At 43.6% G+C, this 1,153,433-nt stretch overlaps 1 protein-coding gene, 1 non-coding gene and 2 pseudogenes across 2 annotated transcripts; 2 read left to right on the top strand and 2 right to left on the bottom strand.

The window, feature by feature from the left end:
* Nucleotides 1–189,537: 189,537 nt before the first annotated feature.
* LOC126201832 (uncharacterized) lies at nucleotides 189,538–1,016,692 on the bottom strand. The gene is made up of 11 exons (XM_049936816.1): nucleotides 1,016,575–1,016,692; nucleotides 632,117–632,242; nucleotides 470,493–470,678; nucleotides 315,000–315,168; nucleotides 274,717–274,888; nucleotides 260,858–260,963; nucleotides 253,949–254,174; nucleotides 248,211–248,369; nucleotides 226,234–226,416; nucleotides 214,189–214,326; nucleotides 189,538–193,310 (listed from the first exon to the last, which is right to left on the bottom strand). Exons 1-11 carry the CDS (start codon nucleotides 1,016,686–1,016,688, stop codon nucleotides 190,108–190,110), a joined length of 4,782 nt encoding a protein of 1,593 aa, XP_049792773.1. The 5' UTR covers nucleotides 1,016,689–1,016,692; the 3' UTR covers nucleotides 189,538–190,107.
* Nucleotides 504,936–505,053, bottom strand: LOC126211543 (5S ribosomal RNA; annotated as a pseudogene).
* Nucleotides 984,986–985,060, top strand: Trnat-ugu (transfer RNA threonine (anticodon UGU)). The gene has a single exon. It is a non-coding gene; the product is annotated as a tRNA-Thr (tRNA).
* A 33,482-nt stretch (nucleotides 1,016,693–1,050,174) lies between the features above and the next one.
* LOC126211033 (5S ribosomal RNA) lies at nucleotides 1,050,175–1,050,292 on the top strand (annotated as a pseudogene).
* The last annotated feature ends 103,141 nt before the right edge of the window (nucleotides 1,050,293–1,153,433 follow it).

The following is a 1,153,433-nucleotide window of genomic DNA, read 5'->3' as shown; positions in this document are numbered from 1 at the left end:
TCCGTAACGGCTACCGTGCGACAGTACAGTTAGATCCACTCCGATAACATGTCTTTCTATTCTAGTATCTCAAGCCATAGTAAAAAATATTAATCAGTGTGAAGGAGCAAGAGTAGCAAGAGTAGCATCCACCTACACAGAATTTATTCTCGCAGTCACTTTCTTTAACTTAAGCAGTTACGTTAATTCTCAAGCGCGAATAGCTCTAAAGTCGATTTGTGTCATTACGACATCAAAATTGAACAACAGCAAATGTTTAAAACAATTTCAAACGCAGCTGATATATAAAGTAAAGAAACACATTCCGCTATCACTAATGACGGATAAAGACAAGGAAGCAAAGTACTCAGCATCAAATGCTGCGTAAACGCAACAGCAGCAGATACAATCACTAAAGGTAGCCCAAAACAACAAGCTTTGTCATAACAATTTAAGGTCTCCCCATTTGGGTAAATTTCACCGAAAAACAATGAAAAATCCCGAAAGAGACCCATCAACCTTCTGCTTGTCTGACTCCAAACCAATCAGCATCACATGACTTTACAATATAATTAGTTGATAAGTTGAAATGATTGATAACCCGCAGGGGGTTTCAAATTGAAAGAGTAGTAAACTTTGAAATCACAGTTACAAACATAACGGTACTAAATTACAATACTTGTCCTTTGCATAATTAGATAAGTTTTCATAGCATTAGTCTGTGTTCAGTCGTGTATACTCCGAGAGATGGGTGTAATTAAGAATGTTAAGGATGCGATTCCTGAACGCAATGATGGGATTTGAATGCATCGTCGGCTAAACTGCCTCACGGTTGGGAAGGGAAGGTGAACATCTTGAGGGTCTAAAGACGGAAGAAGGGAAGTACATCTTAGTGGAGAAGCAAGACGGACGGAACAGGAACAGAACTGATCACCAAATCTCTGAATTTTGTGGGATGGGGTACATAAAACCAAGAAACATGTATTAGACAAAATCAGTGAGTCAGTTCCTGACATTGTTGCTCCTCCGAACTTTCCTAAACGGAAACGTAATTTGCAAACGATGATAGCTCTGAAGATTGTCAGAAGTCGATTCAGGTTTTATTCCGTCACTACCTCATTCGCAGTACCAGAAGATTTACCGCACAAATGTCACAGGCTGTTCACAGAATCTACAGTGCACTCACACCTTTTCACTAATCAGAACAGTTAACACCCCATCCAAGGTCCTCCGCATTCATCTGGCATATTCACAGTTAGTGCGTTTCGATCACTTGAGCTTTCTTTTAATTTATGTCACGTTGTACTTCAATTGAAGGTTCACATTGTCACTATAAACATTGCCAATGTTTCACAACAAGTGCATGGTGTTTTTTACCATGACGTCTATCCTCAATACTGACGATTATGGTTAAAATATTTAGAAACATTACTCTCTTCCAGCTTCCATTTAAGTCTGATCACATATTCCAAATCGGAAAACTTCATTGGGTATGATCGTTTATCCGTCGGCTAAGTATAAGCTGAAGGCTCGGAAACATATAAATAGTGTCAGCAGAAAATTTTAGCCAACAATCCCCGATATAAATCGCTGTGTCAGTTGCCGAACTAATCCAATTTAATGATTCATAGCGGTAAAAACACGGACTAAATTCATTACACGCCACACTTGGGGCACAAAATTATCACAGCTCAATTATGTATTGTCTAGAGTCCACGGAATCGAAGTTCTTTGGCATACCGTTGCTGATTATAATTAATCTACCGATCCTTGCTCATAAATAGAAACTTAACACTCTACACAGAAATAATCAATCACTGACTGAAATAAAACGTATAACTATCATAAACTGACATTTCTGTGGGAAAATTAATCAGGGTTAGTACATATGTTGGCATGAATTCACTCAAATCAGAAATTATCCTCAGATTTCTTTAACAGTTGAGAACACAATAATAAAGTTACATACTACAAATAAGACCTAAATAAAACATATATTTAAATCTACTATTTACAAGAAAATATCTTCATATTTACACTTCATCTGAGATTCAGCTCCTCAGGAGAAATACCGTTTTATATCTTGAGGTGGGTATAACCCTTTTATCCTGTCCGTTCCTGGATAGCAGTATAATTAAGCTCCGGGATGTGGAATTCTTAGTATTACAAATGGATCAACATACAATAGTAGGCATTTCTTATTTCTTCTCTTCGAGAGCGAAGATTTCAAATGTTTCTGCAAGAGTACCTGCTCACCCATATTACATGCTTTTATCATATGCCTGTTTCCGGACTTGAACTTATTCACTCAGACTGACTAATGCTTGTCTCTCTCTCTACTCCCATCGAGAATTCTCAGCTGGTATCCTGGGTATCTTTTGCACCCACTTATTCAGCTCTTCTTGCCGAAACATCAGCTTTGCTGGTGTGAACTGTGTTGTCGTACTAGGTGAGGGGCTTCATAATTTCTTCGCTAAGCAGTCAGCCTCTTGTGGATAAAAGCAAAACATAAGAATTGTCTGAAAGGACAGCACATGGTTTCCCAATTCGCGGCACGAAGTCGTCGAACAGTCGTTTCAGAGCACAATCTGCTGTTTTTTAACGGGTACACCTTGACATACTTCGTAAATACATCGAAGAATGCCACGATGTGCCTACATCCGCCTCTGGCCCCTGGTGCTGGCCCACAGACGTCCACAGATATCGATGGCTGGGGGGTTGTCTTCTATCATGGGGTGTAAAGGTCCTTTATTCCCTCGATTATTCGATTTCGTTTTCTGACATATTTGACAAGACTTGATTTTTTTCAACACTTTCCTTCTGATATCAGGAAAGTATCGGCACACTTACGAATACCAAAATGGGCCCAAATGTGGTAAACGTAACAAATGAATTGTTTTCGTATTCTTGAGGAATGCAGACACTCCAGGCTTGTAAATTCTTGTTGGGTGAAAAATAGTTGTGAATATAACAGTCGTTAAAGATTATTCATTGTAATATAATGGCAGAATATCGAAACATCGGGCGTTAGTTAACAAGCAATCTTGCCCAATATGTAGGACGGAAACGTAGATACAAAGAGCAACGTAAGGTTTTAGATGTACAGAGCTCCGTTACATCTCGTTTATTATTATATTCACCACTATTTTTTCTATTTATTTTTGACGTGTCACATCGCTAGAGGGTTGCCGTCTTTACCGCACCCCTTAACTTCTACACAGATCGTCTTTGCTGTCGTTACAGCATTCTGTGACAGCTTTGGAGAACGTCGCATCGATAGAGGACGCCGTTTCTACGGCAACACTCAACGTCTATATAGATTATCTTTGCTAGCAGCTTCTCTCTATCGCTATAGCAACTTTTGACAGCTATTCCATGTATCTTTGCCAACAGCACGTATTTTACGGAACGGGTAACAGAGGGCAGCCTACAACAGTTTATTTTAAGCGAATTATTTACTACAGTGTATATTTCTGGCGAATAGCTATTTCATAGCAACTTTACGATGTAATTTAACTATGAATCTTCTTCAAATCTTAGTAATATAGACTATTGTAATACATTGTATGCTAATAGCACATACTATACGTCTGATTAGTTAGCACTGATGTCATACACAGAACGGTTAACGGGACCAATATAGCATTCCCTGCCTATCCATTTAGCAGTCAGTTCTGCGTCGGGGCGCAGCCTGCTCCATGGAAGTCCACCTGCCGTTCTGGGTATATGTAGTTTACAATTGTATTTCAATGTGTATACGATCATGCAAGGATCCCTCTATCTGTACGTACGTTATTTCAGAGTCTGAAGATGAACCTTAAGGATTGAAACCGGTCACTCCGATTAAAAGAAATTTGCGATCAAGACTGTTTTTAATTATCGTATCAATATAAGATCGCTGATAATGTTGTCAAAAATTTTAAATAGTAATTGAACTTGCGGAAAGCCCAGACCACTGCCAGCGCCACCTGTTCTGTCGTAGTGTACGATCTTCCGCAAGGCGACAGCGTTCTGTTAGCAAACACTATTGGACAAAACGATGGTTTCTGTCTATCATCCTCGTCTGCAATAAGCAGGCTCCTAATCCAACAAGAGATATCTGTCATCAGACCAAAATCTAGTGACATGTCTATGTGCTACAGCATCTTGTACTCTACCAGTGCCTTTCTGATAGCATTAAATGCTTCATTACATTCGCTCGTCCACTGCCAGGCGTCATTCTTCTGCAACAGATTCAACAATGCTTCCGCATTAAGCAACTGATCTGGCACGAATCTTCGAAAGAATGAGGCGAGTCCCAGAAACCCAATATTTTTTCATTCATGGGATAGGAAAGTTTTTAATAGTGCGAATCTCCTCGGAATCGAGCAGAATTCCTTTCGCCTCAATCAACCGGCCAAGAAACTTCGTCTTTTCCAAGGCAAAGTGCGACTTTTGCATATTTACTATCACTCCAGATTTTCCATAAGTCTCTAGACTCTGCTTAATAGTTCTATATGTTCCTCACATGTCGTCTGTTGCTCTTAACAGACTGTGCACAAAGAATGTCAAGCGAATTCTCAGTGGGGGTCCCAACATATAGTCCAAAGCTTGGATAAATACTCTGGCACTTACATTAAGGCAGACTGGGAGAAACTTAAAATGGTAGCTTCTTCCTGCATGTAAGAATGTTGTATACCTTCGTGAAGGCTGATCAGGGCTGATCTGCAAATACAATGTACACGCACCTATACTGGGCAACTACTGTACGCCATGATACTTTCGTATTAACTCATCAGTGTTCTCTGGGTGGGTACGTACTAGAACAATTATTGTATTAATCACCCGAGCGTCGAGTACTGGGCGAACTTTGCCATCACTTGTCACGAGGAGCGAGATACACTAGAGGCTTTTCGGTTTCAATTAAGGCCCACATAACCATTCAGTTGATCTCTTCCTCTACTGCAGATTTGAGTTTTCAGTGGATTGGATAGAAACTGTGGCAGAAGGTCTTATGTGCGTAAAATTCAAGGTGATAGATATATCCCTTTACACAGCCAGGGCTTTCCTCATAGGCTTCATAGTAAATGTTAATTAAATTGGCTAAATGATCCTTCTGATCTTTATTAAGGTGTGTTGGCTCTTTTAATTCCTTACAGACCTGGTCCACCGAACTAAGAGGCATCTTATCTTTGTTACACCTTGATTAATCACGGCTACTGCCCATAATCAATTTAATACGTGCCCCTCTGTAGTGTCGGCCGCTGTGGCCGAGCGGTTCTAGGCGCTTCAGTCCGGAACCGCGCGATTGCTACGGTCTCAGGTTCGAATCTTTCCTCGGGCATGGATGTGTGTGATGTCCTTAGGTTAATTAGGTTTAAGTAGTTCTAAGTTCTAGGGGACTGATGACCTCAGATGTTAGGTCCCATTGTGCTCAGAGCCATTTGAACCCTCTGTAGTATCGGTCGTGCTAATTCTACTGCCTGAGAAGGTCTACTTTAAACACAAATTTCCCTGCTGAGGAGTCGATAAGTTCGTTCTGCCCACAAATGGTTACCCAACCAACGAGACAATCGACAAAAACTTATTTACCATAAGGAATGTGCATTTCATCGCTACATTTACAGGTTCAACTACCAACATTGCTTCTATCTTAATTAATTTTAAGTAAATTTTATCGATAGTGGATGCTGTTGAACTCCGTGACTGTTCCTTTATAGGGTGCAGAAAAATTTCCGCTACCAGTCACAATAAAAGATTATTGACTCGTCACACGACCGGTTTCCGGCTTGTGCCCATCCTCAGGTGTTTATACATTCATGAAAATCTCCAGCAATATAAACATGTTCATGAATGTATAAACACCGGAGGATGGGCACAAGCCCGAAACCGGTCGTGTGACGAATCAATAATCTTTTATTGTGACTGATAGCGGAAATTTTTCGACATCCTTTAATTAATTTTGATCAGCTGCCAACTGCACTAACTATCGTACAACTTCTTACTGGAAGAGTAGGCAGTCCTTTCTTCAGCAACAGTTTGTCAGACAAACTGCGACAGATGGCATTAACTGACACATCCGTATCCAACACTAAAATAACTGGGATTCCTTCCACAGTCACTTTCCCCGCGGAAATTGTTGCTGATACATAATCTCCACTGCATTGGTTAGTATCTGCACAGAGCTGTTGTTTCACGTCAACACGTTCATTATATCTGAAGAATTTAACATTCTGCTGACAGCCGACGTAGCCCTCACCGAGCACTTCTCTGGGAAACGACGCGGTCGTTTTTTAGTCTAATAGAATAGTGCCCTGTTGTGGAGCACTATTCTCAGTCACATCCATAGCTACTGGCGTCTACTGTCGCCAGTTCTCATCCATTGATTGTGACTGTGGCATCTGATTGTTTGTCTGATTCCACTGATGGTTATGCTTCGTGTTATTGTTGTTCCCCTACATTAGGCTAAACCAACGGTCTGGCTGATTATGCTTATTCTTATTTGGTCTAAAACCAGAACCATTTCCATTTGTTCGGTTAGTGTGATAATTACCATTATTTCGGTACTGATGATCGTATGGGTGATTATTGTTACCACTATTAACCATTTGTCCACTAATTTATGATGATATGCACAGCCGTTGTACTGGCTAGGACCAGAAATATAACTACTCATTCCTCCTTGTCTAGATTTAATGTCCTGTTAAATCACACCAAATAGTGACAAGAAGTCTTCTATATAGTCTTCATTGGCAAGGATGAGCTTGTCCCTGATTTCGACTAGCAATTTTGATATTACGAGGGCAGTTCTATAAGTAATGCAACACATTTTTTTTCTCGGCCAATTTTGGTTGAAAAAACCGGAAATTTCTTGTGGAATATTTTCAAACATTCCCGCTTCGTCTCGTATAGTTTCATTGACTTCCGACAGGTGGCAGCGCTGTACGGAGCTGTTAAAATGGCGTCTGTAACGGATGTGCGTTGCAAACAACAGGCAGTGATCGAGTTTCTTTTGGCGGAAAACCAGGGCATCTCAGATATTCATAGGCGCTTGCAGAATGTCTACGGTGATCTGGCAGTGGACAAAAGCACGGTGAGTCGTTTGGCAAAGCGTGTGTCATCATCGCCGCAAGGTCAAGCAAGACTGTCTGATCTCCCGCGTGCGGGCCGGCCGTGCACAGCTGTGACTCCTGCAATGGTGGAGCGTGCGAACACACTCGTTCGAGATGATCGACCGATCACCATCAAACAACTCAGTGCTCAACTTGACATCTCTGTTGGTAGTGCTGTCACAATTGTTCACCAGTTGGGATATTCAAAGGTTTGTTCCCGCTGGGTCCCTCGTTGTCTAACCGAACACCATAAAGAGCAAAGGAGAACCATCTGTGCGGAATTGCTTGCTCGTCATGTGGCTGAGGGTGACAATTTCTTGTCAAAGATTGTTACAGGCGATGAAACATGGGTTCATCACTTCGAACCTGAAACAAAACGGCAATCAATGGAGTGGCGCCACACCCACTCCCCTACCAAGAAAAAGTTTAAAGCCATACCCTCAGCCGGTAAAGTCATGGTTACAGTCTTCTGGGACGCTGAAGGGGTTATTCCGTTCGATGTCCTTCCCCATGGTCAAACGATCAACTCTGAGGTGTATTGTGCTACTCTTCAGAAATTGAAGAAACGACTTCAGCGTGTTCGTAGGCACAAAAATCTGAACGAACTTCTCCTTCTTCATGACAACGCAAGACCTCACACAAGTGTTCACACCCGAGAGGAGCTCACAAAACTTCAGTGGACTGTTCTTCCTCATGCACCCTACAGCCCCGATCTCGCACCGTCGGATTTCCATATGTTTGGCCCAATGAAGGACGCAATCCGTGGGAGGCACTACGCGGATGATGAAGAAGTTATTGATGCAGTACGACGTTGGCTACGACATCGACCAGTGGAATGGTACCGTGCAGGTATACAGGCCCTCATTTCAAGGTGGCGTAAGGCCGTAGCATTGAATGGAGATTACGTTGAAAAATAGTGTTGTGTAGCTAAAAGATTGGGGAATAACCTGGTGTATTTCAATGCTGAATAAAACAACCCCTGTTTCAGAAAAAAAAAGTGTTGCATTACTTATTGAACTGCCCTCGTAGTACGTACAGTGTTGTAGCTATGGCCTTTCGTAATGTTTTGTGGTTCATGGCTCGATGGGAGAGGGTGGTATGAAAGGTGGGTGGCCGGTTTTCTCTCACCGCAACACGAAATGCACACGTGGTTAAAATGGACTTTATTACAGGAACGAATTAAGCATTTCACTTCAACGATGTCCAATCTGAAGTTCTGCGGTTAACAGCAATCAAATAACATGCACTAATTCTTGAATTTTGCCCGTGTTCATGTCACAACTATACAATGACTATCATTCCCTCACAGCTAGGTAAGGCGCGAGGTGACGACGATCACTGTGGAAGACTAGAGTACAGTGCGACGTATTCCGGTGGAATGCAAACTAAGTCCCGATGCGACGTACTGAAGTGCAGATACTGATACAGCTTGGTCGGCGGCGGCCTATATGTATGCTGCCCAGGGGGCGTTATCGGCGAGTAGCCTGGGGCGTGTCTTGGTCTTCTCTTGTCATAGGCGCGCCTAGTTCAGAGCCTGCTATACAATGTTTCCTGGTGCCGACCGGAGTGTTGGCGAAGGCTTATGCCAGCACATGCAGCAAATCTTTATGGGCAATCGGCCAATCCCAACAGCGCTCCGTATTCATATACTTTTCAAAACACCATATTGCATTTCTGTTGTGTAAGAGAAAGCTGGCCGCTGTGCCCGAGCGGTTCTAGGCACTTGAGTCTGGAACCGCGCTGCTGCTACGCTTGCAGGTTCGAATCCTGCCTCTGGCATGGATGTGTGTGAAGTCCTTAGGTTAGTTAGGTTTAAGTAGTTCTAAGTCTAGGGAACTGATGACTTCAGATGTTAAGTCCCATAATGCTTAGAGCCATTTGAACCATTTTTGTAAGATAAGACTTCTACATTAAAAATCTGTTTTTTAAGCCTCTCTTGTTTGCCAACTGACCAATACTTTGCTAGAAAAGATCTTTGCAAGTATTTCACTGCTGAACCATATCTGTAGCTGATAATGCAGGGTCTCCTTGGCAGTGACTTGCCACGTAGCTAATTTTCTGAGCTTCAGTCCATGCTCTTGGCAAAACTCAGTGAAATCTCATATGAAGACAACCAGATCCACAGATCTCTCATCTGTCTATGTTTCGGTAATTTTTCTTCCATGAGAATGGTGGCATATAGATTTGTCGGTGACATTAAACCTGTAGCTGCATCTGCGTTTCAATTTATAAATGCTTGACACGCTTGCCTATTACACGTATTTTTACTTCATATGGGGCTCAAGGCCTGTGGCATTCACGCACCACATTCCACTAGCTTCGGTTTTTTTTTTCCAGAGCTCTCGCACCTCTTCCGAGTCGTTAATCTGCTCGCTCCACTGGACGGAGTAACGACCTATTTGTTCCTTTACTTCTTTTAACAATCTTTTGCATTCGGTGCTGGAGGGTAAGACACCTGTTGATAAATTCTGTACTGTTGCTTGTATGATTATTGCACACAAATCTCAACTTGCTTCTCTTTAATTCTATCCCACACCTGAAGTTTGCTAGAAAAAAGTTTTCGATGCTCATCAAACTTTTCTACAATTAACCCTTCGCCTCAAGACGCCATGATGGTATCATGCTGTGAGGCTATCTCTGCTACACATGACGTAATCTCCTCCAAGTCGTGCTTAGTCACGATATTTTCCACCTCGGTACTTATGCCAGCCTGATCACTACTTATTTCATTCAATGCAGTAATCAGAGTTCACAATCATCATCAATAAACACTTCCGGGCTAAGTTGCGGCAACTTAGCCCGGAAGTGTTTATTGATGAAGACGCCGGCCGTGAAAGCCTACATGGAAAGAGTTCACAATGTTGCAGCTAGCTCGTCTATTTTGTCTGTCTTCGTACTGATCTCATTTGTATATTTTAGTAGTAATCTCACCTACTTTGTCCACTTACGTGGCTAAAAGAGTTAATCAATATTTCCCTTAAAGGAGCCATGTTCGACATGGATGCAGCTATTGGCTGGTCTGCAGAATCTTCAGTAGCTGGCTGAGCATCCGGCCGCTGTTCATTCTGCAGTTTGAAAAACTGAGCAGGAGTCATTTCCATAACCTAGTAACAATAAACATATCTTGCAGCTGACCTAGCCTCACACTGAATTTACAATACACAAAATTAAAAAATAAGACACATATGACACAAAGCATCCCTTAATGAAGAGTGCTTTTTAATGGATCTAAGCTTCCAGGACTGTCCAGCTATGCCTACATTTCGTAAGTTTACTTGTAAAGAGTAGGTTAGTATGGTCGCTGTAATGATCAAATGGTAGCGGTACGAAGCTGTAGCCTTCGCACTCCGCACCGTTGCTGTTGCACGCCGCTCTCCTGAAAAGTTTATTTACAGTAAATTATTTCTCACGTTAGACATGTGTGGCCATCTGCATTCGTAGCACAATCTCGGATGTTACGAACGTAGTCGTCTCAGTTTTGAGGGGATACAACACTAGTAAATTACAGTTCCAATGCAAACATAGCCTATTGCGATGGAACCGGACCGCGTGCAGGCTCGAACTACCGCTCATAAAGCTGCAGAGACGATGTCTAATCGTGCATGTATGTCAATTCGAAGCACAAATTTCCATAGTTTTTAAAATGCTCGAGTTGCTCAAATAAATATTTATTTACACGATAGTTCTCGTTACTATCATAGCCACTTTCGTATTTCTATTCACAGTATTACGCCTCAAAGTTTAAATAATGATAGCCTATTGCGATGGAACCAGACCGCGTGCAGGCTCGAACTACCGCTCATAAAGCTGCAGAGACGATGTCTAATCGTGCATGTATATCAATTCGAAGCACAAATTTCCATAGTTTTTAAACTGCTCGAGTTGCTCAAATAAATATTTATTTACACGATAGTTCTCGTTACTAGCATAGCCACTTTCGTATTTCTATTCACAGTATTACGCCTCAAAGTTTAAATAATGCTGTAATTAATTTCGTAATGGCTGCAGTGCAGCAACAAAATTAGATCCACTCCGACGACACGTCTTTTTATTCCAGTATCTCAAGCCACAGTAAAAAGTATTATTAATCCAACGTCAAGAACGCTACCGGTATGTCATCAAAGAGTAGAATCGCCTACATACAGTATACTCTCGCAGTCACTTTCTTTCGCTAGCACAGGTACATTAATTCCTTTACGAATGCTAACTTCGATGGTACTTATAATCTATCCATATCAGTAGATTTCTCGTCTCCTAAGTTGACCTGTGTCATTACCTGTCTCAATATTTCTTGTCTCTTTAAGTTGGTTTGTGTCGTTACAACGCCGGAACACACACCCACAAAATTCCTCCTCAACTACTGGTCATCGCAATTTTAACTTATAAACTTTATATATTAATTTTTTAATCATTTTTATTTATGAAGAGTCATTCTTACGTAAAGCTTTGATATGCTAACGAAAAAAGCTTCATTTGCTACGAGGTTTGGTCTGTCTGATCACCACGTGGCAACCTGCATAGTTACTTGAAAAACACGTGAGTGACAATTGAATATTAATATCTATATCGAATATGTAATGAACGAACTCACAAAAACTGTCATACATCTGACATGCATAGAAATTGTACAGTCAGTAGGCAACGTTACTGCTGTGCCGTTAATAATAATTTAAAACTGTAGGACGCCATTATACATCAGTAGTAATAAAACTATACAATATACATCCGTTATTAATGTGGAAGTCTGGTTCTGCAATGAATAAAGAGTTCTATATATCACTGCAACCAGTCGCCTTTCATGATGCTTCGCTTTTTATTTACCATGACCGGTTTAGAATCACCTAGCGGCTCACCATCAGCTAGTACACACTTTTAACTCACTAAATTTACCATCTCCTAGTGAGTCGCTTGGCGATTCGGAATCGGTCATGATAAATGAGAAAATGAAATATGACAAAAGACGACTGGTTGCAGTTATTTTCGGAACCTTTATTTTCATATACTGTACATAACGAAAAAACTGCAAAAGAATGTTACCTGTCGTCAAAGTGCTAAAATACATTTACAAGTTCGCATAATACTAGCCCTTAGAAGAAAGTATGTGTCTGAGGGAAAAGCATGCATTTTTATTTTCTTAGGTTGGCAACACTGCTTGAGCTATTGACGTGAATCCCTCTGTAGCTTCACAAAATGTCTTTGTCACTCTTGTGGTGTGATTGAATGTTGACAGTGACGGTTATACGTGAAGTAATTGTTCTTTTGTGAAATACCGCAGAGTCTGTGAGACATATTTCCAGTAACGCAAGTTTTGTTACGTGTCTATTAGACACTTATTTCCAAAATCTATACTTTTACTTCTGGTGAGCAGAACTACGTGCAGATAATTGCTTTTTCTTTTAGACATTTTGTTAAGTTACAAGTCCTAGCATTTTTGTAATACATTGTACTGGTGGGAAAGTGGAGCAAGTTCTATCTACATCTCAAAAAAGAAGACAAATAGTAACTGGAAGTGGATGATGCAAATTTTGAAGCGAAACTTGCAAGAACGTGGGAAGAAGTGTATGGAGAGGACACGGACGAAGAGGATTTATTTTCTAATGATTCCGACTGTGGTCCTTCCTTTTTTCCAGAAAAAGCAACCTCCAGGTCTTCCTCTGATGAACAAGACTCCGTTGCAGGCGTTGATTTTTCTTGCACAGGTGAGCAATCAGATAGCTATGTCAGTTGCTTTTGTTTACGAAGGCAAATTTGAATTTTGTTGGGAATCAAAAGAACCAACTAAAGCTAGACGAGCACCTCGTGGTAACATAATCTGAGGAATAGTGTACAACAACGGCTATTGAGAATTTTAGGTGGTAATGCTAAGATAGAAGATATTTGATGTTTGATATTTGATGGTGAACTCATAGATGTAATTGTGGAATGGACAGAACGTTAAACTGGAACAGTACGGAAATAAGACTGAAGTACATCAGATAAGTAACTACAAATCTACTGATTTGTGTGAAATAAAAGCACTTATGGCGATTTGTACGCTAACTTCCATCTGTAAGTCTATCACTTCCCTACTGACGATATTGGAAAAATTGCTTGTTGGCTTTTGTCTCTGATTCTTCGGCCGACGTTCGTCTGATGATTTTTCTGACGTTTCGCCAGCACGTGTGGCTGGCATTGTCGAAGTTTCACCCTCAGTTGGTGGTGGACTGGAGCCGAGCTCGCTGCCGCAGACTATATGTACCTGGCACGCCAGCGTCCAAGGGCTTCTCCGCGATCATTTCCGGTGCGGTTCTCCTGCTACCTGCCGCGATCGTTCGCTGCAGTACGGGAAGCCAGCATCTGTTTACCTTGAGGCTTTCTGCTTTCTTGTTGAACCTGTTCTCGTGTTTGTGTATTTCTACAGCTTCTCTGAACAAGCGAGTGTGCTAGTTCTTCTCCACAGCCAGAGCTTCCGTGTCGGCGAATTTCACTACGTGGTCCGTCTCACACATCGCGTGCTCTGCCACAGCCGATTTCTCCACCTGCCCCAACCTGCAATGTCACTTATGATCTATGATTCCAGTGTTGGTTGATCGTCCAGTCATTCCAACACAAACTTTTCCACATGTGCACGGTATGCGGTATATTCCCAGATTTGCAAGTGGGTCTCTTTTCTCCTCTGCCGATCTGAGACGTTCTTCGATCTTCTTCGTCGGTTTGTAAATAGTCTTTACGCCGTGTTTGCGCAATACACCGTTGATTCCGTCCGTCACCCTGAGAATGTATGGCAGAAAGGCCGTACCCGACATTTCTTTTTCTGATACGTCACTTCACCGAGTGTTTGGCTCTGTTTACTTCTAATATAACTAGTTTGTTTCAAGTACCCGTTGCTCCTCAGAACACTTTCCAAGTGTTATACAGGGTGTCCATAAAGTCCCTTTACAACTTCAAAATTTTATTACAACGGGAGTTGTTGAAGTATTTTAACAACATTTCTTTTATTGTAATCAGTGTTTATAAAAGTTTTTTTGACAGTGTTTAATAGACCTCTATATGGGCGCCTTTAGTTGCACGCAGCACAGCAAGACGGTACTCGATTTCTTGCCTTGTTCGCTGTAGCATAGAGTCATCAATGGTGGCAATGGCATTACGAATCCTTTGTTTCAAGTCCGCAATGTCCCGTATCTGTGTTTGATACACGATATCTTTTACATAGCCCCATAAAAAAAAAAGTCCAAGGGAGTGCTATCTGGCGCACTCGTTGGCCAAGGAATTGGCCCATCCCTCCCAATCCATCTGCCTGGGAATTTTTCATTGAGGAACCGACGAACATGCAGTCCCCAATGTGGTGGGGCACCATCTTGCTGGAAAATGATAGTTGGTTGTAAGTAAATCAATTGTGGTGCTACATATTCGTCAGAATGGACCAATTGTTCGGTTGCACATGATTCCACACCACACTTTCACTTCTGGACTATCCCGGTGAAGCTCCCTAGTCACACGGCGGTGTTCAGATCCCCAGAGTCTCACATTGTGTCTGTTTAATGGCCCAGAAATATGAAAAGTTGCCTCGTCACTGAAACAAACCCGCTTGAGGAATGCTTCATCCTCCTAAAGGCGTTCCAGCATGTTGAGTGCAAACTCTCTCCTATTTGGCTTGTAATTTGGCTCAAGTGTCAGTAATAGTTGCAGTTTGTAAGCGCACAGCCGTAAGCTCTTGTGGAGGAGCTTATGTACAGTTGAACGTGGTAGTTGCAACTGTCTGGCAACAACAAAACAATTGTTTGAAGAGCTTAAAACCGATGGCATAACGATATTTAATGACCACTCATTTGCAAAGGCTGTAAACATAAAGTTCGGTATGGAAATTCCACAAAAATGTCTGGCAGAAGAGTTGGTAGCGTACACCCAGGGAGAGGTGGGGTGTTAAAACAACACTATGATGCAAAAAATAAGAGGCAAGATTAAAATCACCGAATGCTGTCGTCTAGAAGAACTGATGGAGGGAGCAAAATTAATTCTTAAAGCCATAAAAGACATAGTTTACAGGAAGAAAATGAGATATGTTTTGGAATTCGAGAACATTACTTCCTTGTAACTGTCAAATTACTGGCTGGAGAAAGAATTAGAAGAGTCCAACGTTAATTTAAATGATAAGATAAAAATAAGGTGAATTTATTAAAACCACACCACATAAAAATAAAGATTTGTTTTCTGTGTGTAAATGTACATGTAGAAGCTAATAAAGATTTTGCACAAGAATATTTGTTTTAAAATCCTCTCTACTCTACCAAAAAATACAAAGAAAAAGATTGCCGGTTACGATGATCCGCTTGTATGGATGTGGGTTGTTGGATGACCTTGAAAAGTGGTTGAAACTAGGTAGCTGAAGGCAAGGCAATCCTCGTTTCTTACCTATACGACGTCATCCGGGAGTGGGTGTGGGGTGGGGGTCGTGGTTGGGAGGGTAATTAATTGATAAATTTAATTAATTTGCATATCCATTTGACATTAAAAGTGGGCTTATGCTGTCATCTCACTACTACTTATGCATTGGCTAGAACTGTGAATTAATAAAATGTGCAGGAATACTGAATAAAAGATAAATGAATAATTAATAAGAAGTATTCTACTCTAATTCTGTAATTGATGTAAATGACAAAGAATTATGATGATTAACGTTTATTGATGAAAGTATATCTCAAGTATATGGAAAATGGTCCTCTGATGTGGAATTAAAATACAGATAGAAAATATCTTATCAAAGACAGTAACAATGATTCGACAGCATTATAAGAAAGGAAGCAGAATCCTCAAGCTAAATAACCATCCAAGATGCATGAAAGGTAAGTCCATTTCATAATCACAATACACGAAATACTCACCAGCTCAAAATAATTCGGAGTTCAACATGATGATTTACAAATTAACAGAAGTATAAACTCATTGTGTAATCTCATTTCCTCATTTGTGTAGTGCAAACGGAGAAACGTAGAGTATTATAGCGGCCGTTCACTGCCCAGAATCAGTCACCTGCACATTAAAATACCACAGGCAGGTCTGCCTTCTTCAGGAAATAGACTTAATGTGTCTTCTTCAATATCTAAACGAAAAGTGCCAAGAATAGCCCCCTTGAGAGCATCACTTCAAAAATGATCATCTCCATTTGACTCCAGTGGCATTCCGCCGCTGCCTGCTTTTCCATTGGCTGAAGGCCAAACCCATATCGTTCTTAAGTTCTATAGACATGATTTGACTCAATCTGACCAACTAAAATTGACCACTTTCCACGTTAAACCAATATATTACAAAAATATTTAAATAAAGAAATGTTATTAACATTTGGTCACACTCAGACGATGCACAACAAATACAAATAAAGGTTTGTTTATAAATAAATAAGCTAATATTCTTGCATAAGTGCACTCACTTTAAATGACGGCAAATTGTCGCTAAATAATGTGTAAACAATTATTTACTTCTGCTTGATAGTACAGGCTGGGGCAAGCAAAAGTTGCCGAGATGAGTGGATACGTGAATGTGTGCATATAAACATACCCCATGACGTGCATGCCTACCACATGATGCACACCAGTTCAGAGCATAGTGTGGACTGTGTCACTGTGAGTGGAGCATTGCAAAGGGGTGATGGTACCCAAAGTGGAGCACTGGGTGTCCAATGTGAAATGTTAGGTGACAACAAAGTCATGGAAACGGTGTGGTCAGTTATTTACTGGGAAGTTTCATGGTGTGAAAGTGCCAGCAAAGAGTGCTATGTAACATTTAGTTTCTAAAATAGCGTCAGACAGGATCTGTTTTGAACAAGTCAAACAGCATTCCAGATCATGCCCACGCACCAGAAAATGTGGCTCTGATCTCCAGAAAATGCTTCTGATTCCTACCTAATCAACTAGACGCTTGTCGCAAGAGCCCAGGATATCACGTCGTTCCTGCGGTCGAATACTCCACCTGGACCCGCACATGCATGCCTACCGAGTGTCTGTTGTTCATGCATTGAAACCAGCAGATGCTCCTCAGTACCTCATGTTTTGTGAGTGGCCGTTCACCAAGACAACAATGAATTGTTTGGACGTGGCTGTTCACTGAGATAACAATGAATGGCTTGGACAGGAATCCGTTCTTTATGATTGATGAAGTCTGGTTTCACATGTGTGGTTACGTCACCTCCTAGAGTCACAGGTACTGGGCAGCAGAGAATCTGTATAACTTCCACCAAACACCACTGCATGGTCAGAAGGTTGGAATTTGGTGTGCAGTGTCTGCACGCCACATTATTGGTCCCATCTTCTTTCATCATACGCTGACTTAGACGAGTTACATTGACAACATTTTGAGACTATTTGTGGCAGCATCAGCAGAGGAGGAAAAGACCTACAGTTACTTCCAAAAGGATAGAGCAACTTCCGATATAGCTGGCCGAACCTTGGAGCACATTTACGCAATCTTCACGTCTGACAAGAGTTTTTAGCAGGGGTCAATCTGGTCGCGGCCCTACCTGGCCAGACAGGTTACTTGATCTATCACTGTGTGATTACTTTGTGTGGGGAGCCCTCAAGTCTAGGGTGTACTGCAACAACCCGCATAGTTTTCAGGAACTGCAGCAGAATATTTCGGAAGAGATTGCAACAATTCCAGTTGTCGACCTTAAAACCGCCTTCAGCAACTTGCTGACCAGGGCGCAGAACTGCCAAGAGATGAATGGTGGTCACTTTCAACTATACTCAGGTTAGTAATGCATGTCCTTTCCTCTGCTGTGTTTCTTTCATCCCAGAAGTGTTCTCTGGACCAGCTGTATTTGCCCCACCCTGTATCGTCTTTTGGCACTCTTACAATAGCAGTGACAGCTAACACAAGCAATTAGCAATTGTAATCAATAGTTAAATAAATATCTGGCAAAAATAGTAATATATTCATTAAGTAGATACAAATGTATGGCAAGATATACGTATTCATGCTGGATTCATTTGCTGTGTTATCGTGGAGAACAGAATGTCAGGACAAAAATTTGTATAATGAAGAGATATAAAAACGTATTAAATCAAGAAATAAAACAGATACAGATATATAACTTTCAGGGATTATAACTATCGTGCAATGCTCTCATCTGAGATATCATTTGTTGAAATCGCATGGAGCGCTTAAAAGTTGTTGACTCAGAGGTTCAATTTGAATATGTTTAGTCACCGTACAATATTAACTTCTATAGTTTCAAAGATGTTGAAAATTTGTTGTACATTGGCTGTGCCTCGTTTTTCTGAGATCGCAGAGGTATTCCCATTTGCTCTGTTATGTAACTGTGATTTACACTGAAGTACCAAAGAAACTGGTATAGGCATGCGTATTCAAATACAGGGACATGTATACAGGCAGAATACGGCGTTACGGTCGGCAACACCTATATAAGACAACAAATGTCTGGCGCAATTGTTAGATAGGTTACAGCCGCTAAGTGGCAGGTGATCAAGATTTAAGTGAGTTTGAACGTCGTGTTATAGTCGGCACACGAGCGATGGCACACAGCATCTCCGAGTTAGCGGTGAAGTGAAGAATTTTCCGTGCGACCATTTCACGATTTTACCGTGAATATCAGGAATTCGGTTAAACATCAAATCTCCGACATCGCTGCGGCCGGAGAAAGATCCTGCAAGAACTGGACCAACGACCACTGAAGAGAATCGTTCAACATGACACAAGTGCAATCCTTCCGGAAATTACTCAGATGTCGATGCTGGGCCATCAACAAGTGTCAGCGTGCGAAACCATTCAACGAAACATCATCAATATGGGCTTTCGGAGCCGAAGGCCCACTCGTGTACCCTTGATGACTGCACGACACAATGCTTTACGCCTCGCATGGACCCCTCAACACCGACATTGGATTGTTGCGGGAACAATCTTCTGAGCTTAAACACGTCCGCTGGCCACCAAACTCCGCAGACATGAACATAATTGAGCATATGTGGGAAGGCTTTGCAACGTGCTGTTCAGAAGAGATCTCCACTCCATCGTACTCTTACGCATTTATTGACAGCCCTGCAGAATTCATGGTGTCATCTTCTGTGGTGTCACCGCCAGACACCAAACTTGCTAGGTGGTAGCCTTTAAATCGGCCGCGGTCCATTAGTATACGTCGGACCCGCGTGTCGCCACTGTCAGTGATTGCAGACCGAGCGCCACCACACGGCAGGTCTAGAGAGACTTACTAGCACTCGCCCAGTTGTACAGCCGACGTTCATAGCAGTGGTTCACTGACAAATTACGCTCTCATTTGCCGAGACGATAGTTAGCATAGCCTTCAGCTACGTCATTTGCTACGACCTAGCAAGGCGCCGTATTCAATTGATATTATATTGAAGCATGTACAGTCAAGAGCGATGTACTCCAAATATGGATTAAAGTTAAGTATTCCAAGAACTACGTTCTTTTCTTATTAGACTCAACTCCTTTAATTGTTCCAGACCTCACGCCAGTCTGCGTGTAATTAAACGCGTGCATTTCGGCCTCCTCTAGCAACACGGTGTTGGCTCTTCTGCCAACACTACATCTTCCTCCAGCACTACTTCAGACATTAGTCGAGTCCACGCCACGTATATAGTGTAGCGGCACTCCTGCGTGCTCGCGGCGGCCCTACACGATATTACGCCGGTGTACCACGTTCTTTGGCTCTTCAGTGATTTTGGAATTTCTGAGCACTGTAAGAATCCATCTTTCAACTTTTCAGACACTCCACCATTGCTGGTGTACCGCGTCTTCTCTGTACTGGTATTTACCCGCTTCCTGACACGCTGCCGATCTAAGGTAGAATTTTCAAACTTTTTAGGTGTGTCCATTGATGAGAGGTTAAACTGGAAGCAACACATTGATGGTCTGCTGAAACGTCTGGGTTCAGCTACGTATGCTATTAGGGTTATTGCAAATTTTGGTGATGAGAATCTCAGTAAATTGCCGGCCGTGGTGGCCAAGCGGTTAAAGGCGCTACAGTCTGGAACCGCGCGGCCGCTACGGTCGCGGGTTCGAATCCTGCCTCGGGCATGGATGTGTGTGATGTCCTTAGGTTAGTTAGGTTTAAGTAGTTCTAAGTTCTAGGGGACTGATGACCTTAGAAGTAAAGTCCCATAGTGCTCAGAGCCATTTGAACCATTGTTTGAATCTCAGTAAATTAGCTCACTATGCTCACTTTCATTCACTGTTTTCGTATGGCATCATATTCTGGGGTAATTCATCGTTGAGTAGAAAAGTATTCATTGCTCAAAAACGTGTAATCAGAATAATTGCTGGAGCCCACCCACGGTCATCCTGCAGACATCTATTTAAGGATCTAGGGATCCTCACAGTATATATATTCACTTATGAAATTTCTTGTTAATAATCCAACCCAGTTCAAAAGTAATAGCAGTGTGCACAGCTATAATACCAGGAGAAATGATGATCTTCACTATGCAGGGTTACATCTGACTTTGGTACAGAAAGGGGTGAATTATGCTGCCACAAAAGTCTTTGGTCACCTACCAAACAGCATCAAAAGCTTGACAGATAGCCAACTAACATTTAAAAATAAATTAAAAGAATTTCTAGATGACAACTCCTTCTATTCATTGGCTGAATTTTTAGATATAAATTAAGGGTAAAAAACTTAAACATTAGTGTCATGCAATATTTTGGGTAGTGTAATATCTTGTACAGACATCTTTTATTAACCTGACACGTTCCACGTCATTACGAAGTGTCGTATTCATGATCTATGGAACAAGTATCAATCTAATCTAATCTAATCGTAACTGGCTGACCGGCGTCGGTCGCCCAGCTGGACCGGTGGGGGTGCGCCCTCGGCCCTGGGGTCAGACAGCTTCACAGACAGACTCACCCCACCTCGCACCAAGTCCAGGAGGCCAATTAGCTCGCCTACATATACGTACCGTTACACATTCTAATCAAACGTAATAAAGAGGGTAGACTGAACATTTCGTGTAGAGAAACGTTTCATTGTATGCAGGTATGTTCAGTTTCTGTGTGTCTCCCAAGATCAATGTGATTACAAAGAGAAACAAAAAATGATCGCTTGCAGACCCTTGTCCCTGTGACACATTTTGACCCTCTATGTGTGAAGAAAGTTTCCTGAATGTTTGGTTATACGCTTTGTTACACCGACATTTAAAGAGGACAGCAATATCCCCGTGTGTTAAAACTAGTGAAGTACAAACAAAGACCACTTTGATAAGTGAGACTTTAGTGGTCTGAATGAGCCTCGAGTTACAATTAACTACGCAGAAATGTTTTGGTTGTACATTATTATTATTATTATTATCATTATTATTATTATATGATTAGAAAAATGTAGCTTAATTCTGTTTACACAGGGTGAAGCGAAATTCGTGCACTCGGGATTCGCAGCGCGACTTCTCACATGCTAGCGATAAAAAAATGTCTCACACAAAATTTCATTCTGACATTTCATAATGTAATATACACAATTTCTTAGGTCATATGTAGCCTAAATTTACAACGTTTTGTAACGCTGAACATAAACATGTGGTTAGAGAAATAAGAAATACACAGTTGAAACAAATGACCTGCAATAGGACAGAGTAGCTACAAAAACATTATCAATTTCGGGATGCTAAAAATGATCGCGCAGTACGATAATACAACATCTACTTGTCATTTATACCACATGTAATATGAGCGCTCAGATGTCGCACATTAGCAACCAGTGACAATATAATGTCCATATTAATGACCACATGACCATCACCACAGAACACGTTGTCTTTATCACAATAGATGCTCAAAGCGACCTCCTGCAGTCCAAACATTGCGTACCCCGCCGGATCATACAGCACTGGACCCTTCGCAGCAAAGCTGCATCCACAGTAACAAGAGGAGCATAAACACGTGCTACCAATTCTTTCACATTTGTCGCCTGAGTAGAGCACACGTGCTCCTTCAGGTGTCCCCACAAGAAGAAATCCAGGTCAGATTAATGCGGTGGCCATACAACTGGACCTCAACGTCCAAGCCATTTCCCCGGCAATGTTCTGTCCAAATACTGTCAAACATTAATTCCAGAGTGTGGAGGTGCAGTATCACGTTGGAACATGTAGTGGATCATGCAATTTTGTCATATGATGACTTGATGGAGACCGTGGCTGTTGTTTGAAGACAAATGTTGATGGTATTAGGACAGCAACCAGCCACAAATGTAGCGGAACATCTTCCAGCGCATCAGGCAGATAGTTCGAGAAGAATGTACGACACGTTCGTGCAGGCGGTCAGGCAACATGTAAGGGCCCAAACACGTGTCACCCAGTATTCTGGTCCAGACGATAATACCAAAGTGAACTTGATATCCGCGGTCGCGGGTGACATGTGGGTTAACCTCACACCAATGGTGGGCATTGTGCATATTGAAGACACCCTCATGAATGAATGCTGCTTCATCCGACTATACTACGGTGTTCACGAAGCCATCGTTGGCTTTCTGTTGTTGTTGGAACCATTCACAGAATTGCATCTGCTGATGACGATCAGCAGGATGCAGGTCTTACGTGAAAGGGGTGCAGCCCATGTTCGGGCAGAACGTTAACGACCGTGCATTGCGAGACCGCAGCTGCCTTGCTACGCTACGTGTACTGCGCTGAGGTTCTTGGTGTATGACCTCCAGAACAGCTTCCTCAGTATCTGGAGTACGGCGAGTCCGTGGGCGACCTCTGCTGGAAGGAGAGAACCTGACTCCTGAAGGTGCAGCTCCAGACGACGAAATACGTTTTTATCTGTATTGCGTCGGCGGGGATATCTAGCAGCATATTCACGAGCGGCAACACCAGCCTGGTTGAAAGGGTACAGTACCGCCCGACATTGAAAATAGGTACAACATACTTCATTATTTTTGTCAGAACAACACATTTTTTGTAATATAACTCAATTTCAATTAATACAGCGAAGCCGGATACCAGTGTGAGAAAGAATGACAATTTATTTATTTAATTGATCACATGTGCACTCCCACAAAGTAAATCCCTACACCCAGTTTGGTGAGATCTGTGAAATGAATGAATGTATGGTCATCTGCTAACCGCAGATAGTGAATGTGAATATATGATCATCTTTGAGTCGATCCTTTGGCCACCTTTGGTGGGACCAAAGAGATGAAATTTACCTGAGCTTTAAGCACCTGAAATGTGGCTGACCAATACGGTAGCAAGGTGCTCCCCCACTTCAGCAGAGGTGCGAGAGGACCTCGAGAACGGCCATGTTTCAGAACTCTGCCGCTGGATCTTGTGCTGTTAAGACCTGTTTTAGTTGTGCTCCGTAATGACAAAAGAGTGGAGACATGGTATGCATGTGGAATATTTAAGAGTAGTTTTAAATAATAATTTCTCTATTTCAGGAACTTTTGTGGGGAGAATTAAATGTCAGGCAGGTAATATTAATGGGATTGTAGGAATCTTCGGAAGTTACCAACGGTCACAATGAAACCACATGTAGCATTAAGTTGAAATACTTCCGTGTGCTGAAGTTAAGCTGAATTACTATCGTGTGTACAATAAGTTGAAATATTTAAGAAATAGCGTGTGTACCATAAGTTGAAATATTTAAGAAATGGCGTGTGCAGGAATTGAAATTAGAGACGAGTGCTTCCACGTGGTGAGTACTGTGTGAGTCTCAATCTGTGTATGAGACAAAGGATAAAGAGAAGTACTCGTCCATGGTATCAGTTGAGGACTCGCGTGTGTGATGAATACGTTCTTAATATTACTTTGCGTGATATGTTTCCGTGTGACGCTAGATTCAAACTCTGAGAGAGAAGCAAGGTGAGTCGGCCGTCTATCCAGCAACGCCACTTGGCTTGCATTGCACAGGAAGACGTGCATATATCTCCAGAGTTCATAGTAGGAAAGTGGAATTACAAAGTGGGGCAGTGTCGTGAAACTGGGATAAATATTAATTGAAGTGGGAAAGCTGAAAGTGATATTCTCTGTGTAGTATTTCATATTGTAGTGTGGTGTATGTCATGTAATTTGGGTATGTGTGGTTTGCATGGGAGAGTAGCGAGGTAGTTTCAAAAGATTAGTGGGTTATGCTTGTTCCTTCGGTACCGCTCGGTCTGGAGGAAAGTTTAGTGATTATGATTGTGAGAGTCGAAGTGTGAGGTGTAATAAAAGATCCACGATCCTATCCAGAAAGTGCACTGTAGCGTTAAAATAATTACGAGACCACAATATAGAGAATCACCAATGTAAAGCCATGCCCACTGGGCGGAATTTCTCATGTGTTATTGTTGTAGGTTATAGAATTTGTGTGTTTAGGTTATAGAATTTATCGGAATAAAAAAGATAGTGAAAAGAAAAAGATTGGCGGACTTTTCCTTCGAATTGTATGTTGTCATGATGTCCCGAATTTATAATGTGTGCGCCATTCATATTCATTGCGGTGGCCACGTGTTGATAAAAGCCGTTAAATAAAAGACAAAAAGAAAATGTGGTATTGCCAGTGCGTAGTGAACAGTCAGAGTTCTGTTAATCACTGATAGTCAGATGTGCGTTTCCGTTGCGTATTATTCATACAGGAGGATAATTTGTAACTTAATTGTGAGGACGATAGTTCATGTTACTCGATAAATAAGAATGAATCCACTCGCTTGGCAGACCACTCATCTTGCAGGCCTGACTGCTTGATGCCACAGTATGAGCAAGGCATGTGGGTGCCTCTCATGGTTGTCAGATGCACCAAGGACCAGAAGCACATCCACATATTCATCGTTTCTGTATGCTATACGTCTGCCACACTGGTTTAGAGGTTTACAGTGAGATACGTGCACGGATGTACGTTGGAGTCTGTCACGGGCATGTAACTCCATTCGCAACTAATCCCTGTCTGGTGAACAGCACATACAGTATAAACATGCCGTCAGTCATGCGCGCTGTTCCACCTAACGCGCATTACACCACTGACAGATATTGTTATGCATGATTCATCCCGACTACCCTAACTGTGAACTGTTCAGTTTCGAACTACACTGTTTCCCTAACAGCAATAGACTTGATGTTTCCACAATCCCATTGATATAATAATAATAATAATAATAATAATAATGCATGGAGGTACGTACTAAACAGCATGCGGTTACCAGACTCAATGTTGAAAGGCATATTTAGTGGGACCATGGTGATAACACACATAAATAGCAACCGAGTTTGGACATTATTCGCAAAGCACGTTGCTCGTCCTACTGGTAACGAAAGGTCCTAACCAAATGTAATAGACCTGAACGAGACAAGAATAATAGTTGGTACTAATCTATGGGGCTGTTGGAGCAGGGTACAAAGAAAGGTTTCGCATCTAGTAGATGAAGTGTGAGAATAAATTGACGCCTCGCCCACGGCATGGAAAGTGCTTTTTTCGAAGCTGACCAATTTTCCATTTCTACGATTGTAGTATGTAAGTGTAAATGTTTTCTAGAGGACCCGCTGCAGTCGCTGTTGACGATTAAGATGCCAGGTACTATATCACCTGGACTACATTTACCAAATAAAAAAAAGCCTCAAAGCAGGATCGAACCATCGACCTCTAGCATGCTAATCCTAAACTCCATCCACTGTACTAACTGCACAGCACGACGACACGACGAACATGTGCTGACAGAGATACGTACCATGCAGGTGGTTACAGTGTTGCCAGATTTAACTCTTCAACGTCCTTTTTCTGCTGGATGTACTCGCTGGATGAAATTTTGTGGGAGACGTTTTTTTTATCGCTGCCATGTGAGGAGTCGCGCTGCGAAGCCCGAGACCGCGAATTTCGCTTCACCCTGTATATTAAACTGAAAGTAATCCGTCATGTTATCTAATAATTACTTGACTCAAAAGGTAACCGTATATGTAAATATATTTGCAGCCAAACATACAGCAAAGTTAAACACCTCACTTATCTGACACAGAATCCTTCCGGCTCTAACCGAATACTCCTCCTCTTCAGAGTTCTTTTTTCCCCCACTCTCCTCTCTCCCTTTCCAGTATCTTCCTCCTCCTCCTCATCATCATTTAAGACTGATTATGCCTTTCAGCGTTCAGTCTGGAGCATAGCCCCCTTATAAAATTCCTCCATTATCCCCTGTTCAGTGCTAACATAGGTGCCTCTTCTGATGTTAAACCTATGACTTCAAAATCATTCTTAACCGAATCCAGGTACCTTCTCCTTGGTCTGCCCCGACTCCTCCTACCCTCTACTGCTGTACCCATGAGTCCCTTGGGTAACCTTGCTTGTCCCATTCGTGTAACATGACCCCACCATCTAAGCCTGTTCGCCCTGACTGCTACATCTATAGAGTTCATTCCCAGTTTTTCTTTGATTTCCTCATTGTGGACACCTTCCTGCCATTGTTCCCATCTACTAGTACCTGCAATCATCCTAGCTACTTTCATATCCGTAACCTCAATCTTTTTGATAAGGTAACCTGAATCCACCTAGCTTTCGCTCCCATACAACAAAGTTGGTCGAAAGATTGAACGGTGCACAGATAACTTAGTCTTGGTACTGACTTCCTTCTTGCAGAAGAGAGTAGATCGTAGCTGAGCGCTCACTGCATTAGCTTTGCTACACCTCCCTTCCAGTTCTTTCACTATGTTGCCATCCTGTGAGAATATGCATCCTAAGTACTTGAAACCGTCCACTTGTTCTAACTTTGTTCCTCCTATTTGGCACTCAATCCGTTTATATTTCTTTCCCACTGACATTACTTTCGTTTTGGAGATGCTAATCTTCATACCATAGTCCTTACATTTCTGAACTAGCTCTGAAATATTACTTTGCAAACTTTCAATCGAATCTGCCATTACAACTAAGTCATCCGCATATGCAAGACTGCTTATTTTGTGTTCACATATCTTAATCTCACCCAGCCAGTCTATTGTTTTCAACATATGATCCATAAATAATATGTGTGGTGTCACCGCCAGACACCACACTTGCTAGGTGGTAGCCTTTTAAATCGGCCGCGGTCCGTTAGTATACGTCGGACCCGCGTGTCGCCACTGTCAGTAATTGCAGACCGAGCGCCACCACACGACAGGTCTAGAGAGACGTCCTGGCACTCGCCCCAGTTGTACAGCCGACTTTGCCTGAGATGGATTACTGACCGATACGCTCTCATTTGCCGAGATGATAGTTAGCATAGCCTTCAGCTACAATTGCTACGACCTAGCAAGGCGCCATAATCCTTTGCTATATATATTGTGGTTATAACATGTATCATCAAGAGCGATGTTCTACAAATGTGGATTAAAGTTAAGTATTCCAGAAGCTACGTACTTTTCTTTATAGCATTCATTACGTATCCTGTTTCAGACCTCACGCCAGCCTGCGTGAGTTTAAGCGCGTGCCTTTCGGCTTCCTCTCATTGTGTCTAGGCTGTCTTGTCTAGACACAACATAATTTGGCGACGAGTCTCAAAAGAGGCTTTAGCGTTCGTATTGCCCTAATTTACTTGTGTCATGGCTTCGCCACAATCTCCAGATGTACTATCCGAATTTTATCGCTTGCAGAATCAGCGGACGCAGGAGTTATTGGATGCCCTTGGACAGTTCGTCCAGGGTCAACGTGCAATTCAAAACGATGCGGCAGCCGCCGCTCCACCGCTACCGCCGCCACAACACGCAGTTGCACCACCTTTTCGTCAATTCGATGCGGCGATGGAAAGCTGGACGGAGTGGTCACGCCAATTTGTATTCCATCTCGCCGCCTACAGAATTCAAGGTAATGAGCGGCAGCCTCACTTATTGGCGTGTGTAGGGGTGCAGACGTACCGTGTGATAGTGAAATTATTTCCCCGCCGCGACGTAGCAACTCTGTCCTACGAAGAAATTTTGTCTGCTTTAGATGCATATTTCAAGGAATCAGTCAATGTAGTTGCAAAAAGGTATACTTTCTTTCGTACAAAACGTACGGCCGGTCAAACTAATCGGGAGTGGGTTGCAACTTTGCAAGGCCTTACAAGGGATTGTGCTTTTGAGTGTGAATGTGGACTCCCTTATTCAGATACGTGAGGCAATTGCACAGAACGTTTCTGATGTTCGTATATGGGAGCAAATTTTCAACATATTGGATAGGCAAGACACACTTTGCTCAGGAATCATTTGCACCTTCGCCAGCTGTGTGTCGCGTTAACCGGCCAGCCGGGCGAGCTGCACGGAACGGTAAACAGCCCTCATGCTCGTCCGCGCAGCTGCCGCCAAGCTCTCCGCTACGTTTGCCGCGCCAGCAAGCAAATGCAGTGCTAAAATCATGCCCGCGGTGTGCTACTAGACATTCGCGTGAGAATTGCCCGTCCCGCCAAGCTATTTGCTTTTACTGTAATAAAAAAGGACATGTTCAGAGTGGTTGCCAGAAAAAGCTCAGATCGGACACTCACAACCATTCCAGGCCCTTTGCTTCACGCCGGAATCGGAATCGAACCAAGCATACTCAGGCTCGTGAACCTTCGCCCATGGATATTCATGTAGTTCAATCCACTCCGCCCTGTGCCACTCTCTCTAACAGTGACTGTGTTCGTCCCACAAATAGTGTGCGTCGACATCGCAGGAAATCCCGTCACGTAGCAAGTGATTATGTACCAGTGTCTGTTCACGTTGCACGAGACAGTCGCTCTTGTCGTCAGCAGGAGAATAAACTTTTTGTAGACTTGGACATTCTTGGCCACGTGATACCATTCCAGCTCGATACCGGAGCTGCAGTTTCATTGATCAATAAAGACACGTACAAACAACTGGGCACACCTCCGTTGCATGCCGCAAATGTTAAGCAAACTAGTTATTCAGGACAGCATATCCCTGTGTTAGGACAGTGCAGCCTTCTTGCAACATACAAGGGACAAACAAAACTTGTGTCATTTTACGTCCTTCGTTCTTCTTCTGCAGTGAACTTGTTTGGTTTAGATTTATTTCAGTTGTTTAACTTGTCTATAGTCAATCAGGTCCTATCAGTGAACCAGACTGTGCCTTCAGACAATGTTTCTCGTCTATGTGACGAATTTGCAGACATTTTTGCACCGGGCCTAGGTTGCGCTAAGAACTATAAAGCACATTTGGAACTGAAAGTAAACGCGCAACCGAAATTTTTCAGAGCGCGCAATGTTCCCCACGCATTGCGTGATGAGGTCGCAAGAACATTAAATGATTTGGAATCACAAGGTGTGATTGAACGTGTGCAGGCTTCTCTCTGGGCCTCACCCTTAGTAATTTTGCCAAAACCTTCCGGAAAATTGAGACTTTGTGTGGACTTCAAGGCAACAGTGAATCCACAACTAGTGATTGCTACTTTTCCTTTACCCCGTCCGGAAGATCTTTTTGACAAACTGTGCCCGGGTAAATATTTTTCGAAGTTGGACCTAGCAGATGCATACTTGCAAATACCAGTGGACGACGAATCCCAGCGCGTCTTGGTGGTTAACACGCATCTGGGTTTGTACCGATTCAAAAAACTGCCATTCGGGTATGCATCCGCCCCTGCATTGTTTCAGCAATATCTGCAAACTGTTTGTGCGTCGGTCCCTACTGCAGCAAACTATCTGGACGATATTGTGATCTCCGGAAAGACAGAAGACGAACATTTAGCCAATCTCAGAACATTATTCCAGGCCTTGCGTCAAAATGGTCTTCGCTTGCGGAAGGACAAATGTGTGTTTTTTGCTCGTGACTTACCCTACCTGGGACATGTAATCAATGCCCAAGGCATACATCCCAGTCCAGAGCACCTCCGTGCCATACACGACTTGCCTTCGCCACAGAATTTGAAGCAGCTACAGAGTGTGCTGGGAAAAATTAATTATTACCATAAATATATACCACATGCCTCTTCCATTTCAGCTCCGCTTCATCGCTTACGCCGTAAAGGTGTTCCGTTCGTCTGGATGCCAGAATGCGAACGCGCCTTTCGCCAGTTGAAATCGGCGTTGCTTTCCAATACTTGCCTTACGCCATTCGATCCCCAGAAACCCCTTTTGTTGATGGTCGATGCATCGGATTTCGGGATCGGTGCTGTGCTTGCGCACAAAGATGGATCGCATGATCGCCCTATTGCCTTTGCGTCCAAATTGCTCTCGTCTGCGCAAAGAAATTATTCACAGATCGAGAAAGAAGCTTTGGCTCTCGTATTTGTTGTTACTAAGTTCCATGATTTCTTGTATGGTCGTCACTTTACCATCATCACAGACCACAAACCTTTGACATCGCTTTTTCATCCGAACAAGCCTGTACCTCCACGTACAGCGCAGAAATTCATTCGCTGGTCTATTTTCCTCTCGCAGTACCGCTACGATATCTTGTATCGGTCCACTGCTAAGCATGGCAACGCTGATGCGTTGTCCCGTTTGATTGTTGCTGAGGATAAAGCATTCGATTCTTCCGAACTTGCTTGCATGTTCCTTGATGCGGAAACCGATGACGTGGTCGAATCGTTTCCGATTGATTTTCGTCGTGTAGCTACAGCCACAGTTGCTGACCCTGTCCTTGCTACCGTTTTGCGTTTTGTTGCTACGCAATGGCCCTTGTCAAAGTCACGGATCGAGGATCCGTTGGTTCGCCGATTTTTTGCCCACAAGGAGAGACTTTTTGTACGACGTGGTGTTTTGCTGTTGCGTTCTGATAATTATGTCCAGGGTCGTGGTCCCACGTTCGTTACAGTCCTCCGTCTTACGGCTTCTCCACCAAGGACATTGGGGTATAGTGCGAACGAAACAACTTGCTCATCAGCACTGTACTTGGTTCGGAATCGATGCTGTGATTAAGAATATGTGCTCTTCTTGCATGGCGTGTGCTGAACAACAATCCGCACCACCGCGGAAATTCTTTGCATGGCCAAACGCCACTTCCCCTTGGCAACGCTTACACATCGATTTTGCTGGTCCATTCTGGAATGCTCGATGGTTGGTTGTAGTAGAGTCCTTCAGTAATTTTCCTTTTGTTGTACGGATGTCTTCCACGACGTCGTCTGCCACCATCCAAGCGTTATCCGCTATCTTTTGCATTGAAGGTCTTCCACAGACTATTGTTTCCGACAATGGCCCACAATTCATGTCCGCATAATTTCAGTCATTCTGCAAGGCCAATGGTATTCAACATCTGACATCCGCGCCGTTTTCGCCTCAGTCAAACGGTGCCGCTGAACGATTGGTCCGGACTTTCAAGTCCCAGATGTTGAAGTTGAAAGAGTCACATTCTCGGGAGGACGCGTTATTGCTCTTCTTGTCTTCGTATCGCTCTCAGCCCCGAGATGGTCGCTCGCCGGCTGAGTTGCTCCATGGTCGTCCTCATCGAACCTTGATGTCTTTGCTGCATCCGCCGCATCAGGTTCCTGTGCAGCGGCAGACTCCTGCTTTTGCTCCTGGCGACGTTGTCTATTATCGCCACTATCGCGGTTCACGGCGTTGGCTCGCAGGGCGCATTCTTCGCTGCCTCGGCCGCGCGCTGTATTTGGTTTTGGGGGCCTCTGGTGAGGTGCGTCGGCATCTCAATCAGCTGCACCTCTGTCGTCGCCTGGGTTCTGCCGCTCCCCGTCTGCTTTCAGCGACGGTGCCGTCCGGTCAGCGCCCTGGGGACCCATCTACTGGCTCGCCTCATCCCCAGGTGTTACCGACGCTGCCTTCCATTTTGCCCCATGGCGACGCGCCGCCGCCGCCGCCGTCTGTTCTCCCGCCGGCGCCGCCCGCAATGGACGCTTCGCTGCAGCCGCCAAGCGCCTCCCTGGGTCACGCGCCGCCGATCGCTTCCCGTGCCCAGCTGTCCTCCGCCATGGAACTCTTGCCCGCTCCGGACCGGATGTCGTCTTCGCCCGTCGGCTGCCCCGACGCGATGGAGGTCGACTCTTCGGCCCCTCCTGTCTCTTTACAGGCGCATACACCGCATGTTGGCGTGCACCCTGGACTAGGTTTTCAGGCGTTTCCTAGCTCCCCTCGGACCGAATGGCAGGGTGCGGGTGGCACAGCCTCGCCTGCTGTTAGGCCCCCCACCTCGTCGCATACGTCAACATGGGGTCCTCCCCACGGCGGGCGGAAGCCTTATAACACAAACGTTCGCCGATTTGCGGGGGAAGAATGTGGTGTCACCGCCAGACACCACACTTGCTAGGTGGTAGCCTTTTAAATCGGCCGCGGTCCGTTAGTATACGTCGGACCCGCGTGTCGCCACTGTCAGTAATTGCAGACCGAGCGCCACCACACGACAGGTCTAGAGAGACGTCCTGGCACTCGCCCCAGTTGTACAGCCGACTTTGCCTGAGATGGATTACTGACAAATACGCTCTCATTTGCCGAGAAGATAGTTAGCATAGCCTTCAGCTACAATTGCTACGACCTAGCAAGGAGCCATAATCCTTTGCTATATATATTGTGGTTATAACATGTATCATCAAGAGCGATGTTCTACAAATGTGGATTAAAGTATTCCAGAAGCTACGTACTTTTCTTTATAGCATTCATTACGTATCCTGTTTCAGACCTCACGCCAGCCTGCGTGAGTTTAAGCGCGTGCCTTTCGGCTTCCTCTCATTGTGTCTAGGCTGTCTTGTCTAGACACAACAATATGAACAACAGTGAAGACAGGTTGCAGCCTTGTCTTACTCCTGAAACTACTCTGAACCATGAACTCAATTTACCGTCAACTCTAACTGCTGCCTGGCTATGTATGTAAAGACCTTTAATTGCTTGCAAAAGTTTGCCTCCTATTCCATAATCTCGTAGAACAGACAATAACTTCCTCCTAGGAACCCGGTCATATGCCTTTTCTAGATCTATAAAGGATAGATACAGTTCCCTGTTCCACTCATAACACTTCTCCATTATTTGCCGTAAGCTAAAGATCTAGTTCTGACAACCTCTAAGAGGCCTAAACCTACACTGATTTTCATCCAATTGGTCCTCAACTAATACTCGCACTTTCCTTTCAACAATACCTGAGAAGATTTTACCCACAACGCTGATTAAAGAGATACCTCTGTAGTTGTCACAATCTTTTCTGTTTCCATGTTTGAAGATTGGTGTGATTACTGCTTTTGTCCAGTCTGATGGAACCTGTCCCGACTCCCAGGCCATTTCAATTATCCTGTGTAGCCATTTAAGACCTGGCATTCCACTGTATTTGATGAGTTCCGACTTAATTTCATCCACTCCTGCCGCTTTATTGCACTGCAATCTATTGACCGTTTTCTCCACTTCCTCAAATGTGATCCTATTTCCATCATCATTCCTATCCCATTCTACCTCGAAATCTGGAACATTACTGATCGTATTTTCACCTACATTGAGCAACTCTTCAAAATATTGCCTCCATCTGCCCAAGGCATCCACAGGATTCACCAGCAGTTTTCCTTATCTGTCCAAAATACTTGTCATTTCCTTCTTACCTCCCTTTCGAAGACTGCTAATTACACTCCAGAATGGTTTTCCAGCAGCTTGACCCATAGTCTTCAACCTGTTTCCAAAGTCTTCCCAAGATTTCTTCTTGGATGCTGCAATTATCTGTTTGGCTTTGTTTCTTTATTCAACATAACTTTCTCTGTCTACCATTTTGATACGCCTTCTTTTTCCTTTTACAGGCTGCCTTGACTGTGTCATTCCACCAAGCTGTTTGCTTCATCCTACTTTTACACACTAGTGTTCCAAGACATTCTTTAGCCACTTCTAGTACTGTGTCCCTGTACCTTGTCCGTTCCTTTTCCAACGACTGTAATTGACTACATTCAACTAATTGGTACCTTTCTGAGATCGCTGTTATGTACTTGTGCCTGATTTCCTTATCCTGAAGTTTCTCCACTCTTATCCTCCTACATATAGACCTGACCTCCTGCACTTTAGGCCTCACAATCCCAATTTCACTGCAGATTAAATAATGATCAGTGTCATCAAAGAATCCCCTGAATACACGTGTGTCCCTCACAGCCTTCCTGAATTCCTGATCTGTTATTATATAGTCAATGACAGATCTGGTTCCCCTACCTTCCCAAGTATACCGGTGAATGTTCTTATGTTTAAAAAAGGAGTCTGTGATTACTAAGCCCATACTGGCAGAGAAATCCGAGAGTTGTTTCCCGTTCCTGTTAGCCTCCATATCCTCTCCAAATTTACCCATAACCTTTTAATACCCTTCTGTTCGATTTCCAATCCTGGCGTTAAAATCACCCATGAGCAGAACACTGCCCTTGCCCTTTATTCTAACAACTACATCACTGAGTGCCTCATAAAAACTATCCATCTTATCTTGATCTGTCCCTTCACAATGCGAATATACTGACACAATCCTCATTCTCTTGCTAGACACTGTCAAATCTATCCACATCAGTCGTTCGTTTACATACCTTATTGCAACTACGCTTGGTTCCATTTCTTTCCTGATGTAAAGCCCTACACTCCATTGTGCTATTCCTGCTTTGACTCTTGACAGGTAGACCTTGTATTCTCCCACTTCCTCTTCTTTCTCACCCCTTACCCGAATGTCACTAACAGCTAAAACGTCCAGCCCCATCTTACTTGCAGCTCTACCTTCTTCCCAGAGTAGCCCCCATTGATATTAATAGCTCCCCATCTCATTACCATTTGTTTGTCAAGTCGTATCTTAGGAGTCCCTGGTTTGTCAGTTAGAGGTGGGACTCCATCACCTCCAAAGGTCCGGGGCATTTTGCTCTGTTGTTGCCAGCATCATATTTAAAGTACCAGGGAAGCAGGTTGCTAGCCTTACTTGCCCCGAGTACCATTGGGTTTTACCCCTAACGGTTGAGGGAAAGTATCTTGCTTTGGCATCATAAATCCCTTATTTTCCATTCCATATCGTTTCTAATTTATTCTTCCACAAAAGCCATCATCATGCACTATATTGTGTTCTTCAGTCCGAAGACTGGTTTGTTGCAGCTCTCTGTGCTACTCTATCCCGTGGAAGCCTCTTCATCTCTGAATAACTGCTGCAACCTACACACTTTAGAATCTGCTTGCTGTATTCATCTCTTGGTCTCCTTCTACGATTTTAACAACCCACGCTTCCCTCCAGTACTAAATTGGTGATCCCTTGATATCTCAGAATGTGTCCTACAACCGATCCATTCTTCTAGTCAGGTTTTGCCACAAATTTATTTTCTTCCCAATTCTGTTCAGTACCTCCTCATTAGTTACGTGATGTACCCATATAATCTTCAGAATTCTTCTGTAACACCACATTTCGAAGTCTTCTATTCTCTTCTCCTCTAAACTGTTTATCCTCCATGTTTCACTCTCATACATAGCTATACTCCATAAAAATACTTTCAGAAAAGACTTCCTGACACTTAAATCTATACTCTATGTTAACAAATTTCTCTTCTTCAGAAACGCTTTTCTTACCATTGCCATTCTACATTTTATATCCTCCCTACTTCGGTGATCATAATTTATTTTGCAACTCATCCTACTACTTTCAGTTTCTCATATCCTAATCTAATTGACTCAGCATCTCCTGATTTCATTCGACTAAATTCCATTAACCTCATTTTGCTTTTGTTGATGTTCATCTTAGGTCCTCCTCTAAAGACACTCTCCATTCCGTACAACTGCTCTTCCAGGTCCTTTGCTGTCTCTGACAGAATTACAGTGTCATCGGCAAACCTCAAAGTTTTCATTTCTTCACCATGGATTTTAATTGCTACTACAAATTTTTCTTTTGTTTATTGCTTACTCAATGCACAGACTGAATAACACTGGGGACATGCTACAACTCTGTCTCACTCCCTTCTTAATCGCTGCTTCCATTTCATGCCCCTCGATTCCCATAACCGCAATCTGGTTTTTGTACTAGCTATATATAGTCCTTCGCTGCCTGTATTTTACTCTTGCCACCCTTAGAATTTCAGAGTATTCCAGCCGACATTGTCAAAGGCTTTCTCTAACTCTACAAATGCTAGAAACGTAGGTTTGCCTACTCTTAACCTATATCCTATGGGATGTCGCAGAGTCAGTATTGCCTCGCGTGTTCCTACATCTCTCTGGAATACAAACTGACCTTTCAGTTTCTCCATTCTAAAAATTCGTGGTGGTATTTTGTAACCATGACTTATTAAACTGGTAGTTCGATAATTATCACACCTGTCAGCACCTGCTTTCTTTGGATTTGGAATTATTATATTCTTCTTGAAGTATGATGGCATTTCGCCTATCACATACATCTTGCTCACCAGATGGAAGAGTGTTGTCTTGGCTGGCTCTCCCAAGGCTATCGGTTCAAACGGAATGTTGCTTACTCCCAGAGCCTTATTTATACTTAGGGTCTTTCAGTGCCTTGTCAAATTCTTCACTCAGTATCTTATCTCCCACCTCATTTTCAGCAGTCACATATCATAGATCACCGTGATGAGCAACAATACTAAACAAAAGCACTCCGTCTTCAGGCCACGAGTGGCCTACCGGGACCATCCGACCGCCATGTCATCCTCAGTGGAGGATGCGCATAGGAGGGGCGTGGGGTCAGCACACCGCTCTCCCGGTCGTAAGATGGTATTCTTGACCGAAGCCGCTACTATTCGGTCGAGTAGCTCCTCAATTGACATCACGAGGCTGAGTGCACCCCGAAAAATGGCAACAGCCCATGGCGGCCGGCCACGCCCGACAGTGTTTAACTTCGGTGATCTCACAGGAACCAGTGTATCCACTGCGGCAAGGCCGTTGCCTAACAATACTAAACAGCAATGCAATATATCAGTTTTGTCTCTGCATTCATTAAAACAATCGACTTTTAAGGATTTTTTTTTCAACAAAACGACTGAAATAAAGTTACTATAAATTACATTATAAATCGTATACAATACTTTTTTCTTTTTCAATTTTTTATTTTTGAATCTCTGCTTCTGAAGTGTGTGAACGTGTAAAATACAATAAGTAAGGGAATAGATGACTATTGTGAGCACCAGCCCTTACACAGAGGGGTACTACTGCCTCTCTTTGTGCTGAAATAAGGAGTCACTATCTTGTAAAGTATCGTACATGTTTACATGCCGAATAGCTTCGCAGATGATAAACAGATTGAGAGAATGTATAATGAGAAAAAATATATTATTCAAACAGTTACGGGAGACCAAAATTTAATTGTGGTTGGGTACTGGAATTCGATAGCAGGTAAAGGCCGAGGAGGTAAAGTAGTAGGAGAATGTGGGCTGACGTACAGGAACGAAAGGAGAACTGTCTGACAACATTTGGCATGCAACACAATTTAATCATTCCCAACACTAGATTTAAGAATCGTGGAAGAAGAATGTGTATGTAGAAGCGACCTGGAGACACCGGAAGGTTTCAAATAGATTGCTTATATTAGTAAGAAACACACCTCCAAATCAGATTTCGAACTGAAAAACATTTCCAAGGAAGATAAAGACTCCGACCATAATGTATTCGTTATGAACTGTAGTTTAAAAATGAAGAAAATGTGGAAAGGTAGGAAGTTGAGGAGATGGGACTTGCATAAAATGGAAAAAGCGGAGGTTGCTGAGATTTTGTTGATGACTGATTCGTGGGAGAGGACCAAACAGTGAGGTAATCGATTCTATCGGATTCGGGAAGGAAGTCGGCGGCGCCCTTTGTAACACCCCAGTTATAGAACCCATAATGAACACCCTTTTGTAGCAAAAAGAAATAGAAAAATCAGTCATCCTGACAGTGATGACAGCTACTGACAGCAAAATTTACACTCTTGACAGTTTGATTAACAAGAATGTTATGTAAATACCAATGCTTATCATAAAGACAGGACTGAATGAAAGAATACCATATGATACGAAACAGAAACTTTAAAGAAAGAATTAAAAAAATATATTATTTACGAAGGCTAAAGCCCAGACCATAAACTGACCAAAGATAACATTTATCGTAGAAGAGAGTTGTAGCCGCATCGAGCTTAAGTTCGCTGTGACTACAATGTAACTCGGCAATAGAGATGTTACCTTCACTTCTCTCTTGTACTCTTGCAATAGTAGCGCGCATGTTCAGCGCTACTAGATTGTTTTAAACCCGATCTGAAGTTTAAAAGTTTTACGGTTGGAAGTATTGGTCAGAAGTCAGACTGAAGTAAAAATCATCTTTACCGTTTAGACAGATAACGGTATAGTTGATATATGTGACAGAAAAGTAACTCGTGTGACTGCTTATGTGTGATGGGACTTAGTGTAGTGTCGGCAGACTTGCCAACACTATGCACACTAATTGAAAGAGGCGGCCAAGATGCACGCGCTAACTCACGAAGGATGGAGTGAGGTCTGAAACAGGAGACTTAATGAATGCTATAAAGAAAAGTACGTAGCTTCTGGACTACTTAACTTTTAATCCATCCTTGTATACATCGTTCTTGATGAGACATCTGGAGATTGTGGCGATACAAGTGAGACTCTTTAGATACATGCAATGTTACAAATGGCGCCTTGCTAGATCGTAGCCATGGACTTAGCTGAAGGCTATTCTAACTGTCTCTCGGCAAATGAGAGAAAGGCTTCGTCAGTGTAGTCGCTAGCAACGTCGTCGTACAACTGGGGCGAGTGCTAGTAAGTCTCTCGAGACCTGACGTGTGGTGGCGCTCGGTCTGCGATCACTGCCAGTGGCGACACGCGGGTCCGACATGTACTAATGGACCGCGGCCGATTTAAGCTACCACCTAGCAGGTGTGGTGTCTGGCGGTGACACCACACTTAGCCTTCGTGATACTTAATAGTCACGAACATCAAAGGACACAGAAAGAGACTGATCGCCGACATAAGCTCAATTATTGGACTTGAGTAGGCAATAGATAAACGCAGTCACGAAGAACTTACAATTACGCCGTGTTGTCAGAAGTTATCGTCAAAGTCAGAATTGCTGATGCTAGCAGACGCAATTCCCTGAATGAAAAATCGGTGTGTGTATGCTCAGTGTACATCTACATCTACATGACTACTCTGCAATTCACATTTAAGTGCTTGGCAGAGGGTTCATCGAACCACAATCATACTATCTCTCTATCATTCCACTCCCGAACAGCACGCGGGAAAAACGGACACCTAACACTTTCAGTTCGAGCTCTGACTTCTCTTATTTTATTTTGATGATCATTCCTACCTATGTAGGTTGGGCACAACAAAATACACTCCTGGAAATGGAAAAAAGAACACATTGACACCGGTGTGTCAGACCCACCATACTTGCTCCGGACACTGCGAGAGGGCTGTACAAGCAATGATCACACGCACGGCACAGCGGACACACCAGGAACCGCGGTGTTGGCCGTCGAATGGCGCTAGCTGCGCAGCATTTGTGCACCGCCGCCGTCAGTGTCAGCCAGTTTGCCGTGGCATACGGAGCTCCATCGCAGTCTTTAACACTGGTAGCATGCCGCGACAGCGTGGACGTGAACCGTATGTGCATTTGACGGACTTTGAGCGAGGGCGTATAGTGGGCATGCGGGAGGCCGGGTGGACGTACCGCCGAATTGCTCAACACGTGGGGCGTGAGGTCTCCACAGTACATCGATGTTGTCGCCAGTGGTCGGCGGAAGGTGCACGTGCCCGTCGACCTGGGACCGGACCGCAGCGACGCACGGATGCACGCCAAGACCGTAGGATCCTACGCAGTGCCGTAGGGGACCGCACCGCCACTTCCCAGCAAATTAGGGACACTGTTGCTCCTGGGGTATCGGCGAGGACCATTCGCAACCGTCTCCATGAAGCTGGGCTACGGTCCCGCACACCGTTAGGCCGTCTTCCGCTCACGCCCCAACATCGTGCAGCCCGCCTCCAGTGGTGTCGCGACAGGCGTGAATGGAGGGACGAATGGAGACGTGTCGTCTTCAGCGATGAGAGTCGCTTCTGCCTTGGTGCCAATGATGGTCGTATGCGTGTTTGGCGCCGTGCAGGTGAGCGCCACAATCAGGACTGCATACGACCGAGGCACACAGGGCCAACACCCGGCATCATGGTGTGGGGAGCGATCTCCTACACTGGCCGTACACCACTGGTGATCGTCGAGGGGACACTGAATAGTGCACGGTACATCCAAACCGTCATCGAACCCATCGTTCTACCATTCCTAGACCGGCAAGGGAACTTGCTGTTCCAACAGGACAATGCACGTCCGCATGTATCCCGTGCCACCCAACGTGCTCTAGAAGGTGTAAGTCAACTACCCTGGCCAGCAAGATCTCCGGATCTGTCCCCCATTGAGCATGTGTGGGACTGGATGAAGCGTCGTCTCACGCGGTCTGCACGTCCAGCACGAACGCTGGTCCAACTGAGGCGCCAGGTGGAAATGGCATGGCAAGCCGTTCCACAGGACTACATCCAGCATCTCTACGATCGTCTCCATGGGAGAATAGCAGCCTGCATTGCTGCGAAAGGTGGATATACACGGTACTAGTGCCGACATTGTGCATGCTCTGTTGCCTGTGTCTATGTGCCTGTGGTTCTGTCAGTGTGATCATGTGATGTATCTGACCCCAGGAATGTGTCAATAAAGTTTCCCCTTCCTGGGACAATGAATTCACGGTGTTCTTATTTCAATTTCCAGGAGTGTATTTTCGCATTCGGAAGAGAAAGTTGGTGACTGAAATTTCGTAAACAGATCTCGCCGCGACGAAAAACGTCTATGCTTTAATGACTTCCATCCCAATTCGCGTATCATATCTGCCACACTCTCTCCCGTATTACGTGATAATACAAAACGAGCTGCCCTTTTTTGCACCCTTTCGATGTCCTCCGTCAATCCCACCTGGTAAGGATCCCACACCGCGCAGAAGACGAACGAGTGTAGTGTAAGCTGTTTCTTTAGTGGACTTGTTGCATCTTCTAAGTGTCCTGCCAATGAAACGCAACCTTTGGCTCGCCTTCCCCACAATATTATCTATGTGGTCTTTCCAACTGAAGTTGTTCGTAATTTTAACACCCAGGTACTTAGTTGAATTGACAGCCTTGAGAATTGTACTATTTATCGAGTAATCGAATTCCAACGGATTTCTTGTGGAACTCATGTGGATCACCTCACACTTTTCGTTATTTAGCGTCAACTGCCACCTGCCACACCATACAGCAATCTTTTCTAAATCGCTTTGCAACTGATACTGGTCTTCGGATGACCTGACTAGACGGTAAATTACAGCATCATCTGCGAACGACCTAAGAGAACTGCTCAGATTGTCACCCAGGTCATTTATATAGATCAGGAACAGCAGAGGTCCCAGGACGCTTCCCTGGGGAACACCTGACATCATTTCAGTTTTACTCGATGATTTGCCGTCTATTACTACGAACTGCGACCTTCCTGACAGGAAATCACGAATCCAGTCGCACAACTGAGACGATACCCCATAGGCCCGCAGCTTGATTAGAAGTCGCTTGTGAGGAACGGTGTCAAGAGCTTTCCGGAAATCTCGAAATACGGAATCAACTTGAGATCCCCTGTCGATAGCGGCCATTACTTCGTGCGAATAAAGTTGCACAAGAACGATGTTTTCTGAAACCATGATTACGCATCAATAGATCGTTCCCTTCGAGGTGATTCATAACGTTTGAATACAGTATATGCTCCAAAACCCTACTGCAAACCGACGTCAATTATTTAGGTCTGTAGTTCGATGGATTACTCCTAATACCCATCTTAAACACTGGTGCGACCTGCGCAATTTTCCAATCGGTAGGTACAGATCTATCGGTGAGCGAGCGTTTGTATATTATTGCTAAGTAGGGAGCTATTGTATCAGCGTAATCTGAAAGGAACCTAATCGGTATACAATCTGGACCTGAAGACTTGCCCGTATCAAGCGATTTGAGTTGCTTCGCAACCCCTAAGGTATTTACTTCTAAGAAACTCATGCTAGCAGCTGTTCGTGTTTCAAATTCTGGAATATTCCATTCGTCTTCCCTGGTGAAGGAATTTCGGAAAACTGCGTGCAATAACTCCGCTTTAGCGGCACAGTCGTCGGTAACAGTACCATCGGCACTGTGCAGCGAAGGTATTGACTGCGTCTTGCCGCTTGTGTACTTTACATACGACAAGAATTTCTTCGGATTTTCTACCAAATTTCGAGAGAATGTTTCGTTGTGGAACCTAGGGACAAATAATTACGAAGAACAACAAACTTTAATTCAACTTTAATTCTTCGTGTCGGATACATTATTTAATGGGCATTTAAAGTGTATTTGTGGAATTAACTGATTCATCGGACAGCTTAAAAGTGAAGAAAATGAATTACACGAAGATGTGATGGGCGAGTACATAGTCGCCCTCAATACCCTCTTCCGGTTCTTCGCCCGCACACGCGTTCCAGTTCCCCATGGCAGTCAGGTTTTCATCTTCCTTAACATGTCTTTCACATTACTTATTTTTCGTATATTTCTTCAGCTACCGCATCCTCTTCTTTGGACGTTGGCGTGTAAATTTGTATTATCACAGTGTCTTTTGGTTTAGTATCAAGTTTGACTAGTATTATCCTAGAGCTATACTGCACATATCCCTTGCGGGTCAGTGTTTTTCTTAAAATTACACCAGCTCCTCCCATTGCTAGTCTCACTTGACCAGTTCCTGTGTGAATGACTCAGTATTCTCCAGATCAGAAGTCTCCTGATTGGGGCCATCTCCTATGTGATATGCCGAGCATATCATCGGTTTACAGTCGTTCCATGTCAAGTTTTAGATTTTCTAGTCTAGGGATAGCGTCTTTGATTCATAATCAAAACGTCTTCGGTCCCGGGTTCGATCCCCGCCACTGCCTAAATTTTGATAAATAATCAGTATTGGCGGCCGAAGAAGTCAGCCTCATTCTGCCAACGGCCTTGTCAAAGAGGGCGGAGAAGCGGATAGAGGTTCAGGGCACTCTCTTGTCCTAGGGGTGGGAAATTGCCCCTAAAGGCAGAAGAATCAGCAATGATCAACGACATGAGGATGCAGAAGGCAATGGAAACCACTGCATTAAAGACACGTAACGTGTATCCACAGGACATGTGGCCTGTAATTGAAGAAGTGTCATGATGATCTCTCCATTGGCAAAAGATTCTGGAATAGTCCCCCATTCGGATCTCCGGGAGGGGACTGCCAAGGGGGAGGTTACCATGAGAAAAAGATTGAATAATCAACGAAAGGATAACGTTCTACGAGTCGGGGCGTGGAATGTCAGAAACTTGAACGTGGTAGGGAAACTAGAAAATCTGAAAAGGGAAATGCAAAGGCTCAATCTAGATATAGTAGGGGTCAGTGAAGTGAAGTGAAGTGGAAGGAAGACAAGGATTTCTGGTCAGATGAGTATCGGGTAATATCAACAGCAGCAGAAAATGGTATAACAGGTGTAGTATTCGTTATGAATAGGAAGGTAGGGCAGAGGGTGTGTTACTGTGAACAGTTCAGTGACCGGGATGTTCTAATCAGAATCGACAGCAGACCAACACCGACAACGATAGTTCAGGTATACACGCCGACGTCGCAAGCTGAAGATGAACAGATAGAGAAAGTGTATGAGGATATTGAAAGGGTAATGCAGTCTGTAAAGGGGGACAAAAATCTAATAGTCATGGGCGACTGGAATGCAGTTGTAGGGGAAGGAGTAGAAGAAAAGGTTACAGGAGAATATGGGCTTGGGACAATGAATGAAAGAGGAGAAAGACTAATTGAGTTCTGTAACAAGTTTCAGCTAGTAATAGCGAATACCCTGTTCAAGAGTCACAAGAGGAGGAGGTATACTTGGAAAAGGCCGGGAGATACGGGAAGATTTCAATTAGATTACATCATGGTCAGACAGAGATTCCGAAATCAGATACTGGACTGTAAGGCGTACCCAGGAGCAGATATAGACTCAGATCACTATATAGTAGTGATGAAGAGTAGGCTGAAGTTCAAGACATTAGTCAAGAAGAATCAATACGCCAAGAAGTGGGATACGGAAGTACTAGGGAGGGACGAGATGCGTTTGAAGTTCTCTAACGCTATAGATACAGCAATAAGGAATAGCGCAGTAGGCAGTACAGTTGAAGAGGAATGGACATCTCTAAAAAGGGCCACCACAGAAGTTGGGAAGGAAAACATAGGTACAAAGAAGGTAGCTGCGAAGAAACCATGGGTAACAGAAGAAATCAGTTGATTGATGAAAGGAGGAAGTACAAACATGTTCCGGGAAAATCAGGAATACAGGAATACAAGTCGCTGAGGAATGAAATAAATAGGAAGTGCAGGGAAGCTAAGACGAAATGGCTGCAGGAAAAATGTGAAGACATCGAAAAAGATATCATTGTCGGAAGGACAGACTCAGCATAGAGGAAAGCCAAAACAACCTTTGGTGACATTAAAAGCAACGGTGGTAACATTAAGAGTGCAACGGGAATTTCACTGTTAAATACAGAGGAGAGAGCAGATAGGTGGAAAGAATACATTGAAAGCCTTTATGAGGGTGAAGATTTGTCTGATGTGATAGAAGAAGAAACAGGAGTCGATTTAGAAGAGATAGGGGATCCAGTATTAGAATCGGAATTTAAAAGAGCTTTGGAGGACTTACGGTCAAATAAGGCAGAAGGGATAGATAACATTCCATCAGAATTTCTAAAATCATTGGGGGAAGTGGCAACAAAACGACTATTCACGTTGGTGTGTAGAATATATGAGTCTGGCGACATACCATCTGACTTTCGGAAAAGCATCATCCACACAATTCCAAAGACGGCAAGAGCTGACAAGTGCGAGAATTATCGAACAATCAGCTTAACAGCTCATGCATCGAAGCTGCTTACAAGAATAATATACAGAAGAATGGAAAAGAAAATTGAGAATGCACTAGGTGACGATCAGTTTGGCTTTAGGAAAAGTAAAGGGACGAGAGAGGCAATTCTGACGTTACGGATAATAATGGAAGCAAGGCTAAAGAAAAATCAAGACACATTCATAGGATTTGTCGACCTGGAAAAAGCGTTCGACAATATAAAATGGTGCAAGCTGTTCGAAATTCTGAAAAAAGTAGGGGTAAGCTATAGGGAGAAACGGGTCATATACAATATGTACAACAACCAAGAGGGAACAATAAGAGTGGACGATCAAGAACGAAGTGCTCGTATTAAGAAGGGTGTAAGACAAGGCTGTAGCCTTTCGCCGCTACTCTTCAATCTGTACATCGAGGAAGCAATGATGGAAATAAAAGAAAGGTTCAGGAGTGGAATTAAAATACAAGGTGAAAGGATATCAATGATACGATTCGCTGTGACATTGCTATCCTGAGTGAAAGTGAAGAAGAATTAAATGATCTGCTGAACGGAATGAACAGTCTAATGAGTTCACAGTATGGTTTGAGAGTAAATCGGAGAAAGACGAAGGTAATGTGAAGTAGTAGAAATGAGAACAGCGAGAAACTTAACATCAGGATTGATGGTCACGAAGTCAATGAAGTTAAGGAATTCTGCTACCTAGGCAGTAAAATATCCAATGACGGACGGAGCAAGGAGGACATCAAAAGCAGACTCGCTATGGCAAAAAAGGCATTTCTGGCCAAGAGAAGTCTACTAATATCAAATACCGGCCTTAATTTGAGGAAGAAATTTCTGAGGATTTACGTCTGGAGTACAGCATTGTATGGTAGTGAAACATGGACTGTGGGAAAACCGGAACAGAAGAGAATCGAAGCATTTGAGATGTGGTGCTATAGACGAATGTTGAAAATTAGGTGGACTGATAAGGTAAGGAATGAGGAGGTTCTACGCAGAATCGGAGAGGAAAGGAATATGTGGAAAACACTGATAAGGAGAAGGGACAGGATGATAGGACATCTGCTAAGACATGAGGGAATGACTTCCATGGTACTAGAGGGAGCTGTAGAGGGCAAAGACTGTAGAGGAAGACAGAGATTGGAATACGTCAAGCAAATAATTGAGGACGTAGGTTGCAAGTGCTACTCTGAGATGAAGAGGTTAGCACAGGAAAGGAATTCGTGGCGGGCCGCATCAAACCAGTCAGTAGACTGATGACAAAAAAAAAAAAAGTTTGCTGCACTGCAGCGGTGTTCTCACATTCCAAGTGGCTATTTTAGAATTTGGATTGTTTTTCTTCACCTTGTTTGTCTCTTTTGCAGTTCCTACCGGAGATCCGATTGCGGAATTATTCTATCTCCGGAAAATTTTACAAAAGACACAGGCATGTTTTACTCTGATACTCGGGATCCATGGATCTTTAATGTTGTGATTTCCCATTGCGTTCGACATCCTGTTCCGTCGACCAACAGTTGGTTCTTCCACTTTCGGAAATGGTTTCTTATTTCCGGAACAAGAGGGTGCCACCCCCCCCCCCCCCCCCCCTCCAGCAAACACTGGGTTGATGATGACTTGTCCCCGTTTTCCTTCGTCTCTGTCTGCGTTAGCTGGCACATAAACTGACGTTGTCCCTTCACCATCACGGGGAGGTGGAGATCAGGAGCTCCTCTTCATTGGGTCTAGGATCTTGACGGCATTTTCTAGACCACTCTAGTGTTTTAAAGAACAGTTCAGTTCCGTGTTAATCACCCTTCAGGAAAAAGGATCGCAGGTCTAAATCTTTTAAATGAGGACGACGATAATGATGATAATGATTAAAGAAACTGTACAGGATATGGTGATCGTAAATCGCTTTCAGATTGCTAGTGATTATAGATTTCTAAGTTATAATGAAAACTGGGCTCGAAACTGGAAGGAAAGATACTCATGAGATAATGTGAAGATTCTATATCCTCATACATCAGATTATTTACTATTTTTTTGTAATTTGTTAATATTATTCTTTTGCTTCGCTAAATATTTCGCGACAGTCTTGCAGCAACAACCAGTTAAGCCGTATCCACCAGTAAAAAGTATCTCTGCTCGCTGACAATGTTTTATGAATTATCGTTGTTGTCCTTATTGTTCGCGCGCTGGGCGTAGTACCTTTTAATCTGCGCGTCTGTGGGCTGCGCTGTTCAGTTGTCGATGTGTTGAGGTGGGTGTGTTTCGATATAACCGGGACGAAGCTGCACCCATCTCGAGATTACGTAAAGTTACATTATTTGTGCTACGGTAACAACATATCTGTAGCTTCAGTATGAAGAAATTCAGTATGTGTTGAGACATACGGGGTTTTTCTGGATCACAGACATTTGGTTTTTAGAGAGGGAACAGTTCTAACAATAAACAATAAATTTTGTGATCCTCCAATGATTGTTGTCAATTAAATCCTTTTTTGTCCATATCTTAATACGCCACGGGACGAATACGTATGACTGTTGTATTGGAGAAGCGGATTTGGAGAGGAGTAGAATAGCAGTGTCGCTAATATTGCAGCGGGGCTGTTACGGCACAGAGTCTGAAATTTAGAGTATGACGTTTTATTTAACAATAGAGTGCAACTGTCCGGACCCTGTACGTTTTGATGGATCGCTTTGTGGAGAACAAATATCGATGGGCTGGTCACCTAATTACACCGCATAGCTTTGTGAGTGAAAGTCTGCAAACGCCTCAATCAAAGTGCTAGAGGTGACACAAACACCGAACGTTATATGAAATTTTTGGCCTCAAAGACCTGTGAGCTCGTGTGTCACATGATGAGTATGTGAATTGTCATACACCGATGACTCACTTAAATCTTTCAGTGCAAATACCTCTGGTACAACAATAGATTATGAAAAACGAATTTCAAGGGTATGAATATAAGGCAGCGGCTCATGATCGTAAATTCTAAAATGCAAGCAAATATTCATTTCAACACAGACTTTTTTTTAAATGGACACTTTATATTACTTCTTACGGAGTCAATAACATGAAAAAGAATGGCGTTGGTTGCATTGCAATACGTCAGTTACATCCACAGAAATTGCAAAGCAAAGCTGATGCTTGAAACAAACTAAATGCACTGCCATTGCACATCCCGAGATGCAAGAATGAACCCCATGTCGCTCGTAATCTCAGTGCGATTGACGTTCGTAGTCTTACTTTCACAGTTATCACGAGGGCCGATATTAATACGTTTCCTGCCACGAACACTGATATGTACATGACGGTTTTCCTCTTCCGTGGTTTATTTATCTGTGTACACACTACGGATCAGTACCACTCAGTGCACATCGACCCGTTACACAACCCAGTACGACTCCTCGCCTCTGCGGTTGTCTAGGGAACGGACTACAATCGGCGCTGTGTGCGGAAATAGCTCACTACGAAGCAGGTTGATCTGTGTGGAGGTAGATACAGGTAAATGGCAATGGCGTACTGTACACTGTAACTGGTATCATTGTTGTAAAAGTGATATTAATTTACCTGTCCATCCGTTCTACGCATTCCACGTGGTTTTCACAAATGAATAAACGGTTGACATGTTATAACTTTATGGAGAATCTCACCAAAATGCCACATGAGTGGCACTGCTGTATACCCAGCATTGCCCTAATAGACACCATCTGATCCGCCCTAACTTCACGAATATTGTTAGAAGGCTTCGCGTGGAAGAACGCATGTCTCCACGAACGCAGCTGGAATCACTCAACAGAGGAAAGTCCACTGGACCTGACGGGATACCAATTCGATTCTACACAGAGTACGCGAAAGAACTTGCCCCCTTTCTAACAGCCGTGTACCGCAAGTCTCTAGAGGAACGGAGGGTTCCAAATGATTGGAAAAGAGCACAGGTAGTCCCAGTCTTCAAGAAGGGTCGTCGAGCAGATGCGCAAAACTATAGACCTACATCTCTGACGTCGATCTGTTGTAGAATTTGCTCGAGTATCATGTCGTTTTTGGAAACCCAGAATCTACTATGTAGGAATCAACATGGATTCCGGAAACAGCGATCGTGTGAGACTCAACTCGCTTTATTTGTTCACGAGACCCAGAAAATATTAGATACAGGCTCCCAGGTAGATGCTATTTTTCTTGACTTCCGGAAGGCGTTCGATACAGTTCCGCACTGTCGCCTGATAAACAAAGTAAGAGCCTACGGAATATCAGACCAGCTGTGTGGCTGGATTGAAGAGTTTTTAGCAAACAGAACACAGCATGTTGTTATCAATGGAGAGACGTCTACAGACGTTAAAGTAACCTCTGGCGTGCCACAGGGGAGTGTTATGGGACCATTGCTTTTCACAATATTTATAAATGACCTAGTAGATAGTGTCGGAAGTCCCATGCGGCTTTTCGCGGATGATGCTGTAGTATACAGAGAAGTTGCAGCATTAGAAAATTGTAGCGAAATGCAGGAAGATCTGCAGCGGATAGGCACTTGGTGCAGGGAGTGGCAACTGACCCTTAACATAGACAAATGTAATGTATTGCGAATACATAGAAAGAAGGATCCTTTATTGTATGATTATATGATAGCAGAACAAACACTGGTAGCAGTTAGCCAGTGTATGGTGTGGTATTGTAGGTTCAAAAAAATGTATGTGAAATCTTATGGGACTTAACTGCTAAGCTCATCAGTTCCTAAGCTTACACACTACTTAACCTAAATTATCCTAAGGACAAACACACACACCAATGCCCGTGGGAGGACTATAACCTCCGCCGGGACTAGCCGCACAGTCCACAACTGCAGCGCCTCAGACCGCTCGCCTAATCCCGCGCGGCAGTATTGTAGGGCAACATGTCATTGGCCCATATTTCATTGACGGCATTCTTAACGGACGACGGTACGGGCTGTTCTTCAGATGTACCTTTCCTGACTGGTGGAAGACATACCTCTTCACTTGTGTCAAATAATGTCCATCAACATGATGGATGCCCTGCGCATAATGCCATGATGGCAAGAAATACACTAAACGAGCAATTCCCAAATCGATGAACAGGATGAGCCATTCTTGTGCGCAGTTTCCCAGCGTGGTCGCCGGACCTCGTCCCCATTTTTTTCTGGGAACACGTAAAAAATCTGGTGTATCAGCATGTTCCAACAACAATTACCGCTGCATGTAGGCTACTGCATTACACCAGAAACACTGACAGCAGCGAGTGTATCAGTGTTGGAGGGTGCCGTGTAAATGACGATCTCTTCGAACATAGTACGTTTCTCCTATGACAGGTGTGACTGCATACTGGCGTAGATTTTGTGTGTTTCTGAGAAAACATGTGTGTGTTTTGTAGGGATTGTTGTACGTTATTGAGACGCCCTGCTAAACCCGCAGGTCAGGACAGGTAGTTTAAGTTGTGGAAAGGGGCCAAAATAAGTGGCCGTCAGTTACACTCGAACATACAACCTTTTATTTGATCAAACATTACAAGAGCCAAGAAATTAAAAAAAACCATAGCTTTAGTTTTGGAACTTGATTAGCGATTGAATGCGCCGTACAATCTCGTGCCTTAAGGGCAAGAGCACTTTAATTTAAAAACGGTTGAAAGCCAATGACTTAGAGCTCAACCAAAATCAGAAATTTAAAAGGCAAAGCCTTATCTTAAAACAGTTCCTTATTTAGGCTGAAAGCCCCAAGAATCTGACACTTTAAGAGCAAAACAACTTAAATTCAAAATCGGCTGAAGGCCCAACACCTAAGACTCAATAAAATTTTTAAAATTCCAAAGGTTTTACATAAAACAGTTCTTAAATTAGGCTGAAGGCCCCAAACCATCTGACGCCTTAAGGGCAAAACAACCTTAATCTAAAAATCGGCTAGAAACCATACAGGTACAAACAAGAAAAGGGCGCTCAGAAGTTCCGAGGGTCGGTGAGACAGGCAGTCGGCCCAACCACTGTCGATTCGACGACAACCTAACTGACAGTCGATGGACCCACGGACAAAATAACCTCCACCCAACCAGCACACAACATGCAGTCCAATGGAACAACATAGAAGGTATTGGCGTCCAAAACCAATTATACATTGAGCTGTCAAACTACACACTGTGCTGGACAGTGACAACACGATGAGAAAAATACACTGCCTGAATTTACGTCAACGGCCAGGACAGGTAACCGGAATGTTAACGGCCACAAGGCAGAAGATTCCGGTGGTGCACTTCAATTCAAATAACCAAGTACAGTTAAACTCCACTGGAGGATGGCTAAAATTTGCCAACTTGAAAACACACTTTGTTGCTCGCGGGAATATCCCAACAGCTGCCAACGAACTCCAAACGACACAATGTGAACAGTCGTGAGTTGCTGGTAGATTAAGTCAAAACTCAACTTTCATGTCCAGGATCGATGAGCCACGAACCTCGTAGCAATGGGAACAGCACCACACACTCAGACACCGCGTAGGGACAACCAGCGGGCCCGGCCAAACTACTCGCCGTGGAGATTTCCATGCTGCTCCACGCGAAACGACCAACTTCCCAAGCCCGGAAATGGTGAAAGGACCAAATATACGTCGGCCGATGAGACTACCACCGAACGACCAACCAACGGTCGTCCCGCTCCAATCTGTTGGACAGTTCAAGTGTGCCGCCAGCCGTCGGCGCCTGACCGGCGCTCCGTCCCCGACTCCACCGCTGCTGCGTCCCGACTGCACTGCTGGTCCGTCTCCAACTGACTGCCAGACTCACGGCGACCCGGAAATGTTATCGCTCGCTCCAGAGATGGTACGACAGTGCACTTATCGATACGCGCTGCTGCTGCCGCTCACAGGCAAGTGAGGCAGGAAGTTAGTAACGCAAGTAAATGGAATAAGGAAAGGAGGCGGCAGTACCGTAATCGAAGATGAAAAACAATCAGTTATGTAATGGTTTCACCACGTGCCGAAGTTCAGTTGTAATGTCGTCATTACAAATGTTCAGTGACATGTCTTATTTGTCATATTCCATTATGTAATTGATGTACAATTACGTACAGCTAACTTCACCCCTCTGTTAGATTCTTGGTCAGCTATAATTACTTTTACCCTGGCCGGCGATGCTCGCTGTTTCGCCACTGTTATGTCCATGCTAATACTGCAGTAAAATCAATAAAGTGCAAACGAGTAAATCCTTTCCGTATTTTTCAATGTGTGTGACTGGGCATCTGTATTGTTTCCACTTCACGTAATAACAGTGTAAATAATAATAAGAACAGCGTTTGTTGCGTCGTAGTACGTCAATTATATTGTGATTACGGATGACATGGGGCTCACGCTTGTGTCTCAGGATGTGCAATATCGGCGTGTGTCGTTTATTTCAAGTGTCAACTTCGCTTTGCAATTTCTCTGGATGTAACGGATGTATTGTTGTGACGCAACCAACGTCATTCTTTTTGTGATTTTTCATGTTACTGATTATGTAAGAAATAATATGAGGCGTCCGTTTGAAAAAATATAAGTTTGTGTTGAAACTAATATTTTCTTACGTTTTAGAACTTTCAAGAGTCCCTGCCTTACATTCACACCCGTGAAAGTCATTTTTTAACATCTATTGCCATTCCAGAGGTATTGTCACTGAAACGTTTAAGTGCACCATCCTTTGTACGCATCGGCCGAATTTACTGAACTCATTAAACACACACTGACAAGCTACTCGGCAGTTGCTACTAGGGAGTTAACTTTACACTGTTCGGTCGCGAACACACAGAAATATTCAAGGTTGTCAACGTCTGGCAAATTCAGAGCCCATATTGGAGTCCACATCGGAGGTCCATAGACGGAGCATAGGCTGTAGTTCGGACGACTGCAAACACGATCAGACTGCTGGTCTGGTTTATTACTATTATTTAGCAGTTATATGCATTCCCCCTACTTGGTGCCTGTTGGAAATCAGCAGCCATTGTATTATTTGGAATTTATAGATTAATATAAATATTTTAAGAAGATAAATGTGGTGTCACAGCCAGACACCACACGTGCTAGGTGGTAGCTTAAATCGGCCGCGGTCCTGTAGTACATGTCGGACCCGCGTGTCGCCACTGTGTGATCGCAAACCTAGCGCCACCACAAGGCAGGTCTCGAGAGACTGACTCGAACTCAGCCCAGTTGTACGGACGACAGAGCTAGCGACTAGACGTACGAAGCCTTTCTCTCTCATTAGCCGAGAGACAGAATAGCCTTCAGCTAAGTTAATGGCTACGAACTAGCAAGGCGCCATTAGCCTTACAGTGATTGTAATTAGAGTCTCACTTGTGTTCACCATAGAGATGTACAAGAAGACATTAAAGATAAGTATATGAGAAGCTCCGTTCTTTTCTTCATAGCATTAATTACGTATCCTGTTCCAGTACTTCACGCCCGTCTGCGTTAGTCTCGCGTGCCCTTTAAGCCACCTCTATATACAAGGTGTTGGCCCAGCTGCCGACACATCAATAAAAATACGTGATGATGTTTATGGCAAGCTGATGGTGATATGATGTACATTCTAGAATTATGGGGGTGATATGTTGGAGACTATTAGTGGGATGTGACAATAATTGGCGAGAATGTTACATGGAAAAGGATATGTGACAAATGGTTCAAATGGTTCTGAGCACTATGGGACTTAACATCTGTGGTCATCAGTCCCGTAGAACTTAGAACTACTTAAACCTAACTAACCTAAGGACATCACACACATCCATGCCCGAGGCAGGATTCGAACCTGCGACTGTAGCAGTCGCGCGGTTCCGGACTGCGCGCCTAGAACCGCTAGACCACCGCGGCCGGCAGGATATATGACGGGAAAATCTTACTTGGGATATGGGTATCAGGAGATTATTGGGATACCTTCCGGGCTAGGAAATGATGGTATGGAGCCTTCATCAGGGATGGAATGGAAGAATGCAGTGAACAGACACGACATCAACATGCGATCGTTTCATCAAACGATTAAGATGCCAGTATTCTTTCTTATTACCAACAACGGTGAAATCTTAGGTGCTGTCTGATGTTGGATGCGAAAGTTACCTGTTCATCTGGCACCTTCATTTCTGTACGTTATATTTTTCTGTTAGTAGATCTTTCCAATGCCTTACGCCTTATCACCCATTCTCAACTTCGTTTAATCGATATAAGCGAGGCGATTTCGCATCGTCAGTTTGTTTTTAGACCAATGGGCGGCCTTCGCGGGTTGTAAGCCACGAGGCTGCCCTTGTTTGAAACGGCAATCGGCACTCTATTCCTGTTCCTGATTCTGTTTCTGTTCTGTTCTGATCTCGAGTAGTCCTGTTCTGTATTCGATTTATGAGGAAGACAGTCTTTGGTGGCGGTCTGTACTGGTGCGGAGATTCCGCAGTGATGAAAGAATTGCGTGAGATTATTCCAGTTACGTGCCGTGATGAAGTACAGGTAAAGTGGTTAGGTTTTGTCTGCGTGTGTTTAGGAATGCCGCAGTATTGTTGCTCGTGTAGGTTGCTCATACTTGATTGAATGGACTCTGATTACAGTGACGTAATGATCTTTTGAATTAGATGTGCTGTAGATTTAAAGTTATCATCATCTTCTGAAATTATGAACGAGTTATTGCCTGGTTTAAATTGTGTACTGGGAACGTAGTATTTCGTGAACTCATTGTGAAACTGAATTTTATGTCCTTTGCTTTGACTAGTCGTGTGGGCTTGTACATCAGTTACTTGTGTTTGGAAATTATATATCTGCATACTACCTAATTTCTTACGGAATTATTTCGATTCAAAACCAAATCATTCTATGTTGCTTACGCATAACATAGTGCCGCATTTCATGGCCGCCATCTTCGCGGTCTTTATATGTTCTGGCTTATCAGGAACCACATACTGAGTTGCAGTGACAAAACATTAGTCATAAGTAGCTTTTCTGCGCATGCTATCGGATTGCAGGTGCAGATAAAGAAGGTCGACAAGCGCTCTTTCGACGGTCGCTGCTAGCTAAATATGTATAGTGCGGAGTCACCTCGCACATTACTGTGATCTTGTGTGGAAATGACACTCTCAAATAATTTATTGATTTTGGTGGCTGGATTATTCTTTTTCCCGGCAGTGTCAGGGATTTTCACCAGCCTCGAGATGACTGGGTGTTTGTGTCGTCCTCATCATTTCATCATCATTCATGGAAGTGGCGAGATTGGACTGACCAAAGGTTGGAAATTTGCACGGGCGCTGATAACCGCGCAGTTGAGCGCTCCACAAACAAAACATCGTCGTCATCATCATCATCAATTATTCTTTGCATTTAAAGTCAAACTGGGGGAACATCCTCAATTCACAGCTGATCGATACAGGGTGTTAAAAAAAGTGTCGAATACTTTAAGAGGTGGTAGAACTCATAGAAACAAGAAAAATAAGTCTAATAAACATGGATCGGGAAACACATATTTTTCGGAATAAACACATGTTTATAGGAAGAGCTGCGCGACGATTGGTTTTGGATAGTAGCACAGTGTTAGCATTGACGCTCCGTCAAATGTGTCGCCAGGGTATTATGTTGTCTTACTCACAGCACTCTACCTACTATTACACTACTGGCCATTGAAATTCGGTGGCGACACCTACAACGTGCTGACATGAGGAAAGTTTCCAACCGATTTCTCATACACAAACAGTAGTTGACCGGCGTTGCCTGGTGAATCGTTGTTGTGATGCCTCGTGTAAGGAGGAGAAATGCGTACCATCACGTTTCCGACTTTGATAAAGGTCGGTTTGTAGCCTAACGCGATTTCGGTTTATCGTATCGCGACATTACTGCTCACGTTGGTCGAGATCGAATGACTGTTAGCAGAGTATGGAATCGATGAGTTCAGGAGGGTAATACGGAACGCCGTGCTGGATCCCAACGGCCTCGTATCGCCAGCAGTCGAGATGACAGACATCTTATCCGCATGGCTGTAACGGATCGTGCAGCCACGTTTCGATCCCTGACTCAACAGATGGGGGCGTTTGCAAGACAACAACCATCTGCACGAACAGTTCGACGACGTTTGCAGCAGCATGGACTATCAGCTCGGAGACCATGGCTGCGGGTACGCTTGACGCTGCATCACAGACAGGAGCGCCTGCGATGGTGTACTCAACGACGAACCTGGCGCACAAATGGCAAAACGACATTTTTTAGGATGAATCCAGGTTCTGTTTACAGCATCATGGTGGTCCCGTGTTTGGCGACATTGCGGTGAACGCACATTGGAAGCGTGTATTCGTCATCGCCATACTGGCGTATCACCCGGCGTGATAATACGTATGGGGTGCAATTGGTTACACGTCTCGGTCACCTCTTGGTCGCAATGACGGCACTTTGAACAGTGGACGTTACATTTCAAATGTGTTACGACCCGTGGCTTTACCCTGCGACACCCTACATTTCAGCAGGATAATGCACGACCGCATGTTGGAGTTCCTGTACGGGCGTTTCTGGATACGGAAAATGTTCGACTGCTGCCCTTGTCTAGCACATTCTCCAGATCTCTCACCAATTGAAAAAGACTGGTCAATGGTGGCCGAGCAACTGGCTCGTCACAATAGGCCAGTCACTACTCTTGATGAACTGTGGTATCGTGTTGAAGCTGCATGGGCAGCTGTACCTGTACACTCCATCCAAGCTCTGTTTGACTCAGTGCCCAGGAGTATCAGGGCCGTTATTACGGCCACAGGTGGTTGTTCTGGGTACTGATTTCTCAGGATCTATGCACCCAAATTGCGTGAAAATGTAATCACATGTCAGTTCTAGTGTAATATGTTTGTCCAATGAATATCATCTGCTTTTCTTTTTGGTGTAGCAATTTTAATGACCAGTAGTGTAGGTAGTCTGCAGTCAGTTGTGTGGTTCGAGTCATATTGTAGGCTTCGTTAGTTTTCGCTGTGTTTGCGTGCCTTACTGTACAGAACTGTCAAACCTAGGTGCGTATCATGCTGTTTTACCGTCTTCTAATCGCGGATTCACTTATGTGTTTACCGTTGTTGCGCTGGTCGTACGTGCAAATGGTGTAGTATATTTACATTTTTTTTCTTTCCACCAGTTGTTAGCACTAGAAGCTTACCATTCGACAAGTAAAATAGCGGATATGATATTCTGCTATGATTTAGCAAATGGACGTAGCCTGCGAGCCCGTGCTCTCTACACTGAAATATCCACAGCATAGAGTGCCCTCTGGTTAACTGTGCGGCATACTTATCCAGTGACTAAGGGAAAAAAGATACCCTCGCACCTCGGAAGAACTAATAGTGGAAGGCCCCATATAGTCCACATGCCTGACATGGAGCAGCTTGTGCTACATTCTGTGGAAGAAACCCCTCGGACCAGTATGAGACGATTAACAGCAGTTGAAGGTCTGTTCCACTCTCTTACCTGAGAATACTTCATGAACAACTGCTGTACCCGTATCATCTGCAGCGTGTTCAGGCCATAAGGCCACAGGGTCATCATGGCAGTCAGTGATTTTGTCAATGGTTGTTGCAGAAGTGTGCCGGAGATTCACTGTTCATATGCAAGATTTTATTTAGCGATGAGGCAGGGTTCACACGAGATGTTGTTGTGAATTTCCATAACCAGCACGTATGGACATGGAAATTCAGGAAATGGGTCATCAACTCCGATTCTCAATCAATGTATGGGCAGGCGTAATTGCCGATGATTAATAGGGCCACAAGTGCTACCACAAGGGTTAATTGGGGCGCATTATCTGGACTTTCTCACTGATGTATTGACTACCTTGCTGGAGGCTGCGCCATTGTAGCCATGAATACAAATGTGGTTCATGCATGATGAAGCACCAGCACACTTCCGTCACAATGTGCTCGAACGCCTGATACTGACATTCCAGTGGCGCTAGGTTGGCCGGGTGGGGGGGGGGGGGGGAGGCTTTTGGTTATGGGTACACTTGAAGTGATGGGTCTACGCCACGCTAATCAATGATGTGAGGACGCGACTGTGTCTCGTCTTCAGTGCGTGCCAGGAGGTATGACAACAACCGGGTATACTTTATACTTCAAAGGGTGCGTCATTTCTTACGCCGTATGGCAGAGGGATGCATTGTCATGAACGGACGCCACGTTGAACACCTCCTGTAAACCCTTGTTTATCACAGAAAGTATGCATTTATGAACCATTTTTATTGGACTTGTGTCAGAAAGTGTGCATTTCCGGACCCATGTTTATTGGACTTACTATTCTTGTTTCGATGAGTAGTACCATCTTTCAAAGTTCTCGACACTTACTTTTCAACACGCTGTATGAGCAGAAACATAACACTTGATAGATCTTGGAATCACTGTCTTGATCAATAATTAACTACTGTTTAGTAGTCGAATGACAGCTGTGCTACGCCTGTTTTTCAGTGCGCTTCATTATGTAAGTGTGTGTGTATGTGTGTGTGTGTGTTTGTGTGTGACTATTTCTATTAAACACGCAGGTCAAACTGCGTTTCGAAACTGTTTTCTGGAGCTTCAGGTTTACACCCAGTACACAGTGGTATGTGGTAATGGCAATGACACACCAAAATCACGATAGTAATCCATTGTAGTTGCTACATATTTTATCACAAAGAAAAGCATTATAAAATGACAATCACAGTAATACAGGAGACTGCCTTACAAGGCCAGATCACTTGGACAAATAACAAATTTCTTTAACCGTAACAAGACCTATAAAACTTGAAATTTGAATATGACTAGGTAAATATACTCAGGTAAAGCTTTACTTAAATAGCACAAATGTCCATACAATTCCCATCAGACCTCTCATTACTTCCAATCAGTTGAGGAACCGATTAAGGGTAAGAACACAGATCTTTTAAAACTATATAAAAATGACTAAAACAATTAAGGAGGTGCTTTAATTTTGACCAAGCCCATCTTCAAATTTATTAGTTGACTAATCAACAATATTCTTAGAATGATTACAACTAGAACATGACCATATGACAATACCCCCAAAATGAGGTGGCATCAATATTGCGTGTGAATAAGCGATAGACGCGAGCAGACCAAGGATTCAAATCAATACGAGAGATCCGCGAGACAGGAAATGACATAGAAATGTACTCAACTTTAAACTGCAATTGAACTTCGGATGCTATAATTCTCCACCAGAAAGATGGAATCACGCAACAGTGACAACATAACACAAGATGTAAAGGAGAGGACAGGGCCTTCAATCTCTCTCTGCCCCCGTGGTGATTTGCTCCCAGTACGCTCGCGTCGACCGCTGCAAATTATCTGCAACACAACACACATCAACGGCAGGCAATATTCTGAGACATAAACTACACAATCTTATCTAGATAACAGGTGATCAGTACAACTGAATAGAAACAAATTAGCCTCCGTGAGTTACTTGGCCAGTGCCAGCCCTTAAACTTCGATTAATAAGTTCGCTAAAAATCATGCCCTAAAGTTAAGATGACAAGAATTATCTCGGCGCACATTTACACGCCAAACTACCAAATGAACTACAAGATAGAATAGAGGACGTATCTAGGGGTGTCTTGAAACTCGAGAACCGGACTTACTCACTACTCGTTGCACTTCTAGCTACGTCTTTAACAACACTTCATGTCGCCGGCCGAAGTGGCCGTGCGGTTAAAGGCGCTGCAGTCTGGAACCGCAAGACCGCTACGGTCGCAGGTTCGAATCCTGCCTCGGGCATGGATGTTTGTGATGTCCTTAGGTTAGTTAGGTTTAACTAGTTCTAAGTTCCAGGGGACTAATGACCTCAGCAGTTGAGTCCCATAGTGCTCAGAGCCATTTGAACACTTCATGTCGGTTGGTTGGGCGTAGGCACACTTCCTCAACTGCTGTCAAGATAGTCACGACACCGAGGTAGGTGATAAACAACTAAAACAATACCAAAGGATTTTTAGTACACTGGCATATTCAATTAAGCTGCACGCAACCCACCGAGGCAACTCAGCGGCTGCAATTCAATCGGCCGATGTAGCTTATAACAGACTCGAAGGAACTTATCCTTCCGACGTCTAGGAATACCAGATCACCATGGGCGGTGAATCTGCCCTCACGACTCAACACGCCGTAGCAAAGATGAGCAGAAGACAAATAAGCATCGAAGTCGACTCAAAGATCAAAATGACGAGCGGTGGAAACTGGCGCCAGAAAAAGCACCAGCTCACACAGCTTCAGTAGTTAAGGTAGTGGTTCATTTATTTTTTAACGTGCAGACGCAGCAGAGCAGAACGACGACGTCTACCGCCAGCTGCAGCCGTTTCCTCCCACGTGGGACAGACGCCTGGAGTGGACGTCACGACGCAGGCAGATGCCTCCATGTCTTCCGCAGAGATGCAGGAGGGCATGCAGGTAGCCGTAAGAAGATGAGACGCCTGCTACAGCTGCCCCTCTTCAGAGGGTCCAGCGGCCACGAAGGAGGTTGCTCCCGACGCCGTCCGCGCAGATGGCTGTCTCCCTCTTCCATCGGGGAGAAGCGTGATGGCACCAAAGATCTCTTCATCCGTCTGGGTCGGCACCTATCCTCATGTCCACAATACCCACCATTTCACCGCTCCTGACAAACCCAGACCTCATCTCCCTTACAAATCCACTTTCTTCACTCAGCACCAATTATAGTGATGGTGAGAACGGCCGCCTCGAATGAATGCCTCAAGACGATCGAATCCGTTCCAGTTTTCACCCCCGAAGACTGGTACAGCCTGATCAAGTCATGGACGAAATAGAATATCTACCAGGACAAGCACAGGAAGCGGAGGGTCTAGACAGCGTGCAATAACATCCTGCCCCCTTAGCCCAGCGCAATTGCGCTAACTCACCAGTTGCAGACGAAGAATTAGCACCACAGGACAGTTCGTCTAAGTTTGGTTTCTTGTTTCTCATCCCTCCTCTAACAGTATTCTTCTGCTTAACCTGCACAACCGCCATTTCGGCGTCAGTGTCAGACGTGAGTGATCACTGTGGAGAACACAGAGATTCCGCATTTCGTCTGAGTCAGCCTAATCAGCACCTCACTTAGTTTGCAAGGGGCCACATTGCCGGTCTGCATTTGGACAGCTGGTTGAATTGTGCAGTGTTCAGGTTGTGGGGAATTCGGGTGACAGTGGCCCAGTACAGGGCAGGCACACTCATCATCAAGCTTCTGGTCGACCGCCGGCCGGGGTGGCCGAGCGGTTCTAGGCGATTCAGTCTGGAACCGCGCGACCTCTACGGTCGCAGGATCGAATCCTGCCTCGGGGCCGGCCGAAGTGGCCGTGCGGTTAAAGGCGCTGCAGCCTGGAACCGCAAGACCGCTACGGTCGCAGGTTCGAATCCTGCCTCGGGCATGGATGTTTGTGATGTCCTTAGGTTAGTTAGGTTTAACTAGTTCTAAGTTCTAGGGGACTAATGACCTCAGCAGTTGAGTCCCATAGTGCTCAGAGCCATTTGAACCATTTGAACCATTTTCTGCCTCGGGCATGGACGTGTATGACGTCCTTAGGTTAGTTTGGTTTAAGTAGTTCTAAGTTCTAGGGGACTGATGACCTCAGAAGTTAAGTCCCATAGTGCTCAGAGCCAATCTGGTCGACAAGGTCTAACTACCACAAGGGAAGATCACTGTTTTGTGCACCAAGTACGTAGTCATTCCTTTAAATCTGCATCTGCGATCCAAAAATGAGTAATGGGCTGCCTGCAACATCCAGTGTCATCCCTCAGCACTGGTTAGAGACTAACAACAGTCGGGCCAGTCCCATGTGTAGGCTATAGATAACACTACAACATAAACGGCTGGGTTTGGAATGGTGGCGTGACTGGGTAGCATAAACTGCTGATGAACGGCACACTGTGTTCAGGAAGAATTGCAGTTCCTCACTACACCGCCGAGTATGGCGGCGGTCTGGGGAGAGGTCCCATCATGCCTCAGCCGTACTGCGGCTCGCTTTGGTGCCGATCGTAGGGTTCCGCCCTCTGTTGGAGGCCAGACCGTCTCGTTCAGTTGGTATGGTTGCGGTTGTTTGTCTTCTTCTCGTGTTGACTGGCGTCACTCGGTCTCACAAGCATTGCCTGTGCGCTAGTAGCAGGAGCGGCGGTTATCCATATGTAGTAACTGTTGCCCTATCTTTGGGGCGACGTCGTTGTTTTTCCGTGTCGTGTGGGTGTAGTAGTTCAGTTCGGGACTGAGAAGCCAGGTCTGCGCAGTGCGGGAACACGCCGGGACCGCTGGTGGCGCGTGTGGACTGCCGGATGGAAGGGCTGTGGTCACGAGGGTGCACGACTTCGTCGTAAACCGGATCTAGCAAGCTTTAAGGGGCTCCGGAACGCCCTATACTTGCAATGTTAAAATAACGCTTATAAATTACATCTTTCCTCACAAAGTATTTGAGGTAGGAAGTTGAACTTTTTACAGATTATTTATTGGAATATGGGCTACAACTTAACACAGGGATTTTACAAAATTTTAGTTCAGTTATTAAAGATGATTTTTTTTCAATTGTAATGAAAATTCACAACATTTTTTTGCAATTTTTTATTTATATATTCAAAAATATACAGTTTTTTGGAAAAAGGCTGTGTTAAATTATGCAGAAGGTACTGTGTAACATTTACTGAAAGTTTGAAACAAATATGTTTGGAAGATCCTTAGAAAACATGTAATTAGTATGAGAAAATAAAAGTTTTGGGAATCGAACGACAAAGATTGGAATAACTTTTTAGTGCATTCCAGGTCCATAGGATGGATTATCTTCATCCTCTGCAAACTCCTCCTCCAGCTTCCTCTTGTTCCTCCTCCTGTTTACTCTCGCTTGTATTTCTAGACTCTTTACAGCCCTGTCTGCAGCCCGAAGGCGTTCCTTGTCTAAAGCAAGCATCGCTCGTACCATGTTAGAACCTACCTTCATTCCCATATTACTAAATACCTTTGGCTTTCCAACATTTCTCCTTTTCTTAAAAGCCTTCAGAGGATTTCTAATTACTTTTACTCATTATTATACTTCAACAAAACAGAGACTCAAGAAACAGAATTAATTACAAATATTTTCAAGATAACGACAGAGTAAATAAACATGAAACAATCGACAATCACACCAGCGATATATATTGAACCATCACAGGTTAGCCACAACACATACTTTATCTCACATCACTAAAATGTACCTGATGAACACGGACGTTAATAATAAACACCATTTGACAGCAGTTTAACAGCGCCACAGTGGGTCACGCCCATGTAGAACACATTTAAAAAAAAATTAAAAATAGTTGTAGTCTTCGGAATTGAATAAATTATATATCTATTAAAAGGTAATAGTCTGCAGATTCAGAAAACGCAAAAAAGTAAAAATTGAACTTTTCATGATTTTGAGCCTTTCCGGAGCCCCTTAAGATGAGTCATTTCAAGTCAAGTAGAGCAGAGTCAGTCATTCGTGTGGACCCTGTAGTACATATGTGATGTTGTGACAGATTATCATCGCGCCGTCATGTGCAGTTTGGTGGATCTGCGTACCACTTAGTACTTGAAGACCCTACTGTGTTAAAAGCACTTGGCTCAGTGATTAGAGGGTGTGGTTACTCAACTGTGAATTAATAAAGCAGTGAATAGATTTGTTTCATTCTGCGAACCGTCGTCAGTTTTGTCACAGTGAGTTCAGTGTGCGTCTGTGTGACTAATGAATTTGATGTCACTCGTTTGTTACTCCGTTTTGGCTCGCTCTGTGATTGTTTCCGCAATGACGTGTGGTTGCTGGTCCTGGTTGGTTACATTTCGTTTTTGCCTCGCACGCAAATGGAGTGGGGTTTTAGTTGCTGTTAGTTTGTCTGGTATTCTGTACTGTGACTTGTTTGTTCAGGTTTTCGGGTTTGTGGAATCGGACGGAAATCTGGTAGTGGTTCCTTTCTCGTTCTGGGCACTCTAAACACAATATTCTGGGGACGTAGTGCAGACTGCCGGTTCCGGGTTGGCGTATTGTTCCATCGTTGGATTCGGTTTATCAGACGTCAGGTAGCTTCAGCAAGATTATCATTAGTCATTCGTTAGGTTGCCACTAGTCTGAGTTACCATCTTGTGAAGTGAATGCAACTCTTGGCTGCCTATCTCATCGCTCCCGAAAGTGATTGTTGCCGAACCTTGTCAGAGGTTGATTCCTGGAGCACCGTCTGTGACTCGTCCGTGTGTTTCATTATTGTAGTATTTGTTACCATACCTTGTAATGCCTACATTAAAGGTTATGTATGTCTAGTTAATAGTTCCGGTCGCCTTCTGTAATAAATCTAGCAGTGTAAGGGTTGTGTTACAAGGTTAATGGTTCAAATGGCTCTGAGCACTATGGGACTTAACATCTGTGGTCATCAGTCCCCTAGAACTTAGAACTACTTAAACCTAACTAACCTAAGGACATCACACACATCCATGCCCGAGGCAGGATTCGAACCTGCGACCGTAGCGGTCACGCGGTTCCAGACTGAAGCGCCTAGAACCGCACGGCCACATCGGCCGGCGTTACAAGGTTACCATCATCTAATTTCACCCGTTTGGTGGTCAGTTGCTTGTTTCTTTTAATTAACCTTTGCTTGTATTTGCGTTTTACAACAGGTTTCTAAATTTTTTTATATAATTGCCGTTCCTGGCAAGTAAGGCCTTCAGCTGTGATTGTGGTCATTTGCTTTGAAAAAAATAATTCGATATTTTTATTTTAGCAGTAAGCCTTAAAACCTTACTTACTGCCAGTCCTCGCGTCTGATACCTTCTACTGTATTTGTGGCCACTTACTTTTTAATATTTCAATACTTGTAAGTTGTAATTGCAGCGAATTCTTAAACATTCTTAATTTATTGCCATTCTTGGCGTGTAAGGCTTTCAGCCGTGATCACAGTGGCTTGTTTTCTTTTTTAACATTATCTGTATCTGTATTTTATGGTGATTTGCTAAATTGTAACGCACTGAAAACACTATTATTTACACAGTTGTTTATTCCTTCATTAATAACGTCTGGTATTTTTATTTATTGTTGAGTCTGGAATTACTGTTTAAAAATAACTGTGTGTAACTGTAAAAGGCAACCAATAGTGACTGATTACAGCCCCGCCCACAATCGTAACCGACTCCTGTCTTCCCTTGACTGACAGGGTTCAATGCCAGCTTTTCGGAAGAGGGTCAGCGGTGTTACTCCTGGCATCACGGTATGGGGAGCCGTCTGGTATGATTTCAGGTTACGGGTGGCAGCGATTGAGGGAACTCTGAAGGCACAATGCTACGTTATTAACATGCTGCGTCCTCATGTACAGGGTGACTCAAAGTCCGTTAATATCTGAAAATACACTAATTCACGGAATAATGTAGGCAGAGAGGTAAAACTTTACACACACGCCTAAAATGGCACGGGGCTTTATTGAAAGCAAAAACGAGTGCAAACACCGGCCGACAGATGGCGCTGGACGCCAACACGTCAGTGACGCTGCACGGAAACACCCACAACTGCAGAATTTGGGCTACCGAAAATCCTACACCTGTCGTGGAAATCCTACTGCACGACGAGGAAATCACGGTGTGGTGTCTACTTACCATATCAGTTGTGATCAGACCCTTCTTCTCCGAGGAAATGTTGAGCGCTGTTTTTTTAAACTGACCATCGCGACCGATGCGACATAAACCGATATGTTACAGAATCGCGTCATCGCTAGCCTGGCTGATAAACACCTGCTGGAAGGTATAACTTTTGTGCAGGATGTCGCTTCACTCAATATTGCTACACAAAGATCTCTTGTGCACTTCGTTAGGCAAGCATCCGGTGCTGAGCCGGCAATGTTTGGTCTGCCAAGTCTCCAGATCGTGTAATTATTGGTTGTGGTGTTACCTGAAATCGCAAGTACACCACGATCGTCCGATCTCATTAGCGGTGCTAAAAGACAATAGCCGACAGTAGTTTCTCATCGTAACTACTGATATGCTGTACAGTGCTGTTCACAACATTATCCCTATGGCACGTTGAGCTTTTTTTTTTTTTTTTTTTTTTGATTTAACAATGAAATTCGGCAAACAGCCGTGCAATTGAGAAGTTATTTTATTTTTCTTTCACTACCAGTTTCGGAAATTCGTTATGCCATCTTCAGGTCCATCCACATCTTTCAAAAATAATCGATATTGGCATACTAGTGCCATATGTTTCTCGATGTCGTGAATTCTCAAATCTTCGAAAGAAGCACTTGAGAATTCACGGACTCCAGAAACATATGGCCCCAGTATGCCAATATCGATGATTTTTGAGAGATGCATATGCGGCCTGAAGATGGCTTAATGAATTTCGGGAACTGGTAGCGAAAATCTCAATTGCCCGGCTATTTGGCGAATTTCGTTGTTCAATATGTGGCCAGCCGTTGTCCCATCACCACAATGGATCAGCATGGACTGAATGTTGAGCATTTGTTACTAAGATTATCGTCTTTTATAAAAATTAATTGTTATTCTAATTAATGATTTTGTATCATGTGAAGCGCCATTGTTGGTCATTTTGTGCCTTTTTCTTCAGTAAAACCCCATGTCATTTCAAGCAAGTGTATCAACTCGTACCTCTCTATCGACATTATTCTCTGAAGTGCGAGTTCCGTATTTTCAAATATGACGGACCTCTCCTCTCATGTGGTAGTATCTTGGTGCTATTTTTCAACCAGATAATACTCGTCCACACATAGCACGTGTCTCTATCAACTGGCCGCTCGATGTTGAGGTACTCCATGGCCAGCAAGATCCCTAGATCTGTCCCTCATAGGACATGAGTGACGCCAGTTCGAATGTCAACTCCATCCCAGGTCCAGTGTCCAGGATAGAAGGACCAGTTATAACAGTTGTAGCCATGTTCCCTCAGGAGAGGATGCAACGGCTTTATGACATCTTTCCCAACCGAAACAATGCATGCATTCGAGCCAGAGGAGGTGCAGCGTCGTACTGATAAGTGGGCTCACACTGTCAAGTTCGCTGTAAATCTGACTCATTTTGTGATCACTCAAATAACATCACATAAACTCTCAAAATGGTTCAAATGGCTCTGAGCACCATGGGACTCAACTGCTGTGGTTATCAGTCCCCTAGAACTTAGAAATACTTAAACCTAACTAACCTAAGGACATCACACACATCCATGCCCGAGGCAGGATTCGAACCTGTGACCGTAGCAGTCCCACGGTTCCGGACTGCGCGCCTAGAACCGCGAGACCACCGCGGCCGGCATAACCTCTCAACCCAACAAGTTTCATTCGTGTCCTCCTCCCTATCGAGGTACTTCACTTTTTTGGCCAGGCGGAAAAGACAGACAGCATTGTTTCAGAATTTATAAAATCAGTGGTGGCAAATATAAACCAAATGACAATTCAAGCTGGTATGTAGAATCTGTGATACTGGTGACATACCACGAGACTTCCGGAAAAATGTCTTCCACAGAATCACGAATATTTCAAAAAGCGCCGGCCGCTGTGACCGAGCGGTTCTAGGCGCTTCAGTCCGGAACCGCGCTGCTGCTACGGTCGCAGGTTCGAATCCTGCCTCGGACATGGATGTGTGTGATGTTGTTAGGTTAGTTAGGTTTAAGTAGTTCTAAGTTTAGGGGACTGATAACCTCAGATGTTAAGTCCCACAATGCTTAGAGCCATTTGAACCATTTGAACCATTTAAAAAATGTGAATAAGTGTAAGAACTATTGTACTGTTCTCAACATCTTAACAGCTCATGGGCCGGCCGGTGTGGCCGTGCGGTTCTAGGCGCTTCAGTCTAGAACCGCGTGACCGCTACGGTCGCAGGTTCGAATCCTGCCTGGGGAATGGATGTGTGTGATGTCCTTAGGTTAGTTAGGTTTAAGTAGTTCTAAGTTCTAGGGGACTAATGACCATAGATGTTAAGTCCCATAGTGCTCAGAGCCATTTTTTTTAACAGCTCATGGATCCGTATCGCTGACCAGAGCAAATACGCAGTGGAATGTAAGAAGGAGGATCGAATATCAGTTCGATGACGATCAGTTTGGTTTCAGGAAAGTAAGGGCACAAGAGAGGCAGATCTGACATTGCGCGTGATAGTAAACTCACGTTCAGAAAAAAACTGAACACCTTGAACGACTAGAGATAGGGCACTAATATTCACAGGTAATGTACATTACTATGTTCTGCAGAAATTATTAGCATTTGAGTCACTTTGGTTCAGCATGTGTCCTGTTGCCTAGTAGGCACTGGGTCCGCCTTGGGCCCTGATAACTTGTTCCATGCGTGATGGCATCGATGTGTATAAGGCGCGAATGGTGTGTTGTGGTATAGCCATACATGCTGCTTTCACCTTGTTGCAGAGTTCGTCTGTGTTGGTTGGCATTGGGTCACAATGCTGCAACCAGCGATTTACTGTATCCGACACATTTTCTATTGGCGACAAGTCTGGTGATCCGGTAGGCCATGGCAAAAGGCTGGCATTATGTGACACGAAGAAGGCACGTGTTCGTGCAGCAACATGTGGTCGTGCACATTGTCTTGCTGAAAAGTGGCATCTGAGGCGTTGTGCAGGAAGTGTGGCTACGGGTCGCAGGATGTCATTCACCTGGGTCGCACTGGTCACAGTGGTCTGGACACACATCAACTGTGATGTGTGGTTGTACCCAGTAGCAGCCCGCACCGTAAGGCCTTCAGTTGGCAGTCACTGTGATTCTGCTCCCCCTGTCTGCGGCGAGCCAGAATACTGCCGTCATTTTCAAGCAAACAGAACCTGGATTCGTTCGAGAACACTGTCTGATGCCATTCCTGTCTTCAGTGCCGTCGTTCCATGCGCCATTGCCGTCAAAGGTAGGCAGAGAAGTGGACGATGCGCAGGTAACCCATGCCGTTACAGCCGGCCGAAGTGGCCGTGCGGTTAAAGGCGCTGCAGTCTGGAACCGCAAGACCGCTACGGTCGCAGGTTCGAATCCTGCCTTGGGCATGGATGTTTGTGATGTCCTTAGGTTAGTTAGGTTTAACTAGTTCTAAGTTCTATGGGACTGATAACCTCAGCAGTTGAGTCCCATAGTGCTCAGAGCCATTTGAACCATGCCGTAACAAACAGTGACGGACTGTCACCCCTAATAGTGTACGGTGTGTTCTACTGTTCCACTGTTGCCCCAGAGCTGAGGAGGACGCAGATCTGAAATGCCATTGGGAATGAGGTGTCGTTCTTCTCGGTGGGGGGGAGGGGGCAGGAGGGGGGGGGAGGGGGCAGGAGGGGGGGGTGTGGGGGGGTGAGGGGGCAGGAGGGGGGGGTCTGGGGGGTGCGACCTGTGTTCTACGGCCTTCCTTGAATCATTCTGCCACACACACGTTGCTCCGCCGACTTCGTCCCACACGAGCAGCAATTTCTCTGATGGACTAATCACATTCTTTCATGTCATCAATGCGCCCTCTTGCAAACTCACTGATTTGACGGTACCGTTGGCGCATACATCTTTCACATCTACTCAAGTCACACTGATCCATAGCCCGCCCAGTTAGCCGTGCGGTCCAACGCACAGCTTTCCGGATTGGCAGGGAGCGCCTGGACCCTGGCACGAATCTGCCCGGCGGACATGTGTCGAGGCCCGGTGAGCCCGCCAGTCTGTGGATGGCTTTTAGGCGGTTTTCCATCTGCCTCGGCGAATGCGGGCTGGTTCCCCTTATTCCGCCTCAGCTACACTATGTCGGCAATTGCTGCGCAAACAAGTTCTCCACGTACGCGTACACCACCATTACTCTACCACGCAAACGTAGGGGCTACACTCGTCTGGTGTGTGAGACGTTCCCAGAGAGGGGGGGGGGGAGGGGAGGGGGGTCCACCGGGGGCCGAGCCGCACAATAACCCTGAAAGAGTCGTTCGGTGTGGAGCAGCGGAGGGGTGGACTGCGGTAGTCGTCGTGGGGTTGTGGTCCACTGCGGCTGCGGCGAGGAAGGAGCCTCTCCGTCGTTTCTAGGCCCCCTGGTTAACATAGAATACAATACAATACACACTGATCCATTACCTTCGGTTTATAGCGTAAACGAGAGCCACAGGCACATGTTACCGGCAGGTGGTGTTAGGCCCTGATAGCGATATTGACCTTGAACCCGCAAGTCGACATCATTTCTGCAGAACATACTAATTTACGTGACCTGTCAATATGAATGTAATATCTCTAGTCGTTCAAGGTGTTCTGTTTTTCCTGAACATGAGTGTAGAAGCAAGACTAAAGAAAACTCAAGACGGCGACGTAGGAATTGTTGACGCAGGAAAAGAGTTTGATGACGTAAAATGTTACAAGGTGATTGAAATTCTTAGAAAAATAAATATAAGCTCTACATACAGAGGGGTAATACAAAAAGAGAACATGAATCAGCGTGGAAGAACGAAAGATGAAGAATGGAGTGCTCGGATTAGAAAGTATGTAAAGTTTTCCTTTTCCTTTGGCTCTGAGCACTATGGGACTTAACAGCTATGGTCATCAGTCCCCTAGAACTTAGAATTACTTAAACCTAACTAACCTAAGGACAGCCCACAACACCCAGTCATCACGAGGCAGAGAAAATCCCTGACCCCGCCGGGAATCGAACCCGGGAACCCGGGCGTGGGAAGCGAGAACGCTACCGCACGACCACGAGCTGCGGACTCCTTTTGCTTTACTATTCGTACTATGTATCGAAGAAGCAATAAGGAAAATAAAAGAAACATCCAGGAGTGGGATTAAAATATTGGTGAAAGAAAGTCAATAACAAGATTTGCTGGTGACATTGCTTTAGTAACTTTTGAGCTCTTCAGTCCGAAGGCTGGTTTGATGCGACTCTATCCTGTGCAAGACTCTTCATTTCTGCTTGAGTACTGCAACCTACATCCACTTGAACTTGCCTGTTTTGGTAAGCCTTGGTCTCCCTCTACAACTTTTATGCTCCACACTTCTTTTCATTACTAAATTGATGACCCCTTGATGCTTCAGGGTGTGACCCGTCAACCGATCCCTTCTTTCGGTCAAGTGGTGGCACAATTTTCTTTTTCACCCAGTTCGATTCCGTATCACCTGATTAGTTATTCGAGCTGTCCATTTAATCTTCAACATTCTTTTGTAGAGCTGAATTTCGAAAGTCTGTTCTCTTCCTGTGTGAACTGTTTATCGTCCATGTTTCATTAGCCGAGTGGTCTAGAGCGCTGCAGTCATGGACTGTGCGGCTGGTCCCGGCGGAGGTTCGAGTCCTCCCTCGGGCATGGGTGTGTGTGTTTGTCCTTAGGATAATTTAGGTTAAGTAGTGTGTAAGCTTAGGGACTGATGACCTTAGCAGTTAAGTCCCATAAGATTTCACACACATTTGAACATTTTTTTCCATGTTTCACTTCCGTATAATGCGACAGTTTAAATAAATACCTTCAGAAATGACTTCCAAACACTTAAATTTATATTCGATGTTAACAAATTTATCCGTATCAAATATTCTCATCTTTATATTGCCATTCTGCATCTTGCATCCATTCTACTACTGTCATCATCAGTTAATTTGCTGCCCAAAAAAGCAAAACTCGTCTACTACTTTCAGTGTCTCGTTTCCTAATCTAATTCCCACACCATCGCTTTATTTAACTCGACAACATTCCATTACATTTGCTTTTGTTCATGTTCATTTTATAATCTCTTTTCGAGACATTATTCACTCTGTCTCACTGTTCTCCGAAGTTTTGCACCGTCTCTGACAGAACTGCAATGTCATCGGCAAAAGTTTTTATTTCTTTCACATGAATTTTAATTCCCTTTCCAAATTTCTCCTTAAACTCTCATTACTGCATTCTGGTTGCCGTACAAGCTGTAGATAACCTTCCGTTCACTGCTATTCCCAGTCAACGCGAGGAAGAATTACAGGACATCTTGTGTGAAATGAACACACGAATGGGCATAGAATAGGGACTGAGAGTAAACTGAAGATGAACCTAACATAGAAATGGACGCCACTAAGCAGATGAAATGATGGAATTCTGTTACGTTGGAAGCTAAATTACGCAAAATAGGGGAAGCCAGGAGGACACACAAAGCGGACTGAGAGATATAGAGGGCACTCCTAGATAAAAGAAGACTATTGTTATCAAACATAGGCCTTAGTTTGAGGAAGAAATTTCTGAGGATGTACGCTTAGATTACAGCAATGTATGGATATAAATCATTGACTGTGGAGAAACAGGAAAAGGAGAGAAACAAAGAATGTAAGATGTGCTGTTACAAAAAGCTACTGAAAATTCCTAGTCCCGCATGACGACGCGAATCTTTTTCGTTCGTCCCTCGGCATTTTGGCCGGAGTGGCCGAGCGGTTCTAGGCGCTACAGTCTGGAACCGCGCGACCGCTGCGGTCGCAGGTTCGAATCCTGCCTCGGACATGGATGTGTGTGATGTCCTTAGGTTAGTTAGGTGTAAGTTGTTCTAAGTTCTAGGGGACTGATGACCTCAGAAGTTAAGTCCCATAGTGCTCAGAGTCATTTTGAACCCTCGGCGTTTTGAGTAGCTCCCGGATACCTAAACTTCTGAATTCTTTTATTATTCTTAATTCCATTACCACGTCATCTCCATGTAACCACCACCAAATATTTTATTTTTTGGATTTTTATTTTCAGAACTCCTCTTGTATACTCTATACCTCTATACGTTTTCCCACCATACAACTTCTTCAGTGACGACAACCAATTATTTGTATATCTCTCATCAAATTGGTTATCGATGTGTCAACAATTTCTAGGGCAGCGTTTCTGATTTTTTATTTTTTTTTCACACTTTATGACGTACTCTTCAGCCTATAATTAATGAAAGAGAGGATCAAATTGAATAAAAATTAAATACTGGATCAGAAATAAGGTGGAATTCTAAAATTTTTTACAAGCAGCAGGTTCGTTGCAAAATCAGTCACAGTGAAACCTCTGAGGAGAGAGTCAAGAACAGTCATATAGCCTGTTAACAACAACATACTTCATCAGGAGCTGTGCAATAAATCGTCTTCTGATTTTAATCCTCTCTCTCTCCCTCTCTCTCTCTCTCTCTCTCTCTCTCTCCCGTTCCCGTTGTGCTACAGGTCAATTCAGTTTTTTATGGTCTGCTTCGATTATAATTTTCGTTCTATCCAACATTACATAAGAACGACGGTCTTGATAATATCTGTATTTCATTATGTATTATACCGACCTGCTGATCCTTTTAAATCAGCGTATTAAGCCGTGCCACTTCTTGTTTCTCATAGAAGCTATACAGACGATGATAAACTGCATTTTGTAGCTCGTTGGCCTGTACAGAGCAAACAATCGCCCTTGTGGTCTTTAGTAACAAGCCACCGTTGTCAGGGACTTCCGCACGTGAGAGCAACTTCTTAGACGAGAGCTGTTGTCGAGAAGAGGCTGGCGGTGTTGACCAATGCCCCCATCACGTTAGGAGAGGCTTGAACCACTCGTGCTGCACAAACAAAACACTTTCAAATGAGTGTGAGAGCACTGTGGCCGCCCTGACGAGACTATGCTGAGATAATTGTCTAAAGATAACGACCTCAAAGAAGCGTAATCCAAGCCGGGTAACAGTGACATGCTCATGGGACTCATACAATGGGTATTTTATGTTAGTGGGCCGTGGGCCACTTCAAAATTGCAGGGTTGCCTTTCGACATATTTCTAAGTAACTGAAAACAACACAAATTTTATTTATTTCAGCGATATAACTCAAATAAGTACAGTGGCAAACCTTTAAAATGAAGTCCACGACGAATTTATAGTTTTATAAACTAAAGAGTCTATATCGCGTTCTTACGTAACTGTTGGGAGCGGTGTCGACAGAAATAGGGCATCTTCAGATTTAAAACTCGTGCTACCAGCGACGTACACCACCTAGCACTAAGTAATTAGGATGTAAGACGTTGTTATTGAATGTTTTGGACATAGTGCGTTGAAGAAATTCTCCTCTAGGCCTTGGAAGCAAATTCCGTGTATGTAGTAATCAAATTTTCTTCTCATCCGAACTTAGTCGCTTGCTGAGTTATGTTCAAAGATAGCTTACTGTGCACCAGTAGCTTATTATCCCGGATTCCTGTTTTACATTCATCTCATAATGGTTTCTAGCATCGGCTTTCATTACGAAAGTAATCATTTCGTTCCATAAGTATCGTTACTCCATTACATTTACAAGGTGTGCAAAAGTTAACGGTGACGTTAATGCCTTTATTTAATTTCAGATTTTTTGTGGTTACTGGTTACACTATTTGTTATGATCATGGAGATACATGGGATCCATTGTTACTGTCCGAGCTACTTTTCATAGGAATTTGTTATAACAGTACCGAGAAAGTTGATCTAAATCATTATTCCCATCCTCAGGGGTGTTCGTAATGCGGTGAATGTGAACGGGTTAAAAGAAAGCTAGTGGACATGGACACACAGAGAATCAAACTATCAGTTACCAGACAATACACCCAGCAATCGAGGCTTCTCGTAACCAATAAAAAATTGAAGATTTTAACTTGGTCAGTCATGACCCTGTTTGTGGATAAACAACCATCTATCTTCACAGATATCGTACATTAACTTTACGTAACAGCAAGCGAAAGGGACAACACAGTCAGACAAAATCTTTCAAAATTTCAAGGTTCCTGAGGTTAAGTTTGCTTTTACATTTGTAAGTAGGCTGTTTAGGTTTTTATGTTGGTACGCAACGTAGCGCTCTGTATTAATATCGCTGACAGCGCTGTGTGCAGTCTGTGGCTGGATGGACTCATTGTTGGATTATTCATTAGTGTAGTGTTGGGCAGTTGGATGTGAACTGCGCGTAGCGTTGGGCTGTTGGAGGTGAGCCGCCAGAAGTGGTGGATGTGGGGAGAGAGATGGCAGAGTTTTGAGAGGTTACTATGAGCGGGCGATCTGGACGTATGTCCGTCAGAGAAAGGAAATTTGTAAAACTGTATGTCACGATTGGCGCTCGCTGTATTGCAGTAGTTCGAGTAACGAAGATTTTTGTGAGGTAAGTGATTCATGAAGGGTATAGGTTATTGTTAGTCAGGACCATTCTTTTGTTGGGATTATTGAAAGTCAGATTGCTTGGCGCTAAAATATTGTGTGTCAGTTTAGACGTGATCAGACTAAGATAAGATAAAAACAGTGTCAGACGTTTAGTTTTGCTCGGCTGTTTGAAAATCAAATAACGTAAGAGTTATCCAGCACCGTCATTATTAATTTTCTAAGGGGACGTTTCACATTTGCTGATATACTTTTTACGGAATAATATTACTAGGAAGAAAATCTCTGACTTAACTTACAATAGTCGTAAAGACTGTACTAGTACCGCTGAAATCTTTGAGCTTATTATTTCTGACAAACAAAATTCAACTATCGATCAGTCAGCAATATAGTATCAATCCTCTCAGTAATTCTTTGATTATAAACCAACAAATTAGTATTTTGGGTCTTTCTTACTACTGTGAATTTTTGTCCTCTCGGATTAACGTAAATTAGCGATTATATCCCCCCATGAACCATGGGGGGATAGTGAGGGTTCCTACATATTTCCGCACGGGAGTTTGTCTTTGTCTTGTCGTAGACGTTGTAAGATAAATTCTGATTGTAGCGTTCACTTATGGGTGAAGGCTAGTGGTCCTTCTTCTTTGGAAGATTGTCGCATTGTGGGTGATTGTACTTTATATAATCATTGAAAGTAGTTGTCAATAAACGGCCCTTTTAAGGGCCACAAATACTACACATTGATCTTGTCAAAAGCCGAGAAGCGATTCTTCTTAGTGTTGTAGCTCTCTGGGGCACTCTGGGATGCTCTCTGGGCCACTCTGGGATGCTCAATAGATGTCGAGCACAGTCTCTGATTGATTGTTATGATTTTGGCGCGCGATTCAAATTGCGTTGGAGCAACACGGTCCACATCCGCTGCGTGCGCCAGGACTGATGCTATAAATAGCACACTGTTCTGTCTAGCGCATTCACTTGGTTTGAGTGAATAGCCACTGAGGCACTGCTTCTTACAATGATGCGTAAACGTTGTTTTCGTCGTCGCCGGCGAATGCTGATTTACAAATCACTTGTCAATGTGGACGGCACTCTTGGTGCTTCGACATCTTCTGCCTCAGCGATACAGATAGCCGTACCGTAGGTGCAACCACAACGGAGGGGTATCTGTTGAGAGGCCAGACAAACGTGTGGCTCCTGGAGAGGGGCAGCAGCCTTTTCAGTAGTTGCAAGGGCAACAGTCTGGATGATTGACTGATCTGGCCTTGTAACACTAACCAAAACGGCCTTGCTGTGCTGGTACTGCGAACGGCTGAAAGCAGGGGGAAACTACGGCCGTAATTTTTCCCGAGGGCATGCAGCTTTACTGCATGGTTAAATGATGATGGCGTCCTCTTTGGTAAAATATTCCGGAGGTAAAATAGTCCCCCATTCGGATCTCCGGGCGGGGACTACTCAAGAGGATGTCGTTATCAGGAGAAAGAAAATTGGCGTTATACAGATCGGAGCGTGGAATGTCAGATCCCTTAATGGGGCAGGTAGCTTAGTAAATTTAAAAAGGGAAATGGATAGGTTAAAGTTAGATATAGTGGGAATTAGTGAGGTTTGGTGGAAGGAGGAGCAAGATTTCTGGTCAGGTGACTACAGGGTTATAAACACAAAATCAAATAGGGGTAATGCAGGAGTAGGTCTAATAATGAATAGGAATATAGGAATGCGGGTAAGCTACTACAAACAGCATAGTGAACGCATTATTGTGGCCAAGACACGAAGCCCACGCCTACTACAGTAGTACAAGTTTATATGCCAACTAGCTCTGCAGATGACGAAGAAATTGAAGAAACGTATGATGAAATAAAAGAAATTATTCAGATTGTGGAGGGAGACGAAAATTTAATAGTCATGGGTGACTGAAATTCGGCAGTAGGAAAAGGGAGAGAAGGAAACGTAGTAGGTGAATATGGATTGGGGGTAAGAAATGAAAGAGGAAACCGCCTGGTAGAATTTTGCACAGAGCACAACTTAATGATAGCTAACACTTGGTTCAAGAATCATAAAAGAAGGTTGTATACATGGAAGAACCCTGGAGATACTAAAAGGTATCAGATAGATTATATAATGGTAAGACAGAAATTTAGGAACCAGGTTTTAAATTGTAAGACAATTCCAGGGGCAGATGTGGATTCTGACCACAATCTATTGGTTATGACCTGCAGATTAAAACTGAAGAAACTGCAAAAAGGTGCGAATTTAAGGAGATGGGACCTGGATAAACTGAAAGAACCAGAGTTTCAGGGAGAGCATGAGGGAACAATTGACAAGAATGGGGGAAAGAAATACAGTAGAAGAAGAATGGAGCTTTGAGGGATGTAGTAGTGAAGGCAGCAGAGGATCAAGTAGGTAAAAAGACGAGGACTTGTAGAAATCCTTGGGTGACAGAAGAAATACTGAATTTAATTGATGAAAGGAGAAAATGTAAAAATACAGTAAATGAAGCAGGCAAATAGGAATACAAACGTCTCAAAAATGATATCGACAGGAAGTGCAACATGGCTAAGCAGGCATGGCTAGAGGATAAATGTAAGGATGTAGAGGCTTATCTCACTAGGGGTAAGATAGATACAGTCTACAGGAAAATTAAAGAGACCTTCAGAGAAAAGAGAACCACTTGTATGAATATCAAAAGCACAGATGGAAACCCAGTTCTAAGCAAAGAAGGGAAAGCAGAAAGGTGGAAGGAGTATATAGAGGGTCTATACAAGGGCGATGTACTTGAGGACAATATTCTGGAAATGGAAGAGGATGTAGATGAAGATGAAATGGGAGATATAATACTGCATGAAGAGTTTGACAGAGCACTGAAAGACCTGAGTCGAAGCAAGGCCCCGGGAGTAGACAACATTCCATTAGAACTACTGACAGCCTTGGGAGAGCCAGTCCTGACGAAACTCTGCCATCTGGTGAGCAAGATGTATGAAACAAGCGAAATACCCTCAGACTTCAAGAAGAATATAATAATTCCAATCTCAAAGAAAGCAAGTGTTGACAGATGTGAAAATTACCGAACTATCAGTTTAATAAGTTACGGCTGAAAAATACTAACGCGGATTCTTTACAGACGAATGGAAAAACTAGTAGAAGCCGACGTCGGGGAAGATCAGTTTGGATTCCGTAGAAATGTTGCAACACGTGAGACAATACTGACCCTACGACTTATCTTAGAAGCTAGATTAAGGAAAGGCAAACCTACGTTTCTAGCATTTGTAGACTTAGAGAAAGCTTTTGACAATGTTGACTGGAATACTCTCTTTCACATTCTAAAGGTGGCAGGGGTAAAATACAGGGAGCGAAAGGCTATTTACAATTTGTACAGAAACCAGATGGCAGTTATAAGAGTCGAGGGACATGAAAGGGAAGCAGTGGTTGGGAAAGGAGTGAGACAGGGTTGTAGCCTCTCCCCGATGCTATTCAATCTGTATATTGAGCAAGCAGTAAAGGAAACAAAAGAAAAATTCGGAGTATGTATTAAAATCCATGGAGAAGAAATAAAAACTTTGAGGTTCGCCGATGACATTGTAATTCTGTCAGAGACAGCAAAGGACTTGGAGGAGCAGTTGAATGGAATGGATAGTATCTTGAAAGGAAGGTATAAGATGAACATCAACAAAAGCAAAACGAGGATAATGGAATGTAGTTGAATTAAGTCGGGTGATGCTGAGGGAATTAGATTAGGAAATGAGACACTTAAAGTAGTAAAGGAGTTTTGCTATTTAGGGAGTAAAATAACTGATGATGGTCGAAGTAGAGAGGATATAAAATGTAGTCTGGTAATGGCAAGGAAATCGTTTCTGAAGAAGAGAAATTTGTTAACATCGGGTATAGATTTAAGTGTCAGGAAGTCGTTTCTGAAAGTATTTGTATGGAGTGTAGCCATGTATGGAAGTGAAGCATGGACGATAACTAGTTTGGACAAGAAGAGAATAGAAGCTTTCGAAATGTGGTGCTACAGAAGAATGCTGAAGATAAGGTGGGTAGATCACGTAACTAATGAGGAGGTATTGAATAGGATTGGGGAGAAGAGAAGTTTGTGGCACAACTTGACTAGAAGAAGGGACCGGTTAGCAGGACATGTTCTGAGGCATCAAGGGATCACAAATTTAGCATTGGAGGGCAGCGTGGAGGGTTAAAATCGTAGAGGGAGACCAAGAGATGAATACACTAAGCAGATTCAGAAGGATGTAGGTTGCAGTAGGTACTGGGAGATGAAGAAGCTTGCACAGGATAGAGTGGCATGGAGAGCTGCATCAAACCAGTCTCAGGACTGAAGACCACAACAACAACAAGAACGATTATATCATGAAGACCGTTTGGCTTTATTTTCCTTCTATGCATTATTATATGTCATTGTTATTTCGCCACCTGTTTCAAAGACTATTGCTGAAAGCGATTTAATTAATAAGCACTAATGCTTGGGCTAAATATTATTCTTTTTTACTTTTCTGTTTCTCTTTCTTTTTTCTGTTTGATTTTATTTCCAACAGGAATAGAATTATTGAAATATTTATTTGCTTACGATAACTGAAACATGTCGGGACTCTACATTTTTTCTCAAACTGCCACACCAAATGTGATTAATTTAAATAACACTACCGAGAGTGCCCGTGTTCCTCCAAACTTATTACCGAGCTTACCCATTAAACGAGTAGACCCGGCCGGGATGGCCGTGCGGTTCTAGGCGCTACAATCTGGAACCGAGCGACCGCTACGGTCGCAGGTTCGAATCCTGCCTCGGACATGGATGTGTGTGATGTCCTTAGGTTAGTTATGTTCAATTAGTTCTAAGTTCTTGCCGACTGATGACCTCAGAAGTTAAGTCGCATAGTGCTCAGAGCCATTTAAACTATTTATTTAAGCGAGTAGAAAAAAATTTAGAAAAGTAAATAGTAATTTACCGCCTCCAGCTTGACCGTAAATGAAACAGGATCTATGAAAGCTAAGCCTCTTCAGGCATTGGCGTCTCGTTTGCTTTTTCCCAGTTGTTACGTTCAATGCAGACTCGCCACAGATATTTTGTTAGTGGGTTCAAACGCTATTCGTCACGCGGTTTAATGTTTCTTTTGGGTCCGGTTTTGATCAACTGATTGGTTCAGATCTAGCTGACGAGGGCTAAAGGTGAGGCATCACGAAGCCAAATAGTTCCCGTACGAGCTACCTAGTTCCTGTCTACCAAATCAGCACAATGTGTCGTCCTTAGATCTCACAGATATTATATACCACAATCAACAATAAACTGAAATAGCTCCCTGCGAGACTGTTCGCAATAAAACAACTTTCTTTGAAAACTGAAACAGAATCGGAAAGCAGACCGATTCTAAATACCTATCAATCAAATTTCCACACCACCATCGGTGTCTCGTGATAAAGCGCCTTTCGTCTAAAATCTGTTTTGGATTCAAACCGAATAAATAAGCCCTAGCAGCTCTCCAAAGGGGCACAAAATCTTACTGAATATGCTTCCTTTATAACGAGCTTCCTCACAAAAGCTACGCTATAGAACTACGGTAAAACTTTGCTGGATTTTCATATTTGTGGTGACTGAAACACGAATAAAATTAGTAATTCAACGTTCAAGTTGAACTTCCTGGTACGGTATCCTCATAACGCGACCCGATACAGAGCGACATCTACTTACAGAAGTCTGTGTACTCGCCTCTGTCCACATTTGCACCACCACTGCAACGACATAAAACCATGATGAAGCTATTAACACGAATAAATAAGCAACGTGAGGCCACTTTTAACAATGTACAGATTATTGCATTCAGCCGCCACAATGTGGAGTTGCCGCCCACTTCGGCTGCCTGTGCTGCATCTTAGCCGCTCGTAACGTAATCATGCAAGCATCTCTGGCCTCACTAGAAAAGGCAACTTCTCGACTTCTCCCGATTTTTTCTCTCTATACAACAGTATAAATACAACGCAAAAACTGAGTTGACAGAATCGTGGGATACCTCCTAACGTCGTGTCGGGTCCCCTTTTGCCCGGCGTAGTGCAGGAAGTTGAGGTAGCATGGACCCAAAAAGTCGTTGGACGTCCGCTGCAGAAATATTGAGCCATGCTTCCTCTATAGCCGTCCATAACTGCCAAAGTGTTGCCATTGCAGGATTTTGCGCTCGAACTGACCTCTCGATTATGTCCCATAAATGTTCGATAGGATTCACGTCGGGAGATCTGGGTGGCGAAATAATTCTCTCGAACCGTCCAGAATGCTCTTCAAACCAGTCGCTACCAATTGTGAGCCAGTGATATGGCGCAATTTCATCTGTAAAAAATCCCATCGTTTTTTGGGAACATGAAGTCCATTAATGGCTCCCAATGGCCTCCAAGTATGCGAACATAACCATTTTTCAGTCAGTGATTGATTCAATTGGACCAGAGGACCCACTGCACTCCATGTAAACACAGCCCAAACCATTATGGAACCACCACCAGTTTGCACTGTGCTTTGTTGACAGCTTGGGCCATTGCTTCACACTCGAACCCTACCGTTAACTGTTACCAACTGAAGTCTAGACTCGTTTGACCAGGTCACGGTTTTCCAGTCGTCTACGGTCCAACAGATACGATCACGAACCCACGAGAGGCGCTGCCGTGCTGTCAGCAAAGGCACTCTACTGCCATAGCCGATTAACGCCAGATTTCGCCGCACTGCCTAACGGACAAGTTCTTTGTAAGTCCCACATTGATTTCTGCGTTTATTTCACGCAGAGTTGCTTGTCTGTTAGCACTGACAACTCTACACAAATGCCGTTGCTCTCTGTCGTTAAGTGAAGGCTGTCGGCCGCTGCACTGTCCGTGATGAGAGGTATTGCTTGAAATACGATCTTCTCGGCACACTCTTGACACTGCAGATCCCGGATATTGAATTCCTAAACGATTTCCGAAGCGAAATCTTCCATATGTCTAGCTCAAACTATCATTCTGCGTTCAGTGTGTGGTGTGCGTACTGTAAGACCTTCGGTACACACACAATCAGATTATTTGACTTGTCGCTCTAACGAAGTAGGCGAGTGTCAGCAATATGTCTCGTGGTCTTATTGTGGTGTGTTTATCTTCTGCCATTAGGTCAGACGATAGAAATGCCACTTGCATGCTTAGAGTAGCAGACTGACGGTGACCAACTTTAAACAGAACTTGATTAATTTTCACACAGATTTATTAAAATAATAAAAAGCATAGTCATTACGTAACTTGATTCTGGATGCTGTTTACAATTGACAATCTGAAGTTCCTTTGGTCTTGGTACATTAATATTATTCTCGCATCTCTGATACTTGATAAAGTGTCTATTCATTTATCTTCATGGCTATGTACAGGAATATGATAATCTTACTAGGCGCAGACTGAAACTTGACTATAGACTGGTAGAGACTAATGCACACTGGTACAGCCTAATGCAGACTGACTGACCGGAGGTCTGTACGCTCGTTATAACACCTCGCGCGTTCAGGTATCACTGCGCGAGTGTGATCCGCGAGGAGAAAAGGTTCTACGTTAGCAGCAAGCTCATTAGCTGCGTTACATATTAATACGCGGATCGGCGGAAGCAGAATTTGGTCCGTTTCTAAGGCAGCGCCATCGCGTACTGCGGAGACGGACGAGCGCTGCGCCTGCGCTGTTGTGCTTAGCGGGGCGCGCTCTAGTGGGAAAGTTGTGTACGCTGACTACGTGGAACTACACTCCTGGAAATGGAAAAAAGAACACATTGACACCGGTGTGTCAGACCCACCATACTTGCTCCGGACACTGCGAGAGGGCTGTACAAGCAATGATCACACGCACGGCACAGCGGACACACCAGGAACCGCGGTGTTGGCCGTCGACTGGCGCTAGCTGCGCAGCATTTGTGCACCGCCGCCGTCAGTGTCAGCCAGTTTGCCGTGGCATACGGAGCTCCATCGCAGTCTTTAACACTGGTAGCATGCCGCGACAGCGTGGACGTGAACCGTATGTGCAGTTGACGGACTTTGAGCGAGGGCGTATAGTGGGCATGCGGGAGGCCGGGTGGACGTACCGCCGAATTGCTCAACACGTGGGGCGTGAGGTCTCCACAGTACATCGATGTTGTCGCCAGTGGTCGGCGGAAGGTGCACGTGCCCGTCGACCTGGGACCGGACCGCAGCGACGCACGGATGCACGCCAAGACCGTAGGATCCTACGCAGTGCCGTAGGGGACCGCACCGCCACTTCCCAGCAAATTAGGGACACTGTTGCTCCTGGGGTATCGGTGAGGACCATTCGCAACCGTCTCCATGAAGCTGGGCTACGGTCCCGCACACCGTTAGGCCGTCTTCCGCTCACGCCCCAACATCGTGCAGCCCGCCTCCAGTGGTGTCGCGACAGGCGTGAATGGAGGGACGATTGGAGACGTGTCGTCTTCAGCGATGAGAGTCGCTTCTGCCTTGGTGCCAATGATGGTCGTATGCGTGTTTGGCGCCGTGCAGGTGAGCGCCACAATCAGGACTGCATACGACCGAGGCACACAGGGCCAACACCCGGCATCATGGTGTGGGGAGCGATCTCCTACACTGGCCGTACACCACTGGTGATCGTCGAGGGGACACTGAATAGTGCACGGTACATCCAAACCGTCATCGAACCCATCGTTCTACCATTCCTAGACCGGCAAGGGAACTTGCTGTTCCAACAGGACACTGCACGTCCGCATGTATCCCGTGCCACCCAACGTGCTCTAGAAGGTGTAAGTCAACTACCCTGGCCAGCAAGATCTCCGGATCTGTCCCCCATTGAGCATGTTTGGGACTGGATGAAGCGTCGTCTCACGCGGTCTGCACGTCCAGCACGAACGCTGGTCCAACTGAGGCGCCAGGTGGAAATGGCATGGCAAGCCGTGCCACAGGACTACATCCAGCATCTCTACGATCGTCTCCATGGGAGAATAGCAGCCTGCATTGCTGCGAAAGGTGGGTATACACTGTACTAGTGCCGACAATGTGCATGCTCTGTTGCCTGTGTCTATGTGCCTGTGGTTATGTCAGTGTGATCATGTGATGTATCTGACCCCAGGAATGTGTCAATAAAGTTTCCCCTTCCTGGGACAATGAATTCACGGTGTTCTCATTTCAATTTCCAGGAGTGTATGTACACAACACACTTTCTGTTGATTCACGTCGGAAACCGTTTCACATGAACCACCTGAGCATAAATGACAGCTCCACTAGTGTACCGCCCTTTTATACCTTCCATATGCGATACCACCGCCATCTGTAAATGTGCATATCGCTGTCCCATGACTTTCTTTCACTTTGGTTATATCATTGTGATACATCTTTTAGATTCACAATTTGCTGTAATCCTATCCGTAATGAGTTGTGGCGACATGTGACCCGTACTATGCAAAATTATTATGCCACATTAGGTGTTGTAAGCAGGCTTTCTATGTTGGTAACGCCACTTAGTGCTCTGTATGAAAATCGCTTATTTAGGTTTTTATGTTAGAAACGCCACATAGTGCTCTGTGTGAAAATTGCGCTGTGTGCAGTCTGTGGCTGGTTGGACTCATTGTTGGAATATTCGATTGTGTAGTGTTGGGCAGTTGGAGGTGAGCCTCCAGCAGTGCTGGTTGGGGGGAGAGAGATGCCAGAGTTTTGAGAGCGGACGATCTGGACGTGTGTCCGTCAGAAAAAGGAAATTTGTAAGACTGGGTGTCATGAACTGATATATGTATTATGACTTTTGAACACTATTACGGTAAATACATTGTTTGTTCTCTATCAAAATCTTTCATATGCTAACTATGCCTATCAGTAGTTAGTGCCTTCAGTAGATAGAATCTTTTATTTAGCTGGCAGTTTGGCTCTCGCTGTATTTCAGTAGTTCGAGTAACCAAGATCTTTGTGAGGTAAGTGATTCATGAAAGGAATAGATTATTTTTATTCAAGGCCATTATTTTATAGGGATTATTGAAAGTCAGATTGCGTTGAGCTAAAAAAATATTGTGTGTCAGTTTGGTGACGATCAGCATGAGTAAAGAGAGAAATGTCTGAGTACGTTCAGTTTTGCTCAGCTGTTTGTAAATCAAGTAGCGTAGAAGTTTACCAGCACCGTCATTCTTAATTTTCAAAGGGGAAGTTTCGGTGTTCCATTCCTTTAAGTGCCCACCAACTTTTTCAGCGGCATCCTTTTTATCCTTTGTCTGCACACTTGCTGTGATGCCACAAGAGAAGCTGCAAGGCGCATCGACAAATGAGCGACATCAGCGTAGTAACGTCCCGAAAAATTTAGATACCCCACAGCAATGGATCTTCAGCCCAGTAGTGATAGCTCTGAAAAATGGGTTGGGTTGAAAAAGGTGGAGTAATTCGAATTTTCAGGTATGTTTTATGCATTAACCCCCTCGTGAAAAATCCAAGTTTTAAACCTTCTCCCCCTTGTGCGTTATCCTCCATCCTCAAAAACCCACTAAGAAATGGTACATTATTTTAGTTTTTCCTCAATAACTCGCTTTCAGTGCATTTTATGCAAATACTTGCCGTTATCTGTTTTGAAGAACATAAATTTTTGCAATTTTTATAGACAAAATTTTGGAAATTTTGAGCAGCCAATGAGATACCAGGGTGTGAAAATCTGCTAAACCGTCAAGAAATCAAAAAAATTAGGTATGTCAATGGTTTTAACTTAATAACTTCTTTTTAGTGCAGTTTTCTGTACAGTGCATAGCAACCGTTATTGCAGAGGATTTAATTTCCTTCAAGATTCATACAAAATACTTAACTAGTCCCTATACATGCCGAGAAATATTGCATTAATAATTTTAGTGAAGTAGACTCAGAACTGATAATACCATCCCCAGCCATTAGGTATGTAATATATCCAAGTAGTTCATGAAATTCGTGTAATTTCTACAAAAGGCATTTGCAAAAGGACAAAGTCCACATTTTATTCTGACTACACGTCTTTAGCATGTGGCATAGAAACAGAGTTCAAATTCAAATGGCTCTAAGCACTATGGGACGTAACATCTGAGATCAGTCCCCTAGACTTAGAACTACTTAAACCTAACTAACATGAAGACATCACACAAATCCAGGCCCGAGGCAGGATTCGAACCTGCTACTGTAGCAGCAGCGCGGTTCCGGACTGAAGCGCCTAGAACCGCTCGGACACAGCGACCGGCTAGAAACGAGGAACTACTTAAACCTAAATAACCTAAGGACATCACACACACCCATGCCCGATGCAGAATTCGAACCTGCGACATTATCAGTTGCGCGGTTCCGGATTGAAGCGCCTAGAACCGCTCGGCCACAACGGCCGGCTGATAAGTTAGTGTTCAGAGACAGCTGTAAATACGTAAGATTCCTGTGGAAATGTATCGTACAGACTTGAGTAACTCCTCTTATCTGTGTTATAATAAAGTTGTAAGTAGGCTGTTTAGGTTTTTATGTTGGTAACGCCACGTAGTGCTCTGTATGAAAATCGCTGACTGCGCTGTGTGCAGTCTGTGGCTGGTTGGACTCATTGTTGGAATAGTCGCTATTGCAGTGTTGGGCAGTTGGATGTGAACAGCGCGTAGTGTTGCACAGTTGGAGGTGAGCCACCAGAAGTGGTGGATGTGGAGAGAGAGAAATGCCAGAGTTTTGAGAGGCTACTGTAAGCGGACGATCTGGACGTGTGTCCACCAGAAAAAGGAACTTAGTAAAGATGGTTTTCATGAATTGATAGATATATAAATGATGACTTTTGAACATTATTAAGGTAAATACAGTATTTGTTTTCTATCAAAATCTTTCATTTGCTAACTATGCCTATCAGTAGTTAGTGTTAGAATCTTTTATTTGGCTGGCAGCATTGGCGCTCGCTGTGTTGCAGTAGTTCGAGTAACGAAGATTTTTGTGAGGTAAGTGATTCATAAAAGGTATAGGTTATTGTTAGTCAGGGCCATTCTTTTGTAGGGATTATGAAAAGTCAGATGGCGTTGCGATAAAATATTCTGTGTCAGTTTAGAAATGATCAGAATAAGTAAAGAGAAAACTGTCCGAGTACGTTCAGTTTTGCTCAGCTGTTTGAAAATTAAATAACGTAAGAGTTTTTCCAGCACTGTCATTCTTAATTTTTCGAAGGAGATGTTTCAAAGTGAACTAATATTTTATGCATTAGAATATCCATCCGGTCTCCTTCCAGAGCAAACAATGGTGTTCGACAAAATATTCCCACGATCAGCGTCGTAAACCGCAAGCAGTTCCACACAGATGGTCGTTCGTTGCTCTTTGTGGTCTTCTGCTTGGCGGCGAGGAAACCAGTGGGCACACACCTTTGAGTTCCGTAACTGGTGGGCCAGTGTATCAGCCCTACCAACAGAGACATCCAGTTGTGCGGCGATGTCCTTGATTGTGATCCGTCGAACGCTTCGAATGAGAGTGTCTGCACGTTCCAACATTGTAGGAGTCACAGTTTTGTGCGGCCGGCTGGCGTGTGGGAGATCAGATAACTTTGCGCGACCTTGTTGTGAGTTGCGATGATCACAGACGCCTCGCCCATGACTCACTGTGCTTTTTATTCACCTCCACGTCTCCCTGGACATTGTGCAAGCGTCTATGAATATCTGCAATGCTCTAGTTTCCCTCCAAAAGAATCTCAATGGCAGCTCTCTGCGTACAACACACCTCGGTTATAGACGCCATTTTGAAAGCAACGTATTGCGCAGCAACCTATCGGAACTTCATGAAACTATAGGGACTGAAGTGCGAACATTTCACGATGTCCCACAACAAGTTCTGCATTTTTTTCACCCAGACTGTCCGAAAAAAAATGTTGCATAACTTATTGAACGCCCCTTATAGACTTGCCAGCTTGCAAAAGGTTCATGTGTGCTCTTGCAAGTTCCTTAGCCGCCTGGGGTTTGTCTTGTCTCTGATTCTGTTTTTCTGTGTTTTATATCAAGTAATTATATCTGAGCCACTGCAGACGCAATAGATTGAATGTCCAGTGCTCAGTGTCCAACAAATGACCACCCTCCTCACCCACCAAACGCTACACGGCTACCAGTGGCTTCACCTACCTTTCGCCCATTCATTAGTATGGACGAGGAATGTCAGAATATCGGTCGTCCCAGTTGGAGGCCCACTTCGCCGCATACAGAATTACAGGTATGGCGTGCAAAGCTTTTTGTTGCTTTCAATGGTGGGAGCTGGTGTGTATCGTCTGTGCTTGAAACTTTCTCCCGACTTTCGTCCCGAGACTATCTGTTACGACGAGTGAACATTATGATAGTGGGTTGCTTGTTGCAGCAGCAAGGTTTAAAGTTTTTCGACTCCACAAACTCTCAGTGGGTTGTCGACATCGGAGGGCTAACAAGACATTGTTGGTTTAAGTGTTCTTGCGGAATCAGTTATAGCGATTTTATGCCACCTGATGTACTCAAGCAGAATGAGTCAGATAGCCCGCATCTCGTGGTCGTGCGGTAGCGTTCTCGCTTCCCACGCCCGGGTTCCCGGGTTCGATTCCCGGCGGGGTCAGGGATTTTCTCTGCCTCGTGATGGCTGGGTGTTGTGTGCTGTCCTTAGGTTAGTTAGGTTTAAGTAGTTCTAAGTTCTAGGGGACTTATGACCACAGCAGTTGAGTCCCATAGTGCTCAGAGCCATTTGAACCATTTTTTTGAGTCAGATACGCGTAGACCACCATTCGCGCTGCTATCCTCAAGCTGCTGGATCATGATTCGAAAACGGTTCTGTCTAACGTGGATCTCAAAACTATTGTGGACACAACTGAAGTTGATTTTGAGGTTACCTGTATTTCTGTTGTCCAAAGTGCACATGACACTCACAAGGGGAGGTCATGACATTGACACCACAGATTTTGTAAATTTGTGGTCTTATGGGACCAAGCTGCTTAGGTCATCGGTCCCTAAGCCCACACACGACTTAATATAACTTAAACTAACTTACGCTATGGTTAACACACACACCCATGCCCAAGGAAGGACTCGAACCTCCGACATGGGGAGCCTATGACCGTGCGGCTACCCCGCGCGGCATCCCAGATTCACGTCAAACGTTGTTCACCTTTAGTACGACATTAAAATAACATAAAATGCAAGTAGCGAGATGCACTACTCTGACAATTCCGAGAAAATCGTAAGAGAAGTTTTACGCGTCCGTTATGTAACGTATCTGTGCGTAAGTGCTGGACGATAGATTTCATGGTGATGGTGGTCAATCACCGGCACAGTAGCTCACCGTGTTCGGTGAGAGGGTTAGCTCTGCTCTGTAATAATATAATAATAATAAAACGGAGTGAAAGAGTCAACGATGAACTTGAACGGGTCTCATGGAACGTCCGCTCCGCACAAATGCAACGAATAAAAATGAGATAAAAAAAACCAGTGGTTAGCGTTCGAGCTACATAAGACGAACGTGTATGAGGCGACGGTTCGACTTCTGGTCAAATTTAATTTTTAATCTATATTTTTTTCATCACTGGTCATATTATGCAATTTATATGACATTGAGAGGTAATATAATTAAAAAAAACACTTGTATTTGCATGAAGTTTTAGTGAATTACATGATATTTGAATACTTTCTACTTTTAATTAAATTTAATTACTGGGACAAACATATGTATAGCTGTCGACAAGCAAATGAAGAAAAGCATAGAGCTTTTCAGAAAATTTATGCCTGTCGTGATTTACGAAATCCCTTATACATGCCATCTGGTAAAGTACCTGGAACTACTTTGCACCTTGACGCTTCGAGCTGCAGACACAGGGGCAGGCCCCATTTGGCAGTTAACCTCCGTAACGGTGAGACGCTGCTAATGTAGCAAGAACCAACAGTGTAGGTGCATATTTTTTGAATATCACGAATTTACACTTGTACTACAAAAATGAAGGTTTGAGTGGGAGCCGAACCGTTGCCTCATAGGCGTTCGTCTTACGTAGCTCGAACGCGAGCCACTTTGTTTTTTATTTCTTTATTTTGGCTTTGGGTTACAAGGACCAAACAGCCAACCACGGTTATAAAGTGCCAGAGAAATGGTTCAAATGGCTCTGAGCACTATGGGACTCAACTGCTGTGGTCATTAGTCCCCTAGAACTTAGAACTACTTAAACCTAACTAACCTAAGGACATCACACACATCCATGCCCGAGGCAGGATTCGAACCTGCGACCGTAGTAGTCGCACGGTTCCGGACTGCGCGCCTAGAACCGCGAGACCACCGCGGCCGGCAGTGCCAGAGAAATGCATAAAAGTAGAATAGAACAGTTACGAAGTTGGCATACAAACACCCTCTTAAAGTAAAACAAAAGCGCAATTAGAAAAACACAAGACTGCTGGTGGCAGTGATGACTGTGACATTGGGGCAGAATTACAAACAGCACTATACAGCAACATTATCACAAAATTGCAGATGCTCTTATAGTACAAGACAAAACATGAAAGGGCCAACACCGTACAATAAGCTGAAGAATAACACTGCAAATAACATCATATGACAATGAAGTGTAGCACACAAACAGACGTACTTAAAAATTAAAACAAAAACCGAAAATGACAAACACAATACAGCTAACGGTATGTACAATAATCCCAGTAAAACAGTTACATGAAATGCACAAGAGAGCAATAACGAAAATTTAATGTATATATGGAGGCCTGTACGCAAAGTAAAACACAAAATTACTCATCCGATTACGAACCAGGCTGATGCCATGTGAAAATGTAGATCTCGGCTACGCATGAATGAAATTTGGATGCCGATGGCTTTCAGTCTGTGAGCAAGTTGTAATTATATTTATCAGTACAGTGGAGTAAAACAGGGCCACTGGTGGGGAGGGTGTAGCGTCTCGCAACCAATTTCTCATACGAATCTGATTGTGCAGTCGTGTACTTGGAACATGCCAATTTGCTTCCGTTGTATCCTTATCGTAGTGTCCAGACGTGATAATCTTCAACCAATATAGGTGCGCGGGGTAGCACCCGTGTCGCAGCCTCATGCGAATGAGAGAAGCTGCACCGAGGCGAGCCGTGGTTGAGAGCAGATGTTGAGTTGTATGGTCGCCAGATGGCCGCCCTTTGAGTGCTGCGAGACATACCATTTACAGTTCCAAGCGTGATCAGGAGCCAGCCATATGTTTGATGTGAGATCGGTATGAGGGATTGGCGTTCGGGGTAACTGGCCTTCTGTAATACTCCTCTTGTCAAGGTAGTCAGTAGTTTCATTATGAAGAATGCCATGATCTCCTTTCAAAAAATGGTTCAAATGGCTCTGAGCACTATGGGACTTTACATCTGAGGTCATCAGTGCCCTAGAACTTAGAACTTCTTAAACCTAACTAACCTAAGGACATCACACACAACCATGCCCCAGGCAGGATTCGAACCTGCGACCGTAGCAGTCGCGCGGTTCCGGACTGAAGCGCCTAGAACCGAGCGGCCACCGCGGCCGGCCCATGATCTCCTTTAATCCAGAGTAATTGTGAAACGTCCCCTTAGAAAAATTTATGAATTACTGTGCTGATAAACCTCTTACATTATTTGATCTTCAAACTGCTGAGCAGAACTGAACGTACTCAGACATTTCTCTCTTTACTTATTCTGATCAACACTAAACTGACACACAATATTTTTAGCGCAATCTGACTTTCAATAATCTCTACAAAAGAATGGCCCTGACTAACAATAACCTATATCTTTCATGAATCACTTACCTCACAAAAATCTTCGTTACTCGAACTACTGAAATACAGCGAGCGCCACTACTGCCAGCTAAATAAAAGACTCTTAACTACTGAAGGCACTAACTACTGATAGGCATAGTTAGCAAATGAAAGATTTTGATAGAGAACAAACAATGTATTTACCTTAATAGTGTTCAAAAGTGATAATATATATATCAGTTCATGATATCCAGTATTACAAATTTATTCTCTCTGATGGACACACGTCCAGATCATCCGCTCTAAAAACTCCGCCATCTCTCTCCCCACATCCACCGCTGCTGGCGGCTCACCTCCAACTGCGCAGTCCAGAACATACCCGCTGGTCTTTTCATCAGACGCGGGATGTTGCCAACTCACTTTGAGAGTCCGTATCAGGATGAACTTGAATGTCCGGATACCATAATCAGTAGCTTCCCTGATGGCCAGCATCTTCGCCGTGTAGATAGAAGATTCAGATGGAAGCGCGAACATTTGGTAGGCGCCACTAGAAGAGCAAAAGGAGGCGTATCCCACACCCGCCTCGGATTTAGAATTTAGAACCGTTCTTATGGATGTAAGCGCATTGCGGTCATTGTATGCTGAGAAAATGCTGCAGGTCGAGAGTGATGTTGGTCTCCGTTCGTAAATCGGACGACAGGGATGACACTGGGACTGGAGTGAGGAACAGGCTGAACGATAACGAAAGCAGGGGAGTTTTCTGTCCTGTGAAACGAATGGAAAGAGATGGCGCCATTTCTCGTAGCTGCGAACTAGTGAAGCAGTTCTGGTCACTTGTCGTCCATGAGGTCCCTGTTTTAAGTCTCAAAAATCAAATCCCTCCCCTAAGAGAGGCACAATCAGATATTGAACGAAGATCGACTGAGGAGAAAAATACCAGTTAACATCTGCCGTCTTATAGACAACGGCATCAAGGATGCTTCCTCTTACAGGGTGTTGTTCGGCGTTGGTGTCATGACTCCGAGGACGAGAATCACTTTATAATGGATGACATCGAGCTTGCGAAAAGTTGATTGCGTTGCAGTGCCGTAGACAATGCTACCATAATCTAAGACAGAGTCAAGAGCATAATCGGTTCCGCTCCCCACCATACTCAGGCAAGCAAACGCAAGATATATACAGTGTTATCCACTTTGGCGACGAGTACGCAACATGCCACGTCAGGGTGAGTTTCCTGTCGAAGTAGACGCTAAGGAACTCAGCACATGCCCGAACAGGAAATGTGTTCGGGCCAAGATAAAGTTCGGATGAGAAATAATTACGCCGTCTTCTCGTGAATATCACAACAACTGACTTGTTAGGTGATAAAGTGAGCTCATTTTTTAACTCCCATGTGACCAACATTTCACGTGCGTCGGTAAGCTGTATGCACGTCACCCAAAAGCACGACGGGTGAGCGTGTATACAGACGTCGTCCACATACTGAAGACAGTGGGGCTGAACGAAGTCTCTAGGTCGGCAACATATATGGCATATAGTAAAGGACTGAGCACCGCGCCATGCGGGAGGCCACGAGACGCTGGTCAGGGTCCATGCAACACATTGTCCTGGTTGCGGATATACACGCTATGGCAACTAAGAAAACTGTATATAATCGGCAAAATCACCACTGGGAGATGCAGCAGTTGCAATTTGTTGATAAATTCAGCTATCAGGACATTGTCGTACACCCTCGAAAAGTCAAGAAATAAGGCCGTTAAGTACTCGTTAGTCCCTGGTAGCTGAGAGGTCAGCGCGACAGACTGTCAATCCTAAGGGCCCGGGTTCGATTCCCGGCTGGGTCGGAGATTTTCTCCGCTCAGGGACTGGATGTTGTGTTGTCCTAATCATCATCATTTCATCCCCATCGACGCGTAAGTCGCCGAAGTGGCGTCAAATCGAAAGACTTGCACCAGGCGAACGGTCTACCCGACGGGAGGCCCTCGTCACACGACATTTCATTTTTATCAGTGAAGAACGTGTTTTCAGTATTGGTCACAAGTGAGGTAATGTTATCGTAAGTGCTCCTCCCCTTACGGATGACGAATTGCGTCCGCTGGCGCAAGTTTTCATGTTCCAACCACCATTCTAAGTGAAACCTGAGAAGACGCTCGAACGTCTTACACGCGCAGGACGACTGTGCAATCGGGAAATACGATGTCGCTTGACCAGTGTCCTTGCCAGGCTTCAGTATGGACACCAATATCTTGAGTCTTCCAGTCATCGGGAACGTTCCCATCTCTTCAGGTGTCATTAAAAATGCTCATAAGAACACATTTTGCATCGTCAGACAAACTGAGAACCATGGATCTGGTCATAGCCGGTGGATGTATCTGATGAGGACGTCAGGGCCCTGTTGCATTCAGCAAGAAAGAATGGTGTGGTTAAACCATCTTGTAGATTGGCAGTGGTACCTGTCGCCGCGAGATCGTTGGGTTCCGGCCTGGCAGTTGTAGGTGCAACTGAAGCGCCTCCTTTTTCCTCCCATAACTCACCGAAAACTCTTAACACGAGCTTTAATAAAAAAAAAAAAAATTAATTCTGGCATTACTGAGGATGAGGAACCGAGGGATATGAATCACCCACAAGCTTCACTTCAAGTTTGCATTTATTGCAACACAACCAGTTAAAACACCAACAATTACCTCTTCCAATTGATTAGGTAGGTCACAGCTATACTGACAGCAGTTTACACAAAACAGATTAAGGCTTGTAAATTTAGAAATTTTAAATTCCACGAAAATTAGGGAGTAAACCGTTAAACTGGAGAACAACTTGGTTCAGATTTGACTGGTATACATTATAGCACTGAAACACTTTTCGACGAGATAAATAGTAGAACACAGAAAACTAAACAAATCCACGTATTACAGGAAGCCGGATCAGTTAGTTTAATTTGAGAGTGGTATTTCAGTGGGCTTACTTGAACACTAAATAAGACAGGATAAATCTAGCACCCATTAAAAGGGGCAAATAAATTAAATCAGGGAAATAGCACAATAAATTTAAAGATATCATAAATATATATAAGCAAGCTTCTAACACAACTCTGTTTCACCCTGAACAATTCAGCATATAAAACTATCACTTTGAGGTCACATTGGCCGTGTAAAACCCACTTAATAAACTCGACCACAATAAGTTACTCTCTAGAGCTATATAAAATTATCATAAGATCAAAGGAATCCTAATGCACCAACGCTGGTCTAAAGTTAGCTTGAGGAATTAAACCCCTCCCTAAGGCTGAGGCAGGTAAAGAAAGGTAAGATTGACCTCCACAAGGTGCTAAACTCAGTAATTGAAGCGATTGACTGAAGAAAAAACAGGCGACGATAGAAATCGTAACAGCCACCAAGAGCCGGGCAACTGTAACGGTATATAGGATGAGACCCGCCAATAAATCTTCGCAGATTACGGGCATTCACACTTCCAGAATAATGGTAGAAAATACAAGACCTTGTAGTCGCTCAAGAAATGAGAGGACTGGAATGAACCGAATAAAATTACTATTAATTAACCTAAGTAATGAATAAGATATACCCCATATGACTGCTGCGAGTGCTGAGGCACTTAACAGATCATTAAGTTGACATGACGTGGACTTGATCAGAACCCAAAAAGAAGGGAACATCGCATGTCAAAACTCCATTTCACGGGCGGAACATGTTTTACATAATTTAAAGTATAAAATATTTATTTAACTAATTACCTAAAATCTCATAGAAAACTGGATAAACAAGTTATACAAATGCAAATTAAAGTCACATTTATCTTGGTTGCTTGACGTGCTTCGTGAGTGGTATGGGACGCCCTCGTTATCGATTCAAACAAACCCAGGTCTCAACCACAAGACAACAAGAATTCATTTCTAACACATTGGACTGAATATTAACACTGAAGTGAACCCAACAGCACACAGCGGAAGAAACAGAAGAGAATACTAAAGCGTCTGATAGGAACAGTCAGCAGTGGTCACGACGAATCACTTCGGCAATATGGCCGGGTTACTGCATCACCGTTTTAGCGGAATGTGGATGTCAACCACCGCTAAACAAAGGTGTATGATAGGTCTTACTTTGATTGATACACACTCCGACGAATAGCTACCGGTACCGGGACACGGTCTTGCTTCCACACTGGCAGCTTAGAGGAAACAGAACTGATAGAATTTCCATACCGTCTGGAATCACACAACACTATTACGCCCCGACGCCAGTCACCTTATCGAGGTCACGTCCACACTAGGCATATAGCGTCGACAACGGTCGCGCTAATCGCAACTGTTATATCCTAGCCAGTAATGCCAACCGAGCCCGCTGCCAAAAAGGTTGGCAGCATCAAAGTCCGGACGCCGTCCGCATAAGCAGCGCCAGCGATACAGGAAATCGCCGCAAGTCTGCGCGCGCCACCGCTGGCTTCTGGCTTCTTAAGCGCTGGAGTCGCGAGCGCTAGGACAGTTCTGGATTCGCCGCTCAGTTGTATACTCGCCACCGCATTGTGTACCTGCTAGTCAGTTGTGTGTTCATCGCAGCAGAGTTGTTGTTTGTCGTCAGCCGACGCTGACCTAGCCGCTCCGACTCGAACTAGACAGATTTCTGTAGACCATGTTCACCACTGTGTTCTGTATCGTCGTTAATAAAGATAAGTACCGACTTTCATTTAATCCGAGTGTTTGGGTTTTCATCTTTCTGTTCACTGTTCCAGCGGACCGGTTGGCCCGCTATTAAAAGTGTGGCGGTGACTTCGTAGGCCGTTTCTACAGCGAAGTGTTGTCGCTACGAACGCCGTCACAAAAGCAACCACTCCCCACTGCCAGCCTTCCCGTCACCCCTGCTGCGCGGGCAACCGGGAACTGATCCCCACAGAGCATACAGCGCCCCCTTGGAATCGCTAGTAAACAAAAGATGGCGCGTGGCGGGAACTGAAATTAACGCTGCAAGCGACATTAAGAGGGAGAGGAATTGAACTGCGAGGAACACACAGTTCAGCGAAAATGGCGGCAAACTTGTCTATCCAGACCTTGGGAGGCACCAGTTTCCACTTGAGCGAGTTCACCATCGACCAGATGCGTCCAACAGGAGTGTGCACAGATAGGTGCTCGGAGATTCAACTGGCTCTGAGCACTATGGGACTTAACAGCTGAGGTCATCAGTCCCCTAGAACTTAGAACTACTTAAACCTAACTAACCTAAGGACAGCACACACACATCCATGTCCGAGGCAGGATTCGAACCTGCGACCGTAGCGGTCGCGCGGTTCCAGACTGTAGCGCCTAGAACCGCTCGGCTAACATTGCCGGCGTGCTCTCAGAGCATCCTCCATTGTTCTTTCTTGTGGGCCTTTAGAAACTGCTTAGTCAACGGATCCATCCATTTGTAGGCAACATAGTTCTCCCATGTGGTACGCCATTTAAGACGACTACAAGCCAGTCTCCATTGCGCCACCCAACGCGAACATTCTGGGTCCCACCAGGGAACTGGGCATCGGCTGGTGCCAGTTATCATCCTATTCTATGGAATAAAATGCCATGCTGCTACATTGATATAAATCCTAAACGTAATGTACAGGGTGTTTCAAAAATGACCGGTATATTTGAAACGGCAATAAAAACTAAACGAGCAGCGATAGAAATACACCGTTTGTTGCAATATAGTTGGGACAACAGTACATTTTCAGGCGGACAAACTTTCGAAATTACGGTAGTTACAAATTTCAACAACAGATGGCGCTGCAAGTGATGTGAAAGATATAGAAGACAACGCAGTCTATGGGTGCGCCATTCTGTACGTCGTCTTTCTGCTGTAAGCGTGTGCTGTTCACAACGTGCAAGTGTGCTGTGGACAACATGGTTTATTCCTTACAACAGAGGATTTTTCTGGTGTTGGAATTCCACCGCCTAGAACACAGTGTTGTTGCAACAAGACGAAGTTTTCAACGGAGGTTTAATGTAACCAAAGGACCGAAAAGCGATACAATAAAGGATCTGTTTGAAAAATTTCAACGGACTGGGAACGTGACGGATGAACGTGCTGGAAAGGTAGGGCGACCGTGTACGGCAACCACAGAGGGCAACGCGCAGCTAGTGCAGCAGGTGATCCAACAGCGGCCTCGGGTTTCCGTTCGCCGTGTTGCAGCTGCGGTCCAAATGACGCCAACGTCCACGTATCGTCTCATGCGCTAGAGTTTACACCTTTATCCATACAAAATTCAAACGCGGCAACCCCTCAGCGCCGCTACCATTGCTGCACGAGAGACATTCGCTAACGATATAGTGCACAGGATTGATGATGGCGATATGCATGTGGGCAGCATTTGGTTTACTGACGAAGCTTATTTTTACCTGGACGGCTTCGTCAATAAACAGAACTGGCGCATATGGGGAACCGAAAAGCCCCATGTTGCAGTCCCATCGTCCCTGCATCCTCAAAAAGTACTGGTCTGGGCCGCCATTTCTTCCAAAGGAATCATTGGCCCATTTTTCAGATCCGAAACGATTACTGCATCACGCTATCTGGACATTCTTCGTGAATTTGTGGCGGTACAAACTGCCTTAGACGACACTGCGAACACCTCGTGGTTTATGCAAGATGGTGCCCGGCCACATCGCACGGCCGACGTCTTTAATTTCCTGAATGAATATTTCGATGATCGTGTGATTGCTTTGGGCTATCCGAAACATACAGGAGGCGGCGTGGACTGGCCTCCCTATTCGCCAGACATGAACCCCTGTGACTTCTTTCTGTGGGGACACTTGAAAGACCAGGTGTACCGCCAGAATCCAGAAACAATTGAACAGCTGAAGCAGTACATCTCATCTGCATGTGAAGCCATTCCGCCAGACACGTTGTCAAAGGTTTCGGGTAATTTCATTCAGAGACTACGCCATATTATTGCTACGCATGGTGGATATGTGGAAAATATCGTACTATATAGTTTCCCAGACCGCAGCGCCATCTGTTGTTGAAAATTGTAACTACTGTAATTTCGAAAGTTTGTCCGCCTGAAAATGTACTGTTGTCCCAAGCATATTGCAACAAACGGTGTATTTCTATCGCTACTCGTTTAGTTTTTATTGCCGTTTCAAATATACCGGTCATTTTTGAAACACCCTGTACCTTGCTTGGGGGGACGCCTTGGTGGGAATGACGATAGTTGGGCATCCATTAGTGCGTCATACTGTGGCCAATCTGCCTGTATAACATTTCATCTACGAGATGGCCTTGATCGTGATCGGCGTTGCAGTAAAAGTCGATATAGGAAGAGCGCAGTGTTCAGACCCCATAGCATAGGGAAGAGTGAAAAACGAAGAAAGTGACGCCAAACACAGAATCAAATCGACGGTTGAGGGTCTCTGTGAAGGTAACGGAAGTAGCACAGGGGATCCATCAGTGTGGTGGATAAGACTGAACTAGTCGATAATGTCAAGGATCCCGTCACCAACCTGTCATCACAGCTACAGCCCAACAATTTATTGTGCGCATTAAAATACCCACAAAATAAGAATGGGGGTTACAACTGCTGAACCAGTGCTTACCATTCGTCAAGGGGGATATAGATCTTGGCCAGCTGTAAAGAGCCACGGTGGTTAGGCGGCCAATTGGAGTAGAGAGCCTGGCCCCCATCGCTTGAACGCTGTCGATAGCCTCGCGGGTTGTCTTTACTGGGGTGCGATACAGTCCATCATTAATGAAGAGAGCGACACCTGTCTTGGCAATAAATCTGGTATCTTCGAAAGCAGACAACAGAACCCAGTTGAAACCACGTGTGATCACAGCCACTGCTATATTCCGCGCCTAAAGTTCATATTGAAGGACGCCTTTTTAGTGGTTATCGCAGATCGTGAATTCTATTGAAGGATCCTGAACTCTGCCACAGCTGCTAGGCGTAAGTAGGGACTTTTAACAGTTGTAGCAGTGGCTGCATCTGTAAACTTCCAGGAGGCTGCGTCTTCGCTGATACGTGGCGCCGTTGACGCCACTCGCTTCTCTGTATTCATTCAAGATCTCTGCGATCGACTCTGCATCGCGTGGCCGCGGGTTTTCCTCTTTGGTCGCTTTTCGGCCATTTAAGCGCACGACGCTGTGGGAAGAGGGCTGGTTTTGGTCGGCTGGTTGGCGCTCGGATGTGCAGTGTTTAGCACCCTTAGCAACGCGCGGAAACACACTGTTGCATCAAATGACGTTCCAGAGTGCAGTGTTGCACGTCAGACGTCAACAAATTACACAGTGGAATTACTACACACGTTTGTTGGGCCTCTTTCGAGAGAGACACGCTATACTTGCATCCATGTTTATAATGTGTGGATAACGTCAAGTTACTTTCCTACTGTGATTAAAACAACAGTCGAGATCGCAACATCATTTGTTTATTATTACCGATTTCGGCTTATGTTAAAGCCATCCTCAGATTTTTTAGGCCCATTATGGCTAGTGCTGGCGACTCCTCGGTTCTTCACGTGATACCACGATTGTACACTCTTTCCTACTTTTGTGGAACTGGAGGGTGGTTAGAAAATTTTACAACTTACACAGATTCAAATGTGGACAGTAGACGAAAAAAGTTGAGTAGCCCTGTTATAGATATTTTACGGGTTAGGAAATGAGCCCTTGTAGAAGTGCATACAAGCGTTTTGAGTTTCTATACATGACGCCGCAAATCACAAGTATCTGTGTCTCATAGTTTTATAACTGCATTTGAAAATCAGGGATGTTTCATGTTAAGAGGCGATGTAATGGATTTTGATCCAAAAAATCGATTTTTCAATTTTCTTGATCTACAAAGTTTAATCTATGTTGTGTGTGAATTTTATCGTGATAGCAGCTTTAGAAATGCCTTTAAATTGTTAAACCGAATAGTTCTGCACTGGCGGCTACTGGTGTTAGATATACTAAATACCTTGGTGATGGGGACTCCTCTTCGTCCAGAGCTGTAACAGATAAAAATCCGTACAACAATAGAAAAGTTGGAATGTGTTGGCCACATCCAAAAGAGGCTTGGTGGTAGGCTTCGTCGCCTGCTGAAAGAGAAGTAAGGTGAAGTAACTCAGTATGGAAAGCCACTAGCAGGAAAAGGCAGACTTACTCAGAAAGAAATTGATTCTCTTCAGTTATTTTATGGGAGAGCTATCAGGAAAAACACACATAATTTCGAGACAATAAGGCGTGCTGCGCGGGCAATTTTTTTCCACAAACTATCCACTGACCAAACACCAATGCACAATCTGTGTCCGAAAGACGATTGGTGAAGTTCAGCAACAGAAATGAGACGTATTCATATAAACACTCATTACCAGAACATGTTATGAATGCAATTAAGCCCACATTCAGGTTTCTTGCAAACCCTGATTTATTGAGGAAGTGTCTTCACGGAAAGACACAAAATGCAAATGAAAGCCTCAATAATTTAATTTGGATTAGGTGCTCAAAAAGGACATTCTGTGGACTTGAAGTACTCAAAATAGTTTACTGTGATGCAGTTTTATGTTACAATAACGGAAATAATGGCAGAATTGAAGTACTGAAGAGTAATCCAAAGGATTTTACACCATCTACGAGAGCAGGATCAAGAAAGCTAACAGATCAGTGTCTTACCTGCAACTGCAGGCCAGGCAGATTCGAAGAGGAGAAAAGAGGAACCTGGAGGATGAGGAGTATCACGATGGAGGATTTGAAAATTGAGGTAAGCTTATTACATGTAGAAGTATGAGAAGAAAATCTTTGAACCTCATTTTCTGTGTTTTACATTTTTTACGTTATTAGAAGCCTTTTCTCAAAACGTATATGCGCTAATGCAATGAAATTTTCAGGAACTGTTCGCAACGTGTTTCTGTCTTCCTGGAACTAAAAAAAATATGAGTTACTGCAATTATATTCTGATTTTTAGATGATTGTATGTAGAAAATCAGAAGTTAATTTTTTATACGCAAAATTAAAAACTCTGTTAATGATACAGTTCGTACCATAAATTAATTACGGTAGTTCAGTGGTCTTATAACGTTCTCAAGACACTACAATAAAATTTTCAGATTAATTGCATGATTAGAATTTGAGTTATGGATTTTTATAAAAAAGACAAAAAATTCAAATATCTGGCGAAATATTAATCCTGCATATTGTATTGTATTTTTCCGTTAAAACACAGCTCTTTTGCTTTACACATGCAAAATTTTAGATTTGTACATTAATAAATATGGCCGTACTGATTTTTTGAACGAATGTTTACATTTTCCCTTACATCCCCGCGTAACAACCTGTATAATGCCAGATAGGTGCTCGCAGAGCTTCCTCCACTGTTCTTTCTTGTGGGTGTGTGTGTGTGTTGGGGTTTATGGGCGCTCAACATCGAGGTCATCAGCGCCCTGACACACATTAAAAGGAACGAATGTGGACAGACCTAAGAAAACTGAAGCACACACGCAAAGAAAGCAGGAAAACAAAGAAAACGCTATATAAGAAAGTAAAACCGAAGGAAAGGGAAAACAGAGCAACAAGAATGCCACTGAAATTGTCACTGGCTGGCTACTGACATAAAATATGGGCGAGCTTGTCACACAGTGAGCAAATTAAAATCCTCTCCCTAAAATCTTTGTAAAAACATTTGACATGGCACAGAACTTTAAAACTTTAACCACATTCGTCCGAGTGTTGCCTAAAAGAGTTGGCAGGTCCGCCTTGCTGCCTTCTTGCGTACGAGCTCTCAGCAGCCAACAACCAACGCCGGGCCGTGCAATCAATTTGCAAGCAGTGCTCGGAGCCATGTAGGAGAGAGTTTTGCTCGTGAGAGCTCACGTGCTCAGAAGTGTAATGTGGGCCTCTAATAGAGATCTTAATGTTCACCACCCTCGATGCGTTAAGTTACACCTGTAATCTACGCAAGCGGAAGATGAACCGCCGGCCTACAGTCTACAGTTAACACGTCGAAATGTTGCCGCCTATACTACAGGCTAGGTGTCGGCGTCATGTTCCGCTGTCGCTTCTCATTGCTCGCATTTCTCTGTCCTCGCCCGACTCATCCCTGCACTACCTTTCTCAGACTTTTTTTGTTTGAATTGGTGTTTTTGTTACGGAGAGAAACCTGATGGTCAGCATTCGAGCACTGTCTCCCACCCGTTTCTTTGAGGAACATTTGTTTGTTTGTTGACTCGCAATTTATTTCAGTTATCGAGGCAAAATTGGGCTCGTACTGAAGCTATTGAATGGCCCTTCCTATTCACACATAGCCTCCTGCTGAACATTTATTAATCAGTGTACCAGTTGAGTTCGTAATTTAGACCTGTAAGCACGATCATGTACTACGCTTCCGAAGCTACACTCATACACTGTCTTTCTTGTGTTTAACAGTACGGCCACACATGATTCCTAACAATAGTCATCCCTTTGCTCATTATTAGTAATTTGAAAATTAATTCTTCAACTAATATGTATTTTTATTATATTTATTTCGTTTATATTCACACATAGCCTCCTGCTGAACATTTATTAATCAGTGTACCAGTTGAGTTCGTAATTTAGACCTGTAAGCACGATCATGTACTACGCTTCCGAAGCTACACTCATACACTGTCTTTCTTGTGTTTAACAGTACGGCCACACATGATTCCTAACAATAGTCATCCCTTTGCTCATTATTAGTAATTTGAAAATTAATTCTTCAACTAATATGTATTTTTATTATATTTATTTCGTTATCAATAACTCTATGTATAGCCAAGTTCCATGATTTTGAGGAGACAAAGCACACCGACATTGAGGAGTTAAAAAAAAAAACAAAAGAGCGTGTTGTTGGCGGAAGAAAATGGAAAGTCTGACCTTTCTGCCTCAACAAATAAAAGTTCCAACTTACAATCAAGCTTTCTGCTGGTAGCACGAAACAGGTAGACAACAATGAAAAAAAAAACAAAAAAAAAACAAATCCATGTAACGTCAACACAAAGGCTCAAACCACTCGTTTATGAGCACGTAACGCCATCAGACCTACCAAACTTTACCATGAAAACAAAAGTTACGCTGGAAATTGTTACAATATTTCCATAACGAAATTTTAAGCATTACTATTCCATTTAGTATGCGTCAGAAGTGTTCATAATTTGACACCAATTTCTATGTTCTTCATTCTACGTTTTAGCTGTCTCTTTTTTTACTGCGAACGTTGGAGTATTTTGTTCCCTATACAGGGCGATCAGAAACAAATGGCTCAAATAGCTCTGAGCACTATGGGACTTAACTTCTGAGGTCTTCAGTCCCCTAGAACTTAGAACTACTTAAACCTAACTAACATAAGGACATCACACAGATCCATGCCCGAGGCAGGATTCGAACCTGCGACCGTAGCGGTCGCGCGGTTCCAGACTATAGTGCCTAGAACCGCTCGGCCACCCTGATCGGCGATCAGAAAAAAAATGGTTCAAATGGCTCTGAGCACTATGGGACTCAACTGCTGTGGTCATAAGTCCCCTAGAACTTAGAACTACTTAAACCTAACTAACCTAAGGACAGCACACAACACCCAGCCATCACGAGGCAGAGAAATTCCCTGACCCCGCCGGGAATCGAACCCGGGAACCCGGGCGTGGGAAGCGAGAACGCTACCGCACGACCACGAGATGCGGGCGACGATCAGAAACAAGTTGGAAAGCTTGTAACAGTGTTGCAGGGTAGGGTGCGCTGAGAAATAATTGTTAAGAAAAAATCGATTTATTGCACTGATTCCGAGTTATGTAGCATGAAGTTAGCCAATCAGGTCGTTGCGCTAACAAATGCAACCATTCCACGCACTACACCCCTGCGGTAATTCACAGACCTCTATCCGCGAGTTACCACTCGTTCAAATGCTCATTACCGGTTAAAATGTGCCTTTTTCGGAAGTGAAAAATTTAAGGTAGATGAGCAAAAGCTACGTTTTTTCGGTTGTTGGAAACAAAACGAAGAACACGTTTTTCCAAACTGTCACTGGCAGACGGCTTGAATTCCCGAGCACGACGACCTAATATAACTTCAGCGCTTAACAACCCGCAACGGCGTAACGTATCGTATTTTTTTCTTAACCGTTACGAGAGTGGTTTAGTAAGTCTGGTAGATTTCCATGAAGGAATGGAACGTCTTTGTTGCGCCTTCGTCGTTGGAAACCTTGATTATTCCAAGGATTGCATAAAGAATTTCAACAATGTACAGCGTACAGTTCATAGTTGACAGCCGTGTGAATTAGTGTGTCGACTGCGGTTGGAAATGGAGAAAACCGAGCTTCGTGCTCTAATTAAACATTTTTTATTTGAAGCGTTAGACTGCCGCACAAATAGAAACAGAATTAAGTCCACGCGGACTCTGCACCATCATTGAAGACCATTTACTTCTGGGTCAATAAATTTGAACGTGGGCGGACAAGAACCGAAGACGAAGGGCGCTTCAGTCGTAGAATTTAAGTCACCACAAAGGCAACCACTGAAGAAGTCCGTGATGTCATAATGCAAGACCACCGATTAAAAATTAGTTGTTGTTGTTGTTGTCGTTGTGGTCTTCAGTCCTGAGACTGGTTTGATGCAGCTCTCCATGCTACTCTATCCTGTGCAAGGTGCTTCATCTCCCAGTACGTACTGCAGCCTACATCCTTCTGAATCTGCTTAGTGTATTCATCTCTTGGTCACCCTCTACTTAGTCTGCTGAAAACTGATGAAACCAAACGACGAACACGTTTTGTCAGTCTCTAGCACGCTGCTTGAATTAGCTCGCGCTATGAATAAGCTATATGCGAGGTGAACGCCTCAATTGCTCACAATCGACCAAAAGCGCATCCGGAACGTTCAACACAATGTCTGGCGATGTCTAATCACAATCCGCAAGACTTTTTGCGCCGATTTGTGACTGTTTATGAAACCTGGCACTATCATTACATGCAAGAGTGAAAACGGCAGTCAAATCAATGGTCAAAGGCTGTTGAAAGTGCACCGAAGAAAGCAAAGACAGTTCTGTCAGCTGGTAAGGTGACGGCCAATGTATTTTTATGATTACCAAGGAATAATGCACATACGTTACTTTAAAAAAGGCAGAAACATAACTGGACCTTATTATGTTTCATTGTTGGATCGTTTGATACTTGCGTTGGCTGAAACAAGGCCAATGTTGACACTCCAAGTGCTATTTGACCAGGATAATGCACCATCCCACACATCAGTGGTAACAATGGCGAAAGTGCGTGAAATGGGCTTTGAGTTGGTTCCTCAATCACCCTATTCGTCAGACTTACGCTGAACTGACTTCTTCCTGTTCGCTACGTTGAAACTTTGGCTTGCTAAAAAGATATTTTCATCAAGTGAGGAGGGTTGGGTTGTTTGGTTCAAATGGCTCTGAGCACTATGGGACTAAACATCTATGGTCATCAGTCCCCTAGAACTTAGAACTACTTAAACCTAACTAACCTAAGGACGTCACACAACACCCAGTCATCACGAGGCAGAGAAAATCCCTGACCCCCGCCGGGAATCGAACCCGGGAAGGGTTGTTTGGGGGAAGAGGCCAAACTGCGGGGTCATCGGTCTCATCGGATTAGGGAAGGAAGTCGGCCGTGCCCTTTCAGAGGAACGATCCCAGCATTTGCCTGGAGCGATTTAGGGAAATCACGGAAAACCTAAATCAGGATGGCCGGACGCGGGATTGAACCGTCGTCCTCCCGAATGCGAGTCCAGTGTGCTACCACTGCGCCACCTCGCTCGGTTCAAGTGAGGAAGTGAATAGTTTGACAGAATCTATTTTTCCGATAGGACGATAAAGCTGGAGGATAGCTAGACCAAGTAGATTTCCCTCAAAGGAAACTATGTCGAAAAGTAAGGTTAGTTGTTAACGAAAGAAATATTTTGTTCTTGATTTTTCACCAGACTGATAAAACCACCCTCGTAGTTCTCAGCTCAACCTCCGCTGCAACACCCTTACAAGCTTTTAAGATTGTTTCTGACCACCCTGTATACACAATACAATGTTGCATTGAGGCAACGAATTTCTAACTAGATTTCTATATTTGTCTTCAGTCAACAAATGATCTCTTAGAAACAAAACTGTTTTTCCGCATCATTGTTTTTTTGTGATATTGTCTTAAAAAGTCTTATAAGTGACGACTCGTCAAATTAGATTTATGATCAGCTAAGATCAACGTTACGTACAGAACTCTGCTTCATTGCTAAGTGGTACTTAGCGTTATCGGACGGAAATTTTCTATCTAGACGATGTAATTTACACAGAACTGTTCGTATGTCATAACCAAAATGTGTCATTGCAACACCCAACACAGCGCGCACGCAAAACATAAAGAAAATGTAATTAGGCAGACAAAAATTGAATTATGTAAAACACCTCATATCGTGCTAGAGCTCTAACAAGCAGATGGTGATACTTGGCGCCCACAGCATTGCTCTAAAGACATTTTATATTGCGTTTAGTTCATTATCGAAGTGTGAACGAGATTGTGGAGTATGTACTATATCTGCCCTTTTCTTCGTCCATCGTTACAAGAAATTATTTTGGTAATATTTAATAATCACAGCAAAATGAGAATTTACCTAAAGATTTAACAAAACATAGGTTGCATATAGTTTATATCTCTACATATGTCCTCAGTTGTCTTCTTCTTCTTTAGGAGAAGGAGAGAACGAACACGAAATTCATTTCTCGACAGCCATTAACATCGAGTACACAAAAAACTACATTGCAGGTGCTATGTGATACTGACAGGATTCATATGATTAGGAGAGAACGCATATAAAATATTTTATTACATTATTGTGCGGTGTCTGTTCTTTCGGAAATGTCCGAAAGAACAGACACCACGTGCAATGCATAGCTTTTACACACACATCAAAAAACGTTTTGCATCAACCCAGTTCCCAGAACTTTTAAGGACAGACGTTGACTGTGGATGTTGTATCACAGACACAGTCCCTTTGACACTAAACCCGCCCAAAGATGTAAACAACCATGCATGAGTAGCGCCTGCTAGACGGAGGGGATCCGACGGCCTATCAGTTCCAGTCATTCCACCAGGAAGGACGTACACGGCTCGTGTTGTCTGTAGTTCAGCCATGCATAGACGGTCAATACCGCGGTTCGATCGCGCCCGCATTGTTACTTTGTCCAGGATGGAATCTCAAGAAGGGAAGTGTCCAGGCGTCTCTGAGTGAACCGAAGCGCTGTTGTTCGTACATGGAGGAGATACAGAGTGACAGACAGATGACATGGCTCTCTCAGACCGCCCAAGGGCTACTACTGCAGTGGTTGACCGCTACCTACGGATTATGGCTCGGAGGAACCGTGACGGCATCGCCACCATGCTGTATAATGCTTTTCGTGCAGCCACAGGACGTCGGGTTACGACTCAAACTGTGTGCAATAGACTGCATGATTCGCAACTTTAGTCCCGACGTCCTTGGCGAGATCCATCTTTGCAACCACGACATCATACAGCGCGGTAGAGATGGGCCTAACAAAATGCCGAATGGACCGCACTTCACCAATTAGTATCGCATATGCCTTCAACCAGACAATCGTCGGAAACGTGTTCGGAGGCAACCCGGTCAGGCTGAACGCCTTAGACACACTGTCCAGCGAGTGCAGAAAGATGAAGGTTCCATGCTGCATTGGGGTGGCGTTATGTGGGGCCAACGTACGCCGCTGGCGGCTGTACCATACGTGAATGCCATCCTCCGACCTATAGTGCAACGATATCGGCAGCATACTGGCGAGGCATTCGTCTTCAAGGACGGCAATTCGCCCCACATTGTGTACATCCTGTGAAAGATTTCCTTCAGGATAACGACATCGCTCGACCAGAGTGGCCACAATGTTCTCCAGACATGAACCCTATCGCACGCCTGGGATAGATTGAAAAGGGCTGTTTATGGACGACGTTACCCACCAACTACTCTGAGGGATCTACGCCGAATCGCTGTTGAGGAGTGGGACAATCTGCACCAACAGTGCCTTGATGAACTTGTGGACAGTATGCCACGACGAATATAGGCATGTATCAATGCAAGAGGAGGTGCTACTGGGTATTAGAGGTACCGGTGTAATCTGGACCACCACCTCTGAAGGTCTCGCTGTATGGTGGTGTGACATGCAATGTGTGGTTTTCATGAGCAATAAAAAGGGCGGAAATGATGTTTATGTTGATCTCCATTCCAATTTTCTGTACAGGTTCCGGAACTCTCGGAAGCGAGGTGATGCAAAACTTCGTTTGATGTGTGTACATTATATGTAAACTGAAGGTGGAGAGGGGAAGAAAGTAAAGGAAAGGGAGGGAACCACTGCTGTCAGCTACATCGGGATATTACAAGGAATCAGCGGTGACGAATGAAAATATATACCTTCTTACTTAGCAAGTGCATTAGCCACTGTGCCATTCGGCACACTGCGTTACCCCCACTGCGCTGACTGTCTCGGTACACCTCACGGCCCGATTCTCATATAATTTGATTGGCCTATATAATATTACTAGTATTTTAAAAAAATAATGTAACATTATATTTATGGCTTTTGCTGGTGGCAAGGCTTCTGAAATGGTAAAATGCTGCATAGAAAATTTTTTACTTGTGGATAATGAAATTATATTTATTCCGCCAACCAGCATCAGATTTCCAACAGACCGACGAGAACGTTGACCGACGGCATTGTTTAGGAGGCCAGCCACCGATCCCAAAATTACGCAGTTTGCGTAATTACATTGCCCGGATACTTATAGAAACAACCGGTAAAAGAGATCTCAGGGGCGCTGAAATAAAAGTTTGATAATGTAATAGCCGATTGAACACTAGTAGCCTTCGGCTGTGACCACCAAACAATTCGTCGACAACTCTCCTTCGCTGCAACATGAAAAAGTTCTAAAATGCAGCATAATACTTTGATATGTGGAATTAATTAAATAGGAAAGTAGATTTTTAATTTAAACACAACAATTATAATTAAATTAGCGTAACTAGTCAAAAGTTATAGATACGAGAGCGAGCCTTACATTTTGTGAAACAACCGTCGAAAACAAACGAGAGAGAGAGCTCATAGCTCCTGGTTTTATATATTCCAAAACAAATTACGGTGACTGCCTTCAACCTGCTTTAGAGTTTCGATACATAAACATTTCTCTCGAAGATTATTTAGCGGAACAGCAAAAAAATAAATTCCATACATTAAATCGTGACCTTTCTTTCAAACTTTACAGATTTATTTACACAGAGAAAATTTAATCTTAATGTATTTTAGCCGTAATTAAACGATTGGGGCATATTCTATTTATTATTCAGAACAACAACATTTCAGCCGGCCGGAGTGGCCGTGCGGTTTAGGCGCTACAGTCTGGAACCGAGCGATCGCTACGGTCGCAGGTTCGAACCATGCCTCGGGCACGGATGTGTGTGATGTCCTTAGGTTAGTTAGGTTTAATTGATTCTAAGTTCTAGGCGACTGATGACCTCAGAAGTTAAGTCGCATAGTGCTCAGAGCCAATTGAACCAATTTGAACAACATTTCACCTAGCTAGGCAATGTATCCACCTTCTTCAGAGCGAGTGCAAAAATACGTGCTACCTCCTGTGGGAATATCTGAGAGTGAACATGGAGGAAATGGACAGAGACTGCCGATAGGTGGCGCTTGATGGGATAGTCCGCACAGGTACGCCAATGCTGTGTCCCAGACGGCGCAGTGAGTGACGCACCTGACTCCCAAGCAGGAAGTCCTGGTTCGAATCCTAGTCCGCTCACTTTTTCATTCGTCGCTAATGATTTCGTGTAATGTACCCTTGTAACTGACAACAGTGATCTCTTCCCTTTTCTTTCGTTTCTTTCTTCCTCTCTCCTCCTTCAGTTTGCGTATAATATAAGCATATGAAGTAACCGATACAAAGGTAATACAAGATAGCCAGGAAAAATAATATCTGGTGTAACGCAAAATTATTTAACTCATTTTCAAGTTCGTTTGCGCAGATGGTCTCATCAGATTCTGTCTTGGCACTGAAATTCTACAATGCTCACTCTCACTTAGTATTAAAGAAAAAAAGTATAAAGAAGGATAAAGTAACAAATAACGTACTGAGGAAGAGGGCTAAGAAACATTATAAACTGGCGGCAATACAAGGGATGTGAACTTCGAATTGTTGGTAAGTATTGTAGGTTCAGTTAGTGATTAGGTAATTTCAATTATTTGAAATTTCTACAAAGTCATATTTTTATTTGTTACAAGGAATTGTTGATCGAGAACAAATCCATATAAGAGTAAAATCCAGATGGCTATAAGAAAGAATCCAACCACATCCACTGCTGGATCTAAAACGACAGTCCATAATTTTTTTCGGTCTTCGCAGTAATAAATTCTGGATTGAACTCTAGCGATAAAAACTTCCGCTTTGCAAGTGATTAGCAATTGTACAAAAAAATGTGCAGAATTTATTTAATTATAGTAACAGTTGTTGCTAGAAAGAATTTACGTAATAGCAGATCACATGGCATTGATCTTCCATTGTTGAACATAGTGCTCCAAGATAATTTCGTGCACCATGATCGGCCATTCTTGAAAGTGACTAATAACAGGAGTTTTTACAAAGTTCTTTTCTTTTAATCATCAGTCTTGTGACGGATTTCATGTGCCTCGTCGCGCATTCCTCTTCATCTTAGAGTAGCACTTGCAACCTACGTCTTCTATTATTTGGTGGATGTATTCCGATCTCTGTCTTCCCCTACAGTTTTTACCCTCTACAGCTTCCTCTATACTATGGAAGTTATACCATGATGTCTTAACGGAGGTCATTAATGGGGCAAAGTTCGTTTCAGCACAGTTTGCACTGTTGCTAATTTTATTCAAGATGGCAGCTGTGCTGGAGGGGAGGTCCACCAATCTCTCCCTGGGGGCAGACGTGGCAATGTTCCATGACCACCACCTCCTTGAAAATTATCACAGTATTCGTTTTAAAAGCGTAAGAGTACACCATTTTTGAGGTCTGTCAGCACACTATTCGTTGTACGAAGCATAAGAATCACACCTTGTCAATACAGGATGGTAACATGTCATACAGTAAATGCGTGACGGTGTTTATTTAGTCACTTTTTTAAGTAAATGAGCTGACATTACAGCCACTGAGCTGCTACGATGGCACCTCTTTATGCATTCAGTGTGTTACTTCACAAGGAGCAAGTGAGCTGTGTAAAATTCCTCCACTGTCTACTCCTCCACCAGCTATACAGCATGAGTCCCGTACTTACACATATATAAGAACAGACACACAGTACAGTGGAGCATCTGAAACCTCTACCTTCGAAAAGTTTATCTGAAGAAGTAGAATAAAAGAGAGTGATGACAGGTTGTAACCAGATGCAGTGGCGGAAGCTAGCTAGTGCAAAAACTGTTCTCCACGTGGTGGGGCAGATCAGTTCACAGTGAGACAATTAGTATAAAGATCCACGTGTATTTCTTTTACACAGGACGTATTATGTAATTGCATTTTTGTACATGAGCCTGATTTTAATTTGCCAAGAACCACACTCAGACAATGCCAGCTCATCCAGAACCTTTGAAAGCACACTTGTTGCCATTCAGTTCTTCATCCATGATGGGTGGTCAGGTATTTCACTATTGTTCCAAGGACGCGAGGGGCAGTCTTTCTGAGAAATACGTTTAACTGCTTGCAGGAAGTGCCCTGTTCTTCAGTCGTTTGTCCATCCGTGACTGACTTCTCCAGTGATGGAAACAGTATATTGCTGCCAGCAGACGTGTCGCCTTGTGTACTATCAGTGACAAGCTAGAACAGGCCTGGAAAACTGGTATCCCTATCTATGGGTGGAGGAGGGGAAGGGAGAAGGGGAGGTAGGAAGGAAGGTAAGACTGGTTCTAAGCTGGTAAGTCTGTATCTGCACATCAAGGTGAACACACGTGCAGCTGCCGCCACTCTATCCCCGTGAGATCTTTTGGGTCGGTTTCTGCAGTAGTTGTACTATTATAATGATTGTTCTCAATTCCCAGTGCAAGTGTTATATTATAATCCATTGTTTATGAGTCGTTTTTTTCACAATAATTTAGATGTGTAATTAGAACAGTGAAACAATTTTCATCAATTGTGGGGCGTGCATTGGCCTTCCTACACTTCAAACAAATTTCTGAGCAGCTGTTTCACTTGTAGATCGGTAAGTGGCAACTCTTCCTGCACTTCAGTGATAGTTTGCTGTCCTGTCCCTTCTTACCATGCAAGTGTGTGTGTGTGTGTGTGTGTGTGTGTGTGTGTGTGTGTGTGTGTGTGTGTATGTATGTGTGTAATACTTCCTCAGCAGCTACACTACTGGCCATTAAAATTGCTACACCACGAAGATGACGTTCTACAGACGCGAAATTTAACCGACAGGATGCTTTTCAGAGCATTCACACAAGTTTGGTGCCGGTGGCGACACCTACAACGTGCTGACATGAGGAAAGTTTCCAACCGATTTCTCATACAGAAATAGCAGTTGACCGGCGTTGCCTGGTGAAACGTTGTTGTGATGCCTCGTGTAAGGAGGAGAAATGCGTACCATCACGTTTCCGACTTTGATAAAGGTCGGATTGTAGCCTATCGCAATTGCGGTTTATTGTATCGCGACAGTGCTGGTCGCGTTGGTCGAGATCCAATTACTGTTAGCAGAATATGGAATCGGTGGGTTCAGGAGGGTAATACGGAACGCCGTGCTGGATCCCAACGGACTCGTATTAGTAGCAGTCGAGATGACAGGCATCTTATCCGCATGGCTGTAGCGGATCGTGCAGCCACGTTTCGATCCCTGAGTCAACAGATGGGGACGTTTGCAAGACAACAATCATCTTCACGAACAGTTCGACGACGTTTGCAGCAGCATGGACTATCAGCTCGGAGACCATGGCTGCTGTTACCCTTGACGCTGCATCACAGACAGGAGAACTGGCGATGGTGTACTCAACGACGATCCTGGGTGCACGAATGGCAAAGCGTCAGTTTTTCGGATGAATCCAGGTTCTGTTCACAGCATCATGATGGTCGCATCCGTGTTTGGCGACATCGCGGTGAACGCACATTGGAAGCGTGTATTTGTCATCGCCATACTGGCGTATCACCCCGCCTGATGGTATGGGGTGCCATTGGTTACACGTCTCGGTCACCTCTTGTTCGCATTGACGGCACTTTGAATAGTGGACGTTACATTTCAGATGTGTTACGACCCGTGGCTCTACCCTTCATTCGATCCCAGCGAAACCCTACATTTCAGCAACATAATCCACGACCGCATGTCGCAGGTCCTGTACGGGCCTTTCCGGATACAGAAAATGTTCGACTGCTGCCCTGGCCAGCACATTCTCGAAATCCCTCACCATTTGAAAACGTCTGATCAATGGTGGCCGAGCAACTGGCTCCTCACAATACGCCAGTCACTACTCTTGATGAACTGTGGTATCGTGTTGAAGTTGCATGGGCAGCTGTACCTGTATACACCATCCAAGCTCTGTTTGACTCAATGCCCAGGCGTATCAAGGCTGTTATTACGGCCAGAGGTGGTTGTTCTGGGTACTGATTTCTCAGGATCTATGCACCCAAATTGCGTGAAAATGTAATCACATGTCAGTTCTAGTATAACTTATTTGTCCAATGAATACCCGTTTATCATCTGCATGTCTTCTTGGTGTAGCAATTTTAATGGCCAGTAGTGTATTTCACTTATAGATCCGCAGGAGGCTACTCTTCCTACACTTCAGTGATAGTTTACTGTCCTATACCCTCTTACCATGTATCCATGTACAGGTTCCTCAGCAGCTATACACGTGTAGATTGGTAGGAGTCAATTCTTCTTGCAGGTGCTGTAGGACTATTCCCCACCAATTTTGGGTGGTAGTATGGACTAGAGCACACATTAAGATGAACATACACAAATGTGATCAGAAGGGGAGAAAAACTCGTTTCATGCGTCCTCTACTGAGCCCCATAGACCAAGGCTAGCACCTCTGGTTCACTCAGTTTATGGCACTGGAATAGGGAACAGTTGTCTCCTGCAGTGTTGATTGACTGGCCACTTCAAAGAACACAAACAACTCCACCACAGGCAGTAGTCTCTGAGTTGCGAAATGCATCCTCAGTCCATCCCACTACATCACCATTATTTGCTGAAAAGTGTTCCAGCTACACTCATCCATTACGACCTCCTCCATTCCTTGTGCAGAAGACCATGGATGCAGTTCTTTGCTGTACGATTACAGGCAACACACTCATAAAACTCCTCTCCGTCCACTACCAACAACTCATCTGAAACGGTCTTCTATTAGGGAATAGGGAAACAATAGGAAAGACTGGACCCCTTTTGTCATCACTCGTTTTATTCAACAATCATATCAACAAATTCCTTTAAAACAACAATATCTAAATCCTTATTACTTTAGGTAATAAAAATAGTATGTAACAAGAATTTAGTGAATCTATCTCATATACAAGAAAATTTTAAAACCACTGACAATTATGCGCCTGACGGCTTAAATTAAGACACACAATATTTCTGACTAGTCTTCCGATACTGTGAACTGATGTTCTCAAAAACATTTACCAAAATAACTACCTGCCAAAGATGCATCCAATAAATAGCAGAATGAAGTTAATACAAAGGCATTTGTTTCACACCCAAGAGTCAATCAATATCACTAAGGCTTACTAAGGTTTCAAACTTCGGCTCCAAGGACCAGTAACACAATTAGTCAGGGCAAAGTCTTACTAAGAGTAGCACAACAACAACCTTTCACAATTGTATGTTGCTCTTGAGACATGGTTTAATAAAAATAATAAATATAATAAATACCCAAGTAAATATAATTAGCGCCAGAATTAATTAGCGAGGAGTGACGCCCAGGTCGCTCGAAGGCAGAACGAAAACTTAATTTGGAGAAGCCAAGGCAGAAGGCGGCAGTTCGTACAAGACACACTTCTCGAGCTTCGACCCTGAGTCACCTCCCGCTACCCAGGAGTTCATAGCCCCGGTGCACGTAGGTGGAAAGGTAGCGCTTACTCCAAAACTCCAGCCAGCCAGCTACATTTAAGAAGCGCACAGAACAGGTCCGCAGGGACAATGTAAACAACCACCAAAAGATATTAAATAACATGTTAAATTATTCACTAATAAAACGGCACACTGCTTTTGACCCACTACGAATGAACTACACAGGCGAGGTACGATCAAGAGCGCAAATCTTATCAATAACCTTAAGTAGAATTGCCTGCTATTAAGATATAAATAAAAAACAATTACTAGAATGGCCAGTGGGCACTCCAATCTTAGTCGCAATTAAATTACGTGAACTCTTATGCCCCACTGCTCAGTGAAGACATAACGAGCACAATTCTGAAAATTTCATTATAAGCTTTACTGGGGCTCGCTGCGCTAAGGCCACCAAACACTCGAATGCAGTATATTTGATAAACAGATTACGGCCTTGCAGCTGATTACGTATTACATCAAATAATTTCCCACGAGCTTGGAAGAGGCACGCTCGTACATTATATTAATATTTAACACCTGTTTTAAACACCATGAAGTTTTCATAGACACACATTTACTTCCATGGAAACACCAATGCGCTTGCGGTTACCAGAAGTGAGGTAGCAGCCCTCAGCACCTTCACACACATGCCCTAAGTACAATCTCACTTAACTTTTCGCTGGAAGTCCGATATGGCTTGCATCGGGTACAGCAGGCAGCAATAAGGCAGCGGACGACCGTCGACAGCCGTGTCCGGAACCAGCAGCACGCAGCCCAGGGCAGCAACAAGCCTGCTCACAGGCGACAGGAAAGGCTCTCCACCAAGTTTGCCCCATACACTTGGTCGGTTCCCGCTCCACTACAAGCGTGGTCCGGCCTCAGGTAACATCGAACGCCCACTGTCCCGTCCTTGGCGAGAGATTCCAGTTAACTCCTCCGGCAAGGATATCATCATCATCATCATCATCATCATGTTATATGCGATCCATTGCTTCCTTCTTAAGGCTGCTGTATGTTGTACCGCCCATCATGTCATCCAGTATCTGGAATCTCTTCCTCCCTCGCTTCCTTTTCCCTTCTACATAACCTTCTAAAACTGTTTTTATCAGTCCGTCATTCTTTCTTAATATAGGCCCAATCAAATTTCTTTTTCTTCTCTTTATTACATCTAGTAACTGTCTTTTCTCTCCCACTCTTCTCAGTACCTCTTCACGTTTACTCTGTTCATCCAACTTATTCTTTCCATCCTCCGCCATGTCCAGATCTCAAAAGCCTCCAGCTTTTCTCTGTCTTTCTTCCTCCTAGTCCATGTTTCAGCGCCATATAGAAGAACACTCCATACATTTTATGAGTCTCTTCCTGAGTTCTCTGTCCAGACCGCTGCAGAAAATTCTCCTTTTCTTATAAAACGCCTCTTTTGCCATTGCTATCCTTGTATTAATTTCTGTGGTGCACTTCCAGTCGCTGTCTATTCTGCTTCCAAGATACTTAAAATTTTGCACCTGTTCTAGCATTTCTCCATTGAGCATAATGTTTATTTCCTTATTTCCTCCTAGTGCCAATACTTTTGTTTTATTTGTGTTAATTTTCATTCCATATTTTTTTTCCGTTAGTTTCAATGGTGTCCACAAAATTCTGTAATTCATTTTCCCCTGTGGGTAGAAGGACCATGTCATCAGCAAACCTCACCCTACTCTTCTTTCTCCAGTTTCTACTCCTTTGTCATCTAATGAGCATCGGTCAATCATATTTTCCAAGTAGATGTCGAAAAGAGTAGGGGATGGACAGCATCCTTATCTTACTCCTTTTCCTAGTCTAATCCAGTTTGTACTTTCTCCTCTATCTTTAATTGAGGCTTTTTGATTAAGATATAATGAGTTTACAAGTCTCCTGGTTTTCCAGTCCACACTCTCTTTCCCCTCATTACAGTCGCCAGCTTGTCCCAAACCACATTGTCAAATGCCTTTCTAGATCGATGAAGCACATATATAGGTCTCTTCCTTTTTTAATAAACCTTTCTCCCAAGATTCGTAGGAGCCCTATTGCATCTCTGGTGCCCGTATTCCGTCTAAAGCCAAACCTCCTCGCCAATATTCTCCTCCATTACTTTTTCAAGTCTTTTATTAATTATTCTTAACTTCACTTTGGCTGCATGTGAAATGAGGCTGATTGTCCTGTGCTGGCTGCATTCCTTGGTTCCTTGTTTTTTCGGTAATGGAATCATTACTGTTATCGGAAAGTCCTCAGGCCATTCACCACTGTCATATATTTTATTACATAACACCAATATTTCTCTTATTCCATCTTGGTTCAAGCATTTTAATATTTCCCGCAGTATCGTATCTGTATCTGCCGCTTTGCCATTTTTCGTTGCTGCTATGGCAGACTTTACTTCTTCCATTATGATGGTTGGTACTTTCTCATCATCCGTTACACTGTTGTGTGATTCAAGTTCCAGAGTTTCTGGTTTGCTATTTGTGTCATATAGCTCTTTTAGATATTCTTCCCATCTCTGGAGGACATCGTTACGATCTTTGTACACTACCTCTTCGTCTTTACTCAAAATTTCCATATTAGCACTTCCTGCTCTGTTTTGTTCCCATGTCATAGTCTTTACTCAGTTGTATAGTGAGTATAGTGAGTCTTGCATCTTCAGTGTTCTTGTTTTTCAATTTTCTTCTTTCTTCCATCTTGGAAATCATTTCTTGTGTTACCCATGGTTTTTTTGACCTTTTCTCTTTTACATATCCTATATTTTGCTGTCCTGCTTTAATGATTCCTTCTTTCAGCATATTCCAGTACTCGTTGGCATTATCAGGTGGTTCTTTGTCTCGTAATGTGTTTAGAAACTCCCGAGACAGCATTTCTGTAATTTGTTCTTCGTTGATCTTATCTTCTCTAGATCCCCCTTCTTCACCATGGTCGTCTTCTTCAGTTTTTTCATCATTATTTTTATTTCTGCCAAAAGTAAGTTGTGGTCGCTATTAATATCTGCACCTGGTAGTGTGTGCACCTTCTTGATTCATTTTCTGTATCTTTCTTCTACCAGTATAAAATCGATTTTGTTTCTGTATTTATCCCCTGGTGATTTCCAAGTGTAGAGCCTCCTCTTATGGTTCTTGAACCATGTGTTTGCCGCTATCAGCTGCCTTTCCTTGCAGAAGTCAATAGCCATTCACCTCTATCAATTCTCTTTCCAAGACCGTGACTGCCTACTATGTTTCCCTATTTCCCTTTTCCCACAATGGCGTTGCAGTCTCCCATTACTATTTTGCAGCATTTTTTATTTTCGTCCATTATTCTCTCTATTACATTGTACGTTTCCTCTACAATTCGGTCATCATGTTCTGAAGTTGGCATATACAGCTGGACAATCAGTAAATCTTTTTGTGCTTCTTTCAGCCTTACACCAATAACCCAGTCATTTGCATAGTCTACATATTCCACACATTTAGCCAATTACTTTGTCATAATCATTCCTACTCCATTCATTCCTTTTACTTCTCCTCCTGAGTAGTACAATACATATTCATCTGACTGCAACACCACGTCCATTCCATCTTACCTCAGCAACTCCTATGAGGTCCATGTGATTCTTTTCCATCTCTCTTTTAAGATTTTCTAGTTTTCCTGCTTGTAGCAGAGTTACTAACAATCCAGGTACCAACTCTCGTTTTGATTTTTAGCCTCCTTTCAAGTTGTCTCCCCCCCCCCCCCCCCCCCGGAGTTCCGAATGGGGGACTATTTTAACTCCGGACACTGATTTAACATGATAGGAAGCCATTTTTGTGCATAAAATGGAGACTGCATTATGCAGGGAAGATAATCTGCGGTGGTATTTCGTTGCCTTCCGCAGTTCTGGAGGCCGCCCCTAACATGGGATACAGACGCCTTTCGCAGCCGCCCGCTCCAGGTCAGACACTGCATGAGAAGTATAGGTTGGAAAATGAAAGACCCCTAGCCCTCGAAACCTAATAGCGTCAGGGTCGGAAAAGAACAAGAGCTGGCCGAGGGTGGCCAGATAGGAAAGATAATAGTGAGGAGCCTGGCATAAGTAAGTGGAAGCAATGGTAGGACTAGGACAGCTCGGGGCCCCGTGGTCGCCAGCCACGTAATCACTTGGTGCGAGTCCCTGAGGACCCGGCAAGGATAAGGCAACCAAAACTCAGTACGTGACACAAGCAAAGATAAGAGCGCGAAGGCGAGGTACTTGCAAATTCGCTGGCGCGCCAGCAACGCCACGGCTCATCAATTGAACAAATTTCCTGCCAAATATAAAGTTCCACTCCAGCCTTTTTACCGCCAGTTCACAAGTGGGGATGGGGGGCAGCGGAAAATGAGGGCGGTTGGGGTTGGCCGTAAGACAGTTTTGAGCACCCTCTTGTCGTGGCGTTGTGGATAGGGCAGTGCATCTTCGAACTTCAAGCCTAATGTACACATATGTGATCAGAAAACACGTGGGTGGAGGGCGATGGAAATTGGGGGCAGAGTGCGGCGCAGAGTAGAGGCAGCTGCATGACAACCCAGCAGCAGAATAACGCCATCAAAAATAAACAAAGTAAAGAAATAAAGCCACTACCTTACGCCCATCCTCTCCAGAATCTCAGCAAAGACTGAGTCTTTTCCCGCCAATTTCCAAGTGGGGGGAGCAGAGGAAGTGGCTGAGGGTAGAGTGGGAAGAGGGAGTAGGAAGAGGAAGTAGGGGAAGGAGGGAGGAGTCGGGCTGGTGACATCGTATGGTGATGTCGCATTTATCCTCCTGGGAAAGGAAGTGTGGGATCCCCCTGGCAGAGCTGCCATATTCAATATATTTGTCAACAATGCAGACTGCACTGAAACGAATTTCGCCCCACTAATAAGGTCTCTTTTTCTTGTCAGTGTTTTCCATACATTCCTTTTCTCTGCAGAGAATCACCTCATTCCTAACCTTACCACTCCACCTAATTTTCATCATTCTTCTGCAGCATCACATCTCACATACTTCGATTCTCTTCTATTCCGGTTTTCCCACAGACCCTGTTTCACTACCACAGAATGCTGTCCTCCAAATGTACATTCTCAGGAATTCCTTCCTCAAATTAAGGCCTGTGTTTGATACTAGTAGACTTCTCTTGACCAGGAATGTTCTTTTTGCTAGTGCTAGTCTGCTTTTGATGTCCTCCTTGTTCCATCTGCCATGAGTCATTTTGCTGCCTAGGTTGCGGAATTCCTTGTCTACTTCGCAATCATCAATCCTTATGTTAAGTTTCTAGCTGTTCTTATTTCTGCTACGTCCCATTACTTTCTTCTTCGATCCACTCTCAATCCATATTCTGTACTCATTAGACTGTTCATTCCAGTCAGCAGATCCTGTAATTATTCTTCACTCCCACTGAGGATAGCAATGTCCGAATTTCAATTCCAGTCTTGAACCTTTCTTTTATTGCCGTCATTGATTCTTCGATGTATAGATTCAAGAGTAAGGGAATGAAATGAAATGTCGTGTGACTAGGGCCTCCCGTCGGGTAGACCGTTCGCCTTGTGCAGGTCTTTCGAGTTGACGCCACTTCGGCGACCTGCGCGTCGATGGGGATGAAATGATACAACACCCAGTCCCTGAGCGGACAAAATCTCCGACCCAGCCGGGAATCGAACCCAGGACCTTAGGATTGACATTCCGTCACGCTGACCACTCAGCTACCGGTGCTGGACATCAAGAGTAAGGGAGGAAGACTACATGTCTGTATTAGACCCTTTTTAATCCAATCACTTCGTTCTTGGTCTTCCTATCTTACTGTTCCCTCTAGAATCTTGCACTTATTGTACGAGTATATTGACCGTCTTTCCCTATAGCTTACCTCTATTTTACTCAGAATTTAGAACATATTGCGCCATTTGATACTGTCGAATCCTTTTCCAGGTCGACAAATAGTATGGACGTGACTTGATTTTTCTTTAGTCTTCCTTCCATTTTCAGCCGCAACGTCAGAACTGCCTTCTTTTCCATTCTTCTTTATATTATTCTGGTCAGCAACTTGGATGCATGAGTTGTTAAGCTGATTGTGCGATAATTCTCGCACTCACCCAGTCTTCAGTCTTCGGAATTGTGCGGATGATGTTTTCCCGAAAGTTAGATGGTATAACGCCATACATTCTACACACGAACTTGAATAGTCGTTTTGTTGTCACTTTCCACAGTGATTTTAGAAATTTTGTTGGATGTTATATATCCTTTCTGCCTTATTTTAACTGTAGCCTTCCAAAACTCTTTTAAATTCTGGTTCTAATACTGGATTCCCTATTTGTTCTATACTGACGCCTCTTTCTTCTTCTATCACATCATCGGTCACGTCTTTCCTCTCATAGAATTCTTCAGTGTACCATTTCCATATATCTGACCTCTCCCCTACGTTAAACAGTGAAATTCCCATTGAATTAATTTTACCACTCTTGCTTTTAATTTCACCGAAGGTTGTTTTTACTTTGTTATAAGGCTGAATCAGTCCTTCCAATAGTCATTTGTTTTCCGATTACTTCACATTTTTCATGCAGCCACTTCGCCTTTGCTTTCCTCTACTTCCTAATTATTTCGTTTCTAAGTGGCTTGTATTTCCGTGTTCCTGAATTTCCTGCACACTTTCGTACTTTGTTTTTTTCGTCGATCACCTGAAATATTTCGTCTGTTACCCATTGTTCCTTCGCAGTTATCTTTTTCTTGAACTTCTGTGATTTCCCTTTTTTGATATGTCCACTCTTGTTCAACTTAACTGCTTACTGAGTTCTTCCTTATCGCAGCATCTACAGCCTCAGATAACTTACAAGCGTATCTTTCCGTTCCGTAGTAGTTCCGCATCACATTTCTTTGTACATTGATTCTTTCTGAGTAGTTTCGTAAGCTTCATCCTGCTCTGCAGCATTACTAAACTGTGACCTGAGTCTATACCTGCTCCTGGGTACGCCTTACAATCCACTAGCTGATTTCTATATCTCTGCCTGATCATGATGTAATCTAACAAATCTTCCTATATCTCCCGGCCTTTTATAAGTATACCTCCTCCTCTTCTGATTCACGAACAGTGTATTTGCTATTACTAAGTGATATTTATTGCAGAACGCAATTATTCTTTCTCCTCTCTCATTCCTAGTACCATGCCAATATTCTCCTGTAAGCCTTTCTTCTACTCATTCCCTACAACCGCATGCCAGTTCCCCATGACTGTTAGATTTACATCTCCATTTACGTACTGTATTACCCCCATGAACCATGGACCTTGCCGTTGGTGGGAAGGCTTGCGTGCCTCAGCGATACAGATAGCCGTACCGTAGGTACAACCACAACGGAGGGGTATTTGTTGAGAGGCCAGACAAACGTTTGGTTCCTGAAGAGGGGCAGCAATCTTTTCAGTAGTTGCAAGGGCAACAGTCTGGATGTTTGACTGATCTGGCCTTGTAACACTAACCAAAACGGCCTTGCTGTGCTGGTACTGCGAACGGCTGAAAGCAAGGGGAAACTACGGCCGTAATTTTTCCCGAGGGCATGCAGCTTTACTGTATGATTAAATGATGATGGCGTCCTCTTGGGTAAAATATTCCGGAGGTAAAATAGTCCCCCATTCGGATCTCCGGGCGGGAACTACTCAAGAGGATGTCGTTATCAGGAGAAAGAAAACTGGCGTTCTACGGATCAGAGCGTGGAATGTCAGGTCCCTTAATCGGGCAGGTAGGTTAGAAAATTTGAAAAGGGAAATGGATAGGTTAAAGTTAGATATAGTGGGAATTAGTGAAGTTCGGTGGCAGGAGGAACAAGACTTCTGGTCAGGTGACTACGGGGTTATAAACACAAAGTCAAATAGGGGTAATGCAGGAGTAGGTTTCATAATGAATAGGAAAATAGGAACGCGGGTAAGCTACTACAAACAACTTAGTGAACGCATTATTGTGGCCAAGATAGATACGAAGCCCACACCTACTACAGTAGTACAAGTTTATATGCCAACTAGCTCTGCAGATGATGAAGAAATTGAAGAAATGTATGATGAAATAAAAGAAATTATTCAGATAGTGAAGGGAGACGAAAATTTATTAGTCATGGGTGACTGGAATTCGAGTGTAGGAAAAGGGAGAGAAGGAAACGTAGTAGGTGAATATGGATTGGGGCTAAGAAATGAAAGAGGAAGCCGCCTGGTAGAATTTTGCACAGAGCACAACTTAATCATAGCTAACACTTGGTTTAAGAATCATGATAGAAGGTTGTATACATGGAAGAACCCTGGAGATACTAAAAGGTATCAGATAGATTATATAATGGTAAGACAGAGATTTAGGAACCACGTTTTAAATTGTAAGACATTTCCAGGGGCAGATGTGGACTCTGACCACAATCTATTGGTTATCACCTGTAGATTAAAACTGAAGAAACTGCAAAAAGGTGGGAATTTAAGGAGATGGGACCTGGATAAACTGAAAGAACCAGAGGTTGTACAGAGTTTCAGGGAGAGCATAGGGGAACAATTGACAGGAATGGGGGAAAGAAATACAGTAGAAGAAGAATGGGTAGCTTTGAGGGATGAAGTAGTGAAGGCAGCAGAGGATCAAGTAGGTAAAAAGACGAGGGCTAGTAGAAATCCTTGGGTAACAGAAGAAATATTGAATTTAATCGATGAAAGGAGAAAATATAAAAATGCAGTAAATGAAGCAGGCAAAAAGGAATACAAACTTCTCAAAAATGAGATCGACAGGAAGTGCAAAATGGCTAAGCAGGGATGGCTAGAGGACAAATGTAAGGATGTAGAAGCGGACCTCGGGGAAGATCAGTTTGGATTCCGTAGAATTGTTGGAACATGTGAGGCAATACTAACCTTACGACTTATCTTAGAAGAAAGATTAAGAAACGGCAAACCTACGTTTCTACATTTGTAGACTTAGAGAAAGCTTTTGACAACGTTAACTGGAATACTCTCTTTCAAATTCTGAAGGTGGCAGGGGTAAAATACAGGGAGCGAAAGGCTATTTACAATTTGTACAGAAACCAGATGGCAGTTATAATAGTCGAGGGGCATGAAAGGGAAGCAATGGTTGGGAAAGGAGTGAGACAGGGTTGTATCCTCTCCCCGATGTTATTCAATCTGTATATTGAGCAAGCAGTAAAGCAAACAAAAGAAAAATTCGGAGTAGGTATTAAAATCCATGGATAAGAAATAAAAACTTTGAGGTTCGCTGATGACATTGTAATTCTGTCAGAGACAGACAGCAAAGGACTTGGAAGAGCAGTTGAATGGAATGGATGGTGTCTTGAAGGGAGGATATAAGATGAACATCAACAAAAGCAAAACGAGGATAATGGAATGTAGTCGAATTAAGTCGGGTGATGTTGAGGGTATTAGATTAGGAAATGAGACACTTAAAGTAGTAAAGGAGTTTTGCTATTTGGGGAGCAAAATAACTGATGATGGTCGAAGTAGAGAGGATATAAAATGTGGACTGGCAATGGCAAGGAAAGCGTTTCTGAAGAAGAGAAATTTGTTAACATCGAGTATAGATTTAAGTGTCAGGAAGTCATTTCTGAAAGTATTTGTATGGAGTGTAGCCATGTATGGAAGTGAAACATGGACGGTAAATAGTTTGGACAAGAAGAGAATAGAAGCTTTCGAAATGTGGTGCTACAGAAGAATGCTGAAGATTAGATGGGTAGATCACATAACTAATGAGGAGGTACTGAATACAGGGTTATTACAAATGATTGAAGCGATTTCACAGCTCTACAATAACTTTATTATTTGAGATATTTTCACAATGCTTTGCACACACATACAAAAACTCAAAAAGTTTTTTTAGGCATTCACAAATGTTCGATATGTGCCCCTTTAGTGATTCGGCAGACATCAAGTCGATAATCAAGTTCTTCCCACACTCGGCGCAGCATGTCCCCATCAATGAGTTCGAAAGCATCGTTGATGCGAGCTCGCAGTTCTGGCACGTTTCTTGGTAGAGGAGGTTTAAACACTTCACCATTAAGAAAAAAATGTTGCTTCATCACTGAAAACAAGTTTCGCACTGAACGGATCCTCTTCCATGAGCTGTTGCAACCGCGCCGAAAATTCAAAGCGTTTGACTTTGTCATCGGCTGTCAGGGCTTGTAGCAATTGTAAACGGTAAGGCTTCTGCTTTAGCCTTTTCCGTAAGATTTTCCAAACCGTCGGCTGCGGTACGTTTAGCTCCCTGTTTGCTTTATTCGTCAACTTCCGCGGGTTACGCGTGAAACTTGCCCGCACGCGTTCAACCGTTTCTTCGCTCACTGCAGGCCGACCCGTTGATTTCCCCTTACAGAGGCATCCAGAAGCTTTAAACTGAGCACACCATCGCCGAATGGAGTTAGCAGTTGGTGGATCTTTGTTGAACTTCGTCCTGAAGTGTCGTTGCACTGTTATGACTGACTGATGTGAGTGCATTTCAAGCACGACATACGCTTTCTCGGCTCCTGTCGCCATTTTGTCTCACTGCACTCTCGAGCGCTCTGGCAGCAGAAACCTGAAGTGCGGCTTCAGCCGAACAAAACTTTATGAGTTTTTCTACGTATCTGTAATGTGTCGTGACCATATGTCAATGAATGGAGCTACAGTGAATTTATGAAATCGCTTCAATCATTTGTAATAGCCCTGTAGAATTGGGGAGAAGAGGAGTTTGTGGCACAACTTGACCAGAAGAAGGGATCGGTTGGTAGGACATGTTCTGAGGCATCAAGGGATCACCAATTTAGTACTGGAGGGCAGCGTGCAGGGTAAAAATCGTAGGGGGAGACCAAGAGATTAATACACTAAGCAGATTCAGAAGGATGTAGGTTGCAGTAGGTACTGGGAGATGAAGAAGCTTGCGCAGGATAGAGTAGCATGGAGAGCTGCATCAAACCAGTCTCAGGACTGAAGACCACAACAACAACAACAACAACAACATTACCCTTTCAATATCCACATATACTTTCTCTGTCTCATAATCCTCAGCTTGCGACGTCGGCATGTATATCCGAATTATCTTTATATTGATGTTGGTTTGCTGCCTGTTCTGATGAGAACAACGCTATCACAGAATTGGCTCAGAGCACTATGGGCCTTAACATCTGAAGTCATCAGTCCCCTTAGAACTTAGAACTACTTAAACCTAACTAACCTAAGGACATCACACTCATCTATGCCTGCGGCAGGATTGGAACCTGCGACCGTAGCGGTCGCGCGTTTCCAGACTGAAGCGCCCAGAACCGCTCGGCCACAATGGCCGATATCACTCTCTGTCCTACCTTCCAATTCATAACCAATCATACTACCGTTATACCATTTTTGCTGCTGTTGATATTAGCCTATACTCATCTGACCACGAATCTTGTTTTCTTTCCGTTTCATTTCGCTGACCCTCCTTATATTAGACTGAACATTAGCATTTACCTTTTCAGATTTTCTAGCTTCCCTATCACGTTCAAACTCTTGAAGTTCTGTCCCCCAACTCGTAGAACATTACCATTTCATTGGTTATTCAGTCTTCGTCTCACGTCATTTCCCCCTTGGCAGTCCCCTCCCAGAGATCCGAATGGTGGGCTGTTCCGGAATCTTTTGCCAAAGGAGAGATAATCACGACACTTTTTCAATTACACATTATTTGTCTTTAATGCATTGGTTTCACTGCCTTCTGCATCATGATGCCGTTGTTCATACCTGTTTCTTCCGATTTTACGGAAAGTTTTCAGCCTCCAGCCTGAACCTATGTCCGCTCCTACGCTCTTTGACAACGCCTTTGGCCGAACGAGGGTGACTTCTTATGCCGGCAGTCTTTGGCCGCCGATGCTGATTATTTTTATTCAAAATTTAACAGGTGATGGGGTTCGAACCTTGAACCGAATGCTTTGCTTACTAATCGAAGACACCCTCTATTTTTTTCATTTATGCGTTATTATTAAAAAAATCGTATGGTGCAGAATGTTGCCTTTATTGTTATTATTCTGCAACCTATGACTATTTTTAAATAGTAACAGAAGGTTGCTCTACCACCACGCCGGATGGAGTGGAATAATTTTTGTTCGTTGCATTTGGTTGGGACGGACGTTCAAGATCATCATTGGTCCATTCACTTAGTTTTTTTTTTACTAAGAGGGCAGTCGGCCATCTGACCGAACACACTGAGTTACAGCTAGACTATGGGCTAACTACAAGTTAATATAAGGGGCAGTCAAATGAAACCCAAACACATACCATAACGGGACCATAGAATGGTTTCTTTCAAACGTATGCACCACATGCGTTCCGACATTTATACCACTGGGAGACTAGACGATCAGATCCTGTTGCGTAGAACGCATTCGGCTGCTGACAGATCCACAACTACACCCACTCTTGCACTTCCTGGTCCCATTGAAACCGTCGTCGACGAATGTTTTTCTTCAGGTTACCAAAGATGTGAAAACTTCACGGTGAAAGATCTTGGCTGTATGGAGGATGCCGTTGTGTTTCCTAAGCATATCGCCGAAGTGTAGGCTTCATGCGATTGGCAGTGTGAGGGCGACTGTCATCGTGCAACAGAATGCTTCTTCTGCTCGTCGGGTTCCTCGAGTGTGGATCCACAATCAATGAGTAGCACTGTTAAGACACTTTGTAGAAACTGCAACGCCTCATACAGTCGAAACGCCCAGGAATGCTGTCGGACGAAATAATCCCGTTATAAGATAACGCCCGCCCCGAAACTGCCAATCACGTGTCTCGTCTCCCAATGGGATTAACGTGTGTAGTGATTACTTTTGAATGGAACCATTACATGGTCACGCTGTAGGGGCTGTTCAGTTTTCATTTGACTGCTCCTCATACTCATTAGTGTTATGTAGTATTCTACCTAGTGGCAGGTCTGTGTCTTCATACAGAGAATTTCTGATTCCAATGTTCCCTGTCTTCAGCTTCTTCCTTCAGTCAGCTGTATCTCTTTCCGTCCTTCATGTCATACAAAAGTTGAATTCTTCTTCTTTCTCGTCCTACTGTTCCTTTAATTTTCCCTTCTATGACTTCGTGTATGACCCTTTCGTGTCTGTGTCCGATCCAATTGGCCTTCCTCTGAAGAACTGTACTCAGAATGTCTCTTCTAGCATTCTCTTCTCAGTACGTCGATATTCGTCACCCGATCGGCCCTCTTTATCTTCTTCATTCTCCTCCAGCACCACATTTCAGAACTTTCAAGGTTTTTTTTTTTTTCTTTTTTCTCATAGTCCACGTCTCTGCTCCGTACACTGCAGTGCTTCTGATGTTGGCTTTACCAGTTTCTTCCTTAATTTCAAGCTTAACTTGCTGGACAGCAGATTCCTCCTCTTACTGAATGCAGATTTGGCCATTGCGATTCTCGCTCGAACTTCACTGGTGCATTGGGCATCCTTTGTCACCAAATTTCCCAAGCACTTGGCCTATTTCACATCCTCCAGTTCTCGATTGTTGATGGTTATCCTCAAAGGTTTCTCTCTTTTTGATATCCTCATCACTTTTGATTTTTCGACGTTGATTTCCGTGCCGTATTTCCTTCCAGTTTCCAGCAACTGATTCATCATGTATTGCACTTCTCTTTGATTTTTAGCAAGCACTACTAGGTCATCTGCATACTTGATGGTATTGATACTTAGGATAACAGAAATCATTTCCCTTCTAAACTTCTTTTTAAACTTGAATATGTCGGAGAGTTAATACTATCTTACGCAGAAAAACCTAGTTTCAGTGCAAAGCTGCTGGTACGTTATCTCCTGAAATCGAAATCATGTATGAAAGTGCTACTGCAAAGATTCCGTGAGATAAAATTACTGACTTGCTATCCAAGTTGGAATGTATAGTAGGCCTTAGAATTGTAGTTGGTTAAAAAAATTAAAACCAGAGTCAATTCCGGTGGAACGGAACGAAGAAACACTTAGGAAACGAACAAGCGGAAATATTTGTATATCAAACCTTAGCTGGTATCTTACATAGTCTGGTACACATCACCAGTGAATTAGAAAAATTCATTGAAGAAAAGCTTACCAGACAAGTTTCTCGTCTAAAAAAGAAATGTCCAGTGGGATGGCACAGAAATTATCATGAAGTCACGGAAGCAATACCGATAGATTCTCAATATACATATAGAAAACTTTAACCGGTCAAATTTTTGAAATAGTTATTTGATCCATGAACCGGTTTCCGAACTTTTTAGGTTCATCTTCAGATGATGCACAGCAGATTACATAGCTATTTCAAAGCGTAATACTGGATGCTGGCTCTGTGACAAGAAGATGGAACATGCTGTAATTCATCGCCATGAGTATTGTTTATATGCCGATTTGGATGCAAAACTGAATTTTGGATTTATGCGACAGGTCACATGAAACCCGCCAGAAGACTTATGATTAAAAAAAATAGCTTTGTAAAAACTCCTATTATTAGTCACTTTCAAGAATGGCCGATCATGTTGCACGAAATTATCTCGGAGCACTATGTTCAACAATGGAAGATCAATGCCATGTGATCTGTTATTACGTAAATTCTTTCTAGCAACAACTGTTACTATAATTAAATAAATTATGCACGTTTTTATTGTAAAATTGCTAATCACTTGCAAAGCGGAAGTTTGTATCACTAGAGCTCAATCCAGAATTTACTGCTGCGAAGACTGAAAAAAATTTATAGACTTGCGTTTTCGATCCAATAGTGGATGTGGTTGGATTCTTTCTTATATCCATCTGGATTTTACACTTACATGAATTTGTTGTCGATCAACAATCCCATGCAACAAATAAAAATATGACTTTATAGAAATTTCAAATAATTAAAATTACCAATCACTAGCTGAACCTACAATACTTACCAACAATTCGAAGTGCACATCCCTTGTATTGCCGCTAGTTTGTAATGTTCCTTAGCCCTCTTTCTTAGTACAGTATGCACAGCTTTGTTCTTAGTATCCATCTGTCTGCTTCCGTTACGGTGGACAGTTGGTATGGCCGTGCGGTTAAAGGCGCTGCAGTCTGGAACCGCAAGACCGCTACGGTCGCAGGTTCGAATCCTGCCTCGGGCATGGATGTTTGTGATGTCCTTAGGTTAGTTAGGTTTAACTAGTTCTAAGTTCTAGGGGACTAATGACCTCAGCAGTTGAGTCCCATAGTGCTCAGAGCCATTTTTTGACAGTTGGTAACAACACAGCCGCCCACACCCGTATAATAAGTATAAAATTTAATTTTGGATCCAAGTCGGCATATAAACAATACTCATGGCGATGCATTAAAGCATGTTCCATCTTTTTGTCACAGAGCAAACGCGCGATATTACGCTTCGAAATAACTATTGATTTCCTTTGTACAATCTGAAGAGGACCCTGAAGAGGTTTGGAAACCGGTCTATGGAATAAATAAGTATTTAAAAAAACGACTGGTTACAGTTTTCTGTATTTAAATTGAATAAACAATCATGGGTCCTAAAACATGCCTAATGGATAAGCTTAATCTGATAAATTCTCGGCTTCGAAAAGTTCAGAAAACGAAGAGATTTCTGAATGGTATCGTGATCAACGCCAGAAAATATGGACAGAAGTCGGAACCATACTCGGAAATTATTTAAAGGACGCTGACGGTTGTGTTAAAGAAGTCGTGACAAGGCGAATAAACGCATTTCAGATCAATCACGACGAACATGTCGATGGCCTTCAAAAAGGAATGGAAACCATAAGAAACATGGGAAATAAAGAAATGAAAGCGGTACACCACGAAATTTCAGAGTTGGAAAATATTTTGGAACTGGTAGATATTGCCTGTTCCAACGTAAACAGTTATAATAATCAAAATAGCAATAGTCATCTAAGCGCCACTAACTACCAAAGTTATGTCGTGACACGTGAAGTTCACGTCCGCCCCGATAGCTGAGACGTCAACGAGACGGATTGCCGTCCTACGGGCTCGGTTTCGATTCCCGGCTGTGTCGGAGATTTTCTCCTCTCAGAGACTGGGTGTTGTGTTGTCTTCATCATCATTTCATTCCCATCCGGCGCGCAGATCACTCAATGTGGCGTCGAATGTAGTAAGACCTGCACTAAGGAGGCCGGACCTGCCCTGCAAGGGGCCTCCCAGCCAATGACGCCAAACGCTCATTTCCATTTATCTGAAGTTCACAACACCAAGAGCGCGACATTATGTTTTCCAACGCATGTAATGGAAGGAAACGAATTCCAACAGTAGCAGTTTACTACTGTTGTACCTGGATGGGACAAGTAGTGGGGGAAAGCTGCATTGTTGACATCACCACCTCCTCCTCCCTCCCTCCCCTTTCCCACTTCTACTCTCCTCCATCATTTACATTCCCCTCCCCTACATGTGAATGGCTTAGTCTGTGCTGAGCTGCTGAAGAAGAAGGATGTAAGGTGATGTCTTTATTTATTTACTTTATTTATTTCTGGAGGTGTTATCATGCTGTCTCCATACCCCGCCATGACCCCCCTACCCAACTTTCTGCGGCCCCTGGCTCCTCCTTTTCCAATAGTGCCCGTGTGAGTGGTCACCTCGAAGTTTGAAGACTCAGTGACCTAGTTGACAATACTGCCACCAGAGGGCGCTAGAAATAAGTTTGTCCCCCTAGGGACCAATACGAACACAGAATTCCCACTCCCCTATTTGGGGGAAAAGCAGCTCAGTCTGTGCTGAGCTGCTGGAGAGGTAGTATCTAAGTGATGTGTTCAATCAAAGAGATACTGGACAGGGAGGACTTTAATAAATGTGCTACCAGTAAGCATTCAGCTGGTTCTTGCCTTGGAATGTAAGGAATGTAGGGGGAGAGATAATGGGTGAGCATCAGGGAAATACACTCCAACAAATAATGGTGCTGCATTGGAATAGTTTGTCAACGCACAGACACTTCTGCCTGTGTTCGAGCTGTTCATGGTTCTTTCTTTTTTTTTTTTTTTTTTTTTTCAGATGGTCAATCAATCCACATTGCAGCAGACGTCCTTGTTCTATTCCAGTGCCCAAGATAGAGTGACTGATCACCTTGGTGTATGGTATATTTGTGTGGTGTAGTTCACAAAATGGCCACAGAGAGTGTTTTGTTCCTCCCATCCCCCCCTGGAAGCCAATAGGAATGCAACATTCCCCTCCTTCCCCCTTGCTGAAGGGATATAGGGCAGACACGGTAGCCCCACTGCTCTCAGTCATAGTCTGTCCTTCAATCGAAAAAAAAGAAGCACAAAGCAAGCGAGGTCATTGTTGTAAGCACCCTGAAGAAGCTGAGAGGTAAGTACATACTACATGTCTTTTTTCAACCCTGAGTCTATGTTCAGCTCTGTGTGTGTCTATGGATGATTATTGTCTCTTTTCCTTTGTTCAGCGTCCTCTTGTGTGTCGGGACTTGCAGCAGTGGCATCCGCCTCTGGCGTGTCAGGTTCTACAGCAGTGGCATTGGCCCACACAGTGCCGGGACCCACAAAATTGGCAATGAGCTCCAGTGTGTCAGCACCTGCAGCAGCGGTGGTGACCAGCAGTGACCTTTAGTGACCTCAACCTCTTTTGGTGTGTGGAATCCAGCAGTACATCTGGTCACCATGTTGGAGCTGAACAATGAGTTACTGATGTCAATACCACTCTACCATTTGTGTGATGAGCATACCCAGCATGTCCCACAGCGGCATCAGAACACCAGGGCCTCAAACAGCATGGTGCAGATTAGTACTGGGCTCCAACATATGTGCTATCCCAGAACACTCTGGTGATACTGCAAGGATAGAATGTAGATGTTGTGGATAAAAAGGTGCCAGCTGCTCCTTGTGCACTACTGCTTTCCACTTCAACATACCGTTTAACTGTCAGGGCCTCAAAGCGTCTAAACGCTGGTATAGAAGCAGCAGCAGCAGACAGGGGCTGGTGTGTTGTGATGTAGAATATGTGGTGAAGAGTGTTAAAGTGCAGTTTATTGAGTTGGGATTGGGAGAACTGTGTCATGCTGTACCTTAGATCAATGCACAGATGACTATCAAGTATTATCCTTCCCGTTCTCCCCTGGACATCTGCTGCACTTGTGTGACGCTGTCCATCACAAAAATGGTCGATGACTCCATACTCTGAGCGAAGTCATAAAACATGTCCATTTATCTACAGCATCCCACCATTGTGATGTTATTTGGGCTAAGAATAGAGTCATCTCTTGTCCTGGAGAGGCTGGACCACTGGCTGCTGTGCATTCAAGCTCTGTACAATGACATTGTCAACTATGTTCATGTGCATAGTGTGCATATGGACCACTTAGAATAGTGCTTCAGTTCATGTCTCAGTGCAGTGCCAAAGTCGACCCCAGTAGACACACAAGGCATCAATGCAAAACGTGTGGGTAGAATACTTGAGTTTTATGATGCACCCATCAGTTTGAGGGAAATATGTGCTGAATTTTGTGCATAAAAGAAACCGTTATTTGGTAACTACTGTACTAGTGTGAAAATAAAGAATATACCAGTGAATTTTTTTGAGGATGATGTACTGCATCCTACATAGGCTTGCTGAAGTGTGTAAATAAAGAATATTACCAGAAATCTTTTGTTTTTCTTACTTCATAACCCTGTCATAGTTTAGCCATTATAACTCAGTCAACAAGGTAATGATTGCGCTGTAGTGGCTACATACAATATTTGTTTTCTGTAAAAGCCCATTGCACATTAATACCTGAGGCAGTCAATAGCATGTCAGGATGGGTGAAGCATCCTTGTCGCAAGGACTTTGTTGTAGGCAACTGATGCAGTGATGATGCTGAAGAAACCCAGAAGAAGAAGAATGGAATACTTCTTGCTGATAATATATAAGCTGTAACTGTAGGTTCAGCCAGCTGTGGCAAGACAAATATCCTCTTGACACTGTTAATACATGCAGACTGAGTCTGCTTTGAACACGTATGCATATTTTCAAAAACGCTGTTTCATCCCAAATATCAGCTACTGCAGAAGAAACTTCAAGGTGAAGATTGTGTAACATACATGACATTCAGTCAAAGCAGTCAAATCCCCCCACCTTAAAATGTAGAGTCAAACACCATGTTCATCTTTGATAATATGTCTGTGGAATACCAAGATCAAACTGTATGATATTTCTGTTTTGATTGTCATCCGGGTGTTGACGTATTTTATTGGAGTCAAACATATTCCAGAATCCTGAAACAGTTGATGTGCGATAATGCGAATCTCGTTGTAGCTTTCAAACAAGATAATTTAAATGTAAAACACATGTACCAATATAAAACCTATTTATCAGGTGCATGTAGAAACTGAATGTCATTCATTTGCTGAAATCACACACAGCACAAGTTCCTTGTTATTGATGCAAATCAAGAAGACTTAATGACAGTAGGTATAGATGGAACTTCCAGGAGTTTCTTTTTATACAGCTACGAAAAAAGTGAAGAGTACGTTAGTTTACATGACAACATAGACAAGTTCGCATGTATGTCAGGCACTCAGCCTGAGAGTATAAATATGCAGAGACAGAATATGCCCCCACATAGATGAAAAATTAACCTCTCAAACGTAAGGTTAAGGAACTAGAAGCCTGTAAATTTAAGAACCTAGAAATATATGCTCACACCCTTCTGAGAATGCCCAATGACTTAGATGCTTGGATTAAGGGACCAGAGATGTACACCTGGATCATTCTGAGGAAGAAAGTAGATGACCTAGATGTAAAGGTTGACAGAATTGCAATGAATGTACACAACTTAAGTGTAAAGGATGACAGAACTGGACAGAGCATAAATAATTTACAGTCTGTGAAGGTGTCCACTTAGTGTATAACAAGATGTCGACAGAGCATAGGGTCATCTAGAAACGGAAGTCCGTCTGGGAGAAATAGTGGCTGCTAAGATGAGGACATTTGGATCGAGAGCAGACAGTGAGGGGAACCTTTAAACCAGTTACTGAATCTCTTGGGGAACTCTCGGTGTAACTAAACAATGATGACGAGATTGTTGGTTTCATTAACCGTCACAGCGATACTAGGATAGGTAAAACAGCCTATTCGGTGTCAGTAGTGTAGAACCATACACGCTGGGCGTACCGCTTATCAGTTTTAAAGAAAAAACAATAATGTTAGGTGTTAGACAATTTCAAAGAACACCTGGTCTGATGAACCACATTTTCCTAAAACCGGAAATAAGTGTAAATTATTCACCCAAAAACCTTGAGACGTGTGGTGAAATGCAGCAATGGACCAGTGTACACAGCGCAAAATACAGAACCACTATAAAACCACTATTAGATGCTTGATATAGCAGTTGTAATGGTAGACACATTCAGCATAAAAGAGTGAGCAATCGACTACCACAGTATATATATTACAAACATTTCAATGAGCTAATAGAATGACTATAACTGCTCATGGCAACAGCTGCTGCCACGGTGTGTTTATGCAGGACACATTATCAAAGACTATGTGGAAATCCAGAGAATGTGGAGTTGTGAATTTAGATGTCGCTGGAGGACCTGGCACCCACTGGGTGGCATATGTTAAGAAAAATAAAAATAGCGTTTATTATTTCGACTCATTTGGAGATCTGCAATCACCAGAAGAGTTACAACAATACTTCACAGACAGAAGGCACGTGTTCCACAGTTTTCATCGCTACCAGGACTTAAATACTTATGTGGTGGATATCTGTGCATCGTGTTCCTCCTAACGCTTGTGAAGAACGATATGTAAGGAGCTGCATTAAGCATCCATTCCAACAAGTGAGGTTCACATTCACTGTCATATACTCTGACTTGAAAAGAACCATCGTCGGTATTACGTGAAAATTTCTTCCTACCGATTGATTTAAGCGATGGATAATAGAGTATTGTGTTGATTGGACTGGAGACATACAACAGCATTCCATATATCATGGAGACTAACAGTCAGCTTCATCCTGAAATAAACGACAGAGAAGGAATTGTGGAATAGAACCTGCACATACAATATTGATGATTTAAACGAAGTTTTAAAATGCGGTGGAAAAGGGACTGTGCTGTGCGTAAACATCAGGACACTTAAATCCTAAATAAAGACAAGTACAATGTATGACTAACCAGGAAGGCTGAATAGCATGACTACTGGGTTTCACAAAAGAACATGTTTTGAAGAAGGATCCGACCAGTCAATGGACATACTTTCTGTCATGATCCATCTCGAGTATAACATTGCAAGAAACTCTTATCACAACAACAGATTGATTCATACAATTTACACTTCTTCAAAACAGTTGGAATGAGCTGTAAGATCGTTAAGCCATTTACCAACGCTATTTACCTTCCAGTCACAGTTCAGACATTGAACTATCTGGAGCTGTGTATTGTGGAAGAGAATAACCAGCTCATCAACCTTCGTGGCGAGGAAATCATTGTACGGCTACATCTAAGGCAGAACCACCAGTGACCACGAACATTCAGAAATCTGCCAGGGCTGGAAGTGGCAGCGACCTTCGATTGGCCAGGATCTGCAGTAGACCCACCCCAACCTCTCAGCGAGAACAAAGACCCCATCTTGCTGGGAGACCAGAACAACCAGTGGCGACCTTCAACGGGCCAGAACTCGTGGGTGCACCAGCGGTTACGTATTACAGACCAGAGAGAAAATCAATGATGGGTGATTTATACACAAACAACATGCACAACACACAGCACCGCACTTCAAAACAGAGCTGTAATGTCATAACACATGGTGAACTATGAGTTTCTTAAATCAATAGGTCTGGAACCTCAGAATTGAACCGTGGATTTAATTTCAAAGAATATTCTTAAAAATCTATTTTATTTACTAGCGATTCATCAAGAACATTAACGCATTTAATCACACTACATGAGCGTGGAAGTAGTTGCCAGGGAGTAGCTGATGAAATCAAAATCAAATTGCTTTTAACAAACGGGAATTTTATTCCTAAAAGCCTTTTTTTTTTAAAAAAAAAGAAACAGATTTAAAATTATAAGCAGAAAGCACCCTCTAAATATCAAGTTACAATTTATTCAGAGGCAGAAAGAAATTTTTGAGTGTATGAGCTTTCAGGCTGAGAACCTTGCCACTCCCTTTTGACATGGCTGTAGTCACGACCGCTCACAAGAACCTCTGAAAGACTACACAGGTGCAAATCTGCAATACACCAGATTACTTAAAGTAAAAGTTTTAACAATTCACACAAGCACACAAACTATGCCCCCCGTAGGAGGAATGGACATGGTACAAACACTAAAATTAAAAGATTAACTTGCCACCGAAGGTACAACTTAATTTTAACTTCTAATAAAAGTTTTACGGTGGAAGGGTGGCAACTTTATATACTAAAATGATTATTTAAATAAAAGCCCATAAAACTCAATCTTATATAAAATGCTACAAGGTTGGCAAAACCAATTAAGATGCTCTGCAGTACACAGATACCGCCTCTCAAGGTGATAGGCAAGATCAAAACATATTTCAGGAATTAGGCCATTACACTCCAGGCAATAAATTCGTTGACACATCAAATCCGACAAACATGACAGAGGCAGCTCCGAACGACAGACAGACACTAACTGCCTAACAAATGCGGATGAGAGATAGACGGGCAGGCTGGGGACGAGAGACTGACCAAGAAAACAAGTAGAATTGAACAAGAGTAAATCACACAACATCTTACCAATCACTTAACTTCTAATAAACTGTGATTTCTCGAGAAGACCTGGCACAGCACCTCCAAATCGCTCTCCCGATTCGTCCACTGCCAGCCACTTCAATGGACACAGGAAGGCGGGCCGATCTCCCGTCTTTCCTGGTCCACACCAACCGATCGACTGCCCGCTGCTCCATCCGCGACTGCTGCTCCATCGCGACTGCTCTGCTGGTGCGTCTCCCACTCACTTCCAGACACATGATGGCGGAAATACTAGCTCGGACCCCATCATGCAGAGGAAACACGCCCGCTGGCAAAACGACATCCCTACACCAGGAAAGGACTGAGCCAAACTCCACAAGATGGTAACTGAATGTGCCCAGAAGCACACTGAGAACTAGTTACACCACGGCATCGCAGCTCACACTAGCCAGACTGATGTGGGTTGACTCCTGGTGCTCTCATGTCGACCACAAAGCCACTCTCGTCGCTATACGGCGAGGCCCACTGGACTCTGGTGGCGACCTCACATGAGCCGACCCTAAAGACCGACAAGCCATCTTTTGTCCCAGTGCGTGACCAACCAACCGAACGATCCAACAGCCAATGACCATTTGCCTGAGCAAACTCGAGCAGGCTGGTAGCCTAACGCGGAGACGAAGATGTAGGAACTAAGCCCCGACCGGGTGACCACTCGCTGAGTTCTGCTACTGGCAGATCCGAACGACAGACATACTAGCACTCCGGACGACAGACCCACACTAACTTCCTCACAAAATCGGACGAGGGACTGACTAGCAAGCTGGGGACGAGGGACTGACCTGCTGGCGAGTTTTTTTTTTTTTTCTTTATTGGTTTTCAATTCCCCCCGAAGGGTGTGGGCTGGCAGCAGCTTAGTACGCTGCTCTACAGCCTACAGACTTTGTTTAAAAAAATGGAAGAAGAAAAGAAACAAGAAAAACAGGCGAGAAAACGTTGACTTATAAAATGGCGGCAAAAGGCGGAAAGTTAAAACAGAAAGCAAAGGGGTTGGCAATGTTAATAAAATACTCAGGAATCAGACAAGTAACATAGTAGTCACACAATTAAAACAATCATGGTGACAGTCTGGTTTCTGTTCGCAAGAGATAAAAAATCACACCTAGCGACAGTATGATGGCCGTTCGCAACACTTCCCAAAAGACACACAACACGGAACACTCACTGTAAAACACTGCGTGAAAATGGCGGCACAAAGATGACACTCCCGAGCCAAGAGCAGATGGGGGGAGGGACCTGGAGGAGGGGGAAAAACAAGGAGGGAGGAGAGGAAAAAACGAAAAGGGGGAGCCGCTGGCGAGCTCATAGCGCCCCTTAAATGCACGTGAACAGGCAACCTTTCCCCTTACCCACCAGAGGGAGACACCAAAGCTGCGATTGCCACAGCGGCGCCACCGCCAGAAACGGAGGGCGACCGCTTCACACTACGCACTGCGGCACGCTCTAGAAAACAGCATTTTTTACCACGGATCAAGAATGATGTCATTCGATATAACTAGCCCAGTGGAATATTATGAACGTGTTACATGCCAGTAACACTTCTGGCTTAAACCTAATCCTTCAACCACATTTAACAAGAACAAAGAAATAAGGACTGTTATCCAGCACCAGGATGCTTTAAGCTCCCTTGCAGGTGTCTGACATATTTGGATGGAACATTTATGGAAAGGGATGGCACTGTTAAAGGGGGATCAAAGTTTACACATATGCTTTTGCATTCCTGTTTCATGAGATACGGTATGAACTTAATGGGGTCAAGAGTGACTGTGCACATAATGTGGGTGTAACATCGACTCTTAAAACATATATCTCTGCTTCTTCCTTAGATCTGAACAATTTAGAAAATGCAACATGTTTTGTACACAGTCGAGAGAGTAGAGCTGTTGAAGAGCACAGGAGATTTACTGCCTGAATCCCTCTAAAACTGCTTGTGGTGTACTTTGAAGATATACATCGAATTTTTATGGACGCTAAAAGGGAACTTATCCTCATACAGAGTGCAATGGATAACAACTCACATGGTCAAGGAACTAAAGAGGAGAACGAGATGATCATCAATAAAATAACGTGGAAAAGGCCTCACATCACTCTAACGGATAAGGTGTGTTTGAAGCTTTTAAAAGTTCTGAATGCCAGTGTATATCTACCACTAATATTCTGTTTATGCGACCATTTTCAACGCCCAGAAAGCAGAGAACATGGGCTATTAAAACGGCTGTTCAATGGGAGACACCAAGATTCATCATACTTGCGCTTCATACCAAGAGAAGAGGGAACTTAGCAACTGATTCCATAACATTTGATGACTGCAAGCTAACAAATGCCAGAGTCTACCTGAACTCGCAATTCTATCCCTATGACAACATACAGCTACAGAGGGATGAAAATGTGTGCTGTTTAGCATTTTACATGAATGCGACATTTTGCGCTTCTTACTATCTTACTGCCCACGGGAATTCAAGGAACAGGCATCGTAATAGACAGCTTAAAACAGAACGATATGATGAAGTCTGGACCTATGCATGTCCGATTTGTATTTGAATCTTCAGTAAATTTCCCAACCCACACTGCAGCTTATGATCTCGTCCTACTCGACTGTTTGATTAACTACTGCCCACTCACTGGTGTCGCACAGCCAGCAATATAAATGACCTAGTGCTGTGCCATACCAAGAGCCTTTCACAATGGCATTTCAAGGACTGAACATCATTGCAGACTTCCAGGGATTCTATGATTATGAGTGTAGACAATTCATATTTAAAGATGTTGCATTCATAGAATACTCAGCACATGCCAGTATAATAAAGACATTCTCAGCAAACATTGCATCGCCAAGGTGTTTCAAGGATGTGAAGTGTGCTAAAACGCAGAGGAGTGCAAAGTGGTTAATATGTTTCTATCACGGAATTCACTGGGATGATCCTGATATACCTTATAAAGATATAGTGACATCGTTTCAATTGTTCCACACCGATACCATCATCTGTCAGAGACAAGGAGAAAATCCTGTGGATGCATCGAATCTTCAAGTCTGAAGCTATTCAAGACCTGGAATTCTACAGGTGTCGTGCTCTCTATCAGCCCAAGAACAAAACGTTGTGTGAAAACAGTGTTGTGTCTACTTATGAAAATGCAAAACTAACTAAGTTAGATGTAAAATAAATAAATTTTTACATCACAAATTTTCTACTTTTATTTCACAATTCAACTTCGTCCAGATACACTGTCTGTGGTTCTACTCACGCACGGGCAACATGGTTGTAGACATGATTGCTATATGTCCATTGAATCAAACAAGATCACATGCCACCTATCCCCATAATGAAATACATGCTGCTTGATAGGCATATTCCCATACAGCCATAACTCGCATTTTGTTATTCTTCATCTTAAACTTAACAGCAGCATTCATGCTCAAAACTAATGTCATATGCGTCCTCTACATCTTTCATATACAGCGTCGTCCATTGATAGTGACTGGGCCAAATATCTCACGAAATAAGCATCAAACGAAAAAACCACAAAGAACGAAACTCATCTAGCTTGAAGGGGAAAACCATACGCTGTAACAGCATGTGTTCTCAGAAATGGTAAGTTCACAAAGGTAAATGATCACATTGGAACAACCGAAATAAAATGTTCAAACGTACCTACGTTCTGTATTTTAATTTTAAAAACCTACCTGTTACCAACTGTTCATCTAAAATTGTGAGCCATATGTTTGTGACTACTACGGCGCCATCTATCACAAAGGCTAAAAAAGTGCTCCAACTAAAGCATTCATATTTCTTTACGTGCTATACTAATATGTAATAAAAAATGGGGGTCCCTATTTAAAAAAACGCAGTTGATATCCGGTTGACCTATGGCAGCGCCATCTAGCGGGCCAACCATAGCGCCATCTGGTTTCCCCTTCAAGCTAGACAAGTTTCGTTCCTTGTAGTTTTTTCGTTTGGCGCTTATTTCGTGAGATATTTGGCCCGATCACAATCAATGGACCACCCTGTATAGTTTTGTCGTATGCTATGATCAGATAATTTACAAAGCAATTTTCTTCGAAGTTTTACGATGTCTAGGCCAATTTATGATTTTGTTTCAGTTATCTTTTTACAACAATTTCCGTAGCATGTGTTGTCTGTGTGCCATTGGTTTTTCACAATTGGTGAGTGTTTTTCTATTGTCCCACCAATTTCAAGCAACAAGGCTTTAGGATAATTGACAGTTCCATGTCTTCGCTTAGAATTTATGAAATTCTTCAGCAGGACAACACACAAATAAACAAATTAACGCTTTTCCCAACAGTACGTAGTAAATCTCTATATTTTTGATCAATGTGTTTATTTCAAGAAATGTAGTGATTACTTGCATGCATCATTAATTGTGCTGAGGTGGGGGAGGGGGGAGTGGGAGGAGGTTGGTGGAGTGTGGATACAGCAAGATAGCAACACCCTCAAAAGCAAATCAAGTAAATAAATAAGGACACTACCTTACATGCTCCCTGTCCCGCAGTTCAGCACAGACTGCGCTTTTTTCCCACCAATTCACAAGTGGAGGAGGGGAGAGGAATTGAGGGAGGGGCAGGGAAGTGGGGGAGTAGAGGGAGGAAGAAGAGTGGGGATGGTGACATCAACAATGCAACATTGCCACATCAGCCCCCAGTGCGAAGAGAGGAGGACAGCCATCATCCAAAATAAATTTGGCAACAATGTAGGCTGCCTTAGCTTGCGATCTCCCATGCTAAACGTGTAAGCCCACTCCATAGTACCTGTTTATCGTCATTTCGTGGTGTAAAAGCAAACAGATGGTTTGACATACAAAAAATAATGTTTTTGGCAGGTTTATGAAAGGTGATTCAGCGTTATTGGCAACAGAAGCGCCATAAAAAATCAAACAGATGAAGAATCTGAAAATTTTAGTCTAAAGGGCACCAAGAGAGATTACGGACAGAAATGTAATAGCAAACAATGCCTACATCAAAAAGTATCTACGTAAGACGAAATACGACCAGGATATGTTGCCAACACACGCTTCTAAAATCTTGGCTCGTAAACCATCGGAATACACCAGGCAAAAATTAATTACCCTGATCGCGACATAAAGGAATTTTTGTCAGTGACCGATACTTTTGACCTCGTGTAATAAGATAGGTGAACTGGTGGAAGCAATACTTGCGCATCTCATGACAATACGCACCAACGCAATAGTAAGCAAAACAGTCAGTATTCACCTGAAAATTCACGGGACAGGCAAGCACCACCGGCGCATGATAACACACACACTGATTGAAATAGTTCTGTTTGCAAGTCAAAGAAATCTCAAAATAATGGTCGATACCACCCAGGTTAAAAACTTCAGCTGCAGTCAAAACCGTGGGCAACGTGAGCCATCACGATCGAGTAGAAAACTAGTTTCGACCAGAGAAAATAGTGCCAATGGACTGGTCGAAATGGATAAAAGGGGCCTCAGATTTTGACAAGCATTTGGCGTAGACATTTTAGGTGAATTACAAGATAATCGCGACGATTCTCCACAGTTAGAATGAAGTAAGAAGTGTTGCAGCAGTAATTCATAACGAAGGTAGAAACCGTGGCTGTTATTGATTCTGGGGCCGAGATGACACTGAAGTCGACGTCGCTGTTCAGAAAAGTTTCTGAATGTGAAAACGTGTTAACATTCGCAAGACCCTCTGTGCCATTGATACGAAAATCGAAGCTGTTACGCCGCAGGTACGACTAAATGTAAGGTTCAAGGAACAGGTATTGGTTACACCTCCCTTTTTGTGGACAGCCTAGTTACAGAGTGCATATTGCGTATGCGGAAAAGACCCAATCAATTTTTCCGTCAGAAAATTTATTTACTTATAGGAGAATATACCGTAGAGGTAGACATGTTGTCTATAGCTGAAGGACACAGCAGATTCTGTACACAGGCACGAGTAAGAACGGTGGGGACAAAAACAAAATCCACTCGTCTGAACGCCTCTGGCACGAACAGTATTCATCATTTAATGATAGCCTAGGCAGTAAAGTGTCTGAATTGAATCATATTATTGATCAACGTAACACCGATTTGTGACAAGCTCTAACCGACTATACAGATGTTCTCAAAGGATTCCTGGAATAAATTTATGAAAGTAAACTTGGGATTGGATCCATTGAAACGTATAACTTGCCACTTTATTCCAGAGACTGGGCAAAATGACAAGCTATTTTTAAAGAAATAAACCAGGTGTTGCATTGGGGTATAATGGCGCCATCAAAACATCCTACATGCAGTGACAAAGCCAGGTGAAAAAATACGATTAGTGCTCGATGCCAGAGGGATCAACAAAATTTTGGTACTTGTAAGGCGCAGACCTCGAAAAATAAAAGAGGATTTGTTTGGCAGGAAATTGAGAAACATGGCAAGTTATGGTGATATAATGATTGCTGGAAACCTTTTTTTGATTGTGTGAAATTTTGCTGGTTGAATGGTACTGGGTAACTCGATGGAGTGTATCATTCGCAAATCCAGTTCTGTGTGTCGTAAGAACAGTACTGGTTTCTTAACGCGTTCACGTTACGTATGCATTAAACGCGTTAACAGCTTTGTTCTGGGCGAAAAATGAAGCTACAGTCTGCCGTTGTACGTGGAAAATTGGTTTCGACTAGAAAGTAATTTTAAAGAAAAGATGAAGGAGAAGCACTAGAGCGATCTACGAGAGAGGATGTCGAGTTCATTGAGCTGAGATATTTGGGGGGCCGGCCGAAGTGGCCGTGCGGTTAAAGGCGCTGCAGTCTGGAACCGCAAGACCGCTGCGGTCGCAGGTTCGAATCCTGCCTCGGGCATGGATGTTTGTGATGTCCTTAGGTTAGTTAGGTTTAACTAGTTCTAAGTTCTAGGGGACTAATGACCTCAGCAGTTGAGTCCCATAGTGCTCAGAGCCATTTGAACCATTTTTGATATTTGGGGCTCATTGCAACATATACTTATAAGATGAGTGTCACATTATCTAAGTGAAATCGACGGTTTTTCCCACTGCTGTTTGAGTAACACTGTATGACGTCACGATGTCAAGTTTCGCAACTCAGTTGCATGAGACCTCTTTTCAGACGCTGTTACAAGCTGACGAAGATTCGTTATTTGTAGTTCAACACGTTTTGTAATAAATTATAGAGCAAGCAATCATGCAGCGATGTCTGATACACTATTATCGGATTTCCTACAGAGTAACAGATATTACAAGACAAAACATTGTGGAACGTTTCTTGCATTCTACCTCAAGTATGTCGTAACAGCCAGAACGCGCACGTTTCTGGCGAGTGACAACTTGTGCGACGTACTGCACCATTGACTAACAACGAAATGCTTATAGTCCGAAGCGGTCACTTACCGGCACTGTTACAATTTTGAAACATTCTAAACTCCATGAACAACATACCGTGGCGAGGTGGTGTGACCCGCGCGCACAAACGATAAAGATATCTCTACTGTAGGTGCAACCACAATGGAGAGACATCTGTGGACAGGCCACACTGATTTATGGTTTCTGTAGAGGGGCACAGCCCTTACAGTAGTAGCAGTGGTTACTACTGATCTGGCCTTGTAACGTTAGCCGACATGGCCTTGCAGTACTCTTACTCTGGACGGTTGAAAGCTAGGAGGAATTAAGTTCGTTATTTTTCCTGAAGGCATGAAGCTCCACTCTGTAATGACATTCTCTTAGATAAAACATTCCAGAGATAAAATAGTCCCCCATTCGTATTTCCTCCGTCGTCAGCAGGGAAAACAATACTTCAGGGTAGGTTGGTAGAGAATATAAAAAGGGCAGTAGATAGGTTGATCGTGGATTCAATGCGAATTAGTGAGGTGCAGTAGCATGACGAAGAGGTCATTTAGTCACCTGAACACAGGAGTATTAATACAAAATTAAATAGGGGTAATGCAGGAATAGGTCTAATAATGAATAAGAAAATATTGCTGTGGGTAAGCTTCTGTAAAAAGCACAGTGAATACACCGTCGTAGCCAAGACAGACAGGAAGCCAAAACACGCCGCAATAGTACAATTTTATATGCCAACTATCTCTGCAGATGATGAAGAGGCTAATAGAACGCATGACGGGAAAAAATAAAATATTCAAATAGTCAAGAGAGACGCAAATGTAACTGTGATGGGGGACTTGAATTCGACTGTAGGAAAAGCGAGTGCAAAGAATTAAAGGTGAATTCGTCCGCTACAAATCTGGGCAGAGAATGATATGATCATCGCTAGTTCATGGTTTATAAGACATGTAATGTGAAATTGCACTACTGGCCATTAAAATTGCTACACCACGAAGATGCCGTGCTACAGACGCGAAATTTAACCGACAGGAAGAAGATCCTGTGATATGCTGACATGAGGAAAGTTTCCAACCGATTTCTCTTACACAAACAGCAGTTGACCGGCGTTGCCTGGTGAAACGTTGTTATGATCCCTCGTGTAAGGAGGAGAAATGCGTACCATCACGTTTCCGACTTCGATAAAGGTCGGATTGTAGCATATTGCCATTGCGGTTTATCGTATCGCGACATTGCTGCTGGCGTTAGTCGAGATCCAATGACTGTTAGTAGAATATGGAATCAGTGGGTTCAGGAGGGTAATACGAAACGCCGTGCTGGATCCCAACGGCCTCGTATCACTAGCATTCGAGATGACAGCTATCTTATCCGCATGGCTGTAACGGATCGTGCTGCCACGTCTCGATCCCTGAGTCAACAGATGGGGACCTTTGCAAGACAACAACCATCTGCACGAACAGTTCGACGACGTTTGCAGCAGCATGGACTATCAGCTCGGAGAACATGGCTGCGGTTACCCTTGACGCTGCGTCACAGACAGGAGCACCTGCGATGGTGTACTCAACGACGAACCTGGGTGCACGAATGGCAAAACGTCAATTTTTCGGATGAATCCAGGTTCTGTTTACAGCATCATGATGGTCGCATCCGTTTGGCGACATCGCGGTGAACGCACATTGGAAGCGTGTATTCGTCATCGCCATACTGGCGTTATCACCCGTCGTGATGGTATGGGGTGCCATTGGTTACACGTCTCTGTCACCTCTTGTTCGCATTGACGGCACTTTGAACAGTGGACGTTACATTTCAGAAGTGTTACGACCCGTGGCTCTACCCTTCATTCGATCCCTGCGAAACCCGACATTTCAGCAGGATAATGCACGACCGCATGTTGCAGGTTCTGTACGGGCCTTTCTGGAAACAGGAAATGTTCGACTGCTGCCCTGGCCAGCACATTCCCCAGATCACTCACCAACTGAAAACGTCTGGTCAATGGTGGCCAAGCAACTAGCTCGTCACAATACGCCAGTCACTACTCTTGATGAACTGTGGTATCGTGTTGAAGTTTCATGGGCAGCTGTACCAGTACACGCCATCCAAGTACTGTTTGACTCAATGTCCAGGCGTATCAAGGCCGTTATTACGGCCAGAGGTGGTTGTTCTGGGTACTGATTTCTCAGGATCTATGCACACAAATTGCGTGATAATGTAATCACATGTCAGTTCAAGTAGAATGTATTTGTCCAATGAATACCCGTTTATCATCTGCATTTCTTCTTGGTGTAGCAATTTTAATGGGCAGTAGTGTATATGGTAAAAAGACGTGGAGACATAGGTTGCGAATAGATTACATAATAGTAAGACAGATTTCGGAACAATATTTTAATCTGCAAAACATTTCCACTCATATATGTGCCCTCTGATCGTAATTTATTTGTTATGAACTGCAGTTTAAAACCAAAGAAATTCGAGAGACATAGCAAACTGAGGAAACTGGATCAGCATAAATTGAAAGAAACAGAGGTTGTTGATAGTTTCAAAGGCAACATTAAACAAGAATTGAATGAAACAGGGGTGTCGAGCAACAGAAGAAAAACGGGCAGTCTTGATGGAAGAAATAGTGGAGGCAGTAGAGAATCGAATAAGCAAAAAGACAAAGTGCACTATGTATCCTTAGGCAACAGACGAAATATTCCCAGAATGAGATTTTCACTCTGCAGCGGAGTGTGCGCTGATCTGAAACTTCCTGACAGATTAAAACTGTGTGCCGGACCGAGACTCGAACTCGGGACCTTTGCCTTTCGCGGGCAAGTGCCGTTCCATCTGAGCTACCCAAGCACGACTCACGCCCCGTCCTCACAGCCTCACTTCTGCCAGTACCTCGTCTCCTACCTTCCAAACTTTACAGAAGCTCTCCTGCGAAGAGCACTTGCCCGCGAAAGGCAAATGTCCCGAGTTCGAGTTTCTGTCCGGCACACAGTTTTAATTTGCCAGGAAGTTTCATATCAGCGCACACTCCGCTGCAGAGTGAAAATCTCATTCGATTACCCCAGAGTTATTGTGCTTCTTGGCACAGCCAGCCACGAAAAAACTGCTCCACCTAGCGTGCAAGATATACGAACCACTTAAAATTCCCTCAGAATTCGAGTCTCTTTCTTGTGCATGACGTCATTTTTTAACAACAAACCAAAGCTCTTCACAAGTGGTCCTTCCGGAAACCCTCGGCCAGATATCTTGCGTCTCCTGCACCGTGGACTCTGTGGTGTTTCTTGTACCAAGATGCTATCCAGATGCTATGTCTACTGGCTCAGCACTGTCATCAAATAAAGGGCATCATCTGGAATTCTCATAATGTGAAATGCAGCAGTCCTCCTCTTCCAGGCCAGCACCCTCATAGCCCTGGGAGAGTATTCATCTCGACTGTGCTGGCCCCTTTCTGAACACTACCTGGTTGATAATCATAGACGCTTATTTCACATTTGCCTGCTCTGTTAATCGCCATTGCACCAGTGTGGAGGCCACCATTAAGATGTTCACCAGAATTTTCGCCATAGAAGGCTTTCCACACATGCTTGTATCAGATAATGGGACTCAATTTCAGGTGCAGCTTTTTAATGTTTTCTGCTGGGAGAATGGCATTCAGCACAACATGTCACCATCTTCCCACCCCCTTATTCAATGGGGAAGCTGAGACACTTGACCGCACTTTTGTGAAGAAGTATGTAGATGACCTCACCTACATGCGATGTTTCAACCATATTTCTGAGTTTATATAGGGCTACAACGACTGAAGAGAAAAATCCAGCGCAGTTACTCCGTGACCATCAGCTACTTACGCTCCTGCCATCTGCTGTTCCCGACTCCAGTTGCGCCGCCTGCTCCACCATCTCCAAATGTTGTGCTGGGCACCTGAATGTAGGTGTGGGGTTTTGGGTGCCAGACAAATGGATCCCAGCAGTAGTCCAACAATAACAGAGTTGCCGAATGTTCACCTTGGATGCAGGTGACAGGATGCTGACCCGCCACTGTTAGGTAAATGTTGCCATACGTCTTCAAACGAGATACTTATAATACTTGAGTACTGCTGATCATGGGATATGGGATTGTAGTATAATACTTTGGAATATTTTGTGTACTATACTTAGATGCTATTTTGATATTTGCCAATATAAGGCACTTATGGTCAATACTTCATCTCTCCCCCCCCCCCCCCCCCCCATGGAAGCTGTCCACTGCCATAACTTACAAATGTGTCCTACTGTGCTGTTCTATCGTTGCACTCTTGAGTTGCCACTTAACCAATTTTATACTTGATGCAAATTGCATTTCTTGACACTTAGATAACGGGTGTAAGTCCGTTATTGTTTGACTTTAACTAGTCAAATATTTTGACCAGTTTTTAGGTACCATGACATTTTGACCCATGCAGATAGTTTCCGACATTAGACAGAATATGATGACACTGGGTGATGAACTTAAGAACCCTACAGTCATCTCAGACGCTACTGCACCCGGCCTTAATGCAACATGAGAATGATTTGACATGGTTATACGTGATACCCTTAGTCTTAGGGATGGTATACATTTCATTTTGAGATTTATGTTCAGACTTCTAGGTGGCCTCCTATATTTCTCCTTTTCTTCCTTTCATTTTTATTCAATCGATTCCACTTGGTATAATTCTGCATACTTGTATAGGACTTATACGTAGGGAGGCAGACATTTTTGGATGCACAGAGATTGAGAATCTTCTTTGTAACCATGGCTATATGAGGCAGCGACTGGCGTTGCATTAATCCACTCAGCACAATGTGGGGTTGCACTACATAAGGGTCCTAATGAAGTGTCTACAATGACCAGGTGTTTGATGATTTTACAGTAAAATTGCATTAGTTCGCGAATGCAGTTGGGTTTTAAGACAAACTCTTTTATGCTTTTTATCATTAATATTGCGGCAGCTGTTTGTCATACCACACATAATACGACCTAGACCACAGATAAGTAACTATGTATTCTGACATGGTTGTCACATTTTCTTGTATTTTAATAAATTTATTTTATTATTTATATTAGTTAATTATTATTTTAAAAAATTGTTCCACTGTTCCACTGGACATATGAATGTAGGCAGTACATCCCATACATTGCATGACCTATTACAACTGTGTGTTACAGTTTTATGAATAATAGCGTATACATATGTTCATATATCATGCTTTATTGGAGTAAAACAGTGAAAACTATTAACAACAGCATGACATAGGCAGAAACATATGTGCCCTAATGTTACATATAGTTTTAATGATATACAATATATCTCTTTGAGCCACTCACATAGTTTGTTAACGTATGTTCTATATTTTTTATAATAGTACATTTCTCCTACTCATTGTACAGAGGCCGAAGATGGTATCAATGTAATGCCGAAACTGGTAGCACATAGAAGTTCACAAAATAAAATAAATTTCTACAGTACATACGGCTGTGGGTAAATTATTGCATCAAGAAGTTCGTGCCAGCCGTCGTCCCACGATCCATAATGGATCAACGAAGATACCCTAGCCTTGTTCCCCCCCACCCCCCTCCCCAGGGCCCCCTTTTTCCGCTCACCTCCTACTCCCAGAGCGGATTTTCCTCCCCCCCCCCCCCCGACTCCCTGCACCGCTTCCTCAACTGTGTCCCTCCCATGTCCTTCTCTCCCCAGCCCTTTCGACGCACCCCCACCCCTCTCCATCCTTCCCTCCCTTCTTCCCTTCTCCCTCATCCCCATGGCCCTGGCAGATCCTGTGTTTGGTATTTGTCATCAGTATGTTACGTCAGTGTTGTGTTTGGTGCTCTTATTGTGTGCGTCCAGAGCTGTGATTTTAATTGTGTGCTTGACTTGTACATAGTGTTACTGTCAGTGATCGTTATGTGCTACGCCGTCCATCGCTACTTTTATGCTCCAGCCATACTTTGCCTTGTGTTCCTTCAATTGTCCCAGTGTGAAGTTTTTTGTGCACAATATTTTTTTGAGGTTTTTATCTCCATTTTACAGTCGCCCTCTTTATGAATGTTCTCATCCATTATGTTCCCCCTTTTTATATTTATGTACGCCATATTTTCTCCTTTGTAATTTTAAATGTCTTCCTTTGTATAATTAATGTCTTTCGGCTGAAGAGCACTGCATATGCTGCTGTCAGCCTGCCCCAGACGGGGCACTAAAAGGAAAAAACATTGTCAATGGATTTAGTTCACTTTCACATCAGAAATAACTACAGATTTGACACATGTCAAAAGTACAAACATAAAAAATATGCCTCTCTGTCAAACGACAGTCTTCTTTCAGTTTAACACATGAATTTTTATGATATTCAACACCAATTGCCATAGCAAAATCAATTTGGAGACGGTTCACACGGGAACAATACCCATCAATTAAATATTCTCTCCATTAATTAACTGAATAATTTATTTCATTTCATCACAAATTTTTACAATTTCTACGACGTTTAGATAGCTATAGTAGACCTCAGTACTTGTACTGCTGGGGTGGTTTATGATTTTGCATCTATCTTGGCTGTGATGATTCATCCATTATGTTCGAAAAACAGCAAGTCCTTTGTATCCGCCTTTCTTTCACTTTATTTATTCAGTCGAGCAGGCAGATTCAATTCGAGTACTTTCAGTAGTTTAGGAAAGCTCTATGGTCAATGAGAGTGTTAAAGAGGGTTGATGGTCGTTGAAATCGTTAATCCAGTGACAGTTAAGTGCATGAAGTTATTATAAGTGGTGGAGCCGAGCACTTGCTATTGCGAGACAGCCACGGCTATGGCAAGGGAGGTCTTTTAGTGTCAGTTCAGAGAACACAGCGGGTCGCGAGAGGAGGTATTGGTTAGAGGAAGGGAGATCCTGGCCGGTGCTTTCGCACAGTGGACGTCGCCACAGAGGATGCAGTCTAAGCCAAAGGGGCCTCTGGCCACAGGAAGCCGCGAGCCCAGAATGGGCCACAGCATTTCGTCCCAGAGGCAAAACTTTTTATTTCTGCTTTCGCCGAGTTGTGACGAACTGGGCCACTGACAATTGTTGTTTCCTGCAAATCTTTCTGTATGATCGGTATTAGTTAGGCCTGTGAAAACATTACCTTGAAGCGGCCAAAATAGGGCAGCACTGCAGAATGCCCAAAGCTGTGTCGCCGAGAGAGTTGTTGTGTTTTCTCTAGGCCACATAGGCACAAAAGCTGCGCTGTTTCCCGTGTGTGCAATTTAACTATGTGTTGATTGGGATGCCGACCGTAACATCAGAAAATGTAACAGTGGACACCTGTTCAATGGAGGAACCGTTTTTTTTTTCCATCTTATGGAGGGAGGCTGTATGGTACATGGGATGATATATCCTTGGCGCAAGAGAGCAGTACTGTGGTGTGCATACTGTAAGACCTTCGGTACACACACCATCAGATTATTTGACTTGTCGCTCTAGCGAAGTAGGCGAGTGTCAGCAATATGTCTCGTGGTCTTATCGTGGCGTGTTTATCTCTTCTGCCGTTAGGTCAGACGATAGAAATGCCACTTGCACGCTTAGAGTAGCAGATTGACGGTGACCAACTTTAAACAGAACTTGATTAATTTTCACACACATTTATTAAAATAATAAAAAGCATAGAAATTACTTAACTTGATTCTGGATGCTGTTTACAATTGACAATCTGAAGTTCCTTTGGTCTTGGTACGTTAATCTTATTCTCACATATCTCTGATACTTGACAAAGTGTATATACATTTATCTTCATGGCTATGTACAGGAATATGATAATCTTTTTTTTTTCTTTGTTGTGATTTTAAACACCTTATACAAAGGCGGGCTGTCAGCAGCACAATACGCCGCTCTTCAGCCTCGAGTTTGACAACAAGTAGCACATGAAGGTGGCACAGAGAAGACAGTCAAAACGGTGGGCAAAAAATGTAGACACTAAAAATCGAAAAAACATGGAGCCGTTCACGCTGGACGAGAAACAGCACTAACACTGGGCGACACGGTGCACAGAACATGGATGATGGCGACGGCATGTGAACGGTGGTGGCGTGACGGCGAACAACCCTACACACAAACGAAGGCACACACACGAAACACTGACGGCGACGATCTCCGGCGCGCGAATGTTCACTGAGCGTGTACGGGGACCTGCCAAGAGTGGAGGTGGAGGAGGAGGAGGAGGGGAATGGGAGAGGGAAGAGCAGAGATGCCATGGGCAGAGGAGAGAGGGGGAGGGAGGAAGGGGGTGGGGAAGCCCGGGGGAAGAGGGGAGGAGGAAGGGGGGAAAGGAAAGAGAAGGGAAGGGAAGGGAGGGAGGGAGGGTGCCTAAAGGAAAGGACACAGGAAGGGGGGGAGGATCAAAGTTGATAGGAGGGGTAGATGGAGGGGAGGAGGACATCATCAGGGAGGGGGAGCTGCCGGAAGCCACCTTGGGAGAGGGTAAGGAGGGTGGAGAGATGGAGACCGGGTGGGACGTGGGAATACGGGCGCGGCAGCGGGCGGGGGTGGGAGAGGATCGGGGAGACTAGCGGGTGAGGAGGATCGAGTTTACGGGAGGTGTACAGGATCCGTATCCTTTCAAGGAAAAGAAGGAGGTGGGGGAAGGGGATGAGATCGTACAGGATCCGCGTGGGGGAGGGGAGATGGATGCGATAGGCGAGGCGGAGAGCATGGCGTTCAAGGATTTGGAGGGATTTGTAAAAGGTAGGGGGGGGGGCGGAGATCCAAGCTGGATGGACATAACAAAGGATAGGGCGGATGAGGGATTTATAGGTGTGGAGGATGGTGGAGGGGTCCAGACCTCACGTACGGCCGGAGAGGAGCTTGAGGAGACTGAGTCGGGAGCGTGCCTTGGCTTGGGATAATCTTATTAGGCGCAGACTGAAACTTGACTATGATGCAGACAAATGCAGACTAATGCAGACTGGCTAATCGAAGGTCTGTACACTCGTTATAATACCTCTCGCGTTCAGGTATCACTGTGCGAGTGTGATCCGCGAGGAGGAAAGATTCTAAGTTAGCAGCAATCTCATTGGCTGTGTTACATATTAATACGCGGATCGGCGGAAGCAGAATTTGGTCCATCTCTAAGACAGCTCCATCTCGTAGTGCGGAGACGGACGAGCGCTGCGCCTGTGCTGTTGTGCTTAGTGGGGCGCACTCTAGTGCGAAAGCTGTGAACGCGCTGACTACGCGGAACTATGTACACAACAAGTACCATTATTGGTTGGTAGTTTTTAGCTTTTAGGCACGTATTCCACGTGGCCTGTTTTGCATACTTGCATAAAGCGTGAGGAAGCAAACTCGGTCTTGTGGTGTGAAGGAGAGTAGTAGAATTTGTTCGGGTTCCATGGAGCAGAGAAGCTGATTCGATATTGTGCCATGGTGGAGGGATGGCTATTTAAGCCTGGGGCTTTGGAGTCTGGGTTCGAAGGTGGATCTGAGCGAGAGGAAGACATGCATTTCCACCATTCAGTCCTGATGCAGATGTGTGCTGACCAATGCTTTCAAATATTTTGCAGCACCAGCACCAGAAACCTTTCGAGAGAATTTCAGTCACTGCACCATGTGCTCACAGCAGCAACTGTGCATTATAGCAGTTTGTTACAGTTTACAGAGTACAAACCTTGTCAATAGTATTAGTTACAGTCAGATTGCGTTATCTATGCATAAAGAACTAGAGCTGGGACCGATGACCTCAGCAAATTGGTCCCATAGTCCTTACCATGTTTAGCCGGCCAGTGTGGCCGAGCGGTTCTAGGCGCTACAGTCTGGAACCGCGCGACCGCTACGGTCGCAGGTTCGAATCCTGCCTCGGGCATGGATGTGTGTGATGTCCTTAGGTTAGTTAGGTTTAAGTAGATCTAAGTTCTAGGGGACTGATGACCTCAGCAGTTAAGTCCCATAGTGCTCAGAGCCATTTGAACCATTTATATTCAGAGCCAGTTTGCCACCATTATTCAGCTTTGTCAACTGTACATCAGTACACTTGTGCTATACTGAGCTATGTTCCAAGTCATTCACATCTTTTGCAAATAAATCTGTCATGATACTGAATTCAATTTGTTATTCAGGTAGACAGGATTTCTTGATCACCTTCAGTCTTGGAATAACATATGTTATGTCATCTTCAGTTTCACTACACAAGCTCATTTGTATTTAATTTCCACCGCAGAGAAATCTTACAGCGGTGTAATTGAAGGGTGAATCTGTGTCTTAGAGTTAGTCAGATGCAGGATGTTCCTCAGAGGTACTTAAACAGCAGCTCACTAAACAGGACATTTTGTATGATGACCTTCTTTCTTCTTTTTCCTAGCCTTATCATGTATCTCATCAGGGTCAGTATGTTATTCTGAATTTGGCAATGTTGGTGGTTGAGAGTGGCCACATACCCTTTCTGTCACCATCCTTAACTGAGGTGAGATGTGCTTACCAGCCCATTGTTCTCTTATTCAGATGTGGGAAACCACCTAAAAACCACATCCATGCTGGCGGGCACACCGGCCCTCATTGTTAATCCACCATTTACGTTCGATTTGGTGCCAGCGCCCCTCTCCAAATCCCAGAAGTGGCATGCTAATAGGTGCATCTGTCTGCACAGATCTATTCACTATGTTAATCACAGTAATTATGCACATTCCTATCTTCCTGCTCGTTATTTGGGCAGTTTCTGCATTACTCCTACTTAATTTTTTTGTTGATATGCCCGTTGTACTAACTTGACCAGTACTTCTTCCTGCCAGAGCACTTCAACAATTTCCACTGTGTATAACTTCAACCTATCTAGTCCTCTTTTCTAATTTTCTATTTAAATGGCTAAGAGATCTAACATTCCACACTATGGTCTGTAAAGCACTAAATTTGTATAATTCTGATAATAGCGACCTCCTCAGTAAGTTATATCCAGAGGTCCTAATGACATACTATTTTACCTCCAGAATACTTTACTGAGGAGTATGCCATCCTCATTAAATGATAAAGCAGAGCTACATGTCCTCAGGAAATATAATGGTTTTAACTGTATTCTCTTGCTTTTGGCCATTCACAGACCCAACATTGCAAGGTCATATTGACTAATATTGCAAGATTAGACCAGTTAACTACGGAAGAGGCTTCTACCCCTCTTCAGAAAACATATGTTGGTTTGGTCTCTACACAGGTGCCTCTACAATGTGGTTACACCTGTGATAAGGCTGTCTATATAATGAGACGTGCATGCTACCCCACCATGGCTACTCCACAGATGAGTGGGGGTAGAGAGTTGGAAATACATGGCCCAGTCACATTAATGTTCGATGTCAACGTGCAATAACCATTCACAGACGCCAGGTGGCAGCACTAGCAGTGGAAGATATATAAAGGATGCCGGGGATGCAGAAAACAGTGCAGTTGTCGTAATATGGAAATGGAGCAATTTATCAGACATCTGAAAAGGTCACAGTTATTGGCTTTCAGGCCAAGGGTGGAAGCATTTCCGAAAACGCTAAGTTTTTAAACTGTTTGCATGTCACCATGATTAAAGCATGCTACACACAGCATTAGGAAACCAGCACCGAGGCAACTGTGGTACACCAGAAGTCATAGATGACAGGAGATATGTGTGTGCCAAATGGATGTGCAACTGTTGAGCAATTGAAAGCCCAGAGGACTAAGGGGCTACTAACAGTGTCTCTTCAACCATCATTCAGTGAACAATGTTGCATATGGACCTCCACAGCTGGTGCCTGGTTCATGCACCAATGCTAAATGCTGTTCATGGACGATGAAGGCTGGAATTTACACGCCAATGCCGCAAATGGACGTCCACTGAGTGGCAGGGACAGGTGGCCTTTTCAGATGGATCACGTTTTATGCTCCATCAGCCAGATGGCCATTGGCATGTACTGTGTGAGATGTCTGGAAGCAAACACCCTGCAACCAGGAAGGAGTGTTGTGGTGTGGGGAATGTCTCTGTGGCATTCCCTGGGTGATCTCGCCAATCTGGAAGGCACAATGGATCAACAAAAGTATGCATCTATCCTTGAGGACGAGTCCATCCCTAGGTGCAGTTTGTTTTGGCTCGGCATAGTGGCAACTACCAACAGGACAGACAATGTGTGAAACAGCTCATCGTGAACGTGTATGGTTTAAAGATTGGCAGAATGAGTTTACCACTCTCCACTGCCAACCAAATGTACTGGACTTAAACCCAATCGAGAGTCTGTGGTACCGCATTGATCGAGCTGTTTGTACCATGGACCCTCAACTGACAAACCTAGTGCAGTTGGCCATGGAGCTGGGATTTGCATGGCTCCACCCCCATGTCGGTGCCTTCTAGAACATCATTGACCCTCCTCCTGTATGTCTCATACTGTGAAACGTGGTTATCAGGCATCTGACAGATGGTCACATTAATGTGACTATACCATGTATATTGCGGCTAGTTGTAGTGCAAGCAATGTGGTGTAGCATTCAGTGTCGCTGTCTGGCATGCTGCAGATCGCAAGTTCTAACATCACTAATAGTAGTAAATGATTACTTACTATTTATCATTTCTGTAGGTTTCTCAAACCGTCTTATATTCTAGTTCAAAATGGCTCTGAGCACTATGAGACTTAACTGTGAGGTCATCAGTCTCCTAGAACTTAGAACTACTTAAACCTAACTAACCTAAGGACAACACACGCACCCATGCCCGAGGCAGGATTCGAACCTGCGACAATAGCGGTCGCGCGGCTCCAGACTGTAGCGCCTAGAACCGCTCGGCCACTTCGGCCGGCGCTTATTCTGGAATATTTGATGTTTGTATAAAGAGCAGCACTCTCTATCGACAAGCTTGTACAGTTGTGGCTATACATTGGTGTTTGTAATAAATGTGTTCCAAGTGCTACGTGTCGTACTTCACTGATGACTCTGCTTGTGAATTTGGACTCGAATGCAGTTAGAATATAACATTGCTAAGTGGAGATGCTGGGTATATCAAAACATCTACTTAGCAGATCTACATCACCACGGTTCCAGTACGGCATTCCTATGGTGTGCATATTCAGGAAAACAATGGATTCTAAAACAGCAGCAAGATACCTGTATAGGAGCACCCATTAGCATTTCCAGAAATGTTGCCCAGGATCCGATGAAATGACTGATTGGATTTGGCCAAGTTGCCAAATACAATAGCTAGAATGACGTGATGTGTTTGGCAAATATGTATTTCTACTTGGGTGGCAAAGTTCAGCAACAGTTAGAAAGAAACAAAGAGAAGCTTCATAGTTGGGACAATTTCCAGGCTGAACTGAAGAGAACATTTGCTGCCAAGCAGCAGCAAGTGTACTTAGCGGAAGAACAATTATTGAAAAACAGGGCCCAATGTCATGAGGAAATGACAGAGTTACATACAGAATGTTCTGGCCCTATGCCACACTGTGAAGCCTAATATGACAGCACCTGAGAGATTCTTAGACTTGATGAAATGTGAGGCTGAAGGCACGTACCAAACTCTTATTATAAAAGATGTCACAACAATGGGAGATATATCAATGGTGCCAGTGCAATGAAGAAATGCACCAGAAAAGAATTGGGCGAAAGAAGTACCCGGTGGTTCTAATTAAAGTTCAGCTACTTATAGAGGTCCAGTGTGGACGATGATTATCAGATGGCAGCGAAACATGATAGATATTCCAATGCATTAATGTGCAACCAATTTATGCCGGAAAAAATTAGTTCGGATTTTGGCCACAGGATGATAATCTGGCACTGTGAAAACAACAAAGTTGTATATAAATTTTTCAATATGTAATCAATCAGCAATGGGATGTGGGCAGAAAAGGTCAAACAAGTGAAAAAGGCATAACTTTGATTTTTTTATAAACTGCCACTTACACCATTTGTTCGATATGAGCACTCGAGACATTGACAAGATGCTGAATCCATAAAACGACCTGAGCAATAGGTTCTCACAGCAGTTCCAGTGGAATCCTGTATACTGGCCTTCAGATCAGGCAGGGAATGTGTGCCTGGTATCCCCAGAGCCAAAAGTCATATGGATTCAGATGTGGTGATTTTGTAGGCCATGCATCTGTAAAATCAGGTCATGCATCTGTACAACGTCTGAAGATAACATGGTCATGGGAGGTTGCATTAAGTAGATCTGTGAGTGTTGCCCCATCTTGGCAGTGGTTTGACACAGTTGCGCTCTTCCAAAGCATGAATCACATGATGACCAAGGAGGTCTCAATAATGTGCCAGTGTGGCGGTGCCCAATCCTGTTCGTAAACCCCTTTCCAACAGTATGTTGTTCACGCACATATCTCAAATAACATAATAGTTACGATTTTTTTAAAAATCGGATGATTCTCTTTGATACACCCTGTATTTTGTGTCGCTATTTTTCCGACGTTGGAGTTCTGCTTCATAATCGTTCTTAGCGCCATTGCTTTCTAGACGTTTAAATAACATTTGTGTCATAGCACTTCTTAGTGTCATTGCTGATGTGTGCAAAATGTCTTTAATAGATCTAAGTCAATTTCATATCTGTGTTATAGGGGTTAAATGAGCGACCGAGCAAAGATTATGTGGCTCGTTCTTTAAGGATACAGGGTACTTTTCCGGCTCAGTATTATGTAAAAATCAACACCTATTTCTTTCTGACACTGTTTATAATGTATATGTTTCACAGAGTTTTCGTTGATATCAGGTAATGCTGCACACTTTCTAAACATATTAGAAGTATTTTCAATACTTTTGAACCAGCTTAGGGTTATTAAAAATATTACACAGAAACTGATGAAATTTTTTTCCTCAAATTGAGGCACCATTTAATCCAGTGTTATACGTTTGAAGGAGACCAAATTTTTACCCGGTATGCATGACATGATGGCTGAGGTACTAGTCACATTTAATTCCACCTATTATGTATATTACAAGGATAAAAAAATCACATCTTACATTTTAATTTTATAATCTTTTTCTAATAAAGATGTTTTTTTCTATAATTTAGTTGATTCTGCAACAAAGCTTAGGTCTAATACGTAAGTAAGGACTATTGAAAGTTACAAAAAAAAGAGCAATGCTTTATAAACTTTAGGAAATATATGTATCTGAATTCTGAAAAATACAACTTGTGGGAAACTGTGAATGAAGATATGAGTGCAATTAAACTGTGCCTCAGAACCTTCCTGAAACATAGTCTTCATCCTGCAGCAGTTCTTCATCTTCAAGCTTTCTCTTGGCATTCCTTTTAGCACTTCTTGCTTCTTTGGTAACTTGAAGAGCGAATCTTTCAGCTTCTTGCACCCGTTGTCTGTCACACACAAGCAATTGATCTTCTTCTTTTTTTTTCCTTTATTGTAATTGTATCACCTTACACAAGGCGGGCTGGCAGCAGCTGAGTACGCCGCTCTTCAGCCTTGAGATTTACAATAAGTAAGAAATAGAGGGGACACAGAGAATACAATCAAAAATGGCGGGCAAAACAATGTAGACACCAAAAAACAAAAAAACACAGAGCCGTTCACGCCTGATGAGAAAACATCACTGACACTAGTGGACACGGCGCACAAAACAGGGACGATGGCGATGGTACACGTGAACAGTGGCGGCGTTCCGGCGAACAAACACTAAACACAAACGAAGACACACACACGAGACACTAATGGCGATGACCTCCGGCGCGCGAATGTTCACAATGCGTGTGCGAGTCCGGGGACCTGCCAAGAGAGGAGGAGGAGATTGATCTTCCACATCAGAGCCACATTTTATGTCTAAATTTCACAGGACTTCCAACCTTCCCATCACTCTACCATTGAAACATATCACTGCGTCTAGCACACCAACTTTTAATGTATTTACAGGGTGTTTCAAAAATGACCGGTATATTTGAAACGGCAATAAAAACTAAACGAGCAGCGATAGAAATACACCGTTTGTTGCAATATGCTTGGGACAACAGTATATTTTCAGGCAGACAAACGTTCGAAATTACAGTAGTTACAATTTTCAACAACAGATGGCGCTGCGGTCTGGGAAACTCTATAGTACGATATTTTCCACATATCCACCATGCGTAGCAATAATATGGCGTAGTCTCTGAATGAAATTACCCGAAACCTTTGACAACGTGTCTGGCGGAATGGCTTCACATGCAGATGCGATGTACTGCTTCAGCTGTTCAATTGTTTCTGGATTCTGGCGGTACACCTGGTCTTTCAAGTGTCCCCACAGAAAGAAGTCACAGGGATTCATGTCTGGCGAATAGGGAGGCCAATCCACGCCGCCTCCTGTATGTTTCGGATAGCCCAAAGCAATCACACGATCATCGAAATATTCATTCAGGAAATTAAAGACGTCGGCCGTGCGATGTGGCCGGGCACCATCTTGCATAAACCACGAGGTGTTCGCAGTGTCGTCTAAGGCAGTTTGTACCGCCACAAATTCACGAAGAATGTCCAGATAGCGTGATGCAGTAATCGTTTCGGATCTGAAAAATGGGCCAATGATTCCTTTGGAAGAAATGGCGGCCCAGACCAGTACTTTTTGAGGATGCAGGGACGATGGGACTGCAACATGGGGCTTTTCGGTTCCCCATATGCGCCAGTTCTGTTTATTGACGAAGCCGTCCAGGTAAAAATAAGCTTCGTCAGTAAACCAAATGCTGCCCACATGCATATCGCCGTCATCAATCCTGTGCACTATATCGTTAGCGAATGTCTCTCGTGTAGCAATGGTAGCGGCGCTGAGGGGTTGCCGCGTTTGAATTTTGTATGGATAGAGGTGTAAACTCTGGCGCATGAGACGATACGTGGACGTTGGCGTCATTTGGATCGCAGCTGCAACACGGCGAACGGAAACCCGAGGCCGCTGTTGGATCACCTGCTGCACTAGCTGCGCGTTGCCCTCTGTGGTTGCCGTACGCGGTCGCCCTACCTTTCCAGCACGTTCATCCGTCACGTTCCCAGTCCGTTGAAATTTTGCAAACAGATCCTTTATTGTATCGCTTTTCGGTCCTTTGGTTACATTAAACCTCCGTTGAAAACTTCGTCTTGTTGCAACAACACTGTGTTCTAGGCGGTGGAATTCCAACACCAGAAAAATCCTCTGTTCTAAGGAATAAACCATGTTGTCCACAGCACACTTGCACGTTGTGAACAGCACACGCTTACAGCAGAAAGACGACGTACAGAATGGCGCACCCACAGACTGCGTTGTCTTCTATATCTTTCACATCACTTGCAGCGCCATCTGTTGTTGAAAATTGTAACTACTGTAATTTCGAAAGTTTGTCCGCCTGAAAATGTACTGTTGTCCCAAGCATATTGCAGCAAACGGTGTATTTCTATCGCTGCTCATTTAGTTTTTATTGCCGTTTCAAATATACCGGTCATTTTTGAAACACCCTGTAGTACTACAAAAGCATTCTTGCGAATGCGCAAGCTTTGCGCGAACTCTTACGGGACTCATCAGCTTAGTCTGGCGCGAGTAATGACTGAAGGGGCAAATATCAATTAGGAACACTACGAATGTATGTTATGGATATTTGGGAATGTGGATCTCGCGGGAAGCGTGCAAAGGATAAGTCCCTGCAGTCGCACTATCCTCCGTGCCTCGGTGGCTCAGTAAGCAGAATTTTCCAGAATGAGATTTTTCACCCCGCAGCGGAGTGTGCGCTGATATGAAACTTCCTGGCAGATTAAAACTGTGTGCCGGACTGAGACTCGAACTCGGGATCTTTGCCTTTCGCGGGCAAGTGCTAGTTCTGCAAGGTTCGCAGGAGAGCTTCTGTTAAGTTTGGAAGGTAGGAGACGAGGTACTGGCAGAAGCACGGGGCGTGAGTCGTGCTTGGGTAGCTCAGTAGAGCACTTGCCCGCGAAAGGCAAAGATCCCGAGTTCGAGTCTCGGTTAGGCACACAGTTTTAATTTGCCAGGAAGTTTAAGGCAGAATTTTGCCGGCACGGTAGCTCAGCGTGTTCGGTCAGAGGGTTAGATGCCCTCTGTAATAAAAAAACTGAGTTAATCGATCAACAACAAACTTAAAGGGTGTCTTACGACGTCCGCCCCGAGCAGATGCAACGAACGAAAGCGAACAAACACGAGATAAAAAAAAATTGGATAGAGCGTCTGCCACGTAAGCAGGAGATCCCTGGTTCGAGTCCCGGTCGGGGCACACATTTTCAGCTGTCCCCATTGATGTATATCAACAACACCAGTCGGCAGCTAAGGGTTTCGATTTAATTATAATTTCATTCTAGAGAAGCACAGTCATCAATGGTACCTGTTCTTTCGGGAACAGATAGCATCTTCATATATTCTTGGGTAATCTTTCCTATGTGCAATGGTTGAAACTTTCATTTATAGCCCGCATCTCGTGGTCGTGCGGTAGCGTTCTCGCTTCTCACGCCCGGGTTCCCGGGTTCGATTCCCGGCGGGGTCAGGGATTTTCTCTGCCTCGTGATGGCTGGGTGTTGTGTGCTGTCCTTAGGTTAGTTAGGTTTAAGTAGTTCTAAGTTCTAGGGGACTGATGACGATAGATGTTAAGTCCCATAGTGCTCAGAGCCATTTGAACCATTTTTTTTTTCATTTGTAATCTGAGTGCACCCTTCATAACAGGCTCAGGAAGAGAATGCTTATGATGGTATATTTGACCACTTTCTTTTGCTTTTTGGTAACCACACCAAGGATCTGCTCCTTTAGAGCAAAGTCCGTGAACAAGGTGGTCATCTGTGGACAACTTAGGAAAGTAGATGGCCCATACAGCTTTTCTCATTGCTGTAACATCATTCAGAGGTGCAGTTCGTCTAATGGCCAGTCCATAATAACTCTGAAGAAGGTCTATTTCAGTTTCTGTCAATCTGCCTTGGCCAGACAGAGATTTTCCACCAGATAGCAACTTTCCTTTCATTTCTCTTCGTAGCTTCCTTAATCCAGCACCCATTCTCTTTTGTACATGTCCACAACACTCCAGTTTTTTTTTTTTTTACCAAGGTATCACCATAAACATTGAACTCATTAATTTTATTGGCATACATGACCACAACTTTAAAATTTGGTATATATGGGTCATTTTTCGTTTGAAACCCTATAATGTATACATAAATGTGATCAGGAGAGACTATAGAATTTAATAAAGTCATAAAAAATTCGATTTTTCCACCATTTTATCCTTAAGGGTTAGTAGAGGATAACAAAACGACAAAGGATGTAGACTGTTCCACGATAAGTGAAATACGAAGACGGGTCAGAGGAACAGCCATCAATCCCACACTGTGAAATACTGGAAAACAAATGAGCAAGGTGGAGCCACAGGCATCACAATCAAAACAAATGACGAAAGCTTCAAATGTGAATGTGGTTGAAAGGACAAGCGCAACGAAACCAGTTTTGAAAAGAGTGACAGTAATATCTAATTTGCCGACCGGCAGTTCCGAAAGCAGTTCAGATTTGTAATCTGGTTCAGGTAACAACTATCAACCACCAAACAGCGATGAATTGTCCAATTCAAGTGAAAGATCACTCACTCATAAAGAAAAATGTCCGATTAAAAACCTACTGAAAGAATGCGGAATGTTATCAAGTGGCACAGAGTAAAAGTTAAAACGTTGAAAAACAGCGTAAAATCCACTGAATCAAGAATAGGTAAAACTGTCAGGATTCGAAAAATGGGTGCTGCGTATACTGATAAATGCATCCTCTCTTGTACAAATAAACTAGCAGAAGACTACAGACGTCGGCAGTTTACGAATTACTGGGCACTGGGATTATAAAGACAACTGGATTTTCTGAATTCGTGTCTGAAACGCTCGTTCTCAAATATCGTCGCATTACTGCCTGAGAACTTAAGGAGCCAAATAGCGCTTTCTAATTGATGAAAAAAGCTTTGGGAAGAACCAAAAGGCATATCCATACTGCTATCGAAGCAAAAGTGATTGGGACTGAGATGGCACCTGTGGGTAAAAGTGGGCATCATGGAAAACTGGTCTAGAAATCTTGGAGTCCTTAGCAATGACATAGATCCAATTCCCCGTATTGAAAGTCACCATTTAAGGAGTGACACAACAGGATGATTCATCCACGATGATTCATCCATCGCAGAAATGCACAGAAATAACTCTCAGGACGATCTTCCGTTAATCTGCCAGCTGCGAGTTACTATGTCTACACGCGATATTCGATACAGAACATAATATCGGATTTTTTGTGCCAAAGAAGGATCAGTGCGACCAGTGTGAAGCTCACAAAAAAATAACAGATGAAGAGAAGACAAAGCTACAAGATGCATTTCAAGAACATCACAGAAGAAAAAGAATCGAGTCGCATAGAGAAAAACGTGGACAAGGAGTCGGCTCAAAATACGGAGATAAAATTAGCGGCTGATGATTTACAAGCTGTCTTATCAGTGCCAGCGGGACAAACGTCTGCCCTTTTCTACAAGTCGAGGCTCAACTGTAACAATTTCGTAAAAGTGTACATACATACATTGTTTTCACAATTTGTTGTTACTGTTGGGGGACTGCTTTACGTATTTTTGTTGTTTGTTGCCGGTGACTGAGATTGGAAATGGCAAACGTTTCTGCTTAATTTAGCTTGCGGGAACTGGAAATAGAGGTAGTGGTAGAAACAGCAGCTTGTGTCTTAAAATATCTTGAATATACACTCCTGGAAATTGAAATAAGAACACCGTGAATTCATTGTCCCAGGAAGGGGAAACTTTATTGACACATTCCTGGGGTCAGATACATCACATGATCACACTGACAGAACCACAGGCACATAGACACAGGCAACAGAGCATGCACAATGTCGGCACTAGTACAGTGTATATCCACCTTTCGCAGCAATGCAGGCTGCTATTCTCCCATGGAGACGATCGTAGAGATGCTGGATGTAGTCCTGTGGAACGGCTTGCCATGCCATTTCCACCTGGCGCCTCAGTTGGACCAGCGTTCGTGCTGGACGTGCAGACCGCGTGAGACGACGCTTCATCCAGTCCCAAACATGCTCAATGGGGGACAGATCCGGAGATCTTGCTGGCCAGGGTAGTTGACTTACACCTTCTAGAGCACGTTGGGTGGCACGGGATACATGCGGACGTGCATTGTCCTGTTGGAACAGCAAGTTCCCTTGCCGGTCTAGGAATGGTAGAACGATGGGTTCGATGACGGTTTGGATGTACCGTGCACTATTCAGTGTCCCCTCGACGATCACCAGTGGTGTACGGCCAGTGTAGGAGATCGCTCCCCACACCATGATGCCGGGTGTTGGCCCTGTGTGCCTCGGTCGTATGCAGTCCTGATTGTGGCGCTCACCTGCACGGCGCCAAACACGCATACGACCATCATTGGCACCAAGGCAGAAGCGACTCTCATCGCTGAAGACGACACGTCTCCATTCGTCCCTCCATTCACGCCTGTCGCGACACCACTGGAGGCGGGCTGCACGATGTTGGGGCGTGAGCGGAAGACGGCCTAACGGTGTGCGGGACCGTAGCCCAGCTTCATGGAGACGGTTGCGAATGGTCCTCGCCGATCCCCCAGGAGCAACAGTGTCCCTAATTTGCTGGGAAGTGGCGGTGCGGTCCCCTACGGCACTGCGTAGGATCCTACGGTCTTGGCGTGCATCCGTGCGTCGCTGCGGTCCGGTCCCAGGTCGACGGGCACGTGCACCTTCCGCCGACCACTGGCGACAACATCGATGTACTGTGGAGACCTCACGCCCCACGTGTTGAGCAATTCGGCGGTACGTCCACCCGGCCTCCCGCATGCCCACTATACGCCCTCGCTCAAAGTCCGTCAACTGCACATACGGTTCACGTCCACGCTGTCGCGGCATGCTACCAGTGTTAAAGACTGCGATGGAGCTCCGTATGCCACGGCAAACTGGATGACACTGACGGCGGCGGTGCACAAATGCTGCGCAGCTAGCGCCATTCGACGGCCAACACCGCGGTTCCTGGTGTGTCCGCTGTGCCGTGCGTGTGATCATTGCTTGTACAGCCCTCTCGCAGTGTCCGGAGCAAGTATGGTGGGTCTGACACACCGGTGTCAATGTGTTCTTTTTTCCATTTCCTGGAGTGTATATTTAAGAACCTTCCTGGAACAAATGTCGTGTTTTACTGCGACTATTATGGAGCGCAACAGAACAAATAAGTACCAAGACCCTAGATTGTAATGTGCAGAAATTATGTGACACAATATTTCTGTTGTAAAAATCACATGGAAGAAAATTTTCATTTTCTGTTACAGGTTTATTACTGCAATGTATTTTTATTCGGTACAAAGGCTGGATATTCGGCCCATTATGCACAAATATTTCATTCGTGGTCACACCCAAAAGAGGGACATGCAGTTCACAGCATCACTGAGAGATCAATTAAAAGCGCTAAGAGGTGAGGGTCAATTTAAGTTCCTATTCAATACATATCAGTTATCCGAAATGCAAAAAAGGGATATCTTGTGCATCCCAGAGAAACAGATTTTTTGGGTTTCAAGGACATAAATGTTTAGCATGACGAGATGGCTTACAGGGCCAAGGACGTTGACGCGAATATCTTCAAAGGATCTGAAATTATTTCCACGTGTGCTTCAATATAAAAACAGCTACGAACAGTCCACAAGGAAACAAGTTCAATTTAAAGGTAGAAAGAGGTGTTTAACAGTTAACGTAGATGAAACTAATTTGGATTTGAAACCTGCGTATACAACGATATAACACTAAGAAAACAAAATTCGAGGTTTGAATTACTTGGTTAACAGCAACATCATTCCTAAATGTTACAAGGGTCTATGATTCTCTTGTTGCTTTTTGTGTAATATGTTTGGAACTTCTTTTTTTCGCTCAATATATTAGTTTACGTAAGGTGCAAAATAATAATGTAGCAGAGAACAACGAAATTCTCAAGGACTGACAAAAAATAATGATTTAGAGATACATTGAAGTTTTTCCCACACACATTTTTTGGCCGTATTTGTCAAAAGGGTTGGAAGGGGATGAATGGGGTGCAAATTAGCGGAAATAATTTTTGTTTTTTGTAGGGAGCACTTAGTGTCACAATTAGGCCGACTTTCAGTTCCATAGATAATTTTACTGTTGTTTAATGAAGTTTTTAAACAGTGTCGTTTGGTTTTATGGTTCAAATGGCTCTGAGCACTATGGGACTCAACTGCTGTGGTCATAAGTCCCCTAGAACTTAGAACTACTTAAACCTAACTAACCTAAGGACATCACACACATCCATGCCCGAGGCAGGATTCGAACCTGCGACCGTAGCGGTCGCACTTGGTTTTCTGTGTCATATTCTTTCGGAACGGCGAATTATCTAACACTCTGCAGAAGAACAGACATTTGGAGGACGGAGAACACACTGAGATGTTTCCACTGTGCACACCTGGGACACGTGTTATGCTACTATAGAGCTGCAGAGAAAGAACGTGAGTTTTCAATGATTACAAAGCCGCCAGAAAGCAATCGTCACAACAGCTCTATTCACGCCGGTCAGCTGCAGACGATTATATTCGACGTATGGGACGAAGCCCATTACCGTACCTGGACGAGGTGGCTACCTAGCATGCTGTAGCCTTTCCCCGTCGTAGTACAGAGGTATCAGTTGGTCGTCTAGCCACTTCAGGAAAACTAACCAAGGTACCATCTATGGAAGTGAGACCGCTACCGATGCAAATCGTGCACACACAGTAGTTACCAAGATGCTCTCACTGCATTATCACTGACAGCCAAACAGTTTGGGTGCTAGTCGGTTCAGGTACTTCTTCTTCTGTAATGTTAGATGCTTATCATCGTCAGCTAAAGAAGACAATGTTCTGCAATACGAAAGCAGTTGTGCTGAAAGGTGCAAATTGAAAATACACATATCAAAAGAAGTTTTGCAACACTCCAGTTCCCAGAACTCCTGAAGATACACGTTGACTGTGAATATTGTATCACAGACACAGTTCCTTTGACTGTTCACAAATGTCACTAAACCCACCCAAAGATGTAAACAACGATACATGAGCAGCGCCTATCGGCCGGAGGGGGTCCGACAGCCGATCAGTTCCAGTCATTCCACCAGGATACCCGTGTTGTCTGTAGTTCAACCATGCCTAGACGGTCAATACCGCGGTTCGAACGCGTCCGTATTGTTGCTTTGTGCCAGGAAGGGCTCTCAACAAGGGAAGTGTCCAGGCGTCTCGGAGTGAACCAAAGTGATGTTCAGACATGGAAGAGATACAGAGAGACAGAAACTGTCGATAACATGCCTCGCTCAGGCCGCCCATGGGTTACTACTGCAGAAGATGATCGCTACCTACGGATTATGGCTCGGAGGAACCCTGAAAGCAACGTCACCATGTTGAATAATGCTTTTCGTGCAGCCACAAGACGTCGTGGTTATGAGTCAAACTGTGCGCAACAGGCTGCATGATGCGCAACAGGCCGGCCGGGGTGGCCGAGCGGTTCTAGGCGCTACAGTCTGGAACAGCGCGACCGCTACGGTCGCAGGTTCGAATCCTGCCTCGGGCATGGATGTGTGTGATGTCCTTAGGTTAGTTAGGTTTAAGTAGTTCTAAGTTCTAGGGAACTGATGACCTCAGAAGTTAAGTCCCATAGTGCTCAGAGCCATTTGACCCATTTTGATGCGCTACATGACTCACAACGTCCATGGCGATGACCATCTTTGCAACCACGACACCATGCAGCACGGTACAGATGGACCCAACAACATGCCCCATGAACCGCTCAGGATTGGCATCACGTTCTCTTCTCCAATGAGTGTCACATACGCCTTCAACCAGACAATCGTTGGAGACGTGTTTGGAGGCAACCCGGTCAGGCTAAACACCTTAGACACACCGTCCAGCGAGTGCAGCAAGACGCGGGTTCCCTGCTGTTTTGGCGTGACATTATGTTGGGCCACCATATGCAGCTGCTGATCATGGAAGGCGCCGTAACAGCTGTACGATACGTCAATGCCATCCTCCGACCGATAGTGCTACCATATCAGCATCATATTGGCGAAACATTCGTCTTCATGGACGACAATTCGCGCCTCCATCGTACACATCTTGTGAATTACTTCCTTCAGGATAATGACATCGCTCGACTAGAGTGGCCAGCATGTTATCCAGACATGAACCCTATCTAACATGCCTGGGATAGATTGGAAAGGGCTGTTTATGGACGACCCACGAACCACTCTGAGGGATCTATGCCGAATCGCCGTTAAGGAGTGGGCAATCTGGACGAACAGTGTCTTGATGAACTTCTGGATAGTACGTCACGACGAATACAGGCATGCATCAATGAAAGAGTACGTGCTACTGGGTATTAAAGGTACTGGTGTGTACAGAAATCTGGACTACCACCTCTGAATGTCTTGTTGTATAGTGGTACAACATGCAATGTGTGGTTTTCATGAACAATAAAAAGGATGGAAATGATTTTTATGTTGATCTCTATTCCAACTTTCTGTACAGGTTCCGGAAGTCTCGGAACGGAGGTGATGCAAAACATTTTTTAATGTGTGTATATCCAGCCAACAGGAACATGTATTACAAGAATAAATAACAATGACAGAACACAGCTCTTCGAATTTGTCAATTTCACAGACTGTAGTCACAATGTTCTTTTCAGTTGGGATTTCTTGCAGGAATCACAAGCAGTCGTATAGAGTATGGAAGATCATAGCTCCAAATAGACAAAGCTATCCAAAAAGCACACGTAATGATTGCTTTGCATCACTAATTGTGACGAGCAGCCACAACTCTTCCCCTGTAGGGACAGCTGAATCAGTCCCGGAAAGGCAGCTTACTGTTAGTACCATCGATGCTGAACTGAGTTTCACTGTAACTAGTGGCAACACGGGGAACTGCCAGTAGGATCTGGCCTGACTGAGGGACAACCTTGGCCATTGTTAGCCATACTGCACGAATTTTCGGATGCTTTCCAGAGTGGAGAAAACATAGACCACGTGGCACAAGGCAAAACTCCGTATCAACACTGGGCATCATCCATTAATTACTTTGCGCTTATATAGGATGTCGACAGAAAATCGGGGGGGGGGGGATGGAGAAGATGGTGCAAGATGACATCATTGAAACTTCCTGGCAAATAAAAACTGTGTGCCAGACCGAGACTCGAACTCGGGACCTTTGCCTTTCGCGGGCAAGTGCTCTACCAACTGAGCTACCCAAGCACGACTCACGCCCCGTCCTGACAGCTTTACTTCTGCCAGTGCCTCGTCTCCTACCTTCCAAACTTTACAGAAGCTCTCCTGCGAACCTTGCAGAACTACCACTTAGAGCACTTGCCCGCGAAAGGCAAAGGTCCCGAGTTCGAGTCTCGGTCCGGCACACAGTTTTAATCTGACAGGAAGTTTCATATCAGCGCACACTCCGCTGCAGAGTGAAAATCTCATTCTGGAAACATCCCCCAGGCTGTGGCTAAGCCATGTCTCCGCAGTATCCTTTCTTTCAGGAGTGCTAGTTGTGCAAGGTTCGGAGAGCTTCTGGAAAATTTGAAAGGTAGGAGACGAGGTACTGGCAGAAGTAAAGCTGTCAGGACGGGGCGTGAGTCGTGCTTGGGTAGCTCAGTTGGTAGAGCACTTGCCCGCGAAAGGCAAAGGTCCCGAGTTCGAGTCTCGGTCCGGCACACAGTTTTAATCTGCCAGGAAGTTTCATATCAGCGCACACTCCGCTGCAGAGTGAAAATCTCATTCTGGAGACATCATTGAAGCTTCAGAGAGTCCTTGGTCCTCTCCTGCGGTCCATGAGAAGAAGAAAGAATGCAAATGGTGTTTCTGCTGGGACTACCAGCGACTGAACAGAATCATGAATTAAGATTTCTACCAATACCGCATGCTGATGACACCCTAGACTGCTTTAAAGGAACAAAATATTTCTCAAATATGGATTTGGAGATGGGCTGTTGGTAAATCAAGGTTGACGAGGCTGATTGAGATAACACTGCCTTTATAGCACCTAATGGCCTCTGTAACTTCAAAATTATGTTTTTTGGACTGTGTAACATTTCAGCCATCCTGGAATGAATGTTGGACAACCAGCCCAGATTTACAATATTTTAGAATGTGGGCAAAAAAAAAAAAATTGATAGTTGGGCCCCCCTCCCCCCTGAGTGTTTGAGATATGACATCAAAAACTTTTAAAAGAGCTAATTTTCAAAAAAATGTTCATTTTGTAGCGCATAACTTTCTGAAAAGTTTGATATATAAAATATATATGTTTGAGGGAATGTAAGACACGTTACTTGATCTTATGTGTGCCAAAGTGCAATGGCACACCTCTTCACACAGCATTCTTCTATTGCAAGTCACTGTATTTCGCTCTGTGGAATTCAGATGTCTATATATTTTAATGGAAGCCATCAAACTTACATTCGGCACAGTGGAAATTAAAATGTCCTAAGGTGCCCCTCCTGCTGTCGGCCGGTTTGACATCCTACCCCCTTAAAAAGAACTCACAATTAATACTGGGTTGGATTATTTTTAACAGGGGCAATAAGAACTATTCAGAAAATTTGTCACTCTTGATGGTCTGTTAGTTAATAACTTTCTCATTTGTGTGACATAAAATTAAATATAGGAACCAGTAAAGACAAGAGACAAGCTAGACAGTACGCAATTCTTGAATCCTTAGGCCCCACGGTCTTTATCTCTCTAATATTGCTTAAGCTTTATACGGCGTGCTTTCCTTTCTGCGAAAGAGTCTATTACCTCATCAAAGTTCGTCAAACATTTTGCTACATGAAAACGCTGTTAATATGAATAGTACACAAACTAGTGTGGTTTCTCAATTTGAATACGTCTATTTTGTCACTATCTGCTAGATAAAACGAAATAGTCCTTTCTAATATCGCAGCAGCTGTAACACACGCCAAATAAGTGAGACTGTTTTGGCACAAATGGTCTTTTTATCCACCTCATTTACATAAAAAACACGACAGAATAAACTTCACGAAGTACCAATATCAAATGCCTATTGGGCCTACTACAATCAAAAAGTTTTATGTTAGGAAATATATCCATATTTCATTGAAATGCTCCAGTTTCTCATGCGTGAGACACACAAGTAGTAGTAGTGGTGCGAAATTTTTATATAAATTCGGAATTGTCGTATTCTTCCATATATTTGTGTGGTCTCCGTTTCTTCTTGTTCCTCGTTCTAAAAAACAATCTTCTCGTCACTAATTCTGTAACTGTTACTGCCATTGCCAAAACTGATTCTCCGATTAACTTCACTAACTCTGCCAGAATCACTGGTTTAATTATCTCGCGTTTATTGTTCTTACAATGCCTTTTCTATGCTATTCCGAGAACAGAACTTGCTTACCGGACACTGGCCCTTAGTGGTGTAACGTTCTGGCAAATATTTTCCGTCAAAATTTCATTTTCTTGGTTACGCCTTCTTACCTGAAGGTTGCTTATTTCCACTCTAGTAGTCTGAATCTATGGATTTCGCTAATAATTATAATAACGCTTATCATTCGTACACTCAAGTAAACAACATAAACAAACAGCGATTGACTTTCATTCGTTCGGGTTTATTCCGTCCCCTTTTGTCTGCGGGAGAGTTTTTCAAGTTGTAGATGCAAAGGATATTCCTCTGGCCCGCATTCAAAAATGAACATTCAAAAACCGTTCAGAAATCGACTTAGAAAAAATGTTCAAAAACCAACAGGAATGCGTTTCAAAATCATGTGAATTACAGATACACCAACGTGAGCTGCATGCTGGGCGCTTTGTGAAATAAGGTTTTTTTCTTCTAGAATATGAATAGTTTTTCAACATTGCGGGGTACAAAGACATAGCTGAGGTCGACAATGGAGGAGGATCGACTTAATAGAATAGCTTAGCTCTGTTGAACATTCAGCGTGACATTGGTTGTCCTATTGACGATGTAATTAACCAATTTGCCAGGAAGAATAGACGCATAGAATTCATCATTTAAGGAAGAGAACCACAATTGTAACTTTTTTATATCAGAAAATGGCATTGTCTTGTATATGTGTATAATCAGTTTAAATGAAACTTTCTTAAACTTTGCATGTCATTCATCTATGCATTTTTATTACGGTAAAAGTAAAGGTCCCCTCCTTGAGGTTTTTCTGTGTCCGTCACTGCCCTCCCCCTCGCCCAAGATCCGGGCCTGCTGGTCAACCTGCCTTGACACCTTAAATGGATGACATGTCTCTGCGAGTAGGACTTGTACACTGAGGGTTCATTAATAACTTAATTATGTATATGGACAGTTCATCTATTCCGAAAATCGAGAATCTCGACCATTTTTCCCTGTTATCGACATTGATACTGGCAAGACATTGGTCCTAGGGATTCCATGATAGTCGAGAATGTTTTAATTTCAGTAATATAAATCTGTCAAAGTCATGCAGGAGGCAGGCGATCATTACTATAATAATCAGTTGATCTCTATTCTGGCTGACTGGGTCGCTATGGTAAAAGTCAGACATCAGGCAAGGAATGACTTTATTGCTCATGTCGCACATTTAAAAACTTATCCATCATGAGATATCCAAGAATGATTTCTGCCCATAGATATGACGTTTCAAGTTGAATGTGAAACAAGAATGTGTTTCACACACAATTTGAATCACCACATCTACACGCAATAATCTCTCCTGGATATCTGATGGTGGATAAATTCCAACTAGACTGCGAATGTTTGTTTCACACACACGGATAGCCGATAATGGATAGATTCTGAAACACGTCATATGAGTGGTTAAAGTCATTCCTTGGCCAATGTTTGACAAACCATTGTGACCCAATCAGCCTGAATGCAGATCCACGGAATGTTATAATTTCAAGTTTGACGTCAGATAACAAATGACAAAAGAAATACTTTTCTCGTGCAACATAATTACAAATTTACAGTTTTTCGGTTTTTCCTTTGGTTATACTGTGAAACCCTGCTTCTTGCCAGACTTCAAGATTCCAGCCCAATGGGAAGCTTCAATCGGATATGCCACCAAGGAATCAAAGGCCTTAGGATGTGACATAAATTTCAGCTTCATGTGTCTATCCATTCATAAGAAAAAGGGGTCAAACAGACGGATGAACAGACGGAGAGTTGGATAAGAAATGACAATTTTTTTTTCATGTGATATACACTACCAGCCTTTAAAATTGCTACACCACGAAGATGATGTGCTACAGACGCGAAATTTAACCAACAGGAAGAAGATGCTGTGATATGCAAATGATTAGTTTTTCAGAGCATTCACACAAGGTTGGCGCTGGTGGCGACACCTACAACGTGCTTGACAAGTTTCCAACCCATTTCCCATACACAAACAGCAGTTGACCGGCGTTGCCTGGTGAAACGTCGTTGTGATGCCTCGTGTAAGGAGGAGAAATGAGTACCATCACGTTTCCTACTTTGATAAAGGTCGGATTGTAGCCTATCGCGATTGTGATTTATCGTATCGCGATATTACTGCTCGTGTTGGTCGAGATCCAATGACTGTTAGCAGAATATGGAATCAGTGGGTTCAGGAGGGTAATACGGAACGCCGTGCTGGATCCCAACGGCCTCGAATCACCAGCAATCGAGATGACAGGCATCTTACCCGCATGGCTGTAACGGATCGTGCAGCCACGTCTCGATCCCAGATTCAACAGATGGAGACGTTTGCAAGACAACAAGACAACAACCATCTGCACAAACAGTTCGATGACGTTTGAATCAGCATGAACTATCAGCTCGGAGACCATGGCTGTGGTTAGCCTTGATGTTGCATCACAGACAGGAGTGCCTACGATGATGTACTCAACGACGAACCTGGGTGCACGAATGGCAAAACGTCATTGTTTTTATGAATCCAGGTTCTGTTTACAGCATCATGATGGTCGCATCCGTGTTTGGTGACATTGCGGTGAACGCACAGTGGAAGTGTGTATTCGTCATCGCCATACTGGCATATCACCTGGCGTTATGGTATGGGGTGCCACTGGTTACACGTCTCAGTCACCTCTTGTTCGCATTGACAGCACTTTGAACAGTGGACGTTACATTTCAGATGTGTTACGACCTTTGGCTCTACCCCTCATTCGATCCCTGCAAAACCCTACATTTCACCAGGATAATGCACGACCGCATGTTGCAGGTTCTGTACGGGCCTTTCTGGATACAGAAAATGTTAGACTGCTGCCCTGGCCAGCACATTCTCCAGATCTCTCACCAACTGAAAACGTCTGGTCAATGGTGGCCAAGCAACTAGCTCGTCACAATACACCAGTCACTTTTTTCTTGATGAAATGTGGTATCGTGCTGAAGCTGCATGGGCAGCTGTACCTGTACACGCCATCCAAGCTCTGTTTGACTCAATGCCCAGGCGTATCAAGGCCATTATTACGGCCAGAGGTGGTTGTTGTGGGTACTGATTTCTCAGGATCTATGCACCCAAATTTTGTGAAAATGTAATCACATACCAGTTTTAGTATAATATATTTGTCCAATGAATACCCATTTATCATCTGCATTTCTTCTTGATGTAGCAATTTTAATGGCCAGTAGTGTAATTACAAATTGACAAATTTCAGATTTTTCGTTTGGTTGCACTGTGAAACTTTTCTTTTTCCAAATTTCATGATTCTAGGCCATCGAGAAGTACCCTATAGGTTTTGATGAGTGAGTATGCAAGTATTAAAATATGTGACCTAAATGGCCACATTGATTTAGAAGCTTGTAGCTAGATCAACAAGAACATATAGACCTCAGTATCTGACATAAATTTCAACTTGATACGTCTACCCATTCAAGAGGAAAAGGGTTTTTAACACTTGGATAGACAGGCAGATGAACAAAAAAGTGATTATAAGGATTCCATTTTTACTGATTTCTAAAAAGTGCCTGTTCACCACCCAAGAAATAAAATCTTGGGGCATCTACTGAATGGTGTTGGAATACGCATGATCCAGAGAAAATAAGAGCAGTTACAGATTTTTTGATTGCCTGGCACATTTGTAAAATGAAAAATTTTCTCAGAATGTGCTCGTGGTACCAGAGATTCATAAAGGACTTCCTTACCAAGCCATGTCCTTTGCAACATTTGGTGCAGGGAGACATTAAATTTTTCAGGAATAGGATGAGAAAAATATCTCTCCCTGTCCTTAAGGAGCTGCTAAGATTTTCTGCAGTTATAGCACTGTGTGATGAGAATGCTGAGACAGAACTTCACACTGATGCTAGGTTAGCGGATAGGTGCAATCATACTGTAAATTCAAGAAGATGCTGAAAAGCTGGTAGCTTATGCTACCAGCATACTCTCCAAGTCAGAGACGAACTACTCTACATCTGAGAAGGAGTCTCTGGCAGTTATTTGGGCCACCAAGAAGTTTTGACCATATTAATTTTGCTAACTATTCACTGTTGTGATAGACCACCATTCTACATGTACATTAACATCTACATATATACTTTTCAAACCACTGTGGAGTACTTGGCAGAGTGTACATCTCATTGTGCCAATAATTATGGTTTTCTCCCATTCCATTCACATACAGATTGTGGGAAAAAATGATTGCTTTAATGCCACTGTGCATACTGTAATTAGCCTAATCTTATCTTCACAATCCCTATGGGAGTGATACATAGGGGATTGTAATATATTCATAGATTCATCACTTAAGGTTGGTGCTAGAAACTTTCTAAGTAGGTTTTCATGGGACAGTTTGCATCTGTCTGTAAGCATTTGCTACTTCAGTTCCTTCTTTATGCCAGCTGACTAGCTGAAAGGATGTGTCAGGTCAGCTGGCGATATGGCACTGAGACTTCAGTACTACGACATCACAGTGGTATACAAAAGTGGATATAAACACAAGGATGCTGATTGCCTTTCAAGGAATCCTTTGGCAGACCACAGCACTTTGGATGAAATCTCAGTCTTGCTGCATTAAATGACATTGCTGGTGAACAGAGGGAAGATCCAGCACTTCAGAAAACCACAGAAACTTTGAAGAAGCAGGAATTGACAAAAATAAGAATTCCAATTAGTAAATGGAGCATTATGGATGCAGTTGCTTGTCAACCCAGCTGATCTATGGCCAGCTGTTCTGAAATATTTCCATGAAGCTCCAACATCTGTTCACATGGGATTAATGACAGAGTCAGATACAGGTATCACTTGGCAGGTCCCTAAAGATCCAATAAATAGGCACTGTGGAAGCCACTGCAGGAAATGCTAACAATGGAAGCATGTACCACAGTTACGAAACCCACTTGTGGCAGCACCATTTCACAGACCTAAAAATGACCTCTCGGAAAAGTTCCTGAAGTTGACAAATGGTAATCAATGGATAATAGTCTGTACTGATTACCGTGGTCGCTATGCTGTCACCGAAGCTGAGCTAACTGCCAAACCTCCATAAATTGCAAATTCCCATTTAGAGGATGTATTTTTTAAGCAAAGGGCACCCTGTGTGATGATCTCTGACAGTGGAAAAGTTTTCCAGTTGAGACTAATATCAGAGTAATTTCACATTGGGACATTGGCCACACAATAACAACTACTCCCTACAATCCACAGACAAATGGCCTCATTGAACACTTTAATAAGACACCGACATATATGCTCTTGATGTTCACTAATTTGGAACAGAGATACTGGGATACATTCCTGCCCAACACAGCACAGCAAGATACTACAGGCTTAACACAGTCCTTTCTGCTCCAAGGCCATGAGAGTGAAACAACAGTGGATACACTGCTCCAGTTTCATCCAGATGATACTCAGGACGACTATGTAAATGACCTCATCACTAGAACTGAAAAAGGAAGACAGCTGACTTGCATATGGAACCTGGACACCCAGGAGAAAGACTGAGAGCACTGTAATGCTAGGCAGTGGCCAGTGAGATACAGCTTGTGAGACTTGGCATAGATTTTTATGCCTGTGCAGAAAGTTGTACTAGTGGAGAAGTTACTAAAGCACCGTTTTGGACTATATAGTATTCTTTCATTTTGTTGGGCATCACATACAAAATCGAGAATCAAGAAGATAGAAGTGCCGAGATGTTGTCTCTGTCTTCTGTATGAAGCTCCACTACAGTCCTGAGGTACAGGTCAACGGTTAGAGGATCTCATTCAAGGAAACTGAAGACTTGATCAATGAAAAGAAGCTTCAGACTACCTTTGATACTCACCATAGTGAAGAGGAAGTAATAATTTGACAAGAATGTGAGGAACAGTCCACAATGCCTTACAGACGACCAGTGACAAGATCTGGATCCAGGATGCTGTAGTTGGCTCCAAAGAGAACTTATGAAATTGTACCACAGTTTCTTCAGGACAGGGAGAAATTCTGTGGTCTGTGGTGTATGCACTGTGATGTTGCAGTTAGCTTTGCCGGCTGGCGTGCAGAAGATCACCAGTTCAGATCCAGCCATCAGCAGTAATGTGTTATTTATCACTTCTGGAAGGTTTCCAAAATCTCTCATGTTTGTATGTTCTGGAATATTCGATTTTTTTATAAACAGCAGCACTCTTCTTCCAGGAGTTCAGGTCTCTTCTGGCTGTATCTTGGAGTTTGTAAAAAGCATGCTTTCAATGCAAAGTCTTATACATTGTAGATGAGCCTGCTATCAGTTTTGGACTTGAGTATGGTTATGACATGACAGTATGCTATTGCATAATGCACACATTTTCAACAATGCATACATACAGTCTTCTTGGAGCAGTAAGTACCATTTTTTTTTTATATCTACATACCTTATTGCATTTTTCCTGAATCCCTGCCCTAGCTCCCAAAGAATTTCCACAGACATGTCACCAAGTGTCAGTCACAATTTGATTCAAATACATTGCTTAACATAATTCAGTTCATTTATATGATTCTTACTGAGTACTGAAGATTGTTAGATACATAGAGGAAGCATGTATTTCAATGGATGTTGAGTCACACAAAGATAACATCACCAGTGTTTGGGCAGCTGTGATTCTGGTTAGAGAATAAGTCATCAGTTAAGAGCCAAACAACTTCCTGACTTCAAAGTGTTTCCTTCAAAAAGTGTAAAGTCTGGAATTCCAAACTCTTGAATAAACCTATTATGAAAAATTAAATTAGTGTATTTCATGTACATTCACTCCTTGATCCTGCCGCGTAATATTCTTCCAACCACTGAAAATGGAAGGGTGTTAATAGGAAATACTGTGTGTTATGGATGTGCAGTATAGCAGGAAGAATCCACATTTGGGGACATACAGAGTGCACAAATTAGTACACAGAGTTGACATCTCTGGCAGCAATAATGGGCATCAAATACAACTGAGCTTTGTTGCCAGATGTGAGTTCATCATCACATCCTGCTTCATCTCTATGCCAACATTCATCAGTTATAGTGGTTGGTTAGCGTTGGCATGGCAGTCACTTGATAACACATGACCATGTTTTCAATGGTAATGAGATCTGAAGAACACGAAGGCCAGGACAAGGTCCAAGCACCCATTGTATAAAGGAAGATCAGGACAGCACTAGTAACATGTGGTCTTGCATTATCTTGCTGGAAGACATCATCATGGGACCTTGAAAGCAGGGCACAGCAATCAGCTTTAACATGTCAGAAATGTAATGGCTGCCATCCAAATGACCAGTTTTATAAACCAGAGATATATGTGTCATGTACCTAGTGATAAGCCATATGATCATGTTTGAAACTGGGGCCCCAAATCATTTACAAATTTAAAAGTGGATTCTCCCTGCTATACTGCACATCCATAACACACAATATTTCTTAATTAACATCCTTCCTCATATTCCATTTTCAGTGGCTAGAAGAATATTACCTCACAGGATCAAGGAAAGAATGTACGTGAATTGTTAATAAGAGTTTGGGATTCCAGACTTTACACTTTTTGAAGGAAACGCTTTGGTGTTGGGAAGTTGTTTGGCTCTTAGCTGATGATTTATTCTGTAACCAGGATCACAGCTGCCCAAACACTGGTGATGTTATCTTTGTGTGGCTCAACATCCATTGAATATAATAGAGGGAAACATTCCACGCAGGAAAAATATATCTAAAAACAAAGATGATGTGACTTACCATATGAAAGTGCTGGCAGGTCGATAGACACACAAACAAACACAATCATACACACAAAATTCTTGCTTTCGCAACCAACAGTTGCTTCATCAGGAAAGAGGGAAGGAGAGGGAAAGACGAAAGGATGTGGGTTTTAAGGGAGAGGGTAAGGAGTCATTCCAATCCCGGGAGCAGAAAGACTTACCTTAGGGGGAAAAAAGGACAGGTATACACTCGCACACACACCCATATCCAATCACACATACACAGACACAAGCAGACATTTTTGCCTTTACAAATGTCTGCTTGTGTCTGTGTACGTGTGGTTGGATATGGGTGTGTGTGCGAGTGTATACCTGTCCTTTTTTCCCCCTAAGGTAAGTCTTTCCGATCCCGGGATTGGAATGACTCCTTACCCTCTCCCTTAAAACCCACATCCTTTCGTCTTTCCCTCTCCTTCCCTCTTTCCTGATGAAGCAACCATTGGTTGCGAAAGCTAGAATTTTGTGTGTATGATTGTGTTTGTTTGTGTGTCTATCGACCTGCCAGCGCTTTCAACGTCCATTGAAATACATGCTTCCTCTACATGTCTAGCAATCTTCGGAACTCAGTGAGAATCATATAAATGAACTGAATTATGTTAAGCAACGTATTTGAATCAAATTGTGGGTGACATGCCCTTGGAAATTCTTTGGGAGCTAAGGCAGGGATTGAAAAATGGAATAAGGTATGTAGATATAAAAAAAGTGGTAATTACTGTTCCAAAAGAAGACTGTTATAAAAAATGTGGACTGTGCAAGAGAGGTTGTGTAGGAAAACCATGTGAATATTTTCTGATGTGAATCTCAACACTTGCCAAAAATTTGTTTTCACAATTTGGCAAAAGATAAACATGTAAAATTAGTTTCATGGCTTCTAATTGCAGATGAAAAGGACTTTCAGAATGTGCACTGCATCAACTTAATTGAAATAGCCATAATTGGCATAGAATTCCTCAAAAATGTCATTGCAATAAACAGAACATTAAATTTCAATAGCACTGAAATTGGCATACAGTCCTGTCCTAGGAAAACACATGCTTTCTGAGGTTGAAAAAGTACAGGAGTGTCATTACAAAATTAAGGTTATACTGATTAGTGTTCTTTAACCACTAGGATGTTGCTCAAAATACAAAGAGCCGAACAGTAAATAAGGATGTGGATTAGGAGATGCATAAGAAAAAGATCTTAACTGTATGGTATGTAGATAGGCTCTTTCACATGAACAATATACTAGCTTGGAAGGTTCAATACTTTTATGGAATTTTTTTGACAAAATATTACCCCCTTTTGTAGTCCATATATTTCAATTAAGTGACATTTGGCTGTTTCTCAGATTGTACAGAATACTTAAAGGAAGTGGTATTTTGCTGTGCAAGTAATTACATTTATAAATATTTCCAGAGAAGTGTGAGGAGGGGACTACTTTGAACTGTGAAGCACATTTACATATAAGTACACACACACACACACACACACACACACACACACATACACACACATGCACCAACACACACAAATCTCGTTCATGTGGTTATCAACGATGTGACACCTCAAATATAAAGTGAGGAATTACCTTTACTAATTCTTTTATTTGCATTCCACCCAGGTCTTTCCAGTCATATTCATATGTGATTATGGGCTTCAGTCCAGAGACTGGTTTAATGCAGCTCTCCATGGCAGCCTATCCTGCACAAGCATTTTCATCTAGACATAACTACTGCAATCTACATCCATTTGGGTCTCCTTACCATATTCAAGCATTCGTCTCCCTCTACAATTTTTACCCCTCGAACTTCCTTCCATTACCAAACTGACAATTCCTTGATACCTCAGGATGTGTTATGTCAACTTATCCTCACTTTTAGTGAAGCTGTGCCACTAATTGATTTTTTCCCCACTTCAATTCGGTGCCTCCTCATCTGTTATTTGATCTGCCCCTCTAGTCTTCAACATTCTTATATAACAGCTCATTACAGAAGCTTCTGTCCTCTTCCTGTCTGAAATACTTATTGTCTGCTTTACACTTCCACATAAAGCAGCACTCCAGGCAGAAATCTTCAGAAAAGACATCCTACCACTTAAACTGGTATAGTATGTTAACATATTCCTCATTTCCATAAATTCTTTTCTTGCTATTGCCCGTCTGCATTTTATGTCCTCTCCAATTATTTTGCTTCCCAAATAATGAAGCTCATTTACTATGGTACCATACTTCTAGTGGCTCATTTCCTAATTTAATTCCCTCAGCATTACCTAATTTAATTTCACCACATTCCATTACCATTGTTTAATTTTTGTTGATGTTTGTCTTATAGTCTCTTTTCAAGTTACTGTCCATTTTGCTCAACTGCTCTTCCAAGTCTTTTGCCATCTCTGACAGAATTACAAAGTCACTGGCAAATCCTAATGTTTTTATTTCTTTTCCCTGACACCAATTCCCTTCCCAAATTTCTCCTTGGTATCTTTCACAGTTTGCTTAATCAATATATTGATATTTGGGGATAGGCTCACTGCATTCACAACTACAGCTTCACTTTTATGTCCTTCAATTCCTACAATTCCAGTCTGGCTTTTGTACTAGTTGTAAATAACTGTACAAGTTGTAAATAACCTGTCAAAATTTCAAAGAGTGTAGTGCAGTTAACACTGTCAAAAGCTTTCTCTAAATTTACAAATGCTACAAATATAGGTTTTCTATTCTTCACAGTGTCTTCTAGGATTAGCTGTAGGGCCAATATTGCTTCATGTGTTCCTTCATTTCACCAGAACACAAACTGATCTTCCCAAGTATTGATTTCACTCACTTTCGCTTCTGCAATACATAATTTGTGTCAGTATTTTGCAACAATGATTTTCTGAACTGATGTTTTGATAGTACTCATGCCTGTAAGCTCCTGCCCTATTTGGAACTGGATTTAATACAATCTTCCTGTAGTCTGAGGCTATTTCACCTGTCACAGACCTCTTGCACATCTGGTGGAATAATTTTGTTATACCTGGCTCTCCCAAGGACGTCAATGATTGTATGTGACACGTTAGAACTATGTTCCAGACATGGATTTCAGTTTGAATCCCAGTACTGCATGCAGTTTTAAGTTGCCTTGTATATAAATTAACTATGTGCTTATGATTTTCAGTGGAAGTTAAAGAAGGGTCTATGCAAGTCATTTCTTTTTTACATGATTTGGCTATTGGCATTACTGGCTGGTGTATTGTAAATAGACAGCAAGAAAAGGAGTATGTACTGCTGTAAAGTCTCATAAGAAGTGCGAGTGCATTCACTGAAACCTTGTAAGTTCAGTGCTCTATATCTCCATCTATTTGTGCCTGTACCGGACTGTGTGGAAGAAGCTTCAGTAGAAGCTGTTGAATGTGAATTGGAAAAAAATAAAAAAGTTATTACAACTGCTTATTGATGTTAGTGAGGATAGTTACATCTTATGTATAAAGCTATTTTATACATACAGGGTGTCCCATTTATCTTGACCACCCTAAATAACTGTTTGTCCAGATGCAAATTAAAAAATGTTTCAAGCAAATCTTCTTTAGCCATCAGGGGGACATCAATCAGCATGATTGCCTTCAATGTAGCTTTGTTCTTTTTACAAAGATACGAACAGCAGTATAACTTTTTTAAATGGCACCCTATATTTTTTGTTCAGTAATTAATTTCCTTTCCTGAAGACCCATTCAAAACTGTATCACAGTGTACCATTCACTGAAAAACAACATTATTAATTACATAACACAACAATGACTTTGGCCCAGGATCACAAACTCGTCCATATGCTGGAGTTGTCAAAAAACAGATGAAAACCAAGTAAAAACATAACACAAAATTGACTTTGACTGTCGAATACCATTGTCCAGGAGTAGAACATTCAAAGGTGCTCAAAGTGGTGACCCCAGACACCGATCGCTGGTGCACTCGTTGAATGAAAGAATTATTTACTGCTTCCAGTGTTGCCTGCTGAAGAGAATTACAAGCAAGCAGGATACATTCCTGCATTTCCTCTGGAGTTGTTGGAATATTGTGATAGAAAACATCTTTAATGCATCCCCAAAGAAAAAAGTCCAGAGGATTTAAATCAGGAAACCTGGCAGGCCCAGTAACTGTTCCTCCTTGACCAATCCATCTGGCAGGATACCTTTGGTTCAGAACACGCAAGGCATTATGTGCTGGACATCCATCGTGTTGATACCACATAAGCATTCTGGTTCTTAGCGGCACCTCATCCAGAAGAGGAGGAAGAATTTGTCTGAGGAAGCTGGCATACACTGTGCTGTTTAGACTCCGATTGATGAAATAAGGACCAATAATTGTAGTATCATGCATCCCACACCAGACATTAACTCTCCATTGATGCTGATGTTCCACCTGTCTAAGCCATCATGGGTTGTTGCTGGACCAATAATGCATGTTCCTTGTATTTACCTGTCCTTTGTCTGAAAAGGAACATTCATCGGTAAATTGAACATTGGAGAAGAAGTTCAGGTTGGCAAGGATTTGCTGTTGTGCCCACTGACAGAACTGTACACAATTCTGGAAACCATTCCCATACAATTCTTGATGTAGGTGTACATGGTAAGAATGGAACCGGTGATGCGTAAGAATACGATGTCACAGGGGTTAGGAATGCCAATCTCATCTTCAAACTGATGTGTGCTCACATGTGGACTCATAGCGATGGAAGCAAGGACAGTAACTTCGGCAGCTTCGTCTGTGCAAGTGCTACGATGATTGCATTGTCATGGGTTGAAACTTCCCATTTCCTGAAGCGTCACAACATGACGAGAAAGCATCCATCAGAATGGTGGGTTCTTGTCAAGATATCACTCTCTGTACAGTTCTGCTGTCTGCGTAGCATTCCGCCTAGCTTCAACAACAACAAAAAAAGAAACATTATGTTGATGCAGTTAGTAGGAAGGACAGCCTTTACTGCATGCCTACTCTACACAACAGTATTTAAAAGGACTAAACTACTGTACTAAATGTACCTGTACACAAGAAAACAGTAATGTAATTACTGTTCTGCTAAATTACATTCCCTATAGATGAGTAGCATTTCTACCTTCTCTTCGTTGGTGTACATTCTACTCACACAACTCTTCAACTGACAATGGTTGATGGAATGACGGGTGTGCATTCTAATTATGTTTACATTTGTCCTCTGTCAACGTCAGCATGTGGATGTGTTCCATTACCCCGAGTACCTGCACTAAGCGCTAGGAGAGTCAACGTCAATGTTGTGTTATGTAATTAATAACATTGTGTTTCAGTGAATGGTACACTGTGATACATTTTTGAATATGTCTTTAGGAGAGGAAATTAATTACCAAATAAAAAATGAAGGGTGCCATTTAAAAAAGTCATACCACTGTTCATATCTTTGTAAAAAAACAAAGCTACGATGAAGGCAATCATGCTGATTGATGCCCCCTGACAGGTAAAAAAGATTGGCTTGAAACATTTTGTAATTTGCATCTGGACAAACAGTTATTTGGGGTGATCAAGATAAATGGGACACCCTGTATATAAATTTATAAATGTCAATATGTAAAATATCAAGATGTTTGCTTTTTGAAGGTAGTGTGCTATAAAACTGTTAATATTGTGGATTTTTGACCTAATGGTATTTTAATATTTGTTGAAAAGGGAATCCACAGTTTTACTAGGTACTCCTACAGCTTATTTTGGTGTGGAGCACATTTAGAACATCTCAATATGATGTGGCATAGCTCTCCATTTGGTGTTTGCTGCTACAGGGGGATTAAAAAATGTGGAACTGAAGATGTAGCTTACATGATATGTGAGATATAAGGACCAGTGGGACCCCTGTCAGAATCTATACAGAATTTTGAGCTGTGTTAGCTCTCATGTTAAAATACCATAGATTCTTTTAACAAAAACCAGTGCCCAGTAATTGGAAAAAAGGACAGATCACATCCGTCTGTAAGAAGGGTAACAGATATGATCCACAAAACTGCTGCTCCATCGCCTTTACATCCATCTGTTATAGAATCATAGAACATAGTCTGAGATCAAACATAAGGTATCTCAAATAGAATGACCTCCTCTATGCCAACCAGTATCAAGTCCAAAAATACCAATCATATGATGCCCAACTTGCACTTTTCTCACATAACATCCTAAAGGAATGGATCAAGGAAATCAAATAGATCCAGAATCCCTTGACTTCCAAATACCGTTTGACTTGGTACCAAACCAACATTTATTAAAACAGTATCATTTCATTGGGTATGAAACAAAATTCTGTGACTGGATTGAGGATTTCTTGGGAGGCAGCACTCAGCTTGATATTTTGGATGGAGAGTCCTCTACAGAAGTAGAATCAACTTTAGGCATGTCCCAGAAAGTATGTTGGAATCCTTGTTGTTTATGTGTACGTTAATGACCTTGCTGGCAATATTAATAGCAACCTCGGACATTTGCAGATGATACAGTCATTCGTAATGGAGTACTGCCTGAAAAAAGCTGCAGAAATATTCAGACAGATCTTGACAAGATTTCAGAGTGGCGTAAAAATGAAAGTTGCTGAAGATGTGCAGGAATGTAAAATTATGCACTTCTCAAAATAAAAAAAAGTAGTATCCTATTCCCAATTAGAATCAGTCAATTTAAGCACATACCCAGGAATAACAATTTGTAGGGATATGTCATTGGATGATGACACACACTCAGTCATAGTTCAGGCAAGTGACAGAGTTTGATTCATTGGCAGCATACTGGGAAAATGCAATCAGTTTACATATCAGACTGCTCACATATCATTTATGTGGCTTGTATGAGATTATTGGTCAATACAGCTCAGGATAGACCTGTTTCTAGTAAGCCATGTCTCCTAAAATAATCAATTGAACAAATAATTTATGCAAATCACAGTAATATTTCGGGTATGTTTACCATATTTATTACAGAAAATATAGACAAAATTACAAATGTGGCACTAATAAACTTAAAATCAGGGGTATAGTAATATATATGTATACACTTTTTTCACAGGATATGTATATTTAAATACTCAGGGCACTAAATTATATTAAAATATTCACAAAAATTGATTCAGAAATATTGCAAATTTACATATGGTTTTAATAAGATGGAACTGCCTGGATAACATCACATATGTAACTGTGCCAAGATGATTCACATTGAAATGAAAAATATGTTATTGGTAGTCTGGTTACCAAGTTAACTTTACTGTGAGCACGGGTGTCTTTACAGTATAAACAATTTATTTGCAATGCAATAACAATTTTTGTATAATTACGTCCATTTACATATAACGTACATCAGAAATAAGACATGATTTTTATATATTGTTGTGTATTGTAGAGAAAAACTGTTAAATAGTGTTACTTTTTTAGCTTTTCAATGAAAAATAACTTTTCAATCAGTTCAGTGCAATTCCACTGCCAGGCAAATGGATATCATGTGCCTCATTCATACTGTGTGTCATTTATAAATTGCTTTATGAATTTGGTTATAATAGAGGGAAACATTCCACGTAGGAAAAATATATCTAAAAACAAAGATGATGTGACTTACCAAATGAAAGTGCTGGCAGGTCGACAGACACACAAACAAACACAAACAAAAACATACACACAAAATTCAAGCTTTCGCAACAAACTGTTGCCTCATCAGGAAAGAGGGAAGGAGAGGGAAAGACGAAAGAATGTGGGTTTCAAGGGAGAGGGTAAGGAGTCATTCCAACCCCGGGAGCGGAAAGACGTACCTTAGGGGGAAAAAAGGACAGGTATACACTCGCACACACACCCATATCCAATCACACATACACAGACACAAGCAGACATTTTTGCCTTTACAAATGTCTGCTTGTGTCTGTGTATGTGTGGTTGGATATGGGTGTGTGTGCGAGTGTATACCCGTCCTTTTTTCCCCCTAAGGTAAGTCTTTCCGCTCCCGGGATTGGAATGACTCCTTACCCTCTCCCTTAAAACCCACATCCTTTCGTCTTTCCCTCTCCTTCCCTCTTTCCTGATGAGGCAACAGTTCGTTGCGAAAGCTTGAATTTTGTGTGTATGTTTTTGTTTGTGTGTCTGTCGACCAGCCAGCATTTTCATTTGGTAAGTCACATCATCTTTGTTTTTAGATACATTATGAATTTGGTTAAAAATCAACAAAAATTGTTTAAGTTACATACTGATACGTGCAAAATTATTTGTAGAATCCAAATTTATGTTTTTCTTTGAGAAATAAGGCACACACTGCACGCAACCTGACAGTGATACTCAAATATTCTCCTATTTTCCAGTCTAAATAATTTAACAACTTTTACATATTTATATAAACTAGGCATTGTATCAATGTCAGCAACAACAGGGCTGTAACTATGATTTATAAAATTATTTAAAAATAAGTTCAGCAGCTCTAGTCTGTGTTAAAGCACAGTGGAACACAATACTAGTTATTGTTTGCATTCAAGACTGCATGCACTCACACTACTGGGCTGTTAGCACCAGACCTAGTTATCCTAAAGCTTCGCATGTGCATACTTGTCTCATACCATCCGGGCTGAAATTGTTCCTGTCATGCATGCAAAATACTAGTGCTCTAAGTCAGTCATCACAGCATTTTAGACATATTCTGTTATGGTTTATTTTACAACTTCTTGTTGGAGGATCTTCCAGATGACTCAGTTGAAGAGTATAGGCCCAGTTTTATTCCAAGCTCTTTTGGCTGCCATGAACCTGCTCTTGTTGGAAATGGGCTGAACTTTGCTGATTTTGTAGGACTGTCAGCCTGGTGTAAGGACTTAATTGGAGGGAAAGAAACACCTGTCTCCTTAAGTTTTGATGGGGAGAATACTGGAGAAGTGGCTTTTGGGGACTTACTTTTAGTAGATGAAAAAGAAATAGATAGATCTGTTGACGTTCGTCTTCTCAAGGGGTCTTTTTTCCTATGCCTTGGTGCACTGTCATATTGTGTGTGCTGTATTTCACCTGCTTCATTTACGGAAAGCATACTGAAAGATTTGTACAAAGGTGAAGTTTTGTATCTCATTTTACCATCTTCAGAAGAATCAAAAGATGAACTTCCTTTAGAGAAATGTAAAGACACTGGACGCTCAAGACTTGAAGTTTTTCTAACAGGTGATGTGTACCTGCGGAAAGGGGATGGAGGTGGTGAAACAAAATCTTTCTTAAGTTTGGATCGACTACCTTGTAGTGACCCTGATGACGATGATCGATTTAGCATCTCTGTAACAGTAGGAGACAATGGTCGACTTTCTTTCCCACTTCTGTGTGAAGTTTCATCTTCCCTGGTTTCCGACAGTGAATGTGTTAATACTGGCTGAAATTCTAACTCTGACTCTATGGAAGCAAGTTTTCTTTGGGTTGATTCAAGAGGTTGCTGATGTTTCTCAGTGATGTAGCTGGACATGCTTCTACTTTCTTGCTGTGACGAGAAACTGGAGTGCATGTCTGATACTTGCACAGGATGTTTCAGATCTAGAACTGAACTTTTAGGACTAAATGAGGCTGTTACAGGGGTTTCTTTCACAGCAAAACTTCGCGTATATGAAAACTGTTCAAAGTGTTTTCTCGGTAAAGCTTCAGATGTTGACACCTGTGTAGGCTCTTCAACAGGGCAGTCTACTGTGGATATTGTCGGAACATATTTCCTACCTATATTGCTGTAATGGGGATCTTGGGAATCACCCTCTGACAAAGGCCGAGGCAGCTTTTCATCACGAAATCCTGTTTTATCGATAGATGAAGAATGAACAATTATAGGTCTAAAACTACGTTCTGAACTTGAATGATCATCTTTAAGCATGTGTGAAGCACACGATTTAATTAGTTTTTGGCTGTCAATGGAACTCTCATCACTTGTAGAGGAAATGTTCCACAGTCCCCAAAAACTGGAATGATCTTCACTCTCCACAGTGGATGACTTTACTTTGAAATCTGTTGAACTGTCACTTGCTTTTGAAGTTGTGTCAGGAAAACTCATAGACATGGTACTGTTCTCCTCACCAGTGTAGAATGGTTTATCTTCTTTTTGAGATGTGGGTGTTTCATCAGAGGCAAGTATAGAAGAAGGGAAAGAAAATGAAAAACTTTTTTCTCTCCCTGTTTCCTTGTCAAATGTTGTTGCCTCAGTATTCTGTGGGAAAATCTTGGAATTTATGTCATCAAGAGCAGTTGGATTAACTGTGCTGTCAGAACTGTAAGAGGCACTAATCGGAACAGACGAGATGAAATGCACTGGGCTTTGTTTATCATTGTGGAAACTAGTCATGACATCTACAGGTTGAGATTCAGTTTTAGACACTGCAGAAACAGTTACAGGAATTGGAACTTTGTGCTCATCTGTTAAGGTATGATGTTCCTGAAATGAGTCATTCACTATAGTTTTTGACAGTATACTTTCACTCAGCTTTTTACACTCGGCACTTAGAAAAAATGGTACATTTTCAGTACTTGTTGATGATGGCACTGATGGTGCCTTCACAGAATCTGAGTCATCTTCTGACACACCATTTGTACCATTTGAACTTTCTTCTGAAAACTTACTTGCACGTCTCATTTGACACTGCAGTATTCTCTGAAGAATTTCAGAGTTTTCTTGTATGATTTTTAATGCTCGTTCACTGTTACGACGCCCTGAGTGCATCTTGTGGTCTATCTCCAGAAGTTCAGACATTTGCAGGTAATCATTATCACCTTCAGTCCCTGGAACTTTGCTTAATGCTTTGTCATGCAACCCGTGAAGTCTCTGATTGAATTCCAGAATGACTGACATGTCTTCATAATCAACATTTCTTCCTTTTTCACTAGGTTCAAGAATATATTTAGAATCACTTGCTGAGGTATCTTTTGAGGAAATAATGTCTTTATCTATGGATTGAGTAACAATAGAAGGAACTGTACTAGTTTCTGGAAAGATTTGTTCCATGTCTGTACTTAAATTTTCAGTCTTTTTTGTTTCCAATATCACAGATGAAAAAATATTGTCGCCTGTGGCTGTCGTTACATACGGCTCTGACTCCTTAATACTATGCATCCTTGAAGATGAAATATCCAGTTCTTCGTTTTCAGATGCCTCGTGTGAAATCTGAATGATACTTGGAAGGATTTCAACATTGGAGGTATCTTGGAAATTTTCCTTGATGTCTTGTGAAATTATTGTTTTATCACTTGTTGACTCAGGTACTTTTAATATGTCTGAATTTATTAAGTTCCTTTCTAAAAATGTAACAGTCTCTAAACTGTGAAAATACTTGTTGCTTCCATTTATGGTGACTGATTTTTCACTTTTAACACTATCTTGCACCGTTAACTTTACCATTAAGTCATCTCCATCAGTAGCAACTGGAAGTACACTCTGCAGGTGTCCAGTTTCTGTTGATACTGTCAGCTGACTCTCAGTTTTTGTGTGTATCACACCACCATTCTCTAACTCTTGCTGTTCTGCTTGGATTTTCAGTTCCTCCATTGGAAAGACACTTACAACCTCTTCTGGAATTTCTGGCACAATTTCTTCTTCCACAGGAGATATGAGGCTTTTCTGTGTGCTGATAGGGGATGGGGCTTTCTCACTCAATGGTGACTGCATATTCTTGGGGCTCCTCATTGATCCATCTTTTTTGCATGGAAGTGGCACAGAAAGAGAATGACCAGACACATAGGATGATGCTTCACTGAGACTGGTTGCTTCCTCTGAATCAAAGTCACTCAGCCTATCAGGTTCATCACACAGTTCTGTAGATGAACTGCTGTCGCTTTGTTTGTCATCTTCCAGATCTCTCGACACCTCAGGAATGTCAGCTTCTGCCTCAGTGTCACGGCTCTTTTCATCTGCAATAAATGTGAGCACATTAAAATCAATGCAATACCCACCAGCAGAAATTTAAAAGGCTTTTACAGGAAAAAGCAGCAACATATATAACTATAAATCAGCAGGCATGAATGCATCAAGAAATCAGTATTGTGATAGCGTAGACAAAAATTGTTTGTTGATGTACTAGAGCTATGTGGAATTATTGATTTATTTCAGTTCCTACAGGATATATAGGAAAAACATTAACCTTTAGTTATGAAAATATTTTTCGCCACCTTTTTAAGTGTGGAAGTTTAAGATATGCTTTTAATAAGTGTGACTGATGGCATATGTTTTTCCTTTACATTTTATGAGTGTAAACCAGTCATAGCCACTGTCGAAATGTCACCTACAGAAACAGCTACTTTCATTCTTACAAAGTAGTTGTAAGTGAACTAAACTGTAAAGGCATATTACAGATATTTTTGGTAACCTGATATAGCTCTATGACAGTACAAACAATAACACATCAGTTCAAAAATTTTCATGTTTTGGCATTAAGAATACATATCTTCCTTGGGCAGATTATTTATTGGGTAAAAAGGAACAGATGATTGTGATAGAGAAGAAAATGTGCATATTTTACAAGGTGTACAACTTTGCTTCCGACGTTTTTCCCCAACATTTGAGGCTTTAATGAAACAAATTGGTTACACATGTATCATTCAAAGTATTTTCCATCACTGGCCACTACTTTCTCCCATCTTTTGGGCAGTGTATGAATCCCGTGTCAAAAAAATTGTTCATCTTTTGAAGCGATCCACGAATCGATCCAATTTGTGGCTTCTTCATGAGATCAGAAGTGTTGGTCAGCTAGGCCATGCGCCATTGATCTAAACAGGTGATAGTCAGAGGGAGCAATGTCTGGAGAATACGGTGGGTGGGGCAGGACCTCCCATTTTAATGTTTCAAAGTACGTTTTGACCCCTTTTGCAATGTACGGTCGAGCATTGTCATGCTGCAAAATCACTTTATCATGTCTCTCACTGTCATTTCAGCTGTTTGTCTTTCAGTGCTCTGCTCAAACACATTAACTGCATTCAATAACAACTACCTGTGATTGTTTCACTTGGTTTTAACACCTCATAGTACACGATGCCGAGCTGGTCCCACCAAACGCAGAGCGTGATCTTGGAGACATGAATATTCGGTTTGGCTGTCAATGTGGAAGCATGGCCAGGATATCCCTATGATTTTTTGCATTTAGTGTTATCATAATGAACCCATTTTTTGTCCCTGATCACAATGCGACACAGAAATCCCTTCCGTTTTTGCAACTGTTCACAAACACACAAACGCCGTTCAACGTCTCTTGGTTTCAGCTCAAACAGGAGCCAAGTTCCTTCTTTCTGAATCATGCCCATTGCCTTGAGACTTTCTGAAAGGGCTTGCTGTGTCACTCTTCTGATTGTGCCAATTCTTCTTGAGTTTGACGCAAGTCTTCACTCAGCAATGTCTCCAATTCTGCATCTTTGAAAACATTCTCTCTTCCACCACTATGCCAGCCTACGACATTAAAAGCACCATTCTTGAAGTATTGAAACCACTTCCAACACGTTCTTTCACTAATAGTGTCCTTACCATATGTACTTGAGAGTATTCAATGAGACTCAGCCGTTGTTTTCTTCGGTTCACTGTCAACGACCTTTTATGGGTACGGGGATATGGAAGGCGGCCAAATTGGAGTCCGGGCTGCATCTTACAACACCATGGCCAACGCCTGTATGAAATCCTGACGGACACGGGTGTTGCAGTGCATCATTCGGATCAGCTTCGGCCTCGTGTGCCGGCAACGTCTGTTCCGAATGACGCTACACCACCTTCGGCTCTACCTGACGCTCGGGATACTGCAATCTCTCATTACTCACAATGCAGTCCTCTCACCATCATATCGGTGCCAGAACAAGGACTGATGCCACGAGGAGACGTGCCCATGCAGGAACCGGATGACCATCATCTGTCGGAGCAACTCTGCTCGCCTCCTTCTCCTACGGATGCGGACACTTCGCCCATGTCTCCTGTTATAACAACCAGACTTGCCGTAACAGGCAGATTGGTGCACGGGGCCCCAGAAGATTCGACCCCCATGTCTCCTGTCATCTCGACCCGTTATCATCAGGGACACTTCCGTCCGTACGGGAAGCCTCCTCCTCGAGACTTTACGGCCAGTCAAACAACACCTAAGGACGTTAGCAATCTACAGGCCACCTCCATCAAGACCTGTGCAAAAGACTGAAAGGGGGGAAAAGTGTTCGCAGATCTTTCAAAATGCCGCCACATAGTTACGCGTGTCCTCTATATGCGGCACTGTCTGCCAGCCATGCAGCAGCAGTGTCACCTAAGCGGCCAGCCAGCCAGTGGCTGCTAGACTTGGACTCAGTTATGATTTGACTGTTAAAGTGTACACACATCTTACTCTGTTTACTTGATCTGTGACTTTCATGTATTGTGTCTTCCTTGAAATATATTTGTTCAACTTGAAGTCATAACAAACTGCATAACTTATTTCAGACAGTACATCATTATAGATACTGTAACTGCATAATCACTGATAAATCTGAGATTACTATTAGCCTTGTCTGCCAGGACATTAATATACAACATCAATGCCAATACACTTCTAAATTTGTTGTTGTCCCCCACCCATGATAACAGCTGTATTCTCTTTACAAGGAAGTTCTCAATCCAGTCACAACTACCAACTGAGCGACCTAAGCACAACTCATGCCCCATCCTCACAGCTTTACTTGTGCCAGTATCTTGTCTCCTACCTTTCAAACTTTACAGAAGCTCTCCTGTGAGCACTTGCCTGCGAAAGGCAAATGTCCCGAGTTTGAGTCTCGGTCTGGCACACAGTTTTAATCTGCCAGGAAGTTTCACACTGGTACTGTCTCCAGGCACTAAGACCTGACTTCAGTCATGTGCGTGCAAGTCTTTGTGTGATGTGGGACAGTTCTATTTCTGAGGCAGGCCTTTGTCTGAAAGCGTAAATATTTCTGGTATTCTTTTCTATTGTGCCTGTCTGCAGCTTAGTGTATCCTCTATGTGGTGAGTAGCACTCTATCTTTTCCATATTGCAGTCACAAATTTGATACCACTAACATTTGTTAATAAGCTTTTGTGTGATCTGAGATAAATGATTTTTGGAAACCAAGAAATACTACGTCTACCTGACTGCCTTGAACTGTGGCTTTCAGAGTGTCATTGTGAAGAAAGTAAAGTTACATTTTGCACAACTTCCAAATCAGTGCTCATTGGCACAGAGAAGGTCATCCTGTTCAAGATACATCATTATGTTTCACATCAGAATATGTTCTATCTTTATGGATCACTTCTGCTCCCCTGCTTGCTGAAAGGTGCGAGCTGTGCTTTCTTTCAATATCTGGCCAAAGTTTTTTGTTTGAGCAATCTGCCATATGTTAAGATTAACAGGTGGGCAAAGTAAGCCTAAATTCTGTGTAAAATCTGACATGGATACCATTAGATCCTGGAGCTCTGTTCAGTTGTAGCAATTCAGCTGTTTTTCGATGCCAATGACACTCCTATCTATATCACTCATATTTGCAGTACTCATAGCCATTCCTACATAAATGAACATCTGAAAACTAAGTTCAGCATTTATGTTTTTACTTTGTTACCCTCAATTTCATTTCTTGTGTCATCCACGAGCATCTTGACACTAGATTTCATGCCAGTGACAGCTTTTCTATATGACCAGAATTTCTTCGGGTTTTGTGAGAGCTAGTTCAACAAGATACTGCTAGATTAATGACTGAAGGCTTCACACATTCCACTTTTGAGAGCACAACATATTTCATTTAGCATCTTTCTATCAATAGCCCTATGATTTGTTTTACACCTACTGTGTAGTAATTCTTTACAGACACTATATACCCTGGAAAGTCTCTTCCAGCATAAATTACTCTACAAGTTACATATATGTCCACTTTGTCAACTAATTGTCTAAAAGTAAGCCACAATTCCTGTACATGTGCTTGTCCTGAACTAAATGTTTCTATTTATTCCTTATGACATGACACTACTGCCTCTTTCTCTCTGTCCAGTTTTCTGAACATATAAAGCTTTCAACTAATTTTAGTTGTCCTTTGTAATATACTAATTTCATGAAAAATGGCTTCTTTGTAACTACCCATTGTCTTTAGCAGTGGCAGTTGAAGACTTCTAGTGCAGGAAGTCGCCCTCATTCTGCAAAAGGACTTGTCAAGGGGGAAAGAGGAGCGGATAGAGGTTCAGGGCGCTCTCTGGCCCTTAAGGTGGGAAGCTGCCCCAAAAAGGCAGAAGAACGAGCAATAATCAGTGGCATGAGGATGTAGAAGGCAACAGGAATCATTCCATTAAAGTCACATAATGTGTATCCACAGGACATGTGACCTGTAATTGGAAAAAATGTCATCATGATCTCTTCATTGGCAAAACAATTTTGGACTAGTGTCCCATTCATACCTCCAGAAAGGAGCTGCCTGGGGGGAGGGTGACCATGAGAAAAAGATTGAACAACCAATTAAAGGATAACATTCAACAAATCAGGGTGTGGAGTGTGAGTAGTTTGAACACAGTAGGACAGCTAGAAAATCGGAAAAGGAAAATTCTAAGGCTCAGTTTAGATAAAGTGTGAGTCAATGAAGTGAAGTGGAAAGAAGACAATGATTCCTGGTCAGATGAGTAAATATGACATGAGGAATATCAACTGCAGCAGAAAATGGTATAACGGGAGTAGCATTTGTTAGGAATAGGAAGATAAGCTGGCCGCAGTGGCCGAGCGGTTCTAGGCACTTCAGTCTGGAACCACGCGGCTGCTACGGTCACAGATTCGAATCCTGCCTCAGGCATGGATGTGTGTGATGTCCTTAGGTTAGTTAGGTTTAAGTACTTCTAAGTCTAGGGGACTGATGACCTCAGATGTTAAGTCCCATAGTGCTTAGAGCTATTTGAACCATATGAATAGGAAGATAGGGCAGAGAATGACTTATCATGAACAGTTCAGTAACAGGGTGGTTCTCATCAGAATCAACAGCAAAACAGCACCAAAAACAATAGTTCAGATATACACTGCAACACTGCAGGCATAAGATGAAGAGACAGACATAGTATATGAGGATGTTGAACGTGTAATTCAGTACATAAAGGGAGATGAAAATCTAACAGTTATGGGAGATTGGAGTGCGGCTGAAGGGGAAGGAGCAGAAGAAGCATTACAGGAGAATATGGGCTTGGTAGTGGGAATGAAAGAGAAGAAAGGCTAACTGAGTTCTACAATAAACATCAGTTAGTAATAGCAAATACTCTGTTCAAGAATCACAAGAGTAGGAGGTTTACCTGGGAAAGGTCGGGAGATACGACATGATACCAATTAGATTACATCATGGTCAGACAGAGATTCCAAAATCAGATATTGGATTGTAAGGCATACCCAGGAGCAGGTGTAGACTCAGATAATAATTTAGTAATGATGAAGAGTATGCTGGAGTTTAAGAACCTGGTCAGGAAGAATCAGTACACAAAGAAGTGGGATGCAAAAGCACTAAGGAGTGAAGAGAAATGCTTGACATTCTCTGCAGCTACAGACACTGCAAAAATGAATAGCTCAGTAGGCAGTTTAGTTGAAAATGATGGTCATTACTAAAAATGTCCATCACAGAAGTTTTAAAGAAAACCATAGGTACAAAGCGAAGAAACGATGAGTAACAGAAGAAAAATTTTAATTAATAGACAAAAGTAGGAAGTACAAACATGTTTAGTGAAATTCAGGAACACAGAAACACAAGTCACTTAGGAATGAAACAAATAGGAAGTGCAGGGAAGCTAAGATGCAATGGCTACATGGAAAATGTGAAGGCATCGGGAAAGGAATGATTGTTGGAAGGACAAAGACAAAGCTACCTTCAGTGAAATTAAAATCAAGGATGGTAACATCAAGAGTGCAGTGGGAATTCCAATGTTAAATGTAGAGGAGAGAGCAGATATGTGGAAAGAGTGTACTGAAGGCCTCTATGAGAGGCTGGACTTGTCTGATAACATGAGAGAAGAAGAAAGAGTCAAGAGGAAAGAGATAGAGGATCCAGTATTAGAGTCAGAATTTAAAAGAGCTTTGGTCAATTTAAGATCAAATAAGGCAGAAGGGATACATAACATTCCATCAGAATTTTTAAAATCATTGGGGGAAGTGACAGCAAAATAACTATTCAAGTTGGTGTGTAGAATGTACAAGACTTTTACAAAAGCATCAGACTTTCAGAAAAGCATCATCCATTCAATTCCAAAGATAGAGTGAGCCAACAAATGGGAGAATTATCACACTATCAGCTTAAAAGACATGATAAATATACATAATTAATATACAGAAGAATGGAAAAGAAAATTGAAGATCTGTTAGATGTTGATCAATTTGGCTGTAGGAAATATAAAGGCACCAGAGATGCAATTCTGACATTGAGACTGGTAATGGAAGCAAGACTGAAGAACAAACAAGCATATTCATATCATTTGGCAACCAAAAAAGCTTTTGACAGTGTCAAATGCTGCAAGATTTTGAAATTCTCAGAAAAACAGGGGTAAGCAAGCTATAGGAAAAGATGGGTAATACACACTATTTACAAGCACCAGGAGGGAACAATAAGAGTGGAAGACTAAGAACAAAGTGCTTGCATTCAAAAGGGTGTAAGACAAGAATGTAGTCTTTTACCTCTACTGTTGAACCTACACAATCAAGAAGCAATGGGGGAAATGAAAGGTTCAAGTGTGGGATTAAAATTCAAGGTGAAATGATAAGTTATAAGATTCCCTTATGACATTGCAATCCTTAGCAAAAGAGAAGAAGAATTACAGGATCTGTTGCATCGAATGAACGACCTAATGAGTACACAATATGAATTGAGAGTAAATCAATGAAAGACCACAGTAAGTATCAGAAATGAGAACAGCGAGAAAGTTAACATCAGAAGTAGAGGAAGTTAAGGAATTCTGCCACTTATGCAGCAAAATAACTCATGATGGATGGAGCAAGGAGGACATAAAAAGCACTAGCACTGGCAAAAAGGGGCATTCCTGGCCATAAGAAGTATCACACATAAGCCTAAACTTGAGGACAAAATTCTGGGAATGTACATTTCACGCACAGTGTTGTATGGTAGTGAAACAGACTGTGGGAAAACCAGAACAGAAGAGAATCAAAGCATTTCAGATGTGGTTGCACAGAAAAATGTTGAAAATTAGGTAAGGAACAATGAGGTTCAATGCAGAATTGTCGAGGAAAAGAATTTATGGGAAACACTGCCAGGAGAAATGGTCAGGATGATAGTACATCTGCTAAAACATCAGGGATAACTCCCATGGTACCAGAGGGAGCTGTAGAGGGAAAAACTGTAGAGGAAGACAAAAGTTTTAAGGAAGCAGGTCACAAGTGCTAGTCTGAGATGAAAAAGTTGGCACAGGAGAGGAGTTTGTGGTGCTGTCGTGGATCTCATCACCAATCAGAAGACGGATGACTCAAAAAAAATTATTTGTAATTTTATGATTTTATATGTAACTTATCAAACTTTAGGCCTACACTTTCTAAGAAATTTAATACATTAATTGAGTTCTCTAGGAAGTTACTGTTGTTTCATTTAGACTAAACCTAAAATTTCAGGAATGCAGGAAAAGATAGATTGCTACTTACCATAAAGAAGACACGTTAAGTTGCATACAGGCACAATTAAAAGACACTTACACAAAGCTTTTGGCTATGGCCTTTATCAATAAAATAGGAACAGAGAAACAAACACCATTCATATACACAAGCAAGCACATCTCATGTACACATGATCACCAACTCTTGCACCTTTGGCCATGAGGTGCCCATGGCACCCTCCTATGCCAAAGGGCTTATAGGCCATCTAGAGGAGACCTTCCTAGCCACCCAAAATGTCAAAACCCTAGTCTGGTTCAGGTTCATTGATGATATCTTCATGATCTGGACTCAGTGCCAAGATGCCCTATCTTCATTCCTTCACAACCTCAAAACCTTCTCTCCCATCTGTTTCACCTGGTCCTCCTCAACCCAGCATGTACCTTCCTAGGCATTGACCTCCTCCTCTCTGATGGCTTCATCCACGCCTCTTCCCACTTTAAACCTGCCAACTACTAACAGTACCTGCATTTCGATAGACGTCATCGCTTTCACACCAAAAAGTCCCTCCCATATAGCCTGGCCACCTGGGGATGGCCCATCTGCAATGATGGAAAATTACCTTCCTCAGCATGCTGATGGTCTCACCAAGGCCTTCACAGATAGGTAGTACCCCCAGACCTAGCCCACAAATAGCTCTCTCAGGCCATTTACAGTCACATTCCAAATCTTCCACCGCCCCCAAGAACCGCACACAAAGGAGTGTCATCATCTAGTACCACTACAGACTGGAACAACTGTATCACATCCTTCACCAGGGCTTTGATTACCTACCACATGCCCCAAAATGAGGGACATCCTACCTGAGATACTTCCCACCCTTGCTAAAGTGGTGTTCCATTGACCACCCAACATCCACAACATACTAGTCCATCCCTATGTCACTCCCAATCCCAATCCCTTGCCACAAGTATCATATACCGATGGAACATCTAGGTGCAAGACCTGCCCAATCCACCTTACCAGCACTTCTTATTCCAATCCTATCACAGGTTTATACTACCCCATCAGGGGCATGACCACCTGTGAAAGGAGCCTTGTCATTTACCAGCTCTGCTGCAATCATTGCACAGATTTTTATATTCATATGACTACCAACCAGCTGTCCACCAGGATGAACAGCCACCTCCAAATTGTGGCCAAGAGCAAAGTATACCACCCTGTTGCATAACATGCTGCTGAACATGACATGCTTGATTTCAATGGCTGCTTAACTACCTAAGCCAACTGGATCCTCCCCTCCACCACCAGCCTTTCTGAACTGTGCACATGGGAGTTATCCATACAACACATTCTCTGCTTCCATAATTATCCTGGCCTCAACCTACAGTAACATGCTTTCTGCACACCCTCCACCCAGCAGTTTCTATCCCTTCTGTCCTATCATCTCCTCCCAATTCTCATCTCTCACCTTCTTTGCTTGCCACCCTTTGCCAACATACCTGCTATCTTTCTCTGCTCCTCTCCATTTTCACTCCTTTTTTCCCCTCCTCCCTGCCCCACAACCTTCTGGTGCTGCACCTGTTGGCATTCTCGTTCTTGCACACTTTGCCAGGCAGCATTCCTCTTCCCCCCTCCCATACACTACTATCCCTTCCACCTCCAAACTGCTGCTTCCATCCCTCATTATAGGTGCATTCTATATCTACATCTATACTCTGCAAACCACCGTGAGGGGTATGGCAGAGGGTACATCACACTGTACCAGTTATTAGGGTTTCTTCCAGTTCCATTCATGTATGGAGTGCAGGAAGAATGATTGTTTGAATGCCTATGTGCACACAGTAATTATTCTAATCTTATCTTCAGGATCCTATGTGAGCAATATGTAGGGGCGGTAGTCTATTCGTAGAGTAATCATTTAAAGCCAGCTCTTGAAACTTTGTTAAGAGATTTTCTCAGGGTAGTTTATGACTATCTTCAAGAGCCTTCCAATTCAGTTCCCTCAGCATCTCTGTGACACTCTCCCAGGGATTAAACAAACCTGTGACCATTCGGGCTGCTCTTGTCTGTATATTTTCAATATCCCCTGTTAGTCCTATCTGGTATGGGTCCCACACACTTGAGCAATATTCTAGAATCAATCGTATGAGTGATTTAAAGCAAACTCTTTTGGAGATTGATTGTATTTCCCCAGTATTCTACCAATAAATCGAAGTCTACCACCTGCTTTACTCATGACTGAACCTATGTGATCAGTCTATTTCATATCCCCAAAAAGTGTTTTGCCCAGGTATTTGTATGAGTTGGCCAATTCAAACAGTGACTCACTGATATTGTAGTCAAAGGATGCTACTTTTTTTCTGAAATATAAAATTTTACATTTCTGAACATTTAAAGCAAGTTGCCAATTTGAAATCTTATCAAGATCTGACTGAATATTTATGCAGCTTCTTTCAGATCCTACTTCATTATAGGTAACTGCACTGTCTACAAAAAGCCTGATTTTACTAATAATACTGCCTTCAAGGCCATTAATATACAACATGAACAGCAAGGGTCCCAACATACTTTCATGTGGCACACCCGAAGTAACTTCTACACCTGACGATGAGTCTCCATCCAAGATAACATGTTGCATCCTCTCTACGGAAAAGTCCTCAGTCCAATCACAAATTTCACAATACTCCATATGATTGTACTTTTCACAATAAGCGTAGGTATGGTTCTGAGTCAAATGCTTTTCAGAAATTAAGAAATACAGCATGTACCTGATAGCCTCGATCCAAACCATTCAGTATGTTACGTCAGAAAATTGTAAGTTGGGTTTCATGTGATCAGTGTTCTCAGAATACATGCTGGTTGGTATTGACATGGTAATTCTGTTCAAGATACCTCATATGTTTGAGCTCAGAATATGTTCTAAGATTCTACAACAAATCAATGTCAAGGATATTGGATGGTAGTTTTGTGGCTGACCTCTGCTACCCATCTTGTAGACGGATGTGATGCCTTTTTACAAGAACTGGGCACAGTTTTTTGTTCGAGGGATCTACAATAGATTATAGCTAGAAGAGGGGCTAAGTCAGCCACAAATTCAGTACAGAATCTGATAGGGTGTCCATTGGGCCCTGGACATCCCACTGACACTAATACTTAATTCATTCATTTTTTCAATGGTATGAGGATTAAGTTGGGCATTTTTCCTGGGTTTTCCTTTATAAAGGGACATTTGAAAATGGAGTTAAGCATTTCAGCTTTTACTTTGCTACCCTCAGTTTCAGTACCTGTCTCATTCACTAGGGGCTGGACACTTTGGCCTTTACATATGAACAGAATTTCTTTGGGTTCTGTGAAAGACCACCTGACAATATTCTGCTGTGGTAGTCAATGAAGGCATCATGCATTGCTCTCTTAACAGCCAAATGTGTTTCATTCTGCACCTCTCTATCTATAGCCCTAAGCTTTGTTTTATACCTATTATGCAGTAATTTCTGTTTCTCCAGAAGTTTCTTTACAGTGACTTTACACATTGGAGGTTCCCTCCCATTATGAACTGTTCTACTGGGTACATATCTACCCAGTGCATGGTCAACCATTTTTTTAAACTTGGATCAGAATTCCTCTACATGCTCCTGCCCTGTGCTGAAAGTTTCAGGTTCCTCATTCTGGACCAAACTGTCGGAATTGGTGGTCATGTGTGCATGAGGCATGCTTGCTTGTGTGCATGAATCACGTGTGTTTCTCTGTTTCTCTTTTGCTCTTGAGGATTGTGGCAAAAATCTTTGTGTAAGTAATTGTGTGTGTGTCTGCAACTTAATGTGTCTTCTTTATGTTAAGTAGCAATCTATCTTTTCTTACATTGTTGATATTTGTAAGTGGAGTTTCAGTTGTCTGATAAGGCTAAAATTTGTTTGCCATGACAGAGAAGTGTGTGACTTGCGATAAGATTGTTAGTTCCCAGGTGTGGTGTGATGGTTGTTGAATTCTCTTTCATGTGGGTGACTGCAGTGGCATGGGAATTGGGGAAATAAACAACACTCAGTGATTTGGTAGGACTTGTTGTAGAGATAAGAAGATAGTAGAACACGAGGAGAAATTTGCTGTCCTTCAGGCAGACTAGATAAGTAAAACAAGATCTGGAAAGATTAAGTGGGGAGAAGCAAAAAGGGTGGTGCAAAGTGACAACAGGTTATAGAAGAAATATGAACAGGCCTTTCTCAGATTGTTGTTAATCTGGAAAACAGGTTTGATCTGTTGTCACAGTTGGAAACTGATGAGCCACAAGTAGATGTAGGAGTAAACAGGACACAACAAACTTTCAAAAAGTGTCTGATAAGTAAGAGGTCAGAAAAAGTTGTGAAGAAAGAGAAAGTTTTGTTTTTAGGCAGATCACATGGTAGAGGTGTTGGTCAGCTGTTGCAAGATGAGCTAGGGTCAAGTTACCAGATCACAATTGTTTTAAACCAAATGCAGGTCTGGGTCAGGTGATAGATGATATGGGTTCACTCTGCAAATGGCTTTACAAAGGAAGACACTGTGGTAATAGTGGATGGCGCAGGCAACAGCACAGACAGGGACCCTAATTGCTGAACTGAGGGTAATTACTGAACTGAGGGTTACCTGGTAAAGATAGTTTCAGCAATGAGACATACTGGAGTTGACCTTGTGTCTGTTCTTAGGTGGCACAACCAGCCTCATTTAAACTCTTCTGTTAGGAGAATTAATTTAGAGTTGGGACAGCTGCTTGGATCAGGTAGCAGAAAATATCTGAAGGAGGGAGCAGTATCACACGTGGTAAAGGACCACTTGTTACAAGTGACAGAACAGCAGTATTTTTTAGGGTATGGAGGGCAGAAACAAAAGCTGTTCCAAGACAGATTGAAAATGACATTCACATTGATAAAAGAGGTGGCCAGAAAACAAATTATAACATACACAATTCATGCACACAGCCCATAGATGAAACTGGAGATGTTCAGAAATTGATAGAAAAATTAGGTTCATCCATATATGATTTAGCCAGTGCACAAAATCAGTTGTCCTTATTGCATCAAAATATATGAGGACTCAGGAGTAAGATTACTGAGTTGCTTATTTGTGTTGAAGGATTACAGGTGAGCAAACCAGTTGATATAATCTGCTTCTCTGAATATCATGTGACCACTAGTAGAGATATGTTAAATGTTATAGGCTTTAAGTCAGTCTCTTACTTCTGCAGAGAAAATATGTAGAAAAAAGGAGTTGCCACACTTGTCAAGAATATTGGTATTAATAATTATAATTATTTTGCTCAGAGCCACATTTAGAAGATTGTGCAACAGTAGTAGTATTTCATAATAAGTCCTTTATAACAGTAAGTGTATACAGAGCACCTTTAGAAAACTTTAACTTCTTCATAAAAAATTTGGAAGCTCTACTGTCTCATCTCACAGTAAAAAACAAGGAAATAGTGGTTGCTGGTGATTTAAATGTGGATTTATTGAAAAGCTATGTCAGTGAACAATGATTGCAATCAGTAACACTACCATTCAATTTAATTCCTCCTGTGAACTTTGCAACAATGACATGCAAATACCCTGAGACTGCTATTGATAATATCTTTATAGACAATCCAGGGGAAAAAGTCATATAAAAAAACCAATAGTAAATGGGCTATTTGATCATGACATGCAGCATCTCATGTTAAATGTTGAAACTAGTCAGGGTACAAAAGCTATTAAATCTGAGTACTTGAGGATAATAAAGCCATCAAAAATTGAGAATTTTGGGAGACAGCTCAAAGACATGAACTGGATAGATAGTTACAATACTTCTGACTCAAATGGAAAATATAAAACATTCATTAATAAAGTTACATCCTCATTTGAAAATTGTTTTCCTCTAAGGGTAATGCAAATCAAATGGAAGTCTAAAAATAAACTCTGGATTACACAAGGAATAAAGGTAACATGTGGGACAAAAAGGAAACTATATCTATTATCAAGGAACAACTCTGATGTTAACATTATAATGCATTACAAAGATTACAGCAAAATACTGAAGCAAATAATCCAGAAATCTAAGCTTTATTAAGAGAGAAAGATAATTACATCAGGAAACATGATAAAAACTGTATGGGATATAGTGAAGATGGAGGCAGATGAGACCAGAAAGAATAGGTCTAAAAATAAATCAGATATTTGTAACAAGTGCATGTACTGTTGCAAACCTCTTAGAGAAGTACTTTGTTTCTGTTACAGGCTGCTTGGGATTATCAGATTCAGTAAACAGTGCAATGGAAAATCTGAGACCATTCTCTACAAATAACTTCAATAAAATGGAAATGATGCTCACTTTTCCAAAGAAGTGGCATACATCATAAAATCAAAGTGTTCTAGAGATTATGACAACATATCACCAACGTTAATCAGAGTGATCATGTGAGCTGTGTTCTACCTTTAGTTGTTTGCGTAATCAGTCTCTTATTAGCAGAACGTTTCCAGACTGGCTAAAATATTCTGAAGTTAAGCCTCCTTACATGAAGGGGGATAAAGAGATACCATAAAATTGTGGACCAATTTCACTTTTGCTGGCTTTTTCAAAAATATTTGAAAAGATTGTGTTCAAGCATCTTCTTAAGCATCTGACTGCAAAGAATATACTGACCAAGTACACACTTTGGGTTTACTAATGGTTCTGATATAGAGAAGGCTATTTAAACAGAGTGAGAATGTATTTAATTCATTAGATAACAAATTAGAGGCTACTGGCACTTTCTGTGATCAATCAAAGGCCTATGACTGTTCAAATCACAGCATTCTCTTAAGTAAATTAGAGTATTATGGTGTCACTGCAATCAGCCTTCATCTGATTGGGAATTAATTACATGTGGCGTTCCTCAAGGTTCCATTTTGGGTCTGCTGCTTTTCCTTGTGTACATTAATGACCTCTCATCTGTTACATTGCCAGATGTTAAAGTTGTTTTGCTTGTAGATGATAAAAATATTGCAATAAATAGCAAGTCAAGTACCAATTCAGAAATGGCTGCTAACAAAATTTTCACTGACATTAATAAATGGTTTAAAGCTAATTAACTGCCATTGAACTTTGAAAAAACCCAGTATATGCCATTCAGAACCTGTAAGAGATTTCCTTCCAGCATATGTATAAAATATGAAGACATGCAGGTACAAGAGGTTGACAGTGTTAAATTTCTGGAATTACAATTTGATAAAAAATTCAGTTGCAAAGGATATACTACAATATTGCTGAAGGATCTAAACTAGTCTGTATTTACAATGCGAATGATGTCAGATGTAGGAGATATAAATATAAAAAAAACTTGCACATTTTGCTTACTTTCATTCTATTATGTCATATTATCATATTCTAGGATAACTCATCAAATCGAGCAAAAGTTTTTGGGGTGCAAAAGCACGTAATAAGACTCATTTGTGGTGAAAATTCAAGAACATCACATAGAAACCTGTTCAAGGCAATGGATATTCTAACCACAGCTTCTCAGTATATTTGTTCCTTAATGAAATTTGTTGCAAATAATTTTTTTAAATTTCCAATAAATTAATTTTTTAATTTAATGTTTAATTTTAACTAATTTTTAAATATTTTAATTTCCAGCAAATAGCCTCAATACATAGTATCAGTACTAGGAATAAGAAAAGTTTATATAAAGACCTAAAATAACTTACTTCGGTCCAAAAAGGGGACCAATATTCACGAACTCATGTTTTCAAAAAATTGCCAGCAACCATTAAAAACTTGGTTTCAGATAAAGCACAGTTTAAACAAAGTTTGAAAGACATTTTGGGAGGAAATTCTTCCTACTCTAGAGATGAATATTTTAATAAGAACTGTTAGACCAGGTTAAATAAAAATGTCTCTTAGATTTCGATTCTGATAGCACTTTGTCACAAGATTAGGTACTTTGTGAGCGATAAATTTATTAAAAGTGTATAACTATGTTTAATTCTGAAAGTGCATTAATTCTGTAAATATTATCAGTTCTAGTTTACTGTGACATATTCACATATCTTGAATCTCCCAACAAATGATCAGAGAAATGAGTATTATATTCAAATGTTCTATGTTTTTTTATGTTATATTTTCTGACATCCCATTTTTGGATCTATGGAATGAAAACCGAATCTCCTCTAATCTACTCTAATAAAATAAACAGTCTTGAGAGTATAACAACACTTGTATTCATGAGGGGTGACCAGTTTCAACCTGATGTGGGTCATTTTTGGACCATACTCCCATCATGAGCAGTTGACATCTGGGGGTTCCTGCTCCATATCATTGTCTCCACGTGTCATCACTGGAGTATGGTTTGAAGATGATCCACATCATGTTGAAACCAGTCACACTTATGAATAAAAGTGTTTTTAAGTCAACAACACTGTTCTATGTAATATTTTATTACTGTTCACTGTGATTGCTGCTATGCCCAATATATTTGCAAAGATTATCAAATGGTTCATTTATCTTCTTTTATGTTTTCCCACAGTCCATGATTTACTGCCATACAATGTTGTGCTTCAAATGTACATTCTCAGATATTTCTTCCTCAATGTAAGATCTATGTTTCATACAAGCAGATTTCTTTTGGTCAAGGATATTTTTAAAAATATTGGGAATCTGATAAATCAATATTTTAAAAAATATCATTGTCAGATTTTTTTCATTATCATTATCAGCCCCCCATGAACCTTGGAACTTGCCATTGGTGGGGAGGCTTGCGTGCCTCAGCGATACATATAGCAGTACAGTAGGGGCAACAAAAACGGAGGGGTATCTGTTGAGAGGCTAGACGAATGTCTGGTTCCTGAAGAGGGGCAGCAGCCTTTTCAGTAGTTGCAGGGGCAACAGTCTGAATGATTGACTGATCTGTTCTTGTAATATCAACCAAAACCGCCTTGCTGTGCTGGTAGTGTGAATGGTTGAAAGTAAGGGAAACTACAGTTGTAATTTTTTGCAAGGGCATGCAGCTTTACTATATGGTTAAATAATGACAGCGTCCTTTTACGTAAAATATTCCAGAGGTAAAACAGCCCCCATTTGGATCTCTGGGTGGGAACAACTCAGGAGGACTTCATTAACAGGAGAAACAAAACTGGCGTTCTACAGATTGGATGTGGAATGTCAGCTCTCTCAGTCGGGAAAATAGGTTAGAAAATTTAAAAAGGGAAATAGATAGGTTAAAGTTAGATATAGTGGGAATTAGTGAAGTTTGGTGGCAGGAGGAACAAGACTTCTGTTCAGGCAAATGCAGGATTATAAATACAAAATCAAATAATGGTAACGCAGGAGTAGGTTTAATAATGAATAAAAAAATAAGAATACGGAATAGCTACTACGGGCAGCATAGTGAATACATTATTGCAGCCAAGATAGACATGAAATCCATGACTACTATGGTAGTACAAGTTTATATGACAAATAGCTCTGCAGATAATGAAGAGATTGAAGAAATGTCCGATGTGATAAAAGAAATTATTCAAATAGTTAAGGGGGATGAAAATTTAATAGTCATGGGGGACTGGAATTCGATTGCAGGAAAAGGAACAGAAGGAAACGTAGTAGCTGAATATGGACTGTGGGTAAGGAATGAAAGAGGAAGCTGCCTGGTAGAATTTTGGAAAGAGCAAAACTTTATCATAGCTAACACTTAGTTGAAGAATCATGAAAGAAGGTTGTATATGTGGAAGAGGCCTGGAGAAACTGGAAAGTTTCAGATAGATTATATAATGATAAGACAGAGATTTAGAAAGCAGGTTTTAAATTGTAAGACATTTACAGGGGCAGATGCGAACTCTGACCACAATTTATTGGTTGTGATCTGTAGATTAAAAGTGAAGAAACTGCAAAAAGGTAGGAATTTAAGGAGATAGGATCTGGATAAACTGAAAGAATTAGAGGTTGTAGAGAGTTTCACAGAGAGCATTAGGGAATGACTGACAAGAACAGGGGAAAGAAATACAGTAGAAGAAGAATGGGTAGCTTTGAGAGAAGAAATAGTGAAGGCAGCAGAAGATCACGTAGGTAAAAAAATGAGGGCTGGTAGAAATCCTTGGGCAACAGAAAAGATATTGAATTTAATTGGTGAAAGAAGAAAATACAAAAATGCAGTAAATGAAGCAGGTAAAAAGGAATACAAACACCTGAAGTGCAAAATGGCAACACAGGGACGGCTAGAGGACAAATGTAAGTATGTAGAAGCATATATCACTAGGGGTAAGATAGATACTGCCTACAGGAAAATAGAGAGACCTTTGGAGAAAAGATAACCACCTGTATGAATATTAAGAGCTCAGACAGAAAACCAGTCCTAAGGAAAGAAGGGAAAGCAGAAAGGTACATGGGGTATATAGAGGGTCTATACAAGGATGATGTACTTGAGGGCAATATTATGGAAATGGAAGAGAATGAAGATGAAGATCAAATGGGAAATATGATACTACATGAAGAATTTGACAGAGCAGTGAAAGACTTAAGTCAAAATAAGGCCCCAGGAGTAGATAACATTCAATTAGAACTACTGATAACCTTGGAAGAACCAGCCATGACAAAACTCTTGCATCTGGTGAGCAAAATATATGAGACAGCAAAATACCTTCAGACTTCAAGAAGAATATAATAATTTCAATCCCAAAGAGAGCAGGTGCTGACATGCATGAAAATTACTGAACTGTCAGATAATATGGCATGGTTGCAAAATACTAACATGAATTCTTTACAAACAAATGGAAAAACTGGTAGCAGCCAACCTCATGGAATATCAGCTTGGATTCCATAGAAATGTTGGAACATGCAAGGCAATACTGACCCCATGACTTATCTTAGAAGATGGGTTAAGGAAAGGCAAACCTACATTTCTAGCATTTGTAGACTTAGAAAAAGCTTTTGACGATGTTGACTGGAATACTCTCTTTCAAATTCTGAAAGTGGCAGGTGTAAAATACAGAGAGCAAAAGGCTATTAAAATTTTTTTACAAAAACCAGATTGCAGTTATAAAAGTTGAGGGGGACAAAAGGGAAGCAGTGGTTCAGAAGGGAGTAAGACAGGGTTGTAGCTTATCCCCGATATTATTTAATCTGTATATTGAGCAAACAGTAAAGGAAACAAAAGAAAAATTTGGAGTAGGAATTAAAATCCATGGAGAAGAAGTAATAACTTTTGAGGTTTGCCGATGACATTGTAATTCTGTCACGGACAGCAAAGGACCTGGAAGAGTAGCTGAACGGAATGGACAGTGTCTTGAAAAGAGGATGTAAGATGAACATCCACAAAAGCGAAACAAGGATAATGGAATGTAGTTGAATTAAATCAGGTGATGCTGAGGGAATTAGATTAGGAAATGAGGCACTTAAAAAAGTAAATGAGTTTTGGTTTTTGGGGACAAAATAACTAATGATGGTTGAAGTAGAGAGGATACAAAATGTAGACTGGCTATGGCAAGGAAAGTGTTTCTGAAGAAGAGAAATTTGTTAACATCAAGTATAGATTTAAGTGCCAGGAAGTCTTTTCTGAAAATATTTGTGTGGAGTTTAGCCATGTATGGAAGTGAAACATGGATGATAAACAGTGTACACAAGAAGTGAGTAGGAGCTTTAAAAATGTGACACTAAAGAAGAATGCTGAAGATTAGATGGGTAGATCACTTAACTAATGAGGAGGCACTGAACAGAATTAGGGAGAAGAGGAATTTGTGGCACAACTTGACTAAAAGAAGGGATCAGTTTGTAGGACACGTTCTGAGGCATCAAGGGATCACCAATTTAGTACTGTACGTGAGTGTGTAGGGCAAAAATCGTAGAGGGAGACCACAAGATATATACACTAAGCAGTTTCAGAAGGATGTAGGTTGCAGTACTTATTAGGAGATGATGAAGCTTGCATAGGATAGAGTAGCATGGAGAGCTGCATCAAACCAGTCTCTTGACTGAAGGCAACAACAACAACAACGACAACAACAACAACTACACTATTGGCTCTCAGTATATTGAGAAAAAGTATCGATATATTGATCGAAAAAATATCAACATGCCTGCCTATAAAAATATTGGCTGCACATTGTTAATATACTGCATGTCTTAGAGCTGTGTATGTACATTCACACTTGGTGATAACCACTTTGCTAACAGCGATAGCTGCATCTAAGTGGCACAATAAAAGGTGTCCAATGGGTTTGTCATTTGGTTTTGTTACTAATTGGATTTGTCTGGAACACAATATATCAACTTCCCTGTTTTTTCCATTTCTGCCAACTCCAGTGAACTAGCAGTTGTAGTGTCAAAATTGCATGATGAAGCTACACACTGAAGTTTCTGTTGGTAGTGTCAAGTACCAATTACAGCAGCATTTGCCCTCACACATCTCCATCCACTGTAAAGACCAGCCTTGTCATTTAGATTTTAGTTCATCACCTTCAGCAACTGTTTTTGAAGAATGCTGATGTGAAGAATTAGCACACTAGTTGCACTGAAATTGTTTTTTAACACTATTTCTTCACACTGGAAATCTTGTTATTCCTTTCACACCATCATCCGCAGTGCAATTGGACTTCTTCTTTTGTGCCACATGTAATTGCTTCACACAGTCAAAGAAAAAGACTCGATGTGATGGAAGTTCAAAAAGTATTAAGACTTCTTCACACAGTGAATGTAAAGTTATGTTCTACTACAATTGCAAATGAATAACGACAAATATTTACCAAAATCTGTGAAAAAATATAATATAAAATACAAATATTGGCACTCAATATTTTCTTTTTGATATTGATCTATTGGGGGAAAAAATACTGTCAATATATATTGATATGTTTTGGAAAATATCAACGTATCAATATTTTATCAACAGCCCTCTTTGCCCATGCTAGACTGCTTTTTATGTCCTCCATGCTTTGTCTGTTATGTGTTACTTTGTTTCAAAAGCAGGAGAATTTCTTAACTTCATCTGCTTTGTGGTCACCAGTTTTTATGTTAAGTTCATCGCTATTATTGTTTCTACTACTTTTTATAACTTTTGCCTTTCTTCAGCTGACTCACAGTTCATATTCTGCATTCATTGGACTGTTCAGTCCACCCAAAAGGTCATGTAACACTTCTTCACTTTCATTGAGGATAGCAGTCTCATCAGCATTGCCATACTGATACATAATGAAAGCATTGCCAATGCAGACACTGATGGTAAAGACAAGCATCACAAAGCAATTCAAACTGCTTACCCATAGAACTGGATGTAATATTAACAGCTTTTGGTTTCTTGTAACTTGCAGCATCTTTCCAGTGCAGCGTTTCCCCTTCATCCTTTGCAAGTTGTGACTGAGGTGACAGGAGATCACTGGACGGTTTTGTTGGCTTCTCTGTAATATAAAGCAATGCCATTGAAAAAATCCATGACAAAAGTTCTCATAACATATGCTATTCTAAAATGTAGGGCTTGTTTTTGATGTTACAAAGCATAAAAGTGTAATTCTAAGACAAGTGAGTCGACATCAGCTATAATTTGGAAATGCATTTAGTCTGAAGTCTGAAATTAGACGATGGAATTGCTGAGGATTAATTCTCATTCTAGTAGTATTCATAATGAAGAAGCTGACTTGCCTGTAAAGAAGCCACAAAAACTGCTTTTCCAATTTAAGGTAGGCTATAACTCTTCAAATTGTGTCTTTTGGTTACCATTTATACTGCCCAGAGCTGACAAGAGGACTGGAAAATGTAAAGGGCCCCCTTCTCTAGCCTAACTTTTCCTCAACAGAAGTAGTCAATTAAATAACTAATTTTTGAATTTTGAACAGGTCTCAGCTGATTTTCTAAAAAAATTCATATGAGGTTTTGTACGTGGTGTGTTATATTTCAAACTAAAATCTATAAAAATAAATTACTTTATTTTCTTTGTTACAATTGATATATACTAGCTCTGAACGTACAGTTAAAATTTTTCCTTTTTTTAGAAACATTTGAAATTATAAAATATTTGGCTCATTTAAAATTTCTATTATTAATTATGCAATATGATACTGTTTATTATGTTTATTTCTGGATACATTTATAAAATAATAATATAAACTACTAGAAATTCATTTGTCAAGAAAGATTGTAAGATCTTTGGAATCCTGTTATTACCGCAGAGTGAAGTAGTAGTGGGAATGCCTCTGATTTGATCAGACATTTTTTTGGAATAACAATGTAATTTTGGCTTTATTAATGTGAAAATTCAAAAGACAGCATGATATCATAAAATGTGAGGCAATAAATTACCATGAAAACAAAGGATTTGCACGTAGGCATTCTTTGAAGTTAATTATGTCAAGTAGAACCATGAGAACCCAAAAGATGAAAATTTCAGCTTCAAGAATCAAACCCCTAGACATGAAGAACTGGGGCCAACTATGAGAAAAGAAGATAAGTAAAAAGTTTATTGCAAATCTCACAGAGACTTCAAAATTTACAATAGTAGTGAGATCAACAAATTGTGGGAGGGGGAGGTTACAAGTGGTGGCGTCATCCAGGATCTGTTGCAGAAGCGAGGGTGATTTGTGTCATTTGTAGTTTATATATGAATGGATTTCTGATCACATGAAGAAAGAAGACTGAGGGCTGCCCAACAAAGTAAATCGTATCAACAGTGATGATGTACTACCGATAATGAAGTATCGGATCGAATGAAAGAGGACTTTACAATGCCAATCAGTGACATCAAAAAAGGAAGATAAGTACAAACTATTTGTGAACAAAATGAATAGGGATGAGGGTAGGAGTGAATTAGAAGCGAAAGCCAGGACATGTCTGATTTGAGTGAAATTGTAGTCAGTAACGAAACAGTAAAAACTGATATTTTGCAATTAATTTTGGCATAACTAGAGGAAATGAAGACAGATAACAATAGCAAATTTAGTGCAGTTAATGACCAGTTAACTGAAATAAGAACTGAAAACAATAGTGAAATAGACAAAGTACAAGATCAGATTGGTCAACTTAGTAACCAAGTTTCAGAGTTAAAAAATGAGTTGTCAGAGGGGTTAAAAAGTATCAATGAAAAATTTGATGTTTTAGAAAATAAATTTATTGTTTTGGAAAATGAGTTGATAGTTGAGTCTGCAAGACTATCGAGGAATATTGATGATGTCAGAGTTGAACAGAAGGCCATAGTAGAAAAATGGAACAAAACATCGTCAGTTTAAACTAAAAAATTTTAAATGTTGAAAACAATATGCAAACTAATGTAACTGTTTTAGATCAAAGAATTTCAGCAGTTCAGGAAACATATGTGAACCAAAGTCTATGTGCAAACAATGGTATTGCGTGGTCCAACACTCCTATCAAGAGTTTTCAATCAGTCTATTTACATCCAGTGGATTTTCTGCACCACTGAACAGATAGTTTTGTGTCAGGCATGAATGACAATCAAAAAATTAAATTTGTTGAAAGATGTCTTGAAGACATTGCTCTATTGTGGGTAAATTTAAATTTAAGTTAGTGGGAAACATATCAAAGTTTTGAGAAAAGTTTTTAAAATAAATTTTAGTCAGAAGCTGAACACGGGAGCATTAAAAGTGAATTTTTGAATGGTCCTGATTACAGGAATAGGGACAGTACTTTGAAAGAATTTTTTAAGAACCAACTTAAAAAATTAACACACCTTGACAAATTATTTGACAAAATGACCTTTTCTGATGCACTTAAAAGGAGATTACGAAAAAGATTGCGGTGGGATCAAGTAACCGGACCTGATGATTGTCTTGAATAATTTTTACGATATGTTGACAGGCTGGATAGGCAGTAAAATAAGTATGTACCATAATAATCATAATGACAAAAATTACAATGGGAGTAATTACAGATACAGAGATAATGGTAACTTCTATCAGGATCAAAGTATCAATAGAGAGAGAAATTTTGAACATCAGCAGGATAGAAATAATGGGGATGTTGTTGTTGTTGTGGTCTTCAGTCCTGAGACTGGTTTGATGCAGCTCTCCGTGCTAATCTATCCTGTGCAAGCTCCTTCATCTCCCAGTACCTACTGCAACCTACATCCTTCTGAATCTGCTTAGTGTATTCATCTCTTGGTCTCCCTCTACGATTTTTACCCTCCACGCTGCTCTCCAATGCTAAATTTGTGATCCCTTGATGCCTCAGGACATGTCCTACCAACCGATCCCTTCTTCTAGTCAAGTTGTGCCACAAACTTCTCTTCTTCCCAATCCTATTCAATACCTCCTCATTAGTTACGTGATCTACCCACCTAATCTTCAACATTCTTCTGTAGCACCACATTTCGAAAGCTTCTATTCTCTTCTTGTCCAAACTATTTATCGTCCATGTTTCACTTCCATACATGGCCATACTCCATACAAATACTTTCAGAAACGACTTCCTGACACTTAAATCTATACTCGATGTTAACAAATTTCTCTTCTTCAGAAACACTTTCCTTGCCATTGCCAGTCTAGATTTTATATCCTCTCTACTTCGACCATCATCAGTTATTTTGCTCCCCAAATAGCAAAACTCCTTTACTACTTTAAGTGTCTCATTTCCTAATCTAATTCCCTCAGCATCGCCCAACTTAAATCGATTACATTCCATTATCCTCGTTTTACTTTTGTTGATGTTCATCTTATATCCTCCTTTCAAGACACTGTGCATTCCGTTCAACTGCTCTTCCAAGTCCTTTGCTGTCTCTGACAGAATTACAATGTCATCGGCGAACCTCAAAGTTTTTATTGCTTCTCCCTCGATTTTGATACCTACTCCAAATTTTTCTTTTGTTTCCTTTACTGCTTGCTCAATATATAGATTGAATAACATCGGGGAGAGGCTACAACCCTGTCTCACTCCATTCCCAACCACTGCTTCCCTTTCATGCCCCTCGACTCTTATAACTGCCTTCTGGTTTCTGTACAAATTGTAAATAGCCTTTCGCTCCCTGTATTTTACCCCTGCCACCTTTAGAATTTGAAAGAGGAATTGGGATAACTACGGGCATTTTAATAGAAGAAAAATACTCAGGAATGAAGGTCCACAGTTTTGGGGCAACTTACACTTGCAATTAGACAATAATAATAGTGTTAATGATATGGCACATGTACCTGAAATTGAACAGAAGGAATATCAGATTTCTCATTTGTGATTTTACCAAAAGTTTTCGGATACTATTTTTAATTATGGTGAAGTAAGTGCTAATCACAAACCAGAATGTGAGAGTAGTGAGAATTTTGATGTAGTATGTACTAATGATTTCTTCTCTTAGTCGGAAAACGGGGTTACTGATGTATGTAAACCCAGTGATGACTGTATTGGATCTGAACTAGATGGTATTTTTGATGTAGATGTGAATGAGAGCTATGAAATAACTGATATTGTTAAGTCTGAGACTGGTGGCTTATTGCAAATGAATGTAGGTGAGATAAGCAACTTTTATGGAGATGAGACTTGTATTGTTAATGATGATGATGATGAGATAACATTGGAGGAATATGATGATGATGATGATGATGATGATGAGTATCAGGTATTTGAGGAGTTTAAAAATAATGAAGTTTCAGAGTTATTTGTAACTGATGTTGACAATACAGGTAACATAAGTGATGTATGTGAAGTTGTAAGTGAGAGTCATGCAATACCAGTCCAGTCTAAACAGTTTTTCATTAATGGCATGCAGAGTAATGGTCCAAACAGTAGGTGAGTTATCTGTGAGCCTAGAGAATAAAAGTGAAAGCTTTTTGAAGTTTGTTTGGGACCAGATTGATGATAACATATATAAATGTGCATTCTGAAATAAGTTAGTTGTGGTTAGTCAGAATTTGTATCCCAAATGGTGAATGAAGTGAAAGAAGATCTAAGTAGGAAGTGTAATTTTGACAGCAATGTGTTTTGTGTTCCTTCTGTAACAAATGAAGTTTGTTGTGCTATGGAATCCATTCATTGTGCTCAATCCTTACCTGACAACATGAGTAACCAAAGTAATGTTATGATATCAGTAAAGTTGATAAAACCCTGTGAAGACAGTGTGGATGTAGTATTTGATGAAACTGAAAGTGATCTTTGCATGAAGTGTCTGACAACAGAGATGATTCAGATTTTGGGTGTCCTTAAATTAAAATTAAGATTGATCATTGGGAAGGTAACTGTTTGATAGAAGTAGCCTGATTTGTAGTATATCTGAATAGCTTAGAGACAAGGTCAAATATAGTAAGAATCTTGTGGAAATGTCCATTGTATGTGTAAAGCCAGTCAAGATGGTATACTCAGTGATAAAACAAAGCAGTAGGCTTTTACCAGAAATATTGACCCTTGAACAATGTGTCTAATAGTGTATTTTAAATAAGACAGTATGCCATCTTGGCACTGTATAACATTAAAACACTTGATAATGGCATTGTAAAGCCGAAATCACGATCGTGTAAAATGTAACACTGCAAATAAAAAACAGTCTAATGTTGGTACTGACTTTAAAGTGATACATATATGTTATGATACTAAATGAGTAGATCCTTTCACAATTTTGGAATGGAACAGTGCCATTAAATATCTAGTAATAAATTTTCATATCTTGTACTGCACAGATTTGGAATAGTATCTTAGTATATCTGAGTTTATCACCTTACTAGATCATTTTTTCATTGCATTTAGGTCTGTTTATTAAAGTTTCATACGTGAAAATTTTTTAATCCATTTGATGTAAACCCTGTGTACTTGTTTTTGCAATATAAATAGGCAGAACATATGCCGTGTGATGTGAGGGCAATACTGAACAGCATACTTAGTACACAAAACAATGTTTCAGGATTGGATGTGAGTGCTAGACAGGACGTAACCTATCCATTGGAGTGTGTGATGAGAAATCTAGGGAGAAAACTGAAAGATGTGGGTGACTCCACTCCCACACTGCTGTATGGCTGTACCCTTGCTGGTCCAGTCGACTTACAAGAGACCATACGTGCTGGAAATGTACTCAAGCATCTGTCAGCTAGATCAGTGTTGTGACTGAGTTTTGTAAATTGGTATCCAAGAAATTATCTTATATGAAGAATTCATGGAACTATTTGTTTAGAAAAATCATCACTGGCATGGGCAGTGTTATTCCACATAAATGTATGTTTCTTCAAGTAGGGGATTAACCTCCCAACACATTAAGTAGTTTTAAATCAGTATATATCTTTTTTAATCAATTGTAAATGAATCTTCTAGGCATATACGTAGTAGGTTTGTTTGTATGAACAATTAGCAAATAGTATGGAAGACATTTACGAATATAAACAGTGTAACAAAATGTATACGTTTCTGATTTCACACACTGATTTTGGTCCTAAAGCTATTCGATTATGTCATCATTCAAAGCTATTTATGACTCTGATTAGCTGTATCTATCCTGAGTACTGCAATATTGTATCTCACTGGAACTTGAGTTGTGGGCAAACTCATGCTTAACTCTGTTTTGGGTACCCCTGATCATCGCGACTGTGCATGTGTACTCAAGGAGAGCGTGCAATTATTGATTGAGGCTAGATGCTTCCTGTAATTACTCTTTATGTGTGATTGAACTTATTGATAAATGACTGTGAGCTTTATTCATTTTGTTGTGTCAAAACGTTTTTGCTGGTGTGTACCCAGCGTGGTTTGGATTCATGGGTCGGCCCCAAATCATAAGCTTAGGCAATAATATTTTTTCATTATTTTGTCCTTTCATGAGTCAACATATCCTGGCATACTTTGGTTTATGTGGCTGACTGATTTTGTGTTACATTCCTACTTATGATTGAATATATTCTTGTGGTCTGTACCTGCCGTCGTGAGTTTTTCAAGTCGGCTCACTCTTTTTATAGATGTAGACTTGAAATTTGTAATCCTAGTAATTTACTTTGTCTCTGCACTTATTTCTATAGTTTAAGTGTTGTAATGTTATAGTTTTGACTTTGTATCATTTGTCTTGTGACAGAACGTTCCACAGAGCTGAAAATCTGAATGCTATGTCCAGATATGTGTATAAATTATGACTTGTATAGTAGGTACTTTTCTTATGTTTTCTGTAACATGTTATGTATCAGATACTTCTATACATCTGTATTATATCTTTTGGCATCATTTTGTACACCATTTGGCAAACCTTATAGTAGGTCACAAAATATTGTAAACACATTGTTTCCAAATTTTTTGAGGTGGATATTGTAAAGGGACACCCTCCTCTGGCATTACTTTTCCTCAACAAAAGTAGTCAGTTACAGAACTAATTTTTGAATTTTGAACAGGTCTCAGCTATTTTTCTAAAAAAATTTCATATGAGGTTTTGTATGTGATGTGTTATATTTCAAGCTAAAATCTATAAAAAGAAATTACTTTATTTTCTTTGTTACAATTGATATGTACTAGCTCTGAATGTACAGTTAAAATTATCTTTTTTTTAAAAAAAATTGAAATTATGAAATATTTGGCACATTTAGAAGCCAGACCAAGAATGATGCAGGTTGTGAGATCACACAACACAGTAACATAAGATGAGTGCAGTGGATGTTTCTGCACCACATGTAGTTGAGTGCGACCCCGCATGTGACAGTTCCGTGCATTCATGGCACCATATACAGTAAAATCTGTCTTGTCCGTCCCATGAATATTCCCCAGCCATGTGTCATCCATTTCCATGTGTGCCAAAACACAAAGGGCAAAGGCACAGCATTGCAGGCTGTGTTGGGGCTTCACCTGGTGCACATTCTGTATCTTGTACGGATACCAGAGTAAAATGCACAGTAAAATCTTTTGAACTGTTGACTAGGGGAGAGACAATACCCGTGACACAGCTCGAGCAGTGGCTGCAGAATCTGAAGCATTTGCTGCACGGTTGACTTTAGCTACAGCAACTTCATCAACTACTGCAATTAAAATGGTGTGCATCACTCTCCTTGCCACACCATCAAATTCACCTGTTTCTTCCAATTTCTTAATCATATTATTTAGTCCATTTAGTAATATGAGGCCTCTTCACAGCTCTTTCTATTGGTGATGTTCCCACAATGATCCAATGCTATTGCTGCTAGGGTCTCCAACCGTACGGTATTCCCCATAAATCTCGTATTTTGAATCTTTTTTTGTCAGATCTTGTGCCCCGCATTATTTCGAATTTATCCTGTATTTTTGTATCCTTTGCAATAGTAGTTCAAACAATCTATTTCGCCTGACACGCTCATAGTTGACACTAACTGTGTGCAGTAAAGGTTGCCGCAGCTCGCGCCGAAGCAGTACCAAATCTATATTGGTGGCATGACTTGCCGTACAAATGCGTGTGAAAGAAACACTCACGTGGCCGTAGCCAAGGGGACTGACACTGTGTGGGAGAGGTGCCCATGTGGCCAGCACTGGCAGAACCGCACATGTAATAAATGCTTGTCGGGCTGTACACATATGCGAAACTATAACTTGACATGTGGGCTCCTTAGCCTCTGATCGGTGGCTCTCTAGGTGTCCAGAGATTTCGTGTCGTAGCGATTTACAGATGTTTGTTGCTGACTGCACAGTGTACTATTAGTTGGTTGACTGTATTGTTGCCTGCACTGTCATCAACTGTCCTACTTATATCTACTTCTAATTTTGCATTTATTTTGAAAACCAATACGTACTTTTCAAAAGCTTTTTTCCTTATTTAACCCATCAGTACTAATAGTGGTATCAATTTCAATGCCACCAAGGCACCAAGTATTTAACTGGTTACTTCAGTTGTGCACATAGCTGCTTTCGTGAAAGCTCAAAACACATTAATAGAGGATGTGACATTGTTGTGGTCAGATTTGGAGTTTGTGATTTATTGATTTAAGATGAGTTGTCATGAAGATAGGGTGAAATCACCCACAAGGAAGAGAAGTAAAAATGTGTGTTTATCATTCATGTTGGGAAGAAACATATTCCTGGATTCGTCCTGTGAAAGCTAATAGTTTCAAAGCCTTTCTGAATCTGCAAACAGGAATTTAGTGTAGCACATGGAGGCAATAATGACTGTTCCCAGCATGCAGAAACTACAGGTAAGCTCGAAGCAATTTTGTAGTACAATTGTATTACTTTGTTTGGTACAACTTAAAATTACATAAGTATGAATTTAATGTAGTAATAAATATCTTTAATATCATTAGGCCATACAAACATGGAGAAAGACATGAAGGAGTCTTCCAAGATATCTAGCTTCTTTTATGCTAGTGGTAGCACCACCACAAGTGGATTACACAGAGCTGTTGCAGCAGAACTGACATTTGTGTATCACACAGTGAAACATAATATCAGTTGTAATAGCTGGGACTGCAATGTTAAAATTGTGAAGAATGTATTCGGTGATTCTAGAGTAAAAAAGAAAAAAAAAATTGTGGTCGCACTAAAGCTAAAGCAATAGTGAAAGAAGTTTTGGCTCCAAAAAGTGTTTCAGATTTTGTTACAATTTTAAATGATCCCAATAAGTTAGTAAATTTTTCTCAATAGTAACTGATGCTTCAAACCATAGAAATAGGAAGACATTTCCAATTGCTTTGGGACATTTTGATCCCAAAACTGGAATTCAAAATAAACTTCTGGATTTTACAGAAGAGAGCAGTGAAACAGAAATGTCTATTCACAATTTGTTAAAACATTCCCACAAACTCGATATAAACAACTGTAGTGCTTTCTGTGCTGATAATCCCAATGTTAATTTTGGAAAACATAATTCAGTATTTAAACTGTTAAATGATGATAACAAACAAATATTCAAGGCAAACTGTTCAAATCATATTTTGCACAATGCGATGAAACATGTCTGTGATACCCTTGATACTGATCTCGAAAATTTGGTCCTAAAATATTATATGGTCACTTCTCCATTTCTGCAAAGCAAAGGGAAGTTCTAAAATCCTTTTTTGAATTTGTAGCTGTAGAATGGAGTGAAATTTTCCAACATGTACGTTCTAGATGGTTTTCTTTCATATTTCATACAAGCAGTTGATAGAATCATTACAAATTGGGAACCCATTAAAAGTTAATTTTGTAATGTAAAGAATATCTTGAAGCAAAGTATATCTATGGAAGTCAATGGAAGCAGAAGGTGGGTTAATGTTTTTTGTATCTAGAAAGCCAAAAATGTTCAGGTTCCCAATTTGTTGAAAGTGGTTGGGTTTGTATTAAGCTTTCCTGATTCAAATGCTGAGGCAGAAAGATTTTTTTTCCCTGATGAACCACAAATGGACAGAGGAGTGCAACAAACATACCACTGAGCTTATAAAAGCAGAACTACAAGTAGCAGTGAATTTTAATTTTAATTGTAGAGAATGCTTTGCATATGTAAAATGAAATGAATCTTTGCAAAAAGAAGCAAAGTATGTAAATAAATATAAGCAACAATGTAAAATAAAACATGTATCCACATTTTAAATATATGTTTTTGTAGAAAACACTATTTGAATGGTTCATTTTGTAGGCTTCCTCCTCAATCTCTTAATTTCTCTGTACAAATTTGGCAATGTTAATTGCTATTGTTCTGATAAAACTACTTTCTTCTCAATAGCTATGCTGTTTTGTACAGTAAATTTCAATCTTCTTATCTCTTTACATCAAAAGTCACTTCCAACAAAAAATCAACATGCATCACCATGCAACAAACAGCGTATTGACATCAAAACAGGATACATTCCACATTACGATTGCTTACAGTGCCATATTTTCACCTGGTGGCAGAAAGTGTAACTACTATTTTTTTCAGCATACTCCGTGAGTGCATCGATTATTGAACATACCTACAATGCTTCAATGTTCTGTAAATTATATAGCCCACACTGCAGAACTTGTTTAGTTATAACCAACAGGTGATTGCAAAAATATGTGGGGGAACAGAGGAGGCTGGGTTGTGAAGGCAGGGGGATAGCAGGGTAGAGGTGGGGGAAGACATAGTGCTGTTTGTAGGAGCACACACGGACATGGTTGGGACAGGATGGGGTTGTTAGGTGCAGTCCAAAAGTTTTAGGGAGGAGGGAGCCAGGGGAGTGGGAAAGAAGAGAAGTAGAGAAGGGGAAAAAAAACTGATGGGTGCACTGACGGGAAAGAAGGATGTATAGTGCTAGAGTGAAAGCAAGGAAGGGTGTAAATAGGTGGATGACAGGGACTAGCAAAGGTTGAGGCCAGGGGGCTTGTGGGAGCATAGGATACACTGCAGGGAGAGTTCCCACCTGCACAGTTCAGAAAAGCAGGCATTGGTAGGAAGCATCCAGGTGGTGTAGGCTGTGAAGCAGTCACTGAAGTGAAGCATGTTGTGTCAGACAGCATGTTCATCAACTGGGTAGTCCAGCTGTCTCTTGGCCATAGTTTGTCAGTGGCCATTCATGTGAAGATAGCTTGTTGAATGTCATGCTCATGTAGTAGCACAGCGGTTGCAGCTTACTTTGTAGATCACCTTACGGCTTTCACTTGTAGCCCTGCCAATGATCAGATTGAAGTAGGTGGTGTTAGGAAGATGTATGGGATAGGTCTTGCATCTAGGTCTATTGGGGGGATGTGAGCCATGAGATAAGAGGTTGGAAGGAGGAGAGGAGTAGGTGCGCATAAGGATATTGTGTAGGTTCAGTTGGCAGCAGAATACTACTGCGAGGAGAGGGAGAGGATAGTGGGTAGGATAGCTCTCCCCCCCCCCCCTCCCCCAACCTTCCTCTTAAAACCTCCTGACTACACCTAGCAGCCTTACACTGTCCCCATAACATCCCTGCATGCTCCCACCTGCTATCCCTCCCCTCCCCACCCTGGCTCCTCCTTACCTCCCACCATCCAAGCCACATTGTTCCTCTCATGGAGGCACAGTTGGAGTCTACATCCAGCCTCAACAGCCAGAGACAGTGATAATTTGTGTGTGTTGTGTGTGAGTTGTGTTTATGTGAATGTGTACCTGTTTTATAATTAAGAAAAAGCCTTTTTGGTTGAAAGCTTAAATGCATAGCAGTCTTTTCACTGTCTGCAAGTCAAAGTCTTTTCTATACTCAGAGTAGCAATCTATCCGTTTCATAATATTGTCATTAGTCCCTCTTGGATTTCCCATCATTTGATAAAAAGATTTGTGACAAAGCACATACCTTTTAGCTGCCTAAATAGCAGATTTTTGCCAGAGGCCAAATGAGTAATAATAAATACAGGACTAGAGCGAAGTGTATGTACAGCAGAAGACAATTTTTATTCAGTAAGATTTCCTGTGAAACAAGATTCAAATAAATTGTGTTACCATTGGTGGAGCGCTGACATTGGACCAAACTGTAAGAATTTTGATTACATACCTTTGACAGGTGGTTTGGTGGCAGGCCGTGTAGCTTTCAGGTTGACAGGAGGTGGAACGGCCCCCGGTAGTGGCCCAACCCGTCGGCCCTTCATGCTCATCAGTGCACTCTTTCCCAGCAACAAATGATTCATTGCAACTGGAGTTGATGAGGTGGGACCCAGTGGTTGTCTTGTGCAGGCCGCTGTTAGTAAAGTGAGTTAGTACTAATACACTTGACACACTGTCCTAGTCATTACAATTACACAGATTCATGTTAAAATGTTTCCTATAGCACTTCACAGTACCACAAGGGGGTGCAGGAAACGGCAGGGTTCATGCCTCATCTTCACTTCTCAACAATTCTATTTACCAGTTGTTTATGTACAGAACGTCAAGAATTTCAACTTTAACAGTTTCAGACAATTCTAAACTCAGTGATCTTAAGTGTGGTGCAATACATCTCATCACTGTGGACAAATTTTTGTTATACTGAATGTACCGATACCACTCATCTGCTTTGACCCATGAGGTCAATAAAATGATGGACATAAAGTACTCATTGAAATTTAATATGCATAAATTATTTGCCACAAGAATTATACTTATCATCATGACATCTTACTGGCCAACTTCACTAACTCACAACAAAATTATCATTTTTCAACCTAATTATAGTAGAAAAGCACTGGAAGAATGTAAATAGTTAAGGAATTAAGGAGACCACTCACCAAAAAGCAGAAGGGTTGAGGTGTCGACAGACACACACAAAAAAGAAAAGAAAACATGCTAGCTTTTGGAGTAATCCTTTCTTGAGCTAGAATAACAATACATACCTAGCCCACGCACTTGCCACCCCTCCCTGCCATATTCCTAGCCAGAAAACCAACTGCAACAATTTAGCTCAGTCAATGAAGATCAAAAAGATCTGATTAAGGGTAAAATCAAGTTGTTACAAATTTTTACACAGTGCTAGGAGGGCGTGTCCTGAACAACATACTAAAACACCTGACAGGTATGGTGTGGGTGTTGGGGTGAAAGTGTTTAAATATTACTTCTTTGTGGTTCTCTCAAATAACTCAAAAAGTTCAGCTTCTAGTGAAAATGTTTCCCAATACAAAATTAAATTACATTAAATTTCCTGCAAAAAAGGTTCTATTGGTTTTTTCTCTAAGACTAACTGGTTTCCACAACATAGAGGATGAAAAAATTATACATTATTAAAATATTGTTTTAATGGTATAAAATTAATATATATCTTTAAGTGAAGTGGGTTAAAAACACATATTAAATGTATGTTCCACATCAAAGTGCAGTACAGTAATAACAAGGGATAAATTGTGTTCTGGGGAGGTCTAACACACTGATGGGGAGGGTATGTGGGTTAGAAGTGTGAGGTAAGGTGGGTTGCTGGATTATGGTCATAGACTTACTTCCTTCATAGATCTGCAACTTGAAGATCAGCCAGGTGATTCCCCACTTTGTCTACCCCACAGCATCACAAGAAGCAACTACAGGGTGTTTCATAAAGTTGATCAACAATAGCAACACTCTCCTAAGCACATCTTATGCTGCACTGACAACAGGTGTGTTTATTTTCTACAAAATGCATTCACACTACATGGAATGCAGATATGAGTTACCAATAACACTAACAAAAGAAATGGAAATGGACAGAATCTATGTAAACCTCTGAATACTGTTCTCCATTACTAACACAGAAAATGATTTTGTCATCCTGTATGAAAGCTGAAGTGTTCTTCAGGAAAGATGAATCTCCCCACTATGCCTACTGCTCACTTTTCAATTTGGAGACAGATTATATCTCCCCAGAATATTCTGTCCAGTTCTCTCATGTGAGTGGACAAAATTACTTCAATGAGTCCATGTTTATACAGAGAAGTTATTTTCAGTGTAGTAAATGAACATTTATTTGCAGTTGTTCTGTGAGCTATTATGTAAAGAAAACCTCAACAGCTGGAGAAGTCAACTGTCTACCACATTGAAGAGCCTGTCCTACATGTAACATGCTGTCAGTATATATTTGACAATATTGATTTCATTGGCTACACTGTCACTGTCTGGTATACTTTTCACAGAATGAGAAGTATCAAATCCATCACCCCAGCCTCAGCTTTACCTACATTTGGACAGACCCACAACACAGGCAGATCACTTAAGTGTTGTAGAACTTCAGATATTTCAACGTTAAGTCAAGCAGTGCATTATAGCAAATTACTGTTCTGGATTTGAACACAATCAGTCTCATTCCATCAGACATTTTCACCATCTTGGAAGAGATACCGTGGATATAATGTAAGTGGCTCCACTCAGTGCAGCCCACTCCATAAGTGCCAGCAATTCCTGAATGGAAAACATTTATACCATCTATCAATACAACAGTTAATGGCAAGAGAAATGCAGTAACTTTCTGGTCATTCATTAATTCACCACCAAGTGACTACAACACAATTACATAGCCTTACAATATGCTGTCAAAAATAGACAGCAGCAAGGTGTTGGATTTACAACCTCCCCCCCCCCCCCTCCCCCCCAATACTACATGGATCACTGACAACATCACAATTACAAATTAAATACTTCTCAGCCATTGCTTATGGGAACATATTTCACAGCTCACTTGAAACCTGCAAAAATTACTCATGTAAAAAACTGAAAATAATTCCACTGCATAAATGTGAGTTCAGTGAAGTAATTTTGTCTACACACATATGAGAGCTAGACAGAAAATACTGGGGCAGTATAGTATCTCTGTGAACTGAAAATCAAGCAGCCCTCATGGTAGGGGAAGTTGCCTTTCCCAGCAGAACACTAAAATTGTTACACAGAATGACAAAGAATCAATTTCCCCTCCAGTAGAGTAGAACAGTTTGCTGAGATTTACAAAGATTCTGTCTTTATGCATTACTTGCATTAGCATTATTAGTGTATAACTATATTCCATGCTGTGTTAATGCATTTTGTGGGAAATAAACACTCCCGGGCATTTCTTCACACTGTGTCACCAGGGCTTCGTAAGGCATGCTGTGGTGGCTCCGTATAACTTTGTGAATCACTCTGCAGTTGTTTCTTGTGATGTAGTGGGCTAGATGGTGTGGGGAATCACCTGCTCAATCTTCAGTTTGTAGACCTATGAAGGAGGGAATTGCACGACCACAATCCAGTGACCTACCTTCTCTAGTGCTTCTGTTCCACACATCCCATTATTTTCTGTTACACTTCCAGAACATAGCTCACCCCTTAATATGGCGCTAGTGCACTTAGACATGACACATACCTATAACATTAGTTTTCAGAGAGAGAGAGAGAGAGAGAGAGAGAGAGAGAGAGAGAGATGGTAATGGGTAAGGTGATCAGCATGAATATCTGAAATGACTGATGAGAAATATGTTAATATCTGCCATGTTGTTGGCACAAAGCATCAGTGAGTGCACTAAATTTGACTACACAGGTTATCAGTCAATACTCACATATATTATTTATTGGCTAAACGGATTTCAACAGTTACATAACATGTCATATGTAGTAGCAGCATGTATCTCCTCAGATTTCCTATTAGAGATGCACACTTCTATTACATACTGACACAGCCTTGAGCAAACAAGTTATGTAGATTATTGGGCATGACAAAACTGCAAAAATATCTTTAGCCAATAATCAATATACGCTGATCAGCCAAAACATCATGTCTACCAACCTACTATTGATATAATCCCATCCAGGCAATAGCAGCATCACCTGGCGTAGAATGACCATGAATCAGACACACGCATGGTGCATGTAGTATCAGTGAACACGCTGTCTGCATGTAGAAAGGGGGGAGGCACACGATCTGAGTTTGACCAAGGGCACATCGTGATGGCCTGGAGGCTCAACATGAGCATTTTGGAAACTGCATGACTTGTCAGATGTTCGAGGAGTGCTGTGGTGAGTGACTTCAACAAATGGCAAAACCAACGTGAAACCATGCCGAGATGTCATGGGGTTGGGCAGCCACACCACAGATGGCAGACATCGCAGGCTGGGCAGAGGTAAACCAAGACAGGTGGTGAATTGTGGCAGAACTAACATCAGACTTTAATTCTGGACAGAGTACACATGGGTGTGAACACACAGTGCACTGAACACCCCTGACGATGGCCTCTGCAGTCAATGACCCATGCATAAGGAAATGTTAACACCATAACTTTAGTAGCTATGACTGAAATGGGCATGTGACCATTGGCACTGGACATTGGCACAGTGACAGAGCACTGCATAGTCTGATGAATCCTAATACCTTTTTCATCATATCAATGGAAGGGTGCAAATCTGTTGTCTTCCAGGGGAACAGTTTGTTTACATCTACACTGCAGGAGGAGACAAGCTGGTGGCGGCTCCATTATGCTCTGTGGAACATTCAAGTGGACACAGTGGGCTTGTGCAAGGTGCCATGATGGCCAAGGAGTATCGTACAGTGGCTGCAGACCATGTAAACCCCTTCATGATGTTCATTTTTCCCAATGGCAGTGGCACGATAATGCACGATGTCACAAGGTTAGGAGTGTGATGTAGTGGTTCTTAGAGTACAGTGGCAAGTTCCATTTGATGTGCTGGTCCCCCAACTCATCAGATCTGAACCTGATTGAACACGTCTGGGGGTGTGATTGGCTGTGGCATCAGAGCTCATCACTCCCCTCCCTGGAATTTATAGGAATTAGGTGACTTGTGTGTGCAGATATGGTGCCAACTCCCTCCAGCATCCTACCAAGGTCTCATTGCTTCCATGCCATGACATGTCGCTGCTATTATCCATACCAAAGGTGGACGTACCAGCTACTAGGTAGGTGGTCGTAATGTCCTGGCTGATCAGTGTATGTGAACATTGACTGGTAAACTCTGTAATGAGGGAAGAGACACTAAGATGAGATATTCTGATAACCAGCAGATTGCATGAGGGCAACATTATTTCCCACAATGTAATACTTTAAAAATGTCTGCAACTTTCTGTTTACTTCAGACTTATACACAGTCAGTCACATTAATGTGACCAACTGTCAGAAGCCTGCATTACCACCTTTCACAGTGTGGACCAGTGTGAGATGTGCAGGAAGACCATCCATGAGGTTCTGAAATGTACTGATAGAGATGCAGAGCCATGCTGACTTCAGTACCATGGCCAGCAGTGCTAGGTTTCTCTGTTGAGGATCCACGGCATGAACAGCTGCCTGAGGTGGTGCCACAAATTGTCAATTGGGTCTAAATCCAGGGAGTTTGGTGGCCGGGGGATACGGTAAACTCATACTGGTCCTACTTGGACCATGCACGGACACTGTGAGCTGTATGACACATTGCATTTTCCTGTTGGTAGATGCCTTCATGCTGAGGGAAAAACAAACTATATGTACGAGGCATGTTTTTTAAGTAAGTACCGTTTTGAAATTAAAAAAAGATGTGCTATGGTATCTCAATAATTTTATTTTTGCATGAAAGCCTGTACCATAATCTACGCACTGACACCATTAGAGTCTGATTCTTCCTTAGTTTACATTGTGTACTGAGTGTTTAAGATGCTGCCGATAATCATGAGTCCTGCCGACTGTGAAGTACGGGCTGTTATAAGATTTCTTCATGCTAAAGGTCTAAAAGTGATTGATATTCATCGTGAGATCTGTGCAGTTTACGGAGAAAACATTATGAGTGATGGAATGGTAAGAAAGTGGGTGAGAGCATTTATAGACGGCCGCACAAATGTACATGATGAACAATGGAGTGGGTGTCCTTCGGTCGTTAATGAAAGTTTGGTGTAGGAAGTGGACAGTAAGGTGAGAGAAAACAGATGCTTTATGATTTCCTCCTTCCGGAATGACTTTCCTAATGTTTCTTGTAGTGTTTTGTATGCCATTATGACCGAGCACTTGAATTACCGAAAATTGTACGCATCTTGGGTACCGAAAATGTTGACGGATGTGCACAAAACCAAACGTTTAGACAGTGCATTGACTTTCCTTGAGCGGTACCACGACAGTGATGATTTCTCAAGCAAAATTGTTACGGGCAATGATACATGTGTGGCCAACGTCACACCAGAATCAAAGCAACAGTCCATGGAAGTTGAGCAAGGGCATCTTTTGCTGCAAGACAGTGCCCGTCCGCATGTGGCGAATCAGACCAAAGATCTCATCCCATCTTTCCGATCGGAAACTCTAGATCATCCTCCGTACAGCCCCGATGTTAAGGCCAGTGACTACCATCTGTTCCTGCACTTGAAGAAACACCTGGGTGGTCAGCATCTTTAAGACGATGACAAAGTCAAAACAGTGGTGATGCAGTGGTTAACAAGTCAGGCGGTAGACTTCTATGAGGAGGGTATTCAAAAACTGGTACAATGTTATGACAAGTGCCTCAATATTGATGGAAATTATGTAGAAAAGTAGATTAAGGTACAGGCTTTCATATAAAAATAAAATTACTGAGATATCTTAGGACGTCTTTTTTAAATTTCAAAACAGTATTTACTTAAAAAACACACATCGTAGAACTGGATATTGTCCAAAGAGCAGATACATACTGGTTGGTTATAATTAAAGTGCAGCTACTCATGGTGGTACAGGGTGGGCTGTAATTATCATATGGCAGTGAAACTTGATAGATATGCTAATGGGTCAATGTGGAACAGAGTGAAGCTGGAAAAGATTAGTTACAATTTTGGTCATCAGGTACAAATCTGGTGCTGTACAGCATCTAGTTCTGGTGTTCTTACTGAAAAAACTGTGTAAGTGGCAGTTAAGAATAAAATCAACATTATGCCTCTCTCACTTGTCTGACATTTTCTGCCCACCTCCCACTCTTAATCCATTACATGTGGGGACATTTCTATACATCTTTCTTGCTTTTACAATGCCAGATTTCCACCTGATGGACAAAATTGGAACTAATTTTTTTCCAATATAAATTGCTTCTGCATTAATGCATTAGAATATCTACCAAGTTTCACTGCCATATGACAATTAAAGCTCACACTGGACCTCCATGAGTAGCTGCACTTTAACAAAGTGCCAAATCTGTAAAATTCACAGGGCTGGAGTCATGCAAAAATCAAAAGGCCTGTAAATTTTGCAGTTCCTAAATTTAATTTAGTGCAAAACAATGCAATGTTACTTTAATGGCTATAGTCAGTATTACAGATTTTACAAATGTTCAGCAACAAAATGCATCCATTGATGGCATGGCACTATTGTTTACAGCATCATAATTCATGTTAGAACCTATTTCTCCATTCTCTGTTCTCCTTATATCCGTGTTTCATTTGTAGTATTGTCAAGGTGTATCAGACGCAAAAATTGTGGACTTGATCAACAATAGCAACATCCTAGATAATGTACAGAGTGATTCAGATGATTTTGAATACAGTGGTGTGTCTTAAGGTATGTGTTCACTAATTTCCAACAGTGTATCACTGCTTGTAATTGTCCCCAGTTCACACATCTCTGTTGACCATGTTTGTTCTGTAAGTAGAATGTAGTTTCATATAATGTGATATTCTTTTTAGTAAACAAGATCAATGACAGCTTGTCTTCAGATGGAACAAGAATGATGTTGAAGTTGTTGAAGTTGAACCCAATGGCTGTGCCATATCTGAAAGATGGAGACTGGACACTGAATTTGACACTTAGCAACCTCTGCCTGTGAAAACACCCAAGAAGATATTAGTCAAAATTGATCATGCAAGTTCTGTAACAGATTGCATTGAAGTCTTTCTTACTGACAGTGACATAAAGGAAGCTACGATGCAGCCAAATATGTATGTGACACACACACGATACAGAAGAAAAGAAGGGGAAATAAACTCAAGCCTCATTCAGTTTTGAGTTCCTGGAAGCCAATGACTACATTTCTTGTGTATTTGACGAAAGCCAAAAATTGTGGCTAATTGGAGGACTAATAATGTTCTTACTTGTAACTTCTGTCCCCAAGTTACGAGCCATTGGTGTTTTACTCAAATACTGTTGTGCTTGCATCTTGTTGATAATTTGAAACAGAAAATACCACGAGAAGATGAATTTCATCCACTTTACAAAGTTTTACCATATTATAGTAACTGGAAGGAGTGTTACATACATGCATATTATCCCTCAGAAAAACTGACAATTGATGAAGGGATATGCCATTTCAAGTTCATGTGAGCTTCTGTGTTTACATGCAGAATAAGCGACGTAATTATGGACTGAAGCTGTTTGCTGTTACTGTTGCTGTTATAAATTTTGATGTTTATGCTGGTAAGCATGTTGTTGACAATTCTTTGACTGTAGTTATAATGCGATTGTTGTCTGACAGCTATTTGCAAAAGAAAATGGCATAATGTGTATTGAGACCAATTTTACTCCAGTCCAGAGCTATTCCAACAGCCGGCTGAGAAAGGCATTGGGGCTGTTGGAATTGTGAACAAGTTTAGGATAGGTATACCTGAAGATTTAGTAACTAATAAGCTGAAAATGGGTGAAACGTCTTTTAAGTGTAAAAATAATGAATTGGCAATGAAGTGGAAGAATAAAAGAGATATGTATAAATTGTCTACAAGGCATCAGGGCACAATGGGTACACACACTAAGAAGAATGTGACTGTGGTGTTAAAACCACATCAGGTATTCGAGTACAATCTGAATAAAATTTGAGTGGATACTGGAGACCAGCACTTGCTGTATAATCCTTTCCAGCACAGAACTCTGAAATGATGACAAAAATTATATTTCTATCTGCTGCTGATGGAGGCATCAAATGCATCTTGTTAGTGCAATGCAGTGAACAGTGAGAAACTCACAAAATACAATTTATAACAAAGCTCAGGTTATTGTGGCTAATACACTTGAAGCCATACAAAGAAATGAAAGAGTTGTAGAATGGCTAACAAAGAGATACTTTTTGTAGCATATACCTCCAATTATTAAGAAATTGTGTGTCATGTTCAGTTACTGGAGCAAGAAACGAATTTGCAAGGCTTCTTGCAAAGAGACATGCTACCATTGTGAACAATGTGGTGTTGCAATATGTCTGGAACCTTGTTTTAAAATTTTTCACACTAAAAAACAATGTGATTCTATGTGAAAGTTATGTGCAATGATTGTAGATAGATAGTAAGACATAATGTAGTACCATAAAATTAGTTAAAAATAAATCAAAGTTTGAGTTTTCTTCTTTGTATTACTTTCCTAAATTCTTAAAAACACCTACTGTAAGCGATTTCTATTATGGTAACTCAAAACTGTGCATTCCAATGAAGTTTTTTCACATAGTTTTAAATGAGAAAAGTGCAGAATTAAAATGGTACTAAATTTCCCACAATCCTATCAGCAGATCTGATGCAGAGATTTTTTAAATATTGGTAAAACTGCCTGGTTTCTATGGACAGGTACATAAAATAGGCCTGGTACTGAGAGTGTTAGTTGTAACCATCTGGTACTTGTGTTCCCTCCAACCTGGACCCTTCTGACAATTGTTGCAGGGTGTTTACTTTTAGATGTTTCACTCAGTACATAACAACAGCTGCCTGTCTGATGGATGATAAAACATGATTCATCTAAAGAGGCCATCTGTCACCATTTAGTGGACGTCCAGTTACAGTATTGGTGTGTGAATTCCAGCACTCATCACCAAAGAACAGCAGGCAGCACGGGTGCGTGAACCAAGTACCAGCTGTGGAGATCCAACTGCAGCAATGATCACTGAGCAGTTATTGAGGAGACACTGTCGGTAGCCCCCTGGTTCATCTGGGTGGTCAGTTGCTCAACAGTTGCACATTTTTTCGCTCATACACATCTCCACAGCCATTTTTCACTCTAGTCACCTAGGGCCTATGTTGCACCACAGATGCCTTGGCACCTGTTTTGAACAGCACCATTTCAGAAATGCTTCCATTCTTGGCCCAAAAGCTATTGATAATGCCTTTGTGTATGTCAGGTAAATTGCTCCATTTCTGCCTTATGAAAGCTGCATTGTTTTCTGCATACACCAAATACACTTCATATATCCTCCAATGTTAGTGCTACCACCTGCCATCTGTGAGTGGTTACTGCATGTTTACACTGAACACAGGTAGTGTAAACATTGATGCGACTGGACTGTGCATAAAGAGTTGCACTAGTAATGTTATGCAAACAACAGTAAATATTTAGCAGTTACCATGACATTGTTTGGCTGTCATAACAGGTTAGGTAGGGGAAATGTCACAATTGAAACTGGTATCTATATGATGGTAACAACTGCAAAAGGCTGTCAGTCAAAGATTGTAAGCCCTAATTCTAAAGGCAGTCTTTCAAACAAATGCATAAGTTTAATGACACTGCAAGCAATAATAAAGTAGCGAAATAATGTTACTCTACAAAATTTATAAAGCAAAGTTACAGCAAATTAAAACACATAACAAGAATTTCTTTCCATATACTCGATATCAAAATTTTATGAAAACCAAATGAAAATGTTTTTAAATCCCTAGCATCTGCCACCCACCATGAAAGGTGGAGCACCCACTAGTCGTCTGTAGGTAGAAAGTTGCTTATCACTGTGAAAGTGCATCTGTGACCTTAAAGGTGTTGTTTTTATCCTCCAGTATATGACTTCACAGACTTATTGATAGCAATTTATAGTGTCTACACAGCTGTTACATCTGTGGCACAGTTGTGTCCTATATTCAATAAACAGAAATATGACAAGTTTAATGGGTGTGCCAGACTAGGACTTTACCTAGATTCCAACTTTTTGCAGGCAGTACATTACCCATTGAGCTATGCAGATATGCTCTATACAATGGCTCAAACCTTCAACTTGTATACTTTTTTCAAATTATGGACTTATCATGGATAGAATACAATGGATAGAATACAGGGAGTGAAAGTTATGTACAGCTTGTACAGAAACCAGACTGTAGTTGGAAGACCCAAAGGACATGAAAATAAAGCAGGAGGTGGGAAAGGAGTGAGACAGCAGTGTAGTCTGTCCTCAATGTGATTCAACCTGTATGTGGAACAAACAGGGAAGGATATGAAGGCAAAATATTGAAAATGATTTACAGTTCAGGTTTGCCAATTACAGCAAAGAACTAGGAAGATTACTTCATTGGAATGGATAGCGTCTTGAAAATAAGGTTGTAAGATGAACAATAACAAAAGTAAAACAAGCATAATACGGTTTTACAAAGTAAATCAGGTGATGCTGAGGGAATGACATCACAAAATGAGACACTAAAACTAGTATACCAGTTTGTGCTATTTGTACAGCAAAATAACTGATGGTGGCAGAAATAAAGAGGGTACTAAATACAGACTGCCAATAGTGAGAGAAGCTTTTTGTCTGAAAATTAGAAATTTGTAAACATTATATAAATTTGAAGGCTACAAAATTTTGTCTAATGTGCAGCATACTCTCTCAAAGTACTGGAGTGGTCCTGGACTCAAGAAAGGGAAAATTCTAATTCAGCTCCCCATGATAGCATGGGAGCAACATTTCTGCAAATGGCGAATCACACATGGACAAGTATCTCTTATGGCAAGGAGACCCCATCTATACAAGTGCCAATGGGCTCTTTGAAGATGGACGAACATGAGGAAATTAAAGATTTTAGTGGTAGCCCTCATCCCACCAGATGAATCTCAAGTGTGGTAGGTACTGAGATGAAGAGTTCTGGAATAATACAACAACACTTCCATTGATGGAAATCTAAAGAGAGCATTGTTGTTTCTTAGAGAATAATAAGCAGAGATTTAAATCAGGGAATGTAAGAACAATGGATGAAGGGAGTTAACTGGAGAACATGATAAAGGAAATGAAAAAGTAAAACACTACTATTTTAAGACTAAATGAAATATGGTGGGTAGGGGAAGAAGAACTTTATTTGGACACTATAGAATAATATTCAGAGGAGGAGAGGAAAAAACAAATGACACTAGACTCATAAACAAGAAAAATCTGGATACAAACATAAAAAATGCTATACTACTGAAGGAAAGAGTGCTAACAATGAAGGTGCTGAGAATCTAAGTCTGCATACAAATATCTGATACAGGATGTGGGAGTAGATAAAAAATATGAACATGTAACAGAACTATATGAAAAAAATGATGGATGACTAGAATATCAAAGTAGGGATAAGTAAACAGAATAGTATAGATGGAGAATACGAACTGGGGAAGACATGAAAGTGATGAAAAACTAATAGCATTCTGTGATTGCTTTGAGTTCTGGATTAAAAACACTTTTTTAAGACCCATTGATGAAGGCTACATATATAGAAAACTTGTAATGACAGGAAAAGATAACAGATAGATTTTATTATAAGCCATCAGAGATTTCAAAACGGTATCAAATTGGCTGAAACCTTCCTTGGAAGAGATCCTGATACAGATCATAACTTGCTGGCAGCAGACATATGTACAAAGGTGAAGCATATTAAAAGAAGACAGCTGATAAGAAAATAGGATGTGATTTAGTTGAACACTGAAGGATCGAATGCCTACTCTCAAACCGCTGAAGCAAACCAGGAAGATTCTGCAGAAAGTATCACTGTACCAGAGTAGTAGTAGTAATAGAGGGGTTTTTGGGCACACGACAGCAAGGTCTTCAGCACCCGTTCAGTAACTTAGTGAGACGGGTGTCAAGAAGAAAACTCAGAACATTTAAATAAAACGGAACATAAAACACGGGGAACAATCATTGAAAAATATGTGCTCACCCACACCGAAGCGTGGGATGAAGCAGGGCGTCAGCAGTAAAACATGGACAACACAGGAAGAAAATGACAGAGGGAGCTAAAACAATGTAGCAGATGGAAGTGGCTGGCTGACCGCAAGGAAAAAAGGCGAGGAGTCAGCCACTCTGCAATATACTAAAACCTCCAGCCTAAAAGTTTAGGCCAGAGTCCAGACACGTCACGAAACTTAAAAACCCTAGACACACACGTCTCATCATTAGCTAACACAGAAGGCAGATCCCCATCAACTTGTGCTTCTGCCCTTGCATCACGGTATAAAATGCAGTCTGTTAAAATGTGCCGGACAGAGAGGTGCACACCACAAGCATCACAAAACGGACAATCCTCCCGCCGTAATAAAAAGCTATGTGTGAGAGGACAGTGCCCGGTGCGAAGACATGTGAGGGCCACCTCTTCCCGCCTGAGCAACCGGCAGGAGGAACGCCACGGCCGAGTGGTTGACTTTACCAAGCGCAGTTTATTGGCCGTCACCGACAGCCATTCGTCCTCCCACAACTCCATGCACTTCCTGTGGAGTGCAGCGATGACTGACTGCAAGGGGATAGGACACTGGACCACATCCTGCTCTCTGCAGGCCTCCTTCGCAGCCCGATCGGCCTGTTCATTGCCCCATATTCCGACATGATCAGGCACCCAGCAGAAGGATACCTCTTTACCCTGCCGTTGGAGCAAGTACAATTGGTCATATATCAGCTGGACCATCTGCTCAGTCGGGTATAGGTTCTGCAGTGATTGTATGGCACTAAGAGAATCGGAGCAGAGAAGAAACCGATCGCCCCTACCATGATGCATCTGCTCCAGTGCCTTCAGGATCGCGTGGAACTCCGCAGCGAAAAGGATATATTCAGCAGGGAGGCGAATCCTGGTAATATGATCAGGGAACACCACAGAACAGCCAAGGAAATTCTCCTGTTTGGAGCCATCAGTGTACATGACAGTGAAACCGTGATGCACATCTAAAATGTTAAAAAACAGAGACTAGAATGTAAAATCTGGAGTGCCATCTTTCTTAAAATGAGTCAAATCTAAAATAAGTTTGGGTTGCCGGAGGAGCCAAGGTGGAGATCTGCTCCAACCGCGACGTAAAACACGAAGACCAGCCATAGACATCGAAGCGAGGCAATCCAGTGCGCGAATCCCATAGGGCTGTGTCGCACGTTGCCAGTTATGAAATAAACGTGCCAGAGGAGGCTGAGCAACGGTATGGTATGCAGGTGTGTATGGTGTGGACAAACTTTTATACGCCTGGCGGACCATAAGTAGCCGTCGCCACATATGAAGTGGCGGTTCACCAGCCTCTGCACAGAGGCTTGGTATGGGGCTAGTTCGGAATGCCCCAGTGGCCAACCGAAGCCCTTCATGGTACACAACGTCCAACATCTTTAAGTAAGAAGGCCTCGCAGACCCATACACCGTGCACCCATTTTTACTGTACCAGATGGATGGAATATTATTGAAAATAAAATTATGAAAGTCTTAGATGAAGATATTGGAGAAGTAAAGGACAATGTTAGATAAAATTGATAAACATATTAAATGGAAGAATAGCCATTCTGTAGGAGAAAAAAGAACAGTATAGTGAATAATGAACTAAAAAAATTAACTGATCAGGATGAAAAGTTAGTTGATATCCCAAGATGTCCCAAGATGGAACAAATCAAGATCCAAGAAAAGTCAGCATACAGAAAGATGACAGAATGCAGAGCAGAGAATAAACAGGTATGGAAGAAGTATAATGAAGAAGTATACAAAGCACAAGCAGGTCATACATGAATTGTAATGTGACAAAATAGACTATGGAGCAAAGATATAGAGATGTGAAATTAGAAGGTATTAAGAACCTCAGAAAGAGAATATCTATAGGCTGTGATAAAACACCAGCTGAAGCTCTAAAGGCCTTGGGAAACAGAGCAATGTTTAGACTGACCAACCTTATCAACACGATACATGATAAGGGCGTATGGCCTGAAGATTTAGTTAAAACTATTGTAGTTTCTTTTGCATAGAAATAAAACATCAAAGAATCCAGAGGTTATAGGACAATTACTTCTGCATGACATTTAACAAATTGCATGTGTAGCCTTTTGCTCAGAATATTAGGAAGAATAAATTAGGAAAAATGGGAGAGGTTCTGTTTGGATGCGAAAAGGAAAAGGGGCACTAGATGTGCCACAGACTGGATGTTCACCTAAAGGGATCAGCCCCATCAGACACTGGAGCATCATGATGTTGCATGTGCACAAGGTGTTGCCTCCCCAGACTGTGTCGAACACAAGGGGACAGACAGTAGGGCAAGTGTCACCGGAGGTCCTCCGTGTCAGGGGCCTATTTCCTCCACCATGTCACATGTGCTGAACTGGATCAGCATGCATTTTTCTGCACCCTGGCTATATAGCATGGATCCAGCCAACACATCAGCAGTTCACTCCACTGAAGCTCTGTGCCAGTTCATGTGCTGGCTCTTAGAGGCATCAGTCAGAGCCTAGTCGGAAGCCACTGCTGCGGGACCTATGACTTTCCAGTTATATTCCAAGATGTACCTGTTGGCCAACTATGCTGAACGCTAAACCTCTGTCATTAGGGATTATCAGTGGTGTAATCCTCAGGGCCCACTACATTTATTTACTGTGTGTTACTGGCATATGCCTGCTAGTGTCTGAGGTTATTTTTTTGTGTGTGTTACTGGCATATGCCTACTAGTGTCTGAGGTGTTTATTTTTTATTGAGAAGAGTTTTTCCTTCATTATTAAATCTCTTTACTGTTTTATTATTGCATATAAAGCTTCTCTCTGTGTGAGACATAGCAAGCTACTACTGAATGTTTGAGGATGATAGGACAATGAACTAATGAACCATGGACCTTGCTGTTGGTGGGGAGGCTTGCGTGCCTCAGCGATACAGATGGCTGTACCGCAGGTGCAACCACAACGGAGGGGTATCTCTTGAGAGGCCAGACAAACGTGTGGCTCCTGAAGAGGGGCAGCAGCCTTTTCAGTAGTTGCAGGGGCAACAGTCTGGATGATTGACTGATCTGGCCTTGTAACACTAACCAAAACGGCCTTGCTGTGCTGGTACTGCGAACGGCTGAAAGCAAGGGGAAACTACAGCCGTAATTTTTCCCAAGGGCATGTAGATTTACTGTATGGCTAAATGATGATGGCGTCCTCTTGGGTAAAATATTACGGAGGTAAAATAGTCCCCCATTCGGATCTCCGGGTGGGGACTACTCAGGAGGACATTGTTATCAGGAGAAAGAAAACTGGCGTTCTACGGATCGGAGTGTGAAATGTCAGATCCCTTAATCGGGCCGGTAGGTTAGAAAATTTAAAAAGGGAAATGGATAGGTTAAAGTTAGATATAGTGGGAATTAGTGAAGTTCAGTGGCAGGAGGAACAAGACTTTTGGTCAGGTGAATACAGGGTTATAAATACAAAATCAAATAGGGGTAATGCAGGAGTAGGTTTAATAATGAATAAAAAAATAGGAGTGCGGGTAAGCTACTACAAACAGCATAGTGAATGCATTATTGTGGCCAAGATAGACACGAAGCCCATGCCTACTACAGTAGTACAAGTTTATATGCCAACTAGCTCTGCAGATGATGATGAAATTGATGAAATGTACAATGAGATAAAAGAAATTATTCAGGTAGTGAAGGGAGACGAATATTTAATAGTCATGGGTGACTGGAATTCGAGAGTAGGAAAAGGGAGAGAATGAAACATAGTGGGTGAATATGGATTGGGGGAGAGAAATGAAATAGGAAGACGTCTGGTAGAATTTTGCACAGAGCATAACTTACTCAAAGCTAACACTTGGTTCAAGAATCATAAAGAAGGTTGTATACATGGAAGAATCCTGGAGATACTAGAAGGTATCAGATAGATTATATAATGGTAAGACAGAGATTTAGGAACCAGGTTTTAAATTGTAAGACATTTCCAGGGGCAGATGTGGACTCTGATTGGTTATGAACTGCAGATTGAAACTGAAGAAACTGAAAAAAGGTGGGAATTTAAGGAGATGGGCCCTGGATAAACTGAAAGAACCAGAGGTTGTACAGGGTTTCAGGGAGAGCATAAGGGAACAATTGACAGGAATGAGGGAAAGAAATACAGTAGAAGAAGAATGGGTAGTTCTGAGGGATGAAGTAGTGAAGGCAGCAGAGGATCAAGTAGGTAAAAAGACGAGGGCTAGTAGAAATCCTTGGGTTACAGAAGAAATATTGAATTTAATTGATAAAAGGAGAAAATATAAAAATTCAGTAAATGAAGCAGGAAAAAAGGAATACAAACATCTCAAAAATGAGATCGACAGGAAGTGCAAAATGGCTAAGCAGGGATGGCTAGAGGACAAATGTAAGGATGTAGAGGCTTATCTCACTAGGGGTAAGACAGATACTGCCTACAGGAAAATTAAAGAGACCTTTGGAGAAAAAAGAACCACTTCTATGAATATCAAGAGCTCAGATGGAAACCCAGTTCTGAGCAAAGAAGGGAAAGCAGAAAGTTGGAAGGAGTATATAGAGGGTCTATACAATTGCGATGTACTTGAGGACAATATTATGAAAATGGAAGAGGATGTAGATGAAGATGAAATGGGAGATACGATACAGTGTGAAGAGTTTGACAGAGCACTGAAAGACCTGAGTCGAAACAAGGTCCCGGGAGTAGACAACATTCCATTGGAACTACTGACGGCCTTGGGAGAGCCAGTCTTAACAAAATTCTACCATCTGGTGAGCAAGATGTATGAGATAGGCGAAATACCCTCAGATTTCAAGAAAAATATAATAATTCAAATTCCAAAGAAAGCAGGTGTTGACAGATGTGAAAATTACCGAACTATCAGTTTAATAAGTCACAGCTGCAAAATACTAACGCGAATTCTTTACAGACGAATGGGAAAACTGGTAGAAGCCGACCTCGGGGAAGACCTGTTTGGATTCCGCAGAAATGTTGGAACACGTGAGGCAATACTGACCCTACAACTTACCCTAGAAAATAGATTAAGGAAAGTCAAACCTACATTTCTAGCATTTGTAGACTTAGAGAAAGCTTTTGACAATGTTGACTGGAATACTCTCTTTCAAATTCTAAAGGTGGCAGGGTTAAAATACAGGGAGCAAAAGGCTAGTAACAGCCCAACTGCGGCTCGAAGGAAGTTTGTGACAAAGTTCAGGCTGAAAACAACTGGTCCAACTGTGCTAACAATCCAGAATTTGATTTGCAACTTTGAGGGAATGGATGGTGTTCATGATGACAGTGTTGGCAATGTCAGTCATCCAAAAAGGGTGAAAACACTGAGAAGACACACACTGTTTTTCAAACCAGTCCCAGAAAATTGATCAGATGAGCTGCACAACAGGTAGGAATCAACCAGAGACACCGTGACAAATTGTTGTTGAAGCCCTGCATCTCTTCCCACACTTCAAACCCATCAGACATTAAGCCACAGGGGCATGGAACAGCGATTGTGTTTTGTCAACACTATTGTCCACAGAATTGATGAACAGGGCTCTGATGTGAATGTGGTTTGGTTTAGTGACGAAGCCCAATTTAATATGGATGGGTTCATCAATAAGCAAAACTGGCGCATTTGTGGGACTGAGAACCTACATTTCGTGATTGTGAAGTCTCTTGTCATAGTAATACTTGGTAAATGTACTGACACAGTTAGGAATATGGCAAAAGGTGCATTGGACATTGTGCAAGACTGGTGCATTAAGTCTAGGGTTTCCTACAGGGCCGTAGTGTGGTGGAAGAAGGTAGAACAGCGAGTTGCAGCTAAGGAGCTTGTTAAGGTGCAGAGACTGGCCTGCTCAGCCATAACAGACGGAATTAGCAGCACACCAACCATTGGGATGGAAGCAATGCTGAGCATGCCTCCACTATAACTTTGGGTCAAGATGGAGGCAGCAGCTGGGCATACAGACTTAAGACTGGTAAAAACTGGATCTCATTGGGATATCCAGAATCACACACTCAAATAGTGAGTGAGGTAAATATAGGAATGGCTGGGGAAATGCCGGCTGACTATATAATAACTCCCAACTGCTTCAACAAGCCTTACAATATTACAACTGGAAGCAGGGAGCAGTGGGAAAAAACAGTTCGACACCATACAGGGGACATTGTCTGGTTCACTGATGGGTCAAAATCAGACCAAGGCGCTGGGGCCTGGGTGTACAGGGTAAAGCCAAGACTGGAGCGTGTCATCTCTCTGGGAAAACTGGCCTCGGTATTCCAAACTGAAATTACTGCAATAAGGGAGTGTGTGGAGGATGATATGCATAGGTGTAACAAGGACCATAGCATCTACATCTATTCAGACAGCCAAGCAGCCCTGAAATCATTGGCAGCTCCTGCAAACAAGATCTAAGATTGTTTTAGAATGTCACAGGGCTCTGGTGGAGCTAGCAGGAAGCAATAGGGTATACCTAGTGTGGGTTCCTGGCCACTCAGGGATCAGTGGCAATAAACAAGCCGACAGATTGGCCAGGATGGGGGCAAAGACTCCATTCATTGGACCAGAACTTGTCCTGACAATCACCAAGGCCATGATCAAACTAGAACTACAGAACTGGCTTAGTAAACGGCAGATAGAGTACTGGACCAAAGTCTATAAACAAAAACATAGTAAGGTAATGATGCCTACGCTGTGTTTTAAAAGAAGCTCTACAATCCTGGGATTGAACAGGAAATAGGTTAAACAATTCATGACTGGACTGATGACCGACCTTGGGAATTTCAAAAAACACCTACATACAATGGGTATAATAGAGAAGATCCTAAATGTAGGATCTGTAATGTGAGTGAAGAAACTGAATCACATCAAATCTTTGAATGCATGGCATTGGAGAGCAAGAGATACAGAATTTTTGGGACTAGACCTGAAGAAATTGTGTCTAACAAAAAACTGGTAAACGGACTCCTTGCACTACTCAAGGGCATTGGTTGGCTTTACTAGATATACAGGGAGCGATAAACTCGGTTTCGGTGCAGGCAGTGACAGGTTAGACCAAAGCTGTTTTAGCTTCCCTGCCAAAATCAATCAATCAATCACCCTCAATGATGACTGTGTGGTGTGCAATGTCCAGTCACAGAATAATCAGGGTGATAGTCCTTGATGGCACAGTGACTACCACACAGTACATGAAGGTTTTGGAAAATCGATTTCATCCCATTATTGAAAGTGACCCTGAGTTCGACAATATGTGTTTCACGCAAGCTGGAGCTCAACCCCATCGAAGCAGGAGAGTGTTTAATGTCCTGGAGGAGCACTTTGGAGACCGTATTCTGACTCTGGGGTGCTCAGAGACCAGTGGCATGAGCCTCGACGGGCCACCATATTCTCTGGATCTAACACATGCGACTCCTTCTTGTGGGGCTATATTTAAAGACATGGTGTACAGCAATAATCCCAAAACCATTGCCAAGATGAAACCAGCCATTCAAGATGTCATCGACACTATCAATGTTCCAACACTTGAGTGGGTCAAGCACATTTTCGCTATTCATCTGCGCCACATCATTGCCAATGACGACAGGCATATCGAACATGTCATAACCCAAATACGAATATCTGTAGTGACATTTACTTGTGGAATAAAGTGTGTGCATGCTGTAGTTTGTAACTAATTTAGTTCAATAATTGTCACCCTGTATGTACATCTGTTACGCTGACTGGAAAAAGCATTTGACTGGAAAAAGCATTTGATAGAGAGGTCAGAAGAAAGGAGACAAAATGTAGTGGTAAGGATGGGCAATGAAGAAACAGATGACAAGATTTGGAAGAAGTGCTAGACTTGAGTATCTATAAATGTTTTTCACTATTTACACTGACAAACTAACAACAAAGCATTAGAAAAAGCAAGAGGTACAATACTAGGAGTATAATGGACAAAGAAAACAAAGCACTCATATCATCAAGCAGTGAGGTCTGTATCAGTGGCAGAATTACATTTTATGAGGAAAATGACAGTAAAAGTTGGAAAAATGTATGGAATTTACAGAAATGAAAGAAAGACAAAAAGTGATGAGAAAAAGTAAATATGAAGGTTCCATCAAAATGGGAAGGAAATATGATGGAACAAGTAAAATCTCTTAGGTAGTGTACCTATAAAACTTGGTGACAGAAAGTGGAAGCTATATGCTGGATAATAAGAAAAGTAAAAATATGACTCAAATAGCTTTTGAAATGGTGAAAGATTTTTTGGGAGCAGAATAAATTCCGATAGAACTTGGAAAAAAGGTTCACCAAGTGCTTTGTCTATCAATGACAGTCAAAAAGGAGGAAAATACATAGATATTTATGAGTGGACTGACGGAATGAAGAATGAAGAAGAACTTCTAAGTATCAGAGAGGAAAGAAAACTAGATAAAATAATTAAAATATGGAAAACATCTTTGCTGGGACACATATTTTCAAGAAATTGCCTGCAGTGAAGAGACATTGGGAAATGATTGCAAGGAAGAGGGAGAGGTAGGAGCAGGCTTGGAATGTTAAATAACATTAAAAATGGTTGAAGTTAGCAGCAGATTACAGAAGAGGCAGAGGACAGAGAGAAGTCGAGAGCGCCCAATAGGTACCTGCCACAAGGCAGATATACCAAAGAAAAGGAAGAAGAAGTATTATATGGAGATGATACGTGGTCTATATACACTGCATACAAGGAAAAAACTGAAGTTTTTGAAATGTGTTGCTTCAGAAGAATGCTGAAGATAAGATCTGTAGAAGCGTTAACTAATGAGAAGGTAGTGACTTTGGGGAGAAAAGATATTTTTGGCATAATATGACTAAAAGAAGAAGTAGGCTGATAGGGTGCATCCTAAGGCATCAAGGAAAAGTTAATTTGACACAGCAGGATTGTGTGTGTGTGTGTGTGTGTGTGTGTGTGTGTGTGTAGTGGAAGGGGGTGGAGAGTTCATGGCTGGGATACAACAAACAGGTGCAAATAGAAGTTGGTTGTAGTAGTTATGCTGAGAGGAACAGAATTACACAGGGTAAACTAGTGTGTAGAGCTGCATCCAACTAGTCTTCAGGATAGTAGCCAAGTTGACTATTCAATTTTATACACAATATTATGATGACTATCCTAAGTGCATCCTTCAGTGGCTCTGAGTAATGAAGTTGTCTGTGCTTGTGGCTGGACTTCAATCACACTGGGTGCAAAATGGAATCATCAGCTAATAACCAACAAAGTAGTATCAAAGTAAACATAAGACATCACCTACCTGTAAGTATTATGTGTGCCTGCCTCTGCCGCTCACGTAACTTGGCGTATTGCTGCTTCAGTGCTGAGATATCTAATGCAAGTCTTTCTCTGTCAGGCACTGTCCCTGAATAGTTCAGAGCTGATAAACTTGAAGATGTCTGTTCACGTTGGGTGCCATCTAGTTAACAATTTGACAGGAATTCAGAAGGATAAAAATAACTGTGAGGCATAATTCAGCTCTTAACACTATTTTTGTGGGTAACTTACACTTTTTTACAATTTAATAAAAATAATGATGGTAAATAGTAAATAAAATATTGTTCTGCTTAATAATGTAACTTCTGTTGAACAATTAAATTTATCCAACAATTTAATCATTGCGTATAATGCACTATTTTTGGATAAGATATTTTGGGTGTCATAGAATCTCGAGATCATTGTACTTCCAATTATTAATTACATGAAGCAGTATAACAAATGTCTACTGAATTATTTTGATTCATATCTGTGCCTGTTTTTATATTTTAGGAATAATTTTTTGTCAGATAAAACAGTCAGTATATATGTGGTGTGTGTACTTTCGGACATGTCTGAAAGAGGAGACACCATTTTAATTTTGCAGTCACTATGAATCGAGACACAAAGTATTAATGACATTTACTGCCAGTGCACACTGATGTAAATCAATAGGGAAAGTTGAACATTTGTGCTGGACTTGGACTGAAACCCAGATATCTTGCTAACTAAGCAGATGTGCTGACTGCTGTGCTATCCGGACACAGTGGTCATCGCAACTGCACAGACTGTCCTAGAACATCAGATCCAAATTCTCAACCTCTCCACATACTACGAACGTCATGCCCCTTGCCCATTATCTTCACTACTTGCAGCATTTCGTCAATTTCCATAAGAGTTCAACCCTGGTGTGCATCAGCACTGAAGAGATCTTTGTCTTCCTCACCTTAATTATATATATGTGCTGTCTGTTCTTACAGGGCAAGGAGGCACTAAATTCACATTATATGGATAGTTTCAGAATTTGGGTCTGATGGGAGGCATGCTAGGGCAGTCCATGCAGTTCTGATGACCACTGTGTCCAGATGGTGCAGTGGTCAGTGCATTGGCCTAGCAAGCAGGAGATTCAGGTCTGAACCCGATCCAATGCAAATTTTCTACCTTTCCCACTGATTTAAATGACTCTGCACTTGCAGCTAATGCCTGTTATCCTTTGTTTCTTAAAACAACAGTTTATTATTGTCATTACAACAGAATGCAAATTTAAGCCACATACTTTATTCTGATTACCAGAAATATAACAAAAGAGCTATTGAAACAAGTTTTGTCAGACAGAAAGGCTTTGAGTCTTTATTATTGAAAATTATTGAAAAATCTAAACATATACACGGTGAATATAATTAAAGTTAAACTTTCAAAATGCTGTAGAAATAACACCACTGGTCAGAATGATGTCAAATTGCAATGAAATATTCTTGGAGAAGGGGAAAAATGTATGGTAGAAGAAAGAAAAATGGTGTGAAAATTGATCAATAAATGGCACTGTATATGTCACAATACATAAATGAAAGCACCTGTCATGCGCACGACCCATTGAAATTGGTATAAACACACTGTGTACATGGTTTTTCCTCCTTTCACATCTGCGATATTCATCATGACTGTCTCAATGCAGGATCGTGCTCTGCTTGTAAAGCTGTATTACAAGAATGATGACAGTGCACACGTCACTCTGCAGATGTTCCGGATGCTGAAAGGTTTGAAAAAAGGCGTTGGTCTGACGACTGCCGTGGGACTGGAGAAAATGATTCGGAAATTCAAAAAGACAGGTTCTTTTGGTGTGCAACCTGTTAGAGGGAGGAAACGAACTGATTCGATGTCAGTGGAAACAGTGGCCACAGCAATGCAGTAGGAGACAAGTGGTGGTGAGCAAGCATGTAGTACAAGGAGAACTGCCCAAACATTGAACATACCCGTGGGCATGGTGCATAAAATCCTACAAAACATCCTTCTTTGCTATCCATTTAAAATTACCCATGTACACAAGTTGCTTCCTGTTGACCTGCCAGCAAGAGAGACCTTTCCTTAAGAATTTCTTGCTCACATGGAAGTGGACAACGATTGTCTGTGGAAGATTTTGTGGACAAACAAAGCCCACTTCCATCTGAGAGGATATGTCAATACACAGAATTGTTGAATATAGGCAACGGAAAATCCACAGGCAAATCAACCAGTACCACTTCATCCTGAAAAGGCCACTGTCTCGTGCAGGTTTACTGCATCATTTATCATAGGGCCATTTTTTTTGAAGAGACAGGTGGTTCCGGTCCTGTTACCTGTACCGTCACTAGTAAATGCTATGAGTGTCTTTTGCACAACCACGTCATTCCAGCTCTCTGATAGTATGCATGGGGTCATTTTTATGCAAGATGGCGCACCTCTGCACATTGCAAATCCAGTTAAGCAGCTGCTGAAGCGCCATTTAGGAAATGCTAGAATTATCAGACACCATTTCCCTACAGCCTGGCCATCCCGATCACCTGATCTTAATCCATATGACGTCTGGCTGTGGGGATATCTGAAAAATGAAGTGTTCAGTGTTCCAAATGCAAACAGCTGCATTGAAGGCACGCATTGTGCAACACATTCTGAACGTGACTCCGGAAACACTTCTATCAGTTGTGGAACATGCTATTTCTCGATTTCAACTTGTAGAAAATGGTGGACAGCGTAGTGAACATGTTTTGCACCAGTCACATGGAAATTAATAATACGATTTGATTTTGGTTGATGTGTTTTATGTGGTTTTTTGCCTCAGGACAATTAAAAACCAATTTTTCCCATCTGATGTGATATGACCCTTGCCATGGTGTGTGAGCTTACATAACAAACAGTATCACACCTGTATACCCATGCACATTGAGTAGTACAGTTTGTTTAATGTCAAACATACACCTTAGGCATTATTGTATGAGTCATTTGTCATTTGTAGTTGACCACTATTAAAATGCTTACAGTGCCATCTATTGCTACATTTTGTAATTATTTATTTTTCTTCTGCCATACGTTTTCTCCCTTCTCCAATAATATTCCATTGCAATTTGATGTCATTTGGACCAGTGGTGTTATTTCTATAGCAGTTTGAAAGTGTAACTTTAATTATAATCACCCTGTATATAAAGATGTGCTGCATGGCAGAACATTGTTTTAAATTCACAAAAAGTAAGAGAGATTCATCTAAATGGATATAAATTAGTATCACATTACTGCCTGGATAATATTAGGAAAAGGGGAGGGGCTATAAAGACAAAAGTGGAATTAAGTTCTACACCTCTGTGATTATTGTGCTGCACAGCTCTTTGACTGCTGTACTTCAGTAATGATATGAATATTAGGAGATTTTGTTATTCAATGTAGAAGAAGCACTAGATTGATAGCTTTTAAAGTCCTTCATTAGATGGAGAAACACACACACAGACACATGCGCATGCATGGACAACTCACACACAGATGGTGACTCATCTGTGCAGGCATTGTTACCCCTCTGGGACGAGAGTGATCTTAGCTAGTGTGTACAAATGGAGGTACAGGAGAGATATGGAGCAGGGAGGGGAAGGGGTAGCAGGGTAGGGGTGGGGAGAGATGCTCTAGTGCTGCCTGTTGAGCATGCAGGGCCATGGTGAGGAAAGGGCAGCAGACTGCTGGGTGCAGCATTGAGAGAGCTGTGTGTGTGTGTGTGTGTGTGTGTGTGTGTGTGTGTGTGTGTGTGTGTGGGAGGGTGGGTGGGTGGGTGGGTGGGTTGTTTGGTGGGAGGGTGTTGTGGGGGACTGATAGGGGAGGGGGATAAAGGAAAAGAGAAAGGAAAGAAGCAGAGATAGGGAAAGGACTAGGCAGTTGACCCAGAAGGCATGTGTGAGTCTGGAACAGGAGCAGAGAAGAGCGTAAAGGTAGGGACAGGAGAGGGACTCATTGTGAAAATGTCATGAGATCAAAATCAATATAAGAAATAAAAAAAACAAGGGAGGTAATTGTACAAGTATGCAGGTCAGTGGGTAGATATGAGTGGAGAGAATGGGTAGCAGGTATAAAATGAGTGAGCAAGGTCAGTATGGTATGTACATGAATGTGGGGTATGAGAGGGAGAGATTGTGAAGGGACGAGGTGTGAGAAATACATGTGCCATGCAGGCATGACCATAACAACATGCAAAAATATTCATATCTGAGGGGCTAGGAATAGTTATATAAGTGAGAACATGGGATGCAAGGTGCTCCAGCACCTATGATCTGTGTTCGCATATTGCTGTGTATTACACAAGTACATGGGTGGGATGATTGCCACATGGTGGCGAGGAGTCAGTGCATCGCACGATGCAAGGTAAGCAAGGGAGTGCATATTGAGAGGAGGAAAGTAAAGAAAAAGAAAAGGATAGATGGCCTCCTCTCTCCCCTTGCTGCACCTAGCAGACAATGCTCTACTCCCACCACATCTGTGCACACTCCCACATTCAGCACTACCATATCCTCCCCCAACCCTTGCCTGCTACCCCTCCCTGTTACCACGCTATGCTTCTTCTGTAATCCCACTAGCCAATATCACTACTCAATGCAGTCAGGTTTCAGTACCCAGGAATAACAGAGCTATGTGTATGTCATTTGTGCATGTGCAAGGACATGTCCGAAAGAACAGACACCATATCCATAAAAGTATATAGTTCTGGCAATACCGGTCATGTCCTTCCTCTTCTGAGCAGATGCATACATTTTTACCTGAACTCTTACAGGACTTGGTAAGAATGTCTTCCACGAGTAATGAGTGCGTTGGTCAGGGACACTAAGAATGTATTGTGTGGGCATATAAGGTGAGCATGTGCGTCTCGTGGGCGTGCACGAAATAGTCCCTGCAGCCACACTATCCTCTGTGACCTTGGTGGCTCAGATGGACAGAGTGTCTGCCATGTAAGTAGGAGATCCCAGGTTTGAGTCCTGGTCGGGGCACACATTTTCACGTGTCCCCGTTGATATATATCAATGCCCGTCAGCAGCTGAAGGTATTAATATATAATTTTAATTTCGTTCTAGACAGCTGCAGGTCATCAATACACCGTATTCATATAAGTATATAGATCTTAACTTTGTCACTATACGGACAGCTGATAGTGCTCTATGTGAAGTTATGCAAATGCTCGGTGTTATTATCCAACACTGAGAAAACATCAATTGAGTAGTATAAGAAAAGAAACAGCTGTTTTCTTTTTTTATTTTCAAAGCAACTGATTTTTCCCCGTAATATGCATACATAAATAACCTAGAAGTAGTACCATAATTATGAGTGTGAGTATATTAGAACTACTCTTAATATGCTGTGAGTCTACTCTACAGGAGTAGCCAGTAGTGGTTGCTTTTTATCTGTTAATATATGAGTTGACTGGTTCCACATCCCCAATGGGTCTCCTTCATGGTGACTTTTATGAAATATGATGTGTGAATGAATCAGTTAATAACATTAACTTTCTTTTTACTCTTTGGAGGCTTATAATGTGTAAGATGGAAACAGACCAATGCAACTATCTTGGGTGTTGGCTGTCAAATACACTCAAAAGGTAATGCAAGTTTTTGTCAATACACAGCAGTACACAACACCAGCACAAGCAGAAGAAAGCAACTGGCCATTCAACAGACATAACAATTACAATTTATTAACAGTTCTCAGACTGCTATCATTTCCTAGTGTACTTCCCACCTTTTCTCCTTGGTGACCTGAAAACAGTTGAAATGCCATACGCAGCAGCTACTGCAATCTTCTCATCATCCTCATCTGTTTCATCATCATCATCACTATAAAATATCTTTAGACCTCTTTTAGCTGCAGTGGAAACACTCTGTGTCCAAGGTGTTATATTGTACAGGTACTTGTCCCGCAATTCATTCAGCTCCGGGAATGGAAATGGTGCAAGATTCACTACAGTCTGTTGGAAGTAAAAGAGCTTATGAGACAATATCAGAATATTAATAAATGTTTTCACATTAAAATTACAGATTGTGTGAAACATTACATTTAGAATTCTACTGAATATTATCTTTTGTTTTGAAGTCAATAAACATGGCATGGTATCAATGTTTTATGCTAACAGAACAGGCATACAACTGCCAAATTTTCTTTACATTTTAATGGAGCCCTCAAAGTTATTAACATAATTTTCCTATAAATGTGTTTTCAAACAAGTCTAGACTTTCATAATAAGATTTTTATGGGTGAATAACTTAATGTAGACTTTTTACAATTAAAATGACTTAATTTTTATCTAAATAAGCCTTGAGTGGTTCTTCCACTACTGATGTTGTGGTCATCAGTGCAAAGACTGGTCTGATTCAACTCTCCATGATAGTATATCTTGAAATTTTACCTCTCACACTTTCTTCAATTACCAAATTGACTATTTATTGATACTGCAGGATGTATTCCATCAAAACATCCCTTCTTTTAGTCAAGTTACACCAGAAATTTATATTCTCCTCAATTCACTTCAGTACCTCTTCATTAATTACAGTGTCTACCTATTTAATTTTTATCATTCTTCTGTATCATCAGATTTCATGAGATGTTTCCAGTTTGTGGAAAAAAATTCCAGATAAATTTTTGGCGATAGTATATTGCTATTCCTTCTCTTTCACTATTTTAATTGGGTTTTGGAAAGGAAACCATCTGAAGATAGACTTCAACTAAAGAATAAGAAAATAATTTACCAGGGATCAGTTTAGAGAGCAGTTCATTAAATATTGCCACTAAAAGAGTGGTATACGGCCCAAAGACAAAGTTTGATTATAGCAGAATCCCCTGAATTTTAGCATTGTCTAAAACACACCAGGGAATTTTTTGTAAGTTCTTCCTTTTGACTAGGAGTCTTAGGGACCACAGCCGTTTACTATTGTAAGAAAATGAAATGCGTGGCTACCAGTTTCAGCACTTCAATGTGCCATCTTCAGTGTGTAGTTGATGGTTGGAGTGCTGACATCAATTTTACAGATAGTCTGCGTAACCAGTTATATCGGCCACTGATCAGTATATGTAGGGATCATGTCAATCCCTTCAGCATCAACTACAGCCTGAAGATGGTGTGTTGAGGTGCCGAAAATGGTAGCCACAAAATAAATAAGATCATAAGGATGGCTGTAGGCCTGTGTGCATAGTAGTGAAACTAAACGCTCACCCAGCAACTTGCATATTTGTTTTATGGGGTAGTCTATAGACTGTCATCAACATGTAAGAAGCCATAAGATCTTGTTTTGTTTTCTTATTTTCATTCTCTGTTGTTCATATTTTTAATAGTGTAGCTTTGCATCACCTGAAGTGCTACAATCATTTAGTGTGACCTCTTGTTCTAGTATTCTCATTATAGTCTTCTGTCTTCTTCCAACAATCTGGATTAGCACCTTCTTTCACGTTATTATATAACTGTACATGGTGAATGGTGAATCAGAACTATGTTTACTGTGTGTATTATTGTGAGGAATCTGTAATGTCACTAATCTCTTTCCCCATTTTATATATGCGTATTAATAATGCCAAGATGCAATGTAACAGTCTGCCATAAAGTGTAATTGAAATCCATCTCATTAACAAGTTTGTAGCTTCCAAATTTATTTGATCATGCTTCCTGGAGCAATGATTTAATAATGCTTCCTGGAGCAGTGGAGTTTCGAAAGGAATAGGAGGACATAATAAGATAATAATTAATGAACAGACATGCCACAGTGTGATTCCCCACATATTGTTTTACTAGCAAAAAATTACAAAGGACAGGCACTGTTATTCCCACACAAAAAACAGCATACTTGTGTGAGAGTGAATGATGGGAAACAAATAAATATAAAAGAAAGAACAGTCACAGATTAATTTAAATGTCAGGGCATAAATATTGCCAGTATCTAAAAGGGGGGTTGTCACTACCTGAGGGGAGAGGAGAAGCAGGGAGATCATGAAGAAAACTTAACTAGCAACATGGTTCACAGACCGTAAATACAGCCTCACCTCATTATGCAGATTGATAATGACACAGAGCATGTGGGTCACATTGCATGCAGATATGTAACGTGTCAAATGTTATCCTCGAATTAATCACTGTACATCGTAGGTATGACAGCAGATGACCAACCACTTTAACCAGCCAGTAACTCAAGAAATATGAGCAGAAGGATGAACACCAGCAAAACGAGAATGAGATCTGCTCTCTCAGACTGCGGAAGTACCACTCACACAGTGAATGTACATGAACCAATATAGTTATGTAACAATGTGATATACTAACAGAGACGTCTCAGAGACACAAAAAGAACCAGACTAGGCAGTTAGTAATAGCGTTATTTCTTCAGGAGTTACAGAACATACTTATAACCTTAGAAAATTCATAACTTCAAAAATAAATACAGTACAGACATGAACAATGGGTCATTTTAAAGGCAGTGTAGCAGAATGGATAGAGCTAGCCACAGAATTGCAGTAAATTTTGTGTTTTAGGGTACATAATGAATTCCTTGCATTTCTTGTATTTGTTTAAAGAATAGTAGTATGGATAAAATTAACACAGAAAATCATAAAGCAGCATATGAAACTACAGCAAACAACAAAGTGATTGATGAGTCGCACCATACTGTTGACATCCATCATACCTGAAAAGTGGCATTTTGCTAGTTGGGAAAAATAGGGCAATGAAAATAGCACAAAAAATTAAAACCCAATCCAGTTTTATACACCAATAACAGTTGATGATCTTTCTTTTCACTTGATCTAATAATACTCCAGTATCACATAGAGAATAAGGTCACTTTCTTTGCAGATAGTTTAGTAAGCAGAAACTCACACCAATCCTTTAAAGAATATTCAAATGCTGTTAATAATATCAAAATTCTGGATGTGTGACCAGGTGCATGGCAAGAACATCCCTCAATTGATATGTAACATGACCATGTGAAATATGACTATTCCAATGAGTGCCAAAATCTGACTTTGATAGCTGTTAATAATGGTATTTGCACCAGTGCCTGTGGTGTATAAGACCTGAGGAATGTGAGCACTAGCAAGATGTGAGAAGCTGAATTGCCAATTAGCAAGCCATAACAGCCACACAGTTCAGCCTTTCTGCATTTTCATATGGTTTAGGACTCTAAATGTTTTGAGGACATTTTGGACTTAGATTATTTTGTTTACAATCTGAACTCAGGTTTGAAACATTCAGTTTTGGCTTAGTTAATTTATGTTGGGATTATTTTGTTTACAATCTGAACTCAAGTTTGAAACATTCAGTTTTGGCTTAGTTAATTTATGTTGACAGGCTGTACTTAATTAATTTGCAGACAATATTGGATTCTGTTACTCATGGATAGTGTGAATAAGTAACAATCAGTTGCCATGAAGACCACATGAATGCCAGACAGCTGTATTTGCTTTGACATCATAGACAGTTGTGTTTGTTAAAAAATAAGTAGAGCAAAGCACTTATTGCCTATTTTCACTTGAAAAACTTCCCAGCCACTTATATGTAGGCTGCTTAGCTGTTCTCAGTTCATCATATCTTCAGTTAAATCTGAGGACAATTTAAAGTTTGAAGAAATAAAGTTTAAAGATGTCAATGCAAGCACCTCCAGTCAAGGCTGTCTTGTGCCATTCGCAATGTGCCATTCATGTCCATTATAGTGAGAGGTACATGCATATGCCCATCATAATCATAATTTGTGTGTGTGTGTGTGTGTGTGTGTGTGTGTGTGTGTGAGGGAGAGAGAGAGAGAGAAGGGGGAAGGCTTTATTCTCTCAAATAAGCTCACAAGCCTCATTTTTGCACAGAGGGCAGAATTGTCTTTGGCTAACAGCCACTGTGGTCAGTCAGTCACCCTGTGGTGGCACCTTGATCATTTACCTCAAAGTTTATTGACCCAGTCTCCAGACTTCAGATGCAGCAGCCAGACATTTTCAAAATGTGTATGCACAAGCCCACCTCTGTATTATGACTGTCATGTGCAATTACTTATCACTGTCATAGCCAATGCTCACATCTATCTGATAATTTTTGAGGCATAGCCTGGATCTCCTGTACCTTATCTAATAAGGTTCTTCTCTTTTAATAAGATAGAACATTCTTAAAATTTGATATAATGTTGAAAGTGTCACAAATCAGTTATGTTACATTAATTATTATTGTGAAACAAATACTAACAAAGAGATAGAGGGGCTGGCCAGTACTTACCTCAGCACAGTACAGCCGATAGATACACAAAAAACAGAACCGAAAATTTACGTTCCTAGCTTTCGGAATTTTGTCCCTTCATCAGGGAGGAGAGAGGGGAAAGAAAGGGAAGAAGGGAAAGTGGATTCAGTTACCCACAATCCAGGTTATGAAGCAACAGGGAAAGGAAAACAGGGAGGGTAGCAAGGATGGAGGCATGGTTGTCAGAGGGAAACCAAAGATATTCTCACACTATTAATATCAGTATTAACTGTATTCAAATTCTGGATGTCACTTGCTGATGGTGAAATTCTAATGGTGAACAACTAAAAACTGCCTGATGTCAGGAAACAGAAGCTATTGTTAACAGGCTTCAAGCTGTGACTCTGGATTGTAGTGGTGTTGACGCACTGGGCAAAGAGAGTGGTGCCTCTGGCAGTGCCTGAGATCCTTGTTGTTGCTGCCCCTTCTGATGTACATGACCTGAGGGTGGGAAATATACTATGGCAATTTCACAATAATTTGGGCAGAAGGTAACTGAGGATATTGTATTATATGGAACCGGGGACCTAGAAACAATGGAGAGGCTTAGTCCCTGTCGTAGCCCTAAGTGGTTTACAACCCCACAACAGGCTACAGCAGTCCACTCACCCAACTGCTGCCCCACACCGAAGCCAGGGTTATTGTGTGGTTCGGCCACCAGTAGAACCCCCCCCCCTCCCCCTCCCCCCCCCCCCCAGGAATGTCCTACACCACACGAGTGTAACCCTAATGTTTGCGTGCTAGAGTAATTGTGGTGTATGCGTACCTGGAGAAAGCGTTTGCGCAGAATCTCTGAGATAGTGTAACTGAGGCAGAATAAGGGGAACCAGCCCATATTCGCTGAGTTAGATGGAAAACTGCCTTAAAAACCATCCACAAATTTGCCGGCACACCAGACCTTGATACTAATCTGCCGGGTGGATTCATGCTGGGGACCGGCATGCTTTCCCACCCAGAAAGCAGTCTGTTAGACTGTACAGCTAACTGGGCACGCTAACTGTGGATATTGGTTGCATAATTGTCTCATAATGTCTCAGCAGTTGCCCATCAACTGCTGAGATGAACCAGAACAGGATACTGCGTGTGTTGAGATAGTGACTCATCTTTCTGGAGTGTCCCGAAAGGCATAGAACTTTGGTACGCTGGTCACTGGGAGCTCCAACATTAGGTAGGTTATGGAGCAAACAGAAAGTAAGACCATAGTTACTCCGTACATTTGTCCCCAACATCAGTTGGGTTATGGAGCAAATCAGGAAAACAGCTGGCAGATCAGCAAGTAAGGCCAGAGTTAGTCAGTATCATGTGGAGGTGGCTCTTCTTGTGGCAACTGCATGCACTGTGTCCAGTCAGCTACAAATCTAAATCTCAGCTCATGTCAGCATGAATGATGTCTCCTACTTGCATTTGCTATCCTTAGTTCCTATACACTGCTGAGTGACGAAGACAACTAGTGGTGTGGAAGTGCAGCTATTACCTGCATTATCATACCCAGTTCTGTTGTTTGGAGCTGGTGGAGAGTTAAATTGGAGACTCAGACAGTTCTGCAACAATCTCAGATGTTGATTACTAGATGGATAATTGTAGTAAAGTTCTAAACACGTGAGGTCATATCATGTCATTACCCAACATGATGAGGCAAGTCAGTGTATTGAGGAGCTCAGTTACAGCTTGTAGTTAACGGCTCTGAGGCGATGCTGCCACAAAAGATGTATTTAAATATATGTCTCGGTAACGAATTACATAATTTAAATTATCAGGGCATGTTTAGAATATTTCCCATATGGATTTAAACAACGAAAATTAATATGCTTGGAACTGTTGATATTAAGTAACGTTTTTGAAACAGGTACCAGCTAGCCTTAAAGTTATGCCTTGAAATGCCAGTTAGCTCCATGCAGTAGAGCTCAGGGACATGGGCTCTGCAGAGTAGTGGTAGTGCAATGCCTGTGAAAGGCTAGCATTGCAGTTTGAGTCTCAGTCAACAGAGAATTTTAACTCATCATAAATGTTCATTGCAAAGTACACATTGCTAAAGAATAGCAATATGTCATCTTATTTGTTATTTAATAAAAGTATGTTTTTGCTTGCTTTTGATAGAACTGCTAATCTGAGGGAATCTCTCTTTACAGCAGTGTCATGACACTTCTGACTTATAAAAAGCTTACTCAAAATTGGGGATTCAGTATATTATACCTTGGATTTGGAATACAGAAACATGTTAACAACATATATTTACAGAGCACAATGAAAATTCCTCCTTTAATGATTTCAGAGATGAAAACCCCTAGTTGCTGGTGTTTATAATAAAAAGCTAAAATTATTTAAGTGAATAACAAGTACAATTTTTGAAAATATTGGTTTATGAAGAGGCATAGTACAGTTACACATACCTTAACAAGATTGTTGGTATCCATCAGTCCAAATTCCAACATCTCTCGTGTGAGAACACCCATGATGCTGTAGAACTCATCAGCACTGTTGACTGCCAATATGCGGCTGTGCAATAAAATTATATTTGATTATTAATTACTTGTATTTCTAGCCAGCTGTTGTACTAGAAATTTCATTGCAGTACATGAGATGTTGAACTTAGATGGTAATCAAAGAAAGGAAAAAAAAATAATTTGTTGACCATTACACTAACTGGAGTGTTTAGTGATTGTGTTTTCTTTTTCTTCAAGCTTAGTCTCTTCTATCAGAATCCATGCAGTGCTTGTATTGAAATATAGTAATAATATGTTCCATATGTGGTATGGCAGCAAGCAGTAGTTTGTATGTAGTAGCAGCTAGCTTGCTAATTACCAATTACCATTCCATTTTCATTAAAGTTCACACCAAACAAAATATAGGGGTTTGTCAACGGTAAACTCTTAAAAATAAAAATATAGTATTGTACACATATTGCATGAAGCTTAATCACTTTTTGACATGATTTCTCCCATATTCAGTGTAAGTTTGCCCTCACTTACAACAGAAAACATTTCCTATGGAAGTCTGCATAACCACTTGTGCGCTATGTGACCTATTTCCTCATCAAAAAACAACTACTTCCTGTCTAGTGCATCACTGAGTGGCCCAAAGATACGGAAATTAATCAGCAAAAACCTTGATAACGGTCTCTTGTATCATGATGATGCCTTTCTCATCACAAAACATGGTCAGCATAACCTTCTCTGCTGATGGCTGAGTTCACATCATCTTTTGTTTGATTGATGAGGAATGATGCAATTGCTTTCTCTCTTTGCTTCTGCCACACAGTTGTGGGTACAGGTACTGCCATCAGTGAGAATTCTTGTGAGGAAGGCTTACAGAAATGAAGGGGAGAAATGATAGTAGTACGAAAAGTACCCTTTGCCACACACTAATGTGGCTTGTGGATCATAGTGGTTAATGTAAATCATTAAGGATGTATTTTTGTGACCCAAAAGTCTTAAGATCTATTTTCTACCCCTGGTCTGGGTATGAAGTATTATTATCTTGGAGAATTCTGCAGTGCATAATGTATAATGTGTTACATAAACAGTAACTTTAAAAAATATTAGGTATTTTGGTTTTACTAAAATTTAAGAACATATAATTCTACTCAAGAAACATATCATAAAAGAAGCAGACCTGTTGTACAGATAAACATATTTTTTCTCAACATTTACTTTACTTCAGTTTTTAGGGTTTTCTGCTACAGTGAATGATACTAAGATCACTGTGCTTTCACTTTCCTGAAGTCTGACACATGTATCTCACAACTCAAAAGAAATTGGTGACACCCAAGGAGATGCAACACCCCTTCCATTTCATGAACAGTTCAAAATAATAAAACTAAGGTTTTTGGCATATGACAGTATGCATACAAGGGAAACTCCCCATCACAACCTCTCAGATTTAGCGGTGAGATGCCCCTGTGGATAGACCATCACAAACTAAACACAGACAAAGCATGAAAACTGGAAGGAGATGTACTGAACTGTGAAGAAAAAAAGCAAACTAAAAACAGGGAATGATTCAAGGACAAGAAGTTCAATAAAGAGGAACATGACATAGCATTGGCATATTGGGTACATGGCCTTGGTGTCAGACTGCCAAGTGGGCGAGCCATGTTCAAAACTGCTTCATGCCATTTATTTCTTTATTTATTTATTTTTTCACAACATTATGAACTGTCCATCCAGTCACTGAAATGTCTGTTCAAAACTGCTTCATGCCATTTATTTATTTATTTTTTCACAACATTATGAACTGTCCATCACGTCACTGAAATGTTTGTTCTCTTTCTTGGCAGTTGTCATACTATACACTGACTAGAGAATACAAGTCATGCAGTAAGAATACATTACTGTCAGAAGTAAATGTGATTAATAGTGAGAGTATGCAAGATACCACATAGATGGCTCACAGAAATGAAAATAAAAAATAAATTGATGTGTACTATGCTACAACAAAGGAATTCAAGAGTCAAGGCTTCCAAAATGGAACACAACTCCAAGAACATTAAAAACATATGTTTTGATGGAGCACGGAGAAACTGTGTGATTGTAAAACTGTTGCTTCATCTGGTGCAACTTATGTGACAAACTATTATGTTTTCATCATTTCCTTGGGAGTGATCACATTCACATTGATACAAACACCTATACTGGGCAAGGAGGCATATCTCACTCACTTGCCAATCATAGAAATTAGGTGTGTTAATAAAAGATTCCTATCATATGACCCACATACTGTCTTAATGCCATGTATAACACACCACACAATTTTACAGTGGAGGATTCAGTTGATCTGTCGCCTTGTCATCATATGTTTGCAATTCCCATTCGAAAGGCACTTCCTTTCCTCTGCTAATAGAGTAGTTGTGCAGAATCAACTGTCATTATAGGTCCCTACCTTACACCTCGCTGTTGCAAACAGATGTTGCACCACAAAAAAGACACAAATCTGAATAAAGCGAACAGTGGAAAAACACGGTTTGCCCACTTGGCAGCCTAACATTGTAATCACTTACCCACGACACTCTTGCTGTTTCAAGCTGCTCTTTATTGTACTTCTTGTTCCTGGACCATTCACTGTTTCTATTTTGCTTTTTCTTTCACAGTCCAGTACAACTTCTTCCTGTTTTTGTGTTCATTTTGTGCTCAGTTTTTGACAGGCTGTCCACTGGGCCCTCTTACCACAAAGTCTGAGGGGGTACGATGGCGAGTTTCCCTTGTTAGGGTCATGTCAGTTTATATGATGGTTAACACTGTTAATTCCAACATCAACCATAATAGTAAAGCAACTGACAGATCACATGTAATGAAAATGCAATTGTTTCCACAAAAACTGTATACTTGGATAATGAAAACTCCAACTGGCACTTCTCTCACATGAAATCCTGAAAGCCATGGACCAAGGCAGTCAGGTAGATACCACTGCTTCACTCTGGTTTGCAGAGGGTAGATACTTGCCAACACCAAGCACTTGTGTCAGTACCACATCAATGCTTATTAACAAAATTAGGTTCATAATGAGAGGTAAAACTAAATGTATGTGGGGACTCAGGATTTCTTGGTAGGGATGATGATGTTTGGTTTGTGGGGCATTCAACTGCGCGGTCATCAGTGCCTGTACAAACCCCCCAATTTTACACGGTTCAATTTTTTACACAATCCAATCTAGCCACTGTCACGACTGATGATGATGATGATGATGATGACAACACAAACACCCAGTCCCCAGGCAGAGAAAATCTCCAACCCGCCTGGGAATTGAACCCAGGACCCTGTGATCCAGCGGCAGCAGTGTTAACCACTAGACCACGAGCTGCGGATGGTTGGGATGATGCAGTGTGTTATGTTGGGTGGAGGGTCACTATGGTTGTAAAAGTAACTTCAAGTGTGCTCCACAGAAGTGTTCTGTGACCACTGCAGTTCATGATGCATGTTAATGACATAGTATACAATATTAATATTACCAGCAACTTCAGACTTTTCACAGAAGATACAATCATTTACAGTGAATTACTGTGTGAAAAAAGTTGCACTAATATTGTGTCCTTTCAAAGTGGTGTTATAATGGTCAACAGCCTTAGTTCCTATATCAACTGACGTTCTGAAGGAAATGTTTTAAATGGAATGGTTAACTTTCTTTAGCATGGGGGAGAGGCTTGTGCCTTGAGGTGGCACATACTTTGAGCCAGTATTACATCTCTGGTCATTACTCTCTGACGTCATTCTTTTTCGCACCAAAGATTGCCTACACTGGTATGAGCATAGCCAGAAGTTGTTTCAGGAACAAGGAGCAACAGTTTCAATTTCCTACGAAAATCATGATTTTGTCACCTAAAAGTAAGTTTTTCTGTCCTTAATTCAATATCAGTACAGCTACATATGTAGCAATAAATGGAAACTGAAATGGTTAGTGTTTTTGATAGAAATATATCGTAGTAACCATACTATGATATTCTTGCAGTGTTGTTATTGTACATTACATAAACCATTTATTAAAGTGGGTGGAAAATTGTATCTTGTGCCAGTCGTTGTACTGTACCTTGAGCGTGGCCCAAGGTACAATGCATTGTTAGGTAGATAACAGAATGTACTGCAATAACTGCAGTATTAATTTTGACAGATGCCAAGGAGCAAGATGGGTAACAAGATCACAAATGTCTCTGGAAGCTCTGAAAGAAGTTGCAGCTGTAGTAGAGGTTGGACTATCATTAAGAAAAGCAGTGAAAGATTTTCATGTTTCAAGAGCCACTCTACAGAGATACTTACAAAATCCTAAATATGTGTCCTACAGAAATTGTACAGTCCAAAGGTATTAAATTCTGCAGAAGAAAATGAGTATGTTGATTATCTCATAACTGCCTATAAAATGCACTATGGATTGTCCCGAATTGAGTTACAAAAATTGGCATTCCAGTTTGGAACATCGCAGAATAAAAACATGCCTCCATCTTCGGACAAAAATAGAGAAGCTGGTAAACAAAGATACACAGACTTCATGAAACACCATGAACAACTAAGCCTAAGATAGCCTGAAGCAACGAGCCCAGCTCATTCATCAAGTGTTAAGAGGCACAATGCAGCAGCGTTCTTGAGCAATTTACAATGGTGTAACCTTCATTATGTTGCCAGCATATAGTAGCCACAAGCTGCTCCATCTAGACAAAACTGTTTCTGGTCCATAAAAAATTTTACACATCACTGTATGTGCAGAATGGCTGCAGCCACATCCTAGAAAGCCTATAACCATTTACAATGTTGCTGAAAATTCAATCTGGACTTCGAGCAACTGGGATATGACTCATAAATGGGAACACATTCCAAGATGATGAATTCCTCATGCTATATGTGATGGATAGACAACAACATACTTGTGAATACAGAGGCTGCATCTAGGAACGATGAACTGGTAGCAGGACAAACTGGTATTTCTACTCAGCCACTACAGTCATCCCCTACTGAGTTGCTACTGAAAGCTTTTCACAAAGCAATGGGCGTACAGAAGGGAAAAGAAAGTGTGGTGCATCAAGAGTGTTGACTGACACATCTCAAAAGTAGGCAATAGAAACACAGCATACTGCATGAGAAGAAAAAAGAAGGGGTCAACAGCTAGCAAAAGGAACAACTGAAGTCAAATGCAGAAGGAAGGAAAACTAAGAAGAAAATTATAGATGACTCTGTGTCAGACAATAACTCCAGTCCAAGTGATTGGTGTGAGGATGGAGTCAGTGACATAAGTTTGAAAGATTTCTTGTTGCAAAGACAGTCAGACAAAAATGAAGCAGATGATATTTCATTTGATGTAGACACAGACTTACACGAACCACAACATTCTCGACAACAAGAAACATTTTGTGGGAGAGTTGACTGAAATTTCTACGAAAGGGAAGAGTAAATGTAACATTTGTATGGCCTTTACTAGATGATTTTGGTGAAATTTTGCAAGAACATGCTGTCAGATTACTTCCAGAACCAGCATTAGGAAAGCATGGGGAACTAAGATTCCCTCTTCTTCTTCATGGCTACAACATAAATTAATCAGAAATGGATTAAACTTTCTCATAGACATTAACAATACGCAAGTTGAGATTAACAATGTGTAAGAGATACAGAGGCTTCATACAGTAAAAGTAACTTTTGTTTTTTAACTCTTAATTAACATTCACTTCGATGCCTAATTGTCTACAACAATTGTAGAACTACCGGTAGTGTCTGTTTATTTGGATGTTGCGTTTAGCAGCCCTGTGCTTACGTTAAATAAATTGTTTATAATAAATGGCTTGTTGATTTATTTTCAACTGTGGCTTATGGCACATGATCACATTGTACCTTGAGCCGAATATAACATGTTTTAAAAATGTCTCTATAAGGCAGCCGTTAAAAAAAAAAATGTGTGTTGTAATTCATTTGATAGGAAAGAAGACAAGGAATGCAATAAGACGTCGTACAACAAGCACATCCAAAACCTTATTATTGCGTCTGCTGAAGACGATCCAAAAAATGCGGGCAGTGATACAACACTTGTTGATGTTTGTTAATGTGACAAATGTAGTAAATCTGAGAGACAAGCGCCTGGTTATCAGGGCAGTATCTGTCATTATACGCAGCAATAAGCCTTGATGAAGCTAGTATAATAATATCTACTTCTTCTTGACTTCGCAGTCATTATACGCAGCAATAAGACATGATAAAGCTAGTACTTCTTCTTGACCTCGCATTATATGACAGAGAGACTTAATCTGAATGTTGTAAACAGAATTTTATGCCAACTATTAGTGTATCACATAGTAATAATTTCACATATGTGGTTGGTAAAGTAAACAGCTTCTTGTGGAAACAACTGATTTTCGTTACATGTGCTCTACCAGTGTTTTGGAATCCATGGCAGTTGACATGGAGCCCACTCGGTTCGAGAAACCTCATTACCTTCACGCTCAGAACGCTCAGTCCATAGATGTTCCTACTATCTACTATGCGAATATCGGAGTTATACCTGGGAAGTCCCTCTATTGAATAATGTGGGCGAAAATAACGCCCTTTCGTTCCGTTTCACGAGAATGAGACTGTGTCAGTATTTATGTAGTATACGGATGCAATAGTTGAAACAACATTACCTTCTGCAATTTATAATGAATATATCGGAAGCAGTGCTTAATTTATGAAATTTTAGGTGTCCGAACGCACCTATTCAGCCATGCAACCGCCCTCCCCCTTGAGTTAAAACTTATAATGAGAATCCATTCTTTTACAAAATAATGTTCTGGAATCAGGTTTTTAAAACATAATTTCTTACAATCAAAACAATAAAAACTGCACGATTTATCATAAACAATATGTGCTACCGCTGTAACCGTAACAGTGGCACTATGCTCACTAGTCCTACTCGTTACATATCGGCAGAAGTCGGCAGTTTTCGTGAGTATGACGTCATGTTTTCAGCTGCTACCAACCTCAACGTTGAAACACAGGACAACTAAAACAATTGCTCGAACAGTTGCATTGTAGCTGCTTGGGGAAGCGGAGGTTTTTGGTCTACATATGTATTCCTATATTTTAGAAAAGCTAACCATTATTCTTCTGGAAATACGTATTTTTGACTGAAATATTTCATTAACTAATATGTTATTCCAGTTACATAATGCCTCGCCTCACGCCGCACATTATATTTACGTTGCGATTTAACGCACATGTACTATTCTAGTAATTGTTCCAGTGAATTCAAATAAAAAAAAAAAAACCCTGGGAGTTGGAGGAAGGCCGTTCCGACAGAAATTAAGCCCTTTCGGAGGTCGGCAGCATATGCCAATAATATTAAGTACGGTACGGTATGTAGCCGTCCCACTACCATATATATAGCGACAGGGACATTAGAGCGAGTGATGACCAAGATCCCTAAAAGCGACATAAAATTTTTGCTAGGTGATTTCAGCGCACAAATCGGCAGAGAACGAAGTCACCAGATAACTGTGGGAAAGTTATCTGCTCACAAATATACAGACAAAAATGGCATGAGACTCATCGAACTATTCCAGCAGAAGAAGCTGAAGATTATGATAACATCCCTCAGATTTTAAAACATTGATAATGTCACATCTCAGTAGCACCATCTATTAGCGAAACCTGGAATATACGTAAATGCTTTAAGGCGGAAGCGATTTACGCTGGAAAAGATTAGTTCCAATTTTGGCCACCTGGTGCAAATCTTGCGCTGTACAGCCGACATGTCCGGCGCTCGTATTGAACAAACAGTTTAAGAGGCATTAAATAATAAAGTCAACATTATGCCTGTGGTGTCACCGCTAGACACCACACTTGCTAGGTGGTAACTTAAATCGGCCGCGGTCCTGTAGTACATGTTGGACCCGCGTGTCGCCACTGTGTAATCGCTAACCTAGCGCCACCACATGGCAGGTCACAAGACACGGACATGACCTCGCCCCAGTTGTACGGACGACATAGCTTGCGACCAGACGTACGAAGCTTTCCTCTCATTTGCCGAGAGACAGATAGAATAGCCTTCAGCTTAGTCCATAGCTACTACCTAGCAAGGCGCCATTTGTATCAGTGCTTATAGCTTACTACTATTCAAGAGATGTATTCCAACAAGAGAATAAAAGTTAAGTAACATCTACGTACTTTTCTTCTTATTCATTAATAAGTCTCATGTTCCAGAACTTCAAGCCCGTCTGCGTTAGTTTAGCGTGCACCTAGCTACCTCATTGTGTCTAGGCTGTATGGTCTAGACACAACATTAATTGGCGACGAGTAAAAGAGTTTGTATTAATTCGTTTGTGTCATGGCTTCGCCACATTCTCCAGATGTACTGTCCGAATTTTTTCGCTTGCAGGATCAGCAGACGCAGGCGTTATTGGAAGCCCTAGGACAGCTCGTCCAGGGTCAACGTGCGCTGCAAACCGATGCGGCAGCCGCCGCTTCATCGCTACCGCAGTCACACAACGCTGTCGCACCGCCATTTAGGCCCTTTGAGGCCGAGTGCGAAACCTGGACTGAGTGGGCCAGCCAGTTCAACTTTCATCTCGAAGCATACAGAATTCAAGGTAAAGAGCGGCAGCCGTTTTTGCTTTCTTGTGTCGGTGTGTCTACCTACCGTGTGATAGTGAAATTGTTTCCCCGACGCGACGTAGCAACTCTGTCCTACGAAGAAATTTTGTCTGCTTTAGATGCCTATTTCAAAGAAACGGTAAATGTAGTTGCAAAACGGTATACGTTCTTTCGTACAAAACGTACGGCCGGTCAGACTAATAGGGAGTGGGTAGCAACTTTGCAAGGACTTACTAGAGACTGTGCGTTTGCCTGTGAATGTGGCCTCCCATATTCAGACACTATGGTGCGTGATGCAATAGCACAGAACGTTTCTGATGTTCGCATACGGGAACAGATTTTGAAACTAGTAAATCCCTCCCTTCAACAAGTGATCGACATATTGGATAGGCAAGACACACTTGACTTTGCTCAGGCATCATTTGAAACTTCGCCAGCAGTGTGTCACATTAACGGGCCCGCCGGGCCCGCTGCACGGGACGCTAAACGGCCCTCGCGCCCGTCCGCACAGCAGCGGCAGCCTACCTTGCAAACACGTGCGCCGCGTAAGCAAGCAACTGCAGTGAAATCATGCCCGCGGTGTGCAACTAGACATTCGCGTGAAAATTGCCCATCACGCCAAGCTATTTGCTTTTACTGTCACAAGAAGGGACATGTTCAAAGTGTTTGCCAGAAAAAGCTTAGATCAGACAATCACAATCATTCCAGGCCTTTTGCTTCGCGCCGGAATCGAACCCAGGACAATCAGGCTCGTGGACCTTCACCCATGGACATTCATGTAGTTCATTCCCACCCGTCCAGTGACACTTTAGCTAACAGTGACTGTGTTCGTCCCACCAAAAGTGTGCGTCGACGTCGCCGGAATTCCCGTAAAGTCGCAAGTGCTTCTGTACCTGTATCAGTTCAAATTGCACGTGACAGTCGCTCTTGTCGTCAGCAGGACAATAAACTTTTTGTGGACTTAGACTTTGACGGCAAAGTGATCCCATTCCAGCTCGATACCGGAGCTGCAGTTTCATTGATTACTCACGACACGTACAAACAACTGGGCAAACCGCCATTGCGTGCCGCAAATGTTAAGTTACATAGTTACTCAGGACAGCAGATCCCTGTGTTAGGACAGTGCAGCCTTATTGCAACATACAAGGGACAAACAAAACTTGTGTCATTTTACGTTCTTCGTTCTTCTAGTGCTGTGAACTTGTTTGGTTTAGATTTGTTTCAATTGTTTAATATGTCTATAGTAAATCAGGTCCTATCAGTGAATCAGACTGTGCCTTCCGCCAGTGTTTCTAGTCTTTGTGAAGAATTTGCAGACATTTTTGCACCGGGCCTTGGTTGCGCTAAGGACTATGAAGCGCATTTGGAACTGAAAGAAAACGCACAACCGAAATTTTTCAGAGCGCGCAATGTTCCCCACGCATTGCGTGATGAGGTCGCAAGAACATTACACGATTTAGAATCTCAAGGTGTAATTGAACGTGTGCAGGCTTCTCTCTGGGCCTCACCCTTAGTAATTTTGCCAAAACCTTCCGGAAAATTGAGACTTTGTGTGGACTTCAAGGCAACTGTGAATCCACAACTTGTGACTGCTACTTTTCCTTTGCCCCGCCCGGAAGATCTTTTTGACAAACTGTGCCCGGGACAATATTTTTCAAAATTGGACCTCGCAGATGCGTACTTGCAACTACCTGTGGACGAAGAATCCCAGCGCGTATTAGTGGTAAACACGCATCTTGGCTTGTATCGCTTCAAAAGACTGCCATTCGGGTGTGCATCCGCCCCTGCTTTGTTTCAGCAATATTTACAAACTATTTGTGCGTCGGTCCCTACTGCTGCGAACTATCTGGACGATATTGTGATCTCAGGAAAGACAGAAGCCGAACATTTGCAAAATCTCCGAACATTATTTCAGGTCTTGCGTCAAAATGGTCTTCGCTTGAGGAAGGACAAATGTGTGTTTTTTGCTCGGGACTTACCCTACCTGGGGCATGTCATAAATGCCCAAGGTATACATCCGAGTCCAGAGCACCTCTGTGCTATACAGGATTTACCTGCTCCGCAGAATTTAAAACAGCTACAGAGTGTGCTGGGTAAAATTCATTATTATGCAAAGTTTGTGCGCAATGCTTCTTCCATTTCAGCTCCGCTTCATCGCTTACGCCGTAAAGGTGTTCCGTTCGTCTGGACGACGGAATGCGAACGCGCCTTTCGCCAGTTGAAATCAGCGTTACTTTCAAATACTTGCCTTACGCCTTTCGATCCCCAGAAACCCCTTTTGTTGATGGTAGATGCATCGGATTTCGGGATCGGTGCTGTGCTTGCGCACAAGGATGGCTCGCGTGATCGCCCTATTGCCTTTGCGTCAAAATTGCTCTCATCTGCGCAAAGAAATTATTCACAAATAGAGAAAGAAGCTTTAGCTCTCGTGTTTGGTGTTACCAAGTTCCATGACTTCTTGTATGGTCGTCACTTTATAATCATCACGGACCACAAACCTTTGACATCGCTTTTTCATCCGAACAAGCCTGTCCCTCCACGTACAGCGCAGAAATTCATTCGCTGGTCACTTTTTCTCTCGCAGTACCGCTACGATATCTTGTATCGGTCCACTGCTAAGCACGGAAACGCTGATGCGTTGTCCCGTTTGCCTGTTGCTGAGGATAAAGCATTCGATTCTTCCGAACTTGCTTGCATGTTTATTGATTCGGAAGCCGATGACGTGGTCGAATCGTTTCCGATTGATTTTCGTCGTGTAGCTACAGCCACAGCTGCTGACCCTGTCCTTGCTACTGTTTTGCGTTTTGTTGCTACGCAATGGCCCTTGTCAAAGTCACGGATCGAAGATCCTTTGGTTCGCCGTTTTTTTGCTCACAAGGAGAGACTTTTTGTACGACGTGGTGTTTTGTTGTTGCGTTCTGATAATGATCAATCCCGAGTCGTAGTCCCACGTTCGTTACAGTCCTCTGTCTTACAGCTTCTTCACCAAGGACATTGGGGTATAGTGCGTACGAAACAACTTGCTCGTCAGCACTGTACTTGGTTCGGAATCGATGCTGTGATTACACATATGTGCTCCTCTTGCGTGGCGTGTGCCGAACAACAATCCGCACCGCCGCGTAAATTCTTTGCATGGCCGAAAGCCACTTCCCCTTGGCAACGCTTGCATATCGATTTTGCTGGTCCATTCTGGAATGCTCGATGGTTGGTTGTGGTCGATGCTTTCAGTAATTTTCCTTTTGTTGTCCGGATGTCTTCCACGACGTCTTCTGCCACAATCCAAGCCTTGTCTGCTATCTTTTGCATTGAAGGTCTTCCGCAGACTATTGTTTCCGACAATGGCCCACAATTCATGTCCGCAGAATTTCAGTCATTCTGCAAGGCCAATGGTATTCAACATCTGACTTCCGCGCCGTTTTCGCCTCAGTCAAACGGTGCCGCTGAACGATTGGTCCGGACTTTCAAGTCCCAGATGTTGAAATTGAAAGAGTCGCATTCTCGGGAGGACGCTTTGTTGCTCTTTTTGTCTTCGTATCGCTCTCAGCCCCGCGATGGCCGCTCGCCGGCTGAATTGCTCCATGGTCGATCTCATCGCACCCTGATGTCTTTGCTGCATCCGCCGCATCGGGTTCCTGTGCAGCGGCAGACTCCGGTTTTTGCTCCTGGCGACGTTGTCTATTATCGCAACTATCGCGGTTCACGGCGTTGGCTCGCAGGGCGCATTCTTCGCTGCCTCGGCCGCGCGATGTATTTGGTTTTGGGGGCCTCTGGTGAGGTGCGACGGCATCTCAATCAGCTGCGCCTCTGTCGTCGCCTGGGTTCTGCCGCTCCCCGTCTGCTTTCAGCGACGGAGCCGTCAGGTCAGCGCCCTGGGGCCCCATCTACTGGCTCGCCTCATCCCCAGGTGTTACCGACGCTGCCTTCCATTTTGCCTCATGGCGTCGCGCCGCCGCCGCAGCCGCCGCCGCCGGCGCCGCCCGCAGCGGACGCTTCGCTGCAGCCGCCACGCGCCTCCCTGGGTCGCGCGCCGCCGCTCGCTTCCCGTGCCCAGCCGTCCTCCGCCATGGACCTCTTGCCCGCTCCGGACCAGATGTCGTCGTCGCGCGTCGGCTTCCCCGACGCAATGGAGGTCGACCCTTCTTGTATCATTACGTGCGCATACACCGCATGTTGACGTGCACCCTGGACTAGGTTTGCAGGCGTTTCCTAGCTCCCCTCGGACCGAATGGCCGGGTGCGGGTGGCACGGCCTCGCCTGTTGTTAGGCTCCCCACCTCATCGCATACGTCAACATGGGGTCCTCCCCACGGCGGGCGGAAGCCTTATCTCACGACCGTTCGCCGATTTGCGGGGGAGGAATGTGGTGTCACCGCTAGACACCACACTTGCTAGGTGGTAACTTAAATCGGCCGCGGTCCTGTAGTACATGTTGGACCCGCGTGTCGCCACTGTGTAATCGCTAACCTAGCGCCACCACATGGCAGGTCACAAGACACGGACATGACCTCGCCCCAGTTGTACGGACGACATAGCTTGCGACCAGACGTACGAAGCTTTCCTCTCATTTGCCGAGAGACAGATAGAATAGCCTTCAGCTTAGTCCATAGCTACTACCTAGCAAGGCGCCATTTGTATCAGTGCTTATAGCTTACTACTATTCAAGAGATGTATTCCAACAAGAGAATAAAAGTTAAGTAACATCTACGTACTTTTCTTCTTATTCATTAATAAGTCTCATGTTCCAGAACTTCAAGCCCGTCTGCGTTAGTTTAGCGTGCACCTAGCTACCTCATTGTGTCTAGGCTGTATGGTCAGGACACAACAATGCCTTTCTCACGTGTTTGACATTTTCTGCCCACGTCCTGTTCCTAGTAAATTACAGATGGAAATATTTCTTCTGTGCGTCCTTCTTGCATTCAAACGCCAGATTTGCACCTGGTGGCCAAAATTGGAACTATTTTTTTTCCAGAGTAAATCGGTTGCGGATTAATGCATTAGAATGTTTACCGAGTTTCGCTGGCATTCGATAATTACAGTCCACACTGGACCTCTGTGTGTAGCTGCACTTTGATTATAACCACTCTGTACTTTGTGCGGGTTTGTAAGAACTTGATAGTAAAAGGCGACGTCCTTAGGTGCTAAGGTGTGTGTGTGTGTGTGTGTGTGTGTGTAGGAAGTGAGCGGCTTGTTGTGGTAGTGCCAGTGGCTTACTCGGCGAGTCCGTCCCAGATGGCGAGCGCCGTCCGCAGGAGCACCTCGTTGCCCTCGAGGAAGATGAGGTCCCAGACGCGCAGCACGGCCGGCTGCGGCAGGCAGTTGGAGAAGAGCGTCAGGAACCACTGCATCGTGAACACGTTCGTCAGCGGCGGCTCGTAGCTCGTACCTGCACACCGGACACATACCTAGTGACATGCGCGTCAGCAAGAGGGACGGAGTCCCGCTTAAATGATATGCAGAATCTTAACACTACAACACTAAAGGGGGGGATAACGTCACGTTGCTACTAGTTGCGCTCTACCGACACTGTGATTCGGTAATTTTGGCACACTACATAAATAACGTAGTAAATGGCAGGACTGCCGATAGTATTGGTAGCATTGGTAGGGAAAGAATCATAAATGAATGTGTCAGAGAGGAACTGGGAGCCGACGACTTCTCTTTATTTGTTTGTTTGTTTGGTTGGTTGCTCTGCAGATAATTAGAATCACACATCTTTCATTGCTAGTCCATTGTGTATTTTACATCCTTACAGAGTATAAACTGCATTTTGTAACCAATAAAACTTCGTTTATCTTGTAACTTCTGCGCTTCTATGCAGCCAAAGCAATTACTTTTGATGCAAGTGCAGTTTACACGCACAAGCATAAAAAATATATGTACAATTGTTGTTATGTTCTACTCAACAGAACGTTTTTCATCGCGATCAAAGCCAAGAGTTTCCTCTTATTATTGATCAATGCGGAAGTTGTTTATGAATAACAGAAACATGTTTCATATAAGTTCGACGGAGTACTGAAGCGATATTTGATGTATTTTTGTTTAGCTTAAAAAAAAAACAAATACGTTTACTTTTCAGGAAATTGCTTTTTCTAACGTTACAGCGTGAATCACCTAACTCATGCACCGCAAATATTGCGGAAATGGAAAGTGCGGTTAACCTTCGGTTTCCACAGAATGGATTGGTTGTTAGGATCTCGTATTGTTAGCCAATAAACAGATTGTAATAATATTTGGCAAGTGTAACTTTTGTGCAAATTTTAAATGGAAAATGTCTATTGACATTAACAGACTAAAAGTTGCGTAAATTAGAATGCCAGTGTTGTTTGCTGCAGGATTATAGTGAGAGACATTCACGAGATACGTTTCAAAAATTTTTCACACCGACACTTGTATGTGCCATTCAGCCAACGTAGCTGCTAGCTATGATGTTGTAATTTTTGCTTACAATGTGCTTGTGTGATCCTTGAGTGCACTGATGCTTGCTTGTCAGTTAGTGTGTGACAGTCCAGAAGTAGGTTGTAAGTGGACGATGAGGCTTTAACACTGCAGAAAAAGCCGACTTGTTCGTGGTGTGTGCAGAATGTAGGAAGAATGCAGTTCGTTCTAGTACAGTTTATGCGGCAAGATATCCCAACAGACGTCAACCATCTCGGCAATTATTCATCAACCTCTTCAACCAGTTACATGAAAGTGGTAGTGTACCACCTAGACAACGTAACAGAATGAAACAAGTAATGACGGAAGAGGGGGAAGTTGATGTTCTTGCTGCTGTTGCAGTAGATCCCTGCCTTAGTTACCGCGCAATCGCACAATAAAGTGGCATGAGTGAGTCAAGTGTCTTACTCATTCTCCATCGTCATAGGTTCCATCCCTATAACATTTCTCTCCACCAAGACCTGCATGGAAATGATTATGAGATTAGTGTTAATTTCTGTACGTGGACATTAAAACAGAATACTCCATATGTATCATGTATTTTGTTCATTGATGAAACCATATTGACCAATCGTGGCCAGATAAACCGTCGAAACATACACTATTGGTCTGTTGACAGTCCCGTTGGTTTCGTCATGGGGAACGTCAGCGTCCATGGAGTGTGAACGTGTGGTGTGGAATAGTGAACCAGGAGCCCTTAGGCCCGTTTTTCATAGACGGAACACGGAATGCGCCTAAGTATCGCAGCCTCCAAACAGAACATCTTCCACGGAAGCTAGAAGACGTTCCTCTGCAGACTAGGAGGAACCTCTGGTACCAACATAATGGCTGTTCAGGCTATAGTCCACGAAGTACAACATCATGTCTTCACGAATTGTTTCCATATCGTTGGATTGGACGCAGAGGACCTGTACCTTGGCTGGCTTGCTCCCCGAATCTGACGCCTGTAGACTTTTCTCTGTGGGAAAAGCTGAAAGACGCTGCCTACAAAGACGTATCAGCTACACCCGATGATACGCAACGACGTATTACAGCAACCTGCTCGGACATCTCCACTGAAATGCTAGCACGTGTGAAGCAATTGTTCCATACCAGAATGGAAGCGTGTATCGCCGCTGCCGGTAGTCATTGTGAACACGACCTGTGATCGTCAGTTGTTGTCTCGTTGTTGGCCAGAATGCATATGACTGGTATATGCACTTCAACATGTGTTACCACAGGTACTGTACAAGTGTCGGTGTGGTAATTTTTTAGAATACGATATCTCGTGAACAACTCGCACTATAATCCAGTGACAAAAACTCCATCGTTCAGCCACTTTCTCGAGCTCCATCTCAGGTTGAGAAAACAGGTAATGACAGATATACCACACCAACAATAAGATTACCATTGTCCCTGTACGCACTCGTTACTCTTGGTGATCTCTCTTTTCAACATTATCTTCCACATTTTCCCATATTCTTAGCCGGTGTAGTCTTCTTAAATTTCCTTTTCCCAGAACTCGCTATATCAGAAAACATATATTTTATAGACTTATAAATTTTCCTTATGTCTTATCGTTATCATTACTGTTACTAATGTCACAATAATTGTCTTTAGGACTATTATTATTATTATTAGAATTACTATTAGTATTAGTATTATCATGACTGTCGGTGTCTGCATCTGTAGTAGCACAGGTAACATCAGTATTAATTTCGTTAGTTCACAGTCAGTGTAATTTACTCATATTGCCACTTCAGACACTCAGACAATTTTAATACTAGTTGTCATATTAAAACTGTTATTTGTTAGTAACTATGGTTTAGATACTGTATGTGTGAAACCTGGTCCAATATAAGAGAGGGCCTGAAGGCTCCAATGGGATCAGGTTCAATAAAAAAATTATGTTTATGGGTTAATATAACAAGTGAAAATGCTACAATATATTGTGTTAGATCGTTGTGGGTTATTCCAAACTTGACATTAATTAGAGTCAAAGAGATAAAAGTGATATCTTGGCGGCAAACGGGCGTACGTGTCAACAAATTATTGTTAAAAACAGTACTGAGTGCAACATTCTGAATTTTATTTACTAATATATCATGTGCGGTTTCATTGCTAATCATTGCATATATCATTTAATGTACATAATATAACAAATAAACATTAAATTTGAAACTTCCTGGCAGATTAAAACTGTGTGCCGGACCGAGACTCGAACTCGGGACCTTTGCCTTTCGCGGGCAAGTGTTCTACCAACCTTTATTTTTTTTTTTTTTTAAATCTCATTTTGTTCGCTTATGATCGTTGCATCTGCTCGGGGCGGACGTCGTAAGACATTCGTTTAAGTTCGTTGTTGATCGATGTGCTCAGTTTTTTTATTACAGAGGGCTGCTAAGCCTCTGACCGAACACGCTGAGCCACCGTGCCGGCGACCAAATGAGCTACCCAAGCACGACTCACGCGCCGTCCTCACAGCTTTACTTCCGCCAGTACCTCGCCTCCTACCTTCCAAACTTTACAGAAGCTCTCCTGCGAACCTTGCAGAACTAGCACGCCTGAAAGAAAGGATATTGCGGAGACATGGCTTAGCCACAGCCTGGGGGATGTTTCCAGAATGAGATTTTCACTCTGCAGAGGAGTGTGCGCTGATATGAAACTTCCTGGCAGATTAAAACTGTGTGCCGGACCGGGACTCGAACTCGGGACCTTTGCCTTTCGCGGGCAAGTGCACTACCAACTTTTTTTTGTTTTTTGTTTTTTGTTTTGCCTTCTTCGCCAACTTCTATGCTTTTGTCGTTTTTATTATTGTTAGTATTATTAAGAGTAATTCTTCTACCAACTTTTTTTTACTTTTTTATTTGATGTACTTTTTATGCTTTGATGCCAAATCCTTATTTTTATTACTTTTTGCGAGTGCTCGGCCACTTTTTTCTTGTCAAAAATGGTTCAAATGTCTCTGAGCACTATGGGACTTAACATCTGAGGTCATCAGTCCCCTAGAACTTAGAACTACTTAAACCTAACTAACCTAAGGACATCACACACATCCATGCCCGAGGCAGGATTCGAACCTGCGACCGCAGCAGTCGCGCGGTTCCGGACTGAAGCGCCCAGAACCGCTCGTCCACCGCGGCCGGCTTTTTCTTGTCGGTTTCCTAATTTTTTTCGTTAAGCTGGATGCCTAAATTACCTTTGCTAACATAAACGAGAATAAATATTTCTTCTTAATATTAATTAAAGGAAATGAATCTTCCTCTTGCTAATGGAAAGAGAAGTATGTTAAAATAAACTGAAATGTGAAGTCTCTCATCTTCATAAAGAAAACATAAAATCTTGTATCCCCTTTAAAAACTTTGTTTAGAATTTAAAAACTTCACTGCGCATGGCATAATATAATTAAAAAAATAAAATACATAAAATTTTGTGTCTTATTTCTTCATGAGGATGTAGTCCGGTGTGTCTTGCCACGGACTTGATTTCGTTTCTGTACTGTCTCGTGAAAGGATCGAAGACATTCCGGTTCCAGTTATCTGTAATCGTGCAAGGCTGACATCTCTGAATTTCGTACCAATCTTAATCTATTATCGTTCTCTGTATAATTTTATTCCATGATTCTATTTAGGAAGCCAGCGGTATTTTTTTTTTTTTTTTTTTCCGCATGAGTTGATGGTGCTGAGTCAGATACACCCAGAAATCTTCTTTGCTTTTATTTTCTGCCTTCAAGATATAGTGCAGCGTGTGCCCTTTTAGCCAGTTAACAGCATTTCTTTTCGTATTAGGATATGGCACTGCGTCTGGAGTCAGAAAATCTGCGGCGGTGAAAATATGTGGAGATGTCCTGTTAACGGTCGCTAATTTCTGCTTTACTATATGCCATATGTCCCTTACTCTTTCACACACGAATCGGTGTTCTTCAGTGTCAAGAAGGTTGCATGACACGCACTAGGGCGAATTTGTGAGATGTATAGCTGTGGCTAAGCCATGTCTCAGCAATATCCTTTCTTTCAGGAGTGCTAGTTCTGCAAGGTTCGCAGGAGAGCTTCTGTAAAGTTTGGAAGGTAGGAGGCGAGGTAATGGCGGAAGTAAAGCTGTGAGGACGGGGCGTGTGTCGTGCTTGGGTAGCTCAGTTTGTAGAGCACTTGGCCGCGAAAGGTAAATGTCCCGAGTTCGAGTCTCTGCCCGGCACACAATTTTAATCTGCCAGGAAGTTTCATATCAGCGCACACTCCGTTGCAGAGTGAAAATTCATTCTGGGAACATTAAATCTGATACAAATTTTGAAGCTTATTGCCGGCCGGGTTGGCCGAGCGGTTCTAGGTGCTGCAGTCTGGAACCGCGCGACCGCTGCGGTCGCAGGTTCGAATCCTGCCTTTGGCATGGATGTGTGTGATGTCCTTAGGTTAGTTAGGTTTAAGTAGTTCTAAGTTCTAGGGGACTGATGACCTCAACAGTTAAGTCCCATAGTGCTCAGAGCCATTGAACCATTTTGAAGCTTATTCTCTGAAAATTGTGATTTTGTCAATTTCGCACCTATGCTTTTAACTGCCTCAACCGACAGTTATCCACTCAGTATATTTTTGTACGTAAATTAGTCTTAGTTTGTATTAAGTATGTTTCATTAATATACACTGATCAGCCTGCACATTATGACCCCTACCTAATAAGCAGCATGTCTACCTTTAGCATGACGCCATGTTCAATCACATCCCAGATGTGTTCGATCGGGTTCAGATCTGGGGAGTTGGGGCCTCACACATCAATTGGAACTCGCCACTGTGTTCCTCGAACCACTACATTACACTCGTGGCCTTGAAAAATGCCACTGCCGTCGGGAAACATGATCGTCGTGAAGGGGTGTACAAGGCCTGCAACCAGTGCACAGTACTTCTTGGTCGTCATGGTGCCTTGCACGGGGTCTAGTGGACCCATGGATGCCCACGTAAATGTTCCTCAGAGCGTAAAGAAACCATCGCCAGCTTGTCTCGGTCCCGCAGTACAGCTTTCAAGTAGCTGTTCCCCTAGAAGACGACGGGTTCGCGACCTCCCATCGGCATGATGAAGAACATATCGGGATTCATCAGACCAAGCAACGCACTGCGACACCGTTCAGTGGCGATGGTCACGTGCCCATTCCAGTAATACACTCCTGGAAATTGAAATAAGAACACCGTGAATTCATTGTCCCAGGAAGGGGAAACTTTATTGACACATTCCTGGGGTCAGATACATCACATGATCACACTGACAGAACCACAGGCACATAGACACAGGCAACAGAGCATGCACAATGTCGGCACTAGTACAGTGTATATCCACCTTTCGCAGCAATGCAGGCTGCTATTTTCTCCCATGGAGACGATCGTAGAGATGCTGGATGTAGTCCTGTGGAACGGCTTCCCATGCCATTTCCACCTGGCGCCTCAGTTGGACCAGCGTTCGTGCTGGACGTGCAGACCGCGTGAGACGACGCTTCATCCAGTCCCAAACATGCTCAATGGGGGACAGATCCGGAGATCTTGCTGGCCAGGGTAGTTGACTTACACCTTCTAGAGCACGTTGGGTGGCACGGGATACATGCGGACGTGCATTGTCCTGTTGGAACAGCAAGTTCCCTTGCCGGTCTAGGAATGGTAGAACGATGGGTTCGATGACGGTTTGGATGTACCGTGCACTATTCAGTGTCCCCTCGACGATAACCAGTGGTGTACGGCCAGTGTAGGAGATCGCTCCCCACACCATGATGCCGGGTGTTGGCCCTGTGTGCCTCGGTCGTATGCAGTCCTGATTGTGGCGCTCACCTGCACGGCGCCAAACACGCATACGACCATCATTGGCACCAAGGCAGAAGCGACTCTCATCGCTGAAGACGACACGTCTCCATTCGTCCCTCCATTCACGCCTGTCGCGACACCACTGGAGGCGGGCTGCACGATGTTGGGGCGTGAGCGGAAGACGGCCTAACGGTGTGCGGGACCGTAGCCCAGCTTCATGGAGACGGCTGCGAATGGTCCTCGCCGATACCCCAGGAGCAACAGTGTCCCTAATTTGCTGGGAAGTGGCGGTGCGGTCCCCTACGGCACTGCGTAGGATCCTACGGTCTTGGCGTGCATCCGTGCGTCGCTGCGGTCCGGTCCCAGGTCGACGGGCACGTGCACCTTCCGCCGACCACTGGCGACAACATCGATGTACTGTGGAGACCTCACGCCCCACGTGTTGAGCAATTCGGCGGTACGTCCACCCGGCCTCCCGCATGCCCACTATACGCCCTCGCTCAAAGTCCGTCAACTGCACATACGGTTCACGTCCACGCTGTCGCGGCATGCTACCAGTGTTAAAGACTGCGATGGAGCTCCGTATGCCACGGCAAACTGGCTGACACTGACGGCGGCGGTGCACAAATGCTGCGCAGCTAGCGCCATTCGACGGCCAACACCGCGGTTCCTGGTGTGTCCGCTGTGCCGTGCGTGTGATCATTGCTTGTACAGCCCTCTCGCAGTGTCCGGAGCAAGTATGGTGGGTCTGACACACCGGTGTCAATGTGTTCTTTTTTCCATTTCCAGGAGTGTATTATGAGGCGTGGCCGCCCAACCCCACGACGTCTGGACGTGGGTTCGCCTTGGTTTCGCCACGTGTTGAAGACACTCACCACAGCACTCCCCAAACGGCCGACAAGTCGTGCAGTTTCCTAAATGCTCGTGCTGAGCCTCTGGGCCATCACAATCTGACCTCGGTCAAACCAGATAGGGTGCTTGCCTTCCCCATTCTACACACGGTCAGCGCGATCACTGATTATACATGCCCCGTGCGTGTGTCTGATTAGTAGTGATTCCTCACCAGGTGGCGCTGCTATCTTGTGGACGGGTTTATATCCATAGTAGGTCGGTGGTCATAATGTTCTGGCTGATCAGTGTACGCAAAGAACATCTTTTTATCAATAATTTGATTATGACGCCATCTTTTTGAATTGGTGACCTGAAATTATATCCTTGAATAATTAAATCAAGCGTATATAATGAATTAGGAAACATTTATTTCTGTTTGCATACTAATAATGTTACGTTAACGCTAAAAATTAGGAATCGGGAATGGGAAAAAGAGTCAGAATAACAATAAATCTTGCCGGATGGAAATAAAAATAATCAGCAAAAATTCAATTTATTAGCCTAAGACGGTTAAAAGTGGCGTAATAAGAAGTAAACTTTAAAATTCGCTTATGCGATTTGAATGACAATTATATTACTGCTTTGTTAGCAAACCTTATATCGGGTCACCTTAACTGATTTATTAGATTATTTTCATGCCTTCTATTTTTTTATTGTTGACTGGCGTAATTGAAGTTGAAAGAAATGTGTTATGAAAGCTATATTTTTGAGTTTTTTGCTTAATGCGTAACCCAGCTACATCAAATCATAGAGCACATGTACAGATAGCCGTTAAAACTGGCAACAAACATTACCTGTTGGTGGTTCACAGCGATTCCGAACACTGGCTCCTCATGTGTTACGGGTAAATTAATTGTAAACAGACAGGTTAGCTTAACCAAAATTGGTCACCACCAATTGAAAAAAATTAAATGTAGTATAGACTGTTACTGTTTGTCCTTATACAGAGTGATTCAAAAAAACGTTTACAAACAGAAATGGCACATCGGGCATACAACAAGGATCGGTAATCACAGCATGGTCGGAGACAATTTACTTAGGCCGCACATTCTCCCAGATCGACTTAATGGTCACACTTATCTCGTATTCCTGCGAGAGGTTCTGCCGGACACGCCGAATAATGTTCCTGTTTGTAGTACGTGGCTAAATAACAGCAACACCATTCAGTAGTCCAGGCTCGCCTTTGCGACACCTGATACCTATGTGATTACTGATCCTTGCTGTATGCTGGATGTGCTACGTCAGTGTGTAAACGTTTTTCTGAATCACCTTGTGTAAACCAAAAATTGCTTAAATTCCAGCACGTTGCCAAAACTCCTTAGATATAAACGATGATGATTAAAAACTCGTCTAGATTTTATGAAAAGCCGCAGATGTCTGAAAAATGTAGTCTTTTGTAGGTTCCTTTGTGTCGAGCTCCGTGTGTTGCGTAACAAATGTCGCACGAAGTTGGAGCTTGACTAGCTTCTGTAGCTGTGGCACTGACAGTGATTCACTGCATGCGCTGTTCCCGTACTACGCCTTGACCGACAATGTAAAGTTGCCTTATTATTGTTAACACTGAAACACACTGAACACGTTGGAAGTACTGGCTCGTTTCTTGTAGAGAACCTCACGAAATATCTGCTAAGTTTGTTCCGTGCAACACGACGAGAAACAATGGTACGGTACATTATGTGATCAAAAGCATCCGGACACCCCCAAAAACATAGGTTTTTTATATTAGGTGCATTGTTCTGCCAGGTACTCCATATCAGCGACCTCAGTAGTCATTAGACATCGTGTGAGAGCAGAATGGGGCGCTCCGCGAAACTCACGGACTTCGAACTTAGTCAGGTGATTGGTTGTCACTTGTGTCATACGTCTGTACGCGAGATTTCCACACTCCTCAACATCCCTAGGTCCACTGTTTCCGAAGTGATAGTGAAGTGGAAACGTGAAGGAACACGTACAACACAAAAGCGTACTGGACGACGTCGTCTCTTAACTGACAGAGACCACCGACAGTTGAAGAGTGTCGTAATGTGTAATAGGCAGACATCCATCCAGATCATCACACAGGAATTCCAAACTGCATCAGGATCCACTGCAAGTACTATGACAGTTAGGCGGGATGTGAGAAAACTTGGATTTCATGATCGAGAGGCTGCTCATAAGCCACGCATCACGCCAGTAAATGCCAAACGACGCCTCGCTTGGTGTCAGTAGCGTAAACATTGGACGATTAAACAGTGGAAAAACGTTGTGTGGAGTGACTAATCACGGTACACAATGTGGCGATCTGATGGCAGGGTGTGGGTATGGCGAATGCCTGTGAACGTCATCTGCCAGTATGTGTAGTGCCAACAGTAAAATTCGGAGGCGGTGGTGTTATGGTGTGGGGGTGTTTTTCATGGAGGGGGCTTGCACTCCTTGTTGTTTTGCTTGGCACGATCACAGCACAGGCTACATTGATGTTTTAACCACCTTCTTGCTTCGCACTGTTGAAGAGCAATTCGGGGATGGCGATTGCAGCTTTCAACACGATCGAGCATGGCCTGTGGCGGAGTGGTTACACGAAGTAACATCCCTGTAATGGACTGGTCTGCACCGAGTCCTGACCTAAATCCTATAGAACATCTTTGGGATTTCGTGTCAGGCCTTACCGACCGATATCGATAGCTCTCCTCAGTGCAGCACTCCGTGAAGAATGGGCTGCCATTCCCCAAGAAACCTTCCAGCACCTGATTGAACGTGTGCCTGCGAGAGTTGACGCTGTCATCAAGGCTAAGGGTGGACCAGCATCATATTGAATTCCAGCATTACCGCTGGAGGGCGCCACGAACTTGTAAGTCATTTTCAGCCTCCAGCACCTGATTGAACGTGTGCCTGCGAGAGTTGACGCTGTCATCAAGGCTAAGGGTGGACCAACATCATATTGAATTCCAGCATTACCGATGGAGGGCGCCACGAACTTGTAAGTCATTTTCAGCCAGGTGTACGGATATTTGCGATCACCTAGTGTAGTTCTCGGAGCGTCCGAGCAGAAAAGAAGGAAATGTCTGAGGCGAGCAGCTTTGCATCTACATCTCTAAATTGTCCACGCTAAGTTGAGGATTGGCGCGGTGGGTGTCGGGAACGGTCATGTCCCCGCATTATGGCTGTCGAGGGGAAAGAAGCGGCGAGGAGAAGGCAGCGTCTGTTGCTGGCAGCAGTGCTTTGGCTTAACACGAAATCACAAGAGACACTCGAGGAAGTATTGCCCGCTTAAGTGACGGATCGGAAATTACCTAATTTGTTGACATATACATGCTCCAGAGTTTTGGCTGGTTCAACTGGCTCTGAGCACTATGGGACTCAACTGCTGTGGTCATAAGTCCCCTAGAACTTAGAACTACTTAAACCTAACTAACCTAAGGACAGCACACAACACCCAGCCATCACGAGGCAGAGAAAATCCCTGACCCCGCCGGGAATCGAACCCGGGAACCCGGGCGTGGGAAGCGAGAACGCTACCGCACGACCACGAGATGCGGGCTCCAGAGTTTTGCGTTGTAACTTATGTATTATCTGCATTTATGTATCAAAAACAATGAAAAATGAATGTACGACTCACGACACCATGAATCAAAAGTAAAAAACTGATTTTTGGAATCTGTTTGCACATTGCCTTTATTAGACGCAGACAGCAGCAATGTTTACAAAGTGTAATTAATTGTGCCTGAAAGAACTGTCAAAATAATGTTAACTAAAGATTACTGGCACTTGTGTTTGTTTCAAGTTGATGATCATGCTCAGCATCATCGACTGAGGGCATGGTATTGATGACTATCTCGTGTCCAGTACTCTTGTTTCAGCTGCTGTACATTCCTGCAGAAACCTTGCCACTCCCGCGCAGCAATTGAAAGGAAAGCAGCATTAACAAGATTCTGTAGTCTTTCCTTGGACATGTCACCAGCGACATTGTTCTCCTCGAAATTGTGTTTTATTTTCGCCCAATGCCAGTTCCATCGGATTTAGATCGCAATTGTACGGCGGTAAACGCACTACTTTGTGGCATCTGCTCTCAGCGATTTTATCCACGACGTACATCTTCACGGCCGGTTTGTTTTCCTTTATTGTTGAATACGGTTCGCCTTCCTCACTGATTCATTGCAGTTTATTTGCCCACCTTGCAACCACTCTAACATCGTACTGCTTAAATTATATTAAGCATTCTTTCGAATTTCCTGCTGTGGTATGGTGCATTATCCATAAAGTCACAAAACTGGGTGGAATATTACGAACGACCATATCTGCAATCACGCCCTTCCTCCCCCCACCCTCATCTACGTACGCGAGTTTCGTCAGATTTAAAAAGTTCACAAGTTAGTGGAAACAGTATCTTGCATGAGACTCCCTGCAAATTAAAATTGTATGCTAGATAGGATTCCTAGGTTTTTAAGGAAGTTTGAAAGCAGCACACACTCCGCTGTGGGGTGAAAATGCAAGTACTTGCTGTTAGTGAGAGTTCTTCTCAGACTTACAGTTTTGTGTGTGTGCAGTACCGGTGCGAAAGTATCATTGTCACAAGGAGAATAGCACGAAGACGGATGCACCGAAACAAATGTACCGTTGAAGCCTCTAAACACAGATAATTGGCACCATCAGACATGGAACTGCGAAATGAGTTTACCTAACAATTTGTTTCACCAGAAGGCAAAATGGAACGGCAGTAGAGACGTCTTTAAATTTTAGCTAAATTTGTAATGTTACCGTAAAAATAAGTGCATTACATTTTCGATAAAAGTAGTGAATACTGCTTGCAAAAATCGAAGAGTAATTAAAAGACAGTCTTTCGGCGAGATACCGTGCCGCTCTTTTGTTTGCTGCTATCGAATACTTGAGTATGCAATAGAACAGAGATCTTCGAAATTTGCATGCGACATCCTAAAAGTTTTTGATGTAAGTGAAGTCCTTTGATTTTTATTAGAGTAGTGTTTCTTGGTAACATCAATTTATACCCCTATAATGTTTTTCTGTTTTCTTATTTTTCTGTTTCGTCACGATTTTTATTCGTTAATAATAATGAAACATCAGTGGAGACTGCTCTGATTTTTAAGAATAACTGCACTTCCGTAACAAGTACTTGCGGCGAGTTCAAAAATGGTTCAAATGGCTCTGAGCACTATGGGACTCAACTGCTGAGGTCATTAGTCCCCTAGAACTTAGAACTAGTTAAACCTAACTAACCTAAGGACATCACACACATCCATGCCCGAGGCAGGATTCGAACCTGCGACCGTAGCGGGCTCGCGGCTTCAGACTGCAGCGCCAGAACCGCGCGGCCACTTCGGCCGGCTGCGGCGAGTTCCTGAAATAAACTTGCCCCAATGACTTGAAGTAGATTTTAAAAAGTTTTTGTTCTAATGTAAACACCTCGGCAAGTGTTTACAGATGTTATTTGCTAGTGGACGCAAGCCTTTTGTAATACTTCCTATCTAGGACAGCTTGACGTTGGCAGTGCTCTGAGACAGATGAATATCTTTCAAGTAGTGTCGATTTTCTCCGCTTCTGGCAGCACCAGCAAAATCGTTCGTGGCTAAACAGTACTTCGCAAGTCTCCGTACTGTACATCCACGGACGTCAACAGAAATTTATCCAGGAGGGGGGCGAGATTCTAATATTGCCATTTTTATATAACTCATTGTGTGAAGTTTAAATGTGTAGTGCCCAAGGTATAAAATTAGTATATAGACAAATTTTATTGTACCTCAGAGGATTGATATATATCAACTAATATAGTTTTTTGAAAAGTTTGGTAATTTCCAAGAATGATTGCCTATCGAAGTCGAGGGGCCCAAACGATACATATCGAGCGGGCGATCGTAAATCTATCATGCGACTCCGCTGGCGGGCGTTCTGATTAATTATTTGTGATCGTCATTTGTATCTGTTTTGCATCGTTCCCTTAGTTGCTCTAAATTACATACCTCCGCGAATTATTCGTGAGTTGCTAGGGAAATCCAAACGATTTATGTCGTTAGTGATTTGGATGTCTGGTGTACTTGACGTTTCTTCAGCGGATTCTCTCACATGGAAGAATCTAATTCCATGTTTACCCAGCGTAGAAAATTGTTCGACTTTTTGTCGCAAATATGGAGTACTACCAGACGAGGAAAGAAGGGACTGTGTAGACCGTGATGGTGCGAAGTGTGTAAAACTTCGTGAGAACAGTTTCGATGCTGAAATACCGTTACACTTTCTTTGCGGACAGTGCGGAAAACGAACGAGTTTCAGGAAGAATAACCTACATGGTTCGACTCATCCAAATTATCCATCCAGATCACCGTAATTGACTTTCACATGACGACAACACCGACGACGAGTAAGGCAATCTCCTGTGAGGTGACAAGTATCTTTGTAACGCTTTTCTTTTGTCGTTACAGTAGTGACTCACGTAAACATGCTCATAACGCCCGCCACCAGAGTCGCATGATCGATTTACGATCGCACGTTCGATATGTATCGTTTGGACCCCTCGACTTCGATAGGCAATCATTCTTGGAATTTACCAAAAGTTTTTTACTTTGGCATCTAAAAGGTAAGGATATTTCATTAGCACGAGCAAAGAAAATCCTTTTGAACGGCTAATATAAATACGGGTGCGACCTTTTTGATTTAACGGTATGAACGACATGTTTACCTGTTTAATTCCAGCCACTGAAGATATTTTTGTCCGTATACCAAAAAATGTTAGTTTGAGTAAGAACATTAAAGATCACAGACAGAAAAGATTAGCAGCCTGACTGAGGAAATCATGTAGGACAAACACAGAAATAACCATAAGAATGCCATTGATTAATAATCTTCAAATTGGAAAACAGAAAAAAACTTATTCAGCATTAATACCGTCTATAACGTTGGTTGCCTGCGTAACATTGGGAATTCTGGTTCCAGTTATTTTAGATATTTTAATTTAATTTACACCTCAATGCTGTAAGATAACAAGGTCGAACAATGAAAAGATGGTGGAAAAACTCGACGAAACCGTAACAGGTCACGTGGCCCAATACATGGAAGGAAGATGATGATGACGAATTTAAAAACACATTAATTAAAAAATAATCTTTAATTTGTATCTATAATAAAACGTTTTTGCCTTTTGAACTTTTGCTTTGATGTGGCTGAAGAATAGGCTAAGTTCCTATGTTAAAATATTGTTCGGTTTGTTGTTATTCGTAATTAAAGCTTAAAAATCATTAATTATCAAGACCTGGTCACATGACTGAAAATGCTCTGTTATTGGCTGATGCTCTGGTGATATCCTTGTGTTATACGAGCGTTAGCTGAAGTTAGAGGATTCTACGTACTTTTATTGCAAACTGTTTAGTGATGAAAACGCAATTACAACTTTTAAGTAAGAAAAGAAAGGAATTTTGTGAACGCTGATAGTGGAAGCCCTGCGAAAGTTGTTGCGTTTATGGTTCAAATGTCTCTGAGCACTATGGGACTTAACTTCTGAGGTCATCAGTCCCCTAGAACTTAGAACTACTTAAACCTAACTAACCTAATGACATCACACACACCCATGCCCGAGGCAGGATTCGAACCTGCGACCGTAGCGGTCGCGCGGTTCCAGGCTGTAGCGCCTAGAACCGCTCGGCCACCTCGGCCGGCGATGCGTTTATGCTCCACCCATTTAGAACGGCGGCATGTGCAACGACGTACATTGCTTTCTGCAATATCATTAAACTCGCTCAAAACTAAGGAATTGTATAACTTTGGCAAATGGCTTCGTGTATTATAACTAGATTGCCGACTATCAGTCATGAGTTACGACGCAAAGTCCAAATTATTCTTGGTAAAACTTAGTGCTGATTTCCTGTGTAGAAAGTACTAAGCAGACATTCTGCATCCGTTAGGCGTTCTGTGGCGCAACTGACTGCGCATTTGCCCGCAGTGTAATAGGTCACAGGTTCAAATGCTGGTAGGATCACGTATTTTTAAAAGTTTTACGCGAAATACGAAAATAGCGTTATCAAGAACTGATTGCTGCAGTTGTTTCGTTTGTGGGATGTATTATACATAGCTACACATTACTCTTAGTCTGACAAACGGACAACAGAGGATAAATGCATTTACTTTGCGAACAAACAATTCACTTTTTTGGAAACCTGTGGTAGTAGTGGAGATATCACCATACGTCCACAGTACAACGAGGTGTAGGACGATGAGGTTATACGGAGCGATATAAAGCGTGTACAACATTCAGGCGATACAAACGTAAGGGCTGTGATTTTCGTGACTTACTTAATCTTTATGTAAGATGATGAAACTGCAGAAGTTTAAACAATAAGGATCCCAAGTTCACGGTACGAAGATAAAAAACTTAGTTTCAAATATAGTAAAAAGTGTGTGGTCACATAACTAGAAACAGCTTCTTGAACGTGATGTGTGTGACAGTGATTGAAAATGTAAGCGCATGTAAACAGAAAGGAAAACGCAATAATATTCTGTTTCTGATCGGTGTGGTGAGGTTTTATAATAGTGATTTGGTTTTCGTATGAGACGACTGTCAATCTGTCGAGTCGTTTTATAAAAAAAGTTAAAATGTTCTTTCGGGTTAAATTCGAACCAGCGATCTACGAACATCGTCTTATAAAATTCGACAGTTTACGGCGCTAAAAACTGAGCTACCGAATAATTTAGGTGTAGTGACATAAAACGACAATTTTCATTTGGAGTTTAATTTCGTTAAGTGACAATATCCTCCAGTGTAACAGTGGGAGAGCATATGTCGGAGATAATTTTATGTTAACTTCACAGTGCAAGACATTTTTAAGTAAGTTAGTGAACTTGTGCGTCAACGTGATGGCAATTTACCAGTACAGTTCAATCGGATATTATGCATCTTCTCATTCTCTGAAACACTCAAAAACAACTTTTCAAGAGTTTTTGTAGATGTATTTGTACAGTATTGTACTACATGCCATCTGTAACCCGTTTTCCGAAACCTGAATTCCAAAACAAGACATCGCTATGATTTATTATTTTGACAGTAGGAGCAGCGAGCTAGCCAGTGACGTCACAGACATCACATGACTCGAATGGGGCGTTTTCGCGGGCGTTCAAATTATTTGAATTTCATTTCCGTTTTTTTAAAAGAATACTGAAATTCAAGAGGAGAAAAACATGTTAGGAGCATAAAATGACGTAATTAATCATTTCAGACAATTTCCAGAAAACAGTCAAATTATTCAGAATGAGATTTTCACTCTGCAGCGGAGTGTGTGCTGATATGAAACTTCCTGGCAGATTAAAACTGCGTGCCGGACAGAGACTCGAACTCGGGACCTTTGCCTTTCGCGGGCAAGCTTCGGGTCGTGAGTCGTGCTTGGGTAGCTCGGTTGGTAGAGCACTTGCCCGCGAAAGGCAAAGGTCCCGAGTTCGAGTCTCGGTCCGGTACACAGTTTTAATCTGCCAGGAAGTTTCAGATACCCTATTGTTACACGTTTTCTATTATTAACAGCTACACACCGTTTCTGATCTTCGCTATTTTTTCTCTTGCTTACAAAATCGTGTTAACGGATTTATTGCATTATTTGCATGTCAGTTTTTTTTTCATGTTGATTGTCATAATAAATGTTGAACAAAATCTGTTTTTAAAGTTATTTTTTATGCGGTTTTTAGGTAAGTACAGAATTTTAACTCCCAAATTAGTTGGTAGAAGAGACTCTCAACTGGGTGAGATTGAGCCAAGATAATCATTGTTTGCACACTTTAACATGTTAGACACTCATGGCAACAGAACTGTAGAATTCGTAGCTCGCGAACTACATGTTGCGCTTTGTTCCACCCAATAAACTATATAGTTTGAGGAGGCCTCAACTTGACGAGAGGATGTCTTTTCGTCCTCTCTCTTAAACAAATGATACAGTACTGCTGTGATTAAGTTGTGTAGCAGCAGGAAGGGGAGGGGGACGTCCTTGTGTGAGTTAGGAACGTGTTCCTGTCATTGTACTGTAGCTGTGTTTGTTTTATGCTTAACCCGTGAGCTGGAGTGTTGGAACTGTCCCTGTCTGTAGCTCACTAAACGCTGCACACGGACACGATAGACAAACGATTGTAGACACTACTTTGGTAACGTTCTGCAAATGCTTGCATACCTTGACTGCAGAAAAGTACCGAAACGAAACTGGCGGAAAAAAAAGACTGCGGACGCCTATGGCTGGCCTGTCCATTATGAGAACATCAGAGCTGCAGAAACCATTCTGAGAAACAGTACGACACTGACAAGGGAACCTCCCCCTCGCACCCCCCTCAGTTTTCCTTGTAAGTTGGGACAGTGGATAGGCCTTGAAAAACTGAACACAAATCAATCAAGAAAACAGGAAGAAGTTGTGTGGAACCATGAAAAAATAAACAACATATACAAACTGAGTAGTCTGTGTGCAAGATAGGCAACATCAAGGAGAACATGAGGAGCGCCGTGGGCACGTGGTTAGCGTGAGCTGCTGTGGAGCGAGACGTCCTTCCTCCAGCGAAAATTTTAATTTCTTTATTTTCGCAGTTATGATCTGTCCGTTCGTTCATTGACGTCTCTGTTCACTATAATAAGTTTAGTGTCTGTGTTTTGCGACCGCACCGCAAAACCGTGCGATTAGTAGACGAAAGGACGTGCCTCTCCAATGGGAACCGAAAACATTAGATCGCAAGGTCATAGGTCAACCGATTCCTCCCCAGGAAAACAGGTCTGATATATTCTATACGACACTGGTGACGGCACGTGCGTCACATGACAGGAATACGTTGTCGACCCATCTAACTTGTGCACTTGGCGAATGGGTAAAAAGATTCTTCTACCTTGCCCGATTTAGGTTTGCTTGTGGATGTGATAATCACTCCCAAAAAAAGTGATGAAAACATAAGAGTTTGTCACATAAACTGCAACAAATGAATGCAACAGTTTCACAGTCGCACAATTTTCCCTGTGCTCTGTCAAAACATATGTTTTTAACGCTTTAAAATTTTTCCGTGTGTAGACCGTCAAATTCTACATATGTCCAAGCAAATCTGAACATGTCCTGGAATTTTGGAGAGCGAAGTTGATTGTGTGTGCGTGTGTGCCTGAACTTTGATAATTGTCTGAAAATAAAAAATTAAAATTTTCACTCGAGGGAAGACTTGAACCAAACACCTCTCGTATCACAGTAGCTCACGCTAACCAGAGGACCACAGCGCTGCTGAGCTAATACTCTCCTTAATGTTGCATATCTTGAACATGGACTACTCAGTATATATTTTGCTTATTTTTTTCATAGTTCCATACTTCTTCTTGTTTTCTCGATTGATCTGTGTTCAGTTTTTCAAGGCCTATCCACTGTACCAACGTATAACTAAATCTGAGGGGGGTGCGATGGGGAGGTTCCCTTGTGAGGTGAGAAATCACATATACAGGTGGCGGTAGTATCGCGTACACAAGGTATAAAAGGGCAGTGCATCGGCGGAGCTGGCATTTGTTCTCAGGTGATTCATGTGACAAGGTTTCCGACGTGATTATGGCCGTACGATAGGAATTAACAGACATTGAACGCGGAATGGTAGCTGGAAGGAGACGCTTTGGACATCACATTTCGGAAATCGGTAGTGAATTCAACTCCCCGAGATCTACAGCGTCAGGAGTGTATCCCGAATACAAAATTTCAGGCATCACCTCTCACACAACAATGCAGTAGCCGACGGCTTTCACTTAGCGATCGAGAATAGCAGAGTTTGCGTAGAGTTGTCAGTGCTAACAGACAAGCAACAGCGCGTGAAATCAATGTGGACGTACGACGAACGTATCCGTTAGGGCAGCGCGGTGAAATCTCGTGTTACTGTGCTATGGGAACAGACGACCGATCTGAGTACCTTTGCTAACAACACGACGTCGCCCGCAGCACTTCTCCCGGACTCGTGACCGTATCGACTGGACCCTAGTCGACTGCAAAATCGTGGCCCGAGAAGATGAGCCCCGCTTTCAGTTGGTTAAGAGCTGATGGCAGGGTTCGAGTGTGGCGCAGATCCTACTAAGCCACGGACCCAAGTTGTCAACAAGGCACTGTGCAATCTGGTGGTGGTTCCATAATGGTGTGAGCTGCGTTTTCATGGGATGGGCTGGGTCCTCTGGTCTAACTGAATCGATAATTGAATGGAAGTGTTCGGCTACTTGGAGGCCATTTGCAGCCTTTCATGGATTTCATGTTCTTAAACAACGATGCAATTTTTGTGGGTGACAACGCGACCATCTCACCAGGCCGCAAATGTTCGCGATTGATTTGTAGAATATTCTGGACAATTCGAGTGAATGATTTGGCCTTAAAATCGCCCGACATGAACCCCACCGGACATTTATGGAACGTAATCGAGTGGTCAGCTGGTACACAAACTCCTGCACTGGCAACACTTTCGCAGTTATGGATGGCTGTAGAGGGAGTGTAGCTCAATATTTCTCCAGGGGACATTCAACGACTTCTTCAGTTCTTGCCACTTCGAGTTGCTGCACTACGCCGGGCAAAAGATATTAGGAGGTATCCCATGGCTTTTGTCACCTCAGTGTAATTTCCTTGTGGGCAAAATAACAAATGTCAGCTTACCACCAACATGTTTCTTCGAAGTTTCTGATTTGCACGGTATGATCAATTTCACGGTCAGGAGAGTGGAGTAAAGCAAGATCATATTCTCATAATGGTGGTTAAATGGCAGTTTGTGAATTAAAAAGATCGGAGTTTTTTCGTGGGTTCCAGAACTTAAGAAAATGTTTAGACGAAGAACTATAGCATACGGAAAATATAACAGCGCAACATAATTCACTCTAATTTAGTTACGAAAACATATTTGGTTTAAAATCCTCCCCCAAGTTTGCAAATTTTCTTTGCTGATTGCCGGTTTCGGCTCATTGCCCAGCCATGTTCAGATCAGTCTAAAATATTGTTCAGTGAGTGACAGTCATTACACATCGTCCTAGTTAAATAAAATACTAAAGCTAATGTCTTATTTGGTTATATAAACTGACAAAGATTTTCGCTTTAGGATTTTATTTAACTAGAACGTCTTAGCTCTAAAAAAATACGACAATGCCACACACAATGCCAAATACGAGTGCCACACACTGAGATTCACCTGAAGATGGCTCGGCAAGGTGTGATCTTGAAGTAGGTTTTCTATCAGTATACGTTTTAAATCAATTGATCACATATCTTCCACCATTGACAGTGTCAAAGAATAACATTAATTACGTAAGCTTCCAACAATATTATCTTTAGCAATAAGCCACAAAGAATTTGTTGAGTTAAATCTTTAGCATTGAACCCATTCTACAGTTAATAAAAGTTTGAACATAACTGTAAAGAAAAATGGTCAAAGTTCCACAGACGTTTGTCTTTATTAACTGTTGACTAGTTTCGGATCTTTTCAGTCCATTTTCAAATCATCCACATAAGTCATACAACAAAATCCATTACGCGTGAACGCCGGTCACATGGCGTGTGAGTGTGGCTGGGAGCAACATATTATTTACAATACGATCGTATTGTCCTGCATGCTGCGAACTTATTTAACCTCAGTATCGTTACACTGGGGAGTGATGTCGCTTAGATTGACTTACCATGGCCGACCGGAGTGGACGCGCGGTTCTAGGCGCTACAGTCTGGAACCGAGCGACAGCTACGGTCGCAGGTTCGAATCCTGCTTCGGGCATGGATGTGTGTGATGTCTTTAGGTTAGTTAGGTTTAATTAGTTCTAAATTCTAGGCGACAGATGACATCAGAAGTTAAGTCGCATAGTGCTCAGAGCCATTCATCAGTCCCTAAGCTTACACGCCACTTAACCTAAATTATCCTAAGGACAAACACACACACTCATGCCCGAGGGAGGATTCGAACCTCCGCCGGGACCAGCCGCACAGTCCGTGACTGCAGCGCCCTAGACCGCTCGGCTAATCCCGCGCGGCGTAAGACACAAGAAGGCACCTTAAGCTTCTGCTATTCCTGTCTCTGTGAATTATGTATAAGATGTACAGACATAATGTGTGATCGACATAGTATTAATAAGGTTCAGACTAAAATTTTGCGTATCAAATCGCAAAAGCTGGATGATCTGTAAGAAGGAGCCAAAGAAGTCAACGGCGTCGAGCAAGAAAACAAAAATCCTTGTACAATCTTCCAAGGCATAACAAAATGAGAAATCAACAGACAGTATAGGAAACACAGACCGAGGCAATGTGATGCGAGATCAGAGAGGCATTCTACAAGAAGTTCGTAAGTACTTTCAAAACCTCTACGGAGAGGATGTTACTGATGATAAAGACACATGTAACAATGAAGCTCGACGTGGAAGATATTCTGTCGCTATGCAGCCCATTCACGGGAGAAATTCTTGAATCAATAAGACAAGCAGCAAAAGAGAAGCCACCAGGCTCGGACGGAATACCCAGTGAGTTTTATACAAAATTTTGGGAGACGATAAAATAGCATATCAGTGACGTCATGAACTGTACTTAGATACACGAAGATATTCTGTGAGGTTTTAAAGAAGTCGTGCTCATTCGAAAAGAGACGAACGAGAGACATTTATCTAAGTTGTCATACGTAAGATATTAAATAGAGCATTGAAGATTAGACTGGAACAGGCGATGAAGAAAATATCAGACAACCATCAGGCGTTGTTCCAGACAAATCTACACTGATACGCCAAAACATTATGACAACTGCCGACCGCAACGTTGGATGCAGCCTGGTGGCATTGCCAGCACGTGATGCGGTAACGGAAGTATGTAAGCGAAGCAGACACGGAGGGGGATCACCCTAGCTAAGATATGGACTGCAAATGGGGAAACCCACTGAAATAAGCGACTTTGACGAGATTCCATGAGAATGAGAGAGAAATTCTTGTCAGGAACAAATTTAGGAGATTGTTGAACAACTACCAAGGTTTTAAAATGGCATCAACGTCCAAAAGACGGAGAGGACCATTATCTGAAGAGCATAAACAGGTACATATTGGTGGGCTCAGAAGATACTGGCAGGAAGTCAAAGATGGAACACGAACAAGACCTGGACACTAGAGTGAAGTTGGTTGTTACCATACAGTCCATAGACGCTCAACTCGATAATAATAATAAAAAAGGCGACTTCGACAAAGGGCAGATTATTATTACGCAGAACTTGTGAAGCTGGTCGAATGTTCGTGTGCTACAGTCGTCAGCGTCTACAGAAAGACGTAGGAGGACAGTGAAACTATCACTAGGCGCTAAATGGTCGGTCGTCCACTACTCTTTACAGAAAGTGGTGTTCGGAGGCTTGACTGATCTGTAAAGTAGGACAGACATCTCTGCCGTAAGAGCACAATGCTGTTGCACTCATAAGCGTTTCGGAGCACACCATTCATCGCACATCCTCATCAGACCACGCCTACTTGTTTACATGTTGGCGCAACGGCACCGTCAATTACGACTGCTGTGGGCACAGGACCATCGGGAATCGACCGTCAACCAATGGAAACGTTCTGGCTGTTCGGGTGAATCCATTTTTGCTACACTAGGTCGATGGTCGTCTCCGCAAACGCCGTCAACGAGGTGAACAACGGCTCGCCACGGTCACAGTCTCGTGGGAGCAGTATTATGCCATGGGAGGTATTCTCCTGGGCTTACATCGGATCTGTTGTAGTAATCAAAGACACGCTGACAGCAGCGAACTTCCTGCATCCCTTAATACTTGATACCTTCCCCAGCAGCGATGTCGTGTTTCATCTGGATAACCGTCCGTGTCTCGGAGCCAGAACCGTGCTACAATGGTTTGAGGAGCATTACAGTGAACTCACTTTGATGTCTCTGCGACCAAATACTCCTGATGTAAATCCTATGGAACCCATCCGGGGTCGCTATTGGGCGCCATCTCCGTGTGCACAAATCAGAGGCCCGTATTTACGCGAATTACATGACCTGCGCGTAGACATCTAATGCCACATACCTCCACAAGCCTACCAACAAACTATCGGATCCCTGATACGCCGAATCAGTAATGTACCGGGTGATCAAATAGTCAGTATAAATTTGAAAACTTAATAAACCGCGGAATAATGTAGATAGAGAGGTAAAAATTGACACACATGCTAGGAATGACATGGGGTTTCATTAGAACAAAAAAAAAAAACAAAGTTCACAAAATGTCCGACAGATGGCGCAAAAAGTCAGTGACTGCGCATGACAATCGTGTATAAAAGGAGCTGTAATGAGAGAGAGAATCAGATGCGCCAGCAGTTGCAGCATGTTGACGTTACCCGAAAAGGCTAGTGCTAGTTCAGCGTTACGATCCTATCACCATAGGAAGGGGATTCGCACGGGTAAAAGTCCGTTGCCAAATGCAGCTGTGGCGAGAATGATTTCGACGTTCGAAGCCACCGGTTGTTTAGACGATAGACCCCGTAGTGGCCGACCGAGCACAAGGCATAATGCTGCTGAGACAGTTCAGGAAGAAATGGAGACTGTAGCTGGTTCGTCTATGCACGGTGAAGTCAGCGCTCGTGCACATTCAAAAGATGGCGGAAGATGACGATTGGTCGAGTAACGTGTTGTTGACCGACGAAGCTCATTTCAGACTCCGAGGGTCTGTCAACGCCCACAACTGCAGAATTTGGGCTACTGAAAATCCTAGAACTGTCGTGGAAACTCCATTGCAAGACGAGAAAGTCACGGTATGGGTTGGATTTACCACATCTACCGTTATCGACCCTTTTGTCATCGAGGAAATGGGTGATTTTGGTTTTGTAACTGCTACCGTGACGGGTGAGAGGTACGCCGATATATTACAGAATCGCATCATCCCCAGCCTGGCTGATAAACACCTGCTGGAACGTACGATGTTTATGCAAGATGGCGCTCCCCCCCCCCCCTCCATATTGCTACACGCCTGAAAGATCTCTTGCGCGCGTCGTTTGGTGATGATCGTGTGCTCAGCCGCCACTTTCGTCATGCTTGGCCTCCCAGGTCCCCAGACCTCAGTCCGTGCGATTATTGGCTTTGGGGTATCGTGATCGACCGACATCTCTAGGTATGCTGAAAGACAACATCCAACGCCCGTGCCTCACCATAACTCCGGACATGCTTTACAGTGCCGTTCACAACATTACTCCTCGACTACAGCTATTGTTGAGGAATGATGGTTGACATATTGAGCATTTCCTGTAAAGAACATCATCTTTGCTTTGTCTTACTTTGTTATGCTAATTATTGCTATTCTGATCAGATGAAGCTCCATCTGTCGGTAATTTTTTGAACTTTTGTAATTTTTTGGTTCTAATAAAACCCCATGTCATTCCAAGCATGCGTGTCAATTTGTACCTCTCTATGTACATTATTTCGTGATTTATTCAGTTTTCAAATTTATACCGACTTTTTGATCTTTTCGTTCCAAAGACGGATAAAGAAGTTATGAAGCAGGTAATTAAAATGTTTTGGCTCATCAGTGCATAGTAACCAGGCTGTACTGATTACAAAAACTTGATAGGAGTGTCACATAATATGCTTGGCGGAGGCGTGGCTCTCGTTGCTCATATGTCTGGAAGTGAGCTTTCTTCGCTTTGCTCTCTTTATGTGCGCTTTAATTTTAAAATAAACAAATTAATCTGCCCCTGATGCTATTAGCGAACAAGACAAATATAACTAGGTTGAATCTGTGAGCAAGAGACGTAAAATAACTATCAGCAACGTAATAATAAATTTGCACTAAATAAAGTTTATTGCTTTCAACATTTTCTTTAATTCGAAGGCTGGTGAAACCAGCGTCTCTGTTAAGTGGTGACTTGAGAACCAACTATAGCTGTTAGTTAACTCACTATATAAAGATTAAATAAATTAAAACTGCTGAATAAATCGCAGACTGTGTCCTCAGCTAAACGTTAATTGAAAATAAAAGGCTTACCAACTCACACCTAAACAGAGTCTGAATGAAATAATCTAACTCAGGGAAACTGAGTCAAAATTCAGTCTCAGCGTTCAGAATCAGAAACCCAAACCGACATCACACGAAAATCACAAGTTCAGCAGAGCTGCTAGGAGAAAAACATTCAGAGTCCAAACTGGTGCGAAACTATTCAAGTCCTTCTAAAGAAGACTCGAAAAACTCCTATATTTCTACATGAACGCGGCTGGAATACCGCTCAGACTTATACCACTGATCAGCATAGTTCCTGCCTTGACCAGGTCATACTGAACACTGTCCTGAAACAAGGTGACCGTCGCCTCAGTGCATCCGTCCACCGAAAATTCCACATAACGTCACTTAAAATGAGTTTCGCAGTTTCAGCAGCCTAGTTTATATCTTTTGATACTTACATAATATTATGGTTGTGAATACGCCATTAGAGGCGTGCTAAAATTCTAGTCCAAATCGAGCCATTATATTTAATTCTATGCGCAATTGTCGCCCAATATTTAAGTTTAAGTAGTTTCAAAACTCCGCTGCAGTGCCTGCAAAGAGTTCATACTCTTCGTACTGCTCAATGTTACAATAATTACTGATGTGGCGCTACTCTCTGATCGGGTTTTTAGTCCTCTTTCCAATGCACTTTTCATAATTAAAATATCTAAGAAAGTTCATGACTTACGAGTGAAACTACAAAAATTTGTAAACAAATAATAAAAAAAACATAATAAGAAATATAAATCTGAAGAGCTAAAGGTTGAATATTGTGGGCAACGCCCTTCGCCAACACATATCGCCTTCCTGGATGTATACTTGTCTTGGTTTCATAATTTATATTAATTTTCATTTGAAATCCAATTAAACTGCGCCTCACAGCTTAATTAATCGTACTACAAATCGTGTGAATATATCAGTCCAAAGGCCTCGCCGGATGTTACAGTTTGAGTACTTGATTGCCATTGTACATTAAATAATAAACAAGTTATTAAACATTTGCTGATTAGCAGTTACAAAAGCCTTTTGGGTGCTGTGTTTTTTGACATGTTCTATTTACAATTAATATCTGCCCACTGGCAGAATCGTGGTGCTTCCCTCTGTAATATGACGTACCTCCCCTCACGTTATCATTCACGGTTTACACTGATGAGTGCAAACATGAACAATATGTGAGACACTACTGTGTGCGCCAGCAGCAGATCTGACGTCACGTGTGCCCGTTTTCAAACTTTGACAGTTCCGCGTGTCACGCCAGCCAGCGGTCTGCCAAGCCGGACTGCCAAGAGGCTGTAGGGCCGCCATATCTCAGTACACGGAGCTTTTACTGCCCACCAGCCGACACGCCTCCGCGCCTACGACTGTGCGCCCACGTCGCGAAGCTGGCACACCTCAAATACCACTCGCGACCGAACCCAAACCTCTCACTCGCTCAAACAATATTCCGTCCCACGGATACTACAATACACGGTAGAGGTCACGCGCAGGCGGGCCATGAATTCACCGTGAACCCTCTTGCCTCGCCGCACTGCACTGAAGCAGAGGCACGCATGTTTAACTCATACGCAGGTACGAATGTAGTTGAGATATTCCATGTTTCAATGAATTATTATTGTTGTTATTGCTATTAAGCTGTGTATTAGTTAGGCTATTTCTCTCTACGGTCGGTGAAATGCTAGTGTAAAGCCTCTGAATGACATCAACCTCTCTCGTCATCTTGGAGGGCTCTACTTTTGCTTCTGGGGAGAAGAGCCACACACAGGCTTACACCACATAGACCTGTAGGACAGAGAGACCCCATATAAAGCCATTTTAAACTTGTTAACTTTATTAACAGTATTCTTTTTTTCTATTCTGGGAAGTTATGTTGCAACTTTTTTCAGTTTTCTCCTTGCTGATGGCTTTCATTCTGATGAAAGTACGTATCCTTACGATACACATTACAACAAGGTTCTGACAAAAGATAACGCTTTTTAAGACCGCAAACGCAAAGTCGCAGCGTTTGCAATATCTTCAGATGACCAGTTAGCACACATTGCTTCCGTAACCGATTCTTGTTGACAGTCAGAAAAATAGCCTTCAATCACTTTTTGAACATATTTTAATTTCAGTAACTCAGAGCTACGTCGATAGAGACGATCCTGTAAATCTGTATTTTTTTAGCTAAGTTCTTTTATTTCTGTTCCCTTAATTTCTAATTGTTGGCTTAAGCACACATTGTCGTATTCACAGCAGCGTTTGTTTTCAAGTTTAACGTTTTGTCTAGCAGCAATTTCTTCATTAGTTGGTAATACATTTACGTGTAAAATATCTTCTTCTTTACGGAGCTTCGTTTCTGCGCCTGAATGTTTCTTTCATTATTAGCCTCATTACTACGCTATAAATCAGCTCTGGGGGGATGGTAGATTCAGAGTTGGAACAGCATCAGTCTTCAGCTAGCGTTTCAAAGGAATATTCAACAGTTCACTTCAAATCCCTTTTATAATTCGGAACAGTAAAATGTATTGAGCAAACACGAGCACTTTCAACTGAAAACGACTCTACACGTTTACAAGAATCTATCCATTTTCATTTCGTCTCATTGTTTTTAGAAAATGTGTGAAACTTAATTTGTAACTTACATACTTGTCTGCTATTGTTAGAACAACTGGCGATCGCGCAGCAGACCATTATTTTTCACTTAAAAACTTACTCTAAAAAACCCCTCAATATACGAGGCGCATTCAAGTTCTAAGGCCTCAGATTTTTTTTCTAATTAACTACTCACCCGAAATCGATGAAACTGGCGTTACTTCTCGACGTAATCGCCCTGCAGACGTATACATTTTTCACAACGCTGACGCCATGATTCCATGGCAGCGGCGAAGGCTTCTTTAGGAGTCTGTTTTGACCACTGAAAAATCGCTGAGGCAATAGCAGCATGGCTGGTGAATGTGCGGCCACGGAGAGTGTCTTTCATTGTTGGAAAAAGCCAAAAGTCACTAGGAGCCATGTCAGGTGAGTAGGGAGCATGAGGAATCACTTCAAAGTTGTTATCGCAAAGAAACTGTTGCGTAACGTTAGCTCGATGTGCGGGTGCGTTCACTTGGTGAAACAGCACACGCACAGCACTTCCCGGACATTTTTGTTGCAGTGCAGGAAGGAATTTGTTGTTCAAAACATTTTCGTGGGATGCACCTGTTACCGTAGTGCCCTTTGGAACGCAATGGGTAAGGATTACGCCCTCGCTGTCCTAGAACATGGACACAATCATTTTTTCAGTACTGGCGGTTATCCGAAATTTTTTTGGTGGCAGTGAATCTGTGTGCTTCCATTGAGCTGACTGGCGCTTTGTTTCTGGATTGAAAAATGGCATCCACATCTCATCCATTGTCACAACCGACGAAAAGAAAGTCCCATTCATGCTGTCGTTGCGCGTCAACATTGCTTGGCAACATGCCACACGGGCAGGCATGTGGTCGTCTGTCAGCATTCGTGGCACCCAGCTGGATGACACTTTTCGCATTTTCAAGTCGTCATGCAGGATTGTGTGCACAGAATCCACAGAAATGCCAACTCTGGAGGCGATCTGTTCAACAGTCATTCGGCGATCCCCCAAAACAATTCTCTCCACTTTCTCGATCATGTCGTCAGACCGGCTTGTGCGAGCCCGAGGTTGTTTCGGTTTGTTGTCACACGATGTTCTGCCTTCATTAAACTGTCGCACCCACGAACGCACTTTTGACACATCCATAACTCCATCACCACATGTCTCCTTCAACTGTCGATGAATTTCAATTGGTTTCACACGACGCAAATTCAGAAAACGAATGATTGCACGCTGTTCAAGTAAGGAAAACGTCGCCATTTTAAGTATTTAAAACAGTTCTCATTCTCGCCGCTGGCGGTAAAATTCCATCTGCCGTACGGTGCTGCCATCTCTGGGATGTATTGACAATGAACGCGGCCTCATTTTAAAACAATGCGCATGTTTCTATCTCTTTCCAGTCCGGAGAAAAAAAATTGGAGGCCTTAGAACTTGAATGCACCTCATAGTACACTGATTAATTATGGCGTAACTCTGTACTCAGTCGCAAGTCACTGTTACGGCGTAAAATCAGGCGCCAGTCGGGAACGAGAGAGCAGAGAGGGCTGTGAAGGAGGCTTCAGCCAGTTACACACTGACCGACCCCTCTCCAGTACGACAACACGACGGCAGCTGGCTCTATGCGAGGAGAATATAACTGCCGCTCCACTTCAACAGAAGCCTCGAGACTAGCGACCTGAATAGAAGTGTCGGCTGTATTACAATTCATTTGTATTAGGAACTGTATATACTAAAGAGATTTCTTATTCTGCATGTTGCCCTTTGCTTGCAACACATCTATGTCCTTCTCAGAGATAAGTATCATCATTTATCTTATTGTAATAAAAACCCATTAATACGATTTGTTAGAATATTGTCTAGCGATCCGAGAAAGCAGGTTTCTTAGGCTCCCCATAGTTGACGACTAGGCAGGATTCAACAGTCACGAACAAAAATTCACACTGCCGTAAACAACCATATTCTCGCTTGTAAACGTAATTACAACACAATATGTTATGGCAATATTGCGGGCTACTGAGTACTGGTTGGGTTCACTCTGACGTCAGCAGCGCGGCTTCCTACTGTGCAATCACCTCATCATGCCTACCATGTATTCTACAGAGTGAGGCAAAAGTCTGGGTACATCCCTATAAAGGTCGAGCTGTGTGAGGAATGATATGGCGTCTGGTATGGGGTGTCTGTAGGTGGGGGGCAACTTAAAGAAGCTATGGCGACAGCGGCTGCCATCTTAAAATCCGCCATCTTGGAAAGCAGTCATATTATCAGTTGACTTCTTGAAAGCGTTAGCCAGGATAAGTCACAAGTACCTTTACAGCGTAATGATCGCAAAAGGATCTAGCCAAGATTTATTAAACGTTATTAAATGACTATGCAGTTTATCAAGCTCGAAAATCGTGGTAAATGGTCAAATGGCGAATTTCATATGTATAAATCGATCTGTAAAGGAAGGATAACCCTCATCCACGATGATGTTAACGATAGTGCTGGACTTCCTTTTGTTGGTAGTAGAACACAAAGTCTCACCATTAAATATGTTTAGCATAGAATTCACATGTTAAGTTTATGCTGACGATGTCAGTATAGCAGCAGGGAACCAAGAAGATCTGACGAAAGTTACGAAGATACTCGAAAATGACAGCGGAGGATCAGGTGTTACTAAAGTTGACCTACACAAGAACAAGATTCTTTTGTGTGAAGAGGGTTTACGATTAGCCACAGTCATGGAGTTCAAGAGACAGGACCTTAAAATACAACTTATAGACATGTAGACCAACCCAAAATAAATGACTGCAGGTAAGTGTACAAAGATGCTGGGAGTTGTTAGAGGGAAACTGAAAGAAAATGTCGACAGAGATCTTTCATAACTCCGAAAAGTGAAGATTGTTGATAATCATATTTTGGCTAAAATTTGGTATATGGTAGAGACAGCGCTAATATCGAAATTAATTGCAAATAGAATGAAGTCTAGAATAAACTGGTTTATTTGGTAGTATAATGTCAACTTTAGCATTAACGCAGAGTGGAGGAGGATTAGGACTGCGGGATGTTAAAGGGCGATGCGATGTGTTAATTTTCTATGGATCGCTGAAGGAAGCAAAAGCGCTACCAAATGGTTTAACAGCTGGAATTTTGAAACTGATGTGGCAGAAAGCCTGGGCCCACCGGTGAATATGTCACATTTCACTCACGTCCTGGACTGTGTAAACTGTGTTACATAGAACACAGTTACATATTGGACTAGATAAGACACAAAACTTAAAAGCTGCGGATGAAGAAAATTACGGACAGAAACTGGATAGCAATATGAGCAAACGTATCCAACAAACACAGACCTTTGCAGTCAACCTGGTGTTGGGCTTTCAATGAAAAAAAAAAAAAATAGTAAGAAAAGAAAATGTTAAGAAAAAGGCAACTTGGAGCACAGATTTCTCTGCATCAAATACGAGAAGATATGCCTTTTTGACAAAAATTAAGCTCGCTTCAATGAGTGGAACAGATCAAAGGCATACGAGGTGCATTCAAGTTATAAGGCCTCCGATTTTTTTTTTCTAATTAACTACTCACCCGAAATCGATGTAACTGGCGTTACTTCTCGACGTAATCGCCCTGCAGACGTACACATTTTTCACAACGCTGAGGCCATGATTCCATGGTAGCGGAGAAGGCTTCTTTAAGAGTCTGTTTTGACCACTGGAAAATCGCTGAGGCAATAGCAGCACGGCTGGTGAATGTGCGGCCACGGAGAGTGTCTTTCATTGTTGGAAAAAGCCAAAAGTCACTAGGAGCCAGGTCAGGTGAGTAGGGAGCATGAGGAATCACTTCAAAGTTGTTATCACGAATAAACTGTTGCGTAACGTTAGCTCGATGTGCGGGTGCGTTGTCCTGGTGAAACAGCACACACGCAGCCCATCCCGGACGTTTTTGTTGCAGTGCAGGAAGGAATTTGTTGTTCAAAACATTTTCGTAGGATGCACCTGTTACCTTAGTGCCCTTTGGAACGCAATGGGTAAGGATTACGCCCTCGCTGTCCCAGAACATGGACACAATCATTTTTTCAGTACTGGCGGTTACCCGAAATTTTTTTGGTGGCGGTGAATCTGCGTGCTTCCATTGAGCTGCCTGGCGCTTTGTTTCTGGATTGAAAAATGGCATCCACATCTCATCCATTGTCACAACCGACGAAAAGAAAGTCCCATTCATGCTGTCGTTGCGCGTCAACATTGCTTGGCAACATGCCACACGGGCAGGCATGTGGTCGTCTGTCAGCATTCGTGGCACCCAGCTGGATGACACTTTTCGCATTTTCAAGTCGTCATGCAGGATTGTGTGCACAGAATCCACAGAAATGCCAACTCTGGAGGCGATCTGTTCAACAGTCATTCGGCGATCCCCCAAAACAATTCTCTCCACTTTCTCGATCATGTCGTCAGACCGGCTTGTGCGAGCCCGAGGTTGTTTCGGTTTGTTGTCACACGATGTTCTGCCTTCATTAAACTGTCGCACCCACGAACGCACTTTTGACACATCCATAACTCCATCACCACATGTCTCCTTCAACTGTCGATGAATTTCAATTGGTTTCACACGACGCAAATTCAGAAAACGAATGATTGCACGCTGTTCAAGTAAGGAAAACGTCGCCATTTTAAGTATTTAAAACAGTTCTCATTCTCGCCGCTGGCGGTAATATTCCATCTGCCATACGGTGCTGCCATCTCTGGGATGTATTGACAATGAACGCGGCCTCATTTTAAAACAATGCGCATGTTTCTATCTCTTTCCAGTCCGGAGAAAAAAAATCGGAGGCCTTAGAACTTGAATGCACCTCGTACACCGAGGTGACAAGTCATAGAATGGCGATCTGCATACATACAGATGGCGTTAGTATCGCGTATACAAGGTATAAAAGGGCAGTGCATTGGCGGAACTGTCTTTGGTACTCAACTGGTTCATGTGAAAAGGTTTCCGACGTGATTATAGCCTCACGATGGGAATTAACAGACGTCGACGGCGGACTGGTAGTTGGAGTTACACACATGGGACATTCCATTTCGGATATCGTTAGGACCATTTCGGATATCGTTAGGAGCTCCAATACTTCGAGATCCACAATATGAAGAGTGTGCCGAGAATACCAAATCCCAGGGATTATCTCTCACCACAGTCGACTCAGTGGCCGACAGCCTTCACTTAACAATCGAGAGCAACGGCGTCTCCATAGAGCTGTCAATGCTAACAGACAAGCAACATTGCGTGAAGCAACTGCAGAAGTCAATGTGAACATATGACGAACATATCCGTTAGGACAGTGGGGTGAAATCTGGCGGTAATTGCCTATGGCAGCAGACGACCGACATAAGCACTTTTGCTAACAGCACGACGTCGGCTGCAGCACCTCCTCTGGGCACGATGACATGTCGATTGGACCCTAGAGGACAGGAAAACCACGGCCCGGGCAGATGAGTCCAGATTTCAGTTGGTAAGAGCTGAAATACTGTTCAGGTAAGGCAGAGCGATGCTGGAAGCTGCTGCCATCACGTACGGCGGGAACGCAGGATGCTCTGTCCATAGCTGATTTTAAATGACCAATGATTGAACTGCGGCGGACAACCCATTTTGTAGCTCTGAATATACACTCGTGTCCTAAGCTAACCTCAACTTCTTCAGGCGCAATGTATCCGAGAAAGCGGCGGTCAGCAACCTGTAGCACAACTACACACATCAAAAAAAGTTTTGTATCACCCCGATTCCCAGAAGATAGACGTTGACTGTGGATACTGTATCACAGACACAATCTTTTTGACTGTTTAGAGATGTCACTAAACCAAACCCGCCCAAATATGTAAACACATATAGCACGAGCAGCGCCCATTCGACGGAGGGGGCTCGACATCTGATCAGTTCCAGTCATTCTACCAGGAAGGAGGTACACGGCTCGTGTTGTCTGTAGTTCAGTGTTTCCTAGGCGGTCAATACCGCGCTTCGATCGCGTCCGCATTGTTACTTTGTGCCAGGAAGGGCTCTCAACAAGGGAAGTGTCCAGGCGTCTCCGAGTGAACCAAAGCGATGTTGTTCGGACATGGACGAGATACAGAGAGACAGGAACTGTCGATGACGTGCCTCGCTCAGGCCGCCCAAGGGCTACTACTGTAGCGGATGACCCCTACCTGCGGATTATGGCACGGAGGAACCCCGACAGCAATGCGACCATGTTGAACAATGCTTCTCGTGCAGTCACAGGACGTCGTGTTACGACTCAAACTGTGCGCAATAGGTTGCATGATGCGCAACTTCACTACCGACGTCCATGACGAGGTCCGTTTTTGCAACCACAACACCATGCAACGTGGTACAGATGGGCCCAACAACATGCCGAATGGACCGCTCAGGATTGGCATAATGTTCTCCACCGATGAGTGTTGTTTATGCCTTCCAACAATCGTCGGAGACGTGTTTGGAGGCAACCCGGTCAGGTTGGACGCCTTAGACACACAGTTCATAGAGTGTAGCAAGGTGGAGGTTCCCTGATGTTTTGGGGTGGTAATATGTGGGGCCGACGTACGCCGCTAGTGGTCATGGAAGGCGCCGTACCGGCTGTACGATACGTGAATGCCATCCTCCGACATAGTGCAACCATATCGACAGCATATTGGCGAGGCATTCGTCTTCATGGACTACAATTCGCTCCCCCATCGTGCACATCTTGTGAATGACTTCCTTCAGGATAAAGACATCGCTCGACTTGAGTGGCCAGCATGTTCTCCAGACATGAACCATATCGAACATGCCTGGGATAGATGTTTATGGACGACGTGACCCATCAACCATTGTGAGGGATCTACGCAGAATAGCCGTTGAGGAGTGGTACAATCTGGACCAACAGTGCTTTGATGAACTTGTGGATAGTATGCCACGACGAACACAGGCATGTATCAATGCAAGAGGACGTGCTACTGGGTAGCAGAGGTATCGGTGTGTACAGCAATCTGGACCACCACCTCTGAAAGTCACTCTGTATGGTGGTACAACATGCAATGCGTGGTTTTCATGAGCAATAAAAAGGGCGGAAATGATGTTTATGTTGATCTCTATTCCAGTTTTCTGTACAGGTTCGGGAACTCTAGGAACCGAGGTGATGAAAAACGTTTTTTCATGTGTGTATTGATCACGCTCGCTTTGCTCACGACGGGTGAAGCTGACATGTGCGAGAAAACTCAAGATACAAAATATTCAGTTTCTGCACCAAAAGTGAACTATAACACCTCGCTTTTTCTACGCGAGCTGACGCATACTGACCGACGAGCAGTCCTGGTTGGAACTCACTCGCGAGTTACAGATGGTACAGGCAGATTGCAAACGGAAAATAATGATAGGAAGAAAAATAAGAGGAACTAAAGTCAATACGATGATGAAAATGATGCGACAAAAGATTTTAACAAATGTATTTAAAGCAATTAATTGATAATAATAATAAGTCATTTTGATAAAGATTTAAAAATAAAAGAAACGTTGTCACCTGAGAGTATTCGAACCCAGGACATTCAATCTGTTGAACAGTCATATTACCAATGTGCTACGAAAAACCTTCACTATGTTTGCTTATATTTAGGTGTCTATTGCACCAGTTGCAACGATCGTTTGCGGTCCTCACGATGTTCGGATTCACGTCATGTGATAAATGAAGTTTATCTGCTGTAGCTCGGTCCCTATGATGATAGTAACTGAATGTGTAAAGCTGAATCGCTTCTTGTGCAGAAGTATCCAGTAGTCTTTGACTAGTGTTGTATACAAAATGTACGTCATATCGTTGCCATCGTTCTGTGCGTGTTGTTTCGGGTGTGTTTGGAATGTGTGATGAGATGCGAAATAAAAGGATTGGACGTGGGAGTTGAGATCCAAACAAAACAAGAAAAAAGCCAGACAATGAATTAGAAGTGAACTGACAGTTTGTTGTTGCTGTTTGGCAACGACGAATAGTTCTGGCGTGAAGTTGAGCGCCTTGGTTGGAAGAAAACACCTCCAACTCATGAAGTGTGAACTGTAAGTAATTTCAATCAGAATATAGTTGTAAAGTTGATTGTGTTGTGAGGTGTAACAGTTGGAAGCCAACAGCTCTTATTTAGGTTTGTTTCTAACTTGGGAAAAGCCGTCCGGAGCGCTTCAGTCTGGAGCCGCGTGACCGCTACGGATGTGTGTGATGTCCTTAGGTTAGTTAGGTTTAAGTAGTTCTAGGGGACTGATGACCTCAGAAGTTAAGTCCCATAGTGCTCAGAGCCATTTGAACCAAGTTCGGGTCGCGAGTTCAGTCTGCCAGTCAGTTGGAACGCGTCTGGAGCGCAGCCCGGACCTGCCAGTCGGGTGCGGCACTAGTGTAGTCGGATTGGAGCAGTGAGGTCTGCGTCGACGTGGCCCGCCCGACCATTCTCACCACGCATCACTTGAGCCGGGCCAAGGTCTCGGTGGATCGTCGGTCGGTCGTCCTACCGGACGACGCGTTTTCGTTCGCCGATCGTTCATGAGTCTTGTGTGACTGTGTGTGTGTGTGTGTGTGTGTGTGTGTGTGTATGTGTGTGTATGTGTGTGTGTGTGTGTCGACTTCCGATTTGTCTTCATGTGTCCTTAGTTACTGTTGGGTACCGTTCAGCTCTTCGTGCAAGTGTTTGTCAGGTTGTGTGTGCAGTTCAAATGGTTCAAATGGCTCTGAGCACTATGGGACTTAACATCTGTGGTTATTAGTCCTCTAGAACTTAGAGCTACTTAAACCTAACTAACCTAAGGACATCACACACATCCATGCCCGATGCTGGATTCGAACCTGCGACCGTAGCGGTCACGCGGTTCCAGACTGAAGCGCCTAGAACCGCACGGCCACACCAGCCGGCCGTATGTGTGCAGTTGACCTTATTTCCAATGACTACTACTTTAGATGTTGTCGGCATTCTGAGGGGAGTCGGTGGGTTGGCGCTGACCAGGGAGGATATCTCCATGCGTTGGTGTCGGCTGGGTCCGCTGGCGGTCCCTGCACAGTGTCAATTAACTATATTGGTTGACTACAATTCAAGAGCACCAGCGGAATTTTCTGCCTTGTGGCCGCTAGTGTTCCGGTTACCTGTCCTGACCACTAACCTAATTTCAGGCAGCATACTTTCCTCACCTGTTGTCGCTGTCCAACATGGTGTGTAGTTTTGACAGCTTAATACATATTTCATTGTGGATAATCACATCTGTAACTGTTTGGTCTTTGAGTTTTATGTACCGATTGGTGCCTAGCAAGTCGTTTGGACCGTCGGTCTGTGAGTGTCTCTTGGTTGGGTTACCGACGTATCAAGTGTAGTTGGGCCCACCACGTGTCTCACCTAAGTGAACGTTAATGTTTCGAGGGGAGGCCCACACAACCCTGGAAGCGTCTGAGTGCCGTTGTCTATACTGTTCTCGTCATGGGTGTTTAATGGTCTGTTGGTGATCTATTATAGCCAATGCTTTAAAAGAAAAAAAATTATTGTGTTTTATGTAAATCAATTTATCTAGATCATTTGTGGGCCTTCAGCCGATTACAACCTTATTCTTAAATTTAGTTATTGTCGTTGCTTTGCTTTTTCATTTAGTGTGCGTTCCGCCATTGAAATCTTAAAGGTTACGGCATTTTTGAATTTTTGGAAAATCAACTGTGGGCCTTCAGCCGCTTAAAGCCTTATTCTCAAAATTTCTGCTTAAGCGAAAACATTGCGGCCTTCTGCCTTAAAAGATTATGGTAATATATTTTAAAATTTTTTGAAATTTAATTGTGGCTTTCTGCCGTTTGTATTGCACCTTGTATATGTTTGTTCTGTCCACTTTTGCCTTGAGCTGTAATTATATATATTTTATCTGCAATTTAATTGCATGTCTTCAGTAACTAGTAATTTATCTTGTTGTTTTTAAGATTTCTTGTTTGGAGGCCTTCAGCTATGAAAGAATTGGATTTTGAAACTCGTAGTTGTAAAGGTTCGGCTATGTGCCGTTTTGGTTTAAAGCTGTTATTAAATTACAATAAATTACAATTTTAAAGCGAAACTGACCGAAACCTTATTTGGCCCTTTCCACAATCCTAATCACCTGTCCTGCCCAGCGGGTTTAGCTGGAGTTTCAGGTATGTTTATTTAGTAACTTTCCTTGCAATATTACTTGATTAAGCGACTACAAGGAGATATCAGATAGATTCTAATTCGTTGTTGGATCATTGTGTGACTGACATCAAGTACGCTTAGTTTAATTCATATCGTTTGCGTATGTTGGGTGTTTGGGTAGAAGCATACTGTACTAGGTCAGTGTAAGAAAGAATGGGAATGTATGCTTATACCAAACCATTTTCCTTCCGGAAAGCTCTTGGGAAGCTTTTGATACGTAGCCATGGGAAGGACTAGCGGTCTGCCGCGGCCATTTCTTTAGAGTTTGGCGGGGAAGCAGCTTAAGAGTGGCAAACGTTGAGACGCGGTGGCGTTCGGCGCCTGGCCGTCTCGACCGTAGACAGTACAGCAGATTCCTCACAGCTTGAGAACCGCCACCACGGCGCCCCTATCCGATAACTTGTTGAGCGTGTAGGCACGGCGTGTTCCCGCGGACACTGTAATCGACTTGACGGGCACATGCAGGTTCACATTTTGTCGATAAAATAGGGAGATATTCCAGAAGCTTCGACGCGAAGAAAAGTCCAAGTCGGATATTGATCGGCGCGCGGAAGGAACCGACTTCTAGAAATATGATTCACCAGCCACGTTGAAAGAGGTGGGGAAACCGAGACTTGCTGTAGGAAACGTAGTAGAGAAACGTGGTAGTTAGTCTGCCGTCTTCTGTCTTAATGCTGGTTGACATCGGACGTGCTCTGCACAGACAACGGGCGAACTTGCTGCCCTGTGCTCTTTTGCAGTAGATAGGTGTTAGGACACTGTACTTGCTGCTACACTTAGACGTTGCCTGGACTTCGCCCCTCATGGCAATGTACATGTGCGTCAGTGAAAAAGACCAATAAAAAGGTGTTAGCATGTGGACGTAATGTGCTGCTCCAGTCTCTTCTGTACCTAAGGTCCATCACCGTTCCCTTTGGATCCCTACGTAATTCGGTGCTCTCCGACACACACGATCGAACAGCGGAGGAGTGGTACTCAAGCATCAACTTTAGGTTACAATATCTCCGGATGTAATAAACATTTTACAATGCAACAAACGGCACTGATTACGTATTTGTTTATATGTTCAGATGTGCTAACAAAACTAACGGGGTTCCATTTTAAAAAACGAAGGTTTGTGTTAAAAAACATACTTCCGTGCATTTTTTTATGGTTTGTATTAACCAATTACACTAGCCCCTCTCCTCACGTTCGGTCTGTGGAATCGATTCGTCAGTATTTGATGTGGTTTACGAAATATATCGAGCGGTAACGTTAGGTGACTCACCCTGTATAAAGTTTAACAAAGAGTGCAAGAATAATGAAGTTTTTCCAGAATACATCAACGTGAAAATTAAAGCTACCTCCACGGCAGCAAAACGAGCTAAAAAGCTTCACTTGATACTGGCCTAAGGCCGAAATTGCAATCGTGAAATAAAGAAAGTGTTACAGTCACTGACGTAAATATGATGTCTTTTATAAAGTTCTACATGTATGTGAATCCAAGGTATAAAAAGTTAATTCATAGACAATTCGCTTGACTAATATAAGCAAGATTAACGAACTCTTACTGGGGGTACATATAAGTGTCATGGCACCCATCACATTGCATTATAAAATCTGTTGCGTTAAATAAATCGCTTGTAGACACCTATGCCAGTCCCTGCCGTCAGTAGCCGGCAGATGGCAGGCGCGCGCTCATTGTGTTGCACCAGGGTGTGGGGAAGCTCGAGTGTTGGGCGTGAGCGCAGCGCAGCGGCTGACCTGAGGAGGCGTCGTTGGCGGCGACCTGCAGACGGTCGAGGTGGCGGGAGAGGGCGGGCAGGCGGCGGCTCAGCAGGTCCCGGAAGACGGCCATGTCCACCGACAGGCCGCGCAGGTTGTTGGCGAAGTAGCTCTCCGGCAGCACGCCCTCCACCAGGAAGATCATCACCTGCGCACGCCGGGGCCGCCGATCACACTCTAACAGCTACCTACAGTACCTAGTCTAAAGACTAGTTTACACAACGACACTAGGGTGCAGGCAACTGCGCTACCGGCCACTGCGCATGCGCGCCGCGCGTTTGCGCAACTCGTTGGTGATGCTAAACACTTTCGGCGTGTTCCAACTTTGGCGAAACTTAGTTGCATGAGTTTTGAGGTTGTGTGTGTTCATAGAGTACAGACAAACTGAAATATGAAGTGGGGCACGGAGGATAATGTTCGCTTTTTGGATATCTATGCTTTGCATAGGTGTTTGTGGGATTTCAGTGATGCTGATTACAAAAATGAGCAACATATTGCTGCCGCTGACACCGTCATGTGCGATCGCAGCATAGATGGTTTGACAATATCTGAGCTGCAGGGCTAAATTTATTGAGTTAGGAGCACATATACAACTGAATTAAGAAAAATACAAGCAAGTGTAATTCTGCTGTGGCAATGCAGCAGTCTACAAGACTAAAATCCCATCGTTCGAGTTGACCAACTCTTCGTTAGGGAATATTGTTGACAGGAAAAAAATGTTCAAATGTGTGTGAAATCTTATGGGACTTAACTGCTAAGGTCATCAGTCCCTAAGCTAACACGCTACTTAACCTAAATTATCCTAAGGACGAGCACACACACCCATGCCCGAGGGAGGACTCGAACCTCCGCCGGGGCCAGCCGCTCAGTCCATGACTGCAGCGCCTCAGACCGCTCGGCTAATGCCTCGCGGCTGTTGACAGGAGGGAAGGCTATACAATACGAGAAGCTGCATTCTTTATTCCATATTCATCTATTTAAAACGTCTCTGCAGAGCTCCCCATTCACATATGTTAGAATTTTGAAATAGTGCCACTGTAAAAGATCACTCTTCAAGACAGTAGTTTGCAAACCATTCTCTTCTTAATGCGGCCTGCTTCGAGTAATTATTGTTACTAATGTTAATAACTATTACTGTTAATGTCAATAATTATTGGTGTTAGTGAAATAGCTTCATCACCAACTAAAACCGTATCTTATAGCATGCCCAGTGCACTCGATTATAATGCACGCAAAATGATATGTAATTTCAGTTCTGGCGACAGTGCTTCTTTTATTACAGTACCTTTATTCCTTATCGTAACATTAACTCTATTTAGAAGAAACGTAAACAGTTCTGGTGACATTCTAAGATAGTTAAAAGAACTTCTTTGATCTTCTGTTATAAATTATTTCAGCAATGATGCTGAGCAACCGAGCTGACGTCTTTTCTTCATCCAGTCACAAATCGAAACATGTTTCTTATTTTTTTTCTTATGCAGCGATTCCACGCAACAAGCTGTAACTCCATCACAACTCGTGCAGCTGCCAAAACTTTCATTTCAGACACGACTCAGGGACCCGCAAAACGACGAAACTGAAGTGTATACTGGGGTCGCCGTGTCTGCAGTCATATATGAAACCAATTGCATGCAACTCATTCCACGCGACGAGTGGCGCAGCCCAATGTCGTCGTGTAAATTAGGCTTAACGTATGCGTTCGCTACTCTCACTTGTTACCATCTGATGACAGATGAAGCGACACTAGTGCTCCTGGCGGCGAGAAAGCCAGCTCTCTATTACAGTCATATGTGCCGTTCGAATTATGTTTGGTTTTTATTATTTTTCTACGTCATTTGCGCAATACTTACAAGGGGAGGCCACGCTCTTGGGATCACAGATCTGCTTCCAACGTTGAACACCTTCAGTACGTCATTAAAATTACATAATGTGCAAGTAGTAAGGTGCACTTCCGCGAAAATCGCAAGAGAAGTTTTACCCGTCTATTTTGCTATTTTGTGACTTATATATCTGTGCGTAGGTGCTGAAAAAAAAAAAAGGAAAAGGGAAGGCTGAATGAAAGGATCTACGATGAAACTGAACGGGTACCTTGTGACTTCCACCCCGACCAAATGCAACAAACAATAACGACCAAAATAATAATAATAAAGAAAAGTGGTTAGCGTTCGAGCTCTGTAAGACGAACGAACATGTGTGAGGAGGCGGCTCGAATCCCGCTCAAATGTAATTTTTAATCCATATTTGTTTCATCACTGGACATATTATTTAATTTGAGAGCTAATGCAATTTAAAAAAAACCACATGCATTTGCATGAAGTTTTAGTCTCTTGGCCGAGCGGTTCTAGGTGCTACAGTCTGGAACCGTGCGACCGCTACGGTCTCAGGTTCGAATCCTGCCTCGGGCATGGATGTGTGTGATGTCCTTAGGTTAGTTAGGTTTAAGTAGTTCTAAGTTCTAGGAGACTGATGACCTCAAATGTTAAGTCCCATAGTGCTCAGAGCCATTTGAACCAATTTTTTTTAGTCTCTTTCATGTTATTTGACTACTTACTATTTTTAATAAAATTGTAAATGTAAATGTCGTGTGACTTGGGCCTCCCTTCGGGTAGACCTGCACTTCTTCGTTATCGATAGTTATAAAATTCTTGTTCTAATAATTAATTAAATCTATTTTTAATTACATTTAATTATTAGAACGAGAATGCTTATATGTGAAGTCTTCACGGGTTGTCAGCCGAGTAGAGTCATCGTCTCGAAGCAACGTTTCGATGGAATGCGTCTCCATTATCTTCAGGCGAAGATTATGGAGGCGCATTCCATCGAAACGTTGCTACGAGACGACGACTCTACTCGGCTCACAACCCGTGAAGACTTCACACATGAAATTCGCCGAGAAAGCCTCCACTCACAAAGAATTTTTATAACTATCGATAACTAAACGAAGAAATGCATAGCGTTTCCACGAAAATGTATGCCTGTCGTGATTTGCGAAATCCCTTATACACGCTATCTGATACCCGGAACTACTTTCCACCTCGACGCCTCGAGCTGCAAACACAGAGGCAGGCCCCATTTGGCAGTTAACCTGCGTAGCGGTGAGACGTTGCTAATGTAGCAAGAACGAACAGTGTAGGTGCAAATTTTTTGAATATCACAGATTTTACAATTTTACCACAAAAAAATGAAGGGGACGGTTTAAATGGCTCTAAGCACTATGGGACTTAACATCTGAGGTTTTCAGTCCCCTACAACTTAGAACTACTTAAACCTAACCAACCTAAGGACATCACACACACATCCATGCCCGAGGCAGAATTCGAACCTGCGATCGTAGCAGCAGCGCGGTTCCGGACTGAAGCGCCTAGAACCGCTCGGCCGCACTGGCCGGCAAAATAAAGGTGACTCCCTATTCTTCGACTACTGCAGATAAAGAATGTCATGACGATTCGAACCGTCGCCTCCTCCACGACCTTCTTGCGAAGCGCGAACGCTAACCACTTTTTCTTTGTTGATCCCATTTTTGTTCGTTATTGGTCGCTGTACGAGGTGTGGCTAGAAAAAAACCGGACTAGTACTGGTGAAACAATAAAACGAATGCAATAAGGCTGAAAGTCGCGTGGCCTGTCACGTGACTCTCGCTCCGCCTACTGCTCGAGTTTCATCTGCCTCCTGCACTCAGTCTGCCCGTGGCGTCTGTTTTAAGTAGTTGACGTTTTGTCTGTGCGTCGGAAAATGTTGAGTGTACAGAAAGAACAGCGTGTTAACATCAAATTTTGTTTCAAACTAGGAAAATCTGCAAGTGAAACGTTTGTAATGTTACAACAAGTGTACGGCGATGATTGTTTATCGCGAACACAAGTGTTTGAGTGGTTTAAACGATTTAAAGATGGCCGCGAAGACACCATTTAACAATCAGAGCAGTGTCTGAGTTAACAGGAGTTGACAAGGAAAGTGTTAGGCAGATTCTTCATGATAGTTTCAACATGAACAAAGTGTGTTCAAAAATGGTTCCAAAGTGTCTCACAATTGAACAGAAGGAACGCCGAAGAATGATTTGTTCTGACATCCTGGAAAACATTGAAAGTGATCCCACCTTCTTACAAAATGTTATTACTTGCGATGAATCGTGGTTTTTTACTTACGATCCCGAAACTAAACGCCAATCGATGCATTGGAAAACTCCTGGTTCTCCACGACAAAAAAAAGCACGAATGTCAAAATCGAAATTGAAGGCAATGATGATGGTTTTTTTTTTTGACATCAAAGGGATTGTGCACATTGATTGGGTACCAGAGGGACAAACAGTGAATCAGCATTACTACATTAGCGTCCTGGCTACCCTACGTGAGCGAGTACGGAGAAAACGGAACGATTTGTGGAGAAAAAAGTCATGGATCCTTCACCAAGACAATGCCCCAGCTCACAGTGCGTTGTCAGTGAAGACGTTTTTGGCAAAACACAACATTCCCATCTTAGATCATCCACCCTACTCACCTGATTTGGCCCCCTGTGACTTTTTTCTTTTCCCTAAAGTCAAGTCAGCTTTGAAAGGAACTAGATTTGAGACTGTTGAAGCAGTAAAAGAAAAAGCGATGGAAGTAATGTATGGACTTACCGAAAATGATCTGCAGCATTGCTATGAACAGTGGAAAATTCGTATGGAGCGGTGTAGAGACCGAGGACGAGAGTACATTGAAGGAGATAACATGAAATTGTAAATAATTCTAAATAAATGTTTTTTCCAGCATCAGTCCGGTTTTTTTCTAGCCGCACCTCGTATTTGCTCGGGGCGGACGTCCCAAAACGCTTGTTCAAGTTCATCGTTGACCCATTAACTCAGTTTTTTTTTTTTTTTTTTTTTTTTAAAGAGGGGGCAGCTAACCCTCTGACCAAACACTCTTGAGAGACCGTGCCGACTTTACCACACTGACTTTTTAAGGCCGGCACAGATACATGTTACACAATAGTCGCGTAGCAGTTTTGTTGCGATTTTCTCGGAAATACCAGACTAGTGCACCTTACTTGCACATTATGTTGTTTTAATGCCCAGCTAAAGGTGTACAAAATTTGAAGTAAATCCGTGATCCGAACGTCGTGGCCTCCCCTTGTTAGCATGTTTTTGCGTCCCAAGCAGTAGTAAAATATCAAGAGACACGACCGAATGTAAAATAATTGTAAACAGAACAAGAATTCGTGAATGAAGTGACATGAGCTAATTAATTCTTATCTAATAAATAAATGTATTTGACACGCTAATTCCAGGTGCAAAAGCTATCGACACATCATGTCACGTTTTATTCTGCTTTGTAGCGATTAGTACACCCACCCACAAATGCGGAAGTGACGTGTGATGTGTTATTATACGACAGTTATTCGGAAAAGGATCCGAACCGCCGTAGCTAATCGAATGTCACGCGAACGTTGAAACGCGCTTGCGCACCGACTCCCGGCAAGATTCGCTCGTCAAACGGCGCCATTTGCATTGGCATTGTCGCAGTGTGGTGTTTACAGTGTCAGTTCAAAATGTTTAAGACAACTGATCAGCTCACCGACTGTGAAATGCGGTAAGTGATTCAGTTTTTGACAACAAGGAACGTTACAGCAGCGGAAATTCACCGACAGGTAAGTGAGGTGTGTGGCCCCAGTGACAACAAAGTGCGTAAGTCTGTGAGAACTTTCGAGGACGGGCGGAAAAATGTCCATGATGAACCGCGACCAGGCCGACCATCAGTTACCTCAGAAGCTTCGATCAAAAACGTGGACTAAAAGATTCGTGGAGACTGGCGACTGACTCAACTGTAGAACTGGAGTTTCGAAAGTGGGTAGAACAACTTTGCACAAAATTGAAACTTCCTGGCAGATTAAAACTGTGTGCCCGACCGAGACTCGAACTCGGGACCTTTGCCTTTCGCGGGCAAGTGCTCTACCATCTGAGCTGCCGAAGCACGACTCACGCCCGGTCCTCACAGCTTTACTTCTGCCAGTACCTCGTCTCCTACCTTCCAAACTTTACAGAAGCTCTTCTGCGAACCTTGCAGAACTAGCACTCCTGAAAGAAAGGATACTGCGGAGACATGGCTTAGCCACAGCCTGGGGGATGTTTCCGCTGCAGAGTGAAAATCTCATTCTGGAAACATCCCCCAGGCTGTGGCTAAGCCATGTCTCCGCAGTATCCTTTCTTTCAGAAGTGCTAGTTCTGCAAGGTTCGCAGAAGAGCTTCTGTAAAGTTTGGAAGGTAGGAGACGAGGTACTGGCAGAAGTAAAGCTGTGAGGACCGGGCCTGAGTCGTGCTTCGGTAGCTCAGATGGTAGAGCACTTGCCCGCGAAAGGCAAAGGTCCCGAGTTCGAGTCTCGGTCGGGCACACAGTTTTAATCTGCCAGGAAGTTTCATATCAGCGCACACTCCGCTGCAGAGTGAAAATCTCATTCTTTGCACAAAATTATCTCTCAAATAGTGCGCATGTTAGATTCCCAAGCTGGTTATTGAGAAACTCAAAATGTAAAGAATGATTTATGCTCTTAATTTTTTGGACCGATATCATTAGGAAGGTGATCAATATTTACAGAACATTGTCAAAGGAGACGAGACGTAGGTTTCTCCAATGACCCCAGAGTCTAAACGTCAGTGAATGGAATGGCGTCACACGATATCGGCATTTAAAGTCAAAGCCAAGCACACACTCTCAACACACAACGTTATGACAGCAGTGTTTTGGGACAGAAATGGAGTCTTGCTATTCGAGTTTATGCAGCAAGGGGCAACAATAAACGCAACCGCTTACTGCGCTACCCTGACTAATCTCCGACGTGCAATACAGAATAAGCGACGTGGTCTTCTGACGCCTGGAGTTTGGGGGCTGCTTGAAAATGCCAGGCCCCGTTCTGCCGTTCACACCCAAACACCAGTCAGATCATTTGAGTGGGAACAGATTCTTCGCGCACCGTACTGTCCAGACTGGGTGCCGAGAAATTTTCACTTGTTCCGGTACCAAAAGAAATTTCTCAGCGGCAAATGCATCGCAACAGACGACGAGATGAAAACAGCAGCTAAAGACTGGCCATCCTCAGAGGCGACAGTCGTCTGTGACTTAGAGATACTAAAGCTTGTAGAACGTTACGACAAATGTTTGAACAAATATGGAAACTATGTAGAAAAATAGAGAAACATGCAAGGAACTAATGAAACGTTGTTTGTTGATAAAATCTGCAATGGTTTATGTTTTATAAGAAATCAGATCTTACTTTCCCAATAACCCTCGTATATCACAGTTAACACAATGTACTTATTATATTAATGATTCTCAGTAAATTGCATAACGACCCGCAAAAGAAGGACAAAAACACATCTGTAAAGCTACAAAGACGCTAGCAATAGATATAAATTACACACCTAATGAATTAGCAGGGAAAGCCAGCTTCATTTTCCTTTAACTGCTTGCATCGAATATTTTTTTAAAAAAGCTTGTGTGCCTTCTCCTGTTTTCTATGGCATTTCTTGGTTTCTATTTTTATTCTAATATGCACTTTCCCTGTCACGCAATAATTTTTCATGGAGTCTAATGATCTGTACATTCTTAAAGTTCATTCGATTTTCCAAAACAAGAATAATGTTATTTAATCTAACGTCTGTGTTGAGAGCTATGAGGTTTGTGGCTCTGTTGTAGCAACAATTGTGGAATTTATTTCTTCTCTGTCGGGAAACAGTTTTATCCTATTTGACCTGTGTGGCAGGTTTCTCTTTATCGACAGTTGCAAAGGTTTATTTAGTGCGTTAAATAATACTCGTACAGAATTATATACCGGTTTCTTTTATTTCCGCATTCATGTGACCCAAAATATAGCGAAGAAATCTCCCCATTACTGTGTAGGTGTACGACATTCTTCTCTGGAATTTCTCCTTTACTATTTACTAAGCACTAATTGCTTCCAAAAAGAATCATTAATTTTCATTAAATGTCTGTTAGTTTCGAGAGAATTCTAAGCAAACAGTCCTGTAATGTGACATACACATGCTAAAGTATTTTCTTAACGCTCCTACATCAGATTATATAGCACAGATGGAAACCTTTGATAGAATCAAAAGCACGATCAGTGGCCAGCTCTCTACCGATCGGACAGAATTACGTATCCAACAGTAAATACTGACAACGGTGAAAGCAGGACACCTGGTACCAATTTCTCCTGCGGTTGCCTGCTGTTACCGGATTAGACTTGATCAAAAAAATGGTTCAAATGGCTCTGAGCACTATGGGACTTAACATCTATGGTCATCAGTCCCCTAGAACTTAGAACTACTTAAACCTAACTAACCTAACGACAGCACACAACACCCAGCCATCACGAGGCAGAGAAAATCCCTGATCCCGCCGGGAATCGAACCCGGGAACCCGGGCGTGGGAAGCGAGAACGCTACCGCACGACCATGAGATGCGGGCAGACTTGATCACTTAATACTTATATGGATATGGTGTCTGTTGTTTGGGACATGTTCTGGCAACACCGGCCATGACCTTCCTCTTCTGTGCAGATGCACACATATTCCCCGAACTCTTACGGGACTTAGTAAGAAAGTTTTTCACGAGTAATGAGTGTGTTGGGGTGGGACACTACGAATATAGTGTGTGGACGTACAAGGTGAGAATGTGGGTCTCGCGGGAGGCGTGCACGAGATAGTCCCTGCAGTCGCGCTATCCTCTGTGCCCTCGATGGCTCAGATGTCCGGGTTCGATTACCGGCAGAGGACTGGGTGTTGTGTGTTCATAATTTTCCTGAGTGGAAGGATCAACAAAAAGAACTTTAACGGATGTCACGTGACTTCCGCAACAACCAAACACAACGATCAACACAAAAAAAAGAAAAGATGGATGGAGCGTCTGCCATGTAAACGGGAGATCCCGGGTTCGAGTCCCGGTCGGGGCACACATTTTCACCTGTCCCCGTTGATATATATCAACGCCAGTTAGCAGCTGAAGGTATTAATATAATATTAATTTCGACCACTTAAGGTTTCTCAAGTCGACAAATGGGTGTAAGGGGATGATAGTGAATACTTAGTCCGTATTTTTCAACGCTTTTTGGCCGCCAATAACAACAGTCCATTTGTTATTGTAAACGTTATTTACTTACACATTTTATGCACAGTCCATCATCGTAATATCATATAAAAGAATTGATACAGAGTATTGTGTTATATGATTTCAATCTTAACACTGGTGCTATTCAGTTCTTTTGTCTGAAATTCTCATAATTGGCTGAGCCCCAAACGAGTAAATAAATAAAGTTTTAACGACAGGTGGACTGTGGTTATTAGCGACTAAAAAGATGTGAAAGATTTTTCAGGAGCTCGTTGACCCGTTGATAAAACTCTTTTTTTACAGAATCAGTAATGCTAATAGCATGAACTGGACACAGTTATCATATCGTAATATAAATTGCATCGTCAGCCTATAAACACTGAGGTAGTCAGTGCACTCACTCGTGTTATAACTACACTCCTGGAAATTGAAATAAGAACACCGTGAATTCATTGTCCCAGGAAGGGGAAACTTTATTGACACATTCCTGGGGTCAGATACATCACATGATCACACTGACAGAACCACAGGCACATAGACACAGGCAACAGAGCATGCACAATGTCGGCACTAGTACAGTGTATATCCACCTTTCGCAGCAATGCAGGCTGCTATTCTCCCATGGAGACGATCGTAGAGATGCTGGATGTAGTCCTGTGGAACGGCTTGCCATGCCATTTCCACCTGGCGCCTCAGTTGGACCAGCGTTCGTGATGGACGTGCAGACCGCGTGAGACGACGCTTCATCCAGTCCCAAACATGCTCAATGGGGGACAGATCCGGAGATCTTGCTGGCCAGGGTAGTTGACTTACACCTTCTAGAGCACGTTGGGTGGCACGGGATACATGCGGACGTGATTGTCCTGTTGGAACAGCAAGTTCCCTTGCCGGTCTAGGAATGGTAGAACGATGGGTTCGATGACGGTTTGGATGTACCGTGCACTATTCAGTGTCCCCTCGACGATCACCAGTGGTGTACGGCCAGTGTAGGAGATCGCTCCCCACACCATGATGCCGGGTGTTGGCCCTGTGTGCCTCGGTCGTATGCAGTCCTGATTGTGGCGCTCACCTGCACGGCGCCAAACACGCATACGACCATCATTGGCACCAAGGCAGAAGCGACTCTCATCGCTGAAGACGACTCGTCTCCATTCGTCCCTCCATTCACGCCTGTCGCGACACCACTGGAGGCGGGCTGCACGATGTTGGGGCGTGAGCGGAAGACGGCCTAACGGTATGCGGGACCGTAGCCCAGCTTCATGGAGACGGTTGCGAATGGTCCTCGCCGATACCCCAGGAGCAACAGTGTCCCTAATTTGCTGGGAAGTGGCGGTGCGGTCCCCTACGGCACTGCGTAGGATCCTACGGTCTTGGCGCGCATCCGTGCGTCGCTGCGGTCCGGTCCCAGGTCGACGGGCACGTGCACCTTCCGCCGACCACTGGCGACAACATCGATGTACTGTGCAGACCTCACGCCCCACGTGTTGAGCAATTCGGCGGTACGTCCACCCGGCCTCCCGCATGCCCACTATACGCCCTCGCTCAAAGTCCGTCAACTGCACATACGGTTCACGTCCACGCTGTCGCGGCATGCTACCAGTGTTAAAGACTTTTTTTCACTTTTTTTTTCTTTTTTTTTTTCACTAGCTGCTTATATTTTATGACCCACCGTCTAATTTCTTATGGTGGGTCGTATATTGCCACTTAGCCGCTGTGACTGGGTCCGGGGTCCGCAGTGACTGAAAGTAACACCACACCGGCTCCCGTCCCCACTGACACCGTTGCCCGTGTCCCGCCACGTGGAGGCGGGCTTTGTTTAGATCCATTTGATTTTTTTTTTGTGCAGCATTAGAAAAACTTATAACTAATACAAAATCAAGTAAGATATTAATAAATAAAACGAAATTAAATATTTAGAAAGAAGGAAGGAAGAGAACTGAATAGAGAAGTTATAGGTATAATATGGCCCATCACCTGGTTGTGGGCGGCGGCCCGGGTCTTGGAATGACCCTCAAGACGCTGGCCGTTGCTCACCATGCTTTTAACATCTACCATCCTAAAAACTACCTTAACTAGAAGAGATTAGGGTACGTTAAAGCTAGAAACTAAGACTAAGACCTCCATGTCCAGCCGGCTAAACTATTTACGATATACAATAGAGAGGTAACTGATTTTGTGCTTGGCTCAAAGTTGCTAATGAAAGGGTACTCGTGGTAAAAGTAATAAGGTAATGACGCTAACGGTTTGTGTTGAGCCTGCAAGGCTCCTAGTAGAGTACATCAGGCGCGAGCACCTCCCGGCCCCGCCGACAACACGACCTGAACGGTGGTTTTCCCCGATCTACCATAGGTATCCGTCGGGTTGGGCTCAAAAGAGAGGAACCACAATTAAGATCCTTCCATCCAGGACGTGCGCCGCCTCCTACCAGGGGGGCGTGGGTCCCTTGAAGAGGTGCCCAACTTTAAGCTTCAGATGAGAAGTTCTTAGTATAGTGGAGGTTGAGGTATAGGCTGTGTAGGTTGGTTGTACAAACAGTTCACACTGAGCCAATGAGACTTACAATGATACATGGTGTGGCAGTTAGCACCTACCGGCCCCGCCAGCAACACAGCCTGAGCGGTGGTTTTCCCCGATCTACCATAGGTATCCGTCGGGTTGGGCTCAAAAGAGAGGGACCACAATTAAGATCCTTCCATACAGACTGTGCGCTGCCTCTTAACGGAAGGTGTATGTCCCTTGTAGAGGTACCTAGCTTTAAGCTCTTATTGGACATGGAGATGCTGTTAACTATTTATATATACGGTGCAATCTGTTTTTAGGATTGTGTGTGACTTGTGCACCTCTTGTCGGTTGTTCCACTCTGTTCTTTGAATTTGACTTGGTTGACACTATGGATCATCCGCACTGGACGCTTCAATATCTGTGTTGGTGCCCTGGTCTGTATCTGTTTCTTCTTCATCACTCGTGGTGCTAATCATATCTGTATCCCCCTGGGCATCGTGACGTCTGTTTGGACCGACTTGCCTTCGGTAGGGTCTGTTGCGCAAGTATTCTATTTGTTGGATCTTCGAGATTTCGTCCGTTAGTTTGTTGAGTTCAGTCCACCTTTCCGGGTCGCGTATTATGGCATGTAGTTCGTTCTGTGTGTTCAGGCGATTTATGTGTACTGTGTGTCTTATGTTCGTGCGTTGTCCGCAGAAGAAGACAGTATGTTCAGGGGAACCTTCTTCCCCGCATGTGCATCAATTAGTCTGCTGCAGACTCACGCGGTACAGGTGCGTGGGATAAGGGCCATGTCCTGTGATGAAATGTACCATACCGCGGCTGGGATCAATATGTTTTAGTTTTAGTCTTTCCCGGATGTCAGGGAAGAAGTTGTAGACACGGCGGCCCTTATCGCTGTTGGCCCACTCGCTCTGCCAGGTATCCACTCGCCATGCTCTGAGTTGGCGTGTTGTCTCAATCGGTACACCAGTGATCTGCCGAACCTGGCAGCTCCTTATGCCACGGCAAACTGGCTGACACTGACGGCGGCGGTGCACAAATGCTGCGCAGCTAGCGCCATTCGACGGCCAACACCGCGGTTCCTGGTGTGTCCGCTGTGCCGTGCGTGTGATCATTGCTTGTACAGCCCTCTCGCAGTGTCCGGAGCAAGTATGGTGGGTCTGACACACCGGTGTCAATGTGTTCTTTTTTCCATTTCCAGGAGTGTATAATCGGCGTTATCGAAGACGTGCTCAGTGTCGGTATAACGGTAGCATGCATTCTGAGCAACTTTGTGTAGCAACTTAAAATGGACAATGGAAATGAGCGTTTGGCGTCATTGGCCGGGAGGCCCCTTATGGGGCAGGTCCGGCCGCCTTGGTGCAGGTCTTATTACATTCGACGCCACATTGGGCGACCTGCGAGCCGGATGGGAATGAAATAATGATGAAGACAACACAACACCCAGTCCCTGAGCGGAGAAAATCCCCGACCCAGCCGAGAATCGAACCCGGATCCCTTAGGACGGCAGTCCGTCACGCTGACCATTCAGCTATCGGGGCGAACAAAGTGGACAACAGCGGTCACAGACTTTCGTATCAGATAGCCGGTGACGAAGGCTGTAACTAAGGATGGAGTTCCGGAAATCGTCAGGTTTTCGTACAGAAGATATATTTTCAAGTATTGTACGTCAGATGTAATTAACTCTGTTTGAGGAAAAGTGTCTCAGCCTATTTTAATAAAGTAATCAGTCTTGAGCTTGAAATAGTTCTGTATATTATCCAACCTCCTTTCAAGAAAAAAATGCTAATTTTTCAGAGACGCTTCATGGTCTGAAGATGATCTTCGAGAGTGAAGCCGGTTACCACGAGTAAAATATTTTATGACCAAGATTGATCTAGATCGCTGATTTCAAACCATCTTATCGGAAATCGTTGTTTCGGTCTAGATTGGTGTCAGAAGTACTTTAAAGATGTAACTTCAACTTCAGGATGACAACTGTTTATTCCGGAGACACAAACAGCTTCAAGGAACGTTTTAATAAGATACTGACAGACAGGCTCTCAGTATACGTTAACGTCAACAGATACTGGGATACGATACTGCCTGTCACGACACAGCAAAGCAAGACACTACAGGTTTTATGCAGTCTTTTCTGAAACTAGAATGGAAATGTAGTCTCGTTTCAAACAGACGATCTCCGCCGTCGTCGTCAGGAGTAAAACCACCGACTGCCGCGGCTGGCACGCTCTTCCACTTATATAACCATGATTGTGGCCTCTGGCACCAATCAGAAGGCCGAAACGACGCGTGCACGAAAGGTGATTGGGCAGCTCATAGCAGCTCGCCGTGGGACGTAGTGACGCTATCGGGAATACGAGGTAATTCCTCGCCTTTCTGTAGCTAAGAACCACGTTCGAACCGCTGTAGTGGACAGAATTTTGATGAGGACAGGTCACACCATAGTGAGACAGAGGATACGGCAGACAAGGTATGAGCTTGATCTTAATGCCAGGAACCTATTTCATTGTCATCAATTTTTGTAGTCAACCTTGACGCCATTCGATTGGGATTGGGTAGATGTAGCCATGGCGACACAACAGCGTGCAAGTTTGTGCAAGACAACTCTAAGCAATGTGACAAGTTTTACCGCTTAACTCACGAGAGAACTGACGCGAAGAATGATAAAACTCATAGAACAGTTGTTAATATCTCCGGTCAAGAGCTCTATGACAGCGCCTTAATTTTTCATTAGTTCCGCGACGTCTGCCAATTTCGGATATTATTAGTGGAATAGAGCAGTGCATTCGGCATCTGTCGCACGTTGCAGGTAAGGACGTCGGGCTAACCACCAGTCATACCCTGGCGAAAGCTAAGTCACCGAAATCTTGATATTAGCCAGGAGGAACGACGTGGCTTACGCTTACTGCTTGAGAACGAGGACTTCGTTGTCTCACCAGCCGACGAAGGAAATGCCACTGTGGTTCTGTTCACTGAAGACTACCACCTGAAAATGCTATTAGATACTGCGTAGCGGAAGCTTAGTCACGATCCGACACAGGTCATCGCCATGAAGTCAGGGACGTTGTTAAAGGACTCTGGTTTACTAGACGAAGAGGTGAAGAAATTACTGCCCCGTGCCAGACCTCCCAGGCCTTATGGATTGTCGAAGATATACAGGGTCGTCCATTGATAGTTACCGGGCCAAATATCTCACGAAATAAGCATCAAACGAAAAAAGTACAAAGAACGAAACTCGTCTAGCTTGAAGGGGGAAACCAGATGGCGCTATGGTTGCTCTGCTAGATGGCGCTGCCATAGGTCAAACGGATATCAACTGCGTTTTTTTAAATAGGAACCCCCATTTTTTATTAGATATTCGTGTAGTGCGTAAAGAAATATGAATGTTTTAGTTGGACCACTTTTTTCGCTTTGTAACAGAAGGCGCTGTAATAGTCACAAACGTATAAGTACGTGGTATCACGTAACATTCCGCCAGTGCTGACGGTATTTGCTTCGTGATACATTACTCGTGTTAAAATGGACCGTTTACCAATTGCGGAAAAGGTCGATATCGTGTTGATGTATGGCTATTGCGATCAAAATGCCCAACGGGCGTGTGCTATGTATGCTGCTCGGTATCCTGGACAACATCATCTAAGTGTCCGTACCGTTCGCCGGATAGTTACGTTATTTAAGGAAACAGAAAGTGTTCAGCCACATGTGAAACGTCAACCACGACCTGCAACAAATGACGATGCCCAAGTAGGTGCTTTAGCTGCTGTCGCGACTAATCCGCACATCAGTAGCAGAGAAATTACGCGAGAATCGGGTATCTCAAAAACTTCGGTGTTGAGAATGCTACATCAACATCCATTGCACCCGTACCGTATTTCTATGCACCGAGAATTGCATGGCGACGACTCTGAATGTCGTGTACAGTTCTGCCACTGGGCACAAGAGAAATTACGGGACGATGACAGATTTTTTGCACGCGTTCTATTTAGCGACGAAGCGTCATTCACCAACAGAAGTAACGTATATCGGCATAATATGCACTATCGGGCAACGGAAAATCCTCGGTGGCTGCGACAAGTGGAACGTCAGCGACCTTGGCGGTTTATTGTATGGTGCGGCATTATGGGAGGAAGGATAATTGGCCCCCATTTTATAGATGGCAATCTAAATGGTGCAATGTATGCACATTTCCTACGTAATGTTCTACCGATGTTACTACAAGATGTTTCACTGCATGACAGAATGGCGATGTACTTCCAAGATGATGGATGTTCGACACATAGCTCGCGTACTGTTGAAGCGGTATTGAATAGCATATTTCATGACAGATGGTTCAAATGGCTCTGAGCACTATGGGACTTAACATCTAAGGTCATCATTCCCCTAGAACTTAGAACTACTTAAACCTAACTAACCTAAGGACATTACACACATCCATGCCCGAGGCAGAATTCGAACCTACGACCGTAGCAGTCGCGCGGTTCCGGACTGAAGCGCCTAGAGCCGCTCGGCCACAGCGGCCGGCCATGACAGGTGGATTGGTCGTCTAAGCACCATACCGTGGCCCGCACGTTCACCGGATCTGACGTCCCCGGATTTCTTTCTGTGGGGAAAGTTGAAGGATATTTGCCATCGTGATCCACCGACAACGCCTGACAACATGCGTCAGCGCATTGTCAATGCATGTGCGAACATTACGGTAGGCGAACTACTCGCTGTTGAGACTAATGTTGTTACACGTATTGCCAAATGCATTGAGGTTGACGGACATCATTTTGAGCATTTATTGCATTAACATTGTATTGTACTAACAGTGGGCTTTAGAGGAAAATTTTCCTTATTCAGGGCATTTACAGGTAATCACGCTGTAACAGCATGCGTTCTCAGAAATGGTGTTGAGAAAGGTACATGTATCACAGTGGAACAATCGAAATAAAAAATGTTCAAACGAACCTACGTTCTGTATTTTAATTTAAAAAACCTGCGTGTTAACAACTCTTCGTCTAAAGTTGTGAGCCATATGTTTGTGACTATTACAGCGCCATCGATCACAAAGCGAAAAAAGTGGTCCAACTAAAACATTCATATTTATTTACGTACTACACGAATATGTAATAGAAAATGGGAGTTCGTATTTTAAAAAACGCTGTCGATATCCGTTTGACCTATGGTAGCGCCATCTGGTTTCCCCCTTCAAGCTAGACGAGTTTCGTTCTTTGTAGTTTTTTCGTGTGGCGCTTATTTCGCGAGATATTTGGCCCGGTCACGATCAATGGACCACCCTGTATAAGGAAAATTTTCCTCTATAGCCCACTGTTAGTACAATCGGCTCGCCTACCTACAGACTAGCAAAACATCTTGTAGAATTGTTAGCGGCAAAACTGGGACAGTGTGAACACCATGTTGTAAACTCGCAGGCATTCGTTGAAACACTCAAGAAAACGAAAATCGGCCGAAAGTTTTGTCACTTTTTACCAGCATGCCAGTACAAGACACGCTGGTTCTTTTGGTTCAACTGTTTCCACCTGTAATCGTCAAACTGTTCCGTCATGTTCCAACGGATACGTACTTCTTGTACTGCGACGAAAATTAAGAAATGACGGATGGCACAGCGATAGGCTCATTACTATCTCTGACACTCGCGAATTTCTTCGTGGAGCACTTTGTGGAGCAGGCTCTGAACTCGGCGGCGTGGCGTCCGTTTTGCTTCCTAAGGTACGTCAATGACACCTTCCTCACGGTGAGAATACACTGCAGCAGTTCGTCTATCACATGAACGGTATTGATCCCAACATTAAATTTATCACCGAGATGGAGAAGGATTTCAAGCTACCGTTCTTGGATGTTTCACTTGAGCGGAAGGCTTGGTCATTCAATGTACAGGAAACCAAAGCACACTTGAAACCCAATAGTTTTCGCTACCCTGTACACAGGAAAGCGGTCCTGAAGAAAAAGTTTGTTTGTGTGACCGTCCTCCGTAGCAAGCATATAAATACTTGTTTTGTAAATAAAACAGCCTTTTCCTGCTGTTAGTTACTTTATTTATCCCATACGCGTTTCGCCTTCCTCTGTTTTATGGCATCATCAGTTGGATCTATAACGATACAGTTCTGTTAGTTTTAGATTATTAAACAGTTCACTTCCTGAAGACGTTAATACATAGAGAAAAAGTTGTTTCTGACTACGACCACCTACAGTCTGAACTGCAACACTTGAGATACGTGTTCAGAGAAAACGGGTATGGCAAGAGAGACATTGCGAACGCTTTCAGGTGCCTTCGAAGAAGCTTTGTGCATCGGCTGAAGAGGCCAAACCGGCTATTTCCCTTCCGTACTGTGGGGCAACGAGCAGCAAGTTAGGACGTGTGTTGCAGACACATGGACTGAGACCTCTGTTCCGGCGAGAAACGAGATATGTTGCGCGCTATTAAAGATGACATAGCTCTTCGTCTGCCCGGTGTGTATGTGGTCCTTTGAGAATGCAGAAGCTTCTATATAGGACAGACAATACGCATTGTTGGAGAGCGTTTTACTGAGGACGAGACACATATTAAACAAAGGGAGCTCGACAAGTCGGCCATAGCTGAGCATTGCCTGGAAATGTTCGAGAACATGAGAGTCTTGGTTCACGAACCAGCGGCTGTAATTAGAATGAAGAACAATTTTAACAGAGACCATGGGCTTTGGAAGTCAAAAGAAAGCAACGATGAATGCTCGACGCTTTTAGCGGGGCGGGAGCCCCCTATTCAGGCATGGCGCCGACCCCTCGCGCCACCTGATGTGTCTTGATCCCGCGGCGGCCCGGGGCTGCCCAACCACCTTCCGCGCACGCGTCGTTTCGGCCCTCTCTGCTTGGTTCCAGAGGCCGCAATCGTAGCTATGTAAGCGGAAAACCGTGCTAGCCGCGGCAGTCAGTTGTTTTATCCCTGACGACGATGGCGGAGATGGCCATCGAAAGATCGAGAATTTTATTCGAATTTACGCGGCTCGAAGACTGAGAAGATTTTATTCGGGCATGCCGCCGTGAAAGACTCCGACGACATTACGTGGCAGTATGAACCCACAAATTTCAGAGTAATCACGTCGATCGTTTCTGTCTTCTCCAAGTACATTACGAGAAAACTTGGTAAGTAAGTGCCCATCAGAGAATGAGCAACCAGATCGAAGACTTCAAGGTTAGCAGTCAGCTATCAAACATTTGCAGTTGCGGATGTCAAGACAGGGGTGTAGTGACAGTGAGACAAACATGCGAAAACGGTGTTTCAATTTCAAGTTAGGTACGTTTCAGGCTGAAGTCTGTTTGGCTCCTGCAGCTCACTGGCAGTGAGCATAACAGATACAGCTGTACGGAAATATGTTAGGCTCCTCGGATGAGGAATGCGTTGTCCTGCATCCTACTGCAAAGGCCTTAATATCTCAGTCATTTCTGCAGCTATCTCTCTGACAGTGTCCTTAATCGTTAGGATAAGAGCAGAAGGACGAAGACCACTATGACGAAAAGATGGAGTTGGAAAGAAGGGAGAAGGCAGTAACATTTATTTCCTAATATGAAAGAGCTGAGGCCCGAAGATCCGCAGGAATTTCGGAACTTCTCAAGAATGAGAGTGGCTTGTTTTTACAAACTGCTTTCGTTAACATAGCAAGGAATTCGTTCAGGTAATACACTAATGAGGAAAGCAATTTCACCTACTTGGAAGTACGAATTAAACAATTTGTTTATACACTGTGTGACGGCTATTGCGTTACTCTTTTCTGGCACGCTGAAGTAAAGCAAAAGATGCAAACAAATCAAACTTGAACTTTCGTCAAATAAGGCTCTATACACAAAAATCGAAAATCACACGTGTAAAATTATATACATATTTAATCAGAAATGAAAGATAGCCGGCGAACCATATTATGATGCAACGGGTCATGGGGATCATACTGACATCTTTCCCAGTGTTGCCAACAGTATATAACATTTTACATCCAGACTGAGAATAAAATAGACTAAAAATGCCTTAAAAGAACTAGATTTTAAATTTTTATTCCGCAGCATAGAAATGATAATGGAGCGCCATTCACTCGAGAAATAGACTATATAAATAATGTTTTTTCGACTAAAGTTACCTAAAAATGACTAGCAATGTCGTCTTCATTATTGTCGTCGTCGTCCTCATGGGAAAGAGAAACTGCAGTAGAAGTTGAAGGACTCTATTTGTATGCTTCAATTGTCTCGATTGTTTTGACAACTGATTCGGGAAGTACGTAATTTTGACAGCACCGATTCTTTCGTCGAAGACTTGCAAGAATCCCTAATATGGCGTTTACGTATTCGATACCTTATCTTCGTTTTAACGAGATTCAGTTGGCCGGATATTCTTTCTACCGGCCTTGGCCAGGAAGTACGAGCCTAGATAATGCAAATTCTGCAAGTTCTTTGAAAGGATTTTCACCGCTGGCGTCATCGTACTTGAAAACCTCATACCAGAAATCGACAAAATTTTCATTAGACAATGGTCAGTTTTTGCCACTGTAATTCAGTTCCTGCAATTGTATCATTAGCCAATTGCAAGCTTTCTGACAGAGGAATTAAGGGTTCTTTTATCACTACAAGAGTCTTTGACACTGAAAGAAGAGTTTCCTCAATACTTCGTGTCATAAGGCAAACTTTGCTGTAACTGTTTGATAAATGAACAAACAAATTTTAACATCTTTCCCTAATATTTTCTTCGATTATTTTGTTTCTAGTTTCTGAATTTTTCTTTCAAAGGAGTATCCAAGATATGGTCTTGCTTGGTTGGTTGATTTGGAAGAGGGGAGCAAACAGCGAGTTCATCGGTCCCATCAAATTGGGGAAGGATGGGGAAGGAAGCCGGCCGTGCCTTTCAAAGAAACCGTCCCGGCATATGCCTGAAGCGATTTAGGGAAATCAAGAAAACCTACATCAGGATGGCAGGACGCGGGTTTGAACCGTCGTCCTCCCGAATGCGGATCCACCTCGCTCGGTATACAGCTCGGTATATTTTGGAAATCATTGTCAAGGTATTTTCTCTGATATGGATAGGTGGGAATGACAACAGGCTTATGAAGAGACTGAACAAGAACTACAAGTTCATCTAATAATTTGCAAACACCAGATGACTCAAATTGCTTGTTGATTACTGGAAGATATGAAATCATAGGTTTCAGAAATAGCAAATATACTAAATTGAGTTCATCATTCAACATCGAATAGTGAATTTCAGCTGTGTAGTATTTCTTGCTTAGACTAAAATTTCAAAATGAGTTTTTAACTCGAGCCATTAATCAGTTATTCTACATACCGCAGGTTCAATAGATAAACATCTTGTATCAAAAGCTTGGGGGCTCTTCAGTCGTTTCTCCCCATCATTCAGGACTGAGAAAATCTGGCGGTAAAAGAGCTGTGGTGAAGAAGATCTAGGAAACCAGTTGTAATTTTCCCTAACCAAAAAGTCCAAATTTCTTGGAACACGTTCTGCAGTTGTTGCAGAGGTTGCCAGCGGTATGGAATGACAGACATATCCTATAAAAATCAAATGTGGAAACTCCGTTTTAGGTATTTTATACACTTCGTTGTTAATACCGACCATCACACTAGCGTTTTCTGTTCCTACCCCTGTAATTTCTTTAAATCGAAACTAATTTCCTTCAACGCCTTTTAATGAATGATACAGTATACCCAGCATTGCATTTCTCAAGTTCGACTAGTGTAAGAAATGTTGACACAATCTTGTGAGATATCTTACTGTGATAAATTATAGCTATCGCTATAAGGTTAGTGACACTGATATCATTTGATTCGTCAATTAAAATAGCGTACATAGCATTATCAATATCAGTTCTCAGATATGTCGCGAAATAGATCCAAAGAACATTATTAATAATAGCACTACACTTCATACTTTATAACTTAATCTTGCTTGCAATAACACTATCTTTGAAACCAATTTTTCTCATTCTCCTAAGTGATCACTCGACATTATAGCATATTGCGCAGACACAAAAACGGCAAGTGAAACTTCAGCTTCGTTACGTCCTACGGAATCTTCCACTGGTTTGAAAATAATTTTTGCCTGTCTTTGGGAGGAAAAGGAAGAAACTGCAGGTTTATGTTTTTTTCGTTTCTGCCTGATTTTCTATCTCTGCTAACCGAGCTCTTACACTACAGTGGCACACTTTACAGAACGACTTTGTGTTATCGCCTGCAGCTTGTGATAGCCACTGCACAAATTTCTGGTTTTTTTAACCACTCTTCCCCAAACTTTTGTGTGTACTGGGGTTTAACTTTACCTTTTCAACAAAACTATAATCAGTCACTTTGACGAGAAGCACAAGCACTGCTACTACTAACACGAACTGAACAATAACTGAATGATATGAATAATAACGAGCAGCATTTGCGAATTTGCTTTTGGTTCAATTGCTCAGTCCTCGACAACGGAAATACAGTAATTATAATGGAAATATTGTACCATATCATGCATTACTGAAGTTAATTAAAACACCATTTCATTGTTTCAAACTTCTAAAATACTTTAACCTTTTGTTTCAGAAATTTGAATATTGCTCTTATACGGTACCTTTAAGTAATACGAAATAAAGTATAATAGTTTCGTACTGTATATTGATAAAGCAGAGATCTGTATATTGAGCAAGCAGTAAAGGAAACAAACGAAAAATTTGGAGTAGGAATTAAATTCCACGGAGAAGAATTACTTTGCGGTTTGCCGATGATACTGTACTTCTGTCAGAGTCAGCAAAGGACCTGGAAGAGCAGTTGAACAGAACGGACAGTGTCTTGAGAGGAGGATATAAGATGAACATCAACAAAAGCAAAACAAGGAAAATTGAATGTAGTCAAATTAAATCAGCTGATGCGGCTGGAATTAGATTAGGAAATGAGAAAAAGTAGTAGATGAGTCTTGCTATTTGCGGAGCAAAATAACTGATGATGGTCGAAGTACAGACGATATAAAATGTAGACTGGCAAAGGCAAGGAAAGCATTTCCGAACACGAGTATAAATTTAAATCTCAGAAAGCCTTTTCTGAAAGTATTTATATGGAATGTAGCCATGTATGGAAGTGAAACATAACTAGTTTAGCCAAGAAGAGAATAGAAGCTTTCGAAATGTGGTGTTACAGAAGAATGCTGAGGATTACATGGGTAGATTACGTAACTAATGAGGAGGTACAGAATAGAATCGGTGAGAAGAGGAATTTGCGGCACAACTTGACTAGAAGAAGAGTTCGGTTCGTAGGACATGTCCTGAGGCATCAAGGGATCACCAATTTAGTATTGGAGGGCAGCGTGGAGAATAAAAATCGTAGAGGGAGACCAAGAGATGAATACACGAAGCAGATACAGAAGGATGTAGGTTGCAATAATTACTTGGAGATGAAGAAGCTTGAGTAAGATAAACATGGAGGGCTGCATCAAACCAGTCTCTGGACTGAAGATCACAACAACAACGACTTATATGCTTGTTGCACTCATTATTTAGATTGCTGATTGCGAGTAGCATTTGAGCTTATGTTTCTCAACAGATTTTACAGTATAACCAGACGCTGGAAAGTAATATTTTCTGTAACCTACAAAGAGCAAGTTGAAAATATTGAAATACAACACTGAACTTTAGGAGTGAATAAAATAAATTTTTCGAAGAACATAACATTTATAAACACTATAATTCAATCAGGCAACATTTTAAAAGGTCTAAATTTCCCACTAGCAACCAGATCTTAACTTTTCGAACCACATGACCTTTCAGAAAAACTTGATCTAGTTGAAAAACAACTAAATTGGCAACACTGACCTTTCCTCGCTATACACCTACATTAGGATGCTCAAGCCTTATATGTTGTATTCCATTTGTACACGCTGATTTTTTTCCACTGAGTACAAAATACTAGAGACTGAGCGATGAGACGATACGGAAAAAAAGGTGTAATGAATTTATTTCCAGAAACGCATGTTTCCATCCTAGAGACCATTTATTGAGTCATACGTTGTTAGAGAGATTGCGGTCTAATACGTGCTGTTCGTTGAAAATGGTTTGCATGTACCTCAACGCATACGTGTACGCGCTGTAACATGTTCTGTCTCGCACTTTGACATCGGCTGGGCTGCATCCGAACAGTGTCAAAGGCAGCATGAATACGCTGCTCCAGTGTTTCCACATCCGGAATGGGTTCTGTATACGCGCTACTTTCGAGATGGCCCCATAACCAGAAATCACACGGGTTGAGATCCGGTGAACGAGCAGGCCATGCAACTGCCCCCCCCCCCCCCCCCCCCCCCATCCAATCCATCGATCGGGGGAGACACGATTGAGATGCGACCGGACATTAACGGCTAAGTAGGCTGGAACACCATCGTGTAGTAGTCACATAACCCTTCGAATCGTCAATGATACTTCTTTCAGCAGAGGAGGCAAAATTACCTGCAAAAAAAGCCACAGTTCCAGCTTGTTCGGCGACGTGGAAGGTCGCTAGTTATCCCGGCCCACACATTCCGGCTGCACCGTTGCTGATGATTCGCTGTCACCATATCATGGGGGTTCTGCATACTGTCCCACAGATGACCGTTATGAAAGCTGAAGATACCACTCAGCATCAAGGTGGCCTCTGCTGTAAATAGGATGGATGACACATATCCCGAAATCGTGCTTGCCTGGTGAAGAAACCAGTGGCAAAATTGCCTCCGATGTGGAAAGTCTGTTTTTAGTAAGGCCTGCACACGCAGTAAGTGATAACGGAGTAACAGTTCTCATGGAGAATGTTTCACACAGTCGCCTGGCTTACCCTGTACTGGCGGGCCAACTGCCTGGCACTGACACAGCGGTCGCCTTCCACAGTGTTAATCACATTTTCCTCCAAGTCTGATGCCCGAACATTGTCGGCAGAGACAGGTCTCCTGATACAACCTTGCCGCCCGCCACCTGTTGCCATCTGCCTTTCTGTAAGTAAACACCGTGTCGGCAAGCTCTCGATTCGAATACAGAACCATTGTGTACAACTCTGAATCACATCCACTACAAGGTGAGTCAGCAAGAAAAGTGAATCGCACACAACACTACTTACTACTATTCCAGGTGAGGGCGCGCTATGGCGTGACGTATGAGGAACAGTACTGTCCTCTAGGAGGAGGCTATACATGCTGTAACTGTGGCCGCTTCGTACAGCGCGTGTTAGACTTCAGTCTCTGTAACAAATTATGACTGAATGGCTGGTCTCTAGCATGGAAACGATGCATTTCCGGACATAAGTTCATTAGACTTTTTTGTTTCGTATCCTTTCGTCGACCAATCCCTGGAGTTTGTACGCGGTGAAAAAAAAATCACACTGTATAATACGAAGCAGTACAAAGAATCTTTTTCGCAACAGGAATATACTAAAATGAAGTCTGTCGGTAAAAGATATGACGTTTGTTTGTTTACTTAATTTATGAAAATTTATTCGCTGAAAAATGCGCAAAAGCTTGTATACATAGCCTTAAGTTAGCTGCTCAGATTTCATCACTAACAGTTAACAATGAACAATAACAAGCAGAAAGCACACTCGGAGTACCCCCTTTTGCGCATACGCGTGCTATTTCGTCTAGTGCGCATGCGCGGTTTCACGACAGTTTAAAACCGCAAACTATTGCCGCGCTGATAATGTTTTTCGTTCGCGGCGGACCGTCTTCCAACACCCCTTTTACATGGCGGGAAAGGACGACGGCACCTCGGGCCTATAAACAAAAATAGCAGGCAGCAGCATCGTTACGGAGGAACGGAGAGGCAGTTATTAAGCGGCCCCTGAGAAGAACCGGTAGCAGCCATTAAATTGCTCGCCTCGGCAGTAACAAGGAAACCTAAACAAATCCGATTTGCCGCGCGGAGTGGCCGCGCGGTTAGAGGCACCATGTCACTGACTGCGCGGTCCCTCCCCTAGGAGGTTCGAGTCCTTCCTCGGGCATGGGTGTGCGTGTAGTTCTTATCATAAGTTAGTTTAAGTAGTGTTAAGTCTAGGGACCGATGACCTAAGCAGTTTCGCTCCTTAGAAATTCACACTCAGTTGAACAGTTGAACAAATCCGATTTCTGCAAGGAAGTCTCTTATCGGGGCCGACGTTCAGAGACACGACGAGACGTCTCCTTCTATTTCCGTAGGGCTAGCAGTATGCTGAAAAACTTTCCATCACTCCCGGGTTTTGTATCGGAAGTACATCTGCGTCAACAACTGTTTCGTGTATCAACAAAGAATGTTACGATGAGCTACTAATTTATACATAGTAGCCGACGGCATTCGTAAGTTTTTGAAACAGCTGTTATGTTTGCGGCGTCTAGGTTGATACGGTGGGAGAACTAGCCATTATTGGCATACCATTAGACTCTGGCAAACAACCAAGGATAGAACAAGCGCTGACTTGGAGCATAAACTGATCTGCAGGCACACACGTACATAAATTAAGGCTAAGGTTTATAATTTATATAAAAAACAGCTACCGGCTGGTAGCTGTTTGGCCTGCTCGTTCACCGGATCTCAACCCGTGTGATTTCTGGTTATGGGGCCATCTCGAAAGTAGCGCGTATACAGAACCCATTCCGGATGTGGAAACACTGGAGCAGCGTATTCATGCTGCCTTTGACACTGTTCGGATGCAGCCCAGCCGATGTCAAAGTGTGAGACAGAACATGTTACAGCGCGTACACGTATGCGTTGAGGTACATGTGCGAGGTGCCGGGGCTAGTAGTGTATTTATCACTAAATTCTACTAGAATCCACATGTGTAAATCATGCTCTAAGCCCCCCCTATTCTAACTCCGACTTTTGCTGTTGCACAAGGATAAAACAAATACGCGAACTGACTCTAATCAACCCTGCTAGTGGAGTAGAAGAGAGTTTGGCACCTGCAATAATTTAATTTGATAAATAAGTTAAATAAACAAAGGTTTCATTAGCATAGTGAGGAATGATAGGGTTGCTCTATTGATTAACAGAAAGAAAGTTCTGTCCAAAATAACAATATGATTTATTAAGATTAAACGCAGAATAGTAAAAGAGACACAGGAAATATAAAACATCAAATTGGCTAAAATTGGAGATTCATACAAACACAGTAAAGGTGAAGTTGTCCCTAACTTAGATCGTGAGGTTTAAGACGAAGTGGTATGTGGAGCCAATTCCTTTCCACTCAAATCTCAAGAGAGACACACAGCTAACCCAATAGTAATTGCTGCTACTCGAAACTGAACAAAGTTAGAAAAGGATGAACAGGCGCGCTCTGCTGAGCTCTGATTATCACCTAGGAAAATCCCTATCTGCCGGTGCTGCGGACGTACATTACCAACAGTCTTCTTATCTCCCAGAACACGATCTGGCGTACCGCAGGCGAGGGCTGGTTGCTCCGACGTCCTCGACCGAAAGGCGACTGCCGACTACTCAGAGCACCCGTACAGGCCGAACACCGAACATTCCCGCCCCCACGACAGTGGCCGTGGTTACGTTCCAATCAGCAACACGAAAACCGGCGGGAATTCCACTCCATTGCCGGAGCACTACCATTCCACCAATGGAGATTCTTGGCGCCAATCTCTGTGCTGATTTTGCAGAAAGTGCGGGAATTTTCCCGCCACAACTGCGTGGGTACACAAGTCATTCCCACGCCTCGCTGGTAGCCCGCCAGAAAGTGTTTTCGCAAAGTTTCTCTGAAGTAACGGAACCTCTAGCCCAGCCGCTACTTCACACCCCAGCGGGCGTGTCTCTTGACAATGTCGGCGTCTGAAAAGCATTCACTCGACTGCCTCACACACGTCGGCTTAACTCTCTCCAGTTCCACAGAGCCCGCCTGTCACCGGCCCACCCGGGTGACGAGAGACGCTGCGTGGGAAGTACGCGTGTTAAGGAAAAGCAACCCTCCACCGCATGCAACTAGAGAGGAGAATCGTAAGATAGAAATATGAGAGGGGGCTCATGCCACCTCTCATTGCCCCTACGCCATTTTAGATTGTAATTGGTGAGCGGTTGGCTCACTTAGGAGCAAGGTAGTGAGTCAATCGCCCAAGAACAATCTTACAAAGTGACCCCACATACCGCACTCTATAAAAAAGATCATTGCAACTGAAAAATGCAACTCATAGAGGGAGGATTATTTATGATGTAGCCAACTTCACCTTCTTAATGGAACACTAACACTCACATCACACATCCATACCCAGGGAGCCCCTTCCAAACACCGATTCACGCAGACATTCACGCTCTAAACATGGCCCGGGCATCTGAGCCAAATATGGAGCAGTTTATTCTTTACAATCAGAGTTGGAGTGCTCCGCAATTAAATGCCCAAGATGTTACAACAATTTTAATCATTAAACTAACCTGACCTCACTCACACATGATACTATATAAGTTAACAATCTCTTTGTGAGCTTTCAGAATCTAATTACAACCTCCGATTCATTCTGTCTCCCTGCAGCAAGAATAACCTTTACAAAATGTTCCCTGAACTGATGGTCCATTCACAATGACAGTGGTGGTATCTGCTTCAGTTTATGGGGACTTCAGGCACACTGTTTGCATACACACAACAATAAACACAAAATACAAAAAAAACATGGTGTGGAGAACAATACAGTAATCTGTAATAAGAATTACAGTGTAAAACACAAACGCATACAAAACAACATAAGAGAAAGAAATTTAAGAAAAAAAACAAGGTTCATGGGGCATCAAATTGTGCGTGCACATTGCACAAAGTTCACGACTGTGCTGAGAATGAGGCACTAAATCACATTGTTAGAAATATCCGTGGCACTTCACTGATTCCACTGTACTGACATCACATAAGGCTAAACGTCGGTTGTAGTTGCTACGTTGTGGCAACAGCAATAGGGAGTTCTGGAGTGTCTGCAGTACGCTGTTGAGATTGTAGTCAGACCCACGCATATGATCACGGCCGTATGGTAGGAAGACACAGTGATAGGCTCTCCTCACGTCGATTAATTGTCTCTGAGGTCTACTCGTTGGGATACATCACTAGTCTAGGTCTCTTCTCTCGCTGGACAGAACTTTATGTTTCCCAATATTGCAGTTCGACGAGGGATGATGGCACGTGGAGTGACTCCACAAGTGTGTGAGGTCATCCATACAGGATCGAACTAGGAGCGACTATTGTTAAAAACTGCTCTCTAATAGAGAGGAGAAGTAAGACATGAGACCATACATTTGTTAGTGTGGCACGATACTGCTTTGTGTATGCAGATCGGCCAATGCTAGTGAGTTGTAAAAACCCAAACAGGTGAGTATAGAGCGTCCCTTTCTGTCCTGAGGCACATGAGGCGCAGGTTCTGACACGATATGTGATCTTCTTCGTGTACTCACGACAACGTGGTCTGCCGCAGGGAATCCCTCCAAGCGGCTGCCGCGTCCGGAGAGCTAGCAGGCTGTCGCGTGTCAGGGTCAACGGCCAGCCCCACTTTCGCTTGTGGCGGGGCAAGGGTCCCGTGTAATCCCTCAGGTAGGCAGCCGGGTGACTGTCAGCGTGTAGGACGGGACGCTCGCCCTCTAGCAGGTAGCCGAAGACCTCTTGTTTTTGCGCTGGCTGGCCTCTGCATTGCCACGTTCCTCGTCATCTGTACAATTCTTACAAAAGTCTTATGCCTAACTTTTTCCCATGACCTTCTATGTTATAATAAATTTACATAATGAAACATTGATGGTCTGTCATTTCAGACACTCTTATTTTACTTTTATAGTTATTAATCTATGGCAATCATTATAACATCTAATCTAGACATGGAAATAATTTATTTTGATATACGTGTAGAGACCGATCTCAGTAAGTACATGGTGTGTGATAACTGATGCTTTGTAATGGATGAACAACTAAATGTGCGGGCCCGCACTAATATTACTATTAATTATATAGATCGACAGTAGACATGCTTCAAGAATTAACTACCATATCCCAACGATCTACATTCTACGTCTTTTAATTAAATTATGTTGTTATGCAGGTCTAAGTTTTACTGTGCTATAAAGAACATGCAACTACGCTACTTTCGCTCGCCCGTCGTCCCTCCATCTCGGGTCTGTGGTTTGGTGACCTGAAAAATAGCAACTCAACAGGCGCGCGCCACACTTGTGGTAGAAAACCCCCACAATATTAATCTAGTTATTGTTAAATCCTACAGTTTAACTTATCCTAGTATCGTACTTTCCCTTTTATTTATTTATTTATTTATTTTATTTATTTATTTATTTATTTATTTATTTATTTATTTATTTATTTTTTTATTTACCATATACAATACCCTTACATAGTTCCTGTTACGCTGAGATGTCTTGCAGCTCGCCGCTATTGACGACAGTGATGTGCGCGCCGTACGACATGACCTCCGAGTTTTCATTACGCCTCACTGAAACTCCAGAGACTGGGTTAGCCATGGCTATACACGACAATAAATTTATAGTTGCAACTTCCTTCTCTATGTGAAGCGGTTTTCGCGATCGAAGTACACCTTTCCAGAAGCAATGTAATATGACCAAGCCAGGACTGGTTCCTGTTGAGGATTCAGACACCCAACACACGCCAGCTACACAGTATGTCACGAATATCCAAGTACAATTCCTTGGTGATTCATCTGTGACAAAAACGAGCAGCACGCTAAATCCCCAACCAGCACATTAGCATGGTAGGCTTTTATGCCCTCATTTCTCTCGTCTAGGGCACCATTAGAGTCAAATGCTCACAGGTTCACCCCGACTTGCAAGACAACGATACCGGCGCAGCTCTGCAAAAACTATACTGCCCATATTCACCCTCGAAATCGCGCAATATACCACAATCGTGCAGTGCACTGACGCGTGCCTGCAAGCATTGGTATGAACGTCTCACGAACTGGTTGTGGCCGCTATGGAGCGTATCACGACCTCTCAGAACGCTTCTAAGAGCACGTTCTTGTATGCGCCCGTTTGTGCGACGTCTCGTCACTCATCCTTATCCCTTAACATGGACACCAGATAGGAAAGGACAAAAACATTGCTCATGAAAAGGTAGTGTCTCCTACTCCATCGACATTGGAGATCGCAAACATAAACAAAAAGAGGATAGCAGCAGTAAATTCTTATGCAAGACAACGCAGCGTGTTAACACTTTAGCAATCTTAATCTATTAATGCAACGGTTATTGTTCCCCGAAAAAAGGTTCATATCTTTGCCTATTCTACTATGTACATTTCTTACACTACTACTATTCTACGAACTCCTTTATGTGAGAGAAGTGGTGGAGTCCTATGGACTAGCGTCAATCCCTTCTTAGACTCCCCCTCCTCTGACGTGCATTAGGATTTGGAGGTCTAATTTTAATCTCCTGGCTCTCCTGTTGTCCTTGATTTCGCTCCCTCCAATTACGGTCGCTTTGCCGTTCGTCATTCCTCCTGTCCCAGATTGCTTGTCTGGATTGACCCTGTTCCCTGACGTTCTGGTTTCCGTGTCTCTGGTTTCCATAACCTTGAATAGCGTAACCTTGATCTCGGTAACCCTGGTTTCCTAACTGACCAGTGCGATTATGCGATCTGTTGTCGTCTTCCCTTGCTGGCCCGTGGTATTTGTTATTTTGCGCCTTCTTCCTGTCCTTTGCGTCTTGTTTATCGAAGACTACTTCGAGTTCGCGCAGTAGACTCTTGAATGCATCTATGTCAGATCCACACTTCCCGACAAGTGTCTGTTGATACCTAACTGGCAATTTCGAAAAGCAAAATTTAATAATTTCTCCGTTGCTGTATGGACTATCTAAAAACTGATTCTTCTTGAGTAAATCATCAAAAAATTTGGTTGCGCTCTTATGCCCGGACACTTCCAGTTCAGGACAAAATATTATTTCCTCTTTAATCCTGTCTTGCGTTTCCTTTGACCAGTAGGTCCGCAGGAATGCACCAACAAATTCCTGATAAGTCCGACACGTCGCTGCCACGCCCCGCATCTTTTCCGCGGCTTGGCCTTCGATGTGTCCACACATGAATTCTAATTTGGCCTGGGTTGGCCATGACGACGGTAATGAATTAGTAAATTGCATCACCCAGCTCTTCGGATGCATCGACCCTCCATTATCTTTGAACTTCTGGAATTTGAGTATCGACAGGAAGTGATTGTGATCAAAATTCTGTCCGATCCTCGCACTGGTGTTGTCAGACGTTTCCGATACTTGCACGTCTGCGGAGTGTCCTGATCTATCTTGCTGATAACTGTGATGTGCTACGTCTGTATCACAGTGGAAGTGGCATTCAGCATTCACTCTTCTAAGTGGGCTGCAATTATTGGAGCTATTACTCGCTGTTTCTGCGTGTGCATTGTTTGTTCCGCACGCTGTCACTGGGCTAGAGCACGGCGGGCTTTTCCTCGGAGACACAATCCTGTGTGCTCCATCATTGGTATCCGAACGCGCAGTGCTCGTGTGCCCATTGCGCTCTAGTTTTGCTATCCGACTCTCTACTTCTTTCATTCGTTTCGTGATGTTCGTAACCGCAATATTACCTTGAGTCTTTAAGGCCGCTAGGGATTTCGAGTGGACTTGTGTCGCACGTCGCAAGCGCCCTGCGAGTTTAAGAGTTACTCTTGCGATTTTCATTGCCCCTGTTGCTGCAGTTTTGGCTAGGCCTGCTACTTTTTGTGCTACCATTGACATTTGTTTTGCTTCTCCACATTCTTTCTTTATTGTTAATAATTCCCCACGAATTGCCCCTATATGCGAAATTATTGCCTCCGTGTCCTTCTTACGCTGTTCGTCAGCTTCTTCCTTCTCCTTCTTACGTTGTTTCTCCTCTTCTTCCTTCTCCCTCTTACGCTGTTCGTCAGCTTCTTCCTTCTCCTTCTTACGTTGTTTCTCCTCTTCTTCCTTCTCCCTCTTACGCTGTTCGTCAGCTTCTTCCTGCTTCTTACGCTGTTCGTCAGCTTCTTCTTTCATTGATCGTAGGAAGCTCAGTATTGGGTTTACGTCATCTTCTTGATCCTCTTCAAACATGGGCGATGTAACTCTGGACACCTGGGCGCTAGAGCTCTGACGTGACCGAGCTGGCCTCTGTCTGCACTCGTTCGTTTGACTATAAACTTCTGCTACCGTCTCGACCTGTGTGCCTGTCTCTGTTTCATCCTCTACTTCACTATCATAATCACGGCCGCAACGCTGCTCTGAGATCGCGTCCAAATCACCTTCCTCATCAATGCCCCTGGCGTCCTGTCCTGCTAAAAATGTGCCCATCTCATCTCCGAACCTATTCCCGTCAGTAAACTGCCCCTTATCCATTATGCTATCCTCTTTTGTTTTAGCTTCGCCCGATAATAGTCGTGCCTTACTTCTCGTTATCATTCATAAAAACAAATTCATCTAAAATGCACAATAAAATTAATCTACTCCATATATTTTTTTTTTACACATAAACATAAAATTTCAACAACGCTGTTCCAACGCTGTAATCACAAACACAATTTGATGTGGTACAGAAACCGCACACAAATCCGACAAAGTGCGATGCGGTACAGACACCACATCAGCGAAACACAAAAAAAACAATGAACAAAAAATATATACACTGAAAACAAAAACTGTAGTCATGCGCCGCTACTTAAAACTAAACGCGGAACTACCAAAAAAAACTTGGGTATTAATCATTAAAAAAAAATAGAGAGAAAAAAAATTGAATGTTCCTACTAAGAATCCTGTTTGTTTATCAGAGATTCACAGGAAAGATCCGAGGCCAAGGGTCGCCATATTATGCGAGGTGCCGGGGCTAGTAGTGTATTTATCACTAAATTCTACTAGAATCCACATGTGTAAATCATGCTCTAAGCCCCCCCTATTCTAACTCCGACTTTTGCTGTTGCACAAGGATAAAACAAATACGCGAACTGACTCTAATCAACCCTGCTAGTGGAGTAGAAGAGAGTTTGGCACCTGCAATAATTTAATTTGATAAATAAGTTAAATAAACAAAGGTTTCATTAGCATAGTGAGGAATGATAGGGTTGCTCTATTGATTAACAGAAAGAAAGTTCTGTCCAAAATAACAATATGATTTATTAAGATTAAACGCAGAATAGTAAAAGAGACACAGGAAATATAAAACATCAAATTGGCTAAAATTGGAGATTCATACAAACACAGTAAAGGTGAAGTTGTCCCTAACTTAGATCGTGAGGTTTAAGACGAAGTGGTATGTGGAGCCAATTCCTTTCCACTCAAATCTCAAGAGAGACACACAGCTAACCCAATAGTAATTGCTGCTACTCGAAACTGAACAAAGTTAGAAAAGGATGAACAGGCACGCTCTGCTGAGCTCTGATTATCACCTAGGAAAATCCCTATCTGCCGGTGCTGCGGACGTACATTACCAACAGTCTTCTTATCTCCCAGAACACGATCTGGCGTACCGCAGGCGAGGGCTGGTTGCTCCGACGTCCTCGACCGAAAGGCGACTGCCGACTACTCAGAGCACCCGTACAGGCCGAACACCGAACATTCCCGCCCCCACGACAGTGGCCGTGGTTACGTTCCAATCAGCAACACGAAAACCGGCGGAAATTCCACTCCATTGCCGGAGCACTACCATTCCACCAATGGAGATTCTTGGCGCCAATTTCTGTGCTGATTTTGCAGAAAGTGCGGGAATTTTCGCGCCACAACTGCGTGGGTACACAAGTCATTCCCACGCCTCGCTGGTAGCCCGCCAGAAAGTGTTTTCGCAAAGTTTCTCTGAAGTAACGGAACCTCTAGCCCAGCCGCTACTTCACACCCCAGCGGGCGTGTCTCTTGACAATGTCGGCGTCTGAAAAGCATTCACTCGACTGCCTCACACACGTCGGCTTAACTCTCTCCAGTTCCACAGAGCCCGCCTGTCACCGGCCCACCCGGGTGACGAGAGACGCTGCGTGGGAAGTACGCGTGTTAAGGAAAAGCAACCCTCCACCGCATGCAACTAGAGAGGAGAATCGTAAGATAGAAATATGAGAGGGGGCTCATGCCACCTCTCACATGCAAACCATTTTCAACAAACAGCACGTATTAGACCGCAATCTCTGTAACAACGTATGACTCAATAAATGGTCTCTAGGATGGAAACATGCGTTTCTGGAAATAAATTCATTACACCTTGTTTTTCCGTATCGTCTCATCGCTCAATCTCTAGTATTTTGTACTTAGTGGAAAAAAATCAGCGTGTACAAATGGAATACAACATATGTATGGTTTAAATAGGTTTATTAGGTTTATTATCTTTTGAAGATAATAAACCTATTTAAACCATACATGTGGCTGGTAGCTGTTTTTTATATAAATTATAAACCTTAAGTACAACAGCCACGTTTCTCAACATGTCGACTTTCGACAAGCCGGCCGCGGTGGTCTAGCGGTTCTAGGGGCGCAGTCCGGAACCGCGCGACTGCTACGGTCGCAGGTTCGAATCCTGCCTCGGGCATGGATGTGTGTGATGTCCTTAGGTTAGTTAGGTTTAAGTAGTTCTAAGTTCTGGGGGACTGATGACCTCAGCAGTTAAGTCCCATAGTGCTCAGAGCCATTTTTGAACTATCGACAAAATAGAATTAAGGCTAAGTCGTGAACCATTAGGCACAATTTTTGAAAATATTTAAAAATCCACTTATACAAGACACGTGTTGTTCGACAGCTTAAGACATCAGTTTATGAGCAACGAGAGGACTCCGCCACTCAAATCCAAGGGAGCTGCTCAAAGAAAATGAACGCAGCAGTCGTCACAAGACGCATTTTCATTTGAATGGGAAGGTCAATAACTAGAATTTCCGGTAATGAGTTAATTAGAGACCTCATAAAATTCGATTACATACCTTTTCATTCAGAGTAAGTTACATAGTGTTATGCGATTAGGATTTTCGCCACCATTGGCCTGTATCGGTTCAAGGTGAAAATGGTGCAATTGCCACCGCTGTACGAAGTTCTTATGCTCAACACTTTTCTGCATCCACAGTTAAGAAGATGATGTTTACTCATCAGTCAAAAATGTTTATTTTCGAGAAGATGCTGCTGTACGATTGTCAATCGATGTAGCTCCACGCATGTTTCCGCGAATGGTCATATCACATCTTGCAATTTTTTGTTGCGGCAATGTTTTAACTAAAATGTTTCCAGTCACAAAATCTACACATTAGCCGAAATGAAGGTTGCAATCAAACAGGAAGAGGGAACAGTTATTGTGAAATACTGGAACGCGCATACGAGGAGTTTCAGCAGAGGTCTGAAAACAACGTTCAATAAAAGGGACATCGCCTGCATTAAATTTTAATACACATTAAAAATCGGAAATACGCACAAAATGTTTCCTGTGCGTAACTGGTTTTTCATTAAAAACCAAGTGTGAAGTGTTCATTTCGAAAAAGTTTGCCCCTCATTACTCGTTATTTGACAGTATTTGATTGTTAGCTGTTAAAATAATAATAACTAATATTGCTATTATTGTTCATTTTTCGTTCCATTATTTGGAGTAACCGGCAGTGATGGATGTTTCCGCCCGCCACAAAGATTTCCGAAAGCTTCTCAATTACGTTAACTCGCCACTGCTGCGCTCCCGCAGTGAGGACGAAAAGTTAATGTTTCAACGCAACTCGCAGGTATTTTGGGATGAGTTGGTTGAGCAGTTGAATTAGCAGTACGGGGACAGTGGAAACGATGGAGAGCCATCTTGGTGCATAACTAGCCGCTCCCAACTTACACAGACTGGTCAACAAGACGAAGCCTGCACTACAACATCCCCAATGTGCTCACAAAGAGGGAGAACTTGTATCCTCGACAGCTGGGGAAAAACTGCACCTTGTGAGGAATACGTACGCCTGTTTATTTTCTTTTTAATCGGGTAAATCTCCGTCTATTCAGGATGAACGTAGCTGTACATACACTCCTGGAAATTGAAATAAGAACACCGTGAATTCATTGTCCCAGGAAGGGGAAACTTTATTGACACATTCCTGGGGTCAGATACATCACATGATCACACTGACAGAACCACAGGCACATAGACACAGGCAACAGAGCATGCACAATGTCGGCACTAGTACAGTGTATATCCACCTTTCACAGCAATGCAGGCTGCTATTCTCCCATGGAGACGATCGTAGAGATGCTGGATGTAGTCCTGTGGAACGGCTTGCCATGCCATTTCCACCTGGCGCCTCAGTTGGACCAGCGTTCGTGCTGGACGTGCAGACCGCGTGAGACGACGCTTCATCCAGTCCCAAACATGCTCAATGGGGGACAGATCCGGAGATCTTGCTGGTCAGGGTAGTTGACTTACACCTTCTAGAGCACGTTGGGTGGCACGGGATACATGCGGACGTGCATTGTCCTGTTGGAACAGCAAGTTCCCTTGCCGGTCTAGGAATGGTAGAACGATGGGTTCGATGACGGTTTGGATGTACCGTGCACTATTCAGTGTCCCCTCGACGATCACCAGTGGTGTACGGCCAGTGTAGGAGATCGCTCCCCACACCATGATGCCGGGTGTTGGCCCTGTGTGCCTCGGTCGTATGCAGTCCTGATTGTGGCGCTCACCTGCACGGCACCAAACACGCATACGACCATCATTGGCAGCAAGGCAGAAGCGACTCTCATCGCTGAAGACGACACGTCTCCATTCGTCCCTCCATTCACGCCTGTCGCGACACCACTGGAAGCGGGCTGCACGATGTTGGGGCGTGAGCGGAAGACGGCCTAACGGTGTGCGGGACCGTAGCCCAGCTTCATGGAGACGGTTGCGAATGGTCCTCGCCGATACCCCAGGAGCAACAGTGTCCCTAATTTGCTGGGAAGTGGCGGTGCGGTCCCCTACGGCACTGCGTAGGATCCTACGGTCTTGGCGTGCATCCGTGCGTCGCTGCGGTCCGGTCCCAGGTCGACGGGCACGTGCACCTTCCGCCGACCACTGGCGACGACATCGATGTACTGTGGAGACCTCACGCCCCACGTGTTGAGCAATTCGGCGGTACGTCCACCCGGCCTCCCGCATGCCCACTATACGCCCTCGCTCAAAGTCCGTCAACTACACATACGGTTCACGTCCACGCTGTCGCGGCATGCTACCAGTGTTAAAGACTGCGATGGAGCTCCGTATGCCACGGCAAACTGGCTGACAGTGACGGCGGCGGTGCACAAATGCTGCGCAGCTAGCGCCATTCGACGGCCAACACCGCGGTTCCTGGTGTGTCCGCAGTGCCGTGCGTGTGATCATTGCTTGTACAGCCCTCTAGCAGTGTCCGGAGCAAGTATGGTGGGTCTGACACACCGGTGTCAATGTGTTCTTTTTTCCATTTCCAGGAGTGTAGTTCCAAAATACTCGTATTAAGAGGCCGAAAGATGCTCCATAAATATGGGAATTGTAAATAATTAGTTATCAGTCATAGAAAAATTCGTAAAAAAATGCACTTCTCAAATAAAAAAAAAAGGGGAGGGTGGCGGCGCACATTATATTCGCAACAGAACATTGCCTAGGTGACAAAACTGAGAGTAATGGAATGTATGAGAGAAAATTTTATGGAAATTCATGGCGAATTAAAACCGATTAGCCGTGATGGCGGGTGGCGTGTCATGCTTAGACTGCTGAGTTCAGTAGAGCACTAGCCCGCTGAAGGCAAAGGTTCCCAGGAAACTAGCGAGTCGTGGCGGTCTATAGCGCCTCCACGGGTGGCCCGAGAGAAAGCCAGTGGACACAACTCCTCGGCGGGCGGTAGCTTCTGTAGAGAGCGGGCGTGGTGGGGTGGCGCCCTAGTCTTGTACCGTAAAACTCAAAGTTGCGATTTCTCTTCTACGTGGAAAAACTGGTCCAGACTCAGTTTTTTGCGATGTATTAACACAAAATACGGGTCTGGCGCCATCTTGACGAGGTGCGCTCCTTTATACAGTAAGCCCCTCACACCCCGCTCTTGGCGTGAAACTCTGAAGAAACATTCAGATGGTTCCGGTAGCGACGCAGAAGCCTCGAGAACGTTTCAACTTAAAATGCCTGCCAGATGCCACCTATAGGCTCAAATTTTGAGACATGGGGCGATGATTCCCGTGCACACAATGTCTGGGAGGAAAGGCAATAGGCGGAAATTTTGTTGCAAGAAGATGATTGCGCAGCCGCTGGTGCTGAGTAGGAGAAACTGAGGCTACGCTCGATCTGAGAAACAAGGATTCGTGTTATGACTGCTTTAGCGAGCAGTCGATTTATTCTGTATTGTCTGCTACGGTCGCAGGTTCGAATCCTGCCTCGGGCATGGATGTGTGTGATGTCCTTAGGTTGGTTAGGTTTGAGTAGTTCTAAGTGACTGATGACCTCAGATGTTAAGTCCCCTAGTGCTCAGAGCCATTTGAACCATTTGTCTGCACCGAGCGAGGTGGCGCAGTGGTTAGCACACTGGACTCGCATTCGGGAGGACGACGGTTCAATCCCGTCTCCGGCCATCCTGATTTAGGTTTTCCGTGATTTCCCTAAATCGCTTCAGGCAAATGCCGGGATGGTTCCTTTGAAAGGGCACGGCCGATTTCCTTCCCCATCCTTCCCTCACCCGAGCTTGCGCTCCGTCTCTACTGACCTCGTTGTCGACGGGACGTTAAACACTAATCTCCTCCTCCTCCTCCCATTTGTCTGCTACGGAGAGTGGAGATGGTAGTTTTACCTGTCCGGGCTGCCGCGATGGCGCATCGTCGCAGTTGCAGCTGAGTGGGTCACCTACATAACAACACATCGAGCAATGCAGGCAGGCGACGACAACACCAGGTATTGCTGCAATTATTTTTGATAAATATACGCAGCACCGGCGTGCCCTGATGAGCCTTGTGTTTTCTGGTTAGCGCCTTGAGTTTTCTGGTTAGCGCCTTGCTCCATCTTGCCAGAACGATAGACCTCATGACATTTGATAACCAGTTCGCACCATTCGTAATCGCCACTTTACATTTGTTCTTTCGACAGACTTGTGATAAGATACACATAGAATTTTGTGCAGTACATCTGGTTGGGAGAGTGACAGCCGACAAAGAAGCTACTTCAAAGTTTACAGTGTATATTTTAACTATTCCCTTCTTACTACTTGGGGAAAACTTTTAATAACAATGTAATTAATTAGCCCGCCCGGTTAGCCGAGCGTTCTAACGCACGGCTTTCCGGAGCGGGAAGGAGCGCTTTTTCCCCGGCACGAATCCGCCCAGCGGACTTGCGTCGAGGTCCGGTGAGCCGGCCAGTCTGTGGATGGTTTTTAGGCTGTTTTCCATCTGCCTCGCCGAATGCTGGCTGGTTCCCCTTATTCCACCTCAACTACACTATTTCGGCGATTGCTGTGCAAACAAGTTCTCCATGTACGCGTACACCACCATTACTCTACCACGCAAACGTAGGGGCTACACTCGTCTGGTGTGAGACGTTCCCTGGGGAAAGGGGGGGGGGGGTTTCACCGTGGGCTGAACCGCACAATAACCCTGGGTTCGGTGTGGGGCGGCTGAGGGGTGAAGCGGACTGCGGTAGTCGTCTTGGGTTTGTGGACCACTGTGACTGCGGCGGGGTCGGAGCTTCTCCGTCGTTTCTAGGTCGCTGGTTAACATACAACATACAACATGCAAATAATTTGCTGAACTGAATAAATCTAATAATTACTCACAACACTATCTTTTCAGAATATCCGATCCTTGGTTCCTAACAGTCAATTCTGAAGGACTATTAAAAAAAGATAAAGATTTACATAATCTTATATGAGGAAACTGGTGTCACACTCAAGTCAGCTGCATAGCAGGGTGACCATATCAATGTCAGATAGCGTGTTGTGCAATTTAATACGTTCCTCCCTTGGGTTAATTCTTTGAATTTCGAGTCTCAATTGCAATCGTTTACATAGTAAATTGTAACTTTCTTTGTGACGACTCGGTGGCCAGTTCCCACTGTCCGTTGCCGTCCGGTCTTTGGCGTATTGTACTCGGCCAGCAATTGGCCGAGGCGAAGTAGGTATTTTCATCCTGAGCGGCCGCCGTGGCTCTGCTGGACCTCGCGCAAGTGGCGAGTCTCGATAGCACTGGCGCCAGCTCGCATCTTTGCGCCTATGCTGCTTTTACCTTGGCTGTGTCTTGTTCGGACGACGCAGCACGTCGTAAGCGCAGAAAAGCCCTCCATACCGCAGGGCTACCTCCCCTGCTCTTCACCACTGACCCTACACGTGGTGGCAAGTAACGTTCTCCACCCATTCGCCAGGCCTAAATCTTTCCATCATATTTCCACAAGGTATGGGATGAATTATCACTCCAAATCACTCGTTGCCAGTAATTCACTGTCCAATGGCGGCGCCCCTTGCAACATCTCAAATGGTTCAAATGGCTCTGAGCACTATGGGACTTAACATCTGGGGTCATGAGTCCCCTAGACTTAGAACTACTTAAACCTAACTACCCTAAGGACATCACACACATCCATGCCCGAGGCAGGATTCGAAACTGCGACCGTAGCAGCAGCGCGGTTGCGGACTAGAGCGCCTAGAATCGCTCGGCCACAGAGGCCGGCTGCAACATCTCAACCGTCGCTTACAACTGCCTGTAGACGTGAGTGGCTTATGACAAGCTGCTAGACATGTGTGGCTCAATCTTTTTAACTCCATACGCACAGTCATTGTGCTAGCTAGAGTGCTGGGAGCAGTTTAGCACTCACAAGTGATTGCTTCCGCTGATTTACAATCACCCTCCGTAATGTCACTGTCTGGGAGCACGAGGGAATGCTGAAAAGTAATGCCTCCGAATTTTTTATCTGAAAATTCTTCAAGTTTTTTAACTAAAACAAACTGTATTGACATTCTACATCTTTGTTCTTCATCTCAACATAGTCACACTGGTAACGAACACATTTCTCCTAACGGGAGATCGCTTTGTTCATACCGTCAGTGTAGAATGTTTGACATTTTTGACGGAGCCACAACCTCACTTCTGCTGGCACCGATTCATCACTACCAAAGTAAAGTCGTCGAAAGTGGTCTTTTGTTTTGGAAACAGATGAAAATCGTTTGAATGGTGCTGGCGCCATTGGACTGAAATAATCTTTATTTTACTTTATGTTAATGGTTATACGATCCAGATTTCGGCCTTAGGCCATTTTCAAGTACGAAAATAAGTTTTTTACAATAGTAAAATAAAAATTATAGCGGCAGCATCATCCAAACAATTTACCATAACTGCGGCTGCAGCCAAAATACAGATTATGAGACGAAAATCGGATGGCGCAAAGCCGGGACTGTATGGAGGATGAACGATGACGTGAACTCGAGGCGTCGCACTTCTGCAGACGTCGCAGCGCTCGTGCGCGGTCTGGCATTGACATGCTGAACGAGACAGTGTTCCATGTGTGGACGAACTCTTTGAATTGGAAATTCCATTACAGCGCACTGTTTCTCACTCACCGACATAGTTACGTTACCATCATGGTGCACGCTGCAACGCGGAGCCCTCTACCTGCAGATGGCTGCCACACGTATACGAGGCCCGTCTAAGAAGTATCCGATGTTCGGCCAGATAAAATATTTCGAATATCTCATAGGGTTGGAACCCTAATCCCCTTCAAAGTAGGCCCCTTGTGCTTGCACACACTTAGCTCACCGATCATTCCACTGTTGAAAACACCTCTGGAAGTCTTCTTTCGGAATGGTGTTCAGCTCCGTCGTCGTGTTCCGCATTATCCCTTCTCTACTTTCAAAACTGGATCCTTTCAGTGGCTTCTTCAATTTTGGAAACAACCGGAAGTCGTTAGGAGCCATGTCTGGAGAGTAGCGAGGTTGGCGAATGGCTGTAATTCCATGTTTGGCCAAGAAGTTTTGGATCAAATGGGATGAATGTGCGGGGGCGTCGTCGTGATCCAGTTGCCAGTTTTTCGCCGTCCACATGCCTGATCTTTTGCACCGAACTGCATCACGGACTCGCCGGAGAACATATTGATAGTACTCCCTTGTCACAGTTTGTCCTTCGTGTTTGTTATTCGTTATTTACAATTCCTCGGACATCAAAGAAGACACTTAGCATCACCTTGACTTCGCTTCGCACCTGCCGCACTTTCTTCGTCCTTGGAGACTCGGGATGCTTCCATTGCGACGACAGTCTTTTTGTTTCTGGGTCGTACCCGCACACCCATGACTCATCTCCAGTTATCACGGTGTTCAGAAACCCAGGATCAGTGTTGATGGTGTCCAGAAGGTCCTGTGCAACATCAAAACGGAGATCTTTTTGTTCTGGAGACAGCAACTTGGGTTCGAATCTCGCAGCCACTCGGTGCAAGTTCAAATCATCACGCAAAATTGCATGTGCTGAATCTTTACTCACCCCAACCTCTTGGGCAATTTCCTGCACGGTCAAACGGCGATCTGCGGTCACGAAATTTTGCACCCTCTCAACAACAGCTGCATTCCGAGCACTTTGGGGCCTGCCAGAACGCTGGTCACTCTCCGCTGATGAGCGGCCATTTTTGACTCGGTTGAACCACTCCTTAATTTGTTTACACCAATCGCACCTTCTCCAAACACTTGAGGACTCTTACGAACTGTTTCGCTTTGAGAATCACCAACCTTTTGACAGAATTTGATGCAGTATCTTTGCTCAACACGTTCAGTCATCTCGAGAGAATCGGTAATCTGACGAACACGTTGTGTAGCACCTCACTCAGCGACCGACAGGCAGCGACTGAAGCGCTGCAAGGCGTGGACTAAATTCACACACGCGCATTAAGATCTCTTCCTTTACTGTGTACAGTGGCGCCGCGCTATCGTCTCTATTTTGTGCAGGAAAATCAAAGGTCGGATACTTTTTAGACAAACCTCGTATAGAGATAAATAATAAAAGTACAGAACGTTAACAGTGTTTGTTTTGTTTGAAAAAAGAAACTTTAAGACTTTTCACGTAAAAAAGTTCTCAGGTATTACTTTCCAGCACGCTCTCGTGCATGAGGTTTGCCCGGGCTTGAGTTAGATGTTTTTATTGCTTCATATCTCCACTTCACAGTCACATCAACAGCCGACCTGGACAGCCGGCCTGGACAGCCTCAGGACTGAAATACTCCTGATGGCTCCGTCGGTTTGCTCTCCTTACCGTGACATTTAGTGGTCAAATCCGCATCACATGGGAGTGTCTGGATACTTTAGTTCATATCGTGTATATCAACGTCAGTCACGTTGCCTACAGTAAAGTAAACTGCAAAGAAATTCTGAAGGATATCAGTCTTCTTTGAGTGTTCACTGGGAGAGTGAGGTAAGGACATTGAAGTTGAAATAGACATCTGATAGCAGTATTTGTGAGTAGAGCAAGTAATTGCTGATAAATGAGATAAAATAAAGAGTCATTGTGGGCAGGCAGATTCCAAGGGGTAGGTTCAGCCGCATAATGGAAAGGGTTTTCGTGCTCCGCGCACAATGGTCCCTTTCCTCAAGATTTGAGAGTGTACTTTCTTGGGTGTATCTCTTCAGTGTAGGTGACTTGAACAGATACGTGTGTAACGTGGAATCGTGTTTATGTTGCGTGATGATGATGACGGAAGGGAGAGGGAGAAACCTGGTCTCCTGTCGAAGGGCACCAACGGGTCCACCGAGCTTTACGTCCCACCCTACGGACGGATCACCATCAGCTGTGTCACGTCACCTGAGTTCATGAGACAGCATACTGCGGAGAGGTTTGGAGTTTAATCCATGACAATGGCAGAAAGTGTGGCACTCAGGAGCTTTACGCCTGGCGGGCCAAATAATTGACATGAAAATTTCTTTCTTCCCGGGATTCGAGTCTGCTAGTTCCTAGTCGAGTACGGAAGGGTGCTTTAGAGATCTCGGCTTCGGAAACGTGTGATTCAATCTGTGTCAGTATACTGAAGAATGTAACACGCCAGTTCTACAGGTTCAATTAGAAATTACGAAAAGGTTGGAAATTTCGAGTTGAAATTGAAGTAACACAAAGAGGTTCTTTACTACCAATAGTATTCCCATGAAAGCTATAATTAGTTCTTAAGCTGGGTAAGGGAATAGTGAATAGGTGCAGATGAAACATAGCTGAAGGACTTTCGTTTTGCTAATGAAACTTGTCTGTTCTCTCAGATTAACTAATGGAACAGTTTAATAGAGCAAATTTCAAAGTGGGCATAAAACAAACTATAATAAGCCGAAAATAGCGTACAATAGGCATTTTGAAAATAAAACGTTACAACTTAACAGCAAAGACGCACAACCAGTTGGTGAGTTTTTACGTGGGGGGCACATGAGGCCAACAACCTGATGGTCAGCATAAGAAACAAATAGAAGAATAAAAAAATCTAGCTGTGCCTGTTACAAACTAAACAGACTTTTCATAATAAAGATTCGAATACGCCTGAAACTGAAAACTTACTTTGCAATGAACACATTGTGTGTCGTGGGCCGATCACTCTGTTTTTAAAATAATTGAAAAGCCACTTTCGCTTCAATCATTTATTAGATGACCGGTTTCAGCACTCTGAAGGCCATCTGATTTTATCAGATAGTCTGCCTCATATGCCATGATGTCCATATGGTTTTATAAATGTTAATCCACGTTTCAGATCTGATGATGGCACCTTCAGAGTGCTGAAATCGGTCATCTAATAAACGATTGAAGCGATCGTGGCTTTTCAATTATTTTGAAAACTTACTGTCTGTGACTATTCCAAGTTTTTATTTATCACAATGGGACATGCCATGGGATTGAGCTTGTCAGTATTATAGTCATGTGAATAGATGATAGGTGGACCAAGGAAAAAAAAATGGCTCTGAGCACTATGGGACTCAACTGCTGTGGTCATAAGTCCCCTAGAACTTAGAACTACTTAAACCTAACCAACCTAAGGACATCACACACATCCATGCCCGAGGCAGGATTCGAACCTGCGACCGTAGCGGTCGTGTGGTTCCAGACTGTAGCGCCTTTAACCGCTCGTCCACTACGGCCGGCAAGGACCAAGGAAGCATGTTGCTGGAATCAAAGGGATACGAACAGACGAGGAGACGATCTAATGGAATGTTAGTAGTTGAAGTTAGAAAACATGCAGAAGCGACATGTATGTGCAAAGCTGAGGTCTGAAATGCAGTGAGAAGTCTAGAGGAGATAGTTATCGAACAGTGGATGTGAAATGGGTGATGATGATAACAGTGATGATGCCTGGTATCAAAAGCACAAACAATACGAATGAGAAAAAGTTCCAGTTTCATGATGTACTACAGCATAACCGTTTTTGCCCTTTGTTAATGTCTTAATGGACTTGGTTCTCCTTTACCTATGAATCATATTTAATTTAATAATGTGGAGGAGTGCAAAGAATTCTTATTAAGTGAAGTGTTGCGCCTGTGTCGTTCTGTGTGATTCGAGATTGAATACAGGATCAAAGTCGACGAAGGCCCGCCTTTCACCATAAGGACGTGAAGCATCTATCCGCTTCACAGTGGTATAGCGCTGCTATAGATATTAACAAGTACGAATAATGATCCCCTCTTTCTCTTTCTCTCAGCCTCCCCCTCCCCCCTCTCACTCTCTGTCCGTGTCTCTCTTCTGCTGTCCTCTCCTCTCCTGTGCAGTACGTATTGTGCAGATGGATTCTCTCCTCACGCCTACCACTCCATACCCGGCGTTCTCGTCTTTTGTTTCCTTTGGCAGTGGTTCCACACCATCGATTGTGTATCGGAAGACCGCTGTAACTTTTCAGTCGCTGTCAGACGCATCGCCCTTGGAATCCAGAGGTCCGAGGAACCAGCACGACATAAACGATGGATAGACAAAATTAAAAGAAAGAAAGTTAACCCGGCTCGCGGCAAATAATTTCAAGAGACATTTTTGTACCCAAGAACCGCCCTAAAATTATATAGCCATATGACAGTGTAGAAGGCTGAAATGTGTACGGCAGTCTCACAAATTTTATATTCCACGATGCCCGAATCATAAAGAAACCCGAAATTCTGTAACCGACCACAGTTTCTTTCCACGAGACTTAATACAATTATAGGGGTGCTGTATTTTTGGGAGGAGTGGGTGACGGAAGTATGTCACCTTGTTTTGCCTTTAACTGTCTCAAAACACCATATCAATCGGCACAAGATCTTAAGTTTTTCCGTATTTCTACGTTTCCAGAATGCCGTTGACACCTTTCCTCACAAGTGGATTCAAATCAGATTCCGTCCCAAGTCATTCTGGATGTGTGATTTCCTGTCAGAAAGGTCATAATTCATAGAAATTGGCGGGAAGTCATCTAGTGCTACCGTAGTGATATCTGGCGTTTCGCAAGGTATTATTGCAGTCCATCTGCCGTTCTTAATCTATATAAACGATTTAGCAGCCATTCTGAGTAGCCCTCTTATCATGTCTGCAGATGATTTGCCATCTACTAATTTCATCACAAGGTGAAAATGAACTACAAAATTATTTAGATAAGATATCTAGCTGTTGGGAAAAGCGGAAATTGACGCTAAACAATAATAAGTGGGAAAATTAACCAAAGACTGCGTTTTATTGGCAGAGCACTTAGAAGATGCAACAAATCTACTTAAGAGATTGCCCACACTGCGCCTGTTGTTCTCTCGTGTGGTATTCCTGCGCGATATTGGATGCTTACCAGATAGGATTGACACAGGACATAGAAAAAGTTCAATGAGAACGCGTTTTGTATTAGCGCGAAACGGGAGAAAGTGTCGCAGATATGGCAAGCGAACTGGCTTGGCAATCATTAAAACAAATATTTTGTTGACTCCCATTTGCATAAGGAGAAACGTCCATTGTAATTAAATAAGAGCAATCAGAGCTCGAACGGAAAGATATAGGCTTTCAGTTTTCCCACGTGGTATTCGAGACTGGAACGGTTCGAGAAACAGTCCGAAGGTGGTTCTTTGAACCCTCGCCAAACACTTGGGTCTGAACTGCAGAGTAATCTTGAAGATGTAGATGGAATTACTACGACTCTTCTTATTTGCCTGGTTTATCTCCGTACCTACACATTGTTCAGAACTGGGTTTTGACAATATAATCTCTAACTGGAATTATTAGAAGTGCAAATGTGGTAATATTATTCTGCATATAAATTCTCCTGTCGATATTAAATCGCTACTTTAGTAAACTTTGCCTGAAATAATTATTTTTGTGAGTCAAATGACAGGTTACTTTAAGAAGCATTTTAATTTTAGTGGTTACTTCAGGAACATTCATCACGTGTATATCCGTAAAATAAGAGTAAAGGAACAAACGTTCATCTGAAAATGAAGTTATAAAACATGATGCGTACTGGATTAATGTATTGTAACGTGTGGCTGGTTACATGTAGAGTCTGTTTTTGCAATATTACGTTAAAGAGTTGTGGAACGTGTCCACGGAAATCCCTTTTCCAGTATTATTGATTTAACAGAATTATTTTAAATTGAATTTAGTGATCTCTGAAATAGCTACTACTTTACTCGCATCTACGCTTGATGAAGAGAATTTTAAAGAGTGGAAACGAGGTATATAAATTCAAACAAATGAACGCTGGATATTTCATATTCAACCACATACACTATGTGATCAAAAGTATCCGGACACCTGGCTGAAAATGATTTATACGTGCGCGACGCCCTGCATCGGTAATGCTCGAATTCAATATGGTGCTGGTCCACCCTTTGCCCTGACGAGAGCTTCCACTCTCGCAGGAATGCGTTAAATCAGGTGCTGGAAGGTTTCTTGGGGAATGGCAGCCCATTCTTCACGGAGTGCTGCACTGAGGAGAGGTATCGATGTCGATCGGTGAGACCTGGTACGAAGTCGGCGTTCCAAAACATCTCAGAGGTGTTCTATAGGATTCAGGTCCGTTACAGGGACGCTATTGTCCTGTAACCACTTCGCCACAGATCGAACATTAGGTACAGAATTGCTCTTCAACAGAGGGAAGCAAGAAGATGCTTAAAACATCATTGTAGGCTTGTGCTGTGATAGTGCTACGCAGAAGGGGTGCAAGCTCCCTCCATGAAAGACACTACCACACCATAACACCACCGCCTCCGAATTTATTGTTGATATTGCACACGATGACAGATCACGTTCATGGGGCATTCGCCATACCCACACCCTGCCATCAGATCGCCACATAGTGTACCGTGATTCGTCACTCCACACAACGTTTTTCCACATGTTCAATCGTCTTATGTTTAGGCTCCTTACACCAAGTGAGGAGTCGTTTGGCATTTACCGGTGTGATGTGCGGCTTATGAGCAGCTGCTCGACCATGAAATCCAAGTTTTCTCACCTCCCGCCTATCTGTCATAGTACTTGCAGTGGAACCTGATACGGTTTGGAATTCCTGTGTGATGGTTTGGATAGATTTGTTATACACTGCTGGCCACCGTAAATGCAACACCCTGAATGAAGCATCCGAATCAAGTGAAATTTACACCATGGGTTTGCAGCGATGAGATATGCAACTGATTAGAATTTCAGCGCAGACGCACATCACGCGCGCCTGTGGCGCCACCTCATAGCGCCATTTAAGGCTTGGCGATTTCGACGAGTGTACGTTCGGCACGTGTGTTTACCTTGTGGTTGTTTCACAAGACGATCAGTTATGCCTCGTAGACAACAGCGAACATCTTTTGATCAGGTATCCGACCTCGCCAGAGGAAGGATAGTGGCTTACCGAGATTGTGGATTATCATACAGAGAAATCGCTAGTCGAGTTGGACGAAACCAAACAACTGTAATGCGGATATGTGACCGTTGGATGCAGGAGGGTACGATGGACCGACGTGGTCGATCGCATTCACCTCGGTGCACCACTGCACGTGCTGATAGGCAAATTGTGCGCATGGCAGTGACGGATCGCTCAGTGACATCCCGAACCATAGCACAGCACATTGCGTCTGTAACGCATCATCCAGTGTCTGCGCGTACCATTCGACGCCGTTTACAGCAGAGTGGTCTGTCCGCAAGACGTCCATTGCTTCGTCTACCATTGACGCAGAACCACAGACGTCTCTGTCGCCAATGGTGTGATGACAGACGGATGTGGACGGCAGAATGGAATGACGTTGTCTTTACTGACGAGGCACGCTTCTGTCTGCAGCACCACGATGGTCGGATTCGAGTGTGGAGACACCGTGGAGAGAGGATGCTGGACAGCTGCATTATGCACCGCCACACTGGTCTTGCACCGGGTATTATGGTATGGGGCGGTATTGGATATTACTCTCGCACGCCTCTAGTACGCATTGCCGGTACTTTAAATAGCCGGCGCTACATATCCGAGGTGCTGGAGCCAGTTGTCCTTCTTTACCTTCAGGGCTCGGCCACAGCCATATTTCAACAGGATAATGCGCGACCACACGTGGCACGCATTGTCCAAAGGTTCTTCGTCAATAGCGGTGATCTCCAACAATGGCGACTACTCTGGCTACTTATTCTGGCAGGAACCTCATGTCACAGAGGTCTGTAAACGTAATCAATGGATACTTGGTCAACATGTTATCTACAAAATAAATTTTGTTGTGCTACCTCTTGTCTTTCTTGGTGTTGCATTTACGGTGGCCAGCAGTGTACATTACGACCACCTTCAACTGTCAGCGGTCTCTGTCAGTCAACAGATGAAGTCGGCCCCTTACGATTTTGTGCTGTACGTGCTCCTTCACGTTACCACTTCACTATCACATCGTAAACAGTGGACCTAGGGATGCTTAGGAGTGTGGAAATCTGGCGTACAGACATACGAAACAAGTGACACTCAATCACCTGACCACGTTCGAAGTCCGTGAGTTCCGCGGAGCGCTCCATTCTGCTCTCTCACGATGTCTAATGACTACTGAGGAAGCTAATATGGAGTACCTGGCAGTAGGTGGCACCACAATGCACCTAATATGAAAAACGTATGTTTTTGGGATGTCCGGATACTGTCGATGACATAGTGTATAAGGGTTCCTTCTCGTTCCTTTTCTTCGGGCAAGTACCACAGTCCAACAAAATTTGTGAAATGATAACATTTGCAATTTTAGACTGCAATTATTTTTTGTTTTCCGGTATATTCGCGTGTCAATAAATTTGATCCGGTGACCGTTTTGTAGAGCATGCCCAGTTAAAGCAGAGTTTTCGGGTAAAAAGGCGATGCAAACTCTCATGCTCCTTCCTAAGTAAGTGCACACTATTTATCCGACGTGAGAGTGGCCACAGTGGCATGGTATTTTGTAAACTCTACGTGTACTAAGACCTGCCGTATCTTTAACTGGTCTCAGTAGTTGTTGGATTTTCCATCGAGGCCTGAAGATGGATAAAAATACAAAATCCTTTTTGTGATCTTCATCGGTGGTCCTACTGCAGGTTTCACTTGAGAACACTTCATTTATTTAGTGACCATTGTTCCGGAAGACCATGCATAGGTTACGTGCGCCTGATATCGTTTTTGCACGATGTACCAACGTTTGCATCACAATACGCTCTTGTGTTGGGCGAAAATGGCTGATAGCGTGCAAGTACAGATCGTTGTGCGTAAGTTGTTTGTGTATACTATGGCTATAGTATCTATTTTGTTTTCATCGATCGAAGACATTGAGAAAGGGCAGGCATCTACATTTCCTACTTCCACAGTGAACTGTATGTTACTAACAAGGGAACCTCCCCATCGCACCCCCCTCAGATTTAGTTATAAGTTGGCACTGTGGATAGGCCTTGAAAAACTGAACACAGATCAATTGAGAAATCAGGAAGAAGTTGTGTGGAACTGTGAAAAAATAAGCAAAATATACAAACTGAGTAGTTCATGGGAAGATAGGCAACATCAAGGACACATGGACCGCAGAAGCGCCGTGGTCTCGTGGTAACGTGAGCAGCTGCGGAACGAAAGGTCCTTGGTTCAAATCTTCCATCGAGAGAAAACTTTAATTTTTTATTTTCAGTTTATGTGACAAACTCTTATGTTTTCATCACTTTTTTGGGAGTGATTATCACATCCACAAGAAAACCTAAATCGGGCAAGGTAGAAGAATCTTTTTACCCATTCGCCAACTGTAAAAGTTAGGTGGGTCGACAACATATTCTTGTCATATGACGCCAATGCCGTCACCAGTGTCGTATAGAATATATCAGATGTGTTTTCCTGTGGAGGAATCGGTTGACCTATGACCTTGCGATCAAATGTTTTCGGTTCCCATTGGAGAGGCACGTCCTTTCGTCTACTAATCGCACGGTTTTGCGGTGCGGTCGCAAAAGACAGACACTAAACTTACTACAGTGAACAGAGACGTCAATGAACGAACTGACAGATAATAACTATGCAAAAATAAAAAAAGTTTTTTACTGGTGGGAAGACTTGAACCAAGGACCTCTCCTTCCGCAGCTGCTCACGCTACCACGGGATCACGGCGCTCCTGAGCTCATGTTCTCCTTGATGTTGCCTATATGGCCCATGGACTACTAAGTTTGTATATTTTGCTTATTTTTTCACAGTTCCACACAACTTCTTCCTGTTTCCTCAATTGATCTGTGTTCAGTTTATCAAGGCCTATCCACTGTGCCAAGTTATAACTAAATCTGAGGGGGGTGCGAAGGGGAGGTTCCCTTGTAAGAATGTTGTTGGGATGTTTCAAGAATTCGGCAACGTTTCATATGCGGGCAAATTACGTACATATTGTTCCGTTACTGTTCCATAAAATTTCGGGTGTGCAGCCGCATAAATTTGACTTGTTCTCTAGGTGACTGACGCTACAGCACTTGCTCTATTCTTTAAACCCGCCGACCGCGCCACTGCGCATGCCGCCACAGATACACAAGGCGCCAGAGACGTTGATCGGCGGCAGAGAGGTATGACATATGCATGGAATTACATCTATGGCTGCGCGGTCGATCCACACGGTGATATCGATGCATCACTGCGAGCTTTATTACAGGAAGTGCCGGATTCCATGATTTGTCCAAGCTAAAGGCCCTGTATCTATTAATTAAATTCGTCGCCAACCGAATTCAGTTGCTTCTTCCACTACTGAGTCCTAGGGAAAGATGAAGTCGAGGCTAAAATTTCGACATTACCTTACATCATAGAGTGCCCAGTGTCAATACAGTGCTCTGCCATCGTTGGTGTATTAAGCTGTAAGAGTCGGGTGTACCTGCGGTGCTCTGTGCATCTCTCCTGGACTGTCCGATGTATGAACGGCCCACACTTGCAGGGGATGTTGTAACCCCAGGCTTCCGAAGCACCAAATCATCTTTAACGGAATACAGGAGTGCTGCTGTCTTTGATGGAGGGCGAAAAATCACTTTTACTTTGCAGTTGCTGAGGATCCATTCTATTTTTGATGATAGTCTTCCCACGCATGGCAGAGAAGCCATGGATTTAAAACTTTCCATGTCTCCTTGTGCATTCCATATGCCCACTGCTGGTTTCATTTGTAGTGCCTCATGTATCTGCTGTGGAGAATACCTGTTGGCTTCAAATGCTCTTCCCAAATGTAGACGCTCGTCCTCCAGACTGCACTCGTCGGCAGTGAGGTGTGCTCTGTGAACCAGAGATCTGGGAACATTCACTGTCTGCGAAGGATGGTGGCAGCTGTTTGCACGTAAATACACTCCTGGAAATTGAAATAAGAACACCGTGAATTCATTGTCCCAGGAAGGGGAAACTTTATGGACACATTCCTGGGGTCAGATACATCACATGATCACACTGACAGAACCACAGGCACATAGACACAGGCAACAGAGCATGCACAATGTCGGCGCTAGTACAGTGTATATCCACCTTTCGCAGCAATGCAGGCTGCTATTCTCCCATGGAGACGATCGTAGAGATGCTGGATGTAGTCCTGTGGAACGGCTTGCCATGCCATTTCCACCTGGCGCCTCAGTTGGACCAGCGTTCGTGCTGGACGTGCAGACCGCGTGAGACGACGCTTCATCCAGTCCCAAACATGCTCAATGGGGGACAGATCCGGAGATCTTGCTGGCCAGGGTAGCTGACTTACACCTTCTAGAGCACGTTGGGTGGCACGGGATACATGCGGACGTGCATTGTCCTGTTGGAACAGCAAGTTCCCTTGCCGGTCTAGGAATGGTAGAACGATGGGTTCGATGACGGTTTGGATGTACCGTGCACTAGTCAGTGTCCCCTCGACGATCACCAGTGGTGTACGGCCAGTGTAGGAGATCGCTCCCCACACCATGATGCCGGGTGTTGGCCCTGTGTGCCTCGGTCGTATGCAGTCCTGATTGTGGCGCTCACCTGCACGGCGCCAAACACGCATACGACCATCATTGGCACCAAGGCAGAAGCGACTCTCATCGCTGAAGACGACACGTCTCCATTCGTCCCTCCATTCACGCCTGTCGCGACACCACTGGAGGCGGGCTGCACGATGTTGGGGCGTGAGCGGAAGACGGCCTAACGGTGTGCGGGACCGTAGCCCAGCTTCATGGAGACGGTTGCGAATGGTCCTCGCCGATACCCCAGGAGCAACAGTGTCCCTAATTTGCTGGGAAGTGGCGGTGCGGTCCCCTACGGCACTGCGTAGGATCCTCCGGTCTTGGCGTGCATCCGTGCGTCGCTGCGGTCCGGTCCCAGGTCGACGGGCACGTGCACCTTCCGCCGACCACTGGCGACAATATCGATGTACTGTGGAGACCTCACGCCCCACGTGTTGAGCAATTCGGCGGTACGTCCACCCGGCCTCCCGCATGCCCACTATACGCCCTCGCTCAAAGTCCGTCAACTGCACATACGGTTCACGTCCACGCTGTCGCGGCATGCTACCAGTGTTAAAGACTGCGATGGAGCTCCGTATGCCACGGCAAACTGGCTGACACTGACGGCGGCGGTGCACAAATGCTGCGCAGCTAGCGCCATTCGACGGCCAACACCGCGGTTCGTGGTGTGTCCGCTGTGCCGTGCGTATGATCATTGCTTGTACAGCCCTCTCGCAGTGTCCGGAGCAAGTATGGTGGGTCTGACACACCGGTGTCAATGTGTTCTTTTTTCCATTTCCAGGAGTGTATAAATCCGTATGCGTCGGTTTCCGATGTACTGCATGTCCCAAAGTGCCATCATCTCCAAGAAGCCAAATTTGTGCGACTGCACGCCAGTAATTTTATGGAACAATCATTGCATAGCGAAAAAATGAAGATGTACGTACGTATTGTCGAAGTATCGAAAGGAGAAACTAGCCTTTAATGGGACTGTCTGTAAGGCAATATCCTCGAAATAATTACATTCGTGTACCTGTGTTATAAAAGTGGATCCATATATGTTCCAAATCTTGTCCTAAACCACTTCATTGTTTTCAATAAACTTGGTACGCATACCACGTTCGGTATGGAAAAAAATCGATGTGGAGTAGGGACCACGTACCTCGCAAAGGGGCATGTGGGGGGGGGGGGGGGGGGAGGGAGGGGAGGGTGGTAGGAGGTGAAGAAGAAGAAGCGCAGCTCACAATGCACATGTAGCCAGCCTATTTTCAACCAGTATTTGAAAATGAGAGCACTTTGTGACTTGCAACAAATTTCACATACAATTTCAAACCTTTAAAGATGTTTCCTGCTGGCATCCCCCACAAAATGATGCAATAAAAAAAGTTTATCGCTCACTACATTTTCGCTATTCATGCAATAAACCTGTCGCATGGAGCATGACGTTTTAATTTATTGCTTCATTACTATTAACTGTATTCACGACACATTTTGCCGATAGTATTCACATATAGAACTGAATATATTCCCAAAGCTACATTATTGTAGAACACACCGTTGAGGTGTTATGACATCGTAAACATTGAGCTATATGAAAACGAAACTTCAGGGCGAAATTCGATAGCGATACAGGTGAAACATGTGTACAAATGTGTGTTAAATATGTAAAATGTATATTAAACATATTAAATATATGTAAAACATATGTGACATGTGCGCATGCAGCAAAGCCACGAGTGAAAAAGCTTTTCCTAAACCTTGGATCTATTGCAACCAAACTTTCTACACATATTACTTACTATTTGAGAAGTAATACTGTGCGACAAGAACCAGAAACCTTCTGTTAGAGTGGGGGTGATAACGCGCAGAGAGAAAGGGGGAGGAGGAGATGGACAGACGGACAGGGGGAAGGTGGAGATAAACACAGATAAAGGTGATGAGGAGATGGACAGATGAGGGCTGGGGCGAAGCAGATGGACAGAGAAAGGAAAGAGGCAGGACAGAGAAAGGAGAGAGAAGGAGAGACGACGGGAAGGAACAGATGGACAGCGAGAGAGAGAGAGAGGGGGGAGGGGAGATGGACACAGAGAGAGGAAGGAGGAAATGCACAGAGAAAGCAAATTGGAGGAGATGGACCGAGAGTGGTATGCGGGAGAGTGGACTAATAGACCACTGGAATAAATGCACACCAAGGCAATGCCGTGTACACAGCCAGTTCTCTATGAAGAGGTATGCAACTGCCGGAACTAACCAGCTTCCCATCACAATGTCGTCAGTTTAATTGCAATACTGGCCGTCGGACAAAAAATAAGATGTCGTAAAAGTGCTCCTAAATAGACCGACCATTGCGCTTTCAGAGAATTGGTGTAGTAGGTTCAAAGAGTTTCCGACAGGCACGTTCGTAAACAGCGTCACCAAATCAAAACCAAACATGTCACCCTCACGAAGTAGAGGACAGATAATTCGACTGATAAAATCGGATGAGTTCTTAAAATGATGCGCACATTGAGCCATATGTGGAGCGAGGGCGTTGGCCAAGTACTTCGCCAGTTTCTATGTTGGTGGGCCAATGATGTATTGAGTGAGGCGGAAGGACATCCAGTCCTTATGGATCTCAGGTATAGCATATATGGTAGTTGATCATGGTGCCTAAAGGACAATATCCTTGACCAAGGTTTCTTTCAGCAATGAGTGCTTAGTAATCTATGGGTCGCTTAGAGCTCCTGGTAAGTGTTTTCGTCCAGCAAAGAGCACATATGGATATCATAGTTCGCATAATCCATAATTATCGTTTCATTCCACTGCTTTCATCATTGCGCAGTGAATGCAGGCCATTGTGTCCGGTAATAATCATGTTTGTCGCTAGTGGCGTAGCTTTCCTGAGGATACCGTTAGTTTCACTGGCAATATACACTCCTGGAAATGGAAAAAAGAACACATTGACACCGGTGTGTCAGACCCACCATACTTGCTCCGGACACTGCGAGAGGGCTGTACAAGCAATGATCACACGCACGGCACAGCGGACACACCAGGAACCGCGGTGTTGGCCGTCGAATGGCGCTAGCTGCGCAGCATTTGTACACCGCCGCCGTCAGTGTCAGCCGGTTTGCCGTGGCATACGGAGCTCCATCGCAGTCTTTAACACTGGTAGCATGCCGCGACAGCGTGGACGTGAACCGTATGTGCAGTTGACGGACTTTGAGCGAGGGCGTATAGTGGGCATGCGGGAGGCCGGGTGGACGTACCGCCGAATTGCTCAACACGTGGGGCGTGAGGTCTCCACAGTACATCGATGTTGTCGCCAGTGGTCGGCGGAAGGTGCACGTGCCCGTCGACCTGGGACCGGACAGCAGCGACGCACGGATCCTACGCAGTGCCGTAGGGGACCGCACCGCCACTTCCCAGCAAATTAGGGACACTGTTGCTCCTGGGGTATCGGCGAGGACCATTCGCAACCGTCTCCATGAAGCCGGGCTACGGTCCCGCACACCGTTAGGCCGTCTTCCGCTCACGCCCCAACATCGTGCAGCCCGCCTCCAGTGGCGTCGCGACAGGCGTGAATGGAGGGACGAATGGAGACGTGTCGTCTTCAGCGATGAGAGTCGCTTCTGCCTTGGTGCCAATGATGGTCGTATGCGTGTTTGGCGCCGTGCAGGTGAGCGCCACAATCAGGACTGCATACGACCGAGGCACACAGGGCCAACACCCGGCATCATGGTGTGGGGAGCGATCTCCTACACTGGCCGTACACCACTGGTGATCGTCGAGGGGACACTGAATAGTGCACGGTACATCCAAACCGTCATCGAACCCATCGTTCTACCATTCCTAGACCGGCAAGGGAACTTGCTGTTCCAACAGGACAAAGCACGTCCGCATGTATCCCGTGCCACCCAACGTGCTCTAGAAGGTGTAAGTCAACTACCCTGGCCAGCAAGATCTCCGGATCTGTCCCCCATTGAGCATGTTTGGGACTGGATGAAGCGTCGTCTCACGCGGTCTGCACGTCCAGCACGAACGCTGGTCCAACTGAGGCGCCAGGTGGAAATGGCATGGCAAGCCGTTCCACAGGACTACATCCAGCATCTCTACGATCGTCTCCATGGGAGAATAGCAGCCTGCATTGCTGCGAAAGGTGGATATACACTGTACTAGTGCCGACATTGTGCATGCTCTGTTGCCTGTGTCTATGTGCCTGTGGTTCTGTCAGTGTGATCATGTGATGTATCTGACCCCAGGAATGTGTCAATAAAGTTTCCCCTTCCTGGGACAATGAATTCACGGTGTTCTTATTTCAATTTCCAGGAGTGTATTTACACTACCTGACAAAAAGAGGGGAGCGCCCAGAAGGGCAGGAGGAAACTAAACGCCACTTTAAGGCTCGAGATTGTATGTGATTTTCTATGATTTCAATTTCGCATCAGATTTACATTGAACTTGACAGCATCGACCAATTTATCAACAAGACGTTGCATCGCCTTTGGTGTGAATGTATGCACCGATTCAGTTGAGAAGCGTGCCTTAAAGCTGTTGTATCCTCTCCAGAGGCAAGCTGGCCTACGACTATTGGTAACTGGTCCTTGACATCCTGCATGCTGCCGTTGGGACAGAACTGACGTCCGAGCTGACCCCACACATGTTCTATCGAGGACGTCTCTGGGAATCTTGTTGGCCACGTATCACAACATCACCAACATAGCTTATAGTTCCTTGCGTTTTTGAGAGACCTTTCGAAAAGATTCTGCCGCCGTAGTCACTGAAGGATTTAGACAGCCATAGGTGTTCCATTCGGCGTCTCTCTGTCTGCATCCTAAGCCTAAAATTAAGAAAATTATAATAGCGGAAGGATATGAAAATATTTTACAACATTGTGTATTGTGAACAGCAGAGGGACAGTTCGAAAATGCTGATTGTTTGAATCAGCAGGATAGAGCTGCCTGTCATAAAGCAGCTTCAGTGAGGCTTTGCGGGCAGTAACATTAACATTCTAGAAATGGACAGGCTGCCCCCTGTCCTTACCTGAACGAAATAGGATACTCTGAGGTAGAACGTGGACTTCACTACAAACCCAGCGTCTAACATCACTAGCTTCTCTGTCCTCAGCTCTTGAGGAAGAATGGGCTGCCATCTCTCCACAGACTTTCGGACACCTTATTGAAAGTATCTTCAGCAGAACTCAATCCATGATAAAGGTGAAGCGTGATTTACATCAGGTAGCGCATATAGTGTGGTGAATGTGCCACTCGCGCAATGAAGACCTACAATCCTGCTTGAACCTGTGGTATCCAAGCTACTACACACTGAAGAGGTTACAACAGCAGGCGACAGAACTGCTACCACACACGCTGCCTATGCCTTCAGCCACCAGTACCAGTGTTGCTGGAAGGCTCTGGTCCTATGGACCTGTTAAACTCTGTGAGCCATGTGGTCACAAATAGTTCCTCTAGTATCTCACGCTGCCTGGGTATATAGTGCAGTACAATGCTGTTCAAATCAAGCTCTGGGTCCACTGAAAACTGCACCTGCAGTTCTTCAGTCAGACTCTTATTCAGAATCTTTGCTCTGTACTACTTCGTGCCGCTCGCCAGCCACCGGTAACCGAGGGAGCCGTCGGTGTCTGTCACCACAATCACCAGGACTTGGCCTCTGCATTGGGAATGACCCAGTCTTGGGATCAGCTATCTACCTTATATTCTTACATGGTTCTTCTACCAACTGAACTCTGGACTGTATCCGGTTCTGCGACGAAGTGAATATCAGACTTTGTGTGTTTCTTATTTGAGCCCTTAAGCCTAAATTTGGATATGTTTCTATTCAGTACTTATCATCAACCTTCACAAACTGTTGTAAATGATTAACTATTCTCCAAAAAGGAGTTTTTGGTTGATTTATTTATTAATAAAACTGATCTACATTGTTTACTTGGGCTGTGTTCTCATTGGCGACGATGGTTTTTTGGACCCCAGCGCCTCCCTTGGCTCCAGTGCCACGTCCAAGTTTTGTACAATGTCAGTTAGTGACGGAGAGTTTTCGGGCCTCAGCGCCTGCATCGGCTCCAGTGTCAAGTTTTGTCCCATATCAATTGATGCTTAGGATTTTTCAGTCCCCTGAGCTCATTCTCTCCAGGAACACGTTTAGTATCACAGCAAGTGGTGACGAGATATTTTTTTAAGAACTCAAGATTGCATGTGTATTTTTTGCTCCAGGTAATCAGTGTCTTTGTGTCTATGACTCTTATGTCATGAAGATTTTTATAGTGACTTTGTGCACCAACATATCTCGGTCCCAGTTGTTCATCCTCAACATGGAAGAGAATCCTCAAGTCCTATCTTCGCTCTTCAACACCCAGCAGATGCAGAGATGCCTTCTGTAGAAGCTGATGGCATCTCGAGAGTATCCAGCTGGAGTTATCCAGCCACCATCCCAGTTGCTTCCCTTGGGTCAAGTACCTATGGACACGTCCACCCTGCCGGCCGCGGTGGTCTCGCGGCTAAGGCGCTCAGTCAACAACCGCGAGACCGCTACGGTCGCAGGTTCGAATCCTGCCTCGGGCATGGATGTGTGTGATGTCCTTAGGTTAGTTAGGTTTAAGTAGTTCTAAGTTCTAGGGGACTGATGACCACAGATGTTAAGTCCCATAGTGCTCAGAGCCATTTGAACATTTTTGAACCATGTTCACCCCAGCAGCCTGCTTCTGGTAAGGCACCAGAACCCTTGGTTAGCGTCATAATAAGTTCACGACCACAGCCACTGTAGTGGACTGTTAAGGCAGCCAGTCCACAGTGAAGTAGCCGAAAGGGCACGCGTCAACTCACGCCGTCTGGCGTTAAGTCTGGAACAGGAGTCGTAATGAATGTGATAAAGAAAAGAACGTAGCTACTAGAACACTTAACTTTTATATTGTCCTTTGGTATACAGCATTCTGGATGATACAAGTGAGACTCTATCTGGAGGTACATGCAACGTTACAAATGGTTAATGGCGCCTTGCTAGGTCGTAGCCATTAACTTAGCTGAAGGCTATTCTAACTGACTCTCGGCAAATGAGAGAAAGGCTTCGTCAGTGTAGTCGCTAGCAACGTCGTCGTACAACTAGGGCGAGTGCTAGTACGTCTCTCGAGACCTGCCTTGTGGTGGCGCTCGGTCTGCGATCCTGACAGTGGCGACACGCGGGTCCGACATGTACTAATGGACCGCGGCCGATTTAAGCTACCACCTAGCAAGTGTGGTGTCTGGCGGTGACACCACAGCCACTGCCTCCAACGTTCCTCCAGGGTCAACTGCGCCAGACAGTACCACAGCAGTTTTCTCCTTTTACAGCACCTGAACCTGCGTCCGCATCTTTCCTCCTATGTTTGTCTCCTTACAGACTCACTCCAGACAGCTCGCTCTTCAGCTGCTGCCAGTCTTGCAGGCCACTCAAGGCCTGGCCATGCCAGCCTTGCAGGAGGGTGGGAATCCTAGCAGACGGACACAGTCCCTGGACTTCACAGACACCGTTATTTCTTGACACTACCACCATAGGACGCCAGCTACCATCACCCCGGTCTTGGGTTAGGACACTGGAGAAGTGAAGCTCCGCCACAGATCTGTGTGGTGTCACCGCTAGACACCACACTTGCTAGGTGGTAACTTAAATCGGCCGCGGTCCTGTAGTACATGTCGGACCCGCGTGTCGCCACTGTGTATTCGCAAACGTAGCGCCACCACAGGGCAGGTCACAAGACACGGACTTGACCTCGCCCCAGTTGTACGGACGACATAGCTTGCGACTAGACCTACCAAGTATTCCTCTCATTTGCCGAGAGACAGATTAAATAGCCTTCAGCTAGTCCATCGCTACTACCTAGCAAGGCGCCATGTGTATCATTGCTAATTGCTTACTACTATGCAAGAGATGTATTTCAACAAGAACAAGACTACATTAAAGTTAAGTATATTAAAATCTCTCTTCTTTTCTTTATAGTTTTCATCCAGTCTCCTGTTTCAGAATTTACGCCCGTCTGCGTTAGTTTCGCGTGCACCTAGCCACTCATTGTGTCGAGACCTTAGGGAATCGACACAACAATATTTTGGCGACGAGGATGGGATGCCGCGCCCACGTTGCAGTCTTTGTGTTCTATTTGCTCTAATTTGCTTGTGTCATGGCTTCGCCGCATTCTCCAGATGTACTGTCCGAATTTTTTCGCTTGCAGAATCAGCAGACGCAGGCGTTATTGGAAGCCCTTGGACAGCTCGTCCAGGGTCAACGTGCGCTGCAAACCGATGCGGCGGCAGCCACTTCATCGCTACCGCAGCCACACAACGCTGTCGCACCGCCATTTAGGCCCTTCGAGGCCACAACTGAAAGCTGGACTGAGTGGGCCGATCAGTTCCGGTTCCACCTCACTGCTTATGGAATTCAAGGTAAAGAGCGGCAGCCGTTTTTGCTTTCTTGTGTCGGTGTGTCTACCTACCGTGTGATAGTGAAATTGTTTCCCCGACGCGACGTAGCAACTCTGTCCTACGAAGAAATTTTGTCTGCTTTGGATGCCTATTTCAAAGAAACAGTAAATGTAGTTGCCAAACGGTATACGTTTTTTCGTACAAAACGTACGGCCGGTCAGACTAATAGGGAGTGGGTTGCAACTTTGCAAGGCCTTACTAGAGACTGCGCGTTTGCCTGTGAATGTGGCCTCCCATATTCAGATACTATGGTGCGTGATGCAATTGCACAGAACGTTTCTGATGTTCGCATACGGGAACAGATTTTGAAGCTAGTTAATCCCTCCCTGCAACAAGTGATAGACATTTTGGACAGGCAAGACACACTTGACTTTGCTCAGGCATCATTTGAAACTTCGCCAGCAGTGTGTCACGTTAATCGGCCCGCCGGGCCCGCTGCACGGGACGCTAAGCAGCCCTCGCGCCCGACTTCGCAGCGGCCGCCTCGCTGGCAACCACGTGCGCCGCGTCAGCAAGCAAATGCAGTGAAATCTTGCCCGCGGTGTGCAACTAGACATTCGCGTGAAAATTGCCCGTCACGCCAAGCTATTTGCTTTTACTGTCACAGGAAAGGACATGTACAAAGTGTTTGCCAGAAAAAGTTAAGATCAGACAATCACACAAATTCCAGGCCCTTTGCTTCGCGCCGGAATCGAACCCAGGACAATCAGGCTCGTGGACCTTCACCCATGGACATCCATGTAGTACATTCCCACCCGTCCAGTGACACTTTAGCTAACAGTGACTGTGTTCGTCCCACCCACAGTGTGCGTCGACGTCGCCGGAAATCCAGTAAAGTTGCAAGTGCTTCTGGACCTGTATCAGTTCAAATTGCACGTGACAGTCGCTCTTGTCGTCAACAAGACAATAAACTTTTTGTGGACTTAGACTTTGCAGGAAAAGTGATACCATTCCAGCTCGATACCGGAGCTGCAGTTTCCTTGCTCAATCACGACACGTACAAACAACTGGGCGCCCCGCCATTGCGTGCCGCAAATGTTACGTTAACTAGTTACTCAGGACAGCATATACCTGTGTTAGGACAGTGCAGCCTTCTTGCCACATACAAGGGACAGACAAAACTTGTGTCATTTTATGTTCTTCGTTCCTCTAGTGCAGTGAACTTGTTTGGTTTAGATTTGTTTCAATTGTTTAATATGTCTATTGTAAATCAGGTCCTATCAGTGAATCAGACTGTGCCTTCCGCCAGTGTTTCTAGTCTTTGTGAAGAATTTGCAGACATTTTTGCACCGGGCCTTGGTTGCGCTCAGAACTATGAAGCGCATTTGGCACTGAAAGACAATGCGCAACCGAAATTTTTCAGAGCGCGCAATGTTCCCCACGCATTGCGTGATGAGGTCGCACGAACATTGGCCGAGTTAGAATCTCAAGGTGTAATTGAACGTGTGCAGGCTTCTCTCTGGGCCTCACCCTTAGTAATTTTGCCAAAACCTTCCGGAAAATTGAGACTTTGTGTGGACTTCAAGGCCACTGTGAATCCACAACTTGTGGCTGCTACTTTTCCTTTGCCCCGCCCGGAAGATCTTTTTGACAAACTGTGCCCGGGAAAATATTTTTCAAAATTGGACCTCGCAGATGCGTACTTGCAGATACCTGTGGACGCAGACTCCCAGCGCGTCTTGGTGGTAAACACGCATCTTGGCTTGTATCGCTTCAAAAGACTGCCATTCGGGTGTGCATCCGCCCCTGCTTTGTTTCAGCAATATTTACAAACTATTTGTGCGTCGGTCCCTACGGCTGCGAACTATCTGGACGATATTGTAATCTCAGGAAAGACAGAAGCAGAACATTTGCAAAATCTCCGAACATTATTTCAGGTATTGCGTCAGAATGGTCTTCGCTTGAGGAAGGACAAATGTGTGTTTTTTGCTCGTGACTTACCGTACCTGGGGCGTGTCATAAATGCCCAAGGAATACATCCGAGTCCAGAGCACCTTCGTGCCATTCAGGACTTGCCGTCACCGCAGAACTTAAAACAGCTACAGAGTGTGCTGGGTAAGGTAAATTATTATCACCGATTTGTGCGCAATGCTTCTTCCATTTCAGCTCCGCTTCATCGCTTACGCCGTAAAGGTGTTCCGTTCGTCTGGACGACGGAATGCGAACGCGCCTTTCGCCAGTTGAAATCGGCGTTACTTTCAAATACTTGCCTTACGCCATTCGATCCCCGAAAACCCCTTTTGTTGATGGTAGATGCATCGGATTTCGGGATCGGTGCTGTGCTTGCGCACAAAGATGGTTCGCATGATCGCCCTATTGCCTTTGCGTCAAAATTGCTCTCATCTGCGCAAAGAAATTATTCACAAATAGAGAAGGAAGCTTTGGCTCTTGTGTTTGGTGTAACACAGTTTCACGATTTCTTGTATGGTCGTCACTTTACCATCATCACGGACCACAAGCCTTTGACATCGCTTTTTCATCCGAACAAGCCTGTACCTCCACGTACAGCGCAGAAATTCATTCGCTGGTCACTTTTTCTCTCGCAGTACCGCTACGATATCTTGTATCGGTCCACTGCTAAGCACGGCAACGCTGATGCGTTGTCCCGTTTGCCTGTTGCTGAGGATAAAGCATTCGATTCTTCCGAACTTGCTTGCATGTTCATTGATTCGGAAGCCGATGACGTGGTCGCATCGTTTCCGATTGATTTTCGTCGTGTAGCTACTGCCACAGCTGCTGACCCTGTCCTTGCTACTGTTTTGCGTTTTGTTGCTACGCAATGGCCCTTGTCAAAGTCACGGATCGAGGATCCTTTGGTTCGCCGTTTTTTTGCTCACAAGGAGAGACTTTTTGTACGACGTGGTGTTTTGTTGTTGCGTTCCGATAATGATCAATCCCGAGTCGTGGTCCCACGTTCGTTACAGTCCTCTGTCTTACGGCTTCTTCACCAAGGACATTGGGGTATAGTGCGAACGAAACAACTTGCTCGACAGCACTGTACTTGGTTCGGAATCGATGCTGCGATTACGAATATGTGCTCCTCTTGCGTGGCGTGTGCCGAACAACAATCCGCACCGCCGCGGAAATTCTTTGCATGGCCGAAAGCCACTTCCCCTTGGCAACGCTTGCACATCGATTTTGCTGGTCCATTCTGGAATGCTCGATGGTTGGTTGTGGTCGATGCTTTCAGTAATTTTCCTTTTGTTGTCCGAATGTCTTCCACGACGTCTTCTGCCACCATCCAAGCCTTGTCTGCTATCTTTTGCATTGAAGGTCTTCCGCAGACTCTTGTTTCCGACAATGGCCCACAATTCATGTCCGCAGAATTTCAGTCGTTCTGCACGGCCAATGGTATTCAACATCTGACATCCGCGCCGTTTTCGCCTCAGTCAAACGGTGCCGCGGAACGATTGGTCCGGACTTTCAAGTCACAGATGTTGAAATTAAAAGAGTCGCATTCTCGGGAGGACGCTTTGTTGCTCTTTTTGTCTTCCTATCGCTCTCAGCCCCGCGATGGTCGCTCGCCGGCTGAGTTGCTCCATGGTCGTCCTCATCGAACTCTGATGTCTTTGCTGCATCCGCCACATCCGGTTCCTGTGCAGCGGCAGACTCCTGCTTTTGCTCCTGGCGACGTTGTCTATTATCGCAACTATCGCGGTTCACAGCGTTGGCTCGCAGGGCGCATTCTTCGCTGCCTCGGCCGCGCGATGTATTTGGTTTTGGGGGCCTCTGGTGAGGTGCGTCGGCATCTCAATCAGCTGCGCCTCTGTCGTCGCCTGGGTTCTGCCGCTCCCCGTCTGCTTTCAGCGACGGAGCCGTCAGGTCAGCGCCCTGGGGACCCATCTACTGGCTCGCCTCATCCCCAGGTGTTACCGACGATGCCTTCCATTTTGCCTCATGGCGTCGCGCCGCCGCAGCCGCCGCCGGCGCCGCCAGCAGCGGACGCTTCGCTGCAGCCGCCTCGCGCCTCCCTGGGTCACGCGCCGCCGCTTGCTTCCCGTGACCAGCCGTCCTCCGCCATGGACCTCTTGCCCGCTCCGGACCAGATGTCGTCTTCGCCCGTCGGGTGCTCCGACCACATGGAGGTCGACCCCGCGGCTCCTCTTATATCATTACGTGCGCAAACACCTCATGTTGACGTGCACCCTGGACTAGGTTTGCAGGCGTTTCCTAGCTCCCCTCGGACCGAATGGCCGGGTGCGGGTGGCACGGCCTCGCCTGTTGTTCGGCTCCCCACCTCATCGCATACGTCAACATGGGGTCCTCCCCACGGCGGGCGGAAGCCTTATCTCACGACCGTTCGCCGATTTGCGGGGGAGGAATGTGGTGTCACCGCTAGACACCACACTTGCTAGGTGGTAACTTAAATCGGCCGCGGTCCTGTAGTACATGTCGGACCCGCGTGTCGCCACTGTGTATTCGCAAACGTAGCGCCACCACAGGGCAGGTCACAAGACACGGACTTGACCTCGCCCCAGTTGTACGGACGACATAGCTTGCGACTAGACCTACCAAGTATTCCTCTCATTTGCCGAGAGACAGATTAAATAGCCTTCAGCTAGTCCATCGCTACTACCTAGCAAGGCGCCATGTGTATCATTGCTAATTGCTTACTACTATGCAAGAGATGTATTTCAACAAGAACAAGACTACATTAAAGTTAAGTATATTAAAATCTCTCTTCTTTTCTTTATAGTTTTCATCCAGTCTCCTGTTTCAGAATTTACGCCCGTCTGCGTTAGTTTCGCGTGCACCTAGCCACTCATTGTGTCGAGACCTTAGGGAATCGACACAACAATCTGCATGCCTCCACCAAGATCATCCTGGTTCGCCATAGCTTTCTCCCTCCCTGTGCCAGGAACAACGCTAGCCTGCTACCACCTTAGTGGGATTGCGGCCACAGCTTCCAGGGATGTCAGCCTATCTCCGCTTCAGCTCCCACATCATGGGGAATTGCCCAGAGTCTACTGGATTTCACAGGGCGGCGGGAGGGGGGGGGGAGGAAGAGAACATGGTGCATGAACTGGTCGCCTAGCACACCTGTGGTATGTGAGTGCCGTAACAAGGAGAGGTTACATCAAGAAATAACAGAATTTAAATCCCGCTCGCTGATTGCGTCAGCAGGTACCACAACGAACCTCGCTACAGGTCGCCGCACCTGTTTGCTGCTGCAGGTTAGCGTAACACTGCTCCAAGCCAGTTGAGCCGTGTATCGAATCGTGCTACACCTTGTGTTTAAATTGCGTTGGTTTTCCTCTCCTTCCCCTGGCATGTTTGTTTGATATGTTGTCTGTCATTAAGTGGCTGCTTGGTTGTCTTTTTCCCTCTGCTATCGATATCTGCGATTTGCTTCCGGGAAACTGCTATGGAGGAAGTGAGATCTTTGACCGCTGGTAACTTCGTGTGGTGGTGCGGAAGTACGGGGTGCGCTGAGAGAGTCTGGTGGATACGGGAGGGCAGTGTGGCTCCCCAGCGCGGACCAGGCGTGGTCGGTTGTACCGAGTCGCCACGTGATGTATGTCGGTTGTGTGTAACGAGCGAGTCGAGTTGACGGAAAGCTCCCCGCGGGTTGGTTGTATACAGAATCGCCCCACGAGTAGTTGCTGTTAATTTCACCTTGGTGGGACTGGAGTTTAAAAAGAAGACATATAACATGGAGTGGTCACTACCCGTCAACGTTGCAGAGAAGACGTGAACTCCGGTGACAGAGCGTGTTGTCGCGTGAAAGTGGCGTGTTGGGTACACTGGTGATGCGTGCGCAGTCGGATGTATGGATCCTTGCCATCGGAGGTCGTGTACTGCCTGTTCGAGCATAATTGCAAGTTAAGTTTGTTGTGGCGTAACAAGACAGCCACGCCAATCGGAAGTAGCCGAAAGGCACGCGTTAACTCACGCAGGCTAGTAGATAGGTCTGAAACAGGATACGTAATGAATGCTATAAAGAAAAGTACGTAGCTCCTGGAATACTTAACTTTAATCCATCCTTGTGGTACATCGCTCTTGACGATACAAGTGAGACTCTTTAGATACAAGCTATGTAATGCTAATGGCGCCTTGCTAGGTCGTAGCCATTGACTTAGCTGAAGGCTATTCTAACTATCTGCTCTGCAAATGAGCGAGGCTTCGTCAGTGTGCATCGCTAGCTACGTCGTCCGTACAACTGGGGCGAGTGCTAGTCCGTCTCTCGAGACCTGCCGTGTGGTGGCGCTCGGTCTGCGATCACTGACAGTGGCGACACGCGGGTCCGACATGTACTAATGGACCGCGGCCGATTCAAAGCTACCACTTAGCAAGTGTGGTGTCTGGCGGTGACACCACAAAGTTAGTGGAAGGTTTAATCATTAAGTAATAAGTTTGCGTAACCAGTGTCTCTTCTGCCTTGTGGCCTTCGGCGATCGGGTTTCCTGTCCCCGGCACCGGTGTAATTGAAGACAGTGATCTTTCCTCCTCCTCTCGTTACTGCCCGATGGGAGGTGTAGTTTTGGCAGTTTAATTGTTTCGTTATTCTGTCGTGTGTTATGAGTAAATTCATGCTTCTCGTTGTTGATCATGTGGTCGCTTATTCAGGACTGTGTGGTGTAATGTTTCCTTGCACGAGGTTCAAAAATGGTTCAAATGGCTCTGGGCACTATGGGACTTAACTTCTTTGGTCATCAGTCCCCTAGAACTTAGAACTACTTAAACCTAACTAACCTAAGGATATCACACACATCCATGCCTGAGGCAGGATTCGAACCTGCGACCGTAGCGGTCGCGCGGTTCCAGACTGTAGCGCCTAGAACCGCATGGGCACTGCGGCCGGCTTTGCACGAGGTCAGCTCTAATTCTGTCAGCAAGTTAAGCCATCTTATTACAAGTTTTCGCTGGCTAAAAGTCGGTGCAGTGACCAGCCTGAGAGTGGCAATTGTGTTTACGGGCGTATTTAAATTGGTCAGTATTCTGCCTAGCCTGAGCATCCCTGAGTACGGGTCCGTCGTGTCTGTTATGTTCTAATGATATTCCAGGACACTTTTTGTGGTGTCACCGCCAGACACCACACTTGATAGGTGGTAGCTTAAATCGGCCGCGGTCCATTAGTACATGTCGGACCCGCGTGTCGCCACTGTCAGGATCGCAGACCGAGCGCCACCACACGGCAGGTCTCGAGAGACGGACTAGCACTCGCCCCAGTTGTACGACGACTTTGCTAGCGACTACACTGACGAAGCCTTTCTCTCATTGGCCGAGAGACAGTTAGAATAGCCTTCAGCTAAGTTAATGGCTACGACCTAGCAAGGCGCCATTTGTACCATTGCATGTATCTCAAGATAGTCTCACTTGTATCATCAAGAATGCTGTATACCAAAGGACGGTATAAAAGTTAAGTGTTCTAGTAGCTGCGTTCTTTTCTTTATCACATTCATTACGAATCCTGTTCCAGACTTCGCGCCAGTCGGCGTGTGTGTACGCGTGCCCTCTCGGCTACCCGTCACTGTGGACTGGCTGCCTTGGCAGTCCACTACACTTTTGTTTAAAATTTTTTTTAAATTCCTCCATTCCTTTATTGCCATTAATTGTGTGTTTGCTGAGACCTTTGATTTTTTTTAATGGCGGTGTTGGTAGCTTCACTACCTCACCGTACTTTATTAACAAAGTTCTGTATTTATTTTAGCAGCCTGTTTACTAATGTTCTTTAAATTTTTTTAAACCGTTGTATTGCTATAAATTACTTGATTGCCGTTAGCGTCGTGTTTTGAAAGGCTGTTATTGCCGTACTGTTAGCTTCTGTGTTTTTTGTTTTTAAATAAAATTTTTAAACTGTTGTAGTGCTATAAATTACTTGTTTGCCGTTTTTTTAAAGATTTTTTAAATTGTTTTATTGCTATAAATGTTTTGATTGATGTTAGCGGCGTGTTTAAAAGGCTGTTTGGGGCCGTACTGCTAGTTTTTTGTAAGATATGAATAAAACATTTGTGTGTGAAAATCCCAACTCGACAGTAAACTACTAGAAATTTGGCCCCGTTTCCCAACTTGTGGTGTGGCTTGTAGTAACCGTAACCACCGTGTGTGTCACCAGTCTTCTGTCGAACTCTAAGGCAGGCTCTGTTCTTCAATCAGAGTCTGCTTTGGACCTTTGATACATACGACGCCGTGCCGACCGGGGGGGCGCCAGTGTCTGCCACCACCATCACCAGTATTTGGCTTGGCCTCTGTATCGGGACTGAACCAGACTTAGGTATCAGCTGGCAACCTTATCTTCATAAGTCGTTCTTCTTCCAAGTGAACCGTAGACTTTATCTTGTTCTCTGACCAAATGAATACCTGATTTCGACTGTTTTATCATTAAGGCCTGCAATCTAAGTTCGGGCTTGCGTTTATTGAGTGTTAATCATGAAACTTCGCAGATTAATGCAAGTGGCTAACTTTCCTTCAAAGAGGAGCTTTTGGTAGACGCATTTATTAAGAAAACTGTTCTACATTGTGTATCCTGGCTGTATTCTCATTGCACCACAACTGCCACAAGACATATCACACATGGTGTTTCCGTAAGAGCATGCAAAGATATAACAGAGAATGCTCCACTGAAAATTTGAGATAGGGAACCATGAGTAGGAGAAGCCAGCTTAACGAGATACGGAAGTAAACTTGTCTACCACTTTGTCTAGCATTGCTGTTTCCCAGCTTATTTACGACCCAGATACGCTTTACGACCCAGATACGCACAAGTTTACAAGTACTGCGCTGTTTATTTACGTGTGCATTATTTATTTCGTGCAAGGAAACAAGGAGGACGAGCCTGATTAGCTGGAAGTCATGATGCAGGTTTTGTTTACTTTACTTGTTCATAAGTTGGCTCTGTTGTATCGTATTTACATTGTCCCATGACAGAATGTGCTATGAATCAACAACAGCCGCTTTCATTACCCAGCGCTATTCAGAGACGTACATTACAATACGATGAAGTAGTACAATATTTCCTGCTCGTTGGGTTGGAAGGCGAGGTCACCTTATCTGAATCCCCTTGATTATATCCTATGGGGATATCTAAAGTCACTTGTGTATGAGACCCCAGTGGATACGGAGGTGGAATTAGTTGCCAGAATTGTAGCTGCCTGCGATGCGATTCGAAACACACCAAGGATACTTGTTATGGTACGTCAGAATTTTGTTCGCCTACGTTCATTGTGTCAATGACGGTATTTACAGTTAGCTAACGTAGATAAAAAAGGACACAGTAATATGATTATATTCCTATCCTAGCGGCAGCCGCCGAGCCGAGAACACGTGCAGCAGAACAGCATCAGCACTTGTCTGGTAAAATGTAAATTAATTTAGTCTTTGATTTTTTTGTTCACGTGCTTCTGCAAAGAAGTGAACTGTACGTGTGTAGATTAGTGGTTAGAAAATTAATCGTAGTTTTTGTTGTTGCACAAGTCTTGTGAATACCTTGTGTAGGGCGGCTTCCTAGTGTAAATTTTCCCTTCGCCAGAAACTCCGTCACGCCACTAAGTTTTAGGTTCAAATGGCTCTGAGCACTATGGGACTCAACTGCTGAGGTCATTAGTCCCCTAGAACTTAGAACTAGTTAAACCTAACTAACCTAAGGACATCACAAACATCCATGCCCGAGGCAGGATTCGAACCTGCGACCGTAGCGGTCTTGCGGTTCCAGACTACAGCGCCTTTAACCGCACGGCCACTTCGGCCGGCACTAAGTTTTAGTTTTGTGCTAGTAGGCAGCACGTGCAGGAACTTTTCGGCAAACAGGTATCTGTAAATACATCAACTTCAGCAGAGAAATTTATTTCTGTTTAATAGCTTGCGGTCTCAGAGTACTGTGAGAAATCTGCACAAGCAACTTTGAGTGTTACTTTATTCTCCTTTGGTATATTTTCAAACTCAGTAACGCCATTTGAGACCTTATGTCTATTTTATACGCAATACGATATGGGTGCACGCTAATCTGTCTGTTTGTAGCATCGTACCCAGGGTTGATCGCAGTCCTGTGGTTTGGAGCAGAGTGGAAGGTCTAGACCAGAGGCTCAAACGGCTCTGTAACGGTATCGGATGCGAATTTCTCGACCTCTGTCATCGGGTGCAGACATGTAGGGTAAATGTAACATGTTGCGCATACATAAGAAAAGAAATCCAATACTGTACAGCTACACTATAGATGACAAACAGCTGGAGACAGCGTCTTCCGTAAAATATCTAGGCCAACTATCCAGAGCGACCTTAAGTGGAGTGACCATATGAAACAGGTAGTGGGAAAAGCAGACACCAAACTCTGATCCATCCGAAGAATCGTAAGGAAATGTTACTCATCCACGAAAGAAGTGGGTAATAAGGCGCTTGTTCGACCGATTCTTGAGTATTGTTCATCTATCTGGGATCCCTATAAGGTAGGACTGATAGGGGAGTTAGAGAAGATCCAACGAAGAGCGGCGCGTTTCGTCACGGGATCGTTTAGCTGGCGAGAGGGCGTTAAGGAGATGCTAAACAAACTCTGCTGGCAGACGTTACAAGAGAGGCGTTGTGCATCACGGAGAGAGTTACTATTAAAATTTCGGGTCAGCAGTTTCCAGGAGGAGCCAGACAACATATTACTTCCCCCGACATACATATTGCGTATTGACCACGAGGAGGAAATTCGAGAAATTAGAGCCAATACAGAGGCTTACTGACAATCATTCTTCCCACGCAGTATTCACGAGTGGAACAAGGTTGGAGGGATCAGATAGTGGTACCGAAAGTACCTTCCGCCACACACCATTAGGTGGCTTGCGGAGTATCATGTAGATGTAGAGGTAGATGTAGATTATCTTCTTACGCTGGCTTCTCCGGATTTCCTAGCTCAGATTGTTCAGTGGAGCATCCTCTATATCCGGTTAAATTTTAGCACACACTTATGGAAACACGCTGTATAGGGAGTACTGAGCAATAACTACAAAATTCAAGGGACTGGATAGAGTACCTTGAGGAACAAAGTAAGCACTACATATGGTGCATCACGTCGCCTTTCTCTGCTGTTCTGAAAGTATTTTCGGACGTCGCCCTTTCTAAACTGTTCGCTAAATTTCTGTTAAATTTTGTAGTTTCGAATTCAGTGGAGAGAGTATAGGGTGTTTTTAATTCCACACATTATTCGTTTTTTTAGTAGATGACCAAGAAAAAAATAAAAAACAATGAGGTGGTGACGCACAATTAATTGGGTGTAAATTATTCCTGGAGTGGACGGTTACGTAAACATTCGAGCGCCGCTGCAGGAGGACGTCCACGCATTCACAAACGAACGTTCCAGTCGTCGATTCGCCGCCTGCATGCGGAAGCTGTGGCCAGTTGACGTGCGTGCCACGCCGCGAGGCTCCGCTGGACGGCCCTGGAATTGCTAATTGCTCTGGAGCGGCGGCGCGCCCGCTGCATTTTTGTTCGACGGCTGTCGCCCGCGCTGGGGAGCTATCAATGTTTCAGTTCTGCACATCATGTATATTCATGCAATTATCTCCATACTGTTGTCACACACTAGTCTTCCAGAGCCAAATTACAAATATTCGTTTCTGCGTTTCCAAATTCCTCGTCCCCCCCCCCCACCCCCCTCCCGTTCTAATTACTGATTCATCGACACGCTGAATCAGATGTTAGCATAAGAATGTGTTTGGGGAAGCTTTCCGCTTGCTACACACGGAACTCCAGGTTTTTCCGAATACGCAGATTATTATGGAGAAGGTTAAAAAAAATGGCTCTGAGCACTATGGGACTTAACTTCTTAGGTCATCAGTCCCCTAGAACTTAGAACTACTTAAACCTAACTAACCTAAGGACATCACACACATCCATGCCCGAGGCAAGATTCGAACATGTGACCGTAGCGGTCGCGCGATTCCAGACTGTAGCGCCTAGAACCGCTCGGCCACCCCGGCTGCCTATGGAGAAGGAAAATTAAATAATAAGTATGCAGCTCACCACTGATGGAGAAGAGAAAGATGCAACTGCTGGGATGAATTCGGCAATCTGTGTTCACAAACCAGAGCAGTTTCTCCGTTGGCGTCAGCCATCATCCTTTTCCACCTACTACTACCACCACTGCCACCACCACTACTGTTGCATAACTGAGCCGTGCATGGTTCGCGCTCGTGCCATCTCTTATTTTACATCCTCTTTTTTCTTTTTTTTTCACGTTGCCACCTCGTTTGTTAGTTTCAATTTCCGTTGTCACTGAGCGGCAACTGTAGCGCCTATCGATATAGGCCTCATGTGCTGCACTGCTATTACTTCCCGGTTGTCGTCTGTCGTGGAGTCAGTTGGGACGTGCCAGGAGGGCAGTTCGGACCTGCCAGTCGTGGAGTTGGAACGCGGCACTAGTTCAGTCGGGTTGGAGCAGCAGTGAGGCCTGGATTGAAACAGAGGATGACACACGTAAAGCTGAAATACTAAACACCTTTTTCCAAAGCTGTTTCACAGAGGAAGACCGCACTGCAGTTCCTTCTCTAAATCCTCGCACAAACTAAAAAATGGTTGACATCGAAATAAGTGTCCAAGGAATAGAAAAGCAACTGGAATCACTCAATAGAGGAAAGTCCACTGGACCTGACGGGATACCAATTCGTTTCTACACAGAGTACGCGAAAGAACTTGCCCCCCTTCTGACAGCCGTGTACCGCAAGTCTCTAGATGAACGGAAGGTTCCAAATGATTCGAAAAGAGCTCAGGTAGTCCCAGTCTTCAAGAAGGGTCGTCGAGCAGATGCGCAAAACTATAGACCTATATCTCTGACGTCGATTTGTTGTAGAATTTTAGAACATGTTTTTTGCTGGAGTATCATGTCGTTTTTGGAAACCCAGAATCTTCTCTGTAGGAATCAACATGGATTCCGGAAACAGCGATCGTGTGAGACCCAACTCGCTTTATTTGTTCATGAGACCCAGAAAATATAAGATACAGGCTCCCAGGTAGATGCTATTTTCCTTGACTTCCGGAAGGCGTTCGATACAGTTCCGCATTGTCGCCTGATAAACAAAGTAAGAGCCTACGGAATATCAGACCAGCTGTGTGGCTGGATTGAAGAGTTTTTAGCAAACAGAACACAGCACGTTGTTATCAATAGAGAGACGTCTACAGACGTTAAAGTAACCTCTGGCGTGCCACAGGGGAGTGTTATGGGACCATTGCTTTTCACAATATATATAAATGACCTAGTAGGTAGTGTCGGAAGTTCCATGCGGCTTTTCACGGATGATGCTGTAGTATACAGAGAAGTTGCAGCATTAGAAAACTGTAGCGAAATGCAGGAAGATCTGCAGCGGATAGGCACTTGGTGCAGGAGTGGCAACTTACCCTTAACATAGACAAATGTAATTTATTGCGAATACATAGAAAGAAGGATCCTTTATTGTATGATTATATGATAGCGGAACAAACACTGGTAGCAGTTACTTCTGTAAAATATCTGCGAGTATGCGTGCGGAACGATTTGAAGTGGAGTGATCATATAAAATTAATTGTTGGTAAGTTGGGTACCAGGTTGAGATTCATTGGGAGAGTCCTTAGAAAATGTAGTCCATCAACAAAGGAGGTGGCTTACAAAACACTCGTTCGACCTATACTTGAGTATTGCTCATCAGTGTGGGATCCGTACCAGATCGGGTTGACGGAGGAGAGAGAAGATCCAAAGAAGAGCGGCGCGTTTCATCACAGGGTTATTTGGTAAGCGTGATAGCGTTACGGAGATGGTTAGCAAACTCAAGTCGCAGACTCTGCAAGAGAGGCGCTCCGCATCGCGATGTAGCTTGCTGTCCAGGTTTCGAGAGGGTGCGTTTCTGGATGAGGTATCGAATATATTGCTTCCCCCTACTTATACCTCCCGAGGAGATCACGAATGTAAAATTAGAGATATACGAGCGCGCACGGAGGCTTTCAGACAGTCGTTCTTCCCGCGAACCATACGCGACTGGAACAGAAAAGGGAGGTAATGACAGTGGCACGTAAAGTGCCCTCCGCCACACACCGTTGGGTGGCTTGCGGAGTATAAATGTAGATGTAGATGTAGATGTAGATGTAGATGTCCATGGCTCGCCCGACCGTTGCCGACGCATCACTTGAGCCGGGAACGGTCTTCGTGGATCGTCGGTCGATGGTCCTACTGGACGACATGAACTGGCTCGCCGATCACTTATGGGTTGTCTGAGTGTGTGTGTATCGACTCCCGATTGCACAGCCACTGCTGACTGTCGTTCAAGTCTTCGTACAAGTGTTTGCCAAATTGTGTGTGTATTTGGTGTAAGTTCCACTTACAACTTGTTTTATATGTTGTCGGCGTACTGGCAGTGAGTCGGTCGGTTGGAGCGGATCAGCAAGCAAGTCTCCACGCGGCGCAGTTGGCCGGGCCCGCTGGAGGTCTCTACGCACTGTCGGAGTGTGTGGGGGCTGTTCCGAGTGCTACGAGGTACGTGGCTCACCAACCCAGAACATGAAAGTTGAGTGGTGATTTAATTACCGAAGCGACGTCTGTTCACGTTGTCCCCTTGGTTGGTGGTTTGCTGTTGGCGGTATTCCTGGGAACAACAGCGAGTGTTCAAGTTGATGAAGATTTAGCCGCCGTGTTGTGGAATTAACTATATTTGTCGGTTTGAAATTGAAGTTCACCAGCGGAATTTTATGCCTTGTGGCCGTTAGTGTTCTACATCTACATCCATACTCCGCAAGCCACCTGACGGTGTGTGGCGGAGGGTACTTTGAGTACCTCTATCGGTTCTCCCTTCTATTCCAGTCTCGTATTGTTCGTGGAAAGAAAGATTGTCGGTATGTCTCTGTGTGGGCTCTAATCTCTCTGATTTTATCATGGTCTCTTCGCGAGATATACGTAGGAGGAAGCAATATACTGCTTGACTCCTTGGTGAAGGTGTGGTGTCACCGCCACACACCACACTTGCTAGGTGGTAGCCTTTAAATCGGCCGCGGTCCGCTAGTATACGTCGGACCCGCGTGTCGCCACTATCAGTGATTGCAGACCGAGCGCCGCCACATGGCAGGTCTAGAGAGATTTCCTAGCACTCGCCCCAGTTGTACAGCCGACTTTGCTAGCGATGGTTCACTGACAAATTACGCTCTCAATTGCCGAGACGATAGTTAGCATAGACTTCAGCTACGTCATTTGCTATGACCTAGCAAGGGGCCATTATCATTTGCTATTTATCTTGTGATGCATGTACCGTCAGACCGATGTTCACCAATTATGGATTAAAGTTAAGTATTCCAGAAGCTACGTACTTTATTTGCTAGTCTCAAGACATTGTCCTGTTCCAGGCCTCACGCCATCCTGCGTGAGCTTTAACGCGTGCCTTTCGGTTTCACCTCCTAGTGGCTTGGCTGTCTTGCCAAGTCACAACAGAAGGTATGTTCTCGAAACTTCAACAAAAGCCCGTACCGAGCTACTGAGCGTCTCTCCTGCAAAGTCTGCCACTGGAGTTTATCTATCATCTCCGTAACGCTTTCGCGATTACTAAATGATCCTGTAACGAAGCGCGCTGCTCTCTGTTGTATCTTCTCCATCTCTTCTGTCAACCCTATCTGCTACGGATCCCACACAGGTGAGCAATATTCAAGCAGTGGGCGAACAAGTGTACTGTAACCTACTTCCTTTGTTTTCGGATTGCATTTCCTTCGCATCCTTCCAATGAATCTGTCTGGCATCTGCTTTACCGACGATCAACTTCATATGATCATTCCATTTTAAATCACTGCTAACGTGTACTCCCACATAATTTATGGAATTAACTGCTTCCAGTTGCTGACCTGCTATATTGTAGCTAAATGATAAAGGATCTTTCTTTCTATGTGTTCCGGTTAACAGCCCTGGTCGCTGACGTAAATTCAGGCAGTGTCCTTTCCTCACGGATTGTCGCTGTCCAACATGGTGTGTAGTTTTTGACAGTTTAATGTATTTTTGGTTGTGGGCGGCTATGTATGTAACGTTTTGGCTTTGGAATTCTCGTATACTGGTCGGTGGTTAGCAAGTCGTCTTGTCGGTGGGTCCCTGACTGTATTTTAGTTGTGTTGCCGGCGGATCGAGTATAGGCGGGCCGACTTCTTGTCTCACCTAAGCGATCGTTAAGATTTCAAGGGCGGACCGAGCCCCCTGGAAACTTCTGAGCGCCGTTGCCTATACTGCCTTTCTTGTTGGACTTTAACTGTGTATTTTAATGGCTCATAGCTGATGGTTGGAATTTGTATGCTTGTAATTGTGTTTTTAAAATAAAAGGCCTTCAGCCATTTTAAAAGTAAGTTTTTCTAAATTGGGCAAGTCTTACGTTGTCTGAAGATAAAGCTTGAGCCTTCCGCCTGTTGAAAATTTATTGTATTGTTTTTAAAGCATCGGCCTTCAGCCGCTTCAAGTTTTAAGGATCCTACTTATGAAGTATTACCTTTTGGAAGATAAAGGTGTGGGTTTTCTGCCCGTTGAAAATTTATTGTAGTTGTATTGTTTTTTAAAAGCATGGGCCCTCAGCTGCTTTAAGTTTTAAGGTTCTTACTTATCAAGTATTACATTCTTTCAAGATAAAGCTGTGGGCCTTCTCCCTGTTGAAAATTCATCATAGTTGTATTGTTCCTAAAATGATGGGCCTTCAGCTGCTTTAAAGTTTTGGATTCTTACTTATCAAGTCTTACATCACTTGGGCTTAAATACTATTTAAGGTGAAAAGCTTTGGGCCTTCTGCCTTGGAAAATTGGTTGCAGTATTTTTGTAAAGAAAGGCCTTTAGCCGTTTTGGAATAAGGTTTCTTATTGGTCATAAAGATTGGGCCTTCTGCCTATTGAAAGGTTATTGTAGTTACGTTGTTTTAAATTTATCGGCCTTCGGCCGCTTTCAAAAACTTAATCTATCCGACTAGTCAACTCTTACATCGCTTGGCGTTAAATACTATTTAAGGTTAAGGCCCAGAGCCTTCTGTCTCAGAAAAAAATTTATAGCAGTTGTATTTAATTCATGGGCATTCAGTCGTTTTTTAGAATTAAAGACGTTTTCTGTCGAGAGTCAATCTTAGAAGCTGCACTGTAATGTTTGGACGGCTAAATAAAGTGTTATGTTTGGAGTGTAACTGACAGCCGCTCACTCTGGCCCCCCTTCTACAATTCCTACTACTTGTCCTGTCCTGCGGGTTTAGCAGGGCGTAGCAGCAATAAGTGGTATTACGTTTCCGGAAATTCGCAACTTTACACTGAGGTGACGAAAGTCACGATGCTTCCTACTACTGTGTCGGACCTCTTTTTTCCCAGCGTGCTGCAGCACCTGCAAGTGGCGTGGTCTCAACAAGTAGTTGGAAATCCCCTGCAGAAATATCGAGGCACGCTGCCTCAGTGGCCGCCCATAATCGCGAAAGGTGCAGGATGTCGTGTACGAACTGACCTCTCTCGTATGTCTCATAAAAGTTTCGACAGCATTCATGTCGGGCCAGCTGGGTGGCAAAATCAGTTTCTCGAACAGTCCAGAATGTTCTTCAGATTAATCGCCAACAAGTGTGGCCCAGTGACATGCTCCATTGTCAACTACAAAAGTTCCAATCATTGTTTGGGAACATGATGCCCATGAATGGCAACAAATTGTCTCCAAGTAGCCGAACATAATCATGTCCAGTCAAAGATCCATGTTAACATAGCGCACACCATTAAGGAGCCATCACAAGCTCCACAGTGCCTTGTTGACGATTTGGGTCCATGACTTAGTAGGGTCTGCGCCACACTCGAACCGTACCATCAACTCTTACTAACTCAAACTGGTAATTGTCAACCAGGCTACGGTTTTCCAGTCGTCCAGGGTCCAACCGAACACGAGCCCAGTAGGCGATGTCGCGCTGTTAGCATAGCCTCTCGCTTCTGTAGTCTGCAGCCGTAGCCCATTAAGGCCATATCTCGCCGCACTGTCCTAACTGATGTGTCCAACATTGATTCCTGCGGTTATTCACGCAATGTTGCTTGTCTGTTAGTGCTCACAACTCTATGCAAGCGCCACTGATCTCAGGCCACTGCATTGTTAGCCGGCCACAGTGGACGAGCGGTTCTAGGCGCTTCAGTCTGGAACCGCGTGACCGCTACGTTCGCAGGTTCGAATCCTGCCTCTGGCATGGATGTGTGTGATGTCCTTAGGTTAGTTAGGTTTAAGTAGTTCTAAGTCTAGGGAACTGATGACCTCAGATGTTAATTCCCACAGTGCTTAGAGCCATTTGAACCAAGCTAAGTCGTTAATGCACAACATGAGCTGCAACAGCTCTACGCGTAATAGTATCATGGGACGCACCCGATGTTCCTCAAACACCTCTTCACCAAGACAATGTGCTGCTTATGGCCTGTTTGGAAATTTTCGATCGATCCTGTGCACAATCCTGGTTAGGGATACAATAGCAACGCGTATTGTTTAGAGGGCGTCGATGTGGTATTGAATTAAACCATTTAGAAAGTTCAGTATTAACAGATCCTGAAATTTTCACAAACTGCAGAATATTTTGCTCCCCGTTTCTGCACGGATGTCCTGGAAAAAGACAGGCTGAATGGAGTATGATGCACTACCTGGCAGCGGACTCCAATCTCCATACCTAGTCACCTCCTCACACACACATACACACACACACACACACACACACACACACATACACACACGTCTGTACTTCGTTTGATGTCAATGCCGGCAGCTAAGGCCTTTCATTCACGTCGCAAAGTCGCGTTGAATGTTGTTTTCAAGCGCGCTAAACTTTGCTCTTTGGCCGGAAAGTCCATTGAGTTGGTTTCCTCTTACTGGAGGGTATAGCAAGTAGAGCCAAGACTTTCATTCGAAGCTTACCCCCTTTTTTTTTTTTTCAATCGGTAGTTGCCTGTTTCTTTAACACAAACTGAGTATTAACTCTCCATTTCTTTCGTCCTCATTTTTACATTGTTTCATTATCTCGTTAAATTTTTCATCTGCCTCAAAGATATAACTTAGCAAAGACAGTAAATTAAATATTGTACTTCTCATACTGGAAGCATTCTTAAACAAGACACACTTTGCAATGTTCGATTTTGTTTTTTAATTGGCTTCTGGCCTGTGATCCGTGTAGTATCTGTTATTATTTTAGGAAGTTTGCATAGTAAGTGTGAACTTATTTCAAAATTTTATTATGGGTTATAAAGCCAACGGTCTGGACACAGTGGTAACACACGTTGCCGTCAGATCACCGAAGTTAAGCACTGTCGTGCTTGGTTAGCACTTGGATGGCTCACTGTCCGGGTCTGCCGAGGTGCACTCAGCCCTTGTGAGGCCAATTGAAGAGATACTTGATTGAGAAGCAGCGACACCGGTCATGATAACTGACAACGTCTGGGAAGTGGTGTGCTGACCACAGGCCCTCCGTGTCCGCGTCTGGTAACGCCTAGGGGTTGGGGTTGGGTTGTTTGGGGAAAGAAACCAAACAGCGAGGTCATCGGATTAGGGAAGGACGGGGAAGGAAGTCGGCCGTGCCCTTTCAAAGCAACCGTCCCGGCATTTGCCTCAAGCGATTTACGGAAAGTCGGACGCGGGATTGAATCGGCGTCCTCCCGAATGCGAGTCCAGTGTGCTAACCACTGCGCCACCTCGCTCGGTGTAACGCCTAAGGGCTGAGGATGATACGGCGGCCGGTCGGTAACATTGTGCCTTCAAGGTCTGTTCGGAAGGTGTTTGTTGGAATTATTGTTTTTAAAATCAGTATATCATTTTGCTGAAGGAGAATTCCCATATTTATGGGTAATTATTGAAAATATTTGATTAACCTCTGCGTTAGTTCAGTTTACTGCTGCGCTTACAACCTACATGCGCAAAAAATGTGCTTCGGAACTCCTATTGTCACTCCGTCGTACTAATGGGGCAGATTATATCGTACATATATTTGGTGGAAAACATTGGGGAGTGAACCAGACTAAATATCATGTCGATTGCAGTACTTATAGAACTTCTATTTGCTTCATGCACATGAGGAAGCCTTTAGGCTTGATGGCAGTTTATTATTTTTGAGTGTGCCCTTTCGAGCTACAGTCTTCGCTAAGTCATCGACTGTTTCATCATATTTAATGTTAACGTGTTCTTGAGACGCAGATATTTTACCTGCTTCCGACAATTTATATTTTCTATGATGGCTTTCTTGTAGCCGATTACCAGTAGATTATATTTCTTGATACGTGCTGGGGTCCACATATCCTGGAGCAAGCTTCCGCAATCCATTTCAATTAAAAAGTATTTCGCTGTGTGGTTCTGTATATACTGTAAATCTGCAAGTACAGCTATGACTTCTGCCCCTCCCTGAGAAGCGAAAATTTATTTTCAACAAGAGCTTGGACACAGGAATGCACATCGCACTATGGCCTTACCTTTGACTCTGGGAAAATTTTTGCAAAAAAATGGTTCAAATGGCTTTGAGCACTATGAGACTTAACATCTGAGGTCATCAGTTCCCTACACTTAGAACTACTTAAACCTAACTAACCTAAGGACATCGCACACATCAATGCCCGAGGCAGGATTCGAACCTGCGACCGTATCGGTCGCACGGTTCCAGACAAGCGCCTAGAACCGCACGGCCACCCCGGCCAGCCAAACATTTTTGCACATGGGAAATTATCAACAATGCGCTTTTTCCACTAACTACTGCACTCCGACAAATGTTGTTCGTAAATAGAAAACGGAGGCTACTGCTGTTATTTCGTTTTATTTGTTGGTAATTCGAATTATAATGAGACGTAGATAATAAATATAACTCCCTTTAGATATGTGAAGCTGATACATATTTCTGGTTTTTGAGCACTGTAGATTCTTCATCGTATCGCAAGACAACATTTCGAGTTTCTATGTTAGTGAGTGGTCAGTTTTGTAGAACGTTTTTTCAGGAGTAACATTAATTTCTATCGAATGGCACTGACCAGCTCTGCAGATTCGATCAGTGCGTCGTGCGCTTCAAATACACTCAGCAAACAATAAAGGATATTTCCATTGAGCTGAAAGCCAACTGTAGGTACATGTTTGAGTGAATAAAAACGTGACACTGGTCCGTATAACAGAATCATAAATTAAATTACGCTGCCAATGCTGCTGTACAAATTATCAGTATGATGCGAGCCTTCTGTCAGCTGAATTTTGGCTTCAAGGGATATTCGGAAAAATTTACGTCAGTGTGATCACTAGGTTATTACTAATGATTGCCGGCCGAAGTGGCCGCGCGGTTCTGGCGCTGCAGTCTGGAACCGCGAGACCGCTACGGTCGCAGGTTCGAATCCTGCCTCGGGCATGGATGTGTGTGATGTCCTTAGGTTAGTTAGGTTTAACTAGTTCTAAGTTCTAGGGGACTAATGACCTCAGCAGTTGAGTCCCATAGTGCTCAGAGCCATTTGAACCATTTTTTTGCTAATGATTCTGTGTAAGTGATTCGGCAACGATATAACGGGAACTATCTGCCCGAAAGAGAAATACCGTCTTATAATTCAGTCTTCTGGCTTGAGTGAATTATACCATGGCGTTAGGTATTGCACAATAATTGCTGCACAAACAGCTCTGTCTACTACCATGGAACAAGATCTAGACTGAAAGTACATTTAACAAGAAACAACAAACAAACAACTCGAAATATCATTTTATACCACGGGATAAAATTGTTCACTAAATCACTCAGTGAGATTAAAGAGATTATCAAAACGAACTTACTTACAAAGGCAGTTGCAAATACAAAGTAACTGTTAAGTAACACATTTTATGTGGTGAAGACTTTGCTTAAAAGTAAAAATGTAACACAAATAAATAATGACGGTAGAAAAACATATATACTTCCACGTAAAACTTCTACACTGCGCTTTTATCTTCTTTTTCTGTTCTTTTATGGAAACTTTATTCCCAGAGTTATGCAGTGTGTGATACTAACACCCTATCCTACTCCTAAGCTCAAGATCGCATTCATCATAGAGGGACGCTGACTCAATTTTTCGGGCAAGCAAATGGGAAGTTGCGGTTCACAAAATAGAAACCAAACATCGTCGCTATGGTCGGACTTTAGCTGACAGTATGTGTAGTGTTAGGTCTACGTTACGAAATAATACGTGTAATAGTGCATAGTGTGTGCAGCGACTGGGAGTGAGAAATCAATGAACAATATAGCACTAGTCGTTTACAATATTTTTGCACAACTACTGTGTACTAGTGATAAATCGAACGAGGTAGATTTTTCTCATTTTCAGAGTACTGAGGGGCGATCTGTTTTAATTGTTAAAAACCATTCAAAAGCCAAAATCGCATAAAAAATTTATTTGAGACGACCAGTTTCAACAGTCATTGCTATCACTTTCAGCTCTTCAACGTCTTTTTGTTGTAAAACGTGTTCATTTTACGCTGCACCTCTCGCACAAGATGTGAGGGCAACAAAACTCAGTACATCATATACGTTTGTCAACGCAGTGCAAGTGGATTCGCACTGCGATGAAAAACATTTATAATGTGCTGTGTTTACAATGTGCTAGATTTTATCCACTTGACATTTTGTGCGTGAGATGCAGCGTAAAATGAACATATTTTACAACAAACAGACGTTGAAGATCTGACGCTGAGAGCAATGACTCTTTAGATTGGTCGTCTTAAATAAAGAAATTTTTATGTGATCTTGGTTTTTGAATGGTTTTTAACGAATGATGTAGCACTGTTATAACAAGAGTGGCCTTTTGTCAGGAAGGGTGGGGGCTCCAATCTTCATCCAGCCATTATGATTTATGTTTTCCATGGTTTCCCTAAATAACTTCAAACAAATGGTAGGACTGTTCGTATTTTAAGGCCGTGACCGACTACTTGCCTCATTCTTATGAAACTGTACCTGTCAGTATGTATGTACCTACGTGTACAAATTAGGTTACCTTTTGTTGATCTTAAATTGTAATATCACAACATGTCCAATATCGTAAAAGTGATCTATATATGAATAGAACTACTACTACTACTACTACTACTACTACTACTACTGCCACCACTATTACTAGAATCAGTTAGTCACAATGGAATCAGACAACGTATAGAAGGATCCGGCAGTAACACTTTGCATGCATGTGAAATGGAATGATCACATGGGCTCCCAGTCTTGGGTAAAACAGGTGGCAAAGTTAGGGTTCATTGGTAGACAATTGGGCAAATGTAGTTAGTCTACAAAGGAGACTGCTTTCAAAACATTCTTGCGACACATCCTAGAATATTACTTAAACGTGTGAGAGCGATTCCAAATAGGATTAAGAGGGAATATTGAACGCATACGAGAAAAGGTATGGATTCACGGGAGAGCTAACCCGTGAAAACCTACGTACTTACTTCCCGGCGCTACTGTTGGATGATGTCCAATCGGAAATACCGCCGATTTGTGATGTCTCCTCGCTCTGTATTTCGGCAGCATAACTTATCGTCATCAATAGATTCTTCCCGACAATACGTCAGGGAGCACCTGATAATGGCGACAAGTTATGCTGTCGAAATATTGTGCCACGGAGACAGCCGGAATTCCCGGGAGAAACTGAATAGGATATTATTCGTGCCTGATATTCAATTGTCTCGACAGCAAAGTAATTCATCTGTTGTGTACGTGACCAACAAAACAACTAAGTCCTTGCATCTTCATTTGCACGCAACGAATGGCAAGCCACAGTTTACAGATTTTCAGAAAAAGAATTGCCACTGACATTACAGTTCCTCTTCCCACCTTATATCTCAAAAATGCATTTTACAAAGCCCTACTCCACTGACTGCAACAGTAACCTCAATGAGGAGAACATATCAGAGACGAAGACGAGGTGCAGCACATAAAAGTGGAATTATACGGGGGCAGCTGACAGGAGTTACAAAAATGTTAAATGTAACACGAAAGAATACGGCAATGACCTCTGACTACAATATAATAAAGATATTTCACCTCTGACAAACACAATTTCTTGCATTTCACTTTGTGCCACATCGGTCTCGGGGCCAAACAATATTATGCTAAACAATATTATGAATGTGCAACCTTAGTTTCTTCCGTAGTATACGATGCTCAAGTAACTTACGGGGATGCAGCCGCGTGATGTCGTCGACAACCACCGATATTTCGACATGAGCGCACCTTGCCATTTTGATGACGGTCTTGAAAATGGCAGGTGTGCTCCTGTCGAAATATCGGCGAGTGTCGAAGACATCACCCGGCTGCATTCCCGTAATTAAGAACGTGGCTCACCTTATTTCAATATAAAGAGCAGTATTAGGAGAACAAATGTACTCCGGTGGGATTTTGCTAACTTAAACTAACTTACGCTATGCACAACACACGCACCCGTGCCCGAGGGAGGACTCGAACATCCAACGGGGAGAGCCGCGTGGACCGTGACAAGACGCCCGAGACCACGCGGCTACCCCGCGCGGCGAGGAGACGTACGTAGAAAGTGGAGGGAGATAGTGGACAGATAGAGGGGGAGCGAGAGGAGACAGGAGGATATGGAGAAAGAGAGGGGAGGAGGTGATGAACAGAAAGAGGGGGAAGAAGGAGGAGATAGAAAAAAAATCGACCAGATTCAAGTACAGAGAGAGGGAACTTTAAAATATTAGTTGTTAACCGTCAGAGCACTAGCAAAGAAGCACTAGAATTCAAATCTCTCCTAGAAACGAGTCGGCAATACATCATGATGGGGACTGAAAATTGGCCGAAAATTGAGTTACAGAGAAGGAGTATTCCTGACGGCACTTTGTTGCTGCCTTAGCGGTTTTTGTCGAAATGGTATATTTCTGCACTCATTGCATAAGAAATTAGGCATAAGTACGTAAAGCACGTAAAGTGGTGACTAAGACTTCATATGCAGAAGATGAAACTAGAATAGCCTGTGAACAGCAGCTTTTAGACTTGGTGCTTTCTGCTCACAGCAGACAGCCGGATTCTGGACGGTAGCTACTAGTAGCACGGGGGCACGAGGCCGCCCTGCGCTCCAGCTCAAATCGCAGTCGTCCAGTGGCCTGTGACGTCATCACCGTCGCGGGCTGATACGGCTCATCGGATTCCGCAAGTGGGGGTGGCCTTTGAGGGGTGACCCTGGCGCCGGGCGCGCCATTTCTGAGCTGACCCGACCTTTCCTCGACCTCCGCACGGCGTGTGCAACAGGTGATGTTCCAGCTGTGCGCCATCCTCCCCGCTTCCACTCCAGCAGCAGTGGCGCGGGTCGAGGCAGGCGCGGTGCACCGACAAGTTTGTGCACTCGCGTGTATCAAGGCATGACCTCCCCGGGCTTTTATTAGACTAAGACATTCAGTACCTGAATGGGAATTGAATTCCGAGGCGGCCGAATTCAGTAGTCTGAGGGAGGGTCTGTTCCTAAAGACTGGAAAGTAGCGCAAGTCACACCAATATTCAAGAAAGGAAATAGGAGTAACCCATTGAATTACAGACCCATATCACTGACCTCAATTAGCAGTAAGATTTTGGAGCATTTACTGTACTCGAATATTAAGAATCATCTTGAAGAAAATGACTTATTGATACATAACTAACACGGATTCAGAAAATATCGTTCTTGTGCAACACAGCTAGCTCTTTATTCCCATGGAGTAAATACTGCTGTCGACAAGGGATCTCAGATCGATTCCATACTCCCAGAGTTCCAGAAGGCTTTTGATACCGTTCCTCACAAGCGACTATTAATCAAATTTCGTGTATATGGAGTATCTTCTCAGTTATGTGACTGCATTCGTGATTTCCTCTCAGAGAGGTCACAGTTCGTAGTGATACATGGTAAATCATCAACAGAAGTGATATCTGGCTTTCCGCAAGGTAGTGTCATAGGCCCTCTGCTGTTCCTGATTTACGTAAACGATCTAGGTGATAATCTGAGCAGCCCCCTTAGATTGTTAGCAGATGATGCTGTAGTTTACCGCCTAGTAAAATCATCAGACGATCAATTCTAATTACAAAATGAGCTTGAGAGAATTTCTGTATGGTGCGAAAGGTGGCAATTGGCACTAAAAAAAGAATAGTGCGACGTCATCCACAAGGTACTAAAAGAAATCCGATAAATTTTGGGTATACGATAAATCGCACAAATCTAAGGGCTGTCAATTCGACTAAATACCTAGGAATTACAATTACGAGCAACTTAAACTGGAAAGACCACATAGATAATATTGTGGGGAAGGCGAAACAAAGACTGCGCTTTGTTGGCAGAACACTTAGAAGATGCGACAAACCCACTAAAGTGACAGTCTATAATACACTTGTCCGTCCTCTGCTGGAATATTGCTGCGCGGTGTGGGATCCTTACCAGGTAGGATTGACGGAGGACATCGAAAAAGCGCAATGAAGGGTAGCCCGTTTCGTGTTATCGCGCAATAGGTGTGAGAGTGTCACTGATATGATACGCGAGTTGGGGTGTCAGTCACTGAAACAAAGGAGGTTTTCTTTGCGGTGAGATCTATTTACGAAATTTCAATCACTAACTTTCTCTTCCGAATGCGAAAATATTTTGTTGACACCCACCTACGTAGAGAGAAATGATCATCATAATAAAATAACAGAAATCAGAGCTCGAACGGAAAGATTTAGGTGTTCCTTTTTCCCAAGCGCCATTGGAGAGTGGAATTGTAGAGAAGTAGTATGAAAATGTTTCGATGAACCCTCTGCCAGGCACTTAAGTGTGAATTGCAGAGTAACCATGTAGATGTAGATGTAGATCACATATTCTGAAAATTTTTCCCTCAGACTCAATGACGCTCTGTAAAGATTCTCCGGAGCAGTGGAGGGCAAGATGGGGAGTTGAAATCGAGCTAGCAGTCAGAAAGCAGGCAAGAATTAACGAGAGTGATGCGAAATTATGATTAATACCGGTGAAACGGTAACCGCTATTTAAGGTCAGGATAAGCTGACCGGCGAATTGAAATGCAAAATTGATTATTTTAGAGGTACGAAAACAGAAAGAGGGTTAAGGAGTCTGATGGACAGCTACACTCTGAATGGTTGGCATTTCTTGCGCAGGTGCTATCCTAGGGGACGAATGTTCCAAAGAGGGAAGAGACACGGCGCAGACTGCGACGCGATAACATATTCTAATGTACAAGCATACTGGAACATTCAGTACCGTTAAGAATTTTTGTGAATTAGTTATTTGATAACATGATAATTTTAATCTGCGAATTTATGTGTGTTCCCACCCACTGACGCAATCACTGAAGTAACTAGACATCGAGTTACAGATCGATAGGCGTCATCGTTTATTAAAGTGTAAAGGGCTGTTTAATTAAAAATCGCTTTCTCGTCCTTCTTTTCGGTGGCGGATTACATGACTGAGAGACGTTTTAGCACTTACAATGGTACAAGTCAGCCAACAGAAGACTCCAGCCGTGGAGGACGATTGATCTTTCTCTCCCAGCGGGAGGCCAACGAAACACAGAGCTTCATCCACGTCGAGAACGTCTCCTGTCTTTTTAAACGTCTGACCTCGGCGACCCAGCCTCACTTCTGTGCGATCTTTAGCAGGAACAATACATAACTCAGTGTTACTGGGTAGAGAAGATTGCGGCATATGTCAAGACGACCAAATGACACGAGACACCGTCTAGATGCTGCCAGATGCACTGCAGCCAAACATGTCTCAGCCAAAAAGGCGGAGAACAACAAGCTACATATAGGACCGTACATTTCTCTCCCTTGCGTCAATTTGCCGCTTGCTTGTCCTCTCAAGATATCCCATGTTCCCTAATGAAAAACAAAATCCTATCTCTCATCGCAGTGTGTTCGTTTTTGGCAGATTAACTTTATCGTAATTTTAATGAGCTTTCCTACTACTATTGTTTGCAAGTTATAAGATTACTCGAGGTGTTTCACATTTCCTGTCACAGGCCTGTCGGGGTTGTTGAAGGTATTAACTAAGACTGTTAATATTTTTTAAAATATCGGGAATCCGATACATCGATATTTACAAAAACTGTTGTCGGTCCTCGATATATCGAGAATGGTATCAATATATGTGGGGGAAATCACGACATACTCGTCTACAAAAACATTGACTACACATTGTAAATACAATGCCGGCTTTAGAGCTGTATATTTAAGTATTGATTTATTATTAACTATTCTGTACATCAGAAAGCTAGCAGCTTACTTATCCCCATTAGAGTAGGAATTGAAAGGAGAATGATGCATGTTCACGCCTGGAGACAAACACTTTGCTAACGAAGACAACTACATCTAAGTGCCACAATAAAATGTGTCCGATGGGTCCGTCTTTCGGTTTCGTCACATATCGGATTTTTCCGGAACACTTTACGTCCATTTCCCTGTTTTTTCATTTCTAGCGACCTAGAAGCTGTAGTGTCAAAACTGGGCGGTGAAGTTAAACGTTGCAGTTTGTGTTAATAGCGCCTATCGCCGATTACATCAGCATTTCCTCTCACACGTCTCCGCCCAGCGCAAAGACCAATCTTGTCATTTAGATTATTGTTCATCATTTTCAGCAACTGTTTCTGAAGAATATCGATGTGAAGAAATAGCACAAAAGTTGCGTTAAAAACTGTTTTTTAAGGCAACTGCTGTGATATTTCTTCACGCAACTGGTGTGTTATTTCTTCACATCGGAAATCTTGTTATTCCACCGTATTCGCCACCTTCCAGTGCAATCTGACTTCTTTGTGCGACTTTCTTCACACACTCGCAGACGAAGACTAAACGTGATGAAAGATCAAAAAAACAGTAAGATTCCTTCACATAGTAAAAGTAAAATTATGTTCTACTATAATTTTAAAAGCACAATTTCAAATATTTACGGAGAATTGAGAGTAAAATATAATATAAAATATCGACAGATCGAGAAATGAAATATCACCATGATATATCGACATATTCTGAGAAAAACGTCGATATATAGATATTTTATCAGAAGCACTAGTACTAACTATATGCAATTTTCATAAGAAACTCTTGTCCGGAAATGTACCGTTTGGTTATAAAACAAATTTGATGAGCGGATCACTTTCAAATCATCCGCTTCACGGTACGCGTACAAAGTGAAAAAAGGGCACCGTCGCCATTGCCTGTTGTAATTATGACCTGACGTACCATTTTCGTCAGACTTGAACAGCGGCAGCGAGAGACTGCTAGGTTAGCAATTAGGAGAGTTGACTCCGGTGCACCATGGGCATACGGCATTCTATACTTCGGAGACTACTTTCGTCACACGGAAGAGAACCGTACGACGAGAACTCGAAGCACTGCGCACTCCATGGATCCTATTTTACACAAGGGTCGGAGCTTGTTGTCTGCGCTGTCTGTGTGAACTGTGGGGCTGGAGAATTGAAAGCGATTCGATCTTGAAACTCATTTCACATCCAAACGCTAAACTCCGGACATGGGTTCCTTATCAAAGTTTTACCTTCTGAGTCCCCTCTGCAACCTCTAGAAGGTTGTAATGGGAGTTGGCCTGACAAAAAAAGTGAATCACCAGGAGGCACGGTTGAAGTCAATACGATATGTGATCAAAAGTATCTGGACACACCCAAAAACATTCGTTTTTCATATTAGGTGCATTGTGTTGCCACCTACTGCCAGGTAATCCGTATATCAGCGATCTGAATTGTCATTAGACATCGCGTAGAATGGGGCGCTCTGCGGAACTCACGGTCTTCGAACGTGGTCAGATGATTGGGTGTCACTTGTGCCATACGTCTGTACGCGAGATTTCCACACTCCTAATCATCCCTACATCCACTGTTTCCGATGTAATAGTGAAGTGGATACGTGAAGGGACACGTGCAGCACAAAAGCGTACAGGCCGACCTCGACTGCTGACTGACATACACGGCCGACAGTTGAAGAGGGTCGTAATGTGTAACAGCCAGACATCTATCCAGACTTCCGAACTGCATCAGGTTTCACTGCAAGTACTATGACAATTAGGCGGGAGATGAGAAGACTTGGATTTCATGGTCAAGCGGATGCTCATAAGCCGCACATCACACCGGTAAATGCCAAACGACGCCTCGCTTGGTGTAAGGAGCGCAAACATCGGACGATTGAACAGTGGAAATACGTTGTGTGGACTGACGAATCACCGTACACAATGTGGCGATCCGATGGCAGGGTGTGGGTATGGTGAATACCTGATGAACGGCATCTGCCAGCGTGTGTAGTGCCAACAGTAAAATTCGGAGGCGGTAGTGTTATGGTGTGGTCGTTTTTTTCATGTTGTTTTGCGTTGCACTATTACAGCACAGGCCTACATTGATGATTTAAGCACTTTCTTGCTTCCAACTGTTGAAGAGAAATCCGGAGATGGCGATTGCATCTTTCAACATGATCGAGCACCTGTTCATAATGCACGGCTGTGGTTACACGACAAAAACATCCCTGTAATGGACTGGCCTGGACTGAGTCCTAAACGAAATCCTATAGCACACCTTTGGGATGCTTTGGAACGCCGACCGTACCAGGCATCACCTACCGACATCGATAACTCTCCTCAGTGCAGCACTCCGTGAAGAATGGGCGGCCATTCCCCAATAAACCTTCCAGCACCTCATTGAACTATGACTGCGAGAGTGAAAACCGTCATCAAGGCTAAGGGTGGACCAACACTGTATTGATTTCTAGCGTTACCGATGGAGGGCGCCAGGTGTCCGGATACTTTTGATCACATAGTGTGTACACTGCTGTTCGGTATGTAAAATTAATATAGCTGCAGTTCTGGTGAAATGTCACCAAAGTGTTTAGTGCTCTTACCAGGTCTGATAGTGTGTATGAGGGGTGTCACTGTGAAGAACAAGGAGATGCCAGGTACTAGTGTAACACAGCGTTATTTCTGCATCTGAGTGTGTTTGAAAGAGACCTCATACTGGGACTTCATTTGGTCGACTTGTCAAATCGTGTTATTTCCAGATTTGTGTGGTATTCGGATGTGACAGTGGGCGGAAGTTGGACAGCATAGTAATGTGGGGGTGGACATATTTGTCGCCGAGGGTCCCATCGATCATACGTGGCCAGCACAAGGGAGTATTGCCGTGTTGTGCAGCAAGCACATAGGAAGCCTTTCACAGCTGGGCCTGCCATTCGAGAACAGGTAATAATCGTCCCGAAACATTGTGTCATCACGCACCTTTGCTTCTTCGGGGACTAACAGCAGGCGGACTAACGAATTACCACTCCATGCGTGGGCTGCTGTTAGCGCCACAAAGCAGACAGCTGCGTTTGGAGAGGTGGTTGGACCAGGAAGCACGGCTTTCTGATGAATGGCGTCGCATTGTGATACGAATCGCGTTTATGCACTACCCCTTATGACCGTCGACCTAGGGAGAGGTCCCTTTCTTCCTGTGCTCTGCAGAGGCACAACGGTGTTAGTCCTGGCGTTATGGAGTGGAGAGCCATTGACTTTGACTTCAGGTGATGGCTGGTAGTGGTTGAGGGATCTCCGACGTCACAACGGTACGACACAAATATCCCGCTTCCTGATGTGTTAACTCTGAAGCGTCAGCACCGTGATGTAATGTTTCAGCAGGACAATATTCGTTCACAAGTGGCACATGTCTTTGTAAACTTTCTGTGTGATGTTGAGGCACTCCCGTGACTAACATGTATTGGACCAGCTGGGATGTCAAATCGTTAGCAGCGCCTCTATTCAGAATATCAAGAACCAGTTGTAACAGTCTTTGTTGATCCGTTGTGAACATGAGACAGCAGCTAGTCAAGCATTTAACATTGAAATTACGAGGTGTGGCTAGAAAAAAACCGGACTAGTACTGGTGAAACAATAAAACGAATGCAATAAGGCTGAAAGTCGCGTGGCCTGTCACGTGACTCTCGCTCCGCCTACTGCTCGAGTTTCATCTGCCTCCTGCACTCAGTCTGCCCGTGGCGCCTGTTTTAAGTAGTTGACGTTTTGTCTGTGCGTCGGAAAATGTTGAGTGTACAGAAAGAACAGCGCGTTAACATCAAATTTTGTTTCAAACTAGGAAAATCTGCAAGTGAAACGTTTGTAATGTTACAACAAGTGTACGGCGATGATTGTTTATCGCGAACACAAGTGTTTGAGTGGTTTAAACGATTTAAAGATGGCCGCGAAGACACCAGTGATGACACTCGCACTGGCAGACCATTGTCAGCAAAAACTGAAGCAAACATTGAAAAAATCGGTAAACTTGTTCGACACTTTCCTTGTCAACTCCTGTTAACTCAGACACTGCTCTGATTGTTAAACGGCGATCTTGTCGAACAAGTTTACCGATTTTTTCAATGTTTGCATCAGTTTTTGCTGACAATGGTCTGCCAGTGCGAGTGTCATCACTGGTGTCTTCGCGGCCATCTTTAAATCGTTTAAACCACTCAAACAGTTGTGTTCGCGATAAACAATCATCGCCATACACTTGTTGTTCAAAAATGGCTCTGAGCACTATGGGACTCAACTGCTGAGGTCATTAGTCCCCTAGAACTTAGAACTAGTTAAACCTAACTAACCTAAGGACATCACAAACATCCATGCCCGAGGCAGGATTCGAACCTGCGACCGTAGCGGTCTTGCGGTTCCAGACTGCAGCGCCTTTTAACCGCACGGCCACTTCGGCCGGCACACTTGTTGTAACATTACAAACGTTTCACTTGCAGATTTTCCTAGTTTGAAACAAAATTTGATGTTAACGCGCTGTTCTTTCTGTACACTCAACATTTTCCGACGCACAGACAAAACGTCAACTACTTAAAACAGACGCCACGGGCAGACTGAGTGCAGGAGGCAGATGAAACTCGAGCAGTAGGCGGAACGAGAGTCACGTGACAGGCCACGCGACTTTCAGCCTTATTGCATTCGTTTTATTGTTTCACCAGTACTAGTCCGGTTTTTTTCTAGCCACACCTCGTATATAACAGCAGTGCAGTTGAGGCTTTTTTAATGTTTTAATCTTTTATTTCTTTTACTACAAGTTTCGGCATTCCATTATGCCACCTTTAGGCCCCATATGCATCTCTCAAAAATAAACGATAATGGCGTACTGGGCCATATGTCCCAAGTGATTGCTGTTGTGCCGTACGTTCACAGAGCGCGGCTGCCGCACGTGAGACGCGGTCACCGCCTTCTCCAGCAGCGTCTGCCAACGTTCCAGTGTTAGGAGCGCGGCGTACTTCAAAGCGCTCACAGAGATGCAGCAGTCAGTCATACTGCTGGAGTCGTCGGAGCCGGTGAAGATGCAACCCCACGTGGTTGTCGCGTCGTCGCGGCCCGGCACCGGAGTCCTGGAGTACGGAGCAGGTCTCCGCTCAGTCGCGATGCTGTTGCTGTGGCAGTGTTTACAGGGGATGAACTTTGGCTACGCACACGCACACGTTTAACCTTGTTTTCAGAATCAATCTTCTAAGTTGTAATTAATTCCGACTTTGCATTTGGCAGTTTGTGCCTGGGACACAACGCTTCCTCCGATCTGATTGCAATCAGTACTTCCAAGGAAGCACTTGGGATACGGATTAAAATTCACGACAACCAGGAACATATGGCCCAGTATGCCAATATCGTTTATTTTTCAAAGATGCATATGGTGCCTGAAGATGACATATGGAAGACCGAAACTGATACCAAAAAGAAATCTCAACTGCATGGCTGTTCGCGAATTTCATTGCTAACAGTTAAAGGTACAACAGCTGTGGACCAGCTTGCACCAGGAGAGGATAGAACGGCTTTACGAAACCCTCCATAATCGGATCAGAGGCAGTCCAACGTCACACTGATAAGAGAGCTCATATTACCAAATTATCTGTAAATTTGATTCGACATTGTAATCACTGAAATAACATCACGTTCCCTCTAAACCCATGAAGATTCATTTCGAGTCCTCCTGCCCTTTTTTGCAGGCATTATGGGAACATATTTACCTCAGGCGATAATTAGAAAAGGAAAAAAAAAAAAATTCTACCGTGCCAGCAATACGTAAAGCAGAGGCGGCAGACAGTGTGACGTCATGGTAGGCAGTGAGACAAAATAAAACTCCCGGTAAATGCGGCGCCACGCACAGGGGACGCTCCCAGCTAATTTAATGTTACGCAACACTGTCCGGCGCAGGGTGCCGACAGCAGAACCGTGAGCTATTATTGGCGACCAGGCCGGCAGCTGGTATGAACTGCCGAGCGGGGTGGCCGCGCGGTTAGAGGCGCCGTGTCACGCATTGTGAGGCCCCTCCCGCCGGAGGTTCGAGTCCTCACTCGGGCATGAGTGTGTTTGTTGTTCTTAGCATAAGTTAGGTTAAGTAGTGTGTAAGTCTAGGGACCGATAACATCAGCAGTTTGGTCCCTTAGCAATTCACATACATTTGAACATTCTGGTATGAACTGGCCTTGTAAATGTGAAGTACTTTTTGTTCGTGTACTTTAAGATCGACAGAGGGTATTTTCATCGCTGTATTATCTATTAATAAATAAAAAATTAAAGGAAGAAATACGCTGCGCGGAAAGTATACAACATCATTGTCTATCATGCAAGAGGTTGAAATAGATGAAGAAACCAGCATTATGAAGCATATAATGAGCTTGATGGAAGAAAGCGGAAACTAGCAAAGACAAATTGAAGAATGAATTAAACTAGCAAAGCAGTAATGCATGAAAAAAAAAAGTAGAAGTATTGAGATATCGATGAAAACCGTGCAAGAAACCAGTGAAAAGAGGGAAGACCAAGGATAGAATGAAAATTTCTCTGACGTTTTAGAACTTACTGATGACAGGAAATTCTTTAGGTAGAAAAACATTATAACTGCAGCTGTGATTCAGGGAAGTACCTAAAATGAGGCTATTGTCTACTTTCATTTCTTCGCCGGTAACATCGACTTGTAACGAGTGCAAAACTGGTCACCAACGTTTTTGGTACAAAGAATGTGAAGAGTGTTCTTTGCTAAACTGTGGGCGCTGAATTCGAAAATGAAATTAAGTTTTGGATGTTGGGCTCAGTTTTCTTGCTACACACTACAGTCTATCTACAGAAATCCTTGAAATCGCTGCATGTTGGTTATTCTTCTGTGGTTTAGCTTAAATATTTTGCAGATTTATATCTTGAAAAATAATCGAAATTTGTTCAATAAATTAACACGCACGACCTTCAGTCCAGAAATCTACGTCCACGGAATAATAATAGTTTGGCAGCACTACGGATGAGACATGCGTGAAAACGTAGAATCCCCCCCCCCCCCCACCTCACTCCAACTCCCCACCGAGCCCCTCCCCCACACAGACGAACATACGTTTCCTCTCCTTGTTATGTATTACATTCCTGACAGACAGGTTAAGAGGACTGCATGTCCTTAGTTGCTCCCACGATTTACTGGGAACCAAAGGACAGAAAGAAAACTTCTGAACATTTGAGATTGCCGAAGCTTAGCCGATGATAACAGTAAAGTTTTAATATATCTTGAATGCGGAGTGGTTTTGGATAAGAGGTAGGTTGGAGGCTAGTTTGGTCCAAAGTCCTATGGCTGAAATGGAGACACACACACACACACACACACACACACACACACACACACACACAGTCACCTAACATTACCGCTGGATATATTTCGTAAACCACATCAAATACTGACGAATCGATTCCACAGACCGAACGTGAGGAGAGGGGCTAGTGTAATTGGTTAATACAAACCATAAAAAAATGCACGGAAGTATGTTTTTTAACATAAACCTACGTTTTTTTAATGGAATCCCGTTAGTTTTGTTAGCACATCCGAACATATAAACAAATGCGTAATCAGTGCCGTTTGTCGCATTGTAAAATGTTAATTACATCCGGAGATATTGTAACCTAAAGTTGACGCTTGAGTACCAATCCTCCGCTGTTCGATCGTGTGCATCGGAGAGCACCGAATTACGTAGGGATCCAAAGGGAACGGTGATGGACCTTAGGTACAGAAGAGACTGGAACAGCACATACGTCCACATGCTAACACCTTTTTATTGGGCTTTTTCACTGACGCACATGTACATTACCATGAGGGGTGAGGTACACGTACATACGTGGTTTCCAATTACGGAGTGGAATAGAGTGTGTCCCGACATGTCAGGCCAATAGATGTTCAATGTGGTGGCCATCATTTGCTGCACACAATTGCAATCTCTGGTGTAATGAATGTCGTACACGCCGCAGTACATCTGGTGTAATGTCGCCGCAGGCTGCCACAATACGTTGTTTCATATCCTCTGGGGTTGTAGGCACATCACGGTACACATTCTCCTTTAACGTACCCCACAGAAAGAAGTCCAGAGGTGTAAGATCAGGAGAACGGGCTGGCCAATTTATGCGTCCTCCACGTCCTATGAAACGCCCGTCGAACATCCTGTCAAGGGTCAGCCTAGTGTTAATTGCGGAATGTGCAGGTGCACCATCATGCTGATACCACATACGTCGACGCGTTTCCAGTGGGACATTTTCGAGCAACGTTGGCAGATCATTCTGTAGAAACGCGATGTATGTTGCAGCTGTTTGGGCCCCTGCAATGAAGTGAGGACCAATAAGGTGGTCGCCAATGATTCCGCACCATACATTTACAGTCCACGGTCGCTGTCGCTCTACCTGTCTGAGCCAGTGAGGATTGTCCACGGACCAGTAATGCATCTTCCGTAGATTCACTGCACCGTGGTTTGTGAAACCCGCTTCATCGGTAAACAGGTAGAACTGCAACGCATTCTCTGTTAATGCCCATTGACAGAATTGCACTCGATGATTAAAGTCATCACCATGTAATTGCTGATGTAGTGACACATGAAACGTGCGAAAGCGGTGACGATGCAGTATGCGCATGACACTACTTTGACTCAGTCCACCGGCTCTCGCAATGTCCCGTGTACTCATGTGTGGGTTCATGGCAACAGCAGCTAACACACCAACTGCACCCGCTTCTCCTGTGAAGGGCCTGTTACGGACCCGTTTGCGTGCTACGACCATACCTGTTGCATACAGTTGGCGGTAGATGTTTTGCAATGTGCGGCACGTTGGATGCTCTCTGTCCGGGTACCGTTCTGCATACACCCTGCAGGCTTCAGCTGCATTTCTCGACACTCGCCATAGATGAGTATCATCTCCGCCTTTTCAGAGTTCGAATACACCATGGTCACAGTTCCTACAACACTACACTATCGCAGACGTCTGCTAACACGGTGTACTACAGTTGGTCTGCGTGCGGAGACGAATGCAGAATAACAATAGCAGCAAGCGCTACATGCGGACACAGCGACAGCTAGACCAAACCACAACAGAGCACTATAGCCACACTCGTAAACACGGTCGTCATCGTAAACATGTCCCTGCAGATGCTGCTCGCCGACCGTGGCCCGTGTTTGTCACAACACGCAACTGAACGTCGGAGGTTTCAAGCGTCAACTTTAGGTTACAATATCTCCGGATGTAATTAACATTTTACAATGCAACAAACGGCACTGATTACGTATTTGTTTATATGTTCAGATGTGCTAACAAAACTAACGTGGTTCCATTTAAAAAAACGTAGGTTTGTGTTGAAAAAACATACTTCCGTGCATTTTTGTGTGGTTTGTATTAAACAATTACACTAGCCCCTCTCCTCACGTTCGGTCTGTGGAATCGGTTCGTCAGTATTTGATGTGGTTTACGAAATATATCCAGCGGTAACGTTAGGTGACTCACCATATATATATATATATATATATATATATATATATATATATATATATATATATATATATATATATATATATATAGAGAGAGAGAGAGAGAGAGAGTTTTAGTGTTAACAAAGATACAGCCAAGAAGCATCAGATGGTTGGACTTCTTAAGGTCACTTTCAGGCTACATAATTTTCGAGCGGTTACAGAGACTGAAAACACACCAGTAGTCAACATGAATAAAGGGAATAAAAATGATGTGAGTCTCTATGACATGTCAGACGTTTTGAGATACAGCATCGGCACGCCACTTATCTTGACGTGCAATAAGCACAAATCTGATGAGTTTTCATCGAATCTAACACATACCGATGGTGCATGTGACAGAGGCTGACACGAACCATAGAGGTTCATGTTATTAATGTTGACCACTGCTGTGTATTCAGTATCTGTAAACACTTAAAAACGACCTACAGTGGAAACTGAAACAATGGTGTTTGCAATAAATAATACACTCGATAGCTAATGGTTAAGGCCACTAAGCGGGAAATCCGGTTTGCATTCCCAATTTGGCTTAGACTGTCAACTGTAGGTGAACATTAACCTGTTGATTCAGTGACGTAGTCGATACGCATTCTTTGTACTTTATCTCTTGAGCTAGGTTGCATTGGATGTATTGTCAGTATTCTGACAGACAGTTGCAACTTAAATGCCCCATTTCCTTGCTGTTTCCTCCAATATATCGCATTTGTCGCAGTTCTAATTGTTATTAAAGTATCGATATTTTGCCATGATTTATCCGAGGCAACAGAATCTACGCTCTGGGATTTCGACAAGGACCATTGCTCCAAACAATTATCTTTATCTTTAAAAAAAAGTAATGAATAAAAAAATTTTCGTATCTCCCTGTTACGTTAATTCAGCTTGCATAAAACAGAAGCAATTTTCGAGCTGTGCGTAAGAGCCGCAGTGCCTTGCAGGAAAGTAAGCTCTCTCCTCTTTTGCAGCAGCTCACACAGCAGACTTATACGGATCTCCCAAAACAGCTCCGCACTGCTGCTGTCGGGGCATTTTTTTTCTCTTTTCCCTGAAACATGTGGTACGAGTGCAGAGTTGTGTATCCTGAAGTCGGCTTGAAATTCCCTCTGTGTCGCCGTAACGCTTTCTGCCTCCGCGTGAAGCAGCACAGTTCTTACGCGACAGAGACGCGGGTAATACCACAACGGCGAAAATTCAAGCGTCCAGAATTGCGAGGGTATTTTAAAAAATTAGCAGTAGACGCCTAGTATGGTAGAAAGCGGACGTTCCAGACATTTCAAACTCGCACCAGGGAAAGAGAAAGCATTGACCTACGCAAACGAATGATATCTCCGGCGTAAAGATTACGGCACTTGGAACAAGATGGTCGAACCTCTGACAGTGTTCAGAATACAAACATGGTGAACGGTTAGAGTATTTCCACTGCTAGCGGTATGCAATCTAGGGACATTCACGGGAAAATATTGGAAAGATAAGGCGGTAGCTGCATTGGCGACATCGTAACCGTGAAGACAAGTTCGGGAGATGCCAAAGGAGTGTTCTCAGGCCCTTACAGTTCACTGTACTCGTATACAGAGTTAGTCATAAATAAGAGAAAATATGTAATCTCTTGTGTCAAACATTAAGCTGCAAACACAAAATTGTTTTCCCATGTTCCTGTGTCAGTAAGTACCGATTCAAGTGCAAAAACTAAGAAATGTGAACTAAGAAATATGACGGGAACTTTTGAGAATTCCTTTGGTTCTTAGGCGACGGCTCATACTGTGCGATCTTTGCAATGAGGCGATTTTTTTTCCTGCGTCTACTCAGCAACGGCTGACGCAGATCAGAACTTTGGTGTATCACGTGATATATCTATGGGAGAATCGCGTGTCCAGATCGTGCGGTACATACACAGGGTGTCCCTCCTAAGAGGCGCCAGGCGTGTGTTCTCTGGTGTTTCGGGAGAAATTTCCGGTTTCGTTTACGGCGTGTGTTACTGAACTCTCCCAAACAACCACCGCCCATCGTGCCTTTCAAACGACGCCCAGCGTCGAGGGCAAGAGTTGGTTTGTTTCCCGTTATAAACAAAATGATTTTTAAAGCGGAATTTTGTGTACCCCTTCGACAGACCATTCCCAAATTAGTCTAGCGCGTTATTTGTTATATCGATACGTATTCACAGCAACATTATTATTATTATTATTCTCGTGTCAGAAACATACATATGACAGAGTTTACACAACTGTTGACAGGTCAACACTGTTTATATAACCTTTGACCAAAATTTGGCCACTTCCGGTACATTTTCCGTTGCTTGTCGAAGGTTGTCTTTTGTGCAGGTGGCTAGACACAGGCAACACTCAAGCATATGTTGAAAAGTCTGTTGTTTCCCGCAGTTACATTGAGCTTTGTTTTCTTCAGGGTATCCCCATTTTGCCAGGTTAACCCGTTATCTGCCCATTCGTGACCTCAACCTGTTCAAGGACTTCTATTGGTCAACTCACATCACGACCAGGGGGCAAAGATTCTGAAAATCGTTTCCAGCCAGGAGGGTGGGACGTCTCAGCCCTCCATAGTTGCAGCCTGGCTTCTTAATCAGTGGTTGTTAGTTTCTCCTGTGTTCTGAGGAAACTTTTCCTTGACCTTAATCATTTGGGTAGGGTTGTTGCCCATGTATGGGATGCGTTTATTTCCTATTCCAGTTTCGTTCTTTCCCTGTTTGCGGCTTTTTCTCTCCGAATAGTAGGTGGTGCAATTCCTGCAAGCTGGTAGCGCCATTCGACTCGAGCTGACTTCAAGCAACCTGTTTGTTGTGTACATATTTCCGCGTAGTCAGCGCGTACACAACTTTCCCACTAGAGCGCGCCCCGCTAAGCGCAACAGCGCAGGCGCAGCGCTCGTCCGTCTCCGCACTACGAGATGGCGCTGTCATAGAGACGGACCAAATTCTGCTTCCGCCGATCCGCGTATTAATATATAACGCAGCCAATGAGATTGCTGCTAACGTAGAACCTTTTCTCCTCGCGGATCACACTCGCGCACTGATACCTGAACGCTCGAGGTATTATAACGAGTGTACAGACCCCCGATTAGTCAGTCTGCATTAGTCTGCATTTGTCTGCACCAGTCTGGACCAGTCTGCATTAGTCTGTACCAGTCTATAGTCAAGTTTGAGTCTGTGCCTAATAAGATTACCATATTCCTGTACATAGCCGTGAAGAGAAATGAATAGTCACGTTGTCAAGTATCAGAGATATGTGAGAATAAGATTAACGTACCAAGACCAAAGGAACTTCAGATTGTCAATTGTAAATAGCATCCAGAACCAAGTTAAGTTATTTTTATGCTTGTTATTATTTTAATAAATGTGTGTGAAAATTAATCAAGTTCTGTTTTAAGTTGGTCACCGTCAATCTGCTACTCTAAGCGTGCAAGTGGCATTTCTATCGTCTGACCTAACGGCAGAAGATAAACACGCCACGATAAGACCACGAGGCATATTGCTGACACTCGCCTACTTCGTTAAAGCGACAAGTCAAATAATCTGATGGTGTGTGTACCGAAGGTCTTACAGTACGCACACCACACTGTTATAACTTTACATATGTCGTTTAGGGTAGTATGCACCTGTTTGGTATGTGTTGGCTCACACCAAACAGGACAGGCATACTCTGTAGCGGAGTTGCATAATGCCAGTGGAGAAGTTCGGATGGTTTCAGTTTGACTGTGCCACTGTGATTCGGCCAGTTTTCTGAGTAGGTTGTTCGTGGTGGAGACTTTTGATTTGAAATTCATGCAGTGTGTTTTGAACGTTGGAGATCTGTTTCTTGGAGTGTCACAGTGTTCCCGTTTAACACTTGACCATTCTATCTTTAACTTGCGGGTGGTTTCCCTGTTTCTCAGGTGGAAATCACACATTTGTGTCTTTGGTGGGTTTGGTTTAAGTTTGACAGATCTTCAAGATCACTCTTCAGGGTGATTTCTATTAGATCGCAGTATGTGCTTCGGGTTGCCAGAGCGGCGTACAAGGAACTCATGCAGTTGGCGACTATGGATTAGTTGTTAGTATATACCGGGTGATAAAAAAGTAAGTATAAATTTGAAAACTTAATAAACCACGGAATATTGTAGATAGATAGGTAAAAATTGACATACATGGTTGGAATGACATGGGGTTTTATTAGAACAAAAAAAAACAAAGTTCACAAATTGTCTGACAGATGGCGCTGGACAGTAAAACGTCAGTGACTGCGCATGACAATCGTGTATAAAAGGAGCTGTAATGAGAGAGAGAATCAGTTGCGCCAGCAGTCGCAGCATGTTGACGTTACCTGAAAAGGCGCTTTTAGTGAAGCTGTATTATCAGAATGGGGAATGTGCTAGTTCAGCGTTACGATCCTATCGCCATAGGAAGGGGATTCGAACGGGTAAAGGTCCGTCGACAAGTGCAGCTGTGGCGAGAATGATTTCGACGTTCGAAGCCACGGGTTGTTTAGACGATAGACCCCATAGTGACCGACCGAGCACAAGGCGTAATGCTGCTGAGACAGTTCAGGAAGAAATGGAGACTGTATTGGGTTCGTCTACGCACGGGGAAGTCAGCGCTCGTGCAGTCGCACGTCGCACCGGCATTCCGTACACTACTGTTTGGTTGGCACTTAGGCGTACCCTCAGATGATATCCGTACAAAATCCATCGGAATCATGAACTGTTACCTGGCGATTTAGTGAAGCGGAGGGCATTTGCGGTGTGGGCGGTTCAAAAGATGGCGGAAGATGACCATTGGTTGAGTAACGTGTTGTTGACCGACAAAGCTCATTTCACACTCCGAGGGTCTGTCAACGTCCAAAACTGCAGAATTTGGGCTACCGAAAATCCTAGAACTGTCGTGGAAACTCCATTGCACGACGAGAAAGTCACGGTATGGGTTGGATTTACCACATCTACCGTTATTGGGCCTTTTCTCTTCGAGGAAATGCGTGATTCTGGTTTTGTAATTGCTACCATGACTGGTGAGAGGTACGCCGATATGTTACAGAATCGCATCATCCCCAGCCTGGCTGAAAAACACCTGCCTTGAACGTACGATGTTTATGGAGGATGGCGCTCCACCCCATATTCCTAAACGCGTGAAAGATCTCCTGCGCGCAAATTTTGGTGATGATCGTGTGCTCAGCCGCCACTTTCGTCATGCTTGGCCTCCCAGGTCCCCAGACCTCAGTCCGTGTGATTATTGGCTTTCCGGTTTCGCAAGTGTATCGTGATCGACCGACATCTCTAGGGATGCTGAAAGACAACATTCGACGCCAATGCCTCACCATAACTCCGGACATGCTTTACAGTGCTGTTCACAACATTATTCCTCGGCTACAGCTATTGTTGGGGAATGATGGTGGACATATTGAGCATTTCCTGTAAAGAACACCATCTTTGCTTTGTCTTACTTTGTTATGCTAATTATTGCTATTCTGATCAGATGGTGAGCCATTTGTCGGACATTTTTTGAACTTTTGTATTTTTTTTTTCTAATAAAACTCCATGTCATTCCAAGCACGTGTGTCAAGTTCTACCTCTCTATCTACATTATTCCGTGATTTATTCAGTTTTCAAATTTATACTGACTTTTTGATCACCCAGTAAATTGAACACAACTCGAGCAAACACGCTTTCTTGGTGAAGACCACTTTTCTGTAGCCTCCATCGGCTACTCTGTCCTACCCTGCCCTGCAGAACATTAAAAGTTGAGGAATAACCAGTAGTACAGGAGCAAAAGCACGGCCCTGCCCCGCGCTTACTACTGCCGCCATGTAGCAGTGCTGGTCAGTCGCTGCTGGAGTACTGCTTAGTGTTCGTGTTTTGCTGTTCCCGTTTAATGCATATCGATAAAAGAAATATCGTACAAGACTAATTCTGGAAACGCTCTGTCGAATGAGAACGTAAAATTCCGCTTTTAAACATCTTTTTCTTTGTAAATAGGAAACGCAGCAACGGTTTCTGTCCACACTTGGTGTCGCATGTAGGACTTGATGAGCACTGTTCGTCTGGGCTGACTCCAGCTACATACTGCAAAATCTAAATGGCAAATATCTGCCGAAACAATAGAGAAAATGCTTGGAGAAACTTTTATAGCCAAGATCACATAAATTAATATTCACTATTGAGAACCTGTTTCAACATCTGAAATTGTCATGTTATCGTCAAAAAAAGTTTTGTTTTAAATAATGTACCATTATCAGTTTATCATTGTGCCATGTCGCGATAAACTCATAATGGAACACGATTTATGACCAAAAACTTTCTGGAGAGAGGGAGATGACAGGTTTCACCTGTCGAAACCGTTCATCAATAATAGACACTAATTAATGCGATCTTGGCTGTAAGAACTTTCGGAAGCTAAATATAGATCACCCTTTTCACTTTCTCAATATGAGCAATTTCAATCAAACACGACTCTTAGGAGGAACAAACACCCGGTATATACAGGGTGTACAGAAACAGTCTGAAAAACTTGTAAAAGTGTTGCAGGTGAGGTTGTGCTGAGAACTAATTGCTGAGAAAAAAATTCGATACGCTGCGCCTTTTCCGAGTTGCTTTGCACTGAGGTTGGCCAATCACGTCGTTGTGCGCGCAAATTCAAGCACTTGCCCCCGCTAAAAGGCGGCAATGCACAGACACCTGTGGGTCTGTTAGTTACCACTTATTAAAGTCCTCAAAGTCAGTTTAAATGTGGCTTTTTCAGAAGTGATAAACTTGAGCTAGGAAAGCAAAAGCTACGCGGGGCCTTGCAGACGACACTGAACCTAAATAAATGCAAAGTATTACGCACAAACATTTGAAGACGTTCACTACTCTTAGAGTACACCATTGGCGCAAACCGCTGGAAACGCTAAGAAATGCACAGTATCTAGCGTTAATCATCCGGAACTACCTAAAGCGGAAAAAAAATGCAAAACCGCACTGAAGCGCCAAAGAATCTAGTGTAGGTACGCGTATTCAAATACAAAGATATGTGAACGGGCAGAATACTACGCTGCTGTCGGCAACGCCTATAGAACACAAGTGTCTGGCGTAGTTGTTAGATAGGTTACTGCAGCCTTGCCTTGTTGGACGAGTCTCATTTACAATTGTTTCGAGCGGATAGACGTGTAGGGGTATGGAGACAGCCTCATGAATCCATGGACCCTGCATGTCAGCAGGGGACTGTCTAAGCTGGTGGAGGCTCTGTAGTGGTGTGGGGCGTATGCAGCTGGAGTGATATGCGACCCTTGAGACGTCTACATACGACTCTGAGATCCATTCATGTGCACTGTGAATTCCGACGGACTTAGGCAATTCCAAATTCCAGCAAGACAATGCGACACTCCACACGTCCAGAATTGCTGCACAGTGGCTCCGGGAACAATCTTCTGTGATTAAACACTTCCGCTGGCCACCAAACTACCCGTAAATGAACATTATTGAACATATCTGGTATGGCTTGCTACGTGCTGTTCAAAAGAGATCTTCATCCCCTCGTACTGTTACGGATTTATGGACAGCCATGGTGTCATTTCCCTCCAGTACTACTTCAGACATTAGTCGAGTCCACGCCACGTTGCGTTGCGGCACTTCTGCGTGCTCGCAGGGACCCTTACACGGTATTAGGCAGGTGTACCAGTTTCTTTGGCTGTTAATTGGGGTTGTGAGGAAGACAGATTCGAGGCTGAGATTCACTGGAAGAATTCCTAGGAAATGTGATGAATTTGCCAAAGAAGTGGCTTGCAAAACACTCATTTAGCCGATTCTTGAGTACTGCTCGCCATCGTAGCGTCCTTATCATGTACAATTAATAGAGAAGACGGAATAGACGTGAAGAAGAGCGGCACGTTTCGTCACGGGCTCTTTCATTACATTAATGCTCGTGAGACTCCACTGACAGGCGTTATTTGTGGGACGTTGAGTATAACATAGGAGGTAAGGTTCCAGGAGCATAAGTCTCAAGAAGAATGAGGCACCATGTTGAGTTATCCCACGTACATCTCCCGAGGTGAGCACGATGGTTCTTCCAGTGCACAACTGGCGAATTAAACAGGCACAGGGGGAAATATGGATGTTACCAGAAGTGCTCTAGGCCAAAACCGTAAGGTCACTCAACGAGTATAGATGTAGACATACACGCGATGGAACTATGAAATAGACGAGCTCGTGGTAAGAATTGTTACGGGTGTAATACTAACTTTTCAGAATTGTGGCTCATGTTCTCTCGGGCCAAGAAGGAATTCAAGTCTCTATGGTCCACCTGTAAAGTCTTTTCTCTCTCTTACAGAATAAAAATGAACAGACCCTGGAGAACTATCAGGAGTGCACAGTAACGGTGAACAGTGTCTAGTACATGGCAGGTCAAAGACGCTAAAAAGAAGTCATCTGGAGTTGTCCTTCTCGTTCAACGTAAGATTGGACTCTACACTATCTGAGACTCCTACCATGATTCGGAAACTAAAGTCTCAGAGTCTTCAACGTCCGCCTCAACAGACGTCTTCCGGCTTCGGTTTGCACCACGTTTGGATTCCCGACAGATGCTTTGTGAGACGACGGTGACGACACCAGAGTTATGATTTTAAAAGTGAGTAATGTAGCGAAAATAAGGACGATAACATCAAGTGGTATATTTCTTATGGATTAGATGACGAACATATGTAAGTTCTGTTCAAAAAATTCTGGAACATTCGTAATTTCGCGGCAATGGAGTGTTGGAGCGAAATAAGGTTGGCATCCCTGCACACGCCCGTGATTGACGTGTAAATGTCGGAAGTTTCACCGTTGTGTTACTGTTAGTTGTTGTCCACTGCTGTATGGAGTAGAATGTTGTGACGCACAGTTTGCGAATTTCGAGATGGGAGAGTTAGCGGAGCCATGCTAATAGTTTTCATCGACTTTGAAGGATTAGTTCATCATGAATTCGTGCCACAGGGACAAACCGTAAATCGATGTTACTATCGGGACGTGCTGCGACGCCTGCGACGAAGTTTGAGAAGGAAACGGCCTGAAATGTGGCGAAACAATACGTGGCTCTGGCATCACGATAACGCACCCACAAATTCATCCTTGTTGGTGCTTGACTATTGCACAAAATACGAAATCACTGTGCTGCCCCACCCTCTGTTCTCCCCAGACCTGGCCCCTGCGGACTGTTTTTTATTTCCAAAGTTGAAAACCCGTTGAAAGGACGAAGATTTGCAACGATAGACAAAAGAAAATTCGATGATGGCGCTTCGCGCGGTCCAGCAAGCCTTCTTCCGGTAGTGGAAATGGCGTTTGGAGCGGTGTATCAATTGTGGAGGAGAGTATTTCGAAGGAAACCTTGCACAACAATTAAGAGGCAAGCATTGAAATATTTTGTGGACAAAGTTCTGGAATTTTTTGAACAGCCCTCGTATTTCAGGAAAATCAAATTTGGTGCAAGGTGTGGTATCCTGGCAGTTAATATTTTGTGTAAGCCACATGATGGGGAGATTCGATGCTGTTCATAAAACGATGTACCCTACCACGAATGTTTGACACACAGTCAAGTGCGACAGGTTTCAGGCATCACATTCATTTTCAAGCAACAACCGTGTCTGCAAAAAGCAGTAAGTAGAGCTAGACATGACTAAAAAAGAAAGACAAAAAGATACGGATCTCAGTACGCAGTGAGTCAAATAATCACCCGTTAACGAACCCCACCAAATAGAAAAATAAATTAGTACGAGGACGATTCATAAATTAACCACCGACTGGCTGCTGAAAATAAAACATGTGCTTGTAACGGCCTGATGTTGCGTGGTTGAACGAGGAGAGTTTGAGGTTCACGTTGATTCTGTCAATTCCCTGTTTTGCATTTATCAGTGTGTAAGTAGCAAGCGACTAAAATGGATGCTACAATTGCGTCTTGCCGCCGGCTGAAAGATACGTTCTGTCATTCACTACACGCCATGGGAATCGCTCCTGTACTGCACTCCAAATGTGGACCAACGTGCCATTAGACCGGTGGTGATAATCAATGTATGTTATGAGCGAATATTAAATACTCTATAGTGTTAGGTCCTGAAATATTATTTGCCGGCCGGTGTGGCCGTGCCGTTTTAGGCGCTTCAGTCTGGAACCGCGTGACCGCTACGGTCGCAGGTTCGAATCTTGCTTCGGGTATGGATGTGTGTGAAGTCCTTAGGTTAATTAGGTTTAAGTAGTTCTAAGTTCTAGGGGACTGATGTCCACAGATGTTAAGTCCCATAGTGCTCAGAGCCATTTGAACCATTTGAACCGGAAATATTATTTAAGAAAATATTTTCTTACTGTATTATTTAAGACACTGTAAGCCATAATTTACACGTATTAAGACAATGATGTTTTTATCATTTATTGTAATTTCGTTTCCTTTTTGAATGTGTATGTGAAAATAGGACGCATACCACCAGGAATAATGAAGTGGCACAGTTTTACTGTCAGTCGCTGTGTAGAGCACTAGCGATACCTGTGTTGATATTTGTCGGTGTTGGGTTCACAGTTCAAATGCAGCTGATGGTTCAAATGGCTCTGAGCACTATGAGACTTAACATCTGAGGTCATCAGTCCCCTAGAACGTAGAACTACTTAAGCCTAACTAACCTAAAGACACTAAAATGTAGACTTTCACGGCCGGAAATATCATGTCCATTATAATTATCCGGGCTGTTATGCCGTGGTCGGTTGATGAATTCTGTGTCGATTCCCAACGATTCGTCTCCGACTGCGGGAGACATCTTCAAGGGGGTCCGTAGCTCGATGGAAGGTCCAACACACCCACTGTCTCGCTACTCAGCCAGTGGGTGTGTTGGACCTTCCATCGATCTACGGACCCCCTTGAAGATGTCTCCCGCAGTCGGAGACGAAACGTTGGGAATCGACACAGAATTCATCAAGCGACCACGGCATAACAGCCCGGATAATTATAATGGACATAACCTAAGGACATCACACACATCCATGCCCGAGGCAGGATTTGGCCCTGCGACCGTAGCGGTCGCGCGCTTCCAGACTGCAGCGGCTAGAACCGCTCGGCGACCCCGGCCGGCCAGTGCAGATGACATAAAATCAGTATTGTCAACACCCTGGGTGACTATTTAACAAGGGGCAGGTTGTGTTTGTTGGAGAGTGTGGACACCGCCAGTGCGAGAAGGGCAGTCGGCACCCAGCCTTCCGTCGCCTCACGGGAAATTGTCCGCTTGGCCCGCGTCCTCAATGACGTCACAGCCGGCAGGTGGACGGAGGGCAGCATATACTGCCCGCTGACCTGTGCCGTACCACTCGCGGAGGCCCGCGCAACGGCCCAGACACGGTTCGCTTTGCTGTCGCGCGGTTACGGCCAGCCTCTGCAGCGGCAAAAGTACACACGCTGCCGGGCCTACTCACCGCACAGGAGAAAAACCTCAACAACTACGCACGTCGTTTATTTTTATCTTTATGCCTAAACATACACTCCTGGAAATTGAAATATGAACACCGTGAATTCATTGTCCCAGGAAGGGGAAACTTTATTGACACATTCCTGGGGTCAGATACATCACATGATCACACTGACAGAACCACAGGCACATAGACACAGGCAACAGAGCATGCACAATGTCGGCACTAGTACAGTGTATATCCACCTTTCGCAGCAATGCAGGCTGCTATTCTCCCATGGAGACGATCGTAGAGATGCTGGATGTAGTCCTGTGGAACGGCTTGCCATGCCATTTCCACCTGGCGCCTCAGTTGGACCAGCGTTCGTGCTGGACGTGCAGACCGCGTGAGACGACGCTTCATCCAGTCCCAAACATGCTCAATGGGGGACAGATCCGGAGATCTTGCTGGCCAGGGTAGTTGACTTACACCTTCTAGAGCACGTTGGGTGGCACGGGATACATGCGGACGTGCATTGTCCTGTTGGAACAGCAAGTTCCCTTGCCGGTCTAGGAATGGTAGAACGATGGGTTCGATGACGGTTTGGATGTACCGTGCACTATTCAGTGTCCCCTCGACGATCACCAGTGGTGTACGGCCAGTGTAGGAGATCGCTCCCCACACCATGATGCCGGGTGTTGGCCCTGTGTGCCTCGGTCGTATGCAGTCCTGATTGTGGCGCTCACCTGCACGGCGCCAAACACGCATACGACCATCATTGGCACCAAGGCAGAAACGACTCTCATCGCTGAAGACGACACGTCTCCATTCGTCCCTCCATTCACGCCTGTCGCGACACCACTGGAGGCGGGCTGCACGATGTTGGGGCGTGAGCGGAAGACGGCCTAACGGTGTGCGGGACCGTAGCCCAGCTTCATGGAGACGGTTGCGAATGGTCCTCGCCGATACCCCAGGAGCAACAGTGTCCCTAATTTGCTGGGAAGTGGCGGTGCGGTCCCCTACGGCACTGCGTAGGATCCTACGGTCTTGGCATGCATCTGTGCGTCGCTGCGGTCCGGTCCCAGGTCGACGGGCACGTGCACCTTCCGCCGACCACTGGCGACAACATCGATGTACTGTGGAGACCTCACGCCCCACGTGTTGAGCAATTCGGCGGTACGTCCACCCGGCCTTCCGCATGCCCACTATATGCCCTCGCTCAAAGTCCGTCAACTGCACATACGGTTCACGTCCACGCTGTCGCGGCATGCTACCAGTGTTAAAGACTGCGATGGAGCTCCGTATGCCACGGCAAACTGGCTGACACTGACGGCGGCGGTGCACAAATGCTGCGCAGCTAGCGCCATTCGACGGCCAACACCGCGGTTCCTGGTGTGTCCGCTGTGCCGTGCGTGTGATCATTGCTTGTACAGCCCTCTCGCAGTGTCCGGAGCAAGTATGGTGGGTCTGACACACCGGTGTCAATGTGTTCTTTTTTCCATTTCGCGGAGTGTATTTCCAGTTTACAAAAGGACGAGCTCCCATCAGCACATTCTCAAATCCTCAAGCCTCCTGGATATGCACTATCTCATCCGTAGCATCAAATCTAGGACTGTTGATATTTTTAAAAGTACCGTGAATTCGATAACTCGTTATTTAAAAGAAAACCCAATGTCGCCTCTCGGCGTATCTAAAAAGGTATCGATGTATCGAAGGGAAAAACACCGATGTACCGGCCTATAAAAACATCAGTTGCACATTGTAAATATACTGCCAGTTTCAGAGCTGTATATTTAAGTATTGACTTATTATTAAATATCCTGTACATGAACAAGCTAGCAGCCTGCCTACCGCCTTAGAGCAAGAATTGAAAGGAAAACGATGCACGTTCTAGCTTGGCAATAACCACTTTGCTAGCAGTGGTAACTGCGTGTATGCGGCACAATAAAAGGAGTCTGATGGATCCGTCGTTCGGTTTCGTCACATATTGGATTTGTTCGCAATACTTCATGCCAACGACAGTGAACTTGCAGTTGTAATGTCAAAATTGCGTGGCGAAGATAAACGTTGCAGTTTGTGTTAGTAGCGCCGAGAGCCGATTACGTTCCTTTCATAGATCTCCGCGCCCACCGCAAAGATAATTTTGTTCACAATTTTCAGCAACGGTTTTTGAAGAATGCCAGTGTGAAGCAATAGCACACTAGTTGCGTTAAATTTGTTTTTCACGTGACTAGTGTGGTATGTATCTCGTCATTCCATTCACACTGCCCCACAGCTCTGTCTTTCCCCCCACCCCCACCCCAGTGCTACTCGACTTCTTCTTGTGGCACCTATACTTGTTTCATATAGTCAAAGATAAAGAATGGACGTGATGAAAACTTAAAAAGTAGTGACATTCCTTTACACACACACTGAAAGTAAAATTATGTTAAAAAAGAACAATTTCAAAAATTTACTGAAAATTGCGAAAAAATATAATACAAAATAAAAATATCGGCGCTCGATATTGCCGATTCTATGATCTTAAGGATCCGTAGAAATGTTGGAACACGTGAGACAATACTGACCCTACGACTTATGTTAGAAGATCGATCAAGGAAAGGTAAACCTACGTTTCTAGCATTTGTAGACTTAGAGAAACGGTTGTAGGCGCTTCAGTCTGGAATCGCGCTGCTGCTACGGTCGCAGGTTCGAATCCTGCCTCGGGCATGGATGTGTGTGATCTCCTTAGGTTAGTTAGGTTTAGGTAGTTCTAAGTCTAGGGGACTGATGACCACAGCAGTTGAGTCCCATAGTGCTCAGAGCCATTTGAGCCATTTTGAAGAAGCTTGCGCAGGATAGAGTAGCATGGAGAGCTGCATCAAACGAGTCTCTGAACTGAAGACCACAACAACAACAACATGATCGAAATGTCGGTTGTAAAATACTGACAGCACATATTGTTTCGGAAAAATGTCTACATGTCGATACTGTATCAATAGTACTAATCAGGACATCCCACGTAATGTGGAATTGGCCACTAAATGTCACTAGAGGCGGAGCCGCTGGTATAAGGAGGACTGGAGACGCAGTAGCAGCAGAACGGGTCGGTCAGGAAAGCTCTATGAGTTAGAAAGTCGACCAGACATTGGATGTCGCCTGAGTAACGTATCAGTCAGAGACATTTCAACCCTTCTAAGGCTGCCCAAGTCGACTGTTGGTGATGTGGTTGCGAAGTGGAATCGCGAAGAAACGACAACTAAACGATGATGTGGAACATCTCATCTCCTGACGGAGAGGGCCAGTGGAGCACTGCAGAGGGTGATTGTAACACATCGCCTGACATCATCGAAAGAATCCACCTGTAAGATTCCAGAGTGCTACCGCCAGTCCAAAGGTAGTACAGTAGTTGTGCGTACAGGATTGAAAATAATGGGCTACAATAGCCAAGCAACTGCTCACAAACCACACATTCCTGTAATCAGTGGTAAGAGATACTTGAGGTGCCACCACTGGACTATGGATGACTGGAAACGGGTATTTTGAATGATGGTTCACGGTATATATCCTGTGACTGTTCGATGGAAGAATTCGGGTTTGGCGAATGTCTGGACAACATTACCTGCCAGCATGTGTAGTGTGGGCAATTAAGTACGAAGAACGTACTGTTGAGCTACTGGTTGCTTTTCGTAGTTATCTTGTAGCCCCCTTATCGTGCTGAAGAAAACGAACACACTTTACAGCTTGTGTACTGCGTGCAGTAGAGGAACAGTTTGGAGATAGTGACTGTTTGCATCAGCGTGACACTCCAACCTGTAATAAAGCACCGTCTGTGAAGCATTGGTTTGCGCATAGTAACATTCTTCAAATGTATTTATCTGCCGAATGTCCCGACCTGAACCCAATGGAACATATTTGGGAGCAGTAGAGGAACACTTCGGAGATGGTGATTGTGTGCGCCAGGGTGAGAATCAAACTTGTTATAAAGCAGACCGCAGTGTCCAACATCACTCCCATCTGCGGTTTGGGCCCTTGAGGAAGAATGGGCAGCCATTTCTAATTGGAAAGTGCCCCCATAAGATGTCTAGCAATCATGAAGACCAGTATGCACCACTGACAGATAGCCGTATACTGTTTAATTAGATAGTGTAAGTACTGTGATGCCGTTGTTAAAATATCTAGCTCATTAAACAGCTGTCTAGAAGATGATAAATCATAAGAAACGCTATTGTGCAATAAAGACTTTCTTTCTTAAATATGAGATGCTCCAGAACAGAATAACACCCTAAACTATGTGAACTTTCTGAGTTGCATCTCTGCGGTGCCTGCACTAACGTGGCTGAGCTGATTTGTTTGAGAAAAATCTAACTTTTTTTCATTATTTTCGTTAATATATTCAGCCAAAATTTTTGGATATTCTTCCTTGCCTACCAACTCCTGCTCATGTTTTATACTTATCACTCATGTTGCACCGTTTGTTGTACACAACTGAATATGCTTCGTTTTCTTAAAACGTGTCAGTGTCGTCGTAACTGCCGTCCGCTTCACGTCTGCTGTGCAGTGAGCTTCGTTAATTTAAGTATTAACTGTACTTTTCTTACTTGTCACTTCTTCTTCCGTGTGTTTTTGCTTTTAGGAAGCTTTAATTGTCGAGTGTTAGTAATAGTGTTCCATAGATTTCGTGTTTGTTTTGAATACAGTCAGAGAGAGTCCCTTTAGTCAACAATAGTACCAGTAGTGCTAGTGTTTGTTTTCAATACAGTCCAGAGACAGGTAGTGCTATTTTCATTGTTCTCTACAAGTGGCTAGCAACCACAGTTTAGTCAGTTTAGTCAGCCGCCTTTAGTGAATTAGCAGTCCAGTTAAAAGTTGATTAACTCTCTACAGTAAATTGATTTCTTAGGACGGATAGGATGTGTGACTGCTGTGTACGGACGCAGGAGGAGCTGGCCACTGTTCGCGAACAGCTGAACGTGTTGATGGCCGCAGTCAGCCGTTTTCAGGCTGCTGCCTCGGAGTGTAGCGGCAGTGGGGAGTCTGGTGCGTCGCATGGTACACCACAGGTGTTACATGCTTCACCCACTGTCCTTGCTGTCGAGACATCTTCGCGGGTACCGGGCGCGGTTGGGCCACCCTCTCCCCAAGGGGAGTGGCGGGTTCAGCGGCGTTCACGGCGCACGAGGCGGAGGGTCAATGTGGAGGCTGGCCGTGTGGCATCGCCCGCTCTGCCTGTGAGTGGACATGTGGCCGCTCCTTCAGCAAGGTCCGAGCAGGCACACGGGGGGAGGGGTTTATTAGTTATTGGGAGCTCCAACGTTAGGCGGGTGATGGAGCCCCTTAGGGAAATAGCGAAAAGGTCGGGGAAGAAGGCCAGTGTTCACTCTGTCTGCTTGCCGGGGGGTCTCATCCGAGATGTGGAGGAGGCCCTGCCGGCGGCGATAGAGAGCACTGGGTGCACCCGACTGCAAATTGTTGCTCATGTCGGCACCAATGACTCCTGCCGTCTGGGTTCAGAGGTCATCCTCAGTTCGTACAGGCGTTTAGCGAAATTGGTGAAGGCGGAAAGCTTCGCTCGCGGGGTGGAATCAGAGCTAACTATTTGTAGTATCGTTCCCAGAACCGATCGCGGTCCTCTGGTTTGGAGCCGAGTGGAAGGCTTAAACCAGACGCTCAGACGATTCTGCGGAGATCTGGGGTGCAAATTTCTCGACCTCCGCTATCGGGTGGAGAAATGTAGGGTCCCCCTGAATAGGTCAGGCGTGCACTACACGCCGGAAGCGGCTACAAGGGTAGAGGAGTACGTGTGGAGTGCACATGTGGGTTTTTTAGGTTAGAGAATTCCCTCCCTAGGCCCGACAAGACGCCTCCTGAGACGCAGCAAGGTAGGAGTAGGCAAAATGCAACAAGGAATAATAATATTAATGTGCTAATAGTAAACTGCAGGAGCGTCTATAGAAAGGTCCCAGAACTGCTCTCATTAATAAACGGTCACAACGCCCATATAGTACTAGGGACAGAAAGTTGGCTGAAACCAGACGTAAACAGTAATGAAATCCTAAACTCAGATTGGAATGTATACCGCAGAGACAGGCTGGACAGTGAAGGGGGAGGCGTGTTTATAGCGATAAGAAGTACAATAGTATCGAAGGAAATTGATGGAGATCCGAAATGTGAAATAATTTGGGTGAAGGTCACGGTTAAAGCAGGCCCAGACATGGTAATTGGATGTCTCTATAGACCCCCTGGCTCAGCAGCTGTTGTGGCTGAGCACCTGAAGGATAATTTGGATAATATTTCGAGTAGATTTCCCCACCATGTTATAGTTCTGGGTGGAGATTTTAATTTGCCAGATATAGACTGGGAGACTCAAACGTTCATAACCGGTGGCAGGGACAAAGAATCCAGTGAAATTTTTTTAAGTGCTTTATCTGAAAACTACCTTGAGCAGTTAAACAGAGAACCGACTCGTGGCGATAACATATTAGATCTTCTGGTGACAAACAGACCCGAACTATTTGAAACAGTTAACGCAGAACAGGGAATCAGCGATCATAAAGCGGTTACTGCATCAATGATTTCAGCCGTAAATAGAAATATTAAAAAAGGTAGGAAGATTTTTCTGTTTAGCAAAGGTGGCAAAAGGCAGATTACAGAGTACCTGACGGCTCAACACAAAAGTTTTGTCTCAATTACAGATAGTGTTGAGGATCAGTGGACAAAGTTCAAAACCATCGTACAATGTGCGTTAGATGAGTATGTGCCAAGCAAGATCGTAAGAGACGGAAAAGAGCCACCGTGGTACAACAACCGAGTTAGGAAACTGCTGCGGAAGCAAAGGGAACTTCACAGCAAACATAAACATAGCCAAAGCCTTGCAGACAAACAAAAATTATGCGAAGCGAAATGTAGTGTGAGGAGGGCTATGCGAGAGGCGTTCAATGAATTCGAAAGTAAAGTTCTATGTACTGACTTGGCACAAAATCCTAAGAAATTTTGGTCTTATGTCAAAGCGGTAGGTGGCTCAAAACAAAATGTCCAGACAATCTGTGACCAAAATGGTACTGAAACAGAGGATGACAGACTAAAGGCCGAAATACTAAATGTCTTTTTCCAAAGCTGTTTCACAGAGGAAGACTGCACTGTAGTTCCTTCTCTAGATTGTCGCACAGATGACAAAATGGTAGACATCGAAATAGACGACAGAGGGATAGAGAAACAATTAAAATCGCTCAAAAGAGGAAAGGCCGCTGGACCTGATGGGATACCAGTTCGATTTTACACAGAGTACGCGAAGGAACTTGCCCCTCTTCTTGCAGCGGTGTACCGTAGGTCTCTAGAAGAGCGTAGCGTTCCAATGGTTTGGAAAAGGGCACAGGTCATCCCCGTTTTCAAGAAGGGACGTCGAACAGATGTGCAGAACTATAGACCTATATCTCTAACGTCGATCAGTTGTAGAATTTTGGAACACGTATTATGTCCGAGTATAATGACTTTTCTGGAGACTAGAAATCTAGTCTGTAGGAATCAGCATGGGTTTCGAAAAAGACGGTCGTGTGAAACCCAGCTCGCGCTATTCGTCCACGAGACTCAGAGAGCCATAGACACGGGTTCATAGGTAGATGCAAGGCGTTCGATACAGTTCCCCACAGTCGTTTAATGAACAAAGTAAGAGCATATGGACTATCAGACCAATTGTGTGATTGGATCGAAGAGTTCCTAGATAACAGAACGCAGCATGTCATTCTCAATGGAGAGAAGTCTTCCGAAGTAAGAGTGATTTGAAGTGTGCCGCATGGGAGTGTCATAGGACCGTTGCTATTCACAATATACATAAATGACCTTGTGGATGACATCGGAAGTTCACTGAGGCTTTTTGCAGATGATGCTGTGGTGTATCGAGAGGTTGTAACAATGGAAAATTGTACTGAAATGCAGGAGGATCTGCAGCGAATTGACGCATGGTGCAGGGAATGGCAATTGAGTCTCAATGTAGACAAGTGTAATGTGCTGCGAATACATAGAAAGATAGTTCCCTTATCATTTAACTACAAAATAGCAGGTCAGCAACTGGAAGCAGTTAATTCCACAAATTATCTGTGAGTACGCATTAGGAGTGATTTAAAATGGAATGATCATATAAAGTTTATCGTCGGTAAAGCGGATGCCAGACTGCGATTCAGTGGAAGAATCCTAAGGAAATGCAATCCGAAAACAAAGGAAGTAGGTTCCAGTACGCTTGTTCGCCCACTGCTTGAATACTGCACAACAGTGTGGGATCCGTACCAGATATGATTGATAGAAGAGATAGAGAAGATCCAACGGACAGCAGCGCACTTCGTTACAGGATCATTTAATAATCGCGAAAGCGTTACGGAGATGATAGATAAACTCCAGTGGAAGACTCTGCAGGAGAGACGCTCAGTAGCTCGGTACGGGCTTTTGTTAAAGTTTCGAGAACATGCCTTCACCGAAGAGTCAAGCAGTATATTGCTCCCTCCTACGTTTATCTCGCGAAGAGACCATGAGGATAAAATCAGAGAGATTAGAGCCCACACAGAAGCATACCGACAATCCTTCTTTCCACGAACAACACGAGATTGGAATAGAAGGGAGAACCGATAGAGGTACTCAGGGTACCCTCCGCCACACACCGTCAGGTGGCTTGCGGAGTATTGATGTAGATGTAGATGTAGAGTAGATGTAGAAAACTAAGATAGAAAACAGTCTTAGGAAGCCAGTCAATAATTCTTTGAAACAAAGTATTTACAAATCTCTCTATTGCTGGATTTCTCTTGGTACTGATTTTAATACTCATGTAGTTTGCGAAACTAATCAGTTCTTCTCGATTTCTACTAACTTGAAGATGAAAATGAAAAGTCGTGAGGCTAGAGCCTCCCGTCGGGTAGCCTTCGGCGACTTGCGTGTCGATGGGAATGAAATGATGATGAAGACAACACAACACCCAGTCCCTGAGCGGAGAAGATCTCCAACCCAGCCGGGAATCGAACCCGGGCCCCTTTGCATAGCATTCCGTCGTGCTGACCACTTTTTTTACCCCATTTTGTTCGTTATTGGTCGTTGTATTTGTTCGGGGTGGACGTCTAATGACGCTTATTTAATTTCATCATTTATCCATTAACTCAGTCTTTTTTATTACAGAGGGCAGCAAATCCTCTGGCCAAACACGCTGAGTTACCATGCAGGCAAATGGAAAATTCCTTGAACTTATCGCTTATCTGAAGAACGATAGTAAGCAGTTGATGGATATCTGACCAACTCTTTGGTGGCTGGAAGCTGTTTGTTTCTTTTACCTAAATTTCCACATAATAGAAGTTAGCTCTGATGTAACACACTGTTGACTACACCACAAAATTGGTCGTAATTTCATCCCTCTTTTAATACCAATCTCTTTACTTAGATTTACTCCATCAGTTGTCACCATCTGGTTCACGTTTTTGCTTTTGGATAGCGTTTAAGAAGTTTTGCATAATAATGCTTGCATTTATTCATGGTTAGAACCATCTTTTAATTGCAGCGGGATAATAATGTTTTTGAAGGACACTTTCCATGAGCTAATCCCACGAAACATGGTACTAAAGCACTGCACGGCACTTCTTTTCGACAATTTTCGAAAACAGCATTTCGAAACAGCCGAGTTATCTCAGTCGAAGCAAGAGGTTAAAATTCTTCAATTCAAATGACTAGTTCCAAACACATGACCACATTTTTAAGGAAAATTAATGAATCGAAAAACTATTAAGATAGTATCTGTTACTTTCAAAATGTGTTGCTTTGACAGAAAGTGATTCCAGTTCCTCGGTCCATAAACCAAACCCTGTCGTGTATGTAACTCCAATATTAAGCTGAATTTTTATTTTGATAATTTTATTACTAATTTTTGCAATATTTTTTTAGAATTGTTCCTTATGTCGTAAACATGATCCGAATACATTCAGAGCTACCCTACTGTGAGTGACTTCCGTTTCTATTATGATGTAGTACAATTTACAAAACTTCAGTTGACTTTTCATTCATGTCATTATGGTGTAGGGCTCATGTGACTTTCGCACAGTGTCACGACGAGCCACAATATTCAAGGAAACCGCCTCAGTTGAAGGAAAGGAGTGCGTGCTATATGTGGTAGTAGAAATACCACATGCCTTTGTCTGACAACAGTGCGTTCGTCTGACTCATATCTGACAATGACGACACTGATGCCAGACATATTTCATTGCACAAAAGAAAAAGAAAAAGTTCGAGATGACGTCTGCGGAATTGGTGAATTTGTGGATCTGCATTCTTACATCCGCGTAGTTGCCAAATAAACGGCAGGTACATCGCAAGTGCTCGTTTTTCAAACTATATGCGCAGGCCTATAGCCAGAGTAAGCAGTTATATGTCCATTACGATAATTATCGAACTTAAATGACAGTTGTATGACACATTTGGGCATTCATTACGATAACTGCTCACCCAAATGAGATCTGAAGCTGTCTGCATTCAGTTTCGCTTTGAATGCGCTCATTAAAACCAAATGGTACAGTTAACTGAATTTTCGTTGCTAAACTATGGCCGCCGATGAACACAGCCAGGATTCAGAAGCGTGGTTAGCACAGATATGTGATGCTGTTACAGCAGGGATCCCACGAAAATTGCTTCGTAATAATAATTTAGGTATACCAGGCGAAGGAAGTGTAGCATGATTTGTGAGCTGATAACTGATCTAAACCGACTGAGTACAAAGTTCCTAATTTTATTTTATGACACAATTAGTTGCCAGTTATGTACATGGTGGGATTCATCGGTTACTGTGCAAGAGAAGGTGTTATCTTTGGCAACGTGGCAACAGTGCTGTGACTAAGGTCCTGCACTGAAGCAGTGACGATTTAGCATAACGATAATAGTTTCATTAAGAAATAAAACAGTGAGTTCTTCATACGTCTGTATTGTAGTACCAGCCCTGCAGAGGGGGCTTTTATTTATATCTATGAAGTGATACACTTGTATTTTCAACCGAATTCTTCTCTGTGGCAATCAGTCGCCAACAGAGGTCAAAGTAAGTCATAGTGGGGAGGGAGGTGATGTAATATTTCACGTAACAAATTAGTGATTTTCATTTTCCGAGATTGCCGACGTACTGTTTCGCGAATCTCTACTGCAACTCGGGGATGACTGGGCGATATAGTGTATTAAATTACAGGACTCTAGCTCGATGCTGCACGTGAAGGGGCGGTTGTTCATGATAAATCTTTCGCCATAGACGGAGACATTACGGAAACGCCGACGGATCCTTTTCATCTCATACACAGGTACAATTTCTTGGAAAGTGTAGGTGCGAAACTTTCATGTAAAATGTGTTCCGAGCGAACAGTTACGCATGAATGGAACCACCAACTTCATGCAGCCCGAAATATGCTGCAAAGGGAAGGAAACGTTACAAGCTTCCGCGCTTCAAATGGAAAGATGGAGCAAAATTAATACTGTTGCGTAAAGCTTACAAAACGGTGTACTTTATTGTTTGGTTCGTTTCGCCGATTTTATACTGCCATCAGAACAATCTACTTGTCGGCAGCGATGTTAGAGATCCAGTACACGAGATCGCACAAACCCTCTCACAAAGTAGGAGGACATCAAGTTGTAGTTCCCTTTCTTGAAACTGTTCAGACAACTACGCTATTCACAGGGGCATATAATAGTTTTTGTATGGCGCCTGTGCTAACGAATACTATACGACAAAGGTGAATATTTAATTTAAATTAAAAAAAATCGGAGGCATTACTTTTCAGCACGCCTCGTATAAACAAGGAAGAGGAATAGAACGAAGATGTTAATGGAAGAATTTGGCAGAGTATTGAAAGACCTAACTCGAAACAAGGCATCTGTAATGTACCACATTCCTCAGAATAGTTGAGATCCTTTGGAGAACATACCTAGGCAAAACTATTCCATGTGGTATACATGGTATGTATGAGACAGACTGAAAGAATAGTGTAATAATTTCAGTTCCAAAGAAGGCACGTCCTGAGGTAAGTGAATATTACCGAACTATTAGTTTATAAGCCTTACTTCGAAGTACTTGCACGAATTATTTACAGAAGAATGCAAAAACTCGTCGAAACCGACCTTGGGGAAGATCGGTTTGGTTCCAGAGAAATGGAGGAATACGAGTTAGCTTAGACGATAGACAGAAGAAAACATTTGTAATTTCAGAGAAGGCTTTTGACAATGTGGACTGGACTACACTCTTTTACATTCTGAAAGTAGCAGGGATAAAACAGAGGGAGTGAGAAGTTATTTACATCTTGTACAGAAAACTGACTGCACTTATAAAAGTCGTAGGATATGAAGGGGAAATAGTAGATGAGAAAGGAATGAGACAAGCTTATGATCTTTACGCTATTTTACTTACTCTGTGAATTGAGCAAGAGGTATAGGAAACAAAGGGGAAATTTGGAAAGGGTATTGTAGAAAAGCGAGAAGATTTCAAGGTTTTCCGATGACATGCTTATTCTGGGATAGATGGCAAAGGGTTTGGAAGAGCGGTTGAAAGTAATGAATAGTGTCTTCGAAAGGAGTCAGAAAATGAATATCAATAATGGTAAAAAGAGGGTAATGGCATGCTGTCAAACGAAATCGAGTGGTGCTGAAAAGTTTGATTAGAAAATGAGACACTAAAAATAGAAAATTATTTTAGTTATTTGGGCAGAAAAATAACTGACGATGGGCGAATCTGGGAAGATATGAAATAAATGTGAATAGTGAGAAAAGACCTTCCGAAAAACAAAGAATTTTCTAACGTCGAATATAAATTTAAGCATTACGAAGTCTTGCTGGTATGTACAGTTTAGCCTCGTATGGAAGTGAAATATGGATGTTAGACGATTGACACTAGAAGAGAAAGTGGTGGCAGAAAAGAACGCCAGAGATTAGACAGGTACACCGCATTATTAATGAAGAGGTACAGAGGAATTAAATTTATGGAACAATTTGGATAAAAGCAGGATTGTACTGTCAGGGCCAATCCTGAGGCATCAAGAAACTTGAAACTTGATAAGGGAGGGTAGCGTCGTAGGTGAAAACTGTAGACAGAGACCAAAGATTGACTACAATATGTAGGTTCAAAAAGATGTGGGCTGCACTAGTTATGCAGATGAGAAGAGGCTAGCATAGATCACCGTGGAGAGCTGCATCAGACCAGTCTTAAAACTGAACATCACAACAAAATAGTGAATATTTGTTGTGTCTTCTGTTACATGCGTACTTATGGCGGACTGTGAGGTGTGTCGTTCTGGTTCTGAGCAGGGAGTCAGGAATTGTAGAGCATACCAGAAAAAGAAAGACACTACTCCGTAAACAGCATCGAGTGGAGTGCGCAAAGCATGAAAGTCTTTTTGGAGATTGAAGGAATGCATGTTGTTGTTGTTGTGGTCTTCAGTCCTGAGACTGGTTTGATGCAGCTCTCCATGCTACTCTATCCTGTGCAAACTTCTTCATCTCCCAGTACGTACTGCAACCTACATCCTTCTGAATCTGCTTAGTGTATGCATCTCTTGGTCTCCCTCTACGATTTTTACCCTCCACGCTGCCCTCCAATGCTAAATTTGTGATCCCTTGATGGCTCAAAACATGTCCTACCAACCGATCCCTTCTTCTAGTCAAGTTGTGCCACAAACTTCTCTTCTCCCCAATCCTAATCAATACCTCCTCATTAGTTACGTGATCTACCCACCTTATCTTCAGCATTCTTCTGTAGCACCACATTTCGAAAGCTTCTATTCTAAGGAATGCATATCGAACCTTAATAAACCTTGATACGTTTTTTATCGTTAGAAGAAAACGATAAATGGAACAGAGTTGCTGTTTTCACGAAGATAGTTTCGTATGTGACTTGATATTTTGTCTGAGACGATGACAAAGAGATTTAACGTAGCATCCGTCTCAATAATTGAAATCTGGAACAGGACACAGCTGAATTCCAAGTTTCGTTTGAACGAGAAAGCTCGTTTCAACTGAGACTGACGAACGTTTCCCTTATCACATTCCAGTGACATAGTCAGATGGTATTTTGATATTTCATTGTTGATAGATACTTTGGACTTGGTAAGGTAGTCATATTTTTTAAATACTGACGACCCCGATTGTTACGTTTCAGACCACTCCCAAATTATAGACAGAGATCAAAGCTTGACTACAATAAGTAGGTTCAAAAAAATGTGGTCTGCACTAGTTATGCAGATGTGAAGATGCTTGCACAGGATAGTCCAGCGTGGAGAGCTGCATCAAACCAATCTTAAAACTGAACATCACAACAAAACAGTGAATATTTGTTGTGTATTCTGTTACATTCGCACTTGTGGCGGATTGTTACACGCAGGGTAGTTTCATTCATCGAGGCGACGGCTGCGCACTCTTATCAACACGTTTACGACGTCTAACTCAATTGGTCATCAATGTGGACATTCCACATAAGACGGTGCTTGAAAAGCTAATAATGTGTAGTGACGCATTTCGGTAATTTTGTCGATAAACTTTGAAGCTTCTGGCCATGAGTTGAATATATTGTCGCCCCAACTTTCCCCTGTAGCACCGAAGTGAATGAACAGGTGCAGACCTGCACTTTCTCCCTTCAGGGTTTTCACCGTAATTACCCAATGTGTGACATCGAGCAAATGAACCTCCAAGTAAAATGACTAGAATCTTTTTTTTAATGCATTACATACCACCGGACTTGCTGAAACACAGTTATGTAAACAACAAGGAAAATTAAGTGCAGAAACTCTTGGCTACTCATAAATTCACGCTGATTACCAGAATAACATACAGATTTGAAAAGAAAATTGAGGTTATATTAAATGACGATTGGAGATCAGGAGAGGTTCTGAGTTTAAGTTTGATAAACGCTACAGGGAAAGAATGGTAATTTACAATACGTGATGGAACCAAGGGGGGACAATAAGAATGGAAGGCAGAGAGAGTTTCTCTGATTACAATTGACCTGCAGCAGGAATGAACTCTGACTCCTGTGTGTTTGTGGGTTAGGGGCGCTCAACCAAGAGGTTATCAGTGCACTCTTACTCCTCTAATGTTCAATTTGTATACACAAAACGCTATGAATGGAAATGAAAGTTTCAGGAATGAGGTTAAAAATTAAAAGTACTGGATATCTGTGATGAGATTCGCTGATGACACTGCTATCCTCAATGAAACTAGGGAAGAATTGCAGTACCTCTTGAATGGAATAAACAGTTCAAAAATGGTTCAAATGGCTCTGAGCACTATGGGACTTAACATCTACGGTCATCAGTCCCCTAGAACTTAGAACTACTTAAACCTAACTAACCTAAGGACATCACACAACACCCAGTCATCACGAGGCAGAGATGAATAGTCTATAGACTACACAACTGAGGGTTAAAAAATATCAAAAAACGAAAACATCAAGGAAAGCAGTACTGAAAGTATCATGAAATTTCACATCAACACTGGGGACCACATAGAAAAATGTGAAGGAATTCTATTACCTTTCGAGCATAATAATGCACGACGCACGGAGGAAAGTGGACGCAAGGAGACTAGCACATAAAAAGAGAGCGTTCATCGCAAAAAGAAGTCAGCTGGTATCAAACACTGGGCATAATTACAGAAATAAACTCCTGAGAACCCACATCTGGAGCACAGAATTATATGGAAATGGCCTATGGGAAAACCGGAAAAGAAAAGAATAAAGGTTTTCATGGTGTGGTGTTGCGGAAGTTTTCTGCAAGTTAAGTGGTATGATAAAACAGGAAACGAGGGATTGGTAAGAAAACATATGTGGAAAACACTAACTAGATGAAACGACAGAGTGAGGGCACGTGTTAAAGCAGAATTATTTCCATGGCACTTTAGGGAACTATAAGGGTCAAAAACTCTAGGGGAAGACAGACATGGAAATAAGAAAACAAATAACTGAAGAGGTTGAGAGTAAATACTGTTCTAAGATTCACATAGGAGAAAAAGTCGTGGCGAGCCACATCAAACAAGTCTGACGATTCAAACAGAAGAAAAATCCAAAATGGGCAGGCGAAATTCTCTACATGTAACGGATTCTTTATATTCAGCTGGTGATGAGCTGCGTTAAAGATATTTTTTCGCTTCGTCAATTTTTTTCCCGTAGTCCTCCTCTACCTTGCACGTGCTTTTACTTCCATTATTTTTGCCTCTAAACTCCTGAATTTACGATTTTTTTCTTTTGCTTTCTCATAAATTTATTCAGTTTTTAGAATGGTATGTTTTGTACCTTGGTGGTGTGTTATGCTGCCCTACAGGTTCCCACGGCTCTTCTCCTGCCTCCGAGTGTGTCGCCTCTGCCATCTTGCTGAGGAGGTATCAAGATATTGGGATGTATTTCATGTTTGACAAAGGAATTAAGCGCATTAGACGAAAAGACACAGTTCAACACAATTGAAGGGCGACTTCTTCGAAATGCCCTACTTGTCTCCGATTGCGACGCAGAAGTTTTAAAGTTGGCTCAAAGCTACTACAACTTTCCTCTGCCATGGTGCAGAAGCTTGGGGCCTTATGAGTCACCCTCGGGCTCGGCGACACTTCAGACAGGAATGTATCGACACATGCGAAAGAAAAGAGTATAGGTGAGAGGTTTATGTGAGGTGAATAATGTCACAATGGCACTAAATCTCACTAGAATTGTAGCCATCGACATCGAGGGCATGCCACACAATAGGAAGGTGGTCCCCTGATTCCCACATTTCTTCCCTTGTTTTGACATCTCTGTGATGGAGCTCAGAACCGCAACATCCAGAGTTGAATGCACGAATTTTTCTTGTGGGTAGTGAAGGAAAACATTTCAGATACACCTCCGATCAGAATCGGCACAAAGCCGTCTTACGAGGTGGCATAAAGGGAGTCAATGAAACCACCCCTCTCCTTCGGGCGTTGATTTCCACACCTTTCTGGATCGAGAGCGACAGTTCACAGTGTGATGAGCAACAGAACGAAGACCTTCACAACCTCTGACGCTGGTGACACCCTCGCAGGCAATACTAACCTTCTCTAAGGACATCGTGAATCAGCAACTCCACTGACCACTGAACGTGACCTGACCCCTTCAGAGTGCAGTACTACTGCAGTTTTTGCTCTGGGTTATGGAATATGCTCACTAGGGAACGTTCATAATCATTCGGCGGAATTTGAATGCGATCTCAAGCAGCAAAAGATGCTTATGCTGTTTTGGCCCGTGTGATGCGATTACGGAGGAGTGTGACTTTTACAAATGTGTGAATAAAACGACAAAGGATGTCTTTAACATCGAGCCCCCTCCCCCTCCCAGTTGGACAACACCTTTGCTGTGCAGTCCTAATGCATCGACTGCACACCAGCACAGCGCCGCGAAACGGCATCAAGAAGGTGATGAGCTGCACGCCAGTAAAAAGAGCGGGCAGCGCCACATCTCCAGGAATATGGAGCTTAGCGCCCCCTGTCAACCAGCTATCGGCTGACTCCCACAGTAGCTGACAACACTTGGTACCACTGAGCTGCCATTGCTGAGTAATTTAAAAAGCCGCACAGAGACAAACTGTGATGAGAGTTTTAGGCACCTGCAGGCACGCTACAGTGCTGCGCCTGCACCTGCAAGTAGCAATACAGAATCGGAGGTGTTTCAAGGGGTTGCCTACTTGCAGGTGCCTAGCACTCTAGTCACAGTTTGTCTCCTTGTCTCTGTACAGATAAATTTCTAAAGCGTTCAACAAAAGCTAGTGGGTGACGCCAAAGGTGTTGCCAAACTGGTGGATCTTGGAGGGACCCTTTGCCGTTTTATTCACGCATGTATCAGTGATGCATCCCTTAACAATCACGCTAGAGGAGAGCGCAAAATGGGAGAGGTGAGAACCCATAAGCACTCTTTGCTGCTTCGGACCGAGTTCAGACTTCGTCGAATGGTTTTTATCGGTCCCTAGTGTGCCCACCTGGTACACCAGCGCAAAAAATGTTGTCACAATGCACTCTTAAAGTGGTCGTATTACGTTCGGTGGGGTTGCCAGGCTACCATAGCCTTAGAGAAGAATCGTCTGGTGGGTGTCAGCAGTGTGAAAAGTAGTCACGAACGTTGTCTTGTTGCTCATGATGCTCATTTACGCCCGTGAAAAGTGTGGGAACCTAAGACCCATGGAAAGGGGTTGTTTCATTAACGACCTCTGTGCCACCCCCTACCGCCTTTTAGTGTTGATTCTGTGCGACGGTGTGTCTGAAATGTTTTCCTCGGCCACACAAGAAAAAATGCTTGATTTCAAATCTGCGCTTCGTGGTCTTAATCAACACCAAAAAGACGTCAAAATCTAGGTATAAGGGGGTGTGACGACCTTCCCATCTCGGGACACGTCCTCGGTGCCGTTGGGCAGAACTGCAGTGAAATTTAGTGCCAGTGTGACATCATTCGCATGTGACGACATCTTTCTGTTTGAAGCATCTCCGAGCCGAGTGTGACGTCGGAGCGCGCCAAGATTATGCACCGTTGCAGAGAAAGGTTGCAGGCGCCTTTGAGCCAAATTTCACACTTCTATGCCAACTCTGACGTTTCGAAAAACTGAGCCTTTAATTGTGCAGTTTTCCATCTGTCTCTCCAACAGCTGTTATGTCTAAGACGCTAAAGTAGAAGTTCGTGGGGACTTCAGAAAGTAAGGTACACACTATCATGCTTGGCAAAGTAACTTTTATTAAACGCTCCGCTACACTTCAAGACGCTAGAGATACATGACACTATTTTTCAACTTAGTCATCGAGGCACTGCAAACAATGGTCAGAACGTTCTCTCAGTTGTTCGATCCCTCGGAAATAGAAATCCGCTCCTTGGTCACAGAGCCATTCGAGAACTACTACGTGATCGTCCTTTTAGGTGGAAAATCTCTTTCCCCCAGATGTTTCTACAGCTTGCGGACAAAATGGAAATCGCTTGGCGAAGCATCTGTACTGCACGGCGCAGCTGCATTACCCACGTCTGTGCAGCCTTGGTCAAATTGTTGGCACCTATTCACTACAGCTGAAAGCGAACTGTATTTGGTCCAATTACCGGCAGAATTTAATGGTGAATTTATTTGCAGTTCAGATGTTTTGCCCACAAGAATTGTATTGTCCCGAGTACTTTAACTCTGGAGTACGATTTCAGCTGGCGGACCATTTCATTCGCACACTGAGAGGCGCCTACTACCCGTGCCGCAGCAGAATTTCGTTTGCAGGGCACCCAGAACATATACTCTCTTCTGACAATGCATCAATCTTGTTGCGCTAGCGTCCTAGCGGGGCCACATATACTTTCTTAAGTCCTTATGTACCAATGACAATCTCGTTATTATTCTATTATTTTATACATGGCAGTAATTTTCAGCAACTGTAGTATTATTTTCTCAGAATATATTTTCAGTCATCAGTTACAAATAAATATTACCATGTTATACCTTGTGGAATAGGGAAACGGTACGGGGCCAGGAATTTGCCTTAAGCGATTTTTGGAAATCACGGAAAACATAAATCTGTGTGGTCGAACTGGAATTCCAACCGGCGTCGTCAGAAATGCGAGCTCTGGATCTTTCCACTGCCTTGTGTAGAGGGTCTATGTAAGGAAAACAATCTATATAAGGAAAACAAACTTGAAGGCAATGTTATAGAAAGAGAAGACGAAGTAGGAGAAGATGAGATAGGAGATATGATCATGCAAGAAGAACTTGAGGAAGAAGTGAAAGACCTTCGTGGAAGGTAGACCCCTGGAATAGACTACATCCGCTCAGAATTATTGATATCATGGCAACAGTCAGCAATGACAGGCGTGAATAGTAGAGAAGCATCAGCAAATTGTTGCAATATTTTGACATGAGTTATTTACAGAACATAGAAAAATAGGTAGAAGCCAACCTAGGGAAAGACGAGTTTGGGCACGTGAGGCAATGCTGACACCAAGACCTATCCTAGAAGGGAGGTTGAAGATATGCAAACCTACGTTTATAGCATTTATGGGTTTGCAGAAAACTTTTGACAATATTGACTGGAATACACTCTTTGAAATTTCGGAGGTAGCAGGGATAAAATACAGGTAGCGAAAGGTTATTTAAAAGTTATATCCAACCACACTGCAGTTATAAGAGTCGAAGGATATGAAAGGGAAGCCGTAGCTTGGAAGGGAGTGAGGCAAGGTGGTAGTTTTTCCCCGATGTTGTTCAGTCTCTAAAATGAGAAAGCAGCAAAGGAAACCAATGAGAAACTATGAAAAGGAATGCAGTTCTGGCAGAGTCGTAAAGGAATTGGAAGAACAGTTGAATCCAATGAATAGTGCCTTGAAAAGAGGTTTGTAAGACAAACTTCAGCAAAAGTAAAGCAAGGGCAACGAAGTGTAATCGAAATAGCCAGGGAATCCTAAGGTAATTAGATTAGAAAATGAGGAACTAAGTGCAGTAGGTGAGTTTTGCTATTTGAGCAGCAAAGTAACTGATGGAAGCCGAAGTAGGGAGGATATGAAATGACAACAGAAAGAAAAATATTTTTGAAGAAGTGGAATTTGTTACATCTAATATCAATTTAAGTGATAGGGAGTCTTTCCTCCAGGTATTTGTCTGGAGGGTAGCCGTGCACAGGAGTGACACGTAGACGATAAGCCGTTCAGACAAGAAGAGAACAGAGCCTACTGCAGCATGGCGCTGTATAAGAATGCCTAAATTATGTGAGTAGATCGGATAAAAAATGAGGAACTACTGAATGGAACTGAAGTCAAAAGAAATTCATGGCACAACCTGACGAGAAAAAGGGATAAAAAAAAGTTCAAATGTGTTTGAAATCTTATGGGACTTAACTGCTAAGGTCATCAGTCTCTAAGCTTACACACTACTTAACCTAAATCATCCTAAGGAAAAACACACACACACACACGCCCGAGGGAGAACTCAAACCTCCGCCGGGACCAGCCGCACAGTCCATGACTGCAGCGCCTAAGACCGCTCGGCTAATCCCGCGCGGCAAGAAGGGATCAGATAATAGTAAACATACTGAGAGTCTCGTCGTACCATGCGTTCAAAAATTGAGTAATATCCCCGTAACGCAGAGGAGACTGTGGGAAACTTTTGTCGTTGGGTCAAATTCTGGTGGTCAGAAAACGCCTTTCGCCAATTATTTTCCTGTTCTTGGCAGAGTTACAGAAACGGGAATTTCTACCATGGCCTGGATCCGAAGCGGCTACCTGAATGTCATATTACAAAACAGAGATTTCAAGACATGGCTCAAAACGACGAAAGCGTTATTCAAAGTTTGGTCTGTACACCTAATGAGATAGTTGGACTATGAGCTGGTGGAATATGAAGCAGATTTAAGAACAACGAGATCTTGTGTTGAAAAAATACAAAACCTCAAGACAGCAAGAAATGTGGCAGATGATGGGTAGCTACTTTCGTAGACTTCCAAAAGGCGTGCGATCCGTGGATAGAACCACTATCTTTGGAACAGTAACACAACTAGGTCTCAACGAAATGCTCAATGGATTGGTGGTGGCCCACTAGTGCAACACCAAATCCAAAGTAAAATTTTGTAGGACAACTTTCAAAGAGTTCCCTATAAATACGGGGGCCAGGGAACACAATTTCATGTAAAGTATTCAAATATCTCCTGGAATAAATCGTCAGGGAATGCACCAGATCTCTAACAGCGTACATAGGAGTAAGGATGGGTATCACAGTAGACAACTTAGGGACTCCAAGCTTGGCTTTCGCTGATGACCTGCCGGCCGCTGTGGCCATGCGGTTCAGGGCGCGTCAGTCCGGAACCGCGCGACTGCTGCGGTCGCAGGTTCGAATCCTGCCTCGGGCGTGGATGTGTGTGATGTCCTTAGGTTAGTTAGGTTGTTCTAAGTTCTAGGGGATTGATGACCTCAGATGTTAAGTCCCACAGTGCTCAGAGCCATTTGAACCATTTGATCCTGATGACCTGACCTTACAAAATGTGTGTGTGAATTCCTAAGGGACAAAATTGCTGAGGTCATCGGTCGCTAGACTTACACACTACTTTAACGTATGCTAAGGACAACACACACACCCATGCTCGAGGGAGGACTCGAACCTCCTGCGGGAGGATCCGCGTAATCCGTGACATGGCGCTTCAACTCGCGCGACCACTACGCACGGCGACATGACCTTATTGGCAAAGGACATGCAAGAGGCTTCTATGTAACTACAAGCACTGCAATTAATAGCAATGACAACAGATCTGTTGATCAACAGTGGAAAGACCGAATTCATTACCGATGTTAAAGATGCCCCTAGATCGAGTGACACACGACAACTACACATCAAAAATACAAACACCCAAATGAGTTAAAAAAGATTAACAATATATTATCCAGTGTATATCTCGTTGTTGCTTCTCAGAATATTCACCGTTGATATTGGTACTCTTTTGCATGCGTTCTCGTTGTGTACTATTTTTTCCATTCTGATGCTACTGCGAAAACATTGCTTTGGAAGTATTCAACAGCTTCTTGAGGTGGTAAAATCGCTGTCCACGAAAAATGACACAGAGGAGGAAGAAGAAGTATTTGTTAAGAGACAAATAAGATGAATGCCAGCGGTGATACTTTAGTTCTGTTATTTCTCAACTATCTGACGTACCCTGCGACAGTTGGCATTGCTGTGGTGTAGACTAATGGGTCATTTTTGGTTGATGCTCCTAATTTCATCAATTATTTGTGGCAAACAAATTGTGTGCCGTTTAGCAATGAATGTTCTTCGATCCTCTAAAGGAGTGGTCGTCAGACTGTGGGCCATGGTACTCAGCCATATTTTATATTGAAACGCATCTAGCACCTAACAGCCGAATCCGAAAACGTCAACTAACGGTAAGAGTAATCTGTTGTGAATGATCTTAAAAGTGTAATTTTCACGCTAAAAAACAAAAATACTTGACAGACTGCAATATTTTAAGATGCGTTTGATTTTCATTGACCCTTGAACTCAGTAAAGTTGTCCGTTTACCTCAGGGGCAAGTGGATAAACAGCTCGGCCTCTGAGGAATTAAAGGATGTGAGAGGTGAAATGTTTTATTGTTTGTCTTCCAGTATTGACAACTCACATCTGCTGTGGCAAGAATTATGCCACATAGGTGACACAGACTCGTGAATGCGCACTTAAGAGTCGGTCATATTCAAATGCAGTACACATCTTGGGCAACGAATATGAAATTAAATTAAGGCTCTTATATAACACGACGAGTAGAAAAGAAATGACATTCAAAACATTTAATAAATATTATTGGTCATGTCTCATATTCCATAATGCACTGAAATATAAGTACAGTTACTATTATTAATCAATTGATCATCATCTGACAGCCGGCCGCTGTGGCTGAGCGGTTTTGGGCGCTTCAGTCCGGAACCGCGCTGCTGCTACGGTCGCAGGTTCGAATCCTGTCTCGGGCATGGATGTGTGTGATGTTTTTAGGTTTGTTGGGTTTAAGTAGTTCTAAGTCTAGGGAACGGATGATCTCAGATGTTAAGTCCCATAGCGCGTGGAGCCATTTGAACCATTTGAATCAATCATCTGGCACAAACACCACAACAACAACTCGTCAGCGAGTTACAGTGTCACCACTTCGAGGCCGCTGAAGGTGGCAACAATCTGAAACAGAGAACAGTTGACTCGAAATGTACCGAATGTTGCCGTCTTTTGACGATCAGTAATTGAGGACGTCGGCCAACATCTCGCAGTCATCATCATCTTAGTTTCCCCTCTATGCAGCATCTGGTCGGGTTGGGTTATCTATGGTGCTTCGCCACTTTACTCGGTCTTTCCACCATTCTTCTTCCACAATTTGTGTTCCATAGCAGGTTTCTCCTCCTTAATCTTTATTGTATCAATCCATCTTGTTCTCGTTCCTCCTCTTGGCCTCTTGCCCTCGAACTCCATCATTCTTCTCGCAATGTTCCAATAAATTGTCTACTGGTGACTCCTGACATACTACTTTACGTAGGTTACCAATTAATAACAAGATCAGTACATACGGGCGCCAAGATGCCTCCCCCCGATGTTAGTATTGGCTCCTAAGCAAAAAAGTTTGATGACCGCTGCCCTAAAGCAATGGACGTACTAAAGAAACAAGCGATCATTTGCTTGTTAAGTGTCTCCTGAACGAACAACTTCCGTTGCGCTCATTTCACCTTAGAACAGCTAAACAGTTGACTGCTGCCGGCCGCGGTGGTCTAGCGGTTCTAGGCGCTCAGTCCGGAACCGCGCGACTGCTAAGGTCGCAGGTTCGAATCCTGCCTCGGGCATGGATGTGTGTGATGTCCTTAGGTTAGTTAGGTTTAAGTAGTTCTAAGTTCTAGGGGACTGATGACCACAGACGTTAAGTCCCATAGTGCTCAGAGCCTTTTGAACCATTTTTGACTGCTGCGAATACATCGAAGATACGCGTTCTGTCACGATTCTGGATAAGGATTTTGAATTTCTTCAGTCGAATGTTTCAAGCCTTTCCTTACACCAAATGACACGGGGCAGGTTTTGAGGTTCGAATAAAATATGTGCATTGCAATTTCTGCATCTTAAGGATAACTACAAATTTTAAAACAACGGTGTTACATTTCAATAGCACCAACTAGTGGCTGTTTGCAACCGCCTCTAACATGACCACTTCGCGTTTCTTTCCTCATTCAGCCAGACCTTTAATTCTGATGCCCTTTTTGATGAAAATGACAAGTACAGTCAGAACAAATGCCCAAGAGTCTTGCAGAAAATGGACTTGTGTTCCTCCTGTAATGCACCGTTGGTGAGCGCTTCACTCTTTTAGAATTAATAAAAATGAAACTGGAACGCGTTAGGGCTTCCAGACGCCTGATCGCGCCCGACGTGCCCAACGTCGGGAAAGTAGCAACTCCCTCCCTCCCTCCCTTCGGACCAGACCGCCACGTCAAGTGGGACCAGGGGATTGCAAGCCAGAAAATTTCCGCCTCTGCGTCAGGCAGCGGAGCTCTCCATTTGCATAACAGAATTTCGGCAGAATTCTCTGATACTCAACGTCGATCCAGACGTAAATTCGTGCTGATAGGCGAAAGAACTGCAGCGCTTTGGATAACTCCCGAGAAACACGTAAAATTTATACCCCACTTGGCTAATCGTGAGATCAACCCAAGAGTAGCGTTTCAGACTAACACAACTGCACGACCATGTCGTCGGACGTGGAACCCCAGTACTGGCTACAAACTTTTTAAACTTCATATCGCATTACATGGTACAAAATATGTGGAGATCTGTAAGGGTACATATGATGACTGGCCAATCTAACAAGTTCTGACCAGCTGGATGTAATGTCCTTACATTATTTCGTATATTTTTATAAATACTGGACGCTTTCCACTTTCGTCGCTCCTTATCCTGTTTCTTAATGTGACGATTACTTCATTCATTTTGAAAGTCATCCAGCATTCCAAATCTTGTTCTTCCGTTCCTGTTCTTTTTTGTAATGTCTGCTTCGGCGATTCTTCGTGGCGGACTCTTTCTACAAACATGCACTGAAGAGCCGAAAAATGACAACGACTTGTTTAATAAAGTGCTGGCCCACCTTTGAGAGGCGATAATGGTTCAAATGGCTCTGAGCACTATGTTACTCAACTGCTGTGGTCATAAGTCCCCTAGAACTTAGAACTACTTAAACCTAACTAACCTAAGGACAGCACACAACACCCAGCCATCACAAGGCAGAGAAAATCCCTGATCCCGCCGGGAATCGAACCCGGGAACCCGGGCGTGGGAAGCGAGAACGCTACCGCACGACCACGAGATGCGGGCGAGAGAGGCGATAAGGCAGAGGTTCTGCTTCGTACGGGTTTGGCAAGTCCTGTACCAGATGGAATACACGTGGGACGCTATCGGGCGCCAGATCCAAGCCTATAAATCAGAGGCCTTTAATTTATGGGAAATACGTGACGTCTGCGTACGCACACGGTTGCACATACCTCCGGTAACATACCTAGGACTTGCAGAATCCATGCCAGGCAGACTCGCTGATGTACTGCGTTGCAAAGGTGCACCATCATGCTACTAAACAGATTATCATAATGTTTTGGCCCATCAGTATATTTTGGTCGTACAGAGTTTTGTTCAAAGACAGACTTCCGTGTATCTTTCGTCACTGGTGGGGACATTATTGCATAGTATAGATAATGTTGGCTCTAAAGCAGATATTCTTCCAGTTATCTAATGGAAGCACGTGGGCTTACCAGGGTGGATAAGTTGATGGCGGAACACAGGAGAGCTCTGAGCGCCTCAACCTACCGCTGCCAAATGCAGGCTCGCGGTCTCAACCATTTGGTTACTTGATCATATCTCAATAACTGCCTCAGACTTTGATTGTCACGGATATTTCCACCTATGATTTCCGAACTCGATTACCAGAAGTTCGTCTATGGGATATGTGAGAATAGCTCAAGGTATATCAGAACTGAACCTTGGAATAAGAGACTCCTGGCCGGACCCGAATAGACATCTGTCACTTCTGATAGGTATGTGAATAGTGTACTGCATCATTGTTCGAACTAACGAAAATATTTACTATTATTTCATGTGGGGTTATCAGATACAAGCTCACACATTAACCGTGGCTCTGTGAGGGTATTAGGAGGAATCTTTAATCATAGAAACCATTCTATGGATAGAATCAGTAATTTGTGTTGTACTAACTGGACAGTGCACTCCTGTTTTCAAATCTTGCAAAGGCTCTTGACGTAGGTGAGGAGCACTTGCAGAACTCTAACGTAGATGCCCTGCAAGTTCACGTTCCGCGACAAATGCAGCCATGATTCATCAGAAAAAAAGAACATTTCACAGTAATGGCCCCCGTCATGTAGAGACTGCAGTTTCTGTAGTACCGTCGAGTGACATCATCTGAACTGGGCAAACAATGTACTGTCTTAACTTTGTATGGTTTCCAGTCCGAGTTTGTGCACACCTCCGTGAATAGACGCTGCTGACAGGCCAATCCGAAGTGGTAAATAACCCATATTTCTTCAGCGGCTCCTTTAGAAGGCTGCCAATAACTGGTCTAGTTTATTCTCGGTAACAACCGATACTTCACCTGAGAAACAGTCCGAGCAACGGGCCGCAGCATCATGCAGTGATTGGAGCGAGTACCCTCGATATGGCTCCCACAGATCGTCGAAGAGAGACCCTGCATCGTACACGAAGCAGCCTGTACGACTTATGTAAGCAATGGTACGCTTATATGTATATTAACCTGCATATGCTACTAGTTATCAAATGAAAACTCGTCTGTCGAACAAGAGATGTGAAATAGAAATTATTTTACCTATGATTTAAGATGCGGTTTACTCCCCGTCAGACATGTGACATTACTGATCAGATTAACAAAGGTTTTTGGGGTTGCCTGTTGAAATCCTTTATGAACCACTGACAGCTTTAGTGATGGGTAATTAAAGGTTACCTGGAAGGTCAGGAGAACAGAATGGACAGTCTTGAAAACAAGTTGTAAGATGGACATGAACAAAAGGAGAAGAAGGTTAATGGAATGTAGTTCAGTTACATCATGCACAGGGAAGTGGATTAGGAAACGAAATGCTAAGAGTAATAGGTGAATTTTGTTATTAGCGCAGGAAAATAACTATCGTGGGTGAAGAGAGAATAGAAAATGGAGGCTGGCTATAGCAAGAAAGGCGATTCTGAGAAAGGGAAATCAGTTAGCATCGAATATGAATGTAAATGTTAGGCAGTCTTCTTCTGGAGATATTTGTCCGGATCATATCCTTATATGAAAGCGAAACCTATACGATAAAGAGTGCGGGCAAAATGAGGATGTTTCGAAATGTGATATTAAAGAAGAATGATGAAGATTAGATGGGTAGATCGAGTAATTAATGAGGAGTTATTGAATGGAATTGAAAAAAAAAGAAAGTTGTGGCACCTCTTAACTAAATGAATCGATGGCCTGAAGAACATCCTAAAGGCATCAAGAAATTATGTTAGATGATGGATGGAACTGTGGGGAGGGGGGTTAAAAGTTTTAGAACGAGACCAAGGCTCGATTTCAGTAAGCAGATTCGACTGGATGTTCGCTGCATAAATTTTGCAAAGATGAAGAGACTTGCGCAGAATAGGCTAGCATCAAGAGCTGCATCAGATCTTTCATTTGTTCTGAAGAACACAAAGGAAAGTTTCTTTTCTAGTAACTGTGGACAATGCTATGCTCCTCAAGTTGTCATGGTTTATTTGTGACGAATTTTGTTAGTGAATATACATACTGTCACGGAGTGGTTGAAATTCTTAACTCCTTGAATAGGCCATTATGAGATGATTGTCAGCAATTCGCTATCTTGTGGTCATGTGGCTAGTGTTGTTGACTCGATCACAGGAGGCTGGGTTCGATTACTGGCCGGATCAGGGATTTTCTCTGCTCGGGACTGGGTGTGGGTGTTATCATCATCATCATCATCGACACGGAAGCCGCCGAAGTGGCATCAATTAGAAAGATCTGCACTAGGTGGCCCAGCGCTCCAGATGGAGTCTCCCAGCCAATAATGCCATATGAATATTTTTATAAAACGATTGTGGGTGAACACATATTACACAGGGTGGAGGAATAAACATGATAGTAAGGTCAGAGCAGGGTAAAGGACGTCGAAGAACTTTCTCAATAACCACACGTCGGAAACGCACCGTTGTGTAACCTAGGTGACAGAACGTTAGCCAGTGACAAGCATGCGGAAGTGTGTATAAAAAAAATGTTTCAAATCGCTCTAAGCACTATGGGACAACATCTGAGGTCATGAGGTCATCAGTCCCCTAGAATTAGAACTACTTAAACCTAACTAACCTAAGGACGTCACACACATCCATGCCCGAAGCAGGATTCGCACCTGTGACCGTAGCAGCAGCGCGGTTCCGGATTGAAGCGTCTAGAACCGCTCGGCCACAGCGGTCGGCAAACGGAGTTGTATACATTTCAGCTAACTTGCTCTACCCACTACCTGATACGTTAAAGATCATTTTAAATTTCCTGGTGTGGTTTGGAGATGAACACTGAACATGAGGTAAACTTTAAATTCCTATCACTGTCTCGTTACATTAGAATTTGCTATGATATTTAGTGACTATACAGTCAGCTAAGCTAAAAGTAACGGAATGCTATTAGTCTGTTAAGATAATAAACCACAGTAAAGATACAGCACTGTTTGAAGACTGTCCACATGTGGCACTGTAAGTATTCCGTCCTCTCCAACCACTAGAGGGCGCGCAACGTGACGTGTTCGGTAGGTGAGCAATCGACAGGGCGTGGGCAGAGCGGTAGTGGTGGGGGTTATGGGCAGGCGCTGTAGGGGATATGCTGAGGGCTCAAGGGGAAGTGTCATTTTAAACTGAAGCCTGTGACACATTTTTTGTACCTGTAGTGAAGCCCTCCACGCCCATATTTTCATGGCGGCCAATGAAAAAGATCTGTCACCTCTGCTTTGGTTAGTATGCAAAAACAGTTCACCTGAAAATGCAACAAAAACAGTGATTTACATCCTCCTGACATGTTGAGCGTTTGTGCCTTTCAGAGAAGCGTCAGGAGTGGCGAATTTTGAGTATAACCGACACATTTCCCTTGCCGCCATGATAATATTAGCTTGTTTTGCCAAAATGCAGCATAGCTAACCGATGTTACATCACTAACATATGCAGACGCAATTGCGAGAAAATTCTGAAACAGTGGTTTATTAAGGTTATTAAGTGAGGAGCTGAGAAAAATAACGTAAATAGTTTATAAAAAAGTACCTCAGTACATAAATAAACGTGCAATGTCTTATGTTGTTTCAAAACCCATAGCAACAGCAACTAACGGCCCTTAAAAATTACATTCTCTCGTATTTCATCCAAAAACTCTGTAGTTTGTGGAATAACAGGGCAGATAATGAAGTTTTGAGTAATAAACAGTGATATAATTTTCCAAAATCTCATTTCGATATCTCGAACGGTTCACGAAATACAAGGAATCTTGTGGACATCACACTCTGGCTTTATCGCCTGAGTGGGTGATTGCAAATGAGTGTACTGCATCAGATCAGTTTTCTCCAGATTGGTGACCTCCTACCAAGTCTAAAGAAAAATTCAATTTGTTAGCTAAATTTGATATGCAGCAATATGTTATGTAATAGGCATCAGACACAAAATCATAGCGACCCCTTTTTTTATTGCAAACTATTTCTAAATGATAATTAATTGAAACCCTCAGCTGCCGAGAGGTGTTCAGGTGTTGATATACCTCGATGGGGACAGCTGAAAATGTGTGCCCTGACCGGGACTCGAACCCGGGATCTCCTGCTTACATGGCAGACGCTCTATCCATCTTTCTTTTTCATTTTGTTCGATATAGTTCGATAGGTTAAAGTTAGATATACTGGCAATTATTGAAGTTCGGTTGTGGGAGGAACAAGACTTTTGGTCAGGTGAATACAGGTTGCCGGCCGCGGTGGTCTCGCGGTTCTAGGCGCTCAGTCCGGAACCGCGCGATTGCTACGGTCGCAAATTCGAATCCTGCTTCGGGCATGGATGTGTGTGATGTCCTTAGGTTAGTTAGGTTTAAGTAGTTCTAAGTTCTAGGGGACTGATGACCACAGATGTTAAGTCCCATAGTGCTCAGAGCCATTTGAACCATTTTTTTTTTTTTTAATACAGGGACCGAGCGAGGTGGCGCAGTGGTTAGCACACTGGACTCGCATTCGGGAGGACGACGGTTCAATCCCGTCTCCGGCCATCCTGATTTAGGTTTTCCGTGATTTCCCTAAATCATTTCAGGCAAATGCCGGGATGGTTCCTTTGAAAGGGCACGGCCGATTTCCTTTCCAATCCTTCCCTAACCCGAGCTTGCGCTCCGTCTCTAATGACCTCGTTGTCGACGGGACGTTAAACGCTAACCACCACCACCTTGAATACAGGGTTATAAATACAAAATCAAATAGGGGTAATGCAGGAGTTGGTTTAATAATGAATACAAAAATAGGAGTGCGAGTAAGCTACTACAAACAGCATAGTGAACGCATTATTGTGGCCAAGATAGACACGCAGCCCACGCCTACTACAGTAGTGCAAGTTTATATGCCAACTAGCTCTGCCGATGACGAAGAAATTGAAGACATGTATGATGAAATAAAAGAAATTATTCAGATAGTGAAGGGAAACGAAAGTTTAATAGTCATGGGTGACTGGAATTCGGTAGTAGCAAAATGGAGAGAAGGAAACGTAGTAGGTGACTATGGATTGGGGGTAAGAAATGAAAGAGGAAGCCGCCTGGTAGAATTATGCACAGAGCACAACTTAATCATAGCTAACACTTGGTTCAAGAATCATAAAAGAAAGTTGTATACATGGAAGAATTCTGGAGATACTGACAGGTATCAGATAGATTATATAATGGTAAGACAGAGATTTAGGAACAAGGTTTTAAATTGTAAGACATTTCCAGGGGCAGATGTGGACTCTGACCACAATCTATTAGTTATGAACTGTAGATTAAAACTGAATAAACTGCAAAAAAGTGGGAATTTAAGGAGATGGGACCTGGATAAACTGACTAAACCAGAGGCTGTACAGAGTTTCAGGGAGAGCATAAGGGAACAATTGACAGGAATGGGGGAAAGAAATACAGTAGAAGAAGAATGGGTAGCTTTGAGGGATGAAGTAGTGAAGGCAACATTGGATAAAGTAGGTAAAAAGACGAGGGCTAGTAGAAATCCTTGGGTAACAGAAGAAATATTGAATTTAATTGATGAAAGGAGAAAATATAAAAATGCAGTAAATGAAGCAGGCAAAAAGGAATACAAACGTCTCAAAAACGATATCGACAGGAAGTGCAAAATGGCTAAGCAGGGATGGCTAGAGGACAAATGTAAGGATGTAGAGGCTGATCTCACTGGGGGTAAGATAGATACTGCCTACAGGAAAATTAAAGAGACCTTTGGAGAAAAGAGAGCCACTTGTATGAATATCAAGAGCTCAGATGGAAACCCATTTCTAAGCAAAGAACGGAAAGCAGAAAGGTGGAAGGAGTACATAGAGGGTCTATGCAAGGGCGATGTACTTCAGGGCATTATTATGGAAATGTAAGAGGATGTAGATGAAGATGAAGTGGGAGATATGATACTGCGTGAAGACTTTGACAGAGCACTGAAAGATCTGAGTCGAAACAAAGCTCCGGGAGTAGACAACATTCTATTAGAACTACTGACGGCCTTAGGAGAGCCAGTCCTGACAAAACTCTACCATCTGGTGAGCAAGGTCTATGAGACAGGTAAAATACCCTCAGACTTCAAGAAGAATGTAATAATTCCAATCCCAAAGAAAGCAGGTGTTGACAGATGTGAAAATTACCGAAGTATCAGTTTAATAAGTCACAGCTGCAAAATACTAACGCGAATTCTTTACAGACGAATGGAAAACTGGTAGAAGCCGACCTCGGGGAAGATCAGTTTGGATTCCGTAAAAATATTGGAACACGTGAGGCAATACTGACCCTACGACTTATTAGAAGCTGGATTAAGGAAAGGCAAACCTACGTTTATAGCATTTGTAGACTTGACAATGTTGACTGGAATACTCTCAAATTCTGAAGGTGGCAGTGGTAAAATACAGGGAGTGAAAGGCTATTTACAATTTGTACAGAAACCAGCTGGCAGTTATAAGAGTCGAGGGACATGAAACGGAAGCAGTGGTTGGGAAGGGAGTGAGACAGGGTTGTAGCCTCTCCCCGATGTTATTCAATCCGTATATTGAGAATGCAGTGAAGGAAACAAAAGAAAAATTCGGAGTAGGAATTAAAATCCATGGAGAAGAAATAAAAACTTTGAGGTTCGCCGATGACATTGTAATTCCGTCATAGAAAGCAAAGGACTTGGAAGAGCAGTTGAACGGAATGGATCGTGTCTTGAAGGGAGGATATAAGATGAACATCAACAAAAGAAAAACGAGGATAATGGAATGTAGTCGAATTAAGTCGGGTGATGCTTCGGGAATTAGATTAGGAAATGAGACTCTTAAAGTAGTAAAGGAGTTTTGCTATTTGAGGAGCAAAATAACTGATGATGGTCGAAGTAGAGAGGATATAAAATGTAGACTGGCAATGGCAAGGAAAGCCTTTCAGAAGAAGAGAAATTTCTGAATATCGAGTATAGATTTAAGTGTCAGGAAGTCTTTCGTGAAAGTATTTGTATGGAGTGTAGCTATGTATGGAAGTGAAACATCGGAGCCACCTAGGACGCAGATGAATAGCGCGACTGCAGCGACTTATCTTTGCACGCTTCCCGTGAGACCCACATTCCCAACTGTCCAGAATCTACGTACGTAATGTTCCTAATAGATATTTGCCCATCCAGCTGTCCCCATCGAGGTGTATCAACAACACCTGTCGGCAGCTGAGGGTTTCAATTAATTATTATTTATTTCTAGAGAAGCTGCATGGTCGTCAGTGATATCTGTTCTTTCGAGAACAGTTACTATCTTCATATAAACTATTTCTAATTTTTCGTATTGTTTTACTTACGTGCAAATATCACAATAACTATGACCAGTAACGAAATGATGGGCATATCATCACGAAGCTGACATATAAAGCTGTAAGTACCTCAACAATGAATTTTTTTTACCGAATAGTTTCTGTAAAATCGTTTGAGGAGGGTTGCAGGGTATGCGCTACGATCGCCGACCGGTCGAAAGGGGGGCAGACACTGCCGGCCTTCCCATCCGAAGATATGAATGAACTCGCCCAGCCCGTCTGACGAAAAGTGGTCGCAGTGCATCGGTCACCTTATCTTGTGTGGACTCTACCCCTGCTGGCTTGATATTCAATGCTCGCCTCGTGTGCCAGCCAGCTGCTAGCGATGGCAACAATCGAATAAAAATAACCGATTCCGTCGGCAGCTGGAAACCAATGGATCCAGTTAGTTGCAGTTTAACGTATCAGGTGGACTATTATCATTCTTTCTTTCAAGTGATATCTGCCTGTAGGAGCAACCGAATAAAGTCTATCGACACAGTGCAATGTAGATTTGCATCGTGACTGAATTCTTTCTGTCGGTTTTTTTTCTGTAGGTTTTCTTGTCTGTCGATTTTTTCTGTCTGTCGGTTTTTTCTGTTGGTTGAATTTTTTCTGTCGGCTGAACTCCGTACTCGTTACTTATAAGGAAACCACCCGTTAATGTTTAACTTGACTGAGCTACCCATTCGTTCTTCTCAGTCAAGCTATTCAGCAGTACTTTCTTTGGTTGTACCACAGCAGTGATGTACAATAGCGGTGTGAAGAGGACCTCATACCCCCAGTTGTAAATGAAGACTTCTCAGGGAGTACGCCGAAGTTAACGTAAGCATTATACATGTTAATTACGTATTGAATTGACCAGTTCTTCATTTCGTAATTTGAAACTGATTAATATATTGCTGTGGATTACGTTATTTGAGACGCAATTATACTGTAACTAATTAAGCTGATATATCGTTAGGGGTGAAAAGTCGAGTGTTCATACTAGGTGTACGTTATGAAGAAAGCAACACTGCCAAATTTCAGCGACAATTTGCATTCCGTTTCACTAAAAAGGTGAGATAGTATACGTGAATTAAAAACCATTTGATTGTAGCTCATAAACACTTACTCAGTCATTTTGCCTGAAGACGATGGAGACGCATTCTATCGAAGCGTTGCTACGAGACGACGACGCTACTCGGCTGACAACCAGTGAAGGCTTCATACAAGTAGCAAGTATATCATTTCACATATATAAAGGAGTGCTATTCACAGTCATACACTGGTACGTCAACTTCACAGTTAAACGTGTGTCTCTGGCTGTCACTGTAAAATGTCAAGAGTCTTTAAAGAAGTTCGCACCCTTCTAGAACCGTGGGAGTGAGAACTGGACACGCCTGACTTCCGGCGCTTTCAGTTTTGAGCGGAAACAATCGATCATTTTGGTGTTGTCAAATTATTATTATTTCCGACTGTACTCTGTTACTGCGTGTCGTAGCTGTTACTGTCGTTCCGGTATTTACTTTTCATTTGGTTGCAATAAGCAGCTATTAGTTCAGTTTATCGTCCATGTTAATAAACGCCGTCCGTTGTGGCCTAGCGATTCTAGGCGCTTTAGTGCGGAACCGCGCTGCTGCTACGGTCGTAGGTACGAATCCTGCCTCGGGCATGGATGTATGTGATGTCCTTAGGTTAGTTAGGTTGAAGTAGTTCTAAGTCTAGGGGACTGATGACCTCAAATATTAAGTCCCATAGTGCTCAGAGCCATTTGAACCATTTTTGTTCATAAACAGTGCATTTACTAAGCAGTGAACTTTGAATCAGTATGAAACTGCCGAAACACTCAGTAGTCTGGAAATCGGAGAAATCGTTTGATTGCATAAAACAGATTATCCTCAAGATAATTTCTATAAATGCAATATACTGCATCTGCAAAGAAGATTCATATTCACACCCTACTTTAATTAGAGAAACTCAAAGAAACTTAACGAATGACGACTAATACTTTTTGCGAAGAAATACTACCGAGAAGTGACTGTTTATGCGCAAGGAGCAAGTGGTTATCAGCAAAGAATTTAAAAAAAAATCTTATACGCTTATTCTTCACGTTACCTCAGCATTTGCCGAAAGAAAAGTATCGGTGATGGGTGCCAGGAAAGTGGGGGGAGGCAGAGAGAGAGAGAGAGAGAGAGAGAGAGAGAGAGCGCTTCAATACATTGAAACTAAAAAAGTAATTTTACATTTATTTAAACATAAATTTAAAATTAAACTTTTGAAACCAACGAAAAACTGATATTTTTACTTACTTAAATACGAATTTAAGTAAGTAAAATTTTTTAAAATAGCTCATTTTTAGAAATGGCTGGTTCAGATGGCTCTGAGCACTATGGGACTTAACATCTGAGGTCATCAGTTCCCTAGACTTAGAACTACTTAAACCTAACTAACCTAAGGGCATCACACAAATCCATGCCCGAGGCAGGATTCGAACCTGCGACTGCAGCGGCCGCGCGGTTCCGACTGTAGCGCCTAGAACCGCTCGGCCACTCCGGCCGGCCATTTTTAAAAATATACTTTTTATTCTCCTCTGTTTGACATAAGATACGTCATTTGTCTCTACAAAAGTTAGTAACCCTAGTTATAGTTCATATATAATCGAAGAGACTGGACAAATACGTAAAACTCAAACGTGGAGACCGTGGTGGAACCATTCATATACACTCCTGGAAATGGAAAAAAGAACACATTGACACCGGTGTGTCAGACCCACCATACTTGCTCCGGACACTGCGAGAGGGCTGTACAAGCAATGATCACACGCACGGCACAGTGGACACACCAGGAACCGCGGTGTTGGCCGTCGAATGGCGCTAGCTGCGCAGCATTTGTGCACCGCCGCCGTCAGTGTCAGCCAGTTTGCCGTGGCATACGGAGCTCCATCGCAGTCTTTAACACTGGTAGCATGCCGCGACAGCGTGGACGTGAACCGTATGTGCAGTTGACGGACTTTGAGCGAGGGCGTATAGTGGGCATGCGGGAGGCCGGGTGGACGTACCGCCGAATTGCTCAACACGTGGGGCGTGAGGTCTCCACAGTACATCGATGTTGTCGCCAGTGGTCGGCGGAAGGTGCACGTGCCCGTCGACCTGGGACCGGACCGCAGCGACGCACGGATGCACGCCAAGACCGTAGGATCCTACGCAGTGCCGTAGGGGACCGCACCGCCACTCCCCAGCAAATTAGGGACACTGTTGCTCCTGGGGTATCGGCGAGGACCATTCGCAACCGTCTCCATGAAGCTGGGCTACGGTCCCGCACACCGTTAGGCCGTCTTCCGCTCACGCCCCAACATCGTGCAGCCCGCCTCCAGTGGTGTCGCGACAGGCGTGAATGGAGGGACAAATGGAGACGTGTCGTCTTCAGCGATGAGAGTCGCTTCTGCCTTGGTGCCAATGATGGTCGTATGCGTGTTTGGCGCCGTGCAGGTGAGCGCCACAATCAGGACTGCATATGACCGAGGCACACAGGGCCAACACCCGGCATCATGGTGTGGGGAACGATCTCCTACACTGGCCGTACACCACTGGTGATCGTCGAGGGGACACTGAATAGTGCACGGTACATCCAAACCGTCATCGAACCCATCGTTCTACCATTCCTAGACCGGCAAGGGAACTTGCTGTTCCAACAGGACAATGCACGTCCGCATGTATCCCGTGCCACCCAACGTGCTCTAGAAGGTGTAAGTCAACTACCCTGGCCAGCAAGATCTCCGGATCTGTCCCCCATTGAGCATGTTTGGGACTGGATGAAGCGTCGTCTCACGCGGTCTGCACGTCCAGCACGAACGCTGGTCCAACTGAGGCGCCAGGTGGAAATGGCATGGCAAGCCGCTCCACAGGACTACATCCAGCATCTCTACGATCGTCTCCATGGGAGAATAGCAGCCTGCATTGCTGCGAAAGGTGGATATACACTGTACTAGTGCCGACATTGTGCATGCTCTGTTGCCTGTGTCTATGTGCCTGTGGTTCTGTCAGTGTGATCATGTGATGTATCTGACCCCAGGAATGTGTCAATAAAGTTTCCCCTTCCTGGGACAATGAATTCACGGTGTTCTTATTTCAATTTCCAGGAGTGTAACTGACATAAACGTCAGAGTCTTGGTTCCGTCAGATCTCACTTATCAAGTGAAACCACCCAAACCTGGAGAGTGAGTGAGAAACATTCACATAGCTGACGTGGCCGTAGGGACTACTGTCGTTCTGTTCTTTCATTAGATTGAAAAACGAAACACGTGAACGAGAAGACAGTCGAGTATCCGATCGTCTGCTGAACGCAGTCGGTTGCCCACTGCGGTGCAGTGAGCCAGGGGTTCAGATCTCCAGCCGCCTCCCCGCCGTCGATAACCGGCTCGCCTTTCCGCCGGCGTGACGTCACTGGGATTTAAGACCGAGCCTTCTTTATTGCGGGCCCGCGCCGTTGGGCACCGCACCCAGCACCCCTGCTGACTGCGCTCGGCCTGCGGGGGTGTGCACTCCAGTCCGTGCCGGCAAATGGCGGCGATCAAGCCGCAGAGTGACTGCAGCCTGGGGCTGTGAGATGAAGGCTTCCTACGAGGGAAGTCGGAGGCCGGTGGAATTCACTGCGGGAGGAAACTCGGTCAAGGGGGAACAGAGAAGTTGGTTTCTGATCTGCTGACCGAAAGATTTTCCTACGTAGAGGATAAATACTGAAACAGGCTCAGTTGACCAAGTATGTGAGTCTTTAGGCATGCACTTGATTTCAGAACGAAACCAGAACAAGATCGTCTTCCGATGCTCTCTCGACAAAATACCGGGTGATCAAAAAGTCAGTATAAATTTGAAAACTGAATAAATCACGGAATAATGTAGATAAAGAGATACAAATTGACACACATGCTTGGAATTACATAGGGTTTTATTAGAACCAAGAAAATACAAACGTTCAAGAAATGTCCGACAGATGGCGCTTCATCTGATGAATAGCAATAATTAGCATAACAAAGCAAGACAAAGCAAAGATGATGTTCTTTACAGGAAATGCTCAATATGTCCACCATCATTCCTCAACAATAGCTGTAGTCGAAGAATAATGTTGTGAACAGCACTGTAAAGCATGTCCGGAGTTATGGTGAGGCATTGGCGTCGGATGTTGTCTTTCAGCATCCCTAGAGATGTCAGTCGATCACCATACACTTGCGACTTCAGGTGACCCCAAAGCCAATAATCGCACGGACTGAGGTCTGGGAACCTGGGAGGAAAGTGGCGGCTGAGCACACGATCATCACCAAACGACACGCGCAAGAGATCTTTCACGCGTCTAGCAATATGGGGTGTTTTTTTTTTTGTTCTAATAAAACCCCATGTCATTCCAAGCATGTGTTTCAATTTTTACCTCTATATCTACATTATTCCGTGTTTTATTAAGTTTTCAAATTTACACTGACTTTTTGATCACCCGGTATGTTACCCACTTAAAAGATCGTAGTGATCGCTTTGTATCGCTGAAGATGGCGAAGAACATGTATGGGCTGCCAGGTGATTCTACAGCACAGTAAGGCGCGTCAACCTGTAGACTTAACAGAATGGCAGGAAGGAGTTATCGTCTCAGGACGTGTACCTGGCCACACCGCGAATGAAGCTGGTGGGCTTATTAGTGTGCAGGGCCGGTTTAAGACCCAAGCGGCACAAGTGCTCGATTTAGAGGGGCGCCAGAGACATCCCAACTGCAGAATTTGTAAACAAGGTAAAAGTTTACGATAAGATTAACAAGAACGTTTTAGTAAGCACGGGTCCGCAAACGAGCCATTTGCCGAGGTGATCCGAATAGGAAATGCTGTCCTAGTCAGTACAAATACACACCGAAGCGTCAAAGAAAATGGTATAGGCATGCATATTGAAATACAGAGATATAAAAACAGGCCAAATACGGCGCCGCGGTCGGCAACGCCTATATAAGGCAACAAGTGTCTGGCGCAGTTGTTAGATCGTTTACTGTTGCTACAATGGCAGGTTAGAAAGATAAAAGTGAGTTTCAAGGTGGTGTTATAGACGGCTCACGAGCGGCGCGACATAGCATTCCTGAGACGGCGATGAAGTTGGGATTTTCGCGTAGGACAATTTCACGAGTGTACCGTGAATATCAAATCTCCGACGTCGCTGCGGCCGGAAGAAGATCCTGCAAGAACGGGACCAACGGCGACTGAAGACAATCATTCAACGTGACAGAAGTGCAACCAATCCGTAAATTGCTGCAGATTTCAAAACTGGGCCATCAACAAGTGTCAGCGCGCGAACGACCGCATGGTCATACCACGAGGTGATTTAAACCCGCAAACCGCCCACCAGAGCGTTGTTTCACCACGTATCAGCATTATCCTCAATTTATGAGCATGAGTGTAGATCATTACTTGCAGTTATTCGAGTTTCTGGCTGGCAGCATTTCCTCTCATCTGGTCACGCTGGAGGTCGCGCAATGACTTCATTCATGAAAGATAAACACATTTTCACATTACGAAGTTTTTTCTTCATACTTTTCATGTTCTTTGCACTAATTGCTGTGGAGCAACGTTATTCTTCTGTCACAAACTGCAGCTATTTTACAGAAAACTGTGATTGAGAGTCGTAATTACTGTGTGTTCACTTTATGTCTGTTCCTATTTGGTTTGTTTATGTACATATTACCGGCCTAACGTAGTAGACACTGAAAAATAACGTCTGTTTATTTCTGTTCTCTTTAACAGTCTCTTCCTCTCTCTCTGCCGGCCGAAGTGGCCGTGCGGTTAAAGGCGCTGCAGTCTGGAACCGCAAGACCGCTACGGTCGCAGGTTCGAATCCTGCCTCGGGCATGGATGTTTGTGATGTCCTTGGGTTGGTTGGGTTTGACTAGTTCTGGGTTCTAGGGGACTAGTGACCTCAACCTCTCTCTCTCTCTCTCTCTGTGTGTGTGTGTGTGTGAGAGAGAGAGAGAGAGAGAGAGAGAGAGGCCACGCAAATGTACTTGTTAATTAGCGAATGTTTGATAAATTTCATATTTAAATGAACGCAAATATTAGGTATGAAGGGAAAAGACGAGAAAAATGACTGGAATCTTCGATTACCACTCTTCAGCACTACCGATTTATTTTTTTTCCATCTTTAGGTATTTCACACTTAACGGAAATGCTCTTAGAACACGTACCATTGTTAAAAAAATTGCCCTCAGTTGGCAATTGAACCTCATCCACCCATATTGTAAGCGAGCATTCTTCCACAGACTCAAGTGGCTCATCAACAAAACGGTCCATAAATTACTGAATTAAAGACCATCCTAAATTTCAGAGTCGATTTTGTGCTGCATCCAATTGCTTATGCTTTGGCTGACTGATATTTGAGTTCTGGGCATCACGAACAATAATTATTAAAAAATTGGAAAAAAACAGATTGTCATGCCGTCTTCTTGTGAATTCAGCCTATAACGAACCATCGTCATTGTTAACGCGCCTACAAAATAAATTGTGCCGAGAAGGTACACGCTTTGAAGTTAATTTGACCTCTAGCTAGGCCCACGATTCTTCTCTCAGAGAGAGTCGAACTGATTACGGCCGATATTAGTTGACTGAGTGTTAAGGAGAACATTACGTGATGGTAGACAATGAAATATGAAAGAACTCCCCTAAAATTTGTGCGAATTAATTTAGATACATTTCAAAAAACACTTCGGCACAATGTAAAAATTTACCGCGTCACGTCGAAGCACCTACCTTTGAATGTACGTTGCTGGCGTCTGTCGCAAGCGATCATGGAAGTTAAGATGTCGAAGTAGCAACTGTTTTGCTGTTACTAATGACGTAACGAGGAAACTATATTCTTTCGATTTCGGAGATAAAACTAAGTTAAGTCCGATGGGGATTAAAAGACGTGGAGGTAAACATTGTTAATCAAGATGATTATAAATTGTATGCTAGAAGTACATTTACTGCTTGAAATCATAAAAACTTGTCGTATCGTACGCTAAACCTAATTTTTGTAGGAAAAACATGCTACACATTCCGAAAGAAATGCCACCAGCAGTTGACAGTGATGATTATAAATGAACTCGTGCTGTTGGATTCCTGTCTAAACACAGTTCGAAAATAACGACGTATTCTGGAAACAAGCGCCGAAAGTAGGAAATAGTCATGATTGTGAATGTCACCGCGGAAGGCTCGCCCACGCTTTTGCTGCGTTTACATACAACAGAACTTCCAGCAGGCAAAAAGCCAATTTTCAGAAACCATTTTCCCCTGTCATGTTTATCTGTTATGTCTGAACTGATTACGCTAGCACTATCAAATATCGACTTCCTGAACGTCGGCTGTTTTACCCGAATGGTGTCTGTAAATCGTCTGCGCCATGAACCGAGGTTATCAATACAAGAGTAATATTTTTAACACAGAGAGTGCACAATTTCTTTGTAGACGTCATTGGAGTCATATGGAGGAGGAGGAGGAGGAGGAGGAGGAGGAGAAGGAGGAGGAGGAAGAACGTGAGATTACACAAGAATCCTTCAGAAATAGTATCAACGCAGATTAATGCCATAGAAAACGTTACATTAAACCACTGAAATTACGTGTGTTGTAGAAAAAATGCGAAATGGTTAACGGTGAAAAAATTTTTCTACTTCAACTTTCAGATGTTTGAAATGTCTTGAAAAGTTCCGAACGAGTAAAGTTACTTTTGCATTCCTTCACACAGAAGTAGGGAATGATTTGTCATAAGCCTTTGTTTGTGTACGAAAGCCACTGTCACTAAAAAAGAGTGTGAGTACAGCAGATGAACTAGCCAGCTACGCAAAATACAGGGTTGTTGACAATCAGATCGATTTTTCTAACGCACCCAGTGTCTAGTAATTTCTGTACCGCTTTTCAATTAATAAAGAAAAAGAATGTGCTTCTGAGCAATTGCGTAAGAAAAATGAATAACTTCCTGCTCAGTCGAATATGCCTTCTTTTCCATATATACCAGAGTGTGAATAATTAATGAAACGATAATAAATGGTTATTAGCAACCGCAGACATTTGCCTTAGTGTTCCTCATTTCAATAGTTGCTATATATCAGGTATTTTTTAATATCTGCATTAACGAATGTGAAGCATTTCCAGGATTTTATTAAACTGCCTACAAGAGATAATCTCAACAAAATATCATTAATGAAATGTGAAATGCACACAGTAACAAAATTTTTGCAACATCCATTTTTTTCAAAATTCGTGGCACAGAAAATAAAAAATTGGCTGTGACGCATGCGCAAGTATTCATTTGTAGTGTGTCCAGATCATCAAATCAAAAATATAAACATTTGTTGCCGCGTGGGATTAGCCGAGCGGTCTAAGGCGCTGCAGTCATATTCTGTGCGGCTGGTCCCGGAAGAGGTTCGAGTCCTCCCTCGGGCATGGATGAGTGTGTTTGTCCTTAGGATGATTTAGGTTAAGTAGTGTGTAAGCTTAGGGACCTATGACCTTAGCAGTTACGTCCCATAAGATTTCACACACATTTTTGAAACATTTGTTTAACAACAAAATAGTCTATTTCCCTTTTTTCTGTTGCCACCTGAGCAACGTCAGTACATTGTTACCCGTCGTCTTGAGCGGATGCAGACTTCAGTCCATCGTGGAGTACCGTCGATGAGTTCGTCAAACACCTGCTGCAAATTATCCAACTCTTCAATGGCGAGTCAGCCTAAGTGGCACGGAGTACGCGATCGTTTTAGACGTCCGAAAACAGCTACTTTCAGTTCCACACATGTTTGGCTGCATTCATGTCAGGGGAACAGGCAGGCTCCACTGTGGTGATCATAGCTTTCTGAAGGTACGTGATCACGAGAATGGCACAATGAGCACATGACTTACCGTTCACCGAGATGAGATTTCCTCCTAAATGTTGGCGATATGGCCCAACTGTTGGTTGCAGATTCTCATCCCCGTACCGTAGAGTAGTGAGACTGGCCTCAACAACCGAGAGAGATGCACGGTGGAACCATGTATTGGAACCTCAGAACATCACTCCAAAATGTTCAAATGTGTGTGAATTCCTAAGCGACCAAACTGCTGAGGTCATCGGTCCATAGACTTACACTATCTTGTACTAACTTATGCTAAGAACAACACACACACCCATGCCCGAGGAAGGACTCGACCCAATGATGAAGGATGCAGGACGTTAGCTACGAAGTCGACCAGTAGTGTGGTACGAGGCGGGCATACAGGCCCACCCAGTAGGGTGGTGTAAGGCCGTTGCACTCAACGGAGATTACGTTGAAGAATGGATTTTGTAGCCAAACGAGTTGGATATATCACGGTGTGTTGGAATCCCGAATAAAACCGACCTGTTCAGAAGAAAAAAGATGTTGCTTTGCTGATTCAACGTCCCTCGCATATTCTTCTATCAGCAACATAAAATTCCCTTCCAATCACTCCATCGCTGACACTATTCATATCGACATCAGGAAAAGTAGACTAGATAGCAGACGAAAGCTTCCTTTTCAGCTAACGCCGAAGCGGAGAGCGAATCTACCACTACCAATTCCATTTGCTCATTCGATGTTACCGTTTACACTGAAGAGAATTCTCGTTCCCTGATTATTGTTTGCCTGTTTTCGCTCCTGTCTAAAACATGCTTACGAGAATTGGGTACCAGCGCAGTCAGCCCACTTAACGAGCACTGGATAGTGGTTGCAGCATGAGAGTGCCAAACGGAGTGGTGGAGTGCAGTGAGCGGCGGGCCTGCCTACCTTGACGGAGTCAGCCTCGGAGCGGTCCATGACCTGCAGTATGAGCGCGGCCAGCATGTTGAAGCCCTGGCAGTAGCCGACCGCCTTGTTCCAACGCGCGTAGGCTAGTAGCACCCGCTTCAGCAGCGCCTGGTTCTGCTCCGCCTCTGCGCCGCAGAACAGCGAACAGCCCGTGCGGTGCAGGTCCTAAAACAACCACACAAGCAGATAACTGTGATGTCCCAAACGTAAATAAAATATGACAGGAAATTTCAATAAAAGAATGACATAATTAAAAAAAATAACGTTCTAGTCAGTTCAGTTCGCATCATCGGTAGGGAACAACGAGGGCTGCAGTACGAGTAATCCGTACATGTACGAGGCTTGTTCCGTAAATAACGCCTCAAATTTTTATTCAAGGAAACTACAGGAGATACATAAATCACAACAGCACAGCTAAATAGAGCAATATTTCAGCTACATACTGTCATTTTTCCACAGTCACGACCATTTGTTAGGCACTTCTGCCAACGATAGACCAGAACCTGTACACCCCGCTTGTAAAAATCGGAACCAATCGAGACTGACCACTTCCTTACACCTTTGACAACAGCATCTTAGTCTTGAAAATGTTCGCCACGTAGTCCATCTTTCAGAGACCCAAAGAGATGGAAGTCTGAAGGCGCTAAATCGGGACCGTATGGTGGATGTCGTAAGACAGTCAAGCTGAATTTTGCCATGGGATGTGTGATCGCAAAACTAGAGTGGAGCCCGGCGTTATCATGTTGCAGGTGAAAGTTGGTCTTCTTCTCTGGCCTCATCCTATAAATTCGGGCTTTCTGGTTAGTCAGTGTCGTCTTTTAGCGTGCTGGATTGACAGTTTCTCCAGGCTCCAGGACATCCAAAAAAACCACACCCTCGCTATCGCAGAAGACTGTGCACATCATTTTGCCTGCAGACGGTTGTCTGGAATTTCTTCTTTCACGGAGAATTTGCTTGGCACCATTCCATGGACTGTCTTTTGGACTCAGGTTTCTGGTGGCGACAGCACGTCCACTGTCCGGTGATGCTATTCAGAAAATTGTCACCTTCAGTTATATTGGTCGAGCAGGGTCCCGACAAATTTCCATTCAATGTGTTTTTTGTTCTTCTGTAAGCATCCGCGGGATCCATCTCGCACAGACTGTGCGTTATCCATGATGTTATAGTATTGTTTACAATTATTGACAGCCGACATTCAGCTTTGCACAAAATTCTCTGGTCGTTATCCGCAGCTCAGCACGGATGAGGTGATCAAGATGCTCTTTTTGCGTGGGATGACATCTGTGCAGGGTCGACCGGGGCGTGGCTTGCCATGCACACCCTTTTCACCACCTTGAAAATGCTGTACTCATCACGTTACATTGGTAACGGCTATTGTATCGTCTCCATACACCTTTAGCAAGCGTCGGTGGATTTGAATGGGTGCAATTTCTTCAGCTGCGAGGAATTCAATCACACATCACTGTTTTATACGCGCGTCCTTGTGAGACTCCAGTTTAGAACACTCCTGGCGCTAACTACCGCAGAACAACGGAACAACCTGCAAATGAAACAGGAAGGTTCAGGCATTAGCACTACATCAACGACGTCTGTCGCGGACATCGAAAGTCGCCACAAAAGAATAGGAGGCATTACTTTCCGAACGACCCTCGTATAATACCAGAGAGTCAAAAAGTCCAACACAAGTCCAAAAGCATTCAAAAGATCAAAAGCTGTAGTCATACATACATACACTGATGCAAAACATTAAGACCACCTTTTTAAAAGCGTGTTGGTGCGCTTTATAAGTAATATGGGAGCGATTCTGTGTGGCTTTGGTTCGACAAATCTTTCGTAGCTTTCCGTACGTACATGATACGTGATACCATATGTTTAAGCACAGGTCACGAAATTCCGTAAATTAGCGACCGGTGGTTCGTGGGCGTGGAGATAGCACATGATAGTATCCCAGGCGAATTCTGTAGCCAGGACATAAACGCGCTATTATTTTCATGCTCCTCAAACCACTGTAGAAAGTTTCTGACCTTCTGATGGACACTTATCCGGCTGGTACATGCCTTCGCCGTTGTGGAATATGTAAAGCGCGGAGGTATGCACGTGGTTCGCAACTGCGTTCACGTAGTCCATAGCAGCCATGGTGCCTTCAAGTACGACCGTGCGTCCCGTTGAAGGCCCCATAGCAAATACTGTCTTCAGACTCGTACTCCACGTTGTGGTTTAGAGTAGCCGTTCGGCTGGCTGAGAGCGCTTCCGGACACGGCCATCGACCTGATGTAGCAAACGACTTGATTCATCCGACCACGCGACACGGTCCCGGAAATCCACCGTCAAATCTTGATGATGCCGTGCCCACTACAATCGTAAGCCATCTGGCTTCCACGTTATGCAATGAGGTGTGGACGTCTAACACCCTCTCGCCTGCTCGTAAGTTCACCGTCCTTCAACCATTTTACACAGATGGTGAAGACAATAGGACGAGGAGATCCTAGTTTCGCCGCTTGCGAGATGCTAGTTCCCAGATGCTAGACCGTAACAGTATGTACTTTGTCAGCGTTTCTTATATCAATGGATTCCTCATTTGCAGGTCATATCGTCGCTAGAATGATTCTCCATTCGCCTCTGCTCCGCTTGTACACTTTCCTTACCTTGTCACGTGCCCGAAACGCCAACAAACGGCATTCAGTCAACGACGCGCAGTTGTCACAATGTTTTCGCTCATCAGTATATACAGGATGTTTCCGTAAGAACGTGCAAAAATGTAACAGGACATAGAGAATGCTCCACTGAACAATTTAATGTAGGGAACCTGGAGTCGGAGAAGCCAGCTTAAGGACATGCGGAAGTCTTGTTTACCTATTTGTTTAGCATTACTGTGAAGACAATAGGACGAGGAGATCCTAGTTTCGCCGCTTGCGAGATGCTAGAAGTTTATTTACAACTAACATGCGTAAAAGTTTACACGGAATGTGCTTTTTTTACGTCTCTATTTCCTGCAAGGAAAGGAGGAGGACGAGCCTGATTACAAGCAAGTAATGACGCAGGTTTTGCCGGCCGCTGTGGCCGAGCGGTTCTAGAGGCTTTAGTCCGGAACCACGCTGATGGTACGGTCGCAGGTTCGAATCCTGCCTCGGTAATGACTGTGTGTGATGTCCTTAGGTTAGATAGGTTTTAGTAGTTCTAAGTCTAGGAGACTGATGACCTCAGATGTTAAGTCCCATAGTGCTTAGTCATTTGAACCATTTTTTGCAGGTTTTGTTTACTTTAGATGTCCATAAGGTGACACTCTTGTATCGTGTTTACATTGTCTCATGATAGAACGTGCTATGAGTCAAAACGACAGACCCAATTGTTAGTCCTACTCAGAGACGTGCAGTACAATACAGTACAATATATAAGGAACTATCAGCCTCAATTGTGGTAATGAAACCAACCTTTACCTAGGTTTCAGCCCAAGTAATTGAGCCTTGTTCAGAAGATGTACCTGAATCTATAATTTGTCTAAGAGTGCATGCTCTGGAAATAAAACTAAAACAACCTGAATAGGCGTAGTCACATTTTAAAAATGCGGTACATAAGTGTTAAGTCAAATGTGACTACGCCTGTTAAAAGGTAAAGGTTGGTTTCATTACCGCAATCGAAGCTGAGAGTTTCTTATATATTATATTATCACGATTGCTGTCCCTGCTGCAATGTTGAAAGTACACAATACAATACGATGGAGTAGTACCGGTGCAGTTTCGCAGAACTCACTGACATGCGCCTTCTGTATGGGGAAGTACGTTGCAATGCTCTCGCTGCTGAAAGGCTGTACAGGGAACCATTTCCTAATAGGCATCGTCTGTCGCAACGAGTGTTTATTTCTCTAGATCGACAGATGTGAAGACTGGTTCATCGGAAAGAATTGGTTGCCATAATTGTATCTGTCTGTGACGTGATTCGAAACACACCATGGATATGTGTTAGAGCGCGTGAGAATCTTGTTCGTAGATGCCATGCTTGCACTGAGGTCGATGGCCGTCAGTTTCAGCATATTTCGTAAGATACAATACAGATGATACGTTCATTGTGTCAATGATGGTATTTGCAGTTGACTGTGTCTAATGTAAATAAAAACACAGTAATGTGATTTTATCCCTATTACACTCCTGGAAATTGAAATAAGAACACCGTGAATTCATTGTCCCAGGAAGGGGAAACTTTATTGACACATTCCTGGGGTCAGATACATCACATGATCACACTGACAGAACCACAGGCACATAGACACAGGCAACAGAGCATGCACAATGTCGGCACTAGTACAGTGTATATCCACCTTTCGCAGCAATGCAGGCTGCTATTCTCCCATGGAGACGATCGTAGAGATGCTGGATGTAGTCCTGTGGAACGGCTTGCCATGCCATTTCCACCTGGCGCCTCAGTTGGACCAGCGTTCGTGCTGGACGTGCAGACCGCGTGAGACGACGCTTCATCCAGTCCCAAACATGCACAATGGGGGACAGATCCGGAGATCTTGCTGGCCAGGGTAGTTGACTTACACCTTCTAGAGCACGTTGGGTGGCACGGGATACATGCGGACGTGCATTGTCCTGTTGGAACAGCAAGTTCCCTTGCCGGTCTAGGAATGGTAGAACGATGGGTTCGATGACGGTTTGGATGTACCGTGCACTATTCAGTGTCCCCTCGACGATCACCAGTGGTGTACGGCCAGTGTAGGAGATCGCTCCCCACACCATGATGCCGGGTGTTGGCCCTGTGTGCCTCGGTCGTATGCAGTCCTGAATGTGGCGGTCACCTGCACGGCGCCAAACACGCATACGACCATCATTGGCACCAAGGCAGAAGCGACTCTCATCGCTGAAGACGACACGTCTCCATTCGTCCCTCCATTCACGCCTGTCGCGACACCACTGGAGGCGGGCTGCACGATGTTGGGGCGTGAGCGGAAGACGGCCTAACGGTGTGCGGGACCGTAGCCCAGCTTCATGGAGACGGTTGCGAATGGTCCTCGCCGATACCCCAGGAGCAACAGTGTCCCTAATTTGCTGGGAAGTGGCGGTGCGGTCCCCTACGGCACTGCGTAGGATCCTACGGTCTTGGCGTGCATCCGTGCGTCGCTGCGGTCCGGTCCCAGGTCGACGGGCACGTGCACCTTCCGCCGACCACTGGCGACAACATCGATGTACTGTGGAGACCTCACGCCCCACGTGTTGAGCAATTCGGCGGTACGTCCACCCGGCCTCCCGCATGCCCACTATACGCCCTCGCTCAAAGTCCGTCAACTTGCACATACGGTTCACGTCCACGCTGTCGCGGCATGCTACCAGTGTTTGCGATGGAGCTCCGTATGCCACGGCAAACTGGCTGACACTGACGGCGGCGGTGCACAAATGCTGCGCAGCTAGCGCCATTCGACGGCCAACACCGCGGTTCCTGGTGCGTCCGCTGTGCCGTGCGTGTGATCATTGCATGTACAGCCCTCTCGCAGTGTCCGGAGCAAGTATGGTGGGTCTGACACACCGGTGTCAATGTGTTCTTTTTTCCATTTCCAGGAGTGTATTTGCTTAAGCTGGCTTCTCCGGCCATAGGTTCCCTGCTTGAAATTGTTTAGTGCAGCATCCTCTGTGTCCTATTAAGTTTTTGCATGCTCTTATGGAAACACTCTGTATATGACGCGAAACGCTATGCAGTAAGTTTAACTAACACTTCAGATCATAAAAAGTGCCATAACATATGCCAGAAATGAGTTTCTAGCAAAGTATGCGAAATACGGGATGACAATTTGTAAATGGTGACGTTGAGTGATAACAGAAGGGACCGATGAAAGAACTGACTTCGACAAACGTCATCCTGGCGCCACGTGTATGAACGTAACGAAAATAAACCAGATTCGTAATAGAAATCTTGCTGCGATATGCAACGGCGTAATGAAACATAATTTCATAGAAAATGACAAGGAGCGGAATGTGGAGTTCCATTGTTGCTGTGCTACCAGCCTAGCCACCGCGTCGGAAATCAAAACGTATTCTGAAAGAAGCACTAAAAGTACATAACCATGACGATTATAAACTAACCACCACCCAGGGAATAGCTGAGTATTCCAAATAAAACCGTACGACATACACCATTTGACAACGTCTCTCTTTTATTATTATTTCATTCTTTCAATGGGGCTGAGCTGGTAGAGGCAATGTCCCAGCGCGTCAGCAGTACAGATTTACAATTATACGTTCAAAACTGGCAAAAACAGATGCTGAAATCAAAAACTGATGGTTTTGGTGCAGTGGTGACGACTTTGATAATGACTGATGTGCCATTGTTGTGCTGTTGACGAAGAATATGCGGTGCTGCTGACTGTCTTGTGAGAGACTCTGAAGGACTGATGATCAGCTCCAGATGAAGCAGGAGTGTAGGAACAGCTGCGAGGAGGAACTTGGCACTAATGTTAATAAGGAGATGGGTGAGGGTCTACTTTGGAGACGGAAGTATTTATCACTATAGATGTGAAGGATGGGTTACAAGATAAGCCTGTCATGGTTGGAGGTGTCTGGCTAGAGTTGTCGGGGATGCGGTACGCAGGAGCAAAAAGGGGCTTTGTGACAGTACATAGGTAGGTGAAGACGAAGTGGGAACGGTTTAGGAAATTGAGATGCAAGATGAAATTGGCAGCCAGCTAGGTTTGATGGAGTATGTACGCACGGCCAAAGGTATGGATAACTTGTAGGAATGTGGTGACAAAGTGGTTGTTGTGTTCCGCAGTGGGTGCAGGATGTAGGGAGTTGTCAGGGGGGAATGGCATATCAGAGATGCAGACAGCGACAGTAAATCAAGGTTTGGTGGTAGGGCATTTAGCCTTAGGAATAGGCTGGATGGGACGGATCACAGATACCGAAATACGATTGTGTTTGTAGCTTGGAATATTGTTTGAAATGGTGATGCGATTTGATGATAATGTTTCCTGCGAATTGCTTTTGTGTTTGAAAAATTTCTTAGGAAATCCCGTCCAGTTCACACATTTCACAAAAGAGCTACCCCATCTGCAACGGCTCGAAAGTTGTTCGTGAAGTATGTGGTAGGGGCCCTCCCAGACCCCTTGGTTTTCGTTGCCAACTTTCCCTACGGACAGTCACCGAAATACTGAAGTTTTGACGCCATAATGTAGTGCATATGCACAATTTTCGAACTATAGCGAAGCAACTGATGAAACACGTCTGTCGTGCACAGAGCAGAATAGATTACAGGGAATACTGTAAGAAGAGTTGAAGTATGTGACCACTCTGGAAGAAATTGTTAAATGGTGTGATCTGTTTTCCCGTTTGCTTGATTATGCTGTTTATGGTACCATACGATGGGAAGAGGACTGTGTACCCAAGAACACATGCTGTTTTTCTGGCGGTGCTTCAGTCTAGTGTCAGATTTTAGAATCACGTCGAAGAATGCTCACCAGACAGCTAAAAGCAGATTCCGCAATTTTCTACAGTTTCTATTGTTGTTAGACGTAAATTTGCATTTTGTACAGCATTTGTAAATATTTCGGGTCTACATTAAAGTGCTGTGCAATATATTAGAGCTGTCTGAAATATGCTGCTAATTCTTTGGAAACAGAATTTAATGGTGAGTAAAATCCTATATATTTTTAGAACTTTTTGTATAACATATGGGTAGTTAAGCTATACCTCATCGTCTGTGCACCATCTTCCACCTTGAAACAGCAGAAGGTGTTTTACCACAGAACATGTGATACTTGCAAAAGTACTGAGTTTCTTTAACGCCGTAATAGTTCTACCTCTTTCGAAAATTCAAATTTGAGTTAGTTACTTGCACATCCTATTTAAAAATGTATTTAACTTGTAAATGGTTTTTGATAATATTTATGCTTAATCTGATTTCACTTATTGGGTATTGATTGGTCTGTAGTTGAGTAGTAATCTAACATATATACATCTAAATACAGTACTAACAAAATTATTTCGAGTATAACGATTTTAAATTTCATTAAAATATTTGTTCCTAGATACATGACCATGTTGTTTCTTGGAACGTGTTTTCGATTTTGAAGTAACCTTAATTTGTTAGCGTAATTTTTTGCAATTTCAGAAAAAGACTGCAGCACTTAGAAAGAGAATACCGTCGTTTAAAATGGAATATAATATTATATTAAGTATCTGTTAGGTGACTGGCTAGTGGCGGAAGTGCGAAAAGTGTATCAAGGTCCAACATTCTGCCCAACATTTATACAGGGTGACAATTATAAAACTAAACGAAAAGAACGTAAATTAGTTACAAACTACGGGTTGCACACACTTTATTCAACATGTAAACGTCACTACAGATATTTTGATTCCGGTTATGAAATATTCGATCATTGGCGATGATGTAGCGCAGACTAATAACGAAATACTACGTGATCTGCTGAAGCGCCGGAACATCGATGCTGTCGATGACCTCCTGATTGGCTGTTTTCATCTCAGCAGTGGTTTTGGGTTTATTGCTGTACACCTTGTCTTTAATATAGCCCCACAAAAAGGGCTCATGTGCTCACAACTGGAGAAATGGCGGCCAATCGAGGCCCACGCCAGTGGCCGTCTGGGTGCCACAGAGCCAGAATGCGGTCCCCTAAATGCTACTCCAGGGCAGCAAACCCTCCGGCTTCCGTGGGATCGAGCTACGACTTGCATGAACCACATCTTGTCGGAATCAGGATCACTTTAGATGCTGGCGATGAAATCATCTTCCACAACCTCCACATACTGGTCGGTACGCAACGTGCCATCAAGGAATATCGCACCGATTATTCCGTGACTGCACACTGCACACCACACAGGGGATGAAGAGACTTCTCGATCGTGAAATGTGAATTCTCAGTCCTCCAAAGGTGCCAGTTTTTCTTATTGACGAACCCATCCAAATGAAAGTAGGTTTAGTCACTAAAGCAAATCGTACAGCGCGTTCTAATTCTCGTCATGGCTCACGGCTAACCGTGCAGTTTGAACGTCCTAACGCAAACCGTTCAGACGTTATGACGATTTTATTTCAATAACTGTCACCCTTTATGTACATTCGCATATCATTTCCCGTATGAGAGCTGAAGGTAGGAAGCTGTTAGGTGTTCTACTAACAGTGACAGGAATTTCCTTTTTAATTTAACGTACAGTTGAACAGTTTCCTTGGAACTGAAGAGCGGGATTGTTTGCGAAAACAGTGTAGACGCCCACTACTGAAACTGAAGAGTATGTTTTCGTTTGGTAGGATGAAGGTTCAAGAGGCACTTACGAAAATCTCTTTATTATTTTTTAAACTTTCGGGACAGCTTCATTACCGTGATTTGGGGAGTTTTATGCTAGGTCAACCACTTCAGCTTAAAGAGTAACTTGTAGTAATTCAATTAAAGAATTGTGTTCGTGACACCAATTATTTTCTATCGCCTACACTCGTCTTTCATTAAATTAGAAATGCATAATTTGTTATTTGTTTACGTATAGAGTCAAGAAAGCAACAGCATCACACATTTTGAATATTCACACCGTATGAAAAGAACACATATGATTTGCCCGAGTCGATGAAACGGCTTTTTTTGCTCTCTACTTCCCTAAGTTAGGAAACTGTAGTTAACCTTTAGCGAAAGTTCGTTGTCACTACCAACTAAATACGTGGTTTTCCGTCTACAGTACATCTACATCTACATCTGCACGGATACTCTGCAAATCACACTTAAGTATCGGGCAGAACCACGTTCACAATAATTCTCTATTATTCCACTCTCGAACAGCGCGCGGGAAAACTGACAGTTACATCTTCCCTTGCGAGCTCTGACTTCTCTTACTTTATTGTGATGATCGTCTCTCCCTATGCAGGTCGACGTCAATAAAGTATTTTCGCATTCGGAGGTGAAAGTTTGAATTTTCGTGAGAAGATCCTGCCGGAACGAGAAATGCCTTTGTTTTAATAATGTCCACTCAAATCCTGTATCATGTCCGTGACACTCTCTCCCGTATCTCGCGATACTAAGAAACGTGCTGCCCTTCGTCTAACTTTCTCGATGTACTCCGTTAATCCTACCTGTTAAGGATCCCAGACCGCGCAGCATACTCCAAAAGAGGACGGACAAGCCTAGTGCAGGCAGTCTCTTTAGTAGATCTGTTGCATTTTGTAAGTGTTCTACCAATAAAACACAGTCTTTGGTTCGCCTCCCCACAAACATTTTCTATGTGCTCTTTCCAGTTTAAGTTGTTCGTAAATAGATATTTAGTAGAATTTACGGCCTTTAGGTTTGATTGTTTTATAGTGTAACCGAAGTTTAACGGATTCCCTTTAGAACTCATGTGAATGACCTCACTTTTGATTATTTATGGTCAATTGCCAATTTTCGTACCATTTAAATATCTTTTATTAATCTTTCCAATTTGTTTCGATTTTCTGATGAGTTTACTAGACGATAAAGGACAGCATCATCTGCAAACAACCTAAGACGACTGCTCAGATTGTCTCCTAAATCTTTTATATAGATAAGGAACAGCAGAGGAACCCCAGAAATCACTTCTGTTTTACTCAATGACTTCCACCAATTACTAGGAACTGTGGCCTCTGTGACGGGAAATCACAAATCTAGTGACATAACTGAGACGTTATTCCATAATCACGCTATTTGATTACAAGCCGCTTGTGATGCACGGTGTCAAAAGCTTTCTGGAAGTCTAGAAATACGGAATCAATTTTAAATCCCTTGTCGATGGCATTCAACACTTCGTGTGAGTAAAGAGCTACTTGTGTTTCACAAGAACGATGTTTCCTAAATCCATGCTGACTACGTGTCAATAGACCGTTCTCTTCCAGGTAATGCATAATGTTCGAACGCAATATATGTTCCAAAATCCTGTTGCGTAACGGCATTAATGATGTGGGTCTGTAATTTAATGGATTACTCCAATTATATTTCTCGATTGTTGGAGTGACCTGAGCAACTTTCCAATCTTTATTTACGGGTCTTTCGTAGAGCAAGCGGTTGTATGTGATTGTTAAATATGGAGCTATTGAATTAGCGTACTCTGAAAGAAACCTAATTGGTATACGGTCTGCCGGCCGAAGTGGCCGTGCGGTTAAAGGCGCTGCAGTCTGGAACCGCAAGACCACTACGGTCGCAGGTTCGAATCCTGCCTCGGGCATGGATGTTTGTGATGTCCTTAGGTTAGTTAGGTTTAACTAGTTCTAAGTTCTAGGGGACTAATGACCTCAGCAGTTGAGTCCCATAGTGCTCAGAGCCATTTGAACCATTTTTGGTATACGGTCTGGACCGAAAGAGTTGCTTGTAGACTACTCAGTGAATATCTACTCCTAAGTTACTCATGTTGGCTGCTGTTCTTGATTTGAATTCTGTAATATTTTCTGAACGCTGTATTTAGTAACTCTGCTTTAGCGCTACTGTCATAGATAGCATTTCCATTGCAGCAGCTTCAACCAGAATAGAGTGCTGAATATTGCCAAGAAATCAGTGTTATGTAGGATTAAATATAGTGATACAATTATTTTTTTTTATATTTCATTATGTCCTGTTCGTTGGACGTTGCCACGATGGAGTGGCTTGCGTTTATCGATACAAGCAGCTGTGTTGCAGGTGCAACCACAGCGAATGGATATCTGTAAAGAAGTGAGAAGGGGAGAAGCATACTTTTCAGTAGCGTCATGGTACTGAATCGGCCTGGCTGCATAAGCCAACGTGACTAAGATGTGCTGGTATTGCGAGCCGTTATATTTTCCGAGGGCATGCAGCACTGCAGCACATCTCCGTGTGGGGCTACTTAGGTGGATGTTGTCCAACAGGGAAAACAAAACTGGTGCTCTACGATTCTGAGAATAGGATGTTGGATCCCTTAACAGGGTACGTAGGTTAGATATTTAAAAAAGAGAATTCGATAGGTTGAAGTTAAATAAAGTGGGTTTCAGTGAACTGTCATAACAAGAAGTATATAAGGGTGGGGTGAACTGTTATGACTAACATAATAAAAGCATTATCGTACGCCGGCCGTTGTGGCTGAGCGGTTCTAGGCGTTTCAGTCCGGAACCGCGTTGCTGCTACGGTCGCAGGTTCGAATCCTGCCTCGATCATGGATGTGTGTCATGTCCTTAGGTTAGTTAGGTTTAAGTAGTTCTAAGTCTAGGGGACTGATGACCTCAGATGTTAAGTCCCACAGTGCGCAGAGCCATTTGAACCATTTTTTTAGCATTATCGTACCAAAGATAGATATGGAACACTACAAGCGTATATATCTAGTAACTACGAAGACTACAATATATCATTTCCCGGCCGCGTCTGGAAATAAATTTTCTATATGGACTCGCAGGAACAGTACTTTGGAGTGGAATGATTGTGGGGAGGATAAGTGGCCAAACAAAAAGAGTCTTCATTCCGCTCCTAAATCTGAGTTGCCAAAAGGCTTGAGTGTTATACGATTTCGGGGAGCGCTTCGTGTACTCCGAAGCCAAGGGCAGCCCTGTAGCAGCTGGTTTAGAGTGTTTATCTCAATTGGTGAGTCAGCGATCCTTCGGCACCAACAAAATTATTTTCCAAATCTGGAAAGACTACGAGAATTGGAAGGGCATTGCCGTGCGCCAACCTACAATTGTCTTTAGTCCTTTTCTAGTTTTTCAAGGAGATCCCCTAGAATGACAATGCAAGTGTTCAACAAGAAGATACACTTTAAGATAGGTTTTTCACCCAAGTAGCTAGCCGAAAAGTGGAGCTTTAGAGAAGGAAGTGCACTTCGCGTGCTCGACGCCATTGAATTAATTTATTTCCTTGGAAATTTGAGTGTGGGGTTTTTATTCCCTCATTGAAGTTGAGCTGTATTCGTCTGTTGTTGGTGCGGATATTACTGACATTGCTAGGAGCCAGCTGAAGGCGGTGTATGAACTGTTCGCGATGTGTCTCGAAGTCGGATTTTGGAATATTTCTGAAAGTAGTTGGATTGCTACGCGGCTTTAATTAATTACATAGGAGTAGTGTGACTTTAACCCTGTTTCGCGTGTCAAAGTGAGGCTAGCGATCCTTATTGATACTAATTTTTTCAAGTGTAGCACTGCAGAGACTTGATCCGGGACCATCACCCAACATATCCGAGAAGAACGTCGCATAATTTGCGTCGCGCGCCCTACGTCGGCGATCAACGTGGGTGTGATTCCGAGTGACACCACGAAAGTTTCGGAGCGTGGACTACACGATCGTTTAAGGATGATGAACAGATTGAAAGAACATGATTAGATAAAAAGATATTGAGGTAGTTTAAAGAGGCAAAAATTTTATTTCTACTGTGGCCTGGGATACGACAATAAGAGAAAAGAAAGAGAAGGAAAAATAGTAGGATTTAGCTTAGGGGAAAGGCATGAAAGATGACGCGTGGTCGAATTTTTTAGAACATAGCTAAAAGTTAGTTTTAAAATCATTAAACAAGGTTGTATACGTGGAATAGACCTGGAGAAAGCGAAAGTTTTCAGATACCACAGGCTAACATCTGGCATCTGTACAACACAATGCACGCTCGTTTGCATGCTTTTATTCAACATTCTAGCAGTTACACCGGTTCTTAATGTACCAGCATTTCACATTTGCAATGAATTATCCCGCGCTTTCATTAACCTGTGATCTTACAATGTTAATCATTGCAAAAGTACTATACTAATGTATTCCAGAATTTCATTACTCTCCACGTATGTTGATACTATTAATGTCTGGTTCAGGTAACTATTGTCACTGTGTTTCTTTATTTGATATAATGTCAATTAACCCTGATCTCACCTGTTGTCAGAATCTATCTCATTTTTAATATTCAGCCTGTTTGCTGTTTTTCTTAATTGGTGTTGTAAGTCCTGTCCACCTCCTCCAGTCTCCCAATTAAATGACCCCGCTGCAAATTTACATGGTGGAGAAAGCGGGAAATTAATTAAAATCCCAGTGGACTATTAATTTTATCCGGCCTGTAAACAAGAGCAAGCGCTCAAGCGATTTATAAATTGCTGTCTCGGGCTGGCGACAAACAGTGGTCGGGTGGTCTACGTTCACGAACTATGCAACACTTCTTCAAATACGCTATCTTTCTCGCCTGACACATGGATGTAAAACATGGAATAGTCAAAATCTTAAACATGGCTGCGAAACAGCAACTGTGTAAGTCTGAGGAGACTGAAGAAAATCAGCCAATCAGTTGCAAGACAAAACTTTATTATCCCATGACCTAGGCTTCGATATTTCTAAAAATATCTTCTTTAGAAGGAGTGGTCCTTGTTACATCACGTGATGGTACAAAGGGCGTTCAAAAGGTTTTGCACAGTCGTCTCTATTTGTTTTTATTTTTTGCAGGAGGAGAATGAAATATTTTGTGAACATGCTTGGAACATTCAGCTATAAGTTGGTATATAAAAGTATTTTCATTTATTTACAGATGAGCCATAATGGACCGTGAAGTAGACGTCAGGTAGCGACAGCGGTCGGTGATGGAGCTCCTCTTCAAAATCGGCCATGACTCTGCCACATAGATTCACAAGAAGTTGCTCCCCGTTGATGGGGAGGACACAGTGGATTGCAGGAGTATACAGTGGTGGTTGCAGAGGTTTAAAGAAGGTTATTTCTTTCTACTGGACAATCCATGATGCGGTAGACCATCGACGGCAGTGAGTGATGTGAACAAGGAGACCATTGATCAAATCATCCAAAATGACAGATGTGTGATGACACGACAGCTTGCTGAAATGACTCGTTTGTAATTGGGTAGTGTGATATCACTGATACGGTCACACATCCGTCATTTTGGATGATTTGATCAATGTCTCCTTGTTCAAATCACTCACTGCCGTCGATGGTCTACCGCATCATGGATTGTCCACTAGACAGATGGTTCAAATGGCTCTGAGCACTATAGGACTTAACTTCTGAGGTTATCAGTCCCCTAGACTTAGAACTACTTAAACCTAACTAACCTAAGGACATCACACACATCCATGGCCGACTCAGGATTCGAACCTGCGACCGTAGCGGTCGCGCGGTTCCAGACTGTAGCGCCTAGAACCGCTCGGCCTCTCCGGCCGGCCCACTAGAGAGAAATCACCTTCTTTAAACCTCTGAAACCACTGCTGGATACTGCTACGATTCACTGTGTCCTCCCCATAAACAGGGAGCAACTTCCTGTGAATCTATGTGGCAGAGTCATGGCCGATTTTGAAGAGGAACTCCATCACCGACCGTTGTCTCAACCTGACATCCACTTTACGGTCCACTACGGCTCATATGCAAATAAAAGAAAATACTTTTACATACCATATTACAGCTAAATGTTCCAAGTATGTTGCCAAAAAAATTCATTCTCCTCCAGCAACAAATAAAAAAAAAGAAGAACCGACTGTGCAAAGCTTTTTGAACGCCGTTTGTACATTAGATTAGCTGAAGCTGAGCGGTTCTTGTCACATACAAAATTGACAAAACGAGAATTTTCCCAAGCCATAGCTTTAGATATCAGCCAGATTACATTTAGCGTTCTTCAGAATGAATGCTCTCTAGTAAATGCCCACAGGTAGAAGCTCTTGTCATCATGGATTTGTAACAAGAGTCACAGGACAAAATATTTCCATAAGTTACGTGTACTCGTATATCACGCCAGAGACTAAGACCTTACAATTTTATGTTGACAAGAGTTTCTACCTGTGGACATTTACTAGTGAGCATTCATTCTGAAGAACGCCAAATGTAATCTTGCTGCTATCTAAAACCATGGCTTGGGACAGTTCTTGTTTTGTCAAATTTATATATGACAAGGCCCACTCCTTCTGAATAAGATATTTTTAGAAATATCGAAACCTAGGTCAAGGGCTAGTAAACTTTTGTTTTGCAACTGGGTGGCTAATTTTTTTCAACCTCTTCACCTGGAAGATTATCACAAAAATTGTTTGGCAACTAGAAATGGTCATATCACATTGTCTTCAACAAATCGTTCTGTATGGTGGTAACAAATGGTTTCGTATGAAGATCTACGGATTACCTCTGAGAGAGCACCAATATTCATGAAATAAAAAAAGAAATGATTATGCCAGGATATACACGAAAGAAGTCAAGGGTACTGGAGCAACATTTATCGCGATCTTGTAGTTGATTTCAGTTTTTGTAGCCTGTTGTTCCGTACGCGTCCGCAGCTCGTGGTCGCGCGGTAGCGTTCTCGCTTCCCGCGCCCGGGTTCCCGGGTTCGATTTCTGGCGGGGTCAGGGATTTTCTCTGCCTCGTGATGACTGGGTGTTGTGTGATGTCCTTAGGTTAGTTAGGTTTAAGTAGTTCTAAGTTCTAGGGGACTGATGATCATAGATGTTAAGCCCCATAGTGCTCAGAGCCATTTGAACCATTTGTTCCGTACGCTGCGCAGCGGAGCGCATCTGATGCAAAACCTTCTGAGCTTGCGGTACGCTTAAGACAGGAAAAACAAAACAATGACACTTCCTGGGAGAACAAAACTGTGTGGCGGAAGAGGTCTCGAATCTAGAACCTTCGAGTTTAGTGAGAAAGTGTCCTACCGATTTTTTTCCCCTGACCGACTGATTTATGCAAGCACGACTCACGACTCGCCCTGACAGCTTTAATTCCGCCAGTACCTCATATCATGCCTTCGAAACTTCACGCAAGTTCTGTATACCCTATGCGACGAACACTCCTGGAAGTTTGGAAAGAAAGAGAGAGGTACTGACCGAAGTAGAGGTCTGAGGGCGGGTCGATAGTCGTGCTTGGATATAACTCTGTCGGCATGGCACATCTCAGCAGAAGGCAAAGGTCCCAACTTCACGTGCCAGTCTGGAGCAGAGTTTTGTTGATCTGCCACAAAATCAGCGTACCCTCTGCTACAGAGTGAAAATTCAGGGCGCAGATAACACTCGTTACAGAGCAAAAACTCTTGAAACACTATAAGGAATGTTGAGTTTCTGCACATCAGTGGACTTTCTTATCACGCTGTGGGAGCGTTGTTCTTGTTCGGTGGCTGCTGCCCTAGGACGTAATTAGAATGTCGCTCGCAGGGGTACGAATTAACAACACTCCGCTACCCGTTACAGAAGGGTAATGGCCACACCCAGCCATTCGCCGTGGCGCTGGGGCAACGCTGGGGTGAGCAGTACGGCGCCGTACCTGCAGCCTACGCCCTCCCACGTTCCGCGTCGCTGAGTTACGGCGGGCGGGTGTGGCGCCCGCCACAGCAGTTCACGCAGCGGAGCGGCACGCCTACAAAGAAGGGCGGCACGAATGGTCGCACGGATGTATCGTGGAAGTGCTGGGACGTCCGAACTGGCAGACACCTGAAGATGCCAGCTATTCCGCGAAAATATACTACCAAAGTTTTCCACTAAATGAAGAATTTAGAGATATTCTTCAATGATATATCAGCCTTGCAGTTACAGCTATCATGAACGTAATCAACGCGAACGATCATGTCTTTCGTATATTTTCAATTTTAATAATTGTAATGGATACATATTTGCATTTGTTTACTTTAAAAAAAATGTACTTTTCCTTTTTAATAAGAAGAAATCGAGGGCTTGTGATTAGTCACTATTTCACGTTGATACAAGCATCTAATGAATTTATCGTCTTTCTCACGTCCCTAACTCTATCTCTGAGCGATTCAACAAGTTTCTGCCAATCATATTTCTTTTCCTTTAACATCTATGCTGAGGATCTCTTTGATCTATCTCTATATCCTACTATTAGAAACACTGTATTATTTTCACCCCACTTCATTCCTCACCCAACCCACGTCAGAAACAGAAGTAGACAGACAAGATAATAGATGAAAGGTTTGCGTACCGCTAGCACCGAAGCGGAGAACGCGAATTTCCTGTAATGGTTCGCTAAAAGACCGACAGTTAGCCCGCTTAAGTCAACTGCGGGGAAAGTGAAGTAAGTCCATGAATTTTTTAAGACAATAAGACGTACTAAGGAAACAGTACTGCACTTAGTCGATATTGGTAACGTAAAATGCTCTACCATTAATAATGAAACTGAAAGGCCATCCGTTTTAATTTTTGTTGACTCACTGAGAGCGTCTATAAACATTTGTTATAGTGACTAACGTAGATCAGTAGACGTGAATAAGATATTCGTGTTAAAGTAAACAAAAATGAAATTTTAAACGCTCTTTTTTCTCAAATCATATTTTACAGCTAATACTCGAAATTCGTAAGTAATATCGGAATAGAAAGAATTGGTGGCACCCTCACTAATGCAACAGAGGATCACTCGGACGAAACGGCAGTATTGGACACTTCGTGATCTTAAGATCGTTTTTGAGATTTTTCTTTACTTTTTTGACGTTTGATTTTGGACCTGCCACCAGTTTTCACGGTTTCCGATGAGTAAATAGTTTCCATATTAACAACTGCGTGATAAGGTCGTAATATTTCCCTTTTCAGATATAAATTTTTTATCGGAGTTTGTGGGCGTTTTGCAAAATTGCTATTCTTTCTTTGTTTGCACTCCGAGGTAACTTCTCCTAGTTAACTGAATTTGGCCGCTTGCGAGATAACGGCAGATGTTGTCATTAAAGGGTGACTGTTGACTACTAATCTGGTCTCTTCCATAGAGTGTAACTTCTCATACAAAATCTGGAGCCAAGCTTTTGTCGCTGTTTCATAGAGTTTCTGTACATATAGCACTGCATCTGGTTTGTTCTTGGAATGGATTGCAACGTTACCTAAAAATACTATAAACGGATGGCGAATTCTGTTTTGGAGTCATCTGTCAACATTTAGGCCTTTTTTTGAAACAAAATTAACCAGCAATGGCGATAATATATCATCTGCCCAATCCGTTTTTCGATTTCGAATGGTTCTGTTGTGTACGCAAGAGGTACGCAACAAATACGACTAGAGGCCACCAGCACACAGGTACAACGTCTCGCCTGGCGCCACTCAATTCCGAACATTAGCCTCCAGGAGGCACTCACAAGCCTGGACTATTATCTGCTTCTGCACTATATTCATCGGCACATCGAACTCGTCCAATGATACTGTGCAAGCAAAGAGAGGGCTGTCAACCAGGGACTAATTAGCTTCCACCTAGCAGTGGCGGAGACGGAAACATATAGTTCAGATCCTGCGGTCAGACAGTAGAGTTCTGTATTTGTAGCTACTCAGTACAGCTCTATGAGTTCCGTTCGGAAGACTACAGTTTGTCTTACCAGTCACTGTTTATGGAATGAAACGACAGTAAAACGAGTGTCTGCATAATTACTAGCATCCATAGTGACAACATCATAGACTTCCTAGGAGACAGCCAAGTTATTTAGATTTCGTTCTGTTAGGGCCCGTTTCACACTGGGAGACTGGCGACGGTCACTTGCGACTGTCACCGACAGAGTACATTCTTTTGAACTGGAGCGTTCACAACGGACACTTCAATGCCTTACCGAGCCATTGTGACCTAGAAGTGACTCACCCTCGCCACATGTGACGGACAGGGTCACTGTGTTCATTGCAGTTACCGCCGGACATGCATTAGTTTGAATTGGAGTGTTCGCACTGCGACACAGATCACAGACACAGCGCTGCAGATTTGCGAACAGATGGCAGTCATTTTTGGGACAGTGACGCGAAAAATTATTTCTACATTATACTGTACACATTGTAGCCATGAGTTTAGATTTGGTTAGTACGGAAGACTTTATAAGTGAAGTAGAAAGTCGCCCTGCAATTTGAGATGTCAAAAGCGATGCTTATAGCTACAAACTGGTGAAAACGAATGCGTCGCAGGAAATTATAACGAACTTAGTCCCTGATTTCAATGAGAAGAGCATAGATGAAAAAACAAAATTGGTAAGTTGTATGTTCTTCTTTCAGATTTAATACCTTATTTTTCGGACCATAAAAGAGTAGCGAAATTTAGTTGCTACGCCTGTAAAGGGTAGGAGGGTAGTAACCTTCAAGCACATTTGCACCCTTTACCCCTTTTCTTTTGCATTTATCAGTATTAAGTGTACCTTTAGGCAGTCTTAATGCGATAAGAAGGTACAAAATGGATGAGCGTGGAAACCATGAACTCACCCCTACAGGGCGAATGAAAAAAAAAAAAAAAAAACCAACTTATATTTCAAAGTGTTCGTAACAAATTAAGTGTGCATCCTATCGTCGTCCGAAAAATACAACTAAAATATTATTGTCCATTCCTGTGATTTCTTCTTACACTTCTCTCAGCAGTTCATCAACTGAAGTTTTCGACATTCGGTAATATTGAAAAAACTTCTTCTCGTCTCAGATCGACATAAAGAATATAAAACAATATTTTCTCCAGGAGATCTAGTAGCAGTGAATGTGAGTGTAATGAACGTTTTGTCTTCATTCTCCTCCTCCTCCTCCTCTTGCTTAGAAGTACTAAGAAAAGTTCCTTCTCTCTCGAGTCGATTTCACTAAGTAATCAGTTGGCAATACCTGCGGTGCCGGACACCGGTGATCCGGGAGTGTTCACCACAGCTACCGGCGACCGTCACTGGCGACCGTCACCAGTGTCCCAGCGTGAAACGGGCCTAGGCGTAGGAGATAAAGTGCCATGCGTCAAACTCTCACGAAAGTTACGTACCATATTGAATCATGTATGTTAATGTATGTTATTGGTTATTTCTTACTGTTTTGCCACATTTCTGTTCTAGTGTCGCCCAGCCAAGCGTGCATTTAGATAGGGATGCTAGCTACCACTATTTCACTGAACTACATCAGTAAACAAGTTTTCTGTTACTCTGGATGTTTTGGCTAAATTTTATAGTAACATTCACTTACAACATCTGAACAGTCTCAGAAAGTTCTCCCATAAATTTAATTTTCGATGTTGTATTGGTCAGCGTTTCAATCACCAGTTCGCTTCCTTTTATCCTTTTTTTTTTTACCTCTGAGTCTTCTTGTCTCTCTACTGTGTCAGATGTAGTTATGAAATCATCAAATATGATTAATGTTTGTTTACTTTTTCAGCATTTGAAGAATGGTTTTTAGGTTTAGGATGTCTTCCGGACATGATCTTATTTTTCGAAATCCTACCCGACATTCTCTAATTAAATGCTTAACATGTTTCTAAAGCCTACAACTATGACTTTAGAATGAATTTCATAGCTAACAAAGCAAGGAAATTCCCCTGTAATCGTTTATTTCTAATTTATCCTCTTTGTTACGAAGTGCCGCATCCCAAAAAAGCTTGGGGCAGAAATTGTAAGTTTTAAAAGTTTAATTCTCGCCACGGGCAGGAAGTAGAGCCGATCTCGGGCGATGTGCTAATCAAGTAAGCCACTGGACGGTATTGCTGACATTTCGTCTAAACATTCCGGCCAGACGAGGTTGATACACCGGTCAGGGCCAAGGGGTATAGTACCGCTAACGACGTAACGGGCAGAGAGAACTAATATTTTGTAACTCGGAGCACTTACATGCTACCGATAAATTCGCACGCTGCAAATTTAACCGGACCTAGCAACCCGTGCTCGGCGCAGAATGACCTGGGAAAAGCGGACAGGACATGTCATGTGGCAAACACAATTGTCCCCCCCCCAGGAGCACTATGTCAGAAGTGTAATTATAAGCGTGGTGTCACCGCCAGACACCACACTTGCTAGGTGGTAGCCTTTAAATCGGCCGCGGTCTGTTAGTATACGTCGGACCCGCGTGTCGCCACTATCAGTGATTGCAGACCGAGCGCCGCCACACGGCAGGTCTATAGAGACTTCCTAGCACTCGACCCAGTTGTACAGCCGACTTTGCTAGCGATTGTTCACTGCCTACTTACGTTCTCATTTGCCGAGACGATAGTTTAGCATAGCCTTCAGCTACGTCATTTGCTACGACCTAGCAAGGCGCCATTATCAGTTACTATTGATATTGCGAATCATGTACCGTCAAAACCGACTTTCATCATTAATGGATTAAAGTTAAGTATTCCACCAGCTACGTCCGTTTTTCTAAATTCTAATTTCCTTGTCCTGTTCCAGACCTCACGCCAGCCTGCGTGAGCTAAAACGCGTGCCTTTCGGCCTCCTCTAGTAACACGGTGTTGGCTCCGTTGCCAACCACAACAATAAGGATATAAATACTCGAGCTCAGGGACGCAAGAGATTGAGTCGTACCGCTGTTCTGCCTGGGACTTGAATTGCACAGTGATGTGTCGCCCACATCGGGACAGACAAGACAGTGATCAAAGTTTACAAAAGTTTATTGACCAAGGAAAGAAAACGTCTGCTTCGACGATAACAATAAAATCACCATTATAGTGCCTCACAGATATGAAGACTTGACAGTATGGTGATTCCAAATCCGACAAAATAACACAATTAGCATCTTCATAGGCAAATGCATTTGTATGGAAAATATTCCAAGTCCGACGAAGATGTCCTGAATGATACCAGCACAGGAACCGAAAACTCTTTCCCGGTGCAGTCTGATTGCACTGTGGGAAACTACGATGAATGCTGAATACAACGGCGTGAATCCCAAGACAATGGGAACAGTAGCACGCACTCGAAGGCTTGGAGAGTCTCTCGAAGCCAGAAGAACTGACCTGTGCGGCTCTGTTGCCGACCTATATAGCGGATGGCGGCGTACTTCCTTCCTTCATTCATCATCGAAGTGAATAAAACTCAACGGAATGGAACAGGAAGCACATAAGAGAAGGGCAACATGAGGACATCGAACATCATGTCATAATGCAAAGCCACAGGGATAATATTATGAAATAATGCAATAGAAATATCACCTTCGTAAGTATAACGTAACATCTATGTGAACATAGCTCTGTATCTCGGTGAAGAAAGATGGTTGTAGTAGATAACAGGGTAAAGACGAATAAAGAAATATCGATGAAATAACATTACTTTCAATGTGGCTTTTTACCAACGTATAAAATCAACAAGACATCTTTCTTTTTAATTTTATTTTTTACTGTTAAAAAGACGTACATCTAGTGGTTGCCAATATTTGGTTGTCATTTGTGGCAGCATTTTTAACGTAGTAACTGCGTAGGTTTACCAATCAATGACGATGATGAGTGGTAAAACAGACACGTTTCCGTATTTTAAAATAAAAATTATTTGGTTTTAATCATTCGAACTCGAGTAAATAACTTGTTAGCACGCCATTCAGGGGTACTTGTACGTCGGAAGCCCGCTGTCACATTTCTGAGAACTATCGAAGTTAGTGTACCGAGCACATCATGGCGAAAACAACGGCCAAGTGTGAGGACACTCGTGCTCCCAGGGTTCCATAGAAACTTAATTATGTAGATACGCTGATCAGCCAGAACATTGTGCCCAACGATCTACTATCGATATAAACCCGTCCGGGCGTCAGTAGCGTCACCTGTAGAGGAATGACTGCTAGTCAGACAACCACACGGTGCATGTGGTATCGGTGAGCTTGCTGTCCGTGTGTAGAATGGGGAGGGCGTGCTATCTGTCTTACGACAGAGAATAGACTGTGATGGCTCGGAGTCTCGGCACGAGCATTTCGGAAACTGCACGATTTGTTGTGTGTGCGAGGAGTGTTCTGGTGTAAAGTCAAGCATCGGCACGCCAGTCCGAAACGAGAGAGCAGAGACGGCTGTGAAGATGACGTCAGCCAATTGCACGCTGACCGACCCCTCTCCAGGACGAGAACGCGACGGCATAGACCTCAACGCAAAGAGGACATGGGTGCTGCGCGGATTGGTCGCAGCCCAGTTCTACAGCAGCATCAAGATCAGGCACTTCAAGACCTGTGACTTAGGCATTGTATACACTGAAGAGATTTCTTATTTGAATGTTGCCCTTTGCTTCAGTATTATCGTCAAAGTATTGTCATTGATTCGTTTCGTAATAAAACTCTTTAATACGATTTTCTTTGTCGTCTAGAGATCCAAGAAGCAGGTTTCCTAGACATCCTATCTTTGACAGCTAGGCAGGATCCAACAAGTAGCGTTGTGGTGAGTGTCTTCAAAACGCGGCGAAGACAAGGTGAAACCACATCCAGACATTGTGGGGTTGGACGGCCACCGATAATTACAAGTGTCGGACGTCGTAGGCTGGGCAGACTGTTAAAATAGGCGGCGAACTGTGGCGCAACTAACATTCGACTGTAACGCTGGACGGAGTACAAGTGTGACTGAGCACACAGTGCACCCAACACTCCTGACGATGGGCCTCCGCAGACGACGGGCCAATGTTTACACCACGACATCGGCAGCTACGATTGAAATGGGCACGTCACCGTCGACACTGGACGTTACCGCGTTGCATGGTCTGACGAATCCCGATACCTTCTTCATTATGCCCATCGGAGGTTGCGAATCCGTCATCTTCCAGGAGAACAGCTCCTCGACAGTCCGGGACGCAGACAAGCTGCCGGCGTCTTCATTATGCTCTAGGGAACATTCAAGTGGGCACCCAAAGATCCCGTGAAGCTTGTGCAAGATACCATGACGCCCAAGAATATCGTAAATTAGTTGCAGACTACGTACACCCTTTCATGTCGATCATGTTTCCCACGGGAGTGGCATTTTTCAACAGGATAATACGTCTTGTCGTAGGGCCAGGAGTGTGATGGAGTTGTTCGAGAAACACAATCCAGTTGATGTATTGCCCCCCCCCCCCATCCCCCCCCCCCCAGCTCACTAGGTCTGTACCCGATCGAACACATCTGGGATGTGACGGAACGTGGCGTCAGAACTCATCGCTCCCCTCCTGGAGTTTACAGGAATTAGGTGAAATGTCTGTGCAGATGTGGGGCCAGGTCCCTGCAGCGACCTACAAAGGCCTCACTGCTTCCATCCCACGTCGCCGCTGTTATCCGTGCCAAAAGTGGACATACCGGCTGCTAGGTAGGTGGTCATTGTGGTGTCACCGCCAGACACCACACTTGCTAGGTGGTAGCTTAAATCGGCCGCGGTCCATTAGTACATGTCGGACCCGCGTGTCGCCACTGTCAGGATCGCAGATCGAGCGCCACCACACGGCAGGTCTCGAGAGACGTACTAGCACTCGCCCCAGTTGTACGACGACGTTGCTAGCGACTATACTGACGAAGCCTTTGCTCTCCTTTGTCGAGAGACAGTTAGAATAGCCTTCAGCTAAGTTAATGGCTACGACTTAGCAAGGCGCCAATTGTATCAGTGCATGTATCTTACGAGTCTCATTTGTATAGTCAAGAGAGATGTACTAAAGGAAGCATTAAAAGTTAAGTATATTCCAAAGCTACGTATTTTCTTTATAGCAGTCATAACGTATCCTGTTCCAGACTTGACGCCAGTCGGCGTGTGTGTACGCGTGCCTTTCGGCTTCCTCCTCAGTGTGGCGTGACTAGCTTGTTACGCCACAACAGTCATAATGTTTTGCCTTATACTTCACCCGTCGCGGGCATCGAGTAACTCGACAATACTGGCAAGATATCAGTCGCAGTAATTCAAAGACTTTTAAGAATGTCTTAATTTTAAGTTTAAAGTATTTGTGTAATTTCCCATTTGCTACTGTAATTTTTCATTTGTTTTATTAAGTTTGGAATTACACTAACATGCTACACTACCCAGCAGCTACAGGTGTGGTTACGTCATCATCTCTCGTTTCATTTCCGATTACTGGCAGTTATTGACGGAAGTCTCCCGTGAAGAAAACGGCACACCAAGACCTGTAAAAAATGGTTCAAATGGCTCTAAGCACTGTGGGACTTTACATCTGAGGTCATCAGTCCCCTAGACTTAAAACTACTTAAACCTAACTAACCTAAGGACATCACACACATCCATGCCCGAGGTAGGATGCGAACCTACGACCGTAGCAGCAGCGCGGTTCCGGACTGAAGCGCCTAGAACCGCTCGGCCACAGCGACCGGCCAAGGCCTGTAGCTACTATTGTTACACAGATGTTGAATTGTTCTTTGGAACGCTTCAACGGATATATTATGGGATATCGGAATTCATACCTAGCGATGGAAGTGCGGTCCTGTGTCAGTTACCAGCATTATTTTATTCTGCAACATTACATATACTGTACGTGTGGCAGGCATATACTGCAGAGAAAGTTCGTATGTATTGTAGAATGAGTAGTTCGTAAAAGACCTGCGATAGTAGCGCCGTTGTGACGCGGTAGTCGGGCGGCGTTACGCCTATCACCGCTATATCGCACAGGCACCGTTTACACAGTGGCAGGGCACTTCCTCGTAGCTTAGACAATTAACGCGTAAAATTTGTAAATTATATACACAAACCTTCCTCGTGAACCACTGTACCTGCTACTGAAAACCAAATCGAAGTCCCTGCAGTAGTTCATGAAATTTTCGACGGATTCCGAATTTACAAATTCCAACAAATTTTTTATATGATACAATTACAAAGTAACAATTCTCGAAGTTTTTCCTTGACTTGTTCTGTGAAAGCTTGCTTCTTGCCGAATTTCGTAATTATATGTCAACTGCAAGTATCCCATACGCTTTGGTGAGCGAGTTAGCGACTATCAAATGGTGATCGCATCTTTTGACTGCACTTGTAACAACTGTACATATAAAAATTTTTCTTCTGACTTTCGATAAATTACTGTAATCAATATTCTGAATCCATTTCTTTTCTTGTCATGTCTTTATGTTAAAGAAACTGTAAACACATTTCGATATAAATTTTAATATTTATGTTACACTTCAAATAATGGTATAATAGGAGTGAAGTTTAAATAATGTTGGGAATATTGTAAGACGTGAAAGTTGTAATTGTACGCCTGGTCCATACGTAGGCAATGTATTAGGATATGTGAAATGTAAAACCTGGGGTGAATACCCTATCTGTAGGGGAGAGGTAAAAGGTGGATGGCAGGCGAGCGCGGGAAAATGCACACGGGCGCGGTACGGCATAACGGGCTCAGCAAGTCAGTCGGAATTGGGCATCGGCCAGAGGAACACGTTCAGGATCGAGGAGGCTATCCTGGAAAAAGTGGTTTCAATTGAGCCTCGGATGTGCCGTTTCCGACGACTATACAGCATGGCTATATCCAATAGGCACTAAATTGAAAAGGATTACAACGCCAAGAAAAAGCAAAGTGCCGATACAGCAAGAGCCATAGCTGTGTCCCGGGTTCGATTCCCGGCGGGGTCAGGGATTTTCTCTGCCTCGTGATGGCTGGGTGTTGTGTGATGTCCTTAGGTTAGTTAGGTTTAAGTAGTTCTAAGTTCTAGGGGACTGATGACCATAGATGTTAAGTCCCATAGTGCTCAGAGCCATTTGAACCATTTGAACCATAGCTGTGATTGTACGTGTGCTGTGCGCCTCGCCATCTCGCTGCCCGCCAACTGCCGCATCGACTTGCACAGGTCGGTTCTTTATAAGTGTATTCGTATGGACCAGTGTTAAATTTGTTCCTAACTGTTCAATAATAACTTGACTTTTACCAGAATTGCCCTATTAATTAATTATCCTAATCACTAACCTGGACAGGGTCCTTTCCGCATGTTGTGCAATCCGAGTGTCCCGAAATGAAGATTCAAAATTCATGTTAAAAAGAATTACGTGCAGAACTATCTATGCTAGAAAGATATTTAAAGAACTTTGTTGTTAATGAGTATTTTGGTAAATAGTAGACCTGACCAAATTTGAAGATAATGTTGAAAGTGGTTTAGTAATGAAGTTTAATTAATCAGAGACAAAAATAATGGTAGTTAAATGAGGAATTAATAAGACAAAAAGAATAGTAACTCCTATTTTGTAAATCTTGAGTGCTTCATGTTTCCAATAGTTAATAGTTTCAACACAGTGACCATAACAGTTTCAGGCCCCCCCCCCCCCCCCCTCCTTTCATTCTTTTCATTTCTATTCATTTAAATGCTAAAGTGCACTGAACTGATTTAATCTGCAAAGTGAAAGCCAATATAAAACCTAAATTTATCTGTGTTTTCTCCTTATTAAGATTGACGTTGTATGTGTGTTTCAAAAGTGTTATTTCTAGGGCAACCTATGCCCGAATTCAGTTGGATCAATAGACAAAATGCAGTGTGTAGTAATCATTGTAGTGTAACGTTGTGTATTTGTAGCTTGTCCAAATCAGTACAGAAAGGGAAAATACTAGTTCAGTAGATTTTTTCGGGTTCTAAAATTTTCCATATAATGCTGTATTACTACGTGTTGTTATGTTTGTACGTACATCCACTTGTACAAGAAAAAACTCACGTAATGCCTAATTAGGCTGGCGACCGTATTATTAATAATTGGTAGCATCTGCTGCGTAGGTTTCTTGTCCGTATTAACGTGTAGTTGCACTTTATACTAGCTTGACGTATCATTGTTGTTACTGACTGGGTATAAGTCCGATTTTGCTTCCATTCAGGTACACGCGGTCATCTTATTTAATAAAATCCTTTCTTAGAAGGTGAAGCCCGTCAACTTATCATAGTACAGGCTTTAAAGAGTTAACGTACGCAAGAGCGGGGACGTTACAAGTGGTTTTTTCGTGACAGGACTATTTGTTCTGTTGTGACAAGCTACGTAAACGTCAATGCTGCTGCAACGTTACACACTGACTTAGAAACTGAAATTTTTACCCCTCCAAGGGATTGTGGACGTCAGTTTACGACATAAATATCAATTCGATACCTCTGCCCATTCCACTTTGGGCCAGAATGCTGAAAGATTGGCTAAAATTTCAAAACTTCTCCAATATAGCCAACAGTGGGTATAATGGTGTATCTGCCCATTGCAATAACAATTTTACACCTTAATTGAAAAACTGAAACGGCAGATTCAATGTGACGAAAAAGAATTTGGAAAAAATTAATGAAGAGGACAAAAAAATGTTTTCGGTGAACATTTATAATCTTAATGGCAAAGTTTATTACAATGCCTCTGTTACTGTCTTCATTACAGAAAACATAATATTAGTAACAATACCTGAGGGTTTTGTAAGTCTACTTAGTCTTTTCCTTTCGTGCTTCTTGTTCTACATCTTCATTTCCTTTATCATCTTCTCCCTCACCGACGGGACCAATGACCTATGCAGTTTGGTCCCTTTAATCCTCAAACCAACCAACCAACCCTCACCGACATTTGTATCTTCTTCATCATCCTCAGCATCTGATCCTCGTAATCCTCTGCAGCAGGTACCAAGAGGGCAACAGCTTCTGACGACAAAGTTTTCACTTTCCATGTAAAAGAATACAGAGGTCGGTTGTTGCGAGGAGTCTCCGGAACACAATCCCCATATTTTCAAGCTACAAGACTTTCGGGCAAAGCTTGGGCGATATTGCCTTATTAACTTGTTTGTTGTCTCCTGTGCATCTTCAGACAGTCAAGGGATTTTTAAATTGTAGTTATTATATTTTTATTCTGCCATAGCTCATTAGCAGTTTTACAGAAATAACGATTTTATGATTACGTGTGGATATGTGCTTGATTCGTTTTTAGTAAAATTTTCAATTCTATTTTCTCAGTCTAAATAACGGCATTTTGCAACTGTCGCTTATGAAATGGATCAAAGCCGGAGCTGCTGTGGGTAGCTGGATTTTAAGGTTGATTCAAGAAGGTAATAGTACATACTTATGGACCGAATGTAACTGAAAGCAGAATGTCGTGCAATCTAAAACTTATCCCTTTCATCGCTCTGATTTTCAATTTCTTTGCTTGCATTCCGATAAAAATTTAATCAATAAAACCAACTGATAATTGATGATTTAATAATGAAATAAGTGTTTGTAATTCAGTACATACTTCCTGAAACAGCCTCCATTTAAAAAAATTCGGTCTGATTTCACTAAAGGAAAATATTTCATCAGAACGACACAGTAGTTTTCCAGCTCAACTAGTTCGGCGCGCTGTTCACAAATGAATGACGTGTTGGACCTGAAATTCAACCTTTGGAAGAAGGTTCATTACCTTGGATAACCTATTAAATTAACTTGCTAAGGGCGAACCTTTTGTTTTTTAATTTTATGAGCACTTTTTTAGGATTGTGGTCCACTGTGAGTTCCTGAGTACAAGGGGTCTTAACAGTCAGACAAACAGAGAGACAGACGGACACAAAGACAACAGTGTGATCCTATAAGGATTTCGTTTTTACCGACTGAGGTATGGACCCTAGAAGAGCAGTAGCAAACTTGTGTAATCGGTTTTTGCAAACAGGTGGCGAAGACCGTTGTAAGGTGGCGTGGTCTCCTGACCTTCATTTCTTACATATTCCGACCTCACCATCGTATTCTGCATATCAAGACGTTTTATTCGAGCCCAAACTCGATAGGGTAGAGTCAATTTTACATACCTCCATTTAATCGATATGCAATTCTAATAAATAAATTGCAAGTGGACACCGAGATTAAAAAGTCGAAGCTGGCGTACGCAAACATTCAAGACATGACAGCCACAGGAGTTTTTGTTCGGCGGAGGCAATCAGCCCACTGGAAAGTCCATAGGAGGGTGATTTAGCACGCAGCTGCGCTGGCCGGCCGACCGCCCAGGGACAAAAACAGTTCTTGCCAGAGAAAAGGGATAATGGCCTGCGTGTTCACCTTAAAAGCAAAACCCACTGTATTGTTTGGGAGAGCCCCAGAATACACATTTTTGACGGAACTAATGCACAGTTCCAAAGTTCTCACATGTGGACAGTAAACGCCTAACGCAGATGCTATATATTTCCGGATTGGTCGGCTTATCAGAACGCCATTCTCTCGTTTGTAAGAGTAACGCTGATTGACGGACTATTTCTGATGCAATGAGTGGAGGAGTGAGGGCAAGACAGCGGATGATATACCCTTTCTCTTTCTGCGTGGAGAGGGGTCGTTCCGGTGATGCTCTTGAAGCGGGAACACGTAGCGGGAGCGAGTGCGCTCGTGTGTGTAGGCAGAGAGCGAGCAACAAAGTCTCTACTCGGTACTCCACTGGGAGAGCACCTCTGTCGCTAGCGAATCGGAGTGATACTCTATACTGAGCTGCTTGCGATTAAGCATTTGTTCACTGTGTTGGCCGTAACAGTTAATATGCAGTGTTAACACAGACAGAGTATTAGTTAGCGCCTGCAAGTGAACATTGAGTGTCATTGCGGTGGACTGGTTATCTGACCAGTGTACCATGCCAATAGTTAGACTAAGGGCACATAGGAGTTCTTGACTTCATCAAGGCTTAGTGAGAGTTCGATTGGTGAAGGTCAATCCAGACAGAGAGAGATAGTTTTGTTATTTTTCAGTGGCAAACGACGCAGGCAGCAGTCATCACAGCTCATGGTGTTGTGCGCTACAGTGTAGGCGAGCCCCATCTTTCCTCAATTAAAAATAACATACATCATTCACGCCACTCCATTACATTTCTCATGTGACAGCCTCGACCGTACTTAGAAAAATTCAATCAGATAATTATTCAAGTTGAGTGGCGTGGCTCTCAGCCATTCTGCTGAGTAAATAACATTCTTAAAGGAAAGGGATAAAAGAGCTTTCCCACACTTTGTATATAAATTTCATTAACAGGATTCCTATCCTATTCTGAAAAGAACCCAGAAATTTGTGTATCAATTTATAAATAAAAGTTTCATTTGATTTTCTCAGATTTCGCAATAAATAATATTCTCTGTTCATGTTATGTTTTTCTCACACAACAAATAGCAATACTCCAGTAACCAATTATCCCACTAGTTACGTAAGAAAATAGAATATTTTTGTGTCTTTTCCTTACAACGGACGACTCCAGAAGATACTTATTGCTGAAAGTTTTTCAGGCATTTTTGGTACGTTAGTAGCTTCTGTCTAACTTCTGTGGTAGTGTGAGGTGGAAATTGCTTCTTGCAGGAGCCAAAGGGTACTTGTCAGATCTATCTGTTGTGCAACTCGTCAACATAACACCCACATACTTACACCGTAACTGAAAGTTCATACACCGAAGAGACAATGGATCTGGTATACCTGCCTAATATCGTGTAGGGCTCCCGCGAGCACACAGAAGTGCTGCAACATGACGTGACATGGACTCGACTAATGTCTGAAGTAGTGCTGAGGGGAATTGATACCAGAAATCCTGCAGGGCTGTTTCATAAATCCATAAGAGTATGAGGGGCTGGAGATCTTTTCTGAACAGCACGTTGCAAGGCATACCAGATAATGTTCATGTCTGGGGAGTTTGGTGGCCAGTGGAAGTGTTTAGCAATTCTGTACTTGTGGGGTGTCGCATTGTCCTGCTGGAATTGCCCAAGTCCGTCGGAATGCACAGTGGACAAGAATGGGTGTAGGTGATCAGACAAGATGTTTACGTACGAGTCACCTGTGAGAATCGTATCTAGATGTACGAGGACTCCCATATCACTCCAACTGCACACGCCCCACAGCATTACAGAGCCTCCACCAGCTTGGACAGTCCCCTGCTGACACGCAGCGCTTATGCATTCATAATGATGACTACATAGCCATACACTTCCAACCGATCGATACAATTTGAAACGAGATTCGTCCGAGCAGGCAACATGTTTCCAGTCATCAGCAGTACAATGTCGATGGGCCCAGACGAGACGTAAAGCTTTGTGTCGTGCAGTTATCAAGGGTATACGAGTGGGCCTTCGGCTCTGAATGCTCATAGCGATGATGTTTCGTTGAATGTTTCGCACTCTGACACTTGTTGATTGCCCAGCATCTAAATCTTCAGCAATCTGCTGAAGGGTTGCAGTTCTGTCACATTAAACGATTGTCCTCAGTCGTCGTTGATCCCGTTCTTGCAGGATCTCCGATGTCGGCGATTCGATGTTTTTACCGGATTCCTGATATTCACAGTACACTCATGAAATGGTCGTGCGGGAAAATCCCCACTTCATCGCTACCTCGGAGATTCTGTGTCCTATCGCGCGTGCGCCGACTATAACACCACGTTCAAACGTATATAAATCTTGATAAATTGCCATTGTAGCAGCAGTAACGATCTAACAACTGCACCATACACTTGTCTTATATAGGCGTTGTCGAACGCAGAGCCGTATTCTGCCTGTTTACGTATCTCTGTATTTGAATATGCATGCCTATACAAGTTTCTTTGGCGCTTAAGTGTACTACGGGCTTAACGAGAGGTACTGCAGCGACGTCGACATTTACCATGGCGCCGTTTTTGTTTCAAAGTTGCGCCGTGTGTCAGTCAAGATTCACGGACGCTGCGGATCGGTGCTCCGGGCCTCCGGAGTTGTGGCCCGTCAAGAGGAATGTGACGTCAGCGATGACCTACAACACAAAGGAAGCGTGGGCGCGGAAGCGAGCTGTCACAGCAGCGGCCGCAACTCTGCAGACAACAGCAGTGGAGGGTGGAGGGTGCTGCGAAAATACACCGGCTGGCTGGCTGCCGCGTTCTGCGTTCTCCTCCTCCTCCCCCCCCCCCCCGGCCCCCTCGTCACTGTCCGACGCTTTGACGTCGCTTTGCACGGCTCTCGCGCGTTCTGCACCAGCGGGATTCTTTCCGATGTTTTGTGGGAAACTTGCGAAGAATGCGCTTTGCTCGACAGCTACAGAGACTTGCATGCAGAGCATCCACGGCTTTACCAGATAGCACGTGTCACTGTCGGCGAAGTGAGCGAAAATGAAGTGTAAAACGAGTGAGCAAAAGTTTGTTTACAGTGTCGTATTTGCTACCCGGATTGTTTAGGGAGATCTCTGATCCTGGAGTTGTATTGCAGTTGACTGCTGTTAAAATGTAGATTCGTGTAGAACACTGCCGCTGCAGAAATGAACTTTCGAGCGAAGCCTTACTAAAATAAATACGAAAGTTGTTGTAATGCGATTGTAGCAAAAGATCAAGTTCTATCTGGTTCGGCATTTGTTCATTCAAATATCGCGACATAAAATGTGTCAATTGGTTCCAAAAGTACTGGTTTTAATACTATTGTATCCAAGGTGTGTTTTCACGATCTTTTGAATCAGTACGGCGAACACAAACGATGAGGAATCGAGGAGCATGACCAGTATGAGTAAATAAATCGAAGTCCTGTTTTCACTGAAAAGTGGGAAATTTTCTGATGTACACAAGCAATTTTTGAAGTTTGTGTGTGCCAATTTATAAGATCAGCTTACTCTTGCTTAATGAACTAAATATTTCTATCTATGGCACTGGAAGGACCTTCGAAAAGGATTTCAGTAACACAACACATGTGGAACTTGATCGAGTACTAGCAAGGTAACAACACTGTGAACCACTTTCCCCCCTACTGGGGAATACATGTCACAGACATCTACCCTACTGTACGAAAATTAAACTAAAAATAACTAAACTCTTCCCGAACAGGCCATGAAGGCCCAATGGTACTGACCGGCCGCCGTGTCATCCTCAGCTCATAGGCGTCACTGGATGCGGATACGGAGGCGCATGTAGTCAGCACACCGCGTTCCCGGCCGTATGTCAGTTTCCGAGACCGGAGCCGCTACTTCTCTGTCAAGTAGCTCCTCAGTTTGCCTCACAAGGGCTGAGTGCACCCCGCTTGCCAACAGCGCTCGGCAGACCGGATGGTCACCCATACAAGTGCTAGCCCAGCCCGACAGCGTTTAACTTCGGTGATCTGACGGGAACCGGAGTTACCACTGCGGCAAGGCCATTGGCGTACGAAAATTAAGCAAACAGGTAATTCAGTTACGATTCGAGTTTGTATTATAATGACTTACCGACAGACAATATTGCATGTCATGCAGGGCTTGCAGTTAAAGACTTGGAGGTGTTAGAGAAATATACTAAAATACGACGGCGTGCTGAAAAGTAACGCTCCGACGTTTTTAATGTAAATAAAATAAATAGAACAAACTTTATCTTTTAAATCTGCTATTTATATCTCAGTATAGTCATGCTGGGGACTAACACATTTCTCCCAATGAGAGACCAGTTTGTTGATATCGTCACTGTATAATGATTGTATTTGTTGACTGATGTACACACAACCTCACCTCTGTTCCACTGCTTTATCACAATCAACGTGAAGTCCTCAAAGGAATTCTTTAAGTCTTGAAAACAAATGAAAATCGCATGCAGCCTAGCCGGGACTGTATGGATGATTATCGATGACAGTGAATCCAGGGCGTCTGATTGTTGCAGATGTCGCAGCGCCCGTGCGTGGTCTGGCATTGCATTGCTGAAGCAGAGGGTGCTCCATCGAAGGACAAACTCTTTGAATTCGAAACTCGATTGTAGCAAGCTATTTACACGCACCGCCATAGTTACGTTATACACCGCCATGCTACACTCTAGAATTCGGATCCCTCTAGCGCCAGACAGTTGGAATCTGCGTCGGCGAAGCGGGAAATTCGACCGAGTAATATAGATGACGTGTGATGTCTCAGCCAATAATGAGAACCGAACAAAAAATTCGCAGGCAGTACTTTTCATCACGTCCTCGTATAATTCTGAATCCTATATTATGAAATTTAAATTATCAGGACGCATTTCACGTATTTCCTACATGTCTTAAATAATGATAGCCAGATCGTCGGTTTCTCATACAAACAGTCATTCCTGGTCAGGTGACACTGCAATGGCCTGGAGGGGTTTATATCGATAGTGGTTGGCTAGTCTTAGTGTTATGGCTGGTCAATGTATTCATGCTGAGAAATTGGTCATCTGCAAACGTAGAGTGCACTTGGTTGTTCCACGTTTCCTCCAAACGACTGGGCCGATGTCAACCAAACTTGATACACATATTCATTACTATTAGGCAAGAATCGACGTCGCTGTAAGAACCACCTACACATCACAGTTAAGGAGATATGACGACATAAGCAATGAGAAGCGTGAAAATTTGCCACATGAAGGATGATGTATAAATTTATTACTACCGTGCTACCAAGCGTACTCACGATAAATGTCGTAGAGAGTATCCACATTGCCGCTAAATGTACCTTCGAAATGGTACCACACATAGTTCAGCAGTTACGGCACATAAACAGTGAGATGCGTGAAAAACTGCCGAATTGTGCATGACGTTTAAATTTGTTACTTGTTTGCTACTAACTCTATTCGCAACATATTTTGCAGACAGTATCACATATGCTGCTCAATGTACATACACAAATGTGTCATTGTTCGAAACGTAGCCCAAGAGATACGATGTCATAAACACTGAGATAAGTTTTCATACATTTATTCTTTGTTGCTACGACACTCCCAAAGTAGAGTCAACTTCAGGTAGTTGATGATACTCGGCAGTGCTTTTGACGGCTTTATACTGTGGAGCACAAACGCATTTAGGTGAAATCAATAGCCATGTATAGAGCTATGAAGAGGCGTTGCCACAGAAATGTTTACAAAATCGCATTGCATATGGAAAGCAGCTGTGTCCAATGTACAAAAACTGTATGGTATCGTCTCATACTGTGTCCACGTCAAAATTTTGAAGGTATTTTCATGAGTAAATGGAAGTAATTTTTTTCTATATTGCAATATACAGTTCATTTTTTGTTTTCATTTCTAACAAATTGGCAAAATGAGTGCCTTGGAAAAGCTAGGTTTCTCAGGTAGTCATATAAATATATAAAGCAGCTTGTATGTGTATGTGTGTGTGTGTGTGTGTGTGTGTGTGTGTGTGTGTGTATTTGGGATCTCTCAATAGATTTCAACCAAATTTGATTCATAACGACAATCCTTCTTTCCACGAACAATACGAGACTGGAATAGAAGGGAGAACCGATAGAGGTACTCAGGGTACCCTCCGCCACACACCGTCAGGTGGCTTGCGGAGTATGGATGTAGATGTAGATGTAGAAACAGCAGATCTCACAAGTATCAGCTTTGTGGGATTTCAATAGAAATGGGGATATGGGCAAAACTTCTTCTCAGCCCCTGCCAAATTTGCTACCCTGTATGACAAGCATGTTGTGTGGGAACAATATCAGCCTGCTGAATCAACCTTCATTGTACGATAGCCTAGATGTCAGGTGCAAAAATGGTTTTCTGGGCTCTGATGTGTAGTCTGCCCTGTATGATAAGCATGTTGTGTTGGAGTAGTACCAGTCTGCCCTATCGACCTGCTTTGCATGGCGGCCGGCACGTCAGGGGCAAATAAATGATTTTGAAGTCCCTGATGTGTAGCCTGCCCTGCATAACAGTATGCTGTGGGAGTAGTATCGGCCTGTGTTGCTGAACTGTGTTTCAGGGGCTACATGTGGCACTGAGGATGTCTGGGGACAGAAGACAATATGGACAAAATGTAGGGGAGGAGGAAATAGAGAAGAGGATGGAGAGATGCATGACGCTGGTGGAAGGTGTAGAGGGACGGTGAGCAGCTGGAAAAGGAAGAGGGGGAGGCAGAGATGAAAATGGGTAGAAGGATATGGTCAGAGGGAGGTAGATATGATCATAGAGGGGGGTGAAGGAAATTTCCAAAGAAGGTGGGAGGAGGAGATGAAGTGACAGGGAAAGTGGGGAGGCAGAGAGAGAGACAGACAGAGGGCAGATGAGGACAGACAAAAGGTTGAAGTAGTGGACACTGGGGGGGGTAAGGAGGAGTTTCAAATGAATATGTGGGCAAAGCCAAGGGGAAGTCTAATATTCTACAGATTAAAATTTTTATTGCACATTTTAACACTGACAATGTTTACAATTTTATATTCTACACGACTGGGCGGTGAATATTACTGAAAATGGGAAATAGTGATTATAACTTAAAGCGAAATTTTATTGCATGCATTTTTAATTTTTCTTGTTTTAACGAAATTCATTTCAGGCTATTTTGGTGAGTTAGTTAAGAGCTCGCTGTTGGGCTATCTAAAACAACGAACACACACACACAGAGCAAGGTAAGTAAGATAACCGTATGTGTCAAAACCAATAGCAATTTCAGGGATGTACACATGACCTGGAACAAAGTGCTGCGGGAGGCAACTGCTGAGTGGTACTACTGGACGAGAGGCCGCTATTGTGGAGTGCTTGCATTTGGGCGTGTCACAGGGTGCCCTGTGGGCCATTTCGTAAGTTTACTGCCAGGTTGTAGAGCAGTGCAGTTTTACTGGCGGTGCCAGGCAACCGGGGGCGGACTGCGAGCAGCTCGCGTCAGAATCGTTGACGAGAGACGAACGTGAAGGACGGCGGCTACCGCCAGCTCGCCGTCAACAACGGCTTTGCTGGAAGGCCGCAGTATCCTTGGCAGATCCTTTCCTAAATGCCTGTGCGTGAAGAAACGGAAGACATCTGGAGGTAACGATATTACAAGGGATACGATATAACTCCTCATATGCTTTCACCCTTTCATCGTGAGTAGGAATTATATTCAATAAAATGTGAAGTACCGGTAATAATTCAACGATTAACCGCAGCTTGATATTATGTTAGGTACAGATAAGCTAGAAGGTACATTGGAGCCTACATTCTTATGTTTCTCCTTTCTATAGAGGAAGACGAAAATTGTTAATAATCGGTCTTGACTTGTCTGCCTTGATTAACAGTCTGTAGAGAACGAGTGTGTTTTGAGAGTAATGATCTAGTATTAGCAAAGCATTATGTAAATTAATGGAGGACACTATTGTAATAATATTGAAGATCAGTTAATTTTATAGGAAGGAATCTGTGTACAGAATTAGAAGCTTTTTTCATCGTATACACGGACACATTGTGCGAACTGCTGGTGGACGGTGTATTTAAGAGTTTAGTATTATTTCAGGTTAAATACTAGTACCGTCTGAAGTTGTGTTTCTAGATCCTGTGCCAACTCTGCAGTGAAATAATATTTTATAACCCCTTCACCACAGTTATCGGCGAGAGAAAAAGCATGATCTTATAACGACTTATGTCGGAGGAAAGGTAATAAAGAAAGGAATTTGCTAGGAAAACGTTGCAGTTCTTCTGCTTCACGAAAAAGGAGACAGGCAAAAAAAATGGAATCCTATGAACCTCCTCTCCATAACGTATAATATATCGTGTAAAATTAACGCCAAACGGTTTCGATTTAATATTCAACGAAGAAACAAGCGTACCCCTAGTCCTTTGTATAATATTCGCTCCTAGACCAAGTTTATTGCTTTGGTTGATTGAACAATGGTGTTCATGAATTTCCTTCTTGTATATATAAACAAGGGGCGTTCAATAAGAAATGCAAGACATTTTATTCACGGCCAGTTTCGGTTGAAAAAATGCGGACTTTGTTGCGGGACATCATGGAATATTCGCTCTTAAGCCCCAATAGTTGCATGAAGTTCCAGTGGGTGACAAGGCTATATGTAGCTTTCGAAACGGAGATGCGTTCTACTTCTACGTCTACAGCGATAGTCCGCAAGCCGTCTGACAGTGTGTGGTGGAGGGTACCTTGAGTACCTCTATCGGTTGTCCCCTCTATTCCAGTCTCGTATTGTTCGTGGGAAGTGAGATTGTCGGTATGCCTCTGTGTGGGCTCTAATCTCTCTGATTTTATCCTCATGCTCTTTTCGCGAGATATATGTAGGAGGGAGCAATACACTGCTTGTTTCCTCGGTGAAAGTATGTTCTCGAAACTTCAACAAAAGCCCGTACCAAGCTACTGAGCGTCTGTCTTGCAGAGTCTTCCTCTCGAGTTTATCTATCATCTCCGTAACGCTTTTGCGATTACTAAATGATAATGGAAAGAAGCACGCTGCTCTCCGTTGGATCTTCTCTATCTCTTCTATCAATCTTATCTGCTACGGATCCCACACCGGTGAGTAGTATTCAAACAGTGGGCGAACAAGTGTACTGTAACCTACTTCCTTTGTTTTCGGAACTTCCTTTGTTTTCGGACTGCATTTCCTTAGGATTCTTCCAATGAATCTCAGACTGGAATCTGCTTTACCGACGGTTAATTTTAAATGGTCATTCCATTATAAATCACTCCTAATGCCTACTCCCAGATAATTTATGGAATTAACTGCTTCCAGTTGCTGACCTCCTATATTGTAGCTAAATGATAAAGGATCTTTCTATGTATTCGCAGTACATTACACTTGTCTACATTGAGATTCAATTGCCATTCCCTGCACCATGCGTCAATTCGTTGCAGATCCTCCTGTATTTCAGTACAATTTTCCATTGTTACAACCTATCGATACACTACAGCACCATCCGCAAAAAGCCTCAGTGAACTACCGATCCTCCTGTATTTCAGTACAATTTTCCATTGTTACAACCTATCGATACACTACAGCATCATCCGCAAAAAGCCTCAGTGAACTACCGATGTAACCCACAACGTCATTTATATATATATAGTGAATAGCAATGGCCCTACGACACTCCACTGCGGCACGCCTGAAATCACTCTTACTTCGGAAGACTTCTCTCCATTGAGAATGACATGCTGCGTTCTGTTACCTAGAAACTCTTCAATCCAATCACACAGTTGGTCTGATAGTCCATATGCTCTTACTTTGTTCCTTAAACGACTGTGGGGAACTGTATCAAACGCCTTGCGGAAGTCAAGAAACACGGCATCTACCTGGGAACCCGTGTCTGTGGCCCTGTGAGTCTCGTGGAATAGCACTAGCTGGGTTTCACACGATCGTCTTTTTCGAAACCCATGCTGATTCCTACAGAGTAGATTTCTAGTCTCCATAAAAGACATTATACTCGAACATAATACGTGTTCCAAAATTCTACACCTGTCACGTAGAGAGTTGTCATTGAGTTTGTTTTGGTGAAAAATCAGACCATTGCAGGTATTCAAAGGGTCTTGCAGGATGTCTACGGAGACCTGACACTAAACAAAAGCATGGTGAGCCGGTAGGCGAGACGTCTGTCATCATCGCAGCAAGGTCACGCAAACGTGTCCTATCTCCCGCGTGACGGCCGCCCGCACCCTGCTGTGACTCCTGGAATACTGGAACGTGCGGACACTCTCATTCCAAGTGAGCGACGGACCATAAACAAACACCTCGCTGTACAACTAGACGTCTCTGTTGGTGGTGTCGACATACTCGTCCGCCAGTTGGTGTACTCAAAGGTATGTGTCCGCTATGTTCCTCGTCTCGTAACAGAAGACCGTAAAGAGCAATAAAGAACTATATCTGCGGAGTTGATGTAATGTTACGAGACTGATGTTGACAATTTCTTGTCGAACATCGTCACAGGCTCCTACATCAACCAGTAGAGTGGTACCATGCTGGCATACAGGCCCTCCCAATAACGTGACGTAAGGCCGTCGCATTCAACAGAGATTATGTCGAAAAACAGTGTCTCATAGTCAGAAGAAAGGGCAATAATTTGATGTATTGGAATCCTGAACAAAACCAGCCTGCTTTCAGAATAAAAGTGTGTTTCATTACTTATTGGACGCCCAAACATATACTTTGGTCTCAGCTGAATCTGTACTAACAGTGCTCGAGACATAAAGCACCCTAAGTAAATATACTGAGGAATAAATAAGGACATTGGACAAAAAAATTTTTCACTTCTAGCGAGCTGTGCTCCGGCTCGTGTTTGTGCCGTTGACAGGTTGGCGTCGTGTATTGGGATTGTGACCTCGCGTTTTCTTAGTCCGTCCACTGGCGCCACTACGTTTGCTCGCTTTGTCTGTCCGTTGAGTGGCAGCAACGGCGTTTATCGATAGCGAGTACTGTGGTACTATCTTTGGGGCGACTTCTCGTATTTCCGGGTCGTCATGTGTCGGAGTTCAGTTGAGTTGGGAAGGAGCAGCGCTCAGGTCCGAGAGCGCCACTACTCGTCGTGGGAGCTGACGATATATGCACTGCCCGATGGAAGGATGTGGTCGCGAGGGTGCACGACCACGTCGAGGTCCGGATTCAGCGAGTTTAAGTTGAATGGATCGTTATATTCGAGGAGTGCAACTTTCACTTGTGTGTGTGTGTCCGTCCGTCGAAGTGACCTCATGCCACCAAGCTGTCAGTTAGTAGTTTTATACTCCGACGTTTCCATTGCCTGACTTGATTGGCAACGATCGATGGTTGGTCGTTCAGTCGGTCGTCTCAGTGGACGACGTGTATCTGGTCTTTCGACCGTTTCTGTGTTCTCAGCGTTCACTTCTACGTGCAATTCATCTTGTTGCTGTACAGTGACTGTTTTAGAATTGTTTGAGTTGTTTGTCGAATTGTCTTTTGCGGTTCCATTTGCATCTAGTCAGTTTGTGAATAGGCAGTTTGGTCTTAACTCTGTCTGCGTACTAGGATTTGGTGGAGCCAACTTGTGTAATTAAATGCTTGTCATCTCACGATACTAACTGTTATTCTACCGTGGTATTGGTTATTGCATCGTAGTTGGATTTTGCGAGTGTGCTGCTCGGCGCTTAACCTGTCCTGTTACGTGAGCATAACTCTTGGCTGCCTGACTCACCGCTTACGCAGCTGTAGGGACGATTCTTAGGTCGATCCTTGGAGCTCTGTCCGTGGATCACTAACTTCTTTATTTGGTCTGATTGTGTCAGTTGTTTAAAAATAATATTTTGTTTAAATTATTACTATTGGTTGTGGCCTTCAGCCGACAAATAATTTGAATTCTTCTTAATAAGGCCTTCAGCCGTTAGTGTAGCTTGTGTTACAGTCAATTTTTTTAAATGATTGTTTTAAAAATTATTTTGGTATTTTTAACGTGTAAATGTCTTGCTCATTTGTAATTCAGGCCTTCAGACGTTAATTCTTCTGAAGTATTGCTTGTGGCCTTCAGCCGACAAATAATTTTGAATTCTTTCGTAATAAGGCTTTCAGTGTAGCTTGTGTTACAGTTAGTTTTTTAAAAAATTATTGTTTTTTTTTTTAAATTATTTCTTTAAATAAAGTGTACGTGTTTACTGCGCAACCAACGGCAACTGATTAGGCCCCGTCCATACCTTTTCCTGCCTTACCTAAGTGACATGTTTCACCTAGTGCTGTATTGGACGGATCCAACGATGGGTAGCCAAACTGTACAATCACCGAGCGAGATGGCGCAGTGGTTAGCACACTGGAGTTCATCCACATTTAGGTTTTCTATGATTTCCCTAAATCGCTGCAAGAAAACGCCAGGATTGTTCCATTGATAGGGCACTGCTGATTTACTTCCTCATTCTTGACATAATTCGAGTTTGTGCTCTTTCTCTAATGACGGGAAGTTAAAGCCAGTCTTCCCTCCTTCTTCCAAGCTATACTAGGATGATGTTTGGCTTGTGGGGCGCTGAACTGCTCCCGACCAAGTTATACTATCGACAGTAGTGGCTCAGTGGGATGAAGTTGGCAGACACCGCGACCTGGAAGAAGTGGGACCACTAGCAGGCCGTGCCTAAAAGAACGAGCAAATAATCCACAAGCAGAAGCACCTTACCACTTAGGGAGGCCTGCTGCTGACGCCACATCAGTTGGTATGGGGAGTTTGGATGTCAACCACTGCCCGCTGTCCATGTAACACCGATCTATGTCTGCTACGGGCTTGGTTTTTGAGTGTGTTAATCTACACTTCGCTGTCCGATATTTTTCTTACGAACACTGACTATGAACTGCATTATTTCTCTGTTGTTAACGGACCTGCTAGCTAACGTACTGCACATGAACTCTGCTCTGTGTCGATTTCTTCTAAACAGTACTTGTATGTGTGCAGAGAATTGTTCTCTATCAAAACTTCAGTTCGGTAGCTTCAGTTCACCATTTAACTGACGTAGTAAATAATAGGGTTACCGGTAGTACTGGTAGCATTGCTAGGTGAAGATAACCTGGGAGCTGGCGATTTCTCTATGTTTTTTTGTATGTTTGGTTGTTTGTTTTGCACATAATTAGACCCACAAATCATTCAATGTCAGTCCACTGCCTATTTTATGTCCTTAAAGAATATATATTAGATTTTATAAGTAATAAAAATTTGTTAATTCCCTAACTTCTGCGCTTTGACGCAACTATAGTTTACAGGCACAAACATAAAAAATACGTATTTATTGTCGTTATTTTGTACTCAATAAAACATTCTTGATCGTGATCAAAGTTAACAGTTTTCTGACATTACTGATAAAAGTGAAAGTTGTTTATGAAAAACAGAAAGATGTTTTATGCAAGTTAGACCAAATACTGAAGCCATGATTTATTTACTTTTGTTTTCCATTTTTCTATTTTACCTTTTTATTGAGGAAATTGCGTTTTCTAGCGCTATATGAAAAATTTGGACTGTTTTCTTTATTTTACTAACTGCCTCTCGTTACAAATTAATAATTCTTGATTAAAATCTGAACTAATCAATGAGATGTTCAATTCTGCTATAAAAGCTGTTTATTTTTGAGTAACAGACAGGAGGACAACTATGTAGAACAAAAATGTTCCGTAGGTTACACAGCCTTTTATATGTCCTCAGTCGGTTTCCAGACACTTTACCGCTTCCGGGTTTTAGGGGAACCTAGTAAGACATCGGTCGCATACGTAAAGAAAGTGATGGTTATCAGGTAACACCCGATAGGTACGTAACACATCTAACGTACAGGCAGCACGGCTACGATCTTAATTGACCAAAGATACTGGGAAAACTATCGTAGCCTACTTTCACTTATGGTAGTTTTACAACTCTATGTGTGCGAGTGACTTATAGATCAAGTACTACGTAGTTTCTGGAAACCACAACATTTATGTGTCACAACCCGAATACCACGCAACATGTGATCTTAATAACAGGCTCAGTTAGGCGATGAAGACAGGTCGCAAGTCTCTTCATGCTTGTCAATACAGTTGAATCTACTCGTTGGCGATTAGAGCCCATAGATCTTTCAAAATTTCGGGGACATTTGTTGTTACGTTTCACCCACTGCTCTAAAAAAGTGCCCGACATTTCGTATGGAACGAAGAAAGTGTATGCCGATGCAGGTACGATAGAGCGCCCGAGTGTTGATGAAACCGGGATGAATGTGTGCAGTCCTGGGAACACGGCTGTTGTCATCTTGGAAGACGGGAGTGTCAGTTATTTATTCAATATGACAATGTACAAGAAAGGGCAACACTTGGCTAATGGAGAAGTCGAAATAAACACCCTGCACACTGCGACTTAAGCTTCTTATTGGGCCACCTTTTGTAGTTGACCCTTTGCATCTATTAGTGAGAAGGAAAATTACGCTTCCTCGAAGCACTCAGTATGGCTGCAATATCGTCCCATTGAAGATGTGCAGCTCTATGTGCCGTAGATAGCAATGGCCTTTTGTCAGGTACCCTATTCTAAATATGCGTTGTACATATGTCTGTTATCAACCTTCTCTCGGAAGGCGGGTCAGATGAACTTACCATTACTGACAGCAGCAACTCCTGTCGGGTCTGAAACTGATTGCTATTGGCGGGACATGGCATTCGTCTGAGCCACCTGTAGTTTACGATATTTATATGAACACTGGCCTTACACCTTGTTACATGGCTGAGAATGACATAGCATTGCTTGTAGATACATATGTGGTCTCTGTTCTTTCGTACAGAAACACCACATATCCACTCATGAACCCAAACATTACGACCACCTGTTTAACAGCTCTTTTGTCCGTCTATGGAATGAAATACATCACATATTATGCGTATCAGAGATCCGACTGTTTGTTGGTAGGTTTGTGGATGTATGTGACATTAGATGTCTGCGCATTGGTCACGTAATTCGCGTAAATAACGGGACGCACACGGTGATGGCATCAGATAGCGACCCAGATGGCTCTGAACACTATGTGACTTCTGAGGTCATCAGTCCCCTTGAACTTAGAATCTTAAACCTAGCTAACCTAAGGACGCGCGGTTCCAGACTGTAGCGCCTAGAACCGCCGGCGGCCCAGATGGTTACCATAGGATTTACATCAGGAGAATTTGGTCGCCGAGACATCAAAGTGATTCACTATAATTCTCCTCAAACCACTGCAGCATGGTTCTGGGTCCGAGACACGGGCGTGTATACTGCTGAAAGATGACATCGCCGGCGGGGCGCTGCACGTTTCGAGCCGCCGTTCACCTCGGTGACGGCGTTCGTCGAGACGACCGTCGGCCCAGTGTAGCAAAAATGTGATTCACCCGAAGTCCCGACACGTTTCCATTGATCGACGATCGAAACCCGATGGTTCTGTGCCCACAGCAAGAGTAACTGACGGTGTCCTTGGTCAAAATATGAACAGGTAGGGGTGGTCTCCATGTTCATCAATGTACACTCCTGGAAATTGAAATAAGAACACCGTGAATTCATTGTCCCAGGAAGGGGAAACTTAATTGACACATTCCTGGGGTCAGATACATCACATGATCACACTGACAGAACCACAGGCACATAGACACAGGCAACAGAGCATGCACAATGTCGGCACTAGTACAGTGTATATCCACCTTTCGCAGCAATGCAGGCTGCTATTCTCCCATGGAGACGATCGTAGAGATGCTGGATGTAGTCCTGTGGAACGGCTTGCCATGCCATTTCCACCTGGCGCCTCAGTTGGACCAGCGTTCGTGCTGGACGTGCAGACCGCGTGAGACGACGCTTCATCCAGTCCCAAACATGCTCAATGGGGGACAGATCCGGAGATCTTGCTGGCCAGGGTAGTTGACTTACACCTTCTAGAGCACGTTGGGTGGCACGGGATACATGCGGACGTGCATTGTCCTGTTGGAACAGCAAGTTCCCTTGCCGGTCTAGGAATGGTAGAACGATGGGTTCGATGACGGTTTGGATGTACCGTGCACTATTCAGTGTCCCCTCGACGATCACCAGTGGTGTACGGCCAGTGTAGGAGATCGCTCCCCACACCATGATGCCGGGTGTTGGCCCTGTGTGCCTCGGTCGTATGCAGTCCTGATTGTGGCGCTCACCTGCACGGCGCCAAACACGCATACGACCATCATTGGCACCAAGGCAGAAGCGACTCTCATCGCTGAAGACGACACGTCTCCATTCGTCCCTCCATTCACGCCTGTCGCGACACCACTGGAGGCGGGCTGCACGATGTTGGGGCGTGAGCGGAAGACGGCCTAACGGTGTGCGGGACCGTAGCCCAGCTTCATGGAGACGGTTGCGAATGGTCCTCGCCGATACCCCAGGAGCAACAGTGTCCCTAATTTGCTGGGAAGTGGCGGTGCGGTCCCCTACGGCACTGCGTAGGATCCTACGGTCTTGGCGTGCATCCGTGCGTCGCTGCGGTCCGGTCCCAGGTCGACGGGCACGTGCACCTTCCGCCGACCACTGGCGACAACATCGATGTACTGTGGAGACCTCACGCGTGTTGAGCAATTCGGCGGTACGTCCACCCGGCCTCCCGCATGCCCACTATACGCCCTCGCTCAAAGTCCGTCAACTGCACATACGGTTCACGTCCACGCTGTCGCGGCATCCTACCAGTGTTAAAGACTGCGATGGAGCTCCGTATGCCACGGCAAACTGGCTGACACTGACGGCGGCGGTGCACAAATGCTGCGCAGCTAGCGCCATTCGACGGCCAACACCGCGGTTCCTGGTGTGTCCGCTGTGCCGTGCGTGTGATCATTGCTTGTACAGCCCTCTCGCAGTGTCCGGAGCAAGTATGGTGGGTCTGACACACCGGTGTCAATGTGTTCTTTTTTCCATTTCCAGGAGTGTATGATGAAAGGTGTGCTCTGAACGCGCACCAGCATTGTGCTCTTTCTTCAAAGATGCCAGAGATCACCATCCATTTTACTTTACAGAGTAGACAACCATCCGAACCCCAAGTTCTCTAAACAGTAGAGGGTGTCCAACCACTTAGCGCCTAGTGATGGTTTTATTCATCTACGTCTTTCCATAGATGCTCACGACAGCAGCACGTGAACATTCGACCAGCTTCGCTGTTTTCGAGATACTGGTTCACAGGCTCAGCGAGATAATGATGCGCTCTTTGTCAAAGTCGCTTATCTCAAGGGATTTCCCTGTATGCAGCCCATATCTTCTGTAGGGTGATCCCCCATCTGCGGCTTCTGCGCTTACATGCTTCTGTTGCCAGGTCACGTGCCCGAAGCGCCACCAGGCGGCATCCAACGTCGCGGTGGGCAGCGTTCATAATGTTTTGTCTTGTCATGGTATTTAATTAAGGTGAAGACGACCAATGATCTATTCAGTGTGGATGCACACCAGGCTCGCACGCTTACGGGAATCACAAGTGATGTGTGGGTAAGTTGAGACGTGGGAGGCGTGCTAGGGTAGGCCGAGCAGTTGCAATGGCCACAACCTCCGATGGCGCAGCGGTCAGTGCATCTATATGGTAAGCAGGAGACCCGGGTTCGAATCCCAGTCTGGCACAAATTTTCAACCTTCTCCACTGATTTAAATCAATGCCGAGTCGCAGCCGATGTCTGTAATTCGTTTGCAAATCGACGTTGATACACCATCAAACTGGTCAACGTTATTCACGGTATGTTCTTTGGCACGTCAAGACACAATACCTCGGCTACGTTCCGTCGACCTTACTTACCGTATAGTCCATAGAACCGACGGCTACCTACACACCCACTCACTGCCGTGGCTTACGTAAATGGCGGAGGGTCACGTGACTACCTGGCATCTACAGGGTACAACGCCCCAAAGCGACCAGTGTTTCGCTCTCACTAAACTGGGAAAAGAAGAAAGCAATCTCGTTAGGAAACATAACTTCGTCACTTCATTGTGTTGTTCTATTGAACACTTTGCCCCCTGCGCAGATCAATTTTAACAGCTAATGGAAAAATTCCTCCTTCCCTGTCCCATTCACAAATTCTGCGAGTCAGGAACTAGTGTGGCTAAGTACCAGTACAATCTCTAATCCGTCTGACTGCACTGTCTTGGCCATTTCGAGAGACGTATATCGGAGTAAGTGATATGTTGTACGACTCGTTTTAGAGCGTGCATTCTGGGGACTTTACAGTTAACCTCTTCGAGATGCACAACGCATCTCTAGGACGCCAGCTGTTCGGAGTAGAATGAGTATATCCGATTCTCGCTCTTGATAAACGTACGAAAGGCTATTTTGTTTGAATCATCTCTAAGTCCTCCATTAATCCTACCTCGTACATGTGGCACAATGGCGAATATTACTCAAGAACCCATCTTCTTCGTGGATGAATTTCACTCTCATAAAATTATTTCAGTTGTGATTGGTCTGGAATTTGGCTCTCTTGCAACTAGTTAGAACCACTCTGGAGGCCTCACCCTTTAAGAGGTGTAATCAGTCACTGAAAAGCAATCGAATAATCAAAAAATTTCAGCGTAGTTGAGGGCAGTTCATTAAATTTTTAAAGTTCACATATCAACAGAAGGAGAAAAAAGAATTAAGCTTTCGATTAATCGTTTCATAACCAGTGTGACACTGGGGTTCCACACATACATAGTGACTTCAAAGTTCTTGTAAGGACAGGAATGTCTCACTTGTACTCTATGTGCCGCTGAGATGCGCTGTTGGGTTTATGAATTACTCGAATCCATTAGGTCCATTGTATGGCTGGTTTTCTCTTTGTAGCGACAGTTCCCGGTATTTTAATTTGAGTTTTGTGAAAGATACAGTGTCTTACTTTTATAACGTTCTTTACTACACGTTTATCGTTGAACATGTACGTTCACTGACAAATTACTTTGAAGCAAGCGTAGCTAAAAATTTACATTTTGGCCATTTATTTATGCTGCAACTAAGTCTCTATACTTCTGCGTCGTATGTGCTCCTATGAGAATGTGTACTTATGTCGGTAAATTTTGGTAGCTTCCTTTTTATTTTCTAAAAGTTTCAAAATTGGTTTCGTTAAGTGACACTATAATAAAGGCGGTGAGGGTAACCAAGAGTCAGGCCGCCTTGCTACTGCAAGGCAGCTTTCAGGTGGGCGAAAGATAAAGAGAAGAGAACGGTAAGTGTTGAGGGAAAAGACCAATCGGTAGCTGTAGGATTTCCTGACGACATGAGGCTATCAGCAGCAGGAAACCATCTTCCAGTGAAGGGCAGGAGAAGCATTTATAGATAATAGAGCCCTCAAAAGCAAGGTGCAAGAACTAATACTACATGCGATGTGCCATTACATGCCATCCTTTCTTTGAAAAACAGTTTATTTGTTCCAAAACAATCCCGAACTCCGCAAACTTGGGCGGTGTTATTTCCTAAAATTACAGAAAAATATTCGCAGTCGGTAATATTATGTATGTTTTTCCGTTACTTCATGTGACGGAAAGAAATGAAGTACGAAACGTTGCGATGCATGCTTAGAGACTTCCGTTTTCTGTCTTATTACAAGTGGGATGGAAATATTTTTACCAATGAGAGCAAAAAGTTAAATTACGCCTGTTTATTTTTACATATTCCGCAGAGAGACACAATTAAGTGTTCCATGACCATGAAACCGCACCATTAAAATAGAAAACCACATTTAACGAGGTGTCTAATGTCGATCTGAATCCATTGTATGTACCCACAACGCCATATTTTGGGTACTGCAGTGATGCTGCAAAATATTATGGAATAAACATAAATTACATACGTATCTATAAATTATAACATAATAAATGGCAATCAAAACGTTGCTGCAGCATATATGCAACTCCAGTGTGGGCAGCACGTCTGTCGAAAACCACAGTTGTCGAATGGTGCACCAAGACCCGTGCTGGTCAGGATCTGGGAGGTAAGCGTTACTCATTATGGACAACATAATGGTGATGCCGTTAAGGCAGATTGGCACATAAACATTCATGCACTAGCGACGTATCTCGACATCAGCTTCTCTAGTGTCCACTATCCGGTAGGAGTTAGGGGATCATAGCGTCACCAACAAGTGGATATCACGAGGTTGAATGCCTAACAAAAATCAAGCTGGATGGCTGTTTGCCTGAAGCACCTGGTGCCTTTCACTGTCGAGGGCAGCATGTTCCTTGATCGCATTGTTGCAGGCGACGAAAGCTGGTGCCACCGTTGGGAACCGGAGTCGAAAGCATCGCCGATACAGTGGTGTCGTCCATCGTCCTCTCACTCAAGAAGTTCACGAGCCAGACTTCTGCTGGAAAAGCGATGCTCAACCTATTCTCTGATTACTAGGGCCCATTGCCTACTGATTTCAAGGAACCTGGTGTGTCTCCATCACTGGAGGATGTTACTGCGCTACTTAGGAGAAATTACGGCGTGCAATTAAGGCGAAACGCCCGGGAAAACTGCGACAATAGGTGCTGCTCCTTCATGGTCACGCACGCCCCTTATCGGAAACGTCGTAACGTAGAAGTTACGCCAACTCAAGTGGGACACACTCGAACATCCGTCCTATAGTCCTGATCTCTCCCCACGCGATTATCACGCCTTTGTTCTCTTAAAAAATATCTTGAAGGGTCGACGATTCTTGTGGGACGAGGATGTGTAGCAAACATTTACGGACTTCTTCACACAGCCTGAGACGGTATTTTACCAGTCTTCGATCTGGTGCGTCGATCGGATGATTGCCTCAATGTTCACGGCGATTTTGCCTGATTGGCATACCGTTTCTGGACTCTACCGTGTTCGAAAGAAAATTTTTGATCGTCTCTTACATTATAATTTTAAAGAAGTCAGGAGTGCCGACGTATAGTATTTTGCAGTATACAAGGTAATCAAGTAAAAGATGTTTCAAAAAACTTTCTTGTGATCCAGTGCTTACGTCATTCGTTTCCACTGACTACAAGAAGATACTTTCAAGGTCTTGTATAAAGAGGGGAGACGTCTTAAAAACACCCAGGAGAGTGCAGCTCCGTACAGGATTGACTGAGGACATTGGAAAAGTTCAACGAGAGGCAGTGCGTTTTATACTATCATGAAGTAAAGGAGGGTGTAACATCAGCTAGTTGTTCAAAATGTTGAAATGTGTGTGAAATCTTATGGGGCTTATTTGCTAAGGTCATCAGTCCCTAAGCTTACACACTACTTAAGCTAAATTATCCTAAGGACAAACACACACACCCATGCCCGAGGGAGGACTCGATCCTTCGCCGGGTGAGCTAGTTGAGGTGGCAACTATTAAAACTAAGGTAGTTACGGTGGGGTGAGATTTTTTCGCGAAATTTCCATCACCTTCTTTTCTCCGAATAACAAAATATTTTGTTCACTCCCACTTGCACAGGGAGAAATGAGCATCGCAATAAAATAAGAGAAATCAGATCCAGCACTAAAGATTAAGTGCCCATTATTCCAATTTCTGGCTGCTCAACAGTGCTGTGGAAGTTACTCCATGATGTATTAACAGACACATCCTCATTTCTTAAGTTATTAGTCCAGTTAACTATTCGTATGCTTCTGCAACACCACACCTCAAACACTTCAGTCTTCTTCTTTTCCACATTTCCCACCCGCACAATGCCCTGTTCCAGATGTACCTAACCAGAAATTTTTTTGTGAAATCTTCGTCTGTGTTTGATGCAAGTAGGTCTGGTAGAAGTGAAAAATGTCCCCTTTGCTAGTACTTATATATCCTCCTTGATATATCCGCCAATGGGTATTTTGCAGAATTACTTGACTTCGTCCAGCATTTGGAGCCGCATTCTGCTGATGTTAGGGTTATAGGTAACCCCATTACTGGCTCACCTTGTTAGTTTTACCCTGTGATGGTTTACTCTCGTTCTATATTCTGTGCTGTTCACTACATTCGACAACAATTGTAGTTTAACCTTACTTTCAAGGGGAAGGCAATGTCATCAGCGAATATAATCACTGGTATCCTTTCATGGCCAGTTTCAATCTCTCTTCGTGTTCTTCGCTGATTCAGTCATTGTAACCGGTAAAGAGTAGAGCGGAAACGCCGGACTGTGGGAAAAACCGTGGAATATTCAGTGCGCACAGCGAACTACACGTTGCTCGAACATCAATGGCGAATATCAAGTGACTTCAGTATAGTACCGAAGATTACAATTAAGCTTTAAGATGGGAACTTTAATATTACACGTATCTGGCCACTTTTTACGCATTCATTTGTTACGAATCAGAAATGGTGGATAATTCTTGCTCCTATGGATGCAAATACAGTATGTCTGCGTGCCCTCGGAGGTTACGTATGTTGAAAAAAGGCTGCTATGCAGTTCTGTACTCTCACTGTGTTGATATTCCTGTTCTGTGGGAAGAGTCAGTGGGTTTGGACTCCACGACAGCCCGGGGATGAAGCAACCTACTCGGGTGTCTCCCTTGCGTGCGTTGTAGACGATTTAGTCTCCCAGTGAGTTTTCCGAAGCTTTCTTTGCTCACCGTAAACTCCGCACACATACCAGGGTCGCCTTGTAAGTCTCCAGAAACTGCCCTCGAGGGCGTTATTGAAATGTAACATTACTGTTGTTTTAAAGTTTTTCATTTGATTTCTTTAAAATATTGACGACTGTGGAACCGGCCAGGTAGCTTCTCTGTAGCGAGCCTTTAAAGAAACAGTGTTCTTAAAAAGTTGAAATTTCACGTCAAGGTTTCCGTTGAACAATATTTTACGATTTTCGTAAAGAACTAATTGGGAAGAAATGCCTCGAATCGCTTCTTTCAACTTTTGGTAATGAATCTGTCTCAGAAATGAATCTGCCTCAGAAATCTGCAGATTTCGTCGTTCTTTTGCTTCTGACAACGACGAATTTCGAGAAGGCCGATCGAAGAGTATCAGCGCGTTACTTACAACACGGTAACCATACTTGTGCATTTCAAAGATTGCACTACATTCGAATTTTCATGAACGTTTATCTGCGAAGAAGACTGCGCTCAATTTGACCGAATGCCAAAACCCGACTCGTATGAAGTTATGCGAGGAAATGCGACTAAGCTGGATTACACAACTAGCACGCTACCTCTGTTGTATCTCCGGCACTGCCGCAGCAACCGACTAGGCTTACCGGAGTTTACGCAGCAGACAGTGCTGTCATCTGACCAGTGAGTAGAGCTGGTCGGGGGACGACGTGTTACCGAATAGTGCACTCCGTTCGGGTATTTTCTGTGATATTATAAGACGCGAATAAAACACGTATAAGTCACTCACTTGACGAACACTGTTGTCTTTCGTAAGATTGAGGACATCATCACATTTTTTAAACGAGGGATAGAAAACATTTTTCTGTACCGAGATCACGGCTATTCATATCTTTTAAATTACTTAGTTTATAAATAAATGTTCTGCTACCTGCCGATTTTCTTTTGTTCACATTTTTCACGACGCTTTTCGGGAAATTGTTCCCATTTTCAAGTGTCTTTTCTTTTTGTACTATTCCATTTTTACGTAATGTTTTCATGTGTGAAGCTCTGCTTTTTCTGTTGACTCTACTGCAATACACAAAAAAACTCGTAATTTATAGTTAGTTTATCGATTTTTATCTGTAGTTGGTGGCAAAATTTGGAAGAATTTGTATTTGCAGTTTCTTTATGGTCTATTTGTGACATATCTCACACATGTTAAACATCACACACAACTTTTAGTGTACGACATACATCGAGAATAACTTACATAATCAGTTACAAAGATGTAGTTGAGAGAAGTGATGTTACAATCATCCACAAAGTATGATACGCTGTTGTACAGGAATTATTTATCTTAGCAATATGGATTATAATTTGCTTATTCTGTTTTACAATGGTGTTTATTTCTATGTGTAACTATTTAAGTATATTGTGGAAGCATTTGACGAAATTCACCGATTCACTTTCAAGTTTTTCGTTTCGCGTTTTGTCTTCATATTTTCTGTAATGGGAATATATCTCCAGCTCTTCTAACAAATCCATTTAAGCCCTATATTTAGTCGGTGGAGTACTTCGATATTTTGCTCTACTTTTCCAAATTGGTGTCCTGTATTATGTATGTGTGTAGCTATTGCCGAGGTTGTGTGTCTGTTTGGTGTGCATGCTTCAATGTGCTCTGTGTACCTGGTATTGATGAAATTCTGGCTGTTTCTCCTGGGTGGAACATGGAGCATTCCTGCTGTGTTACTTTGCATATTCGAAAGTCTGTGTTCGGATCATGATTACACTTGATATTGTGTATTAGTTTTTGTTGTAGTTTTTTGATTTAGAAGACCCAACTTTTACTTTGTGATTTTTGAAAATATTTGCTACATTCTGTGACATGCCAATCTATGAGAAGCTAGATATGCGTTTGTTTTTGTCTTTTTCTTATGAGGTCCACTTTGTGTTTGGGTCTTTCTTCACTTTGTCTAGAACTGCGTCAACCATGGAAGCAGTATAATTATTAGAAACTACACTCTGTTTATGTAAGTTATTTTCGATGTATACTGTGCATTAAAAGTTGTGTGTGGCGTTTAAAATGAGCGAGACTCTGCTCAAACGAACCATAACAAAACTATGAGTACAAATTCTTTCAAATTTCTGTGGCGTTTAAAATGAGCGAGACTCTGCTCAAACGAACCATAACAAAACTATGAATACAAATTCTTTCAAATTTCGACACTAACTACATACAAAAATCGATGAACCAACCAGAAACTGCGACTTTTTCTTATATATTGCAGTAAAGTCAACAGTAAAAAGCAGAACCTCACACACCGAAAACAATACGTAAAAATGGAGTAGCACAAAGAGAATACACATTTGAACATAGGAATCGTTACCCAAAATGCGTCGTATAAAATGCGAATAAAAGAAAATCATGACTGGTATTTATAAACAAAGCGACTATTTTCACAATCACACGCTTAAAAAAACAGTTTATAATGGACAAATTCAGACTTTTAAATTACGTGTCATTGTTTTGAATATATCTTCTCAAAATGACCATTTTTCTTTTTCTCGATTAAAATATGCATTTCATGGCACTTATTTCTTTTGTCGCATGCCATTTTAGCAATTTTTTCATGGTTTCCATGTCAAAGCTAACGACATTTCTGGTAATTTAAATCCAGTCGCAATCAAAATACCTTTCCAAACACTTTTGGCAGATTCAGCATAACTAAATCCTGCTATGTTCCATTAAACACCAGCTGAGTTTTCACTGAATTTACCCATTACGACTTGGACCTTCCATTCCCATGAATTAAAAATGCAACAAAAGTACTTTTCAAATACTTCTCCATTGCCCTACATTTTTAATCCCTCTGAAGTATATATGGACACGAACATTTCTGAACATTTTCGTATACGAATGTATCAAGAAACGCCCGACTGAAACAGAAGGCAGTCAGCTCTAACGAACCCACTGCAGATTTCCGTGCTTCGTGGCCGGCCAGAGGACGTCGCAGTCTCCTGTTTGAAACTTCCGCTGCCCTACCGACTGTCACCGCTCACAATCAGAGGTGGCGATCACGTGACGCAGGGTTGGGCCTTTGACTGCTGAAGGCTCTTGCACAGTCGGCAGCCGGCGCGCTGACGTAGTCAGAGGCCTACCCCCTACCCCCCACCTTCTACCCCCTACCCCCTACCATCCCAGTCAATCCAGGCGAAGCCAGGCCAAGCTGAGCCGAGATTGGATTAGCCTACGGCCTCTGCTTGCCGTAATGAAGCGCCGACGTGCAGCACTGAGTAACTAACTCCTGCAGAGCTACGCAGAGCCCGGCATGTGGCGAGAGCAGATCCAGTGTGACGCACACCTGTCCAGGGGTGTCTAAAAGCGACTGTTTCATTGCTCACCATGGACAACTGTCAGCGGATAACAACATAAGCGAATACCCTGCCAAACTGCTGCTGCGAGTCACTCCACCGTTCTTCTTCGTCTTCTTCTCCTTCTCCTCCTCCAGTTGTCGTATAGCGGTCTTAGGATAGGTACGATATTACAGTGCCTGTGTTGTTTGTCTGCCGATACTGGGCAAGTGAATTTCAAGTACAATGACTGACCTGTACAGGAACACACATAATGGGTGTCCGAGTACAGGTCGTAGACGCATGGTTGACGACGTATGGGTTTGGCCGTGGCCGTGAGTCGTGCACAGATAGCCAAATGGTAAGGTGACCGCTCGCGATAAGCCGGAAATCCGCGTTCTCGTGGTGCGTCACAAATTTTTATTGTTATCATTCCCTTCTATAGTTGATGATTGTCGTTACTCGCAATTGCGAATACATTTAATGCACTTAAAACAGGTGCTGACTCGACGCTCTCCATTTTACTCCTCTCTAGGCTCCTGTTAAATTCGTCCATTTCTGACGCCGCCCAGCATTCCAGACCATCCTTCTCCTATCTCTCTATCTTCCCTGCAATTATTTCCTGCAATGCCTCGTAGTTGCAGGCAATTTCTTCTTGTGAATGACCCAGCCAAGCCGTTTTCCTCGTTATCATTTCCAACATATTCCATATTTTGTTCTTAAAACTACTTCTTCGTTGCTCAATCTCTCAGTAAATTTCAGTTCTTTCACCTGTAGCAACTTTTTTTTTAATGTGAGAAACAAGATTCACGTTCACGTTAAAATGTAGATCCTCCTCTGGCTGGTTCAGTCAGTTTAAAAATCTGAGGAATGCAACGACAGAACATCGCCAGTAAGACTGTGCCTAGTGAATCACAGTCGTGTTCAAACTGATCTTCGGATTGACTGCAGATTTACCTTGCTTATAGTCATTTAGTTTCTCATTTCTTCTCCGTGGCTTCTACTATAGTATTTAATACGTACGGTGAGTAAGAACACAAAAAAATGGCTCTGAGCACTATGGGACTCAACTGCTGTGGTCATAAGTCCCCTAGAACTTAGAACTACTTAAACCTAACTAACCTAAGGACAGCACACAACACCCAGCCATCACGAGGCAGAGAAAATCCCTGACCCCGCCGGGAATCGAACCCGGGAACCCGGGCGTGGGAAGCGAGAACGCTACCGCAGGACCACGAGATGCGGGCTAAGAACACATAAATGTTGTTTCTATGTTCCTCTCTCAATAAATGGCAATGGGGGTGAATTTCATAAACTCGATAACTGTGAACGCAACTTTTGGGGGCTCTTACGCGCATACATAAGCGAAACGGAAAGAGCTGTAATACTCCTCAGCTTTCTAACATTGAGAACTGCATCTATCGTCGAGCCATCGGCCGCTCAAACTTCACGCGATAGGAGCCTTCGCACTCTGCCTATGTCGGGAAAGAGACTTCTATAAGCGATTACTCGTACACTGTAATGAGTTGACTTTTTCTCGTATCTTCCCACCGCTGCCTGATACAAATCAGCACTTTGATGTTTCGTGTGATGCATCTGTGCGAGAGTAACATCTCCAGATTTCGAGAGTCCGCAGTGCCTCGTTAAATGGCTAACATTACTTCTTTATTTTCTAAACAATAAGTCCTTGAGAGAAACAAATAATAACGGTGTTTCACTTGTTGTGATATGAGCATATGGTCCTTTCAATATTATGCCTCATTTGTCACGCCGCATATGGCACTGTGAAAGCAGCACACATACACTGAAGCCCCAAAGAAACTGGTATAGGCATGCGTATTCAAACAGAGATACGTAAACAAGCAGAATATCGCGCTGCGGACGCCTATAAAAGACAACAAGTGTCTGGCGCAGTTGTTAGATCGGTTACTGCTGCTGCAATGACAGGTTATCAAGATTTATGTGAGTCTGAATGTGGTGCTATAGTCATCGCACGAGCGATAGGACACAGCATCTCCGAGGTAGCGATGAAGTGGAGATTTTCTGGGTATTTTTCAGTACGAATATCTGGAATTCGGTGAAACATCAAATCTCCGACATCGCTGCGGCTGGAAAAAGATCCTGCAAGATGAGGACCAACGATGACCGAATGTCATTCAACGTGACAGAAGTGCATCCCTTCTGCAAATTGCTGCAGATTTCAATGCTGGGCCATTAACAAGTGTCAGCGTGCGAACCATTCAACGAAACATCCTCGGTATGGGCTTTCGGAGACGAAAGCCTGCTCATGTAACTTCGATGACTGCACAACACAAAGTTTTACGCCTCGCCTGAGCCCGTCAACAACGACACAGGACTGTTGACGGCTGGAAACGTGTTGCCTGGTCGGACGAGTGTCATTTCAAATTGTATCGAGCGGATGGACGTGTACGGGTATGGAGACAACCTCATGAATCCATGGAGCCTGCATGTCAGCAGGGACTGTTCAAGCTGGTGGAGGCTCTGTAATAGTGTGGGGCGTGTTCAGTTGGAGTGATATGAGACTCCTGATGCGTCTACATACGACTCTGACAGGCGACACGTGCGTAAGCATCCTGTCTGTCCATTGCGCATTCCGACGGGCAATTCCAGCAATCTAAAAATCTAAATGCAGCAGCCCATTATAAACAGTATTGTAAGGTGCTTAAAAAAGTTATTAGGAAGGCAAAAAGTATGTGGTATGCAGATAGAATAGCTAAGTCTCAGGATAAAATTAAAACCATATGGTCAGTCGTAAAGGAAGTGGCTGGTCTGCAGAGACAGGTCGAGAATATACACTCCTGGAAATGGAAAAAGGAACACATTGACACCGGTGTGTCAGACCCACCATACTTGCTCCGGACACTGCGAGAGGGCTGTACAAGCAATGATCACACGCACGGCACAGCGGACACACCAGGAACCGCGGTGTTGGCCGTCGAATGGCGCTAGCTGCGCAGCATTTGTGCACCGCCGCCGTCAGTGTCAGCCAGTTTGCCGTGGCATACGGAGCTCCATCGCAGTCTTTAACACTGGTAGCATGCCGCGACAGCGTGGACGTGAACCGTATGTGCAGTTGACGGACTTTGAGCGAGGGCGTATAGTGGGCATGCGGGAGGCCGGGTGGACGTACCGCCGAATTGCTCAACACGTGGGGCGTGAGGTCTCCACAGTACATCGATGTTGTCGCCAGTGGTCGGCGGAAGGTGCACGTGCCCGTCGACCTGGGACCGGACCGTAGCGACGCACGGATGCACGCCAAGACCGTAGGATCCTACGCAGTGCCGTAGGGGACCGCACCGCCACTTCCCAGCAAATTAGGGACACTGTTGCTCCTGGGGTATCGGCGAGGACCATTCGCAACCGTTTCCATGAAGCTGGGCTACGGTCCCGCACACCGTTAGGCCGTCTTCCGCTCACGCCACAACATCGTGCAGCCCGCCTCCAGTGGTGTCGCGTCAGGCGTGAATGGAGGGACGAATGGAGACGTGTCGTCTTCAGCGATGAGAGTCGCTTCTGCCTTGGTGCCAATGATGGTCGTATGCGTGTTTGGCGCCGTGCAGGTGAGCGCCACAATCAGGACTGCATACGACCGAGGCACACAGGGCCAACACCTGGCATCATGGTGTGGGGAGCGATCTCCTACACTGGCCGTACACCACTGGTGATCGTCGAGGAGACACTGAATAGTGCACGGTACATCCAAACCGTCATCGAACCCATCGTTCTACCATTCCTAGACCGGCAAGGGAACTTGCTGTTCCAACAGGACAATGCACGTCCGCATGTATCCCGTGCCACCCAACGTGCTCTAGAAGGTGTAAGTCAACTACCCTGGCCAGCAAGATCTCCGGATCTGTCCCCCATTGAGCATGTTTGGGACTGGATGAAGGGTCGTCTCACGCGGTCTGCACGTCCAGCACGAACGCTGGTCCAACTGAGGCGCCAGGTGGAAATGGCATGGCAAGCCGTTCCACAGGACTACATCCAGCATCTCTACGATCGTCTCCATGGGAGAATAGCAGCCTGCATTGCTGCGAAAGGTGGATATACACTGTACTAGTGCCGACATTGTGCATGCTCTGTTGCCTGTGTCTATGTGCCTGTGGTTCTGTCAGTGTGATCATGTGATGTATCTGACCCCAGGAATGTGTCAATAAAGTTTCCCCTTCCTGGGACAATGAATTCACGGTGTTCTTATTTCAATTTCCAGGAGTGTAGAATCAGTGCGTAGTGGGGATGTCCGTGTTACTGATAAGTCGCATATATGTACAGTACTTAATAATCAGTTTCTGAATATAGCAGGTGAACTAAATAGAAACCTAGTCCCAACAGGGAATCATATAGCGCTCTTAGAAAAAAGTGTTCCGAGACTGTTACCTGAAATGCTCCTCCATGACACTGACAAGAGGGAGATTGAGTTAATAATTAAATCACTAAAGACCAAGAACTCTCATGGATATGACGGGGTATCTAGCAGAATACTGAAGTATTGTTCCACGTATGTTAGCTCAGTACTTAGCGATATCTGTAACTTTTCCTTTAGGAGTGGTCGGTTTCCTGACCGATTAAAGTACTCGGTAGTGAAGCCACTTTATAAAAAGGGAGACAGGGATAATGTTGACAATTATAGACCTATTTCTATGCCATCGGTGTTTGCTAAAGTTATCGAGAGGGTTGTATATACAAGGTTACTGCAGCATTTAAATTCACATAATTTGCTGTCAAATGTACAGTTTGGTTTTAGAAATGGCTTAACAACTGAAAATGCTATAGTGTCTTTTCTCTGTGAGGTTTTGGACGGATTAAATAAAAGGTTGCGAACGTTAGGTGTTTTCTTTGATTTAACGAAGGCTTTTGACTGTGTTGACCACAAAATATTACTGCAGAAGTTGGAACATTATGGAGTAAGGGGAGTAACTTACAATTGGTTCGCCTCCTACTTTAAGAACAGAAAGCAGAAGGTAATCCTCCGCAATATTGAGAGTGGTAATGATGTTCAGTCCCAATGGGGCACTGTTAAATGGGGCGTTCCCCAGGGGTCGGTGCTGGGGCCACTGCTGTTTCTTCTTTATATAAATGATATGCCTTCTAGTATTACAGGTGATTCAAAAATATTTCTGTTTGCTGATGACACCACCTTGGTAGTGAAGGATCTTGTGTGTAATATTGAAACATTATCAAATAATGTAGTTCATGATATAAGTTCGTGGCTTGTGGAAAATAATTTGATGCTAAATCACAGTAAGACTCAGTTTTTACAGTTTCTAACTCACAATTCAACAAGAACTGACATTTTAATCAGACAGAATGGGCATGTTATAAGCGAGACGGAACAGTTCAAGTTCCTAGGCGTACAGATAGATAGTAAGCTGTTGTGGAAAGCCCATGTTCAGGATCTTGTTCAGAAACTAAATGCCGCTTTATTTACCATTAGAACAGTATCTGAAATAAGTGACATTTCAACACGAAAATTAGTATACTTCGCATATTTTCATACGCTTATGTCGTATGGTATTATTTTTTGGGGTAATTCTTCTGATTCAAAAAGGGTATTTTTGGCTCAAAAACGGGCTGTTCGAGCTATGTATGGTGTAAGTTCGAAAACCTCTTGTCGACCCCTATTCAATAGTCTGGGAATTTTGACATTGCCCTCACAGTATGTATTTTCTTTAATGTCGTTTGTTGTTAGCAATATTAGCTTATTCCCAAGAGTTAGCAGCTTTCACTCAGTTAATACTAGGCAGAAATCAAATCTGCATGTGGAATGCACTTCCTTGACTCTTGTGCAGAAAGGAGTGCAGTATTCTGCTGCATCCATTTTTCAATAAGCTACCACAGGAACTCAAAAATCTTAGCAGTAGCCCAAACACTTTTAAGTCTAAACTGAAGAGTTTCCTCATGGCTCACTCCTTCTATTCTGTCGAGGAGCTCCTGGAAGAGCTAAAAAATTAAGCAAATTCCAGTGTTACATTCTTGATTTTCTTTATTTAAACTAACGACTTGTCGCCTGAATATGTTTCTTATATTTCATTTTATATGTTTCTACAATCGTGTTATAATTTCATGTATTGACTCGTTCCATGACCATGGAGACTTCTCCTAAATGTGGTCCCACGGAACAATAAATAAATAAATAAATAAATAAATAAAGACAAAGCGACACCTCACACGTCCAGAATTGCTACAGAGTGGCTCCAGGAACACTCTTCTCAGTTTACACACTTCCGCTGGCCACCAGACTCCCCAGACAAGAACTTTATTGAGCATATCTGGGATGCCTTGCAATGTGCTGTTGAGAAGATATCTCCACCTCCTCGTACTCTTGTGGACTTATGGAGAGCCCTGCAGTATTCATGGTATCAGCCCCCACCAGCACTACTTCAGACGTTAGTCGAGTCCATGCCATGTCGTGTTGCCGTACTTCTTCATGCTCGCGGGGGCCTTAAACGATATTAGGCAGAAGTACCCGTTTCTTTGACTCTTCAGTGTATATTTCCTGTACTTCCCACGTTCCATCTTGTTCTTTTTAGTACGCCCCTCCCCCCGCCCCCCACCCCCAACATAGATTACATAGTAGAGTAATTGACCTTGCCAGTATTAGGTTTCGATTCGCATTGCCCCCTGCATTGTTCGTGCACACTTAACGACGGCTCCCATGCGCTCTACACCTTATTTTTCGCAAGCTGTTCTCTTCGTTAACTGCACCGTCATCCACCCCAGGTACTACGCGTTTGTTCCACCATTCTCTGCATAGCCGCCGATTCGAGCGAGCGTAAACAGTGTTCTAACTGAAACTTCCTGGCAGATTAAAACTTTGTGCCCGACCGAGACTCGAACTCGGGACCTTTGCCTTTCGCGGGCATGTGCTGTACCAACTGAGCTACCGAAGCACGACTCACGCCCGGTACTCACAGCTTTACTTCTGCCAGTATCTCGTCTCCCACCTTCCAAACTTTACAGAAGCTCTCCAGGCTGTGGCTAAGCCATGTTTCCGCAACATCCTTTCTTTCAGGAGTGCTAGTTCTGCAAGGTTCGCAGGAGAGCTTCTGTAAAGTTTGGAAGGTAGGAGACGACATACTGGCAGAAGTAAAGCTGTGAGTACCGGGCGTGAGTCGTGCTTGGGTAGCTCAGTTGGTAGAGCACTTGCCCGCGAAAGGCCAAGGTCCCGAGTTCGAGTCTCGGTCGGGCACACAGTTTTAATCTGCCAGGAAGTTTCATATCAGCGCACACTCCGCTGCAGAGCAAAAATCTCATTCTGGAGTGTTCTAACTATGCAGAGTAGAAAAATCTTCATACCTCTATCATTTATAATTTTCACTTTCATTCTCAGCTCCCCCTCGTTCTAGTTGCCATCTCACTGTCCTCACCACCTCGCCCTCTCCCTATTACCGTTATTCTGTAGAATCTTTCATGAATTTAACGCTAGAGAGAAAATTAATCTGCATTCCTCATTACTCAGACGTTGTACTGCTCATATTAAAACAACCACGAAATTGTTTAGTGATTTTAACTTCCAAAAATTGAAATGGGACCGAATCGATAACTTCTTCTACCCGCCGAGCGATATGCTGCAGCAGTGAGACGCTGGACTCGTGGTTCCCACAACAGACCATCGAGATAACGGTTTTCTGGGATTTTCCTTTAGACGTTACTGTGTGCTACGTGATTAATTATTCTTCGGAAATAAGACGATTAATATCTTGTTCTGCCAAAGACAAGGAACTTAATGAAATGTCGCTCGGAAACGAAGATATTGCTTGGCTGATTTCGTGAGTGTAATTTATCAGTGCACTTCGTCCGGAGAGCCTGCATTCTCATTTACGCAATATGTTTCTAAATTCTCATTGCGCTCATTCATGGTGCGTAGTGAGGATGGCCGACTGGACGTAGCACTAAATAGCAGTGGGGGTACCATAAGGTACGTACCGGATATCTATGGAATGGACGTAGTCTACTGAGCATTTTGTCAACATCAAACCGGGCTACTCACGTGAGTTTTGGACGACACTAGCTGTCTAAAATTTGCGGTAATAGCGAAACTTGAATATTACACTATTCGTTATGTTTTATATACGTTTCTGTACACCTGAATTTGGTAACAGCTAAGGTTCAGTATTATCGTCGCTACGTATATGGGAAAGCAGGACCAGTTTACTTTTCACAGATATGTAAACCAAATGTATAATTGTAAATATCGCATTGATATGAAGGGCTCTGTATGTTGAAAAATGTCAAGGCACGGTATTATAAAGCCTTGTATTGTAGAGATAATGCCGGCCGCGGTGGCCGAGCGGTTCTAGGCGCTCAGTCCGGAACCGCACGATTGCTACGGTCGCAGGTTCGAATCCTGTCTCGGGCATGGATGTGTGTGATGTCCTTAGGTTAGTTAGGTTTAAGTAGTTCTAAGTTCTAGGGGACTGATGACCACAGATGTTAAGTCCCATAGTGCTCAGAACCATTTGAACAATTTTTTTTTGTAGAGATAATTCCTGCGATTTTATGGCCATGTGTGTACGAGGCTAAGGCTAGGTAAATTTGGAAGCGTGTTTGAGTAAATTGTTAGTCACTGTTTACATATTGTGCTATGTTCATATGGAGCTAAAATTTATACATGACAGTCTGATTAATTTCCTCCAGTTTATGTAGGTCCTCAAACCCTTGTGTTACCTACCTATACAATATCATTGGAACATAATTACTTAGAAGAGATTAGACAATATGATCAGTGCAATATAAAAAAAGTAAAAAAAAACATTGTTGGCTGTCACTTCCTTTATTTCGGGCATCGATTTTTTTGGTGCGTAGTTTATGTTTTTACTTTTTTGATGAGATGGCGAAAAAACATGACACATATTTTACTTGTATGCAAAAAGAAGAATAAATAAAGAAAACTGAAAATAATACTGCAAATCGGTTACCATGTTTACTGACCGTCCGATCATTGACGTGTCTAGAATGAGATTTTCACTCTGCAGCGGAGTGTCGGCTGATATGAAACTTCCTGGCAGATTAAAACTGTGTGCCGGACCGAGACTCGAACTCGGGACCTTTGCCTTTCGCGGGTAAGTGCTCTACCATCTGAGCTACCCAAGCACGACTCAGGCCCCGTCCTCAGAGCCTTACTTCTGCCAGTATCTCGTCTCCTACCTTCCAAACTCTACAGAACCTCTCCTGGTAGAGCACTTGCCTGCGAAAGGCAAAGGTCCCGAGTTCGAGTCTCGGTCCGGCACACAGTTTTAATCTGCCAGGAAGTATCAGTGACGTGTCTGTTTGCTGTATTCAAATTTGTGTCTGCGTCGTGGTGTAAAGTTCGTTTGCAATAGTAACGTGTACGAAAGGGACCTCCAGACGTACGTACGTCCTATCTGGTTCAAATGGCTCTGAGCACTATGGGACTTAACATCTGTGGTCATCAGTCCCCTAGAACTTAGAACTACTTAAACCTAACTAACCTAAGGACAGCACACACATCCATGCCCGAGGCAGGATTCGAACCTGCGACCGTAGCAGTCGCGCTGTTCCGGACTGTGCGCCTAGAACCGCGAGACCACCGCGGCCGGCCCCGTCCTATCTGTTCTGCATAAGTACATGTTATAGCTCTTGCGTTCCGTATTGGAAGTTTTGACTCTTGAATTACTTTGTTGTAACATAGTTCACACCTGTTTATTTCTTGTTTTCATTTCTGTGAGACTCTGTGGGGCATCTCGCCTCCTCTCACTATTCAACACACTTACTTACGACGGTAATATACTCTTACTACGTAACTCATCTTCTATAACCAATGTATAGTACGACAGTTACCAAGGCTACAGAAGGAACACAGACATGTCGATGACCGGACAGAATGTTTGTAATTTATCGAAACGTTGGGCCACCAGGGAGATTTAAACGCAGATCACCGGCCTTGTAGTCCGACATCGTGACCACACAACCACGACGTCGTGGTTCTTGCAGTTCGCTCCATGTTGCATATCTTGAGCATGGGCCGGTCACTGTTTCGATTTTGCTTCTTTATTCACAGTTCAGTACATCTTCTACCACTAAATCTGAGGGGGCTACGATGAGGAGTTGTGCTGAGTCTCAGTCCGGCATACAGTTTTAATCTGCCAGGAAGTTTCATATCAGGGCACACTCCGCTGCAGAGGGAAATCTCATTCTGGAAACAGTATTGTTGGTTGTTCTCATGGAAGTTCTCGCTTCTCGGATGTGCATTCGTTTTTGTTTGATTACAGTGGCCTCTTGCTGCGTGAATTCAAGCAATGGATTTTACTTTGTACAGAAAAACAGCCGTTGCATGAAAGAAATATTCGGAAACAAAACAATATTTACCACAAAACTGACTCTGCGAGCAGGTGCTGAAGACCGTGCTATGCTGGCCAGAATCTTTGGCGTCTTTGCTTTCCGGTCGTATGCGCAGCCACATAGCCGAAACGCCGGCCGCGGTGGTCTCGCGGTTCTAGGCGCGCAGTCCGGAACCGTGCGACTGCTACGGGCGCAGGTTCGAATCCTGCCTCGGGCATGGATATGTGTGTTGTCCTTAGGTTAGTTAGGTTTAAGTAGTTCTAAGTTCTAGGGGACTGATGACCACAGCAGTTGAGTCCCATAGTGCTCAGAGCCATTTGAACCATTTGAACCGAAACACTCGCGTTCGGAGAACGAGAAACCTTGATCAGAAGTTCATTCCTCCGCAAGGGAAGGCACGGTAAATCATGTAAGCTTTCGGTACTGGGTCACTAGCTTGCGGCATCAGTAACCAGTGACACTGACAAACAGCAGATTCACCCGAGACATCCGACGACTTTGCTCCTGCTCTCAGGTTTATCAAACCCCGAAACTGTTTAAACATTGAACCCTTTCTGCCGGTCGAACGTCGCGTGTCGAATGACTGACTTCTAGTCAAAGGTGAACACTCTCATATGCCATATCCTTATCCAGCTAGAAGCTCTGCTCCTGCGAAGTGCTGCTTCCTACCAAGAGTTAAGTCAGCTTTATTTTTAATTGAATGATATCGGGAGCGCACCTGAAACCAATGGAAAGTCAGGCAAACAGCCTTGTTGTCTTTGAACACAACTGCATTACGAATCTCCCCTACAGCACACTCAATACAAATCAATTCCGTCAGTTCCCTGTTACTGGTAAAAACAAATAGCTAACCCATGTCGTGTGGACTGGTCTGTCTTTGAAACAGTGATGGTTACCTGCTGTTGCTTTGCTGACAGTCCTAATACACTGTATATTGGTTCTATTTCAAATAAATATGAAACTATGGTGCATATAAAATCGAAATCAATATCTGCTCATTTGATAACTTGTCCCTTCACTATAGGAAATAATGTGTCACAACACTTCAGCTTGGCTTCAGTGCTCACGAAGTATTGTTTCATACAGTTTATAATCTATTCTGAAATCGTGTGAGCTAAAGAAGAGGGGTTATGTATCTATCATGGCAATAACATGGCAATAACGATTTAAAGAGATGGTTTTTTGCCAAAAGTGACAAAGTGCTATGAAGTGAAGATCTAATGACAAAATATGGGGAGAAGTACGCGAAACGTAGTATTGCTTCTGGATCTTCTAAAATATTCTGTTTGCCTACACACAGCTGATATTATGGATGATTAGTAACTGATGCCCATAATCGTGTACAGACTAATTAAAATGGTTCAAATGGCTCTAAGCACTATGGGACTTAACATCTGAGGTCATAAGTCCCCTAGACTTAGAACTACTTAAATCTAACTAACCTAAGGACATCACACACATCCATGCCCGAGGATGCGACCGTAGCAGCAGCGCGGTTCCGGACTGAAGCGCCTAGAACTGCTCGTCCACAGCGGCCGGCACAGACTAATTACGGTACCACAGGTTCCATATATGGGTTGGTCATTTCTGTGTGTCACACTTATTGTGGAGGTGCAGGAGGATACAACGTAACACTGTGTCACACCAGATAATGTACTTAAAAATAATAATATAAAAATCCTTTATTTCTTAGTCAAGGGGAACGGTATTTCCTTTATTTTATCAATCTGTCTTGTGTCAATCGTTCGTTACTAATTTATTCATGTAAGGTCGAAAGCCTTTCTATCGATGTTGTCGTCCTGAGCACAGTATGTGTGGTGTCACTGCCAGACACCACACTTGCTAGGTGGTAGCTTAAATCGGCCGCGGTCCATTAGTACATGTCGGACCCGCGTGTCGCCACTGTGTGATCGCAGACCGAGCGCCACCACACGGCAGGTCTCGAGAGACGTACGAGAACTCGCCCAGTTGTACGACGACGTTGCTAGCGACTATACTGACGAAGCCTTTGCTCTCATTTGCCGAGAGACAGTTAGAATAGCCTTCAGCTAAGTTAATGGCTACGACTTAGCAAGGCGCCAATTGTATCAGTGCATGTATCTTACGAGTCTCATTTGTATAGTCAAGAGAGATGTATCACAAGGAAGCATTAAAAGTTAAGTATATTCCAAAGCTACGTATTTTCTTTATAGCAGTCATAACTTATCCTGTTCCAGACTTGACGCCAGTCGGCGTGTGTGTACGCGTGCCTTTCGGCTTCCTCCTCAGTGTGGCGTGACTAGCTTGTTACGCCACAACAGTATGAATAGCATAGTGTGGAGGGATCAACAGCTGTAGGACCATTTTGTCTCTTTGCTTCAGAGTTTTTCTGTGCGGTCCATTTTGTCTTTGCCTATCAAGAATCGGCATACCTGTTGTTCGCTTTGGTTTGGAAAAAAAAAAAAAATGTTCAAATGTGTGTGAAATCTTATGGGACTTAACTGCTAAGATTTCAGTCCCTAAGCTTACACACTACTTAACCCAAATTATCCTAAGGACAAACACATACACCCATGCCCGAGGGAGGACTCGAACCTCCGCCGGGACCAGCCGCACAGTCCATGACTGCAGCGCCTAAGACCGCTCGGCGAATCCCGCGCGGCGCTTTCGTTTGAACGCCAGCTTTATTGTTTCATCTAAGATGAACAACGTGTCTCAGGCTGTCTTCCTTCACACAGAGTAGTGTGTCGCCCTCGCATCAAGCGCGTATCCGAAGGGGAACAACACATTTTAGATGAAGCATTCATATTTTTGCAATTATCTGTTTACAGTTTCACAGCTATCTTTCGGAGAATAACGTAGCATGAAAACTAAGGCTTTCGAAAATGATAAGGAATTCTGGACATCACGAGCTACGATTAACATCACAGAATACTTTAGAGTTGCTTTCCTAAGGGCTGGCCCACACGGATGGCCTTGGTTTCTGAACACTAACATTACAGCCAGGTAACGGTGCACTTTCACAGGCTGACCTACCTACTGTCAACAGCAAATCCGACACGATTCGAGGGTCCGCAAGTAGAACAGGAAAAACGATTGGAAACTGTCTGTGGAAGACAGAAATGTAGGCATAAACGACTGAGAGAAACAGCGTAGCATAGCCGTACGTTAGAGACCTGTGTGCACAATTTCAGTGGTTAGTAAAATACTGAACGCAGTTTCGCGCACGTTGTGCTAAAGCAACTACCAAGTTCTCATATAAACAAACTGTTGTTATATTAAACATCCACTCAAGTCTTGTAGTGCCATACTTCCTCCTTTGTGGTGGCAAAGTTCTGAAACAGTATGGCTGTTTGTCAGCTATTGCACACACGTAGAAGGATCTTGGTTGTCGGTTCAACGGCGTATTTCAAAACACCCCACCTCTCTCTCTTTCTCCTGAAACAACGCAACAGGCCCCAAGCGGACGGCACTTGCCGGTCTGCGTTACAGAGGGCGCGTCTTTATTCGACGTACACTTGTTTATTATTCGCGCCGCCTGATACCCAGCGACGGGTTCAGCGGCCTAATCTACATGCTTAACGAGGGAAGCAACAATCCCGGAGCCCGAATTTGGAAGTCAGATAGCGCGCTGGAAGCCGGGGCTTACCCGGGGCCTGGCATTTGCATCCCGGCAATTGGCACGCCGCTAGCAACCTGGACCGTGGTGAGGAGGGAGGGAGGGAGGCGAGGACGCTGAAGATGGGCAGGCAGGGGGGTGGGCGCGCGCGGCTTTTCTTTGTTTTCGCCGGCAGCCAGTCGGGCCGAGACGCCAACTTAAAAAGCCAACACGGCCGAGCGGGTGTACGAAATCACTGATGCCAGTTCTACGTCTTACATACTGTACTGTCAAAACTGTCTCCCAGGATAAAACCCCTTTCCCTGGCGTATTTCATACTTCTCTTATTTATGACGTGAAACGATTTTCTTTTTATCCACTTGCACTCACAGTACCAATTATTTGTTGTCTAACGAATGAAATTACAAATTTATCTCTCAAGTCACTATTTATCTATTTCCACGACGCTTTCCGAACGTTTAAACCAGAATCATGAGGTGAATTTATGTGGATTAATAAGGCACGTATGTATCGTGTTATGAGCTGCGGCACTGTCTCCAGTGGTCGCAGACACCTTTCCCTGTTCTGTCACATCACATACCCCATCACTCTCTGTAAACACGTGAGTGTTTACAAAGTGTAATGCGATGTTCTTGAGGACAATATTATGGAAATGGAAGAGGATGTAGATGAAGATGAAATGGGAGATATGACACTGCGTGAAGAGTTTGACAGAGCACTGAAAGACCTAAGTCAAAACAAGGCCCCGGAAGTAGACAGCATTCCATTAGAACTACTGATAGCCTTGGAGGAGCCAGCCCTGACAAAACTCTACCATCTGGTGAGCAAGATGTATGAGACAGGCGAAATACCCTCAGACTTCAATAAGAATATAATAATTCCAATCCCAAAGAAAGCAGGTTTTGACAGATGTGAAAATTACCGAACTATCAGTTTAATAAGTCACAGCTGCAAAATACTAACGCGAATTCTTTACAGACGAATGGAAAACTGGTAGAAGCCGACCTCGGGGAAGATCAGTTTGGATTCCGTAGAAATGTTGGAACACGTGAGGCAATACTAACCTTACGACTTATCTTAGAAGAAAGATTAAGAAAAGGCAAACCTACGTTTCTAGCATTTGTCGACTTAGAGAAAGCTTTTGACAACGTTAACTGGAATACTCTCTTTCAAATTCTGAAGGTGGCAGGGGTAAAATACAGGGAGCGAAAGGCTATTTACAATTTGTACAGAAACCAGATGGCAGTTACAAGAGTCGAGGGACATGAAAGGGAAGCAGTGGTTGGGAAAGGAGTGAGACAGGGTTGTAGCCTATTCCCGATGTGATTCAATCTGTATATTGAGCAAGCAGTAAAGGAAACAAAAGAAAAATCTGGAGTAGGAATTAAAATCCATGGAGAAGAAATAAAAACTTTGAAGTTCGCCGATGACATTGTAATTCTGTCGGAGACAGCAAAGGACCTGGAAGAGCAGCTGTACGGAATGGACATTGTTTTGAAAGAAGGATATAAGATGAACATCAACAAAAGCAAATCGAGGATAATGGAATGTAGTCGATTTAAGTTGGGTGATGCTGAGGGAATTAGATTAGGAAATGAGACACTTAAAGTAGTAAAGGAGTTTTGCTATTTGGGGAGCAAAATAACTGATGATGGTCGAAGTAGAGAGGATATAAAATCTAGACTGGCAGTGGCAAGGATAGCGTTTCTGAAGAAGAGAAATTTGTTAACATCGAGTATAGATTGAAGTGTCAGGAAGTCGTTTCTGAAAGTATTTGTATGGAGTGTAGCCATCTATGCAAGCGAAACGTGGACGATAAATAGTTTAGACAAAAAGAGAGTAGAAGCATTCGAAATGAGGTACTACAGAAGAATGCTGAAGATTAGATGGGTAAATCACATAACTAATGAGGTATTGAATAGAATTGGGGAGAAGAGAAATTTGTGGCACAACTTGACTAGAAGGAGGGATCGTTTGGTAGGACATATTCAGAGGCATCAAGGGATCACCAATCTAGTATTGGAGGGCAGCGCTGAGGGTAAAAATGGTAGAGGGGGACAAAGAGATGAATACATTAAACAGATTCAGAAGGATGTAGGTTGCAGTAGGTACTGGGAGATGAAGAACCTTGCACAGGATAGAGTAGCATGGAGAGCTGCACCAAGCCAGTCTCTGGACTGAAAACCACCACCACCACCACAACAACAACAACAACAACAATAGTGTACCTGATGTAACACGACAGGGATACTGGAAAGCCGTCGGTAACCTCTGAAGACAGTGCCACAGGTCGTAATCCAATACATACATGTCAAGTTAATCCACATAAATTCACCTGATAGAGGTTTTAATTTTAAGGAAGTGTCGTGGACATGAATAAACAGTGACTGATGACAATATACTTGCTGTTTCATCCTATATCAATAACACTGACGGTAAAGCCTAACCAAAAATATGCACATGTGAAGTCATTTGTTGGATACATTCCAATCTCTGTTACCTATAGCTTTTATCCTTTACAGCTCCATGAGGTACCATGGAAGTTATTCCTTGACGTCTTAACAAATATCCTATCGTACTGCCCCTTCCTCTTGCCAAAGGTTTCTAGATATACCTCTCTTCCCGTACTCTATGGAGAACCTCATATCTTATATCACCAATGCAGCGAATTTTCAACACCCTTCTATATTACTTCTCAAATGCTTTGATCCTATTTTTTTCAGGTTCTTCCCACAGCCTAGATTGTACTTCCATACAATGCTGCGTTCCAAACGTACATTCTCCGAAATTTCTGTCACAGATTATGGCTAACGTTCGATAGTTTTAGATTTCTTCGGCTTGGTGTGCACTATTTGTCTGTGCTGGTATGCTTTCTATGTCCGTCTTGCTTCATTCTTCATATGTCAATTTGCTTCCAAGGTAGCAGAATTCCGTCACTTTGTGCTGGTACGTCATATAACGATTTATCACCCAACAGCCTAACTGCCTTTACCACATATCGAAAGATATGTTTTAATTTGTTTTGCGTTTGCTGATCATTTTTATAGTAGTACTAATTTAATAATGAAAAAGCTACGGAGCGTTTGGACTGTTCCTATGTTGCATGATTGGTGTAAAATTCGAGCGGAAGCCAACGGCGTTTCTTCGCGCTGCTTTAGGATTTAGTTTCGTCTCTTGATGAAATCTTCACAGAGTCGACGGCGGTGAATCGCAAGAATAAGTCGCAGGCTGCACTCCATTACAGGCCCATTATTTTAACAATGTACAAAGATGATACCCTGAATGTACTGTACAATTTTCGGTATCAGTTTGTATATTTTCAAGTTTAGCCACGCTTGGTTGCTGTTATTGTACTTAAAGGTTTAGATAACAGACATGTTGTTCAATGCTTGAAATAACACAGCTTGAAGTTGTCATGTGCAGAAAAGTGTTCACAGTGTTTGGATGTCTTAAAGCATACAACATTCTGAACCTTTATTTCTGGTTCAAAATACATGTTATATATTTTATTATATTCAGAATATATGTTTAAATGAAAACTGATTATTCTGAATAGAAATGCAATTGAAATACTGAATTTTATGGATAATACAAATCAAATAAGATCTCTGTACTTCAACCAAGTAAATTTACGATAGATTAATTGATACTTTAAGAATAGAGGAACGCTATAGTCGACCTTATAATAATATTATTATTTACTTTATTATTATTATTCTTATTATTATTGAAAATGCTCAGAATGAAAATAAAATCTTTAAATTACAATTGAAACGTATTTGACAATATTAAATGATCCGCATACAGAGAATAACGCTATTTGGAATACAGCAGTGTTCTATGACGTCTGATTACTATGACTATGGTAAATCAGCTGCGCTAACATTTCGCAGAATCCAAATTTGAATTTTGGTCGAATGCAAATAAAAGACGTTGCGCTCACATTTCTTCGAATTATTGGCCGGTTGACTGGTCCATTTGGGGAAGGGGTTCTAATAGTGAGGTCATACGCTCCATCGGATTAGGGAAGAACGGGAAACGTAGTCGGCCGTGCCCTAACACAGAAACCATCGCATTTGCATTGCGAAATCACGGAGAACTCAAATCAGGATGGCCGGACGCGGGTTTGAAGCGACGTCCTCCAGAATGCGACTCCAGTGTGCTAACCACTGCGCCACCTAGCTCGGTGTCGAATTATTGATCGCACGGAATCTGCAATTGAAACTGTGTGACTGGTGTTAATTTGTGTGATAACAGCATAATCAGCGTATATGAAAACCGTAAGTAAATAGACCTTTTCGAATTCACAATTAACTGAATATAAAGATTCATCATGATTAAAAAATTATGCTTATTTATGTGTTACAGTAAAGGCAACGGATAATACAGCACCTCAAACACCGCAAATATGAGTCGTAAATGCAGGATACACAAAATAATGTACTTGAAAATCGGAATTATTTCCCAGAAACGCGCCGTCCGAGAAATAAATAAAGAAAACCATGGTTGGCAGCAGAAAAAGTTTTCCCTAAACCAGCCCTCTGTTTTTGCAGTGGCAGGCTTTCACCAAAAATTTCTAATGGATGAAATAAAGCAATACTCAGTTTCGTACAATTTATTTAAAAGAGGGCTCCGAGATTGGGATAGAGTTCGCTGTCTCCTCGACAAGGGCGCGCCGTTTAGCCACGAGTGGTCACTTTTGTTTTCACGAGACGAACACAACCAAGTGAAGCGGGTCACTCTGTTCATCAGCAGTCGAACGGTGTGTAGTTTGGGTGGTGCCTCATCGCTTATTCTGTCCGATCGCTTCTGCCTAGTATGCGTCTGAACTCTTGTCTTCGGCGGTTTGGAAGTTTCACTAACGATGAGATAGAAGAAGACGTGAAGAAGATTAAATGAACGGGACGCTTTCGGAAAGGATGATGAGGAAAAGAGAGACAGATGGATTGGGGGAGGGGAGAGGAGAGAGATAAACGCGTTACAAGGACACAATGGCGGCGCCGATATCGGCCTCGGAGCGGTGTATGGCGCCCTCTCGGGGCGGAGGACCTCTCGTGTGGGTAAACAGATAAATCACGCCGCCAAAAGGAGCTCGCCGTCTTAATCCGCGCACCACCGCCGTCACCGCCTGCCGTATCTGGTCGGCCCATCTAGAGGGCGGTGGGTGGCGGGTGGCGTGGCGTCGGTGGTGGGTAGGGTGGAGGGGGTGGGGTGGGGGGTGGGGGGGAGGAACGCCGTCGCCACTGGACGCCATTCGAGGCCAGCAGCAAGTGGAGGTCAAAGTCACACAGCCAGGGAGCAGGCAGGCGGCTTCCAGTGCGACATGCGAGGCAGCTGTGTTTAACACTTCTTTAAGGCCCAAAGAAGAGAAATTTGTTGACATTGAGCATAGATTTAAGTGTCAGGAAATCGTTTCTGAAAGCATTTGTATGGAGTGTAGCCATGTATGGAAGTGAAACGTGGACGATAAATACACTCCTGGAAATGGAAAAAAGAACACATTGACTCCGGTGTGTCAGACCCACCACACTTGCTCCGGACACTGCGAGAGGGCTGTACAAGCAATGATCACACGCACGGCACAGCGGACACACCAGGAACCGCGGTGTTGGCCGTCGAATGGCGCTAGCTGCGCAGCATTTGTGCACCGCCGCCGTCAGTGTCAGCCAGTTTGCCGTGGCATACGGAGCTCCATCACAGTCTTTAACACTGGTAGCATGCCGCGACAGCGCGGACGTGAACCGTATGTGCAGTTGACGGACTTTGAGCGAGGTCGTATAGTGGGCATGCGGGAGGCCGGGTGGACGTACCGCCGAATTGCTCAACACGTGGGGCGTGAGGTCTCCACAGTACATCGATGTTGTCGCCAGTGGTCGGCGGAAGGTGCACGTGCCCGTCGACCTGGGACCGGACCGCAGCGACGCACGGATGCACGCCAAGACCGTAGGATCCTACGCAGTGCCGTAGGGGACCGCACCGCCACTTCCCAGCAAATTAGGGACACTGTTGCTCCTGGGGTATCGGCGAGGACCATTCGCAACCGTCTCCATGAAGCTGGGCTACGGTACCGCACACCGTTAGGCCGTCTTCCGCTCACGCCCCAACATCGTGCAGCCCGCCTCCAGTGGTGTCGCGACAGGCGTGAATGGAGGGACGAATGGAGACGTGTCGTCTTCAGCGATGAGAGTCGCCTCTGCCTTGGTGCCAATGATGGTCGTATGCGTGTTTGGCGCCGTGCAGGTGAGCACCACAATCAGGACTGCATACGACCGAGGCACACAGGGCCAACACCCGGCATCATGGTGTGGGGAGCGATCTCCTACACTGGCCGTACACCACTGGTCATCGTCGAGGGGACACTGAATAGTGCACGGTACATCCAAACCGTCATCGAACCCATCGTTCTACCATTCCTAGACCGGCAAGGGAACTTGCTGTTCCAACAGGACAATGCACGTCCGCATGTATCCCGTGCCACCCAACGTGCTCTAGAAGGTGTAAGTCAACTACCCTGGCCAGCAAGATCTCCGGATCTGTCCTCCATTGAGCATGTTTGGGACTGGATGAAGCGTCGTCTCACGCGGTCTGCACGTCCAGCACGAACGCTGGTCCAACTGAGGCGCCAGGTGGAAATGGCATGGCAAGCCGTTCCACAGGACTACATCCAGCATCTCTACAATCGTCTCCATGGGAGAATAGCAGCCTGCATTGCTGCGAAAGGTGGATATACACTGTACTAGTGCCGACATTGTGCATGCTCTGTTGCCTGTGTCTATGTGCCTGTGGTTCTGTCAGTGTGAGCATGTGATGTATCTGACCCCAGGAATGTGTCAATAAAGTTTCCCCTTCCTGGGACAATGAATTCACGGTGTTCTTATTTCAATTTCCAGGAGTGTAGTTTAGACAAGAAGAGAATAGAAGCTTTCGAAATGTGGTGCTACAGAGGAATGCTGAAGATTAGATGGGTAGATCGCATAACTAATGAGGAGTAGAATTGGGGAGAAAAATTTGTGGCACAACTTGACTAGAAGAAGGGATCGGTTGGTAGGACGTGTTCTGAGGCATCAAGGGATCACCAGTTTAGTATTGGAGGGCAGCGTGGAGGGTAAAAATCGTAGAGGGAGACCAAGAGATGAATACACTAAGCAAATTCAGAAGGATGTAGGTTGCAGTAGGTACTGGGAGATGAAAAAGCTTGCACAGGATAGAGTAGCATGGAGAGCTGAATCAAACCAATCTCTGGACTGAAGACCAGAACAAGGCCAAAATAACAGGTGTTACATTTTGTTAGGTAATTATTGATGTATACAGATATTCTGCATAACGATTTTCCGTACGTTCCCCAGAGAAGAGGCGATGGAAATTAGATAACACAGCGTATTTAATGTGCTAAGCAAGCACCGATTCCGGCGTTTTGCAGGAGCCAGTGTCCTCGTAGGCGGCCTGCGATCACTGCAAGACATTCCGGCTCGCTGCCCGGACAGAATTAGGAATACCAGTAAGTTACAGATTTTGGCCAAGCAACAGGAGATAAAAGAACTCGTAGGAAGCTCCTGTGCATGGCCAGACTAAAAAGTCCAGGTCTTAGCGGGCCAGACCACGTGATGAAATGTTGGTGTACTCAGTCTAAAAAGTTTAGAGATTGGATTAAGGAAAAAGAAATCGAGAAAGTTAAGATGGTGTCTTTCATGCTTCAGATGATCCTTACAGACCGTGCAAAAAAATTAGAGGCTCAGTTTATCGAAAACCTGTAATCGTCTCTCATTGCGATGCATAAGTTTGAAATTTGGTTCAAAGGTGCCTACGAACTTCCCATGTAATGGTGTAAAAGCGTGGCGTCCTGCGACCGTCACCCTTTGGCTCGGCTTGAAACAGCAAGGTGTCTACACAAGCGAAAAAAAAGGACCACAGCTCAGAAGTTCATGCGAGCTATAAGATGGGTCACATTGTAATCAAATTTCACAACACTTCTGTCCATCGACGCCGTGGACATGTAACACGATGGGTAGGTCGTCAGAGCCCCTCTTACCTACATTTCTCCCCTTTTTCTGAGGTCATAAACGCAACATCCACAGTTGAAATCATTCGGTGTTGTTATGGGATACGGCGAAAAGCATTCTAGACAGAACGCTGCTCGGAATCGACATGAAGACCTCATGGAGTGACTTAAAAGGTGCCAATGAAATCACCCCTTCCTTTGGAGCGTTGTTTCGTACACATTTCGTCACCCCCTGAGGCCTTTTTTGAAACAATTCTGAGCGGTAGTGTGTCTGGAATGTTTTTCCCGGCCACTCATAAGAAAAATACGTCAGTAAACGCTAGAGGTCTCGGTTATGACCTCGATCGCAGAGACGTTAAAAGAAGGGCTGAAATGTGGGTAAGAGGGGCCGTGACGTCCACGGTGGTATTGAGCAGAATTGTGGTGAAATTTGGTGCTAATGTGACATCATTAATCTACCTTACACTTCTCGAACGTCTGAGCTGTGTCCTTTCTTCATATGTGAAGATACTTTTTTGTTTGAAGCGCCATCGAGCCCGGGGGTGACATCACAGGGCGGCACGTCTTTCCACCGTTGCAGAGGAATATTGTATGCATCTTTTTGCCGTATTTCACACTTAAGCGTCGAATAGGAGGCAGTTACGGGATTTCGAAAAAGCGATCCTTTAATTCTGTTGCGCAGCGTAGTTAACCCCCGTTTGAGCACAACATACAGAACTTAAATGCAACTACACTCCTGGAAATGGAAAAAAGAACACATTGACACCGGTGTGTCAGACCCACCATACTTGCTCCGGACACTGCGAGAGGGCTGTACGAGCAATGATCACACGCACGGCACAGCGGACACACCAGGAACCGCGGTGTTGGCCGTCGAATGGCGCTAGCTGCGCAGCATTTGTGCACCGCCGCCGTCAGTGTCAGCCAGTTTGCCGTGGCATACGGAGCTCCATCGCAGTCTTTAACACTGGTAGCATGCCGCGACAGCGTGGACGTGAACCGTATGTGCAGTTGACGGACTTTGAGCGAGGTCGTATAGTGGGCATGCGGGAGGCCGGGTGGACGTACCGCCGAATTGCTCAACACGTGGGGCGTGAGGTCTCCACAGTACATCGATGTTGTCGCCAGTGGTCGGCGGAAGGTGCACGTGCCCGTCGACCTGGGACCGGACCGCAGCGACGCACGGATGCACGCCAAGACCATAGGATCCTACGCAGTGCCGTAGGGGACCGCACCGCCACTTCCCAGCAAATTAGGGACACTGTTGCTCCTGGGGTATCGGCGAGGACCATTCGCAACCGTCTCCATGAAGCTGGGCTACGGTCCCGCACACCGTTAGGCCGTCTTCCGCTCACGCCCCAACATCGTGCAGCCCGCCTCCAGTGGTGCCGCGACAGGCGTGAATGGAGGGACGAATGGAGACGTGTCGTCTTCAGCGATGAGAGTCGCTTCTGCCTTGGTGCCAATGATGGTCGTATGCGTGTTTGGCGCCGTGCAGGTGAGCGCCACAATCAGGACTGCATACGACCGAGGCACACAGGGTCAACACCCGCTATCATGGTGTGGGGAGCGATCTCCTACACTGGCCGTACACTACTGGTGATCGTCGAGGGGACACTGAGTAGTGCACGGTACATCCAAACCGTCATCGAACCCATCGTTCTACCATTCCTAGACCGGCAAGGGAACTTGCTGTTCCAACAGGACAATGCACGTCCGCATGTATCCCGTGCTACCCAACGTGCTCTAGAAGGTGTAAGTCAACTACCCTGGCCAGCAAGATCTCCGGATCTGTCCCCCATTGAGCATGTTTGGGAGTGGATGAAGCGTCGTCTCACGCGGTCTGCACGTCCAGCACGAACGCTGGTCCAACTGAGGCGCCAGGTGGAAATGGCATGGCAAGCCGTTCCACAGGACTACATCCAGCATCTCTACGATCGTCTCCATGGGAGAATAGCAGCCTGCATTGCTGCGAAAGGTGGATATACACTGTACTAGTGGCGACATTGTGCATGCTCTGTTGCCTGGGTCTATGTGCCTGTGGTTCTGTCAGTGTGATCATGTGATGTATCTGACCCCAGGAATGTGTCAATAAAGTTTCCCCTTCCTGGGACAATGAATTCACGGTGTTCTTATTTCAATTTCCAGGAGTGTATGTAAATATTTGTGGAAGGCCTTCTTTGGGACACTGTCACTTCGTGTGAATTTCGTCGTCTTGTGGTAGTCTCGCAGTGACAACACCATGTCCCATCACCCGTGATTTTGTTTCCAGAAAAAAAAAATGTCAGCGTTTTGTATTTCAATCCACTCTCCGGCAGGCGTCTAAGCGTTGTAGTCTTTGGTCAGGAGAAAAGGTGCGCGGGACAAGCTTTGCAAATACTTTTCTCCTTTACAAAACATTCTAGAGAATGACTTGAACACTTAATTTAGAGATGTTGCTCCATTGCGATTTGTGACAGAGCAACGTTGACACACTACGCCGCACGTCCTCTACTTAACACTGCCTGTTCGCAAGAGACAGATCGAATGCACACTTGTTGTTTAGAATTGATAGTTCAGGGTATAGCTGTAGTTACTGCGCTGACGTCACTTATATGCCAGGAATAAAATCAAAGGGGATGGCTTTTAATGGACAAAGCGCCAACGCAAGACCGCATACTGCAGAAACCGCTTTCTGTTGGAGATGATGACTTCTGCTGCGTGGCTAGGCGGGCGCAGCATTTCGAGGTAGCAGCGTGGCTTCTGTGTCTCGCAATTTCGATTTCCGAACTAATCCTGGCAGCTGCAGTTATGTTTCGCGGTACTTGTTGACGGACAACATTCGCATAGCACATCAAAATACTTTTCTGCGGTCATCGTATGAACCAGCCATAGACGCATTGTACGATCATATTGTCTTCTCTGTAATTCCGTTGCTGTTTTTTCATATATTTTAACAAAACTCAGTGTTAATGTATCGCTCCGTTGCTATTACGAAAGGGTTTTTCATCCTATTGGGCGCTCTGTCGTGATTCTGGATACGTACTTCCGTAAACACGTCTACCGAATCGCAATTAACACCTGGTACAATTTAGATGTTTGAGCACTTACTAAACTTTCTATTGCTCATTTTGAATGATAAAATACGAAGTAAGATGGAAAGATAATCTGCCGATACATCGGTACAAATAGAAGTTTCTGTTCTGGCTAGAAATATTGCAGGTTTCCACATTTCTGACTCTTAGCCAATCAATTACGCCAATATAACTGAAATTAAAGCCATGGCGGTAATGGTAATTAATTAGATGAAGATCCAATGAAGTTGAAATGATATCATCGAAATAACGATCAGAAATACTGAACTTCGATGTAAGGAATATGTTGTAGGAGGATATATCGAACATTGAGAATCTAGACCGGATCTGGAGGCGTGCTCGTACAGCCTCACAGTTTTGTAGCGAGAACAACAAATTTGACAGGCAATTCTGAAGCACCAAAGTCTTCGGGAAAACGATTTCACTTTGCAACATCTCTGTATTTTTAACACGTCACGAAAGACAGGCGACTGCTTACAAAACAGGTGAGGGACCCATATTGCTCCAGTCTGTGGGACCCATTTGAAATAGTGCTGAAAGAGGATACTTAACTCATACCGCACTAAGAAGGGTAGCACGAATGGTCACAGGTTTGTTTAACTGTGGTCTGTGCGTCACTGAGACGCCGGAAACAATGAACTCGCAGACGACTGAAAACAGACGTCAACTGCTCCGAGGAAGTTCAACTTAACAATGCTTCAAGAATCTGTTTGAGGCTAAGAACCTAGGAATTACTTCAGCCCCAGCGTGTCGCTTCCGTACGGACACCGATTAGACTGAACGCAGGACGCTCACTAACACGTAACCCGTCACTCCCCGCGATCGTGGCCCACGGCAAAGAAAGGCCCGACACATACGTCACAGAACGTGACGCGGCGGGTATTACGAGTTTACCAAGAACAGGCGTTACCTGCATGGGGAGCGACTGGTAAAACCAAGTTTTCTAAAACAGCCACAGTCGTAATTTGTATGGTTTATTGACCTTTTTCGCTCTTCAGATGAACAAGAGCATTATCAGAATATACACTGTAAAAGATAACAAATTGAGACAATATGGAGAACTTCCATTAACATTATGCAAAGAACATATCCTTCTTCCAGTATGGTGACTTTCGTTCAGAGTTGCCTGACAGTATTAAAGATTGCCTTTAAAGTTGGCTGACAGCTGTAAAGATTATTCTGGCTGTACTATTTTACTTTTTTTTACGTTTAAAGTACAGTAGTAAATGATGAAATTGAGACTGACAGCGCCAAAGATGAAAATGATTCTACAACAGTACTTGTATCGTCCGTGGTAAACTCTATCCAATGATAATTTACAACTACTGAAAACGAAAGTTACATTAATTGCCTCTTTTATGGCCGTGTGTGTAGATATCTCAGATAAAAAATACGAGTACATCTATAAAAATTAAAATATCTTTCAAAATGAAGTAAAAACTTGAAATAAAAACTGCTAGATACAAGTGCATTAGTGATAAAATCTAATAAAGATAACACGGCAGTGTTATTACGATATGAAAAAGATTACACTGACCCCAGGAAAAACTTTAAATAAAAATTGCTAGAAACAGGAGCTTACAAAACATTACAGCATTTGGAACAAACTGGTATAATCGAAATTAGTAAAGATCCACTCAATAAGTTCCAAACCAAACTAAAAAGAAAAATTGATATCTCTCAAATTTTATTTGAGCCTTTAAACGTAAATTGAAGTTAATGAATCCAAGGCTTCCTACTGCAAGAGCTCAGATTCAAATACATAAACCTGACAACTCAATTCGAGTTATTATTAATAACGAATATGCTCCCAATAGTGAGCCGGCCGGAGTGGCCGAGCGGTTCTAGGCGTTACAGTCTGGAACCGTGCGACCGCTACGGTCGCAAGTTCGAATCCTGCCTCGGGCATGGATGTGTGTGATGTCCTTAGGTTAGTTAGGTTTAAGTAGTTCTAAGTTCTAGGGGACTGATGACCTCAGATGTTAAGTCCCATAGTGCTTAGAGCCCAATAGTGAACTCAGTTATATACTCTATAAAAAACTTAACAGCATGTTCAATTTTGACAAAACATTCAGCACAAAAATAGCATCTAGTTTACTAACAATGTAGTAAATATGAATATCCCAGAAGATGCGATTTTGCCTCTTGTTGTGTTACTAACACGTTTAGGAAAATACCAACTGACGAAACATTAGAAATAATTAAACGTAATTTACTACATCACTAACTATGGCAGTAGGTGAAATTCCAGAACTGTTATACTTTTCGCAGTTTAGCGTTAAATTCAGGTATTTCACCATTAATGGAAAATTTTGCCACAAGGGAGACGGTCTATCGACGGATAATAGTTTATCAAGCACCTTATTAGAAATTTTTCTTAATGACTTGGTAATTAAATTTTTTGATAAATTCCCCGATATAAAGCAGACAATACTTTATTATCACCGGTATGTTGACGACAGTATAGTTCTGTTTAAAGGAACCAATCAAGCTTTAAATGAAAGAACAGATGAACTCAACCAAATGCACCCAAAAATTAAATTCACCGTTGAACATGAAACTGATTATAGCATCAATTTTCTCGTCAATTAGCAGATCAAATGCGAGAAGTATTTTTAAAGTTTACGAGAAAGCAAGATATTCAGGTATAATTATTGAGAATAATTAAGATCATCGGATCCAGCATAAAAAAGCATATTTATATTTAGCTTTAAACAGAATGTTACAGTTGCCGCTCACAGATGAAGACAGAGCTTCAGAGCAATAAGAAAGATGGCATTAAGGAACAACTACCAAGAACGCGATATTATGAAATTGTACCACATTGCACAGAAGAACATGAAACGGAACAAAGACATCAGTATAGGCAAACCAGTAGAAATGAAAAGGTATGTTACTCTCCCATTCAAAGGCCCTATAACAGACCGTATAGCGAGATATTTCCCGAGACAGAAAGTGAAAGTAGCATTTCGAACTAGCAACACCCGTGGATATGCACTAATACACAAGGAAACTTTTCATAAGAGAAAATACTGTAATTCAGGAGTATATAAAATGAAGTGCTAAAATTGTCAGAGCACGTAAATTCGTCAAACTGGAAGGGCATTTAAAGAAGGTTATAAGGAACATTGAAATTTAAACTCAAATCATACAGCTTTGGGTGAACATTTGAGAACAACTAAACATACATTAGGTGAGATACAAAATAGTGTGAAAATTATCCACACGCTGATAAAGGTCCACTGTTAAATATTTTGGAAGAATTGGAAACTTTCGTACAAAAGAAGAAAAACCCACAAAATTTATTAAAAGTTGTGCCTGCCGTATCATCCTAATCGAAATATTTGTAAAATCGGTAGTTTTGAATCCATTTTTGTATTTTGTTCCTTATCAACAGCACTTCATCAAATAACTACAAGAACGCTTGTAGATGAAAGTCGTTTTGAACGTTTGCATTTTTGTAAAGACATAAGTGTTTTTTATAACGTATTTTGAAAGGTACTATGTCAATGGAAGTTTTCCGTACTCTCTCAATTTATATCTTTTGCAGTGTATGATGCTCCAACTCATTTGAAGAGCGAACCGGTCAGTAAAAAAATACAAACTGCGACTGGTGGCTGCTGTAGAAAACGTAGGTCTTAAGAGTGCCAGCAGCAGTCTCTGTTGGGGAGCGAGTGGCTATTCCAGCGAGTTTAATAATTCTTAAGTGCGTGTTTAAATGCATGCAAGCCCTCTATAGCACACGACACAGTTAAGACCTTTAGTGGGTACATTTTCATTGACATATCGACTTCAGGTGGCCTTGCAAAGAGGCCAGAGTTCACTAAATATGGCGGACAAGCCGACCAGTGGGACATCGCAAGTCCGTTGTGGAGCTAGTATTTCTCGTGGGCCCTGTCCCGTGATCCATTCAAAAAGAAAAGAGCTGGAGGCTGTAAAATGAAATATGCCGAAGGGATCGTAGTGCCATTGGTTACTGAAGAAGGTATGGTCCCTATGAGAGCGCTGAGAGCCCAAACTTACCAGTAAAGGGCCGTTGGCGCACACCCACTGCGCGCTGCGCTCACTCGTCCTGGGAACTGAGAAATGGAGGCGTGAAATCAGAGCAAATGAGTGTAGCGTGTTTCGTTACAGCGGAAAGAGTCGGAAACTCGTCAAAAATTGGCACAAGTGTACGGAGAGCATCGCATGAACGTATGGATCGTACGCTTATGGCAACACGTGCAATCATAATACGTGCAAGGGATGTTTGAAAAGTCCGTGTAAAGTCCAAGAGATGACACCACCAGGGCGTATAGAGGTCAGTAGCATCTTTGGAAAGAACGCACACCAAGTTTCAGCCATATTGGTCTATTTCTTTGTTTTTGGCATTCGTGTGAACCAAGAAAGTCGAGTGATTCTCAAAAATGGACGAAAAAGAATTTCGTGTGGGGATTAAATATTACTTTATGAAAGGCAAAACGCCTCAGGAGGCTAAAGAGAAGCTTGATAAACATTACGGTGAGTCTGCATCTTCGATTATATCAGTTTATAAGTGGTTTTAAAATTTTCGGAGTGGGCATATGGGCACAAGTGATGCTGAACGTTCTGGACGCCCTTTCGAGGTTACGAGTCCAGAAATCATGGATAAAATCCATGATATGGTGATGGATGACAGAAGAAGTTAAGCTGCGTGAGACTGATAGTCCTGTGGGCATCTCGAATGAACGGGTGTATAATATTATCTTACACATTTGCACATGAGAAAGCTACCCGGAAGATGGGTTCCACGATTGCTCACGCTTGACCAAAAAGGGAATCGTGTGATATGTTGCAAGGATGGTTTGCAGCTGTTCAGGAATAATCCGCAGGACTTTAAGCGTCGTTTCTTCACTATGGATGAAACGTGGATACATTACTATATTCCTGAGACCAAACAACAGTCTAAACAATGGGTTACCAAGGGAGAATCTGCACCAAAAAAGCGAAGACCATTCCTGCGGCCGGAAAGGTTATGGTTACTGTCTTTTGGGATTCGCAAGGAATAATAGTCATCGACTATCTGGAAAATGGTAAAACTATCACAGGTGCATATTATTCATAGTTACTGGAGCGTTTAAAAACCGAGCTGCAAGAAAAACGCCGGCTATTGGAACGCAAAAAAGTCCCTTTCCATCACGACATTGCATCAGCACACACCTCAGCAGTTGTGGTGGCAAAATTATTGGAAATAGTATTCCAACTCGTTTCACATCCCCCATATTCTCCAGACTTGGCTCCCTCGGACTACTATTTGTTCCCCAATTTGGAGAAATGGCTGGCGGGACAAAGATTTTATTCAAACGAGGAGGTGATTGCAGCAACTAACAGCTGTTTTGCAGACTTGGACAATTCCTATTATTCGGAAGGGATCAACAAATTAGGACAACGTTGGACGAAGTGTGTAAGTCTAAAAGGAGACTACGTCGAAAAATCCAAAACGTTTACCCCAAATACGTAAGTAGTTTTTTATTTTTGCAGGGACTTTTCAAACGCCCCTCGTAGTATACGTGTCATTCAAAAACAAACGAACTGGGGGCTGTGAAATGAAAACTGCTGGAAGGGATCGTAATGCCATTGCCTATCGAGGAAGCTGTGGTACCTGCAAGAGCGCTGAGGTCCCAAACCGGCCTCTTGAGAAAAAAATGGCTCTGAGCACTATGGGACTTAACATCTGAGGTCATCAGTCCCTTAGAACTTAGAACTACATACACCTAACTAACCTAAGTGCAGCACTCATATCCATGCCCGAGGCAGGACTCGAACTTGCGACCGTAGCAGTCGCGCGGTTCCGGACTGAAGCGCCTAGAACCGCTCGGCCACAGCGGCCGGCAGGCCTCTTTAGCGATACGGGCGAAGACTCGAGTGACAGTTAAGTGAGCACGTATACGCGTCGGCAATCCACTCCACTGTCATGCCGAGAGCAGAGGGGTCTGGTGCGTTTCCTGACAGTGGAAGGAGTGGGGAACGGAAATTCATCAAAGAATGGCGCAAGTTTACGAAGACGACTACTTATCCTTTGCAAGGCTAAGGCGTGGCACAACCGATTCAAGGAAGGATGGATGTAGTTGGGAGAGAAGGCACGTTTTGGAAGGCCACACCGCATTACTGATAGCATTTTCCAGCAGGTGGTCGCCCTCGTTATCAAAGACCGGCGAGTTACGGTAGCACCCATTGCCCGAGAGTCAGATCGACAGTCGGAATCGGAATGGGCATGAAGTGCTCTCCGTACCCTTGTACCAATTTTTGATGAATTTCCGACTGTTTCCGCTGTTTGCTCTTGTTTTCACGCCTCCTCAGTTTTCAGGACGACCGAGTGCAGTGGATGGTCGATGCGTGCACGTGCTCACCCTGTGCCAAGTGGGTGTGCATCCATGTCCCTCTAGTGGCAAGTTTGGACCACACCTTCACCAGTAGCCAATGGCAGTGCGATCCATTCGGCATATTTCATTTTACAGCCTCCAGTTCTTTTCTTTTTGAATGCATCTCATACAATGGGAAGTACTCAACGCTATGCAGTTCAGTGGTTTGCAGACTATAGATGTGGATGTAGGTGCGCAGGTGGCATTGGCAGAGCGAACAACATATACTGACATGAAGAGCGCCAACAGTCCTCCTAGTGTGGGCGATGCTGAGGATACGGAGAAAGACAGTGATGTGAGCATTAAGCACCTCATAGAGCACCGTAGGCAAAAATAATAGGCTGTAGAAAGTAAGCGACTTCAACGTATAGTAAGAGTCTTGCGATCTGTCCTAAACATACGAAAGAAACTGCTGTCCTTAGGTTAGTTAGGTTTAAGTAGTTCTAAGTTCTAGGGGACTAATGACCTCAGCAGTTGAGTCCCATAGTGCTCAGAGCCATTTGAACCAACCATTTGAGGCTGATAAATAATCACCGTGGTGGTTGATGGCAATTGGGATATCTTTCCGCGTGTACCTTACAAGAGCGAACTGCATTCTTCCTACACTCTCCATACACCATGAGCATGTTTGCTTTTTCTGGAAAGTAAATCCCGTCTTCCACTCACGACCTGCAGCTTGGACTGTCACTCACACTGACTAGCAAGTCTCAGTGTACTCAAGGAACACACAAGTACACTGTAAGCAAACATAACAACATCGTACCCAGCGACTACGCAGGTCGAAAGGCACAAACAATATCGGCGGGGAAACTTTTGAAAACACATCTTATAAACGACTCGCACAGAATCATGGAACAAACATCACTGAACAATTTTAATAAAAATTTTTGGAACAGCGATCAAAAAATATTTAAATCTTTTTTTCTTTTTAAAATTGAGTCTTGATCGCACCACGTATGCTATAAGAACATAGGTGACTGGTTTCGGTCATATCACTTGACCATCATCAGACCTGTAATTTAATTTAGAAAGTAATAGAAATCTTACTAGATTGACATTAAAATATGACAAAATGCTTATAAGGATAAAATACAATAATATTTGTTATACCCATGGCATCCTTCGAAGATGGTAGGTGGAGCAAAACGAAGTACAATAATAACATAAAAATATGTTTATATTATTATTGTACTTTGTTTTTTCTTATGTTTTGACGATTATGTGAACCCGTTTTACACTGATTGGTTGACGTGAAATAGAGGCAGAAGAGGTAGGCGGAGCATCTTCGAATTTAAGCGTATGCCCGTCACTTGCTGGCCCCATTTGACATGACATCAGCTGACAAGTGCTCCACCTACCATCTTCGAAGGATGCCATGGGTATAACAAGTATTATTGTATTTTATCCTTATAAGCATTTTGTCATATTTTAATGTCAATCTAGTAAGATTTCTATTACTTTCTAAATTAAATTACAAGTCTGATGATGGTCAAGTGATATGACCGAAACCAGTCACCTATGTTCTTATAGCATACGTGGTGCGATCAAGACTGAATTTTAAAAAGAAAAATGTTTTAAACATCACTGACATGCTACTACTAATTTTATTTTATGGGTATCAATAGGCATTGTTCTATTTAAAAAAGTGTATGTGTATACAAAAATTACACTTTCCAAGTATTATTACAATCTGCTTATTGGCTAACATTACGAGCCCCCGACTACGAATCCATTCTGCTTAGACCGTACATCATGCATTTCCGCAATATTTGCTGTCGAAATTATATGTTCACCTTGTAATATACAATGAGGTGACAAATGTCATGGCACAGTGATATACACATATACAGACGGCGGTAGTAGGGCGTACACGCCGGCCGCGGTGATCTCGCGGTTCTAGGCGCGCAGTCCGGAACCGTGCGACTGCTACGGTCGCAGGTTTGAATCCTGCCTCGGGCATAGATGTGTGTGATGTCCTTAGGTTAGTTAGGTTTAAGTAGTTCTAAGTTCTAGGGGACTGATAACCACAGCAGTTGAGTCCCATAGTGCTCAGAGCCATTTTTTAGGGCGTACACCAAGTATAAAGGGGCAATGCATTGGCAGGGCTGTCATTTTTACTCAGGTTATTCATGTGAGTTGGTTTTGAACTCACGATGGGAATTAACACACCTTGAACGCGGAATGGTGGTTAGACTATCCATTTCGGAAATGGTTAGGGAATTCAAGACCCCGAGACTCAGAGTCTCAAAAGTGTGCCGAGAATACAAAATTTCATGCGTCATCTTTCATCTCGCAAAACTCAGTGTCCGAAGGCCTTCAGTTAACAACGGAGAGCAGCGGCGACTGTGTAGAGTTCTCACTGGTAACAGATAAACAACACTGCGTAAAATAGACGCAGAAATCAGTGTGGGACGCACGACGAACGAATCAGTTAGGACGGTGCGGCGAAATCTGGCGTTAATGGGCCGTGGCAGCAGACGACGCACGCGAGTGCCTTTGCTAACAGCACGACATCGCCTGCAGAGCCTCATCTGGGCTCGTGACCATGTCGGTTGGACCCTAGACTGCTGGAAAACGGTGGCCTGACCAGATGAGTCGCGATTTCAGTTGGCAAGAACTAACGGTAACATGAGAGTGTGGCGGAAACCCTTAAAACTATGGACGCAAGCTACCAAAAAGGCACTCTGCAAGCTGGTGGTAGCTCCATAATGGTGTAGGCTGCGTCTCAGCCGATATCTGACTGGAAATGGTTATTTTCCGCTACCTGGAGGCCATTTGCAATTCATTCATGGACTTCATGATCCCAAACAACGATAGGATTTTTGAAGATGACTGTGCGCCATGTCACCGGTTTGAAGCGCGTTCTAGAAAATTAGAATGGATGATGGCACCCTCATTACCTGACATGAATCCCATCGAACATTTATGAGAAGCAATCGAGAGGTAATACTGCATCAACAAAACCTTCGCAATTGTGGACGGTTATTCAGGTGGTATGGCTCAACAATTCTTCATGGAACTTCCAGTAACTCGTTCAGTACATGGCACGTCGAGTTGCTGCATTGCTCCGGGCAAATGTTAGATGGTATCGAATGATTTTTGTCATCTCACGGTTTTCGAGTTATTCAACGAAGACGCTTTTGAAGGTAATTTTTATAACTATATATGATGGTAGTATCTGTTCCCGAAAGAACAGTTACCGTCAATGACCATGCAGCTTTGCTAGAAATGAAATGATAATTAAATAGACACCCTAGCTGCAAGCAGGCGTTGATACACTTCATTGGGGACATGTTGAAAATGTGCGCCCCGACCGGGACTCGAACCCGGGATCTCCTGCTTACATGGCAGACGCTCTATCCATCTGAGACACCGCGGGCACAGAGGATAGTGCGTCTGCAGGGAGTTATCCCTTGCACGCTCCCCGTGAGATCCACATTCCCAACATGTCCGCAACACTACATTCGTACTGCGCCTAATAGATGTTTGCCCGCGGTGTCTCAGATGGATAGAGCGTCTGCCATGTAAGCAGGAGATCCCGGGTTCGAGTCCCGGTCGGGGCGCACATTTTCAACATGTCCCCAATGAAGTGTATCAACGCCTGCTTGCAGCTAGGGTGTCTATTTAATTATCACGTAATTTTTATACGTTTTTCTTGAATAATTCAAGAAATACGGGCTCTAGCGAAAACGTAGCTCGGTACGAAATTTAACCACATTAAATTTCCTACAAAAAGGTCTCGTTCATATTTTCCGTAGTATCAACAGTGTTCGCGTAGCGAGCGAGAGAATATGAAAATCTTGCGTGTAGTATTTAATGGCGCTGCGGGTTGTAGTTGCAGCTGAATAAGCTACGAGTACCAGATAAGGCCCAGCTAACGTTTAGGAATTTCGTGGTAAGATTCCGAGATCGTACGTTCAACGTCCTACAACTGTATTCAGTTCAATAATAAATGAACGTTGGAAGTTTATTTAATTAATATCGTCACTCTAAAGAAAATGTTTAACTCTCGCAAGTGGGTCTTGCTAGGAGACCTTGTTCCTAATATGGCCCGTAGCCACGTCTTGTTCATATTAACATTCTGGGGCATGTAAATGGCAAGAAAACTGCTGAATACACTGCAAGAGCTGTAATTTTATTTTATAAAGAAGTAGAATGAGATGATACATGGACTTCTACAATTACTTGTTTTTACAAACGCTTCATACAGGACTGTTGATACTTACTGCTTATTAACTCTTCAAACCATTAAATTTAATCAGCAATCAAAATTGTTCTGACGGCAGTAAGTTTCGTTATGGTAATATAGTCCGCAGCTCGTGGTCTCGCGGTAGCGTTCTCGCTTCCTGAGCGCGGGGTTCGGAGTTCGATTCCCGGCGGGGTCAGGGATTTTCACGTGCCCCGAGGTGACTGTGTGTTGTTGCGTCGTCTCCATCATCATTCATCCTCATAACGGTCGGAGGAAGGCACCGGCAAACCACCTCCATTGGGACCTTGCCTTGTACGGCGGTGCGGATCTCCCGCATCGTTCCCCTACGCTCTGTCAAGAAGTATGGGACCATTTCTATTCCATCACAATAGGAACAATAATTCTAATCATTACATTTTAAGTAACTACATGAATAATGCTTCGTGAAACTGGTTTGGCTCATTTAAATCATTTTTACAGATGGGGCACAGGAAATTTCGCACTTTGTCTTTGGGTGTCAACCCTAGACAATCTTCATGCACATATTTCATACTTTTTTTTTTGCAAATTCTCATGTCGAATATCCTTTCTTCACATCACCCTTCACGAAACCAGCCTAATTCCTGCAACACTTTCTTAGAGTACGCTCTTTATTTGCCAGGTATTGTAAACAGTTTTTCACTGCCGATTTTAGGTCTCGTTTCTTGGAGATCACTCAAAATATTAAGTCGTCATACAGCTTTCGCCATTTGCCACGTGATGTATTGAGCACGCCTAAACTGTAATATCAGTTCTAAGTAAAACTTCACATCTTTTACTGAATATACATTAGTTTACTCTCTCCTGAATAGCATCGACGTCAGACACAGTATTTGACTAATAATCATTTTGTAAGAATGTAGTAATCAGGTTAAGTTACAATGGCTCTGAGCACTATGGGACTTAACATCTGAGGTCATCAGTCCCCTATAACTTAGAACTACTTAAACCTAACTAACCTAAGGACATCATACACATCCATGCCCGAGGCAGGATTCGAACCTGCGACCGTAGCGGTCACGCGGTTCCAGACTGAAGCGCCTAGAACCGCAAGGCCACACCGGCCGGCAGGTTAAGTTACACCATCAAGAATTTGCAAGTCCGTTCGGTTCGCTGGGCGATGAAATTGGGGCGTGAGCGCAAGTCGTCGGAGACAGGTCGTGGCTCTCGTCACGCTAGCTGGTGGGACGTCAGTCGCCGAACTAGACTTACGGCGCTCTGTGTTAGCCGGAACGGAGCTATGGAGTAGTCTTACCTCATGCGCCTGGTGGGCAGGCAATCCGTGTGACTCCCTTGCTGTACCACGAAGTTCCTTTTTTCCTTTATTGTCATTCCATTCCCCTCGTCCCATATGGGCGGGGGGGTGTGCTGTGGGCGGATACAAGTCGCCGCTCTTCAGCGAAATGAGAGTAAAAAGTTGAAAATACATTATAAAACTGGACACGGCGGTTGACAAACTGAATATCTGACTTGATAAAACGACATAGATTCAGTTGCATAATGCAAATTATACAGTGTGTTTCCGTAAGAGCGTGCAAAAGTTTAACAGGACATAGAGGATGCTCCACAGAACAATTTGAGGAAGGGAACCTAAGGTTGGGGAAACAGCTTAAGGAGGTAACAGGAATAAAATCATATCACTATGTACTTCTTTATTTACATTACTTACAGTTAACGGCAAATACCATCACCGAAACAATGAACCTACTAGATTCCAAATTCGTTTTGTGTGTACCCTCCCCCAATGGCCCGATCGATTAATACCAACTCTTATTCTTGCCACATTCATGTCCACTACATTACATTAGGGCCTTACGTCACCAATAGGGCTAGCAACGTGTTTTGCAAATAATTTCGATGGGACTATTGGGAAATGGTAGACAGAAAACAGGTTTGGAAACTAGTAGATGCTTGACTCGAAACAGATCGCGTCCACAAAATGCAAAAGGTTTCTTTCAAAGCCGACCAATGAAGACGATTGTACTTCCATTTCTGTGTTTGTAGAACGTAACTGCAAATGTTATGTAGAACACCCAATGTAATCGCTGTATAACGATTATAGACGCCATATACCGTACCAGGCAGCCTACTTTTAGCAACTGAAAACAAATAAGCTTCGACGCAGAATCGAATTCTCGATCTCCTGCATACCAACCCTAAACGCTATCCACTGCATCAACTGCTCGGTCTGCTGACAGATGTTACCGTAGACGTGATTACTGTATTTACAGAGTGCCAATCGTTAACGTTCATTTATCGCCCGAAATATGCGCAGGACGAAATTTTGCGAGAGACATTTTTATATTGCCAGTATGAGAGGAATCGCGCTGCGAAGTCCGAGTGCGCGAACATTTCTACACCTTTTATGTAAAGGGTGAGTCACTAATTATTGCACCTAGAATAACTTCGAAAGTATGATAGGAGCTGAAAACTTTATGGGACAAATGATGCATCGGACAACGAGGGCCTTAATATGACGTTGGCATTTTGTTGCTAGGTGGGGTCGCGTCAGAGATATGAAGGTCAACTTCGTTTTTTGAAATGGGATGCTATAGTTTGGCACTTATTTACTGATAGCGGCTATCGAGACGACTCCAATGATGTGTAACAGTAAGGTCTTTGAAGGTCAACGAAGGTCACAAAGGTGGCATGAACGTCCATTTTTAGAAGGTGTTCGAAGTGATGACCATTGGTATCAATGCAGTGCTGCAATCTTCTTATCATGGATTGAGTGGTATTCCTTATCACATACGGCACTTTTCGAAGCACATGCTCTGACAGTTCTCTCTCGCATATCTTCAGGTGTAGTTGGAACATATTTATAAACACCGTCTTTTACGAATCCCCGAAAGAAAAAAATCTAGAGGCGTCAAGTCTGACGAATGAACCGGCCACAACACATCTCCTAGGCATCCAATCGAACGATTTAGGAATTATCTCTGCAGCTCATTTCTAGCCATCAGTGAAAAATGTGCCTGGCACCCAACGTGTTGATACCACATTCTCGTCCTTGTTCCTAAAGATATTTCTTCCAATAACAGACCTAATGTTTCTTGCAGGAATGTGTCGTACTTCCTAGCGTTTTCCTTCGATGAAATAGGGGCCTATAATTTTCACACCATACATTCACCGACCACGGTTTTTGGTGTGCAACTTACCGCAGCCAACATGGATATTCAGTTGCCCAATAATCCATGTTATGCAAATTAACATTTCTGTGGTTCGTGAATGTTGCCTCGTCAGGAGATAAAATCAAATTAATAAATGTGTCATCCCTCTGAATCTGAAATTGAGCCCATCGGCAGAATTCAATGCGACGCATACAATCCGTACCAGTTAATTCTTGGTGGAGACTGATGTTGTAAGGATGATATTTATGACGATGCAGAACACGAAGAACACTAGTCTGGCTCATGCCAGATTCCCTTGTGATTTGACGCGAACTGACAGACGGACCTCGAACCACAGTGGCAAGAGTACCAATATCCGTTTCCTCATTAGTAAATTTCCTTTGCCGGATATGTTTCCGATGTCTTAAAGATCCAGTTGTTCTCAGTTTATCATACACATATTTAAATATATGACGTGTAGGGTGAGTACGTTGAGGATATCTTTCAGCGTATCTCTAGCTCTCCCTGAATTTCGTTGGCATTCTCCGTAAATGAGAAGCATATCGACTTGTTCTTCGAAGGAATACATCATTCACATTCTCCTGATTCGACGATATTCGTATTAGTGTTGTACTGCGAAACCGTTGAATGGTGTTTACATGTCAATGGCACGTTAAATGGATACGCCGTATTCGGCGAATATTTACTATATGCACGATATACGAGAGAGAATTGTCACAGCATGTGCTTCGATAAGTGCCGATGTGATAAAGATTATCACTCAATCCATGATAAACACTGCATTGATACCAATGGCCATTACTTCGGAAACCTTCTGTAAATGAACGTTCCTCCCACCTTTTTGACCTCCGTTGACCTTCAAAGACCTTACTGTTACACATCATTGGATTCGTCTCGATAGCCGCTATCAGAAAATAAGCACCAAACTGTAGCATCCTATTGAAAAAAAAAAAAAAACTTGACCTTCATATCTCTGACGCGACCCCATCTAGCAACAATAAACCAACGTCATATTATGGGCCCCGTTGTCCCATGCAGCATTTGCCGCACAAACTTTTCAGCTGCTATCATACTTTCGGAGTTATTCTAGGTGTCAATAGTTAGTGACTCACCCTGTATATCTCTGTGTGTGTGTTCGGAAATTAATCGTTGCCACGGTCTATGGTGCTGAGGAGTGAAGGATCCTCTGACCATGTACCGTGTGTTCCTTGAGTGTTACAGGATGTGCAATGACGCATCGTACTATAAGCAGCGGAATGATCCGGTATTGACGTCGAAAACAAGCCGAGAAGGTGTTTGTGTACAGTTAAGTAGATGGGTCGAAACGTAGCACGGCTATACAAAGGCAAGTACCCTCACTGACACCAACCACATCACACAACGTTTCAGGCCCTTTTTTGGCGTTTGTGTGATCATGGGTCCTTTCAGACAGACGAACGTTGAGGGAGGCGGCGGACCGTCCGTACACCATGTTTAGAGTACCCAGTTCTACAGGGTATTGAAACGAACCGTAGTACAAGCCCGAGGCAAGTGGTGCGCCAAGATGGTTTAAGCCGAAGTACGATTATGTGTACCCAGGATGACAGCCGCTACTATTCCTGTCACTTGCAATCCTATGGAGGACAAGTGAACATCCATTGTGACGCGGATGTGGTACAGCTCTGTATTGTGTTCCGGGACGATTCGTTATCGGCGCATGCACACTGTCCATTTCCGGACAAACCTTCATAGGACCTTTTTTCCTCCACTTCCAGTCAGGAATCCGTCCCAGCAGTTTGTCGGTTTTATGGTTCTCTGTTTGGCTATATAAATTTATTTCATTTGCACGTCAAGTTCCGTAAGACCAAATTGAGCAAAATTCCAAGGTCATGGAACGCGTCAGTACATGAAATTACAACATAAAAGTAATAACAAATAAAAATAAATGTTTATGAATCCGAAAAACGTCAGTCCATGAGTTTAAGTAAACATAATCAACAATGCAACAAGACTCAGCTTAATTTTTCAAGGAACTCCTCGACAGAATAGAAGGAGTGACCTATGAGGAAACTCTTCAGTTTCGATTTGAAAGCGCGCGGATTACTGCTAAGATTTTTGTATTAGAGTGGTAGCTTATTGAAAATGGATGCAGCAGTATACTGCACGCCTTTATGAACAGGAGTTACGTAAGTCCGATCCAAATGCAGGTTTCATTTTTGCCGAGTATTAACTGAATGAAAGCTGCTTATTCTTGGGAATAAGCTAATATTGTTAACAAAAAATGACAGTAAGGAATATATATATTGAGAGGACAATGTCAAATACCCAGACTGGTGAACAGGGGTCGACAAAGGTTCGTGAACTTACACCACTTATTGCCTGAAACGCCCGTTTCTGGCTCAAAAATATCATTTTAGATTGAAAAGAGTTACCCCAAAATATAATACCATACGACATAAGCGAATGAAAATAAGCAAAGTAGACTAATTTTCGTGTTGAACGATCACTTACTTCAGATATCGCTCGAATAGTAAAAATGGAAGCATTAAGTCTTTGAACAAGATCCTGAACGTTGGCTTTCCACGACAGCTTACTATCTATCTGAACATTTAGAAATTTGAATTCAGTTTCACTAATCATATGCCCATTCTGTGAAATTAAAACGCCAGGTTTTGTTGAACTGTGTGTTAAAAACGGTTTAGCGTTAGTTTATTTTCTGCAAGCCATGAACTTAGGTCATGAACTGCACTATTTGAAACCGACTCAGTGGTGCACACATCCTTTACTACCAAGCTAGTGGCATCAACAAATAGATATATTTTAGAGTTATCTGTAATACTAGAGGGCATATCATTTATACAAATAAGGAACAGGAGTGGCCCCAACACTGTTCCCTGGGGCACTGCCCACTTGACTGTATCCCACTTAGAACCCACATCACAGCCATTCTCAACATTGTGAATAATGGCCTTTTGCTGTGTGTTGCTAAAGTAAGAGGTGAACTAATTGTAAGCTACTTCCTGTATTCCGTAATGGTCCAACTTCTGGAGCATTATTTTATGATCAACACAATCAAACGCCTTAGTTAAATCAAAAAATATGCCAAGCGGTCGAAATCTTTTGTTTCACCCGTTCAGTACCTCACAGATAAAAGAGAATGTAGCACTTTCAGTTGTTAAACGACTTCCTAAGCCGAACTGTACATTTGATAGCAAATCGTGTGATATAAAATGATCAATTAACCTTACAATCACAGCCTTTTCAATAACTTTTGCATACACTGTTGGCATAGAAACAGGTCTAAAATTATCTACATTACCCCTTTTCCCCTTCTTATAGAGCGGCTTTACTAATGAGTACTTTAATCGTTCAGGGAACTGACCATTCCTAGAGGAAAAATTACAAATATGGGTAAATACAGGGCTAACATGTGAACAGTACTTAAATATAGTGCTAGGTACTCCTTCATAACCATGAGAGTCCTTAGAAAGGCATTTTCCAAGAAAATCATATGATTCCCTGTAGAAACCAAATTTTTATGTAGTTCACCAGCAATGCTAAGAAAATGATTGTTAAATACTGTACATATATCCGTTTTATCAGTAACAGAAATATTTTTACTGCGACCTTGTGCTGCTGACCAGCAATGTCATAAGTAACTGTTTCGGTTGCGTAAAGGAGCAGAAGCTACACGACAACTAATTTTTATTAGGATATTGCAGTGCCCGTGTTACTCTGATTACGATGAAAAGTTCCTTTGGACGTGGATGCATATCCAAAGGAACTTTGCATCGTAATTGGAATAACACAGGCACTGTAATACATCGTGTTTATCTACCGATACCGGGGAAGCGACTTTCAAGTAAAACGTTTGACCTTTACGGGAATACACATAATGGATGTATGAGTACAGGTCGTAGACCTATGGTTGACGAAATACGAACTTTGGGTTCAGGCCGTGAGTCGTGTACGGACAGCCAAATGTTAACGCGACCGCTCGTGGTATGCTGGAAATGCGTGTTCAAGTCCAGGTTCGGCACACATTATGAATGTCATTCCATTCTACAGCTATGTGTGTCCTTATTCGCAATTGCGAATTCATTTAATGTAATTTTTGTTACTTGTAAATTGCAGTCTATATTCCGTAAGGGTATAATAAAGTGCACAGTGGACTAATATTTAATGATGGACAGTTCTAATTATGTGAAAAAGGAGAAAGAAAGAAATGAAAAGAGACAGAGGATTCGTCGGCCTACAGATTCTCTCTTACACATTTTTGATTCCCCACCATTTGATTCCGTACAAGTACCACCGGTTCTCCTATCATTTACTCTGTCATACCATTTGATTCCGTAGAAGTACCATCGGTTCTCCTATCATTTACTATGTCATTTACGTACTTTACCGAAACTACCAAACCGTAGTTTTCGTGAGCGCAGCTCTAATGGAGAGATGAAAGTCGTTCGTGTAAAAGGGGTTTTTACTTTTCGCTACTGGAGCAGATAGCCTATTAACGACAGCAGTGTGCGTCACGGTGAGTTGAGCAGCGACCAGCGGGACCCAGATGGGGAGGGGGTGGGGGAGGGGTGGGAGCTGCACCCTGGTGGGCAAGGTCAGCCACCAGGCGCGGGCGGCAGCCGCGGGCGGGGCTCCTCTTTAAGCGGCCTGCATTCAATACTGCAGCACGGCCAGCGCCTCGCCTCGCCTGGAAGACTGCCAGCACTGTGGCACAGCCCTGGACAATTCCAGAACTACCACTGGAAGCCGCCTCTGGTCCACCACTGCGCTGTTGTCTGGGCCGCCACTGTCTGGACTCTCAACATCAATTCCATGGTGGTGAGGAGACATTTAAAAATGCAACTGGACGCACAAGTGAAAGTGTAGCGTTCAAATGGCTCTGAGCACTATGGGACTTAACATCTATGGTCATCAGTCCCCTAGAACTTAGAACTACTTAAACCTAACTAATCTAAGGACAGCACACAACATCCAGCCATCACGAGGCAGAGAAAATCCCTGACCCCGCCGGGAATCGAACCCGGGAACCCGAGCGTGGGAAGCGAGAACGCTACCGCACGACCACGAGATGGGGGCAAAGTGTAGCGTCAACAGTGGTGTGCACGTAAGAATGTGGTTGGTTAGACGATGTGCAGAAACAAATAACAGTGTACTACGAGACGCTGCTTCCACATCAACACTCCGCAATACACCTCACGGTATGTGGCGGAGAGTACTTCTACACTCATGCTCATAAATTAAGGATAATGCTGATAAATGGTGAAACAACGCTCTGGTGGCCGGTTTGCGGGTTTAAATCACCTCAGGGTATGATCATGCGGTGTATTTGACCTGCGGTCGTCGCACGGTGGCGCCGGCATCAGTCCACATATGCAGAGGTGTGCTGGTGCATGTCAGAGTACGGTGCAGCGAGTAGGTGTGCAGACGTTTTCAGGGGTGCTAATGGTGACTGTGTGTTGAAAATGGCTCGAAGGACACATATTGATGAAGTTATGAGGGGTAGAATACTAGGGTGACTGGAGGATGGTCAAATACAACAGATCGTAGCAAGGGCACTCTGTGTGCCACGAAGTGTGATCTCAAGATTATGGCAACGATTTCAGCAGACAGGAAACGTGTCCAGACCCTACAGTACTGGATGTCCACAGTGTTCAACACCACCAGAAGACCGATATCTCACCATCAGTGCCCGCAGATGGCCACGGAGTACTGCAGGTAGCCTTGGTCGGGACCTTACTGCAACCACTGGAACAACTGTCTCCAGACACACAGTCTACAGACAACTGAACAGTTTATTCGCCCAGAGACCTGCAAGGTCCATTCCACTGACCCGTGGTCGCAGGAGAGCCTTTGAAGCCTGGTGTCAAGAACACAGTACATGGTCATTTGAACAGTGGTCCCAGGTTATGTTCATGGACGAGTCCAGATATAATCTGAACAGTGATTCTCGTCGGGTTTTCATCTGGCGTGAACCAGGAACGAGATACCAACCCCTTAATGTTCTTGAAAGGTACCTGAATGGAGGTCGTGGTTTGATGGTGTGGGGTGGGATTATGACTGGTGCACGTACACCCCTGCATGCCTTTGACAGAGAAACTGTAACAGGTCAGGTGTATCGGGACTTCATTTTGCCCCAGTATGTCCGGCTTTTCAGGGGTGCAGTGGGTCCCACCTTCCTCCTGATGGATGATAACGCACGGCTCCACCGAGCTGCCATCGTGGAGGAGTACCTTGAAACAGAAGATATCAGTGGAAATGGAGTGGCCTGCCTGTTCTCCAGACCTAAACCCCGTCGAGCACGTCTGGGATGTTCTCGGTCTTCGTATCGCTACACGTCTTCAAACACCTACCACACTTCAGGAGCTTCGACAGGCACTGGTGCAAGAATGGGAGGCTATACCCCAGCAGCTGCTCGACCACCTGATCCAGAGTATGCCTACCCGTTGTGCGGCCTGTGTACGTGTGCATGGTGATCATATCCAATACTGATGTCGGGATACACTCGTAGGAAACCGTGGCGTTTTGTACTGTATGTGTTTCTGGACGGTTTTCTCAACTTATCACCAATACCGTGGACTTACAGAACTGTGTCGTGTGTGATCCCAATGTGCCTATGCTATTAGTGCCAGTTTTGTGTAGTGCCACGTTGTGTGGCACCACATTCTGCAATTATCCTTAATTTATGAGCATGAGTGTAGTATCTGATCCCCACTGAGAGTTAGTATGTATTAGCTCTAATGTCTCGAATTTTCTCGTCATGGTAATTTCGCGAGATGCGTGTGGGAGGAAATAACAAGTTGTCCTCCTCTTCCCGGAAAGTAGTTTCTCGAAATTTCAGTAGCAAACATCTGCGTATTGATAAAAAAAAACCTCTCTTGCAGCGTCTGCCACTGTAGTTCGTTGAGAATCTCTGTTAATTCTCTCGCGCCGACAAAACGATCCCGTGACGAAATGCGCCGCTCTTCGTTCGATCTTTTCTATCCCTTCTATCAGTTCTTGTTGGTGAGCACCCAGATAGATCAACGACACTCAAGAATCAGTAGAACAAGCTGCTTGTAAGCCACTTATTTAGTGGATGAATTACATTTCCTTAAGATTCTTCCTGTGAATCTCAGTCTCGCAACTGCTTTTCCTAGTATTTCTACGTTGTCATTCCACTTAAGCTCGCTCCGATTAGATGCTCCTAGATATTTTACGGTGGTTACTGATTCTAGCAATTTGCCATGAACAGTGTACTTGTACAGTAGTTGATTTCTCTTCCTATGAACGCGCAGCCTGTTACATTTATTTACGTTCAGGGTCAACTGGCAGTCCCTGCCCCAATCATAAGTACTCTGTAGGTCCTTCTTCAGAACGTTACTGTCTTCTGGCATTGCTGCCTTCTTATAAAGAACCCCATCATCTACTAACGGCCTTACAGAGCTCCGGAAGCGCTCCAGGAAACATCGTCTTTCTGCCGCGTCCGAGTGTAGTTTGCGCTTTGTGGTGCGGATACAACATTTACCGTAGATTTTCATTTTACTTTAGGTATTGTGAAGGAATTCAGCCGCTGTACTGATCATTATACGACAAGTATTACATTAACAATCGACAATGACAATTTCCGAGCATATTAGTCTTTCTAGTGAGACTCGGAAGCAGAACAGTTGCCCAGTGTGGCGCATATTCCACCGTTGCCAGTTACCAGGGCAAGCAATGGCTGAAGAGCGTAATGTGGGGGAGAATGGGGAGGGAGAGAGAGAGAGAGAGAGAGAGAGAGAGAGAGAGAGAGAGAGGGAGGGAGGGAGGGAGGGAGGGAGGGAGAGAGAGAGAGAGAGAGAGAGAGAGAGAGAGGGAGGGAGGGAGGGAGAGAGAGAGAGAGAGAGAGAGAGAGCGCACTCCGGCGACGCCACAAAGTACTCTCCAGGTCTCTCTGTGCAAAATCCTTCATGCAGACGCCTTCTTAATTGCACACCAACCTAATGAAAATTGTACTACACTGGGACTCGAACCAGGATTTCCTGCTTTCATAAGCAGCTGCCTCAACAATTAGGGTTTTCGAGCACGCCTCCAGCCTCAATTCCACTGTCGCTGGTGTTTTCACCTATGTCTCCTGAACACTGTTTCAGACTTTCTCCCAGCAGGAATGTGAGAGTAACGCTATTGGTGAAAGAAGTTTTGGAGGACTGTGGTCTGTGAGCTCTCTTTCTTCCCACCTCCCTTCGTAATTTTAAATGGTCTGAGCGTGATCCAAATAGTTGGCTATTGGACTTTAGCGAGTGACACACAATCACATAAAAATTAAATTCCAGAACGAAATTTTCACTCTACAGTGGAGTATGCACTGATATAAAACTTCCTGGCAGATTCAAACTGTTTGCTGAATCCTGACTCGAACTCTGGACTGTTGGCTTTCGCGTGCAATTTCGAATCTCGGTCTGCCACAGAGTTTTTATGTCCCACGAAGTTTCATAAACTAAATTGTACCCCAACTTTATTTAACGTGACTTTTCATTTTCAGCAAAATTAATCAGTCATAAACATGGCAAGGTTCTTCTAAAGTAAAAGATCATTTCCTGAACAGCAGAAAAGAAGCATTACTCTATCGTACTCATTCATCTAGATGAAACTAACAAATTTCAAAATTTATTCACTACAAAAAAAACCACTGACGATTCAAAATCCCTATTACAACGAAACATTTCTCTCAGTGCGCTATTAAAACAAGCACGTAAGGGCAGTTGTAGGGAAGGTGAATGGTCGACTTCGGCGTGATGGGGGAATTTTAGGAAAGTGTAGATCTATAAAGGAGACCACATACGTGTATAAAACACTGGTGCGACCCATTCTTGGGTACTGCTCGAATTGTGTGGATCCAAACCAGGTCGGATTAAAGGAAGACATCGAAGCAAATCAGAGGCGGGCTGCTAGATTTGTTACCTGTATATTCCATTAACAAACTAGTCTTACGGAGACCCTTAGTGAATCGAATGAGAATCCCTGGAGGAAAGACGACGGTCTTTCCGCGAAACACTATTGAGAAAATTTAGATAACTAGCATTTGTAGCTGGCTGCATAACAGTTTTACTGCCGCCAACGTACGTCTCGTTTAAGGACCGCGAAGACAAGCTAAGAGAAATTAGTTTTCGTACGGAGGCATATACATAGTCGTTTTCCCCTTGCTCTGTTTGCTAGGGGAACAGGAAAGGAAACGAACAGTGGCTCTGAGCACTATGGGACTTAACATCTATGGTCATCAGTCCCCTAGAACTTAGAACTACTTAAACCTAACTAACCTAAGGACATCATACAACACCCAGTCATCACGAGGCATAGAAAATCCCTGACCCCGCCGGGAATCGAACCCGGGAACCCGGGCGCGGGAAGCGCGAACGCTACCGCATGACCACGAGCTGCGGACAAATGAACAGTAATGGTACAGGGTACCCTCCGCCATGCATACTATGGTGGCTTCAGGAGTATGTATGTAGATGTTGATGTAGGCAATTCTAATGATGAAGGTATGATTTTCGAAAAGCGTCAAATAAGAACTTTTGCGTTATGTTTCGCTGAGCCTATACTTGTTGACATATGCGCTGTACATTATACCCACCGGTCTGTTGGCTTTGCAGGAGGAGAAGTCATCTGTTAGCTGTATTGCGACTTGCTAATCCTAGTCAGTCCATGTATGAAAACGGAAATACTGAAACACATTTAACTGAATAAAAATGTGTGCTATCAACTTGAGGTATCAGCAAAAAATTTGGTCTCAAACCTCTACACGAAAGTTTTGGGCTATATCATGATTCAAAGAGTTTATGGGGCGCGATGATGTCTGCGAGAACATATCCCAGCCAGGATGGCCTCGGCCCACAACTGAAGAGAATTCAATACGAAAGACAGCGGAGGACAGAAACGTTTTTCACCTCATAATACATGGCCGTTAGTCGGAATACTGTTTTGACGCAGCTTCAACACTAGGCTACTCTTTACTAGTCTCTTCATTTCTTACTGTACCGAAGCCTTTGTCTTCTTCCAGAATTTTTACCCCTACACTCCCTCTACTCTGAAATTATTTATTCCTTGATGGCTCAAGATAAGGTAGCTGAGACTCTACAGTCCAACTGTCGAACGCCAGATATTTCCCCTGATACCTCCCTGACATCTCAAATTAGCTATTATTTAATGAATGAGGATGAGGGAGATAATATTCCTAAGTTTCTTTAATTTACGTCTATGGTTACAATCTTTTTTGTTTAACAGATTACCGGTTTCGGTCTTAGGGAGGATTTAGGCAAACAGATTTCTGGTAGCGACTGTACTTCAGTAGCCAGTTGCAATAATGACTGTGTGGACGATGTGACCTGTTCTACACCTTATTTTAGATCTATGTGACGATGCTGTGCTGATTATATTTATATGTTTTGACGATGCCATTGTGGCCCTATCACTTTAGGACATGGTGTAAAAAAGGTACGTTTTGCCTTATTTTATCTGTACATTTCCCTGTTTGTATGATAGTATATTGTGATACGTATTGCTGTATTATGTTGAAAGACACACTGCTCACTACGTGTATATATTTGTATATTGTATATCTGAGGATGGACATTACGGACTGAAACCGGTCATCGTCTAAAGAATTGATATTGTAATCAAAGACTGGAATAAAAAGCAATAGATCGCTTTATATTCTGCTTTATTTGCAGAGCGTAAGCGATGGTAAATAGAACTAAACTGTCAATTTCTTTCGCAAGACATTAGCTTCATGAACTACCGAATGTACAAGAAAGCACTTAGGGGAAAACTTGGTTGTTGTTATTGTTTTACTTGACGTCTGAACCCCAAAAGTGTCTTCACCTTTCAGTTACGTTGGCGTAAGTCGCCTGCTTTTCTCTGTTCGACATGCGTCACGTAGATGCCCCAGAAGCAACAATCGTTCGACATAGACTGGTTGCGTGATCTTATTAAGCCTGCGTTCTGCATCGTAACGTAAACGAAACTAAGATGAAAAGGGGAGGGATATGAGGGCTGAATACCCCGTCTACTACTAGGTCATTAGAGATGAAAACTGAGATGTAGAAGCAAACCGGTCGTGTCTTTTCAAAGGAACCACCCTGGCGTCTGTTTAATTATGTACCTGCGGACGGGCATTTGAATCGACGTCCTCCAATATTCGAACTCAGTTCGCTAACTATTGTGCCACATAGCAAAATTTTCAACGCTACGTGGAACTTACTATACAGAGGGGTCCAAAAAAGGTATCCGCTGTTTAAAAGTCCATAACTGGCAAATTAATTAACGGAGTTGTCTCATCTTTGGTAGTGTAATAGTTTGTAGTTCCGGCAATCGCCACACAAGCGTTGTATTGCGTTGTTCTGTTTTGTCAGAGGACAGTCGCCAGATAGTGTTTTGTTCTTAGTTGCACCTAGTTACTCGAATAAACATGGGTGGCGCAAGGCTTACATTCGATGAAAGGAAGTCAGTTTTGAAGTGGTATTTTAAGTACGGAAACATTGAGATTCAACGGCAATGACGAAATGAGTATCAAACAGAGCCACCGACACGTTTAATTATTCGTCGCATTCGAGACAAATTTGAAGCCGAAGGCCGTGTTTAAGATGTACACAAACAACGATCTGGACGACCTGTAACAGTAACAAGTCCAGCTAACTAGTGTGTTACAACAATTTACTCGCTCACCACAGAAGTTTGAGAGATAGTGTGCCCGTGAAACTGGAGTGAGTCGCTCAAGTGTTCAGCGAATTTTGAAGATAGCAAAGCTACATCTCACGATTGCTACACGCAATGAACGAGGACGACCCAGGTCGTAGAATGGAGTACTGCGAGTGGTTTACTAACCATGGTGCGCAACGATGAAGAGTTTGCAGAGATGATTGTGTGGTCTGATGAGGCACAGTTCAAACTCAGTGGTACAGTAAATCGCCACAATTGCATCTACTGTGCCGCCGAAAATCCGAACGTCCATGTAGACAAAGCCGTGAATTTGCCACGAGTATATGAGTGGTGTGGGTTGTCTTACCGGGGCTTGATTGGGCCATTCTTTCTTCTTTGACGGCACAGTTACCAGTGAGGTGTACCTTCAGAAGCTTCATACATCCATTTTACCTGCCATCCGAGACTTGTATGGAGACGGAAGAGTTTACTTTCAACAAGATGGCTCCCCAGCCCACTACCATAATCGTGTTAGAGCGTATCTCGACGAAAATCTACCAGGAAGATGGATAGGCCGTAGAGGTGCTGTGGAGTATCCACCACGTTCCCCAGACCTAACTCCTCTGGACTTTTACCTGTGGGGAACACTAAAGGACGTCGTTTATCGACAAAAGCCACGCACATTGGATGAACTTCGAGAATCCATCGTACATTCATGTGAAAATATCCAACTGAACACGTTGCAGTTCGAGCCGCGGTTCGGCGGCATCGTTTGTGTGTGGATGTTAATATCGACCATTTCGAATACCTACAGTGATATATTTAAGTTGGTCTTTAAGCTACTCTTTCACTAAAAATGAGACAACTCCGTAAATTAGTTTGCAAGTTATGGACTTTTAAACAGTGGATACATTTTTTTGGACCCCTCTGTATACCATACGAAAACAGGTAGGAAGATTTTTCTCCTTGCGAGACGGAGTACAGGACAAATTCAACGATTGACATGCGATTCGGGTGGAACGCTATTCTAACTACTTCTTTGTACGGGACGTAATATGAAGTCTGAGCGTCATTACGTTTAGTGCAGCGCCGTGTAGCAAGCTGTGTAGCTCTATCGCTTCTGGTAGCAAACTTTATTGCTTTGCAGGGCGGGCAGCTTCTATCAAGTTTATGATCTGGGATCAGGTGAACGATAAAGCGCGGCGTATCATGCTGAGTTTGCAGCACAGCTATTATGGCGTCGAAGTTTGCGTTGCTGGTGGAACGCACGTTTCAGATTTTACTGAATGTCAAACCGCACACTGTCAAACATTCATGCGGGAAATGCATCGGTAGCCGTATATCAGTCTCTCCCATCCATAGCGTAGTGAGCGAGACGCGACATCACAGTTGCGAGTGGTTACATGAATGCTCTGTTTCCCGATCTGGGCAATACTATTCAGATACGTATTTTCAGCTGTTTGTTTGCCTGATGTTGGCTGGCGTGAGGATTCTGCAGCAGACACCGATAATTACATTTTATCCCACGTAGTACTGGTATTAGGTACGTCAAAGTCGATTTGCGGTATGGTTTTGAAATTTGTATTAGGTTCGAAAATTATGAGACACTTCGAGGAGAACGGTCTGTTGACACATAACCAGCGTGGAACACAAACTGCATGACATGCGCCCTAATTAATGCTCCCTCCACACCACCACAGAGCGAGGTGGCGCAGTGGTTAGCACACTGGACTCGCTTTCTGGAGGACGTTGGCTCAAATCCGCGTCCGGACATGCTGATTTAGATTTCTCGTGATTTCCCTAAATCGCTTCAGGCAAATGCCGGGATTGTTCCTTTGAAAGGGCCGATTTTCTTCCGCATTCTTCCCTAATCCGATGGGACGATGACCTGGCTGTTTGGTCCCCCCTCATCTAAATTAACCAACCTGCCAATCAATCCACATCATTCCCCTCCAGAGGGCCCAAACTCGCTTCTTGCACCGTATGAGGGCCACCGGCGGACTTCTTGAATTCGCGAGCTTCTCACAGCTCCACGACATTGATTTCACATGCCAACATTTCGGCCAGTCAGCCTACACAGCAAAAAGTTGTCTCTGCAATTGACCATTTCCAGTTTAGGCTCATTTTAATACTGAAAAGTGCTGCTGCCGGTTCGGCAGTTTCGGTAGTTCGTTCCCAAAGAGCATACGGATACGCAAACTACACTCCTGGAAATTGAAATAAGAACACCGTGAATTCATTGTCCCAGGAAGGGGAAACTTTATTGACACATTCCTGGGGTCAGATACATCACATGATCACACTGACAGAACCACAGGCACATAGACACAGGCAACAGAGCATGCACAATGTCGGCACTAGTACAGTGTATATCCACCTTTCGCAGCAATGCAGGCTGCTATTCTCCCATGGAGACGATCGTAGAGATGCTGGATGTAGTCCTGTGGAACGGCTTGCCATGCCATTTCCACCTGGCGCCTCAGTTGGACCAGCGTTCGTGCTGGACGTGCAAACCGCGTGAGACGACGCTTCATCCAGTCCCAAACATGCTCAATGGGGGACAGATCCGGAGATCTTGCTGGCCAGGGTAGTTGACTTACACCTTCTAGAGCACGTTGGGTGGCATGGGATACATGCGGACGTGCATTGTCCTGTTGGAACAGCAAGTTCCCTTGCCGGTCTAGGAATGGTAGAACGATGGGTTCGATGACGGTTTGGATGTACCGTCCACTATTCAGTGTCCCCTCGACGATCACCAGTGGTGTACGGCCAGTGTAGGAGATCGCTCCCCACACCATGATGCCGGATGTTGGCCCTGTGTGCCTCGGTCGTATGCAGTCCTGATTGTGGCGCTCACCTGCACGGCGCCAAACACGCATACGACCATCATTGGCACCAAGGCAGAAGCGACTCTCATCGCTGAAGACGACACGTCTCCATTCGTCCCTCCATTCACGCCTGTCGCGACACCACTGGAGGCGGGCTGCACGATGTTGGGGCGTGAGCGGAAGACGGCCTAACGGTGTGCGGGACCGTAGCCCAGCTTCATGGAGACGGTTGCGAATGGTCCTCGCCGATGCCCCAGGAGCAACAGTGTCCCTAATTTGCTGGGAAGTGGCGGTGCGGTCCCCTACGGCACTGCGTAGGATCCTACGGTCTTGGCGTGCATCCGTGCGTCGCTGCGGTCCGGTCCCAGGTCGACGGGCACGTGCACCTTCCGCCGACCACTGGCGACAACATCGATGTACTGTGGAGACCTCACGCCCCACGTGTTGAGCAATTCGGCGGTATGTCTACCCGGCCTCCCGCATGCCCACTATACGCCCTCGCTCAAAGTCCGTCAACTGCACATACGGTTCACGTCCACGCTGTCGCGGCATGCTACCAGTGTTAAAGACTGCGATGGAGCTCCGTATGCCACGGCAAACTGGCTGACACTGACGGCGGCGGTGCACAAATGCTGCGCAGCTAGCGCCATTCGACGGCCAACACCGCGGTTCCTGGTGTGTCCGCTGTGCCGTGCGTGTGATCATTGCTTGTACAGCCCTCTCGCAGTGTCCGGAGCAAGTATGGTGGGTCTGACACACCGGTGTCAATGTGTTCTTTTTTCCATTTCCAGGAGTGTATTTTGTGGGAAACGCATTTGAATACACCGCTCGTCGGGCAGGCCAACATACGTTACCTGGATTAAGCGAAGACCGCCCACTTCGCTCCAGGCTTCAGAACAGTTCCCATTCACCGTGGGCCGAAAAACCAACGCTGTCGGTCGTAATAGCGTCAGCGGTCGCGCCCCAGAATCCATCCGTTTTTTTGTACTTAAAATACCACGTTTTAGTCACTTAATTAAACATCGACGAAGACACATTGTTAACTCTTGTAAGACTTTGGCTACAAAAAATGCACTTCCTGTTTCGTAATCCTCTGATCAAACTGAATCGTTAGATTTTCATTTTGGCATTTTTATAGTAACTTTTGTTTTTGTATGCTTTTAACTCTTGCACTCCCTTTCACCCTTTTCCAATTAATACATTATGAACACAATTTGTGCGCCAACAGAACCGTTAACTTTTGAGGGATAGCTTAAAATTACACAGCATATCTCAAATTATATTAATGTAACATGATTTTTTATTCTGATGTAAGGCTTGTTTGACGCCGTGGGACTGACGTCACAAGGGGAGCCTCAGCTGCCACAGATTCTTCTCCTGTGCCAAACTTTTCATCTGAGAGTAGCACTTACAACCTACATCCTCAAATATTTTCTGGATATATTCCAAACTCTGTCTCAGTTTTTATACACTATTGCTCCCTCTAATGCCGCGGAAGTTATTCCCTGATGTATTAACAGATGTCCTATCATCCTGCCTCTTCTTCTTGTTAGTGTTTTCCAAATACCCCTTTCCTCCAAGGTTCTGTGAAGAACATCCTCACTCAGTCCACCTAATTTCCAACCTTTCTCATTTAGCACCACATCTCAAATACTTCGCTTCTCTTCTGTTCCGGTTTTCCTATGTCTCCCTATCATACAATGCTCTACTCCAAACGCATATTCTCAGAAATTTCTTCCTCAAACTAAGACCTGTGTTTCTACTAACAGACTTCTCTTGGCCAGGGACGGTCATTTTGCCAGTACTGTTCTGTCTTTTACGTCCTCCTTACTCCGTCCGTTAAGGGGTTACTTTGCTACCTAGATAGCAGATGCCTTAACTTCGTCCACTTCGTTATCTGCAATTCTGATATTAAGTTTCTGGCTGTTCTCATTTCTGATACTTCTCATCCCTTCTGTCTTTGTTCTATTTAATATCAGTCCATATTCTGTAATTATTAGATTGTTCATTCCATTCAACAGATGCTGTAATTCTTCTTCACTTTCGCTGAAGGTAGCAATTTCATCAGCGAATTTGTCATTTATACCGTTTCAACTTGAATTTTAATCCCACTGTGAAACTTTCTTTCATTTCCGTCATATCTTCTTTGGTTTATAGACTGAGCAGTAACGGCCAAACACTGCATCCCTGTCTTACACCCTTTTTAACTCGAGAAGCAGGAGAACCTATTTTAATAGTTGAAAATGGCTCTGAGCACTATGGGACTTAACTTCTCAGGTCATCAGTCCCCTAGAACTTAGAACTACTTAAACCTAACTAACCTAAGGATATCACACACATCCATGCCCGAGGCAGGATTCGAACCTGCGACCGTAGCGGTCACGCGGTTCCAGACTGAAAGTGGCAGTGCGACGGCTATCCTTTTAAAGGAAAGTATTGACTTAGACGACGTGGTTTACCTACCATCGGCTAGGGGTTCTTGCTGTGACTTTCCATGGTGTCCGAATCATCAGTGTTTGCGATCCGTCCTAGAACCGCTTGGCCACACCGGCCGGCCCTATTTTAATTTTTTATTTATTTATTCATTTATTTTTTAATTTTTATTCATCCATGGATAAATTTTTAAAGGATGTTTGGCTTGTAGTGCTATTACAGTTCAAGCACAAGAAACGTAAGTCATGTATGAAACCTTTACAGACTTACAACCCCAGTCTGGGAAATGTTGAAACGGGTCTCTAGTGTTTCAGTTATTATGTTTGTCTCTTTCAGATTCAAAGTCTCACAGAAAGGTTTTCATGGCGTCTGGTTGCGCTGCTTTCTTTGATTACAATTTCTACCATCTCCTGCATAGTTCTCAAAAGTGTGGGTCAGTGGTTGAATGATTTTGCACGTTCTGGTGATAATCAAACAGAAGCTGTACTGACTCTCTTTGATCTCCACCACAGGTATACAGTAATGTATCTTGCTGACAGGTCAGTTTCCCGCAGTTTTGGGTATGTGATTGGCTAAATTCAGCAAACGGAAGAATCCCCCACAATACCGCTAGCCCTCTCCGGCAAGCCGTCATTGCGTGGTTTTTGAGTCACTTTGGGCCATGATGGTGAACTTTAAGTACACTCGTCCCTTGGAATACAGTTTGCCACAATCTGCCGGCCGGAGTGGCCGGGCGGCCCCAGGCGCTACAGTCTGGAACCGCGCGACCGCTACGGTCGCAGGTTCGAATCCTGCCTCGGGCATGGATGTGTGTGAGGTCCTTAGGTTAGTTGGGTTTCAGTAGTTCTAAGTTATAGGGGACTGATGACCTCAGAAGTTAAGTCCCATAGTGCTCAGAGCCATTTGCCACAATCTCCGATGCATTCGTGAGACTTAATTGGTAGATTCGGTTAGAGAACAAGTTCGTTTATTTCAGTTGGTTCAATTTCCAAAATATTTCATTAAAATCCTGATGTAATGTGTGAATATGTAACTGTGCTTTGTCTTTGGTCAAGATCTGACCATGTGAGCAGCGCGGGATTAGCCGGGCGGTCTAGGGCGCTGCAGTCATGGACTGTGTGGCTGGTCACGGCGGAGGTTCGAGTCCTCCCTCGAGCATGGGTGTGTGTGTTTGTCGTTAGGATAATGTAGGTTAAGTAGTGTGTAAGCTTAGGGTCTGATGACCTTAGCAGTTAAGTCCCATAAGATTTCACACTCATATGAACATATATATGACCATGTGACTTCAACAGATCAATTAGTTTTCCTAAAACTGTTTTCTCTGAACTTGTTGATCCGACTTTGGTTAATGATCCGTGAGAGATAGACCCCCCCCTCCCCCCGCTTTTGAACATTTCTTATAAAGTTGTGAGAGAGCCTAACTGTTTGTTAAATCAATCGCCTTCAGCGAATTTTCCATTACGTTTGCGCGTGTTTTATGTCGAGTTGATCGTGGTTTCAGTGTGATTTCTTTGATCTACTGTACTCGTGCAGGGTATTTCAGCTGCCGATACCGTTGTCGTTTTATGCAACCCACAATGTAACACACGGCCTTCAAAAACCACGCGCGAGTTTCTCATGTTGTCTAGTTCGCTACGCCAGTCCTACATAAAAAATGAACAAGACCTTTTTGTAGAAAATTTAATAAAGTCAAATTTTCTAGCGGGACACGTTTGCGCTGGAGGTCACGCTTTGCGAGTTATTCGAGAAAAACGCATAAAAATGACCTCAAAACGCACTTCCACCTCCACACTCATCCGTCAGGATTTCCAGTATGTTGTTCGCGGCACGCCGTCGTACCACTGTACAAAAATTTCCGACTACAGGAACTATCCCCGATATTCGACGTTTTTTGGCCTCTGTTGATTGGGCTATTATGCCACTAGCATAGTTGGCCATTTCGTTGGCATCATTAATTTAAACGAAGAAATGCGACTTTTGTAGACATTACGCTAAAACTAATTACGTTGACAGTGCGGTCCAAACTTAGCCCTTACCAACACAGTAATTCTGTAGTGAGAAGACCTGACAAATATGGGGATATAATTCCTTATTTTTTGCTATTTACAAAATTGTTAGGGAAAATTTATACAGACATCAATTTTATAGTTTGTAAGTGCTCGGCTAAGAAGGTGGAGCAGAAAGGCCAGTCAATGGAGACCAAAAATGATCTAATGTGGAAAACAGCTGTTGCAGCAACAAACTGTTATACAGTGGTAAGTCTGAGTGTGGGAGTGGGAGTGCATTCGAAGGTCACTTTTGTTGTTGTTTTTTTTTTTTTTTTTTTTGAATAAGTCGAAAACTACGACCTCTAGCGGAAACATATCACGCTACAAAATTTGACTATCTTAAATATCCTACAAAAAGATCCTGTTTATTTTTCTCCATAGAACTAATAGTTTGCCAGCAGCTAGCGAGAGAGCGTGAAAACCTCGCGTGTGAATGTTGAAGGCCATTATAACATTGCAAGTTGCATAAAACAACATCGGCAGGGGAGGTACTCTCCATTCAAAAACATAGAAGAATCAGATTACAATGAACTGTTGCGTGTGTGGTAAATGTCTAATCTTTAGCTATTTTCGGAGTATAATTCATTTCTCTGATATGACCATCTCTTTGACCGAGTGGGTAACCACATACAACCAAATCAGTGCTCTTAACGGTGGGCAGCTGCATTCAGCAGCAAAAATAATTGTGAGTGCAACGAACTCTGATCTGCATGGAGAAATTTTAATGAGTCGGAAGTTATTAAATATAACATAAGCTTTCTGGGGGATTCTGAAATTAAGTACCACAGTGTGATGTCCTTCCCCCACCCCCCTCCCCCTCCCCTTGGGATTTATACGTAGCTTACTTGTAGTGGTGTAGGTGGGTAGCAGTTGCCTTAAAATTTCCTTTGTGTGTGATTAATCGAATTATCATACAGAGTTATTCAGTTCCTGAAGACTCCCAAAATCTGTACACTAACCGTCCTGTGAGGTGTTCCTGCTGATACGCAGATTGAATCTGATACGCAGATGGAATAATACTATCCACTATCCCTATGTATGTTAAAGGATCGGTTACAATTAACGTTTAACAGTTGTTGTGTTATTGTCGCCAATATACGTTTATGCTGATAAGTAGCAATTCTATTCAATGCACAACCTTCTGTACAATCTCCCCCTATAGGCATGCCACCTCTCCTTACGTTTCCATTAAATTAACCCTGAAAGGAAGAATATTTAAATTTCAAAACTGTTTCTTAAGCAGATTACTAACAGAGAATTAATCGTCACTACATGATCATAGCGAAACCCTCTAGCAATTACGTGATGTGTGGTGAGATAAAATTTGTTATCTTTATTTGGGCCTGATAAGACAGTTTGTTCACATGACATTCTACAAGCACCGGACGACAACAAAAAAGGAACGGACTAAACAATTCCCTCCCTCACCTCCACTTCTCTCTTGAGATACTAACGTGGGCAAAGCAAATCCCTATCAGAAGAGCTTACATGTTCTTAATTACAGCTCAACCATAACCTTGTAGTAGGAACCATGCCAGCATTTGCCAGAAGTAATTTACGGAAACGACGGAAGTCCTAATCAGAAGGCCCGAACAGAATTAGACCTTTCACTCCTTCCGATTACAGTGCCAGTGCTTTGAAAACTCATTCAGTTTGTACCCAGAGTACAGTTCAATTTTGTTTACTCATTCGTGCAAAGGAGTTACATCAAAATGTGTTTATTTATTTCTGTACGCCAGTCACTGTACACACTATTAGCTGACATCAGGACTACGATCATTGTGTCTGGTTTTCGATATGCTTGCCTGAATGCAGTCATTTTCTCTCTACAAAAAAAGACATCTTAAGCTCAGAAATAGTGTAAGATGTTGGTGTTATGCACTGAAGAGCTGTAGTGTAAGATTTCCTAGAAAAAATCTAACTGTGAAACTGTAGAATTGTTTTGTTATTATTTCCTTGTGTTACATTTCACCAAGCCCCTACTCTGTATTATTTAACTTACCCTTCATTTTATAAAATGTATTTCTTAACAGCTACCTTCTATCTGCCTTCTCAAAGAGGTTTGTTTCAATATCCTATTTTATCTACGTAGGCAATTTATTGTGCAATTTTATTACTTAGGAGGAGAAAATACTGTTTGTATGTTTATTCATTCTGATGAATATAAATTCTGTTTATACCAAGGTCATGGACAATCTAATTGTGTGATAATTATCAATGTATTTTATGCGAATTTAAAACAATGTTTTGCACAGATCGATATTATGAGCCTAGTTAATGTTTTTACGACAGTTTTATTAGGTCGCTTTCTTGTCTGTCAGTTAGGTGCAAATTTTGCCGTTAACTTTAAAGTGAATTCTCAATGAGCTAGAGACTTGAAATTTGAAATATGTCTCAAAACTGTATGACAGTGCAATATTAACTTGCTTTCTTGTCCGGTGAGTAGCGGAGGTTACTTGTGTACCACTGCCATTTCTCCCTTTTCCTGTCGTGAATGTTTTACAGTGAGAACGACTGCCGGTAAGCTGCCATTTGAGCTCGATTCTCTGTACTTTTTACCTTTATGGCCTTTTCACTTGTTATAAGTAAGAGAAAGCAACAAATTGGTGAGTCAGGGGGGAGAAACGGAAGTAAACATGGAATTTGCCACATGTCTCTGCTGTAATCTCATAAAAAGATTTGAAATCGATTGAAAAATATCACATACACAACGAAAACAAAAAAATAATTATTTAAGTAAACATGAATTTTTAATATACCACGTTTTTAAATCGGACTAAAAAGTGTAAAATAATTTCTCCTAGCCCCATACAGATTCCTACCATCACACAGAAACCCTCAAAATTTGTGATTGTCGAAATACTTGTTAGAGTTAAAACGAAAAATTTAGGGCATTTGTAACTGTCGCATGAACAGTTCAGCTGTTTACTGATATCTATTGCATACAACCTCTGGTTTTTATTTTAAATGTTACGAGTATTTTCATAGTTATGAAAACTTCACAGTCACAGATTTTTAGGACTATCTGTAGGGGGGCTAGGGGAAATCATTTTATAATTCTTAGTCCTATTTAAGATCAAATATTCACTTTTATTTAAACAATTCTCGTTATTACACTTATGATCGTCTTCCGCAGCTTGAAAATTGTGTTCACATTTTGTGCATTTGTTTCCCAATAAAGAATTTGATATATAACAAATGAGAGTACGTACTAATTAGTAACTATGAAGCATTAGTTGTTACACGATGATGACAGGACTTAGAGTAGTCTTATGCTGATTACATACTGTTTGCAAGTACCTTTGCATGTTCATACCAATTCATCTGAGAATCAGTTTTCATGACCATGAAGTTTGTGATTGTTACTAAGTCTGTTGACGCATCATCTACATTTAATCAGGCAGTATTATTTTTCCTCTTATAAGTGAAAGTCATGGCACTGGGTGTCTTTATATTCAGTATAACTTTACTGCACATTGAACAAAATAAACATCCTTGAGGATTTCATTAGCTTTCTCTGCAAGAGGTTGTATTGCTTTTTTTCTAGTAGCTATAATGTTGCTGTCATCAATGAAGATAATTTTTTTGTACGATTAACGCTAATGGGAAAGTTATTGAAGTTTATGTGGAACAGCATTGGTCCTACTGTGCTGAGGACAACCTCCAAGGGATCGTAATGCGCTTGAAAACTCAGTTAGTGTCCAACAGAGGGCACTTTAGAGCAGTAATTTCTTACTGTCAAAGCCACTGGACCGTTTAACGAAACGCGGAGGCAGCGAAAAGGGGCCGTTTGCCATGTGTCTCCTCCGGTACTGCTCCCGGAACGCTGCTGATTCTGTCTCGGTAAATCAGACTCTGCTGCCCAACGGCTTCTGGAAACGCCCACAGTGGGTTTTTAAGTGGGCCAACAGTTGCTGTGTCAGCTGGGACGTACATCCCAAAGTTGTGGGTCCCGTTAATCTCCTCCCTAGCTATGAACGTCGCAAACGGAAAATTTTCTGTCAGTTCCTTTTTTATGCAGCTGCACAATGAAGGCCATTAAGATTTCGTCAGTATTGCACTCATAAAATATACCGCTGACGACATTATGTCTTCAGATTTACAGTTGCGTCATTTTTAAAATTGTTATTACTCTTTTTATCCTCAGAGGTGATATTACAGTAATAACTTGTAATACAATGCAATCCAATACATAGTTCACAATGTCATTCTGATTTCACAACACATTAGGCATGTGAGGCAGCGAAGACAACCCATGGGAAATGTATCCAGATAGTGCTAAGCAATACAGAGCAATGTGGGGAATTTTCCGACGTACTCGAGCAATACGAGATTGCAGAGTCTGTGTTATTCTGATTACGATGCAAAGTTCCTCTGGACATGCGTGCGTGTCAAAAGGAGCTTTGCATCGTAATCAGAATAACACAGACTCTGCAATCTCGTATTTATTTGCCGATATCGGGCAAGCGACTTTCAAGTACAACGTCTAACCTGTATGGAATACACATAATGGATGTACGAGTACAGGTCGTAGACGCATGGTTGACGACATATGGAAGTTTAGGTCGGGCCGTGATTCGCGTACGGATAGCCAAATGGTAAGGCGACCGCTCGCGATAAGCGGGAAATCCGGGTTCGAATCCCGGTCTGGCACAGTTTTCATTGTAGCCAACCCATTCTACAGCTGATGTTTGTCCTTATTCGCAAGTGCGAATTCATTTAACGTACTCGAACAGTTGTTAACATTTATAGCTGCTGAACTATGGCACCGAATTTATTTTTAAATAAAACAGACGTTTTTTGGTGTCAAAATTGGTTCAAGTGGCTCTGAGCACTATGGGACTTAACATCTGAGGTCATCAGTCCCCTAGAACTTAGGACTACTTAAACCTAACTAACCTAAGGACATCACACACATCCATGCCCGAGGCAGGATTCGAACCTGCGACCGTAGGAATCGCGCGGTTCCGAACTGAAGCGCCTAGTAGCGCTCGGCCACCGCGGCCGGCTTTCTTCGGTGTCACTGGGGAGAGACTTCGAAGAGTACTTGAACAACGTGTCGTTTGTGGAAGTTGAGCGCATAGTAATAAGGCAACAGCGCCACTAACCCCTGTCTGACTCTCTGTCCCAGATATAAGCCAACACGCAACTCGGGCACGGTTGATGTGTTTGTTGTTATAACCGCAACGCCACTTACTCAAAATATTGATCTTGAGTGTTAATACAGGCTATAAAGTGATTCCATACAGCCTGTACTGAAGGTTGAACTTCAGCAGGATTAACCGCAACACAGGCTCGGGTCAAACGACATTTCACGTCTCCGGAAGTCGTTAGTGTTTCACTGTAGACCTCTTGTTTTAATTTTATAGACAGATTAAAGTACAGATTTCTTAAGTGTAGTAAGCGTGCCGGCCAAGTGTTTGACAAACGACCGATCGAATAATATCCAATTGTTGAGTTTAGAATATACGCAGTTATCTTTGCTAGATATGTGGGACATTAACCATATTGCCTAATGTCCATTTGGATGTCTTCTTATAACTGCGGCAGCATTCCTGTTAGGAACTGTACACACCTGTGATTATTTACGGTTCAGTCAATAAACTAAGGAATAATTGTGTCATTTTTGACACAACGCACCGGCAGGCCGAGGTCGTCGTTTCTTCTCTCAACCGGCGAGTATTTCCAAGTGATGAATACTGCATCGTCAGAAGATATATTTGACCATGGTTTGTAAACAACTGTTCCTCCGTAAACGAAAACTTCAAATAAACGCTGCAACACTTTACAGTTTTCGTAGACACCGGTCAGATTACTGTCAACGGCTTTTGACAGTCGTTGCCATGGGCGGAGCGAAGTATGGAAAAGATGAAACATAGCAAATACTGTTGGGACCTCTTCTGTTGGAGCTGGGACAGTGGTTTGATGCGTTCTTATCTTGTTTGATCAAGTTCCACACGTGCTATGTCGTTGAACCTACAAACGTTTCAATTACCATTAAACATAGACTTCGTCAGTGTGACTGCGACAATAGCCGAAGGTCGGTAGTTTTACCACGTATGACGGTGTCACACACCAAGGAGGATTCTGTTGAAATATCCTTGCACTGATTTGTACTGTTTGTGCTTAAGCTAGCGGAATGTCTCATAATAATTCAAATGTGAAGCCACTTCACTGAGAACAGCTGCTAATTTTCCATTAACATTGAATAGCTGGTTTTTATCTTCTGTTGGTAGATCAATATTTACTTGATTACTTTGGTATTTATCAAAGAAAATAAGCATTGCTTCTTGTTGTGTAGCTAACAGGCGATATAGATAATTTGTATAAGGAGTAGCTAATGATACAAAATTTTACTTTTCTTTTAAACTGGTAGGGACTCCAAATTCTTACTTTTTGAAAGGTGGGAGCTCGAATTCCTTTACATACTATTTCACTCTGAACCATAGACAACGAGGCAAAGTCTACAAGAACACAATTTTTTTGTGATTAAATGTCCGCCGGCCGAAGTGGCCGTGCGGTTACAGGCGCTGCAGTCTGGAACCGCAAGACCGCTACGGTCGCAGGTTCAAATCCTGCCTCGGGCATGGATGTTTGTGATGTCCTTAGGTTAGTTAGGTTTAACTAGTTCTAAGTTCTAGGGGACTAATGACCTCAGCAGTTGAGTCCCATAGTGCTCAGAGCCATTTGAACCATTAAATGTCCAGCTGAAACTGATTTTTAATATCAGCAACAAAAATCATTAAATAATAAATGAACCGCAATGTAAGTTTAAGAATAAAGATCTTTAACGAGGCCCCTAAAAGATAAGCGATTACCTACTTCACACAAAGTTCTTACTCCCTATTAAAGGAACTAAAGACAAGAGGGAATGATAACATTCGAAATAATTCAACACTTTTGATTTTAGGTCAAACATGCTAACCGTCTCAACTTGTTTATCTACGTGTTGGCGGCACGTTGACTTGTTATTCAGCTGTATTGTAAGTAATTTTAGTCACAATTATATTTACCTATTTATTTCCGGCATATATGCGATTTAATATGGGCGATTAGAAGTTTCAGCCATAATTGTCCACATTATATATTTTCGGGCCAGTGAAAGTCAACTCCGTCACGGTGTATGGCTGCCTCAACATGAATCCTTTAATCCCGACACTCGTAGTAAGACGCACCAACTAGAGTGTTCTCCCACTAGTAGACTAAACGAAATTTTTAAACTATTCAGTGTCATCAATTTAAAGCTATAAAATGTTGTCTACCCAATCAAAGATTCAGTTCCTTTCGTCTTTGCATAGCTATGGAAATATTGTTCTGCCTTGAGCAAACACAAATTCATCTGTAAGTTTTACAGTCGTCAGTAGGTTCATTTTACTTTTTGTTGAATAAAGTACAAAAAAAAAATTCTTTATTTCTTGATAATGAAATAATAAAATTGGAGACACTATATATCATGCTATCACAATTTCGTGTAAACGAAACTCTTTACAAAACAATAAATCATTTTAATTCTGAGAAAATGAACGAACCAAAAGATCATTTGAGAGGGCGGGTGTATTTCTGGAACCAACATTCATCAGAAAGTAATCGTGTGATGTTACGTTTTGCTCGTTATGCAGAGTACCAAGAAACAGATCAAGCCTTTCCTGGTCTGTCATGATAACTGTCTGTCACTATAAATTTTGTATCCCTCCTGGATAGGCGGTGCGTGGGTCTGTTCCTGTGAACTGCAATATGGGCCGCGAGTGAAGGAAGCGAGTAGAAGCAGGAGAGGTGAAGCACCTCTGTACTACATGTCACTTTAACACTTTTAATAGAGTCAAAAACAGAAGTAGATACCAAATGCATACATAACATTGGCTAGGATGAGCACGTAGGTGTGAAACCGTAGTCCATGTCTAATCCTGTGAAGTTAGGATGACGGTTCTGTATAGTCTCAAAACTAACAAAAACTTTAACTGAGCGTAACTAATACAAAGTCTCAATAGCAAGCTAGCCCACTCGGTAGTAGAAGCGATCTTTCCAGGCCGTCTGCTCTTGATGAAAAATGGGCTGAAATCAAGACGGCACTCCCTGAGCTCCACAGTGTCGGCCAGAGGGCGCTGTGATCGGCGTAGTTAGTCTTCTCTCGTAGTGCCCACTTACGAGAGTGTGCATCTAGTTGTGGTATCGTAACTATCGACGCCACAATACACAATGTTCCAAGAGGAATGGTCAATATTTAGGGGTATGACAGGAACACTCATTTGAAGCGAAAAACTTCAGATGAACATACGCCCTGTTCCGAATGGCTTTCTTGATAGAACGCATTTAGTATACATTTGGTTTCGAGGCAGAGCAGCGCATGTATGTATCTTGCCCACCCAACCTCTTTGACGTTTTATTCCTTCCCAACCCACTTCGTTGCTGCTTTCAGTTTCAACCTCTTTTTTTTTCGGGATGTCATTCCGCCACGGAACGCGCGGTTGTCCATACTGTGTTGTGAGTGAAGTAGTGCGTGGGACTGAGAGTGTGTCGGAGGGAACGTCCTTTTACCTATGGGTTTTTTTTTCAACTGATACTTTCTGAAACTCATGCTGTAATGTTTAGTAGCTGTTGTACAGGTGTTCATGTGTAAACCTGACGATGTATTAAATAATACGGAAAATAAATAGCAACGTACATTGAAAGTGTTCTGTCTCGGAAACCATTAGGAATAGAGCAAATATCCATACTAAATTATTTGATTTAAATGACCGTTCCTTTCATATTCCTGAATACTGACCATTCGCCCTGCGACACCCTGGGTAGTTGTTTATCAAATGAGAACTACTCTTTCGGTATATTATGATGATAGGCTTACGTTTTAACTATGTTATCGTTGACAGGCCCGTTGTCTGCTCGGTTTTTTTAATAGACCGCATCGCGAGGGAAACGCAATATGATACGGTTACAGACCTGTGTAAACTGCGTCCACGTATACACTAACCTGTGTTGCTCTTAATCTACTCTATGTCACGATTCTTTGGGTCGTTCATTTACAGGGTGATTATAAATAAAGTTAAACTTTCAAATCGCTGCAGAAATAACACGACTTGTCAGAATGACGTGAAATTGCAACTGAATGTTATCGGCGAATGGGGAAAACGTATAGCAGAAAAAAAAACCGGTGTCAGAATTGATCAATAGATGGCTCTGTATGTGTCAGAACACGTAAATGAAAACACCTGTCATGCGCACGACCTATTGAAGTTGGTATAAACACGCCACGTACACGGGTATTCCACTTTTCGCGTCTGCAACGTTCGCAATGACTGTCTAATGCAGGATCGCGCTCTTCTTGTAAAGATGTATTACAAGAACGATGACTGCACACGTCGCTCTGCACAAGTTCCGTACACTGAAGGGTTTTAAAAAATGCATTGGTCCGATGACTGTCGTGGGTCTGGAGAAATTCGGAAAGTCGGGTTCTTTTGGTGTGCAACCTGGTAGAGGGAAGAAACGAATTGATTCGCCGTCAGTGGAAGCAGTAGCTACAGCAATGCAGGCGAAGACGTGTGATGGTGTGCAAACGTGTAGTGCGCGGAGAACTGCCCGAACATTGGACATATCCGTGAGCACGGCGCTCAAAATCCAACGAACCATCTTTCTTTACTATCGATTCAAAATTACCCATGTGCACGAGTTGCTTCCTGTTGACCAGCTAGCAAAGAGAGACCTTTGCTTCAGAACTTCTTGCTTGCATGGAAGTGGACAATAACTGGCCGTGGAAGATTTTGTGGACAGACGAAGCTCACTTCCGTCTGACAGGATATGTCAATATACAGAATTGTCGAACATGGGCAACGGAAAATCCACTCGCAAATCAACCAGTACCACTTCATCCTGAAAAGGTTACTGTGCAGTGCTGGTTTATGGAATCATTTATCATTGGGCCATATGAAACTTCCTGGCAGATTAAAACTGTGTGCCCGACCGAGACTCGAACTCGGGACCTTTGCCTTTCGCGGGCAAGTGCTCTACCAACTGAGCTACCGAAGCACGACTCACGCCCGGTACTCACAGCTTTACTTCTGCCAGTACCTCGTCTCCTACCTTCCAAACTTTACAGAAGCTCTCCTGCGAACCTCGCAGAACTAGCACTCCTGAAAGAAAGGATATTGCGGAGACATGGCTTAGCCACAGCCTGGGGGATGTTTCCAGAATGAGATTTTCACTCTGCAGCGGAGTGTGCGCTGATATGAAACTTCCTGGCAGATTAAAACTGTGTGCCCGACCGAGACTCGAACTCGGGACCTTTGCCTTTCGCGGGCAAGTGCTCTACCAACTGAGCTACCGAAGCACGACTCACGCCCGGTACTCACAGCTTTACTTCTGCCAGTACCTCGTCTCCTACCTTCCAAACTTTACAGAAGCTCTCCTGCGAACCTTGCAGAACTAGCACTCCTGAAAGAAAGGATATTGCGGAGACATGGCTTAGCCACAGCCTGGGGGATGTTTCCAGGATGAGATTTTCACTCTGCAGCGGAGTGTGCGCTGATATGAATCTTCCTGGCAGATTAAAACTGTGTGCCCGACCGAGACTCGAACTCGGGACCTTTGCCTTTCGCGGGCAAGTGCTCTACCAACTGAGCTACCGAAGCACGACTCACGCCCGGTACTCACAGCTTTACTTCTGCCAGTACCTCGTCTCCTACCTTCCAAACTTTACAGAAGCTCTCCTGCGAACCTTGCAGAACTAGCACTCCTGAAAGAAAGGATATTGCGGAGACATGGCTTAGCCACAGCCTGGGGGATGTTTCCAGAATGAGATTTTCACTCTGCAGCAGAGTGTGCGCTGATATGAAACTTCCTGGCAGGTTAAAACTGTGTGCCCGACCGAGACTCGAACTCGGGACCTTTGCCTTTCGCGGGCAAGTGCTCTACCAACTGAGCTACCGAAGCACGACTCACGCCCGGTACTCACAGCTTTACTTCTGCCAGTACCTCGTCTCCTACCTTCCAAACTTTACAGAAGCTCTCCTGCGAACCTTGCAGAACTAGCACTCCTGAAAGAAAGGATATTGCGGAGACATGGCTTAGCCACAGCCTGGGGGATGTTTCCAGAATGAGATTTTCACTCTGCAGCGGAGTGTGCGCTGATATGAAACTTCCTGGCAGATTAAAACTGTGTGCCCGACCGAGACTCGAACTCGGGACCTTTGCCTTTCGCGGGCAAGTGCTCTACCAACTGAGCTACCGAAGCACGAGTCACGCCCGGTACTCACAGCTTTACTTCTGCCAGTACCTCGTCTCCTACCTTCCAAACTTTACAGAAGCTCTCCTGCGAACCTTGCAGAACTAGCACTCCTGAAAGAAAGGATATTGCGGAGACATGGCTTAGCCACAGCCTGGGGGATGTTTCCAGAATGAGATTTTCACTCTGCAGCGGAGTGTGCGCTGATATGAAACTTCCTGGCAGATTAAAACTGTGTGCCCGACCGAGACTCGAACTCGGGACCTTTGCCTTTCGCGGGCAAGTGCTCTACCAACTGAGCTACCGAAGCACGACTCACGCCCGGTACTCACAGCTTTACTTCTGCCAGTACCTCGTCTCCTACCTTCCAAACTTTACAGAAGCTCTCCTGCGAACCTTGCAGAACTAGCACTCCTGAAAGAAAGGATATTGCGGAGACATGGCTTAGCCACAGCCTGGGGGATGTTTCCAGAATGAGATTTTCACTCTGCAGCGGAGTGTGCGCTGATATGAAACTTCCTGGCAGATTAAAACTGTGTGCCCGACCGAGACTCGAACTCGGGACCTTTGCCTTTCGCGGGCAAGTGCTCTACCAACTGAGCTACCGAAGCACGACTCACGCCCGGTACTCACAGCTTTACTTCTGCCAGTACCTCGTCTCCTACCTTCCAAACTTTACAGAAGCTCTCCTGCGAACCTTGCAGAACTAGCACTCCTGAAAGAAAGGATATTGCGGAGACATGGCTTAGCCACAGCCTGGGGGATGTTTCCAGAATGAGATTTTCACTCTGCAGCGGAGTGTGCGCTGATATGAAACTTCCTGGCAGATTAAAACTGTGTGCCCGACCGAGACTCGAACTCGGGACCTTTGCCTTTCGCGGGCAAGTGCTCTACCAACTGAGCTACCGAAGCACGACTCACGCCCGGTACTCACAGCTTTACTTCTGCCAGTACCTCGTCTCCTACCTTCCAAACTTTACAGAAGCTCTCCTGCGAACCTTGCAGAACTAGCACTCCTGAAAGAAAGGATATTGCGGAGACATGGCTTAGCCACAGCCTGGGGGATGTTTCCAGAATGAGATTTTCACTCTGCAGCGGAGTGTGCGCTGATATGAAACTTCCTGGCAGATTAAAACTGTGTGCCCGACCGAGACTCGAACTCGGGACCTTTGCCTTTCGCGGGCAAGTGCTCTACCAACTGAGCTACCGAAGCACGAGTCACGCCCGGTACTCACAGCTTTACTTCTGCCAGTACCTCGTCTCCTACCTTCCAAACTTTACAGAAGCTCTCCTGCGAACCTTGCAGAACTAGCACTCCTGAAAGAAAGGATATTGCGGAGACATGGCTTAGCCACAGCCTGGGGGATGTTTCCAGAATGAGATTTTCACTCTGCAGCGGAGTGTGCGCTGATATGAAACTTCCTGGCAGATTAAAACTGTGTGCCCGACCGAGACTCGAACTCGGGACCTTTGCCTTTCGCGGGCAAGTGCTCTACCAACTGAGCTACCGAAGCACGAGTCACGCCCGGTACTCACAGCTTTACTTCTGCCAGTACCTCGTCTCCTACCTTCCAAACTTTACAGAAGCTCTCCTGCGAACCTTGCAGAACTAGCACTCCTGAAAGAAAGGATATTGCGGAGACATGGCTTAGCCACAGCCTGGGGGATGTTTCCAGAATGAGATTTTCACTCTGCAGCGGAGTGTGCGCTGATATGAAACTTCCTGGCAGATTAAAACTGTGTGCCCGACCGAGACTCGAACTCGGGACCTTTGCCTTTCGCGGGCAAGTGCTCTACCAACTGAGCTACCGAAGCACGACTCACGCCCGGTACTCACAGCTTTACTTCTGCCAGTACCTCGTCTCCTACCTTCCAAACTTTACAGAAGCTCTCCTGCGAACCTTGCAGAACTAGCACTCCTGAAAGAAAGGATATTGCGGAGACATGGCTTAGCCACAGCCTGGGGGATGTTTCCAGAATGAGATTTTCACTCTGCAGCGGAGTGTGCGCTGATATGAAACTTCCTTTCTTTCAGGAGTGCTAGTTCTGCAAGGTTCGCAGGAGAACTTCTGTAAAGTTTGGAAGGTAGGAGACGAGGTACTGGCAGAAGTAAAGCTGTGAGTACCGGGCGTGAGTTGTGCTTCGGTAGCTCAGATGGTAGAGCACTTGCCCGCGAAAGGCAAAGGTCCCGAGTTCGAGTCTCGGTCGGGCACACAGTTTTAATCTGCCAGGAAGTTTCATATCAGCGCACACTCCGCTGCAGAGTGAAAATCTCATTCTGGAAACATCCCCCAGGCTGTGGCTAAGCCATGTCTCCGCAATATCCTTTCTTTCAGGAGTGCTAGTTCTGCTTGGTTCGCAGGAGAGCTTCTGTAAAGTTTGGAAGGTAGGAGACGAGATACTGTCAGAAGTAAAGCTGTGAGGACCGGGCGTGAGTCGTGCTTCGGTAGCTCAGATGGTAGAGCACTTGCCCGCGAAAGGCAAAGGTCCCGAGTTCGAGTCTCGGTCGTGCACACAGTTTTAATCTGCCAGGAAGTTTCATATCAGCGCACACTCCGCTGCAGAGTGAAAATCTCATTCTGGAAACATTGGGCCATATTTTTTTCGAAGAAACAGGTGCTTCCGGTCCTGTTACCTGTACAGTCACTGGTAAGCGCTATGAGTATCTTTTGCGCAACCACGTCATTCCAGCTCTCCAACAGCTTGGATGTGTGGATGGGATCATTTTTATGCGAGATGGCGCACCTCCGCACGTAAATCCAGTTAAGCAGTCGCTGAAGGGCCATTTCCGAAATACTAGAATTATCAGCCACCATTTTGCTACACCCTGTCCGTCTCGATCACCTGATCTGAATGCGTGTGACTTCTGCCCGTGGCGCTATCTGAAAGATGTTGTGTTCACTTTTCTGATTGAAAACTTAGCTGCATTGAAGGCACGTATTGAACATTACCCCGGAAACTCTTTGATCAGTTGTGGAACATGCTGTTTCTCGATCTCAGCTTGTTGCAGAAAACAGTGGACAGCATACTGAACATGTTCTCTGCCAGTCACATGGAAATTAATAATCCGATTTGTTTTTGACTGATGCTTTTTATGCCGTTTGTAGCCTCAGGACAATCGAAAACAGATGTGATTAATGCTTTTTATGCGGTATTTGGCCCCAGGACAATTGAAAACCGATTTTTCCCACCCGATGTGATATGACCTCGCCGTAGTGGATGGGCTAACGTAATCAACAGTATCACACCTGTACACCCATACACAGTGAGTAGTACAGTTTGTTGAACGTCAAACGTACACCGTTGGCATAGTTGTATGATTCATTTGTCACTTGTAGTCGACCAATATTAAATTATGATGCTTACAGCGTCGTCTATTGCTACTTTTTCTTTAACTATAATCACCCTGTAGTTAAAATTTACATATATATAGCGCATAAAAAAATAGTGATTCAAGTACCCATCATATGTGATGCGGAAAAACAATTTTTTTAATGTTGAACAAAGCTGGGTGCTCCTTTTCAGCGTTGAGATATAGTAACACGTCCTCACGTTTATTACATAAAATAAATTTTATATTTCATGTGAAAAACTGTATGCAATAATTTATAAAGTATCTGCCGAAGAAATACGTTCTTCTAACGTAGACAGTACCTGTCCCAAATCCAGACTGGATATAAAATAAGGACGGGAAGGATATCTAGGTAAAGTAGATATTATAAAGTAGATCTTAGAGACATTTAAGTGTCTTCTCTATCCACGATAACGATCGAAGCAGAAGAAAGAGATGTAAATGTCTCAAGGATAAATATAATTACAAGATCTGTAAGATCACCTATGGTACAGGACTTTCCCATTACGTCCAATGCCGGGGTGCTATTCCAATACGGGAGAGCCCTGGCAGTAGTGACGATGTAAGGGAAAATAAGCAGAGGATATAAATTGACGTTTGTGCTGGGAAGGGCACTCAACTTGGGTGTCGTGCAGCAATGTTCACTGTAGTGCTGTTGTGGTGTAATGGTCAGTATTTCTGTCTAGCAAGCAAAAAGACCCGGGTTCGAGTCCTGGCTGCAGAACAAATTTTAATTAATTTCTTCTGCTTCTATCGTTATCGTAGGTTAAAATATTACCGTGCCTTGTGCTTCACCTTGACAACATATTGCCTGATGTGTAACGCTTTGCTTTGAGGCAGCGGGTGAATAAGGACGATTTCGATACAAATGATCGCGTTTAGACCCAAGACCTATAATTAATGATGATCTTGAAGTCTGAGGATGATATGTTGTTTCACCGAAACTGGCAGTGTTTCGGCAGAGAAGTGACATGCAGCTATTGTGTCAAATCGTGATGGGTGAAAAATGAATGTAAGATAACACTTTATCTGATGTTGTCATTTAGAACCTCTGGTCCGTAAAAGATAGGGGCAATTTTGCCTGGGGTCGGTCGTGGTGGTTACGAGCGACGAGACGGTGAAATCTTTGTGCAGCCTCAGTGGGCACAATAAACGGTAAGTACCGACACGCCGTAAAGGCGTAATAACCGCGGACGCTATCTTTTTTTTACGACTGATAAAAGGAATAAGGCAGAAACAAAGGCTCGAGTAGCGTTTTACAGGGGTCGTTGGGCGGTCTTGCATGATTACCTGAGATTACACCATAATCTCAATATTCATCTGCAACCGCGTTTCCAAGAGCGACGTTACGAACAAGTCCCACTCAGTTCGCAGGGACACTTACGATGCGTGAGACGGGAGAGTGGCAACATTAACAGCACAGTATTAAAACGTCCGTGTTACTTGTAGATTGCACAAGAAAGAAAGCGAAAGTTACTTGTGTCTACATTAATTGTGAAAAGAACAGCAGCAGTAACATATGTGAGTGAAATACCATTGGTACAACAGATTATATACATGAGAACAAAGTATTTCGTGATGGCACCCTTGTACAAAACATTCCCAGATTCTTGCCGCGTCAGTTCAGGGTAAAACCTCGAGCTGTCTACGATCACCTTCACCGTTTTCGTCAGGAAGGTACTCCTGATGAAGACGACGGAGTTTATCGTCAAAAGCTCGTGGTTTTACCCTAAACTGACTCTGCAAGAAGTCCGAGAATGTTTTATACAGATAACATCCGTGACAATAAAGAAATGATGCATCAGTCACCGATTCTTTCTTGAAACAAAGAAAGGCGCTCTGCTGAATTGTAACCACTATTAAACAGGGACGCTTTCTCACTACGCCGTTCACCGGAATAACAAGCACTTCAAAATTCCTTTCCTTTAGTCCCTCAGTTCGTGCATCATCCATCGCCTCCCCGAATGTGAAACGTAAAACACAGTAAGGGAAGAAATGGTGATTTTTCCTGCAGAAAATTTTATACGTTTGTCTACCTAAAACACACGCAGTACTAAAAGGCCCAACAAATATGCCACACATTATTCCACACGGATATGAAAAACACGGGAGAAAGGGCTAATGAAAGTTTGCGATGCAAGATGTTCTGCAGAGCAGAATGAAGATAAACACATAACAACGTTATTTATTGTATGTATATTCCTTGCCATTAAAACTGTAGTATCACTACGGCTGTATGCAACAAACCGCATATTGGCATCAAGAACATTACAGGCTTCGATATATCACTGAACTGACAAAAGTGAAAATGTACAAATGTGTGTGAATTCCTAAGGGACCAAACTGCTGAGGTCATCTGTTCGTAGACTTACACACTACTTAAACTAACTTATGCTAAGAACAACACACACACCCGTGCACGAGGGAGGACTCGAACCTCCGGCGGGAGGGGCTGCGCACCACCTCAAACCGGGCGGCCACTCCGCGTGGCTGGCAGATGTCGTAGGACACCTCCTCATGTCGTATCGGACCTTCTTCTGTCCGACGTACTGAAGCAACTCGACGTGGCATGGACTCAAAAAGTAGCTGGAAGTCCGATGTAGAAATGCTGCCTCACTAGCCGCCATAATTGCGAAAGTGTTGTCGGTGCAGGATTTTGTGCACGAACTGACTTCTTGATTATGCCCCCTAAATATTCAATGGGATTCACGTCGGGTGGTCTGGGTAGCGGAATCATTCGCTCGAATTGTCCAGGATGTTCTTCAAACCATTCGCAAACAACTGTTGGCCCCTGACATCGTTGTTTGTGAACACGAAGTCCATGAATGGCTGGTGGTGGTTTCCAAGTAGCCGAATATAAACATTTACAGTCAATGATCGGTTCAGTTGGAGCGGAGGACCTATTCTGTTCCTGTGTAAACACAGCCCACAACATTATGGAGGCACCACCAGCCGCCGGCCTCTGTGACCGACCGGTTCTAGTCGCTTCAGTCCGGAACCGCGCAGCTGCTACGGTCGCAGGTTCGAATCCTGCCTCGGGGATGGATGTTTGTGATGTCCTTAGGGTAGTCATATTTAAGTAGTTCTAAGTGTAGGGGACTGATGACCTCACATGTTAAGTCCCATAGTGCTTGGAGCCATTTGAACCATCTTTTGAACCACCAGCTTGCACAGAGCCTTGTTGACAACTTGGCTCCATGGCTTTGTGGGCTCTGTGCCACAGTCGAACGCTACCATCAACTCTTACCAATTGAAATCACGAGACATCTGACCAGATCATCTGTTAGGAAAGGCACTCGTGCCGGTCGTCTGCCGCCATAGCCCATTAACGCCACATTTCGCCGCAGTGTTGAAACGGATACGTTCGTCGTACGTCCCACATTGATTTCTGCAGTTACTTCGGGCAGTGTTGCTTGTATGTTAGCACAGGCAGCTCTATGCAAACGCCGCTGCTGTCGGTCGTTAAGCGAAGGACGTCGCCCACTGCGTCTTCCGTGGTGAGAGGTAATTCTTGAAATTTGATATTTTCGCCACATTCTTCACACTGTGGTTCTTGGTATGTTGAATTCCCCAACGGTTTTGGATATAGAGTGTTCCGTGCGTCCAGCTCGAACTACCGTTTCGCTAATTCTCGTCGTGCGCCCATAATCACGTTGGAAACCTTTTCAAATGAAGCACTCGAGTACAAAGGACTGTAATTTTATACCTTGTGTGCGCGATACTACTGTCATATATATACGAGGGCTATCCACAAAGTACACTGCTGGCCACCGTAAATGCAACACCCTGAAGGAAGCATCCGAATCAAGTGAAATTTACACCATGGGTTTGCAGCGATGAGATATGCAACTGATTAGAATTTCAGCGCAGACGCACATCACGCGCGCCTGTGGCGCCACCTCATAGCGCCATTTAAGGCTTGGCCATTTCGACGAGTGTACGTTCGGCACGTGTGTTTACCTTGTGGTTGTTTCACAAGACGATCAGTTATGCCTCGTAGACAACAGCAAACATCTTTTGATCAAGTATCCGAGTTCGACAGAGGAAGGATAGTGGCTTACCGAGATTGTGGATTATCATACAGAGAAATCGCTAGTCGTGTTGGACGAAACCAAACAACTGTAATGCGGATATGTGACCGTTGGATGCAGGACGGTACGACGGACCGACGTGGTCGATCGCATTCACCTCGGTGCACCACTGCACGTGCTGATAGGCAAATTGTGCCCATGGCAGTGACGGATCGCTCAGTGACATCCCGAACCATAGCACAGCACATTGCGTCTGTAACGCATCATCCAGTGTCTGCGCGTACCATTCGACGCCGTTTACAGCAGAGTGGTCTGTCCGCAAGACGTCCATTGCTTCGTCTACCATTGACGCAGAACCACAGACGTCTCCGTCGCCAATGGTGTGATGACAGACGGATGTGGACGGCAGAATGGAATGACGTTGTCTTTACTGACGAGGCACGCTTCTGTCTGCAGCACCACGATGGTCGGATTCGAGTGTGGAGACACCGTGGACAGAGGATGCTGGACAGCTGCATTATGCACCGCCACACTGGTCTTGCACCGGGTATTATGGTATGGGGCGGTATTGGATATTACTCTCGCACGCCTCTAGTACGCATTGCTGGTACTTTCAATAGCCGGCGCTACATATCCGAGGTGCTGGAGCCAGTTGTCCTTCCTTATCTTCAGGGCTCGGCCACAGCCATATTTCAACAGGATAATGCGCGACCACACGTGGCACGCATTGTCCAAAGGTTCTTCGTCAATAACCAGATTGAATTGCTTCCCTGGCCGGCTCGCTCTCCGGATCTTTCGCCGATAGAAAACATGTGGTCCATGGTTGCTCAACGAGTGACCCAGATTACATCCCCAGCTGCCACACCAGATGATCTTTGGCAACGTGTGGAAGCTGCTGTACCCCAGGAACACATCCAACGTCTCTTTGACTCAATGCCGAGACGTGTGGCAGCGGTGATCTCCAACAATGGCGGCTACTCTGGCTACTGATTCTGGCAGGAACCACATGTCACAGACGTCTGTAAACGTAATCATTTGATACTTGGTCAACATGTTATCTACAAAATAAATTTTGTTGTGCTACCTCTTGTCTTTCTTGGTGTTGCATTTACGGCGAGACGTGTGGCAGCGGTGATCTCCAACAATGGCGGCTACTCTGGCTACTGATTCTGGCAGGAACCACATGTCACAGACGTCTGTAAACGTAATCATTTGATACTTGGTCAACATGTTATCTACAAAATAAATCTTGTTGTGCTACCTCTTGTCTTTCTTGGTGTTGCATTTACGGTGGCCAGCAGTGTACATTACGGTTTGGAATTAAAAATAAATAAAGTATTGGAAATTTTTTTATTATATACAGGTGAAAGCCACACTTAAATACTACTTTTCTACATAGTTGCCATTTAAATTAAGGCACTTATCGTAGCGGTGGACGAGCTTGCAAATTGCTTCGTCGTAAAATTCGGCCGCCTGCGCCTTCAATCACGTGGTTACCTCTTTTGGGACAGAAAAGGTGTGATTTTTGTGGATTTCCTGGAAAGAGGCACTACAATAAACTCTCCAAGGTATTGCCAAACTCTGCACAACCTCAGAAGAGCAATACAAAACAAGCGCAGGGGAAAGTTGGGCTCAAACATCTCGCTGATTCACGACAACGCCCGGGCCCACACGGCAAATGCCACTCGTGAAGTTCTCGAATCTTTTAAGTGGGAGTTGTTTCCTCATCCGCCGTACAGTCCCGACCTGGCACCGAGCGACTTCCACTTATTCCCAGCAATGAAGAAGTGGTTGGCTATGCAGCGTTTTGAAGACGACGCACAGACTCAAGAAGAGGTAACCACGTGGTTGAAGGCGCAGGCGGCCGAATTTTACGACGAAGGAATTTCCAAGCTCGTCCATCGCTACGATAAGTGCCTTAATTTAAATGGAAACTATGTATAAAAGTAGTATTTAAGTGTGGCTTTCATCTGTATATAATAAAAAAATTTCCAATACTTTATTTATTTTTAATTACAAAACGTAATGTAGTTTGTGGATAGCCCTCGTATATATGTGCATATAGCTATCCATTGAATTTTGTCACCTCAGTCTATAAGTACATTACTGGTATTTCAGCTGCTTCTGTAAAGATAGATAGGTTAACCCATCTATATACCGTGTGTAAGGAAATATTACGAAACGGGTCTCTCATTTAGTAATCATATCTGATTGTTGTTCGTTTGTGAGAAGATCATTTCATGATGGCTCTTGTAAGAAGAAGAAACGTCCAAACGTCCACCAGTAGGTGGCGTAATTGTGTGGGAACGTGCCATATCTAAACTACGCCTGAGAGGAAAGGAGTGTTGTTCGCTCTGCCGTGGAGTATTGTACCCATACTCTGGGCCGGTATAACCGTCCATCTAAACTCTCCGAAAATATCTGTGTTTATAAATTTGTTTTCGTGTCTCATGTTGCCGTAAAAACTTATAAATTTTTCCTTTAAAACACGAATGTGCTGTTAAAATGGGTGCTCCCATTTGGAAAATATGTCGGTGTCCTCTGTTTCACCAATAGAGCGCAGTCTAATAGAAAAGGGACAGTTCCATCTTGTAGGCTCCTGTCTATCGGGTTCATTTATAGGTTCCATAGTTCTCCATATTTTTAATGCGTTTTCATTAGATTGCTTTTTCGGCTGTCTGTATGTTTGGTAGAAATCCTGCTATTGATCAGATCAGCTAGAGGCTTGAAACATAGGTCAGAATTGAATGACAGTGCAATATTAATTCGCTGTCTTGTCTGGCATGTGCCGGAGTGTACCTGTGTACCACTGCTGTTTCCCCGTTTTCCTGTTCCATTTGCGAATATTTCAGCGAACTACACTGCTCTTTAAATGGGTTTTGTTTTATAAATTATTTGCAGTGAGCCCATTTCGGAATATTACCACCATCAAGTTCTCTGTAAATACGTGCGTAAGTAATGGTCTTAATATAATGGGCTATAACTATAACCAGAACACTTATAACACATCGTTAGGTTTTTTTACCTTACATGTGATATCGTTGCTGCCATTTCTTACCTTTTTTAGAATTATTAGTTTTTCCTTTCCGCCCCATGAACCATGGACCTTGCCGTTGGTGGGGAGGCTTGCGTGCCTCAGCGATACAGATAGCCGTACCGTAGATGCAACCACAACGGAGGGGTATCTGTTGAGAGGCCAGACAAACGTGTGGTTCCTGAAGAGGGGCAGCAGCCTTTTCAGTAGTTGCAGGGGCAACAGCTGGATGATTGACTGATCTGGCCTTGTAACACTAACCAAAACGGCCTTTCTGTGCTGGTACTGCGAACGGTTGAAAGCAAGGGGAAACTACAGCCGTAATTTTTCCCGAGGGCATACAGCTCTACTGTATGGTTAATGATGATGGCGTCCTCTTGGGTAAAATATTCCGGAGGTAAAATAGTCCCCCATTCGGATCTCCGGGCGGGGACTACTCAAGAGGACGTTTATATGGTTTTAACTAGGGCAATGTTTAAGATGAGTCAAGCAGAGCAAAGCAGCACGCAACAGCCTTCAGCTGTTAGCACTGATAATAATGACGTAGTAAGAAGTGTTGTAGGACCGATGGCTACAGATAGCGCAATAGAACGCCCTGTAGATACGGCTGGAGGTGTAACAGCAAGTATACAGCAGGGATTAGATCCACTGGTAATTATCATGAGACAGATGCAGATGATAACCGAGAGCATGAATACTTTGAAAACCGATATTAACGCGAAATTGGCCTCAGTTACTGAAGGGCAGGAAAATTTGAAAACCGATATTAAAGCACAATTAGTGACAGTCACTCAAACTCAAGAAGAAATGAAATTAGTCCAGACTGAGATTAAGCAGCAGTTACAAGACAGTTTTTCCGAATGAGAGCAGCGGATAGAGGCGAAGACCAAGGAACTCAAAGATCAGGCCGAAGAGACGGAACGAAAATTAACTGCACAAATAGAATTGGTGAAAGCACAATGTGAGGAATCTACTCACCGCGTACGTGTCGAAATGAAGGAGTATGTGGCTATTAAGATAGATACTGTACGGGAACAAGTGGAAATGGTTCCGCAATTAGTAGAAAAGCAAGAAGCCATGTCATGTGCAATTGTGCAACTTCCTGAATTGGCACGTACACAGACTAACCTAAAGGAAAGCGTTGAACAACTGACAGAGCGTCAAGACGTTATAGACCACCAAATTAACGTATTAACGGGTAAATTATCCGAAATTACATTAGAAAACAAAAGGCTAATGTGTGAAAACGTTGAGCAAAATGTTAAGGCAGTATTCCAGGTGCGACACCAGTTAGGTGCTGATTTGGAGCATTGGAAACAAACGATAGAAGAGTCGATGCGCGCTTCACAACAAAGCTCAGCACAAATGAATACAGGGCAGCAGCAGAAGTTGGCAGCGCCTATAGAGCCAGTTACTGCCCATTGGCACACAATACCAACTTGTGTAAGTAATTCAAACATTAAATTGCCACAAGCTGGCTGTTCGCGTGAATTCTTATCTAACGGAGATTACGAAAGCCTTTGCCATGCCGAAGAAAAAATGATAAAGCATAGGCAATTCCAGATTTTTAACTCTGACAAAAGGGGGGTCCATCCAATTGTTTTTATTCGAAGTTTCAGAGGAGTGTTACCCAGAAATTGGTCGGAGTGGCAGAAGATCAGTTTTGTTACAGGATATATACAAGGTTCGGGGGCAATCTGGGCCTCGGACATGACTTCTGTTTGCTCGACATATGACGATTTTGAGAAGGCGTTTTTAGCAAAGTTCTGGTCAGAAGGGGTACAGGAACGCCTAAGGCAGGAGGTACTCTACCCAGAGCCTTTCTCCTTTCCGAAAGGAAGCCTTAGAAAGTATTTCGAAAAATATATAAATAAAACGAGATACTGGGACAGACCTATGCCTTTGCCAGACATAATAAACATACTTAAGGCAAGACTACCAACTAGCATCCGGAATCAATTGATTTACGGCAACGACAAATACTTGGAGTCGTTCCTCACGACGTTAGTCCATATAGATATTATCGAAGAGAACAACCAAAAATCCCGTAATAACAGATTCCAATATAGGGAGATAGAACCTCCGCCAAACGGTAGGCAAGGTGGAAGTATGTGTTATGCCAATGGCGATCAATCGACACTTAGAAGGAATGAACAGAGATCGTTAAGTAATGGAGAAACCCCTCAAAATCTCAATAGTAATCCCGGCAATGGTCTTGCAAGGAGCTAGTCAAGGAACAACAGGAACGGGAAAAGATACAACACCGTGTGGGGGAACGAAAGAAATTTCAGACCCCAAGCGTGGAATAATAACGATAATAGGAAGTGGAATCAACCGGGAGGAATGAATTCAAATAGCCAACATCAGTGGGGTCGGACATCTACGAATCAACCGGTAATTACCGAAGTGACGGATGATGTCAACCAGCAGACAAATCAAAATCCAACAAACTTGTAAGGACCCACTCGTGCTCCGGAGGAGCGGTCAACAATTGGTTGAGGGGCAACAGGATATGTGTACCCATGTTAACGTATAATGATGGACGGTTACTGGCAGATGAACTGACCGAGGACTTAGAACCACAAGATGAGGATAAGGAATAGGTGGCAGTAGCCGAAGTGCAAGTCATTATGGAGACCGTACCTATAGTGGTGGTTTTAGACACAGCTGCAACCACAAATGTTATTTCGGAGGCACTATTCAACAGGATCAGAAATATAAGAAGAGTACCAATTTTTCCAGTTCAAAATTGCAGAATAATAGGCGCCGTTGGGGCTCGATCGGCTAATGTAAAGGTGCAGTCACTACTTGGTGTGGAAGTCGGAAATGTAGCTATATTAAGCACATTCCTTGTTGTGAAAAATTTGGTGGTAGATTGCATTATCGGAGTCGACAGCCTACGTCAATACGGATGCAGAAAAGATTTTAAAACAGGAAAAATTTGGTTGAATGTTAATAAACAAGAAATTGAGTTGGAGTTGTTGAGAAAAAAAAGCCTTACGAGAAAATATAATTGTGGGATCAGTGTGCAAGTAATCAGGACGGCCCAAAATTCTAAAGAGCACATAATTAATGAGTTCCAAGTCAAAGAAGATTTCGGTCAATTAGTGTTTGAAAAGTCAAATGAATCCGACTGCATTATCGAAGATCAGAAGAAGCAGCTCAATGAATTATTATTCACGTATGAAAACGTTTTTGATGAAAGGCCAGGAGTTATTAAGGGATACATATGCCATCTCTACGTTAAGCCGCACGAAACGTATTGTAGAACTTTCTATCCTGTTCCCTGGAGGTTAAAGGCTCAAGTTCAAAAGGAAATAGATCGCATGTTGAAATGGGGTTTGATCGAACCCTCTGCAAGCCCATACTGCTCCCCATTGCGAGTGACAGAGATGAACGCTCGTAAAAACATAACAATAAACTGTGTGTGTTTAGTGTTAGAAAACTTTAAACTGAAATAATTAATCAGTGACACAGATTGTAGAAATAGTGACTAACTATTACTATCGAGTGCTGCAAAGAAGATAGTGGAGATAGGCTACACCTGTGTTTGGGTAAACATGGAACTTTAGCATTGCTAATGTCATCAAGATTTATAAAGGATCTGAATGACCTTCAAGAAGAAAGAAACGTTTCCCGAAAATGACGCTGCATAATCAAAAGAGGTTCCCAGTGAATGTTCATATATACTTTCAAGTGCACGCTTAGGTGTGTAAACGTGTGAAGTGATGCGTTTAGGCAGTGAATCATGAGTGACGGTTAACGCCGCAAAGATAATTTCCCGCGTAAAACAATTGACGTCGGCGCGAGAGTTAGAATCGATATAGACGACACAGATATGCTTTGTAAGAGACTCGCATCAAACGCGAGGGGAAACTGATTGATGTTGAACTTCAAAAAAGTGTCATAATTAGACGTTAAGAGTTCTTGATTTATTGTTGAATGTCAAAAGAAAGTAATATTCATAGAATTAGTAGTTATTTAATGGGTCTTGTTCACTTTGGAATTTTGTTTGAAAATCCATTTCCATATATGTGCATGTATGAATGCCGGATGAATCAGAGAATAAATGAAAGAAGAGAATCCACATTCCTCACTACTAATAACTTTTACATTACAGCAATCAAGCGGAGAAATATATGTATTTAGGATAAAATTTTTATGAGTATAGATAAATGATATGACTTTTCAAGGAAATGATGGATTATGTCTTTGTATAAAATGAACCACACTTTCCATTATTCGATGATTTGAATCCAAAATCTACTGCAAGTTGCATGAATCCTTTAAATTACGAAGAACAAATCATTGATAGAAAATGTGTCAGAAGTTTTGGACTTACCAGCACAAATGGTGATGCGAAGTCCAAAAGAAAATTCAAACTAGAGTAAATATTATGATGTTTTCGGCAACAGCATTAGTCAATGGAATGAATGTTGCATGTGAAATCTGGTATCCCTGTACCTTCTACTCTTCCCATTGTGGGCCGCGTAGAAGACCGACTAAAAATGTGGACGTCGGGGACATGCAAGATCCGGGGGAGTTTCAGCATCGCAAGATATTGTCCTGGGAACAAGATTGTAAAAAAAAGAAACTCGAGTTATTTATTGTAATTTTTTTTTGCTAGAGGCACAAATCACTCTTCTCCAAATCGTTATATAAATCGATCCCTATCTTTCCTTTAGAGATCAATTTCAAAATTATTTTTTCTCGTCTGTAGGCTTTCCTATCTTCTATGTACCGTACGCTGGGGGTCTAGGCTTAAGAGGTTTTCCAAGGTTTCCCTGCTTAAGAAAGTTCCCGAATGGGTAGACCCTGATAACAGTCTCATGAAAGATCATCTTCCTTGGTTGTGCACAGCAAACATAACACCTTGATGCACGTAAAAGCAATACAGCCGCGGTACCTGTCTCTTCATTTCTTATGTTTCCAAAGTTTATTTTCTTCGTCTGTCTTAAACATAATTATTTCTTTTTCAGTCGGAGGACTGACACTCATCACTTCCGGGTTACCCACAATAATAGATAGCTCGCGAAGTGTGTTCGGTAAATCAAAATTAGGCTCACAAACTTCGCTCGCTGCGAGGGGCATTGTAATGTCCCCACAGAAAATACCCTATACCACGCACCAATTAATCGTTGTCAATCAAACCATCTACATTCATTCACTTTGAAAAAGCATCTGATCTGATTTTCTCGTAACATATGCGGCGACAGCTAGACGACGCCAAAGTATTTTCTAGCGCGTTTATTCTTTGAAATAACAGAGATGCATATATGCATTCTCCATGGTTGTTAGAGTAGTAACTAGGACAGCTTCTGGAGTATGGATTGAGGGATTGACGTATTTCTGAGAATTACATATTCTGATTTTCTTCTCGCTAAATCGAGCGAATTAACTTCTGTGCCACTAGTGGTTTGTTTGAATAGAAAGAGAGTGCAAATGGAAAATAATTAAGACGTGGAATCACCGGGTATCTGGACGTGCAATGGAGATGGATTTAATACACAATTTCCTTCATAAATAAGGTTTGTGACTTTTTGTTCTGGAGTGAATGAACGAATGAGTTTTTTTCTGAATCATTTGATGATCACGTTGGCCTTGTAATTAGTGGGGAAGTTTCAGCTGTTTCGAAGAGAACCTGCAATCACTGAGTCTGTGTTAAATCGTCCAAAAAGGCTTCGTACACATCTGGAATTCGCAATCTTTCGTAACAGGAACAAATTGTCCACACGATTGATTCTCCCGACTGAATACAGTGTTTAACAGTAATAATAAATGTAAAGATCTCTTACAGCAAGTCAGCCAACAAATGGGAGGCCCTTACTTTACTGTATAGATTTATGTGTGAAGGTGAAGGGATCTTAAAGACAACAGATACACGTCTATACAGACAAGACATTACACAAAGTTAGCGGCTAGCTGCATTCATCATCTATTCATAGAGAAGGAAGAGACAACTTATTATTATCTTGTTAGAAAGGGAAAGCAGAAAAGTGGAAGGAGTATATAGAGCGTCTATACAAGGGCGATGTATTTAAGGACAATATTATGGAAATGGAAGAGGATGTAGATGAAGATGAAATGGGAGATATGATACTGCGTGAAGAGTTTGATAGAGCACTGAAAGACCTGAGTCGAAACAAGGCCCCGGGAGTAGATAACATTCCATTAGAACTACTGACAGCCTTGGGAAAGCCAGTCCTGACAAAACCTAACCATCTGGTGAGCAAAATGTATGAGACAGTTGAAATACGCTCAGACATCAAGAAGAATATAATAATTCAAATTCAAAAGAAAGCAGGTGTTGACAGATGTGAAAATTACCGAACTATCAGTTTAATAAGTCACGGCTGCAAAATACTAACGCGAATTCTTTACAGACGAATGGAAAAACTAGTAGAAGCCGACCTCGGGGAAGATCAGTTTGGATTCCGTACAAATTTTGGAACACGTGAGGCAATACTGACCCTACGACTTATTTTGGAAGCTAGATTAAGGAAAGGCAAACCTACGTTCCTAGCATTTGTAGACTTAGAGAAAGCTTTTGGGAATGTTGACTTCTGAAGGTAGCAGGGGTAAAATACAGGGAACGAAAGTCTATTTACAATTTGTGCAGAAACCAAATGGAAGTTATAAGAGTTGAGGGACATGAAAGGGAAGCAGCGGTTGGGAAGGGAGTGAGACAGGGTTGTAGCCTCTCCCCGATGTTATTCAATCTGTATATTGAGCAAGCAGTGAAGGAAACAAAAGAAAAATTCGGAGTAGATATTAAAATCCATGGAGAAGAAATAAAAACCTTGAGGTTCGCCGATGACATTGTAATTCTGTCACAGACAGCAAAGGACTTGGAAGAGCAGTTGAACGGAATGGATAGCGTCTTGAAAGGAGGATATAAGATAAACATCAACAAAAGCAAAACGAGGATAATGGAATGTAGTCGAATTAAGTCGGGAGATGCTGAGGGTATTAGATTAGGAAATGAGACACTTAAAGTAGTAAAGGAGTTTTGCTATTTGGGGAGCAAAATAACTGATGATGGTCGAAGTAGAGAGGATATAAAATGTAGACTGGCAATGGCAAGGAAAGCGTTTCTGAAGAAGAGAAATTTGTTAACATCGAGTATAGATTTAAGTGTCAGGAAGTCGTTTCTGAAAGTATTTGTATGGATTGTAGCCATGTATGGAAGTGAAACATGGACGATAAATAGTTTGGAAAGGAAGAGAATAGAAGCTTTCGAAATGTGGTGCTACAGAAGAATGCTGAAGATTAGATGGGTAGATCACATAACTAATGAGGAGGTACTGAATAGGATTGGGGAGAGGAGAAGTTTGTGGCACAATTTGACAAGAAGAAGGGGCCGGTTGGTAGCACATGTTCTGAGGCATCAAGGGATCACCAATTTAGCATTGGAGGGCAGCGTGGAGGGTAAAAATCGTAGAGGGAGACCAAGAGATTAATACACCAAGCAGATTAAGAAGGATGTAGGTTGCAGTAGGTACTGGAAGATGAAGAAGCTTGCACAGCATAGAGTAGCATGGAGAGCTGCATCAAACCAGTCTCAGGACTGAAGACCACAACAACAACAACAGCTTTTCCTTAGATGTACACTGGAGATGTGTATCTGATTTTAGTTGGTTTTTATGCATGCTATTTTTCTTTTGTCATCTTTGATGACAGTGGATCAGCAATATTACATGGTTACATAGTTACCATTATAAGTAAGTGATTTGTGGAAATTTAGTTGTTTTGTATTATTTTTATAGGTTGTTTCTAATTATGTTTTTGTCTGTAAATTGTTTTAGTTTTATTTGAAATTTTTATTTTATATTTTAATTTTTCCGTTATAATTTTGTCATGTCTATGATTGATGTTGGAGTTATGTCTCTGTTTTATACTTTTCATGTTGTTACCGCTGTTACTCTGGATATATGTCATTTGAAGTCTCTGATATATTAATTTACCCGTTTTCTTGATTTGTAATGAGAATAAAGTTTTCTATGTACTTTCTGTGTTTTAGATCGGTTTGTTTTCAATACAGTTTTAGGATTGTTGCATACCTGTTAATATATAGACTAATGACCTCAGCAGTTGAGTCCCATAGTGCTCAGAGCCATTTTTTGTTAATATATATCTATTTCCTCAAGGATGTTAATGAATACTCCCTTCTGCACACACAAAAGTAAATAGATCTAGAGAGCAGTAATAGAAAACAAAAGTGGATTAATTTCGTATATTTTCCTTGTTACTCGCTTTCCTAGTTTTGCCTTCCAGCTTGCCATCATCCATTAACTTTCGTATTTAGTATGTATTTACATTCACATCTAAGGAGAAACTAATAATTTTAAGAAAGACAGGGCATGGCAGCAACGATATTACATGTAAGGTCAAAACAGCTAACAATGTATTATAACTTTTCTGATCGTTATTACAGACCGTTATGTTAAGACCATCGCTTACGTACGTATTTACAGAACAGTTGTTGATGGCAATATGTCGAAATATGCTCATTGTGAAATATTTATAAGAAATATCCATTTAAGGCGCAGTGTTCCTGGCTGAAATTCGTAATAATTATGTCATTAGAAGACATTTTGCTCTGCTGGACCCAAAGAACAAAAGTCTGTAATAGTCACTTAAAATCCTATGCTTCGATATCTGTCAATTCTGAATTTCACTGAAGATTTATCGCTTGGAGAGGGTGACTTACAGAATTGACGTCCACAGAGTACAGAACAGCAAAAGCTCCTAAATTTCTTTCCAAGCGCGAAAATCAGAGAATCTTGTTTCATATTTCAGTACGCGATTTTCTTAAAAGATCTGTATGCTTTCCAAAATCTGCCGCAATGCCAACGTTTGTTTACGCTGACAGTTTCGGAAAGTAAGAGACGTTTCCAGCGTCCAGATGCCTTTCCCTTTCCTATATTGACAGTATTGACAGCGTCATCTTGAATGCCTTGATTTGTCACATAAACGGATGATGAGAATATTCTTCCCTTTAAGTGACACACACAAGTCGCGCAGACACCCAGTAACAGCAATCAAAAAAGTTAAATCACAAATACACCTATCATCCGACAGTTCAGGAACACTTTCTCTCTTCATTTCCTTGAATATCGATATTTCTTGGCGCAGTTCCGTGAAGTGCTGCAGAACTTTAGCACCAGTGTACAAGCGAACATCACAGCGATAAGGCAAATCTCCATATTCACGAACGACATCGTTCAGAAATGCTTTGAACAAACGATGATTGAATCCATTTGCTTCAATAGAATTACTGAATTTCACAAACAAACTCATTACATGATTCAGTTTTACGCTTTTGCAACACAAATGTTGTTGATGAATCAGGCAATGTTGTTGATGAAGCAGGCAATATATAGCGATGGCCATGAGGTCATTATTCTTCATTTGGCTCCTCTGTGTAACCATTGTACTCGCCTCAGGGAACATTTGACACCGACACAATCAGTGCAAATGTTTATTTTGGATCATGGGGGTCGGGAATTGAGAATGATACTGGGATGGGAAATATGCAACACAGACCACAAAGATCAGGTTCATAAGCAAATATATTACGGGATAAATTTGTGTATTACTATACATCACACATAGGATCATTAGACGATCACAAGTGACGAGTGCACTGCAAAAGGGAATAGCAGTTTTTATAGTGTGACGAACTGGAAACTCTGAACGGAACTATACATTTTTATATGCAATTTGTCAATAAAAAATAGTCTCTCGTTCCGAGAGTTCTGTGCAAACTTATTTACATATATAGCAGTTCATCGAACCCGGGAATCGAGAAACTCGACGATTTTAAGGAATATTCCGTCAATTCTTGGAAGAAGATAAGACATATTAAAAATTGTAATACACAGTATTCATGCTCCACAACAATATTTGTAGTTCGTTACGAACCGGATTTCGGATTCTTAGGCCATTGTCAGATAACGTAAACCTAACAGATAGTCCATAAAATTTCAGAGAGAGTTCATACCTGTACAAAGATTGTTGTACTCAGAGAAAATCTGTACAAATAAATATTATATTACAGTATAGTCAAATATTAAAAATATATGAATGCCTAAGACAAATATTTGTACAAGTGAATAAATGGACAAATTGGTGAATGTTACGAAAAGGTCGAGAAAAGGGAGGGTCACGGGAAAAAGAAGTCTATGGAATGTGGAAGAGGATCAGTTATAACGATCTTATTATTTAATGTTGATGACTATAGTAACTGGTTGTTGTCACTTTAGTAAGGGTGAATAATAGAACTGTGTCTGTTCGTTAGGGACAAGGTTATGATTTTTTGATATAATTATTAACAATTTTCTGATTTTGTTCCTTTACTTGTAATGTGAAACCTTGGGTCTTGCCACATTTCATGATTCTAGGTCAATGGGAAGTACGCCATACGTTTTGCGGAGTGAGTTTGCAAGTATCAAAATATGCGACATAAATGGTCGAATCTTTGGATTTAGCCGACTTAGAAGCTTACATTTACTATACCGCCAAAGGACTACAGACATTAATATGTGACACAAATTTTAACTTGATATGTCAACTCGTTCTTTAGAATATGGGATCTTAAGAGACGGATGGGCAGACAGGCAGTTATCACAAATAACAAAATAATTTTTTGTGCGAGATAATAACAAATTAAGTTTTCGGATTTCATCCTTACTTGCGTTGCGAAACCATTCTTCTTGCCAAATTTCATGATTCTAGGTGAAAGGAAAGTACGCTAGAGTTTTCAAGAGAGAGTTTGTGAGTATTACATTATATTATATAAATGGCCATATCGTTTGATTTGTCTTTTTTGGAATCTTACATTTATTACAATACGAAGATACCTTAGACCCTGGTGTGTGATGTAAACTTCAAATTAATACGTCAACATATCCCCGAGAAAAAGAGGTCTTAACAGACGGCCGGACAGATAGAGAGTTGGATAATAAATGAGAAATTTTTTTGTGTGATATAATTATATTTCAAGAGTTTTCATATTTTTTCCTGTATCTGTATCGTGAAGCCTTATTACTTGCCAAATTTCATGATTCCGGGTCAACTGGAAGTGTCATATATGTATTGATGAGTGGATTTTCGAATATCAAAGGATGAGACATTAATGGCCATATCTTACGATTTCGTTAATTTTGATGCTTCGGTTCAGAGACTGCAGACCTTAACATGCAGCATAAATTTCAACTTGATGTGTCTACCTGCTCCTCAGAAAAATGGTTTTTAACAGTCAGAGAAACAGACAGACAGACAGCAAAGTGACCCCATAACGATTCCGTCTTTACTAACTGGGTATGGATCCCTAAAAACATCCTATTTTTGCGGATCACTGTGACGGACAGTAGCAGGCTACTACAAAGGTGCACTGAATTTGCTGATTTATTTTTAATGTCCCATAACTCAAAAGAACTATGATAATCTTCAATAAAAAAAACCTGTTTTGTAGTTTGTCCTCCCCATATCTCAATCAACAAGACGCTCGGGTCCACTGACTGCTGGACAGCTGGTGAAATGTCATCAACATGTCGTTTCTTGTCGATAGGCGGTGCATGGGACTGGCAACAATTTGCCTAGTGCACCATGACACAATGCCGCATGCGGCGTGTTGCCATGTGCCGCCATGCGCGAACTGCTCCTTGTAGCACGCAAGTAGCCGCATGCCAATGCTTACCAACTGTTGTCTCCTTGGAATTGCGTCTTAAGAGACTATTCGTGCACAGTAGGATTCACGTAATACACGACCTCTGATTCAGATTTTCCTCCCATAAAGTTTAGTGTGTCGCAGACAGATGGAATGTATGCCCTGTAGAATAGACGAGCTGTAGTGGCGACTCCGTATGCAGGGTGCACAGTCCAACCGGTTAGTGAACGAACTGACTCGACGGCCTGGCTTGCTGTAGTCGCCCACTGCGGGCGACACTCGTCTCACCAGCCTGCCCGCTGGGTTAGGCAAGCTAGCTTGTGACCGCACGGGCCAGCATGCCTGACAGCTCTTAGGGTACGTTTACGCTGCGTCTTCGATTCCTCGCTGCTGGCACCTCGCTGCTCGTCGCTGGTACATGGCACATTGTTGCTATCTGGTAGCTTTGTTGTATTTACGCTGCAGCCTCGCTGCTCGCAACGGTCCCGGAGTTTTTACCTTGTAGCTGTTCACATATCAAGTGGCACTCCCAGAGCGACCTTGAAGCAGCCAATCATGGCTCGTTTCAGGACATATGGAGAAGGTTGCAGCACGAGAAACAAAGAAGCTTGATATCTTCGCCATTATAGCGAGCAGCGGGGCACGCAGCGATGATGGAGGTTAAATGAACCAACAAGAGGCAGTGGGTTTGATTCATCGTTGCCGCGCGAATAGCAAAGTGGCAACATAAACACCCTATAATGGTTGCACTCTAGGACGTGAGGGTGAACAGAAAGCCCTCTCACTTGGACCTGCATCTGTCAGTGATGAGGTACGATTATACAGAACAGCAATTTCGATGTCTGACGACGCAAATGCATAGGAGGACGCCTAGGCAATGTATGTGACGAGGAAAACTTACCGATGGAGCGGGAAGATCTGAAAAAGACAACTTATTCCAGTGGATGCTGTACCTGATCAAAAATTTCTGGACACCCCCTATTTAATGTAGAATTCACCACCAGATGGCACGAGATGCGGACATGTAGTATAAAAGCAGAGAAGCGAAATGAGTCTGTCAGGAGAGCTCAATAACTTTGCCCTTGGACTAGTCGTTGGATGTCACCTGTGCAACATTGGACGTCATCTGCGTAGGAAATTCGTCAGGGACATTTAAACCCTTCTAAAGCTAACCTAGTCTACTGTTGGTTATACGACTGTGAAGTTGAATGCGAAGGGACAAATGGTTCAAATGGGACTTAACTTCAGAGGTCATCAGCCCTTAGAACTTAGAACTACTTAAACCTAACTAACCTAAGGACATCACACACATCCACGCCCGAGGCAGGATTCGAACCTGCGACCGTAGCAGTCGCTGCGAAGGATCGACCACAGCTAAACAAAGACCAGGCGGACCTCACGTGCTGACGAACAGGAACTACCGAGAATTACAGAAAGTAGTTGTAGAAAATACCATGAAATTAGTTGAAGGAATCACTCGTGAGTTTTGTATTTTTTGCTGGCAGTCCATTTAGCACTATGAGCGTGTGCAGAATGGGATTCTGTCTGTGCAAAAACCGATCAAATTTTAAACAAAAATGAAGTCAAGCCCATCTTATGATCACCGGTGGAAGTAAGAAATCGTTTGGGCAGTATGAGAGAAAAAACCACCAAATCTGTACATCTGTGCTCTATCGCATTTCTTATGATTACGGTAAGTCTTATACCTTGGACAGACGAAGTGCTGAGTCTTTGTGCGTTGCTGTCTGAGCTCGCTTAACGGAGGAAGATTTATTCGAGTTCGAGCGAGTGGTTTCTTGGACAATATCATGAAGGAGGCAATCGAAACACGTGTGTCCCCAAAAATCGTTAATCTTGTTAATGCTAAGAGGCCACTTGCTCCGAAAGTAATGAGAAGCTAGGGAGAACACACTGATTAATGGAGCTCCGGTGGACAGCGAGCGTTATAGTGGTGTGGAAGCAAGAAGGTGGGCGTGTGATGCGTCTTTGTGGGGGCGCCAACGTGCTCTTCCCAGTCTTCTCCCCTCCATCTCTGCCTTCTATCTTTCTTTCCGTTTGTCCCACGCCACACTCTTCAGCTGTACACTTCCATAGTAAATGGCAACACTGGGATAACGTCCACATGGGAACTATTTCTGGGCCTGACTCCCACTCGATAATTTCACTGTCACTTCTTAGCATAATACTTTTTGTGTTGGCTTTATGGCACTCATAAATATCACTCCAGTGGCTATGTAACATCGCCAAAGATAAACTGATATGAAAGTCAATATTGACTGTGCCAAACATGCCCCAAAGTACAGGCTACAGTCAGGGGCGACCAGAATGGTTGTATTAAGTGGTGGGTACACTGCCCGTTGTTGGTCGGCCACCCGCCTTATTATGTGTACATCACTATAGCTGGTGACCGGGAGAACACATGAACGTGTGGAGAAGCGGCCTTGCAAGGATTCTGTATCTGTCGCCGCTGATGAGTATGTAAGGAGATGGACCTCGAGTTACTAAGCGCACGAAAATGCTGAAGGCAAAATAACAAATGCAGACTATTTGAGCGGCGCGCCCCAGTGGAGCGCCAAAACTACGACACCGGTGGCCCATTAAACACCTCTTTTATGAAGTCAAATGGTTCAAATGGCTCTGAGCACCATGCGACTTAACTTCTGTGGTCATCAGTTGCCTAGAACTTAGAACTAATTAAACCTAACTAACCTAAGGACGACACACATATTCATGCCCGAGGCAGGTTTTGAAGCTGCGACCGTAGCGGTCGCTCGGCTGCAGACTGTAGCGCCTACAACCGCACGGCCACTTCGGCTGGCTTTTATCAAGTCATTAACCTACGTTACGGAGATACAAATTTCTGTCCCAAAGTCCTAAAACTTACGGCTAGGTGCTCATAGCAGTATTTTGTCGCGTGGCGGAAATGCCGTACGTTATTTTGTTTCTCCGTTATTTTGTAACTCATTGCTATTCATTCCATCACACTCATCTGCAGCTAGTATGTCGCAGTGGTGAAATAAACACGACATTTTGCTCGCGGCGCGGAGTTGTAATTACGAAAGTTTGAGGAAGGGCAACTTTCTGCAATAAATCGCTGAAAAAGTACAGTGACAGAAACCTCGTGAAAAAACTGGCTACAATGTGTAGCTCAAATGCATACAATGAGAGAGGAACAAAAAGAATTAGGGTATGTTTTATAAATATTGCATAAATTACTTCTTAATGAATGAAATAGCGTGTACTCGTTATAAAACGTTTTCATTCACAAAATCAACAATTTAAAATCCTTCTGATAACTGAAATTAGCAAATCTACGGTCGTATTACCACAGCAGAAAACTCCAAATGGGAAAGAACTTTCAAAACTGTCTTAAGTGCCATGTCAGCTGTTGATCAATCCTGTTATAGAAGGGTTGCAACTTGGGAAAATGCACTCATAAATTTCACCTTCAGAATGTTAGTTATACTTTTCTGTTGCATTAAACAAGTCGTTATCTTTAGTGCCATTGATGGAACAGCGAGGCAGAATAAGCAGCACGACCAACAATGAGGAAGCTAAATGGACAGAAACATAAACGGTTAATACAGAATCTGAAATAGCTACAAATCCTAGATAACATACGGATCCCTACCACAAGCACGTAACTTAACGCCCCCGTAAACGATTTAACGTGTTTGACAAAATTGCTCTTATCTAGTCATGAGTTTGCCAAGGTAGACAAAGCAGTCCTGGCATTGACTTTGGCACTGTGAAGAAGAAGGATCTAGTCTAAGGAATGGCTTAAAATAAGAGATTTACCCACTAAAATATGCAAAAGGAAATATTGCTCTGCGATCTCACTGATTACATCAGCTTTCTTCGAATGGACAGTGAAACTTTTTAAAACGTATGAAGATCTTCTAAAAGAGTTAAGTAGTTTGCTAAGTTTGTTCTTATCTAGCCACGGATGTGTCAAAGTGTGGGGCGGCTGGTGGAATTTATGTTGTTTTATAAAATGTTTGAATGTAGAAACACTGCATTTCCCGGCCGATTAACCATATGTGCGGCGGCGGGTGGAATTATTGTTGTTAAATGTTCCTATTATTTATGCTGTCCTTTGCCGTTCTCAACACTGGCTCTCTAACTACAATATTGGCAACCAGAAAGTGATTAGCAAAACGTGAAGCGTGTAATTAGAATTCCTAGTGCCCACTTCATCTGAGAAACACACTTATAGCTGCAGCTTATAGCTCTGAGAAATTAGGAGATTGTCTGGGATTCATAATCAAAAAAAATTTTTCTAAAAATTCTCTGTATTCTGAAAGTCACAGATCAAAAAAAAAAAAAAAAAAAAAAAAAAGAAAAAAATATCCACACAATCTAACAGAGCCGTTCAGAGTCTAATGCGCCGATGCAACTATAACTGTACAAATTAAATGTTTAAGTGAATGCTCGCCATAATTTGATGACAATGTTCATCAAACGCCACGCTAAATAATGGTAGAATGTCTGTCCCGCGGCGGCACGTGAAAATACGACATATGCAAACTGAAGATAGATTATTAAAGTCATCCCAGAATTAACACTTCACTCGAAAATGATTTCATGGTTACGCGTATCCCGAGTAACTTAATACGGCATCCGAGGCTGTTTATAGCAATGATACCGACGCGACGCGACTCCCGATACAGATGGTGTGCTATTCAGTGTCTGGAGAGAACTGGGGCCTTGCTTCCTCGCGCAGCGTTCTTATATATAAAGCCGCGGTGCGGACGGCTAAGGGAACGCCTGATCAAATCGGCTCTCCCGACTAGCCGCTGGACTAGTAATGCACCACTTTAAGTTACCGAATAAATCATAGCTTCTTTTACTGATGGCCGATGAAACTCTCAATTTAAATGTGCATTCAACACACAGGTAAGTAATCATAATAAAAGTTTGACGTGGCTAAGTTAAATATTTTGGGCGAGAGAATTAATTTAATTACACTGCACGCAGTCGATGAGCTCTGAACTTGCCCTTTGGAGATACGCTATCGCTATAGTTTTATAGTTATTCAAATGAAACTTCTCACATCTTTATGGTTATGGCGGATCTCCATTCTACTTAAATATAAACATCCTAGCCTTATTTATTAGCCTACTTAATCTATCTTGCTTCCTTAATTTTTAAGACAAAAACCAGAAAATTATGAATTTCAACAAAAATCTTAATTTGTGAGATCCAAAGTACTGTTTCTATTAAATTATTATGGAAAAGGAATCTAAATATAAATTTTTAATTCTCTAGCTCTTTTCTGTTGCGCCAATGTTTTTTACATAAAAATGTCCAAATTTCGAAAATGGTTAAAGTTATCGAACTGATATTCAATACATGTTGATTTAGTATTACTCCTGACATGCTAGAACCGTTTTAGGTTATTTCCTTGATTTTAAAAGTATTGCGCAACATTTATGACGTCAGAGCTAGTTACAACGGACTGGCTGGCACACAATGGAAAGACTGATGTGAATTTACTACGGCGTGAGTACGCTGCTTCCCTACATCACCCTCTACTTAAATTTTTTTTTTAGTGTTAATGATCGAAAAAAAAATTTAATTACAAAAAGGGAAGCAAGAGTACAGCTTAACTCCCTATGAAAAATTAAAATTAAAATGTAAACAAATAGAAATATTAAAAGAAAACTGATTACCTACTTTAATTATTTAAATTACTCGCATGTTCACTGCCTCTTAAGCAATATTATTCCTCAAAATTTAAGCAAAATCAATGAAACACTTTGGCATACATATTGCGTTAGACAAACAAACACATAAAATATGTAAAATTATGAAAATCTTAAATCCATTAAATACATTTTTACATACACAAATTCAAAGAAAATAACACAGTTATTCATGATACATAAACAGATGATTATATCTTAGCAGTCTTTTCTAAACCTGAAAGAAAATTTCACAAATCATTTTTACACACGTGGTTGTAGCCGCTTTGGCTGGAGTTCACAAGGGTAGAGGAGGGGAAGTTGCTATGGTGTGCGTCCTTCACGTTCACTCTAAATTACATGGGGAAAGGGGAGGGGCCACTGTGAGTTGTGTCCAAGTCACTCCACGCTTTCACGCAGCTACCAGGCTGCCATTATCTGGTTTGTCCTGTAGAACAAACAAATAGAGTGCCCCAGACTCTGTTCACTTAATATCTAAGGGTGGGTCACAATGAAATGGGGATATATACATTTTATCCTTCAATATTTTGCTGGAACAAAGTTAACAGAACTTTTTCAATATTACTCTCATGGTTACTTAATTGTCATAAAATCGGTAAACAAATGGCTGAAAACGCCGTTAGTCACGTACTAGAGAAAATTTATGCTCAAGGCATACAATCATGAATCCTATTTAATTTCAATTTATTATTTCTGGGCCGGAACACTGAACCAATGCTCGGTACATTCCTGATAAATCTGTATTTTATTTACTTAACTGACTCATCTTTGATTACCTTATTCTTAGACATAGTATGAGTATATTTGATTAGTAGTTGTTTTCTCAGCTTCTTTGTACATGTGAGTAACTTGTGGTAATAGTACAGTTCTGAGTGTTCAAAACACACTACGTTTAGTAGACTACTAAATCCACTTATTGGTCCTCTGCTGCTGTGTCAGTTCCACATCTGCAATTATGTACTTACTTCATTGAAGTGTATTTATACTGAGTTATAAATAATATTTCACGTTTGTCATTATGTTACTTATTTACTTTGCTAGTTTATGAACTTAAGTAATACTCACTCTATTAACATTTAAAGCATAGGATAGCACATTTATTGTATACCTATAGTGCATTGCAGCTGATCAGTTTGCTCACGTGGCAATCCATTTCCACTCGATCGGACGCTGAAACCACAGGTAGTCTCTCTCGACCTACCACTAAAGTGCATTAAGTAATTATGGCCAAGCGTAATGCTAAATTCCTTAAACCTATAGGACACCATGAGCTGCTCTGTCTCATCTAACATAAGGGTAACTATGGCCGCATTCACGCCTCCAACTCATAACCTCAATACGTGTAGGTGTGTCCTGTCACACACTACACCAAAATAATGGCCAGCTCCAACCTTATAAATACTTCAGGGACGTGTTGTTCACGTCTTAACCACAAACACTGCTCAATTCTATTACACTGCCGTTCCTTGATACACAAGGTGAGTTTATTCTTACAACTTGTCTGCATATTTTTCATAACACTAAGCACTCTCTCTTACAATTTAGTAGTTAGCTCTAATGCGTACACCAGGTCTCATTGCCACTTCAGATCCGGCTTGTATACGAATTTGTACATTTTTTAAAATATTATTGTGGGACCATTTCCAATAAAGCAACACTTTGTGCTTACTATATTACCAGGGTTCTATACATAATTGTTACTCAAATAGATTTGTATCTTAATTACATCATACTTCTCTATTGTTTATGTGACAGGTTTGTCACATTAGGTTTTGTTTTTCACTAATCGGTGGATAGAATGGTTACAGAACTCATGGCTTGATAGCTATGACAGAAAATTTTCGTATTGGAAAGAAGGGGTCAAAATTTTTGTAGATAGGAAAGATGAAGAGTGAGTGAGACCTGAAATGGAAAGAAGATCTCACACAGCTGGGACTGCACAGCTGCCACACTGTGTAGAGGTTATAGAACAACTTCCTCGCTACAGAATTCATTGGTTTCAGAAAATTTTCATATTGGAAAGAAGGGGTCGAATTTTTTTTTTTTTTTTTTGGATAGGAAAGATGAAGAATGAGTGAAATCTGAAATGGGAAGGAAGATCTCACACAGCTGGGACTGCACAGCTGCCACACTGTGTAGAGGTTACAGAACAACCTCCTCCCTACAGCATTCATTCATAACTTTTGACCACGCCATGTCGATCTGAAAATACCTTATGATGCCTTTTTAGAACCTGTCTCAGTTCTTTCTTCTGATTAGCTGAAATTTTATCGATTTCCTGCATTTTAGCTTCTATCTTGTCCAAAATAATGGCTTCTTCTTCTTCTTCTGTGTTTAGCTTACTTTTACTAAGATTAACACCTTCATCCCAATACCTCCTATTTTTCAGAACTCGTATAGGCAGCTCCCAAGTTTCATCATTAGTTACTACATGTTTATCACTAAAAGGTACTGTAATTACTCTGGTTATCGGCAAGACCATTTTTAACTGGCTTCTTTCAAAGTCAACAACACTCTGATATTTCGACAAGAAATCTATGCCAATTAAAACCTCAATACTGAGACTATTTACAATTAAGCAGGGATGATCAATTAAATTACCATTAATGTTAAAGGGCAGCAAAGCTTCTTGCTTTACCGTTTTTGACACCTTGCCAGTAGCACCAATTATTCTTAGTCCTGATACCCTCATTACTGTAAGCTTGTCTTTACCAGGTAATGCATCAAAGAAGGACTGAGATATTGCACTCACCTCACTTCCACTGTCTAAGAGACAACGTACATTGATACCCAACATATTCACTATTATTATAGGGTGGCTTATTTTAGGTTGAACAGGTGGTTCCTCAAACTCATCCAATAGTTCCTTTTGGATTTGTCTCCAACTAAAGTGATCGACATCTGTCTTCATAACATTTAGGTCACAGTGTGTAGGGCTTTCCTGAATTACATTTTCAGCTGCCTTTTCCAGTCGGTCTATTAATTTCAAATCGAAACACCGCACGACTTCATTACATTTAGTTTGCTGAACATGACCCAAATTACTGTAGTCTGAGCGATTCTGTGCCTCCAGACCAGGCATAACACTAGTTACAGCTAAACCACTTTCACCATTATCGTCGGTTTCCTTCTCAAGTGACAACTGGTCACAGCTTCTGGGTTCATCGACCACCAACAGGCTACCCTCTATATTCTCACTTACCTCCTGTCCTAACTCTATTAGCACAGTATCAACCTCCTGCACAGGCACTTTAGATAAGAGCACATCATCCTCATAGTAAATATAAGCATGAATTTCTTCTGCTTTTTTACCTGACAATTCAGTATTTTGTAGCTCCTCCCTATCGTTACACTGATGCGCCTTCTCTTTCTCTTCCCACTTAGAAAGCGTCTCTAACACGGTATCTATCAAATACTGTGAGTGATCTAACATTTCTGTTGTATCCTTATATGCTACCGACCCTTCATCCACATGTTCAGTCTGAGTATTCTGATCTGTCTTACCAATTACCGTAACTACTGGCTTCGGAAAAGTAACCGCCTGGTGAGCGCCAGTGTCCTCATGGACGGGAACTAGTTTTCCTGCCTCGGCCTACTACTGCTTCCTTTATTTCCATTACAGTTAATTGGCACAGCATTGCTTTCTGCACTGTTGTTTACCTGCATAATTTTGTTCGGAACAAAATTACTATCATTTGGATGCCATTGTTGGTTCTGATAATTATTTCTCCAATTCCTACATCTCTTAGAATGGCGAACACCTACTGTTCTGATGTTTACATTGCCATTCTGCTCGTTCTTAAAATTACTACTAGTGTTATTAATATTTCTGTTATTACGTGCTTGCTCCTCATTGGCAGCAACACGTTCTACACGTTCCAAATACTCAATGAAACGATCCAGATTGTCTCTAGGGGCAGATATAATTCTAGTTTGCCAATACCATGGCAGTTTGGCTTCAAGACCTAGTATTATCATTTCAGGTTTCAGCTTTTCGTCCAAATGTGACAAACGTGAGATCCATGACCTGGCAAACTCTTTAATAGATTCCTTGCCTACATTGAAGCGTTTCCCACTCCAAAATTCTCTTAACACTTCATTTTGCTTATTACTAGACCAATACTCATTAATGAAAGCTGTTTTAAATTCCGCTAATGTTTTACATTTCAACATAACATCAGCTGACCAACGCATGGCGTCACCTGCTAAATGGCTTCTAATAAATGAGATTTTCTCTCGTTCAGACCAAGTTGGTGGAATCACATCTTCAAAATCGTTCCAGAAATCTATCGGGTGGATATTTTTATCTGGATCGAACCGCAAAAACTGCCGACACCCGATAAAAGCGGCGTTTGCAGCTACAATTTGTTGCATACTACGATTACCAGAAGTTACTGAAGCTACTTTACTCTCAATGTTAGCAATGTTAGTACTAATATTTTCTACTCTTATTTCAATATTATCTACTCTTTGCACAATATGAGTAGTATCAGTTTTGATTGCGTCTACTTCTGCTTGTCATATGTTTACTTTTATATTAACATCTTTAAACCTATCTGAGCACAGTTCAGATTCCGCCTCGATCTTTTCTGTTAACTTGTGCTCCAGCTTCGCATCTTCCATTTGGAAGTCTTTGCGAACCTCAGAAACTTCGGATTTTACTGTTTTATACATTTCAGAAAATTGTTGAGCAACCTTTTTCTTAATATCCTCATGATTTTAATCAATTTTATAATTCAAACTGTCCAGATCCTCTTTCAACTTATTGCAACCAGCCTTGAAGGTATTGTCCATTTCCTCCAATCGTTTATTAAAATTAGTTTGGCTGGCCACAATTCTGTTATTTACATCAATTATATCAGATTTTAATTCAGCATTCATTCTGGCATTACTGGCTGACATTTTTGCATTACTGCTTTTTACCTCAGTTATTTCAGACTTTAATTCAGTCATTGTAGCATTACTGGTAGCTATTGCTTGTAATGTAACATTTAAATCAATAGCCCCAGTATCTTTGGGTTGCTCACTAGCTGGCTTTTTATCACACTCAGGTGACGAAAAACTAGCTCCAATACCAGAATCATCAAAACTAAATGAAACTTCAGATTGATCAGTCATATCTAACTTATCCTTTTTAAACTCTACCACCTCTGATGACTGTTTCATTTTTAATTCAACAGAGAAACTGTCATCCAACAAATTAACAATTTCTGATTTCTGTTTTACTACAGGGGTCTCTATTATTGAATCATTGCCCCTTCACACACTACTGTCAGGAGACAATACTTCATATTTCACTTTAACATTACTACTTTCATGCATATTTACACTTGAACCGCTGTCTGGATTTACAGTTCCTTTAACAGACATAGGTTCTGATTTAAGTTTAACCTCGGTTTCTTCTGGCGGTTCCATCGCCGACAGTCTTTTAGTGCAAGTTAGTAAAATTTTTAACAGCTTTTCACTTAACTTAGTTCCTTCTGCACGACATATGGCGTTGCCGGCGCAGCGTACCAGGATTACTGATGCGACTCAGCGCGCTGAATTGGAGACGGCACTCCGACGGCTGTTGTGTGTTTGCGTGGCCCGCAACATGCAGGCGCGGCTCCGGCTGCTCCGTCCGACGACTGCGGTGAGGCGAAACTGGCTTCTCGTGATGCCAGCAGCGCCGCTAGACTCAGTGCCAGCTCCGTCAATCCAGATGCATTGTTAATCCAATTGCGTCGTCCACATACACACGTAACACTTTCACTGTTCTATTACTCAGTTGCGCGTCACATTTCACTCGCGAATCCGAATATTTAAAAATCACTTTCACTTTACTCAGTTTGTTTCTTCCTGGCCGATGCACCATATGTGGGGCGGCTGGTGGAATTTATGTTGTTTTATAAAATATTTGAATGTAGAAACATTGCATTTCCCGGCCGATTAACCATATGTGCAGCGGCGGGTGGAATTATTGTTGTTAAATGTTCCTATTATTTATGCTGTCTTTTGCCGTTCTCAACACTGGCTCTCTAACTACAATATTGGCAACCAGAAAGTGATTAGCAAAACGTGAAGCATGTAATTAGAATTCCTAGTGCCCACTTCATCTGAGAAACACACTTAAAGCTGCAGCTTATAGCTCTGAGAAATTAGGAGATTGTCTGGGATTCATAATCAAAAAACGATTTTCTAAAAATTCTCTGTATTCTGAAAGTCACAGATCAAAAAAAAAAAATATCCACACAATCTAACAGAGCCATTCAGAGTCTAATGCGCTGATGCAACTATAACTGTACAAATTAAATGTTTAAGTGAATGCTCGCCATAATTTGATGACAATGTTCATCAAACGACACGCTAAATAATGGTAGAATGTCTGTCCCGCGGCGGTACGTGAAAATACGACATATGCAAACTGAAGATAGATTATTAAAGTCATCCCAGAATTAACACTTCACTCGAAAATGATTTCACGGTTACGCGTATCCCGAGTAACTTAATACGGCATCCGAGGCTGTTTATAGCAATGATACCGACGCGACGCGACTCTCGACACAGATGGTGTGCTATTCAGTGTCTGGAGAGAACTGGGGCCTTGCTTCCTCGTGCAGCGTTCTTATATATAAAGCCGCGGTGCGGACGGCTAAGGGAACGCCTGATCAAATCGGCTCTCCCAACTAGCTGCTGGACTAGTAATGCACCACTGTAAGTTACCGAATAAATCATAGCTTCTTTTGCTGATGGCCGATGAAACTCTCAATTTAAATGTGCATTCAACACATAGGTAAATAATCATAATAAAAGTTTGACGTGGCTAAGTTAAATATTTTGGGCGAGAGAATTAATTTAATTACACTGCACGCAGTAGATGAGCTCTGAACTTGCCCTTTGGAGATACGCTATCGCTTTATGGTTATGGCGGATCTCCATTCTACTTAAATATAAACATCCTAGCCTTATTTATTAGCCTACTTAATCTATCTTGCTTCCTTAATTTTTAAGATAAAACCAGAAAATTATGAATTTCAACAAAAATCATAATTTGTGAGATCCAAAGTACTGTTTCTATTAAATTATTATGGAAAAGGAATCTAAATATAAATTTTTAATTCTCTAGCTCTTTTCTGTTGCGCCAATGATTTTTACAGAAAAACGTCCAAATTTCGAAAATGGTTAAAGTTATCGGACTGATATTCAATACATGTTGATTTAGTATTACTCCTGACATGCTAGAACCGTTTTAGGTTATTTACTTGATTTTAAAAGTATCGCGCAACATTTATGACGTCAGAGCTAGTTACAGCGGACTGGCTGGCACACAATGGAAAGACTGATGTGAATTTACTACGGCGTGAGTAGGCTGCTTCCCTACAAAACAAGCCCGTACATGTACTTTTGCAGTGTAGACTTTTCGTTTATGCTGTATTTTGGAATTAGTGAGAACGGCAACAAATAAAGATAGAGGATTTCTAACATTGCCTCTAGCACTGTGTTGAAAGAAGAAAAGAAGAACACGCTGGTCCAGGGTATGGATTACTATGAGAAATATGCAGGTGGAAACCTGTTGACGGAAATGTTTCACTCACATCAGAACCTGATGATTACATCAATTTTCTGCAGATGGACAGTGAAACGTTTAACAACTTGTTTAGCGTTACTTCACCCTCACATTGAAAAAGTACGTAAAAACTTATTCTCTTCTACTTGGTCCTCTAATGACAGGTCATTAATATACCGCATTGTGGGAACAGTTAACCCATAGTGTCCATGGAAGAACCGAAGAACTTGTATGTCACTGTATTCGTAAAATATTGATTTTGTTCATTACCTCTTCATGCGTAATATATGGCTGGGAAAGATGTGATACCTCTATCATTTTGGTAATTGTCAGTGCTGTTTTGTTGTTATACTTTATCATAGTTTTCATAGTAATGGAAACTCACAATACTGTGAGATAAATTGTAATAAAATAATTTTTCACTAAACATATGTGGTGAAACGTCAACACAAACAACGTCCGCCACCTTGTCTAACTTTCTGTCAATAAAAATTTCTCTCAAACACGATCTATGCTTGACAAACACGTCTAACTGCTCCATACACAATCAAATATTTGGCAAGCAGGTTAAGTTTGGCAAAATGTTTGATCGTTTACGGGGGCCTTTAGGAAGAAATTGATAAAGACAAAAATTTAATTGAGCCGTTAGTACCACTGGTGAGAAAATTAACTGATGCCCAGAACCATTCCACTAAACGCCGAATCTTACATGTAATGAAGAATGATGAAGAGTTTACGGAGGGCGGCGGAAAATAGCAATGGGAGAGCTCGCAGTTTGTTGTGGTTTTCACTTGCTGCAGGGAATACAGTGTACAGCTAAACGTAGCGCTGCACGCCTTTCGCAGGAAAGGAGAACGTTGGTCATAGGGCATAACGGAACATAACTTAAACCGTTCTCTAGGTTACGTAACTGGAAGTGCCTACGGACCAGCAGGTGGCGACAATGTGTGAGCTAAGGCGGGCGGCAGGCAGAGTTTGAGCCGCGCCTCCGCCTGCAGTGGCGGCAACCTGTTGAGCGCTGCTGCGTGCGCCGCAGTGTGGCCTACCTTGACGATCTGGACGCCCAGCTCCTCGTCGTCCGGGTTACTCCACTCGTTGAAGCAGAGGCGGTGGGCGCGCGCCCAGTCCACGCCGCGGGCCGCCAGGTGCCGCTCGGCCAGCGTCAGCCACAGCTGAAACACACGACAGGCCGTCAGCGCTCCGCAGCGGTATTTGTGTGTCCAACCTCGTATGGTTAATGTCTTAACTGGTTAAAGACAGACAGTCAGATGGAATTACGAAGGATGCTCGGAACTGAGGCAAAGTCGAAGAAGGCAATATGAGATCGCATATTACAACTGCGGCAAAATGAGTGGGACACTTCAGGCGCAGGCAGGACAACGTACGGTTTGCTCCCTAACATCAGGGAGGGATTAAAAATGAGATTCCTTAATCCATGCAATGGACTGATACATTATCCGGGGGCCATGGCCCTTTTGCCACGTATCTGTACAAAATCAGAACACAGATGAATGATAAATGCGCTTACGGCAGTGTGGACACACCAGAACATACACTGTGCGACTGCCCGCTCTATGACAATGCAGCCGGTAACGGACGTCGGGTATTAAGGATATTTGATACTAAAGCAGCACTAAGCAGTGAGTCGACCTGGCACATCTTGGACGATACTGCAGCCGCAGTATCCAGGAAGGGTAAGTGAGGTCGGCGACTACAGAATGAAATAGTTTCCCAAGTATCTACATTGCGTTGGTGCAAATGATCATGGAAATGTGGTGGGTGGACTTGCTTACTATAGTAGAAACACTGCTGACGTGCTGCCCACCGCCCAAGGAATCCAGCAGACGATGGCTATTGACCGAAATGGTATGAGGGTGGAGCCAGTAGCGGAGACACAGATCTACAAGTTAAATGTACCAAAACAAATGTACAAACAAAGAACAAATTCTGTAGTGTTGGTAGTAGATTAGTAGCTGAGTAAAGATTTAATGTAGTTTTATAGTAGTAGAAGTAGTCGTAGTTTTTTGTATAAATACCTGTTTAGTTATGTATAAGAAATAATTACAACATAATTTATCACCATCCAGGGAAATGTGATTTGTATGTCCTATTTTAACTTTCCAGGCAACAGGCTGTAATTTTGAAGAATAAATAAATAAACAAATAAATAATGCTTTTTGGCCTTCACTCACTTCGGACCAGGGTTTTACGGGCACAGTAGTTTTTAGATCAGACATATTTGTTGTTTATGTCTACCTTCCAGTTACAGACGACAGTCTAAAACAGTAGGCAACTGGACGATACTGCAGTCGCATCATCCAGGAAGGCCAAGGAAGACTTCACGAGGCATTCAACCATAAGTCATCATGCTGGCACCCAGGCTAGACAACATCCTCTGCAGATGGAGAGAAGATAACTGAGGTCGGCGATTACTGAATGAAATAGTTTCCCAAGAATCTACATTGCGATGGTGCAAATGATCATGGAAATGTGGACAAAAGATGTGACAGTAATTGTATGATGACCATATTCAAGACGCGAGTACAAACGCTGTTGTAACACATCTAGCCACCGTATGTGAGCATGATGCAGTCAAAAAATAAGCCAAGCGAAGAAAGCTACATCGTTTTATATAAAAAAATGTAGGCCATACCACATGCAACTTACTGGAACAAATATGTTAATTCTGTACAGCATCTCTAAACAGACCTTGGTGCAACGTCGCTCGGCCAGTAACAGGAATAAAAACATATGCGGTATATTAATGTACAAAGGTAAAGTTGCCAAACAGCCTTATATTTTCAGTAGTTATTTTATTTACATAACCAGTTTGAGTATGTTATTAACGCCATCTTTAGGCCCCTACGCACTCCATGCATGCAGAATCAGATAGATCGATACATACGCCATCAACACTTAGATTCCGTGATTTTTTTGTGGAACTAGACAAGCTGTCGTCAAGTTCCTCAAAAAATTCAGGGAATCCAGAGAGTGATGGCTCCAATTAACCATGTATCGGTCTATCTGTTTCTCTATACATGGAGTGCATAGAGGCTGAGATATCAGAACTGGTTGTCTAAATAAAATAACTTCTGTTCTATACAGCTGTTTGGCGACTTTTCTTTGGTAAAGATCTGTCAAGTTGCTGTCCCGTGTCCACAATGGATCAGCAGTGACTGAATGTTAATTTCAAGAAGGATCGTAGGATAGTTATACATAACTGTTGGCCGTTATCGTTGACGTCGGTCTGTTTTAGAATTATGGCGCTTGTTTTATACTCAAGAATTATGACGTTTTTGGAGAACGAAAATCTCCTCTATAAAAATCAATAAGCATTACTCAAACAGAGATCTTGCGTCACTCAGCTCGTTCTGTTCCTCATGAGATCCATAGAGTTGTAAACAACGGCGGTCTGATTGCTGCCGTATTTCTTGACTTCAGGAAGGCACTGCCGTTTAGTCAAAAAGTAAGAGCCTGCCGGGTATCGGACCAGATTTGCAACCGGTTTAAAGATTTTCTTGCAGATAGAGCGCAACACGTCACTCTTAGCGGAAACAAACGTGAAAGTTATATTCGGTGTACCCCAAGGACCGTTACGGTTTACAGTGTATAAAAATGATTTAGTAAAAAGCATCAGAAGCTCTTTAAGGCTGTTCGTAGATGACGTAGTTGTCCGTAAGAAAGAAGCAACGCCAGAAGAAAGTATAAATCTGCAAAATGGTTGATGAATGGTGGAGCCCCTGGAGCTGACAATGAACGTAACTAAATCTAACATAATGTGCATACATATGAGAAGAAATCCACTATTGTAAAACTGCACTGTTGATGACAAACTGCTGGAAACAACAACCACCGTAAAATACCTAGGAGTAACTATCCAGTGCGACTTCAAGGGTAATGACCACATAAAATAAATCGCAGGGAAAACAAATACCAGACGAGATTCACAGGAAGAATCTTGAGGAAAGTAGATCGTCCACGAAACAAGTGGCTTACAAGACACTTTTTTGAGAGATTCTTGAGTATTTTTCATCAGTCTGGGACCGTTACTGGCTAGGATTGATAGACAAAATACAGAAGATCAAATGAAGAGCGGCGCGTTTCGTTACTGGATTGTTTGATTGTCGCTGGAGCATTACAGAGTCGGACAAAATATTATTTCCTTCCACATACATCTCGCGAAACGAACGCTACGAAAAAATTCGCGAAATTAGAACTAATACGGAAGCTTACCGACACTCATTCTTCTTACGCGCCATTTGCGAGTGGAACAGGAAAGAGGGATCAATTAGTGGTAGGTATCCAGGAATACCTTCCGCCACACAGCGTCAGGTGGCTTGCGGAGTATTGATGCAGATGCAACTCGGCACGCTATTTAGTCATATACAAGCCTCCATCTCCTCCTAATTACTTTAGCCAACATCCATTTGAATCATCTTATCGTAGACAAGTCTTGGTCTCCCTCTACAGCTTTACAATTCCTCCTCCACCTCCTCTGTCTCTCTCTCTCTCTCTCTCTCTCTCTCTCTCTCTCTCTCTCTCTCTCTCCCTCCCTCCCTCTCACACACACAATCTTCCGTCCATACCAAACAGACGGAACCTTGAACATTTAGGATTTGTCCGATAAACCAATATCTCGTAATGGTCAAGCTGTCCCATACCTCTTTGTGCTCCACATTTCGATTCACTACCTCTTCATTAGTTATCCGAAATACCCATATAATATCCAGCACTCTGCTGTAGCACGGCATATCAAAAACTTCTAATCTATTCTTGTCTGACTGGATTTCAGGGCCGAAGAAACCAAGTTCCGTTTCACACGACCGATACTTGGGGATACCATCGTGATTATTACATTCACTGAGGTGACAGAAGTCACGGGATAGCAATATGCAAATGTAAAAATGGCGGTAGTGTCGCATACACAAAATATAAATGGCAGTGCAGCATGTGAGGGGAGTGCATTTTCGGAAGTGCTATTTGTACTCAGGTGATTTACGTGATAAAGTTTCCGATGTGTTTCAGGCCACACGACGGGAATTAAAAGACTCTGAACGCGGAATGGTAGTTGAAGCTAGACGCATGGGACATTCTATCTGGGAAATTGTTTGGTAATTCAATATTCCAAGACCCACGGTGTCACGAATGTGCAGAGAATCCTAAACGATTAAAGTACTCAGTAGTAAAGCCGCTTTATAAAATTGAGAAAGGGATAACGTAGACAATTTTAGACCTATTTCTATGCCATCAGTGTTTGCTATAGTTATTGAGAAGGCTGTGTATGTAAGGATTATTGATCATTTTATATCACAATATTTGCTATCAAATGTACAGTTCGGCTTTAGAAGTCGTTAAACAACTGAAAATGCTATATTCTCTTTACTATGTGAGGTACTGGATGGGTTAAACAAAAGGTTTCGAACGCTAGGCATATTTTTTTTAAATTTTACTAAGGTGTTTGATTCTGTTGATCACAAAATATTGCTCCAGAAGTTGGACTATTACGGAATATGGGGAGTGGCTCACCTCTTACTTCAGCAACAAACAGCAAAAGGTCATTATTCACAATGTTGAGAATGACGCTGATGTGAGGTCTGAGTGGGGTACGGTCAAGTGGGGGTGGGGGGGGGGCACTTCTGTTCCTTATTTATATAAATGATATACTGTAGCTATGGGTAACTCTACAATATTTCTGTTTTCTGATGACACTAGTTTAGTAGTAAGGGATGTGTAACATTGGCTCGGTATAAAATAGTGCAGTTCATGTCCTAAGTTCATGGCTTGTAGAAAATAAACTAACGCTAAATTACAGTAAGATTCAATTTTTACAGTTTCTAACACACAATTCAACAAAACCTGACGTTTTAATTTCACAGAATGGGCATATGATTAGTGAAACTGAACAGTTCAAATTTCTAGGTGTTCAGATAGATAGTAAAATGTTGTGGAAAGCCCATGTTCATCATCTTGTTCAAATATTTAATGCTGCCATTTTTACTATTCGAACGGTATCTGAAGCAAGTGATCGTTCGACACGAAAATTATTTCATTTTCTTATGTCGTACACTATTACATTTTGGTGTAACTCTTCCCATTCTAAAAGGATATTTTTGGCTCAGAAATGGGCGGTTCGGGCAATAAGTGGTGTAAGTTCATGAACCTCTTGTCGACCCCTGTTGACAAGTCTGGGTATTTTGACATTGGCCTCTCAATATATATATATTCCTTACTGTCATTTCTTGTTAACAGTATTAGCTTATTCCCAAGACTAAGGAGCTCTCACTCAGTTAATACTCGGCAGAAATCAAACCTGCATTTGGATCGGGTTTCCTTAACTCTTGTGCTGCAACCATTTTCAATAAAGTACCACTCGAATTCAAAAATCTTAACAGTAATCCATGCGGTTTCAAATCGAAATTGAAGAGTTTCCTCATGGGTCACTCCTTCTATTCTGTCGAGGAGTTCCTAGAAAAATTAAGCTGATACTTGTTGTATTGTTGACTGCGTTTACTTATATTTATGGAATGACTTTTTTCATAAACATTTTATTTTTATCTGTTATTACTTTTACGTTGTAATTTCATGTACTGACACGATCCATGACCCTGGAGATATGCTCCTCAATTTGGTCCTACGAAACTTGACGTGCAAATAAAATAAATAAATAAAATAAGTAAAATTTTTCAGACATTACCTCTCTCCATGGACAATGCAGTGCTCGACAGTCTTCATTTAACGACCGAGAGGAGCGGCTTTTGTCTAGATTTTTCAGTGATAACAGACAAAAAGCACTGCACGAAATAACCGCAGAAATCAATGTGGTTTGTACTACGAACGTATCCTTTAGCACAGTGCGGAGAAACGTGGCTTTATTGAGCTGGAAGAGGACCTACGCGAGTGCATTTTCTAACAGCACGATATCGTCTGCTACAGGTTCCTGGTCTTGTGATCATATCGGTTGGACTCGACTGGAAAACTGTGGCCTGGTCAGATGAGCCCCGATTTCAGTTGGTAAGAGCTGATGATAAGGTTCGACTGTGGCGCAGATCCCATGAAGCCATGGTCCTAAGCTCTCAACAAGGCACTGAGCAGCTGGTTGTGGCTCCATAATGGCGTGGGCTGTGTTTAAATGGAATGGACTGGATCCATTGATCAAACTGAACCAATCATTGGTTGGAAATGGTTATGTTCGGTAACTTTGAGACATTTGCAGCCATTCATGGATTTCATGTTCCCAGACAACGATGCACCATGTGACTGGGCCACTGTTGTTCGCAGCCGGCCGAAGTGGCCGTGCGGTTCTAGGCGCTGCAGTCTGGAACCGCGAGGCCGCTACGGTCGCAGGTTCGAATCCTTCCTCGGGCATGGATGTGTGTGATGTCCTTAGGATAGTTAGGTTTAACTAGTTCTAAGTTCTAGGGGACTAATGACCTCAGAAGTCGAGTCCCATAGTGCGCAGAGCCATTTGAACCATTTGAACCACTGTTGTTCGCGACTGGTTCGAAGAGCATTCTGGACAGTTTGAGCGAATGGTTTGGCCAGCCAGATCGTCCGACATGAATCTCGTCGAACATTTATGGGACATAAACGAGAGGTCAAAAAATGGTTCAAATGGCTCTGAGCACTATGGGACTTAACATCTGTGGTCATCAGCCCTCTAGAACTCATAACTACTTAAACATAACTAACCTAAGGACATCACACACATCCATGCCCCAGGCAGGATTCGAACCTGCGACAGTAGCAGCAGCGCGGTTCCGGACTGAAGCGCCTAGAACCGCTTGGCCACAGCGGCCGACTAAAAGGAGGTCCAACACGATATGACATTTATCACCTCAGTGTTGGTGTCGCTCTGTCTCCAAAAATGCCATGATTGAAATTTCGAATGTGTTTTCTGCTATCAGTCTTTCTGGTGGTTAGATACAATCCTGCAGCTCTTCCTATCTTGTGCTAATGTTTCCATCGCTGCGTAACTACTGCTACACGTAATTTTTTGTATCTCAAAGTTTCACTCCGTTTTATTGGTAAATGGATTAATGGTATTGTCATTATATTGGCTAGCATTTAATTTTTCTGATAGGGAACCTGGGTGAAACCTAGTTCCCATGTAATTCAACGTTTCCGTTCTTCCATAATGTTGCTAATGAACGAGGAGACCAGCGGGTTGACGCAACTGACTCACATTTGGCAAGGGATGGTAATAAGTTGTTTTGTGAATCGTAAATTGCGCCCAATTACTAGACCATGCTGCCAGCAACGTTACAGTTTATTCCTTACGCTCAGTAAGCTTTTGGCCTATAATAAGGCGAGCACTCAAGGACTGCCAGTCTGTCTGCACGACCCACAGCTTGTCACATGAAGCACTGTTCTGTAAGCTGCAGCATGTACAATATGTAGGAACCCTTGTTTGGTACTGTTCGTGACGTGTTGTGAAGACGGCGTGAATTGCTCTTCTGGGAAGAGTGTCTCGTGTAATGGTGTGGTTCTTCCCTGATTTCACGGGAGCTCCTTACCTTGCTGACACAAGTGTAAAAATTGTCGGGAAGTAATTCATACATACTGTCAGGGGTGAACGGTTTCAAAAATGTTCAAATGTGTGTGAAATCTTATGGGACTTAACTGCTAAGGTCATCAGTCCCTAAGCTTAAACACTACTTAACCTAAATTATCCTAAGGACGAACACACACACCCATGCCCGAGGGAGGACTCGAAATTCCGTCGGGACCAGCCGCACTGTCCATGAGTGAACGGTTTGTGATTACACACGCACGGAAGTTACACAAATAAGGAATCCACACAAATTGTAAAAATGTATGTGTGTATTGTATGTATATGTATGTACGCATCTTCAACATCTCCTTCTAAGACAATGGACCAATTTGAACAACACTTGGTACCCACGCCACTTAATGTCTGGAAAGAATCACTGTGGGGGTAAGAATCATGCTCCTCTCCAAGGGGTGGAAGTGAAAAGCAATGTAGCCCATGATGCGCGAATACCATAGTTTAGTCATCCAGTATCTGAAAACGAGAGCGTTAGAGACTTGCAAAAACCTTTACACATATTTTGAAACTTTTTCTCGCTGACGACTCCCACAAAATGATCAGAAGAAAAACGTTCATCGGTTACTATATTTTCGCTGTTCATGCGGTAAAATTGCGACGTCAAACATAACGTTTTAGTTTACACTTCTCTACTACTAACTGCTTTCGTGACACATTTTGCAAGCAGTATCCACATATACCACTGAATGTACCGGAAAATTACATCATTGCACGACACTTACTTTAGGAGATATTACGTCATAAACACTGAGCTGTATGAAACACTACCGCATCTTGCAAGACGTTAAAATTTATTACTTTGTGGCAACTAATTCAATTCTCAACACTTTTCGAAGACAGTAAACACATCTGCCGCTAATGAACCTGCAAAAGTATATTATTGTACGACACTTAAAATACTGAGATGCGTGAAAAACTGCCGCATCATCCTAGACGTTTGAATTTATTACTTCTTTACTACTAACTCTATTCACAACATACTTGCCAGACAGTAACCACGTAAAACCGAATATACCTGCAAAATTATATTGTAAAGCACACAGTTAAGGAGATACATCATAAACAATGAATTGCTTGAAAATGAAATAACAGGGCGAAATTCACTAGACATAGAGATGAAATACGTGTACAGATGTGAAATAGCCAAATGTATGGGAAATATATTTGACATTTGGCTATGCGGGCAAAGTCACGGGTAAAAAGCTCATCCATTTCAAAGAAATTTGGTACATATATTAGTTACAATCTGGAAAGAAATACTGTACAGGTAAGAACCCCAGTCTGCTCTTCGGATGAGCATGATAATGTGGAGAGAGAGAAGGGGGGGGAAGTAGATGGACAGACAGCGAGAGGAATGGAAGAGATAGGCATTTAGTGGAGGAGGAGGATACGTAGGGAAGGGAGAAATAGGTGGAGAGAGGGGGAGAGTAGGAGATGGACACAGAAAGGAAAGAGAAGATGATGGACAAAGTGGGCAGAGGAGACGAAGAGGAAGAGGGGGGAGGTAGATGGACAGAGAGAGTGGGATGGACAGAGAGGAGATCGAGGGGGATGAGAAGGTGGACAAAGGAGGAAGGAGCAGATGACCAGAAATGGGAGGAGATTGAGAGAAATTGGATGGCGGGCGGGGGATAGGAGGAGATGGACAGAGAGATGGGCTGGAGAGGATTGATTGAGAGGGAGGTGGGCAGAGAGAGGGATTGGAGGTGATGGACACAGATGAGGTTAAGGAAGGGTTGGAGAGAGAGAGGGTGTGAGAGGAGATGTTCTAATAGAAGAATAGAATGAATATGTACACGGGCATCACCAGGTACTGAGCTAGTAAGTCTATAAATGACGGCATTCTTGGTAGAAAATTAGAAAAAAATTAAAAAAAAATCAAGCTTTCGACGATAGCCCCACCGTCTTTCTCACAGCTACTGTCGATGTCTGCTACACTAGTGACGCCTGATGTCAGGAAGCCAAATCGTTCAGTTTCTCTATAGTCTTTCAACATTACCGCTTCCTTCCGTGCACCACTGAGATTATAGTCTCAGTTTTACGTATTGTTGCGCATTCTGAGGACTACAGCTTCCTTGATGATATTCCCAGTATGTTGATGCAGGAGGCCATAGTTTAGTTTCATCGACTGTGATCCTATGTTCGCGAGTAAGTGATGATCGACACGGCCATATGGCTTTCGCGCACAACAGGGCTTTGTCCTTCATCGATGCTGGAATCGTTCGCCACCTTGGGTGGTAAGAATTTTATTTTAGATTGATCAATGTACGAGAGGAATTATATCCCAGGCTATGTTTTTAAATCGATATTTATAGAATTTTATGTGGGCACAGGGCTGTATTGTAATAGACACTGGTGGGTCTAAGCATGATAATTCCGTCGGCTACCCTGTTTTATGTCCAGCGTGTGATCTTCTTACCTAGTACATTCAAACTGTATCTACCCGAAATTTATGCGATCTTGATGGCATTGGAGCAGTTGCGAAGTAACTAACCCTGCTGCAAAAGTTCTCATCCCTACGGACACCCTAAGTGCCGTACGGGCCACCCTGCTCATGTGATCAGAACAAAAGTACATTCAGATGATCCACTTACAGCGGAAAGATAAAACGGCGTTATCCTGCTGGTTATCAGGTCATATGGGAATTCATGGTAATGAAACAGCAGGTGAAACAGTTAAGGATGCCTGTTAGCAAAATAGAATTTACAAATATGCTGCCCATGTACATGCAGTTACGTCGCTATCGAGGCAAAGGATCACACGTCTGTGGAAGGAGGAAATGGTTCGGGTAGAGGGACAAAAACCTGCGATCGGTGAAACCATAGGATAGAGCACTGTACTTTAATGCATGGATTCCTCCTTCGGCCGGAGAAACCACCACCGTGACATGCTTCTGGTTTACAGATAACAGTAGATCATATTTAAACTGAATGCGTTTTATATCAAGATATGCGGTCTCCAGCCAGCTTACCAGCCGAAGTGCCCTTTATTTTAGGAAACGGTGACTCAGTGTGGTTCATGTCTTAATACTCAGTGTGATGTTTGGCTTTCTAAGCAGCTTCTTAGGTAGAAGATTTTAATTCGTTTCCATCTTTTATTTTCGCATTGTTCAACCCTACAAAGTTCACTATTACTTAGAAGCAGATACCTTCGGTGTAGCAAAGCAACTTAAATGTCTTAATAAAGCCACGTCCTCCTGTCCAGACTGTACACCAATCGTATATCTTTCAGAGTATGCTGATATAACAGCTCCGTACTTAATCACATACAATCTCTCGCTAGGCGAAAGGTCCGTATCTAAACATTGGAAAATTGCACTGACCACACCAATACTCAAGAAAGGAAGTAGGAATAATCCGACGAATTACAGACCTGTATCACTGACGTCGCCTTGCAGTTGGTTTTTGAAACACATACTGTATTCAAATATAACGAATTACCTCGAGGGAAACGATCTCGTAACAAGCGCTCAGCAAGGATTCAGAAAATATCGTTCTTGTGATACACAATTAGCTCTTTATACTCATGAAGTAATGAGTGCTGTTGACAGGAGATCCCAAATAGATACCATATTTCTGTTTTCCAAAAAGATTTTGATACCGTTCCTCGCAAGAAGCTAATAATCAAGTTGCGTGCCACTAGACTGTCGATTCAATTCAACGAGTGGATTTGTGATTTCCTGTCAGAAAGATAGCAGTTCGTAGTAATCGATGGAAAGTCATCGAGTAAAACAGAAATGATTCCTGGCGTTCCCCAAGGAAATGTTGTAGACCCTCTGCTCTTTTGTAATCTATATAAATGATTTAGGAGACAATCTCAGCAGCCATCTTAGATAGCTTATAGATGATGCTGCCATTTACTGTCTAGTAGATCATCTAGTAGATCATCTACCAATTGTAAAATGATTTAGACAAGACGTGCTGTGAAAAGTGGCAATTGATTGTCAATAAGGAAAAGTGTGAAATCATCCAGATGAGCATCGGTTACATGATAAATCATACAAATCTATAGGCTGCCAATTCAACATAGAATTACAGCTACGAACAACTTAAACTGAAACGATCATATAGATACTGCTGTGGGGAACGCAAACCAGAGAGTGCGTTTTATTGGCAGAACTTTTAGAGGAGGCAACAGGTCTACTAAAACGGAAATTTCGTTTTCCTGGGAGATTAAAACTGTGTGCCGGACCAAGAAATCTCATTCTGGAAACATCTACCAGGTTGTGGCTAAGCCATGTCTCCGCAATATCCTTTCTTCCAGGAGTGCTAGTTCTGCAAGGTTCGCAGGAGAGGAGAGCTTCTGTGAAGTCTGGAATGTAGGAGACGAGGTACTGGCAGAACTGAAGCTGTTAGGACGGGTCGTAAGAATGTCTAAGACGACAGCATAGCACTATAGCTATCTTCCCTTGGGGATGATCTGTATCTGTTTTATTTATTCATTTATTGCACTTTTATATCTTTTCATTATAGAAAAGTCCGTCAGAACATCGTATTCTCCATAACACAGCAGCTGAATGCAGCATGAATACCTCTTATCCTGCCACACTTGTGTATTTATTTAATGACTATTTTACTATTTTGCGAATAACTTTATTTAAATGTTGATTAAGTTACTAATAAGAAACGGTTCTGAAGTCTAAAAGTGGCCAACAGCATGTATTAGTTGACATTCCTATTGAAAACAGTACCGAAAAAAGGCGCTTCTGTTAAGCAGACCCAAGTTATTGTTCAAGTAGTAGTTAACAACATGTTACTGTCGTTTAACGTGAGGGCACGTGTGCAACAATGCTGGCTTATTTATTTATGAATGAACTATTATCTATACTTACTGTCAATGGCCTGAGTATGATAGAATATTTATAACATTCGTTTTGTTAATTTTTTTATAATTTATTAGTGTAGTGTGGAAAGTGGTCAAGTTGAGTCCTATCACATCTCTATATGGTGGGAATGGCCTTCAGCCGACTAGATTTAGGCACAGGCGGCACACTACTGGAATCAAGAGAAGACAGAAATTTTTGAGTGGAGAGCTCAAGGGAACGCTGAGAGATTTTAAGGTTGAGATCTAGAAGAGGTCAGACCTACCTGAGGCAATGTGTGATATTCAGTTATGTAAATGACAGATTCTGGGCGGTAACGGGCTCTAGAATAATGTAGCTTACGACAGATTTCACTTTTGCGAAGTCTGAATGTGCTCCATTTCAGAACTTTTTCTCTGTCTGCATTATAGAATTAAACCTAGAGACTGCATGAGTTTCTTCTCTTTATCTCTCGTGTGTTGGTACGCAAATCGTCATGCTGAACTCTGGATTACTCGTATTTTGAGCTGGTAAACATTTCGTTTATTATCGTCATGAAACGGATTTGATCACTCGCGCGCCTTGGGGATTCTGCTACCATTCTTTTAACGTATTTAGCCCGACTTTATTGCATTTTAATAATCTTTCTGGCTGTTGTACAACTAATAATTGTAGGATCACTTTTCACTCATTTAAATTCACCTACATGATTCGACATTATTCAGCATAGTTCTCTCGTGTCTTCTACCTCAATTTCAGATTTGGGAATAAAACCGTCTTATTGATTATCCATTTATCTTTTGTTTAATATTTCTAATTATTCTATTAATTCGCAATTCTAGCGAAAGCTTAGAGTGCAGAATGCATGTAAGTGATGTTATTTGCAGCGAGTTTAAGTGCAGGGTATAAGAAGAAACGTGTACAGCTCGACCCTATGACTTTGTCGAGGCATCCTTTTTGAACAGAGCCGTGCATAGCCCAATTACCTAGGTATATCAATACGGAGGTAAAGTCATAACTGTACTGCATGCTGGGATATGCAAATAATTAGCGTTGCAGTGTAACTCTACAAATTAGGTAGGAGAAATGCACCCTACATTCTGTATATAAGGAAAGAGTTACACAGCGTGTTTCGAACTAACAAATTGCATCTGAATGGTGGTTGTTTGTAATAAGATCGCGTTGTGTCTCACATAGACTGTATTTCAGGTTGGGGCAGGTGGAAAAATCTGCCTTGGTGGAGCACGCACTGTGTGAGACCGGCCACATAGAGAAATTCGCCGACACGGAAGTTCTTTCTGTAAAGAGGAGCTTGTTCAGGGAACCTATAGAAATACACGAACATGACAACAGCTTCAACAGGAAATCAGAAAGGCTGAAGATGCACCGATCCTGGAGTCCTGTGCTACAGTGAACGACTGTTGCAGGTGCCAAGGGGAGAACCGCAGCGGTAATGATCATGGAGAAGTCCTTGAACGCTGGCACACCAGATATTCGATTCCAGTCCACCACCAGCCACGCAGGGCGAAGGTTTGACGACGCCAGCCACACGTGCTGTTGAAACGTCAGAAAAATCACCGAAGAAACGCCGGTCGAAAAACCTGAGACAGAAGCCAATAGGCAATTTGGCAAGTGGCCGTAAGAATGTTGTAGTACTGTTGCTGTCTGAGAGGCGCATTATCGCGTAGACAGTTGTCCTTAGCATTAGTGTCACGTCAATGCACCAGACAGTGCACGATGTACTGCACTTAAAAAGAGTAAAGTGTGTCTCCTGTGCTTTTTAACGGCCAGCAAACAATAGCAGCACATCTTAGACTGGAACATTAAGAAATGAAACGACAGTGAAGACAAGTTTCTCAGTCACAACAGGTTTTCCGTTACGGCCTAGGAATGAAAGAGACAAGGAGCCAATGTAAACAAACAGATTTCGTTCCACAAAAGGCAGCAACGAGACAGTCTTTTTCCGGGAAGGATGTGCCGTCTGTTGTTTTATGGTAGCAGCAGAGTTATCCAGACCCACTAAGCCAGAAAGGAACAGACGATCACTGCGCAGTATTACCGAAAGCCGCCTGACCTATCTGTGACCTGAAGTAAATCAGAAGAGATGGGCAATGGCTGCCGGAGGAGTGCGCCCGCTCTCGGCGCCACTTTGTCCACGCCTACGCCAGCAAATCGTGCCACCTCCGCCTTATTCGCCCGATCTGGCAAACAGCGATAACAGCGAAGCGTTCTTCTTTCGAAAACCAAGAGAACCATAAGGCGTACATTTCGGAAGCTGCGGTGGGAGATTGAGCACTTGGCATACAATAGTTACACATCGCTAGGAAAGATTATATACACTGCTGGCCACCGTAAATGCAACACCAAGAAAGACAAGAGGTAGCACAACAAGATTTATTTTGTAGATAACATGTTGACCAAGTATCAAATGATTACGTTTACAGACGTCTGTGACATGTGGTTCCTGCCAGAATCAGTAGCCAGAGTAGCCGCCATTGTTGGAGATCACCGCTGCCACACGTCTCGGCATTGAGTCAGAGAGACGTTGGATGTGTTCCTGGGGTACAGCAGCCCAAGCAGCTTCCACACGTTGCCAAAGATCATCTGGTGTGGCAGCTGGGGATGTAATCTGGGTCACTCGTTGAGCAACCATGAACCACATGTTTTCTATCGGCGAAAGATCCGGAGAGCGAGCCGGCCAGGGAAGCAATTCAATCTGGTTATTGACGAAGAACCTTTGGACAATGCGTGCCACGTGTGGTCGCGCATTATCCTGTTGAAATATGGCTGTGGCCGAGCCCTGAAGGTAAGGAAGGACAACTGGCTCCAGCCCCTCGGATATGTAGCGCCGGCTATTTAAAGTACCGGCAATGCGTACTAGAGGCGTGCGAGAGTAATATCCAATACCGCCCCATACCATAATACCCGGTCCAAGAGCAGTGTGGCGGTGCATAATGCAGCTGTCCACCATCCTCTCTCCACGGTGTCTCCACACTCGAATCCGACCATCGTGGTGCTGCAGACAGAAGCGTGCCTCGTCAGTAAAGACAACGTCATTCCATTCTGCCGTCCACATCCGTCTGTCATCACACCATTGGCGACGGAGACGTCTGTGGTTCTGCGTCAATGGTAGACGAAGCAATGGACGTCTTGCGGACAGACTACTCTGCTGTAAACGGCGTCGAATGGTACGCGCAGACACTGGATGATGCGTTACAGACGCAATGTGCTGTGTTATGGTTCGGGATGTCACTGAGCGATCCGTCACTGCCATGCGCACAATTTGCCTATCAGCACGTGCAGTGGTGCACTGAGGTGAATGCGATCGACCACGTCGGTCCGTCGTACCCTCCTGCATCCAACGGTCACATATCCGCATTACAGTTGTTTGGTTTCGTCCATCATGACTAGCGATTTCTCTGTATGATAATCCACAATCTCGGTAAGCCACTACCCTTCCTCTGTCGAACTCGGATACTTGATCAAAAGATGTTTGCTGTTGTCTACGAGGCATAACTGATCGTCTTGTGAAACAACCACAAGGTAAACACACGTGCCGAACATACACTCATCGAAATCGCTAAGCCTTAAATGGCGCTATGAGGTGGCGCCACAGGCGCGTGTGATGTGCGTCTGCGCTGAAATTCTAATCAGTTGCATATCTCATCGCTGCAAACCCATGGTGTAAATTTCACTTGATTCGGATGCTTCCTTCAGGGTGTTGCATTTACGGTGGCCAGCAGTGTACTTGCAAGGTGAGAGACTATGTAGAGGAAGGGTAATAATTGGGTAAAAGTTGAAATTTCTCTCTCTCTCTTTTCTACTCGTACAAAATTAACTAACATCATTCATACAGCTGTTAAATAATCTATCAATCGTAAAATATTATGACCTACTATACAGATGAAGATAGGGGCAAATTGAAAAGTGTCGATAAGATTTCCAATCAATTTTTTTGGAAGTGATTCCTGAAACATTAGTCTCAGATCATAGGCATTCGAATCCTCTAGCCCACATTCTTTTAACATCTGCTGCTGGCTGGGGTCATTTATTTCTTCTTTCTTTTTGACTAGTGAAAGTAATAAGAACTAATTTCGAAAATGTGTCTGATAACGGAATTAATGAGGATAGACATCAAGAACATTGGAATGAATCAGGAAGACGTGTGTAATCCTTCAAAGTACAGGTAACTGATCGACAACCTGAAGAGCTTCCACGACGAGTAGAATCAAAACAGTGGCTGGACAGAGGCGAAAAAGCAGGCGCACAGAGAAATAATGAAACGCTTTTGGGCTGCAAAAAAGTCTTCCAGGAATAACAGTTTCTAAAACTGAAATTTTCGGCTTGCAGTAGGCTTCAAGTTATCTCTTTCACCGTTTTTCTCACGCTATAACGTTGTTGTCGAAAATTTTATTTTCTTAGTTTTAAACGTACACCTATGTTCTCATGACCGCTTCCATATCACTTTTACTGTCTCCATGTGTGTAAAGAAACCATTTCTCAGGCGTAATACGATGCAACGATTTGGATAGTGCAACCACTACACACGGTTTGCATTAGCCTTCTTTGCGGACGCAGCAGCTGTTACGGTATTCATGAACTGAGATCTCAGACCTCACAGCTTGCAGAAGCTGTGTTGAGAGTGTGACGTTCTCTGATTTGTGTCAGCTACTGTTAGTAAAGCGCCGAGAGCGTGGAGACCGTGGGATGGCGACAGGTGCCACGAAGTACTCAGTTTCTAGCTTAATAAAAAAAAAGGATAAGCATTTCGTCCCGCGTGCAGGCTGAGCAATGAGACCTCTAAAAGACTATGTCTAACAGAGATAGAATTGAGCTGATATTCTTTTTCCACTTCTGCTATAGAATATACTATGTCCGAAGTCGGAAAAAGATTTCGGATGAAAACGGACCGATTCACGTTCATTCTGATTACACGCACGTTCAAAATCTCAGTCAAAGTTTGCGAAAAACGTTGCAACAAACGCACTGTTAACTTCTTCCATATCGCGTTGTCTTGTTTAGGCAAGATACTTCTGTGATGATCTCAGCTGTAGATTCGTCAATCTGCGCCACTGAATGGACAATCGTGAGGGCACCCTGAATACTCAACTGTGTTGTATACAGCACAAACGGGGTGGAGTGCACTTTCAATTTGGTTGGAAAATTAAGAGATGCACGGACAGGGAAAATGGCAGAAAACGCGCTGTCGGAGAAACCGGCTATTAAAATCGGTCAAGTTTAAAATTTAGAAATGAGAATTTCCATTATCAGTTGTTAACTCACAAAGATACTACAGTACCTAGTAATCACTTTAATAACTCTCCTTGCTCTCTCAACAGATGAAACGTGCATAAATTCAGTTAAATTTAATGGTTTATCAAGTAAGTACATCGGTCAATTAGGGATAAATTTCGCCTCTGACTTAAGGTTTTTTCTTCTTATCACCATCATCGATTCCAGGGCTACCAGTCCCATCCCGTCGGCATGGGTTGGCTTGCTCTAAATCGATCATGATAATAAAATGAAACTGAAGATCATTTTTGTAGTCAGAGGCAAATTTATTCTTGATCTCAGCATATTATACGATTCGGTTCCTGTGTTCCATGAACGGAAGGTGTTTAAATATAAGTAGATCCTCATCTTCATCTTCATGCATTAGGAACTTCGACCTGTTGTAAACGTTAACCGTTTCTCGGTTGAGGTTCCACTGCGCAATCAGTCCGATCTAGATGGTCCCACAGATTCTCGTTTGGGTTGAAATCCGTGGAGTCTGGTGGCAAGGGAAGTACTGTAAACATATCCCGATGCTCTTCGAACCACACACGCAAACTGCGAGGTTTCTGACACATTGCAGTGTCCCGCTGCTGGATGCCATCGTGCCGAGGGAAAACAAACTGCATGTAGGGCTGGACATGGTGCCTAAGGACCAATGTTTTAGCCCATTATGATGTCAGATAAATTGCTCCATTTCCGCATTATAACGACTGCACTGTTTTACGTGTCCCCCTACGTGTTTTGTGTATCCTTCATCGGTAGTGTTGCAACCTGCCGTCTGTGTGTGGTTATTGGACTTCGATGTCGAACATAGACGGTGGTCGCATTAAGTGGTTCAAATCTAAAAAAAAAGTTTCGTTTTTCATCACATTCCGATAGATTAAGGTTTTATTTAAGTACTCTGAAAAAGATTTTGCTGAAATTTTTTTTTTTCGGGCGCTTAAGGAGCATTTTCCTATCACGTGTGTTTATGTGCCACGCCCACTTTTCTGTCACCCACTTTTCCGCATATACTTTAGATCTTTATATCCCCTACATTGCACGTTAGGGATTTTTTTACGCCCGAGTGTGTTGGCTATCCTTGGAATGCAGCGGTCGGTATTCTTTTGTTTCTGCTGTTAGTAAACAACACGCTTTCAAACACGAGGTTAGTTTTTTTCAAGTGTGATTGCGAGTAGTTGTTATACTTACGTTTGCAGTGCTTGTTTACGTGTATTGTGTTTATTGAAGATGACGAAACCTAAAGACATTTCAAGGAAGACAATTTAGAGGAAACGAGTTAAGAAAACTTTCTGTGTAAGAGGTTATGTCGCCTGGCAACGATGTTTCTAATTGTAATTCTTGAACAAGTGCATCATCAAAGAAGCTCTCACCATTTCAGGAGAGTTACAACGAATTTACTGTAATTGACAAGTGGTACAGCAACATTATTATAAATCTGAGAATATTATCAGATGTAATTTCTAAAGTTGTACAATGTAGACAGTGTGGTGAATCACAGAGTGCGAAAATTTGTGAGTGTTCCAGTGGGAGAAATTGCTATGGATTTAATTTGCACTAAATGCTCAGCTGTGATTTCATTGCCGGCCGAAGTGGCCGTGCGGTTAAAGGCGCTGCAGTCTGGAACCGCAGGACCGCTACGGTCGCAGGTTCGAATCCTGCCTCGGGCATGGATGTTTGTGATGTCCTTAGGTTAGTTAGGTTTAACTAGTTCTAAGTTCTAGGGGACTAATGACCTCAGCAGTTGAGTCCCATAGTGCTCAGAGCCATTTGAACCATTTTTTTTGTGATTTCATTCATGAGTTCCTCAAAATAAGATGCAAGTGGCCCATATGAAATCAATACTAGATTAGTTTATGCATTACGATCCGTTGGCAAGGGCACGGCTGCAGGGAGAACATTTTGTTCAGTGATGAACTTACATCAACCACCAAATAAATTTGAAAAACTGACTGCAATATTAAAGAAAGCTGTATGTGAGCTCAGTGAGGAAAGTATCAAACTGGCTGCTAGGGAAGCAGTGGAAGAAAATGATGGATGTTCGGATATTGCAGTTGCACTTGAAGGTGGCAGAAAAGAGGACATTCTTCTCTGAATGGAGTAGTGAGTGCCACGAGTGTACACACCGGTAAAGTGTTAGATGTGGAGATAATGTCTAAATATTGCAAATGTTGTCAAGTCAATGAACATAAAGAACACAACTGTGTGGCTAATTTTAGAGGAACAAGTGGTGGTATGGAAGTTCATGGAGTACAACAAATATTTCATCGCTCCGTAGAAACAAGAGGAATATGGTACACCAAATATTTGGGCGATGGTAACAGTAAGACAAACAACAATGTGGTGAATTCTGAGCCATATCGAGATGCCATTATTAGCAAAATAGAATGTGTAGGCCATGTTCAAAAACGTTTGGGATTTCATGATGCTGTTATTACATTGAATTGTGGTAATATTGGAAAGTGTTGGGTACTGAAAAAGCTGGGAATTAATCCTGGTGAAAATATGATCATTGGGTTGCAACATTGCGATAAAATGAGGAGAGCCGATGCAGACAGATCTGCATCTAATATGGCCAAGAAAGCAATCAAACACCCAGGAAGGTGAAAAAGGAGCTGGACGACCTGCTAGAGGCCAAAGAAGGGCCATCATATGGAGCAGAACAGTTTTAATTAACTGTAAGTAACAAATTAAAAAAGTTTTTTCTTTAAAGTCGATTTCCCGCAAACTAAAAATTTCAGTACATATGCCCCATTATATCAGACACAATCATAGATAATTGAATGAAATTTTCAGAGACTCTGCATAACATAAAAAGCCACCTCTGGTATTACACTCATTAATATTCTCCCATTAGGAAGTTCACGAAAAACATTTTCTGTAGAAAAAACTTGATATTTTTTTTAATAAATTTAAAAAAGTATTTTAAAAAACTATAAAATGGACAAAGTAGATTTTAGTGCAGTTGACGCTATTAACATCATGTACGAGGGCTATTCCGAAAGTAAGGTCCGATAGGTCGCGAAATGGAAACCACGGTAAAAATCAAAAATGTTTTATTTGCAACAGTTAGATACACCTTGCAGCTACTTATCTCCATAGTCGCCGACCCGACTTAGACGTGTATCGTAGCGTTGTACCAACTTTCCCATACCCTCGCTATATAAGGCAGCCGCCAGTGCTCTCCGCCAATTCTCTACGCTGGCCTACGGCTCGTTGTCTTGTGCCGAAATGTTCATAACCAGCGGTTCATGTGACCTGAGCTGAAACTCAGAGGGAGACAATTACGGGCTGTATTGTGGGTAATCTCACATTTCCATTTGAAAACGATGCAGGGGCATCTTCATTGCCCCTGCAGAATGCGGCTGAGAATTGTCTTGAAGACGAAACAGCACGACAGTTATGTAATGTTAGCTGCATAGCTTCAGGGGAAATTTCTCACCAGGCCCCCGTACTTGGCGGCAGACACTATTTTCTAGACATCTTTACGCACTCACTGCGAGCTCAGAAATGAGAAGAGCGACGTGATGCTAACTGGGGTTATACTAGAGACACTACCCAACACATCTGTGCAAAGCTTTATCGGATTTTCATAGTCGTTTCCATTTCGTGACCGATCGGACCTTACTTTCGGAATAGCCCTCGTAATATACAATAAAAATATTAAGGTCCTGCATCAAATAGTTTTTTTCAGAAATGGGTCAAATACTTGCCTAAATGGTTCAAATGGCTCGGAGCACTATGGGACTTAACATCTATGGTCATCAGTCCCCTATAACTTAGAACTACTTAAACCTAACTAACCTAAGGACATCACACAACACCCAGTGATCACGAGGCAGAGAAAATCCCAGACCCCGCCGGGAATCGAACCCGGGACCCCGTGCTCGGGAAGCGAGAACGCTACCGCGAGACCACGAGATGCGGACTTGCCTAAATCAGCATGGGTTAGATAGGCAGGTTGTGGTCCCCTTAATTGCGACTGAACTATATATATAAAAATTGAAGCGTTGGTGGGTGAAGTTTAGATGTTTCCAGAGCTACCCACTGCCAATCACTGGCTTGCGTATTTGGTATCCGGCAGTGAGTCGGATTCACCACCCAGCCAGCTATCGATATCGACGAAAGGTCGGAGATATTTGGGGCTTCATAGCACGGCCACAACTTATTACTGCGGAGCGTGCCGCTACCTCGGCCATTTGACATGAGCGCGTCCGCTCCAGCGATGCTGCCCGTAAATGCAGCGGCTCCGTACTTCTGTGGCAGGTCCCGCTATTACCCGAAGCTCTCGACATGCGTCATAGACCGAGGGATTGAACTACCTGGTGTTCACATTTTTCAATTCCGATCGCTCCCTGAATTACGCACGCTGTCAACGACTTTCACTACACTCTACATTTTGCTTCCGGCTAGTCATTCCCATCGTGAACTCGTCTATCATCGACCCCAGGAACCGTAGGTTCGTTTCAATGGTCTCTGCCTGAGCAAAAGTGCGAGTGGTCGTAAACTGTGTTCTGCGCAAGGTATTATAGGAAACTAAGCGCTGTTGTGGCTGTGGAGACATGAGTGTTTGAAGTGGTCACCATCGAATCGTGGGGTTCTCTTTACACGGCCTCAGGTGTCGCTTAACGCTGACTACAGAAAGATTGGTTTAGATGGTTGTGGGTAGGGGACCAAACAGCGTGGTCATCGATCCACCAGATTAAGGATGGGGAAAAAAGTCAGCCATGCCCATTCAAAGTAACCATCCCGTCATCTGCCTGAAGCGATGTAGGGAAATCACAGAAACCCTAAATCAGATAGCCGAAAGCGGGTGTGAACCGTCGTCTTCCCGAAGGCGAGTCCAGTGTGCTAAGTACTGCGCCACCTCGCTCGTTTCTACAGAAAGATGGTGCTCATGAGGAACTGTTCTACCATTACACTCCATTCTCTTTAACTCCCTTTTCACAGCCATTTTACCAGGTGGCCTGCTGGAAGCACTTTGGAACTCACCGGTGATTACTTACACTGATTTCGTGTTGTTGTTTACAAAGATTCTCCGCAATGCTCAACTCTCTATCCGTCAGTGCATGAGATCACGCTGGTATTGGTTTAACTGCGTTTTCATTCCACAAACACATCATCAACAGCTGAATTGGGTTGAAATGTCGTTGATAGATTTCTTACTCAGGTGACATCGAATCGCTTGTGTACGAAGTCACTGAGCTCTGCTGGGTGACTCATCCTGCTGTTACTGCTCGTCTGCTGACGTCACAATGCTCCCCCACCACCTTTCGTACTAGCGGGTCCACCTCTCGTGACATCTAGTGGCCGATTCCGGGTTACATAAGGGTTTCTACATACTTCTGATCTTATAGTGTACATGTAGCGTGTTCGCGTGTTGGGCTACAATACAAATTATGCATCTTTCCACTCGAAAACAAGACGCCAAATGTGTTTTATAACAATGTACCTTGAGTAAGATAGATGCTGTACAAATGACACGATTAAATACATATTTTTTCCATTTTTCAGAAAACAAACTGAAAAACGAGACCAAATAAAGTAGCCTATTTTTAGGTAGTACAACTGTAAATAGTACAGAATGTTGCAGTGTACTGTATCTGTATATTACAATTTTGTGTAACAGACTGTCTGATACGTCACAGTTTTTGGCGTAAGTTGTAACATCACTTGAGAACTCAATATTCTGTCAGTAGATCTACTTCAGTTCTTGTATTGTTATTGTAATTTTACCCAACTACTATGGGAGAGTGGGAGCGTGGTATAAGAAACACAGTACAGGCGAATGTCGTGTAGGGCCGCACAGTGAGTTCCGAGGCGAGCAAACTCTGCACCACAAGTAGCGGCTGCCTGCAGTGGCTCTGCGGAGATGGACGACCCAGGGGCTGGAGAGGAGGACAGGAGAGCGAAGGAAAGGCACGTCGCCATAGCGACCGAGTCAGTCGAGTGTCAGGACAAATAATCGGGGAGCCCTCTATGGCGGTGCCTACGCAAGCACGCCCGCCCTCGCCCAAGCAACGGTCACCGTGGACGACCAGAGACGGCTACAACTTCCAGTGACTTCACTGGACCCGTGACGGCCACAGCGGTCGCTACAGCGTCGCCTACTGCGAAATTCAGAGCGCCGACAAAAATACAACAGTAGACGCTAAAGACGTTGATTAAAATGTTCCACTCTGCAGCTTCCCTAAAACAACACAAAAATCAACATCTACACAATTATTCTGCAGTCGCCCCCACGTCCCTCCTAACCGCTTCAGTGCTTCGCAGAGGATGCAAGATAGTGAAAGTAATTGTAGGAAAAGCAAGCGTTACATTGAGATTCATTGGAAAAATACCAAGGAAATACAGTTCATCCGCGTAAGAAGCGGTCTATAAAACAACTGTACAAAAGATACTCCTCGTCCATTTGGGACTCTTACCGGTAAGGTCAACAGATGAGATTAAAAAGATTCTACACTTAGAACACTGTCGAGCTGCGTGTGAGAAAAAGAAACCAGAGTTCTGCTTTCTGCTATTTTATGGCCGTGATAATTTCCCCCGGGCAAGTGGGAGGCAACAAAATATTTTGTCGTTCAGAGGACAAGGCTATTAATGGAAATTTCGTAAATAAACACCGAAGTAACAAAAATACCTTTGTTTTAATGACTATATCCCAGAACATTTAACACACTGATAAGCGAAAATATTATGACCACTGTCCATCGCGACGATGGATGCCTCCCGGTGACATTGCGGTAACGTGACGCGGTAACAAAAGCATATAAGCGGAGCAGACACGGACAGGGGATCACCCTAGCGAGGATATGGGCTGCAGATGCGGAAATACATTGAGATAACCGACTTTGACAAAGGGCAAATTAATATTACGCAGAGCCTGTGGACGAATATCTCGGAAACCGCGAGACTGATCGAATGTTCACGTGCTACTATCGTGAGCGTCTACGGAAAGAGGTAGAAGATCACTGAGGCTACCTCTAGGCGCTAAATGGTTGGGCGTCTGCTCTGTAAAAGTAGCACAGCTGTCGATCTGTGGCATCTCTGCAGAAAGAGCACAATGCTGGTGCATGTACAATGTTCCAGAGTAAACCGTTCATCGTACATCGTTGAACAAGGAGTTCCGCAGCAGGCCACCCCTACATGTTTACATGTTGACTCAACGACATCGTGAACTACGATTACAGTGGATACGCGACCATCGGGATTCGACCGTCGATCAATGGGAACGTGTCGGCTCTTCGGGTGAATCAGATTTTCAGTTCACTAGGTTGATGTTCCTCTCCACAAACGCCGACATCGAGGTGAACGGTGGCTCGAAACGTGCAGCGCGCCTCGGACGCAGGCTGATGGGAGCAGTATTATGCTATGGAAGACATCCTCCTGCATCTACATCTACATTACTACTCTGCAATTCACATTTAAGTGCTTGGCAGAGGGTTCGTCGAACCACAATCATACTATCTCTCTACCATTCCACTCCCGAACAGCGCGCGGGAAAAACGGACACCTAAACCTTTCTGTTCGAGCTCTGTTTCTCTTATTTTATTTTGATGATCATTCCTACCTATGTAGGTTGGGCTCAACAAAATATTTTCGCATTCGGAAGAGAAAGTTGGTGACCGAAATTTCGTAAATAGATCTCGCCGCGACGAAAAACGTCTTTGCTGTAATGACTTCCATCCCAATTCGCGTATCATATCTGCCACACTCTCTCCCCTACTACGTGATAATACAAAACGAGCTGCCCTTTTTTGCACCCTTTCGATGTCCTCCGTCAATCCCTCCTGGTAAGGATCCCACACCGCGCAGCAATATTCTAACAGAGGACGAACGAGTGTAGTGTAAGCTGTCTCTTTAGTGGACTTGTTGCATCTTCTAAGTGTCCTGCCAATGAAACGCAACCTTTGGCTCGCCTTCCCCACAATATTATCTATGTGGTCTTTCCAACTGAAGTTGTTCGTAATTTTAACACCCAGGTACTTAGTTGAATTGACAGCCTTGATAATTGTACTATTTATCGAGTAATAGAATTCCAACGGATTTCTTTTGGAACTCATGTGGATCACCTCACACTTTTCATTATTTAGCGTCAACTGCCACCCGCCACACCATACAGCAATCTTTTCTAAATCGCTTTGCAACTGATACTGGTCTTCGGATGACCTTACTAGACGGTAAATTACAGCATCATCTGCGAACAACCTAAGAGAACTGCTCAGATTGTCACCCAGGTCATTTATATAGATCAGGAACAGCAGAGGTCCCAGGACACTTCCCTGGGGAACACCTGATATCACTTCAGTTTTACTCGATGATTTGCCGTCTATTACTACGAACTGCGACCTTCCTGACAGGAAATCACGAATCCAGTCGCACAACTGAGACGATACGCCATAGGCCCGCAGCTTGATTAGAAGTCGCTTGTGAGGAACGGTGTCAAACGCTTTCCGGAAATCTAGAAATACAGAATCAACTTGAGATCCCCTGTCGATAGCGGCCATTACTTCGTGCGAATAAAGAGCTAGCTGCGTTGCACAAGAACGATGTTTTCTGAAATCATGCTGATTACGTATCAATAGATCGTTCCCTTCGAGGTGATTCATAATGTTTGAATACAGTATATGCTCCAAAACCCTACTGCAAACCGACGTCAATGATATAGGTCTGTAGTTCGATGGATTACTCCTACTACCCTTCTTAAACACTGGTGCGACCTGCGCAATTTTCCAATCTGTAGGTACAGATCTATCGATGAGCGAGCGGTTGTATATGAGTGCTAAGTAGGGAACTATTGTATCAGCGTAATCTGAAAGGAACCTAATCGGTATACAATCTGGACCTGAAGACTTGCCCGTATCAAGCGATTTGAGTTGCTTCGCAACCCCTAAGGTATCTACTTCTAAGAAACTCATGTTAGCAGCTGTTCGTGTTTCAAATTCTGGAATATTCCATTCATCTTCCCTGGTGAAGGAATTTCGGAAACTGCGTTCAACAACTCCGCTTTAGCGGCACAGTCGTCGGTAACAGTACCATCGGCACTGCGCAGCGAAGCTATTGACCGCGTCTTGACGCTTGTGTACTTTACATACGACCAGAATTTCTTCGGATTTTCTACCAAATTTCGAGACAATGTTTCGTTGTGGAACCTATTAAAGGCATCTCGCATTGAAGTCCGTGCCAAATTTCGCGCGTCTGTAAATATTAGCGAATCTTCGGGATTTCGCGTTCTTCTGAACGTCGCATGCTTTTTCCGTTGCCTCTGCAACAGCGTTCGGACCTGTTTTGTGTACCACGGGGGATCAGTTCCATCTCTTACCAATTTATGAGGTATGAATCTCTCAATTGCTGTTGCTACTATATCTTTGAATTTGAGCCACATCTCGTCTACATTTGCATAGTCAGTTCGGAAGGAATGGAGATTGTCTCTTAGGAAGGCTTCTAGTGACACTTTATCCGCTTTTTTTAAATAAAATTATTTTGCGTTTGTTTCTGGTGGATTTGGAAGAAACGGTATTGAGCCTAGCTACAACGACCTTGTGATGACTAATCCCTGTATCAGTCATGATGCTCTCTATCAGCTCTGGATTGTTTGTGGCTAAGAGGCATTACTTGGGGCAGTAATGAAGACACGCTTTCAGCAGTATAACTGTCCCTGTCTCGGAGCCAGAACCATGCTACTGTGGTTCGAGGAGCGTTAGTAGTGAACTCACGTTGATGTCTCGGAGACCAAATCCTATGGCACCCATCTGTGTCGCCATCGGGTGGCGTCAACTCGAATTACATGACCTGTGCGTAGACATCTAATGCGACATACCTCAACAAGTCTACCAACAAACTGACAGATCCCTCTTGCGCAGAATCGGTGATGCATTTCGTTCCAGCCGGCCGTGGTGGTCTAGCGGTTCTGGCGCTGCAGTCCGGAACCGCGGGACTGCTACGGTCGCAGGTTCGAATCCTGCCTCGGGCATGGGTGTGTGTGATGTCCTTAGGTTAGTTAGGTTTAAGTAGTTCTAAGTTCTAGGGGACTTATGACCTAAGATGTTGAGTCCCATAGTGCTCAGAGCCATTTGAACCATTTTTTTTGAGCCATTTCGTTCCAAAGACAGACAAACAAGCTATTACGCAGGTGGTCATAATGTTTTGGCTCATCAGTGTGTATATGTGATACTGTATTCCGCTATTTCGTAACAACTGAAAAAAACACCATTTTTTGATATTTTGGATGTGTTTCGTCAATCCTATCTGACAAAAAGAGAACAGAAGCTTTCGAAATGTGGTTCTACAGAAGAATGCTGAAGATTAGATGGGTAGATCACATAACTAAAGAGAAGGTATTGAACACCATTGGGGAGAAGAGGAGTTTGTGGAACAACTTGACAAGAAGAAGGGACCGGACGGTAGGACATGTTCTGAGGCATCAAGGGATCACAAATTTAGCATTGGAGGGCAGCGTGGAGGTTAAAAATCGTAGAGGGAGACCAAGAGATGAATACAATAAGCAGATTCTGAAGGATGTAGGTTGCAGTAAGTACTGGGAGATGAAGAAGCTTGCACAGGATAGAGTAGAATGGAGAGTTGCATCAAACCAGTCTCAGGACTGAAGACCACAACAACAACAACATCTGGTAAGTATCACATATCGCAAAGTGCAGCTTGGGTGTTTCCATAGTTGATTTGTTGCAACTTCTGAGTGTTCTACCAGCAAAGCGGTTGCTCAGTTTAAGTTTATCTTAACAGTAATCCACGGCTATTTCGTTGAATCGACGACTCCTACACTTGTGTCGTTTATCATGTAACAGAAATCCATGCGGAGTTGTTTTAGTAGTCATATATTGATCTTCTGCTAATTTCATTCCACGATAAAAAAACAGCTCATGTGCAAATAATTTAAGAGGGCTACTCATAAGTTCCTAAATCATTTAATAGACCAAGTACAACAAAAGCCTATCACAGGTGCTTCGGGGACGGCAACTATAACTTAAGTTTAAATAGGTCAGGTGCCGTCAGTTATTACATACTGCGACCTCGTAACAAGAAATCGCGAATCTAGTCGGATAACTGAAACGTTATTCCATAGACACCCAATTTGATTAGAAGCTCTTGATCTATTTGTCACATGTCAGAATACTTTTGTATCTTTAATAGCTGTTCGAAGATTCTACTGAGATAACATGTAATTATCGATCTGCCTCTAGTAATTATTGACAAATTTACAATAAATGTATATAGTATTGCTATTACTCAAGATTTACTGTTGGTGATACGCTACTGAGCAGTCAGAATAAATATCAGTGAGGATAGACTACATACGCTCTAATGCAAGTATCGAATCTTCAGTGTCTTCGAAAAACAATCGAAAGCTGGTAAGAATTTGCGCCATAAAAGCATACAGATTGTTCTAGAATGAGTACATTATATGAAGTTTGCCAGTTTGTCTCAATGTTTCTAGGTATACGCATGGCCTCTTCGTCGTATGTAATGTTTGTTTTTCTTTGTTCTTCTGTATTTCAAGCTCTTTTGGTTGTTAATAAATTATATTACGAGATGCACTGCAGGATTTACCGGTCTATCTTTGTATGTGTGTCTTTCAAAAATTGTATTTTATAATTCGGTAATTTTTGAAAAGAACTTCCGATGTAATTAATTTATATTAATCACAGTATTAGGGGGGCATCTGCGTCCTTTTTTTCCCTGTCGCTTACACTGCATCTCGTAATTACTATAAGAGGTTCATCCCCCTTTGTAGTTTATCATTAAATCCGTCATGTTTATCAATGCTGTCAGCATCGCCTTCCACGACATGGATGTACAGCGATTCAGTTTCCGAGATTCTATCTTTGTGACCGACGGTGTGAGTGTTCAGTAAAGTACTGTATTTTCCCTTTTGCGCATAAATACTCCGTCTGATGTACCAAACAGTGAGGGCAGTTAAGTTACCGGATGAAGACACAGAGATCAGAAGTCCAATAAGTGTTTTCTTAAATGCTTTAGTCATGTCACTTCGGAGGCCGGAAATATGTCGTACCTATAACGGTATTTCTTTCGTTTGAATTCTGAAACTATGATTCGTCCCTCAGAGAACACACTTCCTGTTTCATTCTCCAATTCACAACGATCCCGCGTGATTCCTCTCACATTACATTCTTCCGATCATAAGACGTTTATTTACTTTAATTTCATATCATTGGAAAAACCAAAGCACCGCCGCATTTAATCCACAGGGAGGAACGAACTTTTCATATTTATCGCAACAGCTTGTGCATGATTGGAAAACTCACGAAAGAAATTAAACTAACCATTTATTAATGATGGAACGACAGACTGAATTAAGTGTGCATATTATGTGTCTATAAGCAGTCAAATCATTAAAAAATCAATAACTCATCATAACAGTCTAAAGCATACAACATGTAATTTTCCTTTTTTTTGATAAGATCTTTCTCTGCTAGCAAATAAAAGATTGTTTAATGTTATCCAAGGTCACTTCGAGATACTAACATAGGCTGTTTTGCGTACGGCGCAGTCGCTGTGTCCGACATGATGCGAGTAACCGTTCCTCGGACTCAGGCAGGTGGGGTATCGGATTTAGTCGATGATTTATGAGCACCCTTGGAAATCAAGATGAATACATTACGCTAAAAATAACTGCAGGTTGTGGAGTCAGTAGCATCTGCGGTGCACAAACTCAAACTGAAATCTTATAAAGTACTGGTAGCACATCGAGTGATCAGTTCAGAAAACTGTTGATCAAAGTTTGCTACTGGCCATTGGAGTATGTGGACGAGGGAGAGGTAGATCCTGCAATACCTTATTTGTCATGAAGTATGGCTGAGTTTATCGCGGTGCGTGAGTTCGCAGAACAACCTACGCTGGAGTTCTCAAGATTTTCAGCAGTTACGTCAAGAACCATGTTAGGACGTCAGGACAGGCTTCTGATACGAAATCGCAGCAACACTAATTATTTGACTTACCTTTTTCCACTAAGCCATAACATTTAGAAGTATGTGAACAATATGCGGAAATCTTTTTTAAATAATTAATGAAAAAACCTACTTTATCTGCGTGCAGGATAATGCAGGATCATTATGGTATGAAGAGGTATATTGGATGACAGTGCCCAACGTGTCTACAATATGTGGTGAATAACATGCAACCGTGTAACATGGCCTAAGGACTGGACGTCCGGGGACGACTGTGATGCGCAGTCGATGACAATCGCTTTCAAACCTGAACTCTTGATGGCATTGAATCTCATTTCAACCAGTTAGTGGGTACCTCAGAAAAGGCCGTTTTTCACAGTGAGACACGGAAACTGGACAGTAACTAAGTAGCGGACGGGAGGCGTGCTGGAGGTGGTTCTAAATAGCTCTGAGCACTATGGGACTCAACATCTGAATTCATCAGTCCCCTAGAACTTAGAACTACTTAAACCTAACTAACCTCAGGACATCACACACATCCATGCCCGAGGCAGGATTCGAACCTGCGACCGTAGCGGTCACGCGGTTCCAGACGGAAGCGCCTAGAACCGCTCGGCCACACCAGCCGGTGGAGGTGGTTCTATGATATTTAGGGTGTGTTTCTCGTACTACCGTGAACATAAAGCAAAGTGTTTACTTCAACATTCTTGGTGGTGTAGTGTTGTGACGACATGAGTGTGAAGCGAACTAATTATGACATTATACTGATCCAGCAATGTGCGATGGCACTCACTGGGCGTAAACGCCCTCCTGCTGGTTAGTGTTCGGATGGTTACCGTAACCAGGGTCGCAGCATATACGATTTCTCCAGCTAAAACACTACAACGAACCTTTTTCCCTTTTTTGGGGAGAATAAATATTGGCATCTGGCCAGGCTGACCTGGTGTCAAAGCAACGAGTCATCAGTCATGAGTAGCCGTGAGGTCGCCGCCAGTCTGCCGCTATCCTTACAGAACTGCCCGCGAATGAGGCCTGATCTGACGAGGGTCGAACTAAGGCCCTCCTAGTCACCGAGTCACCAGGGCGCTCACTGGTGCCAGTTTCAGTTAGCCAACTGCCAGTCTGAGGTTCATTACCTGACGTCTGCGCCCGTCGCTTGCCACAGCCCAGCGCGGTTCAACATCACGCACTCACCGGAGCTTATCAGCTTGCCGTGTCAGCCCTGACGCTGTTCCTCGCCCGCGGCTGGGACTGTTGAGTGGGCAATGTCGCCCCACGCATGGGCTGCGCTCAGTATTGCAATAGCTACAGCCTCCTCACAACGCTTCACTGCCGGACTTTCCAGTACCATCTGATGCGCGCCTGAGTTGTACTACAAACCACTAATTGTAATAAAGCCATTATCTAGCTTCCGAGCAAGTGTTGACTCACACCGATCCACTATACTCCACCAGGACATATCCACAGCCTCTACACGTCAATATCTGCATGATGAGCATGCTGTGGACACTCTTCCAAGATAGCAACAGCTGAGTTCACAAGGTTGTGCGCATACACCACTGGAGTGGTCCGCACCGATAGCTGACTGGTCAGCGTGACGGACTACCATCCTAGGGGGCCCGGGTTCGATTCCCGGCTGGGTCGGAGATTTTCTCCGCTCAGGGACTGGGTGTTGTGTTGTCTTCCTCATCATTTCATCCGGCGCGCAGGTCGCCCAATGTGGTGTCGAATGTAATAAGACCTGCACCAAGGCGGCCAGACCTGCCCCGTAAGGGGCCTCCCGGCCCGTGACGCCAAACGCTCATTTCCATTTTACCACTGGAATGACGAGCACTCATGCACTCTGTCCCACCGCGACTCATCCACTAAATCACAAGATCTTTGTCTCATAGCACATGTTTGGAACGATGCACAACAGTGAATGAAACGCGATAGTCAACAAACTTGCAATTTTTCAGCTCTAGGGGATCCAATACTCAGTGATCGGCTTTAGCTGGACATGGCATACCTGAGAAACTCTTTTCATCGCAAAGCCCTCTTGGGCTGACTGACTAATTGCTCCGTGTGCTTCGTTGAGCTCGATTCTTCTGGAGTTCCGGAATGTCGTGTCATCTTTCTGTTTACTTGCTGTAGGCATTGTTGAGTAGTATTGTTACAATCAAGGAGGACTCTAAAGTAAAAAATTGCATAACGCTTTTGTGGTCAGGAAGACATCGAAGACGATGCAGGTCCTCGACTGTCGTGGAATGAAAAACTGTAACAAACGTCGAGAAAATTAAGAAACGTTGAAGAAACATCACTGTCTGAGTTTTAGGATAACCTTCGACATCATAAACACTAGCGCAGTAAAGCAAATTCTGCATGGTGTGTTGAACATAATGGGCATTACCTGCTGAAATGATCGCTAGAAGCATCACTGTAAAACAGAAACACCCTATGTAGATTGTTCTGACATTATGGAAAAATGCACAGAACAAGCTGCCTTGTCCATAAACAACACCAAGGGTGATGAAACATGGATTTTTTTTGTATGATCTTGAATCAAGGTGTGAAATGATGCCCTTAAAAAGCTTCGGATCGCCATGAATGAAAAAAAGCTCTAAGGATCAAGTCAAAACTAGAGGAAATGTTGATCATCGTTCCTTGGGTGTCAAACTATTACTCAGATACACTCCAAATGAGTGCTAATCAAGCTGAAGGAACTATTAAGGAAGAAACGATCGGGTTTACAGATGAAAAGATAACGGATTCTGCACGGGGCCAACAGGCCAGCCGACAGTGGCGGCCTTATCTGCGGAGTGGCTTTTAGCGGAAAAATGCTTGTTTGTTTTCCAACACCCTCCGTATTGCACACACTGATTTCACGTTATGTCTGTTCTCAAAAATGAAAGTCCACGGAAGGGAATACATTTTCACTCTGCGCAATGGCTAAAAGCTGCAACGGCAGAGTTATCGAACACGGTGAGAACTGATGAATTACAGTACTGCTCTGAGCACTGGATGGCACATAGGCAGCAGTGTAGATGTAGGGGAGGAGAATATACTAAACGGGATACGACGGTGCGTTTAAAATTTTTATAGAAACGATTGGAGAGAAACATCCTTTGGTACAACCCGTTTCATAGTTTCCCAAAATACTTTATACGGTAAAAAAAAGGTTCAAATGGCTCTGAGCACTATGGGACTTAACTATGGGACTTAACTGGGAGGTCATCAGTCACCTAGAACTTAGAACTACTTAAACCTAACTAACCTAAGGACATCACATACATCCATGCCCGAGGCAGGATTCGAACCTGCGACCGTAGCGGTCGCGCGGTTCCAGACTGTAGCGCCTAGAACCGCTCGGCCACCTCGGCCGGCGTTTATACGAGAGCTATCCACAAAGTACATTACGTCTTGGAATTAAAAATAAATAAAGTATTGGAAATTTTTTTATTATATACAGATGAAAGCCACACTTAAATACTACTTTTCTACATAGTTTCCATTTAAATTAAGACACTTATCGTAGCGATGGACGAGCTCGGAAATTCCTTCGTCGTAAAATTCGGCCGCCTGCGCCTTCAACCACGTGGTTACCTCTTCTTGAGTCTGTGCGTCGTCTTCAAAACGCTGCATAGCCAACCACTTCTTCATTGCTGGGAATAAGTGGAAGTCGCTCGGTGCCAGGTCGGGACTGTACGGCGAATGAAGAAACAACTCCCACTTAAAAGATTCGAGAACTGCACGAGTGGCATTTTCCGTGTGGGCCCGGGCGTTGTCGTGAATCAGCGAGATGTTTGAGCCCAACTTTCCCCTGCGCTTGTTTTGTATTGCTCTTCTGAGGTTGTGCAGAGTTTGGCAATACCTTTGAGATTTTATTGTAGTGCCTCTTTCCAGGAAATCCACAAAAATTACACCTTTTCTGTCCCAAAAGACAGTCGCCACGTGGTTGAGGTCGCAGGCGGCCGAATTTTACGACGAAGGAATTTCCAAGCTCGTCCATCGCTACGATAAGTGCCTTAATTTAAATGGCAACTATGTAGAAAAGTAGTATTTAAGTGCGGCTTTCATCTGTATATAATAAAAAAAATTTCCAATACTTTATTTATTTTTAATTCCAAAACGTAATGTACTTTGTGGATAGCCCTCGTAACTTATTAGTTGACAAACACGGCATTGTGCGGGTAATCGTTTTGCCAGTTGGCTATCAGGAACTAAAACGAAAAATGAGCTATGTTTGTAGTGAAGAATCGGAAAAAATTGTTTCCTTGTTTTCGTGAAACGCCTCTGAAATTGCGTAATAGTCGTACAAAGAAATACACACGACATATAAATGCAAGAGTACAGTATCAAGGTTAAGAGACACGATCCCGGACAATTTCTGTACGCTGGACGCATCTCCTCCGCGTGCCTACAACGTGATTTTGTGAACGTCTCTGTGGCAGCGCTTCTTCGTAGCTCTATAGATGCTATCGTTCTCGCCTAAAACCGCACGCGCTTCGCAGTTGAAAGCTGTCAAAAGCGCTGCCAAGTGTCAGGAGCTTCCTTAAGTTGACTAGTGTAAGGGTGTCTTAGTAGTAAATAATAAATGTATCAAAACTTCATGCAAGGCGTGACATTGTTTTCACGCATGTCATTGTTTATGACGTCTTACTCCTAAACAATGGCAGGTAGGTGGTTCTTAGTCCTGTAGCGATTGCTGTCTCATAATAAGGATAGGTGTACCGAGTTTGGTCGAAATTTGTCCACTGGGTCAGGAGGAGATGTGGAACACACGCACACACACACGCACACACACACACACACACTCACACACATTCACTTTTATAGTGTGTTTGCGTAGACTTCTGCATGTATTCGAATCAAGTCTGGAAATATGATATCCACTCTGTGGTGTCACCGCCAGACACCACACTTGCTAGGTGGTAGCTTTAAATCGGCCGCAGTCCATTAGTACATGTCGGACCCGCGAGTCGCCACTGTCAGTGATCGCAGACCGAGCGCCACCACACGGCAGGTCTCGAGAGACTTACTAGCACTCGCCCCAGTTGTACGGACGACTTCGCTAGCGATGCACACTGACGAAGCCTCGCTCATTTGCAGAGCCGATAGGATAGCCTTCAGCTAAGTCAATGGCTACGACCTGGCAAGCCGCCATTAGCATTACATAGCTTGTATCTAAAGAGTCTCACTTGCATCGTCAAGAGCGATGTACCACAAAGATGGATTAAAGTTAAGTATTCCAGGAGCTACGTACTTTTCTTTATAGCATTCATTACGTATCCTGTTTCAGACCTATCTACTAGCCTGCGTGAGTTAACGCGTGCCTTTCGGCTACTTCCAAGTGGCGTGGTTGTCTTACTACGCCACAACACACTCTGCTTGGTAACCCTGGGTTAACACATACGTGTCTTTGGCAGGGGGTTCATGTAACAACTTCGAGACTGTTTCCCGACGACTCCACTTTCGAATAGCATTTGGGAGAAATTAACACCTAAATCTTTCCGCGTGTGCTCTGATTTCCCTTACTTCAAAAGCCTTTGTTTCAATGATTGGCAGCGGAGCTCGCATGTTTTATCCGTGACACTCTCTCCCTTGTTTCGTGACAAAAATAAACGAGTTGTCCGTCTTTGAATTTTTCGATGTGTCTTCTGGCAGTACCACCTGGTAAAAATCACACATCGCGCAGCAACACTCCATATGGAAATGGAAATGAGCGTTTGGCGTCATTGGCCGGGAGGCAGGTCCAGCCACCTTGGTGCAGGTCTTATTACATTCGACGCCACATTGGGCGACCTGCGCGCCGGAAACGGATGGAATGGTGATGAAGACAATACAACACTTAGTCCCCGAGCGGAGAAAATCACCAACCCAGCCGGGAATCGAACCCGGGCCCGTAGGACGGCAATCCGTCACGCTGACCACTCAGCTATCGGGGCGGACACTCCATATCATAGAGGCAGTCTCTATGATAGCTTTTTTGCATATTATAATATTGTGCTAACAAAATGGAGTCTTTGGTTCGTCTTCCACAGAATATTTTCTGTGTAATTGTTCCAATTTAAGTTGTTTGTATCTGTAATTCGTAGTTATAAGTCAAACCGACAACCTTACAATTTGGACCCGCCTGGAAAGCCCCGCGGGCTTCCAAGATTCGGGGAGACACGACAGTCCCGGATGGTCTGCCAGCCAACCTGGATGTGGTTTTTAGGCGGTTTCCTCGTACGGACTAGGTACTTACTGGTCTGGTACGCACGGCCCGCCTCAGACAAACGATTCGCAAACATTTAGAACATTATATAAATGTGTGGTGTCTGTTCATTCAGACATGTCCAAAAGAACAGACACAACTCATTTATATAATTGATTCGCCTAGATGGGCAATGGATTCACCTTCTTAAAAGCGGATGCGCAAGAACGTCCGAACTCCTGTTGGCACCTCCGAGTAGGGAGCATGGAGGGAATGGTCAGGGACTACGGACAGGTGGCGCTCGTTGGTAATGTGGGTCGGCCGTGCGGCGTGCCGAAATAACCAGCGCAGTTTTGATACACACTATCCTGGGTGGGGAGGGGGGGGGGGGTGCAGTAGCCTAACATAACTGCCTAGTAAGCAGGAGATTTCGGGTTCGAATCCCGGTTCGCCACACATTTCCACTCGTCGCCGCTGATTCCACATAATGTCTCGATACAGCTGACATCAATAGTCCCTTCCCTTTCACTTCTTCCCCGTCCTCCTTCAGTGAAATCACATAGTTATCACACTTGCCCACGGATAATACCACACGCACACAGATGTGGCATCCAAATTCCATTTTGGGGTGAAAATTGGTGCTGACAGGAAGGGTATTTGGCCGCCATCTACCGCAGACGTTGCCAAATCGGAAAATTAACATCCCAACGCTTTGGATATGAGGGAGAAACGCTAGGAAAAAGAAGAAGAGAAGAAGACAACCTTCAAATTTTCGTGCTTATCGTGTGGCAGAAATTTAACGGAGATTCTTAGGACTCATGTAGTGAAGCTCACAGTTCTTACTGTTTGGCGTCAACTGCCACCTTTTGCAAGAAAAGATATCTTAAATAAATATTTTACAATATTCGTTCTAATCTTTCGATGACTTTTCTAGACGGTAAACGGAAACCTGACTAGTAAAGAATCTAAAAAGGTTACTCAGATCGTCTTCTAAATCACTTGTATAGACTAAGAACTGCAGAGGACTTATAAAACTTCCTTGGAGACTCCAAGAATCACTTCTGTTTCACTTTATGACTTCTCGTCAGTTACCACTTAGTGACAGCAAATTACGATTCTAATAGGGCAATTGAGACGACACTCTGTAGTCACACAATTTGATTAGCTCATGTTAGTACCTCAAATACACGTTTCAGGTAGGATTTAAGACAGGATTTAAGACAGGATTTAAGACGTTCTTGAGGTAATGAAAACCCTGCTTCACGAATTTTTTGGGCAACATAAGACTACAAATTGATGTCATGGACGCTAAATTAGGTGAATAGGGGAAATGAGATGTTATTTCATCGCTTTACTCCATCATTAATGAACTGTTTTCTGTTTGTGATGATTGGTGTTGTCATGATGGAGAATGATCCGTCGTTTTCTATTGTTTTTCTTGAGTTTATCGATGACAAGTGACAAATAAATTGTTTTATACCATTCAGCATCAACTACACTGCTTGAATAAACAACGGAAGCACCCTGAAGGCATGGTCGTATGTCAAATTAATTTCGTACACGGATACACAATTGGAGAGTATCTAAATGGTTGAAGCTGTAATTCTTTGTGAATGGCAGAGCCGCCACCACAGCGAGTTAGTGTTGTTCGTTTTTTGCATCGTTTCCTTGCTGTTAGGGTATGTAAGGGACGTGTACAGCGTCATAAGTTGAGTGATAGTTGTGAAGGACGCGGATGTGTAGCATTCATGGGGGAAACGATAATGCTCCGTCCCACGCTAACGTTTCACCTCCGCGTCCTTCACAATGATCACTCAACATATGATGCTGTACATGTCCCTTACGTACCCTACCAGGATGCTAACTCTGGTAAAAACGAACAGTGCTAACTCATTGTGGTAGTCGTTCTACCTTTCACAGAATTTGAAAGGAGACTAATTCTGGGTCTCCATTCGCTCAGTTGGTCGAATCGTGCAATCTCCAGATTTCTGGGGAATTCGTATGTGATATTGGCCCGATATTAAACGGCATGGAAAGGATACTTGGAGTCAAGGTTCCGGTCGACAATGTCTGACCGCCATAAGGGAAGGAAGATTGTCGTATTGTGTAACAGACACTTCGTAACTCCTTCAAATGTACGCCTGATTCCTAGAACACGTAATGGATTCTCTGTGACATTCGATATCATCCTACACTATTAATAGGAAAGTATCAACATCGGACTAGACAACATCTGAAGGCTGCCATTAAGATACCAACATAAATGGCTGCGTTTGGTGAGTTGTCGTGGGCGGGAAGTATGTAACTGCTCATGAATGGCATCGGATTGTGTTCAGCAATGAATCGTGATTTTGAACTATCCTGGATGACTATCGTTCGCGACTGTGGTGGCGACCTGGAAGGAAGTTACTTTCTTCCATGTTTTGTAGAGGCACGGCAGCTTTACTCCTGACTTAGGGTTACTACTACTTGTCACGATTGGTAGTGCTCAACGGAACTCTGACAGCAGCATTACATCACGGACAACCTGCAGCCTCATCTCTTACCTCTCATGCGTGGTGCTATTTTTCAACAGGACAATGCTCGTCCACACATGGCATGAACTGTCAGCGTGATGCTGAGGTACCCCCATGGCCGAAAACGTCCCCAGACTTGTCCGCGGTAGAACCTTGTGGAACCAGCTTGGACGACAATTCCGTCCAGTGGCAGTATCCAGGATATCAGGGACCAGTTGCAACAGTTGTGGGACCGCTTGCCTGAGGGACCTCAGAAGATGATACAACGGGATTATGAACGCCCTTGAGAACGGAATCAGTGCATGAAACTAGATCTACAACGTCATACTTACAAGCGGTCTCATAATGCCAATTATTTGTATATTTTACTCGATTTTGTAATGATGTCACATATCCTCTCAAACCGCGAAATTTCATTTCATTTCCTCCTCCTCCCATATGTGCAACAAGCTTTTTACTATTCTTCGATTTTCTAAAGCAATGGCCACAACATTTCCAGCGTAAAGAAAGAAACAAACGATCGTTTCTCGAAGTGCTTGACATTGTCAACGTTTCTATTCGTCTTGGTACACCTAAACTGTCAATTTCTACTCATTTCTGACTCTTAGTAATCTATTCAACTTTCGTCGTGCGTTAAAATTAAGATCTCGTATTCCGTCGCTCGAATTTTTAGAGCATTAGTTACTCCAAACAACAAGAGCCTGTTTTCGAGGTTCGGTCAAACTGAGCGGAGCTAATTGGGAACAGATATTTTTCTGTTTCATGGTTGCACACAGTCGATTGTAATGCAGTCTTCGATTTTTTTAGGAATGCCCATATCTACAGGCAAGTCGCGTGCCGGTATTCGTGAACCATGATAAGCACAGAATCGAGCTTTGTTTTGGAACTGTAACCGTTTTAGTCGGTGTATACAAAGATATCGCTGACTTAAGGGATGCGAAGAGGTGTAGTCCAATTGTAAATAGTCTTTTATGAAAGTAAGTGACTATTGAAAGTTGGACGTAGCAATTGGAGATACTGTCGATGAGTTAATCTTTTACGAAAATTGTGGAAAACGCCCTAACGAAAACCCTCACGCGACATTTCCATTTTTCCTACGACAGTGTTTTATCTAAATGGTCCCTAAAAACAAACTAGTCGGCCAGTTTATGAGCTGCCACTATATTAACAATAAGAAATGAGAAATTATAAAACAGTAGCCTTATTTCTCCTCAGCTGAGAACGTTGGTGGTGGTGGTGGTTAGTGTTTAACGTCCCGTCGACAACGAGGTCATTAGAGACGGAGCTCATGCTCGGGTTAGGGAAGGATGGGGAAGGAAATCGGCAGTGCCCTTTCAAAGGAACCATCCCGGCATTTGCCTGAAACTATTTAGGGAAATCACGGAAAACCTAAATCAGGATGGCTGGAGACGGGATTGAACCGTCGTCCTCCCGGATGCGAGTCCAGTGTGCTAAAGCTGAGAACGTTTGGAACATTATGGGCAAGATCCTTTAACCAGCTTGGGATTTTAACGATGTAAGTCGGTAGTTGGACAGAATTTGGCACGACGTCCGTCAGGACAACATCCAACAACTCTGCCAAACAATGCCAAGCCGAGTAACTTCTTCGATAAGGGCCAGAGGTGGACCAACGTATTATTGACTTGCTCCATTTGTGGGGCTCTTTCTCTTGAATGAGTCATCCAATTTTTCTGAAATTGTAATTATTTGTTATTTGGTTGTTTGTACATGTACATCACATCTACCGATTTCCGTACCATTGGAATATTTTTTTCGTAGTGTATCGGTTGTATTTTGTGTTAGAGTGTATTTTCATGTGACGATTCCACTGATGCAACTTCAGGTGTTACTGTCAATGGCAGTACAGTCACGTTGACACTGCATCAGTACGTAAAAGTGAAGGTAAAGTCTATGGCAGAAGCCGGTGACTGTGCCATTGGCCTGATGCACGTTGAGTGCAAATTTTTTTCACCGCAGCAGTAGCAGGGGAGGGTGGAGGGCCCATCGCACTAGCTGTCTCTTCCTCCGCAAAAGATCTCTGGTACTCATTTGATAGCTGACTGAGTGGACATAGAGTCATCCTAGGGGAACTGGAACGAGAATAAACCCTGCCGTATCTGGGATTGAACTCAGGACTTCCAGGGCTGGAGTCTAATGCACTACCACCTAGACAACCACTACCACTTAAGCAGTACACAGGGTGATTCAGCTGCCCCATATCAATAGGTTTTATGCATCCGCAACACCTTCGAAAACTACGCTGGAGATTTTCATGTTCTTCTTCTTCGTTGATCGATTATGGATCGTGGGATGACGGCTGGCATGAACTTCTTGATGCAATAATTTACCAACAGCCGTATGTATTGTAGGAATTTATTTTATATTATGAACTTCTATGTGCTACCAGTTTCGGCATTACATTGATGCCGTCTTCAGGCCCCACTCGTCATAGTCTTAAAATCGCTATACACGGAAGGAGCCATATAACTGGATCCGTGAATCAAATCGTCCTGCAACAGCTCTTGGTGGCCAGGCGACACAGTCTGATAACGATTTGATACACTGATCCAGTTATATGGCTCCTTCCGTGTATAGCGATTTTACGACTATGACGAGTGGGGCCTGAAGATGGCATCAATGTAATGCCGAAACTGGTAGCACATAGAAGTTCATAATATAAAATAAATTTCTACAATACATACGGCTGTTGGTAAATTATTGCATGAAGAAGATTTTCATGTTCTGTCGCTCGCGTTGTGCAAGCTATTACTCCTACAGAAAAAAAATGAACAGGACCTTTCTGTAGGAAGTTAAATGTAGCTAGTTTTTTACTTTGAAACATTATCGCTGGAGGCCACAGTTTTCGAGTTATTCAAAAGAAACGCATTTGTGAGACACTTTTGCATGTTTCTCTTGAATAATTCGAAAACTATGGCCTCTAGCGAAATACCCCAACACAAAATTTAACAGCATAAATGTAGCTACAAATAATTCCTGTTCCTTTTTATTGTAGGAATAATGATGTGCTTCTAGTGAGCGACAGTATAAGAAAACCTGTGCAGGGAATTTGAAAGTGCTACGGGCTGCATAACTCCCATGAGTAAGGGCAGCTGAATCAGCTGTGTAAGAGAGTATAATCAGTGTCGGAAAGGGAACCTACTCAAACTTTATCTTCCCAAACACAACTGCACTCACAAACAAAAAAGTATTGCTGATGGTAACATCACTAATGGCTTTCAGCAACGAAAGTAACGAATACATTGTAATGGTATGCGTCTTGATAGTAGCGAATATCTTCTGGTACAAGATTCAGTCGTTGCCCTTAAGGGGCTCCGGAACGCCCTATACTTGCAATGTTAAAATTACGCTTATAAATTACATCTTTCCTCACAAAGTATTTGAGGTAGGAAGTTGAACTTTTTACAGAGTATTTATTGGAATATGGGCTACAACTTAACGTAGGGATTTTACAAAATTTTAGTTCAGTTATTAAAGATGATTTTTTTTCAATTGTAATGAAAATTAACAACATTTTTTTGCAATTTTTTATTTATCTATTCAAAAATATACAGTTTTTTGGAAAAAGGCTGTGTTAAATTATGCAGAAGGTACTGTGTAACATTTACTGAAAGTTTGAAACAAATATGTTTGGATGATCCTTAGAAAACATGTAATTAGTATGAGAAAATAAAAGTTTTGGGAATCGAGCGACAAAGATTGGATTAACTTTTTAGTGCATTCCAGGTCCATAGGATGGATTATCTTCATCCTCTGCAAACTCCTCCTCCAGCTTCCTCTTGTTCCTCCTCCTGTTTACTCTTGCTTGTATTTCTAGACTCTTTACAGCCCTGTCTGCAGCCCGAAGGCGTTCCTTGTCTAAAGCAAGCATCGCTCGTACCATGTTAGAACCTATCTTCTTTCCCATATTTCTAATTACCTTACACCTTACAATGTTGCCATCATTGAAAGTCGCAACAGCATCATACACACCAAAGTGAAGTGTTTCTATTCCAATAAATACAGTCTTGGGGATTCTCGACCATATAACACTATTTACACTTTCATTGGGGTTTTGATTTTTTCCGTGAATACAGTTTTTCAACAGTTCAGGTGCTGCTAAGTCTCTGAAAATAGGTTTTATCACCTCCATTATTGCATGAGGCAGACTATGCTTATGAGTGTACACTTCACCAGTTAGCAATTCTTTGCTATATTTACACCAACTGTCTTCTTCTTTGGGACACAAGCTATGTTGCGGATTTTCATCGTCTTTATTGTTTACAGTAATAACACATACCTTTGGCTTTCCAACATTTCTCCTTTTCTTAAAAGCCTTCAGAGGATTTCTAATAACTTTACTTTTACTCATTATTATACTTCAACAAAACAGAGACTCAAGAAACAGAATTAATTACGAATATTTTCGAGATAACGACAGAGTAAATAAACATGAAACAATCGACAATCACACCAGCGATATATATTGAACCATCACAGGTTAGCCACAACACATACTTTATCTCACATCACTAAAATGTACCTGATGAACACGGACGTTAATAATAACACCATTTGACAGTAGTTTAACAGCGCCACAGTGGGTCACGCCCATGTAGAACACATTTCAAAAAAATTTAAAAATAGTTGTAGTCTTCAGAATTGAATAAATTATATATCTATTAAAAGGTAATAGTCTGCAGATTCAGAAAACGCAAAAAAGTAAAAATTGAACTTTTCATGATTTTGAGCCTTTCCGGAGCCCCTTAAACAGCTTGTACAGTCTGACACGGGAGATTTGGTTGGCCGCAGGGCTGCGGCCTGAGCGTGTGAGCTCTGTGCAGGGAGTGGCGCTGACACAGCCCGCCTGCTCCGCTCTGCCGCGGGTTTAAACTGTCTTAATCGTTCTAATCGCTGCCGACTCGCGCTCGGTCTCTCCTGCTGACGGATGGTCCCTCCCTTTGTAATTACGAGGCCCGGAGCACTAATCGCAGACCCTCCCGTCCCTCCGTCACTCTCTCTCTCTCTCTCTCTCTCTCTCTCTCTCTCTCTCTCTCTCTCTCTGTAATCACGCGGCAGACAGTTCTGGAGTGGCAGTCCTCAGAAGACTCATATTTTCCTTGCCACGGAGTGGTGGAAAGGACGCCCTCGAGCTGCGATTACCCTGGCCGAGCATCCGCAGCGAGCCACTCGTCAAACCACTTTTCCCGAGAGTTCCTTCACAGCCGAGTGCACCCATTGCTCCACGCCTCCAGGAGTTTGAATCCGTAAAAATCTCTATCCTTTTAGTTGAGTTCCCGTCTTTGGGGTCAGTTCAAGGCCACATGGAGCCAGATGCAGCAAGTAACTGTGGTGTTAAGTACTACGGGTATATTACATACGAGACGCATACTGAAAGTCGTGAGCAACCCATCGTTAAAATTGCAGTTCCATAAATGTAACAAAAACGGCTGTAGGATCGTAATCTACAGACACTACACCACATTTTATTGTGCGTCATTAGCGTATAACACATGACCACAGGCAGTATTTACACGATGGTCGACATCAATATTTCATTTCAACAGCGCGCTGTCATTGAATGCCTTGTTCAAACGGGAAAATGTGCTGCTAAAATTCACCACAGACCTCAATGTGCGTATGGAGTGTCTGCACGGACGGCAGTAGTGTTACGTGCTGGGTGAAATATTTCAGAGATCGAAACAATAGTATTCACAATAAGCCTTGTAACAGATGCCTTCGAACAGCCTCCGGAGAACTCATTAAGGAAAGATCCTGTTTGGTTTTCTTGAACCCGAGGAAACCATAAACGCTGTTCGCTGTATCCAGGAGCTTACGAAGCTCCGTCGTTCATTCCGCCATAAACGCCCTGGGAAGAGGATCATGCTGCAACAGGGTAACGCACGTCCTCGACCTGCCCGTGCCACTGTGGAGAAGATCAGGACATTTGAATGGCAAACTCCCCCGCGTCTTCCCTACAGTCGCGAAGTGGCATTCTCCGACTACCGTGTTTTCAGTTCTTTTAAGGAACAGATCCGAGGACAAAGCTACGACACGTAGGAGGATGATTGGCAAGCAGTGCTTGACTTTCTTCGAGAAGCTGGCACGGAGATCTTAAGGATGTTTTCAAACTTGCAGATCGATGGGAAAAAAGGTTGCAAAGAAATGGAACTATGTTGAAAAGTGACAGAAAGGATGTAGGTTACCCCATGATGTAGTTCGTTTGTCTAAAAAATAAAGATTAAAAACTTAAGGGGAGCCGGAGGTGCCTATGCTGCCCATGTTAAAATCACAAAGTTTGAGGAACATTTATGAGTAAACTAGCAAATAGAAAAATTTGAATTTTTTTTTACATATAGAGTGGTTTAGTATTGCAGTTATCACAGAGGGATTTTGGAGTATCTTGTCTAGTTTACTTCCAATTATTTTTTTTATTAATGACCCAAATTTTTTTACAAATAATTGCTTTATAATTAAACTGAAATGAAACTACTGAACATATTGCCAAATGGCTGTGTTACAATGTAAGTTTGACCACTAGGAACTCTTTATAAAAATTTCATCTCTCTAGCTTGAGTGGATTTTGAGAAAATGTTCCTTATATTAGAAAAACTCTAATTTACGGGAAATGGCTATCAAAGTTTCTCAATACTTTCCTGCACTATAGGATGGATTATCAGGGTCTTCTTCTTCATCCTCCAAAAGCTTCCTCTTCTGTCTTCTTTTCTGGCCTGTTGTTCCATCATACTTCATATGCCTTTCTCTTCTTTCTGCTCCTCTTATCCTTTCTCTGTCAATATTTCTTAGTGCTCGTACAGTGTTCACCCCAGCTGTAAATCCTAATGCCTTCAGAACTTCACACTTCACACTGTTCCCTTGGTTGTAGGTTGCTATTGCATCATAAATGCCAAAGTGCGGTGTTTTTATGCTTACAAACACCCTTTTAGGAATCACTTTCCAAATCAGATTGTTTACGCTCTCATTAGGAGTCTGCGTCTTTCCGTGTAGACATTTGTGTAACAATTCTGGCTGTGCTAAGTCATGAAAAATTGGTTTTATTGTTCCCTCCTGATTCTTGTACATACTGCATATTACCCGCTTTACACAAGAAGTATAATACTACAAACAACAGGCGCAACACTGAACTAATTCGAAACGGTAAACAGCAAAGAGACGATGTTCCGCGCTCTTATTCATTGTAGTATCGCAACTTGGTATAAGTGTTAATTTTCTTATCCCTACGTTCTTCCTCTTCTTATATACACGGTTACTAAAACGTGGCATCGTAACCAGAACGAAAGTGCACGACAATATTAAATGGAGCAAGATGTTCGAAATTCTGAGGAAAATAGGAGTAAGCTGTAAGAAAATACGGGTAATATTTGTCACAGAAAACAATGTAGCTAATCCTTGCACACTCGCTGTATGCGTAACATAAGGCGCTGTATGCGTAACAGGCCGAGAAAATCCCAAGCAGTTCGCCAGGAAGTCACGAGAGGGTGTTAGATGCATTCAGCGGCCGCCCATTTCCTCTGCAGGCGTGGGGGAAAATGGTAATAACTCCACTTCTAGGGCGAGTAGAACAATAATTCAAAGTTTACATTAAAGAGGAATGTTCCAATTAATTTTCGGTAGCAAAAAAAAAAAATCGTAATTTTTTGGATTTGACCACTTCCGGCTCCCCTTAAAGAATTGCCGGCCGCGGTGACCGTGCGGTTTTGGCGCTGCATTCCGGAACCGCGAGGCTGCTACGGTCGCAGGTTCGAATCCTGCCTCGGGCATGGGTGTGTGTGATGTCCTTAGGTTAGTTAGGTTTAAGTAGTTCTAAATTCTAGGGGACTTATGACCTAAGATGTTGAGTCCCAAAGTGCTCAGAGCCATTTGAACCATTTGAACATTAAAGAATTGTTGCTCTTAACATTCAATATGACCCTCGAGACCCTCGAGTATGCAATCAATTGAGCCTACAGTACATGGTGGACGGTATATCGTACGAGTATATCGATTTTCTGTCCCATTCCAATCGCATATGGAGCGAGGGAGAAAACTACAGTTAGTATTCCTCTGTGCAAGACCTTACGCACGAAAATCGAGACGGAACAATAAGAATGGAGAGACAGCAACGATTTACTCAGATTAGAAGAATGTAAGACAGGGACGCAGCCTTTCGACCCTGCTTTTCTAAGTGTACATCGAAAAAAAAAATGACGGCAATAAAATTTCAGAAGTGGGATTAAAATTCAAGGTGAAAGGATACCAACGAAACGATTCAATGATAATGTTGCTGTCTTCAGTGAAAGGGAAGAAGAATCGCAGGATTTGTTGAATGGAACGAGCAGTCTAAAAAAAAAAAGTCATCAGGGGTATCAAGAAGCGGTTTCAGCGAAAAACTTAACATCGTCTTCTTGAACCCCGAAGTAAAGGAATTCTGCTACCTTGGAAGCAAAATAACACGTGCCGGATGAAGCAAGGACGACATAAAGACTACCACAGGCAAAGACGGCATTATTAGCCAAAAGAATACGAATGTAAAAAATCGGCTTTAATGTCAGGAAGAAATTTCTGACAGTAAATGTCTGGAAAACAGTATTGAATCATAGACAGTGAGAAAACAGGGAAAGGAGGAAATCGAAGCGTGTGACATGTGTTGCTACAGAAGAATACTGAAAATTAGCTGGACTGATAGGGTAAGTCCGCAGCTCGTGGTCGTGCGGTAGCGTTCTCGCTTCCCACGCCCGGGTTCCCGGGTTCGATTCCCGGTGGGGTCAGGGATTTTCTCTGCCTCGTGATGACTGGGTGTTGTGTGCTGTCCTTAGGTTAGTTAGGTTTAAGTAGTTCTAAGTTCTAGGGGACTGATGACCATAGATGTTCAGTCCCATAGTGCTCAGAGCCATTTGAACCATTTTTTTTTTTTGATAAGGTAGAAATGGGGAGATGTTCCGCATAATCGGCGAGGAGAGGAACATGTGGAGAACACTGAAAGAAGAATGGACAGGATGAAAGGAAATATATTAAGACAACAGGGAATAACTTCCGTGGTACAAGAGTGTGCTGCAGAACAAAAAAAAAAAAAAAGACTGTAGGGGAAGAAGGTGATTGAATTTTACCCAAGAAATAATTGAGGGCGTTGGTAGAAGAGCTGCTGGAAGACGAAGAGTTTGGTAGAGTACACGAAGTCATGGCGGACCGCATGAAACCAGGAAATGTTCAGCTTTTTGACAAATAATACGTTATTCATATCGTTGTGAATCGTATGTAAGGTGGTATTGTTTCCTCAGTGACATGTGTTTCTGCACGCTGTAGGGCTGTTAACCATCAACCATTACCTCGGTGGGTCGTAGAACAGACATATGCCCCGCGTTCTAATATATTTTGCATTCTGTTTCAGCCGTTGGAGTATGAGTACTTCTTTTGTGAGGCGTTGAACTGAACTCTTACGCCTTGTGGTAATGAGTCTAAGTAAAGGAAGGGAGCAGACAGACGGCCGACACCGGGAGGAGCGAAACTGGATAACAAATTCAGCGGTGGAAGTTTTGCAGGGCAGAGAAAGAGAGAGAGAGAGAGAGAGAGAGAGAAAGAGAGGGCACTTGCCGTGGGTCCCCAGTGGGACGTTGGAGGCAGAGCCACGAGCCGCGAGCCTTGAAAGTTAGCCCAGCAGAAATGGACGGCCACTTATCAAATTTTTTCTTGTTTTCCAAGTAGTTATCTGCGTCCGACCTCCTACGAGGTGGAGGACAGTATTTCTGGCTGGGCTGTCTGCGCTATCCGAGACAGCCGGCCTCACAAGGGAATGCGAGGAAAAGCGAGGGATAAATTTGTAGACTTGTCATGTAGCAAAAGATTCTTTGTCGCAAACAGCTCTTTGTCCTTATTTCCGATTATAGTGGAACCTTTTTCATGCCGATTAGATGGGACCTAGGTCATCTGTATTACCCGGAATTGGAATAAATATGAAATCGGAAAACAGCATTACAATATCAGGGGCTACATGCCATAAACAAACACGTTATATTTATTTTCGTGGAAACACGAATTATATAAAGGGTGAGTCACCTAACGTTACCGCTGGGTATATTTCGTAAACCACATCAAATACTGACGAACCGATTCCACAGACCGAACGTTAGGAGAGGGACTAGTGTAATTGTTTAATACAAACCATACAAAAATGCACGGAAGTATGTTTTTTAACACAAACCTACGTTTTTTAAATGGAACCACGTTAGTTTTGTTAGCACATCTGAACATATAAACAAATATGTAATCAGTGCCGTTTGTCGCATTGTAAAATGTTAATTACATCCGGAGATATTGTAACCTAAAGTTGACGATTGAGTACCACTCCTCCGCTGTTCGATCGTGTGTATCGGAGAGCACCGAATTACGTATGGATCCAAAGGGAACGGTGATGGACCTTAGGTACAGAAGAGACTGGAACAGCACATTACGTCCACATGCTAACACCTTTTTATTGGTCTTTTTCACTGACGCACATGTGCATTAGCATGACATGGAGGACGCATAAATTGGCCAGCCCGTTCTCCTGATCTTACAACTCTGGACTTCTTTCTGTGGGGTACGTTAAAGGAGAATGTGTACCGTGATGTGCCTACAACCCCAGAGGATATGAAACAACGTATTGTGGCAGCCTGCGGCGACATTACACCAGATGTACTGCGGCGTGTACGACATTCATTACGCCAGAGATTGCAATTGTGTGCAGCAAATGATGGCCACCACATTGAACATCTATTGGCCTGACATGTCAAGACACACTCTATTCCACTCCGTAAATGAAAACGGAAACCTCGTGTGTACGTGTACCTCACCCCTCATGGTAATGTACATGTGCGTCAGTGAAAAAGACCAATAAAAAGGTGTTAGCATGTGGACGTAATGTGCTGTTCCAGTCTCTTCTGTACCTAAGGTCCATCACCGTTCCCTTTGGATCCCTACGTAATTCGGTGCTCTCCGATACACACGATCGAACAGCGGAGGAGTGGTCTCAAGCGTCAACTTTAGGTTACAATATCTCCGGATGTAATTAACATTTTACTCTGCAACAAACGGCACTGATTACATATTTGTTTATATGTTCGGATGTTTTAACAAAACTAGCGGGGTTCCATTTAAAAAAAACGTAGGTTTGTGTTAAAAAACATACTTCCGTGCATTTTTGTATGGTTTGTATTAACCAGTTACACTAGCCCCTCTCCTCACGTTCGGTCTGTGAAATCGATTCGTCAGTATTTGATGTGGTTTACGAAATATATCCAGCGGTAATGTTAGGTGACTCACCCTGTATAATTTCACATAAATTTTGAGTACCTATTGTAAAAGAAAGAGCGGTCAGATCTATGTTCTGAGGTAACCAGTAATCTTCTACAGACCAGATTCTTTTGTCGTTAATGTACAGCATGTCACGAAGACATTTCACCAGCATTAGCTCGACAAAAGTTGTTTCCGTCTCCCATTCCAAATAAACCAACATTTTGTTCAGCTTTGTTCTTACCTTAATGTCTCCAGATTGAGCGCCAACTTCGTCAGAAAATCCATTGTTTGGTGTTGCTACATATGAATCTATACAAACCACCGTGTAGCACATGAAAGAGGGTACTTTCAGTGGTACCACATACTGGGATACCTCTTTCTGTGGAGCATAGACCGTGGAAAGGATGCTTACATTGCCCTATGCTCGCTGCATTTCGTCCAATTTTTATCCGATTCTTAGGGCAACGATGCATAGGTGGCTGAGTGTACTATATTTCTCACTTAACACGTATTCTGTAACTTTGCGGTATAGTTGGCGCCTGTCTACAAGCGTCTGGCGGTTAAAGATTTTCAGCATTTCCGTGATACTGCACTGAGGATCAGACAAACTAGCCACCATTTGTACTGCCCTTATAACTGTTAAATATTATAACAGTGAAAATTTGTTACAGCCTCACTTCACACCAATAATTCGATGTGGGAAGGCATGTAAGTTACAAAAAAATCGTAAGGCCCATGCCAATGGCATGGTGAAGCCAATAAATCGTCCAAGGCTAGCACAACGCCAGATGTGAAGATCTCAGCAGAGAAGTCAGCAAACCGAAGCCACAGCACAACAGCCTGGTCGAGAGTAAACTTTACACATTTCATTGCTGTAATAATCTTAGCGCCTTTATTTTCTGTATTTGTATCGGAGTGATTTGGTCAATTGACTTAGTGGATAGAACGTCAAATAAATGATCACTCCAAACTAGTGAGTACATAGTGTCTCACTGTGGGTACGTTTCTCAAGAAATTATTATTATGTTTTGTTGCTTATCCCAAAGTGTGGAGAACACGACGGATGTATAGTTTCTTTTGGAAACAAACGTCAGAAAATCAAGGTTATTTTTTATTTCGCCCAGTACACCATATACAAACAAAATCAAGACGGATGTTATGTGAATATTCGGAATCTCAACCTCCTAGAGGACACAATTAACTAAGTTTTACCAAAGATTTAAGTATGTGGTCCTTCACTTAAAATATTTTTAAGCTCTCTGTCAGTCGTGTTACGCGATAAGAAAGAAGAAGAGAAGAACGGCAACTATCACAAATCTCTAAGAATGAACCACCAGTTTAATCGCTACAAGTTGAAATACACATTGTAGCATCTAGTTTTAATCAAAAGTCACAGTTTCTCTCCTTCAGTGTGGTAAAATCATTGTTCAGCTTCTCTGAAATATTGATTTAAACACCTACATGATGTACTGTGCTTTTCAGATAGCTCATCCCACACCAATTTGTCAAACCTTTGTATCAGTGGGTTATCAGAAATCATTTCAAGGGTATTTCATTTCACTGCCACTGTTAAGATACCAGCGCGACTTCTGATCTAACTGCGACCAAAAAGAAAGTAAGTGTGGCATCAGACAAGTTGAGGCGTATAAGAAGAAAGAACTACATATATCATTTCATTGCGTATGAATGGGGTAAAGAAGTTTCTTAACTGTTATATAGCAAATGTTGAAAAGTTGAACCTTCTAGTGAAGAATATGTGTTTTATTTACGTCTTTCGGGTTACGTAAACCCGAAATTGAGTGATAAATTTATTGATTGGCTCTCATTTTGAGGTAAAGGTATTTATTGCATATGTCACATAGATGAAAAAGATAAAAAGCTTTAAATGTCTTAAGACCGACTGTCTTTCCGGCCGTTAAGGTAATGGGTTGTAGGCTCATGCCTTTTTAGCATATATCAATAATCACTTAACATGGCACCTCTCCATTTCGTTTTGCAAGTACTGCACCAACAGTAAAATATACTTCTTAATCTCTGACGATGTTCATCATTATCATCACCACAATCCAGACTTCACTGCTAAAAATGCATTTCTAGTGACATGTTACACTGTAGTTCATAAGAGCGGTTCAGACCATCTAAAAGTTCTTACACTTCTTCTGTTATCTGTTCGAAACATTCTTTAACGATTGGAGCGCTGTTTTCTTCTTTTACTATCACAGTAATTGAAACTGAGTGCCTTTAAAAAGTTCTGAGACTTGTAAATCGAAAAGCGGACCTTCTTTCACTTTTTAGAAGCTATGCCTGGGGAACTACCGACGTAACTAACTAGATGCAGAGCCATTTGCATTTAAAGTCATTAAACAGACCTTCATAAGCTCCATACTTATACGTAGAGTTGGAAAGTAAGTTCTGCTTGGCTCCATCAAGGGGTCGCGGACAACAAATTAATTCCAAGCATTAACGACTGTTTCTCTGACACACCTTTCTGTGAGTAGTGATTGTCTCTAGCATGGCTATCCCACTCGCACAAGAATCAGCAATACATGGTGTAGCATCACACAATGATATCTCGCATATACGATGAGGATGTTTTTCATGTTTGCATGTTTCTTGAAATGCGAACATTTTATGTTAGGGTGTACCGTGACTTACTTATATCGACTGAAACTACTGTTATCAGTCATAATTTATTTTATTTACACTAGGCGTTTCAGAGGTTTGAACTTCCATCATCAGATACCCGCATGTATTTCGCACTAATTCACATAAATCCACCTCACAATGGGGATTTAATCCTCTGAAATGAGTGTTGGGAATAAAAAAATATGATTAGTGGCACTAATCTTATAGTTTCAGTGGATATGCTTGTGTTGAATAGAATTATCATTAAAGAACATCGTGAATTGTTAAAATGCCGTCACTTCATAATAATAGTTCTTAACAACTGACGACCATTGTCTGGCTACAGAGCTATTGACAATGCCATGAACATGTGCAGACCACCAACCAAATGACGTGACGGTGCTACATTGTGAGAACTACTACATGCTCAGACGCCGGTGCCTACTTGCTATACGTAGGACCCAATCTTTAGTGAGAGTAAGCGTAATGGAGAGTAATGCCCGCAGTTCATAAACTGGCGCTGATGCGCAAATTTTAACGTCATTTTCGTATTTAGTGATACCAATTTAACAAGGGTTAGCTAATCTTATTTCTACAACAATATGTGTGTCGAACAACGGTAGTTTAGAGTAGCTGATACAAGTTTATCTGTTACAGCCTTGGGGCGAGTAGGGGGTGCCAGTAAACTTTAAAGGGGAACACGACAGAAGCCGGAAGAAGTAGAAGGGAGGCGCGGAGAGAGTTAGACGGGAAAGGCGCCTCTGACAAAGGCGAATTCAGACACATGACGGCTGCTCGAGGCATTCTCCAGTGGATAATTGTCCACTCGCTTAAGCACCAAAGGAAGCTTCATATCCTGCCCCGTAACTACGAGATAATTCCCCTCATTTCAAGTTACACAACGTTCCCCTTACATCGCTACTATAACTCGTCCGAAAAGGAGTTAACACTTGCGTTCGTTCCTTTTGCCGTAAGAGTATTTTTCACCACAATACGAGAGCGCTGTTTCGCATAATTCACCATGCCCATGCCTGCGATGGTCCTGGCACATGCCAAGTAAAGAGAAACTGTGGTGGCCAGTGAGTTCTTGAGGGAGCTGTTCAGCTGCCTCCATCTCTATCAACATCCTTCGCAAACCATTGTGAAGTGCACGGCAGAGAGTACACTGAGGTGGATCGGGGTCTTATGGTTCGGAGTCGAGTGGAGAATCTAAATAAGAGGCTACGTCGACTCTGTGACGAAATTGGTTGTAGATTCCTCGACCTATGCTGTGGGGTGGAAGGCTGTAGGACGCCTCTCGACGCCTCTCGATAGATCAGGGGTGCACTACTCACAAGAAGCAGCTACAGTACTTGGGGCGTTCCCAAGTTTTTTTTTTCGTTTTTTAGATTAGGTTCCTCTCGACAGGAAAAAACACCGTTGGCCTGAAAAATTACCAGTTCATGACACTGATGCGGGTGTGCAACTGTAAAAATTGTTAGTTCGCCTAAACACGTAACGAAAGGATTAAAATATGCTGGATCTCATGTTAGTAAATTGTCGAAGTGCCTGTAGGAACATCCCCGAGTTACTCTCCGAAATAAACAGTAGTAATTCCAATATTGTATTAGGTACCGAATGCTGGTTGAAACCAGACATAAATAGCAGTGAAATTTTGAACTCGGATTGGACAATGTTTAGGAAGGATAGAAATGATGCTATGAGAGGTGGCGTGTTCATTGCAGTTAAAAGCTGTTTAAACGCTGTTGAGATCGATACTGGGTCGGACTGCGAAATAGTCTGGCTAAATGACGAACAGACCAATGCCATGGCGGCTGCAGTGTAACACGTGCTAAGTTCGGCTCGCGAAATTTAGTTGAATTCGAAGGTGTTCTCGCAGGTGGTGTTGTCTAGTACAAGTGGAAATCGTGTAAACAACAGTGTTCTGTGCAGTAGTGCTATTTTTTTTCTGTGCTCCGCCAATATCTTCGAGAAAATGGTAAACAGAAGAGTCAACAGCAGCGCGTCCAGCAGCGGGGAAGCAGCAGGTGCGGCGGGCCCGCTCTTGGCGGAAGGTGCGGCCGCGGCTCCCGGCATAGCGGAGCTGGTCCGCTCTGAGGTAAACGCTGCGCTTCGCGATAAAAACAATCTCGATCTGATAGCAGGCACTATATCAGATACTGTAACGGCAGCAGTATTGGCCAAAATGCGTGAAACTGTTGAGGCCAATACTGCCGAAATTACAGCACTAAAATGTCTGTGTCTGAATACGAGAAAAAGGCACGAGAGTTGGAAGTGAAACTATCTGCCGCAACTGACGAGCTAGAACAGTACCAAAGGCGAAATAGTCTACGACTGTTTGGAGTAGTAGAAAATAAGGAAGAAGACACAGACAACCTGCTTATACAGGTTGCGCGTGAAAAATTAGGCGTTGAAGTGACCAAGGCAGACATTGGCAGGAGCCATCGGGTGGGACGAAAACTATCAGGTGCTACCAAACATTGTCCAATAATAATTAAATTTGTCTCGTACCGAAAAAGGGCAGAGATCTTTACCCAGAAGAAGAAGTTAGCAAGGACAGGACTTACAATAAGGGAAGATCTGACACACGAACGGATAAAGATTTTAAACAGTGCCATATCCCATTTCGGTCTTCAGAATGTGTGGACTCAGGATGGCAGAGTAATCATTAAGACAGCAGCTGGAAAGAAGACAGTCACAAACATGACAGAACTGAATAGTATTAAGTGAAGCTACTCGAGCCAAAAGTGCAAACTTAACACCATTTGCAAATTGTAACAGCCCTATACTCAGATATAGTCTTGTAATTGTATTAATTTTTTAATTATACCCATATTTGTACCTTCAACTAATTGTTTTTGTAACTGTATTAACTTTTCACTACTTTTTTGTGTCTGTAGCTCTAACCATTACTTAATTTTAGTTACTGCTAATACTTTTTTCATTTTCTCAGTTTATTCTCTTCCGTTCTGAAATAGTTCTATTGCAATTATTAGTCTCTCCTTTAGTTCATTAATCACCCATCTCTTCGGTTTAAATTGTTCATAACAAAAATTACTATCAGTATCACTTTAGCAAATTTCAATCTAATTGTAGCTTCCTACGATAATCACTACCAGTATCACTTTAGTAAATTTCAATTTAATTCTAGCTTCCTACGATAATCTATTAATTATTAAGCTTACTTCTCTCTGCTGGCAGCTTCGGCCTCTTAAATCACTCCCCTTTCCCTTATTTCCACCCTAAGCTGTTTCAAATACGCTAATTACATTTCTCCTCTTACAACAGAGGATACACAGTGACTCACAGCCGTCACTATTTTATCGTATTCTCCTTGCACCAAATACCACTAATCCATTTTCTATTCTCCCGCAACCTCAGGAAATCTCTTGCAGTCGCCTTTCTTTCGGCACTCGCGGTGTCACCAACAGGGTGCGCAAAATCTCGGACACCCCTGTGTTATGTCACTTGGCGGAAGCAGCGGCCAGTGCCCCTCGCGTCAGGTAGTGCCTAACAAAGGGACAAACCAGTCTGCCACCCTACTCCAGGCTGCTCAGCGGAACGCGTCAGAGCTTTTAGCAGCTCACTGCAACATCCAGTCTTTACCTGCACATTACCAAGAACTTAACCTACTCTTCAACCAACTAAACTACCACGTAATCCTCTTATCCGAAACGTGGTTGAAACCACACATATCCTCTGTATCTTTTCATCTCCAAGAGTACACATTTCTTAGGGCAGACAGATCAAAAAAGCGAGGTGGCGGGGTCGGCGCGTATATACGAACAGATCTCAAAGCGAGTCTTATGTACGTGAAATCTGCTGAAGGAAAAGAGGCTGAATTCATGTTCATTGAAATAAATATACAAAGTCGGAAATTCTTGACTGGCGTCGTGTACAAGCCGCCAAAAATAAGCTCAATGAGTTCCTTCCGGTCGGAATTACATTCACTTCAGTGTCAATACGATCATGTCATCGTAATGGGTGACTTGAACATAGACCTGCTAAGAGACACTCCCTCCGCAATAAACCTAAGAAGACTGTTTAGTTGCAATAGCATGAACATTCTTCCATTACAACCAACACACCATACGGCGCACAGTCATACTCTTATAGACGTAATCGCAACGAAACAGACTGACAAAGTAAGAGATGTTGGTCAAACATCGGCCCCTGGCCTCTCAGCACATGATGTAATATTCCTGGCCTACTCTGTGCAGCCTCCAAGGATCAAATCGCGTTACATAACTTGTAGGAACATGAAACGTATTGACCTTGACGCTCTAACAGCCGATTGCTCAGAAGTCTCATGGCATCAAATAATCAGAAAACCTACAATCGACGGCAAAATTAATGAACTTGGTGATAAACTCACTGTCCTCTATGACAAACATGCACCTGTGCGCACAATCCGTGTAAGAAAATCTCCTGCTCCATGGCTGACAACTGAATTACGTCAAATGATGGCTAATAGGGATGCTGCCCACAGGCGTTTCAAGGCAGATCCGAAACCCAAGCCTTTCGAAAAATATAGAAAGCTACGGGACAGAGTGAAACAATGCATTCGCAATGCTAAAATCAGGCACGCTCGCTCCCTTGTATGCAGGGATCTGACGCCCACGACTCTATGGAAGAATCTCCGTAGCTTGGGGGTCGGAAAGGCAAAATCGGAAACTAATTTTCATGTGTCAGCTAACGAATTAAATGAATTCTTCTCTGCACCTATGAATACCAGCATGGCTGATGATTACCGTCCACAAGTTCCCCAAACAGGATAACTAACAACGATACCTTCCATCTAAAACATGTAACAACAAATACGGCAAGAAAAGCAATAATGAGAATCTCTTCTGATGCAATAGGCAACGACAGTATCGGTATAACCATGATTAAGAATGTTGCCGATATCTTAGTACCTGTCTTAATTGACATATTTAATTTTTCCCTCGTGAACGGAATATACCCCACTGCATGGAAAAGAAGCATAATTCGACCCATCCCTAAGATCGAAAACCCGCAACTGCCTAGTGATTACCGACCTATTACCATACTGCCTGCTATTTCCAAAGCACTTGAATATATTGTTCATGACCAAATCACTGAACACTTGCATGAATTCAGCCTATATGACAAATTTCAATCCAGTTTCCGTAAACATCACAGCACAAACACAGCTCTAATTAAAGTAACTGATGACCTGAAATATGCCATCGACAATCGAAAGGCAACAATATTGACGCTACTGGACTTCAGCAAAGCTTTTGACACTGTTAACTTTGACATATTGCTCAGAAAAATGCAACAGCTTAATTTCTCTGATAGTGCAATGAGATGGTTTGAAAGCTACTTAAAAGACAGACAGCAATGTGTTGTCTGCGTAAATGAAAATCTTCCTGGAAACATGTTTACTCAGGAGTGCCACAAGGATCAGTCTTAGGACCACTTTTGTTTTCTTTATATGTTAACGATATTTCGTCGGTTCTGTCCTCCTGTAAATATCATTTCTATGCCGATGACCTCCAGCTCTACCTAAGCGTCAGACCTGAAGATGTAAACACTGCAATCGCTCAGATGAATGATGATCTGTCTTCATTAGTGACATGGGCGAAAAACCTGGGGCTTAAACTAAATGCAAAAAAGACGCAAGTAATCTTAATAGCCCATCAGAAATTAATAAGTTCAGATTTCCGCGAACGGCTACCTCCTATTCTGCTCGACGGTACTCCAATACCATATCAGAAAACAGTGAAGAAATTGGGTGTAACTTTAGATGAGCATCTCAACTGGGCGGAGAATACAGTCGCAGTGTGCCGAAAGACGTCTGCTTGTCTCTATGCTCTCATAAAGTTTCGGAGCATATTTCCACAGGACTTGAAACGCCAGCTCGTGCAAGCACTCGTTTTACCGAACCTCCACTATTGTGATGTGATTCAACAAGGCATGAGTAGTGAAAACAAAAGACGGCTAGAGCTAACCACGAATGCCTGTGTGCGTTACACCTGCAACATTCGCCGATATGATCATGTTAGTGCTTCATACTCCGAGCTAGGGTGGCTGCGGCCGGACAAATTGCGTGACTACCACACTCTATGTCTACTTCACCGACTCCTCGTCGCGCAAGCATCCCAGTACCTTGCTTCAGAGATTAAAAACCTGTCATGCCATCATAATCGAAACACGAGGTCACTCTTATTTGGTATCCTAACTGTGCCCACTCACAAAACAAAAACTTTTGCAAACTCCTTCTCAGTTGCCGCTGTCCGCCTCTGGAACAAACTGCCCCTTCCCTTGCGCAAAATTCAATCTCCTGCTGCTTTTAAGAAGAAGTTGAAGCATTTCCTACTATCATCCTCGTAAAGTTCTCCACAAAATTAATGTACCAGGCTAATCCTCTCATCTGTCAAATAGCAAAGCTAGCGTGTCCTATCTTGCTCCTGAGATGCCTTCCTCTTCATCTATCTCTATTAGCCACGCAATCTTCTTTTCCTTTATATTTCCTTAATTATGTCTCTCTATTCTTCTCCTCCCTTCACCATGAGTCTCCCTCATACTCCCTGCTGCCAGCACTCCTATATCAAATCTGTCTCTTCAATAATGCCTAATTATAAGATTACTTATGATCTACGAATATAAACTCTATATGTATGTATTTTTCCAGGTGTACCTTTCTAATTGTTTATTTCACTTTTTGTACTAGATGTACTTTAACATGCCTACTAAAACATATGAATGTAAAATAAGTAGAATGCCTGGTTAGATGTAAGAGAGGGCCTGATGGCCCTAATCTTGCCAGTTTAAATAAATAAATAAATAAAGCTGTCAGACAAGGAGTGACAATTCTATTAGGATGTTTTTATAGACCACTAGCATCCGCAACAAACATCGCAGAACGTTTCAGGGAAAGTCTTGAGTCCATAGGAAATAAATATCCAAACTATCCATTAGTTATAGGTGAAGACTTTAATCTGGCTTCCATTAACTGGGATAATTACACGTTTATCACAGGGGGCAGAAGCAAATACTCGCGTGATGTTATTCTAGGAGCGCTCTCAACATACAACCTGGAGGAATTGGTTAGAAAATCAACTTGAGATGGGAACATATTAGATATCTTGACGACTAACAGACCTCATCCTTTTGAGGAAGTTAATCTAGAAGAAGGTATTAGCGACCATAATGTCTTTGTGGCTTCTATGTCAGTGGAAGTTGCAAGAAACCAAAGAAACAGCATAAAGTTTTCTTGTTTGGGAAAGGGTCATTAATGAATATCTTCATAGTCAGCTCCAAGCATTCACAGCGGGTCACAAAGATATTGAGCATCTGTGGTCGGAATTTAAACGTATTGTCCACCATGTGCTAGAGAAATATGTGCCTTGCAAAAATGTAGGGAAGGGAAAGGATCCACCTTGGTTTCATCAAACATATTAGGAAGTAGCTAAGAAAGCAGAGAATTATGCACAGTCGTTTTAAAAGTAGTCACTGCCCCGCTGAGAAACTATGCGAAGTGGAGGCAGTTGTCAAAAGGTCAATGAGAGATTCTTTTAACGCATTTGAAAGCAATATTTTATCTGCAAATTCTAAAAATCTCAAAAAATGTTGTCGTACATAAAATCTATGAACGCTACAAATAATTCAATACCATCTCTTGTTGACAGTACGGATTATGTAACGGATGATGATAAACAAATGGCAGAAATTCTAAACATAGCTTTCAAAATCTCGTTTACACTAGAGGACTGCAGTACCATTCCCCCTTTCGATTATCGAACAAACGCAAGGATGACTGACATAGTGTTCAGTGTATCTGTGACTGTAAAACAGTTAAGATCTTTAGACTTCAGGAAGGCATCTCGCTCAGACGGCATCCCCGTAAGATTTAATGTTGACTATGCTACAAATTTAATAGTTATAGGTGACTGGAATTCGATAGTAGGAAAAGGATGAGAAGGAAACGTAGTAGGTGAATATGGATTGGGGGTAAGAAATGAAAGAGGAAGACGCCTGGTAGAATTTTGCACACAGCATAACTTAATCATAGCTAACACTTGGTTCAAGAATCATGAAAGAAAGTTGTATACATGGAAGAAGCCTGGAGATACTAGAAGGTACCACATAGATTATATGAAATGAAATGTCGTGTGGCTAGGGCCTCCTGTCGAGTAGACCGTTCGCCTGGTGCAGGTCTTTCGATTTGACGCCACTTCGGCGACCTGCGCGTCGATGGGGATGAAATGATAATGATTAGGACAACACAACACCCAGTCCCTGAGCGGAGAAAATCCCTGACCCAGCCGGCAATCGAACCCGGGACCTTAGGATTGACATTCTGTCACGCTGACCACTCAGCTACCGGGGCCAGACATATATTATATAATGGTAAGACAGAGATTTAGGAACCAGGTTTTAATTGTAAGACATTTCCAGGGGCAGATGTGGACTCTGACCACAATCTATTGGTTAATAACTGTAGATTAAAACTGAAGAAACTGCAAAAAGGTGGGAATTTAAGGAGATGGGACCTGAATAAACTGGCTAAACCAGAGGTTGTACAGAGTTTCAGGGAGAGCACAAGGGAACAATTGACAGGAATGGGGGAAAGAAATATAGTAGAAGAAGAATGGGTAGTTTTGATGGATGAAGTAATGAAGGCAGCAGAGGATCAAGTAGGTGAAAAGACGAGGGCTAGTAGAAATCCTTGGGTAACAGAAGAAATATTGACTTTAATTGATGAAAGGAGAAAATATAAAAATGCAGTAAATGTAGCAGGCAAAAAGGAATACAAACGTCTCAAAAATGAGATCGATAGGAAGTACAAATGGCTAAGCAGGGATGGCTAGAGGACAAATGTAAATATGTAGAGGCTTATCTCACTAGGGGTAAGATAGATACTGCCTACAGGAAAATTAAAGAGACCTCTGGAGAAAGGAGAATCACTTGCATGAATATCAAGAGCTTTGATGCAAACCCAGTTCTAAGCAAAGAAGGGAAAGCAGAAAGATGGAACGAGTACATAGAGGGTCTATACAAGGGCGATGTACTTGAGGACATTATGGAAATGGAAGACGATGTAGATGAAGATGAAATGGGAGATATGATACTGCGTGAAGAGTTTTACAATTTGTACATAAGCCAGATGGCAGTTATAAGAGTCGAGGGGCATGAAAGGGAAGCAGTGGTTGGGAATGGAGTGAGACAGGGTTGTAGCCTCTCCCCGATGTTATTCAATCTATATATTGAGCAAGCAGTAAAGGAAACAAAAGAAAAATTTGGAGTAGGTATCAAAATCGAGGGAGAAGCAATAAAAACTTTGAGGTTCGCCGATGACATTGTAATTCTGTCAGAGACAGCAAAGGACTTGGAAGAGCAGTTGAACGGAATGCACAGTGTCTTGAAAGGAGGATATAAGATGAACATCAACAAAAGTAAAATGAGGATAATGGAATGTAATCGATTTAAGTTGGGCGATGCTGAGGGAATTAGATTAGGAAATGAGACACTTAAAGTAGTAAAGGAGTTTTGCTATTTGGGGAGCAAAATAACTGATGATGGTCGAAGTAGAGAGGATATAAAATATAGACTGGCAATGGCAAGGAAAGTGTTTCTGAAGAAGAGAAATTTTTTAACATCGAATATAGATTAAGTGTCAGGAAGTCATTTCTGAAAGTATTTGTATGGAGTGTGGCCATGTATGGAAGTGAAACATGGACGATAAATAGTTCGGACAAGAAGAGAATAGAAGCTTTCGAAATGTGGTGCTACAGAATAATGCTGAAGATTAGATGGGTAGGTCACATAACTAATGAGGAGGTATTGAATAGAATAGGGGAGAAGAGGAGTTTGTGGCACAACTTGACTAGAAGAAGGGATCGGTTGGTAGTACATGTTCTGAGGCATCAAGGGATCACCAATTTAGTATTGGAGGGCAGCGTGGAGGGTAAAAGTCGTAGAGGGAGACCAAGAGATGAATACACCAAGCAGATTCAGAAGGATGTAGGTTGTAGTAGGTACTCAGAGACGAAGAAGCTTGCACAGGATAGAGTAGCATGGGGAGCTGCATCAAGCCAGTCTCAGGACTGAAGAGCACAACAACAACAATTATAACAATGCTACAAATATAGCACCATTCTTATCCATCATCTATCAGCCATCATTGGAAGAGCGGAAAGTTCTAGGGGACTGGAAGAAGGCTCAGCTCATAGCAATCTATAAGAAGGGTAGAAAATCGGGTGCACATAATTACCGGCTAATTTCACTGGCATAGATTTGTTGTAGAATCATGGAACATATTTTGTGTTCAGAGACAATGACCTTTCTCGACTCTGAGAAGCTCATCTGCAGAAGCCAGCATGGTTTTAGGAAACAGCGGTTTGCGAGACACAGCTGGCCCTCTTTGTGCATGATATACAACAGGCTCTACATACCGGCTCCCAGGTTGATTCTAACAGACAGAAAGCAGTATGTCGTCCTGAATGGGGAGACTTTAACAGAAACAAGAGTAACATCAGGTGTGCCCCAGGGCAGCGTAATAGGTCCGCTGCTTTTTATGATTTACATAAACGATGTGGTTGATGGTATCAACAGCGGCATTTGACTGTTTGCCGATGAGGCTATAGTCTACGGAAAGAAGAATGACACGAAAGTTGTGAACAAATCAATGAGGATTTGCAGAAAATAAATGCGTGGTGTGATGACTGGCAGTTATGTCTCAATATTAGTAAGTGTAACCTACTGCGTATAATAAGGCGAAAATCCCCATTAATGTACGAGTACAAAATAAATAGCCAGTCCTTGGTAGGGGAGACATCTGTCAAGTATCTGGGTGTGACTATTCGAAATGATCTCAAATGGAACGAACAGATTACACAAGTAATGGGTAAGACGAACTCTAGATTGCGGTTTATTGGTAGAATCCTGAAGCAATGCAGTCCTTGAACAAAGGAAATTGCTTACAATACTTAAGTTCGTCCACTCTTAGAGTATTGCTCGTCTGTATGGGACCCTTACCAGTTGAGTATGATTCTGGAGATTGAGAAGCTCGAAAGAAGAGCTGCAAGATTCGTGACTGGTACATTTAGCCAACGTAAGAGCGTTACAAATCTCATAGTGGGACACACTTGCAGATGGACAACGCGCTAAACGGATCGGGCTGCTCACTACATTACAAAATCCAATATTCGCCGAGGATGTATACACTACTGGCCATTAAAATTGTTGCACCAAGAAAAAATGCAGATGATAAACGGGTGTTCATTGGACAAATATATTATACTAGAACTGACATGTGATTACATTTCCACGCAATTTGGGTGCATAGATCCTGAGAAATCAGTAGCCAGAACAACCACCTCTGGCCGTAATAACGGCCTTGATACGCCTGGGCATTGAGTCAAACAGAGCTTGGATGGCGTGTACAGGTACAGCTGCCCATGCAGCTTCAACACGATACCACAGTTCATCAAGAGTAGTGACTGGCGTATTGTGACGAGCCAGTTGCTCGGCCACCATTGACCAGACGTTTTCAATTGGTGAGAGATCTGGAGAATGTGCTGGCCAGTGCAGCAGTCTAACATTTTCTGTATCAAGAAAGTCACGTACAGGACCTGCAACATGCGGTCGTGCATTATCCTCTTGAAATGTAGGGTTTGGCAGGGATCGAATGGAGGGTAGAGCCACGGGTCGTAACACATCTGAAATGTAACGTCCACTGTTCAAAGTACCGTCAATGCGAACAAGTGGCAACCCATACCATCACGCCGGGTGATACGTCAGTATGGCGATGACGAATACACGCTTTTAATGTGCGTGCACCGCGATGTCGCCAAACACGGATGCGACCATCATGATGCTGTAAACAGAACCTGGATTCATCCTAAAAAATGACGTTTTGCCATTCGTGCTCCCAGGTTCGTCGTTTACACCATCGCGGCGCTCCTGTCTGTGATGCAGTGTCAAGGGTAACCGCAGCCATGGTCTCCGAACTGATAATCCATGCTGCTGCAAACGTCGTCGAACTGTTCGTGCAGATGGTTGTTGTCTTATAAACGTCCCCATCTGTTGACTCAGGCATCGAGACGTGGCTGCACGATCCGTTACAGCCATGCGGATAAGATGCCTGTCATCTCGACTGCTAGTAATACGAGACCGTTGGAATCCAGCACGGCGTTCCATATTACCCTCCTGAACCCACCGATTCCATATTCTGCTAACAGTCATTGGAGCTCGACCAACGTGAGCAGCAATGTCGCGATACAATAAACCGCAATCGCGATAGGCTACAATCCGACCTTTATCAATGTCGGAAACGTGACGGTACGCATTTCTCCTCCTTACACGAGGTATCACAACAACTTTTCACCAGGCAACGCCGGTCAACTGCTGTTTGTGTATGAGAAATCGGTTGGAAACTTCCCTCATGTCAGCACGTTGTAGGTGTCGCCACCGGCGCGAATCTTGTGTGAATGTTCTGAAAAGATCAATTGCATATCACAGCACCTTCTTCCTGTCGGTTAAATTTCGCGTCCGTAGCACGTCATCTTCGTGGTGTAGCAATTTTAATGGCCAGTAGTGTACATTATTATCACCAACTTTCAAATCACGCAATGATGACCATACAAAGATAAGGGAAATTAGAGCTCGTAGCTTGTACTGAGGCGTTCAACAGTCGTTTTCCCCTCGCGCGATCCGCGAGGGGGAGGGGAGGGAATATGACTTTGGCGTGAATAATGCCCTCCGCCACACACCGCTTGGTGGCTATCGAAATATATATGTAGACGTAGATGTAAAGGTATAGCTATATGTACAGATACAGATGGCGTTAGTATCGCATACACAAGGTGTAAAAGGGTGGTGCGTTGCCGAAGCTGCCATTTGTATTCGGGTGACTGATGTGAAGCGTTTCGCATGATTATTGCCGAAAGATGGGAATTAACAGGCTCTGAACGCGGATGGTGGTTGGAACCAGACAAATGGGAAGTCATTGGGAAATTCAATATTCCGAGATCAAGAGTGTCAGAGTGTACGAAGAATACCATGTTTCAAGAATTACTTCTCACCACGAACAACGCAGTGGCCGACGGCCTTCACTTAACGACCGAGAGCAGCGGCGTTTGTGCAGAGTTGTCAGTGCTAACCGATAAGCAACTCTGCGTGAAATAACCGCAGAAATCAATCTGGTACGTACGACAAACGTATCCGTGTCAATGCAGCGAATTGTGGCGTTAATGAGCTATGGCAGCAGATGACCGGCGCAGGTATCTTCGTTAACAGCAGGAGATCACCTGCAGCGCCTCTCATGGCCTCGTCACCGTATCGATTGGACCCTAGACGATTGGAAAACCGTGGTCCGGTCAGATGATCCCGATTTCAGTTAGTAAGAGCTGATGGTATGTTTCGAGTGTGACACGGATCTCACGAAGCCACGGCGACAACTTGTCACGAAAGCACTGTTCAAGCTAGTGGTGGCTCCGTAATGGTATGGGCTGTGTTTACAGGAAACAGACTGGATCCTGCTTATGTTCGGCTACTTGCAGCCCTTCATGGACTTCATGTTTCTAAACAACGATGGAATTTTTATGGCTGACAATGAGCCATGTCACCAGGCCGCTACTGTTCGCAGTTGGTTTGAAGTTCATTCTGAACAGTACGAGCGCGATTTGCCAGCCAGATCGTCCGCGCACAAAATCCTTCATCGGCAGCCCTTTTGCAACTATGGACCGCTATAGAGGCAGCTTGGCTCAATATTTCTGCATAGGATTTCCAAGGACTTGTTGAATCCATACAACGTCGAGTTTCTGTACTAAGCCGAGTAAAAGAGGTTAGACCCAAAATTAGGAGGCATCCCATGACTTATCACCTAAGTGTAATTTCCTGTGTAGCACATATTAAGGTTTCTTCCCCTTACAATCGTGAACAGAACTCAGGAAAGATGACTGATTAAATGTCTGTGTGCATTCTGTAATTATTCTCACGGTTGCTGAGGTACGATATATAGGGGGCTGTATTGTAGTCGCACGATTTTGAATGCTGTTCCTTGAACCATAGACTTTCGCGGGATGATTGACGTAAATTTTGAAGCATCTGATAATTCAGGTCTTGCAGTGCTTTCGGAGAGGCTCTCCTATAATAACAGCAATCTTCTGACCATTATGCTTTCCTTTTTTTATTTCTTTCAAAATTCCCTCTTGCTCCTGTTTGGTATGGGTCCCACATAACTGAACAATATTCTAGATGTGGCAGAGCAACTGCTTTTTAAGCAGTTTCCTTTGAAGTTGAAGTCCAGTGTAGGTACTTGCTGCGACAAGTGATGAAATCTTCTTTCAGCCACGATGGCAACTTTCACGACACGTGTTACGTATTAAATGCATTTGCCTTTTTGCAGATGCCTATCACGATAGTGTGTAGAGTAAGGCGTGAAGGCATGAGGAGAGCCCACTGACAGCACAAAGCCTACTCACTACTCCGCAAAGTAGTTTGTAGCCATCTAACGCCACTCCTTTTTTTTCTATCAATTTCCGATTCGAGATTTATCCTCAACGGCTTATATGTCGACGTGATGTCAATGCATATCTTCATTCTTCTTTGCCGAGAGCATGCTCCTTTGCTTTATGGTTTAATGATGATAGCATTCTCTTGGGTAAAATATTCCGGACGTAATATACTCCCTCATTTGGACTGGACTGTTCAAGACGATATAGTCAAAACATAACTAGTTTTCTACCAGTCGGAGCGTAGTAATCAGGCAGGTAGGTTAGAGAATGTAGAAAGAGAAATGAATGGGTTGATGTTCGATACAGCGCAAATTAGTGAAGTGCGTTGGTGGGAATAACAGAACTTCTAGGGTGGTCAGTACAGTCTTGTCAACACAAAATTAAATAATGATAATGTAGGAGTAGGGCTAATGTAAACACACAAAACTGGAAACATTTGTTTGTTATGAATCTCAACTCTCCAAAAGTTTTTCAGCGACTCGTTTGAAATTTTGACACAACGGTGCATTTGAATAGGCTGGTCTTGTACATACCTACTGGAGCGCCATATGGTATATATCTAAAGGCGATATGTTGTTGGCAAAAACTTCAAATGCATTGTTCAAAAGCTTAAACCCCTGAAATTTCTTCACTGCCAACTTTGAAATTTTGAGACAACATTGCATTCGAATACGTTCGTGCTTCATATACCTACAGGAGTGCTATATGGTATATGAATAAATATGTAATATATCAATTGGATGCATTGTCATTAGAAATCTCATGTTCATGTGTTCAAAATCTTAAATCTCCAAGAGTTATTCAGTGATTCCTTTGCAATTTTGACACTAAGTTGCATTCGAATATGCGTATGTTTTTATGTACTAATTACTATAGCATCACATGGTATATAAATACATACAGGGTGGGGCAAATTAAAGTGGCCCAGATGAGTGTTAACATTTTGAAATCATTTGAGGCAGCATTAACGACAGAGGAAAAGAGCTACAGTTACAAGATGGGGCAACTGCCCATACAGCTGGCAGGACCTTGGAGCACATTTGCAAGATCTTGATGCTTGACAGATGTTAGCAGAGGTCAGTCTGGTTGCAGTCCCAGCTGGCAACCCAGGTCACCTGCTTTGTTAGTGTGTGATTACTTTGTGTGAGGAGCCCTCAAGTCTTAAGTGCAATGCAATAACCATCATAGCCTTCAAGAACTGCAGCAATTCCAACAGATCACGTTGGATCCCCATTTAGCTATTTGCTGAGCAGGACCCAAAAGTGCCTACAGATGAATGGGGCTCACTTTCAGCATCTGCTATAGTCCGGTTAGTACTATATTTCCTTCCCTACGCTTTCTTTTCACCTTGCAACTTTGTTCACCAGGCCACTTTTATTGACAAACTGCCTATTGGCTTCTGTCTCGGGTTCTTCGGCCGACGTTCATCTAATGATTTTTCTGACGTTTCGCCAGCACGAGTGGCTGGCATTGTCAAAGCTTCACCCTCCATTGCCGGTGGTGAACTGGAGCCGAGCTCGCGGGCGCAGGCTATAATTATGTACCTGGCGCGCCAACGTCCGAGGGCTTCTCCGCGGTCATTTCCGGTGCGGTTCTCCTCTTGCTACCTGCGACGGTCGTTCGCTGCAGTACGGGAAGCCAGGATCCGTTGACCTTAAGGCTTTCCTCTTTCTTGTTCAAACTGTTCGCGTGTTTTTGTATTTCTACAGCTTCTCTGAACAAGCGCGTGTGATAGTGCTTCTCTACAGCCAGAACTTCCGTGTCGGCGAATTTAATTACATGACTTTTATTGACGCACACTGTATTATATGTATCACATTTTTATTTATTATGCATGAAATATATGTACTTATATACTGTACTGCCCTACAGTAGTTATACAAAGATACACATGTATTCGAACGCAACGTTGTGTCGAAATTTAAAACTAATTGGAGAAGAGCTTTAGGAGATTTAAGATTTTGAACAAATGGACATTTACAGCTATATAGAGAACAATCTAAACGTTCATTTGTTCATTTCTTCACAATGGCTTTGAAATTTTTTCATGCTGTCGCATTAGAATTGCAGCATGTTTCTATATATCTGCTGGAGCGCCGTATATAATCATTAAAAATATGCAGATATTCAGAGAAAGTTTTCACCAACAATTTTGAGAACTTCCTGACCAACTAACTTAAAATTCTTATCTTATTAGTGAACATTCGGATGGATGGACAAAAACCATGCATTTATATATATATATATATATATATATATATATATATATATATATATATATATATATATATATATATGTGTGTGTGTGTGTGTGTGTGTGTGTGTGTGTGAGAGTGTGTGTATGTATGTATATAAGAAGAAGATAGATACAGGAGGATACAGAAAGGGGAGAGGAGAAGTTGGACAAGGAGAGAGGGAGATGGGCAGAGGAAGGGAGTAGAAGGAGATTCGGACGTTTGTCCTACTCCCATATATATTTAGCGTTTACCCATTTAACCAGACTCAGTCACAGCAATGTGTAACTCGGCACAGATACTAATGAATAAGAATATAAGAATGTGGTTAAGCTACTACCAACAATGTAGTGAATGCATTATTGTAGTGAAGATTGACACGAAGCCAACACCCAATAACTCTGCAGTTGACAAAGAGACTGAAAGAATGTAAGATGAGGTACAGGCAAGTATTCAGATAATTAAGAGAGACAGAAATGTGATGAATGACAGGTTTTCGGTGTGGAACGGAAGAGAAGGGAAGATTGTAGCAATCATGACAGGAGCTTGTGTACATGAAAGAGATTTCTAAATAGGAAGTCACATCTGTACCAAGTTTAGTTCAAATTACTCAGTGTTCAATAGCTGCAACATACGCCCAAAAAGCTGCTAGACAGCTTTAATTCCTGGCGTATAAGCAATGTCAATGCAGCTTGAACTAACGACGACAGATGTGCATTAGACCAGACAGTTGTGAGCAGGCAGTTTTAAGTAATGGACGTTGCTTACGTGCCAGGAATTAAGGCAGTTTAGCAACTTTGGGCGTATGGGTCAGCTATTCAACACCGAGTAATTTAAATCAAACGTGGTACAGATATGACTTCCTATTTAGAAAAACAACTGGTGCTAGGTGACATTTGACCTCTAAGGGTGGGGACTGCAGGAAGATTGGGCGATTTATGTTAAACACAGCTTTGAAATTAATGAGGCAAACTCAACCAGAGTTAGCCCACATACGATTTCTACCTGGGGAGGAGACATTGAGGTTCTAGGACACCCTTAACACTCTTACAGATGAAGTTGGAAAGATCAGGGTGATATGTTGGTGTAACTGGAAGACATAGAAAAAAGTCAAGCAGTTTTAAACATATTTATTACGTATTGTGCTGACCCGAGGTTAGCTTCTTGGACTCGGGTAGGGGCGCTGGCCCCGGATCGAATCCGCCTGGCGGATTAACGATCAGGGCCGGTTTGCTGGCCAGCCTGGATGTGGTTTTCAGGCGGTTTCCACATCCCCCTAGGTGAATACTGGCCTGGTGCCCACGTCCCGCCTCAGTTACACGACTCGCAGACATTTGAACACGTTCACACTATTCCATGGATTACATTATACGCAGGCAGCTGGGTACACTACTTCCATCCCGGGGGGTACGTGGTGGTGGCAGGAAGATCATCCAGCCATCCCTTAACATTAACGTTGCCAAATACGTTCTTAACAATGCCGACCCTGTGCAACCACGGAATACAGGCACAAGCTAAAGAATGCTATCTATTGTCTTGACACGTTAGACTTAAGGCTGACAGCACCACACACAAGTCTAAGTAAGTTTGGTTGCCACGAGCTGCGCACCTATGGAACGGACGCTGCAGGATATCTGAGTCCTGGAACTCCGTGGCCAGCCCAGCAAGTGATATCAGCGTTCTGGCCAGGCCTCCAGGCAGCATTTATAGCAACAGTAGATGTCACCGATGTACTGCACCTCTTCCTGCACCCGCAGTGTCACATGCCAAAAATAAGCCTCTTGGATCCTACTGCAAGGTAGCTAATTAGGGCGGCGCTAGAGCTTAGCAAGGAAGTTGCAGCGAGCAACAGACAAGAATATTTCAGCAACACCTCGCTATGGACTGCGGCCCACCAACCCTCCACCTGCACACTCTCCATGTCCTTTCCCAAAGAAAGGACCACAAACTCTGCCCCGACACCATTCTACTAATTCTGAATCCAACATGCCCTATCCACCTTGCAAGGGTTTTCTCCTCCTCCTCTCCCCACCTCCCCCTCCCCCTTTCCCCTCTCGCTGTCGTCCCCCAACCGCCATTTCCTTTCCAGTCTATACAGATCCCAACACCAGTTACCCTTGTTTCTTTGTCCCCCACAGCCAACCACATCTCATCACCACCTCTTACCAGTCCTCATCACCACCACTTTTCTGTCTCCCTCCATACCCACCCTTCTTTTCATCTACAATGTGCCATGCCAGATCAGGTCCTTTTCCTGTTTTATTGAAAGAGCATAGTGCTCCGTCATTAATGGACAGTGTATCTTCAGACATATTCAATATTTTTTTAGTGTTCTTCATGTGTTTCTCAAGTTTTTTAACTGTGCTGTCTGTACATATTTATTACTGTATTAGAACACTTCATGATAACAGCATTATATTATCTATGTTTATCTCATTCTCGTTATCTTTTAAAATAATTATAAATTCGTTGTACATATGTATCCTTTTTTTAAGCTACAGGCAAATTCTACTGGCAGAAGAGCGAGTTACTTGTACAGTTGCCAGCCCATCCCCCATCCACTTGGGGCGAGGGGAAAATGAAATAAAAAACAAAGAAAAAAATATGGGTGAACCTGATGGTCGGAACTCCTCTTAAGAGGTACGACTGTAAGATACTTTGAAAGTATTTGCTGTCATGGCTCAACCTAGGGTGTGGATGTATTTTCAAACCAAAGAATTAAGCAACTAGTTTATGTTGAACTTAACATTCATTCAGAAGTCATGATTTTGCTGAACTTGTGTTCTCACTTTTCACCTGATTATTTTCACGTGTTGAGTAACTTTATTAATTTTTTGATTCAGGAACATTAATTTCGTGTGCGAGTAGAGAGCTATTGTTTATTTTTTCATTTGTGGAAAACTAGTACAGATACGATGTGAGGGACTCATGCCAAACAGAAGTAACAGAGAATGTGGAAATGAGGTTTGCTTGGCTCATGGGTGGATATCATGGAAACCGTGAATAATCGAAAATCGCAAACGCTAGTTGATAGTCATAAAGTATTGCTCATTACTCTGCTTTTAAAGTTTCTGTTACGAATTATATGTTTATGTTTTAAAAGGTAGTTTACTGCCGTACTGCAAGCTTTTTTTTTTAACTGTTGTATTGCTATAAATTACTTGATTGCCGTTAATGGCGTGGTTTAAAAGGTTGTTTATTGCCGTACTGCTAGCTTCTGTGTGTTTTTTTTTTTTAATTTAAATTGTTGTATTGCTGTAAATTACTTGATTGCCATTAGCGGCGTGTTTAAAAGGCTGTTATTGCCATACTGCTAGTTTCTGTAAGATACGAATAAAATCTCAACTCGACAGTAAACTACTAGAAATTTGGCCCCGTTTCCCAACTTGTGGTGTGCCGTGTAGTAGCCGAAACGACTGTGTGTGTCATCATCTGATCAGGCCACGATTTCGTAGTCTAGCGTCCAACGGATATGGTCATGAGTGCAGAGAGGCACTGCTGCGATGTCGTGCTGTGGCGCTCCGTCGGTCGCCTGCTGCCATTAAGCCAAATTTCGCCGCACTGTCCTAACGGATACGTTCGTAGTAGTCCCACATTGCTTTCTGCGGTTATTTCACGCATTGTTGCTTGTCTGTTAGCACTGACAAGTACAAGCAATCGCCGATGCTCTCGGTCATTAAGAGAATGCTATTGGCCACTGTATTGTCCGTGGTGAGAGGTAATGCCTGAAATTTGGTATTCTCGGCGCACTCTTGACTCTGTGGATCTCGGAATATTGAATTTCCTAACGATTTCCGAAATGGACCGTTTCATGCGTCTAGCTACAACTACCGTTCCGTATTGAAAGTCTATTAATTTCCGTCTTGTGGCCATAATCACACCAGAGGCCTTTTACATGAATCACCTGAATACAAATGACAGCTCCGCCAATTCACTGCCCTTTTATACCTTGTGTACAAAATACTGACGTCATCTATAAAAGGGCATATAGCTGTCCTATGTCTTTTGTCATCTCAGCGTATACGCGAATGTAACGGGAAGGGAGCCTTATGTCTGCCACAGTGGGAAATACGATCTGCCACGCACGACACAGGGGTCTGCAATGGATGTAGACGTAGATGTAGAGGCAGGGCATGGTAGGAGGTGTTGCTGAGCCAGCTATTACAGCATGTTCGCGTCGCAGATCCCGGCGCCTGACGTGCGCGGCGGGTAGCGTCTGGGCGCCTTCTGTATTATTCAGCAGGTTGCGCCGCGGGCTGCCGGGATAAACACCACGAGGCGTCTGCCGACACGCAGGCGAATAGACAGGGGGCGCTACGCCGGCTCAAGGGCCTAACCCTAATGACGCGGTAGTCGCCAGGCCGTCTACTGCTGCGAGGTCTTCCTCCTCCTCCTCTCTGTGGCTAGGTCATCAAAAATTATGAGGCTGTTTTGATTTCTTTCTAAGACTTGCTTCCATTATGATGCACAACGTCAGAATTACCTCTCTGGTGTGTTAATTTCTCTAAAACCAATCTTATAGTCATCTTATAGATGCTTAATTTCCTCTTTCGTATTTGTCTATTGTATTCTTGTCAGCAACTTGAAGGTGTGAGATGATAAGCTAAGGGTGCGACAATTATTACACTTATCTGTTCTTGCTATCTTCGGGACTGCCGGCCACTGTGGCCGAGCGGTTCTAGTCGCTACAGTCTGGAACAGCGCGACCGCTACGGTCCCAGTTCCTTCTCTAGATTGTCGCACAGATGACAAAATGGTAGATATCGAAATAGACGACAGAGGGATGGAGAAACAAAATCGCTAAAAAGAAGAAAGGCCGCTGGACCTGATGGGATACCAGTTCGATTTTACACAGAGTACGCGAAGGAACTTGCCCCCCTTCTTGCAGCGGTGTACCGTAGGTCTCTAGAAGAGCGTAGCGTTCCAAAGGATTGAAAAAGGCCACAGGTCATCCCCGCTTTCAAGAAGGGACGTCGAACAGATGTGCACAACTATAGACCTATATCTCTAACGTCGATCAGTTGTAGAATTTTGGAACACGTATTATGTTCGATTATAATGACTTTTCTGGAGACTAGAAATCTACTATGTAGGAATCAACATGGGTTTCGAAAAAGACGATCGTGTGAAACCCAGCTCGCGCTATTCGTCCACGAAACTCAGAGGGCCATAGACACGGGATACTAGGTAGATGCCGTGTTTGTTGACTTCCGCAAGGCGTTCGACACAGTTCCCCACAGTCGTTTAATGAACGAAGTAAGAGCATATGGACTATCAGACCAATTGTGTGATTGGATTGAAGACTTCCTAGATAACAGAACGCAACATGTCATTCTCAATGGAGAGAAGTCTTCCGAAGTAAGAGTGATTTCAGGTGTGCCGCAGGGGAGTGTCGTAGGACCGTTGCTATTCACAATATACATAAATGACCTTGTGGATAACATCGGAAGTTCACTGAGGCTTTCTGCGGATGATGCTGTGGTATATCGAGAGTTTGTAACAATGGAAAATTGTACGGAAATGCAGGAGGATCTGCAACGAATTGACGCATGGTGCAGGGATTGGCAATTGAATCTCAATGTAGACAAGTGTAATGTGCTGCGAATACATAGAAGGAAAGATCCTTTATCGTTTAGCTACAATATAGCTGGTCAGCAACTGGAAGCAGTTGATTCCGTGAATTATCTGGGAGTAGGTATTAGGAGTGATTTAAAATGGAATGATCATATAAACTTGATCGTCGGTAAAGTGGATGCCAGACTGAGATTCATTGGAAGAATCCTAAGGAAATGCAATCCGAAAACAAAGGAAGTAGGTTCAGTACACTTGCTCACCCACTGCTTGAATATTGCTCACCAGTATGGGATCCTTACCAGATAGGGTTGATAGAAGAGATAGAGAAGGTCCAACGGAGAGCAGCGCGCTTCGTTACAGGATCATGTAGTAATCGCGAAAGCGTTACGGAGATGATAGATAAACTCCATTGGAAGACTCTGCAGGAGAGACGCTCAGTAGCTCGGTTCGGGCTTTTGTTGAAGTTTCGAGAACATACCTTCACCGAGGAGTCAAGCAGTATATTGCTCCCTCCTACGTATATCTCGCGAAGAGACCATGAGGATAAAATCAGAGAGATTAGAGCCCACACAGAGGCATACCGACAATCTTTCTTTCCACGAACAATACGAGACTGGAATAGAAGGGAGAACCGATAGAGGTACTCGAAGTACCTTCCGCCACAAACCGTCATGTGGCTTGTGGAGTATGGATGTAGATGTAGAATCCCGCCTCGGGCATGGATGTGTGTGGTGTCCTTAGGTTAGTTAGGTTTAAGTAGTTCTAAGGGATTGATGACCTCAGACACTAAGTCCCATAGGGCTTAGAGCCATTTGAACCACTTTTATCTTCGGGACTGTGTGGATGATATTTTTCCTCTCCACTTTCATGGCGTCGACACGAACTTATAGGCGCTTAGTTACCACTTGCCCCAGTGGTTTTCGAAATATCGTTGTTATTTGTTTGCAAGTCTTCTAAATCTGCCTCTAATACTGGCCTCCATATGCGTTCCATATCGGCTGCCATTACTGCTTTTGTCTAGCCCTGATAATGGCCTCAGCACTGCGAGGAACGCAGACGAAAAATTTGTTCACGAATCCATATCCAACTGAATGAGACCGCTGATTACGTCCCGTAGACCTTCCAGTTTGCGGGGATGTTGATTACCACGTTTCACCCACCGTTCCAAACAGAGTCACGAGAAGAAGGTAAGGAAATTTACCGGGAAGTCCAGGTGTGACAGTGACTGAGTGTTCCTCAAACCAGAATCCTATGTGCGCGGTGTGTGAACGCTGTTCTTGTCATCCCGGAACAAGGGAATGTCCACAGTGCGCCCTCCATGGAAATAGAGAAGACTGATGACACAAATAAGCTGGTTTACGTTCACGGTAACCGCCACACACTGCAGATTAATTGCCTCATTGGATGATTGGTGCACTCGATGGTTTTCATTATTTGAAATGAAGCAAAATTGCGATTCGCAGAACCACATTACCCGCCTCCAGTCAGTGACTGTTGATTGGCCCATTGAAGCCATGGAACATTATGAACTGCTGCGAGGAATGCCCTTTTACGAGGTAGTCGTCTCTAAATGTACACTGTATGTAGCTTCTTTTGCAATGTACACTCTGAATGTGATGACCTGCATTTACTGACAACAGCAGCAGTAATACTCGCCTCTGGTCCCTGTTTGTTAGCGCGTTTTACGAGCAGTGTTCTTACGCTGTGTTACACTGCTACAATTGATAGATCATTCTTTGTAGACACGTCGAATGACGTGCGCTGATACGTCAACAAATCGCACAAATTCATTCGCGGTCCGGTGATAGGCATATGCAAACACGATGTCTCTTTTCTGCTATTCTGTCTCGTGACCCACCTTACTGGGCTGATCCCGTACAGCTGACTAGCACACAGACCAACGTCTATGGCATGACTTACACCGACTATGGGCGGGTCACGTGACCGGTTCTACACTATGTACTGACTACAGAGCAACAAAGCGGCCAGTCTGCTGTTCCAAGAGGGCGACTAATATTTGCTTCCTTGAACTTATTTAATACCAACTCATGTTCCGTGGGAACGGAAATTTGTCCCCATACAGAACACAAATTCTCTTACACAAGACGACGCAAGTAGATCTAAGGACTTTTACTCTATAATACTTATTTTATTACACATTTCAAAATATTTATTGATACAACGTATTGGGGTATACAGATTGTACATTAACAAAAGTGACAAAATGCAAGGACGGATTCCTTACTGGAAATAAAGGAAAAAAGGTCCCACGAACAGGTGTACGGGAATGCATCATTGCCACGGTAGATGTTGCTGACGAATCAAAGTTCCTCTGACCACGTGCCGTGTCTTCCTTGTGTGTTCCAGACTGTGTGACAGAAGAAGTGTACTGTAAGCAGTATAATTCTGTAGGCAGCAGTAGCCGTGTCGGAAACAAGCCGAGATGGTTTCTCTGTACGGCCAAGCAGGTGGAAACGGTGAGAGGCAGCATAGTTATACCAAAAGAAGTACCCTCACAGACAACAAGCCCATCAGAGAAAATTTCGAGTCCTTTTTGGGCGTTTGTGTAAGAATGAACTGACTCTGAGCACTATGGGACTTAACTGCTACGGTCATCAGTCCCCTAGAACTTAGAACTACTTAAACCTAACTAATCTAAGGGCATCACACACATCCATGCCCGAGGCAGGATTCGAACCTGCGACCGTAGTGTTCGCGCGGCTCCAGACTGTAGCGCCTAGAACCGCTCGGCCACTCCGGCCGGCTGTGTGTGTGTGTGTGTGTGTGTGTGTGTGTGTGTGTGTGTGTGTGTGTGTGTAAGAATGGGTCCATTCAGATAGACGAACGTGTAGGAAGGCGGTGGACAGTGCGTACACCAGATTTGGAGGACCGTGTTCTATAAGATATTGAGACGAACCCTTGTAGAAGCTCCAGGGAAGTGGCCCGCAGCATGGTGTAAGACAAAGTACGACTACGTGTATCCTGCACGACAACCGCTACTATCCCTGTCACCTGCATCGAGAGCAAGGATTATCAGTATCGGATATCCATCTATGGGAAGGATTCTGTCGATGGTTTTTGCACCAGACAATCGAAATTATGAAATTTCTAACATCAGTCCTCTTTACCGATGAAGCAACCGGCTTAATCAATCTGCATAATCATCGTCTAGGGGCTACAGACAATCATCAGGAAGTGGTTGGGGCATCTCATCAGCACCGATTCAGCATCAATATGTGGGCAAGGATTTCTAACGACCATATATTTGGACGACTTATTATTCCACAGCGCCTCGATGGAGGAACGTACCTGGATTTCCTGCGCAATACTCTGCATGCACTGCTTGAGAACGTGATTTTGGCAGTACGACAGGTTATGTGCTTTCTGCATGATGGAACACCATCCCACGTTCGCATTGCAGCTCGCTGACACCTCAAAAACATCTCTGGACATTAGAGAGGACACACAGGCTCTGTAGCATGGCCTGCTAGGTCACCGGACTTAAACCACTGGAGTTTTACCTATGAGAGCTCTGAAAAGTGTTGTGTATCCTGAACGAGTTCGTGAGTGGAGATCTTTCAACTGCATGTTCATAACGCCTTTGACGCCATTCGAAGAGAGACCAGAATGTGCGAAAGAGTGCGGCAGTCCATTAAGCGAGGAGTGAATGCATGCATTGCATCGCATGTAAGCCACTTTGAAGGTCTATTTGACGTGGATGCCATGCAACTGTGTACCGTGTTCTGGAACGATTTGGTGTGGTTGCGCGCTCACCGTACATTTCCGGAGACATTTTCGTAGGATGCTTCTTTCCACCATTTTCACTCAGGAGTCTGTCCATGCAGTTTGTCAGATTTACTAATGTTCACCCTGTATATTCATGTTAGGACTTATACAAATTGCCGGTTGGAGTGGCCTAGTGGTTCTAGGCGCTACAGACTGGAACAGGGCGACCGCTACGGTCGCATGTTCTAATTCTGCCTCGGGCATGGATGTGTGTAATGTCCTTAGGTTAGTTAGGTTTAAGTAGTTCTAAGTTCTAGGGTACTGATGACCTCAGAAGTTAAGTCCCATAGTGCTCAGAGCCATTTGAACCTTATCCAGATTTCTATCAAACAAAGCTTAGGACCTGAAAATGATGTCATTTAAGTGTTGCAGTTTTTGTAGTGTCCTGCGGTCGGCAGGAAAGAACCAACGATCAAGTTTGAACTCACTTTATTTAACTAATATGCCTTCTTGGCGTGCACTAATTCCAAACTCAAAAATAACTGGAAACATAATAATTCTTGTGATGGCAAGACAATGAAAAGAAACAATAACAACCAAATACTACGCTACATGATTCCCACGTGACGCCACGCCCAACAAGATACAAATTTCTACAGAAGGCTACGGCGAGTGTCTACTGGGCTAGAGCCGGCGTAGGTACTGGCCAGAGCTGTCCTAGCTGTAGGTACACACAGCCAGTCTGACTCTGCTGACGTACTTGTAACACTGATTCTGTGGAGTGGTACACTTAGTCACATTAGTTCCAACTGGTGAATCTCTGTTACATGGCTTTTCACGAAGTAGTGTTCATGCGAAAAGTCAGTTAATATTTACATTCAGTGGCGATGTTTTGATATGAGCTCTTGAAGGGAGGTCAGCAGCTCACCTTGCTTGTCTGTTGTGCGGGCCCTCTAACTGATAAGGGGCCGCTACAACAGTTTTCGCTATACACTGTTCAAGTCACCCGCCTCAGCTGCCAGAAACACGCCCAAATCCTTTAATTTGAATAACAGAGATCGTCAATTGTACGTGGTTAGTTTACATACATCCCAGAGTTAAGGCACCACCATACACGAGTCTCTCTCATGCGAACATATGGGAAACATGGGGGGTCAACGAACGTCACCATTACTAGAATTGTGGTGCCATCTTCTGTTTTTGTATGTTAGGGAAGCTTCATGCAGTGAGACTGTCCACCATATCCTTCAAGGAAGTATGGCTCAATAACACAGTTTATCATAACTCGACATTAAGCCATTGCTTCTTGTCCGTAAAGGGGATATTTAAACCTTTATACCAGACCAACAGCGAAATTTCTGGTTCCAAATGGAAACAACTACATACGCACGAGCTTCGTCACTCATCATGAGAACCAAGTCATTCGCCATACTCTGTATATGTTACGCGTTTTATTGGTTTTGTAGACTTAGAGAAAGCGTTTGACAATGTTGACTGGACTACGCTCTTTCTATTTCTGAAGGTGGCAGGGGTAAAATACAGGGAGCGACAGGCTATTTACAATTTACACAGAAACCAGATTGCAGTTATAAGAGTCGAGGGACATGAAAGGGAAGCAGTGGTTGGGAAGGGAGTGAGGCAGGGTTGTAGCCTATCCCCGATGTTATTCAATCTTTATATTGAGCAAGCAGTGAAGGAAACAAAAGAAAAGTTCGGAGTAGGTATTAAACTCCATGGAGAAGTAATAAAAACTTTGAGGTTTGCCGATGACATTGTAATTCTGTCAGAGACAGCAAAGGACTTGGAAGAGCTGTTGAACCGAATGGATAGTGTTTTGAAAGGAGGATATAAAATGAACATCAACAGAAGCAAAACGAGGATAATGGAATGTAGTCGATTTAAGTCGAGTGATGCTGAGGGAATTAGATTAGGAAATGAGACACTTAACGTAGTAAAGGAGTTTTGCTATTTGGGGAGCAAAATAACTGATGATGGTCGAAGTAGAGAGGATATAAAGTGTAGACTGGCAATGACAAGGAAAGCGTTTCTGAAGAAGAGAAATTTGTTAACATCGAATATAGATTTAAGTGTCAGGAAGTCGTTTCTGAAAGTATTTGTATGGAGTGTAGCCATGTATGGAAGTGAAACATGGACGATAAATAGTTTGGACAAGAAGAGAATAGAATCTTTCGGAATGTCGTGCTACAGAAGAATGCTGAAGATTAGATGGGAAGATCACATAACTAATGAGGAGGTATTGAATAGGATTGGGAAGAAGAGAAGTTTGTGGCACAACTTGACTAGAAGAAGGGATCGGTTGGTAGGACATGTTCTGAGGCATCAAGGGATCACAAATTTAGTATTGGAGGGCAGCGTGGAAGGTAAAAATCGTAGAGGGAGACCAAGAGATGAATACACTAAGCAGATTCAAAAGGATGTAGGTTGCAGTAGGTACTGGAAGATGAAGAAGCTTGCACAGGATAGAGTAGCATGGAGAGCTGCATCAAACCAGTCTCAGGACTGAAGACCACAACAACAACAAGCGTAAAGACGAGATGTTTACGCCTTTCGCGTTTTAAGGTGTTCAACTCTCAGTGCGACTTCATTTACTCTGCTACAGTGTTCGCACATATTTTTGCTGTAGCACCGCCCAAAGGCAGCCCCTGGGCTCTCTGTAGCCTTCTGTACCGCCGTCTGTGCACAGCGAGGCGGGCTGAATGCGCGGCCCACCACAAAGGCGCTGCGTCCCATTGGCTGGCGGCGCGGCGCGGCGCTGACCGGCTCGAGGCGCTATTTTCGGAAGCGGCAGGCAGGGCCACCACAGCAGCGACGCCGCGATCACAGGCACAGTAGCCTGGACTGGACCGCCTAACTCACAGCTACCGGCTGGTTATACTGTAATTAAAGTTCAGCTGCTCACAGAGGCCGAATGTGGGCTGTAACTATCGTATGACAACGACAGTTGGTAGATGTGCTGATGCCTTAATGTAGAACCGACTTCCACTGGACAAAAATTAGTATCAATCTTGGCCACAAGATGCACTGTACACTATCGCGTTGACGTCTCCTGTGCTCATATTGAACGAACTGTGTAAGCGGCAGTTAATGATGAAGTCAACATTATGCTTTTTACTTTAATGATTGTACTTTGGTATGGAGCCACAGTTATATAAAAATTTTTGAAAGATATAGCAGCTATTTGATTAAACAACACGTATTATTCCACAATCTAGATTTCGGCCTTAGTCCACTTTCAAGTGTTACAACTGCAACAGACTAAAGCACAATAAAAGTGCAAGTATCATAAAAATAGCTGGGCCAACAGTTAAATTAATGTATGTGCTGCATGATTTGTGTTCTCTTGTAGAAAATACACTGAAGAGCCAAGGAAATTGGTACACCTGCCTAATACCGTGTAGGGCCCCCGCTAGTGCGCAGAAGTGCCGCAACACGACATGGCATGGACTCGACTAATGTCTGAAGTAGTGCTGGAGGGAACTGACACCATGAATCCTGCAGTGCTGTGCATAAATCCCTAATAGTACGAGGGAGTGGAGATCTCCTCTGAACAGCCCGTTGCAAGCCATCCCAGATACGATCAATAAGGTTCATGCCTGGGGAGTTTGGTGGCCAGCGGAAGTGTTGAAACTCAGAAGAGTGTTCCTCGAGCCTCTCTGTAGCTATTCTGGACTTGTGGGGTGTCGCACTGTCCTGCTGCAACTGCCCAAGTTCGTCAGAATGCACAATGGACATGAATGAGTGCAGGTGATCAGATAGTATGCTCACGTACGTGTCACCAGTCAGAGTCGTTTCTAGAGGTGGCAAGGGTTCCATATCACTCCAACTCCACACGTCCCACACTATTACAGAGGCTCCACCACCTTGAACAGTCCCCTGCTGACATGCAGGATCCATAGATTCGTGAGGTAGTCTCCATCACGTACACGGCCATCCGCTCGATTCAATCTGAAACGAGACTCGTCTGAGCAGGCAGAATGTTTCCAGTCATAAACAGTCCAATGTCGGTGTCGACGGGCCAAAGCGAGGGGTAAAGCTTTGTGTCGTACCGTCATCAAGGGTACACGAGTGGGCCTTCGGCTCCGAAAGTCGACATCGATGATTTTTTGTTAAATGATTCGCACGCAGACACTTGCTGATGGCCCAGCATTGAAATCTGCAGCAATATGCGGAACAGATGCACTGCTGTCACATTGAGCGTTTCTCTTGTCATCGTTGGTCCCGTTCTTGCAAGATCTTTTTCTCGCCGCAGCGATGTCGGGGATTTGATGTTTTACCAGATTCCTGATATTCACGATACACTCGTGAAATGGTCGTACGGGAAAATCCTCATTTCATTGCTACCTCGGAAATGCTGTGTCCCATCGCTCGAGCGCTGACCATAGCACGAGGTTCAAACTCACTTAGACCTTGATAGCATGCCATTTTAGCAACAGTAATCGATCTGACAACTGCGCCAGACACTTACCTAATATAGGCGTTGCCGTCCGCAGCGCCGTATTGTGCCTGTTTACATATCTCTGTATTTGAGTAAGCATGCTTACACCAGCTTCTTAGGCGCTTTAATGTATGTATCTTCGGTTATATAAACAAATTTTTTCAAAATTAAATTCTAGAATATTTGTGTAAAGGTTGATTTACTGGAATTTAGCATGGCTTATTCACTTGATACGATAGTGGAATAAAACAGACGACCAATCACAGGTTAAAGCTTCGCTACACTTTGTGTAAGCAACCATTGTTATAAACGTAAGTGAAACGATCGCCAAAGGTGTTCATACAGAAGTCCCAATCTGCACCATGTGATCATTGGTATGTCATGGGAACAGTTAGTGGGACTATTTATTATACAAGCTGGTTACTTTATCTCCGAAGTGGGCGGAAGATGCCAGCGTTTCCATCATATGGTGTGAAGAACCAAGTTCCCAGTATGCATGTAATAACGCGACTTACACCATCGTAATTAAAGATACATAGAAGTACAATCTTCCAAGATAGTGAAATATTTGACTCGTAATCGATTATAAAATGAATTACATTCATTTTTAAAAATGGTCAGTTACATAAAATAAATATTTAGAAATATCATTGCAAGTTAAAACCCTTTACTCAAAAGCGTCAATGGTTGTTATAAAATACCAAGCGTACAATGATAAAAAAAAATGGGGAAAAAGTGGAGGGGAAGTGTGCGGGAAGCGGGGACAGGGGGGTGGGGTATGGTTTCAGAGTGAGCGAGTTTTTTTTTTGCTTTATAGCGCAAAAACAAGTGGGGTCATACGCGCCCAAGTCAAAACTATAGAACACGAAGGCATAGAGGAGTTAAAAAACAACTATAATTCAGTTCCAATTGACAAGAGAAGACAGCTAAAAACAGGGGCGTGGAGAAAGGACAAAAAAAGGCCATACAGAAACGGAGGTCCAAAACTAAAAATTAAGTGGCATTCGCCATATTGCTTTGTCAGATAAAAAGTAAAACGCGTTCGACAGCCCGCGCGTCATTTGCTAAAACGGCCGATAAATCAGACGGCAAACAGAAGCGGGAACGGAAGCGGTTAAAAAAAATGGACATTCGTCAGGAAGTGGCAGACAGTTTAAACTTAGGCGCAATGTGTACAACGTGGTGGCGTAGAGCCACTTATCAAATGACGATGGCTAAAAAGGCAGCCTAGTTAAACTGACCTCCTACATGCGGGATGGCCGAGAGAACATCGTCCAAGCCACTGGGAGAGGCTTAATAGGCCGAAGCTTATTCCCGTGAAGGGCGGACCATTGGCGATGCCAAAGAGACACCACCTCCTGAGAGACGGCCATACAGATATCATCGGAGAGAATATAGGAACTAGTGGGATGAGGGACTGCAGTCTTGGCAGCAGCATCAGCAGCCTCGTTTTCTGGCAGACCGACATGACCAGGATCCCACAGAAACATCACACTGGCTCCTCCAAGTGTGAGTAAGTGATAGTTTTCCTGGTCCCTAAGCACTAAGGGATGGGCAGTGTAAAGCGCGCATAGACCTTGAAGGACGCTGACTAAGTCTGAGGAGAGGACACAACTGAAAAGTCTGTGTCGCCGGATGTACTCCGTGGCCTGGTACAGGGCGAAGTGTTCGGCTGCAAATACTGAGCATTGTAGGAGAAGCCGATATCGAAAGACAAGGGTGCCAATGACGAAGGCACACCCAAACCCAGGATAAGTACGAGAGCTATCAGTTTAGGCAAAGGTACTATCGCGAAGTTCCACGCGAAGGTCGTGAAACTGAAGGCGATAGAGCGTGGCTGGAGTAGTGTCCTTAGGAAGCGAATGAAGGCCAACATGGGCCGCTTCACGAAGCCCGGTGGTGAAGGGTTCACACCCACCGGGAAAGTCGCAGGTAGTGTGAAGTTAAGCTGCCATAGCAAGTGCCGAAAGCGGACTCCAGGAGGTAATAGAAGAGGGACGCTTCCCATACTGGCGACCAAAGAAATCATCGAAGAAGGAGGCATAGGATAGGTGGCCACGCATGGCAGACAAACGGCATGCATACCTGCTGAGGAGAAAGTTACAGCTGTAGGACAGTGGTAGTTCAGCAGCTCCAGCATTCAGACTCTCAGCCAGGCTAGTGCAAAAGGTGCCAGTGGCCAAACGGATGCCACGATGGTGGATAGTGTTGAGACGGTGTAAGAAGGATGAACGTGCAGACGCGTAAGTAAAGCACCCATAGTCGAGTTTCTAACGGACAAGGAACCGGTACAAACTGAGGAGGGTGTTTCAATCGCCACCCCAGGTTGTACCATTGGGAACACATAGGACACTGAGGAACCATGTACAGCGAGCTGCCAGGTAACATACATGGGAGGACCAAGAGAGTTTCCTATCGAGCATGAGCCCCAGGAATTTCGTAGTTTCAACGAACGGAAGGGCAACAGGCCCAATATGTAGAGATGGTGGGAGAAACCATTTGCGCCGCCAGAAATTCATACAGACGGTTTTGTCAGCGGAAAAACGAAAGCCATTGTCGATGATCCAGGAATAAACTCGATAAAGACATCGCTGAAGACGCCGCTCAGTGAGACAGGTCCTTGGAGAATTACAATAGATCGCAAAATCAACAACAAAAAGGGAGCGAGAGATGCCCGGCGGGAGTCAGGCCATTATAGGGTACATGGCGATAGCAAAGAGAACGAATCCTAATGCACGCCGTTTTCCTGGATAAAGGTGTCTGACAAGGCAGAACCCACATGCACCTTGGAAACTTGGTCTTATAAAAATTCCTGAAGGAGAAAGGACAGGCGACCACGGAAGCCCCACGTGTAAAGGGTACGGAGGATACCAGTTCTCCAGCAGGTGTCGTAGGTCTTCTCCAAATCAAAAAACACGGCTACAGTCTGAAATTTCCGCAGAAAACCATTCATGACATGAGTGGACAAAGTAACGAAATAGTCAACTCAATTGCAGAACACCGCGCTCGAAATCCACACTCTTCAGTCGTTAGTATATTGCGAGACTCGAGCCACCATACCAGCCGGGCATGAATCATACGCTCCAACACCTTGCAAATTCAGCCGGTGAGAAAGACGGGGAGGTAGCTAGAAGGACGGTTTTTGTTATTACCGGACTTAGGCATAGGTGCGACGCTGGCTTCACGCCAGTCCGAGAAAGGTGCCCTCTGCCCTTATGTACGTGATAAGCCGAGAGTGCTAGCCCGCAAGAGAAAGGTGTTGCAACATTTGAATGTGGACAGCATCTGGCCCTGGAGCGGAGGATGAGGATGAACAGAGAGCATGATCTAGCTCCCTCGTAGTGGCTCTGAGGACTATGGAACTCAACTGCTGCGGTCATCAGTCCCCTAGAACTTAGAACTACTTGAACCTATCTAACCTAAGGACATCACACACATCCATGCCCGAGGCAGGATTCGAACCCGCGACAGTAGTGGTCTCGTGGTTCCAGACTGTAGCGCCTAGAACCGCACGGCCACTCCGGTCGGCTTCCCTCGTAGTAAAGGCGACATTGTAGCACACGCGATTCTGAGAAGAGAAGGGTATTACCAGAACCTGCTCCGCTCGTTTCCGTTGGAGGAAGGCAGGGTAATAGTGGGAAGACCTCGAAACATGCGCAAAATGATGTCCCAACGTGTTGGATTCAAATGGCTCTGAGCACTATGGGACTTAACATCTGAGGTCATCAGTCCCCTAAAACTTAGAACTACTTAAACCTAACTAACCTAAGGACATGACACACATCCATGCCCGAGGCAAGATTCGAACCTGCGACCGTAGAGGTCGCGCGGTTCCAGACTGAAGCGCCTAGAACCGCACGGCCACAGCGGTCGGCCCCAAGGTGTTGGCGATGGCAGCAGAATCTACGATAACATCGACTCCTGCTGTCAGGCCGTAAACTGTCGAATGGATCTTGGTTCCAGAGAGCCGTCGGAAGTTGGTCCACACGACGGAGATGGGCGTGGAAAACTTAGGAGAACTAGTGAATGAAATCCAGATAGCTGTTTTGCTATCCCAAAGAACGCGACGACACTTTTCACACATCTGTTTATAATGAATGCAGTTTGCAATCGTAGGATGACGGTTAAAAACTCGTAGAGCAGGTCTCCGTACGCGAATTGCGTCGCGGCACGCCACAGTCTACTGGGGGACTGGGACGCGATGTGGTAAAGAGGAAGTGCAAGGAGTGGAACGTTCTGCAGCAGTAAGGATAAAGTTTGTGGGATATTCCACCTGGTCATCACAACTGGGGGAATTTCTTCTTCGCAGGTCGCCTTAGTATGCTGCCATTTGGGCGTGGATGCAGGTGGTCAGCAGACAGATAGCTCATGGGAAATGGACGCTCGAGTAGGCGTCAGAAAGCACAGACCACTCAAGACGATGGGCAAGCTGGGCATTGCAGAGAGATAGTTTCAAATGGGAACAGTTGTGCGAGGAGTCAGAAAGTGGGTGCTCCAGTGTTAAGGTTGAAGAGGTTGACTTGATTAAAAAGATCAGCCAAGAGGGCATCTCTCTGACAGGTTGTGGGAGAACCCCAAAGAGGATGATGCGCATTAAAGTCACCAAGTAGCATAAATGGGGGAGGTAGCTGACCAATAAGCTGAAGGACGTCTGCCCTGGTGGCATAGAATGACGGAGGGACATAAACGGTACAGAGGGAAAAAGTCAGGTGGGGAAGGAAAAGGCATGTTGCAACACCTTGAAAATGGGTAGTCAGGGAGATCTGTTAACTATGAACATCCCATATGAGCAGCATGACACCCCCATGAGATGAAATGCCGAGCTCAGGGGGAAGGTCAAAATGAATCGGGTAGAAATGTGAAAGGTCATAGGGGTCATAAGGATGCAATTTCGTTTCCTGGAAGCAGAGAACAAGGGGATGCTCCAATGCTAAAAGTATCCTTAAGTCCTCTTCGAGGGACCGAAGGCCGCGAACGTTCCATTGCAGTAGAGTCATGATGAAGGTCTCACCACCGCGGCTGCCGATTGACAGCCAGGGCACAGAAGCAGGAGGATCCTTCTCCATGGTGTCCACAGAAGCATCAGCTTGCTTGTGCTGTCGGTCTGTGGAGACCAACGCCGAAAAACGGTTGGTTGTGTGCACTGGCGACATGGAGGACGGCTAGGCTAAGGTACCACTTGGCAACACCGTCGAAGATCTTCGAGTCAGTGAAGGAGAAGACTGTTTACCTTCGGTGGACTTCTTCGAGCCTTTCTGGTGTGTTTGGCTGGAGGGACGTAGGAAGTCTTCATGGGAGTACTTCAGTCCTTTCTGGCCTGCTGGTTGTGTAGCTGGTGACCTCACCCCTTGAGGCGAGAGTTTGATCGCTTGTTGCACAGCTGGACGGGTGGACAGCGATGCTACCTTGACACTGGGCGATTTCAAAATCTCAGAGCTGAATTTGGGTTCGCACGTCTGTGTGGTCATGTCTTTCATGGAGCGAGGGGTAACAAGAACAGAACTATAGGTGCCGGACAAGAGAACACAGGGTTTGCAACTAGCCAATAACTTGTGATGAACTGGGTAAGGCACTTTCTTGTTTACCCAGGTCTCTTGGACAGCCCACTCATCAAGATACAAGGGACAATCCTGAGAGGAGGCGACATGGCCGCCATTGCAGTTGATACAGTGGGGAGATGAAGGTGGACAATCGCCCTCGTGTGGATCCCTACCACAGGTTATAGATTTGGCTGGGTGTTGACAAGATGTTTTAGTATGGTTGAAGCGATGATACTGGTAGCAGCGCATCGGGTTTGGAATATACTGCTGGAATGTGATAATTTCATAGCCTGCTTTGATCTTGGATGGAAGAACCACTATATCAAAGGTGACAAAAAGAGTGTGATGGGTACTAAGGAGGAATCTACCTGTTTCATCACCCGATGGACAGCAATGACATCCTGATCAGAGAGGTAAGATTGGATTTCGACGTCAGTTAGAACGTCGAGCAGCGTAGTGTAAATAACGCCACGGGAAGAATTTAAAGTCCTAGGGGCCTCGACACGAACAGGGTAGCCATCGAGAGGCGAGGCGCAAGCAGTTGCTGTGCCTGAGAAACAGAAGTAGTATCCAAAAGCAAAGTGCCATTCCGTAAACGAGAGTAGAGTTTCACAGGACCGGCAATTACATCAACACCTTTCTGAATAAGAAACGGATTTAGTGTGGCAAAGGACTCACCACCTTCAGTAGATGAGACCACGAGGAACCGTGATGCAGCGCGAAGAGTTTTTGAATCGTTGGACTCATTACGTTTACGTTTCGTAGACGTTGACTGTGAAGATGATTGACCCATTACGAGGAAATCCTCCATGATTCCCAGCGTCTCCGATGGTGCGCTCCTTCCAAATGGGACTGTTCACACCTCAGGTCACACCTTCCGAACAGAGGGATCAATCGGCAATTTGGGAAGGTTGCAGCTCGGGCAATCACTCCTCCCTGGGCCTGGCCTGTAGGAGGGGGTATATGTGAACCCTACCTGTCGACCCGGGGCTCGTTCAAGTGGTTCAAATGTCTCTGAGCATTGTGGGACTTAACTTCTGAGGTCATCAGACCCCTAGAACTTAGAACTACTTAAACGTAACTGACCTAAGGACATCATTCACATCCATGCCCGAGGCAGGATTCGAAGCGACCGTAGCGGTCGCGCGGTTCCAGATTGTGGCGCCTAGAACCGCTCGGCCACTCCGACCGGCGACATGGGGCTGGAAATTACGCGTTACCCAGTTACCTGTTACGCGTCAGAAGCGTGGGCCGGCCTTCAGGAGGGCACAGGGGGAAAGAAGAAAAAGAGGGACTTCAAACGCCGAAGCAGAGGAACGAGAGGAAAAGGGAGACAAAGAAAGCGAAAGGGAGAGAAACCAGTGGTGAGACTGTTCTTACATCATCGACAGGCAATGCAGAACATTCCAAATAAAGCCCCAGACATATTCCCCAAGGGAGGGGAAAAAGAATAGCAAGAGGATAGACATGCAACATGGAAGAGAAAAGATGCTGCAAAGGCTTGGGCCCCGTGGTAGCCAAGCACGAACCCACCAAGGAGTGGTGAACCCCCTGGGGGGTGAGGGAATGGTGAACATTAGGATGAACTAGAATGGATCAGAGTTATGAAACAGATAAGGCGTGGAGGGGTATTGATGTAGGAGAAAAGGTGGGGTAGTGAGATGAAGTAGATGAAGTAAAAGGTGTGTGTGTGGGGGGGGGGGGAGGGGGGGAGGGGAACAGCCAATGTGCACAATATTTACAATGTTACCCATATATACACCTATACTGCAATTTACACATGTGATTAAAAGTAACAGTAAGCCTCTTACTGTAAGCCTCTTACTTTAGTAAGTATATTAAATATTAAAACATAATATCTCCGGGAATTCTCTTCATTATAAATATACAAATGTAGTACATAACACTATCTGTTCCATTCTTTTATATTACATTAAATTATGAAGAACAAACTTCACTTTTTAGCTAAAGTTTCGTGGAGAAGTAATGTTCTGTCATTACGGCTTTCCCACTTGTTTTATCTTTTCTGCGTACATCCCTTTCCTAATCCATTACAAATGGAAATATTCCTATACGACTCTCTTGCATTCTCGACGTCAGAGTTGCATCTTGTGGCCAAAATTGGAACTAATTTTCTCCGCTGCACGTTGTAGCTGCGCGGTCTAGGGCGCCTTGTCACGGTCGTGCGGCTCGTTATGTCGGAGGTTCCAGTCCTCCCTCGGGCATGGGTTGTGTGTTGTCCATAGCGTAAGTTAATTTTAAGTTAGATTAAGTAGAGTGTAGGCTTAGGGACCGATGACCTCAGCAGTTTGGTTCCATACGACCTTACCACAAATTTCAAAATACTTTTCTCCAGTGTAAATCGTTTCCGCATTAACGCATTAGAATATCAACCGAGTTTCGCTGCCATACGATAATTACAGACCACACTGGACCTCTGTGGGTACCCGCAGTCAATTGTAACTACCTGGTGCACACACACTCTTATTAAATGTATCTGGACACCCCTACGTAATGAGGAACAGCCCAGCATATGTCACGAGAGGCGATACCGTCAGTACAAAAGAACACGGGAGGTACCACGTTGTCAGCAGAGCAGCCACAAGAGTAGAATGGAACTGTCAGACGAACTCATTGACTTCGAACGTCAACTAGTCATGTCACCTGAACAACAAAAACATCAGGGACATTTCAGCTATTCTAAAGCTGCCGAAGTCGACTGTTGGTGACGTCATTGTGATGTGGGAAAGCGAAGGAACAAACTCAGCAAAATCAAGTCCAGGTTCAAAATGGTTCAAATGGCCCTGAGCACTATGGGACTTAACATCTGAGGTCATCAATCTCCTAGAACTTAGAGCTACTTAAACCTAACCAACCTAAGGACATCACACACATCCATGCCCGAGGTAGGATTCGAACCTGCGACCGTAGGTTCCAGACTGAAGCGCCTAGAACCGCTCGGCCACACCGGCCACAGTCTCCTAAAACCTTGCCGTCTGTTCTGCTAACCACTGTTTAACGGTCATTCAGACTGTATCGTTGTCGTGTCGTGTTGTTGACTACATGAGTGTTGGTTCAGATGCAGCAACAAGTGGTAATCACAGTGTAAAGTGTCACTTGTTTTGAACTTTTGGATCCACTTTCTACGTCTTCGATTGTGACAAATGGTCTCCAGACTTCACATGCCATCATGAAGAGCCATCTTTGACTGCTCTAACCTATTTTGTTACAGTTCCATCGCTCATCACATCTTTTCGATAAACTTCACCAAGATGCCGACGGATTTCGTGCTCTTCCCGTTTGGCTGACATAAAAGGCATAAGTGCTCGTATTTTACAGTCAGTGGATATTTCGGCCTTTCAGTTAATTGAGGAATATTAAATAAGCAAAACGTGGGTTAACTCTCCTATTATGTCGTCCGTAGTTGCCGGAACAGAGTTCCGTCCGTGGATCGCCGACCGCAGCGCTGCAGCGACCATATTTAAAAACTGATGCTTGTTGGAAGAACACCTGTCGTACTCGTATGCGGTAAAAAGTTTTCCGCATGCTAATAGGAAACCTGATGCTTTATATTCCCTCGTGGTAGTCTAGGCAATGCCTATCATAAACGAAGGCGAAGTGGAACGTCGAGGCGTAACAGCTCTTCGCGACAGTCTTTATGCAGTTGTCTACGACTGCCAGCAAGCTATAAGAATCCCAACAACCCCTGCGAACGGCATAAAAGGATCTCAAGGGGACGAATACACTGAGCCCAAAGCCATAAAAGGCAGATGTATCTTTTGATTGCACGTGGAAACACCACAGTACTATTAAACTTTTATCGGCGCATTCAGATTCACAGAATGATAGTACTATGCAGAACTCAATGGAAACCCAACAAAACAAATATTACGCGAAATGCAGTGATGTAGAGTGTAAGTCATGCTAATAATATTATGCATAATGATAACTTGAATGCAAATTTCAGCGGAAGATAAAAGGGATCATTACATGATATGAGAGATCATTACATGAAATTGTAGCCGGAACATATGGACGCTGTTGAAGATAGAAAAATTAGAACACCTTAATCCTAATGTGCTCATAAAAATATATACAGGTATCTGCAACAAAACGTGATGAAACTGTGACTTTTAAAAGGGCTCATGCGTAATTATAGGATAAAGGTGAAGTAGCCGTAGGAGTTTTGGTCGATGTAGATTAACCAGAACTTGCTGTGAATATCAATGACAAGTGTAAACACTTGGAGAAAAGGACAAGAAATTATATTAATGTGGCTAAATTTTGTCTAAATTATGGTGAACCACGGTTAAATGGGATTCTGTTTTGACATAGAGTCAAAATGCCAAAATGCGATACATGGTTAAACAACTATAATGCAATAAATAAAATACCATAAAACATTTATAAACTGAAATAGGATCAAACAAAGTGTAACAATAAAAATAAATAAGAAATCTAAATTACTGATGATAACTGACGGTGAATTTTATGTAAAAAGTTGCAGGTCATATGACCGTAATTGGAAAAAAACACAGGTAAACTGTTTTGTTTTTTATTGATTAAAGAAACAAAAGTATTTCTTTATTAGTTTCTTTCCGTTTCTGCATAGGATGTTCAAGGTTTCTGACAGTCTTCGTCAGTCATGATTTCATGACCTTTAGGCAAAAAAAAAAAAACAAAGAAAAAAAACATTACTGCTTAGAGGGACAGTCTCTTTGAGTAGCCTGTCAGACAACCAGGTGGGTCACAGACAAATGCAATACGCCAACACTCTATCGTGAGCTGGCGACACACAGCTGCTGAAATAGTGTGACCTTATCACAGAGCACGAAGATACCAAGGAATATCTGGTCCCTGAGCAGACGAGGCAAGTACACTCATGTTCGCAGAGCACCCATCAAAACCCTCTTATCCATATAGTCTTGTTGAAATTTCTGATCTGCGGAGAATCACGATGACCAACAATAGGGAGCATGTCATCTGCCAGCACGTCCCTATTTCTCAAGCTTAACGCAGCTGAGAGCAGAGATAAGGAGGTTATTTGGCCTCTTGAGTAACAAAATGGGTCACGTCCATATTTCGACTTTGCAGAATAATGCGCATATCAATTTTTCATTGTTTGTTAGTAAAAATGTGAAAGTGTACGTGTAAATAAAAGTTTATTATTTTTTTAGAACACAATGAAACTAAGAAATACAGTTACGCTGGAATTAGCCGTCCAGTGGTTATCCTGACAGAAAAAAAATGTTCTGCTTCTTATTGTAGAGCAGCTGGTATTTTGAGGAAAACACTTCATCATGTCCGCTTTATATTTTGACTGCAAGACGTTTTCAAGCAAATACCTAAAATTAACGGCACACCCTGAAAAGTAACACCTTCGAATTTTTTATGTGGAAACTTAACGTTTTTTAAATAAAAGTTATTGAACGTGTACATATTTATTCTTCATGTATACATATTTATTTCTCAACGTAGTCACCACAGCGCGAACGAATTTCTCGCAACACAGGACCAATTTGTTGACGCTTTCACTGTTGACGGAGCCACAACCTCATCAAAAAATGGTTCAAATGGCTCTGAGCACTATGCGACTTAACGTCTGAGGTCATCAGTCTCCTAGACCTTACGGCTACTTAAACCTAATTAACCTAAGGACATCACACACATCCATGCCCGAGGCAGGATTCGAACCTGCGACCGTAGCGGTCGCGCGGTTTCAGACTGAAGCGCCTAGAACCGCTCGCCCACAGCGGCCGGCCACAACCTCATCTCTGCTTGCCCTGCTTCATCAGTATCATAGCGAAGTCCTCGTAGGTCATCTTTGAGTTTTAAAACGGATGGAAATCGGATGGTACCAAGTTGGGACTGCGTGCAGAATGATCCATGGCAGTGAATTCAAGCCGTCTGATTGTTGTTAATACCACAGCGCTCATGTTTCGTCTGGTATTGTCATGCTGAAGGAGAGGATGCTGCATGTGTGGACGAACTCTTCGAATTCGAAATTCTATTATAGCATGCTATTTCTCACGCACCGACATAGTTACTTTACACTTAGCCATGTTGTACGCTAAAATTCGGAGCCGTCTCGCGGCGGAGGGTTACAAATATGTAGACATGAAGAAAAACGGTGTAGCATGTTATTAACGTTTATTTTATCTCGGAACGTGAGATATAAATATACAGAGGTTAACATAGTTCATTTTACTGAAAAAGCTTTAAGAGGTTTCACATAAAAAAATGCAGAGGCGTTACCATCCAACACGTCCTCATGTTCACGAAACCACAGTACTTCCTGTTTCATCTATATTGGAGTTGCTGGTTTACTCATTGTCAACTTGTTCATAAACGAAATGAAATGATCGTACGTTCGTAAATGAAATGAAATGATAGTACGTTCGTAAATGAAATGATCGTACGTCACTGATGGCCAAAAGTCCCCAACTGGGAAAGATCGGCCGCCGAGTTCAAAGTCTTTTAAGTTGACGCCACATTGTGCGACTTGTGTGTCGGTGATGATGATGATAACACAACACCCAGTTACCGACCGGAGGAAATCTCCAACCCCGCAGGGAATCGAACCCTGGCGCGGTGCACGCCAGTCAGCCGCGCTGACCGTTCAACTAAGGGGGCGGAAATCTTTTTCATAAAGTCCATACTAAGAACGTGTTTCTTGAGACACTTTAATTTTGTCTCTCTGATGTGACGACCTTTTTTTTCTTCTTTAAATACAAGGCCTCTGGCCTGTTTGCGAGCAATCTTCATTGTCATTCGTGGAGAATCTGAATTTCATTGCCACTGGATAAGTATGTTCTGTTCGACGTTTTTGAATTTGCAGCTATTTTACTTGCTGTAACAGCAAGTAAATAAATTCCAGTACGAATCGGTACGCTTAAATAGCCCTCTTATTCCACTGTAGATAAACGTTTACTTAAAAATCTGGATTTTGCAAATATGTATTCCTATTATCGTCTCAAAAGCCACTGTAAACGTGGAACTCCATAGCACAGTCCGCGACATTCAGCTCTCGCAGGACATGACTCAAGGAAAATCACTTATATGAAAGCGTGATGTCTGTTCTTTAGTACATGTCTCAAAGAACAGACACCACGCAGGATCCGTAGCTGTGATACAGTACATGTGATTTGAAGGGGTCATAGCTGTCAGCTGCAGAGGGATGTTACGCAGAATCAGCAGCGGCGAGTGAAAAATGTGTACTGGACCAGGATTCGAACCCGGAATCTCCTGATTACTAGGCAGGAGCGTTAACCACTGCACCATCCGGGACACGGTGTTATCGCATCTGCACGAACTATCTCGGTACTCCTGACGGCCGATCCAAATTTCCAACGCGCACCACCTATCCACAGTCCCTGTCCATTTCCACCATGTTCGCTGCTCTGAGATTCCCACATGCGGTAGGACGTACTTGTGCGTCGGCACTGAAGAAGGTCGATCCATTGCCAAACTATGCATCACATATATGAAGGATGCACAAGTACATCTGACTTCCTGCGGGAATCTCAGAGTAGCGAGCATGGAGGAAATGGACAGTGGCTGCAGATAGGTGACGCTCGGTGGGAGTGTGAATCGGCCATGAGGCGTGTCGAGATAGTCTGCACAGTTGCGACAACACTGTGTCCTCACCGAGCGAGGTAGCTCAGTGGATACCACACTGGACTCGCTTTGGCCAGGACGATGGTTCAAACCCGCCTCCGGCCATCCTGATTTGGGTTCCCAGTGACTTCTCTACAGCACTTCATGCCAATACCAGGATGGCTCCTCTGAAAGGGCCGAATTCCTTCTCCATCCTTCTCTAATCTGATGAGACCGATGACCTCGTTGTTTGGGCACCTCCCCCAGATCAACCAACCAACTAACTGTGTCCCGAATGGCGCAATGGTTAATGCACCTGCCTAGTAAGCACGGTATCCTAATGGTTCTAATGGCTGTGAGCACTATGGGACTTCTGAGGTCATCAGTCCCCTAGAACTTAGAACTATGTAAACCTAACTAACCTAAGGACAGCACACACATTCATGCCCGAGGCAGGATTCGAACCTGCGACCGTAGCGGTCGCGCGGATCCAGACTAGCGCCTAGAACCGCTCGACCACTCCGGCCAGCGCACGGGATCCTGATCCGGTACACATTTTCACTTGTCGCCGCTGATTCCGTGCAATGTCCAGTTGCAGGGGACAGCAGTGATCTGTCTGTCAGTGGTTTGTGGTCGCTTGAGGACATGGTCCGTTTTTTCCCTAACTGGTATGTGTTTCGGCTACAAAAAGCAATGCCTAAAATAAAATCGGAAATGGTCAATTTTTTCTTCTGATATAAATGACGCATATATCCTCGCCTGCACATGCTCAGAAGCTATGCCGAGTAGGCACTCCCCCCAGAACGTGAGGGCGGATGGGTGTGTTTCGGGCTGGCCCGCGTGTGGGCCCATTCTGAGGCGCGTGACATCAAAGCAGGTAGGTGTATGAGTGCCCTGCCGACGGAGGGCAGATGCGGAACGCGCGCTGCGGCGGCCCTCTCTGATCCAGCCACGTGGCGCCTGTTGCCGCCGGACGTAAACTGCTTTGCCGGGCAGCTCCTCCGGCCCCTAACGCAATAAGGCTGGCTGTCGGCTGGTACACTGGGGACTATGTTACGGTAGGGCGAGGACGCTACAGCTGTATGGATGCGGGCAGGGCTTACTAACATTGGTAGTCAATTAGCTCCAAGCAAACCGTAATATTGTTCAATAAATCAATAGCCATACTGCGACGGTAGCGTTTTCCCACGTTGTGGTGTCTTGGTTGGAACATAAGGCGTGGCAGTTCATTTGGAGACAGCGCCTTCAGTTGTCATTGGCTGTTCGCAGCACCTCCATAAAATATGGTAGCGTTGCTCTTCCTTGTCGCGGCTGGTCCCGGCGGAGGTTCGAGTCCTCCCTCGGGCATGGGTGCGTGCGTTTGTCCTTAGGATAATTTAGGTTAAGTAGTGTGTAAGCTTAGGGACTGACGACCTTAGCAGTTAAGTCCCATAAAATTTCACACACATTTGAACCTTTTTATTCTTCCTTATCACTGATCTTTCGAAGTACGTGACGCAGAAGATCCACACCCGCTGACATGAGATAGATGGCGATAGCCAACGCGAGCGTGTGCGATGACACTCGATACGAAGTCAGTAAAGTGTGTTAATCAATGCGAGATTTACTCATGGTAATATTAATGGCATTACGGAGCTGCTTTAAGAGTTGGGTGGCAAGTATAAGGTTGTGGTTAGGAAGTGTTTATACCGTGAGCTCTTGTGATCTGAAGTGTGTTAAATGTCAAGAATAGTTTTATTGATCGTTGATGTTGATTCCGTGATCATAAACTGTGATTAAGATTATAATTAATAAGTGTTAAATACTGATTTACGCTCAGTCATGTGGAACGTTGTGGAATATTTCATGTGTGTAATTTTAACAACGGCACCTCTGAAAAAAAGGAACCACCTAGCATGATCTTCTGCAGCGAGAAGGGCATTGGGCTTTAGACGCTAGGTGAGATGCAGAGCCCCGTGGTGTGCATCTGATACTGCACACATCCAGTTACAGATGAAGCTCTCACATGTACCCACAGGATGTTACGCTCAGCCGCCGGGGGCATGGCGTTTAAGGCGTGTGTCCGCTAACAAGTAACTTCCGCAAGTGGTTGCTGAGGAGTTTACATTAGAAGAAAACTTGCCCAAGTTTAATTCTGCAAGTCTCTTCGGCAAGTTAATTTCAGGAACTTGCTGCAAGTAGCTGCAGATGTGTTTTCACTAGAGCTGCGTCGTAAGATAGCCAAGCGGAAGTTTATAGTGTCTTGGTAAAAAAAAGCAGCCGCTGCCACCTTTGCTGCATTATTATTATTGAATAAAAATAGTTACAAAAGAGGAAATTAAAAGGAAAATAAATGTTTAGGTGACGAAATAGATAAACAGGTGTACCTATTTAAATTATCAAAAAATGCTGCTAAATGAAATAAAATCAGAGGTGTTCGCACAGATTAAAAACTTTCTGAGATGCCGTATTATGGTTCCTAACATCTCTTCTCTGTTATACAGTTATATGTACGAAAATAGGGTACAAAAATGGGTAAATTTGTTTCGTCCTTCCTTGGCTGCGGTGGCCAATTGTACATATATATTTAGGGACTCCCATGGTACATTTGTTTCGGCCTATCTGCCTTTGCGCCATTCTCATTTTCGACATTGACATTTTCGTACCGGTATTGAACACTCAAAACTTCCGCAAGTTTGAGAAAAACTTCCAGCCACTGGAAATCCGGCAAGTAGACTACTTGCAGCAAGATGCAACAAACTCTTTCCATGTACTGGCAGGAGCTGCTTCTGCAACTTGACGAATCTTGTGGTAATCGACTTTCTGAGGGTGTTCCCACGTGACTGTACGTCAGTCTAGTGATTCAACCTACTGAGCTCCATTCCAGTGGTGTTTTCCAACAGGATAACGCTCGACCACATACCGCTGTTGTAACCCAACATGCTCTACAGTGTATCGACTTGTTGCCTTCGCCTGCTCGATCGCCCGATCTCCCTCCAATCGAGCACATATGGAAAATCACTGGACGACAACTTGCACAAGTAGCTTCTGCAAGCGACTTGCGAAAGCTTACTTCCTGGTGGGCAAACGCCCTTAAAGTGGAGGAGTTACAGGTGCGGCGCAGATCCTGCGTGACAATATTAACGCAGGCGGCTGTCTTTAATGCCTTAATGCGAACGTCGCGGAATCGCATCATACTGAAGCGACGCTAATAAATGGAACGTTAATTGTTTTTGAGTTCCAGTGACGACAGGTGTAGCTACCTATGCCTCTCACATATGCTTCTGTCTCCTGAGTGTTTTGGACACTTCTAAAGCGACTTGTTAGCGCCTTTGTTCAAGACAGACACAGGGCAAGTTTTCGTCATTGTTTGAACCACTACAGCTTTATACATAGGTATGGTCAGGTCTGAAAATTATTTGCCTGTTCGGTAGTACCGGTGACGTGACGTAAATCACATTTCGATGTAATAAACAAGTTGCAGTTCTAAGTGAACTCCAAAATAACGCTTGTGTAAAATACATATTATGCGTCTGTGTAACTTTGTGATCGCATCCAAGACAAGAAATCAAGTGAAGTCAAAGCAAATACACTGACGGAAAGAAATCACAACATCGAGCATGATTTGTGTGGCATAAACAAATGTTGGTAGTCGTGTTTCTGATCTGAAAGATGATCTCTAATCAAATTTCTCACCAGTGGTATAAGAGTGGCGCTGGGAGCGCTGCTGTGAGAACACAAATCAGGTTTTCCTCTTTTTTTTTTTTTAATACATGCTGTAAGGGTCGAGAACATTAATTACCTTTGACATTAGACATGGTGATTTGAAGTTAGTGAAGAATCCCTTTCAGAGAATAAAGACGCCTTCGTGAAAGCTCACCGAGTTTGAGTGAGGACATGCAATATGGCTACGAGAAGCCTGATGTTTCTTCTGCAGTACTGCAGAAAGACTTGGTAGGAATGTAGCCACCCTACATGACTGCTGGTAGCTGTTGTCACGATCATGTACGGTCACAGGAAGACTGGGGTCCGGGCTGCCACATGGAACTACCGACAACGTGTTCGGCATACGGCTCTGGCGCATCGCACTACATCTGCAGCGTCAATCTGAGTCGCAGTTGGTACTACAGTGACGCAGTGAACTGTTACAAATCGGTTACTTCAAGGACAGCTCCACGCTAGACGCCCTGTAGCGTACATCCCACTGACCCCAAACCACCGTCGTTTGTGACTTCAGTGCTATGAAGCGAGAGCTGACTGGAGTGTAGGGTGGGGCTCTGTCGTGCTTGCTGCTGAAAGCTGGTTCTGCCTCGGTGCCAGTGACCACTGTATGTTGGTTAGAAGGAATCCCGTTGAGGGACTGCAATCAAATGGCTGCTTACTAGACATTACAGACTTACACCTGGAGCTATGGCATGGTGTACGATTTCGTGTGACGGTAGGAGCACTCTCGTTATTATCCCACGCACCCTGTACGTCAGTCTGGTGATTCAACCTACTGAGCTCCATTCCAGTGGTGTTTTCCAACAGGATAACGCTCGACCACATACCGCTGTTGTAACCCAACATGCTCTACAGTGTATCGACTTGTTGCCTTCGCCTGCTCGATCGCCCGATCTGCCTCCAATCGAGCACATATGGAAAATCACTGGACGACAACTCCAGCGTCATCCCCAGACAGCATTACCCGTCCCTGCATTGACCGGCCAAGTGCAACAGACATTGAACTCGTATCCCACAACCTGACATCATGCACCTGTACAGCACAATACATGCACATTTGCATGGTTGCATTCAACATTGTGGCAGTTACATCGGTTAGTAATGTGCCAGCGTTCCACATTTGCAATGGCTTTCCTCGCACTTTCATTAACCCGTGATATTGCAGTGTTAATCACTTAAATTTGTTACCTAGACAAATGTATTCACGAAATTTCATTACTCTACATTAATTATCTTTCGGTGTTGCGATTGTTATTGTGCTGGCGTAAGCTGGCGCCAGCACACCAGGAGGCAAAGAGGTTGCGAGAAGATCGACAGACACCGAAAACAGGCTTGGAGGTATCGCGCTGCCAACGCGCTCTCAGCCGGCAGTAGTTAGATAGCCACCGCGGACTGGGGGACCAGTGGGTTCGACTCTGACGCAGTCTATCGCACCGAGTAAGTTCGAGTGTCATCAGTCGCAGCTCAGTGGGGAATCTCAGTAGCAGTTAGCTACGCCACAAACTCAGGCAGCACATAGAAACCATAATTATGAACACAGAGGACTTTTTATTTCACCAGCAATGAGGCTAACGTGGAATATACAGCAGAGCTTGTATCACAACGAATATCTAAAGTTAAGTAAAATTTCCGTTCTGATGAATAAAGAACCCAGGTAATCTATGCATGCAGTTTGCGTTATAGAAAGGGATACCGGCCATCAGACAGCATCCTCTCCTTGCTCCTGTGGTGTAGTTTTGCAGAGACAACGAGACGACATAAATGTTTTTTTTTTGTCAGTGTATTTCTGTTGATTTGTAGCACCGAAATACTTCAGTGACCAATTGTGTTCCTTATTTACTCATATATATATTTTAATTTGCTACATATTTTCAATAATTCACACGAACAATCGACCTCAACGCTGTTTTGACTGATTACATTTCGCTCTTATTGCGATGCGGAACCCTAATGAGCCTGCGATGGATTCAGAATTCTCAGTAGTAAGCAAAGTGATCTGCAGTGACTCAAATCCAGAATAGCAGAGATATAACGTAAACAGGTCTAGGTCCTCAGTCAGAGTAGATGCAGAACTGCTATGCAGGAGGCATTGGGATTCAGCAAAACCGGGACCATGTTTGCCTACCCAAACTGATGTTGTAAGTCACTGGTCTCAGGTCAGACACAAGGCAAAGACGTAAAAGACGATAACTTGAAGGACAGACAGTATTCATGTGTAGGAAGTGTCATGGTTGTTTGTATCGAAGCAATCTGTTTCCTACAACTTCACAAATAATGCTATATTGTATTGTATACACTGATTTACGATATATGTCGCCATGTAATTTTCGTTTTAATCGTGTGAAGCATATAAATATATCATGAGAATGTTAAATGAAAATATTTTACTAACTGAAGTGTTCTAATTGTTCAGTTTCTCAAATGTATGTTGTCGCAAATACGTGGCACACCCAACGATATCCGACAGGTACAACTTATATGAAATTTGACCTTATGTACTATTACATTACTGGTAACAAAATACGATTTTTGTTTTTTTCTTTCAAGTAGAAATTTATTCCGGTATTAAGAGGTTAAAGATGTCATGTGAACTGTGCCCAGAGAAGGTAGAGGAGAGATCCACTAATCCCCCTGTCCAAACACTGCTGCTTTCCCAGAGGGAAGCATAACCAGCGGCTCTCTCGTGGTGTTTATAATAACTACCGACGAAGAGGATAAGAGATGCCCGAACGAGAACTGTAATACCAAAATTATTACAACTGAAAGTGATCATAATTCATTTAATTTTATGTTGTACGAAATTATCTAATTTTAACGTATGACCTGATCTTCAGAAACTACAATGACAAACATAAAAAGCAAATTAAAACACGGAATTTAAAAGCTGTATCTCTTCTACATGACGGAGCATACTTTACTTAAAATATGAAATAAAATATGGTCAATACGCGTTAAAAGGCAATGTACGTAAGTTGAGCTTTGATACTAACTGAATGGCCAGGAATGTACACGTATATATGTGACATAAAATGTACGCAGATTCTGGTGTCACTCCTAGCGCTACGTGCACGTATCCTCTATGCGAGTATGTGACTTCAAAACATGAAAACAAAATTCTTATGCATGTAGACTTTCCTGCCGTACACTACTGATGACATCTTCTCGGTCTTCCAGCCGGGTAGCTTGGTTGAAATTCCGCGACGTGTCGATGAGTGTAATTCTTACCATCTTCTGGCCAAGTGTCGAGATTGCGCGTTTCCGTGCCGAATTTAGCTGGTAACCATTGTCCCCGCTGAAGAGATTGTCATGAAGCCTTATCTCAACTGATTCTTTCATATGCTGTACCAAAAGTCACTAGCTCAGGACAACATTTGTTTTTGTCAAATTCGAACGTACGTCCCTCGCTAAAGCTGTATTCTGCTACTGCTGACTTATCTTTATGGCCCCGACGTTCGTATCTAACGTGTTCCATGTAGGGTTGCTATATGTACCGCTGTGTTTGTTCGATGTTTGGCGGTCACACTCGCAAGGTTCAAAAATCTTGTTCAAATGTGTGTGAAATCTGATGGGACTTAACTGCTAAGGTCATCAGTCCCTAAGCTTACACACTACTTAACCTAAATTATCCTGAGGACAAACACACACACCCATGCCCGAGGGAGGACTCGAACCCCCAGCCGGGACTAGCCGCACTGTCTGCAGCAGCCTAGACCGCTCGGCTAATCCCGCGCGGCATCTCGCAAGGGATGCCACTGTATATATACCGGATGTTGACACTTTACCGTAGAAAGCCTATCTTTTGTTTTTCGTGGTGGTCGAAAGATGGCCTTGCTGGTTTTTTTCCGTCCGAGGAGTCTCATAATTTTGGTTGAAGGCCCCCAAACAGGGGATACAGGGGAGTTTCTCTTCGTTTTTCTGTGCCTCTTCTTTACAAACTGCTGTATCATTCGTCATCTGCAGTGCACGTCTGATTTTCACTTCCATGTACACAATTCGGTGGAACACATCTCTAAGTAGTTGCAACTCAGATAGGAGACTGTCTTTGTCAAAAGCGCCACGTGCTCTGTTTACTAGAGACGTAAGAACAGTGTACCGCAGGGAGGTATGACGAGAACTCGTTGCATGAAGGTACAAATCTGTGTGTCTCCTTTCTGTATACTACTTCTCCTTGGGTACCGCTTGTTTCTCTTCTTATTAGTATGACCAGAATCAAAGACATCGGTACTGTTCTAGCTTCTTTGTGGATTTTGTGTTGTGATGGCCGCCGTTCACGTGGCCCCGGAACTCGTTCAGGACCTATCTGCCATGTTCCCAATGAAGGTATCACCTATGTAATGAAAGAAATGTCTAGGTTTGAGCCACGCAGTTTTAGCGCCATGTCTTCAAAGTACTCCATATAGAGGTTGACAATCCCAGGGGCAAGTGGTGAGTTCCTGGCTACTCCAGACACTTGTTCATAAAACTTCCCGCCACATTTAAAGTAGGTTGTGGTGAGTACATCATCGAAGAGCTTCAAAAAATGAGGTTGCAGAAGGACGCTCTGCTGGTGAGTTTCAACGTAACATCTTTTTTGACACAAGTACCTCTTCTAGACGACTTTGTACTCTTAGGAGATCATTTTCAGCTCCAAACGGTCAAGCCGAATTCAACGGCGAAACCATCCCATAGCTAACACCATCGTAAGCAAACAATACGATTATTCTGTTGAACCTACTGTCCGTTCTTCATCAGGGGTCTGTAGACGTCTGCATGACCACGACTGGTCTAAGTGGACAGCCATTTAAACCTCTAGTCAACAGTTGTGGATTCAGCATGATTTTCTACAAATATAGTCAAACCATAATATCTGACTTTTGTGATTTCCGTAAGGCAATTTTAATTAGGTAACAGTTTTATTAACCTTTACATTTCCTCACTTTCAAGGGTAAAACGAGAAAACTTAATGAATTCAAAGAAACCAAATAAAAATCTCCGTCTTATGAAAATCAGCTTATATTTTTCTATAAGACCCACACAGCCGCCGCTAGGTTTTATGCCACATTCCTTGACTTCCGGAGAGAATTCGATACTGTTCGGCAGTATCGTAGAGTCTTGTAGGGCCATTACCGTTTACAGTATATGTAAATAATTTAGTGGTCAACATCGGAAGTGCTCTTGCAGCAGGTCGCAGACGGATGTTGTTGTCTACAGCAAGAATAAACGCCAGAAGACAGTAGCAAGACTCGCGGAGGATTGGTGCTATGTGCGCGGGCCGCAGGATAGGTGCCCTTGAACCTCAATAGGTGTAACGTACCGCGCACAAACTGGCGAAGAGACTCTTTACACCGTGCTACAGTGAAAATGTAAATTGCATGAAGCTAGCTATTTCTTATGTTCTAGACTGAAGTGCCAAAGAAACTGGTACACTTGCCTAATATCGTGTAGCGCCCCCGCGAGCACGCAGAAGTGCCGCAACACGACGTGGCATTGACTCGACTAATGTCTAAAGTAGTGCTGGAGGTAACTGACACCATGAATCCCGCAGTGCTGTGCATAAATCCCTAATAGTACGAGGGAGTGGAGATCTCTTCTGAACAGCACGCAGCAAGGCATCCCAGATATGCCAAATAATATTCATATCTGGGGAGTTTGGTGGCCAGCGGAAATGTTTAAGTTCAGAAGAGTGTTTCTGGAACCACTCTGTAGCTATTCTGGACGTGTGGGATGTCGCATTGTCCTGTTGGAATTGCCGAAGTCCGTCAGAATGCACAATGGCCATGAATCAGTACAGGTGATCAGACAGGATGCTTACGTACGTGTCACCTGTCAGAGTCGTATCTAGACGTATCGGGGATCTCATATCACTCCAACTGCACACGCCCCACAACATTACAGAGCTTCTACCAGCTTGAACAGTCCCATGCTGACATGCATTACAGAGCTTCTGCCAGCTTGAGCAGTCCCATGCTGACATGCAGTGTCTACAGATTGATGAGATTGTCTCCATACCCGTACAAGTCCAACCGTCGATACAATTTGAAACGAGACTCGTCCGACCAGTTAACTTGTTTCCAATCATCAACAGTCCAATTTCTGTGTTTACAGGACCAGGCGAGGCGTGAAGTTTTCTGTCGTGCGGTCATGAAGGGTACACGTGTGGGCCTTCGGCTCCGGAAGCCCATATCGATGATGTTTCGTTGAATGGTTCGCACGCTGGCACTTGATGGCCCAGCATTGAAATCTGCCGCAGTTTGCGGAAAAGTTGCAGTTCTGTCACGTTGAACGATTTTCTTCAGTCGTCGTTGGTCCCGTTCTCGCAGGATCTTTCTCCGGCCGCAGCGACGTCGGAGATTTGATGTTTTACCGGATTCCTGATATTCACAATGAATCGTGAAATGGTCGTTAGGGGAAACCCCACTTCATCGCTACCTCAGAGATGCTGTCTCCCACTGCTCGTGCGCAGACTATAACACCACATTCAGACTTATTTAAATTCTGATATCCTGCCATTGTAGCAGCAGTAACCGATCTAACAACAGCGCCAGAAACTTGTTGTCCTCTATAGACGTTGCCGACAGCAGCGCCGTATTCTGCCTGCTTACATGTCTGTTTATTTGAATACCCATGCCTATACCAGTTTCTTTGGCCCTTCATTGTATTATGGTGGTGAATATCACACAGAAAATTGAAAGTTAGCTCTGGTTTATGCTTTGCAAAGGTTTTGATCCATGATGGAAAATAGAAGAAATTTATTGCGAACGTAATAACTGTTACATATAACATGAATAAAACAACATAATAAAAATACAATGAGAACAAAAGAAATAATAATCTTATACAACGTTCAGGTCATAATAGTTCATTACGTTAGTTGGCTGGATACATAAGCAACAGCGAAAAAGCCCGGCATTGAGTGAATCAAAAGGAAAAGAGAGTATCTTCTTTGGGCCACAGATTCGGGTGTTTTTGAGAGACATGCAATTTGATGAATGTTATATGGTGATAAGAAGACTACCGGGGAAAGTTTTAAAAATATTTACTTCAGTTTTTTTAGAAAATAAGAGAGCACAAAATTATAAGGCGCCTGTAGCTGAACTTCCGTCGTTTTGGCTGTAAACTCTCTTTGAAATCCACCTCCTTCGTGCCCATTCCGACATCTACGCTGAAAATTGCGGAGCAGTTTCTGACGAACATGGAGGACGATTTCATCGGGATGTTGCAGTCATGGAGAAGAGATATGTGGGAAAATGGCCTCTTGCTATTTTGGTAAACTACAGCTGAAGTATTGCTGGAGATGCTCCAGGTGTAACTTACAAGCGATAGGCCGAGCAGAAACGCGCCAATGATTTATATCTCGATCAAAAATGTTTCAAAATGTTAGATCAGAACACTGATGAGGTAAAACTGTTTATGCTACTAAACAGAGGAGAAGACTAGCATTTAATGTCCCGTCGACAGGGAGGTCATTAGACTGAGCACAAGCTCGAATTAGGGTATTATGGAGAAGGATAGCGGCCGTGCCCTTTCGAAGAGACCATCCCGCCTTTTGCCTTAAGCTATTTAGGAAAACCACGGGAAACCTAAATCAGTATCGCTGGACGCGGGTTTGAACCGTCCTCGTCACTAGTGCAAGTCCATTTTGCTAACCACTCGGCAATGCCACTCTCTGCCTACTACTGAATGTTATGCACGCTACCGATACCTACTGCTATTTTCTTTCTTTCTTCTTCTTCTTCTTTTTCAGCCTTTCTCCCATTTGTGCAACGTTGTCGGCACTGTTAAATGTGTTTTGGTATATGTTAGCAATAGCTGGTGGCTGGATGCACTTACGACATCACTCCCCTCGTAACGGAACGTGTAGGCCTATATCCCATCCGCCTGTGCCTCGAGTAAATCTCTATTAAGCTGTGAGAACGTTCCCTAAATATTTCCGTAGCGTGTACCTTGAGTCGAGACGTGGGTACCAGCTCGGTATTTAGTTGGATGTGGGATGGCGTCTAAAAATCACATCCAAGTTGACCGGTTCACCAGCGTTCGTCATCAATCCGCGAGGAGGATTGTATCCAGAGCAGGCTCATATTCCCGAATCTCAGGATCGAAGTTTTAACGCACTCGGATATCCGGACAGATACCTCTACAGTTATTTTCTTTATTCATTACAAGTTGTTAAATTCTCTATGTATGTTTGACAATTTCTATAATAAACGATAAAGAAGTCGGAAAGTTCTTCAGTTTGTTTTAGCTTACTCTGGTAATTTTGTGAGTTGATGTTTACTGTTCTTTATTTCAGTCCAAGTTTTTGACACTGTTCGACTGATTCTCCCACGGTTCAAAATCAATAACAAATTTCATCTACTAAAATTTCTTCATTATATTGCTATTCAAATTAATATGGATATTGTGTTATAAAACATAACAAACACTTCTGAAGCTGGAGATAGGCATGCCTTTTAACGGATATTTTTCATCATATTATTCCAAATAAATCAAGAAATCCTAAGTATAAGTAATTTACAAATTTTCATTTTCATTGTTGCACAATGTTGCTGTTCGACTGATGATAAACCACTAGAAATAGCGAGAGGTGTATAATGGCTAGAAATAAGCGTTTGGAGAGACGTAACGTAGAGTGGCCACATAATTGTAGATGCTAGTACGGCAGATGTCACACTGACGTTAACGCACAGAATCTTAAGAGAATGTGATTAATACACAAAAGAGTGGCTTGCAAAATCTTGGGCATTGCTCACCAGTCTGGGTCTCTTAGCAGTGTGCGTTCGTAGAACTGATCAACTGACCCGGCCGTTCTGGAGGTGGCTAGCTGAGCTCAAGCTCGCTGGCAGCCTGGGTACTGAGCTCTCGTGGTGAAATGAGCCAGTCAGACGTTGTTATGTAGAGCAGGAGAAGTGCAAACTGTGTGCTGTCTTCAGAGGGATGGCCGTGTGTTATGTTCGCTTAGCCTTATAGTCAAGTGTATATGTTGTTGTGGTGGTACTCAGCCTGAAGACTGCTTTGCTGCAGCTCTCCATCCTGCGCTGTCCTGTACCAGCCTCTTCTTGTCTGAATAACTACAGCAACCTACATTTTTCTGAATTTGCTTATTGTATTCATCTACGATTTTTAACCTCTGCACTTCCCTCCAGTACTAAATTGGTGATCCCTTTATGTCTCAAAATGAGTCGTATCAACCGATCCCTTCTTTGGGTTAAGTGTTGCCACAAGTTTCTTTTGTCCTCCGTTTTATTCAGTACCTCCTCATTAGTTACGTTATCTACCCATATAACCCCCAGCATTCCTCTGTAGCAACACATTTCTTCTGTTCTCTTTTTATCTAAACTGTAAATCGCCCTTGCTTCATTTCCATACATGGCTACAGACAAATACCTTTAGAAAAGACTTCCTAACACGTAAATCTATATTCGATTTTAACACATTTATCTTCATAAATGATTTCCTGTCCATTACCAGTCTACATATTGTACCCTCCACACCTCAGCCATCATAATTTATTTTGCTGCCCAAATATCAAAGCTCATCTACTGCTGTAAGTGTCTCGTTTCCTAATCTGATTCTCTTGGCACCGCCTTATTTATTCGACTGAATTTCATTATCCTTGTTTTGTTTTTGTTGATGTTAATCTTATATCCTCCTTTCAAGACACTATCCATATCGTTTAACTGCTCTTCCAAGACCTTTTATATCTCTGACAGAATTACAGTGTCATTGGCAAACCTCAAAATTTTATTTCTTCTCCACGAACTTTATTTCCTATTAAAAATTTTCCTTTTTTTTCCAAGTCCCTCGACTCATAACTGCCGTGTGGTTTTTGTAGAGGTTATAAATAGCCTTTTTCTCCCTGTATTTTACCACTCCTACCTTCAGAACATCAAGGAGAGTAAATATTTAGACAACATAGTTCTGTGGAGACAACAGCGATTGGTTTATTTATAATCAATTATTCAAAATGACAGCTACAGTCGCATTATTTATTTTGCCGCCATCCGGTTACAGCCCCCGATGGGGTCGTCTTCAGGGCAATTTACATTGTAAAGTTATAATATTCGTAAGTAATAATGTACGTAATCTACAAGCAGTTAGTCAGAGTTAAATAAATAAACAGATTTTTACACCCGTTTGGTCTCTCGCTGGAGTCGTCACCCTGCCTGTGCACGGTTGGTAACTATGCGTGGTTGGTTCTCTTCATGAGCTTAAATAACGGCCAACAAGACGTGGGCAGACGGTAACGCCCTCCACGGTAACCAACGGTAGTTACATGCTTAAGCAAGAAATCGTAAATTTTAAAGTTTGTTCCACTTGTAATATAAAACATAATAAATAATAATTATAACTTATTAAATTTCGAGAAATTAACAAGTATTTAAAATTCAGATAACTGTTGTCCCATTCATTTTTCACATCATTTGTGGATAGAGTAGGGCCCTCTATCTTTTGTGGTAGGGACAAAATTCCGACAGCGCGTGTCCAAGAAGAGCGTAACAATGCATTAATTCCTGCCAGACACATTTCGCGAAACTGCAAACCGAAATCATACTTAGATTTACCAACAGTCACTCTTCCCACGCAGAATTTGCGACTGAACCAGCAAAGAGGGGATACGACAATTGTACCAAAATTACATTCCATCACACATGGTAAGGTGGCTTGCGTTGAATATATGTCGATGTAGGGGTCTGGAACTAGTATGCAGTGGCATACCTTCGTGTGAACGTAGGTGTGACGCAAAAGCCCGGCTGATCTCGTTTGTGACGTGCAGGTGCGCTGCCGCCGACACAGGCGCGCTCTGCGCTGTATTAGAGGTACGCGCGCCCGGGCCTCCCTTTGGACGGCCGAGAGCAGTGAGAGGAAGCCCACTATTGGTCGGTGCGCTGCGTTGCTCGCGTGTGTCCGTCGCTTTGCCCGGCACGTGTTATTACCGCGATAGCGGCACTTAGCAGCCGGTGGCGGATTCACGCTTCAATGGGCCCCGACAGAAGGAAATTTTAGCGTGTCCCTCCGCCGGCATTCATTCCGCATCATCAGACGTGGACTTTGTGCTGCAAATTCTCTGGCTGCAGAATAAAAAAATATCTTAACAAAAACGAGAAATATCTTTTTCTGCTTCAATATTCCCGTTTTAAAAATCAGTAGCCAGTTGGCTTTCCGTGTATTGCTTCTTTTATAATACACTATTTTTCACACTGCATTACTATAGCCAATTACTAAACTCTAATTTCACCTAATTTCCGATCTGCGCTCAGGTTGCATCTAGTTTCTCGGACATAAAACTGTATAATTCCCTTCAAGCCCTAGAACTCCCGCTATACCTGGAGCAAACTCTTGCACTTTTCAATCTGCAAGCTGTCAATTCTCCGCATTTTATCCTCTTCGTGAACAGTATCAGACCTGATAATATGATAGGGGATAGTAATTTTCCTTTACGAGTGTTATTGCGACTGCGAGTATACCTCATTTTCAAGCAAAAACCTACAAACACTGTAAGTAGGCTGTTTAGGTTTTTATGTTGGTAACGCCACGTAGCACTCTGTATGAAAATCACTGACTGTGCTGTGTGCAGTTGGATGTGAACAGCGCATAGCGTTGGGCAGTTGGAGGTGAATATCCAGCAGTGGTGGATGCGGGGAGAGAGATGCCAGAGTTTTGAGCGAACGATCTGGACGTGTGTCCGCTAGAAAAGGGAACTTTGTAAAGATGGATGTCATGAACTGATATATACACTCCTGGAAATTGAAATAAGAACACCGTGAATTCATTGTCCCAGGAAGGGGAAACTTTATTGACACATTCCTGGGGTCAGATACATCACATGATCACACTGACAGAACCACAGGCACATAGACACAGGCAACAGAGCATGCACAATGTCGGCACTAGTACAGTGTATCTCCACCTTTCGCAGCAATGCAGGCTGCTATTCTCCCATGGAGACGATCGTAGAGATGCTGGATGTAGTCCTGTGGAACGGCTTGCCATGCCATTTCCACCTGGCGCCTCAGTTGGACCAGCGTTCGTGCTGGGCGTGCAGACCGCGTGAGACGACGCTTCATCCAGTCCCAAACATGCTCAATGGGGGACAGATCCGGAGATCTTGTTGGCCAGGGTAGTTAACTTACACCTTCTAGAGCACGTTGGGTGGCACGGGATACATGCGGACGTGCATTGTCCTGTTGGAACAGCAAGTTCCCTTGCCGGTCTAGGAATGGTAGAACGATGGGTTCGATGACGGTTTGGATGCACCGTGCACTATTCAGTGTCCCCTCGACGATCACCAGTGGTGTACGGCCAGTGTAGGAGATCGCTCCCCACACCATGATGCCGGGTGTTGGCCCTGTGTGCCTCGGTCGTATGCAGTCCTGATTGTGGCGCTCACCTGCACGGCGCCAAACACGCATATGACCATCATTGGCACCAAGGCAGAAGCGACTGTCATCGCTGAAGACGACACGTCTCCATTCGTCCCTCCATTCACGCCTGTCGCGACACCACTGGAGGCGGGCTGCACGATGTTGGGGCGTGAGCGGAAGACGGCCTAACGGTGTGCGGGACGGTAGCCCAGCTTCATGGAGACGGTTGCGAATGGTCCTCGCCGATACCCCAGGAGCAACAGTGTCCCTAATTTGCTGGGAAGTGGCGGTGCGGTCCCCTACGGCACTGCGTAGGATCCTACGGTCTTGGCGTGCATCCGTGCGTCGCTGCGGTCCGGTCCCAGGTCGACGGGCACGTGCACCTTCCGCTGACCACTGGCGACAACATCGATGTACTGTGGAGACCTCACGCCCCACGTGTTGAGCAATTCGGTGGTACGTCCACCCGGCCTCTCGCATGCCCACTATACGCCCTCGATCAAAGTCCGTCAACTGCACATACTGTTCACGTCCACGCTGTCGCGGCATGCTGCCAGTGTTAAAGACTGCGATGGAGCTCCGTATGCCACGGCAAACTGGCTGACACTGACGGCGTCGGTGCACAAATGCTGCGCAGCTAGCGCCATTCGAAGCATTTGTCATTTACGTAGATCACACTGGCCACCGTGTCCTGGACACGCACCAGCTGTGATTTGTGGTTGTACGCAGTAGCACCCCACACCATAAGACCTCGAGTTGGCGCTGTAGGTCTTGTGCCAATGTAGTCACTGCGACGTCCCTTCACCTGTGTGCTGCGATCCGAAATGCAGTCGTCATTTTCAAACAAAGAGGACCTGGATTCGTCCGAGAACACTATCTGATAACATTCCTGTCCCCAGTGATGTCGTCCCATGCACCATTGCCGTCTAGTATGTTTCTGCACATGGGTCAAAAGTAGGAGCAGAAGTTAACGACGTGTACGTAACCCACGCCGTAAGAAACGACGAGGTACAGTCATCTCTAACAGTGTACGACGTGTTACACTGTTCCACTGTTGCGCCAGAACGGAGAGAACGTAGATCTGTCCTGCAATGCCATTCAGATGAGGTGTCTGTCGATCTTCTCGGGGTGTAGTCTGGGTGGTGTGACCTCACCCATCTCTACGGCCCTCCATGAACTATTCTGTACACACCCGTTGCACTGCCGAAACACTTTGTCTCACAGGAGCAAAAAATGTTCCTTTTCGATGCATCACATTCTCTCATACCAATAATGCACGGTCTTTCAAACCAACTGATTGGTGGTACGTCTCGCGTATACGTCTGAGAGGCAGCCTGCACGTCATCTCAGATCACACTGATCCATTACCTTCGCTTTATAGACACAGGAGAATATGGGCTTGGGACAAGGAATGAAAGAGGAGAAAGACTAATTGAGTTCTGTAACAAGTTTCAGCTAGTAATAGCGAATACCCTGTTCAAGAATCACAAGAGAAGGATGTATACTTGGAAAAGGCCGGGAGATACGAGAAGATTTCAATTAGATTACATAATGGTCAGACAGAGATTCCGAAATCAGATACTGGATTGTAAGGCGTACCCAGGAGCAGATATAGACTCAGATCACAATATAGTAGTGATGAAGAGTAGGCTGAAGTTCAAGACATTAGTCAGGAAGAATCAATACGCAAAGAAGTGGGATACGGAAGTACTAAGGAATGACAAAATACGTTTGAATTTCTCTAACGCTATAGATACAGCAATAAGGAATAGCGCAGTAGGCAGTACAGTTGAAGAGGAATGGACATCTCTAAAAAGGGCCATCACAGAAGTTGGGAAGGAAAACAGTTATAAAGAAGGTAGCAGCGAAGAAACCATGGGTAACAGAAGAAATACTTCAGTTGATTGATGAAAGGAGGAAGTACAAACATGTTCCGGGAAAATCAGGAATACAGAAATATAAGTCGCCGAGGAATGAAATAAGTAGGAAGTGCAGGGCAGCTAAGACGAAATGGCTGCAGGAAAAATGTGAAGACATCGAAAAAGATATGATTGTCGGTAGGACAGACTCAGCATACAGGGAAGTCAAAACAACCTTTGGTGACATTAAAAGCAACGGTGGTAACATTAAGAGTGCAACGGGACTTCCACTGTTAAATGCAGAGGAGAGAGCAGATAGGTGGAAAGAATACATTGAAAGCCTCTATGAGGGTGAAGATTTGTCTGATGTGATAGAAGAAGAAACAGGAGTCGATTTAGAAGAGATAGGGGATCCAGTATTAGAATCGGAATTTAAAAGAGCTTCCTAGGACTTACGGTCAAATAAGGCAGAAGGGATGGATAAAATTCCATCAGAATTTCTAAAATCATTGGGGGAAGTGGCAACAAAACGACTATTCACGTTGGTGCGTAGAATATATGAGTCTGGCGATATACCATCTGACTTTCGGAAAAGCATCATCCATACAATTCCGAAGACGGCAAGAGCTGACAAGTGCGAGAATTATCGCACAATCAGCTTAACAGCTAATGCATCGAAGCTGATTACAAGAATAATATACAGAAGAATGGAAAAGAAAATTGAGAATGCGCTAGGTGACGATCAGTTTGGCTTTAGGAAAAGTAAAGGGACGAGAGAGCCAATTCTGACGTTACGGCTAATAATGGAAGCAAGGCTAAAGAAAAATCAAGACACATTCATAGGATTTGTCGACCTGGAAAAAGCGTTCGACAATATAAAATGGTGTAAGCTGTTCGAGATTCTGAAAAAAGTAGGGGTAAGCTATAGGGAGAGACGGGTCATATACAATATTTACAACAACCAAGAGGGAATAATAAGAGTGGACGATCAAGAACGAAGTGCTCGTATTAAGAAGGGTGTAAGACAAGGCTGTAACCTTTCGCCCCTACTCTTCAATCTGTACATCGAGGAAGCAATGATGGAAATAAAAGAAAGGTTCAGGAGTGGAATTAAAATACAAGGTGAAAGGATATCAATGATACGATTCGCTGATGACATTGCTATCCTGAGTGAAAGTGAAGAAGAATTAAATGATCTGCTGAACGAAATGAACAGTCTAATGAGTACACAGTATGGTTTGAGAGTAAATCGGAGAAAGACGAAGGTAATGAGAAGTAGTAGAAATGAGAACAGCGAGAAACTTAACATCAGGATTGATTGTCACGAAGTCAGTGAAGTTAAGGAATTCTGCTACCTAGGCAGTAAAATAACCAATGACGGACGGAGCAAGGAGGACATCAAAAGCAGACTCGCTATGGGAAAAAAGGCATTTCTGGCCAAGAGAAGTCTACTAATATCAAATACCGGCCTTAATTTGAGGAAGAGATTTCTGAGGATGTACGTCTGGAGTACAGCATTGTATGGTAGTGAAACATGGACTGTGGGAAAACCGGAACAGAATAGAATCGAAGTATTTGAGATGTGGTGCTATAGACGAATGTTGAGAATTAGGTGGACTGATAAGGTAAGGAATAAGGAGGTTCTATGCAGAATCGGAGAGGAAAGGAATATGTGGAAAACACTGATAAGGAGAAGGGACAGGATAATTGGACATCTGCTAAGACATGAGGGAATGACTTCCATGGTACTAGAGGGAGCTGTAGAGGGCAAAAACTGTAGAGGAAGACAGAGATTGGAATACGTCAAGCAAATAATTGAGGACGTAGGTTGCAAGTGCTACTCTGAGACGAAGAGGTTAGCACAGGAAAAGAATTCGTGGCGGACCGCATCAAACCAGTCAGTCAGTAGACTGATGAATATATATATAAGGTGCGGCTAGAAAAAACCGGACTGATGCTGGAAAAAACATTTATTTACAATTATTTACAGTTTCATGTTATCTCCTTCAATGTACTCTCCTCCTCGGTCTCTACACCGCTCCATACGAATTTTCCACTGTTCATAGCAATGCTGCAGATCATTTTCGGTAAGTCCATACATTACTTCCGTCGCTTTTTCTTTTACTGCTTCAACAGTCTCAAATCTAGTTCCTTTCAAAGCTGACTTGACTTTAGGGAAAAGAAAAAAGTCACAGGGTGCCAAAAATCAGGTGAGTAGGGTAGATGATCTAAGATGGGAATGTTGTGTTTTGCCAAAAATGTCTTCTCTGACAACGCACTGTGAGCTGGGGCATTGTCTTGGTGAAGGATCCATGACTTTTTTCTCCACAAATCGTTCCGTTTTCTCCGTACTCGCTCACGTAGGGTAGCCAGGACGCTAATGTAGTAATGCTGATTCACTGTTTGTCCCTCTGGTACCCAATCAATGTGCACAATCCCTTTGATGTCAAAAAAAAAAAACAATCATCATTGCCTTGAATTCCGATTTTGACATTCGTGCTTTTTTTGTCGTGGAGAACCAGGAGTTTTCCAATGCATTGATTGGCGTTTAGTTTCGGGATCGTAAGTAAAAAACCACGATTCATCGCAAGTAATAACATTTTGTAAGGAGGTGGGATCACATTCAATGTTTTCCAGGATGTCAGAACAAATCATTCTTCGGCGTTCCTTCTGTTCAATTGTGAAACACTTTGGAACCATTTTTGAACACACTTTGTTCATGTTGAAACTTTCATGAAGAATCTGCCTAACACTTTCCTTGTCAACTCCTGTTAACTCAGACACTGCTCTGATTGTTAAACGGCGATCTTGTCGAACAAGTTTACCGATTTTTTCAATGTTTGCATCAGTTTTTGCTGACAATGGTCTGCCAGTGCGAGTGTCATCACTGGTGTCTTCGCGGCCATCTTTAAATCGTTTAAACCACTCAAACACTTGTGTTCGCGATAAACAATCATCGCCGTACACTTGTTGTAACATTACAAACGTTTCACTTGCAGATTTTCCTAGTTTGAAACAAAATTTGATGTACACTCAACATTTTCCGACGCACAGACAAAACGTCAACTACTTAAAACAGACGCCACGGGCAGGCTGAGTGCAGGAGGCAGATGAAACTCGAGCAGTAGGCGGAGCGAGAGTCACGTGACAGGCCACGCGACTTTCAGCATTATTGCATTCGTTTTATTGTTTCACCAGTACTAGTCCGGTTTTTTTCTAGCCGCACCTCGTATATACAGAGACTAGAGACAACGAGAGCTGCAGACACATTATTTGAATGCGCAGCAATAACGATGTTGATCTTGAACCCGCTACCCAACATGGTTTAAATGCTAAACATTTGTTCAGAACATACTAATGTACACGTATTGTGAATATGAAACTCGAAGTGAGCGACAATGTAACACTCAATAAATCGTATTTTTCGTCAGTCTTATTTCAGTACTTGTTTCGGCGTTGAAAACTTCGTACACTCCATTATTTACTCAAGAATGACTAAAGTACTAAGGCCATGACATAGTTTTAATGGTGAATTGAAATAAATACTAGTGATGACTCTCGCGGAAAAGAAGCAAGTTATTTTGGCCGTGGCATGTGGAATGGATGAAAGGAAGTAGCGGAAACATTCTGCATGCCACTATCCGCGTCGGCGACAATACAATAGAAATATCGAATTACTGAAAGCGTATCGTATGGAGAGAGGGAGCGAAGACAGGCAGAAGAATGAAACTTCCTGGCAGATTAAACTGTGTGCCGGGCCGAGACTCGAACTCGGGACCTTTGCCTTTCACGGGCAAGTGCTCTACTAACTGAGCTACCCAAGCACGACTCACGCCCCGTCCTCACAGCTCTACTTCTGCCAGTACCTCGTCTCCTACCTTCCAAACTTTACAGAAGCTCTCCTACGAACCTTGCAGAACTAGCACTCCTGAAAGAAAGGATATTGCGGAGACATGGCTTAGCCACAGCCAGGGGGATGTTTCCAGAATGAGATTTTCACTCTGCAGCGGAGTGTGCTCTGGTATGAAACTTCCTGGCAGATTAAAACTATGTGCCGGGCCGAGACTCGAATTCGGGATCTTTGCCTTTCACGGGCAAGTGCTCTACCAACTGAGGCAGAAGAATGCTACCGCTTTCTGCGAACACAGCTGTGGAATTACAACCTCTTGACCTGAGAATAAATCAGGATTTCAAAACTTTGTACCGCAAATAAGTTTTGACAATGGTATTCGTTGACACTCCCCGACGTAACAGTTTTGGCAACGATATCCATAGCTGATGAAGCGTGGAAGAAAGTTACCTCGATGACGATTTCGAATTGTTTCAACAAATGCACATTCATAATGAGTCGACGGAATTCTGATTTTGAAGAAATTGTGACAATTCGTGATTTCGTACTTTTAACGATCATACAGAAATCTGCAGCGCCCTGATCAGTGCTCCGAGTGGAAATAACGAAGAAGATGACGAAACAGATGCGGAAGAAGAAACAGAGCCGATTCCATCTATGATTCCAAAAGAGCAAAAGCCGCCATTGGAGACGTTGCGCATGTATATCCTTAGACTGGGTGTAAACGAAGACGTAATTTCGGCTTTGGTCATGGCAGAAAATGCGCTTCACCAAGTACGCTGGTACCAATGAATCAATCAGAGAAAGATCGCTATTTACTTTGCAAAGTAAAAAGGAAGTAATCTTATGCATTTTCGGAAATTCGAATGTGCCTTTCGTTTGAAATGTTAAAATACATAAAAATTAATAAAACTGGGAAAATATAAACTTTCTTTCGAATTTTAATTGTTGCTTTCTTAAGAACTACGAATTTTATTTCGAGTAAAACAATATTTTTGAACTTTGTTCTCAGAGGGAATATCCTTACTTCCTTTTTGAGTCAGACTTTCGTTGAACCGAACTCTCACTTATTCGAAATTTTTCTGAGGTTCCTTGAACTTCGAATTACTGACAGTCGACTGAAGAAGAATAACAAAAAATTTGTTTTTGCTGATGTTATCATATTAAAGACTTTCGCTAAACAGCTAAATTCCTAATGTGCACAGAGTAGCCGTAAGTAAAATACTGCAGTCATTTATGAAAATGTTACAGGTTTAATCCTGTTTACATTAGGGTGAACGTGGTGTAAACATCTCAGAATACGGGAACTTAATTGGTAGCTCACGTACAAAGCGCACTATTCAACCCTCCGTCCTTAAAGGACCTGTTGCGATGACGGATTTGATAGAAAGAATGCACGAGAAAGAGATTATGCATGCTCTCTCTGACAACCGAAATATTTCGTACAGGTGCTTCGTAGGTATCTTAAACGATCATCGCCGGCCGCTGGTGGCCGAGCGGTTCTGGCGCTACAGTCTGGAACCGCGCGACCGCTGCGGTCGCAGGTTCGAATCCTGCCTCGGGCATGGATGTGTGTGTTGTCCTTAGGTTAGTTAGGTTTAAGTAGTTCTAAGTTCTAGGGGACTTATGACCTCAGCAGTTGAGTCCCATAGTGCTCAGAGCCATTTTAAACGATCATCATTTTCTATTTGTCTCGTTCCTTGGTCGCTAACAAGATTATTGCTATTTTTCGTGTCCAAGGTCCTTTACTGGAATTTAATAAAAAGTTGTTTGAATGTCGTACGCGTCTATCTTCTCCTATGTTTGAACCATTCCCAGTGACCTCTAAAACATGTATTATTCTTACTATATTACACACAGAGTGCATCAAAAAGGATCATCCGATTTTAAAAAAATCATAACTATTATGTTATTTGAGATAAGATGTATGGTCCATTTTTCTTTGCCAAAAACACTATCACAGGAAGCACAAATCTCGATATGCTTCAGAACTTTCTTTTCCAACAGTTGGATACTGATTCGAACTTCATTTACCAACAGGATGGGCACCGCCACACGCATCTGGAAGTGCGGGAATTTTTACATCAAAGGATTAATGAACGATGGACTACTGAACCAAATGATTCAGCCTTAGGTTACTGGCCTCCAATGAGACCTGACTGTTTGTGATTATTTCTTGTGGGGATTTATAAAAGACTATTTATGTGCCTCCGTTACCAACAACAATGAATGAACTGAGACATTGCGTAACAGCAGCTGTGGAAGCTGTAACTCAGGACATGCTCGGTGCTGTGTGGGAACAATTTGAATGCCGCATTGACATACGTCGTGCATCTCAAGGGGGACACATTGAATACCTATGAAAAGTGATGAAAAAAAAACTTTTTGAGTTTCCCGTTCATCAAAAAAATTCATTGCTTATTTTTATTGTTGTTGTTGTTGTTGTGGTCTTCAGTCCTGAGACTGGTTTGATGCAGCTCTCCATGCTACTCTATCCTGTGCAAGCTTCTTCATCTCCCAGTACCTACTGCAACCTACATCCTTCTGAATCTGCTTAGTGTATGCATCTCTTGGTCTCCCCCTACGATTTTTACCCTCCACGCTGCCCTCCAATACTAAATTGGTGATCCCTTGATGCCTCAGAACATGTCCTACCAACCGATCCCTTCTTCTGGTCAAGTTGTGCCACAAACTCCTCTTCTCCCCAATCCTATTCAGTACCTCCTCATTAGTTATGTGATCTACCCATCTAATCTTCAGCATTCTTCTGTAGCACCACATTTCGAAAGCTTCTATTCTCTTCTTGTCCAAACTATTTATCGTCCATGTTTCACTTCCATACATGGCTACACTCCATACAAATACTTTCAGAAAAGACTTCCTGACACTTAAATCTATACTCGATGTTAACAAATTTCTCTTCTTCAGAAACGCTTTCCTTGCCATTGCCAGTCTACATTTTATATCCTCTCTACTTCGACCATCATCAGTTATTTTGCTCCCCAAATAGCAAAACTCCTTTACTACTTTAAGTGTCTCATTTCCTAATCTAATACCTTCAACATCACCCGACTTAATTCGACTACATTCCATTATCCTCGTTTTGCTTTTGTTGATGTTCATCTTATACCCTCCTTTCAAGACACTGTCCATTCCGTTCAACTGCTCTTCCAAGTCCTTTGCTGTCTCTGACAGAATTACAATGTCATCGGCGAACCTCAAAGTTTTTATTTCTTCTCCATGGATTTTAATACCTACTCCGAATTTTTCTTTTGTTTCCTTTACTGCTTGCTCAATATACAGATTGAATAACATCGGGGAGAGGCTACAACCCTGTCTTACTCCCTTCCCAACCACTGCTTCCCTTTCATGCCCCTCGACTCTTATAACTGCCATCTGGTTTCTGTACAAATTGTAAATAGCCTTTCGCTCCCTGTATTTTACCCCTGCCACCTTTAGAATTTGAAAGAGAGTATTCCAGTCAACATTGTCAAAAGCCTTCTCTAAGTCTACAAATGCTAGAAACGTAGGTTTGCCTTTCCTTAATCTTTCTTCTAAGATAAGTCGTAAGGTCAGTATTGCCTCACGTGTTCCAGTATTTCTACGGAATCCAAACTGATCTTCCCCGAGGTCCGCTTCTACTAGTTTTTCCATTCGTCTGTAAAGAATTCGTGTTAGTATTTTGCAGCTGTGGCTTATTAAACTGATTGTCCGGTAATTCTCACATCTGTCAACACCTGCTTTCTTTGGAATTGGAATTATTATATTCTTCTTGAAGTCTGAGGGTATTTCGCCTGTTTCATACATCTTGCTTACCAGATGGTAGAGTTTCGTCAGGGCTGGCTCTCCCAAAGCCGTCAGTAGTTCCAATGGAATGTTGTCTACTCCGGGGGCCTTGTTTCGACTCAGGTCTTTCAGTGCTCTGTCAAACTCTTCACGCAGTATCGTATCTCCCATTTCATCTTCATCTACATCCTCTTCCATTTCCATAATATTGTCCTCAAGTACATCGCCCTTGTATAGACCCTCTATATACTCCTTCCACCTTTCTGCTTTCCCTTCTTTGCTTAGAACTGGGTTTCCATCTGAGCTCTTGATGTTCATACAAGTGGTTCTCTTATCTCCAAAGGTCTCTTTAATTTTCCTGTAGGCAGTATCTATCTTACCCCTAGTGAGATAAGCCTCTACATCCTTACATTTGTCCTCTAGCCATCCCTGCTTAGCCATTTTGCACTTCCTGTCGATCTCATTTTTGAGACGTTTGTATTCCTTTTTGCCTGCTTCATTTACTGCATTTTTATATTTTCTCCTTTCATCAATTAAATTCAATATTTCTTCTGTTACCCAAGGATTTCTACTAGCCATCGTCTTTTTACCTACTTGATCCTCTGCTGCCTTCACTACTTCATCCCTCAAAGCTACCCATTCTTCTTCTACTGTATTTCTTTCCCCCATTCCCGTCAATTGTTCCCTTATGCTCTCCCTGAAACTCTGTACAACCTCTGGTTCTTTCAGTTTATCCAGGTCCCATCTCCTTAAATTCCCACCTTTTTGCAGTTTCTTCAGTTTTAATCTACAGGTCATAACCAATAGATTGTGGTCAGAGTCCACATCTGCCCCTGGAAATGTCTTACAATTTAAAACCTGGTTCCTAAATCTCTGTCTTACCATTATATAATCTATCTGATACCTTTTAGTATCTCCAGGGTTCTTCCATGTATACAACCTTCTATCATGATTCTTAAACCAAGTATTAGCTATGATTAAGTTGTGCTCTGTGCAAAATTCTACCAGGCGGCTTCCTCTTTCATTTCTTAGCCCCAATCCATATTCACCTACTACGTTTCCTTCTCTCCCTTTCCCTACTGACGAATTCCAGTCACCCATGACTATTAAATTTTCGTCTCCCTTCACTATCTGAATAATTTCTTTTATTTCATCATACATTTCTTCAATTTCTTCGTCATCTGCAGAGCTAGTTGGCATATGAACTTGTACTACTGTAGTAGATTTTTATTAGTTTTAGAAATATAGACGTGCCAAAACGGACGATTCTTCGTGATACACCCTACTAGATGCCTGGTAAATATTTCAAAACGTTATTTTATTTCTCTCCTCTGCTTTAGTCTCATACTGCGAACAATCATAACAGAAAGCTGATGACATTACAGAAAACATCATTTGCACAAAGCCATTCACTAAAAAGGGGAGTGATTGATGACAAAAATTTTGTATCTGAAAATTCATTGACCATATATGTCTCTGAAATAATAGCGAAATGAAATACAGAATAGTGATTTAGTGCGGTTGTACTTGACAACCCAATAAGTTAATAACTGCTTTCTTTAACGGCCTCATAACTAAAATGATATAAATGCTGATGAAAGATCCAATGAAAACTTTAGTATCATCTCAAATAGGTACCGCACTCATAGAATTATTGTTGGTGGTAACTTCGACTTAGTGTCTATATGTTGGCGAAAACATATGTTCAAAGCCGGTGGTTGGCATAAAATCTCTTCCGAAATTGTACGAGATGCTTTCTTCGAAAATTGTTTACGCAATTAGTTAATGAACCCCATCGAAGTGTAAATGACATGCTGCATTTACCTTCCTGAGTGTCACATATAGAACTAGAATTTGAAAAGTATATTTCGTTCAATGTTAAAACATATTTTCAGCATGATTCGTCTCGGATGAGGAAAACACGACCGGTTCCTGGTCTTCCCTGGGGACAGCGGTGAACGCATGCGTCCCTGTGGACGTATGCCGCCGCCGCACGCAGGTGATGGCATAACCAGTTTTGGCAGCGTTTTGGACGGGTTATTGAGTTTGGGCGCACGTTGCAAAACACGACTAACTAGGTTAACTAGGTGTGCCCTAATGGAACGCAGCTACACCCTCCCGGTAGGCGGGCAACCCGCGAAGCACCGCACGTGCGCCAGTCATCGCTCGGTCCTGCTGGTGAGTGGACCTCGTCGCACTTCTGTCAGTAGCCTGCCGTGGTCAGGCGATTTGGATGCTCTGGGGAAACCACTGCTATAGAAACTACACAGCCGTGGGAAAAATATGGAACAAATCTGAATACTGGTACAATGCATTGCTGTAGGAGGGTGGCACAGGGCTCTGTTCTGGGTCCACTGTTTCTTCCACGTCACAAATCAGTCATCTGTCATTAACATGTCCCACTGTTCAAAACTATCTCTGTTTACAGGTAGCACAGATGTCGTGATGAAAAACATGGAATACAGCAGATAGAAAAGTATGTCACATTAACCCATGGTTAACTGAACAAGTACTGTTGCTAAACTGCAACAAAACAATACTGCACTCAGTTTCTGAGGCAGAAATTGCTTAATAAAAGTAAATTGCTATTGTTCTCAGAGGACGGTGAAGTAATCGCTGAACTGGATTTTTTAAAATTCTGACGACTGGAGGCACATGAAACGATATTTTGAAAGTATATCATTCAGAATGTTGTGCTGAAACTTAATATTTCAGCTTTCAATATAAGAGTAACCTGAAAAACCGTTGACACGAAATGCAAGCTTTTGTTACTTCATTAAAATTTACTTTATGAGTTAAAAACAAAGCCGGTAAACAAACTTTTTTTTACAAATTCCTTAACTGGAAAAACGGAGAATGACAGTCTGTTTGGCTCAAGTGTAGATAAACTTCAAACGCGAATATAAGACCATAAAAGGTCAAGTTTGAGAGTAATTTTTAAAATAACTTGTACATAATAACACTAAAACAATATATACTGAATATATCGCCAGTGATAAAGTTCCTCCAGTTAATGAGTTGTTTATTTATGGCAGTTAAAGAAGAAGACTAGATGAACAGCCAAAACAATTTTTTTTTTTAGTAATGACTCTTCTGACTGGTTCGATGCAGCCCGATGCGAATTCCTCTAAACTGCCAAGTTATTTAGCTCAGAGGAACAGTAACACTAAAAGTCCTCAATTATTTCTTGAAACTATTCAATCACTGTCCCTTCTTCTTGCGTTTCCCAAATGTTCCACTCTTCGCTAATTCTGCGGAGAACCTCTCCCGTCCTAACATTCAAAATCTCTAACCAGATCTGAAATGCTGAGATTCTCTTCTGGTTCGATTTTCGCACAGTCCATGAATCCCTGCCATAGAACGATGTGCTCCAACACATACATACTCATAAATTTCTTTCTCAAATTTAGGCCGATGTTTGATACTAGTGGACCTCCCTTTGCCAACAATGTCCTCTTTGACTTTGCTAGTCTGTTTGTTTATTTCCTCATTTCTTCGTCCGGCATACATTATTTCGCTTCCAAGGTAGCTGAATTCGTTTACTTCGACTAATTTCCTGTCGCCTGATGTTAAGTTTGTAACTAATGAACCCATGTGCTTGTGTTCAAGTTACGTAACAGATTAATGCTTCAACTATGTAAGCTGCTTGTGGCAGCCTTAACAGCACAATTCAGGGAATATTTCACCAGAATGATTGAACGTAAGGACGCCAAACTCACTCAGGCCATATACCGGGTGTCTCTCCCAAGAGTCGTAACGTCTTTCATACGTCGCCCAGCGTCGGTTTGTTTTCCGACTCAAATAAAATTATTTTTAATCGCATTTTTTTTTACATTCCCAATCGATACAGCACTGCCAGATTAGTCTACAGCGATATTCGTTTTACCGATACGTGTTAAGAGGCACAACAAAACACGAAGCAGAGACTGAACAACGCGCTTCTGCACGGCGGTATCACTCAGCACGGGCCAGCGTGGTGCAGTCACTGCTGGAGTATTCGATATTAGTCGTGTTTTACTGGTACCTATTAACACATATCGGTGAAGCGAATATCGTACTATACTAATTTCGGACAGCTCTGACAAACTGACATTTAAAATTCCACTTTAAAAATCGCTTTGTCTGTAACGGAAAACAAACAAAAGTTGGGCGCCCTGTGAAAGACGTGATGATCAGAATTTGTTTGGGCCGACTCCAGCTATACGTTACAAAAACAAAATTGCAAATATCTGTCAAACCACCAGAGACTCTTAGGAGAGCCACAATATATATATATACACTGAAGAGCCAAAGAAACTGGTAAATTGCCTAATATCGTGTAGGGCCTCCGCGAGCACGCAGAAGTTACACAAAATGACGTGGAATGCACTCGACTTATTTTTTAAGTAGTACTGGAGGGAATTGACTCCCTGAATCCTGCAAAGCTGCCCATAAATCCTTAAGAGTATGTGGGGGTGGTGATATCTTCTGAACAGCACGTTGCAAGGCATCCCAGATATGCTCAATGATATTCATGTCTAGGGAGTTTGGTGGCACGCGGAAGTGTTTAAACACAGAAGAATGTTTCTGGAGCCACTCTGTAGCAATTCTGGGCGTGTGTGTATCGCAATCTCCTGCTGGAATTGCCCAAGTCCTTCGGAATGCAAAATGGACATGGATGCAGGTGATCACAGAAGATGCTTACGTACGTTTCACCTGTCAGAGTCGTATCTAGACGTATCATGGGTCCCATATCGCTCCAACTGCACACGCCCCATACAATTACAGACCCTCCACCAGCTTGAACAGTCCCCTGCAGACATGCAGGGTCCATGGATTCATAAGGTTGTTCCTATACCCGTAGACATCCATCCGCTCGATACAATTTGAAACGAGACTCGTCCGACCAGTTAACTTGTTTCCAGCCATCAACAGTCCAATATCGGTGTTGACGGGCCCAGGCGAGGCGTAAATCTTTTTGTCGTGTAGTCATCAAGAGTAAACGAGTGGGCTTTCGACTCCGAAAGCCCATATCGATGTTTTGTTGAATGGGTCGCTCGCTGACGCTTGTTGATGGCCCAGCACTGAAATCTACAGTAGTTTGCGGAATAGTTGAACTTCTGTCACGTTGAACGATTCTCTTCAGTCGTCATAAGTCCAGTTCTTGCAGGATCTTTTTCCGGCCGCAGCGATGTCGGAGATTTGATGTTTTACCGGATTCCTGTTATTAACGGTACACTGGTGAAATGGCCGTACGGGAAAATCCCCGCTTTATCGCTGCCTCGGAGATGCTGTGTCCAATCGCTCGTGCGCCGGCTATAGCACCACGTTCAAACTCACTTAAATCTTGATAACCTGCCATTGTAGCAGCAGTAACCGATCAAACAACTGCGCCAGACATCTCTTGTCTTACAAAGGCGCTGCCCACCGCAGAGGCGCATTGTGCCTGTTTACATATATCTGTATTTGAAAACGCGTGCCTATACCAGTTAACTTGGCGCTTCAGTGATTATATATATATGAATCTACAATTCAAGAAATCAAATATAATTTATTGAAGGTGATTTTGTTCTGTCGTTATAACTACGAAAGCGTGTGATATTTTCACCAGAGGCATTTCGCTTTATTGAGGTAAAGCATCATAAGTGGTCTGTAATTAAGTTATTTACATTTTTATTTCCTCTTAGATGGAAAAAAAGTTCGTTAAGAATAGGTTGATTTGTACTTACGATGATTTAACACTAACATGTGGAAACGACGTCTGCTAGCTCATCGTTGACTTTCTGTGTTCGACAATCAAAAATTTGGTCTATTTTTTAGATGTTCAGCAGCACTATGCATATATTACGTTTTTCGTAACATGCTTTTATGCTCACCACTATAATCTGTTTGTTTTTGTACTTTACGTACTTGTTGTTGTTTGTGTTTTGTAATGTTGCCAACATAACTTTTACCTACAACGTTATTTTTTATTAGATTATTGTATGTGTGTATGTGTGAAATTCTATTTAATTATGTTTCCGTATACCCTTAGACTTCAAGAAGAATATAATAATTCCAGTCCCAAAGAAAGTAGGTGTTGACAGGTATGAAAATTATCGAACTATCAGTTTAATAAGTCACAGCTGCAAAATACTAACACGAATTCTTTACAGATGAGTGGAAAAACTGGTAGAAGTCGACCTTGGGGTACATCAGTTTGGATTTCGTAGATGTTGGAACACGTGGGGCAATACTGACCCTATTAACTATCTTAGAAAATAGATTAAGGCAAGGTAAACAATGTTGACTGGATACTCTCTTTCATATTCTGAAGGTGGGAGGGGTAAAATACAGGGAACGTAAGGCTATTTACAATTTGTACAGAAACCAGATGGCAGTTATAAGAGTCGAGGGGCAAGAAAGGGAAGCAGTGGTTGGGAAGGGAGTGAGACATGGATGTAGCCTATCTCCGATGTTATTCAATCTTTATATTGAGCAAGCAGTATAGGAAACAAAAGAAAAATTCGGAGTTGGAATTAAAATCGGTGGAGAAGAAATAAAAACTTTGAGGTTCGCCGATGACACTGTAATTCTGTCAGAGACGGCAAAGGACCTCGAAGAGCAGTTGAACGGAATGGACAGTGTCTTGAAAGGATGATATAAAATGAACATCAACAAAAGCAAAACGAGGATAATGAAATGTAGTCTAATTAAATCAGGTGATGCTGAGGGAATTAGATTAGGAAATGAGACGCTTAAAGTAGTAGATGAATTTTGCTATTTGGGGAGCAATATAACTGATTATGGTCGAAGTAGAGAGGATATAAAATGTAGACTGGTGATGGCAAGGAGAGCGTTTCTGAAGAAGAGAAATTTGTTAACATCGAGTATTGATTTAAGTGTCAGGAAGTCTTTTCTGAAAGTATTTGTATGGAGTGTAGCCATGAATGGAAGTGAAACGTGGACTATAAATAGTTTAGACAAAAAAAGAATAGAAGCTTTCGAAATGTGGTGCTACAGAAGAATGCTGAAGGTTGCATAACAATAATGGCGTGTGACTAGGCCCCCCCGTCTGGTAGACCGCTCGCCTGGTGCAAGTCTGGCGATTTGACGCCATTTCGGCGACTTGCGCGTCGATGGGGATGAAATGATGATTAGGACAACACAACACCCAGTCCCTGAGCGGAGATTCTCCGATCCAACCGGAAATCGAACCCGGGGCCTTGGGATTGACAGTATGTCGCGCTGACCACTTTTTTTTTAATCTCATTTTGTACTATATTGTTTGTTGACTTTGTTCGTGGCGGACGTCCTATGACAGTTGTTCTGGTTGTTCGTTGATCCGTTCACTCAGTTTTTTATTACAGAGAATAGCTAAATCCTCTGACCGAACACGCTGAGCTACCGTGCCGGCTGCCACTCAGCTACCGGGGGCGGACTGAAGAACAGATGGGGAGAGCACATAACTAATGAGGAGGTATTTAATAGAACTGAAGAGACATTTGTGGCACAACTTGACTAGAAGAAGGGATCGGCTGGTAGAACATGTTCTGAGGCATCAAGGGATCACCAATTTAGTATTGGAGGGCAGCGTGGAGGGTAAAAATCGTAGAGGGAGATCAAGAGATGAATACACTAAACAGATTCAGAACGATGTAGGTTGCAGTAGGTACTGGGAGATGAAGAAGCTTGCACAGGATAGAGTAGCATGGAGAGCTGCATCAAACCAGTCTCTGGACTGAACACCACAACGACAACATGCTGTGTATTTATGTACTGGGTAAGAGAAGAGAAGGAATGGCGATGGAGGGGTTTTTTTAAGGGGCGTAGAAACCATAATGAGTGAACATAAGCGCATACAATAATGTAGTTAAAAATGTTATAGGTGAAAGGCAAATTAGTGGAAAGGTTATGTTCGCAACACTGCAAAACACAAACAACATCACGTACTTGAAGTACAAAAACAAACAGAATATAGTGGTGTGCTTAAAAGTGTGTTGCGAAAAACATAAGAAACGCATAGTGCTGCAGAACATCTAAGAATTAGACCCAAATTATCAGTGTCTAACACAAAAAAACGACGATGTGCTAGCAGACGTAATTTCCCGATGTAAGCGAAAAAACACCGTAACTACAAATCAACCTATTCTTAACGAACTGTTTTTCGATATAAAGGCAAATCAAAATGTAAATAACTTAGTTAAAGACCTCTGATAATGCTTCACCCCAGTAAAGCGAAACGCGCCTGATGAAAAAAAATCACATATTTTTGTAGTTGCAACGACAGCACAAAAATACCTTCAAGAATTATAAAGCAACTACGGACACTATGGCCACACAAATGAAGAAATATAATTTAATATCAGGGATGAATAACCTTGTGACGTAGTTATTTCCTAGTGCACACAGAGGCGCATTCTACTCCGAAATCGCTCACTTAAACTTCATAAACTGTTATTACCTCATTCCAAGGAACCTTAAGCCAATCAGTGAGAACACAGAAAGTACATTACAGAAATAGCATTTGTTCCACCACTATGCAATACGTCACATTTTCATCTGCTTCCCTAACATGCTTCAATTCACACAAAAAGAACAGAGCTAAAAAAGTCAAACTAAAGTTCTGAAATATAATGTAAAAAAAGTAACAGATAATGTATCGCATCTCGAAAGTATTAAAATGAATAAAAATGATTTTAAAATTCGGAAATATTATTTGTTTGATTTAGTTGCACTGGCATTTGAGTTAATGATGACTGGTTTCGAACGTATGTGTTCGTTTTATACCATTAACTGAGTCGTTCTCATGTGATTCATGAAAAATTTCGTAGTGTAACACTTACACATTTCGAGCTGTTCCGAACCGCTCATATTTGAGCATTATGTGTCCTTGACGCTACCGACCACTGTTCACAGTGTGTTATCTATTAGCGAAATGTGGCGGGGAGTACTTGACTAGCAGTATGCTATGCCGACAAATAGAATGCAAAGTGAATGGAGACGGTTCCTGTAAAATACTCCTAACCACATTTCGCAAACAGATGCCTGTGCGTTTAGTAGTTAGTGGCATCAAGGACACAGAATGCTCAGATATGAACGGTTAGAACAGTTCGAAATATATACACGGTAACCCATGAAATTTTTCATTTAATCGCTTGGAAAAGACGCACGTAATGGTCTGAAAATAGACGAATGCTGTACCTTCCGATGTAGTCACCATTATCTCAGATGTGAACGTAACTAGGACAGAGAGATAACGAAATACACTACTGGCCATTAAAATTGCTACACCAAGGAGAAATGCAGATGATAAACGGGTTTTCATTGGACAAATTTATTATACTAGAACTGACATGAGATAACTGTAGTGTCGGCAGACTTGCCAACACTACGCACACTAATTGAAAGAGGCGGCCAAGATGCACGCGCTAACTCACGAAGGATGGAGTGAGGTCTGAAACAGGAGACTTAATGAATGTGATAAAGAAAATACGTATCTTTGGAATATACTTAACTTTTAATACATCCTTGTATACATCGTTCTTGATGAGACATCTGGAGATTGTGGCGATACAAGTGACTCTTTATATACAAGCTATTTAAGGCTAATGGCGCCTTGCTAAGTCGTAGCCATTAACTTAGCTGAAGGCTATTCTAACTGTCTCTCGGCAAATGAGAGAAATGGCTTCGTCCGTATAGTCGCTAGCAACGTCGTCGTACAACTGGGGCGAGTTCTCGTACGTCTCTCGAGACCTGCCGTGTGGTGGCGCTCGGTCTGCGATCACACAGTGGCGACACGCGGGTCCGACATGTACTAATGGACCGCGGCCGATTTAAGCTACCACGTAGCAAGTGTGGTGTCTGGCAGTGACACCACAATAACATTTTCACGCAATTTGTGTGCATAGATCCTGAGAAATCAGTACCCAGAATAACCAGCTCTGGCCGTAATAACGGCCTTGATACGCCCGGGCATTGAGTCAAACAGAGCTTGGATGGCGTGTACAGGTAGAGCTGTCCATGCAGCTTCAACACGATACCACAGTTCATCAAGAGTAGTGACTGGCGTATTGTGACGAGCCAGTTGCTAGGCCACCATTGACCATACGTTTTCAGTTGGTGAGAGATCTGGAGAATGTGCTGGCCAGGGCAGCAGTCGAACATTTTCTGTATCCAGAAAGACCCGTACAGGACCTGCAACATGCTGTCGTGCATTATCCTGCTGAAATGTAGGGCTTCGCAGGGATCGAATGAAAGGTAGAGCCACGAGTCGTAACACATCTGAAATGTAACGTCCACTGTTCAAAGTGCCGTCAGTACGAGCAAGAGGTGACCGAGACGTGTAACCAACGGCACCCCATACCATCACGCCGGGTGATACGCCAGTACGGCGATGACGAATACACGCTTCCAATGTGCGTTCACCGCGATGTCGCCAAACACGGATGCGACCATGATGATGCTGTAAACAGAACCTGGATTCATCCGAAAAAGTGACGTTTTGTCATTCGTGCACCCAGGTTCGTCGTTGAGTACACCATCGCAGGCGCTCCTGTCTGTGATGCAGCGTCAAGGGTAACCGCAGCCCTGGTCTCCGAGCTGATAGTCCATGCTGCTGCAAACGTCGTCGAACTGCTCGTGCAGATGGTTCTTGTCTTTGAAACGTCCCCATCTGTTGACTCACGGATCGAGACGTGGCTGCACGATCCGTTACTGCCATGCGGATAAGATGCCTGTCATCTCGACTGCTAGTGATACGAGGCCGTTGGGATCCAGCACGGCGTTCCCTATTACCCTCCTGAACCCACCAATTCCATATTCTGCTAACAGTCATTGGATCTCGACTAACGCGAGCAGCAGTGTCGCGATACGATAAACCGCAATCGCGATAGGCTACAATCCTTTTATCAAAGTCGGAAACGTGATGGTACGCATTTTTCCTTCTTACACGAGGCATCACAACAACGTTTCACCAGGCAACGGCGATCAACTGCTGTTTGTGTATGAGAAATCGGTTGGAAACTTTCGTCATGTCAGCACGTTATAGGTGTCGCCACCGGCGCCAACCTTGTGTGAATGCCCTGAAAAGCTAATCAGTTGCATATCACAGCATCTTCTTCCTGTCGGTTAAATTTCGCGTCTGTAGCACGTCAGCTTCGTGGTGTAGCAATTTTAATGGCCATTAGTGTAGTAAGATTACCGTAACTATAGCTGCTGGTCCTTCCACCAACGTATGTTGGAGTTCTAGAATCACGGAGATTTGTCTTTTGTACCGTATATCAGAGTCACTTATCTGAACAAAAGACTCTGAATTTGTCTACAACGGAAGTTTAACGAATATAGAGTGTACGGGAGACTAGATGATGAAGAAACAATGCTGTGTAACAGACGATTGCGGTCAGGAGATTCACAAAACTCAACAGAGAGGTATTAACTCCGTTCGAACAGGCCATGAAGGCCCAGCGGTAACGACCGGCCACCGGTGTCAGCCTCAGCCGGCAGGCGTCACTGGAGGCGGAAATGGGTGAGCGTGTGGTCAGCACACCGCTCTCCGAGCCGCATGTCAGTTGACGACACGGGAGCTGCTACTTCTTAATTAAGTGCCTCAACAGAGAGGTACTACATGTTAAAAAGGTACAAGTTTGCTTCGAACATTATATGTCGACACTTAACAACTTGCAGACTCATACTGTACGAGGTGTGGCTAGAAAAAAACCGGACTAGTACTGGTGAAACAATAAAACGAATGCAATAAGGCTGAAAGTCGCGTGGCCTGTCACGTGACTCTCGCTCCGCCTACTGCTCGAGTTTCATCTGCCTCCTGCACTCAGTCTGCCCGTGGCGTCTGTTTTAAGTAGTTGACGTTTTGTCCGTGCGTCGGAAAATGTTGAGTCTACAGAAAGAACAGCGTGTTAACATCAAATTTTGTTTCAAACTAGGAAAATCTGCAAGTGAATCGTTTGTAATGTTACAACAAGTGTACGGCGATGATTGTTTATCGCGAACACAAGTGTTTGAGTGGTTTAAACGATTTAAAGATGGCCGCGAAGACACCAGTGATGACACTCGCACTGGCAGACCATTGCCAGCAAAAACTGATGCAAACATTGAAAAAATCGGTAAACTTGTTCGACAAGATCGCCGTTTAACAATCAGAGCAGTGTCTGAGTTAACAGGAGTTCACAAGGAAAGTGTTAGGCAGATTCTTCATGAAAGTTTCAACATGAACAAAGTGTGTTCAAAAATGGTTCCAAAGTGTCTCACACTTGAACAGAAGGAACGCGTTGTCAGTGAAGACGTTTTTGGCAAAAAACAACAGTCCCATCTTAGATCATCCACCTTACTCACCTGATTTGGCCCCCTGTGACTTTTTTTTCCCTTAAAGTCAAGTCAGCTTTGAAAGGAACTAGATTTGAGACTGTTGAAGCAGTAAAAGAAAAAGCGACGGAAGTAATGTATGGACTTACCGCAAATGATCTGCAGCATTGCTATGAACAGTGGAAAATTCGTATGGAGCGGTGTAGAGACCGAGGAGGAGAGTACATTGAAGGAGATAACATGAAATTGTAAATAATTGTAAATAAATGTTTTTTCCAGCATCAGTCCGGTTTTTTTCTAGCCGCACCTCGTATATCCCAAATTAGAAGTGGCTTTGTTGTCGTATTTCCTTCCCTTATTCGTCATCGAAGTGGAAGTGTGGAGTGTGAGTGAGGCGATTAAAAGACAGCAGAATAGAACAGCTCGTGGGAAAGATCTGAATAATGTAAACTACCTGGATTTCGATACTGGACTAGTGGAGCACGCACGCTCTCAAGTGCACATGTTGCCGCTGTTAGGCGTGTCTGTTGGTGGTGCAGTCCTCTGTGTTTCGGTAGTTTCACTGAAACTCCACACATGAACATCGACGAAGAATAGGAGAAGAATATACAACGACTTCTATTTTTGGAAACCTGCCTCTGCAGCTACTGCATATGCTAACATATACTGTTTCAAACAAATATTCAGCTTTTAGCCAAATTACACCTGATTTTTGACTCACGTAACTGTGCCGGACATAGCCTGTTATACAGGCTATACACATATGTTCATGTGTGGAGTTTCAGTGAAACTACTGAAACACAGAGGACTGCACCAATACACACGCCTAACAGTGGCAACATGTGCACTTGAGAGCGTGCGAGCTCCACTAGTCCAGTATCGAAATCCAGGTAGTTTACATTATTCAGATCTTTCTCACGAGCTGTTCTATTCTGCTGTCTTTTAATCGCCTCACTCGCACTCCACACTTGCACTTCGATGACGAATAAGGGAAGAAAATACGACAACAAAGCAACTTCTTTATCGAAATTTGCTTACGTAGTCTAGATTCTTTAACCAGAAAACGTCGACTGTACACAAATGCAGAGTTTTTCAGATAAATCATCTCGATGGATGGCAGAAGAGATACACGTCCGCATTTCATAATAAATTTTATTTGTTTTCAGCCTTTCGAATGGTAATGCTTCCCTTGTAAGATGAATTTAAGATTACCTTGTGGCATGACCGACTGTAATGCTCACTAAAAAACCGACTGTAATGCTCACTAAAAGACTCTTCTGATTCAGTGGAATGAGGGCCTGATCAGAGGAGCATAATATAAGAGATAATAAGCCGCATGGGGTTTTACAGTGATCCACCAAAATGACAGCAGCGACTGTGGAGGTAAAATCATTACAAGGGACCTCCAAATAGAAGCAGGCTAGAGGCATGGAATTCGGCACGTAGTTGCAAACAATGAACCTCAACGTCGAATTTGCATAAATCGCTTATTTTAGGCATTGCTCTATGATGTATTACATTAGCAAGCTTAGTGTATTGTAAATTAAGTAATAGAGCTAACTGAAGAAGTGCAGGCATGACACTGTAGCATGATGTTCATACACGGTCAAGTCATAATAATGTGACCAACTTCTATATTGGACGGCATCTACTAACAAGTTACAGACGGAAAATGGCAACTGTAGAACTGTACGGTACGCAGGGTGGTCGGAAATTGTGTGAATGTCTTATAAGTGTGTTGGAGCTGAGAAATAATTCTTAAGAAAAAATTCGGTACGTTGCGGAATTTCCAAGTTAATTAGCATTGACATAAGCCAATCAGACTGCTGCGCGCTCAGATTCACGCGGCCCGCCAGATACACAGATACACAGCGTAAACGACAGTGCATGAGACTGCTCAGCCTTTGGCTCCGATTCGATCCTTCTTACTGTGCAATGCCCATTTTTTGTATCGCTCTTTATTCGGTTTTAGGAAACCAAACGAAGAACACGTTTGGCGACATGTATCTGTGGGCCGCTTGAATTTCCGCGCTTAAAGGGAGGTTTACTATCTTTTGGTCAAAAAAATCGATTTTTTTTAAATTTCATTTTTGGATCCATAAAAGTGTTTAGAATCCAACCCTGAACCGATTTTTCGAAATACGGAACGGAAATGTTTGTTATTCGCGGTTGAACAAAAAATGCACCTGCCTGAAATAGGCCTTTTTCACGCACCAATTTTGTTCTTTCGGAGGACGAGTTATTGTACCGGTGCTTGGGACGAAACACACAAAATTCAAATGAAACTTTGAACGCGTGTGTTTGGGAGTTAGCCCGGAAGCATTTGCATTCTGGTGCGAAGACTGTGGAGATTGCGACTTTCCTGGCAGTGAGGGGCTTCAACGAAGCGCATTCAGCAATTCTGAAGACCATGACAACGATGGACGTCACCCTGGGAGTCTGTTCGACGCAGTTCGCCAAGCATTCGCACGACCACCGGATTCAAGCGGCCGAAAACCGCCTGTCACCGGCCGTACGAGCGGCTCTGGAGCAGCGCAGGATGGCCCACATCGAGCAGAACGCCCCCTATGAGGAAGAGGAAGGACTAGTTTATGGGCCCGGAATAGCAGATTGAAAGTGCGTCCCATTATATTGCATTTATGTGTAGTCAAAACTTGAAAAGCGTTTTTCTCGAAATGACGTTTTTTTATTTATTTATTTATTTTTATTTTTTTTATCGCGCGGTATGGTAACTTCAAATCTACCGAAACGATTGGCATTATTCTTTGTTTCGACACAGCTGAATAAATTGTCTAGGAGTTGTACCACTTTTATTTCGATCCATCAACTATAAATATTTTTACTTGGCCGACGAAATAGAAAAACCGATGAAAAAAACCCTATTTATTTTAAAATGGCCGCCATTTTGTTTCCTAATGGTCCCAATAACGTAAGCGAGGTACAAATCCTAAATAATCTTATATAATTCGCTAACGTCAACTCAATTTTTATTTCAGACGAGCCGACTGACCTGTAACACACCGCGCGTGGAGGTATACATAGAAATTTTGTTTCGTTCCGACGGCACTTCCGCCTTTGGTCTTAGACGTTTCCGGTCGAAAAAATTCCAGTTGGTAGAGGAAATATCAATAAACATTTTGATGAAATTTGACATTTATAACACATCCTGTGAACACAATTCTCAAAGAACATCCTTTTTTCGTGCCAAAGATAGTAAACCTCCCATTAAAGCCTGATTGGCCAACTTCAATGCTAATTAACTCTGAAACTGGAAACGACGCAACGTATCGAATTTTTTCTCAGCATTTGTCTGATCACTGGCTTTGGGGCCAAGGGTCGGGGCATTTTCGAAACGGCTAAGTGTGAACTATTCGCATACCGCCGTTGTTTAAGTATACCGTGGCGCAAAGTGGCGCTATCCAAAATCTGCACCGCCGCAATTTTGGTGTCCCACGGGCCATAGATAAGAGGTGTGAACGACGGCTGCGGGGATGTGTGCAGGGGAACAGACGTGGAACTGTTAAGCAGCTGACTGCCCAGATGAACCAAGCTGTTACGTACAGCGTGTGTTCAACGACTGTTCAGCCAGCGTTACAGCGAATGCCTTCAAAGCAGGCGCCTGTTTCATGTATCCACGCTGACTGTTTTTCGTCGGAGACGAAGACTGGAATTTGCACACCAGTACCGCAACTGCACGTCCACTGACTGTCGACAGGGGGCGTTTCCAGATGAATCATAATTTATGCTCCACCGGACAGAAGGTTGTTTGCGTGCTCTGCGTAGAGCATCTGAAAGCGAACATCCTACAACATGGAGTGGGCGTTATGGTTTGGGGAATGGTTTCGTGGCATTTACTGGGTGATCTCTCCATTCTGGAAGGTAAAATGGATCTACACAAGTATGCATGTATAATTGGGGGCTATGTCCATCCCTACATGAAATTTGGTTTTCCTCGGCACCATGGTATCTACTAGCAGGACAATGCAACATCGCACAGCTGGCAGTATTCGTGCGTGGTTCGAAGAGCACTAGGACGAGTGTACCGCACTCCCCAAGCCAACAAACCAGCCTCGGATTTAAACCCAACTGAGAATCTGTGTGGCTACCCCACAAGTCCTCAAGTGAGAGTCCTAGCGCAGATGGCCACAGCACTGGAGTTGGCTGGACCCACATCCCTGTCGATACCTTCCAGAAACACATTGACTCTCTTACTGCACGTCTTGCAGTGGCCTGCGCTGCAAAAGGGGGTTATTCAGGCTTCTGACAGGTGGTCACATTTATGTAACTGGACCAGCGTATTTGTAAATTACGAAGCAGTGTCAAGTAGCACAATCGTTATTAAGTTAGTACCTTGGTCTTAAGAAATAATTTTGTTAATTTTTTTCCACAGTCTCCGGCAACATTCATAGAGATATCGAAAAATCGTTTGGCTTTTAATTTTGACTCAAAGTGAAACACCCTGTTAAGTTTCACTGAGCATGTAATACTCTACTTTGGGAAAAAAAAATCAGTGACAAATGACAAATGTGTGACGTATTCGTTAGAAGCAGGTCCTTTTGCTTTTGTCCGGAGTGCTGGAAGCTGCCTAACCTCACCGCAACACCGTCTGATTGTCGATCGACGGGTGTTCGCAGGAATGATTACACTACAAAGCAGAAGTGACGTTCGAATCTGTCGATGAACTGTGTAGTTATTTAAGGTTTCGATGCAGTTTAGCGGGAAGTGTGTCCCAGAAATAAAACAGTCCCAGTCCCCAAGTTCCGACCACAGCTTTCGGGAGGTTTCCCTTGGTCATCAGGCTAAGGATGGAACTGGAAATACCATCCCAAATATTTCGAATAGGGATCTCCTTTGGCCCATTCCCAGCCTGCTGGGATGTAGGACTGAAAAAAGTTCTACAACAGCCTGTCTTGTTCTGTTGAGCAAGGAATGTAAGATTTAAAAAATAAGTAAAATAAAAAGTAAAGAGGGTCTACGGCTGTGAAATTAAGCGACCGCTATTTCGCTCGTCTCCGCACTTCGGACGCCAATTTTGAGTGGCCAGACTAAGAAATTAGATGATTGTTGTTTCCGTCAACTTTAATTTTTCATTACTTTCTTATTTTGTTGTATGCTGGCCGCTGCCAGATAGAAATACCACGTGCAAAAAATGGTTCAAATGGCTCTGAGCACTATGGGACTCAACTGCTATGGTCATCAGTCCCCTAGAACTTAGAACTACTTAAACCTAAGTAACCTAAGGACATCACACACATCCATGCCCTAGGCAGGATTCGAACCTGCGACCGTAGCAGGCGCACGGTTCCGGACTGCGCGCCTAGAACCGTGAGACCACCGCGGCCGGCACAATACCACATGCAGTAAAAGATATCAATAAACGGATTCCACTTTATGACGGGCAAATATCAGATGAACGGAAACGGTCGTCGTGTTACTTGGCTACTGGGGACACAGATGGGAAAAATTGTCCCGCTGACTAGAGACTACCAGGAGGGCAACGGTAGAATGTAAGGAATTCGTCGCTCCATTTTATGCACGAGTTGTGAGACTACACCAGTATTTTATATGAAATTTTAACGATTTAATTCCCTGTTGTGTGGAGCTGCCCTGTTACGTTCATCCATTGGAGATGCCGATAGAGGAACTGTTATTTCGTGGTTCGTTGTTTGACTGCACCAATAGATTCGTTGCGAAGTAATTAGAGACTCGTTGTGTGGGAACAGATACAAACAATACGGGAATCGGAAGGAACATTAAAATTCACGATCACTGAAACAATTATTACTTTAAAATATTATTTTGTGCCCTTACCGGTAGTCTGAAGATGATATTCCAGCTGGACAACCACTACCTATGTCACCATTGTCGATACTGCGTGAGACGACAACCTCCATTATCAGTCACTACTGGTCATACATTTCAACTTCTCGCTTACATACTTAAACTCCTCTGGCTACACGCTGCTCTCACTGTTCCCAGTTTACACAAACTGTGACAGATCACAGAGAGAGAGAGAGAGAGAGAGAGAGAGTACGGGACTCGCCATAGTGGTCTCATGTCTTCCTTCATTCATCCTACACGTGAATGATGCGTCGCAAATGGAAGACTAGAAATTTTAGCAAGAGCTTTTGTGGTTACTAAATATACGTGTAGTCAGCCTTCATCTTCAATGGGAAGAACTTCACACGCGCCATTCACACCTGGTAACAAAGCTTACAGTCTTAAGATTGTATTATGAAATCCATGCCACCAAAGAGCAGGGAAAAAAAGTAACAAATTCAAAATAGGCGATTTCTGGGAAAGATGGAACAATGAGACCGACAAAATTCCTATTGAGGCCTTCAAAGCTGAAATAGAAATGGGAAAGATACCAAATTGCTGTAGAGGAGTATACGGCGTACACACACACACACACACACACACACACACACACACACACACACACACACACGCCCACGGAAACTAACAGTAAGGGAAAAATTTATCTTCTTTTGTAAGCACTTCAGTACAGAAACTCGTACGGAACTGTTTCAGAGTTCTCAAAATAAAAATGAGATCTCTCCTAACTGACTGCAAGGTGAAGCAGTATCAACCAACAAATGAAAAGCGATCACGAATGTAAATGTGAGAAAAATGTAAGCACCGATATACGTCACTATATATCGGACTTTGAAACAAAATTTCAATCGAACAGACGACGACACGGACCGTGAGAACTGAAGACAGGAAACGGTTGCAAGCTTTTTAAATGTGACACAGCGGGGAATGGAACAAAAAGTAAATTAAATAGACAGAACGCCAAACAAAGAGGTGGTGACGAGTGAAGAAATTACTGGATGTAACTGATCGTAGAAAAATAAACTGGATTGGGTACAGTGCAAGAAAGTATGAATTTTAAAAACCGTTGTGTAAGGATATGAAGAAGAAAAGAGAATCAAAGAAGGTTAATCACAGCCTACACTATCTGCTTAATGGATGTAAATACATCAGTCTGAGGAAGGAAGCTACCAAAAAACGTGAAAGACCTGCTCAAAGGTGACGCCATACAGTCAAACAGCCAAATGTCTGTTCTTTGTTCAAATGTGTGTGAAATCTTATTGGACTTAACTGCAAAGGTCGTCAGTCCCTAAGCTTACACACTACTTAACCTAAATTATCCTAAGGACAAACACAGAGAGCCATGCCCGAGGGAGGACTCTAACCTCCGCCGGAACCAGCCGCACAGTCCATGACTGCAGCGCCTGAGACCGCTCGGCTAATCCCGCGCAGCGTCTGTTCTTTAAAAGGTCCTAAGCAAGAAGGTATTAAGTGGGCATCGCATTTTAGCGACCTGAGCCAAGGGGCAGGTTCATAGTCACTGGCGCTACAGTAATTTCCTGCAACTCTTTCAACATTGTCTTCGGGTGATAGTAACTTCAGCTTCAGCAGCACTTTACGAGCAGTTACAATTCATCTTTCCCCTGCAGACGGAATATAACTACCTTATTTCTAGTGTTTTTCGGCCACGAAATGTCTCACTGAGTCTCTATAAAAGGTAATATTTGGATTTTGAGATTGTGTATAGGATTACCTAGTACCCTACAATTGTTTACGAGGGTGCAGAAGGTGGTGAGGTTATAGTTCACACTGTCAGCCTTGAGAGTTCCTCTTCCTCCTCCTCCTCCTTCTCCTCCTCCCATCTATAAAAGTCTGGATTGTTTTCTTGTGTAACTTTTAGAGTCATCAGGAGGGTATTTTTGACCATTGCATTCTATGTATTCCCATCCGGGTCTTGTTCGATTTCAGATATTTTAGAGCTACACGTACTGAGTATTAGCCACACAGTTCTCTAATGAAGCACGCTGAGAACGAGACGCAAAACTGGCCAATACATCACACTAACAATCGTTAAAGTGGCGTGTAAAACTGGTGCGCCCTACTTACCACACCGGCCACCGTTCGCTCCACGCAACGTGTCCACTGGCAGTGGCCTCTACCGACCCGCGGATAACCTCGGAAAGCGGGCCTCTGGTACCCGGACGGACAGAGCTCCTGTCGATGGTTAATTAGCAGACAAGCAAAGAGTAATTGCCGGTGACAGGAAACAAAAATTATGCAGGCCCGCGCACGTCGCTGCAGCGGCAACCTGTCACACTAATTGACTCTGTAGTTTACCTGCATAAAAATAGAAAAAAGAACAGCGATGTCTCTCGCTGTCGTATTCGATCATCACATTATCCAAAGCTTCCTGGTGTCACAATAGCTGGCAAGACGGTGTTTTTCAAGAAGAAGAAACAGTGACTTTTCTGTACAGTTTCATAAAGTTTAAGTATCTTTCATATGAAAATGTTAGAAGTATTCACTTATAACGAGTTGATTTTAAACCCGTCACAACTCTTTACAATTAAACTATTTGGCACTAAGTGATGTTAACAAAAGCACTTAAATAAAATGAAGTAAAGTCATACTTTCCTTTCTATTTGTAGGAACATGGTGCAGTTTATCGCTAGTACTATAACAGTCAATGGGCTAGTATAAAACCCTTGGCTGTAGGTTTGCACATATATAATTACTGTGTAAAATTAGAATTTGTCTTTTCCGTTCACAAATATGAACTGTTTCAGAAGAATCAGTTAAATGCAAATGTAAAATGTTTTTAATACTGATATCATCTATTACAATTTCGAGCTCTCCTATTTTGTATTTTACAGAGACTTAAGGTTTTGTTAAATGTAGTAAATACTTCGATGTTCTTACACTCTTATAAGATGGAAAAAAAGTATCAATTTCTGTAGTCGAAGGGTGATTCTGGTGGTCTAGTGGTAAAGCGCGAGTGCGCCTGAAAATGTAACCATTCGGTATTAGTCTCCATCAAGCGCATCCCCGTAAAACGTTAATTGCGTCAAACAGATTTATTTAAATAAATTATCTCGGCTGCAGGAGGTCGTATAAAATTTTCTTAACTGATGAAAAAATGTCAGCAATTTCTTTCTTTAAATGTTATTTTCATAAATTAAAAATTGAGACAGGTGGCGAAATCCGAAGTAATTTTTTGAATCTTACAATTAATGAAATCGTAAAAATTACGCACAACTTTTTGCGAAGAAACTAATCCTAAAACCCTTTCTCAGAGGCTCGAACCAAACACCGAAAGCGATTTTTAAAGAAATATATGCTTCAAGAAATAATTAAAGTTTTTTGATTTTTTAAACGAGTACCCTTATACTTACAGTAAATAGTATGGGAACCTGTATATAAACGAGCTATAGAGAATTCGAGTTTTAACGATTTTTTCGATGTAGCTCTAAACGTAAGAAATCCATCGATACCTATGGAAAGCAACACGTTGGTCTTCCTAAGCCCTACAACTTCTCACTTAACATTTTTACTTCCTTCAGAAAAACCTTTTTTCCGCAACTTATCGGATATTTTGGTCACGGTCGCCATCCTGGATCGTGTTTCACTTAAAAAAAAAAAAAAAGATCTTCTCATTTAAAATTTCGTACACGCTCATGTTCTTTTTTTCAGATAATATTTTTTGCCATCGCTTGTCAATAACGCTTGGAGTATAGTTGCTATAAGACCGGCATCAGTTTGCGCAGTGCATCATCATGATCAACGCTAAATTGCAAAGTCCATGATTTTGAGAATGTAATTTAAAATTTTAGAGTTCTTCGGTTCAGAGAATCCCTTATCATAGCGTTGTAAATACACCTTAAGAAGCTTTAATTTGTAACTTAATTACTAACAATTTTCTTGTAGTTAGATACCATATGAAAGGCAGAATTGTAACCACCCGAACTCCTACTGAAATTTATCGTAATATTCGCGGTTATTTATAATGTCAGATCCTCAAGGCCCGCCTTAACAAGATTTACGATACTACTTCAGTTGGTTACACATTACAGTTCACTGTACACGCGAGCCCGTTAAAGAAGGTGTTCCGTGTGTCGTACTCGTACTCGTCTCTACAGTGAGCTACGAATTCTTTAAAATACCCTTGGATCATCTCGTAAATCCTAAGAAGAATGTGCAGTTCGCTACTCCTATTGGTCAACCGGATCAACGACGTTGCTGGACACATTACGTTAGAGATGACTGCAGACAGAAAAATCCATATGTTTGAGGTCAGGTGTTCCTGGAGGAAACGGTACTGCTCTGCTCGATATTTTCATCTGGGACAATATCAGTGCATTAGGCTTCGTCTTACACGAGTATTGAAACGCAGCGGATTAGATGACGTCTTACATGATGAGCGAAACGCGTTAGACGTCGTCGTACGTGAACTCTGAAATGTAGCGTATTAGATGCCCTCTTACATGAAGAACTGTGGCACATTAAACGTCGTCTTAGATGAGAAGCGAAGCGTGGCGGCTCGCCATTACACAACCACATTCTCCAACTAAGGGCTGCGGCTCAAATTTGAGACAATGTACATGGCGATTTAATCGAAAATTATACTCTTAAAATACATTTGTAATAACAAGGACAGTACCATGAACTGATGTCAGTGGCTTCTAATAACCACTCGTTGGTGATTATCTCTCAAACGACTGGTTTGCAGCCGAGCGGTTCTAGGCGTTTAAACTGTGAGAGCGGATTGTGAGTCGTGCTTGGTTATCTCACTCGATAGTCCACTTGTCTGCGAAAGGCAAAGCTGCAAATTTAAACCCCCTGAGCAGCTTTAATCTGCCAGGACATTTATAATACATTGAAGCGCGAAAGAAACTGGTATAGGCATGTGTATTCAAATACGGAGATATATAAAGAGGCAGAATACGGTGCTGTTGTCAGCAACGCCTATATAAGACAACAAGCATCTGGCGCAGGTCTTAGATCGATTATTGCTGGTAAAATGGCAGATTGTCAAGAGTTAAGTGAGTTTGAACGTGACGTAATAGTCGGCGCACGAGTGATGGGACACAACATTTCCGAGGTAGCCATGAAGTGGGGATTTTCTCGTACGATCATTTCACGACTGTTCCTTGAATATCAGGAAACCGGTAAAACATCAAATCTCCGACATCGCTGCGGCCGGAAAAAGACCCTGCAAGAACGGGACCTACGACGACTGAAGAGAATCGTTCAACGTAACAGAAGTCCAATCTTTCCGCAAATTGCTGCCGATTTCTGTGCTGGGCCATCAACAAGTGTCAGCGTGCGAACCATTCAACGGGACATTATCGATATGGGCTTTCAGAACCGAAGGCCCACTCGTGTACGCTTGATAACTGCACGACACAAAGCTTTACGCCCCACCTACGCTCGTCGACACTGACATTGGACTGTCGATGACTGGATGTTGCCTGGTCGGACGAGTCTCGTTTCAAATTGTATTGAGCGGATGGACATGTACGGGTATGGAAGAACCTCATGAATCCGTGGACCCTGCATGTCAGCAGGGGACTGCTCAAGCTAACTGTAATGGTGTGGAGGGTGTGCAGCAGTTGGAGTGATATGGGACGCCTGATACGTCTAGATACGACTCTGACAGGTAACACGTACGTAAGCATCCTGTCTGATCACCTGCATCCATTCATGTCCATTGTGCATCCCGACGCACTTGGGCATTTCCGACAATGCGACACTTCACAAGTCCAGAATTCGCTCCAGGGGTGGCTCCAGGAAAACTCTTCTGAGTTTAATCATTTCGGCTGGCCACCAAACTCACCAGACCTGGACGTTATTGAGAAAAACTGGAATGCTTTGCAACGTGCTGTTCATAAGAGACCTCCACTCCCTCGTACTCTTACGGATTTATGGACAGCGCATGGTGTCAATTCCCTCCAGCACTACTTCAGACGTTAGTCGAGTCCATGCCACTTCATGTTGCGGCACTTCTTCGTGCTCGCGGGGCCCTACACGATATTAGGCGGGTGTGCCAGTTTCTTTGGCTCTTGAGTGTAGTACAAGTTTTTTTTTCCAGTTAAATTGTTTCTGACACACTCGTCAGCTTCAAGACGGTTGCTTAAGGCGACGATATTATCCGCCCAATCAGTTCATCATCATCATCGTCATCATCATCATCATCATAATCACTGTTCATATTGTTGTATGATGTCAAATGACATTGCAATCCCAGTAAGTCTCTCACAGTCTATTATTGGTGAAAGTAACGTGACAAATGATTCTGGTCGTATTGATTATATTGCGGCAAGAAAGTGTGGCACACCGCACGGCATTACTCCGTAGCTGACGAAGTTGCCGGAGCAGCTGGTCGTCCGTCACCCACAACACGGCAGCCTTGCAGCAATACGATGCTGAGGACGGTGTTGAGTCGTCGTTGCGTTTACGCCGCTAAGTGACTCTATCGTCAGTAGCAGCCTAGCAAACGGTCATACCGGCGCAGTTGGCGCCCGTTGATCCAGATACTAGGAACGTTCGAGTCGGCGGCCGTAGTCAGACGGCCGCGGTTCTGCTAGCTGCCTCAGCCGTCACTCACCGTCAGCCTGCCAGCAGTCGGCTGAAGTCTGGGGTTCGCGCCCGTCCGTGCCGCCCCCACAATGCCGTTTCCCAGGGCTGTGGCCGACGGCTGACGCGCCAGCCAACTCGACAGTCGGCCGCGGACATCACAAGCGCGTTGCGGCCCTGACCGTATACTGCAGCGTAGCTGCGCTTCACGTAGTCTCCGGTCGACGCTTCCCAACGGCCGCGAAACACGGATGCAGTGCCGTCTCCGGGAAAGGTACAGGGTGAGAAGTGTTGAACTGTACGAAATAAAACCGTAATAAATTATGAACGGTTTGTTTTAGGACATTCAAACAACACGGTTGGCGGCGGATAATGATGAGAATTACATTGTTTTGGTTTACGGACGAAGCCCAATTTTATTTGGATGGGTTTGTCAACGAGCAAAATTAGCGCATTTGGGTGACTGAGAATCGGCATTTGGCGTTCGAGAAATCTCTTCACCCTCAACGGGTGACTGTGTGGTGTGCAGTGTCCAGTCAGGAAATAATCGCTGCGATATTCCTCGATGGCACTGTGACTACCGAATGGTACGTGACGGTTTTGGAAGATGATTTCATCCCTATTATCCAAAGTGACCCTGATTTCAGCAAGATGTGTTTCATGGAAGACGGAGGCCGACCACACGGAAGCAGGAGAGTGTTTGATGTCCTGGAGGAGCACTTTAGGTACCGCATTCTGGCTCTGAGGTACCGAGAGGCCACTAGCATGGGCCTCGATTGACCGCCATGTACTATGGATCTGAGTACATGCGACTCCTTTTTGTGGGGCTATTAAAGACGACGTGTACCCCAAAACCATTGCTGAGCTGGAAACAGCCATTCAAGAGGTCATCGACAGCATCGATATTCCGACACTTCAGCGGGTCATACAGAATTTCGCTACTCATCTGCGCCACATGATCGCCACTGATGGCAGGCATATTGAACATGTTATAACGTAAATCCGAATATCTATAGCGACGTTTGCATGTTGAATAATATCTGTGTAGTCTGTAGTTTGTAACTAATTTACGTTTTTTTTCATGTATTTCAGTAATCGCCACCCTGTGTCTGAGATCCTGTGTTAAGAGTGAGTTTTGCTCAGACCTTGGTGTCTTGCTAACTGATTCCCGGCTTCCTCTTCCGTCAGGTCTAGAGAGGTGGTACGCCGCGCTGATGACCAGAAGAACGATTGCATATTTTTAGGTTTCCGTAATACGTTTGACAGAGCCCCTACACTGCAGACATTTACCGAGCACGCGGATTAGGTTGCCAAACATGTGAGTGGCTCGAAGACTTCTTAAGTAATCGAACGCAATACGTTTTCCTCGACGGATGATGTCGATTAGAGACGAGGATATCGTCAGGAATGCCCCAGGGAAATGCAATGGGGCCGCTGTTGTTCTCTACATAGACAAATGATTTGGCGGACAGGGTGGGCAGCAACCTACGGCTCACCTTTGAACTGTGGGGAGGCCAGTCCTTTCAGGAATGTTACTGTCCACAAACCGCTGCTTTATGACAGCATGAACTGTCATGCTTATACAATCATCGCCTCCGAAATGTTCCTCTACCACACGGAGTATACAATAATGTAAAATGCGTTCATACCCTTTCACATTTAGTGTTTTACTATGAACAATAAACGGACTACAGAGCACGTAACCGCATCTATACCGTAACACCGCTTCCTCCGTACGTCACTGTCGACACTGCACATGGTGGCAGTTCCGTCTAACCCAAACCTTCCAATCGGATTGCCAGGGGATGTAGCGCGATCCATCACAGAAAATCACCCGTTTCCAGTCATCAACGGTCCAGTGGCGTCGTCCTTTACAACATCTCAAGCGTCGGTTAGCACTGAGTACAGAAATTTGTGTCTTATCAGGAGCTATCCGACCACTGTACCTCCATTATTTTCAACTCCCTACGCACTGCCATTGTGCTACCTGCACTGCCAGTTGGAACTCATGAACGATACCATCCGTTTGTTCAACCACCCTCCGCACTGCTCGATGCTCTCCGTCCGTCAGTAGATGAGATCTGCCCGATCTTGGTTCAGCTATGGTTGTTCCTTCTCGTTTGCACTTTGCAGTCAAGCTGTCGACTTTGGCAGCTTCAGAAGGACTGAAATGTTCCTCACGGATTTCTTACCCAAGTGGCATTCAATGACTAGTTCACGTTCGAAGCAGCTGAGCTCTCCTGATCGACCCATCTGCTGTTACTGCTTCTTGATTGACAACGCAATATTTCCCGCCTTCTCTGATACTGGCCGGCTGGTCCATCTCGCCTGTCAGCTAGTGGTTAATTCCGCGTTTCGTGGGGATACTTTTGAGCAGATAATGTGTATAAAGAGCTAGCGGGTAACGCCGGAAGCTCTGTGACTCTTCTTCAGGAGGACGCTGTTGTCTGTTGTCAGCTTGGAATGTCAGAAGCAGGGGGCTGTAGCGAATGCAGAGTGACCTGCAAGGGCTCGATTATTGCCGCAGGGACTGGAGCTGACGCTGAATGTAAATAAACGTAACACTTACTGTTAAATTACGCTGTTTGGGAAAAATGACTGAAAATCACTAGCAATCGAAGTTACATCCGTAGCGACGTAAAGTGGAGTAACTACGTGAAACAAAATCGTAGGAAAAGCAGATGCCGCACTAAGGTTCATTTGAAAAATAATAATTCATCCACAAAAGAAACGGCTTGCAAATCACTTGTCCATCACAGACAGACAGACAGACAGAAAACATCCAACGAAGAGCAGAGCCTTTCGCCAAGAGATCGTTCAGTGAGCGCGAGAGCGTCAAAGAGATTGTTAGCAACCTCCACTGGCAGTGGCTACAAGAATGGCGTTGTGTATCACGGCAAAAGTTACTTCTGAAAATCTGGGAGTGTTTCTTTGAAGAAACGTTGAGCAACATATTACTTCCTCCCACACACTCTCGCGAAATGGCCTCGACAAGAAAAATCAGAGAAATTAGAGCTGACAGTGTGGTGTCACCGCGAGACACCACACTTACTAGGTGGTAGCCTTTAAATTGGCCGCGGTCCGTTAGTATACGCCGGACCCGCGTGTCGCCACTATCAGTGATTGCAGACCGAGCGCCGCCACACGGCAGGTCTAGAGAGACTTCCTAGCATTCGTCCCAGTTGTACAGCCGACTTTGCTAGCGATGGTTCACTGACAAAATACGCTCTCATTTTCCGAGACGATAGTTAGCATAGCCTTCAGCTACGTCATTTGCTACGACCTAGCAAGGCGCTGTTATCAGTTGCTATTGATATTGTAAAGAATGTAGAGACAAGAGCTACGTTCAACATTAATGGATTAAAGTTAAGTATTCCACCAGCTACATACTTTTTTTCTAGTCTAACTTCATTGTCCTGTTCCAGACCTCACTCCACCCTGCGTGAGCTTAAACGCGTGCCTTTCGGCTTCCTCTATTCCTACGGGCTGGGCCTCCTGCCAATCCACAACAGACAGGAAAGTTTATCGACAGTGGTTTTTCCCACGCATCGTTTAGTGATGGAATACAGAATGTGTAAAATGATAGCAGTATCAGAGGCACACTCTCCTGCATACCTTAAAGTGGCTTTCTGTGTACGGATGTAGATGCATGTGGGCCCAAAGCTCTGCTTTGAACTTCAAAAATAGGGGGGATGAGAATTTGCGTAAAACGACAATTCGTTGCTGTGATGTTCATAACTCTACGTGATATGGAGTCGACAAGTCACCTGAAGCGTTCTGAGACCAAGGCTGATTAGCAGACGTTTGTAAGCGCCTACAACTCATACCGGCTGGGCAGGACAGCGGCGAAAACATGCGCAGTGCTCTGTACACCGTACAGCGTGTGAAATAATATTGTAACAGTCGCTGGTGAGACTCCACGAACCAGCACACGCTACGTGGCCGAGTATTAGTCACTGTTACCCACTCCCTGTCCTATTTCACTCTTAAACGGAGGGAAAGGTAAACGAGTGCCTAGAGCATGTTAAAAAGACTTCGATTGTTCTGAGAGGTAGAACAAGGAAAAAGTCCAGTAAACGTGGGCTCTCTGAAATGGCCAGCTTAAGACCTGTTATCACTTGTTCAAAAGAAGACGTGTGTTTCAGAGTAGGGAAGAGAACAAGTGCTCAAATCTATTAAGGTACCTGTTGTGGCGTAACAAGCTAGTCACGCCACACTGAGGAGGAAGCCGAAAAGCACGCGTACACACACGCCGACTGGCGTCAAGTCTGGAACAGGATAAGTTATGACTGCTATAAAGAAAATACGTAGCTTTGGAATATACTTAACTTTTAATGCTTCCTTTGGTACATCTCTCTTGACTATACAAATGAGACTCGTAAGATACATGCACTGATACAATTGGCGCCTTGCTAAGTCGTAGCCATTAACTTAGCTGAAGGCTATTCTGTCTCTCGGCAAATGAGAGCAAAGGCTTCGTCAGTATAGTCGCTAGCAACGTCGTCGTACAACTGGGGCGAGTTCTCGTACGTCTCTCGAGACCTGCCGTGTGGTGGCGCTCGGTCTGCGATCACACAGTGGCGACACGCGGGTCCGACATGTACTAATGGACCGCGGCCGATTTAAGCTACCACCTAGCAAGTGTGGTGTCTGGCAGTGACACCACAGTACCCTTTATGGAGACCACCTTTAACGGACATTTTTTCTTGTTTTTGTCCATACTACTTCTTCCCAAAATATGGAAAACAAAGAGCTTGCATTAGAAGAGGTGTGTTTCCAGTTATGCAGTTTAGAGCACATGTTTGCTGAAATTTTTTTCTTGATTTGATGGTTACTACCACCTCTGAAAATATTCGACACTCTTTAATACCCTGCATATGCCTCCGTACGACACCTCATTTGTCTTTTCTTGTCTTCGCGGCCGGCTGGTGTGGCCAAGCGGTTCTAGGCGCTTCAGTCCGAAACCCCGCTGCTGCTACTGTCGCAGGTTCGAATCCTGCCTCGGGCATGGATGTATGTGCTGTCCTTAGGTTAGTTAGGTTTAAGTAGTTCTAAGTTCTAGGGGACTGATGACATCAGATGTTAAGTCCCATAGTGCTCAGAGCCATTTGAAACACTTTTTTCTTGTCTTCGCGGACCTTACGGGAAATGTACGTTAGCAGCAGCTAGCCGCAAATGTCGGTTCCCTAACTTTCCCGAATGGTGTTTCGAAAAAAATAATGTCGTCTTTCCTCCAGGGATCACATTTGAGTTTGGAAAGCATTCCCTTTACATTCGTGTGTTGATAGAACGCACCGGTAACAAACCTAGTAGCATCCGTCTGAAATTATTCAATGTCTTCCTTTAATCAGACCTGGTTTGGGGGGGGGGGGGATACCAGTACTCGATATTGGAATTCATTAGTGTTCTATACGCGGTCTCCTTCATAGATCAGATACATTTTCCTAAAATTTTGCCAATAAACTGAAGCCGAGCACTCGACTTCCCTACTGCCATCTTTACATGCTCGTTCTATTTCATATCGCTTCGCACCGTTACGCCTAGGTATTTAATAGACGTCACTGTGTCAAGTGAATGGGACACCACTAACACCCTATTCGAAAATTACGGATATTTTTTCCTCCTCATCTGCAGTAAATTATATTTTTCTACATTTAGAGCACGCTGCCATTCATCACGCCAGATAGAATTTCCGTCTAAGTCATCGTGTACCCTCCTAGAGTCAGCCATCGATGCCGCCTTCCCGTATGGCACGGAACCATCAGCACACAACCGCAGATTGCTGCCCACCCTGTCCGCCAAATCATTTATGTATACAGAGTACAACGGCGGACCATCACACTTCCCTGGCGCACTCGAGACGACACCCTTGTCTCTGATGAACACTCGCCATCGAGGACAACATACTGGGTTCTATTATGTAAGAAATCTTCGAGCCACTCACATATCTGCGAACTTATTCTATGTGCTTCTTTCTTCTTTAACAGCTTGAAATAGGGTAACCGTGCGAAATTATTTCCGGAAACCTGTCTGTTTCTCTTCATCCACAGTTCGCAGAATATCGTGTGAGAAAAGGGCAAGTTGAGTTTCGCACGAACGATGCTTTCGGAAGCCATGCTGATTCGAGGGCATAAGCTTCTCAGTCCCAATAAAATATATTATATTCGAACAGGTGTTCAGACACGCTGGCCCAGCTAATGGCGTCGGCGGCTGTGCTGACACCTCAGCGGCTGCCGAGTGCAGCGCCTTCATTACGGCGCTCCTGTAATTCACCGCCAGCCGGCAGATCGACAGCACGCATGCGCGGAGCTGTGCGACCACGCGACCGTCTCTCAAGGTAAAGCCTGGCCGGCAGCTACGATAACTGAGAGAGAAACGAGAAAGAACTGTGGTGGCACTCTCGTCCACACTTCCCTTCACAGCTAACGTAAGGACTGGACACTGTCCATTATCGTAGTATTCAGTACAGGTTTGACTGCTGAACATTAAGTTATGAGACTACAACTTCAATGAAATAGATGCAAGAGTTTGTGGAAATTCATGTCGCTAGGTCGTGATTTTCTAGTTAACGTTGCCGACTCTCGATCACGGGTTTCCCGGTTCCATTCAAATTGTGGCACTCACCGTCCCTGATGCGAAACCTTTCCCTACACAGAAGGGCATGCTACGGTGTGGATACTAGCCATGACAGCTCACACGGTCATCCCGAAAAGAAAATCGTAAATAGTGCAGATCGTTGTGGACTTGGCGGAAGAGCATAAGAGGACAAAAGAGCGCACAGTTACAGTGAAACCTTTCGGAACTGCCTGGATACGCACTGAAATTCGCTTGCGGGGATGTCTGGAGCAACACGTGGGGTGGCAGCCGGCGACCCTACACCTTACCACCAACCCCACCACGTGGGGTGGCAGCCGGCGACCCTACACCTTACCACCAACCCCACCCCCCTCCTCCCACCACACCACACCACACCACAAAAGTCTAGAGCTTGACGTGTTTCTAAGTGCGTGTTTCGAAGTGCATAAAAGTGAAAAATTTGGTCTTTTCTTTTTTAATTCCTCATTCTCAAAGTGTCTCTTGTATTTTTCCAATGTATATATATTTCTGTGATTTTTCAACTGCAAGCAAAACCTGAGCCAAAACAATGATTACCTCGCCAAAATTACAGCCTGTCACTGCACTCAGTTAGTGGTTACGTGTATAAATTTGGTATGTTTTTGACTCTTACTATCTCCATCTCTCTCCTCCCCCTCTCTCTCTCTCTCTCTCTCTCTCTCTCTGCACTCCCTCTCCCCATATCTATTAATTTAAAATTTTTGTCCTTCTTCCAGTTCATTGTGTTTCTTCTCCACTTTTTAATGTATAAATGTAAAGTGCTTTTGCTTTCTTCTATAGATGTAATGAGTATATAGGTAAATTAGTATACCACTTTAAATTCTCGAATTGATACTAACATATTGTGTCAAACTGAAAATATTTTGCCTCCATGTTCTATCAAATCTCATGATAATAATGCCCGTAATATTAATCTGTCCATACCCTAACCAAAACAATTACATTATCATTTACAAATTTATGTTTTTTACGAAAAATGTAGGCCAGAAAATGTCATTCTACTGAACTTAATAATGACCGACAAGAAATACGTGCAGAAAGGGACCTCCCACTCCGCTTTTTTTAAAAAAAGAGAAGAAATCATAAGAAGTCTATTTAATGTTCTAATCATCATAAATAACTTTAAGCAAACTCAGTGCGAGCGATAAGTAATATTGGTAAACTGCAGCAGTATCCAGGGCAAGGTTCCTGAATTAGTATCGCTTATTGAAGGAAATAGTGCGCATATAGTATTAGGAACGGAAAGTTGGTTAAAACCGGAAGTGAACAGTAACGAAATCCTAGACACAGAATGGAATATATACCGCAAGGATAGGATAAACGCCAATGGTGGAGGAGTATTTATAGCAGTAAAGAATTCAATAATATCCAGTGAAGTTATTAGCGAATGCGAATGTGAAATAATCTGGGTTAAGTTAAGTATCAAAGGTGGGTCAGATATGATAGTCGGATGCTTCTATAGACCACCTGCATCAGCAACCGTAGTAGTTGAGCGCCTCAGAGAGAACCTGCAGAACGTCGTGAAGAAGTTTCGTGATCATACTATTGTAATAGGGGGAGACTTCAATCTACCAGGTATAGAATGGGATAGTCACACAATCAGAACTGGAGCCAGGGACAGAGACTCTTGTGACATTATCCTGACTGCCTTGTCCGAGAATTACTTCGAGCAGATAGTTAGAGAACCAACTCGTGAAGCTAACGTTTTAGACCTCATAGCAACAAATAGACCGGAACTTTTCGACTCCGTGAATGTAGAAGAGGGTATCAGTGATCATAAGTCAGTGGTTGCATCAATGACTACAAGTGTAATAAGAAATGCCAAGAAAGGAAGGAAAATATATTTGCTTAACAAGAGTGATAGGGCACAAATCACAGAATATCTGAGTGACCACCATCAAACGTTCATTTCTGAGGAAGAGGATGTGGAACAAAAATGGAAAAAATTCAGAAACATCGTCCAGTACGCCTTAGATAAGTTCGTACCGACTAAGGTCCAAAGCGAGGGGAAAGATCCACCGTGGTATAACAATCATGTACGAAAGGTACTACGGAAACAAAGAAAGCTTCATCATAGGTTTAAGAGTAGTCGAATCATAGCTGATAAGGAAAAGCTGAACGAAGCGAAAAAGAGCGTAAAGAGAGCAATGAGAGAAGCATTCAACGAATTCGAACATAAAACATTGGCAAACAATCTAAACAAGAACCCTAAAAAGTTTTGGTCATATGTAAAATCGGTAAGCGGATCTAAATCCCCTATTCAGTCACTCGTTGACCACGATGGCACCGAAACAGAGGACGACCGAAGAAAGGCAGAAATACTGAATTCAGTGTTCCGAAACTGTTTCACTGCGGAAAATCGTAACACGGTCCCTGACTTCAGCCGTCGCACGGACGCCAAAATGGAAAATATTGAAATAAACGATATCGGAATTGAAAAACAACTGCTATCACTTAGTAGCGGAAAAGCATCTGGACCAGACGAGATACCCGTAAGATTCTACAGTGATTATGCTAAAGAACTTGCCCCCTTTCTATCAGCAATTTATCGTAGATCTCTGGAAGAACGTAAAGTACCTAGCGACTGGAAGAAAGCGCAGGTCGTTCCCATTTTCAAGAAGGGTCATAAATCAGATGCGAATAATTATAGGCCTATTTCGCTTACGTCAATCTGTTGTAGAATAATGGAACATGTTTTATGTTCTCGTATTATGACGTTCTTAGATAATACAAATCTCCTTCATCATAACCAACATGGATTCCGCAAACAGAGATCATGTGAAACTCAGCTCGCCCTATTTGTCCAAGAAATTCACAGTGCCGTAGACACTGGCGAGCAGATTGATGCCGTATTCCTGGACTTCAGGAAGGCATTTGATACGGTTCCGCACTTACGTTTAGTGAAAAAAATACGAGCTTACGGAATATCGGACCAGGTTTGTGATTGGATTCAGGATTTCCTAGAAGAAAGAACACAACATGTCATTCTTAACGGTTCAAAATCTGCAGATGTAGAGGTAATTTCGGGAGTACCGCAAGGAAGCGTGATAGGACCTTTATTGTTTACAATATACATAAATGACTTAGTTGACAACATCGGTAGCTCCGTGAGGCTATTTGCAGATGACACGGTTGTCTACAAGAAAGTAGCAACATCAGAAGACTCGTACGTACTCCAGGAAGACCTGCAGAGGATTAATGAATGGTGCGACAGCTGGCAGCTTTCCCTAAACGTAGATAAATGTAATATAATGCGCATACATAGGGGCAGAAATCCATTCCAGTACGATTATGCCATAGGTGGTAAATCATTGGAAGCGGTAACGACCGTAAAATACTTAGGAGTTACTATCCGGAGCGATCTGAAGTGGAATGATCACATAAAACAAATAGTGGGAAAAGCAGGCGCCAGGTTGAGATTCATAGGAAGAATTCTAAGAAAATGTGACTCATCGACGAAAGAAGTAGCTTACAAAACGCTTGTTCGTCCGATTCTTGAGTATTGCTCATCAGTAAGGGACCCTTACCAGGTTGGATTAATAGAAGAGATAGACATGATCCAGCGAAAAGCAGCGCGATTCGTCATGGGGACATTTAGTCAGCGCGAGAGCGTTACGGAGATGCTGAACAAGCTCCAGTGGCGGACACTTCAAGAAAGGCGTTACGCAATACGGAGAGGTTTATTATCGAAATTACGAGAGAGCACATTCCGGGAAGAGATGGGCAACATATTACTACCGCCCACATATATCTCGCGTAATGATCACAACGAAAAGATCCGAGAAATTAGAGCAAATACGGAGACTTACAAGCAGTCGTTCTTCCCACGCACAATTCGTGAATGGAACAGGGAAGGGGGGATCAGATAGTGGTACAATAAGTACCCTCCGCCACACACCGTAAGGTGGCTCGCGGAGTATAGATGTAGATGTAGATAAGTAAGCAAAGAGAAAAAGACGCTGATAACAAAAAATCTGGCTATAACACCTAAAACAACTTTGCTTTCTAAAATCCCATGAAGTACGTAAATGTTTGTATCAATATAAGTATTACTCTGTAAATAAAACTATATATATACAGGGTGTTTCAAAAATGACCGGTATATTTGAAACGGCAATAAAAACTAAACGAGCAGCGATAGAAATACACCGTTTGTTGCAATATGCTTGGGACAACAGTACGTTTTGAGGCGGACAAACTTTCGAAATTACAGTAGTTACAATTTTCAACAACAGATGGCGCTGCAAGTGATGTGAAAGATATAGAAGACAACGCAGTCTGTGGGTGCGCCATTCTGTACGTCGTCTTTCTGCTGTAAGCGTGTGCTGTTCACAACGTGCAAGTGTGCTGTAGACAACATGGTTTATTCCTTAGAACAGAGGATTTTTCTGGTGTTGGAATTCCACCGCCTAGAACACAGTGTTGTTGCAACAAGACGAAGTTTTCAACGGAGGTTTAATGTAACCAAAGGACCGAAAAGCGATACAATAAAGGATCTGTTTGAAAAATTTCAACGGACTGGGAACGTGACGGATGAACGTGCTGGAAAGGTAGGGCGACCGCGTACAGCAACCACAGAGGGCAACGCGCAGCTAGTGCGGCAGGTGATCCAACAGCGGCCTCGGGTTTCCGTTCGCCGTGTTGCAGCTGCGGTCCAAATGACGCCAACGTCCACGTATCGTCTCATGCGCCAGAGTTTACACCTCTATCCATACAAAATTCAAACGCGGCAACCCCTCAGCGCCGCTACCATTGCTGCACGAGAGACATTCGCTAACGATAAAGTGCACAGGATTGATGACGGCGATATGCATGTGGGCAGCATTTGGTTTACTGACGAAGCTTATTTTTACCTGGACGGCTTCGTCAATAAACAGAACTGGCGCATATGGGGAACCGAAAAGCCCCATGTTGCAGTCCCATCGTCCCTGCATCCTCAAAAAGTACTGGTCTGGGCCGCCATTTCTTCCAAAGGAATCATTGGCCCATTTTTCAGATCCGAAACGATTACTGCATCACGCTATCTGGACATTCTTCGTGAATTTGTGGCGGTACAAACTGCCTTAGACGACACTGCGAACACCTCGTGGTTTATGCAAGGTGGTGCCCGGCCACATCGCACGGCCGACGTCTTTAATTTCCTGAATGAATATTTCGATGATCGTGTGATTGCTTTGAGCTATCCGAAACATACAGGAGGTGGCGTGGATTGGCCTCCCTATTCGCCAGACATGAACCCCTGTGACTTCTTTGTGTAGGGACACTTGAAAGACCAGGTGTACCGCCAGAATCCAGAAACAATTGAACAGCTGAAGCAGTACATCTCATCTGCATGTGAAGCCATTCCGCCAGACACGTTGTCAAAGGTTTCGGGTAATTTCATTCAGAGACTACGCCACATTATTGCTACGCATGGTGGATATGTGGAAAATATCGTACTATAGAGTTTCCCAGACCGCAGCGCCATCTGTTGTTGAAAATTGTAACTACTGTAATTTCGAAAGTTTGTCTGCCTGAAAATATACTGTTGTCCCAAGCATATTGCAACAAACGGTGTATTTCTATCGCTGCTCGTTTAGTTTTTATTGCCGTTTCAAATATACCGGTCATTTTTGAAACACCCATATATATATATATATATATATATATATATATATATATATATATATATATATATATATATATATATATATATATATATATGGTTCGATTCCTGGCCTGGTTCGGGATTTTCTCTGCTCGGGACTAGTGGTGTGTTGTTACCGTCACTATCGGCGCACAAGTCACCAAAGTGGCGTCAAAAGAAAACGACTTGCCCCATGTGGCCAATCATGTCAGATGGGGCCTCCCGGTACGTCATGCATAGTGCAAATTTCATTTTTTTTATGAGTTCTAGTAATAACGAAGGTAATCTATAGTCAAATTATATGGGAATGATTGGAAATTAATTCAACACAGAAACAAATATTTACATATACATTGGCGTAAAAAAAAGCGCACTTATTAATCCAAAAGAACATGGCACATAATTGAGCCTTCTGCAACGAACTTCCTCTGGTGACCGCTCGGCCTAGGCGTCACAGTTCACACACCCCTGGTCAGGGTGCACCGGCCGTCGTATGTGTTGTCATTGGCACGTGGCTCAGTGCATCAGACCGCTCGTGGGTCTTATCCAGACTGCATACATCGCCGGTTTTTCAAGACATGTCAGCTGCTGACAGTAGAATCCGAGTTGAATGAGGCATATTGTGTCAGAAATTGTCATTATGATGTCCAACAACTTCTGTAGCATCTTGAGCATGAGCTTACAAAAACTCGTGGCCTACCTCTCTCCTGTCTACCAGAGTGTGTAATCAGCTCGTATTTGCAGTTTAACCACGTTGAAATGAAACATAAGGAAAAAGATTTTCATGAGTTCACAACCTCTGGAATCTGCCAGATCAGCTGTTCGTATTGTTCAGAAATGTATCTTGGGCAAAAATGGTTCCAATGGCTCTGAGCACTATGGGACTTAACATCGGAGGTCATCAGTCCTCCAGAACTGAGAGCTACTTAAACCTAATCAACCTAAGGACAGCCGAGGCAGGTTTCGAACCTGCGACCGTAGCGGTCGCGCGGTTCCAGACTGAAGCGCCTAGAACCGCTCGGCCACACCGGCCGGCCTGTTGGGAAAACGGGTAGAATATGGTCAATTGCACAACTTACTGAAGGCACGGCAGCTGTTAAATATATCTTCAGAAATTCCACATAACATCCAAACATCAGGTTGATACAATAACTGAGAAATGCATATCGTGCTCGAAAAGGCAAATTAATGAATGCTCTTCAGCATGTGGAAACTTAAAATATTTCTAAAAAGGAAGCCGAGAACTTGCTTAATGGGTAGTATGGGTCGAGCAGGAACGCTTTTTACTCCACGTTAAACCACCTGCTTTTAGACTACTGTCCTGCTGATACATATTTTGAGATGCTGATGACTGTTGTTTATTTTTACAAATCAGTGACTGTTGTTTGCATTTTATCCTGTTTTTTTCTGTTACTACATCTACTATACTGCACTATTACCGTATATACTGAATGATTTCCAACATTAATGTACGTAGTTCTACCACCACCTCACCATGTTACATGCTGTTGTTGCCCAGCAACGCCCTCCAGCCCAAGGCAACGACGGTCGCGTAGCAACGGACGCCAGCCTCGTCCTCGAGGACTTCGCTAGCTTGTATGCAATATCAGAAGATTCCGGTGGGGATAACGCCGTTTAGCAACGCTATGTCGCCCGCCCAACGAAGATGTGGCTCTGCTGTGTCCGTTGAATATACAGGTGACTTCTTCTCCAACCGGACCATTTTCGAAACTACGTTTTTTTATTACTCACCATTGGCTGCAGCATAGCTTACATGTAGCGGCACTGTTAATTATTTAGTAATCTTTGAAACAATTTTAAAAACTTCCCGACAGTTGTTTAATAATGTAAAGCAGCTATATGTATTACTTTACGTGAACTTAATTTTAGTCACGCATTCAAAGCAACACACATTGAGGTGACAAAAGTCATGGGTACCTCGTAATATAGTGTCGGTTCCCCTTTTGCCCGGCGTAGTGAAGCGACTCGACGTGACATACACTCAACCAGTCGTTGGAAATCCTATGTAGAAATCTTAAGCCATGCTATCGCTGTAGTCATCCATAATGGCAAAAATCCTCCCTGTGCAGGATTTTATGCACGAACTGACCTCCCGATTATATCCCACAAATTTTCGACCGATTCATGTTGGATGATCTGAGTGGCCAAATCATTCCCTCGAACTGTTCAGAATGTCCCTCAAACCAGCCGCGAACAACTGTGCCCCAGTGACATGGGGCATTGCCATCCATGAAAAGTCCACCGTTGTCTGGGAACATGAAGTCCATGAGTGGTTTCAAATATTCTCCAAGTAGCCGAACGCAACCATTTACAATCACTGATCGCTTCCGTTCGACCAGAGGACTCGGTCAATCTTATGTAAACACAGCTCGCAGCATTTAGTAACGACCGCCAGCTTTCACAGTCTTGTTGACAACTTGCGCCCTTGCCTTCGTGGGGTCTGCACCACACTCTAACGCTGCTGTCATCTCTTACCAACTGGAATCGGGACTCACCCGACCAGGCCACAGTTTTTTGTCACGGGCCCTGGAGATGCGCTGCAGGTGATGTCGCGCTGTTAGCAAAGGCACTCGCGTCGGTTTTCTGCTGCCGTAGCCCATTAACGCTATATTTCGCCACACCGTACTAATGGACACGTTCGTTGTACATCCACACTGATTTCTGCTCTTATTTCAAGCAGTGCTGCCTGTCTGTTTCCGAAATGGAGTGTCTCATGTGTCTAACTCCAACTACTATTCCGCGTTCAAAGTCTGTTAAAAAATGGCTCTCAGCACTATGGTACTTAACATCTACGGTCATCAGTCCCCTAGAACTTAGAACTACTTAAACCTAACTAACCTAAGGACATCACACAACACCCAGTCATCACGACGCAGAGAAAATCCCTGACCCCGCCGGGAATCGAACCCGGGAACCCGGGCGTGGGAAGCGAGAACACTACCGCACGATCACGAGCTGCGGACCAAAGTCTGTTAATTCTCGTTGTGTAGCCATAATTACGTCGGAAATACGAGGTGTGGCTAGAAAAAAACCGGACTAGTACTGGTGAAACAATAAAACGAATGCAATAAGGCTGAAAGTCGCGTGACCTGTCAAGTGACTCTCGCTCCGCCTACTGCTCGAGTTTCATCTGCCTCCTGCACTCAGTCTGCCCGTGGCGTCTGTTTTAAGTAGTTGACGTTTTGTCTGTGCGTCGGAAAATGTTGAGTGTACAGAAAGAACAGCGTGTTAACATCAAATTTTGTTTCAAACTAGGAAAATCTGCAAGTGAAACGTTTGTAATATTGCAACAAGTGTTCGGCGATGATTGTTTATCGCGAACACAAGTGTTTGAGTGGTTTAAACGATTTAAAGATGGCCGCGAAGACACCAGTGATGACACTCGCACTGGCAGACCATTGTCAGCAAAAACTGATGCAAACATTGAAAAAATCGGTAAACTTGTTCGACAAGATCGCCGTTTAACAATCAGAGCAGTGTCTGAGTTAACAGGAGTTGACAAGGAAAGTGTTAGGCAGATTCTTCATGAAAGTTTCAACATGAACAAAGTGTGTTCAAAAATGGTTCCAAAGTGTCTCACAATTGAACAGAAGGAACGCCGAAGAATGATTTGTTCTGACATCCTGGAAAACATTGAAAGTGATCCCACCTTCTTACAAAATGTTATTACTTGCGATGAATCGTGGTTTTTTACTTACGATCCCGAAACTAAACGCCAATCGATGCATTGGAAAACTCCTGGTTCTCCACGACAAAAAAAAGCACGAATGTCAAAATCGAAATTCAAGGCAATGATGATTGTTTTTTTTTGACATCAAAGGGATTGTGCACACTGATTGGGTACCAGAGGGACAAACAGTGAATCAGCATTACTACATTAGCGTCCTGGCTACCCTACGTGAGCGAGTACGGAGAAAACGGAACGATTTGTGGAGAAAAAAGTCATGGATCCTTCACCAAGACAATGCCACAGCTCACAGTGCGTTGTCAGTGAAGAAGTTTTTGGCAAAACACAACATTCCCATCTTAGATCATCCACCCTACTCACCTGATTTGGCCCCCTGTGACTTTTTTCTTTTCCCTAAAGTCAAGTCAGCTTTGAAAGGAACTAGATTTGAGACTGTTGAAGCAGTAAAAGAAAAAGCGACGGAAGTAATGTATGGACTTACCGAAAATGATCTGCAGCATTGCTATGAACAGTGGAAAATTCGTATGGAGCGGTGTAGAGACCGAGGAGGAGAGTACATTGAAGGAGATAACATGAAATTGTAAATAATTGTAAATAAATGTTTTTTCCAGCATCAGTCCGGTTTTTTTCTAGCCGCACCTCGTATTACTCATGAATCACCTGGATACAAACCACAACTCCGTCAATGCACTGCCCTTTTATAGCTTGTGTACGCAATACTACCGCCATATTGCTGTCCCACGACTTTTGTCACCTCAGTGTAGAACAGCGAGTAAAAAGGCCAGACAATACCCTGCCGCCGGCCGAAGTGGCCGTGCGGTTCTGGGCGCTGCAGTCTGCAACCGCGAGACCGCTACGGTCGCAGGTTCGAAACCTGCCTAGGGCATGGATGTGTGTGATGTCCTTAGGTTAGTTAGGTTTAACTAGTTCTAAGTTCTAGGGGACTAATGACCGCAGAAGTTGAGTCCCATAGTGCTCAGAGCCATTTGAACCAATACCCTGCCTACCATATGCTAGTGTTGAACCGTGACGACACGCCAAGGTTGGCTCCCTGCGTTTCCTCCTTGTCTGTAGCGCGTTCATTTTGAAATTACGGCTCCGCGCTCTGCTATTTCCTTACCCCGCCAGAGCGCGCAGTGGCGTTGCTGCTGTCGGCTGCCTCCCGTGTTTGCGGGTGAGCGCCGACCCGGGAGGAGGAACTCCTGCAGTGTACAGGAGGCCGCCATTTTGTTGATGGTTTGGCTTGACTTGTGGCAGGTGTGATACATCATTAAGGCCGTGATAGCAGCCAATGTTACTGTCTTGGTCGCAGATGGATCAAAGAGGATGCGGCCTGGTTGTCCATTGAAACTACTGTCCTACGGATGTCGTCGGACTTAAAGTAAGACGTTTCGACCGTTATTTTGCGTTATTTGCAAGAAACTGGGAATTCTGGCGTCTACAGTAACTCGTCAAAGATAATTTGTTCCGTCGCTGTGTAAATCACTGAACGAGGAGCAGTTTATTTAATGTTCACCTTATGCTGGTGTTCTGCGTGTGCTGTTTGCGAGTGTAAACTTGACTATCACCTTTGTCTGTTGATTTTGAGAGCATCGTCAAATACTGGATCCAAGTAGAGACTTTCAATTAAATAACTGGATTCTTCTTTTTCCTCGTCACGACGCGTGTTAAATGGCAAAGTAGAATTGTAGACCTTAACATGCTCCCTCATTTGCGTGGCATCAATAACAGAGCCTAACCTGTTAACTAATTAAGGCTTGTGGTAAACAAAGTTATTTAAGTATGTTGTTTTAAAATATTATTTGAAATGTGTCAATGATTTACGTTGCGCTAGTTGATTCTGGGGTATGAACGGATGTGTTGGCGCGTCTGCCCTGTAAGGGAATCTTGCTAGTTTTGATTACCTTCTGACCAGGCTCCTTGCTCGACGCTTGTCTTTAAATACGCCGCTAACCTGCTTAGCGTATGTTGTGGCTATTTTAAATTAATCACTGCTCAATAGTACAACACAGTTTGTCGGCCGTCAGAAGCCGTGTATTTGTTATTTATTCCTTTATTCTAGTCAATATATAAGCATGCTCTTCTTAAATTGTTACTCTAGTTAGCCATTAAGTTGCCATTTTTGGGGTGTTTAGATCGTGTGCTGCTCCTTTGAGTATAGATTTGTCAATTTCCAATTTATTCTTTTTCCACCAGTTTTAATTGTGCTTAATCAAGCGCATCTTCTTTCTAACAGTAGCTCTATAAAAGCTGCCAATGGCTAACCACACACAGTCGACTAACAAACGTGTTGAAGGGATTGTCATTTCTAGTATGTACTAATGGAGCCATCTGACAGTTGTAGAAATCCAAGGTTGACAGCTAGTTGTTTACACTCAAACAAGTTTGAGTAAATAGTTACACTAGAAATAAATAGAGGTAAAGCTCAATATATTGTACTGTGTTTGATGTGATGAAGCCCTATGTGCCGGATAAAAAATTTATTCTGTTAAATGAAACGTGGATAGGACAAACAAATCCACCACTGTACGATGAGATTTTTGAAGATGAATGTTTGACATCGTGCTGTATTGGAGTGACTGGCCCTTCAAAATGCACACCACTAGCGCAACGCTGCGATTCCTTCATTTATCGTCAGCTAAATAATTTCACCAAAAAGCTTCAAAACTGTCCTCATCTCGCCGAGGCAGGAAGAAAAAGAAATCATATCCCGATAAGACTGTATAGAAATGCATTCCATTGTACATCACAGGCTATCCTCGTCAATTATGCGTTACACGGTGTTTATTGCCAAACTGTGTCATGAAGAGAACTTTTTAATAATGTATAAAAACATTAGAATAACCTTTTAGCTGTAAAAATGTGACTAACAGACGCCGAGAAAATCACTGCTGTTATACGAGCAGTATAAAGGTGGCATTCACTCAGTTTCGGTATTTTACCAAGCAATACTTTGTTGATCTTCCTCGTCTGTAAAATCCATTACATGTTATTATGTCTAATGAGATGATAACTGCCTTAGTGTCAAACCTCCCTCTGGAGTTGATTATGAATTTTCATCCGTGTATCTGTGTGCAACATAGCAATTAACATACCAACAGAGGGACTGCAGATACTTGATATCTTCGAATTAATCCAGATTGATGGTATTCCAGGGCTAACCCAGAAATGAACGTAACAGAACTTGTTTTTACGATGAATATTACCCTAGCACATGTAAATCATTAACTGTAAAATAATACAAACATCTAATTTTATATACGAAGCTCTCGTGTAAGCCTTGCGGTTCCTTCCTCGAAACTCATTTACAGTCACAAATTTTCCTTTGCCTTTCCTTTTCATGCCCTTTATGAAAATATTAACACTTACAGTACAATGCGTATTATTTCGGTTTGTCTGCAGTGTAGGTAGCCTACAAATGGAAAATAAAAATATATATTAGGCATGCTAGCTCGAACTCACGACCTTTGTATTACCATTCTGTATTCATTCCGGAGCGGCAAATGCTGCCAGGAAGAGCGCTAACATGAATGAATGTTTCCCCGACCCGCGCCAGAAATGCTATATTTCTAAACGCTTGGCCGTCTGGAGCCTCCTCTTCTGTCACTTCCATTTCCGTGCAAGTGCAGGATATATCATCGGTGATCACGAGTAGGTACAGTCCTCTTTGCGGTGTCACTGCCAGACACCACACTTGCTAGGTGGTAGCTTAAATCGGCCGCGGTCCATTAGTACATGTCGGACCCGCGTGTCGCCACTGTGTGATCGCAGACCGAGCGCCACCACACGGCAGGTCTCGAGAGACGGAAGAGAACTCGCCCCAGTTGTACGACGACGTTGCTAGCGACTATACTGACGAAGCCTTTGCTCTCATTTGCCGAGAGACAGTTAGAATAGCCTTCAGCTAAGTTAATGGCTACGACTTAGCAAGGCGCCAATTGTCACAGTGCATGTATCTTACGATGTCTCATTTGTATAGTCAAGGATTGATTAAAAGTTAAGTATATTTCAAAGATACGTATTTTCTTTATAGTATTCATACGTATTCTGTTCCAGACTTGACGCCAGTCGGCGTGTGTGTACGCGTGCCTTTCGGCTTCCTCCTCAGTGCGGCGTGACTAGCTTGTTACGCCACAACAGATTGACGACGAGGATTCCAGGATCGTGTTCTTTCTACTTGCTTTGCTCTGATTTATTTGTGTCATGGCTTCGCCACATTCTCCAGATGTACTGTCCGAATTTTATCGCTTGCAGAATCAGCAGACGCAGGCGTTATTGGATGCCCTTGGACAGCTCGTCCAGGGTCAACGTGCGCTGCAACACGATGTGGCCGCCGCCGCTTCATCGCTACCGCAGCCACATCACGCCGTTGCACCATCCTTCCGTAATTTTGATTCAACGCAAGAAACGTGGCCAGAATGGTCACGCCAATTCGGATTCCATCTAGCCGCCTACAGAATTCAAGGTAATGAGCGGCAGCCGTTTTTGCTTTCTTGTGTCGGTGTGTCCACCTACCGTGTGATAGTGAAATTGTATCCCCGACGCGACGTAGCAACTCTGTCATACGAAGAAATTTTGTCTGCTTTAGATGCTTATTTCAAGGAAACAGTCAATGTCGTTGCGAAAAGGTATACGTTCTTCCGTACGAAACGTACGGCCGGTCAGACTAATAGGGAGTGGGTTGCAACATTGCAAGGACTTACTAGGGATTGTGATTTTGCATGTGAATGTGGACTTCCGTATTCAGATACTATGGTGCGTGATGCAATAGCACAGAACGTTTCTGATGTTCGCATATGGGAACAGATTTTGAAACTAGTTAATCCCTCCCTTCAACAAGTGATAGACATATTGGATAGGCAAGACACACTTGACTTTGCTCAGGAATCATTTGAAACTTCGCCAGCAGTGTGTCACATTAACCGGCCCGCCGGGCGCGCAGCACGGGACGTTAAACGGCCCTCGCGCACGTCCGAGCAGCTGCAGCCTACCTCGCAAACACGTGTGCCGCGTAAGCAGGCCAATGCCGTGCTCAAATCATGCCCGCGGTGTGCAACTAGACATTCGCGTGACAATTGCCCGTCACGCCAAGCTATTTGCTTTTACTGTCATAAGAAAGGACATGTTCAAAGTGTTTGCCAGAAAAAGCTAAGATCAGACAATCAAAACCATTCCAGGCCCTTTGCTTCACGCCGGAATCGAACCAGGGACAATCAGGCTCGTGGACCTTCGCCCATGGACATTCATGTCGTTAATTCCACCCCATCCAGTGCCACTTTATCTCACAGTGACTGTGTTCGTCCCGCACAAAGTGTGCGTCGACGTCGCCGGAACTCCCGTGAAGTCGCAAGTGTGGTGTCACAGCCAGACACCACACGTGCTAGGTGGTAGCTTAAATCGGCCGCGGTTCTGTAGTACATGTCGGACCCGCGTGTCGCCACTGTGTGATCGCAAACCTAGCGCCACCACAAGGCAGGTCTCGAGAGACTGACTCGAACTCAGCCCAGTTGTATGGACGACAGAGCTAGCGACTAGACGTACGAAGCCTTTCTCTCTCATCAGCCGAGAGACAGAATAGCCTTCAGCTAAGTTAATGGCTACGAACTAACAAGGCGCCATTAGCCTTACAGTGATTGTAATTAAAGTCTCCTTTGTGCGATGTACCACAATGATTGATTAAAGATACGTATTATACCAGCTACGTACTTTTCTTCATAGCATTAATTATGTATCCTGTTCCAGTACTTCACGCCCGTTTGCGTTAGTCTAGCGTGCCTTTTAAGCCACCTCTATCTACAAGGTGTTGGCCCAGCTGCCGACACATCACATGGCGACAAGTCTACAAAGGATCATGTGTTTTACTTTGCCCTAATTTCTTTGTGTCATGGCTTCGCCACAATCTCCAGATGTACTGTCCGAATTTTATCGCTTGCAGAATCAGCAGACGCAGGCGTTATTGGATGCTCTTGGACAGCTCGTCCAGGGTCAACGTGCGCTGCACACCGATGCGGCCGCCGCCGCTTCATCGCTACCGCAGCCACAACATGCTGTTGCACCTCAATTCAGACCCTTTGATGCAACCCACGAGTCCTGGCAAGAGTGGTCCCGTCAATTCGCCTTCCACCTCGCCGCCTACAGAATTCAAGGTAATGAGCGGCAGCCGTTTTTGCTTTCTTGTGTCGGTGTGTCCACCTACCGTGTGATAGTGAAGTTGTTTCCCCGGCGCGACGTAGCAACTCTGTCCTACGAAGAACTTTTGTCTGCTTTAGATGCCTATTTCAAGGAAACAGTAAATGTCGTTGCAAAAAGGTATACGCTCTTTCGTACAAAATGTACGGCCGGTCAGACTAATAGGGAGTGGGTTGTGACATTGCAAGGACTTCCTAGGGATTGTGCGTTTGAATGCGAATGTGGACTTCCTTATTCAGATACTATGGTGCGTGATGCAATAGCACAGAACGTTTCTGATGTTCGCATACGGGAACAGATTTTGAAACTAGTTAATCCCTCCCTTCAACAAGTGATAGACATATTGGATAGGCAAGACACACTTGACTTTGCTCAGGACTCATTTGCGACTTCGCCGGCAGTGTGTCACATTAACCGGCCCGCCGGGCCCGCTGCACGGGACGCTCAGCGGCCCTCGCGCCCGTCAGCGCAGCGGCAGCCTAGCTCGCAAACACGTGCGCCGCGTAAGCAAGCTAATGCAGTGAAATCATGCCCGCGGTGTGCAACTCGACACTCGCGTGAAAATTGCCCGTCACGCCAAGCTATTGGCTTTTACTGTCATAAGAAAGGACATGTCCAAAGTGTTTGCCAGAAAAAGCTCAGATCAGACACTCACACCAATTCCAGGCCCTTTGCTTCGCGCCGGAATCGAACCAAGGAAACTCAGGCTCGTGAACCTTCGCCCATGGATATTCATGTAGTTCATTCCACCCTGTCCGGTGACAGTGTTCATTCCACAAAACGTGTGCGTCGACGTCGACGGACGTCCCGTCACGTCGCACGTGATTCTGTCCCAGTGTCTGTTCCCGTTGCACAACACAGTCGATTTTGTTGTCAGCAGGACAATAAACTTTTTGTCGACTTAGACTTCGCAGGCAAAGTGATACCATTCCAGCACGATACCGGAGCTGCAGTTTCATTGCTCAATCACGACACGTACAACCAACTGGGCAAACCTCCGTTGCGTGCCGCAAATGTTCAGCTCAATAGTTACTCAGGCCAGAAAATACCAGTGTTAGGACAGTGCAGCCTTCTTGCAACATACAAGGGACAAACAAAACTTGTGTCATTTTACGTTCTTCGTTCTTCTACTGCAGTGAACTTGTTTGGTTTAGATTTATTTCAGTTGTTTAACTTGTCTATAGTAAATCAGGTCCTCTCTGTGATTCAGACTGTGCCTTCCGCCAGTGTTTCTAGTCTATGTGAAGAATTTGCGGACATTTTTGCACCGGGCCTTGGTTGCGCTAAGAACTATGAAGCACATTTGGAACTGAAAGCAAACGCGCAACCGAAGTTTTTCAGAGTGCGCAATGTTCCCCACGCATTGCGTGATGAGGTCGCAAGAACATTAAACGATTTAGAATCTCAAGGTGTAATTGAACGTGTGCAGGCTTCTCTCTGGGCCTCACCCTTAGTAATTTTGCCAAAACCTTCCGGAAAATTGAGACTTTGCGTGGACTTCAAGGCAACTGTGAATCCACAACTTGTGACTGCTACTTTTCCTTTGCCACGCCCGGAAGATCTTTTTGACAAACTGTGCCCGGGAAAGTATTTTTCGAAATTGGACCTAGCAGATGCGTACTTGCAAATACCGGTGGATGCAGAATCCCAGCGCGTCTTGGTGGTTAACACGCATCTTGGATTGTACCGATTCAAAAGACTGCCATTCGGGTGTGCATCTGCCCCTGCATTGTTTCAGCAATATTTACAAACTGTTTGTGCGTCGGTCCCTACTGCTGCGAACTATCTGGACGATATTGTGATCTCCGGAAAGACAGAAGCCGAACATTTAGCCAACCTACGAACGTTATTTCAGGTCTTGCGGCAAAATGGTCTTCGCTTGAGGAAGGACAATTGTGTGTTTTTTGCTCGTGACTTACCATATCTGGGCCATGTCATAAATGCCCAAGGCATACATCCGAGTCCAGAGCACCTCCGTGCCATACAGGAGTTGCCTTCGCCACGGAACTTCAAACAGCTACAGAGTGTGTTGGGCAAAATTAACTACTATGCCAGGTTTGTGCCGCGCGCTTCTTCCATTTCAGCTCCGCTTCATCGCTTACGCCGTAAAGGTGTTCCGTTCGTCTGGACGACGGAATGCGAACGCGCCTTTCGCCAGTTGAAATCGGCGTTGCTTTCCAATACTTGCCTTACGCCATTCGATCCCCAGAAACCCCTTTTGTTGATGGTCGATGCATCGGATTTCGGGATCGGTGCTGTGCTTGCGCACAAAGATGGATCGCATGATCGCCCTATTGCGTTTGCTTCAAAATTGCTCTCGTCTGCGCAACGCAATTATTCCCAGATAGAGAAAGAAGCTTTAGCTCTCGTGTTTGGTGTTACTAAGTTCCATGATTTCTTGTATGGTCGTCATTTTACCATCATCACAGACCACAAACCTTTGACATCGCATTTTCATCCGAACAAGGCTGTACCTCCACGTACAGCGCAGAAATTCATTCGCTGGTCTCTTTTCCTCTCGCAGTACCGCTACGATATCTTGTATCGGTCCACTGCTCAGCACGGAAACGCTGATGCTTTGTCCCGTTTGCCTGTTGCTGAGGCTAAAGCATTCGATTCTTCCGAACTTGCTTGCATGTTCATTGATTCGGAAACCGATGACGTGGTCGAATTGATTTTCGTCGTGTCGCTACAGCCACAGCTGCTGACCCTGTCCTTGCTACTGTTTTGCGTTTTGTTGCTACGCAATGGCCCTTATCAAAGTCACGGATCGAGGATCCGTTGGTTCGCCGATTTTTTGCTCACAAGGAGAGACTTTTTGTAAGACGTGGTGTTTTGTTGTTGCGTTCGGATAATGATCAATCCAGCGTCGTGGTCCCACGTTCGTTACAGTCCTCTGTCTTACGGCTTCTTCACCAAGGACATTGGGGTATAGTGCGTACGAAACAACTTGCTCGTCAGCACTGTACTTGGTTCGGAATCGATGCTGCAATTACGAATATGTGCTCTACTTGCGTGGCGTGTGCCGAACAACATTCCGCCCCGCCGCGGAAATTCTTTGCATGGCCGACAGCCACTTCCCCTTGGCAACGCTTGCACATCGATTTTGCTGGTCCATTCTGGAATGCTCGATGGTTGGTTGTGGTGGATTCCTTCAGTAATTTTCCTTTTGTTGTCCGGATGTCTTCCACGACGTCATCTGCCACCATCCAAGCGTTGTCCGCTATTTTTTGCATTGAAGGTCTTCCCCAGAATATTGTTTCCGACAATGGCCCACAATTCATCTCCGCAGAATATCAGTCATTCTGCAAGGCCAATGGTATTCAACATCTGACATCCGCGCCGTTTTCGCCACAGTCAAACGGTGCCGCTGAACGATTGGTCCGGACTTTCAAGTCACAGATGTTGAAGTTGAAAGAGTCGCATTCTAGGGAGGACGCATTGTTGCTCTTTTTGTCTTCGTATCGCTCTCAGCCCCGCGATGGTCGCTCGCCGGCTGAGTTGCTCCATGGTCGTCCTCATCGAACCTTGATGTCTTTGCTGCATCCGCCGCATCAGGTTCCAGTGCAGCGGCAGACTACTGCTTTTGCTCCTGGCGACGTTGTTTTCTATCGCAACTATCGCGGTTCACGGCGTTGGCTCGCAGGGCGCATTCTTCGCTGCCTCGGCCGCACGATGTATTTGGTTTTGGGGGCCTCTGGTGAGGTGCGTCGGCATCTCAAACAGCTGCGCCTCTGTCGTCTCCTGGGTTCTGCCGCTCCCCGTCTGCTTTCAGCGACAGTGCCGTCCGGTCAGCGCCCTGGGGACCCATCTACTGGCTCGCCTCATCCCCAGGTGTTACCGACGCTGCCTTCCATTTTGCCTCATGGCGACGCGCCGCCGCCGCCGCCTGTTCGCCCGCCGGCGCCGCCCGCAGTGGACGCGTCGCTGCAACCGCCTGGCGCCTCCCTGGGTCGCGCGCCGCGCTCGCTTCCCGTGACCGGCTGTCCTCCACCATAGAACTCTTGCCCGCTCCGGACCAGATGTCGTCTTCGCCCGTCGGGTACCCCGACCACATGGAGGTCGACCCTTCGGCCCCTCCTGTCTCTCTACGGGCGCATACACCGCATGTTGACGTGCACCCTGGACTAGGTTTTCAGGCGTTTCCTAGCTCCCCTCGGACCGAATGGCCGGGTGCGGGTGGCACAGCCTCGCCTGTTGTTAGGCTCCCCACCTCATCGCATACGTCAACATGGGGTCCTCCCCACGGCGGGCGGAAGCCTTATACCACGACCGTTCGCCGATTTGCGGGCGAGGAATGTGGTGTCACTGCCAGACACCACACTTGCTAGGTGGTAGCTTAAATCGGCCGCGGTCCATTAGTACATGTCGGACCCGCGTGTCGCCACTGTGTGATCGCAGACCGAGCGCCACCACACGGCAGGTCTCGAGAGACGGAAGAGAACTCGCCCCAGTTGTACGACGACGTTGCTAGCGACTATACTGACGAAGCCTTTGCTCTCATTTGCCGAGAGACAGTTAGAATAGCCTTCAGCTAAGTTAATGGCTACGACTTAGCAAGGCGCCAATTGTCACAGTTCATGTATCTTACGATGTCTCATTTGTATAGTCAAGAGAGATGTATCACAAGGATTGATTAAAAGTTAAGTATATTCCAAAGATACGTATTTTCTTTATAGTATTCAATACGTATCCTGTTCCAGACTTGACGCCAGTCGGCGTGTGTGTACGCGTGCCTTTCGGCTTCCTCCTCAGTGTGGCGTGACTAGCTTGTTACGCCACAACAGTCTTGACATGGTTGCACTTAGATACACCGATGAGATTATGCAGTCAGCTCCAGGGAGAGGTGACACTAAGGCAATCATCGTTATCTCATCAGACCTAATATCACGTAATGGATTTTAGAAAAGAGTATGATCAAGGAAGTATTGGTTGGTATAATACAGGAACTGAATGAGTGCCACTTTTATATAACAATGTCGCTTGAAACTGTGTGATACAAATATCAATGTATAGCCATACCGATCTTATATCGCCCATTACACCCGTCCTCAGCGGTATACAATCAGAAGACCAAAGTAAAAGTGCTTCAAAAGATGTTTCATCAAAGTAAAAGTACATCTGCATCTACATCTACATTTATACTCCACAAGCCACCCAACGGTGTGAGGCGGAGGGCACTTTACGTACCACTATCACTACCTCCCTTTCCTGTTCCAGTCGTGTATGGTTCGCGGGTAGAACGACTGCCGGAAAGCCTCCGTGCGCGCTCGAATCTCTCTGATTTTACATTTGTGATCTCCTCGGGAGGTATAAGTGGGGGGGAAGCAATATATTCGATATTTCACCCAGAAACGCACCCTCTCGAAACCTGGACAGAGCGCCTCTCCTGCAGAGTCTGCCACTTGAGTTTGCTAAGCATCTCCGTAACGCTATCACGCTTACCAAATAACCCTGTGACGAAACGTGCCGCTCTTCTTTGGATCTTCTCTATCTCCTCCGTCAACCCGATCTGGTACGGATACCACACTGTTGAGCAATACTCAAGTATAGGTCGAACGAGTGTTTGTATGCCACCTCCTTTGTTGATGGACTACATTTTCTAAGGACTCTCCCAATGAATTTCAACCTGGCACCCGCCTTACCAACAATTAATTTTATATGATCATTCCACTTCAAATCGTTCCGTACGCATACTCCCAGATAGTTTACTGAAGTAACTGCTACAAGTGTTTGTTCTGCTATTATATAATCACACAATAAAGGATCCTTCTTTCTATGTATTCGCGATACATTACATTTGTCTACATTAAGGTTCAGTTGCCACTCCCTGTACCGAGTGCCTATCCGCTACAGATCTTCCTGCATTTCGCTGCAATTTTCTAATGCTGCAACTTCTCTGTATACTACGGCATCATCCGCGCAAAGCCGCTTGTAACTTCCGACACTATATACTAGGTCATCTAATTATGTTGTGAAAAGCAACGGTCCCATAACACTCCCTGTGGAACGGAAGAGGTTACTTTAACGTCTGTAGACAATGCAGTAAAAAAACTCTGGACAACCCAACAGTAGTTACATTAAGAATATTCATGGCGCGTATGATGTATTGGACATGTGTGTTTTATGATGTTTCATCAAAATCACATTGGGGATGTGATTGGGCATAAATATGGGCTATTGGGGAGAAATAGACCAGCATTTTTAGTGAGTCATGTATCAGCGTATTCCATATTTTACATAGATCATTACAAAAACACCATGTCCGAGTAAAAAACATAACTGTGTTCCTAAGCACAAGGTGGGTGTGATACGAGAGAATGAACATGTAACATAATGTTACTGTTAACCCAGTATGTCTAACATATGAAGAGACCGTATTAGTTGTAAAAGAATTAGACTCCTAAATTAGTAATGAAAACCATGTCCCCATGTCCCCATGAACATGTAACTCAGTGTCATTCGAATGATTTTAACGTAGCATTCAAATGATCTTGAGACCCTATAGCAAAGTCATTATCGATTACTGCACTCTATTGTGTCGCAGCCACAGTGTGTAACCTGAAAGCGGCTGTCTTCTCACCCCTACTTCATGGAAGCCGATGGGAAGGACTGACAAAGTGTTTGGGCGGTTTTTCTTAAGGGAGAGCCTATTCATCAAAGCGTCGTTGGCGTCATGGCGGATGATGGATCGCCCAAGGGATAAGACTGAAGAAAAGGACTCGATTCTCTGAAGTCGCCGTCATGCTTCGTTGGTTGCTTCCATCTGTTTTACAAGCTCCAAATAGCATGCACTTTTCAAATACGGAAGTCATTATTAATTTCTTTGGAAAGCAAATGTCTTTTCGAGAATGTAATCACCAACATCTGCTACGGATAAGAAAACTGAATATTTTCTCGCTACCCTGGTACAGCTGGACTCTTGCGTCTCAATCACTTTATGCGCTTATTTATAATTTGCACCCTTTAGATTTAAACTAAAAACGTATCTTCAGAACTCTCCAATATGTTTATTTATGCCTTCTGTCTACACAACAAGTTCCTGAATCTTTCTGCCTAACTCACTTCTTCACCTGAGAAATCTTCTGCCGTTAACTTCAACCACAGAAGGATACAATCGACGACATTGAACGTTTTAGTAGGAGCTCTCTCCTTTCTGCTGGGAACAAAAGGGAAATTACTATTTATAGTATATGACATGCAGTTAACATAGGCTGATCATATGTTATATACACTACTGGCCATTAAAATTGCTGCACCAAGAAGAAATGCAGATGATAAACGGGTATTCAATGGAGAAATATATTATACCATAACTATCATGTGATTACATTTTCACGCAATTTGGGTGCATAGACCCTGAGAAATCAGTACCCAGAACAACCACCTCTGGAGGTAATAACGGCCTTGATACGCCTGGGCATTGAGCCAAACAGAACTTGGATGGCGTGTACAGGTACAGCTACCCATGCAGCTTCAACACTATACCACAGTTCATCAAGAGTAGTGACTGGCGTATTGTGACGAGCCAGTTGCTCCGCCACTATTGACCACACGTTTTCAATTGGTGAGAGATCTGGAGAATGTGCTGGCCAGGGCAGCAGTCGAACATTTTCTCTATCCAGAAAGGCCCGTAAAGGATCTGCAACATGCGGTCGTGCATTATACTGCTGAAATGTAGGGTTTCGCAGGGATCGAATGAAGGGCAGAGCCACGGGTCGTAACACATCTGAAACGTAACGTCCACTGTTCAATGTGCCGTCAATGCGAACAAGAGGTGACCGAGACGTGTAACCAATGGCACCCCATACCATCACGCCGGGTGATACGTCAGTATAGCTACGACGAATTCACGCTTCCAAGGTGCGTTCACCGCGATGTCGCCAAACACGGATGCGACCAAGATAATGCTGTAAACAGAACCTGGATTCATCCGAAAAAATGACGTTTTGCCATTCGTGCACCCAGGTTCGTCGTTGAGTACACTATCGCAGGCGCTCCTGTCTGTGATGCAGCGTCAAGGGTAACCGCAGCCATGGTCTCCGAGCTGAATAGTCCATGCTGCTGCAAACGTCGTATAACTGTTCGTGCAGTTGGTTCTTGTCTTGCAGACGTCCCCATCTGTTGAGTCAGGGTTCGAGACGTGGCTGCACGATCCGTTACAGCCATGCGGATAAGATGCCTGTCATCTGGACTGCTAGTGATATGAGGCTGTTGGTATCACCCTCCTGTGAGAAATGAAACACCTACGACGGAAATTCGGAATCTTTACCCTTTCCTAGTTACTGCATCAGAATCATCGCTGATCGAATGTTGGATTCACTTTGGCAGTCACTTCATTATTAACATTGCATTTCTTGTCCTAGAGCGGAAATATTCCATGCAGTTTCCTCTGCACCCATACAGTACCACTTTTATTGGGTTGTGTTGTTTGGGGGAAGAGACCAAACAGCGAGGTCATCGGTCTCATTGGATTACGGAAGGAAGTCGGCCGTGCCCTTTCAAAGGAACCATCCAAGCATTTGCCTGAAGCGATTTTAGGGAAATCACGGAAAAGCTAAATCAGGACGGCCGGACGCGGGATTGAAAGGTCGTTCTCCGAATGCGAGTCCAGCTTTTATTAGGGAAGCGATGGCGATCTGCGAGACTATAAAATTTGGTCGTCATTCGGTGCCCCGGAACTTGAAATCCACTGAAAGCCTGAAGCAGGACATTAGAATGAATATCCAAATACTAGCAGGACTCAGAAGAATCATTGCAGAATAAAGTAAAAAATTGGTTTGCAAAAACGAAAGAACGTAGATTAGTGTTTTAACGTCCCGTCGACAAAGTGATCATTATACACGAAGCACAAGCTAGGATTAAGAAAGGAAGAACAGGGGATTCGGAACGTAGTGAAATATTTACGTTCCAGTTCGTATGGCTTCATGAAGTCCCGTTAGGTGGGGGCGCTATATGTAGCCTTTCAAATGGCGTCTGTAACGGTCGTGCGTTCCAAGCAGAGAGCTGTTTTTCAGTTTCTTTTGATGGAAAATCTGAGCATCGCAGCGATTCATAGACACTGCAGAATGTCTGCGCAGACATGGCAGTGAACAAAAGCACGGTGAACTGTTGGACGAGGCGTCTGGCATCATCGCTACAAGGTCGCGCGTATCTATCCGATCTCCCACGTGCCGACCACGTGCACACAGCTATGACGAGGTGATCGACGGATCGCCATGACAACCCAAGCCCTCATACAAGTCTGTGCACACGAGAGGAGCTCACAAAATTATATTGGACTGTTCTTCCTCATCCACCCTTCAGCCCGGATCTCACACCTTCCGACTTCCACTTATTGCGCCCAGTGGATGATGAGGAGGTTATCGATGGAGCAAGGCGTTAGCTCCGATGTCGACCAGTAGAGTGGTACCAAGCGCGCAGACAGGTCCTCCCATTAAGGTCACGAAGACCGTCGCGCCGAACGGAGATTATGCTGAAAAACAGGGTTTGGAAACCAAAAGACTTGGGAATAATAGGGTGTATTGGAATGCTGAAAGAAACCAATCTGCTTTCAGAAAAAAAGTGTTGCATTACTTATTGAACAGCCTAGCAGTAACGTGCGTCTACGAAATTTACTTTACGATCAGTGGTTATAGTAACACTTTACTCTGCAGACGTAGGCTCCCCAATGTCCGTTGAGTTTCTTTTTATATTCTACTTTCCTACTGCTGATGCCATATCAAGATTATTTAGCTGTACGTATTTTGCGTATCTAGGTATTGTAAAATAAACTTAAATCGATGTTAAGACTCTTATATTGTAATTTCTGCTTATAGATGCTTATGTATTTGAACGTAAGCATATACATGTAGCAATATGCTTCAACAAACCCGAGCTAGTAGCTATGGATATTTTTATTCATTTATTCGGTGATTCTTTCTTTACCGAAGTTTCACCTCTGTTATTGTTAACGATGTAATAACTTTGAGAACACTATCCATTTCATCGAACTCTATTACGACAACCTTTGCCGTCTCTGGCAGAATTACAATGTCATCAGCAAACCTCAGTTTTAATTTCTTCCCATTAAACTTTAAGTTACACTTTCATTCCCTTCTGTGGAATTTCAACTCCCGCAATATAAGCGCTCAGGGCGTTCGCACTGTTGCCACAATACGTTGGACGTCAGTTTCTTCATAGTCAGATGGTTACAGTTATCCAGAAACTGAAACAGATTGTTTCCTCGCACCATTCGATCCACTCTTTGTTGGCTTTGAATCTTGCGTCAGTACCAATGCTGAAAGCAGCAAACAGCTTTTTACATCACATAGATTTAAAAAAGAGGATTGGCTTAAGAAAGATGGCATAACATTTATCACAGCTACAGAACTAGAGCTTTCCAAACACAAACATGTCGTCACAGAACCTGCACCGACGTTATTCCTATCTCACTTACCTTGTCCGGAGCTAAGCGGTACTACCAAGGCTCAATTCTCGGCCATTCTATCCTGAGTTCTGCATCTACATGTGTATGGCTACTCTGCAAATAACACTTAAGTGCCTGGCAGAGGACTCAATAGAACCACCTTCACAATAATTCTCTATTATTCCACTCTTAGAACAGTGTGCGGGAAAAAGGAACACCTACATCTTTAATGAAATTGTATGAAATCTAGACCATTAACTGCTTAGAGGCGTTGATAAATATCAACGGGTACAGTTGAAAATGTGTGCCCCGACCGGGACTTGAACCTGGGATCTCCTGCTAAGATGGCATACGCTCCAACTTTTTCTTTTTCTTTTTTGTTTTGTTCGATGTTGTTCGTTGCATTTGTTCGGTGCGGATGTCCAAGGACACCCGTTCAAGTTCAGTGTTGAGCCGTTGACTCAGTTTTTTTTATTAGAGAGGGCAGCTAACCCTCTGACCGAACACGCATCCATCCGACTGAACCAGCAAGGACACAGAGGATAGTGCGACTGCAGGCACGTACCTCTGGCACGCTCCCCGTGAGACCCACATTTCCAACTTACTGTCCACACACTACATGTGTAGTGCCCCTGCCCACTGTATTCTCATTACTCGCGGCAGTCATCTACCGATTCCCGTAAGAGTTTGAGCAATGTGAGTGCGTCCGAACTGAAGAAGATCATTGGCCGGTGAGCTTTATCTACATGAAGATGGCATCTGTTATTTCTTCCTACTGTGTCAACAAAATATTTTCGCATTTGGAGGAGAAAGTTGGTGGCTGAAATTTCGTGAGGAGATCCCGTCGCAACGAGAAACGCCTTTTTTTGAATGATCTTTACCCCAGATCCTGTTCGACTTCCGTAACACTCTTGCCCCTTATTTTGGAAAATGTACGTGCTGCCATTCTTTGATTTTTCACGACGAACTCCGTTAATCCTATCTGGTAAGGATCCCATACCGCACAGAACTACTCCAAAAGAGGATGAATAAGGGTAGTGTAATGGTTAAGAGTAGTGTAGGCAGTTTCTTTAGTAGATCTGATGCAGCTTCTAAGCGTTCTGCCAATAATACACAGTTTTTGGCCGCCTTCACCACAATATTTTCTGTGTGTCCTTTCCAATTTCAGTTGTTTGTAATCGTAATTCCTAGGCAGTGAGATGAATTTATGGCCTTGAGATTTGATTGATTTATCGTGTAAACGACGTTTCACGGACTCCTTTTAACACTCGTGTGGATGATCGAACACTTTCCATTATATAGGCTCAATTGCCAATTTTCGTACCCCACAGATATCTAAATCGTTTCGCCATTCGTTTTAATATTCTGATGATTTTTCTAGACGATAAACGACAGTATAATTAGCAGACAACCTAAGACGGCTGCTCAGATTGTATCCTACACCGTTTACGTAGATGAGAAACAGCAGAGGGTCTATAACACTACCCTGGAAAACGCCAGCAATCAATTCTGTTTTACTCGATGACTTTCCGTCAGTTATTACGGGCTGTACAGTCTCTGACAGGTAATCACGAATCCAGTCGCGTAACTGAGACGGTAATCCATAAGCACGCAACTTGATTATAAGCTGCTTTTCAGGTACGGTGTCAAAAGCCTTTTGGAAATCTAGAAATACGGAATAAATTTGAAATCCCTTGTCGATAGCACTCAGCACTTTGTGTGAGTAAAGAGGTAGTTTACTGAGCTAATGAATCAGCATACTCTGAAATGAACATAACTGCTATACAATGTGGACCGGAAGACTTGATTTTATTAAGTGATTTAAGCAGTTCACTACTACGATGATATCTACTTCTAAGTTACTCATGTTGTCAGCTGTTCTTGATTGGAATTCTGGAATATTTACTGCGTCTTCTTTGGTGAAAGGATTTCGGAATACTGTGTTTAGTAACTTTGCTTTGGCAGCGCTGTCATCGATAGTATTTCCATTGCTATCGCACAGAAAAGGCATTAATTGTTTCATTCCGCTGGCATACTTCACATATGACCAGAATCTCTTTGGATTTTCTGCCATGTTTCGAGACAAAGTTTCGTTGTGGAAACTGTTATAAGCATCTCGCACTGAAGTCCGCGCTAAATTTGAAGCTTCTGGGGATTTTGCGTCTGTTTAAATTCTTGGGGATTTTGCGTCTGTTTAAATTTGGCAAGTTTGTTTCGTTGTTTCTGCAACAGTGTTCTGGCCCGTTATGTGTACCAAGGAGGATCAGCTCTGTCGTTTTTTAATTTATTTGGTATAAATCTCTCAATTTCTGCCGACACTATTTCTCTGAATTCAAGCAACATCTGGTCTACACGTATATCCTTAATTTGGAAGGAGTGGAGATTGTCTCTCAGGAAGGCGTCAAGTGAATTTTTATCTGATTTTCTCAATAGGTATATTTTTAGTTTATTTTTGGTGGATTTGGGAGTTCCGGTATTCAATCTCGCTACCTCAATGATGCGTTCACTTATCCCTCTATCCGTTTTGATGCTCGTTATTAGCTCAGGATTGTTTGTTGCTAAGTGGTCAAGTGCGTTTTAACAACGGTTTACTATTCGAGTGGTTTAGTATTCGAATGGGTTCGTATACTAATCGATCGAAATAATTTTCAGAGAACGCGTTTGGCACAATTTCGGACGATGTTTTATGCGTACCTCCGGATTTAAACATGTATTTTGGCCGACATATCGAGGGTAAATTGAAGTCACCGTCAAGTATAATTGTATGACTCGGGTACATGTTTGAAATTAGACCCAAGGTTTCTTTGAACCTTTCAGCTATTGTATCATCTGAGTTGGGAAGTCTGTAAAAGAATACAATTACTACGTTATTCCGGTTGCCAAAAATAACCTCTACTCATACTGACTCACAGGAACTATCTACTTCAATTATGCTACAAGGTAAACTACTTCGAACAGAAACACTCACGCGACCAACAACTATATTTAGCCTATCCTTTCTGAACACCGTTGGGTCCTTCCTAAAGATTTCGGCTGAACTTGTCTCCGGCTTTAGCCAGCTTTCAGTACCTGTATCGATTTGGGCATCAGTGCTTTCTATAAGCGCCTGGCTCTGGTACTTTCCCAACACAGCTACGACATTTTGCAACAGTTGTACCGATGGTTCCTAGATTTACGTTTTTCCTGTGTTCGACCTACACCCTTTGAACCTGAAACCCCATTTTTTCCCCGGACTCTCTAACCTAAAAAACTGCCCGGTCAACGCCGTACAATCCTCGCTACCCGCGTAGCGGCCTTCTGCGTGTAATGGACTCCTGACCTATTTAGCGGAACCCGAAACCCAACCACCCTATGGCGCAAGCCAAGGAAAGTGCAACGTATACGGTCGCAGAACCGTCTGAGCCTCTGATTCAGACCCTCCACTCGGCTCTGTACCAGAGGTTCTCAATCGGTCCTGGCGACTATGCTGCAAATGGTCAGCTTTGCTTTCATCTCGCGAGCAAGGCTGGCAGCCTTTATCACTTCTGGTGGCCGCTCGAAAGCGGAGATAATCTCTTCTGATTCAAAGCGACACACATCATTGGTACCGACGTGAGCCACCACCTGCAGTTGGCTGCATCCTATGTTCTTCATGGCGTGTGGAAGTACCCGCTCCACATCTCGGGTGACTCCATCGAATGTGCACACGGAGCATACACTGGCTTTCTTCCCCTCTTTGAGAGGCATGTCTCTGAGGGGACCCATACGCGCCTATCGTTGGAGCTCTAAACTACCAATAATTCCACCCTCTGTGACTGCCCAGATCTTGCAAGCTGAGAAGTTTCCTGTGAAACAGGACAGGTGACAGCACCTGGCGGGGAACACTGTCAGCCACAGACAGCACCTGGAACCTGTTGGTTAGACTGTTCGGGGGTCTTATGTTTGGCACCAGAGAAATCTTTGTCAGCCGGCGAAACCCAGAGGCGAGCTCCCAGTCGACAATGGGAGAGGGGTCAACCTCAGTGCGAGCAGTAACTGAGCTGGCAACCGGTGCAGAGCAATCGGCGAATTCGTAGGTATTGCTGAAAGTTCTTTGAAGCCCCACGGGCGGTCCAGGATAGTGATGCCCACTGACTTCAGCCTCAAGTTATGTAACCGAAACCAACACAGCCTGGAGCTGAGAGCAAATTGTCTCCAACACACCTCGCATCCGCACACAGTTATCACAGTCCCTATCCATTCATGCACTTCGTAGGTTATGCTGGATGTTCTTTGAAGCCCCACAGGCGGTCCAGGATAGTGATGCCCACCGACTTCAGCCTCAAGTTATGTAACTGAAGCCAACACAGCCTGGAGCTGGGAGCAAAGTGTCTCCAACACCTCCCGTCCGTACACAGCTATCACAGTCCCTATCCATTCATGCACTTCGTAGGTTATGCTGGATGTTCTTTGAAGCCCCACAGGCGGTCCAGGATAGTGATGCCCACCGACTTCAGCCTCAAGTTATGTAACCGAAACCAACACAGCCTGGAGCTGAGAGCAAAGTGTCTCCAACACACCTCGCGTCCGTACACAGCTATCACAGTCCCTATCCATTCATGCACTTCGTAGGTTATGCTAGATGTTCTTTGAAGCCCCACAAGCGGTCCAGGATAGTGATGCCCACCGACTTCAGCCTCAAGTTATGTAACCGAAACCAACACAGCCTAGAGCTGAGAGCAAAGTGTCTCCAACACACCTCGCGTCCGTACACAGCTATCACAGTCCCTATCCATTCATGCACTTCGTAGGTTATGCTGGATGTTCTTTGAAGCCCCACAGGCGGTCCAGGATAGTGATGCCCACTGACTTCAGCCTCAAGTTATGTAACCGAAACCAACACAGCCTGGAGCTGAGAGCAAAGTGTCTCCAACACACCTCGCATCCGCACACAGTTATCACAGTCCCTATCCTTTCATGCACTTCGTAGGTTATGCTGGATGTTCTTTGAAGCCCCACAGGCGGTCCAGGACAGTGATGCCCACCGACTTCAGCCTCAAGTTATGTAACCGAAACCAACACAGCCTGGAGCTGAGAGCAAAGTGTCTCCAACACACCTCTCGTCCGCACACAGCAATCACAGTCCCCATCCATACTAGAGATGGAGGAAAACTGCTCTACACAGACAGACAATGGCTATCGGCACACGCTGCGGGACTCTGCTGTAGTCACTGTCGAAATCACAAGAACTGTGTCTAATAAATTAGATTAACACGCAGAGATTCAAAGACTAAACTACCAAAGCACACCAGTGAGACTAAATGATTCAGTCCAGGATAGAAACTCGGAAAATGTCACAAAATCTGTTACATCCCTGTTGCTGCTTTTTCTGGGCCACTGACTGCTGTCTTAGTGATTACTAACAATGATTACCATGACCACTTTCATTACTTCCTCACACGACCTTAGTTGCTTTCTTAAGAAAGAGAAGTTGCCGAATCCATTATCTAGTTCTTGAAATTCTGAGGTCATTTAGGTGGTCCTCAATAATTACTAGAAACTATTCAAGGGCAAACAGGAAAAAAAAAATGTGGAACAGGAGGGGAAAAAATCATATTTTAGCCCTCAAGTGTCGTTATATTATTTGTGATTTCCTAGAGGTGAGCCGGCCGAAGTGGCCGTGCGGTTAAAGGCGCTGCAGTCTGGAACCGCAAGACCGCTACGGTCGCAGGTTCGAATCCTGCCTTGGGCATGGTTGTTTGTGATGTCCTTAGGTTAGTTAGGTTTAACTAGTTCTAAGTTCTAGGGGACTAATGACCTCAGCAGTTGAGTCCCATAGTGCTCAGAGCCATTTGCACCATTTGAACCTAGAGGTGAGATGCACTTTCGACTGTCCATTAGATGAAGGGCAACGGTTTTGCTTTCTAGAGGTAACTCACAAACGATTACATCCACTGCTTGAAGATAGTATACAAGGCGCGAAGTGCACAAGTCGGGAGGATGGATAACGTGCATCAGCTCACTGAAGTGTTTCAGAAACTCGTGAATATATTCGGGGGAATTTCGACACAGGATATTTAGAGTTATTAATCTGCACTCTTAAAAAAATGCAGCAACTTGTGAAACACTGTCTTTGTGCGTCTCGTTACGGAACGTATTCATACACGCATGCAACTATCGCTATACCATAACACAACAGACAAATGATATCACTCTAATTATTACATATAATAACTTAGATTGCTGTTGTTGCAATATATTTCGTAGATACTTGTATTACTGAACTACCAGACCTGTAGCGGTATCCTGGTCCATTTTCCTTATGTATTTCTGTCTTGTTACCAGAGATTATGTTGTCACTTACCTGCAACAAAAGAAACATGAAAATTACAAATTAACCACTAGAAACCACACACACACACACACACACACACACACACACACACACACACACACGCACACACACACACACAAAGTATGAAAACTGGCAGCACAGCTCTTTATATCGAACGAACAACCACCAAATTTGATAGGAGTTTAAGGAACTTACTCAGTTTAAAAAGAAACTACAACACAAATGTTAGTGGTGAGTCCTGCTACTGTTCGCTGCGTTGGCTAATGCAGACTAATCAGTGGTGTATGTTGTGGTGTAACAAAGCTCTCATCGAAGCCCGCAGCTAAGTAAACTAGAAATTAATAAGTAATGGTTATAGTAACTGCAGCCAGTTTCCCTCATGACGAATTTGCGCAAAGGGTAGAATGTGCCTCATTCTGTATCACTGAACAGATGGGAGAATAGCGCTTCGGATGGTTACTGCAGCAACCTTCGCTACGATACGGAGGAGGGGTGAGGCGGAGGAATTTTGCGTATCAAGTTCAGTTACAGCTCCTTCTTTAATATTTACTTCTTTTCAACGTATTTGGACAATGGATCCGTTCTTTTGTAGTGTCAATACGTTGTCAACTAACTACTGTAAATGAACTTGAGCCGCAACATTTTGCTACACGGAGTTGATCCTAGTTTACAATGAAATATCTTCGTAATATCATGACATAATAGCTCGCTTACTTTATCGTGATTCTTGAGCGTGAAGACTTGGCATTAAGAGACCGGTTGATTTTAAATTTCACATTTGCTCTTGACTAGCATCATATCCACCTCAGTACGATATCTTTTGACTGAAAAACGAAATCTAGTAGCTATGCAGTGCCCATATGTTATGCAGTTACTAGAAAGAGTGATTATAACTTAAATAACTGATAAACACTAATAAATGCCCCTCAACTGCCTTCTGCGGTGGCCGAGCGGTTCTAGGCGCTTCAGTTCGGAACCACGCGACGGCTACGGCTGGTCGGCCGGTGTGGCCAAGCGGTTAACGGCGCTACAGTCTGAAACCGCGCGACCGCTACGGTCGCAGGTTCGAATCCTGCCTCGGGCATGGAAGTGTGAGATGTCCTTAGGTTAGTTAGGTTTAAGTAGTTCTAAGTTCTAGGGGACTGATGACCTGAGAAGTTAAGTCCCATAGTGCTCAGAGCCAGTTTTTGCTACGGCCGCAGGTTCGAATACTGCCTCAGGCATGGACGTGTGTGATGCCCTTAGGTTAGTTAGGTTTACGTAGCTCTAAGTTTTAGGGGACTGATGACCTCAGACGTTAAGTTCCATAGTGTTCAGAGCCATTTGAACCATTTTTTGCCCCTCAGCTGACGTTGGCGGAAAAACCGGTTTTGGTCATTTTATGAACCTGTGGGGCTACATGTTGTGTGAGCATGTATACAGTCAGCACCGTTCTTCAGTAATGAATTTTGTGCGAAATATTTAGGCTGAGAGACATTTTTATTGTTGGATAAAAACGCCTCGGAGAAACTGTCCCTATTTATACAGGTGATTCGGCGACTTTGATGACGACCTGCTCGTACAGTGTACGCGCTCTACGGGAGGGTGAGCCACACAAGGATCGAATCCGCCGGATATAATGATCGTGCGCTGGTACTCCGGCCAACGCGACGACGGATTTTAAGCGATTTCCCTTGTTCGTTTAATGAACTGCTAGACTGTTTCCAAAATTCAGCATTAGAGGATACGATACACAAACATTTAAAATACAGTACGATACCGAACTAAATTCACACCATTCACAGACAGCTAATACGCTGCAATTGTAAGACATTTCCAGGGGCAGATGTGGACTCTGACCACAATCTATTGGTTATGAACTGTAGATTAAAACTGAAGAAACTGCAATGGGATCTGGATAAACTGAAAGAACCAGAGGTTGTAGAGAGTTTCAGGGAGAGCATAAGGGAACAATTGACAGAAATGGGGGAAAGAAATACAGTAGAAGAAGAATGGGTAGCCTTGAGGGATGAAATAGTGAAGGCAGCAGAGGATCAAATAGGTAAAAAGACGAAGACTAGTAGAAACCCTTGGGTACCAGAAGAAATATTGAATTTAATTGATGAAAGGAGAAAAAATAAAAACGCAGTAAATGAAGCAGGCAAAAGGGAATACAAACGTCTCAAAAATGAGATCGACAGGAAGTGCAAAATGGCTAAGCAGGGATGGCTAGAGGACAAATGTAAGGATGTAGAAGCTTATCTCACTAGTGGTCAAATAGATACTGCCTACAGGAAAATTAAAGAGACCTCTGGAGACAGGAGAACCACTTGCATGAATATCAAGAACTTTGATAGAAACCCAGTTCTAAGCAAAGAAGGGAAAGCAGAAAGATGGAGTATATAGAGGGTCCATACAAGGGCGATGTTCTTGAGGACAATATTATGGAAACGGAAGAGGATGTAGATGAAGATAAAATGGGAGATATGATACTGCGTGAAGAGTTTGACAGAGCACTGAAAGACCTGAGTCGAAACAAGGCCCTCGGAGTAGACAACATTCCATTAGAACTGCTGACAATCTTGGGAGAGGCAGTACTGACAAAACTCTACCATCTGGTGAGCAATATGTATGAGACAGGCGAAATACCCTCAGACTTCAAGAAGAATATAATAATTCCAATCCCAAAGAAAGCAGGTGTTGACAGATGTGAAAATTACCGAACTATCAGTTTAATAAGTCACAGCTGCAAAATACTAACACGAATTCTTTACAGACGAATGGAAAGACTGATAGAAGTAGACCTCGGGGAAGATCAGTTTGGATTCCGTAGAAATGTTGGAACACGTGAGGCAATACTGACCTTACGACTTATCTTAGAAGAAAGATCAAGGAAAGGCAAACCTACGTTTCTAGCATTTGTAGACTTAGAGAACGCTTTTGACAATGTTGATTGGAATACTCTCCTTCAAATTCTGAAGGTGGCAGGGGTAAAATACAGGGAGCGAAAGGCTATTTACAATTTGTACAGAAACCAGATGGCAGTCATACGAGTCGAGGGGTATGAAAGGGAAGCAATTGTTGGGAAGGGAGTGAGACAGGGTTGTAGCCTATCCCCGATGTTATTCAATCTGTATATTGAGCAAGCAATAAAGGAAACAAAAGAAAAGTTCGGAGTAGGAATTAAAATCCATGGAGAAGAAATAAAAACTTTGAGGTTCGCCGATGACATTGTAATTCTGTCAGAGAGAGCAAAGGACTTGGATGAGCAGTTGAACGGAATGGACAGTGTCTTGAAAGGAGGGTATGAGATGAACATCAACAAAAGCAAAATGAGGATAATGGAATGTAGTCGAATTAAATCGGGTGATGCTGAGGGATTAGATTAGGAAATGAGACACTTAAAGTAGTAAAGCAGTTTTGCTATTTGGGGAGCAAAATAACTGATGATGGTCGCAGTAGAGAGGATATAAAATGTAGACTGGCAATGGCAAGGAAAGCGTTTCTGAAGAAGAGAAATTTGTTAACATCGAGTATAGATTTAAATGTCAGGAAGTAGTTTCTGAAAGTATTTGTATGGAGTGTAGCCATGTATGGAAGTGAAACGTGGACAATAAATAGTTTAGACAAGAAGAGAATAGAAGCTTTCGAAATGTGATGCTACAGAAGAATGCTGAAGATTAGATGGGTAGATCACATAACTAATGAAGAGGTATTGAATAGAATTGGGGAGAAGAGGAGTTTGTGGCACAACTTGACTAGAAGAAGGGATCGGTTGGTAGGACATGTCCTGAAACATTGAGGGATCACCACTTTAGTATTGGAGGGCAGCTTGTAGGGTAAAAATCGTAGAGGGAGACCAAGAGATGAATACACTAAGCAGATTCAGAAGGATGTAGGCTACAGTAGTTACTGGGAGATGAAGAAGCTTGCACAGGATGGAGTAGCATGGAGAGCTGCATCAAACCATTCTCAGGACTGAAGACCACAACAACAACAACAAGCTGCAATTTTAAAAACTGACTGAAAAGTGGGGTACTAGATCCCCTATTTTACCTTCCTCAGCACCATTAGACATTTTTCCATAACATTTTGACGCGAAAACATATTCGCGCTCCTTTTAAGGTGTAACTCATGTGTCACCCCCACTAGCTCTCCTAACTGTACCTCCATCACACACTCTAGCCCATCGCCGTACGTTGCTCGTTCACATCCACTCCCACTTGCCCATTTTCTCTCACTCATTCAGCTCAACTCATTGTCATTATCTCTTTGTGTCTCTCTGTCACTGTCCGCTGTCTTACAGCCGCAGTCGCCTTCGTTCTGTCCTGCTACTGTTGTCTCTTATGACTACCACTGTCTCCCTCTTGCTCCCTCTTACTGGTACAGTAAAACTTGCTCAAAACGGAATCACCTGGGACTAAAATAATTTTCCAAATTGGACAAGTTTCCGGATTACGCAAAATTCGCTGGGCTACGTAACAATGGTCAGGAATCATGCACAAAGGGACAGCAAATTTTTAATTATGCATATACTGTATTCACGTACCTTCATTCACTAATTGATAAATAACACGGCATTTCTATATTTGTACTCGAATTTTAAATTCGTTTACTATCGTATGTACACACATATTATTGCCATGTTTGTTTGCCTTACATTTCACTTTATTCGCCACATATCAAGAAGGGAAGCTTGTTTTAATTTCCTGTTCAAAATTGTTCTTTCTAGGCAATTTTTTGCACTATGCAAGAGTCAACAAGCAAGCGGTTCTAGGCACTTCAGTCCGGAACCGCGCTGCTGCTACGGTCGCAGGTTCGAATCCTGCCTCTGGCATGAATGTGTTAGGTTTAAATAGTTCTAAGTCTCGGGTACTGATGACCTCAGATGTTAAGTCCCATAGTTCTTAGAGCCATTTGAACCATTTGAGTCAACAAGTTTGGAGACTTTGTGTGTGCTGCAAGCTGCATAACATCGTTTATGCATGTAATGGCTTCTTCAGGCGTATTAATTTTTCTAGGGACATCATTTTGCTCCTCTTCTTCTACCTTTGTTTCTTCTTCAGCATCCTCAGTGTTTCGGATTTCTATTAAATCTGCTGTTGAAGTGAAAGTGGAGTGAGTTGGCAGGAAGTCATCACTTCGAATGTAATCGTCTGCACTAATTGAAATATTTCGCATTTTCATTAATTCAGCAATTGCTGCTGCATTTTCTTGAACTTCGATGGCCACAGAAGAGTCTTGTTCTAGACTCCCAAACTCCGCTTTGTTGAAGCACTTGGTGACAGTTATGAGTTTCATTTCCTTTATTGCCAAGGTTTACTCTACCCAGGACAGAAACTGATTGTGCAAGAGCAAACGCACTTTTGGCTTCTTCAACACTAAGAATAAGCGATTGTATCAGTAATCGCCTATAATGACACTTGAATGTGTAAATAACCCCCCGTCCATGTGTCGTCTGAGGTTGGTTGAACCTGGAGGAACCAAGTCAATTTCACCTTTGATAACGTTACTTTCGGGTGGCAGGTTGCATTGTCAGGAGAACTTGGCGATTACCTTTTTTCATTTTGGCATTGAAAGAGCCCAGTCATTCTTCCATAAGACCATTCACCATCCACGCCTTTTTATTGCTTCGCCATGTGACTGGAAGCTTACTGTGTCCATTATAATTATCCGGGCTGTTATGCCGTGGTCGGTTGATGAATTCTGTGTCGATTCCCAACGTTTCGTCTCTGACTGCGGGAGACATCTTCAAGGGGGTCCGTAGCTCAATAGAAGGTCCTTCCATTGAGCTACGGACCCCCTTGAAGATGTCTCCCGCAGTCGGAAACGAAACGTTGGGAATCGACACAGAATTCATCAACCGACCACGGCATAACAGCCCGGATAATTATAATGGACATGATATTTCCGGCCGTGAAAGTCTACATTTTAGTATGGAAGCTTACTGAAGTCTATGTCGGTTTTTCTGCCTTTCCAATCATCAGTGGCGTCTCCATTTCATCTAATTTGTTTCCACAAGCAGTACAGTGAGTCATTCGTTGGACATTTTTCCCCCGGTGCACTTTTGACCGTGAACAGCTAGCGATTTTGAAGGTAGCTCACGATAAAGCACTCCCTTTTCATCGGCACTGAACACATCTTTCAGGTCATAATTCACAGTTCATAAATAAGTTGGACAGTCTTGTCTTCCAATCTGTTGCTACACTTCCCTGCGCATCATTAGCTTCCCCACACACTTCATACCACACGATGTTGCGCCTACCTTTGAAATTGTCCAGCCATCCTGTGGATGCCTTAAACTCCGTAATTCCAAGGTGTTTAACGACTTTCAAATTCTCACTCTGCAACATAGGTACAGATAAAGGTAAATTTTTTCCCGAGCACTTACGAACCATTCCCAGACTATTTCATCAGCTTCTTCATTTCCGGCCTTCTTCGCCTTTCTTTTCATCTGCCCTTTCCGTTTCATCTATTCGTCCCGAATCTTATCCTTGTTTCTTAATGTCTCATAAATTTGTGTTTTACCGCATTTCAAACGCAACGTAATTTCGCGCACAGAAAGTTTGCCTTTGACTCGCCTCGATTACATTAATCTTTTCGTTAAGTGTTAACTACTCATACCGTTTTTTCTACGTCATGTTAGTGTATCTCTTAAAGTTCTACTAGTCCACTGAAACTGGCAGAAAATAATGACGTTGCCTGGTAAACCCATTGTTTAACGGAACAATACTCCGCTCTTTCACTTCACACATTCCTACAGTATTGGTAAATGCGCAACAGTGTTCCTGTATGCGCCGGCGTGCATCAATAATAAGGAAAACGAGAAAAACGACAAACAGAGCGCTGATGAACGACCCGTTTCCTCTTACGTATTGTACCCACACTGAGCGTAACGTATTCGTTGTGGCACAGAGCGGCGCGGTTTTCGGTCCACACCAGCAGCGCCGCGCTGCGCTGGACCTCTTTTCTTGGTTTTGTGCCGCCTAACAGAGGTGTTAAACGTAACGTCCTTATAGAGTCGTGAATAACTAATGAACTGTAATACAGTAGTACTGTATAGGCTCTTTTCCGCAATATACAATGAATTGTTGAATATGTTCTAAGATTTGATTTCCGTTTCCTTGTTAGGCACGTTCCACATAATACAAAAAAATCAGCATGTAAAAGTGCACTGAATGCGTCGGGACTGAAATACTTGTACGGTTTGGGCAGATTTCCGAATTATACACGTGCCGATTTGAATAAGTTTTACTGTATTATCTTATTCATTCCTTCATACCGCTAGTGTCTCCTCTTACTCGCAATATCTCTCTCTTACTCCTTGTCAGTGTGATAGACTCTGTCTGTCATTATCACTGGCTCTCACCCACCTCCACTTTCTCCATCTCTTTATTACTCTTCCACTCGCACTGTTTCCTTCACTCTTTCCCTAGCATTTTTCTGTCGCTATCAACTATGTTCCACTGCCACCGTGTCCTCTTTCTCTCACACTGTCATTGTCTCCTTCGCTCTTTCTATACCACAACCACCTCTTCAAGCATTTATTACTTTTTCGTCTCTTTCCTGCTGTCCCTGTCCTCTTCTCTATCAACATAATTTTTTTTTTTTTTGGGAAAATGTTTTAAAGGTGCTGAGGAAGCAGAATGAGACAGCTGGTACCCGACTTTTCACTCAGAGGTTTTTAAACAGGAGTATATTTGCCTTTTTTGTGCTCCGATAGTGGCATTTTTCTCTAGTTACCATCTTTCCCCTGCCATAGCAGGGCACGTCACCTACATGAAAACAGCTTTATCGGTCTGTAAAATTTTTATAGTTCACCTATGTGGAATTGAAATGACGCAGAGTATACCTCAGTCTGGATTTTAAGTGCTCAAAATATTTGCTTGTGGTTGAGTTCTACAACATATGGCGTCCCAGAATTCTTTTTCAGACCCCTGTTAATGATAACGGAGCCACTTTACAGCATATTTCCTCGTGCTAAGTCACTTTATAAACTACGTTTTCGCCTCACACCGTACTTTACGTGTACAAGCAGGGTAACTTTAAACTTCTGTATCTCGGACACGGATAAAGTTATTAAGAAAATTTTCGAGGTTGTTATAGACCACAATTTTAAGAATAGATTGTAAAACCTTCAGCCATTTGCTGTATTATCCATCTTCGAACTCGAGGCTCGGCTTTGGTCGAAAAAATGCTAAACTTTTTTGGGGGGAAGGGGGAGAAGGGTTCTGAGAAACCGTTGATTAATTAATGGTGCCTCCGTAAGCCGCTTAAGGCCCATGGTAGACCACACCAAATACAAAAAGAACTAAGCGATTCACTCAATTTGCCTAAGCTGGAGGAAATGCGTGACATTCACACTTTGACCTTGTGCTGCAGTAGCGTGACACAGACGATTTTTCTGTTGAGTATAGAAATGGTCTACAGCATAAGAGCTATCCAAAACACATGACCCCACATTTCTGTAGCCAATAGAACCCGAGTTAAAGAGTTGCGGAAAAATCCCGTTTTTGTGCGAGGCGTTTTCGGACACACTGTTCCAGGCCTATCAGTTTGCTAAATCCTGAAAAAGTCTAGCCTGCACTAGATAGAAAAAACGCTAGGCAAATGAATGTCTTCATCTCAGAGTAGCACAAACACGGACATGTAAATTGTTTGTTGTACATATTTTTACCTTCCTCTACGATTTTTGCTTTTCTTGGTGTATTAACACACTTCGTTTTACCTTGTAGCTTCTTCAAGTCAGTGTTTTCCACATATTAATTCCATGACCGACGCACCCTATTCCTAGTTACTCACGCAATTTTTATCATCGTTCTACTATACCAGATATCGAAAGTTTCGATCCACTTCGTTCTCGCTTTCCCCAAAGTCCATCGTTCACATCCATACACGGGAGCGATCCTGATGCAGATTCTCAGAAGTTTCTCCCTCAATTTAGGAACTACTACTGGCTAAAAAAGCTCTGTTCGCATTTTTTAGTTTGCATCTCTTTGCTTCATCCATCACTTGTTATAATGCTTCCGAGGTAGATGACCTTCTTGACTTCCTCCACTACGTGGTGCCCAGTTCTGACGTTTTTCGCTAATTTCTTTTTTATTACTGCTGACAATTTTCGGCCGGCCGAAGTGGCCGAGCGGTTCTAGGCGCTACAGTCTGGAATCGCGCGACCGCTACGGTCGCAGGTTCGAATCCTGCCTTGGGCATTGGTGTGTGTGGTGTCCTTAGGTTAGTTTGGTTTAAGTAGTTCTAAGTTCTAGGGGACTGATGACCTCAGAAGTTAAGTCCCATAGTTCTCAGAGCCATTTTTTGGTAATTTTCGTCTCTCTTTGGTTTAATCTCATTCTATATTTTGTGCTCAGTAGATTATTCATTTTGATCAACAGTTACTCTAATCGTCCTTCTCTTTCACAGAGAACAGCCACATCATCGGCGAATCTTACCACTGATATCTTTCCATGCAGAGTTTTAAGCCTACTTCTGAACATAATAAAAATTGCTTTGCCACGGATTTAATGTCATACGACCTGTACAAGAACGAGACAGCAGTTATCCGTGGACGGAAAAAACAAGAAGAGGTGCAAATACGGAAAGGTGTCCGACAAGGTGGCGCACTATCCCCTGTTATCTTTAACCTATACATTGAAAAAAAAAAAAAAATGGTTCAAATGGCTCTGAGCACTATGGGACTTAACAGCTGTTTTCATCAGTCCCCTAGAACTTAGAACTACTTAAACCTAACTAACCTAAGGACATCACACACATCCATGCCCGAGGCAGGATTCGAACCTGCGACCGTAGCATATACATTGAAGAGGCGCTGAAAAAAGTATGGGAAAATTCACAGAGAGGTGTAGTAATTCATGGCAAACGAATAGATATGATAAGATATGCCGTTGAATAGCTGTCCTAGCTGAAAGTGAAGAAGATCTTGTAGTCCCACTGAATAGAATGGATAAAGTTATGAGGGAAGAATACAATATGAGAATTAATAAAGCAAAAACAGAAGTAATGGCATGCGACAAAAAAGATCAAGTGAAAGTCCAAGTTCATGTAGGCAATGAACTGCTTGAACAAGTTGATAAATTTACTTATCTGGGCAGTAATATTACCAGGGATGGAAGGAGCAAGGCAGAAGCGAGAAGTAGAATTGCTCAAGCAAAGGCTGCTTTTATCAAGAAGAAAAACATCTTAACATCTAAGAGCATCAGCCTTGAAATCAGGAAAAGATTTTTAAAATCATATGTGTGGAGTGTGGAATGCTATGGGTGTAAAACATGGACTCTCGGGACAGAGGACGACCAGAAGCTAAATTCTTTTGAAATGTGGTGCTGTAGACGCATGCTGAAAATAAAATGTATCGACAAGGTCACAAACAAAGTGGTTCTGGAAAGAGCAGGTGAGAAGAGAAGCTTCTGGAGTTTCATTGTTAAAAGAAGAGTGCAATTTACAGGCCATCTATTAAGACATGAAGGACTCCTGAACACAATCATAGAGGGATATGTCGAGGGAAAAAGCCCAAGATGAAGACCACGGCTGAGGTACATGGATCAAGTCGTGAAAATTGTGGGATGTAACACCTATAAAGAAATAAAGAGAAAAGCTGAAAGACGCACAGAATGGAGACAAGCTGCCATTGTAGCCGTTGCAACCCATCCTTGGATTGGCCACTACAGAAGAAGACCTGTTTGCTTAGGTCATTCTCGACCTACTCGGAAAGAAAACCCTGCTCTCAGCACACTGTTCCTTACAACGTCCTTATACAACCACATTGACACTCTGCACTTTCGGAATAATTACCTAAAATATTTATAACTCTTAATCATCTGTGGCATTCTTGTACAACGGAATATGCTTCCACTCTTTCCCATATGATGTAAGTGTCCGTACAGTGAAGAATGGCCAGAGACGGTTGGACATGCAGCTGTAGTTCTGTAGATACGGAGGTATTCTGCCCTCGCCACTCCGTCCTATTATTTGCGTAACGGCGAGCGAAAGCTGCTGGCGAATGGAAGTCGGTTTACCCAGGCGTGCCGCCTGCGCCCCCCCCCCCCCCCCCCAACCGCACAACGGGTGCAGAACCGCCTCGGAGGGTGCGGATTCCAATTTCCGGCGTTTGTGGAGTCTGGCGCCTTCTCTCCAGCTGGAGGATGCCACGTCGATAGGATTCACGGACTCCTTCTGGAGGAGAGCACGGGAGGAGAGAGGTGCTCACAAAACGTGCCATAGGGATTGCGGCCCGGCGAAAGCGGCTACGTGGGGATACTGACAAGAACCGTGATACGCTCTCACCTTACAGAGCATTTGCTGTCTGAGAAGCATTTTCAGAATGGCGAAGACGGGAGGCGAACCTGTTGACAGATGCTGCCTTTGTAACTGCGCAAAGTGAAGAATACATTAAAACAGGGCTTCCCAAACTTTTCAGCAGGTGGACCCCTTCAGTCGAAAATCCATAGCGGACCCCTAGTTAGTCAAGAGCACAGTAACTTTAAATTTCAGAGCGAAACCCATGGGAACTGAAAGCTTCTGAATGCAAGTTCCATGTTCCCAATGATCCCCCCCTCCCCCCCCCCCCCCCGAAGTATCAATAGTCTTTGGTTTAGAGATGAATGAAAACAACTTGAAGTTCAAAAATCGACTTATGAAATAGGTAGTGCACTGACAAAGCAAGTTTAACATTTAATGATGCCTGGGGCCGCATACGTGCCAGCGAACGCTGTGATTGGTCGACAAAGCACGCTCCGCGCATGCGTAAAAGGTTTCAGCGCATCTATCGCCGTGAGCCGGCGCACAAACGAACCCAGTATTGTTGCGAAACAATGAGAGAAGCCGCATTCTCCGGCACTAAACTGTGTATGCGTTCTCACTTAGGAACCGCAAAGGCTGTTTGGGAATACGACCTGCAGTAAATGTACACATGTTTTTCACACGAAATAAAGTGATGAATTTGATTTTCACATTTTTATTCAATAATTTTACTCATTATTTTACACGATTTGGTGAAGGGTGGCCGCGGACCCACAGGTTGGGAAGCCCTGCATTAAAACATTTATAAAAAGGGTATACAGGGTGGGAAATAAACTAGCCAGGAGTATATTTACCGAAGAAGGTTCAAATACCCGTCCGGCCACCCAGATTTAGGTTTCCCGAGATTTCCCTAAATCGCTCCAGGCAAATACCGGAATGGTTCATTTGAAAGAGCATGGCCTGTTTCCTCCCCCTTCCCTGAAACAGTCCGAGCTTGCGCTCCAACGATCTCGATTTCGACGGGATGTTGAAGCCTAATCTTCTTTCCTTCTTAGGACCATACTTCGAGCACCCAACTCGTATCATTCATCTGCTCCAAGGGCAGATGAAGTAATATGGGTTGCCTACCTTAATGTACATGAAATATTTTATGGGTCATCTTCAGTCTGCTCACGTTGTGCGAGCGATATTCGGAAAGTAGGGTCCGACAGGAAAAGAAATGGAAAAGACAGTGAAAATCCGATGAAACTTTTCGCAGATGTTTTGGGCAAGCCTGTGTTTCACACCACGTCGTTCTTTGCAGTTATGAGCAAACAGTGAAGATGCCTAGAACGATAGTGACCCCCATCAATTATGGATGCCTGCTGAGAGATTTCGCCTGATGTGTTGCAGTCTCTCATATTGTACCTGTCTTACATTTCCTTCTACATGACAATTCTCGGCCGCACACTACAGGGGAAATGAGGATGACCGTGCAGCGTTTCCCATGGGAGGTGTTTTATCAGCCACCATACAGCCCGGACTTACCTCCCTCTGATCTTCATCTTTTCTAACATGAACCGCTGGCTATGAAGACAACATTTTGGCACAGACAACGAAGTGAAGACCAGCGTAGAGAAGTGGCGGAAAGCATAGACGGCTGCGTTCTATGACGAGAGTGCTACAAAACTGGTACAACGCTACGACAAATGTCTGAATCGGAGCGGCGACTGAGTACAGAAGTAGCTGGAAGGTGTAGCAAACTGTTGCAAATAAAACGCTTCTGATTTTCAATGTGATTTCCATTTCACGACCTATCTGGCTTTACTTTCCGAATATTCCTCATATAAGGGGCGACCAATACGTTTCCGTTCGAAAGCTATACTAACGTCTTGCTTAGGGGATCGCACCAGCTTATATAAACGCTGCAGGAACACTCTCAAACGGGATCTTAAGATCGCCACTTGTACCCCCCCCCCCCCTCTCTCTCTCTCTCTCTCTCTCTCTCTCTCTCTCTCTCTCTCTCTCTCTCTCTGTGTGTGTGCGTGTGTCTGGAGGAATTTGAACCAACATTGTATACACATTATGTAGTACCACGAGACATCTACGGCAGTTCAAATCTCCCTACAGCCGTCCAAATTTCCCTAAATCATTGAAGGTGAATGCCGGAACAATTCATTTCCTTCCCCAATTCCAGATTACATTCCGTCATTAATGACCTTGTTATCGACGATACCTTAAGCCCCAATCCTCTCTGCCGATTGCCCTAGCACTTTTGGGGTTTGAAGTGGTTGCATAAAAAAATTAACCGAAACGAACTACTTCAGCGTCGAATCTACAGTTTTTTTAATGTCGTTGGGCTGACCATTGGCAGATCCTTTGGCATTTGCCACTAGAGATGCAGGTGATGATGGGATCGGATGACATATAAGACATTAGTCTGGAATAAGACTAGCAAGTTCTGCCAAACTTCGTACACGTGCAACTTTCTATCTGGACGTTGGGTGGGAGCACGGGGGGAGGGGGGGGGGGAGAGGGAGAGGAGGGAGAGAGGGGATGTGGGGAGCGAGGCGACCGCTCTAGCACACCTATTTGTGGAGGTGGAGATGCGGAGGGGGATGATAATGTGGACTTAGAGCAATATCATCCTACCTAAGGCGTCATATGACTAACTATACGGAAAAAACTATACTGCATTTTGAGTAGGTGAAAGTGTGGAGGAGGTAAGATGCAAAACGAAAACGAACGATATGATATCTAGTACATAGGTTTGAGGTCGCTTGGAGGATTGGAGACAATTATACTACCGTTTAATATGCGATTTAGACTGATCAGTGACCGGGCAAAGCCAACTAATCACTTTGTTGTTAATAAATGCCTTCTGTAACAAAATCGGTTGAAACTGGAGAGAATTGTATGAGGTTTTTGGGATACTTTCAGAAGGTAATAACGGGAATACAAAGCATACAAGTCACACTGAGTTTATTCTAAAACATCTGTGGTAGATCCAAGCACTTTTCTCAGAAAGGGGTCAGGTTATTAATTCATTTATTTTCAAACACACAAACACACGATGTGCTCTAAATTTATCTTCTGAAGTAACTCATCATACCGTCGAAAATAATATCTTTGAGAGAGAAAAAACCTCAGATTGAGTGCGTGATCACCTGCAAATGCACCGAGCATATGTATGAAATATCTAGGAATATACCACGTTACACTATACTGATTTGTTCATAAAATTTGCTATCAAAATTGTAGTATTTATACCACACATTGATCGGAAACTTTTTTTATTTGTGACGTTGGGGATCTTGGCAGAAATTTTATGATTTTTTATACAAGTCTTAACACATAAAAAGAAGAAACACATCGACCAACTTATGAAATAGAAAGGAGTTTAATCTGTCTCTACTCTCTCCCCTCAAATGTTCCTTCTCTATAGTGTAATAGAAATGAGTAAGTTACAGCAAACTGACAACGTACAATTATACAGCTGCCAAAGTGAGTAAAGTAGAAGTAAATATCCTCGGAGTAGTGAAGCAACTTAAATCACTTAATGAAAGCAAGTCTTCTGGTCCAGGCTGTAAACCAATTAGGTACCTTTCGGAGTATGCTGATGCATTACCTAAATACTTAACAATCATATACAACCGTTCGCTCGACGGAAGATCCATACCCAAAGACTGGAAAGTTGCACAGGTCACACCAACATTAAAGAAAGGTAGTAGGAGTAATTACAGGCCCATATAGTTAACATCGATATCCAGCAGGATTTTAGAACATGTGTTCGAACATTATGAATTACCTCGAAGAAAACTATCTATTGACACACAGTCAACATGGGTTTAGAAAACATCGTTCCTGTGAAACGCAACTAGCTATTTATTCACATGAGGTGTTGAGTGCTATTGGCAAGGGATTACAGATCGATTCCGTATTTCTGGATTTCCGAAAGGCTTTTGACACTGTACCACACAAGCGGCTCGTAGTGAAATTGCGTGTTTATGGAATATCGTCTCAGTTATGTGACTGGATTTGTGATTTCCTGTCAGAGAAGTCACAGTTCGTTGTACTTGACGGAAAGTCATCGAGTAAAACAGAACTGATTTCTGGCGTTCCCCAAGGTAGTGTTATAGGCTCTTTGCTGTTCCTTATCTATATAAACGATTCCGGAGACAATCTGAGCAGCCGTCTTCGGTTCTTTGCAGATGACGCTGTCGTTTATCGACTAATAAAGTCATCACAAGATCAAAACAAACTGCAAAATAATTTAAAAAAGATATCTGAATGGTGCGAAAAATGTCAGTTGACCCTAAATAAGGAAAAGTGTGAGGTCATCCACATGAGTACTAAAAAGAACTCGTTAAACTTCGGTTGCACGATAAATCAGTCTAATCTAAAAGCCGTAAATTCAACTAAATACCTAGGTATTACAATTACGAAGAACTTAAATTGGAAGGAACACACAGAAAATGTTGTGGGGAAAGCTAACCAAAGACTACGTTTTATTGGCAGGACACTTAGAAAATGTAACAGACTTACTAAGGAGACTGCCTACACTATGCTTGTCCGTCCTCTTTTAGGATACTGCTCCGCGGTGTGGGATTCTTACCAGATAGGACTGACGGAATAAATCGAAAAAGTTCAAAGAAAGTCACCACGTTTTGTATTAACGCGAAATATGGGAGAGAGTGTCACAGAAATGATACAGGATTTGGGCTGGAAATCATTAAAAGAAAGGCGTTTTTGTTGCTACGGAATCTCCTCACGAAATTAAAGTCACCAACTTTCTCCTCCGAATGCGAAAATATTTTGTTGACACCGACCTACATAGGGAAGATCGATCACCGCGATAAAATAAGGGAAATCAGAGCTCGTACGCAAAGGTATAGGTGTTCATTCTTTCCGCACGCTATACGAGATTGGATTAATGGAGAATTGTGAAGGCGGTTCGATGAACCCTTTGCCAGGCACTTAATGTGATTTGCAGAGTATCCTTGTAGATGTAGCTGTACACGGTAACGCGCCATATATATGTCGAGCTACGACTGCTGCCGTTTGCAGGGACTGACGCCGTACGCCCTGAGCAGTTGACCGCCAGTATTCCTGCCGAGCCGGAACACCGCAGTGCTCACCAGGTACCGTCGGGCGTCAGCAGTGCGGTGGGCCGCGCGCCACGGCGGTGACTGACGTACCACAGTCTATGCTGCTCCATACCGAACCCGGAGGACACGAAATAGTGACGCTTCGCGAACCGAGGCTCTGAGTCAAAACATTCACTCAGATTTGCCACAAGCCGAAAATCGACCTGAGTTGTTTTGCACCTAACCTCGATTGTGTGGTGCGCTTTGCGACCGTCACACAACACTTACAATTCCGACAGTCTGATTACGACTCCTCTTCGGCCGCGCGACTGCTACGGTTGCAGGTTCGAATCCTGCCTCGGGCATGGATGTGTGTGATGTCCTTAGGTTGGTTAGGTTTAAGTAGTTCTAAGTTCTAGGGGACTGATGACCACAGATGTTAAGTCCCATAGTGCTCAGGGCCATTTGACCCATTTGAACTTCTCTTCGGCAGTCTAATCGCAATCTTCGTCCTCTCCTGACAACATTCAGAGCGCGAATCCTCAGTGTACTTGTGTCATCCAAAATTATATATGCTCGACGTTGAGATTCTCCAAAAAGCGCAATCCAGCAATAGAAGGCCGTGAACAGTCCTTTCCGGCAATAGCGTGTCTTTTAATGCCCGATAGTGCCTCCCTCTAACAGAAGGGCAAATTCTTTTCGACTAATGCTGTATCTCTGTACGTCCATCTTTTCAGAGATGGTTGTGGGACTCGATTGTTTAGTACATAATGTCTGATCAAACACCTTTCAGCCGTCTGATTTTCAAACTGTTATATTATTGGTCTACCAGTTTAGGCGACACATTACGCCATCTTCAGGCCCCCTGACCGACGTGTAGGAAGATTCCAACTTCGGCTCCGATCGAAATAGGGGCCAGCATTCCAAGACTGGTATCTGTGGACTTCTGGTTGTCGGCAGATGGTCTTTGAAGTGATCACTGTATCAAGCAGAAATCTACAGATACCAGTCTTTGAATGTTTGCTCCTATTTTGACCAGAAACGACCTTGAAATCTTCCTACACGTCAGTCACGGGGCCTGAAGGTGGCGTAGTGTATCGCCGAAACTGGTAGCCCAATAAAATGACAGTCTGGAAATTAGACGGCTGAAAGCTGTTTGATTTGACATTCAATCCCTTATCCATCGCGCCATCAAACACGCACCCTCCGATACGTGCCTCGACGTCAATCAGCACGCCAGTCAAGAATCGCTTCTCAATTCGCGCGGAAACACCAGCATGCGAGCCAGTGCGTCCGGCAAAAAAGTGCAGAAATTTTTGTAGTGTGTGGGTGGAACAATGTTCTACCCAGCGTGGTCTTAGCTGACGCCTCATGCACCTGTCGTCCTCCGTTATGTGCCAGTAATACTTCCAGGCAGTTACACAGTGTAGCGTCGCAGCTACTACGCCACTGCAGATTTTTGCAGTACGCTTTGTTACGTTAGGGCAAGCTGTTTCGGAAGCCTGCAATATAGTAACATTCGGCGGCGGCCGACTTTTGGCCTGCCGTATGCGTCATAGCCACACCCGTCGCTAAAGCGGACCGTGAGAATGCTCATTGTGGCGCGTAATGAATCACTTATTCACCTCACCTAAGAAACTAAATATGTTAAATATTATCTGTTTTATTCCAAATTTGGTACATGACATTTTGTTATTCAGACGAACTTTGTGCAAAATTTGATACCGCTTCCTATAATAGTTTCAGAGATATAAAAAAAAAATTAAAAAGTATGTAACCGACACTTAAGAAAGTAAATTCAGATAGGAACAATAACAGTTTACATTTCTTTTGTTATTTGAAAGCAGTAATAGCACTCTCAGTGTACCGATTAATTTTATAAAGATTTTGAATTCGAAACTTACGATAATTTTTCTTTTGTAATGAAAATAACAGTTTAAAAGTTAATATTTATATTTTGTGTTAGGTTGAGTGTAAATGAGAATGAATATGAGTGTGTATGTGGGACATCGTCAAATTTCAATTCTATATTGTATTACACCTTATGTAACTAGCAAGTGTTACGCCACCAGGGTGCCATGAAAACTGTAAATTCCCCTAACTGGCGGATGACATATGTAATAAGGCAGCCAGAAAGGTATTAAGTGGATAATCAGTTCTGAAGTATATTTCAAGCATAGTTTGCTCTTAGTTTTTGTTTCATTTGGTTTGGTGGAATATTTTGTTAATATTTGCAGCATGAAATGACGTAAGTGCATCTGCGAATGTTGATTGGAGTAAAACAGTCCAAGCGCGAATATGATCTTGAAAGATTGATCTGACTGGCTGTTCGTTTTGATCAACCAAGCAGAGTAAAGTCTTTCCCGCGCACTGGAATGAGTTATATGCCCTGAAAGCAACAGCATTCAGACGGTCGTGGACTAGCTACCGGACGAGAAGGTCATGTTAGACGCGTCCGAAAAAGTTATGTGTAAAATGAAGAAGTGACTTATTTCGCGTTCAGTCTATATCGCCGTGCAAGCAGATGCATTTACGGACAGTTCTGTGAAGTTTGGGAGATTCTGGAGTGTTTGTTGTAGAGAAAACCGCGTGTGAAACTATCGGCCTTTGTGTTGAATCCTGCGTGGTGTGTTCAGTATGCATTTACAGAACATTTTTTGGCTTGCATCTTCCTTTGAAGCATTCACTGAAAACGACCGTGTGTGAAACTCATTTCGTAGCAGAGTATTGACTGTATTAATCTCGTAATATTTCGCGTTGGACTTAGTACATTTCTGGCTGTCTTGTGTGTAACTTAAGCTCCATGAACTAGTAGTAGATGTGCTATCGACGGAAATGTGGGCTTGTTGACACCATAACCAAATGACAATAAAAAACATTAGTATCGGGAAGCGGACATTTTCAATGAAGGAAGGAAGCATCCACTTTTGCCCTTCGTTACTAAAGATTTACAGGTTTATTTTGGTACCTAAGTTACGCGGTCTATGGAATCGTAAGTATGGACGATGTTTTTCTTCAACGCTGCTTTTAACATCGTCTACATAGTACCGACGAATGCAGAGCAACGGATGGTGAACGAACGCTGTACTGAGGTAGGTCTACATTAATTTGCAGCTTGCTTCATTCAGTGATAGTGAACTTCTTAACACCCCTCCGCCGCAACAGGAAGCCGCAGTTCTACGTCGAATGTTTGATGACAATCCCAGTGAAATCTATGATATTTTTCATGTACGTCAAGACAAAGTTAACGGCAAAAATAACGAAAAGCAAATGAATTTTTTTTACATCCGAAACTTTGGTTTTTCTAGCCAACACCGGATACAACCATCAAACCATCTGGAAAGTATTTGTTTACCTGACCTAATTCTTAGCCATTTGCGTTATGCACGTATAATATCCGGTCGTTACGAAGATGCTGTTTACTTAAACCAGTCAGGCTGAAAACTTTTCAGGAGCTACGTTTTTATGTGGGTGAAGGCTACGTAGTTCTTAAGGAAAATGTATAGATATTTCGCGTAATATGTATAGGACTGTTCATGAGTCCCTTCGGACTTTCAGGAGACTGTGTAAGAACTGGAAGTCATACAATAAAATTACACGCATCAATGGACAGTGTGCAATATTTCTGGCTTTTCCGCCATCATATTCAGCTACATGAAGCTTTTTTTAGATCAGTTGAGAAGGCAGCAGTAGGAACATGACTAAATGTGGCGTCAGGTACCGGGGACAGATGGTGTGTTCGGTACCGGTACCATGAGAAAGACCTCTTAAATTGTGGTCACCCTCCGCGATTGGATGCTGCGTTCGGAAATTGCACGCCAAAATGATAAACTTCTGTTATTAATATTTAAAAAACCAAACAGACAATTTACTTGCATTTCATATTAAAGCATCACTCAACAGCACGCTGTTATTCCATTAGTTCAAAAGTGTTAATAACCAGTAGAATCATAAACAACTACTAAACGAAAAAGCAGGCGGAGCAGTTCGAAGATCTTCGGATTGCTCCTTACCAGGATGCTGGGCAAAGTGGTTCGGCTGTAAGATGAGAGCTGGTTTGGAAGTCTCGGAGGACAAACATGTTGTCTGCCGCGGTCCGTATCAGTTAAGATAACAGATTCACTACCTACGTGCCGTTTTCTGCGTAGGGACAACTATAGAAGAATGCAAGTTGGTGAACATTATTTAGATCTTATGCATTCCACTCAGGGCGGTGGAAGCAAATATGCACCTCGCCTATACTGGAGTCATAGAACAAATGACACATCACCTGTGGTAACAAAGAGGACGTATGAAGCACGAAAATTTTCGAGGCGTTTTATCATTCGCACGTATATATCTCACCTCTCCCTCTCTTTTTCAACTTGCCTTAAGTGGACAGTTCCTATGGGAATTAACTAGGTATGCCGTGTATGTGCAGAGTTACTCATAAGTCTCTTCGGGGTTTCAGAAGACGACTGTGTGTAAACTGGAAGATATACGGAAAACTGACACACATCAGTGGAAAGAACGTCTCTCCTAATTTCGATTTTTAATGACCTCCATTGTCGGGCTGGACTAGCACTTGCCCGGGTGACCATCCGGTCTGCCGAGCGCTGTTGGCACGCGGGGTACACTCAGCCCTTGTGAGGCAAACTGAGGAGCTACTTGACTGAGAAGTAGCGGCTCTGGTCTCGTAAACTGAGATACGGCCGGGAGAGAGGTGTACTGACCACATGTCATTCAGATCCGCATCCAGTGACGCCTGTGGGCTGGGGATGAAATGGCGGCCGGTCGGTGCCGTTGGGCCTTCACGGCCTGTTCGGGCGGATTTTTTTTTTTTTTTAATAAGCACCGTTGCGCATCACTAGAGGTCAGGGGTCTCAAAACGAGCAGAAAATCTTACTTCAGTACTGTCGCATCGAATTACACTGATGTGACAAAAACCATGGGGTATCTCGTAATACCGTATCGGACGACGTTCTGCACAGCGTAGTGCAGAAACTCGACGTGGCGTGGACTCAACAAGTCGTTGGAAGTTCCCTGCAGAAGTACTGAACCATGCTGTCTTTCCATAATTGGGAAAGTGCTGCCTAAGCACGATTTTGTGCAAAAACTTACCTCCCGATTATGTCGCATAAATTTCCGATGGGATTCATGTTGAGCGATCTTGATGACCAAATCATTCGCTCGGACTGTCCTGAATGTTCTTCAAACCAATCGCGAACAACTGTGGCCCGGTGGCACTCCAAATTGTCATCCAATAAAATTCCATCGTTGTTTGGGAACATGAAGTCCATGAACGACTTCAAATGTTCTTCAAGTAGCTGAGCAGAACCAATTCCAGTCAATTATCGGTTCCGTTAGACCAGAGGAGACATTCAGTTCCGTGTAAACACAACTAACAGCATTGTGGAGCGACCACCAGCCTGCACATTGCCTTGTTGACAACTTGAGTTCTTGGCTTCGTGGGCCTGGACCACTCTCGAACCATGCCGTTATATCTTACGAACAGCAGTCGGAAAACTGACCAAGCCACGGTTTTGCAGTCTTGTAGGGTCCAATCGAGCACAGGAGAGGTGCTGCAGGCGATGTCGTGCTGATAGTAAGGGCGCTCGCGTCGGTCGCCTGCTGCCAAAGCCCTTTAACGCCAAGTTTGACCTTATTGTCCTAACGGATACGTTTGTCGTGCGTCCTACACTGATTTCTGCGGTTATTTCACGCAGTGTTGCTTGCTTACTAGCACTGACAACTGTGTAAACGCCGCTGCTCTCTGTCGTTAAATGAAGCCCGTTGGCCACTGCGTTGTCCTTGCTGTAACCTCTCTTTAGAGAGTGGGTATTCGGAAACGAATATTAGATTAAATTCTGTTATACGAAATGACCCAAGAGCCAAAAACCGGTAGTTTTATGTCGTAGTAATAGTTAAAATTTTACAAGGAGTAGATATTTGAAATAGAGTAATGCAAAGTAGTACAAACGGCATCCAAGGAAGACAGAACAGAGCTGCGTTTTGTTATGAATGTAATATATAAACCAATGCGCAGCACTGTTAGCTCTCTTGAGTCTGTTTTTAGTGGTGCATGTTCGCAGTCTTCCGTGGTTCAAATGGTCCAAATGGCTCTAAGCACTATGGGACTTAACATCTGCCGGCTGGTGTGGCCAAGTGGTTCTACGCGCTTCAGTTTGGAACCGCGCGACCGTTACAGCCGCAGGTTCGAATCCTGCCTCGGACATGAATGTGTGTGATGTCCTTAGGTTAGTTAGGTTTAAGTAGTTCTAAGTCCTAGGGGACTCATGACCTCAGATGTTAAGTCCCATAGCCTCAGAGCCATTTGAACCATTTTTGAACTTAACATCTGAGGTCATCAGTCGCCTTGGTTCAAATGTGTGTGAAATCTTATGGGACTTAACTGCTAAGGTCATCAGTCCATAAGCTTACACACTACTTAACCTAAATTATCCTAAGTACAAACACACACACCCATGCCCGAGGGAGGACTCGAACCTCCGAAGGGATCAGCCGCACAATCCATAACTGCAGCGCCTCAGTCGCCTTGACTTAGAACTACTTAAACCTGCATCCATGCCCGAGGCAGCATTCGAACCTGCGACCGCAGCAGCAGCGCGGTTCCGGATTGAAGCGCCTAGAACCGCTCGGCCTCAGCGGCTCGTGTCTTCCGTATTAGTCGGAAATTGGGCATTATAAGCCTAATTAAATATCATTCTGATAAGTGGATTAGACATTGGAGTGGTGACTAATAGATTATTTTGAGTTTTTGGGACAGAAAATAGTTGGGCCTTATCATACTAATATCTTTGCCGATCGTTGTCAAGGCGATTCTGCTAATAAACGAGCCGTGCGATATAGCGCCCGTGAAAAGACTAAATTTGTGCTGAATAGACATTGAAAGAACTCGAAATTATAATTAATATAGTGAGCTGAGAATTAAGAAGCTTAGTTATTGCACAGGCAGAGACATATTTATGATTTATCAGATATTATCCGGCCGGAGTGGTCGTGCGGTTCTAGGCGCTACAGTCTGGAGCCGAGCGACCGCTACGGTCGCAGGTTCGAATCCTGCCTCGGGCATGGATGTGAGTGATGTCCTTACGTTAGTTAGGTTTAAGTAGTTCTACATTCTAGGGGACTGATGACCTCAGCAGTTAGGTCGCATAGTACTTAGAGCCATTTGAACCATTTGAGCCATGAGATATTCATGGTAAAGGACAGTTTCAAGGGGAATCACATGTTTGGTGGTAGGAACGCGAAGGAATGTGGTACGGACTGACTTTTATTATACCGAAACGATACACACTACGATCAACTCCTTCTTCATTGATTCCCCAGTGCCATCTCTCATTAGTTTAAGAAGTGAACTGTGTCAATAAAACAGAGTATGTAACAAACTTCCTCCGTGTTTTCTAAATCCCAAAAATCAGCTAGTACGCAGAGAATTATATCTGTGAATATTCAAGGGTTATTGAGAAATGCTGATCAACCTGTTACAAACAAATACTAGGATTTAACGGAGGCATATTGGCTACGAAGGTAACCAAATCAATTTATTTGGGAAACAAAAATTATAAAAAAATAGACTGGAACCCGATTGCTATGTTATTCCGGAGTAATAAATAAAATCAGTGACTTTGGATCCGTCGTGGTTGAAAGTGTATGAAATATCTCTGGAAATTGAAAACGAGATCAATTTTCAACTGCTAGTTCACACAATTAGATTCACAACGTGATTCAGAGATGATTTATGCCCCACCAACACGGCAGGGAATGGTCCTTAACTAGCCGGGACAATATATACACAAAGTTTTTAGATCAGCTCCGCTGCTGGGGTGAAACAGCGAAGCGATATCTGTGCAGTCGCGACGACGGTGGGTGTGTGGGCGTAGTGGTGAGAGGTAATCCTCGAAATATGGTCATCTCGGCACAGTCTTAACACTGTGGATCTCGGAATATTGAATTCCCCAACGATTTCGAAAATGGAGTGTCCAACGCGTCTAGCTCCAGCTACCATTCCTCGTTCAAAGTCTGTTAATCCCCGACGTGCGGGCCATGATCACGTCGGACACTTTTGCACGTTAACCATCCGAGAACAAACGACAGATCTGCCAATGCACAGCTCTTTTACACCTTGTGAATGCGGTACTACCGCCATATTTACGTTTGCACATTCACACCCTATGACTTTTGTCACCGCAGTGTAGTTACGCGTTTGCAGATACGCAGCCCGACAATAGATTTGGAAAGCGTCCTGCTGCTGTTGCTCATTCACGCATGTGGCACGCAGCTACTGGCGTTTGCCACATCCCAAATGGTTCCCATAGTAACCACCCGTAAGGTGTGCTGTGAAATTGGGGCGGCGCTCTATCCACTGATGTGCCTCTATTTTCTGCATGTCTGTCTCCTGAAACCCTGGATGTGTTTATCAATAACCGTCACTAATCGATTAGATCGAAAGTATGTCTCACAAATGGCAGTTCGGCATGTTTTTGCTTTGTAATACCCAAAACAAGGTTTGTAAGCCGACTACTTTACTGAGTTACCCTCTTCCATTAATGGTTACTTCAGCTCATAATTTCCGGTTTCTTTTTCCTTTGTGACGTGGCCAGTTCAGGACTTCTTCAAATTTAAACTCCACCTCGAGTTCACCATTCGCCCAACGTACCATCCACATATTCGAACATGAGAGGAAACTGCAAATAATGTTTATAAAAGTCAAATGTGTGTGAAATCTTATGGGACTTAACTGCTAAGGTCATCAGTCCCTAAGCTTACACACTACTTAACCTAAATTATCCTAAGGACAAACACACACACACATGCCCGAGGGAGGACTCGAACCTCCGCCGGGACCAGCCGCACAGTCCAGGAATGCAGCACCCTAGCCCAAATAAGGTTTATAGGTTCAGTGTGAGTGCAATGTTGTTATACAGATACTACGAAAATTAAATTGATGAATGAAACACTGCAAATAAAATCGCCGAGTAAACTATGTGAGTTAGCTTTTTCTCAGTCTAAACCAACTCGCAGCCGGTCGTGTAAAATTCAATACTCTGTTGCTCGCCGCCAGGAAGCAAACTAGAGAGCAGTATCTGAACTGTGCTCAGGATCCATTCATCGTACTCAGTGACGGCCAAAACTGAAAGATAATACCAAAATAAGAGTCGCATTGCTAATACATTTACATTGCCGTTAATTTTGATAAATCTATGCTATTATTTTACAGAACCTCCTTCTCCTTCATTTTAGCAACCGGGTTCGTATTATTTCATACGTTTAGTAATATTGCGAGACCAAACCTTGCGATTTCATCCTTTTTGCTCGGTTCCATGCCGAACTGTCTTATAAATTACAATCGCGTAAAAAAATTATGAATTTCTGTTTCAGCATCCTACGTTTTCGTGTGCGGCATTGGCCAGTAACACGAAAACAAAATAAAAAAAACATTGTATAGTTTCCTTCTTTGCCAGCGAAGTGATTTACTGCATTTAAATCGATAATTCACGACCAATTTGCAACGAGGAAAGATAATTTATTCTTTTGCTTTTTAATAAAGATGAAAGACTTCACTTCCCCATAAACAGAAAACTGTGCCCTCCCTCGATGTAATGATGTCTTTATCTGATTATTTTTATCTTTCTGACCAGTATCTGATGTATGTTATTGTTAATTTTTGAAATAATTTCTGCAAGAGAATGAGAGAAAATAATTCCAGATGTGCGTTTCTGCATGGCATGACAAACATTATAAGGAAGATGAATGTTTGCTTTAAAACTCACCATTCTGCTTCTTTCTTTTATACTTTCTTTAAAACAGAATTACTAAGGGTAGTTATATATTCTCTTGCTAATATTACACCAGAGAGAGTCTGTCAAAAATCTTTAGATTAATACATTAACAGTCAACAATAATACTTTTTTCATACTTGTTCATTTTCTATTACTTTACAGCTTAAAGTCCACTAAAAATAGAATTCTTCGCCTCTCACTGTATTTTTTTTCATGTTATCATATTTATTTCGCTGATTTACAATGAGCTAACATGCTACCATCTGTTGAACCCTAACGACACACTGTTCTCACTGCTTCAACCAAATCTTATATTTTCGCCAACATGAGGCGCCATAAGCGTGTTCCTTTCCGTATTGCTTGACCTGCGCGAATCACGCACTGTTCATGAAAAACAAATTTCAGCGTGTTAGAACCTAAACTTGTTGGAGTTCTTACTGATGACAAAAGTACATGAATGTGAATTTGCTGTAGTTTTGAACATTTGTATGGAGAGACACAGCTTGTTAGGACAAAGAAATGAAGGAAAGTAAAGTATACAGAATGAATGCGAGCGAACTATACTGGTCCCTTACAACTATGTTTTCACTGAACAGCTAATGAGCGTACTTTGGACTTAAATATAATGCCAAAATACGGCCCAACGTTACTGAATACACATATTAACTAAACGTGTCTCCTAAGCCAAGTCGGCCGCCAAGTTCTGTCCTGTATGATGGGCTATTAATCTCAGTACGTAACGAAGAGACAAGTTGTCGCAATTACTGGGTTTTATCAGATCTGTAGCGAAGCTTTTGATTTAGGATGTGGCCGGGATTCATCTAAGGATTAGTAACTTAGTGGAATTCCTTTGTCCCTTTGTCTTTTCTCTCCTACGCCTTTTATAATTACTTACGCCAGCAGAAATTAAGACCCTTGAAGTTCAGCACTGCGGTGTGCTTGTTAGTTGCGTAATCGATAGGTTTTCTTTTGAAGCGTTTATAAAAGAACTAAGACGTCGCCGAAGGATATTAATTCAAACAATATCAGTGGCACGCTGTTGTGACTTGTATAAGAAACATGTCTTTGTCTATCCCCTCTTTATACTAGGGTAAATCTAGGCCGCGTGACCCATTTTTTCCCAAGCATAAGGAAAATACTGGCATAATGAGGTTGTTGTCATAACCTCAGCGGATATAATGAAAAAATGTCCCCTAGCCTGTGCAAGTAGTCAGTAACTTCAGGTGTCTCAAAACGCCATGCAATGAGTGAAACTGTTATACAAGTATAATGCAGTACATAGAAGTACAGTTTAGTCCAAAATAACATCCTCAGTGAGCGTTTTGACTCTGTTTTAGCTTATGTTACATTCATCAGTTAATTATTGACCTTTCATGCTTCAGCACTTTGACGCCAACTGCTTTAGATTAGCATGTTCATGAAGTTTTGAAGTGGTCTCTGTTCGCGGCAGTAAATGTTTGAGTGATTACTGAACACATACTGTACGGAACATGTCCAAGAAAAAGAGCTAATGTTTTATTTAATACAACGACGATTGAAATGAAATATGCATTAGTTAATTATAATAATTGGTATTAGACGCCACTGACACACTTATAAGTTTCACTACACTGCACCAGGTGTGTCTAGTTCGTTTTTCCTCCACATTCGTGTTAGATGTTATTTGCTACGCAGAACTGTGTGCATTTTATGAAGAATTGTGTAAAAAATTAATTGAGTGAGTATCCAGACAGTTTTCGTATTTATCAGCATAAATAGCAATAACTTTGTATTTCCATGGTTTTCATACTTAATTACACACGTTTTTGGTTTTACAGGTCATGGGAAAGGAAAAAAAAATTCTTCAAGGTAACGAGGGATAATTTTGGGACTGAAAGCTGGAGGACTCTCGACTAGGGAAGTTGCTAGGAAATTATCAGCTGACCACGGAGCTGAACCTAGTGAATGTGAAAAAATTGTCGAGTCAATGACAGATGAAGTTCAAGCCCTTAAAAAGCTACGAGACGGACATATAAAATATTAATTTTTAATAATTTTGATGTAATATGCCATGAACAACTTAACTTCAAATGGTTCAAATGGCTCTGAGCAATATGGGACTTAACTTCTGAGGTCATCAGTCCCCTAGAACTTAGAACTACTTAAACCTAACTAACCTAAGGACATCACACACATCCATGCCCGAGGCAGGATTCGAACCTGCGACCTTAGCGGTCACGCGGTTCCAGACTGTAACTCCTAAAACCGCTCGGCCACTCCGGCCGGCAACTTAACTTCACTTTAAACGAAAAAATCCCGTACACCAGTGAAATGTAGGCTCATTGTTGTTGTTTTGACAGATATGAAGTGTAATTTATTGGTGCGGATATTATTTTGGACCATATTGCATGAAGCAAATGTTTCAGCCCCCTAGAAATTCTGAAGATAAGAGAGCTTGCACAGAGGTGAGTTGCATCCTAGTACATGGTGTACTTTCAGAGGGAGCTTTCACTAGTTCTCTTTGTGAAGTTACTGTAACCAGAATAATCATTACTATTCTGTACGTGTAAGATTATCAGTAATGGCTTGTGCATATGTGTGCACTGGTGGTAAAGTAAGTTAAGGTTGGTTGGTTGGTTGGTTTGGGGAAGGAGACCAGACAGCGAGGTCATCGGTCTCATCGGATTAGGATTAAGGAAGGAAGTCGGCCGTGCCCTTTGAAAGGAACCATCTCGGCATTTGCCTGGAGCGATTTAGGGAAATCACGGAAAACCTAAATCAGGATTGCCGGACGCGGGATTGAACCGTCGTCCTCCCGAATGCGAGTCCAGTGTCTAACCACTGCGCCACCTCGCTCGGTAATGTATGTTAACATTTGAAGTGAAGGCTATGGTTTGACAATGGACAACAGAGTACGAAACTAGTCATCACAAACAAAAAATCTGGAAGCGACTATGACAGAAATTAAAATAATAAAATTTAACAATATGCTCTGTCTTTTCCTTGACATTCGCGAACAAATTCACAACCATATTTCGGGATTTCAACCAGTATGTCTTTTAAAATGGTATATTTAGTCTGTGTGTTCATCATTTATAGTGTTGCCACCTTTCGAAAATTTTTATGTTGTCTTTTGCTTGTAGCACGTGGAGGAAATGGCAGTACCGAGTATTCCGTAATGACAAAGTTCACGTACTGAACGTCTGGCTGGAAATAGAGTACAAAACAGGGCAAAGTTGTCGCAAGCGTATTAGTGAATGCCGGAAGAGAGAAGCCCGTCCAAGAAGCAACATCCGAACACTGTACCAAATGGTGCTATCCCCAGGTTTCAAAAGATAAGAGGCGAGTGCCTGAACGTGACCCGTTCTACCCTCTGCGGAGCCGCAAGGAACTGTTCTTACTTGCTGATCGCAGTGTTTCAGATTTCGTATCGATACTGCGGCTTTGCGAGGAGACTGAATCCCTCTCAGTTTATTCCGCACGTGAGCCTGGGATAGGGGCGAGTGAGGTACTGGCATTCCAGCCAAAAATTCCCGCTCTGCGATCGGCCGCTTCCGGGACAAATTTTGTGGATATTTGTAAAGGTCGTTTGTACGCCCAAGTCATGGTGCGTGGACCTGCCAGTGGGGCAGTGCGTTTCGAATGGTGTTTCAGGGGGTGTTGGGGCGGGGGGGGGGGGGGGTATGTAAATTCTACCTCCAAGGAGACATTAGTGCTTTCCACCTTAGATTTTGTAAAATAATAGTCATGTAAAGAGGCTACCGAAAATCTATTGGTACAGATGTGTAGACGAGGTAAAATGTGTGGCAGGTGAACCACCAGAGCAAATGGTTTAAATCCATAAAGATATAACACGGCACGTAACAACATTCAATTCAGGAGCACAAAAACAAATGTACGGTAAATAGAGACAACAGCCACAAATCTGATATTTGCGGATAACCAACAGCAACACACACAATTATATATGAACCATCAAATTTTCCACAAAAAAGTAAACCAGCAGCTTTCGAACACACTGTATGTAGGCTCAACAGAATCACATATTCAGACAAAAACGTGACAAAGAAGTAAAAGTAATACAAACATGGCCAAAAACACTGGATGTAACACCCGCACAGTACGAAAGCTCAGGAACAGGATCAAGATTTCACTAGAAGAAACCAAACAGAATGTAATACGACCACAAAACTCTACAAGTAACACACATCCTGCAGTAAGCACAAATACAGAGAATAAAAACGGTAACGACGCGTCTAAAAAAACAGACGGTGCACAACAATACACGACAAAAATACTGTAGAAAAACGCTTACACATAAAATACAGAGCAAGAAACACACTCCAGTCACACAGATCAATAAAAGAATCAGAGCAATACCAAGGAGAAGGCATACCAGGTAGTGTGTGAACTGCTAGTGTATCTGTTGGAAGACAGGCGTAAGCTTGAAAACTCGGTACAAAAACCATTGGAGCACGAGAACCACCATTTCTATCCATGCATAAGATGAAAATAAGTACATAGGTTACTTTAAAACGATATACACATTCAAAAACTCAAGCGAAACAACAAAAAAGGAAAATCTGAACTCTATACAGCCACCGCAACTCACACAAAAGACGACAGATAAACACGGAACGCGGGAACATTACAGATAAAAAGGACATAGAATAAATTCACGAGTTTAAATCGCAAAGTATAAATGAAAAATTCGTTCGCCAATCCGGAGAACATGATATCGAGGACTGCATAGCCAAACTAAAGACAGCTCCACTTGCGCCCACGCGTGAAAAGAACCACGCGAAATAGCAAGCTGAATGGAAAGCTGTTAAACACCTAGAATGACTTTGCATCAGGTAGTTGTCATTAACATACAATTAACCAAAAGACTGCAATGTAGAAACAAAATCATAATTATCCAATCACATGTCGTCTTCGAAAATAAAATTATCTAAGCGATTCTGGCAACTAAACAGCTTTTCATTAAGACGAAAAGAGGGTAACTATACTAAAAGAACTCACCAAGAATTTTACCGTTGAAAACTGGACTCAAGTAGCGTCTTCGCGAAATTATGTTCTGAACTTCACCCCAAGACTATACGTGGCTCACAGTGAAACTGTAAGGACAGTTGAGATAATGAAATTATGTTCTGAACTTCACCCCAAGACTATACGTGGCTCACAGTGAAACTGTAAGGACAGTTGAGATAATGAAATTATGTTCCGAACTTCACCCCAAGACTATACGTGGCTCACAGTGAAACTGTAAGGACAGTTGAGATAATGAAATTATGTTCTGAACTTCACCCCAAGACTATACGTGGCTCACAGTGAAACTGTAAGGACAGTTGAGATAATGAAATTATGTTCTGAACTTCACCCCAAGACTATACGTGGCTCACAGTGAAACTGTAAGGACAGTTGAGATAATGAAATTATGTTCTGAACTTCACCCCAAGACTATACGTGGCTCACAGTGAAACTGTAAGGACAGTTTAGATAATGAAATTACGTTCCGAACTTCACCCCAAGACTATACGTGGCTCACAGTGAAACTGTAAGGACAGTTGAGATAATGCATTGTATCGGGGTATGTGGAATAGTATATCTGCAATCCCGGTAGCTGCAAGCCACACGTAAAATTCGTGAAATACTTCACGTCGTACTCGGAAGTCTGTTTGGAAATAAATCGCATGTCTCTGCTACACGATAGATAATAATGTGTCATATGTTGACAAAATGAATTTCGTAACTTCCTTAACATCTTTCTTGCTGGAAGTTTCTACGAGGTCCAACAGTACACAAAAGCCATTATTGATGGCCATTTTTTTTTTTTTTTTTTGCACAGAGAAACTAATTTCAGACCTCAAAGAGTGTTTTATTTTCTCTCTTGATAGACTATACTTTTCCCAACAAAATATTAGTTTCACGTACCTGTGAACGATTTTTCTCCAAAAACTGACAAAAAAAAAAGAAACTTGGAGGATTATTTTAAAGCGCAATTGTAAGTTTTTCATGTTGTTGTTGTTGTGGTCTTCAGCCCTCAGACTGGTTTGATGCAGCTCTCCATGCTGCTCTATCCTGTGCAAGCTTCTTCATCTCCCAATACCTACTGCAACCTACATCCTTCTGAATCTAGTTAGTGTATTCATCTCTTGGTCTCCCTCTACGATTTTTACCCTCCACGATGCCCTCCAATGCTAAATTTGTGATCCCTTGATGCCTCAAAACATGTCCTACCAACCGATCCCTTCTTCTAGTCAAGTTGTGCCACAAACTTCTTTTCTCCCCAATCCTATTCAATACCTCCTCATTAGTTACGTGATCTACCCACCTTATCTTCAGCATTCTTCTGTAGCACCACATTTCGCAAGCTTCTATTCTCTTCTTGTCCAAACTGGTTATCGTCCATGTTTCACTTCCATACATGGCTACACTCCATACAAATACTTTCAGAAACGACTTCCTGACACTTAAATCTATACTCGATGTTAACAAATTTCTCTTCTTCAGAAACGGTTTCCTTGCCATTGCCAGTCTACATTTTATATCCTCTCTACTTCGACCATCGTCAGTTATTTTACTCCCTAAATAGCAAAACTCCTTTACTACTTTAAGTGTCTCATTTCCTAATCTAATTCCCTCAGCATCACCCGATTTAATTTGACTACATACCATTATCCTCGTTTTGCTTTTGTTGACGTTCATTTTATATCCTCCTTTCAAGACACTGTCCATTCCGTTCAACTGCTCTTCCAAGTCCTTTGCTGTCTCTGACAGAATTACAATGTCATCGGCGAACCTCAAAGTTTTTACTTCTTTTCCATGAATTTTAATACCTACTCCGAATTTTTCTTTTGTTTCTTTTACTGCTTTCTCAATATACAGATTGAATAACATCGGGGAGAGGCTACAACCCTGTCTCACTCCTTTCCCAACCACTGCTTCCCTTTCATGCCCCTCGTCTCTTATAACTGCCATCTGGTTTCTGTACAAATTGTAAATAGCCTTTCTCTCCCTGTATTTTACCCCTGCCACCTTCAGAATTTGAAAGAGAGTATTCCAGTTAACGTTATCAAAAGCTTTCTCTAAGTCTACAAATGCTAGAAACGTAGGTTTGCATTTTCTTAATTTTCTTCTAAGATAAGTCGTAAGGTTAGTATCGCCTCACGTGTTCCAACATTTCTACGGAATCCAAACTGATCTTCCCCGAGGTCCGCTTCTACCAGTTTTTCCATTCGTCTGTAAAGAATTCGCGTTAGTATTTTGCAGCTGTGACTTATTAAACTGATAGTTCGGTAATTTTCACATCTGTCAACACCTGCTTTCTTTGGGACATATAGATTTCTTTAGGGAAAGTATGAAGCCGTATTCCATACAAAAAGCAATGATGTCTCACTTTTTATGAATTTTTATTTATATCTGAACTATAGATGCGTCTGCACCATATTTATTTGTGTTAAACTTTGCGCATGCGCATAAATTTCCAACAGTGCAACTACACATGCGCATTTGTGGATGCGTAGTTTTCTGAAAATTGAGGCCGTGCGTAAAGCACATTGGTATCCGCCTTCGGTGGGTCTTTGCATATTTTAGAGGATGACAGGCAGCTGGGGCCCATATTTCTTTCATTCTGCAGTGTCTTGAGGCTATGCTGTGAAACGATTTATGTGCAATAATGTCTATTGACTCCAAAGGAAGCACGTTTAAGTTTATAAATGATAACAAAGAAACAAGGCGTGTGGAATGCCGCTTCTGAAGATTGTTTGAATAAAAATTCGGAATGTGTTGCCATGAGCACCACGTATTAGTTAAAAAGTCTCAGATCATATTTCAGTAAAGAATAAGATACCATACGTTTCGAAACAGGAAAACTGAGAAGAATAAGCTAAAATATGAAAAGTTTATGCGAAAACTGTGAATGAATATTCATGCTACGGTGACTTAAAAGCACAACTGAGAAGCTTGGAATTTGAAGAAAATAAACTACTAGAAATAGAAATGAAGCCCGCTGATGATACAAAAAATACGACCTGAATAACACAACTTCCGTTCTAGTGGATTGCGCCGTCTATGAAATTCGCAAATTTGTCGAGTCCGAGAATGTTAATCTTTATATTTCGTGATTAAATACAAATGACGCATTGAAAGTAAATTAAATTTCACGTACAGACTAAGGACCTCTCATAAGGGTTTCTCAGTTTCAGGAATAATCACTTATATTTTTATTTATTCGTGTTTCGTTGATCCAGTAAGCAAGAGAATTGCATGGATATGGAACGAGTCACAATTATACACGAGAGCAGTACAGTACATATCCATGCTAATAGATACAAATTGTATATTGTAAAGGAACAAAATATGCTAATAATTACAAGTTTAGGCATTTCGTACATTGAAAAGACATATAAAATGGCTGGCTCTGAGCACCATGGGACTTAACTGCTGAGGTCATCAGTCCCCCAGAGCTTAGAACTACTTAAACCTAACTAACCTAAGGACATCACACACATCCATGCCCGAGGCAGGATTCGAACCTACTACTGTAGCGGTCGCGCGGTTCCAGACTGTAGCGCCTAGAACCGCTCGGCCACTACGGCCGGCAGAGATATAAAACAATCAGATAATAAATTACAATTATTCCACATTACAAGTTATAAATTTGATAGAACTGAAATGCTTTGTTTTGAAATGAGCAATAAATAATTCAAACGAGTATATAGTAACTAGCCAACAAAATTCTATTGCCAACCTTATCGCTGCAGTTTCGCAAGCTGAAAATCTAAAATCTCGCTGTGACCTGCCCCTGAATTTTGCAGGTAGAACGTTGTCATCACTTTATATTTCTCGTGTCTTTGTTGTTTACGTGTTTCTTTACCTACGGTCGCTTTTGCGTTTTCATTTTCTGTCACCTTTTCATCACAATAAACTCAACACAAGCTCCCAAGCAAAGAAGGGATTCACAGAGGACTGCTTGTGCAGTGAGGCAACGTATGGACACGAGAACGCCCATGCGTACACGCGTCCTTTCCACAAATTTGTGTGCACGTTCTTTTTTCCAGTGCGTCTGCAACTACGCACGACGGAAAAGGCATCAGGTGGACATACCTTATCGTCTACTTGGAACTCTGGTATGCTACCTTGCCATACCTACTTTTCTGATGAGACAATGTGCCGTCATTAATATCGAGTAACAAATCTATACTTTATTTTTATTTGACCAGACGGGGGTTTGAAACTTTGTACCCTATCAATTCCTGGTGGCGCCCCTTGGCTAGTGCTGATCTGTACTGTGAAGGCCTACGTCGGTTTTCCGGTTTCTGGGGGGCGGCGTATTTTCTCCAGTCTGAAGACTGAGTCCGCTTTACCTTAATCCGGCTGAATGGTGATGTAGTGAGCTGATCCTGCTTTTCTCAACGGCGAGTGATTTTTCTCAGGAGGGCTATCGTTACCTAACAGCTCATGGAGAACCATCCTAAAGTGTTGGCAGGAAGCAACAGCTTACAGCAAGTACTATGTTTGTCAGCAGAAGATGTCGAGTTGTGGCGCCTATGTGTTCCTCTGTAGGTTGACTGACCGGAAGGTCGACATGTTCAAATAATTTCTGGAGCGTTTGTGTAGCTCGTGAAATCGGGGTTTAGCCGACAGCAGTCACGCTGGTACGACCGGAGTAGTGGACGCTAGGGGGTGCAGCTTGCGGCGTTCCTTCTTTTTCCCACCATGAGAGTTAAAAAAGTTAACTGTTTCTCAAAGGCGAGGCGATAATTTAATAATTTACAAATTTTGCAACACGGAACAATAGGACAGCCTCGACGTCGGGGCAACTCTCACTGAGCATGGATAATTTTGAGAAGATGCAGATAATGTGGTGCGCCGCAGAAAAGTTCCCTGGTTTTATATCACAGTTTGTCTTACATAATTCCACCTCCGTGTTGTTCATCTATACAGGGTGTTACAAAAAGGTACGGCCAAACTTTCAGGAAACATTCCTCACACACAATGAAAGAAATTATGTTATGTGGAAATGTGTTCGGAAACGCTTACTTTCCATGTTAGAGCTCATTTTATTACTTCTCTTCAAATCATATTAATCATGGAATGGAAGCACACAGCAACAGAACATACCAGCGTGGCTTCAAACACTTTGTTACAGGAAATGTTCAAAATGTCCTCTGTTAGCGAGGATACATGCATCCACCCTCCGTCGCATGGAATCCCTGATGCGCTGATGCAGCCCTGGAGAATGGCGTATTGTATCACAGCCGTCCACAATACGAGCACGAAGAGTCTCTACATTTGGTACCGGGGTTGCGTAGACAAGAGCTTTCAAATGCCCCCATAAATGAAAGTCAAGAGGGTTGAGGTCAGGAGAGCGTGGAGGCCAAGCAATTGGTCCGCCTCTACCAATCCATCCGTCACCGAATCTGTTGTTGAGAAGTGTACGAACACTTCGACTGAAATATGCAGTAGCTCCATCGTGCATGAACCACATGTTGTGTCGTACTTGTAAAGGCACATGTTCTAGCAGCACAGTAGAGTGTCCCGTATGAAATCATGATAACGTGCTCCATTGAGCGTAGGTGGAAGAACATGGGGCCCAATCAAGATATCACCAACAATGCCTGCCCAAACGTTCACAAAAAACTGTGTTGATGACGTGATTGCACAATTGCGTGTGGATTCTCGTCAGCCCACACATGTTGATTGTGAAAATTTACAATTTGTTCACGTTTGAATGAAGCCTCATCCGTAAAGAGAACATTTGCACTGAAATGAGGATTGACACATTGTTGGATGAACCATTCGCAGAAGTGTACCCGTGGAGGCCAATCAGCTGCTGATAGTGCCTGCACACCCTGTACAGGGTACGGAAACAACTGGTTCTCCCGTAGCACTCTCCATACAGTGACGTGGTCAGCGTTACCTTGTAGAGCAGCAGCTTCTCTGACGCTGACATTAGGGTTATCGTCAACTGCACGAAGAATTGCCTTGTCCATTGCAGGTGTCCTCGTCATTCTAGGTCTTCCCCAGTCGCGAGTCATAGGCTGGAATGTTCCGTGCTCCATAAGACGCCGATCAATTGCTTTGAACGTCTTCCTGTCGGGACACCTTCGTTCTGGAAATCTGTCTCGATACAAACGTACCGCGCCACGGCTATTGCCCCGTGCTAATCCATACATCAAATGGGCATCTGTCAACTCCGCATTTGTAAACATTGCACTGACTGCAAAACCACGTTCGTGATGAACACTAACCTGTTGATGCTACGTATTGATGTGCTTGATGCTAGTACTGTAGGGCAATGAGTCGCATGTCAACACAAGCACCGAAGTCAACATTACCTTCCTTCAATTGGGACAACTGGCGGTGAATCGAGGAAGTACAGTACATACTGACGAAACTAAAATGAGCTCTAACATGGAAATTAAGCGTTTTCGGACACATGTCCACGTAACATCTTTTCTTTATTTGTGTGTGAGGAATGTTTACTGAAAGTTTGGCCGTACCTTTTTGTAACACCCTATAGATCTGCTTGGTATTAGGTCATTGAATACGTTCGCAAACGTCATTATTCAGAAGCGGAAACTGATCAAATCCTCCTAATTCTGATAGAAAAATATTGCATACAGCCGAGAAACGATCGGATAAAATATCTCAGGAGTAACTGACGAAAAGACATCAGTTCCGTGCAATCGTTCGTGTACGAACATCCCGTCGCCAACCTCACCTGCTTTTTGCTGACTCATATGTAAATTACAACGTAAACTGCTTAAATGGTAAGACAGTGAGAGACAAGTTAATAGTTTCGATTAATGACGGCATCCACACACACACACACACACACACACACACACACACACACACACACACACATATATATATATATATATATATATATATATATATATATATATATATATATATATATATATACGCCAAAAACTGAAGTTTTGTGCATGACGTTAAAATTTTTTAGTAATTTTTTGTTAACTCTATTTTCAACACATTTTACTGACAATATCCACATAGGCTGTTGAATGTATCTACGAAATTAAATCACTGTATGACACAGAGGGCAGGAGATATAACGCCTTAGACAATGAGATGCGCGAAAATCTGCCTCGTCATACTTGATTTTTAAATTTGTTACTCCTTCGCTACTACATCTATTCGCATCACATTTCGCAGACAGTATCCACATATGGCGTAGTACGAGGGATATGACGTCATAAACACTGAGATGCGTGAAAAATTGCCCCACCATGGGTGAAAATACATTTTTCTGTACTACTCATACACTCGTACTGTCGAGTGAAATTAGGGAAATCCCTGACTCCTGGCAGCGCTTTTCAAATGTTTCAAATGGCTCTGAGCACTATGGGACTCAACTGCTGAGGTCATTAGTTCCCTAGAACTTAGAACTAGTTAAACCTAACTAACCTAAGGACATCACAAACATCCATGCCCGAGGCAGGATTCGAACCTGCGACCGTAGCGGTCTTGCGGTTCCAGACTGCAGCGCCTTTAACCGCACGGCCACTTCGGCCGGCAAAAAAAAAAAATGGTTCAAATGGCTCTGAGCACTATGGGACTTAACATCTGTGGTCATCAGTCCCCTAGAACTTAGAACTACTTAATCCTAACTAACCTAAGGACATCACACACATCCATGCCCGAGGCAGGATTCGAACCTGCGACCGTAGCGGTCTTGCGGTTCCAGACTGCAGCGCCTTTAACCGCACGGCCACTTCGGCCGGCGCAGCGCTTTTCACAGCTTTCATGTGCGAAGCGCAAACGGCTGTTGACGAAAACAATAGCCGTCTATAGAGCTATGAAGAGGCGTTGCCATAGAGACGTTTACAAAAACGCGCTGCAGACACAAGAAGCAGCTGCACCCAGCGCACAGAAACTGTACGGAATTGTGTTTCTTAGTTTGGATACTGCACATATACTCGTACATTTGTACATTAGGCGTGTATCTTTATAGGACTGTTTCATAATTTCAAAGGTGTTATCACGAAAACGTGGAAATGAATTTTTTCGATACTTCACTACAAATGTTTATTTTTTGTTTTCCTTTCTAATAGAAAATTGGCAGAATGGATACCCGGGGGAATTTCGGGTTTGTCAGCTAAGATACATATAAATAATATTTATGCAGCAATAAGTAACTGGTGACACACCTTAGGACTGCACAGAAGTTCCGAAGGAGAGGTCATTCTACAGGAAGAAGATAAAAGAGCAACACTCATTCATTTACTCTCACTGAGTTTGCATTCACCACGTTTTAAAACTTAAAGTTTTTCTATAATAAATGCAGCCTTTCAACATTTCACAACTATATTTATTACAAAGCGGTTTTTCACAAATGAGTCATCCTTTTCTCACTAATAATTGCAATATCAATTATGAGAGTAACAATTACAGCAAAAAAGAAATAATATGAAGAATTTTAAGCTGAAAAAGTGTGATTAGTGTGGAGAGTGAATGACCGTCAGTGATAAACACAGATGTTCTCCAGTTTCTGTGAGACAGGGAGCTGCTCAATGAGCGAGCATTTGATAGATGGACGGGGCTGTCATACTAGAATGTGGAGACATCAGCTAGCTGGGGATAGTGTTTCACAGCATCGAGCTCGACTTGACGAGGTCTTACGATAAGATCGATTTGTATCATAGCAAACTTGTGGTGTTTTGCGTGAGTCTTTCTTCCTTTTAACTTCAAACAACTATCTTGCTTTGTGTTTGGAGAGGACGCTATAAACCGATTGGAGATGCTGTAGTCGTTATGTTGCGGTGCTTGTTTTCTAATTCAGTGGACGGATCTGAGTGTCTTTTGAAAGCAACTCGATTGTTGCAAGGCACTGTTTTTTCGAGTCATAATGCGGCCAGCCACGAATTACTCTCCAGTGCCAACCTCGTCATCTCAGAGTAGCATTTGCAACCTACGTCCTCAATTATTTGCTGGATATATTCTAACTGTTACAATCTCTGTCTTCCTCTACAGTTTTTGCCTTCACAGCTCCGTCTAGTACATGGAAGTAATTCCACGACATGAGAACTTTTAACATTGCAGCGCGTCAGCCCTTTTGGGCGTTCTGTATTAATGTTGGACCATGCCTCTTTAGGCAGTTTGTAGTTTTAGTGTGTTCCGAAGAAGGCGTGGTTATAAGCGCCGAAACCTAGGTCAACAACCAGTTTCTATTTGCAATCGAGGCGGATTCTTTATAATCATTAATTCCACGACATCTTAACGGATGTCCTATAATCCTGACCCTTCTCCATGTCAGCGATTTTCATATATTACTTCCCTCTCCGATTGTGCGCAGAACCTCTTCATTCCTTACCTTATCAGTTGAGCTAATTTTCAACATTCGTATGTAGCACCATATCTCAAATGCTCCGATTCTTTTCTGTTCTGGTTGTCTAAAAAAATCGTTCAAATGGCTCTAAGCACGATGGGACTTACCATCTGAGGTCATCAGTCCCCTAGAATTAGAACTACTTAAACCTAACTAACCAAATGATATCACACACATCCATGCCCGAGGCAGGATTCGAACCTGCGACCGTAGCAGCAGCGCGGTTCCGGACTGAAGTGCCTAGAACTGCTCGGCCATAACGTCCTGCCCGGTTTTCTCACAGTCCATGTTTAAGTACCACAGAATGCTATGCTCCAAACGTAGACTCACTGAAATTTCTTCCTTAAATTAAGGCCTTTGTTTGTACCGATAGACTTCTGTTGGCCGAGAATGCCCTTTTTCCCATTTCTAGTCAGCTTTTGGTGTTCGCTTTGCTCCGTCCGTCATTGGTTATTTTGCTGCCTAGGTATAAAATTTCTTAACTTCATCTACTTCGTGACCTACAGCCCTGATGTTAAGTTTCTCGTTGTACTCATTTCTGCTACTTCTCATTACTTTCATCTTTCTTCGATTTACTCCCAATCCATAATCTGTACTCATTAGACTGTTCATTCCATTCTGCAGATCCTCTAATTCTTCTTCACTTCCACTGAGGATAGCAACATCATCAGCAAATCATATCACTGATTTCCTTTCACTTTGAATTTTATTTTCTCTCTTGAACTTTTCTTTTATTTCCATCATTGCTTATTGGATGTATAGTTTGAAAAGTAGGGGCAAAAGGCTACATTCCTGACTTACAATCTTTTTAGTCTGAGGACTTCGTTCTTGGTTGTCCACTCCTATTACTGCCTTTTGGGTCTTGTACATATTTTATACTACCCGTCTCTCCCTATAGCTTGCCCCTATTTATCTCAGAATTTCGAACATCTTGCACCATTTGGCACTGTCAAACGATTTTTCCAAGTCGACAAATTCTATGTACTTGTCCTGATTTTTGTTTAGTCTGGCTTCCATTATCAACCACAACGTCGGAAATGCCTCTCTGTCGCCTTTACTCCTCCTAAAGCCAAACTGATCGTCATATAACACATCATATATTTTATTTTCCATTCTTCTGTATATCATTCTTGTCGGCAACGTGGATGCATGAGCTGTTAAGCATACATATTAGTAGAAGTTATTAGTTAACTCAATCGTCATCCCACGTTCGGTTTTAAATTGAATGTATTTAAAGTATATTGTCAAATGGCTCTGAGCTCTATGGGACTCAACTGCTGTGGTCATAAGTCCCCTAGAACTTAGAACTACTTAAACCTAACTAACCTAAGGACAGCACACAACACCCAGCCATCACGAGGCAGAGAAAATCCCTGACCCCGCCGGGAATCGAACCCGGGAACTATATTGTCCAATGTCAGTTTTGCGGATGCGTAATATACACATTAACGATGTCGGGTTGTCCACCATTCTTCTGAAGTAACGTACTTCATCACATAAATTTCAAATCCGAGATCCGTGTCGTAATTTCATTTGAATGAAAGATGAGTTTATTTCGGAGGTGATCACCATAATTTAAAATATATTTACCGACAAGACAAACATACGAGGCGGTCCATTAAAGCATGAGATAGGTGTGTATACAGTGTGTCCTAAGAGTGGTCAGGCGCATTTTCTCTGGCGTTTCACCAGATATTTGCAATTTCATTTTTCAGTTGTGTTGCTCGAGTCAGCTCATACAAATAGCTCATCACGTCTTTCGTGCAGTGCCCAGAGTCGACGCAAAGCGTGACTCTGTTTCCCATTAACAACCAAACCGATTTTCAAAGCGGAATTTTACGCGCCCATTCTACAGAGCGCTGCCAGATGAGTCTAGTGCAATATTTATTTTATCGATATGTTTTGGAAGGGACAGTAAAACTCGAAGAATAAACAGCAATCCAGCAGCAAATCAGCACTGAATGCTTGGCGGTAGCAGCCACCGCGGGCCAGGGCGTTACTCTCGTTGCTGGAGTCCCCGTTAAAACATATCGATAAAACAAATATCTCACTAGACTCATCTGGGACTGCTCCATCATAAAATTACGCTTTTGTTCGTAACGGGAAACAAACCTACTCTTTGCGTCGACGCTGGGAGTTGAATGAAAGGTGTGGTGAGCAGTATTTGCTCGTCTGACTTCAGTTACACAATGCAAAAACAAAATTGAGAAATCTGCTGAAACACCAGGGAAAATGCGGCTGACGACTCTTAGGAGAGACGCTATGTATATTTTACCCGAAGTTTCATAACAGCAAAAACTTTCATTGTGTAACTTGTGTTTACTCTCTGACATTGACTAGTGTTTACTTTGAGATTATTTCGGTCGTTGGCCTTTTGCTACAAGAAGTGCAGCAGATACATCATTTTAATGATGACATAGAACACTGGAGTTAATGCCTGTATTAAATTAATAAGAAAGACGCAGAATCTTTTAGGACTGTGCGAGGTGGCGCAGTGGAGAGCACACTGGACTCGCATTTGGGAGGACGACGGTCTGACCATTCTGATTTAGGTTTTCCGTGATTTCCCTAAATCGCGTCGGGCAAATGCCGGGATGGTTCCTCTGAAAGGGCACGGCCGACATCCATCCCGATCCTTTCCTACTCCGATTGGATCGATGACCTCGCTGTTTGATGTCCTCTCCCAAATCAACCTTTTAGAAAACAAAAGGTGAAAAAATCTGTAAGAAGGTATATGCGAACCTGCATCCTTTCGCTTGACAGCTTACGACACTATGAACTTCGCTACAGCTTCAACACGGTAGCGTGGCCTTCGTGTATGGAATACACTGTATAATGAATGTGTCTACAAATGTGATTATTTGATATTTAAGTATCACAAATTATATGAAAACTATGCGTTTTGGTAATCATCATTATGCTGTGGGATTCAAATTTTGTACTTTCATAGCACAAAAAACATGAAATACAAGAGGCCTTTTCCTTCTATCATTTTCCTGTGAAAACCATGATGCTTTTTCGAGAGATCCTCAATTTGCTGATGCTTTGAAACTACTTGTATTCATACCAGGTACTGTCTGATACAGAAAACCCAACAAATACGTCGTTTAACTCAATACAATATGGTGGCTCCTAAATTATGCTTGTGTCCTACAAACGATGCTTGGAATGACAAGGGATTTTATCAGGAAAAAAAAAAAAACAAAGTTCACAAAATGTCCGACAGATGGCGCGTGAAAGATCTCTTGCGCACGTCGTTTGGTGATGATCGTGTGCTCAGCCGCCACTTCCGTCAAGCTTGGCCTCCCACGTCCCCAGATTTCGGTCCGTGCGTTTATTGGCTTTGGGATTACCTGAAGTCGCAAGTATATCGTGATCGACCGATATCTCTAGGGATGATGAAAGACAACATCTGACGCCAATGCCTCACCATAACTCCGGACATGCTTTACAGTGCTGTTCACAACATTATTCCTCGACTACAGCTATTGTTGAGGAATGATGGTGGACATATTGAGCATTTCCTGTAAAGAACATCATCTTTGCTTTGTCTTACTTTGTTATGCTAATTATTGCTATTCTGATCAGATGAAGCGCCATCTGTCGGACATTTTTTGAACTTTTGTATTTTTTTTTTGTTCTAATAAAACCCCATGTCATTCCAAGCATGTGTGTCAATTTGTACCTCTCTATCTACATTATTTCGTGATTTATTCAGTTTTCAAATTTATACAGACTTTTTGATCACCCGGTACTTACTTTACATCAAATATTACAGAATGTATTTCTACTAACCTCATAGGTAAGTCCCACAACCTTTTAGAAAGCGCGTAGCTGCAAAAAATTGTGTGGAGCAGGATTCGAATCCTTTACCGAACCACTCTCAGTTCCAAAACGTAGCGTAGCGTCTCAACCAACTACACTACTGTGGTGTCACCGCCAGACACCACACTTGCTAGGTGGTAGCCTTTAAATCGGCCGCGGTCCATTAGTATACGTCGGACCCGCGTGTCGCCACTGTCAGTGATCGCAGACCGAGCGCCGCCACACGGCAGGTCTAGAGAGACGTCCTTGCACTCGCCCCAGTTGTACAGCCGACTTTGCTAGCGAAGCTACACTGACAAATACGCTCTCATTTGCCGAGACGATAGTTAGCATAGCCTTCAGCTACGTCATTTGCTACGACCTAGCAAGGCGCCATTACCAGTTTATATTCAGTGTAATAATGTCTAAACAAGAGCGATGTTCTCCAATTGTGGATTAAAGTTAAGTATTCCAAGAACTACGTTCTCTTCTTTATAGGATAATTACTTTACCTTGTTCCACACCTCACGCCAATCTGCGTGAGCTTAACGCGTGCCTTTCGGCTACCTCCGAGTGGCTTGGCTGTCTTGCTACGCCACTACAACTACAGTGAAACTCCGTTTAAACGATGTCGTAGTTTATTTTAGAGTCTGGGAAATGTTTTAATCGCCAAAATGTTACCAAAATGTTACTGACATTTAATTACAAGAAGTCCTAACAAGAACGACACGGTTTCATGAATCTTCAATGAGTCGTTGTGTTGAAATGGCTTACTCTCATAATACAATCATTCTTTAGCCACCAGTATAACGTTTCCCGTTGTCTTATTACAAATGACATTGCCAATAACGATTCACTGTGCTGGTGCTTAGAAACAGCACACATTCACGAGTTGTAACGTGTAAAATAATAACCCCTAAATATTGGATTCTCCTGAACAAAACACATTAAGGTGTCTAGCGTTATGTTTGTGACGTAGGGAACAGTTTTGCTTCATATCGGTTCTGCATTACTTGGCACGCTGCCGAAATATCAAGCAACTTAATCTGTGTTTCACGTGACGAAATGATTCCTCAACGTAAAATAGCAGCGAACGACGACACGAAACTCGCCACGGCAACGTCCCCTGTGCCGACGGCTTAAGAGAGCGTGGACACTGGCAGCGGCCGCGAGTGCGCTTCGTCTGTCACTGCGAAAACTTCGGGACGACAGAGGTTCAAATGGCTCTGAGCACTATGGGACTTAACATCTGAGGTCATCAGTCCCCTAGACTTAGAACTACTTAAACCTACCTAACCCAAGGATATGAGACACATCCATGCCCGAGGCAGGATTTGAACCTGCCACCGTAGCAGCAGCGCGGTTCCGGACTGAAGCGCCTAGAACCGCTCGGCGACAGAAGCCGACTATCGATATATCGGTGAAATACATATTGTCGATGTACATCAATGTCATTTGGAGGAAATGATACATCGATATTTTATCAATAGCCCTATAACTAGCATACGTGACGAATGCGTAGGGCTCCTTGCTCGAGCACGCACGGTAGGTTAGCCGCTGTAAGTGCTGTCGCCATTCCTAAAAGTTTCCGGTCCCAGTTAACAGGCACACTGGACAGTGGCGTGTAGTGACTGGCTTAGCGGTGTGGCTGCCGTCCCTTATCGCAAATCGCGCGAGTGGCGGGTTTTATTGTCTCCTGGACGCAGCTGGAGTGCGGTACCGGCGGTATGTGCATGTGCATGTGCATGTGCATGTGCATGTGCATGTGCATGCGGCCGCAGTATCGACAGCGTGGGGGAGCAGCCGTCAGTACCTGCGGTGGGGCCAGCCATCCACGCACTGTTCCCCGCGACTGCACGCGAAACAGCGAGAGTGAATTAACGCACTGGGCACGGATGAGTGCAGCCACTCACGTGTAGGCTGCCGGCGAAATGTCACTGCTTGATCCCACACGCCACAGAAGGGCACAACACGGAAAATCGAAACTAGGATCAGCGGGTGGAGAAGAGAACCTCTGTCCTACCGAATACGAGACTAGTCTCTATAATAAAACAGAAACCGCTATCTCGTTCATTTTGTCTCTTCTGTAGAATACAGTTTTTTGTAGCAATCGTACAAATACATTAGTTCATAATTTTGAAAAAGTTCGTGTTACACTGTTCATTTATTGCTCAACACCAATCATTCACCATGCTATACGCACGTTATCAGTTAACATCCGCAACTTCCCATTTGCTTGTCCAGAAAAGTGAGTCAGCATTCGTTCATATCGAGTGAGATTAGCTCAGAAACAGAATAAGATATTTGTTGTATCCAATGTAGTGCTTTTATGCAGCTTTTTCCGTAAAAGATAAAAAATAAACATTATTGTGCTAAACAATTTAAAATGGCTGAGGGCGTAATTAATATTTACTTGCGTTGTATAACTTAGAACCAAATCCCTACCCTCTAACATCTAGTTAATCGTTAGTGTAGCACTGCTTAACAGCTGCTTTTTAACTTCCTCTAAATAAGTTCATTTTATTCCTCTCTTTAATCGTTGTAAGCAGTTTATTGTTCACTTTCGTGCCTTGATAGAAAATGCTGTTTTGAGTTTCAAGTTTACTACTACTTGGTTAATTTTAGTTCAAAGGCGCACGGGGTACCCTCGTGGTCTCATGTACCTTGCCGTGGTTCGCGCGGCTCCCTCTCGAAGCAGGTTTGAGTCCTCTCTCGGTTAGAGAGTAGTGTGTAAGCTTAGGGACCTGTGACCTCAGTAGTTTGGTCCCATAGGAACTTACCACCACCTTAGTTGAGTCTAGATATCGTTCGACCGTCAAGGACAGAACTGTTTCTGCAGTAATTATCAGCTTTTTGCTACGTAACTGACAAGGCACTATAACTACACTACGCGAGTAACTTTATCAATATTTTAAACAGATATTTACAATGAGTCAGATTACTAATTTTGTTTATTATTCTTGTAATCTTTTCCTCTAGTTCATATTTAGTGCCCTTATTCCCCAGAAAAGAATTCGATTCCTAAGAACTGATTATAAGTTTGAACAGCGTGTAAGTAAAAGCCACTGACAATTACTCACTGGTCACAGAGCTCTTATGACAATTTGTACGTTCCTTATGCGTTGATCCCACCCGAAGTGACTGCCCATCTTGTGCATACGATGCAAATATTCAGCAAGACAACGCCTCACATGACAGCTTTAGAGCTGTTTCAGAATGGAGAGTGGTTCAAGAAACAGTCGACGGACGTAAGAGAGCCGATGTATCCTTCCAGCTAGTCGTCTGACCTCGTTCCTAGTTAGCACACCAAGAACAGCATCGAGCGATGTGCTCGCGCCTGACACTCAGCTCAGACCTGGTGAGTGAGTGGTGATCGGATCACGGTAACTTCCTCAATGCATTTGGTGTCGGGACGCGTAGTCACCATTGTTTGGGCGGAAAGCAAAACATCGTGCTACTAGGTACGTGATTCTTGTACAACTGAGGCGTCGACATGGGAAAAATGTACACCGCCTGATCAAAAATACGCGGATAGCCCTGTGTGTTGCACATTTGATCATTAGATGGCACGAGAGGTGGACCCACCAGCATAAAAGGCGGAGAATGGGTCGGCCAGGAAATTTCGGTGACTTCGAACTGGATGCCAACTGAGCAACAAATCCATCAGGAACATCTCAACCCTTATAACTGTTGGTGACACGATTCTGAAATGGAAACGCGAACGAACAACCACAGCGAGACCAAGACCCGACAGACCTCATGTTCTGATGGACAGTAGCTGTTGAGCACTCTTGATAGTCGCATGATCAGCGGCAAGAATCATTCGTGAGCTACACAGTGCTACCAGCAGTCCGGCCAGGACAGTGGTTGTGCGAAGGGAGTTGAAAGGAATGGGGGTACGGTAGTGGAGCAGTCCCTCATAAGCCACACATATCTACAGACAGCGCTAAGCGACACTTGAGGTGGTGTAAAGAGCGACGCCTGTTTGTTATACCGGAGCCAAGGTTGCCCCTGTGGGCCGGCAACCCATATAACACCACAGAGGATGAGGTTGTCTATCGTCAAAGGCGTACTCACAAGAACCATGCCAAACAGCGGCTATTTACACACAAGATAATGGAAAAAGACATTCCGAGCACTACTTCCTGCAGGGGAGCTCGAGCTACGGCCTGCAGGAAGTATCACTACGCCGAAATCTGATTGGCTGGTGACAGCTATTTAAGGGGCTAGAATCAGGCCCGAAGTTCAGTTCACGCCGGATGCCGACCTCCTGTACTGCAACCGCCGAAGATACGTCTTTGTCTCGGAATCGGACTGTTACTTGTGTGTGAGTGTGTTACCACGAACCTTTGTGGAAAATATGAAGTGAAATTTTGTTTGCCTCAATTAGGAGAGTCTTTTCGTTATTGTTAACTTTCGTTTGTATGTTCAGTCATCAACCTTGTCAACTTACATCAACAAAAGTGCTGTTTGTGAGAAATTGCGAATTGTCAGTCAGAACAACGCCATTGGGCACTGGCTGACTGGAGACGAGTGATGAATCGCGCTATGTCCTTGGCTACAACACGATAGACGGGTATGGGTTTGGCGAATGGTTGGAGAACGTTATCTTCCATCACATGTAGTGTCAGCAGTGAAGTAGAGTGTTCTTTGCGGTCAGGGTGTGGTCCCCTTATTGCTCTTAAGAAAACGATAAATGTGAAACGATGTGAACACACTTTACAGAACTCTGCACTGCTTGCCAAGATGAACGGTTCGGAGATAATGATCATTTGTATCAGCATGACAAGGCACAGCGTCATAAAGCATCATCTGTGAGGCAATGGTTTGTGGGTAATAAAATTCCTGAAGTGGACTGGCCAGCGCAGAGTCCGAATCTGAACTCAGTGGAACACCTTTTGGATGAGTTAGAGCGCTAACTTCGCTCCAGAAGCCAGCCTCCAACATCACTGTGCTTCCCACTCTTGAGGAAGAGCAGGCTGCCATTGCTGCACAGATATTGGCACAACTGATTGAAAGTGTACCGACCAGAGTTCAATCCCGAAAACCAACATTTTCCTAAAGTTCTCCCAATAATAGCGAAGGGTGGGCACTATTAAATGGCGGGATATTTTTGATGAGATGCTTTGCATGTCCCAAAATCTAGATTTCACCACAGTAGCGAAAAGCGTTTGCGGTTATGTAAAAAAAAAGGGAGTTTTACTTGAATAAACCACTTACGAAAAAGACGCACTTGTGAAAGAAACTCAAGTACCCTAATACTCATAAAACTTTGCATCGTATTGTAAGTATGCAGGCACAGATATTAGTTGTACAACTACCTGCTGTAAAACATATCAGAAAGTGACAATTTTGGAGCAGTTAACAATTTCTTCCTGCCCGTACAAGATGTCCAGATGTTCCTTGAAGGCATTCGAAATTTACAGTAGTGGTTATCGTTGCCATGCTTTGCTTTTCGTTGATGTAGTTCTTTTCTGTCTATGTGACTCACCTTCTGTGCTCGCACACTTACTTTCCCTTTTGGCGCCATAGGTCCCAAGCCATGCCAAGTATCTCAACAGGGGCTATGAAATTAATGCTTCCCCAAATGTTTCCACAACGAAACTTTGTCTAGAAACTTGGCAGAAAATCCAAAGAGATTCCGGTAGTATATAAAGTATGCTAGCGGCAAGACGCAATCAATGTCTTCTCTGCGCGATAGTACTGGAAATACTATCGACGACATTGCTGCCAAAGCCGAGTTATTACACGCAGCCTTCCGGAATTCCTTCACTAAAGAAGACGCAGTAAGTATTCATGAAAGGAAATCAAGAATGGCTGCCATCATGAGAAACTTGGAAGCAGATATCCTCGGTGTAGTGAAGCAACTTAAATCGCTTAATAAAAGCAAATCTTCTGGTCCAGACTATATAACAAGTAGGCTTCTTCCAGAGTATGCTGATGCAATAGCTCCGTACTTAACTACCATAAACCACCTCTCGCTCAACAAAAGATTCGTACCGAAAGACTGAAAAGTTGCACAGGTCACACCAATATCCAAGAAAGGTAACAGGAGTAATCCACTAAATTGCAGGCCCATATCATTAACGTCGATATGCAGCAGGATTTTTGAACATATATTGTGTTCGAACATTATGAATTACCTAGAAGAGTATGGTCTGTTGACACACAGTCAACTGGGATTTAGAAAACATCGTTGTTGCGGAATACGACTAGCTCTTTACACATACGAAGTGTTGAGTGCTATCGACAAGGGATTCACATTGGTTCCGTATTAATATCTTTCCAGAGGGCTTCTGACACTGTTCCACACAAGCCACTTGTAGTGAAATTGTGCTTAGGGAATATTGTCTCCGTTATGTGACTGGATACGAGATTTCCTGTCAGAGAGGTCACAGTTCGTAGTAATTCATGGAAAGTCATGGAGTAAAACAAAAGTGATTTCTGGCGTTACTCTGTTGTCCTTTATCTATATAAACGATTTGGGAGACAATCTGAGTAGCCGTCTTTATCGTCTAGTAAACTCATCGGAAGATCAAAACGAATTGCAAAATGATTTAGAAAACATATATCTACAAGGTGCAAAAATTGGCAATTGATCTGAAATAACGAGAAGTACGAGGTCATCCTCGTGAGTGCTAAAAGGAATCCGTTAAACTTCGGTTACACGATAATTTAGTCAAACATAAAGACCGTAAATACAACTACATACCTAGCAGTTACAATTAGGAACAACTTAAATGGGAAAGAACACATAGAAAACGTTGTGAGAGAGGCGAACCAAAGACTGCGTTTTATTGGCAGGACACTTAGAAAACATAATAGATCTACTAAAGAGACTGGCTACACTACGCTTTTCCGCCGTCTTTTATAGTACTGTTGTGCGGCGTGGGACCCTTACTAGATAGGATTAACGGAGTACATCAAGAAAGTTCAAAGAAGGGCAGCACGTTTTGTGCTATCGAGAAATAGGGGAGAGAGTGTCACTGACATGATCCAGGATTTTGTGTTGACATAATTAAAACAAAGACGTTTCTCGTTGCGACGGAATCTTCTCACGAACTTTCAATCACCAACTTTCTCCTACTCGTGTGTACATTGGGAGAAACGATCATCATAATAAAATAAGGGAAATCAGAGCTCGCGCAGAAAGTTATATGTGTTCGTTTCCTTCGCGCGCTGTTCGAGATTGGAATAATAGAGAATTAGAGTGAAGGTGGTTCGATGAACCCTCTGCCAGGCACTAAAGTGTTATTTGTAGAGTGTCCATGTAGCTGCAGATGTATAGAGCAAGCTCAACACTGGAAAATATGCAACAAATAATGGAGGACGCCGGGTGTAAGTGCTACTCTCAGATGAATATGCTGGTACAGGAGAGATATTTGTGACGGGCCGCATCAAACCAGTCAGAAGACTAAGGAAAAAAATTAAAGAAACTACTAGAGAGATTGAGGGGACTATTGCGTGTGTTGGGGAGGAGGAAGTGGTACAAGTCATTCAAACTCGAAGATGGCAAGGGGACGCTTAGTTGAAAAACCTTGAGGACCGCTGACCTAGAAGCCTGAGATTCGGTATCGTCAGCACGCGGTAGTCTCCTTCCTCCTGGTACAAGCAAAAAAATGTTCTTGATCATCGAAAGTTTCTTTCCAAACCTATCTCGGTACTTGCAGGTGATCTAACGAAAGTTAACAAAACAAGTGACGTATCCCTGTGGAGCATAACGACAAATAGGCAGTTACTCCATACGAGAAGAAGAAGTATGTAGTTAACGTCTTTGAAAGGAATGATTGTTAGTGATATACCACTTGCTAAATCATATGACTACATCACTTCGACAGCAACACCTAAAAGTACGCTTCTAGGAACATGATGACATTGGAATATGTGAACGCTATTCTTGGCTAGAGATCTTATGGCGTCCTCACTCAACAGAAGAAAGTCCATTGGACCTGACGGGATACCCATTCGATTCTACACAGAGTACGCGAAAAAGCTTGCCCTTCTAACAGCCGTGTACCGCAAGTCTCTAGAGGAACGGAAGGTTCCAAATGATTGGAAAAGAGCACAGGTAGTCCCAGTCTTCAAGATGCGCAAAACTATAGACCTATATCTCTGACGTCGATCCGTTGTAGAATTTTAGAACATGTTTTTTGCTCGCGTATTATGTCGTTTCTGGAAACCGAGAATCTACTCTGTAGGAATCAACATGGATTCCGGAAACAGCGATCGTGTGAGACCCAACTCGCTTTATTTATTCATGAGACCCAGAAAATATTAGATACAGGCTCCCAGGTAGATGCTATTTTCCTTGACTTCCGGAAGGTGTTCGATACAGTTCCGCACTGTCGCCTGATAAACAAAGTAAGAGCCTACGGAATATCAGACCAGTTGTGTGGCTGGATTGAAGAGTTTTTAGCAAACAGAACACAGCATGTTGTTCTCAATGGAGAGGCGTCTACAGACGTTAAGGTAACCTCTGGCGTGCCACAGGGAACTGTTATGGGACCATTGCTTTTCAAAAAATATATAAAAGACCCAGTAGATAGTGTCGGAAGTTCCATGCGGCTTTTCGCGGATGATGCTGTAGTATACAGTTGCAGCATTAGAAAATTGCAGCGAAATGCAGGAAGATCTGCAGCGAATAGGCACTTGGTACAGGGAGTGGCAACTGACCCTTATCATACACAAATGTAATGTACTGCGAATACATAGAAAGAAGGATCCTTTATTGTATGATTATATGATAGCGGAACAAACACTGGTAGCAGTTACTTCTGTAAAATATCTGGGAGTATGCGTGCGGAACGATTTGAAGTGGAATGATCACATAAAATTAATTGTTGGTAAGGCGGGTACCAGGTTGAGATTCATTGGGAGAGTCCTTAGAAAATGTAGGCCATCAACAAGGGAGGTGGCTTACAAAACACTTATGGGACCTATACTTATTGCTCATCAGTGTGGGATCCGTACCAGGTCGGGTTGACAGAGGAGATAGAGAAGATCCATAGAAGAGCGGCGCATTTCGTCACAGGGTTATTTGGTAAGCGTGATAGCGTTACGGGATGTTTAGCAAACTCAAGTGGCAGACTCTGCAAGAGTGGCGCTCTACATCGCGGTGTAGCTTGCTGTCCAGGTTTCGAGAGGTTGCGTTTCTGGATGAGGTATCGAATATATTGCTTCCACCTACTTATACCTCCCGAGGAGATCACGAATGTAAAATTAGAGAGATTCGAGCGCGCACGGAGACTTTCCGGCAGTCGTTCTTCCCGCAAACCATACGCGACTGGAACAGGAAAGGGAGGTAATGATAGTGGCACGTAAAGTGCCCTCCGCCACACATCGTTGGGTGGCTTGCGGAGTATAAATTTAGATGTAGATGAAGGAAGCTCCCCATCGCAGCCCCCCCTCCCCCCCCCCCCCCCCACTAGATTTAATGCTAAGATGGCTCAGCAGATAGCCCGTCAAAAACTGAACACAGATCACGCATGAAAACAGGGAAATGGTGTACTGAAGTATGAAAAAAAAAAGCAAAATAGAAACAGTGTACGGTCGACGTTAACCAGTGCAACACCGAGCACAGCTAAGCGGATGACGTGGGTTCAAACTCCCTCGTGCCACTTATTTCTATTTTATTTCTTTGCATAAAATTATGAACTGTCCGTTTGGTCATTGAAATGTTTGTTCTCTTCCTGCAGTCTTGCCAGTTATCACACTATACACTTGTTATAGAACATGAGTCATGTGGCAAGAATAAATTAGCGTTGCAATTAGATGAATAGTGAGAGCAGGCGAGATGCCACATAGACGTCTGTGAGAAATGAAAACAACAAATAAATGGGTGTGAACTATTTTACAACAAAGGAATTCAAGAGTCAAAACGTCCAGAACGGAACCCAACTTCAAAAACGTTAAAAACATATGTTTTGCCAGAGTACAGGGAAAACTGTGTGATTGTGAAATTTCTGCGTTCATTTGTTGCAGCTTATGAGACAAACTACTATGTTATCATTTCCCTGGGAGTGGTCGCATTCACATGAACACCTAAATCGGACAAGGAGGCATATTTCAGTCACTCACCAGGCGTGCAAGTTAGGTGCGTCGGTAAGAGATTCCTATCATATGACCCACGTGCTGTCACTAATGCCGTGTCTGATACGCCAAATGTGTTTCACTGTGGAGGGTTCGACTGACTTGTCGCCTTTCCATTCGAAAGCCACTTCCTTTCGGCTGCTAATAGATTAGTTGTGCAGAATCTACTTTCATTATGTCTCTTGCTTACACCTCGCTGTTGCAAACGGACACCACACCACGACACAGACACAAATTTGAATAGAGCAAACACCGAAAAAAAAGAAAAAAATGGGCATGATGTAGCTTCGAACACCGATCGCCCGCTTTGAAGTCCAATACCGTGACTAGGCAACCACAACGCCGTGGCTCTTGCACACACCTCTATGTTGCACGTCCTGTGTTTGGGCCGCTCACTGTTTCTATTTTACTTCTTTCTCACAGTCCAACACAAACTTCTTCGTGTTTTCATGCTCGATCTGGATATAGTTTTTGATGGGCTGTCAGCTGGTCGCCGGCCGGAGTGGCCGAGCGGTTCTAGGAGCTACAGTCTGGAACCGCTCGATCGCTACGGTCGCAGGTTCGAATCCTGCCTCGGGCATGGATGTGTGTGACGTCCTTAGGTTAGTTAGGTTTAAGCAGTTCTAATTTCTAGGGGACTTATGACCTCATCAGTTGAGTCCCATAGTGCTCAGAGCCATTTGAAACAAGCATTTGTCAAATGGTCGCTCTTACCACTAAATCTGAGGTGGGTGCGATGGGGACTTTCCCTTGTCAGTGCTATGTCCTTCACATTTGCCCTAATGTTACCTCTGGAGTGCTCCAGAAACTAGTCTATTCCCTGTGCAAACTTACGGGCGTTCACCATATCAGGGCCATGGTCCCTTACTATTTTTTCCACCAGAAAACTGGATAAAATTTTTTTTTGTCACGTACGTGCTTTCGACTGTCAACGTTACAATTGTCCACGAGAGTATGTAGCGAACAGTAGATTCCGTTTTACATCCAGGTACGATCCGGTGTGAGGGTACATCGCCTTCTGGCGGCTTTCGAGATGGGGTGTGAAGTAGCCTATCGACAGGGCTTTCCGACTTGCCACCAGGAACAGCGAGCAAAAAGAATACGTATGAGGATGTCACGTGGCATGGGCGAGTGTCGCGGCTTCTGAGGCCAACAGGAAAAATCCATTTGGCCACTGGGCCCACCGCCGTCGTTGGACCCAAAGGCCTCTTTGCGCGGTCCCGAGCGCTCGCCGCTGCCGTACCACATGCAAAGAGCGCGTCGGGATCCCGCCGCGTCTCTGTGCTGTGTGCGGAAGCAAATCGTTTTCGGCGCGAGATCAAAGCCACTGGCGGGTGCCTGCGCGACGGCATCTGGCGGTGGCCACGCCGGCAGCTGTTTGCACGTCGCGCCACCCAAGAAATGGCCGCTCTTGCGCGTCGATTTGGGATTCACAGATGTCGTGTTATGTTACGTTCAACACAGAGCTTGGCAGACATGTTTATGTCTATTAACTCATCGTCACGAGACCAACGAAAGTAGCGTAGCGGGTAGTTTGTACTAGAGTGAGTAAGAATTCTATCATGAGTATCAGAGCAACAACTGGACACGGCGGCAGCACAATTCAAATGATGAACCTTATTATTGTTAATCCGCTATTACTCCTTGGCCGCAAGCATTCTCGCTGTGGTCTGGAAGCAGGGACTTGACAAGCCACTGCGAGAAAGGAACGCCGCCACAGCAGTCTCTTGAGGCCGCCCATTTGCGTTCTTTCGGCGCTGTCCAGAGCCTTAGATTACGTAGATCACGAGCAGCTTGCCAACTACTTAACATGGAACGAGCTACTAGATGAATACCAGTCAAGCCACCTCAAACACCACAGCACAACATCTGCTATGGTCAAACTAATAGATGACCTGCAGATAGCCATGGCCAGACAAGAGGCAAGTATCACGTGATTTTTAGACTTTAGCAAACCTTTGGACATTGTCGAATTAGTTATTTCACTTGCGAAGCTTTGCAGCTTACACTTCTCTCGAATAGCAGTAATTTTTCTTTTACATGCCTAATGTCAGTCTTGGATGAAAAAGTCCCAATGGAGACAGACAGGCGTCCCCCAAGGCTTGGTATTATGTCCTCTACACTTACCACTGCACCTCAATGATGTGTCACCAGTTCTGTATCATTGTAAATGCCACATTGCAAAATGTACGCTGATGACCTCCGGTTTTACTAAAAATCAAAATCAATCAACCTGAGACTAGCTATTGAGAGTGTCAGTACTGACCTTAGAGAATTATTAAAATATGCTCACAGTGTAGAATTAAAGCTCAATCTGTCCAAGACTCAAACCGTTCTCATTGGTCATTCTAGGCTCATTATTCCTAAATGCATGCAGATCCTACCATCTTTAATCCAAAACGGGATAAATAAAGTTATCTACTCTACAAAAGAGTTTATGAATAAGTGTAGATGAAAACCTATACAAGGCTGACTGCATAGCTACATGCCCTACAAAAATAGATAAAGTCCTCCCTGTACGGCCTGAAACAGAAACTTATACAAACGCTTGTACCTCCAGTTATTGAATATAGCGGTGTTATCCTGCAAGGTATTTCCCAAATAAACTCACTACGTTTGGAGCTGACGGCGAACACCTACGTACGATGTATCTGTGACTTTCGACTTTTTGATCGTACTTTGTCTTCATGTGCCCAGCTATCGTAAGTGCAGACATGCGCAGATATTTTTCAGCTGTGCACGGCTCGTGTGCATCCCAAATGGCTCTGAGCACTATGGGACTCAACTGCTGAGGTCATTAGTCCCCTAGAACTTAGAACTAGTTAAACCTAACTAACCTAAGGACATCACAAACATCCATGCCCGAGGCAGGATTCGAACCTGCGACCGTAGCGGTCTTGCGGTTCCAGACTGCAGCGCCTTTAACCGCACGGCCACTTCGGCCGGCGTGTTCATCCCATTAATTGTTTGTCTTCTCCTATTACGGTATTACCGCCTCGTTTTCTTATTCCATTTACTGGCGTCACTAACTTCCTGCCTTACTTGTCAGTGAGTGGCAGTAGCAGCGCGTATCGATAAGCGCACTGTCGTACCATCTCTGGAGCGACGGATAGTATTTCCGGGTCGTCGTGTGTCACGTAGGGGGTGAGTGGGAAACGCAACAGCAGTGCAGTCGCGACGGAGCAGCAGTCGCGGACCGACCAGCAGTCCAGTCGGTCAGTTGGCGTGGAGCAGCAAGCAAGCTCCCGTCGCGTGGAGTCGGGCTGGAGCCGCTGGCGAGGTGCACGCGTGGTTGGAGTGTGAGGTGCTGCTTGCGAGTGCTACGAAGTTCGTCGCCTACCGATCTTGGACACGAAAACTCAGTTCTCAACTTACTACCGAGCCTCAGCTGTTTACGTTTCTTCGTTTGATCCTCGCTGTCGCTTTTGGGACATTCTCGCGAGCACCAACGTGTGTATATTTAAGTCGGCTAATATTCCAGCCGTATTCCTGTGAAATGTAACTTTAACTTAATTTATTCCCTGTTATGGACGTTCAACAGTGGGAAATTCTGCCTTGTGGCCATTAACGTTCCGGTTACCAGCCCTGGTAGTAGACGTCATTTTGGGCAGTGTATTTTCCTCCTCGTGTTGTTGTTGTCCAGCGCGGCGTGTAGTTCGACAGATGAGATGTTGTTGGTCGGTGTGGTTGCCAACATTCTGTGTGCCGTGTATTGAAATCTTGTGGTCGTTTTGCAGGTTGCGTGGAGCGTAACTGATTTGGTTGACTAGTCGGTCGGCTGTCTGTCGGTTGGGTTGCCTCCAGATTAAGAAGTCGTTGGACAGGCTGCCTCTCTCACCTAAACGGGCATTCGTGTTACAGTCCCAGGCCGACCCTTGGAAACGTCTGAACGCCGTTCCTTGTGTGTTATGTAGTAATTTCCCTGTTTGGATTTTAGTGATTTGGTTGACGTGTGGCCTTCAGCCGAGTTTTAATGTCTCTTAAATTAATGTCTTTGTCTTGCCGTCAAGGCATAAGATTGTTATGCCTTCTGCGTTTTGATTTAAAGTCTTCTTATTTCCAAATGTGTGGCCTCCAGCCAAGTTCCCTTTAAATTAAATTGCTAAGGCCTTCAACCAGTTTAGATTGAATATTTAGAAAATATTCTTGGGTGATACCTCCAGAAGAACCTTGTATTTCATTCTTGCTTAGGCCTTGTGCCTTGGATTTTGAGTGTGGCCCTCAGCCGATCTAAAGTTAATCATAGGGAGGTCGATTAAAGTTTTGAGTGTTTTGCATCCTTGTTGTAATATTGTGCGTTGATGAATAAAGGTTGTATGTTGAGTGAGATTCACAGCAACATATTTTGGCCCTTTTTCACAACCTAATCCGCTCTGTCCTGCTAGCGCAGGCATTTCAGTTTTCACGCACTCTCTCTCCTTTACTGTATTATCACGGTATACCGTCCGTGATAGGTCTCTTCGATCGTAACATTCTCGTCTGTATAGGTCAGCAGAACCAGTCTTTCCTTCAGAGCAAAATCCTGTCTGTCCCATTCCATCACCCAACCGCCTTCTTTAAGGCCTTTTCAGTGTCAGGATCGGAGAATGCTGTGCCTCACTATGTCAGATAATTAAATAATATCTCCGGATAATGACATGTGGTCTGATACAACAACAATGCCTGCATTTGCTCTGTACGCACTCTGCGCACTACAACAATGAAGTGCCCTTCTTTCTCATCATACTTTCCTTATTTCCTAAAACCCATATGAGGCAGTCTGTGTGATTCTCACTCCTAAACGAGTGTGATTGATGTTAATATTCTCAGTCAATAATATGACATTACGTAAACTCAAATCTTGTTTCGCGTCATCTGATTCTATTGCTATCATTTCGTTACTATGCCTCGTTTTAAACTATACTGCAAATTGTCATGATGGAAGAAGTATCGTATGTGTAAATTCACAGTCCAATGTCACAACCTAATTCTGATCAGGTTGAATAAATAAATAAACTAAATAAAATTCAGCCAGTTTTAAGCAACTTTCTACGGTGCACGAAGTTAAACTTTTGGATTCATGGGTCATACCACTTTACACGTATTATTCCAACATTTTCCACAGATTGGTTTGCATACGTCAGTTTAGCTCTTCTTCTAATTCTTTTTCCACTGACATATTTGTTAGTGTACTTAAAGAGCTCCTCATACCTCAACACACCTACAGTAAGCCTCAGGAAACTGCTATTCAAGCCCACCTTCTACCAACAATAGTAGAGCAAAGAACTCGTTGGTGCCCCCTGTGCCTTGGAACTGGACCGTAGATGTCGCGGCTTCGAGAAACTGCGAGAGCAATTTATCCAAAATGACATCACTTCTTGTTGATATGATAGATATTGTAGGTTAATACACTACTGGCCATTAAAATTACTACACCAAGAAGAAATGCAGATGATAAACGGGTATTCATTGCATAAATATATTATATTAGAACTGACATGTGATAACATTTTCATGCAATTTGGGTGCTTAGATCCTGAGAAATCAGTACCCAGAACAACCACCTCTGCCGGCCGGGGTGGCCAAGCGGTTAAAGGCGCTACAGTCTGGAACCGCGCGACCGCTGCGGGTGCAGGTTCGAATCCTGCCCCGGGCATGGATGTGTGTGATGTCCTTAGGCTAGTTAGATTTAAGTAGTTCTAAGTTCTAGGGGACTGATGACCACAGCAGTTGAGTCCCATAGTCCTCAGAGCCATTTGAACAACCACCTCTGGCCGTAATAACGGCCTTGATACGCCTGGGCATTGAGTCAAACAGAGCTTGGATGGCGTGTACAGGTACAGCTGCCCATGTAGCTTCAACACGATACCACAGTTCATCAAGAGTAAGTAGTGACTGGCGTATTGTGACGAGCCAGTTGCTCGGCCACCATTGACCAGACGTTTTCAGTTGGTGAGACATCTGAAGAATGTGCTGGCCAGGGCAACAGTCGAACATTTTCTGTATCCACAAAGGCCCGTACAGGACCTACAACATGTGGTCGTGCATTATCCTGCTGAAATGTAGGGTTTCGCAGGGATCGAATGAAGGGTAGAGCCACGGGTCGTAACACATCTGAAATGTAACGTCCACTGTTCAAAGTGCCGTCAGTGCGAACAAGAGGTGACCGAGACGTGTAACGAATGGCACCCCATACCATCACGTCGTGTGATACGCCAGTATGGCGATGACGAATACACGCTTCCAATGTGCGTTCACCGCGATGTCGCCAAACACGGATGCGACCCTCATGATGCTGTAAACAGAACCTGGATTCATCCGAAGAAATGACGTTTCGCCATTCGTGCACCCAGGTTCGTCTCTGAGTACACCATCGCAGGCGCTCCTGTCTGTGATGTAGCGTCAAGGGTAACCGCAGCCGTGGTGTTTGAGCTGATAGTCAATGCTGCTACAAACGTCGTCGAACTGTTCGTGCAGAAGGTTGTTGTCGTGTAAACGTCCCCATCTGTTGATTCAGGGATCGAGACGTGGCTGCACGATCCGTTATAGCCATGCGGATAGGATACCTGTCATATCGACTGCTAGTGATACGAGGCGGTTGGGATCCAGCACGGCGTTCCGTATTACCCTCCTGAACCCACCGATTCCATATTCTGCTAACAGTTATTGTATCTCGACCAACGCGAGCAGCAATGTCGCGATACGATAAACCGCAATCGCGATAGGCTACAATCCGACCTTTATCAAAGCCGGAAACGTGATGGTACGCATTTCTCCTCCTTACACGGGGCATCACAACAACGTTTCACCAGGCAACGCCGGTCAACTGCTGTTTGTGTATGAGAAATCGGTTGGAAACTTTGCTCATGTCAGCACGTTGTAGGTGTCGCCACCGGCGCCAACCTTGTGTGAATGCTCTGAAAAGCTAATCATTTGCATATCACAGCATCGTCTTCCTGTCGGTTAAATCTCGCGTCTGTAGCACGTCATCTTCGTGCTGTAGCAATTGTAATGGCCAGTGGTGTAGTATAACAGAAATAATTTTTAAAAAAAGTGATTATGATCAAAAACAATCGCAAAAGTCATAATTTCTCTTCCCCCATATATTTCATATCGCACCACTAAAGTGTATAAGACAAGTCGTTTCTCATTTTTTCTTGTAAAAACATGCTATCGCCCGTTTTTGACTGACACGCAAGTATCTCAAAATGCATTGTGTGTGAGCTTATTTTTCACAACATATACTAGAATGAATGCCTACAGTCAACTGTTCCAGTACAACAAGCCACTTACACCATCAAGCGAACGGGTGATTGTACCCTAGACAATAAAAATTATGTCTATTTTGACACACTTATACCAACGATGTGCTTTCACCATGGTGGTACTTCGCGGTGAAGGAGGCAATTCTCCATTGGTTGATGAAATTTAAATACTGATTCGCAATAATTTTAAAGTTCTCACCTCTGTTCATAGTTTTCGTGAACTGATCATCTTACTTGCTCAGACTTTGCTTCTTTTACAGAAATTCTCAGATTTATGACAGACACTTTTCATATCACATTCGGAACTTTTCACGGTAAAGTTCTGAAGCAATTTGCAGAATGACCGTATATGTTTGGGAGTTAAATTATACTTTACATTCCGACAGATCTGAAGAGTGTTACATGCTTCCAAAACCTGTTGTAACGAGAATATTATGTTACGGTCAGAAGTAGTCATTTCCGTGCAGAAGAATGGTCTTAACGTCTGGCTGTCTCCTACTTATGTACACGAATACCAAGAGAATTAGCATTAATTGTATAATAGGTGCCACTTCAGCATCTATTGAAACTACTGCTCACAAATTTCTTCCAAGCAGTAACGAAAATTATACTTAAGGAATACGTATTACGTCACAGAAATTTTTCTGACATCCAAGAAAAAAACCATTGAAACAGCCTACTAACATAATTACGCTCTCGCGTTGGTAATTGACGTCATTCTTATATTTCTCTTTATACTCTCAACTTCACCCTGGTATTAACGGATTGTATAATCGACTGCTGAGTCGTGTGTATGATATTTACTTATACATCATTAATAAATGTTCGGTACACTTACTGTAGTGCATCACATTTCTTGTATTTAGATGCAGTTCCTGTTTGTTACTTCATCACGAACTCTACTAAATGACCGAACTGTTATACATCAGTTCCTTGCCAATAGCGTCCCATTTATTATCGTTTTGCTTACAACACATCAACTTAAGTGTCTCAAACAGGCGACACATACACTGAGTCATGGGGATGAAAGATATCGTTGTGATGCAGTCTCACTGAATTATCTGCCCCTTTCATGAATGTAAGACTAACTGCGAGCGCTATCTATTTTTAATCGATGGTTTTAGAAGGAAGGTCCTTTATTGATCATAACCCAAACATTCTCGTAATAAGCTTTCGTCCCTGTATAACACAAGACAATTTTTATTACTATATAAAGTTGCTTCAGATTATTCGTATAATTCCATGTCGGTCTTCCCATTATTGTTTACTTTATCAGCTTTCATCGTCTTATTGACGTTTTCGTATTTGGTTTCTTTTTTAGAAATTATTCTCAACATTACTAACATGTGTTGCAATTCAGAACTATTATTCGCAGTGATATAACAGGTTTTCTGAAGGATGACTTTTATGAACTATCATCTTATGGAAGGCAACACTGAGCAACGCACCAAGGACCATCGGTCATGGCGAACACAGTGGAGCTTCAGTAAAGCAGATGGCTTTATTCAGTTCAGTCTGCGACGGGAACTGTCGACAAAACATATGTGTGTCCCATCTTAGAACGCTGCTGAAGTATTTGGGAAGCATACCAGACGGGACTAACAAGGATTGTAGAACGTATTCAAAGAAAGGCAGCGCGAATGGCGACAGTCCAGTTCGAATTACGCAAGAACGTCACGGAAATGAATTGGCAGACGCTTGAACAAGAAGCTAGTCGCCTCGCGAAGACCCACAGAGAAGATTATAGAAATCTCCACCAACGTTCTACGCACCAGTCTCTGTTGATCCATTGTGGACAAGGGACGGCAACTGGTCAAATATTTAACAATGAAATTTGCCAAACAGCCGCGAAATTGAGATGTTATTCTATTATCGCTACCAGTTTCGGCAATTCATTATGTTCTCTTCAGGCCCCGTATGCACCTCTAAAAAATAATCGATATTGGTGTACTGATGCCGTTTGTTTTTGGATATCGTGAATTCGTAGCTCAAATGCTTCGAAAGAAGAGACGGTGAAGGTAAGACGTACTAAGTACGGCGTGCATAGAGCGACTGCAGCGGTCGTCATCTTCGCACCACGTACGCGACTGGAGCGCAAAAAAATCGTAACACGACGTGCAGTGCTGAATATCGTCTGCTATACACTTCACAGCGATTTTCATAGTCTTTATTTGTAGACAGGTATTTAAGCATACCAAAATTCCGTCTTTTAGCCGTGTCACACATTTTTGTGGATCTGTTGTTTGTTACCACAACGACTCAACACAAGTCTCCTCAGAGCAAACGTAAATGTTAATCGGATGATCATAATAATTCATCTAGTCCCAGAAAAAAGTAAATGTTGAGTCCAAACTGCACTACATACTTTTGAGGAAAAAACCTAAAATTATGACAAAAATTAACTTCTTAAGACAATGAATGTAATATGAATGTACGAGTAATATCCTGTGAGTTGCTTGTTTAGAATGTTATGCTATTCAAAAGCAGCAGGAGGATTGTTTTTTCAAATTCTTGATGGACAGTTACAGTGATTTCACTTCAATTAGTCTACCCTGAGCCATTAAAACTTAATTAATCCGGATTACCAGTTGATATTGACGTACGTTCGTTCAGAATTGTAGTAGTGAATCAGTCATGATTTCCACCGAAACAGAATCACTATAATATTGTTTCGAATGCATGCACATTAACGATTAAAACGAGCTATGTCCCGTTTCAAGTACGTAGCAAATAAAATTGTCCATCCAGTGCAGGCTTTGTTAATTGTCGCATTATCTGAGTAAAATAATCACTCCTGACACTCGCGTTCAGTACAGGAATCAAGTACTTAAAGCAGACTGTGTAGTAATTTTTTATGTATTTGATGTGCAAGTACAATACAAGTTTGCTTAATTGAATTACAGGGGTGAAAAATTACAGTCCCCAATCATCTCATAGTAACACAACATACTTTTTAAGAGGGAAGGGTAAGCATTATTCAGAATTTAGGAGCTATGTTTCACTGTAAGATATTTGAAACAATTTATCTGCTTATTTTGAATGATAAATCTCCCCTCTCCCTCCTTCCCTCCCGCCCCACCCCCTAAGGAACTATGGACCGTGCCGAGGTCGGGTGGCGTGCGTGTCTCAGCAATACAGAAAGCTTCAGAAAGTGTTACCGTAGGAGCAACCACAACGAGGGGTATGTGTGGAGGTGGCAGACCAACCCATGGTTGGTGACGAGGAGCAGCTGTCTTTTCAGTTGGAACAAAGGCGTAGATGATTGACTGATCTGGCCTTCTAACATTACCCTACGTGGCCTTACTGTGCTCGTATTGTGAATGACTGAAAGCAAGGGGAAACTACTGTCGAGAACACACAGTTCTGCTTTTGCTGTATTATAGAGGGATATTCTTGGGCAAAGTGCTCCAGTCAGCGATTACACAGTAGGGTGTCATCAGAAGATACTTAAATGGCATTTTACTGGTCGAAGCGTGGGATATGAGATCCTTCAGGCAGGTTAAAAAGTTTTAAGAAGGGAAACGGATAGGATGAAGTTAGATATAGTGCGAATTAAAGAAGTGGCAGGAACAACAGGACTTCTGAACAGGTCAGTACAGGGCTGTCAACACACAGTCATATAGGGGTAATGGAGGAGTAGGCGTAATAATAAGAAAATAGGTATTAGGGTAAATTAGTTTGGACAGCGTAATTAATGCGAGGTGAACACCCCCCTCCCCCCCCCAAGTCGTATGTCTGCATGCCCACTAGCTCCGCAAGTGACCAAGAGACTGAAAGATTTTATTATGAGGTAAGGAGAGGAAAATTTAATTGTGATAAGTGACTGCAATTCGATCGTAGTAGACGCAGTAGAAGGAAAAATAGTAGGAAATCATGGACTTGGAGAAAGAAATGGAAAAGGAAGGCGCCTGGCAGAATTTAAAACGGAGTGTCAATTGGTTTAAGAATCATGAAAGATGGTGCCTATGTGCAAGTGACCAGGGGTATAAGAAGGTTTGACATCGATTATAAGATGATAAAACAGAGAGTTATAATCCAGATTTTAAACTGCAAGGCGTTTTCAGGAGCAGATGTGAACTCTGAACGGAATTTTTCGGTTATGAACTTAAGAGTATCACATAGGTTAAAATACAAGGTCTAGCAAAAATCCACTGGTAACACAGGACATATTGTATTGACGAAAGACGAAAATATAAACATGCAGCAAATGAAGCAGGCAGGCCACAAGGAACGTGTAAAAAATGAAATTGATGGGAAATTCAAAGTGGGTAAGCAAGAATAGCTACAGTTCCAATACAAGGCTGTAAGAACATGAATGACTACAGGAAAGGTAGGTAACGCTTACAAGAAAATTAAAGAGGCCTTTGGGCAAAAGAGAAACAGCTTTTTGGTTAGTCCTGGTTTGCCATCTGAACTCATAATATTCAAAGACGGGAAGGCTGAAAGGTGGAAAGAATATATACTGAAACTGAATAGGTACTTGAGGAATACATAGTAAGATAAGAAAAAGTTGGCGAAGATGAGACAATGATTTGATAGAGCACTTTCTTGTGACGAATGCAATAAATTTTATATCGGACTCATAGGTGGGAATTCAGGAATCAGATTTAATGAATACACACGAGATTGCGAAAGAATCCAATCCACATTTTTCTTACATTTAAAAAGCCGAGAATATAATGTAGGAAATATTGAAAATGCCTTAGAAATTTTACACAGGATACCTAGAGGACATGTAATGAACATTTTGGAGAAAAAGTGAATTTACACTCACACAGAAAAATACCCAGAACAAACATTATAAACATAAAATAGTACCTTGAAAATATTATAGACATTATAAAAGAGAAAGGGTAAATAATCGCGATAAACGCAAAACAATAGAAAACGTATCATTTATTTAAAATGATGATACTACCTCTGAGAAATTAAAGGTAATCACTGATCTTCTGCGAAATAGAAATTCAATTGTAAACATATAGCATCGCTGGAGCCCAAGGTGTCAAAAATAACTTTACAGGACCACGCAAATAAAAAGTTAGCATATCAATAACTTGATCTTATCACAACAAAAGGACAAAATGCCAAATAGACCACGTCATACAACTAAGGCGTAAGTATTAGGTGCCATATATCCAGTTTGAGTCACTAACTATTGCCACCTAGAATATCTACGAAACTACGAGTATGATAGTTTGTCGGACAAATATTGCATGGGACAATGTGGGTCATAATATGACGTTGGTTCTTTGTTGCTAGGTGGTGTCTCATCAGAGATATGAAGGTCCAATTTGTTTTTTTAAATGAGATGCTGTAGTTTGGTACTTATTTTCTTATAGCGGCTATCGAGACGAATCCAATGGTGTGTGACAGTAAGGTCTTTGGAGGTCAACAGAGGACAAAAAGGTGACATGAACATCCATTTACAGAAGGTGTTCGAAATGATGACCATTGGTATCAATACAGTGCTGCAATCTTCTTATCCTTGATTGAGTGGTATTCCTTATCGCTTCAGCTCTTATCGAAGCACATGTTCTGATAATTCTCTACTGTATATTGTGCAAATAGTACATATTCGCCGAATACGGCGTATCCATTTAATGTGCCATTGACATGTAAACACTATTTGACCGTTTCGCACGGTGTGTTCGTGCGGTTCTAGACGCTTCAGTTTGGAACCGCGTCACCGCTACGGTCGCAGGTTCGAATCCTGCCTCGGGCATGGATGTGTGTGATGTCCTTAGGTTGGTTAGGTTTAAGTAGTTCTAAGTTCTAGGGGACTGATGACCACAGGTGTTAAGTCCCATAGTGCTCAGAGCCACCGTTTCGCAGTAGAGCACTAATACTCGTAGGATCGGTAAGACTAGTACCGTCGAATCAAGCGAATGTGGGTGATGTATTCCTTCGAAGAACACGTCGATATGCTTCTTATTGACGGAGAATGCCAACTAAATTAAGTGAAAGCTAGAGACTTATACGCTGAAAGATATGCTCAACATACTCACCGTACACGTCGTACATTTGAATATGTGTATGATAAATTGAAAGCAACTAAATTTTTAACGCATCAGAAACATATCCAGCAAAGGAAAGCTACCAACAAGGAAATGGAAATTGGTACTCTTGCCACTATGGTTCGAGATCCTTGTGTTAGTTCACGTCAAATTCGAAGAGAGCATAGCATGAGCCAGAGTAGTGTTGTTCATCTTCTGCATCATCATAAATATCGTCCTTACCATATCAGTCTCAATGAGGAATTAACTGGTACGGATTCTATGTATCGCATAGAATTCTGCCGATGGGCTCAACTTCAGATTCTGGGAACACAATGAGAGTGGACAAGTTACTCTCTCACCTATTTTTCGCATACAGAAAAGTATTAAAGATTTTATTACAACCTGACACACATTGAGTGAGACTCTAGAAAGTTAAGTCTGAGCAGATGTTGATGTAGCCTGGTAGCGCGCTAAAAGCACGAGGTATTTTTATGATTCTTAGCTCATGGAAACGGCTTGTTGGGAGTTGAAAGCAATTGGCGGCGAGCCAGTTCCTTAGTACATCTTGCTGGACAGGCTCACAGCCGTACAGGGCAGACAGGGCAGCCCCTTGTTGAGACAGTCCCCAGCAGAACAACGCTACGATACCTGCCGTGGCGCCAGCAGAAGCCTGGGCTGGGGCGTCTTCACAGTGGAGTCATAAACTGCAGAGCCACACGTAATGAAAATTTACATGTTTTCGTGTTCACTGTGTCAAATAGGCCAGTGAACCACTTCCCACGGCCACCTTAGTTGTATAAGAAAACTGGCTTCTGAGAAAGGTTTAGAGATAGAATCTTTATTACACCTCACAGCTGAGACCAACAAGCTCCAAGGCACAGGCGAATTAGATAAAGATCTTTGTTGTCGTGGGAAGAGACACTACTTTGGAAAAAAATCATCTCCCTCCCCCCCCCCCCCCCCTCTCTGAAAACTTAAAAAAGCCAGTAATTGGCCGTTTCTTTTCTCTTTCAGAGATGCTGGTTTCTTAACTCTTGCCCTGATTCGACATGAGTTTGTGCTGTCGTATGGGAGGGGACATTTAGCGCCTCTAAACCCTTGTGATTGGCTCAAGATGGGGTGAAGGCAGAGTCGTTCGTGCACTTTGCTGGAAAACAGAATGTTTTTTCTTCGGGAGAGAGATGTGAAGCACTCGGATTGTGGACATTTGTCTGGTAAGGACTTCTGGTCGAAGCTCTGGCATGTGTGGTTGGTACTTGGGACCTGTCCTAAGACTGACTTCACTTGCAAGTAATTTAGACTGGTGAGTCGTGGTGAAGTTCTTACTGTACCGACAGTGTCACTTCAAATGTCTCGGTCTACTCGTTTGCCGAGGGCACACTTATTCGTTTGGTATCCTTGTGTGCTCTGTTCAAATGGTTCAAATGGCTCTGAACACTATGGGACTTAACTTCTGAGGTCATCAGTCCCCTAGACTCAGAACTACTTAAACATAATTAACCTAAGGACACCACAAACATCCATGCCCGAGGCAGGATTCGAAACTGCGACCATGGTGGTCGCGCGGTTCCATGCGCTCTGTTGTATAACAAATTGGTCCTTGGTATGACCAGCAAACGGGTATATCAAGCACTGAAATCTGCCGTGATTTCAGGGCTCCGGTAGAGAGTAAATTGCGATCCGTCTGCCTTATCGCTAGACCATGAGATTTTTGCATTTCTTTTGTGGCCGTGATCAATTCACAGATACCACCTCCACCGCACACATCTCGCTAGCTGCAAGTTACATCGCAATACGAAGTTAACAGGATACAATACTGCCGCTTCGGCATTGTCAGGCCGTACTGATGTGATGATGTTTGGTTTGGGGGCGCTCAACTGCATGGTTATCAGTGCCAATACAAATTCCCAACCTTTGCTCAGTCCAACCTCGCCACTTCGAGCGAGGAATGATGAAATGATGAGGACAACACAAACACCCAGTCATATTGAGGCACGTGAAAATCCCTGACCCCGCCGGGAATCGAACCCGGGAGCGTACAGATCTGAATCGCCACTTTCTCCCAGCTGCACCTATGTAGAGAAACTTCAGTAGATTTGATCAATTCAGCTTGCGTTATCCACATTTTTAGGTCCAGAGTGCTTGACGCACTGATCAACTAGTTAAACTGTCTTTGCCAACCAGGATCCACCCAGTGAAGAATTAAATCACTTGTTAGTTGTTTAGGTTATTCAATCTGTAACTTGTTAAGCATAATTTATGTCTGGTTTAAAAAATAAGTGTTGTTAGTACACGAAATTTTGCCAACATTCTCAATCAATTAGATAGTCCCACCAGAATTACCTTTCAACACATATATTAATTTGATTTTATTTACTGACGAGACTAAATTCACGAACCATAGAAATGTTAATTTGCGTAACATGCATTATTAGGAAAATGATAATCCATGTTGGCTGCGGCAAGTTGCACACCAAAAGCCGTGGTTGATGAATGTATGGTGTGGGATTCTGGAGGACAGAATTACTGACCCATATTTCTTCGAAGGAAATCTTAATGGTAGGAACCACTCCACATTCCTGCTAGAAACATTAGGTCTGTTATTGGAAGAAATACCTTTAGGAACAAGGAACAGAATGTGGTATCAACACGATGGGCGTCCGGCACATTTTTCGCTGATGGCTAGAAAAGAGTTGCAAATCGTTGGACTGGACGCGGAGATGCGTCGTGGCCGGCTCGTTCGCCAGACTTAACGCCTCTGGCTTTTTCTTGTGGGGATTTGTAAAAAGACGTTGTTTATAAAGACGTTCCACCTACACCTGTAGATATACGAGAGAGAATTGTCAGAGCATGTGCTTCGATAAGTGCTGATGTGATAAGGAGTACCACTCAATCCTGGATAAGAAGATTGCAGCACTGTTTTGATACCAATGGTTAGCATTTCGAACACCTTCTGTAAATGGACGTTCATGCCACCTTTTTGTCCTCTGTTGACCTCCAAAGACCTCACTGTTAGACATCATTGGATTCGTCTCGATAGCCGCTATCAGAAAATATCTCTGAAGCGACCCCGACTAGGAACAAAAAACCAACGTCATATTATGGCCCCCGTTGTTCCATGCAACTTTTGTCCCACGAACTCCTATCATACTTTCGGAGTTATTCTTGGTAGCAATAGTTACCGCATCACCCTGTAGACATAGCCAGAATAAACGAAAGGAACAGTGTGATATCTATTATACCGGCTTCACAGGTGGACTTGACATTTACAAAATGGCGAAACGAATTCGTCATGTTAATAAATAGACAACGGAGAAAAAAATTTGCACATAAAATATGTCGTCTCTTGTAGAATTCTTTCATTTATTAGATCCCTCAGGATTACCGCCACAAACTTATACGAAAGACTCAATGAATTTATAATTTATACTCAGCTGATTGACACCGAGAATACTGTTGTAACACCACTGATAAACTACCGTAACACCATCTGATTCAAGCATTCATTTTCAGTTGACAAGAAGATAGTAGCCTACTACAAACTGCATTTGCGATCACTGTAACCAACTCGCAGGAGCAAACACTCCAAACAGTAGTATTCTTGCCACGGTCCGTGCGGATCGTCCCGTTGGAGGTTCGAGTCCTCCCTCGGGCATGGGTGTGTGTGTGTTGTCCATAGCGAAAGTTATTTTTAGTTAGATTAAGTAGTGTGTAGGCTTAGGGACAGATGACCTAAGTAGTTTGGTCCCATAAGACCTTCCACAAATTTCCAAATTTCCAGTAGTACTGTATCAAATCTCGTGTTTACTAAGTGATATCCATTAAAGAAAATTAAAAACAAAAAATACAGATACACTCCTGGAAATGGAAAAAAGAACACATTGACACCGGTGTGTCAGACCCACCATACTTGCTCCGGACACTGCGAGAGGGCTGTACAAGCAATGGTCACACGCACGGCACAGCGGACACACCAGGAACCGCGGTGTTGGCCGTCGAATGGCGCTAGCTGCGCAGCATTTGTGCACCGCCGCCGTCAGTGTCAGCCAGTTTGCCGTGGCATACGGAGCTCCATCGCAGTCTTTAACACTGGTAGCATGCCGCGACAGCGTGGACGTGAACCGTTTGTGCAGTTGACGGACTTTGAGCGAGGGCGTATAGTGGGCATGCGGGAGGCCGGGTGGACGTACCACCGAATTGCTCAACACTTGGGGCGTGAGGTCTCCACAGTACATCGATGTTGTCGCCAGTGGTCGGCGGAAGGTGCACGTGCCCGTCGACCTGGGACCGGACCGCAGCGACGCACGGATGCACGCCAAGACCGTAGGATCTTACGCAGTGCCGTAGGGGACCGCACCGCCACTTCCCAGCAAATTAGGGACACTGTTGCTCCTGGGGTATCGGCGAGGACCATTCGCAACCGTCTCCATGAAGCTGGGCTACGGTCCCGCACACCGTTAGGCCGTCTTCCGCTCACGCCCCAACATCGTGCAGCCCGCCTCCAGTGGTGTCGCGACAGGCGTGAATGGAGGGACGAATGGAGACGTGTCGTCTTCAGCGATGAGAGTCGCTTCTGCCTTGGTGCCAATGATGGTCGTATGCGTGTTTGGCGCCGTGCAGGTGAGCGCCACAATCAGGACTGCATACGACCGAGGCACACAGGGCCAACACCCGGCATCATGGTGTGGGGAGCGATCTCCTACACTGGCCGTACACCACTGGTGATCGTCGAGGGGACACTGAATAGTGCACGGTACATCCAAACCGTCATCGAACCCATCGTTCTACCATTCCTAGACCGGCAAGGGAACTTGCTGTTCCAACAGGACAATGCACGTCCACATGTATCCCGTGCCACCCAACGTGCTCTAGAAGGTGTAAGTCAACTACCCTGGCCAGCAAGATCTCCGGATCTGTCCCCCATTGAGCATGTTTGGGACTGGATGAAGCGTCGTGTCACGCGGTCTGCACGTCCAGCACGAACGCTGGTCCAACTGAGGCGCCAGGTGGAAATGGCATGGCAAGCCGTTCCACAGGACTACATCCAGCATCTCTACGATCGTCTCCATGGGAGAATAGCAGCCCGCATTGCTGCGAAAGGTGGATATACACTGTACTAGTGCCGACATTGTGCATGCTCTGTTGCCTGTGTCTATGTGCCTGTGGTTCTGTCAGTGTGATCATGTGATGTATCTGACCCCAGTAATGTGTCAATAAAGTTTCCCCTTCCTGGGACAATGAATTCACGGTGTTCTTATTTCAATTTCCAGGAGTGTAGATTACAGTCTTATGTTAAATATTGTTAAATGGATTTATTGTGATGCTTTGTAAAGAATTTTGAGCTAAATTATATGCATGGAAACTTATACACAAGCATGCATCATAAATTCATGATTATCATTTAACGTCTTTTGGTATATTTTTAAACATGTTTTCGCTTCATTCCCACAACTACCCTTATCCCAACGAATATACTTATTCCAAATACTGTCATTATTTAAAACTATAAAAGTGTGAAAGTTTCGCACGTGGACCCTGGAATCTGATTATTTCAGTAACAGTTGCGATTTAGTATACGCATTACCAACCATCCTCAGATTCTTTGAGCTTGGTTGCAGTCTAACTTCTTCGTCGCGTATGGCTTCTTCAGCATTAAAGTAACTAACAATTTTTTAAAAAAAGAAACTTTATTTCAAGACACGCATTCACAGCGGCCAAGTAGACGCGTTACACTGCAACCGCACTAGAAAGTTCTGAAGAAGTAGTCCGTACATTAAATCGCAACTGCGACTGAAGTAACCAGCTGAAACAATTTAAGTTGCCATACAGACAGAACATCAGTCACTTTAAGTGGCACCATATGAGTTTCTGTCCAAATTTAACTTGCAACAGTAACTAGAAGTTCTTGAAGTTCGCTAGAAAGGAGATTTCTCATTTTGAATTCAACAGTGGTCTGAAACGGGAAAACGTTTTACAATTCTTTGTAGACAGCCTCCCTGATTCTACTTTTATCTTCTTCGGCTATAACCGATTACTTTGCCTTTTTCTTTTAATATTACAGGAAAATATTCTCTTGTGTTTTCAGTTCAAATGCACTCATTTTCTTCCAACTACCTCCGCCATTTCTAATTTTTGAAGAGAAATTTGTGGCTCCTGCAATAAAAATAGACGTCAGCACTCCAACTGCGTCGCCCCGCCGCCAGCTACCGCGTTTTTAATTCAAAGATGTATTTACAAAGCGACACCTCGCACATACTCGCATGTTGACACGAGCAGCTAGCAGAATCTACACAAAAGGGCTGTGGACTCTCTGCGAGACAAACTGCACATCTCCTATATACGAATGAAATTCAAGTCAACAAATTCGGAAGTGCGTTAAATAACAGAAGGTGTAGTTCTTACTCTATCATTATGACAAAACGGGCTTTCATTATTTAAGGGGCGTAGGACGTCGAACGGGCTGACTTGGAGCAGGAGAGTTATCACAGGACATTTTAATTTCCACTGTCTATGATTTTACAAATAAATTCATAATACTTTGTCACCATGACCAGGAAGGGTTGAGGACTCACGATCGTTGCAGTGGAAGTTCAAAAACGTAGGAAAATACCTTTTTTTTTACATGTGAAATTTCACCATGTTTTCACTTATTACTGGCTGCATTTGTTGCTATAGGTACACTTTTCTTCCAAAGTAAAAGAGATTCTTCGATGAATTTTTCATAGCATACAAACAGTAGTTACAGGTGTATGAAACTCTAGAATTTTCCAAATCTTTAAAAAAAACTGTGGAAAAAATTGAGATAATTAACTATAAAACTTGAGTTTTTTCTAAACATGAAGATTAAAATGTAACAGGTCATTCATTTTTTCATAAATTAAATAACTTCTAGAGTTTCATACACCTGTAACTATGGTTTGTATGCTGTGCAAAAGTCATCGAAGAATCTCTCTTACTTAGGAAGAAAAGTGTACCTATAGCAACAAATGCAGCCAGTAGTAAGTGGAAAAATGATGAAATTTCACATGTAAAAAAAAAAAAGTTTTCTGTTACGTTTTTGAGCTTCCACTGCTATGATTATGAATCCTGAATCCTTCCTGGTCATGCTGTTAAAGTTTTATGAAGTTATTTGTAAAAGTATAGACAGTGGAAATTAAAAATGTCCTGTGGTGCCTCTCCTGCTCCAAGTCGGCTCGTTTGACGTCCTACCCCCCTTAAGAGGAGCGTTCAGTAAGTAATGTAACGTATTTTTTTCTCTGAATCAATTTCAGTTTAAAAAATTCAGAGTTTGTTGTGGGACATCGTGGAATATTCAGCCCCTATAGTTTCATGAAGTTCCGATAGGTGGCAGCGATTCACGTGGCCGTCAGAATGGCGTGTGTAACGAAGATGCATTTCAAGCAATGAGCTGCTATTGAGTTCCCTTTGGCGGAAAACCAGAGCATCGCAGATATTCATAGGCGCTTGCTGAATATCTACGGATACCTGGCAGTGAACAAAAGAACGGTGTGTCGTTGGACGAGTCACCTGTCGCCATCGAAACAAGGTCTCCCACGCGCCAGCCGGCCCCACACAGCTGTGACTCCTGCAATGTTGGAACGTGCGGATCACAATGAAACAACTCGCTGCTCAACTGGACGTCTCTGTTGGCAATGCTCAAACACTCGTCTACCTGTTGGGGTACCCAAAGGTATGTGCCCGCTGAGTTCCTCGCCGCGTAACAGAAGACAATAAAGAACAACGAACGACCATCTCTACGGAATTGCTTGAGTGTTACGAGGATGATGGTAACAATATTTTTGTTGAACATTGTCAGAGGCGATAAAACGTGGATTCATTACTTTGAAGTGGAATGGAAGCGGCAGTCCATGACATTCCTTCGAAGAAGTAGTTCAAAGCCGCTATCTCTGCCGGTAAAGTCATGGCAATGGTCTTCTGGAACACTGAAGGGGTTACTCTCTTTGATGTACTGCCTCATGTGCAACGATCAATTCTGAAGCGTATTTGCTGCCCTCAGGAAATTGAAGAAACAACTTTAGCGTGTCCACCGCCACAAAAATGCAGTCGAGCTTCGGCTTCTCAATGACAACGCAGGGCCTCACACAAGTCTGAGCACTCGTGAGGAACTCACGAAACTTCATTCATCGTCCACCCTAAAGCCCGATTTCGCACTTTCCGACGCCTACCTATTTGGCGCAATGGAGGATGCTTTCCGCTGAAGCAGTACATGGGTAATGGGGAGGATGTTGACGCACCAACATGTTGGCTTCGATGTCGACTGGGTGTTTGCGTTGTCCTCATCATATCATCATCATTCATGTAAGTGGCAAGTTTGGACTGAGCAACGGTTGGGAATTTGCAGGGGCGCTGATAACAGCGCAGTTGAGCGCCCCACAAACCAAACATTATCATCATCATCCGATGAGGACCATATGGGAATATAGTCCTTCCCAGGAAGAAGGCGTAATGCCGTCGGAATGAAGGGTCATTATGTTGCGAAATACGGTTTTGTAGACAAAAGAGTGGCGAATGATAAGGTGCATTGGAATTGTGAATAAAGCCAATCTTCTTTCAGAGAAAATGTGTTGAATTACTTATTGAACACTCCTCGTAACTGCATGGGAAGTACATTGTTTATAATGGAACGTTTCATTCGCCATTTGTACTCTGTGAGCATATTCCGGACAAGCGAGTAAAATCCTGAATAACGGGATTCCAATCTCGCCGTTTTCACAACTACAGCTATGTGCAATTTTGTTCGAGTGGTTTGAACTCTGTCACGCAGTGCAGTTACTGTTGCAGCATCAGAACTGAAAACGATGTGATCGATGGGACATCATGTTTTTCAAAACGTAACCAAACTGATACACTATTAAAGTGGATTAGCTACACCCTAGAGTAAAGAAGAACTGACTGAGTTCCCAACCGGATAGCTCAGTAGAAAATAGCTTTGTCCACAAAAGGGAGGGTTTCTAGTTTGAGTGCCTCGCACTGCGCACAATTTTAATCTGGCAGGAAATATTACACTAGCGCACGCTGTGGTCCATCTACATCTACACAGATACTCCGCAAGCCACCGTACGGTGCGTGGCGAAGGGTTCCCTGTACCACTACTCGTTATTTCCCCTCCCCCCCCCCGTTTCCTCTTCGCAAATAGAGCGAGGAAATTGGCTCTGAGCACTATGCGACTTAACTTCAGCCGGCCGCGGTGGTCTAGCGGTTCTGGCGCTGCAGTCCGGAACCGCGGGACTGCTACGGTCGCAGGTTCGAATCCTGCCTCGGGCATGGGTGTGCGTGATGTCCTTAGGTTAGTTAGGTTTAAGTAGTTCTAAGTTCTACGGGACTTATGACCTAAGATGTTGAGTCCCATAGTGCTCCGAGCCATTTGAACCATTTTTTTGACTTAACTTCTGTGGTCATTAGTCGCCCAGAACTTAGAACTAATTAAACCTAACTAACCTAAGGACATCACACACATCAATGCCCGAGGCAGGATTCGAACCTGCGACCGTAGCGGTCGCTCGGTTCCAGACTGTAGCGCCTAGAACCGCACGGCCACTCCGGGCGGCAGAACGAGAAAAAAACGACAGTCTGTACGCCTCCATATGAGCCCTAATTTCTCATATCTTATCTTGGGGGTCCTTACGCGCGATGTATGTTGGCGGCAGTAGAATCGTTCGGCAGTCAGTTTCAAATTCCGGTTCTCTAAATTTTGTAGGCGTGATCCTGGGGATCTGTGTACCATTTACAGAATAAATGACTGCTGTTGATTTTTTCCTGGTTTCCTGGCCAACTGGGGACCTATCGACAAAGGATTACCTAGGGTACTACGTCAGTGTTTCTTTAATGTGAACAATGACACTGAACGAAATATTTTAACATTGTCAAGGCTATTTTATGGCAGTCGCGTCGCTAGTGGCACAAATGAACTATTTATTGATTTGTGGTTTGCTCTTGAATCAAACAGGCAGGAGACTGTGGGCCCGTTTCTTGAAGGGTACGATTTTTATGATCAAAAATGGTTCAAATGGCTCTAAGCACTATGGGACTTAACATCTGAGGTCATGAGTCCCCTAGACTTAGAACTACTTAAATGTAACTAACCTAAGGACCTCAGACAAATCCATGCCCGAGGCAGGATTCAAAACCTGCGACCGTAGCAGCAACGCGGTTCAGGACTGAAGCGCTTAGAACCGCTCGGCCACAGCTGCGGCGATTTTTATGTTCATTTACAGAATAAAGATACGAGTCGTCACCGTTGAGGAAATGAAAGATTCATCTGTGAAGTGATGTGAACTTTTTTAAAAAAAGGATAAAAAACATTTTTTGTGATACTTTTTGATTAGGTATCAATTTCAGCAGAAAACAGTTTCTCAGAGAACGACCCACTCTACCGTCCCTACTAAAAGCTTTATGGTAAATCAGTCACGTTTAGGTCAATTTCAACCATTTTCTAAATCACAAATCATTAAGAGTTTTACTAAAAATAACACACTGTAGCGTCAACGTGTCGCTATAGAAAACTGTTCTAATGTGGAGCTGACGCATGTGTAGCGCTACGTGTGTGTAACTACATCATGTGACGGTCGGCAGTTAAAGTTTCGTTTAACAATCGACATAGTTGATTAATGTGAAGCATGAACTAAATCAAAATAAAGAAAAAACAAAACGGTTCTTGCCACAAATGGCACAATCCCTCTGAAACGGACACGTTTAACTTCCTTGAACTCATTCCCTAAACTTGTGCAATCCACTCCCTAATAACTTGGTTGGCGATGGAGAGTTAAACGCTGATCCTCCATCACACGTTTCTCAAACTCCCTGTTGCATTAGCGACACCCGATGTCATTGTTACCTTGGCGAGAAAGAAAGTGAAGCAAATAGTGCGAAACGACAGGTTATTTGGCACGCGGTATCTTTGTATCTGTACACACTTGGATTTTGTGTACCAGACACTGTATCAGCACTTTAGGGCACCACTACTAAGTCACATTCGTGTTAATTTATTATATCATTGTTGTATCTTCACTGGACAACATAGTGACGAGGAGGATACAACAAGACTAAAACAAAAAAGATGGGATGATTCTATATCAGATTCCGATCCATCGTGGGCACTGGCCATCAACTGGGACAGTGAAAAGGCATATTATGCATCAACAGAAAGGTGTAAAATGCCATTGACTTACTTTTGCACTTACCTACAACAGTCGGACGCACAACTGCATATCACTGTAGCTACAGTAGTACATGTTTTGGAAATCGCCTTGAGGCTTAGCGCCTGTACGTCGTGCCTATTGAGATCGGAGATCTGTCAACAAGCGTGCAATATTAGTGACGCGCAGGACAGGTGACGTCAGATGCCGTTGTGTGTGTAGTTTCTATGCGATCCGGTAAAGGTCGCTCGCTGACGGACACTGTTTGTCTGCAGCCAGAATACTTTAAATTTTACTTTCGGTTCTGTTTGTTTAATTTTCTAATTGTTTATTAATTACTAATATAATTATGCTCAGTTATGGGAGTCAATGAAGTTATGAATGTGAAATACTGTCTTCGGTAAAGGTTTTATTCTATACAGTGAAGTAATTGGCCACTTGAGGAACGTTCGAGAATGACGTGTGTGTGAGTCATTCGTATCAGGGCATTGTTATAAACTGTTTCGTCAGTTTATGATGTTGGGGAAATGAGATTATGATTTCGGAAAAGTACTTTTGTTAACAGGGAATTAATTTTATATTTGTGGGTCTTCAAAATTTATTTATGTTAATTTACTGTTCTGATTCAGTGACAAATTTTGATTGGTTCTGTATATATGCGTGAGACTGAGGGAGTTTGATGCTGCTTTCCGACTGGCTCTGATGTTTCTCCACCAATCAGAAATTAGCAAATTCGCGCGTGTTTTGGGAACTAGAAATTCGTTTGTGTGGAGAGATGTGTAGATTGGGGCTTGGATCTTAAACTGATCAGACCTATGGATATGTGCACCGTTCAAAATCATTAATATTGCGATATTTCGGTACCAAGATGCTTAAGAAGTGCCGTAAATAGTGAAAGGAAGTTCGATTTAACACGCAGGGTGAAATTCAGAACTTTTGGTGACGTTTAATATAACTGAATTCGGCGTGGTGTCTTGCTTACTCGCACACGTGAACATTTAATTACGTGAGACTGATTATAGTAACATTTGAGCGAGCAATTCTAAAAGAAATAATCCGTTTGTAAGCTTTCCGAAAAAGATAATTCATAATAATCATAAACTGGCTACGGTTATGAGTGATGTGTGCGTGTGGATTTTTCAGACTTTGTACAGTTTAGAGTGTGGCTTGACAGGACTGGTGTTTGCAAGCTTACTGTAACAGAGTGAAATTTTATGCACATAAAAACTCTCATTCAACTGTTCCTTCCACCGACAAAATAATTTTAGTGCGACTTGTGGTTACGAAGTGTACAGCTGTTTTTCTATAGCTGTTACCGGCTGAGAACTGCATTTTACCGACTTCGAGCAGGCGTGCGTTTGAGAAGTTCATCACGAGGTGTGTGGAACTTTGCAGAGCACTGCGCCGACCCGTCTCTGCTGCGTTGCTGTGTTGCAAAAACTGGAGAGCTCACACTGGGTGTCTCGCAGCAGACAGCGATGCATAACGTGCGGCGATCACTTCCAAAGTTTGCCGAGGTCGTTAGCGGCGGTATAATGTTGACTGACAGCAAACGAGATACGATTGTCTGAAAACGACAGAATATCAAACAGTCGGTAAAGTTTCTACCACTTCGCCTTCAGTGTTCTGTTCGCGCAGAAATAAAAAGAAATCTCTCGACATCCCAAGAGGTTCACGTTATGGAGAGAACGGTCTTGTCTTCCGTTGGCAGACACCCTTATCGTTGGATGTAGAATCAGTACAGACCCTTACTCTTTGAAGCTTACCGTCAAAATACTTTTCTCTCTTTACTGAGATCTTACACCACGTGGTTAGATTCTGCACTGTCAGCGGTAACACATCACAGGTAGAGAATTAAAAAAATTAAAAGTAGTTTAAAAACAGTAAAATTACTTAAATCATGTAAATTTTAAAAGTTAAAATATCGGTGACAGTTTTTGATAATAGACAAACGCGCATTTTTTACGATGACATTGATGTTGGAAATGATTACAGAGCACAATTTTGGTACAGTCAGAGAGTATGGACTGATCAAGAAAGGAATTTGAGATGTCGGGCTATGTTGACTGCGTGAAACCACTACGACACAGATCTTCACAGCTTTTGAGTGATCCAGTTACGTAGCTGTGGTTTACGCCGATTCGGCGGACAATCTCCCGTAGTGACAACCGTCCTTGTGACAAGGAGCGCAACGAATACGCTTGAAATCGCAGACTGAAGCATTTTCCAGTTCATGTTCCGAGGTACAGCGCATTCTTATAAACTTGTCTAATGATGTAGGTTGAATATTACCTACATTACACATTGAAAGACTACCGACAAACAAGTTTCTGATAAAAAAGAAACTTAAGCATGTCGTAAGCTTAGTATAAAACATTTTTTGAACAGTTTATGTGCTTTTTTATGTTACGCCTTATCAAGACAAAAGTCTGGCAGTTAATGCGTGAAATATCTTTTTATGGTAAAATGCCGATGATAGCATATAGAAACATACTCTATGTGATCAAAAGTATCCGGACGCTTTGCTGAAAATGACTTACAAGTTTGTGCCTGCCCTCCATCGGTAATGCTGTAATTTAATATGGTGTTGGCCCACTCTTAGCCCTGATGACAACTTGCATCTAGCAGGCATACCTTCAGTCAGGTGCTGGAAGGTTTCACGGGGAATGGCAGCCCATTCTTCACAGAGTGCTGCACTGAGGAGAGGTATCGATGTCGGTCGGTGAGACATGGCACGAAGTCGGCGTTCCAAAACATCCCAAGCGTGTTCTATAGGATTCACGTTAGGACTCTGTGCAGGCCAGTCCATTACAGGGATGTTATTGTCATGTAACCACTCCGCCACAGGCCATGCATTATGAACGGGTGCTCGATCGTGTTGAACGGTGCAATCTCCATCCCCGAATTGCTCTTCAACAGTTGGAAACAAGAAGGTGGTTAAAACATCAATGGAAGCCTGTGCTGTGATAGTGCGACGCAAAACAACAAGGGGTGCAAGGCCCCTCCATGAAAAACACTACCACACCATAACACCACCAACTCTGAATTTTACTGTTGGCACTACACACGCTGGCAGATGACGTTCACCGGACGTTCGCCATACGTACACCCTGCCACCCGATCGCCACATTGTGTGCCGTGATTTGTCACTCCACACAACGTTTTTCCACTGTTCAATCGTCCAGTGTTTACACTCCTTACGCCAGGCGAGGCGTCGTTTGGCATTTACCGGCGTGATGTGTGCCTTATCAGCAGCCGCTCGACCATGAAATCCAAGTTTTCTCACCTCCAGCCTGTCATACTAGTTGCAGTAGATCCAGATGCAGTTTGGAATTCCTGTGTGACGGCCTGGATAGATGTCAGCCTATTACACATTACGACTCTCTTCAATTGTCTGCGGGCTGTGTCAGTCACCAAGCGAGGTCAACCTGTACTCTTTTGTGCTGTACGTGTCAATTCACGTTTCCACTTCACCAACACATCGGAAACAGTGGACCTACGGATGCTTAGCAGTGTGCAAATCTCGCGCACATACGTATGACACAAGTGACACCCAATCACCTCACCAAGTTCGAAATCTTTTTCACGATAAATGATGACAGCCAAAACAGTTGAAGGATAAAGATTTTTTTATAATTCTTGACAAAGGTTTCGGTATATATAAATATACCTTCATCAGAAGTAAAATATCTAAAATTACATCCTGCAATGGAGATTAATAAAACAGTTGTACCAAAGGCGTCGTCAGTAATTAAGACCTCATCTCCATTTATACAACATGCTGATGGACACAAGGTCAATGCGAACACAGTTTAGTATCAGTACTTCGCCTATGAACTATCGTGACAAGTTCGAAATCCGTGAGTTCAGCGGAGCGCCCCATTCTGCTCTTTGACGATGTCTAATGACTACTGAGGTCGCTGATATGGAGTATCTGGCAGTAGTTGGCAGCACAATGCACCTAATATGTAAAACGTATGTTTTTTGGGGTGTTCGGATACTTTTGATCACATAGTGTATATTTATTTTTAGAAGCTCGGTTATAATTTATTAAATTGTTGATGAGGATTACCAATATTTTCACACGCAAATCGAAGACACTTTCCTTTTCCTTAAAATACACTTATTACACAGATTACTGTACTGAAGTCAGAGAAAGCGAACATTTAAGAGACTTACGCTTCTATAGTGACGTAATCTGAGCAAATGACAATGGAATGCTTGCACTTATCGAAGAAATGTCGGGGCGTACCAACGAACATGGATTTCGTGAATGTCATCGCTTGGAAGATCAATGAATGCTCCTTTTACAGTAGTAGTGATTCCTGCTGATCTTATTCCTTTGTTCCATGCGCCTAACCCGTCGGCCATGAAGTTAAGAAGTTTGTTGAAACTCAAACTGTTTTCTAATAGTTTTATCTGTATCAGAAGTCTGTTCGTAAAGATAAAAGGGGATGCGATATGAAATGGTTCAAATGGTTCTGAGCACTATGGGACTTAACGTCTATGGTCATCAGTCCCCTAGAACTTAGAACTACTTAAACCTAACTAACCTAAGGACACCACACAACACCCAGTCATCACGAGGCAGTGAAAATCCCTGACCCCGCCGGAAATCGAACCCGGGAACCCGGTCGTGGGAAGCGAGAACGCTACCGCACGACCACGAGCTGCGGACGATGCGATATGAATTCATCACTTTTACGCAGAGTAGGAAGTCTCTTAACGGCTTGAAATATTATACTGGACAAGTTTGTATGCCTTGTGATTGCAAGGTTTAATACTGAGCCTTTTCAAACTGACTGCCGTATGACCTGTGCTACTGATGAAAACGGATGCGAGTAAGTTACTTCCGTTACTTACACAGAAATCCTGGGAAAGTGAGAACCTCAGAGATCGTTATCCGTTAGGAATCCTATAGTTCCACTGTGAGAAGGAGAAAGAAATTTCGTCGATACATATTATTACATTTCGACGGGAAAATCTAAAATATTCTTTATTTTCTGCCTGATTGTGACATCTCGTTTCTGAACAGCTGTAGGGGCACAAGCATACAAGAGAACAGATTTTACAAAATATGCCACTTCTGACATTACTGTAACGAGAATGTAAATTACTGTATATGAAAAAATAGTGGTAGTTTTCCTCGAATATAATTACAGTCTAGGAGGAATAGGTCGTTCGATGCGTTTCAACGTTTGGGGTTTAACTGCATGAACGAAAAGTACCATGGGATAGTACAATAAATAATTAATGGTGTAACATGACACTTACAGAGAAGGATTTAAAAAAGGAAAGAATGGAGGAAGATTAGGGTATCAGAGATGTATTGAGTGATACATGAGCACTGTAGTCTCTTGGAGATGTTTTACCGGATTCCTGATATTCACAGTAGTCTCGCGAAACGGTCGTACGGGAAAAATCCCCACTTCATCGCCACCTCGGACATGCTGTGTCCCATCGTTCGTAGGCCGACTGCAACACCACATTCAAAGTCACTGAACTCTTGATAACCTGTCACTGCAGCAACAGTAACCAATTTAACTACTGCGCCAGACACTTGTTGTCTTATACAGGCGTCCCCGACCGCAGGGTCGTATTCTGCCTGCACACACATATCTCTGCATTTGAATACGCACGCCTATGCTAGTTTCCTTAACGCGTCATTGTATTTGCGTAAGACTCGTTGTGGTCTTATAACATTTTAACCACATTCGATCATATTAATATTTTTGAATGCGCTGATATCCCCAACGTGAGAGGCTGTAAACCACAAATCACTCACACTCCAAACGCCTCCGCACTCCAATGATGCGTGTGGCCACAGCGTCCGCCACTGCAAAACGGCGGCTACCAGCGACCAGCCTCTGGGCCAGCCACACTGGACACATCAGCACATCAACAATCCCTGTCGGCGCGCTACAGCGAAGTCTCGTCCGTGGCTGCCCACGGCTCTAAGGCGACGTGGCCGGCTCCGTTCCGGTTGTCAGACTCCCTTCTCCACTACTGCTTCCTCAGTTGACAACAATGGCTAACTACTGGACCAGCCACGCCTACGAAAACGACCTCACACATGTCCTTTGGTACTGAATGAACGTCTGGTCTGCCGCTGCCCGCGGTGGAAAGGCACTGGCTCAAGCTGATGGTGTTGCTACAGTTCCGGTCGTCACACCACCAGACATCCTGCTTCTCGCCTCGCCGCGGCGCTGCGCTCGACAAACTCATATATAACGCGCGCATCCTGGTGGGACTGGAAAACACGACCAGTGCTGGTAGAACAGTTGGGCATAGCCATGTCACCAACTTCTAATGCATGGCACACATAAAAGTACTAGAACAAGTGTCCGAAAAATAGTAGCTAAAACGAGGATAGAGAGTGAAGCTTATGGATTAACAGAGTAAGCCGCACATTCTTTGTGTTTTGCTGGCTTTTCATCAAATGATGTTTATTAATCGCTCAAACAAAGTTGACACTCGGCGCGATGGCTGATGGGAGCGACTGCGAATGAGAAATGCCTTTACTATCGCTCGCATCAGCCACCGCTCCGAGTGTCAACTTTGTTTGCGCGTTTAGTGCGTTGTTATAAGAGGCGATCGAAAAGTTTCAGCTCGAGGCCGTTGCTGCAGTGTATACCCAACGTAGCGCGACTCCGGTGCGGTATGTAAGGGATTAGCGTGGCATTCATATCTTCCCGACGTGGGTGCAGTAAGTGTGGAAACGTGAACTACGGCGACGTTATTACCAAATACGCCCAAAGAGGACCAAGGTGCTGTTGTGCTTTTCTTCGCTGCCGAAAGACACACGTCGGTAGACATCCATCGCAGAATGAAGAATGTGTATGGGGCAACATGTTTGTCGAAAACAGCGACAAGGGGTGCTGCTATTTCATGATAACGCATGTTCCCAGGCGCAAATTTCATAACGCAGAAGTGACGCCAACCCTAATGGGAGAGACTTGAGCACTCTTCCTACATTCCTGATCTTTCCCCATACTATTGTCATGCCTTCAGACCCTTAAAAAATGACTTGAAGGGTCGACATATCCCATCGGACTAGAATGTGCAGCAGATACTTACGGACTTTTTCATACAGTAGCACACAATGTTTTACCAAAGTGGGAATCGTCAACCTGGCGCTAGGATGAGATGATTGTCGTAATGCTCATGGCGATTTTGCCTGATTAGCATACCGATTCTGGACGATATGGGGAACGAACGGAGCTTTTCGATCGCCCCTTTATATTTACAGTTAATAGCAAAATAAAAATTGCATGTATGCCACTGAGAGAATTCTTTGCGCTTATGTGGTAGATGAAACACCTTATTTCTAACCCAGTAACTGTTCCGTGACTTCATTAGAATGCCTGTTTACTCGCGGTAGTATGACGGGCCCTTCCCAATCGCGAAAAGTTTATTGCCCCGCTCGCAGAGTTTTGCTCCGCGGCGTTTCCCTGCCGGTAATTACGCCTCGTCGCGACGTGGGCGCCACCTGTTAGATTCTGGGCCGCACGCCTTTGTTCATTCCGCGCCGCGTTTGTCTGTAGGCGCGCCATCGCTCAGCTGCGGTGCTGCACCTATTGTTTCGATTTGTAGGGAAACCCTCCTCCCTCCACTCGCGCTGCCTGCTGCGAGGGCCGTACGGTACCGTGACTAGTGCAAACACCTAGTGCTAGAGCGATATTCAGCTGAGAAGTGAACACCACAGTAGGAGGAACGAAGGCCAAACTTTGGCAATAGTCGCGTGGAAACACTTGCAGCAGTCTTAGTTATTTCGCTCGTATTTGTTTTGCATTTCTAACTAAACTACGTCTCTTACTGCTTATGCGAAAAGCAAGTCGAGACATATACAGATCAAATATGGATGATCGGGAGATAAGAAACCAAAGGTAACAAGCACATAGATAAAGCACGACGTAGTTGCGTTCTTGAAACAAATGAAAAACCACGTAGAACTTTAGCGGACAAAATGCTGCGCTGTATAAGAAGCTCGTCTGTCTGTGCCTGTGGCCATACCTCGCTGGCCGCTACTGCAGCGAATATAGGCTGTTGGAAAAAAAATCCGAACACTAAGAAATAATTATTGAGTGAACACATTTGTCTAAATGACATATTTAAGAGATTAACATTTCAAGATCAAAGGTTAATGTAAGCGCGAGAAATTTCATTTTGAAATGGAAATGAAGTCCCATGCTTCTTTACAGAGCGTAGGGGAACGATGCGGGAGACCCGCGCCGCTTTACTAGGCAGACACAACAACACCCAGTCATCTCGAGGCAGGAAAAATCCCTGGCCCGACCGGGAATCGAGCCTAGGCCCCCGTGCTCTGGAAGCGAGAACGATACCGCGTACCCACGAGCAGCGGACTTATTTTGAAATTCTGGTACATTAATAAGCGGCGTAAACTCCAGAACGCTGAATGCGAGCATGCAAAAGTGCGTGGATTGTGTTGTACAGACGCCAGTTAGGGGGATCGAGTTCCATGTCTGTTGCACTAGATCGGTCAATACGGGAACAGTCAATGGTGATTGTGAATGATGCTAGAGTTCTCATCCGGTGATGTCCCATACGTGCTCTATTGGAGACAGGTTTGCTGGTCGAAGAGGCCAAGGCACCATCTAGACACACCATAGAGCATGTTGGCTTACAACAGCGGTATTTGGGCGACACCCCCTGGAATACTGTTCATGAAGGGGAGCCCAACATGCCGAGTCACCAGACTGACGCGCAAAATTGCAGTCAAAGTGCTTGGGTTAACCACGACAGTGCTCCTCCTATCATACTAAATCGCACCTCAGACGATAACTCTGGGCGAAGCTTCAGTGTGTCTAGCACTCCGACAGTTTGGTTGCAGGCCCTGAACTAACCAAAAGACGGCCATCACTGTCACCGAGACGGAACTAGCTTTCATTAGAAAACACAACGTACCTCCGCCCTACCGCCCAATGAACTCTCGCTTGACACTGCTGAAGTCACAAATGGTGGTACTTCGGGGTCAGTGGATTGCACGCTACAGGGTATCTGCTTCAGTGCTATACTTGAAGTAACCCATTTGTAACTGTTAACTGTGTCACTGTGGTGATAACTGCTGGGCGAAATGCTGCAGACGCAGTCGATGCGCCACAGCCATACGCTAAATAAGACGGCCTTCCCTCTCGGTAGTGCCATGTGGCGGTCCGGAGCCCGGTCTTTTTGTGATCATACCTTCCAATGACCTTCACTGCCAGCAGTCATGTACAGTGGCTACATTCCTGCCAAGTCTTTCTGCATTACTGCGTAAGGAACATCTAGCTTCTCGTACTCTGTTACACGACGTCGTTCAAACTCAGGGAGCTGTTCATAATGGCTTATTCGCCGTCTTACAAGCGTTCTTGACTAGCAACAACTCACTTCGTCCAGTCTCAACGGTAACTTATGGTAAAAAAAAAAGGTTAAAATGGCTCTGAGCACTACGCGACTTAACTTCTGAGGTCATCAGTCGCCTAGAACTTGGAACTAATTACATTTAACTAACCTAAGGACATCACACACATCCATGCCCGAGGCAGGATTCGAACCTGCGACCGTAGCGGTCGCGCGGTTCCAGCCTGTAGCGCCTAAAACCGCTTGGCCACTCCGGCCGGCCATGATTTGCATCCTCATTCTTATGCTACTGGAGCGAAATTTGAATAGACGTCATCTTTCAGATGTAGAAACACGCCTATCAACTTTCGTTTATCTTGCGCAATTTATTCTTTGTCATGGATTTTTTTTCCTTCTGTGTAAGTGAAGAAAAATGCGCTTTCGTGACAGTACTAGCCGGATGGAATAACTAAAGACTTCTTGTGTTCCTTCTCATGCCGTTCCATGGCCCCCTCTGACCAGTTACATGGTGGAATCTAATATGTATGAATTAGTAAAGAAGCAATAAAGAAGTACTGTATCTTCACACGGACCCGCCTCTGCTGCTGGCAACATCCCACATCTTCGGCAGAGATCCCAGCCCACGACCAGCCAAATATTTTTCATATTGCAGAACACTATATCTTTCGCGAGACAACAGGAATCACCAATGGAGAGAAAACATGAATAAAAAAAAAAAACATGTACTAAAGGACAGTCGGATCACGTGAATATTTAAGTGTCTCGTTCTGTTAGATGGAACAGACGGGGTGGAGGGGGGGGGGAGGAAGGGTGAGGGCGAGGGGGGAGGAGCAGGGAGTGGACATATTACATGAGTTGACAGACTTGATCTACAAGTTATCTGGATCTACAGAGAGACTTTTACGGATAAACGCCATCCATACTGCAAGAGAATTACCGTCTTTGACTTAATCCGTTCTTCTGAATTTTCCTCAATCGGATGAAATATGACGACTGCTGTATCACTGACATTTATTTTATCCAGTGTACAAAAATAATTTGAACCAATGATTTATTTCACAGGCACTGTCAGTAGTGATCTTTGTGTGAAATCTGTAACAATATCACTTCAGAATTATGCATTGATCTAGGCGATATTACTACATTGAGGAATAAAAATGTTTATGTATTGTGTAATCTTATGCCGGCCGGTGTGGCCGAGCGGCTCTAGACGCTTCAGTCTGCAACCGCGTGACCGCTACGGTCGCAGGTTCGAATCCTGCCTCGGACATGGATGTGTGTGATGTTCTTAGGTTAGTTAGGTGAGTATACACGATATGTGTATACTCAAGCTCACATTACTGGCACCTGCAGCGTCATACACCACGAGGTAACGACCTGATGCAAGGAAAGAATGTTGATATTCTGTTTTGACAAGAAGAGCCTAGCAGAAACATTCCTTTGAATAACGAGTCGGTATAGCGCACGCCAGCAAACGGCGAAGGCGCCGGTTTCGAGTTTCGGTCAGGCAGACAGTTTTAACCTGCCAGGAAGTTTCATATCAATGCATACTCCTCTGCGGAGTGGAAAATTAATTCTAGAAACGATACCCCAGGCTATTGCCAAGTAGTGTCCACAATATCATTTCTTCCAGAAGTGCTAGTCCTGCAAATTACGCAGCAGAACTTCTGTGACGTTTGAAGGGTAGGAGATGAGATACTGGCGAAAATATAGTTGGAAGGATGGATCCTGAGTCGTGCTGGGGTAGTTCAGTAGGTAGATAACTGACAGTTAAAAATAAAAAGAATTAAAAAAATAAACTGAGTTACTACATCAAAGATGAAATTGAACGGGTGTCATAGGATGTCCGCCGCAAACAAATGCAACGAACAAAAATGAGATCACACAAAAAGGTCGGTAGAGCACTAGCCCGCGAAGGGCAAACGTCCTGGGTTCGAGTCCCGGTCCGGCACATTCAGTCACTCAGGAAGTTTCAGCGTCTTTGACGTTCAGTTGGTCGGTCACATAGCGGTGGGACAATTGCCAGCCGTTCTGTTTGGCGATCAGCTTCGTGGTGACGTGGGTTTATTATGCTGCCTGACGTCTGGAGTAAGTAGGCTGTTTAGGTTTTTTTATTGTTAACGCCACCTCTGTTTGAAAATCACTGGCTGTGCTGTGTGCAGCCTGTGGCTGCTTTGCATTGTTGTAATACTTGCCATTGTAGTGTTAGGCAGCTGGCTGTGAACAGCGCATAGCGTTGGGCAGTTGGAGGTGAGCCGCCAGCAGTGGTGGATGTGGGGAGAGAGATGGCGGAGTTTTGTAATTTGTCATGAACTGCTATATATATAATGATATCAAGGTAAATACATTCTTTGTTCTCTATTAATATCTTTCATTTGCTAACTATCCCTATCAGTAGTTAGTGCCTTCCATAGTTTGAATCTTTTATTTAGCTGGCAGCAGTGGCGCTCGCTGTATTGCAGTAGCTTGAGCAGCGAAGATTTTTGTGAGGTAAGTGATTTGTGAAAGGTATAGTTTAATGTTAGTCAGGGCCATTCTTTTGTAGGGAATTTTGAAAGTCAGATTGCGTTGCGCTAAAAATATTGTGTGTCAGGTTAAGCACAGTCGTGTACTATTATTGAAAGGGGACGTTTCATATGTCGACCCTTAGCCGAGGATACCTCACTGGAATCTTCTGATTTTTTTCTTGTAGTTTGTGTAATTAGTGTAGCTTTTGTTTATTGCCAGCGCGTAATTATAGAGAGAATTTCCTTTGTAGTTGCAGTCTTTCATTGTTGTACAGTAAAACAGTTGTGGCATGCATGTAGATTTGCACCAAGTATTTCGCAGCTGCAATTAACTAGATATTATTTTCAGTGTTATGTTAATGTGTTCTCTTATTTTTGCTCTTCAAATTGTGCTTTTCTGTGTTATCGTGAAATATTGTGACAATAATGGCGTGTGAAAAACGTAATACTAGGCTCCAAACTAAATTGAGAAATGACAGTGAAGACGAAAGCAGTGTGTTAGCAGAGTAATGAATTAACTAATGTTCAAAGTAGTAATTTGGTAATTGCGCATAGGGAAATGGAGCAGGCGGCAAACAATGGTGTAGACAGTGAAACAATTAGAGAACAGGGAAGCATTATCGATCGATCGGTCGGCAACAGCTCGCCTCAGGAATCTGAAATGACAGGAAACAATCTCGCAAATATTGTAGACTCAGGTTTTGGGTCCTCACCGTTTTCTCAAATGAGTCAAGACACATTTTCTGCTTGTCAAAATGTGAATGTTGCCGGTGCAACTTCACTGCCGAATAGCACTGAGGAACATGTTTCAGACACCAGTGCACTGTTATTACAATTAATGCAACAAATGGGACAAAAGCTTCAAAAGTTAGACATAATGGAACAAAATCTTCAAAAGTTAGACACAGTGGAACAAAATCTTAAAAAGTTAGACACAACGCTTGAACAAAATCAGAAACAAATGGAACAAAATCAGAGTCAAACACAGCAAAAGCTACAAAAGTTAGACACAATGGAACAACACCAGAGACAAACACAGCAACAGTTAGACGCAATGGAACAAAAGCTTCAAAAGTTAGACTCAGTGGAAAATAAGCTTGAACAAACACGTGAAGATTTAACTACCGAGTTACATAATATTGAATCGAAATGTCAAAAAGTCTGTAATGATGTAAAAACACAAATTTGTGAGCATTTCCAACCTATTTTTTCGCGTCATGAAAATGCACTACAGAATCACGAAGCAGCCATAAAAGAACTGCAAACTACTGTTCATGAAAATCATGAGACCTTGTCGGCTAAAATTGACTCAGTTGCATCTACCGATTCGGTTACGCAACTTGCAAAAACTCAAGAAAACTTAAAGGACACAGTAGATACTCTGAAACTTGGTTCAGAAAAATACACTGAGGAAATAAGTACACTATCGGAGAAAGTAGCTGAACTTTCGGATCAGTTCACTAGTTTATCTACGAAGGTAGATGATAATCTGAACGACACAAAACCGGTAGTCTTTAATGACACAGAAGTGAGCGAACAAATTAGGAAACTGAAACAAAATCTGAATCAAATTAGTACGCAACACCAAAGAGAAATCCGGGAAGTACAAGATCAGCTGACACAGGTAATACAAGAATTACGTATTTCAGAGGACACTCGCGCTCCAACATGGGAAGAGGGACTTAGAAATACGGAAAAGCCGCAAAATAATAACACAGCGCATTTCGGAAATTATGAAAGAAATTGGCAAGGTGCACCGAATTTTGAGATTGAACCGCCGACACGACGTAACAATGACCGATATGCTACTCGCCGACACGATGATTTTGACTATAAGCTGTTCATTACAAAAAAAAAAAAAAGGGAGACAGAATAACTTCAGACGCAACGGTCCACCGTGCAGTGATAATTCAGGGAGAAATTCTCCACCACTTAACCGACAAGAAAGAAACTACAGGAACCTACTGACATGACGACAGACGATATATTCGTAACGACAGACCTGAATTGCATCAGAACTGGCGGGATTTAAACAGGGCAGGGCCTTCTCGGCAAGGTGAATTTGTAGAAGTTAGGTCTCCTAATCCCAATAACGGCGCGCGCCAACAAAGAGACAGACAATGACTTGCACAAGCAGGCAGCCGCGTGCGCCCGCTGGCTCCGAGAAAAATAACATAGACGCTAACCTTGAGAAAAATTCCAGTATTCTTCACCGACGTATACCGCACGATAATTGCATTCAAGTTCAAACTCTGAGTACTATGAAGAGTAAAGGATTGCACCACACTTCACATGTAAAACTGTGTATTGAGAGATAATCTGCTTTTTAACTTTGTCTTTGCCATAAAACTTTTCACTTCACATTTCTAGTATGCTTTGTCAGACTTAAGAAACTGTTAACATGCAACAATGTTTGAAGTTAAACATCCAGTCTAGAACCTAGGGAACATTTCAACAGAAATTACGAATGCATTGTTATAGTGAACAGATGACACAATGTTGTTATTTGTACATTCTTGCTTGTTAGTTGCATGATTACGTAACGACTATAAGGCTTACATACTTCGAACATGTACTGGTACTGCTAATGAGATTTTAATGCAACATTTTGGTTTACTTGAAAATACATTCTGGATTCAAGGTGCTTTCTGAGAGATACCAGATGACACAGTGGTTAGTTTATTTGACAGCTACACGACTATATCACGACGCTACTAATGTGTGACACAATTTACCTTGTTGCTTTTGCGGTGTATCTGTTTTATATCTGCACAATTTTTCTGAATTCTTCTGGAAAGTAAAACATGTTTTAGTAGTAACTCTTGTGGTATAGCAACAATGAGACAGCCTTTTTCGTGGCACAACAATACGTTACAGTACAGTACTTTCTTCATCACAACAATAAGCGTAATAACTAAGATATCTATACGCAAAGCATTTCACTTTTGTTTATCATGAGGTAAGTACATTGACTTCTGCAGAACTTAGCTTTCGGAGGACGATAACTACGAGACTTCCACAGAGACTATCTTACAACATGACGCACAGTTTAGCGCTACAGGACACGTATTTGACTGATTAATTTTGTACTTAAAATATTTATTTTTAAAGATTTTTATATTGCAAAGAAAGTTTTCCGTGATACATTTCATTCCATTGCTGTAATCTGTAACACCTGAGGGTATAATTACATTAATCCTCAGGGGGTACATGCTTACTTTGTGTACCATGTGTTTGGCGAGCACAAGGAGCCCTAGCTATTATGGTATTTGCTTATACAACTTTACACATCGGTACCATATTTCTCTAACACAAAGTTACACAGCTATCTGATCATTTAACCGAGAGATAAACATTTTTTTTACTACATCAGTGACACATGTTTACGCAATTTCACAGTTGGGTAATTTCACACTTATGAAATTGTATTTTGTCTGTACTTTGTGAACTGTTCATATTTTTTCGGAACCATTGTGATACTATGAGAGCTTTGAATGATGTATTTGGTAAGGGAGCATGATTTTAAAGTACGTTTGAGGTAGATGACACTTTTGACATGAGCAGAGAATTTTTTTTAAGTTTTGATATTATTGGAGGAAGCTACGACGATTTTGAGAGTTGACTGAGGTGTTATGATGTTATTTTTACGACGACGATGTGTATTATGCTGTTGAGGTATGTTTATAATCAATAAGCTGATGCTATATAAGGAATGTGATTACGTGTTTATATGTATATGAATAATCAATAGAAGTTAGGGACCCTGGTTGGAAACCGAGAATCGTACTTTAAGAGTTATGAAATGTGTGTAAATGCGTGAATGTATCACAATGCCGACGAAAATTTTTTTGGACGCTGTTATATTTATAGGATTTTGTTTCTACAGATTTGTAACCCAAATTCTTGACCTGTGAAATATTTTTATATGAGACTGTCACTGTAGCGGAAACTGGTGTCGTAAATATTTCGGTAAGAAAGTTCAGTGACCACCTGCACGTAATGCGTCGTGGGCACCCAGGTGAGCGGCCAGGTGTGTCAGACGCCTGGAGAAAAAGCCATTATTGCGAGCAGCGGCACAGGTAGAAAAAAAAAGGGAGGCCATTATCCTCGCTATTGATGTTCCTTTGTAGACTTTGTAGAAACCATTGTAAATACGACACGCTAATAATAACTTGGAAACATTTTTACATCTGCACACCTGATTACGACAAGCGTCTTTCTACGAGAGTTGTGAGAATTTCTACTAACTTATGAAATGTCACATGACTATTGAATGATATTTTTATGCTTTGCCTTTCATAGTTGCTTATTTCATTTGATATCTAGTTTCCAGCTGTGTTGCAGCATGGGTTTTATAAAAAAAAAATTCATTTGCTAATGTGAACACTTTCTGTCAACAGATCTATTAAATAATTATTTTATGACCCACATTCTTCGAAAAAGGAGCTCTTGGAATGGAAAGAACAATAAGAAGGGACTAATAACAGGAACTGCATACATAATTTTCTTTTCAACTACTTGGTAATTTTTTTTCGTAGAGTAAGTTTTTTGTGATGCATCACTCTAGTGTTAAGATGTGACGTAAGTTTTAAACATGGCCATTTTTACTGTAATATTTTTTCTGCTTGGGCTATGTCATGTTTAGGTGTAAGTTGCTGCTGTTTGCCAGGCATAGTGTTATTGAATTTGACTTTGTATTATTCTGTTAAGCCAGTTTTACTAATGATTTATTTTTATTGTTTGCTGCACATTGCCTTAGATTAGTTGTAATATTACAATTGCTTTGCTAATTTCTTAATGCTGCTTGCTTCGCAAATCTGCGTTTTTTTTCATTGCTGTTTATATTAATTGTTTTATGTGATGCTGCATTGCCTCGTCCCTTGGTATATATATCTGAGCTCAGTAGATTTAAGTTAGCTTAAGAGGGTGTAGACTATATAAGAAACTAACTATGATGAATTGGAAGCAATGCATTAACAAGGTATATGAAAAAGATTTGGGCCAAATGAGTATTGTACAATGAGAAATAATTATTTTGAGAGAAATATGAATAGAATACAGGAAGGAGGTTTAGATAGGACCTTTTGGAAATAATGAAGAACGCAGGGAGATCTCCGAGAAGTAAAGAAAGTTTTGTTTGCAAAATACTGCAGTAAAACAAACCCTGTCCTTTCCTTTTGTGTTATCACTCTATGTGTTTGTGTACCCTTGTGTATTTGTTTTCTTCCTGTCTCTGTGTAGTTTCATAGAATTTTTTTTCTAATACTATTCACTATGATGAGGAATACTGTTATCCTCAAATATAATTGGTTTTAATAATATGTTATTTAACTTGTAAATACGCTTAGACATTATTTATTTTGTTTTATTTTAATGCTCATGTGTGAAGTTGATGTTTCGAAAGTTATTCTGATCTTCTATGTATGTACTCATGTCATAATTCCTGTAACACTGACGTATATGTCTATTTCTATTCTTTTGTAAAGCCCCTATTACTACAAATGTTCTCTGTATTGTTATGTTCTTTAATGATGTATTTTGTACCTTTGTAATTGTATTCTCATGTTATAAAATTGTAATTGTCACCAGTTCATCATATTATTAACTTGTAAGTATCATTTCACTGCACACGTTTTTGTTGGTCATAGTATATGGACAATATGTGAGAAGTAGGGACTGTTAGTGTGTGCACGTGTGTTAATAATTCAGCAAGGGACTGGTTAACAGCATTGCTGGTTCTCAGGACAATTCAAAAACTTTGTTAGTGCACAAGTGGTGGTTTATGGACTTGCTATATTGTCCGCAAGACTCTTCGATGGTGATTGTGCACCTGCACAGTTGCAACAGATGGCTGCTGGCCGTCTCTACAAGGACTACAGTGGGTCTGCATCTTTGATGACCCACCAATACCATTATTTCTACAAGGACTACAGTGGGTCTACATCTTTGATGATCCATCAGTACCATTATGTCTACATGGACTGCAGTGGGTCTGCACCTCTGGTGGCCCACCAATACCGTAATGTCTACCAGGACTGCAGTGGGTCTGCTCTGTGATGACCTACCAAACGATATTCTTCAAAACTTCGATTGACTCCGCTGTGGGTTTGCTCTGTTGTGGCCCATTACCTGTCAGCATGTCAAGAGTCAGCACTGTCTTTCCGTTGGAAGGACAACACTACTTCTTCAAGACTGCATGGAAATCCACTACTTCCGTGTGCATTTTCTTTTACTGCTCAGACTTTGAGAAAAACACTGATATTTTACTGTGATGAACGATTAGTCTTTATGGACTGTGAGAAAGTTTAGCTTTTGACCAACATTGTATCAATAAGTGTGTGCATTTGATTTCTTTGTTATTGTAATTATGAAAGATTTTTTCAAATCTGCATTGGGCACTGCCCAAACCAATTTGTAAAATTTTTTGTGGGTAGCATGGGGGCTATGTAAGTAGGCTGTTTAGGTTTTTTTATTGTTAACGCCACCTCTGTTTGAAAATCACTGGCTGTGCTGTGTGCAGCCTGTGGCTGCTTTGCATTGTTGTAATACTCGCCATTGTAGTGTTAGGCAGCTGGCTGTGAACAGCGCATAGCGTTGGGCAGTTGGAGGTGAGCCGCCAGCAGTGGTGGATGTGGGGAGAGAGATGGCGGAGTTTTGTAATTTGTCATGAACTGCTATATATATGATGATATCAAGGTAAATACATTCGTTGTTCTCTATTAATATCATTCATTTGCTAACTATCCCTATCAGTAGTTAGTGCCTTCCATAGTTTGAATCTTTTATTTAGCTGGCAGTAGTGGCGCTCGCTGTATTGCAGTAGCTTGAGCAGCGAAGATTTTTGTGAGGTAAGTGATTTGTGAAAGGTATAGTTTAATGTTAGTCAGGGCCATTCTTTTGTAGGGAATTTTGAAAGTCAGATTGCGTTGCGCTAAAAATATTGTGTGTCAGGTTAAGCACAGTCGTGTACTATTATTGAAAGGGGACGTTTCACTGGGAAGTGGTGAGGTGGGATAGATTGCTGTGCTGTGGAGAACTGCATCAAAGTAGTCTTCGGAGTGAAGATTGCAACTACAACAACAGCTAACTACGTCGTATTCTCTGTTGCTATGATTACTTTTGTCGTCGTTTCTATCTTCCGTTCTGACGTTTCTTTCGATGAGACATATGCTCCTGGCATTAATTTTAACGCCGGCCGGTGTGGCCGAGGGGCTCTAGGCGCTTCAGTCTGGAACCGTGCGACCGCTATAGTCGCAGGTTCGAATCCTGCCTCGGGCATGGTTGTGAGTCATGTCCTTAGCTTAGTTCTAAGTTCTAAGGGACTGATGACCTCAGATGTTAAGTCCCATACTGCTCAGAGCCATTTGAACCATTAAATTTAACGTTGATTGATGAAAACCTAACCGTACGAGAGGTGCAATAAATAAATTACAAATCTGCAACCAAAGGTAACTATTTTCTCTGGAAAACACCGTTGTAGTCAAGCAAGTGTTAAGCTACCAACAGAACATACACAGGAGCTATTTACTATAAAGTAGGTGGCAGCAACTTTTCTACTAACATCGTTAACTGACTTACTTGGTCAAATGTATCTGTCACAAACACGTAGATACTAATATGAATATATATAGTTTATTGTTGCTCAGTAGATAGATTAAATTTGTATGATTTATTTGACGCATACCTGAATCGTTGTACATCCCTGAATTATCCTTGTTGATTGGACCTGTGGTACACGATGTGTGAATATAAGGTATGAATGAAAGGAATGCATGAATGTACTAAAAATGAAAGGGTTTTTATTTCATATCATTAATGTGATGGTGGCTCGAATCGGCATGTTTTCGTAGTTTGACCCTTTACGTGCGACGCATAAGGCTTTGTTGTGCCGTAATGTTTCACAGTTCCTACCACGCTGGCGAAAACCGGGTCAACACATTTGTCACGTGAACGCCAGCGTCCGGCTGCCTGCCCACGCTGGCTTCCGCGTCCCGTGTGACGCGTCATCAGCGCCGTGCCGTGTCGCGTAGTGATTCACTCCGTGTGCGCTGACGCGAGATAGCAGCGGCACGCGATCCCAGCCCTGTCCACCGTCTCAGGGCGTGCCCCGGCTAGCCGTGCAGCCGCGGAAACAATGCACGTCTCTCTCACGCACTCGTCGGGGCCACGTTACAACCAAAGCATTCGGAGCTGAATCTCTGACTTCCCCTTTCTGGTACTTGGCGTGTTATGTATAGAAGGGTCTGGCAAACAAAGTTACCGTAAGTCTGGTTATCTGTATCGTGATGCTCTCTTTGCGAAAACTATGTGGAACGACGTACTCGTATTGCTGCCCTATGCGTGTATGAAAATACGAAATGGAAATCTGTGTATCGTACCTCACGAAACGTAAAAGCGTAGCTTTGCTCTACTATAATACTACAGCAGTCACTACTACTGTCCGTCATGTCAAATAACAGACAAGGCAATTTTTTCTATCGTGTACAAGCCCTAGGAAGTCTGGGGTGATGGGGTGACAGGAAAGCAAGGGCTCCTGATTTATGGCTACGCACTGTGTTCAGCGATGAATCGTGATTCTGCACTGACCTGGGTCACTATCGCCGGCGAATACGGCGGTGTGACCTGGAGAGAGTTCCCAGTTTTCCTTTGTTTTAGGGAGGGACAGCGGTGTTACTTTGAGCTGTGGCGCTCAACGCGAGACGACACTTTCCTTCGGAAAGAAGATCTTTGCTAGAATTTCGAGACATCGATTAGAGAGACTAGGCGTGAGAGGTGGGGGTTGCGGCGTGAATAGGAGACGTGTGCGGACGGCGGTCGCGAGAGGAAGTTTTGGTGGAATGCTGTGGACCCAGATGGAGCGTGTAAACAGGCCCGTACTCCGTCGGCTGCTGTTGCTGCCTTGGTCGGGTGCGATTGTCTTTCACTGAGGTGGTCCGTGGAGCTGTGAAATGGTGCTCTCTTGTCCACTGATACCACTGTGTACGCTACCTGATGGGACCAACTCTGGCGGCTGAAGACGGTAAGCCTTGCTGCGCTTCGGAAAAATCTGAGTGTAACGAATGTTCATAACGCGGTGAGTTGGAAAGCTGCTTGTGAGAGTTTCTCATGAATCGAGCTTAATACTTGGAACTGTGTACGCTGATTAAAGGTGTTAGGTGTTACAAGTGTAGTGGGCTCAAGCATACGTTTGTTTGCATGTGACTTTGTGGTATAGCTTGGTCAGATGAACTACATGGGCTAGTATGTTAAGATTCGCAACTGTAAATGCTCCGCTACCGCGACGTGCTTGCTGTAACTACGTACATTGAACATTATTAGCGCCGAATGGCAGTAACTTGGTATATTCAGGTTTCATTCTTGTCAGATAACGCAGTTTAACCTTGTGTTCATGCTCATATACTAAGCGCCCCTTTAAGCAATGTAAGATTTCGGTGTGGCCAATTATTACCCCGTGATCAACGTAGTCTGTTTCAATGCACTACTGCTCCGGTTCTGAAATTGTTCGCCTTTCCCTCGATGTTATTGGGCAAGAAATTCAAGTGGTTTATGCCGGTCCAAATGGTCTGGATCGATCGGTTGATGGAGGAAGGAAACTGCACAGAGCATTAACCGTATTTCTAACATTGCTGTAACAAAGGATAACAGGCCGGTGTCTTCGTCTTGGATTATTATTGACTAGATTATGTTCATAACAATTGTCCTAAGGTTATGTTCAAAGCTTTATTAAAGCGCCTCGCTTAATTTGCTTGCCACTTGGCAATTCAACTGTGTTAAGCGCATTCCTAGCAGTATTTTCTTATATTCACTGCGAGTGCACGAAATTCATTTAATCACGTTTTAATCTGTGTAAATTATTACTAACCAGTTGATTACTTTACGTATTTAGAAGTTAATAACGCAAACATCTTGTGCATTGTGCATTAAACCGGGGATCTAGAAACGACGGAGAGGCTTCGTCCCCCCGTAGCCGTCAGTGATTCACAACCCCACAACAGGCCACAGCAGTCCACCCACCCCATCGTCACCCCACACCGAACCCAGGGTTATTGTGCAGTTCGGCTGATTAGACTGAGCGGCTAGCCGGGCAGGCAAGCAAACATCTTACTTAAAATTCCATTTTATTGGGATTTGTTAAAGCTAATTTTTATCTTTTTAAGACATCATTATTTTAAATATATGTGAGATTGTTCAAGCTGAACGAGATCTGAATTTTTTTCCCTTAAGATTCCATTATCACAAGATACAGAGATCTGTACGCGTTATAACATGTGTAGGAAGAACCTGGACGTTAACTCCATCCCAGCGCCAATAACCAGGCTATCAGCGTCCAATAATTTTATCTTGAAACTCTTCCACTGGTCCGTGTTTGCATAAAACAACAATATGGGATCGTGGGTCCACCTTGATGCAAAACACTTTTGTTATTATTCCCAAACAATTTCAGCGACAAATATCACCATCGTCAGTGGGTTCTTTTGGTTCTAAAACACGCAGAAATAGCATACCTATTAAACATTGTAACACCTTATTACAAGTGTACTGTTTGGTCCCAAATATTGTTTTCTGTGAATAATTTCATAATACCTTATTTTCTATACGTCACAGAATGGTTTGGCGATTGTTTCCGCTGTTTCCGGCATATTTTGAGCGTTTTCTTTGCTACCGTTTTTCTCGGTATATATTATGTCATCTGCTATTGTGTGAGTGGCGGTTAGTAAACAAATACAAAAACGTGAACTTATGTATGTCAGCGTTGTACAATTGGGATTGCGATAGCGTTATGTATACAGTTATGGTGTGTACTAGGTTTTTACATATTCTGTCATGTGCTCACGTTCGGTGGCGGCTTGTAGCTACTTTTAGACAAAGAATAACATGACTTTAGCACCTTGTTCGTAATCCGAAATGTAATGCCATCTTGCTGTTCGCGCATGTCGAAAAAAAAAAAAAAAGTATTGCGAATTGAGAGAAGGTTATGGAAACTCCATCGGGAGTTATAACACACAGATAGTGTACTAACGTAAGTTGTTCTAGAAGCGCTTACTTTGTATATTCGTTGCTTTTATTGTGTACCTTCCGCGGTACAGACTATTCTAGCAATACCAGGAATTAATATTTTGCGTATGAGCGTTCTTTCTCGAAAGAGATGAACAATGGCAAACGTCTACACTTCGCGTACAGAAGAACATAAACAGATGTGATGAAGGTTTCCTTAAATGAAGTGGGTTAAGAGGTAATACAATCATCATGTGTGAAAGGAGGTAAATACTGTTTTAATTTGTTTCAGAAATATTTGACTGGTTACACTGCGTTAACGATGTACTAATTAGCTCACTCTTACGCCAGATAGCAAAAGAAAACATCTCTCCTAAATGTACAAACAAACGTAGTTTACTTAAGTGTTTTCTAAAGTAATTTGGTCTAAAACGTTTCACAAGTTCATTGTAATATTAATAGAACACAAAACGTACTTATATGTATGCTGTTTTTAGGTTATTCTACCGGTCTAAAAAAAATCATCATATTTACGTCTTCGACTGCAGCTTGTTGCACTTTGAACTAGAGCATGGAATGAAATATATGTACACCAATTTCTGCTGGAATACTTCCGACTAGCTTGTTTTGGCTGTATTCCAGTCCGTTATTTAAAGCAAACTATAATTAGGACAGATATCTGTATTGATCCTTGTGCGCTCACGCGACATCGACGTTCCTAACCATCCCGGAAACTCTCCACAACGTTTGGTGGTAGGTTGCTGCCGTGCAGTGAGTCTCCAGGTAAGCATGCAGTATGGACGAGTCCGCTCTCGACTGAATACGCACTACGCTGATTCCGGAAAGTGTGGTCTATTGGTACGTAGCAGAGCTCTCTGTCTCGACAAGAACTGGAGCCCTGTCGTGGTAAGCATGGCGACGCGGAATCTCTCCTGCCGCGGTATTTCCTTCTAGGAAAAGTACGGGGCGACACTTGTGAGACAGCGGTTTACGCTGACTCCGCAACACGTCCGCGACGTCACCTCTCCGAATGCTGTTGCTGGTCAGTTGGGATTTGAAACTGGAAAGGAACCCTGATTTGAATTAGACTCGACGGAAAGACTCCCTTTGATCGACCCTGGCTACATATTGTGGTGGTTTGGATCGTCTAAATATACACTACACAATTTATTTTCACAAGTCTTTTCTTTACTAGTTTCGTGAGGACATACGTTTTAGAGAAGGAAAGTAAATTATTTGAGGTTGAATTACTCTTGACAAACGAATTTCATTACTTCACAAAATTTATTGTAGAGAACGACAACCAACTTTGAATGAACGATGTATCACAGACCACATAATACGATAATAGGCCCTTACTGATAATAATTACGGGGGTGTCCGCCCCTGGTAGCTGAGTAGTCAGCGCGACGGAATGTCATACCTAACGGCCCGGGTTCGATTCCCGGGAGGGTCGAAGATTTTCTCCGCTCAGGGACTGGGTGTTATTTTGTCCTTATCATCATCATTTGATCCCCATCGACACGCAAGTGGTCGAAGTGGCGTCAACTCGAAAGACTTGCACCAGGCGAACGGTCTACCCCACAGGAGGCCCTAGCCACACGGCATTTCCATTTTTTTTTTTTTTATCACGGGAGTGGAGACAATTTGAAAAGTGGGTTACGAGTCTCGTGATAGGGTTAGGATAATAATCCTGTATTAATATTCTAGTTAATTCACACACGATTCAAGTCAGTATATTTCTCCACCGTAAGAACTACTTGGGTAGTCTGAGGAGTTCATAAGCTCCGGAACAGAGGTTTTCTGTCGACCTGTGGCAGTGAAGTTGCACACAGAACTGTGCTTCAAGGAAGAAATACACTCCCGTATTACACGGCGTAAATCGCGTAACAGAAATATCTAAACTCGAGTGATAGGTGATGGCAATAAAATTGGATGCGCAATCGCACATTTATCATTATACTTCGCACGTGGTTCACCAGGAAAAACTATAGATTATTCAAAGACATAGAAAAATGAATCAGAATTGAGATGCAACTTTGGCCAGAACTAACGTGATAGATGATAATCAAGAAAATGTGGCACGTAATTATTCAAATGGGAGACCACTGCTGAGACCACATGGTCGCCTCCATCGTGATAGAAGCCAGGAGCTCGCCCACATTGTTTCTCTCGTAAATTAACTATACGAATTCACTGAAATTAAAATAAAAACAGTAGTGAATTTTCTAGAAACGAAATGAAATGAATTTGTCCTGCTCAAATAACGTTTCGCTGCATTAACCGAAATATGAACACCTTAATCTACGTTCCGAAGGCACAACAGGTCTCACCATTTCAGCGTATGGAGCACGTCTCCTCGTTTTAAGATGGCCAGTATAGGCGACAGGCGCCGGAGAGCGGTTTTTTTCCAGGGGTCGGGACTGGACGGCTGATTCGTCGAGAGAGAACTCGCCCAACTGATGGAGAGAAAGCTAGCAGTGTCAGAAAGTGGGAAACGCTATGAGTCGTGGATAAAGAAGCTGGGTGGCGACTCAGAAAGGGCCGGCCGCGGTGGTCTCGCGGTTCTAGGCGCACAGCCCGGAACCGTGCGACTGATACTGTCGCAGGTTCGAATCCTGCCTCGGGCATGGATGTGTGTGATGTCCTTAGGTTAGTTAGGTTTAACTAGTTCTAAGTTCTAGGGGACTGATAACCACAGCAGTTGAGTGCCATAGTGCTCAGAGCCATTTGAACCATTTTTGACTCAGAAAGCTGTTAATAGCATAAAGATCCGCTTTAGGTGCCAGCAATTTCTTTTTATTACACGACCGGTTTCGAAGCCTAAAGCTTCATCTTCAGGTGCCACCAAATAACTGCGGAAACGTAAATGTGTGGCAGTCGGGCCAATCAGTCCTGGGGGTCACACATAGGCCAAAACAACTCATGAGAGCGTAGGACCATCAACCGGGACGCCGGCCTGAACGTCGGACACGAACAATCGGAATTTTTAATTCTCTTAATACACTCCTGGAAATGGAAAAAAGAACACATTGACACCGGTGTGTCAGACCCACCATACTTGCTCCGGACACTGCGAGAGGGCTGTACAAGCAATGATCACACGCACGGCACAGCGGACACACCAGGAACCGCGGTGTTGGCCGTCGAATGGCGCTAGCTGCGCAGCATTTGTGCACCGCCGCCGTCAGTGTCAGCCAGTTTGCCGTGGCATACGGAGCTCCATCGCAGTCTTTAACACTGGTAGCATGCCGCGACAGCGTGGACGTGAACCGTATGTGCAGTTGACGGACTTTGAGCGAGGGCGTATAGTGGGCATGCGGGAGGCCAGGTGGACGTACCGCCGAATTGCTCAACACGTGAGGCGTGAGGTCTCCACAGTACATCGATGTTGTCGCCAGTGGTCGGCGGAAGGTGCATGTGCCCGTCGACCTGGGACCGGACCGCAGCGACGCACGGATGCACGCCAAGACCGTAGGATCCTACGCAGTGCCGTAGGGGACCGCACCGCCACTTCCCAGCAAAGTAGGGACACTGTTGCTCCTGGGGTATCGGCGAGGACCATTCGCAACCGTCTCCATGAAGCTGGGCTACGGTCCCGCACACCGTTAGGCCGTCTTCCGCTCACGCCCCAACATCGTGCAGCCCGCCTCCAGTGGTGTCGCGACAGGCGTGAATGGAGGGACGAATGGAGACGTGTCGTCTTCAGCGACGAGAGTCGCTTCTGCCTTGGTGCCAATGATGGTCGTATGCGTGTTTGGCGCCGTGCAGGTGAGCGCCACAATCAGGACTGCATACGACCGAGGCACACAGGGCCAACACCCGGCATCATGGTGTGGGGAGCGATCTCCTACACTGGCCGTACACCACTGGTGATCGTCGAGGGGACACTGAATAGTGCACGGTACATCAAAACCGTCATCGAACCCATCGTTCTACCATTCCTAGACCGGCAAGGGAACTTGCTGTTCCAACAGGACAATGCACGTCCGCATGTATCCCGTGCCACCCAACGTGCTCTAGAAGGTGTAAGTCAACTACCCTGGCCAGCAAGATCTCCGGATCTGTCCCCCATTGAGCATGTTTGGGACTGGATGAAGCGTCGTCTCACGCGGTCTGCACGTCCAGCACGAACGCTGGTCCAACTGAGGCGCCAGGTGGAAATGGCATGGCAAGCCGTTCCACAGGACTACATCCAGCATCTCTACGATCGTCTCCATGGGAGAATAGCAGCCTGCATTGCTGCGAAAGGTGGATATACACTGTACTAGTGCCGACATTGTGCATGCTCTGTTGCCTGTGTCTATGTGCCTGTGGTTCTGTCAGTGTGATCATGTGATGTATCTGACCCCAGGAATGTGTCAATAAAGTTTCCCCTTCTTGGGACAATGAATTCACGGTGTTCTTATTTCAATTTCCAGGAGTGTATGTTCCTCGGTTGCGGATTTTCGCTTGATCAAATGTCTTCTAACAGAATCGATACTAAAGCGCAGAATACACAAAGGAATCTCTCTTTCCCTCAACAGTCGACTCAGACGCACAGGGTTTCAGAAATTTTCTAAGCAGGGATAATCTGTGGAACTGTAGAGGAGGGGAAAATGAAACTGCCCGATACATGAAATAAGTATGAACTCGCTGGGCATTCCCTTCGCAAGGCATGACATATCTGTACTCTTTATACATGGTGTATCCGTAAGAGCGCGCAAAAAATTTACAGGACGTAGAGGATGTTCCACCAATTTGAGGTAGGGAACCTAGGGCCGGAGAAGCCCGTTTAAGGAGATAACAGCAATAGAAGCACATACCTGAGTACTTGTTTATTTAAATTAGTTACAGTTAGCTCCAAATACCATCATTGACACAATTAACGTACCTTTTGTACTGTATCTTACAAAATGTGGTGAAACCGACGGCCATGAACCTCAATGCATGCATGACATCGGCGAACAAGGCCTGACGCACCCAAACAAGTATCCCTGGTGAGTTTTGAATCACTTCGCAGGCTGCTGCAATTCTGTCAACTAATTCCATCTCTATCCACTGGGGTCTTATACATGAGTGACTTTAGATATTCCGATAAGAAATAACCAAGGGGATTAAGGTCAGGTGACCTCGCAGGCCACGGAACAGGACCTCTTCCACAATCCAAGGACCAGCACTGAGGTGGGTGCGGACATCCACACTGAAGTAAGGCGGAGGACCTTCATATTGTGTCTACATCCTGTCACGAACAGCCAAGGGGACAATGTGAATACGATACAACAGAGCCACCTTATTGACAAGTAAGGTAAACAAAACACTCATCATCGCTTCCTGGTAATCAGGCTCGTCCTGCTTGTTTCCTTGGAGAAATGGTTCAAATGGCTCTGAGCACTATGGGACTCAACTGCTGTGGTCATAAGTCCCCTAGAACTTAGAACTACTTAAACCTAACTAACCTAAGGACAGCACACAACACACAGCCATCACGAGGCAGAGAAAATCCCTGACCCCGCCGGGAATCGAACCCGGGAACCCGGGCGTGGGAAGCGAGAACGCTACCGCACGACCACGAGATGCGGGCCTTGGAGAAAATAAAGAATGTAAATAAACAGTACAGTACGTGGGGACGTGTATGCGTGTTAGTTGTAAATAAGCTGCTAGACAAAACGGTAGGCAAGTTTGCTTACATATCTCCTTAAACTGGCTTCTCCGTGTGGTATCAACGTTCGATACCACACTTGTTAGGGGTTGCAGTTATCGACCGCGGTCCTTATTAATATCGTTGGACCCGCGACTCGCGACCAGCGCCGCTAGCATCGCTCCACGGCTTGTATCAAGTTTCTAGCGAGCTCTCGACCACTCTTGCTCGGGACGTCAAGTAGAAAAGTAGCATAGCCTTCAGCTGCCAGGAAGCAACCTCCAACATGGTGCATAGTAACGTATGGCCTAAGTGAGGCCTCAATAGCTATATGTTTATGATTATACACTCCTGGAAATTGAAATAAGAACACCGTGAATTCATTGTCCCAGGAAGGGGAAACTTTATTGACACATTCCTGGGGTCAGATACAGCACATGATCACACTGACAGAACCACAGGCACATAGACACAGGCAACAGAGCATGCACAATGTCGGCACTAGTACAGTGTATATCCACCTTTCGCAGCAATGCAGGCTGCTATTCTCCCATGGAGACGATCGTAGAGATGCTGGATGTAGTCCTGTGGAACGGCTTGCCATGCCATTTCCACCTGGCGCCTCAGTTGGACCAGCGTTCGTGCTGGACGTGCAGACCGCGTGAGACGACGCTTCATCCAGTCCCAAACATGCTCAATGGGGGACAGATCCGGAGATCTTGCTGGCCAGGGTAGTTGACATACACCTTCTAGACCACGTTGGGTGGCACGGGATACATGCGGACGTGCATTGTCCTGTTGGAACAGCAAGTTCCCTTGCCGGTCTAGGAATGGTAGAACGATGGGTTCGATGACGGTTTGGATGTACCGTGCACTATTCAGTGTCCCCTCGACGATCACCAGTGGTGTACGGCCAGTGTAGGAGATCGCTCCCCACACCATGATGCCGGGTGTTGGCCCTGTGTGCCTCGGTCGTATGCAGTCCTGATTGTGGCGCTCACCTGCACGGCGCCAAACACGCATACGACCATCATTGGCACCAAGGCAGAAGCGACTCTCGTCGCTGAAGACGACACGTCTCCATTCGTCCCTCCATTCACGCCTGTCGCGACACCACTGGAGGCGGGCTGCACGATGTTGGGGCGTGAGCGGAAGACGGCCTAACGGTGTGCGGGACCGTAGCCCAGCTTCATGGAGACGGTTGCGAATGGTCCTCGCCGATACCCCAGGAGCAACTGTGTCCCTACTTTGCTGGGAAGTGGCGGTGCGGTCCCCTACGGCACTGCGTAGGATCCTACGGTCTTGGCGTGCATCCGTGCGTCGCTGCGGTCCGGTCCCAGGTCGACGGGCACGTGCACCTTCCGCCGACCACTGGCGACAACATCGATGTACTGTGGAGACCTCACGCCCCACGTGTTGAGCAATTCGGCGGTACGTCCACCTGGCCTCCCGCATGCCCACTATACGCCCTCGCTCAAAGTCCGTCAACTGCACATACGGTTCACGTCCACGCTGTCGCGGCATGCTACCAGTGTTAAAGACTGCGATGGAGCTCCGTATGCCACGGCAAACTGGCTGACACTGACGGCGGCGGTGCACAAATGCTGCGCAGCTAGCGCCATTCGACGGCCAACACCGCGGTTCCTGGTGTGTCCGCTGCGCCGTGCGTGTGATCATTGCTTGTACAGCCCTCTCGCAGTGTCCGGAGCAAGTATGGTGGGTCTGACACACCGGTGTCAATGTGTTCTTTCTTCCATTTCCAGGAGTGTATGTATGCAGCAAAGAAGAATCCTGTACAACCATCTAAGTACAATATATATTATTTTTTACCAACGACTTCTAATTATTTTATTCGTTGCAGATCCAGACCATTTAGCCAACACCTTATCGACGTTACTGACAAACCTGCTGTGATTTATATGTTTCCATTTAGAATTGGCCACGAATCATAATACTCCGACTCCAGGTTCCTTTCCTCAAACTGTTCAGTGGAACATTCTCTTTTTTCTATTACTTTTTTGTACCCTCTTCCAGAAATATCTTGTATATGAATATCGGTTACCATGAACCAGACAGTAATGAAAATCGTCTTCCACAGCGCCCTTTCACACAGGAAGGCAAACCCTCATTCGTCGCTGGGTCGCACTACTGTTTGTTGTCCCTCAGTCCGTATTATGTCGCCTTTTCCTACAACCATTTACCACATTAGACTGGCACCCGGGAGATGGCAGTTCACATCCCCATAGGGCCCTCCACATTTAGATATTCTGTGGTTTCGCTGAATCGCTAAAGGCAAATACCGGAAAAATGGAATGATCGATATTTGTTCCCATACTTCTCCCGCCTTTCCTCCTTCCTTCCTCCGCACGACTCTTGAGACAGTATATGTATATGTCTTCTTCTTCTTCTTCTTCTTCTTTTACCTTCTCCGGTTTCTTCCACGTAGTCGGCGTTGTTATATGTGCCGAAACAGCGTTAATGTCCGGATGCCCTTCCTGACGCAACCACTGCAACTCTCTCTCCCTCCCCTTCACGGGACACACAATTCCTGTTGCCCATCTGTCTAAGTCTACAGTAAATCTCAAAGTGTCAGAACGTTTTGGAAATGTTTGCGTAGCTTGTATCTGAGGCGGATCGTGGATACTAGCTCGCTATTCATGTAGCTGGGAGTGGGAAACCACCTAAAAACCACACTCAGGCTCGCTGGCACACCAGATCTCGTGAGGTGAATTCGCCCCGGGACAGGCTCCTCTCCCCGCATCCCAGAAGTGGCGCGTTAACGTATTTGGATATCCTGGCGCTTGCAAGTACCCGTCCTGTTAGCGTGATGTGTGGGTAACCAGCACCTACTGGCAGGGGGAGCCAAACTTGCAGCGACCCTTCACAGGAAGTGGGATAACGTGGTGCGCTGGGGGAAGGTTCAACCTGTTTCATTTTTATCGGTGTCACAAGACCACCAGTGTCAAATTTCTTAGATTTATTGTATCTAAAATATCCCCAGTCAACGTTAGAAGAGTGGGAGGGGTATATGGGACACTATTCATCGGTAACAGGGCTTGCAGTTAATTTGTTAAGCACTGCTTGTTGGAGCCTCGTTTTACTGCAGTTACTTGCGGAGAAACGGTTCCAGTAGTGAGTTATGCGTACACTGTTACTTTAGCCGGTCTCTTATGTAGCGAGAGCGGGCCTACGGCTGTCTCGCAGATACTCTAGACTGCTTTATAAGCTGCTCAAAATAACGACGGCGCTCTGCTTGTGCCACCCTATTATGTATCATAAAGTGGTACGAATTATTTCATTTGTTTCCAAGCAGATTAAAACTAACCCAGAACTTAGCCTTTCGCGGACAGTGGTCTTTATTTCATAAGTACTACTACCCCAAGATATCCAGAAAAGCTTCCGTGAAGTTTAAGACGTAAGAGCGCTAGCAGAAATAAAGTTGTGAGGGCGAGACGTGGTTGATGTCTGTATAGCTTAGTTTGGTAGGAGAACTTCCTTCGACAGGCTAAGGTCCCATCTTCGAATCTCTGTCTGGTATATAGTTCCAATCTGCCAGAAAGCTTCAAAACAGCGTAGAGTCCACCGGAGAACTGAAATTGCTCCTAGAAACAATCCCTCCGCGGATGGTCGATATGTAAAAGTGGTAACTCAGCGCTCATGCCAGGTATCTCACATTCTTCGTTCTTATGTGCCGCCTGTTGTCTCTTAGTCCTATAAATTCCAAAAACGTAATTTTCATTCACATGGATTCATTGCTAACTACAGAAATGTTGACAGATTTATGCCACCACCAATTGACCACGCAGTCTAACGCATTGTGTTCAAGCTGTTGGCTGACTTTATCAATGGACTTCGTCGATGGGGTTCGGTGATCAAAATCGTTGCCACTACGGCAGCTGTAATGTCTCTATCCTGAGGATGGGTTGCACTACTCAGACTTTGCAACTGCAGAAGCTGTATCGCTTACAAATGGAACTTATTTTCTGGATGCTATTTGTACTGCAAGGTAGAAATAGCCTAACATTTGCTCATTTTCTGCTTGCTTCTGATTTCTCTGGCCACATTACAGCTGCTATGTCGCTCTTAATTTGTGGGGTAGGGGAAGGGACTAAGGAGGAACCGACTAAATAGCGAAGAAATTTGCTTCGAATATGCACCCTGCATGGTAAAAAAAAGAAAAAAAATATAATGTAGGCTTTCGCGGCTGGTGTTTTCAGCAGTTAAGACTTCCGGGGAGAGAGGCCGTGCTTGATACGTAAAACTATTCTCTGACGTTTCATCTCCGACTGCGTCAGACATCTTCGGTGCTAAAACGGCGACTTGATAAAGGCTCTAGGAAGTGCAGAGACGTGTATTGGGCACCACACACCACAAATTCCTCACATGTTGTCGTAAACGTGATTACCAGAGGCAGGAATCATCGTTCTGAGTCAGAATTCGTTGATAGGAAGCCTGCTAGTGCAAAGTCGGCATCCATTAACGTTAAAACGCTAAAAACGCTAGTGTAACTGAATCTGATTTCGTGATCTCTGTCCGGAAAGCCGGCCGCGGTGGTCTAGCGGTTCTAGGCGCTGACTCCGGAACCGCGCGACTGCTACGGTCGCAGGTTCGAATCCTGCCTCGGGCATGGATGTGTGTGATGCCCTTAGGTTAGTTAGGTTTAATTAGTTCTAAGTTCTAGGCGACTGATGACCACAGAAGTTAAGTCGCATAGTGCTCAGAGCCATTTTTTTTCTGTCCGGAAAGCATGTTCCGCTACTGCTGATATGTCAGTGCGCTTTCTGAGATGGGTGCTGCGCAATAAAACTCAGGAGACCAGCGTTTCAGAAAAGAAAATGCATTATAACACGCGCTTGTTTGCTTATAGAGAGGTCATTAAAATTTATACGCAGTCTGTGTCACGTTAACGTTACCACCACATGTGTTCAACGCCAACGTGCAACAACCACTCAGAGACGGCTGGTAGCAGCACTAGCGTTGAAGGGTATATAAAGCGTGTTGGGGGGCGCGAAAAACAGCGCGCTCGTTCTCGTAATTGGGAAACGGGGCGATTTTTCTGACGCCCGAAAGGGCATCGTTGTTGAGTTTTGGGCCAAGGATGGAAGCATTTACGAAGTGTATAAGTTTGTAAACTGTTTGTGTACGTACTGCTTTGATTAAAGTACATCGTGCATGGCAAAATGGCACTATGCAAAACTGGCGTCAAAGCAACTGTGGTGCACCGCGGGCTATAGATGAAAGGGGCGAACGAGAGCTGCCGAGACGTGTACGGGCGAATGGACGTTCAACTTCGAGCGACTGGCCGGAACAGATTAACCAAGAGCGGCTACCAACAGCGTCTCCACAACGACCGTTCACCAAACCTTGCTCCGAATGGGCCTCCGCAGCAGACGCGTGGCTCATGCACCCATGCTGACTGCTCTTCATCGGTGACGAAGAATGGAATCTGCACGCCAGTACCACAACTGCACGTCCAGTGAGTGGCGACAGGTGACTGTTTCTCACGAATCATGTCTCATGCTCAATCGTACAGATGGCCGTTGGCGTGTACAGCCTTGAAACGTCCGAAAGCAAACACCTTGCAACTGTTACGGCCTGGAGAATGTTTTAATGGTGTTCACTGGGTGACCACGTCATTCTGGAAAGTACAGTGGATCGACCCAAGTATGCGTCTATCCTCAGCACCATGGCATTTACCAGCAAGACAAGGCAATGTGTCACACAGCCCGCAGCATATGTGCGTGGTTCGAAGAGCACTAGGATGAATTTTCTGTAATCTCATCGCTAACAGTCTGCCCGAATTTAAATCCAACCGGGAATCTGTGGGACCACCTCGATCGGGCTGTTTGCGTTACGGATGGTCAGCCGAGAAGCCTAACGCAGCTGGCCACGGCACTGGAGGCGGCTTGGCTTCACATCCCTGTCCATACCTTCCAGAACCTCACTGACTCACATTCTGCACATTTCGCAGGGGTCCGCGCTACGGAATACGGTTATTTAGCTTTTTGCCGGTGTCGTTAAAAGTGGTTCTGTTGAACGGAGTAAACTCTTTATTGATCTTAATCTTATGTTGGTATTCACATCCAAACAGGAGGTGTCTTTGATCTGTCTCCTGTTTCCGCTTCTTTTTTTCTGCTGCTGTTCTTCTTCTGATATGTGGAGGTACTATGCCCATCAGATGATATATTTTATTAATAGGAATTGCCCGCAAGCAACCAATGACAATACCAACAGAATGATGGTAGATTACTTTTAATGGCAAACGATGGCTCCAGCCAGAGATAATCACGCATACATCATCACGTGCAGAGTCATTGTCCCCTCTTTTTTTGGGTCATCAGTTTTTTCTGACTGGTATGACATGGTCCAGAACGCATCCGTCTCTTGTATCAACAACCTCTTCATCGCCGTGTAGCACTTACTCTCGCCGTCCTCCGCTATATTGCATCTCGGTCTTTCACTACAGCTTCTATCCTCTACAGATCCGTCCTGTAACATGGAATTCAATATAAAATTTTAAGGATTTCGTGGCCTCTTGTTATTCGACCAACGTTTTTTTTTTTCTAGCGTTTTGCCAGCACGAGTGGCTGGTATTGACAAAGCTTCACTGTCCATTGCTGGTGCCGGCCGCGGTGGTCTCGCGGTTCTAGGCGCTCAGTCCGGAACCGCGCGACTGCTACGGTCGCAGGTTCGAATCCTGCCTCGGGCATGGATGTGTGTGATGTCCTTAGGTTAGTTAGGTTTAGGTAGTTCTAAGTTCTAGGGTACTGATGACCACAGATGTTAAGTCCCATAGTGCTCAGAGCCATTTGAACCATCCATTGCTGGTGCTGCACAGCAGTCGAGCTCGCGGCGCAAATTACACACACATAAAAAAAAAGTCTCACATCACCTCGGTTCCGAGAGTTCCGGAACCTGTACAGAAAATTGGAATAGAGATCAACATAAACATCATTTTCGTTCATTTCATTGCTCGCGAAACCACACATTGCATGTCGTACCACCATACAGCGACACCTTCAGAGGTGGTGGTACAGATTGGTGTACTCACCGGTACCTCTAATACCAAGGAGCAAGTCCTCTTGCACTGATGCATGCCTGTATCCATCGCGGCATACTATACACAAGTTTATCAGGGAACTCTCGGTCTAGATTGTCCCATTCCTCAGCGGCGATTCGGCGTAGATCCCTAACAGTGGTTGGTGGGTCACGTCGTCCATAAACAGCCCTTTTCAATCTATCCCAAGCATGTTCGATAAGGTTCATGTCTGGAGAACATATTGGCCACTCTAGTCGAGCGATGTCATTAATCTGAAGGATGTCATTCTCAAGATGTGCACGATGGAGGAGCGAATTGTCGTCCATGAAAACAAATGCCTCGCCAATAGGTTGCCGATGTCGTTGCACTATTGGTCAGAGGATGGCCTTCCATGACCACCACCGGCGTACGTCGGCCCCACATAATGCCACCCCATAACAGCAGGGAACCTCCACCTTGCCGCATTCGCTAGATAGTGTGTCAAGGGGTTCAGCCTGACTGGATTGCCTCCAAACACGTCTCCGACGATTGTCTGGTTGAAGTCATATACGACATTCATCGGTGAACAAAACGTGATGCCGATCGTGAGCGGTCCATTCGGCATGTTGATGAGCCCACCTGTACCGCGCTGCATGGTGTCGCGGTTGCAAAGATGGACCTAGCCATGGGCATCGGGAGCGAAGATCCGCATCATGCAGCATTTTGCGCACAGTTTGAGTCGTAACACGACGTCCTGTCGGTGTACGAAAAGCATTAAACATGGTGGCGTTGCTTTCACCGTTCCTCCGATCCATAATCCGTTGGTACCGGTCATCCAATACAGTAGTAGCCCTTGAGAGGCCTGAGCGAGGCATGTCGTCGACAGTTACTGTCTCTCTGTATCTCCTCCATGTTCGAACAACATCGTTTTGCTTCACTCTGAGACGCCTGGAGACTTCCCTTGTTGATAGCCCTTCCTGGTACAAAGTAACAATGCGGACGCGATCGAACCGCGGTATTGAGCGTCTAAACATGGTTGGACTACAGACAACACGAGCTGTGTACTTCCTTCCTGGTGGAATGACTGGAACTGATCAGCCGCCGGAACCCCTCCGTCTTATGGACGCTGTTCATGCGTGGTTGTTTACACCTTTTAGCGGGTTTAGTCACATCTCTGAACAAAGGGACTGTGTCTGTGATAAAATATCCACAGTCAACGTCTGTCTTTAGGAGTTCTGATAACCGGGGTGATGTGTGTATGTACCTGGCGCGCCATCTTCCAAGGGCTTTTCCGTGGTGATTTCCGGTGCGGTTCTCCTCTTGCTACCTGCAACGATAGTACGCTGCAGCACGGGAATCCAGCTTCCTTTCACCTTGATTCTTTCATCTTTCTTGTTGAATCTGTTCTCATATTTGTGTATTTCTATAACTTCTTCAGAGAAGACACAGACGTTCGAGAGCTGCAAGATGACCAATGGTGTCTCTTCTTTCGGACACCTTATTCACGTTTCAGTTTACATTTCCCATGTCAATGACAAATTCCATCCCGCAACGTGTGATGTCGAGAGCACGTCCGACGGGCAATTGTACATTACTCTTGTTGTCTGGTACATTGTGACTTACTGTATTACTGATTTTGAATAGCGTGATTCACACAATTATTTATCGAGGTTTGACTTGGCCCTTCCAAGGCTGTACCTCGTCCTTCAAAATTTAACTGCAGATAGTAAATAGTGAAATAACATAAAATTCACTACAGCTTTTTTCATTATATTACCTCTCACATGTCATATAAATTAAATAATGTGACTAATGATGAAAAATTATCGATTAAAACGTAAGTTGTAGAGGGATTCGAACCGGTTCCTCCACGAATGCCAACCGCTTTGTCATTTTGTTCGTTATTGTTCGTTGTATTTAGTCGTAGCGTTGAAGTTCGTTGTTGATTCCTTCACTCGGTTTTCTTTTTTTTTTTTAATTACAGAGACCAGCCAGCTCTCTGACCGAACACGCTGAGCTACCGTGCCGGCAGGACCACAGTGACTTCTTACGTCCACTACATTCTCAAACATACCTCAGTTACTTAATAGGTGCGTAAAACGTCTCTTGCAATGATCTCTACGTATACTAAATACCACCCTGCATTCATTCAGGTGTAAGTGTCTGATTAGCAAGCTAGAGCGAGATGCAGTGCACAACCGGATGTCGCCAGCCGGAATTGCTGAGACGCCTGCGCGCTGCAGAGTTGGCCACGGTGACGCGTGACACGTGTCGTGGCAGCAGGGGGGGGGGGGGGGGCTGTGTGGGCGAGGCGGGCGCACGGAGCTTACTGCTCTGCCTCAGCAAATGTCACGCGCCTGCGACAGCTGCTGCTGCTGCTGCTGTCTGCTGTGTAGCGAGCACAGCCGCTGTCTCCATGCCGCGGCTCTCCCTTACCTCCACACGTCTCGCCTGCTGGCACGGGGAAACCTTGACACGCTTTACATTATATGCAAATGCATATAATGCATGTTAAAGCTTCCTGGTGATAGATCGTCTTCCATTGGTACAGCGTGTTTCCGTAAAAGCACGCAAAAATTTAACAGGACGCACACGGTACTTCGCTAAATAATGTAAGTTATGGAACCTGGGGTCGGAAAAGAAAGCTTAAGGGGATAATAGGAATGAAATCACGTTACTGTGTACTTTTTTATTTTCGTTAGTTAACTGCAAATACCATCACTGACACAATGAACGTACTATTTATATTCCGTCTTACAAAATGTGCTGAAACTAAAGGCCATCAACCTCAATGCAAGCATGACATCGGCGGACAAGATTCTTAAGCACTCTCACAAATATCCTTGGGGTTTTTCGAATCACATCACAGGCAGCTACAGTTTTGACAACTAATTCCATCTTTGTATCCACTAAGGTGTCATACCCAAGTGACTTTAGATAGCACCATTCAAAATAATCTAGGGCAGGGGCGGGCAAACGTTGCACGCGGCTCATGAGCGCACAGCGCTGCACGTGTGCTGCTCGCGTGCAATCGTTGACCGGGGCAGTGGCGACAGCAGGCAGGTTGCGGCAGTGTAGTGCCAGGCTAAGCTGCGGACGTTGATGCGTAGCGATCACTACGTAGTGAACGTTGTATTTCAAGAACCGGAAAATGCAGAGTGAAACAAGGAAACGGAGAAGTGGGGATTTGCTATCTTTTAAAAAGTAATGGGAGAATCATTTTTTCTCTGTGCAAAAACGTGAAAATTCGAAATGTTTAATATGTGGCAGTATTCTCGCTGGTCAGCGGAAGTTTAGTATTGAAAGCCATTAGGCTTCTTTTGGCCAGGAATTCCATCTGCGACCTGAATAGAAGCGTCAACTGTATTACTTAACTGTATTAGGAATTGTATATACTGAAGAAGATGGTTTCTTTTGCATGTCGCCCTTTGCTTGCAATACATCCATGTAATTCTCAAAGTTAAGTATTATTATTTACTTTCCGATAATTCACAAGGACGAGTACAATTTATTGTCGGATTCTGAGCGGATGGGGAAATTGACTGAGCGTAAGAAGAGCGATCTGACGATACTAGATGAATCTGTCGTAGTTGCTGTGGTCACAAGAGATCTGCGACTTCCTTTCGTCAAGTCTCTCATCTAACTGATTTAACATTTTATGGAGCACTGTTTTCAATTTTTCAGGACGACAACAATAATAGCCCAGCGGTACGTGCAAGTTATAAGATTGCGCTTAATATAGCGAGAGCTGGAAAACCATTTGCTGAATTAGTAAGTGTTGGTTAACAGCAAACATCAGTGATGAAAATTTAAGTAACTGTTTCTGTTTGTCTGTATGTAGAAATTTTGTTCCACTCCACCTGTGATAATTAAATAAAACGTCTCGTAGGTAATAGGTACTCTTTCAAACCACGATATCTTTCAAGCACTCCTACTAACCTGCTAATCATTCGATAAAGCAAGCTAGGAAACAAAACGCATTGCTGAGGATGGAGCGGACACAAGGTATGGTGGGGAGGGGAGATGCGGGTGGCCAACTTGCCCCTGTGTGCACGCAGAACACCTGTTAACTGCACGCGTGCAAGTGCACCGCACACGTGCAGGATTCCTGCCCGCCCCTGATCTAGGGGATTAAGGTCAGGTGACCTCGCAGGCCTTGGAGTGTGTGCTATAAAGGGGTAAATCCAGGGAGGAGGAAGAAACACAGCACTGACATGGTTGCGGACATCCACACTGAAGTGAGGCGGTGGACCTTCATGTTGTGTCTACATCCTCTTACTAACAGCCAGGGGCACAATGTAAATACAACAGAGCCACCTTATGGACAAATAATGTAAACAAAACATGGATCATGGCTTCCTGGTAATCGGGCTCGTCCTCCTCGTTTCCTTGGAGGGAATAAAGAATTTGCATGTAAATAAGCAGCACAGTACGTGTAAACTTGTACGCGTGTTAGTTGTAAATAAACTGGAAAACAATCATGCTAGACAAAGCGGTAGACAAGTTAACTTGCTTTCTGGCTTCTCCGACCCCACGTTCCTTTTCTCAAATTGTTCACTGGAGCATTCTCTATTTCCTGTTACATTTTTGCACGCTCTTCCGGAAACATCCTTTTGAGGTAACAGCTTACCCGCCCATGCTTTGCTGTGGCTCATTCTGGTTGAAATAAAATTCTTCGCAAATTAGTGTCTTCCTATGAAGATTACACTAAATGTAAACTGTGCAGTAACTAAGCGAATGCAGGCTATCTCAGCGCGGTGCAGTGATAACTTCTTCTCGGAAATCAGGCCGAATAATATACTTGTTGAATCCTCCCTGGTCGTCGACTATGGGGTGTCTAGGAAACGTGCTTTTTCCGTTCACTAGACAACAATTCAAGCAAATCGTATTAATGACTTCCATTACGGAAAGTAAATAATAATACTTAACTTTGAGAATTACATGGATGTATTGCAAGCAAAGGGCGACATGCAAAAGAAACCATCTTCTTCAGTATATACAATTCCTAATACAGTTAAGTAATACAGTTGACGCTTCTATTCAGGTCGCAGATGGAATTCCTGGCCAAAATAAGCCTAATGGTATCAGACACAGGAAGTAATTCGAGGAAGAAGTTCTGAGAATCTACGTATGGAACATAGCTTTATATGGTAGTGAACATGGAGAGTGGGAAAATCGGAACAATAGTGTGTCGAAACGTTTGAGATGTGGTGCTACAGACGGATGTTGAAATTTACGACGACTGATAAGAAACGAGGAAGTTCTCTACAGAACAGTCGAGGAGAGGGACATATGGAGAACATCGGCAAGAAGAATGGACAGGACGATAGCAAATGTGTTAAAACATCTGGGATTAATTTCCGTGCTGCTAGAGGAATCTGTAGTGGGTAAAAACTGGAGGGGAAGACGGAGACCGGAACATACAAAACAAATAATCGAGGTTGATGGGTGTAGATGCTACTCTGAGACGAGCAGATTGGCCAGGATTGGAAGATTAATGACCGGAAAAAACGAAGCCCCGTGAGACAGCGTCAAGTACCTGACAATGTGATATGTAGTTAAGAATGCAACCTCTCACACGTTGAACCGGGTAGCAGGGCCCTTCCTCAGATCGTACATTAATTTAGCGCGCGGTGAAACGGGACGGGTGCTTCAGTATGTTGCATTTTTAACAATGTCAGAAGACTACGAGAGTCAATTTTATTATACTTGATTGGTCCTAAGATACCACTGATAAGTATCAGGCCATGTATTTCACACTGAGTTATACAGCTTGCATTTAGTTGGCAGCCCACAACGAATCGTCGACAAACTTCCTGTTATATTTTTCTGGTGTTTAACGCGGAGAAACGGATCGCATTATAGATGCGCTGCCTGTTTAGCGAGTCGCGCCAGTGACCGCTGTAACACGCGGTCCATTGTATCGGGTTTTCCGGACACCTGGACTTCGGAAGGTAGATTAAGAGTTTAACGTCTCATCGACAGTGCGGTCATCAGAGACGGAACACAAGCACGGAATACAAAAGGATGAAGAAAAAAGCCCGCCATGAATTCCTCTGCCGGCCGTGGTGGCCGAGCGGTTCTAGGCGCTAAAGTCTGGAACCGCGCTACCGCTACGGTCGCATGTTCGAATCCTGCCTCGGGCATGGATGTGTGTGATGTCGTTAGGTTAGTTAGGTTTAGGTAGTTCTAAGTTCTAGGGGACTGATGACCTAAGAAGTTTAGTCCCGCAGTGCTCAGAGCCATTTGAATTCCTCTCCTGAGCTAACTTCATCTCCGAGTAGCACTTGCAACGTAAAACCTCAATTATTTGTTTTATGTATTCCACGCTCTGCCGTCCTCTACAGTTTTTACTCTCTACAGCTTCCTCTAGCACCATGGAGGTTGTCACGTTCCACGCTAGGGTGCGCGATGTTTTTACTCTGTGACTCGCAGTCTTGTTCAGGTGCTGTCTGCTACTGATTCCAGTGTGGAGCGATTCCGGTATTTATACCTATGTATGTTGTACTAGGCGCTCCCTCAGCAGTCCGCGCCGCGTCCGGTGCTCTGTCCGCGGTGTGCGCCGACCAATAGCAGCGACTGTAGTGCTTTTCTTCTTGCTGCGACAGTTCCGAAAGCTGTGGGCGTACCTTGTGCTTATTGTCAGTTGTGTGTCTTGCTGTTTGACGTTATGGATGCGGTCCAAGTCGCACTAGACCTTTTATCTTCCGATTGCCATCATTTAAGCCCTTCTGTGATCTAGTACGTTCTGTTACCGTGGCGTGCCATGCCAGCCGTTCTGTCCGAGGTGCGTGCCCGCCAAGAGCGGTTGCAGTGTTATTTTCAGGCCTCTGGTGTTCAAATTTCCGCTCGAGACTCGGTAGAACATCATCAAGTATTGGGCCTGTTGTCCGAGGTACCATTTCACGTGCGTCCTTTGTTACATGCACTGGACAGTTTTCCCTAACTCATTCTTCATACTTTTGTACCCTGTGGTCTTGATGTTGCCGCCGTTGCGTCTTGAGAATATCGAGTGCTGGGGGGTTCCAGGCAGAGCTCATCTGGAAACCTGTGTCACCGTTAATGAGATTCTCCGAGACAATCTCAGTAGATTCTTTGACGACGCTGTCCCAGTACCTCGATGTTTGTGTGAGAATCGTAGCATCACTGTAGTTCATAGAATGACTGAGTTCTAAGCAATTCCTGGCGATCGCTGACTTGATTGCCTGTCTCAGTCTGGTGTGCCTCTGTTATTATTTGCACCTGATGTCAACTGCCCTAGTCGTCTGGCTGATGTATGCCATAACACAGTCACATGGTACGTGGTGAAAGCTCGGTTTCTGTAGACCAGGTGATTCTTCACACTCCCTAGCAGAGCCTTAATCTTGGTGGGTGGATGTAGAACGCTCCTGATGTTATGGTTGAGAAGAATTCTGCTGATTTTGGCAAATATCGGCACGACATATAGCAAATATGCAACCTTCTTCGTTTTTCTTGTATCCCTTCAGGGAAGCAGGGTGCAGCGCGTTTTGAACTTCTCGAGAAGAGAATAAATTCTTGTAGCACAAAGATCGTAGGTGTTCTATCTCCGTCGCCAAATTATCAGCACCTGACAGAGTTCGTGCCTAGTGAACCAGAGTTCTGAGTACATCATTTCTCTGTGCCGGATGGTGGCAACTGCTGCCTTGTAGGTGCAAGTTGGTGTGAGTGGGTTTGCGGTACACAGTGTGACTGAAGGTACCATCTGCCTTCCTCTTGACAAGTACATCTAGGAATGGGAGTAGTCCATCCTTCCCGATTTCCATGGTGGATTTAATGTTAGGGTGGCGCGAGTTTTAGTGGTACAAGAAAACAGCGAACTTTTCGCTGCCGTGGAGCCATACAACAAAGGTGTCATCCACGTACATAACAAAGCATTACGGTTCTACATCTACATCTACATATATACTCCGCTAGCCACCAAGCGGTGTGTAGCTGAGGGCACAATTCGCGCCAAAGTCATATTTCCTCCCTTCTGTTCCACTCGCGGATCGCGCGAGGGAAAAACGACTGTCTGAACGCCTCAGTACGAGCTCTAATTTCCCTTACATTTGAATGGTGATCATTGTGAGATTTGAAAGTTGGTGGTAATAATATATCCTCTACATCCTCGGTGAAGATTGGATTTCGGAATTTAGGGAGCAGCCCCTTCCGTTAAGCGCGTCGTCTGTCTGCGTGTCCCACTTCAAACTTTCTATGAGATTTGTAACGCTCTCGCGATGGCTAAATGTACCAGTCACGAATATTGCCGCTCTTCTTTGGACCTTCTCAATCTCTTGAATCAGACCCAACTGGTAAGTGTCCCATACAGACGAACAATACTCTAAGACTGGACGAACTAAGTATTGTAAGCTGTTTCCTTTGTTGAAGGTCTGCATCGCTTCAGGATTCTACCAATAAACCGCAATCTGGTGATCGCCTTGCCCGTTACTTGTGTAATGTGATCATTCCATCTGAGATCATTTCGAATAGTCACACCCAGATACTTGACGAATGTTACCGCTTCAAAAGACTTATCATTTATTTGTACTCATACATTAATGGGGATTTTCGCCTTGTTATACGCAGTAGGTTACACTTACTGATATTGAGAGATAACTGCCAGTCATTACACCACGCATTTATTTTCTGCAAATCTTCATTGATTTGTTCACAACTTTCGTGTGATACTACTTTTCTGTAGACTACCGCATCATCGGCAAACAGCCTAAGGCCGCCGTCAATACCATCAACCAGATCGTTTATGTAAATCGTAAAAAGCAGAGGACCTATTACGCTGCCCTGGGGCACACCAGAAGTTACTCTTGTTACTGTTGAAGTTACCCCGTTCAGGACGACATACTGCTCCCTGTCTGTTAGAATACTTTCTATCCAACCGCATATGTCATTGGATAGACCATAAGCGCTCACTTTTTGTAGCAAGCGACAGTACGGAACTGAGTCGAACGCCTTTCGAAAGTCGAGAAATATGGGATCATGATCTGGGACCGATGTACGTGCCTGCTCTTCAAATATCTCCATAACGAGATGGGCCACAACCGAAGACAGAGGGCTGTCCATTGCCACACTTTCCGTTTGCTCGTAGAATTGACCTCCACATGGGAAGTGCGTCGAGGTCAATATGTGCCTGAATAAGTCCAGGAGATCACCGTCGAACTTTTCCCCAGTCATCTCAATTGAACCAATGAGAGGTACGTGGGTGAGCAGGGAGATGAGGTCAAACTGAGCGTGAATCTGACCTACAATCTCGTTGTGATGAGTCCCACTCCGAACAGAGCCCAGATGATTAGCGAAGACGTGTCTGGAGAGGCCCTGGACAGCAGTGGGACCACAAGCTGGCTGTAGCTCGTCATACGGCCTGACAACCATGAGTGATGGTGCCATTTCTTTTCATGGCAAGACTACTTTGGTTGTCATCAGTGGCATCCTTAGCTCGCGGCTGTATGTAGACCATATTGTACAGCCCGTTTTTCTGTCCTTCATGGCAAGTCATCTTAGGCTTACGTTTCAGAAACTTTGTCATCTTAGGCTTACGTTTCAGGAAGTTTCTACTGCTTGTCTTCATGATTGCTAAATCCAACCTGTCTAGCAAGTTAGCCGGATTTTTCCCAGTACGGCGGGGTCAGGGATTTTCTCTGCCTCGTGATGTCTGGGTGTTGTGTGATGTCCTTAGGTTAGTTAGGTTTAAGTAGTTCTAAGTTCTAGGGGACTGATGACCATAGATGTTAAGTCCCATAGTGCTCAGAGCCATTTGAACCATTTTTTCCCAGTTGAGAATGTTGGAGCATTATGGACAGCATATTCAACCAGCTGAAGATTTTGAAAATCTAACGAGCCAGTTGAACAAAATTTACCACGATATTCCTTAGGAGGACATCCAACAACTCTATCAGTCAATGCCAAGCCCAATAACTGCTTGGATAAGGGCCAGAGGTTGACCAACGCATTTTTTGACTGGCTCAATTTGTGAAGCTGTTTCTCTTGAATAAATCATCCATTTTTTCCGAAACTGTAATCATTTTCTTGACTGTAAATGTACAGTGCATCTACCGATTTCTGTCCGATTCGTATAATTCCTTCGTGGTGGGTCATTTTTTTTGTCTTATATACGGATTCACTGCCATTAAGACCGTTTGTCACAAATTGGGTTGGACGTGAGGCGCCTTCGGATAGCCGAATATGTTAAGAGACCGTTCGCGTAAAGCGGGAAATCCTGGGTTCGATTCCTTGTGTGGTCGCCACTGAATTAATTTCAGTGCCCAACTGTCGCCGATGTCAAAATTTATTTCTTGTCATCACCTATATGTGCGGCTGCGGGATCAAGAATGGTGTTTGTTCTTCCGGATATGTCCAGAGTGAGACGTTACACATTGTCTGGCCCGTCTGCTCCGGCCGACCTCTGACTCGCTCGCCGCCTTCTGCGACAGTACCGTGGATAACCAGTAGACAGCGCTTTATTCGGAAACTGTAAGCTGCTTGCTGTTAACCAGATCCGATAACGAGCTCGAGCAGCTATCGTCGTTGTGTCCGAAATTTACAGCTCAGCTGACAACAATAGTAAATTTTCTAAACGAGAAATTGGAGTAGACATGGCAGAATTAATTGGAAAACAATTTTGTGGTATCATTACAGTTGTCCATTAACAAACAATTTCGCCCACGACTAGGTTTTAATAGACAGTACAAAAACTTTCCGTGAACGGACATCACCTAAACTGTAATAGAACTGGCGATATCAAGCGAACGACACACCAATTTGTTCGTTAGCTGAGACTAAGAGCACCGATTCGGCAAATATCACAAAAAACACGCCAAAAAATGTCCCTGGAGCGCAATGAAATAACGGAGTACGGAAGTGGGGAAAGTCATGTACGTCTCAGTGTACAAAAATCTAATGCGAGATTTCGTAACTTTGTTCTACATTACTGCGGTACACACAGCACAGGAAGTGCAACTGCCTACAGCTATTTATATTTCCTGAGAAACTGCCTTACCAGCCTTTTCAAGTTACCCTTTTGCTGAGAACGTTCTGTGAGAGTCTGTTTAGGGACATCTCGAGTTAATTGGTGGATTTCTTTTGTGTGACAGCTGAATGTTTCTTCCGTCAGACGCGAGGAGCGGAATTCTACTCTTCCTCTTTGGCGTTCACTTCCTCAGGGATTTACAGATATCAAGAGAGCGAGAACTTTGTCGCAACTCAATTACCTGCAGCGGAACGAGTCGGCACTCAATTTTGGTGAAATCCAGTGGGCGTGCTGCCGTGTTTAATACGTTTAAGGCTGGAATTTCCTAAAGATCATAAAGCATGAGATAATTAAGTTCTCGCAAGATCTGAACAGATGATACTGAATATAGCTGAGTGATGGATTGTCAATACTCATTTCTCCATAATAAGTGTTACTCGTATTACAAATAACGAGAGACCAACAATTTTACATAAATTCTGCTTAAATGCAGAAACTCTTTCAACCAAGGAAAAGCGTAGCCGGTTATCAGAGCATCTGAACAAACATAATTAATGCGGTCTTGAATATTATGCCGTCAATTTTACACTTGCGATTCGTCGAGGAATGGGTAAACGTACTATTCGTCATAGAATGCAGTATGCAATACTCACTCAGAGAGAAAATATGCGCCGTGTTATGTGCGTTAAAAGTAATGAAGTATAGAAGTATTAACTACGAGTAACAAGTTACAACGCTCGAATTACAAGCTCGAAGTAGGTTCCAGCAATCTATGAATGATTTAGTAGGCCCCATGTGGGTCGCGCAGTGCGTTGAAACGGGCGAAATAGTTTGCATTTGCATAGCATTGTTTTTAAAATGTTAATGTAGTTAGGAAATCATTTCGAATTTTATTTTAGTTAAGTGGACTATCACGTGAATAAGTGCCAAAAAAGAAGATTGTTTAATTTTTATCTTAAAAAATACTACGTGGTTTTCTAAGCAAGAAGAAGTTTACTTCGAAGAAATTGTACTGAAGAAAGCCCAAAAATTACAGGAATTTAAAGTGCACGATACCTACACGTCATGCAGACAGCTATGTTAAAAACAGAATTTTGTTCTCACATCTTTGTTTTGTATGATTTTTTAGTCGCTAACGTTGGCTAACCTATGAAAGCGTCATGTTTGTTTCGCTTTTGCCTACACAAACAGTTTAATCATTGCTATGGCGTTGTACGAGGGTTGGAACTTCAATAGTGGCAACTATTTATCTACAGCTCGTACAAAATAGATACGTGTTTCAAAGTATTACTGACCTTCAAAGTAGTCACTAGCATTTTGTATAACCCGTTGTCAGCGATATGGAAGTCGTAGGATAGACTTAGCAGTGCCAGTTATGCTGACAGTTCGAGAAGCACGGGCTACTGCCCTACGAATTTGTAGCAGTTCTGAAGCGAATGACCTGAAGTGTTTCCCTCAGTTCAGAAATCGAGTTGAACTCACGAGGGCTTAAGTCAGGGTGGGGGGGGGGGGGGGTGCAGTAGGTGGTATAGCACTTAGCAGCCCATCAGTTTGTACTAAGTTTGGTGCAAACCGGGGGGGGGGGGGGGCTATGAAGTACTTTTATTTATCTGGAAGACGAAACGCTACTTCAAGTAGCCATAATAACGTTCCAGTTCCAACCCTGTTGAAAAGTTGCGTAATACCGACTTTTAAATAATTTTTTTGGAAGAAAAACACCTCACGACGTTATATTTTTTTTCCTTCGCCTGAGAGCCGTGGCGTCCCCCCTCCTCCCTTCCCTCCCACCCCTGCCGCTGGATATGGGCGCCCTTGGTAGCAGGAAGTAACTTGGTCACGCGAGTAGCTACAGTCACACGCTGATTAAAGTAGTTTGCTTCGAGCATAGAAGGTGAGGACAGAAAATGTCTTCGTGAGCAGGAGTGATGGCTTCCAGTTGCCGTTATTACATTAGTTGATGGTGACAAAGAGAAGGGACTTATCGTACGAAGGGGCATGCAGGCAAAATATTAAAGCTCAGCAACAGCATGGTTTGCAAATTACAGAAGCAGAGACAGGAAGCTGATCAGAGTGGAATTCAAGTTTCTACGCCAAAGAAGGAGAAGCAAGGTGCTCACAATAAGTATACCATTGATGATATGGATGAATTTATTATCAGGTAGCAATTTCTACGCTATTGCGAACAGTAGAAAAATATACTGACTTCGCGAAAACTACAAAGATTTTGTCGCACGGAACTGAACTTCAAGGCTGGCAAAGAAAGTCTCAGAAAACTTTTTCTGTCAGTGGGATTTAATTTTAAAACGTGCTAAAGGAAACGGCGCCGACGATGGGGCATAGTTTCAAATAGGGCATTAAGTTTTTACGGTAGAATGAAGCGTCAGAATCAGTGGCTAGTGGTTTACTTACGCGAAACATGTAATCGCACACATTACACCGTAAATAAATGTTGGCAAAGTGACAAGTGTGTGAGGAATATTGTCGAATGAAATTAGCGGCCAGTGTTTAATTGTTGTGCACGCAGGTAGTGACATGGTTTCCATGGTAGCATTGTCTATAGCACTGTAACGCAATCAACTTCGCGCAAGCTCGACGTCATCCATTATAGATTCATTCTTCTTGTCCTCGAAGCCATGAAATTAACGCCCACCATCACCCTGCTAGCGCGAGCATCCGTCATGCCAGTGGCTATAAGACGACAGATGTTGTCTGATATTTTTCTCCTCAGCCAATCTTCAATATCTGATTGTGCCTCTCTTAAGGCAGTGTGTCTGTTTTGGAGACTCTCACAGGCACCTCATGGATGACGAATGACCAGGACTTGCAGGTACGAGAAATGGCGCCATTTCTTTCCATTCAATTTCTTTCCATTCATTCTACAAGACACAAAGTTCCCCTGTTTTCGTTTACTCTATTCTTCACTCCAGCCCCAGTGACACACCTGCCGTCAGACTTCCGAACTGCCGGCCGCGGTGGTCGAGCGGTTCTAGGTGCTTCAGTCCGGAACCGCGCGACTGCTCGGGCATGGATGTGTGATGTCCTTAGGTTAGTTAGGTTTAAGTAGTTCTAAGTTCTAGGGGACTGATGATCTCAGATGTTAAGTCCCATAGTACTCAGAGTCATTTGAACCATTTGATTTCCGAACGGAGAGCAACATCACTCGCGACCTGTAGCATTTTCTCGTCATACAATGGCCGCAGTACGCTCACATCTATATGGACGGTTCTAAATCTGTGGCGGGTGTGGGGTGTGCCTTCTTCTGCTCCTCTAGAGGAGCCGGCCAAATGTTTGCGCTTCCACCTGAATTTTTTATCTACACAGCGGAGGTACTGACCATCAGGGAAGCTATTCATTATGGTATCCGTACATTCAAGTTCGTCCCGATATTTACGGACTCTCAAAGTGTCCTGCACACACTGCAGCATCCCCCGTTTGCTAAACAGATCAACAGGTACGTTCTTGACGTCTTGGTGGCCATAAGAGACACGTAGACTTTGTACATTGCCGGTCAACTGCTTTGGATTAAAGGAAATCAAGACATTCTTCATAACAAAACTGTTGTGCGCCTTGCCAAGAGGATTATCACAAAAAGCCAGTTACGCCCAACGCCGATCCCTCATACGGGTCTCACATCGACTATACGGAAGGCCGCTGATCACACTTGGAACTGTGAACGGCATGTCTCTAGCAATCTAATAGCGGCCACCTGGCGACCATAAACCGAGCATCTCTTCTCGACCATGGTTTGCCTCGGTGCAGCTTCGTAGACTTCATGTGGTTTCTATCATTCGCATGAGGCCGGGACACGTGTGTTACCCCGAGCACCTACGGTATATCGGTTGAAAAGTATCACGTATGGACACGGCAGTAATGGATCTTAATCACATCATATTGGCATGTTCCAAGTATACAACTGCACAATCAGACTTGAATAAGAAATTGATTCCGAGAGGTTACCGCCACCCTACCACTGTTCCTGTTTTACTCCACCGGTTTTATAAATGTAAATCTCAAAGCCACCTGCATCCAAATTTAATTTATGCGCTGCCGAGGTCTCCGTTTCCACATGACATCAGCCAGGTTCGTAATCGCTTGCGTAATTTTGTGTTTTAATATGCGTACAGACCTCCATTTGTACATTCATTTTCATTGTTGCTCTATTGAGAATTTTTTGTCGTTGTTCTACTGGCACTATTGTACATACTGTTGTTTGCTTTGTTTCTCATTTTGAGTTTTTCTTTTGAGTATGTCTGTATGCTACATTTCTCACTTTGTTACATGATGATATTTGCAGTTTTGTTCCTCAGCTATTGTTGTACTTATTGTATGATGTTCGGTGTTTGCCCCTTCATGTTTTGTCTTTTACTATAAGAGCGTATGTATGTTTGTCATAACGTTGGTGCATAGTGCTGTTTGGAAGTCTGCTCCATTGTCGTTGTGCCGGCCGGTGTGGCCAAGCGGTTCCAGGCGCTTCAGTCTGGAACCGCGAGACCGCTACGGTCGCAGGTTCGAATCCTGCCTTGGGCATGGATGTGTGTGATGTCCTTAGGTTAGTTAGGTTTAAGTAGTTCTAAGTTCTAGGGGACTGATGACCTTAGATGTTAAGTCCCATAGTGCTCAGAGCCATTGGAACCATTGTCGTTGTGAATACTGCCACCGGCTGTCTGGTGTTTGTCTAATTAGGCTTTTATTTGACTTTAAGAGTGTGTTTGTACGCTAACTTCGTAATTTTGTGCTATTCTGCTTTTTCGCGATTATGGTTGCTTTGGCACATTACAACCACTGTTGGCTGTAGGGTCCTCGTAACCCAAAACCGAAACAAAGAAATGAAAAGAATAGATAGGGCGTTCGCGATGCCGGCCCACTTGTAAGAATGCTGGAGTGTACGTCAGCATTACTTTCCCCTCCTGTTCCTCTGACGTAATCACGACGATGCTGCCACCGTGGCGAGATTACCACTTCCCTTTGTTGGAAAGCCAACGTTGTCATACAGGTGATGAGTTCATGACGTCACAATATGGAGTTTGTGGGCACGAAGCGTTCACATAAATGAAATAGGCATTAGCTGCTGTTGGATTTCGGCAACGTTCCACGAAACTTGAGCATTACGATGCAAAATCAGTTTCTACAGAATATGCTGAAGGTAGCTGACGTCCTGTTCCTTTACTGCTTACGAAGTTTAAGTGACATATTTCATGTTTTTGAATTGGAACCTGCCAACTACGAAAAATTAGTGTTCCACGGCACCTTCACATTAAAGTTGTATTAAAAACGAGGACTTTTTGGTGCTGTTTGTTACTGTAAAACGTCATAAACGGTACGTCGGTGGTTGAAAGTTTTTCGATTCTTGCTAAAGTAAATAAATTGGACCCAAAATAAAAAAAAAATCAGTTAAGTCTTTAGACCAGCTAAATCTTTTCTTCTATGATGTAATCCAGAACAGCACAAATGTTTGGGCAAGATTTGTGGTTAACATTCGGTTATTTGATCACGTAAGTCTTTCCTACACTCAGTTACTATGGATATAACGGGGTACGTGACGTGATTTTCACATGCTTTTTTCTTCAATTGTTTCTTAGTAACTGGTGTGCTGAACGCGTCTCCTCGCTTATCAGATACCTGTCATCATTCTGTAACTGCAGTACAGGATCTGATGCATCCAGCAATTTGTTCCTATGTCTAACACTAAATGTTTCTCCTTCTCCTTTTCGGGCCTACGATTGTGTAAAAAAGTGTGCAGCTCTTGAAACTGCTACGAATTCTGGTCCCCCTCTGAGTGCATCCCAGCTGTCTTTCTTCTGTCCAACAGCGAACCAGTATCTTTGTCACAGTGCCAACACTATCCACGCTTCCCTTATCTCCATTACTATTTTCTTTCCTCTTTCCTCCAGCTCTGTTACTTCTCGTACTTTTCCGAGCCAAACATCGTGTCTGGATTTTATTCCTTCTGTACTGCTACCGCAAATTTTCCTAAGATATCATTATTCCTATTCGACAAAAACGTAATGCGGGAATTACGTAACACAGTATTCATTACATCGTAATTTCTGAAATATATATCTGTTACTATATCTATTGTTTTCCTTCTTTTGTCACTGGCCAGCTAAGGACTACACTTAAGCCACTACCGAGCGAGGTGGCGCAGTGGTTCGATAACCCCCCTCACAGTTGGGGAGTACTGGGCAGAGGATGACCGCTTTCATGGGGCTCCACACGCTGCGAAATGTTGCACCAATTTGGAACATGGAATCTGTACGCAGATGGGCCATGCACATGGAATGGTGTGCGGGATTTGGTTACATTTTCTTTCTTTATTACCTATCGTCACACTATTAGTTTCAAATTCTATTTCATAGTTTAGAAGGAACTCTTGTTCTGTTGTCGCTACGGATGTACATTTTAATTTTGTTTGTCGCAACTGAAAGACGCCTTTTTCCATACATCAAAAAAAAAAGTTGGCAGAGAAAATAATTTACAATTTAAAAAAATTAAACACAATAAAAAAATAAAAAAATAAAAAAATAAAAAACAAAAAGCAAAAAAAGTTGGTAGAGGATTGCGCACGGAAGACAAAGGTCCCGAGTTCGATTCTCAGTCCGGTGTACAGTTTTATTCTGCCAGGAAGTTTCGTTATTGTTCTTTCAACATTCAGGAAGTTACTTGGTTTCAGTTGTTGTGTTCTAAACTAACTCCAGTCGGAGGAGATTATTTATATGTGTTACAACAAAGTACATATGCATTTTGTCTGTAGATAATTTTCTGCGCCACCCTTGGCTGACACATCTTGTGCATTCCCTGCTCAGACCACTCTCGCCTAAATTTCACACTTCCGGGATTTTTATATGGAACATGAGATTTTGTGCCCAATTTATGAACCTACAGTGAGTGTTAATATGATTTGGGATTGTTATACACTTTATTTTCACTCCCCTAACGTTTATTCAAATCTCTGCATGTGTTAACCTAAGAACGACGTTCTCGAGAGTACTTCGTTCGGTTTAACTTCATTTGAAATCGATAGGAAATAAACTGATGTAAGCAGTGATGGAATTTGTATTTAAATGAAATTTTCAGCTGTCCAGTGAAGCTCGTGTCGATGTTAACCTTCAAGACCTGTGCCTGTGGAGACCGAGATTTCGAGATAAATTGCTAATATCATACAATCTCGGATCTTTTCCACTTACTAGACGCTGTAGGATAGAGAGTGCAAAGACATAAAAAAAGAAAAAGAAACAAAAAACAAAAAAACAAAAAAATAAAAGTGGTTAGACACTGGACTCGCATTCGGGAGGACGACGGTTCAATCCCGCGTCCGGCCATCCTGATTTAGGTTTTCCGTGATTTCCCTAAATCGCTCCAGGCAAATGCCGGGATGGTTCCATTGAAAGGGCACGGTCTACTTCCTTCCCCGTCCTTTCCTAGTCCGATGAGACCGATGACCTCGCTGTCTGGTCTCCTTCCCCAAAACAACCCAGCCAACAACGAACTTAAGCCATCAAAGTCAGCTCTACGCTTTCTGCAATGCTCCTTGTTCAATTTTTTCTTTCTCTCTTCGGCTGTCCATGTACTTCCCAGTATCTTTGGAATTGTATTTTCTTGGAAACATCTCCGTCTGTTAATTTTCTTCCTATATTACTTATGACAATTTCTTATATGTCTTCATGCGTTTTCCTAAACCAGTTCTGTTCGCCTTTTAATTTTTCAATGTTGTTGTTGTTGTGGTCTTCAGTCCTGAGACTGGTTTGATGCAGCTCTCCATGCTACTCTATCCTCTGCAAGCTTCTTCATCTCCCAGTACCTACTGCAACCTACATCCTTCTGAATCTCCTTAGTGTATTCATCTCTTGGTCTCCCTCTACGATTTTTACCCTCCACGGTGCCCTCCAATACTAAATTTGTGATCCCTTGATGCCTCAAAACATGTCCTACCAACCGATCCCTTCTTCTAGTCAAGTTGTGCCACAAACTTCTCTTCTCCCCAATCCTATTCAATACCTCCTCATTAGTTACGTGATCTACCCACCTTATCTTCAGCATTCTTCTGTAGCACCACATTTCGACAGCTTCTATTCTCTTCTTGTCCAAACTAGTTATCGTCCATGTTTCACTTCCATACATGGCTACACTCCATACAAATACTTTCAGAAATGACTTCCTGACACTTAAATCTATACTCGATGTTAACAAATTTCTCTTCTTCAGAAACGATTTCCTTGCCATTGCCAGTCTACATTTTATATCCTCTCTACTTCGACCATCATCAGTTATTTTACTCCCTAAATAGCAAAACCCCTTTACTACTTTAAGTGTCTCATTTCCTAATCTAATTCCCTCAGCATCACCCGACTTAATTTGACTACATTCCATTATCCTCGTTTTGCTTTTGTTGATGTTCATCTTATACCCTCCTTTCAAGACACTGTCCATTCCGTTCAACTGCTCTTCCAAGTCCTTTGCTGTCTGTGACAGAATTACAATGTCATCGGCGAACCTCAAAGTTTTTACTTCTTCTCCATGAATTTTAATATCTACTCCGAATTTTTCTTTTGTTTCCTTCACTGCTTGCTCAATATGCAGATTGAATAACATCGGGGAGAGGCTACAACCCTGTCTCACTCCTTTCCCAACCACTGCTTCCCTTTCATCCCCCTCGACTCTTATAACTGCCATCTGGTTTCTGTACAAATTGTAAATAGCCTTTCGCTCCCTGTATTTTACCCCTGACACCTTCAGAATTTGAAAGAGAGTATTCCAGTTAACATTGTCAAAAGATTTCTCTAAGTCTACAAATGCTAGAAACGTAGGTTTGCCTTTTCTTAATCTTTCTTCTAAGATAAGTCGTAAGGTTAGTATTGCCTCACGTGTTCCAACATTTCTACGGGTCCAAACTCATCTTCCCCGAGGTCCGCTTCTACCAGTTTTTCCATTCGTCTGTAAAGAATTCGCGTTAGTATTTTGCAGCTGTGACTTATTAAACTGATAGTTCGGTAATTTTCACGTCTGTCAACACCTGCTCTCTTTGGGATTGGAATTATTATATTCTTCTTGAAGTCTGTGGGTATTTCGCCTGTCTCATACATCATGCTCACCAGATGGTAGAGTTCTGTCATGACTGGCTCTCCCAAGGCTGTCAGTAGTTCTAATGGAATGTTGTCTACTCCCGTGGCCTTGTTTCGACTCAGGTCTTTCAGTGCTCTGTCAAACTCTTCACGCAGTATAATATCTCCCATTTCGTCTTCATCAACATCCTCTTCCATTTACATAATATTGTCCTCAAGTACATCGCCCTTGTATAAACCCTCTATATACTCCTTCCACCTTTCTGCCTTCCCTTCTTTGCTTAGAACTGTGTTGCCATCTGAGCTCTTGATATTCATACAAGTGGTTCCCTTCTCTCCAAAGGTCTCTTTAATTTTCCTGTAGGCAGTATCTGTCTTACCCCTAGTGAGACAAGCCTCTACATCCTTACATTTGTCCTCTAGCCATCCCTGCTTAGCCATTTTGCACTTCCTGTCGATATCATTTTTGAGACGTTTGTATTCCTTTTTGCCTGCTTCATTTACTGCATTTTTATATTTTCTCCTTTCATCATTTAAATTCAATATTTCTTCCGTTACCCAAGGATTTCTATTAGCCCTCGTCTTTTTACCTACTTGATCGTCTGCTGCCTTCACTACTTCATCCCTCAGAGCAACCCATTCTTCTTCTACTGTATTTCTTTCCCCCATTCCTGTCAATTGTTCCCTTATGCTCTCCCTGAAACTCTCTACAACCTCTGGTTCTTTCAGTTTATCCAGGTCCCATCTCCTTAAATTCCCACTTTTTTGCAGTTTCTTCAGTTTCAATCTGCAGTTCATAACCAATAGATTGTGGTCAGAATCCACATCTGCCCCTGGAAATGTCTTACAATTTAAAACCTGGTTCCTAAATCTCTGTCTTACCATTATATAATCTATCTGATACCTTTTAGTATCTCCGGGATTCTTCCAGGTATATAACCTTCTTTTATGATTCTTGAACCAAGTGTTAGCTATGATTAAGTTATGCTCTGTGCAAAATTCTACAAGGCGGCTTCCTCTTTCATTTCTTCCCCCCAATCCATATTCACCTACAATGTTTCCTTCTCTCCCTTTTCCTACTGACGAATTCCAGTCACCCATGACTATTAAATTTTCGTCTCCCTTCACTACCTGAGTAATTTCTTTTATCTCGTCATACATGTCATCTATTTCTTCATCACCTGCGGAGCTAGTTGGCATATAAACTTGTACTACTGTAGTAGGCATGGGCTTTGTGTCTATCTTGGCCACAATAATGCGTTCACTATGCTGTTTGTAGTAGCTAACCCGCACTCCTATTTTTTTATTCATTATTAAACCTACTCCTGCATTACCCCTATTTGATTTTGTATTTATAACCTTCTATTCGTCTGACCAAAAGTATTGTTCCTCCTACCACCGAACTTCACTAATTCCCACTATATCTAACTTTAACCTATCCATTTCCCTTTTTAAATTTTCTAACCTAACTGCCCGATTAAGGGATCTGACATTCCACGCTCCGATCCGTAGAACGCCAGTTTTCTTTCTCCTGATAACGACGTCCTCTTGAGTAGTCCCCGCCCGGAGATCCGAATGGGGGACTATTTTACCTCCGGAATATTTTACCCAAGAGGACGCCATCATCATTTAATCATACAGTAAAGCTGCACGCCCTCGGGAAAAATTAGGGCTGTAGTTTCCGTTGCTTTCAGCCGTTCGCAGTACCAGCACAGCAAGGCCGTTTTGGTTAATGTTACAAGGCCAGATCAGTCAATCATTCAGACTGTTGCCCCTGTAACTACTGAAAAGGCTGCTGCCCCTCTTCAGGAACCACATGTTTGTCTGGCCTGTCAACAGATACCCCTGCGTTGTGGTTGCACCTACGGTACGCCCATCTGTATCCTTGAGGCACGCAAGCCTCCCCACCAACGGCAAGGTCCATGGTTCATGGGGGGAATTTTTCAATTCACTGTATTATTATTCTTGCTAGCCTACTAAGACAGAGTCTTTGGATGTTTGTATAGAAATTAGTCTTGTTTCTCTAATTCATCTGAAATTTTTTCTGCACTGTAGTATACTACTGTGTTACAGTCTCATTTAAATGCTTCTGCAGTTCTCTTCATTGCAACATTTTTTTCCATTTTTCATGACCTCATTTTTTATTGATCCTAAAATTAGTGTTTCTCACTCAAATGTGGATTCAGCCTAAACTATAGTCTTGCAGTGATCAACTGTTGTATTTGCAGAGAATGATTTTTTTTTTTGTTATAAAATTTTTGTGAAGTGAAATGCTTATCGCATCTTTCGAATTCTTGCTCCGATGGCTTCTTTTTTTACCTATTTTTGCTACTAGAAACTTAAATTGGTCTGTTCTTTTGATACTTCTATTATTTGTGTAAAATGTGGATGGCGCAGTCTTGTTATCTGTCATTGCCTAGGTCTCTACTTTTTTGAAAGGAAATTTGTAGTCCTGCTGTTTTACCTGTTGTTTGTTTAAACTTTTCTGTCTGTTTTTGCTAAGCACTCGGTTTTGAGAGTAACCCCTTTCCAGCCACTCTGTCTCCAAAATTTGATATTAGATTCTGCTGATATCCTTCCTCTAGTCTACGATCATTTTTACAAGTGTACAAGATTGGATCAGAAAGTCTCCCACGAATTTCAATTTAGATTTTGCATTTTTTAGTATTTATTTCAAGAGATACTGTGTTTTTCGAATTCTTTCAGAGTTCTAAATAAAGTCTACCAGTCTATAGAGTCAGAATGCTTTTTAGAGTCTACAATAAGTCACCAGTATTCATTAGCTCTTTTCATCCTTTTTAAAATATCTGCTTCAGATTATTGATTTGTAATGCTCAGGAACTACCTTCCAATCTCGGATATTTTGCTAATTCCACATCTATAGTTCAATTCTTCTGAAAGTGCTGGAGATAATATCTTGTCTCCTACATGATATTTTCTTGAGTAGTGGGTGGACTGGTGCTATCTTCTAATCATCTGGCACCGTTCTTGCTTATCAGATTTCTTCCATTAGTTTAAATAGTGCCAGTTATGCTCCTACATCACTATTTGCATAATTTATGTAGCTACATAATCTTCTCCTAATGTTTTAAAATTCACCATGGAATTCATAATCGTACTTAAATTTTCTTTATTTGAAAGTCTGTTTCTTGGATTCCTTAGATTTTTTAAATACCACTCTTCCTTTCAGTGCCTCACAATTCAGTAATTTATCAAAATATATGGTAAAAATTTTGGTGTTGTCTCTGATGTTGATACAAGATTACATTCTTCATTTCTTAAACACTGACCTTACGGTTGACATTTCTTCTTAAATAATTGATGAAAATTTCTTGTACTGATTTTCTTGAAGTTCTGATCACTTTTATTTCTTCCCAGCTTAATGAATCCACATTTCTCAGTGTCTTGATAAATTCAATATTATCTTCTTCATGTTACAACGTGTCAAATTTTTCCATCTTTTTGAATCTGGCGTTTCTTTTTTACTTTCTTTGCTGAGATGTAATAAACAGTTCTTTAATTGATTTACGTTTTGTATTTTTACATTAATTACGTTTTAGGAATTCCTCATTTTTTATCACATTATCTGTCTGAAATTATCGGATCTGTTTTCCTTTTTTAGGTAATTTCTTTGAATTTTGTTGATATTATTTCCATAGGACAATTTTCACATTATTTTTTCTCATTTGTATTCATTCAGTGTCTGCAGAATAGCTGGCACAATTTATTTGAATCTCCTTTCTTTACCAATCTGACTGTCATACCACTTGACAATGGTCAAGGAGTGCTTGGCCGAAAGCTCGTGTAGTTTTAAGCAACTGACGCGGTTGGAAACGCGAGAATATTTTATTCAACGTGCACGATGCTCTCACGTCCTTAGCAGCACCGTATCGCTAGTAATGACGTCACGCTTCCTCCGGTATTCTACCGGCTGCCAGCTCTCCCTGCTGCGATGGCTGGTGGGCGGAGGAAGTGAGCGGAGGAGAGGCGTGTGCAGAGGCCCGCTACTGGCGGCTCTTGCGTCGGTTCCAAACGGAAGCCGGACAAAGTGCGTGGCGGTGGCGGCGCTAACGCAATAAGACCCGCCCGGCGGGGCTTCCCGTTCTGTGGACGGCAGGCGGTGTCGCACACACCAGGAACCACGACCAGAGCAACGTGCAGTTGCTTTAGGCACTTCACGCCGCGCTATTGCGGTCTCTTGGGCTGCGTGCTATGCCGAGCTTGCCACTGTAGCACTTGTATGTTCCACTACTCACAATGGCGATGTGCAAGGTTGGGGGAAAATATTAATACATAAACAATGGATAGCTAAGCGTATTATGTAGTTGCAAATGAGACTTCCAAATACTCGAGAAGTATATCTATTGCATTTATAAAAGGAACACAGCTCAAATGAAAAATCGTACAAAGTTGAGACATCCTTGTCACACAGATCTGCATAGCAGTAACGAAAATGTCCCTGCAAAAATTATAAATCTTACAAAATTAAAGCTGCTTAAAGTTCACGCAAAAAGACCGCAGAGTCTAGGACATTCGCTCTGATAGCCCGAAGAATTGAGTACGAACAAATAAAACGAAATCTCTTTTAAACCGATAATGGTTCGCCGGCCGGAGTGGCCGTGCGGTTCTAGGCGCTACAGTCTGGAGCCGAGCGACCGCTACGGTCGCAGCTTCGAATCCTGCCTCGGGCATGGATGTGTGTGATGTCGTTAGGTTAGTTAGGTTTAATTAGTTCTAAGTTCTAGGCGACTGATGACCTCAGAAGTTAAGTCGCACAGTGCTCAGAGCCATTTGAGCCATTTGATAATAGTTCAACGTTAATCGCCCGACACATGTTGGTGCATAGGGATTTTTCCCTCTTTAAATTTATGCATCGTCTTCATTATTGCTGCGCGGGATTAGTCGAGCGGTCTGAGGCGCTGCAGTCATGGACTGTGCGGCTGGTTTCGGCGGAGGTTCGAGTCCTCCATCGGGCATGGGTGTGTGTGTTTGTCCTTAGGATAATTTAGGTTAAGTAGTGTGTAAGCTTAGGGACTGATGACCTTAGCAGTTAAATTCCATAAGATTTCAAACACATTTGAACATTTTTTCTTCATTCCCAAATCAGTATGCAGGGTGATTATAATTAAAGTTAAACTTTCAAAACTCTGTAGAAATAACACCACTGGTCAGAATAATATCAAATTGCAATGGAATATTATCGGAGAAGGGGGAAAACGTATGGCAGAGAAAAAAATAGTGTGAAAATTGATCAATAGATGGAGCTGTATGTGTTAAAATACGTAAATGAAAATACCTGTCATGCGCACGACCAATTGTTTTGGTATAAACACGACAGGTGCACGGGTTCTCCACTTTCCGCGTCTGCGACGTTCGCCATGACTGTCTTAATGCAGGATTGCGCTCTACATGTAAAGATGTATTACAAGAACGAAGTCTGTGCACATGTCGCTCTGCAAAGTTTCGCACACTGAATGGTTTGAAGATAGGCGTTAGTCCGATGACTGCCGTGGGTCTGGAGAAAATGATTCAAAAATTCGAAAAGACGGGTTCTTTCGGTGTGCAACCTGGTGGGGGGGCAGGAAACGAACTGATTAGAGGTCAGTGGAAGCAGTTGCCTCAGCAATGGACGAGGAGACGACTGGTGCTGTGGTGCAAGCGTGTAGTGTAAGGAGAATTACCTGGACATTGGACATACCCGTGAACACCGTCTGTAAAATCCTACGAAACATTCTTCTTTGGTATCCATTCAAAATTACCCTTATGCACGAGTTGCTTCCTGTTGACCTGCCAGCAAGAGAGACCTTTGCTTTAGTATTCCTTCCTCGCACGGAAGTGGACAATGACTGGCCATGGAAGATTTTGTGGGCAGACGAAGCCCACTTCCACCTGACAGAATATGTCAATACACAGAATTGCCGAATATGGGCAACGGAAAATCCACACCTAAATCAACCAGTACCACTTCATCCTGAAAAGGTCACTGTGTGGTGCGAGTTAACGGCATCATTTATGTTTTCGAAGAGACAGGTGCTTCCTGTCCTATTACCTGTACTGTCACTGGTAAGCGCTATGCGCAACCACGTCATTCCAGGTCTCAAACAGCGTCGATGTGTGGATGGGATCATTTTTATGCAACATGGCGCACCTCCGCACATTGCAAATCTAGTTAAGCAGCTGCTGAGCCGCCATTTTGGATATGCTAGAATTATCAGCCGCCCCTACAGCCTGGCCGTCCCGATCACCTGCTCTTAATGACTTCTGACTGTGAGCTATGTGAAAGGTGTTGTGTCAGTTTCCCGAATACAAACTTAGCTGCACTGAAGGCACGCATTGCGCAACACATTCCGAACATGACCCCAGAAACACTTCGATCAGTTGCGGAACATGCTGTTTCTCGATTTCAACATGTTGCAGGAAACGGTGGAGAGGATATTGAAATTTTGCGCCAGTCACATGGAAATTAACAATGCGACTTGATTTTCATTGAAGTTTTTTATACGGTTTTTGGCACCAGGACAATTAAAAACCGATTTTTCCAATCCGATGAGATATGACCTTGCTGTGGTGGACGGGCTTACGTAATCACGAGTATCACGTCTGTACACCCACGCACACTGAGTAGTACAGTTTAACGTCAAAAGTACACCTTAGCCATTGTTGTGTGATTCATTTGTCATTTGTAGTCCACCAATATTAAATTATGACGCTTACAGCGCCATCTATTGCTACATTTTGTAACTATTTATTTTTCTTCTCCCATACGTTTTCCCTCTTCTCCGATAATATTCCATTGCAATTTGACGTCATTCTAACCAGTGGCGTTATTTCTACAGCGGTTTGAATGTCTAACTTTAATTACAATCACCCTGTACATCTAATGCACGGTTGTTCGACATAACATTTATAAAACAGGAAATGAAAAAAATTCAAACTTTATGAATGACTCCAAACAACAAAACGAAGAAAATACGAACCTCTTCCTCGCGGATTAAAATTGTTTGCCGGTTCGAGACTCGAACTCGGGATCTTAGCCTTCCGCGAGCAACTGCTCTACCAAGTGAGCCATCCAAGCACGACTGGCGACACGACCTCAGACCTCAGATTCCACCAGTATCTCATTTGCGACCTTCCGAACTTCACAGAAGCTCTCCTGAATAACTTGCGGAACTAGCGCTCCCTGTCATGGAAAAGGCGAGGAGACAAAATCTTATCGTCGCATTATGGCATCACATTACAGTGCCACATTGTTAGGAAAAACTGATTGAGACTTTCCTTCACCAACGTCAAATGATGCTGAAAGTAGCGGGACAGAGGTCGAAACTGAAATGACGTTTGCAGGAATACCCTACGGATCAATCTTATCCCTTGCAGTTTATAAATTCTGTATAACCGACATTACATCGAAGGACAGTATGGTGCTTGACCAGTTTGCAGATGGTACGGCGCGTCTCACCAGCGGCCTTATACACATAGCGCACGTTCAGAGACTTGAACCACAGCCCTCGGCAATGCAAGTAACGTGTAGGAAGAACAAAGTGCAGCTATATCCCCAGAAATGCACCGATATCTATTTTCTCTCCGAGAGACCCACGACAGACGCTGACTTTTTCTGTAGTTGGTTAACTGTAAATTAATAAATCCTTTGCTCGTTGGTACACAGGAACCAAACAAGTGTGTACAAAAGTACCAATACCATTTGAAAGTTCTCTCACTTACAGTCCGAAAACAAGGCTGAATGAAATACAGGGTGTTTCAAAATGAATATACAGGTTCAAAAATGGTTCAAATGGCTCTGAGCACTATGGGACTCAACTGCTGAGGTCATTAGTCCCCTAGAACTTAGAACTAGTTAAACCTAACTAACCTAAGGACATCACAAACATCCATGCCCGAGGCAGGATTCGAACCTGCGACCGTAGCGGTCTTGCGGTTCCAGACTGCAGCGCCTTTAACCGCACGGCCACTTCGGCCGGCTGAATATACAGGTTTTATGGCTTTGTAGCACATATTACATTCACCTTACAATTATAAATAATACACCAAATGAAAGAGAAACACAGTTTTTCTTACAATTATTCAGTGTGAACACTGATCACACATCGAGTCGATAGGCGAGTTGTTCCGAAACCTTGATCAATTTGTCAGGAAAAACTGTTGCAATAACACTGTCTCTGTAGTCGGATGGGTCAGCTGGTATCGGAGGCACGTACAGATGACCGCGTTAGACCGTGTGTGAATGTGGAGGACATGCATTAAATGCTGTGTCAACCTGCCCCTTGCGCCCCAGTCCACCAGTCGCGTATTGAGTTATGCCGGTGAGGCGGCGCACCATCTTGCTCCCAAATAAAGATGTGTTGTTCAGCTTCTTCTCATTGAGGCACGGGCCACAGCTGTAGCACATCAAGATAAGAAACATCAGTTACAGTTGATTGACCGAAATAGAAAGGCCCATAAACTTTCCGCGAGGGTATTTCTTGGTGCTAAGCGTGAAAGACTAGCACTCGTTCAACATGTTTTTCAGTCACTCTTTGTCATTCCCATATTCTTACCATTGAGCACAAGAAGTATACACAAAAAAAAACAACCTGTTTGAGTTGCTCTTTCACTTGGTGTATTATTTACAATTGTAAGTTGAACGTAATAAATGCTACAACGCCTTAAAACTGTTAAAACTGGTATCTTCATTTTGAAACACCCTGTATTACCATACATTTTCTCGTTATATGACAAAGTGACGATGTTGTTGCCTGTACTGCCAGAAATCAAGATAACCATGAGATATTACTGAGAAAAATTCAAGTTTAGAGTGAACAAAAAAGAGCTTTAATGTGTGCCGAAGACATTACAAGTATGGCAGTGACGGCAAACCTATTAGATCAGTGGGACGGAGTGGACAGTGTTTTTAAGAAAATGTTGTAAGATTAACATCGATAAAAGGAAAAAAAGATAGTGGAATATAATCCAATAAAACCAAGTGATACCGAGGGAAATCAATGGGATCAGTGGTAGACGAGATTTGCTATTTGTAAGAAAAATAATTTACTATGGAAGAAGTAAAGAGGATTTAAAATACAGACGGGCAAAGCAGGAAATTTTTTTGTGAAAAAAATACATATATTAACATCGAATGTATATTTTGGGATTAAGATGCCTTTTCTGAAAGTATTTGCCTGGAATGTGCACTCATACGGAATGAAACATGACGATATGCAATACGTAGAAACAAGATAGAACATTGTGAAACACGATGTATCACAATAATATCGAAAATTTCATCAGCAGATCCGATAACTAATGAAGAGTTGCTGCGTTAATGGGGGGGGGGGGGGGGGGTTGGAGGAGTGTCTTGGTTAAATTTGATTTTAAAAAATGGGACAAATTAATCGTTCAGATCCTGAGGCATCAAGGAATAGTTGCCTTTGTGATGGAGGGAAGTGTCAGGGTAATAGACTAATTATAGGAGGAGATAATTGACTTTGCAACGCTTAACAGGTTAAAGGAAATGTATAATACTACAGTTATTAGCTGATAAAGACTGTTGCGTTGGACAGGATACCATGGAGAGCTTCGAAAGCAGCAACAATACAGTATTATTACTTGTTCTCGCGTACTGTCACCTGAAGAAAACTGACTTGTGCCGGTATAATACTTATACTCTAGAGGAATTTCCATTTACTCATACAGACAACCGCGGTACTCCTTTTATCCTCGTTAGAAAATCACACACTCCTGAAAAGAGTACAAATTTTAATTCCTGGCCCAAAGAGAAAAGCTTTTCCACATCTGCAAAAATCCTGCTATTGAATCGTATTTCTATCATACAAGAAACATTACATGGCGCTTTGGTCACCTTTAACTACTTTCACTTTACGGTTCCGAGTGAGGACAGATATCGGTTAACGTTTTGAAGCGTTTTGTGATTGTGTCAGATTAAAATACAGTGTTAACAACTTAGTCAATCCGAACATGAAGTGTCATTCTTTCCTCAGCTAATCTTATCTAATAAAGAACTTCCATGATCTTCCTGTCATTCGCTCTCCTCAATTCATATCCTGGGCACTTCCTGGGAGGGGATAGAGGGAGGAGCAGTGAATGGAGAAAGGGGGATGGAGAACACGGTACACGTCCTTGAAATGCGCGTGTCCCACGTAGATATTCTATTTACATTATACTTGCGACTTTGTCTCAACATCACAGAAACAGTTTACGTACTTTGTCTTATCGAAATCATTTCCTGTGTATTGCTACAATGTCCAGATTTGTTCAGATAATAATATAACGTGGACTCCAGAGCCTAATTTCTAACCGAAGATTTGTCTACTGCTCTTTGTTTGAATATGAAAAGCCGCATTTTTGTCAGAAATTCTGCGTGGAGATAAGCTTCAGACTGCCCATTATTGATCTTGGTACAGTATGCCGAATACTACAGCGCAGTGCGTACGCAGTGGTGTATCGCTAACCAAAAAAGCGTTTGTGAACGGTCCTACAACGTCTGATTTCGAATGTCAGTGCCGATAGCTACCCTAAAGTCCTTGCCCAGTGTAACGTACAAACTATTTATGTAAAAATAGCGGGCTTTGTAAAGTACACACAGAACTCAAGATCATTAACTCAATTAGGTGTTGACCGATTGTGGTTTATATTGCTAGTTTCGTTGATAAAATGCGGTTCGTTATGAAGTATAATTTATTTTTATGAAGGCGGTAATTTGCACACTTAGTGCGCAGTGGGAGGCGTAGAAGGAGTGGATTCTCTGAGGCGCTCCACGTCTAAGGAAGTCGATTGAAATGGGTAGAGATAAGAATCACCTAATTTGCATTGCTAAGGCGACCGTGACCAAAACTATACTAAGGGCTATCACTGGGGCGATAAGAAGTAGAATATTCATCAGCGCAACGCTGCCATCCTCTTGCTGGGAACTGCAGAGTGTGGCTCCAGACACGTAACGACCGCGCTGTCATATGAAAAACTGCAAAGTGAATATCCCCTGGTAATTCTGCAGACATCTGGCAGTCACGATGTTATAGGCTGATACTATCTATACAAGAAGCACGAAAGAAAAGCAAATTGGACAGGGCTAAAAATATACACCGACGGAAAAAATCGTAACATTAGAAAATAATTATTGTAGAGTAACGAAATTTGGGGAATACATTCGTCTAGATGACATATGTAAGAGATTAACTCTGCAAGATCGCAAGGTGTTCCATGCCTGTTTCACTTGGTTGGTCAGTGCAGGGACGCTTAATGCTGTTTGTGGATGACGCTGGATTTGTCGTCCGATGATATTCCATATGTGCTCGATTGAAGACAGATCTGGCGACCGAGCAGTCCAAGGCAACATGTCGACACTGCGTAGAGTATCTTGGGTTACAGCAGCGGTACATTGGCGAGCGTTATCCTGCTGGAAAACATTCCCTCGAATGCGGTTCATGAATGGCAGCACAATAGGTCGAATCACCAGGTTGACGTACAAATTTGCAGTCATGGTGTGTGGGATGACCACGAGGAATGCAGCCGCTGTACATGACAGCTAGCAGCGATGGTCACGACAATGTTCCGCCGCAAGAAGACCGAGCTCCAGAGGCCATGTGGCACTGCCGAGACGGAAGACCATCGCTGTCAAACGAAATCGCACCGCAGACAATAACTCCAGGTGTAGGCCCAGTGTGTTTAGCGAGCAGACAGGTTGGTTAGCCGCGCGGAGTGGTCGCCTGGTTAAAGGCGCTATGTCACTAATTGCGAGGCCCCTCCCGCCGGAGGTTCAGGTCCAGCCTCTAGCATGTGTGTGTGTGTGTGTGTGTGTGTGTGTGTGTGTGTACTTCTTAGCATAAGTTAGTTTAAGTAGTGCGTAAGTCTGGGGACCCATGACCTCAGCAGTTTGGTCCCTTAGGAATTCACACACATTTTCACACAGGTTGGTTGCAGGCTCTCAGCTGGCATTCTTCTAACCAACGTTGGTACCGAGCAGAACCACTTTCCATCAGAAAACACGAGAGACCTCTACCGTGCGCGTGCTATAAGCTCTCTCTTGGAACCAGAAGAAGCAGATGGCGGTTGTCAGGTATCAATGGAATACACGCTCGAGCACGTCTGGCGCGTAGCTGTCCTTGAAATAACCGTTTTTTGACAGTTCATTGTGTCGTTGCTGAAAACTGCTGCTCAGGTGGCTGCTGTAGATGCAGTACGATGCGCCACAGCCATACAGTCTTCCGTCTCGGCAGTGCCACGTGGTCTCTGTAGCTCGGTCTTCTTGCGACCGAACATTGTCGTGTACAGCGGCTGCATTCCTGTCTTTCTGCATTATCTCAGAAGAAACATACACCGTCTCGTAGCCGTATTACACGACTCCGTTCAAACGCAGTGAACCTAGCAAGTGTGGTGTCTGACGGTGACACCACAGAAACACTTTCGTTTATGTCCCACTTCTCCTTCTTTGTATTGAGATTTTTCTCGGTCAGTATAGTAACAACAATATAGTACAGAAAAAATGAGTTGTGTAAGGGGACGCTCTATGTGTGTTTGTTACAATAGCAATCGACACTTAACGTTTCGTATGGACAATCATTTGCTATTATTTTGTTAAAATGAAAACAGAATGCTGAAAGGATACGTTTCTAGCGATACAGAAACAATTGAGTTTAAACAGTGATGTGACGAATGACACCAGCAAGTATACTGGCAAATCATTTCTGTATTTTGCTACCATACTCGCTAAAGCGTTCACTGAAGGTTAAGATCGTAGTTCCACCACGACTGTAGACTTCTGTTAAAATTAAAAATATGTTGGCATCCATACGGACCTGCCTGGGCTTTTAAATCAGTAGCAAGTGAAACTTGCCTTTAGACGCTCCTCAACCACTTCTGCACTGACCACGTTTTAGTTTGGTATACGCAAACTGTCGGATCAGGAGTATCCGGACACACTATGAAATGCGAAGGAAGAACCACAGATAAATCAGGACCAGGCATCACCTCGTTTACTGACGGACAGCTACTGTCCATCATTGTGATGCATGGTTGTAAAAAGTCACGTTAAATCAGTGGAAAGAATCACTTGTGGTATCGAAAGTGCTGATAATCGGCAACCAATGCTGTACAATCACAATAAAGTCATAAGATGTTCAATTGAATCTTTTATTAGAACATGTTACGGGTTTCGGGATTACACCCATCTTCAGACATCACAAACTTCAACTCCTTCCTAACCAACCAGGAGTACAGCCTTGACAACTCAAAGACTCTGCTTCAAGATTGCTTGTGTCGCAGTTATAGTTATATGTTATTCGACACTTTCTGAGTTGTCAAGGCTGTACGCCTGGTTGATTAGGAAGGAGCCGAAGTTTGTGATGTCTGAAGATGTGTGTAATCCCGAAACGCTTAACATGTTCTAATAAAAGAGTCAATTGAACGTCTTACGACTTTATAGCGATTGTACAACATTGGTAGCCAATTATTAAAATAAAAATGATCGCAGGCCTCAAACCAGATGTCCAGGCAGAATAGTGTCTGCGGACAGGGAGTTAAAAAGAGTGGGGGTACACTCATTGAACACAAGTTGCTGTAGACAATGGCAAGCGACTTTTGGGTGATGCAAAGAGCGTGGGCTCTGAATAGTGGGTGACTGGAAGTGAATGATCTGTAGGGACGAATCGCGCTGTACCGTGTTGGAACCCGATGTAAGGGGTTTAGCCTTGGCGAGTGCGTGGAGAAAGTTAGCTGCCATCACGTGTAGTGCCAACAACGAAGTACTGGGAGGTGGGGTTACGGTGATGGGGAACAGGAACTTGAAGTACATTTTAACTTACGCATCGGAAGTAAAAATTTACCTTGATACCAGTTGTAAGTCGCCACTTCATGTGGTTGCCGGTACGGGTCTTACTGCCGCAGGTAGCTCGCTCGTTTGCTTTGCTCACTCACAGCCCAAATGTCCGAGTCGAGAGGACGAGTTTCGTTTCAACAGGTGCAATTCACTTACAACTGTGCGACTTTCTTTACGTCGACAGTACGGCACTACACCCACAGAGTAAGAGACGCACAGATTCTGAATTGCAACAAAGGTCCCTTCATCTCAGAACATGTAACTTTTTTATGGGCGTTCGTAAAAGACTTCGTTTATGTACCTGCCCTTCCATCAGCTCATGGAGATGTGCGATGCCGTTTAGCAGAGGCAGTGACTGTAGTACCTCTCGACACACTCGCAAAAGTATGGGACGAGTTAGACTGTAATTCGAATGTTTGATATGCATCCGGTGAAGGTCACATTGGTTATTTGTTAAAGATAAATGAAAACTTTCATCGTAATACTAGTTGTAAAAACTACCCCATGGTTGAATGTGCAGCATTTAAAACATACTAGGTGATTCAGCTGCCCATACCTATGGGTTTTGTGCAACCCGCAGCACTTCAAATACCATGCGCAACATCTTCATATTCTCTCGCTCGCTACGTGTAAATAATTAGTCCTACACAAAAAATGAATGGGACCATTTTGTAAGAAATTCAATATAGTTAATTTTTATAGTGGGATGCGGTTTAGCTACAGGTCGTAATTTTCGAATTATTCAAGAAAATCGTACGAAAGTGGCTTTCAACCGCAATTGCTTTTTAATAATAACTTGAAAACCGTGACCTTCAACGAAAACTTACTTCAGTACAAAACTTAACTGCATTAAATTTCCTACGAAAAGGTTCTGATCATTTTTTCTGTACGGCTAACAGCTGCATGTAGCGAGCGAGTTAATACGAAAATCTTACAAGTGATTTTTGAAGCTGTTGCGGGTTGCACAAAATCCATAAATAGTGACAGCTGAATCACGCTGTACACACTAGTGCACTTGGAGTGTTCTTTTGGAAATAAAAACTTCGCTGTCCAAAGCATGAGCTAAAATTGACAAGTTTCTGTCTTCATTTATGGAGAAGATATATTCTTGTGCAACGAATTTGCTTGGAACGCCCAGTACAGCTAATATCCACTGTTACCGGGATACGTCTTTAGAGTATCGATTCCGCGCGCCACAAGTTATAAATCTGAAAGTAAACTTTCGACTATGGTAGCGATGAAAAGAAAAGCGGGGAATCTAAAGAACTTGGATCCTACCGTGCGTGAACTGATCGTCACCAAACCGTATATAAAAAGCTACTGTTCGAAGCTGTTTCTTAAAAACTTCAGAAAAACAGACGCGCTATATATTTCGAAGATTGCCTAAGTACTAATTAGCATGTGTCACGTTCAAAGATGTATTCCATGTTTTTAACTGAATGCATGTCGTGTGACTAGGGCCTCCCGTCGGGTAGACCGTTCGCTGGGTGCAAGTCTTTCGATTTGACGCCACTGCGGCGACTTGCGCGTCGATGGAGATGAAATCATGATGATGATTAGGACAACACAACCCCCAGCCCCTGAGCGGAGAAAATCTCCGACCCAGCCGGGAATCGAACCCAGGCCCTTAGAACTGACATTCCGTCGCACTGACCACTCAGTTACCGGGGGCGGACATGTTTTTAACTTAACATTTTGTTGTGCAGCAACTTGGCTGGGGGTGTTGGTAGGCACCCTATGTCGTTCATGGGACATCAGCGTCTACACGTAAGATACATGTTGCATGCACGACACGTAGCCTTGCAAAACAGTAGTGTTCAGCCAATGCTGCTTCGCAACTCCATCACGCACTGACTCACTCACTCACTCACACACACACACAACAGAGTTCGCCTGACTTCATTACGTGCAACAGTTCCCCGGCCATGTCGTAATTAATTTTGTTGCGCCGAACGTCCGCAGGGCCAGGACGAAACGCTGCATTACTGGCAGCAGATCAAAGGGTTTGCTGCGACCGCGGGAACGACATACCTGTTCCTCTTTGTGGGACATTACAGCTGTTGCAAAATCCGAACAAAATGAGCACTCCATACCAGTCTTTGTGTAGTTACATAGTTTATGCTATCGTACACCTTAGTGCTTGTTCTGTAAGGATATAAAGGTGATACGAACGTTAAACTTCGGCAAAAGAAAAATGATTTCGGTTTTCACAGCTTGGACTCTTTTTCTAAAACACATTTTTCTGCTTAATACTCAGTGCAACGAGATTTTATTTTATTATTTCTTCAGAAAACAAATTTACTTCCCTCTTCAGATAATACTCGTTTGCAACATTATAAGACAAAAATCTCTTTCCTTCGTGAAATTTTTTGAGCGTAGGAAATAGAAGGTCTGACACATGCCCTTCCGTATTGCAGTGTCCGACGGGCGAGCAGTTGAGTTTGTGAAGGGCAAAGGCTTTCAATGATCGTTGACTGTGGTTGTTTCTTATTTAGATCCTTACCATAACGTCTAACATTGTTCCATAATAACAGCCAATTACATTTTCAGCTGAACAGTCAATAATGAAGAAGGTCATCGTCGTCTTTCTGTGCAACAAAACATTCTGACAATTCCACGAAAAAATTTTCAAATTCCCTTTATTAACTACAGTTTTGTCTCCGATGTGGAATGATACAGGCATATTTCGCTAGTCAGTTAAGAATGCACGAACGCCTTTGCATTATGCTTCAAATTCTCCAAACAGCATTTTAAAATAGCCCCTGTGGAGTGTCTGCAGTCAACAAAAGTGGAATATGCCGGTAGAGTAAGCTTTCTTGTGTTCACAACTGCAATAAGTACGAGTACGTTAACATATGAAGCTCACGAAGCGTAGTGCGCCAGTCTTCGATACCTTGAATTTTACGGACAAATTGTTAAGAAAAAAACGGTGAAATTCATTTATCCAGCAGCGTACAGTCTTGAGTGTTGGGGTAGGGCGCCTCTTAACTTCACTCATTTCGTCTATATTAAAAGCGAAGTTAGAACCATTTGTATCACACGGTATTAAAATTTTCAGAAAAAATTATTTATTGTTTTCCAGTAATGAACTATTTTAAGAATTTATTTTTGTTTGTCTTGAAAAATGTGAGAAGTTGCTCGTAGGCTATGTGGGTATTCCAGTGCACAAAACTATCATTTTATTTTTATGTAAATAATTGTAATCGTACCTGTATATGTTTTATAGGAGTGAACTGACAAAGCCTGCATGGGAAGTCTTCCCTTATCAGAGATTACTCTAAACAAAAATCTCGTGCCTTCCGATGTCGTGTAACTGCTATCTGGTGACAAAATTGCTCCTCTACAAAGATGGGTGCTGCCAACTGACCGTAGTCAACGGATTACTGAGACCAACTGTGTCACTTAAAATAGTTATAATATAAATAAATAAAATCCCTGCATATTTTAAGACTCGATCGATTGAAAATATTTCTGATGTTTGAATACTATTACACGCTTTTGCACTATATTTTCTCAAATTGCATTATGAAATTTATTGACTTCTGTGGCTAACAGGCCCACTCCAAGCCAAAATTCGAGTAACCTCGGCTTCCGGATTTCCTTGAAATTACGAAATGAACGGCCGTGTTGTCTACAGACAGACTATAGGACTTGTTTAACGTAATTTGGAGAAGATACAGATTCCGTTTTTCAGATAAATTTGACCCACTACTGGTCGGTGACGCCGGTCAAAAATTTCTCCCGTGATACCTTCAGTTATGACAATGCCGAGGGCTACTTTTGCTAGTTATTTGAAGAAGGAATTTGTCTAATGATATTTAAATAATGCACACGACTTTTCTTTGATGTTATATTTTCAGTCTCAATACACATACATGAATCGACAACAAACAATTAGAACAGCAACCTAAATAGGAATCGCTAGAGGAGAAGTGAATGATTTTGCACTGTTTCGTCACATTTATATTTTCACAAAAGAAATAATTTAAGCGCGTTATGATGTATTCTCCGTCATGTGCGCAGTTTACTTATAGTTCCTTGCTCTGGTACTTTATTAACCTACGCACTATGCCTCCTTGTTAATCGTAAGAAAGGAAATATGAATAATACTATGAAAAATAATATAATTTCAGAAAACTAGCATCACAATACGGACACTTAATAGCTCTTAAAATAATTCTAGAAAAGTGGCACCAATATAAGGACTCTTTAAATGCTCTTACAATGACTAGTAGAAATTTGTTACTTGAGAACAACATTATCAATAGAAGGGTTAAATAATAATAATAAATTATAGTCATATTTATTCACTTCTTCGGAAGCTATGTGACTGTGCTTTGTGTCTGTTTCACGATATGAATGGGGCCAGTAAAAGAATTACACCTACGAACCGTCAGTTTGCTTCGCAAAATCTTCTGACATTACGAAAAAGTTTTCCGAGATCATCCTTCTCTCATATTGTACGATCGAAGTAGCTATTTTTATTGATTTTTTTCCCTGTGGTTCTACACTTTACTCTGTATTTTTATGTAGGAAAAGGAAGGAGCCAAGGATAATCGGGATTTAATTTCCCGTCACCGACGAGGTAATTAGAGACGGAGCACAACCTCGGATGGGGGATGGAAAGCGGCGGTTCCCGGGGTCAGTGACCTGTGCCCGCTATTTTGAGAAATGACGGAAAACAAAATATCGATACCGAATACCATTTGTGATTACGATGAAAAACTCTGTATTTACTAAGAGACTTATACTGATATTAGCTTAGCGCTCGCTGTTTCGTTCAGGTACACTGTTTGGTCTGCAGAGATTTTCCTCTGCTTTTCTTTAATCATATTCTTATGTTGTCCACAAATTGCAAGATCTTCTACATTTTTCACGCTAGTTACGACCATAAAAGTATGGTGTCTTCTGAATTCTGGTAGCTGTAGTCCGACTTTTTTTTAATCATGCCTTTGCGTTCTTGTGCTGTTATTTCCATGGAAACTCTCATCCGTCTAGCACATATTTCTTTATACCTACCCGAGAAGTGAAACACAAATTTTCATACATTTGGCTTTAAAAATAACGAAATATTTTCCTAAAAATTTTCAACCCTTATTCCACTCCCTTAGGGGCTGAATTTCCAATAACAATGAAACATGTATTTTTTTATTTCTAAGAAGTTAAATACCAATTTTCATAGATGCAGCTTTAAAATGTTGTCTTTGTTGTTGTGGTCTTCAGTCCTGAGACTGGTTTGATGCAGCTCTCCATGCTACTCTATCCTGTGCAAGCTTCTTCATCTCCCAGTACGTACTGCAACCTACATCCTTCTGAATCTGCTTAGTGTATTCACCTCTTGGTCTCCCTCTACGATTTTTACCCTCTACGCTGCCCTCCAATACTAAATTGGTGATCCCTTGATGCCTCAGAAAATGTCCTACCAAACGATCCCTTCTTCTAGTCAAGTTGTGCCACAAACGTCTCTTCTCCCCAATCCTATTCAATACCTCCTCGTTAGTTATGTGATCTACCCATCTAATCTTCAGCATTCTTCTGTAGCAGCACGTTTCGAAAGCTTCTGTTCTCTTGTTGTCCAAACTATTTATCGTCCATGTTTCACTTCCATACATGGCTACACTCCATACAAATACTTTGAGAAACGACTTCCTGGTACTTAAATCTATACTCAATGTTAACAAATTTCTCTTCTTCAGAAACGTTTTCCTTGTCATTGCCAGTCTGCATTTTATATCCTCTCTACTTCGACCATCATCAGTTATTTTGCTCCCCAAATAGCAAAACTCCTTTACTACTTTAAGTGTCTCATTTCCTAATCTAATTCCCTCAGCATCTCCAAACTTAATTCGACTACATTCCATTATCCTCGTTTTGCTTTTGTTGATGTTCATCTTATACCCTCCTTTCAAGATACTGTCCATTCCGTTCAACTGCTCTTCCAAGTCCTTTACTGTCTCTGACAGAATTACAATGTCATCGGTGAACCTCAAAGTTTTTATTTCTTCTCCATGGATTTTAATACCTACTCCGAATTTTTCTTTTGTTTCCTTCACTGCTTGCTCAATATACAGATTGAATAATTTCGGGGAGAGGCTACAACCCTGTCTCACTCCCTTCCCAACCACTGCTTCCCTTTCATGTCCCTGGACTCTTATAACTGCCATCTGCTTTCTGTGCAAATTGTAAATAGCCCTTCGCTTCCTGTATTTTACCCCTGCCACCTTTAGAATTTGAAAGAGAGTATTTCATTCAACATTGTCAAAAGCTTTCTCTAAGTCTATAAATGCTAGAAACGTAGGTTTGCCTTTCCTTAATCTAGCTTCTAAGATAAGTCGTAGGGTCAGTATTGCCTCACGTGTTCCGATATTTCTGAGGAATCCAAACTGATTTTCCCCGGGGTAAGCTCCTACTAGTTTTTCCATTCGTCTGTAAAGAATTCGTGTTAGTATTTTGCAGCCGTGACTTATTAACCTGATAGTTCTGTAATTTTCACATCTGTCAACACCTGCTTTCTTTGGGATTGGAATTATTATATTCGTCTTCAAGTCTGAGGGTATTTCGCCTGTCTCATACATCTTGCTCTCCAGATGGTAGATTTTTGGCAGGACTGGCTCTCCCAAGGCTGTCAGCAGCTCTAATGGAATGTTGTCTACTCATGGGGGACTTGTTTCCACTCAGGTCTTTCAGTGCTCTCTCAAACGCATCACGCAGTATCATATCCCCCATTTCATCTTCATCTACATCCTCTTCCATTTCTATAATATTGTCCTCAAGCACATCGCCCTTGTATAGACCCTCTATATACTCCTTCCACCTTTCTGCTTTCCCTTCTTTGCTTAGAACTGGTTTTCCATCTGAGCTCTTGCTATTCATACAAGTGGTTCTCCTTTCTCCAAAGGACTCTTTAATTTTCCTTTAGGCAGTATCTATCTTACCCCTAGTGAGATAAGCCTCTACATTCTCACATTTGTCCTCTAGCCACCCCTGCTTAGCCATTTTGCACTTCCTGTCGAAGCCGGCCGGAGTGGGCGTGCGGTTCTAGGCGCTTCAGTCCGGAACCGAGCGAACGCTATGGTCGCAGGTTCGAATCTTGCCTCGGGCATGGATGTGTGTGATGTCCTTAGGTTGGTTAGGTTTCATTAGTTCTAAGTTCTAGGCGACTGATGACCTCAGAAGTTAAGTCGCATAGTGCTCAGAGCCATTTGAACCATTTTTGAACCTTCCTGTCGATGTCATTTTTGAGACGTTTGTATTCCTTTCTGCCTGCTTCATTTACTGCATTCTTATATTTTCTCCTTTCATTAATTAAATTCATTATTTTTTCTGTTACCTAAGGATTTCTACTAGCCCTCTTCTTTTTACCTACTTGATCCTCCGCTGCCTTCACTACTTCATCCCTCAAAGTTACCCATTCTTCTTCTACTGTATTTCCTTCTCCCATTCCTGTCAATAGTTCCCTAATGCTCTCCCTGAAGCTATCTACAACCTCTGGTTCTTTCAATTTATCCAGATTCCATCTCCTTAAATTCCCACCTTTTTGCAGTTTTTTCAGTTTTAATCTACAGTGCCTAACCAAACGATTGTGGTCAAAGTCCACATCTGCCCCTGGATATATCTTACAATTTAAAACCTGGTTATTAAATCTCCGTCTTACCATTATATAATATATCTGAAACCTTCCAGTATCTCCAGGCTTCTTCTATGTATACAACTTTATTTGATTGATTTGTGGGATTAAATGAAGCCGACTGCAATGGACATCGGTCCCACAACTTTATTTCATGATTCTTGAACTAAGCGTTAGCTATGATTAAATTGTGCTCTGTGCAAAATTCTACCAGGCGGCTTCCTCTTTCATTTTTTACCCCCAATCGATATTCACCTACCACGTTTCCTTCTCTCCCTTTTCCTACTGACGAATTCCAGCCACCCATGACTATTAAATTTTCGTCTCCCTTCACTATCTGAATAATTTCTTTTATTTCATCATACATTTCTCAATTTCTTCGTCATCTGCAGAGCTAGTTGGCATATAAACTTGTACTACTGTAGTAGGCGTGGGTTTCGTGTCTATCTCGGCCAGAATAATGCGTTCACTATGCTGTTTGTTGTAACTTACCCGGACTCCTATTTTTTATTCAATATTAAACCTACTCCTGCATTACCCCTATTTGATTTTGTATTTATAACCTTCTATTCGTCTGACCAAAAGTATTGTTCCTCCTGCCACCGAACTTCACTAATTCCCACTATATCTATCTTTAACCTATCCATTTCCCTTTTTAAATTTTCTATCCTACCTGCCCGATTAAGGGATCTGACATTTCACGCTCCGATCCGTAGAATGCCAGTTTTCTTTCTCCTGATAACGACATCCTCTTGAGTAGTTCCCGCCCGGAGATCCGGAATATTTCACTCAAGAGGACGTCATCATCATTTAACCATACAGTAAAGCTGCACGCCCTCGGGAAAAATTAGGGCTGTACTTTCCCTTTGCTTTCAGTCGTTCGCAGTACCAGCATAGCAAGGCCGTTTTGATTAGTGTTACAAGGCCAGATCAGTCAATCATCCAGACTGTTGCCCCTGCAACTACTGAAAAGGCTGCTGCCTCTCTTCAGGAACCACACGTTTGTCTGGCCTCTCAACAGATACCCCTGCGTTGTGGTTGCACCTACGGTACGGCTACCTGTTTCGCTGAGGCACACAAGCCTCATTAATTAAATGAGCAAGGCAAATGCTTTAGTAATTCTTTAACGATTACCGAGAGCTTTAATACCAGTTTCCGTAGGTCTTGCTTCAAAATTGTCTTAACACCGACATATTTACAAAAAACAAATCATCTACTACTACTTCATCCCCTTAGGAGTGGGATATCGAAAAATCCCTTCTTAAACGACGCCCACAGTCTGAGGACAAAACCCTCTGCAAATTTCAAGTTTTTGTAGTTAGTTGATTGGACTGGGCATTGATGAGTCAGTGAGTGAGTTTGTCAGTCGGAATTAGGCTTTTATATGTAAACATTACGTAAAAGCTGTCTACCTGCTTAGCTGGGTCGTAGCATGCTCGCCTCCCATGCAAGCGGGCCCGGGTTCGATTCCCGGCCGGGTTTGAGATTTTCTCGGCTCGGGGACTGGGTTTTGTGTTTTCCTTATCATCATTTCATCCTCATTACCGGCGCGCAAGTCACCCAATGTGGTGTCGAATGAAATAAAGACTTGCACTTGGCGGCCGAACATCCCCGGGTAAGGGCCTTTATGCCAAAGATGCCATACGCTCATCACATTTTTTACACACAAGTTTTCACTGAATTTTAACACACGAACTGTACATCTTTGTGGAAAATTACTATTAATAGTCTTGTGGTATTCGCATTTGCCTTATTAATTTTCTTTAGTCATTATGTTGCGCTAAACATTAGTTAGAACTGTAATTTTGCAAAACACTTACTGTTGTTGTGTACAGTGACGGAATATAAGGTGTTACGCTTCGTTTTTGGGACCAACGTTGTTTTATTTGCGGAAAGAGATCAGTAGCAGGAGGCGATTAACACATTCCTTTGCGAACAGACCGGTAGGGTGTTTGTATTAGTCACTCATTTCTGATTTTGTGGTGCTATACACACTTCGATTCCGCAATTCAGAGTGGATCAAACACAAAATTGATATTTAAACTACATTCGATTTTAGGCACTCTGTGAAGTCAACGGACAAAAACATGGAAACATGGAAACAGCCCCAGAAACAGACCCATAAATGCAGGTTCTAGCCATTCGTGCATGTTGCGGTGTTCCAACGCCCTCAGTTCGCTGCAAGCCTCATTCGTGATCAGAATAGCGTCCTATGTAATTCTGAGCGCATTACGTCGGGGCTAAGTGAATTCGAATGTACGCAAATTGTTAATGCTAGAATGGTGGGTGCTTTCGTAACCAAGGTAGCGGAAATGTTTGGCGACGAACCGTACCGAAGATTTATAAGGCACACAGGGAAAGCGGGAAAACATCATCTGATAAGCCAGAACGCGGACGAAAGTATGTGTTGTGTGCTGTCGATGAAAGGTCACTGAAGAGGATTGTGACGAAAAATAACACGGCGACAGCTGCAAAAGCCACTGCAGAACTGAATGCCGCACTCACGAAGCCTGCCAGCACCAAAACGACACGAAAGGACCTCCATAACCACGGAACTGCAGGGCGAGCTGGAATTTCGAACAGTGCATCAATGATGCAAACGCCTGTAACGGGAACACGTGTTGCCTAAGTCATAAAACCTGGGCCGTGGAGCAATGGAAGAAAGTTATTTGGTCTGATAAGTGTTGATTCGCACTGTTTTCAAATTGTGGCAGAGTGTAAGACCCAAAAGTGAAACATAACGGGGGTCGGCGATGATGACACGTGGTTTTCCGTGGATCCCGTGGTTACTCTGTAAGATAGCATTACTGCCACGGATTATGTGGCAGTTTTGGCTGATCAGGTCCATCCCATGCTACAGTGTTCGTTCCTGAATGTTGATGCTGTGTTCTAAGACGACACGTCCTCTGTTCACACACGTCGCATCACCCAGGATTGGTTTTGTGAGCACGAGGATGAATTGTCGGAACTCCCCTGACCGTAACGGTCACCAGACGTCAATATTATTGAGGCTTTGTCGTCTGCTTTGGAAAGAAGGATGCATGATGGCTATCCACGTCCATTGTAATTACCTGAACTTATCACTATTTTGAAGGAAGCTGTTTTCCTACAGCATATTAGACAATGTTAATGTGTTTTTGGTGTTTTAATAATTTTGTCCACCTCCTACAATACTTTAGCATCTACATCTACATTTATACTCCGCAAGCCACCCAACGGTGTGAGGCGGAGAGCACTTTATGTGCCACTGTCTTTACCTCCCCTTTCTGTTCCAGTCGCGTATGGTTCGCGGGAAGAACGACTGTCTGAAAGCCTCCGTGCGCGCTCGAATCTCTCTAATTTTACATTCGTGATCTCCTCTGGAGGTATAAGTAGGGGGAAGCAACATATTCGATACCTCATCCAGAAACGCACCCTCTCGAAACCTGGCGAGCAAGCTACACCGCGATGCAGAGCGCCTCTCTTGCAGAGTCTGCCACTTGAGTTTGCTAAACATCTCCGTAACGCTATCACGGTTACCAAATAACCCTGTGACGAAACGCGCCGCTCTTCTTTGGATTATCTCCTCCGGTCTGGTACGGATCGCACACTGATGAGCAATACTCAAGTATAGGTCGAACGAGTGTTTTGTAAGCCATCTCCTTTGTTGATGGACTATATTTTCTAAGGACTCTCCCAATGAATCTCAACCTGGTACCCGCCTTACCAACAATTAATTTTATATGATCATTCCACTTCAAATCGTTCCGCACGCATACTCCCAGATATTTTACAGAAGTAACTGCTACCAGTGTTTGTTCCGCTATCATATAATCATACAATAAAGGATCCTTCTTTCTATGTATTCGCAATACATTACATTTGTCTATGTTAAGGGTCAGTTGCCACTCATTGCACCAAGTGCCTATCCGCTGCAGATCTTCCTGCATTTCGCTACAATTTTCTAATGCTGCAACTTCTCTGTATACTACAGCATCATCCGCGAAAAGCCGCATGGAACTTCCGACACTATCTACTAGGTCATTTATATATATATTGTGAAAAGCAATGGTCCCATAACATTCCCCTGTGGCACGCCAGAGGTTACTTTAACGTCTGTAGACGTCTCTCCATTGATACGCGAGGCATTACGTTTTAATGTACTACTTCTTTACTAACATCTCTATTCGTATCAGATTTATAGGCAGTATTCACAAACAATAACACTGATTACACAAGAAAAATTATATCATTGTACGACACATAGTTCAAGAGATAAGACAAGAGATAAGATGTCATCAACACAGATGTGTGAAAAGCTAGCTATGGATTAAAATGGAGCGAAGATCGCCCAGAGCATATTCAGCGAGTATTTAGTAATATTCCTAACGACAGCACTCAACGAGTGCCAACAAAATTTAAAAATAATTTGAAACCATTTCTAAATTTTTCCTAGATCATATAACGCGAAATATTTAACACATTAACTCATTTGTAAAGTTACCAGAAGTTCTAGAATATTTTATTCATGGGAATTCATAGAGATTACTGGTAGTGTAACATTCCATGAACACATAAACAAATAAATCTTCTTCTTCTTCTTGCGTTACGGCTTCTGTAGGACCACGGGTAGCCCCTTCATGGACTGCATTTTTCTCTTCTTCTCCCAGAACATCTTCATTCTTTCTCGTCTTCTCTCCCGCTCTTCTTCCGAGATTTTCAGTTTCCGTTTCTCCTGTCGGCTCCACTGGTGACTAATATTTTCCTGTATTCTTCTCTGTCATTGATCTGCGGCATATTTGTCGGTGTACATTTGTTCCTCCAATTTTCCTTTCCTTCGACCTTGATTCCCAATTCCTACCTATGCTTCCGAAGTTCAACAACCCACTTGGTTCCTGTCTTTCCCCTTGTCCTCCCTGTTGTTTCCCACACTCTCTTCGTCATTCTGTCCATACTCATCCTAACTACATGTCCAGATAACCTTGCCCTTTTGAGTCTAATTTCCCCGGATATAGTTCTCATGTTCCGGTACAATTCTTCCCTCGGTCTTCGCATCCATCTCTCTCCACCTCTTTTGGGACCTAGTATTTTTCTCTCTTCTTTCTCTAGTTGTTCTGCCCCATTTCTTCCCAGTGTCATCGTTTCAGCAGCATATAATACTGCATTCCTCACCGTTGCCTTGTAGTGGCTTATCTTTGCCTCTGTGGATATATTCTTTTTAGTGTATATCTCTCTCGTCACGCAGAAGGCTCACCTCATCTTCTTTATCCTCTCTGTTATTCCCTCCTTGCTCCTGTTCCTTCCTGTTATAAATCATCCCAGGTATGTATTTATAAACTAATAAATGTATACAAAAGACATATTTATTCTGTAAAGTAACGGGCAGAGGCGTCTGCTTCTGATGGGGAGCAACAGAAAACTTATATCAACTGTGATAACGTACCCTGATTCATATATGATGACAAACGAAGTACTAGTGTACCGTGAGTGGTTGCTAGATTTTGTATGACGGTCAAAAACACAATATCAGTGTATATATAGGTGGTATGCGACTTGAATGTGGTGGTACCTATAAATAACTTGAAAAACAATTGGTTGTTGCCGGCCGCGGTGGTCTAGCGGTTCTAGGCGCTCAGTCCGGAGCCGCGCGACTGCTACGGTCGCAGGTTCGAATCCTGCCTCGGGCATGGATGTGTGTGATGTCCTTAGGTTAGTTAGGTTTAAGTAGTTCTAAGTTCTAAGGGACTGATGACCACAGATGTTAAGTCCCATAGTGCTCAGAGCCATTTTTGAATTGGTTGTTTTGGTGACGGTTAAGCGAGGTCATGAGTTCCTGGATCAAGAGACAGTTCACCTGAAGTTAGTGACGTCCTCCAGAAATTTGATCGAATTATGAAAGTATGCAAGTATTGAAAACAATGTTGATGCCAGAACTTATAAAGAATTTAAAGAGAAGGTAAAACACTGCGAGTCGGGCCAGTACGTAGAGTATATAAAGGGTCTACCAGGGCTGAGCTGTGGGGAAGGGAGGGAGAGAGAGAGAGAGAGAGAGAGAGAGAGAGACTGTAGGCAGTAGACACGGCCAGTCTGCTTGCCTCGTCGGCTGCTGTTTTTACGAAACAGTCCGTCCGGCCTGCTCGCAGTTATCTACCCATCCGTATCTGCTCGTGTACGTTCTCTGGAAATGGAGGTCTGCCCACAGTTCGACGCTGATCCAAATAACTTGGCGCACACACACACACACACACACACACACACACACAGGCGCGCGCGCGTTCAGATGGCTCTAAACACTATGGGGCGTAACATCTGAGGTCATCAGTTCCCTAGACTTAGAACTACTAAAAACCTAACTAACCTAAGGACATTAGACACATCCATACCCGAGGCAAGATTCGAACCTGCGACAGAAGCAGCCGCGTGGTTCCAGACTGAAGCACCTAGAACCGCTCGGCCACCGCGGCCGGCTAGCCTTTACGGTACATCTTTTATCTGGCATATTGTTCCAGAGCTCTCATCTCTTGGTTGTGAAAACGAATTTCGGGGAATGTTTCCTAATTCTAAGAGAAATGTCGGAACTCGAAGTCTCCTCCAAAAATGTTCCTAATTTGGCTGAGATAAGCCTGAGATACTGCAATTGATCAGAACTCAAACATTTAGGGGCAGAGAATACAAATTAAAAAAAAAAAGGCTATACACTGGGACACATGTCGGCAAGTGACCGACTTTTACTTTGGTTCTTGTAAGAACGTTAAAACACTTTAAACGATATACAATCGTACACTATGCTTTCATGTTTTCCTCTGCTGTACGTATTCCCAAAAATAAATTAAAAATAGCTCCAATCCTCTGGTTCTGGCGAAGGTTTTGCAGACCTACATTGCAGGCACTCAATCTGTATACACTAAGCAGACAGAACATTATGACCACCTGCTTAATAGCAGGTATCTCCAGCTTTAGCACTGATAACGTCGACGACGTGTCGTGGCACGGAAGCAATGTGGCCTGTGTAGGCCGCTGGAACGAACTGGCACCAAATGTGCACACACAAGTCATCTAATTCCCATAAACTCCAGGGGGTGGGCGAAGAGCCCTCATGCCACGTTCAATCACATCCCAGATGTGTTCGATCGGGTTTAGACCTGGCGAGTTGGAAGACCAGCTCATCAACTGGAAGTCGCCACTGTGTTCCTCGGTTCCTCGAAACATTCCTCACACTCTTGGCCCTGTGACACGGCGTATTAACTTGATGAAAAATGCCACTGCCATCGGGGAACATGATCGTCATGTGTAAGGTGTCAGGCAAATCCAACACCTTCCGTGAAAACCCTGACATGATAGCAAATCCGGCAATATGTCACATAGCTCCGAATAAATCCTGACATTAAATTAACCAAAGTAATACGATCAACGAGTGAGCAAATGGAATACCACACACTAACAAAAGAACGTCTAAATGCATGTCATACCTTCCCACCGTGAAACAGACGCAGTTCCGATGGGAGAGACGAGAACAGAAGCCGAGAGCAGAGCCATGCAGGCTGGAAGGCCCTACGATAAGAGCGGGACAATGGGACACCCGCACACCCGGCCGACCGCCAAGAGGTCCATCCCCCAGCCCATGTCAAAAGATAGAGCCCTCCAGAAGAACAGTATAGATCTTACGATAACACTAAAAGGGCCACACCAGCTGCAAGTTTTAGCGTGAGACTATACGCGTCAACATTAAAACATTGCCCCACCACGAAAAATATAACGTTTCTCATTGGATAGACAGAATTTTTGTAGGCCGAGCTTAAGGTTAATATTGAGATGCTGATTGGTCAGTTGAAAACACAGCCAGATACCTTTTTCTTAAACCAACTTCGGTAAACAGTAGTAAGGATAAGTTCGGGAGAGATGCTACCGATATGGCGAGGTGTGTGGAGCTGCGTCGCCAGCCGCCCCTGACGCTGCCTAACCAACGACAAGGTAATGAACGCACACGATGCCATATAAGAGAGCATAGGGCTTCGCTCAGAACTGCAGAAATCTCATCTGTTACATCCCCTTCTTATGTAATACTAGTGTCGATCGTCAATTAAACTTCGTGGTATTCACATTTGCTACTTAAAGTTAAAATCTGAAACGTGATGATTTTTCTGTTATATAATTGTTGAGAAGCCACATCAGCCACTGTAATTTACGACAAGTTAAATAAGTAATTAAAAATAATTGAGGGTCACTGTAGACCATTTTTGATAGTTTTCTCTTTTATGAAACTTAATTTAAACCTAGATGTGATATGGCATAGGTCATCCTTCAATGCATTATAGAACTTGTAAACCCATTCAGGGAATATTCGTTCACATTTTTGTTGAAAGTTGATTTTTATCATCCTGTATTAAAATATTTCGCCGGCCGCTGGTGGCCGAGCGGTTCTGGCGCTACAGTCTGGAACCGCGCGACCGCTACGGTCGCAGGTTCGAATCCTGCCTCGGGCATGGATGTGTGTGTTGTCCTTAGGTTAGTTAGGTTTAAGTAGTTCTAAGTTCTAGGGGACTTATGACCTCAGCAGTTGAGTCCCATAGTGCTCAGAGCCATTTGAACCATTTATTAAAATATTTCCTTTTATCAATAGTACAATTTATAAACAATGGTTTCTGAGTAGAATAAAAATTCCACTGGTAAACTTAACTGCTTTTTCGACGTTATTTTACCAGCTAACTAAAAATAGGAAAGCCTTGAACCCCTTCCACTAAATTTAGTTAGTATTAAGATTCTTTTACAGGGAGTCCAGTGGAGCTGATGCTGAAATCATTGTGTAGTGGACTGTTAAGGCAGCCAGTCCACAGTGAAGTAGCCGATAGGGCACGCGTCAACTCACGCCGTCTGGCGTTAAGTCTGGAACAGGTTTCGTAATGAATGTGATAAAGAAAAGAACGTAGCTACTAGAACACTTAACTTTTATATTGTCCTTTGGTATACAGCATTCTGGATGATACGAGTGAGACTCTATCTTGAGGTACATGCAATGGTACAAATGGTTAATGGCGCCTTGCTAGGTCGTAGCCATTAACTTAGCTGAAGGCTATTCTAACTGTCTCTCGGCAAATGAGAGAAAGGCTTCGTCAGTGTAGTCGCTAGCAACGTCGTCGTACAACTGGGGCGAGTGCTAGTAAGTCTCTCGAGACCTGCCTTGTGGTGGCGCTCGGTCTGCGATCCTGACAGTGGCGACACGCGGGTCCGACATGTACTAATGGACCGCGGCCGATTTAAGCTACCACCTAGCAAGTGTGGTGTCTGGCGGTGACACCACACATTGAGTATTTGATTATATCATCGCTAGTCTCACTGAACTCTTCTGAACTTTACATGTCATGTGTGGTCAGGCGTCTCCTTAACAGCAACAGGTCCCAGGTTCAAACTAGTCAATTCCCTAAGAAACACGCTCAGAGCGTCGTTGCGTGAAAGAGGTAGGGAGACGCGACTTAGAACAAACAGACACTGTTCTGTTGGCAGAAGAGCCAACACCGTGTTACTAGAGGCTGCCGAAAAGCACGCTTTTTAGCTCACGCAGGTTGGCGTGAGGAGAGAAGAACTATACTGACGTGAGGTCTGGAACATGGCAAGGAATTAGAATTCAGAAAGCGGACGTAATTAGTTTCATACTTAACTTTAATTCATTAATGATTAACGTCGCTCTTGACGGTACATGATTCACAATATTAACTGTTCAGATTATAGTAACTGAATATGGCACCTTGCTAGGTCGTAGCAAATGACGTAGCTGAAGGCTATGCTAAACTGTCGTCTCGGCAAATGAGAGACAGTGAACCATCGCTAGCAAAGTCGGCTCTACAACTGGGGCGAGTGCTAGGGAGTCTCTCTACACTAGACCTGCCGTGTGGCGGCGCTCGGTCTGCAATCACTGATAGTGGCGACACGGGGGTCGGACGTCTACTAACGGACCGCGGCCGATTTAAAGGCTACCGCCTAGCAAGTGTGGTGTCTGGCGGTGACACCACAGACACCACGCAGAATGTTAGACATGGAAGGGTGTATGTGCACCGTAACCAGTATACGACACTCCTAGGCCGTCATGGTGCGCTCCACTGAACCCATGGATGCCGACGTGAATGTTCCCCATATAGCATAATGGAGCCGCCGCCATCTTTTCTCCGTCCCAAAGTACAGGTGACAAGGAACTGTTCCCCTGGAAGACGACGGATTCGCGTCCTCCCATCGGCATGTTGAAGAAGGTATAGGTATTCATCACACGAAGCAACGCTCTGCCATTGAGACTACGTCCATTGCCGATTGTCGCGTGCGATTTCAGTCGTAGTTGCCGATGTCGTGGTGTTAACATTGGCACATGCATGGGTCGTCGGCTGTGGAGGCCCATCGTTAGGAGTGTTCGGTGCACTGTGTGTTCAGACACACTTGTACTCTCCCCAGCATTAGAGTCTGATGTTAGTTCTGCCACAGTGCACCACCTGTCCTGTTTTACCAGTTTGCCGAGCCTGCGACGTCCGACATTTGTAATGAGGGGCGGCTGCCAAACCCTACGACGACTGGACGTGGTTTCATCTTGATTTCGCCATGGACTGACGACACTCGGCACGGCCCACCTCGAACACCCGCCAAGTCGTGTAGTTTCTGAAATGTGCGCGCCTTCCTTATTCTACATACGGTCAGCAAGCTTCTTGCCAGGTGACGTTACTATTGCCTGGCCGGGTTTATACCGATATTAGAAAGGTGGTGATAATGAAATGATAATTAAATGGACACCCTAGCTGCAAACAGGCGTTGATGTACTTCATTGGGGACATGTTGAAAATGTGTGCCCCTACCGGGACTCGAACCCGGGATCTCCTGCTTACATGGCAGTCGCTCTATCCATCTGAGCCACCGCGGGCACAGAGGATAGTGCGTCTGCAGGGACTTATCCCTTGCACGCTCCCCGTGAGATCCACATTCCCAACATGTCCACACCACTACATTCGTAGTGCGCCTAATAGATGTTTGCCCATCATACTCATTACTCGTGGCAGATTAATCTACCAAGTCCCGTACGAGTTCGGGCATAGCGTGTGCGTTCGCACAAGAAGGTCAATGGCCGGAAAGCCATATTTTTTAACTATATATGACGGTAGGATCTGTTCCCGAAAGAACAGTTACCGTGGATGACCATGCAGCTTTGTTAGAAATGAAACGATAATTAAATGGACACATTGACCTTCTTGTGCGAACGCACACGCTATGCCCGAACTCGTACGGGACTTGGTAGATTAATCTGCCACGTGTAATGAGTATGATGGGCAAACATCTATTAGGCGCACTACGAATGTAGTGGTGTGGACTTGTTGGGAATGTGGATCTCACGGGGAGCGTGCAAGGGATAAGTCCCTGCAGACGCAATATCCTCTGTGCCCGCGGTGGCTCAGATGGATAGAGCATCTGCCATGTAAGCAGGAGATCCCGGGTTCGAGTCCCGGTCGGGGCACACATTTTCAACATGTTCCCAATGAAGTACATCAACCCCTGTTTGCAGCTAGGGTGTCCATTTAATTATCATTTCATTTCTAGCAAAGCTGCATGGTCATCCACGGTAACTGTTCTTTCGGGAACACGTACTACCGTCATATATGGTGGTGATAATGTTCTCACTGATCAATGTGTAGTCCATTACTAAATTTTCGCTTGTTAGAGGTGATTCTGATGTAAAAGACTCCTTCGGCTACACAAGCTGCGACATCGTCGCGAAAAAACAGTGACCCGCATATGAAATAAGTTTCCTTTAATTTACGTCTATGGTCACAAACTTTTTGTTAACAGATTACCGGTTTCGGTCTTTAATGTCCATCATCAGATCTGTTTCATAAAAACAAAGTGCTAATGTACTGCAACCATAGTGGCATCGTCAAATGTTAAATGCGAAATCAGCGCCAGCATCGTCAAATACATATGAATAACATCATATGCACGAGTCATGTTGTCAGTAGCACCTTCGGCTACAACGTGAAATTACTTCAAACTATCGGTTCTCTTACCATAGTGATCTTTTTACTAATATTTACTTATCAGCTCTCTTCGTGTAATTCAAGTTTTCGCGTTTTGTTTCTGCTTCAGAAGTTATCCGCAGCATTAATAACATTTATTGGAAGAGAAAACCACCTCTTAGCTGCATCGACGCCTGATATGAGAACACTACAGAACATGCTTTCTGCAGCAACTTAGGAACAATAACTGATGTGCGAACTGAAAATACCTCAATGCAGCTAATTTTCTTTTCAATTAAAAGACATTTTAATTACTATAACATAAATGAAATATAAATACAAATGCCACACTAACATACGTAATACTTTGCCTCGACAAAATCCGAATACAGATTTGTAAGCTATAAATGAAACGCAATCTCCTGAAGTCAATAGTTAAAAAATATGACGTAAATTTTTTGTTTAGTATTTAACTATTTCAAACACCTGAGACGTATGAACCCATGGACCTGCAACTTGCACAATGTGACTACAAATATGTTAGTACATAGCTGGGAGTTGTGGATCTGAGAGACGACTAAATAGAAGCCTCGACTTAATATAAGTTCATATTAATCCATACTAAACCTTTTCGGGACCCTTTGTCTTCCCTATTGTCCACGACCGTTTAGCCAGAACTATCTATTCCTACCACGATTCTCTGAAGGTATCTTCTACTATTGGTTACGAGATCTGGCGACAGCAGTTACTTCCGATATGGTCAGAAGAAATTTGAGATATTGCCTGTGTGCCCCATCAAATGCGATGCTGCGTGACTGGGGCGATCATAAAACGACCCCACAATGACGATGTACCAAAATAAGCGTGACGTCTAATAACGAGGCATACGGACTTTCAACCGAATAACATATAGAAAGGCCACGTTTTTGCGACTTTGAAAAGTAACTGAAGATAGTGAGCGCCTTAGTCGGGTCGGATAGTGTTCGCTTAGATTCGCCTTCATCGCCAAATGCCGTGTTCAAGCAACCTAACTTAGCGACAGTTGCACTTGATGTTTGGGGAGACGGTATTACAGTTACAGGTAGTCCGCTTAAACCAGTTATGTTAGCCGTTGATGCATCGTGTATATGGATCGCGATAGTCCCTTTAGCAGCAACTAAGACCTGAAGATGATGCATCGAAGCGTCGGAACTGGTAGCTACACCGGAACTGGTAGCTATACAATAAATATCTTAAGTACAGCTACAAGTGTTTCATTTTCTTACAATAATGAACGACCGTAGTCCCCTAGACCTCCAGCCACAAGCATGGACATACAAAAACTGTCGGGAGAAGTTCTGTGCCGGCGGGGTCAGGGATTTTCTCTGCCTCGTGATGGCTGGGTGTTGTGTGCTGTCCTTAGGTTAGTTAGGTTTAAGTAGTTCTAAGTTCTAGGGGACTTATGACCACAGCAGTTGAGTCCCATAGTGCTCAGAGCCATTTGAACCATTTTTAGAAGTTCTGTAGTATCACTGAGATTGTAATCGACTATGCAGAATTTTTTATAATCGTATTTCCTACCACCTTTTTCTTTTCGATACTCGTGCACCATTAAACATTTGTGAAGCTATAATGATATAAAAAAGGCAAATGGCCACTGGTGGGATATTATCACTAAACCCACTGAAATAAAAGTATATGTCTCTCACAAACAAGCTATTTACCAAGAGAATAAGACACTGCGTTTCATTACACGTGATTAAGTTACGTCTGATGAACATATTCGCAATGGACTGGTGTCAGTTCCATATTACAACTCTTTTATTTAAACCAGTGACCTCAGAAAAGAACATACACTATCTAAAAACACGCAAGAGGTGTTATTCAATTAAGTGTAAATGTAACTGTGTGTCTCCTCCCTGCGTCTCCACGGTTTCGCATAATTAAAATGTTTTGCTTTAGCTGAGAACACAAGTGAAGTTTACTGATGGTATTATGCTTTTTTTAAATGAAACTGCTGTTCTAACTTTCTCCTGAAAATACATAAAATATAATCTGATCCTGCCTACATGCGTGAGTGAGGCCTGCTTTTAGCAAGGAAGCCAGGACGCCATAAAACCCTCCCCATAAATCTTTCACAAGGCAGTCATAAAATCAGTGTCTGCCATCATTCCTAAAACGGCACTGGCTGCAGCCCATGTTCACTTTATGGGAAGTTATATGACGCCAGGGATCTGATGGTAGCTACATGGGGTGTACAGGTGAAGTTCAACGTGTCCTGGAGGTACAAAAGAACGAGCGATAAACTGGGATAAAATAAGAAGTTACAACCAGCAGTAACACCTTCCATCATTGCGATAATAACAAACCTCGTATGAGCAAAGGGTTAAAATCAGATGAAAGCTAATGCCCCAGAAAGCACGGAAGATGCAGAGCGAACGGTTAAAAGAGGTTGAACAGACGTTATTATCTGTTTGATGTCACTCGCAGCTGAACTACAGAACACACCCACTCCCCCCCCCCCCCCCCCCCAATTCACTGATGGTGGTCGTTCACCGGCAGACATATCCGTCTCCAACGTTTATCACTGCCTTTTAGCTTATGGCCATCTCGCCTTAAGGCACCTAACTGTGGACACACACTATTTGCTAGAGGTAGCCCGAGCCTTCACTAAGCGAATATTTGTTAAGTTCAGCGTAAACATATTCCGGAGACGACGTATAATATTTAACGTACAACAGACCTACTATCCAAACCATACACTAAGATGGGAAACTATTCAATTTCCTTGCTTTATTGAAAATAAGTTAGTCAAATATTTGTATGTTTTAATTGATCTCAGCTTATCTATCGTGAAATCTGTTTTCAATTCTGTACTACAGATTTTTCCTGATTTACCTTCGCTAGTCTGCCGACCAGCAATAATTTAAAATAGGTGATAGGATAGGAGAAAAATAACATAATTTTCCATACAACTCACAAAAATATCCACTGCAGTACAAAACCTAGAAAACTCGATTAATGATCTAAAAAAGTGTTGCACTTTAGAAATAGCGTAGATGACTGCTGTTGGAAAGATTTGCTGATACCGTGGCTTCCTTCATCTCTCGATCACGTTTAACGTTTACTGTGCAAAGGGTACCCCAAGAGCAATGGCCAGTATTCAGGGATATGACAAGAACGATATTTCGAAGCAAAAATCTGGTAAAGATGAGAAGTAAAGTGCGTATGTTAAGAGCTAAGAGCACTTCTTCATCTTCGATACTGTGAAACAAATCTCTTCCATTGCAAGCTCTTTGCTTTCCATATTTTCAGAGGTGGTAGTATGAATCGAAATAAGAATAAAAAATAAGCAGTGAACATTGGGTCTAAAGTTCATGCCTGACAGGGAACGGGAGATCTAATAGTTAAAAGGGTTGGACTCAAACTTGATATGGAGTCTTACAGTGCCTAGACGTCTCGAGATGCCTGCGTTCACCTTTGCTAACTAACGCTGCACGCCGGGGCATCGTGCAACCTATTGTCTGATAGATACAAGGTAAAGTGAAGATTGCGATCTGTCACACAGCACTTTGTTGTCTCCTATCCATCATGTCCCACCGACTGCAGAGCGTCTGAGAAATTCTCACCTTGCACCTCACTCAGCTGCCCAAGAACATTTGTAATGTACCCTACAACTACATTTGGGACCCAAAATCAGGCAATTAACATCCAACTGATCTTCTACCAATCCAAGTGACCCGGGTTTATACTGCACAATTTGTTAATTTCCTTGCTACTTTGAAAATACCAACTGATAATACAGTCGTTTGTTTTAATGCATGTAGTTCCATATTAAGTGCTTTTCGTTCACGGAACCTGTTCCGAACTCTATAAATATGAACATGGTTGGTTCAAGTGCATCGGTCGTGGGCCAAGCAGTTATTAACACGATTGACAAGACAGTACGGAGACCAATTAATTCGACGCTGAACGCGGAAACCACGCAAGTAACCATTACATTATGTTAGTGTAAAGCAAAAACGAAATGAAGCTATAGAAAGCAACAGTGCTGTAAATTTGAAACTTCATTCACAGCCTGTTCTTATCCACGATCCCGTGCATCACCATCACAGTCAAAAATGTGAACCATCTGTAAACGATACCTCTTTCATTTATGTAATCATCGAAAATATCCGCTTTTGTGATTTAGAAACTTTTTTTAAAAAATCATTGATAATGTAACTTATGAACCCGAAGAAATTTAGCATGTTTTCATTTTTTTATATCTGTTTAAGGCACAAGGATATGTTACGTCTGACATAACTGATACACGGAACTTAAGCTGGAGAAATGCTTATTAACAGACTTAATAAAATATCACAATAGAAATTAAATATTTCTTCAGGAAATTTACTGGAGCAAGAAGAGCTATGATTGAACACTTTAGTAAACAACACAGTCTTGCAAAACGTCAAAAATCGGATAACAAATAATCAAGTCCTTGCTGAACGACATAACTGATGGAACAAAACCTGAAGTTCTGGCAAGCCAGTGTGGAGCACACTTGTTGTGAACTAAGTTTCAAGCTCGAGTGATGAAAAAGTTAGTCTTCGTATCTACAATCACAGCAACGATTACAAAGGCCAAACTCGCCGACCTGGTAGAGTCCCGTTCCTAGGGGTGTGACGTCTTGGTCGACGAGCGGCGATGAACGGCAGAGTGGACAGCGATATCGGTGGTTCTGGACTGACCATGTCACTGCCTTCTGCTTTCGTTTTATCGTGGTAGTTTCTGGGACAGCGTCACCGGTGGATGACTGTCTTATTGCTTTGGTGTAAGTGTAAAAGTTTTCTATCTTACAATGACATCATTGGAGTGCATATTGAGGATGTGGCGATGGTACTTGAAGTCCCGCGCCACCCTCCAACAATGGAAGTTGAAGGTTGCTGGCAAGAGCAAACACAACTGCATAGGTAGTGATACTAGTGGTCGTATTATGGGCGTCACACATTGAGTGCCCACGTCAATATAGACAAATTGCTAGTGGCTGTAACAGGGCTATGGTCAGCGATGGTTCGAATCTGATTCCTAGAGGACGGTAACAGGAACGGGGTGGCAGTGCCAGTGTCGGGGAGTCGCAGATCCAATGTCGATGCGTGGAGTACTACATCTTTCTGACTGGCTACTTGTTGGGTCGCAGAAGCAGAATATAGTCTCGATCGGCGCACGCCGATGGTAGCTGCCGCGACGATTGAGACTCTGACGCGGCCGCGCAGCGTCCCTCTGATGCTGTACTCGCTGACGTCTTGATCCTGCCGCAGTTCGAGAGGATCTGCGGGCGTTTGAACTGTGTGGGCAGCAGACATTTGGCCCCGCGGTACGTGCAACCACAGCAGGCGCATAGACAGTTCACAAATAAGTCCGCCAGAAAAATGTATACACACTTAAAGGAACAAAAAGTATTACTTATGTGTTTATTTTACATTTAATAATTGATCACACATGCTATAAAACCTTCAGTTTAGTACATGGTTACTTTAAATGTTCAAAATGTTCACCGTTGGCAGCTACACACATAACAGACCGACGAGCAGTCGCCACAACTATGTCAGTCAATGTTACAGTGGATAGTGCAGCACTTGTCGCTGTGATCTCCTGGCGAAGTTCCTCCAGCGTGCGTGGCTTACGTCGATAGACGATATCTTTCATATTTCCACACTGTAGCGGCACCACCGTTTAGGATAGGACTAGTTAGTTTTGTGCAATATTCTGAGCACAAGTTACACCCAGCTGCGGGCCAGATTGCAGTGAGTTACGCATACCAACAGTTGCGAAGTAGAATAGAGGCCATAAGGCCATAAAATTGCTGACATAATAAACGTATCAGTTTTACATGTCGCAGATCACAGGCAGAAGGTGTCCCACTGGCCAACCTAGCATGTTATGAGTACGTGACGCAGAGCGGCGCTTACGGCAAAACAGAGGCGCACAGACGCATATAAATAGGTGCGGGTTTCTAACGAGATTAATTAGAGTGTGGCAGCTCTCCTGGACGGCGGGACGTGTCACACCACTAGCTACACACAGCAGCAGATGGGGCGCCAGCATTGCAGTCCACGGTGGGTCGCTGGTTCGACCCTCTGAGGGCGACACGGGTTCTGTAGCCAGCCAGCAGCAGGCCACTCCATGGCTCGCTACCGCAGGCAGTCGTCCTGGCTTCCAACACACGCCGGAGGCTTCCCAAGGCGAGGGCCACAGATTCGGACGACAAATCGCAGGCGCTTGTTGTCACCGCGATCTCAGCCACCTGTCTAGAAGCACGCAGCTGACGCCTGCAGCTCACACCGAGGGGTGCTGAGTCGGTAGGGATGCAGACCACTGAGTTGACTGCTGGCACCCTGGCAATGCTGCAACTTTGCTGGCGTACGAGGTCTACACACAGCTGTGTGTTCTATGGGTCGCTGAGGCAGGCATTCTGCACAAGCCGTTTCGCAGCCAGCAAAGTGGTGTCCTCAGCATTGCGGGACCCAGTGACACAGATCGAGAGAAACGGGGCCACTGGAAATGGAAACAATAAATCACTTTAAAAGCTTGGACAAGTCTTAAAACGGTGCCATCTACCTCTTCCCACTACATTTGGTCATCCTGATATATTCGGTGGCAGAAATTGCCACGACACCACAAACAAAAGTTCATTGGTGTTAAATCTAGTGACCGTGGATCCAATCCAGTGACCCAGAAAACTGTCATCGAGGAAAGCTCATATGGCTAGTTGGTAGTGTGGTGGCGCCCTGTCTTGTTGGAAGAAGACCTCTTCATCATCTCCATAAAGTGCCCATATATCTTTCAAAGTTGATGTGTGTAACATTTCCAGGTACACTTTTCCCGTGGCAATAGCATCAAAGAAAAAGTGTCCTACTAAGCCCCTAGATTATAGTCCATACAACACATAAACTCCTGGCAGACTGACCGCTTTATCCACATAAACATGCGGATTTTCCGGTGCCCAGTACAAACTGTTACACCGATTCACGGTTGCATTAAGTTGAAGTTGTGCCTCTTCATTCAACACTACCTTCGTCACAAATTGTTCGTCACCAATTAACATTTGCTGATACCATTCGCAAAATTGCATTCGACGATCAGGATCGTCATTTTTTAATCGCGTGCAGTAATCGTGGAATGTAAACTTTCCACTTTGCAGCTTTCAGAACTCTCCCTACAATTGTACTGCTGACCCCCACTTCACGTGCACATTGCGTAGCAGACTTCTGTGGAGAGTTAACAAACATTTCCAACACGAGAGCCGACGAAGCAGCACTTGTAGCTGTACGCTGTCTTCCTGATCTTCCTTTGTGAATATCACAAACCGTTCCATGCAATTCAAACTTGTCAGTGATGTGTTTAATTGTTTGGCGGGTTGGCGGTTCGGTTTCAAACTCTCGCCTCCACTGACGTTGCACTTCAACAGCATTATAAAACTTGAAGAACCAGTTCACAATACATTTTCGTTGCTCGAATGTCAAGCATGCTCCAGCCATCTTGTTTTCTCAACACAGAGATGAAAGTACTAACATCTGTTGAGCCAGAGACCATATTACAACACAATATCGATATCACGATAGAGCCTGACAAAGAGTGTTTACATTTTTATGGCGGACACTGTATATTATAAAAATGGATGTATGTACTCATATGGACCAATTTCAACCAAACGTGGCAAGCATATACCTCAGTCATGCAACAATGGCTGCGCGGGTAAGACCTACCTGCCTATCAAAGGGGTGAGGTTGCGTGTGAAAAAGAAGCGTAGCCCGCGACGCGTGAATTCCCAAGTATATTCACCCAATACTTGCGAATTAGGTCACTTAGCGACATGCAACAAACGTTACATATAATTTCAGACCTTTAAAAAATGTTTTCCTCACTGAGAATTCCTAAGAAATAATGAGAAGAAATATGTTTACTGCTCTCTACTTTTCCGATGTTCATGCAGTAAAAGTACATCAGACGTCGTCATAAATTGTTCCTTTACTATTAGGTGTATTCGAACACATTTTGCATGATGTTTGCACATATTGTAGCGAATGTAACCGCAAAATTAATCACGGAACGACAAGTAGCTTAGGAGGTATGACGTCATAAACAACGAGATGTGTGAAAACACTGCCAAGTTATGCATGACGTTTAAATATATTACTTCTTTGTTACTAACTGAGCCGTGGTAAAAACTGCTGTTTTGAAGAGCGCGCCGCAGCGCGTAGTGTGAAGCAGTCGCCCTCCGTTTCTGGCGGTGGCGCCGCTGTGGCAATCGCAGCTCTGGTGTCTCCCTCTGGTGGGAAAGGGGAAAGGTTGCCTGCTCACGTGTATTTAAGGGGCGCTATGGCTCGCCAGGAGTTTTTTTTAGTCAGTTGGTCAGTGTGGAGTCAGTCTGGGTCAGTCTCTCGTCCCCAGCTTGCTAGTCTGTCGCTCGTACGAATTTATGAGGCAGTTAGTGTCTGTCTGTTGTACGGAGTGTTAGTATGTCTTTCGTTCGGATCAATCTTTAAAGCCGGATAAATGAGAGTCTTTCCATTCCGCCAGTAAGAGAACTCAGCGAGTGGTCGCCCGGTCGGGGCTTAGTTCCTGCATCTGAGTCTGCGCGTTAGGCCGCCAGTCTGCTCGAGTTGCTCAGGCAATGGTCATTGGCGGTTGGATCGATCGGTTGGTCGGTCGTGCACTGAGACAGAAAATGACTTGTCCGCCTTGAGCGTCGGCGCATGTGAGATCGCCACGTGAGTCTAGTGAGCCGCGGCGTATAGCGAGGGTAGTGGCTTCGTGGCCGACACGAGAGCAACAGGACGCAACCCACAATCAGTCTGGCCGGTGCGAGCTGCAACGCCATGGTGTAACTGGTTCTCCGAGCGCTTCTGGGCCCCTTCAGTTACCATCTTGTGGAGCTTGGCTCGGTCCTTTCGTGGTGCAGGGATGTCGTTTTGCCAGTGGGCGAGTTTCCTCTGCGTGGTTGGGTCCGAGCCAGTATTTCCTCCGTCGTGTGTCTGAAAGTGAGTCGGAGACGGAGCAGCAGTCTCGGGCGGAGCAGCGGGCAGTCGGTCGGTTGGTGCGGACCAGGAACGACGGGAGATCGGCGCGCTTTTCTGCGTCCGATGAAGCGGCTGGCAGCGGACGGTTCGGGAGAACGATTTGGGGGTGCTGCGCTAGGTCTTCTCGAGAAATCGCATTAGAAGTTAAGTGATTTATGTCTTCTTGTTAAATTTGTTTTTTCTTGGTCAGTCTCTCGTCACCAGCTTGCTCGTCTGTCTCTCGTCCGCATTTGTTAGGCAGTGTCTGTCTGTCGTTCGGAGCTGCCTCTGTCATGTTTGCCGGATTCGGCGTGTTAAAGAATTTATTCCTCAAATATGTTTTTATCTTGCCTATCATCTTGAGAGGCGGTATATGTGTACTGTAGAGCATGTTAACTCATTTGGCCAACCTTGTATAATTTTATATAAGATTGCATTTCAGGGGCTTTTATTTAAATGGTCATTTTAGTATATAAAGTTGCCACCCTTCCACCGTGAGACTTTTCTTAGAAGTTGCACCTTCGGTGGCAAGTTAATCTTTTAATTTTAGTGTTTTGTACCATTTCCATCCCTTGTACAGGGTGCATAGTTTGTGTGCTTGTGTGAATTGTTAAAACTTTTACTTTAAAGTAATCTGGTGTGTTTCAGATTTGCACCAATGTAGTCTTTCAGAGGTGGTTGTGAGCGGTCGTGACTACGGCCGTGTCAAAAGGGAGCGGCAAGGTTCTCAGCCCGAAAGCTCATACACTCAAAAATTTGTTTCTTTCTGCCTCTGAATAAATTGTAACTTGATATATATATGGTGCTTTGTGCTTATAATTTTAAATCTGTTACTGTTTTTAAAAAATGAAAAAACCAATGCTTTTAGGAATAAAATTCCCATTTGTTTAAGGCAATTTGATTATGATTTCATCAGTTATTCCCTGGCAACTACTTCCACGCTCACATAGTGTGATTAAATGTGTTAATGTTCTTGATGAATCGCTAGTAAATAAAATAATTTTTTAAGGATATTCTTTGAAATTAAATCCACGGTTCACTAACTATTCGTAATAAATTATGCAAACAGTATCCACATTGTCGCTGTATATACCTAAACTATTATATCATTGTACGACACCTTGCTGAGGACAAAGTCCATGAGAAAGACCTGCCAATGAGCCCATGTCACGGCACGTGACGTGACACTGCAGGTCTTATGAGTGCCAGCAGCCGCCTCCGGCGAGGAGCGAGTAAGTATTTCAGACGAGTTTGATAACTCTTCACTGCGCGCTAAAATCTCTCGATAGCACGCGACGAAATTAAGACCTTCAGTGGGCACCTTATTAGTTACATATTGACTTCGCGTGGGCCCTGCAAGGAGCTGAGCGTTCGCAAAGTGAGGCGGACAAGCCTTCTAGTGTGAAGTCACAAGCTCGTTGCAGCACCCATATTTCTCGTGGACCCCTGCTCAGGAAATATAAAGTGACAAATAGCGATATGCGTGAAAAACTGCAGCATTTTGCACAAAGTTTAAATTTATAACTTCGTTGCTACTAACTGCGTTCACAACACATCTTGCAGACACTATCCACATATACCGCTGAATGTACTGTACCTACAAAATTACATCATTGTACGACACGTCGTTCAGAAGATATGACGTCATAAGCTTTAACCACAAGGCCAGATGCTTCATGTTACGGGCTTGGGCGCTCGGATGTAAATAAATACCTGGACAACGTCGGGTTTCTGTGCAAATGGAAGCTAACGTACGCAAGCCTCAATACGAGGTGCAACAATGAAGAAGTGCTCTTAACAGTCGAATCACTTGCTGAGAGAATACAGTGATTTTTGTAACGAAGTGTTCGCTTCCATCGGTGATAGCCACTTATACGTTCAAGAGCCTGGCAGAACCAAATGTGGGCAAAGCGTTTACCTGTAGTCCAAATCCATCAGAAACTGAACCAGTTCGCTCACGGACGATACGGCCGTTAATAAGCTACATACACAGAAATGGACAGCTTTGAGCGCCACGTGCGTCAGAGCAGCAGCCGCTGCGCCACACGAGCCAGACGCCGTCCCATTTTTTTTCCCTTTTTCTCCCTCCCTGCGTCCCGGGCTTTGAGCCGCGGCGGCGCGGAAGCAGCAGTCCCTCGTTGCAAAAGAACTCATTTCCTGTAGGGAACGCCGCCGAGTGGAAAAACAGCTGTTATCACACCTGCAGACGAACGTTCCCCTCCTCACTCCGCCAGCTGTGTACAGAGTGTAATACGGCCAGCAGCTTTTATCGAGCGAGCTAACGGATGAACACAGGTCCCTCAGGCTGAATACGTATAACTTTTTAAAAAAATGCTGAACAAGAAAGAATTCGAAGTTTAGGTTCACATACGGGATGGATACCTTTATGCTGTATATTGAAATAAACTCATTAGGTGGAATGTACGCACTGCCATTCAGTCCGTCCCTAATGACCTCGTAGTCGACGGGACGTTAAACCCTAATCTTCCTTTTTTTCCTTTGATCGGTCGGTCCGCTATTTTACTGAGGTACTTTTGTCGTGCAGCGCCTACTCACAGCTCCTGAGGCAGCGGCCAGTTAAAAGCATCCAATGGCCATGTTTGATCCACCTTCACCGAGATTATTTCGCATTCGAAATACTAGAAATTATCGTATTTTTTCAGCAATAAATCCGCCTGCACCATGATTTCCACTTTTCTTTGAGATGTACATGGTAATCGGAATTTAGAATTTGATTGCTATTCGCATCTGGTTTCAGCCAGGGTTCTGCCTGTAGTGCTATGTCAGCTTTATTACCGTATATAATCGAGACTAGTTCCAGGGCCTTTCCACAGATGCCCGTGGTGTTAACGGGGGACGCATGTGGAGTTGCAATACTTTGAAAAAACCTTATAAAGTCCAAGGGTTGTGTAACTAAATTTGGCACGGTTGTTTATGAAATATGGATAGAAACATATGTTTTCATGCTTACTGAAGTTATACGTTTTTAATTATAAAGAGCTGAAGTATTTTCAACCAGATGAGTACAAATGTTCCTTTTGTGAACAAAGTTTGACATGCAGTTATTAAAAATGTGTGTGGAACAGAATAACGATATCTTCTTTTGCTACGTTTTTACAGTTGGTCAAATTTCTGTCAAAAATATATATACGAAATTTTAGAGCTTTTATCTTACATAAGTACTCTGGTATTGTAGTAAAGGTATGTATCTTACGTTGAATGTTTCACTGTAGTACTGACTAATTGTATTCCAGATTTGAGTACTATAATGTCAGCGGTTTGTGAGGAAAAGGTACATAAAGTTGCCAAAATCTAAGTTACGGGAAACGAGAATCAAAGATTTGACAGTGTTTGTGTTAAGCCTTACTTTATCTGGGTGAACTGGTTCAAATCGTACGCATTCCCTTCTTAATCCCTTTCGCAATCTTTTCTTTACTTGTCCTGTTAGGTTAATTTGAGTTTCAGGCTGAGTAACAATAATGTCAGCTGCATAAATTCTCCTGTTATCGATTTCCTTCAATATCGACTGTGTGAAAGCTCCTGAATCAAATCGTAGCCGCCTTAGAGTCCGTAGTCTGCCGGTATTCTGTAACTTCAACAAATGTTGTCTCGGGACATGGGCTTTCTATCAGAGTTTTAATTTTCAATAGGACTTTGAGTTTTTCTGTAACACACTTTTGTAGAAATTCTGGATAAACACCGAAAGGTTCCCCAACACTGTGACTGCCTGACACTGGAGGGGAACACCGCAGGATCAAATAATATGTGGAAGTACAGAACAACGAAGGGTTAACTGATATTTGTATCACGCTTGGGAGTGGAACTGGAACGTATTATTCAGGAACTGGAATTTCAACACCGTATCTTAAACGATGATCCAATAAAAAATCTTTTAACAATTTTGGTAGCTTTGGTGTACGTCCCTCCTCAACTAATACTATATTAACATTTTCTTTCTCAGATCTACCGTGACAAATACTACCTTATTTTACTAACAGGGATAGTATACTTACCTAGCTGTATTCAGATAGCTTCTTATGGGGCGTATGGAGAGATTTCTCTGTCTTAAAAATTCCACATGTGCAGCATATATACTCCGCTACACTAGCAGCTGCTCCCTGCGTGGGGCGCACACCTGACCTGTTAATGTGAGTCCAACTATTCTCTACCCGATAGTGGAGGTCGAGAAATCTGCATCAGATCGTCGGAGTCGCCTGAGCCTCTAGTTTAAGGCTACCACTCAGGTCCACACAACAGGACCGTTACCGGTTCTGGGAACTATGCTGCAAGCCGCTTCTACTCCGTGAGGCTAGCTGCCTTCACCATAGCAGCCAGACACCTGTAGAATCGAGGGTGGCCTCTGAATTCAGGTGGCAGGTGTGATTCTTGCTTACACGAGTCACGGTTTACGGCTGGGTAAATCCAGTGCTATCCTGAGTGAAAGTGAAGAAGAATTAAATGATCTGCTGAACGGAATGAACAGTCTAATGAGTACACAGTATGGTTTGAGAGTAAATCGGAGAAAGACGAAGGTAATGAGAAGTAGTAGAAATGAGAACACCGAGAAAATTAACATCAGGATTGACGGTCACGAAGTCAATGAAGTTAAGGAATTCTGCTACCTAGGCAGTAAAATAACCAATGACGGACGGAGCAAGGAGGACATCAAAAGCAGACTCGCTATGGCAAAAAAGGCATTTCTGGCCAAGAGAAGTCTACTAATATCAAATACCGGCCTTAATTTGAGGAAGAAATTTCTGAGGATGTACGTCTGGAGTACAGCATTGTATGGTAGTGAAACATGGACTGTGGGAAAACCGGAACAGAAGAGAATCGAAGCATTTGAGATGTGGTGCTATAGACGAATGTTGAAAATTAGGTGGACCGATAAGGTAAGGAATGAGGAGGTTCTACGCAGAATCGGAGAGGAAAGGAATATGTGGAAAACACTGATAAGGAGAAGGGACAGGATGATAGGACATCTGCTAAGACATGAGGGAATGACTTCCATGGTACTAGAGGGAGCTGTAGAGGGCAAAAACTGTAGAGGAAGACAGAGATTGGAATACGTCAAGCAAATAATTGAGGACGTAGGTTGCAAGTGCTACTCTGAGATGAAGAGGTTAGCACAGGAAAGGAATTCGTGGCGGGCCGCATCAAACCAGTCAGTAGACTGATGACCAAGCTGCTCCCTGCGTGGGGCGCACACCTGACCTGTTAATGTGAGTCCAACTCAACATCTACGAAGAGACATGCAGCAGGCAAACAGAGTGGCCACTGGTCTCCTTCTCCAGCCTGCCAACTATTTGCCTAGGGGGCTCCGTTAATCGCCTAACGTTGAAGGTCCCAATTATAAGCAGTCCCACCCTGTGTTCTTGGCCGAACCTTTCATGAAGATAGTGCCCAGTACCAGCAGGCGAGGTGCCCCGTGCTGGCTCAGATGTACTTTCAGCAGCAGGCCACACCTCAAACATGCTTTTAAGGCGTACAGGGTCAACTGTGCGGTAAGTACCCACTTTCGTCTTGCTCCCAGAGATTGGCAACCCCACCTATGTTTGCCAATCACCGTCAAATGTCGAGTGGCCTGGACAGTTGTATCGGAAGGTGTTACAAGCTCCAGGGGTGCCACAGTATTCGTGTCAGATGCTCCCCCCCCCCCCCCCCCCCCAAGACACCGCAACCGGAGTCAGCAGCCTGAGGCCAATCGACCGTGGCCCACACAGCTTGCACCTGTTAATTGGCAGTGGTCAGTTTCCCGAGCATGCACACACAACTTGCGCAGCCCTATCTACTTTAATCGACTTTTGTATATACCACAAAAATCCTCAGCTTCAAATTTTCAGAGGGTGTTGATCTTATACTGTAGTCGTTTAAGAACGGTTTTCCGAAATTCCACACCTAAGAGGATGAAAGAGGCTCGGGAAGGTTTTTTGAAAATATGCCACTATTTAGGCAATTTCCATGCAAGACCTACGAAATCTGGTATTTGGTTTCTCGGCATGACACAAAGAAATCCATGTTTCAGCATTTTTAGAAATTTAACCCTTGTTAGTGACCATTAGTCGATCACAGTTTTTTGAAAATACATTATTTTCAAAGAATAACACGTATTTTCAAAGCAACATCTATGAAAACTGGTATCTGACTTCTCGGTTACAAATAAAAAATAAATGTTTCAATGTTTTTGGAAATTCAACCCCTAGGGACCCAAATAGCGGTGAAAAGTTTTATGAAAATTTTTCGTTATGAAAGCATTTTTGAAGCAAAATCTTTGAGAACTTGTGTCTGGCTTCTTTGTTAGAAATGAAAAAAATGCACGGTTCACTGCTTTTTCAAATTCTACCCCGCACGGAGTGAAATAGGACCAGACTGATTTACTGAATCATCATCGGCCAGCCCAAACTGCTAAGAATAGAAACTTAAAATCGGAGAGGACGTTCATCTTATACTGTAGGCATCGGTTAAGAAGGGACTGTTCGAAATTCCACTTCTAATGGGGTGAAATACGAGATGAAAGGCTCTTTGAAAATGTGTCGCTATTAAGGCAATTTTGAAGCTAAACCTACGAAAATTGGTATTTGCTTTCTCTGTGAGAAATAAAAAAGTAACTGTTTCAGCATTTCTGGAAATTCAGGCCCTAAGGAGAGAAAATAGTGAGCGAAAGTGTTTAAAAGTAAAAGTAAAGGCAGGATTCGGATACGATTGTGGATGGAGCCGTAAACAGTTACTATTGGTTGCCTTTTACAGTTACATACAATTTATTTTAACCCAGTAATTCCAGACTCAACAATAAATTAAAAAAATACCACATGTTATTAATGAAGGAATAAACAACTGTGTAAACAATAGCGTTTTCAGTGAGTTACAATTTAGCAAATTACCATTAAATACAGATACAGTAGATCATGTTTTAAAAGCAAGCTAATGTGTTCTGGGCAGAAGGCCTTACACGCCAGGAAAGGCAATAAATTAAGAACTGTTTAAAACTCGCTGCAACTTAAAAATTACACGTATTGAAATATTAAAGGCAAGTCGCCGCAAACACAGTAGAAGACGTCAGACGCCAGGAATGGCAGTAAATTAGGTTTTAAGGCTTACTGCTACAATACAAATACCAAATTCCGAATTTTAAGGCAAATGACCACAATTACGGCTGAAGGCCTTACAAGCCAGGAACGGCAACAATATAAAAAATTTAGAAACCTGTTGTAAAACAGCAAATACAATAGGAACGGTTAATTAAAAAAACAAGCAACTACTCACCAAACGGGTGAAATAAAATGATGCTAAACTTTGTGCCACAACCCTTAACGTCCACTGAACACTACACTGCTATATTCCAGAAGGCGACCAGAACTGTTAACTAGACATATATAACCTTTAATGTAGGCATTGCAGGGTACTGTAATAAATAATACAATAATTAAACACATGGACCAGTACGTAAGTTCCTTAAATGGTACTGAAGCAGATTATAACCGTAGAAGGCGTGGACTGAAGGAGCGTTACACTGAACTACTGGCCATCAGACCTACTTTTAGAACACACGTGTCATACAAGAACCAAGGGGCCACAGACGGTGCTACAGGAATCGACCTCTGAGAAGGTCCGGCAAGAAACTCTTTCGCGAGTGATGAGATAGGCAGCCAAGAGTTGCATTCACGTCACAAGATGGTAACTCAGACTAGTGGCTGTCTAACGAATGAATAATGCGAATCTTGCTGAGGCTACCTGGCGTCCGATAAACCAAATGCAACGATGGAACAATACGCCAAAGCCCGAACCAGCGGTCTGCACTACGTCCCCAGAATACTGCGCTTAGAGCACCCGGAACGAGAAAGGAATCACTACCACCAGAGTAGAAGAATCACCAACCGGCCCCCAGGTCAGGCAACTGCGCGTTAGAGGCCACCAGGCAAGAAAAATTACCATAAGAAGTCGAGGAGAGCTAATCAGATCCGCCTTCCCCAAGCAGTCCACTCGCTGCTCTTCGCCTCAGCGACACTACAGGCAGCAACACGAACCCAAGTCACTGGAGAATCGCGAGATATCACAATGGTTGAGGTTTCTCTACTTGGATTGAAATGCACTCATCTCAAAGCTTGCTGGATCCAGTTTACGGCGAGGTCGTGCACCCTCGTGACCACAGCCCTTCCATCCGGCAGTCCATGTGTGCTGCCAGCGGTCCCATCGTGTTCTTACACGGAAAAACAACGACGTCGCCCCAAAGATAGGGCAACAGTTACTACCTATCGATAACCACCGATGCTGCCACTATAGCGGACAGGCAACGCTTGCGAAACCTAGTGGCGCCAGTCAACACGAGAAGAAGACAAACATCCGCAACCATGCCAACTAAACGATACCGTCTGGCCTCCAACAGAGGGCATAAACACACAAACAGCACCAACGCGAGCCTCACGGCTCAGTTAGGACGTAAGAAGTATAAACCTGTAGTAATTGCGTCCATCACTGAGCGAAGAATATGTTTGTGACCAGCGGCACAAAACTAACACAAACTGATACCTCAGAAGGTGCAGTGGAGGGGCAACGGAATACTTAAGAGTGGTTGCACATACACAAAATGGTAGCTTAAGACAACTGCGGTCTGTCTGATGCTGCTTTCATAGCTGGTCTGCGTAATTTTCAATGACTCAGTCCGATGTGTCTAGCAGACTTCACTGAGCTTCACTTGAATATCTTTACGATGACCTAACCCGGCGATCAGCAGAATGAGGTCCACTTCCCGACCGTACAACGAAGGTGGGAACGATACGGCATAATTAACATATTATAACTCCCCCCATTGTGTCATTACAACTTGCACTCAGGCCAAAGACTGAACTTATTAGACTTCTAATTACATAAAATTCTAATGTGCAGTTACACTGAACTGTCCCGAACTGTTTATAATTCTGTTAAGCATTTATTTGATAAAGGCAACGGCCTTGCAGCAGTAGATACATCGCTTTCCGTGACATCACCGAAGTTAGGCGCTGTCGGGCGCGGTCGGCAATTGGATGGGTGACCATCCAGGCCGCCATGCGCTGTTGCCATTTTTCGGGGTGCACTCAGTCTCGTGATGCCAATTGAGGAGCCACTCGACCGAATAGTAGCGGCTTCGGTCAAGAATACCATCATAACGACCGGGAGAGCGGTGTGCTGACCCCACACCCCTCCTATCCGCATCCTCTTGAGGATGACACGGCGGTCGGGTGGTCCCGGTAGGCCACTCGTGGCCTGAAGGTGGAGTGATTTATTTGATAAACCTTAACTTTAATTTACAAATTTCTCACTTGTTCAGAGAGCATCACTAGGTACTGGGTGATCAAAAAGTCAGTATAAATTTGAAAACTGAATACATCACGGAATAATGTAGATAGAGAGGTACAAATTGACACAAATGCTTGGAATGACATGAGGTGTTATGAGAAACAAAGAAATACAAAAGTTCAAAAAATGTCCGACCGATGGCGCTTCATCTGATCAGAATAGCAATAATTAGCATAACAAAGTAAGACAAAGTAAAGATGATGTTCTTCACAGGAAATGCTCAATATCTCCACCATCATTCCTCAACAACAGTAGTCGAGGAATAACGTTGTGAACAGCACTGTAAAGCATTTACGGAGTTATGGTGAGGCATTGGCGTCGGATGTTCTCTTTCATCATCCCTAGAGATGTCGGTCGATCACGATACACTTGCGACTTCAGGTAACGCCAAAGCCAATAATCGCACGGACTGAAGTCTGGGGACCTGGGAGGCCAAGCATGACGAAAGTGGAGGCTGAACACACGATCATCACCAAACGACGCGCGCAAGAGAGCTTTCACGCGTACAGCAAAATGGGGTGGTTCTAATAAAACTCAATGTCATTCCAAGCATCTGTGTCAATTTTTACCTCTCTATCTACATTATTCCGTGGTTTATTAAGTTTTTAAATTTATACTGACTTTCTGATCACTCGGTACTACATATCGGGATATCGAATGTCAGACGGATAGCCATTACAGTTTATGAAAAATCATTTTAATCAAAACGGCTGCTGGGCGCTACATTCGAATAGGCCTTCTAGTCTGGTTTTCGTGGGAGGATACATAGTGAGGACTTAAAGCGGCCCCTATGCTATGAATAATATCGTGCAATAATGTTGTACAATATATTGACGATTGGTTCCAGACAAGGAAATGATATTGCGGCAACTTCATGTCAAATCTATAAGGTGCAACCATGGCGAATATGGACACCAGCTACCATTTGGCCGTTGGACAGGCTTTGTGCTCGCGTAAGGAAAAGTAAAAGGGAGGGAGATGACACATGAACACTTACTCATTTAATGTAAATTTGCTAATGGTCACACCTATAACTAAGCAAAAGGAACACTCATTTGCGGCCGGCCGTAGTGGCAGTGCGGTTCTGGGCGCTACAGTCTGGAACCGAGTGACCGCTACGGTCGCAGGTTCGAATCCTGCCTCGGGCATGGATGTGTGTGCTGTACTTAGGTTAGTTAGGTTTAATTAGTTCTAAGTTCTAGGCGACTGATGACCTCAGAAGTTAAGTCGCATAGTGCTCAGAGCCATTTGAACCATTTTTTGAACACTCATTTGCGAGACCCTATTCCTGCAAGTCGTCGCCTGTGATATAATTTAGATTATTTGGCTGCGTGCAACCCACTTTAATGCCTGAAATATAATTGCAGTCAGTAAGCCTAATAGTGATACAAACATGTGCAATTATAACAGATTGATTTAAGCATTACAGTCAGGAAATGATAGGGGTATACATGTATTTATTGTACAATTCGTGTTTATATTTCAATCAGAATGGATTTCCTGTAACTGCAGAACACTCATGCCTTCAAAGTACCGCACTGCTGGCTCCAGTAGTTCGCCAGCTGCAGCTCCGCTTTTTGTTGTGCTGGTAATTCTGCCCAGCTCCTTCCTATATAATTCATCCGCGTGGAATTAACTTCTTTACTACATGCAGCTTATCTGCGTCCGGATATATTTCCATATATTCCGACAGCAGCTTATGGCATTGCTCCTTTTTCTGACGGTTACTTTTTCTCCCGAATGGAGCCAGAAACATTACAGCCAAACATTTCGTTGACAAAAAATACGGTAATCAGCTACTGCTCCGCGTTTCTTTCCCCTCTGCCAAGTAAACACTCGTTTGTTCTCTCAAGGTATACCTTTCTCCCCAAGGGAATAGATGTTAGTTCGCATTACAATGTGTTCATTTTCGGCAAGCTAACTTTATTCTAAGTTCAATGGATGTTCCTGAGAGCACCGTCTAGGTACTTCACACGTCTTACGTTATACATGCTATTCCAAGAACCATACCTGTCATTAGGGACCTAATATAGAAATTTCCCAGTTTTCCTTTAACGTCGCTCGCTCTACTGTCCTTAACTAATAACTTATGTATCTGGAATAATGACACCTGACAGTACGAGATGTATTCTGATGCCTTATCTGTTAGAGATCGACTGTCTTCGTTATCACTCTGCTGCAGACCGGCATTCCTTAGGGTTATATCGTCAGATTAACTGTGAAAGGTGCAGAGTATCCGTAAATGTTAATACTGGTGCTTAAAATTCGGCTACAGAATAGCTACTAGTCAAGGGCTGCTTTACAAGCAACCACGCTGAATCTGTGATGCACAAAATGTGATCAAATGTATCCAGATACCCCTAAGTAACGTGAAAGTGACCACTAGATCTCACTAAAAGCGGACCTACCAGTATGAACGAGAGTAGGGCGTATTGTGCTGTCACTAGGGAAGCAATAACACCAGAATAACTCTGTCAAAAAAATCAGTGACTGCACGTGGACTAGTCATTGGATGCCACTTGAGTAACAAACCCATCAGAGACATTTCAACCCTTAAGAAACTACCCAGGTCCACTACTGGTGATGTGACTGTGAAGTGGAAACGCGGGCAACCATAGCTAAACCAAGAGCAGGCGGACCTCAAGTACTGAAGAACAGCGACCGCTTAACTTTATAGAGGGTAGCTGCGAAAATTGCAGAATACCAGCGGGTAATCACTCGTGAATTGGAAAGTGCTACCAGCACTTCAGTATGGAAAATGACTGTGCAGAGCGTGTTAAAAAGAATGGGGATTAACGGTCGAACAGCTCCCCACAGACCACACATTTCTTGTGAGGGTCCGTGGCCCAGCAGCAAGAACGTAGTACTTCGTCGGTACGAACCCTCGATTTCTGTAGTCGATGCTAAGCAACGGTTGAGGTGATATAAACGGCGACGCGATTGAATAGTGTAGGACTGGAAACGAGTGATTGGTTAGTGGTGATTAATCTGACTAAAAAAACTAAGGCTTAATTCCAAGCGAACAGACTTCGGAAGGCCCACCGGTAACGACCGATCATCGTGTCATCCTCAACCGAGTAGCATCACTGGATGCGGGCGTACACACATCAAAAAAGTTTTGCATTACCTCGGCTTCAAGAGTTCCGGAACCTGTACAGAAAACTGGAATAGAGATCAACATAAACATCATTTCAACACTTTTTTTATGAAAACCACACATTGCATGTTGTACCACCATACAGTGAGACCTTCAGAGGTGGTGGTCCAGGTTGCTGTACACACCGGAACCTCTAATACCCAGTAGCACGTAATATTGCATTGATGCACGCCTGTATTCGTCATGGCGTACTATCCACAAGTTCATCAAGGCAGTGTTGGTCGAGATTGTCCCACTTCTCAACGGCGATTCGACGTAGATCCCTTAGTGGTTGGTTTCCAATCTATCGCAGGCATATGCGATAGGGTCACATACTGGCCGCTCTAGACGAGCGATGTCGTTATCCTGAAGGAAGTCATTCACAAGATGTGCACGATTGGGTCGCGAATTTTCGTCCATGAAGACGAATGGCACGCCAATATGCTGCCGATATGGTTGCACTATCTTTCAGAGGATGGCATTCACGTATCATACAGCCGTTATTGCGCCTTCCATGACCACCAGCGGCGTACGTCGGCCCCTTGTAATGCCACCCGAAAACAGCAGGGAACCTTCACCTTGCTACACTCGCTAGATAGTGTGTCTAAGGCGTTCAGCATGACCGGGTTGCTGCTCATGAAAACCACACATTGAATATTGTACCACCATACAGTGAGATATTCACAGTTGGTGGTCCAGATTGCTGTACACACCGGCACCTCTAATACCCAGTTGCACGTACTCTTGCATTGATGCATGCCTGTATTCGTCGTAACATACTATCCACAAGTTCATCAAGGCATTGTTGATCCAGGTTGTCCCACTCGTCAAAGGCGGTTCGGCGTAGATCCGTCAGAATCGTTGGTGGGTCACGTCGTCCATAAACAGCTATTTTCAACCTAACCCAGGCATTTTCGATAGGGTTCATGTCTGGAGAACATCCTGGCTACTCTAGTCGAGCGATGTCGTTAACCTGAAGGAAGTCATTCACAAGATGTTCTCGATCGGCGCGTCAACTGTCGTCCATGAAGACCAATGCATAGCCAATATTGTGCCGATATGGTTGCACTATCAGTCGGAGTATGGCATTCACGTATTGTACAGCCGTTACGGCGCCTTACGTGACCACCAGCGGCGTACGTCGGCCCCACATAATGCCACCCCAAAACAGCAGGGAACCTCCACCGTGCTGCTCTCGCTGGACAGTGTGTCTAAGCCGTTCAGCCTGACCGGATTGCCTTCAAACACGTCTCCGAGGATTTTCTGGTTGAAGGCATACGCGACACTCATCGGTGAAAAGAATATGGTGCCAATCCGGAGTGGTCCATTCGGCATGTTGTCGGGCCCATCTGTACCGCGCTGCATAGTGTCGTGGTTGCAAAGATAGACCTCGCCACGGACGTCGGGAGTGAAGATTCGCATCATGCAGCCAATTGCGCACAGTTTTAGTCTTAACAAGGCGTCCTGTGGCTGCACGAAAAGCACTATTCAACATAGTGGCGTTGCTGTCAGGGTTCCTGTGAGCCATACCCCGTGGGCAGCTGTCATCCACTGCAGTAGTAGCCCTTGGGCGGCCTGAGCGAGATGTCATCGACAGTTCCTGGTCTCTGTATCTCCTCCATGTCCAAACAACATCGCTTTGGTTCACTTCGAGACGCCTGGATACTTCCCTTGTTGAAAGCCCTTCTTATCATAAACAATGCGGACGCGATCGAACCGCGGTATTGACTGTCTACGTATGGCTGAACTACAGACAACACGAGCCGTGTACCTCTTTCCTGGTCGAATGACTGGAACTGATGGCTGTCTGAACCTCCCAGTCTAATAGGCGCTGCTCATGCATGGTTGTTTATATCCTTGGGCAGGTTCGGTGACATCTCTGAATAGTCAAAGGGAGTGTGTCTGTGATACAATATCCACAGTCAACGTCTATCTTCAGGAGTTCTGGGAATCGAGGTGATGCAAAACATTTTTGATGTGTGTAGATTGGCATGCAGTCAGCACACCGCTTTCTTGGCCGTTGTGACTGGAGCCGCTACTTCTCAATCACATAAACTGGCCTCCCAAGGGCGGAGTGCACCTAGCTTGCCAACAGCGCTCGGCGGACTCGCACTCACCCATGAAAGTGATAGCCAGGCCCGACAGCGCTTAACTTCGGTTACTGACGGGAACCGGTATTGCCATTGCGGCAAGGCATATAGCGATATATACCCTGTGGCAATCCAGTGGACGGTTTTTAAGTTTGGCGAATGCCTGGAAAATGTCACATGCCATCACATGTAGTGTCAGCAGTGAAATCCGAAGGAGATGGCGTTACGATATGAGGGAGTTTTACTTGGTTCATGTGTGGTCACCTTATTGCGGCAATGAAAACGCTAAATACGGGAGTATAGGAACACATTCTACAGCATTGTGTACTATGTACAATAGAGCAACTGTCTGGAGACAGTCATTGTTTGTATTAGGATGCCAATGCATTGTGTCATAAAACTGCATCACTGAGGCAATGGTTTTAGGCCGATAACATTCCTGTTACGGACTGGCCTGCTTCATGTCACGTGCTGAACTTTTGGGATGAGTTAGAACGTCGACTTCACTCTAAATCTCAACGTCCAACATCGCTACCTTCTCTGGAGTTGTTGATAGTATCCACAGTAGAATTCAAGCCGCTATATTAACGTCCACTAATAGGTGTCCGGATGCTTTGATCAGATGGTGTGCGAGACCACTGTATAATTTTCTTGTTCTATTGAAAATTCAAATTAATAATCCTTTTGATTGTTTTAATCTATATAGCTCCTGTTAGCTGATATTATTTCTTGTAACCTGTTTCCACCTCACAAAATTGCGTCCAAGCAGTCTTTAAATGGCTGATTGGGAGGGAGGGTGGCTACATGACCTGCTTCCCAGCAAGGGTTCCCTAAAGCAGGAAAATACACTGTTGTATTTTCTGCATTGGAAGCAAACATTCAAAATATTCCGAAATTTTGTCCACAATATTTTTCTTTGCTTACCTTTTACTTATTGTGTATGGTCTCCTTCGAAATACTCTACTCCACAATTGATATAACGCTCTGAACGCCGTTTCCATTTCCGGAAGCGGTTTTGGTACGCCTTATTCTGGTTCGTGCAAAGCGCCGTCTGCGAATTTTCTTTCATCCCGTCTATCGTTGCAAACCTTCGTCCTTTCAATGGGTTTTCAGCTCTGTACTCTTCAGACCTGACCCCTGCGGACTTTTTATTTCCAGAGAATGAGGCAGCACAGTGATTTCGCTTTTTGTGCAGAAGCCACGCACCAACAGGGATGAATATGCGGGTGCGTTATGGTGATGCAAGAGTCATGAATTGTCTCCCCACATTTCAGGTCGTTTACTTCTCGCATTTTTTCAGGTGTCGCAACACGTCCCGATAGTACCATGGATTCACAGTTTGTCCCTGTGGCACCAATTTATGATGATCTAATTCTTCATAGTCTTTTACAACTATCAGTATGGCTTTGACATTTGACCTGACCTGACGAGCTCTTTTTGGTTTTGGAGAACCTTTCCGTAAAGACTCATCCTGGGTCTCAACATCATAACCGACGATCCATATCTCACCACCACGTATGATTTTCTTAAGAAACTTCTTGTTCTCATTTGCTCTTCACAGACTGCGAGGCGGTAGTCTTTCTGATCTTGATTCATGAACCGTGGGACGAACTTGGCGGCAATACTATGCATTCCAAGATGCTGTGTCAGTCTTTCATAACATGATCTAACTGAAATGTTACATTGTTCTGCACTCTCTCGGACAGTCAGTCTTAGAGTGCTACGCACAATTTCGTTGACGTTCCTGACATGTGCGTCGTCGGTAGACGTCGAAGGGCGTTCAGAAACGGTCACCTTTAATTTCCGTCCGGCCATTTTTGAACCGTGTGAACCATTCGTAACACCGAGTACGGCTTAAGCACTCATCGCCGTAGGCTTCCTGCATCATTTGCTGTGTCTGTGTAAAGGTTTTCTTGAGTCTCACGCAAAATTTAATGGAGACGCGTTGCTGCTCTATCTCTACCATCTCGAATTTCGCAAACTGTACGGCACAACATTATACCCAATACAACACTGAACGCAAACTAGCTGACATACAACAGTGAAACTTCTGACAGTTACACATTAAACGCCGGCCGGTGTGGCCGAGCGGCTCTAGGCGCTTCAGTCTAGAACCGCGCGACCACTACGGTCGCAGGTTCGAATCCTGCCTCGGGCATGGATGTGTGCGACGTCCTTAGGTTAGTTAGTTTTAAGTAGTTCTAAGTTCTAGGGGATTGATGACCTCAGATGTTAAGTCTCACAGTGCTCAGAGCCATTTCAACCATTTGAACATATTAAACACAGGCGTGTGCCGGGATGCCAACTCGCATTTTCCTCCAGCACACCATTGGCGCGAAATTACGAATGTTTCGGAATTTTTTGAACAGACCTTGTAAGCACTTCCCAACAGCCGGCAGCTTTTTACAGTTCTCGGAGAACGCCAAAGTTTCGCAACCGCCGCGGGCCGACCACGACGCCTCCAGCGTCCATCGGGCTGCCACGTAAAACCGCGGCGTGCTGTCCCCACGGGGCGACAACCGAGTGCAGAGGGCGGCAGTCGATACCGCGGCTGATTTAGCGTTATCGGCCGGCAGCGAGGCGCGAGTCATAACGCCCCGGCAGAGGCGGCCCTCTGCTCTTTAGGCCGGCCCATTGGGCAAACGGTCCAGCGGCGCCACGACCGCCACGGGCTGTGCACAACAGCTCGTGCGTTATCAGAAAGCGCTTAGCGTCAGCGTACGTGTGGGGGCTGCCACAGGTGGCGCCATATGCTAGTCGCAACATCGGGAAAAATTGTTGGGTGTTCATGCACAGAAAAGTAGGATACTGTCAACGTCCCGACAATGACGAGGTCAATAGGGGCAGAGCTGAAGCTCGGATCGGCATAAGGACGAGGAAAAAAATAGGCCCTTCACTTTTATATAGAACCACCCCGGATATGGCTTAAACGACTTAGTGCAATCGCGGAAAATGTAAATCTGGTTGGCCCAACGGGGATTTGAACCACTGTCCGCCCAACTGCGAGTCCAACGTCTTATCTGTGGGCCGCATTGCTCGGTAATAAGTATTGTACAACTAACGAAGTAAGGGGACATACAACAGAACATACTAGGTCATTTTTCGTATCTCTAGCGGTATTGTTAATAGTAAAGTACTTGGGAATCCACCGGAAACCTGAATCCGCATGACCGGACAGGAATTACAGATTCTTTCAGCCAAATACAAATCCAATTTATTAAAAAGAATTTCACCTCGTTCGGTTATAGCTAGCGCAATAATGTTTCGTTTATAAATTTCTACAAAAAAGTTTTTTTATAAACTAAAAACTACTGTTTTGCTATTAATTTCTCACCCCAATCATACAGACCCGACACAACACCATCAGCGAGCCTCAAAAACATGATCATCATAACAGGTTTCCACATTCTGCGGATAAATTTCCCAATGGCATCCCTGAAAAAGTAAGTCAGCGTTCCTGCAGAATGACTGAGGTACTGGTCTGTGTTAGTATTATTTATTACAGAGTACTGGAGTAAAGTTTTCCAAGAAAACAATAACCCAGTAGGAATGGGGGGCTCTTGATATTACTAACCAAAAGGGCCTCCAATATTTGCGTTGGGATGGTTTAAGGAGGACAGACAATATAGTTCTCAAAGTAGGTGTCACTGTATCCATTGAGATTTCTTTGTTTCTAGCGGAAGATGAAAGTAATTTAGGTGTGTGTGTGTGTGTTTTCAACTGCTGTGAAAACTTCAGGCAGTACATTTCTAAAGGTTACTCATAGCATTCCTTGCAATTATATTAAGCTCAAGGAACTCACAAAAGAAAATAACAGTTGGCTACGGTCTATCTTGGATAATGTACAGTAAAACTGTCTATGAAGGATAAATACAAATCTACAGATCGATGCGAGCTCGACTTCTCGTGGCAGATGGAAGGGGAATTCTTTCTATTGGCCCTTGGATTTCCACGACGCTGCCATCAGCCATTTAAAGAGATACGGAAATATGTTTGCAGATTTTGTGCACTCTGAGTACTTCAAACCAAACGCTATGCGTCTCCGACCTCTCCGCGGTCTTTCAGTACCTTTCTGAACGATGACAAAAAGCATTTCTTGAATCGCTTCTTGCGACTAAATTAAAACTATATTAGAGGATCAAGTAAGAGCAAACCTCCAACGCCGGCCGAAGTGGCCGCGCGGTTCTGGCGCTGCAGTCTGGAACCGCGAGACCGCTACGGTCGCAGGTTCGAATCCTGCCTCGGGCATGGATGTGTGTGATGTCCTTAGGTTAGTTAGGTTTAACTAGTTCTAAGTTCTAGGGGACTAATGACCTCAGCAGTTGAGTCCCATAGTGCTCAGAGCCATTTGAAACCTCCAACGTTTGGGATGAAATGGCATCAGGGAGTTTCAAACCAACGCTAACTCTACAGCAGAGGGAAAGATCGTTCTGAATTACATTTGTCTAATGTGTTGTAGACAGATCATTCCCGTCGACACAGAAAAAGGCGCGTCAAGTGGCTGAGACGTGGACGAACTTTGTACGTCGGAGTGCCTATCGGCCATATGAGGAGAAGATGCGTCAAATCAACACGTTCGTTCGGCATCAGCTCGTGAGTTTCAGACGCACGTTACGCTTCATCTACGAGATCTCGCGGATTCTCGGATTTTCATCCGTCGCGTTGTCAACGGCGCGCTATAGTTGCTTGGATTCTGGAAAAACTGCGGCCGCCAAAATTATTCGTTGTTAGCAACAAAGTGTTGACAATAGGGGTCATCGTCGAATACTGCTTACCGATTACAATAGCGCACAGACGGGAGTGTGGTGCAAGTCATTCCCCAAAACAGTGCTGGTCGACAGCGACGGCGAGCAGCCATAACATTTTGAGCCAACTACTCAGCACGGAATTTATAGCACCACGCAGTTTGCTGTGCCGCGTCGCACAATACAGACGTAACGCAGACGAAGGATCGTAACTATTGCCTCCACCAAGCAAAGAAAAAGTTGGCCAATGGTGATGATCTTATACACGCCTTGAAACTTCATCATGTTACGTGCAGCAACATCACTTACAACATAGGATCAAACAGCCAACAGGTTGCAAATTACTGTTTGGTACATTGACCTAGGTTTCGACGCTTACTAAGGATCTCTTCATGAGAATGAAATTCTGATACCGTAAAATTACATTGCGGAAAATCAGTGGTGCGATTTTTGAGCGGCTATCATCAAATAAAATAAATAAATAAAACGCTCCAGCCTTTGCCACGCGTGCCTAGCTAGGAACATCAGACCACCGGGCAAAGGCTGGAATGCTTTATTTTATTTTTGACTTGAGCATAGCTGCTCTAAAACCATACCTTTGCTCTTTCGCAGTGCAGTTTTATGGTTTATCAAAATTTAGTTTTGATGAACACACCCTTAGTAGGTGTCGAAACTTCGGTCAATATGCCAAACAGAAATTAGCAACCGGTTGGCTGTATAATCCTACGTTGAAACTACAATATTGTTGCTAAATAACAGCCATTTCAAAAATGGCTGTTGCTTAGCAACCATATTGTAGTTTCAATGTAGGATTATACACCAACCGAACATGACTTACTAAACTTTCACAGTGGCGCTAATTATCTTCACACTAACTACGAATAACGCAATACCATCGCTCACATTTTTAAAATTGTCTTTTTCTGTTCCTCCGTTCTGTGGACAATCATATGGATTACTAGCGCTACTGCTGAACAGCCACTTCACATGACTCAGATATTAAAATTCTCGAGGTAAGAAAGAAGTGGCTACCTGAAGATGGGCATTTCCGTCCGACAACGGTTGTGCCCAAAAACTTGTGTCTCAATGATACGATGATATCTGCACTATAATTATACAATTGCTGCCTACCATACATAAAAATTAGTATTTTGTATCTCCGTTCTGTGTCTCCTTAGCCTCTCTCAACTTGCGAGAAGCAGATATCATAAATTGGCTGTTGATGCACTGCAAATGGAATACTACTAAAACTTCTCCAGACAGCATCAAAATTTATGCACTATAATACAGTTGAATCCTAAGTTTAGTTCTATCAGTAACTTCTTCCAATTATCTGCTACTCAGTCTACGCAAATTTCTCTGACAAGGGGAATTCCCCATCGCACCCCTTTCAAACTTGGTGGTAAAATGGCCCATTCAAAAACTGAACACAGATCAAGCATGAAAACAAGAAAAAAGTATACTGAACTGCCAGAGAAGAAGCAAAATGGAAACAGTTAACGGTATAAGCTCAAGATGTGCAACATCGAACGACTTCCAGTAGTTAGGTTTAAGTAGTTCTAAGTCTAGGGAACGGATGACCTCAGATGCTAAGTCCTGTAGTTCTTGGAGCCATTTGAACCATTTGAATTTGGACGACTCCCAAACACCACACCACCGTGGTTGTGCGGTCAAGGTGTAGAGTGAAAAGCGGGATATCAGAGTTAAAACCTCCGTCATGGCCCACTTTTTTCACGAATTTATGAACTGTCCTTAGTCTTGGCAGTTGTCATATTATACATCGTTTACGGAATACGAGTCATGTGGTAACAATATATTACAATCGCAAGTATATGTGATGAACATTGAGAGCAAACGATACGCCCCACAGACATCTTATAGAAATGAAAATAACAAAAAAATAAGCTGGTGTGAACTATGTAACAACGAAAGGATTTAAGAGTCAAAACTTCCAAAACGGAACGCAAGAGGCATAACATGTGATAGTTGTGTAGCACGTATGTCTGCTACGACCTTTCACTGTTTCTATTTTACTTCTTTTGTCCCAGTTCAGTACACTTCCTTCGTGTTTTCAAGCTTGATGGTTCAAATGGCTCTGAGCACTATGGGATTCAACTGCTGAGGTCATTAGTCCCCTAGAACGTAGAACTAGTTAAACCTAACTAACCTAAGGACATCACAAACATCCATGCCCGAGGCAGGATTCGAACCTGCGACCGGAGCGGTCTCGCGGTTCCAGACTGCAGCGCCTTTAACCGCACGGCCACTTCGGCCGGCCCTTTCAAGCTTGATCTGTATTCAGTTGTTGACAGGGTATTATCCAGTGGGGCCCGCTTACCATTAAATGTGAGGGGGCTGCGATGGGGAGCCTCAGTTGTGAGTGCTGCTAGGTAACTACAGCGACTGCGATTCTACCGCTTCCTCTTTTTTCGTCTTAAATGCTACCGCAGCGACAGCCGAGATATAACAGCTGAAATAAACTGTCAATTGACCGCGAAACGACCAGGGGGCAGAAACTCTAAAGCTTCCGCTAGACGAAAGAGATTATAAGAGCACGGTCGAGACGTATTACGACACGAGCTGATGAAAACCGCGTCCTCTTGCAGACAGCCAACACCAGTAGACGCAATGCCGGAGGCAGCAGGCAGCGAGTGCAGAAGTGTGTGACGTCAGAGCGCGACGCGTACTCACCCTGCGGCGGAAGTCTGGCGGGATGCCGCCGGGCAGGCGCGCGACCATGCGCATGGCGTCGCGCCATTGGCTGAAGCCGCTGTCGCCGGGCGCCGGCGCCACGCTGAACCGCATCCTCGAGTCCTCGCCTGCAGACAGAAGCGCCCGTCAGAAATGATGGCTGAGCCGTGGTAAAATTTTCTGTTTTGAAGAGCGCGCCGCAGCGCGTAGAGTAAAGCAGTCGACCTCCGTTTCTAGCGGTGGCGCCGCTGTGGCTATCGCAGCTTTGGTGTCTCCCTATGGTGGGAAAGAGGAAAAGGTTGCCTGTTCACGTGTATTTAAGGGCCGCTGTAAGCTCGCCAAGAAGTTAGTTGGAGCCAAGGGGCAGTCTGTCAGTTGGTCAGCCGGGTCAGTGTGGGGCAGTCAGTGTCTGCCGTACGGAGTGCTAGTATGTGTTAGGCTGCCAATCAGCTCGAGTTTGCTCAGGCAATGCTCATTGGCGGTTGGATCGATCGGTTGGTCGGTCGCGCACTGGGACACAAGATGACTTGTCCGCCTTGAGCGTCAGCGCATGTGAGGTCGCCACGTCAGTCCAGTGGACCGCGCCGTATAGCGAGGTGTAGTGGCTTCGCGGCCGACACGAGAGCAGCAGGAGTCAACACACGACATCAGTCTGGCAACGCGAGCTGCGACGCCGTGATACGAGAGATCGGCGCGCCTTCCTGCGTCCGTTGAAGCGGCTGGCAACGGACGGTTCGGAGAGCGTTTTGGGGGTGCTGCGCCAGGTCTTCGCGAGGCATCGCAGTTTATTAGAAATTAAGTGATTCGAGATATATTGTTTCATTTCACTTGTTAAATTCTACTTTTCTTGGTCAGTCTCTCGTCCCCAGTGATCGTCTGTCTCTCGTCCTCATTTGTTAGGCAGTTAGTATCTGTCTGTCTGTCTGTCTTCCATACGTTACTAGCTGCCTCTGTCATGTTTGTCGGATTCGGTGTTAACGAATTTATAGAATTAAAGTGAAGGCCGAATTCCTAATGTTTTTACCTTGCCTATCATCTTGCGAGGCGGTATATGTGTAATGTAGAGCATGTTGTACACTTTATGTAAATCTGAATTTCATGGGTTTTATTTAAATAGTCATTTTTATAAAGTTGCCACGCTTCCACCGTATGAGCCCTATTAAAAACAGATTGCACTTTTGGTGGCAAATAATTCTTAGTGTGAGTGTTTGTACCATTTCCATCCCTCTTACGGGGTGTATAGTTAATGTATTTGTGTGAGTTGTTAAAATTTTTAGTTTAAAGTAATCTGGTGTGTTGCAGATTTGCACCAGTGTGGTCTTTCAGAGGTCGTTGTGAGCGGTCGTGACTACGGCCGTGTTGAAAGGGAGGGGAAGCTTCTCAACCCGAAGGCTCCTACTGTAAATAAAAAGAAAAAACAAAAAAAAAGTTATTCTGCCTCTGAATAATTGTAACTTGATATTTAGAGGGTGCTTTCTCATTGTAATTTTAAATCTGTTTTTGAAAAGGCTTAGGGATAAAATTCAAATTTGTTGAAGGTAATTTTATTTTCCATCAGTTACTTCCTGGCAACTACTTCCACGTTCACCTAGTGTGATTAAATGTGTTAATGTTCTTGGTGATTCGCTAGTAAATGAAGTAAATACCTTAAGAAAAAAAAAAGATCTTGAAAGCTAAAATTACGGTTCAATGGCTACACTCCTTAGAGCATGGAGAGCAACATCCCTAACTTCTGTTTGCTGCAGAATCCTCGAACATATTCTTTGTTCGAATATAATAAACTTTCTTGAGACTAAGAAGCTTATGTACACGAGTCAGCATGGTTTCAGAAACCATCACTCGTGCGAAACTCAGCTTGCCCTTTTCTCAGTTGGTATACTGAGAACTATGGATGAAGGGCAACGGGCAGATTCCATATTTCTAGATCTCCGGAAAACAAGTGTAGCAGTTCCCCATTGCAGGCTGTTAACGGAGGTACGAGCATATGGAACAAGTTTAGATATGTGAGTAGTTCGAAGAGTTCTTATATAATAGAATCCAGTATGATGTCCTTGACGGTGAGTCATCGCCAGACAGGAGAATAGCATCAAGAGTGCCCCAAAGAAGTGTGATAGGACAGCTGTTCTCCTCCATATACATCAATGACTTGCTGAGAGGGTGGGCACCAATCTGCGGTTGTTTGCTGATGATGGCGTGATGTATGGTGAAGATGTCGAAGTTCAATGACTGTAGGAAGATACAAGGCGACGTAGACAAAATTTCTAGTTGATGTGATGTTTCGCTACTAGCCCTAAATGTGGAAAAACGTAAGTTAACGCGAATGAGTTGGAAGAACATGTAATGTTCGGATAAAGTATCACTAGTGTCCTACTCGACACAGTCAAGTCCTTTAAATATCTGGGCGTAGCGTTGCAAGCCGACATGAGGTGGAACGAGCATGTGAAAACTGTGGAACGGAAGCCAAATGGTCGACTTCGGTTTATTGGGAGAATTGAAGAAAGAGTGGTTCACCTGTAAAGGAAATCGCTTATAGGAAGCTGGTTCGACCATTCATAAGTGCTGCTAGAGCATCTGGGAACCGTACCACGTCGGACTGAAGGAAGACATCGAAGCATTCAGAGGCGGGCTGGTAGATTTGTTCCCGGTAGGTTCGAACAACCCGTAAGTGTTACGGAGATGCTTCGACAACTCAAATGGGAATCCCTAGAGGGAAGGCGACGTTCTTTCCGAGAGACACTATTGAGGAAATTTAGGGAACCAGGATTTGAGGCTGACTGCGGAACGATTCTACTGCTGCTAACATACATCGTGCATAAGAACGGCGAATATAAGATAGGAGAAATCAAGACTCATACATATTTTTCCCTCATTTGCGAGTGGAACAGGAGGGGAGATGACAAGTAGTGGTACAGGGTACCCTCTTCCACGCACCGTACGGTGGCTTGCGAAGTATCGATGTAGATGTACATGTAGTGCTGCTTTCACTTTCGTCGCAAGCTCATCATCCTCCTAATCACCAGCAAGTATTTTCACAGCTGAATTTTACCATAAATCGGAAAAACTGTATCTCCTACACGAAATGAAAACTAATGTCATGTTTTATTTTATTTAACGTAAGCAGCTTAGAAATAAAAACACGTTGATATCATCAGACTTTGTCTTTGGCATAAATTACAGTTCCAGAAATAAAAAATCCTAAATTTTATGTTTCTGCACCAGGTAGATAATACCTGTAAATAACACAACGTTATCAGTTATAAACTTTAATATTTTCTTATATTCGTTTCGGAAGTTTTACTCCAGCGTCACGTGCTTAGGTCAGGTGTATTGATCCTCGGAAAACAAACAGTGTCGAAATATTTAGAACTATTTAAATGTAACGCATTGACTTCGAAAGCAGTCACATTGTCTCTGTAGGAAGATTCATTTGCAAACGAAGCCCATCTCATTAATCAATTAGCAACAAATATTGTTACAAATTTGAAACGATCAGCAGAATGTTAAAACGTACTCAATATAACACAGAGGTGAAAAACTAGACAAGAACAGTTTAAGAAACAAGAGGGCACGCCATGCCATAGCATAGCGTTTATTGGTATCATCTCACATTGGACAGCAAAAACACTGGAGAAACATTATATATAAACATATGCTTCTCCAGTAAAAACACGCACTACCATAAACAGTCAATAAACATCATAAATTTAAGAAAAGCACAGAAAGTGATGACGATATGTTTTTGTGGGGGCACGACAGCAAGGTCTTCAGCGCCCAGTATATAAGATGCTATTTGACAGGCAGGCAGAGATTTTGACATTGGAATTTGTAAACATATGGCACTCCTTTGACTTAAGGATTTACACTGAGTCTGTTGTTGCAACTCGTCTGATAGAAACGGGGAAAAATCAGAACTGAATAAAGTACTGGCCAGTTTGCATACACTGCCAAATGGCGTAAATCTAAATATACTGAAGGCCACAGAAATCTAAAGAAACCAATAGCTGCAGCCACATGTCATTCTGAATGAAAATATTGATGATGAACACACAAAAGCAATGCCCTTTTCCCAAACCACCACATTTACAATTCATTATGCTTCATTTGATTTATTACACATCCTATTCCCCCACATATTATTTTTGACACCAAAAGAAATTACACTCAATTTTTTTTTCACGTAATAAAACTCTGGATTCAAATGAAGTAACACATGCATACTCGTGCAGAGTGTTAGGGGCGTAAGTGATCATTGGTACCTTAGTATGTACCCACCTCAATGTGTTAGTTGTTTTTTATCTGCATCTGACAGCCTTCCTGCACACATGTCAAATAACTTACTACCGTTTTTTTTTTTTTTTTTTTTTTTTGCATGATCGTAGCTGCACCACTAAATGGTTTACGCTCGTCACTATAAATTAAGCGTTTTGCATTCACACATCCACACTTCAACATCTGCTGCTGCCAAGTGGAAAACAAGCATTAATGGCTTTCTCTTGCCACATGTACTTGGAGGTATTAACCAATCTAAAATCATATTACTCCTAAAAGTTATAATTATTAGTCTGCAAATGAAATAAGTGCCGATGTGATGTTGTTCAGTCACCAATAAAAAATTTCCACACCCCTAATACGATGTATAAAGTATATGGATGATGACGCACAGGTCTCATTTATATATAAAGTACGTAGAACTGTGTAAAAATCCACTGATGTATAACTTTACAATCATCTTTGCACACTATAAGACAAAAAAATCCTACATCTCTTTAATCCAGGAGATGCTGAATACCTGTACCATCCCTAGAAATATTTCTAGATAGGGAATATATAAAGCTCAAATGCAAAACTCTAGATGAACGTACACAGAGAAAATGTACATAACCTCAGGTATGCCACATCAGTTCAGAGATCTTCCCGTTACTAATCCAGCAAAAGCATTCTGCAATCACAGTAATAAACTTAAAGAATTTTAGATATTTCGAAATCGTCGGCTTTCCCAGAAGCGATGCACCTAAGATAAACACCGGTATTAGCACCTAATGAAGAAACACATGTCAAATAAAAACTTCAAGTTTTGTGACTGATTACGTTGTATTTTATATTATTATTTTAATGAGGTAGCCACTGTAGCACCCCAAAAATATATTTATGTCAGAAAATAACACCTGGATAAAAGAAAAACATTTATACCTAAGAAGGATGATATTACGTCATCAACGTGTAAATAAACTCAAAATGTCATTCATTCCTTATTTTCCTAATGAAAAGCAAACAATAAAATATTACTGCGCACGCAAACCAAGCTGACATTCAGCGCGGTGGCCGATGGGAGCGGTCGTAAAGGCATTACCCATCAGCCACTGCACAATGCGGTGTTTCGTAATAACACTTAGAACAAGATTTTATTACGAAGTTTACGAGGCATATTTTAGATCTTGAATAATTAAATAAAGATTACAAAGCCTAATATATACAGAGTGTTGTCTCAGAATCATATTCACAATAAGGTAATACGTTCCAACTAGAAAAATATTTGTTAAATTCATTTGGAACCCTGAAAATTACGAAGGCAAGCGCATGATCATATTCACGTTAAATTTTCAGGTGAGGAATTCGCTGTTTTTTCACTGATACATTTATAGCATCGATAACCTGTAGATTGATTTAAGACCATTTTCATGTAACATAACGATTTAATTCTCCTCCTCCTCCTTTGGCACTAGAGCACTTGATGAGCCTTGGCCTCCTGAAGAACCTACCTCCATACTTTTCTCTCTCTCTCTATCTCTCGTTTTCTCTTCTATCCTCGTATCTCCACCTTGGTAAGGTCAGGCAACACGATGTCAGCCATTCAGGTGTCGGTCGGCCCTTCTTTCCGGAGGAATACAATCTGCCATAGACTGTTCGTTTGGGCATCCTGTTATCTGTCATCGTGTACATACGGTCTAACCAGAATATTCCTTGAGATTTAATAAATTAAGCTATATCGTTCCCTTGTATAAGATCTCCTTTTTCATGACTGCATTTTTTTCTCCAACCCTCTTCCTCTCTCACGGGATCATAAATTTTCCGCTGGGTTTGCTTTCAAATTCTCTTAGGTTGTTTATATCTGCTTCTATCGTTGTCCACATTTCTGAACAATATGTAACAACCGATCGCACACAAGGAAATAGTATACTCTTAACTTCGTTGTCCTTGTGATTGGAGTGTACTTAAGTACTTGTAAGTGTGCATAAAGGGCTCTATTTCCTACTTGTATCTTTTCTCTAATACGTTGTCTCATATTATTATCGCTACTTATAGAGTACACTTAAATAATAGAAGCAGCTGACAGCTTTAAAACATTTATTAGAGGCCGCCAGATTATGTGGTGTTATTCTTGCCTTAAACTTTTTTTATCTTTTCTCGTTTATTGTTAAGTCCAATTTTTGTTGCTTCTGCTTCCGTTAATTCGAACATCGATACATAGTGGATTGAATTAAGATTATTTGCATGTACCAAAACGATTTTTAATTACAAAGCTTATAAAATATGTTGACTTTAGAAAGTCAATGAAGAATGAAACACTACAGGGAGCAGAAAAAGTAATAGAATTAACAGGATGTCCATACAAAAATAATTATGGTATTCATTTGCAAATACATTATCACAAAAATGCGATGATCTTAAAAAATATCGTTGCTTGTAATTAAAATTTTGTTGCATGAAATAGTATCGCATCATCTCTGAAAAATCAGCCACCTAGACAACGAAATGATCCAGACAGTGCTGAAAAAAATCTATGCATATTATAAAGGCGTTTTTGTCGATATATGCGGAAGCTAATCTCAGGAAGAACTTTACCAATGAAGCTTGTGTGTATAATTTATAATTATAAAAATGATGAAGGTGCAACCACAGTAAAAGACAGTTGATGGGAAATAGATACACTGCATGTAAAGCATGGTGCGTATATTCATATTAGCTGATAGTTCCACGAAAAACGGAGAAACGGCTGCTCTGTGTCCAATTTCGGATACTCGCTAAAGGCAACTTTGTTAGGATATGAGCATGCAAACAGAGGTAATTTCTAAAAACGTGGCTGCCAACAGTAGTAATGCGTGCGTGGTTCGTGCCGGGAAACTACTTTTCATGGACGATTTGTACGAATCGAAAGTTGATGTCGATAACTACGATTCATATAAAGATCCTGAACGTGTTTCTGAACGCAAATGTGCTTCAAAAATTCTTGCTAACCATGTAAATGAGGATGTTTATTTAAGATTTAGGTAATATGCAATGTTAAATTGCGTTCCTTATTACAGTTTACGTGGCTTTCTGAAGGTAGACATGTTAACATGTCATAGTTTAGTATTTTAGGTTTTTATATTTTGTTATTGCAACAATGGTTAAAACAAATATTAGTATAAAAACTGAAGCAAATCGGATATTTTGAATTCGGTTTCAATAATGATGCGTAAATTCGTCCCACAAGTAAATAGCAGTGAGAAAATGTTAAGTACCAACTGAGGAATTTTTAAGACTAAATTTGTGGGCAGAATTTTAATTTTAAGAATAAGTCGTTACTGTTAATACATTTGAGGACAAAGACTTTTTTACAAAAATCACATTGCATGTACCTGAAATATATCATATATGAGGTTTTTTTTAAACTTTACTGCGCAATTTCTCGAAAGTACTAGCCTCTTCTTTACTATTGTTTGCAGCCGAGTTCTAGAAATGTATTATTATTTTATTCTATATTTCATTAGCATCTGGAGTGACACCTCGTGACAATGATGGGAACTACGAACTGATCAGCTACAGAGGAGTCGGCGTCTGGCGGCAAAAGTAGTAAGGTATACAGCCACTGCAACTCCAGGGAACAGCGTAGCTTCACTATCATAAAATAAAGTCCCCTTTCTGCGATTTCCTGTCTGTACGTAAAGGCTAATCTCGGGATCCGCCGTCGGGATTTTTCTATGATTTTCACTGATAGATAGAATGATCCACGAGGAAGATGTGTGCAAATAATCTATTACCTCTACGTCAGACATGTCGGCCAGCTGTAGGTAGTACCCGTCCGGGGTCTGAGCAGATCGCTAGTAAATTTTAAATATACTTGAAATCCGATGCATTATTGTTTAGTTCTGAACCACTGAATTGCTCGCAAATATAGAATACAATGTTAAGCTCTATGATGCGATGAGGCACTCGGTATGTTAGTGGAGGGCTATGAAAACCTCTGCCGCAATGGTTACCGAAATCTTATACGAGTAATTAAATTTTCGTCGAGACATTTAAGTGGCATCTTTATCTGCGATAATAATGGGAGCTGAGGATATGAATTAAAATTTGTACCATTGGTGGAACTTGAACCTGCGTCTCCTTGATTATTAAGCAGGAATGCTTGCCATTGAACCGCCACAGGAAGGTCAGGTAGAGTCCTGTTGGGGTGTAATGGCTAACATTTCTACCTAATGCGCTAGGATACCTGTGTTTAACTACTGGCCGAAGCAGAAATTTTAATTCATTTCTTCAGCTTCCATCATCATCGTGGATAGAGATGACACTCAAATGTCCTGAGGGAAAGTTAATTATAAGATCCATAGATTACCTACACCTATGGTACAGCATTTCCCCATTATGTCCGACGCTGGGGTGCTATTCCAATACTAGAGAGCCTCGGCGATAGTAACGATCTAATATGAGGAAAATAAGCTGAAGAAGTGAATTGAAGTTTGTGATTGGGACGGCATTCGGCTTGGGTAGTACGTATGCCAATGTTGAAACTGCTTTGTGATGGTGTAATGGCTAGTATTTGTGCCTAGTAAGCAAGTAGACCCTATTTCAAGTCCCGGAGGCAGCAAAACTTTAATTCATTTGTTCAGTTTCTATCATTATCGTAGGTTATCGAAATGTTGGAGCAAGTGGTGATTAGCTTTTCCTAGCAGTATAGCATTATTTACTCATTGAAACTTAATTCACAGCACAAAATAAATTAACATTCGGACAAAAGTAGCCTTGAATGCTTTAGGTAAACTATACAAGCTTTTTAAGACAAATGTCTGACAATAAAAGTTTGCAATGACTAAGTGTTAACAAATTTTGAGTTACTGTAGCGAGACATGTATTTTTAATACGGAAACCACTGAAAACCTGGCAGTTTCGCAGCATAGACTGGAGAGGTGCATGTTACGAATTACTGGAAGACACAAAAAGCAAAGTAACAGGGGAAAAGAATGAAGTGGAAGACATACTCACGACAGGGATGAATATGGAATGGAGACGGGTAGGACATGAGGCAAACGAATAGATTGTAAAAGAACCAAGGAAGTAGTTTACTGGATTCCAAGAGGTAAGAACAGATCGAGAGAATGACCTAACAGGAAGTGGTGAGATGAAATAAAAAAACAAGCAGGAGCAACGTGGATAGCTGTAGGCCGCGATAGTCTGCAGCAATCCTGTGTTTGGCAGTCGATGTCGAATGGCTGTCGCTGCTGCTGCTGCTGATGATGATGATGATGACGATAATAGTGGTGATGATGGTCGTGATGATGATGATGATGATGGTGGTGGTGGTGGTGGTGGTGGTGGTAGTAGTCGTTGCTGTGTTCACGGGGCGCAGGGATTCCACGCGATAGAGCACAGACAGGTGGAATGGCTGCGCAGCAACTGTTAAGTGGCAAGGCGACACCATAGTTGTAGTCGATCGTATAGAGGGTGCCACCCTTGCCGCTCTATCTTGCAGCCCTATCACTTGGGCGGTATTAAAGCTTTTCTCAGTATTCTTGCTCCTGCCTGGTGTTAAGGAATTGCAAGGCCCGACGACAGCTGCCCGAAGTGGAGTGTCAACTGGAGAGTCAGCGGTTCTAGCTCCGGGACCTATGTCCTTCCAGGTAGTACGACGAGCTGCCGCTGGCCCAAAATACATCGCTGCGTGCATAAACTTCTTGGAAATGTATACTAACCTGATTAGGACTTAAATACAAAGTCATTACTAGTCACATTTGTGGCTAATGTCGGTGCTCGTTTAGAGAGATGTAAGAAGTGTACATATTTTATTCAGTAATTAAAGTTCCGAACTTTTACTCAGAACCGTCACTCGGTAGTTGTGCTAGCCACCTTATCAGAACTCATGAATTACTTTAGGCGTGCTCAATACAACGACGATGATATTGCCACTGGTGAATTCTGTTCTTTAATATGTCTTCTCCTCTGCGCTACGCATCATGCGAAAATGCGAAAAATTTCTTATACGAACGCCCTAGTTAAAGACGATAATGGTTCCGGAATTCGTGTCGAGTGTGAGGGAACACAGTTGACTTGCAAATGAGATTATAAACGTAAGGAAGGTAGAGATTACGGATAAGGTTACGGCTATGCAGCTTTGCGTGCGCACTTTCGGCCGCAACTGCGCTAAATGCTCCTAGAGGGCTTGATTATGTCGGATCGCGCGCAAGCGGAATTTAAATAGGTTCCAATCCAGGAGATATTTTCAGACTTTCGCAGTTTTACATGTGGACGTGGTGAAGCCAGAATATGCGCCTTGGCTGCATTTCTCTGCCTTCCAGTACATGCTTGAGCTCTGCTCCGAGTTCTAAGGTGCTGTAGGAAAGCAGTATAGGATTAATGACTCCTCACTGTCGCTTCAACTTCATTTGTTATTTCGAACTAGCGACACCGATAACTAGACAGTTTTATTTTCAATTCAAAAATGAACAAAAAACAGATTCTGGCACACTGTAGAAACGTTAGTTTCAAATGTTGTTGTTATTAGTTTCATAGTTTTGTCCAATACAATGACTTTTACTTTCTCAGTTACTTTCACTACATCAATAACCAGACGTGTTTCTTAATACTGCAAGTGATCTGAAAGATGAGCGCCAGTTGTTAATGTAATCTACATCTGGCCGACAGTTAAGGTATCATAGTGCGAGATGATTGATTAACTGAGCTTTTACGGACAGATACGAAGTTTTCCAAGTTACCGCCTAGTAAATCGATGCCACTCCTGAGTAACATGTATGATGCTCTGTAAGGGCTACTTAAATCGTCACACCACAGTCACAAAATCAGTTTTAGCATAAATATATCATTTAAGGTTTAACCATAACAGATGCTAATGCTGCAGATCACACTCTGTTACAGGAAAGCACAACAGTTTATCTGGGCGGTGACAAGAGAGATATAGAAAAAGTAAAAGGTACTGTTTCAGCATAAGAATGAAACTAATCACAACAACATTTAAAACTGACGTTGACAGCAATATAACGACGTCCAGTTCATGTGTTTCAGAATAATATAAACCAAATAATAATGGCGAGCAGCCGCTGAAACTTGCTTATGATAGTTATGATAGTAAATACTGTTTTTGCAAGGGAGACCACCAAATCCCATACTATTTCCGTCCTTCGAACAATATATGACGCTGCACGGACGTAAGCACCGCGGTAACTAAGAGACGTGTCGTAGAAACTACACATAAAACCATAAGAAATTCGTATGGAACTTCGTTTGGAAATAAAACTTAGATATCTATTTTCTGATGATTCTGCCACATGCAGACGTACTGCATAGCCGCCGTATTTTCTTTTCATGTCTTGAGAACGTAGTCGTTCACTGAACTCGGAACGAATTTTATGGTCGTATGAGAAATGGTCCAAACGCACCGAGTGGCGCGATACCTAAGAAACTGGGCTCATACGTGCTAAGATTGGAATTAAAACTCCCTTTCCGTTATATCGAGTTATACTTCTGAAATCTTAAACTATTTCATGCAGATCGCCGAGTGTTCCGTACTTCTCTCTGTCGAGAGGACTTTAAATGCTGCTCTTCGTTGTACACTATTTTTGAAGAGGCAAACCAACGAGACTTTGACGGCTTAAATTCGTGACTTTCCAGTTCCTGTCAAAGGAAATATATAATTTGCGAATAGTGCGGAATTGCAGTATGACTTACAGCCTAACTGCTCAAAAAGTGAAAAATTTAAAAAAAAAAATAAAAATCTGTGCTAAAGATTTTAAAATCCAAGCTACCTATCTAGACAGTAGAACCAAAAACATTTTCACAAAGTTATCTATACATGACGCTGATACCAGTAATCTACGGAACACTGTCCAGCCACATGACAAAAGCCTGAATAACTACCTCTTGTTGCGCGGACCGCTGCAAACGTGCAGGGAGAGAGTCAACGATATTCTGGATCGTACCAACAGGACTGTGGAGCCATGCCGACTCCAGTCCCTTGGCCAGATGCGCCACGTTTTACGACTGAGGATCCCTGAGAAGAACAATCCAGTCGAGGTTGTTCCTTAGATTCTCGATTAGGTATAAATTCGGGTAATTTGTTAGCCAGGGGAGCAAGATAAACCAATACTGGCGCTCTTCGAACCACACACGGACACTGCGAGCTGCGTGATACGTTGCACTGTCCCGCAGGTAGATCCCATACTGCCGAGGAAACACGAAATGCATGTACGAGTGATGTGGTCCCCGAGCATACAGGCATACTTGTGTTGGCCCATTGTGCATCGTAGAATGACGAGATCACCCAGTCACGAAAACATTCCCTCCTCCGGCCTGAACTCTTCCTACGCTTGTTGCAAGATGTTTGCTTTCAAACGTTTCACGCCGTACGCGCCAACAACCATCTGTCATCTGGAAAGGCCACCTGCGCGACTCAGTGGGCGTAAGTTGCGGTACTGGCGCCTATGAACAGCAGTCGACGTGCATGCATCAGGCGCCTCTAGCGGAGGCCCAAAGGCAGCAACGTTCGCTGGAATTTCGTTGAGGAAACACTTGCCAGCTCGATGGTTTATCTGGGCGATCGGCAGGCGCACTTCTTTTTCCCGCACACGTCCCCACAGCCGTCGTTCACCTCCGCTATCTATAGCCTGCGGTGCACCACGGTTGCTTCGACGCCGCTTTTGGGAAGCGCTATTTTGCCATCCACGGTATACTGTAACCACGGCGGCCCGCTAACAGTTTACAAACTTAGCGGTTTCCGAGATGCTCCCACCTTTGGCCCGAAAGCCAATGATCACGCTCTTTTGGACTAAGGTAAATCGCTCCGTTTCCACATTACAACAACGAATTCACTGTTTCCGCGCCACCTTGAAGCGCTTTGTATACCCTCCGCTGCTAGCGGTGGCCGTGTCGTCTGTGAGTGGTAATCGTACGTTAGCGTGGAATATAGGCGATGGTCACATTAACGTGACTCGTGTAACAGGTAAAGGGAAAACATTGTTAGCTGCTATCTCGAAAAGTTCTTGATCGATTTAGTTCAAATTTTTACGCGATACTGTAATATGTGGTATCAACGTTCGATACCACACTTGTTATGGTCGCGACCAGCGCCGCTAGCGCCGCTCCGCGGCTTGTATCAAGTCTCTAGCGAGCTCTCGTCCACTCCTGCTCGGGACGTCAAGTAGTGAAGTAGCATAGCCTTCAGCTGATAGGAAGCAACCTCTAACAAGGCGCTTAGTAACGTATGGTGAAAGTGAGGCCTCAACAGCTATCTGTTTATGATTATATGTATGCAGCCAGAAGAACCCTGTACAACCAGTGAAGTGCAATATATATTACTTTTTACCAACGACTTCTAATTATTTTAGTCGTTGCAGATCCAGACCATGCAGCCAACTCCTTACCGATGTTACCGACAAACCTGCTGTGATTAATATGTTTCTATTTAGCATTGAGCACCAGTCAACATTGGCGACGACTCGTTCGTCGTCATCATAACGCAATGAACATCCCGATGGACAAATAATATACAAATTTTTAAACAATAATGTGTATGTTACCTGTTCGAACGGGCTGCAAGAAAGAAAATGCTAGCTTTGCTATCAAAATATGCGATTTCGTTTTGTTCCTTGCAGTCGGTTCTGACTACGATATCAAGGCACTAGAAAAATTGTTTCTTCAACATATATTTTTAGCCTGTATATATTTTGTTAACAGAAAAAGCATAAACAACAACGTGCTTTTGCTTTTTTTGCCTCACAGTCTGTTTTAATAGAAAAATTGCATATTAGGGATATTGTAATTATGGATTACTGCCTTGTTGTGGTCTTCAGTCCTGAGACTGGTTTGACGCAGCTCTCCATGCTACTCTATCCTGTGCAAGCTTCTTCATCTCCCAGTACCTACTGCAACCTACATCCTTCTGAATCTGCTTAGTGTATTCGTCTCTTGGTCTCCCTCTACGATTTTTACCCTCCACACTGCCCTCCAATACTAAACTGGTGATCCCTTGATGCCTCAGAACATGTCCTACCAACCGATCCCTTCTTCTAGTCAAGTTGTACCACAAACTTCTCTTCTCCCCAATCCTATTCAACACTTCCTCATTAGTTATGTGATCTACCCATCTAATCTTCAGCATTCTTCTGTAGCATCACATTTGGAAACCTGCTATTCTCTTCTTGTCCAAAATATTTATCGTCCATGTTTCACTTCCATACATGGCTACACTGCATACAAATACTTTCAGAAACGACTTCCTGACACTTAAATCTATACTCGATGTTAACAAATTTCTCTTCTTCAGAAATGCTTTCCTTGTCATTGCCAGTCTGCATTTTATATCTTCTCTACTTCGACCATCATCAGTTATTTTGCTCCCCAAATAGGAAAACTCCTTTACTACTTTAAGTGTCTCATTTCCTAATCTAATTCCCTCAGCATCACCTGACTTAATTCGACTACATTCCATTATCCTCGTTTTGCTTTTGTTGATGTTCATCTTATATCTTCCTATCAAGACACTATCCATTCTGTTCAACTGCTCTTCCAAGTCCTTTGCTGTCTCTGACAGAATTACAATGTCATCGGTGAACCTCAAACTTTTTATTTCTTCTCCATGGATTTTAATGCCTACTCCGAATTTTTCTTTTGTTTCGTTCGCTGCTTGCTCAATATAGAGATTGAATAACATCGGGGAGAGGCTACAACCCTGTCTCAGTCCCTTCCCAACCACTGCTTCCCTTTGATGTCCCTCTAGTCTTATAACTGCCATCTAGTTTCTGTACAAATTGTAAATAGCCTTTCGCTCCCTGTATTTTACCCCTGACACCTTCAGAATTTGAAAGTGTGTATTCCAGTCAACATTTTCAAAAGCTTTCTCTAGGTCTACAAATGCTAGAAACGTAGGTTTGCCTTTCCTTAATCTAGCTTCTAAGATAAGTCGTAGGGTCAGTATTGCCTCACGTGTTCCGATATTTCTACGGAATCCAAACTGATCTTCCTCGAGGTCGGCTTCTACTAGTTTTTCCATTCGTCTGTAAAGAATTCGTGTTAGTATTTTGCAGCCGTGACAAATTAAACTAATAGTTCGGTAATTTTCACATCTGTCAACACCTACTTTCTTTGGGATTGGAATTATTATACTCTTCTTGAAGTCTGAGGGTATTTCGCCTGTCTCATACATCTTGCTCACCACACAGTATAGTTTTGTCAGGACTGGCTCTCCCAAGGCTGTCAGTAGTTCTAATGGAATGTTGTCTACTCCCGGGGCTTTGTTTCGACTCAGATCTTTCAGTGCTCTGTCGAACTCTTCACGCAGTATCATATCTCCCATTTCATTTTCATCTACATCCTCTTCCATTTCCAAAATATTGTCCTCAAGTACATCGCCATTGTATAGACCCTCTATATACTCCTTCCACCTTTCTGCTTTCCCTTCTTTGCTTAGAACTGGGTTTCATCTGAGCTCTTGATATTCATACAGGTGGTTCTCTTTTCTCCAAGGGTCTCTTTAATTTTCCTGTAGGCAGTATCTGTCTGACCCCTAGTGAGATAAGCCTCTACATCCTTACATTTGTCCTCTAGCCATCCCTGCTTAGCCATTTTGCACTTCCTGTCGATCTCATTTTTGAGACGTCTATATTTCTTTTTGCCTGCTTCATTTACTGCATTTTTATATTTTCTCCTTTCATCAATCAAATTCAATATTTCTTGTGTTACCCAAGGATTTCTACGAGCCCTCGTCTTTTTTCCTACTTGATGCTCTGCTGCCTTCACTACTTCATCCCTCAAAGCTACCCATTCTTCTTATACTGTATTTCTTTCCCCCATTCCTGTCAATTGTTCCCTTATGCTTTCCCTGAAACTCTCTACAACCTCTGGTTCTTTCAGTTTATCCAGGTACCACCTCCTTAAATTCCCACCTTTTTGCAGTTTCTTCAGTTTTAATCTACAGTTCATAACCAATAGATTGTGGTCAGAGTCCACATCTGCCCCTGGAAATGTCTTACAATTTAAAACATGGTCCCTAAATCTATGTCTTACCATTATATAATCTATCTGAAATCTGTCAGTATCTCCAGGCTTCCTCCATGTATACAGTCTTCTTTTATGATACTTGAACCAAGTGTTAGCTATGATTTAATTGTGCTCTGTGCAAAATTCTACCAGGCGGCTTCCACTTTCGTTTCTTACCCCAAATCCATATTCACCTACTACGTTTCCTTCTCTTCCTTTTCCTACTGACGAATTCCAGTCCCCCATGACTATTAAATTGTCGTCTCCCTTCACTATCTGCATAATTTCTTTTATTTCATCTTACATTTCTTCAATTTCTTCGTCATCTGCAGGACTAGTTGGCATCTAAACTTGTACTACTGTGGTAGGCGTGGGCTTCGTAACTATCTTGGCCACAATAATGCGTTCACTATGCTGTTTGTAGTAGCTTACCCGCATTCCTATTTTCCTATTCATTCCTAAACCTACTCCTGCATTACCGCTATTTGATTTTGTGTTTATAACCCTGGAGTCACCTGACCAGAAGTCTTGTTCCTCCTGCCACCGTACTTCACTAATTCCCACTATATCTAACTTTAACCTACCCATTTCCCTTTTTAAATTTTCTAACCTACCTGCCCGATTAAGGGATCTGACATTCCACGCTCCGATCCGTAGAACGCCAATTTTCTTTCTCCTGGTAATGACATCCTCTTGAGTAGTCCCCGTCCGGAGATCCGAATGGGGGTCTATTTTACCTCAGGAATATTTTACCCAAGAGGACGCCATCACCATTTAACCATACAGTAAAGCTGCACGCCCTCGGGAAAAATTGCGGCTGTAATTTCCCCTTGCTTTCAGCCGTTCGTAGTACCAGCACAGCAAGGCCGTTTTGGTTAGTGTTATAAAGCCAGATCAGTCAATCATCCAGACTGTTGCCCCTGCAACTACTGAAAAGGCTGCTGCCCCTCTTCAGGAACCACACGTTTGTCTGGCTTCTCAACAGATACCCCTCCGTTGTGGTTGCAACTACGGTACGGCTATCTGTATCGCTGAGGCACGCAAGCCTCCCCACCAACGGCAAGGTCCATGGTTCATGGGAGGGGGGGGGGGGGGTGAGGGTTACTGCGTTATGATTAGAATATTGCTATGGAATCTGAACCGTTCAATAGTTTGCATGATTTTAATCTGCGAAAAGTAGTATCACAAAGTAATGTCATTGGAGCTACTGTCCTCACAGAACCCACAGCTGGAGAGGTCTGTCTCAAACCCCGTATGCTAATGATCCCAACCGATTTACCCACTGAATTTTAGTTAATCAAAGTGTCGTTCGCAGTAACAACAAAGATGTGTCTAGGTCAGATATTGAAATACGCGGGGAACCGATTTACGGTCAGGGCGTTTCTCGCATGGTCATTTGTAAGTTGCAGTTTCACGAACTGGTATATCCGAAAAACAATTCATACTTTTCCCACATTGTATCCAAAAAACAAAAAATCCATTTTGTTCGTCTATTGTGTACAAAAGTCATAAAATGCCTGAAAACGAAGGTTGCTTTTTCATTCGTATTGTATACGTTTTATTAGAACCACGAGCTACAGACCTTCAGAGTGGGCGAAGTCACAACGAGAAATGTGCGTCCTGGCACAACTCCCAAGGGTTCCTCATGTGAGGAAGTACAAGCAATTACCATGCATATTTCGCAGGCATGGGAGACGTGAATTATAAACATTCAGGAAAAGTTGACTACGAATAGCAAATGGCCTGAGGCGTTTGAGAGTAAAAATAAATGAGTGTATTGCAATTGGTGCCTTGACTAGAGCAGAAATTATAATCACTAGATAGTATAACATAGCTGTAAACGTCGTCTATCATTCTTATCACTTACACACAAAACTTTTGTGTATCGCAATGTGTTTATTAGATACCTTTCCACGTTCAAAAATTGTCTGTGTACATTCTTTATGATTAGTTACTTAAACTATGGAATTTATAGCCCGCATCACAGATCGAGCAGCGTGACTTTATACATAAATGAAAGTATTTCGATAGTTCTTTGGCATCGGTTTAGTATACAAGTTCCAAAATTTGTCTGAAGTTACGAGTGTCAGTCTGCACTCTTTGACTAGCTCTGGTGTGGACTGCGGTGATGTTTATAGATCGATCATCTCTCATGAGAATGTCTGTGACGGTTTTGATGGGGGTAAAAAGTAATACTCTATGTGTATAAACTAACTTCGAATAATCCTCATTTGTATTTCGATGTATCCAGTTTTGTCTGGTTGTAGTATTTGAGGTAAATAACTTGTCCTTATGATACCAATGAAATACCTCAGGGCAGTGGTTGAAAGTGTTAAATGAAACTGCAGCATCGATGTCAGGAGCAACATTACGCTGTGAGTCAAATGGAAGAGTTTGGTTGCCTGCAGCTTACTGGTCTCTCTTATGATTTGTTCTCGAGGACACTTCCTCTGCTGGTACACTTACCATGTCTGTCTAAGGGAGTAGAAGTAGTTCAAAAGGAGTTGTGGCAAAAATGGTAGCTTCATCTTTTCAACGTGGGAGCATTGAAAAGGTCCACAGGAAAGGTCAGTGGCGGATGACACATGCAAAATGTCGCGTAATTCACTAGCGACAGATGTATTTGGATAACTCGTTTTCGTGAAAGATTTTAGATTGTGAGAATGTGTTACTACTGTAATGATACATTGTTCTTCGTTTTACCACTCCGCAGCAGTGTCTCCTCCACGGTACACCGTGAGTGACGGTACCGCTTTGTCTTAATGCTGGTTAATGAATGGACTTTGGTTGAAATTTAGGTTGAAAAAAAAATATTACAAAATGTTTGTACATGTTTATTTCTTTGGTACACGAGCGACGCAGTGGGAGCCGAAGGCAGTCTACGCCGCAGCACGAGGAGTTGCGACAATGTATAGAATAAAAGAAAATATTGTACGTGACGAAATGTGTTCAGTTCGGATCGAGCCTCCATTGCTTTTGCATACTTGCAGATTAACTTAAAATTTCATTACGTAGCAGAATCGCGTAGTTGTTCTCTACGATAAATATGTTTGATATGATGAGATCTGTTTGATATTATCCTAATGAAGACATTTTTGAATATTATCTGGTGAGGAGATATTTCAGCGTATTAATAATAGTGGAAAAAATGGTTCAAATGGCTCTGAGCACTATGGGACTTAACATCTTAGGTCATCAGTTCCCTAGAACTTAGAACTAGTTAAACCTAACTAACCTAAGGACATCACACACATCCATGTCCGAGGCAGGATTCGAACCTGCGACCGTAGCAGTCGCGCGGTTCCGGACTGCGCGCCTAGAACCGCGAGACCACCGCGGCCGGCAATAATAGTGATTGCACATGCATATGCAATAATAAGTGCGTACTTACGGATTAACTTAAAATTTCATTATGTAGCAGAATCATGTACTTTGTTCTATACAATAAATATGTTTGATACGATGAAGAGACCTGTTTGATATTACCCTAACGAAGACATTTTTGAAAATTATCTCGCGGGGAGATCTTTCAACGAATTAATAATAGTGATTTATAGCTAAAAGGCCACTACGGCGCTACACTGATACTCTATGGTTGTCTTTGGTCATTAAACATTACGATTACTTGGATGAAACATTGAATATTTTGAAGTTTAGGAAGTAACAGGATCAACGTATTGTCCATTTGGGAGAAGTATAGTAATTAACTGTCCCAAAAGTGATCACAGTGAACAGAACTTGAAAATACCAATTAATGACAGTAGACTGAAACTAAGTATTTCGCTCGTCGGACATCGCTGAAGCTCTGTCACCGCAGTCATAGGCTGTCTCTGGTTGACATAGGAAGGCAATCAACTGTGCCACTAACATACAATATTCTACTTGAAGATTTTATTTATTACCGTGAAGGGTAAGAGAAGTTGTACCCACAATTTAATCGGAAGGAAGCGATAACTTACCTGCGACGAGACAATGAAATTCGTCAGGAATTAGTTAAAAGCGACGCTAAGCTTGATACCACCTTCGATAGCAAAATGGCGTCACTGATATCACATTCGGTAGCGCATAGCCTTCACGCTAATATCCCACACCAGAAGATCGTATCACTGCACTGCCTTCTATTCACCCGGAATATCGTTCTTAGTGACTGAATTAGGTAGGGTACAACAGGTACAGAAAGTCATACTTCCAGTGTAGTATCCGCGAATTCCATGGGGAAATGGGCCGGCGATTGTCCTAAACTGCTCGAGACACTTTGTCATGAGGCCTGCTAATTCGTTAGTTCCACGTTACATAGGTTGCATTCACGATAAACGTTATGAGTTGGGTAGCGTCAGTCGAAGAAAAGATCGTACAGGTGACGGAAGTCGTAGGATACTTCCTAATGTCGTGTCGGACTTCTTTTTGTCCGACGTAGTGCAGCAACTCGACGTGGCATGGTCTCAACAAATCGCTGGAAGTCCCTGAGCCGGTGGGTTTGTAGCGCCAGGCGATATCGATTCCTACTTCCATCTTTGATCGTTGTCCCTGTCCCTTGTTCTCTTTGCGTCTTTGAGGCAGGCGATTTATGGTGGCGCGCGTGCGCAAGTCGAGGAGAGTGGATCCGCGCATGAGCCGATTGAGTCTCTGACGTGACGTGCTTTCGATGTTGTCGTTGTGGGGAGTTGGCGACACCATGTCACGTGGCACGGCCGTATGCCGTGAGGACCAGTTGAGTTGGAGCAACGAAGAAGCATGGCCCGCTGCCGGAAAGTATTAAGGTTGTATTTACACGGCTGGCCAGTGGCGACCAGGATTTGCTAATACCTCGACAGCTATGTGGATGGATGGCATGTGAATTTCACAGGAAGAAGAAAAAATTAATCGCCAAGCTTTCGTGGTGGGTTCCTCTTTCGATATATAGTGAATATTATTGTGAACTTAAGGCCTGTTGACTATTGCAGTTGCTCGTGCTAGTGGCCAGCAAAACATTCACAGCAGTGGTGGCGAGGCGAGTTATGTTCTAGAACAGCCATGAAATTATGTTACTAAAGTGGCTAGAAATAGCGCCTCGCATTTATAAGTTTGGATTTGGTGCTCGGCGGCACGCTGAACGTAGCTGGTTCACTCGAACGTCATTTCTCGATTTAGTTATAGATTTAGAATTTTCTGGTTTTACGCATTAGTGGTAGTTGTTGTTTCTTAAGAACTTCTTGTGTGTATGGAAGGCAATTGGCCATGATAAATATAGGACACATTGTGTTTCAAGGTTGATTGTCACGTTAGGTACTGCACGTTTGATTTATGTGGTGTCAGCCATTCAGCAAAGACAGATTATATTGTAAGGTGGACTTTAAGTCATTGGGTGTGGATTGACACATCTTTTCACGTACTATCTAGATATCTTCTTTGGATGAAACGAAACTAAGCTCCTTAATTCTGTTCACTGGTTAACTTGTAATATGTTTATATTAAGGTATTGCCTTTGTATAAATATATTTGTGTAAATTGTATATACTACAGTACGTCTGCCGATCACGTTTTCCGGTTTTCAGAAACGTGTATAGTGGTCGACGCGAGCAAACCTCGCCCAACGAGTTTGCAGTGTGACGGAAATCTCAGAATTTGAACTCAGGGCCGTCCGGACCCCGTTAACGCGCGATTTCTCTATTCCAATCAACGAGAGGTTTGTTTTAGGCAGAAGTTGGTATAAGTTCACCCTTTGGATCGTGTGTTTGTGAAATCGTAATATATTAACGTTTGCTCGCGTCCATCACATGTTCGTCAGATTGACGTTTTGCCTAAAGCTTGCATAAAGTCTAGAATCTTCCGGACGCTGAGTGTAGTAAAATGCTAAGTATAAACAGAACAGTTAATAGTTCACTTCAGGTCAGATAGCATCAAATTAATTTTACCTTTTCAGTAAGTGTAAAACACAGCGAGAAAGGCGATAGCCGACATTGTAAACATTTGGTTATCTATTATTTTGGTGGTTGTTACCGGCACGTAAAGGGGCCATTGTCACAAGTGTGACGGTTAATATTGTAAATACTAACTGTTCAAATGGTTCAAATGGCTCTGAGCACTATGGGACTTCTGAGGTCATCAGTCCCCTAGAACTTAGAACTACTTAAACCTAACTAACCTAAGGACATCACACACATCCATGCCCGAGGCAGGATTTGAACCTGCGACCGCAGCGGTTGCGCGGTTCCAGACTGTAGCGCCTAGAACCGCTCGGCCACTCCGAAATACTAACTGTGGATAGTGCCTTGATATGCAAATGTTGTTAATTGATTATTGCTGCTGATGAATTCATGTGTCTGTGTAATCAATAAAGAAATGTTGCAACTACAAACTGGTTGTGTTGCTGGTCTACAAGGTTAGTGTTCACTCGCCACACCAGTCCCCTGCAGAAATATTGAGGCACGCTGCCTCTCTAGCTGTCCATAATTACGGAAGTGTTGCTAGTGCAGGATTTTTTGTACGAAATGGGCCGTAAATACTAGGTGGGATTCCTGTCGGACGGTCTGGGTGGCCACATCATTCGCTCGAACTGTTCAAACCAATTGCGAGCAGCTGTGGCTCAGGGACAGGGCGCATTGTCATCCATAAAAATTCTGTCGTTGTTTGGAAGCATGAAGTCCACGAATGGCTGAAAATGGTCTCCAAGCAGCCGGACATAACCATTCCCAGCCAATTATCGACTGAGTTGGACCAGAAGCCACTCCGTCACATGTAAACACAGGCTACATCATTATGGAGCCTCCACCAAGTTGCACAGTCCCTTCTTGACAACCTCGGTCCATGGGACTGTGGGGTCTACGTCACGCTCGAACCCTACCGTCTGCTCTTACCAACTACAATCGGGACTCATCTGACCAGGCCACGATTCTGCGGTTGTCCAGGGTCCAACCGATATAGTCTCGAGCCCAGGAGAGGCGCTGCAGGCAATTTGCAGTCAGTAAAGGCATTTGTGTCGACCGTCTGCTGCCGTAGCTCATAAAGCCATATTTAGCCGCACTGTCGTAACGCATACGTTCGTCGTACATCCGGCGACACAGGCTTTTCAATTGCTTCTATTTTTTTTTTTTTTCTCACCGCCCTTGAAAGTTTCTGTGTGCTCCTCACCGCCCATCGTTTAGTGCAACGGGTCCAGGAAAGCTGTCACTTGCTCACTCTTGATGGAGCCACTGTGATGTTTATGTGGGTTCCTGGCCACGTCGGTCTGACGCTGCTGCCAAGGCTGCAGTCCTCGTACCTCTGAACGGTTGTTCTTACATTCCCTCCGGTGATCTCTGTGTTGCCGTCTATCAGCAGGTGGTGTCATTTTGGCATCACCACTGATTCTACTGTCACGGGAACAAGCTCCGGATCATCAAGACTCTCCCAGCGGCAGGGACGACCTGCTCTCGGTTCTCTCCTCGCGGTGAGATCACTTTTAGCTGGGTTGCGCATCTGGCACTCGCGCCACTTTGTGCACGTTGCGCCCAACTTTTAACTGTCGCCATTTGATAATGGAATACCTTTTATTTAACCACTTACGTTCCTGTTGGTTGGTTGCCGGCAGAGTTGTTCAAAAAGTTCAAATGGCTCTGAGCACTATGGGACTTAACATCTTAGGTCATCAGTCCCCTAGAACTTAGAACTAGTTAAACCTAACTAACCTAAGGACATGTTCCGTCGCTTGGAATTGACGTGTAGTCATTTTTAATCCTCTCTTCGTCTTCGTGTTTTACAGCTTTGACATGGGCGCGTATGAGCTTTTTGCGTCATTACACAAAAACAAAACAAATCAATCCACCTACATACGTGCGAATCGCTGTCCCATGATTTGTGTCACCTCAATGCATGGCGACATGTTGGCGATTTACAAGATTTGTAGTTGACAAATATTTTTATTCGGGAATTCGTCTGCAAAGATTGTTTTTAAGATTCTATTTGTGTCATTTATGTGATTTGCTGGAGGGAAGTGCCGATCTTTCTTTTTGTTTTACTAATGTATTTACAAATATCACTTTTACGCTCAAACTGGAATGATTTGTTAACAACAAAATTCATCAGTGAGTAAACGTACTGTGAGCCTGTAGCTAAAACTCCTAGTGCCTTAAACGGATGGCTGCAAAATGTTAACCACACATGGTATTCCGTTTATTGTCTTTAGAGGAAGTCTTTTTGCCTAAGCGAGTAGTCAGCGCAGGATATTATAATTATTTATGTACTTGTACAATTAGTGCAGAGATGCGTGCAGTGATCGCTAGTATAGCTTATCAGACGTTTCTACACAATGTAATTCTAATATGTAGGTTCCAGTATATGCGTCCCAACTCCAAGTAATGCTAACCCAGGAACCAATGACGCCCTCAGCTTCTGCACAACAGTATTCCTGCCCTGCCGTGCGCCGCACGTTCATTACATGGCTCAGGTCAGAGATCATAAGTAAACAAAAAATGTTCAAATGTGCGTGAAATATTATGGGGCAAAAACTGCTAAGCTCATCAGTCCCTAAGCTTACACACTACTTAATCGAAATTACTCTAAGGACAAAAACACACACTCATGCCCGAGGGTGGACTCGAACCTCCGCCGGGACTAGCCGCACAGTCCATGACTGCATCGCCGTAGACCGCTCGGCTAATCCCGCGCGGCGATAAGTAAACATCTCTGGATTCTGTCTTTTACAATTTTCAACGGACTTGATATACGTGACTAATTAATTCAGCTACTTGGATTACGCCCAATGAAAAGCTTTCTAATTTCCCTTCAACGGAAAGGCCGAAATAAAATTTGTCGCTAAGAGTTATTTGAAAAGCCACCAGAGACGGCTCTGTGTAATGGATTACTGAGAGAGGCCTTCCTGGACAGACACAAGGGATATTAGCAGAGGCATCCATTGTCCCGCGGCGGTGGACTTTCGCCAAAGACTGTCACAGTCCTTCCTCTCTAAGCCCCCAAATGTGCCGTAAATTACTTCCCCTCGACTAGATCAATGACCGCAATATACGATTCCCAGTGCATTATCAGCTGCACACACTTCACCAAAGGTGTTCTTTCACCAAAGCGAAAGTAAACCATTGAGTTAAGTCACATTTAAGACCAATAGATAGCTGCTGATGAAACAAAAATTTATTCATTGTAATTTAGATCATTTCATCAACATCAGTTAGCATAAAATTATTCACTTTAGCCTGAATGGTGTCACTCTCACCATTGCATAAAAATAAAAAAAGAAGTAAAAATAAAATTGATTGTAATCTGAGGTGGGAAGAAAGATGTTTTCTTAAGACTGGTTTCATATTACTCTCTACGCTAGTTTATCCTATGCAGCAACTTCATATCTGCTTAATTTCTCAAACCTATAGTATTTGGTACTGGTTACCTTCCTCAGGCCTTGCTCTCAGTTTACAAATTTTAACCCTCCTCCAAATACCTACATTACCATCAGGGCACAAGAGATATTAGCAGATCATCCATTGCCTCAGGACATCTGGTATATGTTACCAGCTTTTAGCGAAGTTTTATTACCAACATCTTTGTCGCTGATTCGATTAAGTACGCCGCGTGATCCAACCACCCCTACTGATTAGTTTTATATAACCCACAGTGCCTTAAAAAGTCACGTGTGGTTTTCGTGTTCTTCACGCTCGCCACATGCAAACATTTAGTCCTACAGAAAAATTGAACACGACGTTTTTGTAGGAAATTTAATGTAGTTAAATTTTGTAGTGGAATATAGTTTCGCTGGAGGCCACGATTTTCGAGTTATTAAAGAAAAACGCTTTTGAAGGTTACCTTTGTATGTTTTCTTAGATAATTCAAAAACTAGTGCCTCCAGCGAAAATGTAGCCTAGTAAAAAAATTTAAATTCCCACAAAAAGATGCTGTGCACTTTTTCTGTAGGATTAAGTCTGCGTATAGGGAGCGAGAGAATATGAAAATCTCGCGAGTGGTATCTGAAGACGTTGTGGGTGGAACCCATCGGTAGGGGCACCTTAATTACCCTGTATATTCATTATATCCCTATAACGACTTTTTTCTTTTCTTTATAAAAGGTTTGTTTGTGATTGCTGGGCTACGTCTTATATCATCCGTAATTCTGCTCTCTTCATTTATTTTGGTATCATAATAGCAAGATTGATATACCACTATTAACGTCTCATTTCGTAATCTGATTCCCTCGGCACCTCCTGATTTGATTCAGTATCATGTTGTCCTTGTTTTACTGTTAATAACCATCACGTAACAACTCCGTTCAACTGCTGTTCAAAGTTCTTTGCCATCTCAGAGTGAAAGCCATTGTCTTAGGCAAACATCAAAATCCTTCTCTCTTCTACCCGAACATAAATTTCGGTTCCATATTTCTCCTTGGTTTCCTTCAGTACTTGCGCAATGATCATACTGAATAATATGAGTCTACAACCCTGTCTCACTCCTTTGCCAATACTGTCTGTCTCTATTCTTCTTCGACTCTTATACTTGCAGTCTTAATCCTGTAAAACTTGCAGATATCCTTTCTCACCCTGCCCTTTAATCATAGATAACAAAATGCTATCCTGTATCTTCTTCACCGTATAATACATTACACGCTACAGAATTACTGAGATGAGATTTAATCTGTGATCCTGGAGACAAACTTTTGACGTACACATCACTGTTTCATGCCAGAGAGTGGTTCGAGATAATCTTTACGACGTTCTACTCACCGCCTTCAGGAGCGCGGAACTTAGTGGAATACATGTCGCAGGGCGGCAACGAGATCCGCCAGACCGTCGCCTCAGGAGCACGGTAGCTGCTCGGCAGCAGCCGCGCCTCTAATTAATGTTGACCGTCGGCTGCGTGACGCAATAGCCAGCACGCTGCGCTAATGAAGTCGTACATCTTGCGGCCGTCTTGTACAGCCGGGATACGTACCGCGCTGCGCTGTGACGGGTGGAACGGTCTTCCGTATAGTTGTTACAGTTCTTAAGGAGTCCTTTGTCATTTATGAGCGAGACGTTTGTCTTCAATCTCTCTTCAACAGAGACGCGACAGCATTAACTACATAGCCGCAGGACTCTCCCGTAACGTTTGAAGGGATACATGTATCAGCAAGCACGTGTGTCGCTGCAGAATTCTGTCTAACTCGCCGCCCTTTTCATAAATCCGAGAAAAACTGCAACCACTCGACCTGTCTATACCGAGCGCTACAGATCGAAACGCCGTTGTACACTCAAATCGAAAATCTAGGTGATAAAAGTTGTGTCGAAATAGTACAAACAATTTCCTTGAAATTATCCTATTTCCACATCGATCTTTTCGTTTCCATTGAATTCATCAACTTTGCTCGTGTAGTTAAAATTTTGGTTTTTGGTTTCTATTTCACGATCGTCCTCATCTCTAGTAACATGGAAGTCAGAAGCATCTCTTACTGCAGTGACGAAATAGATTTTGTGGGGGCTACCTTCCTTAAACTAATGCTACAGAGCTTTACATGCAATCACTGCTAATCTTAATTTTGACACTATTTTTTTAATAAAAGGCTTGCGAAACAACTGATGTATTTCAATCAAAGCACAAGATCAAAATACATTTATTCTGGTAAATAGTTTCACTTAAAAGACGGTTTTTTTTAATTATAATTGATACATTAACACATCGGTAAAGATACATCGATAACTGCTGTACTATTTTGTATAGACAAAATTCAATTTCAGTTTCGTAATGGTCTGATCGAACGGGATCTTTTGATATACATCAGGATACCATTCTCAGATCTAAATTTCCCGCGACGACATCTTCATATAAAACATTGTCGCTTCACTTATTGGATCAGATCTCGGTAAAACCTGAAGGTTTCGACGAAGTACTCCATTATCTTCGTCAGAAATAACTAAATGGAGAATGTATTCTACTATAACATCCTATTTCATTTTGGCATTTTTCTACTGATTTTTCTTTTTGTAATGTTTATACTTCTTCCTCCCAAACAGATCTGGCAATTGCAAAAGACTGGAAATGTCCTTTGGATACACTGAATTATCTCTATACTTGGGTATCAGTATAGCTTAAAACACATGAAACTTAAAATATTTGTCATGTTGAACACCACAGCTGACACTAATATTTTAATGAATACTGGAAATAACCACCATTATATTATCACACATTTCTTGTCAGTATGTTTCGTTTTTAGAACATCTTCAGGGTGACGACTAGTGCGAAGTAATGATATGAATCTTCTGGTTGTCATATGTAATCTTGAAGAGTAAATCCAGAATCAATGACCAAATACACTGATTCTGCCATGATGATACAATCATCGTCCCCGAACTGTTCCTCTACTCTGAGAGATTGCAGGGCACTGTCACTTTTGATACTGCATTGCATAGGGAAGGTGATCTTTTTTATTTGGTTTCTACATTTGATCCGATCTAACTTCTTTCATATGACGAAATGGTTGGCAGTAGTTGACACTCTTGCTTGTGTGCTCTGGAGACGACATAGCGGTAGGCTTTGCCTGTATTCGAAGGAAGAGGGTGCTGAGCTAATTGACAGCAGTAAACGCGTACGGCGGCTGAGAGCCAAGGGGACCTTTTTCCTGCAGAACGAATGAGCATAACTTGGTGAAACTGTTTGGGGACAGTGAAGTCATCCCGTCTCATTGTGCGGACACAGGGGGTGGCGCCGGTCGGTCGGCGGTCGCGTCCAGGTAGGCTGACTAGGGCCGGGGAGTCGCTGCAGCTTTGACCTGCGCATTGTATGATCCGATGGCCTTCAATAAATCGTAGTATGGATTCTTGTTAGGTAGAAAGCGGATGAGACGGTTGAGAGTTTTTGCGAATTCCGTGGGACAGGCAGTGGGGCCCACGCCTCCAGACGTATTTGTGAAGGGATGAGGCTTTTAGCGAGTTTATGGCTGCACTTTAGAAAGTTCGAAATGGACGCAACATGGGAGATAACGATATTTTTATCGAGGGCTGTGGTTCCATGCTTTCAGCAAAGACACGGCGTAAATGCGTGGGCGAGAGGGCGCGAAGCTGAATCCTTTCCTCCTTTTCTCGCAATTAATTTTTAAAGTCGCTTGTTGTTCAAATCTGTGTATTCAGAGCAGGGGGGCGGTCTCCCAGCTTCGAATGCCGCGCTCCGGCTCGTGATTGGCTTGTGCTAAAGTGGGTGTAGTCTAAGCATGCAAATTTACTATGTTACCAAGCTGCTGAGGAAAGCAGTAGAGAATACAGAGGGACACTCTTGTACTGGCACTTCGCTAGTAAAGAATGGCAGGTCTTTACCTAGATGGTGAGACTTGTATCCTTCCCTAGTGTCCCACTTAGAGGCTGCGCCAGTCACCATCTGAACTGTCAGAGGTACTGCTTCTTGTGTCGTACACACGACTTTTGTGTGGGTGTACTTACATGTTTCGAGTCGGCCGTCTAAACGTTTGACGTATTCCGCCACGCATAGTCGTGTCACGGAGTCAAATTTTTTTGGCAGACCAGCAAACGGGTCCACCTGCACACTGGAATCCACTGAGGTTTCAGAGACTCTTACGGAACTATCTGCCTTCCGAATCAGCTGAACGTGACACCGCATACTTGCATATTTCCGGGCGCGCGCCGTTAATAACACGAGTAGATTGCCGCTGTTCGTGAATGCACCGGGCGAGTGCGTCGTGCTGTGCCGCCCTCACCTGCAGGAGAGTGAAGTATTCGGTGCTACGGCATAGGGTTCCAATATATGCTTCTCAGCACCCTGTTCTTTGGAACTATATTTTTTTTATGCAATAGTTGAGTAGATGCTTGATAGTAGCGTAGTTTTTGGGCCATAGCCGTCCGCTGTGACCGAGCCTTTGTAGGCGCTTCAGTCCGGAACCGCGCTTCTAGTGCGGTCGCAGGCTCGTATCCTGCCTCGAGCATGGATGTGTGTGATGTCCTTAGTTTAGTTAGGTTTACGTAGTTCTAAGTGTAGGAGACTGTTGACCTCAATGTTAAGTCCCATAGTGCTTAGAGCAATTTGAACCATTTTTTGGGCCATGCCACAGATTCACATTTCTGAAGTCAGATATAGCGATTAGCTCTCATTAGTGTGGGTGTATTCATCCCCAGCTGATCACTTTAACTATAGACCGCATATTATTGAAAGCGATTGTCGGATAAAATGTTTGTGTGACATCTCTTTAGCCATCATTTGTCATTTGATATTAGGAAAGAATAAATCAATTGCTGTTTAGACCGCAACACCACGCAGTGGTCTGATTTTCATTCTCCTTTCCGTTTAATTAAAGTCATTGAGTTTTTAAAAATTAAGTTTCAACCGTAATGAAATTGAATATACTCGTAAACATATTTTGATATTTTGATTACTTTGCAAGAATATTATTTTTATTCAAGGTATCAATTTTCAACGGCACCGTGTCAAACAGATCCTTTTCTTTCATACACCTAGCAACAGCCTGAAACTGTTGACGAAAACAACCACCATCTTTCAATTGGCAACCACTGCCAGAATCTTGCAGTTGGTAAACCCTGGAACCTTGCAACTATATGGCGTACACAATGTTGGGAAACATGTACATACTTTCCCGCATTCCGCATTTCGTGAAGAGCAATAGGGGGAGGACACTCTGACTCACAAAAACACCTCCATACCGTAACAACACCTCCTCTATATTTCATGTCGGTACTACACATGATGGCAGGTAACGTTCTCGAGGCATCAGCCAAACCGAAAACTTTAAACTAGATTGTCAAAGATCATAGCGACTCGTACCTCGAAATCAATCATTTCCAGTCTCCCACTGTCCAGTGGGGTCGCTCGTTATATCACCAAAGTCGTAGCTCAGTGGTGACTGCAGACATGTGTGGCTCGTGAGCAGCAGCTCGGCCACTTTTTAAGTCCCTACTCACAGTCATGGACTGCTGGAAGCAATTTGTAACTCAAGAGTCATTCCTTCCGCTGATATCTTGCGATGTTTTACAGCCTCCTTGTCCGTCAGAACATGAGGACTGTCTGGTGTTGATTTGTCTGTGGTTGTTCAATCGCGTTTCCAGTTCACGGTCGCCTCACCAACATCTGCGATGGTTAACTTTTGAAGCGTTGAAATGGCCCTGAAAAATTTATTACTCAGGTGCCATCCAGTACCCAGTCCACGTTCTTAGTCACTGAGCTCCCCTGACCGATTCTGCTCCGCTGCTGACTGAACAGTCCTCCCGACATCTTCCACACTCACCTGCGCCCACCCCTCGTAAAACCCAGTGGTCAACTCGACATTAGATGGACGTCTCCACATAGTATCGATCAAATAATTTTAGAGAATCGTGTTATTGTACACTACTGGCCATTAAAATTGCTACACCAAGAAGAAATGCAGATGGTAAACGGGTATTCACTGGACAAATATATTATACTAGAACTGAAATGTGATAGCATTTTCACGCAATTTGGGTGCATAGATCCTGAGAAATCAGTACGCAGAACAACCACCTCTGGCCGTAATAACGTCCTTGATACGCCTGGGCATTGAGTCAAACAAGAGCTTGGATGGCGTGTACACGTACAGTTGTCCATGCAGCTTCAACACGATACCACAGTTCATCAAGAGTAGTGATTGGCGTATTGTGATGAGCCAGTTGCTCGGCCACCATTGACCAGACGTTTTCAATTGGTGAGAGATCTGGAGAATGTGCTCGCCAGGGCAGCAGTCGAACATTTTCTCTATCCAAAGAGGTCTGTACAGGACCTGCAACATGCGGTCCTGAATTATCCTACTTAAATGTAGGGTTTCGCAGGGATCGAATGAAGGGTAGAGCCACGGGTCGCAACACATCTGAAATGTAGCGTCCACTGTTCAAAGTGCCGTCAATGCGAACAAGAGGTGAGCGAGACATGTAACCAATGGCTCCCCCATACCATCACGCAGGGTGATACGCCAGTATGGCGATGACGAATACACGCTTCCAATGTGCGTCACTGCGATATCACCAAAGAAGGATGTGACCATCATGATGCTGTAAACAGAACCTGGATTCATCCGAAAAAAAATGACGTTTTCCATTCGTGCATCCAGGTTCTTCGTTGAGTACAACATCGCAGGCGCTTCTGTCTGTGATGCAGCGTCAAGGGTAACCGCAGCCATGGTCTCCGAGCTGATAGTCCATGCTGCTGCAAACGTCGTCGAACTGCTCGTGCAGATAGTTGTTGTCTTGCAAATGTCCCCATCTGTTGACTCAGGGATTGAGACGTGGCGGCACGATTTGTTACAGCCATGCGGATAAGATGCCTGTTATCGCGACTGCTAGTGATACGAGGATGTTGGGATCCAGCACGGCGTTCCGTATTACCCTCCTGAATCCACCGATTCCATATTCTTCTAACAGTCATTGGATCTCGACCAACGCGAACAGCAATGTCGCGATACGATAATCCGCAATCGCGATGGGCTACAAAACGTGATGGTACGCATTTCTCCTCCTTACACGAGGCAACGCCGGTCAACTGCTGTTTGTATATGAGAAATCGGTTGGGAACTTTCCTCATGTCAGCACGTTGTAGGTGTCGCCACCGGCGGCAACCTTGTGTGAATGCTCTGAAAAGCTAATCATTTGCATATCACAGCATCTTCTTCCTGTCGGTTAAATTCCGCGTCTGTAGCACGTAATCTTCGTAGTGTAGCAATTTTGATGGCCAGTAGTTTATTTGTATTCAACAATTATAAACGTTACTCCAATTATAAACGTTACTCAAACATGAAAACTGGTCTGTGATTTATAGTCCTGATCAGCAAACGACGAGAAGAAAGTATATCCACTGTAGTTGCTGATTTGGGATTCTACGTTATTAGTGGTGCCTCGTATTAATACAGTTTTATGCTAGGTCTCTGTGTGAATTTTTTTAAAAGTATGTGACTATTCAGTAACTCATTCCATGTTATTGATTAATAACAAAAGCAATATATTACACTGATTCTTTAAAAACCTTGTTGCGAGCATAACAGTTATCTTCGAAAGTACGATAATCAGCTACAGACGATATACTACATGAATTAGGTTTATAGTATGCAGTGTGTACCCGTCCCATGGTATCTTTACGGACCTCGACAAATACCACTTACGAAGCAACTTTCCACTCAATAAAGGCAATTCTTCCGGTCCAGTTAGTACATCAGTTATGTTTCTTTCGGAGTATGCTCATGAAACAGGTATTTGTACATCAGTTATGTGCTGCATGCGCATGTTTTCCGTTTTAAATCCTTCAAGTATTTTCACAGCTATTAAAAATATTGAGGACTATCTATGTGGGGCTAGAAATCTGTATGGGGCTACGAAAAATTATTTTATAGCCCTAATTATATTAAAAAGATTTCTATTCAAATAATTAATTTCTGCTTTTTAGTCTAGTACGGGCAACAGCCTTGCCGCAGTGGATACACCGGTTCCCGTCAGATCACCGAAGTTAAGCGTTGTCGGGCGTGGCCGGTACTTGGATGGGTGACTATCCGGGCCGCCATGCACTGTTGCCATTTTTCCGGGTGCACTCAGCCTCGTGATGCCAATTGAGGAGCTACCCGACCGAATAGTAGCGGCTCCGGTCAAAGAAAACCATCATAACGACCGGGAGAGCGGTGTGCTCACCACACGTCCCTCCTATCCGCATCCTCAGCTGAGGATGACACGGCGGTCGGATCGTCCCGATGGGCCTCTTGTGGCCTGAAGACGGAGTGCAGCCTAGTTTGCGTCAAATTTTTCAATCGATTTAAAACATTTCGATGATATTACAATACGGCGTGTGGTAAATTTCAGGATTACTTCAGTTTCGCTTCACCTCAGTCAACCAATACATTACTTCCTCCTAATATTACCCCATGAAAAGACCTCGAAGATAAACACTAGAGACAATCGAGCTCACACGGGGACTTGCTAACAACCGTTCTACTATGAAACGTGCACAGGTGTAACAGTAAAAGGAGGAAATACCAGTGGCACACAAAGTACCCTTCGCCACACACGTGCGAAATATTGCTGTGTCATCGAGTTCTGAGCTACATTGAAAGTTTCAAGTCTAGAACTCATCGGGAGATGGCGGTGGTAAGCAAAATTCTCTCCGCCACACACCAGACGAGAAAGCGAGTTAACATTGCTTTACCACCCAGTTCTGCGCTGTCTTAAAAATTTCAAGTATATAGCTCATTGGGAAGTTAGTTTCAAATCAAATGCAGGAATTGTACCAGACAGACACAAAAGCGACCTACCAAAAGCGTCTTTAAAAGAGCAAACGACGGGGAGCTGAAACATGGTTCCTTTCCGTACGTAAAACTCTTACAGTAGTTACATGTTACAGTTAACAAATTAAATGAAAACAAAAAAGATATAATTACTTTTCTGGGCAATTAGCTTGTGTTCAGTTTACTAAAGCGCTTTTCTCAGTTAATGGAATTTAGTTTGCACGAGCAGAGCTGTCAATGACAGCCTGCGGCGTGTTTGTATTTATGTAACTAAATATTGCGATATCGATTAGGACGATCGCTCTCTATAACCGAGCTCTGAGAGTAACATAGCAGAAACAATATTTCACTGAATGTTCAGTTCAGAATAAAACTCTATGCAACCATTTTGTATTGTATTGTATTATATGGAACTGGGGATCTAGAAACGATGGAGAGGCTTCGTCGTCCCCGCCGTAGCCCTCAGTGGTTCACAGCTCCACAACAGGCTACAGCAGTCCACTTACCCCACCGCCGTCCCACACCGAACCCATGATTATTGTGCGGTTCGGCCCACAGTAGAGCCCCCTCACCCCTCCCTCCGGGAACGTCTCATTCCAGACGAGTGTAACCCCAATGGCAGAGTAAAGATGGTGTATGCCTACGTGGAGGCAGTGTTTACGCAGCAATCGCCGACATAGGCATGGTCGAAGTAGTGAGGATATAAAATGCAGACTAGCAACGGTAAGAGTGGTTTGTTAACGTCGAGTATAAGTTTAAGTTGGGTTGGGTTGTTTGGGGAAAGAGACCAAACAGCGAGGTCATCGGTCTCATCAGATTAGGGAAGGACGGGGAAGCAAGTCGGCCGTGCCCTTTCAGAGGAACCATCCCGGCATTTGCCTGTAGAGATTTAGGGAAATCACGGAAAACCTAAATCAAGATGGCCGGAAGCGGGATTGAACCGTCGTCCTCCCGAATGCGAGTCCAGTAGGCTAACCACTGCGCCACCTCGCTCGGTTACGTTTGTGTCAGGAAGTCTTTTCTGAAAGTATTTGTGTGTAGTATAGCCATGTATGGAAGTCAAACATGGACGTTAAACAGTTTAGACAAGAAGAGATGGAATCTTTTGAAATGTGGTGCTACAGAAGAATGCTGAAGATTAAATGGGTAGATCACGTAACTAATGAGGATGTACAGAATAGAATTGGGGAGAAGAGAAATTTGTGGTACAACCTAATCAAAAGAAGGGATCGGTTGAGATATCAAGGAACCATCAATTTAATGCTGGAAGGAAGCGTGTGGGGTAAAAATCGCAGAGGGAGACCAAGAGATGAATACAGTAAGCAGATTCAGAGGGATGTAGGTTGCAGTAGTTATGTTAACCGGGGACCTAGAAACGACGGAGAGGCTCCGTCCCGGCTGCAGCCGCAGTTGTCCGCAACCGCACGACGACTACAGCAGTCCACTTCACCCCTCCGACGCCCCACACCGAACCCAGGCTGCCGGCACGGTAGCTCAGCGTGTTCGGTCAGAGGGCTGCGTGCTCTCTGTAATAATATAAACTGAGTCGAAGAATCAACGATCAACTTGAAGGGATGTCTTGTGACGTCCGCCCAGACCAAGCGCAGCGACCTATCTCGAACAAAATGAAAAAAAGGCTTATTGTGCGGTTCGGCCCCCGGTGGATCCCTTAGTGAACGTCTCACACCAGAGGAGTGTAACCCCTAAGTTTGCGTGGTAGAGTAATGGTGGTGTAGGCGTACGTGGAGAATTTGTTTGCGCAACAATCGCCGACATAGTCTAGCTGAGGCAGAACAAAGGGAACCAGCCCGCATTCGCCGATGCAGATGGAAAACCGCCTAAAAACCATACACAGACTGACCGGCTCACCGGATCTCGACACAAATCCGCCGGGGGGGATTCATGCCGGGGACCGGCGCTCCTTCCCGCCCGGAAAGCCGTGCGTTAGACCGCAGGGCGAATTGGGCGGGCTTTGCAGTAGTTACTCGGAGATGAAGAGGACTGCACAGAATAGAGTGGCATGGAGAGCTTCATCCAACCAGTGTTCGGTCTGTAGACCACAATAACAACAACATGAAACTTCTTGGGCCATGAGATCATCAAGCCACTTTGCAACCTAACAATTTGTTCCAATTAACTGCTTTAACTTGTTTTATGTAGGAGACATAGTTAATTACCACAGTAACAGGATATGAACAGATTTACATAAAGACCGATGGTGGAAGCAAGGTATTAAGTTCGCTTTAGTACCAGCATGAACATTCTGCGTATCAGCCTCGTAGGGCTATACCGTTTACCACACAAATTGACAGGTGTTTTTTATGATCAATGTCAGTACGACAAATTGTCTGCTCTACTGGAGAGCTTTACCCTTGCAGAAAGAGATCGGATGTCGTTTACGCTCGATGGAGCACCGCACACCACAAATCGGCAATAACGGAGCCTGAAGATCACCCGCCGACCTTACAATATTCCTCCACATATGACGATCTTGTGCATTTTGGATCCAATTCTCGTGGGCATCCAACTGCATAAGGTCCTCCTGCATTGTACCCTCCCATCGCTTCCTCAGTCTCCCAATCGGACGAGTTCCGTCAGGTTTCCTGTAAGCACAGCTTTGGCGCGACATGTTCCTGGACACCTGGCAATGACCGTGCATGATGTTCGGTGTTTCATGAGATATTCCTAAGCCTGGTAAGACAGTACTAGGCACAGCCGTCTAATGAGCGGCGGACTGATTGTGGATGTACCACGTGTTTCACCTGACATTAACTCTTAGATTTCTGGCTATCGAAATGTTAAAGACATTGGTGTATTTCACGCCCTTCGACTGTCTATAGTTTACGTAAGTGTGAACGATGCATGTGAGCAAATGCGAGATGAGCCAGGTTTGTTAATTCCTTGAAGGAGAGGGCTGAAGGAAGCTTAGGAATGTTGTACCACATTGAGCTTCTAAATGGTTCAAGTGGCTCTGAGCACTATGGGACTCAACTGCTGTGGTCATAAGTCCCCTAGAACTTAGAACTACTTAAACCTAACTAACCTAAGGACAGCACACAACACCCAGCCATCACGAGGCAGAGAAAATCCCTGACCCCGCCGGGAATCGAACCCGGGAACCCGGGCGTGGGAAGCGAGAACGCTACCGCACGACCACGAGATGCGGGCATTGAGCTTCTACTGCAGTGCAAATAACTAAGGGCTATCATTGGACAGAATGGCCCGTATTTCTAAAAGTATTTATTTCCAGACGTACGTTCATGAGACTATAGCTTTATAGATCTGAGCAACAAAACTAGGACTTTTTTTTAACACTGCACGGTTTACTGTTACGGCACGCAGTCTGATGTACGCTAGTGCACTACAGCATTACTAGCGGTCTGCAGTTTTAGTTGTGACACCTTAGGATGTGGACGACACCACCAGGCAGACCGCCAGTGTGTTAACGCGCGGGAAGCGAGGTAAACGGCACAATGCGCGGGGGTGGAGGAGGGGGCGGGGGGCCGCTGGCCGCAAGACTGGCGCCAGAGCAAGCCCCAAACCCTCCCCACGGCCTCCTCGACGTTTAATTAACTCTACACAATGGCTTTTTGTGGAAGCCTGACCCATATCGATTCTCGTAATCTTTCAATATTGGACCGGCGAATTTATATCGATGCGAAATGTTTTGGGCGCGTTTCGCTAGGCGGCCGCCGGCTTTTGTCTCGCCCTCCATTTGTGACCGCGCCTTTCCCGCTAACGAAGACTTCAAAATGGAGCTCTGGTCGCCTGTGTGAGCTGAAATTGCGCGTATCTGGGACACTGCGGAAATTAATGTGAAGCCGTTCCGTGGGTCGTCGCAGTATATTGTGGCCGGTTTCACCCCTATTCCCTCCTCTCTCTCTCTCTGCGAACGTGTTTTGGTGGATATTTCCGCAAAACCCTAAATAACCGCGCGTTGTTCCCTTGCGGCCAGCCACGTAATTCGTGATTGCACTATCGTTCAGACGTGCCTCTCCATTCCCGTAGATTGTGCAGATATGCTTCTAGAATGCAGAACACGGCGCCGACAACAGAGCACGCATTTAGCGTAGGCTAATACAATAATAGGCAAACAACTGCGCCAAAAATATGAAAATTCTTGCAACAGACTATACGAAAACGTAATGGAATAAAAGCGCTGCCGTTCTGACCTCCGACGGGCCTCAACCGGGAGTGACCGGCACTAGTGTCGTTCTTCAGAAATGGCGTCATTTACAGTCAGCGCATCACTGTGAGGCCATTGTCAGATTTGCGCGCCTTGGGGTCGCAACTTCTCATTCAGTTAGGTCCGCAATTGAGACGAGTGGACCCAGGTCCACTCCAGTCTTCCCACTCATGAAAAATTGCTGGCAGTATCACAAATTGAACATTGGCGCTCAGTACAGTAGTCATCCTTACTAGCCACTTACCTTCGAGGGCAGATAAGAATGTACCAATATTTTTCTATAATGCTAACATTATGAGCTTCATAAGGTGTTCAGGGCGAGAAAAGTAAAACTGCCCGAAAAAAGTTTCACAGATCTTAATATAGGCAAACCAACTTGCACCATTTGGCCACGGTGTCGATTATGTATGTACGGTTGCATATCGTATTTGAAATATTTTGCGGACTAGTCTTATTTTCTCTTGCTACAGATATGAACAGATCACAGTCAAACCAGACCTGCTGAAACGAACATTTCTTACTTCTGACAGGTTACCCGATGTAACGATGTTGTATACATACGACGATAATTCAATAGTTAAAGAGACAAATTGGTCTTCAGAAAAAAGCGTTTATTTTTACAAAACAGTTCTTTTTCTACGTTTCAACATAATCCTCTTGAACATTTATGAATTTGTTCCAACGGGCTACAAGCTCTTTTATTCCGGCTGCAAAGAACTCTTTATCTTGGTGTTTGAACCAATTTCCCGGCCGGCCCGTGTGGCCGTGCGATTCTAGGCGCTTCAGTTTGGAACCGCGTGACCGCTACGGTCGTAGGGTCGAATCCTGCCTCGGGCATGGATGTGTGTGATGTCCTTAGTTAGGTTTAAATAGTTCTAAGTTCTAGGGAACTGATGACCTCAGCAGTTGAGTCCCATAGTGCTCAGAGCCATTTGAACCAATTTCCCACGTAATGCCTCATTCACTGCACCAAAAAAGTCGAAATCACTAGGTGCTAAATCAGGACTGTAAGGGGGATGAGGCAGTACTTCCCAGCCCATTTTGTCGATGGTTTGACGGGCTAGTTGAGCAATATGAGGACGTGCGTTGTCTTGCTGGAGAATCACACCACCCCTCTGAGATCCACGACGTCTCTCTCTCATGGCGGGCTTCACCTTGTTTTAAGGCAAACCCGAGTAGTCTTGGCTGTTCATTGTACTCTGCTCTTCAAGATAATCACAAAAACAGGAACTATAGCATCCCAAAACACCTTCAGCATGACTTTTCTTGCTGATGCTGGGGTTTTGAATTTTTTCTTGAGAGGTGAGTTGGTGGGCTTCCACTCCATGCTTTGTCTTTTTGATTCTGGCTCAGTGAACCCAAGTTTCATCACAAGTTAAAATTTTGTTGAGGAATTGCTCGCCTTCTCTTTCATAACATTCATTTTGCTCTGTGCACACTCTGTCTTGTTTCCTTGTATAGCCGCGTGAACTCCTTTGGGACCCATCTTGCACACATTTTGCGGTACTTCAGCTTGTTACGGATAATTTTATGAACTGTGCCAGTACTAAATTGAACCTTATCAACTATCGTTTCCACAGTCACACGGCGGTCGGCTCGAATAATGTCACCAATTCGACTTTCAAGTGTGGGAGTTGAAAATGCATTTGTTTGGCCAGAACGGTGTTCGTCAGTCACTGAGTCGCGACCATTTTTGAACTGCTCTACCCCCTTATAAAAATTTGCATGCTTCATACAACCTTCAGCATAAACTTTAGACGTTCTACAGTATATATTCACTGGTTTCACGTCTTCAGTAAGTTATAAACGAATAACAGAACGTTGTTCAACTAATGTGGACGTTTAAAGCGGACTCGCCACCTTGAAATGTATTTTTGATGTTGTAAACAAAACAATGTTGATAGATCTGCTTATCAGGGCTCATCCCTGTGAATCCAACTTAAAGCCGTAAAAGTACTGAACTTACCCTGCTAACAGTTTTTTCCTCAGACCAATTCGTCTTTTTAATTATTGAATGACCCTCGTATTTTTTAATTGACTAAAATCTCATAAAGCATGATTTCGAAACAGTTGGTTTTATGCTGCTGGTTACTCAGTTTTGGACTGAAAGTGTCACACTATGTACATGCTCCAGGCCACATAAACGATGCAGGGTTTGTCAAAGCACTGTATGCAGACTTTTATTTTTCATGAGTGATTTGAATGTGGATGCTTAGTCAACTGAGATTAAAAATCACATTTTGTTCATTTATAATGTAATCGGTCTATACAGTAATCAAAAACTTCCCATATCTCATTACTTTCTCCTTCTCTGACAATGTAAGATGAAACAAAATATTTTGTAGTTAACAGTGGTCGAAAACCTTGAAATTTTCAAGAGATTGTTTCGTATTGCTTTGGGAAATTTATGTCCCCTTGTAAGTTTTAGAGGCGCTCCCTTCTGGCAATCTCCAGCATAGTGCTGGTAGTGTGGCCACGTGAGCCTTAGACACACTGTCCAGAGAGTGCAGCAAGGTGGAGGTTCCCTGATCTTTTGGGGTGGCATTATGTGGGGCCGACGTACGCCGCTGGTGGTCATGGAAGGCACCGTAACGGCTGTACAATACGTGAATGCCATCCTCCAACAGATAGTGCAACCATATCGGCAACATATTGGCGAGGCATTCGTCTTCATGGACGACAATTGGCGCCCCAACGTGCACATCTTGTGAATGACTTCTTTCAGGATAACGACATCGCTCAACTAGAGCGGCCAGCATGCTCTCCAGACATGAACCGTATCGAACATGCCTGCAAGAGATTGAAAAGGGCTTTTCATGGACGACGTGACCCACCTACCACTGTGAGGGATCTACGCCGAATCGCCGTTGAGAAGTGGGACAATCTGGACTAACAGTACCGTCATGAACTTGTGGATAGTATACCACGCCGAATATAGGCATGCATCAATGCAAGAGGACGTGCTACTGGGTATTAGGACTGGTGTGGACAGTTATCTGGACCACCACCTCTGGAGGTCTCGCTGTATGATGGTACAACAGCGGTGCGTGGTTTTAATTAGCAATAAAAAGGGTGGAAAAGATATGTATGTTGATCTCTGAGCCGTGGTAAAAATTGCTGTTTTGAAGAGCGCGCCGCAGCGCGTAGTGTGAAGCAGTCGCCCTCCGTTTCTGGCGGTGGCGCCGCTGTGGCAGTCGCAGCTTTGGTGTCTCCCTCTGGTGGGAAAGGGGAAAGGTTGCCTATTCACCTGCATTTAAGGGGCGCTATGAGCTCGCCAGTCGGTCAGCCGGGTCAGTGTGGCGCAGTCAGTGTCTGTCCGTCGTCCGGAGTGCTAGTATGTGTTAGTCTTCCACTCCGCCAGTAAGAGAGCGAGTGGTCGCCCGGTCGGGGCTTAGTTTCTGCATCTGAGTCTGCGCGTTAGGCCCCCAGTCTGCTCGAGTTTGTTCAGGCAATGGTCATTGGCGGTTGGATCGATCGGTTGGTCGGTCGCGCACTGAGACACAAGATGAATTGTCCGTCTTGAGCCTCGGCATGTGAGGTCGCCACGTCAGACCAGTGGTCCGCACCGTATAGTGAGGGGAAGTGGCTTCGCGGCCCACACGAGAGCAACAGGAGTCAACCCACGACATCAGTCTGGCCGGTGCGAGCTGCGACGCCGTGAGATGGGAGATCGGCGCTCCTTCATGCGTCCGTTGAAGCGGCTGGCAGCGGACGGTTCGGGAGAGCGTTTTGGGGGTGCTGCTCCAGGCCTTCGCCAGACATCGCAGTTTATTAGAAGTTAAGTAATTCGTGATATGTTGTGTAATTTACTTGTTAAATTCTTGTTTTCTTGGTCAGCCTCTCGTCCCCATCTTGCTCGTCTGTCTCTCGTCCGCATTTGTTAGGCAGTTAGTGTCTGTCTGTCGGTCTGCCGTACGTTAATAGCTGCCTCTGTCATGTTTGTCGGATTCGGTGTTAATGAATTTATTGCTTGAAGTGTAACGGCCAAATTCGTTTCCATCCCTGCTATGGGGTGCATAGTTTATGTGCTTGTGTGAGTTGTTGAAATTTTTAGTTTAAAGTAATCTGGTGTGTTGCAGATTTGCACTAGTGTAGTCTTTCAGGCGTCGTTGTGAGCGGTCGTGACTACGGCCGTGTCAAAAGGGAGCGGCAAAGTTCTCAGCCCGAAAGCTCATACAGTCAAAAATTTATTCTTTCTGCCTCTGAATAAATTGTAACTTGATATTTAGAGGGTGCTTATAATTTAAATCTGTTTAAAAAAAAGGTCTTTTATGAATAAAGTTTTCATTTGTTGAAGAAATTTAATTTGTTTTCATCATATACCCACTGGCAACTACTTCCACGCTCACATAGTGTGATTAAATGTTCTTAATGAATCGCTAGTAAATAAAGTAAATTCTTAAGAAAAAGTTTTGAAAGTAAATTCACTGTTCAATCTCTATTCCAGTTTTCTGTACAGGTTGCGGAACTCTCGGAACCGAGGTGATGCAAAACTTTTTTTGATGTGTGTATTTCATTTCCTGTATTTTTCATATAATTATTTAACGTATTTAACAATTCAGACGCTGTCCAAATCTACTAATTAAGAGATATACTCTAACGTTAAAGGTTTAAAGCAGTAACACAAGTATTAAAGTCAGAAATAGTGTATCTCTCTTGAGGTAGCATGACTGACACCTTTGTAAGATGCCTACTCGCTTATTGGTTCGTATCTATCACGGCTAAATTTCTGTCTAAAACCAGATCAATGTTTATGCTGTACAGCTTAGCGTCTCAGGAAACATGCACCTGAAGACTAAAAACGGGACCATGCGCCTCCCGGTGCATGTCCTATCAAAATTAGTACACCTGCCATTAAAAATCTTCACGCTCAGTTATTTATAACTAACATCATAAGGATTCTAAAGGAGGCACTGTCTTCATAGAATTGGAAGTTATGTTGTCTTTAGTACAAGCCGCAGTCCTCGTTCTTAAGCACACGTACTCGCGTCCGCTCTTATTTCAGTTTGTTTTACCTTTCTGAGGTAGCCATTGCTTCTACTACCAATCTTTGCAAACGACCCTCTTCTAATATTGTCGAGTTCTTAACCCCTTCACAAACACTGCGACATTTAACGGATTTTCGAAAATTTCAAGGCACGCGGGCACGTATCGTCCAACCTCGTCTAATCTCCAGTCACGAATCCCCCAATAGGCCTACTACTTGCTTTCCGCGCTACCCGTAATAGCTGGCGCCAAAGCGAGCGTCTCCATCGCTGGGTGTTCGCCGGGCAGCAATGCTACTACACTGTGACGCTACGTGTAAGGTACAGGTACCGATGCGCAACGAGTTACCATTCTGTAACCTTACAGCATATAATTACCTCGACTGCCACTCATCAAGTGGTTGAGAATGAGGGTACCTATAAACTTCCAACAATCGTGAACTACTAAGGACTTGCTGCATCCTTCAGCCACTACGATCGCTATTCCAGCTGTATCACGTTGCCATTGGTGCTGTGCTCCGCATGCTTGCATGGAGAGCGGAGCTCCATGTGGAGCTAAACGCTTCCCCCTCTCCCCGCCCCACTATCCCCCCCTCCCCCTGGCACCACGTGATCCATGTGCGCAGGGCATGAACTGGTCAGCTTCAGGGCCGCATAAGGAGGCCAGCGCATCAAACTCCAGTAGATTCATCTGTCTGCGCCCTGATGTTCATCAAGTACCATCCCACCGCATCTCCGACTTGCGAATATACACTCCTGGAAATTGAAATAAGAACACCGTGAATTCATTGTCCCAGGAAAGGGAAACTTTGTTGACACACTCCTGGGGTCAGATACATCACATGATCACACTGACAGAATCACAGGCACATAGACACAGGCAACAGAGCATTCACAATGTCGGCACTAGTACAGTGTATATCCACCTTTCGCAGCAATGCAGGCTGCTATTCTCCCATGGAGACGATCGTAGAGATGCTGGATGTAGTCCTGTGGAACGGCTTGCCATGCCATTTCCACCTGGCGCCTCAGTTGGACCAGCGTTCGTGCTGGACGTGCAGACCGCGTGAGACGACGCTTCATCCAGTCCCAAACATGCTCAATGGGGGACAGATCCGGAGATCTTGCTGGCCAGGGTAGTTGACTTACACCTTCTAGAGCACGTTGGGTGGCACGGGATACATGCGGACGTGCATTGTCCTGTTGGAACAGCAAGTTCCCTTGCCGGTCTAGGAATGGTAGAACGATGGGTTCGATGACGGTTTGGATGTACCGTGCACTATTCAGTGTCCCCTCGACGATCACCAGTGGTGTACGGCCAGTGTAGGAGATCGCTCCCCACACCATGATGCCGGGTGTTGGCCCTGTGTGCCTCGGTCGTATGCAGTCCTGATTGTGGCGCTCACCTGCATGGCGCCAAACACGCAAACGACCATCATTGGCACCAAGGCAGAAGCGACTCTCATCGCTGAAGACGACACGTCTCCATTCGTCCCTCCATTCCCGCCTGTCGCGACACCACTGGAGGCGGGCTGCACGATGTTGGGGCGTGAGCGGAAGACGGCCTAACGGTGTGCGGGACCGTAGCCCAGCTTCATGGAGACGGTTGCGAATGGTCCTCGCCGATACCCCAGGAGCAACAGTGTCCCTAATTTGCTAGGAAGTGGCGGTGCGGTCCCCTACGGCACTGCGTAGGATCCTACGGTCTTGGCGTGCATGCGTGCGTCGCTGCGGTCCGGTCCCAGGTCGACGGGCACGTGTACCTTCCGCCGACCACTGGCGACAACATCGATGTACTGTGGAGACCTCACGCCCCACGTGTTGAGCAATTCGGCGGTACGTCCACCCGGCCTCCCGCATGCCCACTATACGCCCTCGCTCAAAGTCCGTCAACTGCACATACGGTTCACGTCCACGCTGTCGCGGCATGCTACCAGTGTTAAAGACTGCGATGGAGCTCCGTATGCCACGGCAAACTGGCTGACACTGACGGCGTCGGAGCACAAATGCTGCGCAGCTAGCGCCATTCGACGGCCAACACCGCGGTTCCTGGTGTGTCCGCTGTGCCGTGCGTGTGATCATTGGTTGTACAGCCCTCTCGCAGTGTCCGGAGCAAGTATGGTGGGTCTGACACACCGGTGTCAATGTGTTCTTTTTTCCATTTCCAGGAGTGTATTACACACATTCTCGGCTCCATTATTTTTCGGCATCTGAGACAGGAAGTCACATGTGATCATAAATATAAGACACAAACAATAGTTAAAAAACGTGCTGTAAAATTTCTTGTATCAGCGAGAGAACATAACTCACAAGTGTCACGAAAATGTAGGATGTGCCTATGTATTCGACTGCAGCTTGGGCCTCAGTGAATAAATCGGATCCCTGACCAGAGTAAGACTACAGATAATCTGTATATTGGCACCGCATTGACATTATTTTGAAGATGTCTTTCGCCATCAGTAGAACAAGTCGTCACATTTGCCGTTGTTTGTTCTTATCCTCTTTAGGCTCGCCCATGTTTTCATTGCAGTAGTATTTTTTTTAAGCTACAGCGAAAGTGACAGGCACACATCAGTGAGGACTCTTCTCACTATTTTTCCCACGATCTGGTGACATCATAATTGTAGGCAAATAAATTTATTGCCTTTTAGGCACGAATGGTCCCTGGAGCACAGTATATTCATTTCTTCACGTTCAGGTACAGGATTATTACTTACGTCTTCTCTCACAAAAACATGGTCCGGTCATATTTGGTATGGATAACTGAGGCTGAGGGTAAGGGCCAGAACATTATGACAACTGCCATCGCCTGCACGGGTTTATATTGAGAGGTGGCATGAGCCCCCTCTCATATTTCTATCTTACGATTTTCGTCTCTAATTGCATGCAGTGAAAAGTTGCTATTCCTTCACACGCGGACTTCCCATGCAGCGTCTCCCGTCACCCAGGTGGTCCGGTGACAGACGGGCTCCGCTGATCTCGAGAGGGTTAAGCCGACGGGTGTGAGGGAGTCGAGTGAATGCTTTCCAGATGCCGACATTGTCAAGAGACACGCCCGCAGGGGCCTGAAGTAGCGGCTGGGCTAGAGGTTCCGTTACTTCGCAGAAACTTAGCGAAAACACTTTCTGGCGGGCTACCAGCGAGGCGTGGGAATGACTTGTGTACCCAGGCAGTTGTGGCGGGAAAATTCCCGTGCTTTCTGCAAAATAGTAACTGTGATTGGCTTGCTCAGGGCATAGCTCCGTGACGTAGCAAAAGCAGCGCAGAAATTGGCGCCAAGAATCTCCATTGGTGGAATGGTAGTGCTCAGGCAATAGAGTGGAATTTTCCGCCGGTTTTGGAGTTGCTGATTGGAACGTTTAACCACGGCCACTGTCGTGGGGGCGGGAATGTTGTGTGTTCGGCCTGTACGGGTGCTCTAGGGTAGTCGGCTCTCGCCTTTCAGTCGAGGTAGGTTACAAGACTGAGCTCTCGCTGCTCTGGACAGCCTGCTTTCCGTTGGCTGTCTAATATACTTTTATTTAATTGTAACTATTTGACGAAGTTGCTGTAGTTTCGACTTCAACGTAACTTTCAGAGTACAGTTGGCAATTGAGCGTTCTGCGTACAAGCGGCCTATGTTGTCTGTCTTGAGCAGTTTTGGATAAAGTTGACTGTATCGGAGTTACAGTGTGACTTCGCTTGTTAAAATCAATCACTGTACCGTCAGTGATTGTGTGGCGAGCATTCTTCGTCTCCCTCAGAGGCGAATTTGTATTGCTAGGAAGTCTTTAGTCTGGAACAACCAAACCAGGATAATTCGTTTCGGGCTATACTCGCGACATTATCATCACCACGACAAGACGTCGAAGCAACCAGCCATCGCCTCCGATACGCCAGATCGTGTTATGGCAGTTAAGAAGACAGTTTGGTAATGTATGTCCGCAGCACCGGCAGATAGGGATTTTCCTAGGTGATAATCAGAGCTCAGCAGAGCGCGCCTGTACGTCTTTTTCTAACTTTGTTCTGTCTTGGGTAGCAGCAATTAATGTTGGGTTAGCTGTGTGTCTCTCTTAAGATTTGAGTGGCAAGGAATTGGCTCCACATACCACTTCATCATAAACCTCACAATCTAGTTTAGGGACAACTTCACCTTCACAGCGTTTGTTTGAGTATCCAATTTGATGTGTTATAAATGTTTCATGTGTTTTTGTTTATTATTTTGTGTTTAGTCTTAATAAATCATATTGTTATTTTGGACAGAACTATCATTCTGTTAATTGGTAGAGCGACCCTATCATTTCTCACTACGTTAATGAAACTTTCCTTTATTTAATTAATGTCTATCAAATTAAATTATTTCAGGTGCCAAACTCTTTTCTACTCCACTTGCAGGGTCTATTACAGTCAGTTCGCATTTCTTTTTAATCCATGTGCAACAGCAAAAGTCGGAGTTAGAATAGGGGGGGGGGGCCTTAGAGCATAATTTATATATGAAGATTCTCGAAGAATTTAGTGTTAAATACACTGCTAGCCCCGGCACCTCGCAATATGGCTAGTAGGTCAGCGTCACTTGGCCAGGAATGACTGCTAGTAAGGCACACACACTGTGCATGTTGTATCAGTGAGCGTGCTGCCCGTGTGCAGAATGAAGGAAACACGCGATCAATCTGAGTCAGACCGATGGCAGATTGTGATGACATAGAATCTCGGCAAGAGCATTTCGGAAACTGCACGACTTGTCGGGTTTTAGAGGAGTGCCCAGACATCGTGGGGTTGGGCGGCCACCCCATTGTAGATGTCAGACGTCGTAGGCAGGGCAAACTGATAAAACAGGACAGGCGGTGAACTGTGGCTGAACTAACATCAGACTTTAATGATGGGCAGAGTACAAGTGTGTCTGAACACACGGTGCACTGAACGCCGCTAACGACGGGCTACCCATTCATGTGGCAATGTTAACACCAGGACTTCGATAACAGTAACTGAAATGGGCACGTGACCATCAGCATTTGACGTTGGCGCAGTGCCAGAGCGTTGCACGGCCTGATGAATCCCGATATCTTCTTCATCCTTCCGATTGATGGGTGCTGATCCGTCTCTTTCGGGGGAACAGCTCCTTGATACCTGCACTGCGGGACGGAGACAAACTGGTAGCGGACCTATTATACTCTGGATAACATTCACGTGGGCAGCCACTGGTCCAGTGGATTCGTGTAAGGCATCGTGACGGTCAAGGAGTATCGTACACTGGTTGTAGACCGCGTACACCACTTGATGGTGATCATGTTTCCCAACGGCAGTGACATTTTTCAACACGATAATGTGTCGTGTCACAAGCCAGTAGTGTCATGGAGTGGTTTTGGGAACACAGTGGTAAGTTCCAATTGATTTGCTGCCCCCCAGTCGCCAGATCTGATATCGATCGAACACATCTGGCTTGAACGAGGCGTCTCTGCTCATCGTTCTCCTCCATGGAATTTGCGGGAATTAGGTGACTTGCGTATGCAGATGTGGTGCCAGCTCCCTTCAGCGACCTACGAGGGTCCCGTTGCTTCAATTCCACGACACGTCGCCGCCGTTATCCGTGCAAAAGATGTACGTAGAGGCTATTGGATAGGTGGTCATAATGTTCTGGCAGTTCAATGTATATGCGTCGTACGGTTCAGTTCTTCGTACCTCACACAGGAACTTCTGGACTACACTGGTGCCTTTTATTTCACAGCAGAGTACACCAGAGTCAGAACTGAATTTCTGATAACAGAACCGATAATCCTCATATGCTATTAAAAATTTTTTGCAGACGGTTGTGTGTGGTTCGAAGTTCCAGGATAGTCTTTGATAATTTAGATGTTGCCTGTAGCTTAAAATTCTGATAGGTTCGTGTGGTGTCACCGCCAGACACCACACTTGCTAGGTGGTAGCCTTTAAATCGGCCGCGGTCCGGTAGTATACGTCGGACCCGCGTGTCACCACTGTCGGTGAGTGCAGACCGAGCGCCGCCACACGGCAGGTCTAGAGAGTCGTCCTAGCACTCGCCCCAGTTGTACAGCCGACTTTGCTAGCGATGGTTCACAAATTACGCTCTCATTTGCCAAGACGATAGTTAGCCTAGCCTTCAGCTACGTCATTTGCTATGACCTAGCAAGGCGCCATTATCCTTTATTATTTATCTTGGGATGCATGTACAGTCAGACCGATGTTCACCAATTATGGATTAAAGTTAAGTATTTCACCATCTGCGTCCATTTTTCTAAGTTCTAATTTCCTTGACATTTTGCAGACCTCATGCCAGCCTGCGTGAGCTTAAACGCATGCCTTTCGGCTTCCTCCAAACCCCGCGAATTGGCTCTTGCCAATTCACAACATATGACGACGAGGATTTTGCGTTCGTATTTGCCCTGATTTACTTGTGTCATGGCTTCGCCACAATCTCCAGATGTACTGTCCGAATTTTATCGTTTGCAGAATCAGCAGACGCAGGCCTTATTGGATGCCATTGGACAGCTCGTCCAGGGTCAGCGTGAAATGCAAAACGATGCGGCAGCCGCCGCTCCACCGCTCCCGTAGCCACAACACGCAGTTGCACCACCTTTTCGTCTTTTTGATGCGGCACTGGAATGCTGGACGGAGTGGTCGCGCCAATTTGGATTCCATCTCGCTGCCTACAGAATTCAAGGTAATGAGTGGCAGCCTTTTTTGTTTTCTTGTGTCGGAGTGTCCACCTACCGTCTGAAATTGAAATTACACTCCTGGAAATGGAAAAAAGAGCACATTGACACCGGTGTGTCAGACCCACCATACTTGCTCCAGACACTGCGAGAGGGCTGTACAAGCAATCATCACACGCACGGCACAGTGGACACACCAGGAACCGCGGTGTTGGCCGTCGAATGGCGCTAGCTGCGCAGCATTTGTGCACTGCCGCCGTCAGTGTCAGCCAGTTTGCCGTGGCATACGGAGCTCCATCGCAGTCTTTAACACTGGTAGCATGCCGTGACAGCGTGGACGTGAACCGTATGTGCAGTTGACGGACTTTGAGCGAGGGCGTATAGTGGGCATGCGGGAGGCCGGGTGGACGTACCGCCGAATTTCTCAACATGTGGGGCGTGAGGTCTCCACAGTACATCGATGTTGTCGCCAGTGGTCGGCGGAAGGTACACGTGCCGGCGACCTGGGACTGGACCGCAGCGACGCACGGATGCACGCCAAGACCGTAGGATCCTACGCAGTGCCGTAGGGGACCGCACCGCCACTTCCCAGCAAATTAGGGACACTGTTGCTCCTGGGGTATTGGCGAGGACCATTCGCAACCGTCTCCATGACGCTGGGCTACGGTCCCGCACACCGTTAGGCCGTCTTCCGCTCACGCCCCAACATCGTGCAGCCCGCCTCCAGTGGTGTCGCGACAGGCGTGAATGGAGGGACGAATGGAGACGTGTCGTCTTCAGCGATGAGTCGCTTCTGCCTTGGTGCCAATGATGGTCGTATGCGTGTTTGGCGCCGTGCAGGTGAGCGCCACAATCAGGACTGCACACGACCGAGGCACACAGGGCCAACACCCGGCATCATGGTGTGGGGAGCGATCTCCTACACTGGCCGTACACCACTGGTGATCGTCGAGGGGACACTGAATAGTGCACGGTATATCCAAACCGTCATCGAACCCATCGTTCTACCATTCCTAGACCGGCAAGGGAACTTGCTGTTCCAACAGGACAATGCACGTCCGCATGTATCCCGTGCCACCCAACGTGCTCTAGAAGGTGTAAGTCAACTACCCTGGCCAGCAAGATCTCCGGATCTGTCCCCCATTGAGCATGTTTGGGACTGGATGAAGCGTCGTCTCACGCGGTCTGCACGTCCAGCACGAACGCTGGTCCAACTGAGGGGCCAGGTGGAAAGGGCATGGCAAGCCGTTCCACAGGACTACATCCAGCATCTCTACGATCGTCTCCATGGGAGAATAGCAGCCTGCATTGCTGCAAAAGGTGGATATACACTGTACTAGTGCCGACATTGTGCATGCTCTGTTGCCTGTGTCTGTGTGCCTGTGGTTCTGTCAGTGTGATCATGTGATGTATCTGACCCCAGGAATGTGTCAATAAAGTTTCCCCTTCCTGGGACAATGAATTCACGGTGTTCTTATTTCAATTTCCAGGAGTGTATTTCCCTGACACGACGTGGCAACGCTGTCCTACGACGAAATTTTGTCTGCATTAGATGCATATTTCAAAGAATCAGGCAATGTAGTTGCATAAAGGTATACCTTCTTTCGTACCAAACATACGGCAGGAGAATCTAATTGGGAGTGGGTTGCAACCTTGCAAGGCCTTACTAGGGATTGTGCTTTTGAGTGTGAATGTGGACTCCCTTATTCAGATACTATGGTGCGTGATGCAATTGCACAGAACGTTTCTGATGTTCGTATAAGGGAACAGATTTTGAAACTAGTCAATCCCTCCCTTCAACAAGTGATGGACATATTGGATCGGCAGGACACACTTGACTTTGCTCAGGAATCATTTGAAACTTCACCAGCCGTGTGTCACATTAACCGGCCCGCCAGGCGAGCTGCACGGAACAGTAAACAGCCCTCGCGCCCGTCCGCGCATCTGCCGCCAAGCTCTCCGCCACGTGTCCCGCGCCGGCAAGCACATGCAGTGAAATAATGCGCGCGGTGTGCTACTAGACATTCGCGTGAGAATTGCCCGTCACGCCTGGCTATTTGCCTTTTCTGTAATAAAAGAGGACATGTTCAGAGTGTTTGCCAGAAGAAGCTCCGCTCGAACACTTACATCCATTCCAGGCCCTTTGCTTCGCGCCGGAATCGGAATCGAACCAAGAATACTCCGGCTCTTGAACCGTCGCCCATGGAAATTCATGCAGTTCATTCCACTCCGCCCAGTGCCACTCTCTCTAACAGTGACTGTGTTCGTCCCACAAATAGTGTGCGTCGACATCAATGGAATTCCCGTCAAGTCGCAAGTGATTCTGTACCAGTGTCGGTTCACATTGCATGAGACAGTCGCTCTTGTCGTCAGCAGGACAACAAACTTTTTGTAGACTTGGGCATTCATGGCAACGTGATACCATTCCAGCTCGATACCGGAGCTGCAGTTTCCTTGATCAATCAAGACACGTACACACAGCTGGGCACCCGTCCGTTGCGTGCCGCAAATGTTCAGTTAAGTAGTTATTCAGGACAAGCTATCCCAGTGTTAGGATAGTGCAGCCTTCTTGCAACATACAAGGGACAAACAAAACTTGTCATTTTACGTCCTTCGTTCTTCTTCTGCAGTGAACTTGTTTGGTTTAGATTTATTTCAGTTGTTTAACTTGTCTATAGTCAATCAGGTCCTATCAGTGAACCAGACTGTGCCTTCAGACAGTGTTTCTCGTCTATGTGCAGAATTAGCAGACATTTTTGCACCGGGCCTTGGTTGCGCTAAGAACTATGAAGCACATTTGGAACTGAATGTAAACGCGCAACCAAAATTTTTCAGAGCGCGCAGTGTTCCCCACGCATTGCGTGATGAGGTCGCAAGAACATTACATGATTTGGAATCACAAGGTGTGATTGAACGTGTGCAGGCTTCTCTCTGTGCCTCACCCTTAGTAATTTTGCCAAAACCTTCCGGAAAATTGAGACTTTGTGTGGACTTCAAGGCAACAGTGAATCCACAACTAGTGATTGCAACTTTTCCTTTACCCCGCCCGGAAGATCTTTTTGAAAAACTGTGCCCGGGTAAATATTTTTCGAAGTTGGACCTCGCAGATGCGTACTTGCAAATACCGGTGGACGAAGAATCCCAGCGCGTTTTGGTGGTTAACACGTATCTTGGTTTGTACCGATTCAAACGACTGCATTGTTTCAGCAATATCTGAAAACTGTTTGTTCGTTGGTCCCTACTGCAGCGAACTATCTGGACGATATTGTGATCTCCGGAAAGACAGAAGAAGAACATTTAGCCAATCTCACAACATTATTTCAGGTCTTGCGACGAAATGGTCTTCGCTTGCGGAAGGACAAATTTGTGTTTTTTGCTCGTGACTTACCCTACCTGGGACATGTAATCAATGCCCAAGGCATACATGCTAGTCCCGAGCACCTCCGTGCCATACACGACTTGCCTTCGCCGCAGAATTTGAAGCAACTACAGAGTGTGCTGGGAAAAATAAATTATCATCGCTATGTGCGCCACGCCTCTTCCATTTCAGCTCCGCTTCATCGCTTACGCCGTAAAGGTGTTCCGATCGTCTGGACGACGGAATGCGAACGCGCCTTTCGCCAGTTGGCGTTGCTTTCCAATACTTGCCTTACGCCATTCGATCCCCAGAAACCCCTTGTGTTGATGGTCGATGCATCGGATTTCGGGATCGGTGCTGTGCTAGCGCACAAAGATGGATCGCAAGATCGCCTTATTGCCTTTGCGTCCAAATTGCTCTCGTCTGCGCAACGAAATTATTCACAGATCGAGAAAGAAGCTTTGGCTCTCGTATTTGGTGTTACAAAGTTTCATGATTTCTTGTATGGTCGTCACTTTACCATCATCACAGACCACAAACCTTTGACATCGCTTTTTCATCCGAACAACCCTGTACCTCCACGTACAGCACAGAAATTCATTCGCTGGTCTATATTCCTCTCGCAGTACCGCTACGATATCGTGTATCGGGCCACTGCTAAGCACGGAAACGCCGATGCGTTGTCCCGTTTGCCTGTTGCCGGGGATAGAGCATTCGATTCTTCCGAATTTGCTTGCATGTTCTTGATGCGGAAACCGATGACGTGGTCGAATCGTTTCCGATTGATTTTCGTCGTGTAGATACAGCCACAGCTGCTGACCCTGTCCTTGCTACCGTTTTGCGTTTTGTTGCTACGCAATGGCCCTTGTCAAAGTCACGGATCGAGGATCCGTTGGTTCGCCGATTTTTTGCTCAGAAGGAGAGACTTTTTGTACGACGTGATGTTTTGCTGTTGCGTTCTGATAATGATCAGTCCACGGTCGTGGTCCCACGTTCGTTACAGACCTCTGTCTTACGGCTTCTCCACCAAGGACATTGGGGTATAGTGCGCACGAAACAACTTGCTCGTCAGCACTGTGCTTGGTTCGGACTCGTTGCTGCGATTACGAATATGTGCTCTTCTTGCATGGCGTGTGCTGAACAACAATCCGCACCACCGCGGAAATTCTTTGCATGGCCAAAAGTCACTTCCCCTTGGCAACGCTTACACATCGATTTTGCTGGCCCTTTCTGGAATGCTCGATGGTTGATTGTCGTAGATTGATTCAGTAATTCTTCCTTTTGTTGTGCGGATGTCTTCCACGACGTCATCTGCCACCATTCAAGCGTTATCCGCTATCTTTTGTATTGAAGGTCTTCCACAGACTATTGTTTCCGACAATGGCCCACAATTCATGTCCGCAGAATTTCAGTCATTCTGCAGGGCCAATGGTATTCAACATCTGACGTCCGCGCCGTTTTCGCCGCAGTCAAACGGTGCCGCTGAACGATTGGTCCGGACTTTCAAGTCACAGATGTTGAAGCTGAAAGAGTCGCATTCTCGGGAGGACGCGTTATTGCTGTTCTCGTCCTCGTATCGCTCTCAGCCCCGAGATGGTCGCTCGCCGGCTGAGTTGCTCCACGGTCGTCCTCATCGAACCTTGATGTCTTTGCTACATCCGCCGCATCAGGTTCTTGTGCAGCGGCAGACACCTGCTTTTGCCCCAGGCGACGTTGTCTACTATCGTAACTATCGAGGTTCACGGCGTTGGCTCGAAGGGCGCATTCTTCACTGCCTCGGCCGCGCGCCCGCATCTCGTGGTCGTGCGGTAGCGTTCTCGCTTCCCACGCCCGGGTTCCCGGGTTCGATTCCCGGCGGGGTCAGGGATTTTCTCTGCCTCGTGATGGCTGGGTGTTGTGTGCTGTCCTTAGGTTAGTTAGGTTTAAGTAGTTCTAAGTTCTAGGGGACTGATGACCATAGATATTAAGTCCCATAGTGCTCAGAGCCATTTGAACCATTTTGAACCTCGGCCGCGCTATGTATCTGGTTTTGGGGGCCTCTGGTGAGGTGCGCCGGCATCTCAATCAGCTGCGCCTCTGTCGTCGCACGGGTTCTGCCGCTCCCCGTCTGCTTTCAGCGACGGTGCCGTCCGGTCAGCGCCCTGGGGAACCATCTACTGGCTCGCCTCAGCCCCAGGTGTTACCGACGCTGCCTTCCATTTTGCCCCATGGCGACGCGCCGCCGCCGCCGCCGCCGCCGCCTGTTCTCCCGCCGGCGACGCCCGAATTGGACGCGTCGCTGCAACCGCCGGGCGCCTCCCTGGGTCACGCGCCGCCCATCGCTTCCCGTGACCAGTTTTCCTCCGCCATGGAACTCTTGCCCGCTCCTGACCACATGGCGTCTTCGCCCGTCGGGTGCCCCGACTCGATGGAGGTCGACCCTTCGGCCCGTCCTGTCTCTATACGGGCGCAAACACCACATGTTGGCGTGCATCCTGGACTAGGTTTTCAGGCGTTTCCTAGCTCCCCTCGGACCGAATGGCAGGGTGCAGGTGGCACAGCCTCGCCTGTTGTTAGGCTCCCCACCTCGTCGCATACGTCAACATGGGGTCCTCCCCACGGCGGGCGGAAGCCTTATAACACAACTGTTCGCCGATTTGCGGGGGAGGAATGTGGTGTCACCGCCAGACACCACACTTGCTAGGTGGTAGCCTTTAAATCGGCCGCGGTCCGGTAGTATACGTCGGACCCGCGTGTCGCCACTGTCAGTGATTGCAGACCGAGCGCCGCCACACGGCAGGTCTAGAGAGTCGTCCTAGCACTCGCCCCAGTTGTACAGCCGACTTTGCTAGCGATGGTTCACAAATTACGCTCTCATTTGCCGAGACGATAGTTAGCCTAGCCTTCAGCCACGTCATTTGCTACTTAGCAAGGCGCCATTATCCTTTGTTATTTATCTTGGGATGCATGTACAGTCAGACTGATGTTCACCAACTATGGATTAAAGTTAAGTATTTCACCATCTGCGTCCGTTTTTCTGTGTTCTAATTTCCTTGTCATTTTCCAGACCTCACGCCAGCCTGCGTGAGCTTAAACGCGTGCCTTTCGGCTTCCTCCAAACCCCGTGAATTGGCTCTTGCCAATTCACAACATTCGCACCTACGTGGAGGGAAGAACGACACTCGCAAGATGTAATGCAAGTCTGTTGATTATTTAAGAGGGAATGAAAGCTCTGTTTTGGTTGGCTACCAAGGACAGCGCCTGTCGTGAACTAAATTATCTTGCACTTGCCGGTAAGCAAGTAATCTTCTGGTTATCGCAGATCCACAAAGTGGTACTTAGCGTAACTCTATGACTTGGCACGCAGAGGAAACCCGTCTCATTGTCAGTCCTCATTCTGCATGTATCTGTGTGATTTAGGAGAGTCATGTCGCCGGTGTGCAAAGTAGATCAAAATTAAACCGATTTTTGTTGAATTCTTTGCAAATTATTTTTTCCCTGATGAGGAAGATCCATTGAGAATGTTGACTGAAATACATTGTCTAAAATAGTTATACAGTTTTCACCGATGAAATACCGGAGATGTAAGTTATCTACAGCTTGTACAGAAACAAGATAAGAAAGGAATAGAAAATTTCGAAATGATTTGCTACAGAAAAACGCTGAACATCTGGTGAGTAATCTAAAAAGTAATAAAGAGATACTGACTCGAATCGAAGGAATAAGTTATTAGGACACAAACTGAGGCATGAAGTAGTGCGCTGTTTGGTAATGGCGAGAAATGTGGGAAGGAGGGGGCTGAAAGCTACACAGGGACATCAATGTTTGACAGCAGTAAGTAGGCTGAAGTGGACGTAGGTCGCAATAGCAAGAAGAGATAAGAGAGGCTTGCACAGGATAGAGTAGCATGGAGAGTTGTATTAAGCCAGTCTTCGGTATGAGGGCTATAACAAAATACAACCCCAATGATGAATTTTATTTTTCAGATTGTCCGATAAATGTTGGAAAGCAAGTTAGGAATATCGATGAATATCCGCAAAAATATATTCGTGTCATGTGTAAGAGAAACGATCGAAGCAAATATTTGCTCCCGTCATGTATTAAAGGCGTGACATCTGATAACCTTGTCGGGACGCATAATGTGGTTCAGTGAATACAAGGCAGCAACATGCCTGTATTGACTGGGCCGTGGTAAATGTTCCCGCAAGGTTATCCAGTGTCAAGCTTTTAATACATGACGGGAACAAATATTTGCCTTGCCTATCTTTTTTGCACACGACAGAGGAAATTTGTTTTTGCAGATGTTCCATCATGGATATCCATAAGTTATTTATGTACATCTATAAAAAGTATGCCAATCTGAAGAGTCCTTGAATTAGGTGAAACGTGCGTGCAGTGGTAGGAATAAGCTATAACAAAGAAAGTAAAATTTTCCAATAATAATAATCTCGAAAGCAATACACACTGACAGCAAAAAAAGAACGCAGCACCAAAATGTAACTAATGTAGAGTAATGAAATTTCGGAAATACGTTTGTCTAGTTAACATATTTGACTATTGCAAGATCACAGGTTAACGTAAGCGCGAGATGAGCCATTACAAATATGCAGTTATATTAATAATCACTGTAACAGCCAGAATGTTGAACTTAAAGATGTTAACGTGGATGCATTGTGTTATACATGTGTCGGATATCAGTTGGTGAGATGGAGTTCCACGCCTACTTCACCTGGTCGGTCAATACAGGGACGGTTAATGCTGGTTGTGAATGACGCTAGAGTTGTCGGCCGATGATGTCTCGCATATGCTCGAATGAAAACAGATCTGCTGCTCGAGCAGGCCAAGGAAACATGACTCCACACTTTAGAGCTTGTTGGGTTACAAAAGCAGTATGAGGAAAATTGTTATCTTGATAGAAAACACCCCCCCCCCCCCCCTGGAATGTTCTTCATGAATGGCAGCAGAAGTCGAATCAACAGACTTAGGTACAAATCTGCAGTGATGGCGCGTGGGATAGCCACGAGATTGCTCGTGCTGTCATACGAAATCCCACGCCAGATGGTAACTCCAGGTGTAGATCCAGCGTGTGTAGCTAGCATAAAAAATATTACGCCAGACAAAGAAGTTCAAGTAAATACCACCACCGAGGCCATGATATCTAGGAGATATTAGGTATACCCACAAAGTAAGTTCCGTTTGGTTATATAAAACAAACGTGTACAGATACAGAAAAAATATTTATTGTACAAAAATCTACAACTGTTAAACTACTTTTCTACATAGCTTCCGAAATTTTGTAGGTACTTCTCCTAGCGCGGCACAAGTTTTTGTATGCCTTCTCCACAGAAGGTTGCCGCCTGTGTATTCAACTATGTGGTTAACATGTTCTTTCAGCTCGTCATCATCGTTGAATTTTTGACCACCAAGGACAGATTTTATTTGTAAGAATAGATGAAAGTCGCTACGAGCGAGGTCCGGGCTGTACGGAGGATGATCAAACGCGTTACAGTGAAATTCCCGTAAGAGTTGTTTGGTCACATTTGGCGAAAAAAAACAACACCTTTTAACAGTAATCCTTGGCGCTTGTTCTGTATTGCGTGGCGCAATTTCTTAATGGTCTCGCAGTAACCATGTGTATTGATTGTTTGGCCTCGTGGTAAGAAATCAATCAGCAAAATGCCTTTTCTGTCCCAAAAAACGGTGCACATGACTGTTCGAGGTGTCAAGATTTGCTTAGGCTTAACCTTCGTAGAGGATGAAGTGTGCCTCCATCCCATTGATTGCCATTTTGTTTCAGGGGTGTCGTACGATACCGAAGTTTCGTCCCCCGTCACTATCCGAGAAAGAAAACCACCGCCTTCTTCATTGTAGCGGGTCAAAAGCTGAAGTGCACCGCCCACACGTCGTTTTTTGTGTTGTTCAGTTAGAATTTTGGGTACCCAACGTGAGCAAAGTTTTCGAAATTTCAGTAACAATTTCATGAATTAGTGATCGTAAGATTTGCGGAACTTCCATAGCAAGGGCACTAAGTGTAAACTTACGGTTGTGCTTAATCTTCTCTTCAATTGTGTGAACCAGTTCATCAGTAACCACAGACAGGCGTCCACATCGTTCTTCATCGTGCACTTGATCACGTCCTTCATTGAACAGGCTGATCCATCTTCAAACCATTGAATCACTCATAGCATTTTGTCCATAAACCTCGCTGATTTTCTGATTATTTTCCTTTGGTTTAACTTTTTTTGTATTTAGTAAACGAATCACAGATCTGATTTCACACGCGGCGGCATTTTCAATTACGGCTGGCATTATAAAGAAGCACTACGAAGCACACCTCGGCAGCAACGACCTGAAAATGGCGTACATGTCTTCTCCTTGAGTTAGAGTAACTGCCGCGAATGCTCGGAACTGCGATCGTAGAGCTGCCACGGATAGAAATAGAAACGGAACTTACTTTGTGGGCGACCTTCGTATCACGTACACTGCTGGCGTAGTGAACTCCACATAACCATAGCTGGAAAACGCTGGAAGGAAAACTAGTATACTCGTCACGATTTGTCATACATTACAACCTCGCAGCGGTTCATTAGCTTTCGCACTGTGAGTGGTTGAGCCTATTATAACACTTTCAACTTGAGTGGACGCGGCCTTACGGATAAAATTGACGGACCGTGTTTTTATTGTTAAGGAAGTCATTTCCGTTACTATGATCGAAAGATTGAGCAAGAAAACGGAGACAACGGTTTTACGCGATATCCTCTAAGGGCGCTCTTCCGTGTTCATTATTTAGCCCTGTAACGATTTAGGTGGCATCACTGCCAAGGTTGATAGTGGGATGACAGAGGAACTCCCCATTCGCAATGCAAGTGAAGAAAAGCCATGTTAGTAATTTACAGGCATCGAATAAGGTTGTTTATCTTTGTCCTGTTGTAGCGTCGACGGCTTATATATTTGTTCCTCCGTAAATAACCGCTATGAAAGTTGAACAGACCGTACACCAAAATGAGGCGTGTAGTCACTACAACCTGGTTTAAATTTGGAAGAAAATGCATGTTATTAGCAGAGAAGATATTGACTAATCATCTTCCCTTATTTTGTTGTGACCGCAATCACAGAAGTATTTCACAACGCAGTCAACGGTTTCGAGCAGCTGGTGGTTATGACGGGAGTGTCTAAATGCACGTGCAGCAAGCTATGGCTTAAGGTTTCCGAATCATTGTCAACATAAGTACATGTAGTTACACTGATGAGCCATCTGCTTCGTAGAGTGCTGGCTCAGCTGTGAATGACAATACAGCAGCGGTTCTGAGTGGTGTGAATTCGACAAGTTCGTGCAGATTTCCGAAGGCGGGTGGCACCAGATGTATACGAACAGGTCAGCGCAATTCCATCAGTTACGGGTTGATGGCTTATGGACGTGGATTTGGTGTCCGACAGCGCCACATGTGTGTTCCATCGGGTTCAGATCAGGTGAATTTCCTGTCCATGACGTCAGTGGTAGTTCAGTATCACGCTCCTCGAACCTGGTACGGCAGGAATATCAACAGCACAGACTGCGGAGTGGAAATGTCGGGAGTTGTGGGAGTGTATACTTTTTTGAGAATACGTAGTTATTAACAGCGCAGTCACCAGAAGAGTTCTTGTTAACGACGCAGTCACAAGGACAATTTGAAACAAATGGAAAAATCCTTCACTAAAATGTGAATAATAATTGCAGAATTTTAATAAAGCATCTTTTAGGTAATACTCTATGTATATATAAGAATATTTAATCAGAGAAAAGCCTGAGGAAAAATTAATACTTTTTAAATAAATGCAGAATAACTGGAACAATGTTTATGTGTAACTAAGATCAACGCCTATTATACATGGAAATAAAAGAGAAAAATAATAGAATAAGACATTATGACTCAAACGTCATTAATAACGATACCAAAAACAGCAGAATTAAATTGAACTAGGACAAACCAATGCCTGTAATCTGCACACAGTAATTGAAATCCACAGTAAAATGAACAGAGGTTTATGGCTGCTACCAAAAATAATGGAACACATTTATTGCTCGGCCAGTTTTGGTTTAAAAAATGCAGAATTTGCCCTTGGTTATCTTGGAATATTCCCGCTTCAGACCTTATAGCTTAACATAGTTCCGATTGATGGCGGCGCTATACGTAGCCTTCAAAATTTGCCTCTGTAATGGAGATGCATTCCAAGAAGACAGCTGGCACCAAGTTTATTTTGGCGGAAAATTAGAGCATCGCAGATATTCATAGCAGCTTGCAGAATGTCTACGGAGACTTGGCAGTGAACAAAAGCACGGAGAGTCGTTGGTTGAGGCGTTTGTCATCCTCGAAACAAGGTCGCGCAAACCTGCCCGATTTCCTCCGTGCCCGCCGGTCGCACACAGCTGTGGCTGCTACACTGTTAGCAAGCACTCCATGAAATGGCGTCATGCCACCTCTCCTCCGTAAGAAAAAACACTGAACGGGTTATTCTCTTTGATATCTTCATCGTGGGATAGTGGTCAACTCTGAAATGTATTGTGCTACCCTCAGGAAACTGAAGAAACGATTTCAGAGTGTACATCGTCACAAAAATGCAAACGAACTCCTCCTTCTCCATGACAACGCAAGGTTTCACACAAGTCTGCACACCCGAGAGGAGCTCACAAAACTTCATTGGAGTGTTCTTCCTCATCCCATAGCCCGGATCTCGCACCTTCCGCCTTCCATTTGTGTCGTTCAATGAAAGATGCACTCCACAGGAAGCAGTATGTGGATGATGCAGCAAGACGTTGGTTCCGACATCGACCGGTAGGGTGGTACCATGAGGGCAGACAGGCTCTCCCAGCAAGGTGGCGTAAAGCTGTCGCACTGAAGGGAGATTATGTTGAAAAATAGGGGATTGTAACCGAAAGAGTGGAGAACAGTAACGTGTATTGGAATCCTGAACAAAACGAATTTCTTATAAAAAAAAGTGTTACATTACTTATTGAACGCACGACACTCGTAGTTCCTATTCAACAGAATACATAGAAATCACACTCTCGTTTGATGAGTTGAAAATCCCTCACAGACAATATGAAACAAATAAATGAACGCTTGGCTCAACATCACCATGTTTAGCTAACCAGTCGAACCAAGCACACATCAGTCAGTCAGAAGCGTGGTCAAATGGTACAGAATCGCTGGTCATTAAGGTCCTTAGCACCATAGCTGTTTCATTTCCTGCCAGTGCACAGTTGTCTGCATAGCGAATACACTTAGAGACTGTCTCGCACTATACCCCGTTGATCATAATAATAAACCTCGTGTAAACATTGCGCTATGTATTCTTCCGTTTTTCCTGGAACCTAATAGGCTTTCGTTTCACTTGGAGTGAAAGCCAAGCTGTCTCGAGTACAGTCAACTACGAGACAGGATACGTTACACGTACATGAACTCAGCGATGATACAGGGTAACAGGTTTACCGGCGGATTTAACTTGGAAAACATTGGCCGGCCTACTCGTCCAACTAACCTGCAGTGATGTGAACAGCTGCAGTAAAGATGTGAAAAGAGACGAGCAGAGAACAATACAGCTTTGAATGTCATTTAATTTTTAAATAGAAGGAAATAATATATGCCAAAACTCAGGCGATACGCTTGTTAGGTGACCGGATGGAATATACATATAATATGCTATCGATCTTCGCTAACGAAGTATTGTAACCAAAGAAAAAGCTCTCCGTGTTCAGGCCACAAGTGGCCCATCGGGATCATCCGACCGCCGTGTCATCCTCAGTTGAGCATACGGATAGGAGGGGCGTGTGGTCAGCACACCGCTCTCCCGGTCATTATGATGGTTTTCTTTGACCGGAGCCGCTACTATTCGGTCAAGTGGCTCCTCAATTGGCATCACGAGGCTGACTACAGCCCGAGAAATGGCAACAGCGCATAGCGACCCGTCTGGCCACCCATCCAAGTGCCGGCCACACCCGGCATTGCTTAACTTCGGTGACCTGACGGGAACCGGTGTATCTACTGCGACAAGGCCGTTGCCAACTTAAGATAAGAGTGATGAAAATTCCTGATTTTAACAAGGATAATTTTTCTGCATTAGGTGTGTGCACTGTAAAAGCGAACTGCTAGGATTTCACCACGTAGTTAAATATTGAAGTCCCTGAAGGTATTACAGTCAGTCGTTTGGTAATCTCTGAACGCCTCCCATATCGGACTCCGGGGAATAAATTTCAGTATTGCTACGTTGGTAACGAGACGATCTGCAACGGAACCCCAAGCCTCCAAGAAATCTACATTTCCTGTTTCTCTTTCATGACGGCCTACTCTGCATTTCGCCGTAGTTGGGCAGTGACGTGTCACAAAGCTTCGTGCATTAGTTCCAGTACGTATGGCAGCTTAAATGTCTTGTTACTTCTCGCGAAAAATCCCTTACCTTGGCTCCAGATCAATTCTGTTGCGTTCAGATTGCAGTGCTAAGGTGAAAACTGTAAAACTGCAGCATTTGTACAATGTGGTTTCTATGTCTCTACGACACTTATTCTGGCTCGTGTGAGACAACAAGTCCTACAAAGCAATGGGCATATTCAAACAATGAGCATTTGATTTTTCATTTTTCTCCAAAAAATTTGTTTACTATTTTTCTTAACTTCAACAATCTGTAACAGTCTTTTATAAAATATCGGATGTTAAGAACGTGTAATTCCAGTGAAAACCAGAATTTTGCGTACGACAGGTAATTAGAAAATAAAAGACATGCATTTTTCTTGAAAAATGATGGTCAAGAATGAGTTGATTGCCAGATGTTGATGAATTTCATATTTAAATGATTTAGGTGTTCGGACCAAACACAAAAATTACAAAGCCAACGAACTGCGAACCGCCGCTCGCACGCTCCAACGATTATTAATCTACGACGCTACTGATTACGCCACGCTTATAATTAAGTTACTTATTTTTGGTACATAGTGTTTCCCGAAAAACGTCAAAGCCGATTTTTCTCTTTAATCTTGTGAAAAACATTAAGAACAACTTGTTTCTCACCATCAACCTCCACGAGCCTGCTTCACTACGAAGCAGGAAGCAGAGCCATCCATTCTCAAAGTACTATTGGACAGCGAGGCAATCAGACTGAGACAGACTGTGACTGTACACGATTTTCTAAATAAAAATTACGTTGCTAAAATACGATTGAGGAAAACGTTGATGGCATCAGAATATCTTAGTTTCATTTACAGTGACATAATATTAAGATATCTAATATGTAAGTTGGATCTACTTCTTAGAGCGGAACAATACCAGTGTACGAGAGATACGGCCGCTGACCAGTCATTGCGGTTGGGTTTGTTTACATCAGGTTTATTCTTATGATGAACGAAGTATAGCGCTTGGAACGCTCTGTGCGACAGCCAGCAAACACAGCACATCCCGTCTTCATTGTCCGCGCTCTCTCCGAACAGCCAGAAACAGATTTACAGGCTGCCAAGACAACTCCCACCGGGCCCTCCTCGGCTTGGGGACCTCTCTCGTTTCATCGGACACCGACCGCCAGTTGGCTTTACAGGCGGACGCTTGAAGTTGAGGCTATTCCTCTGCTCCTGAACAGAATCGGGACAGACTTCTCGTAACAGAACACCTAACGGCTCGTGCCTCGTGGCTCGGAGCCGCTTCCTTATGTTGTCGACAACAGTCCCGGCTCCGAAGAGCAAGTGTTCCACTCGTCACAGAACAGACCACCTAGAAACAAAGACAACAGGTGACGGCGCAAGTCTCTGTGCGTTCAACGCCGCTATCCGTGCGTTGTCATCCAGCAGAGGTCCATGGTGTTCCCAGGCGATGGGTTTACACTCCGCGCCAAGTATATGACGCCTATTAGTACTTCTGAAGTGAAAGGCAGGAAACTGAATAGCCACTCACTAGATATTGTAAAATGGTTCAAATGCCTCTAAGCACTACGCGACTTAACATCTGAGGTCATCACTCCCCTAGACGTTGAACTACTTAAACCTAGCTAAGGACATCACACACAACCATGCTCAAGTCAGGATTCGAACCTGCGACCGTAGCAGCCGCGTGGTTCTGGACTGAAGCGCCTATAGCAGCTTGACCACAGGGGCCGGCTGGATATTGTACATAACGTTTATGGAAGATGAGTCAACTCAACGAAGCAGCATCAGATTCAAAATTACCATTTCTCAAGCTTTAACCACGAAGAAAAGTCAGCGCTGAGGGACAAAGATAATGAACACAGGTTACACAAAAAGTTGTTCAGACTACTGACACGGTTATTATGCGTATATTATTTTCTAATTTATAATACACGTGAGAGGTCAGGATTTCGTAGTTTGGAACAATGGGCCAGATGTTGCAGCAGCAAATTCGGCGTGTCACCATATGCCTTGATGTAGCTGTAGTGAGTCAGCATCTGGAGTATTCTTTCATGACCAAATCCACGTTAGTTTAATTTGCACCGTACTTACTCCAGCATTACTTGACATCATCTTCAGGGAACCTAGTTTCCCATCAGGAATAGGTACTTAGCACCACTTTAAGGTTTTAAGGAATGACGAGAAGTGTTCTGTGCGATGTCTCGTGCACTACTCATTGTGCTTTTGCAACGACAATGTCAACCGGACCACTCGATTTAAATGAGCAAATCCGACAAAACGTTTACAGTGGGTATAAGGCAGAAAGTTCATTGCCTTATTTAATAACAAGTTCACTGAGTTGGTATTACGCAACGCTGAGATTTTTTCCGTATTTTACAGTTGAGTCTGAGGTACGGAAAGAAGTGACAAGAGCAGGTAACAGATTGGTCTGTTACTGTTGGAACAACTAAGTTCACTCTAAGTTACTTTCGAAAAAATGCATCGATAGTGGGCATCGTTGTATTATACTGGAGTAAAACTTCCAATCTTTCGCATTTCAATCATTTTGACTTACAGCGAACTCATGGTCAATGACATTTAACGCTGATGTTTTACAACAAGACAGGATTTGCTGTGCATGATTCAATTCCTTATCAGCTACCACATGGAAAATTTTTAACACAAATGAGAGCCCAGAAGGAAACAGTGTAAGGAGTGTGTCAGAACTCTCCATTACATTGATTAAATATTACATTGACTATCGAAAACAATATAGCCAAATTAAGGCTATTTTTTTGCATTGTGTAAGATTAGAAATAAATAAGCACTCACATATCGATAGTAACAATCAGCGATTCTAAGCACTGTTGTGAGACGAAGTATGTACGTGAGAGTAAAATTTCAGTAGTGTTGGTCAAGAGCTTGGAGACAGAAGACGTGTCACGCTGCCTTCACGTCGGTAATGGCAGATCTAGCCACACTCAAGGCCTGATTTCATTTATATGGGCAGGAGAGATTTAATTGGCTTAGCTACGCTTGAAGATGGAATTCAAAGTAAAATTCACAAGCACAGCGTAAAGCACAATTGCTGGGTTAGGCTCGTGATTGTTAGTCTGAGTCTGCAATAATCCCATGTTTTGTTCATCCTCCAAATAACAATAATTATTGCCGGCCGGAGTGGCCGAGCGGTTCCAGGCGCTACAGTCTGGAACCGTGCGACCGCTACGGTCGCAGGTTCGAATCCTGCCTCGGGCATGGACGTGTGTGCCGTCCTTAGGTGAGTTAGGTTTAAGTAGTTCTAAGTCTAGGGGACTGATGACCTCAGATGTTAAGTCCCATAGTGCTTAGAGCCATTTGAACCACTTTTTTTTATTCGTAATAAGAATAAACTTTAGCTGCTGCTGCTGCTGCTGCTGCTGCTGCATGCTGCTGCGAATTGCTGTAAACCATTCGGAAAAAGGCAGTCATCTAAAGCGGTGAATGAAAAACTTAGGGCCAAAGCAGAGACACTGACACATCACAATATGTCATGAACTCTAATCCAGTAAATTCCGTCGGACTAGCCAGATTCTATATCAATTGTAAATTCTTATTCAGATAGCTTAGGTATTCATCGTTACAGATTCGTTTGTTCCTGTAGTTTCTTATATTCATATACGCAGTCAGATAGCTTATCCAAATGTTAGTTTTACGTTTCTCATGTAACAGTCTGTTGAGGACTTAAATGACAGAGAAACTGACACTCGTACAGCACGCACGCAGTGTTATGCAGGTCAGACTCCGATTACTTATAGCTGAGGTTGCTTATCGAGTCCATTTTCACAGACGAACATAGAAATTAACTGTGGTAGGTACGTTACAGTAGTTATCTACGGGGATGCTTTGTTTCACTCTGTACGGGCAGGATGTAGCGTAGTTATACATTACCGTTTCATTTTCATCAGGTAATCATCATCAGCATCCATTACGACGTTAAAAAACTGAAACTGTAAAATTGTGCTGTGGAGAAATATGGCTTCGTCCAATGTCACCCCATGCTTGTCGATGTAGCAACTTTTAACATGCCTGTGCTGTTACACCACTAATCGCAAAGGAAGTTCCTATGGAAATGCTGAGTCGCTTAGCACAAATTTATGGAGCACACAGTGTTCGAAAATCATTTTGAAAAAAGGGCATAAAACAATCAGTGGGCAATTAGAAGGGCTTTCATTTCGGTAAGGACTAAAAGACTGCTTCACAATCTGCCATTACGGTAGTACCGCGTATTAGTTATGACAACGAATATTGGGTACGTATCAGAGAAAACAAATTTATATAATCAATACGTCCGTGAAGGAAATATTTCACCAGAGCACACGAGAACAAGGGGACGGTTAAATGCATGTAGATACAAATGTGCGTGTTTCATGTACTGGAGTGGCTGTGATCGATTATCGATACTGCTGTCTATATATACTAAGATGGTATCTGTTCTTTCGGACATGTCCGAAAGAACAGATACCATCTTAGCATATACATAGTTAAGGCTCACCGGGCACTTGACCACCTTCTTCTTCTGTGCGAATGCACAAACAGTGCCCGAACTCTTACGGGAATCGGCAACGCGCCGCGAGTAATGAGTATAATGGGCGGGGGCACTACGAATGTAGTGCGGGACAATACGTGGAGAATGTGGGTTTCGCGGGAGGCGTGCCGGAAATAAATCCCTGCAGTCGCACTATCCTCTGTGTCCTCGGTGGCTCAGTCAGCCTTCGGCGGCGCAGCGGTTCGGACGGTGTTTACGTCCCTGCCGCACGTCTGCGCGAGAGGTGTTTACGTTACGTGTCTAGCGGTGTGTCGCGGTAATACATAGAACGAATCATGGCCTTGTCGTTCCGCAAATCGACACTGAAATTTAGTTTTGCTAACGAATATGCTCGACCGAAGGCTTACGAGATCGAACGTTATTTACGGGACGAGGTGAAAATCGAACCTGACGTTCTAGTTGGAATACACTTATCTATAGTCAGCAGCGTGGTTTATGTCAAGCTTATAAATGAAGTGGCATGTGACGAACTACTACTTCGACACCGACAAGGACTTAGTTTCTGTCATTCGGACGGGAATGTTGGAGCGGTAACAGTTGAACACGCCGGCATGGGACTCCGAACGATCCGCGTCTTTGAGCTTCCATTCGAAGTGCCAGAAGAATTGGTGACAGACGCCCTGCGTCCTTACGGAACGGTCCTATCCCACGTGGCTGAAAAATGGGCGAGTTTCAAGACGTATCCTGTCCTCAATGGCGTCAGACAAATACGGATTGAACTCCGAAAACACGTCCCGTCATACTTGTACATCGCCGGTTGTAGGGCGATTGTCATTTACGACGGACACCCAAGGACGTGCTCTGGATGTGGGAATGAGGGACACATACGTTCTGAGTGTGCTCAACGAAGGTTATTACAGCTGCCACGGGATGATCCACCCCTCACGCCGCATCCGACTGTGCTCCCCATGACTTACGTCGCCGCATTACGCGATGACGTGGCCCGCGAGACAGACGCGTACCAGAACACACAGACAGCGGCGGATCGTGGCGAGCCACAGAAAGACGACGTTGCGCTGGACCGCCTGCAGCAGTCACAGGACGCCCTCTCTTCGGTTCCGCTTGCGGCCCCTTCCGATAAGGCACTTGGAGACGTCGATAATACGACGGCGCACGATTCTGACGTCCCCCACGAACAACTGGAGACCATGCTGACCTCTGATTCCGAGGCCCGGCAACGTAAACAGCGCTCACCAAAACGCCGGAAGAAGCGCCGCCTCACGGTGGAGAACGACCACTCTGATCTAGCAGATAATTCTGAGAAGTTTACGGGTACAGAACAGACGACCATGGATACAGAAGAACTGCCTAGCGTGGATGCAACGGAAGCCAGCGGGACGGCGACACGACCTACCGCTGATGATGCTCCAGACACAGCGAAGGAGCTCAATAGACGGCAACAGGCTACTGAGGAGGCTACGGCGCCTGCACCGCACGACAACGATGGGACACTAGGGGACTGGTCTGAAGAGCCACCCCCGTGGGGGACAGATGATGCCGGAGGAACTGCTCCCACGCACTCTCCCGGTGTAAGATCGGCAGAGTGCACGGAATAATGGCAGACCATATGAATGGACGGCGGGGGACGTTCGTCCGACAGCAGCCTATGTACGGCAAATTAGCGACCGTACGGTACCGTATCTACGTAGACCGCCATGCAACAAGCTTATCGGATAGGGTCCGTTAACATCAATAGCATTGGGACGCCGGTAAAAATCAAGATGCTCACTGACATGATAAAGGCTGCGGATTTAGACATCGCACTATTACAAGAAGTTCGGGTACTTCCCCCCTCGGACTTTTACGGTTACGTCGTTTACTGTTCCCCGTGTGACGAGAAAGGCGTTGGCACAGCTATATTATTAAAGGAAGGGATACGTGCAGACGAAGTAGAGTATTTGCCTTCTGCCCGTGGTACGGCCGTGACCATAGGTGGAATACGTTTGATCAACATATACGCACCGTCAGGCTCGGATAAGAGAAGGGACAGAGCAGATTTTTACGCCCATGAGGTTGCACCATTGTTCCAGGGACGATACGATGGTTGCATACTCGGCGGAGATTTTAATTGTGTGCTTGACAGAAAGGACCAACAACCTAACTATACTACTAGCCCAGAACTTAGGGAGCCGTTTGGACCGAATCTACGTTTCAAGGGCGTTAGCAGTGTCGACGGTGGACGCAGAAATATGGCCGACAGCGTTTACGGACCACGAGGCATATATTTGTACGGTTAACCTTGATAGACAGCAGGTATGGAGACGGAGGGGTAATTGGAAGATGAACGTCTCCCACCTGCGAGATGCAGAATGCCGACGCATGGTGGAGGACGCGTGGCATGGCTGTCTCCGTCGCCGAAATTCTTTCGGTTCTATCCTGCAGTGGTGGATCGAGTGCGCGAAGCCAGCTTTACGGAGGACGTTAATAGGTTACGGGAAGGAGGTTTCTCAATGGCAGCGCACGACCACTGAGTTTTACTTTACGGCTCTCCGGGAACTGTTAGCTCAACCACCTACACCAGAACGCCAGACGGCCGTCCACCGAGTTAAGGCGAAGCTGGTACAACTTGCGAAGCAGAGGATGGCAGGTACGATGATACGCGCGAGGTCGCAGGATTTCCTGCCCAACGAGGTTCCCTCGATGCATTACGTGATAAAGGAAAGACGAAGGAGACGCAGGAATTTAATACACGAGATCGATCTCGGCGATGGCCGTCGTTTTACAACACAAAGGGGCATAGCACAGGCGTTCACGGATCATTTTAGCAGATTCTATGCGAGCAACGGGGAGAGTCCGAGGGAGCTGGGGAACGTCCTGGAAGAGATCCCAGACGCGACGAGTGTGAACGGGGAAGCAGACGGGTTATCTGAAATTACGTGTGAAGAGCTGGAGGAAGCGATTACACGAGGTGCTTGCAACAAGTCCCCAGGTCCAGATGGATTACCGTTGGAATTTTACCGTGCCTTCGTGACCATTATGACACCGATGTGGCTATGTATGTTTAATGAGCTTCTGCGGCAAGAAGTACCGGTTCACATTCAATTCACGGAAGGGCTCATGATACCGATACCGAAGCCCCGTGGTGGCAAACGGCCTTGTGATTATCGCCCCTTGACCCTCCTTAATAGTGACTACAAGATCTTCATGCGCATCCTGGGAAGTCGTATCAAAAAGTCGTTGGAGCATCGAATACATGCCGATCAGACTTGTCTTGGCGGCATCAGTAATATCCACACAGCCTTGGGAGACTATCGTGACGTCGTCGCCCTCGCGGCTGCATGCCGCCTCCGGGGGGCGATGGTTGCTGTAGATTTCGATCATGCTTTTGATCGCGTGGATCATGTGTACCTCGCGGCGGTGATGAACAGGATGGGTGTCTCGCCATTACTGACCAATGCTGTGATGCGGCTGTTGCACGGCGCCAGATCAGCGATGGTGGTCAACGGAGGGAGAACTGAGTATTTTAAGATCTTAAGATCAGTGAGACAGGGTTGCCCCTCGTCGATCCTCCTTTATGCGATCGCCTTAGAACCGTGCCTCGCAGGCCTTCGCCGCCGTCTTACCGGGATCTCCCTACGGCATTTATCATTCAAATGCAGAACATACGCGGATGATATTGTGTTCCTCGTGCGGAATGAGAGGGAGACTCAAACAGCACTGGATTGGCTACAGACGTATGGGATGGCAGCTGGAAGTGTGGTCAACTACCGAAAATCACAATTCATGCATGTGGGGCGTGGACTAGAACCAGGAATGGAAGGGCCCTTACCTGCGGTGGAAACCCTCCGCTGTTTGGGTATCACCTTTCATAAAGAGACAGCGGGAACGGCTGCGGACAACTACCGAAGACTGTTACTCAGAGTCCGCACGGCAGTACGACTAAACGCCCTACGGTCGATGGATATGCTGCAGCGAGTGTTACTCGTCAACCTTTATCTTGCGCCCATGATGTGCCACCTGACACACCTTCTCCCCTTGACACGTACGATGGCTATGAGGATTCAGGCGGCTTTTGGGTACTATGTGTGCCTGGGACAACTCTTTAAGGTACAGTACAATACGCTTACCCTCCCAGCGCGAGAGGGGGGCGTTGGTTTAGTGAACGTGCACGAGAAGGCGCGTGCCATGTTTATTAATACGGTTTATTAAAACGGTGGCGCAACAGGAACCACTCGCTTACGGGGACGATCATCGAAGAACTCGTACCAACATCGCATCTTCCTCCAGTCAGTGTCGGCCATATATCGTCCCCTTTAACGTATGTGCGCACGTTCATCGTGGAACACAGTTACGTTGGAGAGCGTTTACCGACGACCCGACAGTCGACATCGAAGGACGTGTACCATCTGCTTCTTCGACAGATCGCCCGGAATAGGGTGGAACGCAAACATCCAGCTGTTAATTGGCACGTGGTGTGGCGCACGGTCCACCATCCCCACCTACCTACATCAGTCAGATCAACATGGTACATTGTCGTCAACCGAAAATACCCTACAAACGATAGAAAGTACGCAATACATTTGGCGGATTCGCCCTTGTGTCAGCAATGCGGCGTGCTGGATGACCATCGGCTGGTCTGCGGCGAGGCATTGGCTGTCTGGACTCTCGCAAGAAAGATAATAGCGTTCATGCGGCGCACTATCTATACAGCAGTCTCTTCTGACATAGTATTTTTTCCAGAGGAAACGTATTTTCCGCGTCATAAGACGAACGCGGTGGCGTGTATCACAGGTATGACGGTCCATTACATCTATAGAGACTCACGTACGAACTTACACCACGTCCTGGATTACTGGCAATACTTGCAAGATGGACACACAACACTATTACGGCTACAAAAGTACAAGGATTGGTATGCCAATTTCCTAGTAACGGTTTTTGCGGACCCGCCATATACCTGGGCTGTGCCGGGTGCGCAAAGATGAGCGGCGGTGCTGTCGTTGTGAAACCGACCAAGTGATCGACTAAGAACACTATGCGAGTATGCGACCTACGAAAAACTCACGCTTGAACAGTTATCAAATGGATGTATTTCAAATTTTGTTTTCATATCCAACATACTTTTCTTTAGGGTGCCGGAGGTGGCCCCACTTCGATTTTGTTGTTATTTCATGCTGCATGGTAGGACGGCAGCGAGGATCCTTACAGAACAGTTATCATGTGGCAGGACGTACTTTGTTTATTTTGTGAATAATAAAGGTTTCTGTTTCTCCTACCTTCCTTCATATAAAATAAATAAATAAAACCCCTCACTCACAAAAAAAAACCGGTATAGCGCTTGCCGGCGGAAAAAAAAAGATGGATAGAGCGTCTGCCATGTAAGCAGAAGATCCCGGGTTCGAGTCCCGGTCGGGGCACACATTTTCATCTGTCCCCGTTCACGTATGTCAACGCCTGTAAGCAGCTAAGGGTGTACGTTTCATTGTAACTGCTGTCTTAATTTAGCGTTTCCGTTCACTTCATCGACACACAGCAGTGGCAGAGGTCGCCGACGAATTATGTAGCTGATCTGTACATCAGGTGCTGCATAGTCTAGGTAAAAATAATCATAATTTTAGACTGAATCACCCATAAATACAATTGAGTCATGCTCTGGTCGAAAATCAAGAAGAAAATGCAAAACATCTGCAAACAAATATCAGCTACTTTTCGAATGTGGTCAACAATGCAAGCTTTCATTATTATTGAGGACATGTAGTCTTCTTCGTTTTTGGCCTCTTTTTTCCGCAGTTACAGACGTGCAAGTTGTACTGTTTCAATATCTTCTATTGTAACTGATAGCAATTAACCTATGCAAATTATAACATCAGTAATTTCAGTTTACACCAGTAGGGTTTCATAAAGTATGAGAAGACCTGGTGTGGACTCAACAAGTCGTTGAAACTCCTCTGAATACTGCCTCTATAGCTGTCCATAATTGCGGAAGTGTTACCGCTGCAGGATTTTGTGCACGAACTGACCTCTCGATTACGTCACATAAATATTCGATGAGATTCATGTCGGGCGATCTGGGTGACCAAATCATTCATTGGAATTGTCTAGAATGTTCTTCAAACGAATCGCGAGTAACTGTGGCCCGGTGACAGGCAGCATGGTCATCCATAAAAACACCATCGTTGTTTGGGAGCATGAAGTCCATGAATGGCTGCAAATGGTCTCGAAGTAGCCGAAAACAACCAGTCAATGATCGCTTCATTTGGTCCGGAGGACACAGTACATTCCATATAAACACAGCCCACAGCATTATCCAGCTACCACCAGCTTGCGCAGTGATTTGTTGACATATTGCTTCCATGGATTCGTTAGGTCCGCGCCAGCTATTATCGCCTGAAATCAGGACTCGTCTCACCAGGCCATGGTTTTCTAGGATCCAACCGTTATGCTCACGAGCCAGGTGAGACGCTGTATGCGAAGTCATACTATTATCAAAATACTGTTAGTAAAGACACTCGCGTCGGTCTTCTGCTGCCTTTAATACCAAATTTCGCCGAATTGCCCTAATGGACATTGCCGTCGGCCACTGCGTTGTCCGTGGTGAGAGGTAAAGCGTCAGATTTTGTATTCACCATAGACTTTTGACACTGTGGATCTCGGAATATTGAATTTCCTAACCATTTCCGAAATGGAATGACCCATGCGTCTAGTTCCAACTACAATTCCGCGTTCAAAGACTCTTAATTCCCGTTGTGCAATCATAATCACGTCGGACACTTTTTCAAATGAATCCCCTGATTATAAATGACAGCTACGCCAAGTCACTGCCCTTTTATACCATGTGTACGCAGTACTACCGGCAGCTATATACAGGGTGTTTCAAAAATGACCGGTATATTTGAAACGGCAATAAAAACTAAACGAGCAGCGATAGAAATACACCGTTTGTTGCAATATTCTTGGTACAACAGTACATTTTCAGGCGGACAAACTTTCGAAATTACAGTAGTTACAATTTTCAACAACAGATGGCGCTGCAAGTGATGTGAAAGATATAGAAGACAACTCAGTCTGTGGGTGCGCCATTCTGTACGTCGTCTTTCTGTTGTAAGCGTGTGCTGTTCACAATGTGCAAGTGTGCTGTAGACAACATGGTTTATTCCTTAGAACAGAGAATTTTTCTGGTGTTGGAATTCCACCGCCTAGAACACAGTGTTGTTGCAACAAGACGAAGTTTTCAACGGAGGTTTAATGTAACCAAAGCGATACAATAAAGGATCTGTTTGAAAAATTTCAACGGACTGGGAACGTGACGGATGAACGTGCTGGAAAGGTAGGGCGACCGCGTACGGCAACCACAGAGGGCAACGCGCAGCTAGTGCAGCAGGTGATCCAACAGCGGCCTCGGGTTTCCGTTCGCCGTGTTGCAGCTGCGGTCCAAATGACGCCAACGTCCACGTATCGTCTCATGCGCCAGAGTTTACACCTCTATCCATACAAAATTCAAACGCGGTAACCCCTCAGCGCCACTACCATTGCTGCACGAGAGACATTCGCTAACGATATAGTGCACAGGATTGATGACGGCGATATGCATGTGGGCAACATTTGGTTTACTGACGAAGCTTATTTTTACCTGGACGGCTTCGTCAATAAACAGAACTGGCGCATATGGGCAACCGAAAAGCCCCATGTTGCAGTCCCATCGTCCCTGCATCCCCAAAAAGTACTGGTCTGGGCCGCCATTTCTTCCAAAGGAATCATTGGCCCATTTTTCAGATCCGAAACGATTACTGCATCACGCTATCTGGACATTCCTCGTGAATTTGTGGCGGTACAAACTGCCTTAGACGACACTGCGAACACCTCGTGGTTTATGCAAGATGGTGCCCGGCCACATCGCACGGCCGACGTCTTTAATTTCCTGAATGAATATTTCGATGATCGTGTGATTGCTTTGGGCTATCTGAAACATACAGGAGGCGGCGTGGATTGGCCTCCCTATTCGCCAGACATGAACCCCTGCGACGTCTTTCTGTGGGGACACTTGAAAGACCAGGTGTACCGCCAGAATCCAGAAACAATTGAACAGCTGAAGCAGTACATCTCATCTGCATGTGAAGCCATTCCGCCAGACACGTTGTCAAAGGTTTCGGGTAATTTCATTCAGAGACTACGCCATATTATTGCTACGCATGGTGGATACGTGGAAAATATCGTACTATAGAGTTTCCCAGAGCGCAGCGCCATCTGTTGTTGAAAATTGTAACTACTGTAATTTCGAAAGTTTGTCTTCCTGAAAATGTACTGTTGTCCCAAGCATATTGCAACAAACGGTGTATTTCTATCGCTGCTCGTTTAGGTTTTTATTGCCGTTTCAAATATACCGGTCATTTTTGAAACACCCTGTATGTGCATATCACTGTCCCATGACTTCCTCAGTGCATGTTCAATGGCGAAATTGTAGCTTAATGTTAGTTCAAGGAAAACTGCAACATAAAACCTAAGAGGAGAGACGTAATGAAGATATAATCTGCGTGTGGCTCAGTTCTGTAATATCGTCTTTAGAGGCGATTGGCTTTAAACGTTACATCACACCGTTCTTCGTGAACAGCGAACTCTTCTTTACTGTAAAAATGAAAATTGAAAGTAAAATTACCATTTGCTTCAGTTTCCGTATTTTCTCTTAATACATGTTGGGACGATTCCCTCCGAAAGACCAAAGTCGATGAAACCACCCCTCTTCTGCTAGTGAGTTCCTCCCCGACAAAACACAAATACTTTTAAATTTTGTTTAAGAGACTAACCCACAGAAATTTCTACAGCTCTTACTCTCTAATAAATTGCCGGAAATACTACTAGGGCAGATTTTCGAGCAACTCGTGCAATATTAAGTAGGACATGCAAAGTGGTGCCATCTGTTCATAAAGTGCGAAAACATTTGATTGTATGGTGATATACGTAAAGGACCAAAAATTGCAACAAAGTGTAATTTGATGTATTTCCTTCACCTGTAAATGGCGAAATGACACATCAGCTTTATGCTTACTATGTTAATAGGAGAACGCAGAGAAAAGTAATGTCTCTGAATTTTGTATGTGCACACTCTTGAACCTTTTTAAATAAAACAAACGTTACTAACGTCCTACAGCTTTATTATTCATGTCTACATGTTTGCAGGCATCTGTCGCTAGAGGCCTTCGAATTTTGGCGTGTTGCATGGCGATGTGTAACGTGACTAATACACTCACGTTCAGAAAAGAGCAGAACACCTTGAACGAGTAGCCATAGGCGTTAATATTCTCAGGGATTTACATCAGAATGCTCTGCAGAAGTGGTTAGCGTTTCAGTCACCTCGTTTCAGCATGTGCTCTGTTGCCTAGTAGGCACAGAGTCCGTTATGGGCACTGAGAGCTTGTTCCATGCGAGATGGCATCGACAAGATGCGAATTTCATCCTGTGGTATAGCCATCCATGCTGCGTTCGCCTGGTTTCAAAGTTAATCTGAGATGGCTAACATTTGGTCACAACATTGTAGCCCTCGTTTACCCATACGCCATACGCCACACGTTTTCGATTGACGACAAGTCTGGTGATCTGGCGGTCCAGGGCAAAAGGCTGACATCCTGTGACACCGAGAAGGCAAGTGTTCGTGCTGCCATATGTGATCATGCAATGTCTTGCTGAAAATGGCGTCTGGGGTGTTGTGCAAAAAAGGGTATGGCTACGGGTCGCAGGATGTCATCCATATAGGTCACGTTGGTCACAGTGCCCTGGACACGCACCAGCTGTGATTTGTTGTACGCAATAGCACCCCACACCATAAGGCCTTGAGTTGGCGTTGTACTTCTTGTGCGAATACGATCACTGTGATGCCCCCCCCCCCCCCCCCCCTGACCGCGGCGAATCAAAACCCGTCCATATTCAAACAAGTAGAAGCTGGATTCATCCGAAAACACTATCTCATGGGATTCCTGTCCCCAGTGATGTCGTTGCATATACCATTGCCGTCTAGCATGTTTCTGCACACTTGACAAAGATAGGAGAAGAAGTTGACGATACACATGTAACCCATGCCGTAACAAACGGCTACAAATTGTCATCCCTGATAGCGTCTTACACTGTCCAACTGTTGTGCCAGAGCCTAGAAGGACTCAGATCTGTCCTACAATGCCATTCGGATGCGTCGTTCTTCTCTGGGGGTGGTCTGGATGGTGCGACCTGTCCCATCTCGTCATGCTCTATGGCCTTCTGTGAACCATTCTGCACACGCTCGTTGCACTGTCGAAACGCTTCGTGCCACAAGAGAAGCAATTTCCCGGATGGCTGCAGCACATTCTCTCTTGCCAATTGTGCGCCCTCATTCATACTCACTGGTTTGACGGTACGGTTCGCGCATACGTCTGCTCAGGACACACTGATCCATTTCCTTTGGTGTATAGCGACAACGAGATCTGCAGTCACATTTCACAGTTAGGTGCTTTTGTACCGCGATATCGATGTTAACCTTGAACCCGCCGGCCGACATGGTTCAAATGCTAATCATTTCTGGAGGACATACTAATCTACATGCCCTGTGAGTATGAACATCCTATCTCTAGTTGTTCAAGGTGTTCTATTTCTGAACATAAGCGTGTGTCGGATCGTGAGAAATAGCGGGCTGCTCTCGAGTTTTGAATTCGATGAGTTCACCCAGACACAGAACACCTTCTCCTTCAGCAGTGCAATGCCAGATCACACAAGAGCACTGCGACGTCAGCGCCTCGGTTCGCGATCAACGATCATCCTGCACATCTTTGCCCCATCCGATTTTCACTTGTTTCCGAAATATAAAGAACTCCTCCTAGCACTTTGCTTTGATAGAGTTGAGGCGGTGCAGGCAGAGGTGGGGTTGTGGCTCCGTTGACAAAGGAAAACATTCTACAAACTGGTCTTTCGTTGGATGAACTGTGCTCGTCGCCACGGTGGCTATGTTGAGAATTCAATATGTACACATGAAGAATGAAGATGCAGAATACTGATAATGTTTATTTTAAAAGTGTTAAGAGCTTTCACATAAAAGAATTTGAAGCATTACTTTTCAGCGCTCCCTTGTATATACACAACCAGAGACAGGTTTCACCATCACTAAACCGACAGCAATATACTGGGGATATAATCGAACAAGACAATGTAAAGACTATTGTTGTTGTTGTGAATAAACAAAGTGAATTGATACGCGGCAGGAACCACAGCAGACAAAAAGTTATTGTAGGAACAGAAATGCAGTGATCACATTAAAGGTGGAGCATGAATCACAGTTGCATTTCTAGATATGGCCCTACTCTCGTAGCGCCGACGGAATTCATGATAGGTTTTACCACGAAGTCGCTGGGAAATAACCCCTTTTCTAAACCATATTTACGAGAATCTCTTACACAATGAACAGTTCCACATACCTCGGAAAGACTGGAGATCACGTCTGTTTATAAACAAGGGTAAAATAATCGATTACAGAAAAACATCTGATATCAGCCTATTTCAGAACTGTATAGTATAATGTGAGCTCATACATTAAAAAGCGATCCACTCAAACAAATAGCGTAGATTTAGGAGGAAACACTAAATGGGAAAACCACACAGTCTGTTGACACGCGATAAAGGTAGTTGCAGATGAACAGGTCGATTCAGTATTTCCAGAATGTTTTGAAAGGTGTTCGACGGAGTACCGTATCTGCGACTAATAATATGAGAGACAGTCGTATGGACTATCTTCACATAAACCTATGTGCGATTGGCAATGACAAATTTTTTGGAAGGGAACCCAGTATGTTAAACTACACAGCGAATACTCAGCAGAACAGAAAGTACAATAACCTCGCTGCGGGACATCTAAACTGAAGAGCCAAAGAAACAGGTACTCCTGCCTAAAGCGTGTAGGGCCCCTACAAGCAAGCAGAAGTGCCTCGACATTACGTGGCATGGACTTGACTCATATCTGAAGTAGTCCTGGAGGGAACTAACACCATGAATCCTGCAGGACTGTCCATAAATTTGTAAGAGTAGGTGGAGATCTCTTCTGAACAGCACGCTGCAAGGCATCCCAGAAATGTTCAATAATGTTCAAGTCTGGGGCGTCTGGTGGACAGCATAAGTGTTTAAACTCAGGAGAGAGTTCCTGGAGCCAGTCTGTAGCAATTCTGGACGTGTTGGGTGTAGCATTATCCTGTTGGAATTGGCCAAGTCCGTCTGAATGCACAATGGACATGAATGGATACAGGTGTTCCGTCAAGATGCTGTCACCTGTCAGGGTCGTATCTAGACGTACCAGGGGTCCCGTATCACTCCAACTGCACACACCCCACACCATTAAAGAGCCTCCACAACAGTCCGCTGCTGACATGCAGGGCCATGGATTCATGAGGTTGCCTCCATACCTGTACACGTCCATCAACTCGATACAATTTGAAACGAGACTCCTCCGACCAGCCAACACGTTTTTAGTCATCAAGAGTCCAATGTCGGTGTTGACGGGCTCAGGCGAGGTGTAAAGTTTTGTGTCGTGCAGTCATCAAGGGTACACGAGTGGGCTTTCGGCTCCGAAAGTCCATATCGATGATTTGCGGAAGGGTTTCTGTCACGTTGAACGATTTTCTTCAGTCGTCGTTGGTCCCGTTTTTGCAGAATATTTTTCAGGCCACAGCGATGTCGGCGAGTTGATGTGTCATCCGATTCCTGATATTCACGGTGTACTCGTAAAATGGTCGTACGGGAAAATCCCCACTTTATCGCTACCTCGGAGATGCTGTGTCCCATCGCTCGTGCGCCGGCTACAACACTTCGTTCAAGCTCACTTAAATCTTGATAATCTACCATTGTAGCAGCACTAGTCGATCTAACAACTGCGCCCCACACTTGTTACTTATATTGGCGTTGCCGACCGCGGAGCCGTTTTCTGCCTATTTACGTTTCTCTGTATTTGAATACGCATGCCAATACCAGTTTCTTTGGCGATTCAGTGTACACCTGTTGCTAAAGTTTTTGATGATGAATAAATCCACTCCAGTGGTACTTGACAAATCCTTTATTTGCATTAACTCGCGCACACGACCCGCATTTTAAGATGTAAATCAAATCTTCTATCTGCATCCATATTCTTGCAGTCTTAATACGACATACTCTGTACTTTGGCATATCTTTCACTATTATGTTTAATTTGTGGTATGTTGGTTTGGCCCCCTTTTTATTTTGTACTATCGTTTTATTGTAATAAATTTTGTGGTGTGGTGTTATTAATTTTATTTCTTGATGGTTTCATTATACCTTTTTATTACTATCATTTCTTGACAAGTGCATTGTACGTTTCATGTCTTGCTTGTATTGTTCGCTGTGTACTAGGCTGTCTTAGCTAACGCGACGCTTAAGTAAGGTGGTTTTAGCCCTGCTAATAGCGGATGGCGTTTGGGAGGAAACGTGGCGGTGTGACGATGTTGTTAGCTGTGATTTCTTCAGCTGTACCTCCCGCCCTCGGTACTAGTTGCGATGGCGGCCGCAGTCTGACTTGTATGTGTACACAGGAGTCTCCTAGCGGTTCACGCGGCAGTCTGTTGACCAGCGTTGCACGGGATTCCACGACATGCGGCGGGCTCGGCACTTAGAAGGTGAAGTACTTTTCAGGTTGACAAATCGGCATTCTACGGCTTTCGTGCTTAAATTTTAATTTTTTAGCCCATGCCACACGTCTAGTCGTTAGCAGTTGGTTCATAGGCTACATTAGGCTGGCAATGTGTGTTATTTGCTGCTCCGTTCGTGTTTTTAAATTTAAGTCCTGTTTACACGATGTGGCACTGGTTGACTCTGAGAACCTTATCGTGCCTCACCCACATGGGATCTCGCGTTCTACCGTATAAATTGGCTTGAATTTCTACATGACGGATATAGCTTTCTTGCACGCAATCACTGTATAAACCGATGTTCACATTCGTAGGGACCCTTTTAATATTAATTTTATGAAGAACCCCTCTGAATCATCCTGTAGCGCCTGAATATGAGATTTACTTCCTGAAACTCAGGTCGTGTGTAATATTTCATCAAAATACAGGATTTGTCAAGTACGAATGGAGAGTATTTATGCATCAGGACTAAAGGAAGTAAAATCTGCCCCAAAAGAAGGGTGATGGTATTAATCAGACAGGATAAGAAGCACTGTCAGGTCATTCGCTGCAGTTGGTCTTACTCACAGGGAAATGCCGTTATTGACCGATGACTTGTTGTATAACTAATGGTAGGTCTCGTGGACAAACGAAAGATGCGGGTGAACATAACGAAATGCATGCAACAAAATAAAAACACCCGGTGCTATAAGGTTAGAAAGGTAGCGATGAATAACTGCAACTCGTCACGTCGTTTAAATATTTAGGGGCAGTATTAAGAAGTCCATTATAATTATCCGGGCTGTTATGCCGTGGTCGGTTGATGAATTCTAAGGTGATTCCCAACGTTTCGTCTCCGACTGCGGGAGACATCTTCAAGGGGGTCCGTAGCTTGATGGTCCAACACACACACTGGCTCGCTACTGACTGCCGCTAAATTCCGTGTCCGCGCGCCCCCGCGCCGCGGCGTGACGTCACGTGTTTTGAAAACGTCAGTGCAATTGGCCGCTGTCCGTCGCCGTCGATCGCCGTTGCCATCACCCAGTAGTGGACGAGTGGTACACATCTTCTTTAACACCGGCATCCATATACCGTTTAATTTGACGCCCTCCTCCTTTCGGTTGAAATTATTTGGGTGTTTAGCGATTTCGATTGCCTCCCTGTAGAGCCTTTCGTAGTATCCGCTCGTGGCCGCTAGTACTTGCGTCTCCTCGAAACGAATATTGTGGTTCCCTGGCTGGAAAGCATGCTCCGTAACAGCTGATCGTTCCGTTTCTCCTCTTCTACAATTTCCCTTGTGCTCTTCCAAACGTTTAGAAACAGTTCTTTTGGTGGTACCCACATAAACATCACCACAGCTGCATGGGATCCTATACACTCCAGATTTTTCCAATGGTTTGCGAGCGTCCTTGGCAGGCCTAAGGTATTCCTGTATCTTCCTGGTGGGCTTGTAAATTACGGTAATATTCCGCTTCGTCAAGATCCTCCCTATTCTTTCCGTTACATTTTTAACAAACGGCAGGAAAACCTTAGATTTTGCAGTAGCCTGTACGTCAGTATGATTTCTGCGTGGCTGCCTCAACGCACGTTTTATTTCGGCGGACGAATATCCGTTCTTCGTTAGTGCATTGTGGAGATGTTCCATCTCAGCGTCGAGCAACTCAGGTTCACAAATATTTCTAGCTCTGTCCGCTAACGTCTTGATAACACCCCGCTTCTGTTGTGGGTGGTGGTTCGAATCCCGGTGCAAATAACGGTCCGTGTGCGTGGGTTTGCGGTACACTGAGTGGCCCAAACTACCATTTTCGTTTCTAAACACAAGCACATCGAGGAAATGTAGAACCAAATATATGGTTCCGATACGTGGATGACACGTTTGTGTTGTGGAGACATGGTAGGGAGGAACTAAGCCGGTTCCACGAACATCTGAACAGTATAAACTCAAGAATTCAGTTTACTATGGAGGAGGAGGTAGACGGCAAACTACATTTCCTACGAGCAAACTACGTTGCTCGACGCTGAGATGGAACATCTCCACAATGCACTAACGAAGAACGGATATTCGTCCGCCGAAATAAAACGTGCGTTGAGGCAGCCACGCAGAAATCATACTGACGTACAGGCTACTGCAAAATCTAAGGTTTTCCTGCCGTTTGTTAAAAATGTAACGGAAAGAATAGGGAGGATCTTGACGAAGCGGAATATTACCGTAATTTACAAGCCCACCAGGAAGATACAGGAATACCTTAGGCCTGCCAAGGACGCTCGCAAACCATTGGAAAAATCTGGAGTGTATAGGATCCCATGCAGCTGTGGTGATGTTTATGTGGGTACCACCAAAAGAACTGTTTCTAAACGTTTGGAAGAGCACAAGGGAAATTGTAGAAGAGGAGAAACGGAACGATCAGCTGTTACGGAGCATGCTTTCCAGCCAGGGAACCACAATATTCGTTTCGAGGAGACGCAAGTACTAGCGGCCACGAGCGGATACTACGAAAGGCTCTACAGGGAGGCAATCGAAATCGCTAAACACCCAAATAATTTCAACCGAAAGGAGGAGGGCGTCAAATTAAACGGTATATGGATGCCGGTGTTAAAGAAGATGTGTACCACTCGTCCACTACTGGGTGATGGCAACGGCGATCGACGGCGACGGACAGCGGCCAATTGCACTGACGTTTTCAAAACACGTGACGTCACGCCGCGGGGGCGCGCGGACACGGAATTTAGCGGCAGTCAGTAGCGAGCCATTGTGTGTGTTGGACCAAAAAGCTACGGACCCCCTTGAAGATGTCTCCCGCAGTCGGAGACGAAACGTTGGGAATCACCTCAGAATTCATCAACCGATCACGGCATAACAGCCCGGATAATTATAATAGACATGATATTTCCGGCCGTGAAAGTTTACATTTTAGTATTAGTATTAAGAAGTGATGTGAAACGGCTCCATCACGCGCAATGTGTACTAAGTCAGACGGACAGAAATCTCAGTCTTTTTGGAAGAGTTCTGGCTGTGTCTTACATCGATACTCCGCAATCCATCTTACGGCGCGTGATGTAGGGTACCTCGTACCACTATTAGCCATATCCTTTTCTGTTCCACTCGCAAAGAGAACGAGGGAGAAACGACTGTCTATATACCTCCATAGGCGTCCTAATTTCTCGTATTTTATCTCCGTGGTCCCTGCGCGCAATGTTCGTTCTGCACTCAGCTTCAAATTCCGGTTCCCTAAATTTTCTGAATAGTGTTCCTCGAAGTGAACATCACTTTCTCTCCAGGGATTCCCATTTGAGTTCCCGAAACACCTCCGTAACACTTACGTGTTGTTTCAATCCACCAGCAACAAAATAGCTGCCCGTCTCTGAATACCTTCGATGTCTTCCTTGAGTCCGACCTGGTAAGGATCCCAAACTCGAGCAGTACTCAAGAATAGGTGGCACCAGCGTCCTATATGCGGTCTATTTTTCAGAGAAACCACACTTTCCTAGACTTTTCCCAGTAAACCAAAGTTGACCATTCACCTTCCCTGCCACAATCCTCACATGCTCGTTCCATTTCATATCGCTTTGCGACGTTAGGGTCAGATATTTAAACTGTGTCAAGTGGAACCTAGTAATACTGTATCCGAACATTACGGGTTTGTTTTTCCAACTTATCCACATTAACTAACATTTTTCTACATTTAGACCTAGCCTCTATTCATCACTAGAAAGTTTCTCTAAGTCATTTTATATCCTCCCACAGTCACTCAACTTCGACACCTTCCCGTATACCACAGCGTCACTAGCAGTAGAAGATAATAGCGGCCCTATTACACTTCCTTGAGGCGTTTCTGACATCACCCTTGTCTCTGATGAACACTCGCTCTCGAGAACAACAAATTGAGTTCTGTAACTTAAGAATCTTCGAACCACTCACATATCTGTGAACGTATTCTGTATGCTTGTACCCTCTTTAACAGTGTGCTATGGGACACCGTGTCAAACGCTTTCAGGAAATCTAGATATGTAACATCTGTCGTGCATCTGTCAAGGAAGTAGTACCAAAGGCATTAGTGCGACCACATTCAAGGTATTGCTGCAGAATTTGGTGTCTTTACCTAGCAGGCGCGGCAGCAAACTTCTCAGATACAGAGAAGTGAATGTCGGCATAGCTAATACGAAACTGGAACAGTAACTGAACTCGGGGAACTTATAAGGCGTTTGTTTGGGAGAAGTAGGAAGTTATTCTCTGGAAACACAGTTGTTTTTATTCCTCACTTGGTATGACAGTGGAACAGGACAGAGATACTCTAATACTGCTACAAATTACACACATTTCACAACGACTTGCGGAGTTTATATGTAGATAGAGTGTCTTAGTGTTGTCACGATTCTGAATAATTAAATCATTTTGCTGCTAATCGATAGTGGAACCCTTCAGTTACTGCATTACTTCAGAACTGAAATACACTCAGGGACACTTGTCAATAGGAGAAAGGTACAAACGCGAATCTTTGGAAATAAGTACACTAAGATACGATGTGTAAGTAATTCACGTTTGGTGCCTATGCGAATTTCCACAGACCTTGCACTGGCGCTGCAATAGAGCAGGAGGCCCCATGTAAACGGTGCATACTGGACACTAGGAGGACGGTAGTAGGCGCAGAATGCCGGATGGACGTGTTAAACGCCTTTTCTCACAGTTAAGTCGGTTTGAGAGGGGCCTAATCATTGGTATGAAAAAAGGTGTGTGAAATCTTATGGGATTTAACTGCTAAGGTCATCAGTCCTTAAGCTTACACACTACTTAACCTAAATTATCCTAAGGACAAACACACACACCCATGCCCGAGGGAGGACTCGAACTTCCGCCTGGACCAGCCGCACAGTCCATGACTGCAGCGCCCCAGACCGCTCGGCTAATCCCGCGCGGCTCATTGGCATGAAAACCGCAGGGGTGTCGACACGACGTGTGGGAGGTCCATCGTTGGGAGTGTTCTGTCAGTCTATGTTGGAAGCATTGGACACGAGATGGCACCCACGTGCGACGTATTGGGTCTGGAGCGACCGGGAAAACGACGACGCGAGAGTATCGAAGGATGTTTGAGCAAGCGATCAGGGATTCGGCAGTGACTCGCTCCACGCTACATGGAGACGTACGAGTGCCGGTTGCTGTACGGACCATTTACATAGGCCTTGCGGATGGAAATTTGCAATCCAGGTGCCCATGTCGTGTACTGCCGTTAACGCCAAGACATCGGCGACTCCGTTTATATTGGTGCCAAGCCAGAAAAATGTGGACTGCTTCAGACTGACAAACTGTAGTATTTAGGGATGACTCCAGATTCGTTTTGGGGACAGATGATAACCGCATACGGTTGTGATAGCACCCTGGTGAACGGTACGGTTCCACCCACGCTGTAGCGCGTCATATTGCCCACACAGCCGGTGGTGTGGTCTGACGGGCTACAGCCTACGATAGCCGGTGGAACCTTAATCGCCGGGCGTTATGTTGACATTCTTCAGCTCCAGTTGGGCCTTTCCCACAAAGTGTATGGTTCAAATGGCTCTGAGCACTTAACATCTGAGGTCATCAGTCCCCAAGAACTTAGAACTACTTAAACCTAACTAACCTAAGAGCATCACACACATCCACGCCCGAGGCAGGATTCGAACCTGCAACCGTAGCGGTCGCGCGGTTCCAGAATGAAGCGCCTAGAACCGCTAGGCCACACCGGCCGGCCCACAAAGTGTATCAGAGGCGCTTTTCCAGAAAGATAATGCTCTTCCGCACAGAACTCGAGCAGCTGAAAACTTCCTGCGTGATGTTCCGACTCTTCCACTGCCAGCTTGCTCCTCGGACTTGCCCCCTATAGAGCATGTCTGGGGCTAGCGGAAGTGCCAGCTCCCAACATATTACTCTTTACATAATCTAAAGGTGGCTGTTCAGATTTGTGGGCCAGTCTGCCTCAGAACAGCATCAGATACCTAATCAACTCGATGCCGGATTTTGTTGCGGCATGTATTGCAGCAAAAGATGGTACAACGCGTTACTGATGTTGCAATGTACTTGTCTACTTCCACTCACTCGATTATTTTACATGTATTGATTTTGGCATCAAGTGAATCTCTCGTGTGTATCACTATGTCTAATAAACTTCATTTCAATCCACTGCTTCCCTCTTGGTTTGGTGTAGTATTTTCATTGCTACTGAGTATGTGTACGCTTTTTTTTACAGGTACCACTAACAATGGTTCAACAAAAAAAGTGTGTGATCGACTCCGACTTTGGCCGAGAAGATTTCAACAGACGACCTGTTATATGCAACATAAATTCTATCCGGATTCGGCACTTTTGGAGACAAATAGAAATCGGAGGCGGAACGGATTATTCGCTCTTGTTTATAATCAGCTGCACTTCAGCTGGGAACTGTAAACTGTGCCACATGAGATGTGTTCGTGCTGAGTGCGTTGTTTTAATAGCGGGTACTAAACGGGCGCTAACGAATAAAGGTTTACGGCTCCAGTCGCGCCAGCCCACGACCACGGATGTTGGAACGGGGCCTAAGACCGTAACCGCGTCGCCGCGAGCAATGGCAGATGAAATCGCTGTGCTCAATTCTGGAATGCTGGCACTGTGCAGCGAGTAGAAATTTGTTTTACGCAAGACATTCTTCTCAGGGAGGATGGTCGCTTACGGATTACTGGGAGACTGTAGCGCACTTATACGAGGAGGCTTATTACAGACGCTGTTACGACCCATCCTCCAGTGCCGCTAGACAAGTTACGATCACTACCAGGGCTGAGTAATGGAAGATAGTAAAGTAATTCTCGAGTTTTCAGAGAGATTCGCTACAAATAGAACTGATCGTTGGAAGTGTATTACGGAAATGCTTGTTGATCTTTTTTGCGAAATTCTGTTCAGGAAGTTTAGGGAACCAGGATTATGACCGACTACATAACAATTCTATTACCCACGAAATTCATCTTGCGTAAGGACGTTAAGGGCAAAACTATGGATACCAAGGTTCTTCCCTAAGTTACTGGAAAAAAGTCAGTGTGATGGAGAATTATTATGGAACACGGTTTATGCTTGCACATTATGGCCTTTTCGGACAACGGTAATCCTGTCTACGAGAATCAACTAGATAGCGAAACAGAGCTCGCTCTGTTCGTCCAAGAGAGCGCCGTAGACAACGGTGACCAGGTTGCTGTCACATTTCTTGACACCGGAAAGCATTCGATAAATTTCCGAACTGTCGTTTAGTGAAGCAAAATACAAGCGTAGGAGTATGTGAACCGATTTGTGACTGCATTCAGCACACACTTGCAGACACGCGTAGAACTCAAAGCGTTGCTCTCAACATGGCAAAACAGACAGATGTAAAAGCAATTTCGGGAATACTCCAAATGAGTGTTGTACGCTCTTTGCTGTTTACAGTACGTGTGAATGATCTAATGGATAACGTTGATAATATAGCGTTTCAATGCTTGTGAAAAAGACCTGAACATAGTGATCAGCATGGTTTTTGATACTTAAGTACTGCAGCATGAGTACACTTGTCCATATGTTGCCCTGATCAAGTGTGCATGCTATACCAGTTCCAATGATCAAGTCATTGAAACTCCACATTCCACTATGCACTTCGATGACAGGCAAGGGAAGAACACACAAAGCACAATATACTGTTCTGGACATTATGACTACTTTTGATCACATTATGTCATCAAAAGTATGCGGACACCACCAAAGACATACGTTTTTCATATTAGGTGCATTATGCTGCCACCTGCTGCCAGGTACTCCATATCAGCGACCTCAGTAGTCATTCGGCATCGTGAGAGAGCAGAATGGGGCGCCCAGCGAAACTCATACCTACTTCGAACGTGGTCGGGTGATTGGGTGTCATTTGAGTCATCCATCTGTACGCGGGATTTCCACACTCCTAAACATCCCTAGGTATACTGTTTCCAATGTGATAGTGAAGTGGAAACGTGAAGGGAAACGTACAGCACAAAAGCGTACAGGCCGACCTCGTCTGCTGACTGACAGAGACCGCCGACAGTTGAAGAGGGTCGTAATGTGTAATAGGCAGACATCTATCCAGACCATCACACAGGAATTCCAGACTGCATCAGCATGCACTGCAGGTACTATGACAGTTAGGCTGGATGTGAGAAAACTTGGTTGTCAAGGTCGAGCGGCTGCTCATAAGCCACACATCACGCCGGTAAATGCAAAACGATACCTCGATTGGTGTAAGGAGCGTAAACATTGGACGACTGAACAGTGGAAAAAACGTTGTGTGTAGTGATAAAATACTGTACACAGTGTGGCGATCCGATGGCAGGGTGTGGGTATGGTGAATGCCCGGTGAACGTCATCTGCCAGTGTGTGTAGTGCCAACAGTAAAATTCGGAGGCGGTGGTGTTATGGTGTGGTCGTGTTTTCCATGGAGGGGGCTTCCACCCCTTGTTGTTTTGCGTGGAACTATCACAGCACAGGCCTACATTGATGTTTTAATCACCTTCTTGCTTCCCACTGTTGAACAGTTCGGGGCTGGCGATTGCGTCTTCAAACACGATCAATACCCGTTGATAACGTATGGCCTGTGGCGGAGTGGTTACTCGACAATAACATCCCTGTAACGGACTAGCCTGTACAGAGTCCTTACCGGAGTCCTTTAGAACACCTTGGGATGTTTTAGAACGCCGACTTCGTGACAGACCTCATCGGCCGACATCGATACCTGTCCTCACTGCAGCACTCCGAGAAGAATGGGCTGCCATTCCCCAAGAAACGTTCCAGCACCAGACTGTACGTATGCCTGCGAGAGTGGAAGCTGTCATCAAGGCTAAGGGTGGGTCAACACCATATTGAATTGTAGCATTGCCGATGGAGGGTGCCACGAACTTGTAATTTTCAGTCAGGTGTCCGGATAATTTTGATCACATAGTGATTAACATACAAGTCAGATCTTTCACGTTACGCCTCCATCATTTCCTTGCTCTACATCACCTTGAAACAGCAAATTCCTTCAACTACCTATTTTCCCCAGAGGTCATTTCGCTTGTGAGGTAACGGGCGATTTGTGGCGCCCTGAAAATATTCTAAGTTCGGAGTTGGCATGGCCATGCTGGGGCCTCTCGGCGACAGCAACCACGTGGTCCCTAACATTAGGTTAGCAAGTGGGGTAGCCCAGTGCATGGTCCAGCCGCGTGACTGCGAATTCCATGGTGACGCTGTGTCGATGAAGGAGACATGCCGGGAATACCAAAGATGGTGGACTTTGTGAATCGTTAATGGCACACATTTCACAGTTCGTATGGAAATTAATAGTATCCAGATGAATCATCAACCTCAAAAAGAAACACGTGCATTACCATTATTTGCAGAACAATTCTGATGGTGTAATCAGATTTTCAATAACTTCATTAGTTTAGATTTTAGTATCTGATGGTAAATTATACAAGTAATATCCAGTAACGAATTTCCAAAATGTAAACAGTTCATCCAATTTAGCCGATCGGCATGTCTTTAGAAAGCTATTAGTGTAAACCTAAATTGGTTTGAATTACAGGCACGTAACTTGAATAGTACATGAGTTATTGTGGGTCTAAGTGGCCGATTACTATTAATAGCGTCAGGCCATAAGTTCTCCACAGTTAAATGAAAAAACCGTAGCTGCATGCTTATAAATATATTTATCCATCTATGTCTTTGTTTATATCCGACATATACTATAAATAAATTGGTTAAATATTTACTATGTTTTAGAAAGCACAGAGACAGGCTACTGGCCTATCTTTTTGTTTCTACTCCTATGATATATGTCTTATTTTCATTATGTACCTAGTAATGTGTGTTAGAGCATGTTTATGGTCCTGGCGTGGGAATATTTATTTAATTTCAAGTTATTTAAATGTACATCCAGTATTCAGAAAGTATCTCAATATGTTCGTGAGTGTGCGTTGGCTTGGAGACAGGGCGCGAGCGCTCTAGCCACTCACAGCGATCGTTCCAAAAAGGCCACGTGGAGAGACTGTAGGGAAGTGGGCGAGGAGGATCGTTTCCGGAGAGGAGACGGGAGAGTCCGGGGAGTACGGCACTGGACACAGGGGGTGCTGGACACGACGGCGCGACTGACGCATGGTCGCAGGGTAGACACACTTGGAGTGTGGAGCGGTTTGCACGTGGTCGCCGAAGATAGAAATACTTCAGAGTGCGGACTTGTCAACTTGAGATTTCCGAGGTTTCTACAGTGAAGACATAGTATGCGTTTAGATGTTAGTATTTCGTGAGCAATGTTGTCGTTCATAACTAATTACGTGCAGTAGGAATCTATTGTGCCCCTGTTAGTCGGCCGCTGTGGCCGAGCGGTACTAGGCGCTTCAGTCCGGAACCGCACTGCTGCTACGGTCGCAGGTTCGAATCCTGCCTCGGGCATGGATGTGTGTGATGTCCTTAGGTTAGTTAGCTTTAAGTAGTTCTAAGTCTAGGGGACTGATGACCTCAGATGTTAAGTCCCATAGCGCTTAGAACCATTTGTCCCTGTTATTCAACTTATATTTTATTCAATTGCTCGACCATCGAACCAATAAGTGTTTTGCAGAAATGTACCACATTCTCAAAAGTACTTGTACTATCGTACTCATCATTTAAAGTCGTCAAGATAGTACCTGCAGATTTTATTTATTACAATCTTTTATTTATAAATTTATACGTTACACTCGCGATTGCCGAGTGACAGGAACCTTCAAACATTCGATTCATGTGTATATTCATACTGTATACTGTAGAATCAGCAGTATTTGGCATGTAATGCGGCAACTACGTATCCCAGCTCCTAGACAACGAAACCAGTCAAAACTTTCAATATTTCAACCCTGACTCGGAGGTTACGTAGTTGAGGCCACACCATCCCCACATCATTTCACATTTTATTTGAAAGCCCGCACGCTGATTTTCGAAATATCGTCATATGTTTAGTTGCTCTAAAAAGTCATATAATATTACTTCTGAAGTTATGGAAGGCCGCGAGTTGGCAAATATTTTTGTGTCATCTTGTATTAGAACCAGACTTCCCACACACACCAAATTCTTCATTACAAACGAGAGGTATTTAACAGTAAATTTTATGAAAATATTTACTAATTCCAGATTTATATCTTTTATTGTTTAATCTCGAACCAGAATGAATATTTCGCTGTACACGTAGAATCGTGGCAGTTTAAGGTTGTGTACTGGATCGGAGATCGAACCTGCAAAATTACTGTTCGCAGCAAATGCTCTCACATTGCACTGCCCGCAAAAGGCGATGTTCTTGATTCAGAACTCGGTATGACATACAGTTTTAATCAGATACGAGGATTTGAACTGTACATTTCACCATTTGTGCTTTATACGGCCCGTGCAAAATGCATTCCTTAGTTAGTGAACTGACAATGGAGTTAGATTACTGCATCCTATGAAATATAAGCGAAGAAAATAAAAGCTACAACTAATTTAAGTCACAATTTGCTGTGAACATCTGCTGACAACACTAGATGCCGCATATGTCTGTTGAATAATCATGTTTATATACCTGACATGTGTGTGTAAAAAATTGCTGAAATGGTAATCATCGTAAGTTCCTGACGCCAGTTCCATCTCCATCTGATCCTGTTCCAGACTAACCGTTCTGTACTCTTAAATCTTCCTCTTTTCACTTCATCCATCATTTTCATCCTTTTCCTTCCTATTTTCTTGTCTTTCCACTGTAGCTGCTGTTATAATTCATTTTCCTTGCAGTATGTGTCCCACCCAATCTGCTTTTCTTTTCATAACCTTTACCCTTTCCATTATTTCACTGCCCATCAGTCAGTCAATTCATTTTATTTTCTATACTTATCTCCAAACCCACATCTCGAAAGCTTCAATTTTGTCTTTCTTCTTCCACGCCCAGCATTCATAGCTGAAAGAAAAGCACTCCGCGCTATCCATTTAACCAACCTATTTCTTAACTCCAATCCCAGTTTGCTGCATAATAAGCACATCTTGTTCTGGGAAGCTTGCGTTACCATTGCCTGAAACTGAAAAGGAAATTAAAACGAAAATGGATAGCAGTTTCTCCCTCAAATTAAGATCTGTGCAGCAGATAACGATTTTAAAACTGCCAGTAGTTACTCGCAGAAAATATTTTTACTGTCGAGGGCAAGAAAAATCAGAAAACAGACACTTCATGATAGAGGTCGTCTTCAGTGAGGAAACAGTAATCATTTAACAACTGTGGAAAATGCGCAATGGAATGAAGACTCCATCAAAGTGGCAAAACTGCCGCAGAATTGTGTTGTGTCCTAATGCAAAAGGAGATAATTTATCGGTCGGCGAGATGGGTGTCACCGCGGAACACTGACAGATGGGGGAATAAACGTCACGCAAAGAGCTGCTGGCGTCTGCGAGTGGAAAGTTGCCGATCTCGTTACTCGCGAGCGTGAAGGGGGAGGGGGTGGGGGTGTGGGCGGGGGCTGCGACGGCAGAGAAAACAGCAGAGCGCCAGGAGCCAGCCGTCACGATGCGGGTTTTAATTGCACCGGGAGAAATTATTCCGCGGCCCACAGTGGCGGAGAAGCGAACAGTCGCAAATGACTCCGCTTTCCGCCTCTCGCCCCAGAGAATTCCGGGCCGTTAACTTCGGCAGATAAGTCGGCGCTCCGCCATTTGAGCAGCGGAGGCCCTACAGACGGCTTCCTGTCGCAGTCTTACAACTGTCACTGGCGGGAGTAATTTCTTAGGGGCGCTAAACTCGATACGAAATGGGGTTGTCGAATGACATACATTAAATACAGTGACTGTCACCAGAGACTTGCTCGTACGGCCTCGTAACTTTTACGCTCTGTTGTAACCAAAAGTGTTGCTCAGCATAAACTGAAGTATTATGTAATCTGAATACCAGATGAACGCCGAATACGAGAGTTACAGCTTACACCAAAGGTCATGCAGAACTTGCATCAGAAATAAGTTCTGAGTAACTGTTTATAGTCTTCTTCTCTGTTTATTTACACGGGACTGCCACAGCAGCATCAAACAGAGGCAAAAGCACGTCGTTCTGAAACTTCTGCAAAATTCTTGTTGCCTGTTAATGGTAGCCATAATCGTTGTTCTGATATCACAGTTGTACTAGACATCAGTTACTACTTTACTTCATCATCTTCTTCTTCTTCTTCTTGCAGATTACCTACAGCAGGCGCAGCTTCTCCGCCCCCAGTTGCCATATTCTTTTGACTTCTCAACATTCATATTCCTTGCTTACATTGCCTCCTCCACATCATTTTGCCAGTTGCGTCGTGGGCGACCCCTTTCCTACCTCTGGGTTGGTTTCCACCGTAGTATCCTATTTGGCATACTATCTTCACCCGTCCTATTCACATGGGCAAACCATATCAGCTGTTTTTGTTGGAAGTCGTCACGAATATGCCTATCCATTTTCATCCTTTATCAGCTTACGTCATTTCATATCCTATCCATCCTAGTGCAGCTTCAGCTTCGTCTTAAGTACTCCATCTCAGCGGCAAGCAGTTCGTTCTGGTCTTTTTTTTGTGATAACATCTCATGCTTCTACTCCGTATAAAACTACACTCTGGACTGTAGTCTTATATATTCTCCTCTTCGTTGTTCTTTTTAACTTATTGTTAAACAGAACAGAGTTCATTATTGACCTTGTTATAGCACGCCCTTTGTTAATCCTACTAGTTCTCTCATCATTGCTTGTGCCCTGTTTGTTAAATAATATTTCAAGGTATTTTGCTTTTTTCACACCTACAAATATTTCTCGAAGTTATACACATTTCCGTTTCAACAGCCAAGTACTCACAATTTTTCATGTTCAGGCCAGCCTTATAGAATTCCTCTTTAAGCTCATATAGCTCAGATCATCTTCTACTATTATAGTCTTGTCATCTGCAAAATACAGGCTACATATGTTGCTGTCCTCTATGTTGCATTTTCTATGCCAAATATGCAGGATTCCTCCTAGATACAGCTTAAAGAGGTGCGGTGCACAGCTCACAACCCTGTCGCAGATCCCTATGCACTTCGAATTTTTCCTGTCAGCTATACCCACTACTTACTCTCGCTATGTTATTTTCATACACTTTCATAACATGCTTCAGCGGTCTTTTATCTAACTATCTCTTTCAACTTTTCCCAGAGTTTGTTGGAAGAAGATCGATTATTACTTTGACATATCTAAATGACTCACTCACATCACAATCTAACTACGGTCATGGCTGGAGAGAACTGTCGGTGACAATGACAGTGTTTTACACGCCTGAAGAATAGTTCAGATAACCCGATCGTTTAGCCGTGTGCTCGCGGTAAGTAGAAAATCTGGGTTCGTGCCCCAGTCTGGCATAAACTTACAATTCGCTACGTCGTCTGCCCAATACAGGCTTCGCAAGAATAGTTAAGTAGGCACTGCGAGGAACAGTGATGGAAAAGAATAGTAGAGATAGACAATAACAATTATAATTCGTAGAGTAGGTCGTGGATGATATTTCTTATAGCAGATAATAGGAGTTTTTCATCAGTTCCATTGCGGCATTAAAGTCTTTGAAAGAGAAATCATTAAAAACCGTAAATATTAAACTAAATTACGTGCAGTTGGATGACCTAATAAGTTGTGTTATCCATTCTCGTTTTATTCTCGATCGCCAGTACTATTGCCGCTTCAATCAGCTGCCATTCAAAAACAACATATGACTGAATCTTGGCTTTTGAAAACACGGAAGACCATACATCATTCTATGCAGAAAATGACACTCGTGCAAACTGCAGTAAAAGGTAGGAAGCGTTTCCGTAGCTGAAATCAAACGCTCCTGTCCTCCGTGCGACTGGATTCGTTCCAAGTCACAGGCAACCACTGCGTCGCAAGCGTACATTTTAGGATTGACTGATCTGAACGCGTTTGATAAGCGTATTCGGCCAGAAGTAAATCTGCAACGGAACGAAATCACTGAATCTTTGATTTCTCGAAAATAATTGGGTATCATACATTAAAAGTATGTATGAAATTTCCTATTTTTGACTGTTTTAACGATTCCACCCCGATCCTACGACATATCTTTCGAGCATAGTGACATGAACACTTTCATATGAGTAACTATTAAGTACCCGCAATTTCCTTCAGATGCTTTCCAAATTTTCCCCGTGCTGTATTTTTGTCTTTTTGTACATGTAGTTGCTCTTATGTATTTCCTGAGATTCTGTGTATACTGGGTGTTTCACATGTGTTTTACTCTGTAACTGACAAGATAATAAGTGAAAGAGATACTTATTTAGATGGATAGACATATAAATAGTGTTCAAATGAACAAGCAAACCCGTTGAAATTTGAGTGTGACACTTTGATATAATGTAGTGAGACATCTAGGGAAGCATGCGTCGTCACCTCCCGTTAATAGGGGGTGGGGTGGGGGGGGGGGGTGGAGGAGAAATAGAGACTAGGGTGACGCTCGATAATGGAACCGATATTCAGGATTACTTTTTTTTTCAATAAATTAAAAAAGTAACTAACAATTATTGTACACCCTTAAAATTGTGTTATTGATATTTTTTTAAAGTAAAGACTTGCACCCAGAAGACTCTACACGACACTGATTAAGCCTTCGCAGAGTGCGAGAGCAGCTGGTGTGAGATCTGAAAGTCTCAGTTTTCAACCTAGAACAAAATTTCAAAAACTGCTTTGAATCTCATTACACTGCCTAACATAGAACATAGGGATATTTTTTAAAAATGGTTTCACAAAATGACGGTACTATGAAATGAAATTCAAATTTTTCGATTAAAAAGTCGTTATAAAAACGTGCACCAAAATTCGAAATTACAATATATCGCAAAAATCCTACGTACTACTGTGGAAAACAACATCAGCCTCCAAGTTACAAAAAGTTATAATGTAATTGTATGTATATTTCATGAGTTATAGCTCCCATAAACTTGAAACATATTGTTCTGAAAAAAAACATGCGTTTGGAATTTAAACTTTTTTTTAATGTTTGAATTCAAGTAACCTTTAATCGGCAGTGCCATAACCGTAAAGTTAGCCTTCTTTCCGCCGATGTCTAAACACTTTCTTTTGACGAAATTATAGCGATTAACTTTCTTACGTTTACCAAGGAAGCGTTTTTTGCACGACTGGGATTACTTTAAGAACTTTTTCCATCGGTATAAATACGTATATTTCTGATTTTCAATCACTCATCATTTTTTTTGTATTAAAAAACTATCGAAATGACACATAAAATAGGCGCTAGACAATCACATGCCTTTAGACTGTCTACCATAAACGAATCATGTTACGAAGAGACATCTTGTTGATAACAGTATTTTAGTCGATAGTTATGTCCTCTGTGACGCTACCCAAGTCCTCATTCCGTCGGTAACTGTTATAGTATTACATTGGTTGCACTGAAGGCTTTGATGTGCGTCACCTTCATTCAGTAAACCGTAATTTTGACATACTTCATCATTTATGGCACACTTTTTGTGAATGAATCTTAAAAATACACTCTCCAAGGAATCTACCTCTACATCTACATGACTACTCTGCAATTCACATTTAAGTGCTTGGCAGAGGGTTCGTCGAACCACAATCATACTATCTCTCTACCATTCCACTCCCGAACAGCGCGCGGGAAAAACGAACACCTAAACCTTTCTGTTCGAGCTCTGATTTCTCTTATTTTATTTTGATGATCATTCCTACCTATGTAGGTTGGGCTGAACAAAATATTTTCGCATTCGGAAGAGAAAGTTGGTGACTGAAATTTCGTAAATAGATCTCGCCGCGACGAAATACGTCTTTGCTTTAATGACTTCCATCGCAACTCGCGTATCATATCTGCCACACTCTCTCCCCTATTACGTGATAATACAAAACGAGCTGCCCTTTTTTGCACCCTTTCGATGTCCTCCGTCAATCCCACCTGCTAAGGATCCCACACCGCGCATCAATATTCTAACAGAGGACGAACGAGTGTAGTGTAAGCTGTCTCTTTAGTGGACTTGTTGCATCTTCTAAGTGTCCTACCAATGAAACGCAACCTTTGGCTCGCCTTCCCCACAATATTATCTATGTGGTCTTTCCAACTGAAGTTGTTCGTAATTTTAACACCCAGGTACTTAGTTGAATTGACAGCCTTGAGAATTGTACTATTTATCGAGTAATCGAATTCAAACGGATTTCTTTTGGAACTCACGTGGATCACCTCACACTTTTCGTTATTTAGCGTCAACTGCCACCTGCCACACCATACAGCAATCTTTTCTAAATCGCTTTGCAACTGGTACTGGTCTTCGGATGACCTTACTATACGGTAAATTACAGCATCATCTGCGAACAACCTAAGAGAACTGCTCTGATTGTCACCCAGGTCATTTATATAGATCAGGAGCAGCAGAGGTCCTAGGACGCTTCCCTGGGGAACACCTGATATCACTTCAGTTTTACTCGATGATTTACTGTCTATTACTACGAACTGCAACCTTCCTGACAGGAAATCACGAATCCAGTCGCACAACTGAGACGATACCCCATAGTCCCGCAGCTTGATTAGAAGTCGCTTGTGAGGAACGGTGTCAAAAGTTTTCCGGAAATCTAGAAATACGGAATCAACTTGAGATCCCCTGTCGATAGCGGCCATTACTTCGTGCGAATAAAGAGCTAGAACGATATTTTCTGAAACCATGCTGATTACGTATCAATAGATCGTTCCCTTCGAGGTGATTCATAATGGCCGGCCGTGGTGGTCTAGCGGTTCTAGGCGGTCAGTCCGGAACCGCGCGACTGCTACGGTCGCAGGTTCGAATCCTGCCTCGGGCATGGATGTGTGTGATGTCCTTAGGTTAGTTAGGTTTAAGTAGTTCTAAGTTCTAGGGGACTGATGACCACAGATGTTAAGTCCCATAGTGCTCAGAGCCATTTGAACCATTTGATTCATAATGTCTGAATACAGTATATGCTCCAAAACCCTACTGCAAACCGACGTCAATGATATAGGTCTGTAGTTCGATGGATTACTTCTACTACCCTTCTTAAACACTGGTGCGACCTGCGCAATTTTCAAATCTGTAGGTACAGACCTATCGGTGAGCGAACGGTTGTATATGAGTGCTAAGTAGGGAGCTATTGTATCAGCGTAATCTGAAAGGAACCTAATCGGTATACAATCTGGACCTGAAGACTTGCCCGTATCAAGCAATTTGAGTTGCTTCGAAACCCATAAGGTATCTACTTCTAAGAAACTCATGCTAGCAGCTGTTCGTGTTTCAAATTCTGGAAAATTCCATTCATCTTCCCTGGTGAAGGAATTTCGGAAAACTGCGTTCAATAACTCCGCTTTAGCGGCACAGTCGTCGGTAAGAGTACCATCGGCACTGCGCAGCGAAGGTATTGACTGCGCCTTGCCGCTTGTGTACTTTACATACGACCAGAATTTCTTCGGATTTTCTACCAAATTTCGAGACAATGTTTCGTTGTGGAACCTATTAAAGGCATCTCGCATTGAAGTCCGTGCCAAATTTCGCGCGTCTGTAAATTTTAGCCAATCTTCGGGATTTCGCGTTCTTCTGAACTTCGCATGCTTTTTCCGTTGCCTCTGCAACAGAGTTCGGACCTGTTTTGTGTACCACGGGGGATCAGTTCCATCTCTTACCAATTTATGAGGTATGAATCTCTCAATTGCTGTTGCTATTATATCTTTGAATTTGAGTCACATCTCGTCTACATTTGCATAATCAGTTTAGAAGGAATGGAGATTGTCTCTTAGGAAGGCTTCTAGTGACACTTTATCCGTTTTTTAAATAAAATTATTTTGCATTTGTTTCTGGTGGATTTGGAAGAAACGGTATTGAGCGTAGCTACAACGACGTTATGATCACTAATCCCTGTATCAGTCATGATGCTCTCTATCAGCTCTGGATTGTTTGTGGCTAAGAGGTCAAGTGTGTTTTCGCAACCATTTACAATTCGCGTGAGTTCGTGGACTAACTGCTCGAAATAATTTTCGGAGAAAGCATTTAGGACAATCTCGGAAGATGTTTTCTGCCTACCACCGGTTTTGAACAAGTATTTTTGCCAACATATCGAGGGAAGGTTGAAGTCCACACCAACTATAACCGTATGAGTGGGGTATTTATTTGTTACGAGACTCAAATTTTCTCTGAACTGTTGCGCAGCTATATCATCGGAGTCTGGGGGTCGGTAGAAGGAGCCAATTATTAACTTAGTTCGGCTGTTAAGTATAACCTCCACCCATACCAATTCGCACGGAGTATCTACTTCGACTTCACTACAAGATAAACCACTACTGACAGACACAAACACTCCACCACCAATTCTGCCTAATCTATCTTTCCTGAACACCGTCTGAGACTTCGTAAAAATTTCTGCAGAACTTATTTCAGGGTTTAGCCAGCTTTCTGTACCTATAACGATTTCAGCTTCTGTGCTTTCTATTAGCGCTTGAAGCTCAGGGAATTTCCCAGCACAACTACAACAATTTACAACTACAATTCCGACTGTTTCTTGATCCAAGCACGTCCTGTATTTGCCATGCATCCTTTGAGATTGCAGCCCACCCCGTACTTTCCCGAGGCCTTCTAACCTAAAAACCCGCCCAGTCCACGCCACACAGCCTCCGCTACCCGTGTAGCAATAAAAATAAAAAATTTGGCTCAAATAAAATTTTCTACAGTGGTCTAGTCCCTTAAAATTCAGAGCTATGCTGTTAGCACGCAAGGTGATGCTACAGTCTATTTCGACGTGTGATGTCCGATACCCATCTAATTCCTTGAGCACGGAAAACTCATTAACACTGACGTATTCTGTAAGACACTACGTTGCCTACACAAGTCCATAAAGTGCAAACGGCCTTGACTGCTCACGGAGGGAGTCATTCGGTTTCACGACAACGTGTGTCCTCACGGCTCCAAGGTCACACAAAGTGTAATGGCTAAGTTCAAGTTGGAGCAGCTTGAATGTCCGCCCTACAGTCCGGGTACGTCGCCCTGCGAGCTCAATGTGTCTGGTCCGCTAGGGAAAAAAATCTCTAAGGGAAACACTCCATCTCGGCGGACGAACTGAAGGACACAGTGAAGGACTAGCTCCAGACGCAGGAATTCTGGAAACAAGTGTATCCTTAGGCTCGTGAAACAGCGGGATAGTTACGCTCGGGCCTCTGGTGATTACTTCTCAACAAAGGCGTCAGTTACACCCACAATGTTGTTAGGTACCTTTTCCTTTGAACACCCTCTTACAACCCTAAAACTTGGAATAGTTCTTGCTTCATAACTAAATTTGACAGGAGTTTGAGTTATCTTGATTTGTACACAGTTAATTCAAATTCATCAGTTACATGATATAAAAACTTACCATATAAAAGATTGTAACTCATTTGTCTAACTCTTAAGGACAATAACTGAATAAACTACGCTCGTGACTCCGCAAAAGGACTAACGTTTTTCACGCTTTCCTACATAAATAATTCTACTTTTATTTAATATTTTGAAAGTTACAGAGAAAAATACGTTATCTGATGTACTTTGTATACTTATGATTATTTTGGGGCTTCCTCTGCATGTTCAAAGAAAAAAAGATTTCAATTTAAGCTCTAACTCCTATTTTTAATCTGGAATTAATTTATTATTTTGTTGAAGGTAGTAGGAACAATAAAGTTCAGCATCCCATCGACAGCGCGGTCATTAGAGTTCGTATTAAGAAAGGATGGTAAAGTAAATCGGACGTAACCTTTACGAAGAAACCATCCTGGCCTTCCTACATCTCCATCTACATTGATACTCTGCAAATCACATTTAAGTGCCTGGCAGAGGGTCTTTGCCGACGATGATTTAGAGAAATTACGTAAAAGTAAACCTGGATGGCCGGACGGGGATCTGAACCATCATTCAGCCAAATGTTGATTCAATTATTTTAGTTGTTGGTGAAAGAAATAATAGTTAATATATTCTGAAATTCTTTTAGTTGCAGTTTGAAGTTCAAATGGCTGTTTTTCCTCGACTGTGGGGGATCTCACAGCTCAATTGAAGTTTCACGACATTACGTTTTATCTATTTTGCTGTCGTTAAAACCACTGATACGTCCGCTAAACCCGCTGGGCAGAACAGGTAATAGGATTGTGGAAAGGGACTATGGCTGAGGTCAGTTTCTAATTGTCATTTATTGTATTGTAGCTACTGTTTCACGTCTGAAGGCCTCCAACCAGAAATCTTAAAAATCAACAAGGTAAAAATCCAATTAAGATAGCAATAAAATAATTTAAACAAACAACATATGCAAGGTCCAATACCATTGACTGAGGGCCACAATTAAACTTCAAAATTTCAAAATATGTTACCATAATCTTTAAAGGCAGAAGGCTGCCATGTTTAAGATTGAGAGATAAATTTAAAAATTAATTTTGCAAAATCCTTAAGAAAATAAAAAATAACCAGAAGCATTGAATTTAAAGTAGCTGACAACAGATAATTAAACACTGGTGGCACTCAGAAGCCTCCAGGGAGGTCGGTCTGCCGTCGTTCACTTAGGCGAGACAGGTGGTGAGCCCAACTACACTTGATCCGTCGGAACCCAACCAGGGGACAGACACGGACCGATCGACACAACGACCTGCTTGACACCAAGCAGTACATGAGAACTCAGACTTTTACGTACTGCGTCGGTGAACCACGAAGATCGTAGCGATCGCACAGCTCCGCACACGCTGCGACACTGCGCAGGGCCCGGCAGCAGACCCAGGCGACTGCACCGCACGGAGATGTCCTCCGTGGTCCGCACCAACCGACCGACTGCCTTCTGCTCCATCGCGACCGCACTGCTGGTCCGTCTCCCACTCACTTCCAGACACAAGGCGGCGGAAACACTGATTCGGACCCAACCATGCAGAGGAAACACTCCCACTGGCTCATCGACATCCCTGTTCCAAGAAGGAACCGACCCAAGTTCCACAAGATGATTACTGAAAGGGCTCAGAAGCGCTAAGAGAACCAGTTACACGTCGCCCGTTAAGACGACCGATCATTGAGAACCAATACACCGACAACATTTAAAATAACTTGTCAACGGCAACTACACACAAAAACTGACATACACTGTACTAAGACCTGAACGATACCCAACACTAAATAAACACACACGAAGACAAATCGGGAGTCGATGCGCGCACGACGCGCGCGCTCGCACACGCACACGCACATACACACAGAGCCGACTCATGAAAGATCGGCGAGCCGAAACGCGTCGTCCGGTTGGACGACCGACCGACGATCCACCAAGACCGTGGTGATGCGTGGCGGCAATGGTTGGGCGAGCCATGTCGACGCAGACCTCACTGCTACTCCAACCCGAGTGCATTAGTGCCGAAATGCAACTCCCCGACTGGCAGGTCCGGACTGCGCTCCAGACGCGTTCCAACAGGCTAGCAGACCCGAATTCGCGACCCGAGCTCCCGACGCCCTGAACAGACAACGACCGGGAAGTCATAGCAGTCGAGCAAAGATACTACGAGAGGGGATATATCGATACGCGCTGCTAGCGCCGCTCACGCTCAAGCAAAGCAGCAACTCAGTGACAGTAGTAATTTAAATTAACGTAGTGAGGTGAAAGTACGTTGAAAACAGGGTGTAAAATACACGATGGCGGGAACACGAGCCACGCACCGCTCAATCACCATCTCGTGAAATCGTTTTTTGCATTTTCCAAGGTTCCCGAGATTTAGCTGCACGATAGAAGCCATGCATTTCGAGCATAAGTTTTCAGGATTTTTCTGCTTGACAAGGAATAGAGCCTGTCATACCGTATCTTCGTCCTTTGATAGTGAATTCAAATGTCAGCTCTGTCAGATCTTTGACTGATAAAGGGAAGCCTTTTGAATGTAACGCGAAAAATATGGCGGACTCACTTGTCCTCTGTATCTGCGGTTAGATTTGTGGCTGTCATCAATCCAGAAGGAACGTATTTCGCGGCTGTAGCAACTGATATTTTAACCACTTTAAAATATTTTATTGTTGCAGTTGTGTATTCTATATCCAATCACCCAAGAGTACTCGTCCACGTAACGGAAAAAGCAAGTAGGTTTCCATACGAATGACGACAGGGCTTCCTCCTCGAAGTTCTCCATGTACAAATTCCGTATGGAAACCTACTTGCTTTTTCCGTTACGTGGACGACACGTTCGTCATCTGGCCACATGGTATGGATAAACTCCTTCCTTACACATCTAAACTCCATACACCCCAACATCAAATTCACTATGGAGACTGAAACGGAGGGTAAATTACCTTTCCTTGACGTCTTGGTCAAGAGAAGGGCTGACGGCACCCTAGGTCATGGGGTGTATCGGAAGACAACGCACACTGATCTGTATTTGCACGCAGACAGCTGCCACCACCCTTCACAGAGGAATTGGGTACTTAAAACTCTAGTACATAGGGCGCGCACTATCTCTGACGCAGAGAGTCTACCCCAGGAATTGGAACATCTGAGAACTGTGTTTCGAAAAAATGGGTACTCAGAGTGGCAGATTCAACGTGCTCTCCGCCCAACCACTGCAGCACAACCTGTTGAGATGGATGAAGTCACGAGGGAGGAGGTAGGCACTGCATTTATTCCATACACAGGCGCACTCTCGGGGAAAATCGCCCGCATTCTGAAGAAACACCGGGTCGAGACTGTGTTTTGTCCTCCGAATAAAACCCGTGCACTGGTGGGGAGCGCCAAAGATGACCTCGGTTTGAGGAAGGCCGGCGTGTACCAGATTCCGTGTCAATGTGGCAAGTCGTATATTGGTCAGACGATGCGTACCGTCGAGGATCGATGCCGTGAACACCAGAGGCACACTCGACTGATGTATCCGAGCAAGTCGGCGGTCGCTGAACATTGTTTGTCGGAAAATCACGCTACGGAGTATGACCGCACGAGGATTCTGGTACAGACGTCGAGACACTGGGACAGCGTTGTTAGAGAGGCCATCGAAATTCGCACCAATGACGACCTCATAAACCGTGACTGTGGCTATAATCTTAGCAAGGCTTGGGAACCAGCGATTGGGTTAATCAAGAGTAAATCGAGCAAACGTATAGTTGTGACGACCACGGCGGACAGAGCCATCACACCGACGTCATCTCAGACGCCGTCGCAATCTGTTCCACCGTGTGACCGTGGCGCGGGGCGCGGACGGCGGAGGGAGCGCGCCGCGGGCGGAGGGTATTTAAATCGGCCGCCGCCGCGACCGAACCCAGTTCCCTCCGAGCAGCCATAGCGTACGGATCTCCGTGCCGGCACGTTCACAGGAGCTCAGTCCGTCAGTTCACCTGATGATGGCGACATGTATGATCGCCGAAATATTGTGCCCGTTGGACACTATAGACCGGCAGCACACCCGTGGGTATTTTGATTATCAAATACGCCGGGAGAAACTCAAGAACCACAAGAATACTCTTATTCTATCTGTCATTATTTAAGTAAAAAATAAACCACACGTGGATCAAAGAATACAGTGAACAGGGTTCTTTAGACATGAGAAATACGAAATGTTAAGGTTCCACCTATTAAGCTGCGCTCAACTCACATTTTCATACTGACATGTTTACCAGTTCAGATTACACACTAAAGCAGTACGTTTTCGAATTTCCCCAAACTAAAAGAATTAAACTTCCGTATGGTTAAGTACGCCATTCTGTTCGAATTCTTAACAGACGCAAGATCCCCATAACCGACCCTAATCGTCTAGAAGACAAAAATCCGTTAAAAATATATCGATGTGTTTTCGAACCTGTCAGGAGAGAATATCAAAGTTGACGTTAAACTAGTCTATACGAAATTTAATTTTCAGTTTTCCGGAGGTAAAGCGATCGTTGAAAAGGAAGACTGGACATGAGGATGTTGTAGGTTTTTAGTGATTACATTTCTGGTGCTGACGGCAAAATATACTATGCCAAGTACTACGATTAACAATAAAATACAGTTATACTGTATGTTCATATTTCGCCATATATACGGTGAGGTGAGAAAACTCATGGAATACCTCCTAATGTGTTCTTGGACCTCCTTTTCCCCGCGGTGGTGCAGCAACTCGACGTGGCATGGACTCAACAAGTCTTGGCATCTCCTCTGCTGAAATATTGACCCATGCTACCTCTATAGCCGTCCAGTGTTGCCGGTGCAGAATTTTGTGCACGAACTGACCTTTCTATTATGTCCCATAAATGTTCGGTGGGATTCATGTTGGGCGAGCTGGGCGTCCAGACCATTCGCTGGAACTGTCGACAATGTTTTTCAAACGAATCGTGAACAGCTGTGGCACGGAGAGATCGTGAATCGTTGTTTGAGGACATGAAGTCATGAATAGCAACAAATGGTCTCCAAGTAGCCGAACATAACCATTTCCAGTCAATTATCGGTTCAGTTGCACCAGAGTCCATTCCATGTAAACACAGCCCACATCATTATGGCGCCACCACCAGCTTGCACAGTGCCGCGTTACGCTCGAACCCTATCACAGCTCTTATTAACTGAAATCGGGACTTATCCGACAAGGCCACGGTTTTCCAGTCTATAGGGTCCATCGGATATAGTCATGAGCCCAGGAGAGGCACTGGAGGATATTTCGAGCCCATTAACACCAAATTTTGCCACACTGTCCTAACGAATACTTTCGTACCACATTGATTTCTGAGATTATTTCACTTGCTGTTGATTGTCTATTAACACTGAGAACTCTACGAAGACGCCGCTGCTTTCGGTCGTTAAGTGAAGGATTTCGGCCAGTGCCTTGTCCGTGGTTACAGGTGATGCCGGAAATTTGGTATTCCCCGTATAATCCTGACGCTGTAGATGTCAAAATATTGAATTCCCCAACAATTTCCGAAATGGGATTCCCCATGCGTCTAGCTCCAGCTGTCACTCCGCTTTCAGCGTTTGTTAATTCCCTTCGTCTGCAATACACCTCGGAAACCTTTCACATGAATTACCTGAAAACAAATAACAGCTCCGCCAATGTGCACGCGACACTATCGCTATCTGCATGTGTGCATCTCGTTGTCCCATGACTTTTGTCACCTTAGTGTACTTATTTGCCGACGATGTGGCCCTGTTGTACAGATCTAAGGAACATCTGATGCGGATGAGAGACGTTAGCGAGCAAGAGCGGTCCCCTTGCGAATGAATCGAAGACTATCTGGTGATGAACAAGAGTTATGTCCATGCAAGAGAGACAATCCATCCATTGATTGTTGGGACCAGATCATACAAAAGTGTTCTTAATTTTATCTGAGGGTCATTTTTATAGAGTACACTTCATGTGAGAGAAGAGACAAGGGTTAAGGTGAGGACACAAGCACCAACCCAGTCGTAGTTAAGTCTCAGAGAGATTTTCAAAGGGCGCAATCTCTCAAGAGATCTCAGATTCCGGCTTTACAGAACATTGTATGGCTGCATAGATTGGAATATCAGGAAAAAAAGGCTCAAATGATGTTAACTTTTGTGAGATTAAAGTCTTGAGAAATATCTACGGTCCAATAAAAGACGAAATCTCTGTTGAATGGAAGAGTCGGTTAACTGTGAGGTAGATGATATCTACAGCAGATAAAATATTGTAACGATGAGAACCAAACATCGTGTTTTGATGGATAAAAATCGATTGCCTTTGGAATCCATGGATTCTCCTCCCTGCTCAAGGAGGTCGCTATGTGGACAAAAGGGAAGCTGGAGAGACGAATCCAGGAGAACTTGCCGTAGATCGGTGTAGAGGGTGATTGGCGGCAGGAAGTGCAAAATGGAATGCTGTGGAGGAGGCGCGTTGTAGCTGCGAGCCGTCCTCAAGGACTGAGCGCATAAGTTAAGTAAGCATATACGCTTCTACAAAGTTGTGGCATCCAGAGGTCGAGGCCGTTCTGTTCGAGATACTTCATTACGCTTGATCTTCGAATATATTCTAGAATTCTATAACAGATAGATTCCAATGAGATTGGGCGATAGTTTTGTGAATTACTTCTTCTACTCTTCTTATAGTTGGGTATAACCTGATATTCATTGCGTCCTTGGCACAGAAAAGGTAAATTGACGCATTTTACTTCGCTGAACCTATAAAAAGAGGGCGGTTGACAGTGTCCGATGTTACAGTCCCTGAAATAAAATGTTTACTGCTCATGTTTAGGAAACCAATGCACATTTTATTCAGGAGTAGCTGAAATTTCACTGCTTGGGAACGTACTATTTCATCAGCTGAAGTCATCGAGTGCAGACGCACTATCTTAGCTTTTGGAGGCTACGACGAAGCGAACAGAACAGACACCGGCACTGTTTTAGAGCAGTGGTTTGCGCATCTGCACCGTCGAGAAACCGTCTTCGAAATAAGTACGAGTATATCCTTCATTACACAATAATGTTAACCGTCTGTTCACACTCATATCAAGATTGGATTCAAGACTTTCTTAACGGTACTAAATCGACAGATGTAAAGGTAATATCCAGAGTACCACAGGGAAGTGTGATAGGATCGTTGCTGTTCACAATATATATAAATATTCTAGTAGAAAGCGTCGGATGCTCTTTAAGCCTATTCGCAGATGATGCATTTGTCTATACCAAAGTAGCAACGCCAGAAGATAGTAAGAATTTGCAGAACGACCTGCAGAGAATTGATGAATGGTGCAGGCTATGGCAGTTGACCCTGAACGTAAATAAATGTAACATATGGCGCATACATAGGAAGAGAAATGCACTACTGTACAGCTACACCATTGATGACAAACAGCTGGAGACGGCGTCTGCCGTAAAATATCCAGGCGTAACTATCCAGACCGACCTTAAGTAGAATGGCCACATAAAAAAGATAGTGGGGAAAGCAGATACCAGACTCACATCGGAAGAATCTTAAGGAATTCCACGAAAGAAGTGGCTTCTAAGACGCTTGATCGCCAGATTCTTGAGCACTGTTCATCTATCTCAGATCCCTATCCGGTAGGACTGATAGAGGAAATAGAGAAGATCCAGCGAAGATCGGCGCGTTTCGTCACGGGATCGTTTAGCTGGCGAGAGAGCGTTACGGAGATGCTAAATAAACTCCGCTGGCAGACGTTAAAAGAGAAGCGTTATGCATCACGGAGAGATCTACTATTGAAATTTCGGGACAACACTTTTCAGGAGGAGTCGGACAACATACATCTCGCATATTGACAAACAGGAGAAAATTAGAGAAATTAGAAGCAGTACAGAGGCTTACCATCAATCATTTTCCCACGTACTTTTCGCGACTAGAATAGGGTTGGAGGTACCAAGTAGTGATACCGAAAGTACCCTCCGCCACACACCATTAGGTAGCTTGCGAAGCATGATGTAGATGTAGAAGAATTTCTGCTCCTGTACCACCAACGATGACACATAGGGAAAGTTTACAATACTTCGCTATAATAACAAAGAGTGATAATAACCAAATCAGTGATAACAGCAAATAATAACCGAAGATATTTCTTGAGATTTTGCAGAGAACTTGCAGTGTTAAATATATGTACACGTAATATTTTTTCATGTAGAAAAACAATAACTTAGCAATTCAGCGGAAACTGTACGCTGTTATGGGATTCGTTTGTAGCTTTGAGTGAGGTCAGCAGAATTACTGCTTCTGTTGGTGATTTTAACACAAGCTCTCCCGGTTATGTGCGCTAAACCAAGATAAGCAAGGGCTCAATTTACCCCGAGTGCAGCTATTCTGCAAACTTAGAGATGTGGCAACCGCAAGAGGATTCAACCTACGGTTAACGAGCTGCTGCAAGCATACGGTAGTAAAATCCCAGTTTACGGCAGCTATTACAGAAGAATTCCCTGCCCACCGGGAGCAATATTTGTCCCATATACTGAGATGATGATACACAAACATCGTTAAAGCTGTTACTTATCAGTCAGGTAGCAGAAATTATATGTAGCTATGCAGGCAACCTAACGTGCAGTATCCGTAAAAACTGAACCTGCAAAACCGGGAATTGTTGCTACATATGGCAATCAAGGAGCAAAAATATTTTGTTCGTTGGTAAAAGGAAGAACGATTGTGAAATCCAGATAATTGTATTCGTTAGCGAAGTACAGAACACAGTAAACACCGCCGGCCAGTTGCTTGTCTTCTGGTACGCGTTCGATATCGTTTGGCGGTAATGTAATAAACATTGTGCCTGGATTGAGGAGTTCCTTTGAATTAGAATGACGCTCGTCATTTTCACTGGAGAAAATTTCAGATGTAGAACTAGCTTCGGCTGCTTCTCTTTTAAGTGGTACTGGACCATTACTAAAGGTTTTGCATCCGCACGGATCCACAACCTCTAAGTGTTTAATAAAAGAAAACGTTGTCTGTTGTAGGCTATATTGAGCTTTATTAAAATCGTGCTATTAGCTAATTTCGGCAGTAATCCATCCTCAATCACATTTTCTACGTCATGTACTACATATTGTGGTCATCACATTTTTTTTGTCACATACTTCTGGTTTTATGTAAGTCACATAAAAAAATGTGATCAGCGGAATATGTGAGGCATGACATAGCAAATATGCTTGATAATGGCTCATGGCCGAAAACAGTTATTTTCAAAAAATTGTTCAAATGGCTCTGAGCACTATAGGACTTAACATCTGAGGTCATCAGTCCCCTAGAACTTAGATCTACTTAAACCTAACTAACCTAAGGACATCATACACATCCATGCCCGAGGCAGGATGCGAGCCTGCAACCGTCGCGGTCGCGCAGTTCAAAACTGAAGCGTCTAGAACCACTCTGCCACACCGGCCGGCAATGTTTTCTTTTATGAGGACCATTACAGTTTTCAGTATAAATGGTGATTCAGCTCTACTACCAATCGACTTTATGCAACCCGCAACACCTTCGAATACGAAACGCAAGATTTTCATATCCTCTCGCTTATTACCTACAAACTATTAGACCTACACAAAGAAATGAACAGAACCTTTTTCCACGAGATTTGATGTAAACTGATCAGCTAGAACATTATGCCCACCTACGCAATAGACAATACGTCCACCCCCGGCATGGTTAACAGTGGTGACGCATTGTGAAATGGAGGCAATGAGGCCTTAGTAAGTTGCTGGAGAGAGGTGGCACCACATCTGCACACACAAGTGAACTAATTCCCGTAAATTCCGGGGTGGGGGCGGGGGCCGATGAGCTCTGTTGTCACATTCAGTGACATCCCAGATGTGTTCGATGGGGTTCAGATCTGACGAGTTGGGGAGTGGGGCAGCACATCAATAGGAACTCGCCATTGTCTTCCTCGAAATGCTCCATCACACTCCTGGCCTTGTGACATACCGCATTATCTTGTTGAAAACGGTTACTGCCGTCAAGACACATGATCAACATGAAGGGATGCACATGTTCTGCAACCAGTGTACGATACTCCTTGGTTGTCATGGTGCACTGAACGAGGTCCACAGGTGCACACACGAATGTGCCCCGAGTATACCTGATCCACCGCTAGCCTGTCTCTGCCCTACAGTACAGATGTCAAGGAGCTGTTCCCTTGGAAAACGAGTTTCGCACCCTCCCACTGGAATGATGGAGAACGTATCGGGTCACGCGCCCATTTCAGTCGTTGTTTCTGATGCCATAGTGTTAACATTGGCACACACATTTGTCGTCGGCTGCGGAAGCCCATCGATAGTGTTCGGTGCACTGTGTATTCAAACATCGCTGTCTGTCATGTTTTACCAGTCTGCCCAGACTAGGACGTCCGACATCTGTAATGAGTGGTGGCCGCCCAACCAGAAGACGACTTGACGTGGTTTCACTTCGGTTTCGTCATGTGTTGAAGACTCTCAACACAGCACACCCAACAAGCAGTGCAGTTTCCGAAATGCTAGTGCCAAGCTTCCAGGCCATCACATTCTGCCCTCAGGCAAGCTCACGTAGATAGCGTGCCTTATCCGTTTTCAACATGGGTAACAAGGTCACTACATGCTTAGTGCCTGTGTGTGGCTAGCAGTCATTCCTCATCAGGTGACGCTGATATCGCCTGGGCGGGTTTATGTCGATAGTGGGTCGGTGGTTATAATGTTTTGGTTGGTCAGGAGAGCTCCGCTAGAGGCCATAGTTTTCGAATTCGAGAAAAATTGCAGATATGACCTTCAGACTCACTTTTCTTGAGTAACTCGAAGCTATTGGGTTCCAGCAAAAACGTATCCCAGTACAAAATTCAACTACTTTAAATTTCCTATATGGATTTCCTGTTCATTTTTTCTGTAGGACTAATAGCTTTTCCGTAACCACCAAGAGAAAATGTAAATCACGCACGTGATTTTTGAGACAGTTGCGGGTTGCATAAAACTAAATATTTCCGAACTCACAGATACATCCAACTTACAGGAATCGACAAACGAGCAGAGTTTGACGGAATGTTCTTCAAAAATTCCTACCGCAGATGTTACACACACTTGATTGGATGTAATCCATAGGTTCAGACGAGGGAGAAGTTAAACATTAGACACCTGACCCTCCCTGCCGGTAGTGTCACACGTAATTTGTTTGTGGATGAGGAAGAAATTGGATTTAATTACAAGAATGAGTCATAACGCCATAGACTTGAATATCATTTTGCAGCCTGACTTGGAACATGTTCCAGGAAACCAACGCCGGTCGTACACTTGGTACGTGGCTCATTTCATTCACTACTCGATAACTACACGCATTCCGGGCATAGTGGACTTTCAGTATGACCTGTAAGAACAACATTGGGTCACGCGAGAAAGATACTGCAGAAAATACATTGCGCGGTTGCAAAGTTTTTAATCATCTCGCTTGGTTTGCATTGGGGAGTAACGCAAGCTGCAGGTCAGCAAGGACTGACGAAGACCTTGGACTCCTGATGGTGTTTATGGTAGCAGAAGAAATATCACAATCTCAAAGAAGGAATATTTATTTTCTGTTTTAAGCTTGGAGAGTTCTAATTTCAAGAATAAAGAAAAAAAGAAAAGAAGAAAATAGGAATTAAAACATCGCATTTTAAGTGAAACTAGTTATCTGAATCGAGATGTTTTGATCTCCTGTTTCGACCGACATACTTCAATTGCTTAAGGAGGCTTCTTATAAATCCGTGATTTTAAAGTAGTAGTTGAGCAGAGAACTTGCACCGGGCTCGGTTGGTTTAGTTCATGTTTACTATTCGCCACAGAACCTAATACGTCACTGAGAATAAGATATAGTTCTTTCAATAAATGTTTGTAATGGTAGGTGAAATTTCAGAAAAGAAAAGCACAAGTAAAAACTTGAATCTGATACAGGAAACACGGAGAAACAGAGTGAGTGGTACGAAAAGAGACGGATGGTTTCAGACAATTGCATTTTGTAGCCGAAAGCGTACGTTGCATTAAATAAGAATCAACTTGTGTTACGTGCAGATTTAGGTGAGTATGAACAAAGATCCATCCGTCCGAAGCAACAGATTAGATGGAGTATATAGAGTGCTCGGAATCGATAGGATATGTAAAAGGAGAAGAAAATTCAAAGGAATTATCACGGAGCAACGACACTCCAGTTCCTGTGCACAATAACGGTCGGCACCTTATTCTACATACACTAAGGTTGACTTTAAATTTCATGTGGTATCCTACTTGCAGTCTCTTATTCTGAGCCAGTTTTTATCATCTGCGCTCAAAACTATGTTTTGATGCAGATTACGAATGTTCCTAATTGGTGGATAGGTTTTTTATTTGTTTTTTAGGGTACTCTGTTTTGGTAGTTGAAAAAAAATTTTTTAATGAAAACTATAAACATCAGGATGGTGAGAGAGGAATTTAAAAACACACTCCTTCGAGAACACTGTCTTACTCTTTGCTTTGAGTCATGTCTGGAGACTGGAGGCGTTTCAATTAAACATCTGCGTCTAGCCAAACAAGAACACAATCCTACATCTTAATTTATTACCCTAATTACCCTAATGAAGAATGTGTCAAGAATTTTCACATAATATGTTCACTTTCACAATATTGTCGTTAATCACAACTAGAAAATGTCTACCTAATCTGCTTATCACTGGACATGAATAAGCGCACGTATGTTCAATGCAGATATGATTTTACGTATCTGAAAAACATTCTGTCATTATGTGAAGTCGTCTGTACAGGCAACGAAAAACTACTTTTTAATCCCGGATTCTTTCTGTGGTGTCACCGCCACACACCACACTTGCTAGCTGGTAGCTTTAAATTGGACGCGATCCGTTAGTATACGTCGGACCCGCGTGTCGCCACTATCAGTTATTGCAGACCGAGCGCCGCCACACGGCAGGTCTAGTCTAGAGAGACTCCCTAGCATTCGCCCCAGTTGTACAGCCGACTTTGCTAGCGATGGATCACTGTCTACATACGCTCTCATTCGCAGAGACGACAGTTTAGCATAGCCTTCAGCTACGTCAATTGCTACGCCCTAGCAAGGCACCATATTCAGTTACTATAATATCTTCAAGAATGTATTCCGAAGAGATAATATTGTGAATCATGTACTGTCAAGAGCGACGTTCATCATTAATGGATTAAAGTTAAGTAAGAAACTCAATTACGTCCGCTTTCTGAATTCTAATTCCTTGTCATGTTCCAGACCTCACGTCAATATAGTTCTTCACTCCTCACGCCAGCCTGCGTGAGCTAAACGCGTGCATTTCGGCCTCCTCTAGTAACACGGTGTTGGCTCTTCTGCCAACACAACATTGGCGATGAGTGTAAAAACGATGTTCTTATCTATACTGCCCTGATTTACTTGTGTAATGGCTTCGCCACAATCTCTAGATGTACTGTCCGAATATTATCGCTTACAGAATCAGCAGTCGCAGGCCTTACTGGATGCCCTTGGACAGCTCGTCCAGGGTCAACGTTCAACGCAAAACGATGAGGCAGCCGCCGCTCCACCGCTAACGCAACCACAACAAGCAGCTGCACCGACCTTCAGAACTTTTGATGCTGCACTGGAAAGCTGGATAGATGGGTCACGCCAATTTGGATTCCATCTTGTCGCCTACAGAATTCAAGGTAACGAGCGGCACCCTTTTCTTTTGTCGTCCGTCGGTGTGCAAACCTACCAAGTGATAGTCAAATTATTTCCCCGACATGACACACCAACTCTGTCCTAAAACGAAATTTTGTCTGCATTAGATGCATATTTCAAACAATAGTCAATGTAGTTGCGAAATGGTACACCTCCTTCCGTACAAAACGTATGGCAGGTCAGACTAATTGGAGAGGGTTGCAAACTTGCAAGGCCTTACTAGGGATTGTGCTTTTGAGTGTCAATGTGGACTCCCATATTCAGATACTATGGTATGTGATGCAATTGCACAGAACGTTTCTGATGTTCGTATACGGGAACAGATTTTGAAACTAGTCAATCCCTCCCTTCAACAAGTGATGGACATATTGGATCGGCAGGACACACTTGACTTTGCTCAGGAATCATTTGAAACTTCGCCAGACGTGTGTCATGTTACCCGGCCCGCCGGGCGAGCTGCACGGAGCAGTTAACAGCCCTCGCGCCTGGCCGCGCCGCTGCCGCCAGGCTCTGAGCCGCGTGAGCCGCGCCGGCAAGCAAATGCAAGGCTCAAATCATACCGGCGGTGCGCTACTAAACATTCGCGTGAGAATTGCCCGTCACGCCAAGCTATTTGCTTTTACTTTAATAAAAAGGACATGTTCAGAGTGTTTGCCAGAAAAAGCTCAGATCAGAAACTCAAAACCATTCCAGGCCCTTTGCTTCGCGCCGGAATCGGAATCGAACCAAGGATATTCAGGCTCGCGAAACTACGCCCATGGAAATTCATGTCGTTCATTCCTCTCCGCCCAGTGCCACACTCTCTAACAGTGACTGTGTTCGTCCCACAAATAATGTGCGTCGACATTGCCGGAAGTCCCGTCAAGTCGCATTTGGAATCACAAGGTATAATTGAACATGTGCAGGCTTCTCTCTGGGCATCAGCCTTAGTAATTTTGCTAAAACCTTTGGGAAAATTGAGACTTTGTGTGGCCTTCAAGGCAACAGTGAATCCACAACTAGTGATTGCAATTTTTCCTTTACCCCGCCTGGAAGATCTTTTTGACAAACTGTGCCCAGGCAAATATTTTTCGAAGTTGGACCTAGCAGATGCGTACTTACAAATACCTGTGGACGAAGAATCCGAGCGCATTTTGGTGGTTAACACGCATCATGGTTTGTATCAATTCAAACGACTGCCATTCGGGTGTGCATCCGCCCCTGCATTGTTTCAGCAATATCTACAAACTGTTTGTGCGTCGGTCGCTACTGCAGCAAACTATCTGGACGATATTGTCATCTCCAGAAAGATGGAAGAAGAACATTTAGCCAATCCCAAAACATTATTTCAGGTCTTGCGACAAAATGGTCTTCACTTATGGAAGGATAAATGTGTGTTTTTTGCTAGTGACTTGCCATACCTGGAACATGTACTCAATGCCCAAGGCATACATCCCAGTCCCATGCAGCTCCGTGCCATACAAGACCTGCCTTTGCCGCAGAATTTGAAGCAGCTACAGAGTGTGCTGGGAAAAATCAACTTTTATCAAAGATATGTGCCACATGCCTCTTCCATTTCAGCTCCGCTTCATCGCTTATGCCATAAAGGTGTTCCGTTCGTCTGGACGACGGAATGCGATCGCACCTTTCGCCGGTTGAAATCGGCGTTGCTTTCCAATACTTGGGTTACGCCATTCGATCCCCAGAAGCCCCTTTTGTTGATGGTGGATGCATCGGATTTCGGGATCAGTGATGTGCTTGCGCACAAAGATGGCTCGCACGATCGCCCTATTGCCTTTGCGTCCAAATTGCTCTCGCCTGTGCAAGGAAATTATTTACAGATCGAGAAAGAAGCAGATCATACAGCGCAGAAATTAATTCGCTGGTCTATTTTCCTCTCGCAGTACCGCTATGATATCTTGTATCAGTCCTCTACTAAGCACGGAAACGCCGATGCGTAGACCCGTTTGCCTGTTGCTGAGGATAGGGCATTCAATTCCTACGAACTTGCTTTCATGTTCATTGATTCGGAAACCGATGACGTATTCGAATCGTTTCCGATTGATTTTCGTCGTGTAGCTAAAGCCACAACTGCCGACACTGTCCTTGCTACTGTTCTGCGTTTTGTTGCTACGCAATGGCCCTTGTCAAAGTCACGGACCGGGGACCCGTTGTTTCGCCGATGTTTTGCTCACAAGGAGAGACTTTTAGTTCGCCGTGGTGTTTTGCTGTTGCGTTCTGATAATGATCAGTCCAGGGTCGCGTTACAGTTCTCTGTCTTAAAGCTTCTCCACCAAGGTCATTGGGGTATAGTGAGAACGAAACAACTTGTTCGTCAGCACTGTATTTGGTTCGGAATCGATGCCGCGATTACGAATATGTGCTCTTCTTGCATGGTGTGTGCCAAACAACAATCAGCACCACTGTGGAAATTCTTTGCATGGCCAAAAGTCACTTTCCCTTGGCAACGCTTACACATCGATTTTGCTGGTCCCTTCTGGAATGCTCGATGGTTGGTTGCGATGGATTCATTCAGTAATTTTCCTTTTGTTGTCTGGATATCTTCCACGACATCATCTGCCACCATCCAAGCGTTATCTGCTATATTTTGCATTGAAGGTCTACTGTTTCCGACAATGGCCCACAATTCATGTCCGCAGAATTTCAGTCAGTCTGCGAGGCCAATGGTATTCAACATCTGACGTCCGCGCCGTTTTCGCCACAGTCCAACGCCGCTGAACGATTGGTCAGGACTTTCAAGTCACAGATGTTGAAGTTGAAAGAGTCGCATTCTCGGGAGGACGCGTTATTGCTCTTTTTGACCTCGTATCGCTCTCAGCCCCGAGATGGTCCCTCACCGGCTGAGTTGCTCCACGGTCGCCATCATCGAACCTTGATGTCTTTGCTACATCCGCCGCATCAGGTTCCTGTGCAGCGGCAGACACCTGCTTTTGCCCCAGGTGACGTTGTCTACTACCGCCACTATCGAGGTTCACGGCGTTGGCTCGAAGGGCGCATTCTTCGCTGCCTCGAACGTGCTATGTATCTGGTTTTGAGGGCCTCTGGTGAGGTGCGCCGGCATCTCAATCAGCTGCGCCTCTGTCGTCGCACGGGATCTGCCGCTCGCCGTCTGCTTTCAGCGACGGTGCCGTCCGGTAAGCGCCCTGGGGACCCATCTACTGGCTCGCCTCAGCCCCACGTGTTACCGACGCTGCCTTCCATTTTGCCCCATGGCGACGCGCCGCCGCCGCCGCTACCGCCTGTTCTCCCGCCGGCGACGCCCGCAGTGGACGCGTCGCTGCAGCCGTCGGTCGCCTCCCTGGGTCACGCGCCGCCGATCGCTTCCCGTGACCAGTTGTCCTACGACATGGAACTCTTGCCCGCTCCGGACCATATGTCGTCTTCGCCCGTCGGGTGCCCCGGCACGATGGAGGTCGACCCTTCAGCTCCCCCTGTCTCTCTACGGGCGCATACACTGCATGTTGGCGTGCACCCTGGAGTAGGTTTTCATGCGTTCCCTAGCTCGCCGCGGTCCGAATGGCAGGGTGCGGGTGGCACAGCCTCGCCTGTTGTTAGGCTCCCCACCTCGTCGCATACGTCAACATGGGGTCCTCCCCACGGCGGGCGGAGGCCTTATACCACAACCGTCCGCCGATTTGCGGGGGAGGAATGTGGTGTCACCGCCAGACACCACACTTGATAGGTGGTAGCCTTTAAATCGGCCGCTGTCCGTTAGTATACGTCGGACCCGCGTGTCGCCACTATCAGTGACTGCAGACCGAGCGCCGCCACATGGCAGGTCTAGTCTAGAGACTTCCTAGCACTCGCCCCAGTTGTACAGCCGACTTTGCTAGCGATCGTTCACTACATACGCTCTCTTTTGCAGTGACGACAGTTTAGGATAGCCTTCAGCTACGTCATTTGCTACGACCTAGCAAGGCGCCACATTCAGTTACTAAGAATGTATTCTGGACAGATAATATTGTGACTCATGTACCGTCAAGAGCGACGTTCATCATTAATGGATTAAAGTTAAGTATCAAACTAATTACGTCCGCTTTCTGAATTCTAATTCCTTGTCATGTTCCAGACCTCACGTCAGTACAGTTCTTCCCTCCTCACGCCAGCCTGCGTGAGTTAAAACGCGTGCATTTCGGCCTCCTCTACTAACACGGTGTTGGCTCTTATGCCAACACAACACTTCCAGTCACTGACTGTACCAGAGAAGGGAATTTACCGTAAGTCCTGTACGGACGTACCTATAAGGGCTGTTTCACGCAGGACGAAAACGCTGCCTGCGGGGTGTGCTGGAACTATTATTATCCCTGTAAGCAGGCTGCGACCACCACATGGCGCTGCAGCTTGTTGCCCGGACGCAGCTGACCTCAACAAGTACGGCCAGTAATTCCCACTCTACTAATTGCACACCACAGTCCTGTTGTAATACCAGGTCGACTTGCCACTTGATGTAAATTATGAAGTTTCCCAGAACTCTAGCGGTGACTGTTCTGTAATTCTGCGTAGCCCAGCTCTTTAATAGACCAGAAGAGCTTTTCAAGATTTACCTCTCACCATGCATGGGCGTACATAGCCAGTTGCAATATTGACATTAAGCTAGAGTATATGGAATTGGTCAATCGATCCACTACCGTTACCTTGTAAGGATTGAATTTGAGTCGGTGAATAGCTCTGTGAAGACACACCAGTCTGAAGTGGTAAACGGCGGACCGAGGCCGCTCTCAACTCATTTAGCTTTTTTTTTTTTTCACTTAAAACTGATACGCCACCTGCCTCTGTCAGGGTGTGATGACGTAATCTCAGTCCGACTACGAGGGTATAGATTCCTGCGTAATAAAGAGAAGGCAGCGCTTGTGTCTTACACGAAATACGCGGCGGTCGTGTCACATGGTCTCGTCGTAGCAAGAAAAGAGGTGTCAATATCACAGATTTGTCTTTAGAACAATTTAAATAAAGCATATTCTCAAATGGTTTCTCTGCGGTGTATTTTGAGTTTCAAATTCGTTTCTTGTACAAAGAAAATGGAGACAACTACTTGAACCATTATTTATGTGTTCACTGCTAATGTCAAACCACCGGAGATAGACAGGAAGTGGCGACCTGCACCCTCCTGACGAATAGACCTTCATGCTGCACCAACAGGAGAGCGTTGCTGAGGAAGTCATAGAGTGTGTGGTCCAGGAAGTCTCGAGTAAACTGTTAAATATTCTGTAGATTCTTAATAACAGTCAGTTTGGTTTTTGGAGACATAAAGGCACCAGTGAAGCAGTACCAAATTTACCCTTGATGACTGGACCAAATCTTCACAATTATCAAGGCACAGTCACAGGATTTGTCGATCAAGGATCGAGAATGTGACATGTTTGAAACCCTCAGTACGGTTAGTGAAAAGTATATGCAAGAACGAAGAGGGAATAATACCAAAGGTACATCGAGAGAAAAGTGATCAGGTTAGAAGAGTAAGAGAAGTTCTTGATTTTCTCTTTCTCCTCTACTGCTCAAATGTTCTGCTGTTCTACATCGAAGGAGTAACGACGGAAATAAAACAAAGATTCGCTGACGGTACTGCTGTTCTCGGCGAAAGCGAGAAAGAATTACAAGACGCTTTGAGTGGAATGAAGAGTATACTAAGGACAAAATATGGACTGAAAGCAAACTACAGGAAGATGAAATATCGTTGAGTGGGAGAAACGAAATTACCGGGAAACAGGATATGAAAAGTGTTATGCCCTTATTAGAGGAAGCGGATGAATACTGCTACTTAGGAGACAAAATAACACATTCTTCGCCGCAGTAAGTCTCCTAATACTGAAGATAGCGTTTCATCTGAGAAAGAAATTCGAACCCTCTGATATGTTGTGCTACTGAAGGATAATGAAAAATCAAATTCGCTGTTAACATAAGAAATTTGGGGTTTTTCCGCGGAATCGAAGAGGGAAGAAATGTGGCGGAAACACTGACAATGAGAAGGGACAGGTTGATAGGACATGCGTTAAATAAATGAGGAACAAGTTCTGTAGTACCAGAGGGAGCGTTAGAGGGCAAAAACCATAGGACAAGACATATATCGAATATAGCCAGTAAATAATTGAGAGCGTTTGGTGCAAATGCTACTCTCAGAGGAAGAGGTTGGTACAGGAGAGGAATTCATAGCAAATTGCGTCGGACCACATTTCAGAAGAATGCGTATATCAAGTTACCATTATTGCCGATTATTGTTTCGATATTTTGGATGAGGAGGCCGTTTCCATGATACAGACTTTGTTGCTGACAGACTATGCCATTTACAAGGACAATGACGGCCTGATCCAGGCACTGGATATTTTTGAAGAATCATCAGATTTTGACATAAAAGGATCTTTGCGATCTATATTGAAAAGATTAATGACACTGTACGAAGATAATGTAACGTTAAGTTAGATAAGGTAAGTTTAGGTACAGTTTCCCACTGTTCGCGGTATCCTGTGCAATGGTGTCAGAGTATGCGTTATGAAGCTACTGTACGAATAGCAGTGTGAATTTCACAGTTCTGTGCGAGGCCTCATGATTACCTAACTCGACAAAATTTTGCCGTCTGTTCTCAGGAAACCATTATCTTACACTGCACTGTACGAGAGACAATAACATTTTACATGCAACGGAAGGATATAACCGACAGGAGAATAATCAGATTCATTCTTCACCAGTAACCGATCCCCCTTCACAGACAAATCTTCTTAGATTCTTTCAAGAATCCAACTTTCATACATAAAACAGCTTCTAACATTTTGGCGGGATTCACATACCTTATTATTTATAACGCCATATCTCCTGAACCCCTTATCGTACAACGATATAATTTGGAAGGTATATCTCTAGTAGATGTGGATAGTCTCTATTTTCTTGAGCAGAGTCTGCGAAAAGGTTTCAGATTATGTGTAAAATTTGTTGGAAGTCACTAAGTACTCCCATTCCCAAACACTAGCTGGACATAATCTGTGTAGCTTTCGTGCGATGAGTGACGCTGTTTTAAGATATAAATGCAGTTTCTGGCTTTCATACCTGTCTCATTGTGCTAAATCAATAAGTCAAAAATCATATCTCTTAATGGGTATATTATGACAGTATTTTTATATTCAGTAAATAATTATCTGAAACACCGAAAATCAAGCATTTGTTGCCTCTGGATGCCTTAGCCGCGCTACAACTGGACTGGGTGACAAGGTTTAGACGTTTTGCAACATCGACTAGTGAGCCAAGTACATAGCTAGTTGAAGTAGGCGGCGTGCTTTGTGGGGAGCCATCCACGCTTTCCTGGTGTTCCATAGAGCCATAAAGAAGTGCGTGCAGTAGAAATTCTGTTTGTTGGCGAACCCAGGTAAATGAGTGAAGGGGCTGCAGGACGCCGGCGCCGGGTTCACCGCCATCCCCACGACGCTGTGTTGTGAGGCAAAGCCCGCTGCTAGCCCCTGCCCCGCGAGTCGCTGGCTCCAGCCAATCAGGAGCGTGCATCTGGGTGTTGACGATAGTTCTAGGTAAACAGCCCTATGAATAATATCACCAATGCATGCAAGCTCGATTATACTCTGGAGGTTTTACTTTTCGTGACAAACCGCGCGCATGTACTTCCACATTGTATGTAATATTTACTCCTGGAGACGAACAGTGGCCGTATTGAGTGAGACGTGTCGCGTAGTTTCAACTAAGGTGGGAAAACCTGATTTCTTGGACAACGCTTAGACGTTTCAGTCGTTTTCTTGTGTAGCTCCCCATGTTTCGATAAAAGCATATGGTGGTACTTTACTACACACGGTGGTCAGATACAGTTTCAAAACCTTGTAAGGGTAATGCAGGGTACGTTGTGCTTAGAAATAATTGTTAAGAAAGTGGGGGCGTAGCGCCGTTTCAAGATTATTTAGCATTGAAGTTAGGCAATCATGTCGTTTCACTCGCAAATTCAAGAAGCCTGCCAGTGGCGGTGTTGCCTAATGGGTTCTTCGTTTGTTTAGCTGAAACTGAACAAAATCAGGGAAAATCGATGGACGGTAGCGCCCCTCGAAAAAAAAAATCTGAATTCCGTGTGATACCTTAATGTCTTAAAAATAATGGTACTGCGTAGAGTGGTGGCGTAGTGTAGTGGTTAAGGAACATTCGTGAAGTGTAGAACGTTGTAGTTTCGAATCTTATCAGGTGATGTAACATCTTTTTGTAATTCGTTATCAAAATGACTTTGATCATTAATTGTCTGCAATTAATGTCTTTGCGTGTAATGTTTATTGTTTCCACTGCTTTGTAACGTCATGTTAATTGTGGCAGTAACGAATCATTCGTCTTCATTTTTTCTTCCTATCACTGTTTTATCTACTGCAATATTTGTGCCAGTGATTTGGATTATTTATGTTCGTATATGATGATATTGAAACGTTTGAAATTGGTGATCTATCGGTTAAAAACCAAAATACGAAATAATCTATTTATACTGATTGTGTAATGGCGTCGAAAAGGTATTTTTCGTTACAAGACGTGGATGTTGTGGATGATAATCGTGATACAAATATTTAAAACGTAAATTATTGATTTACTACGGACAAAATAACGCAGATGAAAATGTAAACTAAAAATGAATCCTCCTTCTTGCGTTACAGCCTCTGTAGGACCACGGGTAGTCCCTTCGTGGACTGCATTTTCTTCTCCCAGAACCTCTTCATTCTTTCTCTTCTTCTCTCCCGCTCTTCTTCCCACATCTTCAGTGTCCGAATAATAAATAAAACTGAAATTCGCCCGCATCTCGTGGTCGTGCGGTAGCGTTCTCGCTTCCCACGCCCGGGTTCCCGGGTTCGATTCCCGGCGGGGTCAGGGATTTTCTCTGCCTCGTGATGGCTGGGTGTTGTGTGCTGTCCTTAGGTTAGTTCTAGGGGACTGATGACCATAGATGTTAAGTCCCATAGTGCTCAGAGCCATTTGAGCCAAACTGAAATTCAACCACAAATGAGGAATAGAAATAATGAACGCAGGAACATGGACGAATGAGAGTAAATAAGGAAGTTCATACGATGATTACAATGACGTGACAAAGGAACAGAAATAAAAATTACGTTTAAGCAACGTAATTGAATAAACGTGATAGTCAAAGTAATTCCGATTAAGATTTGAAAACAAATAAATGTTAAAGCATCCAACGAGATTATAACCACAACCTTCTGCAAGTGAACAATATCGCTTTACCACGACGCTACGAGACAGATCTAGACAATACTCTTATGTTGAAGGTACCATCGTATCAGGCGAAATTCAGATTTTAAAACTGGGGCCTCACCCCTGTGTACTACTTATTGTTAGCCATAACCAGAAACATAATAAAATCAGGGAGAAACAATGATAATGATAAAGCAATAAATACGATGATTAAATTTTTTATGTAACAACAAAACGAGCTAAAAGTAGAAATAATTATTCACAATATCTGCTTCAAGCGTCCTCCTCCAACCTGAATGAACGCATTGCACCACTGCGTCATGGAGCCTGCAAGTTTTCCGAAATCAAAAGTTTTCCTCATTTCGTCAAAGGCTAAAATTATGGTTGCGAGAAGCTCTTCCATGATATCTGCTAGAGCCGCGTAGACACTTTTCTTCACATGGCCCCACAGATAAAAATCTTTAGGGAGTAAGATCTGGTAAACGAATTTGCCATGGAACTGGACCACCTCGGCCAATCCATCTCTGCTGATTCAATGCAATAGCCGGCACGGTAGCTCAGCGTGTTCGGTCAGAGAGCCGGTTGGCCTCTGTAATAAAACACTGAGTGGAAGGATCAACCACCGAACTTGAACAACAAAAAAAAGCAACTAAACGGCAACAGCGAAGTGCGGCAGTACGCCGTCATGTTGGTACCATATTACCTGATGGACCATCGGAGGAACGTCCTTTAAATACAACGGTAGAACGTGAAACTCTACACACGTTTAAACGATGAAGTACTAGGACGGGATCCAACAAACAGTCGCCTACGATACTTGCCCAACCGTTCACGCCAAACTTACACATACGGAACAGTCTGTCGTGAATATAGATTACTTGTTATAAGCAGCTCTTTCGTGCATATACTCTAACAATCATGACATCAGAATACAGAAATAGCACGCGTTTTTGTGGCAGGGTTGTTGCTCTGTGGCCAGTTTTCTTTTGACGTAGCACATTTGTTTTCTGATAGTGGAAGTGGAATAAACAAGGATACAACCACTTTGTTTGCATTGCACGAAGTTTGTATGCTTTTCGTCTGAAGCTTGAATTATAGGGTGAAACTTATTCCAGACACCACTCCTCTTCTGACAGAACACATTTGCAGCTGTGTACTTGTCAGCAATTACTTTTCGTCGTACACACTCGACAGTGTCATAATACACATCTTCGTTAAAGGCGCCTGATTCCGACAATCGGTTACTTCGCCTTTCTTCGTGATGCTTTAGAGCAGCAAGATCGTGCACTCATCTTCCGTATTAACAGTAACTCAAGACCAGTCTTACACGCCTTCAACCTTCAGAAAGAGAAAACAATTCTACTAGGATGAAGCGACTACAGCGTCACAGTTCTCAGACAAGTCGCTTTCGCTGAACTACAGCGGGAACGAAGGAAGCCCGTTAGCACTACAGGGTGGTCCATTGATTGCGATAGGGCCAAATATCTCACGAAATAAGCGTCAAACGAAAAAACTGAAAAGAGCGAAACTTGTCTAGCTTGAAGGGGGAAAGCAGATGGCGCTATGGTTTGCCCGCTAGATGGCGCTGCCATAGGTCAAACGGATATCAACTGCGTGTTTTTAAATAGTAACCCCCATTTTTTATAACATATTCGCGTAGTACGTAAAGAAATATCAATGTTTTAGTTGGACCACATTTTTCGCTTTGTGACAGATGAGCTGTAATAGTGACATACATATGGCTCACAATTTTAGACGAACAGTTGGTAACAGGTAGGTTTTTTAAATTAAAATACAGAACGTAGGTACGTTTGAACATTTTATTTCGGTTGTTCCAATGTGATACATGTACTTTGTGAACTTATCATTTCTGAGAACGCATGTTGTTACAGCGTGATTACCTGTAAATACCACATTAACGCAATAAATGCTCAAAATGATGTCCGTCAACCTCAGTGCATTTGGCAATACGTGTAACGACATTCCTCTCAACAGCGAGTATTTCGCCTTCCGTAATGTTCGCACATGCATTGATTTGCGCTGACGCATGTTGTCAGGCGTTGTCGGTGGATCACAATAGCAAATATCCGTCAACTTTCCCCACAGAAAAAAATTTGGGGACGTCAGATCCGGTGATTCGACGACCAATCCACCTGTCATGAAATATGCTATTCAATACCGCTCCAACCGCACGCGAGCTATGTGCCGGACTTCCATCATGTTGGAAGCACATCGCCAGTAACATCGGTAGAACATTACGTAGCAAATCAGCATACGTTCCACCATTTAGATTGCCATCGATAAAATGGGGGCCAATTATCCTTTCTCCCATAATGCCGCACCATACATTAACCGGCGAAGGTCGCTGGTGTTCCACCTGTCGCAGCCATCGTGGATTTTCCGTTGCCCAATAGTGCATATTATGCCGGTTTACGTTACCGCTGTCGGTGAATGACGCTTCGTCGCTAAATAGAACGCGAGCAAAAAATCTGTCATCGTTCCGTAATTTCTCTTGTGCCCAGTGTACACGACGTTCAAAGTCGTCGCCATGCAATTCCTGGTGCATAGAAATATGGTACGGGAGCAATCGACGTTGATGTAGCATTCTCAACACCGACGTTTTTGAGTTTCCCGATTCTCGCGCAATTTGTCTACTACTGATGTGCGGATTAGCCGCGACAGCAGCTAAAACGCCTACTTGGGCATCACCATTTGTTGCAGGTAGTGGTTGACGTTTCGCATGTGGCTGAACACTTCCTGTTTCCTTAAATAACGTAACTATCCGGCGAACAGTCCGGACACTTGGATGATGTCCAGGATACCGAGCAGCATACATAGCACACGCCCGTTTGGCATTTTGATATCAACACGATATCGACCCTTTCCGCAATTGGTAAACGGTCCATTTTAACACGGGTAATGTATCACGAAGAAAATACCGTCCGTACTGGCGGAATGTTACGTGATACCACGTACTTATACTTTTGTGAGTATTACAACACCATCTATCACAAAGCGAAAAAAGTGGTCCAACTAAAACATTCATGTTTCTTTACGTATATGTAATAAAAATGGGAGTTCCTATTTTTAAAAAACGCAGTTGATATCCGTTTGACCTATGGCAGCGCCATCTAGAGGGCCAACCATAGCGCCATGTGGTTTCCCCCTTTAAGCTAGACGAGTTTCGTTCTTTGTAGTTTTTTCGTTTGATGCTTATTTCGTGAGATATATGGCGCGGTCACTATCAATGGACCACCCTGTATATCGTAACAGCGGCGCCTGGATTTGTGAAGTATGCAACACGCAACATTGCACTCGTACGCGCTGTTTCTGATCTCTTGTGCCGACGCCGTAAGCAGGCTCGGCGACGCGACTGGCTCGTGTCAAAGAGCAAGCTTCAGGCGACCATCGCCCCTCCCTAACGCAAGAGGGCCTCCGGAATTAATTCCGCCTGGTTTAGCGGGAGCGACGAGAGCTGAGCCGCCGCCCACCTCGCCTCGCCGCAATTTCGTTCGTCCGCCGCTTCCGCCACCGCCGCGCCGCCTGCAATTTAGTTCGCGCTAAACCCCGCTTTCTTTTTTTTTTTTTCGCCACTCTCACGCTGATTCATTTTTACGCCTATTTTAGACGAGACGCGCCAGAATATGAGCAAATCCCCGGTACAAATGTTGACTTCGTCTGCAAGGCATTATCCTCTGTTGGATGAGAGTAAGTTCTGTTCCACTGTCCTAACGTAATGCGTACATCTCTCCCCCGCAGTTTTCTTCATTTTATATTTACTCACATCAGAAGAAAACCCGTAGGGGGAAAAGACACGCATAATGCGTGCAGCAGCGTAACTGGTGAAAATTCGTGCCCGACTGCGATTCTAGATAAGAGCGAAGAACAGGTTGTTTCCTCAACCGTCAGTCTACCTTAACATCAACAGCCTCCCCCCCCCCCCCCCCCGTCGCAAAACTTTGGATACGTTTTAAAAAGAGTCAACATTGAAAACTGGAAGTGCTGTTTCCAATAACAAGAGCGAATTGTTTGGAGATTCCACGACAAATGGCTCTTGGTAGACTTGCTGCTAGTCTCTCGGCTTTCTTCGGACTGATACATCTGTCTCTATGATAGTGCATGATGCGACTTCTGTTTGTGAAGATCACTTTTTTTAAAAATGGCTCAATGGCTCTGAGCACTATGGGACTCAACTGCTGAGGTCATTAGTCCCCTAGAACTTAGAACTAGTTAAACCTAACTAACCTAAGGACATCACAAACATCCATGCCCGAGGCAGGATTCGAACCTGCGACCGTAGCGGTCTTGCGGTTCCAGACTGCAGCGCCTTTAACCGCACGGCCACATCGGCCGGCACTTTTTTTAAAGACTTTCGTGATGGCGACTGGTTGGGCTTATGCACTATAAACATGTTTGTGTTCTTAGAGTGATACAAGAAAAACCATAGAAATTTCTTTTTTTAAATGAAATTTCGTAAAATGTTGCTACTGACAACACACTTGTTGTCTCTTTAAAAATTGACCTGTTGAGATAAATGTCGTATATACGTCAGTCTCAAGGTGATCAGTAACTTTCCAACTTAAAGCTATAAAGTTTGTAACTTGAGCGAAGGAAATAAGCAAATAATCCTGATAAACAAAGGTCCGGAAACCGAAGGTCACAACGAAGTGACATATTTTGCAAAAACAGACATAATGTCTTATGGGATAACAGCATTCAGTGATTTTATAATGTTACTTAAAATCCGTCTTGATTGCAAATTTTTTTTTATTCATATGACCGGTTTCGGTTCATTCAGAACCATCTTCAGCTCTGTAAAAATAATGATACTAATTTACTATTTCACGGAAGCAAATCTTTTTCATCCTATCTAATCAGCATCAAATGTATCAGAACGTACCTGATATTTCAGTTACAGGAGTAACCCCTCCAAATCCAGCAACTTTCACGTGCTACGTCACATAAAATTGGTTGGCAGAGTGCACGTCATTTATATTAATTATAACACTATTACCGACAGGTGGCGTCTGGTACATTTGTTACATACTGTATTCAGTAGATCTTTTTTTATATTAAACATACTTAATTAAAATATGTAGATGTCAAGGTTAAAATCTGTACTTATCAGAATTAAAAAAACAGTAAAATTATCATTTTTGTACGATCTAAAAAACATAGGGCGATTTATATATCTATGGTGCTGGTGTGAACTTGTTTTCTTCTACGGTCTGCTTCCGTGGTTCCCGCCATTTCGGTGTTGTGCCGCGGTCCGCTCAGTCTTCTGATGTCCACCGCCGCGGGCAAGAGGGCCGCACAGGAGGGCCCCGTCAACGACGCCAGGCGCTGCCCGCGTCTTCCGGCTTCTCCAACGCGCACTATCTCTCATCCCTCGGCTTGGATCTCCACACGCAACAGTTGTCATCTTAGTAGGTCGTAATAAATGCTAAAATAGGCGTTATGATTGAATTCGCTTTGCTCGTTGAGGATTGAATCCGGATCTTTATTTTTGTGGGTGTATATTTCAATTTCTTCCAAAATGTTAAGAAACCGTCCCTTATGAGCTCTATGCAGGATGTCTAAATTGTGTTCAATGTTCGTGATGAGTGCTTTGTCGCAGCCACATGCGCCCCAAAAGCTGTTTTGTTTTGAGAGTAGGTGTGCTCCCTGAATCTGGTTTCAAAGTTCCTACCAGTCTGCCCTATATATTGTTTACAGCAGTCATTACATTTGATCTTATATACACCTGAATCCTGAAATTTATTCCTACTATTACATATTGTATGCCGGAGCTCCAATTTTAACGTGTTATTTGTTCGGAACCCTATTTTAACGTCGGATTTACGAAAGCATCTTTCAATTTTATCTGTAATTATTCCATTGTAAGTGAGAGCTACATATTTTTTCTTGTTGTTCCTCTTAACTGCGACTTGACTTCCTTCTATTTGTTCCATTTGCCTCTTCTTTATCTTGCTATAAATATTCATCACCTGCTTACACGTATATCCGTTCGCTTCGGCCACTTGTTTTAAAATACTTAACTTCTTTTCTACTTCCTGTTGGCTTAGTGGCAATATGAGTAGCCTGTATACCATCGAAGTAAAATATGCCCATTTGTATCGCGGTGGGTGACAAGAGCGCTCATTGATAGCTAAATCTGTACACGTAGGTTTCCTGAATATGCTAAATTCATGCTTCCCATCTTTCTTTATTAGTGTTAAATCTAAGTAATCTATACGGTTGTTTTCTTCAAATTCCATGGTGAATCTAATTTTCGGGTGTTGAGAGCTCATTTCTTGTGCTAAGTTTTCGATGTCATTTTTATCTCCTTTGTATAATAAAATGGAGTCGTCAACATATCTCCTGTAATATACAATTTTCTTAGCGATATTAGGATTTTCATCAAAGAATTTGTTTTCTAAGTGATTTACAAAAATGTCAGCCAGCGTCCCAGCTAAACTGTTCCCCATTGCCAGCCCGTCTTTCTCTTGATAAATTTTACCATTGAAAGTAAAGTAATTGAACGACAAGACTTGTTCCAACATTTCCACTAGTTCAATCACTTCCCCCAGTGCCAATTTACCATGAGTGAGGAGATTGTTCTTAATGATCTCAATCGTTTCTTTTACGGGAATGTTTGTGTACAGATTGGTGATGTCCAATGAAGCTAGTGACGCATTCTGAGGTGTAAGTACGTCTTTAATTTGCTCGGCAAATTCGTAGCTGTTGCTAATGTTGAAAGTCCGACGATATGTATATGCCGCTTTCAATCTGTTATTTAGCTCTTTATTTAATTTATAACTTGGGCTGCTGGTATTATTAACGATTGGGCGAATCGATTTTTCAACTTTATGGAGCTTTATTTGTGACCGTAATTCGGGGATTCGCGGATTCATTGCTTTCAGTTTAAACTTTTCCTCCTCTGTGAATAGAAACACACTGTTATCTATTTGTTTCCTTATTTCTGTTTGAAATTTCTTGGTTGGATCTTTCTTGACTTCTACTATTCCGTTTTCCATAAAGAACTTTTCAGTTTTCTCTATATAGTCTGTATCATGTATTAAAACCATAGTGCCGCCCTTATCTGCCTTTGTGACGATAGCCTTACGTGATTCTAACTTCTTATTCAAGCCCTTAAGAGTTATGGCTCAAAATGGCTCTGAGCACTATGGGACTCAACTGCTGTGGTCATCAGTCCCCTAGAACTTAGAACTACTTAAACCTAACTAACCTAAGGACATCACACACATCCATGCCCGAGGCAGGATTCGAACCTGCGACCGTAGCAGTCGCACGGTTCCGGACTGCGCGCCTAGAACCGCGAGACCACCGCGGCCGGCCCTTAAGAGTTAGAAGTTCGTTTTTGTTCTTGTGAGCAGAGTGCATTTCATCTACAATCGACTTCTTTACTTTAACTGCCGTGTTGGTCTGTTCGTGTCTATTCATATTTGCGGTATCACATGCAATTTTCACTTCTGCGACAGTCTTTTTTATTGTATTTGAGTAAACTGCGGGATTTAGGTTATATTGCACCCCTTTATTTAAAAGGTTCTGCTCATCCTTTGTTCATTCTACATCAGTTAAGTTCACGACCCTCTCACAAAAAGTATGCAACTTTTTATACGCCGTTTCGTTATCAATATTAAAATCTACACCTAGGTTAAAAAGCTTCTTCTGATGTCTGTTTAGAGTTAATTCTCGCTCCCTGTCAATTCTATTTTCAATCTCTCTGCTTACGTATGTGAACTGTAATGGAGATAAAATGCCACCTAAAATCAATTGAAGATTAAAAGCTTCTCTATTTAAGTTGTCTTTCGTTTTATATGCTTCTCGAATTTGAGTTTTAACCCATAATACTTCACTATTACGTTTTACTATTTGTGCTATGTTTGACATATTCCTGATGTTTACTTTTGCGTAATTAGGAGTAATCCCTGCGTCTAAGCATGTTTTGTTAAATTTTATTTTCAAGTTTTCTTTCATTATCTTTGTCCTAATACGTAAGAACTTCGTAATGTTTGCAATCAAGACGGATTTTAAGTAACATTATAAAATCACTGATTGCTGTTATCCCATAAGACATTATGTCTGTTTTTGCAAAGTTTGTGCCACGTCAGGCTTCGGGATACATTACGATCTACGTAGGATCCTTTACATATATGAAGAACAACTCTACTGGAACACACCAAAGCTTTTAAATATTTCTAATTGATTCGTCAGAGATGTGGGAGTCCATGATACTGGCGAACCAAGAGCAAAACACTTACTGTCGATGATTAGTGCTACGTATTCCAGAACAGTTACATGCATTCATCACATGGACATCTTTCGCTATGAGGAACATCATCAAAATAGTCAATTAATTTGTGGAGCAACATACGGCCAGTAATTCGGCTTGGTAGGAAAAGTGGCTGTATCAACAGACAACCAAAGACGCTGCCCAAACTTTAATGGAAAATCTCCGCCGATGCGCCGTCTCAATGGTAGCATGTGGGGTTTCGTAAGCCCAAACGTGTGTGCTGTGGATGTTCATAATATCGTGTCGGGTAAGGCATGCTTCAACAGTAACTGGCCCTAGCACAAGGAAAAGTGGATGACTCCCACAATGCGTAAAGATGCATTGGAAGAAGGAAACCCGGGGTAGAAAGTCTGAGCTGCTGCCAGGGCTTGCACACTTCGTTCATGATACATGCACAGCTAGCACTCATGTTATATCTGCCATGAGGTGGGGGGAAAAAAACGTTCTACCGCATGGTACATGAGACCGACAATGTGTCTACTTGTAATAAAGGCTGTTGCATTCGTATGTCGACGTTATTTATCAAACTGCGTGTTGCATGCCAAGTTTAAATGAACAGACCTCGCGTAGACGCTCATGGGAGCTGTTGAACACACTACTTTCTGCCTGTCTTCTCTGAGAATACTATCGTTCTGCTTCCCACGCATTGCTATTAGCAATTTCATACGTGTAGTGGATATCAGCCATTTCTTCATTTGAGAATGTATGTGGAGCCATGGAATCGCTGCAAATGCTACATGCTCGCACTGCGTCCGCTGTTGACTGTAGGACCTGGAACGTGAAACACAAGGCCGTGTTTATGATGCAGCCTCGCTGCTTGCATATCGCCTACTCGGCCGGAAACTTCAACTGTGATTGGTTGCTTCAACGACGCTTCTCGCTTGACACCGATGAAATCAACGTACTCAGCTAATTGACAATGATGTGCCATAAGCGAATCTGCAGCAAAAACGTACCCTTCGACATTGACAGTACTGAAACTTTTGAATGACTCCACTTGTGCATACGTCTTAACTGGGAAACCGTTGTTTTCCTAACTTATGTAAATTACGATTATTTGTTTCATAGTCCTCTACACGTCCCTTTCATGTGAATCTATAGCAGCAAAACGGCCTGCACACACAAATGTAAGCACTGGCGTTGATAAATATAATTTGTGAAAAGTAGTGCCCAGTTTGAAAAACGCGCACTAGCGTATGAAATAATGAGTTCCCGCAATCGAAACCTCTTGTAATTTTAATATCCTCGTACCATTCCTCAGCGGTTCAAGCTCTGCCGCAAAGACGAGCACTGATAGCGGCAAGTCTTGTCTTAATGAGTTCATAATCGGAGTAGGACCAGCATCTCGGCCGTTCAACATCATTCCGTAGGTGGTCCGCAGCCCGTGGTCCAGTGGCTGGCGTTGCTGCCTCTGGATCTGGATCACGGGGACTGCGTGTTTGTATTGCCCTCGTCATTTCTGTGGTGTCACCGCTAGACACCACACTTACTAGGTGGTAACTTAAATCGGCCGCGGTCCTGTAGTACATGTCGGACCCGCGTGTCGCCACTGTGGGATCGCAAACCTAGCGCCACCACAAGGCAGGTCTCGAGAGACTGAGGAGACCTCGCCCCCAGTTGTACGGACAACATAGCTAGCGACTGGACGTGCTAAGCCTTGCTCTCATTTGCCGAGAGATAGACAGTAGAATAGCCCTCTGCTAAGTTAAATGGCGACCACCTAGCAAGGCGCCATTTGTATCAGTGCCTATAGCTTACTAATATTCAAGAGAGATGTATTCCAAGGACTAATTAAAAGTTAAGTAACAAGCATCTACGTACTTTTCTTCTTATTCATTTATAAGTCTCATGTTCCAGACTTCACGCCCGTCTGCGTTAGCATTGCGTGCCCTATCGGCTACAGCATTGTGTCTAGGCTGTATGGTCTAGACACAACAATTTCATCATCATTCGTGAAAGTGGCGAGATTGGATTATGCAAAGATTGGGACTTTATACGGGCGCTGATAACCGCGCAGTTGAGTGTCCGACAAACCAAACATCAACATCATGATAATCAACAACAACAAAGTGGTACCCCGTAACAGCTGTATGACGAGCTTCATAAAAACGGGTGGAAACGCCATGCGGCACATCATCTATGTTAGGAAGTCACGATTAATACGCTCAAAGGCTTGATCGGAATCGACAGAGACCAGAGCCGCTCTAAGCCGACAGGCGGTGGCTCGCCGATTACACACTGCTATGTATTCTAAGACACGTTTGATCCGGCGAAATATCGCGTGACAGTGCTGTCTTGGTCCGTGTCGCCGCCATTCGAACAAGGATTTCATACTCACATTGAGCATGGTGAGCGGTCAATATTGATCCACACAGTGACCTCAAGCCTTTTTCGGGGTCAGGAGAAGGAATCCTTCAATGAAGACCAGCGGCACATACGTGTCACGCTGCATGAGCTCATTATACAGGGTGATTCAAAAAGAATACCACAACTTTAGGAATTTAAAACTCTGCAACGACAAAAGGCAGAGCTAAGCACTATCTGTCGGCGAATTAAGGGAGCTATAAAGTTTCATTTAGTTGTACATTTGTTCGCTTGAGGCGCTGTTGACTAGGCGTCAGCGTCAGTTGATGCTAAGATGGCGAACGCTCAACAGAAAGCTTTTTGTGTCATTGAGTACGGCAGAAGTGAATCGACGACAATTGTTCAGCGTGCATTTCGAACGAAGTATGGTGTTAAACCTCCTGATAGGTGGTGTAGTAAACGTTGGTATAAACAGTTTACAGAGGATGGGTGTTTGTGCAAAGGGAAAAGTTCTGGACGGCCGAGAACGAGTGATGAAAACGTAGCACGCATCCAGCAAGCATTTGTTCGCAGCCCAGGAAAATCGACTCGCAGAGCTAGCAGAGAGCTGCAAATTCCACAATCAACTGTATGGAGAGTCCTACGAAAAAGGTTAGTTATGAAACCTTATCGTCTGAAATTGGTTCAAGCACTGTCTGCAGCTGATAAGATTAAAAGAATCGATTTCTGTGATTTTAACCTTGCTCAAATGGAAACAGATGAATCTTTCGTTTCAAAAATTGTGTTTAGTGATGAAGCAACTTTCCACACTAACGGGAAAGTCAACCGTCACAATGTCTGTATATGGGGCACTGAGAATCGGCGGGAAACAACTCAGCATGAACGTGACTCGCCTAAGGTGAACGTTTTCTGTGCCA

The sequence above is a fragment of the Schistocerca nitens genome, chromosome 1 (genome assembly GCF_023898315.1).
Source record: "Schistocerca nitens isolate TAMUIC-IGC-003100 chromosome 1, iqSchNite1.1, whole genome shotgun sequence".
Lineage (NCBI taxonomy): Eukaryota > Metazoa > Arthropoda > Insecta > Orthoptera > Acrididae > Schistocerca > Schistocerca nitens.
Note: the sequence above shows the minus strand (reverse complement) of the source record. Positions and strands in the feature narration are given on the sequence as shown.

Excerpts from the sequence above, each read along its gene's own strand:
- LOC126201832 (XM_049936816.1), bottom strand. The coding sequence starts at position 1,016,688 with ATGCGGTTCAGCGTGGCGCCGGCGCCCGGCGACAGCGGCTTCAGCCAA. Across the intron at positions 274,889-314,999 it reads CGCCAACGACGCCTCCTCAG|GTACGAGCTACGAGCCGCCG; the intron begins GTCAGCCGCTGC and ends TCCGGTGTGCAG. Across the intron at positions 226,417-248,210 it reads GGCACACATAATACTTACAG|CGGCCTGCACAAGACAACCA; the intron begins GTAGGTGATGTC and ends CTTTACTAACAG.